Raw genomic sequence first — 1,153,433 nt, 5'->3', positions numbered from 1 at the left:
ATAACTGCTATAAAAATAAGTACTGTTGTTTGCAAGACTTCATATTAAACAATGGCCGTCTCTCAAGAAGGCAGAAAGGAGGTTGAACTTACTTTTTTGTGATATTGAGTTGCCCTCTTTGTGTCTTCTGCATATATATTAGAGGGGTTATAGAAAACATACTTTCTAAGCCATATGTTGGAAGTCGTAAGTACAGGATGTTTTTCTAGCCAAATCTCATCCAACTCAGAAATGCTTTCAGGGTTCTTCAGACTCACTTTTCATACCATGGTGTGTCTCATTATTCAAGATCAGCTGGAGCCCAGAAGTGACTCAGTCCACTTGAATCACTGAGATTTGAGGGATTTGAGCTGAGCGTAAAAGGACAGAAAATTAACTGTGGCCAAACAAAAGGTAACTAATTCTCATAAAGGAATTATATACCTTTTAAGTTTTGATTAAGGAGATCGATGCTGAATATACTCCCAGAATAATAACAACATGAATATCACTGATCATAGTACTCATATTAACAATAACTTATTGCTTAATATATGCTCAGCACTTTAGTAAGTACTTTACAAGTACTGCCTCACTTGTTCTTTAAAAGAACCTTTGCAGTAGGGACCATCAACATATTCAGTTAATGAACGAAGAAACTGGGGCTCAGAGATTTAAAAAAAAAAAAATTGTCCAAGGTCGCACTCCTAGAAAGTGGGAGAGTCAAGATACAAAGCCAGGTCCTCTGGCTAGAAGGCCCAGGCTCTCAACCACTGAGTCATAGGAGAGCTGCTTGGTAACTGCCTTAAAGCCTTGGAAAGCCAAATACCGCAGCAACGTGAATCCCTAGGAAGCTTAGTCAATGTTTTCTTAACAACCCTAACTGCACCTGAAAACAAGTAAACATTAAAAACTGAGTTTTGGAGGGGTTTTTTTTTTTACACACCAGGAAGTCTAGACACCTGCTTTTGTATATTTTCTGGAGGGGGGATAAATAGACTCATTGTATGAAATTTATTTCAACCATTTAGGGAGGTTTTAGTAAAGATGGGTTACATTTGCTATTCAGCAGTGAGACATAAATGTTTAACACAAGGTCTTCCTCCTCACCCACCCCTCCCCTATGGATGCTTTGAATAATGCAAAGTCTGTTTTAAACTCTGCTGATTTACTCAAGAAAAGGGTCAGAATATTTTGAAATATTGGTCATACAATCTGGCATACGGAGCATTAAAACTTAGAGTAAAATTCAACAAGCTACTTCCTGTCTGCTGCTTCTCAAGACTTCATGGGCTCATAACACTTAATAAAAAAAAATGAGCTATAAATAATACCTGATTTAAACTGCATGTCTCATTAAATGAACTAGACATTTGGAAGATCTTTTCATTCTTGCTGGAGAGTATATAAGCCTTTTGTGCATAATATGTTAACTTCCTGCTCTTTGAGGACTGACTATGTGCTAGACACTTCACTGTTGGCTTGATTCCAATGAACTGATTGATAGTCAAACATCTTTGATCCACAAAACTGCAATTTCATATGGTCTACCTAACAAATGCTTTACATGTTTTATCTTCTAATCCTTACAACAACTGGTAAGGTAAGTCCTCTTACTCTTCCAAGTTCATTCATATATCAACTCCAGGAGGACAGAAACTCATGGGCTTTATCACCTCCAAGTCTTAAGTGCTTAAAACAGGGCCTAGCATGTAGTAGGTGCTCATTAATTATTGGATCAATCACTATATGCATGGATGGATGGATGAATGGGTGGATGAATGGGTGGATAAATTGGATGGATGGAAAAGTGGGTGGATGAATAGGTAAGTGGGTGGATGTATAGGTGAGTGGGTGGATGAATAGGTGACTGGGTGGATGAATAGGTGAATGGATGGATGAGTGGATGAGTGGGTGAGTGGGTGAGTGGGTGAGTGGGTGAGTGGGTGGGTGAGTGGGTGAGTGGGTGAGTGGGTGGGTGGGTGGGTGGGTGGGTGGATGAGTGGGTGGGTGGGTGGGTGGATGAGTGGGTGGGTGGGTGGGTGGATGAGTGGGTGGGTGGATGGATGGATGAGTGGGTGGGTGGGTGGATGGATGGATGAGTGGGTGGGTGGGTGGATGGATGGATGAGTGGGTGGGTGGGTGGATGGATGGATGAGTGGGTGGGTGGGTGGATGGATGGATGGATGGGTGGATAGATGGGAAACTAAAGCCTAGGTAGATCATTCAGCAAGAAAGTGGCCAAGCCAGGCTTTGAACCCAGTTCTGTATGTTCCTGTGATTGTCCTGCAAAGTCTTTCATTCACTAAGCATGCAACTGGTTAAAGAGAGAATGCACCAATTGCAATTCTCATTTCTAGTCCCATGACCTTTCTCTAAAAGTCACACCCTGTGTATGTGGGCAGAGGAAGAACCTGGGACATCCTGTGGCAACACAGCCAACTGTCTGCTCAGGCCTTTCCAGGCCCTAGATATTTGGGGCAAGAGGGACAGCAGAGGGGCAACCGTGCTGAACAGAGTTTCAAATGCCCTTGATACTGAAAAGATGGGAAGGGCGTGGGAATAGCCAGAGGTTACATGGAAGGACAAACATCACAACTGAAGGAGACTGAGGTGGAGAGGAGGCCTGAGGTTGCACGTGCAGACCTGTGGAACTGTTTCCACATTATCCACATCAGGCTGCAAAGCTTCGTTAAGTGGGGCCCCCAAGGGTTAACCAGGAAGGTGGAGGAGAGAGAACAGAGCAGGGGAAAATAAACCTTGAGGAGGAGGAAGAAGGGGAAGAAACTCGGGCTGGAATCGCTTTGTTTTGTGAATAGTTTATGAGGCGTATCAGGAGTCACCCTAACGGGCAAGGGCTGGAATGTTTTCTAACTTTAAAGTGAAAGCTGCCCACCAGGCTGCGAGTGTGGGAGTGGCAAAATATGAAAAACATGGAGGCCCCTCTCTGCACTGCCCAGCTATCTTGTAAACCATGGATATCCAGGGCGCATATACTAGCAAATGTGTCTCACTTGAGATGCTAAAACCACCTTGGAGTTTTACACAGCCACTGTGCCCAGCTAAATGTTTTCAGGCGACTTCTCTCCTGCCTGGAAAAGTATCATAGGTGGACCCTGCAGCTGAGAAGACATTTGGAGAGGAGGACCACAGAGCCGGGCGTGGCAGTGGGTGATGGGGGGGCAGTGCTTACATCTACACCAACTGCATATACACTGGTCACCATTGAGCAAGGAGGAAGTGCAGCCAGGGCTAGGTGGTCTTGCTGTGGGGGTAAAGAACACACAAGGAGCCTCAGAAAGAAATCTTTATTTCTCCAAATGAGCTTGATGCCTTTAGCAGTTCCCTCTCCACCCACAGGCAAAGCCACAGGCGCCCCATAAACTGACCCCACTGTCCAAGGCCTTGGGGAAACATTTCCTCCATGCCTTCCCCAACCCCTGGACTCCAGGTCTCAGGATGGAGCCCCACACCTCTGTGGTTGACCTGCCTGTGTCTAAGCTGCTCCTATGCCCTTGCCCATCCCTACAACTTATCCCAGCAACATCCCTTGGGTTATTGAGGCCAATGTCCAAGATTCCCCTTCGCCCCACTGTCCAGGCAGTGTCTGTGCTCACACTCACTTCTGGATTCAAGCCACGGTCTGACCCTGAGCCTTCTGCTTGCTTGGAATGTGAATTCAGACTTTAGTCAGCAGACTAATGCAAGGGACACTGCTGGTACACAGGCTGCAGATTAAGGGCAGGGAGACATCCCATTACTGGGTGCACATTCTCAGCCTCCACCCTAACACACTGCGCTCTCCTCTTTCATTCATAAGCCCTGAAAATCTGGCTTTCCAAGACATCCCCCTACCCAAGCTGCTCTAACTCAGTGGAAATTCAAGCCAACGTTTCTTCTTGATAAGGTTTTCTCTTATTCTGAGTTGAAAAAGTTTTTGTCTTTTTTTCTCCCCTTCCAGAAAGGTTGGAGAGTTATTCGGAGGGTCTACTATGTACTGGTGTCCTTGCAATCACACCTGCTCTGCCTCAGAACGTGCTGTTCTTTAGGTTGGGGTAGAGTCTGTATATCTACTTGAGGAGACCCTGCTACCCTCTGGCACTCTCATGGCTCATCCTGGAATACCAACTATTCCTCATAGGAAATGGATAATGCGATATTAGTGAAGATATTAAACATAGCATCTGGCCAGGGAATTCATGGTGTCCCATGAATGAAGCTTGTTTCCTTGCTTCATTCATTCATTCATTCATTTGAAATTAATTAGTGCCTGCCATGTATCAAAACATGGTCAAAGTCCTCAGAGTTCACAGTTTAGTGAGGGGAGAGAAGCAATACAGAAGCCCATAAATAGATGAACATGATCATTTAAGATAGTAGCAAGGCTATGGAGACAATACTGGAATTGAGAGTGAAAAGCAGACTTAGAAGGATGGAAGTGTGGTGGAGATCTATGTATAACCCCCCACAGAGAGCAAAGCAAGGTTAAGCAACCCTACTATCTGGAAGTTTTCTCCAAACCCAACAGATTCCTAAAGAGTTAGTCTGAGCTCTGAGAAAGAAAAAAATAAGAACCCTTTTTCTAAACAGGGCTGGTCTGACTGGACAAAAGCCATTCTACTATAAAGACTAAACCCAGGTACTGATGTTGGCATTTCAGTGTGAGGAAAGAAAGATTCCTGGCTGGCAGCAGCAAAGGTCACTAAATGAGAGAGTGCATGGGTGGGAACACCCAGTCAACTGGGCTTGAACACATAGAAGATGGTGGTGAGAGGGAAAATTCCCTTCCAACTAGTTCTAGGCCTGGACAATGGGACCATCCACAGCAGCTGTTGGGCACCCTCCTAAGGTGGAGAATCCAATAGCTCCCCATTGAAGCCAAAAGACACATTGATCCTGGTGGGCAGGTGCTGCAAGTCATAAGCTTAGGAATTTGGGGGCTGTGGTCAAGGGTCTCAAGGCATTCCTGTTTGCATCCTACTTTAGGTAACTGTGGGTGCCACGTGGTCAAATACTGCAGGGGATGGGGGTTGGAGCAAAGCAGGGCGATGCCTGGGAAGTGTAAAAACGAATCCTTGGCTAGTGTCAAGGGAGTTGGCCTGGCCTCAGGTGAAGCAGGCTGAGAGGTTGTTAAGGTCATACCTCTGTGTATATTATACAAGTCTGTGCCCCTAATGAAAATTCCATTTCTTCTAAACAGGCTAATTGAAGGACCTCTTCTTTGAAAAGACCAGTCTGTGTTCTAAAAAGGGCTTAATGAGGACACAGTTATGACAAACCTCTTAAGAGACAGAGCAGAGAGATTTACAAGAACCTACAGAAAAATAGCAGGTAGTCAGGCCACTTTAGGAGGAGGGAGCACTAAGGAACCTACAGTACTGGAAGAAATAAATGGGAATGCTGAGAATAGGAGGGTGGGCTTCTAAATAAGAATACAGGCTGAGAGCAGGTAATCAAATGAACAGTTACAGTATTACAATGGCAGCCTGCGGCATTTGTTAGCACTAGGTACCAGGTGCTAGGTAACGTGCTCACATCAGTCCTTGAAGAGAGGTGTTATGATTTTCATGATTCTTCTAGAAGGAAAAACTGACTTTCAGACAATTTAAGGAACCCCCCCAAGACTTAAGACTTCACAGCTGTTAGACAACGCAGACACATCTAGACCCAGAACACCTGGCATTGCACATCCAATAGGGCAGTGCCCCATCCAGTGAAATCTGGTGACCACTTATGCCAGAATCACAGAAGGGCCTAATAGATTGGCCTTTCCTAGGCTTTGGTGGACATGCAGAATCAAAATCTGCATGGTCCCTGGAGATCCACCCTCCAAAAGCTCCTTGGGTGATACTGAAATACACTCTTGTTTAAGAACCAGGCAGTTAGAGGCAGTGAGTAGATTGGGTTGTTTGGAACAGAGGGCTTCTAAGAATCTAGGGGCTTGAGATCTACAAGAATTTTTTTTTTAATCAGCACTTCCAGAAGAGATGAGGGACAAAGCCCACTCTGTAGAGTGCTGGGAGGACTCCATCTATGCACAGTGTTAATGGTTATTGATCTGGATGTGATGGAGTGAACCTGCTGCATCCTGCCTTCCTCAGGGACCTGGCTTAGCACACTGAAGTCAGGAGGGAGACTGGAAAGAACTGTGTACAGATGAATGCGGAAGATCCCAGCTTCTCAGAATGAAGATCATGAACTCAACAGATTTTAGCTTCAGGGAGCAGAAAGTAGAAATGGAGATGGGGCCAGGAACCCAGGAGTGCCTACTCCAAAAGTTGGCCATGGTCCTGTGATAGTCCCATACAACTTCCAAGGGCTAAAATCAGCATATCCATGGTAGAGTCGTCACTGATGAAATAACAGCATTACCTGTCAGGAAGAGAGGCCCAAATATTTTCCATGGTCCTGAGGACTCATTCTGAGAAAGGCAAGCTACTGAAAGAGCCTCTCCAATTCCTGGCATTTTCTTATTCCCAGGCCCTCATGATAGAGGGGTCTTGGCCCTGAATCTGCCCTTGTGAGTCCTGCACAATGTCCTTTGTGCCACTGGCTTCATCAAAGAACTGAGCCTCCACCATGTGGCTGTAATCTGAAGGCAGGAGGTACAGCGGGGGTGAAAAGGAAGTGAGCTTTCATCTTCCTACGGAGGGGATGCCTATACTTTGCTCCCACTGGCCTTTCTGTTGGACTTTGGATGTAATAGTAGGGCATTGTCGGGCACAGTCTGCCACCACCCAGCCCCCATGGGCCAAGGGCTGGGAGGCTTCTGCACATACACTCTTTGGCACTAGTCAACAGGCCCCCAAGCTGCAGCCCTGTGAAGGCCCCTCCATAAAAGGTTGGAGGGCTGATGGTGCCAGGGCAAGTATCCTTTCCGGAGGAGGAGGAAGCAGGACCTGCAGGCCCTCACCCCTGTCCTTGGAACACTGACACTCTTTTCCTGGTTTTGCCTAGTTGGAAGGGAACATCCCAGTTTGAAGGAGACATTTTGCAGCCTTGGCCACAGACACACTTTTACACCTGGTTGTATAAAATGTGCAACATTGCAGAGGAGTTCTAGCCAGAGCACTTCAGTGACAAACTGGCACAGGGACACACACACTCAGGCACACTCATGCACCCTGCCCTCAAGGGGCGTTCCACGTGACATAGGCCAGTTAGAAGCAGGATGTGCAGACCAGACAGACACAGACCCAACGGTGAGACTGAATGTTTATTGGTGGGATGAGGTGTGTGCAGGTCACTCTGCAGGACCCAGTGCTGGGGTGGGCATTTGGTGGAACAGCCGGCTGAAGGAGGGGCAGATTTGCCCAGATCTGGTCCCAGCCTCTGGATAGGCACACTCTAGCTGCAATACATCAACTGAGGAGAATGCAATGAGTTCTCCAAACTACTCTGCTAAAATGCCTCAGCCCATAACCAGGCTCAAATATTTGTCCACTTGGACTCAGTTAATTCTGCAGTGCGGCAAACTGCCCAACAGACATTTTTCAGATGCAGCCTCCTCTCATTATATAGGATGCGCTACGTCTCCCCTAAGAGGCTGAAACCATCCTTAAAAATAAGTGTGTGTATATGTGTGCATGCGTGTGTGTGTGTGAATGAAGGGGAGAAAGAGGCAGAGAGAGAAACAGAGGCACAAAGACAGAAGGATGGACACTCACCACACTGACCGTCCCAGAAATGGCCCACACTGTAACAAATCCAGCACAGCAAATTGAGGCATTTCCAAGGAGAGCAGCACATGTGGTCACCACAGAAACAAGGCTGTACACAGCAGGGTTAATCTTCGTGCAGCACACCTGCAACTTCTCCACAGCGGGTGTTGTTTGGTTTTGCATACCCATCCCCAAAGAGCATTTGAATTAATATAAACATTTCTTAGCTTGTCCTTATGGCAACAGCAGCAATATGGTGGGAGGGACCTGCTCAGATGGAGACTGGCATGATGCCTCCTTTGTGTCATCCTTCCCAAGGGAACAGGGATGGCAAGGCCATCCAAGAGGGCCCTGGGGTGGTCCCCCAGTCCATCGGTGGCCTGCACTTGGGTAAGGTAGGCGCAGGGGACAGGGGTGTGGTCAGTGACTCTGTGGCTGTAACACATGCGAGGCAAGTGGGCTTTAGAGTGACAGAAATGTAAGGATGGCCAAAAGGAGCTTTGCTTCTTGCCCAAAGTGATGCGTTCAAATAAAAGCAGAAAGAAGCTGCAGGGGGCGGGGGCGCTGGGCAGAGTTGGCGTGGGAGTAGACCGACCGCATACCCAGGAGGAAAGCAAATGTTTCCATCAGCAGGGATGAGGAGGAAAACTCGGCATGGAAAAATACAAGCTTAGTGATAACCAGCTTATGAGTTTTTGCCATGGCTGCAGAAGAGGGAGGTATCAGAGATAAGGCTACAGACTGTAATGTTTGCTTATGAACGAATGAAGATGGCTAAGCTGCGTGTGCAGCTGAGCTCCTCTCTTCCACTGGGCACAGAAGATGCTAGGGCTACACAATGAGTAAGGCAGACATGTAATCTCCCTTCCCTCTTCTGTTTTTGACAAGTGAGAAAGCTTTACAGAAGCACACATTTCAGACAGTGGAAAAAAAAAAAAAAGTATGGTATAGCCTCAGGATCCAGAGTTATGGCTTCTACCACAATATCCATCTGCACCAAATAAACTTAAAAAAACCTTCCATTCAGTTCACAGAAGCAATGGGAACCATAGCTTTCTCTCAATCCAGTGGCCTTACAAAAAAGTTAGCTAGTAAAGTGGTCAGTGGCCTTATTAGGAAAGAGTTCCTTTAGGGTATAGACTCCTTTCACTAGCAATTTTGTACATACACTTGTAAGAATATTAAGGTAAGTGAATATCAGAAAAGGATCAACTGGTCAAAGAAATGGTGTGCTAAGCTTTAGGATCATTTTAATAAGAAGTACAGAGGGATTGGGAATGTGGGGTAGAAGGTGCATTTACTTCAGGGATGGGTGCCCAGGTGGTGGTGGTCAATAAAGGCTTCCCATAGGAAGTGAGATGTAGCTCAGTCCTAAAGGATAAGTGGGTTTACCGAGTAAAAGTCAGGGGAAGCAAGTGGGTTCCGTTTTGACGTAAGGAGGAAGTGTTCCAGGTGGACGGGGAATTGTACAGCCAAAGGCTCCAAGATCTCAGAGAACATGGTATGTTGAGGAAAGAATTGAAGGAAGTTCAACGAAGGGAGGTGGCAGCAACGCTGAGAGGTGAAGGTAGACCTGGTTCTAAAGGGCACTGTCGGCTATCCTAAGGCATCTGGACCTAGTCCCAAGAGAAGGAAATGACCTTCCTAGCTTCACTGGTAGCGATGGAGATTGAAGGTGTTCCAAGTAGGCTGCATGAATGGCCTTGGAGAGGAGGTTACCAAGCTAGAGGAAGGTGGAATTATCTAAAATCATGATTTCCTCTACCCTTTCACATTGGCTGTCAAAAGATAGAACTTTAAGCCAAAGAAAAAGGGACCAATTGCCTGAAGGGTTGTTAAGTGGCTGGCATTTTTTGTCCATTTCATTTCTGGAAGCACTGCAGGAGACGGAAAGGACTTATGCTGGAGAGGAGGCATGGGTCTTCGGGAATTACAGGTGGGTGCTGTCTTGTGTAATAATGTGGAATACCTGGCAGGGTGACTGAAAGTGTGTGTGATCAATGGATTGATGAGAGTGGCAGCTTTTAGGCAGACAGGCTGGCTCTTTCTGAGCTCTATTCAATCTCACTTTAGGAGGTGCCAAGAGGCAGCAATGCTGAGGTTTGTTTGTGGCTTAATGGTAGATTTCTTGATCCTTTCTCTCCCATTCCCTCTGCTGACTTGGATACAGGTCTTATAGACTAAATGGAAAATTATGGTGGGGAGTGAAGGTCACCTTAAAGTGTGTGCCTCATCATTAGCAAGCCATGGGCCAAAAGGGTGAAATTCTAACTCGAAATCTGGAGTCCCAGCAATCTGCATTGCAATCTCAGCATTGCCCCTTCCCGATTACGTGACCCTGGCTATTTATCTCACATCCTCATCTATGAGATAACTGCAGATAATCATTATGCTACTTCAAAGGGTTGTGTATGGCGAGGGTCAAATTTGATAAGGCATATGAAATGTTTAGCACAGGGCCTAGCACAGTTGACACTAAATAAGTGATCGTTGCTATTAATTTTAATACTAATACAACTATTACTATTAGTAGTAGTAGTGTTAGTGTTAAAATCTTCAGGGCATCTTAAGGCTGGGGAGACCCACATTTACTAATAACTAGATTTTTGGTTACCCAAGAAAATGCTGATATGAACCATCACACATTTTGCCTACACAATGCCAAGAGAAATTACAAAGCCACTGTAAAACCACATGCCAGTCACATGGGCAATCAACACCAACAGGAAGGGTGAAGCTGCCAAAGCTTGAGTTCAGTTTTCACTTTCTAACTAGTGGTGGTGGTGGTATTAGGGGGCAGTGTGAGATAGAGATTTGTGTGAAGTGGTATAAACAGAATACGTCTTTTCATAAATCCTGGGCAACCACGTGCTATAATGAATGACAGAATGAAAAGGAGCCACACAGGGAGGTGGGGGAGTTGTCTTCCCAAACACATCAACATAAAGCACTTTCCACACATTTCAGCACCCGGTGAGATCTTTATGTGTTGGGGGAATTCCACATATTTTGTGTGTCATGAGACAAGAGTAAAGATCAGACTTTTATAGGCTTTGGCTTCCTGAGTGTTTATAATGTTGTACCAATTAGGCTGCTGAGAACCCAAAATCATGAAAGAGTCCACCTAAGAATCGGGGCCCTGGAACAGCATGCGGAAAAGCTTGTTCCAAATGCCACAAGCAGGAAGGTATTATGCAGTCCAACTTTTAAACACGTAAGGCTACCTACAGTTTCCATGTATGACTTTACCAAACTGGGCTCATGCCATGCATGCTACTGGATGTCTTTTCTACTTGAAAATGTATCTTGGAGAATGGGATGGTTAATTGGATGTGTCAAGCTGACTGGACTAAGGGATGCTCAGAGAGCTGGTAAAACATTATATGTGGGTGTGACCGTGAGGCACTACTAACACTATGCTCCTTTCCAGATGAGATTAGCAGTTGAATCAGTAGACTGAGTAAAGATCCCTCTCACCAACATGAGTGGGCATCATCTATCCATTAAGGGCCCAGATAGAACAAAGAAAGCAGGAAAAGGGAGAACCCACTCTCTATTTGAGCTGGGAAATCCATCTTCTCCTGCCTTCACACTTCATCCTGGTTCTCAAGCTTTTGGACTTGGACTTTGGACTGAATTACACCACTGGCTTTCCTGATTCTCCAGCTTGTAAATGGCAGCTTGTGGTACTTCTTGGCCTCCATGACTGCATGAGCCAGTTCCAATTCTATTGGTCCTGTTTCTCTGGAGGACCTGACTAACACAGAGAGTCTTGCATATCAATAAGTGTAAAGGATCTTCTTATTTTAGATCTACACAGGGATCTATTGTAGGATGCAAACATTTTTTGCCTAAATGTAACTCATTACCTACTGTTTCATTCTGGATGAGGCTAAATTATGTTGCAGTAACAACTCCAAAACCCTAGTGGTTTACCATAGTCAAAGGTAGGCACCCATCACAGGTTGTGCTATTTTGCCTACTTGCTCTCCAGAAAGATTATGTCAATCTATAATCCCAATGATGACGCAGGAAGCCTCACACTCCTATGCTTTAGGAAAGACCAGCAAGAGTGGGTCAATAAAAAGCAAGGCCTTGGCAGAGCCATTTGGTTGATGTCCCCTCCTCTGCCCCTCAGCCTCATGTCATATCTTCTTCCCATCCACAGAATCTTAGACATTCTTTAAAGAAAGCCTCTTTGCAGACACTGGCTTTCTTGTTAATTATTCTGTGTTATGTTGGTTCCAAACTCATGGGCTTATGAGGGATGAATCCCAGACAAAATGCAAGCTCTTCAGCTCCATCCCCCACACCATGCAAATATGTGCCTCTTGTAGCCAGCAAGACTTTTATTTTCATAACTTTGTCATTAGCTCTGTGCAAAACTGAGTGGAGAAGATGAAGAGGAAGAAGAGGGAGGAAAAGATGACAAAGAGAACATTCTTCAGAAATCACCTCCTTTCATTCTGAAGTTTTAATCATCCCTGATGACTTTTATCTTAAAAAAAAAATACTGCCTCACAACAGATGCTCCCAGCCTCATTTGACCTACACATGGCCATGGGATAAGACAAAATGCAGGGTCTAGGCTACTGAAGAGCCATAAGGAAATCATTTTACCAGCAGATAGCATCTGTCCACATCAGTGCTTGGGATGCCCCAGCAACAGTGACATTCTCCAGGAACATACAGACATAGACTTGTGTTTTCCAGTGGTCGTGGCAACTGATGTTCCTCTGCTGTGTTTCTTCCAACTGCTGCCAAAGCTCCTCTGACTGGGGCTGGCAGGAATCTCGTGATTACAGCTGACCCTCACTTTCCCTTGTAATGGCCTTCACATCCCCTGTAATCAGAGTACATGGGTTTGAACCCCAATTTATTAGGGGCCAAGGAGATTAGACGGAAAGAAACTAGGGCTCCAACCTCAGCTCCTCTGCTTCTTAATGGTGAACTCAGTGAGTTATTCTTTCTGAATTACACTCTAAAAAAGATGGGTGACAGAAGCTCTCCTGCTGAGATGTTATACAGATTAAATGAAGTTATGATGTAAAGCTCACTTAAGATGTGATATTCTGAATGTACCTGACACAGAGCATAGCATTGAACAATTTTTAATTATCTCAATATCATACTGTGTCCACTGTCTCTACTCTAAGCCCGGCATATCACTTCACCCCAAAACTAATATAATTGACTCCTATAGGCTTCCTCTCTTGCCTCTTGAATTCCACACTGCACACCCAGTGGAGACATCTGTCATGCATTCATTCATTCGGTTTTATTCTATGGGAGCCCATCTAGCCTATTAACTGGCATCTGGAAGGTCTAGCTTAGTGTCCTAGACCCCCGAGTTATCCAATGTGTAACCTTGGGGAAGTTACTGAGACCCATCAGCCTCAGTTTCCTCACCTGTAAAACAGGAATAATAAGATCTACCCTATGAGAAAGTGATTTTAAAATCTAAGTTTGCATAAAATCTATATAGGAAGCTGTTTAAATGAAGATTCTTGGGCCCTGCACATTCAGCTTGGGCCCTGCACATTCAGCAAGATCTGGGGAGTGCCCAGATAACTTTATTTGTAATCAACCCTCCATGTGACTTACCTGTCATACTTCAAGAAGCCTGCTATGAAGATGGAATTGGATTTTTTCCTGTCAAGGGAAAAGTACAGTGCCTAGCACATAGTAGGTGCTTTACTAGTAAATGTAGCATTCAACAGATCTTTGGACCAATCAGAACTGCTTTACTATGTTCTAGGCACTGTGGTAGATGCTAGGACACATCGGTGACCCAGAGAGATGCAGTCCTGCCATGGAGTCTAGGAGGGCAAGCAGACAAGTATCAGAATACTTGAACAAGTATCCTAAGTACTATGAACAAAGAAACATAGGGTACTCTAAATCACTGGGAAAATGATTCCAACTTTATACTTCCCCCAAAAAGCCCCCATCACTCCCACTCTCAACCTTAAGACCCACTTCCTGATCCACGCAGACAGTGGTGTGCTAGAGCCAGCTCATACCAGCTAAGAAAGGCTGATTGTTTAATATTCAAGAATTTTGTGAGCTGAGTGACTTCCTGTTGTTAACTTGCAATTACCCATATTGGGAATCTTTACACCACAGAAATCCACAAACGCTGCAAATCAGGGTTCTCTTTCCAACTCCAAGAGCCAGTTATTAAACATGTGTTAGCACCCCACGGCATATAGGTTATCTTGCCACCCCTTGCCTGTTCTTTGCCTTTTTCCCACAGTACTTCTACTGGTTTGAACTCTACTCACACCTTCAAATCAAATGAACTGTCTTGGAACCACTCAGATGAAATCTCATGCCATGTTTAGATTCTTTCCCTGGGAGAGTGGTTGAATGCCAGGTTACCAGTCCCACTGGCAAGGATGCTCATCTTCATAATGAATTCCACCTGCTGGGCGCACCCACCACTTCTTGGTAGATAAAAAAGGGAAATTTCCTCTCAAGTAAAAATGACATCTGATGGAATTTTTCTCATCTCTCTGAAGTCAACTGCCCAACCCCCTCCACCACTGCATTGGTCTCTTGGGTCATGATGGCAGAACAAGCTGTTTCTAACAGTCTCTTCAACAGGGGTGATATCACCAGCCAGGTATCTCCCTGCACCCTGGGAGGGAGGAATGGTCAGCTTTGGTAGCCCCTGCATGAGGTCTTCTAATCAGATCACTGGTTGGCCCCACTATGGGAAATTCTTTTCTCTTGTACAGAACATTCTCTCCTTCCCAGATTCCCTCTGATAAAAACTCAAAAGGAGAAATGCCAGGCCAGAGAATTTAAACAGAAGGGCCTTAGACAATTTATCTCACACTTCAGCAACTTTGCAGTTTATATTTGTAAACCTCACTTATTTACTTGTCCTGTTTTTGTTAAAGTAAACTCATTTGGAGTCACCACATAAAAGGGTTTTGTTTACATGGCCTCTGCCTTCAGTTTAGATTCCTGGTTTAGTCTATTAAAATGAGCCTGATCTTATTCTCCCAAAGAATAAGGAAACTCTAAATAAAGTTTTGAGTCTTCCAGACATAGATACCAGCCCTAAGATTTTGTACCAAATGCTCAGAGTGTGGCAAGAGAAGGGTGGGGAGGCAAATAAGGAATTTGTGAGAGGCCCAGGATGGGAGTCTTTAGAAATCAGTCTTGCCTGGGCTCTGGAGGTTAGGATTTGGGGCTTGCCAAAGCTTTCTGGCCTGGAAACAATGATAGGCTTCCTTCAGGACGGAGCTGTGAGTTTGTGACTTGTGTTCTCTCAGTGGGGTCAAAGGAGGGTTCTCAGAGTCTCACTTCCTCCCTGTTACCTAATATTCAACACCCCCCAGAATCAGTGCTTCATCACATGCTTGCTGGAGAGGGTCTTAATCCTATGCAAAGGTCAAAAGAAGGCTGATTGGCATTCTATCACTTGCTCCTACCTCCCTTGGGAGTGTGTGTGAGTGTGAGAGGATGTGTGTGTGTGAGTGTGAGAGAGAGAGTACGTTTGTGTGTGTGTGTGTGTGTCTGTGTGAGACTGTGTGTGTGCAGGATGTCTCTCTGGCGCCTCAGGGGCAGAGATCACTGCCATGGGAATTGCCATTTACATGAATGGGCTACTCGAGATAACTGGTTTTTCTCCTCTCCCTCTGGCTTTATTCATTGGTCTGGGTGATGAGAAGATAAGCCACCTCTTAGGGAAACAGTTAAACAGAAGAGACTCAAGAGCCATGAGAACTTGCTGATGAGCCTTTCTTCAAGATTTGAGACTCCTTCTGTGGAACCTTTGGGGCACCTTCTCCCAAACACCATTTTTTCTGCTTTCCACGTGGCTAAGTGCAACTCATGGGTAAGGGCCTCTTTGCAGAGGAGCTTGGGAAAGGGACTGCCCTGTAAGCAGCCCCTTGTTGGGGATGAGGGAAGAGTTCATGGACAACAATCGATAGGGGAAATTAAGAAAGTATGATGATCTATTTTATGGAGCATTATATGACAGTTAAAAAGAATCAGACCCATCTGAGTATACTGAAAGAGAAAGGTCTCTGGGACATACAATTCATTTCAAAAGAATACATGTAACACAATGTCATTTATATTACAAATAAGAACAGCCTCAAATTCCAAGGGCATTATGCTGCATGGAAAAAAACAAGCTTAAAAGATCAAATATTGTATGATTCGATTTGTGTAACATTCTCAAAATGACAAAACTATAAAGATAGAGAACAGATTAGTGGTTGGCTGGGTGAGAGAGTTGTGGAATAGAGAGAAGAGTATAAAGGGGTAGGTGATGGAATAATTTGTTGATGGAATAATCCTGTATCTTGATTGCGGTGGTGGTTATACAAGTCTACATATGTGATAAAATGGCATACAACTATATACTCACATTTTACCAATGTAACTCCCTGGTTTTGATATTGCATCGTTACATAAGATGAAATCACTGGGGGAAACTGGGTGAAGGGTACAAGGGATATCGTTCTACTATTTTTGCAACTTCTTGTGAATCTGTAAATATTTCAAAATAAAAGGTAAACGTCCCAAAACAATACCATATATTTCTATAGATATATTTGTAAGTAAATGAAAACAAAATAAAAACTAAAAATATGTACACCACACCAATTGCTGTGATCATGTTGTCATTAGGAGAGTATTTGGAACTAGGGCTGGTCAAAGGGTGCTTAGCCTTATCTGTAATGAGAGATACTTTTTCAACAGAAATACATCTGAGTATTTTCTGCACAGTTAACAGAAAGCACTATCAACTTTGTAGAGTTAGCCAGAATCAGCAAATATTGACTGATCATTTACTATGCGCTAAACACTGGGGCTGGAGCAGTGAAAAGCCAGCTGCAGTCCCTGTCCTCATGGAAGGATGCCCCAAGCTATGCAAACAGCCATTAAGCAGATGGTCACACCTGTGATGGTTGCCAGGCCCAAGAAGCATCATGAGCTGTGAAAACGTGGAGCAGGGAACCTAGAATTTATTTCTGTGCCTCCACAGCCAGCCTGTTCCCAGCAGCTACTCACTCAGTCACTCATCAAATGTTTGCTGTGCCTTGCTGGACCACCCTGAGGAGGTGGAGATGAATGAAAGAGCTTCCTGCCTCAATTAACAGCACATTTAAGAGACTGACCAATTATCAGTCTAGGCAATGCATCTGCCTTGGGGTGAGACTTCTAAAAGAAGAGGGAAGCAGGCTGAACCTCTGGGACCTGGGAGAATGATGACAAGGCAGTCATGTGCTGGAGCCAGCCAAAAAGACTTACAAGAGCCCATTGTGGGCTCCTCTGGAATTCTGTGAATCAATTATTAAACATAGTCATTATTAAAAAATTAACTTTTATATATACTTAAATAACTTATATTAAATACAAAGATAAATGCTAAAGAGCCATCCCTTTCTAAGTATTTTACTACATTTTGCTGTTATCTATATTCTTGAGGTTATTTATATCTTTAGTATCTGTACGGTGAAAAGACTTATAATAGTGGGCTACTGTGTAGCTCTACCCAACTCTAAGTTCAATGATGTCATGCTGGTAGCTTGAAACTAATCATGGTGGGAGCATTTATGCCACAGATATTAGCAAATGCCAGGAGTCTTTACCCCACTCCCGAAAAGTTAGTTGTTAAACATTTGGCCAGATCCCTATTGCCTTCTTGGACCCAGGGTACATTCTGTGGAGGGTATCTTGGGTCCAAACTATTGAAACATTCATGTAGGTTTCGGATCTTCTCCTTTAGTGCTGAGCACTGGGCCAGAAACACAGCAATTGTTCAAGAGCTCATTAATGGGCAGGAAAGAAAAAAGCCAGACACCAGATATTCCCCTCATTCTTTCTAGTGGCTTCAAATAATACCTTGTGTTCCTCTTGCAGGTGATATCCTTTTGCCCTTCATCTTTCTTTTCCCTGGTGGCAGGATGCAGACATAAATCTTCTAAGACTCTAAGACAGATCTCTTAAAACTTGATGCAGATGTTACCAACCATGGCTTGCTGGCCATGTCTTGAGCAGGGACTCCCACCTGAGCCAGCTGGTGACACCCAGGGTTGGCATCCTAGGATGGATGACTCCCAGTTATGACTTTATCTTAGCTTCTGCCACAGATCCCCCCTCTCTCAGCTACTCTGCTTCTCCTTTTGTAAACCCACTGCTCAGTCCTTGGCATGTAGGACGGATGCTCCCTTCTCCTGCTCACAGATCTCTCTTCTGCCAGCTTCCCAGGATCCCTGCGTCTCCACTGTTTAACCTCTTTAGGTTAATACAATATTTTTCAAACTTTATTTAATTAAAATATTCTATGGTGGCCCACACAGAACTGACAAGGACTGAGTTGGTGTAGCTAAAATGAGACTTGAGCACATGGGCTGTTTACATAGACTCTACCATGTGAATAGAGCCATGGAGTTGTGTGACTCAGTGGTTCTTAACTTGGGTGTCTGGGCTCTGCAGCATCCTTCCTATCCTGCTTCGAAACCCTGTCCTTGTTCCCACCTCTCAGAGCCTTCAAGGAGGATTCCCTGGAGTTCAATGTGGAAAGCACCCTTCTTTTTTGACTGCTCAGCATCCATTTCCCACCTCCTAGATTCTGATTGTTCTTGGGGAAACGACCTTGCATTCTCTTTCAATTTCCTTTGACTTAATGTGAGCAGACTCCCAACCAAGGCTCTAGGAGTGGGATAATCAGAGCCAATAAGAAATACAACTCCAAACCTTGTGGGAGAATTGTTGAAAAGAGGCATTGTTTCCACAGGAATTGCAAGGGGAGCTGTGGGCTTGACACTGCTGGCAGCCATTGCATCTGAGGATGGAATTAATATGGAACACAGCAGAGCTGGACGTCTGAGCCGTAAGGACAGCTTTTGGGATCTCAAATCCAGCTATGCCTGAAGACCTAGAGCCAGAAGCTCCTGTGCTTTTCAGTTACAGCCAGTAAATCCTCTTTTTTGGCTTAAGCCAGTTTGAATTGGGTTTCTACACAGCCTGAAACTGCTATAAAGTCAAAGGTAGCGTTAGTGCTGGAAGACACTGCACGGATAACCTCTTCAAGGGGCCACTTCACTTTCACCACCAAATGCCCCTTTTCACCAATCCTTGTCTACTGCTACCTTGTTTGATAGATTATGTCTACCAAAAATAAACAAAACCCGCATTGAGAATCAATAAAGGCATTATTCCCAATTTTCCTGAACACAATGGTAGCACCTATCATTTATATGGCTCTATATGGTACATGCAGCGGAGTTAGAGGTTTAAAACCATACACTTTGAGGGAGGCAGACTTAGATGTGATTCCTGCCTGCCTCCCCCTCCCCATAGTGGGTGACTTTAGGCATGAAACATAACCTCTCTAAAACTCATTTTTCTTACCTTTAAGATGAGATGTATTACCCACCTCATAGGGCTATCATATGGGATAATTAAGAGACGGGATGTGACATACAACACGATTCAAGACCCAGTAGGTGTTAATTAGCATTAAAATCGTCATTATTATCATGTCTAATCTTCCAAATAATCCTGCAAATTGATATTGTTATTCTCACCTTACAGGGAAGAAAATTAAGCCTCAGGGAGGTTACAGGATTTGTATGGCTTATGATGGAGCCAAGAATGGAGCCCAGATCTCCTTGTATTGTTAGTCCATGCTTTTTCCCCATACTCAGTGTCCCAAATACACACACACACACACACACACACACACACACACACACACACACACACTATTAAAGCACTCAAAGAGCTAGCATCAAGTTTATGTGTATCATATGTAATCTCCAAGTATTAGTTGAGTACTTACCAGGTTCCAAGCATTATTATGGGAACTGGATAATGCTTTATAATTAGGCTATTATTTCTAATTAGCCTACTTGGCTTTAGCACGGACAACAACAATTTCTGATAGAGTTGTAGAAAAATGTGTTAAATAGCTCCAAGGAATTGCTGTCAAACATGAGGGCCTCAGCACACACACATTTATGTCCATGCCCCCCTTTCCAATGGTACTCTTCTAAAATGGCAATCAAGGACATAAATACAGAGCCGTAAGTCTGCAGGACCATGAGAACAAGTTCTCTGACTGCAGCAAACAAGAGATGTCAATAAAATTGAATGACATGAGCTTGAAGACTGAAAGAGCCCACCAAGTGTCCAATACAATGAATGAAAAAAGATTCTCCCTAAAATAAAGAGAAGGTCCTAAAAACTGCCAGAGAGAGAGAGAGAGGAAAAAAAATAGCTCATGTAACAAAGAAGAGGGAGACAGAATGGCAAATACTAATAGATTATCAGTGGATGTTTTATCAAAACTAGGAAGTAAAACCAGGAAAAAGAAGTTTAAGAAACTCTCTGAGCCCCAGTCTCATTCATCATCAGTAAAGTGATGATAAAGGGGTAGAGTGTGGATTAAAGGAAATTATGAAGTAGCAAGTGATGTGGCAAGTGTTCAGCAATGCATTGAATGGGGAGTTTCTCTAAGTACTGATTAAAGCCCATCTTGCCCAGGACATAGCTCCCAAAGTGGTCTGTTCTCCCTTGGGAGGGCCCAGGACTCCAAGTAAAAACCAGAACAGCTAAGAAATCTTGATGGTAGAGCTCCAAAGTTTCCAGTACCACCCTCCCATGGACGGTACCAGACCTGGGGTGGGGCCCAGGTGGAAAATTCAATTGTGCAATCCAGCCTCATTCCTCAGATGTCTCAGCTTCAGGGGGAGATTAAAGGGAGGGCCTGTTAGGGCTCTTAAGGTTCTTGGAAGCCATTACTCACAAATATGGGTTGAGATGGTCATTGAGAGGCTTTTAAACTAGGCATGGCCATCAGCAACTTGTCCCCCTTACCAGCCAAAACCCCTGCCCTCCCAATGACGCCACATCAACTAGTGTAATCAATTCTTGCCTTCAATATTGTCAATACATCTCTGCCTAAAGTAATACAGACACCGCAAATGGCTGGTCCATGCCAGCCTCTCCCTCTCCCATCCCACCTTCCACACTTTACACCAGTTTTTATACCAAAAATTCAAAATCTGATCTCATCATCTCATGCTTAGGAACCTTCTAAGGCTCATTTCAAAAGGCAATAAAATCCCACTGTCCACCCTGGCATTTGTGTCTCATACACACCTCCTAACATCCTTCACTCCACTTCACACTGGACTCTCCACTTCTCACAAAGTACCCCCTACTCATGTCCATCTCCAAGCTTTTCCTGAGCTGTTTGCTCTGCCTGGAAGGCCTTTTCCTCCTTTCCCAGGACTCAGGTCCTACCTCTCCTCCTGTGCTTTGAGTGTTCACCCATTACACTTCCTCTGAGTCCAGTCTTTAAGTGAGTTAATTATGAATGGAATGCTTCTCTCCAAGGAGACTAACAGAAAAGAGTGACTGCTGAGTGTATAAGCTTGAATTATTCAGAACACTCTGCATAGAGGTGAACATGGAACACCAGTCCCAGGGACAAGTGATAAGTCAGTAATGTGCAACTTATGAGGATAAATTCCTGAGCACTTTGCTACCCTTCCCTTTGCCTTCAGGGGCTCGGTGAGTTCTTCATTAGTCAAGGTCACTGTCAGGGAAGATGCTCTAATATTAAACATGCATTCATCTGCACTTGAGTCACATTTCCCATTTTTAGTTAAAACTTTGTCCTGTTTTTTTCCAGTAGAAAAATGAAAAGCATCCTGCCTCAAATCAATAAATCAGGAGCACCAGCGAGCAAAAGAAAGGAAAATTTGAGGAATGAGAAGGTCCTTGAACACAGTGTGGGTGGCCCCTTATTTCTTTTAAATTAGAAGTAGCTTTGTTGATAAACTTGAACATACACCACACCACTGCCATCATCTCCAGCTTGTTCCCTGCTGTAGAACAAGTGGTTGGCATTTAGCAGCGTTAACAGCGGCCACCGCTCCCTTCTCACCCACCTGCAAGAAATGTGATGTTCACACTATTTGAATCCAATTAGTTTTAGCTGACATACCTCTTTCTACCTCCTGTTCCTGCCTTCTGTAAACTGCAAAGTGAAATGATGACTACCTGGACTGAGGCACAAATGAATCGATACCTGCTTTGTGAGTCTTCTTTTACAGACAACCATCATTATTAATTCCTCCCTAAATAAAAATACCATTAATAATACATGCAAAACAATCACCATTGAATCCCAATGCAAAGAGGCATCTGGAAGATCCATTCGAGAACAAAGATTAAGAAATGCATTACGAGGAGAAATTAGTACCAACCCCTGACTTTATCCTTGGTAGTGATGTGTATGTGTGCGCATGTTTCTAACTGCTGTCTCCCTAAGCCATTCAACTCTCCTAAGGAGAAATCTATTCAAACATCTGTGTCCAAACCATCCCATTTATTCCCTCACTCTTCTTTTTGGATCTTGGCTGGGGTCAGGGGAAGGTCTTCAGAGAGAGAGAGAGTGTGTGTGTGTTTTTTCAAACGCAAAGTGTTTTGGACGAGGCAGAAGATGACTCCAGAGGAAAGGCACTTCTCCTCACATCTTGTTTTGGATCCTGGATGGTGTTTACCACAGCCTGGCCTGGAGGCTCTCTCCAATCACAAACCCCATCTTGACTCGCACATAGCCTTGCCTGATGTGTTCATACCTCCATGCTATTACAGTTTACCTGGGAGACCGTGGATTCCTTGGTCACCTGGGAGGCCCTCCTTCCAGTTCCTTTGAGGCAGAAAGCCATTAATTTCAGCAGACAGTTCCAGGTTCCTCTGCCCTCCAGGGAACGTGTCTCTGCAAAGGAACCAAAAGGCCCGGGCTAGCATGACTAGAAGGGGTTATCCTGTCCTTCTAACTGACAGGAGAAGGTTGTGGTCACACAGAAACTATGTGCATGTGGATGGCACTGGTTCTGGGCAGCAGAGAAGAGAAATGTCTTTTAGTGTGTTTGACACACATCAAGAATTATAGCCAACCAGAGAATTCTCCACACTAACATTCTCCTAATGAGAAGACCCTGCCAACATCACTACCAAAACAAGTTCCGACAGGAGAACAAAGACAGCAAGAAGTTTCCCCCAGATGTTAGCGGGATGAGCAGTATGTGAGAGTCCTGAAGGCTTCAGCCTAATTTATGCAATGGTCAGGTTTATTTTAAGACTTGAATGTAGACCTTCAAGTCCTTCAAGGTGGTTGACTTCACGGAACACCTTTTACTGCTCAGTGAGCATGGTTTACTGCTCAGTGAGCATGGTTTACCATGGCTGCCTTTCCCTATCAGAGATCTCCCTGGCCACTCATACAGATGTCAACACAGCAACAACAATGATATGATAAATCACCCTTTGCTTTTAGGTGCTCACTCCTTGACTCACACATGCACACACACACACTGAAGATGTTAGAAACTGGGCCTTGCACTAGAGGGAGAGGTGTCAGGGCAGAGTTATGAAAAGCACAGCTTTTCCCCTTGCCAAGCTATAAACTCCAATCCCATCGAGGCAAGGAATACAGACTATCACTTCATTATATAGAGCAGTGGGTCTCAAACTTTGGCAGCATCAGAATCACTGGGGTGCGGGTGAGGGTCTGTTCAACACAGATTGCCTACCCCACCTACAGAGTTCTCAGTGGAGCCGGGGGTGGGGGTGCTGAAAATGTGCATTTCTAACAAATGCCCCAGTGATGTAGAAGCTGCCCGTCCAGAGATCACACTGAACACCACTCTCTAGGTAGTACACTGGGGCCCATCAGAGCTAGTAAAGGGCCCAATGTACCACTAATTAATGAGGGGGAGCATCAGTCCGTGTTGAGAAGGCCAGACTGCACAGGCGAGCTCCATCAAAGCTGTGGAGCATCCACTCAATTTAAGGAAAGTCTGTGCTTCATTCAGTGCCGTTGTGCCCTGCCTCATTTCTGCTCAGCCAGACCTGAGTGCTAATTTGTCCCTCCGGTTTCAAACCTGGCATGAAATATCCCTAGCAGGTCATGATTTAAAAGCTATACATTAGATAATACATGCTGTGTTCCAGGTACTTTCATGCATTATTTTATTAAATTATTCACAGCAATTCTGCATAGTAACAACAATATCTAATATGTAAATATCACCGATTCTGTGCCCAAAACTGTTCTAAATGCTTTGGATGAAGGATCGGCAGACTAGTAACCCATGGACCAAATTCCATCCACTACCTATTTTGATAAATTTTATTGCAATATAGCCACACACATTCACCTACATTTTGTCTATAAGTATTTTTCTCCTAATATAACAGAATTAAATAGTTATAACAGAGACTACATGCCCACAAACTCTAAAATACTTTCTTTTTGGTTCTTTACAGGAAAATTTTGCCAAATCTTGCTATAGACTTGCTGTAGATCCATTAATTTATTTAGTCCTCCTAACAACACTAGGGGTAAGTGCTATTTTTTGTTGTGGTAAAATACACATAATATGAAATTTACCATTTTAATCTTTTTTCAGTGTACAGCTCAGTGGCATTGAGTACATTCACATTGATAGGTGATATAGTTTGTGATAATCTTGAATTGTAGCTCCCATAATCTCCACGTGTCATGGGAGGGACCCAGCGGGAGGTAATTGAATCATGGGTACAGGTTTTTCCCATGCTGTTCTTGTGATAGTGAATAGGTCTTACGAGATCTGATGATTTTACAAACCGCAATTCCTGGCCAGGCAGGATGGCTCACACCTGTAATCCCAGCACTTTGGGAGGCCGAGGCAGCCGGATCATGAGATCAGGAGATAGAGACCATCCTGGCTAACACAGTGAAACCCCGTCTCTACTAAAAATACAAAAAATTAGCCAGGTGTGGTGGTGGGCGCCCGTAGTCCCTGCTACTCAGGAGGCTGAGGCAGGAGAATTGCTTGAACCCAGGAGGCAGAGGTTGCAGTGAGCCAAGATTGTGCCACTGCACTCCAGCCTGGGCAATAGAGCCAGACTCTGTCTCAAAAAATAATTTTTTTAAAAAAAGGGCAGTTCCCCTGCACATGTTCTCTTGCCTGCTGCCATGTGAGATGTGACTTTGCTCCCCCTTCCCCTTCCTGCCATGATTGTGAGGCCTCCCCAGCCATGTGAAACTGTGAGTCAATTTAACTCCTTTCCTTTATAAATCACCCAGTCTCTGGTATTTCTTCATAGCACTGTGAAAATGGACTAATACAATGTGCAACTGTCACCACCATCAATCTCCACAACTTTTTCATCTTCCCAAACTCCCTCCCCTACCCCCAGCAACCACCATTCTACTGTCTCTGTGAATTTGACTCCTCTAAGTAAGTACCTCTTATACGTGTAATCATACAGTATTTGTCATTTTGTGCTGGCTTCTTTGACTTAATGTCTTCAGGTTTATCCATATTGTAGCATGTGTCCGAATTTTTTTACTTTTTAGGCGAAACAATATTCCATCATATGTATACACCACATTTTGTTTATCTATCTGTTGATGGACATTTGAGTTGTTTCTACCTTTTGGTTATTTTGAATAATGCTGTGATAAACATGGGTGTACAAATATCTGTTTCAGTCTCCGTTTTTTACTGTTTTGAATATATAGCCAGAAGTGGAATTGCTGGATCATATAGTAATTCTATGTTTAATTTTTTGAGCAACTGCCATACTACTTTCCACAATAGCTGTCTCATTTACATCCTCACAGCCATGCACAAGGGTTCCAATGTCTCCACATCCTCACCAACACTTTCGGGTTTTTGTTTATTTGTTTTTAAAAACAGACATCCTAATGTGTGTGAAGTGATATCTCATTGTCATTTTGATTTACATTTCCTTAGTGATTAGTAATGTTGAACATTTTTTTTTCATGTGTTGATTGGCCATATGTGTCTCTTCTTTGGAGATATGTCTATTCAAGTTATTTATCCACTTATAATCAGGCCATTTGTTTTTCTGTTGTTGAGTTGTAGGAGTTCACATATTCTGAATAGCAATCCCTTATCAGATAAATGATTTGCAAGTATTTTCTCCCATTCCATGGGTTGCCTTTTCACTCTGCTGATGGTGTCCTTGGATGCACAAAAGTTTTAATTTTGATGAAGTTGAACTTACCTATTTTTTTCTTTTGTTGCCTCTGCTTTTGGTGTCCTTTTCAAGAAATCATTGCCAAATCCAGTGCCATGAAGTTTTTGTTTTCCTGAAGAGTTTTATAGTTTTAGCTCTTTCATTTAGATCTCTGATCCATTTTGAGTTAATTTCTTATATGGTGTAAGGTAAGGGTCCAACTTCATTCTTTACATGTGGATATCCAGTTTTCCCCATATCATTTGTTGAAAACACTATCCTTTCCCCCATTTCATGGTCTTGATGCCAATTAGAAAATCATCTGATCATATATGCAAGGGTTTCTTTCTGGACTTTTTACTCTATTCCATGGGTCTCTATGTCTGTCTTTATGCCACTACCACACAGCATAGATTACCATAGCATTGTTAGTAAGTTTTGAAATTGGGAAGTATAAGACATTCAACCTTGTTCTTTTTCTAGATTGCTTTGGCTGTTTGGGGTCCCCCGAGATTCCATATGAATTTTGGGATTTTTCTATTTCTGCCAAAAAAAATGTCATTGGGATTTTAATAGGGATTGCATTGAATCTGTAGATCACTTTGGGTAGTATGGACATATTAACAATATCAGGTCTAATCCATGGACACAGGATGTCTTTCGTTTTATCTGTATCTTTAATTTTTTCAGCAATATTTTATAGTTTTCAATGTACAAATCTTTCACCTCTTCAGTTGTTTATTCCTAGGCATTTTATTCTTTTCGATGCTATTACAGATGGAATTGTCCTCTTTTCTTTTTAGATGGTTCATTGTTAATGTATAAAAATGCAAATGATTTTTGTGTGTTGTTGTTGCATCCTACAACTTTGCTGCAGTTAAGTGCTGTTTTTATCCCTGTTTTACAGATGGGAAAACTGTAACACAGTGTGGTTAAGTGATTTCCCTAAGTCACTCGTCTAGAAGTAGAGGAGCTGAAGTTGCAACAGGGCATTCTGTTTCCATACTCCCTTCTCTTCACCATTAACTTTCACTGACTCTTTTGAAAAAGTAATTCACAATTACTTACAGCTGGGGGTAAATCCAGAATCCAAACTCAGGTCTGACTCCAAAACTTTGCTTTTAACTACAACTGCATTCTGACAGCCCTAGGACACCCCAAACACAAATTCATCAATTAAATACCTTGGCTAATCAACAAAGAAGAAATTCAAGCTTTTTAAAAAGTAAATTGATCTATGGAAAAGGTGAATGAATTCAGCCAAAGGTGGGTAGGACACTAGGAGGTGGGGTGACACCCATCCTGGTTTTCCTGAATACAGCACACTGATGGGTCTTGAGTCTTTATCCAATTTGCCAGTCTGTGTCTTTTAATTGGAGCATTTAGTCCATTTACATTTAAAGTTAATATTGTTATGTGTGAATTTGATCCTGTCATTATGATGTTAGCTGGTTATTTTGCTCGTTAGTTGATGCAGTCTCTTCCTAGTCTCGATGGTCTTTACATTTCGGTATGATTTTGCAGTGGCTGGTACCGGTTGTGCCTTTCCATGTTTAGCACTTCCTTCAGGAGCTCTTTTAGGGCAGGCCTGGTGGTGACAAAATCTCTCAGCATTTGCTTGTCTGTAAAGTATTTTATTTCTCCTTCACTTATGAAGCTTAGTTTGGCAGGATATGAAATTCTGGGTTGAAAATTCTTTTCTTTAAGAATGTTGAATATTGGCCCCCACTCTCTTCTGGCTTGTAGGGTTTCTGCCGAGAGATCCGCTGTTAGTCTGATGGGCTTCCCTTTGATGGTAACCCGACCTTTCTCTCTGGCTGCCCTTAACATTTTTTCCTTCATTTCAACTTTGGTGAATCTGACAATTATGTGTCTTGGAGTTGCTCTTCTCGAGGAGTATCTTTGTGGTGATCTCTGTATTTCCTGAATCTGAATGTTGGCCTGCCTTGCTAGATTGGGGAAGTTCTCCTGGATAATATCCTGCAGAGTGTTTTCCAACTTGTTTCCATTCTCCCCATCACTTTCAGGTACACCAATCAGACGTAGATTTGGTCTTTTCACATAGTCCCACATTTCTTGGAGGCTTTGCTCGTTTCTTTTTATTCTTTTTTCTCTAAACTTCCCTTCTCGCTTCATTTCATTCATTTCGTCTTCCAGGGCTGATGCCCTTTCTTCCATTTGATCGCATCGGCTCCTGAGGCTTCTGCATTCTTCACGTAGTTCTCGAGCCTTGGTTTTCAGCTCCATCAGCTCCTTTAAGCACTTCTCTGTATTGGTTATTCTAGTTATACATTCTTCTAAATTTTTTTCAAAGTTTTCAACTTCTTTGCCTTTGGTTTGAATATCCTCCCGTAGGTTGGAGTAATTTGATCGTCTGAAGCCTTCTTCTCTCAGCTCGTCAAAGTCATTCTCAGTCCAGCTTTGTTCCGTTGCTGGTGAGGAACTGCGTTCCTTTGGAGGAGGAGAGGTACTCTGCTTTTTAGAGTTTCCAGTTTTTCTGCTCTGTTTTTTCCCCATCTTTGTGGTTTTATCTACTTTTGGTCTTTGATGATGGTGATGTACAGATGGGTTTTTGGTGTGGGTGTCCTTTCTGTTAGTTTTCCTTCTAACAGACAGGACCCTCAGCTGCAGGTCTGTTGGAGTACCTGTCCGGCCGTGTGAGGTGTCAGTCTGCCCCTGCTGGGGGGTGCCTCCCAGTTAGGCTGCTTGGGGGTCAGGGGTCGGGAACCCACTTGAGGAGGCAGTCAGCCCGTTCTCAGATCTCCAGCTGCGTGCTGGGAGAACCACTGCTCTCCTCAAAGCTGTCAGACAGGGACATTTAAGTCTGCAGAGGTTACTGCTGTCTTTTTGTTTGTCTGTGCCCTGCCCCCAGAGGTGGAGCCTACAGAGGCAGGCAGGCCTCCTTGAGCTGTGGTGGGCTCCACCCAGTTCAAGCTTCCAGGCTGCTTTGTTTACCTAAGCGAGCCTGGGCAATGGCGGGCGCCCCTCCCCCAGCCTCGCTGCCGACTTGCTGTTTGATCTCAGACTGCTGTGCTAGCAATCAGCGAGACTCCGTGGGCGTAGGACCCTCTGAGCCAGGTGTGGGCTATATTCTCCTGGGGCACCGTTTCCTAAGCCCGTCGGAAAAGCACAGTATTCGGGTGGGAGTGGCCTGATTTTCCAGGTGCCGTTTGTCACCCCTGGAAAGGGAACTCCCTGACCCCTTGCGCTTCCCGAGTGAGGCAATGCCTCGCCCCTGCTTCGGCTGGCACACGGTGCGCTCACCCACTGACCTGCGCCCACTCTCTGGCACTCCCTAGTGAGATGAACACGGTACCTCAGATGGAAATGCAGAAATCACCCGGCTTCTGCGTCGCTCGCGCTGGGAGCTGTAGACCGGAGCTGTTCCTATTCGGCCATCTTGGCTCAAATCTGATGGTTTCCCTGGTTTTCCTCTGAATCATTCCAGATGATGCATACGGTTTAGATTAGCAGTCCCCAACTCCAAGCCCATGAACTGGTACCAGTCCATGGCCTGTTAGAAAATGGGCCACACAGCAGGAGGTGAGCAGGAATGAGCGAGCATCACCACCTGAGCTCTGCCTCCTGTCAGATCAGCGGTAGCATTAGATTCTCATAGGAGTGCAAACTCTATCGTGAGCAGTGCATGTGAGGGATCTAGGTTGCACATTCTTTATAAGAATCTAATGCCTGATGATCTGAGGTGGAACAGTTTCATCCCTAAATCATACCCTCCACACCCCCCAGTCTGTGGAAAAATTTGTCTTCCATGAAACCAGTCCCTGGTGCCAAAAACGTTGGGGCTTGCTGGTTTAGATGACTTGTTTTAGACCAGCCTACATGTCCTCAGTTGGTTACATTTCTAAGATGAATTTTAAAAGGCTACAAAGGAAGGTAACACCTAAACAAATTTCTCCGAATCCTCCCCACATATATTTTACAGCCTCTCTCCTCTAAAGAGCCATGTGGAGTTGGCTGCTTAATGAGGACTCTGAGCTGCAGGGTGAAGGTTCCAAATCCTGCGAAAAGCCAAGGGGTGGCTTCCAACCTTAAGTGCCAATGAAATGATACCAGCTGGCCTTATTGGAATCCATGGTACTCCCAAGCTGCCCAAGAGGTGGTCACTGTACCTTACAAAAGAATGCCATGGACCCATCCCAAAGGCCTTGGACATCAATCCCAAAAGGCAATGAACTTGAACTACACAAGCCTCCTCATTGGCTGCTGCTGTGGATGTTGTAAAAGACCCTGCCCAGTGGCTTTGGGCCTGAGTAAATTTTGGCTTGGCTGACCCAGTCCACTAAAATGAATTGGGCATGACCAAGGTGCAGGGATGCCAGCCCTTCCATTAACAGGGAAGCCATGCAGGAGCAGCAGAGAGGGTCAGCAAAGCAAGGATGCAAACAAAGGCTCTTCTCCAAATGGGCCAGTTACAGGAAGGAGAGGAGGAAAAGGGAGAAGACAAATCTGGAGATCCTTAGGGGATGGGTTTCTTTACAAATCCATCTTCTTGATTGCAACGAAGCCTAAGGAAAGGGCTCATGATGCCACTAAGCAGATGTGGGCACAGCATATGAGCACTTCTAGAACATCCATGAGCCTCAGCCTCTCACCTGTAAAATGGGGTTAACACGCCTCTTCGTTCCTAATAACTACAAGGAATTACTGTAATGATCAAATGACAGGATGTGGGAGGAAACAGAAAAAAGTTTACATTGTTAAATACCCTTATAGGAACATGGGTATAATCTCATAGCACAGGCCTGGGGTCATGTGGAAGGTTGGTGAAAATGGGGGTAGAAATCAAAGGAGCCTTCAGCTTTGGATGCAATGCTTTAATTTTGTTTTAGGGTAGTGAATTCATATATAATCTCTATAATTGTAAAGGCATATATATGTTATAAGTACATTGGCCTCTTTGTTAAATGGGACAGAAAGGGTTCTCTTATAACTACCTCTTGTAGAAAAAGACTAGAACCACACATGCTGTGTTAATAGGAGTTAATTCCAAGGGCTGTAATTGTTTTACATTCTACATCTCTATACTTCAAAAAATAATAATTTAAAAGGAAGATAAGGCACTCTTCTTAGTAAAAGGTGAAAAGGTCTAGAAGATGGAGATAAATGAGAACATAGAGGAAAAGAAAGAAGGAAAAAGAAAGAGAAGAAGAGCAAGCAGGAAAGAAGGGCAAGAAAGAGAAAAAGAAAAGAAGATCTCAAGTCTTTTTGTCAGAGGTATGTAAACCTGGACAACTGCATCTTGAATAGGAGCTGGGTAAAATAAAGCTGAAACCTACTGGGTTGCATTCCCAGATGGTTAAGGCATTCTAAATCACAGGATGAGATAGGAGGTTGGCACAAGATACAGGTCATAAAGACCTTGCTGATAAAACAGGTTGCAGTAAAGAAGCCGGCTAAAACCCACCAAAACCAAGATGGCGATGAGAGTGACCTCCAGTCATTCTCACTGCTACACTCCCATCAGCGCCATGACAGTTTACAAATGCCATGGCAACATCAGGAAGTTACCCTATATAGTCTAAAAAGGGGAGGCCTGAATAATCCACCCCTTGTTTAGCATATAATCAAGAAATAACCATAAAAATGAGCAACCAGCAGCCCTCAGGGCTGCTCTGTCTATGGAGTAGCCATTCTTTTGTTCCTTTACTTTCTTAGTAAACTTGCTTTTGCTTTGCACTATGGACTTGCCCTGAATTCTTTCTTGTGTGAGATCCAGGAACCCTCTCTTGGGGTGTGGATTGGGACTGCTTTCCTGTAATATTTTTAGAACAAAGCTGTGGCATAAATAGATGATAGAAGCAGAGATCATAATTTTCTTTAAAAGTGCTTTTAAAGTGCTATCAGTCTTCGTGTGGTAAATGCACATGCCAATTTAAAACTAATCTTGCAAATATCCACCTCTTTACAAGAGGTAAGAAGGTATGTTAGAACAAACTGTTAACTGTGTTGAGGAGAACGGACCGATACATCTTCGCATGAAACCCAGTGACAAGCCCAACTCTACTGATGGAAAGAAATTCAGACTCAGGATCATTCTTATGCGACTGGGGTGGCATTTACACTTGCACCAACCAAGATAGAGGAGATGTGGGGATGTTAAGAGAAAGTAGCTACAGGAACAAGATGTTGGAGACCATCTAGAGGCTCTTTAAATAACAATATAACAACATCCATTTGAACAATGTGCTAACCTCTGAGACTCTTCTAAAAGCGGGTTTGGCAGCATCTCATTAGCCATCAGCTTCTTACTCTAGCTAGGAAAAGTAAGAAAACTACAATTCTTTTTTTCTTTAATTCTAACACATTGACTTCTATTTGAGATAGGACAGTAGGCATTAAACCTCAGCGCAATGGGGTACCATCAGAAGGGTTTCGAGCAGAGGAGCTCTGCGTGGTTTATTATCTGTTCTGTGTGCCCCCACCAGATCCACTCTCTGCCCTTCTCCATCCTTCTCTCTATCCCAGGAGGCCGACTTCTACAAAGTTCATTCCCTGGGCCTTCCTGCTGTCTACATTTGAGTTGGGTTTAGTCAATGGAAGGTGCCAGAGGACATGGAAACAAGGAGAGGACAGAGAGGCTGCGGTATTTATTCTTTATTCATTCATTCATTCTACTGCAGGCCTACTCCTTCATTCATTCCACTCAGGGGCCTCCTGGCAGATAGCCCTTTCCTACAGCCACAGCTTTTCCTGGGGACTGGTAACTCTTCCCTGTCTTTTCTGATCATACTAGCTGCAGCACAGCAGAGGGTCCAGGAGGGCAAGAATAGATTTGGGGACAGTAGTTGAAAACTGTTCTATGTCCAGGAGAGAGATGGTGATGGTTTGGTCCAGGGTTTTGTAGTCTGCAGTGGCAAAGACAGAGAGAAGTAGGTAGATTATGAAAACATTAAGGAAATAAAATTTCTCAACCCATGGTTATGAATCAGACATGAGGGTGAAGAAGACTCCTGAGTTTTAGGTCTGAGAAATCTGATGGATAATGGCCATTTGCAGTGATAAGGAGCACATGGATTCCTTAACCTCTCTCATGCAAACTTACTTCATGAGTTACTGAGTTGTGGGGAAGGACGGGAAAGGTCCTCTTTTCTTTCTGCCATTCACTGTGAGATGGCAGGGGAAGCACCACCTGGACCTGGGCAGCTGAGGGCGTTTTAGGGGGGTGTGGCTCCATGCAGTGGAAAGGACTATTTCCTTAGCATATATTTGAATAGCAAGAGCAGCTCTAGACATCTAATCTGCATCTGCAGAAAAGTCGCATGCTATTTTTCTTACAGCTAATGAAGACAGATCAGGCAAAGCAACTTAAAAATTTCATTTTTTTTTCTAGCCCTCTTAAGTACCAGAAAAAAATAAATGTAGATATACAATTATTGTGCATTTTGAGAAAGAAAAATCTTATACGCAAATAACATTTTCATAAATCACGTCTATGATTTAAAAAATATGTTTTGAGCAGACACAACTGTGCTTTATTCTGCATCTGTTTCACATATACAAATGTGTCAGGTTTACATAAACCACACTGATACAGATGAAAAATAAGGGAAGAACAAGATAAAAATAGCTCTTATGGTATCAGTAACACGTCTTTTATTATTATAATATATGATAGCATTGCAATCAATCACACTCTTACACTGCATTGGCTAGTGACCTCGAGTACCACAAAGGAAGAGCTAGCCAACATCCAGGAATCAATTCTTCCAGCTTAAAAAAAAAAACTTCAGTATCATATGTTTGGGTATCTGGTGACTATTTCAAAATTGTGAAATGAATCAATCTCGTCTCCCAAGTGTTCCCAGGTCCTGCTTTCAAATGTGTTCTTTTTACATGATACTCACCCAGGGAAGGAGTGGTGAAGGGAATGACAGCCTGTCCCTTTTCTGATGCTGCTACGGATAGATCATCTATAAATGCAACCACCAAACCGGCCCCTGGTAGCTTCCTAGGCCTGAAAGATAACACTGCTGATTTGTACTTTTATCAATCCTTTCTCTTACTATCCTTCACTAGCTGAGCAGATTCCAGCTGGAAAACTCATTTTTTTTCCTTCAACTAAAGAAATATTTAGTTTTTATATTATGATTGTAAAAGTTGTAAGGTCTCAGGAGGATTTTTTAAAAATACATGCAAACGATTCTAGTAAGTGAAACTCTGCTTTCTTACTCATTGACTAAAGGATGCATTTTTTTTTCTCATAAACTTGGATTATTTCTATTTCTCCTAATGCTTTAGCTTTACTTTTTGTGCCCTCATTAGCGCCAACCTTGAAGTCTACTGATCTATAAGAAGACACTCTATTGTTTCACCAAGGGCAAATTTACCTGGGGATAAAGGATTGTTCTGTAATGCAAATATTTACCCCAGATGATATAATATTTTACCAGTTTTGATTTTCAGATCTTGGGATTGCTTAAAATTTTCCTGTCATCTTGTTGTCTCATTGTAAAGCCTTTGACATTTTGTACATATGAATCAGAAGATTATTTTTTTCATTCCCGAAGGGTGACTCCATGTAAACATAAGATATTCCTTTGTTGTGGCTCTGTTCTGGGTGTGACATTTATCCTTTCAGTTCTAGTTTATGTTTGTTGATTGCCCTTTGCATTTTCATGACGGTCATAAGAGGCCTCCCTGGCTAGAAAAGATGAACATTTGAACTCCTTAGCTCCTGGTTGGGCCCATTTCCTCTGACTTTTTCATATCTACTATGGTGCAGTTCAGTAAGAAATAGGAACAATCTCATGGAGAAATAAGCAGGAAAGAGAATTCTGGAGAATTCTCTTCCTTACTCCTTTCATTCCAGTCTCGCAGGGAATGCCCTCTTCCCTTCTAAGAACTGACTCAAAAGGCAGTTGCTATAGAGAAAAATCCCTCCAGACCCAGCTGCTCCTGGTTTCCTATCAGTGGTTAAGAGCTCCTTCCTCCACAGTGCATTTGTAAATCACAAATTCTCTCCAGTAAGCCAGATGACAAGTTCCTGGAGGCTGAAGGGCTCTGCGCTTGTCTTCTTGAAGGGTCCTCCCTCATGACTGAATAAACATTTGGTGATTAACTGCTAGAGTTTTTATTTTGGTTTTTCCCCCTTTTAATATCTGCTCATCCATGGAAAATGTGGATAATAAATGGAAATAAAAATTTAAAAATCAACACTGAATCTCATCACCAAGATATACTACCTTGTATCCTCAGTTCTCTTATCAGGAACATTTTCACACAATAAAATACAACAAAATATTTTTTCCCCTCTGTGCCATGACATATCTATAGATATAAGATGCCTAATTTGAGTTTGGGGCTACTGTATCTGGTTCCACTGTTACCAAGGTGAGGTCTAAGTCTACAGTGTAGAAAGATAGGTCAATAGACTGAGGAGTTCTACCAATTTCTAGTCTTTCTACTGCTTGTGTCATCTGCCATTGACTCTATGCTCCCCTAGAAAGAAAGGGAAGTCTTCAGTCTCAGAACATAAGTGAGTTTCTTCCAGTTCCCTAAACATACAATCCTCCTATTCCCTGGCTCCCAGGCTTTTGCACCTTCTGTTTCCTCTGAAATGCTTTTCTCCTTTCTGATCCTCCCTCTATACAACAGCCCCTGTGGAACTTGGCTATTTCCTGCTCAACCTTCATCCCTTCAAGATGGAGATGGGTTTCCATCTTATGTGCTTTCCTAGCACCTTATGCTTCCCCCCTCAGCACCTTACATACTGATTATAACTTGGCCTATATACCAGCTTCCCTGCCAGGTTGGGACATTCATAAAGACAAGCATTATGTTTTTCTTGTCCACCACTGGATTTTTAGCACAGTGCTTCTAAATGGTGGGCATTCAATAGCATTGCTAAATATATCAATGAATGAAAGCACAGAAATAAAACAATAAAGTTGAAAGATTTTCAAAGTCTGCTTTTCCAGGATGGCAATAGTCATTGTGCATAAAGCATTTTTCAATTAATTTGATTTAAATGTCATCCACTCATTCCTTCTTCTTCCAGACACAGAAACCTAAGGTTTTGATTAGGAAATCATTGTTCCCTTCCTCTCAGGCCATGTGGATTAAATAAGGCTGACTCCATCCCTCACTTCCGTGGGTATAAAGAAGACCCAAGTCAAATTACAAGAGTGAGCCTTGAGATTTTTGCAGGTACTACTGAAGAAAAAGGATTTATCTTTCTATTGGGGTTGCTGAGTTGGTAGAATGAGGCCTGAAGCTGTTGATGGCCATCTTACTTCCACATAGGGAGAGCTTTCCTGAGAATGAAGACAACACAAAGAAAAGCAGAGCCAGGAATTACAGAGGTACAGTTTCATAATGTCTCCATTCAAATATGTTTTCTGAAGCAATACTACCCTTGAGCTTTTGTTACTTTTATAACTTGTGGTTATAAACCTCATTTGCTTAGTTCAATTTGACTTGAGTTTTTATCACTTGATATAGAATCTTACCCCTTTTATTCCATTCCATGCAGTATGTGTAGGAGGATTGAGGACAAGACTCCAATTAAGGGATCCTTCCTAGACTCTCTCCAGCCATTGCTCCAACCCATAAAGCCAGGAGGAAATTGATCACTTGGCACCTACATTCACGATGACCCACTTCTCCAAAAATTTCACCATTGGATGGCCTCTCTTGTCACGACACCAAGGCCTCAGAGGTATGAAAAACACAGACCTCACCCAGAAGAAAAAGCTTATCCTCTTTCAGAACGCATGACTATATGTCAAGATAATGATCTTCAGCTCTGCTATGAGGAAACATTTACAAGCAGCCCCTCCAGAATCACAAAATCTACTTTGCCACACATTCCTGGTCAGGGAGGGAACTGGAGAATCTCTTTCCTACATGACTTCTACATTCTTTTGGTTCTGAAATATGAAACTTACAAAATTTAAATTTCATCCCCAAATTCCTAAATGCCTGTGAGGTGGACCCACTGGGTTAACTTCTTATGGGCAGCACTGGCCCTTTGGCAAGAGCTGAGCCACCTTCAGGTGAAGCTGCTCTCTCTTTGAGAAACATGGATGTTGCACTTGGATGGAAAGCTCTGGCAAGGTATTACAAAACTTACTTAGGAAATAACCACAACCCTAATACCATAGACACACAACAGTCCACTTGGCAGAACACCTACCAGAGGAATTAGAGAAAAAACCTCCTAATATTCTGCTAAACATTTGAAAACCTAGCTCTATCCAAAAGGATCCTATGAATATATAGACACACTTTTGCGCACACACACACACACAAACACACACGTATTTCTTCAAGCAGAGTAGAAAATGGCAAAGGGAATTTTTCTGGTCTGGGAATTTTTACAAAAATTCTTACAAAGATGTAAAAATGAAGTCCCATTCAGTTCAACTCAACCAGAATTCTCTTTATTGAAAATTAGAAATGTATAGGAAGTTAGGACTGTCCTAGAAGTCCTTGGGATACATACATGGTTGTATCCATGGGGTATTGCATCCCATATAGGAAGGATGAGAGGCATAAAAATGAAGCCAGGGCTTGGGTTCTATCCTCTTAAAGCAAATAGAAATATCACTAGACACTTAAAAATCCACAATTCATTAATGCTCAATCAATTATTTGAGCTACAAAATGCTTTGACTTTCTGTAGGGCTATTTGCAAAATTAATGCCTCATGACTGGAGATACCCAGTATACACAATAGTCTTCTCTTAATAACCTATGAGATAACTTTAATCCCAGGAAAAGGAAGACACAAATACAGTCATGTGCCTGTGATCAAAGACAGACTGCATAGAAGATGATAATCCCATGAGATTATAATGGAGCTGAAAAATTCCCATCACCTAATGATGTCTTGATGATCCTGACCCTGCGTAGACCTCGGCTAATGTGCGTGTGTGTGTGTGTGTTTCATAGTTTTTAACAAAAAGGTTTAAAACGTAAAAAATATAAAAATGTTTAAAAGTAGGAAAAAGCTTTTAAACTAAGGATATAAAGAAGGAAAATTTTTGTATAACTGTACAACGTGTTTGTGTTTTAAACTATGTGGTTACAAGAGTCATAAAATTAAAAAAAGATTAAAAGTAAAATGGTTGCAGTAAGCTAAGGTTAATTTATTGAAGAAAGAAAAACATATTTCAATAAATTTAGTGTAGCCTAAGTATACATTAATAGTATTTATAAAGTCACAGTAGTGTACAGTAATATCCCAGGCCTTCACATTCACTCACCACTCACTAACTCACCCCAAGCAACTTCTAGTCCTGCAAACTCCATTCATAATAAATTTTATACACAGGTGTAATATTTTTTATCTTTTATATCATATTGTCCCTATAATTTTTCTATGTTTAGATACACAAATACTTACCATTCTGTTACAATTGCCTACAGTATTCAGTACAGTAACATTCTATACAGGTTTGCTAGGAATAGGCTCTACCACACAGCCTAGGTGTATAGTAGGCTATACCTTCTAGGTTTATGTAAGTACACTCTATGTCATTTGCACAATGATGAAATTGCCTATTGATGCATTTGGCAGAACGTATTAAGCAACGCATAACTGCGTATGAAATCATTAATGACTATGCACTTAAGTCTCTCTTCCTCCTTCCATGAAACCCATTGGGGTTGCATCTGTGATTAAACCATACCACCTCTGTTCCCAGGTCTCATGGCATGGTGGTACCTAGGCATGGCATGCCTAGTGGTTAGAAGCCTAGTTCCTAACTAGGATTTGGATCCCAGTTCTGCTGTTTGTCACCCGTGTGGACTTGAGAAACTCACTTAACTTTCCTAATTCTTGGCTACCTTTTTGGATAATGATGTTGTTAATAATAGTACTTGTCTATTAGGATTGCTGATAGTGTTACATGGGATAGTGTCTGTAAATTGCCAGCATTACCATTTAGCTTCCAAATGGTGGCTTTGTTGAGGAGCATCTTCTTGGAACTGATGTTCTCGAGGACACTGGGGAGAAAAGGCTGGTCTTAGCCACCTGATGTTCTCTCCCAACGTTAGGAGCGGAGACATTTCCAGATAGATCTGGTGCTATTTTCATTGGGCTGGAATGGAATGTACCTGAACATGGAATCTTTGGAAATGACAAACCAGGAATAAGAAGAGACATGATAAGAAGCTATAAGCCAGCAGGGCTGCTCTCAGAGGGCTGAGAGCTTCGTAGGAGAGGGGCCAGATCTGTTTGGCTCACCACTGTTTCTGTGGTACCCTGAACAGTGACTATCACAAACTGGGGCTTGATCAATATTTGTTAAGCAAGGGGGGAAAAGAACAAGCAAGTGATTACTGACCAAATGCTAGTCTCCATCAGGGCCACATCCTGGAAAGTCTTGGCAATGCCACCAGTGAACACAGGCAGGGTTAAATGCCACTTTGCCTCAGCACCACAGATGGACATTGAGGGTGACAAGTTACCTTGTTAATTAGAGCCCCACACTTTGTCCTGATTGGGTGGGTGATTAATAATGCAACAAGAACTTTAACAAATAAACTCACTGCAGGTCTCAGGAGTCACCACAGCACAGTCATCACTTTCTATATATTTTCATTTATAATGATTTCCACTGGCTAATACCCAAATACAGGAAAAACAAATATCTACCAGTCAACAGTTTTCTAGCACGTGGCAGACATTTCTAATCCATTATGACACTGTATTTTTCTTTGGCTTAGTCTCAGACGCTTTCTCAATGTGACATTCCAGAGAGCCACAAGCAATCAACTGGAGCTGGCCTTTGAGGTGGAGACATTCTGTCATCTTTCTTCTCTATGAGTTTCCTTTTACACCATTATAATAGTCATTTGTTATCTTTCCTCTGCAGCATCCACTCTTCCTTTCTATGATAACGTCCTAATTTTTATTTGAGGACCACTTCTCTTCCCTTCCTTATTGTCAACCAGTGACACTGACTCCATACCCGAGTCTGGGGCTAGAGCACATGACCAGTTGGCTTCCTCCACTCCCCTAGCCCCCGGGATTGGTTCGAGGATGGGATGAGTCAGGTCAATCCAAGCCAATGCTCTTGGATTTTTGTTCAGCTGGTAGGGAAGCTCACCCTCATTCTGGACGTGTCTTAATCATGAGAACTTAGGGTGGCCAGGCAAACACCAAGGAGACTGTGAATGAAACCAACGAGGCAGCAGGCAGAGCAGAGGGATGGGGAGAAGCAAATACTAGTGATATCATTTAAGTCTCTGGATCCAGTCATAACTGAAGTTAGATATTCCTGGACTCAAGGGTTATAAGTAAAAATGTCTTTTTTTTTTTGGCTTCAACTGGTCTGAACTGGATGTTCTGCAATCTGAAACCACAAGGATAAGACTTAAAGAAATATCTATTCTGGAACATTTCTTCAATTCTTCCAAGTTGTGGGTCCTGGGAAAAGACCCTCGAGCTCCCCCTGCCACACACACACACTTTGGCAACTTTGACTTGGCCTAGCTGAAGAAACTAGGCCATCAGGGGAGGCCATCTCCTCCCAAGAGTGGGGGAGGGCACCATCTAATGCACAGAGGTGATGTCCAGATCCAATGAGGTGGATCGAGCTTCATAAGCCTGGAGTCTGACTAGGCATCTACAGCTTGGATTTCCTCCCCATCCTCCTGGCCACATGAATGTCATCGGTGCTTAGAAACTCCACCTTCCAGAAATATCGTTTCTAAATCTGCCAACTCCGACTATTTAAAATTCTTCAACTAAACCCTTTGGGAAAGTGAGAGCAGAGCTAAACCTCAACTCTACATCCTGAACTACACCCATGAGCAAGCACCATTAGCCCATTTCCTTCTCATTTGTTCATTTCTCATATATTCAGAAAATACTTTTCAGTGCCTCTGGGAGTCAAGCACTGGTCTCACTGTTTAGAAGATATCAGTGGGAAAAATAGAGCCTCTGCCTCATGGAGCTTACGTTCTAGAGACAGAGATAGGAAAACAACAATAAACATGACAATAATTCCATTATGTAGAGTATTGAAAGGTGACAAGTGCCACCAGAAAAAACAGAGCAGGTTAAGAGCCATCGATGATGCAGTTTTAACCTTTTAAACAAGATGTCAATGTGGGCTTCCCTGGCAGTGACACTGGATTCTAACCTGAAGGAAGCCAGGACTGATGCATGCAGAAAGTCGGGTCACCCAGGCAGAAAGGGGCCAGTCTCTTAGAACTGTATCCCAAGTTCTTGAACTTCTGAACTTCGCACTTTGTTTCCATCAGCCAGTATTTGTCAGTAGTTCAGGGCTATATCTAAATACAGACCAGTTCAACTGAATTTTCTTTTTTTTTGATGCTTTAAGTGTTTAGGGAGGGGAAAGGTGAAAACTGCTTAGATTTGGCCTCGAGCAGCTGGGGAGTGAGGCTGGTGGGAGGCATGCCAACCTCGCAGTTTGCCTTAATGCCGCCCTGCTGGGCATTGATTCCATAAATGTCTAGAAAACTGAGTCAGTACTAAAGGATTCTGACAAATGAGGGAGCCAGCAGCAACACCTAACAGGGATTTTTTTTCTTTATTTTCTATATTTTCTTTCTCAGTAGCAGCTGGAGACACTGCCTCTGTCAGGCCAGAGACTGGCAGATCCTGGAGTCCTGGGCCTGGGGATGCCCACTAGGAAGGGACCTCCTTGGCAATCGGTGGCCAGAGGGCAGGGGTTCTGTGAGCTGGGCATCCTTCCCATGTGTGTTTAGGCTTTTTCATTCCTGACCTGTCCTCCCTCTGGCCCTCCTACTTGACAGAGATTTATGTGCCCACGTCACACTCACCCTGGATCCTTTGAGGAAAACATAAAACAAATCTCAAGGATTTGGGAGGGAGAGGCCGGTCCTAGGTTCCTGTGGGGAAAGTCAGGCGCCTACAAACAACCTCTGCTGGTTCAAGGTGCATCTTGCGGCTGGAGGCCAAATCTCTGCCCTGTCAAAGCCGGCCACAGCCACCAGCCTGAGACTCAGTCAGAGGCGGCTTTGGAGTGTCCCTTCATGAGAGTCTAACCAAGGAGGCTGCACACCTCCCATGTGTCTACCGAAGGTCCAGTGAGGGAGTGGGGTGGGAAGGAACTGCCCTGTGGCCAGTGGGGCTGGACCTCTGGCCTCAGAGAGGTGCAGGTTAGAGTCAGCTCCCCATATCCATGAGACCTTGGGCAAGTTCACTGCCTCTTCTGCCTCTCCTCATCTGTGAAATGCATTAATCATAGTTACAGAGAGAATGAAATGATCTAAAGCTTAGAAAGACTTTTGTCCCCTTCTGGGAATATCATAAGCACTAACATATCATTTGCCAACGTTATGGTTATTATTAGATAACAACAGATGCATGCACACACAAAACACACAGCACTGCCCGGAACCTGCAGGCTCGCTCCGTCTCTGAAAATTTTTCTTTGGAGCAGTCCCTTTGGAATGCGATGAATAAAACCCTCCGTTTTATTACTTTATTATTATTCTGCGAATCTGTTGGGGTGATGTGACTTGTACCACCAGTGCTGGCTATAACTGGGCAGTTAACCTGTCTCTTTATGGAGAGTATAAACTACGCACGTCGGCACCAGCCCAAGGCCTGGGAGAAATCAGATTGTGAAAACAGTCTTTAATAAAAATATTCCCCTTCTCCTCCACATCATGACCTGGTCCTCATTTCAGCATTAAGGACATATTGATTTTTTTAACCAAGTCCAGTGGGAATTATCAAAAGATAAATCATGTAGGTCCGTGCTCGACACTGTAGGATACAACACACAGACACATCACACGCACACACACACACACACACACACACTCTCTCTCGAGGAATGGTGCCTGCCCTCAAGGAGTTTAATGGCTATGAGAGAGGCAGATGAAACAAAGAAATCAAACACAAAGTAGAAAATAATTAGTTACCTGTTCACCTCTGTATGTCCCACTTTTGGGACACCATCACTGTGGAAGGGATGTGTCCTCATGTGTTATTCATTTAACACTTAGGGAGCACCTACTGTCCACAAAGCACAGTGCCAGAGATGGAGGGGAACTCAGATGAAAAGCATATAAAACAAGATTTATCACCCAAGAGGAATATAGAAAAAGGGCTGTGGAAGATCAAAAGGAAGAGGAATTGTTCCCACCTGAGGCCATAGGCGGGTAGTTTCCTAGAGGGCTGACATCTGAGTGGAGCTGAGAAAGTGGAGCAACACTGGAAAAATGGGAGACACCCTCAAATTTAGGGAGACACTGCAACAAAGACCTGGCTCTGCCCAGAGCCATAGCAGTCGCACCAGGACACGCTGCCCTTGGCCCTTCAGCAGCATCAGACAGAAGCAGGAGTTCTGATGCCTACTAGAAATTCATTTCACAGGGACTGACCACATGGTTCTCGTCCGAAGGGCAAGATGGCAGTAAGTCTGTTTCTTTTCCCTTTAGATTGGGTCAGTTCCGTTGTTCTGTTTTCACTTTCACTAATTCTATTCTCTGTCGTCTCTATTCTATTAATGAATCTATACAGCAAGTCTACAATTTTCTATTATTGTATTTTTGGTTGTATAATTTCCATTTTATAACTTCTATTTTTTGTTTCAAAAAAATTCAAAGTTATGTATCAAAACATTTTTTTGATGGCTGCTGAAAATTCTCATCAGATAATTCCATCATCTGATTCTTCTCAAGGTTGACATCAGTTAATTATCTTTTCTCACTCAAGCCATGATTTCCCTGGCTCTTTGTATGATGAGTGAGTTTAGATTATATCCTGGACATTTGGCTGTTATGTTAGGAGACTCTGGATCCTGTTTAATTCTTTTAGTTTAGCATGAACTCACCCTGTTTGGGGTTTAGCATGCAGGCTCTAGATTACTTTATAGGTATAGGGCTACGGTTCCAATTGCAGTTTAATTTTCAGAGTCTTTGAGGTGCTATTTAGCTCTAGGCGGTTTATCTGGTGCTTTTGGGGCTCCCACTGGTCCTCCTGGTGCTGCCTGAGAGGGTGGAAGGAGTCTCCCCAGGCTAGGCAGCCTGGTATTCTAGGTGGGGAAAGGGATGCTCTGGTCCGCAGGGATGAAGAGCGCTTCCCAGGCCAGGCCAGGCCAGGCCAGGCCACTGAATGAGGCGAGACTGTGCTTGCTAGTACCACCAGCTACCACCAGGTACCAGCTAGTACCACCAGGTACCACTAGTACCACCCCGATACCCTTCAGTGGGGCTGACAAGGAGGCTTCCTGCCTGAGTTGCTTGTGGCAGGATCCATCTTGCCAGTGCCCCTAGCCACCTGCTATCTCCCAGTGAAGGACAGGAGCCCCAGTGGACACAAGGAGAGCTTTCCCCATTCACATAGTACCCATGCCAGTGCTTCTGGGTTTGCCTGATGTTGGCAGGACTCCCACTGCATCTGGTGGGAGAATGCACCCACTTGGTGCACCTCCTGTTGCTAGGTTGTAGGTCAAGAAGAACTGGGCCTAGGCTGCCTTCTTATCTCAGGTTGGGGGCAGGTGTAAGACAACCAGTTCTATGCTGTTCTTCTAGTCCTGGGGTCCCTCACCAGTTCACCTTCACCCTTCCAGTGTTCAGTGTTCTCTCAGAGCCAGGGTTAACCTCCCCTCTCTCCTTTTCTGTTATTCCCAGGATTTATGGTTGTGCTTAGCAGGGAGGAGCAGGGAGAAACAAGTCTACATCCTCTTGAATGAAGTAGAAAGTCTCATGCTGCTTGATCAATGTTTGAGTCTTTGTCTGCTCACCACATCATTGGCACCATAAGCTGAGCAGCACATCTTTTCTTACTCTTGCTCCAGAGCTCAGCACACTAATTTGCATGCAGGAGCTGCTCCATGACTATTTACCAAATAAATGAATGGATAGATGAATTTGTCAAAGGGATCTAGGCTAATTGTTGTCCCTTACTGAACTGAAAAATCAATAAATTGACTGTCTCCCCCTTTCCAGTCCCATCTTTGCATAATCTCATGCCCCACGGCACACAGACACATAACCCTCATAAGTTCCTCAAGATTCTCCCCATCTCATCCCACTGGGCTGTCCCCCATTCCAACCCCTTGCCCATTTCTGTCTTCTGTCCCTTGAAATTCCCAACCACCATTCACTGAAATAAAGGCTGTCATCATCCTTTGATGGGCTCAGCTCTCCATTGGCTTTGTCATTTCCTCCTACCCATCTTCCTTCAATGTCCCCTTTCCACAGTAGTACATTTGATTGTTTGCTTATCATATAGGACACAATGATGGTCATTTTTATATTGTATCATAAATATGATATAAATATAATACAAACATTTTATATATTAATGACAAATTATTTTCATGTTCTCTCACTCCCCCCTATCCAACCCTGACATTAGGAGAGAATCGCATGAATTTTAACCATCCCTGGAATTTTGCTCCATCGCAGACCTCACAGCCCTGCCAGCATGGATATGGTCAATTTATATTTGATTAACTGTCGACACAAAAGGGTCTCCATCAGTTCCAGCAGAGGGACATCTGAATGAGAGGGAATCTATGGACACACACAAAGTCTCCCTGTCTGGAGACAGATATGCTTCTCATAAGACATTAAACTCATTCAGAAATGGCAGTGAAACATGCGTGGATGAGAAGCAAGTGAGACCGAGGTGGTGGAAGACTTCATTGCTTGAGAAGAGTGGCATTAAGAAGTGGAGAGTGTCATGGAAGTTTGTGAAACTCCCCCTAGATACATCCAGAACACAATCTGTGCTCAGTTAATCATGTCTGCCTTAGTTTGTGGGTGGTAGGTGGGAAGTGTCAACAAAATAGCCCTGTAACTGGTGAGTGATTTAGGAATGCATGCATCTGTCTTTAACTGAGCAGTGGTCTGTAAATGAACTTTTCTGTAATAAACAAGGCAAAGAGATTGCCTTTGGAGAGCACGTAGTGTTACTGGTGAACTAACCAAACAGTCGATGGTGGGCTTGAAATCCTTAGTAGGCCTTGCCTTGTCTCAGACAGAGAAGCCTAAGGTTCCCTTCTAGGCCCAAGTTCCATCCTCATAAGATGCCAGGTAAGCTAGCAAAAGAAAATCCCCTGTGTGTTTTCTTCAGGGCTGAGGATTTGAAACATCACTTTTAGTATGGAAGTGCCTTTTGTTTCTAGAAATGGGCTGGAAATGAGACTATTTTGGTGCCAACAAGAAACAAATGGAGCCAGAAAACTAGCCGAGTGATGCCTTCTTTGCCACCTGGCTTAGCCTCACCCATCTTTCCCACTGCACTTGAGTCCCACGTCTTCCGGGAGGCCCCAGCTTCCATCCAGCTCATCACAGTGGGCTCTTCCTCTAAAGTCAACTATTACCACCCATGTCAGGGGTTACCAACTGCCATACTGAAGGCTGAATTTGGCCCACAGCCATGACTGTGTTGGATGGCACTGTGTTTTTAGATCTGTTCAATTTGAAGCTAACTTTGAGTGGAAGATTTTATATTTTCTAAAATCTCATTTTTCAGATTTCTTTGAAAAAATCAGAGGCTCTAACAGCATCACTGGTGACACCAGGCTAGAGGAGAGGAGTGGCTGATGGAGCCCTTAGGTGAAGCTCAGACTCTCCAACTTGCCACATCATCTTCCAGGCCCTGAGGGGTTTTATTCTATCTTTCTCCTTCAGGTGTCACCAAGGATTGCCCTGTCCTGTAGCGTATATTTTCTTTTTCTTTTTTCTTTTTTCTTTTTTTTTTTTTTTTTTGGCAACAAAGCCTCACTCTGTCACCCAGGCTGGAGTGCAGTGGCGCAGTCTTTGCTCACTGCAACATCCGCCTCCTGGGTTCAAGCGATTCTTGTGCCTCAGCCTCCTGAGTAGCTGGGATTACAGACACACACCACCATGCCTGGTTAATTTTTATATTTTTAGTAGAGACAGGGTTTCACCATGTTGGTCAGGCTGGTCTCAAACTCCTGGCCTCAAGTGATCCACCCACCTTGGCCTCTCAAAGTGCTGGGATTATAGGCGTGAGTCACCGCACCCGGCCCTATAACATATATTTTCTTATGTATTCATCTTATCTCCCTAAAAATATAAAATGCAGAAAGGCAAGAAGAGTATTTAACCCCCCTTTGCATTCTGCCCCTTTCCTACCATATCCAGTGCACCGAAGCTCCTCTTCTCTTCCGCATGCCTAAACACTGGGTACAGTGACAACAATTCCTACCATTTATTGAGCACTTACTATGTGCCACCTCTGAGCTCAACACTTAAAAACTCGCATCTCAGTCCAAGTCACCATTTTGATTAGGGAATTATTATCCCCATTTTACAGATGAGCACACTGTAGCTCAGTAAGATAAAGCAGTTGCCCCACATGTCCCACCTGGATATATCTAGGATCTGAACTCAGCTCTTCCTGTTTCCTGAGCTCATATTCTTTTTGATGCATGACACCATCTCTCTATAAATATGTAGCATGGACCGTGCCTGGCTACCTGTCAGGACACACTAGGAGTTGCGTTGCCAGTACAGGCCTGGTTTGCCATCTAGCTTCAGTTGGAGAGTAAAGGCAGGAGAATGTTGGATAAAACATTTGTTCTCAAATTGGGGGAATTTTCCTCCAGAGAACATTTGACAACGTCTGGAGACATTTTTCATTGTCACAGGCAGGGCAGGGAGTGCTACTGCTGTCTAGTGAGTAGAAGCCAGGGATAATGCTAAACATCCTACAATGGCCAGGCACAGTGGCTTGTACCTGTAATCCCAGCACTTTGGGAGGCCAAGGTGGGCAGAACGCTTGAGCCAAGGAGTTCGAGACCAGCCTGGGCAACATGGCAGAACCCTATATCTACAAAATATACAGAAATTAGCCAAGCATGGTGTTGTGCACCTTTGGTCCCAGCTAATCAGGAGGCTAAAGCAGGAGGATCGATCACCTGAGCCTGGGAGTTTAAGGCTACAGTGAGCCATGATGACACCATTGCACTCCAGCCTGTGTGATAGAGTGAGATCTTGTCTCCAAAAATAACCCAAAAAAAACAATGGGACAGAGAATGATTCTGTCTCAAGTGTCAACAGTGGCAAGGCTGAGAACCTCTGAGTAAGAGATCCCATTCTATCTGCAGGTTAGCTCCCAGAGTTTTATACTGGGCTTGGGTTACAGACATTCTGTCAAGAATTATATGTTCGTTTTGTTCCCAGAGCCTTGGCATTCTCCATCAGTTTTGAGGCCATCTTTGAAATTTCATATTATTTGTCAAGAGCCATCTACTAACAATTGCTAATTTTCTCTCTCTTATTTAAGGTAAAATTAGAGTCTTTCTGGGGTGAGTGTATCCATAGGGTTATCATGGTTGATACTCACCCCAAAGCTTTCTGACTTCTTCCCAGAAAGGGCTTTTTAATACCAGCCAAGAATAATAGCATTTAAGGAACATAAACCACCTCTTGCTACTCAAAATGTACCCTTCATTTTAATTCGCTTGAAGCATTTTCTCCACTTACTTTATTACCATGGGATACTTTCTAAATAGGCCAAGGGATCATCTTCCCAATAGGAAAATATTTGAATAGCCCCACCAAGTCTGTAGACCATCTAAGGCTGATACTATGATTAGATAAAAGTTAAGCAATTAATCCCTAAAAACCTCCTAAGAACTGGGGTCACATGGGTTCCTTGATTAGAATCCAGGCATGGCTTAATCAAAACTTATCAGGACTCTTTAAGTCAGGGGTCCCCAACCCCAGGGCAACAGACTGACACTGACCTGTGGCCTGTTACGAACTGGGCTGCACAGCAGGAGATGGGTGGCAGGCCAGGGAGCATTACCACCTGAGCTCTGCCACCTGTCAGATCAGCGGTGGCATTAGATTCTCACAGGAGCACAAACCCTATTGTGAACTGCACATGTGAGGAATCTAGGTTGCAGCTCCATCTGAGAATCTAATGCCTAATGCTTGATCATCTGAGGTGGAACAGTTTCATCTCAGAACCATCCCCCTCACCCCAACTGGTCAGTGGAAAAATTGTCTTCCACAAAACCAGTCTCTGGTGCCAAAAAGGTTGGGAACCATTGTGCTAAGTCATGATTCTACTGAGTCATGAAACTGAAAAGCTTAGAGGAAGGGTGATTTCAGGCATGGCTGGATCCAGGTGTTCAGAAAGCATCACCAGGATCTGTTGTCTCTTAATTTATCTGCCCTACTTCCTCTGTGTTAGCTGCACTCTCAGACTTTACTCTCATGGCTGCCCTCATCAATGTAGTAGTTCTAGTCTAGTGGGGAAAGGGCAGTGACAGTCCTAATAAAAGTCTCAGTGTGCTTCTGATGGTATCATATGCCCATTCCTGAGCCAATTACTGAGGCCAGGGGAATGTGGCACTCCACTTGGCTGGTGCCTCATCAGTCCTGTTAGTGGGGGGATGGGTCCTGGCAGCCAAAATCAGTGACCATTTAAGAGCAAAATCAGTAGCACCCATTCAGCAAGAGTTTCAGCCTGAAGAATCAAGCACATAGCAGGAGTTCACCAGGAGGGACAGGCCTGGCCCTGACTTGCTGAGCGACCCTGAGGAGGACACCTGTCCCCCAAAGACCCTCAAAGTCCCATCCACTGCAGAATACTTTCCTCTATGGATGCCCTCAACACTGGCTTCAGTTAGAGACCAAGTGCTCCACCAAACACAGCAAAAGAAGAAAAACGGGACAAGAGTCAGCAGAACCTTCCTGCTGCTTTATGTCTTTTCTGGCAGTTACGACCAGCAAATCACTCAGGAAAATCTGCTCAGTTTAAAATTTCATGGTAGCATAAACCACTCATTTGAGTAGATTCTGATTAATACCCTTTAACACCAAAAGTGTCCTGTGCCAAGGAGAACAGCCTGAGGAAGAAGTCCTCCAGGGTCTGATGAAGATGGATGGAAAGAAGGAACAGAGAATAGCGTGTACACTGGGCCAGACAGGCTTGTCTTTTCCCCATGGGATAAAATCATTTTCTGGTGGTCAGATTGGGTGGAGTGTGTAACTGTTATCAACATTATGATAAAATTATGTTCTTTGCTGAAAGCATGAAGCCTGTAATTGTTGATTTCATCCCCTGATGTGGCCAATTATGGGTACATATATGGGTAGTAACTCAGTTGGGCTCTTGGCATTACCTACCAAAAAGAGTTGGTTAGAAATACTCGGGTGGCTATTAGAAAAGTAGAATAAGCACGAAGTCATGTGGTATGTGATGCACTGAAGTTGTAATTGCATTACCCAGCAGAGTCTGTGGATCTCTTAGTAAATCCATTGTCTCTAAGCCTAAAACTGAAAAGGCTTGATTTCCATCTAGAGAGTGACAGGGGATTAGATGGTAAGGCCTATGATTTCTTCCAACTGAAGCACATTACTCAACAGTCAAAGGTGACAACATGTGGTCACATTTGAGTCAGAGCCTCAGAGCTGAAGAGGGAATTAATAAATGGAAGACAGGAAAGCATTCCAAATGTAGTCCAAAAATAAAGAGATGGATGATATGCACAAGAGGTTAAGAGACATGGAAAATGGAGTGAGAAGGTTTAACATAAGTTTAATCCAAGTTCTGGAAGGTGATAAAAGACAAAATGGGAAAGAAGTACTATTAAAGAGATAATGTTACCAATTTTCAAATTTAGCATATACCATAGTTGCTCCATGGTGAAGCTGCTGAAAACCAAAGAAAATGAAACCATTTTAAAAGCCGGCAGTGATAAAACACAGATTGCCTACAAAGGAGCAGCCTTTGGAATGGCTGCTGACTTTTCACCCACAAGGATACCCAAAGGAGTGGATTATCTTCAGAGGGCTGAGAAAAGTTACTGTCAACCTAGAGATTAATACCAAGTGAAACTCTCTTTCAATAATGATGGTATAATAAAGATAGAAACAAAAAATGGAGAGTATTTATTCACAAAATAGAAACCTACAAAATAATCCTTAAAACCTAAATTCTAAAGGATATATGTTGGGCAGAAGAAAAAATTATGTCAGATGCAAATCTGATGTATGAAGGAAGAAAAAGTAAAGACATGGGTAAATTAGTAGGCTGATCTAAACAAATATTAATCTTATAAAGTGATAATAAAAGTAATATCAAATGAAATGTGGCAAAGCAATAATACAAGCTGAAACAAAAATACGGACTATATTAGTTAAAGAACTCCAGCTGAAACAACACTAATGAATAATAATGAAAGAAGGATGATCTGGAAATGAAATCACCCAAAAGTCTGTGGATTATTCAGGAGGATGAAAACCATATTAATTAAATTTGGATTTTGTTAAGCTAAGTATGCTTATGAAAACTGTGAGTGTAACTACTAAAAGAATAAGCATGGAACATACATCCACTGAAGAAGTAGCAACTAAAGATGAAATAAAGAAAAGAAGTCAAAAGAAGGCAAAAAGAAGAATCAGAAGACATAAGATAAATCAAAAGCACATAATGAGGTTGTATCAATAAACTTAAATGCATCAGGATTCACAATTTATACAAGTGGATTGGTATTTCTAAATAAAAGACAAAAACTTCCAGGCAGAGCTGGATTTTTAAAGTTCAATTGTATGCTGATATAAAAAAAATAAAACTTAGACAAGGAAGAAGTGGACAAATCCACCAGTATAACAGAAATTGTTTCAACATAACTCTCTCAATAATTGACAGATCAAGCAGATAAATAAATCATTCATGATTCAAAAAACACAATTAAAAATCCTGATTTAATAAGTTACATAAACGTTGAGCCAGTCATGGGGGCTCACACCTGTAATCTTAGCACTTTGGGAGGCTGAGGCAGGAGCATCACTTGAGCCCAGGAGTTCAAGACCAGCTTGGGCAACATAGGGTGATCCTGTCTCTACAAAAAATAAAAAAATTAGCCAATTGTAGTGGCATGCCTACGGTCCCAGCTACTTGGGAGGCTGAGATGGGAGGAGAGCTTGAGCTGGGGAGGTCAAGGGATGAGCCACTGCCACTGCACTCCAGGGTGACAGAGCAAAACCCTGTCTCAAAAACAAACAACAAACAAACACTGAAACCAGCAATTGGAGCATACACATCCTTTTCAAGCACAAAAACTTGCCACATATTGTGCCACAAAGTGAGCCTCAAAAACTTCATAAACTTTATATCCTCTGCACCATATTCTCTGACCAATATGTGCTTAAGTTAGAAAATGTGGGAAAAAAAGAGAAAAACTGCATATATTTGGAAATGTTAAAAAAAAAAAAAAACTAATGTGTCAATGAAGAAATAATCATGGAAATCAGAAAATACTAATAATATATAGGAGGCAGCTAATGTAGTATTACAGAGGAATTGTACTTTCAGTGTTTCATTAGAAATAAGAAAGCCTCTGATTTAGTGAACTAAGCTCACTGATTTGGTGAACTAAGCATTCAACTGAAAGAATTAGGAGGGAAATGCCAAGAGAAAAACAAGGAAAATAAAAGGAAAGAAATAATGAAAGTAAAAATCAACAAAATAGGAAACAAAAACATATGAGTGAAGGTCAACAAAGCTAGAAGTTGGTTCTTTGGAAAGACTAATAATACACAGAAAATTATTGTTAAAAATTAATCGGTAAAAACAGAGATAATGTGGAAATAATATTACAAGTGAAAGAAAACATTACAAGTGCTGCAGAGATTAATAGTTAATAGGTTATTATGGATAACTTTATGCCAATAAACTTATAAGTTTTCATAAAATGGATAAATTTCTAGAGAAACAAAACCTACCGAAATTGACTCAAGAAAGGAGAAAAAGTGGAAATAGTCTGATTACTGTTTTTAAGATCATATTAATAGCTCAACATGTTAAGAAAAGAAAACACTGGACCCAGATGGCTTTACAGGCATGTTCTACCAAACAGACAGGAACAGATCATTTCACATTTACACAGACTTGTGCAGAGAATTCTTTTTATTAGGCTGATTCCAAACAAGACAGGAACAGTACAAAAGGCCAATTGCACTCATGAGCATAAATGAAAAAATGTAAATAAAATATTGGCAAACCAAATTCAGAAATATATAAAAACAATAAAACATCATTAGGTTTTACTGAAACACAAGGTTGACATTTGGGTTTGTCTGTGAACTGTAACATTTATTGAATATAGAAAATAAATTAATACAATTCATTGTATCAACAAATTAGAAAAAAACATGATTATCCTAGTAAATAAATGCAAAAAAGGCTTTCCATAAAATATAATCCAATAAAGTGAACCCATAACGAAACTGCTGCAAACAAAATCCTTAATGACAATAGTTGAAAAGTATTCTGTCTAAAAATATTTTTAGAAATCAATATAAGAGAATATTATTTGAGTAAAGAAAACATTTTTAAAATAAGATACAAGCACAACAAAGTAAAAGACTAAAGTTTTGACAACGTGAAAATTGAGAAGTGTTTCATGAAAAACAACAAACAGAGAAGATTTTTGTAACACAGAACAAACAGGGAATTAGTATACAGAAAAGACAAGGGATTCCTTTAAAAATCCATGATCAGAAGTCATAACTCCGTAGAAAAAATTCATAAACAAGAATTTAATAGGGAGGAAATAAACCATAAACATCTTAAAAGTTGATCAACCTTGATTAGTTATCGGACAAATGTGAATTTAAATCACATTGAGATGTTACTTCAGATGGGGACTAATTTAAAAATCTGACCATACCAGAAGCAGGCAAGAATGTGGAGCAATGAGAATTCTCATTATGTTGTTAATGGAAATATGGACTGGTATAGCCACTTGAAAAACATTTTGATATTAATCAGTAAAGGTGGCTGTGCACAAGCACCAAAACCCAGAAATTTCAACCTTTGGTTGAAAAACTCTTGCAAGAAACTCTCTCACAGAAAACTCTTAAAAATGTGTGTCAGGAAACATATACAAAAATGATATGGCAAGATTATTCATCAAAGTGAAAAACTGGAAACAATGTCCATCAATAGAAGAAACAGGTCAATTGTGGCACATTTGGACCATGAACACAGCAGTTAAAAGGAATCGGCTAGAAACTGATGCCTTGACACCAATGAATCTCAATGCAATGAAAGACAAGTTACAAAAGAATGCTAATAAAATTGATTTATGTTAAGTTCAAATTCAAAGTAATGGTTTAATTATTAGGAGATTTGTAAATAATGGAACAACCACAAAGAAAAGCAAGGGAATAAGAAATTTACAATTCCGAGTATTGGTCATCTTAGACGGAGGTAAGAAATGCGATGCAATCAAGGGGCTGCCCAAAGAGGGTTTGGAAGGTATTGGAATTTTTTAATTAACATGGGTACTCAAGGTTTATTCTGTTATTCCTTCTTAAACTGTGCCCATGCATTTCACAAGTTTTGTGTTTGTAATATTTTACACTTAAAATAGCACTTAAAACTAAACAGCATTTTATCAACATTAGAAAGACTCTAAAAATAAGCAGGACTTTGTTTTAATGTGTGTTTTTAATGTCCTTAAATCAACTGGCAGTACTGTGCTCTTTGAAAAAAAATGCTGTAATTCCCAATGAAATTAAGAACAGGATAGTGATATCATTACTATTATTTCACAGTCTTTACAATGTAGCCAGTGAAATTGGATGACAACATTAAATTAAAAGTATTGGAAAGGAAAGAGCATAGCTATTAATTTTTATAGGTTTTTACTTGGCCTTGAAAAGTCAAGAGAATCCGAAAGGTAGTTTTTTAAAAAATAAAATACATTTAATGAAAAATTAACAGAGCCAGGAAGATAATTAAGTAAATTACTCTGGACTAAAATAAGTATATAAAAATAAATAAAATTGTATGCAGTGTCTTATTAAAAATATACCAGAAAAATATCAGATTCAAAACATACTTTAAAAACATAAGATACCTAGAAATAAACAGTAAAACATATTCAGGAACTACCTAAATAAAACTACATAATTATACTATAAAACTATATAACATAATTATAGGCCACATTCAGGACCTAGCTAAGTAAAACTATATAATTTATACAAATAAAGACAAATAAATTAAGAGATGTACCATATATACTTTTGTGTAGGCAAACATAATATTATACCTACTTTCTTCAAAACTAATCTAAAAAGTAAATACAATCTCATTACCTAGGGACTTGACAAAAGTGTTCTGAAATTAGTCTGAAAAATCATCAGTGAATTTTGTAAGGAAAAATTTGTTTTTTTATTTTCTTTTGAGATGGAATCTCGCTCTGTAGCCCAGGCTGGAGCACAGTGGTGCTGTCTCAGCTCACTGTAGCCTCCACCTCCCAGGTCCAAGCGATTCTCCTGCCTCAGCCTCCCAAGTAGCTGGGACTACAGGTGCGCAACATGACATTTGGCTAATTTTTGTATTTTTAGTACAGGTGGGATTTCACCATGCTGGTCAGACTGGTCTCAAACTCCTGATCTTAAGCGATCCACCCACCTTGGCCTCCCAAAGTGCTGGGATTACAGGCATTAGCCATGGCACCCAGTGGAAAAAATTGTTAAAAAGAAGAGTAATGCTATAGCAGAGATTTATCAAACTCCTAGATATTAAAATACATCATAAAATGCTGATGTCTAAAACGATATGACATTTATTCAGTTTATAAGGATATTGTACACACATTAAAACTACAGGACACAAAAACAATGAGAAGAATCTTAAATGCAAGTAAGCAGAGGCCATTTCATGTACCAATGGATGACATTTTAACTGGCAGCAAACTTCTCAAAAACAACAGTATAGGTCAGACATAAATTGAATAACGTGCTAAAAATAGTGAGCAAAAATAAATAGTAAGCTTAGAATTTTCTCCTCAGCTAAACTGCTGTTCAAGAGCCATAATAAAATAAAAATATTTTCATACAAAGTCTGCAAAAATTTACCATTTAGAGACCCTTGCTGAAAGAACTATCCAAGAGTGGATCACTGAGAAAAGGAATCTAAACTTCATAGAAGAGAGTGGGATTAGAGAAGCAATGGTGAGGAAATCATGGAAATCTAAAGCAAGAACTGAGTGTATAAATAATAATTAGTAGTAATTCTGTAACATAAAAAGGGTAAGACAAAACGTGAGATTACACTAATACATAATTAAAGCAAGTTAATGAGTAAAACATGACATATATTTTGATTTTAAGTTAAGCATTCTTGTTACAAATATTTATTGATTCCTGAAACTACATAAGAGAAATGTATAACTTGCAAACTAGAGGAGGAATTTAAAAAATTGTAAAGAAAACAGATCAAACAATCCAACAGAATGAAGAAAAGGAGAAAAAAAGCATAAGGAATAAACAAGGTAAAGAAAATACCCAAATATAGATAACTTTTACTTCTGTTTAAGTAGAAATGATGCACCATTTCTCTTATGTTGACAACAAGGAAACAGCAGAAAAAAATAAAAATCATACTATTCTAAAAGGCTAGTAAAGAGCAGTTAGAAGCCTTGAATAACTGACTTGCAGAAAGAAAAGAGACCTTCATAAGTGAACAGAAAGCCTCAGCTTCAGTTTGGGTACAGATGGACAGAGGAGTGGGCTTTGACCATACACAGAGATACTTTGTGCAGATGAGAAGAAATCAGTCAAGCTTTAGTTGAAAACATGGACAGATGCAACTGAGTCTAAATGCAAAAGCAAATCACTTAGCCCAGCAATTCTCACCCATCTTCTACGCCCTCAAATTTTGCCAAGAAAGCTTCAATATAGGAGGGGCAACAAAATAGGATTCATGAATCCTGCCAGAGTTGAATTCAAAGATAAAACAAAAAATATTTGAAACCACAATCCAACCCCCTCCCAGCTCAAAAACTGGCAAAATCAAAAAGAGTGATGATGTAATGAGAATAGCACTCTACCTCAGTGGTTTTTCTCCCCAAAACCCAAATTCAATCATGAGAAAAACATCAAACAAATCTCAAATGAGGTGTATTCTATAAAATACCTGACCAGTACTCCTCAAAATTGTCAAGATCATAAAAACAAGGAAGTTCTGAGAAATGGCCACAGACCAGAGGAGACTCAAGAGGCAGGATGACTAAATGCAATATGGTATCTTGGATGGGATCCTGGAACTGCACAGGGACATTAGTGGGAACACTGATGACATCTGAATAAACTCCGGAGTTTAGTTAATAGTAGTGTACCAATGCTGGTTTCTTAGTTGTGACAAATGTACCATGGTAATGCAAGATGTTAATAAATGATGAACTGGGTGAAGGGTGTGCAGGAGATCTCTGTACTATCCTTTCAACTTTTCTATAAATCTAAAACTATTCTAAAACAAAAATATTCTTTTTTAAAAAAGAAAAAAACATCTATTTACAAAATACAAAACAGTTGTGAGTAAATTAAATAAAAGATACAGATAATTGGCATACTGATAACTAGAAAATATAGCTTGGAAGAATTTTGAAAAGACCTAAGAGAGATACTGTGTTCATGGATTCAAAGTCTCAATATTGTTAAGAGATCAGTTTGGGAGAGAAACGATAAACTGATTTAATGTAATCCCAATCTAAATCCCAGTGGGCTTTTTTTTTTTTTTGTAGAAATTGATGGGCCAATTCTAAGATTTGAAATAATATCCAAAACAACTTTGATTTAAAAACAACAAAGTTAGAGGACTTATGCTGCCTGATCCCAAGATTTCCTTGAAAGAGTAAGAGTAATCAAGACGGTATGATAATGACATAAGTATAGATACATGGAAATAGAACAGAAATAGACATACATATAGATGATCAATCAATTTATAGCAAAAGGTGGCGAGGGTGAATTAATTAATAAAGGATGGTCTTTTCAACAAATGGTGCTAGAAAAATTGGATATACTTATTGTAAAAATGAGCATCAACCCTTACATATAACCCAAACAAAAATGAATACAAAGTGGCTACAGAACTAAAGGTAAAAACTAAAACTATCAATTTTAATTTAGGACACAATTATTGCAAGTTTGAAGTAGATGAAGATTTTTTTGCTAGGAGAAAAGTAGTATGAGTTATGGGAATAACTCATAAAATGGAGTTCATAAAACTCAAAAACATCCGTTCTTCCAAAGTTACCAATAAGATAATTAAAAGATAGGATATATACTGGGGGAAAATACAATACATACATCTATCAAAGAGTAAAGAGCCAGGTGGAATGCTGCACACCTGCAGTCCTAGCTACTCAGAAGGCTGGGGTGAGAGGATGACTTCAGCTCAGGAGTTCCAGGCTGCAGTGAGCTATGATGGTGCCACTGCACTCTAGCCTGGGTTGCAGAACAAGACTCTGTCACTTAAAAAAAAATTGTTTAAGTATAAAGAACACATAAAATTCAATAATAGTAAGATCAGAAATCCAATAAAAAAGAATAAAAATTTCAAAATATAATCACAAAAGTAGATATATAAAAGGCCAATTAGAACATAAATCAATATCTTTTGTCACTAAAGAAATTCAAATTAAAACTACAAAGGGGGCCGGGCACGGTGGCTCATGCCTGTAATCCCAGCACTTTGGGAGGCCAAGGTGGGCGGATCACGAGGTCAGGAGATCGAGACCATCCTGGCTAACATGGTGAAACCCCGTCTCTACTAAAAGTACAAAAAATTAGCCGGGCATGGTGGTGGGCACCTGTAGTCCCAGCTACTTGGGAGGCTGAGGCAGAAGAATGGTGTGAACCTGGGAGGCGGAGCTTGCAGTGAGCCAAGATCACACCACTGCACTCCAGCCTGGGTGACAGAACAAGACTCTGTCTCAAAAACAAAACAAACAAACAAAAAACTACAAAAGGATACCACTACCCTCTCCAGAAATTTTAGCAACTTGACATTGATAATACCCACTATTAACAACAATGCGGACAAACTGGTGGCAATGTAAAATGATGCAACAACTTTGAGAAACAGTTTGGTAACTACTTATAAAGAGGTAACATCCACTGATCATATGATCCAGTGATTTTACTCCTAGATAATTATCTGAGAGAAATGAAAATACACATTCACAAAAAAATCTAGAACACAACTTTTTATAGAGGCTTCATTTATAAGAGTCAAAAATTGGAAGCAACTCTACTATCCATCAAGAACAGAAGGGATTAACACACTGTGGTATATTCATATAATGAAATACTCCACACTAAGAAAAAGAATCTAACTATGATTCATGCAACCATGTGGATAGATTTCAAAAATACTATTTTTTGCAAAAGAAGCAGGCACAATAGAGTACATACTGTAGGATTTCATTTATCTGAAGCTTGAGAACCGCTAAAGCTTATCTATGTGATAGAAATCAGAACAGTGGTTGCTTCTGGATGGAGAAATAATTAACACAGGATCATGAGGAAACTTTCTGGGGTAATACAAATATATCTTGATTTTGGAGTGTAGATTACAGAGGTACACTTAAGATTTATCTATATTACTCTGTGTACATTATACCTCAATAATAAAAATCAGTGAAGAGAGAGCATGTTAAATTCAACTGTACTTGTAATTGAAGTAAATGTAAATGGATTAAATTTGACCATTAAAAGGCAGAGACCTTTAGTCTTGATTATCCAAAACAGAAAATTTAGCGATACACTTTTTACAGTAGAAATGTTTAATCTATAAGGACAAATAAAATTTCAACATAAAGTGATGTAAAATTAAATACCAGGCAAACATTAATCAAATAAATTTGGTGTACTTCTATTAATATCACACAAAATTGACTATAAGTCAGAATATGTTACAAGGGATATAAAGGTCACACTATGAGGACAAAAGAAACAATTGGCTGGCAAATTCTAATAAATCTGTACATATATGCAATTAATAACAAACAGAATAATGTATAAAGCAAATATTGATCATTACATTAAGAAATTGAAAAATCCCACTTTGGGAGGCTGAGGCAGGTGGATCACCTGAGGTCAGGAGTTCGAGACCAGCCTGGCCAACATGGTGAACCCTAATCTCTACTAAAAATACAAAAATTAGCTGGGCGTGGTGGCATGCGCCTGTAGCCCCAGTTACTCCGGAGGCTGAAGTAGAAGAATCACTTGAACCCAGGAGATGGAGGTTGCAATAAGTCGAGATCCTGCCACTGCACTCCAGCCTGGATGACAGAGTGAAACTCCATCTTAGAAAAAAGAAAAATTGAAAAATCCATAATTATAGTATGAATTTTAGCATAACTCTTTAAATGGCTGGGAGATCAAGCAGATAAAAACTTTTAAGTATACAGTAGTCTTGAGCACCATTGTTTTAAAAAAGTGTTCTAATGGAGACATATATATACCCCCAAGATTATTTTCAAGCACACATTATATCAATATAGATAGAAAGGTAAATAGATAACAAAGCACAAAACAATGAATACCAAAGTCCTGATACCTACAGAACACATCCCGTGACTAGAATATAATTAGCTCAGATACCACTGAGAAAAATAAAAATACATTTCTGTATTTTGAATTTTTTTTTTTTGAGATGGAGTTTCACTCTGTTGCCAAGGCTGGAGTGCAGTGGTACGATCTTGGCTCACTGCAACCTCTGCCTCCTGGTTCAAGCAATTCTCCTGCCTCAGCCTCCCAAGTAGTTGGGGTTACAGGTGCCTGCCATCACACCTGGCGATTTTTTTTTTTAGTAGACATGGGGTTTCACCATGTTGGCCAGGCTGGTCTTGAACTCCTGACCTCAGGTGATCCACCTGCCTCAGCCTCCCAAAGTGCTAGGATTACAGGCATGAGCCGCCAGGCCTAGCTATTTTGAAGTTTAAAAAGAAAAGACTTCCAGAGAATTCATGAGTTATATAAAATATTGTAATAATATAAATTACAAAATGAAAAAATGTTTAAAAATTATACACATCCATGTGGGATACATATAAATTAGGACTTAGGGGGTGGAGCCAAGATGGCCGAATAGGAACAGGTCCAGTCTACAGCTCCCAGCGTGAGCGACACAGAAGACAGGTGATTTCTGCATTTCCAACTGAGGTACTGGGTTCATCTCACTGGGGAGTGTCGGACAGTGGGTGCAGTGCACTGAGCGTGAGCCAAAGCAGGGCAAGGCATCGGCTCACCCAGGAAGCACAAGGGGTCAGATAATTCCCTTTCCTAGTCAAAGAAAGGGGTGACAGATGGCACCTGGAAAATTGGGTCACTCCCAAACCTAATACTGTGCTTTTCCAACAGTCTTAGCAAACGGCACACCAGGAGATTATATCCCGCACCTGGCTTGGAGGGTCCTACACCCACAGAGCCTTGCTCATTGCTGGCACAGCAGTCTGAGATCAAACCGCAAGAAGGCAGAGAGGCTGGGGGAGGGGCATCCGCCATTGCCGAGGCTTCAGTAGGTAAACAAAGCAGCCAGGAAGCTCGAACCGGGTGGAGCCCACCGCAGCTCAAGGAGGCCTGCCTGCCTCTGTAGACTCCACCTCTGGGGGCAGGGCATAGCCAAACAAAAGGCAGCAGAAACCTCTGCAGACTTAAATGTCCCTATCTGACAGCTTTGAAGAGAGTAGTGGTTCTCCCAGCACGCAGCTGGAGATCTGAGAACGGACAGACTGCCTCCTCAAGTGGGTCCCTGACCCCCAAGTAACCTAAGTAGGAGACACCTCCCAGTAGGGGCCGACTGACACCTCATACAGCTGGGTGCCCCTCTGAGACAAAACTTCCAGAGGAACGATCAGGCAGCAACATTTGCTGTTCACCAATATCTGCTATTCTACAGCCTCCGCTGCTGATACCCAGGCAAACAGGGTCTGGAGTGGACCTCCAGCAAACTCCAACAGACCTGCAGCTGAGGGTCCTGTCTGTTAGAAGGAAAATTAACAAACAGAAAGGACATCCACACCAAAACCCCACCTGTACATCACCATCATCGAAGACCAAAGGTAGATAAAACCACAAAGATGGGGAAAAAACAGAGCAGAAAAACTGGAAACTCTAAAAAGCAGAGCGCCTCTCCTCCTCCAAAGGAATGCAGCTCCTCACCAGCAACGGAACAAAGCTGGATGGAGAATGACTTCCACAGGTTGAGAGAAGACTTCAGATGAGCAAACTACTCCGAGCTAAAGGAGGAAGTTCGAACCCATGGTAAAGAAGTTAAAAACCTTGAAAAAAAATTAGACAAATGGGTAACTAGAATAACCAGTAGAGAGAAGTCCTTAAAGGACCTGATGGAGCTGAAAACCACCGCACGAGAACTACGAGATGAATGCACAAGTCTCAGTAGCCAATTCGATCAACTGGAAGAAAGGGTATCAGTGATGGAAGATCAAATGAATGAAATGAAATGAGAAGAGAAGTTTAGACAAAAAAGAATACAAAGAAACGAACAAAGCCTCCAAGAAATATGGGACTATGTGAAAAGACCAAATCTATATCTGATTGGTGAACCTGAAAGTGACAGGGAGAATGGAACCAAGTTGGAAAACACTCTGCAGGATATTATCCAGGAGAACTTCCCCAATCTAGCAAGGCAGGCCAACATTCACATTCAGGAAATACAGAGAACGCCACAAAGATACTCCTCGAGAAGAATAACTCCAAGACACATAATTGTCAGATTCACCAAAGTTGAAATGAAGGAAAAAATGTTAAGGGCAGCCAGAGAGAAAGGTCGGGTTACCCACAAAGGGAAGCCCATCAGACTAACAGCTGATCTCTCGGCAGAAACTCTATAAGCCAGAAGAGAGTGGGGGCCAATATTCAACATTCTTAAAGAAAAGAATTTTCAACCCAGAATTTCATATCCAGCCAAACTAAGCTTCATAAGTGAAGGAGAAATAAAATACTTTACAGACAAGCAAATGCTGAGAGATTTTGTCATCACCAGGCCTGCCCTAAAAGAGCTCCTGAAGGAAGCACTAAACATGGAAAGGAACAACCTGTACCAGCCACTGCAAAAACATGCCAAACTGTAAAGACCATTGAGGCTAGGAAGAAACTGCATCAACTAATGAGCAAAATAATCAGCTAACATCATAATGACAGGATCAAATTAACACATAACAATATTAATCTTAAATGTAAATGGACTAAATGCTCCAATTAAAAGACACAGACTGGCAAACTGGATAAAGAGTCAAGACCCATCAGTGTGCTGTATTCAGGAAACCCATCTCACATGCAGAGACACACATAGGCTCAAAATAAAGGGATGGAGGAAGATCTACCAAGCAAATGGAAAACAGAAAAAGGCAGGGGTTGCAATCCTAGTCTCTGATGAAACAGACTTTAAACCAACAAAGATCAAAAGAGACAAAGAAGGCCATTACATAATGGTAAAGGGATCAATTCAAAAAGAAGAGCTTACTATCCTAAATATATACGCACCCAACACAGGAGCACACAGATTCATAAAGCAATTCCTTAGAGACCTACAAAGAGACTTAGACTCCCACACAATAATAATGGGAGACTTTAACATCCCACTGTCAACATTAGACAGATCTACGAGACACAAAGTTAACAAGGATATCCAGGAACTGAACTCAGCTCTGCACCAAGCAGACCTAATAGACATCTACAGAACTCTCCACCCCAAATCAACAGAATATACATTCTTTTCAGCACCACACCACACCTATTCCAAAATTGACCACATAGTTGGAAGTAAAGCACTCCTCAGCAAATGTAAAAGAACACAAATTATAACAAACTGTCTCTCAGACCACAGTGCAATCAAACTAGAACTCAGGATTCAGAAACTCACTCAAAACCACTCAACTACATGGAAACTGAATAACCTGTTCCTGAATGACTACTGGGTACATAACAAAATGAAGGCAGAAATAAAGATGTTCTTTGAAACCAACGAGAACAAAGACACAAGATACCAGAATCTCTGGGACGCATTCAAAGCAGTGTGTAGAGGGAAATTTATAGCACTAAATGCCCACAGGAGAAAGCAGGAAAGATCTAAAATTGACACTGTAACATCACAATTAAAAGAACTAGAGAAGCAAGGCAAGAAATATCTAAGATCAGAGCAGAACTGAAGGAAATAGAGACACAAAAAACCCTTCAAAAAAATCAATGAATCCAGGAACTGGTTTTTTGAAAATATCAACAAAATTGATAGACCACTAGCAAGACTAGTAAAGAAGAAAAGAGAGAAGAATCAAATAGACGCAATAAAAAATGATAAAGGGGATATCACCACTGATCCTAAAGAAATACAAACTACCATCAGAGAATACTATAAACACCTCTACACAAATAAACTAGAAAATCTAGAAGAAATGGATAAATTCCTCGACACATACACCCTCCCAAGACTAAACCAGGAAGAAGTTGAATCTCTGAATAGACCAATAACAGGCTCTGAAATTGAGGCAATAATTAATAGCTTACCAACCAAAAAAAGTCCAGGACCAGATGGATTCACAGCCGAATTCTACCAGAGGTATAAGGAGGAGCTGGTACCGTTCCTTCTGAAACTATTCCAATCAATAGAAAAAGAGGGAATCCTCCCTAACTCATTTTATGAGGCCAGCGTCATCCTGATACCAAAGCCTGGCAGAGACAAAACCAAAAAAGAGAATTTTAGACCAATATCCCTGACGAACATCGATGCAAAAATCCTCAATAAAATACTGGCAAACCGAATCCAGCAGCACATCAAAAAGCTTATCCACTATGATAAAGTGGGCTTCATCCCTGGGATGCAAGGCTGGTTCAACATACGAAAATCAATAAACGTAATCCAGCATATAAACAAAACCAGCGGCAAAAACCACATGATTATCCCAATAGATGCAGAAAAGGCCTTTGACAAAATTCAACAACCTTCATGCTAAAAACTCTCAATAAATTAGGTATTGATAGGACATATCTCAAAATAGTAAGAGCTATCTATGACAAACCCACAGCCAATATCATACTGAATGGGCAAAAACTGGAAGCATTCCCTTTGAAAACTGGCACAAGACAGGGATGCCCTCTCTCACCACTCCTATTCAACATAGTGTTGGAAGTTCTGGCCAGGGCAATCAGGCAGGAGAAGGAAATAAAGGGTATTCAATTAGGAAAAGAGGAAGTCATACTGTCCCTGTTTGCAGATGACATGATTGTACATCTAGAAAACCCCATTGTCTCAGCCCAAAATCTGCTTAAGTTGATAGGCAACTCCAGCAAAGTCTCAGGATACAAAATCAATGTACAAAAATCACAAGTATTCTTATACACCAATAACAGACAAACAGAGAGCCAAATCATGAGTGAACTCCCATTCACAATTGCTTCAAAGAGAATAAAATACCTAGGAATCCAACTTACAAGGGACGGGAAGGGCCTCTTCAAGGAGAACTACAAACCATTGCTCAATGAAATAAAAGAGGATACAAGCAAATGGAAGAACATTCCATGCTCATGGGTAGGAAGAATCAATATCGTGAAAATGGCCATACTGTCCAAGGTAATTTATAGATTTATTGCCATCCCCATCAAGCTACCAATGACTTTCTTCACAGAAGTGGAAAAAACTACTTTAAAGTTCATATGGAACCAAAAAAGAGCCCGCATCACCAAGTCAATCCTAAGCCAAAAGAACAAAGCCAGAGACATCATGCTACCTGACTTCAAACTATACTACAAGGCTACAGTAACCAAAACAGCATGGTACTGGTACCAAAACAGAGATATAGACCAATGGAACAGAACAGAGCCCTCAGAAATAAGGCTGCATATCTACAACTATCTGATCTTTGACAAACCTGACAAAAACAAGCAATGGGGAAAGGATTCCCTATTTAATAAATGGTGCTGGGAAAACTGGCTAGCCATATGTAGAAAGCTGAAACTGGATCCCTTCCTTACACCTTATACAAAAATTAATTCAAGATGGATTAAAGACTTACATATTAGACCTAAAACCATAAAAACCCTAGAAGAAAACCTAGGCAATACCATTCAGGACATAGGCATGGGCAAGGACTTCATGTCTAAAACACCAAAAGCAATGGCAACAAAAGCCAAAATTGACAAATGGGATCTAATTAAACTCAAGAGCTTCTGCGCAGCAAAAGAAACTACCATCAGAGTGAACAGGCAACCTACAGAATGGGAGAAAATTTTTGCAATCTACTCATCTGACAAAGAGCTAACATCCAGAATCTACAATGAACTCAAACAAATTTACAAGAAAAAAACAAACAACCCCATCAACAAGTGGGCGAAGGATATGAACAGACACTTCTCAAAGGAAGACATTTATGCAACCAAAAAACATGAAAAAATGCTCACCATCAGTGGCCATCAGAGAAATGCAAATCAAAACCACAATGAGATACCATCTCACATCAGTTAGAATGGCAATCATTAAAAAGTCAGGAAACAACAGGTGCTGGAGAGGATGTGGAGAAATAGAAACACTTTTACACTGTTGGTGGGACTGTAAACTAGTTCAACCATTGTGGAAGTCAGTGTGGCGATTCCTCAGGGATCTAGAACTAGAAATACCATTTGACCCAGCCATCCCATTACTGGGTATATACCCAAAGGATTATAAAACATGCTGCTATAAAGACACATGCACTCGTATGTTTATTGCAGCACTATTCACAATAGCAAAGACTTGGAACCAAGCCAAATGTCCAACAATGATAGACTGGATTAAGAAAATGTGGCACATATACACCATGGAATACTATGCAGCCATAAAAAATGATGAGTTCATGTCCTTTGTAGAGACATGGATGAAGCTGGAAACCATCGTTCTCAGCAAACTATCACAAGGACAAAAAACCAAACACCACGTATTCTCACTCATAGGTGGGAATTGAACAATGAGAACACATGGACACAGGAAGGGGAACATCACACACTGGGGCCTGTTGTGGGGTGGGGGGGAAGGGGGAGGGATAGCATTAGGAGATATACCTAATGGTAAATGACGAGTTAATGGGTGCAGCACACCAACATGGCACATGTATACATACGTAACAAACCTGCACATTGTGCACATGTACCCTAAAACTTAAAGTATAATAATAAAAAAAAATAGAACCCTATACAGAGACATGAGAACTTGCAATAATTTCAGATGTAGAATTTCAAATATTATGGAAAAGATGAACCATTCATTAATGGGTGTTGGAATCACTGGCTATCCATAGAAGGAAGGATAAAATAAGGTCTTTATTATATTGGAGTAGGGAGGGCTTTTGAAAATATAATACAAAAAGTATAAGCCATTAAGAAAAATATAATGAAGTACATTAAAACGTGTAACTTCAGGATCGAGGCATCACAAACAAAATAAAATGAAATCCACAATCTAGCAAAGGGTATTTGTAGTTTGTGAGACACTAAAGACTGAATATCCAGAATATATAAAGAGTTAATTTAAACAATAATCTTAGAGAAAAATAAACAATGAAAATTAGCAGGCACATCACAGAAGAAAGTACCTGAATGACCAAAAAATATGAAAATCTGCTTTCATCTTCATTAATAACAGGAAAATGCAAATTAAAACTGCATCATGGCCGAGCATGGTGGTTCATAGCTATAGTCCCAGCACTTGGGAGGCTGAGGCAGGAGGATCACTTGAGGCCAAGAGTTCAAGACCAGCCTGGGCAACATGGCAAGATTCCATCTCTACAAAAAAAATTTTTTTAATTAGCTTAGCGTAGCGGTACACCTCTGTAGTCCCCGCTACTGGGGAGGTTGATGGACAACGATTGCTTGAGCCCAGGAGTTTGTGGTTACACTGAGCTATGACCATGCCACTGCACTCCAGCCTGGGCAACAGAGCAAGAACCTGTCTCTAAAAAACAAAGAAACAAACACACAAAAGTACTGCATTATACCATTTCTAATTATTTAAATGCTTTGAAATCTGAAAACACCAGATGTGGAGGACACGGGGAACTGGGAACACCTACATATTATTTTACAGGACAAACATTTTGTAAAGGAATTTGGCAACATACACTAAGTGTAAATATGAAGATGGCCTATGACCAGCCTTTCTACTTTTAGGTATATGTCCTGCAGAAATTCTGGCACTAGGTCAAAGATATTCTCTGCTTTATCCTTCTCCCCTTGACCATCCATTACAGCAAAAAATGAAACAAAAATAAAAATAAATGGAAACCACATAAATTGTTCCTCAGTAAAGAACTAGAATATTATAGGAAATGTGCTAAAGCCACATGTATAAATATGTCATTTGGAATATGTCTTTTTGACATATTTCAAAAAGATATTACTGAGTGAAAAAAAAACCGTGCAAATTACAAGGATATGTATACCATGATGTATTTAAATAATTGTGATTATATATTACATATTACACAAAAAAATATTGGGGATAAAATATATTCCAGAATCTGCATCAGCTTAAAGATATCCATCATCTGGTGAAGAAAGGAGAGGCAAGGGATCAGGTGGGTGCCTTTAGCTATAAATGTAGTGTTTAATTTATAAAAACATTAATAATATCTGAAATTCACATGTCAATATGTCAACATCCCCATGATCCCTAATATGTGCCAGGCACTGTGATAATATGCCAGTAACGTGTCAGTAATATGACAATTATTAAATAATATGAGAATACTCTTCATTAACCTTTAATAATTTTCTATCTTGCAAAACCACATTATACATTACAGTTATGCTTGTAAAATACTGACAGTCATATGCAAAGTAATGGCCCACTCAGCTGCAAGACTTTTTAACCTGTAGTAATGCCCGCTTTTTAGGGCATGGTTCTAATTCAGTTCTTTATAAAAAAAATTCAGTGGTCTGTTTATTGAAAATTAATAATCAAAAGAACATTCTGATAAGCAAAATAAAATTATATGAAAATTCAATGTTGGCTCCAAAAACTGGGCACTTAATCATATACTGCCTTACATTGTTTGCTTTTTAAGATATCTGAATTAGCTGATGAACTAGATTGTTAAAGATCATAGTCAGTAGAGGAAAGCAGCAGCCCAGGAACCAGGGGAAATACAAAAGAAACTTTGCCCCCAGAAATCTAACCCTCTGGGAGAAATGCTAAGAACAATAGGAGGAATGTCTTAACTCTGTAACCTCATTTCAGAGCAAGATGCAAAAAGGTTATCTCCAGGTTCTGGAAGGATAATCCAACGTTCTTCAAGGAAAAGAGAATTTGCCCAGTCCTATTTGTTTTATTTTCTTTGTTGCCCAGTCCTATTTGTTTTATTTTCTTCGTTGCCAACGCAGTAACTTTAAGCCAAAAAAACACAATGTCTTTTTAAAAGGACAATGAAGATGGAAAAAGAATGACCAGTCACCTAAATTGAGTTCAGATGTCTTCATTAATGCAATTAGCAAATATATATTGAACAGGAACTATGTGCCAGGAACTAGGATACAGTAGGGAACAAGAGAGGCAAAGCTCCCCTTCCTGGTTCTTATATTTCAATGGGGTAGGTACTAATTAAACAAAGAAATACATCATGCTAATTGCTAAGGAGAAAATCAGACAGGATAAAGGGATAGTGAAGACAATGATCAGAACAGGAACATTTCATGATCTTTGAGCAAAGGCATGGGGAGAGAAAGCTACTCATGCACAGAACCAGGAGAGAAGTATTCCAGGTAGATGGAACTGCTAGTACATAGACTGACATGAAAAATGAGCCTGGCATATTTAGGTCCAGAAAGGAGATCATATGGCTAGAGAGTAGTTATTCAAAAAGAAAAGTGGCAGGAGGTGAACTGAGAGGGGTAAGTGGGAGTTAGATCCCACAGGCCCTGGTAGGGTATCACAGTGGGAAACCATGGAGAGTTTCAAGCAAGAGAGTACAGGATCTCACTTCCATATTTGAAAGATTACTCTAGCTGCTGAGCAAAAGATAAACTGCAAGGAGACACGAAGTGGGAAGACCAGTTTGGGAGGAGTGGGGATACTGAAATAGACTTGGCAAGAGTTGACAGCAGCTTGGACCATGAAGGTAACAACAGAAAAGTAAAAAGTAGTGAGCTGTACTGCAGAACTAGAGCCAATGAGACTAACGATGGTTAAAAAATGGCACGGGGAGGGCAAAAGAAAAAAATCAAGGTGACTCCAAGGTTTGGCAATTTGGAAGACAGTGATGTAATTTACAGAGATAGGAGAGAGTAGGGGAGAAAAGAGAAATGGCAATGGGGCCAGAGAGGCATGAATACTGTGTAGGACACATAAAGTCTAAGACACCTATACAACCAGTAGTCAAGTTGAACAGGTAATTAATTGAAAATCATTTCATTCTCTCTGAGAGATGGCAGAATGGAAGATTTGAATTTGGGAGTCACTGGCACGTAGACCGTATTTATAGACATGGGCTGGATGAACTCCCCTAGAGCACAGTGTAGAGAGCCCAGGAAAAGTCCTAAGGCACTCCAGTGATGGAGACTCAGGATGGGAGGTAAAGATGCTGACAAAAAAGAGTGAGTTTGAGGGGTGGGAGAGAAAAAAAAAAAAAAAAATAGAACCTACTATTCCATCATAATTCAGAAATTTGTATAACACTTTATGTAAATTTTCAAATTTTTTTCCTCATAATTTATTTGACTTTCTAGCTTGGATTAAGTGGTTCCTGGAGTTTGGGAATAATTTGTGCATGTAGCTATGGGCTCACTGTACACAAATCTGCATTGAGTAGAAGATGAGTAAGAAGAAAAAAAATAATAATAATTCCTGACCCCTTTTTAAGAAGGAAAGTGATGTGACACTTGGAATTGCAAACTGGCTCTAAAAGTATTCTCTAGGTGGCTTGTATGCACTTAGAAAAGAAAGAGTTTCCACTGGTCTATGTGCCTGTTTTTGTACCAGTGCCACGCTGGTTTTGATTACTGTAGCCCTGCAGGATAGTTTAAAGTTGGGGGTAATGTGGTGCCTCCAGCTTTGTTCGTTTTGCTTAGGATTAACTTGGCTATTTGGGCTCTTTTTTGGTTCTGTATGAATTTTAAAATGGTTTTTTCTAGTTCTGTGAAGAGTGTCATTGGTAGTTTGATAGAAATAGCATTGAATCTGTACATTGCTTTGGGCAGCATGGCCATTTTAATGATATTGACTTTTCCTACTCATGAGCATGGGATGTTTTTCCATTTGTTTGTGTCTTTTCTGATTTCTCTGAGCAGTGTTTTGTAATTCTCATTATAGACATCTTTCACCTCCCTTGTTAGGTGTATTCCTAGATATTTTATTCTTTTTTGTGGCAATTGTGAATGGGATTGGCTTTCTGATTTGGCCCTCAGTTTGGCTGTTGTTGGTGTACAGGAATGCTGGTGACTTTTTGTACATTGATTTTGTATCCTGCAACTTTGCTGAAGTTGTTTATCAGCTGAAGGAGCTGTAGAGAGCCACAAAATAAGGTTGCACACCTACAACCACCTCATCTTCAACAAAGCTGACAAAAACAAGCAATGGGGAAAAGACCCCCTATTCAATAAATGGTGCTGGCCATATGCAGAAGATTGAAGCTGGACCCCTTCCTTACACCATATACAAAAATCAACTTAAGATGTATTAAATACTTAAATGTAAAACCCAAAACTACTAAAAAAAAAAAAAAACCCTAGAAGACAAACTAGTCAATACCATTCTGAACATAAGGGTAAAAATTTCATGACAAAGACACCAAAAGCAATTGCCACAAAAGCAAAAATTTACAAATGAGATCTAATTAAACTCAAAAGTTTCTGTACAGCAAAAGAAACTATCAATAAAATGAACAGAAAACCCACAGAAGGGGAGAAAATTTTTGCAAACTATGCATCTGAGAAAGGTCTAATTTCCAGAATTTATGAGGAACTCAAACCAATTTACAAGAGAAAAATAATCCCATTAAAACATGGGCAAAGGACATGAGCAGACACTTCTCAAAAGAAGACATACATGGGGCCAACAAGTATATGAAAAAAAGCTCAATACTGTTGATCATTAGAGAAATACAAATCAAAACCACAAGGAAATATCATCTCACACTGGTTAGAATGGCTATTACTAAAAAGTCAGAAAATAACAGATGCTGGCAAGGTTGTAGAGAAAAAGGCTGTTGGTGGGAGTATAAATTAGTTCAGCTATTGTGGAAAGCAGTATGGTGATTTCTCAAAAAGCTAAAAGCAGAACTACCATTCGACCCAGCAATCCCATTACTGGGTATATACCCAAAGGAATACAAATCATCCTACCATAAAGACACATGCACATGAATATTCCTTGCAGCACTATTTACAATAGCAAAGACATAAAACCAACCTAAATGCCCATCAATGAGAGAGTGGATAAAGAAACTTTGGTACATATATACCAGGGAATATTATGCAGCAATAGAAAAGAATGAGATCATGTCTTTTGTGGGAACATGGGTAGAGCTAGAGGCTATTATCCCCAGCAAATTAATGCAGGAACAGAAAACCAAATACCTCATGTCCTCACTTATAAGTGGGAACTAAATGATGATAAGTTACGAACACAAAAGAGGAAATAGCAGACACTGGGTCTACTTGAGAGTGGACGGTGGGAGGAGAGAGAGGAACAGAAAAGATAACTATTGGGTACTGGGCTTAACACCTGGGTGACGAAATAATCTGTACAACAAACCCCTGTGACATGAGTTTACCTATGTAACAAACTCATATGTACCCCTAAACCTAAAATAAAAGTTAAAAAAAAAAAAGAAAGCAGTGACCGATATGAACCATCATGGGTCCATGAAGAATTAATGTTGACAAGTTCAATTTATTCCTCCTTTCAAAGGTGCTACTAGAGGTTGGGAAAAACCACATGTGATCTGATGACCTCCATGCCAATAGGAAGAGTTCCATTCATTCATGTCCAAGGGTCTTTATTTTTTCCCGTAAGAGGTCCACTGGATACCTCTATAGAAACCAATGAGTATTGGTAGGATTCTGTCTCTAAGGGTCATAAGCTATCATCTGGGGACCATGAGCACCTATTAAGCCCTGAAGAGTGCAGAAGTTAACCTACGCAGCAGGGTTTAGGGTAGGAGTTCTTACAGTCTGCTCTTAGGTACTGCCTCATATTTCTGAGAAGCCAGACCATTCACCTAGTCAGGAGGCCAACTCCTCAAGGCATGGTGAGCACCAATTGGGAGGAGGCAGGCAGAGCGAGCAGGTGGAACAGGGATACAAGAGCTTCCCCACCTGTGCCTTCATTGCAGAGTCCCTCCAGACTGCCATTTGCAGCAGCTGCCTGTCCCAAGCTGCTTCCCAGCAGTCCCTGAACATCCTGATGCCCCTGCAGTTAATTCTCAAGCTCACAGATGACTGACATCATCTTTCTGTCATCTTCTCAGTGAACTGCAGCTTTTAAGTGCAAAAAATACATCCACAAAGCCTTCCACAGGTGTTCTCTCTGCCATTTGCTCTGTGAAAACACGGCCATGGCCTGTCACGACAGGAAGCTAGCAGAGAGCTGCTGGACGTGGGACCTTCCAGACTGGGAGCCCAAAATATACTTTTCTAAGGTACGCTGCTGAGAGATTCTATGTGACTAAGTCTCCACCTGCAGAAAGATACCGCAATGGGGAGGCTATTTGTGCATTAAGTGCTTGAGATAAAATTCATCTCTCAGGGCCTCCATTTCCTGTATCTTGGAGCTGCCAAATCGTTCTTATTAAAGTTATCTCTTGCTGCCCCTATTCCTCTATCTTCCTAGTAGGGGACATGGTGAGAGTTTGTGACAGCAAAGCTGGGTCTTAGACTACTATTCATGTGCAGTGGGTTTAGGAATATAAATTAATACTGGTCCTGGCGTACAATCAGTCTGGTTCAGAAATTACAAAGAGCACAAATGATGCTCAGCCACTCTCCGCTGAAACCCCAGTTTACCATCAGTAAAACTGGGGCCTAGATAGCATAGCCTGATGTTTCCTTTTACTCTCAGGTCCTATGAATGCACACATTTCACATATCTTCAACATGCATTCATTTATTCCACAAATTGGGCACTGCTCTAGGTGCTATGAATATAACCCTGAACAAATTAGTTAAAAATTCCTGCTCTCCAAACTAACACAAGAACAAAAAACCAAACACCGCATGTTCTCACTCATAAGTGGGAGTTGAACAATGAGAATACATGGACACAGGGAGGGAAACAACACACACTGGAGCCTGCCAGGGGTTGGGGGGTGAGGGGAGGGAGAACATTAGGACAAATACGGAATGCATGCAGGGCTTAAAACCTAGATGATGGGTTGACAGATGCAGCAAACCACCATGGCACATGTATACCTACATAACAAACCTGCACATTCTGCACATGTATCCCGGAACTTAAAGTTAAAAAAAAAATGGATCAATGTGCTATACAAATGCTTCAGTTACATAAACCTAATAGTTATTGAAGACATCTTTTATTGCAGCAGAAATAAAAAAATACATCTTCATATAAAAAATTAAATAAATAAAAATCACTTCTCTCCTGGAGTGCACATTTTAGTGAAAGAACAAATGAACACAACCATTTCCGATTGTGAGAAATGCTGAGACGGAAACATGGTGAAGGATTTTAGTGTGACTTGGTGGGAGAGACACTTCCTTAGCTAAGGAAGCCTGTGAGGTAAGTCATGTTTTCTTCTCCTCTTTTATTGCCTATTTTCCTAATTGCACAGCCGAGTACCCCAGCTCTCAAGAGATTTATATTCCTATATTTTAGTTCTGTGCCTATGAAAAGCAGCCTTTGAATAGTGTTTAGGAACACAAAACTTCTACCTCTTTTAATTGCTCATTCATTCAACAAATTATAGAGGTCCCATTAGATACTAGGCACTTCCTGGAGATATGAGCCCTCTTCCTACTTCACCTGAGGGAAAGATTAAATGAAACGCTAAAAGAGTCTAATCCACTAGTCCTCCACTGGTGAAGATTAGAAGGCATCCTTTCCCTTCAGACCCTTTACTTCTACTTGTCAGAAAGATGTCATAATATACCACCAAAGGCTGCAGCCTTGACTTAATTTTCTGTACAACCTTGGAGTTGTAAACTGACCTAAGATCATCATGCTTAAGTAATTGTTACTTTTGGTAAGCAAGTTTCATTGGTTAAATTTGAGTAAGGGTTAGCCCCACTCCACAACCTTCCTACTAAAAACAAGTTTCAGCCTAAATCCATCCCACTGGGAGACCTTTCTTAAACAAGCATTAATTAACAAGGATGCATAGAACAGTGCACGCAGGCTGTGCTATAAAGTTGATGAAATCCCAGCTCTGTGACTTCTCAGGTGCACTGAGTACAGCTCTTTCATGAAAGATTGACTCAAAGCAGATGTGTCAATAGTCCAGGGTCAAGTTTGTGTTAGCCATACAGTCAGCATTAGACAAACAAAAACCTGTGCACCAGTGACAAAGCAGTCTCATTTAAGGTCATGCTTCAGGGTCCAGCCCCAAATGAACAGGCTATAGGTTTAATTAGAAAATGGGTGGTTGTCAACCAATAGTTGACAACAGTAGTTCAACCAATCCACATATACTGACTGTGTTAGTGTCACTAGTGACAGCCCATTTCTAACATTCATCATACTAACAGATAAGCCACCCATTCACCAAGAAAAACTCATCTCTAGCATCCCTTATGCAAATCCTCAGAGCCTATGGGATAGAGGGAGAAACTAAAGAGAGCCACAGGGCTCTCAGATAAGAATGCTGGCTCACCAATCCTGGGGTGTGACTTCCTGATGAGGGAACTGGCTGCCTGAGGGTGCCACAGCTAAGCATACAGTTAACATCCCACTGCCTAACATGAACTGAAAAGTGTAGGCATCCTCACCATGAGAGCATCCCCTAACATGCCTTGTCTGTTTCTTCCATCATTCCACCCACCTCATTAACATTTGTCACATACACATTGTGATAGAGGACAGAGATATATTCTGCCCTGCAGAACTCAAAAGCCTAGACATCAAGTAAGCATAATTTCTTATTGCCAATTCATTGGTTGGCACTGTGTGGAGTACTGCCTCAAAAAAAAAATAGTGCTCAGCAAGAAAAGGAATTTAGGATAACTAGTAATGTCAGCCATGGCAGGAAATGGAAAATGGCCATACATATGTATGTGATATCCCCACATTAGACATGCCATCATTAAAACAATCTTATCAACCTTTTTGGATACTTTAAATAATAAAGTAGATTAGTTAGCTGTAAAATTACATTGAAATAAATCTTAAAACCCTAGGCCAATCTGAGGCATCTTTACTACCAGACTACCAGAAGTAGCTGCCAATTTAAGCAGAAAGATGGTATCGGATACCCATCTTCAGGGCTTTAAGCACATGAGAGATGAAAGGAAGATGAGAAGAGAGAAATGAAAGTCCTGGAAAGCTTTCCTATGACAATTTCCTGTGAAGAAGGGTCAGTATACACCAGACTATGCCAACCATGGCTTCTAGTTAGCTGCTCTGAGAAACCAAGGAAAGATCCAATGAGCAAGAGCCTTGTGCAGGCTCTGCAGAGAACACCCATTCTGCCGTTCCATCAGCAGTGTAGACTTGGATGCCAGTGACCCAAATCAAACTTCAAGGGCACAAGTCTCCCACTGAACTGCAAGCCCCTTTGAGAGCAGGTGCAGTGTTTCACAGATGAATAGCAAGAACCATCAGTTCTGCTATAACACAGCATATGTGTTCCTGACAATCACCACACTTCACAAAAGCATACAATAAAAACCAAAGGACTTATGGCATTGGGGTACACTCAACATCTTCCCCAGTGACACAGTAAAATACAACAAGAGGAACCTCATAAAAATGGTAGCACGTTTTTACACATGTTAAGTAGCTGAGAAATGCATAAATACTATAATAAATACGGCACTTTACCTTGAAAAAGGTCTGAAGTTTGTGGAAGTGGGTGTCAGAAGGGTTGCGACATGTGAGTTTTTGTGTAGTGGAGGGTTATCTAAAATCAGGTGGAAAGTTGTAATGTCAGATGTGGGTGGCATGACTCACAACCCATGTGCAGAACTGAGGTACTGGTAGGTGTTTGAGCTGTGTGCAAACGTGTTGTGTATAGTCCCACATGTCATTGTTCAGCTGTGTACAGTTTTCTGCATTCACCTAGTGTTTCTCCCAGGCAATATGGAGCATACCCAAACACAAAATTTGTGTTATGCTCAAATTGTTTCCTAATATATCAATCACATTGAAACAAACTTGAATTTACACAAGTGTTATGGCAGAATTAACTTATGAAATTCTAGCCTAGAGCACAGAGGCACTAATTAATAATAGTTATACTTAGTAATACTTACTAAGACCTTGTGCAGACTATCTATGCAAATTATCTTGGTCAAGCACTACAACCAACTCATTAAAAAGTTAATATTTACAAATGAGGAAATCTGAGGCTCAGAAATGAAAATGTTTGCCCCAAATCATACATGCTATGAGTGGTGAAAATAAGATTCGAACCAAGTTGGCAAGCATCAAAAGCCCATACCCTTCACCACTGCATCTACAGCCTCCCTAAGAGATTATTCCATGTGAAGGATAATTTGTCCACCCATTGATGCATTCTGTGATTATGTATGTCTCCTTTTTAGCACATCAGATACCATAAGATTGTGGTGTGGCTATCCATCCCAAATGCAGATAGATAGATAAAATACCATCCAACTAGAGTAGTAGACACAGTGCCTAAGAAAAGAAATTCATGAGACAGGCTGAGGAACTGGGACTAGGGATTACCTAAGGCCCCCCAGAGGAGAAGTGGTTTAGCTCAGAATGTAGTTGATGCCAAAATCTCCCAAGGACATCACTGCTGCTGGAGCCAGGAAGTAGACCAGCAAGAGCATCATAGAGCCCTGGGAGAACCTTAGTCAGACCATACAGTACCCATCTCCAACAATGGCACCATGTGGTAGCACAAGGTAATTGCAGATGGGAACTGCGCAGGACGGAAACAATGAATTCAGCTGGCATTTAAAGAATACTGAGGCTGGGTGCGGTGGCTCATGCCTATAATCTCAGCACTTTAGGAGGCCGAGGTGGGTGGATCACTTGTGGTCAGGAGTTCGAGAGCAGCCTGGCCAACATGGTGAAACCCTCATTCTACTAAAAATACAAAATTAGCCGAGTGTGTTGGTGCATGCCTGTAATCCCAGCTTCTCGGGAGGCTGAGGCAGAAGAATTGCTTGAACCTGGGAGGCGGAGGTTGCAGTGAGCCAAGATCGTGCCACTGCACTCCAGCCTGGGTGACAGAGTGAGACTCTGTCTCAAAAAAAAAAAAAAGGAATACTGAGTGGCTAACATGTTTTTTGGTCCCAACACAAATTCTGCCCATCAGGATACTTAGGTGAGAATCACATGATGAAATACTACTGACATGACTTTGGCAAGTGAAATTGCTGCTAATCAAAAGAGGCACAACCAATTAGCATTTATGGAAACTGCAAATGTACAGGCTCAGGTCTATAAGTATATTCATAAGTATATTTGAAAGGCTGGTCTGGGTTTGTAGCTTGGCTACATCTCTTCATAGGTGTGTCACCGTTGGAAATTTATCTAGTCTCCCCAAGCCTCAGCTGTAAAACTGTGATAACAGGATGAACCTAACAGAATTGTTTTGAAGATTAAATAGTATATGTAAAACTCTTAACACAAATGCTTAATAGATTGCCATAGACCGAACATTGAGTCCCCCGAAAATTCATTTGTTGAAAGTTCATCCTCAATGCAATTATATCAGGGGTGGAGCTTTTGGGAGGTGATTATGGCATGAGGGTGGAGCCCTCATCAGTGGGATTAGTGGCCTTATGAAAGAAACCCCAGAGTTCCCTCACCCATCTTGCCACAGGAGGTCAGTGAGAAGATGGCCATCTATGAGAAAGTGGGCCCCCAGCAGACACTGAATCTGCCAGTATCTTGATCTTGGACTTCTCTGCTTCCAAAACTATGAGAAATAAATTTCTGTTGCTAATAAGCCACTCTGTCTATGGTACTTTGTTACAGCAGCCCAAAGAGACTAAGAATAGATTATAACTTCTGCTTCAGCTATATCCATCATTGTCATCATTATCATCACTTCCTGAGCCAAAAGGGTTAGACAGAGTAGGAGAGAAACCCCAACCCATTTTGCACGGGGTTGATGTCAGAACTTCCCACACAATGAGAAGAAGCTGGATAAAGCCTTTCCACAGAGGAGGAAATAAGAATAATTCTCACTGGTCCAAAAATAGTGGATCTAAAAATGCAGTTACTCCTTCTCATTAGCACTTGCCTTATGAAAAGCCTGACTTTACTTCCTCAACTTTGAGGAGACCAAGTGCCACCAAAACACAGAGAGCCAATTCCAAAATGACTCAAAGAACCAAGGGAATCAGAGAAAATAAGTTAGCTGCAGTCTTGAAAAAACTTTAAAGCAGCAATTATGGCCTGTTCAGTCATATCCTGTCCCATGTATTATAAAAAAACAAAGTACTATTAGGAGACCAAGGGGACTATGGTTCGCCCTGAAGTAAATCCAGTATTACTCATTTTGACCAAGACAATCATTCTCAATTGTACATTTGTCTTAATGTAAAAGGGTACAGAGACTTAAACTCAGTATTTCCAAGGTATGAAATAGATTTTTCCAATTTTCAGATTATTATAAATCAGATACAAAATTCAAGAGAATACTCCAGACCAAACAAACACACTCTTCTGGTAAAGATCATTACTCTCCATAGGAATCCTGCCCTTGTCCACTACTGTGAGCAGCTATTTCCATTTTGCATTGGGGATGTACCGTCTGTCCACTCAGGTCAACTGACTGTCACCTGGGACTGAGTCAATCAGACCTCAATCCTCCCTGGCCAGAGTGATTGGCTTAGGGCTAAGCACCAGGTCCAGTCAAAGTCAGTGAGTCTCAACAAGAACTTGGCCAGCATTGTTGGGATAGGGACAGGAAGTCATTGATCCATGCCATTAAAACCAGAAAGGATGAAAATGATGTTTCTGTGGCCAACTTGACACTAGGAAAGGTGATCCTTTCTGAGAACTGAAACTGGATCCTGGAGCCATCTTTAGAGCATGTAGATCTATCTATATCTGAAGCCACACATTCTCATGGAACACCATTACATGCACCATCAAATTTACTTCTTGCTTACACACAAACCTTGACTAGCCCACCTCCCTCTGGTAGAGTTTCCTTTCTGGAGTGTCTTCATTATTCCTCCCCACATGTCTAAAATCTGACCACCCATTAAGACAGAGGTCCCTTTCTCGGTAAAGTCTCTGCTGACCACTCCGGCCCCTGGCCATTGCTGTCTCCTCTGGGCTGCAAGCATTGCTGACTGGAGCCATTGTCCCATGACATACCAGCCAGAAGACATGATGTACACTCATCATTTATCCTCAACCATATTGGAAGCATGTTGAGGTCCCATGAAGTCCCTCACAGAGCCTAGCTCAGGTCCTTGTATAGAGGTAGTCTCAGAAAGTATTTGATAGATGAAAATGAGTTTCCAGAACTCAGAGAATGATATTTAATAAAATAAATCTTTTCTTACCTGACAAAGAGATCAGAGCAGTCGGCTACTATTATAGATTTCACTCCCTTTGTTGCTTTTAACAGGAACTGCCACCACAGCAGTGCCAACTGCAATAAACAGGTGGTGGGGACTGAGTGCTCATGGCATGTAACTCCTTTACATAATATTTTATTTCATCTTCACCACAAATTCATGATTTTAGCCCCTTATTAATCTCATCTGATCATGAGAAAACTGAGGCTCAGAGAAAAGATGTGATTTGTGTAAGGTTACAAGATGAATAAGCAGCTCCAGGCCGCTTTGGCTACAAGGTGCTTGCAATCACTGCACTGCACTAGCTGGTAAAACCACAGCCTGTCAGCTAATGTGCTGCTGTGACTGGATCCCTTGAAGTCATGATCCGTGTATCTCACTAAATGCTTTTCATGTAAGTAATCCACAATTGCTAACACTGATAGCACAACAATGTTTATTGATTAAAGTTATCTTTCAAAATACTTTGATTATGATAGAGATTTAAGCTAATTTTAAAGTAATTTCTATGAAAGAGCTGAATAAGTGCAATGATGACTAATATAAATGACGATTGCAGTGATGTAATATCCATCATTTCTCTTTTTTTTTTTTTTTTTTTTTTGAGATGGAGTCTTGCTCTTGCTCTGTTGCCCAGGCTGGAATGCAATGGCACGATCTCAACTCACTGCAATCTCCGCCTCCTGGGTTCAAGCCATTTTCCCTGCCTCAGTCTCCTGAGTAGTTGGGATTAGTGGCACCTGCCACCATGCCCAGCTAATTTTAGTTTTTAGTAGAGACGGGGTTTCACCATGTTGGCCAGGCTGGTCTCAAACTGCTGACCTCAGGATCTGCCTGCCTCAGCCTCCTAAAGTGCTGGGATTACAGACGTGAGCCACCACGCCCAGCCAATATCCATCACTTTCATATGTGATGCACGGGAAGTATATGAAATCCTACAACCCAAATAATAAAGATTAAAAGCCTTTATAAAAACAATGAAATAGATGCCTGATAAAAGCAGATTTAATGCTCTCCTTAATGATGCAGTCAGAGGTTGTGGGAACGGAAGAATCCTGTTAGCCGAGGGATGAGGTGGAATTGTTATTGGCTGAACCACAGCCATCACTGAGGCAAGTTCTGCAAAAGGTGATGTACCCCTACTGGGGTGGACCACTCAGGCCCACTTGCCTGGTCATGAGTAGAGCCCCTGAGATCTAGCAGCTCTGAATCTGCAGTTTCAATTTAGAATCCACATCTCCAAATATAGCCCAGGATAGTTGTACACATCAACACTCAGCTTCAGAGACTCTAACTACAACTGCTCAGCAAAACATGTTTTTTTATTTTGTTTTCACTATTACCTTTAAAATTTTTTTTAAAGCAAATACTCCATGGTTTCTGCCAGCATACCAGTGTATCACCCTGGAGTGAGCATAAGATGAAAGGTGGGAATTTGCTGTATGCATGTCTGGTGTCATCTTTACATCGAAGAGGGTATAAAGGAGAGGGGATGTGGGGAGGGAGGGGATCACCGCAATGAGGATGACTCTAGCATTTAGAGGTATATTTTGTAAAGACTGGCCTCTAGAGCCAAGCCAAATATTTCATCTGGTGTTCAATCAAAGAAACAGTCAACTGTCCAACATTGAGGGTAATGATGACTATTTTTTATTTTTGCCATACACGCTTGTTTTGGAACCTAACTCCTATGTCAAATATGACTCACTTATAAAGAAAACATACCCAGTATTCTGCAAAGAGGAGACGGCTCCAGTGACTTCCCACTGTTTTCTCACTGCCAGTGTGTTCAGCACCTCACCCCTTGACCATCCACCCTATATGTTATCAGTTATTCATCTGGTGGGCAGAGTTCAGGTAAGGGAATGGATTACCTTGAGTTCCCCATAATCAGAGATGACCAATGAGATAACTACTTGGTCTATGGCTTGAAGGAGTGGGGTGACAGGGGAGTGACCTTGGTGACCACCATGGGAGCCATGCTCACAGGTCTGAGATTCAGTTCCTACAGCAGTGTCTACATAGCAATTCTGTTGCCAGGCCACCCAAAACATCCACAGGTAACTCCCCATAGTGGCCCTAAAGACTTTCCCATATACTGTCCTCTCTGGCATCATCTTCAAATGTTTCTGCATGTTCACTTAAAATATCATTCCACAAAAAGTCTACAAAAAACACACAATCTTCACATATGTGGAGAAACCAAGAAGTACATTTATAAAAATGTTAAGTGGAGAGGTCTACAGGTGTAAGGATTACGGCTGATTTTTGTTTCCTTTTATGTTTTTCTTTTTTTCCCCTCTAATTGTGTTTTACATTTGAGGCATGTAATAATGATGATGATGAAATTGATTGGTTAGGAATGTTTGTTCAAAAACAATTAATACAGACCTTGGGTATTAATGCTTAACTTTAAAAGTACACTATATATGTAAATATTTTATATATATATATATACACACACACACACACACACACGGAAGCTCACAGAATCCAAGGAAAGGTTGACCAACCTCAGAAAGGTCAACCACTAGGCCAGTTTAAGGATCCAGGCAACAGAAATCACTTAAGACATCAGCCACTCTTAACCCTGAGTTTCTTGAATCTATGTCAAATGCCAGGGAGACAATTTATTGGTCTACCTAGGATCACCTGCCTGTGCCCTTCACTGCTGAGGGAAGGTCATTTTATTCATAATAACTGCATTAATGACTCCAGTCTCACCAGGACTACATGGGATAAGGGAAGGGGAGCTCCCCAGAGGAAAATTCAGTGCTATTAGCAAAAGAAAGGGCCACGAAGGCAAGAAAATACAAACAACCAACATCGACCATAATAAAGATACCAAATATTTATTGGGTAACTACTATGTGCTATACACCCAACTAAGTACACATTTGACACAGATTGTCCCATTTAGTAATAGGAAGACTCTATGATTATCCTTATTTTGCAGCTGAAGAAATTGAGGTCGAAGAAGATTACATAGTTTCTGTATATATCATACGTGAGTGGGAGGGTTGGGATTCACCTAATCCATATGACTTTAAATTCCACTCTCTCAGTCACTGTACTTACAACCCACCAAAACCTCCGCACCACTGCCCTGTTATTGATATTACAGGTACATTTTCTAAGTTGGAATGGCAAAGATAACATCACGATCAAGTCAAACACCTTCACCCCATCATGCCTCATTAAATGGCTGCCCAGCCAAGTCAGGGATAATTCAGTATGGCAAGGGTTAAACACAGCCACATTCAGAGAAACAGACTGGAAAGGTTCAAATAAAAAGACTTGGGAATAAGACCAAATTTCATCTCCATTCTGTTATCAGAAAGAGAAGTAGGGCCAAGATGTGTGATTGCTGGAGTCCAAAGAAACCCTAAACAACTTTCTAAATGCTTCTCCTCCTGGTTCCAGTCTGGGTGTATTTCATGGAAAGACAATCTGTCTGTTTCTAATCCACTTACATTTAATTTATTAAAACATTTCGGGCCAGAGTTATTTGAGTCCCCAGATGCATTATGGGTCTATTTTACAAGACTTTTTAAAGTCTATTTCCTTTGAACAAAGAAGTCCTATTTTGCCTCGAGTGGTTTGACCAAAACCTCAGAAAAAGTAAAATTGCTTCTAAATTTAGAACCAAAGATGCTTAAGTCCATTCTATATAAACACTCTACTCCCAGGCACCTTGAACACACTCAGGCTGTCAAACCACAGCTGGAAGTTGTCTGGACCCCATTCTCAAATGTTGACCACCAAACAAAGAGAGAGAGCATCATCTAAAATAGCTGAGTGGTGTGGAGAGGGTTAAAGCTAGAAGACGGGCGCACTCACCACTCACTAGCTCCATCCTCCACCTATTCTCACTGCCTCTCTCTGGGCCTTGGTATTCCCTTCTTTAAATACAGATATTGTTTACATTTAGTCCACAGGGGTGTCCAAAGACCAAGAGTGATAATATATGTAAAGGTTTGACCAAAGATAAAGGATAATTTCCATTACTATTATGACTACTAGTTATCCAATAAAAAAACAAATTAATTGGCATGGCCAGGGCCTTAACCAAAATTAAGAAGATGAATTTTTCCAGTTTACAACAAAGATTGGCCATGCCAAAAAGATTTGCTGAAATATCTCAGTTTACAGATGTCAGCAAAACTCAACTCTTGGGGTGTAGTTGATGTGCCCATCACTATGGCAATGGGTTGACATGAGAACATGCGTTTATGTGTTCAAGAGTCTAAAATAGTCACAGCATAAATTGTGAACAAATTATCCAAATAAATCTGACTCCTGCCCCTCAAGCCCAGTAATAAATATGTGCTTTAGGCATGGCTTACACAAAACCTTTCCTTGAATTTGATCATGATGTAATTTTTATTGCAGGCTCAAATAGGGAAGGTTAATGATAGAGCAAATGTGAAGGGAAAGAAGCTAATTTGGGTGAAACATTAACTTGTTCAACTTTCAGACCACAGCAGAAAATATGACGGTTAATTTCACATCTTTGTATGGAATAAAACACAGAACTGTAATGGTTTCAAAATGAACTAGCAAATGAAGAATTAAGTCTTCCAAAAACTCAGAAACAATTTGCTCATTTTATTAAAAATGTATAGCCACATATATTACTCACTGACTCAAGTGACATATTTTCCTGTCGGGAGAACCGAATTGTGAGAATCGCATTTGTTTCCCAATGTATTCTATGGGACAATGCCAAAATGCAAGCTCCCAGGCAGGAAACTTCATATCTATAGTAGATTTTCCACATGTCACTGTGAGTTGAAAGCAGCTCCCAAAAGAGGCAATGTTTGCTCCCTGGGATCACTAAGGACAACAGTAGTGCCAAAGCGGGGTTTTTTGAGGAAGAGTCTCCCACACCAAATTTTTTAAGACGTGGAACTGAGACCAGCTGGTGAGGGGCAGGGCAGGCAGTGATATTTTATTCTGAAGAGTTTGAATACAGATAATCGAAGTTAAACCAGGAATCCTTTCCTCAGATAGCAGATATCTGAGCCTCAGATAGCTGAGCAAACATAGGCCCTTTCTACCAGTGCACTAAAACAGCATCAGCAAACTTTTTCTTAAAGGCTGGATAGTAAGTATATTATGCTTTATGGGTAAGAGGCAAATGGAGAATATTATATGGTTACTTCTCAATCAATAAGGATTCAGAATATAAAAGCCATTCTTTCTGTGCAATTATAAAAACAGGTATCTAGACGGACTTGGCCCATGGCTGTAGTTTACCATGCTCAAAGTGAAAGTCAATAGGCAAATTTTGAAATCTCGACTTCTAAGGCCACTTGATGTGATAGGATAAGGTTTTGAAATACTGCCTATTTTTTTTCCTTTCCTCCTCATTATTCTCTTGGCCTTCTCTCCATCCAAGTAAGACCACCCTGAGTTCACTGCATCAGGACAAGATAAGTCAACAGTGAAAGGAACAAGAATCTCTTCCTGTCCTTTGAAGTCTAAAAAATGATGTCTTTAGTTCTCTTCAGTGTGGGGAGATGAAAGAGGAAAGGATTCCTGTGTCATGACAGATGTGGGAGAAGAGGTGATGAATCACATTAGCAGCTACCAAGGCCTCACCAGGTGGATGGCAAGGGTGGATGGCTGACCTGAATGTGGATATATGGATATATGGGTATCGATGCATCATTACAAAGTGGGCCCAGCACCTTTTTCCTGCCCATCCCAGGCTGAGTGCCAGCATGGTGAGAAGAAACCTCAGACCCCTTGATTCAGAAACTGAGTATGGTTGATGGCTGACGTGCAGGGCCTAAGAAGAGATGAGTCCTAGGCCCCAGATTCTGTGTGGAGGCCCAGAAAAACAATAGGACCCCAGAGAAAAGTGACTTTTTAGTGAGCTGGGTAAACCAAGCCTAAGACAACTTCACAGAACACCCTCCACCCCAGGACACAAAAATAGTGGCAAGATCCCACATCCTTAGAGAGTAGCAGGGACATGGCCAGTAGCTAAAGGAGAGAGAACTGTATGTAAAAGGAACTTGCAAATGGTAAGAGGAGATGACGTAGCAGCAAGCGCTAAGGACCCAGGACCTATGAACAGATGAGATGAGGGACAGATACCAGCATGCCAGCAGAAGGATGATGATTAAAGACCAGAGGATAGGTGGTAGCACTGAGACATGATCAAGAAAGGACCCCATGGCACTACCCATGCCTTCGCCCTCTGCTGCCTTCCAGAATTTGGCACAGCTCCCAGGGGAGAAGCTGATGATATGTTGTTGCCACAAGGCAAAAATGGCTTGATTCAGAAACTGATCATGGTTGATAGTTGTTTATAGCCAATGTCTTACGTACCTGGGTTTGAGTCGTGAGATTCCTAACAACAACAACAAAAAAGTAGCTACAAAAAAAAAAAAGGCAATTATCTGGGATGAGATCTAGCCCTCCTACTAACTAGCTGTGTGTCTTTAATAAACTGACCCTATTGAGCCCTAGCTTCCTGATGTGTTAAAGAAGGAACTGTTCAGATAATGGATGGAAAATAGGTTTCTTCTTTAGAAGCCACATTTGATAAATTAGCAGCTATTAACTCAAGCATCGGATTGAAGATGGCTCTGAGTTTGCCTTTGGGTTCTTCAAGAAAGGATGCCACCATTGATTACTGCTTCCCAGGGGTACCAAGAGAAGGGGAAAGAATGGTGGCAGACACAACATGTTTTTCCTGCTTGTGGGTAGCTACATGATCTCTGAGGTCCCCTTTAATTCAGAAAGTCAGCAGTCTTTCAAATGCCTGGCACTCAGGAATCAGCAGACATTTTTTTTGAGAAAAATTTTCAGTGAAAGTCCAGCTTGCTGGGTGGAGCCAGTCTTGGCAAAGACTGGGCTCAGATTGGTAAAGATGGCCTAGGGGAGGAGACCAAGCAGACCTGCACACTCACTTCTCCATGTCAAAATCTCACATGAAGTGGAATGAGCACTGAATATTGAGACTACCCTTTCAAAGCCAGGGGTCGCCTGGCTTCTCTGGGCCTAACTATGCTTATAGGACACAGTCCCAGACAGTGTTGGGAGGACCAACAAAGACAGCAAATGCAGAATGCACTCAGCACACAGCAGGCACTCAATAATTGCTCATTTCTCTCCTTCATGCATGGAGGACTGTATTCACCAACAAGATGGCAGTCTATGGGAAAATTCTTTCTCTGTATTTCCCGGTCATGAGGAATGTGACAATTGCCTCGTCCTTGGAATAATTCTGTTTCAGGCTTTCAAAGTACAGAAAGTTGAAAGCAGTATCAAAAAAGAAAGTTGGCCTTGGGCCACCATGTAAGACTTCTAGAAAAGCAGATTGTCAGGCCCTGGGCTGCACCAAAGGAATCAGAATCCCTGGGAGTGGGGCCTGGGAAACTGCATGCCACCACAATTCTGATACTCAATAATGCTCAAGGCTACTGGTTCAAAAGGCACTTATGAAAGATCCCTAAAGCCCCAACCACAAGGATCATCCCTTCACCTTCTCAAAGAGGCCTCACTGACCACCCTATTTAACACAGCAGCCTTGTTCCACCCAGCCCTCCCTGTCTCCTTCCCTCATTTTAATTTTTTCCCATAATACTTTCCATTCACAATGCCATCCATGCGTTTTACTCATTTATCTATTCTTGTCCTCCCCTTCCCTCCACAACTCCACAAAGGAGAGCCTGGTTGTTTTGTTCACTGCCACCTCTGAGAGCCTAGACTGGTGCCTGACACACAATGGGCACTTGGTAAATATTACTAGAGTGGTCTTTGCTGCATCCCATCTCTCATTTTACCTCAGAGGACCCCAAAAGGGAAGGTAAAAGAGATGAAAAAGATACCAGTTTATGGAGGGTTATGTAATGATATGACTGAAAAAACACTAATCTAGAAATTTTAAATACTAAGCCCCCATGACCTTTCAAGATAAGAAGGAAGCAGATGATTCCCTTGAAGTTCCCTCTAACCTTGGTCATTTTCCCAGCTAAATGGTTCATCTATAGCCTCAGTTTTCAGCTGCTCAGTTCAGCAGGGGTTGAGACATGGCCTAAGTCCAGGACTAGAGGGATGGCTTGAGCTTCCTGTCTGAGTCAGTCAGTCACAGTGGCCTCAGCATCTGCTCTGCCCCCGGCTCCCAGCTCCAGTTCAGGCTGCATTGGTCTGCTCGCTTCCTGGCTGATGCCCTTACCAGCCAAGACCAAGCTGGGCACCACCCTTGCTTGCCTCCAAAAAAAAAAACGAGGGTGTGGTTCTAAGCATCTGGAGATGAGGGGGGAGGCTGCTGTTTAACAAAAGAGACACATCATTATTTTCTTGCACCAGGATCATGTTTCATTTAGCTGACTTGGCTCCACATTTAAACAGCATCCCCCAGGCAAATAATACAATTAAGCAAATGGAGAGGAGATTTAGTAACAATAAATTCCACAGAACTAGTCATTCTTTTGCATTCAGTTTTAAAAGGAGCTAAGCATTTAGAAGGATCAATCATGCAGAATCTCATGGGTTCAAACATTATATAGAAACTGCTAGTAAAATCTGATGGGAATTTGACATACACACACTCACACACACACACACACACACACACACTCTTACTCATGGGTTAGGCCTATATATTTTATTTTTTTACAACCTAATAACGAAAAGACAATTATAAAAATAGGCTTAGGATGAATATGGAGGAATTTAGGCCAAAATGGAAAATAAACTACAGAAACTAAATCTATTTAAGAGCCAGTCAGGGAGGAAGAAGAGCCATTAGGAGCAGAGTTATGTGTTAGAGCAGGTCAAGTAATGCATTGGGTACCAAGAGATTTGAATCCAGCTCTACCATGCATGTTTGGTGTAACCTTAGGCAAGATAAATAATTTTGTGAGCTTCTATTTCTCTACATGTTAAACAAGTTGTTTGAACCCCACTGTCACCATTTTTTTTTTTTTACCATCTCCAAGTACCATCTGTATTGCTATTTACTATTTTCCTTTAAGTCAACTTTTCTTTATTTGAACATGGGTACATACTCTGTGGAAGGAAGTGAGTATTTCTTACACTATTTGTTGTATTTGCTAGAACTTGTACATCTCATAACGAATATATTTACTTAGAAAGGAAACTATCTCATTAATATAAAAGGAAAGCTGGAATCACTGGTCTTAAAATAGAAGGTAATGACAAAAATAAGTACAATGGACTCCTGCTTTTATTCATAGCAACTAGTTTGCTTTAGACTAACCCCTTTGCCAAGAACAACTTTAAAAGCTAGATAAAATACATAAAATAGAAAAATAAAAAACAAAAAAACCTCTGAGGGAAGACATTCAGGGAATACGAAGGCAACTAAGAGCCAAGAGAGAAGTAAAGCACACTGAGATAAATCTAGTGTTTCACAGTACTTTTTCTCTAGGCATCTGCTGATTTGTAAAACTTCATAGAATCTAGAAGCTCAAAAGTCAAGAGTCTGATGATAACTAAAATTGAGGCTTTAGGTCCACCAAGGGGCATGGGTTGGGGGGAGGCCTGGTATAGACTTCAGACTTCCAGCTGAGATCATGAATGGGCTACACACTAGAAGTGAGGGTGAGGCAGAAGTAGCTCAACTCTTACAAAGATTAAAATCTTATTTTAAGCAAGCTCAAACCAAGATGAAACAAGGTGACCTACAAGTATCAAAACACATAACAGAAGCCAAGTAAATTTAATTTTCTCTTGAAGAAGATAACAGAATCCAGAGCTTCAAATTGGCTCTACAATTTGTCATACATTTGTTCAGCATTTATCAAAAATTACCAAGCATGCCAAGGGACATAACCAAATAATCAAAAACCAAGGAAAAAAAAAAAAACCCAGACCCATATGTGATCCAGATATTGGAATTACCAGAGGCAAACTTGAAAATATCCATGATTAATAAATTTAAGAAAGTAGATGGCATGATGGAGAATTTCATGAGAACTGGTATTTTCATAAAACAAGAAATTGAAATTCTAGAAATGAATATGCAATAACTGAAAAATAATAACTCAACAGTTGGGTTTATGGCAGATTAGACAATGCAGAAAAGAAGATCTGTAAACTGGAATATAGGTCAGCAGAAGATTGAGCATGAAGAGGAAAAAATTGTAGAAAATGCATAAAAGAGCATAAGAGAGAGACATGGGACTTGGTGAAAAGTCTTAACATGTATGCAGTTTGAGATCCTGAAAGAGAAAAAAGAATTGAGGAGATACAATACTTGAATAGGTATTTGCTGAAATGCTTTTTCACAACTGAGCAAAGACATCAAGCTAAAGATTCAAAAATCTTTACAACCTCAAATAGGATAAAGAAAACCACAGCGAGACACATCATAGTCAAACTACTTAAAAAACAAAGACAAATATGTCATAAAAGCAGCCAAAGAAAAGAAACATAGTATCTTCAAAAGAAAAAAAGTAACGATGGAAGCTGAGGTTTAAACAAAAATGATGGAAGCCAAGAAACAACAAAATGACATATTCAACGTGCTGAAAGCAAATGATTGTCAATTTAGAACTCTATACTCAGTGAAAACATTTTTCAAAAATGTATGTAAAATAAAAACATTTTTAAACAAAAACTGAGATAATTAATATCCAACAGACATGCTCTTCGAGAAATATTAAAGAGAATTCTTGGAGCAGAAGAAAAATTAGGCCCAGTGGAAGCATGGAAATGCAGTCAAGAATAAAGATGGTAGAAAGTGCAAATATTTGGGTAAAATTAAATAAATATTGGCTGCACAAAACAATAATAACAACTTCTTGTGCCATGTGAAATATATGTAAAAATAGGTGCAACCATCACACGAGAATTTGGAGTTAAAGTATCCGGAGGGCCTTATGTTGTTCACAAAGTAGTAAGAGGACCATCATCATACTCTAATAAGATAAGAATGCATGTTTAATTGCTAGTATAACCACTAAAAGTAGAACAAAAAAGAATGTTTTCTAGCAAGCTAAGAAAAGGAAAAAAGGGAATAAATTAATTCAAAGGAAGTCACAAAAGAAAGTTAAAATAGAAGAAAATTGTGAGATAGTAGACTTAACTACTAAATACTAATTCAAAGACAAGATGTCCAACTGAATTATTTTTTTAAAAAACTGTATGCTGCTTAGAAATGATACATCTTAGGCTGGGCATGGTGGTTCATGCCTGTAATCCTAGCACTTTGGGAGGCCGAGGCAGGCGAACCACTTGAGGTCAGGAGTTCGAGACTAGCCTGGCCAACATGATGAAACCCTGTCTCTATTGAAGAAAGCAAAAATTAGCCAAGCATGGTGGTGTGCAGCTGTAGTCCCAGCTACTTGGGTGGCTGAGGCATGAGAATCGCTTGAACCCTGGAGGCAGAGGTTGCAGTGAGCTGATCACACCACTGTACTCCAGCCTGGACAACAGAGCAAGACTCTGTCTCAAAAAAAAAAAAAAAAAAAAAAAAAAAGTAAAAAACTATATACCATGGACACATTGATTAAAAGAAAGCAAGTATAGCTAAAGAATAATATGCCAAGCAGACTTTAAAGTAGGAAGCATAACTAGAGTTAGACAGGGACTTTTGATAACACTGAGAGAGTTAATTCTTTAGGAAGATTCAACAATTCTAAAAGTATATGCCTAATAAAACTCAAAAATATACAAAACAAACATTGATAGAAATATTAATAAAAGGTATAATACTCAAACCTACAATCATAGTGGGAGACTTTGTCATACTTTTTCAGTAAATGATATAATATGCAGAGAAAAACTCAATAAAGATATTGAAGATATGAACAACATAAATAACAAACACCATTTACACATACACACACACACACACGGCCCACACTTGACAACTATACATGTTTTTTCAACTACACATGGAACATTTACTAAAATTGACCCTTTGTTGGGCCATATCAAAACAAATATCAAAGAATTGAAATCATACAGAGTATATTCGTTTTTTCTTGCTGCTGTAACAAATTATCACAAACTTCATGGCATAAAAAAATGCAAATGTATTATCCTACCACTTTGTAGCTTAGAAATCTGGCACGGAAAAAATGAAATTACACAAACAATTCCATTTATAATAGTATAAAAATAATTAAACAAATGTATCCAAGGAGTATAAACACTACCAAACATTTCTAAAAGAAGATCAAAATAAATGGGAAGACATCTAGGTTTATGGACTGAAAAATTCAATACTGTTAAGATTACCATACTCCCCAGGTTGATCTATAGATTAAATGTAATTCTTATAAAAATTCCAACTACCTTTCTTGCAGAAATGGACATGTTGATCCTAGAATTTATATGGAAATGCAAGGGACCCTTAATAGTCAAAACAATCTTGAAAAAGAACAAAACTGGAAAACTCACATGTCCCAATTTCAAAGCTTATTACAAAGCTACACGAATTAAAACAGCATGGTACTTGCATAAGGATAGACATATAGACCTACGGGATACAGCTGAGAGTCCGGAAATAAACCCATATACCTATGATCAGTTGATTTTCAGCAAGAGTGTCAAGACCAGTCAATGGGGGCAATGAATAGTCTTTCAACTAATGGTGCGAGGACAACTGACTATCCATATGTGAAGGAATGAATTTGGATCTGTACCTGACACCTTATATAAAAATTAACTCATAATGGATCAAAGATCTAAATGTAAAAGCTAGAACTATGAAGCCCCTAAAAAGAAACATAGGTGTAATTCTTAAATACGACACCAAAAACATAAACAACAAAAGGAAAAACAGATTAAGTTGAACTTCAAAAATAAAACCTTTTGTGCATCAAAGGACATTATCAGGAAAATGAAAAGATAACCCACAGAATTGGGGAAAACATTTGCAAATTATATATCTGATAAGGACCTAGTATCCAGATAAAAGAACTCTTACAACTAAACAATAAAAAGAAAAATGAACCAAAAAATTGGCAAATGATTTGAATAGTCATCGCTCCAAAGAAGACGTGCAAATGGGTAATAATGTACATGAAAATATGTTCAACACTAGTAGTGATTAGGGTAATGTAGTATTAGTTCAAGGTGAGATAGCACACCAACAGAACATTTTTGAAAGCCCAGAAACAAACCTAGAAACATAAGGAACTCCCACAAAGAAAACAAATGATAAATTGGACCACAATAATACCAAAAAGCAAGCCATGAAGTTTAAAGTATTTATAGCAAAATTAACTGACATAGAACCAGAATTTAGCATATATAAAGAACTTGTAACAAGTGAATTTTTTTTTAAAGACTGACAACCTAATAGAAAAATAGCAAAAGCCTTTATCAGGTATTTCAAAAAGAGGATATCTAAATGACCAATAAACAGAAAAAAGGGACACTTTATTCCATTAATCACCAGGAAAATCCAAATCAAAACCACAATGAGATATAATTACACACCTACAAGAATGGCTAAAAACCGTGTACCTCACAGAAATACACAGATGTATATACTCAAAGATCTGTACAGGAATGTTTGTAGTCACATACAACCGCTAAGCAAAAACTAGAAACACTGTCTACCCACCGGAGAATGGGTAAATAAATTGTGATATGTTAATACAATGGAATAATATACAGCAGTGAAAAAGAATGTCATATAAACAATACAGATGAAACTCAACTATAAGGTAGTCCACAAGAAGCTGACACAAAAGAATCCATACTAAATGGTTTTATTTACATAAATTTCAAAACTGGCAAAGCTTATTTAAGGTGTCAGAAGTCAGAATAATGGTGTTCTTTTTTGGGAACAGGGAGGTGGAGAGATATTAGTTACAGAGAAGGGGACTTCTGAAATACTTTAATACTTTATGTCTTGACCTGAGTGATAGTTACACATGTGTTTGCTTTCTGAAAAATCATCAAGTCATATACTTCTATGTACTTTTCAGTCTCAATGTATACTTCAATAAATAAGTTTTTTAAAAATCAAACACAAAAGAATATTTGCAATCATCCTAATACTTTTGGTGAATTATTTGAATCAAATGTTATAGTCATTTGGTACACTCCACTAATATGAATCTTAAAAAATAAATGTGAGTTAACAAATATACTTTAGGAAAAAATAAATATATTAGTGAATTCAAAACCACATATTCCATTCTTGCAAGATCCTATTGGCCTGCTACAGCTCTGAGCCCAAGGCCTGATCTCTCTTGCTTAAAAGAGAAATAAGTGTTCGAGAAGTGCTTAAGATTTACCACCAAGCTGATATTGTGTCTTGATATATAATGAAAATAGGATAGAAAAGGAAATTGCTTTCTCAAAATGTGATCTAATATCCATTACTATGTATCATCTGCAATCCCTTGGCTAAGTCCAGCGACCTCCCTTATGCCACAGGACATAATACTGGCTTATTTATCTCTAAGTTTCTTCCCAGCTGACCATCTGTGACTTGCTGATAGAAGGCCCTTCACACTCAATGAGAACTAATAGTTCTTCACTTAGAAATGGTTTTAAAAGGAAAATTGAGTCAAGTCCTTTGATTACAGGATTTGCTAAAATGGGTAGGCATCTTCTATATACCACCAATGATATAATGACCATCCGTCTCCATGTACAACAGGCCTGACCTTGAGAGAAGGGAGCTCCATTCTAACAGAGTTCCCTGTCCTGCCTCACATCCAAGCTATCAGCAAAGCCATCAGCTTTCCTTTCAAAATATATCCTAAATCCAACTACTTCTCACTATCTTCTAAGTCACAATCATCTCTCACCTGGTGGCCTCCTGACTGCTCTCTCCACTTCCACCCTTGTCCTTCCATGTTTTCTCAACAGAGCAGCCAGAATGATTCGGTCAAACCTTAAGTCAGACCTGAGCACTCCTCTGCTCAAAACCCTCCCAACTTATGCAGAGAAAAGTCCCATACATATCCTTACCATGGCCCATACCAGGCCCTCCAGGACCTGACAGCCCATGACTCCAGCTCACTCTTTATGGCCACAGGGGTCGCATAGGTCATTTTCAACCATTCTAAACCTGCTTCCACCTCAGGGCCTTTACACTTGCTGTTTCTTCTGCTGGGACTCTCCACATTAGATACCCCTGGCTCACTCTTTCATTCACCTCAAGTCTTTACTGAAAGTTCATCTTACTAATGAATCCTTCCCTCACCCTCTTATGCAAAATTGCACTTGCCCTTGACACTCCCCAGCCTTGTTCCCCACTTAAGTTTTTGCTTAGTGTTTACCACCATCTAATACTCTATATTTATCGACCTACCTTAGAGTTTCTTGCTCCCTGCCCCCCATCTCTTCATGCCAGGAGATTTTCCAATAAGGAAAGCAGACTCTGAGACTTGAAATTCAAGAGAGTTTAGAAAAGAACTTGAAAAGACACTAAAGCCCCTTCTGGCTTTACAGTGGGAACCGTGCCGGTTTGGGAATGGTCCACTTGGTAACAAAGCCCCTTTCATTCTCACTGGCCAGATAAAGCCAGGATGATAGTCAAGCTGCCGATGGGAGGCTGGTGTTTATCCTTCAAACCTTGGCATTCTGTCCAATTCTCCCAATTCCGGAGGGCTCCCTGATTTACTGGGGGGCGGAGCGGAGTGGGGAGACTTTACTCTGTCACTCTCTTGGAGTGGAGGAGTACAGTTGTTCATTCAGCAAATATTTATCAACTGCCGTTTATGTGCCAGACAACACACCAAGTGCCAAGAACAGAAGAATCCCACACAGCCACTGCCCAAGTGAAGCTCACAGTCAGGAGAGCAGACAGGAGAAGTGGCAGTCCTCTCAGCACCCTGATTAAACCTTCAGAGCCATGGTGGACAACATCCAGCTGGGTCCTGACAGGTGTCAGTTTGCTGCCAGTCCTTTGTAGAAAATAAACTCTTCAAATTTGTAATCATTTAGTCTTTAATTTTAATTGACAGTGGCTTGAAGATTGTGCCTATGGTGTCACTTTTACTCTCTGACATGTCCCTTAACTGAAAGAAAACGAGGTACAAGAACTTACACAGAAACCTGGGAATACCCATGGGGTGGGGATGCCATGCCCGAGGCTGTCAGGGTGCAGACTGAGAAAAGGTTGAGAGCTTCTGTTAAAAAATTATCCCCTCAGCCTGGCACGGTGGCTCACACCTGTAATCCCAGCACTTTGGGAGGCCAAGGCTGGCGGATTACGAGGTCAGGAGTTCGAGACCGGCCTTACCAACACGGTGAAACCCTGCTGCTACTAAAAATACAAAAATTAGCCAGGGATGGTGGCATGCACCTACAATCCCAGCTACTCAGTAGGCTGAGGCAGGAAAATCACTTGAACCCGGGAGGCAGAGGTTGCAGGGAGCCAAGATCGTGCCACTGCACTCCAGCCTGGGGGACAGAGGGAGACTCCATCTCAAAAAAAAAATTATCCCTCAGATATATCTGGTTTAAATTCACAGGGGACAATCATAGTGGCAGCTATTGCTGCTGAGCACTGGTGTGTGCGGGCATTATAACAGGTACTTGGATTAGGTTAGCTCATTTATGCCTCACTACAATAAGAGGTGTAGGTATTATCTGAGTCCACTTTTCAGGTGCAGAAATTGGCACTAAGGTTTGTGTTAAATATGGTACCAAAGTTACATGGATGGTAAGAGGTGGATTTGGAATTTAAATCCAGACTTGTCTGACCCCAAAATCTTTGAATAAAATCCTGCTGGCATACCACTTGGCAAAACCAGTTAGAAGTCTTCAGAATCAAACTTTCCTTTGAAGAGTGACGTGATACATTTATAAAACAATATGATGCAAACAAGAACCAATTAAATGAAATAAGGTGTGTAAGGTGGGTAGCCCATGACCATCTAACTGGTACTCAGTGATAGATGTTTAGTAAATCATTATTACCATTTCATATAACATTTGCTTGCTCTCTTTTTTTTTGTTTTCTTTTTAGCTTAAACTAGCTACCATTTTTTCTTACCCATGAGCCTTCGGGTTGCCTGGGCAGTTCTGATGAACTAGACTGAGTTCAGCTGATCTTAACTGGCTACACTTACTCCTGGGTCTGCAGTCAGCTGGCAGGTTGGCTGGGGGCTGGCTGATCTAGGATGGCTTCAGTCACGTGTCTGGGGCTTGGCTAGGTTTCAACAACCAGCAAGCTAGCCCGGCCTGTTCACATGGTAGCAGTAGTGTTTTAAGAGAGTGAGGCCTCTTGAGGTCTAGGCTCAGAATTTGCACTCTGATGTGGTTTGGCTGTGTACATACCCAAATCTCACCTGGAATTATAATAATCCCCATGTGTCAAGGGTGGGGCCAGGTGGAGATAAATGAATCACAAGGGCAGTGTCCCCCATACTGTTCTTATGGTAGTGAATAAGTCTCCTGAGATCTGATGGTTTTATAAATGGGAGTTCTGCTGCACATGCTCTCTTGCCTGGCACCATGTAAGAAGTGACTTTGCTCTTCATTTGCCTTCTACCATGATTGTGAGGCCTCCCCAGCCATGTGGAACTATCAATCAATTAAACCTCTTTCCTTTAAAAATTACCCAGTCTTGGGCATGTCTTTTTTTAGCAGTGTGAGAACAGACTAATACACACTCCATCACTTCTATTTGATCTCAGGAGCCAACAGAAGTCATAAAGCCAGCCCAGATTCAGGGAGTAAGGAAACAGACTCCTCCCTCATAATGGGCAGAGCTGAAAAACCACAATCCCAAAAATGCATCACATTTACTCTCGCTCAGAATTCTCCTAGCCAGCTAACAGAAACTTCACAAGCAACAGAGCCTCCTGCATCCAAGTGGATTCCCATAGTAAAGTGCAATCTGCTACCTGTTGTTTAATGCCAACAGTTCTTTAATTTAGGTTGGATAAGTTTGGTATGTTTTTGTTGTTTTTCTTGTTATTAAACAGGGACTCACAATATTCTTTCCCAGTGGAGCTTCCATTTGTTACCCTTGTATTTGGAAGTAGTCATATTCAATTATTTTGGGTCCAATAGTTGTGAATAAGTTTGGTAGTTGCTGTACCAAACAAGTTGCCCCCTCCAAGTCAAAAGTCCTTCACTAAAAGGACTCGACAGAGTTAGGTGAGCCCCATGGCTTCAGGCCCACTACGAACCTGGCCAAAATCTGTACCTTTTTTAACCCCGTCTTCTGCTCCCAGCCCATGTGCACCCTTCTTCTGGGCCCAAGCTTAGCCTTCAAGTCACCGTGGAGTTGTACATACTGCCTACATGCTGTTACATGCTGTTCCTGCTGCCTGACAGAAATGGCATACCCTCTCTTCTCCACCAGATAATCCCCCACTGATCACTTACAATCCAGCTTGTATCTCATTTTCATGCATGCCATCATTCAAAAAATATTTACTGGCCTGCCAGGCCCAGGGATGCATGAGGATTGAAAATGAACCCAGTCCTTCTTCCCCTCTCTCTGTGGAGCCTACTGGCACTCTTGTGTGAAACCACTCAGCTTCTAAGTCCTTGCTTCTGCTCTGTGTTCCCACAAGCTTAGATATAGATGTGTGTGTATGTATCTATGTGTCTGCATATAGATATAGCTACATGTGTATATATATTAATATCTACATATACACACATAAACACATTCTTTTACAACACAGGCTACATTGGACTCTGATTATTTGTTCATGAATTTTTCTTTTCCATAAGACTGTGAGTTCTTTACATTCAGGGTCATACCTCATTATTTCATTATTATATCATCCAGTTCTTTCCTTATAGTAGAAATGCAAATAAACATTTATTGAAATGATGAATGAATGTAAGAAGGAAAAAGTGCTCTTAGAGAGTGTTTAGCTCCATTACTTCATTAAGCAAATGAGAAAACCAAATGGGGGCTGAGGGGGAGATTAAATAATTTATTGTGACTATATGACCTTTACACAGAACCAATGTGGTCCCCCAACTTCAGGTCCAAAAGGGGACTTTTTTACATTTTAAACATCCTTTCTGGTTTTAAGAAACTTTACTTAGCATTTTAGAAAAACTGTAATTTGGCAAAATGTGATACATCAAAAGTGATAAGAAATTGGGCTCCTGAGCCAGAAAGATTTGTAATAAAATCCTGGCACTATTTGACCTTGGGCAAGTTGTTTTCATTCACCTCTAAGCCTCACTTCTTCTACCTATAAAATGGAGCTGCCCAACAGTACCTGCCTCAGACATGTTAAGAAGATAGAAAAAGATAACAGCACAGCAAATACAGGGCTCAACATGAAGCACATGCTTAATATGTGCAAGCTATTACTTTTATCATGATTGTTTTGTTGTTAGTTTAAATGATACCTGGTAAATGCACTACCTTAAGGTTCAGAGGTTCAAGTCTAACACTAGTTATATTCAATAGGTCCCCACAATTACTGAAGGTATGTGTTCATTTAATATATCTATGTAACTATGTTAAATTGGTTACAGCAAACCTCCCTTACAGAAAAACTTGGATGACTTTTTGTCATAGATTTTAGATGTAGTATTGCTTTTTGCCACAGGATTTACCTCCAGGAATTAAAGCATTAGAAGGGTCCTGAGCATAAGGAAATGAATGCATTCCGAAGTGCGATGGCTCTTGTGCCCTGTATGGCAGAGTGATTCAAATGCCATTATTAAACTAGTAGAACCTGCTTTTAACGGCCAGAAGATGTTCATTTCCTGAGGCTTGGTGCATATACTGAACAGTCCTTTTTTCCAGCATAAAAATAGAAATGTAAAGGTTGGAACGCTATGGTTACCAGCCTGGCGACAGAGCAAGACTCCATCTCAAAAAAAAAAAAAATGATTTTGAACAATATTTTATGGCATCTGAAAGAAACCCTTTTATCTTTCACATCTTCACTTTTTATTGCCTGTGCTTTTATGGGCTGTGTGCTTGAACTAGACCCAAATCCTGGGTGCCACACTCAAAATCATATGGTACATCTGTTTATCTGACCAAGGACATGGTGGGATTCTGCATATCACAGTCTTCCCCCCACCTCAATATCAACACTCACTTTTGGTGGAAGAAAAGGAAAACACTGTATTCATGCCTCCTGTGAAGAAGGGCCGTCTTGTTCCCATTCCATGGGGCCACAGAACAGGGCACAGCCAGGACCCTTGACATTATGTTTACTGCCTCCAGCTTCTTCTATGGGCCTTCACCTCCCAAAGGAATCTCCAATGCTGGTGAGGCCTTAGCATCACCATAGACATCTCCATGGTATCTGGTGTGGACCTTGAACTTGGCTGGCACTTGTTGGGCAAAAAAAAATTAAAAAGATGCTCTGCCATCATTTCAAAAATCAAGCCAATGCATTTTAGTCTTTTATTTTTCCAGATTTGGGATAAATTTTTCTTTCTTGGTAACAAAGAATTTTTGAATGAAAATATCATTTTCAATTACAAGAAAGCCAAGGGAGACGAGTGTGTTGAAGCAAGAACTCCAGTCGTAAGAGTTCTGTTCTCTTTTGTGGAACTAAGGGAACTTTGTCTGACAGAAGCAGTATTCTCTTCCAAAAGGAATTTGTATTTATTAAAATGTTTTACCAAAAGTTAACTGAGAGCCATCAACTGTGTCTTGAGCCTGTATGTTTCAGTGATGTTGCCCGGAATTGACCCAAACCAGGCCATAATGGCTGGGGTGAAATGTGAGAAACAAGAAGTCGGGGAATGCAAATGGGGCTGTTGAGAACGTTCAAAGATGTGGTTGGAAATTATACTGGAAAGGTATGTTAAGCTGAAACTATGAAAGGTTTTGAATGTCCAAGAAAAAAAAAAAAAAGTCTAGAATTAACACCCTGAACAATAAAGGGCCATTGAAGTTTTTAAGCAGATCAGTTTCTAGAGTTCAGAGCCTAGGCTGCTCCAGCTCCCTTCTCACCCTGCTCAGGGCCCTGGAGCTTACCTGTGATGAGAGAGAGCAAGCCCTGTGCCTGTTTCAGCTGCTATTCTCAACTGGCCCACAGTGTAGCCCAGTGAACACTTGTTGGATATTTTTGGGTTCTTGTTCGCAGGCCCTGTTGCTGTCCTCTGCTTTCTGCTGCACAGAAATGTAGGTCTGCTGACACCAGGTAGATCTTGTGGCTCTTGATTTATCCTTACCGCTTCTATTTGGGAGTTTGTAGAAATACCTAGATTCGTGGGGAGGGAGTTGGGATGTTTGTTTGGTAAATGTTGACCATTTGTCTCTGGCTTGTTTTCTCCTTTCTATCCAGCAGTTCTTTTTGTATGTGGGAATTTGGAGCAATTTTTAAAGGATGCACCCACTGTCGTCTTCATAGAATCTAGAATTGGGTTTTTTTTTTCTTTTGGTGGAAATTAAGGAAACGGATGTATTCCATATCTAGTTTGACCTAGCACATAATGGAGTAAGGAGAAAACACAGAATGATGAGACAATATGTTTTTAAAAATAAATTCAAGGCCACGAGCAGTAATCCCACCTGTAATCCTAGCACTTCGGGATGCTGAGGCAGGCGGGTCACCTCAGATCAGGAGTTCAAGACCAGCCTGGCCAACATGGTGAAAACACATCTCTACTAAAAATATAAAAATTAACTGGGCATGGTGGTGCATGCCTGTAGTCCTGGCTACTCGGGAGGCTAAGGCACAAGCATCACTTGAACTTGGGAGTCAGAGGGTGCAGTGAGCTGAGATCACACTACTGCACTGTAGCCTGGGTGACAGAGCAAGACTTCATCTCAAAAATAAATAAATAAAAATAAATTCAAAAGAAGATGGAGATCAGGCCAGAGGCAACCAGAAGGGTAGCCCCTGAAAAAGAACACAGATGCCTATGAGGGATCTGGACTTTCTTTAAAGGTGCATTGGAACCGTTATCTGGTTTAGTCCAGTTGGGGGATCTTGGGTCAAAATAACTGAACCCTTGGTGATGAATAGCAAGACTGTCTCTTCTCGCCACAGTGTCTCCTCTGAATGTCCCAAAGACTCTAGGTAGGAGTTCAGACTCAGTTCTGATGACCACTTCACAAGGAGGAGGCTATGGTGTGAAGCACATTGACTTGTAAACAGTCATAAAAAATTGAGAGTTGAAAAGAAATTGCCTTAATACTGGTCAAACTGATTTCCCCAAGATGAAAATGGCTATGTTGGTAGGACTGACCTGGAAGGGAGCCAGAAGATGGGAATGGAGGGAGGTGCTGACTTGCCTGGCATGGGAGGAAGTGTGTTCCCCCTTCATGGCAGTGCCTATCCTAAATTATGGGATATGTGCTGAGGACCCTCACTCCTCCCCTGGAGTTCCAGGCCCTGAAATAAAGCCAGGTGTTTTGGCCAGGCACAGTGGCTCGTGCCTGTAATCCCAACACTTTGGGAGGCTGAGGTGGGTGGATCACAAGGCCAAGATATCGAGACCATCCTGGCCAACATGGTGAAACCCTGTCTCTACTAAAAATACAAAAATTTTCTGGGCATGGTGGTGCATGCCTGTAGTCCCAGCTACTCGGGAAGCTGAGGCAGGAGAATGGCATGAACCCAGGAGGTGGAGCCTGCAATGAGCCGAGATCACGCCACTGCACTCCAGCCTAGGCGACAGAACGAGACTAAGTCCCAGAAAAAAAAAAAAAGCTGGTGCTTCAAATCATCCTTGGCTGTCTGTGACGGAAACCTGTCTAGGATATGAAACAAGTTCCTGGTCCCTCTCTTTCCCTTGTTCATGAAGCAAAGTCCAGGGAAAATTTCAGAACCTGACAATGGGCGAGAAATCCTAAACTTATGTGAGCTGTGTGAGACACTCTCTCCCACTCACAACCTTGACCTGTGGGACAGAAGGACAACTGCACAGAGGCAAAGAGATGCAAACCACACCAGAGTGCTGCCCTCCTGGCAAGCCACACACATAAGGGTGGGACGGGGACGCTTCTATCTGAAGATGTGGTGTGATACCTGGTAATGAGTCACATTCCAGGCAGAGTGGCAATGGCTCAGGGCACTTTTTCAGCCATGAGCCTTAGCCCGGAGCCCTTCCAGGCTGTGGCCAGGGTTGGTCCTGGAAAAATTACTAAGTTTAACAAGGAACCATTGAGTTGTTTCTCATTCTCCGTCATTCAAGACCCCTCACGCCTTGTTTCAGGGATATCCCTTTCCTGTAACTTTAAGAACCCACTGATCTTATGCCTCGAGGGGATACCAAAGTGCAGACTTTGAAACCAGGGGCTTTGGGTATGTGGGCCTAAGTTTCCTCATCTATAAAAAGAGGAAGATACTTAGCTTATCAGTGCTCCAAGCATTAAATGAGATCTATCTATACATACAGAGATCATACAACCCTGTAGAAGCAAGACATTTCCAGTTTTTGCCTGTTGTCCTGCTATCACAGAGTTAGCACCTTCTTTAACTCTCAAACCACCCCGGTTTGCATGCTAAATTAATTACATGGTCACCCTATATATAAAGCTCCTAACATACTCCTACAACTTGACAAAGAATAGGCCACAGGCCTTCCCCATCCCCTTCCTACCCAAACGTGCTTTCAGAACCTTCACTCACATTGAAGTGCAAATCTTTGACAATATTTAAATGTTATTCCTGCCCCAAATCTTACACTAAAGAGATATATCTGGTAGCAGAGTCTCAATTACCAGTTAGTGGGCCGGGAAGATCCTGGGGGAGGAGGGTGCTAGGGGCCATTGCCCCTCGATGCATAAGACTGACCCCCCCCCAGTGGCCATACTAAGCTTTGTGATTATTCCTCAGCTTTCACTGTCACCCCAGTCCCCACAAACTTCAGCATAGATGCACAGACACCCTCAGAAGGTAAGGGTCCAAACCCCAATGGTGATGTCTCCCAGGCAAGTAGTTGTTCAAAGCCATCTCCCTGAACAGGGATTGCTGGTGCTCTCTATGTCCCTAGAGCATCAAGAAGACATGATGTACACCCACCTGAAATCCATAAGGGAGTGCATGTTTGGGCCTGAAGACAACAGGTCACTAGAAGTAAGAGACACTGGAAGAAAATCACACCTTACAAAGCAAAAATAACACATTTTTAAATATCTGCAGGCCACCTACAACCATCTGATCTTGAACAAACCTGACTAAAACAAGCAATGGGGAAAGGATTCCGTATTTAATAAATGGTGCTGGGAGAACTGGCTAGCCATATGCAGAAAATTGAAACTGGTCCCCTTTCTTACACTGTATACAAAAATCAACTTGAGACGGATTAAAGACTTAAATGTAAAACCCAAAACTATAAAAACCCTAGAAGAAAATCTAGACAATATCATTCAGGACAGAGGTGCAGGCAAAGATGTCATGATGAAGACACCAAAATCAATTGCAACAAAAGCAAAAATTGACAAATGGGATCTTATTAAACTAAAGAGCTTCTGCACAGCAAAAGAAACTATCATCAGAGTAAACAGACAACCTACAGAGTGGGAGAAAATTTTTGCAGTCTATCCATCTGACAAAGGTCTAATATCCAGCATCTACAAGGAACTTAAACAAATTTACAAGATAAGGAAAACAAACCCCATTACAAAGTGGGCAAAGGTCATGAACAGACAGTTCTCAAAAGATGACATACATGCAGCCAATAAATATATGACAAAAAGATCAACATCACTGATCATTAGAGAAATGCAAATCAAAACCACAACGAGATACCATCTTATGCCAGTCAGAATGGTGATTATTAAAAGTCAAAAAAAAACATGCTGATGAGGTTGTAGACAAAAAGGAACACTTCTACACTGTTGGTGGGAGTGTAAATTAGTTGAACCATTGTGGAAGACAGTGTGGCAATTCTTCAAAGACCTAAAGGCAGAAATACCATTTGACCCAGCAATCTCATTACTGGGAATATACCCAAAGGAATATAAATCATTCCATTATAAAGATATATGCACACCTATGTTCATTGCAGCACTACTCACAATAGCAAACTCATGGAATCAACTTAAATGCCATCAATGATAGACTGGATAAAGAAAATGTGGTACATATACGCCATGGAATACTATGCAGCCATAAAAAGGAATGAGATCATGTCCTTTGCAGGGACATGGATGGAGCTGGAGGCCATTATCCTCAGAAAACTAACACAGGAACAGAAAACCAAATACCACATGTTCTCACTTGTAAGTGGGAACTGAATGATGAGAACACAGGGACACATGGTGGGGAACAACACACATTGGGGGCTATTGGAGGGAAGGAGGGAGCGCATCAGGAAGAATAGCCAATGAATGCTGGGCTTAATACTTAGGCGATTGGATGATCTGTGCAGCACACCACCAAACCTGCACATCCTGCACATGTACCCCTGAACTTAAAATTAAAAAAATAAAAATAAAAAATGGCAAATAAAATATGTGCAAGCACTGGGGATGTGCAGGCAGCTGATTACGTGCAGGCACTGAGGATGGGGTGGTCTCCAACTGGTCAGCAAGATGATCAGGATCAGAGGCTGAGGCGGGGAGAAGAAATGTGTTGGGAACCGCAGTGGAACTTCCTGACCAGGGGCAGGTGCTGTAGCTAATTTTAAAACTTCCCCACCCAGACTCTAATTTTTCCCCTGAAAATTGTTATAGTGTTTAAAAAAGATGTTATTATTTTAAAAACTGGAAAATGTATGTAAATTAAAAGAAGTGAAATGCTATCTCAATCCCACCAGGTAAGTAAAACCACTATTAACTTTTTGGTATTTTTCCTATCAACATGTTTTTCTCTCCCTAGTTATCTCTGTTCCTTGCTTTTCTAAATATGTGTTACCATGTGGAAAACTCAATTTTAATTATTTCTTCTGATTATAAAAGTGCACATATTTATTGTAGAAAAGGTGGGAAACACTCCAAAGCCAATGTATAGAATAAAGTCATCCACAATTTGCCAACCACAAGTAACTGCCACTGGCATTTTGAAATGAATTCTACTAGATCGTTTAAAACTATAAGCACACCATTTTGCTGGTTGGGGTTGTGATTGTTGTGTTATAGAAACTGAGAAAATAATGTCTCTAATCTTTTGAGCCTGATTTATTCCCATAAAAGATTATTTAAAGCTAATATCAGTGAAAATTCCTCTACGAACATGATTTATAATGTCGGCCTATCATACCATCAATGAATGTAAAACAATTTCATCCTCTCAGTGAACATTGAGGTTTTTTGTATCTTTGGCTTTTGTTTTTTATAATTTACAATTCCTTCATGTAATATTTCTTTGCTGAATGTCCACTATGTGCCAGAAACTTGTAGGTTCTGATGCTATGAGAAACGAGATAGACAAATATCTGTGTTCACTTTTAACAAATTTCTCTATATACATCTTATTTCCTAGAATACATTTCTAGAAATAAAAACATTGAACAGAGGGGTCATACAGATTTAATTTATACTCTCACAAGTAGAATAGAAAAGTGCCCTTTCCTCACACAAGTAATAACTTTCTAACAGCTTTTCAGCTGGGGAGATGGGCAATAATTGGTGGGAAGAAAGCCTGAAGGTGAAATTCTAAGAGGTAGGCATGCTTTACTAAAAATCTACCAGGAATAGAGAAAAAACAAAAAACAACTTCAGATTAATCATAAAATCATAAAATGGAAGACATGGCAAAGCATCCAACTCCAGAGCCAGCCTGACCATGTGTTAGTCCTGGCTCTGCTGCCCACTAGGAGGCAGCTTTGGGAAAGTTACGCATTCTTTCTGCGCCTCATTTTCCTCACCTGTGAAATGGGAATAATACTAGCATCCACCTCAAAGGGCTGCTATGGTAGTTACATGATTTAAACATACACAAATCCCTTAAACAGTACCTGGCATGTATTAAGTACTCATTATGTCATTTTTAAAAATATATCATCTATATAACTTTCTACAGCACAACTGGTAGGCAAAGCAAAGTAAATCTGGTTCTCCAATTTCCAAAGACAATTTTAACTCGCTAACCCAGAAGAATTAGGAAGAAATACAAATAATTAGATTTGAACCCTAACAAAACTTGAGTTTTATCTCCCTTCCATCACTTACTATACAGCCCAGATCTTCAAGTAGGACTTGAGGCAACATCAAGCCCTACACGATCCCATGACCAAGGAACACTCTCTACCTCCCCAGACTGAACGTAACCACCATTTTTCTACTAACACCAAGGCCCACAGAGCACTGTGGGAGAAATACCATGCCTGGGGGGTCTTTCTCTGAAGAAATGATCTAAAGTAATTGTCTAAAGCTCTCAGAAGCATTGGCTTGAAGGAAAATGTCAAAATCCTGAGAGATTTGGCATTTTGAGTCATGTGACAAACTGCCCACAGAAGGTGGATTTCAACAGAAGCTGTAACTGACTGTGAATTCTGACGGTCGTCCACTGGTGATTAATGACATCAGGGAAAACAAGCCAGCAGGCACCAGTGTTAAGAGAAAAAGCTATTTTAAATATTCCCCCATTTTAATTAAATATTTCTTCTTATAACACTTGCAACCTAAAAATAGGTCTGATCTGTCCGCAGGGGCCACTTCAAGTTGACATGGAGAAGTTTAATTAGATTGCCTCAAGCAAGAATGTTATTCTCCAAGTTTCACGATATTGGCATTAACTCCCGGACTGAAGTAAGTGCAATTTACACATGTGTGTGATGCCTGCTGAAGTGGAGGATAGTATTTTCTACAAAATCCTGCTATCAGAAGAGGCTGGAAGAAAGGCATTTGTAATTGACTTCATATTTACAATTGCTTAAAAATCTAGCACCTGGTGATCATAAATATGTTTATCCCTTTAACACAGAAAGTGTTTGATATGCTAAGTTAGACCCAGATTCAATGCAAGAAGAAAAATGTACCCACGTGAATACCTGGTGGAATAGAAACACTGCTTATACCACTCCCACAAGGTGTAATTTTAACCGAATTAGTGTCAATTTGTCAACAAACTACCAGGCAATTCATTAAACTACTGGTTATTCGGCAACCTAGACTATTGACATATTTAAGCAACACACTACTGATAAACTTGGAAAATATCTCCTATGTTTTGCTACTCGAAATACTCTAGCACTCTCAGTCATATTCATTCAGTCATCCATCCATTCATTCAACCAGCTCTTACCAAGTATCTATTAGGAACACGTGAGTGGTGACTAAATCAGACAAGGTCCCTATCCTAATGCTGGTGATAATCTAGAAAACTCCCCGAAATACTGTGTGTGAATCTCAAATTCTAGAAGGAGAACTGTTGAGTTTGAGGCTTTTAATAATGCATACAGCAATGCCACCTCACTAGCAGTTGACCACACACTTACCATCATTCTTTTTATCATTGCCAGTTTGACAGGCAGAACATGGTATTTCAGGTTTGTGTTTTATTACCAGTAAGAATGAATATCTTTCCAAATATTTGTTGACCAGATGTACCTATTTCATGAGTTATCTTTATGTCCTTCACTTTGAGTTCTACATACAGGCCTCTGCATATTCTCTGCACATTTTTTGACTGGTTTTCTTCCCCTTCATAGAGTATTTTACACAGTAAATACATTAACCCTTTGTCAGCAAATAAATCCGTAAACTTGTAGTTTCTCATGATTTTGAAATTTTTGGCTGTGCTGAAGATTTTTTTAATTTATATAATCAACTTTGTCTTGATATTTCTGTTGCTACCTTCAGTAATATGTTTAGAGACATTCACTTTCCCCAAATTATGTTTTTAAAGTGTTTATTAATCATTTCATCTTGTTTAAATCTTTAACTCATCTAGGATTTTGATATGAGCTGAGAGGTAGGATCTAGTTATATTTTTCCCCATATTCAACAAGCTGCCCAAGTTTTTCTTAAACTTTCCAAGCATTTCTACCAGTGTCCAGAGACACAGCTCGAAGGGGGCCTCATTCAGCAGTCCACAGCATCAAATGACCGCCAATGGAACGACCACAAGGCAATAAACAGGTTCCATCAGAAATTATGGAGGAGAACGCCAAATATTTTCTGAGACTATTATTAAGAAAAGTATTTTGTCTCAAAGCTATTGCAGGAGGGACAAATGCTATTAGAACAACCAGAGGAATATTTACTCTGCACCAGTGGTCAAAAGTGGTGAGGATGAAAAGGGATGCAGATCCTACAAATGCCGGGTGAGACTGAAAGACAGATTCTCATTTTTAAAGATCAGTCATAATTTTCTTCACTAGAGTATTTAAATGTTAATGTATTCAGATGTTAACTCCCCGTGCCAGGACAAAATGTTCATGACCTTTCCACAGGTTACAGCCGGGATAGCCTGGCCACGTCGACAGTTTGGAGGACTGAGTACAGGGAGCTGTGGGTTCTTGCTTGACATAGAATCATCTCTGGGCCTGGGCCGGGTGCGGTGGCTTATTCCTGTAATCCCAGCACTTTGGGAGGCTGAGGCGGGTACATCACCTGAGGCCAGGAGTTTGATACCAGCTGGCCAACATGGTGAAACCCCGTCTATCCTAAAAATACAAAAATTAGCCAGGTGTGGTGGTGGATGCCTGTAATCCCAGCTACTTGGGAGGCTGAGGCAGGAAAATCGCTTGAACCTGGGAGGAGGAGTTTGTGTGAGCCAAGATCGTGCCACTGCACTCCAGTCTGGGTGACAGAGCAAGACTCCATCTCAAAAAAAAGAAAAAGAAAAGAAAAGAATTATCTCTGGGCCTGGGAAATGCAGAGCATTGGTTGGTTGTTGTTCTAGCTAGAGGCAGAAGATGGACTTGGTGTATAGAGATCCCTGTTGTTCTAGCTAGAGGCAGGAGGATGGACTTGGTGTATAGAGATCCCTGTTGACTGGTCTTCAGATGCCTCACCTCTAAGATTGTCCTTCCTTTGTTCCTTGTTCATTTCATGTTTTCAGAAACAGTGCTCCCATGTTTGAGACACGTCCAATTAGCTCCATGTATAGCCTCCTCTCCTTCCTTTTCTAAAATATTTAGAGAGCAGCTCCTATATACCAAGAACTCTTTTTGTTGTTTTTGAGACAGGGTCTCACTGTTACCCAGGCTGGAGTACAGTGGTATGATCACAGCTCACTGCAGTATCCACCTCTGAGGCTCAAGTGATCCTCCCACCTCAGCCTCCTGGGTAGCTGGGACAACAGGCTCATGTCCCCACACCTGGCTAATGACTTTTGCCATGTTGCCCAGGCTGGTCTTGAACTCCTGGGCTCAAGCAATCCACCTGCCTCAAACTTCTAAAGTGCTAGGATTAGAGGCATGAGCCACTGCACCCAGCCTTGTGTCAAGAACTCTTAATGCAGTTGAGATACTGTGCTGGATAAGACAGACAAGATCCTTGACCTCATGGGGCTTACATTCTAGAAGGAGGTTTGCAAACTATAGCCAGCATGCCCACTGCATATTTTTGTAAGGTCCAAGAGCTATAAATAGTTTTTATATTTTAAAAGATTTTTCTAAATCAAAAGAATATTTCAAAACACATGAAAGTTATATGAATTCCAACTTTCAGAATCCACAAAGTTTTATTGGAACACAGCCAGATCCATTCATTTATACATTGCCTAATTGTGTTCTTTCACACTGAAACAGCAGAGGTGAGCAGCGGGGCAGAGTCCGTGCAGCCACAAAGCCTAGACCATTTTCTATCTGGACCTTTACTGAAAAGTTCTGCTGTTGAAGGCAGCAGACCAAACAGGAAAATAATATGGTTACAGACTGTGGAAGACAGAGGACATAATTGGGGTGAGATGACAAGGTCAGAGAAGACATCGCTGGCTCTCCAGTAACAAAATGTTAGCTTGGGAAGGCCTGTGGCAGGAGGAGGGGGGAATCCAGGCAATAGAAATAGCAAGTACCAAGACCTGAGGCAGGAAGAGCCAGAAAACCAGCAAGTGCTGGGGCAAGTGAGAATGGGATGTGGGGAGGGGAACATGAGAGAGTTAAAGAGAAGTTGATCAATGGGTACAACTATATGGTTTGATAGAAGAAATAAGAACTAGTATTGAAGAGATCAGTAAGGTGACTACAGCTTACAATAATCTGTTGTACATTTCAAAATAGCTAGAAGAGACTTCAAATGGTTATAACATAAAGGCATATATATAAGGTGATGGATATCCCAAATATACCAATTTTATCTTTACAAATTACATGAATTATTGCATATATCCCAAAATTACGTACATCCATTATGTATCTTTTTTTTCCTTTAAAGGTGAGTCAGGCAGAACCTGATTACTTTTACTGCAGGGTGATGGCACGGAAATACAAGTATTGAGTAGACTCCAGATGTATTTTGGAGGTAGAGTCCACAAAACTTGGTGTTGGATTGGATGTAGGAAAAGGGAAGAGTCAAGGGTAGGGGCCAGGTTTCTGGCTCAAACTAGGCTGGTGGCACCATTGCTGAGATGAGGAGAACTGGAGAGTCACAGTTTGCATAAGACTAGGCAGAGAAATCAAGAACTTGTCTTTAAGAAGTCCAGGGAAAGATGTCAAATAGGGTGTTGGATCTAAAGGCCTGGAACTCAGAGCAGAGTTTGGGATGGAGACACGAAATCTGACAAGCCTGCCTTCTGAGGTTGTGTGTTTAAGAAGACTCATCTTCAAGATCCCACTCATGCACCAGCTGCCTCCTTGCCTACAGGCCATGGGGCTTCCATGGCTGGCAGCAGCAGATGCTCTAAGGAAGCCCCTCCTCTTCCAACTAAAGGAATGCCTGATGACATGCATTGGGTCATCTGACAAACATTTGTGAGCATCTTTTGAGTCCCATTATCTCCTTAAGTCACATGTCAGTCACTACCTATTGTCCCTAGGCATGAAGCCATTGCATAGGCAGGACTTCTGGAGGGAGGATGAGTTTTTATTACAAGGTCACCACACCCCATCATACAGGGCTCATGAAAAATGTTTCCAGCCCAACTTCAAGAAACTAGGGCCTGTGAAAACCTACCTCCTGCTTTCAGCAGGAAAGCTCAGTTTGGAAACTCCAGGGTGGTTAGGTAGACAAGAGGGCTCTCTAGACTTCTAAGAGCATTATGACTTAAGTGGGTCACTGAAAAACTATTAGGAAGGTTACCTCCAAGGCAACACTAGCACTAGCTCCCCATCTTCCTGGCAAGCTCCATCCTATAAGTATGCAAGCATAAAATTACCCAATTTGTACCCAAGATCCCCTCTGCATTCTTTCAAGCTGCAAGAACATTCCAACATCCATTTCATAGAAGGGTTTACCAGCTCCCAAGGTCCACAGCTGACTCAACACATTAATTTCCCATCTCCACTTCAGGGTACTAAGTGAAGACATTCCAAGTACCAGGAAACTATCAAGTGACTATCTTGACAAAAGTTTTGTGTGCTGTCTTGGAAACACCACTAGCTCAAATCTAGAAGTTGGGTTCTGTGTACTGGTTCTTCCACCAACTGGCTGTTTGGCACAGGATATCCCCTCTCTGGATCAGACTTTTCATCTGCAGCATGAAGGAGTTCATTTCCTGTTTCAGAAGGCATCTGATAAGCATGGCAGATGCTGTGCTAGGCCCAGGGATACAGATACTGGTAGAAAGGTCCCTGCTCTCAAGGAGACAAGAGTTGAAGTTGGATCCTCTCACAGGGTGGCATGGACAAAGAGATCATGCTGCATCTGGTATGCTCAGGGCTAAGCACATGACAGGAATAACCTCATTTTGCCTAGCAATCCTATGAAAAAGGCACTCTTACTATCCCACTTTAACAGATGCAGAAACCAAGATTTAGAGTAAGTCACTTATCTAATCAAGGCACATACTTTAGAGCAAGTAAGAGGCGAAGCTGGGGCTCAGTCCCAGGAAGGCTGAATTCTGGTGCCCCTGTTCTTCAACACCCGAAGGCCCTCTCAGTTGGATACAGCTTACCAGACAGGTTACGTCCTGCAATGCCAGTGCCCAACGTTCAGTCAGCCAATGAGCAGAGGGCCCCCAACAGCTTTGTATGGTCTGATAATTATATGCTGTGCCACTTTCTCAGACTCTCTGGACTTTGGCTTCCCCAGAACCAGCCCAGGATATCCAATACAGGAGGCTCCTCAGAAGCCATCAAGACAAATCCTCTTACTTTTATAGATGGGGAAACTGAGGCAGGAAGCAACAGAATGACTCGACAAAAGTCTCTCCAAGAATTAGCAGGAGAGCAACACCAGGATCTCAGTGGAAGTCCAACCTCATGGTCTCATCCATTTCCATTCTACTTCTTGAGTGCCATTTCTTAACGAAGGAGAAAACTGGGGCTCAGATAAAGGAACCAGTTTAACCAAAGTCCCCAGCCAGAAAGTAACAAAGCAAGGACTTGAACCATCTATTGTTGGAGACGAGACAGAGAACAGTTAGGAGCATGGGCTTTGAAAGCAGAGGGAGTTGGGTGTGGACCTTCCTAACTATGCAACTTTAGGTAATTGATCTGACACCTGCAAACTGGGAACAAACCTAGTGGTGCCCTCATTAGGCCATTATGAGGATAACAGAGGGAGGCTGGCACACACAAAGGGTCGAGCACACTGCTTGGAAAATAGCAAGCATTCCACAAATGGCAAGCTCTGGTAAACATTTATTGAGCACCTACTGTGTGCCAGGTACAATTCCAGTGTTTTTATCCTTCTTTACAACCTACTTGGTGGGTCTTCTCTTACTTTTCATATGGACAAATTGTAGTTAGTCACTCATCCCAACTGCCTAGCTGTTGACAGGATTGAAATCTGTACATTCTCCTCCAGACCCCTGAAATCTTCCTTGCTGAGCTATACTCCTGCCTACATCTGCTTTCAGTGTTGTAGTAAAACAGGCCTAGGGAGGGCATGGTTGGCATTCTTTCTACCACACAGCAAAGTTGCCCCTCCAAAAAAAGCTGTGGGGGATGAGCAGGGAGAGAAGCCAGGGACTGGTGGGTCACACCATGCAAGGAGGTAGGAAGCAGTCGTCCCCAGGGCTGACGGCAGTAAACACATTTTTGACCAGGCAAGGTCTCAACAGCCCAGAAAGCCAGTAAGACCAGGCCTGCATCCCTGCTCTCATACCCCATCTTCTCACAATGCTGGGGAAATGAGAGCTCTTGTTTGGATGGGCTTTGTGGTATGGCCAACTCTGGGGAGAGCCTGGCTTTCGCAGATACCATGGATGGAGGCTTTAATGAATTGAAAGGGCCATGCTCAGCCTGGCCCTCCTTGGCCCAGAAGTGAGCACGGTAGGTAAAGTCTGCCCTCTTCACTCAAATGACAGCTTGTCTTCTCGAGCAGAAGTGAGGCTCCAGGAATAGCTTCACTTAGAGCAAATGGGCTTGTCTGCCACGTGTTGGAGTATTTGTCTTCTTTCCACAGCGTTTTTCTTCGGATCCACATGATGTTAGGGCTGTTCCTCCACTTCATTCCATTCTCAGGCTCGCAGCTCTCCCATGTGCTTCAGAGAAATAACAGAACTGCAGGAGGGTCTTACCTTTAGGGTTAAAACACGTTTGCATCACATCTTCTTAAAGTGGAAGAAAGGGGCACAGATGTGAGTGCTAAACTTTTATGACTTTATTTGTCCCTTCTGGTTTCCTTACCAAGAGTGATGGATAATCTACTTGGGGACGATTCTCTCCCTGGGCTCGTCTCACACGTGCTCACAATGCCAATGTCACCATCACAGGGCATGAGTGAGCACAGCCCAAAGAGCCACATGTCCAGGAAGTACAGACAGGCAGGGACAGTGGAGATCTTCTGAATGATATGGGGCTTTGAACTAGAGAAACCCCCAGGGTCGTTGCCAAGGCTAAGATACTATGCTTCCCACCGCGTCTTCTGAAGTGGGTAGGATGGGATGAGCATCGCTGTTGTGGATGAGGAATTTGGTAATAATTATAGTTAAGCCCTAAAACTTTACATATGACTCATTGAATCCCTATACAACCTTATGTGGTGGGTAACAGTATTATTCCTATTACAGAAATGAGGGAACTGAGGCACAGAGAGGTTGCGTAACTTCCCCAAGTTTACACAGGTAGTTTAGAGCAGATCTGGGATCTGAGCCCAGACAGACAGGCTCCAGAATCCCTTTTCTTAAACTGTAAGAAGCACATCCTGTCTAAGATGGTCCAAAAAGTTGAAGTGACTAGCCCATAAGATACTGAGTCATGGCATAGAATCTAGCTTGTGACCTTAACAACAAACCACACTGGGTTTAAAGCCCAGAGTCAACTGGTGTGATCCACATGCTGCACTGGATGGCCAATGTTCTTCCCAGTCTCTCCAGTTCTCCCTAGTGCACCCTTCCCTTTCCCACCAGAGCCTGTGCAATCACTGGCTTCCAGGCCTTCGAACCCTCCTGTCCTTCAGCCTGGTGCACACACACCTTCCCCTGTGCCTGGACCAGCCTTACTCACCCTTCAAGACTGAACCTAAACAACCTTGCTGCCTTGGCTTTCCAAATCTGGTTTTTGTACCCCTTCTGCCTGTACCAATATCAAACCCAACTCCCTGCCTCTGTACATCTCATAGCAATGATGCATGGGAATAGGAATATGTAGTCCCCTTGCAGACTTCCAGCTCCAAGAGGGAAGAGATGGGCTCTGTACTTGGCACGTGACAAGCATCTTACTACATTTTTAGTGGCAGGAGTTTCAGGATGGTGTGGAGCTTGTGGCTGCCCAAGTTCACCACAGGCAGAGGTTTCATGAGGTCTCCCTTCAGCTCCTCCTGGGTGCTGTGTTCTCCCTCACCCCTGGGCCTTTGCACATGGCCTGCCCATGTCTGAAACACTCTCTAATGTCCTCCCTTTTTATTTTTTGAGACAGAGAATCTCACTCTGTTGCCCAGGCTGGAATGTAGTGGCATGATCTCAGCTCACTGCAACCTCCGCCTCCTGGGTTCAAGTGATTCTCCTGCCTCAGCCTCCCAAGTAGCTAGGACTACAGGCGCAGGCCACCACACCCAGCTAATTTTTTGTATTTTAGTAGAGATGGGGTTTTACTACGTTGCACAGGCCGGTCTTGAACTCCTGAGCTCAGGCAATCCGCTGGCCTCGGCCTCCCAAATTGCTAGGATTACTGGCGTAAGCCATCGCACCCAGCCTTTCCAACCTTTTTATAATCTAGTCCCTTGCTGCCAAACCCAGGTCAGTTTACCTTGTCTTAAGCTCTCATTGCTCCATGTACCTTTCCTTTAAAGAAGCAGTTCCCAAAATGTGGTCCCTTGACCCCTGAAAGTTCCCTGAAAGGGAATCTGCAAGATCAAAACTATTTTCATCAATTACTAATCATTAGGGTTATACAAATTCAATCATAGTAGGGGCTCAATAAATCTTCAGAAAATGAGTAAACTGAAGTCCCACTGACAGACCCGAGGGCCAGCCTATCTGTGTGCCTCGGACAAATCCCACCTCACTAGGGTAACTAAATGCCATGCTTGGGAAGAGGCTGTGGAAGGCTCCTCCCTGAGGAACAAAGAGGAGGAGAAGGAACAGGGGCAACCCCTCCCCTGGAATAGGGTGCCCCCTGGGCGAGACTGTCAGGCTCAACATGGTACCAAAATGGGCAACTTCCCACTTGGCTCTGCATTTTTCCCATTCCTCACACATGTATCTGAAACACGTTGGAAAGGGGTCAGACTGGTTTGGAACATGTTTGGGTAACTCTGAACATGGGAGGTGGGGCTGGAAACCTGTGGAGAAGAGTATGACCTCTGAAACAGTTCATGGTTACGGCCAGGGTGATGCCACATGCCAGCCTGGGACAACCTCCACTCTTGTCCTACCCATCTGGAGGCCTCTGGCTCTGCCTTCACCCATCAGAGACACCCCTGAGTCTTACTTTTACATCCCTCCCTAGCCCACTTCCTATGTTATCTTTCTCCTGTTGCCTCCCCTGACCCAAATCACAAGCTCAACCCAGGCCCTGCTCCATGAATAAAAATGGTAATAATAATAGCCACAAATTATTATTTCCCATCTACTGATCCCTCATGTACCAGGTAAAAAGAGTCACACGCATTCTTCCATTTTATCTTTTGGATAAGCCCTCAAATCTTAGGTACTCACATTTTCATTTCACAGATGACGAAACCGAGGGTTTAAAAAGTGACCTGATTCCCCCATGGTCATAAAGCTGAAACTCAAACCCAGAATCGTCTGACACCAAAGTTTGCTTCATAACCTCTGCACCACACCAATATCCCAAGAATATAAAATAATCAGTCTAGAAGCCAATTCGTTTTCTCCCAAATCAAGGACATTCAGAAGCTTGAATGTAGGGGGAACATTCCTACTCATGGAACACAGTTATCTGCGAAAACTAGTTGATGTATTTTAAATTAAGCCCTCTCTACCCTCAGCTGTAACTCCCAAATCAAACCTAGTTTTCAAATTAAATTTTCACCACTCTCCCCAGGAGTTCACACAGGTGAGCAGCTACAAGGGACTGAAACATCCACTTCTGCAGCCCACTCTGCTCTCCAGAAGACAAGAGTCCTTCAGAACAGGGAGAAGTTTAAAAAAACACATACACACAAAACAAAACAACTTATTTCACTTGGAATATCCCTGAGAAATCCAGGGTTAATGTTCAACTCTGGGTGTGTAGTGGAGACCAGCCCAGCCCACAGGTTCAGCCGAGCAGAGAGGAAAGAGGCCAGCCAAGGGGCACTTCCCTGCTCATGTCTCATAGCCAAGGGAAAGCACAACCTTCTAGCCAGTGTCCACCCTCCAGGGGCAGTCAAGGTGACCAAATGGAAACTTGGTGAAAAGGCACAGATGCAATCAACATCACACAAGCTACCTCTAGGTCTACACCTGCACCATCCAAGACAGCAGTCACCAGCCACCTGTGACTCCTGGAGGGTGGCTAGTCCCAACTGAGATGTGCTGCAAGAGATACAGCCCAGATCTCGAAGACTCAGTACAAGAAAAATATTAAATATCTTAATTTTCATATGAATTACATGTTGAAATGATACATATTGATAGATTATATTAAATAAGATATATTAAAATTAACTTCACATGTTTTTGTTTTGTTCTGTTTTTGAGATGGGGTCCTGCTCTGTTGCCTAGGTGGGAGTGCAGTGGCCTGATCTTGGCTCACTGCAGCCTCTACCTCCTGGGTTCAAGCAAGTCTCCTGCCTCAGCCTCCCAAGTAGCTAGGTTTACAGGTGCCTGCCACCATGCCTGGCTAATTTTTATATTTTTAGTAGGGACAGGGGGTTTCATCATGTTAGCCAGGCTGGTCTTGAACTCCGGGTTCAAGTCATCCACCCGCCTTGGCCTCCCAAAGTGCTGGGATTACCGGTGTGAGCCACCTTGCAGGGTCTTCTTTTTGCTGTTTTGAATGGGCTACTAGAAGACTTTAATTACATATGTGGCTGGCAATGTATTTCTATTTGACAGTGCTGTCCTGGATAAAGCACATAGTCAACCCTAGAGTCCAGGCCCTGGACACAGCACACCTGGGGTTTCTTCCTCCACCCCCTCAAATGCAGTTGGTGCAGTCACCAGCCCCACCTTCCTCTTCTTTGAAGCCTGCCCCTCCCTTGCTCCAGAGCTCACCAAGTCTCCCCATTACAGTTCACATCAACCCTAAGTTGCTCTTTCCAGCATCCTAAGCCACCCTGGTTGATCTGCTGGCCCCTGTCCTGACCTTAGTAAAGGGCCCCTGGAAGCTGTCTCCATACTCCTTTCATCCCTTCCACCTTCTTGCCATGCCAGGGCCACAAGTAGAGAACAACCCCCGTCCTGCCCCTACCCTTCAGAAGTTTGCATGTAATCGTTCCTTCCCCTCCTAGTTAATGAGCTTCTGGCTCCCATGGTGCAGGGAACATGGGCCCAGACTTGCCCCTCTGTCTGGAGCTGATTGCTGCCTAGCCACTCCCACCTCACCCTAGTGCTCATGCCTAACAGGTGTGGGTCCACTGAATCCAGCCTTTCACCCCCAACCTGCACACTTGTTAGGCATTGACAGTGGGCAGAGCAACAGGAACTGGACATTCCCAGCTCCCTCAGGTACCCCTGAGATGCTTCTTTGCAGTGGCTGTCGCCCTGGCTGCTCTTCCTCCAAGAACTGTCTCTTCCAGAAACCCCCTCCTACCCCCAGGCTTCCCTTCCTTCAGATCGACATGCTTTCACTCTTGGGATGCCAGAAGCACTTACCACTGGCACAGATGGAAGCCCCTATTTACTGTCTGAGGTCATTGGATCCTTATCTAGCACTTTCACCTGCAGCATTTAATCCTTGCAGCAATCCATGTGGTAAGAATCATCCCCATTTTCCAGATAAAGAAAGTGAGGCGCTTCAGAATGATAGAGGAACTTACTCAGGAGCCAGGCTCTGAACCCGGGCAGTTGGTCTTTATGCATCCATGCTATTTAGTGTCATAAGACGAGTACAGATGGACCAGGGTTTGAATCCCAGCTTTACCATGTTCAAGGTCCGTGACTTTGTGCAAGCTTCTCACTCTCTCTGTACTCAGTCTTCTCATTTATAAAAGGGAGGCATCTCAGAGTTGTCAGAATTAGTGAGTTAGTGCAGGGTTTACACTTAAAACAATGCCTACAGGCGCCATGTAATAATTCTCAACAGTAGCTACTGATATTAATGAGTGTTCAGTCTTGTTCTCTCCTCAGCTGTGAGCTCCTAGAGTATAAGCGATGCGCCCTGGGTCATTCTTCCTACCCAAGTCTCTAGAGATGGTCTGTGAGGTTGCTGTACCCTGACAGTGAGACAGAGGGATTTGGGTGCATGTCGATATTATGCACTGAATGTACGTGGTTCCCCAAGATTCATATGTTGAATTCCTAACCCCAGACATGGTGGTATTTGGAGAGGGGTCCTTGGGGAGGTATTTAGGGTTAGAGAAGGTTATGAGGGTGCGTTCCTTATGCTGGATTAGGGGCCTTAGAGAAGGGACACTAAAGAGCTTTCTTAGCCCCACCCTCATGAGAGGAGGCAACAAGAAGGCAGCTATCTAAAAGCCAGGAAGAGGCTGGGCGCGGTGGCTCATGCCTCTAATTCCAGCACTTTGGGAGGCTGAGTTTTGGGGATCACTTGAGGTCAGGAGTTCGAGATCAGCCTGGCCAACATGGTGAAACCCTGTCTCTACTGAAAATAGAAAAGGGCATGGTGGTGGGCATCCATAATCTCAGCTACCTGGGAGGCTGAGGCACAGGTTTCAGTAAGCTGAGATTGTGCCACTACACTCCAGCCTGGGTGACAGAGTGAGACTCTGTGTCAAGAAATAAATAAATAAAATAAAATAAAGCCAGGAAGAGAGCCCTCACCAGAAACAAGCCATGCTAGTACCCTGATCTGGGACTTCCAGCCTCCAAAATTGCGAGAAATTCAGGTTCTGTTGTTTCAGCCACCCAGCCAATGGTATTTTGTTATGGCAGCCCAAGCAGACTAAGACAGTAGATTGGTTTGCTTCTGCTACTCGTTTAGAAAAGTTCGGAAGGTGAGGAATGGTGCTGCCTAGGCTCACAGGAATCTCCAAGTCTCAAGAGCTCCTCAGCATGGAGGCCCTAATTGATAATGCAGGAAGATGGTCTTTTCACCACCTCTCTCTCAGATCCCCTAACCAAGAAAAATACGTTGTAACAGTCTCTGTATGAGAAACAAGCCCAAGGGCCCAGCACCCTGGACACTGAACAAAGTAGCATGTTCTACCTGAAAGCTTCACATATCATAGAGTCCAGACCATGCTTTAAAAAACCACCATCATCACAACACAATTCCTTCCCCCAATTACAAAAGGAATAGTGCAGACAGAAATAGTCTTAAGCATAAAGAAAAAAAATACATGTTAATCTTACTATCCAGAGATAATATGCCATTAAAATGTTGTGCATTTTCCCCCATCTCTTTAAGGCCTATATGAAAAGAGAGACCTTCCTTAGATTCTTCCTTAGCTGAGCTCATGTTACAGATAGTCTTCTGTGGCTTTTCTCCCTCAATATTATATCACAACTATTTTCCCTTGTCATTAAAATTTTTTTTGTAAACCGTATTTTAAGGGCAGAATACTATTTTATCACCTGGTTGCACCATAATTTATTTAACTACTTCTCTATTGTTGGACATTTAGGTCATCTCTAGTATCATACTACAATAAAAAATGCCGCCATTAACATGCTATTACATAAATTTTTATTCACCTACCTATCCCTGATTATTTTATGACAGGTTCCTAGAAGCAGGATTACTGGAATTGACTCATTACCCATACTGAATTGCATATGTAGAAGAATACCCATCTCAACACAGATTCACCAGCATGATTATCTCTTTTTAATCTTTTAATAACATTTTATGATACTCTTGAATTACCTTGAACACTAGTGAGGAATAACCAGCACTCGGGTTTTGATAATTTGGCTTTGGAAGAAAAACAAGTAGGAGAAATGTTCTTTTAAATTTGAAACCAGCTGGAATTAGACATTTGTTTGTTAAAAATACATTGTTATTAAATTTAACTGCAGTTTGTGACACTAACTTGTGGCTGGCAAAATAAATAAAACAGAGGTTTGAACAGCCCAGCTTTATAGAACAGATAAGCAAAAGAGGAGGCATATACCAATATTTACTGAGTGGTTCAAAGTAACCTGCTCTTCACATGCAATCCCATATTTGTTCTTTAATCTCGTAAAGTGATGTTATTTCTAATTCTATAGATGGGAAAACTGAGAGAAGGTTTGTTATTGGCCCAGATTACTCAGTAGTAGTTGTGTAGCCAAGAATTGAACCCAAGTTGGCTCTAGAGGAAACACCACTACTCCAGGCTGTAGTGTAACTAATGGGTGGAAATAAAGGTGACATAGTCTGAAGTCAGCTCTCTTGTACAGGATAGCATAGCCCCATACAATCTTCTTATTTTGCTAGATTCTTCAGAACTTTTCCAAATAGAACAGGAGGAACACCTTATCTAGAAGTCACCTAAATTACTATCTGCTGAAAATAGCAATGAATTACACACAACTTTGTATATTTGTATGTACTGACTTTCTAAAAATAAAAATAAAAAGGAAATATTAAAAAAATCCATCAGATAGCATTAGGAGATATACCTAATGCTAAATGGCGAGTTAATGGGTGCAGCACACCAGCATGGCACATGTATACATATGTAACTAACCTGCACATTGTGCACATGTACCCTAAAACTTAAAGTATAATAATAATTAAAAAAAGAAAAAAAATCCTTCAGAGGATAAATATGTGTTACAGGGGAATTCTATTCACAGAAAGCCAAAACAAAAGAAATCCCATAGTTTAGGGTTGTAAGTAGTGTATGAAATCTTTGGTTACTATACAACATGGACATGATTATTTGCAATATAACGAGACATACAAAATACTGGCTTATAGAAAATGGAAATTAATTCTCTGAAACAATTCGGTACTGCAATCTGGTACTGCACTCGTGTAATTTAAGGTTACATTCAGAAGATGAAAAACATTGATTCTAGTGTTGGGAAAAGAGACTTGTTAGTAACGATTTAGGAAGGGACTGAGCAGGAATCCAAGTAAAGAATAGAACAGTCGATTGCTGACACTGATTTTAATGCTTTTTACCAACTATTTTGAAAAACTGGTCAAGAAAAAAGTGGTTATCCATCTTTCTCATCTCTTAATAAAGTGAGCTGTAGCAAGTTTATCCTCGTATAACATATTCATTCTTAGCTGTGACATGTTAACAGAAAGACTTTGATAGCAAGTGCCTTGGACTTCAGGCTGGATTTTGTCTCTTCCTTAGAAATAAAGCCTGCCTTCCTTTCTGCCTTTCTTCTCCCCTTTCTTCAACTGCTTTACATTGAATTACAAACAGAAATATAGAATTTTGGTATAAAGCCTAAAATCTTCAATACAATTTATAAGGCTTTTGTGACTTTCAGCTGATCTTTCCAGGCCAAATGGCCACCATTCCCCTCATTTTTGGTCACCTAGACACATCAGCCATTTTTCAGGCTCTCAAAGATGCCATCCACCACAAGGCCTTTGCATGTGTGCCTGAAATACTCTCTCCTAACTTCACTCCTCCCAGCCTGCCTTTACCAAGGTAACTTCTAACATATTTATCAAGACTCAGTTTAATTCCCAGCTCAACTTTTCCTTCTTTGGGGAAAACTTCCCTGTTTCCCCAGATTGGATTGAGCTCCCTATTACAAACTGTCAGAGCACCATGAGTCAGTCCTTCATGTAATTTACCAATTGCACTGTATTAGTCTGTTTTCACACTAATAAAGACATATCTGTGACTGGGTAATTTATAAAGGAAAGAGGTTTAATTGACTTACAGTTCAGCATAGCTGGAGAGGCCTCAGGAAACTTACAATAACGGCAGAAGGGGAAGCAAACACACATTCTTCACATGGTGGCAGCAAGGAAAAGTGCAGAGAGAAGCGGGGGAAAAGCACCTTATAAAACCATCAGATCTCGTGAGAACTAACTCACTATTATGAGAACAGGATGACGGTAACCGCCCCCATGAATCAATTATCTCCACCTGGTCCCTCCCACACACGTGGCAATTATGGGAACTGCAATTCAAGATGAGATTTGGGTGGGGACACAGCTGAACCATATCATGTACTTTCACATTTATTTGTATGATGATTTGATTGTCTGTTTTTCCCACTATCTGGTTAATCTCATGATTAATCTTTTATGTCTAACATAGAACTTGGTGACCATAATATTTTGTGAGTAAAAACAATGGATGAATAGTTGTCCATTTCATACCCAGGAAAGCTTCCATTCAAGACTGACAGTCAAATGAAGATTATTTCAATAAAACAAAAACTGAAACAATTCTTACCAAGTCACTCAAGGAACTCCTAAAGGCTGTACTTCAGGTACTAAGGAAAATGAATCCAGATCACGGAAGTTCACAGAGACAAGATGTTGGCAAATATCTTGGAAAAACTTTTATATTATTTTATATTGAATATATAAAATAATAATTACAAGTTCTATTTTAGGGGTTAAACAGCTAACACATGGGTCAAAACAGAGCATATGCATTTGAAAGAGGGTAACAAAATGATCTAAGAATCTCACACTGTTTGAAAAAAGGATCAAAATACTGATTAGACTTTATTAAGTATAAATGTTTGAGTGTCTAAAGTAGCCATATAAAAAGAAATATAGAAAATATAGCCAGGCACAGTGGCTCACGCCTGTAATCCCAGCACTTTGGGAGTCCGAGGCAGGCAGATCACTTGAGGCCAGGAGTGCAAAACCAGCCTAGCCAACGGGCGAAACCCTGTCTCTACTAAAAATACAAAAATTAGCCACATGTGTTGGTGCGCGCCTGTAATCCCAGCTACTCGGAAGGCTGAGGGAGGAGAATCCCTTGCACCCGGGAGGCGGAGGTTACAGTGAGCCGAGTTCGAGCCAGGCTGGGTGACAGAGCAAGACTCCATCCAAAAAAAAAAAAAAAAAAAAATAGAAAAGAAAAAGAAAAAATAACTTTTCGAACAAAAAGAGGGGAAACGGCGTAAGAAAAAGAAACAAAAACCAATGCAAAAGGACGAACAAGGAAAATAAAAATTAAAGGTAACATAAATAGAAAGCTCAAGATATGACAATGATTATAATCAATATAATGAGCCAAACTCTTCAGTTAAATGACTAAAATTATCAGACTAAAATCCTGGGTGTTTAAAATAAAAACTCAAAACCTAAAGACACAGAGGAGCAGTTGAATAAAAGGATTGAAAGAGACAAATACAAACCAAAATAAGACTATAGTAGCCATATTAATGCCAAACCCATATTTTGAGGTGTAAAACATTATCAGATATAAAGAAGGACACTATATAATAATAAAAGTTTCCACTCACCCAGAAAGATATCAAATGAACAAATGAGTAATTTGCCATGAATTAACTTGCATCTTCCAGCGATTGGGAAAACACATCCACAGATAGGAAGCAGGTCTGTCCAAACCAGGGAACAAACTCACGTGTTGGTTGAGGATGCATCACCATGCTAAGACCAGGTGATCATCCTTTACCACCTTGCTCAAGTGGAAAGACCTCCCCAAGCTCAGCACGGCTTCATTTCCCCCAGCTGCTGGCTAGGTAGTCTGACGTCTAGGCTGCTGTTTTGCACAGTTTCTCAAGTGCCATCACTTAAGTTCCCAATGGCTTAACAAATGTCAATGGTCTCTTGCTCTTCCAGCCTCAGGTCAGAAATCTAAAGGAACCCAAATACTCTATGTCAAATAACCGTCTTTGATTTTCCTTCACCCCCAAGCATTACTATAGGAAGTCATGAGTCAGACTTAGATTCTCAGATTATTTCTTCATGCTTTAATTCTATCAACACTTTAGCGTACTTCCTAGGTGCTGGGCACTGTCCTAGCTACACAGGAAAATTTTCTTTATAGTTCCCAGTCTGACTGTCAGGAGCTAGGCTGGAAGACTGCTCCTATTACATCCTGGGAGGTGAGGTGCTGTGATTCCAAACTGCCAAACTGCCAAACTCCTGAGCAATCCTAAAACAGTGGAAGCTAAAACTTTTCCCAGCTTCAAGCATGAAGGTAGCCCTTAATGAACAAAGATCCTTTCCCAAAGTTTCAAGAGGGTAATTACAAACATGTCAATCATTATTTCATTTATCCATTCTGATGTTTAAAAACCTTTAATTATTGCAACAAGAATTCACGTTCATCCCAGAAAAATTAGAACAAAAGATTAATAAAATTAAAAACGAATTCTGCAACTTATGGATAATTACTGGGAACACTTTGGTGCACTGCTTTTTTTTCATACACACATGAATAATTGTACACATTCATTCCCATTATAAAATAGGCATTCAGTCTGAATCCAAAAAAAGGATAAAGATCCTTGGACACCATCAAAGTCAGGCATTAAGCAGGTCCCATTTTGCAATCTTTGCTGTTCATGAGATTAACTATATTTTTCATTAAAATGTTCCATAATCAACAACACACTAAATAGTAAGAGAAATACTTTCAAATGATTCCACCGAAAAGAAAAGAAAGTCTAGCTACTAGTTATCTATTATTGCACAACAAATTGCCTCACCACTTCCAGACATCACAAAACAAAGCACTGAAAATGGTATTACCCTCCAAAAGGAGATGGGTTTGCATGCCTGAACACATCATTAAAATTCTCCTCTCTCTCTCTCTCTCTCTCTCTCTCTAGTAATAAGAACACTTAACATGAGATCTATCCCCTTAACAAATTTTTCAGAGTACAATGCAGTGTTGTTAACTATGGGCACAACATTGTACAGCTGATCTCTAGAACGTACTCCTTTTGCGTGACTGAAACTTTATACCCTCAAACAGCTCCCAGGTTTCCTCTCTCACCAGCCCCTGGTAACCACCATTCTACTGTCTCTATGAGTTTGACTATTTTAGATACCTTATATAAATGGAATGCCATATCACATGTATTTTGTCCTTTTGTGACTGTTTTACTTCACTTAGCATAATGTCTTGTAGGTTCCTCCCTGTTGTCTCATATGGCAAGATTTCCTTCTTTATTAAAGCTGAATAATATGTCATTGCATATAGATACCACTTCTTTAACCACGCATCCATGGATGGACATTTAGGTTGCCTCTATGCCTGGCTATTGTGAATAATAGCCACTACATGAATGAGAGTTCATGTATCTCTTAGAAGTCCTGATTTCAGTTCTTGTGGATATAGATCCAGTAGTGGGGTTGCTGGATCATACGGTAATTTCAGGAAGCTAGCCCGCTGGAGTCAAGACTGAGTCACTAGACTCTCCTCCCTTCTCTACCTCTGAACTGTGCTGTTTGGACAATGGGCAGACAGCTGGGCCAATGAGATCCTCTGGCTCGGGAACACAGTGCTCAATCTGAGAGCTAAGGAGCCACCACGAGGAGCGCAGACCACAGCACAGCATTTTGAATGGCTGCTTGGGTCTACCTGAGGAGCCTAGAAAAATACAGATACCCAGGACCCACTCCAAGAATAAATGATTCTGAATATCCAAGGGACAGCACTGGAATCTGTACTTTACCAACATCCTTGTCAATTCTGAAGTTCTGTCAAATTTGGAAACCTCAGCAAAGGCGAATTTCTGAGTTCCTGACAAGCGGCACCCTCAGAGCTGCCCTGATTCTCCTTGGATTCCAGAAGACATCTCAACATTCTTCCAGTGACTTTGCGTCTTGTTTACTCAAGGTGGAATTGGATTCTATAATTGCAGTTAAAAGAACCTTAGCTAATATGGTCCAGAACGTTAGCACCCCGAACACCCGCAGTGTCACAGCCCTCCCTTTGCAATCTGTGCCGTTCTCGTGGCTCATTTGCCACGCTGGGGAGCATTTTCCCATGTTTGGACGTTATATGTGCAAGAAGAGGGGTCCACAAGAACAAGACAACTGGTGTGAGAGTTTCAAATTCTAAATACTGGGGGACACTGCTCTCTGTAAAATATATTTCTGACAATTCCATCCACTGTTGACTGCAGGTGCTTATACTAGTGACAGACAGTGAAAATCATAGTTTCTCTTTTAGGTTCGTAATGAGCATCTAGTGGGTGCAGGCGTAGTTCTAGGCCAGTGCTGTCCAGTAGAACTTTCCACAATCATGAAAAATCCTACAGCCATACTATCATTTTGGGTTTGTGGCTATTGAGCCCTTGAAATCTGGCTAGTTCGACTGAGGAACTGAATGTTTTATTTTAATTAATTTAAATTTAAATAGCCACACACAGCTAATGGCTTCTGTATTGGACAGTGCAGTTCTAGATACTGTAATTAATTCAGCAAGGCATGAAGCAGCAGCCATTTTACAGATAAGGAAGTGGATACCCAGAGAGGGGAAATGACACACCTAAGGTCATGAAGTGAGAGGGTGAGGATTCAAACCCAAATCCAATCTATGATACAATAACTTCTACACACAATGTGTGTAACACTTTGATAGGGGACAAGATAAAACTGAACATCCCATCAGCTCTCAGGCATCAACTCTGTTTTAGTTACAAAGCCAAAACAAAAAGGAAAGCCATGGAGCAGGACACACTATCAATTCTGCCTAACCGTGAAGACAGTCCGGCCAACGGGCTTGGCTTTCTCCTCCAGCCGTCCTGGCTCGACACAGGCCTTGTGGTTGAGCATATTTTATTGCATGCCGAAAACTCCAAGATAGCTCAGCCTCCAAGAACAAAAGTGATTTCAGGGTGAAGAGGGAAGGGGGCCAGGAAGCTGTCCCTCCCATCTCCTCGGGTGGACACCACGTCTGACAAGCCGCATTCAGGCCTTTAAAATACCGCACCATTGTGGAGAGGGCCCCACTGCCCCTGGAAAGCGTCCCCAGCTGCCTTCTCTGCTCACGGCGCCCAAGGAAAACTCCATTTCTAACAGTTACGGTCAGCCATTTAAATCATATTACACTGTAAGTGGATATACAAATTGTCAGCCCTAATGAAATTTAGGAGGAAGCAGTGGGAGAGGTGAAAACACTTAGAACTGGTTTTTTGGTTTTCGAGACTCGAATTCAAGTGGTTTAAACTGCTCGTTGAAAACGTGCTTGGAGTGTGGTTTTTCTGCCAGCACATGGAGGCCGCCCTGGGAATTCACAGTCAAGTCTTCATTCCTAGTTCCCCCTAGAATTGCAGCACATATAGACCTTGATCTAGACATTGAGTTCCTCAAGGAGGGAGAGGGTCTTACTTGTTTCTGCACCCAGCAAGAGACCTGGCACACAGAGGCCCTCGGGAAATGTGGAATGAAAGAATAAACCCAGACAGCCCTCGTGCACAGCCTGAATCATGAAAGTCAGAAGAGGCCCTGGGAAGGGAAATCCACCTTCATGCCAGAATCCCTCCATTAAAGACTGCTAGGGTGAATGGGAAGATGGGAGTGAGAACTGCCCCCTTTCCATCTATTGTCTTAGCAAACACAGGCTCACGAGCCAATGAGCTGAACAGCATATTGTACTAATGAATTGCCTTCCACTAGATAATTTATCAGGTTTCTCTTTCCAGGGCAGAAGGGGTTCCAGCAGAAGTGAGGGATTATGGATTAAGATGATAATATAATAGCTACCATTTATTGAGTGGTTACATGTGCCTGTCACTGTACAAACCCCTTCCTCTGTAATCCTCACAAAACCCTCGCACAGTGGAGAGGGTTTGCCACTTTTCCAGATGAGGAAATGACAGCTCAGAAAGGTCAAGAAACTTGCCCAGGATTGTGCAGGTGTTTCTGATTCCAAAGCTCATAGTTTTCCTGCTCCCCGACCCCATGCTGGATAGAGCACCTGGTAGGGATGCGGTGAATGTGTGAGTGTGTATAGAAGGACATGCCAGAGAGAAGCTGCCCCTACATCATTTGGTATTGCTGGGTCAAAGCAGTGTAGGCCAGATTCCATTTGCTTTCATTTTATTCCCATATGGCAGGATTTGACGTCCTATTCTCCACCCTGATAGAGCATCAACTTCTTGAGGCACGATGTTGTTTAACGAGACTCACTCAGGTGACCCCATCTAAACCATCGTGCACATGTCAAGGAATGAGGCCCAGGGAGGAGAAAGGATTTGCCCAAAGCTACACAGCAAAATGGTGACCAGAGTGGAACCAGAATCCCAACAGTGGAAGTCCCTTGGGCCAGTCATGGAGTCTGGGTCCAGGATTCTCCCAGGTGTGGTCATGTACAGGAGGAAATATCCTTGCCTGACACCCACCACGGCCCTCCAATGACACAAGAGTGAGAACTTAGAGGAGGAACTCTGAGGTGGCCTCAACTGGAAAAATAAGCCAACTGACTCGGTGTCAGGAATTCAATGTTAGGTTTCTAGCATTTCTAACCTTCCATTTTCCTCTTCCCATTACTCCTGAGGCACCATCACCTCGTGGATGAAACCAAGAGCTATAAAATCAGAGACTTGACTTTGCTTCTTACTAGCTATGTAGTTTGGGGAAAGATTCTTAGTCTTCCAGGGCTTCTATTTCCTCATCTGTAGAATGAGACTAACACTTCCTTTTGAGATGCCACAAGATCAAACAAAATAATGTGAATGAAAAAACTTAACAACAAGCCCAGTCAATGTGCTTAGTAAATGAGAGCAGTTGCTAGTAAACCTGTGTTGCAGTTACATGGGTCTTATTTTTCCATTTTATAGATGGTGAAAGTGAGGCCCAGAGGAAACTCAGTGGCTTGCCCAAGCGAGCACAGTTTGCTGCCCACAGGAGTGACGTGGGTGCAAATATGGGTACAGCTAAAATTCAGGAGCCCAGGCTGCAGTACTGGCTTTCACCTTCTCATTGAAAACATCATTTCCCTATTCTCAGCCTCAAAATCTCACTCAGTAAAGAGAAGGTAAGTCCCCACCCTGCTCATGTCATGGGTCTCTCCTGAGACATGGGAAAACATGCTGCAGCATTTCCCATGGATGGGGGAGGGATTGGCATGTCTGATCTGAGGCTAAGCCCATCCTCTGCCTCCCCACCCTCTGCTTCTCCAGCCTGAACCTCATCAAGAACCTTCAGGAGCCCCCTCCCAGTGCCTTGAAGGGAGCGCCCTGCAACTTGCTGAGTCAGGGAGGCTCATGAGTCGTTGAAGTTGGTGATGGAAATGTGGCTGGCTCTTCCCCGATGCCAGTAATGGTCACCATCCTCATCCCTACTACTGTTGGAGTGCCTACTCTGTGTCAGGGCCCTTGACTTACATGATGAGCAATCCTCACAATCAGCTGGTAACATTCTCACAGCCTTGTGTTATGCATGAGAATACTGAGGAGAGGCCCAATAACTGGCCAAAGGATGTGCAGCTAATACAAGCAAAGCTTGGATCCAGGTTTTCTTGACTGTAAATTCTTTGTTCTTCCCTGTGCACCATGCTTATGTGGGTTTGTAGCGAGAAACAGATATTCTACTGAAAGTGTTTTTTTTTTGTTTTGTTTTGTTTTTTGTTTTGTGTGTGTGTGTGTGTGTTTTTGACATAGAATCTCACTGTCACCCAGGTTGGAGTGCAGTGTCACAGTCATGGCCCACTGCAGCCTTGACCTCCTGGGCATAAGCAATTCTCCTACCTCAGCCACCCAAGTAGCTGGGACTACAGGCACATGCCACAACACCCAGCTAATTTTTTTAAGAATTTTTTTGTAGACAGGATATCACTGTGTTGCCCAGGTTGGTCCTAAACTCCTGAGCTCAAGCAACCCTTCCACCTTAGCCTCCCAAAGTGCTCGGATTGCAGGTGTGAGCCACTGCACCTGGACTGAAGGTGCTATTATATAGGAGAGAATAGGTACAGCACCCTGTATACACTGTGGAATCTCAGCCTGGTGGGGAAGACTGCAAAAATGGCTGCAGCAAGGTCTCCCATCCTATATAGATGCCCCTCTGCAACATGACTCTGCCAATCCTCTCACTGAGAGATGGAGTCTACTTCTCCACCTCTGTGAATGTGGGCTATCCTTGGGCTTGCCTTGACCGATAGAATGAGGTGGAAGTGATATAGTGTAACTTCCAAGTCCAGACCTTACCTTCGTGAAATGTGGCATCAAAGTGTGAAGAGCCCAGGCTGGCCACTCAAGAGATGAATATTCACATCAAGGGAAAGGCCCAGCCAACAGCCAGAATCAACTCTTGGCTTGTGGGTGAAGCCATCTAGGATCATCCAGCCCCTAGCCTATCTGCCAGGCCCCAAGTGAGGGCAGCAGAAGAAACCCCCTCCCTGCTACCCCTGCCCGGACTGCTGACCCACAGAATCATAAGCAAATACAGTGGCTACGGTTTTAAGCCATTAAGTTTTGGTATGGGTATGGTGTGTGATTAGGTGATAGATAACAAATAAAGCGAGTGACTTAATTTCTCCCAGCCTTGGTTTCCTCATCTGTAATATGGGAATCATGTATCAAGAATAAATGAGATGAAGCCTGCAAATCATGGAGCACTGAGCCTGGCACAGCATGAGCATCATCAGTGTTGAGGAAGTCATTGCTGGTGCAGGCAGCTCTGGTTAGGGACACTGAGACAAAGGTCAGGAGGTGAGCCCTTTGGTGGGTGGGTGCTGGGGGCATGTTTGTAGAGGGCAGCCCTGGGGACAAGACTGAGGTAGAACTTCTAGCCAGTCATCCTGGTGGTGCAGGGGTGGGCAAGCATCTGGCTAGAGTTGTCTCAGTTACAGGGACATTAGGCCACCCCAAGTGTGGCAGGAAACTCAGGATGGGTTAGGGAGTGGTGGCTGAGCCATGCCAGTGTAACACCAAAATATCCCCAAGATCATGGAGACCTTGAATTTCCATGGCCAAGATGAGGGTCCAGGAACTAAGGAATTGTGGAGGCAGCATTGTCTCCCCAGGGTCTTTTGTTTGCTCATGTGTTTGTTTTTTGAGATAGTCTCACTCTGTCTCCCAGGCTGGAGTGCAATGTCATAGTCACGGCTCACTGCAGCCTTGACCTCCCAAGCTCAAGCAATCCTCCCATCTCAGCCTCCTGAGTATCTGGGACTACAGGCACATACAACTGCACCCAGCTATTTTTTTTTTCTTTTGTAGAGACGGTGTCTCACTTTGGAGCCCAGGCTGGTCTCGAACTCCTGTCTTCATACAATCCTCCTACCTCAGCCTCCCAAAGTGCTAGGATTACAGGTGTGAGCCACTGCACCTGGCCTCTACTGTCTGCTTTAAAGGTTAGTCCTGAACCTGCCTCATGTCTGCTGAATACCTTTCACCCACAGGAGGAAGTCTAGATGCCTTATCGGAGGCCCTACTGACTGTAGTCTGAGTCTCCGTGTGCCCAGCCTCATCTTCCACCACTCCCTCTTCACCCTCTGGTTCCCATGAACCTCCAGACTCACAGCTCCTGGGGGAACTGCATTCCCTCCCACCTCTTGGCCTTTGCTCAAGCTGTGCCTTCTTTCTTGAATACTCTTACCTACCCTTCCCCTACTTAACCTGGATAACCTTTGCTTGTCTTTAGAACCTCAGCTAAAATATCCCTTTCTCCAGACAGCATCCTTGGTTCTCCAAGTGTGGGTGTGTCTCTCCTCCCTGAGCCCCCATGGAACCCTGTTCTTCCATGATCCCCATCACCGCAACTGCTCACTATGGGAAATGTGTGCTCTGGAGGGACAGGAACAGAGTTTGCTTTGCTCACCTCTGTAACCTCATCACCTAAGTCAGTGCCCAGCACACGGTGGGTGTTCATTAAATTCTCCTGTGTTAGTCCATTCTCATGCTGCTATGAAGAAATACCTGAGACAGGGTAATTTATAAAGGAAAGAGGTTTAATTGACTCATGGTTCCGCAGGGCTGGGGAGTCCTCAGGAAACTTACAATCATGGCAGAAGGCAAAGGAGAAGCAGGCACCTTCTTCACAGGGCAGCAGGATGGATTGAATGCAAGCAGGGGAAGTGCCAGATGCTCATAAAACCATAAGATCTCGTGAGAGTCACTATCACAAGAACAGCATGGGGGAAACTGACCCCATGATCCAATTACCTCCACCTGGTCCCACCCTTGACACGTAGGGATTATGGGGATTATAATTCAAGATGAGATTTTGGGTGGGACACAGCAAAACTACATCACCTTCCTAGTGTGTAAATGATGAATTGATAAATGAATTGACTGGGTCTTTAGAGAAAAAAAATGACAACAACAACAAAAAAGCAGAGGCTCAGTGAGGGTAAGAGACTTACCCCATATCACACAGAAGTTATGTCAGAATCAGGAAAAGGGCTTGCCTTGATGGAATGAGGGCCACTTTCCCAGATGGCAGGGAGGCACCCCAGTTGATGGAAGGAGGAGCCCTTTTGATACTGAGTATGGCCAATCAGGACACGTCTGAGTTTCCTAGGGGATAGAGTTCTCCAGGTGAAGTGGCATGCCTCTCAGGAGCCTGTGAACCCTGGGGTGGGGTGGGATGGCCTGCAAGGGACCTTCCTAATCTATGACTCTCCTGGCTAGGGGACCCCCATTGAGTTTGGGGACTCAGTGACAACTTTGGAAGTACCAGGAGAAGCAATGTGTTGGGTAGAATTACTAATTGCTGTATCAAACTCCAAGATGGTACTGACTTAACATAAAATAGAAGTTTATAATTTAGTCACTCAACAGTCTAAGGACGGAGTTTCTGGTCAGCTGCTGGCTTTCTTCCATGTGGTGAGCCAAGCATCCAGGTTTCTCCCATGTGTGGCCCAATCAACCCCTAGGACTTCAGAGTCCTCTGCTCCAAGCTGGTGGAGGGAACGATGCAGTGAAAAACTCACACTGGCTTTTCAAAAATCTGGACTTCAAAACTGACACACTTCACTTCTGTTCCCCTTCCATTTGTGGGAACTAGTCCTCTAGCCATACCTGGATGCAAGGGAGCCTGGGAAATGTAGTCTTTGTTTAGGCAGGATCAAGGCCACATTGATAAAGGGACAGCATGCACTTTTGTTGGGCAAATGAACTCTTGGGTCAGACTTAAGCTCTCCAATCTTCCATTTCTTCATCTGTAAAATGAGGATAACAATATTATCTCAAAAGTTTCTTGGTAATCTTACTGAAATGGCATGAAAGATAAAATCCTTACCAAGTGCCAGGCACAGAAGGAATGCCTGTTATATATTACCTTCCTAAACCACTGTAATTTTTTTTCTGGTAGAAATGAGATTTTTCTGAAGGTCATGGTCAGAGGACAGCTGGATCTTCTCAGTCCTCATTTGCCTCCTTTGTATTTTATGCCTTTTCCCTCCTTTCCTACCCCCTTTCTACTTTTTCTTTCTTTCTCTCTCCCACCTTTAGGTCTAGTTATGTCTTAGGAGTCTCCTTGTTGCCTCCCAGAGCACATTCTTCCCCATCCCACCACCCAGGCTATAAATAAGTAGATTAGCCACCGGTTGGGACTAGCCCTCCATTAGGAAGAGGAACAGAAATGTCACCAGGTAGCACTCCCTACCTTTGCAGCCATAAATTTCAAGCCAGGCAGCTCTTGATCTCAAGAGAACATATGCCCACACAACCTGCCAGAGAGGGGTTGCTCCACCCCAGCACTTCCCAACTTGCCCGGAGAATGGTAACATTAACAGGTCTCCCATGAAAGGAAGTCAAAAACTCAAGTCAACGAAACTCTGAGTTAACAGATCTCTTTCTTGCAGTTCTTTGATTTTAGCATTGACAATATGCTAAGAACCATCATACATCTCTCAGCGGGGCAAGGATCCATCAGTCCTCATTTCCCAAACTTGTTTGGCCATGAAACACTTCTTGTTGATCATCCTTTGGGTCTGTGAGTGATGGAATGCTCTTTGGAAACTGCAACTCAAAAACAAGCATCAAAAACTGGAGCTCGTGTTTATTTTTTTTATTTTTATTTTCTGAGACGGAGTTTCGCTCTTGTTGCCCAGGCTGGAGTGCAATGGCGCGATCTTGGCTCACCACAACCTCTGCCGCCCAGGTTCAAGCAATTCTCCTGCCTCAACCTCTGTAGTACCTGGGATTACAGGCATGTGCCACCATACCCGGCTAATTTTGTATTTGGTAGAGAGGGGTTTCTCCATGTTGGTCAGGCTGATCTCAAACTCCCTACCTCAGGGGATCTGCCTGCCTTGGCCTCCCAAAGTGCTGAGATTACAGACGTGAGCCACTGCACTCAGCCTGGAGCTCGTGTTTATTTAGCTATGCAGGGCAGGCTGGCTAGAAACATTTAACTGTTAACTTATTATCTTTGTCTTTAAAACGAATTCCACCTCTTATTAAACTGCTACTATCATTAGGCTTTGAAGGTGGCCTTTTGCAGATTCTATCATGTAATTTAAATATCAAGCCTAATTGGGTGGTGGCTTTTGTTCCCATGTTCTTGCTGCGGACGTTAAGTTCAGAGAGATTCAAGCATCTGTTCAAGGCCACAGTGCAAGTAAGTAGTTATGCTGAAACCTGGGAATGGTTGTGTTTTTCATCCATTCATTAAATATTTATTGCGTTCCTGTGATAGGCCAGGCATTCTTTACACCAAGAAACTAACCCATTTTGTTTATTTCTTTGTTTTAGCCTCATTGGCTAGCTTATAAATATGTACAGACGTTTTTAGTTTAAACCAGTGGTTTCCACCTGGGATAATTTTGCCCCCCAGAGGACACTCATCAATGTCTGGAGACATTTTTGGTTGTCACAAATGGGAGGGTGCTATCAGCATATAGTGGGTAGATGCCAGGGATGCTGTTAAACATACTATAATGCACAAAGACAGCCCTCACGACAAATAATTATCCTGCTCAAAATGTCAATAGCGATGAGGTTGAGAAACTCTTAGAGGGAAAACACTTTTAAAAACAATTACAAATGTAAAAGCCTGCAGGGACCAGTTAGGTGCCATAAATGACTGGCTAATTAGACATGCCTAGCCCTGTCTAAAAGGGAGTAGCAGCTGCTTGGGTCCAGCTGATTGTTGCTACTTGGGACCTGTGACACATGCTCCTAGGTGACCAGCTCTCCCCATTTTTCAAGCCAGAAATCCAAATTTTAATGTGAAAATACTCATATTTTAAATGTTGGCAACTAATTTTTTAAATGCTATGCCAGTCAAACAAAACATACCTGGAGGTGTGATGTAGACAGCAAGCCATAAGTTTGCAACTTCTCTAAAATACTAAGTGTGCCTTCCCAGCATTGAGCCAATAGTGTTAGGTGTGTTAAACGGCACTGATCCCAAGTTGCCTTGATTTAGCCTTCACACTTATTCCAGTGTTCCTTTCCTCAATACCTTTCTCTCTCAGCTAACATTTATTGAGCTGTTATTATGTAGTAGAACATGCTCTAAGCACTCCCTAAGTGTTAACTCATTTTTATCTTCACAAGAGCCTGAAGAGGTAGATTGCAATGCCGTCTCTCATTTTAAAGACAAAGGCCTCAGAAGCAGTGTGAGGTTATGCAACTTTCCAGGGTGAAAGGGGTACTGGGATTTGAACCCAGGTAATCTGGCTCTGGAGCCTATGTTCTTAACTGCTAAGCCAGGCTTCCCTGGAAGAGATGCCACCTCTCCATCTTGGGAGTAAAACTCCCAAGGCTCTTGTCGCACTCATGAGTCAACCTAGGCAAGCTCAACAGTTCACCAAGGTGGTCAGCCAGTATTTCCCAAGTGTTCAAACCTCAGTCCCTCCAACTAAAGTCATGGTTTTAAACTGGGGGTGATTTTGCTCCCCGGGGAACATTTGGCAATGTTTGTAGATGTTTTTGATTGTCACAAATGGAAGGATGTTATTGGCATCTAGTGGGTAGAGGCCAGGGATGCTGCTGAACATCACATAAAATAAATCCCTACAACAAAGAATTATCCAGCTCAAAATGTCAATAATGCCAAGATCAAGCAACCGGCACAAAATCTAAAAAGCTTACTGGCAGCTGTTCTAAGATGAAAAAAGCCACCTGCCCAATATTCCAGGTGGTTCAGTCTGTTCTTCATCTTGAACATCGTTTTATTTCTCTCCTCAAGTCACTCTTTCTTCCCTTGCCCTAGAATTTCATGGTAGTCCCATCTCACTGTGCTAAATGTCTACACTAAAAAAATAATCTTACTATAACTCTTAGGGATTAACAGCAGCAGAGCAGATAAGAAACGAAAAAAATCAGCAACAGGCAAAAGAAAAACGAGCACTAAAGTACAAAATACATGCTTGAGCTTCAACCACCATATCATCTACATACCTGAAATGTATGTGTGTTTTTCTGGATACCCTAAGCCGTAATCCGTGCCCATATCAAACTTCAATGAACACTCTCTGCTAAACACACACACATGACTGCACTGGATTTCATAAAATGATTTTAATAGAAAAGTACAAGATATGAACAAAAATAAATAATCTTTATCTCATTTCTAGCCCAGCAAATTGTACACTGCATATAAAAATGGTCTAAGATGCAATTTTCCTCCATTCCTTTTTTGCTTTTAAAATACTGAGACAGCATTTTAATTCAATCTTTAGGTTCAAACTGATACATTAAAAAAAAATCATACCAACCTTTAATCATTCTACATCCATTTTTTAAAGTTAGCTAACAAGATGATGTTTCACTAAAATAAAACATCCAATTATCAGATTAAAGTTTGTGTGAACAGGGAAATTAGATCATTTTTCTAAGTTTTGATTCCTATGTTTCTGAATGTTTCTTGAATTAAAAATTCATTTCATCATCTTACTTTCAAAACAAGGCATCTCTCTTTCACCATTCCACAGAGAGAGAAAAGACTACAAAATACTTTTAAAAAAATAAATATTTTAAAGGTATAGTTTACAGTGACAATGTAGTATTTTAGACCTGTGCCTTCGTGCCTATTTGCATTAAATATATGCTTCAAGTTATAACTACCTTTTCTATCTCTATATATATTGTGGGCCACTAAGTCTTTGTGGACTGATGTTGCTAATGATCTCTTGGAGTTAGCTAGTACCGGTCTCTTATTTAGAGTACTTATTCTGCTATAGCATCATATTTGATAATTCTAGTGGCTTGAATAATGTTTTGTAAAAACAAATTGAGACTTGGTATTGGCAAAATTGTATGAGGAAAGAGCTAGGGTAGGTAACTAAAACTTACATAGTGCCAGTCTCAGGAGGTCAGTAGCTCACAGAACTCAACAGATAAACTGGATTAAAACTTTAAAGTCTTCTTTTTACTTGAGCCCATAATGACTATTTTGAACATGGCTCTTTTGCTGCTGCCTATATATAAATTTTTTGTTAATTTTCTTGTATTGGGAAGATCTTGAATACACTCCAGGATGAGAAGAAAAAATACGCTGACACTGCTAAATCGGGTATATGTTTTTGCAATAAAGAACACTGGTCAATATACAACTGAGGAAAAACTGAAACAGATGTGAGTCCTAGAACCACAAGAGTTTGAATTTGCCCAGAAATGCTATTTTAAACACTCTATATGTTGGTCTACTTTTTTTTGTGGAATAATGCATTCTTGGCATCCTTAAAAGGTTTCAATATGTTACAAGGTTATCCTGAAAGAGAAAAAGCAAAGGCTAATGTATCAATCTGTGCAGCACTGTCCAGATTTCCGTGTACATTTTTGAAAAGCACAAGAACTTGTATTAATTGCACTTAACACAGTGAACCTTTAGTTTCCAACCAGTTTTCATTCTCTGCGGACCCGGGCTTTCTTTTTATAAAAACTGCTTTCAAAGGGCATAGAGACACCACACATGGTCCACAGTAAATTCAAATAGAGAGGTGCAATAGTTGCAGTGGTAAACACACAAAAAAATACATTTTTTGGACTAAAAATCTGGTCATGGATAAAAGCATGTGTCTTTTCGTTCTTCTCTGGGATGTTACAACAGCAACACGTTCTAAAACAATTAAGTTACATGCATAATGCTAAAAGAATGTGAGCAATCCTATAACCAGCTTTAAGCCATCTGCTTGATTTCTTTTTTTTTTTTTTTTTTTTTGTGAGGAACATATATAGGAAAAGAGAATTCCCCTTTTGTTCCATTACATACAGAAACCTTTTGAAGCTTCCAAATAGTTTGGTTTTGGTAAAATTCACCACTCTTCTATTATTTTGACATGTAGTCATCCTAAACTATCCGTCATGGTTTCTCCAAAAATCTCCACATGAATTATCTGAAGGACAATTGAAACCACTTACCAATATACAAGTAACGTTTTATTTTATATTCTATCTTCCATTTGGCATAAGCCTTTCGATGCTTGTTTTTTAAACCAGTGAAATATACAAATCACGCAAGACAGAAATATGTACATTAAAAGTACAGAATAAAGGCTAGAAGATATACATAATATCTGAATGACATGTAGAATATTTTACATTAAATAGTTTCTTTTAAAAGCTAGGATTGTTAAACTCAACTCTCTTCATAAACATGAATCACTAAAAAGGAACAATCTGATTTAGCAAATAAAAAAACTACTTCATGGTTTTTGTATAATAAAAACCAAAAAAGTGACATTTTAAACTAATTAGTGCTTTTTGCTTTCAAGATCTTTTGCTCACAATACACTGCAACTGAGGGGATGTGAATATCATTATGCAATAAATTAAGAGCCACAGTTGGCTGAGGTGATATGAAAGCCAACCTGCCTAAGAGGGGTATGAAAGATGTGTATCTTTCCAAACTTTTAAAACAATGTAAGTCTGAGATAAGAACATATTTGATGGCACTGTTTGGAAAGAAGTGTCCTTATTAAAAAAAAAAATAGCTATCTATGTAGTGGGCTGAATTTTCCTTAGGGACTCAATTAATAAGTACTGTCATTTCTATTCTGCAGAATGGGTTTCCATTCTGCAGAATGAACTAAGAAAAGAGAAACATTGCTGATGCTTCTGAGTTTTGAATATCTATTAATGTCCATGTCTATAATGAACAAGTAATGCCCTCTCCACAAAGTGAACAGAAATGGAGGTTGGAGACAAAGGGGTGAGGCAGAAAAGAAAAAAGATATCTTCAACCCAACATGCATTTCAGTGAGTCAGAACTCAAGCTTCCTCAGAAACAAGGTTGCTTCGTCGTGCTCAAGGTATGATCACAGCAGGGCCACAGCCCAAGCTCAAGACTCGATAAACTTTTGGAATAATCCCAACTGGACTGCAGTGAAGGACAACAATGCTCTAGACAGAGAAATAACCCCAGAGTAAACTGTAAATCTAAATCACTGGCTGCAATGAGATATATTTATATTTATATTTATATATATGTATATATATATATGTTATGTACAAAAGACTTTGAGATATCAGGCACCATTAAACCACATTTCCCCCCTTATAAATGCAACTGTTCAAGTACACTGGGAACAGTTTTAAGGTACACCTGCAGTACAATAGGAGAAGCTTGAGTGGATAATCTAAACACAGGATCATAACAGTGAAACGCTGCAACACCTCTGTGAATTCCATTAGCCAAGTTCTGTCATTAAAACATAGAAAACTACTGCTCCTCAAAATAAAAGTTTTAGGAAACAAAAATCCCTAAGTAGTGAACTGTTTTCCAAGCAGAGCTCCTAATGTTTCATTTCCTGTCCTACAACCAAAGGGGACCCAGTGGAGCTGCCGTTGGAAAAGTGGCCAGCATCACATCACAACACGGAGGAATCAGAGAGGGCTCGGTGTGAAGAGGAAGGTGGATTTCACTGTTTTTCCTCAAATAGGTTGTCTGCTCTGGTGCAGTGCTGAATGGCACGCAATTACCTTGTTGCTTGGGCTGAGAACCTGTGAAGGGGATTCATGTATTATTTTTATCATTATAATTTACTAACCAAGTATCCCTAAGAAAATGACAGGATATTTTCATTTATATTCAAGCCAACCTCCCCAAACAAAAAAAAATCTAGTGTCCACAATTATTTGGGGATCTTTTTACAATCTGGAATCCTAATTCCTATAACAGCTTCAAATCAACATCTTGATATAAGAGTTTTAAATTTTTTAATTTCTGGGGACTTTCCTCCCTGCTGCCCAAATTTCATGAGCTATTAGAATATGACAGTCTGTCTGCAAATGGAATATTTGAGGAGAATGAGACATGTGATATACCTTTTTTCTTGAGAATATGACATTCTTGTCCTTCCATTTTAAATTATCATTTTGAAAATGCAGAAAGCAAGCTAGCAGCCGCGCTGGGGAAGGGAGGTTTGTTTTGGGTTTTTTTTCCCAAGACCTTTTATCTTGCACCAGAGAATTTACAACTCATTTTGGTCATAGAAGCTGAATTGTGAATAGATTTCTACCACCCTCCTTCAACTGGAACCTACCCATCCCATATGATCGCATATTTGAGAAAAAGAAAACGTATTTCTTTACCTTCTGTATGTGTACCATGTCCACACAGCTAAGTTAGGGTATGTATTATTTCCCCTTCATTCTATACTATCAAAAGAAGTCTTGTATTACCTTTTCAAAGATCCACAAAATAAATATTTTTCTTGGTTCCCACCCCCATTATTGCCAAATAATAATTATAATATTAATAATAAACCACAGAGTTCTTAGATGGTAACAGGAAAAAAAATGGTTCCGGTTGCAATTCTTGGGGAAAAATAAAAAATATTTCTAAAAACCAAAAACCAGAATCACTGTACTTTCTATAAATAAGCGGGTCCTGGGAGCGGGGCTGAGTGCTGGGCGGCACCCACTACTTGCACACAAACTGGTCCACGATCTCTGTGCACTTCTTGCACTTGACGTAGCAGCACCAGTGGAACTTGCAGTGGCAGCGCTCCGTCTGCACGGTCTTGAACTGGTCGTAGCCACGGCCGCAGCACATGAGCTCACAGCCATCCATGCCCTCCGACGTCTTGTTGCACAGGCGGCCCTGCGTGCCCAGCGAGCCGGTGCTCTCATTGCGCACGCAGTAGTCAGGGCTGGGGTCAATGTAGACCAGGTCTTGTGTGGTGGGCGAGTTGAAGCGGCTGTTGACCTGCACCAGCTTGCCCCGGCTGTTGAGCCGCATGGCCGCCGCGCTGTCATACTTCTCCTTCAGGGCATCACCCACCTTGCGGAAGTCCGCCAGCTGCAGCCAGCATGTCTTCAGGCTACATGAGCCGGACACCCCATGGCACTTGCAGGCCACATCAGCCAGGTTGTACACCGTCTGCAGGGAAATGGGGGCAATCAGTACACACATTCATGGAGGAGCCAGATGCAGGCTATGGAAACAAAGTTCTCCTCGACCTTCTCCATGGAGCTATGTTCCCCAGCTGAATTAAGGACTGGGTCATATTTACTTCATTACCAGAAGTCTTGTGTTGCCTTCTTTAAAAATTCTTCCAAATAAATATGTTCTTAGCCACTCATTATTATATCATCATTATCAACAACAACTGTGGTTTTTTAATAGGAACAGGAAAAAAAATTGTTCCAGCTGCTTTTTTCAGAGAAAGAGCAGCAGCAACACGTGGACACTCATCCCAGAGGTTGTTCACACTGCATTACCTCAATTAATCCCCAGTAGCAGCTAGGTGAGAAGTGCTAGTATCATCCCATTTCACAGAGAAGGAAAGTGAGACCCAGAGAGATGAGCTACTCACCCAACTCCTGGGAGTAAAGGTGCCAGGATTTGAACCCAGGCAGCTGGACTCCAAGCCCGTGCTTAGTGACTTGCCCATGGATATCCAGCCGGTAAGTGCAGAATTGGGAGGAGTCCAGCCCCAGTGGGATCAAGGTTCAAATCTTAACCCATTACTACTATTATTGCTGTGCACCAGGCACTGTAAGTGTCCTTACACTCATGATCTCATTTAACCATCCCAGCAACATTAGGACATGGGCTGGATTGGATGACGGCACAGTGATGCTGAGTGGCCTGCACAGGTCACACAGCTAAAGTGTGGAGGGACTGCGCCTGGAACTCAGGTATCCTCACTCTTGTTTCCCACACAGTCCCTACCCCATCTATCACCCCCCTAGGCCAAGAGCACCTACCCTGGAGCCAAGCAACGTGGATTGTGTTCCTGACTCTACCCTTGAATTCAGACAACAGGCTGCACTTTTCCGGGCCTCTGTTTTCTATCTGTGAAGGCAGCAGTGATGGCACCAACCTCCAAGTGCTGTTATAAGGATAAAATTAGGGGAGACGTGGAAAGCGCTTGGCACTTAGGACACAGTAAATCTGGTCTTTCTTTAGGGTAACAAGGGACACACTCAGTAAATCTGGTCTTTCTCCAGAGTGACGAGGACATGGCATCTGGGCCCCTGCCCAGTCACCTCGGGCTTCCCAGTAGCAGTGCCCATGGGTCTGGCCCCATAACACTGTGCCCAGCAGTCTGGGAGGTGGTGGTTGCCTATTTATAGACCCTGCTGCCCACAGTTCCTTGTGCCAGTGACCCTCCAGAGTCCACGTGGTGTGAGTATGCTGGAGAAGACCTGTCAGGAACCTGGAAGCTGGGGATGCATCAGAAGGCCTCTTCTGCAGAGAACAGCCACCCTCTTCCTCCAGGGATTCACAGGGGCTCTTTTAAAGGGGGCCAAAGTGTACTCTCTTGGCATAAAGAGTTTCAGGCACTCAGCTAGTCTGAGGAAGGGTTTTGCAATCGTATTTAACCTTTGCTCCCCATTGAGAAAAATTAAAAAGCTAACACCCCATGGAAATTCTAATATGATTTCCTGGCACAGTGCCCAAATTTCCATCCCCTAGCCCCACCACCCTAGAGAAAAAAAAACTGTCTTATTGGTAACCTCACTCACCAAAATCCAAACTCAGCTCACTACTCCAATGATCAAATTTACCCCAAAAAAACTCACTACTAAAAAAATGCAGAAGTTAAGTGTAACATTATAGGTGCTTTTCAAACTTCCCCAATCCTCTCTTGCCACTTGGAAATCCCTTGACCCAGTCTTCTTGGTTGCCAAACCTCTGATGATTTCTGGACATGAGAGAAGGCTAAGAAAGTCCCAAAGACGGATGAGAATACCAAATATGGGCATACCCCTGGATAGGGGCCTTTAAGAGTCAGACACATCTCTCTTTTTGAGGCATTTCTGATCTGAGGCACTGGGCATGTCGTATATGGAGATCCCAGTGATACATCCCTGAAGAGGGTGAAAGCAAGGTTTTATGGGCTTCCAGAGAGAATGGGGCTGACCCCACCCCCCCAAATTTTCAAGTGGCCCTGGGTCCACCACAGAAGAGGCAACCCACACTGCAGACACCATAGCAGTGAGAGGCCTGAGAAAGGAGAGGCCACACTCTGTCTGTGGCAATTATTTGACCCCTCAGGGCAGTAGAGGCAAAATTCTGTAGAGTTTAGTCCTTCCCCGGAACACCCAAATGTTTAACAACAAATTTGAGAAGATAAGCTAGCTGGAATTATCTACACGATCTTTGACTTCTCTATGTCCTTTGCTTATAATGTTTTAGAAGTTATCATCTATCAAGCACTTACTACTGGCGGACACTAAACTAAGACCTTTAATTAAACCAAATGAAATTGTTATTTTGTAATCAAAAAGAGTCAAGTGTTGGCAATTTCACATGGTTCAACCTACTAGATGATCTCACTTAGTCCTCACAATAACCTCAGGTGATTGTAATTGCCATGGCCATTTAACAGATGTGGAAATGGGAAAACTGAGGCTCAGAAAAAGCAAAGAACAGACAACGCCGCATTTTAACCCAGATTTCTCTAATTCCTGAACTGCTAGCTCTTCACCTCTTAGCTGTGATGCGTGAATTCAATAAAAACGTACCTAGGCTTATATTTCCATTCTTTAATTTTCTCCCATGGTCATGAAGTGGTTTTCTGGGCCTCAGTTTCCCAATCTTTAAAATGAGTGTGGGGCCAGAGGCTTCTAAGGCTCCATCCAGTCCTCTACAGTTTACTCTGTGATTAACTTCCTTCTCCCTCACCCCAAAATACAGAAGAGTGAAATCTCTGACCAGAAAGTTCCTGGCACCTACCTTGGGTTCTGTGAAAAAATAATGGCCCTGGTTTTCAATGCTGCCAAAGTTAAGAAAAGTTTTCACCCCTTCATTTTAAAGCAGCCATAAAGTGCCATGTGTTTAACCACAGGAAAAAAAAAGGGTCTTTTTAACTATTGAGAAGTAGCTTTTCATATCCCCACCAGGGGAAGGAAACAGCGGGAACCAGGAGACTCGTGAGGACTGCAAAGATGGTCCTCCCTGGGTACTTCTGCTGCTCTCTTCTCCCCAGAGCCACTTTGTGATTGGCCTGATGGTCAGACCTATAAAAGCCCACACTGCTAAAAATGCTGTCCTTTTCCTAGAAAAGCCCTTTTTTAAAAAAACCCTCCATCCATCAGGCCTGCTACCTAATGACAAAAAGAGAGGCAGCGAGAAAGAAAGGAGGGAAAGAGGCTGAAAGCTGGGGTGAGGGCTTTCCCACCTGGGCACCTACGAAGACAGAAAAATCCCTGTCCCAAACTGAAAGCCAGCCACAGACATCGTCCAGGCAGGAGGCAGAAAGTTATTCCCATTTTTATTTCTGTGCTCCAGTAGCCAAAGGTACCGGGAACTAACTAAAAAGGCAAGGAAAGGTCTTTTTCAGACAACTGCTGGCTCACCTTGGCTGGGGGCACAAGGGAGGATGATCCCCCCAGGAGGCCCTTCTGGGATGCGCAGGGGCAACTATGGAGACAGATGGAAGAAAGAGAGATAGACAAAGGGGGAGAAGAGAGAGACCGGGAAGGAGGAAAGGAAGGGAAGAGGGAGAAAGAAAGTGAGACAGGAACAGGATGAGGAGGAAAGAGACAGGAAAGACAGAGAAAGATAGGGAGAGACAGAAAGAGAAGCAGAGAGAGACAGGACCAGATAGCAAAGGAGTGGCAGAGGAGAGGACGGAGCTACAGGGAGAGACCCTAGGAGGCTGGAGGGCAAGGTGAGGGGACAGAGATGCGGGGCGGAGGCGAGACGGGGCACTCACCCTGCGGCCCGCCTCGTTGTTGTGCAGGTTCATGAGGATGCGAGCACTCTCGTAGGAGCCCTTGGCGTGGATGCGCTCCCGCTCGCGGGCGTCCACGAACTCCTTGGCAAAGCGGTAGCCATAGTCGATGTTGTCGCCGCAGCCGCCCCAGAGCCAGTCCCGCGGCAGGTCCTTGGGTCGCGCGGCGCGGCTGCAGCCGCAGGTGGACAGCTCGCCCTCGCGGCACGCCCGGCTCATGGCGTTCACCACCCCTGCTGCGCTCACCGCGTATGTGAAGGCCGTCTCGCGGCTGCCTGTGGGTGAGGACAAGGGATCACTGGCGGCCTGCTTCACGCGCTGGGCCGGGATGCTGCCGGGGGTGGGGGTGGGGGCAAGGTAGGGAATTGGGGGGGAGGTAGGAGGTGGGGGACAAGTTAGAGATGGAGGGGAGGTAGGAGGTGGGGGAGGTTGGAGGTTGGGGGGAAGCAGGAGGTGGGGAAGCAAGAATAGTGGGGAGGTAGAAGGTGGGGGCAGGTAGGGATGGGGGCAGGTAGGGGTGGGGGGAGGTTGGGGTAGAGGGTAGGGAGTAGGGGGTGGTGGGGTAGGGAGTAGGGGATCAACAAGGTAAAAGCTCGGGCTGCCCCATCATTAACAAGCACCAGGCCCTGGGCCCAGCTTGAGGGGAAGCCAAGCAAGATCCCCCAAAACACACAGAAGCAACAATTAACAAAGGAGTAGCAGATCCCCAGTATCTCTGCTCAGCCATTTCAGAGCTGCAGGCCGGATTCTAAGCAGTTGCTGGATTGATTTTCTCTGCAACTCTTTTGAAAATAGTCAAAACTTGATATTTCCAAAAATGCACATGAAAGAAGTCATTGAAGGAACACTCAGAATATGGGTAGACTTCCTTACACTTATTTTAATGTTCAGTATTATTTTCATTTGAGTTACATATAGGGCAGGATTACAGAATTTGCTAGGCCTTGAATCTAAGGGAGACACTGCCAGCAGCCACACTAGTTTCTGCCACACTCATTTTGGCCTTGTGTCCCCTCCTCCTCTGGCAGTTGTAACCTTTCCTCCCTCTTCCTTCATGCAGCAGAAAGTATTTCTCAGGACAAGTCTCTTTACTTTCCCAGAGGACAATTCTAAATCAGCTCATATAGAGTTATAAATGAAGCTTGCTATTCTTAAATCCCAGGCTGATTGGCCTGATACTTCTCATTCAAGAATGAGTGTCTGCTTTTAAAACAGCCTGTTGTTCTTCAATGCCACTTCTGCAAACACCCCCGGCCCACTCCCCCACTGCCTTTGCCTCAAAGTGTTAGAATGACAGCAAGAAGGAAAAAAGCACAACCTATGGGGAAAAGAGGGAGCGAGAAGTTATCTTCTTCCCCAAACTAGTAAAGAATATCTCCCCATATAATAGTTACAGGGACCCTATTTGTAAGGAGAAAACTGGAGGCTATCATAGAGTACCCTAAACTTCACTTGTACATGGAGACTTTTCTGCATGTAACAAGAGATAGTTAATAAAAGTACTGTAATCTGAGAGAGAAAGGGTTATCATCCAGCCAGCTGAAGCATGGGGTAGGGATGGGATTGGGGGGCAGGCTCACTTTCCTCAATTACAAAATAAGGGTACTGAAATATATGCAAGGAAAGGGGCCTCTTCTGGTGCTGAAATTCATGTACCGCAATCAGTTTCTCCTATACTTACTTTGAGAGCTTGCTAACAATCTTTTTTTCTGAGGGGGAAGTGAGGAGCACAAGAAAAGCTGACAACAGGACTCAGTCTGAACGAGAAGGGTCATTCTGCAGGAGGACGGCGATGCCAGTTCAAGCATCCAGCAGGCCACCTCATTCTTGGTCTTCTGCTCCATGCCAGTCACAGCCATTTGTGAATGGTGATGGTTCTGATTTACCATATATCCTCCCCCTCCCATATTTTCAAAATGAATGACTTTGAAGGTGTGTGCTGGTGGTTGGCAGGAGGATCTAGAAAGTTCCTGTGATACATTACATCTATCTAGTGGGATTAGAGAGGCAGAGCACATCAGGGGAATGGAAACGAATGAGGACAATATACAGCTTCTAGGGAGTAATTTGATAGTACAGAAAATGCTGTGGCCCTGGATGGGGGATTTGTAGAACAAAGGTAGTAGCTAGAGGAAGAGGAGATGAAATGATCCTCTGGGGATAGAGGAAAATAAGACACTGTCCTTTGAGTATACAGAGCATAAGAAGGCTTTATACAAAACACAAACAATGCTTCTAATTTTTTCATAAGTCTATCTTGAGCATTTCCTTTTATGCCCCAGGATACAAACCTGGGCGATCCCTCTAAGCTAATTGGTCACTGCAGGGTAAACATCAGTTTGAAAAGTATTCTTTGGCTAATTGCCGGAGGATACAGTCATCCTGGTTGGAATACTGCTGATTCAGTTAGGTTTCCTTTCCTGTGAAACCCACATCTACTCCGATCCTCACACCCCTTACAAATGGTGCCTTCCTTACATATCTTTTCACAGCATGGAAACAAAGAGACAGATGGGGACAAAAGCTGGAAGGAAAGGGTAGCATGATGAAAAATGAGAAACTTTCCAAAATGAAGAGTGGGCCCTTCATGAAGTAATTGTTCATGGTGCCTCCAAGGCAACTGGCATCTTAGAAAAATGAGTTGAGGAGGGGGTCAGAGGTGGTGGCCTGAGTTTCTCAGACACTGGCCCCATCACAGGGTCAGATTCCCACAAAGAAGAATTACTCTCAATGTACTTGGTGTGCTGAGGGCTTTGGGGTGGGCACACACACACACACCTTTTGGCATCAAGGGTATTTTAAATTTTCCCTTAGCTCATTCTCTTCAAATACACTCTTAAGTGGAAAAGTGAAAGCAAAGAAATTTTCCAACAATTGGAATTGGGTCCATGTTCCTCTTTCATAAAAATCTATTGTTTTCTCTTCTCTCCTGTCTCTTTTTTAATTAAGTAAAAAACAGAAGGCCCCATCGGTGTCCCACCACAAGCCACCCAGCAGCAGCTTTCTGCTCTGAGACGCTAGGCACTTGGGGGACCTTTCGCAGGGGAGGATGCCATATGTGCTCTCATCTTCCCAGGACATCAGCTGACTTGATGATAGTATCTAGGAGGGCTGTCTCAGAGGCTGTGGGGAGGTACCACTCCCATCCACTTCCCATCGACCCAGACAGTAGTGCCGTGCAGCTGAAGACCAGAGAGCATACTTTCCAGGGACAATTAAATACAGGCTTTTGTACCAAGGGTTCTGCTTGTTCCCTGAGGAAGCAGGCTCTTTGAATCTTGGACCGCATTTAAAATAAATCTCCAGCAGAACTCAAATTCATTTAGCAAATGATAGCTTATTCTGAACATTTTGGCCCAAAACAGGCTACGTATGAAAACGAGAGGAGGATCTTAAATCAAAGCCGTGTTCAAGTGACTACACAGACAAACAGTTCCGATTGCTATTTTCCTTCCTGGTTACCATCAGAGGTGTATGATTTTTGCTAACTCATATACATGTGAAAAAGTAGTCCCATAGGTTGAGAAGAAGGCAGTTTAGGAGGAACATATAAGAAGGGGGAAAAGTTACCATCCTCATAGAATTTTTCAGAAGTATTTAAGTTCCCTTACAATATCAACACATGGGAGAATAAATCTACCACACTCCCAGTTAACTACATAAGACAGCCCATAGTCAGGGAAAACTCCTGTGTTCCCGAAGCTTAACTCTTAGATTCAGATCCCAGTATATATATTAGCACATTTTAATCATTAACAGAAAGGACAAAGCCCCATGAAACTTTGCAGGCTGAGGCTACAGGCCATTCTCCCATTCAATCAGAGGAACAGCTTCCAGTCTTGTATTATTTTAGTTTATAAAACCACTTGGCTCAAACATCCCCTGACAACTCTTTTTTGTTCTCAATGAATGTAATTTTCGGGCTTTTTTTAAAAATAAAAAATGCATTTCCTCCATCTGTGATGGATATTAAGCCAACTTTTCTCTTCAGTCAGTATAGACAGTTAATTGCCTTGATAAATTGCTTCTTACTTTGGGAATCACTGCAGTCATATTAATTATAAGGGCTTTTTTGCATAAAAGTAGAGAAACCTAAAATATTCACACTAGAAAACACACATTGGACCACATCTGTCAAATAGTATCCTATACTATTTAAACAAAAGCAGAGGCAAACAAACAGATTTTTCAAAATCTTTGCCTTTAGCCCATTTGAAGCTATCTCTTTGAATGGGGAAGTAAGACATTCAACAACGTATTTAAAATGAAGAATCGGACTGTGAGCAATACTCTTAATTTTTTTTTCAAGTTCCTAGGTTGACATCCCAAGCATGTGCTTTTATTATATCAATTGCTGAAATCACAAACATAAATTGGATCACTTTTAATTAAAATTCTTTCTGGGACTAAAAATAAAGCTTTTAACATCTATATCTTTATAGCCTCAGGAAATAGTTCTATTAGGAAAATTAAAACTTTGTTCAATATATCCAGGATTCTAAAAGATGGCAACTTTTAGTTTGATGCTCAGGCCGTTTGAATTGTGGCTTAAAAAACTAACAGGCAAGAGAGTTTCGACGTTTAAAAGCATATAAATGACTTGCTTTCCCCCACCTACTCTTAAGAAACCAAAATAAGTGTTCTGCTTCTATTTTAAACAAAATGCTTTATAGAAAAATGAAGTGTTTGGAAAAATGAAGGTGTCTGTGATACTTGCCTCCTGACTTGATTAAAATCCAAAACTTATCATCAGGTGTAGGGACAGGAATTAACATCATTTGCTATAATGACAAAAATGCCCAAGCCACCACCCGAGCTGGAAGGCATCCTCCTTCATGCTTTCTATCAAGCATGAAGTAAACGCTAAGGATTTCTTCTAGGAAAAAAAGTTAATGTTTTTAAAAAATATTTTAAATGTTTTCCTACCTATCTGCATCACCCTGCCAAAAACAGAGGTGTTGTCCACAGTGCTGCAGTTCCACCTTCGGTGTCGGAATTGATACTGGCATTCTTTGATGCCTGTCTTTGCGCCTTCTCCGATGTATTGCATGTGGTCCTGATACAAGTGGCACAGTTTCTTCTGTCCTTGAGAAAGTCCTGCCAGTTGGCTGCAGAGAGGCTGTGCTCCTATAATATATACTTCTGACATCTGAACAGGGTTATTCATACCTAGCGACCTGCAAGGGGGGGAGATGTGCATTCAAGATTTACGTGAAATCACGAGGTGGGCCCCCTGAAAGCATGTCAGCAATACATAGTTTTAAGCACACAGATGCTTTTTTCTCTCCTGCTTGTCCTCATGACAAAGTATGAGAAGGGCTTCATAAAACTCCTCTGTTTAAACTGCACTCAGAAAACGGAGGTATTGTGCAGTCCCCATCGTGCCATCTGGCTCCTCAGTTAGTATTTTCACTCCCTTCCTAGCCCCTGTCACCATATACCTGAATCAGTATTTCCAAAATCCACTCAGAAAAGGGGGAAACAGCAGTTTGAGGGACAGGCCTCTGATATTAGAGAAAGTGACCCACTTTGCCCCACAAATGGGACCAATCTGCCTTGAAAACTTACGAATGCTGAAAGTAGACACAATTAGATACGGGTAGGAGATAGCAGTTCCTTTTGACTGATGCAAGAACAGAGGGACAAGTATACAGACTGGAGAAAATTCACCATGTTTCTTGACATTTTAAAAGGGCTCCTTATGTGATTGTGAGGGACCCAAGACAGGGTACCCAGTGAACAGAAGTCATGTTTGACAGTCAGAAAAATGCTGTTCATTTACAGGGGAAAAAAAATACCCAGAATGCCATCAAAAATAATCCTCTGGATATATTACAGTCTATCTACAAGGCCCGTACCCAGAAAGAAACTCCCGCTTGGGGACATTTGACTACTTCAAATTAACCTCCTTTTGATTACATTTCAAGCCCCAATACTTCTGCACTTGGAGTGTAGCTGTCCTCCTAGAACTCTGCCTAATTCAAACTCTGCAGGTTAATAATAATCTCGAGTAACAGAAGATAAAAGTTGAAACTCACTTTTACTACCTAGAGGTGGCAAAAAAGTAAATTTTATAGATAGGCTTACAATTACTAGCAAAGTGAATTTCTGTTCTTTTTTATTGCACGATGTACTACAAGCACACATCTGAACAAGAGCTTCATAGAAAAAGGCCTAGATTTATAGTTTCCCATTCCCTAGGAGCTGAAGATAAGCTTTACAATATTAACAAGTTAAAAGAAAATTCTGATTTAAAACTATATATAAGTAAAATGTATACATATGTCTTGGATAAATACACCCACATTCACTATCCAGCATTAAATATTGCCGCATCATACAAACAAATCTTAAAAAAAGAAAAAGAAGAGGAAGAACACGCACATAGAATGAACTTACCACCAAGAATTGGCTTCAATTACAACCTGGGCGAAGGAGAAAAACACGGCCAAAGCCATTAGGAAGAATTTGGAAGACATTGCACTTCCAGCCATCCCCAAAGCAACTCCTGGGCTTAATATTCCAACGGACTTCTGGAGAGGGAAGAAAGGAGCAGATGTTTATTGCCTCTCAGATAATTTTCAAGCATACAAGTTTAAACAACGGAAGCATCCGGGGTCTCTTAAGTTTACTGTTGATTGACTGCGCTTCTCCTCCGTGAGTTTTTTGATGGCAAGATATAGGCAGTTTCTTTTTCCAAATTAATCCACCCACTCAACCTCACCAGGAAATCTGATTTCGCTGGGATCCTGTGCGCGGGGCACGCCAGCGATTACAAACATGTCTCAATTCTGTTGAGTCAAAGCCCTGGTGCCAGGCGATGCCTCCTTCATGCTCGCTCGAGTCCCGCACCCCCTGGCCCCCCTCTAGTTGGTGGTGTGCTCAGTCCCTCCTGGGTAATTCACTCGGGAACCCGCTGCGGCCACCCTCCGTCCTCTCCCCAACCTGGGCCGAGCAACAAGTGGAGCCAGAATTAATTCCATGGGCGAGAGGAGCACGGAGGCGAGTGGAGCGCGCTGCCGCCAGAGACTGCGGAGGAGGCGGGGTGGCCAGCGCGGGGGGTGGAGGATGGGGGCAGGACGCGGGAGGGAAGGGCAGGGGGTGGGGGGCGAGGCCCCGGGGACCAGCGCGCGAGAGTGCCCAGCTGGGAAATGCAACTCCGAATTAACATCGTATGTTTCATAATCAGTTTACGAGCCGATTTGGGGAAAGCCACTTCCAGATGGGGAAGAGCAGCCCGGATTTCCTTAAGGACGTTCTCCAGCCAGACTGGGGAGGGGAGAAGGAGGTGGGGGCCCTAGGGGATAATGGAGAGAGAGGTCGGGTCTCCCAACCAAGGAAACTGGAAAAGAGAGCCACCCTCGCCTGCGTCGCCTGTGGCCTCTTCCACGGACTGAGAGAAGGGATGGAACCCTAGAGGAAAGAAGGGAGTCTGGGTCTCGCTGCCTGGGGAGAAGATCCCTTCCCTGCCCTCCCCACAGCTTTCTCCCAAATTCTGATTTTTCACTCTCCCTCCCACCCCACAGCTGGCAGCTGCCGGGGAGGGAGGAGATGGGAGGCCCAGAGAGACTCCAGTTTCCCTTGTTCCTGATCTGGGGTTGTGGGCCACTTTGCCATCGCGGCACTGCGAGCCTGTCGTTGGAACTCTGCCACCCTGCCTCCAGTCTAGCCTCTCCAACCCAACTCAGACTTGGTTCGGTCAGTCCCGAAAGGTGGGGTTGCGGGGCGAGGCCAGAGCCCTTGCGGATGAGTCCAGACGGGGCCAGAGGCGCTGGCTCCGGAGCCGCAGCTGGGCGCATCGATTCCAGGGCAAAGAGGCCCCCAGCGGCGAAGGTTCCCTTCCTGAAGAATTTCAGGGGTAGGAGTTGGCCTTGGAAGCTTCCGCTGCCGTTCCTCCCCACTGGTGACTTCTCCACCTGTAGGCGGCGGCGGAGCGAGTAGGTGGCGGGTGCGGGTGGGAGGAGCGGGTTTTTAAAATCCCCTTACACATAAGTCTAACCCTGCCGCACTGCATCGCCCATAGCCCCTGAAGGAGCCCCTTCCACAGAAAAGAAAAGAAAGGTGAGCCTCTTTAAGGCGGTGGAAGAGCCTGGCTTGGAACCTGTGCCGTAAAAGGGACAGAGGGGACTAGGCAGCCCTGGTAAAACTATGGGGCTCAGGAGCGTGCCAAGGTTTTTCTCCGTGAGCCGCCCCCTTTGGCCTGGACGCTTCGGGGCTTCTCAGAGAGGAAACGCTTATGTGGTCCCCAGCGCCTGCTAAGCAGGGCTCCGCACCCAAGGCCCAGTTGTCTCCAAAACGCTGCAAAGCTGGGGGGCGCATCCTGGAGAATGGAAATCTGGGGTTTCCCCAGCTAGGAGAGAGAAGGCTCCGGCTATCTCCCCACCCCCGACCTAAGTGTCAAATTTCCTCCAGGGGAGGGGGTGGGCTGCAAAGTCTGCTTCTCGCGCAGCCCAGGCTGCAAAGTCAACTCTCCCCAGGGGCAGCCAATGCCGCGTGCACACACATCATACACACTCACACTCGTGCACATTTACACACTCACACGCGTGCATAGACACACACGCTGCGACATGTTTCCGAGTCAGCGGCCCAGATTGCTGCTGGCCGCGTGCACTTTCCAAGCTTCGCGGCGGGCGGGGCGCGTAGGGCGGGGCTCAAGCAGCGGAGAAATTGATAACAGATTCGGGGGATTACAGCGGATCTCTTTGTTAGAGCCGAAGCCACACAAACCGAACCCACTCCCAGCCCGACGCCCCCAGGGAGAGTCCACCAGTTCCCAGAGCCCAGGTCAACTGAGAGCGGGCCCATCCGGTCTCCACGACTTGGGTCTTCCTGGCTCCAGGGTAGAGGTAGGCAGAGGGTGTCCCAAAGGGGGATCGGAAAGGAGAGCCTCACGAGTCGCATCTCCACTTAACCCCGCCGCTTGCCCGGAAACACCTTGGCCCTCTTCCCTCTTCAATCCCAGTGCAACCCAGAAAAGGCCCCACAAGTTTGAGACACTCAAGGAACTCACAGCGAACTCACACATACATCGGCTCTATAGGGTAAAACCTCCCCGCCTGTTTACCAAGAGATCTGATCCGAAAAGACAGTATGAAATGAGACCTCTGGGGAGACTGTCAACCCCAGGGGTAAAACAAAAATTCTGATCAGACACTGAGTTTCCCAAAGAAGGGGCTAAATGTTTTCCAACACTTTCGGGGCCCAGGGAAGATGACTCTGTAAGGACACTGAGAATCTTCCTCGCGTGCCACGGGGAGGAGGGCTGGGGGCGTTTGAGGGGCTCAGCGCACCAGAGGAGTGAGGTGGAGGAGGGCGTTCCCGCGTCCTCCTCTTCAATCCAGAGCAGCTCAACGACGTGGCTCCCTTTCTATGTATCCCTCAAAGCCTTCGCGTCGGATTAAAGGTGTTCCTGATCCTTCTTTACCAACCACGGTGCGGGCCAGGCGTGATGAGGGATAAGGGAGAGGAAACCTCAGTAGCAAAATTGTTCAGAGGACGCTCGGAGGGCTCGGGGAGCAGCCTGATGCACACCTAAAGTCTTGCAACACCCAACTCCTCCGCAGGCAGTCCCTTAAGAGAAAAGATAAAAAGGCCGGGCAAAGATCCTCTCCCCTCAGCCCCGGGGCGCTGCCACATTCAGTCTAGTCATTCCCTTCTGCTAGACTCTCTACGTTTAGGCCCCAAGTTTCTGGGAGTGCAAACGATGAGGGACGCCAACTAGGCGGAAGAAGCCCATTTGACCCAGGCTCATGGCAGTGAAGGGGAGGGTGCGAAACTCCAAAAAGAATCTCCACTCTTGGTGGAAAAACAAAGCTGTTTTCCCCACTCTGATCTCTCCCTAAAAAGCAAGGAGAGAGATGGAGAAACTAGCAGGAGAGCACTCAGTTGCAGCCAAAAACTTGGGACGTCCTGCCCTGGAGAATGCGGGGAGCGGCGCGAGGAGCTAAAGAATGGGCCGGCCCAGGCGGGTAGGAGGTCCGCTTTAGGGGAGCAAACAAAGGAGCCACTACTCCCTAAGCCTCGCGCCTGGGCGCAAGGGCTGTGTCCACAGCAATATGTGTGTTGGCGCGCGCGGAGCGGAGTAGGGGAGGAGGGAATTGCCAGATAGAGAAGGCGGAGGTTACACCTTGAGCCAGAATCAGTGTGACAAAAGAGAGCCGCCCAGGCCTCAGCACTGACAGCAGTTTCCAGGTTCGGGTATAGAGAGGCCCCAGGGGAAGAACGGTCTGGCCTGGTTCTCCTCTGTTTCCTGCCCCCTCGTCCATCCCTTAGACTGGGCTTTCCAGACCCCAGGATACACACACACACACACACACACACACACACACACCACTCACACCTTCTCACATAGGATGTCTAACCCTCTCAGCAGAGGATCAACTTTGTCCAGAGGTGGAGCAGAGTCCTTGGACAGAGGAAGAAAATGAAATGATAGTCCAACCCCCACTCTTTAAAGGTAGTTTCGCTCCCACTTTTTAACAGACGATGAAAGTGAGGCGAAAAGCGGGAAAGCAACACTTGTTCTCGACCATAGAGAGCTGGGAGGCAGCTGAGGCCAGACCCGAGGCCTCCTAGGGCGACACTCTCCTTCCCAAGCCCAGAAGAAGAGGTACCAACCCTGTGTCCAGCTGGCCGAGTCCCATTTGCTGGGCCGGACCCGTGGCCCCTTCCGTATTGCAGCGGCCGGCGGCGCAGCGAAACTGGTCCTCTGGGGGCCTCCGAGGGCCCCTGATGGGAGAGTGGGGTCTGGTGGTCGGGAGGGATGAAGGGAGCAGGGGTGGGAGGAAGAGGGGAGCAGCTGCCCGCCCGCCCGCCCCAAGGAACCTAAGCTCGGAGGAGTCCTACCTCAAGGCGGCCAACAGGGGGCAGCCGGCACCGCACCGCGGGGAAGAAAAGGCGACGGGGATGGCTCCGAGTTCTGCGCGCATAGTGCTAACCCCTAGAGCACCGGAGCGCACGGGGGAGGGGAGGAGAAGACAGGGGACTCTTGGGCCGGGCCTCCTGGGGAGGGTCTTCCGTTGAGAGGGTCGGGGGGTGGAGGAGACGAAGGCTAAGTACGTCCTGGACCCGAGAACAACTCCCCTACACACACACACACACACAGACAGACACGCAGCCAAGGATCCACACACTCGGACACACACACATTTGTCCGCCCGCGGTTCGCTGCGCACTCTCCGCATTGCCCCCTCGAAACTCCCCTGGCAGAGTCTGTCTAGAAACTAAATCTGGCTGGTTCCGCAGTGAATGTGCGAAGGTTGGCTGGGGGGAGGGCAGGGGCTGAGGAGGTGCGACCTCACCGCAAGGCCCAAGTTACTTCCAAACAGCGAATTGCCCATTTAAAGAGAGAAGAGAGAAAAGAGAGGCGAGAGAGGAGAAGGGGCCTCGATACCAGACAGGGATTAGAAAGTCACACAGGGCCGTGGGGTCTCCAGACTTGAAGTTTTTTTTTTTTTTTTTTTTTTTTAACTTTTTTGGGGGAAGAGGGGTTGTTTGCTTCCAGGAAACATCTTAATTTCAATTCTAACCTTATTTTCTAAGAAACTGAAAATGGGAAAGACCAGAAAAATGGAAATAGGAATTGAAGCTTGGAGGACAGATAAGAAAAATTGTTTAGAAAATAACAACTTATGTTGCAGGAAGAAACGTTAACTTTTCGTAAAAGTGAACTCTCAGTGACCCTCGGAGTGTGTGACTCGGCTTTAACATACAACTGACAATTAAAACAAACAAGAGTTCGCAAACTGGCCCCTGCCTGCTCTCCCAACGCGGAGGCCCAAGTGTTTTCTAAAGGACAAGGCAGACTCCGCTCCGGGGGCCGGGGAGCGCTCTCCCGGAGTACGGGATTACAGCCACTACCACCACAACTCCCCGCCCCCACCACTGCTGCAAAGTGCCTGAGCTCACCCAGTGGCGGCTAATAATGCTAATAACGCGACCCCGCTCCCCGCGCCGGGGTGCGCGCTGGCCCCCCGCCAGGCACTCCTAAGGCAAAGGGGCCTGAAGCGCTCCAGTTACCCGGCCAAGGCAAGCCTACAATCTGGCCTCCGTCGGTGCAGGGGGTGTGTGGGGGAAGGTGTACGCCGCTCTGGAGTAGTTGGCCCCTAGTTCCTCTGCGGGTTCTCTCAACCAAGGAGTCCCTTTCCCCATCCCGAGCCCCGGCCACACACCCTCCCGGTGCCCGCGCAGTGGGCGCTTGGTAAATATTTGTTGAATTGAATCATTATCCTGTTACTGAAATATACATAGTAAATTACACTCGATGTTCTCAGAGCAAAAGTCGTCAGTGAACCGCACTCAGTTTTTCTACTATCGCTCTTCCCCACTTTTTCTCAGAAGTCGAAAAGGTTTGCAGAACGGGTGGTGCTACGAGAAGTGATCTCCTGGGATACTGAGGCAGTGCGCCCGGCGTGGAGGGCGAAGGGGTAGGGGTTCCTGCCAGCGACGCTGGAGTTCCAGCTTCTCCAGGCGGTTGGGGAAATGGAGGGATAGGAAGAGGCGAAGGGAACTCAGTTAACTTCCAACAGGGGGTGGGGGGAAGTAAAGAAAAAAAGTGGCAGCGCACTGAACACCTACCTTCATGGCGAGGGGGAGGGGGCGCGGGGAGGAAGTCGCCACCCGAGCGAGGGCAGCTGAGGAATCCGAGCGGAGCGACCGGGTTAAGCCTGAGGGGACGGTCAGGAGCAGGGCTGCGGAGTCCTCCGGCGCGCGTCCGGCGGGCGCAGTGAACCCGAGCTGAAGCGGGCACTGGCGCCCGGGCCTGGACTCCCGAGTTGGCGCAGAGCTGGGATGCGCCCAGGAATGGAGGGGGCGCGGACGCGCGCGAGCCGGCAGCAAGGGCAGGGCCTGGTCGGGACGCAACTAGGGAGCCGCGGGTCCGGCGAGGGCGCGCAGGCAACTGTTCCACGGAGAGGCGCTCCGTTTCCAACGTCCATCAGCGACGGCGGTAATTAGGGCTTTCCAACCCCAAATGTGGGCGTGATTGTGCAAAAGACCTTACGACAAATAATAATAAAAAGAAATTCTTCACAAGAGGGTGAAAAAAATGTCCCACTACTCAACTTTGGCCCGGGGCGGGGGAAGGGGGGGGCGATCTGTGCGCCCAGGTGCCCCCAGTTCATTCACACCACAGATTCTGCAAACTCTTGGCGGCTCACGCCTCCTGATCTCCAGCTCCTCCTCTCCGGGTCTGTAGCCGAAACGTCTGCTTCCAGACGCTGATCCTGCAGCCGCGAGTTAGTGTGGACGTCTCTGTACACACACAGACACACACCCCAGCACACACACCCCCGCTGCAGCCTTGGGGACACAGAACAATCAGGCGCGCATGGCTTTTTCTCCGGAAGATGCCGCTGAAAACGCACAAGTTGCCATCTGAGCTGCAAGAGTCAGCCCCAAATTGTGTCCTTTCATTTTAGGGTTCGGCAAAAACGGGGAGCAAAATAGGTGAAAGTCGCCCCGGAACTTATTGCTGTGCGGTGAGCTGGGGGGGGGGGTGCGAATAACCCAGGGGAGACGCGGGCTCCCCGCCCCACCACGTATCGCGTTCTTTCTCTCTTCGGGTTAATCTCTCTTTTCCCCGTTTTTCCAGGGCGAAGGGCGAAGAGGAGCGAGTGCACCGCGGGCGCGAGGCTGGGGAGGGGCGAGAGCTCGGAGCTCCGCGGCGGCGACTCAGCTCCGGCGGTCCATGGCCGGCGAGGCTGCCCACCTCCTCGTTTGGCGCCCGGGTCCGAGGGGCGGGAGAGCGGGCCGGCGGGAGGCGGGCGGTCCCGGGCACAACGGCGGCGGCGGAAGGGCTCGCTGGGCAGCTGCCGCCCGGACCCCGGCTCTGGGCGGCGGAGGCGGCTCCGTGGAGCTCGCAGCAGATTTCCACGCGATCCTGTGCCCCGCAGACAGACTGACCGACCGCGGGGACGCGTCCCCCCCTCCCACCCCCCAGCCCTTCTGGCCAACTGCCTTACTCTCTCCCTCCCTCTCTCCAGACTCCTCTTTCCCCTGGTGTTCTCAGAAGGAAGAAAAAAAAAAAAGAAAGAAAGAAAGAAAAAAGTTCTTTAAAGTTTCAGAACTAGGGGCGGCTGGAAAGAGAGAGGGAAGGGGGGGAAGAAAGAAAAAACTCAACTTTGCCTATGCGCATGCGTGATGAGGCCGGCCTATGACAAACTCTGCAGGATTTTAAAGCCGTACTACGGGCTGGGGTGCCGGGAGGCGGGGTACACCCCCCTTGTCTCCCCTTCTCTGAGTTCCCCATCCCCCGCGGCATCTGCTGAAAGAGAGAGGTCCACTCCGCAGCCGCTGCCTGCCTGCCGCCTAGTTGTCTGCGCTCCTTCCAGAGCCACCGACCGGCGGGAGGCTGAACCCCAACTTCCCCGGCTGGACCCCTTGGCTCGCCCGCGTATCCCAGACCGCTCCCACTGGGGCTCCACGGAGACTGCTGCCTTGACATGGAACCTCATGGGGGACGTCCTCATTCTTACCTCTTGGGGAGGATACTTAAGCACTGGGGCTGACGGATAGGGTTAGGCGCGCACCTCCTGCAAAGTCCCCAGAGTAGTAGGGACTTGGGTAGTGGGATGCATGATTGCTCATCTGGCTCTGGCCCAGAGCATCCAGGCGCGATGCGTGGTCCTGCCACGGAGATCTTGGCGGGTGCCCTCAGGAGAGGAGATTGCGGAGTTTGGCAAAACCGGGTTCCGGGCACCGGAATTTCTAGACGCTTCCAGATGCCCGTGGTTTTGGGGACACCGGAGGGGCAGGGTTGGTGGATTTGTGTCCGCTACCTCCAGCACGCTGGGGGCCCCACCCCACAAACAGTGCCTCACACTGGAGCGTAATAGTTATTTTCCGCGGTCCGCATCCTCCAGCTGTCAAAGGTGAAGACACACACACACACACACACACACACACACACAATTCAATTTTCTCCGTCCATTGGCATGCACTTGACCTTAAGGCGAAAAATCCATGGCCTAGGTGTTTTGGTGTGGTGGCTGTTTTGTTTTGTTCCTCCAGTCCTCCCCCACCTCCACCCCCACACCCCAGGGCGCGCAGGCCCAGGCTCCAGCGATGCCGTTCCACCCTCCACAGCCCCTTCCCATTCCTTAATTTTCCTAGCCGACTGGACCCTTCCCCAGCCCTGGCCTCCTTCCTGGCGCGCAAAGATGGCAGTGTGAACTTCCCACCAAGTGCCAGAGACAGATGCTCCTGCTTAGCACCTCCCCCCACCACCAACTTGCTTGCTTTCCCCCAGGGCGTGTGCGGCCTTAAAGAGGGGGAATCCAAGGTTCTCAAAGCTCCCCTTGGGACATCTCCCCTTTACCTCCTGAGTCTCCATTCCTCTAACCTTCTTCTCTATAAGCCTTGACCACTTCCCGACCTGTGGGCATTTTACAGTCTTCGAATCTAACCTGAGATCTGCCCACCGGAGGAGGGTGTCTGAAAAAGAGAGTCTCCGCCGGGCAAATCCCCCCCGGGCTGCGTCCCTCCGCCCTTCCTCCTCTCCCTTGGTGTTCTGCCCAGTGGCCGCAGACTGAGATTCCCTGGCTGCGGGAGAGCATGTGCCTCCTAGGCAGACATCCCAGCCCCGCCCCACGGGCATGGATCTCCGGGACCCACCTTACGTGCAGCAGCTCTGAGAAGTGGCAGGATATGAGCTGACTATGAAAGGGGCTGCCAAAGGGCGCTCCCGAAGAACGGAGAAACTAGCATCCCAGTGTCCCAGAGTCCAAGGCAGTTCGTGTAGAGGATCCTATTCCACGAAGAAAAGGGCCGTTAACCTGGGAATTTCCTCCACACGTACAGCCAGTCTAGAAACATTGGCTACCCAACCACAAACCTTTTTTTTTTTTTAATGGCTATTTTCTGAGTTATCTGGATAATCACCTGCTTCTCTCCAATTGCCTTTGCTTGTATAGACACAGCCCAAACAGTGTTATTTCCTGTTCTGCCGTCTTTCCTCTAGTGGAAGTCGGTGTTGGTTAGTGGTTAAGAGTGCCAGCTGTGGAATCTGGAGTTCCAGTCCCTGCCCTGCCACTTTCCAGCTGTCACACCTTGTCTAGCCTCTCAGCCAGCACTTCAGAACCCTCTTACACACAACAACAGCAACAACAGCAGCAAACAGAAATTTCATGATCTACCTTGTAGAAATGCATTGAGAATGAAATGAGATGAGCTTGAAAATCAGGGCAGTACTGAGAATGAAACATGATATCTAGGAATGCTCTTAGCATGGGTCAGGCACTTACCTGGCACTCAATGCCTGCTCTTCTAGAAAAAAAGCAGCTCTGAAAACAGAGGTTTTCAAACTCCTGTGGTGGTAAACCTGGACCTCACATGACAAGACATAGTCTTGATTTATTCCACTTGCTAGGAATACTCTTCACTGAATAAACACAAATGCATTTGGTTACTGGGTATTTCCCCAGACCTCACTGGGCTGCTTGCAAATTAATAGCAATATGCCCCATTTTGTTTTCCCAAAATTTCCAACAAAACCATCTAGTCCCAAGGACTTCAGATAAAGAGTTGTGAGTTTTATCTGATAATATTAATAATGAGTGTGCTGAGATTATGCCCCAGGAGCAATAAGCTTCATGTCAGCAGGACCTCATCTGCGCTTTTCATGGCTGGAACCCCAGTCCTCAGAACAGTGCCTGGCACTTAGTAGGTGCTTAGTAGTAACAACCAAATGAATGGGCGAATGGATGAAAGAATTATTTCAGAGGACGGTGTTAAGGAGAACCAACTTGAAATCGCTTTTGACCCTTCAATAGTGGGTAGGGGTGGGGACTGACTTAGAAAGCCAGGCTCAGTTGTAAGCACCAGTCCCATGACGGTGTTGATTGGTTTGGCTGGGAAATGAGCAGACAGTTGGAAGGAGAGAAATCAATGCCTCTCCATCTGTGAAGGTTCGTGTTCGACAGACCTCCAGTTTGTGGAACTTCATGTTTCCCCTTGCAAACCGTGTGTGCATTTGGGTGTGTGCCTCAGATTGAGTCATCCGAAGATATACTGGCAAGGCATCACCATGCTCTGCTCATTAAAAATGCTTCTGAATCTGTGGAACAAATAAATCAATATTTTTGGCTGCTCTCCCAACCGGATTATTCACAAAGCAGAGTGCAAGATAAGGAATTTATGAACGACTGCATCCCTGTGCCGCCTTTCCCAGCAGGAGAAAGCAGGGCCTGGGTTGTCATTCTGGGAAAATCTACCCCCCTTTTATGCCCAGCAAATAATATTTTATGGCCCTGGGTTTATGGTGGTGTTTTAATGATCTGCTGTAGAAAGCGGTTTTCTCTCCAGTCACTAGAATTTGTCAAGAAAGGCTGGAGGCCATAAAAGAGGGATGGGCCCCAGGGGCAAACAGGCTCCATCTTCTGAAATAAACTAATAAAGAGCCCCAAGATGTTTACTCCTTCGCCTCAGAGTCAAGACCAGCAGGGCTGTGTGAGCAGGGCCACAGATGGAGCCCTAAAGAAGACAAAGAGGCCGGAAAGGGGTCGGGGGCTTCCTCGCAACCACATGGCCACAGTCAAAGTAATACCATCGCTTTGTGCTGCCACTGGCCTGTGGGGGGCAAAGGCTCCCTTGAAATTAGAGGACATTTTTGGATTCTGGGTTGACTCCAGGAGTCTCTTTGAGACTCTCAAGCTCTCCTTGCACTGATCACTCACTATGCCCTCCTAACTTACTTATGTGTTATATGCCAATTATCCCAGCACCATTTGTTGAATAGGGTGTCCTTTCCTCATATAACACTTCTGTGTTATGCATTATATGTTATATTGACTATGACCATTTCATAGTCAATGGTGCTTTGCGGGGGAGGGGGGGGCTTTAATTTTGTTTCATTTTAGGGAACCTGTGGGTCAGATGGATGTGAGTCTGAATCCCAGCTCTGCCTCTTGCTGACTGAGTGACCCTGTAGTGGTCACCCACCCTTTTGAGCCTCAATTTTCTCACCTCTGCAGTGGAGACAGGAAACAAATATATTAGGATTGTTCTCATAAATTGAGATAATGTACAAAAGACCTTGGTCCAGCTCTGCCTATGGAGATAGTTCGATGAATGGCAGCTACTGTGATTATTTCTGCACTGTAAATATCTCTTCCTGGGTCCCCCAGTGAAATCTGGAGAAAAACGAGGAGCCTGAGGAGAGTAGGGGTAGGGGCTGGGAAGAGGAGAGAAATGTGGCAATTATAGGATCACCGGCCATGCCTATATGATGGAATTCAACAAAGATGGGGCCGGTATGTGTTGAGATAATAACCAGTAATAAACAATCATAATAATTGCTGGCAACACTTACTGAGCTCTATGTGCCAGAAGCTAGCCTTGTCTAAACTCTTTACATTCATTGCCTTGTTTCATCCTCACTACTTTGTGAGGTAGATCGTATTATTATCTGCATTATGGAGAAAAGGAAGGTTCAAAGAGGTCCTGATTTTGATAAAACCAAGCTGTTTTAGGAGTTGCGAATCCTGACAGCTTCTGATTTCACTCCTCTGAACACCAGACGTGCACACAACCAGATTCAGCCACACCAGGAATGCCTGATTCAAGCTCAGCTCAATGGAGCTGTCAAAGATTTGTTCTTATTTCATTAACTGGCTGGCTTTGACATCTCTGCCCTTGCCCCACCACCATCAAGAACGACAGCATCCATACTCAGCAATTCACCTTGAATTCTTACCTTGTATTGGGCAGTGCCCTGGGAATTCCCTTCTCTCTGGAAAGAGCTTGTTATCCCCGAACGAATGAGTGAGGGCCTGAGGGCTGTCTCTCCCCAGTGTTGCTCAGGTCATGTCACATCTCTGCTTAAAGCCCTTCAGAGGCTCCCCAGAGTTTATCAGATAAAATCGAAACAAGTTAACCTGGACTTCAGGATAGCTTCCTCCACATGCATCCTTTGTGCTTGTTCTTCCCTCTGCCTGCAACGCTGTCCCTTCTGACCAGTCACCCTCACTCCCTTTAAGTCACCTCCACATTGTACACATCAGTCTCAAAGAAGCTGCTGTCCTTTCCCCGTGATTCTCTACTCCCTTTGTCTGATTGTCTTCTTTCATCCTGATCTAAAATTATTTTATTTACAAGTGTATTTGTTTACTTGTCTGTCTTGTTTTCTCTCAATAGAATATAAGCTCCAGGAGGGCAAGGACCTGGTTGGCCTTGTTCATAGTTGTGACACAAACCCCTACTGACTCACACAGAGAACGTGTTCTAAATAAGTGAATGAAGGAATGATCTTACCTGTGGCCACGCCACTTTTAAGCAAAATTTGAACCCTGGTAATCTGACTTTAAATATAAGGTACTTAATCAGCATACTTTACCTATAAATAAAAACAAAACTATTTTTTAGAAGATATCTCTCTGGTTTCCTATATGTGTCTCCACTTTTTCCCTTGGCCTTACCCATATAAGGCTTGCCTTAGTGGGAAGAGTCTAATAAGAGAAATAGTCTTCATCTGAAGAAAGACAGTATTCCATTTACTCTCCCCTTTTGTCATATTGTTTCTTCTGAAAAGTTGTTCGCTCCTAAGTGTCATGTTTTATGAATGGCAGCTGGTATGTTCAGTCCTGTGACACAGCTCAGCATTTTCCATTTCATATTCTACGTGGCCCACTGATCATCTACATGCTGGGTTTAGAAGAACATAGGTTAACCAGTTCTGGGGAATACAAGTCCCCTAACTTACATGGAAGAAGCAGCTTTTTTTATCAAAGAGATAGGAGAAAACGCTGGGATTGTATTTTGTTTTATTTCATTTATTTATTTTTGCAATTGTCAATATTATATGTCTAAATCTGTGGCATAGGGCTTTGGAAATCTGATTTGACTGTTCTCAATAATTACTTTTGTTCTCAAACAACTCAAACATGGCCATACTCCTGGGTATTTATTAATAAAAGCAGGTTTTTAAACTGCTCAGCTAAGTCCATACTCCGGAAGGGAAATCTAGAAAAGTGGAGTGTTTTCAAAGTTTTCACATTCAGCATGCTGTGAAAACAGATGGCAGAAGTATAAGAGCTCATTAGAAAGCAGCCAGCTAACGCTCAAGTTTGGTCCAAACTGGATTCAAACATATTAGGTTGGTACAAAAGTACTTGTGGTTTTTGCCATTACTTTTTTTTTTTTTTTTTTTTTTTTGGTAGAGTCTCACTCTTGTCTCCCAGGCTGGAGTGCAGTGGTGTGATCTCGGCTCACTGCAACCTCTGCCCCTGGGGTTCAAGCGATTCTCCTGCCTCAGCCTTCCGAGTAGCTGGGATTAAAGGCACCTGCCACCACGCCTGGCTAATTTTTGTATTTTTAGTAGAGACGGGGTTTCACCATCTTGGCCAGGCTGGTCTTGAACTCCTGACCTCGTGATCCACCCACCTCGGCCTCCCAAAGTGCTGGGATTACAGGTGTGAGCCATGGCACCAGACCGCCATTACTTTTAATGGCAAAATTAAATAGACCAAATTCATCCCTTCCAGATAAGAAGCAACAAACAGTCCTCCTTTCATGGCCGCCTGGAAAGCCTACGTGGGGACATATTTGGACAAGTGTTAGACTTTGGCCAAAGAATAAAAGTGCATCCTCAAATCTCAAGACTACCACATAACATAATTTTTTAAAATTTTTCTATAAATAAAATTGATTTATTTTTAATTGACAAAAATTGTACATACATCTGGTGTACAACATGATGTTTTGAAACATGTATACTTTGTGAAAAGGCTAAATTAAGCTAATTATTATAACATATCCATTACCTCACATACTTAACATTCTTTTGTGATGAGCACATCGAAAATTTGTAGTCTTAGCAATTTTCAAGTACACAATACCTTGTTATTAACTATAGTCACCATATTATACAATAGATCTTTTGAACTTATTTCTCCTATCTAACTGAAAGTTTGCATCATTTGACCAACATCTCCTTAGACCTCATCCCTCTGCCTACCTTGGCAACCACCATTCTACTCTTGGCTTCTGTAAGTTCAACTTTTTTAGATTTCATATGTAAGTGAGATCATGCAGTATTTGCCTTTCTGTGCCTGGCTTATTTTACTTAGCATAATCTCCTCTAGGTTCATTCATGTTGTCTCAAATGATAAGATTTTCTTCTTTTTTAAGACTGAATAATATTCCATTGTGTATCTATGCCACATTTGCCTCATCAATTCACCCATTGATGAACACTTAAGTTGATTCCATATCTCCATATTCATTGTAATAAATAATGCTGCAATGAACATGGGAGTGCAGGTACCTTTTTAATATACTGACCGCATTTCCTTTTAATATATATATATTTAGAAGTGGAATTGCTGGATCATATGGTAGTTTTTAATTTTTAGCTTTCTAAGGAACCTCCATGCTGTTTTTCATAATGGCTGTATTAATTTACATTCCCACTGATAAATGTTACACAATTTTTAATATTAAACCAATGGTGAGAAAAATGGTAAGAGAGCTACACAATAGTTCAACATTTCTAAGTGATAAGGACAGAGTTTAGTCATTCAGTAAGTTACTTGGTGTTCCTGACATCAAGCTGTACACAAAACATCCAGGAAGCTGACTGCATTTTTTAACTTTTCAAGAATTTTCTGAAAAGTTAGAACATAGAAATTTTACATTTTTTTGAATTTTAACATGTTACCCTAATACGTTTTTTTCATTGTAAATATCCCCAACCCCCTTAAAAGATACCTGATGTAATTCTAAACAGCAGAATTAAATCCCAAGTCCTTTTAATTTTGTATACTTTGCTGCTATAATCATCAATGGTGAATAAAATGACTCTGTTATGACTTCCCCAAAATCTCTCAATGAATCAGTGAATTTTGGATAAAAGCTTCTTTTCTCCACTCAATTTAATCTTCAGTTCAGTGATCTATATGTGTCCATTAAGGTCAGATGACAATTCATTGGCTTTGAAAAATATCAGAAATATTCCCAGGGCAAAAGCTCCCCATGTCATTGAATGTATTTAAGGTAAGTGGTTGTGACTTAAGCAAAGATTTGTACTTAACCCAGGAGAAAAGCAGTCACTCTTTGGAAATACCACAGAATTCAGGAAAGAGAAGTGAATAATAGCAAAGGATTAAATTTACCTATTCCAGCAGGTACATATATCTACTGAGTATATACAGGAACGCGATGGCTCCACTCACGTGTCATTTGTGGACAACCCTCTTCTGCTCAACCCTGGAGCATGATCCTCCCCCCGTGGCCCTCAGTCCTTAGTCATGCAGCTATGTCATAACAGAGATTAGTGGGAACATAAGCGCCTTCCCTCTCTTGTTCTGCATGCATGCTCCATCCAAGGAGATTTGAAAATTTCTCTTTGCTATTTGAAAATGGGATTCCATCCAGAGGATATCAACATCTATTTCAAAATTTGCCAACAGAAAATAAAAGCAAATCATAAATTTAGAGTCGGTTTATTGGGACTGAATTATAGCTACAAAAAATAAATCGAAGAGTAGCTTAAAGCTTACGGAAAGTAAGGGCCATAGACATGACTGATACGCTATGCATTCATTCATTCATCCCATTGTTTGCTCCTTCAACAAATATTTACGGGTCACCTACTGTGGATCATCAACCATTCATTTAACAAGCATTTGTGGCCCACCCATTCATTCATTTGTCAAATTAGTATTGTACATGCCAGATCACACCGGTTTGTCCATTTTAATCAACAGATAATTACTGAGCACTTGCTGAGTGCCAGACTTGAACAGGCTCTGGAAGACAGTTCCAAATGCATGGGTGAGGTGGGAGCCCCCTAAATACGTTTGTAAACATATCCTGGATGTTACTGCTGCGTGGGCAGTCATTAGGCCTGTGGCCTCTTAGCTCAGTAGTCCTGGAACAGGGCTAAAGGGCTGAAAGCCCAAATTCAACATTAGGGATTCCTCCTTGTGTTGGCTGCCTAACCCCAGAAATCTGTCCAAAGGGGGTCCAGCAAACAAGTGAGTCACTCACCATTAGGAGACAAACACTCTGCAGTGGCCCTTTCACTGGCAGGGCTTCCAAGCACTGTCATCCAACAGATGAGGCACTTTGGACTCTGTTAGAGAAGGCTGGTTTGAGACAGGGAGAACTTAGAACTAAAACAGTCTCTTGTTTACAATCCCCACTACCCCATGGCAAATACAATTTTCTCCTACTTCTTTTCAAATGCACTCCCTCTAGTCTGTGCTGAGCGTTTTACATACGTAATATCGTTGAGCCTGACTGGAATATTAGTAATGCATATTAATATTCCAATGTTACAGATGAGGGGAGTAAGCTCCAAAAGATGAAGCAACTTGCCCAAGGTCACACAAGCAGAATTTAAATGAGCCCTGTAAATCAAGAGCCATGATTCCTGCAAAGGGCAAAAGCAGAGGGGAGCAGTAGAAAAATATGAGAGATGGAGAGAGATAGAAGGGAAGAGCCAAGAGAGGTGGGAAGGATGGAAGAAAAGGATGGAGAAGGGAATTAGGAAGAAAGAAAGGTGCCAAGACAATTCTTCCAGAAGAGCAGCGAGAAAGAATTACATTTGTCCTCTACTTGTCATCTATAGAGGTTAAAATGAAATCTTCGCAGGATTTCAAATTACTATATTCATGTTTAAATCAAAATTGTATCCATTTGCCTGTTGTCATACATCTCATGAAGCGTTCACTAGGCCAAAATTAGGTGGCTTCTTTCTACTTGTTTTGTTTTGAAACCAGCAGTGCAGACTCATAATGGCACGTTATTCAGTTTGCTTCCAGGCGTCTTCCTTATGTGACAGCTGTCACTGTTCATTATGGAGTTTTCACTTGAGCCTTAAGACCATGTTCATACCTTTGAACAGTGTCACCCAGTCAGGGACTTGATTTCCAGGGGGATCATCAATTTCTTCCTTTTTGGAAAACTCATTAGATTATCTACTAAGTATGTGCCAGGAATTATGCTAATCAGTGGGGATGGTGAACTAAATGAGCCGTGCCTCCTGCTCTCAAGGACTCACAATAAAGCAGAGCATCCAGGCCTGTACAATAAGGTTGATGAGAGTAACGCTGATTAATGCTACACAATGAGGTACGTGGGAGACAGGAGGCATAGAGGAAAAGCAGACACACTACTGAAGAAAGAAGACAAAGGATTATGACAGCTATGGAGACAGAGCACCTAGTCAGAACACCTGTCCAGCATCAATTCTTTCTTCTTCTGTTAAGAGCACCTTTGACTCTCCTCTGAGGACTCACCTATACTCTCCTTCCAGGACAGATGATTTGGTGGGGCTAGCTCCACCCCCTGACTTAAGGTAGGGGCATGTGACTCAGGTCAGGGCCCATCAGAAGAGTCATGTGACACAGACTAGACTAACAGAGATAATCTCAGGATTTTTTTTCCTAATAGAGACATAGGGGAGCCACCTTTCCTTTGAAATTTTTAACCTGTTTGGCTCTAAATGTGGAGTTTCTGGGTAAGGGTTGGGGGGCATCATATAACAAAAGCAACATTGAAAATGAAGGCAGTCTAGAAGTAAACAAAGCCCAGCAATGCCAAGAAAAATGAGACACTGGTCTTCTGACCTCGTTAGAGCCCTCGGGTCCAATTGTGCCTAAGGCCATTATCCTCCTTGTCTTCTTTCTCTCTTTAGTGAAATCAAGGTTTATCCCTTGCAGTTGAAAGAGCTCTGACAATACAAAAATGCTTGATTGTTTTAGGAAAATTAATGTTTAAGTAAAAAAGGCAAAGTCAGGTTTACAGTTAAATGGAAGATACCTGTTCCCTGCTGGGGTTTGGATAGCCTCACAGAGGTTACAGGAGGTTTGATCTACTCTTGAGGCAGAATATCTTGTCGGGCCAGGAAGAAACCACGGGAAGCGAATGCTGATGAATTAATGGTGCAGAGTGGGAGGTGATTCCATGTGTGAGTAGAGCAAGCGGCTTGGGAGTACTTTGAGGACAAGTCCATGAATGCAAAGCGGGAAGACGGTAGGTGAGGAGTTTCTCTTAGAGACAGACCACTCTGAGGCTGACTGACAGAAGATGCAGCCTGTGACCTACACCTACACCTACAGGACATCTGGCTTTGACATATTTGGGACTATCAGTGGGAAAGTCACCAACTGTCTTTGAAAAGTACTCTTGATTTCCGTGTTTTTTCTGATACTATTTCATTTGGAAACATAATTTAAATGGTTTAAGTAAACTAAATCCATTAGCGACTGACTTTAAGTCTTAAAATCTAAATTTTCACAGGGGAGAAGAAAAGACCTTAGATGCCCTATGCCCATTAGAAATAAAACTTAAGGCCAGGCACGGTGGCTCACGCCTGTAATCCCAGCACTTTGGGAGGCCAAGGCAGGCAGATCACTTGAGGTCAGGAGTTCGAGACCAGCCTGGCTAACATGGTGAAACCCCATCTCTATTAAAAATACAAAAATTAGCCAGACTTGGTGGCACGTGCCTGTAGTCCCAGCTACTTGGGAGGCTGAGGCAGGAGAATCAATTGAACCCAGGAGGCAGAGTCTGCAGTGAGCCGAGATAGCGCCACTGCATTCCAGCCTGGGCAACAGAACGAGACTCCATCTCAAAAAAAAAAAAAAAAAAAAAAAATTAAATTAAATTAACTAGATTTTCCCTGTGGATTCAGCAATTTATCCCACAGTAAATACTTACTGTAAGCCTCCTGTGTACCAGGCAGGGCCACAGAGTTGGGCAAAAATTAGATAAAATTTCTGCCCTTCTGGAAATGAGAAAACAGGATTCACAGTGTTTACCATGAGTTTTTTTCTTAGTAAATGTCAGCTCTTCATAGCTACACTGCAGGATTGCACCTGGAAAATCAAGAGCTTGGGCTAAATCAGTATTGACAGAAAAATATACTATGGGAATTTGCATAAATCCCTGACACAAAGTTATTTCCTTTTGATTTGCTATTTTCCTAAATCTAAAGGGCTAACAGAATGAGAATATTGTTAATGGATGGCCATGAATACCCAGGTTAAGCACAAACTCTGATGAGTTAAGTTTTGGTTCACTAAGAACTAGCACTCATTATATTTCTTCATGACACTAGAAAATACACGCAGTTACTATTACACACATTATTAATGTGGAAAATGCTTCCTGACAGCTTGTCATGTGTTGGACATTGTGCTAAGCATAAAGGTAGCACAGGAACATTGAGTGATTTGCTTGGGGCTACTCAGCCAGGAAGTGGCAGAGACAGGGCTCAAACCTGTCTGTTTGACCCCAAAAGTCTGTGAATTACTGAAGTTGAAATATTCTGAGTAATTCCCTGTGGCCATGAAATCATAGTTACTTCCTCAGAGCTTCGTGTACTATTTAGATAGAGGAGAAAGCCTGGTTTACCACAGGAGTTCCAGCACCAACAAAGAGAATCAGAGATTTCACAGTGATGAAAAGTTCTGCTTTCAAGAGGCCTTTCCTTAGTTATAAAGAGGGAAAGAACATGACTCTGTAATAATGACTTCATTAAATACAGCCTTACCCATCTATGGCCCTAAAACATTACTAACCAGAATCAAAAAAAGAGGTAGAACATTTTCTCTCTTGAGAATTTTCCAAGACTTTACAAACATGACCCCATTAATCCACTCAATACCCGGATGAGATAGGTAGTTGAAAGTTATTATTATTATCACTTTCAAGATAGAATATCTGAAGCCAAGAGAGATTAAGCAATTAGTTTGAGGTCAAATGGTGAGCCAGAGACAGGCCTGGGAATGAAACAATTATCTTCCGAAATTCCAATCAAATGCAAAAACTGATTGGCTGGCTACCACCATGTGCTAATATCCAGTTATATGCCCTCCTCCTTAAATGACTGGCCTTAAATGAGATTTCTGCAGCTGCATCGAACTGGATTGGTTCAACAACAATGTCCAAACTGACATCAGATTTTTCTAAAGTATTGGCTAAAAAATAAAAAATACAACTCCTTGCTCCAAATGTGGTATTCATTTTACCTAGTTCTTACATTTAATCAGACCTGTGCATGCACAGTTTTGGAGGATAAAGGGAGAATTGTTCTACAAAAAAGTGCTGGTTGTGTGTTCTTTTCTTTAGAGAATCTGTAGAACGTAAAAAGGTTTAGGGAGCATCTTGCAATTTCTCTGATGTTGAGACTGAGAAAAGGTGAACATAAATGATCTTTGAATTGTACAAAATCTGGAATCCAATTACTCACCTTTGAGTTCATTGTTCACTCTTCAGTCAAATACCCTTCACTCTTTTCATCTGTGTACTTTTAACAGTAGGTAAAGTTGTATAATCCAAAGCCATAGGTTAGGAAAAGAGAAGACTTCCAGGTGGGCCAAGAGAAATCTATTCTTTGAGCTAATAATTCCAAGGGCATACACAAAGAAAATTGGTCTGTTGGAGAAAATGCTATTAATGACCCTCTTGTCCAATTTTGTAAAAGGCCCTGCCCCTCCAAATTCCTGAAGCAAATTTTTATTCCTTTCTGTCCACTTGAGTCTTTGGTGATCTAAAATACGTTACTCTGTTATCAATTTTGACTGGTTTGGGGCAAGGTGAGGTTTTGGTGAAATCGTTATTATCAAAAGGAAAATAAGGCCCCATTTAGTTAGATTGGTGGGAGGGCAACAACCCCTTTACAACTAGCCACATGTCACGCTATGAGCTTGTTCTTTAAGAATTCAGTGGCCACTTCTGGATTTGTTGGATTTCAGTTTCTTTGAGCAGCCAAATCAGACTCTGGGAGAAATTCTTCTCCCATGACTTCATAATTTCTGGAAGTACAGGAGATTTGGGACTGGTCACCTTAAGAAATTCCAATTCTGTCTCCTATCACTGCTCAATCTGTTCAATCTTTTTTCAGCCCCTTTGGTCTTGTGCTGATGGGGTCAGCTCCTTTCAGAAAACACCAACTGTGACCCATGCCTACTGCAGGAATGCTAGCTTGCTAATGCACAGACATTGTGAGGGAAACAATTTTAAAGCTTATCCATTTTCTTTTTTTCAAAAATTGAACACTTTTTGTGGAATCAAAAGTCAAGACAATTCCTTCCCTGCAACCTAGTTCCACCTCGTTTCTCTCAAGCTAAAAACACAATGTTCAGAAACTAGAACATCATCAACTAGAGTTTGGGACCCAAATCTGACACCTTGCAAAGAACTATCTTAAGCATTTCCACATGGAGTTATAATGTCTTGATATTTCGAAAAGTCCTAGTAGGTTTCAGACATGGTATATTTTCATAGAACCCATTAAGCTACTATGTTTGAAGAATGTTGAACAGCATGGCAAACAATCATGCTGTAAAATCAACTAAGACAGGCATTTTGTATTACAAAAGAAACATTGAAAACCAAGGCTACGGATTTTGGACATAGGCAAAGGTACTGATTCCTAATCAACCCATGGCTAATCCTAAAGCCTTAAATTCTTATAGATGTGTGAATATGTAGCATGTGTGTGGGAAAGAGGAAATGGTCCTATTCAGACCGAAGGCTTATGGTGCTTATGCCATACCGGCATTAGGCCTTTTTCTGTTTTTCTAACCAGGCCCACATTTCTTATCACACAAGTTGGGCAGGTCTTTCCTGAATTTTTAAAACCTGGTGTTTTATTGTCCAAAACTCTTGCTCTCAACTTGAGTTCATGTGTCTTGTGGAAGTACAAGTGGTAATTATACAAGTCTTTCCTTCCCTGTCATTGGCAACAGTAACCAGGGAAATTTACAGCCCCCAATATCCAGATCTGGAAACTGGTTATTAAACGTGGTCGAGGAAAACCCTGACGTGGCAAATGGGATCTGAGCAAGGACCAGCTCAGCAGTGGTTCTTGTGAGAGAATGGCTGGGAGTCAGCAATCTTACTTGATTGAACATTTTTATTATTTGTGATTTTATTACTGGTAATAATAGCTATCATTTCCATTTGTTCAGGATCTATTATGTGGCTGGCATTGTGTTAAATGACCATTTGATCCTTGTTAAAAAACAAAAACCCAAACCTTCTGGAGTTGTATTACAATTTTAGGATGAGGAAACAAACACAGAGACTGAATAACTGGCCGAGGATTACTTATTTGGCGTGCTGTGGAGTCAGGATTTTAAGAGACTGTAAACCCAGATGCACTCAGGGGTCAGGCAGGTTACACACAAGGGTGAAGTTGGCCAGGTGTAACATTTTAGAGAGAAGTGAGGACAAGAGAAATGGCAAGTATACCCAACACTTCCACAGGCTTGCAGGGCTCCAAGCCTACCACTACTGCACCATCAAAAAATTTTAGCCAGGTGCAGTGGCTCATGCCTACAATCCCAGCACTTTGGGAGGCTGAGGTAGGAGGATAGCTTGAGGCCAGGAGTTCAAGACTGGCTTGGGCAATATAGTGAGACCTCAACTCCATAAAATTAAAAAATTAGCTGGGCAGTTATAGTCCCAGCTACCCAGAAGGCTGACGCAGGAAGACTGCTTGAGCCCAGGAGTTGGAGGCTGCAGTGAGCTATGATTGCACTATTGCACTCCAGCTGCAGCAACAGAGCAAGACTCTGTCCCAAACAAACAAACAAACAAACAAAAAACAGGAGTTAGAGAATAAATTTTGGGGCACAGTGGCTCACACCTGTAATTTCAGAACTTTGGGAGGCCAAGACAGGTGGATCACTTAAGGTCAGGAGTTCAAGACAACCCTGGCCAATATGGGGAAACCCTGTCTCCACTAAAAATACAAAAATTAGCCAGGTGTGGTGGCACAGGCCTGTAATCTCAGCTACTCAGGTGGCTGAGGCAGGATTGCTTGAGCCTGGGAGGCGGAGGTTGCAGCAAGCCAAGATCATGCCACTGCACTCCAGCCTGAGTGACAGTGTGAGACTCTGTCTCAAAAAAATAAAAATAAAATAAAAAAAGAAAGAAAGAAAAGAAAGAAATTTTTAAGACATAGTACCTGCCCCCAAAAAACAAAAACAAACAAACAGAAGAAACCCTGAAGCCTACATTTATTCCATAGGCCTTAGTTTTCCAAACTGTGTGATGTGAAACTGGATTAATGCTTGATGGCATTAAAATTTTTTAGGGTAAACCTTTATTTTTTTTTTTTTTGAGAAAAAAAATTGTTGCCCAAGCTGGAGCTCAATGGCGCGATATCGGCTCACCACAGCCTCTGCCTCCTGGGTTCAAGCGATTCTCCTGCCTTACCCTCCCAAGCAGCTGAGATTACAGGCACGCACCACCATACCCTGCTCATTTTGTATTTTTAGTAGAGACAGGGTTTCTCCATGTTGGTCAGGTTGGTCTCAAACTCCCGACCTCAGGTGATCTGCCCGCCTCGGCCTCCCAAATTGCTGGGATTACAGGCGTAAGCCACCGTGCCCGACCTAGGCTAAACCTTTTAAATAAGATAAAACAGAGAGGTAGAAAAGTACACAAATTGTAAGTATAACACTTGATGAATTTTCACAAACTGAACATGATCATGCAATAAATTTCCAGGTCAAGAATCCCAACTCCTAATCGTATATATTAATTTTGTCTTTTTCTGAGCTTTATGTAGATAGAATCACATAGTATGTCCTCTTTTGTACATCTGCTTTCACCCAGTAGGCTGTAAGATTTGTTCCTGTAGCAGCAGGAAGCAATGGTTCCTTCTGAAGAGCTTTTATTCTCAAATCTGGCGCTTGATTTATTCACCCGACATATTAGTTTATTCTAACGCTGATATAAAGAACTGCCCAAGACTGGGTAATTTATAAAGGAAAGAGGTTTAATTGACTCACAGTTCAGCATGGCTGAGGAGGCCTCAGGAAACTTACTATCATGGTGGTAGGCAAAGGGGAAGCAAGGCACTTTCTTCACAAGGTGGCAGCAGGGAGAAGTGCAAGCAGGGGAAATGCCAGAGGCTTATAAAATCATCAGATCTCGTGAGAACTCACTATCGTGAGAAAAGCATGGGGGAAACCGCCCCAGTGATCCAGTCACCTTCCACCAGACCCCTCCCACGACATGTGGGGATTATGGGAACTACGGTTCAAGATGACATTTGGGTGGGAAAATAGCCAAACCATTATCACCTGAGTATCTTATACCTGTGCAAGGAAGGAGGAAGACTTCCTTCTCTGAATGTAGATTCTAAAAATGAAAACAAGCTGCTCCAGGATTTTGTTAGAGTTGTGGAAAAGTTTTGCTATTAAAATGTGTTTTCTCATGAATTGCCTTGTTCTGTCCACTCACATCTGATATCAGGTAGTTGGGAGCCATGTTGTTCCCATTGATTATATTCAAAAACAGAGGTCACATGCAGTTACGTGATTGTATGCTTTTCCCAAGCGCAAGTGTGGCAAAATAGACAACTGAGATTTTAGTTGAGGTGCACTGATTACCAATCTGATGCTATTGCCACCTGAACACACACCCCTTAGCATGGTACCCAAGGCCCTCTCCCACCTCAGGGTTGGGAGGGGGGAATCTGTTCAGTCCTCTGTCACTTGGTGCTCCATCTGCAACCCCAAGGACGTTAAGGGATGCCTGCGAGGTGAGCTGGGCTGGTGCCCAGAGGCTGAGGGCTTGGAAGAAATCCAAGAGGCCTGAGGGTAGCAAGGTTAAATACAGTGCACTAAGCTTTATCTAGGCTCTCCTTTTCCTTGTGTCTTGATTTCCCGTGGGAGCCACAGCCTTTCTGTGTGGTAGTCCATTCTCTTGTACTATCGGTTAACTATGGAAGTCAGTGATGAAGCCACCAGCCCCTTCAGGCCCTGTGTGCCATGTGGCCACGTTAGAGACCAAATGCATCCCAGAAACACTAAGTGGGATCTGAACCTCAGCCCCTAATGTCTCACTGGTCTGACCTGTGAGACACCTCAATACCTCCCCTAAGCAGAAGAGCCTGCTGGGCACTGGGTTCAAAGCCTGGCTCCACCACTTACTATCTGGGGGACCCTGGGTGAGGCACATAAACTCTATAGGCCTTCTTTTCCTTGTCTGTAAAGTGAGGTTAATGATAGTGCCTGCCTCAAGGGATTCCTATGAGGATAAGAGTTCATGTAAGCAAAGCCCTTAGCACAATACTGGCATCAAATATACACTCTAGAATTGCATGCTGTTTCTGGTCAACTCTGTGGTCCTCTATTTCCTTCACTGTAAAATGTGGGTCATGACAATACCTCGTGGGACTGTTGTCAGGAATAAACAGAGTCGATCCACCTAAGTCCTTAGCATCGTGGCCAGGTTCCTAGCAAATGCTCAATAATGTTCAGTTATTTATTAGTAGTATGATTATTTCTATGAATTCTATGAATTAGATCAGTAATTCTATGAATTAGAATGTCTCTCCAATCTTTTGTAATGGCAGTCCACAGATATCAGATGCAGTCAAACCTCCAGAGTACCAAACTTAAGTCTATGTGCTTCCATGGAACTAAAGATACAGATGAACCTGCAGTTGGAGTACAGCAGTGTGTCAGCCTGGTACCCTTCTTACCAAAAAGACCAACTTGTGGGTAAAGAAGCAAAGGTTCCATGTGGCCAGATGGGTTTACATTGCCAGGCCTGAATGCCAGCTGCTGCTTCAGGAAATTCTAGGAGGCAAGAAATTCTTGTCCAACAAGAAGTTCTCTTTCTATAAAAAGGCAACAGAATGGAAAGGGCAAACAACTTTGCACGTCCCCCCAAAAGTACCCAACTTTGAGGGAAGGTCACATGTGGTGGCTTTGAGCCCAGAAATGTTTGTTTGAGTACAGAAACAAAATGATACTTCCCCCATGTTGTCAAGGGTCAGCTGGAGGGAGGTTTTGTTCCTTCCTCTCCTTCTCAAAGAGCTTCAGGAACACATATTCCTGTTTCAAGAGCTCCGAGGACAGTCTTGGATTGCCATGAACTTACCATGTATGTGTGGATCAGTCACTTCTGACTTGGCCTCAGTTTCTCCATCTGGTAAAATGAAGATGTTGGATTACATGACATCTAACATACTTTCTAGCTCTGACAATCAATTACTCATTGATTTCAGTCATGGTAAGAATTGGAAATTCATCCTCTGGCATATAAATCAAACCATTAAAGGAACCAGGGGCTCGTTCTGCAGGCTAAAAAGGACAGCTAGCAATGAGGTTCTTCACTGATCCACAGACATGCTGTGAAGGCTGGCGAGCCCTTGCATGGACGACTGTGTGTGTATCCAAGTGGTGGCAGGGCTAGCTAGTATTTTTGCCTGCCTAGCTTTCTTGTCCCTCTCTTCTAGAATAGAATCCATTTTTCCTTGTTGGAAACTGCTCCCCCCACCCCCACCAGTGAGGCTGTCAACCATATGGCCTTGAAAAAGGTAATTGTGTGTGTGATCCAAAAAAGAACCACCAAGTGTCCCTTTAGGGGACAGATGTAGATGTGGCTCAGAGAGATAAAGTCTCTCCTCTAAAAATCAAAAGTACTCAAAGCTGTTGGAAGTCATCTTTACAACCAAGTGGAGAGAGCTTACCAGAGTCCAAAGCCAACCCAATAGAAAGTGCAGAGGGAAACAGGGAGAGAAGGAGGGGAAAGGAAGAAGAAGGGGAGAGGGAGGGAGAGACAAGGAAAGGGAGAAAAAGGGAAGAGACAAAAGTTGGGAAGGAGGAAGAGAGGGAGGGATCAGGAGAGACAAAGGAAGAGACTGAGAGAGTGAGAAAGAGAAAGGTAAAAAGAGAAAGGAAAGAAGAAAGGAAGAAGGGAGACAATGCCAGTAACTTAAATTTCCTAATTTGAACTTCTGATTCTCTAATTTGAACCCCTAGATCCAGATGTACATAAAGGAAGACTTACGTCTTCGCCTTTCCAGTTAAATGAGCCAATAACTTTCCTTTTTACTTAAGTCCATAGGGTTCTTCAAATGGGGATCCATGACCCTCAAAATGTTAGAAACTGCACAATTGGAGCATTTATTAGAAATAGAATGAACTCACTTCAGAAAGAAACGAGGTTTATTTGATGAATATAAATAAGGCGATCAGCACAAAGTACTTCTCATACACATGATAACAAATTTATGAACTGTACATACCTTGTACATTGTTCTACTAGACACGAGGTTACAATGACTGGCTAATACATGCCCACTGGTAGTTTCCAGGGTTCCTTAGTTTTATTTATTTATTTTTCATATCGATGTCCATAATCACATGGTCAATATCACAACCCACATGCCACTCACTTGAAGAAATATTACAAGAAGCACTATCAAACAAGGGTCTCGGGGAATTAGATACACTGACCCTCGGCAGCATTCAATCGCCACTCTACACAAAAACATTGCAGATAGAGCTTATGTCAACACATTTGAGGTCTCGTCATAAACACTGTTTAAAAAGTAAATTGAAACCCACTTTCAAATGAAAGTTGACACGCTGTTAACGTGCATACTGGATACACAAAAATCATTACATACAAAATTGAGACTGTACATCGAAATCAAATGGGGTATAAAGTACAAGCCTGCTTTTGCACAAAGTAAGACCAACTTCTCCTAAATGTTAGCCCAAACTTCTTTTTTCAACTACGTTATGATTAGAAGGAAACCTGCTAAAGTTTGCGCAAAGGAAATAGCTTCCCAACATCACAGTGTTTGTTGTAAACCCAGAGACTATTCTTAATATGTGAAAAAGGGATATTTTTGGTAACCTCCAAACATCAGAGAATATTACATGAAATGGGAAAGGTTGTTATGTTAGAGAGAATTTAATTTTTAAGGGACTAAATGATATGCCCTCATAAAGGTAAGATCAGTAATACTTTTAACCAACGAAAGTTGGGCAGAAAATGATCCCTCCAAACAAGAGCTGTGACAAAATTGGCACATACATAGAAATAGCTAGCTATACATGGGTTGGTTGTTTTTTTCTGTTTCAAGGACCCTATTTTCCCTACTGGATTTCCTACTTCCTACTTCAAGTATTCAGTTGCAGAGTTCAGGTCAAGACCTGGTTGTAGGAGGCAGTGAGAACCACTTCTTTGAGGACATCCAAACTGTTCACTGGGACACATTTGTGGCCTGGGTTTTCAGTGCAACATTGTGTCAAAATGTGCTAAATAAGCTTGCAAAGAACTCTGCTTACTTCTCTAACCAAGACCTAGATCCCTCTGATAGTTAAAGGACAAACTTTTAAAACATGAATGCATTTGGATTGTTTACGCAACACGTAAGCATTACATAGTTTGTTATACTTACTGATGACAAGAACAAAGCCAGAAGCAAGAAACCTGCTTGAGTATCTTAACCGTGAATGCACCAAGAAAGAATGGTGCAACTCAGGGACGGTTTCATCTTCCCCGACAAATAAGGTGTTTGTCTTTTAAATATCTCTATGGCTCACAAGAGAGGTCCAGAGTTAATTGCACCAACATTTAAAAAGGTAATAATAATGCCTAAATTCAATGCAAGACTTCAGGGACATCTGTTTAGAATCCTTTCCACAGCAGCAAAGAAAGACAACTATATTTATTAAGGCCACTCATGCTTAAATTCACTGTTTGTCCTTTAAAAATGCAGGTTTTCATCTCCCACTTGCATACACGTGGAAGGGTTTCTTCCATTGACAAGAAAATGGAGCAATACAAGAGTTGCACATGTTTGCCAGACTCAGTCATGAGTTTTATGAAGTTATAACAATTTTAATTGTTTCTTAATATTCAGAGGAAGCAGTAGGAGTTTAATTCTCCTTAGTACCATATCACTGTATGTAAAAGACCTCAAAATTTGGTCTTTTTCCCTGGCATGTGCTTTAAATAATAACTGTATCCACATACATGTTGTGTAGAGCTATATACAGAGACACAGCTTTTGTGATTTTTCCTCATTCATCAATGTTTTCATGTTTGATGCTGAAAATGCTTTGGAATTCATGTTGCAGACACATTTTCTTTAAAAAAAAAAAAAAGAGAGAGAAATGACCCTTCATTTACAGAAAATCTAAGCTTACACTGTTTGCACAGCATTTGGATCTTGAAATGTGAATGAGTCCCAGCTTCTTCATGGAGACCTGCATGTACCAGGATGGTAAGAGTCTGAGGCTTGGTGGCATCCCCGCCGTGGGGATGTGCGGAACACAGGGACTAGAGATATGCAGGTGCCTCAGGCTTTTGCCACTCTCCAGTACATGACCGGGTAGATAAAATTATGAATGATCAATTTAGATGTGCCACGCATTGTCAGAGACACACACCATGTTCTCATAAGGCGATTTCTTGGCAAGTATTAGTGGTTTAAAAAATTGATTTCATTTCCAACCTGGCCCAGAGGTAACTACTGGTTACACCCTCAAAATGCGGTTCTTCAAACAACAGATTAAAGAAATAGAGGAGGGTAAAGGCTCGCAATTTTTGGTGTTTTTTGTTTCTTCGTCAAACACTCCATGCATCACGGTATACAAACACTGCCAACACCACTCACTCACAGCGAATTTATACTTTTTGATAATCTAATGCATTAGGAATGACCAATTAGACTGAACCAGCAGGATACTGGAGATGAGGCTAGTTGTCCAACAGAAGCTGAATCCACAGATAAAATCCCATGGAGTTCAAATTTATCCAATGATGTTTAAGTAACATAAACAAAATGTTATCAAAAAATGACATTCAGCAAAGATGATTACATTCAAAATGCCTGCATCCTGACAAAAATGGAGGATCTGTCACTTTTCTCCTCCTCTGCATTCTTCCTTTCCATCATATCCAAATCCATGAGAAATGACATGAGGTGATGAAGGAAATATCAAGTAGAACAGAATCACGCTCAATAATGTAAGTGAAAACTCCCCTTCAGTTCTGATGAGCCGCTCCAGGTGGTGGTGGACAGTGATGTGAGCCGCACTGCAATAGATTATCAGAATATTGCTGCAGAGCTGCATGTTCCCTTTATTCAGCCCTTCTGATAGCTGCAACAAGAAAGCACACAATTTAGCAGGGGAAGAAACTGGCAACAATATCTGAGATAATCCTGGCAGAAAGTTTCCCACTCTTCACCCCTACACCAGCCTCTCCACCACTCTCAATGGTTGGGGTTGGGTGGGAGTGGGGAGGGGGTAAGGGGAAGAAACACAGAGGAAGGACAAAGGAAACAGAAAGATAAACTATGTCCTGCAAGTGCATCTGAGAAGAGGCCTCTTTCAAAATATGTCACGTATGTGCATAAATGTCTCTTGATATACAAAAAAGGAAATTGAAGGGAAATATGCCAAAATGTTCCAGTGATTATTTCCACATAATTGGACTATATGTTAACTTTTATTCTCTCTACGCTTTTCTACAATGATGATGTTTTTAAAATTATTTTTTAACTTGATTTTATGGCGATTAAAGAATTAAAGACGGTTAAGATATCAGAGAACTTAGCATGCACTTAAAAACCAACCAAACATGAATGTGACAGTCATCCATTTGTCTATTTACTGCCCTGGGGATCAGGTATCCAGAAGCACCCCAAGGTTTCTCACTGTCCCAGTGAGGGGCCCAGAGTGTGGATACAACTGCATCCTGGGAAGCAATAATGCAATGGGTGAGAAGGGGGATCCCTCCGACACTACTGCTTCAGATGAGGACTTTCTTCCCTGCTGATGCTCAATTTTGTGTGCCTGTGCCATTATCATTCACATATGGCCTGTGAGTGCTTCAGGGTTTCCAGCCACATGAGCTCAGCTATCTGGGAAATACGGCAGGGAGAGGAAAGATCAAACATACACACACACACACTCGTGTACACACAAGTCACCTTGTATATATATCCTGAGCTGTCTCATTTGGTGGTTGATATGCAGCATTTTTCGAGTCACGCCGACTAACAAGAATGCCAAAGATCCCAGTGTCTGCACAGGTAGGCAGCTATTTCAAGCCATCGTTAAGTAGTGCAAATGAAATATGTGGCTTGGATGAACTCTGCTAATTCATACTCTGAGGACTTTGGCGTAACCCTTCTGGTTAAGAAACTTGAATCGGGGCAAAAAAATGACTTTTGCAGAGCCAGAAAGTTAGGGAGTTCCTAGAGCAGATCATATTACTCATTCTGGCACATAAACTCTCTGCAAACTTTGTATGAAAATTGTAAGTCAGAGCACGCTTTCTGTTTCATGAGCTGTGCATAGCTCTAATTCTTTTGTGCATTAAGCATTTCTTAATCATCCTTTTAAAGGGCTGACCAATATATTAAAAGGCCACATGATTAAAAGGTAAAGAGAAAGCCTAAGTAATATTAAAATGCACCAGTCTTTTTTGTTTTGTTTTGTTTTACAGATGGGGAAATGAGTGAAAAATAATTACAGTGAATGCCCGATGTCCTTGATGTTTTTCCAAGATAAAGCAGCAAAGAACAATCATTTATTCAGTTGTGAGAAAGATTTCCAGTTGGGCAACAGGTCAACAAGGCAGAATACAATGCCCCACAATTGCAGCAAACTGCTTTTGGGTAAGGTTTATGCTGGAGACAAGAGAATTCTCAAAAAGTGTAGCCATTCTTTCAATCAAACAATCCATTCACCAGGAGGCCTAAATGGCTTTAAGGAAAAAAAGAAAAACAACAAGGAAACCTCAGGTGACACCGCCAGCATTTAGAAATGCAGATGATCCCTTGTGGGGGGGCAAAGAAGCATATGCTTTAAAAAAAAAAATAAAAAACGAATCCTGACTTCCAGCAATGAGCCAATCTGGGCTGCCACCCACTGTGAGATGATCCCTGGCCAGTCCTCCCTCACCTGGACAGTCACAGCGGCCCTTATCCTTCTCTAGCTTCCTCTTACAGCACCCAACTCTATGCTTTCAATGCAGCAGCCAACAACAGCGCCATTTCAATGGTGACATCCACTCCATAGTGCATTCCCATTTGCAGTTTACAACCCCTGTTTACAACCCTGTTTATAATCCCATTGCCCTGAGAATGCAGGACTGATGGACTCCTGGCCATACTGGCAAGGCCCCATCTGGCCTCTCTCTCTGCAGTCCTGTACTTACCCCTGACATTCCACTCTTTATGTTCCACTGAAGCTGAGCTTGCTTCTGCAGCCCTAAAAATTTATTTTCTCCCCATCTCACAAGCGTGTCTTTCTATCTAATATGCATTTACACCAGCTCTTTATCTGATCGATCCCTGTTTATTCTTCAGTTTCAGCTTGGATGTCATGTCTTCCCAAGAAGCCTTTCTTGACCCTCTCGGATGTGATATAGAGTGGGAAGTCTAACATATACTGCAGGGTCCCCTTCCGATGAATTGTCTAGACTTGTACATCCAATAGAGCGTGTGTGTGTGTATATATATATCTATTATTTTAAGGCAGGGTCTTGCTCTGTCACCCAGGCTGGAGTGCAGTAGGGTGATCATGGCTCACAGCAGCCTCAACCTCCTGGAATCAAGCAATCCTCCTAGCTCAGCCCCTCAAGGAGCTAGGACTACAGGCACGTGCCACCATGTCTGGCTAATTTTTGTATTTTTTTACAGAGATGAGTTCTCACTATGTTGCCCAGGCTCATCTCAAACTCTTGGGCTCAAGTGATCCACCTGCTCAGTCTCCGAAAGTGCTGGGATTACAGGAATGAGCCACTAAACCCAGCCTACCAGTTTAGAGAGTACCTCAGGTAGGCAGAATCCTTAAATCTACTCCTTATCCAAGATTCCCTATCCTAATCCCTGGCACAGGGAGTGAGAACGTTTCAGATCACGTTTACTATAAAGTTACCTTACAGATGTAGTTGCTAATCAGTTGACTTCAAATTAGTCTAAAGGGAGATTATCAACTAAGCGAGGTGGCACATGTCTGTAATCCCAGCACTTTGTGAGGCTGAGGTGGGTGGATCTTTTGAGCCCAGAAATTGGAGACCAACCTGGGCAACATGGCAAAAACCCGTCTCCACAAAAAAAGTTAAAAATTAGCTGGGTGTAGTGGATGCACCTGTGGTCCCAGCTACTTGAGAGGCTGAGGTGGGAGGATCAACTGAACTGGGGAGGTTGAGGCTGCAGTAAGCTGTGATTGTGCCACTCCAGCCTGGGTGACAGAGTGAGACCTTGTCTAAAATAAAAAATTAATTTTTTTTAAAAAGGGTGGATCTGAGTGGACCTAATTTAATGACAGAAGCCTTTTAATAGCAGAGACTTTTATTTGCTGTAGCAGAAGAGAAAGTTAGGGAAATCTGAAACCAGAGGGATTGGCTGTGCTGTGATGGAGGGAGCCAGGGGCAAGGACCTGAGAGCTTCCTATAGGATGTGAGAATGGCACCCAGGTGACTGTCAGCAAGGGAACAGGGACCACAGACCTACAACCACGAGGAAATGAATTCTGCCAAAAACCCGAAGGAGCTTGAAGGCGGATGCTTCCTGGAGCCTTCAGATTAAAGTCCAGCTAAGTCCACCTTGACTTTGGCTTTATGAGATCCTAAGCAGAGAACCCAGTTGAGCCCATCTGGACTTCTGACCTACGCACAAAACTGTAAGCTAATAAATGGGTGCTATTTTCACCACCATATTTATGGTAATTTGCTATGTAGCCATAGAAGACTAATACAGCACCTCTCTGGGTCAGGCAATGTGCTTGGTGCCAGGAATATAATAGTGAGAAAAACAGACAAGGTCCATGCTTTCATGGAGCCTGTATTCTTGGGAGGAAGACAGAAACAAATAGACACACAGATCAATAAATGAATGAGAATGTAAACATTTGCACCATGAAGAAAAGGAACGGGGAACTGTGATAGGGATGCCTAAGATTTTATTAAGTGACTGATGACAATTATGATGTCAATCTCTTTATTTTCTTTTGATAGGAAAAGATGTCCGTCCACAACTTTTCAGTGGAAAAAGCAGATTACCATTTCATATGCATAGCTCCATCTCATTTCTGCGTCAACATGCACATAAACAAACATTTGCAAGTATATACATTAGAATGTTACTAATATTTATCTCTGGGTGGTGTTTTTAAAATTTTCCCCTGTATTTAATTTTTATTTATTTATTTTTTTTGAGATGGAGTCTCTCTCTGTTGTCCAGGCTGGAGTGCAGTGGCGCAATCTTGGCTCACTGCAACCTCTGTCTCCCTGGTTCAAGCGATTCTCCTGCCTCAGCCTCCCAAGTAGCTGGGACTACAGGCATGAGCCACGGCGCCCAGCCGTTAAAATTTTCTCCTTAAGACTTTTTTTTTTTTTTTGCGCTTTTTGGATTTTTTTAAACCTAAGAACATATAAATAGTATCATACTAAAATATAAAGCTATTTTCTTTGTGGGGAGAAACCAGTATTGGGTGGGACTGCTGCTCTTGACTTGGTTCTAGGTGGGGGCGTGTGAGGGGCGGGGTGGGTGACTGAGCACAGCAGTAAGATTCCGCCCCAGGACAAACACCCCAGGGAGAGCAGGCTATAAACGTGTGGTGTCTCACAAATGTTCCTTCAGACTGTTTTTCTTTGGAATAAAGACACCTGCCCGATTATGGCTTTCTTCTCCTGCCCTTTCAGTAGTGATTTGCAGAAACAGGCTGGGAGAAAGGGGTCTTTGGTAAACACGGAGGGGTTAAAGGGGAAACTGTTTAATAACAGTAGTAAAACGCAGGCTATTTTTGACATCTGGGTTAATGTCCATTATGTTCCATGTGCTTTCCAAATGTGTGCAGTGTGCCCCCAGGTACAAAAACAGACACCCATTCACGACGGCTTCAGATGCCCCTAACACGCTGCAAGTGGTGCCCACATAAAAGGCAAGCCCCTGATAGACTAATTAACAACGGCTGGAGGAGAAGAGCTGCTCCTTCTGGGGGCAGCGGGCATCCTGCACAACAGCTCCATGAAGCCACTCCGCTCACAGGAAAACCCAATAGAGTCGTTTCTGCTAAAAAAAAAAAAAAAAAAAAAAAAAAAAAACCTATAACTACATCTGTGTTATTACTTAACATCTTTAAAAACGGGGTGGAATGGGTTTCCCGTTTTCCTCATGAAGATTTATTTATTATTGTTGTGATCAAAGTGGCAACAAATTATGTTAAATCATTTAATTTTCTTGATAGAAGCAACCACCTTGAAACCATAATTCAAAAATATGAGTGGAGAGCAACATTTTACCTCGAGAGTGGACTCCTACAGCTCCACGGGGCAATAAAATGTAACACTTCAGAACCCAAAGGGCTGGGGGCTGGGATGGGGGTGGGCCGGGGCCAGCCCTGTGCTCAAAATTGCACACTGCTGTTAGGGATGACTGGGAGGAGGCAATGGAGGGACTCGGTATTTCATCTTTGGTTTCTGTGCACGGGGTATAACTCACCCATAATGTTTTAAATGAAGGGATTCAAACGAATATAGGTTATGTACATCAAAATGGCAGCACAGACTGCTATGTCTCTGTAGGATTTATTTTTGTCGTTATTATTGTGGTCAGAATTACTAACAGCTACCATTTGGTGCATGCTATCTGCCACCATCCTCTGTGTTTTGCATTAATTATCTAAAACCAGCTTGATAGCACTGAGGTACTGATGCAGTTGGTTAATAGCCCCTCATGCAGATGAGGAAACGAAAGCTTAGAAGAACTGAATGCTTTTGGTAAAATTCCCCAGCTCCCTGGGGCCTCATTCGAATCCAGCTCTTTTGGATTCCAGTGACCATTCTCTCCAGAGACCATTGCCTCCTTGAGGCAAGCATTTCCTAAACCTGTCTTTTGTGTCCTACTTTTCCCATTTTTGTAATCTCTCCACAATACCTGTGATATGTAACTAATATATTTTTTTAAATTATCTAAAAACTGGCCGGGTGCAGTGGCTCACACCTGTAACCTCAGCACTTTGGGAGGCCGAGGTGGGCGGATCACTTGAGGCCAGGAGTTCAAGACCAGCCTAGCCAACATGGCGAAACCCCACCTCCACTAAAAATACAAAAATTAGCCAGGCGTAATGGCAGGCACCTGTAATCCCAGCTACTGGGGAAGCTGACACAGGAGAATCGCTTGAACCAGGGAGGTGGAGGTGGAGGTTGCAGTGAGCCAAGATTGTGCCACTACACTCCAGCCTGGGTGACAGAGTAAGACTCTGTCTCAAAAAAAAAAAATTATCAAAAACCTAAATGTTTCCTTTTTAAATAAATATTTATTTTGCTACCATAATAGAACCATTATCTGTCTAATATGCACTATGATAATTGCATGGCTATTAAAGTAAAAGTGCTTGTTCACAGAACACCTAAAACTATCTTCTGGATATGCTCTCCCTGCCTTCAATCAGCCTTGCCTGCAAGACTGTTCCCAGTGCCCAGCCATGGCCTTCTCCCCACTGGCAGAACCAGGCATGAGTCGGCTGGCTGGTCTTGCATATACTCTGGCCACCAGCCAGCCCCAGCACCACCCTAGTCTACATTTTGGGCTTCTGTCTTCTCAAAGGCAGAAAGCAGTGAAATAAAAAATCAGATATCTGCCATTTAACACAAGCATTAGGTACTCTATGTACTTTTTAAAGCATTGGTTGAGTAGAAATGTGTTTGATTGTTTTTCCTCAAAAGAATACCTTCTTTAACCGGAGAGACTGCCCATGGCCAAAGGTCTTTGTCACTCTACTCCAAGGTTTCTCCCTCTCGGTACTGTGGCCATGTGGGGCTGGATGATTCTTTGCTGTGGGGGCTGCCCTGTGCATGGTAGGATGTTTAGCAGCATCCCAAGCCACTGCCCACTAGATGCCAGTAGCACTGCCCCTCTCCCAGTCATGCAATCAAAAATGTTTCCGGACATGGCCAAATATCCCTGGGGGATAAAATTGCCCCACTTGACAACCACTGGCCTAATCGATTGTTATTGTACACAATTGGTTGACTGTGCTGTTTTAAGCAGTGATACGTTGGTAGATATGTACAGTATCTACCAACCTATATAAGATATGAACACTTTTGGAGAAATAAAGATTAATTTCTAAGCTGCTTTCCTATTATTTCAGAAACAGCTGCATAGATTTAAAAGTCCTGTGGAAATAGGTAGGTACAACCTCAGTAATAAAAATAATGAAAATGTACAACTTTTCTGACATAAAAATAGAAATGCTACAATCCTGAGATAGCGAGACACCTAAGACACTTGCTGAGTTAAGTGAAAAGGTGAAATCTAGTTTAAATTTATAGCATTCCTTCAGTGTCCCTCTAGGAGTTTGGCATTTTGCCAGGCTTCCTTGTTAAAAATTTGTTAAACGTGTTTGGCATTAATGCAAACACAAAGTGGTCATTTGTTACAAATTCTATTGGAATGCATTCATTTAAGGCAATGAAGTAGTTACTAGAAAAGAAAAAAAAAAGTTCATTAAGTACATTTTAAAAATACAGTGATGTATGCAGTGTGTAACTGTGGCGCCCTGGTGGCTATATAAATCGCTGACAGAATAACCACACATTGTGTTTAGTTTGAAATTGGAATCTTTTAAACATAACTGATAGAACAAAAACTGGTTTTGTTTGTTGTCAAAACTAATGATAGTCTTTCTTTTCTGAACTGGTTAAAATAACCAAAGGTTTGGAATACAATTTCTAACATCTCAAATCAGTGCAACATACATGTTAAAAGAATGCTTTGGGAATCTTTGCGGGTGCTACTACTGACATCAGAGATGGGGGCTGATCCAACAAACAGAACACCTGCACTCTGGAAAGAGGGGGATGTCCGAGCCATCCCGGAGAACCCCACTTGTGTAGCGCCAGTACCTCTGCTCTCTGAGCTGCCTGAGGTTATTAGGTTACCTGCAGAGGGAAAACCGTGGCTTTCATCACAGAGACAATGGAATCCTATGAACAAATATCCTAAGCCTGTGTCTAGAACTCCCACCCCCTGTCCTGCCCTAAACTGCTCACACAAAGGAATTATTGCTGAATAATAGTGATTCCTTAGCTTGCTGAAGAAACAGTTCTGAAGCTCAGCTCCATAAGAAAGGGGATACTTGACATCATCTGACATGTAGCCCTGCCACATGGCTCGCTGTGGATGTTAATGTGGAATACCTCATCTCAGGGCCTATTGATGCCGGCTGAAAGTCATTGTTAAAGGTGAATGAAAAAACTCACCATTTCCAAGAAATATTCAGAAATGATTTACTACTTTCTTTCTCCCTTTCTCTCTCACACACTGACATATTTAATACTTAGTACCATGAAAGTGTCCAGATAATAGAATCCCAGTGGTCCTGAGACCCTGGGACCAGATCAAATTCTCATGGCTCCCAAACTTCCTTAGATTGATCTCTTCTGCCATCTGGGTTTGATATTATCTACGCTGCCCTTGAAGCAGATGGATCCAGGATCTCTTGGTCCCAATCTCTAGAAACATTCTCCTAGTTAAGAGTAAATTTAGGCTGGGCATCATGGTTCATGCCTGTAATCCCAGAGCTTTGGGAGGCTGAGGTGGGTGGATTGCTTGCCCAGGAGTTTGAAACCAGCCTGGGAAACATGACAAAACCTCATCTTTACAAGAAATACAAAAAATTACCCGGGTGTGGTGGCAGGTGCCTGTAGTCCCAGCTACTTGGTAGGCTAAGGTGGGAGGATTGATTGAGCCCAGGAGGCCAAGGCTGCAGTGACCATGATTATGCCACTGCACTCCAGCCTGGGTGATAGAGTGAGACCCAGTCTCCAAAGAAAAAAAAAGGATAAAATTAGACAAAACCTTGCACCCTGTATGTGGCCTGGAAAAGTTTACCATACCCTTCACAAATGCCAAACAGGCTCAAGAAACAAAAAGTCAGCCGGGTGCAGTGGCACACACCTGTAATCTTAGCACTTTGGGAGGGCAAGGCAGACAGATGGTCTGAGAGCCTGGCCAACATGGCAAAACCCTGTCTCTACTAAAAATAAACAAATTAGCCAGGCGTGGTGGCAGGCGCCCGTAATCCCAGCTACTCAGGAGGGTGAGGCACGAGAATTGAGAATTGTTTGAACCCAGGAGGCCGAGGTTGCAGTGAGCCGAGATTGTGCCACTGCACTCCAGCCTGGGAGACAGTGAGACTCTGTCTCAAAAAAAAAAAAAAAAAAAAAAAAAATCTAAGAACAGAGAGAAAATACTTATCTGCAGAAGCAACAAGAACACATGATAGGAAAGGGAGAAACACACCTTGAATACTGTGGAACACATCTTGGTTTTGTGTGGCCTAAAGTTCATACTATTTTAGAGGCCTTCTTTCAGAAAAAGAATACATAAATAATTGACTATTTCAAGCTTGATAAAAATATATGGCCTTGTGAACACTTCACTGGGGCACCTCCCAGGGCCTTGGAAAAGTCAGCATACCTGAGGTGCTCCAAACGTAAGCTCCACTATCTTCATGATCATAAGCCCTGTTATCTTATTTTTGAGATGGCACTTTCAAATTCCAATGAAAATAAAGAAAAAGCCCCTTACTGAAAAGAATTTGGTTTTAAGATGAGCCTGCCATAGCATATAGAAGTCACAGGAAGACATCTCCCTAAACTGGATGCTAAGAAAGCCGTCATGTTCGGCAAAGAGATGCCCCCTCCTAGAAAAGGAGCCAGAAAGGCATTCTGGAGAATTTGAAACATGAAGGAACGATTTGATATCTCAAGTTTACTGACCAGAAGTGGCTCCAATGACAAGTGTTTACAACAGGATCTTCATAGAGCCAATAATGGCAATTAGTCTCCAGGATTTGAAGGCGCCCTTCCCGCCTCACTGAGGTGGAATGCCATTTACTCTTGGGCTGGTGACTAATTAGGGGTCTGGTTTGAAGATCAAGGTTTTGCGATTCCTGCGTCTTAATAACATGGTTTGCCTGTCGGCCACCTGGGTCCAGGCGAGACCTCCCTTTCCCCCTCCCCAAACAGCAAGCACTGCCTTAGGCCACAGCAAGTGTGGGCAGGAAACCACAGATCCAGCCTTTTAAGCAATTTAACCTCTTCACCGCCAAGATCCTACAACCCAGTGCTTGATTCAGCTGTGCAAAAATGGAAGCATTTGACCTTGTTTCTCAGGCAGGGCTGAAGGCTTGCCTGTGGTGCAAAGAAACCACCTTGGAGCTGAAATGCTATGCAGCATACTTTCTTGGAGAAGAAGAGAGAGAGGAAGACTCCACTTTTCCAGTGAGTAGCTCATCAAGAGGCTCTCTGCATTTGCTTCAGGCTGGGCCATTTCCAGAATGCCTAATAGAAGTGACTGGCAAAAGAAGGGGGTAGGCAGAGCCCTGATGTAACTGCTCATGAGACCAAAGAGGCTGAGGTGCCTGCGTCTTCAGACATCTTGCCAGGACCCCGTGGCCTTGCTATGTGAGGCTGGTCTGGGGCTACACTTTCTAAGACATGGTGAGGGAGAGGCCAAAACAGCAGGAAAAGTAAGCTGCAAAGAATTAAGCTTGTAACAACTTGGGCAAAGCACAAACAGTGACTGAGGTTGGTCCTTTGGCTGTTGACACACGCTGGCCTGGGTCGGTTGTGGTCACTAAACCCATTAGCGTTCCAATGTGGCAACAGCTAATGCCGCAAGTTCAATGTGTTTTTGTTTAATTTCTAAATGCTGGGTGCATGCCTGCAAGGATGGCCTGCTGAAGACAGACAACCCCACTGCCATAAACACAGTCATCATTGTCAGTGATCTGAAATTCATTTTTTAAACTATTTATTTCTTGGCAGATAGGGGCTAAATGGAGTTTTGCATTTCATGAACTGTTTTTTAACTTCAACTTGCTACACACTTCTTTGTGTTTTCTAAGCAACCACCAATTCAGAGTTTCCCCGCAACAAAAGGAAATAGCCTTCTCTGGGGGGAGGGGACCATCTTTGGTAGGGGAGAAGGGAAAAGGGAAACATAAACACAAGCCAGCAACCAGCTGGGTGAAGTCAGGCCTTTTAACGATATGCTGCCTCTCTGGGCCCTAATCCTCACCTGCAAACAAAGGAACAAGGAAGAATGCTACCTCATTTTGGTCTGCAGAGTTCAAAGTGAAGTGGGTTCTTAAATGAGATACAAAGGCAAATTCAGTCTGGATTTTATATTGTCTTCAATCTTTGTTTATGAAAACTACAGGAATCCTTCCTTCCTTTCTCCTTTCCTTCCCACCCTCCCTCCAACCGTTCTTCTCTTCAACAACTATTTTTTAGCATTTACCAGGAACCATGCTAAGTACTAAGGCCATGTGGCTGAACAAGACAGTCACTACCTCTGACTTCATGGAATGCACCTCTCATAAGCATGCCAAACATTATATTCAACAAATCATTCAACAGAACACGTGACTATTTAAAGTCATGCTAAGTAAAAAAGATGAGAATGGCCTGCCAACATTCACTGAACACAGACACTAGTTTTACAACATCCAGTCCTTATACTCTGAAGAGGTTGTCATTATTAACCCATCATACAGCTCCAGAAACAGGTGCAGAGTGGTTACACATGTCCTAGTGTGAAAGAGTCACACCACTGCCCTACCACCTATTAATCCCATAGCTAGTAGGTGGTGAGGCAGTGGTGTGACACTTGCATGATAGGACGTCAAATACCCAGCTTACAGGAGCACACTGGGACCCTGACTTGGTCTGACAGGAAGGTTGGAAAGACTTTCCAGGGAAGTCACATCTCCTGTGGTGTATGCACACATACTGGAAGAGAAGGACTTCTTATTTTGTACCGCAGTAACTGACAAGTAACTGTGGATTTTCATGCATTCCTAGGGTTTTGCCCAGACTCTGTGCTTTCAAATTGATTTTCAGTCATTAATTTTTGTTTCCCAACACAAGCTCACCTACAGCCTCCTTCAAAAGCCTCCACTTTAGATGATCAAGCCACAGGCATCCTCCTTCCCCTCCATGAGTTTGCATTATGGTCTTCTGGCTTCATGGTATTTGAGATGATTAATCACTTTTAAATATGAAAAAAATTAACATGTCCAAAGCATTCTTCCTGACTGTCAAATGTTTTGCCTTAACAAAGATCCAGAATGTCTCTCTTTCCCCGTCACACCAAAGCAATACATTTTCTCTTGGAAATTCAACTGCATAAATCCCATTCAGAAACCTCAAGCAATATATCTTGACATCTTAATTTCATTTAGGAGGAATGCAATGATTGATCATTTATCATTCTGAAATTGAGTGAACTATTGCGAGGATTCCAATCTATTGCTTCTATGAAACTGATGGGATATTCACATGTCTTCTGGCTGCATAAGGGCTTTGGGGTCCAAGTTGTCTTTGGAAGAGTGGGGATGCTAAAAAGATTATTGAGGAAAGGTATGCCTTTACAGGCAAAGTATACTTCCAAGGCTTGACTTCCTCCAAATTAGAGCCTCCCCCAGCGATGGCCAGGATGTGTGGTGCTCAGTTACTCCCCCTCCTCTATCTCCATACACAGAATCTTGCCTTCCTGCCCTTTTCCTTTCATAGGTAACACTTTGAAACGACTGGGGAAAACTTCACATGAAATCCATCGATACTGGTAAAACTTGCCTTCTAATCTGTAAGGTTTCTATTTAATCTAAAGCTGTTTTGTCCAACAATTTTTACTGCAGTATAAACAAAATGGCACCTTTCTGGGACACCTGGGCCAGGCCATTGGCATTGTAGCTGACATTCTGGTTCCCACATCATATAACGTCTTTATGTTGAGTAGAATTGCTTGGTCAGCAGGAGAACCGGCTGGGGTGCTACAGAGTAAGGTTTTTGGAGTGTCTACAGTGTCACTGCTCTTGTGCTATGTGTGGGGGTAGGGGCAGGACTATCAAAGGAACAAATAACAAGGTTCTCAAATCCAGGGATGTGTTTGATAATGCTAGGTCCCAAGTGAGTATCCATTATGTATTTTCCATGGTGTAGGTTTTGAGAAACAGACAGAATGGGATGCCTCCAGAATTGTAATCAATCCCTGCAAATGCACACATGCACAGCATTTGCTCAGGAGGTCCCTTGCCCAACAGACCACCTTAAAGAGAAACAATAACATTCCCCTCCAAAGAATGAGGAGTTTGAGAAAAGCAAGCAGAGGTTATTTCAGTGGGAATCTGAGGCCAGTCACATTTGCACAGTGCCAAAAAGCAGACATGCTCTCTGGTTTGAACTTATATTTAAATCCCATGCCAAAGCCTGCCCTTGTAGGTCTGCATGAAGCACAAGGGCCCAGGGCTGAAACCCTTGGTCTCCCATCTCCAGCTGCCACTCAGGGATATAAGTGAACTCTGTAATTGTCTCCACGTGTAACTGGGAGAGCTGTAACAATGGGCCTCTAAGATGGGCCCATTCTCCCATCTGTTATGGGGCTTCCAGCTATCATACATGTTTCCAACTTAGATGTAGAGGTACCCTGAGAGGGAATTTCTGTGCTGCTTTTGTCGCTGGTCACTTTGAAGATTAAAGAGAGGAAAATGTGTTTTCATAATATGTGAACTGGCTGGAAGTTTCCCTATTAAATCCCAAAGTCCTGGCAGGCAGGGGTCAGGCTTAACTCCTCTAAGACTGGGTTGGCATCCAGGACTGAAGGCTAGGAAATGCCTTTGGGCAGAGCAGACCTGGGCCAGAGACCAAGGGGCTGGGGCATGACAAAGTGGTCACCTGAGGCATGATGCCAGTGGGTTCTGGGGGGCACCCTTGAAGCCACTGCCAAAGCCCAATGCAGCAGGACTGCAGAGTCCCCTGGAAGACCCATGGATATACCAGTGATCTCAGCTTTGCTACGGAGAACTTGCTTGGAAGCTAGTCCCTTGAGTGATACTGCAAAGCTCTACAGAGATGTATGAAATTCCTGATCAGGGGTGCCAATCCACGAACAGAGATTCCTACTGCTGGAGGAGGCACATGGCTGGGTCTTCCTTCAGAGCTTTTGCATAGATGCCCTCTCACTTGGGCACTTTCCCCATCATCCTTTATCCGGCTGCCTTCTGCTTATACTTGGATGTCAGCTTCAATACCACTTCTTCAGGGGAGCCTTCCTGACTTCCGTTCCTGGTCCAATTCCTCTTGCCAAACACTGTCTTGACAATTTCTCCCCCCTCTCCCCATATGCACTCCTGCTTCTGGGCAACTTGGCATCAGACATTTGTGTTAGGATCTGATTAATGCCTGACTGCATCCTAGGCTGCCTTCATGAGGACAGGCTGTGTGTGTCTTGCTCACTGAAGTGTTTCTTGTGTTCCTGCCACACAGTGGGCATGCAATAAATACTGAAGTAGATGAAGAAGAGAGCTAAGTTCATTGATGGTAAAACACATTTATCAAATGCTGACTATGTGCCAGGAACAGCCCCAAATGCTTCTGCAGCAGTGATTTTCAACCTCAGCACTACTGACATTTTGGACTAGATAATTTGTTGCTGCCATAAGCACTAAACGTGAGAGCCCGAGACAGGGCCTAACAGGAGCTTCATATGTGTGGACTACCTATTACTCCTTCCCCTTTCTATTTTGCTGACTTCAGGTAAGTCACTTAACCTCTCTGAGCCTCAGTTTTCTCATCTGCAAAGTGAAGATAGTAACTCTAACCTCTCCAGGTGGTTAAGAACATAAAACAAAATGAACTCTGCCTATAAAGTGCCTTACTAATGGCTGGCATATAACAGGAGTGCAATGAGAAGTAGTCCTTTTTATCTCCCCCTGTATACTAGCCCATATACAGCAGAGAGCTGGGCAATAGGACCAGCTTGATCCTGAGTGCAGAAATAACCAGAGTGGGGTGTTCATGCCCAGGTCATCTTCATGAAAAGATGTGTGCACAGTAAAGAGAGAACACATGACTGGGGCCAGGAAGCAACCGTGGTAGAAGGAACCCCACGCTTCCCCCAAACTGCAAATTCCCTGCCTCCAACCTGGGGCACCTCTGGCAGCCAGCCACGTTGGCAGCCCATACTTTCTCTTGGGCTCTTCCTGTTGGCATAGCCCACCCTGTTTTACAAAGCTCCAGTGGTTTTTTTTTTGTTTTTTTTTTCATGGCTCCAGCTGTTAGATAAACTTTCAAGGATATTTCTGTGGCAGGTACAAACCTGGACAGGAAGCCTTGGGAAGAAATCCTAAATTAATTATATGTCAACATTTAAGCCACAAGAAGGAGCAGTTGTCATAAATTTTTGGAAGGTTAAAATCCAATTTTAGTTGTAAATGTGAGCAAGCTCACTGACTCACTTGTGAACGGGTGCCAACAAAATGATATATTTTACATTCTTTCACAGCTTGTTTTGGCTAAACACAATGAAAAAAGAGAGAGAGAGAGGAATTACAGTTTTTATTCTTCAGTGGGCTGAGGTGTTCAATCATACACAAAAGCTACATGTGCCAAAGCAGAAGAAATTAGCTGAGTTTATCCATATTTTTGGGTGCCTTCCACCTTTATAGAGAAAGGAAATGGAGCTGAAAACTCAAAAGACGGCCACAGGTACCACAGTTGGTCATTGTTAGTGCTGATGGCCCAAGGCTGGACATTCCTGATGACAAATCAAGACTCCTCCAGGAACTACCCTCATGGTTTATCCTCAGTCCTGACCAAACCCTGGCACACTAACAATTTCTAAAGCATCATTTCTCTGAGTATTGGCTTGGTTTTGAATGCAATGGTAGGGTGTCATGAGCAGAAAGGCAGAAGAATTCCTTTAATTTTCACAAAATTAGGAAGGTGGTTGGGATACAGTTATAATTTTTGCTTATTTTCTCATTCATTCATGCATTCATTCAGTTCTTCAATTCAACAAGCAATCATTTTTGCCAGCCATGGGCCAGGACTGGGGATTTGAGGGGGAGTAGGACATAAACCCTAATCTGGGAGACTTGCAGCCAGGTCAGGGGCACAGATGGGTAAGAAGACAACTGAAATACAATGTGATGTGTGAGTTCATGGGGGCCCAGGACACCCCGAGACACCTCGTATGGTGTCAGGGAGGGCCAGCAAACATTCCTCATAGAAGATGACTTCCAGGTTGAGATGTGAGGGGTGGTGAGTAGGAGCTACCCAGTGGAAGAGGGAAGAGAGGAACTATCTGAGCAGAGAGCAGCATGTGGTAAGGCCTGAAATAGAGCCAGGCCAAAGCTGACCCAGTGAACCTCAAGTACCAAGGACACAACATGGAATGGGAAGGGGGGAGTAGCAGAGTCAGGGCAGGGATGCAAGCAAGGCCAGGCCATGTGGGACTTTATGGCTACATTAAAGAGACTAGATGCTGCCTTCAGGCAGTGGGACACCATGGAAGGTGAGTGACCTGGCCATATGTGTGACTTCAGGGCAAAGTGGAAGCTGGGTGGAGGCAGCTGGGGACTACATAACCTTTCCTTGAGGGAAGAAAATTCCTTGGGTGGTGTCAGTTGAACTCTGTCCCCTAAAAAGATATTTTCAGATCCTAACCCCTAGTAACTGTGAATGTGACCTTGTTTGGAAATAGGGTCTTTGCAGATATATTTGAATTAAGATAAGGTTATAATGAATTAGGGTAGGCCTTAATCCAATGACTGGTGTTCTTAGAAGAGGAAAAATTGGACACAGAGACACAGAATACATACAGGGAGAAGGCCATGGGGTGATGGAAGCAGAGGGTGGAGCAATGCATCTATAAACCAAGGAATGTCAAGGGTACCAGCAACCACCAGAAGCTCGGAAGCGGCAAGGAAGGGTCTCCCCTAGAGGCTTCGAAGAGGGAATGGCCCTGCCAGCACCTTGATTTTGGACTTCTGGCCTCCAGAACCATGAGAGAATAAATTTCTGTTGTTTTAAGCCAACCAGTTTGTGGTACTTTGTTACAGAACCCCTAGGAAACTAATACAGGAGTTATGGTGGAGTTTTGCTGCACTGCTCCCAACAAAACTGAAACTCCAGGCAGCCTTGGTGCTGAGACCATGGGGGTCCATTTGGGAGAGGATCATCTGAGATCCAAGAAGCATCTCCTCTTGCTTCTGTCTCCCTTTGACCTGGTTGAGCAACTTGTGCTCAAAGGCCCACATCGTGGCTCTCCCAAGGGTGGCCGTCCGTGAGAGAGTTAGCACCAAAAGTCAATATTTGTCCACAGACAACCGTTGTGTTTGCACTATGAAAGCCCCAGCAGGTTTTCTCAGAGATTTCAATTGGCCATGAGGTAACTCTGTCCCAAGGAAACTCCTGAAGATGAGCCAGGAGGGACAAAAGTCCCAAACAGTAGGCTCTGGCAGGCAGCATCACAGGAAGCACGAGGGGACTCGTCCCCGGGCCAGGGTCTTCACAGGGCCTTGGTGCACAATCGCTGTGCTTGTGCTGCTGCTGGGGTTGGACTTCCTCATGCAGCTCAGCCAAAGCCTCCTGGCCCTCCCTTGGTGCTGATCAGCTGTTCCCAGCTGGAAGCAGCAATGTCATCCTCTTCCCAGGACTCCAGCTGACACAGCTGATGGGTCTGCAGGCCAGCAGGAGCACACGTGTCTCCACACCTCCTTTGGGAGGAAGAGATGTCCTGGCCACCCCAGTTCTGGCCTGGATGGGGGCAGGAGAGTCAGGAAGCATCTGCATGGCTATTCAGTGCCTAGCACAGTGCCTGGCACTAGGAGGTTCTTAATAAATGAATCAGTGAATGAATGAAGACCTTGGGCTCTTTAATCCAACTGAATTTGAGTCCAGTCGTGGCTTAGCCCATGATTAGCTGTGCAACCTTGAACAAGAAACTGTACTTTTCTGGGCCTCCGCTGCCGCATCTGTCAGACGGAGAGAGTAAAAATATCTACCGCATAGAGGTGTTGAGAAAAATAGCATAGACCATACATGTTAGTGCTTAGTGGGGTGCCTCACAGTCTTAAGGGCTCAATAAATATTAGTCAATATGACTATCATTTTTATCATGGAGTTGTATGCCAGTGTAAAAGAAGTGTTCATATTTGCCAGCTCTAGACTTGGGGGAAAAGGATGAGAGAAGAGAACGTAGCGAAATCCTCTTAAGACTCCAGTTCACAAACCCTTTGCTGTTACCTTGATCTCAACTGACCGTCATAACAACTCTGTGACATAGGGCAAGGGTTGTCATCTCCACTTCTGATAAGAGAATCTGAAGTTCAGGGCAATTAAGTAACTTAGGCAAACACTTTTCAGTGATAAGTAGCAGAGCAAAACCCCAACCCAGAAGTCTTCCCATGACATCACAACAGAGTACAGAGGCATGCCATACTCCTCCTGGAATGAATGAATGAGAAACTCAATTGCAAAATGATTCTCAGGTATAGGTGGGAAAGAAAATAAGAGCTAAAAACTATAGGATGGAAGCATCAGAGACTTAGGCACTGCTTCCTGCGTGGGTTTGGGCAGTCAACTCCCCTTTTCCGACCTCTGTCTCTCAATCTCTTCTAGTTCTCAAATCCTAGGAGGAGGCAATAGGGTAGAGTCAGGGTAGAGTCAGAGGCCACTCCTCAGCTGTGATTTAATGTCCTGAGCCTCAGTTTCCTTACCTGTCCAATAAAGATGGTAACACCCCACAGGCTTCCTTGGAGGATCGGGGTAATATGTACATGAAAGGGCTTCATAAGCAGCACTGATATTAAAAAGGATGAAGCAAAATATGATGGCAGATTGGAAAAAAGAACCGGAAGGAAATGGTCCAAGATAAAAATGCATTAATATTAACCAACAGGTTCCTTTAGAACAACAAAGCAATGAAACAATAATTTTAGAGAAACAAAACCCTGCCTAGGAACAGCCTGCCAGAGGGAGCGGAAATGAAGGCACAACCAAGTGGCCCTTGGCTTACCTATCTGGAAAATAACAAGATGAAAAAGATTCTTTGTAAACCAATATTTGTAAAAGCCCCACTGGGCTTTCTGCCTGCACAGACTGCCTATTATCTTGGCAAAGGATGAAAACAAGTGAATTCTTATTTAAAATGAGTATGAAGCAAATTCAGGTAAACGTTATCAGCATCATCATGAGCTGCCATTCACTGAATACCTACTATGTGCTGGGCACTGAGCCAGGAACTGTGCATAGATACTTTGACAAAAAAAAAAAAATTTAGCACTCTCACAAGGCAGGCATAATATTCAATCATTCATATATTCATAAATGTTCATGTTTGTTCAACAGATATTTCTTGAGCATCCATTGTGTGCAGGTATGGTACTGTCTGGTACAGACACAAGGATAAACAAGGTCTAGTCCTTTTCTGTAAGACAAGTCATTTCTGACTTGTTGAGATTATTATTTATTTAAGAATTCCTTGTGGGGGTCTGCTCTATGAATTACAGGATGTTTAGCAACATCCCTGGCCTCCACCCGCTCAGATGCCAGTAGTACCCTAGTATGATAATGAAAAATGTCTCCAGACCTTGCCAAATGTCCCTGGGGGTGGGGAGGGATATGGGGATGGGGTTGCTCCCATTTGAGAACTGCTGACTTAGATCTTAATTTCCACATCTTTTAAGATGAAGAGAGTGAATCTCAGAGAGGCTAAATCCAAGGTTGCAATCAAGTATGGGATTCTGCCATACAAAGCAGAAACCAGAGCTGACCTTTGAAGTTGATAGGGTTTTGCTTCTGCATGTTGAGTTCTAGGAGATGGGAGTCCCCAGGCCATAGCCCTGGGATTCTGCCTCATTTACTATCAATGCATATCCACCCTTCAAGTCTACCTTTGGATTCTTTTTTTCTCTCCAAATCTGCCAAATCTTAACCATCATAAACATTTAATTATTGAAAGTTGAAGGAAACTCTAGCTAATCCACATTCTGAACCCAAGACATCCCTGCATATTGCTATGAGTGTGAGTCAATTTTCCAGTGAGCTCCTGGATTGACTATGGAGCACAGTTCATGTTTTGACTCCTAAACAGTAAGTCAGTGAGGGTGTACAGAAACTCTTAGAGGAAAGAGAACTGGGATTATTACATTCCCAAAATATCTTGGAATTTTTAAACTTCAAAGTTGTATTGCAGTTCCAAGAGTAGCCTAACCTTTACAAAGGTTACTTTGCAAATATACGCAAGATAAAGAATTCCCTGGAAGAATGTCCACCAGGATCCTAAGCCAACATTTATATGTAATTTATAATCGCCCTGAAAAAAATGGGTTCCTCTTTCAAGGAGCTCACATTACCCTTGGTCTGACATTGTGCAAAGGAGTGACAGGTGCTATTTACGTGAATAATCACCACAATCAGCCACACTTAAGAACAAACCAGAGACGTGCTCTTCAGGGGGAGAAACTGCTGCATCACACAGTCAACTACTGCTCCCCCAAATGGTGCCCAGGCCACTGGCTGCTATTGATCAAATGCAGAAGACACAGGAGAAGTAATATGGTTGACTACTGTGATTCAAGTACTCTGGCTTGGGAGACCTGAGTTCTAGTCCCAATATTGCCATTAACTCATTGTATGATCTGGAAGACTTTTTCTTCACTGGGCCTCAGTTTCCCCATTTTCAAGATTAGGTCATTGGTCTAGATGGAATAAAGGCTCCTCTTTATTCTCCTCCTAAAGCAAGAGGAATAAAGGATTCCTCTTTGGAGATGATGTCACTGGTAGCAGTGATATCTCACAGTAGGCATTTCATGAATGAATGAATCAACAAATGAGTGGAGTTTTCCTGCAACTGCAATGCTGAGCTGCCTCTGCCATCTTATTTAATTCAAAACCAAGGATACCTTACTCTGGGGAATAAATGCTGTATAGGTTTATGAAAACCATGCTGTGGACCAGGGATTGGTAAGACAGCAAAGGGCCAGACAGTAAATGTGCTAGGCTTTGCAGGTCTTATGATCCTGTCACAGCTACTCAATTCTGCAATCGTGGCAGGAAAGCAGTCACAGACAATAAGTACATGAATGGGTGTGGCTGTGATCCAGTAAAACAAAAATAGGAGGCAGGCTGGATTTGGCCTTGGGCTGCAGTCGGCTGGCTCCTGGTATGGCTTGAAACGTCTGACCTGACATATGTTCTCTCCATCTTGATCAGTCCCTTGTGCTCAGGGCCTGGAGAGCAGCACAGCAGCTTCCCAAGATACCTGCAATAATTACAGCCCCATCTCTCCCTCAGCTCATCTCCTATGGTTGGAGCCTACAAAAATCTCCCTGCAAGAACCTCCTTTTCAGCTCAGGAACAGGAATCTCCAAGATTATTGGCATCAAAGGCCATACTTTCTCCATGCATTAGGCTGGAGCCTCAAGAGCTGGGAAATCAGAAGGAAGAAATGGTTGGAAGTAGAGCACCTGTGCACAGGAACTTGGCCCACCACTGTCACTTGCTCGTCACTGGGAAATCAAATCCAAGTGTTAAGTGTTACAAAGCCTAATTATTACAAGCAGCAGTCGGAGGTGGGGGTCGGCATCCCCCCTCCAACAGAACACCTTTCCATCTCACACATGAGCACGGTTTGGATTCTAACAGGACTATGAAGGAATAATTTGATTGTGAGGTCATCGCACAGGGCTCCAGAGCCCAATTGACCTTTTGAAGTCTGCTCAGGGAAACTCATTATGTTGCATTTTGGAGTCGATCCCTTCTCTGATTTTTTTCCAAGTCTTTTTGCCCTTTCATTCCTTTGATGGTTAGATTTTTGCTTGATAGAGAGGCACAGGCTGAGGGGAGGGAGAGCCATGGAAGAAACCAGGAGGAAAGACTTGATATTAAGTGAATGATCCACTCTAGGGGCCTTGGCCTGCTACTCCTTGGGCTAGGCTTGCTGGCTAGGATGTCTTTAAGGAGCTGTAATTCTCCAGAAGGCAAGACTCCCATTGGTTACCAACACAATTTGGAATGAATTGATGCAACCCTCGAGTCACAAGCAGGAGCCCTTGCCAAAGCAAGCACAGTTTCCCTTCTTGTGAAGCAGTAATTGGGAGTAACTTCTAGGAAAAGGAAGCTGATCCTTCCCCATGACAAGCCACCCCTCCCTTGCCCCTGAACATTAATGTGTTTGCTCAGCCCACTGTCTGCCCCTGATGTGCATTTGTGTCCTTGTTGCCATTTTTCATACTAATGACTCCTGACTTCCTGCTAGCAGAATGTCAGAGCACAGAGAAGTCCCCAAAGATTCCTGGTTCCCTTTTAAAAGATGATGAAGGGTGACCTGGCGTATAACCACATGCACAAATCACAGATACTCACGATCTCATCAGGAAAGGAGGTCATTCTCCCTCTGATTTCAACCTGCTGATGGGAACCCTCAGCCAGGCCCAGGATTTCAGCTCAGTGATAGAAATGAATTCCCCTGCCTGGCTGCCTTTGTCGAATGGTTTGCCTTTCCCTGGGCCACCACTGGCAATGACAGGACACAATGCTCCTCTTCTCTCCTTCCCACCTCAACATATTTGAAAAGTTTTAAGGCACAAAGCAAACCTGGTGAAGGGGCTCATCTTACTTGCTTGAATGAAAGCCTTGGCAGTTTCGCACTCGTTAATCATGGCTGTAAAAAGACTGGCAAATAAAACTCAAGGAACTGTCCTCGGCTTCAGCCTTCCATGCTGATATTCCAGATCCAAGGCTGCTTTATACCAAGACTATGCAACTAGGGCTACACAAGATCTTTGGCTTGAGCTACATCATCCTTTTCATAGGATTTCCGGATCTCCTTGGTGGCATAAAGGTATCAAGGGCCATTTCAAAGTAACTCTGACTAGGAGAATTCCCTGTGTGAATGGGAAGACCACAGAGCTGACTTCTAGTCCGGGCTAGACCTGCATCCTTGTCCCAGCTTTAACATGAACACAGAGGGTGACCTGGGTTGAGCTGCTCAATGTTTCACTGCCTTGATCAGAGCTCCCCAGCTATATAGGTCTCTTCCTCTGAATCTAAGGACCGACATAATATGATTGCTTTCATTTTATAATTACAAACATCACCAGCAACAGGGACTAAGCTGGGGCTTGTCATGGGGTACAAAACTCAGTGAGATTCATCCCTGCCCTCAAACAAATAAGCAAACAAACCTCTATGTCCAGTGGTATCTCAAATATGTAATAATGATGATGATACTTTTTGAGCATGAACTGGGTGTCAAGTATAGTTTCTAAGGCTGTTTGCATATATTAACGCACTCAATTCTCCCCAAGTACCTTTTCAATACATACTCTTTTTATTCTCAGTTAGAGATGAGAACACAGAGGACTGAACAGGTCAGGACCGCTGTTCAGGGCCACAAAGGTATTAAGTGGTACAGCCAGGACCAAACCCAGCCTGGCCACCGGGCCCTAGTATGCTGCACTCCCATCTCATGGGCATAAAGGTACTATCAGGCTCCTTCTTTACTTGTGCTGTGTTCTCAGTTAATTGATTCACTTTTACATTTATTCCAAAATATTTTAATAAACTCTTGGTAGAGCCTGACCCAAGGCTGGGTGCTGGGATGATAGCAGCAACTGAGAAAGACAAGGTCCCTGGCTCTCACAGGGCTTTCAATGGAACAGGAAAAAAACAAACAAAAACTGCCTAAAACCCTTCTTCTCTGGTAAGGACACTTGGCCCCTGGAATCCCGGGTCATGAGTCAGAAAATGTCTTCCTAGCTTTCAGGACTGGCTAACCTGCAAAGACAGGGTCGACACTGGAAGGACCACAGGGTAAGGCCTCATTTTACCAAAATATGCTTCTCACCTAAGGGATTTTCACAGGGTTAGCAAATCCTGTGTCCGTCAGCGGACAGAGTGAGATCTGGCAGAGTGTCACAGATGGGAGTGGCCAGGCTGTGGCAGAGGCCTCCTGGCAACAGAGGCTGAGTCCAAGAAGGGCTCAGGGTGCTTGGGTGAGAGACGGGGCAGAGGGAGAAGAACATGACTAACCATTCTAACCAGGGCTCATGACTGTTCAAAGGTTCCCTCATCTCCCTCTGTGTCCTGAATGACACTGACAACATTCACATGAATCACCTTAGGAACCACCGTTTGCTGCATGCCCTGTACCAGGCTTGACACTAAGCACACAGCAGGTCTTGTGGCATTTAATCCACACTACCTCCCTGTAAGGGGAGTGATCATAGTTCCATCCAAACCCCAATTCCACTCCCTCAGACAAAAGGAGCAAAGAAGACAAAGAGTAGAAGATTGCCAAGAAGAGAGGAGGTGAGAAAGGAAGGTCGTGGGGTGAGGGCAGTGGGTAGGAGACCCAGAGGCAGCTCAGGCCACTGGGGCTGGTATGGAGAGATCAGGATGCCAGCAAACCAAACAGCAACACACGTGTGCTGCTCCTGGGGAGATGCTTCCCTGGGAGTCTCAGACCCGCTCCTCGCTCTCCTGACTCTCATGTGCCCACACTTCACCCGGGACAGCTCTGCATTTTCTCCCTCCCAGATGCTGAGGTTCCTTATAACATTTCCTTTGATTTCAAGATTTCATATTATTTTGATGATGCAGAGACAGTGAAGCCCAGCAAGGGGCAGGTCACCCAGGGAGTGAGTGGTAGCGTGGCTAGCTGGATAAGAATGCAGCCCCTACAATTGGACAGGTCAGGATGGAATCCCAGCTTGGCCACTTACTGGTGCCTTGAGTAAGCAACATCCTCTCCGAAAGTCCAGCTTCTTCCTCAGGAAAAGGATAACAGGAACTCCACACTGGATGAATGTGAAGATGCGATGAGATCCTGTACTGAAGAACTTAGCACAGTGGGGTGCAGTGGCTCACGGCCATAATGCCAGCACTTTGGAAGGCCAAGGTAGGAGGATTGCTTGAGTCCAGGAGTTCAAGACCAGCCTGAGCAACATAACAAGACCTCATCTTAACAAAAAAAATAAAAATAAATTAGCCTTAGCCAGGCATGGTGGCATATGCCTGTGGTCCCAGGTACTTGGGAGGCTGAGATGGGAAGACTGCTGCGATCATACCAATGTACTCCAACCTGGATGACAGAGTGAGACCCTGTCAAAACAACAACAATAACAAAAAAGGCCAGGCTTGGTGGCTCCCGCCTGTAATCCCAGCACTTTAGGAGGCTAAGATGGGTGGATCACTTGAGCCCAGGAGTCTCAGAACAGCCTGGGCAACATGACGAAAGCCTGCCTCTACAAAAAAATTACAAAAATTAACAGCATGTAGTAGCACACGCCTGTAGTCCCAGCTACTTGGGAGGCTGAGGTGGGAGAATCAATCGAGCCTGGGAAGTCGAGGCTGCAGTGAGCTGAGATTGCGTCACTGCACTCCAGCCTGGGCAACAGACCTCATGTCAAAAAAAGAGAAGAACCTAGTACAGGACCTGGTGCAAAGTAATAGCTCAATAAATAGTAGTGAGTATTATTTTCAGTCCTATTCAAATTCTTCCCTTTTCTTGGAGTCAAGCTGCAATCTGAAGGAGCACAAGGTGATGACAGGAGGTCCCCCAGTCATTTCAAAACCAGGACCCAAACAGAACAGTGATGGTCCCCATGGTTTTGAGAGGAAATGGCTAAGCATCATGGTCAATGGAAGATATAACGGTGAAGAGGCAGCATCTGCACAAAGAATCCAGTGGCTGAAGTCTAGCAGCTGAAACAGCCAGGGACACATGTCACTCGACCATCAACCATCGGTCACTATGGCCATTTCCACCAGGGTTCCTGCTGTGGCCACGACTCATCCCAGGTGTATCCAGGATGTAGCATTTCATCACGCGTGAATTCAGTATGTTATTTCAGTGGCTCGGAGCTTCATTTCCCAACCAGCTTTCTAAGTGGGGCTGAAACATGTTCCCCTTCCTCTTGCCTGACTTGTAATTTCATCAGCTCCTCTTCTAAGTGACAGGAGAAATATCCTCTGGAATATTGGAAAGCAGGAAACTACTGTACAAAAATAAATGGGTACCTGAAGCCAACTTGCTGGAATTCCACTGCATGACTGCCTTCCAAATTCAACTAAGGCCTAGAGCATGTGTGAATGCCAGCAGGTCCCGGAATATTATTTTTAGAGAGAAAGGCTGTGGGTGCGGTTGGGGGAGAGAAGGTGGAAGTCTATTCTAAGCCACAATTGAGGGGTGTTGCCAGGGCAAAAGATTTATACCCAGGAGACAAATGTTTGGAGAAACCGAGGTTCTGATGACTGGTGTGAGCCACCGGCAGCAGATAACAGTGGAAAAGCTGGGACTAAAATAGAGGTAAGGCTCACACCCATGAATGGGGCTGTCTGTACCCTCTTCCTAAAGCGTGACCTGTGAAAGGGGCTAGGACCATCTCCCCCATCCTATGTGGACCTTCTTCCATTCCTTATATGAATACAGTACAGGCTGGGCGTGGTCGCCTATTATCCCAGCACTTTGGGAGGCCAAGGTGGGCGGATCACCTGAAGTCAGGAGTTTAAGACCAGCCTGGCCAACATGGCGAAATTCCGTCTCTACTAAAAATACAAAAATTAGCCGGGCATGGTGGCGGGTGCCTGTAATCCCAGCTACTCAGGAGGCTGAGACAGGGAGGGAGAATTGCTTGAACCTGGGAGGCGGAGGTTGCAGTGAGCTGAGATCACACCATTGCACTCCAGCCTGGGCAGCGAGAGCAAAACTCCATCTCAAAAACAAAACAAAACCAAAAAAATGAACAATAGTTTTAAGTCTCAAATTCTAATCCCATTGTCTCCGATGTGCCCAGAGTAAACTTTCTAAAACATAAAAATTGGCATAAGTCCCTTTGGTAGCTCCTCGTTGTTCTAAGGAAATACCCACAAGACCAAGTCACCTCTTTGAGCTTCTTCCATCTTCCCAGCTGCCTCCACTCTCTGATTTAGCTTTCTCCTGTCCTCCTTCACTGGACAAACTCAAACTCACTGTTCAGACCTCAGGTTAGACAATACTGCCTCTGGGAAGCCCTCCCTGAGCCCTGGTCTGAGTTAGATGATTGTCGCCTTTGCTTCCAAGGCCCTGTACCTCCTCGACCCTGAGACTTCCCAGACGTAGCTGTGCGGTCCTCCCAGCTGGACTGTGAGCTCCATGAAGACAGGGATCCTGCCTACTCGGTCTGCCACTGTGGCCCTAGCACTGTGCCCGATACAGAGTATGTGCCCAATAAGCACATATTGTATTGATTGGCTGAGCTGACTTGATGCAGGGCCTGGAGTAAGGTCTTACAGGATCCAAGTTTGTTAGTCTCTGTCGAAGGAGTTGAAGTCATAAATTGAGAAATCGTGAAACATAAAAATTGTAGCTTATTTAAAGAGTTTCGTAGTAATAAATCTGAACTTCCTGGCCCCTGCTAAGGGGCTACACTAAACAAACGGGTGGGGGAAATAACTGAAGGGTAGGAGCCCCTACCATCTTACTCAGATATCAAGACAACCTACCAGAAGTGGGGCAAACCCTAGATCACTCTCAGAATGCTGATGGCCTCCCAGCCCCCTCGGCCCAGTGCCTCAACCCTGTCCTACAGGAAGGGACTGTGAAACCTCAAGCTTTTGCCTTGAAATTAGAGGCATCTAAACCTGTCGCCTAAGAACTTTTGCCACATATAATTATTGACCTGAGACATCAGTCACATTAAAAAATTCAATGCTGACAGAGGGCAAAAGAAAAGCGTCTAGAATATCAAAAGGTAAAGGGTCCAGATTAAAAAGAGAGATGCAAGGAGGGCTTTTCCCAAGTCACAGCCTTTAATTGACTCCAGTCTCTGCCGAACACCTTGGCGTCCTTTGCCAGCAGGCTGGGAGGCCGCATGGGCTCCACCGACACCCGTAACTCACTGCAGACTGGCGAGGCTGGCCAGCCACATTTCCCCAAGAAGTCTCCCCTCACAGCCATGCTGGGTGCCACAAGCAATCAATGTCTGCAAATGACAAGTTTGCTGAAAGAACAGTCTTAGAAGCCAGGATAGGTTTGGAGCATAGAGGTGGAAGACGATGGTTTCCCCCTCTGAAGTGACAGACTCCAGAAAAGCATCTAGAATATCAAAGGGTGAGATACCAGGCCTGAGACTTAACAAAGTCTGGGCCAAAGGGAGGCTGGCTGGTGTTTTTCATTCAAAGGTCGGTTGAGTAAATGTTATAGTCAGCTAGCTCATTTCTTTGGGTCCTAGCTTACCCATCTGTGAAGTGATTCTAGAAAAATGATCGGTGTCTCAGCTCCCCGACTCGCACCTTAGAGCAGAGGCATACTTTTAAATTAAAAAACTCCCCCCGCTTACAAAGGCTGCATACCCTGGGTCAACCTCTAGTTTAGTACAAATGCAGCTTTGCACTCTTTCAGATATAAAGAAATCATAAGCTGCCTTGGAAGGAAATTAAAAAGACAAACCAGGGTAATTCCTGTAGAAAGCCTTAGAAACCAAAGTCCTGCTTATTCTGCATGGAGGACACAGGCCATGAGGACACATTTCAACGTCTTTCCCTTTTGAAAAAAGTTTCATTAGCATCTTAGTTTTCTGCAAAGAAGTCCAAAAATGGACCAAAGGGCTTCTGAACCACAAATGAAGGCTGTGCCTATTACTCTATGAGAACACTGCATCCCCTTCCCCCAGTTGCGGACGAGCCCACCACCCTCCAATTGTCTCTCTGGTAGGTGTGTGGGAGGCGGTGGGGAGGAGATACTCTGTATGATCAGCATGTCAAATCCTTTGAGGTCATTTAGGATAAAACTGGTATCAAAAGGAATGTCAAGCAGAGAAATCTAAATAATTAAAATCTGTTAGTAGCTATAGACCATCATCTCTTCCTCTTTGGGGTTTTTGTCCCTGGCCTTTTCTTTTTATCTGAATTTCACATCAACCCGTGAGATTTTGCTGGGTGAAACCAGCTTTCCTCCGGTTGCTGGGCTGTGCTTATTAAATGTGGATGAATGTCAATGTCACCCATCTCATTAATAATTGATTTCCAGCCCTGTCTCTATTTGCAGAGCAGAAGCCACTTACAGAGTCTATTATTCCAACTCTGTGTGTGGGTCACAGGGCCAAAGAGGTTCCACCAGGGGTAACCTTTGTTGACAGCAATCACCATGACAACACCACACATCTCCAGCCTCAACTCGGATGCCGAGAAGGTGCTGAGTCCTGTCCCACACTGGGGACTGGGTTGGAGTTTGCTGTGCTGAATGGCTATGTGAGCAAAGCTGCTGGCAAAATGGGATTTTTCCGTTTTAATTTTTAGTCTTTGTTGAATGGCATTCCGTGCTTTAACGAACGCTTTTGGAAACCACCATGGAAAAGGGCATTTTTGGATTCACAAAACAAAACCCTGTTTTTCTTTCTGTCTCCTCAGGCAAAAAATAAAGACAAGGTAAATCCCTCTCTGGCTGCTTTTAGGTCATTTTAAGTCAATGAAACCTATATAATCCCGGAATAACCGATTGTTTCTTTTCTACCCGACCAAAGACTGCAAGCTTAGATGGGAAGAATTACTGTTTTGCTTTTAACCGCCTATTAATATTTTGTCCTACCAGCCACGCTTCCTCTATCCCTCTATCCCTTCTTTGAAGATTTCCCCCCACTAAATTAATGTTTAACAATTAAATGAAGCCAACGGAGAGTTTTGAAAGATCCACACAGTTGCGGATTGGGTGGGCGTACAGAGCCTTTAATTTCAGTGGGAAATGTTTCGCAAATTATGGCCTGAGACCTCACAGCTAATTACATAATTTTCTGCATCTGAAAAAACATAAGCCGAGAAAATACAAACAGAATCACACTGATAATAAGAGAGAAAGACCTGGAAGTGGGTCCATTCATTATTTTAGAAAACAGAGCTACTAGGCATGAAAGAAGCATAATATTCGAGTATATTAACGAAGAGTGCATAAAAGCCCAGTGCTGGAACTTCGCATGGTTTCAGAGATCATCTGCCCCATGTTCGTCAGGTTGAGGCAGGACACTGAATTGAACAAATCCACTGAGAAATAGCATATATTTTATCCATGCTTGGAGATTTTCTAAGACATATTTTCTTTTCTTTTCTTTTTTCTTTCTCTCTCTCTCTCTCTTTTTTTTTTCTTTTTCTTTTTTTTGATAGAGTCTTGCTCTGTCGCCCAGACTGGGGTGCAGTGGTGCGATCTCAGCTCACTGCAAGCTGCACCTCCCGGGTTCCACCATTCTCCTGCCTCAGCCTCCCGAGAAGTTGGGACTACAGGCGCCTGCCACCATGCCCGGCTAATTTGTTTTTTTTTTTTTTGTATTTTTAGTAGAGACGGGGTTTCACCATGTTAGCCAGGATGTCTTGATCTCCTGACCTCGTGATCCGCCCGCCTCAGCCTCCCAAAGTGCTGGGACTACAGGCGTGAGCCACTGCGCCCCACCCTAAGACACATTTTCACATTGAAACCTCTAAGTCCTGCAATAAAAACAATATATTTAATGTTGTTTAGCCCAGAATTGACCAAATGTTTGTGATTATAGATTTTTTCAAAGAATACTTATTTCAGTAATGTTTATTAAAATAATAAAAATATTTTAAATGCTTATTGTAAATAATACTAATTTAATATATCCTGTGGGGATTTTTTTTTTTTTTTTTTTTTGTAAACTTTTTACAGTTCTATGGAACCAGTGTTTATCAGAATATATTTGGGAAATGCCGACTGGGTCCCATGCCTTATAAACAAAGATACTGAGGCCTAGAGAGGAAAGGATTTGTTCAGGATCCCAAGGGCATCTTAGGGAGTTCTTGGAAGAGATAAGGATCCTGGATCGCTGCATTTCCAGGCTAATGCCTGTGGATTAAACCTCATTTATGCCCTACCTGAGGTTATATCCTACCTGACAATACAGACTAGATGCTCTTTAAGATCAGGATAAGTCAATGTGCCATTCTGTGACATCTTTAAAAGACTGTGATTTTTAAGGGAGAAAACAGAATGCACTTGGGGAATTGGGGAGCAAGTTCATCAGAATAGGTGCCCACTGAGAATTCACATAGATCATTTCACACCTTACTCTTCTACTTTGGGCAACAACTTGTTGCGGTGAGAATGTTCCAGACTGAGAACTAGGGGACTAAGCCAGTATTATTTAAGGCTGATCTTTTCTGCAAAGTATGGATGCTGAGATGGCTAGGGAATAGAGGTAAGAAATGGTCTATGCTCATTTGGGAGAAGAAAATCCAAGATTTAATGAAAGCTCAGCCACTGAGTTGCTTTCTGAGCTCAGGATGGTGCCTTCTTGTCCGGGATCTTAGTCTCCCCATCTGTAAAATGAGGGAGGTGAACCAGAGTATTTTGGAGGCCCCTCCCAGCTTTAACATTCTTTATCCCACCCTCCTGGGAGTGACACTCAAAGCCACATTCACACAATGACTGTACCATGAATAGCTGCTTTTAAAGTCAAAATTCTCTTCTCTGGGAAAGAAATGTCTTTGTTCCTTTCAAGAGCAAGGTCAGTTCGGACCGGCACCCCACAGACCAAATGCTTATGCAAAGCTTATGCCATTTCTGGGAGGCACCTAGGGCAGTCCTGGAAGGGTTGGCTGTTCCTTACTTCCCAGGCACTGTAAGACCCTCAGATAACAGCTTCTCTTATTATAGTCTGGCTCCCACTCCCTATGAAGAAAGTGAGAGGTGCAGATGTGCAGGAGCCAACAAATATATATATAAACATCAAAGTTTTCTTTGGAAGGGAATTTCAGAAACTCAAGAAAAGTCAGATCCAAACTTTGGGTTCAGCTCAGGTCTTCCTTCTTAACAAAAGCCCCATTCCTGAAATTCTATCTGAGAAAAAACAATTTCATTCAGGACATCAAGCCGTGAAGTCATCAAGTCTTGAAAAACATCAACCTCCCAGACCACCATCTGTTATGCAAGCTACATGCAATGTACAAGGTTGCTAATTTTTTTGGCCAGAACTTCAAATTCCATGCTTTTAAAAATTAAGATGACAAACAACTTACTTTTACAAAGACGCTGAAACAGCCAAAAACACTCTGGCTCCCCCTTAGGTCCCAGAAAAGCCACAGCTTTGATGAAAGGCCTTAGGTTGTCAAATCACGCCATTGGTGCTCGCTGGGGTTTGGACCCCATAGCCTACATGACAAGAGCCCTGGTGATAGGGTTGACTTTCCATTGTAAATAAAAGCCATTGGCTTTCCATTGCAAATAAATGCTAGGAATGGTCATTCCCATTCTTGGCTCTTATCTGGCTTGTGTATCTGACTATCTCTGGTAGGGAAAGTTCACGGGAGGGTTTAACAATTCATCAAGAGCAGCTTTCACAATCTTTATGTTGTCTTCTCCAACATAAAAATTGGCCATTCCTAAGCACATACTATACACAGAATCCAAAAATTGTGAGGCTAAGTGTCTACACAAAATGGATTGTCTAGAAAGCCAGACAAGGACTGTCATGAGACTCCAGATAGTAATCCAAGCAGAAATGTTTTGCCCTGGTTAGTTTTACAAACGTTTAATATAGACAGGTCAATGTGTTAATATGCCAAGTCAATGTTTTTTGAACCAATTCAGCCAAAAACATACTAAGGCAAGTTGCTAGACTTGAAAGAGTCTTAAGAATTTTCACAATTTTTGCCAAATTACCCCTTATTGAGCATTTTTCAAGCACTGTGAAAAGCAATAACATATAGCATCTTTAATTTTCATAGTAATTCTGCAGAGTTGATATTTTAAACCCATTTTACTGTTGAGAAAATTGAGACAGAAAATCTAAGAATCTATCTAAGATCACAGGATTTATATAGGATGAAGCCAGGAACCAACCAAATCTACACAAATAAGTTCTTTTCCCTATATCCTACAGAAGAGGTCAGTTCTTTTTCTTTTCAGTACAGCTATGGTGGAGGTCACCACTCCCTTGTGCCACGTTAATCCCCCAATGCTGAGATCACTGAAGATTGTATCAAAAATGGGAACATTGCCCAAGATGGTAAATACATCTCATCTAGAATGTTATTAAGACAGGCTTGCCCTGGCTGCCTGGAGAACCATACTCACTGTGGCTCTGGGAAAAGAGCGCAGAAGGTATTGGTTAAGCCAGCCTTGGGACTGGAGAGTAGTGGCATCTGTATTACAGATTTCTGACTCTGAACTATGGATATTAATACTGTCAGGACCAAAACTCATCTCTCTCTCTCTTTCTCATGCCTTGAAAAAGCAACACGTTGAGTCCGTAACTCATGGCACAAAACTTGACTTCCCCCAAAACTTACCCTAGCAGTGAAATATCTGAGAACAGAAAAAAGGAATATGAAAAGATGGGACAGATCTTTCATGAAAAAATGAAGAGCTTTGAGTGTCTTTCAAATTATTTCCCCTTTCTCCTCTTCTTATTGACAGCAGCTCTGGGTCACCTTTTTCATCCAAATTTTTGTCTACTTCAAGGTTACCCACAGCTTCCCTAACAGCAGACTAGTTACCTCTTGACAAAAGGACAAAAGGAATAGTCAAAACTTCTCTAAGCCTTCTAATGGATTCCATAGTGGCCAATACTTATCTTCCTTCTGCTTTCTATTTCCACCCAGAAAGCTTCAGGTCTTCCTAAAACAACCACTCTCAGCTTCTACCCCTTAGAGAAGGGAATCCTCTGCAGGGATTCCTCCTGGGCTGTTACCACTGGGATGATTTTCTAGGTCCCACATCTGCTCCAAGCCTCCATATCTCTGGTGTTTCACTGCAAGTCCATAAGTCTCCCTTCTCCTGGCCTGCCTTCCTGCCTTCCTGCACCCGCTGTGTTTAATCTATCCTTCCATCTATCCCTGAACTCCATCAGACCTCGTCTCTGGGGGAGTGGAGGAGTAAGGCTGAAACAACAGGGGCTGTGGAGGAGCTGTCTCGGATGGGGGCGGCAGCAAAAGGCTGTCCACGTGTAAGCAGTCAAATATCTGCACTTGGAGGGAGAGCTACAGGGAGACAGAGTTACATCAGCCAGTAACATCGAGGGCCAGAGCTTAGACTAATAGGAAGAAATAAAAAATGGAAATGCTTCGGCCGGACATCAAGAAAAACATCCCGATGAAAAAGGAAGGGGGGATGTTCTCATAAAGATGAGTGAGTGGCCAGGTCACTGCAGCGCTCTCCCCAGCCTGGCTCCAGTGCGGTCACAAACGAGGCCTGGTGGCCTCAGGCGGGTTGGAGGTTGACCTCCCTCCAGTTTCCCTTCCCTTGGAGAAGACCACAGAGGTGGGTCATGCAGATGACATGGTGTGTGGTCACCTTCACCCTGTAAGTCTCTCTTAGTTGTAAGAATGAAGGAGGCACTTAAGCTAAATCGAGAGAACCGGAGCTTGGCTGGGGAAGGATTCACCCAGTCCATAGGATCTGGAGGAGTGTCAGGAGCTGGGGCAGCATGGATCTCCTCGTTCCTGCTGCGCTGTCTCTGTGTGCCATTTGCTTCTCTCTATGTCCCTCTTCTCTGGTTCCTCGGAACTACAGCTTGCATGTCATGGCTGTCCTGGCCACTCTCCCACTCTCTCTCGAAGCCTTGCCTCTCACCGCTAATCAACTCCACCTCCCCACGATCCTCAATTCAGATTCTCAAGAACAAGAACCTGCCTGGCCTATTTCATCTGTTCAGGGAGGCTGATTCACAGGAGGCCATCCAGATGATGAGGTGGCTGCTGCTGGTCCCAGTGCTCAGCCCTCATCCAATCAGCCATGGCTAGGGCAGGGCAGCATGGGACTAAACAAGGCTGCCCAGGCAGGAGAGGCTACCAATGGGGATGAGAGTGATGTGGGCCTTTAGATACCTCTGGTCCTGTCTGCGATGCGCCCTATTCCCCTCTTCAAGCACGTAAGTCTAGGCCTCCAAGCTTCAGGTCTCAGTCTCCCAATTAGAGTTATACTCCTCCTTGAGCTCCAGGGCCCTGCTGCTTGGGTTGGGCAAGTGCTCGACAGACAGAAAAGGGCTGTCCTCCCACTCACACATGTGGCCCAGTGTTGGGCTACTGGGTTTATTAGGCCTCAACAACAGCCTTTTATTAGTGACTGATGTGCCATTTGGCCTCCATTCCTTACCTCCCACCCTCAGCTCTATCACATCCACCCTTTGTCTCTGGCTGGGAAGAGGCCAAATCCTTCTCCACCTAAGAAGTTCTCCACCTCCCCCACCCCATATCAGTGGGGGAGGGTGAAAGGGCAGTCCTTCTAGGAATTGTCCCCTGGGGCATTATTTGTTTTCCTCTCACTTACCAGAGTCACTTAGGATAAATCTGAATTCTGAGTTGTTTGCCAAATGCTGGATCCTTGCTGGACACTCCTTGGATTCCTTGAAGAATTCAGCATAATATCAAACAGCTTAAAGTCAAGAAACCCCTTCTGAGACCCTTACCAAGGGAGGCAGGGGGAGGGACAAAATACAACAATCACTATCATTCCACACAACAATATACAAATCATCATAGCAATGGATGCTGCCTATTACGTGCCAGACTCTGTGCTAGGGCTGTTACCTCATCACATCCTCAAACAACAAAGGAAGAATTACATCTCACAAAGTGTAAATTCCTTGCCCAAGGGTCTTGTGACCAATGTCAGACAAGAGATTTGACATCCATATCTTTGCTAAAGATGTCTACTTCTGTGGTTATCATTGTGACGTTTCCTTCACGTAATGCAAAATAGCCCCTACTTTCCACATCTGCTGAACTGCACCTTCATCTGTATTGTCAGTCATCATTTTTCTGGCTGTATAAGTGCTTTCTCCAAAAGACTTCTCTCCCATCTCATCAATCGCCAAACCCTGATGCTTTTATTCTTTAGAATATCTCTGGAAACCAGTGCCCATTCTCCATCCTCACTCCACCACGGCCACATCTCTCTTCTAGATTCTTGCCATAGTTTGCTAATAGAACTTCCTGCGTCAACATCCTCCAGCCCATCCATACTCCAAACTCCAAATGGCAACCAGAGAGCTCCTTCTAAGAGGCAAATCCAATTACATGACTCCACTGGGGAGGGATCAGAAGGATGGAGTGGTAAGAAGCAGTGAGCCACCAGGACACGCAGTGAACACTGATGTCCTACTGCATTTCTGCAGAGCTGCGGAAGGTGTGGGCTGCTGTGCATCGGATCAGGTGGGAATGCATGGGATCAGGTGGAATGGATGGATCACAGGAGTGCCAGGCATCGTAAATGGGGAAGAGTTGAACATCTCAGTAACTGAGGAACAATTTATCCTTTCAGTGGGACTCTTACAGATAATCTGCTTCCATTGGTGACACTCCAAGAAGCACTCACAGAAAACCTCTGCCCTCCAGTCAGGAGTTTCTGTGTGTGTCATATGGAGCAGACAGAGCACACAAACACTGCAAAGAACAGGACAGGAGGAGAGTTAAAAGAGGCAAAGAGAGGATGGCCAGCTGTGCTCATAGTTGCTGTGCCAGGGGGTACCCACTGGGCCGGGTCCTCCTGCCAGGGTTGTGAGTTCTTGGGTGTGGTTCAGAGCATGGCTGGGCTGGACAGCTGGCAGCCTCTGCTGCTAAAGGAACCCAAGGGGCAGGGGAACTAGAGAATCCCATTTGGGGGTCTTGGATCCCATCACCCTGCTTTTGGTGCCTTCCTTAGCGTCCCTGAGCACACACAGGGTTACCCGGTAATGCTGTGAGAAGTGAATACATGGATGGAAAGGAGAGCAGAAAGTGAGGACCCAGTGGTCAGGGGCCAGAGAGCATCATCCTGACCCTGTGGTATGGGATAAGCTAGGAAAAGCTTCAGACTGGGGAGGAGGGTCCGGACATCTGGCTCTGTGGTTAATACAATGAAAAGAAGAATAACGGCGACAGCAGCTACCCAGGAGGCAGGGGCTCTGCTCAGCACTTCCTGGGCCTCTTCATTCCGTCCGGCCTCCCTGCTGGTCCTTCACAGACCAGGCTGGCTCCTACCTCCAGGCGTTTGCCTTCCCTATGCCCTCCTCCGGGAGCACTGTCCCCTCAGCCCTGGCAAGACTTTATTTAAATCATTTCCCAGTGAGACCCTTCTTAAGCACCCTATTAACCCTGTTCCATGCTGCACCCCCACACCTTCTCTGGGATTCATTTTCCTTCAAGTGACTGACATCATTTTCTGACATGCAGCCTCATTTCCTTGTTTATCATATTCTCTGTCCATCTCCACATTAGAAGCCAGGTCCCGTAAGGGCAGGGATTTTGGTCTGTTTTGTTCACTGCTACGTCTCCAAGGCCAAGCGCAGTGCCAGGCACTAGAAGCTGTTCAATAATGTGTGTTGAATGAATCCTATTTCACCATCACAGTGGCACCAATCAAAACGAGGTGTTGAGGCTCCTCCCATTTCACGGATGAGAAAACTGAGGCTCGGTGAGGGTAGGGAACCGTCTATGCACAGACAGCCAGTAAGGAGTGAGGAAGGAAGATGTGTGCAAGCCCAGGCCTCTCTGGTACCAGAGAGCTGTCTCCTCCCCACCCCTAACCCAGCCACTTACAACTTATGTGGGAAACGAGGAGTTTGGGCTCGATGATTTATTGCCAAGGCTCTCTCTCCTGAGGTCTGAAGCTCAGTTCAAGTCCATAACCATTTCCTCATAGGAGGCGGAGTCGCAGGTGGTTTGGGGCACTTTCTTTGGAACAGAGTTTAAGTCCCATTTTTCCCACTCAGCCCTGGGACTTTGGGACAACTTCCCAACATCTCTGAGCCTCCCTTTCTTTCCTTTGCTGGCTGCAAAACGAGAATGGTAATAGCGTGTCTCTATAGGGGCGTTAGCAAGACAGCAGGGGATGTGTGTAAAGGGCTTCTTACAGTGCCTGGCACACGGCGCCTGTGAGCTGCTGTCTTGGCACTCTGCTGACGCCCAGGACTGTCCTCGACTTACCCCAGCCCAGCCCACCACCACTGAATCTCCCGGGTGGGGAAGCACCCCTGGCTCCTTTCATCCTCTATATCGGCCAGGTCTGGATAGTTCAGCCTCTGGGAGGTGGGGTAGGGCCCAGCGGGCCATGTTTGCAGCCCAGCAAATATTCCTGGAGGCTTGTTTTTTGTTCTGTTGCTGGGCCATTTGTTTTTATAGCTTATCGTTTCTGCAGGGGGGCTTTGAAAGGCTGCCATTGCTCCAATGGACGTTTCCGGTGCGCCTCCATCAAGCCACATTTAATGAAAACCAGTTTAAGGTCTTCTTTCTCATAAAATGTCTCATTGTTGCTCCGGCAGCTCCTCTTTAGAATAATGAAGATGAACGCTTCCTCCGTGGGGTAGCACACAAAACCCCCAGCCGTAGGAGAGCTTTGCTCAGTCCCCAGGAAGTCTCAGAGACCAGGGGAGAAATAAAAAGCTAGTGCAGTTTCTATTAGGGAGGAGGAGAGGTGGGGGATTAGGAACCCTCAGTGCTGCAAATATAGGGAATGAAGCCTGGGTTCCTCATCCTCTCTGAAGGAATTGTCAAATGAAAGAATTCTGCTGCTGAAAGTGTTTTATAAGCCCCTCAACAAACACTTGCGGTCCAAAAAGGGAAGCAGCAGACCTAAGGTCACACAGCAGAGCTGGACTAGTTGGGGTAGAGCTGGGGAGACAAGCAGTTTTCCTGGGTCCCCATCCAGACCTCCTTCTGCTCCAGAGGACCCCCATGAGACAGGGCCAGGGGGCCTTCTTCAGGCTGTCAGGTCTAGCCCGGAGTTGAAGATGCCTGATGAGGATCCGGCTGGTCCACAATAGGGGCTGGGGAAGCAGCTGGTGGCCATTTTCACAGACAGCAGGAAGCCTCCTCCAAATAAAAATCACAAGGACTTTAGATGCATGTGTTGAATGCCAGGCTGAAGTGACCTGTGGCCCCCACATTCCAGGGGTTACCAGCTGATGTGAATGCCTATAGGTGAGATCTAGTCCTCCCAAAACATGCCACATGGGCAATGCCCGCCATAGCAGTTGTTTGAAAAGGACCTAGTGCTCGTCTCCCAGAGATACAGTAATTTTTCTCCTTTCAGATTAAATTTAAATAAATCATTTTAGAATTACTCTACTAATTGACTATTTAGTCAGTTGTTACAGGAGATGTAAATAGTGTGGCTTGATCTGGGTTTTCTGCAAATGAGACACGGCCTTTTCCCCCTCTAAATGTGTCTACACAGTTACTCTTAATTTGCCCATTCATTGCCCCATGTGCCACACTTGCTCTCACTTAAGTCCCTAACTTCTGGGCTAGAAAACAAGGGCAGGGAAAAACCCCAGCCACATAGACATACGTGTGTCAGCAAGGAGCTAAGCATGGCCAAGGGCGGGGCTGGAGAGAAGGCATCCAAATTCTCTGTCTACTCCAGTTCTGACAATCAAAAGCTGGGTGTCCTTCGATGGGCCACTTGGCTTCTCTGGAACTCAGTTTTTCTACTTTTATAACATGGGTGGCTTAGATGAGGGGTCCCAAATGTGCACTGTTCACGTGGGTACCAGCCAGGCTTCTTAGGAGTAGAAGGCATGGTGGCAAACTGGTAGAGTTCCTGGGTCAACTAAACAGACAGCCACCACCTCTCCCTCCAGCCAATGTTGTTTTTCAGAAATGGAGATCTCCAGCGGCCAGATCCTTCATTTCTCAAAAGAGAAACCCCAAACCTAGATTTTTATGTGAACTACCAAATTCCTACATCTTGGCAACAAAATCAGATGTGTAAGACACCGTGCCTATGCAGGTCAAACAAAATGCATCTGTTGATCTCTAAAGTAACTCCGGTTTTAAAACCCCATAATCCATACTTATTTATTACAGAAAAAGAGTGTGTATTAAACAGAGAACTGAATTTGGCTGTGTAAGACAGGAGTTAGAGTCCTGGATTCACCACTGACTCAAAGAACCTATCATCTCGAGCATCTGATCTGTCTATGAAATGGTGTTTGCAATACCTGTCCTATGGTTCCACCAGCAGCCTGTGAGGATGAAATGAGGTCCTTCTTGCAAAAGGCCTCTATGAAGGGTAGAGTACCATGTCCTGGTTATTCTTATTATCCAAAAATTCTTCTCTTCACCACTGGGGACCCTGAGGCCTAAACCTGGAACTTAAACAGCCATCTCTCAGGCAGCTCTCTGAACACAAAATGCCTGAGACAATATGGAAACCAGATGCGGAGCAAAAGCTGCCTTACCTTTTTTTTTTTTTTCCTGTGCTTTTGTACATTTTCAAAGCCTTTCCACATTCATGGGCTCTGATATCAATAAACTCACAGCTGCTCTGCAAGGCTGTTATATCAGGTATTATTCTATTCCAGATGAGGAAACTGAGGCTCAGAGCTAAGAATGATTGGGTCAAGGCCCTGTGGCCTAGACTGCTGTCTGCAGGCAGTCCTCTCTGGGTGGCTGCCTGCTTGCAAAAGATGCACTTTCTAAATATAGGCTTAATGCACAGGGCCCTGTCCTCAGCGAGCTTTGCAGCAGCTGAAGCATCCTAGTACATGGTTTTGGTAGTGAGGATGGTAAAAACAGCAACAGCAGCTGCTTCTGGTCACCACTACCTCCTTTCTCTCTCTCTCTCTCTGCCCTGCCCCCGCAACACACACAGGAGAGAGAGAGAAGGGAAATACTATGCTAATAGGACACTTTTCTGTGGCTTTTTACTGCACATTGTCTGGACCATACTCTTTGACAGTTCTTCCCGCCTGGTCTAGCCTGGTCCTGTGTGCCTTTGCCCTTTGCAACCTTCCCTGGGCTCATGCTCCCTCCCTCTCTGCTGAACCTTCTTGCAGTAATACTTGCCTGATTCCCTCCCTCTTCAAGGCCTTTGCACCACCTGTTTCCCCTCAGCTGAAGTGTCACTGCCTCCAGGAAGCCCTCCCTGAAGCCTCCATTCTTGGTCATATTCATCTCTCATAAAATCATGGTCCTTTCCTTCAAAGCCCTTATTCCCATTTGTGATTGTATGTTTCAGTGTGTGATTATCTCACTTAGTTCCATCTCTTTCACTGAAATGTAAGCTGCTTGAGGGCAGGGCAATCAGCCCTTTGTATTCAATGTCACGACTCCAGCACCAGGGATGATGTGCAGTAACTATTTGTTGAATCAATGCATAAATAAGTATGTGGATTAGGTAACATCTACCTCATGTAATTCTCTCCAAACCCAATGAGATATTATGAATTGTTATTCATAATATGGATTCATAACAATGGATATTATGAATTGTTCCTTGTTGCAGGGGATGGGGAGAAGACTGAGAGTCTGAGGTCAGTGGCTTGCCCAAGGTCACACAGCTAGTAAGAGATGGGGGAAGATTTGACTACAGGTCTGCCTGATTTCCAAATTTTCAAACAGATATAATTTAAGAAACACGGGCCAGGTGCAGTGGCTCACGCCTGTAATCCCAGCACTTTGGGAGGCCAAGGCGGGTGGATCACGAGGTCAGGAGATCAAGACCATCCTGGCTAACACGGTGAAACCCCATCTCTATTAAAAATACAAAAAATTATCCGGGCGTAGTGGTGGGCGCCTGTAGTCCCAGCTACTCGGGAGGCTGAGGCAGGAGAATGGCGTGAACCTGGGAGGCAGAGCTTGTAGTGAGCTGAGATCGCACCACTGCACTCCAGCCTGGGCGACAAAGCAAGACTCCGTCTCAAAAAAAAAAAAAGAAATAACATGATGAGCCTCTATGTTAGTCGTGGTTCTCCAGAGACAAAGAACCAACAGTATGTGTGTGTGTGTATATGTATATATACACACACACACATACATATATATGCACACATATATACACATGAATATATACACACATATATACACACACATATATATTATGGAGAGAGAGAGAGAGAGATTTATTTTAAGAAATTGGCAGCTGGGCACGGTGGCTCATGCCTGTAATCCCAGCACTTTGGGAGGAAGAGGCAGGTGGATCACCTGAGACCAGCCTGGTCAACATGGTGAAACCCCGTCTCTACTGAAAATATAAAAACTAGCCAGGCGTGGTGGTGGGTGCCTGTAATCCCAGCTACTTGGGAGGCTAAGCCAGGAGAATTGGTTGAACCCAGAAGATGGAGGTTGCAGTGAGCTGACACGGTGCCACTGCACTCCAGCCTTGGAGACAGAGTGAGACTCCGTCTCAAAACAACAACAACAACAACAAAAAAAACCAAAAAGAAATTGGTTCACATGTTTGGAGGTAAATCCAAAATCTGATGGGGTAGGCTGGCAGGCTGAAGACCCAGGGAAACATTTAAATTCAAAGGCAGGCCACTGGCAGGGTTCCTCCCTAGTATCTGTTCAATGAAGGCCTCAATTGATTAGATGAAGCCCAGCACATTATGGAGGGTAATCAGCTTTACTCAAAGTCCTCCAATTTAAATGCTAAACTCATCCAAAAAAATATCTTCACAGAAACGTCCAGAATAACGTTTGACCAACTATCTGGGCACTGTAGCCCAGTCAAGTTGACACATAAAATTAAACATCACAACTTCTGTACACCCATCACTCAGATTCAGCCATTATCAATGAAATTGCTACATTTGCTCCAGCTGGCCCCCTTCTTTTCTTTTTTTCTGTTGGTGAAGTGTTTTGAAACATACCCCAGGCCCTATATCCTTCTATCCCAATCTACTTTATAAGTCAAGCTATCCAACTGCAAGGCATGCCCATAGAACCCCGCATCTCTAAGAGCTAGCTCAGTCCTCAACTGTGAGAAACCTGGCCTCTCAGAGTGCAGAGAGGAGGCTTCCTGATGTGCAGGCCCAATCAGCATTCCCAAAAGGTGAGCTCTGATTTGTGAGACAATTTCCACAGTCTTAGAAAGAAGTTTCCTCTATGCCCCAGCCACGTCTGTTTATAACTTGACCTTGGCCAGGGGTGGGGGTGGGGGCAGGGAACAAGACTTGCACTTTCCACTCCAGCAAAGCACTCTCTGTTTTTCTGTGGCCATACATTGTTTTCATTTTCATGTTGCACCCGCCTGCTCCCCATCCATTTATTGCTTTCTCCTCCTTCTTTCTTCCCTTCTTCCTCCCCCTCATTCTTCCTCCCTGGCTTTGAGGCGTCTGCACTTTTGCACACAAGAGAAAGAAACCTATTTAATCTACCATATTTACAAGCTGCGTAAACGAGGTACAGTGAGTGAATCATGGAAAAAATGCACTTTATGTGAAAAAGTTCATTATATGACTTTGTTCTATTAAAACAGCCAGGTGTAACTAACCCCAACCAGAGAATTTGGAAAAAAGGAAAAAAAAAAAAAAAAAAAAAAGGAGAAAAGAAAGGAACCCCTGAAAATGCCCTGTTAGCATATATATCTTACCATTTCATATTAGCATTCATATAATTTCTGTTGCTTTAAGAACATTTAAATGGAGTTCTCCTCTAGGGAGAAGATACAGGGACTCATTTTCTGTTGCTTTCTAATAATCTCTTCCTTAAAAATATATACATATATTTTTTAAAGTTGTCCCAGTGGATTTAAGGAACTAGGGTTAAAAACCAACCAACTGAATTAGTTCTCTTCTTGAGTTGTTGAGTAATTGGTCATCATTCTTCTACATTACTGTCATTTTGTTTGGGTCTTCTAACTTAATAATTTCTGTGTTGTTATTATTGTGGGGCTTCCAGATTTTTTTTTTTGAGATGGCGTCTCGCTCTATCACCCAGGCTGAAGTGCAGTGGTGCCTTCTCGACTCACTGCAACCTCCACCTCCCAGGTTCAAGCGATGCTTCTGCCTCAGCCTCCTGAGTAGCTGGGACTACAGGCACACATCACCATGCCCAGCTAATTTTTGTATATTTAGTAGAGACAGGGTTTCACCATATTGGCCATGCTGGTCTTGAACTTCTGACCTTGTGATCCACCTGCCTCGGCCTCCCAAAGTGCTGGGATTACAGGCGTCAGCCACCACATCAGGTCCAGATTTTTCTATTTTTCTTATGATGATAACAATAGCAAGTTATTAAAACGCACTGGCACTATGCTGAACACCCCACATTAATAATTTTATTTAATCTTCACAAGAGCTCCATCAGAACATGGAGGTATTGTGGGGTTAAGGAACTGGCCCCCGTTCATGGTGAAGAAATTGTAGCACTGGCTGGGCGCGGTGGCTCATGCCTGTAATCCCAGCACTTTGGGAGGCCGAGGCAGGTGGATCATGAGGTCAGGAGATCGAGACCATCCTGGCTAACACAGTGAAACCCCGTCTCTACTAAAAATACAAAAAATTAGCTGGGCGTGGTGGTGGGCGCCTGTAGTCCCAGCTACTGGGGAGGCTGAGGCGGGAGAATGGAGTGAACACGGGAGGTGGAGATTGCAATGAGTCAAGATCGCGCCACTGCACTCCAGCCTGGGTAACAGAGTGAGACTCCCTCTCAAAAAAAAAAAAAAAGAGAAAAGAAATAGCAGCACTGAGGCTTAAGCCTCACAGCCAAGCATCGGCATCATTCAAAGTCTAATTTTCTAAGTAAAAAAAGCCAATTGGAAACAATGACTGTGTTAATAGTCATAGAACTAACTTTAGGAAGTGGGAATATGAGTGACTTTTAGTTTCTTCTTTAAATTTTATTAAAATTTCCAAATTTTCCATAGTGAATTATGGAATAGTGCCTTTAGAACTGTTTTATGGAGGAAATAAGGTAATCCTGCCTAGGCTTAACTAGGGAAAACTGAATGTCTTTTACGAAGTATCTAAATACATCTGAGAGGAAATAATACACATCTTTGCATAATTCTTTGCATATACTGAGGTAGAATGCGGTGTTCTAGGGTGCAGACAACCTGGACTATCTTACCATCCATGAAGGCAAGCGCTTTCCCTTTCCTGGGCTTCAGTTCTTCCATCTGTAAAGTGAGACTCATGGACTGAAATGGCTTTAAAAGACTTTTCTGGCTGTAAACTTCTTTGTTTATGAAAAAACCTCTTTGAGGCCAAAGATGGCCTCTTTGTCACCAGATATTCAAAGATACTGCTTTATGGGAGCTGATGACATCCTTAACAAGTAGAAAGGCCTTTCAGGCATTTTCCGTCCTTCTATTTTGTCTATTGCTTTTGAGATAGAGGTGCAGATGGGACCTGAAGGAGTGAGTAGCCAGGCTGAAGCCGGACTCTTAGGAACTCTGACAAGAGACACAGGCCTGTTTTTAGGAGACACCAAATGGATGATACCCTCTCCTGGGGTGTGGATGGTCTCAAGCTGCTGTGAATGGCCTTTTCCTCTTCTTCAGAAACAGCTTCAAAACCTTCCTTAATGACAAAACAAAGACATTTGCAAATGTCTGCATGGTTCAGAGTCCTCTGCTGCTTCCCAGGGGCTGGGTTGCCATGCATGTGTCCCTCCCTTCCCCCTTCCCCGTGCTGCAAGCTGCCCTTGTTTTAAACCAAGAGTTAGGGCTCAGCCTAGGGGCACTGTCAGCCTCATCTCAGAGCACCGGGGTTTTCAAGGCTGGCAAATATCTCTCTTCCCAGGCCCCAAGAGAGGATGCAGCTGCTCTGCCCGCTAAGCTTTCAGCTTACCCCAGCCTCTGGAAAGGAAGGAGGGGGCCTTGGGCTGCCTGTGAGGTGGGGCCCAAAGCCAGCACAGAGCCCTGGCTCTCAGACAGAAACTTCACCAGCGATTCTGAGGATCCCATTTCCCACCACCACGCCCAGCCACCTTGGGGAAGTCAGCACCGAGAGCAGTGGAAACAAAATCAAAATGCAGACACAAATAAGAGGAATAATCCTAATAATTTGAGACATGCCACCCTTGCTAAAGGGACCATAAAGGGCATTTGTTTCTAATTAAACACCAAAATCCTAAAACTTTCAACTATGCATCCACAACTACTGTAAATGTTTATGAAAAACGGGAAATTCTCGTTTAATTCAAACCATGCCAGAAATGCATTTTCGTTGTCTTGACCAGTGAAGAAACCCTATCGGCCCCAGCTTGAGCACATCTGAGCTTTAAATTGAGAAAGACAACAGGCCTGCAAGTGAAGCTGAGTCCTGAGCAAGACCTGGATGAGGAAACAGCATCTCCTCATCATGGCCAACTCTCAAATGACACCAGAGCAAATGCCTGGAGCGTCTTCCAGAAGGACGAATGGGTACCAGGGCCGCTTGCATGCTAGGGGGAGGGTCACAGATGTCTCAGAAATAAATTAGGCTGCCCAGCAAAATGGTTAAAAGCAGAAGTTGTAGAGTCACACAACTTGGTTGGATCAACCTTTTACCACTGGGGTGATGTGGGCAAAATAGTTAAACTTTCTGTCTCGGGTTCTTCAAGAATCATTGTCATAATTAAGTGAGATGAAGCCTTTAGTGTGACGGCGAGTGAACCTGCAAGGCCCCTGCCTTCATGAAGCTGATGGGCCAGGCAGAAAAGCAGATTAATCAGCAACCCGTGCTCAGCTCTAGAGTGTCTCCAGGTAGCTTTTCCAGTGCCCTCTCTACCTGTGGAGTTGCTGAAATCCTGCGCTGCTCGCTCAGAAAACGGGTCACCGAGGAAAGATTTCAGCAGGAAAGAGCAGCCCGTTCAATAATTCCAAAGTGACTGTACCCAGGGACTTGAGGAACCTTAAATGCCTATCCCCCAAGCCCCACGACTGAGCTCACAGCACCCAGAGACCATCACAATGAAAAGTACACTGGGCTGTGGAAACTCCCGGGGCAGGAGGAAGCTCTGCCTCCTTAATCAGAGGACGGAAGTCCTTCCTTGGAGACAAACATTTCAATTTGGCTGAGAAGGACACAGCAGGGAAAAAGCCTCCAGGACTCACGTGACTGCATTTCCTAACTCTTCATCCAGCTTTAAAAATCAGGGGATTTCCTTGCTAGTCTTTGGGGAGGAGGGTTAGGACCTAAAATCTAGGCCTTAGTACCCTTTCTCTCACTGCATGGATATTTCCACTCTAACAATGTCAACAGCAGCCTTTCAAAAGCAAAGAGCTACAGCCTCTCAGTGCCCCACATGGAGTCACATTACTGCCTGCTAGGCATGGGGTTTTGCTCCACAGCCTCCATTCACCTTACTTCCAGGAAGACAGACCAAGTTCCCACCTCTTCCACTTTCTGTCCAGAAGCTCCCACCACCCCCATAAGCTCCAGACGTAGAGCATATGACTCAACTTGGCCAATCAGAGCATCACATTCTCTGGCCTGCAGTGATTCAATCAAATCCAGTGAGAGGAGCTGAGAATTTTGCTGAACTACTGCAGGAAAGGCACCTGCTCTTTGCCTGTGGATCTGAATCTGAAAGGATGATGGCTGGCAGCCATTTGCTACCAGCAGAGCCTGAGGAGATAACCAACACATGCAGGAGAGAAGAGGCTCTGGGTGGAGACAAATAGCTCCTGACCACATCATCTGAGCCCCTGGGACCCACCATGCATGAAGGTGGGTCTCAATCTTCTAATTCCACAAGCCAATAAATCCTCTCATTTGCTTAAGTGATTTTGAGCTGGTTTTTCTTTTCACTTGCAAATGAAAAGTTGAAAAAGGGAAGAGCTGAATAGGGGATAGAGAAGAGGCAAAGGCTAGGAGTAAGATCAAACAATTATTTACTGCAAGTCTACTACACGCCTGGCACTGTGCTCTGTTCACTATGGGATACCAGACACACACATAGACCCAGAGTTTACAATCTTTTAGGAGAGATAAGACATGAGTTTGAGCGACTGTAATATAAAGAAAAAATATGACAAATGCTGTGAGCAGGGAATAAAAAGTTCTGCTGACACACAAGGAGTGAGAGCCTTCTTCTGGCTTTAGGCCAGAAAAAGAATTCATGGAGATGGCTTGCAGCACTGCTTTGAAGAGAGTTGGAATTTGACAAGCAGAATTTGGGGTGGAAAGTGGCAGATGGCCCCCCCAGTGGAGAGGACAGTGTGAGCAAAGGTGAGAGAGACATGTTCTAGAATGGCAGACATCGTGTTGACAGACAAGCACCAGGGGAAACAAAGGGCAGACATAGGGAATTCTGCAGGGTCCTGGCCAGGGCCCTCCCTTCCTCTCAGGGAACCTCAAATGTCTTTGTCTCTATACTGCAGCCACATTCTGGCTGAAGTTCTGTCATCTTGGGTTGCTGAGGGAAGGGGTTTCTACAACAGATATCAGCCTGCAAAGGATTCTAGCTTTTGCTTCTCCTGGCCACCCCTTGGGGGAATCCTTTATATATTAAGTAGTTGCCATGTGAGGTCTACTACTACTAAAAGTTAAACAGCTCAGTTGGCACTCTCCAAAGGCTGCTTCCAGCATAAACCCATGCCACATGGGCAAAAATCCATTTGGGAAAAGACTGGGAGGAGCACTCCAGTCAAACCCTTACATGGTCTGATACCTGCCAACCTCTTCTCACACCATGGCCCCCTCTGCTTTCTGCATTCCCTATGGCTTCCAGCCACAGGACCTTTGCACATGCTGTTCTCTCTGTCTGGAACACCACATTTTTACCTAAGCAACTCCAACTTATCTTTCAGATCACAACTCAATTGCCACTTCATCATAGAAGCCTTTGCTCGTGGTCCTCCAGGGGTCAAGGCCTCCCAGTACAGGAGTTAAAGACAAGGGTTCCAGAGTCAGAATGCCTAAGTTTGAATTCTGGCTCCAGTGCTTACTAGTTTTATGACCTTTCTGTGCCTCTGTTTTCTTATCTGTAATATTGGCTAATTAAAGGAGAGGCTTGATAGTGGCAATAGTGTTGGCAGATAACACTGAATGAACATGAGCTATCATCATATGATTTCAGAGCAACTCGTCCTGCCTCTCTGCCTAGTCACAGTTGCAAGTTAATGCATTCATGTGATCCTTTGATTAACATCTGTCTTTGCCAATTGACTAAATGCCCTACTATTAATAGGTAGAACAATGTCTGGTTTTGCCCACCTCTAGCACTTAGTACACTGCCTGGCACATAACAGATGGCTTAAAAATATTTCAGAAATGCAGGTATGAATAAAAGAACCCAGAGGGGGGAAAATAAGGTCCCAAATATTCTTATATTTGCAGAAACCCTGACCTCAAAATGTCACTCCAAACAACCAAGGAGCAAGATCTCAAAAGTTGCAAACATCTGTGGTTTCGAAGATGAAGAAAACAGGTTCCAAAAGATGCTCCAGCCACTAAATTCCTCTTTAGCAATTCATTTCCTGAAAAGTGTACATGAGGCTGGAGTAAATGTGGCCAGCCAACCAGATGCAATGCTCTGAAGTTAATAGAAGCTTGTCTGATATGCATCGAATGACTATAATTCCTTTTCTAGTATCCCTAACAGTTACAGAGAGGTTTCTGTGAGTGTGACCTTTGGCCCAGATTTTAAATAATATTATGCTTTGCCGCAATGCTGTTTTCTGAGAGTTTACATCTTTGGGGTATGTTTTTAATATGTGCCTCATAATGGGCCAAATTCTCCTCTGAGATCCAAGCTAGGTCTCCCAAGTATAGACTGTGTTATCGATCTAGGGGTAAACAGTGGTTTCCATGTCAAACTTTTGATCCATCATTATTCTGTGATCCTCCAGGAAGGAGGGATCAGATGCAGATGGCCAAAAGTGGGGACAGTTTGCAGGGAGGCATTAGTATTTCCCTTTGCAAAACATGTTAGTCCCACAGCAAGGTCTGGAGACACAGTTGGACAGGCTGAGAGAGCAGGAGACCCAGAGGCTGGAGCCCTCACCTTGGGATTTACCAAGGCATTTGGCTCCAACTGGGTATTGGTTTTCCCTGGAGCAGGGCATGGCCTTTTAACCAGTTTTCCCTTTTTTATGCTCCCTTAAACCAGTCCAGCATCTGTCTATGGGCCTGGACCACAGAGATGCCTTTCTTCCTGACTCCTGAGCCTTCTGAAAGTTTTTCCACATTTTTCCTCCTTCCAAGAAAGCAATGGTTCTCCAACTCAGAGGTTCTGATTTCAGGAAGCATCTGTGGAGTGTAGTTCTGAGAAGAAAGCACCCAAAGTGGTGAAGAGTAGTGTGTGCATGCACCTAAGGCCCATGCCCTCCTAGGGCGGGACTGAAGCCATAGCTCCAGGCACCTGTAAAATCCAGAACTCACAACCTCAGGGTTTCTACCTCTCTACCTCATTTTAGGTCTCAATAGCTATCTGTTTAGCAACTAAGTTGTTGGTTTCCACCATGCTACAAATCAAATTAGTGACATCAGACAACACATGTGTCCCCAAGAGACCTGGCCCATGAAGTAAGACTGGAAGTCCCCAATGGATGGGGCCTGGGCACTGTGCTGGGCTAGACTGTCAGGGGTGCAACCTAGATCCCTGCAAAACTCCCCATGGAGTGGGCTCAGAGGACAACACCCTCAGTCTATCCATCAATGTCCTCCTTGCCTTTGGCCTCTCTCCACTGGAGATGTGAACAAAGAGAGAACAAGAAAGATTAATTTCTTTTTAATCCTTCCTGTCTAGCAAGGGCTTGACCTCGGGCTTTGGCCTGTTTCAGCTTCTCCCCAGGCAAGACCATATTTCATGCTGAATCATCAGTTTCTGGGGAAACAGAGCGCTGCCCCACAGTGTACGGATGGCCATGCTATCTTGAAGGAGTCCACAGGGGCTGCTCAGACATTATCTCATCCATCCCTACCCTTGGAACAAGGTAGGCAAGGAGCCGTTATCTTGGTTGTGCTCCTGAAGGAACTTTAGCCCAGAGACAAGGTGCTTCTCTGGAGTAGTGCAGTACCAGGCCCTTCTTAGCTCCAGGCAAACCCTCAGCAGCCCCTTGCTTCTTGGGCCAGAGGAAAGCATGGTGGTGAGGAACCCTGCAGACCTTGACTACTCAGCTCTGCCACTATGTCTCGAGAGCAGCCACAGGTCAGTGAACAGGTGTGGCTGTGTTCCAATAAAACTTTACTTAAAAAAATAGGCAGCGGGCTGACATTTGCTCACCGGCCACATTTTGCTGAACTTTGCCCTTAGTATAAGGCTATTTCTTGCTCAAGAAATGATCTTAGAATGTCAGGTTGGAGCAAGGTTTCTCAACTGCAGTACTATTGACACTTTAAGTCTGATAATTGTTGTAGGGGTCTGTCCTGTGCACCTTGGTCTCCTGGAGCCCTAAGCTGCCATGTAAGAAATTGTACTACCCAGAGAGAAACCACAGGAGAGGCTCTGAGAGTACATGAAGAAGAGGGGCCCAAAGGTGCCCAGCCTGCAGCTGACCCCACCAAGGCCCTTGGCATGTGACTACAGCCATCTTGGATGCTCCAACCCAGGACAGCCACCAGCTGAGTATCACTGAGGGACCACACTCCATGTCCACATGGAGTCAAACTTCCCAGCTTAGTGCTGATGGAATTCCTGACCCACAAAATTCTGATATGTAAGAAAATGTTTGTTTAAGCCACCAAGTTTTGGGGGCATTTGTTATACAAAAAGAGGTAACTGGATACATGTCAGCAAAGAATGAGAAAAACCTGTCATTTAGCCAAAAATCTTACCAACCTAGGTTAGAAATCCGATCAAAGGGGAACTAAATGATCAGAAACCCACTGTGGTGGCAGAATATTAGGTCACTGTCTTGGCAGATTGTTGGCCCAGTAAGCCCCTAATAGTCCTTTAGTGAATACATGGAACCTCTTCTCCCAACAAGACTCAGCCTTTTTGGGGAGGACCCTCCACACCTCCTCTTCATGGCTTGGGAAACCTGAAAGACTGGCTCATCAATATATCGATGGCCAAAGGCAAACATGGCTTCACCAGTTCAGGCAGAAGCTTTAGATGATGTCGGCACAGTCACAGTAGAAAGCTCACCAAACTACTGCTGCTTTTCTTTAAAAAAAAAAAAAAAAAAAAATTAAGAGCAAGAAGAGAAACTTTGGGCTAGAAATCAGACATCTTGGGATTTCTATCACCGTGGAAGACGACAAGCTATATGACCTTTGGCAAATTTCTTTACTTTCCTGGTTTTTCATTTTTTCCGTATGTCCATTATGGCTTTGGACAAGCTCAGAGGTTTTCATATCTACTTTTTGGAAGCCCACAGAAGCCCCTCAGAGGCTGTGGGTGCATTTCTGTGGGTTAGAGGGTGGGTAAGAGGGAAGACTTGGCAAACGGGGCTCCAAGTCCTGTAGCTTCATTTCACTCAAAGGCATTTACGGGCATTTGTCAGAACTTAATTTGAAACTGAAAGCTAAACCATGCCTGCACATCACCGGTCTTCACAGTTTGTAAGGTCCTTCTAGAATCCTCATCCCTAAATTCTCTGCCCCTAATTTTGATGGGGAATGAATGTGGCATTTTTGTGTATCTATTTTCCCCACTGCCCCTTTCAGAAAGGTAGGCATGGTGGGCTACTCGCCTTTTTTCTTGCCCTGTATCCATCCTCCCTTCTTCTAATAATAGCACCCCCAATTTCCTCCAGGAAACTATCCGAGGTCTACTCTCAGTCCGTGACCCATCTGAGTGGGAGCATGTGAGCAGACCTGGTCTATTAAAATGCAGCATCCCTTTGGCCATGCCATATTATTAAGTCATGAATGGGCACAGAACCTAAGCCAGCCCAATGAGAGTCTGCCCTGAATTTTCACTGGAACCATCATAAAAGTGGCTACCTCTTTGTGGAACTGTAGAATGCTAGCCTGGAGTTAACAGAAGCCATCCTGCCACCTCAATGTGAAAGCCAGTTTAAGAATGAATCCCACCTAAAGGAGTGGAAAGCCAAGTGAAGAAGAAAATACAGCATCTTGATAGCATCGCCTGGGCTGCTGGATCGAGCTATATACCTCAAGGCAATAGGTCCTTGGATTTTCTAGTTCTTTAAGCTGAAAAATTCTCCCACTACCTTCTTTTTCTTTTCTGAGACGGAGTTTTGTTCTTGTTTCCCAGGCTGGTGTGAAACGGTGTGATCCCTGCTTACTGCAACCTCCACCTCCCTGGGTTCAAGTGATTCTCTTGCCTCAGCCTCCCGAGTAGCTGGGATTACAGTTGCCCGCCACCATGCCCAGCTAATTTTTGTATTTTTAGCAGAGACGGGGTTTCACCATGTTGGCCAGGCTGGTCTCGAACTCCTGACCTCAGGTGATCCAACTCCCTAAGCCTCCCAAAGTGCTGGGATTATAGGCATGAGCCACTGTGCCTGGCCTGCTGCCTTCTTTTTTAATTAAGCTAATTTGAGTTGAGTATTTGTCACTTGAAACTGAGTATCTTAGCTAATAGAAGAAGTAAATACAGTTTAATTGAGTCTGGGATGCCATATAAGAAAAGTCCAAGTGTTTTGCATACTCTGCTTGCAAAGAAAACAACCTCCCAGGTTGGTGGCCTGAGGGTTTGTGCAACACCAAAGAACACCAAGCTCAGCCAGCCCAATTGCCCTCCCATCCCTTTTCTTTTATTTTTTTTCATTTCTTTCCAGCTGCACTGTCTTTTATGGAGGCCATCTTTCTAAGACATTCAAAATGACATGCTATTGGAAGACATTTCTGTCCATGCTAATACCTGTGTTTAAATTTTTTTGTTGTTGTTTAAAAAAAAAGATCATGATATGATAGCAAATGAATGTTGGCAAATTGCCAACTGACAGGCGTAAAATTTTATGAACACGCACATTCCAAAGGAATGTGGAAATAAGCCATCCACTGTAGTCCAGTTTGGCAGAAATATTACAAAAATATAAGTTTGGCATATATTGTAATTCATTTAAAGATGCTTAAAAACCCATCCATCAACCTTGCACAGAAGGTCAAAGAAACACATGAATCCCAAATAAACAGCAACTGATGTACAAGGAAAAGGCCTGAATATCAGCTCCAGATACCAGAGAGACTGTACACATATGAAGAGGATGAAGGTGCTGTTTGGAAGGCTGAGCTTCTAAAACCTTCATTAGTGTTTAAAAAGAAATAATAATCATTTCTTAGCAGTAAGTAAGGTGGACGGTTTCCCTCCGCGTGGCCATCAGAATTCTGCTCCTCTGGGAGAATTTTGCTGAAGAATTGGTGAGTATGCATCCTGAGTGTCTTTCCTTTTTTTTTTTTTTACTTCAAGGACCATATCTGCAATAATCAATTGCTCTCACGTATCTGGTACCTGGACACTCTTCACTTTGTCACAAGCATGAAGAAACTAACTTACTTCTTCCCAGCCCCAGGATGGGCTCCCGACTGGGACTTGGCCAGTGTAATTACTCAACCTCTGGTCACAGTGATGGGTTCAAGGTTGGGTAAGTGCTCCATTTGAGTCTTCCATGAGATCTGATAAGAGAACACTGAGAAAGAGAGACAGAGACAGTGACAGAGGATCCCTTCAGAATCCAAAGCAGAAAGGGCCATGGAATGTGGAGAAATTTCTACCTTTCCCCCAGCCATCTAAAGGGAGCTTCCTGTAGAAGGGAATGAGTCCAACATGCAGAGAGAAGCAGAGAAGAGAGATGAATGCAATAGGGGTGGGAGAGATGGAGAGGTAGAGAGATAGACAGAGACAGAGGCAGAGAGATCTGAGAACCAGCTGTGCCTGCCAACAGAGCCACTCCTGCCTGGGCTCCTCAGTAACATTAGCCAATAAATATTCTTTTCAGCTTCGTTTAGTTTTGAGCTGGGCTTCTGCCACTTGGAACTGAACTAATTTTCACTGATACAGTTACCCACAATATTTGCAGCGTGACCAAGACCATAAGAGAAGTTGGATACAGGAGGAGGATGACACGGTTCTTACTTCAAAGCAATTCACAATCTAATTTGTGTTCAGTTTGGTAATGGTTTGCTAAGCATCTATTCTGTTCTAAGGCACGGTGTCTGGTGACTCCAAGATCAGGATGACACAGATCTCATCCTATAGGATCTCCCTGCTGAGCAATGGGGTGGATGTCTGCCTGATGTTTTGAAGATGGAGAGATCTGTTATTATTTGGAACCAGGAAGGCACCATTCTGCTGGAGAGGAAGGTGAACAAAGTCTAGGGGAAATGAAAAAGCTTGGGGGATATAAACTTGGAAGTCTAGTTAGAGTATTTCATACCGTGGAAAATTATTTAAAAGAGATTGCAAAATATTCATGCTTCCCTGATGCCCTCTAGTCCCCAGATTCTAAATGCCTTTTTTCCACCCATAATTTAACCAGTTGTGAAACTGAGGTGCGGTTTATCATAAGTTGTTTAAATGCTTGAGATTGAGCTTCCCTGACTGTAATATGGCAATAATACTCACATTGCAGGATTCTTGTGACAGAGACACTGCCAGCTGTCCACTCCACTAAGTACACCGTTCTTCTTAGTTATAGAGTTTGTTACTTTCAGATGGACACACAGCTATTAGAATAATGACTACATTTCCCAGGCTCTGTCACAGCTCTGTATAGCCATTTGTCTAAATTCTGACTAATGAAATATAAGCAGAGGGACTGCAAATAGTTTCTAAGAAGTGTCCATAGAAAGACTCTCCTTCTTTGACCCATCCCCATTCCTGTGGCCAAAATACAGCCACTAAGGCTGGAGCTTGTGAGCAACCATTTTGACTCAGAAGGCAGAATCCATGTCCTAGGACAGGGATCAGCAAATGTTTTCCATAAAGGGTCAGACAGTAAGAATTTCTGGCTTTGCTGGCCATATGTTCTCTGTGGCAGTACTCAACTCTGCTGCTGGAATACGAAAGCAACCATGCATAATATGTAAACGAACGAGTGTGGCTGTATTCCAATAACACTTCACTTATAAACTCAGGCGGTGGGCTGCAGGCCATAGTTTGCTGACCCCTTTCTCTAGGATGGGAGAGCGGCAGGTTAAAGGAACCTGGGACCCTGATGACATTGTAACACCCATCACCCAGACATGGACTGCCTCCCACCAGATTTATATCATATAAGATTTATATCATATAAGAATCGTATATCATATAAGAAAAAAAGAAGTTTCACAATTTTAGAATTTCTGTCATGTGAAGCCAAACTTAATTCTAGCTAAAATAGTTGTTTAAGGAACGAATAAGTGATGTATATAAAATATCCAACATAAATATTAGAAACAAATGGATATTGAATAAAATAGGTATTTCATAATAATAACCAGATAGCTGTATTCAGAAAAGCTTTAACCCACCTCTAAGTTAAGAACATAGTGGTCGACGGGTACTGGAAGCCTGCTGGGAAGAGAGGAGAGAGGTCCAGGCCACAGGCAGAGTGTCCCCTTTCTGCCCTTTGCCGTGCACTGGTCTAGAGGGGTGAGTGAATCCACGTTCCACCTCTGCATTTCCCTCTAATATATCAGCATGGTACTCCTTCCCAACCTGTTGAGATGCTGCCATCAGGACTATCATAAACCACTCAGAAAAAAAAAAAAGTGCTAAACTTTATTAAACATCATAAAAAAGATGTGATGGCCTAGATCCATGTAGGCTCACTTGGGTTAGAGTGCCCAGGCTTGGCCGTAAGTCACTCTTTGGCAACCAAAACCACATGAAACATCGTGTTGAAAACTTGCTAAATCATTTGTCACTCAAAGGCTTTTAAAATAAAATACTTTCAGAAATAGTCATTTGATTTCAGACTCTGAACTGCAGGCTGCACTGAGATGGATGTAAATACTCTGTCTGCACAGGCACATACAATAGCAACTGAAATCAGGGCGAGTCAAAAGTCTTTTGCTGCTAAGTTTCAAATCCAAAACTACACTTCTCTCAAATTCCAAATTTCTTCTTCTTTATATCTCAAATGAAATTGTTGCATCCAGCAAGGAGGCAGAGCAGTCTCTTAGCTTGGGGGGAAATGTCTTAGCCACTGAGTGTTCTGGCTCTGGATGGAGTAGCTTGACTTTCACTCTATGATGTCCATTCATTGAACTTCCTATGGTACATCAAGAGCATCTACTTGGTCCTAACAGTGTGAGGTCAAATCCTGGTTTCACCACTTACCAACTGTGGGACTTTGAGCAAACTCATAATGTCCTATCTGCGATTGTATAGGTACATGAAGAATTAAATCCATTCATTCATTCACCATGAAAAACGTTTTCACACACGTACTATGTGCCAGGTACTATTTGATGCGCAAGGAACAAAGTAAGCAAATAGCCTGCATGTATCAGGCCTGGTGCAAAGTAATTATTCAATGAATGCTTGCTGTTACTATGCTGGTAATTCTATTTATTTATTTATTTATTTATTTATTTATTTATGATGGGGTCTCGCTCTGTTGCCCAGGTTGAACAGGTTGGAGTGCAATGGTACAATCTCCACTCACTGCTACCTCCGCCTCCTGGGTTTAAGGTATTCTCCTACCTCAGCCTCCTGAGTAGCTGAGATTACAGGTCTGTGCCACCACCCCTGTTTAAGTTTTGTATTTTTGTAGAAACAAGGTTTCACCATGTTGGCCAGGTTAAATTCCTGACCTCAAGTGATCCACTCGCCTTAGCCTCCCAAAGTGCTGGGATTACAGGCATGAGCCACCGTGCAACAGAGTGTTGCTCTATTACCCAGGCTGGAGTGCAGTGGTGCAATCTTGGCTCACTGCAACCTCTGCCTCCCGGATTCAAGCAATCCTCTCACCTCAGCCTCCCGAGCAGCTAGGATTACAGGTGTATGTCACCATGCCCAGCTAATTGTTTTGTATTTTTAGTAGACACAAGGTTTCACCATGCTGGCCAGGCTAGTCTCGAGCTCCTGACATCAAGTGATCTGCCTGCCTCGGCCTCCCAAAGTGTTGGGATTACAGGCGTAAGCCACTGTGCCTGACAGATAATTAATTTGTAAAATGTATATATATATATCAGACCATATTCCAAGTGCTGGAAATCCAGAGGGAAATAAGAGAAGACCATATTCTCATAGCACTTGCATATGGAGGGGAGGGCAGGCAATATACAAATACGTAAACAAGATCCTTCCCTATGGTTTACTGCCATGAAAGCAACTAGCCAGGGTTATGTGATGGCAAGCAATCAATGATGGAGTGATGAGGAGAGTTGTGAGTTGGAGAAACTGCTTGAACCACCATGTGACAATCTGGAAGTAAGCACTCCGGGCAGAGCAATAGACCTGTGCAAAGGCCCTGAGGCCGGCATGTTGGGAAATAGACAGGAGGCCAGTTAAACAAAGGGAAGAGTGAAATAAGGCAAGGTTGGAAAGGTGGGTAGGTACCTTATGGGACTTGGAAGTCCTCATAAGTCATTTGGATTGCATCCAAATAAAATGAGATTCCACTGGAGGGTTTTTAGGGAGAGATTGATCTGATTTTCATTTCAAAAACTGGTCCTTCTGAGCATATAGAGACTAGGGTAGAAGCAGGACTCAGCTGGGAGGTGATGGTGGCCTGGAGTGGGTGGTGAATGGTGAGATGGTAAGAAAGGGACAGTGGTGAGGCTGACAGGAGGTGAGAGAGGAGGGAGAGGTGCGGATGATGCCAAGGTTTTTCAGGAGGAGGACTGCATCTGGAGTGAGGGTGAGAAGGCACTGAGAAGGAGATTCCCCAGTGGTCGATGGAAGCAGGATCTGGGGCCCCGATCAGGGCTTTAGAGTCATCACCCATGAAGCCAGGGGGAGGGATGAGGTCACCACGGTGATTAGTGAAGTAACAGACAGCAGCCTGGAAAATTTCCTTCCGGCCTTTTCCCTCATAACTGTTTTATCACTATCTGGTGAGTTTCACTCCTGGTGATGGCTTCCCTCTTTGGGCCCTTCTAATCTGTTTCCTTTTAGAAGGTGGCTGTTTTCAGTGGTTTTTCATTTCTTTCTCTGGACTAATTTTATTGCTCATAGCCTTCTCTTCAGCTGCCTTGGCAGGGAGATGCTGTATATTAAAATAGTTATTATTTTATTTTATAGCTCAGTTGAATCTATATTCAGCTCATTACAAGTGTATAGGCCTCGCTAGCCAAGTACATTTCATAATGGCGAACTCCTATTGAGACGGAAATCTCATGTTCTCTCAGTGTCTCCCAGGAGGTTGGCCTCTGAATTGTGATGAGTGGCATCTGGGCACGAGAAGCCCACAGGTTGGATCAGTGCTAGTTAAATCATTGCCCTGGTTCAACTTGGCCGGGGACCCATGTGGTCTAAGCTCAGAGTGATGAGGAGGTAGAAGAGGAGTCATCCAGCAAGCAATAGTTAGCAGGCATCTCAAAATTAATATGTCCACACTGAGCTCCGGAACATCATCATTTGGCTCCTCCTGTAATCTTCCCCACTCTGGATGGCGGCAGCCTCGCTATTCTGGCTGCTCAGCCCAAAACTCTGGAGCCATCTTTGGCTCCTCTTTCCTTCATGTTCCACATCCAATATTTCAGCAAATACTATTACCTCTCACTTGAAAACCCATCCAAAATCCAACTGCTTCCCTCCGTCTCCACTGCCATCACCTTGGTCCAAACCATCAAACGTCTGTTTTCTGTATTACTTCAATACCCTTCCTGCCTTTGCCCCCATCCTGTTTATTCTCACAGAGAGAAATAGCCAGAGAAATCCCATTCAAATGAAGTCAGCTCATGACCAACATCTGCCAACATCTTCTGGTGACTTCCCTCCTCGTTCACAGCAAAAGCAAAAGCCTTCACTGTGACCCATGAGACCCTACACAGTCTGAACTGCTCCCCCTCTGACACGTCCCTGACTGCTCTACCCATGCTCGCTCCACTCATGTCACGTGTCATGAACAGGTGCTAGGCATAGTCTCACCTCAGGGGCTTTGCATGTGCTGTTCTCACCGCCAGGAAAGCCCCGCCCCTAGATATCACCAAAACTCGCTCTCTCACCTTCTTCAGGCCTTCACTCAAATATGACATTCTCACGGAAGCATTCCCTTGGGCCTCTACAAGGAACTTCCAGGTAATGTGGTTGAGTGGGAGGGGCTGCACATTACCTTTGAACCCACTTCAAGGAAATACCACCAAAACTCTAGAAGTCTTCACCCTCAGGGAAAAAGAATGCTTATCTATAAGAAGCCTAGCACACAACAGCTTCCCAACCTATCTGATTAAACAAATACACATGAAGACCGCATTTGGTGGCAAGAAAGGATTAAAAAAAACTCCTCCAAGATTATCTTGGGCCAAATCTGAAGAAGGAATCTGCACTCATTCCATTCTGATGGCATGTTTAAGTTCAGTGGCTGAAAAATCTGCAGAACCAGTTGGGTCCCTACGCAGAAGGGGCAGGGAAGAGGCATGCGCTGCTCTGCCAATGGGGAGGAAAAGAATTGAACGAGGGCAAGATAAGAGCCAGACGTGTGGAAATATTTCTCTTTGAGGATATTCTTTGTACCAATTACTCTTCAAAGATATCATGTTAGCATTTTTGGCACGACTTGACAATTAAATTAGACGAATCGTTTTCAATGTTTTTGCATTTGATGTGCCTGAAACTCCTCTTAAGCTAAAATGTTCAGCTCGTCACACACATTTTTTTAAACTTTGGCAAGTCACATCAACACTGATTTCAATTAAGTCAAGAATTTAAAAACATTTCACTACTCATCTTTTTAAAAAATTACATGACATATAATTAATTGGGTTTGATGATCATTTTGTGGTGTCCAAAGTTTGGGGATAGAAAGAAACACAGGCAATAAATTTCTACTTCGGAGATGACTTCTTTTTTTTTTTTTTTTTTTTTTGAGACAGTTTATTATTCAGGCTGGAGTGCAGTGGTGCGATCTCGGTTCACTGTAACCTCCGCCTCCCGGGTTCAAGCGATTTCTCCTGCCTCAGCCTCCCATGTAACTGAGATTACAGGTGTGCACCACCATGCCTGGCTAGCTTTTTGTATTTTTAGTAGAGACGGGATTTTATCATGCTGGCCAGGCTGGTCTTGAACTTTTGATCTCAAGTGATCTGCCTGCCTCAGCCTCCCAAAGTGCTGGGATTACAGGTTTGAGTCACCATGCCCGATCCCCCATTTCTTATATTCATTGAGCCTCTCCATTTCTCCCAGGAGCCAATGGGGCTTTAAATCTCCCACCCGTCTCAATTTCATGCTCCAAAATTGGTTCTTGTCCTGGTACTTCTGGTCCCAGCTCAGTCATAGGCAGGGTAGGGCAGCAGGAGAGGCTGTGCTGAACGCTGGAAAGGCCCCCAATCACAGCATGGTCAGGGTAGGAAGTTCGGCCAGAAGAGAGGCGAAGTCCACATCTTATCTCTATGGTTGGAGTTTTCCGCTTGCTGATGTGACAAAGTAACCTGACGAGATAATGATTTCCAGGTTGGCTCTAAATGGTCTGGGATGAGGTGAGCGCAGAGGGAGGGCCAGGGGCAGCTGCAGCCGGATGATGCATTGGGCTGTTCTGCAGGACATCTCTCCCAGGAGTTCAAAGGGTTCTGACGATATTCTCTAACTCACCACTGGCATGCCCGGGGAAGAACAGATGGTCTGTGGTCAGATAAACCACCTAGACTGGGATGTGATTAGGGTGGTCAAGGAAAATTACAAAACCTTGGAGCTTCCCTTTCCTTCCCCAACTTCTGGCCTCTGCCCTTACACAAGTCTTGCTTTGTTTTACTTTATTTTCCTTGCTTTTGACAGGCTCCAATTTTTCATTTTAGTTTAGTCCATTTTGACCAGCATTAATGATGAGAAGTGGGCCAGCAGCAGTGGTTCATGCCTGTAATCCCAGCACTTTGGGAGGCTGAGGTGGGCGGATCATGAGGTCAAGAGATCGAGACCATCCTGGCCAACATGGGGAAACCCTGTCTCTACTAAAAATATAAAAATTAGCTGGGCATGCTTTGGCATGCGCCTGTAATACCAGCTACTCAGGAGGCTGAAGCAGGAGAATTGTTTGAACCCAGGAGGTAGAGGTTGCAGTGAGCCGAGATTGTGCCACTGCACTCCAGCCTGGCAACAGAGCGAGACTCTGTCAAAAAAAAAAAAAAAAAAAAAAAAATCAGTAATTCAATGTCTTCTTCCTTACTAGATAGAAGACTCTATGAGGACAAGAATCGGGTCTGTTTTGTGCACAACTGTGCTCCTGACAACCTAGCTGTAGCAAGTGTGGCTTTTTATTCTGATGCTGTGACATCTGGGGCCTTAGGGACCTGAAGGACACTGCCTCTCCCAGGGCTAGCTAATTCCTAGAGATAGTAAACAATTTTGACTTGGAGCTCACCTTTTATATGCAAACCAATCAATCCAAAGCCCCAACCCCAACCACCTCCTCCCTTCTGGGGCTCTTCTAGGGCTCTCACACTCCAGACCATTATTCCCCTGCCCTAATCACCCTGGGACCAAGCACCAGACAGTGAGGACAACAACTACACCCCAGAGTCCACTGAAATTATTCAAGCTAGTCAGTTCTAAACCTGCTCACCCTGCCTTGCTCGCCTTTCCCACAAAAGCCACAATAAAGGCTCTTGCCCACGTTTTCCCCTGGCTCCCTCTGCTTTCTGACCAAACAGAATAGTCAAATTCTGTGGAGTGTTCAGAAGTGTTTCCTGAGTGGCCCTGCATGATGTGGTGTGCCTTCCCCTCTTGGAATTGTGAGTAACAAATCATCTTTTCAATGGCCTCACCAGACCTGATTAAGGATAAAACCTACATTCTAAAACACTAGCACAGGGCCTAGCACACAGTAGGTGCTCAATTAATACCTGCAGGGGGTACTGAATGAGTCTTTCCTTAAATGTAAAAGTCCACAAAAACTTCCTGGATGCTGTTCCCTCTTGCTTCAGCCTTGTCCTTCCTTACAAGATAATGTGAACACCAGGCCACCTACCTGGGCCGAAATTCAGGTGTTCCCTCCAGACCCAGGGAGTGCAGTTCTTCCTGCCACCCACAGGGTCTGTGCAGTCCAGGAAGGCAAGACTGACGGCGTTCCTGAGGGAGGTGGCGTTGGGACAGTGAAGGGGCATTTCCTGGCTGCCTGTCATCATGAGGCATTCCAGCTAGCGAGGAAAACAAAGACAGTGGCCAGGGAGCCTCGCCTTGTATGGTTCCATCTTGGCTGCACTTCAGGAGCAGCCCAGAAAGTGGCCTGGGGGCCAGGCAGCCTTTGTCACCCACTTATGTTCACCTCGGTCACTGGGCCAGCAGCTGGAGAAATGCTTGTGGCCCGGCCAGCTAGAGGCACAGGAACCTGAGGGTGAGAATTTGATGGCAGAGGGAACACCGTTCCTGGCGGTGTGCTTTCCTCAATCCTCAATATCATCTCCCACGAGCACCCATGTAGGCAACAAAGAGAAGGAGCTGAAGCAATTCTATGCTTAAATAACACCAGGGGCCATTTTTTGGACCCTCAGGGGATATCTGGAATCTTCTAGAAAATAACTAATATTTATTGAGCAGTTATTTTACACAAGCTCCTACATGGAGCACTTTGTAATCTTGACAGTCAAGTCTCACAATAATCTTGCCAAGCCGTGTCAGCAACCCCATTTTCAGATGGGAACACAGATTCTGACTGGGGCTGGGGGACTTGCCTAAGGTCAGAGTGAAGTGTGGGGCCAGGGGTAAACCCCTGCTATCTAGCTTTCCCTTACCCTGGAGGGCCTCCCTCCGATAGTCAAATTATGTTAAGTGTTTAAAAGCCTTAGCTGGTGGCCTCTAGGGTTCTCAGCTGCCCTCTCTTTACAGTGAGGCAGTTGCCCCAGATGATCCCACTAAGGGGTTTTTTCTACTTTATCACTTTAATTCAGCAATCAACACCTCTAACGACACTTCTAAGTACTGCAGGTCTTCCTCCAGGAGCTCAGAAACCCCAGGGCCTCTGAAACCCCCTTTATATAGAGGCTGTGTGACCTTGAACAAGTTGCTTAACTTCTCTGGGCCTCAGAAAAGAGAAGAAAATAGTCCCCAAGCAGGTTTGACCACAAAATGCCAAGCACCTTCCAAGTATTCTCCACTTATACCACCTCCTTCCCCATCAATAGTCTTGTCTCAAAATAAATATTTCTGGTATGTTATGGAATGACAGGACATAACACATAAAGATGTCGGTAAGAAATGGGCTTTGGTATGGAACAGACCAAATCTTACCTCCAATGCTTATTAGCAAAGTATTTAGTTTTCTCTGTGCCTCAGTTCCCTTATCAGTAAAATGGGTACAGATAATAGCAATTGTCTTACGGGGTTATTTGAGAATTGTCTGAGATGATGCATTTAGCATGAAGCCAGGCAACAGCAAGCACTCAATAAATGTTAGCCAGCCATTTGATTGTTGAACTTTAAGATTCACTTTTCTTTTTTTGCATGCCTCTCCATCTGGAGTGATGATGTGAAGAGCAACAGATGCAAGGGGGGCCAGGATAGTGGGGTCAGCTAGTTGGAGGCAGGCCCTGAACAAGGAAAGGCTGGGGTAGGTAGATGACACACTGGGCCGCTCCTCATGTGGTTCGTCACAATTTTTATGACTTTCTTTTCCATTTGCACAGCCAAGGAGTCTTCCTCCTTAGTCCTCTGCTTGCCAGAGTCAGCTGCCTGGACCTTCCTCAGCCCACATGTCCCTGCCTCATCTTTAATGTGAGTGCACACAGTTCATGCAGCAATGAAGCCTGCCACGTGCCTTCAGCCTAAGTATGGATTCTGTCAACACACTTTTTTGGAGTGATGAAGAGCCGTGAATTTCCATAGTCCTAGACTGCAAGATCTCCCTACCTTTAAGTTTTTCTGAATTGAGAACATAGCTTTTATTTGATGAGGGCACTTGATGTAGTGCTTCTCCTCATCACCAAACAGCTGTCAATAAATGCAAGAGGCATTTAAGAATTGAGGGAACACACTCATTTATCCTTGTATTTGTACAGAGATTAAATGCTGTCCTGCCAGGGTCAGTGGCAGTAATCATAGTAGTTATTGCTATTATTAGAAGCTACTTGGTGTCAAGTTTTTTCAAAGGCCCAGGGCTTTGCATGTGCTATTTTTTATCCTGGATTAGGTCTGGTTATTCTCATGTGACCAATGATGACACTGTGGTCCGTACAGGTGAAGTGACTTATCCAAGGCTTCACAGCTTCATAGCCTGGGATTTAAACCCAGGCCTGCCTGGCTTCCAGATTCCTCCTGTTTCATCCATACCATTCAGTGGTTGCTGTTTTCTCTGTGAATTCCCTAATGAAATCTTGGGCAGGACTTTCCTTTGCCAAAGACCCTTGATAAAACAAACAAACTTTTATCTCCCAAGTCATCTGGCCAATGCATAAGGGGATGTACAGAACGGACCTTCCCAGGAGGAATGAGCTCTCTCACACTAGATATATCCAAGAGGAAGAACTTGCCCTATGAAAGGGGTACCAAGGAAGATTCCTGTGGCCTTGGGAAGAGCTGGGGTGGGGGGGAGACAAAATCTCAGGTCTGTTACCTACTAGTTGTGTGACCTTGGTTGAGGCACTGTGCCTCTCTAAGGCTCTGTTGGCTCAGTATTCTGCATGTGTGCATCGAGGACAAGAGTCTTGTAGAGCCACCTGAGGATTTAAGAAGTTTGCAGGGTGATGCTCCTAAGAGGGCTCAAGTGATGGTGGCGTTGCTACCAAGACTGAGAAGGCTCGAGTTGATCACTGAGGCTGTCTCTGCAAGCTCCAAAGTCCCATAAGTTCTCTTCAGTGAGTCAGAGCCTAGATTAACTATCGCAAGTGCCCTCCAGACACAGGCCAGAATGGGCCCTCTGTTTCCCTAGGGCCAGTTCTAAACCCCTAGCTGACCCCAGTGCCATGTAGGTGCCCACTCATCCATGGTGGAGAAACCACACACTAGAGGAGTGGAGACTTCTGGGTCCCCTGGCTGAACTACTGGCTCACAGAAGGTGCACTTTCTTCCTTTCTTTCTGTTTTTTTCTGAGACAGAATGTGGCCCTGTTGCCCAGGCTGGAGTGCAGTGGCATGATCTTGGCTCACTGCAACCTCCGCCTCCTGGGTTCAAGCGATTCTCGTGCCTCAGCCTCCCGAGTAGCTGGGATTACAGGCATGCGCCACTAAGCCCAGCTAATTTTTTGGTATTTTTTAGTAGAGATGGGGTTTCACCATGTTGGGCAGGCTAGTCTCGAACTCCTGACCTCAAGTGATCCGCTCACCTTGGACTCCCAAAGTGCTGGGATTACAAGTGTGAGCCACCACACTCAGCCAGAAGGCCAGAGGCGCACTTTCCCACCCTCTTCCTGGTCTGACCACCCCACGGTTCTTCTGACCAACAGAATACAGTGGATAAATGGGGTCCTGTTACCAGACTGCCTTGGTTCAAATCTTGGCTGCCTTACTCTGACTAGCCCACGTGGCCTCTTGAAAATCATGTAACCTCTTGATTGCATCACCTGCAAAATGGGGATGATGGAAACAAACCCAGCAGGGCTCTTATAAGAATTCTTTGGAGTGGATGTACAAAAAGTAAGTAGGACACAGAAGCCCATCATTATTATTCTGATGCTCATGGACTAGGGTGCCGGGCCCAGTTCCTGGCCCCAGAGAGCTCCCTACCAGCCACCATGATCCTATAGGTTGCCCTGGCTCCAGGCGTTCTCCAGCTCCACTAGTGGCTGAGCTGAGGGGAGGGGAAGGACCAAGGGCACCAAATTTACCCCCCTGGCTGAAACAGTACAGCTTTAGGGGAAAACCAGAGTAGCAAGAGCAGCCAAACCCTGGCTGGGACTTTGTGCCAAGCCCTGGGCTGTGCATTAGACATACCTGATAGCTTGAATCCTCACCTTTTTAAACAAGCACGTAGGTACTTTTCCTATCCCCACTTACAAAGGAGTAAACTGAAACTCAGAGAGGCTGCTCAGTGATTTGCTTAAAGGTCACACAGTTAGTTTATAACTAAGCTATTTACCTCTATAAAATTCTCCAAAACAGGTTGGGTGCGGTGGCTCACGTCTGTAATCCCAGCACTTTGAGAGGCCGAGGTGGGTGGATCACCTGAGGTCAAGAGTTTGAGACCAGCCTGGCCAAATGGTGAAACCCTATCTCCACTAAAAATAAAAAAAAATTAGCCGGGCATGGTGGCACACCCGTAGTCCTAGCTACTCAGGAGGCTGAGGCAGGAGAATCACTTGAACCCGAGAGGTGGAGATTGCAGTGAGCTGAGATCGTGCCATTGCACTCCAGCCTGGGTGACAAGAGCAAGACTCCTTCTCAAAAAAAAAAAAAAAAAAAAATCCAAAATAAAAACATTAATGGAGGCCCTACCATGCACCAGGAACTACTGGCAGTTTATACAGATTAGCACGCTTGATGCCCAAGATAACCCTTCAGGGGAGGTATTGTGATGTTATTTTACAGATGGGGAAACCGATGCTTAGGGAGGTAAAGGGGCCTGCCCCAGAGCAATGATGCAGCAGGGCTCGAACCCAGGTCTGCCAGGCTCCACGCACGTGCCCTTAGCATATGTATGCTGCTGCCCAAGGGCTTCTCGTCCCAATTTCCAGAGCAAAAGTAGGAACACTTTGGCTTTTCCTCTGAATTCCGAGCCAAGCCAAGAGATAGAGAAGCAGCTGTGGAGGAAACCCCCACCTTGCATCCTGCCCGTTAGCTCACAGCCGTCCTCTATCTCTTTACGGCCTGGGCTGACGGCCCCGTCCTCATTCCTAGCCCCTCAGCTTCCTGCCCGACCCCACCATGTCGGAAAACTGCAGCTCCAAAGTGGCAACAAGAGTCAGTCACACCGCATCGTGCGAGGGAAGCTTGGGGGAGGATCTTGGGCTGAGCTCAAGCTCTCAGGGCCCTGTGGCCTTTCCTGAGCCCTGTTCAGAGTCCTGGCCTCTCTGTCCAGAGGAGTCTTGCCGTGCTCTGTCTTAGACAAGTCGAGGTGATTAAAGATCAAAAGACAAGCTAAGACGTCTGGCTTGCCAACAGGCTATTGTCTGCCCTGTCCTCAGCGCCAACTTCCAGGCCCCAGAGGCCTGCGATCAGCCCCTCTCCACCCGACCACCTTTTCTTTCACAACTGATTTAAAAAAAAATCCCCTCCTGCTCTTAATTGCATGCTGTGTGTTCAGATTTCCTGAAGTTCATGAACTGCTGTGAAATTTAAGACAGGTCTGCATTCCCACTGCATTGCTACTTTTTAATTCTAAATTCCACCCACCTTCCCTAGGAAAAAAAAAGAAAAAAAAAATCCAAGCTAAGTCAAAGAAAATTTATGCCAGTTGAAAGGAGAAAGCCAGCCTCGAATAATTCTACTAATAAAAGGGTAGTGAGAGACGGGGTAAAAATAATAAGGTTATATCCTCATAAAGTTCCCTTTATTTGTGATTCCCGAGGCACCTGGGGAACGTTAGCTCATCAGGGCAGGGTCCCAAATGTAGCATCTGCTCCCCAGCGGCTGCCTCTATTGCTCCGGGTGCTCCATAAACACTGGATCACAGCAATCACAGGCCTGCAAGGTGGGCTGGTGGGAAGCGCAAACCAGAGGAATTTTATAGCAGGAGGAAGAGGAGCCAAGAAGCCTAAAGACATCCCCATGGTCACCAGATGAGTCAGGCTGAACCCCAAACAGACCCCAGGCACGCACCATACTCTAGGCCTTGGAGAGGAACCCCCTAGGTGGTGGCCACAGGTCATTCATTAAGAGAGCTCCCTAATAACAAAGACTAGGTCCTAGAGGGCTTCATGCAACTCTATGGTCCTGCGAAAGAAGAAGGGCACCTCTCCCCACCCACTGGAGTGAAAGGAAATGGAAGAGGTTGTCTAGGCTGCCACAACATGAGTTGGGGTAGAAAATTCAGAGAAGGGCTTTGCTGAGGCAAGTATTTACTAAGGCCCTACTCTGTGCCGGGCACTGGAGAGGGAGAGAGAAAGGGGACATGGCCCCCACTGCAGGGAGCTCGCCAATACATGGGAAACCTCATTGGGTAAACAGCAGGCTCTAAACAAGGCAGGATATGGTGAATTCTGTAGCAAGCAGGCAGGGGCCTTCCCACTTAGGGCCATCCTCATCTGAGTTCCCAGCATCCCTCATCTGACTTCTGCAGTGGTCTACCCACTGGGTCTTCCGAATTTACTCATGCTGCCTCACAGCAGCCTAGAATGTTAAAAATGCAATGCCACCCTCTTGTATAGAGTTGTCAATGGCTTCTTCCAGCACTCGTACCAAAATACAAACACCCTACAGGACTCCATGGGGTCTGGTCCCTGCCACTCTCCCAGACCTTTTCTCCTACCAGTCCCTAAACCCCACCTCGGGGCCTTCCACACACTTCACTGTGCTCCAGGAAAGCTCCTGCCTCGGCTCCTACCACAGTCTGCACCCCCTTTCATTGAAGTCTTGGCTCACCTGTCTCCTCAGAAAGGCCTTTACTCAGCGTTTTATCTAAAGTAACCTGGCCAAGTGACCCTGTTTTATTTCCTGCAAGGCAGTTGTCCTTATTTGAACTTCTCTCTCCTTATAAAAAATACAGTGAAACAAATACTATCTACTTACACATTGCAAGTCTCCCTGTATTAGTTAGCTATTGCTGTGTAACAAATCACCCCAAAACTTAGTGGTTTAAAATAGCAACTATTTATTATTGCTCATGAGTCCACAGGTCAGCTGGGTGATGTGTCTGGTCTTGGCTGGGCTCACTCATGTTCCTCTATAAGTGGAATAGGTAGCTGTGCTGATCTTGGCAGGGCTCTTTCACACATTTGGGGCTTGGCTGGCTGTGACCTGGTCTAGGGTGGTTTTGGCTGGGACAACTGGGCTCTCCTGCACATGGCCTCTCATCTACCAGCAGGCTAGCCTAGGCTTGTTTTCACATGGCTAGGCAGAGTTCTGAGTGAGGGGTGGAAGTGGGAGCGGGGAGAGAGACAGAGAGAGAGCTTGAGCTCCTGAGGCTTAGGCTGAGAAGTGGCATACTGTCATTTCTACTACATTCTGTTGGCCAAAGAAGTCTTAAAACCAGTCTAAATTCAAGCAGAGGGAAAAGAGAGCTATACAGCTTTTCCCATTTCTTTATGGGAACAGTTATAAAATCACATTGCAAAGGGCATGCAATTTTCAGGAATCCTGAAAATTGGGGACATTTTTGCAATCAACCTACCACATTCTTCTACAATGTAAATTCTACAAAAGGACAGACCTCAATGAGCACTTGCCATGCATCATACACATTTTAACCATCCTTTGTATAGTGTATATAATTCAAAATCTACATTTGGTATGTTTTTCAATTTGAAAAAAAAATGGCATGAACCCCTTAATAACACTGGATTCAGAGACAAGGTTGTATTCTGGGTTAGACAAGTTACAACAGGCATCTGCTGTACGGAGTTGTTCTATGCTGGGAGACATATTTGCCCCATGGGATATCAAAATCCACGTAATAACAGGTCACGTTATAATGAGGTTTTGCTGCACATGCTTGCTCTCAATTTAGACAGCAGGCCCGGCCAGGTCTTCCTCCAGCTGCTGGCTTCAGACCTCTCTTTCCAGAAGGATAAGAACTACCTGTCAAAATGCAAAGCTCTAACAATGAAATATACAGCGCATGCTGTGGGAAAGCCCTCGGTTTACTTCCACAGGCTGCAGCTGGTGTGCACGGCTGAAATGATTCATTCTTCCACCCAGCAAAACAAGTCCGTTTACAGGGTCTCCTAAACAGAACACATCCTCAACCTTTCACATGCTGCGCACTCGGCTCATGATTTAACCTCCTTTGCGTTGAAGAGCCACAGGCTCAGTGCTGGAAAAGAATGCTCCTTCCTGCATTGCTCTCTGCTCCAAGGCAATATACCGTTACATTTCTAGGAAATCAGAATGTCTTTTAAATCCTGCTTCAAGTATCTACACATTCCATGCTAAGCTGCAATGCTTAATTTAATATCTCCATGGCAGTGGTGAGGGTTTCAAATAGAGTCCACAGCCTCAGGGACATAGGAAGAGAATTCAAAAGGTGATATGATAGTTTGGGATGATTGTATTTAGGTTGGTGCAAAAGTAATTGCGGTTTTTGCCATTAAAAGTAATGGTAGTTTTGCACCAACCTAATATATTTGAGAAGTGGCAAAAACACCAAAGTGGGTTTTGCCACCATTGCCAAAACTGAATGTAAATACCACTTGACAGCAATAGGAAGCATTTTTTTGTTTTTTGGTTTTTTGTCTTGGGGAAGCTTGAATCCTGCTGAGTTCCATTTGGGGAGGGGGTAGTGCTGCTAGAGGCAAAAGAGTAAAGGCTAGCACTTTGTGAAAATCTTGAGGGCAAGAAACCTATTTCAGCCACAAAAATACAAATGTCTTTTCAATGTCAGGAAACTCTGGAAGAAAAGAGAGAGGATGGGACCAAGAGGGGCCAAATTCATTTCCTTTGGAAGTCACTGCCTGGATCAGGGGTCCTCAGGTTGTTACCAACTCCCACAAGAGCCTTGAAATCATTTCTCCAAATCACAGGTGCTAATTGCTTTCATAAGGGTGCTGGCTAGAGCAGAACCCAAGGGCTTGGTAAGTGTGATATTCTTATTTCTCTGGGCTTGTGTGATGCTTGAGTTTGGAAGGTAAGTGTCTGGATTGACTACATATATACATATGGTCCTAGAGATGCTTATCTTTTTCAAACCCATCTGGGAACATTATTGGTTTGTTAATTCATTAAATACATATTGAATATGACTCATGTGTGCCAATAACTGTTCTGGGCACAGAGAAAAAAACAGCCTATGTGCTTGCCTGCATGGGGTTCTAAACAAAATTGACATTGAAATACATAGTATTATAGATGATGATAAAGTTCTAAACAAACCAGGGAAAGGGATGGGGGCTATTTTTAAATAGGGTGGTTAGATGAGGTCTCATTGAGCAGGTGATATTTGAATGAAGGCTTGAATGAGATGAGGGAGTGAGCCAAGTAGTTATCTGAGGGAAGAGAATTCCAGGCAGCAAGAAAAGCCAGTGCAGAGGCCTTGAGGCAGGAGGTGCCTGGCCTGTTTCAGGAGCCCAAATGTGCTCGTCTAACTCGGAGGCAGTGCTGGGTGATTCTCACTGATTTGGTTGGCCCTTGAAGGAGTCAGTTTTAGGATGAGCATCTCAGAGGGGAAACAGAGGTACTACGGTATTATCAATCTTTCTCTTTTCAAATGCTTAAGTCCTAGGTCTCCCATCGCTACTTCATTTAAAGAGGAAAGTAAGGGGGAAAGAAAACCATGTGTCTGAAAATACCCATGCAATAATACCATTTAGCCTGGCCCATGGGGAAAAAAGGTGAGACATCTGGGGGTCATCCCTCAAGGTGAGTTTATATACTGTGCAGATTTTTTAAGAGTATGGTACAGTAATTACACTGATGGCTGATTAACTCAGGGGAGTTACCCAGAGGTGAGGTCTTTAGATGTGTAGGGAGAAGGCTGCATGCACAGGTAAGAGTGGCAAGGTTTATGGAGAGGGAATTCACCATTTGTGGCCAGCACTGTTTCCAGGTGGAAATGGTGCTCCTCTGGTGAAAGGGAAAGAAGCCAAGGTTTCCAACCAGTGGTCCTTACACCTCCAATTCATGGACAAGCTTCAAGAGGTGCCTGTGAACCTCCTGAAATAATATGCGACATTTCAAATGTGCCACATGCTTTTTCTTGGGAAAAGGGTCCAGAGCTTCTCAGAAATTTCCATGATCTCTTCCAAAATGAAGAACCATTGACTTCACATGGAGCAACCTCTGTTCTCACTTCTCTTCCAGGACAGGTGGGTCAGCAGATGATCCCTGGGGAGAACTCTGCCATCAGGGAGAGCACAACCAGCTCATAACACATGAGTCTTCATCTAGAGTCATGAGGCCGATCATTTGTAATCAATAACCAAGAACTTTGAAATATACATGCTTGCTGTCCCCTCCCCACATTCCAACTGGCCTGGGCTTTATCCAGTCCTGCAGTTATACACAGGCTCTCATCAACCTCCTGGCCTCTGTACAAGGTGTTCCCCCTGTCTGGAACACTCTTCACTTTTCCCATAGCTAACTCTCACACATTGCTCAGGTCTCAGTTAAAACAACATCCCCCATAGGAAGCAATTCCTCCTGGCTAGACTAGATCATAGGCCCCAGTAACATCCTGCATGTACTCTATCATACCCCATCAGAGTTTATTGTGAACTCTGGTTTCACAGAAGCTTTCTCTGCTAGAATGTAACCTCTGTGAGGGCCTCTCTCTCTTGACACAGATCCCTGCTCCAAGTAGGTACTCAATACAATAGGTATTTATAGTTGGATAGATGGATGGATGCACTGATCAGTTACTCTTCTCAGAGTGGCAAGTTCTGGACACCGACCTGCTCTCCTCCTCAAACAGTGTCAAGTATCTATGAAGTGGTCTATCATACTCTGCAACTGCTTGTTCTCATGAGTAGTTATATCCAGAAGTTGGCTATCAATATTTTGAAGTGGAATCTTCTTTTTTAAATGAATGATCTATCTCAATGGCTGAATTTTGCACAGCTAATTTATTCCTATTTCAAATTAGTTTGTAAGCAAGCTCAGACTACTGACTGCCTTTGTATCATATCAGTCTTCACAACTTCATACTGTTTTTCTTCTGCAGGGCTCTGACCAGAGCCCTCCCTTGCCTAAAGGAGTAAATTCTGTCTTTGAAAGGATTGTTAAAACAGACAGGATCACATAAGAAGTAGCCTGAGTTCAAATCCTGACATTATTACAAATAGCTGAGAAGTCTTGGCAGGTCATCTAGCATTTCTGAGCCTCAGTATCTCAGCACATGATCAACTCAATGCACTGCATGGTGGTGAAGAATACTGGGCTTTGGAGAGGAAGCCCTGAGTCTGAATGGTGACATAATTCTTGCCGGATAAGTGACGTTATGCAGGTTACTTAACCTTTGCTAGTCTCAGTTTTCTCATCTGACAAAGTGGGACTAATAAAGGTTTATTGCAAAAATATTGGCTGCTTAGCACAGAAACTAAACATAGTAGGTACTAATTAGGTAAGGTACTCATGCCATTATTGTATCATCCTTACAGTGGTAACACCAACTGTTATGCTCTGCGGACCAGCTGAGTCAAAGAGAGAGGACTTGGATCATTTACTCAGAGCTACCCAGACTCTTCAGAGTCAAAGCAAAATGTCACATCCTTACCCACCAAAAGATGGCCTTTGGGTTCTGTGCATTAGTGAATATCAGTCTAAAGAAATCACAATGTAAAGTCAGGCATCTGTTAGCTACTGGCTGGCTGCCAGTGTGGAAGCTTGCTTGCCTGTCTGCCTGCCTGTCTGCCTGCCTGCCTGCCTGCCTTCTTTCCTTCTTTCCTTCCTTCCTTCCTTCTTTCCTTCCTTCCTCCCTCCTTCCCCTCCCTACCTTCCTCCCTCCCTCCTTCCTTCCCTCCCCTCCCCTCCCCCCCTCCCCCCTCCCTCCATTCCTTCCTTCCTTCCTTCCTTCCTAGAAAGGCAAAGATGCACTGGATGGTATCAGCTTCCCTATTAATTTACTGAGTACAAGTCTATGCTAGCAACTATGGTTAGTGCTAGGCTGGTATAAGATGACATGGGCTCGTGGAAGCTGGGAAATCTGCTCAGCATAGGTGATGGAACCAGCCACGTCTGTAATGGGAAAATCCCTCTTCCCAAGTATCCGAGAGCTCACTGAGTTGCTTTTCCCATTGCAGGCTTCAAAGGGCAGCAGAGGGCTTAGAAAGTACCTTTGCCAGCAAGTCCAACCACATGCCAACTTGCGAGCCCCCCCCTCCCAAAACAGGTACGGGGTTAGGAGTCCAAGCTCCCAAGACTTTCTGGGCTAGAATTTTGGCTTCTTCACTTATTATGTGATTCTGGTTAAGTCACTCAAGCCTTCGTTTTCTTACACATAAAACAGTAATAAGCTCAGAGTTGATTCATAGTTAAAAGAGCTAACACATGGAAAGTGCTTGTTGAATAGTACCTGGCACAGGGAACACACTCAGTCGATGGCCACTGTTATTATTCTTAGCAGTAATGTAGCCTCAGGGACCCCTACAGGGAAGCCTAGTGGTGAAGAGCTTAGGCCCTGGAGCCAGATGCCCTGGATTTGAAGCCTGGGCCTGCCCCTTTTTGGGCAAGGTACTTTCCCTTGCAGACTCAGCTTTCCCATCTGCAAAATGGGTTCAATAACAGCCCCTACTTCCTGGAGCTTTAATAAGGACTTAAAAGTATTAACAGGCATGCAGTCCTCAGAGCCACGCCTGGTTTACATCAATGTTCATTCAACAATGAATGAACTATGCTATGACTACTAGTTGTCCATGCCAGGTGTTCTGGGCTCAGTTCCTTCCTCTACCCTTGCCTCGCCGAGACTCAGAGGAAAGGCAGTTTCCCTGGCAGAATTTCCACTTAGATGAGGTTCTATAATCACAGCTCTCCTAACTTCCCACTTACCCTATTTAGTGTGGAGATGGTGAGGCATTGGGGACCTCTGCTTGGAGAGGCCAGAGACTCCTCCCTCTCTCATATGCCACATAAACCCTCATGGGTGGAAGCAGCCATAACCCACATCTCCCTGCTGAGGCTGCCTTGTTTCAGGAGCACACCAAATACGGTGCGGAGAGAAGGATGTGTGTGGGCAAGGATAACATAAGACAGAGAGTGGCACCTCCTGAACTGCGAAGATTGACAGGGGAGCACCACCAGCAAATTGCAATCCGCCATGTAGTACTTGGGCATTCCCGCCCCAAGAAGGAAGATATCCAAGCGCATGGCTTGTCTCAAGCTAAGCAGAGGCCCTGATTTTATCTCAGAGTCGATGGACAACGAGAACCAGACCTGCCTGCAAAATACCCGGGGAGTTACAAATCCAAATACGGTCTTGTCTTTGCTGTTTCGGGAGCCTGATGTATGTCAGTCCATTTGGTGGGGAGAAGCTCAGGAGGAAGCGAGGCTCTTTCGGGCAGGCTGCTGCTTCCGCTGTGGTCCCTAAGATTCAGTGATTAGCATTCCTCGGTTTACCATAAAATTCAAACAGTGCCATTCATTCGGTCCAGATTCTCTGGCCTGATCTAAGACAAATAGCACCCGGTTTGGCCTCCACAGCTGTTTGTGCTGTCAACTAGGCAGCACTTTGCAAGACAGGTTAACAGATTTAGGACTAAATCTCTAAAGGGGCCTCCATCTGGTCTCCTGTTTCTCCTGCTTTAGGGCTCAGGGTTTTTGTACCAGTAATTGCCCTTGGACATCAAGTGGCCCATTAAATGACTAGATTTACCACTGCTGAACTGGAGCTTCACTCAAAGAAATGTTCCCCCAATAAGCAACTTGTCAGTTGTGACCTCAAGTGGCTGCTGGTTCAATAATAATCCAACTAACTAACAGTCCAGTTAATCAGTTATAGAAAAATCTCCCAACATCCCTTCTCTTCCCCTCTCTATAACTGTTGGGGTTCTAGATGTTTAAAATAAAGTCTTTTGCATAGGGTGTGGCTCAAAAACAAGCAAGATTTCTATTCGAATTACCCCTGTTAGAGAGAGCTCTTTAAGGGGACCCTGGAAGATAACAAAATCATGTAATTGTTATTCCCAGTCATCCAGGCCAAGGGTAAGGCTACTGAGGGGGCTCCGTGGGTTTGAGGATTTTTTGACCCCAGTCCTTCCTTTGCAGCCATGTGAACTACCTTCTTGATTATTAAGAACACAGAGTGACCTAGAAAAAGCTGCAGGTTTCATGGAAATGAAAGATCCACAAACAAACACAGCTGGTTTCGGCTTTGATGCTGATAAACAAAGCGAGGCAGAGCAGAACCGCAGAACGAAAATCAAAAAACCAGATTGAAATAAAGTAAAGAAAATCCTTTCTTCCCTTAGCCTGCAGCCACAGGAGGGAAGGCTCCAGGAAGCTCTGGAAAGGGCAGTGTTTGAGAGCAGAGCTTCCTGGAGAAGAGCCTGGGAGCCCCGGGGGCTTCCTCCTGGTTCACACAGAGGCCCCCACAGGCCTGACTTGGAGGCACACTGCCGGCGGGGTGGTGGGGGAGCGGGGACTGCAGAGGGTTGGGGAGAGGACCATGAAGAAACCAAGAGGGGGTTGTATTTTCCCAAAGAGAGGTGGCCCTCGGACTGTGAGTCTTTGCCTTCACTTTCAACGCCAACTTCAAACCACCTTAGGCCAGCACAAAGGCAGATCCCAGCCATGATGCTTAGAAAATCCTATTCATGACTTTTTAATGATTGCCATTCTAACTGGTGTGAGATGGTATCTCATTGTGGTTTTGATTTGCATTTCTCTGATGGCCAGTGATGGTGAGCATTTTTTCATGTGTTTTTTGGCTGCATAAATGTCTTCTTTTGAGAAGTGTCTGTTCATGTCCTTCGCCCTTTACACTGTTGGTGGGACTGTAAACTAGTTCAACCCTTGTGGAAGTCAGTGTGGCGATTCCTCAGGGATCTAGAACTAGAAATTCCATTTGACCCAGCCATCCCATTACTGGGTATATACCCAAAGGACTATAAATCATGCTGCTATAAAGACACATGCACACGTATGTTTATTGCGGCATTATTCACAACAGCAAAGACTTGGAACCAACCCAAATGTCCAACAATGATAGACTGGATTAAGAAAATGTGGTACATATACACCATGGAATACTATGCAGCCATAAAAAATGATGAGTTCATGTCCTTTGTAGGGACATGGATGAAATTGGAAATCATCATTCTCAGTAAACTATCGCAAGGACAAAAAACCAAACACCGCATATTCTCACTCATAGGTGGGAATTGAACAATGAGAACACGTGGACACAGGAAGGGGAACATCACACTTCGGGGACTGTTGTGGGGTGGGGGGAGGGGGGAGGGATAGCATTGGGAGATATACCTAATACTAGATGACGAGTTAGTGGGTGCAGCGCACCAGCATGGCACATGTATACATATGTAACCTAACTGCACATTGCGCACATGTACCATAAAACCTAAAGTATAATAATAATAATAATAATAATAAAAAATAAATAAAAAAGAAAAAAAAAGAAAAAGAAAAAAAAAGAAAATCCTATTCATAACTCCCATATTACTTTGGGAAAATGGTTTAGTGTAACTTTATATTAGTCTATTTGACTATGATAGCAGAAATGCCACTATGACTGAAAGCATCTTACCGGATATTTCCCCATTCTAAATTCACAAACATAAGAACACAATCTAAACTGGTCATCGAGTTGGTGACCTATTTAGCCATTATTAATTTCTTTAGATAAGAACATTTAAAATAACTGTCATTTCCAACTGTTCTTTTAAAGAAGAATCATATTTTTAAAACTAGCCTTTTAACTTAAAAATCTAATGATCCAAACTTTTTCACATTGGTGACATAACACGAAGCTCCTTAACCCCCTCTCCTCTTATTGTAGGAAAGAAAATGCAAATGCCTTAAAAGGAGTATTTATATCATCTTATTATTCTTTCTCTGCATGAGGCAATTTAATTTCATTTATTAAAAATTTTTATTCTGAAATATTTCAAATATGGAGAATAAAATTGAAAATAAAATTTAAAACACTTATGTAGCCACCATCCAGTAAAATAAATCTCAACATTTTGCCATATTTTCCTCAAAATTTTTTTCTATGAACAAAAAAGAAATATAATTGAAATCTTCCTCCCACTCATCCCTGTTTTCGTTCTATTCCCTCCCCTAGTCCCGAAGTAAACACTAAACTGAAGTTACGGAATATACATTTAATGCTGTTGTACTCTATGTATTCATTCACTAATAAATGTAGTACAAATTTGCAAGTTTTAAAATTTTAAACAAATGCTATCATACTGCATGTATCATTATATAACTTGCCCCTTCCCTTTCCTCTCCTTCCTTCCTTCCTTCCTTTTTCTTTTCTTTCTTTCTTTCTTTTGTTTTGCTCTTGTTGCCCAGGCTGAAGTGCAATGGCACGATCTCGGCTCACTGCAACCTCTCCCTCTCAGGTTCAAGCGATTCTCCTGCCTCAGCCTCCCGAATACCTGAGATTACAGGCACAGACCACCATGCCTGGCTAATTTTGTATTTTTAGTAGAGACGGGGTTTTGCCATGTTGGCCAGGCTGGTCTCGAACTCTTGACCTAAGGTGATCCACCCGCCTTGCCCTCCCAAAGTGCTGGGATTACAGGTTTGAGTCACTGCACACAGCCTGCTTCTTTCATCCAACATTATGTTTTTGCAATTTATCTATGTTAATGTAGTTGCACTAATGCAGAGTGCATTTTCATGCTGTGGAATATCCTATTGCATAAACATACCAGAACATCTATCAATGAATATTTGTATTGTATCTTTTTTTTTTTTTTTTGCAATTACAAAGCTTTAATAACCCTAATGGCACATATCTTCTTGTGCCTCACCCAAGCATTTCCCTAGGGTATACACTTAAAGGTCACATTGCTATGTCATAGTGAATGTTTAATTTAAACTTGCCTACTTACTGCAGAATTACTCTCCAAAGTGGTTGTGAAATTCACACCAGCAGAGTGAGGGCAATGCACTTTCTGTGCCGTGTAGAGTATTTTCTACCTTGCCTGCTGAGCTGGTGGTAATACTATTCAGCGGTTTTTGTGTGCCAAACCTTGGACTAAGCTATTCACATGTACTATCCCACTTAATCCTAGTAATGACCTTTTAAAGCAGGCCTTATCAATCCCATTTCACAGCCAGGGGTAAGAGGCTTGGAGAAGGGAAGCCACTCACACAGGGTCAACTTGACAGCCAGTGGTGGGATGGTAATGGTAACCAGCTGTGGCTAGCTGCAGAGCTCTTAAAAAGTAAATACAATTGCCTATTGCCTTCCAAACGCAAAACATCCTTTTTCATTGACCAGACACATGATTTGAAGCCATAAGTATAATAAAGTTATCCAAGTGCCTAAAAATTGGGTATACATCCCTAGGCTGAACCCAGAGCCTGCCTCCTTCCTCCCAACTTGTAGCTGGTGCAAACATCAAGGTTGTTTCCTGGTTGGATTTCCCCAAGAAACCGGCTGAAGGCTCGCAGCTGGGTGGCATCAAGGGCAGGCATGCTGGCTTTCAGAGCCCAGAAATAATGATGTTCACAGTCCCCAACCCCTCCTTCCAGCCAGGGCCTCCTCACTATCAATCAGGGTGATGTGGAGTGCATCAGTTACACGAGCCATTTGGAGCATTTTTCCAAGAGAAGGAACAACATCATAAAGCGTCGGCAACTGCATCAGAACAAAGGGATCCTAAAGACAACCTTCCACTTAGGCCCCGGTAAGCCGAAGGAATGTTAAAAAGACACACGAACCTTAGAAGTGAAAGCAGAGAGCGAGAGGGAAATCCCCCTCAGTCTGATGAATCAATTCCAGAAAAACCCTCTCACCCGTGCCCCATCCATCAGCACTACAGTCAGAAGATGGGAAACATTGGCTCTCACTCTTAGCACCTCTGTGTTAGTTACCTAACCTCTGAGTGTGGTCGAAGAAAACTGATCCCGGGACAGAGACCAGAAAACCCTGACTCAGGATTAGAGCACATCACAAAAGTGGGGCTCCCCCTTCCTTCCCACGAAGGGATCCAGAGATGCTGATAAGATGGCTGCTTGACCAGAGCTGGGCTCCAATGCTTCAGTTTTTAGTTTGAGTTCAAGTTCACGCCGGCTACAGCAATCCTGCACACTGGCTACACCAGCCCACCTCGAGCATGTGGGAACACTGGAGGAAGGCCGATAATCATGGGTTGGGGCATTTCGGAGGACCATTTTGGGGGTAATCATATTCCAATACAGAGGGAGGGTAAGGCAAGCATTAAACACAGGCTTTGGAGTCAGCCGGCCCTGAGTTTGAATTCACTTATTAGCTGTGTAACTTGGGCAAGTGACTAACTTGAGACTCAGTTTCCTTGGCTATAGAGGAGGTAAGGCTGGATGCAGCGGCTCACACCTGTCATCCTAGTGCTTTGGGAGGCCAAGGCAGGAGATTGCTTGAGCCAGGAGTTTGAAACCAGCCTGGGCAACACAGTGAAACCCAGTTACTACCAAAAAAAAAAAAAAAGAGAGAGAGAGAGAGAAGGAGGTAAAATCATCAATTTCAGCTGGCTAGTCTAAGGATTTTAAAAACCATGTGCTTAGAGCGCTCAGCCCAGTGGTTGGTGCGCAAACGAGCAGCTTACTGCGATGGTGACTCTGTGAGAATTGGAAAAAGGCACACTTCTTCACGACACGTGACGGTCATTTGGCAGAAATAATTCCGCACATCTACCATGACTACATGGGGAATGTTGCCTGCTGGAGCTATGCAGTGGACAACTTGCATAACCATGAGTACTGGCCTTGCACATGGTAAATGCTCAATAAATGGTAACTGATATGTTATTAGTAAGGATAAAAACCACCACCACCTGAGGCCTCCATGAGGAGTCCTTGGGGTGGCACTGGATCCCTGAAGGAGCTTATACGTGAATTCCCAGCCTCCAGGAAAAGCAGAACTTGTGGATAGAGGCATGGGAGGGGCAGTGAGGGGAGGGCAGGAAGAGTTGTCAGGCAAAAGTCCCAGCAGGAGACGGGACTCATGATTCTCAGGTCAAGCCCAAGAGGCAAGCCTCATTAGTCAGGGGCAAGTTGAAGTTCTGACTTCCACCAGGAAGGCATTTGGAGCTCAGCTGACCTCCCAGGGCTGCACTGAGGAGTACATGGGGGCAAAAATGTATGTAAAAGAAAATGCCCTGTGCAGCACACTGAAGGGTTATTACTGCCTTTCACTCCCCAGTCTCCCATCCATGAAAACCTTCTCCTCCCTGCATCCTTGGAAAGTCTCACATTCTCAATAAAACCTTTTAAAAAATCATGTATATTCTTTTATAAAAAACTAATTATAAAAATAAGACAATACATTTTTTTGAAGGCGGCAACGTCACTCAAAAAAATTAACCAAGGATACAAGTGGGGAATTGTAGGATAACGATGGCCAATGAACAAATGAAAATAAGCGAAATCTAAGTGAAGTAAAAAGTAAAAAGCGTGAGATCGCGCCCTGTGTGACACATTGGGAAAAATATAAAGACTGATGATATCCAAATTTGGCGAGGTTATAGGGAAACAGGAGCTCTCTCATCCCGTTGGTGGGTGCATAAGGTGCTTTCAAACATCATAGAAACAAATTTGGAAGTCTTCATTAACATCTAAAAAGAGCACATCCTCTGATTCAGAAGTTGTCCTTCTGGGAATTGATTCTACAGAAATAAAAGCACCAGAATGTATAGCGAAAGATAAACAATGTTCACTGCAGCCTTCTTAAAAAATACTGGAATCAACCTAATGCCCATCAAAAGGATATAACTGAATAAATATGATTTTTCCATAGAATGGATGCTGCATTAGAGACCAGAGGTACAACTACATGCACTGACCTGAAAGGAGGAACTTGATACAGTATCAAGCCAACCGCAATGATCCAACAATGAAAATTGCCCACCACAATTCTGTAAAAATTACATATGTACTTATGCATGTAAATGTGGATGTGTGTTTTAAACTCAGGAAAACACTGGGAAAGATATATACCAAATTGTCCACAGTGGTAGTATCTGGTGTTGTAATCAAACTGCCAAGACGGGTTGTGGAGGACATTAACGTCCTGTTTTATAGCTCTATAACATTTTTTTTTCTTTGAGACAGAGTCTTGCTCTCTTGCCCAGGCTGGAGTGCAATGGTGCTATCTCAGCTCACTGCAGCCTCCGCCTCCCAGGTTCAAGAGATTCTCATGCCTCAGCTTCCTGAGTAGCTGGGATTATAGGCAGCCGCCACCACGTCCAGCTAATTTTTGTATTTTTAGTAGAGATGGGGTTTTACCATGTTGGCCAGTCTGGTCTCGAACTCCTGACCTCATGATCCACCCACCTCGGCCTCCCAAAGTGCTGGGATTACAGGTGTGAGCCACTGCACCCAGCCATATCTCTATAACTTTAAGGGGTAGAATTGTGGTTGATTTTCACTTGTGTCTTTTAGCTTTTTTTTTTTTTTTTTTTTAATAAATTTTGAAAGCATATGCTTGTTACAGAGCAGTTGGGAAATCGTGAGAAGTGTTTTTCTCATTTTTGTCTTTTGCCTCTTCTCTTAGGATTGCCTTCTGTCACGTAAAACCTCATGTCTCCACCTTTGTGGGACCCAGCATTGTGACTGGGAAGTGAAGTCTGGGGTACAGCAAGCATAGAGAATCCTTGGACATTATGGGTGGACTGGAACCCCTCAACTAGTTTAAATGAATGAAAACTGAGTTATACATTTTGTTTTCCACATGTGGACACTGAGACCCAAGGCGCAGGCAGGGCTTGGAAGATATTGTTATTCAAGCAGGCCAGGAACTATTTACAAGGAGAATGACCCCTCAAAACAGAAGTTTGTGTGTGTGTGTGTGTGTGTGTGTGTGTGTGTGTGTGTATGCGTGTGGTTTTGACCAAAGCAGCAGCTGACCAAGGCCCAAACCAAACATCCGCAATGAGGAAAAATAAGCACAAGTCTTGAGTGGGTCCCGGGGGTCTCCCCAGCCAGGTTCACTGCCAATCACTGAACTTTTCTTTGCCATCAGGCACCCCATCCCCATTATTCTTGTCCTTCTTCTACCCCGTGAGGTACATTCTATTTTTCCCATTTCACCAATGAGGAAAATGAGGCTCAGAGTAGGTAACCCCGTTGGGGAAGGTCACACAGTATATACGTAGCAGAGGCAATTCTGAATCCAGTTATTTATGTCTAATGCTGACACACAGCTTCTCAAGAAAAGCTACTTCCCTGTCTCTAAGGCCTTTTTCTAGAGCACTTGTAGAAAAGAATAGTGCTTGAAAAGATGCCAAGGAATGGCTGGTGAGGTTTCTGGGGCTGTTCCAGTGTGTAGGCAGGGGAGGAAGTTAGGATTCTAGGTGACTAGGAAGGATGACTGGGCCAGACTCAGCCTTCCTTGAGCCTCTGGTTGCTCATGAATGAATCCAGCTTCCTCAAAGTCTGCCTCCAGAGCAATAACAAAAGCAGCTCTTGCTAACTCAGTGGCTGGGGTCGCTGTGGGCATATCCCCGTATCTGGGCACAAGCTTTGCTCATTCATTCCATTTTTCTCATCTGTTGAAAAGTACCTGATCGGTAAGCTTCTGTTTTGAAAATAAACACCCTTTTGGATTCCACCCTTTCTAGGCCAATCCCTTCAGCCTTTACTGATGCTTGTATCTCTCCCCTCTGCTGTCTCCTTCTGGGAAGCTATTTTTCTTTCATTCTTTTGGGATTTGGCTGACAATTGATTTCTCCATGCTGGTAGAGTCATGGGGAAAGGCAAAGACCTCATTCAGGAGAGGATGGAAGGGAGGAGAGGGTAGAAAAGGGTGAGAAGGAGGCTCTGCTTCTTTATCTGGAACCTGTTTTTCATCTCTCTTTGTCTTGCCAGGTCCTCAGCTTCTTGTCTACAATGATGAAGTGTATTTTTTTCAACAGCTGGAATGAGAAATGACTAAATCACCTTGGATCCTTGGATCAGATTACTGAAGGGAAAGGAGCTCATTTATCTAAAAGCCAAACCAAATATGTGTAGACACCTACATAGTTAAATCACAGCAGCTCTAGGTAGTTATCAGCAGAAAGCCCCCACCCAGATCTGCTGAAAGTATCTCCCTTCACCTACCCACCTTTGGTAGCTGATATTCTTAGAGAGTCATTTGCTTAACTATTGTACCCGTTAAAATGCACATAGGTATAACAGTACTTTACATTTGCATGGGATGACAGGGTGTTTGAAATTTTTTCCTATCTCCTTCTATTCACTCATTCAAAGAAATTCTATGAGCACCTATTGTGTGCCAGAACTGAACAATATGCTGGTGCTACAATGGCAAGCAAGAAAGATATGCCATGTTGTGCTGTGAGAGCACAATGATAGGTTAACTAACTAGACTTGGGACTACACGCTAGGCCCTTGACTCCTGATCCAGCGCTGCTTTCATCCAACTACCTGTCATACTAATGTTAGGGTGGGAGGCGACACTGTGTTTTAGCATCATCCTTGCCTTGGTGCAAATCAGTCCACTGGTTCATTTCTATGTGATAACCATTTGAGAGCAGGGATGAACATGGAGATGGAGAGGGAGGTCCCATGGGGGTGTGGGAGCACTGAAGTGTCATCCATGGGATTCCAGGGTGCATAAGGGAGATCCTAGGAGGAGGACCCAGGATGAAAATAGGATGAGAGAGTGTATACACACTTTCTTTCCTTCATGGTGTCCCTTAGCAAGTATTTTAATCATCTCTGGCTGACTTCCTCTCCCATTTCAGATGGTGCTTCTTGTTAAACTCTCTCCCAAGCTCCTTACGTCTTCAAAACATCTCTCACTTTCATTAGAGATCTCACTTTCCCTTAAGAGAAAGTCAAGTCCATCTAGCATGTGCCTCACTGATGACACCTTTCCTCCCCTAGTAATATCCCTGTCTCCCCACTTTTCCACTTGGAGGTGGGGCAGTTACTTTTATGGGCCAATGAATTCCTCCTTATACTTCTCCCATTTCCTCCAGGGCCAAATATCTGAATCCTCTTGCTTTTGTATCTGAAGACTCAACCTCTTCTGGCTCCCTCCTCTTGGTTTACAAAGAGGCCCCATTCTCCCCTGTCTAAAAAGTCTTTCTACTCTGGAGCCTCCTCTTTCTCATTCCTCCATGTCTGTGGCCTTCACCCCTTCATCTCTCAAGTATTCCTTGACTCTCCATCTTTCACCATCCCAGTGATACTATGTCAGATGCCAGCATTGACCCTTCAGTGCCAGAAGTTACGGTCCTGCCCAGCCTTCTTCATCCTCACCCTCGCTTTCATGCTCAAAGCGGTGACCTTCCTCCTGTGCCTGGAACTGTCTCCCTCTTTTACTTCTGTGACACAACACTCAAATTCTTCCCCACCCTTGCTGTTGGCACCTTTTTTCCTCCTGTATTGTCTTCTTTGAGTTCCTTACTTATATATGCAAACGACTACAGAAAGAAGAGTTGGCAAAGAGATGGCAGATACATGTTCAAGGAAAGACAGAAGAACATCAAAGTGTGCGGTGTCCTAAAGTATCTTCAGGATGGAGATAGATGGCAACAGGATTACATGACTCAGAATAACACTGTTTAACTTTTTAAAAGACAAATCTAGGCCTGAAAACACAATTGCCTGAATAAACTGGGCTTTTGTGGTTTGCTGCCTATAACAGAATTTTGCTAAGAAAGAATCTCCTAGTGGCTGCAAGTGCCCAAATACAAACTGGAAGATTATAGAGCAGGTAGTTTTATTGTTATTATTATTATTATTATTATTATTTGAGATGGCGTCTTGATCTGTCTGTCACCCAGGATGGAGTATTGTGGTACAATTTTGGCTCACTGCAACCTCCGCACCCTGGGTTCATGTGAGTCTCCTGTCTCAGCCTCCCAAGTAGCTGGGACTACAGGCATTGTGCCACCACACATGGTTAATTTTTTGCAATTTTTAGTAGAGATGGGGTTTCACCATTTTGGCCGAGCTGGTCTCAAACTCCTTACCTCAGGCATTCCACTGACCTTGGCCTCCCAAAGTGCTAGGATTACAGGCATGAGCCACTGCGCCTGGCCAGTCAGGTAGTTACAGATAACTCTGCTTCTTCTCGAGTTCTTTGATTACATGATAACCTTTTTCAGTCTTTTTCAAAACCCCAACTATCACCACCACCAGCATTATCCTCATCACCATCACCATCAACACTCTTACCACCACCCTACCCCCACCATAATCATCCTCATCTTCACCACCATAATTCCCACCACTACCTTCATCATCACTGTCAAATGTCATTGAATGGTCCCCTACTAAGAACCAGGTTCTGTGCTGAGCCCTTCATATATATTATCTCTCTTCATGTTCATATCAACTCTGAAAAGTCAGTTTAGAATTTCAGTTTTATAGATGAGAAAACCAAAACTCAGAAAGGTTCATTAACTTGCTTAGAAGGACCCAGCAGTTTAAAATGTGTTCCCTACTAATATATACAAGAGAGTTTATTAATCCAAAATCAAGATATCTGTTTAAATGTCAACCAAAAGATTGAGGTAAAAAAGACATTGATATGACTTGCTTATCTTTAACAGGAGACACTGAAACTAAATAGTGGTTTAATAGCTTCTCCTCAGCATTCTCTCTCCTAATGGACTTTGCAGGACTATTTTAGGCTGAAATTTTTCCTGTCCAGTACCAAAGCTCTTCAAAGATTCTATTCCCATCCCTTACCCTTTTGGGAGATGGTCGGGGAGAGAGGGAGGTGTAAAATCCCTCTTACAAATCCTTTTCCAAAAATCTTTGGCTGAACAAAGACTTTCCCATTTAAGAGCAGGTGACAGAAAGATTTCTCCCATAGGCAGCGCATTAAGGCTCTCTGCAGAAGTAAACAAATCTGTTACGATGAAAGCCGGACATTCCTCAGGGCCAAGATCTAATGAAAATGTCAGTGTTTTATGCAGTTTAAAAACTGACAATTCAACAGTTTTACAGGAGCTATTTAATGTTTATCATCACTTACAAGGGCTCAAATGCAGACAAAGGGAAGGGCAACTGAAGAAACCAAGTGGATCTTTGCTTGGAAGCTGCCATGTTATCTATAACCCATGAGAGTATGGCAGCTTATAAATTACCAGGCAGCCTCAGGCAATAAAGTGTAGTCTTAGCAAATGAAAGTTGGAAATCCACACTGCAAGATACAATCATCATAGTGACCATGCTCTGCACTTTCATTTACACCTCACCCCATTAAAGACCCAACCACTGGGGTGTGAGGATACTAGAGAAAGCCCTTAAACTAACCTAAGGTGATCCATTAAAAGCTTCTGAGTTCTTGCCAAATTGTGCTTTAGATACTATCAAAACCACTAAGAACAGAGAAATAGAATATGTAACTCCCAAACCAGTAGGGGGAAAATAGAAATAAAGAAAGCACAGTCAATTCAAATAGGACATTAAAGGAGGTGGGGGAGGAGGGGGGGAAGAAGGGAATAAGAGAACTGTAATAAGAGAACATGTGAAATAAGAAGAGTAAGTCCAAATAGATTAGTTACAATAAATACAAATAGCTTAAATTCACCCGTTAAAAGACAGAGATGCTGGGTGTGATTGCTCACGTCTATAATCCCAGCACTTTGGGAAGCTGAGGCAGGAGGATTGCTTGAGCCCAGGAGTTCAAGACCAGCCTGGGCAACACAGTGAGACCCCATCTTTACAGAAAACAAAATGAGCTTGGCATGTTGGCATATGCCTGTGGTCCCAGCAACTTGGGAGGCTGAGATTAGAGGATCACTTGAGCCCAGGAGTTCAAGGTTACAGCGAGCTGTGATCATGCCATGCACTCCAGCCAGGGTTATCGAGCAAGACTCTGTCTCTGAAAATAAAATAAAGTCAGTAAAAAAATTAAATCTAGTTTTATGTTGCTTTTAAAATGGAAAATGGACCAGTGACACACAAAGGCTAAAAATAAAAGATTGGAAGAAATATGCACTTGCACATAGGAACAGAAATGTAAAGGCAAGAGCATTAGTACAGATGAAGGAGATTATTAATGAAAGATAAGAACAAACTACCAGGAGCTATAACATTAGATGATGACATTTCATACAATTAAAAGTATATCCTAGATAGAGAGAAAACAAAAAATGACTGAATCCATTATGATTATGAGGACTTTAATGCTTATCTCTCAGAAACTGAGCAGTTACCAGCTAAAACATTAATAGAGATTTAGAAGATTTATAAGCTCCGTCTAAAGAATATACAAAGAACATGCACCCAAAGAGAGAATTCTCTTCAAGTACATATGAAATATTTATAAAAAATTGAACATGTGCTTGGTTACTTAGAAATCTTAATAAAATACAAGAAGCGTTATTATGTACTTGATATCTGCACTTCTCTGTTAAAAGAAGAATGATTTGGCTGGGCGCGGTGGCTCATGCCTGTAATCCCAGCACTTTGGGAGGCCGAGGTGGGTGGATCACGAGGTCAGGAGATCGAGACCATCCTGACTAACACGGTGAAACCCTGTCTCTACAAAAAATACAAAAAATTAGCTGGGTGTGGTGGCAGGTGCCTATAGTCCCAGCTACTTGAGAGGCTGAGGCAGGAGAATGGCATGAACCCAGGAGGCGGAGCTTGCAGTGAGCCCAGACCACACCACTGCACTCCAGTCCGGGCGACAGAGTGAGACTCCATCTAAAAAAAAAAAAAAAAAAAAGAAGAATGATTTTAGAACCTTACACATCAAGGCCAATCCACCCAGTTTCCACCCAGCCTAGAAAATAGTCCTCATTTTCTAAGGCTTGTCTTGGTGTTACCTCCTCAGAAAAATCTTCTCGGGTCGCCTTAAGTCTGGTAGTTCTTCTCATTCCCAGCGACTCCTTAATAACTCTACTGTATTTTTCTTCATGCAACTTACTAGTTTCTGAAGTCATCCTATTTGTTACTGGTTCACTGTCTCCCTGGCCCTACCCTTTGAAATATAATGTATTTGCAACATCTAGCTCCTGGAATGGAGCCTGGAACAGAGTAGGCATCAATGAACAAGTCAGGCTGATGAAAGCCTGACTTGGCACCCTACAGTGACCCTAGCCCCTCATAGAGATATAGACCTTGCCCCTAGAATAGACCACATTACATCAGGATTATTTGTGTTACAATCTCAGTAAGAGTTAGTGAGTTTGTCGTCATATCCACTTACATAATAGATGCTAAATAAATGACTAAACTATGTCCTTCCCCATGCACCAAAAGAACCCACACCTTGGGAAGCCACATCACCTGCTTACAGCCACATCTTGCTAATGACAGAGCCTGATTCCTGACTGTGAGCATTACTCTGCTCCTCCACATGGCCTCCATGTCCCCTGCAACACATCCTATTATGCGTGGAGGTTGCAAGTGAGGACAGAGAAGACAACTTGCAAATGTCTTTTTCAACAAATTCAGTGTTTCTGTTACTATTATATAGATAACAGCTTTTGCCAAATTGATTAAAATTGACTCTAATTATCATTTCTTATAATAACTGCATGTCTGCACAAGGACTGCATTGTCCAATTAAAGAAACAAAGAAAATAATAGTTCATCGACTCACAATCAGCAGTGTGGCCATATTATCAGCCCAATAGTTAAAGAAGGAGGAATCACTGTGTGACCTTGGACAAGTTGCTTAGTGGCCGAATTCTCAAGTTTCCACATCCATGAAATGCTCATAACATTAGTGCTGACTACGCAGGCTGCTATGAAGACTAATTAGATTACTCCATTAAAGCACTGAACATAGTACATGTGTCCCAATGAGCTCGATAAATGTCACTAGCATTTCAGACACCTGCATAGTCAACTTGATTCTTTTGCACAGCTTTGCAAGCTTTGCTCAAGAAACTGGTTTTTGATCACCTGCCTTCCATAGCCCTTCCAGAGATGCACCACTGTTATGGAATGAGTCTTAATGTTTCTTTGAATCTGATTAAATCCATTCCTCGCTGTTACAGTGGAGCTAGAAAAATCCTGGCCAATGCCACATGTATTTGTTGGATGGCCTTTTTACTGAAGATTTCAGGAAGATGGGGCTGCTACAGGGGCAGTCAAGATCACAGCATTGATTAACAAAGGGGCAGATTGTCTGGGGAACATTCTTCTTTGACCTAACCCTTCTTCCTCAGAAGGAGCTATGGTAGAATAGAAGGTTTCCACCACAGACATCTGCTTGCCAGATCTGTCCCAACACTGTAGCCACTGGTGAGAGCCATCAGGCAGTACAGATTTTCCCTTGGATTGGCAGCTACTTGAAGAAGGGCACAAGCAGGCTTCAAATTTATCATGGAAGACAGGAGCAGTACAATTTTGACAAGGACTCCCTTTAAACATCAAAAACTTTTGCAGACTCCTCCACCTAAGTGTAATTTTATTTCTCTTCAAATAAATGGCTGTTGAATAAACGACTAATAACTATAACCTCCCCTGTGTGCCAGAAGAAGCCTGACACCTTGGGAAGCCACGTTGCCTGCTTACAGCCACATCTTGCTATGGACTGAGCCTGATTCCTGACTGTAAGCACTACTCTGCTCTTCCACGTCCCCTACAACACATCCTATGAAGCATGGAGACTGCAAAGGAAGACAGAGAAGACAACTTGACACCTGATGATCAACAGCTACTAGGAATTCAGTAATGTTCTGAAATGCTAATGTATTTAAATTAAGTAATGTTTTTAAATTTTAGAACTCATAATAGTGTCTATGCACACACCAGAGAAATTATCATACATGTATTTATGAGGCATTCTATTCTGGATCATGGTTCGTTATGTGTGTGTGTTTGTGTTTTTGCAGATTTGAGGACTCCCAAGGGTCTTTAGTCCACAGATAAGGAGATAAGTCATGGAAAATGTAGAATTTGTTCCTTTTAAACTGGAGTTTTTAAACTTCAGCACTAAATCAATAGTGCTATGCTATAGAAAAGGAAGAGTGACTACAGTCATCTATAGTAAGAAATTCTCAGTTGGAATATTCATGCTCAATATGTGTAACATTTTGATCAGGTTGAAGATAATGACAATTTTTTCTACCAAATTATTTTCACCTCAAGGTTGATCTTTAAAATTGAGTCTTGTGGATGAATAATGCCTTGGACTGGTAGAAGATCCAAGTTTTTCTTTCATTTTCACCAGGAACTAACAACATAACCTTTGACAAGTCATTTCGCTCTCTGGGCCTCAGTTTCCCTATCAGTGAAAAGGCTCATGTGAGGCACCGAGGCAGAAGACTATAGACAGGACAGAAAATGGAAGGGAACTGACCACCCAGGAAAAATGCAGTAATGGAATCAAAGCCAGCATTGGAAGTAGCAAGGAGCTGAATCACTGCTCTAGAAAATATCATCAGAAAAACAGGCTGTAATCTTGTGAAGTTATCCCAGAATATAGAGATGTAATCTGTAAGGGACAACATGATAGATATGGGAATTACATAGCGAGAACCTGAGGACAATAGATGCTCTAGAAAAAAAGACCAAAAACTAAGAAAGGGAGCAATAAATTAATGCAATGAAACACATATGTGGCAGGTTAAAAGGGCTTACCAGAAAAATGTAAAAGAGGTAAGCAGTAGAAATAATCTGGCACAATTATTGACTTGTTGATGCAAAGAAAAAACAATCTGTAAGGATCTGGAAAGAAAATAACAGGCTGTCTTTCAGAGCACACATCAAGATGGGCCTCAAGAAGTACCCACCCATAGAAGTACCTCTCTGTCATCATGCAGAAGATGGGGGAAACATTCATGTCTGTCATTTTCTCCCCACCACCCATGTTCCATTTTTTTGTTGATTTATTTGGATTTTCAGATTAAGACATTAATTCTGGTTTTTGCATTATACTCCTTTAAAAAGCCTGTTTTGACATGTGTGCTCTTCTCTGATTCCAGTGTATGACAGGGGCTTGTGATGCTCAACACCAATTCAGGAAGAGGAATAGAAGCCTAGAAGAGTGCTGATGGGGGCAGAACACTTGTCCCAGAGAGCAGGGGAGATCTGCACAAGCCTCAGTGCAGGCCTTTGGAAGTTGGCTGTGTGGACACAGCCTCTGAGCCTCACCTAGAGCCATTAAGTCAGCATCCCTAATGCAGTGCCTGGGCAAGTGCCCATGCGGTTCTTATCGGCAGCCTGGGTGATGAGCTGCTGATGTCGCTCCTACTGGCCCTGCCATGTGGCATCTGGACGAGGAGCTGGGGAGGCAAATCTGGGCATCATTAATACCTGCTGCTGGCCATGGCAAGCTCGCCACAGGCCCTCTTCTGCAGGGCCAAAGTAGGTTCGCACACCACGCGGACAGGGGCTGGGGGTAACACAAACGAAGGAAGTGAGGCAGATGTGAGGAAGGCCACATTGGTGACCAGTAAACTGGAGAGGGCTGGCTGGACAAAGGAGATTGCTGGGGCAATCTCATGGGAATATAGCTCGCTATAACCAGATCATCTGTTTTTTTCCAAAAACCCAGAAAGCCAGAATCATATATTATATTTTCAGGTTTTTGGAACACTCTGAGCCAAACAAAACGCCATCTAGGCAGGATTGGCTTATAAGCTCCATATGTGACTCCAGGCTTAAATTCTTCATGTCCACAGAAATTGCCTTTTTATTTTAATCAAAAAAGTCCTCCTCAGAAACAGGTCAGGCCTTTCTCAGCAAGTAGAAACCTAGGTGCTCCAAATGACTATCTTCATTAATTTGTTAATTGTTTAAAAAGCTACTCAGACCGCCCTGAAGTTCAGCTGCTCCCTGTCATTTCACATTCACATTGGTTGTGTACAAACAACCAGCGAGCTGTCCTTAGGCACTTTAAAATGCCACGAGTCCAGGAAGTAAGTGCTTCTTGCCTATGGGAGAGCTCTGCCCCTCTGAAGAGAAGCAGACACATTCAGAGCTGGTAACCTGGACTATCACTCCTAAATAAGAGAAGGATAAAGAGCCAGTGAGCCGGGTGAGGTGGCTTGCGCCTGTAAGCACTTTGGGAGGCTGAGGCAAGAGAATCCCTTGAACAGAGGAGGTCGAGGCTGCAGTGAGCCATGTTCACACCACTGCACTCTAGATTGGGCTACAGAGTGAGTCAGATCCTATCTCAAACAAACAAACAAACAAATATTAGGGCTTCTGGAAAAGTCCATCGGACAGGAACACAAAGGGATCCAGATGCCAGAGTAAGTACTCCACTTCCTTTTTAATAACCAGCATCCACTGGGAACTTCCCACGAGCCGGGCTTTGTGTTTCGGCTACAGAGTGAAACGGTAAGTCCTCAATAACTATTTCTGAATGGGTGGATGGATAAATGAATGAATCAGGTATCTCTTCTATTTCACATTCCTGAAATTGAGCCTTAGCATTGTGAGGGCATTTAGATTTGCAAAATCTCTTCCTTCCTTTGTCAACAATTTTCAAGAGCCAGATCTGTGCAAAGTCAGTGTGTGAGACACTGAGAAAACAACAGAGAACCTGCCGTCAAACTGCGTCCTGGACAGAAGGACATGTGAGACCTGTGAAAGATGCCTCTGGATCCAGAGGGCAGCGAGAGAAGGCAGTTCTCTGGGAAGATTCTCTGAAGATGCTCACAACCCTTCCCTAAAAGCCATACAAATCCCTCCATGGAATAGTGAATGTCCACTGCAGGCAGCTTTGCTCTCAAGGAGGAGACCAGCAGAGGCTGCCCTGAAAAGGAGGTATCTCAGACAGAGGCACCATAAGAGTTGGAGGAACCAGGAAAACAACCAGAAACAGGTACCACGGTGCTGACGTCATGCTAGGACAGTGCATCTACTATTAGTGGACACTTGGAAATCTCAGTCTCTGCAGGAGAAGCGCTCTGCCACTGGGGTTCACTCTGTGGCAGTGTTGCTCAGGAGGTTCTCTGCTGTGTAGCCTCTGTGGGCAGAACCCTAGCTATTGTGGGACATGATGCCAGCTCCCCAGGGACATTTTCCCTTGCCCCCCTTGCCATGCCACCACAACCTAACACAACCTAACACCTAAGCCATCAGATGTTCATTCATCCCCAATGAACGCCTGATCATCTTTCATTTCACGGTCTCAACCTCATGTCTCTCCTTGCCAGCTCCAGAGAGGACTTGTTTCCCTCTTCTATGCTGTGCTAGTTTCTGTACTCATCCTTCAGAGTGTGTTTCAAAGTGTGAAAATGTAGCTATTTGCTAAATCCTGCCCAGCCTCTGGCTGTGGGTTCTCAGAGGGTGGGACACGGCATGCCTGTCTTGTCCCTACTCACGAGAGAAGACGAGCATCTCCTTAACAATAAGAAGGGCTCCCTCATATATCCACAGAGCTTAAGATAGTAAGGATATTCTTACTCCTCATCCTGGGATATCTTTACCAGGTAAGGAGAAGGTGGGAGACCTTAAGAAGCATTTCCCCCTTCCCTACCTCCATGACTTCTCTCTTCTACAGATCTCAAATGAAAGGCTTCCTAATGAGCAAATAATATCTAAAACCAGAGCTACTATAATTATAAAATATTAGCCTGTTATTGTGAAAGTTAGAGCTAGAGATAGTCAAAACAAAAATTAGACAAAAAGTCCAAAAACCATTGCCCTTGTTCTTGGATCCAGAAGTCCTAAATCTTTAAGAAGCCCCAGCCAGGTGCGGTGGCTCACGCCTGTAATCCTAGAACTTTGGGAGGCCGAGGCAGGTGGATCACAAGGTCAGGAGATTGAGACCATCCTAGCTAACACGGTGAAACCCCATCTCTACTAAAAATACAAAAAATTAGCCGGGCGTAGTGGCGGACGCCTGTAGTCCCAGCTACTCAGGAGGCTGAGGCAGGAGAACTGCGTGAACCCAGGAGGCGGAGCTTGCAGTGAGCTGAGATCGTGCCACTGCACTCCAGCCTGGGCGAAGGAGTGAGACTCTGCCACAAAACAAAACAAAACAAAAAAAAAAAAGCCCTTTGCCTCAAATCCAATTCATTTTTTGAAACAAATCATATTTGAAATATGTGTTTCTCCCTGTCTCATTATGAAGAAAATCCCGAGATACAATATTTTCACATTCCATAAAAATCTGAACAGCTGTTTTATATGCAAATCACATGGTATACATGATATCCCAAAGATCAAAACTGGCATTCATAGATAATCTTTTAAAAAGACAAAATCCAATGAATATGGTCACCATCCTTTCTAAAACTTGAATAAAGACAGTAAACATCATTCACTGACTCCATCAATATTCTTGTGCAAAACAGATGATTTCACCCTCCCCAGCATATCTCTCCGGCCACGTTTATTCAGTTCCCACTGTGCCTGCCAGGCTGACTCTCAGAGAGAGAAAGCAATGAAAATATATTACACTAAGATGAAACTAAACGACTTTAATATTTCCTTAATGATTTTGCAAATCCTTTCAGACTTTGCTAGCATTGCGAGGGCATTTGGATTTGCAGAATCTCTTCTTCCATTTGTCCACGATTTTTGAGGGCCAGATTTGTGTGAAGTCAGTGTGTCAGGGACAAAGAAAACAACCAAGAACCTCCCCTCAAACTGTGTCCTAGGCAGAAGGACACCTGAGACCTGTGAAAGGCTTAAATGTGAGGCCATTAATATTGATTATGCTATTAATATATTACACATCAATATATATATAAATATCAATAATATTAACCAGTGGAGAGAGTAACTTAGGAATATTTTATAATGTGAAAAAAATACTTCAGTGTCCAAGTCTCTTATCTAACCTTTACAATTCTCTCTACCCTACTTCCCTTTTCTCTATGTTCCTGCTGACACTACACTCAGCAGGCATGTCTGAGGATGAGAAAGAAGGGCAGCGCAGCATGGCAGGGCACTGGGGGAGGGAGAGAACAGCATCAGATGAGGTTGGGAAGGTAGTCAGGGGACAGAGCATGCCAGGCCTTGTAGGCTTGAGCTAAGCATTTACATTTATTACAAGTACAAAGGAGACTGCCTGGAGGGGTTTAAGAAGGGAGTGTATGATGTAATCTACATTTTGTAAAGATCACTCTGCCAACCTGCCTGATGAATTTATGCCTTATGCCCTTGATCAGATCACAAGGAGCTGGATGGTAGGGCCATACATAGTTACTCTCCCTTTAATACCCCCACATCATGGATTGGTAGAATGTTAAACCAGTGGCTCTCAAACTTTCCTGTGTATCAGGATCATCCAGAGGCCCATTTAAACACATCTTGTTGGACTCCACCTACAGAGATTCTGATTCCGTAGGTCTGGGTGAAACCTGAGAATCATCCCCAGGTGATGCTAGGATGCCAGTGGCTCTTCAAGGCACTGCACTTAGAGAACCTGTTTAAATCTGTTTGCAGAATAAATCAATCAGTGAAGAAACATGCAAATTTTTTTTTTTTGGTTGGTTGTTTGTTTTTGAGACGGTCTCACTCTGTCACCCATGCTGGGCTGCAGTGGCATGATCATGGCTCAGTGCAGCTTGACCTTCTGGGCTCAAGGGATCCTACAGACTCAGCCTCCTAATTAGCTGGCACTACAGGCATGCATCACCATGCCTAGCCAATTATTTTATTCTTTTGTTGCCCAGGCCGGTCTCCAACTCCTGGCCTCAAGTGATCCTCCCACCTCAGCCTCCCCAGTCACTGGGATTACAGACATCAGCCACCATGACTGGTGAAAATATTTTTAAAACAAACAACAGAAATAATCAGTGGTTTGAATTTTATGTAAAATACAATCATTTATTCTTTTTCTTTTTAAAAATTATTCTTTTCAATCTATAATGTGATAACAAAAGGACTAATCATTGCATACAGAAGTACTCTGAAAGGAAATAGATCATTGTGATTAGGCAAGATGAGACACTTCAAAGGCTGCACTGCCAAGTTTAATTATAAAATTAAGTGTCATTCAAAGAAATTTTTATTGCAAAAGTATGTGATTTACTTCTGTAGGCAGTTATTACAATACTGCCTCAATCCAGAAGGAATACGAGGTGGTGAGGCATCTCTTGGTTCAGTTCCAAAACTGAAAATTAAACTACAATTTCCTTAGAACTCAGGAATAAAACTCATCATGGCTCATTCTGTTTGGTTCAAAGTGCACGACATTGATGAACCCATCTACTATAAAAGCAAGTAGATTCAAACTCTCTTCCTAGGAGGAACCCCCAAAGATTCCAACTTAGGTGCTTATTATGCCAAAGCAAAAATGCAACTCAAGAATGCAAAGTAAATACAGACTCAGAGCCGACAGGTGAGAATAAAAGTCAGACCTAGGAGAGTTGAGTACAGATGGTTGCACAAGAAGCATAAGGCCAATGCCCTGTGGTCTCTGTGGGTTTATTCTTTTCTGCCACATGTGAGGCTTCGGTTTCCATGTACCAATGTCCATCTACTCAGAAATCATGACTGTAGGCCAATCAACAACAGATAGTCCAAACTCCGTGATGGCTTGGGGTTTAGGGGTTCAGTAGGAAGCTCTCTGGCCTGAAGCCTGAAAAGTCACAGGTTCATATTCTGCTTAAGGAAGAAGCTGGTTAGGTATACCCAAAATCATATACGGCTAGTGAGATCTCATCTATTCATTCAGTAGTTACTCTGGATCTTATGGTCTAAGAAGTCAACTGGGCTGGGCTGGGGGGTAGAGGAAGATTCAAAACATCAAAAGCCACAAAATCAAAACAAGAAAAAGTGTTGAAAATCATAGGCCTTGAAAAGCAAATGGTAAATATAATAGTCATTAAGTAGCAACCAATGACCAACCTTGTTCTCTGTCCATGTAGCAAGATCCAAACAACACTGTGTGGCCACCATGAGGCTGACACAACAATTTACATCATGTGGATGATGGACCTAGATTCTTGTTCTACACTGGTGGGAATCATGGAACAGTCTGGCTGTGAATTAAATACAAAAATAGCAACTCCTACACTCTAGCAAAAGATAAAGTACATGTGAGCCCCCAAATCCGAGCTCATTATGCAGAGTCTCTCTGAAACCCAGCACCCAGCATTTGCCGTTACCCACCTCCAAAAGGGTAAAAGTAAACATTGGACCTGCTCTGGTGTTAAACTGCCACCGGATCCTCCCCGCTGTCTCCCTCCTCCTCTTCTTCTTTACAGACAGGTAATGTTGGATCTCGAAGGAACTGGGGGCTCCCACTCTAGGCAAAGGTTGGACAGGTGATCAATGTACAGCATGAGATTTGGCTGTGCCTACGTGCCTCCGACAGAGCTGGATCATCTGGGACAATGAAAATTATGAAAATTATAAGCAACAAGAAAGCAGTATTAACAGCAAGGGCAGGGAAACCAGGACAGCACATACCACAGTTCCTAGGACACCCAGCAACCATTCCTCTCCTCATTCGGTCATTCTACACACATTCATTAAGCATGGTGCCAGGCTCTGGAGGTATTGTAGTGACAAATAGGAACACAGGCCCTGCCCCCATGGAGCTTATGGGGTATGTGGGAGAAAGACGAGACAGGCAGTTACGGAACAGTGGGTAAGGAAACCTAGAGGGTGCCATGGAGCACAAAGCAAAGGCAGCCAACCCAGACTTGGGGTGAGTGGTCAGGGAAGGCTTCCTGGGAAGAAGTGACATGTAACGCTGAGCCTGGAGAACCCATGGAGTTAGCCAGCCAAGATTGGGGTGGGTCAGCACGTGCAAGATTCCTGAGAATCTTCAGCTGGTCGGAAGGGCTGAAAGTCCTTTGTTCTCAGCCATTCTGCAGCCTGTAATCCTACATCCAACCAAAGCACCCAGATTTGGAGTCTGCAGCCCTGATTACAGGAGGAACTGGTGCTCCTCCAATGCCCACAATCCAGTTGCATTTTGACTTCTGCCAGTGGGATCTTAGGAAACCAAAGAACTTAGAAAATAGTTTTTTTTTTTTTTTTTTCTAAAGGAAGAGAGAAAAAAAACCAATAATGCAGAGTTGAACTGCTACGTAATAGACCCAATTGCAGCAATCCTTTCTACACAGCAGCACCAGGGGTAAGGGAGATGCCATCCTCATGGAGATTGTTGAAACAGACAAGAAGGTGGATCACAGTTTGGTATCACAATACGGGAGCCCGCTTTGCCCCTTCCTTTCCTCCAAGTCCCTGAGAAATTGCAGAGGGAGCGCTTTGTTCTTCTTACCCTTGGTGTTGACGTCTAAAACGCTATCGCAGACATGATACCTCCCACTTGCCTTATGCAACTAAGGGAAACCAGATAGCTTATGAAGCCAATCTTGTCAGGGGCCTCCACGTGGGGGAAAACAAAACAAAACAAAAAAACCCCTAAAGGCTGGGAAAGTCCCAGCAGCTTGACTATTGCCCAGGACTCTAGGTACCTTTGCATTACGGAAGAGACCACTGGAGACGATGGCTTAAGACTGGGTAGTAAGCATGTGGTCATTTGACCAAAGACACATAGTCCAAAGTAGCTTTCTGTTTTAATATTATCATATGATCCAAGTCCTATAAACAACATCCTGGATTGAAATCGAAAAGAAACAAAACCCTCACTTCTAAGAAGCAAAGCAAGCGGCGTTTTTAGAGACAAAGAAAGGATAGGTTCTTAACCTACGACAACACAAATTTGTTTAGGTTTTCCCTCCACCAAGTAAGTAAGCAATTAGGTTTTTTACAATAAAAATATCCCCGTGCATGTGCAAACACCAGAGGCAATCATATAATTACCCTGCCCAATCAGATTCAATTGCTGACAGTTGAGTTCCCACTGCTCATTAACTTCAGATCGCAAAGAGGTCTTTACGGAAGCCCTTTCCTTCTCTTTACAAAGGTTCCTATGATGCCGCGATCAGCCCCGGCACTACCTCATGCAAGATAATCATCCCCAAATCACCAGGGCCAAGGCCAGCCTCCTCTGGCTTCCTTCTGAAAAAATAAAACTAGAAATTCGAAGGAACCTTGCTTCATTTGGGGATCTCACTTCTAAATATAATAGTAACCTTTCACCCCCACACTTTAAGTGCCGTAATTACATAATTAAAACCAATTATGTCATTTAACAGAGACTTTTTCAAGATAAGGCAAGCCAATTACCTCAATCATTGACCTCAAAAGATTTCCCACACTGACCTGCAACAATGAGAATTGGGATAAATTTAGACACTGGCTTCCGAAGGCTGGCATGGACTAGCAGGGTGGGTTGTAGCTGGTCTAGATTCTTTGAGACTTTAGAAGCTAAACTGAATTCATTCCCATCTATACCATCACTGCTTGTTTGCACAATCCTTCCCATATCCCAAGATAATTGCTTGATTTTTTGTAACAACTCTAATTGAATGATTATTTCCATGTTGCAGACAGAAAAAGGAGGCAAGGAGAGTCCTAAAGTTATCTGAAGTCAAGTAGCTAGTGTTAACAGCAACGCTAGGGCAAGACCTAAGTCTTCCACCACAGAATTCAAAGTCTCCATGTAGCGAGTGGTGTGTGGACTCTCTTACCCCAGTTTCCCTTTGAGGCAACACATTTGCCCCCACTTTTATTTAATTCACCTGCATGGCACAAGGTTCCACTGCAGCTCAGGTGGTGTGCCTAAGTTAGGCCCCAGCCAATCAGCTTCCAGCATTCCTCCCCTAGCCACAGCATTGGTTCAGGATGAGCACATGATCCCATCAAAGCCAATGAGAGACACTGACACTTTTTGCAGGGCCTGTGGGACCTCTGCCTGACTGTACTTGGAGTGACAGGAGGGAAGACTGGAAGTTGAGCAGGCATCATGCTCCACCGAGGAAGTGAGGGTGAATGGAGCCAAGAGATGTGGAGGGAGAAACTGGTTCCAGGAAACACCCTCTATTCCCTATCACTTTATGCTGCGAGTAACAGGGGTTATTCAAAAGCACACTGGAGAAAGCAGGAAGAGCGCCACCTACAGCTTGGGTAGGCTCCATTTCGAGAATGGAATCAATCCACTGTGGCTCCGAGGCCTGCCTCCTGCTTGCGACACTTAAATGCCTTCAGTTTTTGAGTTATTTAAAGAACATACCATTTTATGGGCAGGAGGAAGCGCTTTAATCTGCAAAATGATTTTTATCACAAACTAAACATCCTTGTAACTTTTTGGTCCTCTGCTTTGGTCGAAGTTGTCTCTCCTTGGAGCTCAGACAGCTGTTGGAGCTCAGAAGATCTGCCTCCACCCTGCACTTTGCCCTGCTCGCTGGTACTCTGGTGTTCTCCAATTCCTGGATCCATGTGGGATGTAAGAACTCAGGATCAGGACGCTTGCACGCATCAAAATGGGGCATTTTCTTTCTCTTTATCCCACGACTTGAGGGAAAGCAAAAAACAAACAAACAAAAACAAAACAAAACAAGAATTCCTCTAATTTAAGGTTTTCAACCTTGACACTTGAAGTTCTGAGCCAGACAATTATTTGTCATCATGACTGCTTTGTGCAATGTAGGATATTCCTGGCCTCTACCCACTAGATGACCCATTAGCACCCTTCATTTGGGACAACCAAAAATGTCCGTGGACATTGACAAATGACCAGGGGTGGGGGCCAAGATCCCCCCTCATTCCCCAGCTCCCCATTTCCTGGTTAAAAACCACTGCTGACAGCATCTTTAAAAACATAATTCCTTGTAGTATTATGTTGTGAGACTGAGGGAACCACCACCCTCCTTAGAACTTTGCAAGAGCCATATAAAATATTCCCTGAGGAGAAATGACTTCAAGAAACTCCAAGATACCAGCCTGGGCAAAATAGTGAAATCCCATCTCTACAAAACAAAACAAAACAAAACAAAACACAAAAAGTAGCCAGGCATGGTGGCATGAACCTGTAGTATCAACTATCCGGGAGGCTGAGGCTGAGGTGGGAGGATTCCTTGAGCCTCGGAGGTCAAGGCTGCAGTGAGCCCTGATGGTGCCATTGCACTCCAGCTTGGCCGACAGAACGAGACCTTGACTCCAAAATAGCAATACTACCGTCTGTCAGGGCTATGAAGCCACATAAGACTTGACACATTAAGGACAAGAGTGAAGAAAAATGTATCAAACAGAAATAATTTTACCTAAACACTGGCAAGAGGAAAAAGACATGGAGGAGAAACTTCGAAATGAAAAGCAGTGAGGCATCTATATGGTGAGTTCCAGCATGGGTGCTCAGCTTCTCACTTTCTCAAGTAAGAAAACGGAACTTTAAGGTTATTGCTGGGTTTCCGGGATTCAAAACCCAAAGCTAAAAATGTGGAAGAGGTTGGTGTTATCAGAAATGATCTTTCCAGTAAATGCCTAAAACTCACTCACTCTGCAGAAAAAAGCCAAAAATGGTAAAGCTTCACTTATTTGGACAAATGTGGGAGAAGTCATTTAAAATAAGCAAAATTGATGGATTTATAGAATATTTTTCAAGGGAAGGCATTTACTTGCTTTCAAATGCCAGCAGTAATTAAAAGTGAGCTGGCAGAGGTCCTTCCTCCAGGATTGGTTTGAATGAGAAGACAGAATTTATTGAATTAATATAAGCATTGTTAGGCTGGGAAGAAGGGCTTTGAGTTAGTTTGTCCTCTCCATGAGCTAATTAGTTGTATCTTCACACAGGCAGCTAGCTGAGACCAGCCCAGGAATTCCAGAATAGTGGGGTTCCAATGAGGCTTTGCTTCCAGGCACAGACATCTGTGCACCTTGAGGTACTGATCAAGTCAGTCAGGAGAACCAGGCTGGCTTGTGTGTGAAGGCTGGGCTGTTTGGGGGCCTCACTGTGTGAAAAGATTTGGATTCTAGCAGTTTCTTTCTCTATAAGTTCTAATGTCTGGAGAAATGGAGAGGCCTATTAGGGGAGTTCAGATGACTGGAGCTGGCACATCACTGCTTCTTCAGGTCCCAGGCAGCCTCCCCTCCAGCTATCAGCATGTCTCGGCTGTCCCATGCTGTCCCCTCAATCTCCAACTGCCCTCCTTTCTCTCCATCACCAGAGAAATGTGACTGCCTAGGGAGCAACCATGTCTTGAAAGGAGAAAGAGCAAGAATAAAGGTGTCTCTGAGGGGCCTTGGTTCTCCTCCCCTAGTTCTTTTAGGCATTTTGTTTTGTTTCATTTGGATAAAGAGCTAACATTTAGAACAATAATAGAAAATAGAAGTACTTGTCTGGAGGGTATAGCAGAGGTCCACAGTGACTCTTATGAGCTATATAAAGGACTGTCCCTTCTGGAGTCTAGTAATTAAATCTGGAGGAGTAGTTCTCAAATCTTGTTAGAGAATGAAGTTCTCAGGGCACACTCTTCCTGGCTAAGCAATCCCATCCCAGCCCCTCTCTACTGAAATCATTCATCCTGGTCAATTGTCTTTCTCAGAATACCTGGGTATGTCAACAGAGATAAAAGAGAAGTGCAGCGCACTTACTTCCTAGTTTCAGCTGGCACTAAAACAAGAGAATGAGTTGTGCGTTTTTTGGTGGAGGTGCCTCCTGATGGAGTCTACACACTGGCTTGTGAACATGTTGTCTGTACTGAAGAACTTATCCCAAAATGGTGGCTCCACATACACCATAGACAAGTACTGTCCTCCCCATGTCCTTTCAGCATGAACTGAGAGCGGGGCAGTCTCAAAGTGGCAGGTGTCACAAAGGTCACTCTCATAGTCAACAACTGAAGACTTCCCTAAACAGCAACTCCTTGCTTTTGCACCAGATAAGCCTTATTCCCAGCATCAAGAAAAGGATTTTAATGGTGTGTGGACTCCTGGTTCAGGTAGAAGCTGGTATCCAGAGATGTCATTCCTTATTTATCAAGTACTTATTCAGCAGGTCCAGAAATGTTATGCAAAATTTGGTGTTCATGCTTATATACTTTATTCTGAGGAGCAGAATTATGGTAGCCATATTCTTAAAGTAGTTTGAAGCTCAGAATTAAAAATTAAGCAACAGTTGGCATAAAGCGATCCCTTGATTTTTTTTTTTTTTACCAGTTTTTCCGAGGCAAAATTTACATACCATCAGGGTCATCCATGGTAAGTGTAAAGTTCAACGATTTTAAGTAAACTTATAGAATTGTGCGATCAGCACCACAAACCAGTTTTAGAATGTATCTACTATCTCCAAAAGACCCTGCGACTGTTACAGTAAACTTCCCTTAATTTTTGCAGCAAATGTTCTACAGTTGAAAAGAAAGCTCTTTCTACATCTGCAAGACTGATCCATTTTTCTCCCTTCCAAGAACTCTACTAAAAAAATTATCTGTTGCTTATCTGAAATGCAAATATAACTGGATGTCCTGTATTTGTGAAACCCTAATCCAGGACTAAAGCAGAATTAACCAAATAAATGGAAATGCATGTCTAGAAATAAATGTACTTTTCTGGAGCATTGTAAATAAATGTGAATTATTTTCTTAGTTTTGAACCATTTGAGTTCTAAGATGGTCAGAACCTAGTTCCAGTTAGAATACCAGTTGAGAACTAAGGTACAGAGACAGCCTGAATAATTCACAACCCAGCTGCTGTTTTACAAGCAAGCCTGGGACCTCAGACACTCACAGGATTATATGCTACATTTCCCTTGAAAGGTTAAAGTGGATGTAATTGTTAACCTTGCAGCTCACAATCAGAACTGGAAATGTGACTTTTAGGGGCACAAATTATAGGGAAATCATTCTTAACCTCTTTGGGGGGCAGTGTCACAACTCCTTTGGGAGAATCTGATAAAAGCTATGGACCTTCACCATGGGAAAATGCATGTATACACATTCACAACATTTTCCAGGTAATTTTCTTTTAGGTGGGAGAGGTTTCATGGATTCCATGACATTGTTCATGGAAAATTCAAGGGTGCAAGAGCCTGGGCAAGTTGATTAAAACCATCCTGGATTCTTATGCCTTGCTTTTCTCTTCCTCCTGTTTGTGTGGGAAGTGAAGAAGTCGGGATAATGGCAAGGGAACTGACTAACTCAAGACATGGCTGTGGCTGGGCGCGGTGGCTCATGCCTATAATCCCAGCACTTTGGGAGGCCTAGGTGGGCAGATCACCTGAGGGTCAGGAGTTCAAGACCAGCTTGGCCAACATGGTAAAAACCCCATCTCTACTAAAAAATACAAAAAATTAGCCGGGCGTGGTGGTGGGCAACTGTAATCCCAGCTACTTGGGAGGTTGAGGCAATGAGAACTGAATCGCTTGAACTCAGGAGGCGGAGGTTGCAGTAAGCGGGATCGCGCCACTACACTCCAGCCTGGGAAACAGAGTGAGACTTCCTCTCAAAAAAAAAAAAAAGAAAGAAAAAAAAACGAAGACGTGCCTGGGATACTTTTGGCCATCAGTGGTAAGACCTGGAGCAACTTGCCCACACTTCATAGACTTGTGTTCACTGTTGGTAAAATGAACAGATCAACCTGACTCTGTTTCACAAGTTATATCTTACGGATCTACTGGAACGGTATCTGGGAAGGGCTCTTTTAGGATCTGAAGCACTGCACAAGATTTTGTAGGAAAAACAAAAGTTTTAAAATCACTAGACTACATGGTCCTCAAAGTCACCAAAATACTCTGAGTTTTAAGCCACCTGACTATCTGATTCTAGATTCTAAAGAGTGGAAGCCAGGCATCAGTTGGGGAGGATCTGGGTATTCTTTTTCTCTGAGTCAAAGGAAAAAAGGCATTTGGTAGGGACAGGAGAGAAAGACATCCCAGCCCTCACTACTCTCCAGTTCTGCAACATTTCTTTCTTCCTTTGAGCTGTTCTCCTTCCTTCATATGAAAAACTGTCTACAGGTATGGTAATGGTTTGTCAAAAACTACCCACATTTTTTCTGATAAAATTAAAAAAAAATCCTTTCCCAATTATATGAATTTGCCTTTGGGTGACAAAGATACCCAATGATCTATTATATCATTATATACTACTATGCCAATGATACTAGTAGACCAAGTGGATAAAAGACAAATGTGCTCACTCTGAGTTTTATAGATGGCCTCTCTTTAGTGCCTTAGAGGCCCCTACAAATTAGGCTCCAGTATTATCATCCTCATTTTTTAGAAGAAAAGACTGAGCGGGGAAAAAACGTTGAGTGACTTACACAAATTCACCCACCTAGCCAACAGCAAAATGGGATTTCAAGTCACAGAGCCTATGCTCATACTATGTTGAAGAGATAAATTATACCACTTAGCACTAAAACAAACAAACAAACAGGTTTTATTCACTCATTTTCTCTCAAAAACAAATAATCTACCACTTTAAGGAAGTGTGTTATCATGCCCAATGATATGAACCATAAAACTATTTTGGATGTTTATTTGATACTTATTGATGTTTAAGCAAGTCTACTATGTTCACAGTTATCACCTCAAAGAAAAATATATTATTTAGTTTTTAGGTTTTATCTTATCTGTCCTTGGTCCTTGAAACAGCAAGAGAAACGCATACACTCTGTTCTTACTTGTTGTCATAGGATACCAGCTGCCTGCTGGGAAAAGCATACTGGGAAGTACTGTTCTACACTTTGTATTAAGACTTAAAAAATAAAAAACCCAGAGCCTGTGTAAATCACAGACAAAGTTGACCAATTTCATGGCTTAGTCATGGTTAACATATCAGATTTCACGGCTTGACAGAGATTAACAAGAAAATCATATTAGAATTACAACTATTAGTAGATTCTTAGATATTTGACAGAGAAACTCCAAGCTCTCCAAACGCCATTGCCCACTGCACAGCCCTCTTGTCCTTCCTCCTGTGGATAGAGCCTCCATGAATCCAGGGAGAGCAAATGGGATCTTCCATTGTTGGTCACAATCATCTCACCTCCTGACTACGGCAGGAGTGAGCCAGTGCCTAGTGGGCCCCAGGGAAAGGTCTTAGCATCTGCGAAATAAAGTGAGGTTTAATATTTATAGCCTAATTCATAAAACTGTAAGGCGAAAAAAAAATCTCATTTGTACATAACACAGGTATTTTACCCAATATTACATGCACTAAGGAGAGGAATGAATGATCATTGTTGGAACTATGATATTTTCAGTGAAAATTAAGTTTCCATGTCTTAACGAGGAAGCAATTCAGCAGAGGCCTTGTTGTTAAAAGTGGCATGTGAGCAGGAACTTCAAAAGACCTGCTGACTGCCTGCCGAGCCATTTGGCTGGAGGGCTCTGCATATCCTCTTTCGGGTAAGAGGCAGCTTACTTGTCAACTTTGCATGAAAGACAGCCAATTTGTCAGCCATTTGCTTTAATTTTGTTTCTGAGTCTTCCAACGACAAACTCCATATACCTTCTGGTCTTTAATATCATGTATCTGACTGAGGGATGGAAATTCACTCTAGTGTCTCAGGCTGGTTTCCTTCCCAGGCCATCCTCCTGGGTCTTATAGGATGTCCTTAATCAGAACCACATTACTCAGCTAGAGGAAGTCCTTGTGCAGACTCTGGCAAGACACTATGGCAAAAGAGTTTCACAACATGAAAGGTCAGATTGAGAATAAAAGCTGCAGTTATCTGTTGTGTTTTCTTTAGTTGAGAAAATGAAGGCAGGGTGCCTAACTCCTGAGGAACCAAGATTTGGATAAGTAGCAGCCACTTAGGAAAGGAGTTCCATTGGCCGCTGAGCACAATGGCCAGTTGTGGAAAAGGTAAGTCCTTAAATTCCAAGTATTCTGAACCTGAGCAAGGATTTTCTCATTTTATACAGATAGGTTTTTATATTTCAGTAACACCCTAGACTGGTAAAACAAAAATAGCTACATCTTGTCAAAAAATATAATTGTCACTGGACTGTGTAAATGTATACACACATATATATATACACTACATATATGTGTGTTAGATATACACATATACATAATATATATTTTACATATACGTGTTAGACAAATAAAGCACATTTTAATCGTAAAAGCTACCAGTTATTGTGCATTTTTTTTAAGTGCCAGGCACTATGCTAAGCACTTTCCGTGCATTATTTAGTCTCTCAACAAACTAGCATGGTAGGGACTAGCTTTGTCCCTATTTTACAAATAGAAAAAACTTGAGATTAGAGAGGAAATTCAAGGTACACAGTTAGACACAGAGCCAGAAGTGGAACCCAGGAGTGCCTGACCCCTAAGCCCAGCAAATTGAACCCTGGCAATTCTCACTTGTTCCATTAAGATGAGTGCCCAAGCTGACTGTGAAAAACAGGGGAGGAGGTGAAGTGATGAGCCATTTCACTTCACTAACACATGGGTGTGAAGGAGTTAGGCGTTACTCCAACCCTGTATCTTCATCCCAGGGAGGCAGCCTGCAGGCTTTGCCGATGGAAGGCAGGGTGTGAGAAAAGGAAGAAGTGATTGCAAAAACCCAAGACCCACCTCCTTTACAAATTTTGCCCAAGATCAGCCTGGCTGGGGAGAGTCTGAGAACTCAGAGGGACCAGAGGACTTAATGGAAATCTGTCCCTCACCCAGTTTCAAACTGATAGCCTTCCCTTCTCATGCAAGGGCTTGCCCTAGAGATTTGGGGCAAGAAACATTTCCAGTGCACCTCTACCTTAACTCACACCACAGGGGCAGCTAACAATTACAGAAGGAATGAACTTTGTCATCAAATTTCCTTCCATAAAACCATTTCCCAGGAAATGGAACACAGCATGAAGCAAGCCAACTGCAATTTTCCACCAACAATGAGCATCGTGGGGCACAGGTACTATATTTAAACAATTTTCCTCCAGCGTTTTGGCAAGGCTGTCTCTCAAGGAGACTTACCGAGTTGGGCTGAGGTCTCATTCCCCTCCGGCCAGCAGGATCAGAATGTTTAATATGGCCCTGTCTCTTCAACACCCATGTGTAAACCACCAATAAACAAGCCAGGAAAGACCTGCAGGCCTAATTGCCTTTTAACTCTGCCAAGATGATAAACTCCCAGAGCAAAGAAGGAAAGACTTCCAGGGATTTAACAAGTTTATCTGCCTGCCACTTGAATATTTTCTGTCTGCCTACACTTCAGTGAATTCACCAATAAAAGGATAAAAGGGCCCAGAATGTCAGACCACTCAAATGGCCAAGAAGTCCCAGATTCAAAATGTATGACCAGCAAAAATTAACCTGTTAATTGAGCTTCATTTTAGGTGTTTTTAAGATCTGGAGCAAGGGAAGTGGGGCCACTTGACTCTTTCTAGCACTGGCCATTTCTCTTTTATTGACCAAGGCCTAGAAATCTTTACTTACAATAAAGAAAATTGTTTTCACAAGGAAACTGGGATAGGCAACCCATTCTGAAACCTCTAAAATTTTAGATAGAGCATTATACTGACAGGAGAGAAACTATACAAATCTCGGTGGTGGGAGAAATGGGGTGTATCATATGGGCCATCATAAGATTGGTGTTTACTTCTGTAAAGATATTTTTCATCTCTCCCTGAACCAACTTGCAAATTAAGCATGTTGGTTGTTTTTGTTGGTTTGTATCCTACCACCCAGAAGAAAAATACTGAGAGCTCTTTACCTATTGGAGTTAAATTGGAAAAGCAAAGCAATACCAAACAAAGAGACTTGGGGTAAGTACAGAGAGGTGGTGCCATTCAAGGCATTAAAGCAGGATGAATGGGCATTACCTCTGGGAGGCCATTTCACAATCTTTATCAATATTAATGTGCAACTTCCCTTTTAGGAATTTATTCCAAAGAAAATTATTGGATAAGGGAATAAAGGTTAAGCCCAAAAGGCTTTAGGGAATTCTACTAGGGAACATTTTAAAATATCTAAAGTTCACCATTAATAACTGGCTAAAGAATGCAAAATTCCATACTCTGTAACTATAAAAATTATTCCATAGATGTATATTTATTAATGTGGAAAGGTGTCCAACATACAATGTTAAGTACAAAAAGCAGATTATAAAAACATTTATAATATAATCCCATTCTTTTTAAGAGGCTATATATAGTAAAATTAGAAAGATACATAGTTCCCCAAAATGTTAGTATTTCTGGATGGTGGATTAGAAGGGACTTTTATTTTCTTTGGCAAAGATTTTTGAATTATTTGAAATGTTTAATGAGAAAAATGCATTGCCTTTAGAAATGTTAAAACACTAAAGCAAAACAATAAAATTGAATAAAAACAAAACATTCCCACCACCATCATTACTGTCCTGATCAACAGGAAAAGCTGAAACAACATCATGGGAAGACCCAGCTATCCTTTCTCGAGGAGGCAGGAGTAGAGAACGCTAATGGATTTGGTCTTGCCTTATCAGCACATATAACTGTTGTTCAAGCGTACTCTCCAATGAGATGAGAATGGAATGGTAAAACCACAAGTAGGCTCAAAATCCCAACAGGTGTCTTCCCCAGGGGACCCAGGTGTCTCTCTTTCCTGGAATCATGGTACAAATGTCGAGGACTCCCCTATTAAGCTAACCTGTACCACTTAATAAAACAGGAACAGCTCTTAAGTACGGTGCTTGCCAACTGAAAAATCTGGAGCACTATTTTTCTATTAAAACCTTGTTCATGTTTTTCCTATTGGAACCTGGAAACTGGACAAATTCTGAAGAAATCCAAAAGAATTTCTTTAGAAAATAATTCTGTTAACACCAAAAGCTCCCAAGCACTACACAAGGCAAATGCTAGGTTGCGTTATGCTGAAATGTAAAAGCAGGGTTCCAATCTAAAGTGATGTGTCCTTCACACCAGGCTTTGTGTGCATCAGGGTTTATGCATTTGTACACTGATCCTTGCACATTTCTGCATCTCCCTGCTTCATAATTTCATAATCAGTTCCAGATTTCCTATTTCTTCCACATCGTAAGGCACAGAGTTCCGGATTTGAGAGATGCAAGGTTTAAAAGTATGAAAGTACAGTGAAATGTACGATAATAATAAAACCAAAACTGAAGTTTTGTTTCATACCCACTGAGAAGCAACAAACTGAATATATACCTTGGGACCCATCTGATCTTCAGAAACTGTTGGAACATGGTAGACATGTACAAAAATTTCATATGTAAAATGGATCCTTTGGCTGGTAGACCTCCTTACCAACAAAGCTAAAAGTGTTCCTACATTGCTATAATAAACACATCAGATTCGGATATCCTGCCAAAGCACTATAATGCTTCTCTCAAAATTCAGAACTCTGTCTCTACATTACAAGACAGAGCAAACTGAAAGATCAGGTTAATCTAGGATAAACTTCATCTCTTGAGTTCAAAGACAACTGGCCTCTCTAGGGGTTTCAATCAAGGTTTCTTTGAAGGATTGCTCTCAAATTCATTAAAGAAATTTCACTGACTTCACAGACTTTGACATTAAATAGATAACCTGAGCTCTTCATTGCCTGGCAAAATGACTGTTCACCTTTGAAGCTCTCCAAATTGGGATTAAGTTGGCTGTTTGCCTTTTACCTCAAAGATGACTCCACTCCATTGACCAGCGAGTCCCCAGGCAATCACCTGGTTGATCAATGACATCAAATTTATCTCTACAATGTGTCTCTTAAAACACCCATCCTTTCACAGATTGGCTTTGTTATGATTTTTGCTTTAGATGTAGTAGTACTCTTGATAATAATGCCATCCCCCATAATAAAAATTCAGGAAATGAATCATATTTTAAAAATCCAAGTGTAATTTCCAACTAACTTGAAAGATGTGCGGGGTTTTTAGATGTATAAACTCAATTTTTAAACCCTGCTCTTAATTTCGCTTCCTCAATTACCACAGAAAATGAGGTGTCTCATCAGACCCTGGAGCGAGCCCTAAAGCAGCATGGACTTGCTTTTCACAATGACTCTGCACATTCCAGAGAAGGCTCGGCATAAACACATGAGCTTTCACCCTCTAACCCCACCGTCCGCTTCCTCTGTGCCCATAATCTAAAACATCTCTTCTTCGCAGGTATATGGTCTTGGATTTGTCACAGTGTACGGGAGACTTTACAAGGCCAATAAAATGACAGCTGCACAGAGGGAACTGGGTGGCTTTTACTGACTCTGAAACACCACTGCCTTTAACTCCCAGGGATCAGGAACTTGAAAGCACTCTGATTCACTTAGCTCTGTGTTTGTCATAAAGTTAAGGCTAATCAGATTTTCCCCAACTTGCAGCCCTATCTTAAATCCTCAAGCTGCTCCTATGCAAACTTAACTGATGGAAGATGTGATTATACCTTCTCAGGTCATAAATTCTAGATATTTATAACATAACTGTTGTCATTTAGGCCAATTAAGATGCTTTTACTAGCTCCGAACAACTACCTATAGGGCTTGTCAAATACTCTGACAGTGGTTTATGATCCTTCACAGTGATTTTATCTTATAGGAATATGAAAGATGGTTGCATGCAAAAATAGCCAGGAGGCCTTGAAGCACATTCTTCATATTATCATCATCCATACCCCATTTCCATTCTGTCCCCTTTCTTATCCACTAAAACCCCGATTTGACTCTAACTGCCCCCGCCAGCCAGAGTTGGTTTCTTTGATCACCTTTTTTTTCTCCAAAGACCTAAAAGAGGGAGATAACACCTCTTGAGACACTACTATAAAACACCCAAGTGGTGGGCTGGTTAAACGCCCAGCTGGGAATGCCAGACTTCCGCATGCATAACATGTCCCTAAAGACAAGTGGGTTTTACTTTTCACTTAGGGCAAACACTCCCTCATGAAAAGCAAAAGACGGTGACAACAAAGAAAGAACGGGACATATTTGGGGATTTCATACAGACAGGTTACAGCTTCTCCTTTTCCCTTGTGAAATATCGCTTATCTACTACTGTTCCCCTCCTGCCGTTTCTTCTTTTAACAAGGCCCCTAAGCACTGATTTCAGGCACTGTACTAGGCTAGGGATACAGGGATCAAGAAACACCCAGGCTGGCTGAGGACACAGACACCTTGATAATTATAATGCAAAGTGTTAACAGGTAACAAGACAGTCATGCACAGCAAATTCTGGAAGCACTGAAAAGTGGCATTTCACTTTTGGAAGGGATGTGGTCAGGGGAGATTCCTTGGGAAAAAGAATTCCTAGTCTGGGCCTTAGAAAATGCCAGGAGAGAGCTAGGCCAATTGGGGGAGAAAAGTACTTCCAGGAGGGAGAGAAAGAGCAAAGGCGTGGATTGGAGGAGGACATGGGATACGTGGAAAATGCCAGGCAGGTGAGTGTTTCAGAGCATCACATCCCTGCCAAGCAGCAGTGAAAGTTGAGGCTGGAAAGGAAAGTCAGGGCACACTCCTGTGGGACTTTGTATTCACATGACATAAGCTATTTCCTTTCTTGTTCAAAGGAGGCCTGGTATAATGTTGCTCTTTTCATGAACCCAACTGGACATAGTTGGGTAAGAATTTTTCCATCTGAATCTGTTTGCTTCATACTGCCATCCATAGCTGGCATTGTCAAATTCCCCAGACTAACTTGACAGACATAACTGTTTGAAAATCCGGCCACACTTCCCTTGGTAAAGAACACTTTGCTTTCGATGACCAAAACAACACTATTTGTAGAAGCGAGGTAAAGCACCCAAAATTCCACCTGATATAACAAATATGAAGTTCTGACTCCATACAAAGTCCTGTTCTGGAAATGAGTCAGAAATGTGGTGGAGAAGGCACGACCTCAGCAGTCAGTGGATTCTCAAGTAGACAGTGACACATCCTGGATCTTCAAATGTAATGGTCTTTTATCAATGTGATTTTTTCCTTATGTTTCTAATGATGACAATTTGATTGAATTTGACCAAAGGAAAAAAAAAATAAAAAGTACAACATCTACTTGGTCAAAGGAAGATAAAAGTGTGGAAAATATATCATAGCATTTGAAATTCTGCAGTATGGGCAAATGCAAGCTACCAGCAATTTCTTCAAATTAGCAGCTTAAATGTGCTACAGAGACACAGGAATCAGAGTAGCAGTGCTAACCTAGGCAGTCCTCAAAATGATCAAATTGGAGTTCATTTTCAAGAATCTTATGGAAGTTTTTGCTGCTGTTAAAAATTTTAAATATTTGACTTTGTTTGTTTATACTCTGCCTTGGTCCAGAAAGGATTAAAGCATCTAATACCAAACAGAAGAGGGTCATATTACTGGAAGGGTGAGTGCTTGAGTTCCTCCTCATATTAGAGGAGGAGTGAGGGCTCCAGTTCCATCTGCCATGCAAATGTCAAGTTGGTTCTGATCGAGACTTGGACCATGCTGATTCAAACCCAGAAAATGTTTCTAAACCAGAACATTCTGATTCAACACAAAATTCCCCAGCTGTGGAGCAACAAGGGAAGAACTGTGAATCTACTTCTAGAGGAAGGCTGGGAACCAATGAGCTTTATCAGCTGAGCAAAATTCGAGATAAAGAATTCATGTTCTCTGATTTGTTCTCCATGCCCACATGTGACTTGTCTCTGACCTGAGGATGGTATAAAGTGGCACAGTGTAGTGGGAGGCACAAGCCCCACTGCCTGGTTTGCATTTCAGTTTCACCACTTGGGCAAGTCACCTGAGCTTTCAGTCCCTCAGTTTCCTCATTACTACAGAGGATTACTGTAAAGATTGAAAGAATTAATACATGAAGACAGTGCCTGGCACATATGAAGTGCTCAATAAATGTTAGCTGTAATTATGATTTTCTATTCCTCTGTTAAGCACAGAGAGAACTACAGAAGTAAAGACCCCTACTTTGTCATGTTAAGTATAGTGAACCCCAAGTTTCTCTTCAAAGAATCAGTATGTCAGTATGTTCACCTCTCTTATTCTTTGATTTTCCATTTTAAAGTTTAACTTCCTGGTTCTCTTCGCCCTCTTGCTTCCAGTTTCAGTAAACAACATTTTTTACCGGTTTCAATCAGTAGTTCACATCTGTTCCCCTGGTCACCTGTTCCATCCTGACTCATCCCAGTCACCTGCTTTGACCTGAGTCATGCCTGGTCATCTGCTCTGACATAAGTCCCCTTTAGTTATCTATTCCTAACCGTCCTTCCCACCAAACTACTCACCCTGCCACTCTGGCTCATACCCCTGCTCTGTTTAAAATAGCCAATCAGAGACTGGATTAAGAAAATGTGGCACATATACACCATGGAATACTATGCAGCCATAAAAAATGATGAGTTCATGTCCTTTGTAGGGACATGGATGAAATTGGAAATCATCATTCTCAGTAAACTATCGCAAGAACAAAAAACCAAACACTGCATATTCTCACTTATAGGTGGGAATTGAACAATGAGAACACATGGACACAGGGAGGGGTTCATCACACTCTGGGGACTGTTGTGGGGTGGGGGGGAAGCGGGAGGGATAGCTTTAGGAGATATACCTAATGCTAAATGACAAGTTAATGGGTGCAGCACACCAGCATGGCACATGTATACATATGTAACTAACCTGCACATTGTGCACATGTACCCTAAAACTTAAAGTATAATAATAATTAAATAAAATTTAAAAAATTAAAAAAATAAAATAGCCAATCAGAATTAGCTTAGACTGAGTGGTCCAACCCTAGCCAATAGAGGAACGACACAGTCGTAGGGTCCTGCATCAGGAATAAGAACCCCTTCCCCTCCCCTGTCCAGGTGTGCTCTCGCCATTTTTCCATCTGCAAGGGGCACCCTTTCTGCAGAAAGTAAAAATTGCCTTGCTGAGAGAATTAAGTTTACGTTCAAATGGTATTTCTTTGCAGCACTGGGTAACAAGCATTTTGCATTTCTAACAGTCACAGGGAATTTCCAGTCTTGCTTCATGTACGATTGCCAAAGGAGAAACTGCCAACGGTGATCAAGAGAAGGGGATTCCAAAGAAAATTGGGTTAGGACTCCAACAGCTCAAGAGAGAGGGGTTTATGGCATATTCAGAATTTCAGAGGAGGTTTCCTAAAGGAGCATATCTGGGCTGAATCCAACAGGTAGGATGTAGGCAGATATCAGGGCATTTCAGATAACGGCAAGCAATAAGCACACAGATGTGAAAAAAGGAATGAACACTATTTTTAGAAGAGGAAAAATGATACATTATCTGGGAATGGTGGAAAATTCATAAAAACTGCACAGGGGAACCCATGGGGGAGGAATGTGAGGACCAGTCCAAGGTAGTTGAACCTAATATGGTTGGAAATAAGGAGGAACTGACAATGTGTCGCCAGGGGAAGGACACAGAGAAAGTGGTGTTTCAAGAAGGTGAACGTGGCTGGGGCATGCAGGGTGGATGGGATGGTAAAGTTCTGAGTCAGGGAAACCACCCCAGACTGGTGCTGAGAGGACAGAGAGGAAGTGGTGGATGGGAGAGGCGCCCTGTGGGAAGAACAGGCTGGCCTTGGGCAGTGACTAGACATGAGCTGTCAATGCTCAGGGTCTGGAGTCTGATGGCATGGGTCTGAGGCTCAGCTCTGCCACTCAGCAGCCTTGGCTCGGGGCACTGACTCAGTGGAAACCCAGCTTCTTCCTCTGCAAAATGGGAATAAGTGTGCTGACTTCACCTGGATGGAAAGCACTTAGCACAAGGTCTGCTCATCCCAAAGTGGTCAATAAATGGTAACCATGTCTGTGGTGTCGGTATGATAAAGAAGAAGGAAGAAAAAAATGAGAAAACTGAGGTTCTCTACCTGGTCCTGAAGCCACTGAATGAGACACAGTCCTGGCTGGTCCCTAGTTCTCTCTTCTAGAGACCTCATTAACATTTAATATCAGCCACTTAATGCCTGATAAATCAAGATGTCAGTGTAAATGGAGGCTTGTTTATTATATCCCTCTTATTACATACCCCATCCATTTCCATCTCTCCATGGAAACCAAGTCTTTCCAAAAAGGAAAATGGTGATAGCCTTGTTTTATTTAAAAGAAATAGCTTAGGCCGGGCTCGGTGGCTCACGCCTGTAATCCCAACACTTAGGGAGGCCGAGGTAGGTGGATCACTTGAGGTCAGGAGTTCAAGACCAGCCTGGCAACATGGTGAAACCCCATCTCTAGTAAAAATACAAAAATTAGCCAGGGGTGGTGATGCACGCCTGTAATCCCGGCTACTTGGAAGGCTGAGGCAAGAGAATCACTTGAATCTGGGAGGCGGAGGTTGCTGTGAGCCCAGATCGCACCACTGCACTCAAGTATGGGTGGCACAGTGAGACTCCGACTCAAAAAAAAAATAAAAAATAAAAAAAAGAGAAAGAAATAGCTAAGTTAAAAAAAAAAAGTAAGTGCTTTTCACTTTATTTCATAAGAAGAGGGAGGAGGCTGGGCGTGGTAGCTCACGCCCGTAATCCCAGCACTTTGGGAGGCCGAGGCTGGTGGATCACGAGGTCAGGAGATCGAGACCATCCTGGCTAACATGGTGAAACCCCATCTCTACTAAAAATACAAAAAATTAGCCGGGCATGGTGGCAGGTGCCTGTAGTCCCAGCTACTTGGGAGGCTGAGGCAGGAGAATGAGGTGAACCCGGGAGGCGGAGTTTGCAGTGAGCTGAGATTGCGCCACCGCACTCCTGCCTGGCTGACAGAGTGAGACTCCGTCTCAAAAAGAAAAAAAAAGAAGAGGGAGGAAAAAAGATGACACATTGTACCAGTGATTACCCGCCCATTTTAAGCCCTGTCAGCAACACAAAGACTTAAACCGAAGTGAAATCCAGGGCGCATTATCCCTTTAAGCCCTTGAGTTAACTCAAGGGGACTGAAAGGCATGTCTGCATTTCTACAGGAGGTGTGTGGTGGGTTCAAAAAACATTTAAAGAAGTACCCTATTATCTCAGGTAGATGTGTTCCAAAGAATCTAAACTGAATATATGTCTGTTTTGGTTCCTGAAAAATGTTTCTCAGCTACTTTCGCTTCCCAGAGTCCATCTTGCACAATACAAATTACAGAAGTGAGTTGCGTTTTACCTAGTAAGTCTGGAATGAGCAGCTAAGGAAGTGGTAACACAGGGAAATGTTTCTTTAGCATGCCTTTTTGACCTTTGCAGAACTGTCCTTGATGGCCCTGAGCATGCCAGCATTTGCCTCCCAGTTAAGCTTGAGGTATTTGGAAAACAAGTTTTGAAAAAAGCCACACAATCAAAGGAGGTCAGGCAAATGACTTGGTACTGATCAGCACCAATGATTAGCCCTGGTGGTTACTGATATAAGGACCTCGGATCCTTTAAGAAACCAGAGGGAGAGAAATCATGGAGTAACTTCCCTAAGTCCGCTAAAGCATATTTGCTGAGAATATGCTCTCTAGTCAGCCTAGGCTCTGGAATCCCTGAGCAATTATCATTTTTTCCATTCTTTACACATGCAACTCATTAGCATTACAGCATAAATGAGTTTTACTAGCCAGGTCTGCTTATTTACTGAATAAAGCCCAAGCCAGTGATTGCTTTTATTACAGAAGGAAATTCATGGCTTCTCACCAATCCTTTGGATAAGGTGGCATTGGAAAACCTCTAACAGACACATGGTACAGAAGAATTGCTACTGCTCACCAGAGATATAAAATCCAACAGGAAATGACTTTAGCCACCATAGAAGCTCCACAGTACTCACAACTTGTCATCCATGCATAACAGCACAGGTCATAGGGCCTCTCAGACCTGGAGTTCCTTCAACACGTTCAGAGCCAGGTGACCCTGGACAAGTAACATTTCTGAGTCTCAGTTTCTAGCCTTTAAAATGGAACCAATATCTACTCACCTCCCAGGACATTGTACAGGTCAAATGGATTAGTGCATATAAAGTCTTTAGGATTATGCCTGGCCTGTGGGAATCATCTCAGAAATATCTGCTATTGCTATTAATGTAAAATCAAAAAAGCACAACCTCTATCCCACTGAACAGTATTGTCATTCAGGGCCCTGAGTAAATTATTTTCAGTGGATAAATCATCTCTGAATGAGACAGGAACAAACTGAAACTTGGCTTCAGCTCCACAAAACTGTTGGGTCCTCTCTTTCCTCAGAAATTTCTTTTTTTGGCCAGGTGTGGTGGCTCATGCCTGTAATCCCAGCAATTTAGGAGGCCGAGGCGGGCGGATCACCTGAGGTCAGGAGTTTAAGACCAGCCTGGCCAACATGGTGAAACCCCATCTCTACAAAAATACAAAAATTAGTCGGGCATGATGGTGGGTGACTGTAATCCCAGCTACTCGGGAGGCTGAGGCAGGAGAATCGCTTGAACCCAGGAGGCAGAGGTTGCAGTGAGCTGAGATCGCGCCATTGCACTCTAGCCTGGGTGACAGAGCGAGACTCTGTCTCAAAAAAACAAAAACAAAAACAACAAAAAAAGAAATTTATTTTTTCTCTGGGTCTGTTTAACAATCATTTTTAGCAGAGCAGATCAGATTGGCCATATGGGTGAGCCAAGATCGTCACCTTAATATTTAGAAGCTAGGCAAGATTAATGAGAAGACGAGTGTCTAAAAGCCATAGAAACACAGGACCATAGAGCTGCTCAGGCCCTTGAGAACCTTTTAGTTTAACTCTTTCTTGATAGAGACATCACAAAAGAAAGCGTCTTTCCATGGGCCACAGGTCATGAAAGAGACAGAAGCAGGACTGAAATCATCAATCAAGGGACTTTCTGTACCCTTCCATTTTTAATTTAAAATATTAGATGTTCCTTGGAATTTTAATAGAACTTGGATGTAAAATCATCTGGACGGGGACTTGGTGCTTTTTTTCTTTTTTTTTTTTGAAGAAGGGGGGCGGGGGTCATATTTTAGCTACTGATTTAGTCCTTTTAGTGGTTACTGATATATTTAGGTTTGCTTTCTATTTAATTTTGAGTAAATTTAGAATTTTTTCCAGAAAATTGTATCTAATTTTTAAATATATTGGCACAAAGTTACTCATAATACCTTTTATCACAAAAAGTCTCTTTGTATCTATAGTTATGCCCCCATTTTTCTTCCCAAGGAAGCATTTTGTATCTTTCCTCCTTCCTTTTTCTTGTTTAACCTGGACAATGATTAGACTACAGAGGAGATGTCAACAGAATTTTCTGCAACAATGGAAATCTGTTATCTACAGTGTATGAGATGAACAGACCTGCATTGTCCAATACTGTAGCACTAGCCACTAGCTCAGTGTGGCTGTTGAGCTCCTTGAAATATGACTAGTGTGACTGAGAAACTGAGTTAAACATTTTGTTGAATTTTAACTAATTTGAATGTAAATAGTCGTGTTACCATATTGTATCATGCAGGTCTATGATACACATAGGGTCTTTTCAAAGATTCAGCTTTTGTTTTGAAGACCATCTCATATTATTTTTGTTGTTGCTATTTTCTATTTACTTATGCCTTTGCCTTAAACATTTTTCCTTCCTTCTACTTCTTTCTGTTTACTCTGACTGTTTTTATGAAGATCAATCAGTAGCCAAGAAATAGACCGGCACAGGGTTCCATCGAGGCCCGAATCCCTTCTTCCTTGGATTCCAGACCTAAAGGCTCGGTAGCAAAGGCCTGGGAAAAGGTCATTGAAAAAAGAAGATGAAAAGCGGAAGGCTTCTAGATGAAAGCCAAGCCAGGAACCTGGCTATTAAGAATCTTTTCTCTCCTCCCCAAAATGAGTTGGTTGAATCCAATGTGACACTGAAAGGGAAATCAAAATGCCTGAAGAACAGGTTGTAGATTTGAACTCCTAAGTACCTGAATTCCTCCTTGGGACTGAAGCCTCTGACACATGATGCTTTGTAGAGAGTGTCCTGCTAGCCACGCCGAAATCCAGACACCAAGACCCTTTCTTATATGAGGAATTTTTTACATGAATGGAGTTGAGAACCAGGAGCTTTGCTATCCAGGGATTTCACCATTTGGGACTAAGAAGCAGAGATGGAAGGAAACAGATGCAGATGAACTACTGTAAAGGGACAAGAAGAAATCTCCCTTTGCCTGGAGGGAGTCTGTCTTCAGGCTTGAAGATGAGACCCACCCTCCATAAAGCAAGGATTCATTACACTTCCAGTCCCCTGGGCCTCGTGGCTCACTTGGAGCCACTGAGCAATAAATACTATGAAGCTCACTATCATAGGGATGCCTAGGGAGTGGGGTGGCAGGGATGCCATGGCTCCCAGAGATGATCGGAAGCCAGTACAGGATGAACTCTAGAAAGCTTAGGCTGCTTTTGATGCCTGGGGTTGGGAGGAAGCCAAAAGACTTATCCCAAAAGGACTCTCAAACACCAGAAATAAAACACATTGAAACTTACAGTGACTTGGAGAGCATGTTAGGTAAAGTTAGCTTATGACTTCCAGTTTTCCTGGTGATTTTATTAAAGTAATTCAAGGTTTCTCATAATATTCCTTGCCTCTTGTTACTTTTGAATTGTATTCTAAATGACCAAAGTATCCTAAACATCTACATTGCATAATTACCTGTATACTCAGAAAGTAACTAGCTGTTCCCTGATCATGTATTTCATTAAACAACCAGTTGCAGAGCTGGGCACTCTGCCAGGGCTGGGCTTGCGATGGTAAACCACATAGATAAGGTACTTCTCGTGAATGGATGTTCTACTGAAGACAGGCAAACATGTTAACAAATAAATAACTTAATTCATATGGTGACAAGTACTATCAACAGTATAAAACAGGGGAATGTGACAGGCAGGACCTGGAGGGTGTGGGAGTCCTCTTCAGGAGGTTACAGATAAGCTGAGCCCCACATGATGAGAAGGAGCCAGCCTTCTAACCACAGAGGGGGTGGGCTCCAGGCACACGAGACAGCAGTCTCAGAGGTCCTACGTGGCAATAAGCTAGTCGTACTGGTGGGGAGGGGTAGAAAGAAAGTGGGGTACCATGAATTTGGTGAATCAGTGCAAGGCTCTATAATAGGACGGAAGAGAAGGATACAGGGAGCCAGATCAGGGGAGCCCTTGTGAGCCAGTAAGGACTTCACATTAATTAAAGGCTCATGAAATATTTGCAGCTACTCTCCTAAAGTATACTATCAGACACGACAGTTTTTGTTTTGTTTTGTTCCGTTTTTTTGAGACGGAGTTTCGCTCTTGTTGCCCAGGCTGGAGTGCAATGGTGCCATCTTGGCTCATGGCAACCTCTGCCTCCCAGGTTCAAGCGATTCTCCTGCCTCAGCCACCTGAGTAGCTGGGATTACAGGCGTGCACTACCACGCCAGGCTAATTTTGTATTTTTAGTAGAGACAGGGTTTCTCCATGTTGGTCAGGCTGGTCTCGAACTCCCAACCTCAGGTGATTCACCCGCCTCGACCTTCCAAAGTGCTGGGATTACAGGTGTGAGCCACCATGCCCGGCCAATAAGACAGTTTTTATACTTCCTTACTGACTCTCAAAGCAAAGTAGACCCTGACTGGGGGGGAGAAAGGGCAGATTACACTGGTACTTTTTGCAGATTATACTGGTACTTTTTGCTCAATGAGTTGGGCAAGAAACCAGGCCCTTCCGAGAACTCCTCATGTGTCCGCAGCCATCAAAGACACTACTGTAGGGGCTTCAGAGAGCTCACGGGCCTCCCTGGTGGACACACCATCAACTTGGATAGGCCCAAATTCCTTGGCAGTCATCCCTGCTTCCGCCTGTAGATTTTACACAAAGATTTTTTTCTTTTTTTCCTGCCACTGGGAAAAGTACATAAAAATAGGTGTGCCACTTGAAAATTAAACAGAGAGTAAATACCCAGAGTAGCCAGGCTGTGATCTAGATAACACTGGAGAATCTAAGAGTGGGAAGTCACGTAACATAAAAATAAGAAAGAAGGAATCACGGCAGTAATGATCAGTTTGGAAAAAAAAAAAATAGATGGAAAGAATTTGGAAGGTAACAACTTCCAGATGGTCCTGGTGGTGAAGATAGCTATATATAGAGAAAGAGAGGCTAATTGGTTCCCAGGCTGGGGCCCCAGTTTCTGTTAAGTAAGTGATTGTCTCATGGTGGTTTAGTTCAATACTAGGGGACACACACCACATTGCGAGTAAATTAAGTATTTGGGTTTTTTTTTTCCCCAAGCAATGGGAATTGCCCAACCTTAATACAATTAATTAAGACTCAATGAATGTTTAATTGAGTTCTGGTGCTTGTACCAGGCACACAATGGGCTCTTTGTTTTGGCCAAGCTCCTAAATATTGGGAAAACGAAGAAAGGCTGAAAAAGAGCAAGGGTTAGTCAATAGCTTTCCCTTAAATGCTCAGATGCACAAGTTGGTTTCCAAACATAACAGCCAATTCAGTGAAATCCAGGAGATTGCCCTTGGAGGAGGTTGTGGACCTTCCAGGAGGAAAGGAAAAATATTGCCTGACACCTCCAGGTTGGCACTGAAAGTTACAAGCTAGTTTCAAACTTCTCCTCCAAAACTCTAGCTCTGCCAATTAAATGGACCATCTTTACAGTGCACACTCAACTAAACTCCCACTTGGTTTCTTCCTATTGTCGAGTCAGGGGCTCTCAGCAGTGAAAAGAAGGTTGAGAAAATTTAGGAGGTGGGAAGAGTCATTGGAATGCTCTTTCCAGAATACTGTGACCAAATGGACAGCTTTTGGCCAGCCACCAACCATCACCTGACAGGTGGCTGGATAAAGATGTGGGGATTTTTATCACTCTCAAATCCACACTGTTGGCTTCTAAGAGAATTCCACAAGGAGCAACAATAACAATTAAAAAGTGCTTCCATTTGTTTACCATGTATCTATTCTATGTCAGCCCCGTGTGTGGCATTCCTCTTCTATTATCTCATTCAACTTTCACAACAATGTTGAGTGGTCAGCCCTCTTATCATCTCCCCTGGAACATATGCAGAAGCTGAAGCTTTGAGATATTAAGTCCTTTGCCCAAGGTTGCGATTGCAACCAAGGATGCTTGACCTTGGAGTCTGCACTGACTCTTGCTCACACCTGATACTGTGCTGAGTTACTCTCTGAATGAACTCCCACTGGGCAGATGAGCTGGAGGAACTGCCAAACAGCTGGTTCCCTCTATGCACACCAGCAGAGGAAGGCTTGATCCTTTAGCCAAACAGGAAATGTGTGATGCGTGCCCATATACATACCAACCTGCAGAGCTGCCAAGTGGCAATTAACTCTGTGGATCCCTATAGAATATCAGCTTCTCATCTTGGTCCAGTTGTACCTGAGAACTAACTGATTGGAGAAGAGAAGCAAGGAGGCCCAGGGTACCAGGGTATGGATGACCATAAGGTTCAAGCTCATATTTTTTTTCCAGGAATCTGGTCTTAATTCACTGCTGGAAGGCTGTCAGGCTCTGGGAAACCAGGTGAGATGGAGACAAGGAGGCAAGGACTATTGTCCCCAATACCCAGCTCTCTATTCTCTTAAGTTTGGTTTCAGTGGAAGCCCAAGGGGTGGCCCAAAGACATCTGGCTTGGCCATGTGTTATGTCCCACCCCCACTCCATCCTATAGGATCTTTAGCAGCCTGAGATGATTGCAGCTCTAATCTAGAACTTTGGGATGACTCAAAAGAAGATGTAACTCACCTAAACCATCATTACATCATAAAATTTAGAGCTGGTAGGATTCTTGGGGATAATTTAGACCAATATCATCTCTCACCCCAATTAACACCAAGATCCTCAATATAATTCTGTGAAAGAAAGGAAGGAAGAGAAGAAAGAAGGAACGAAGAGAAGAAAGAAGGAAGAAAGGAAGTTGGTTAGTCAGCTAGCTGTTTCTGAGAGGCTAAAGGGTCCCAAATTAGTTTTGCCAGGACTAAACCACAAGTGTTCAAATTCCTAGTATGTGACCTTCCCATTTTATGACCTTGTCACTATTTTTTCCAGAGTACCCATTGTCCATCTGTCTATTTATCCATCCAATCAAGAGAAGCCTTATTGCCTGTTATTTCCTAGGCATAGGGAAGTGCACACATGAGTAATCTCCCTCTTTGGTGGGCTTTTGTGGGCTCTAGGATAAGTAACCAATGTCTAGTACTGTTCCTGGCCGACATCAGCACGCAATAAATGTTTGCTGAAAAGATGCAAGAAAGCACCCAGATAACACAACGCAGGGTAGAACATAAGGACCTAGGAACACCCCCAACAACTGAAAGAGTACCTGACATACAGAATGCATTCCATAATATCTGCTGAATGAATGAGTGAGTGAATGAACAAACATAATTGAGTCCAGCAAAACCTGCACTGCGGCCTTTAAGAACACTAGGCAGTAGGGTCTCTGGAGGGATGACTCCCTCACATGACCTTTTCTAGGGGGTCTTGTCTTATTCGGGAGCTAAAATCCCAGGACTCTCGGGTCAGAAAGACCTGAATTAGAATTCTGCTCTGGCACCTACTCATCATATGTCCTTGGGTGAGTCAGTACTTTGTCCTCTCTGATTCTTCCTCTCTATAAAGACAAAATAATAGAATTTCCCTCACTAAGTTGCTGGGAAGATTAAAACTTGGTAAAGCAAAATGCTCAAGAAAAATGAGCAAATCCTACAAGGAATTCCTATCAGATGTAACTCCAAGTTTTTATATTCCTTCCATCCATCCATCCATCCATCCATCCATCCATCCATCCATCCATCCATCCATCCATCCACCTATGTATTATCTATGTATGCACGTATCTAATTATGTATGTGTGTGTATCTATTTATGTATGTATGTATCTATCTATCTATCTGCACTTTCTATTTACCAGGCCTTATCTTAGCACTCTAGAAATATTAACACACTCAATCCTCATAACAACCCTATGAGTCAAGTAAAATATTCCCCATTTTTCAGATAAGGGAAACATGGAGGAAAGAGGTGAAATGGCCTGCCAAAGTAACATAGCTAAAAAGTGACTGAGCTGGGGGTCTCTCACAGACAGTCTGGCCTCAGTGTCTGTGCATTTAGCCATCGTGCTATGCTGCCTGCCAACAGCGGGAGGACACTCACTTTCTGTCCCCTGAAAACGTGAATGGTCTTTCCACCACTATTTCTACATGGTTCAAAATGCAGGGACAGTAACTTATATGAGATAATACCTTACAATTAAAAATAATGTGATTGTTGGCTGAGTACAGTGGCTCACACCCGTAATCCCAGCACTTTGGGAGGCTGAATCAGGCAGATCACCTGAGGTGAGGAGTTCGAGACCAGCCTGGCCATCATGGCAAAACCCCATCTCTACTAAAAATACAAAAATTAACCAGGTGTGGTGGCACGCGCCTTGTAATCCCAACTACTCAGGAGGCTGAGGCAGAAGAATCGCTTGAACGTGGGAGGTGGAAGTTGCAGTGAGCCGAGATCGTGCCACTGCACGCCAGCCTGGGCAACAGAGAGAGGCACTGTCACAAAAAAAAAAAAAAAAAAAAGCGATTGTTGGCCGGACACAGTGGCTCATGCCTGTAATCTCCCCACTGTGGAAGGCTGAGGCGGGTGGAGTCCCAGCTACTCAGGAGGTGGAGGTGGGAGGATTGCTTGAGCCTGGGAGGCGGAGGTTGCAGTGAGCCGAGACTATGCCACTGCACCCTAGCCTGGGTGACAGAATGAGACCCTGTCTCAAAAAAATAAAAGTGATTGTCAATATGAACATGCCAAAATGGCAAAATGGCCATGTCAGCCTGGCAAGGCATGACTCCAAATGAGTCAGAGGAGGAGGCTAAAGGCGAGCACGGTACATGGTTCATACAAGTAAGCAGCGCCAGGACACCAGGGCTAGACACTTGTCACCCGCAGCTCCTACAGCAACAAGAGGCTGTGATGACGTCATTTCTCTACCCACAACACAGCTGGGTGGGTCTGGAACCTTGATTTGAGTCTGAGAGAAGCCCAAGGTGTCCATACAACCCTGGACATTTCTTACCTTGGGAGATTTGGCCACTGCCTCATGCATCACCTTCTGAACCCTGTCCTATCTACCCTATTTCTTTTTCATGATAATAATATTTACAGTTATAATAAAAATAATAGTTTTTACTCATTAGCACTGTGAGCCAGAAACTTCACACAGGTTATCTCATTTAACCTGGTAACAGCCCCATGGGTTAGGTGCTGCTGTCTATATTTTTTAAATGGTGTGCAGGCCGTTCATGGTGGCTCGCGCCTGTAATCCCAGCAGTTTGGGAAGTTGAGGCAGGAGAATTGCTTGAGCCTGGGAGTTCGAGACCAGCCTGGCCAACATAGTGAGACTCCGTCTCTACAAAAAATAAAAAATTAGCTGAGTGTGGTAGTACACATCTGTAATAGTCACAGCTGCTTAGGAGACTAAGATGGGAGGATCACTTGAGCTCAGGAGGTCAAGGCTGCAGAGAGCCATGATGGTGCCACTGCACTCTAGCCTGGGCAACAAAGCAAGACCCTGTCTCAAAAAATAATACAAATAAAATTTGAAAATAAAAACGGTATGAAGAGAGGTTCCTTTATTTCTCTATCTGACCATCTGCCCAGGCCTATGACATGCCAGCAGTGTGCCATGAACTGAGGGTGTGAAGATGAGCAAACTCAACACTGCCCCTGCTCTCATGGAGGTTAATTAACTACCAAGTCCCACAAACAGTGGTAATGCAACAAAGGATATGGGGAGCCAGAAGGAGGGGTCTTGGTGCTACGAGAGCAGGTAGTGAGGGAACCTGCCCAGGTGAGGTGCAGGAAATTTTCTCCAAGGAAGCAGAGGGTGAGCATGAGTTGGAGTTAACTGAGCTAAGAAGGTGGGTGGAGGCAGGGGTGACATTGAGCGGAATGATCCAGGCAGTGGGAAGAGTGTGTGCACAGTCTTGGCGGCAAGAGGGCTCTTAAGACCTTCAGGGGCCTCCAGGACCCTCCTCCTAGGACCTCCATGGGCCCTTCCCTGCCTTGCCCATGGTTAACCAGCTGGTCTTGGTGGGACTGGGCACACACCTAGGTCACTCTTTCCACCACACAATTCTGCCTGCCCGTGTACAGAATAAAACTCTAATCTCAGGATGACGATTTTATTATCTTTGGGTGAGGAATGACATGATTACAAAAAGTATCAGGAATACATTAACCCTGTAAAATTATTTGTATTTTGTCAACGATACCAAGTCCAAGTCTATATAGATTTGAAAATGTCAACTGTCTACATATATATAATGAATAATAATTGATACATTATTATCAATCCAGTGAACATATGGCCACATTTGGGGATTTTATAAAATAACTCTATATCCCTTCCCCACGAAGGTTCTGAAAAGGTGGAACCACTGAGTGGCATATCTATCTCCCTCTACTGGGCTGTGAGCTTCTCGGAGACTGCTCCTTATTTCGAGGGCCTGGCATATAATAGATGTTTATTTAACAGGTATTGAGAAAGCAGATACATACATGAACACTCAATGGCCTTTCATTAATTCAGCAAATACTTATTGAGTGCCTGCTATTTGCAAACACTGGCCTAGACTCTGGAGCTGCAGCAGTGAGGATAATGGGTGAAATGTTTGCCTTTATGGAGCTTACATTCTGCTGAGTCCAGGAAGAATGAATACATTTCTCCTTTCATATTTCATTCAAAGCAAAACTAAACCTTAAATGATTTCATCCTTGATTCTTTTTAATAAAAAGCTGACTGATGCACATCCCTCCAGTCCCCTTCGTTTCTCATCACAAAACACACCATGCCTGGGAGTCCACGGTCCCAGGTGGAAAAGGCCACATATTCTGCCCACCTCCCACATGGCCTGTATAGAGACTTCATTTGTGTTCCAAGATCAGGGGACTTGCCACTCCAAAGCAGCCCCTTCAGATGTGGTGAGTTTGTCAGCACATATCAAATGCGGCCGAGACCTCTGCATAAGGGAGCTTAGCACAAAAGGGTCTGGTTTCCTCCTCTTCCTATGTATGTGGTTTTCAGGCAGCTCTGAAGGGGTGGTGAGGAATGCAGGTCATGGAATGCCCCAGACACGAAGACAGTTTATAAGAATCTGCCCATGTCGCAAGTACTAGACAAAAGTTGAATTTATTTTCCTTGAATATTGCACTTTATGTATCCATGCATTCTCCCAGGATATCCAATGCACAGACTGCCTTGAAGCTACTTGGGATGTATGTAAACCATACATTCATGCTCCTACTATTTATTGGGACCAGCCTGCTCTATTTCTACGATCTTGCCCGAATTCTACCTATTGAATATTGTCAGTCCCGGCTGTAACATAATCCTGGCTGAGATTCACATGCAAGATGTAATCTTGACAAGCCATTTAGAATCCCTTTTTAAAAAAATGTAAAAGCCAGCATTCTTCCAGAGGAATGAATCAGTCTGATAAAAATGTCTATGGGGGAAGCCTAATCAGTTCATACGAGAACCTGTCAGTAGAACCTCTACTTAGACAGTAAGATTAAACCATCTTCATAAATAGTCATTAGAAGGAAGTGTGGTCCATTTGGCTAAGATGGTCTTCTCCTATTTCCAGTTAGAAACTCTGGTTTGCATTTATCACGTGGAGATGCTGGCAAAAGCTGTGTCTAGAATGAGCATTAAAAGGATAATGCAATCTCACTTTTGCTCACTACTAGTGGTTCATTTTTAACCTGTTAAAGCAGGAGGGCAACTCTTCCCTTTCCCATAGCACTTCAGAGTTCTCAAAGGGAAAACCTGTCTCACTTTATTATTTCTTTTTTTTTTCACGAGTCTCACTCCCTAGCCAGGCTGGAGTACAGTGGCACGATCTTGGCTTACTGCAACCTCCGCCTACTGGGTTCAAGCAATTATCCTGCCTCAGCCTCCTGAGTAGCTGGGACTACAGGCGCGTGCCACCATACCCGGCTAATTTTTGTATTTTTAGTAGAGACAGGGTTTCACCTTGTTGGCCAGGATGGTCTCGATCTCGGCCTACCAAAGTAGGCCTGGGATTACAGGCGTGAGCCACCGTGCCCGGCCTATTATTTCTTTTTTCTACAAATCCTTTTTTTGACCTCTTATCCGACAATCATCTGCTGATTATTTTAAAGGTATGCTAATATTTAGACAAATCCTCCAAGATCTCTGTCAGGTTGGAACAGGAAATGCTTCCTGTCATTTTAATGTTTATCAACATTAGTGGTGAAATCATATCATTATGAGGGAAAACATTTTCAGATGATTTTTTTTCTTTCTTTTTTTTTTGTCTCTTTGAGACAGAGTCTCACTCTGTCACCCAGGCTGGAGTGCAGTGGCTCGATCTCAGCTCACTGCAACCTCTGCCTCCTAGGTTCAAGCAATTCTTGTACATCAGCCTCCCAAGTAGCTGGGACTATAGACGTCCACAACCACTCCTGGCTAATTTTTGCATTTGTAATAGAGATGGGGTTTTGTCATGTTGGCCAAGCTGGTCTTGAACTCTTGGCCTCAAGTGATCCATCTGTCTCAGCCTCCCAAAGTGCTGGGATTACAGGTGTGAGCCACTGCGCCCAGCCTTAGATGATTTTCTGATATCATTTAAAGCAATTAGAGTTCAAGTTCAGAAACACGCATAATGAAGAATCATCTCAACCCAGCAGAGGCTCTCCCAAATAAGTGGCAACTTCACTCATCCATCACTTTAAATAGCAATCGTTCCCATCAGAGATTTTTTAATTATTATTTTTATTTTATTTTATTTTGTTTTGTTTTATTTTTTGAGATGGAGTCTCTCTGTTTCCCAGGCTGGAGTACAGTGGTGTGATCGGCTCACTGCAACCTCCACCTCTGGGTTCAAGCTATTCTCCTGCCTCAGCCTCCCAAGTAGCTGAGATTACAGGCCTGCGCCACCATGTCCGGCTAATTTTTATATCTTTAGTAGAGACAGGGTTTCACCATATTGGCCAGGCTGGCCTTGAACTCCTGACCTCAGGTGATCCACCCACCTCGGCCTCCCAAAGTGCTGGGATTACAGGCATGAGCCACTGCACCTGGCCTCGGTCAGAGATTTCTAAAAATGTATTTTCAACATTTTAATCTTTCTTCCTTTCTCACAGCAATCCATATTCACAGGGCAGAATAAGGACAAACATGGAACACACTGTCAAAGAGTAAGGCTGACAGCGCAGAGTCTGGAGACTAACAAGCCTGGTTCCAGTCCTGGTTCTGCTCCTTGCTGTTGCAACCCTGGGGAAATCATTCACCCTCCCTCAGCCTCCATTTCCCCACCTGCAAAATGGGGTAATAACATCATCGCCCCACACAGCTGTTATAAGATTGAGCACAGCACCTGGGACACTTTGTGGGTTTGGCACAGTGTATAGGGCATCTTAGATGATCAATAATTACATGTGTTCAATGAATGAATGAGTGCATCGATGACTGAATCTCTTCCTACCCAAACTGTAATACACTAAATCAGGGGTCAGCAAACTTTTCCTGTGAGGAGCCAGCAAGTAAATATCTTAAGCTTTGCAGGCAATATGGTTTCTGTCGCAACTATTCACCTGTGTTGTGACATGAAACCAGCCACAGAAAGTAAATGAAGAGGTGTGGCTGTGCTCCAACAAAACTTTATTTACAAAAACAGGCAGGGGACTGAATCTGGCCCGCAGCCCTACGGTTTGCAGACCTCTGTTCTAAAGGCCTACCTTGCTAATGACAAACCAGATCTGACTTGCAAAATAAGTGCTCAGTCATGACTTACAAGCCTAGTGTTAGACCAAATCACTCCAAGGGAAGCTAGGAGGCCATGAGAAGTCAGTCCCTCCTAGCTTCTCTCCAATCATTCACTGTGCCCTGTCACACACTTCCCGACCATTGCCAGGACCCGTTGTGGTCTCACAGGTGTGCCCGTTCACTCCTGTCTTCCTGTCCCTCTCCTGGGGACTGGCCCATCCAGTATAACAGCCTGTTGCACCCAGTTCCTGCTGGGATCAGGCCTGTGGCTGAGGCCCTAACAGGACAAAGGTCCTCCTGGAATGCTCCCCTTCTTTTCTTTCTCAAACCAATGACAGCCCTCCTTTGTCCAAACCCTCAGAGTTGGGGATAGAAACTTTCTCATCTATGTCTAGGCAGAAAAATAGAAATGCAATTCCTTCTCATTCTCCCTTTCACCTGGGGAGCACAGAAACACACTGTGGAATATGGAAAGGCATGAACCAGAGCTGCTCAAAGGATGGGTGGGAGTGCGCTTAGGTAGCATCTCTACCTGCTGAGGACTCATCAAGTTCCAAGCACTGCCAGGGACCAGGCCCATGTGCAGAGGGAGAAGTGGAGTTCAGAAGGCATGAGGGGCTTGTGTGAAGGCACAGACAGGGAGCAGGGACTGGCATCCAAGCTGGTCTGACCGGGGTCTCCTCAACTCTAAAACCCAAGTTACTGCAAACTCTAAAATCCAAGTCTCTGTCCCTGGGTGCAAATGGCAGCTTGAATGCACTGAGTACTCACTGGAGCCAGCTTTCAAATGCAGTACAATTTGCAAGCGTTTTACTTATTGATATATTTAGTTTTTTTTGTTAACTCCCTACTAGACAATCAAGTCAAAAGAAACTGCTCTGTCTATCGAGCATCATCACTGGCACACTGTAGGTGTTTATTACATATTTGTAGAATTTGTTAATAAAGAAAAATAATATGAATACTAGACAGTAGTAACTATCTATACGCCAGGCACTGGGCTAAGAATTTGACATGCATTTTCTCACTGACCCCTCCGACTCAAGTTAGCTACTGTTATTTTTCCCATTTTATTGATGATAAAACTAAGGATCTGAAAGGTTAATACTTTCAGCCCAAGGTCAGAAAGCTAACAAATGGCAAAAGCAATAATTGAACCCAATTCTGTTAGGCTCTTAACCCAGATTCCTCTTACTCCATTCAGTTCTCCCCACACAATGATTTCCCTTGTCCCAAACCAGACAGTGAGCCCGCTGGCCCAGGGCCCCATTCCTCCCACAACAAAAAGTCATCTTTTCTCTTTCCCCCTGACCATGTTCATTCCTAGTGTCTGGAAACTGCCCTCACCTATAAAATCAGGATAATTTTCCATTGTCAACACACATCCCAACCTCCTCCATGGGGTTTTTGTGAGAATTAACCCCATTTGCAGCCATTAATTAAGCTGTTAAAAGCACAAGTAGCTTTTTCTCCATTTTTACATGGCTTCTCAAATGGTTAATGTCAAGTTCTTTCTTGGTGCAAGCACAAGGAGCTCATAACTTTTCAATGGATTATGAAAGTTATTCCCCGAGGGGCTCGGCAAAGCAGTCATCGTTGTGCATAGCTTTGGCATTACGTCAGTGAATTTAGTCCTTCCTGAGCTAATGGTGGTTCTTAATAATATTATTGGAATTATTATTACCTTCAATTAAAATGTTGGCCATGAATGACTTACTACTTCAGAGAGATTCCCCAAAGAGTCACGTTAGAGTTTGTAGTCTTTCTGCCAAAGGGCACCATAAGAACAGGAACCAGAGTCCTTGCCCATCCCCCAAGTAAATACATTAATTAATAAATACACAGCATTCAAATACTTTTATGTTGTTGGCTGGTTACCAGGTTTTAAATTGACTTCCTTAAGGGTGGATAGGGCTGGCTAATCACTACCACTTTGTTCTAAAAACTGAAAGGAAATCAGGAAAACTTTACGCATTGTTCTTTATTTTTACTCATCAAACTACATTAGAATAGTATTATTGGTACAGCTACAACCTTCACAGAATGACCTCCATCTTATCTTGGTGGAGATGGTGGGCAGCACAGGGTTTGGTTTCGAAGACAATAAGATGAATGCTACCTGGTAAAAGCACTACCGATTACATCTCCCTTGACAATACCTGAGCGTTGAGAATACCCTATAGAAATGGCTTCAAAACCAGGCAAATTGCTCATTGGATTCAGGGTTGGTGAGCTATCTAACTCTGCATATGTGCATAGCGGTGGAGGAAGTTCTCAAACAAAGAGCAGAAGTGCATAGGTTGGGTCAAAGAGGACTTTGACTGTGTCCAGAATCTGATACTCAGACAGTATGAAAATGTGTCACCACTTCTAGGGAGACCAGGTAGGAGAAGAGCACTACCTTCATCCGCAGGGAAAGTAGTGCTAGCATGTCCCAACCCCAAATGGACAGACAGGGAACTATCTCAAGGGTGCGGTGATGCATCTTGGAAATCCAGGTGCTGAACTGCAGTGGAGGAATATCTGAGGCCAGCGAAGACAATGCATTCATAATCAGGAGACCGGCGACCGGGACATGAGCCACAGAGAAGCCTGGGGAGCCTACGGGAGGGAGAGAAAGTATAGGCTGGAGACAAAGAGGAAGAAGACTCTAGGACACACTGTCTGGCACAAAATAGACACAGAAATAGTTGTTGAATCAATGAACAGACAAGTGAATAATTGGGGGAGATCTAACATCCTAGCTCGGCCTGAAAGCTCTGTTGCTTAAATCTACATCAGTCAGGAAAGATTTCCTGTGTAAATACCTTGGCTGATTTCAATCCTTATATTTAGAAAAACTGTCTCTTGCTTTTAACCCAACCAAACCTAATTCAATCTACTTGCCTGAATGTGTGATACTTTGGTTTTTGTGGGGTATGTGTGCGTGTGGGCACACGCACATGTGCATGCACACGTGTTTAATTTTCATTTCTAATAAAATTAACTTAAACCCCTGTGTTGCCGATGAGTTTATCAAGGGCAGGAAGCAGATGTTTTCACACTTGGACCAAGGCTGAGGGAGAAGAGATGGTGCGACATTCAAAGTCTCATCGTTGCCTCTAATAAGAAGGAGGCAGATCCACATAGGGCAGGAGCCCCAGGGAAAGCTATGTCAAAGCCAGAGGGAGTAGCTTAATGAGGGCTGCCTGGGAAAGCGTGCTCTGCGTGATATTAAAAGATGCCACAATTCACATGTCCTGTGGCTGCACTTCACCCCCCCAGGAGAGAAGTCTGTGGCTGTGTTAGTGCAGCCACGCCCTTGCCTTGATTTTCTGTCTTCCTCTTTGGTAGCTAACTTGGACTTCCTGCTTCCTTGATAGTCCATTCTTGGTCCATCTGTCTTTGTCAAGGAATGAGATTCCAGGTTTTTCTACAAGGCTCACATTCCAAGAATGGCCTTGTAGCCTGATTCTGCCCAAGTTTTTGCCTGTTCTTGACATATATTATTGCCTTCTCTGCCACACCTTTCTAACGATCCTACCTTATGCACAGCCCTGGAAAGAGAAACCCCACAGACAGCTTGATCTGCCCTAACTTGTACAGAGTTGACTGTACCAGGTTAGGACTCCTGCTTCAGACAAATACATCTATAAGGCTGGCCAGTGCCATGTAGCATGTGACCTGGTTCTGAGATGGACTAATGAGCTTCGTCCCCTAGGGATTGAGAAAGAGGGATTCCAAGAGACTGAACCAGTCCATGATAAGGTTGTGGGGACATGGAGGCTGTGGTAAGGGCATGAGGAAGGTAAAGAAAATTGAATGAGAGGGGACAGAAGACCATATGAGAAAGTAGAAGACAAACATCCTGATTTCCCACTCCCCAGATGGAGTCCTGTGTAGCTCAGCTACCCCTCCAGCCTTTCGACTCTGCAACAGTCCCTGCAGGTCTTCAACAAGCTCCTGTAGGAGATGTTCTTTTTGCGTGTTCATTACTCAGTACAATTTATTTTGGTAACAGTACTTTGATTTTTCTTTTGGGGACTCACACTTCTCTCATTCTCAGACCGTGGGGAGCGAACATGACATAGGACTAGTCAATTAAAATAACTTATTTCTTAGCCATATAGTAATTGGTTCATGGATAGGAACGTGACAAAAGTTGATACAATGACATTCCATCTGAGAGGAGAAAGAGGCTTCCATACATCTGGGGTGTCCATACTGCTATATAAGCATCTGGGGCTGTCGGCAGCTGTTTTTCTATTTTATGGGGAATCTTACGATAGAAGTCTGCTAGAGAATGAAATCCCCTTGGGGGAAAACAAAGCCAAAAGATGGTGACAGACAGAGACCCAATGCCATTGTTTTTAGCCCCTAGATCCAGCCATACCCGAAGTCATTATACCCTGACTTTTCAGGTATAAGAGCCAATATAGGCCAGGCGTGGTGGCTCATGTCTGTAATCCCAGCACTTTGGGAGGCCAAGGCAGGCAGACCTTCTGAGGTAAGGAGTTCAAGACCACCCATGCCAATGTGGCAAAACCTCATCTCTACTAAAAATAATAAAATTAGCTGGGCATGGTGGCATGCACCTGTAATCCGAGCTACTCAGTAGGCTGAGGCAGGAGAATTGCTTGAACCTGGGAGGCAGAGGTTGCAGTGAGCCAGGATCCCGCCATTGCACTACAGCCTGGGTGACAGAGCAAGATTCTATCTCAAAAAAAAAAAAAAAAAAAAAAAGCCAATATACACTTCTTCCCTTTTAAAAAATAGTTTGAATTGATGCAAGACTCTTGACTATTATATATCCTTTTATGATCCAGATAGCCTGTATAGGTTCCTATTTCTTGCAGCACAGGAACCTTCCCTACCAATGCCTCCCTCCTTTTCCTTCTGCTGTTTTCGTTATCATAAATAAGGTGTTAAAAGAAGGGCAGAAATTTCAACTTTAGGTGCCTTAGTGCCTTTGTAAACTGCATACTCAACCATCTAGCCATCTTTTCCATCCATCTTACTAGCCCAGTAAGTTTCTCAGTTTGATTCAAGTAGTCTTAAATGTCTTCAGAGGGGACAAGGAAGATTACAAAGACTATTTTATGGTGACGAGTAGCCCATCACTTCCACTCAAATTCTGTTGGCCAGAAATCATTTGCATGGTGGAGACATGCAATGTTCCCTTACTCCCAAGGAAGGAGAAACACTAGTGAGTGGACACTGTGTGCTGCACTAACATAGTACTGGCCCAAGATAGGCACTCAATATTTGGTGAATGAATAAACAATGAGGAATGTATAGAGTTGGGGATTGTAAGTAATTCAGAGATTCCTCCTTACACTATCAGGCAAAGAGGAAAAGCCATATCCCACTGTCATTCATGAGTGAGCATGTTCTCTTTCCCCAGGGAAATGTACTAAGTTCAGTCTCTCTGCACATTCACCAAAATTTTCTCTCTGGCTCCGATGCTTTCCACAGATCACAGCTTTTTAAAAATTTTCTTTCCTTTCTTTTTTTTTTTTTTTTTTTTTTTGACAGAGTCTTGCTCTGTCACCCAGGCTGGAGTACAGTGGCGCGATCTCAGCTCACTGCAACCTCTGCCCCTGGGGTTCAAGCAATTCTTGTGCCTCAGCCTCCCAAGTAGCTGGGAATACAGCATGCACCATCACACCCAGCTAATTTTTTGTATTTTTAGTAGAGATGGGGTTTCGTCATGTTGGCCAGGCTGGTCTTGAACTTCTGGCCTCAAGTGATCAGCCTGCCTCAGCCTCCCAAAGTGCTGGGATTACAGGTATGATCCACCGTGCCCAACCAGATCACAGCTTTAATTGACAAATTTTGTTTTCTACACTGATTTGCTCTCTCCACATAATGATACTGTGCCATTCCTATGTCATCCCAAAGTGTGCCAAATATCTCATCAGGTGGGGTGAAGGGAGAGGAATGGAGGAGTTTGCTTGTTAAATTCACATTGTATATGGATTTAGAAGTGTTTTACTCTCAAGACTAAGCAGTTCAGAAATAGATGAGGGGCAATATTTTCCTTTACTGGAAAAAAAAATATTTTTACACTGAAAGTCACATATATATATAACTGTATGTATGCATCTATCTGCCTAAAGAGGAAATCATTATGAAATCTTGTTACCACTTTATTTACCTGGTTTTATATTTTCATGGGCACATATAGAACGGAAATTTACTAAATTTACTTGAGTATTTTAGATGCAGTGGCTACCCAGTCTGGAGAAACTTTTCTGCAGAACCTAGCTGTGGATGGGGCTCTGTGAGCCAGTCTTCCTGACACTGCTTGGTAGGATCAAAGTGTTTTGTTTAAAGGAATATTTTCAGAGAATTATAATGTAAATTTAAAAACGGGATTAGCAATCATAGATTTGGAATGCAACTTAAATTTTTTTTTTTTAAATCTAGGCTCACCTTTCCTTGAATACTTCTTTGATACTGATATTTCCTTGATTGTGGGGAAGACTTTTTAAAATCTTATTCTGCCTTGAGGTAATCATTATGAGCCTCAATCATCATCATGTAGATACAGAGTACTGGCAAGGTCAATGTTAGATAAAAGAGAGTTTCTAATGCCTCCTCTAGGGTGTGGTTCTGTTTTCAAGGGACTTGCCATTATATCCTTGAACTGAATTTTACTAGACTTGAAAAAAATTTGCATTCAAATTCCTTATTAGGGTTACAATCTTGGGCAAGCCACTCAATCTGTCTGTACGTCACTTTCCTTGTCTGTAAGATGGAGATAATGATAATTCCTACCTCATAGGGTTATCATGAAGATTAAATGAGTTAATGCACATAAAACATTCAATAGAGTTTCTGGCACAGAAAAAACTTTAGCTATCATTATTTTCTCATTATTTTTAAACATATGTATTACTGAACAAGCATACCTTTGGAGAAATTTATGGTTTCCATTTGTAGTAAAATCAGATGTAAGTTGGCATCTAATGTTGAAGATAAAATATTTAGAGAGAAAAAATATTAAAATTTAAATACAATTCAGACTCTGAATTATTAATGCAAAGCAGCTTTCACTATAAATATTTGGTCTCTGAGTTTCAAGATAAATGGAAAAAATAACGAAAACCAAACTCACAAATGCCTTCCAGACATGGGGATGCTAGGGCTAGTTAAAATGTGACTGTGGATGCGTAATGATTTGGGGGCCTTTATGGACAGGATGAAGGGGGTCAAGGAGATGCTGAGGACGGCAGGGTGTGAGAGGGCAGCCTGGCTCTCTCCACAGGCCCAATGGCCGACAAGGCCACCCAAGTTAGAGCATCAGTGAGCTGTCAACTAGTTGGTTGATCTCAGCAAGTCACCAAAGTCCCAGTACCTCCCTTTTACCATCTGTAAAATGAGAATAATAATAATAGTCACACTCTCTTCAACTTAAAAAGAATACAAGGGAGAGAGAATAGAAAACACTTCAAAAGTTAAGAGTTAGAATGTGTAATTCTTCTACCACAAACAAGCATTTCTATGGGAATAAAGAAGGACTTTATGAAAGTTATTTATTAAGAAAAAAATTTGGCATGGTATATGGACATATGAAGTTGACCTGATGTCATAGAAAAAGTGTGGATGTAAGCCTTAGAAAACCCATGTGTTTGAAAAGTAGGACCAAGCACTTATTAACCTTGGGCAAGTCACCTAACTTTACTCAAGCTCAGTTTCTCTATTAGTAAAATTAGGACAATATTACATGCCCCATATGGTCACTGTCAGGAACAAAAAAGGCTGAAAATATATAAAGTTATCTGGCAATTAATAGGTACTTAAATGTATGTGCATAAGTGTATGTATGAGTGTGTATGTATATATGATCTATATGATGAATAAATAAATAATATATAATTTGGAGTTGGGTGTAGATTTGGGGTTATTTATATCTATGATCTAGTATCTATGATCCCCTTGGATAGATATCAAGAGGGTATGTGAATCCCTTGAAATTTACTTTATGCTTGTGCATTCTCTGGGGAGAGAGTCCTCTGTTCCATCCAAGGAGCCCATGACCTTGAAAAGATTAAGCATCACCAGTGTAGACAGAGAGATGGTGAGAGTGATGGGTAGCTTTGCTTCCATATTGCTCACTACCCATAATTCAGCATATCTATGCAGTGGTCATCTAGAGTGAGAACTTCTTCCATTTAAATACACAAGGTTCTCCTTACCAGAGGAAAACTGGAACCTGGAAGAGGGTACTCCTCTTTGACAGGGACCAAAATTTCAAAGTAAATAGTGGGAAAGAGATCTGGGACTTTATCGTTACAAATGAGACCAAAATTTTTGGAAATGAGTATATGTATATTATTTTTAATAAATTTTAGGCTGTAATTTCAACAACTTGCCAGTTTTATAAAGAACAAAGAATAAAATATGGGTTGATTTATTTGGCCCATATTTTCCCAATCAGGTTGTATGAGGGCACCACGTGACCTCCTTTACTTTCATCAGTACAGTTGTTAACAGTCTTATTTTTTTAAGAGTCTGCAAAAAATATTTGAGACATGTGCCACTTTCCCAAGAACCTGTCATAAGCCTCTAACATCCAATCCCTCACTTTGAAGCCCTTGGGCTGTCATCATGCTTATTGGCTTTTCTTTTTAATTGATAACAAGTTATCTTCATTTGTTAAGGAATTTGTATGTGACACAAAGCTGGCTTCCAAAATCCCTTTCATCAGCTTGATAAAGCCTTGCGTCTTTTGAAAAATGTGCTACTTCAATTGGCAAGTGTTGTGCAATCTATTTTCACTGTGTTTCTTGATGCTGGAAACATCCGGATGATCCAGAAAAGACAGATGTACATAGAGTTGACTCTCGACACAGTGGGGGGCCCACCGTTAAAACAGGAAGGATGTCTGAGTGGGGCTAATTTGATAAGTGGTCCATTAATTCGTGAATGTTTCAATGTTATGACAACTTTGGCTTTCCTGCTACCTTTTAACCATCAACCTTGGATAATGAATTTTCGGATAAGGGAAAACCAAGGGGAATCCCTGTACGGTTAGTACAAACTGGTACCAGCTTGGTGCAAGGAGAAGAGGGCCCTTTCAGTGCATTCTTCCAAAAAAGCCATGTTGCACATAGTGGCTGGTGAGGGGGAAATAATACATTTCAGGCAAGTGTAGGTTAAATAAGCCCTTGAGAATTAGTCTATGAACTCTACTCTAGTGGAAAATGAGGCCCACATTCCAAACCAATTTCACAACGCCCCCATCCCCCTTTTTAATAACAGCCCATTTTTACATAGGGGGTTGCCTATTCTGCAATTCTGTAATAGTGAATTTTTGCTTATTGTGTTTCTGGATAACAAGGTGCGCCTGTGTTTCTTTCTTGCATATCGGTTTGCAGAAAGTAATTGCCCTGCAATTCTTAATCCAACCCATTCACGCATTCCTTTCTGCATTGTTCTTGTTTGTCATGTCTGAGCTGTCACCTGAGAGCTGATCTTCCTTTGCTAAAATCCATTCAAGAAGCATCTTTACCCTTCAAGATGTCTGGTGCAAAGAAACACTGTTTTGACTGATGTAGCAAAACATTTACAGAGCATCTTTTTCCAAGGTATTATACTCTCGTGTTACTTCCCAAGAAAAAAATCTGTTTGCAGAATAAAATGGTGGAATTTAGATGAATGATTGTCTTTTTGGGAGAGTGTTAGAGGGTTGTCACTTAGTAAACATAACCTAAAGAATAATAATGCTAATATTTGTTCCTTTTTCACTGAAAATCTTATGTGCTAGACACTGTGCTAGGCATTTTGTATGCACAATATATTTTAACCCTAATTATTACTGTCCCTGTAAGGCTTTTTCCCCCAGTGGAATGTAAGCTCCACGTAGACAAAGATTTTTGTCTTTTTATTTATTGCTACGTCCCCGGTGTCTAGAACAGTGCCTGGAATAGACTAGATACTCAACAAATATTTTCTGAATAATAAATGAATCCCCATTTTACAGATACGAAAGCTGAGGCACAGAGAGGCCAGTTATATACAATTTACATAAGGTCACAACGGTAATAAGTGAAAAATCAGATTTCGAACAATATTTACTAGCAAAAAACCTACAGTCTTAAAAGATATGCTCCCTTTTTCCATCCAACACACACACACAAACACACACAGGTGCACAACCGCTCTCAGACGCATGCACAAAGAAGCCTGCCCAGTTCACCTGCTTCTTCAGCTCACCACAGGCTGACTGCTGAAGGACGCTTTTTTTTTTTTTTTAACCCATCCTCCTCCTCAAACTGTCCTCTTTGAACAAAAATCCTCTGTAGGTTCCTCTGCTGGCAGTCTTCATTAGTATTTAGTGACCTCCCCTGCCCAGTTCTTGTTTCCTGCACTACAATCCCCGCCTCCCGATGAACTGTTAATTATAACTACTACAAAGTCTACACTCGCCTGGGAGACAGGCTGTTTGGCAGCAGCTGTGAAAGCCGAACTAAGTTCTTTGGGGATTAATCCGCTGCTGAATGTAGTCTTACAAGCACAGCTTTGGAGGAAAGGAAAGGAAGATAAAATGAGCTAATGCTGTTCGTATAAATGTGAATTTCTACATAACACACACAGGCACACCCACAAATACGCTGACTGAAAGTTAAAATATGATTATCAAAGGATAAGAAGGACTTACAACTGTAATGTAAAACATTAAGAACTACACCCTGGCTTTCTGTGTTCTGCAGGGATACAAGTGTGCTCTGAGCCAAGGAAAATTTAAAAAAAAAAAAAAAAAGAGAGAGAGAGACAGATAGCACATTGAAATATCTTTATGTAGACTTAAATATAGCTTCAGAGATTATAATTCAGATCAAGGCTAGAGCTCCATTTCAACATTCCTTAACTGCTGGTAATATAACAAAGGTCTGCAAATTGGGAGGTACGTCTGCTTGGGAAGGGATGCTTATCTGATCTAGGCCCATCTTTCTTCATGTTTCAATCCCAGAACAGCTGCCCTTCCCTTGGTGAGAAACTCAGCGATGAAGGCACAAACCCAGCAAGCTGAAAGAGCAGCTGGCTGTGGTACTGCTGCAGCCACCTCACCCTGTGGAGAGTGTGCGTTGGCAGGTGGAGCAGAAGTGGGCTACTTGGGGGAGTCCTTGGTGGCTGCTGGCAGGCAGCTGCATGCCCTGCAATAGGGTAGTGCCCATTTGTAACCCAGCGGGGGGTGGTGGTGGAATACAGCAAGATGATGGGACCATAAGAAGGAGGCATGTCCATCTTCCCCCAGGGCCAGCTGAGCTTCCTGAAGCTGGGGATAGGTTGGAAGGGTTATTCTTCCCTTTCGTTCATTCCCTCACTCTCTCCTTCATTCATTCACTCCTTTTATCTTCATTTATTTTACTCCTTTTGTCTTTCTTTCCTTTCCCCCAAATTATTCATTCAAACATTAGTAGAGCAATGCAGTATTAAAATCAAATGCACGGACTTGGGGGACAGACTTGGGTGGGACTTCCAGCCCCCTCAATGTGCCAGCTGTGAGACTCTTGGGAAATTATTCAACCTGGATGAGCTTCAGCGTCCTCATCTGATTAGTAGACATATTAACAGTGCCACATCTCCTAAGACTGCTGCAGGACACTATGATTCAGTGATAAAGGACTTTACATGCTGCCTGGCACACGCTAAGTGCTCAATAAACAGCAGGCATTAGGATGAGGATGACAGTTCTGTGGGAGCCACAGAGATGTGTCTCGCAGGCGGCTGCCTCCAAGGGCCACTTGAAAGATACCCAGTCTGCATGGTTGTCCCTGAGCAGAGGAGTCATACATGAGTAACAAGATAAAAAGTTTAAAAAGTAAGAGAGTCCCAAGAGGAAGGTGCAAAGAAAGCCCCATGGAGAAAGACCATCAGATCCAGAGTTTGTCTATCAGAAGAGTATCCCTTTGCCCTGGTTCAGAGACATGGCTGCTGAAGACTGAGCCCCAGGCAGGAGAAGTAGTATGTTAAGGGGCTGGCACACACAAAGCTCTGAGCCGACCCCAGAGTGAGAGATGCTGCTTCTGCTTCTCTTATGCTCCCTCAGAAGACAGCTTTTTTGTGACAAGGGGGAACAGCAGAGAGAGGGTACAAGTGGGACCAGGGAGGGGACACACACCACGGACACACTGGACAATTTGCCACTCTGTAGCAGTTGAACAAAGACATGAATGAAGAGTCCCTTTCATCCCCCATCTCAGAACCTGGGGCTTATCCCACAGACCAGCTCCCCGAGTGTCCTGAGGAACAAAAGTTCTACAAGGCATCCTTCCCCAAACATTCCAGGGACACCTGCATAAATACACCTGTGACAGGCATAAGACTTCACTTCCCTCTAGGAGTCAGACCGTGCTCATCAGCATATCAAAGGCTCTGAGAAGTCCTGCATAGATAATCTGTTTAACTTGAATCTTTCAAAGTTATCCAACGCTGAAATTTTTTTTTTTTTTTTTTTTTTTTTTGAGAGAGTCTCACTCTGTCTCCCAGGCTGGAGTGCAGTGGTGCAATCTTGGCTCACTGCAACCTCTGCCTCCCAGGTTCAAGCGATTCTCCTGCCTCAGCCTCCCGAGTAGCTGGGACTACGGGCGCGCACCACCAGGTCTGGCTAATTTTTATATTTTCTAGTAGAGATGGGGTTTCACCATATTGGACAGGCTGGTTTCAAACTCCTGACCTCGTGATCCATCCGCCTAGGCCTCCCAAAATGCTGGGATTACAGGTGTGAGCCACCGCACCTGGCCAATAATTTTTTTAAATAATGCCTTTGTCCCAATCCAATGTATGCATTTTATACATAAATAAGTGCAGGTCCAGGGTGAAGAAGATGAGACTCTCTCGAGGCCACACAGTCAGTGAGGAGCTATGCTGAACCTGAATGCTAGCTCTGGTGAACAGCTCTTTGCCCTCCTCCTCATTTCCCCATGGAGCCAGGGCACCCCCGTCATGTGCTCCTTGGAATAGGTGGTGACAATGCTGACACTTCTGTCAAGCAGAAGTCATTCAAGGTGACTGCCTTTTAACACACTTCTAAAAACAAACTGTAAAAGCCCTCTCTGAAATGTCTGATGGGGAACAGATTTTTAAATCCACGTCGCTGGAAGACTTGCAGGTGGGCCAGGAGGCAGAGGGGCCGGCAGGGAGGGGCACAAGGCTCTGGGTCCCAGGTCCTGAATCCCGGCTCAGCCCTTTCACTGCCCTCGCTGGCCATGTGCCTTCAACCCTCCAAGCCTGATTCCTCACTGTGAAACAGAGGATTGTGTTGTCTTTTGGTCCTGCCTATTTATGACTGGAAAGAGAAAGGCTTGTCAGGATTCAGGTTGACTACTTGGCATTTGAGAGAGCCCCACATCCACCACTGAAACGCCCACCCCACCGTGGTGATTGTCATGCTTCTCTGCCTCCTTATTCATAGAGCGTTCCCTGCAAAAAGAGTCCTCCCAAGTCTCCCCAGTTCTCCTAGAACATTCAGTCTACTGACTCTCACTTAAGGCTCAGTGCACACTGGTTACCACCCACCTCTCCAACTTCATCTCCTACCATCTCTCCCGCCATCTCACTTGATGATCACCACCCTGGCCTGCTTCATGCTGGCTCCTTCTCATCCCAGGGTCACCTTCTCACATCAGCCCTTCAAACTGTTTCGTCTGAGGCAATATTCTCCCCTCTTGGTCTCTTCCCCTTCATTTCCTTCTTTGTACTTAACCACTATCTAAAATCATCTTACTTATTTGTTCATTTATCTGCTTAATTTCTAACTCTCCCTGAGAGAAGGTAATCTATGAGGACAGAGTATTGTTTATTGCTTCATATTTACTGCTTGTTTACCTGGCACAAAGACTGGCAAAAAGTGGGTGCTTATTAACCTTCAATTAAATGAATGAACGAAGAAATTCTCTTCCAGAAAAAAAGCCTGCTTATCCCTTCAAAGTCCAGGTCAAACAAAGCCTTCTATGAATCACCTAGGCAAAATTGAAAAGCCACCTTTTTTGTATTCCTACGGCCTTTGTGTCTGCCTCTCATAAGGTGTTTTTTTTTTTTTTTTTTTTTTAGATGGAGTCTCTGGCTCTGTCACCTGGGCTGGAGTGTGGTGGTGTGATCTCAGCTCACTGCAACCTTCACCTCCGGGGTTCAACCAATTCTCCCGGCCTCAGCCTCCCAAGTAGCTGGGATTACAGGCATCCGCCATCACACCCAGCTAATTTTTTTTTTTTTTTTTTTGTCGTAGAGACAGAGTTTCACCATGTTGGCCAGGCTGGTCACAAACTCCTGACCTCATGTGATCCACCCACCTCAGGCTCCCAAAGTACTGGGATTACAGGCGTGAGCCACTGCACCTGGCTTGCCTCTCATAGGATGTTATATGCCACTCTGCCCTCACTACTCTGAGGGCAGGGACCTGTGCATGTCATTCTGCAAGTCCACAGCCTTTGCCAGAGGCTAGCCCTCTGTAGGTCTTCCACAGTGCTTAGAGAATTAAGGAATTGCTCGTCTAGAACCAAACTCTCTCTGGACTCATACAATCAGGGCTTTGTTTGCTCTCCAGGAAAGTTCAGCCATAAGAGTTTTAAAGCTTACATTAAATTGTCTACATCTTCCTGTCCATGGGCCTCCCCCAAGAGAAACATCATCTGGAAGCCATGTGATCGAGCGGACACTGATTTTGTGTAAGCCCCACATCCTGGGTTCTAGTCTCAGGCTTCAGCTGGGGGATCTTGAACTGAGTCTTTCGCTTCTCCGAACCTTTATCTCTTTGGTTTATGAAAGAGATTGAAAAACCTCTGAAGACTGCCCCACCCAACCCTTACTGGTTTTGAATATGTGGCTCAGTCTTTCATACTTTCCCTCTAGCAGTCCATACATGTGGTTTGATAAGGAGTAAGTCTACTAGGTATAGCCAAACAAGTATTTTGTCAATGAACTCTTACCCTCAGAGAGACAGGGTATCATCCATTATTCTCTGATTGGTGTTTTAAATTAGACTCATTCTGCCACACACAAGCTTATACCAAATGAGGGGATTTTTATATCTGTTAAAGGTTCAAGGCTTTTCACAGATTGCAAAAAAGGCAAAATCCCAGCAGCTCGGAACCCTGTTGCATTTCATTTTACCCAGCCTTGCAGATTAGCTCCAAAGCCTGCTTGGTCAGCAAACATTTCTGCTGTCCTGGAAAAGCTCTTCAGTTCTTCCCAATCCCTATCAAGACTGTGCCACCACAGCGATGAGGAGCGGGATAAGCCATTTTCCCTTCCTGCGAACATTTCTAGGCCTGAGGCCTGCCTTTTTTCAGATTCTGTGGGCCTTTGCTAATTTGTGTGACAGCTTAAATGTAAATAGGACACATCTGCATGGGTTAAAAAAATAGCTGCTCGTTGTAAAGGGCAGTGCACTGTGTTTATTTATCATCTACAACTGGAAAGCAGGTTCTGTTTCTAGTCTGTAATAGCTGATGGTTTGCGACAACCTGAGGCATTCTGGAACAGTTTTAGTTGACAATTGACTTTTGACATTAGTCTACATTCATTTTATTTTCTTTTTTTTCCCCCAACTACTTGGCTGGAAGAAGAGAGTGAGCACCTATAAAGGTGGACATTTACAGACCAGTTCCTTGAGGCACACACCTGACCAGATGCCTGCTGTCTGCTGGTGATCACATACCTCTTCCTAACTCTACTAACCACTATTTGCTGGGCAGGTACTTCATGCCAGGTAAGGGCTTCATATGCATTCTCTCTTTTGCTCCTGTCAACCACCCAAAGAAGTGCACGTTGGCCGGGTGAGGTGGCTCATGTCTGTAATCCCAGCACTTTGGGAGGCCGAGGCAGGTGGATCATAAGGTCATGAGTTCGAGACCAGCCTGGCCAACATAGTGAAACCCCATCTCTCTTAAAAATATAAAAAAATTAGCTGGGCGTGATGGCAGGTGCCTGTAATCTCCTGAGGCAGGATAATCGTTTGAACCCGGGAGGCAGAGGTTGAAGTGAGCCAAGATCACGCCATTGCACTCCAGCCCAGGCGACAATGCGAGACTCTGTCTCAAAAACAAACAAACAAACAAACAAACAAACAAAAACCAGTACATGTTATTGTTCTGTTTTGAGAAATGTAGAAACTGAGGCACAGACAGTTGAGCACACTGACTGTGTACTGAAAAGTATCAGAATTGGTGTCTGAGTTCATGGCTTAGATTATTCTTAACCATCTATATAGTATCTTTCAGAAGTCTCACACTCATCTACCAAGTTGGGCTGCCAGTCAAGGGACATACACAAGCCTCAAACTAAATCTTGGTGGTAGGTGAAGGAATTCATTCAAGAAAAATAACTCACGTATAGAAATGACATCTTTAGTTTTATTCAGACAGCCCAATATCTCTCTTGAATTTCATTATACTATACATATATATTTTACGTGTGTGTGTGTAAGTGCATATTCAAAATCATCATTTCTGTAATCACTTTTTTCATGAATTTTTCCATAGTTCACTTTAATTCTATTGCATTCAACAGGTAAGATAATAAAAGATTACTCTTACTTGCAATAGTGATCACAGCATCAACTGCGAACACTTTTGGTTGCTTACCATAGGCTGGCAATTTGGAAAGCAATCTGAGAAGTCACCTCAAAAATTTTAACAAAGTATTATAATCTATCAAAAGAGCACCACAAAGCAATGACAGATTATACTGATGTGGAAAGAAGTCCACAATACACAAAGTACAAAAGAGGGAGTTGTGGAATAATTTGTATAGAACAATCTCAAACCTGGTAAAAGTGTGTGTGTGTGTGTGTGTGTGTGTGTGTGTGTGTGTAAGCCTGGAAGAATCTCTGGAATGACAGAGTGCATAGATGTGGGGATGTTGCAGAAGGGACTTTCACTTTTCACTATATGCATCTTCTAGACTGTTTAACTTTTTATGTATATGTATTTTTAATTTAAAAAGTGATAAAAATGACTTTTAAAAGTGTTCCCAGCCAGCTGTCCCAGGCAGTCCAAGTTACCATTGGTGCGCTTTCTATGGTGATTACTGCCATCAAGGCCATATTTGTTCCTCAGATCATCTACCTGCTGGCCGCAGCTCTTTCTTGGAATGCCCACTCCATCTCATGGCTGGCTAAGCCAGCTAAACCATGCCCAGCTGATTTTGAGCCATCTAGTTCTCCCTCCTCTTCCTCCTCATTCCTGGTTACATATTGTCATGCCCTTGCTCTTTGCATCCAAGAAGGCCCAGATAGCTGGGAAAACAGTTTGCACCCCAGAAATGGATGCTGAACTCAGCCTTCTTGATGAGGAAGGCTTGCCCTAACCCAGCTGGTAAAGAGGAGGTCAAAAGAAACACACAGGTCTCAGCTCCTCAGCTAAGTCATCCTCCAAACTTGATTCATCTTTCATTCCAGGCTGTCCAGCAGGGCCACCCATGCTAAGCATGAACACCAGCAAACTGTATCACCTCACATGCTCAGCATTTCAGAAGGTGCACTGTCTGTCCTATCAACAGGACACAAATCCAGTGTTGGGTGGTAGCACCCGCCAATCAATTGGCTTTTCTGTGTGTACTTCTCCCGAGCTTTGAGGATGTGGTTTCCAGTCTGACTTTCTTGTTTCAGAGCTGAAGTTTCAAGGATGCATCTGGACAAAATATGCTTTCCATATAGGCCAACAATTTATTTATTTATTGCTTATGACATTGTACTTGGCAGCTAAGGAGATATAAAACAATTTGAACCACTCTGCAGAAAACGGTTGCAGAGTTGCCACTGGAGACTGCGGTGGAAGATAATAGAGGAGAATGGAGTCTCGCAGATCTTTCTGTAATTGACAGGCAGAGCCTCTAGAGGCAAGCGCGGCCAGCAGGCATTCCTGCAAGGAGCTCACATCTCTTTCCAGCCTCAACTCCTGCTTTGGCACGAGAAGGAGACCGGAGGCATGTGTTGGAAGCCTCCTCTGACAGGACAGATGGAGGCAGTATGAGGACCTTTGTCATCCATCCCTAATTGCCAGGTTAGATGGATGTTTTGGACATTCATTAATGCAGTGGGTGGTGCTGACCTGCTTCCTACCTCTGCCTGTCTCTCATTGACACTGTGGGTGCCCCTTCCATGGCCTGCTAGGCTCGACCATTTCAGTGTATGCAGCCCAACCTCTAACTGCTCATTCTTGCATGCCTTTGCCTGAGGGCTTCCCTGGCCTCTAAGGCTCACCCTATACAGGCTTGTGGCAGGTGAGGAGTGTGAGGGTATTGACACCCCTGGGAGCAGCCCTCGGCCAATGACCGTCAGGCGTGAAGACACACATATCACAGCTCCCTCACCCCTAAAGTGGGATGACTCAGGTTCCACACTAGCCTCCAGTGTTCCACAGCAGGACTAAGCTGCAGTCATCAGTTGCCCACAGTGGTGGCTTGCCAACTCCCCCTTTATTGGCTTGCCTTCCCATTGCCTTATTGATGTTTCCTGGGAACATATCCCCCAAGGACAGCTTGTACTACATCCTTGTCATAGAGTCTGCTTCCAGGAACCCAAACTCAGAAAACTCCTGCCTATTTCTGCCCAGCCCTTATGTTACGGATCATAAATTAGAGGAGCCCCAAGATTGTTTCTTGCACTTGGGCTGGTTGTTGGGCCTGCAGAGTGTTTAAAAGAATTCAAATAAGTTGCTATCATAAAGAAATCTAGATTCTTGGATTCTACTGAAAAATGGCACAGATATGGCCATACTGAGCTTGCATTCCCTTATGGCATGTGGGGCTGAAGCTGACTTGTGATGTCCCTCTAACCAAGCCTCCCTGGCCCATTTCCCTCATTGACATTTCCAGACTGGACCCTATGGATAGCTGCTGGGTCAGCCAGGCCACCTGTAAGGCCAGGTGCCTTCTTTCTCCAAGACTCCGTGCCTTCCTGAGGGTCTGAGTCACTGTATGGAACACTGAGGCCTAGAACATACATAGAAAAGTATGTGGATAGGGATGTGTGTTCATCCCAGGATGCAGAAATATCAGCAAGAAGAGAGCTACTAATAGCTAATGAGTGCAACCATGTCAGGTGCCCTGCTAAACCTTTTGCATTCTTTTCTTTTCCATTTTAGTCTTCTAGCCACTCTGCAAGGCAGATCCTATTATTATCTTCATGTTTTATCTGAGGAAACTGAGCCTTAAAGAGTTGGAAAACTTATCCACTTAGCTAGTAATGAAGCTGGGACTCCAGTTTAAATTTGTAGTGTTCTTTCTGTCTGCAAAGCTGCTTGGCCCCTCTCATCCAGGGCACAGGTATATCCATGGAATGCACTTTATTTATTTATTTATTTATTTATTTATTTTTCTGAGTTTTGATTTAAATATTTTTTTTTTAGAAGACAAAGTCTCGCTCTGTCACCCAGGCTGGAATGCAGTGGTGCAATCATAGCTCATGCAGCCTTGAACTCCTGGGTCAAGTGATCTTCCTGCCTCAGCCTTCTGAGTAGCTTGGACTACAGGTGTACACCCCCACTTCCAGCTATTTTTTTTTGTTTTGTTTTTACTTTTTATTTTTTGTAGAGATGGGAGTCTCACTATGTTGCCCAGGCTAGTCTTGAACTCCTGGTTCAAGTGATCCTCCCATCTTGGCCTCACAAAGCATTGGGATTAACAAGCATCAGCCACCACTCCTGGTGGAGAAGGCACTTTACATGGTAGCTATGCCATCACCCAGGCCTGGCCTTGAGTCTGGGAGGCTCTGAAACCTTCCTTGTCAGGCCACAGAAGAAGTACATCTCCAAAAGGGCAGCTTCCAGAGTAGCCAGCTCCTGTCTCCTTAGCATTACAAATTAGAGACCTTGTGATTATCTTATAAGGAGAACTCTGAAAGATGTATAGACCAAAAGGTTCATTAGCTTCTGACCAACCCAGTCTCTTCTTGTATGAAGTCACAGGGGAAACCAAGTTAGACTCCAAAGGCCGGCTAAATTTACAATGATATGAAACTATCAGTGCAGAACCTGGAATGTTCAACTGTGACAAGCACAGTCCCCTTCCCATAGACATGGCCTCTAGGGAAGAAGAGGCCTAGAAATAATTTAAAAAGAGAGTAGAAGGGGTCACGATGAAGAGAAGAATGGCATCCTCAAAACTAGGGATGTTGGCTGAAGTAGTCACGTAAGGGCATCAAGCTAAGAGGCCCTAGGGAACCATTCCACAGCAGGATGGTGGCTTTGATGGAAAGAGTGACTGCTGGATTCCTGGCCCCACCTCCCCTCTCATCTCCTGCTAGAGATGGCCTGGCCACTGGGAAGCTCCGTGGTTATGACACCCATCTCCTGGATAGTGCTATGAAGCGCATCCCCAAGATCCTCCTCTTTCACTCCCCCGCTTTTGCCTCCATGGTTGGCTGACACCTCTCCTGACATACACTTTTCCGTTTTGTTTTGTTTTGTTTTTTTGCTGTCAATACATTCAGGCAGCTAGATCTAGCCTGGCTGGCTGGAAGCTGTCCTGGCTCTGTAAGGCAACTTGGCAAATCTCTACTCCGATCTATTCCATTTTGCTTTCATGGGTGTACAGTCTTATTTCCCTTACTTCCAAGTCCTTGAGATGGGAGGAAGTAATCTCTTTTGCCTGCCAGTGTGTAGACGATAACTCACATCCTCTGTCCCTATTATTACTATATTAGACATATTTCTTTTTTTCTTTCTTTTTTGAGACAGGGTCTCACTCTGTCACCTAGGCTGGAATGCAGTGGCATGATCTCAACTCACTGGAATCTCTGCCTCCTAGGCTCAGGTAATTCTCCCACCTCAGCCTCCTGAGTAGCTGGGACTACAGGCACACACCACCATGCCCGGCTAATTTTTGTATTTTTTGAAAACAGAGACAGGATTTTGCCATGTTTCCCAGGCTGGTCTTGAACTCCTAGGCTCAAGCAATCCTCCCACCTTGGCCTCCCAAAGTGTTGGGATTACAGATGTAAGCCACCGCACCCACCCCTGGATGTATTTCTTAACTTCTCTGGTCTAGGTTTCTTTCCCTGTAAAGTGTAGATAACGATTTTTAATTAAAGGATGTGCTTAAAGGGTGAAATGAAATAATGTGTGTAAAGTGCTGAGGAGTGTCTGAAATGTCTAATAAATGGAATAATAACAATACTGGCAATGGCTGTGATTGTAGCATGCCTCCTGTGCTCCCTGGAGCTCTGAGGTGTAGCTCCCATCGTGGATCTTAATAAATGCTTGCTAAATTGACTTGAGCCAGGACTCAATAAGGGATGCAATTTCTATTCATCTGGCCTCAAACTGACTTATGGAAAAAGGCATTTATTACTTCTTGTAACTAAATCATTCAGGACTAGTCTGGCTTTGGGCACAGGTGAATTCGGGATCTTAAATGATGTCTTCAGGGATCTGTCCCTGCCTCTCTCTCCATCATTCTTGTCTACTTTCCTTTTCCTTCTGACTTCATTTTCAGGTAGGGTTCTCTTCTCACTATGGCCCTGTCGCCCCTGGTGCCCCAAATTTCATCACTCCAGCTTCTATTTCCATAGAGTAAACAGTTCTTTTTCCAAGCAATCTTAACTCAAAATTTCAGAACTGAGACTCATTGGTCTAGTTTGACCATGTGCCCATTTCTGAACCAATCATTGTGGCTTAAGGGATAGCTCCCTCTAAGTGACCAAGTCTAGGGAAAGTGAACTCTGACTGGCTGGCTTGAGTCATGTGCCCATATTGACATAGTGCTGGGTGAAGGGTAACTGTCCCAGAACTGCAGAAACTGAAAGGAATTTCCCAGAGAAACTTGGCCCCTGGTATCAAAAGATAGGGAGACAGACATTGGGCAGACCAAAGCAATGGATGGCTGTACACCACTAGCAGGCATTAAATGCATTTTGCACACTTGCTCATGAATATCTCTGTCTCCCTGTTGCAGAGCTGCATAATCAGAAGACTGAAGGACCATTGCTGTGCAAGTGAATCTGAGTAGTTCTGACTTGCCAGCCTGTGACAGGGAAATAGCAGCCACAGATGTTTAACTAAGCAAGTACTACCAGGTCCCAGGCCCACAGGCTCTTCCCCAAGCCCAGTCCCAGCTGACAGGCAGGCCTGACAGGACATGTCAAGGCCAAGAGTCAGGACACCTGTCAAGATGTCACAGTGCCTCAGGACACGTGGGGTGGGCAGGTGACAGCTGCAGTGAACCTTCCCGAGGCCCACAGAGCAACCTGCATCTGCCACCTTCAACAGGCAAGGCATCTTTCTTCTCAGAAAACAAGGAAAGCAAGCAAGCATTTGAAAATGTATACCCTTTCCTGTTTCATTAAGGGGTTGGGCTTTGTTTTCCTGAAAGCTTTTGTTCTTCTGTCAGCATATTCAAAACAACCAAAAGGCGTTACCTGCTCTGAAATCCCCAAGATGCCTATCCTCAGAGGTGCTTTTGGCTGTCTCATGCAGCAGAAGGAAGATTTGCTTCCTAGCTGATTCTCCACTCCTCAGGACGTTCACAAATGGCAAATTATAAGCCCGTGTTGCCTCTGCTGACTGCAACTTGGGCCTGTCAGCCCAGAATAATATTTGGATGATGATTTGGCCAAATCAGGCCTGGCTGTCATCCTGGGCTCCCTTCTCTCCCTCCACCAGACGAACAAACCCCGTGGCCCCCCTCCTCCTCAGATAGCTCTGGAATCCAGCTGCTTTTCCCCATCCCTGATCTCCCCACCCTTCCTTTCTACCCCCCACCACCTCTCTCAGGTCCCAATAGTCTCTGTGCTCCACTCACTCCCCTCCATCAGCTCTTTGCTCTTCCACCAGAGGGATCCTTCTAAAGCACCTACATCCGTCCATGCCACTGCTCAGCCTTTTCTTTCAATGGTTTCCAAGTTCCCTTATAATTAAGTTCAATCTCTTCAAAAAACTAGTAGAAAGGCTTTCTGACCTCAGTCTCAACCGATAGCCTGTTTGCCTCCTATACTCCAGATGTATTTATGGACATAGGTAGGCTCCCAGATCAGATCTACATCATGACATCCCCTGGGGCTGGGCTATTCTCCTCTGCTGCCTCTGTACCTGGCCAACTCCTACTTATCCGTGAGGCCACAGCTCAAGGGTCACTACTTCTGGCTTCTGAATCTGGGTATGGCGTCTCTCCCACACGTGCTCTAGGCACCTAGTGCCTCCTCCACTACAGCACTTATTATACTATCCTGAAATTGCTTGCTTATCTGTGCTTCCTTCATTAGCCTGGAATAATGGAGCCTGGAAGATCTATGAGTATGGAACTCACCTTATTCATTACTGTATCATTAGCTTCTCATGCAAACCCCATCACATTACGGAAGCTCAGTTCATATTTGTTAAATGTCTGAACAATGTGAATGTTCATACTCAGACTTTCCATTGGCTGAATTTGAGGTCACAATTTCCGTACATGCAACTGAGAGCAAATTGGCACATCAACCCACACCCCCACCTCCAGATAAAATGTAAGCAACAGCATTTGTTCCACCTGATATTCCTTTTGGCTCCTGATCTTTGTGTCCAAGGTATAAAAATGTCTCCATCACAACTCCCACCCCTGGAATTGAGTGCCTGGTGCAGGGAAGGGGCACAATCTTGACACAATCTAGAGCAAGTGAGACCTCCAAGGATTTGAAGAGAAATATAAGAGTGTGCTCTGAGTTTTGGCTTGCAGAACCTGGGAGGTGGGGCGGGGTGGGTTGGGAGTCTCCTATTTCCTTGACCATCCAAATTTGATTTTTTTTCTCCTTGCTCAGCACCTAGTGGTGTAGTATTCCAAGGGCATTCAAACAAGGTTAAAGGGCTTTATGTGATGAAAGGCATTCTTAGTTGTGAATGTTTAGCAGGAGTTTAAATATCAACAGTTTTGTATATGGAAACATATTAGCTTCATATTTAATTGGGGTCGTGGTGCACTGTGAAGTATAGCACTTATGTGCACAGACTTGGGTATGATGTCCCACAGACATGGGTTTGAGTCCCAGCCCTGCCATTAATAAGCCATGTGACACCTGCCCAGGTAGCTAACCTCTGTGAGCCTCAATCAGGTCCCTCACCTTTAAAATAGGGATAATAATAATAAAAGCATAAATCCTTGTAGGGCTGTTGTGAAGAACAAGGTAAGAAATGCACATAAAGTACCGTGCACAGCACCTAAAACGAGGTAAGCACCTAGAAAATGCAAGCTGGTCTTCTTCATATTATAACATTGGGCCCTTACCCTACTCCAGTTGCTAGCAATTAAAAAATGCACCAGCTTGTCCTGTGGGCCAAGTCTCACACACTGATGTTGGTTCAACTCGTCTGTGAATTAGTTTTCTATTGCTATCCTAACATATTACCACACACTTAGTGACTTTAAAAAATATCTATTTATTATCTCACAGTTCTGTAGGTCAGAACTTTGGCACAACACGGCTCAGTTCATTCTCTGCTGAGTTTCATGAGGCCAAAATCACCAGGCGTCAACAGGGCTGCAATCTTTTTTGCAGCTCTGAGGCTGAATTTACTTCCCAGCTCATTCAGGTCACTGGCAGAATTCAGCTCCGTCTGGTTGTGGGACTTTCCTGGCTAGCAGTTGGCTAAGCGTCATTCTCAGCTTCTAGAGGCCACCTGCAATCCCTGGCTCGTAGCCCCTTCCCTTTTATCACAGCCTCATCTCTCCTCTCCTCCCCCTTGGGACCTCTCTGCCTCTTCTGCTGCCTAATTTCTCCCCTTCCCTCTTCCACTGCACCACTCTGACTCTTATACTTTCTTTCTCGACTTTTAAGGGCTAATGTCATGCCATTGGGTCCATTTACATAATCCAGGATACTCTCTCTATTTTAAGATAAGCTGCAAAGTCCCTTCGTCCAGTACCTGGTTAGTGTTTGAATAAAGCATGGGTATCTTGGAAAGGCATCTTTAGATCCTGCCTATCACATCTTATTTGCTGCATTTTAAAATCTGAAACAAAACACATCTCAACACAGCACAGTCATTACGTGTTTAGTTTGGGCTATTTGTGGAGTTGGTTTAGCTGGGAAGAAAAACGTGAAAAGGTTATTTTAAAAAAAAAAAAAAAAAAAATGGGCCCAACTCCTTTCCTGGGAGACTAATGCTTTGTTAAATATGGATTTTTCAATCCATTTATCAGGGAAATTCCCTTAGATTTTCCCCTTTTCACTTTCTGTTTAATAAAGTCCATACCATTTTAGGGTATTTAAGAATTTAAATATTGCAAATCTAAGGTTTTTATATATGAAGCTCAACTCCAGATTTCCAACTGTCAGCCAGCAGGGTCTGAACAGGGAGGACTCTTGGGGGCAATCCTGCATTAATACAAACAGGACAGCGTGGGCTGGGAAACTCAAGACTCAGACTGGAATGTATTTGCCAATTGGCAACCAATTCTGTTCTCATCAGCTTATCAGATTTATTTCATGTAGAAAATTAAAATTCTGGGTCTCTATTCTACAGAAATACTTGCATGCACATATGCCCAAGACATATACACAAAATTATTTACTGCAGTCTTGTTTGTGATAGCAAAGCATGGCAAACTATCTAAATGCCCATTAACTGTGAGTGGCTAAAATAAACCTTGGCAGGGGAATTCCATGAAATACTTCTGTCACTATTAGAAAATAAGGTAGATCTATATATATAAAAATGGAAAGTTTACCAAGACATACTGTTAAGTGACAAATGCAAATCACAGAAGAAGCTGAATAATATAATCTAATGTGTGTTAAATGAATTATGTAAATATACATTATTTGTAAATGCAGACAAAGGACATATCTACCAATTAATTGGGGTCTATTGCTTCTGGGGAGAAGTGTAGAGTTGGGGGACAGAGTGAAGGAGACATTCAGGTTTTAAGTTGTCTACTTCAATATAGCTTAAATATTTTATAATGAGAATTGAGTCATGAATGTAGATTATTTTAAAGAATTGGGTGAAAAATACCATGTTAGACATATCACTAAGGATAGGGGCATATAGGTTATCTATCAATGGGACTTGAAATATGATGTTATTTGATGTTTCAGAAATTAAGGCCGGCCAAACAGCTAAAATGACTAACCTCTGAGCAATTCAGCTTAAATTCCATGCTTATTCATTGCTACAGTAGAGCCAAGTCCTGATGAGACATGCTGAATGAGAGAGGGCTATTTAACTTCTAGTTTCTGGATGGCTGTGACCTTCCACAGACCTTGCACATAAAAGGTGCTCAATAAATACTTGAAGAATAAAACAAATGGCACTATTAAATTTGGGAAAAGTCTGGTATCTGCCTTTGATTAAATAAATCAAGCCTGCTAAAATCACAGGAGACATATGTACAAGGTTCAACCCACTCTCAAGAATGGATGAACGGAAGGGAGATGGTTTTCATTACAGAATACAGGCTAGTAAGATTTGGAATTAGACAATATTTCTTTACTTTCAAACAGAACCAAACAAAAAAATTCCCCAAAAAACAGACCTTAAAAACCAAGTCCTAACTCTACACAGCCCCTGGAATAAAGCTTTTCCAATGTACCTGCCAGAGCAGCCAGTAGAGGAGAAAGGGGCTCAGAGGAGGAGGAACTTGCTGTCTGCAGCACTGCCCCTTCATCAGTGAAGTGGGGCTAGAATCGATGATGGCTAAGCTCCCTTTCAGTGCCAACTTTCTGGCAATCTGTAAGTGGCCACTCTGGTTGCCCAGTGTCCTCAAAGGAGCTAGAATCAGTTCTTTCAGCTTCAAAGAAACAGACCCTTGGGTTTGCATGTCAAATGTCATTGTAAACCTATGCCCCAGCCCCCACCTCATCTGCAGATCACCTATCAGGGTTGAGCTGCAGGAGGAATTACAGTGGCCCCTTCCTTTCAGAGGGCGAGTTGGAAAGGGAGGCAGAATGTGGCAAAATGCCTTCTTCAAGGCCCTCAACATTAAACTCTGCATTGTTTTTAGCTCTTTAAAAAAATCTTTTTTTACTTTTATAGTTCTAAATTTACTTTGGATTTACCAATATTAACTAAGTGGCTAAGTAAATAAATACATAAAGCAAACATGAGTACCACACTGTCCCCCAGGACTCTAAGCCTAGGAATGCAAGGAACCCTGTTTCTAACCATGTACACACACTCTTCGCTGCTATCGGTTTGTCTCTGCCTATAGCCAAGTCACATTTTGCAGTGCGACTATTCTGTAAACTACGCGCTTGTTTGTAAATTGTACCAGATGCGCATCCACTAACTCAGCCTTATACTTTCATCAGATTTTTATGTCTTTATGATGTACATCTTTGCCACTCAAAGGGTGGTTCACACACCAGCAGCATTAACATTGCCTGGGAGAACGGTTGCCAAATAAAATATAGGAAATTCAAATTTTACTGGATGTCAAGCCTTTTATTTTTTTTTCCCCCCTTCTAAATCTGATAACCCTACCTGGGAGTCTGTTAGAAACGTAAAATCTCAGGCTCCACCCAGACCTAATGGAATCAGAATCTGCATTTAACAAGTTTATAGGTGGTTGCAAAATCAACTTGAGTCTACTTAATTCCTATGATACAAACCTTCTAAGTTCCACTGGCAAATTCTGATCTCACTCTGCATCAAATGTAGATGATAAGAGTAAGCTGTCAACAAGCTTGGTTTCTGTGTTTCCCCCATTTCGTCATGTATTCTGTTCGCAAATGCGCACATTTTTCAACCTGGGCACAGAGGGCACCCCCACTTTCAACCACTCGTGAGCCCGAACTCACGAACCGCCATCGCTGCAGAGGAGACGCCAGGCGGTGTTAATTGCTTGCTGGGTGGTGGGGAGGAGGGGCTGGGTTACCATCTCACCTTTGATCAGGAGGTAGAAGTAATGGTTTTACTTACATCCTGCTTTGTCTCTGCACAGGCCGAGAGCCAAGGATCCATTTCAGGCTCTCTCTTTCTTCCTAGTATTCTGTTACTGCCTACATACCGCGGCCCAGAGCTTCAGGCGAGGTGGGGGGGAAACCAAACGCTCTTTGTGGTACACTCACATGACAGGCTTCAAAATGGAAACAATATTTAGGTTTAACCTGGAAGATCAAGTTTGCTCAAATCTCGCAACACAGGGAGCTTTTGAAAACTTTTGCAGTAGGTCTGCGTTTGATGGAGAGAGGCAAGCAGTGATGGAGAAATGAGGCCTTGTTAACAGACACTGAATCCCCACACGGGAGTCAACATTTCACCTTATTCCTTATAAATAATGGGGATAATAATAACACACTGAGACAGAGCCTTGAAAGCTTCAAGGTGTCTTTACAGCCACATTCTTTTGCAGTCTGCAGAATAATTTTGGGAAGAAGGTGCGCAGTGAAGGTGTAGAAGGTAGCCGTCGTCAGCCCCACAGGACAGAGAAGACACATAATCAAGTAAACTGATTTTAAAAGTCAAAAAAATCAAGACACTTCCCTCAAGTAGCACATTTCCTGACTCTTCAAGCAGCGCTCTTTCCACTGTTCTCAGGGTTCCATTATTTGGTTGCCCCAAGCTACTCAGATCTCAGCCATTCTTCATGGAATTTCAGGGCTGGAAGAAATCTTTAAAAGATTCATAGAATCTTGTTATGGATTGAGTTGTGTCCCCCTCAGAATTCACGTGTTGAAATCCTAATCCCTAGTACTTGAGAATGTGACCTTATTTGAAAATAGGTTGTGGCAGATCTCATTTGTTAAGATGAGGTCATCCTGGATCCTGATCCTAGGTGACTGTTGTCCTTATAAGAAGGGGAAATTTGGACACAAGGAGACACATGCACCCAAGGAGAACGCCAGGAGAAAATGAAGACAGAGATCACAGTGATGCATCTACAAGCCAAGGAACACCAGAGATTGCCACCAAACCATCAGAAACTAGAGGAGAGGCATGGAATAGATTGTCCCTCACAGCCCCAGAAGGAAGTGCCCCTGCCTACACCTTGAACAAAGCCTGCAGAACCTTGTTATGGCAGCCCTAGAAAGGAAAGACAAATCATAAGGTGGGAAGTGTCATCATGGTGCTAATGCTGATGAGAGTTTGCTGAGCTCCAGAACTGGGCAAGGGTTCACTGCATCATCTCATAGCTTCCATACATGGACTCTGCCAGGTAGGCACTAGAAATGAGGGCTTTGAGGCTCACAGAGGCTGAGCTACTCAGTCAAAATCACACAGCTAGCATGTGGCCAAGAAGGATTTAGACTTGGGCAGTCTGAGTCCAGACCCTGTCGTATTATTCCTTAAACATCACAGCCTCAGGTGGGGTGGCCAGGATGACTGATTAGCATCTATGAAGCCCTTTTTCATGTAGCACCTGTAAGGGGCTCACAACACCACCGTGAGGTAGAAACTAACATTGCCTAGGTTTTGTAGGGGAGGAAACAGGCACTCAGATTAAATCACTGACCCAAGGTCACAGAGCTCATCAGCGGTGGAGCGAGGATTTGAATCAGGTCTGTTGACTACAGCAGGAGCTCTCAATCACTGTGCAGGAGCCCAGCAAGTTCAGATTTCCTGGGTTCTCAGTGGCAAGTATGTCACCCTTTCCAAATCACCATCTCCTCCCTCTGTACCTCCACCTGCCATGCACACCTTGACTGTTGGTCCCCTCTTCCATGTCGTAACACACACACATGGACATTTTCAATGTTCACTTCCCTTCCCTCCCTCTGTGAGAAAGCTCTGCTTCCTCTGAGTAGTGTCAAAGGTAACTTTCAGACTGTAAAGTCTGTGAGGTTCCTTCAGTCTGCAGGTCAAACTTTGATAATGTTCAAAGTCAAATCTAGGAATGATATCTGGGGGTAAAGCAGTGGTTCCCAACCAACCAGGAGCCATGTTTCCCCCCAGGGGACATTCAGCAATCTCTGGAATCATTTTTGGTTGTCACAACTAGGGGCTGGGAGTGGGGTGGCAGGGATGCTATTGGCATCCAGTACGTAGAGGCCAGGGATGCTGCTAAATATCCTACAATAGACAGGATGCAAGACAAAGAAGTATCTAGCCCTAGATTCAATAGTGCTGAAGCTGAGAAATCCTGGCATAGAGCATGTTCTCCAGGGGCAAACTGCCCACTTCTCAATTCCAGCTCCATCACTCACTAGTTCCGCAACTTGGAGGCAACTTTCGTAAACTCTCTAGGGTCCAGTTTTCTTCTCTTTAACATGTAACTAATAATAGCACATGCCTCCTGGGTTTGTTGGGGGGCAAAGTGAGTTAGTGTATGGCCAGGTACTAAGTGAAGCGCTGGGCACGGTGTAATTGCTTAGGAGAGGCACCCTTATTATTTCCAAAACTGGAAGGTAAGCATCTGACTGTGGGGTTTCCATAGCTGCTTCTCAGCTGCACTAGCTGGCAATCTTAGCTGCAGCAGGCAGTCTCAGGATGATGAATGGCAGACTCAGGCACTTAGCATGTGCACAAATAGCCAGGTGCAATGTAGAAGGAAACTCTTGTTTTAAAGTGAAATTAAGTATAAATAATTTAGGCGATCACTCTCTAAAGGTTTCACTTTAAAAGTGTTCAGAAATTCCCTCTGGAATCTTTTTAAAGGTCTCCATTTATCTACGCAACTAGCATTTACATCACTTTTACAATGTGCTAGACGGTTTACATGGTTTACAGATTTAATTCTCAAAACCACATCATAAGATGAGCACTATCTTCCCTTGTTCTTTCTAAACAAGGCCACTTCTCATGAAGTATGTGGCCCTGAGATCAATCAATGCTGTTAAGTTTTCATTCAATATTGTTTTTCTTATTATGTTTTAGCTATTATATTATCTTCCATTATCCTCCCCAACCCTCTCCACAAGCATAGGAATTTTAGCAACATGACAACATGACATACGCTTTTGTGGATTAGCCTGGGAAACTAACACAATGTTTAACATATAATATACAACATGTATTATGTAATAATGTATACATATAAGATATATAATGCATAATAAATTATATATATCTCTCTCACTATATACATATAAGATATATAATGCATAATGAATTTTATATATATATATCTATATCTATATCTCACTATTTGATTTGCCAACCATGAGTTAGCTGGCTCATAAACTCATCTGGGGAGAGACTTTGGCATGTGGTTTAGGGAGATGGGTCTGAATAACCCCTTGCTATATCGGATGGCTAGCAGTGGCCACATAATACTGAACAAAGAACACATAATGTGATGGGGAATGACAACTGGGTTACAGCCTGGGTTCTTCTACCTCTGAGTTGTGTGACCAAGATGTAATTTAGCCTCTCCTCTGTAAAATGGGGCAACCTAAGACCCACATGGTGGGGCAGAGAGAGACTAAGTAGAGTTACACATGGACAAAGGAAGCCTTCCTTTATGGTTGTGCTCCACTCCAGGACAAGTTATGCTCATTTTCATGACTTGGATTCCATGGCTACAAGGCTCACAGGACTCCATTGGGGTCTGCTGGCTGATGACAACACCTCATTCCAATGTGGTAGTATCACTTTCCTATCTTCTTTTTAGTGCCTTTGTGTGTTGCCCCTCTTGACCTCTGGGCCTGGTGTTCAGGCCACACCACACAGCTCTTAATACCAGCCTGTTGAATCGCCCATGCTAATCTATATCTATACCGAATTGATGGCAATTATAGATTATGCAATATAAAGTTGCCCTGTGCTAACCTCCAGAGTCCTTGCATTCTTCTTATGACCAGAACTTCACATTGAGAGATGATTAAGAATATACCTAACTTGAATAAAACTACTCAAGGAGAGCAGGAACTTGAATATTTACCTTCTGTTGAGTTGCACATAGCAAGTACTCAATAAATATTTATTGAACTAACTGCTAAACAGGTAAGTATTAGTTAAGTGCTACATAGCATAGCATGCAATGGTTTTCCCTCCCAGTGTCTTCTCTCATTTCTTTTCAAATAATCTGAATAATTTGTAGGCAGGAGCACAAGAGCTTAGTTTTTAATCTCATCAACAAAGAACCCTCCAAAGAGGAGACATTCCTTTGGCCTTGGTTGTTGGCATTTCAGGTATAATTATGTTTTTCACCCTAAAATTTCCCAACAAGATTAAGAGTTACACACAAATTCTCCTTAACCTTTGGCTCAGACGTTTGCACAAGGAGCTCTGCCTACTTTTCACGTGATTTCTGAAAGATGCCAGCTGCTGGCAGCCATGAAACATGAAACACAAAGAACCCATAATCTGCTAGAACATACCCTGCTTTCACAATTCCTTGAAGCCTCTCTAAGAACACACCAAAGCCTGCAAGCGTGTACATGTTTTCTGCAGGCAAGGAAGATGCAACATTGCTTTCTCAACAAGCTGTTTCCAATATTTTAAGTAACTATTCTGGCTCGGCCAAGATCAGAGAGTACAAAGATCTAGGGAAAAGACAACTTTCACACTTTCTTTGTAATTTCACTTGGTTATGGTCTCTGTTGAAGTTTCCCCTGACTTCAAAACATGATGGTATTTCTTGTAATGGCTGAAAAGTTTTAAGCTTCTTCATGTACCTAATTCCAATGGGCTATTAACTGGGCTAGTTTATTGGCACTGTGGATTGAGGGCTTTTGAATTTGTAGGCATGTATTTTTTATTGCCTGGACAGTTTGCTTGACTTTTCGAGAGCAATATGATCCAACCCATCCCAGCCAGGTGGTTTTTGGTGCAAAGCATGAAGTCTCCAGGGAGAATGGTTCCATTTGTTCCTTTGGCCGTGTGTGCCAATGCAAAGCCCAGCACTCAATGCTCAGCCTGATTCAGGAGACATGGAACGAGTAAACTTTTAAAGCTTTGTAACACATAGTAGATACTTGATAAATAATTACAGAGATATTGACATGGCAAGCCTGTGAGAGGCGATCAATGTAGAGTAGGTAGTGGTAGGGAAGAAAATAAAAACAACAAGGCTAGTATTTATGGAGTTCCTTACTATGTAGTAGCACTGGGCTCACATTTTACACCATTATTTCATTTGATCTTCACAAGAACTCCGTGAGGGAGGAAAATGTAAGAAATCGCTTTCCCCATTTTCCAGATGAGGACATTGGAAATTCAGAGAGATTAAATATTGTGCCCAAGGTCACACAGTTTTCAGGGGCAGATCTGGAATGCAGAGCTCACACTCTTACCCCATGAGATCCTATATGCAGACTGGATGTTCTACTCATGAAAAAAGGGAAGAACAAAAGGAGGAAGAGGTGGTGAAATAAGATGTGAGAAGGAAGCAGAGAAGTGGTCAATGGAGAAAACCCCTAAGGTGGAGAGGAGGAAAATGGACAGAGCCTTTGTTGGCTGTCTTCATGATTCTTAATGAAATGGGCCCATCTTCCCCTTCCCATGAGGGGAGTTTGTTGGGGAGCTTGAAGACTACAGCAGAGATTGAAAAGGGTCACCATGGGGAATGTAATGTGAGTCAGTGCAGACAAGCAACCGCCCTGCAGCTCTGGAGTCAGACATACCTGGGTTCGAATCCCAGCTCTGAGATTTCGGAGCTGTGTGACTTTGGGTAAAGAGCTTTCCCTCTCTGTGTCTGAGTTTCCTCATCTTGAAGACAGGATCATAGTGGTACATACCACATACTGAGATGTCAGGATGAACAAGATGACCAATGTGAAAGCACATAGAATGGGGTGGCAAATAATGGCCCAACAGGTCAAATTCAGCCAGCCACTGGTTTTTGTGTGGTCTGCAAGCCAAAAATGGGTTTTACCTTTTTCAACAGTTGGGGGGAATTTTTTTAAAACGAATATTTCGTGACACATGGAAATGATATGAAATTCAAATTTCACTGTCCATAAGTATAGTTTACAGTGGAACACAGCCATGCCCACTCGTATGGTCTCTGGCTGCTTTTGCATGGCAATGGCAGGGTTATGGAGTTGCAGCCAAGACCACACGTGGCACACTTATGGCTTTGCACTGCTGTTCACACACTACAAATGGCAGCAAGGTTGCTCTAACTTGACCACACTTTGAGTGTCATGCATATCACATATGTGTATGGACAGATATTTTTAAAGATGAAATACATAAAATACCATTACAGATCATCACTAACAGATGAACATTTGCAATATATTTTGATAACAGAGAATACTAATTTTGATCCCCAATAAAGTGACATGTTATCCCCTAAAAGAAACCCACTCTCTTCTCATTAGTAGAGGTATATTACAAAAAATTATACTCATTATATTTTGAATTTCTTCCATAAAAAAAATCTATGAACATTTGTTTTCTTCCTTGTTATATAAACATCTATATCTGGATTTTGCCCACAGATTTTGGACCACAAAACCTAAAATATTTACTATCTGGACATTGCAAAGTTTTGTAGTAAGCCCTAACTTGGGACAGTGGTGGGCACGTGGTCATCAGCACAGGAGAGGAAATGCTAGCCTCTCCTTTGCCGACATCCTTTGAGAAAGGCCCCAAGTTCCTTTTTATTTGTCTCAGTCTTGTTGAACAGTGAATATATATGCCCATTAAGCTCCACATAAGTAAGCACTTGGCAAAACATAGTTGCCAAACATAGTAAGAAAAAGAAAAGCCTAATGGTGGTGCTAGGCTATCTGCCTTCTCCTTTTCAGGCCGATTCATCATTTTTGGCATGAGGTTGTCCAGGCTTCGTGTTAACCACCTCAGTCAGTGGTGGTAGCTCCACCTGCTTGGAAAATGGCTCATCCTATAGTCCAAGAGAAGTCAGCCTGCAGCAAAACTTTCCCCAGATATATTCTGTGCACCCTAATTCTACATGAGGGTCTGAGAAGAAAAGGGGCTGTGAGCAATAAGCACAGCAAACGCTCTTTCTCTGGAGTATGACAGCTGGCTGGAGGACCCTGGCCTACTGAAGGCTCTGAGAAGGCCTGCAGTGGAGAAACCTATTAATGCTGTTTAATCCAGCTTTGCTCAAACTTATTTGAACACCATATGGCTTTATGACTATTTTTAAAAATAGTGGCCAGGTCGGGTAGCTCATTCCTGTAATCCCAGCACTTTGGGAGCTGAGGTGGATCACCTGAGTCCAGAAGTTTGAGACCAGCCTGGGCAACATAGCAATACACCATCTCTAGGCCCCCCACCCCTACACAAATAGCCAAGCATGGTGGTGTGCGCCTCCTAGCTACATGGGAGGCTGAGGTGGAGGATCTCGCTTGAACCCACAAGTCTGAGACTGCCGAGAGCCATGATCACACCATTGCACTCCAGCCTCGGTGACAGAGGAGGACCCTATCTCAAAAAAAAATTGTCTTTTAATATTCAACACCATCAGTGCACTGAGGAACACCTTAGGGAATTACTACTATAGTGGAAGGAGTAGCTGGCCAAGAGTCACATGTTTGAAGTTCACGTACTAGTTCCCCTGTGTCTCATCTGTATAGCCCTGGACAAACCTCCTTTTCTTACTCTATAAAATAGGCATGGTGTCGCCTGTCTGCTCTCCTCATAGAGCTGATGGGAGATCAGATGAAAATCAGGGACACTGGGCATTTTCTCTAAACTGGCAAGGGTGCTATGTGAGTGAGACAGAAGTAGAAGAAACGGCAGTGTCAGCTCTTGGAACTTTGAGGTGTTTTCCCTAAGATAAGTGAACTAGGCAGAAAGCCACTGTGCTGAAGGCCCCCTCAGTGTTTGTCAGGATAGCAGTGACCTACAGAGGGGCAAATGCCAGAGTCCATCCTTCCCTGTCCCCAGTCCGTGCCATGGAAATGCAACCCAGCTACATAAAGCTCCTGCAGGCTTCGGCGTGTAGGAGTCTCTCGCATAGAGTCAGGCCCTCACATGAAAAAATGGCTCAACAGTCCAGGCTCCATCAACATATTGGTGCATTCATAATTTTTAAAAATAATAACATGGAGAAAATTCATCTGGTGCATCTCAGCTGGCACCCTCACACATCGTCACCTCCTTATCTGACATATTAGATTTCCCTGTGTCCCAAGCCTGTTATATAATGAGGGACAAAGATTCCTCTCTGGCTCTAGAAGACTTCCTCATTCTCCCTTTCTCATTCCACATTCCATGAAGGGGAAGGACAATTCTTTTCAGTGGCCAATTGTACTGAGCCCGAATCATGTTTCGGATCAGCTCGGGGAAACACTGTTAGCCCTGCAAGCTCTTCCTCTCTGAGAAGAAAACAGACTTGCCATGAGTTTCCCAATGTGTCACCTGCCTTCAGACAAAGGGGAGCAGAGGCCGGGCATGGTGGCTCACGCCTGTAATCCCAGCACTTTGGGAGGCCGAGGCGGGCAGATCACGAGGTCAAGAAATCAAGACCATCCTGGCCAACATGGTGAAACCCTGTCTCTACTAAAACTACAAAAACTAGCTGGGCGTGGTGGCGCATGCCTGTATTCCCAGCTACTCGGGAGGCTGAGGCAGGAGAATCTCTTGAACCTGGGAGACAAAGGTTGCAGTGAGCCGAGATCGCGCGACTGCACTCCAGCCTGGTGACAAAGCAAGACTCCGTCTCAAAAAAAAAAAAAAAAAAAAAAAAGAGGAGCAGAGAGGTTTCTTCGATAACATGATTTTTATCATGCTCCCAAGCTAGTGCCCCAGCACCAGGGGAGACAAGTATAAAAAAATAAGTAAAACCACAAACCCAACACAAAACAGCAGCCAGAGTCCCACACACTGAATCTGTTTACAATCCAGTGCCATGGGCCAATGGGGCAATGGGGAGACTCCCTTTTTAATTACCGAGGTTTTTTTTTTCTTTTCAAATAACACAGTGACTTCAGAGATCAAGGTGCACAGAAAGAAGAACAGAGGCTGAGGGATCAGCAGGGTTGCTAATTCCATCACACGCTGACTCAGGGCAATCAGAGGCACTCCTCTGACACCTGAGCAGGGAACAATGAAGCCTCATGCCACTGCCAAGAACAAACCCACTGGGCAACAGTGTACTCTTCCCAGCCTCTGCATCCCAAGGGCTCTAGTGTGCGTGGCCACTCCAGCCTGCCCTGACCTCCCGACTGCCCGACGCAGAGCATATCTTAAAATTATAAACAGATGTGAAAAACAGTCATGTAATGCCAAGTAAATGATAACACCACCAAAAACAGTCTTAGTTACCTTTAAAGGCTTAATCCATCAGGTGGGAGTGGTGGAACCAGTATTTGAACTTGGTCTGTGAGGCTCTAGAGCCTGGGTACTGCCCAACCACTCTGCACCAAAGATTATGCAAAGTCAGATTCCCATCTCCATCAAGTACATATTTACAAGACCATCTGCATAGGAAAAATATGGCAAGATATATACTGAAAGGTTAAAAATGATGCTTTCTCTGAATGAGGATTTTGAGAAAATTTTTTTCCTGATATACTTATTAAATTTCCTAAGTTTTGTAAAATGAACATAAAAGTAATACATGGGGAAAATGAATTGGTGGCTGTAGGAAGCTCAGGTTTCCCAGTGAAAGCAATCTGCGATTATTATTTCAGGGCCTCGTCCTATGTTTGCCCTCTGATGGACAAAGATACAATGTACAGCGAGGAGTCTTTCGCCACATATGGGAGTCTGCCTTTTTATTCTGGATCTAATAGGTTTAACTGAGAAATCTTCTCTCAAAGAGATTATAACAATCTTTCTTCTTCAAAATCCAAGGGGCTCTGTTTCTACCTCTCTGCATATACACAGTGACTGAGGAACTAACGAAATGTTTGGGGACTGGCAGATTTTAAAGCTACCCTTGCCCTTCAACCACCCACATAAACCTAAAAGAAGGGACCTGATTTATTCAGGTGCACAGCAGAAGGGCACACAGTGGGGTTGTAAACACTGACTCTTAGGCTGAAAGAAATGGCAAGGAGTCTCCTTATAAAGGCTCAGCATCTCAGTGATTTTGTCACCATGGGAACAACCCTGTGAGCTGCAAGGCATGCATGGACCCATGTTTACAAGTGCAGGATCTGCTTCAGAGGGATGGGGGCCCGACATCCCAATCTTACTCCGCTCAAGATGGAGCACACGAGCAGCTTAGATCCTGACCTGGCACAGTGGAAGTTCTCAGTTGCTGTGTGCTGTTGTTCTCAGCATTTACATTATATTTCCCAGAAAACAAAGCTAGAGGGCATGTATATTCCCAGAATACATTCCCATCTCAAAGTCTCTGACAAACATGTTCATGGGGAAGGCGCAATGAGGGTTGCAGTACCAGTTTCATAAGAACACCAGGTAGCCACCAGATGGTGGACTAGCAATTTTCCTGCAGGGATCATGTGACTCTGGAGAAGGAATATATGGGGGAGGCCTGAGGATAGAGTTAGGTACGTCTTGGTAAGGCTAATGACCTCCAACCAATGGATGCTCCAATAGCAGAAAGGAATGTAGTCATTCTGATTGATACACCTAGTGGTGGCCATAATATGTGCTCTGATTTTAGATGTTGTCTTGGTTTTCCCCTTTGGTTGGGGCTGTGGAGATGGCTGGAAAGAGGTGGGGCTGGAGTTGCTTTCCCTGAACCAACAAGACAATTCTGACTCAGAGCATTACATTGCCCACCAATTGGATGGCTCCCCAAAGAGGCCTCTGAGAAGTATCTATTCTCAGTCTACAAGTCTCAAAATGAAACCTGTGAGCCTTCTCAACCCCACATTTGCATATTCTAGAGGAATACCTTCTGGCCTCTCTGAAAGTGCCATTATGGCCATTTTCAAATGTTATTAATAATTCGTTTAGAAGCTTTGGTTCTGCCTCCAACATTAAATGATTCCCTGCATTGTTTAAAAACCCTTTCCATCTTTCTTTTTCTTTTTCTTTTTCTTTTTTTTTTTTTTTTTTTGAGAGAGAGTTTCACTCTTGTCGTCCAGACTGGAGTGATTTCCAGCTCACTGCAACCTCTGCCTCTCAAGTTCAAGCAATTCTCCTGCCTCAGCTTCCCAGGTAGCTGGGATTACAGGCATGTGCCACTACGCCTAACTAATTTTTTGCATTTTTAGTAGAGACAGGGTTTCGCCATGTTGGCCAGGCTGGTCTTGAACACCTGACCTCAAGTGATCTGTCCGCCTTGGCCTCCCAAAGTGCTGGGATTACAGGTGTGAGCCAGCGTGCACAGCCTTTCTTTCCATCTTTCTGATAACTTGGGTGATCCTCTGAGATAAAGCATGTATAATATTGTGATGTCTCAGGTGTAAGACAATTGTCACATAAGATTACGCATGTCTCTCTAGCACCTGCTAACACTGACAGTGCTAACTGCCAAAGGCACCTCTCTCCCTACTCTCACCCATGGCAGACTTCCGGGCTGGCTGGTTTCGCTGATGTTTACTGAGCTTATTATTATTATTATTATTATTATTATTATTATTATTATTTTAGCATTCAGCTTTTCATATCCCTCCCACCCATTGGTATCTGTGTCTCAGATTAATTTTCACCAGACGTGAGTGTCTGGACTTCTCCAAGATTTGTTATTTTCCCTCCATGTTCCTAACCTTCTTCAGGCCGTTTGTGTGATTTCTCTGACCTCGCTAGTGTTTCCAACACCTTCCAAATTAGTGTCATCTGTGACTTTCCTTCACATGCTCTTTTCTCCCCTTTACAGATCATTAATAAAGAGGTTAAACAAGACCAGACCAACAGCATACTCTAAAGCAAATGACAAAGGGGTGGGAGAGCCAGCGTGCTCCCTGTGCGCCAGCCCTGGCACAGGAAGGATGTAATGTAATGTAACAACACACTGCTAGACGCCTCCCGCCTCTGGCCCATGGTAATTTATCACCACTGTTTGTTTATGATTTCTCAGCCAGATTTCAGGTCCTGAGAGTGTGGTCATATCTAAGCCAACATGCATTGCTTTGCCAGGTAACCCTTATGAGCTCCAGAAAAACCCACAAGAACTTATTTACTGCCCTCCAACCTGCTTAAAAGCTTCTACCTCGGCCTCCAAGTCCATCACCCTTGAGAGCAGAAAGAGGTGGACTGAGACATTATTATCCTTTCCTCTCTTCCAATTCATTAGCTTGCAATTAATTATTTGTTAAATATTCATTGGCTTTTGTGTTACTCATTAGATTTTTCTTTTAGCTGAAAGAAACCCTCTGCTACAAACATGGACTAATTCATACTCTCCAACAATCAAACTTTCCTTAGCTATACCCAAGTGTTATAAAAATCAAAGGTAATTGAAAAGGGTATGTTTATAGGGTAAACATGCTTTAAGTAAGGCCTGCTATGTAGGTGGCTTGGGTGTAGCTATGGCCGTAGGAATAGATTACCTTTCTTTTGCCTTTTCTTTTACCTCCCAAATTCAACAACCCCAGTATCAACCACTTTCCTCTGTTTATGGATACAGTACACTTTCCTGAGCCCAGACGTAACAATAATAGTGATATACTGATATTCTACCCAGGGTTGAATACTCACCGTGCACCAGGCGTGACTTGGCATCTTACTCAGCACATCACAGCCCTGGGGGTGTTACAACCTTCTTCAAAGAGAAAATGGAGGGGAGAGATGGAAGGTGACTTACCCAAGGTCATCCAAACCCAGGTCTATCTGAATCCAGAGACCACACTGTTAGCCACCCCACCATAGATGAGGGTCTTCTTCACTTTTTCTGAGTCACTGGCCCCTCTATCTGCTGAGGAACATAAATAAATACTCTCTTTGCGGAGATGTGCATACATCCACATTGAAGCCTATTAACCATGTCAGGGGATTTGCAGAGCCTCCAGGGTTTATGGACGCCTGCTTGAGAATCTATGTACTACTCTGGCTCCTCGAGGGTAGGAATCACACTTTGTTCACTACCTTGACTCAGTACTGAGATGTATATCCAGTACAACTCCAGTACTAAGATGAAGAAATATTTTTTGAATAAATTACTAATTGCAAAGACCGTGAATAGGATATTCAAGTTGAAGCTCTAAACAGCAGCTTTGTAAGCCTGAATAGAAGATATAAATATACAGACACCTTCCAGAGGAGTAGAAGAGCAAAATAAAAGGAGGAAGTGGAGACAGAGATAAAGCAAAAACATCTTACTTTGCCCAGGAATCGATTTTGCAATTGGAAGTAGGTAGAGACATTGTCATGGCGGTTCTAAAACATCTCGTAGCTACTTCTGGTTAGTTCTCATATTAACTCCTGAAAAGAGATTACTGAAAGCTTCTTCTGCAGAAAAATAATATACTTAGAATTTCAAGATGAGAAGTCAATTATCAAGAGCAACCAAAATCTCATGCTGTATCCCTTAACTGACAGAATTCTTGATCCCTGGAGATCTCAGGGGGAACTGCAAGAGCCAATGGCAACTTCCTCCTCTCTAGGTCCCTCTAGTCCCTAGGTCCCTTTCAACCTCCTACAACTCTGGGGTTTTTGTTTTTCCACAGATCGCTACCCCTTACATGTCTCCTTATTCTATAACTACTGACTTTGTTTTGCAATCTCCTTTTCTTCAAAAGTTGGAGGAACCACCCACTCTTGAAGTTAGACTTCAGACGTGCTTTAAACTTGTCAGCCTGCACATTACTGCAAAAAGAGGCCAGAGATTCCCCTGCTGATATGCAGGAACATGGAAAAGAGCCAAGGTCAAAAGCCTGCCTTTCCCTTGGCCAGACCGACTGGACATCTGGGGAAACCAGAACTCTGCGTTCCCTCTCAGTGCCCCCACCACCACCAACAATGGCTTGCTCCAGCTTTGACACCCAAGGTGGAAATCTGGAGGCATTCTCAATTTTGTCCTTTGTCTTACCTCCCCATCCAAGTCCTCCTGGCTTCACCTTCCTAGTCTTATCTCCAATTTATCCACTTGTCTGCATCTCCACTACTGCTGCCCTGGGTCAGTGCCATCAATTCTCTCACAGATCATGGAACAGCCTCTACTTCTGCTCTTCCTGCCATGACAATTCATCCCCTATACAGCAGCCAGGGTTGTTCTACAACATAAATCAAATCATGTCATGTCCCTGCTTAAACTCCTCTGATGTCTGCTCAGTTTTCTTAGGCTTAAAATCTAAACTCTCTACCTCGCCATAAAAGGCCCTACATTTTCTGGTCCCTTCCCTCTTCTCCATCCTCATCTCACTGTTTTGTGCTCTACCCAGAGTTATGGTCTTCAAGCTTCTTCAGCTTATAAACTCCTTCCCACCTCCAGCTTTTGCATGCCTCCTGGGACCACCTCCCAAATGCACGCCTTGGCATGGATACCTCCTGACTCTCCCCTTTTAAGACTTGGCTTAAAACTTACTTCCTTGGAGAGATGCTTGCTGAACATCCTTCCTTAAGTAGGTTCCTCAAGTTAATCTCAGTATCTTTCTGGTTTCCATCAAAGCCATGACCAAAATGTGCAAGGTTTCTATTGAGATGTCTAATTATTTATATTCTGTCCCTTGACTAGATGGCAAGATCCACAGGGTAGCAACCATGGCAATCTTATTTGTCACTGGTTTCCTAGCATCTAACTGAAAATTTAACCGCTTGGTGAAAGAATGGACAAATGAGTGAATAATAAATGAATGAATGAATAAATGAAAGTCTTAGTAGCCAATGGCACAAGAAAGAGATATATCAGATCCTCAGTTATACAAAATCTAAATTGCATTAAAAGCACCAGTAGGTACCCCTGTACAGAAGGTGTGAAAGAAAACCTGCACTCTGCATAGAAACCACCACTTTGTATAGAAACCTCTGCTTTGTGTAGAGCTCAGAGCTCTTTCCTTGATTTTCTTTTTGCAGCCATTAAATTTCTCTAGTTCCAGGACAAGCACAGGCCTAGTGTCCAGACCCTGTCTGCTAAAAGAAGGCAAGTCAGACCTGAACTTCCTAGCCACAATAAAACATCTCCTTTCTCCTTCTTTCATTCTTCCAGAGGGGAAGCATGGCAGGGAGTTCCACTGGGCCATCCAGCACTGCTTTTATTTGTAAAACACCACTTCCTCGTGTCTAAATGTTCTGGGATTCATATTTTTACTCACCATAACATTGTCCATGTGCTGGTGGCAGACAGCTACAATTCTTCATTTTGAACAGGCTGCATCTACTAGCATCACAGCCTCATGCCAAAACTTGTTAATGCCACATCTGTATTTTTATGAATCGGGTCCTAAAAATTTGCATATGTTTTCAATCAAAAAAGACTAATTCCTTTCTAGTGGTTTAATAAATAAAAACTTGTGTTCTATCTTTGCTCAATTACAAGAGTTCACAGTAAGAGCTCAAACATTCAAATGTCAAGGCAGAGGTGGCACTAAATCTCACAAGGTGCCTCGATTTGCTCATCCATTGCCTACCTCATTGATGTTCACAAACCCGAATGCCTCTTGGGGGGTCCATGGAAAGCACCTTCATTCAATGTAAATGAAGAAGTATTTGCTGACACAAATGATACCTACATTAAGTGGATTTTCCTGAAGGACAGTTATGGAGAATTGAGGAGTTGCTTTTTCTGTATTTTGCAAAGCAAGATAGGGAATACTGTTAGGCCTCCAAGAGCGTATTTTCACAATTGAAAGTATGTGTGAGTGTGAGGTTTGGGGGGTTGTTGGTGAGAGGACAGTGGTTGAATATGCTTTGCCAGGGATGCCTATGATGGCAACAACTTGCTGGAAAAGTGATCCCGTGGAGTCTCTAGAAGAAACCCAGAACAATGAGGCTGGCCACAGGTAAATCCTAGGCATAAGAAAACAAGAGTGTGGATGATCCAACAGGGAGGGGGAGTATAAAGAGAATTGGGAAGCAGAATATAGGAATATATGCTTGGTGTAGGCAGCATAGACTACATAATTAGTGGCGCTGAGGGCAAATGAACATGTGATGCCCCTTCTTTGAAAAACATTATGAATTTCAAGACAGTGACAGCAGAGTTTTAACTTAAGAGTGAAGACCTTCTAAGTGTAGGGCCTGTGGACTGCACAGGCCATACGCTGATAAATCCAGGCCTGGGTGTGAGGTTTAAGAGGGGAAAGGCTAGCTCTAGGGGCTGTCAAAACTCTTTAGAAAAGTAAACTTTCTCCGGTCCACTGTGTGCTGGGAAAATATCACTCTTCAATGATCATAGTGAGACAAATAAATCATGTCTGGACTTAGCCTCCAAAAGTGGCAAAAAAGGGAGGAGCTGAAGGGCTTGTTATGCTAATTCCAATTTGTTGAAATTTTTAGAGTGACTTTTTCTAAATTATGATTCATTTCAGCACCAAAACTCCAGATTCAAGTCAGAGCCTTCCGATGCTATTATGAGCATATTACCGATGTCTAGTAAAATAACATCTTGTAATGTTTCTTTTATAGGGGCCATAAATCAAAACATTGAAAACAGTTAATTTTTAATGTACCACTATTATCCATCTTTAGTTATAAATTTAATGTCTCCTAAGGCCTTATGGATTGTAATGCAACTCAAAACATGCAACAGCTGCTCAAAAACAGAAGGTTCCCCCAGTATCTCATTATTTAAATCCTTGAAGATATGGTTTTAAAAGCCTGAGGATATCTAAGCAAACTTGTTTAAAGGAGTCATAAAGAAAGATAAGTAGTTTTCCTCTGAAGCATATGAAATTTATTACAGCATACTAAAGTAGGATTACATATTGACTAAATTTCTAAAAACATTTATTTTCTGGTGTGCATGGCATTTGGGGAAATTCATGAAGAAATAAAGAGGATAGGGCTTAATACAATTGTCTGCATTTGCCTTAAGCAAAGCAAGATTTCCTATGGGTCTTGGAGCCAATTCCACCCTGAGGATAACAACACTGTTCATATCTCAGGGTGTCATGAATCTTGTGAAAGAGCAATAAAAAATCTTCACTATTCAGGAGGACACACAAGTGCAGCCTAGCGCCCTGATACTCATGATGGAAGAAGTAGCTTCACAGAAGAGCCCCAAGTAGGAGCTATACTTTTCAAGACAACTGCCAAACTCTTAGAACTTTCCTTTACCTACCTTTTCCATGCATGTTTGAGGCAGGCTTCACGTGTTTGCTTTTTAATGCTATAAAACGCTTTCTTCTCATTTCATATTACTTTAGGTCATTTCCACTTTTATTAGCTTTTCTCTGTGAGTAAATGTGACATTTCTCTTAATATTTTCCCTACATAGGGAGACAGTTGCTCCCATAGACATCCAGAACTTCTCTGATTTCCCCACTTCCTCATACTGACAAGCTTTCCTATGGGATGACTTTGCATCTGGAAGTGTTAATTCCAGTGTAGTTTTCCCCTTTGCCAAGAAAAGGGAGAAGAGATGAGATACTTCTGTATTAACATGAAGCAGGTTTTACTGGCAGCAAATAGATCCAGGAGGCATTACATCTTTACTATGTAGAAAGATGTTGTACCTGAAAACCACCATCCTGTGAACTGCTCCCTCAGTACCAAAAAAAGCAAACTGACCCATTAGTGGGATGTGTAACAGGTTCAACTAAGAAGTAAAACACAACAGTGAAACTCACCTACAGGCAAAACGTACCAGCTCTTGGTTAAACTTCACCTGAAGCACTACCTGCCATGCTATTTGAAGGCAAGACTCGGGGAAAGACATACATGCTAAGTTATCCCAAAGAATTGTCCCACACCTGTTGATTCTCCAGCACTGTGTCATTTCATGTTTATCCCAGAATAAAGAACTATATATTGAAAACTTTCTGATCAGAAAAAAATCACCATTGCACACAATCTACCACATTCCTTGTTCTGAATAAAATGTCATATGCAATGTTATCAAGTTTAATACCATATTCCATGTAACCATATGTATATTCAACTTCAGGGAGTTTGTGACTTGGTGTTAAACAGCCTTTGGTATATAGGAGAGGTGTAATTCCCAGCAGCAAAAGTTGCTAGACTTCAGTATTCCATTTATAACCATGTGGTAATTACATGTGTCACTATTCAATCGTAATGCAGATAGGACGTAAATAAAGGGTGGGTTCTTAATAGCTAAAGATCAGCTTTTAAAATACAAAACCCTCTGATAAATACAATGTGTATAATTTCTAATGCAAAGCCTCATAGAAGTATAATTTTTAAAAAGCAACAGATAAAATGTCACTAATAAGACCTGCTAATATGAATATTTCTATTCTAATTCATTTAAAGAGTTACAGTTACCCATTCACCATTACTATGCCTTGATCCTTGTGTTTTCTTCAGAACTGCCATAGAAGAGATAGCACAATCCATTAAACGGGCTTCTTAGAGATGATAGTTTCAGCTCCATGAAGATACATATTTTATTTTCCTTATTCCTTGCCAAACATTTGACACAACCAGAAGGACGTGAGAGTCACACCACACTGGCATATCTGGTAAAAGCAAGCAGTCGGCTGAAAACCACGACTGGAGAATCGTGACAATTTCTGAGTCCACAATCATGCCTTAAAAAGTGTGTATAAATCCTAGTAAGGGCAGTTTACATCTTAAATAACACAGAAACATTTGAATCGTGCTAAACCCAGCCCCAACAAGGCAGAGCAGTAATGTGGTTGTGGGGTGGGGAGGTGAGGTAGGATGGAGGGGGCTCTTGGGAAGGGTCAGGGCACGCGGACATTCTGCGCTCACAGAACACAGTAGCAAACACAGGGCACAATTCACAAACATCAGCGAGCACAATTGAGCACGCACACAATACAACACTAGAATGCAATTTTTTAAGAAAAAATGATATAAAAGATGGTTTCTCACCCCTCAAAACAAAACTGGAACTTTGGTTTACAGGCCCGGCTATGCCCATATGCCCTCCTCGTCATCCTGCCGCCGGCCCGAGGTGGGGAGGTGCACAGAGAGGAGGGGAGCACCAGAATGAAAGAAGAGAAGGTTAGTTACACCGAGATGCACTGGAAAGGCACACTAATCTTCACTTTGTTTTTTAATCCTCAAGACTGAGGAAAAAAATCCATAGTAACTTAAATTCCACACCACCGACTTGTCAAATACATAACCGAGTTTTGTATCTATGGCAACCCACACACAAAAACATTCCACCCACCCAGCTCTGAGTCTGTGTCAAGATTGGATTAGAAGATTAAAATTAGTCTACATTAGCAGATGATTATTTTTTTGGAAAGCATGCAATCTGAATTGCATATGCCTAAGGAGTAGATTAAACCTTTTAAGTAAGCAGAGAAGTAATTATAGTAATCAAATACCCTTAATTTCTCTTAAGCTTAAAGTATCAATAAAGGCTGAAGAAGAATTAAAAAAAACACACACACACACAACTCCATCTACTTGGGTGGAACAAACTTTTTCAGCATGCGATAATTCATATTGGTTGTTCCACAAAGGCTCAAACATGCTGCGATCTTCTTAGTTGACAGATTCTATTTTGCTCTCAGCGTGAAAGAGGATGCACTGGCGATGGTATGATTATACAGTTGCATGGAATGATTATACATTTGCAATCAAATAAGTTTCAAAGAAAAGAGAGGTAAACTTTTAATTCAGTAGAATGCTTGTAGAAAGAAAGTTTTGTTTAACTTAAAATTGTGTTCAATTATGGATAAACTGAAACTTCTTTGGTTGGAATTCTTGTTGAAAAGTGTTTCAAAAATAGCTCTGGTGACTTTCCTCACTTACTGAAGTGGCTAATATACAGGGAAATGGAATCTTTGAAGACAGAAGTATATCCCCAAAGCAAAGTCCCTGTTTTGAACAATTCTCACAGTTTACTGCAAGGATTGAAACATACCCTGGTGTCACACATAGTTTGAGAGCTGTGCCTTTTAATAGGTCTCCGGTGAAGTCAGATTTTGCCATGATTTGCTTCTTGTTTTGAAAATCAGGAATAGAAGAAAAAAAATAACCTGGAACATTTTCTCATTATTTGACTCCTTATTGGTTAAGTTGTTATACTATTAGGTTGAATCCTATGAAAATGCCAATATTTGGCCATTTTTACCTAGAAAAATAGCAGTTTCATACAGTTCCACCTAATCTGGCCAATAGGCCTAGTCATTTTTATCTACTCAAAGATGTATTTTTCAACTGACTTTCAATACAGTTTATTTCCTTTGTATTTCTATGTATTTTATTTTATGCATTGAATAAAGTATTCTGAGAAGAGATCCAGAGAGTTCATCATACTGCCAAAGGGATCCATGGCCCACAAAGGTTACAAGTCCCTGACTGACTTGAGTCAATGGAATGATTTGCACAGAGTCTGAACTGGACAACTCAGTATGAATTTTCACTTGACAGCTTAGGTAGGAATATCCTGGCAAACAATAAAACACATTGATCATTTTAGCTGGGCCTTCTTATGTAAAAATTATCTGTGTTTGTTTATTATTAAACAGTCTAATAATTGCTCTTGGCAAGAAACTTCCCTTTTCCCTATGTGACTTAGGAAAAATGTATTTTTACATTCATTTAACTTCCTCTCTGTCCCTGGAGAAAAGAAAATTTGATGTTCCTTTACATCTCCAAGAAGGAGGAAAGTTTACACCATGAGACCCTAGGGCATTCATAAATGGGTTCCAAGGGGCCTAGCAATCCCTTGAAATTCAATGAAGAATGTTGTTGAGTATGTGTGCAAATATATGTCTCTGGATGGAGGCCCTAGCTTTCATCATATGATTCTTGACCCCCAGAATCGCTGCTGTAGAAAATCTCCAAGCATAGAAGGATGCTATGATTTGCCAAAGTCACAAAGCAAAATAGGAGGCTTTCTCTAAAATACAGCCTACGGCCACTGCCGACTTCTTCCTAAATAGCTATAAAATAACTTGCAGAGCAGTTTATTTCATTTCACATTTAAAACCCAACATCATATATACATTCATTTTGTTCCAAATCCATTCCTATCAGGTTTTAATTTTTAAAAGAGAAGAAAGTAAGCAAAAAGAAAAGCCACTGCCGCCAAAACCTACCACTATTTTCTTAACAGTGAAAGGTGGTATAATGCAAATCACTTTTAGCAAATTAAATATATTAAAAAGTGGTAATTAATTATGATTGAAACAGACAGGAGTTGTAGTTTGAAAGTACACGCTGCCAATATCACTACTACTGTTCCTCATCCACCATAGGAACAAAAAGGGGCTCCCAGATGTCGAGGGTTATTAAAAACCAGATGTTCAGATTGACATCTTGTATGCTAGTGAATAAGGTAAAGAAATATGACAGTCCAATGTAAACTTTGCTAACATTTAATGTGGCAGAAATGTGGATAAATTCCTTTCATGAACTCAGAATATTATGCATTTTTTAAAGTTTTTAGTTTTTTAAAGTTTAAAGTTTTTAAAAGAAAATAGAGAAGTGGTGGCTTTTTCTGGTCTCTCTAATCTTCAAAGCTTAAACATGAATTGACCCTCATCACCAAATGATCTGGGTCAGAGTGAGTGTCCGTTTGGGGAATAAAAAACAAAAATGCAGGAGCTAATCAGTGTGGGAGCTCCAAGTCTTTCCAAACATATGCAGCTGTTTCACTGCTGCGCTGCCTGCATCTCTATATGCAAATATTAATTTGTTCAGCAACCTTACTGCACAGAAATGTAAATTTGGGGACCCAAAAATAAGAAACAGACAAGTATCACTTGATCCCTAACTTCATGCTAAGTTGTTGAGAAATTCTTGGCGTTTTAAAATGCATCTATCAGGCCTGGGAGAGTCTGTTTCCTTTCCTTGTTTTTCTGTTTCCAAATCCACTTTGCAGTGGCTGTCCTGAATGCTGTTTGGTGTTTGATCCCTTGTGTGTCCTTTGTGAGTGATTGTTCTGCCACCAGTTGCCAAAATATCTGGATGGGAAGAAAGACTCTAGTCCATCAGTCATCTGCATGCTTTTGTTCATCTGGGGATGGGAACATCCAAGGTGGACTGAAGCCCAGAGAGCACAGTGACCACAAAACACAGCAAACTCTGAAGGGGAGGAGGTTTAACTATCAAATAACCTCAGGACACATCTGCAGTTCCAGGGATGATGTGACAGACAAGGGGGTCTTGATGGAAATCCTGTAGTCCCAGATGCTGCGCCCTAATGGGATTCTCTAAATATTGAGATAAAACAAAATTCCTCACCGATGGGCTGCTCACAGCGGCTATGTTGATGACAAGCTCTAAAGAAGGCAAAGGGACTGAGTCATCATTGACAAGACAAGAGACTTGTTGTTGTGGGGTGGCATTTATTAGCTCCAGCAAAGAGGCTCTGAGAAGAAACTCTATAATCTGACATGATAAATGGCCCAGTGTAAACCTTTAATTGGTCTCTATTTTGAAGTATTAGGTATAGCCAGCAGGCAAACCTGAGGCCACCATCGGATTTTGGTTTTTTTAAACACCTGAAATTCTCTTTGAGTTGATAGCTGACTTTTTTTCTTGAAATCAAAGAATTAAGTTCCTAATGGGGATCTTACTGTCACACCTGTCCTAGAAAGGAAAGAGAGTAGAACCGGGGAAGTATCACTTTCAAATAGCCTACTGCCTTTGTGGGAACTCAGCCAAGGTCTCTGCCAGGAAGGTCCACCTGGCTTCCTTGCTGGAAGGGGTGCAAGGAGATGATCCTGGTTATAACTAGGTCTGGTGTGGGCAGTCTTCAGACTCGCCTCCACCCCTAATTCATTCATGGCTTCTCTAAAACTTCTGAAACTTCAAGCCCCAGGACTTTGCAAAGTTTGGCTGCACAAGTCATGAAAGCAAGATCACAGTGTGGAATTTATGATGTGCCCTGAGCCTGGGCTCAACCAAAGCAGATCCTGTTAGCATTTCCAACTGCAGGCTTGGCCAGAGCCGGGAAAAACAGACACATCTGTAAAGGAAAACAATAGGCTTAGGCATGAGCCTGCAAATGTGGGGCACCGAGCCTCATCAGGGTACTAGTAGGTTTTCTGCTAAGGTCAAGTCCAAACCTTCCCTCTGGAGACCATTCATTCTGTCTTTTATCTTTCCTGCTTCCTGGAATGCTTAGCCCATGGATGAATGTCTCTGTTCAGGTGATGGGGTCAGGTACGGCTATAAACTCTTACATGACTTGTATTTACTATAATCTCTGGGGCCCATTTGCAGGTAAGATCCCCCGCCAAAACAGGAAAGTCCTAGCCAGGTTCAGAAATCTGCTTCCTGCTCTTTTAAAAATAAACGTTAGCTTATTTCTGAGCTGGGATAGAAAAGAGCCAGTATGTATTTGCACCTCCTCCAGGTTAGAAAGAGTGCTGACGGCTTCTGTGTTTCCCCTCTGAGGCTCACCAAGGCCCGGTGACACAGGTGTCAGGAGGTTCTTTGTGCAGATATGGAAAGGAAGGCTCAGGGAGGGAGGTCAGGTAGCTCACCAAAGGACACCTGGCCAGGAGCTGGGGAGCCAGGGTCAAATTCCAGTCTGTCTAACCACAAAAGTACACCCTTCTGACTCCACCATATGAGCCGAGAAGCCACAAAAAGAAGAGTTCACTTTGACCCCAGAAGACATTTGTTGGTTCTGCTTAGCTCAGCTCTAGAGTACGTTGAACTTGGTCCTGCCTTCTTTCCAAGCTGTTGAAGACCCTGGTTGGAACTAGAAGCTACAACTTATTTGGGTCCCTCTGGCTCTTGGAAGAAAGGGGTCTTCACATGCAAGTGGAAGCTATTTACGTGGACATATCAGCAGCACCCCAACACGTTTTAAGATCTCTGAGGGGAAAGGCAGCACCTTTACTTCCTTCATACTGTGCCACGATTCTCAGATGTGGGAACTTAGATATTTCTAAATGAGTAATTATGGAAGGCTCAGTTCTCACTGTTTTGAATGACTGGATTCCTCTGAAGGAATATGCTTCCTGGATTCCCAGAGTTCCTTACGATTGCCAAGATTGTGTTGACTTGTGTCTTCTCAGAATGACTCTTCCCCTCTTCTATCGCACGAGCCACGTCTCTGGTTTATTCTTCTACACCCCAGTGGTGAAAGCGGAACTTCATTGGCTGAGGGGGAACACAGTAGGAGATGTCCATATTTTAAAAGACACACTGGGGTGTCTCTCAAGGGAGAGGCAGGGACCTGGAGAATCTGTGCAGCCTGGATTGGTTCTTCTCAGCAAGTTCACCTCACTAGGACACGCTGAGGCAGGGCAGCCACCTGAGACCACTTTGCCAAGCCATTGAGAACGTTATAGAAGTTTGGTTGGCCTTTTCCTCCACTTCTAATATAACATCTTTAAGTGCTTCCTCAATTTTTTTTTTGGCATCATCATTATAGGGCAAATTGAAGAAACTAGTTTTCTATTTCCTTCAAGCAAAAGTAGCTGTGAGAAACTAGTCTTTGGTGCATTGTGCCAGTTCACTCAGCTCAAGGACATCAGATACCCAGCTGAAGATGAGAATGGTCGAAGCCTCTGTCGGCCAACAATATTGTTTGGGAGCTTAAAATCAACATCTGCTAAAAGCGGAACCATTGCCAGATAACCATAAAAAAGGGTGGGAGTGAAGACAGGCTTTATTTTCGCTCCTTCATCGATCAGTCAGTAACACTTGGCTTTGTTAAACACAGTGAAAATTGTGTTTTTAACATGACTCTGGTTCTGCCATTTCCTTCATGGTAGGCAATCAAATTTCCTTTTGACTCTTCATTTCCTCAGCTGCTTAAAAAAGAAAATGAGGGGAGGCTGAGGCAGGAGAATCGCTTGAACCCGGGAGATGGAGGTTGCAGTGAGCCGAGATCGCGCCATTGCACTCACTCCAGCCTGGGCAACAAGAGCGAGACTCTGTCTCAAAAAAAAAAAAAAAAAAAAAAGAAAGAAAAAAAAAGAAAAGAAAAGAAAATGGGACTACCATATCCTGGCCCTGATGCTTCATAGGTTTGCTGTGCAAATTAAACCCAAGAATGTAAGTTAAACCACTTTGTGGATGGTACAGACTTAGACCAATATAACTAGACATATCATCCCTGTTGGTAGCATTAATAGTTGATTACTAGTAAAACAAATTATTTGATATTACACTAAAGCTGAAGGCAAAATGGTGTGTCTAAAAAGGATCTGATGGGGTACAAAATGATTCTTAAATATTTTAGAGTCTCTCGGCTGTTCAAAACTGACATTATTAAGATCATTAATAGATGGATGCCCAAATCCGAATTTTTAAAATGGTATTGGTCTGTAAGGTGGTTTCCTGCAATAACAGACTTTGTGAGTGTGTGCAGGGTATGTTTAAAGGATGTTTCCTACTCCCTTTCCTCTGCTGGTCCCTTATCTTTGGAGTGCTGCAAGTGCCTGGAGTGTTGTAAGTCAAACATGATCCCTATTACATCAGTTATAGAAAAAAAGAGAGGCAATGGTGTTTAGCAATATAAAATGGATTTCCCTGCTTCCCAAAATTTCAAGGTTGGCCACCCCCTCTCAATGGGGGAGCTAAAGTGCTGCCTCTTAGACAAATGCGACTGGATTAAAGCAGTAAGTTGAAAAGAAATCAACCCTCCAATGTTGCCAAGATGCGTTGCATCTGTAAGCTGGAGAGTGCAGGCTATGTCTGAAAAACCCCTGTTGACTCAAAGGATACTGCAACAAATCTCTTAATGTAACCCTAATACTTCAAACAAGGTGTAAAACCTAGACAAATCAGTAAAAGAAAAAAAAAAAAACACTCTACCCTAAATAGAGTAAGACTAAATGAAATCTTCAGTAGGCTCAAACCTCCTTTAAGGAAAAATCCTTTTCTAACAGGAGGATCCTGATGCATTAAGCAGCTCTGCATTTTTCCCATACTCAGTGAAGACCCTACCTGGCAGGGCTTATTAAATCATGCCCTCATGTGCTTACATGCAGGGAATTAACATCACACCCAGATTAAAGGGCTTTGACAATAACCTGCTCATCTGCAAAGCCAGCTTCCCAACTGCTGCGTAACTCCGCCTCCCTTCCTCTCCTGTAGCTCTTAATGGTTGGGTGAGCATGTAACTGCTGGTAGAGGAAGGAGGCAGTTAAATACCTCCCACAACAACAGTTCAGACATTTGTCCCCATTTCCTTCTTTACCTATGGCCTCACAGAGAGCCACCGCAGGGTTACTCTACAGCTTCTGCTCTTAAAAACAAGCAAACAAATAAACCGCCACTTTTATTTCCCAATGGTGGGAAATCACATATGCCGTCTGGCTCACTTTTTAGTAGTTTTGGGGATTTTTAGTAGTCTCTGAGGGATAAAGAAAAAAGAGACATCTGTGATATCTTTCTATTTCTTAACCTGCTAAACACAGTATCCTCCAATCTACTTGTGAGAAAAGAAGTACTGGGAAAGAGGCAAGTGGCTCTCAAGAGCTATTTCAAAATGCATGCCAGGATATCCTTGGCTGCAGTTCTGAAAGGACTGGCCCAGGAGTGGCAACGGTCAAAATTTCTGAACCCTTCTCTCATGCAATACACATCAGCACCAATAAGAGGTTTCTTCATGGGTTGTTGAATTTGAAGGCTTCATCCCCACATGAAACAAAACTCAAGGCTCCTTCCAAGAAGTGGGCCATGACATTAGATTTGCAATGTGAAAAAAAAAAAAAAAAAAATATATATATATATATATATATATATATATATATATATATACTGTCTCTTATCTGGGCAAGCTTTAGACATACTAGCTTGGTTGGAAACTGATATGAAAAGCCTAAAACACATAACTTTTCTTATCAGGTTACTATCATGGGGAATTAAAGATTCCTGGTTTTTTGTATGTTCCATAACTATACTTCAGCAAGCCCCGATATACGGTGTTAATTTCTCTTCAGTGGAGGAAACATGAAGATATATTTATGTGCACACATACATATATATGTATATATAACGTATATTCAAACATACACTCAGAGGAAGTTAGGGAGAGAAGTTTCTAGCTAAACATGATCTTGTGAAATTCTTCCATATGTGAAAAAGTCGTCAGTTCATCTGACATAGAGCAATACATACATATATACTCACAGGATGCTATGTATACATTTATCTCACATTCATTTAACCTCAAAACATAAAATAAATTCTTTTTATTCCTCCCTAAGCAAAAGCTAGGAATAGCAACTCTATACACAGAATTCATCTTCTGGGGGCAACAGAGCAGGTTGGACCCCTTGCCTGTCTGTCAGAGTTCAAAGGGCTGCACTTTGACTAATCTGCTGGTGAAAGTGCAAGGGAAGCAGAGCATCAATCACAAAAGCTGGCCCTGCATTCACAGAGAGGGGCTCAGTGGGAGTAGGGGATCCCACGGCCTCGAGCTGGTGCCCCAGGAGGGGCTGCTGTGACTGCTTCATTCTTCTGTTGGACTGTGAGGCCCCACCAACTTCTTGTGGACTAAACATAAAATGCAGAAGGAGGACAAAAGCAGGTGGGTTTTATGAAAAAAGATCTAGGGCCAGGAAACACATGGGCCTGGAGCTGTCACCTGCCTCCAGCCACAACATCGATGAGGGCCTAATTGCAGGGATGGCTGGAAATTCCCCTCTTTGAGGAATGCTCTTATAGGATGCTGACTAATTCTACCTGAGAGCAGTACCCAAGGCTCAGGTGTATGCAGAATGGACAGAGGTAGGAGGGTGAGAAAGCAAAAGCCCTGCTTTTCTTTTCTGAGCCAACTCTACCTTATGGCTCTTTTGCCTGTAGAAAGAGGGGAGAAGGGACATGTTTAGGGACCAGAAATCTCAAAACCAAGGAAGTGAGTGCTGCAGCCTCTCTGAAGCAGAGTATAGGTTCAGTACTGTAAGCATTTGCCTATATGCAAGAATCCAGAATCCAAACACAGAAAGGAAAAGCAGATTCCTATCAACCATTATAAATTAGGTCACTGGGATCATTTTACTATATCTTAAAATACAATCTATGTATCAGTTCTGTGACCACAGTTTGAAGAGAAGGCCAAATCTAGGCATGGGTTCTTTAGTAACCAAGAAATTTGACAGCTTATGGCAAAACAACATGTGTCCCAAGTAGAATTCTATGGGAATTTTCAGCAGAAAATGGAAGTGAACATTCAATGCTCTGAAATATGTCCAATGGTACAAACACGCACTTTGGCTGAGCGCCGACACATGCTGGGACCACACAGTCATCAGGAGCAGCAGAGAATGCACCAAGGATTACTATTTATATCCACAGACAGATTCTGGAAATTACCAAGTAGAGTGGATAATATTTAGGATTAGGGCAATCAATTTCCTAGGACGAGATCCACAGAATGGACAGACACCTTAAAGTTCAGAATGCAAAAGGGAAAACCTAGCTTCTACCACAGAAGAGTCACTCTCTGAAAGTACCCCTAGCACCCTGGCTGATCTGACAGCAGCCCTTAGCAGCATAAAGCATCCTCTGTTTTGCTGTGGGGGCATGGTTTGCTCCAGATCCTTGCATGTTCAGAGGCTCAGGGGAGAGAGAGCAAGGGAATGTGAGTCTTGGCGATCCACTGCCAAGAACCCTCTGTGACCCAGAGCAGTTCCCCTCCCTCTCCGGGCCAGTCTCTCCACTACTTGAGGATCTCATTCTGGTGATCCCATAGAAGCAGGAGAGTTTGCAATTGGCACAGGGACAGCAGGAATAGAGAAGAGTAAAAGGGAACAGGTAAAATGGGGGGAAATGGAAGGAATAAAGTCACAAAACAGAAGAATGGAAATAAAGACAATGAAAGCTGGGGCAAATGGAAAGAGAATGGATGAGATTATATATTTTTTTCTTTTTTTTGAGATGAAGTTTCACTCTTGTTGCCCAGGCTGGAGTACAATGGTGTGATCTCAGCTCACTGCAACCTCCACCTCCCAGGTTCAAGTGATCCTCCTGCCTCAGCCTCCCAAATAGCTGGGATTACAGGCACTCGCCACCACACCCAGCTAATTTTTGTATTTTTAGTAGAGATGGGGTTTCAGCACATTGGCCAGGCTGGTCTCAAACTCCTGACCTCAGGTGATCTGACTGCCTCAGCCTCCCAATGTGTTGGGATTACAGGTGTGAGTCACTGCGCCCGGCCAAGATGACATTTAATTCAATTTTGGAAAACAAATAAAATAGGATAAAATTTACTACAATTCCGTGGAAAAGGGAAAAAGTACATTTGCACTCAAGAATAAATGGATCTGTCATAGTTGTGCAATCATAAATACACGTGGTTGCATAGATGTATCCAAGGGGTTTGCCACCAATGTACAGTACTCAGAGACAGGATTTCATCTGGGGCCTGTTGACTTCCAGTTTTATGACTCTGGATCATTAACAACCTCTGAGTTTCTTTATTTATACAATGGGGATACTTCCATCTGCCCTTCCTATTTCCCAAAGCTACTATGGGAGCAGTTCATTCAACAGACATTTACAGAGTACCTCGTAAGGGCCAGACATGTGTGAACATGCGACAAAGAATCTGAATATAAAATGTGAAATTCAACCAAATGTTTCTGTAATTGATCACATAAGTATCATGTCTCCATGCTCCTAAACTCATAGCCTTCATTTAGAAGTTGGTTTTCTGTAAGTAAAATATGAAATTAAAAATTTAAATACTATCAGAAAGTCTCAAAGGTGGTCAAAATCCCTTGAGCTCTCTCTCCAACACCTATGAGCGAGTATTTCCATTCAATGAAGGAGGAAGAGGAGAGAAGAGTTTTCTCTTGGGCTTTCAAAAGTGGCCACCTATTCTGAGGTTTCCAGCCCCAAAATATTTAGGTTCTTTGCCATTTAGGCCCTTCCCAACTAGAATCAGAGTGGCAAGTGCTTTAACATATAGAAGTACCTTTTGCACAAACAAGCAGTGAGGTCCAGGTCCTTGAAGACCTAACACCCAACCCAAGACCCAGGAAGAGAAATGTGAGTCCTAAATGCACAAAGGGTAGTCTGCGTGGTGCCCGGCATTTTAAATTGGCTGGAGTGTGGACCTCATGCTGATGCTGTGCTTTTCTTATTCACCAGGTTAGTCTATACCTGGGAGCCGCTGGAATGAGCTTAATAAAATATGACTTTTACTGGGACAGTAAAACTTGTATGATGCCTAGAAAAAGGAAAGTAGAAAGACTTGGTATCACTGATATGTTTTAAGGAAGGGAAGGAGATGCTATTTAAAGAAAATGACAGATGAGACTGATGACAACAGGTACAGAGAACATTTAGGAAAAGCTGAATTTCTACTTGGCTTTGTGAAATCAATCTTGGTAACCTAAGAAAAATCTCTAATGTGTCTCCAGCATGTTTCATTTACTCTTTGGACTTTATTGTTTCTCAAAACACACCAGCAGCTTGTGTCATGGGAAATATTTGTTGTCTGCCCCCATGTCCACTTCTTGCTTTGAAGGATTTCCCAAGTCATTATTGGGATTTGTCTGGATATCCTACTTGGACATATTCAATGGCTGTGACCATCCTGGGGGTCACAGCCCACCAGCTATTAAATGCTTCTCTCTCAGGTAGGGGGCTAGATTGTTGAGCTGCCACACTGCACTGACTTCTCTTACATCTTCTCCAAATCTTCCCACCCCCTCAGTAATCCCTCAAGGGCTGTGTATTTATGACTATTCTTGATATCTTGGGTCCTCAACCTTAATGACTCCCTTAGTTTAGATCTACTGGGTTCTTGGTGGGATCACTCATTCTCAGATGTTATTGCCTTTAAGAAGGTATCCCAGGAAATGAATGGAAGAGGCACTTCCATTTTCTGTTGTGCAAAGCAAGAAGCTGCCAGAAAATCTCATCTTCTGATAAAAAATACTGCTGGAAACTGGATCAGTCATGTTATAAAATGGGTAGTCTCTTTTTTCACCTGATACTCTGAGAACAATATTTCTCAGAGCACAGATGTTACTTGAAAGAAAAAAGAAATCTACAATCAAATAAGTCTGGGAAATACTGGATTAAATTAAATTGGGGAGCTTTCTTTCTTATATGACTTTTTAGATCGTTTGATCTGCTAATTGCCTCAGGACGCTCGAAGATAGAGTTATAATATGCAGCACTTTCACAAAATTCTTTGCCCAGAGAATCTTTGTTTCAAGGCTTTCCTCATGGGACTAATGTCCTAAAAGTTACTTTGGGAAATGCTAGTCTAGACTTATAATACTTGGATTCAGTTTCTCTTAAGGAGCAAGAAAAATCATAGTGAAGGAGAAAGAAGCATGGAAGAAATGGAAAAAGAATATAATTCTGTAAGTACCTGGCAATACTTAAATTGAATTACCTAAGGAAAAATGAGTTTTTCTGGAAAAGTAACAAGGCAACTGATTTTTCATATTTCTCCATTTTCATGTGTTCTGATCTCTTAATAAAGCTCAAGAGGCAATATCAACATTTTGTAGCCCTTATTCCATAAGTCATTGTTGGTCAAGCCTTTAAGGCCACAGGAAGGCCAGGGCTGGAAGATTCACAGAAAGGGAATCAGGAATCCCTGGAAGATACCTTTCCCCTTTAAGTCAGGTCAGCTAACATGGGTACATTATGAACATTTAGTTAAAATCTCATCCACATCACCCCATTATTAGGACTCTCATGCTTTCATATGGCTGTCATTTTTCTCCTAAGAAGAAACATATACTCATATGTACCCTGTATGTATTAGTGTATGTGGTCTACACAATTAAGTATAGGGTTTGTAATCAATTGGGAAAGATAACTACTGATAACTATTATCCATTGATAACGATTTTATTCTGGGACTTAGATTTATAACAGTACATATACTGATATATTAGTTATTGATTACCAAATCTCAAATCTTCAGTACAGGAGAGGGTATCATTCCACTAGACCTGGGATGCCCAGTCAAGAGGGGCATCCAGCTCAGGAGATACAGCCATCTCCAGCACTGGTGCCAACCTACTCTCACACTAGGGTTCCTTGCTTAATCTCTCTTTCTCTAATTAAAAAAGTCTAGCGAAGGAGCCTTACTGACTTGATGACTTCAACTTAAAACCACTAAAATATCCTTGTGATCAAGGGTATTTTACTTTCACAGTGAACCCTACTGCAGAATAAGTTTCTAAGGTACGGGCCCCTAATTAAGTTGGAGATACCTTTTATCTGTCTTGCTCTGATTGACATGAACCAGAAAAGAATTGGACAAGACATCAGATGACCTGGATTCTTATTCTAGGACTAGACAGCAAATGCCTTGAAGACAGGGGTTCTGTCCATCATGCTCTTCCCCAAGTGCCACATAGTGGCTGCCATGGAATTAGGTTAGGAACTCAGAACAGGATTCCAGCCTATTCACCCACTTCCTGGGGACCAGATTTCTCATCTGGAGAAGGCGTTGAGGTTAACTGCCTCTATGTCCATGGGTTGCTTAGAGTGTTCACTGAGATGGTGGATGTGAAAGTGAAAGACCATCACCATCTTCCTAACAGTAGCAGTGAGAAACATGTGCCAAAGGTCTCAACAACATGCCTTAGCCAGACACTCTTCAAGGAATGCTAACTCTTCTGGGAAGGACACCACCCTATGGCAAACTCTAGTGTCAGTGGACAAACATAAGAGTCAATCAAGTAGACAAGGCACCCTAGTTTGTGATTACAGCTCTCTGGAAAAGTAGTAGGAGCCTAGCTTTTGTAAGAAATATCATTCACAAGGCAGATAGATGTGCTCTAGTGCCTAATTCCCAGTAGAACATATGAGCATATGTGTCTCTGTGATGAGACAAACTGGTTTGTTATCTCAGCAGGTCCCTGGATGACCTACTCCCCTGACTTGGCTCCAGATCCTTCTTTCTACTCTTATGGTACTCTCTGTTTTTGTCTCTCTGTTGGGGTTTGAGTGGGGTAACTCAGGATGGTCTTCTGGCATGTGTGGCTCAGAATGAATGGCCAAAGTGGGGACTGCAGGCTCCCACCAATAAAATCTCATACTCACCCTATCTGGGAGAATGCCAAGGAGAAAAAGGCAGGGACCAGGAATGAGAACGAGTTGGTTTAGTTAGCAGGATGCCAGGTCTACTGGGGCAGGCAAAGGTGGGGAGGTGGTAGTGGTGGTGGTGGTGATGGTGAAGGGTGATAATTGAATAAATAAAACCAAAACAAAACCAAAACACAGACATACAAGATAACGACATGAAATTGACACCTCTCTCCACATTTCAGATCTCCAAATCAAGAGCAATATTTTGGGAGCTAAAACATGAAATCATGCCCTGTCTGTACTTGGCTTCAGAAATCTAGATTTTTTTCTGTGTGAACAGCTTCAGCAATGTTGGGGTCTCTGAGGGCAAACACTTCCAGGTACAAAGGTCAGGTCAAGCTCAGGGGCTGGGGAGCCTCCTGGTGCTGGCTGCCTCACTGCACAGCTCCCAGGAGAACTGCTAATGCTGTGTTCTATATAAACAGCTCCCCCAGGACTTGTACTCCAGGTAAAACATCTTGGAAACTTCAAATCCTAAATTCTTTGGGATGCTAGCAAAAAAAGGTGAAAAGGAAACAGAGCCACGTGAAAAGTTTTAGGAGCATCACAAGTACCTCCTCCCCCAGCAAATAATTAAAGTGCCTCTTCACACAGGTAATTCTGACAAGCCCTCACCCTGCCATATCCAAAGGAGTGCATACTTATCCAGATGGTTCTATTTTGTTACCTATTGCTCTCATCTATGGAAATATATCAGTTACACTAGGATCACCAAAAACGGGAGCAGGGGGAGGCAGGAATCTTCGTACAACAAAGTAAGAAATATTGCTCATATTGACTATATTATCCTGCTAGTTTGCATTTAATTTCCTAATTTCCATAAAATTCACCTTCAAGAGTTTTAATACTAAACACTGTAAATAGTTTTTGCATTTGGTGGGTGAATGTAAATATTGCTGTAAAACCACAGGCGGTTTTGTTTTTGTCAATCCATCTTTTCACATGCTTTACTTAGTCAAGGGAGGAGATAGGGTCCAAATCAAATAAACCAGACTCCTTGACTTCACTGGCTAAAACGCAGGCAAAACGGATTTCTCTCCTTGTTGTTTTACCCCACTATTAATTTGCATCACTAAAGAATTTTCTAGGAAAGTGCTCAGTGAACTCAAGGCTTCTCTGGTTGCCAGGCTCATGGAAACAAAGTGCTTTCTCTTAAAACTCTGAAAGAGACATTCCAAAGTAACCCGCCATGAGATACCAAGCCAGCAATAGACTACATATCTATGAAAGAAGAAAGGAGGGGAGGAAAGAAAATGCATAACATAAACAAGAAAAAGACAAAACCTTAAAGAGGAAGGAGAAAGAAAAACATTTAGATTCCTTGACTGATGGAAATAAATACCAAAGCTATTAGTTTCAGTTCAAAGAACGTATCACTTTATGCTGTTTATTATTTCTTGAGGATTATTTATTTTATCTTAAAATATCTAAAGGGTAAAAGGGGTCTTGGAGGTAAGCAGCGATGAAACTGACCTGGTCCGGAGAGGGCCTGTGATTGGAATGTTGCGACCTCCCAGGAGATCGATGGTGGTGGTGATGGTGGTGGTGGTGGTAATGGTGATGGTCCTCATCATAGTTGTCTGCCATCAACTTCATTCTGTTCTGGGTCTGTGCAGAACAAAAACCAAGGAAGATTCCATCAGGAGCCAGAAGATCAGTCAAAGATATTCAGGGCATAATTACAGTACCTATAGGGATCCCTTTGTTCCTAATTCAGGAATTTTCACTGTTAGTCAAGTTGAAACTTAATAAAGAAAGCACCATGCCATTAACTTTGATGAAAAAAGCTTTGTCACATCCTTAAAGCTATTATGTTACATCTGTAAATGTTAATGTACTTCCTTCTTGTGATTTAAAAGGGCAAAAATGGACATACTCTAAGGTGCTTTGCTTTACATTATCAAGCAATCACAGAGATCCAAGGTGAGCTTGCAATTGCAACAATTATGACTGAGACTCTAGACCAACACTCTAGAGCAAACTGGAGATGGAAGTCCTGTATGGAAAGATGGGAAGGGCTGGGTGGAAACACAGAACTACAGATAAACAGTGGTCTCACAAGACAAGGCAGAAAAATCCACTCAAACGCTGCCAAATGCAGAAATACTGATGGAGATGGTTTACTGCTATGATGACTTCTTGGGAAATGGCTCTCTATGGACATTTTAACTGATTTTGTTCCTTGAGGGAACTGAGCAAAAGGTACAAAGTCAATGGGAGAAGAACTGACCACTCTAATTTACAATCCACGATGCCTGTCACATGAGGCAACTTGGAGTCATGGTTAAACCCCCAATGCAATAGAAGTGTACTGCTTTATTATGCAGGGCAAGAAATGGACCAGTGATGAGTTGGCCTGACAGGCTCTCAGAATCTAGAAAAATGCCTAAAGACCACGGGAAAAAAGCAGACAAAATTATCCAGCTCAGAAAGTCAGGAAATGAGGGTTTGAGGATAGACCTGCCTGGATTCAAGTCCTGGCTCCACCTCTTTGCTGGTTATGTGAACTTAACAGAGTAAACTGTTTATAAACCTTAATTTCCTCAACTCTAAAATGAGAGGAATAGTGCCTCTTTCCTTGGGGTTGCTGCTAGGAGCAAATGGTATGATGCACTTCAAGTGTCAGTCCAGTAACTGGCAATGAAAGTCAAATGCTGTCATTACTATAGTTACTGCTGTTGTTGTTTGCTGTAAGACATTTTTCCTCCTTTGTATGTGCTGCTTCCTTTGCTTGCAATGCCTCCCTAGCCCCCTTTCTTCACCTTTAACTTCTATGTCTGGCTAACTCAAACTATTTAATCTAGGAGCCTTTTCCTCACCCTGTCCTCAAGGCTGGGTGACATGTGCCTCCTGCGTACCACGGCTCTATAACCACAGATTTATCCGTCCGTATGTCTGTAGACCTTGAAGCTATTTCTTTCATCTGCCTCTCCCTAGAATCTCACATAGGGCCTAGCAGATGTAGATATATAATACATGCTGCTGTAACGAGTGACCAAAAGAATGGAGGGGCCATGACTTTGAGGGATACTGCCATCCTAGAGACAAGCTACATGTTTGTTTTCAGCAGGGAAGGTCACGGAGAGTTGAGGACATTTCATGAGTTGCCATAACAATCCCACTGGTGGCTCAAGATGACAATGAACCAACAATACTTTCAGAGAGCCAGAAGTCAGTGGTTGGCAGAGCCTCCAACCAGTTGGAGTTTTATTATGTAATATAAATAATACACTGACAATAAAGAAAAGTAACATTGTGCATTCTTATAGTATTTTTCACATACAATCTAACTTATTCTCAATACTTTCCCAGGAGCAATTATTACTATCCTCATTTGGCAGCTAGAAAAGCAAGGTGTAGATTTCAGCCCCAAGAGTCTCTTTCTTGACATAGAACATGGAGATTTTCTGGGTCATCCAATTCTCAATCTCTAGGCTTTTTTCCTTGTCTTGCTGCTAGCAGAAAAGGCAAACAGCTAAACAGGTAGAAAGAGCTTTCCCATAAAATGCTTTGATTCTGGTAAGTTTTGGAAACACCTCACATCCCAATTCTATCTGCCAGAGGATGTCTTATGATTTACTCACTCCATTTTAAAAAATGTGTACAATATTTGAAAGGCCCCAAAGTGAATGTTAAAAAAAACTGTCTATATGAATAAAAACAATAAAAATAGAGAGAAAGAGCCACTTAAAATTAAATAAAAAATCCCAGGCAACCTCTGGCAGCTGAGAGCATTTCCATCCTTCACTTGTCCACTTAAAATGTCAGAAGACCCAATGGGCAAGTTATGCCTTGTGAGAAAGAGCAGGTCAGTGGAGCTGCTGTAGACTAAGTACTGAGATTCCCCTCAGCCAGCCTGCCATTGCACATGAGATTCTGAAATTCGGTGTTCACACCTAAAATTCCAGTATTGTCAGGATCCTGTACTTTTGAACTCATGAACTAATAAATCTGGAATTGTTTCTTCTAAATAGAATTCTGAGAGCCTGAGGGGAGCTATAAGATCTGCTGTGGGCAAGAAGGAAGGGACTCGCTCTAGAATGAAGGATGGAGCCTAAATGAAGAAATAATAATTCTGCTATTGTAAACATCGTAATATCCTCATCCTTCGGGGAAGCTCCTGTGATTTTATGAGATTATTTTCTTACCAGCAACAAGCCTAAAGTTCCCTACCTTTGAACTGTATCCCATAAAAGAATGTACAAGCTAAACAAGATGCTATATGCAGTCCTAAATGTGTCTGCTAAAACGAGGTGTTGGAGAGTAGGCATGTCATGGGATAAAGACTGTAAATGAATGATGTCATCTTTCCAATTTGGTGCTGAAATATAAATAAACCGCGTTGTTCATGTGAATACCAGATCTGGGGGAAATGTACACAGAGCAATTGTGAGCGGAAGAGGCTTCTTTTGATTAGTCTGGGCTGGAAGAGAAGAGTGTGAAACAGAGATGAAAAATGAGAGTTTGGTCTGATACTCTAGACCGTTTTTATTTATCTTGCTTGTAACATATCCCCTAAACTGTGACCGATTTCTTACCGGCTAGTTGCTGGTGTTCTCTCCTATAGAAACAGTTTGACCAATCTTGATCCTTTAATTGTCAAACTTAAAATGGATCTCTTTTAAATTTTTTTTTTTTAAGTCTGCACTATCTAGCTTCATCCTCACCCAATTATATCGGTTTACACATAAACAAGGGTCTGGAAGGACAGGAAGTCACAAATAACACTCCCTAACAGTCAATGAAAGAAAAACTACAGAAATTTGTAACAAGGATTGGACAGGGATACTGTTTGTTCAAATAACTCTAGGCCAACTTACCAGGTGATCCCATACATAATGGTCCACAGCCCTGTAGCCTCAGATGCTTGAGATGCCCACTGAAAAGCCTGAAGCAGCACATCTTCTGGGCAGGCAAAACTAAAAACCCAGGAAAACCAATATAGAGTCGGAGAGGGATCGCTTTCCACAGCATAGCACTTGGGAACTCAGGGACTCATTTAGCGATTCACTGAGGCCCATTTTTATTTCCTTTGCAGTGTCTACCAAACTGCTGACCAGACACCTTTGCCTTTGGCTAACTGTGTTATACTCTTTTTACTGTATTATGTCATGACTGTGGAGACAAATCTAATCAGATTTCATTTTCTACTTCCTCTTTCTTCCAGGCACCACCTTATTTCTCTGGGGCCATCGCCTCCTAACAGCTCTCCTGCCGCACTCTCACCTCCCATTGAACACATTCCATAGCCAGAGTGACATCAGATTTCTGTTCCTCCCTGGATTCAACTTCTTGGGAGGCTCCCGCCACACTCAGGAAAACAGCCTGGGTCTTTGACATGCTTAGGCATCTCTTGCTAGGTGACTGCTAGTTACTTCCACAGTTACACCTCCCGATCTCCTTGTCCCAGCCTTGGGACATGCTGTTCTCTCTCTCGGTCCTGCTCTTCACGCTCTACCCCTTAAACCTGAGTTATACCCATTAGTTCTCTGGTCTTAGCTTCAATGCCATCATCTCCAGAGACAACTTTCCTAAGCCCGCCTCTTCCACTGCTTTCAGCAGAATCCTGTAGCCACCCCCCGGGTCTCTGCCATCACAGAACTTATCTGAACCAGTGGTAACTAACTGCAGGTTCACTTGGCTTTCTCCACCACTAGGTTGAAAGTCTCTTGAGGGAAATACTATGTGTGGATTGCCCTTGCACTCCCCAGCTAGTGCAGAGTCTCATGTCTTAGCTGTAAGTAAAAGTGTGTCAAAGTATATGAGTGTAAAAATGGATGGACGGAGAGGGCACACAGGCTACTGTGGAACAGATAAAAGGGAAGATGGGAGTCGAGGATGAGCCAGTTGAGTATTTAACTTTTGATGTGGCAGTTTAACTTTTCCTGTTTGTTTGTTTTTGTTTGTTGTAATTCTTGGGAGTGGTGAAGGAAGAGTATGTGCATAGCTTTGGAGCTGTTGGGCAAGTCGAATTGGTCTTCTTCAAGAAATATGCCATTCCTTAGCTAATTGGACCCAGTGAAATACTCTACCACCTCCCTGATTACTTACCTCACTAAGAATAAGGGGTGTTGGGGTGTTATTAGTTTCATTTCTTACTATCCCCTAGCGTTTGGGGGAGCAGGAGCCTTTAGAAAACCTCTGTTAGTGCCAAAAGTCAAACATGGAAAACTGAAACTTTATCCATTAACTAAAATATCTGATGAGCACCATCTGTGAAAAGGTGCCAGATACTCCAACTCTTTTGACATTTCTGAGGAGTTTATCCAAGGAGCTCTTGAAACAAAATGAAAATCCTTGATTGACTAGTAATAGACTCAATAGCCTAATGGCAATATGTAGTGATAAGCACATCGTATTAAAACTGCTTTTAAAAGTATTTTAGTAAGGTGGCAATAACAAACTATGCTTTGATCAGTCACCTGGATCAAGTTAACAATAAAACCTTCATGAATATGGTTTAAATCGAAAAAAATATAATAAGATCTGTTGCTATAGGATATGGAGATAATACTGTACAATAGCAATTACAGTTTTATTCTATCAGGCTTTCTTTTCTGTCCCTGTTTCCCACCAGGGAAATCCCAAATGTTCAGGAACTCTTCTACTGTCTTCTTTCCACCTAATCAGAGCAAGGTGAACAGCTCTTGTCTCCAAGTAAAAGATGAGGAAACCAGACAAAAATGGGATAGCTAGGAGAGGAGAGATTTCCTGACCATCCACTACACTCACACAGCAATGAATCATAATTGAGTAGAATCTAAGTTGCAGTGCTCAGGTCACAGTTGGAGGACAAAATGAAGCCAGAGGATGCAGAAGCTATTAAAGGAATGTGCCACATTGGGGAACTTTCTGGGAGTATGTAAGAATAAATGATGTAAAGGCTTCTACTGTGGACACTGCACTGAAATTCACTCAACACTTACTGAACATCTGCAACTGCAATGATGCCAAGAATAATTATGTGCCAGGCTAAGTGTTTGGCCAGCATTCTCCTGCTGAATCCTCACTCCCGAGATGGCTATTCTTGGGGTCCTCTTTTACAGATGAGGAAACTAAGGCCATAACTATTCAGCTAGTGAGTAGAAGAACAGAACTCAAACCCAGGTATCTGACTCCAGAGTCCTACAGCAGTGTCATGAAGGGTAAGGTCCACTCCAGGTGCAGGGGAGAGGCAAAGATGAATAGGACATGGAGAAATAGAAGCCTGACTAAAAAACAGTATAAGAAGAGGAGCAGGAGAGAAGGGTATGGTTTGAATGTTCAGAGGCAGCAGAGATCCCCTCCAGCTGAGGGCAGAGGCATCAAATAAGGCTCCATGGGTCAAATGCCCCTTGAGTTAAGATTTGAACGTTGGCTTGGCTATAGGTATAAGGACAGTACACTGGAGAGATCACACAGTAAAGTGGCCCTCTAATCACCTTGAGAGGAAAGCAGGTCAATGAGGGGAACTAGAACACCAAATGTGAGATATGCAAGTGTGTGTATGTGTGCGGGCTTCCTTCATTCCTTTACTGGATGTGGGAAGAGCAGGAAATGTATGTGAGATGAAAATTCACCACGTTATTTTTCAAAATAACATCAACTTGTGGCATTTGGAAGGAATTTAAGACAGAGTCACAGCCATATACTCACCCATGTCACACTGTAACATCTCTGGGAAAACGGGCCAGGCTCTTGGCATCTGTGTGTTTACAGATATCTACACAATACGCTGCTATAGCATCAGTCCTTCCCTGAGCACTGGTCTGATCTCCCCAAACTCATTCAGCTGATCCGTCCTTTCTGCCCCTCCTCTATAGCAGAACAGAACACTGGTCGGACTCTCCCTCCCAACTTTATTAAAGGTGGCTCTCTCTCGGTCCCTACTTACAGACAGAAATTTAGTAGATCATCATGAAGGTTTGGCTGGTGTTTTTATACCTACTCACTAATCACTTTTATTTTATTTTATTTTTAATTGTTGCAGAGAATGTCAGGGTCCATCCTATATTCTCTTGTTCCACACCAGATCTTATCTGCAGCTTGGATGGACAGTCCTGGATGTGCTGCTGTCTTCCCACCAGGAGCCCGTGCGTCTTCCTCTGCTTGAGGTCTTGCTTTGGCCACAGGTGCACACTTGGCCAGGGAATGGGGCAGATGGGAAGTGTTAGGGAGCTCATGCCCCTGAAACAACTCTCAATCTGTGAGGGAAGGAGATGGTACATAAATAGCCAGCATCCTGGCCCCTCAGTGGACAACCCTACAATGTGCTCCAGAATCTCTCACTAGGTCCTCAGCAGTGGGAGCCCTGGTTGATTATAGCAGAAAACTGCCCACTGATGCACCTTTTGTTGGCCTTTTCCCTTCCCTGTATCACTGCCCCATTCTCTCACCATGTTTCTGGAGATCACTTCTCAAATAAACTACCTGCAGTAAAAGCTTGTCTTGGGATCTGTTTTTTGTTTGTTTCTCTTTTTTTTGTTTTTTTGTTTTTGTTGTTGTTTGTTTTTTTGAGACAGAGTCTCGCCCTGTCACCCAGGCTGGAGTGCAGTGGTGCAATCTCGGCTCACTGCAACCTCTACTTCCCGGGTTCAAGTGATTATCCCACCTCAGCCTCCAGAGTAGCTGGGATTCCAGGTGCCTGCCACCACTCCCAGCTAATTTCTTTTTTTTTTTTTTTTTTTGTATTTTTAGTAGAGACAGGGTTTCACCATGTCAGCCAGGCTGGTCTTCAACTCCTGACCTCAGGTGATCCACCCACCTCAGCCTCCCAAAGCACTGGAATTAGAGGCGTGAGCTACCTCACCCAGCTTGGGGTCTGTTTTTGCAAGAATCTCAGCTAAAACCCTAATCATAGTTGAATAATTAACAAGCCTGCACTTAATTTTTGCACAGGACTAACACGCCTGTGACTCCCAGGCTCTTTTCCATGGATACTTCTTGAGAGTTCTCATCACTTAGAGTGACAGAACTCTCACCTTCCTTAGGGAAGGAACACCTGCCTGGCACTAATTCAGTTTCGGCCAAACATTCATATTGAGACTCAGACTGAATCAGGATTCCTTGAGTCTCATTTCCTGTACCTATAAAATGGGCAAGAGAGGGAAGAATGTCTTCAGCATAAACCAAACACCATAGATAGATAGACAGATGCTGATCTACTGCTCCTATTGCACATTTTGTGCAGTTTTTCTTTTCTTTTTTCCTGCTAAAATCAGGGGAGGGAAATTATGTTGCTAAGTTGCTTTCTGTGGCCAGGCACAGTGGCTCACGCCTGAAATCTCAGCACTTTGGGAGGCAGAGGCAGCTGGGTGGCTTGAGCTCAGGAGTTAGAAACCAGCTTGGGCAACATAGTGAAACCCCATGTCTACAAAAACAAAATACAAAAAAATTAGCTAAGTGTGGTGGTGCATGCCTGTAGTCCCAGCTACTTGGGAGGCTGAAGTGGGAGGATCACCTGAGCACAGAAAGTTGAGGCTGCAATGCGCTGTGATCACACCAATGCACTCCAGCCTAGGCAACAGAATGAGATCTTGTCTCAAAAAAAACATTGCTTTCTGCTGCCACCTTAGGAACCTGGGGAATCCCCTGAAGGGTTATGGACAATGATTGTAGCCAGAAGCATCATCTCCCCTGTTCTACTCTCAGCCAGTGCAGCCCATGAAGAAGGATTATTTATAGAGAAAGAGTTCTATGTGCTCTGCTCATAATGTTAGGATCCTAACTGACATTGTGAGATGGAGCCACCTGTTAACATAAAAAATAATAACCAATGCCTGCTTGGCCCTTGCTGTGTGAACAACACTGTGTTGGCATCATCTCATTAAGTCAGTCTGACATCAACCCTGCAGTGCAGCCAGGGGTGGGGGTTGCATTTAAAATCTTTAATAGCTGCTATGACAGACGTAGAAACCCATGAGAATCAAGAGTGACACAGTTGCACATGCCCTGAATATTTGCCTTGGTAGAAGCTTCTTATTACTCCCACTTTGCAGATGAAGAAGATGAGGCTTAGGGATTAAGCAACTAATCAGAGCTCAAATAACTGGTAGATTTGAGGCTCTGACTCTGCAGCCTCCTTTGTAACCAGTGCATCCCACTGCTCAGATCCTTAAGGACCAGCCCCTTCATAAACAAATCAAGACTGACCTGGGAATGGGCTCTGATCACCCACCCCAATCACAGCTTTAAAGAAAAGCAGCTCACTTTTGATTTTAAAATTCCCTCTGAAAACAATGGAACTCGGACACATTAGAAAATTTTAATGGAGCCCCAAAGAAGTCCATGTTACTGACCATCCCCTAATATAAATTCAAAAGTCATTATGCACAGTCCACACTAGCTTTTAATGCTTCAACCAATGAGACAGCTAAGAGCTAGGCTAACACATTAGCAACTGCAGACAACCAAGGAATTTCTAACATCCTGAGCACCATTGCTAGTGGCAGAGTCTGGGGGAAGGGAAAGGCCCTAGATGTTTCCACCACAAAGTTACTTAGTTAAGCGCAGGTCTGTTTAATTAAGTCGTGGGCAGCACATGCTATACTTAGCTTTTAAACACTTGTAAAGTCCTCTTCATTCATTTATCTTACTTGTCACTGACAAGCTCTTCAAGGACTGTAACAGTATGCAGAGCATGAAGAGCCTGGGTAAACAACACATATTTTATGTGGAGTCTAAACTGTCTCAACTCAGAAAGTCAATAGAGGGTCTCTGAAAAAAAACCCCAGACTCTTCTACTAAAGTGTGGAAGCACTCTGTGCATAGTCTGTTAGTAGTTTCTTTAGAAAGTGAACTCCAAATAAAATCCTAATTTTTTAACCCAAAGGTAAAAAGACAAAAATAAATAAATAAATAAATAAATAAAGGGAGGCGTGGAAGAAAGGAGGGAGAGAATGAAGGATACTGGAAAGAAATAAAGGAAGGAAGAAAGGAGGGAGAGAGTGAGGGAGGGAAGAGAAAGAGGAGAGAGAGAGAGAAGAGGAGAGGTAAGGAGAAGAGAGGGAAGAGAAGACAAGAGAAGAGAGAAAAAGAAAGGAAGGAGAGAGGAAAGACAAAGAGTGTTTGCAGGTATTGAGATTCAGACTCTATAATTGTGCTGACAAGTGAAGACAACATTTTCATTCCATTCATAATACAACAAATATTTATTATCACTGGTTTAGGGAGAACCGGCATCATCAAAACAGCTCCCTAACTAACGAATGGGCAAAACAGCCTCGGGGTATGGCCTAACAGAATTGGCCAATAGGCTAGAAACTGGAGCGTGAACATTCTAGTAGAACTCTAGGAGAATGTGAGATTCTAGGAGAATGAGAGGTTGAGTAAAAGCCAGCAGCGCCCTCCAAAAGAGGCCATGAGAGTCTTAAACAGGGCTATGAAGAGAGGGGGGTTCATATAGCCTTGGAGGCAAGATAATTCACAGGGAGTAAACGAACTGCTCAACAGTTATATATTTACTCTAAAATATATTAAAATAAATTATAACAAGCACATCAAAGAGAGGTTTCATAGAAATTATGTCTTAGGATGTGGAAAACACTGTGAAGGTAATCCTCAAAATGTCTGAAGCTTGAGACACCACCACCAGAAGGGCAGGGTAAAGCAAGGGAGAACGGACTGGGCAGGCAGAGGAGACTAGAAACTCAGGTCAGCCCAGAGAGAATGAACATGTCCTGAGAACTGTGGGAGGACGGAAGGACGCTCTCCTTCAAGGGCTTTGACCTTCGCGCAGAAGTGGAAGCAAATGCAATCTGGGCCTGCTCCCAGTTCTAAAGCAGAATGGAAGGGCATAAACCTCCCAGCACCTCACCTCCTTCAAAACAAAACAAATGACCCCCAAAGGGGGAGAGAAGGGATGGGGTGAGCCATGCAAAACATGTGGTGGGGCTGTGTTGGCCAGCACCGAGCACAGTTTTGACTCCAGGAGGTGTGGAGACAGCCAGGAGAGGCTTGGCAGCTGGGATGGAGAACGAGACAGGGAGAGGCAGCCAGGCCCTTGGAGGGAGAACAAATCCCTCTCCCCAGCTGGTCTCACGCTTGGGTGAGACAACTGGAGAAAATGTAAACATGCTCATTAGCAGTTTTCCAATCAGTTGAAAAACAAACGGGAAGAGAAAAATGGCAGGGGATTGTTCCAAATACCAACGCTCTGCCACATCTCCTCAGGTGTTTATCTTTATCAGAGTTGCCCGCTGTGCTGTCCTCCCTTTCGTCTGGATCTCAACACCTTTATTAGCTTTACACAGAACACTTGGAGCTCACCCTAACTGGGGTCGATTTAGTTCTATGAGGAGTCACATACTCCACTCAGGATAGAAGATCTCTGTGGACACCCCCAGAGATGCACAAACAAGACAGAGACATCATTTGCAGGTCTCCCCACAGCCTCGTCCAAACTGATATTCTCTCAGTACATGAACATGAAAACTCATCAATAACCCCTACCTCTTCTCCTGCGATACCTTGCCCCCTAAAGAAGAGGCAAAGTGGAAATTTTGTGAATCTGTGTGTGAATCTGACAGAACTCCAGTTTCCAGAAAGGATGAAGTTATACTCAAATTTCATCTGGAAATGTCTACCGTGTTGAGTCATATGTTTTGTTTTTTTTTTCCTAACACATCAACTTGAATTCATTGAATGGGTACATTTCAAAAAACACTTTCTCTTAGTCACCTATTTAAGGTCGAATCCAAAAAGCCTGGTTGTCTGTGACCCTGAAGTTGAAATAGCTTAAGTACAAAATGTCCAAATGTATTTAAACTTGAATCTGAACAAAAATAGATACTAAAGTACATAACTGATGTTTCTTGATAGTACTAGGAAAAGGTGGGTAACTTGAAAGTTGGGGAGACCGTCTTGTAGACTAGAGAATTTTAGGGCTATCTCAAATCTCTCCCCTACAAATAAGGACTTGCCAGAACAACCCAAATTCATAAAATGTTAATACTGGGCCACATCTTCAATTAGTGAATCCAAACTTACTACTTTACGGAGGGGAGACTGAGGCTCCAAGAGGGGGAAGGTTAGTTGCTGATGGGCCCAGGAGAAGCCCCCAGAATACTTGACTGCTGGAACCTGGCCCTGTCCTTGCCCCTGGCCGTCTTCCCATTTGATTTGCAAGTGCAGATGAGTCCACCATGTCCATGACCTGTAACACCACAGGCCCGACTCATGTCATTGGTTTTGCGTTCCAAAGTACTATGGTATTAATTTCCATTCTTTCAGTCTAAACAGCATCAAACACCTAATCATTTTGTTCGTGATGGCTACAGATAGGTTAAGGAATTTTCCATTTCCTTTGAGATATGAGCCTTACTTCTCTAGCAGAACTGCTGATTAGGCTTTATAATTTTTCTTTTTTAAATAACATCTATAAGTTTTTATTATGTAAATCATACATGCTAGTTATGAAAAATTAAAGAGTACAAAAGAGTTTATAAAAAGAAAAGTAATGTTCTCCCTCCCTCTGCCCCAATATTTATTCCCGCTGTTAAGGTTTTTCTGCCAATCTTTCTAAAAAATTTTATGCTTAATGCAAGCACAGACACACATACATACCCTTTAAAAACAATATCTCCAATATGTCTTGGCTGTTCTTCCACATCAAGAACATGGGGAGCTTCCTCATCATTAATGGTTGCATGTTATTCCACTCTATGTGTATACTTTTGTTTACCAGTCCTCTATTGATGTGTTCAAATAGAGACTCCAAAAGGGAAGATATCTTTTTTTCATTTTATTCCAAGATGCATCCCAAGCACCTAAAGCACTGCCTGGCACATATGGACATATAATAAGTGTTTGTTGAATGAATAAGTGATGGGCATTTGGGTCATTTCCAGCTTTTCATTTTTTCCAACAATGCTTAAAAGAATATTTTTGCAAGGGAACAGCTTTGCTTGTCCTAATGTGTTTGTTTCCAACAAAGACGGATGCTTAAACATATCATAGCTGTTTCTATAATGTGCTAGGAAAAAACAAGTTCAAGAGAGAACCCTAAAATAGAATATATACATTTTAAACTTGGAAGAATATCACCAAATTCCCTTCAAAACTGTCCATCAACATCCAGCCTGTACCTCTTTCTCTATGCTGTGCTAACATGGAGTTTCTCCAAACTCTTTAATCTTCAAAAATATGATAGGTAAAATATTGTATCCCATGTGTTCCCTAATCATAATTTGAAGCTGAGCATAATTTCATTCATTTAGTGTCTATTTCTACTTCATTATCTGTGAGCCCCCTTTTAATGTCCTTTTTTCACGTTTCTTCTTGATCATTTGGGAACTATCTTCTTATTAGTTGTGAGAATAATTGTATGTCTAAAGAAAATTAGTTGGGGCTGATTTCAGGAAGAGAAGAGCGTAAGTGAAGGTGGGAAGAAGGCACATACAAGCGGGCCATGGCAGGGAAGGGAATTGTGCAGACAGGTGAGAGGCAAGAATGCCCAGGAGCCCAGTCATTTCAACACTTTAGGTGTTCTCTTGAGCAGAAGAGAAAAGGGGGGAAAGGGGTAGGTAGTTGATATGCTGGGATGTGAACAGAGTCGGCCTCTGTTGAACCATTAGCAGGAATGAATGTTAGCAGTTAATATGGGGCTTTACTTCTCTGCAGAAGATTTTTGGGTTTTTTGAGTGTTAAGCATGCAAATGCCACTCATGCTTGTGTTGGTAGAAACAATCTAATACAACCTGCTTTCCCAAACAAGACTTCTCTTTGTAGCCATCCTGGTGGATAGTGATCCAGTCTTCATTCCTTATCACTGGAGATGGGAGACTCAATAGCTATTTGATAATGTATTAAGCAGCTTAAATAGGATGCTACCTGCCTCCTACACTCATATTTTGAGCTTTGTACCTGCAGTTGTACCCTACTTCTGCCTTTTTGGGCAGCTCACATCTTCAGATATTTGAATACAGTTATGCCCATTATCTATTTGTTGTTCTCTCAACTAGTCACTCCCCACTTCTCCTAGTCCTCTCTCTGTACCCCATCGCACAAGGAGCAACTATATGCGTCAAGGCTCCTTTGAGAGAATTCTTTGAATAAAGCCTGAAACTAAGTCTTCACATGTGTCCTTACATGTGCTAAGCACGATTTAAAAATAATTAATATACTCTTAGGTTCCATTGATTTTTACCATCTGCTATGCAATGCTAATGCTCTAATTTACAATTGATTAAACTCATATCCTGGTTGTTAGTTCCTCTGCCACTCTCTCTCTCTCTCTCTCTCTCTCACACACACACACACACACACACACACCCCAGAATTTTAATTCTAAGTATATACTTCATTCTTTTCCTTATTAAAAAAAAATTTTTTTTTTGAGATGGAGTTTCACTCTTGTTGCCCAGGCTGGAGTGCAATGGGGCAGTCTTGGCTCACTGCAACCTCTACCTCCCAGGTTCAAGCAATTCTCCTGCCTCAGCCTCCCAAGTAGCTAGTATTACCAGCGCCCGCCACCATGCCTGGTTAATTTTTGTATTTTTAGTAGAGACAGGGGGGGTCTCACCATGTTGGCCAGGCTGATCTCGAACTCCTGACCTCAGGTGATTGGCCCACCTTGGCCTCCCAAAGTGCTGGAATTACAGGCATCAGCCACCGCTCCTGGCCCTTACTAAATATTTTGTTTAGACTCATACTGACTAAATTTGGGTCTATAGTTTCATCTCACTGAGATGTTTCTCAAGTCTGATTTTGTCTGCCATTGTTTTTGGTAAGCTACACGGCTTTGATGCATCCCATTTTCACCAAAAAGCATGTTTTCAAAGGCTTTGTATAATTAGCTCCTTGTACATGCTGGCAGGTCACATGTACATGCTGGCTCCTCTGGCAACCTCCCTATAGAGGTGACAGGATTCCCTAATCAACCTGCCTATAATAAAGCTGTTCAATCAACTATAAATCCATCCATCCAGTCCTTATTTCTCCATGTGGTAAAAAAAGCTATTCATATACATATAAGTTTGTCCTGTTGTATTCCTAGCTGAAATCTTGGTACCCTGGCACCCTGCGACTATGCCATTCCCTTGACTTGTCTTCCTATCAACCTTATCAAAAACCAAAGTGATGTTAGCATTACTTAATCTTCAGGAACAAATAAATCTTACTGATTGCTGATTTTATTCTCATTTCATAAGCCATCAATTTAAAGACTTATTTTGCAATCTAGGTGAGGACCAATATCGAACCTATAGAACTTAATCAACATGACATTTGTCTTTTAGGCATTTAGTGGTAAAGTTCTGGAGGTGGGTAAAATTCAGAAAAGCCTAAAAAAATGGAAAGTTAGTTTCTCTCTTCTTTGGATGCTTTCATCCACTGTTGGCAGGATTTTAAGTTGGCACAAACTTTCTCAAGGGCAATTTGGCACTGGGTATCAAAATTTAACATACGTCTACCCTGTGGTCCAATAGTCTCTCCCTGAAAAAAACATTGGAGAAGAACACAGGGATGAATACAAAAGGGTATCACTGGGATGGCAATCATAGAAGCAGTTAATGAGAAGTAACCAAAATGTCCATATATTAGGATTTGGTTTATCAAATCATTTAATAGCTGTTATTCCTATAATGAAATATTCAGAAGCCAGTCAAAAGAGTGATATGTATTTGTATTCACCAGAAGGAAACTGCATCACAACATATAATTAAATGGAAATAAAAGCAGGCTGTGAAACAACATGTTCATATAAATTGGTATATAAAAGTCTACATTTAAATATATATATGGGTTTGTATATATGTGTGTGTGTGGACACACATATATATATATATGAAAAGTACAGAAAGATGAGCACCAACCATTTATAATTATTACTGGGTATTTGGATTTTAGGGAATTAATTTTCTCCTTTATTCCTTTCTACATTATTTAAATATTCAATCAGGTACAGGAAATAATAAAACAATAAAAAAGGTTTCTCTGCTCCCTATACAAAAATGCAGAGATACAAATTACATCTCATATTAGGGGGAGATACTGTTGAAATCATTTTAGTTGTGGGGAAAAGACTCCTGAGACTGAGAACTTTGACTTTGGAGAACTGAGACTACCTGTTGCCTTCTATTTTAGTGAACTACAACAGTCCATTCAATGGAGCACCCTAACTTACTGGCCACAGCTTTCCTCCTTCCACCTTAATCTTTTAAAATTCCAATTTCTCCTAACAACCAGCATCACCAATCTCTCTTAAGTTTAGCAAACTGCAAAGACAGGCATGGCTGTGTCTACACACGAACAGCTGGATGGGAAAGGAAAGGTTCCCAAGACCCTGTCAGGCTCTGAACCAAGACACTAGTGCCAAATTCAAGTCCTCCCCCAAGAATCCAGGGGACCTCAGCTGGATCAAGTCACTGTCCTGTCTATCTGAATGTCATATCATGGGCCAAAGATTGGGAGTATCTCTTTGCTGGGTCTTTTCAAGTTGAGAGAGTTAATAGTATAGCTCTAAGTTCAGAAAATATCGCTTAATAATGCAGCGATGGATGCAATAATGTATAGGCTAAAGTCATGCAAAAAAAAATTTTTCATTCCCACACACTGAACTTGGTAATTATATAGAAGCTCGGACATTAAGGACCCAGACATAAACAAGTGGATTAAAAAGCATAATTATGGCTCAGAAACAGCATGTGCCTGGGGACACTGCCGGCCAAGTCCTACCCTACAAAACAAAAACAAAAAAAGGTATGCTGTGGGGTGTTTTTTTTTCCTCTCTGCCATTTTGGGAAATAACCCATTAAAAGAATAAAGCACCATAATGATTATTTAGGAACAGACATGATTTGGAAACTGGTAGCAAAATAGGTCTTTAGTTCTGGAATTTTAAGGTTAATGGCCCAAGGATCTCTCAGACTCTGAAGCTTTATAGGACATTTTATTTGAAATCTGTGCTCAAGGGAATATACTTCAAATTTCCATGTCTCATAAGCTGTACAATGGAAGGAAGCTGTTATTTTACTCTTGGAGTGGTGGTTGGGGGATGCATTAATGAAAGACCCAAATCATAACCTACTAACCACAGCTAAGTACGCAGAAAATAAGAACATGCCCTAGAAGGCACCCAACCTTCATCAAACCCAGGGCAAGCTTTCATGAGCAGAATGACCCAGCAATCTAATCTCAGCAGCCATTTTATCATTAATTGAAAATGCTGGTTCCAAGCTGACTTTGTGTTGACAGTTTTCATATCACACTCTTACTTAAGAATACACAGTGGCTCCCTATGTCATGTGCATCAGATAGAAACAGTTCAGTTACTGGGCAAAGCCAACCTCTCACTTTCCTTCTTTAACAATCCACCTTCTCCCAGCTTCCTCCACAGAAACTCTCCCAAAGATTGTCTGTCTCTAACTACAAGCACACAGACTCATCTCAACTCTTGTGCTTCCCTTGCTGGAAATAACTTCTCCCTACAAAACCAGGTACTTCAGCTGCCATCACAGTTGGGTTCAAAATGTACCTTATTAAGAAAATTTCCATAACTAGAAGGGTCCTGGAGAGTAAAGAAAACCACAAGTGGGATCAGAAGGCCTGAGCCAAATGGTCAAAGTTAAGCCACTTAACAGCTGTGAAACTACCTGCAAGTTATTTAACCTCTCCAATTATGTGCAAAAGGCATCAGCAAGCTGCTCGATATCAAGGAAGCTGCTCTAGATACCTGAGCTAAGTCTGTGGCTTCTGATTCCTTTTTATAGCCCTTGAAATTCTGGAACAAGGTCCAGACCCTCTCTGTGCTCAATAAACTCTGTGAATCAACTGTCTGTCTTACCCATCATCATGTGCCCTGAGCAAACAGGCTTATCTCCACTTCCACACTGACTCCTGTGACACAGTCCTATATCAGTCTCCAGTTATACCTTTCCTGGTGACAATTACAGCCCAGAGTGATCCAAAATCTTGCCATTTATTTTACATTTCCAGTAGGTGAATTTGCAAGGCTATCTATGTATGGAGACCAAGTGTTTAGGGGCCCAGGGATTCCCACCTTTGGGGGTTACTGACTCATTTCATTAGATCAATGCCTCTCAAATGCTGATCTGTCAACTAGATCTATCAGCTTCTTGGTGACTCTCCCCTGAGGTTTTGAGTGTCTAGGTGTGAAAGTGGCCCTACAGTAGGTATTCAGTGAAGGAGGAAAAAAAGCTTGCTGGGCGATGCTAAAACAGAGTCAGGTTTTAGGAACTGTTGCTGCAGGTAATCTAACTATTTTAAACATTGAGGCTCATGGACATTGTTTTCAAAGATTGTGCCTTGTGATAGCCAGAAATAACCCAGAGAACCAGAAGTTAAAATAATCATCTGTATCATTTTTATAATTATTTCCTCTAATTTCCAACTTTAATTTGACACTGTCCTTCGTTACCTATCAGTCTATGGGGCACAATGTTAAGCCTCTTGGGAGTTCCAAGCTGGGAATCACTGCAGGCTAGAAAAGGTCCAGTGCTGTTCACTATCTCTTCTTAGCATGTCCCTGCCAAGGAATAATCAGAAAAGGCTTCCTTAACCTTCTCCTTCAAGTTTTCTCCTTTTTCCCTCAGGGATGCCTCTCTGGGGTCCAGGGAAGCTTTCATGCTCGTAAAGACCTTGGTGTTGTTGGACATGAAAACCAGCAGGCGCATATACCAACTTTGTCCCTGAATAAGTATGTGGTTTCTGTTTGGTTTGTTCAAGAAGCTCTTTTCTGGATTTGCACTTCAACACCATAAGAGATCTGAGAAACATCCTAACATCCTGGCAAACTGTCAGGAGAACATTCGTTTGACTGGAGAATGAGGCCTCTCCTTTCCCAGAACTATCCTTTGCATTCTCTGAGTTTGAGAATAAATACAATAACAACCAAACAACCATAAAAGTTAGACCCAAGCCATGACTTCAGATGGCTCAAGGTGAGGATAATAATCTACAAATCAATCCACAGGTCGTGCAGAAGGAGGGAAAGATGTTGTGCTGCTTCCCTGATCCCTATCTGGGGTCCCAGAGTTCCAAGGAACATTCCAGAAGTAATTTGGCTTTGTGCTCAGTGCACAGGGACTAATGTTTTTCAACAAAATTTCATAAGGAGATGTGGGGATAATTTTGGGTCCTGCTCTCAGCAGAAGCTGAATATTAGGTGTGGCTAAGAAGAACAGAATCAGGCTTTTTTATGTGACCACTGTTCTGACAAAGCACCCAAGAAGTGAAAAATTGTCTGCCTTATTACCACAGAGAATTCATGATGGATTTGCCCAAGAGGAGTCCTGCTCATAAAAGCCTGCAAAACAGATCTATTAAAACAAACCTCTAATTATGAACAGAACAAGAATCCCACTGAGATAATTTTGCAGCTATAATATCAACCAATTCAATAATCCCAAAGCCCAGTCACAGAATCATCCGACTTGAGAAGATTTGAGTCCGTTAAGGCTGATTACTGGGCACGCATGACTGACCACCAAACTAGGTGAGATGCTGCTGATGAAAGAAAAAAGAACAGGACAACAGCTTTCAACTCAAGCCATTTAAAATATCCAGCAATGGCTTACAACATAAAACTGTTTGGTGGCAGAAAGGGGGAACCTATTATCCAGTATATTTTCTGGACCAAATACCAGAAATGTAAGTAAGATGACCAGATGTGCCAGAGGTCATGTAAATGTGGGTGACCTCGTAAAGGAATGTGGAATGCCTGACTTCCAGCCAGCACTTAGCTTCTTCCACTGTGGAGGAAGTAAGGACCAAGGTCAGAAGGATGCTCTGCCTGCCCCTCACAGACTCTCTCCATGCTCAGCGGAGTTATTATTAGACTCAAGCATCACACATCACTCTAACATTTTCCTCAGAGAGAAATCTTAGGTTTCTTCTACTTCCTCAATTCTCCTGGTCTTGGTCAGGACATTAATATTTGTTGAACAGCATGTTTTTAAAGTGGAAAGATATTTCAAAAATCAAATATTCTGGTTTGTTTCAAAGAACATGTTCTCAGCTAAAGCCTGATTCTTTCTTCCTGTGGGGGTGAGCCACAGTTGGCAATGATTCACCGAAATTTCCACCAGCTAACAATAAAAAATTATGTCCCATTCTGAAGAAACAAAAGAAAAATTGTAGTGAAGTCGTACATTTCCTTTCCAGTCCCCAAAGACAATCTGAAGAACTGATTCAACATGCCGAATTAAGCCCTGAGAATTTATCCATATCTAATAAGGATTAGCAAATGTTACAACACTGAACATGGCTTGGACATAATTTATATTCCAACTTCTAAGGCATTGGGTTTAATGTGGTCTCATTCCAGCCGTGACATAGGAGGATACAGAGAGCAGTCATGCTGCATCCTCTGAGAATCCCTGCATGACAAGCAGGAGGGCTCTTTATGTGTAAAAAGGTTTCTTTACACAGGACCAGTACCCACAGAACCAGAATGTGATAACTAAGTCTAAAGAACCACCAAGGGGAGATGTGCAGCTTCCCTCAAGCCTAAGAACATTGTTCTAGAACCAGAAAAACTAGTGATAGAACCCACTCTGCCTCTTGCCAAAGCTGGGTGTCCACCTGCAACTTGGAAAATGTTGGAAACAATTCTAAATTACATATTGGGAGTGAGAAAGATTAAGACTCCTAAACTTTGGGCTAGCAGCTCTGGTTGGGTCTGCTCCGTTCCATTTCTCATCCATACTTGCCAAAAGCACAAAGAGGCAACTGGGACATTTGCTCATACTATCTGCTATTAAGATAAATCAGCAACACTTACGTGTCTTTGGTTCATAAAAAATAAACCCCCAGAGATTGCTCTTCCCCCACCAATATATCAACTTTTTGTTTCCCTGCCTTAGCAAGGATTGCATCAGTAGAAAGCTCAGGAACACACAGGCTTTTCCTGGAAGCCAAACCACATCTCAAGAAGTCTCAGAAGACCCTGGCCCCAGCAGACCCCCCAGGAGCCTAGACATGCAAACATCATTGTTGGATGGGTATAAACACCCCTTTCCTGGAGGGAAAAATTCTGGAACCCATCCTGAACTGGGTTCTTTCATTCCTTTCTTTCCTTTCTTTCCCCCTCTCCCTCCCTCTCTCCCTCCCTCTCTCTCCTCCCTTCTTTCCCTCCCTCTCTCCCTCCCTCCTTCCCTTGCCTCCCCACCTCGCCTCCCCACCCCCTCCCCTCCCCTCTTCTCTCCTCTCCCCCCTCCCCTCCCCCTCTACTGCTGATGCCTCTTCTTCTTCTTCTTCTTCTTCTTCTTCCTCTTCTTTCTTTTTCTTCTTTTCTCTCTCTTTCTCTATCTCTCTCCCCCTCCCTCCCTCCCTCTCTTTCTTTATGAGACAGGGTCTCACTCTGTTGCTCAAACTGAGTGCAGTGACGCAACCATGGCTCACTGCAGCCTTGACCTCCCAGGCTCAAGCAATTCTGCTGCCTCAGTCTCCTGAGTAGCCGGGACTACAGGCACATGCCACTGCATCCAGCTAATTTTTGAGTTTTTGTGGAGATGAGGTCTCACTATGTTGGCCAGGCTGGTCTCAAACTCCTGGACTCAAGCAATCTTTCCGCCTTGGCCTCCCAAAGTGTTGGGATTACAGGTGTGAGCCACTGCACCCAGCTAACAGGGTTCTTTGAAGACAATGTTTGCTCATTCTGTTCTATTTGTTTTTCTTCACAGATAAATGAGTATCTGGCTCCCCAAAAAGCAGAAGAGGGGACCCTATGTTTGAACACTGCCACTCAAGTTCTTTCTTCCTTGGTCAGTGAACAAGTCATGTAGATCCTAGTTTATGTTGAGAGATTGTCACCAGAGATGGTATGGGACCACCATTCCTTGAAGCACAGTGCTACCCTGTGGGGAAGAATAAGATAGCCCCATCTTTCCACCTCACAACTAAGATCAACATCTTGTACATTTCTTTAGTCCTTAGGGGTTTTAAAGACCTTGCCCCAGAGAAGATCCTTCAAGATAATGCTTCTCTGTGAGTTAGGTAGGAAACAATGTACCCATTTTATAGGAAGGTAAGTTGACCTGCTCAGCATCACACACCTGGTGAGTGGAGGAGAGTCAATGAGCAATCTTTGGAGCTTTCCTTCTTCACTGTTGCCTTTGAAATCTAGAATCCCCCAATATTTCCTGATGGGGAAAATGGCAATTGTATCTTGATGGGAAAGCAAATGGGCAAATAGTGCTGCCTTTATGTGCAGATTAGCTGAGTGTGTCCTGGCCCAACCACTTAGCAGCTCTGTGACTTGGTTTCCCCATCTGCAAAGTGGGCATAATGATGGTACTGCCTCTTCAAGTTTTTGTGGGGACTATAATAAAACAAAGGCACAACACTGTGCCTAGTATACCATTTCTTGAAGAAGTGTTAGCTGTGTTAATGTTCTACTGAACAATGCATCTTCTCTACTCAACTGTAGGCTCTGCAAGAGCGAATCCTGCCAATTGCCTGTGCATCCTCAAAGGCCTTGTCATAGATCAAGTACTTAACATACTATGTGTGAATGCGCTGGAATAATCTCAGACAATCAAAACTACAAGGGCTTAGAGGTCTGTTAGCTTCTCTCTTTTACTTTACAGATGGGTGAACTGAGCCTGTGAGAGAGAAGCAAAATGAGCTGCCCAAGGTTTCTCAGCGCATTGGGACCAGAGCCGGGCTAGAACCCTTGGGTCCATTCTCAGACCCTGAACCTTCTACTGCCTGCCAGGGCTCCCCTGGGGAGGTGGGTTGCCTTGCTTTGTTTAAACTTTTAACATTACACTTTAAGGTGGCCTTTGCATCAGACATCTCAGCGAGCATTAGACGCCCAAACCAGGAAGACTGACAACAGAAACTCTGCCTGGCTTTGTGATCCACACACCTCCTTCCTACCCCAGCACCCTAAGTGGCTTCATCACACCCAAGGTGGCCCAGAGCAGTGGGGTTTCTGGTTGGCTTCTGAGCTGTGTTTGTGATTCTAGGAGTGCTGGGCCATGAGAAAGAGGAAATAAGCCAGCTGCAAGATAATCAGTTAATTGTAGTTTCTGGGGCGTAAGAACAGCCTTGGATTTAGACCTTCTGAGTTGCCATTCTTGTGGGTTTTCACTGTTTTCTGGGATGACCACCTCTCTGTCTGATCTAAAGTTATAGTCTTTTTGCCCAATTCCATTCCCAGGCTGTGTCAAAGATCATTTGAATGAAGATTTTTTGGTTGTGCCCAACTGGGGCATGTCTCAGTGGCTATATCAGGGCAGAGATAAGAGAATGGGGTTGGGTTGTTGTATGCATATTAAAAAAAAAAATAATGTCATCTAAACACTAGTGTTGTGGGGTTCTGGCTCCCCCACCTTGTCAACTTAGCAACTGCATGTGGGGAGCTGGCCCAGAGGAACAGATTCCAACTCTCCTGGCTGCAGTTTGTCCTCACTGAGGTCTCCCCTCCACGCACAGGTCTTCCACATGGGTCACCCCTCACTTGGCTGGAAAGCACTAGTGCTTTCCCGGGCAGCATATCTGTGGAACACCCTATTCAAAATCAGCTCCCCAAATCCCTCGTAGAGCATCATCTTTGGTTTTTCCCATAGTATTTATTATTGGGCAACATGCCCTACATTTGATGTCTTTATTTTGTTTCTTGTTTCTTCACTGGAATATTTGGGGCAGAGAATTGTCCGTTTTGTTCACTGTTGTATCTCCAGTGTCCAGAACAGTATCTGGAACGTAGTACATGCTCAACAAATATTTGCTGGATAAATTGCCTACTTCCTTCCATGCCCACCTAAGTTTTGAAAATCTCTCTCTGCCTCTTGTTGTCTCTGTTTACTGATCACTTGCACTTCCTGTAGTAGGATTCTGCCCCAAATCTATGAGTGGCATTTTCAGAATGTAGCCTGAAAAATTTAACATGAATAGTTGACATTTATTTAAAAATTTAAGAATGTCAAGTCCACTGTAAGAGACAGCTATTTCTTAATGCTCCAAAGTCTTAAAACTACCCACAAGTCTAATAATTCAACTCTTGGGCATTAATCCTAAAGAAAATAAAATAAAAAATAAAAGACTTATGTACTAAGATGTTCATCACAGTGTGATTTTAAAAGTGAAAAGCTAGAAACAAGTCGAAATCCCCAAAACAGAATGGTAAAATTAACGACGGAAAGATGATGGAAATCATAAACCAAGAAATATGTTTTCAAAGGCTTTTAAGGACATGGGAAAATGCACAAAATATTAAATATTTAAAAGGCTAAACAAACTTTATTATGTAGTATGTCATGTCTTTGTTCAAATATATATGTATACAATGGAATGTAGGAAGCTATAAATCTTAGTGACAGTTATTTCTGAGTAGTGGGATTACGGGTAACTTTAGTTTTTTATTTACATTTTTTGAAGGTTCTATTATGAGCATACATTATTTTTATGATAAAAGATGTATCACTATGCTTTCAACTATGGAAAAGCTCATTTACATAGAAAGAATGCTACAAAATCAAATCCTTATTACCTTTTAATCTAGTGCCTTATTAAGGGGTAACACTGAAAAAAAAACAATAAACACGGGAGATCCTGGAACTTTTAGTGGTTGCAGAGAATCAAAAGAAGAAAGTGACATCTTCCCCCAAAAGAATATAAAGTTGAGAAAGATTAAAGGCAAACTACTGGAAATTTTAAATTCCAAGTCTGATAAATGTCTTCCTGTAATCATGAGAGGAGAGGGTGAAAAATCCTTTTCCTTAATTTTCAGGAAAAAAATCCTGATACTATTATTTGAAAAAGCTGAAAAAGAAGAATTTCTGAAGCCAGGAAAGGACAGATCTGGTGTGCACCACAATGGTGATCAATGACAAAACCAATATCACTTTAACACAGCTTTTCAAGGGGCGGTATGAAGCAAAAAGGGAGTGAAAAGGGGCTTTTCTTTCATTTTGAAATTCAGCATCAGGAGGACACAAGGGCAGGAAGTGGGATCTTTTTTCAATGTATTTGAAATGATAAGGTGAAGACAGCCTGAAAGGACTTTTAATTATATGATGAGAGGAAGGAAGGGAGGGAGAGAGAGAAAGGGACCAGGAAAAACCTGGTTTTATATGTTAAATGATGAAAAAGAAAATGTAAAACTAAAGAGAAAAAGGCTTTCCAACAGATACCTTGAGAATGAAACACAAAGGCTGCAGGAGGTAAGTGCCAACATTTCTTGCAAGAAAACCAAAACGACAGCACACTTGATTGAGCCTGCAGCCTTCTCCCCTAGTGGCAACTGGTGATGTCTGGTGATGCAGGAAGAGATAAGTCGCCCTTCCCAGCCTGCACATGGTGGCCTCAGGTCATGGCGGGAGCCAGCGGGGGGCCAGGCGAGAAGGGTCAGGAGGGGTGGGGAGTGGGTGCTCAGGGTCACAGAATAAAGCCTTCTTTATTCTGCTTTTTAGCCTCAAGTTTACAGGGGCTAAGACCTAACCGAGGTATTGCACCAGTTCAGGGATAGCTCGTGGGAAGAGCATGGAAAAGCTTCAATGTGAGACCCAGTTGGGCTCTGGTTCCGTCCCTCACCAGCTGTGGCATCTCTGCCTAGTTCCTGAACCCAAGTTTCCTCATCTGTAAAATAGGATTATTAACATCTGGTTTTTAGGGTTGTCATGAGGATTAAATGAGATAATATATTTAAAATCCCTAGCGCAATGCCAAGTATACAATAAGAGCTCAAAAACTGTTGGTTCCTCACATTCTAAAATGTGAATAGAAAAACAATGATGAAAAGCAAGGTCTCTGCACACATTATACCCACTCCTAAGCCTCAATGAAGCAATGTCAGTCTAATAACTCCCAAAATCCACACAGTCTAACAGCTGGATTCCTCCCCCAAAAGCACAATGGCTCCCTGGTGGCCAACATCTTGGGAAGTTTCTCCTGTACACACTCTACTTTGGTGGTGGATCTGAATGTTCTCTGAGGCGGCAATGAACAGGTTAAAGTTGAAGGGATTTCAAACATGTCTAATCCAATAAGAGGCTTGGTAAAACATGCGTTATCACTTAAAGAATAAATGTTTAAAAATAGAGCACAGATGTGAAATTTGAATAAAAAGAGAGAGAGAGCACAGTGAGGGATCTTCTTGGCATTTGCATGCTATTCTCTGTTTTGGTCACCTTCAGCTAAGCCTGTTATTCTGATATGCTCTGCCAACTGCTCAGTGCTGTGGGGTGCTTCAAGTTACTGAAACAAAGTTGGCAAATCACTCTGAAATTTAAAAATCAGACGCATCTCCCCCTTTATGCATTTCTAAAAGCCAGGGAACACAACGGTAAAGTTGATCTTTTCAAGTTTTTCTAAACTAATACTTAAAAAGCAAAGAGTGAGTTTCTCCACTCCTTCTAAAACTAGCAATACTTGTACTGGGATCTTTAAAAACTTAAGAGAAAGTATCATGGTTAAATAGGCATTTGTCACAAAAGATGGGCTACAGATTGCCAATCATAGAATTCATGGGAATTTCTACTTATGTAGAAAGCATTCTCTGATTCCTCCAGCAGGCAAAGGTTTTTGAACTTCAGTAACATCTCTGCAACAAAAAAAATAGCAATTTGTCCTATTTTATCTTTCATGAGCTAGTATCTATCATATTGGTAGTAGAGATGATAAAACTCCAAGGCTTAAGGACAAAATCAACACCTCCTATAGCCAAAGAGTGCCCATAAGTGCTCCATGTATGTTTAGGGAAAGGAACCAAAATATGTTTAAAACAGAGCTTTCACCCAAGGAAGACACTCAGGTGAGAGACTCACATAGTTGGCCATCAGGTCAGCTTCATGCTCTGGGAAGATGCCCTGCTGATAGGGATTTGAAAAATGCATGAAATCAGAGAAAATACTTTGCCTCCATATTCATTGAGTGCTATTTTTTGTTGCAATGGCAAACCGAGTGGATTCCCTGAGTACTGGGGTTGAGGCACCAGCTGCCTAGGATCAAGAATGTTTCCAGGCTAAGAGAGCAGATGAGTGTCTTACCCAATTGCTTGGACATTAAGAGGAAATTGTTTACAGTAACACTGAGCAGTTCAGGCTTTACCTCCATAAGAATAACCTGCCAGATCTGAGTATTTCTTTTTTTATTAAAAAGGGTTCTCTAGAATAGACTGTAAAGACACTTTGCATTGAAGTCAAAGATAAATAGAGATGTGGCTAGATTCTACCAGTGGGACACAAACAGCTTAACCCAAAGTGGGTCTGCTGTAAAAACCAATACATTTGCATTTTAGCAATTTGATCTGGACCAAGTCTGTGATGCATTACAATGCTGGGATCAAATCAAGCTTTCCTGGAGGTAATCCAAACACAACAGGAGGCTATGAGAACCCTACTGCATGGGGTTCCTCTACTGCTGTTTAACTGTGCTAACCTCCTGAACCATAAAGTGTAATTAAAAGTCATCGGCACATGAAGCACTGAAAGTGTAAATGGGAAGCACAACCATGGCTTCTAGCAGAGGGGAGAAGAAATGTCTGGCTAACCACTCCACTCAGGTGCTTCTTACTTTCCTGGACAGGATGGGTCTACCTCTACTGAGATCCAGTTTTGACTAGGATTCCACCCTTGTAGGTGGCTCTCCTGAACACATTCCAGGGCAGCCTCTGCCTTCTCCAATTTTTCACCACATCTGCGACTAATCCTTGTAGACTAATCCTTGTAGACAGTCCTATGATTTTCGGACAACACAGGGCAGAGAGGCTCTACCTAAATAGATTACATTACATGCAACTTGTTATGGCCTCCAGAATGTTTACCTAGACATGCGACTTTTCTTTTCTGCAAACCCCATGGGAGAGGGATCACAGAGAACCAGTGGACTAGTCTCCTGGTCTTAATGCCTTCCAGCTCCAGCTGACCTATGTGTTTCCTGGTGGCCAAAAGCAATGCCCAGAACTGGTAGGAAAAGGAAAAGAAAACCAAGTACAATTTATCTCTGATCTCAAAAATAGTCTAACCAGTTCTGAGAAATAAGCTGGTTCTAATTTTAACTAAACAGTAATGTCTGGCCCTCATTTTAAAAAGGCATTTTCATCAAGGATGTGTGTATCACTACTTTAGCACACAGGGGAGCATTTGGGAATATGGCTTACGGGGTAAGATTTAGTTTTAAGCTTTCTTCAAAAACCCTTTACCAGCAGGCAAATCCAGTGATTTCAGAATTAATTATTTTGATGTCAGTCCTTTTTTCAAGGGTGAAGAAAAAGAGTTGGGGAGATTGGCTCCAAGACACCAAAAAAGGAAAGGTGGTAATTTTCTTATATTTTTTAGAACTGGCCTCCATAGAAAAAGAACCAAATCAAAATTTAACTAATTCCCAATTGAGGCCTTCTCCCAAAACTGCACAAATCTGCAAACAAGATTATTTTTAAAAAGACGTGAAGTAAGAGTATCAGAGGTATGTGCCTGTGAAGAAACAGGAGTGAAAGGAATACAAAAGTTGGATAGTTTTAGATATCTACTCTACCAAACTAGAATCAATCCTTTATCTTTTTTTAATGCAACAAGTAGCAGAAAGTTAATTTGTACTGCTCTCTCACCTTTATACCGTGCTCAGCCTAGAACTAACCCAAATGTCAACACCTGAAGAGCATCACAAAGATTCTTTTATTGTTAAGCACAATTGGAATTTCCGAACTCATTTCATATCACCTTTAGCTTTCTTGACAGATGTTTAACAAGAGTCAAAATATTTCTAGGCAAATTGATTTATGAGATATTCAGGAGTTTTCAGGGATGAAATGGACGGATTCCCTTCATAATAGCAAGCAATCTCTGCTACTTCTGAGAACTCAGTGACATTTTATTCAAAAAGAGCCCAAGAAATTGGAGGAGATTTGAACTACAAGAAGGTAAAAAAATTTGGAATAAAAGTCCAAAATTGCCGCCATCCCAGATAGTTCAACCACGGAGAAAGTCACTCTGTAAAAGTGTCTTGCAATGTGGCAAGAAAGGGTGTGGTGCCATTTTGTGGTCATCAGTTGACACACAGGCCTCATCTTCTCTATCAAGCCCTACAGACTGGTGGTGGCTACCTAGAATATGGGGTGAGAATTATGAGGCTAAGTCTTACCTACAGGGAACAAGAATCATGATTGATCAATGATGTTTCTTTTCTTGCCATCATGATTTATTCATTCATTCATACATTCAACAAATATTTGCTGAATGCCTACTAGCATTCAGCAAATGTGCTAGCAATTGTATTAGCAAAAGATAACACAATTATCTCTTAGAGATCAATGATGAGCAAAAAGTCATGTTACCATATTCTCAGTCCTTATGGAGCTAAAAAACTAGCAAGGCAAATAGCTATTATTAAAATCATCACAAAACAAATGCAAAATTGTATCTGTTACAAGTGCTATAAAATGGATAATACATGTGCTCAAAAATGTCAACTTGGCAGATTTGACCCAATTGAGCAAGTCCCAGAAGGCTTGCCTGGAGAAGTGATGTTGGACTGAGATTGAATGGATGAGTAGGCATTAACTAGGTAAAGAAAAGAGGGAAAAACATTCCAGGCAAAGGGAAGGGTACATGCAAGATACAGAGCACATTGGTTTGAGTTTGTATTTATCCTAACACCTAGAGGAGCCTGGGAAGAGTTTTCAGCAGTAAGGACTGGAGGGTGATGAGTGTAACCTGAGATTTATCTTTAGAAAGGATTATGTTTCTGCCCACTGAAGTTTGAAAACAGCTGGCCTGGCCTGGAGGCCAGCTGTACTTCTTCTCCTAGGTACAGGCAACCCCTAGTGCAGGCCAATAGCAGGGGAATGGCTACTCTTGTCTACCTGCATGCCTCTTGACAGCAAGGAAGGTCAAGACTTGTACTCTGACGGCGTGTTGTTGAGACTGCCAGAAAGTCATGGAGGGTATTTTGTCATCAGCCCTACTCCCACACTACTTAAAAATCTCATCAGGTGTGACAGGCAAATTCTGGCATGAGTTCTCTTTTGTGGCTCCAACGGAAGTAGCAGTGTTTCCTAAAAAGGCAAGCCAAGCACCTTGAGACTCCATGGAGGCTGGAGCTAGGGGATGTGGAGAGTGAGCTCACTAGGGTAGCCTTAAACAGGCCAGTCCATAGTGGTGATGAGGGGAGGCCTCCCTGTTCTGAGGCTGCAGAGCTAGTGTATTCTGCTTCCTAACTGCACAGAAGTTCTGCCTCAGAATACACCACTCTTAGCAGATCCTGCATAGGAGTCCTACAGTCTATTCCACCCATTCCCACTCTGACAACTCACTTCCTTGCCTCCTTGCTCACTCTACAACAGCCATATTGGGCTCCTTGCTATCCCCCAAATACACACACACACTTCTGCTTCATTCCCTCTGCTGGAAAATCGTTCCCCTAGACATCTAAATGGCTCATTCCCTCACCACCTTCAAGTCCTTGCTCCAATGTCTCCTTCCCAATGACACCCATCCTGTCTACCCTATTTTAAATTGTCACCAGATCCCTGATCCTACCCTGGAACTCCTGTTTTGCCTTATACTAGTCTGTATTTTTTTTCTTTTCTACCATATAATTTATTTATTATGTCCATTGTTTATTGCTTTTCTCCCCCTATTAAAAAGTAAGCCTGTCTGGGTGTGGTGGCTCATACTTAACAATCCCCACACTTTGGGAGGCCAAGGTGGGAGGATTGCTTGAGTCTCAGAGTTCAAGACCAGCCTGGGCAACCTAGCGAGACCTTGTCTCTTCTAAAAAATAATAATAAAACAAGCTAGGCATGGTTGTGCACACCTGTAGTCCCATCTACTGGGGAGGCTGAGGTGGGAGTATCGCTTGAGCCCAGGAGTTGGAGCTTGCAGTGAGCTGTGATCGCGCCACTGCAGTCCAGCCAGGGTAATGCAGTGAGACTCTATCTCAAAAAAAAAAAAAAAAAAAAAAATGTAAGCTCCACAAGGAAGTGGTCTTTATGTATTTTGGTCACTGATGTATTCCATGCCTAGCACTGTAACACAGAGCAGGCAGTCAATGAATACTCGTTAAGTTGAATTCCAATGTGGCAAACATAGCACTTGGTCTCACCAAGCTGCACACTCCTATTAATTCCCACCACCCTGGACAGGTTGGGAGTCACAAGCTGAACCACTGGAACTGGGTTTCTCTGATGACAGCTGTGAGGTATGGGGGCTGATCATGGCTCACAACGTTGCTTTAGGGAGTCAGTGTTCAGCCTAGCCACAAGCAAGGTCTTAGCACTCCTGCAGCACCATGGCCAACGCTGCACCAGATATGAGTGGTTTGATGGTGATTAAGACATATAGTCTCTTGGACTTTGGTTTAACCAAAAAATAAGGGTGATGCTTTCCTCATTGGGCCAGGCAAAATATCTGTTATAGATGATTCCCCAGCACTGGCAGAGAGTCTGGCACAGAGTAGGTAGGCAATAAGTTGGTTGATTATAAGGAAAAAATGAGATGATGTGTGTAAACTTAGGTAACCATAAAGCACTTGGCATAGAGCCTGGAAAGTGGTAATCATGCATTCATTCATACAACAAATATTTACTGAGCACCTACTATGTGTCTGGCAATAACTCAGTCACTTGTGGTGGTCTGGGAAGGGGAGAGACTTTCTGTATAAGTTGAGCTCAAAAGGCTACCTGGGCTAGGCAGGGTGGCTCATGTCCATAATCCCAGCACTTTAGGATGCCGAGGTGGGAAGACTGCTTGAGCCCAGGAGTTTGAGACCTGCCTAGGCAATATAGTGAAACCCCATTTCTACAAAAAAAATACAAAAATGAGCTAGGAAAGGTGGGGCATGCCTGCTGAGGTGGGAGGATCGCTTGAGTTCAGGAGGTAGCGGCTGAAGTGAGCTGTGATTATACCACTGTACTCTAGCCTGGATGACAGAGTGAGACCATGTTTTGAAAAAAGAAGGCAGTCTGAAGAGGGTGGCATCTCTCATGAGCCAGTCTGCCTCAACATCTGCACAGAAGACTGAGCAGGCTAGAAGGGTGGCCTTCCCCTTTCATTGGCCTGGCCCCTGAAAGAGCTCTGCTCTTCCAAGTCAGCCATGCAGGTCACGACAATCGAGATCTGGGACTCACCCTTCCAGGACTGCCCTCCCTCACTGATATCTATGTGTGTTGCATATACAAACCAAGTACATTTCATAAGTACTATGGGCCTCTTCAGTGCAGGCTGGGACCTGGGGTCCAGGGTTTCTGACATGTCTGCTCACTGCTCCACAAGTGCTTTGGCTTTAGGAGAGGAGGACCAGGAAGCTTAGATGTCAACGTCTATCTGCTCTTTCTGCCACAGTTGCCACAGTTCAACAATGTGTTCTCAACATGTGCCCAGCTGTTTGCAAAGCAGTAATGATAAAATCAAAATTAAACTACCTCTGAGGGTTGGCAGGGATAATATCAATTAGTAGTAGTAGCAATAGTAGTAGTATTAATAGTAATAGTAGTTGCAATAGCAGCTTACACATATGTAGCACCTATTATGTGCCAGGCATACACAAAGCACTTGGTTTACCTTTCACCTCACAATAACTCTTTGAATTGTTAGCCCAATTTACAGATGAGGAAACTGAGGTTCAAGAAGGTTTAGTATCTTGCCTGTAATCACCCAGCTAATAAGCGCTAGAAACAGGATTCACCTTAAACAGCTTAACTTTGGATGTCATCTTTTATGATCATTTGGCAAAGGGTCTCCTTAAGCATTATGGTGTATCCAACTGTGAGGCTGAGCAAGATACCCAACCTCTATGGGCCTCTGGCTCCTTCTCTATAAGAGTATCAAACCCTCAGTCTTGTTGGGAGGTGATGAGTTGATGTATGTAAAGCCCTTATACCCATGCCTAGTACATGATGAGAGCTCAAAAGTATTAGTAATTGTTGTTGATGTGATCAAATAACCTAAGCCTAAGGACTCCAGGCAGTACCCACTGTTTGTGAACAGCTGGAGAACATTCTTAAATGTTTTTTTTGACATCTACTTTAGGTTTATGAAGATAAGGAGACCTCACAATTTCTGGGAATACCATTCTGCTTGACACTCTGAATTTCTCCCTGAACCTGATGGGGTATGTGTGGAATCTGGTAGACTGTCTAAAGCCTGAGCCCCATCACTTACAAGCTGTGAGTCGTTGGACTGGTTATTCCACACCCTGAGCCTCAGTTATGCTCCCTAGAAAAGGGAGATAATCCTGAACACACTCACATGGTTGCTGTGAGGACTATGGGACAACATCTCTGAGGGACACTGGATACAAGACCTAGCATGGAGTAAATGCTCAATAAAAGGGGATTATTTTGATAGCACATTAATCATTGTTCTTAGAGTCATTATCATTGGCAATAAGGATACTGAAATTCAGGTGATTTTTCCTGCTCTTTGGTGGGTGGGGTGAGGAAGGATATCAGACCTAAATCACCAACCAGCCCATCCTCTTCCTTCACTGCATCCTTCTCCACAACAGCCCTTTGGACACTGCCTTAGCACATACAGGAACTGAACTCTGCATAGCTGGGGTTTCCCAAATGTACCCCATGACACCAAAAACCAAGCTTGTCGTAAAGAATAAAGGCTTCGTGCAGGTTCCCAGGAGCAAATTGAAGGACTATGCTCAATCCTTACTGGAATCAAGAAGTGAATTTTCATTACGCTGGGAAAGAAAAAAGCTAGCCTTAAAAATTCCTTACTGGGAAAAGTAGAGAGGCACATGAGGAGCAAAGTATCTAAGAGAAAGAAAGAAAAAATTATCCACTCTGCCTGGTAAGAAGGCTTTTGGCAGCCTTTGCTCTGCAGCTCCACCAAGCCAATTCTGCAAGAGCTGACCCTATCAGGTGGCCAAAGTCTGGAACCATTGGTACATACACAATAAATGAAATGACACTGCAAATCATGATATAATGCTATCATCTATGGTCTCAGTCTTTATGGCCATAGAGTACTGGAAATCATCAAAAGAGGTGAAGGTCAAGGTTGGATGAGCTCTTATACACCCCCACCCCCAATGACTGGGGCAAGTGTCTCCTTAGCAGCTGACTGACCTGAGACCTTTGGATCATGTATGCATCGTAGCTGGACCAGTGGTACTTGGCCGTAATATCTGGACTGTAGCCAGCACCACAAGTGCATGGTATATTCGAGCTCAAGGGCTGTTTCTTAGGTCTATAAACCTGTGGGAGAAAGCTACAATGGTTAGGTGCAGGAGAGGAGGGTGCAGGGAAGGAATTAGGGAAAAGCAAAGAAGGATGCTCATTTTGACTTTCTGTGGCCAAGTAGGTGGAAAATCCAGTGTAAAAGATGCACAGCTCCAAACAAAGAGGTCAGGTGTAAGCAATCTCCGACCCCTGAGGCCAGCGTTAGCAAGGCATGCTGCTCTGCGGAATGACCCCAGTGTCTGGCAGTGACTGGGACCCTCCCTCTACAAGGAGAGGGTGCTCAGACACAGTAGTGGTCTGTCTCTCTGTCTCTCTTTCTCTCTCTCTCGCTCATTCTCTCTCTCTCTCACACACACACACACACACATTCTCTGTCTCTCTCACACACACACACATACACACACACATTCTCTGTCTCTCTCACTGTCTCTGAACAAGGCAGCCCCATGAGAAATGAACTCTGGTGCAGGGCCAATGTATACCCTTTCCTTCCTGAGGGGGAAAAGGGTTAGTCATATTGTAAGGGCAGGGGACTTATTCCTTCAGGCTTCCCTTCCACTCACCTTGCCCATGGTGCTCGGCACAGATCACTCTAGCAGGCAGAGAGCCTGCCCCAGTGGCTGAGTCAATATGGACACACTCCACATGGTTACTGTGTGGCCATTAGAGAGCTTCAGAGCCACATGAGGCCCTAGGTAAAATATGGTAGCCACCCTGCAAGGCCATAAACCATTGAGCTGACTGAGTTTCATAATGAATTCGAATCTTAGTGAATATCTTTAATCATTGCTTACGAGAGTCACCAAGTAATATGAGGAGGAGAAATATCATCTGAAGATTTCATGGATGATTTTCCAATATACTTCAGGTGTAATTATTTCCATTTAAGCCACTTCCAGAAAACCTTCCAGAGAGCAAGGAACTTTCTGCACAAGTTAGAACTATGCCCCTGCTTCCACGTCCCTCAAAACAAATACAGTGGCCTAAAGGGGCAAAAACAGGATAATGGGGCAAACAGGTGATTTTTTAAAAATAGAGTGAAGAATGGCTGGGTGGTCTCTAAGCATCGTCTGGCAGTGCTAGAACCTGGGAGATGCTCCTTGGCTGAAAGGTATTGGAGGAAATAGTCAAAGAACTAAAGTTGAAAGAATAGGGAAAGAAACCTAAAAACCTGGATGAGGGCAATTCTTTACAGGGACCAGAAAGTGAGCAAGACAGAAGGTAACAGGTCCAACAGGAAATAATTTTGTCCAGAATTTAATTATAAGTTTCTAGAATTTAATCAGAAGTCGAACAAAGTCCACTGGAGGAAAGAAAGTTGAGAGCTATTTCTGGGGAGATGACGCTGACACAAAAGAAAGGAAAACAGCACTGGTTGCAAACCACGCAAGCCCAGCCACATGCACATAAACACAAAAAAGCAGTAAAATGGTGTTGCAGCGACAACTGGGTCCATTGCACTCCTACCTGGTTTTAGCAGCTCGAGCCCACAGGATGGACATGGGAAAATGAAGAGTGGCTAAAATCCAGAGAAAGCCCCCAAAGCCCCAAACCCAGCAAAACACACCTGTCTTGCAGGAGGCCCCACCTGCTGCTTTAATTGATGTACTAGTCGGTCTTTTTCCCGCTTGAGGGCCATGACTTCTTCCTGCGTCTTTTTCTTTTTGGAGGCAGACAATTCCAGCAAGGCAATGTTTGCATCTTTTTCACTGATGGCTGCAAGTAGTGCTTCCTGTCTGGTAAAATAAAGATTATTGAGATCATTTTTGTAAAAAAAAAAAAACAAAACTCAAACAGTTGGCATTTATAGTTGAAATGAACCACAGAGTATTGTCTCAATGGAAAGATATTATGAATAATACTTAAAACAAACTAGCTCTTTGGCTTTCAGAATGGACAAAGTAGTTTGGGTCAGAACCCCTGAGACTGCACACTGCAGCTACTGAGAAAGGAATATTTTAATGGCTTCACATGTTATAAATGGGAGGGGACAAATCTGAGCATTCACTGCTGACACATTTATCCACCCATCCAACCAAACATACATATATTCATCTATCCATCCATCAATTTGCCAAGAGTCTTAGTCTGTTTTCTGTTATTACAAAGTAATGTCTAAGACTGCATAATTTATAAAGAAAAGATGTTTATTTGGCTCATGATTCTGGAGATTGGGAAGTTTAAGGGCATGGTGGTAGCTTCCAGCAACGGCTTTTGTACTAACATGGCAAGAAAAGTAGGACAAGTGAGCAAGTGTGAAAGAGACCACAAGATCAAGCAAAGCTTGCTTTTATAACAACCTGCTCTCTCAAGAACTAATTCACTCCTGAGACAAGATAATTAGTCCATTTGTGAGGGCTCCACCCTCATGATCCTCATGATCTAAGCACCCCTTAATGCCCCTGCCTTTTAATATGTTATATTGGTAATTAAGTTTCCATCATATGAACTTTTGGGGGATACATTCAAACTATAGCACCAAGTAAGGTTCTAGATACTCTGAGAAAACCCCCAAAACTGGGTAGCAATTTCACCTATTACTTTTTTCATGCAAGATTTTCTTTTGAAGGCAGGCAGAGACATTTGCTGGAAACCCTGTTCTATTTTCAATGCATTTAGTGATGCTCCTTTGCCATCCCACCAAAAACGATTACTTCCTCAGCCTTCCTTGTTTCAGTAATTACACTACCATCCACTAAGCAGCGCAAACCCTGAACTTAGAAGTCATCCCTGAGTTCTTTCCTTCTTTCTCTATCCAGAGCCAATCCACTGAAAACTTCAGTAGGTTTTACTTGAAAGTATGCCCCTTATCTAAACTCATGCACTACTATAAAAACATCAACGAACCATCAGCATCACTCACTGGGGACCACTACAAAAGCTTACTCATTGATCTCTCTGGTAAAGAGAGTAAAGTCATCTTTCAAAACATTATAAGCCCAGATTCCACCATTCTATTGTGTAAAGATCCATTGCATCACTCTTTAGACTTGAAATCCAGACCTTTTATTGATGCTTGCAACACATTACGCTAACCAGCCCTGACAACCTCTCTGAGGGCCTCTGTTCCTCTTCTCCTTCCTCAATCATTAGGCTCCAGCACATTTCATTCCAGGTCTCTGCTAGTCCTCAAAGATGTTACCCTTGTCCCCTCACATCACAGGCTTTGCCTTTCTATGCTTTTACCTCACACAGCTCTTATCTTCCAGGTCTGTGACTGACCACTGACTTAGACCACCTCATGTCCAAGTCGGTCATCTGTCACATTACACTACTTCATTTTTTTTATAGCACTCTTTGCCATTTGATAGCATCTTATTTATTATTTGCTTTCTAGACTTGAGGCTCCATGAAATTGGGACCTCATCGATCTTGTGCACCACCAATTCTCAAGCTTCTAGAAGATCCCTCAGCACATAGCAGGTGCTCAAAAATGTTAGTTCAAGGAAGAGATAAGTTCATTTTTTACTTTTTACAGACTTTTAAAGATATCACCAGATGCCTCTTCCTCTCATTTTAAAAAAATTAGAATGCTTTGCTTCCTGCTTAACCTACAGTCATCGCTTATTCAGAAAAGTTTTAAAGTTGCCTCCTTCAGTCTTTACAGTATAATTTTACGACCACATCTGTCACAAATTTTAACCTGGAATTTTCTGGGATGATTTTTGAGTAGGAAATAGCTCTCCTGAGTGTGTTTCATTGAATCTTCCTTTCCACTGGGAAAGTCTTATCCCCACCATTTGTGTCTCTTCTAAAACATTCTAGATACTTTGGAAGACCCCACGGCCCCAAGGAAGCCTCCACACTGGGAACTTCCCTCGCACACAAGGCCCGGGACTAAAACCTGGTCACGATCCTGTTTTGCCTTTCTTTAATCTCCATCACCAGACCAGGCCCTCTCCAGATGTTTGGACAAGGTGGTCATTATTTGGATCTCAGATTATTCCCCTTTTCACAGCAGGGATTTATATGGAGTTTTCTGGGCCCCACTAATGCCTGGCAGTAGGAGCTTCTGTTTGAAGCTCACGCAGATGTGTGAGAAGCAGAACATGTCAGGAAATAGCTCCATTTTCCAGAAGAAAAGCAGTGCAGGCTGGACTACTAGCAGCAGCATTAATATCCAGCTTCACAGAGTCTGTCTGCCTTTGGATAACAGCTGAGACAATAGACATGCTTGCGGCTCCCAGCCAGTGCATATTTATACAGAGGGCGAAGCTGAAGAGGCTATACAGACTTTAAATCAGGGAGAGCCTATTTGCTATCTGCTATTCCAAACTTTAGCTACAACACACAAGGTGACTGCAATATTTTATCCCCTCTGTTACAAACTGAAATATCTAAGTGAAGCTTTTTTAATGAAAACAAACTAAAGGACCGATATTAGGAAAATTAGGGATTGGAGGTAAATTGACTACACCTCTACAACGGCATCTTTACAGACATATGCAGGTATTTAAAATGCTGATTAAAAAACCTTAGTGATGTGAAAATATTTATGCTTGTTGAGAAACAATTCTCTATGAGTCTCTCATGTTTCTGTACATTTTACAAGCACAGGCACTATTTTCTTTTCTGAGAACCTTTCAAGGCCGTTTGTATAGTGACTAGCTTTGAAAGACAGAGGTGGTATTTCTTTTTGGATTAAAGGGAAGACACGCTTACTGCCCCATATAGTAGTGTCTCCTTCCAGAGCAAAAGGCAGGCATGTTACTGCCCATTATAAAATATTCAGATTCTCTAATCTCAGGGTTGCCCTCCTATAATACAAACGACTACATGTATGTGTTCATCCAGTCCATCCGACTGGCCTCCGTGGGACTTGGAGCAAGGAGAATTGACACAAATATACTAATTCTTCACTCTGTGCCATGAGCAATAAAGTCCTTTATCTTTGGCCCAGAAGTCTCTTGTCATCTGCCTGCATCCATGAAACTGAGGCAGGCTAACTTGTTAGGATGCCAGTAGGGAAGATCTCAGACCCTTCATAGTTCTTGACATACAAATGTATATCCAAAATGAACCCTAAAACATAAAGCTATACTCATAGGAAAAAACAAGAACAGGAAGGAAGTATACCAAAATTATAATAATCACCATTTCAAGGTGACAGAATGAATGAGGCATTTTTTAACTTTTTTCTGCTTATACTTTTAAGCATTATTCTTAGAAAATATCCTAAGAGTAAACATTTAAAACTTGTAAGTTAAGCTTTCGGTCATCAAGCAAACAGCAGGTACATGGTTCAAAATCTTAGCAGGTATGTAATTTGCTCATTTTCCCACCCAGGCTATCTATAATATGTTCTGTCTGTCCTTCCATTCTTTATGCACAGATAGGCACACACACATATTTTCACACACACACAATGTCTGACACAATCTACATCATCTACCACTTGGAAAACTGTAGCAGTCTCCGAACCAGACTCCCTGTGTCTACTTTCAGCCTGCTTTAACCCATTTTCCTTTTCTAGGTCAAAATTTGAGATCATATAGCTTTAATCATGTCAAAAGTCATCATCAACCAAAAAACAATCATTTTTTAAAATTATTTTACTTTAAGTTCTGGGGTACATGTGCAGAATGTGCAGGTTTGTTACATAGGTATATACATGCCATGGTGGTTTGCTGCACCCATTAACCCATCATCTACATTAGGTATTTCCCTAATGCTCTCCCTCCCCTAGCCCACCAACCCCTGACAGGCCCCGGTGTGTGATGTTCCCCTCCGTGTGTCCATGTGTTCTCATTGTTCAACTCCCACCTGTGAGTGAGAACATGCAGTGTTTGGTTTTCTGTTCTTCTGTTAGTTTGCTGAGAATGATGGTTTCCAGCTTCATCCATGTCCCTGCAAAGGACATGAGCTCATCTTTTTTATGGCTGCATACTATTCCATGGTGTATATGTGCCACATTTTCTTTATCCAGTCTATCACTGATGGGCATTTGGGTTGGTCCCAAGTCTTTGCTATTGTGAACAGTGCTGCAATAAACATATGTGTGCATGTGTCTCTATTGTAGAATGATTTATAATCCTTTGGGTATATACCCAGTAATGGGATTGCTGGGTCAAATGGTATTTCTGGTTCTAGATCCTTGAGGAATCGCCACACCATCTTCCACAATGGTTGAACTAATTTACACTCCCACCAACAGTGTAAAAGCCTTCCTATTTCTCCATATCCTCTCCAGCATCTGTTGTTTCCTGACTTTTTAATGATCACCATTCTAACTGGCATGAGATGGTACATCATTGTGGTTTTGATTTGCATTTCTCTGATGACCAGTGATGATGAGCTTTTTTGATATGTTTGTTGGTTGCATAAATGTCTTCTTTTGAGAAGTGTCTGTTCATATCTTTTGCCCACTTTTTGATGGGGTTGTTTTTTTTCTTATAAATTTGTTTAAGTTCTTTGTAGATTCTGGATATTAGTCCTTTGTCAGGTGGGTAGATTGCAAAAATTTTCTCCCATTCTGTAGGTTGCCTGTTCACTCTGATGATAGTTTCTTTTGCTGTGCAAAAGCTCTTTAGTTTAATTAGATCCCATTTGTCAATTTTGGCTTTTGTTGCCATTGCTTTTGGTGTTTTCGTTATGAAGTCTTTGCTCATGCCTATGTCCTTAATGGTATTACCTAGGTTTTCTTCTAGAGTTTTTATGGTTTTAGGTCTTACATTTAAGTCTTTAATCCATCTTGAATTAATTTTTGTATAAGGTCTAAGGAAGGGGTCCAGTTTCAGTTTTCTGCATGTAGCTAGCCAGGCTTCCCAACACCATTTATTAAATAGGGAATCCTTTCCCCATTGCTTGTTTTTGTGAATGATTCTAAAATTTAGGCTTTTAAGCTTTAACACTTATTTCTCCTCTCATAATACCATAAAAAATCCCAAAGAATTAATTTCTAATTCTCACTTTACTGTCAGAGAAAAACATATATCAATTTCTAATTCTCTATAAATGTCATTAAATACAGTTCCAAGTCAAATTAGCCTTAATTATCAAATCTCAAAGTACATTTAAAATCTTTTTAATAAAATTACATTTAAAGCCATTCACCAACCTTAAATTAATATTCATATAAAATAATCTATTTTGCTCTTTGTAACCTTCTCCTTATTGTATTTTTGCTTTATTTTGTTTTGTTTTTGGCTAACAAATCTATTTTTATAGATACTGGCATTATACAATCATAGAACTCCAAATAAAATTAATGTAACTAAGATTATCTATATTTTGAAACTCTCATTTAAATACTGGCCATAAACTAATGATATTTTCCCCAAAAATACCTTGATTGAGATCTACATTCAATAATTCTAGTCCATTTAAATCAAAGGGTCATTAGTAGAAGATGAAAAGGTATGTGAAACTAGAGAAATAAGAACATTTCACACTTCAGGATATTTGGCAAGGTATTCTGAATACGTTAAGGCTTATCTGGCTATTACCTATTTGTATAGATTTGGCAGGCCTAGAATTAAACTAAATCTTAATTCCAGGCTAACAGAGCCATTGAATTTGGTTTTTGAAGCAAGAAGTTTTAAAAAATGAGTTAAAATAACTCTTTCTTAAGCTAATAGACTTTAGCTAAGACAGGTTGAACATCTCAAATCCAAAAACCCCAAATCCAAAGTACTCCAAAATCCTAGATGCTTTGAGCACCAACAGGATATTCAAAGACAATGCTCACTGCAGCGTTCTGGATTTTTGGATTTGAGATACTCAGTTGGTAAGTGTAATACAAATATTCCAAAATCTGAAAAAAATATGAAATCTGAAATACTTCTGGTCCCAAGCATTTCAGATGATGGATACTCAACCTGTAATTTAAATCACTGTGAGCCAATTGTGTATAGTTATGGGTTTTCATTATCCCTGCCTTAAAGGTCAGGTTTGTTTTGAGGATGGGTATACTGAATATAATTTTATAAAAACTAATTTCATTTTGCTATCCCTATGGCAGATTCTACACTTTCACAGTTCCCATGAGCCAATTTGCTGATACATTGACAGAAAGCACCTACCAAGAAAATCACAAACATTGAAATAGATTAGGAAGCTTACATTAAATATCCTTGCTTTTTTTTTTCTCGTGGCAAATTTTGGTCCAGCCATTGAAAAACTAGAAAAACTAAAATACCACCAGTTCTGATGCACCATTTTTTTTTAAAAAAAAGGCTCAAGTTTAAAGAGTATACCAGTGACAAGACACTTGGATATAAACTAGAAACAGAAAAATCATCATTTTCTCCAATGAAAGCATTACCTTCTAGAATCAAGACCAGATTTATATTGCTTCAGAAATTATTACTGTCCCATCAACCTGAAGAGAGTTCCATAAGCCTGAAATCATGTTCAATCTATACCTTTTGGCTTTTTACAGACAACACGAAAAGTACATATATGCCCATTCTTAGACAGTTACTAGGTTTAAGTATATACCAAAGGCTTGCAAAATTATCTTGAGAACATTGCCATCCTCAAGTACCAATTACTAAGGTGATCTGTCTATGCCCCAAAATGTAGCTTAAAATATGAAAAGGAAGCCCACATATACTAGGAAAGAAGATAAGATAATGTGAAGAGAAATAAATCTATAAGAGTCTGCTGAATGCCAGGCTAAGAAAGTGTATCATAGACAGCATTTTATCAAAGTGCAGCCTAAACAAATGGCAAGGGGAATAATTTCTTTAACAAATATGGGCAACAATAGAGGAAAAAAGGGGGAAATTCTGTGCCCTGTCATACATTTAGTCAGGATTAACAATGGATAAAAATATGTGCAAGAACACATTTAATAACCCTAAACTGTCATTCAGTGTGTAGGAGGTAGTCAAGATACAGCTAATAAAACACCAAAAAAAATGGTTTTAGCCACCCTGAAAAAAAAAAAAAAACCCTCCATGGAATAAAACAAAACAGAGCTGAAGGGCATCTCCTGCCAAGATAAATGCCGTCTTTTGAGTGTTGCCTGTGGCTAGCCCTCACAAAGAGAGTTCCAGGATCCTCTGATGGTAATACATGGCTACCTCACTTATCATAGTCCATTTAAAAGGGAGCTTTGTAAACATTTCTACTTCACTCCCTATTGCTGTCGTTCTATTAATGATGATTTGAGCTCTGAAAGAGGATCTAAAATTAATTTCAGGAGTTGCAAATGAGGCAGGCCAATTAGGAACTATTATAAATTGGACTTGGGAAGAAGCATTAACACATTATTTCTTGTGGGTTCTTGTTTTAGTTAGCTGACCCATCTTTAGGAATGCATTCAATTACAAAAGCAGATGCTTAAAAAATGCATTCCATTAAGAAATGTTTGGATAATGACATATAAGAGAAAGCCTACATTATGTATGGTGCTTAGCCCAGGCAGTCATGTTCTAATCATATTGTGGGGGGAAAACGTCTGCTCGATCAACTTTTCTCGGCTAATTACTATTTTCTTTCCCTCATGACCCTGAGTATTCAACTGTAAGTTCAGTAGGAGGTGACTTCAGACAGATGGTGACGAAAGATCCTATTCAAAACAGCCTCTCTCTCACCCTTGGGGTGAGGGTTGGATGGAGGTTTGCTGCGATCAACCCTGGAGATAGATGTTCATTTGCCTAAATTTTAAAAGCTGTATTTTCAAATGGCATCTTGAGAAAGAAAAGTTCTTTGATATCAATTAATATCAACCCTACCCACCAGCAGAATGATGTATGATATATGCAGAAGGGGCCACGCAGAAAGCAAAGCAGCTCACATGAGTTGGGGCCCACAGGGTGAGATATATTTGAACAAGCATGAGTTTCAGCAAGGACAAAGAACAGACCAGATTCGTAAAGGCCAGGCTTTGGCAGCCCAGACTTCTTAATGTGGTTTGCTCCCTGTTGCCCACCTAAAACTGACCTCAAAAAAATAGTTTACTCCAATTATGGAGAATTCTGTCTTTGAAACCTAATAGCACATGACTGGAATTTCCTAACACGGGGGCCATGGAGTCTTGTGGAATTTCTTTACTCTAAGCACCAGCTTCTACCCTGTTCCTTGCTCGGTGCATGAGCCAGGGAGGCGGCTGGCCCATCCAGCGGTTCCTCCAGTTCCTCCAACTGGACCAGAACACTCTCAAGTGCCAACGTCATGTGCTTCAGGGCACTAAGACGGCAAATGCCAGCATCATTTGGCATCCTGCTACAAATGATGCCAGCATCATTTGGCATCCTGCTACAAATCAGTAAGTCTGAAGCCAACTGATTTTCCCACATAGAAAAGGTCCAAGGCCAGAGGAGGAGTGCCAGGAAGAGGTATTCCCCCTATTCTAAATGTTTCTCTTGAATCCTGTCCTTCTAGAGAATTGATAAAAAGGCAATGAAGGATGGGAGGGACCATTGTCCCAGGTCTTGGCAGTGGACATGTGTGAGGCATTGCTCATTACTATGTGCCTGATCCACAAAAAAAAAAAAAAAAAAAAAAAAAGAAAATATTTCTTTTGAGCACTTTAGCCTATTATGATTTTTTTAAAAAACATACCCACACAAATAAAATATTACTCAAGTTTTTAAGAGGAGGAGGTACTGATCTGTATTTAGTGCTGGAGCTTTGGAAGCAAATGTACCTGAGTTTGAATCTCAGCGATACCTTTTGACTGTGGCCCTGGGTAAGTTACTCACTGTCTCTGAAACTTCAAGTTCCTCATAAGTAATCTAAGATGGACAATCATAACTCTCTCTTGGATTGAGGCAGGAGAATATGGTGGAGGCAGGGAACCAAAGGTCATTTCACTCCAACTTCCTAAAACTAAATTAAAAGGAAAACCCTAATTTTCCATGCCTAAGTAACAAAAGGACCAAAGGTTACTCCCTTTGCAAACTCCCACCTTTTCTGCATGGCAGATGGGAAATTGGCTGTCTGCAACCAATCAGACTGATTGCCAGCCCAGTCTTCATTTGCATAGAAGTGCAACTTTGTGGCCAGGCACGGTGGATCATGCCTGTAATCCCAGCACTTTGGGAGGCTGAGGTGGGTGTATTACCTGAGGTCAGGAGTTTGAGACCAGCCTGGCCAACGTGGTGAAACCCCATCTCTACTAAAAATACAAAAAATTAGCTGGGCATGGTAGCGGACACCTGTAATCTCAGCTACTCAGGAGGCTGACACAGGAGAATCACTTGAACCCAGCAGGGGGAGGTTGCAGTGAGAGGAGGTTGAGATCGCACCACTGCACTCCAGCCTGGGCAACAAGAGGGAAACTCCATCTCAAAAAAACAAAACAAAACAAAACAAACAAAAAAAAAGAAGTGCAACTTTGTAACTTCACCTTAGCCTCTGATTGGCTGCAACCAATCAGATGTTTGCACAGGAATGTGACCTTTGCAACTTCACTTCAGGCTCTGATTGGTTGCTTTCAGACCGATTGCGGGCCACCGCTTCATTTACACGAGGTGAGCACCAAGTGGTCAATGGGAAACCTCTAGGAGGAATTTGGACCGGAGAAGATTCTGTATCCAGGCCCTGTAGCCACTGCTCGGGCCTGCTCCCACCCTGTGAAGTGTACTTTCATTTTCAATAAATCCCTGCTTTCATTCTTTTGTTGCTTTATTCTTTCCTTGCTTTGCTTTGTGTTTTGTCCAATTCTTTGTTCAAAACTCCAAGAACTTGGACAACTTACAGTCAAGACCCTCTACTGGTAACAGGATCATCGTGAGAATTAAGGGATCACGCATGTAAAGATTTTGATCAGTGCCTGACATGACCACACAAGAATGCTAGCATTTACTTATTAAATGACACAGACCCCACCAAAGTTAAAGATTCAAAGGTTTTGCATTACTTTCTATGAGCTTCCCTTTATAGTGAATATATCTAAACATGCTCACTGGTCTCTTATTTTCAAGACAAACTTTCAGAGAGGCCTTTAAAATTGGTTTCTGTTAAGCTGCACATTTGACTTTCATGAGTTGACATCTGCTCCATAAATAGACATAAAGAAGAAAACAGACTTTGGAAAGGAGTCTGTTGACCACAGAAGAGTTGCATCCCAGACAAGCCAGGCTTGACTTGGTCTATAACTGTCCAATATCATTCCATCCAAATGGATAGGAAAGGCCACGTGAGAAATAGGCAAGACATGATGTCACATAGTTTAAGAAACCGAGAAATGGAAATGTGTTCTGAATGGCAATTTTTAAAAAGTCAAAGTCAAATGCAAAATCAAACAAATTCAAAAGAAAAGATTCTTCCATTGGAAAAAAAACACTTTAAAAAATTGGTAAATCTAGGAAGCAGGGAGGGTGAGTGAAATGATGGGACTTCCATGACACACTGCAATACCCTCTGTTAGTGGTAATGTTAGATGATGGTGCTTGGTCATTCTTGTTATTCCCGTTCAGTAATAAGAAAGCCTCTCTGTTGACCATTCAATTCTGCCAAGGTAGCTTTCTATGTGAAATACACCTAACCAGAATCTCTGGCAGGTTATAGATGAGTGATAATGAGAAAACCAAATACATCTGGACTTCACTGTGGGACACAGCTTTGCCCAGTATCTGCCTAAACTAAACCTATTGTCCATGGGTGATCAGTTACTGTCAAGAGACTGTCACATTGCATTAACTTTTTGGTTGGAAATGAGTAACTACCAGAAAATAGGTCACTGACATCAAGGCTTAGCCCCCATGGCATCCAATCAATTACTTTTTTCTTATTGGTGAAGTGAGGTTATGTGTGTGTATATATGTAAGTTTCTCTAAAAACAGTATGTTTTAATTCCCCATCTACTGTATATTTAAAGCTACTAATATTTATTTCTCAGTCTTTGCACAGAGCAGCAAATTGTGCGCCTACATCTTGAACTAGATATTTCCCTTCTTAATTTGAATATTTTGTGTTAAATCAAACCTTCCATTGTTTATGTTTACATGGAATAGAACATTCCCATAGGCTAAATTGTAATACAAAACAAAACAGATCATCATGCCATTGCTGTGAGAAGAATATGTGCAGAAGGGGGCACATTCTGGAATTCTGTTAGCGCAACATTCAAATAAAATTGAATTAAGGTTCTGTGGAGTGGATTTTTCTTTTTTTTTAAATGAAGTCTTGCTCTGTCACCCAGGCTGGAGTGCAGTGGCACCATCTCGGCTCACTGCATCCTCCGCCTCCCGGGTTCAAGCGATTCTCCTGCCTCAGCCTCCCAAGTAGTTGAGATTACAGGCATGCACCACCATGCCCAGTTAATTTTTGTAGTTTTAGTAGAGATGGGGTTTCACCATGTTGTCCAGGCTGGTCTCAAACTCCTGACCTCAGGTGATCCGCCCACCTCGGCCTCCCAAAGTACTGAGATTACAGGCATGAGCCACCGCACCTAGCCTGGAGTGGATCTTTGTAGAGAGAAAAACATAAAAGTGAGTTTATTGGAGGCAGCTCCTTTGAGAGAGTTTTTATTCATGAGAAGGGACAAGGCAGTTGTGCTTCTGCAAAGGAGAAGGAAACACAGGGTGGCATGTCTGTGTGTGCTGCAGGTGATGGTGGTAGCCAGGCAAAGGGAAGGTTTCTGCGAGGGGCAGGAAGGTCTGATCCCTTCTGGGAGAGGGGCTAAACAGATTCCCATCTGTTTAACAAAGCTGTTGATTCAATGTTAATCAAAGCTGTTCTCCCTTGTTGTGCCTGCCACAGAGCTGGACAGCAATTCAAGACAACCTAGAGGAGACATTTTGGGAGGGTGAAGGAAACTTATGGCTTTTAAGGCATCCTCAAAGATGCTCAAAGATGCAATTCTTCATGTAAATGTCTAAATTACCTTGTGAAGTCTGGATTTTAGGTCTGCCATCTTGTGGCCATTGCAATAAATACTGCCCTTTTCAATTTTTTCTGTAGTTACATCTCTAATAATCTATATTCAGAAAAGGTACCAGAAAGAATGCTTATTAAAAAAAATAAACATTACACATGGGAGAGAGATCCATGATTCAGGGGGAGCTAGGACATTTCATATTTGAATCCCCATTCTGCTGACATTTTTCATTCTTTGACTAAAGTCTAGTTTCAAATAATTAGCTATCAAATTATCATTTAATACAGGATTGGGACTGCTAAGAAGTCAGTTAAGAGGTGACAGGGAAGTTTTAGGTGCCTGTTTTTTTTTTTTTAAAGAGGTCATTTAATGGACACAGAGTTTCTTCCAAATGAATGACAGTCTCAGCATTTCTGTACTTGCCATACATTTGCTAAGAGAACACCCCGAATAAAATAGATTGTCAAACCAAAGGGGGCTTCATACCTGAAAACTAAGGGAAATTGCTTTTCTGGAAATAACTGAAAGTCCAAATGAGTGAGATTAGAAATACTTTATTCTACGCTGTAAGGAAAAGAAATGAGACAAAATTTATAATAGTTCTGTGTTGGGAAGAAATGGTTAAAACGCCACTATGAAAACACACTAAGCCTATCTAATGCACACTCACTAATCATGATCTTGTTGACTGTGTCAACAGAACAGAAAGCAAATATATGTGGCCATTGCCTTTGCAAAGTTTCACCAATGCATCACAGCCTTCAAATGAAGAGGAGGCACAAGAACATATTCAATGACCACAAATTAATTTCAGAGCCCAAGTTACAGAAGTATAGAACTATGCATCTACATACATACACCTAAAGCCCTGCACTGCTAAGCAACAGTTCAAAAGACAGGCCAAACAAAGAGCTGCAAGACTCAGCTTATGTATTCCTAAATTATAAAAAGTTATATTTGTTAGTTACCTGAAATTTCTGGACTCATGAATACAATTTGTGGGATGCTACTGGAGTGCTCCTTCCCAGAGTTTGAAGGAACCTGAAACCAGACAGCAGCTGCAGAAGGAAAGGGTCTGGTAAACTACCTGGAGGAGCTCCACATCTGGAAAGAATCGCAAGGGAGCCAGCCCAAGAAACAATGGTATAGAAAGCAGTCTCAGATTTACAGGATGGGTGGCCTTGTGGCTCATAGAAGTGAAATTTCCACCCTGGGAGGAGCGATTACTGGAAGCAGGAACATTTCATATATGAAATTATGAAGTCCAACCTGAAGCAGCTAAACTGAATGTGTTCCTCTAGGGTGGCTGTTTACTGGCCACATAAGCAAAAATAAACCATCCAGGTTGTCACAGGCAGTTCATCAATTCCTCCAACTCATTCACCACATATTTACTGAGTGACCACTGTGTACCACGTACTAGGGATGAATGGGGACAAGCAAGACAGAAACTATCCCTGCTTCTCTAACAGCAGAACTCAGAGATTGCTAACACAGCAGAACCCAGAGATTGTCCACAGTCATGAGACAGACTGACCCTGTGATGATGCCACCAGACACAAGGAAACACCCTTCCATTCCCATCATGAGCAAATGCTGGATCATCAGCAATACTGTGCAAAGAAGATACCCCTGAATCCTGTTTCCCAATTCAAATGCTCGGCAAAGAATCCACGTGGCATTTCCCTCTGCATGTATCAAATACTAGGATAATCAATTCAAAAGCACCCTCCCAGCCCATCCTCTTCATCCCGAATGCCCAGTATAATCCAGTTGCAATCAGAAGCTCAAAATAAACAAATAAACAGAAACATGAAACCTCATAGTCATAGCTACTAGGCCGAATAATACGAAGTTCAAGTTCACTTTTTTATGGGTCAGAAACAATTGAATATCAGAAATTTCGTATGGTTCAACATAATAGTCTTCCAAAATACAAGGAGTTTTATTGGTTTCTTTGTTTGCTTACAATACATGCCCATAGATAATTTTAAATCTTTATAATTTTATATCCTCAGAGATGTAAAATGTTGAGGTAATTCCCTCTCCACAATATTCAACATAACACCCAAGACTGACCACTAAAGGTAATTAACCCAGTCAGCAGAAGGCCTTCTGCACAAATTGGAGGTTGGGGAAGGAGGCCTAGGAACCCAGAGAAGTGACAGAACTCAGTCCCGTAAGACAGGCCCCCAGGCCTGGAAAACCACTTAGTGAGAAAACATCCTGGTGACCAGACTCCAACCTGACACTGATTACCGCTCCCTGCAATATTGATCTGTTGAATGCTGAGATCAGACCATCTATCTCTCTGGACAAACTTGAGGCTTCCCAGCTCCACTGACCAACAACAAAGCACCCCTGTTTAGATTTGAACTTCAAGGCATGGGACATAAGGCAGGGGTCAAGGAAGAATGGGGCTGGAGAACCCTTAAGGTGAGCGGTGAGGCCAGCTGGACTTCCTGGGTTGAGTGGGGACTTGGGGAACTTTTCTGACAAGAGGATTGTAAAACGCACCAATCAGGAACTTTTCTGTCTCACAAGAGGATTGTAAAATGCACCCATCAGTGCTCTGTAAAATGCACCAATCAGCGCTCTATAAAACGCAGCAATCAGTGCTCTGTGAAACACACCAATCAGCAGGATTCTAAAAGTAGCCAATTGCAGGGAGGATTGAAAAATGGGCACTCTGATAGGACAGAAACAGAACATGGGGGGGGGACAATAAGGGAATAAAATCTGGCCACCCCAGCCAGCAGCGGCAACCCACTTGGGTCCCCTTCCATGCTGTGGAAGCTTTGTCCCTTCACTCTTCACAATAAACCTTGCTACTGCTCACTCTTTGGGTCAGTGCCATCTTTAAGAGCTGTAACACTCACTGCGAAGGTCCACTACTTCACTCTTGAGGTCAGTGAGACCACAAACCCACCAGCAGGAGCCAACTCTGGACACAAAGGGATTCAAAATCCCATTGAAGAGAGGCATAATGAAGAGGCATCTTTAAGGATGACTGCATACCTATAGGTGGTGGCTTAAAAGAGCAGTCTAATGTTGTTAACTAGTGTCCTAATTTCTACCATTTTCAAAGAGAATCTACTGTGGACAGAATACGATGCTACGTGTTATGAAGGATCAGCAATGGATAAGGCTTGCAAACTGTTCTGGTAAAGAAAGAAAAAGCATATAAAGACTTAAATAATAAAATAAAAGATAAATAATAGTTTATTAATGTCTTCATTGTTTAGATATAGGATAAGCAATTGTTAATAATTATTATTTCGATTACTATATGTATATGCAAGGCATAAGTAAAGTACGTTGTTTCATTTAGTCTGCTCAAAATAGCCTTCCAAGAGAAAGTTTTATTACACCCCTTGTAAAGTTGAGTAAACTGAGACTGTAATATTTAAGTAGGTTGTCCAAGGTCCCATTGCTTTTAAAAGTAGAACTGGAATTTGAATCCAAGTCTGTGATGTTAAAGACTAAACTTGGCCATTTCACTAAAATTCTTGGTTGCAGGAAGGAAGAAATGTCCCTTTGGTCCAGGATGATGGGGGCAGGCTTCACAGAGGATAAGGGTGACAGTTGAGTATGAAGGGAGGGTAGGAATGGAAGGGCTCTGGAAGGAAAAGAGTGGCTTCCAGATGGGGTAAGTGTCTGATTGAGAGTTGAGATGATTCAGTCAATTAAAATTATTTCTCTTTTGCTTACTTATGCCTGTTCCTAGTTGCATAACTTTCAAGGATGCTAGAATACCACCACCAAGGAAGAAATGTGGTCAAATAAAGTAATGCCTTAAGTGCCAATGGAAAGACTGGTTTGGCCAGTGCCAACGTTTTCACGCATGCCCGCATGCACACATGAGGATGTAGGAACATATGTGTAAGTTGTTTTCTGGGGAACAGCAGCTTTTTATTGTGACATTCAGTAATGTCCTTTCTAATGTTTGGAATTAAAATGACCCTTTCTCAAATGATGATGATAATAGTTAACACTTGAATAGTCTTATTTGATAGTTTAATTAGGTTAGCAAGCATGTGTTGGCCAAAAATATTTTTTCCTATGATTGGTCCATGACTTCCACAGTCTGGAAAACATTCATGTGATTGCTGCATGTTACTATCAGGGTATGTGTGAGGAACATCCTCTTATGTTCTGCACAGGTAAGGGCTTTCCTTGTGAAAAGTGTTTGGCACTTCCAAGCTGGCTGCCTTATAAATGCCATGTTGAACCCAGATTGTTTGTACTGAGTGACCATCCCTTTGCCAATGTCTGTTTCCGATATGGTATCTTTAGGATATAAGTGGAGAATAATCTCTTTATTTCACAAATAGGCCCCATCAGACAAGAGCTCCAGGTCCTTCTAGGGGTCTTCAGTGACCACAGAAGGAAAGAAAATCTGAGTTGGTCAATGCCAATCTTTAGGAAAGTCATTTCTAAAGGTTGCAAGAAGGGTCTAGTGTAAAATATGACGTACTCTGCCTCTCTTTCCTTTGTTCATTTTGTTGGATTTTAGCACAATATGTGTATATATATTGGTGGAATATGAACGTGGGAGTAATCAGCACCAGAGAAGACTTGGGAACATGGTAGTTATCCCTTCAATTATCTGCTAGAGTAACATAGACGAGGCTTGCTCCAGGGGCACCCTAAGATTTGAACTAGGACTTAAGGATGAAAGTCACAAGTAGGTAAGGCTGAGACCAAGTTAGTAACAGGAGCAACTCTGCCTAAGTCAGAGTTGTCAACAATGGCCTGGGCTCCCTCATAGCCATCTCTGACAGTGTTGGTACAAACAACAGAAGGCAATTCGAGAAAATCCCAGGGAAATAATTCTAACAATGGAGGAATGATGTGACTAAACACATGCTTTGGTTGGGTTTATTTGGATTGCAAGCAAAAGAAACTAATTCCGGCTAACTTAGCAAAAAGAGGAAGTGTTAGAGAGATACTTGAATAAACTGAGGAAAAGAAAAGAGCTAACAAGTGAGCTTTAGGAGGGTCAGTGAGAAAGTTGCTCCAGGACCCTCAGTAGCAGGAAATCCTAAACCCTTCTTCAGAAGACCTGCTGTTTACAGAATAACTTTGTTACAACCTCCAGGCTTAATGGAAAAAGAGTAATGTTTGACCTTCCTGGAAAGAAAATCAGTTAGCCCCACCTAGGTCAATCAGTTATGGCCTGGTTTCCCCATCACTAGAAACACACCCTAAATAATGGGATCACACCAAAAGAAAAAGGGACAGCTATGAGCTGAGGGTCATCCTAATTGGCAGCTACTCTAATGATCTTACAGCTAAAGGGTCTATTTCTGTGGTGTGCTGGAGCTGGCTGCTAGCTAGCGAGAGTCAATTATGTGCATCTCCTTCCAACTTTACAAGCGTCAGCCTGTACCTTGGCCATGGTAGAAGTATTTACACCATGGAAATTGGCAATCACTACCAATCAGGGATTTTGTTTTTTCCATTGACCTGGTTTACCAGTGCTCCATTGGCCTATTTCAAGATAATTGAACAGTCTTGCCAAGACTGCTGAACAAGGGACATGCCATAGAGCCTACAATAGGAAATACATAGCTAACACACACCAGCACATTTTCTGTGCCAAAGACTATACCATTCTAAGTCCTTTATGTGTACTAACTCATTTGATCTGCACGACAATCTAATGAGGAAGGTGCCATTATGTTCCCATTTGACAGATAAGAAAAGAGAGGCAGAAAGGAGTGAATTAACTTACTCAAGTTTACATGGCTAGTAGATGGCAAAGTAGAGATTTGAACCCGGGTATTCTATAATTTTATGTCTCAAAATAAAATAGATTATGTCTAGCATTGTTCTAAGTTGAGATACTCTTGACACAGAAAAAACAGATTCACTTTGAATCAAGTGAGAAGTCAGCTGAATTCCGATAAGGGGACCACCCCCTCAGTCACAATACTGCCGTAAGTAAGAGCAACTGACGGCAGCTCTGCAACTGGTGCTTGGATGTTTATTTCATTTCATTGTCTACTTATTTCATTTCCAGGGATGCCCAAGGACTGAAGCCAAATCACAAAGTTGCTTGGGGAAGAGAGAGACTCACAATGCACACTGCTGGAACTCCCCAAGTGGGTGACAGCAACACTTCAGAACTCAGTGGGCAGAGTAGATCACATGGTTGCTCCCGGATGGGCTGTGATTTCTCAATTCCAGTGAGAAAGGGGAGAGAAGTCTGAACCTTCAACATACTTCCCCCCAATCCCACCGCCAATACTATAAGGCATAGAAAACAGAAAACAGGGGCAACATAGAAAGACAGTCATCCAATTTTATATGTGTACCTTTGACAAGTCACTTGACTTTATGTATCTTAGCTGTGGGAATCTATAAAATAAAAATGATATTACCTACCCCCGAGGTCACTAAGAGGTTCACATAAGATCCCCCACGGGAAAGCATCTGGAAAACTGCAAAACCCCACAGGAATGGTGAGCATTACTATCAGGGGCATCCCTACTCACAAAGCTGTGGCCCCCTGGGACCCAAATGATGATGGTGCAATCGGATTCATTTGAAACACTATCTGGTATGGACACACCATGTGCTAGGCACTGCTTCTATTGACTAAGCCAAATTCATCAAGTCCGTGTAAAATCACCAGTCCGAATGGCTAATGGGAATTTCACTGGGGCAAACATAAATTCACGAAGGGAAAATGACTATCTGGAGGAGGCACAAAAGAGTTTTCCTTTTCCAGTGGTTCACTGAGAGATCTGACAATAATCCACTGGCAGGAAAGAGAAAGGCTGCTTCTAAATAAACTTAAACGATCAGTTTTTCTAAATGCACCAAACTTGCAATTAATATTTGTTGAATCAATGAATGGGATTCCACAAATCTGAGTTTAAATCCTGGTTCTGCACCACTACCATCTGTGTGATTTTGGGAGAGCTAATTAACTCTTTGAATCTCAGTTTCTTCATGTGTAAAATGAGAATCCTAATACACTTATGAGGTATTATATAAGATAAATATGTAAACCATTTAGCACATTTAGTTGGTTGTATAACAAGCAGTTATTATTATTATAAATGCAAGCTATAGTTATTTTTTACCATTACTATGAGTGTGATTCATTAACTTATTATCGGCTACAAGATAAATATGTTAAAATCACCGATCTCTACAGATAAGAAAACTATTTTTTTTTTTTTTTTGCGAAAACTATTTAAAAAACCGGGAGAGAAAATATTTTATTTTCTGTTTTCTGTACTTTTATCTACAGATTCAATACATTTCTAGTGTTTACCATGGTATCACAATTTCGCTGCCACAGGCTTAAGCAAATGTACATTGGAGAGAGAAAATTAGTTTTTCAGATAAATGCAAAAAGAACTGCATTACAAAAATGACAGTGTATCCAAGACATTTCTACTCTAGATTTTGGCTTCCTTTTCTTTAATCACCTAGCAGGATTCTTTTGGATATCCAAACTCAATATCTCAATGGCTCTTCAGAGCCAAAAAGCTTTCTGCAAAAGATTAAAGCAGCAGCAAAATGTCATTATAAATATGAATTTAATTTGCTTGAGAGGAAAAAAAACCCTGCATGGCTATGACAGTTATCCATTCTTACATTAAAAAATTTTTAAATCTCACAAGAGTAACAGAAAAATATCAATGAACTGCTATGATCAAATAAATGAAAGTCCTATCAATTTATTTGTAGTTTCTCTTTGAACTGCAAATAACAGATGCTAAATATCTTCCTTTGTCCGTTATAGAAGTCTGAGATTCTTAGGTTTTTCTATCCTAAACAGCGCAACATGAGCCGTGACAATTCTTCACTGAAACTGAATTAATTTAGCTTTTAGCTTAAAAAAGCTAAAGTATCTATAACCCATAAGCTGTACTAATATAGCAAAATAACTGTATTGTATTCTTAAGTGATAGCTGCAGTCTTAGTTAAACAAAAGTGGAGGTGGGGAAGGAGACATAGCAATTGTCCTGATATGGAGGCACAAATTAATCTCCATTTTTATACTTAAAAAAAGTAATTATAAATAAAATGCTCACAGTTCTAGTGATTGGCTATTCATCTTCTTTTTTCTTCATCTTAGCCATTTCCTCAAAGATCCATCTGCACTTCATTTATTTATTTCCCCCATAAAGAGGGATTATAACTCTCTTATCCCAAATTTGAAATACTGGTTTGTCTGTAAATATGGAAGCCTAGAAGAAACCACAGTAATTGGTGCTTTTAGCTGCCCACTTAATCTTGCTTAAGTTACCAGCATTCACGATGAGGAATGACCGAGAGGCACAGGTTGAGTAACTACCAGGATGGCAAATGCAGGGGATGAGGTTAATAAAGATTATTATCAGGAACCTCAATGATACTCCAAAGCATGAGAACCAACAAATCACAAATTAAGAGCACTTGCTAACTAGAAGCAAGGTGACAGCCAACTACGGTAGTTAAGGCATTATTGCTTCTGTAAACGCTAAACTCAAGTATAAAGTAGACATGTAATCTTCAACTCCCCGAACACCCCAATTTGGCCACTAAAGATGCTGTTTTACATTTCCAAACATTTTCCCCTGTCACTACTTTTTATACTTCAGTTCTCAGGTTGTAAGTATTTGTTACTTGCAAAGCAGCCCCCTTTGAACACTGAATCATGGGAGGCATTTGTAACTAACTGCCAATGCCGCCTGCCAAACAAAAACTCCCTGCTGGTGACATGACCACCTAGTGACCTCTAAAAATGTTGTAACAATGTGAAAAATAGCTCCCTCTTGTAGGAAACAGCAATTTTTTAAATTAAACGTACATCGAACGTTCGCTTATATACAGATAAATGGTGTTCAGAGTCACCTTCTCTGTTTCCAATTTCAATCTTTTGAAACCCAGCCCAAACCTAAATAAATAAATGTTGATACTAAGAAGAAACTAAGAGCTCAAGAGCCTTGTGCTTTTGCAAACAGCTTTTTTCCATTTTCGAAAATCTAAACTCTGGGCCAGACACAGAACAGGTAATGAAAAGGAACAGGCTTGGCAGTCCCTCTGTGGTTCTAAGCTGAAAAATACGTCAGGCAGAAATAAGTGGCTATAATTTGGCAGGCTTAATGTCTTCAAAAGTTTGCAGCTTGCTAGAGAAAAAAAAAATTTAAAACAGTTATCACATTTACAAATTGAAACACAATCACGAAGCTAAAAAGCCACATGAACATAATTTAATTATCCTCAGAGTTTTAAACATACTTTTATCATCTTCAGGTGTTTTTGTACCTACATAATAGAAGGCGCTGATAATTATTAAAACTGGGGGTACCAGGAAACTTTTTGATGCTAACGTGATCTTAGGTGACTGTAATACTGATGAACTTAGTCTATGCCCTTGACATCAAAATATTCTTGGTCTCACTTTAAAAGGTGCAACGGAGCTTCCCATATGTGCCCCATGGGACACAAGGAACGGGAAATTGGACATGACAGTAAGTATTTTTGAGGCTGTGGATCACTGTTTTTCCGGTTAGTTTATCTTTCTAAAATTTCAAAATTAAAAGTCTCAGAGCAACGGAAGTATGACATGTCAAAGGCTGTTTGACTCTAATGTGTCTCTTGTTCATCCTGACATCTTCTGATGAATTATTTCCAAACACTGGCCCAAGCCACAAAAAAATCAAATCAGCTTGAAAACAAAGGGGCACCAGCAACTGTCTGTTTCTACGCCATTAAAATGCCTGGAAGATCACTCTTTTTAGAAAGAATAGCCAGTCCTTTTTACCGCCTTAAATCTTTCTCGCCTACCACCCCATCCCCTTCCTCTGTACCCAAGACAAAGAAAACCACCTTAAGAGTTCCCTCCCTCAAAGAAGGAGAAAGGAAACGTACATGCTTTTATCTCTGATTTTAAAAAATGAATAAGATGCAAAGAAGAAAAAAAAAAGTATACCCAAATCCACATTAAAATATGCTTCTACCTTTTCAAATTTTAGCTTAAACCCACTTTGCTAATATGCTGATATACCAAATTCAATATGCTTTTGGTGAAAACACTCCATGCTGAACTAAAAACTTCTCCCTGAACTAAAAACGACTCCCCTTGAAACTATGGTGTATGTGGGTAATCAGAAAAGAACACAGAACACCACATCATATTAGTGTACAGGCATGGTGAATTATTGTCATTTCCGGCCAAGGAGAGCTTCTCTATTTTGTGACATTCTCTAGCTTTAATGAGCAACTCCGTAATATGTAAGTTGTTCTGGAAGACTTAACATTTACAAAAAAAAAAAAAAAAACAGCATGATATTACTTAGCATAATGTAAATTTGGAATTTTAAAGAAATCTGAGAACTGGAAACGGACGTCCCTTCCACACTGGTCTCTCTATCTCAAATTTTTAGGTGAGGAGGTGAGTATTGGCAATATGATTTGATCAGTGCTAAATCCAAATTTATGTAATAAAGAAATCATTATAATAAAATTATACTAGGTGGACCCCTGTGAAACTGCCAGTGTCTGGGTATGTTCAACTCATAAAAATGACAATATCATAAGATTCAGCTTAATAACAAAGTGCCTTACTTTCTTAATCTATTAAATAATTCTAATAATAATTATTTCACAGGATTGCTGTGAGAAATCAATGAGATACTATATATAAAGAGCTTAACACAGCGCTTGACACATGGTAAGCATTTAGTAAATTAATGGAGTAGGAAAAGGAGGAGTTATAAACCTATAAATATTGTTCACTTTGAACATTCTAATAATTTAGGTTATTACCACTTACATAAACATAAATTATTTATCAATAGCTTACAATTTAAGAAATGTAATCAAAATTCTTAGTGAATATTAACTGTTTTCACTCTTAAATCATTAAAAGTCAATTGTATTTGAGGCTCAGATAATATTCCTCTTTTGTAAAAAAACAATTCTACCAAATCAAGATAAATATCATATATATATACATTTATACCTTTGAGTTCTTATTTTTTATATTCAAATAACAATAGAGCCCATTTTTTCATCTGGAGAGAATTACATCTGATGACTATCAGAGTCACTGAAATATTAATGACTTAAAAAAAAAATTCACAGCTATCCAATATTTCCCAGCAATTTTCTGAATTGTGCCAGGTGATTCTAATAATCTGCTATTCTCCCCAAAAATAACATGGATTGTTCTAAGTCCATGAAGAAGAGGCAGAGCTCATATTTCATCGAAATATCTTTTGTGCAAAAAAGTGTATCTACAAAATTATTAATTTCCAAACGACGGAGGGACTGGAATCTGTGACTGAGGTAGTCTAGGACTCTGAAATGGGCTAAGCCGAATCATGAGACTTGGGTTCCCCAACTCCAAACTATGTACACCACAGCTACTCCACTCATACTGAGGAAGATCCCCCAAACTCTGCCTCTTCTCATTTCATGCTTTTCCAGAAGTTCATCCTTCTCAGAACCACTTCTTCTTTGACAGGTATCACCAAAGGTGAGGGGCAGACCAATGAGGAGGAAGGCTTGCTGCCACCCTGCAGAGACCCCCAGTGGCCCTATCTTTGGCAATGTTCTAACTTTTACAGATGCCTGTCCCCATTTTACAACTTTCTGACTTAGATTTCCTTGTCTTCTAGGACGTTGCTAGCCTACACACCAAGGGCTGGCGTTCAGACAAGGTGGGTCATATCTGTAGCCAAAAAAATCCAGCCATTTAATATAAGGAAGTGTGGATATTGGATCTTTCCCCTCTTCTTATTACACATTAAAAGCCAAACCAACTCCCTGCAAAAAGCTCAAACTGTGTAACGTTTTCCAAGAAGGTTACGGTGGGTTTATGTCAATGAACGTGAATGGATCAAATACAGTCTTCAGTAAGGTCTCTACCAACAAATAAGGCTTAAGCATATTAAAAGAGAGTCCATTTTGGGAATTCAAAACACTTGGATTGCTAAGGTGAGGGCTAACTGCTAAATTCCACCAGATAAGGTGGTTTTTCCTTTTTCTTTTTAGATTACAGACTCTGACAGATTCTTGATATTTTTAGTTCTTTGCAGAGGAATTTTAATTTGGAATAAATTTTTACTCCTTGCCAATTAAGCCAAACCTCAGAAGCAACTCTGTTTTATGACATTTCAGGCTCCCCCAGTTTACCTATCTGTAAAATTCCTCCTTTTGTACCAATCCAACAAAGCATAAATTAAAGCACATTGCAAATGGTATTCTAAAGGAAACAGACAATCCCTGAATTGGTGTATTGCTGTGCCATTTCTTCTTGTCATTTTGAAAATTACAATCATCTTACAATTTTAAAAAACAGCTTTCTAGATTCTTCACAAATACAATAATATGACTGCTCCACAGTTCACTTAAATCACTTGGGTTTTACTTCAACTTCTCCATATTTGCACAGGAAGAAGTGTTCGCTATTGTCTCCTCCCCCTCTCTGGGAGTCAGACCAGCTGGGACTTTTTAAGTCTCTTTCATTAACAAAAAAAAAAAAAAAAAAAAAAAAAAGGTTAAGGTCAAAATAAGTATGATAAACATGGTAGTTTCTATTCTCAATATTCAAGGACGAAAGACTAAACAACAACAAAAAAATGTAACATTAAAATTCACTGAAGTATGATGAAGATTGTTTTTTTCTTCCCTTGCAACATAATCATGGAGAAAAAAAGGGTTTTGGAAAACAGGTTTTACCTTTAGTAAATCTAGTCTTTCAAATGAGTCCAGTAGTTAATTTTACAGCTGCACATTCCTTAAATTTATATGTTTCCAATTATCTGAATGACTGACACTTTCAAGTTTTACGGTTGATTTTGAAGAGCAGGGCACTTAAACTTACATGAAGTATATTTTTACACACATGAGTAATTAAATTGTGCTTAACGAGCTCTTCTTTGTACTTGTGAAGTTTTAGCATTTTGGTTGAAGTTTCTTTAAAAGTTAGTAAATTCCAACACTGGACTTTTCATAATACACACTTTGCTATTGGGCTTAACCTTTTTTACTTACAGAGTGTCAGCACCCCTCCGTGACATAAACCCCCTACCAAACAGTAGCCAGTGTCAAGGTTATCACATGAAAACAGACCGTAGGTTTCAGTCTCATACTTTTCTAATGGCTGAAAAAGGCAAATTCACAGCATGGACAGAGTAACACATTGACATCAAAGAACCTGTAATATCACAGGTAAATTAATGTGCTTCCCACTGCCTATAGTCAAGGAGCAAACTGGATTCTTCAGAAACACATTCTGAAGCCGTTTTATCTTCCCATCCCCTTCTTCCTTAAATGTAATCGTCTACTGTCTGTAATGTAAGCAAATACTTTAGTGAGGTTGTGAAAAATTGATTAGGAGCACCTTGAAGACCCTACCTCGGTGATTTTTTTTTTGTAATAGTTACATGGGTCAGCTCTTTGATATTTGCTGCATATAGAAGCAGAAGTATTCCTTCACTTTAGTTCAGAAACACTTGAAATACACTAAGTAGTAAAAATTAGTTATATATTCCAGTTGCTGCTTAATGCATTATTAAAGAATTTTCACATATACATTGGTGAGAAAGATGGGTGAACTATAATGTACAATTAATATGTTGCTTTGCCAAGAGATGACTGGATCACAACAGTAGAGAAAGTCAGAAGATCACCCTGAGGACATCCCAACTAAATGCTCACTCATCACTGAATCTGGCTTTCCACGGGGTGTCTCTGCTAGTCTGCATGGAGGTGGTTTAGTGCACGTGAACACGCCATGTACAAATAATGCTCAGATAAAATAATCTAGAAATAATACAATTTTTGACACATATAATAAGCATATGGAGTCAGTTAACCGAGAAATGAAATACAGCAAATGTTAGTGGGTCAGGGGTGCCTTGATTTGTTTCTAGAATAGGAGAGCCTAAAGGGCATGACATAAACCTGTGGAAAAAGAAAATGGTAAGATGCAAATCTCCCTCTGAAAAGAGTAGGTGGGCCCAGGGTAGATTGGGATGTGCCAAATGAAGACACAGAGATGTCCTCTTAAGCATCACCACTTGTTCATTCTGTGATGCAGAGCCTCTGTCAACATTAAGACAGATGCTTTGAGGATCAAATCATCCAATGCATTGACACTGATAATACAAACAAAAGGAGAGTGGCTGCTGTTATGATGTTTAGTCTTATTCCTTGCTATTCCTACCATCATCATTGCTATTACTACTGGAGCTCAGGTCCCAGCGAACTTTCTATAAAAGGCCAGAGAGTAAACATTTTAAGCTTTACATGTGCAGTTGTTTCATTTATGCAAATAAAAATACAGGAGTTCAGTAACATTTGAAGTTCAGATAAACAGTAAATATTTTCTTTTAATACAAGTATTTCCTGCTCAATATTTGAGATGTGCTTATACTAAAAATGTATTCACTGTTTATCTGTTTTTTTTTTTTTTTCTTAATTTTATCTCAGGCTTTCCATGTGTTATCTGGCAACCCTATTTATAGGCCATGGGTTTTCTGTTGCAACTACTTGACTCCGCTGTTGTAGCGTGAAAGCAGCCATGACAGCACATAAACAAATGTATGTGGCTGTGTCCTAATGAAACTTTATTTACAAAAACAGATGACAGATGAGGTGATATGGTTTGGCAATGTGTCCCCACCCAAATCTCATCTATATAATTGTAATCCCCAGGGAGGGACCTGGTGAGGGGTGATTGGATCATGAAGGACACATGGTACTGAGTGAGTTTTCACAAATCTGGTGGTTTTGTGGCTGGCGCCTGTAGTCCCAGCTACTCGGGAGGCTGAGGCAGGAGAATGGCGTGAACCCAGGAGTCAGAGTTTGCAGTGAGCCGAGATTGCACCACTGCACTCTGGCCTGGGCAAAAGAGCGAGACTCCATCTCAAAAAAAAAAAAAAAAAGTGTGTGGCTTTCTTTTTTTTTTCTCTCTCTCTCTCTCCCCCTCCCTCCCTCCCTTCCTCTCTCTCTCCCAGCTCCCTCCCTCCCTTCCTCTCTCTCTCCCCCTCCCTCCCTCCCTTCCCCTCTCTCTCTCTCTCTCTCTCTCTCTCTCCTGCCACCATGTAGGACGTGCCTTGCTTTCCCTTCACCTTCTGCCATAATTTTAAGTTTCCTGAGGGCTTCCCAGCCATGTGGAACTGTGAGTCAATTAAACCTCTTTCCTTATAAATTACCCAGTCTCAGGTAGTTCTTTATAGCAGTGTGAAAACAGACTAACACATGAAGGTAGGAGTTGGCCCATGGGCCATACTTTCCTGACTCATGCCAAAGGTCAAAATTAAGCCTACACTGAGTAAAATAATCGGATTTAATGTAAGGATGGACTATTCTAAACATTTGAAGGGAGGATTTTCTTTCATTTGGACTAATAGGGTAAATTTTCACCACTGCCTGGCCACAATTCCTGGGTCTTCCTGTCTGCTACCTTGCCTAGGAAAATGTTTCTGACACTGCAATGCACCTGATATTGAAGCCACTGAAAATCAACATTTGACACATGTGTGTTCCAATATCATACCACAACAGACACACAAATGAATGAGACTTTGTGCCTGCCTTCAAGGATCTCCAGGTCATGAGGGTCCTTATTTTTATTTTTTTTAAAAAGTAATATTAAAGGTAATACATATTGTAAGCTAGTTAGTTGGGTCAAGCAAACCCTTGGCCAAAGTTGGTAGAAGAAACTAAGGGACCCAGACTTTGGCCGACTTGAAACTTGAAGGCAGTGTGGCTCAGTCTTAGTGACAGACCTGTGCACTCAGATGGTTAACCTGTATCACAAATACGGTAAAAAAGCAGAGTCAAACTGGGGATATTTATTCAAGGAAGAAAAGCCTACAAAAGAGAGAAGCAAGGAAGAATGGCTGAATATTTGATTGTGTGGAGGAGAGACCTAACTTATTCCATATAGTTTGCAAGGATCTGAATTATTTCACATAGCTCAAGATGACAGAACCAGTGTCCAGTTCAGTTCAACTTAACAACTGTCTACAGAACACATACTAAGTAGGTAGGTGAAAGCCTGGCCCCACATGTAGATTACAATCTAGTTGGAATGATAGAGGTAAATACATAATTAAACAAAGAATCAAGAAAGAGATTCCTAAGAAAATGGCATTATTGGGGACTTGAGGAATGACTTGGATTTGGTCTAGAAGAAAAGGGTGAGAGGCAGCCTGTAGGCAGATAGGAAAGCACTGGCAGATGCTCAAAGCATAGAGCTTGGCATGTGGCAGGAACAATGAGAAGTTCAATGTGGTTACACAGTAGGACCAGAGGAAGAATTAATTGTCTCCCAGGGATGGTGATGAGACACGAAAGCATTTAAACTAATTAGTAAATAGTATTGATTTTAGAGAGGTGGAATGTGGCTCAACTTATGGAACAGATGTCTAGTATTGCTAGAATGCTGCCCATTCACAGAATTCTCCAACAAGGAAGCAAATAGCTATCTTAAAATTCCTGCTCTAGAGAGGAGGTTGCATTAGTGAGATAGATGCATCGGGTGTGTCTCGCATTAAACAAACCCAGATTCAGATAGGGACTCTGCCTCCTGCCAATTGGTGACCCTGAGCTTCAGTTCTGCCATCTTTAAAGGGGGATAGTTTTACTGATTTTGCAGGGTTGTTGTGAAATTTAGAAATGAGTACCAAGTATAACTGTCCAGCACACAGAAGGTATTCAGTAAATAGTATAGACACAGAATTTCTGACTTTAAATTGTGGACATTTTCAAATATACAGAAAAGGAGAAGCATATAATGAATGCCCACAAGCCCATTACCAAAATTTAATAAATGTGTCTTATTTTCTCACCTTTTACTTCTGAAGTATTTTTAAAGTTGGACATCAAGACATTCCACCCCTAAATATGTCAGTCTGTTTCTAAAAATTATGGATTTTCCCTATATAATAGTATCTAATAAAATAAAGCACAATATTACAGATATTTTATGCCTCTTTTTAAAATAAGTGTTGGCTTCTCACGACGTATTTCTATGAATATTATTTTAGTGCATTCACTAACTCTCATGCAGATCTACCCTTTTCAATGTTTTAAAGTCCCCCAAACAAGTTCCCAAATACTAACATTCTCAGAAATACTTCCACTGTTTGCCTATCTGTATTTAGTTCAGAATAAGGTTTTGCAATTTTTCTTTTTGTGGATACAGCATGGGCTGCACTGTTCAGCTACAAGAGTTCTGCAGTGTTCTCCAAATTTTAAAAAAGTGTTTACCTCTCTGAAGATGGACAATTTTAACTTAAATTATTTCTCTGCAACAGCCATAACAGATGAAAAGCACATTTGCAATTACTTGCCCCATTTTTAAACCATTTTCTTCTTAGGCAATTTTTGCTTCCAGGTGAGCATAGGCCATTCTCTACTCCTCTTAGAAATGGCTTCCGTCACACCTGCTGCAACACTTGCATCGCATTTACTTACTAACGGGATATTTTACCTTGGACTGTGCACACAGGGCCTGTGTCAATCCCAGTCCCCAGTCCCCAGCCCAGATCCTGGCAATTGCTAAGCCCTCAGTTAGGTGTTGGCTGAATGACTACACAAATGAAGGAGATACCTTATGGCTTTGGTTGTGCTCTTATTTTGCTCATCAAACCTTCCTTTTGCAGACAGAGAAAAAGCAAAATTCTGCTTAGGTCGTAGGATCTTAAAGTCTGAATTAACAATTTCTAAACAAATAGGGTTTTCTGATAGTTTTCTATGCATCCTTAAGATATTTGACAGTTGTTGAATGAATCCCCACTTGTATTTACTCTCATACCTCCCAAGAATTCATGAGGCCAACTGACACTCAAGGAAATCTGAGGCTAAATGTTTCTAAATCTAGAGGCTAAATGTTTCTTAAATGAGAACGTTCACCTCCATTGCATGTAGCCCAATGTGACTACAGCAAACAACAGAATATGCAGCAGTGAGGCTCATTTTTGGTGGGGATTTTCTTCTTTTTTTGGCAATACATAGGGTGAGATTTCAGCTGCCAAATTATACAGTTCTTCAACTCTGTGCCAAACTTTATCAATTTCAAGAGTCACCTATTAGAACAATTTCTAAGAGATTAGTTTTAATCCAACAGGAGATCGCTTCTTGTCTTCCAATGTCAGAAAAATAGGTCAAAATTGAGTCTCCTACAAGTCCACATGATCTATTTCTTTCTTTTCATTTATTTATTTTTTGACAGAATAAAACTGGCATTCCTAAGACAGAGAATTCAGACCAGGGCCCATATGTGACTGTAATATCCTCATAAATCAAATTATGCAAAATACATGCAATTATCTACATTACCTACTTGAATAAAAGGAGACTTTTTTCTCTCCAAGACACAAGAATGATCTGAAGTCTACTTTTCTTGGCAGATTAAATTGCCCATCCATCTCCAGCCATTGGTGCTCGTTCAAACAAGTAATAGCTCTACAAAGGCTGATCCTAAAGGGTCCCCAAATTCATATTTAATCTAGAGATAAGTGCAGCAATCAATCTTTCCCGGGGTCTAAGAGAGCTATTGTATTCCACCCAGTGATGTAGCATGTGCAACTATTGTTATGGCTTTCTGCCCTAATGACTCAAAACGAACATTTTTAGACAATCCAAACTGGCAGAGCTATCCTCAACAGAGGGAACATGCTTCAGAGAGTTGAGTGGGTCGTTACTTGAGGCTTTTTCCCTGAGGTTGAGGGAGCAGCTGTTACCGGGGCTATTACATCATGCAGATACGATATTAATACGAAACACTGCAAAGGTTATCTTTAAAGACAGGGACTGCAGACCAGACTAAAAACCTGAGGAAATCTTGTCCACGTCTGTAACACCTCTATTCCCTGCCTGCTCAGGTGAGTTTGACTTTCCTGCATTTTGCTGAATAAAATGATTAAGTGATCTCACTGTCTGTTTTATTCTTCTTCAGTCTCAAAAGAAAAAAAGAAATCCTAATAGAATGAGAGTGAGAGGGCAGTAGAGTAGGGTGCAGTCTTTTAAAGAGAAGTCTTTAAAACATGGCTCAAGGATACTGTACGCCAAACTGGGGGAAGAATCTGCTGAGGCTCAGAACCCCTGTAGGGTATGCCTGGGCCAAGTCCCAGAACACTAAGAGAACTGTGTGAAGCTACCAACGCTGCCAGGAGGAGCAGCTGAATTCAAAGCCCAGGCCACACACAGAAGCACTAAATGCCAGCAGATCGCCAAAACCTGCTGTGGCCAAGGGCTGGCAACAGAAGGAAAGCTGCCCATTTGGAGAGGGGGCATCTGCCCACATTTAAAGGCTAGAACACACCTCTTGGCTCTCTCCACAAAAAAAAAAGAAAAAAAAAAGGATCAAGGACCCAAACAAAATAATAGGGGAATAGACGTATGAGTTTTTAGGTGATTGATTGATTAATTGATTGATTTTAATTTTGTTGATTTATTTTTTAGACGGAGTCTTGCTCTGTCGCCCAGGCTGGAGTATAATGGCGCAATCTCAGCTCACTGCAACCTCCGCCTCCCAGAGAGTGATTTTAATTGAATCCAACAACAGTATGCAAGCTTTCCTGCCCAGCCTTGGAAATGACCCAAGGAGACTGGGCAGGTTTGGCATTTCAGGTAGATGTAGAAGAAACCAGACTGGAGCTCACCTCTAAAATAATGATGGGGGAAGACGGTGAGTGGAGCTTGTGGGATAGACTGAAGACCCAAAAAGGAGGGTATCTAGTAGGGGGCACTCACCCTCTGGCCCCACCTCTTATGTCTGGCACAGGTTGGGAAGGGCTGGCAATCTTGAAGACACCAGGAACACTGAGATGCAGTTATGGACACAGCTCTAGGACTATAACCCAGAAATCACCTTCTCTGAAAGCCCAAATGTCTGAGAAAAAAGAGCTGCCAAAAGTCACATTGCATTCCTCCTTCACCTTCACACCTCCACTTCCTGGAACAGGAATCTTGAGGGTGATTACTTGCCTGATTTCCCACGCTACCTAGTTTATCTTCCCTCTTATCATGTTCTTCCTGCCACCTGTGTTTCCCAGGTCATATCAGCTTGGGGGTTAGAGAAGCCTAATTCATTCAACTAACAAATATTTATTGAGTGCCTACTGTGTGCCAGGTCCTGTAGTGGGCATCAGGGATAAAATGGTGAACAAAACTAGGCAAGGGTCTTCCTGCATTCATGGATTTATGACTTAAATGGGGGGGGGGGGGTTGCTGATACCAGTTGGAGAGGTGCTAATTCACTAGTCATGCAGATAAAACGTAACTTTAGTGTTCCAGTGGCATAATTAGTTAGCATGCAGTGCTTATAAAATGTAAATTGCTCAGAGGGCTTAGGTTTTTGCCAAGGGTGCCAGCTTCCAACTCACTACCACCTTTTTGCATTGCTAACATATCTGCCAGCTCCAAAGTGGCAGGTTTCAGATGTTCTCAAAGACCCCAGAGGCTTCAGCAAGGCCACCTATTCAGTTTTCACTGGCTATCTTAACTGTGGGCCCTTTGCTTTCAGGCCAAGTATGAGGGAAGTAAAACAGAAACCCCTCTGTGGACAGATGCCCAGCTCCACTCGGAGTTACTCCTTCTCTCTCAACCCAGTTTCCCTAAGGTGCTTTAATTCCCAGGAGACAAGGTGGTCCTTCACGAGTATAGACCTCTAAGAAGCCCGCCTAATCAGACATGCCCAGGTAGATCAAGACTCAGCTTAAACTAGAGATGGCACAGAGACTCTCCTGCCAGCTCTGATCTGTAGGTGATATTCTCCAGGAGTACACTAAAGGGCATCAGGGATGAACAACAAATAACTGAAGTGAATGAGTGATGTCTGATGTAGACATGAAAAATGAAGTGTTGGCCCTATGTTCAAGTTAAGCTATGAACGTTCTCATTACTTATTCAACAAACAATTGGGGGTCTACTGAGTACCAAATGTAGGATGGTGATATGGTTTGGATTTGTGTCCCTGCCCAAATCTCATGTCAAACTGTACTCCCCAGTGTTGGAGGAAGGGCCTGGTGGGAGGCGATTGGATCATGGGGGCAGATTTCCCCTTTGCTGTTCTCATAATAGTGAGTTCTCACAAGATCTGGTTGTTTAAAAGTGTGTAGCACCTCCTTCTTCACTCTCTTCCTCCTTTTTCTGGCCATGTAAGATGTGCCTACTTCCCCTTCACCTTCTACTATGATTGTAAGTTTCCTGAGGTCTCCCCAGCCGTGCTTCTGGTACAGCCTGTGAAACCATGAGCCAATTAAACCTCTTTTCTTTATAAATTACCTAGTTTTAGGTATTTGTTTATAGCAATGTGAGAATGGACTAATACAGATGGAAAGAAGAAAGAAGGCTGGTTTGCAAACCAGAACATCAATCCTGGAATAAAGCACTATCTGGGAATCCATAAATCAGTGCCTTCACATCCATCGCTCATTCTTCCACTCAAGAACTACTTAATGATCACCAACTCTGTAATAGGCACTGTGCTTTGTGATGGGGATACAGCGGTGAACACAAAGGACTAGGTTTTGCCTTCCTGAAATTCAAAGTCTCATAAGAGAGAATAACAATAAACAAGTAAAAAAAATGGAACTTCAGATAAAGACAATCTGAAGGAATAAAGGGACAAAGAGTTACAGGGGAGAGGGTATACTTTAGCTAGGCCTTCCTGTGAAGGAGATGTTTGAACTGAGACCTGAGGGTCGGAGGACATGGGGCCAGCTATGGGAAGATCACAAGGAAGCGCAGACCAGATGGGAGAACGCTAAGTGTAAACGCTGTGAGGCAAGTATGAGCTTAGAAGAAGCAAGCCAATGGGGCTGGAGCTTAGGAAGACAGAAGAAGGTGACATCAGATGGGTTTGGGAGGTAGGCAGTGGGCAGAGCAGGTTACACACCCTAGTTGGGGGTTGGGTTTTACTTTAGTTTTATGCTTTAATATTATTTTTGCCTCTGAGTATGCACTAGAGGGAACAGACATGATCAAACTCATACCCCAAGATTATCCCCATGGCTACTGTGTGGATGGATCTTAGGACTGGAGAAAAATCAGTACCACAGTGTCCTCATCTGTAAAATGGGATGTTGGATTGCATGGGCTCTAAGTCCCTTTGGCTCTGAAATTTTAACATCTATAATGAACTGGGATGAGTGTTAGGATCACAGTGAGCCTGTCTGCCTGGTTCACTGCTATCTCGCTTGGAGGCCTGTGAAGGCTCCAGCATACAAAGGTGGCTGGTAAATATATAACAAATGAATGACTCTGATTTTCATTTACATAAGACTTGCCCTCTTAACACGAAAGAAGTCTGTCTTTTTAGACCTAGGTGGTCATCATCACTGCTGACGAGGTCAAGTCATTCGACATTTATTTGGGGGCAGTTTGGGGGCTGATAGTGAGCCAGCCTGGATTAAGAGCTCTGGGGCACAACAGGTTCTTCTCCAGTAGTTTTACGTTCTTCAGGGATGGCCTCTTTTCCCTCCTTGCTGATCCTATTTCTGAGCACATCTTAGGGGAAACATCACAGGGTCTCTCTCTGGGTTGGGCAGAAGGTAGAAAAGGTATATACAAGAAGAGGGTGCAAAGGTTTGCAGGTGGAAAATGCGGGATATTGTCAGACAATGTTAGATAGTGAATTTTTCAGTTCTCAGGGGATAAAAATTATAAATATATTTGGTTGAACAATTAGAAATTTCTATCTTTTCAGATAAAAAATGTTGAATATCAGCAATTTCATTGGGTTCAATCTAATGTATAGTAACCAATATACATTACATATTGGTTACTATACCTGAGTGCCATAAAAGACTGCATTCATCCACAAGCCACAGAGTGTCACACTTCATCTTAAGGAAATCTAAAAACACTTCACTCCAGGTTTTGGAAAATAACTCTGAAAACAGTTAAATAAAACTCTGGAAAGGCAAGTGAATGGAAGGAGGGGGATATGGCAGAAGGTTCTTGTGGCAGATCATGTTGTCATTCACAATTATTTGCTCCCTGCTTCCCTCTAATAGCAGCCAACATCCCCTCCCTTTGCCAGGTGATTTGCAGGCCTTCCTGTAGGAAAAGTACACTTCCTACATCATCAAGCTTGGCCCCATCATCAAGCTTGGCCATGTGATCTGCCTTGACGAATGGGATATAAGAGAAAGTAACGCGTGCAAACTGCAAGCAGACACTTTAAGAGCCATTGTATGCTTCTTCTAACTCTTTTTTCTCTGCCAGGAGAATGGCATATCCCAAACAGAGGCTGCTACCTCATCCTGGATCCTAGAGTGATGGTGACATGTAGAGCACAAGCATAGACCCCAGTGACCCATGGCTGACATGCAACCACTGAGCTGTAGGGGTCACTTGTTATCCTCCAAAGCCCACTAATATAGCTTATAAACTTGCAGCCTCCAGGCCACATCGGAACCATAGGAATATTGTGTTTGACTTGCATGGAATTTTAAAAATTTATTTTATTAGTCGGTTGCCAAAATATTAAAAAATCCCAGTTTGAGGCTTTCTCTAACAATTGGAAGAATTGGTAATATCAGAGCTGTATTCCTGCATGACAGAAATCAACTGGAACGGAGGAGTGACTGCCCCCTTCCCCCTTTGATGGTCAGATGCTCTCCAGCCCTCACTATCTCCTACCATCTTTCCAACTCTGAATCTAAGAGTTGGTTGCAATTTATCATCACTGTTAAACTGTTGGTTTTTAATTTTTTTATTATTTTTTTAAAATTATACTTTAAGTTCTGGGATACATGTGCAGAATGTGCAGGATTGTTACATAGGTACACATGTGCCATGGTGGTTTGCTGCACTCCTCAACCCGTCATCTACATTAGGTATTTCTCCTAATGCTCTCCCTCCCCTTGCCCCCCACCCCTGACAGGACTCACTGTGTGATGTTCCCCTCCCTGTGTCCATGTGTTCTCATTGTTCAACTCCCACTTATGAGTGAGAACATGCAGTATTTGGTTTTCTGTTCCTGTGTTAGTTTGCTGAGAATGATGGTTTCTAGCTTCATCCATGCCCCTGCAAAGGACATGAACTCATTGTTTTTTATGGCTGTATAGCATTCTATGGTGCCACATTTTCTTTATCCAGTCTATCATTGATGGGCATTTGGGTTGGTTCCAAGTCTTTGCTATTGTAAATACTGCTGCAATAAACATACGTTTGTATGTGTCTTTATAGTAGAATGATTTCTAATCCTTTGGGTATATACCCAGTAATGGGATTGCTGTGTCAAATGGTATTTCTGGTTCTAGATCCTTGAGGAATCACCACACTGTCTTCCACAATGGTTGAACTCATTTACACTCCCACCAACTGTTGGTTTTTTAATACTTGATTCAATATAGATCATTCAGATTGCAAATTATCCTGATTTACCTTAAAGATAAAATGGAGAATGACATTAGCAACATCCATTATGCTAGGTACTAGGTACCTTATGTGCATTATCTCACTGAGTCTTCATGTCCACCCTGATACCATTGCACAGAAGGGGAAACTGAATCTGGGAGCCCAGAGTTAGACAAAAGTTAGTAAGAAGTAAAGCTAGGACTTGAACCCAGGTCTGTTTATCTCCAAATCCCACGCTCTTAACCTCTCTTGTGACTTGTTCATGGTGGAAAAATTAGAAGATGAAAATAAGTGGAAATGCTGAGGTATAAACCCTACTAGGCTGGCTGACTGTGCAGGCACAAAGCATGAGCCTCCCAATCAAACTGGGCTTCCAATTAACACAATCTGTCAAAACAGCAGTAACTCTTGCTCCCATTGCACTGAGACGAGATAATTAACCCTGCACACCTGATGAGACTGTGCCTTCTTCAGTACCCACTCTGCCCCACAGAAGGCCTGAGGAGGCAGGCTCTCCACCTGTAATGGGAAATAACCTTTGCACAGAGCACACAGGATGTCTGTAATTATGGGTTTTCTCAGAAATCTCAACTGTGTCTCACCTTTTGCTCCTATCCAGTTGTAAGCTTCACAAACAACCACTCACTTGGGGGGTGAAATGTCCGTCAGTGACCTGGGAGCAACTCATAAAGGATCTGGGCTCCAAGGCCTCACATCTGTGGGCCTCTCTGCCCATCAGGACTGTTGTGAGTATTAAATAAGAAAATCCATGCCCAAAGGTTAGTATGGTACTCTAGGCATACAGCAAGGCATTAATACCTATTCTTAGAATTACCATTTATTTTATTGATTTATTTATTTTTGAGACAAAGTCTCACTCTGTCACCCAGGCTAGAGTGCAGTGGTGTGATCTTGGCTCACTGCAACTTCAGCCTCCCAGGTTCAAGCAATTCTCCTGTCTCAGCTTCCCAAGTAGCTGGGACTACAGGCATGCACCACCACGCCTGGCTACTTTTTGTATTCCTTTTTTTTTTTTTTTTTGAGACGGAGTCTTGCTCTGTAGCCCAGGCTGGAGTGCAGTGGCGCGATCTCGGCTCACTGCAAGCTCCACCTCCAGGGTTCATGCCATTCTCCTACCTCGGCCCCCCAAGTACCTGGGACTACAGACGCCCGCCACCACGCCCGGCTAAATTTTTTGTATTTTTAGTAGAGACGAGGTTTCACCGCGTTAGCCAGGATGGTCTCAATCTCCTGACCTCGTGATCCGCCCGCCTCGGCCTCCAAAAGTGCTGGGATTACAGGCATGAGCCACCGCGCCTGGCCCTACTTTTTGTATTCTTAGTAGAGATGGGGTTTCACCATATTGGTCAGGCTGGTCTCAAACTCTTGACCGCAGGTGATCCACCCTCCTCGGCCTCCCAAAGTGTTGGTATTACAGGCGTAAGCCACCGTGCCTGGCCTATTTTATTTTATTTTAATTTTTGAAAAAGGTATTTCAGGTTATCACCCATCCTTTCCATCCCTAAGCTTTTATATTCATCAGCACTGAGCCCAGCATGCTGGAATTGTCAAATTTGCCAAGATGAAGAGGGTCCCTTGGGCCTGAACCAACTCCTGCTATAGTTACCCTATCTTAGCTAAGGGTAATTCTATTCTCCCCATTTCTCAGACCCAAAACTTTAGTGTCAAGATTAATAGCACCACAACCTTCTCCCTGCCCCTGTACCCACATCCAATCCTTCAGCATTTCCTGTTGGCCCTACCTTCAAAATAGGTCCAAAGTGGACCATGACGCACTACCCCACTGCCAAGACCTGGTGGGGCTTGCCATCATCTCATGCCTGGATTATTGCAATGGCCTCCTAGCTGGTCCCCTGCTTCTTTTCTCAACACAGTAGCCAGGGATCCTGTTAAAATGTTACATTGGAGCAAGTGATTCCTCTGCTCAAAACCTTCCCAAAGGTCTCTGCATTTTTCTCAGAGCCAAGCCAAAGTCATCCCAATGGCTACCAGTCCCATGTGACCTGGCTCCTAATTACTTGCCTAACATTATTTCTACTCATCCTCCAACCATCACACAGGCTTCCTGGCTGGTCCCACCTTAGGGCCTTTGCACTGGCCGTGCCCTCTGCCTGGAGCGCTCTTCCCTCCCGGACATGCACTTGGCTGGCTTCCTTACTCCTTCCAAACTTTGTTCAAATCTTGCCTTCTCTATGAGGCCTTTTCATAGTTAAAAATTTGTGATCCCAACATTTCAGATTCCCTTTTCTGACTTCAAATCTTTCTCTTTAACACTTATCACTATCAAAATATCATATGCTAGGTTAAATCATACACAATTTCCCATTTTTAAACTTTTTGACCTATCCACAAGCCAGTTTCATATGAGACAAGCTAATACTTATCTTGCCTGTCTTATGGATTATTTCTCTCTTGTTGAGAATATCAGCTCCATGAGGCAGGAATGTTGGTTTCGTTCCCACCACCCAGAATGGTGCTGGGCACAAAGTAGGCCCCCAGTCAATGGTTATTCAATGAATATGGAATGTGGCACAGTGCTTCCATTTCAATTTGTTTTTTAAAAAAATCATTGCTGACAGGTGTTCCTGGGAAAGGCTATTTTGGTTAGAAGTATCCTGGCCTTCTTGCAAGTGCACAGAGAAAAACTGTAAGTATATTTTCTGGTTCACTGAACACCCAGGATATACTGAAAGGAACAGAGATTATAGAGGGAAAGAAGGCGGCTTTTGTGTATATACTTATCCAATTTGAGATTCTTGTCATTTTATTCTCCTCCTTCCCCAAATTTGGGTTGCTACCCCTGTCTGATGCCCAAAGTATTCTAACCAGAAGGCCCATAATCATAATCTTTTTGAAAAACATCCTTCTGGCTGCCCTGCTTAAGTTCAGAGCAGTAATTAACCCCACCGCCTTCTGAGACCTGGAGCACCCTCATTCAACACACACTTTTAATAGGATACATTCAGTCTCAGGCTAGACTGGGTAAAACATGGTCCTTACTGAAAGGAAAGAGGAGACAATGGGCCATAACCACATGGTTCCTAGTGGTCCAAGGACCACCTAGCAGGGTTGGGAAGAAAGCTCATGGGATCTCGGGCAGTGAGGCATTATGTCAACATCGGTTCAACTAACAAGCTAAGATGGATTTTGCAGTCCAAGCTCAAGTCTGCATGTGCATTTAGATACTGGGGAAATGAACTTCCCTGAGCTGTCGCCTGGAGCAGGATACAAAGCACTCAGGGACCCCCTGACTTCGTGCTGTCTCATCAATGTCATGATGCTGCAGTCTTCCCCCTTTCCTTGGCTCTCCTGTTACCCTGGTCTGGTTCTCTGGGTCCTGCTCCCTAGGTGTTCCAGTGGTTTCCCAAAGACCTGGTTTACAAAAGGAGGCATTTGTATTCATTCTGCAGGTTTGGCTTTGCAGAGCCAAACCTTCAGAGGCTCGGATCTCCTTCAGAGCCTTGGATCTCCTTCAGAGCCTTGGCTATCAGCCTGGGAGAACCCACCAGATTACCCACCAGGTAAACAGGACGGCCTGGCCCATTTGGGTGACCCAGGCAGGCTTTCCTTAGCCTTGGCCAGCCACGGGGAACATAATATGCCTTTCCAGTCAATTTGCTTTATTTTCCATTTAAAAAGAAAGTCCTTCATCAAAATAACAAACCATTAATATTACCTAATTACTAATATTTATTTTAACATGGTTAGGAGAATGGCACGTTTTACAAGTATTAGAGACATAAAACACAAGCCCAATTTGGTTCTTGCCTCATTAAATTTTAAATTGTTACAGTTCACTGCTTACAACAACACTGATTCTCACTCCCGGGTCTAAGTAAAGAACAAATTTTAATTCAATGGACATTTTAGGAGAGACAACAGCCTTGTGGGAGTCTTTCCACAGCAGAAGCAGGAGCCCAGCTGGCATCAAATGTCCCCACACATGTCCTCCTGCCTTTAATCTCCTTAATCGGCTTTCCAATTACCCAACTTCAGGGGAAAGGCCTTCTTTGTCTTCAATTTTCTGTTTCCTTTTTCCTTGCTTGCTTGATGATGATAAAGACATGAGAGACAGAGAAAGAAAGAGAGAGCAGGGGTCGGGTGTGGTAGCTCACACCTGTAATCCCAGCATTTTGTAAGGCCTAGGCGGAAGGATCACTTGAGGTCAGGAGTTTGAGGCCAGCCTGATCAACATGGTAAAACCTTGTCTCTACTAAAAATACAAAAATTAGCCTGGCGTGGTTGTGCATGCCTGTGGTTCCAGCTCTCAGGAGGATGAGGTGGGAAGATCACTTGAACCCAGGAGGATGAGGCTGCAGCGAAGTATAGCAGTGTCATGGCACTCTAGCCTGGGCGACTCTGGCAGAATGAGACCCTGCCTCAAAATAAATAAATAAATAAATAAATGAATGAATAAATAAATAGAAAAGGAAAAAGTGAGACAGACAGAGAGAGTAAGGAGAGACAGATACTAGACAGACAGAGAGAGCAAGGAGAGAAAGATAATATGAACAAATGAGAGAGGATGAGACAGAAAAGATACTGAGAGGGTCCTGCCCTGTCTTGGCCAGAAAAATCCAGTGAGAAAATACTTTCCCTTCCTAATCCTCTGATTGTTACAACTGCAGACAATTAGTTATGAGTCCAAACCAACTTTTCCTGCCAACCTCTGCCAGTTTTGAGATAATTTGCTTTGCTTGGTGTGCAGCAGGGGTGGACCCAGTTGGCTTCCCCAGGGGCAGTCTGTATGTCAGCATCATTTGCATAATCCATCTCCTCATCTGGCCATGAGCTGTGCGCCACAGGAGAAGAAGGATAAAGAAAGCAGTTTGGCGGTGATCCCCAGACCAGTCTCACTGAGCTGAGACAGAACCTATCCTCACCTTTAGGCTGGGCAAGAGGGGGCCCTACTGTGAAGGCCTGCATATCAAAACACCAACACATACTTTTTTTTTTCTTTTCTGGCTCTTTAGAATGTTATTTGTTGTTGTTGTTGTTGTTCTTGTTGTTGTTGAAAGTTTAGTAACTGACCAAGTGAACTGGAATTATAACGGGCACACAAGCCACACGGGGCCTCAATTTGTCCTATTGTCCTAGGTCCTGGAAATCTCAAGAAGCGGGTCTGTCTGCACACCATGGAGAGAAGATAAGGGCAGAAATGATGGGGGAGATTGTCATGGAGAGCACAACGGAGTAAGAACAGACTAAGGATTTAAATCCTTAGGTATAAAATGTGACTAAGGATGGAGCAGGTATAAGTGAGAGAGAAGGTTAACGCCATTTCAGGGATGGAGCAGGGAAGCTGCTGAGTGGAAACGATGGGACTAAGAAGGAGCAGGTCCAGGGATTTGCTAGGAACATTCTTGGGAACTCGAGACCAGAGGAGCTTAGGAAAAGGATAAAGACCTACACAAAGAAATAGGCATGAGTCACTCATGTGAGCCTGGGGGGACAGAAAGGGGCTGGGAAGGGTCAAGCTGTGGGGCAGCTAGACCTGGGTTGAAATATTAACTCCAGAACATCCTGGAGATTGGGAGCTGGAGCTGGTGGCCTCAGGCCTTTGACCTAGATCTCTATAATCCTTGGGTCCTTGTAAATGGTAGCCATCCCATAGGGCTGCTGTGAGAAGAAAATGAGAAAGCTCATACAGAGGAGTAACATAGCACCCAACACGGCAAACACGCACAAACGCTAGGTAGTGTGGTTGGCATTAGCATTCATTTTAGTATTACTATTCATTGCAGTTTTTCCGTGAATGTGATTCCATTTGTCTGCTCATGCCTGAAAAAACACGGGAGACATCTACAACTTCCTCAACCCCATCTTTTCTGGAATTCTCTTGGGAAGAGTCTCTTCTTGCTTATAGAACCAAGTGTCTCCCTCCTCTCTTTCTCCTTCTCACCCCAAAGGCAGTTAAAAATACATAAAAAAAATAACAGCAATATCTGGCATCTCAAAAAGGAACATACGATTTCTCCTCAGGGACAAATGGCCTTGCCAGGCAGAGGCACCTGGCACCCTGTGGATCATACCTGGTGTCAATATTCCAGTTAGTGTCAGGGACATCTAGCTTCAGTGTGGCATCTGAGGGCCCATGTAGCACCAGGTTCTGGGGTAACACCCTGCAGAAAGGCAGAAGTGTACCCAGCTAGAGCAGGAAAAAGCTGCAACTATGTTACAGTGAAAACGAAATTTCATGCGGTGCTCTACAGAAGGGCTAAAGATAGGTGTCCTTCACCTTCATCCAAGGACCTACCCCTCAGACCATCTCTGAATAGAAAGTCCAGAAACAAAAGTGGGCATACAGGCACTCCTGTGGGCTGGCGGAAGGTGGGAAAAGGGAGGCTTTGTGTCTAATCTGAACTTATTTATTGTCAGCTTCCAGCTCCATTAGAAATGCTGTTCATTACCCAAAAAGCCAAATTTGTGTGAGTTAATTTACAACTGAAAGACGTAATGTTATGGAGTAATCTAGACTTTGATTTATTGTAAATTTCCTACTGGCATGAATTTTTATACACCAGGCTTTAGCTGATCCCCCTAACCAACAAATAATGCTTGACAATTACACACTATCAGGCAAACATGCTGGAACATACACTTTTACCCCTAATCCTGTATATAAATTTTACTTTTTACACTTGTGTGGCTCTCTTCCACATGTGAACTTCAGAATACTGTGCCCATTTAGTGTACTGTTTATCAAGATGAAATGTGACTGAATTGACTATTTCCTCAAGGAGGCAATTCTAAAAAATTCAATTTTGTTAGGTTTTTTATTTTCTAAAGAGAAACAAAACTTTCAGACCATAGGAAATTTCCTTGATGATGCTTCATATCAGATTAGGTAAGATTTCTGATGCCTACTGTTGGCTGACATGATCCTTTTTCAATGAAGTAAATCCAAATACTCATGAAAAAAATAAATTAAAAAAATTTTTTTTCACAAAAGGAATTTTGTTAGAGTAGTACCTATGATGTAAATGCATATGCTTATATATAACTAAATGAATACACATGTGTATGTATATATGTAAATGCACACAAGATTGGAAAAATGCAGGTGTTCCTTAAATCCTCAGAGGGCTACTGGAGAAATCAGGTTCTCTGGAAACATGACTTGGGTAAGTCTGGCTGTTTCTAAGACTCTACTTTTGGCACTTTTATACCACATTCAGAGTGGTGTGGTAAGAAGACAGAGGAAGGAAAGGGGGAGGAAGAAGAGGTTATTCTGTGTGTCTACTACATTTCATGTATTTCACTAGACATAATACCTAATTATTTCATTTCTCAATTTTATTTTCAAACTCTTGGCATGGGGAGGTCTTTTCAAAAGACATGAAATCCAGATGCTATAAAGGAAAAGACTGAGATTCATATAATTATGAAAGCTCTGTGTGGCAAAAAACAACTACAACAGCAACTCCCTACCTGAGGAAAGCTGTAAGATAAATGTCAATTAGATAAGCACATTTCAGAAAAACAATTTGCATCCACAATATGACACACTAATAAGAAAAAGGTCTATCAGCCCAGCAGAAAGGTACAAAGGGTATGTATCATTAGCCCATGCAAAGGATATGAATATACAAAGCTCTGAAGAGAGACATGCAAATGACTAGTTGATAAAGGATGTTCATGCACACAAATAATTAGGAAAATGAAAAGTAAAACAACAACAAGTAAAACAATTAAACTTCTTGGAAAGTTTAATCAAGGAGAAAAAGGGTGGAGACAGAATTTAAAGAAATAACTATAAAATGACAAAAAGGCAAGGGAATAGAACAGATAAAGAAGAGATTGGAATAATGACAATAGACATATAAGTAGATGAAATGGACAATACTCTAGCAAAACAAAAATAATAGGGAAGAGGCAGATAATCTAAATGGGCCAATAACCCAATAACCAGGAAATAAATAAAAAATGTTGCCAAAAAATTATCTCCAAAAATGGCCCTGGGTTTGGAGCATTTAATAGAAGAATACTTTCATACTTTCAAGAACAGACCAATGTTTTTGGCTGCTTAAAATATTCTGGAAATAGGCCGGGTGCGGTGGCTCACGCCTGTAATCCTAGCACTTTGGGAGGCCGAGGAGGGCAGATCACTTGAGGTCAGGAGTTCAAAACCAGCCTGGCCAACATGGTGAAACCCCATCTCTACTAAAAATACAAAAAAAAAAAAATTAGCTGGGTGTGGTGGCGGTGCCTGTAATCCTAACTGCTCAGGAGGCTGAGGCGGGAGAATCACTTAAACCCAGGAGGTGGAGGTTGCAGTGAGCCGAGATTGCGCTACTGCACTCCAGCCTGGGTGACACAGTGAGACTCTCTCAAAAAAAAAAAGTTCTGGAAATATAGACTGCTTCACAATTTAATTTTCAAAGCTGACATATCTTGGATACATAAAAGAAGAAACTGTAGGTCAATTCTACTTGTGACTATGATATAAAAACTGTAAGCTGCAACACTTGCAAAAAAACCCCAGCAGCACATTGCAGAAAGAATACAAACATGGCCAAGTAGTGTTTATTTAAGGAAAGTAATGATGATTTAATAGTAGGAATTCCATAATCTAACACATTATGTTAATAAGTCAAGAGACGTAAATACATATGAGATCATTCAAAGCAGTTCTTCTTTATCAGTGGTACACATCAGAATCCTGGGTCTGATTCCCACCACGGCAAATTATCTTACAGTGTAACTGGAGAAAGTCTTAGTTTTTTTTTTTCTAAGTGCTCTTTGGGAATTCTTAAATATACCTTTGTTTGAGAACCACTGATTTAGAAAAAAAGTTCATGAGGCATTTAATAAAAATTCAACAATTCTTGATATAAAATCACAGGAAACTAAGAATAAGAGCATATCTCTTTAATAAGGACTATCTCATCTGAATAACAAACAAAGAAATAGTGAACTACAGGCAACATTCCCATGAAATCCAGAGGTAAGACAAGGATGCTCACTATAACCACTAGTATTTAGTATTGTTTTAGATATTCCACCTAAAACAATAAGACAAGGAAAAGATATTAAAACAGCTATTGTAAAAAAGAAGCTTACCTGGGATTATTAACATATGATATGATAATCTATTCAGAAAGTACATAAAATCATGAAAAAGATTCCATTTCTTTTGTGGAAAAGAGTCAACTAAAAAACTACTTGAACAAAAAATAATGCAGGAATGTGTCAGGTTAAAAATTCACTAAGCTCTATGTCAACCTGCACTGCCAGCTAAAAAGACAATGGAAAAAGTTTCCATTCATAATAGCCAATAGGTGTACCAAAAAAACCCACAATAAATAGACACAACAAAAAATTATGAGTTCCAATTTTATAAATATCAAAAAGGAAAAAAAAAATCTTAGAATTAAAACCATGCAATAAATCAATACAAATAACATTTTTAAAAATCTCCATCATAACAACTGTTATTTACTGAGTATGTGACATATGCCAGTCTTTATGTGGAAATGAGCATTTTACAAGTGCATTTCATTTTCTATTCAGAAAAGTTCACTCCTCTGTGGCACACACCAATATTATACTGAATTTACAGATGTGCCTTTTGCCCAAGGTCATAAAGTTGGCAGGTGGCAAATCCTGTATTTAAATTCAGCCAAATCTGCCATGCTCTCGACCACAGCTCTGTAGCAAATATCTCCTCCCAACAGGGCATCTGATTCTGTAGCCCTGTGTTATGTGACAGTAAATGATACACCAAGAAGAGCTCACTCAGCTTCATAGGGTCAAAACCTTTCCACATCACTGTTTATTAAAATGTCCTAAATGAAGAATAGCAATAAAAGGCTCTGAAGGAAGCTATCAGTGACATCCGGGGCCTCAGCGTGTGGAATGTCACCCAAATACATTTGGACATTATATCGTGGCTGTTGTTTTGGGCAAGAGCCCAAAACTCTGTGTGAGACCTTGGACAAGGAAGGCTGTCTCTGCTGTACTGAGCACTCTGTCAACACTCAAAATAATGCTGAGGCAGCCACAGCACAGTGCAGGAAGGGATGTCCGGGGCCATGACATCTTGCAGAGGACACCCCATATTTATCACTGTTTCAAGTTCAGATCTGCATGAGCAACTGAAAGCAATACTTGGACTGTTGGCAGAACAAGCACTGGGATGGGAATGAGACCCTCCAGCCCTGAAACCACAGGCCCTGCCCACCAGCCCTGCTCTCCAGGGTAGGTGCTCAGAAAACATTCCCGGACTTCTCCATATGATCCTAATGGAAGCCTGGGGGAAGAAACGTTTGTTTTCTGAACTTTCAAGTTCATAGTGTACTCATTTAATTTTTTAAAAATGGTTTTTTTGTCATGGCTTAATTCCTTGCTCCCTTTTCTTCTCCCAGAAAGTCTGAGGAGATGAAACAACTCATATGAAAAAGGAAGAGAGAGCCAGGCACGGTGGCTCACACCTGTAATCCCAGCACTTTGGGAGGCCGAGGGGGGTGGATCACCTGAGGTCAGGAGTTCAAGACCATCCTGGCCAACAGGGTGAAACCCTGTCTCTACTAAAAATACAAAAAATTAGTCGGGTGCTGTGGCAAGCGCCTGTAATCCCAGCTACTCGGGAGGCAAAGGCAGGAGAATCACTTGAACCTAGGATGCGGAAGTTGCAGTGAGCCAAGTTCGCCCCACTACACTCCCGCCTGGGCAACAAGAGCAAAACTCGGCCTCACAGAAAAAAAAAAAAAAGAAAAAGGAAGAGGGATATAAAGTATGAAGAACCAGAACGGAAAAGCAGCCTGTGAGAACCTTCCTTAACTCCACGTTGTTTCCCTGTGGACTGGGAACGATGGAGTTGTAGAGAGAAGGGGATCTGAGGGACATTTTACCACTCCTCTCCCACCAGGGTGTACCACACAGATACCTGCCAGGGGCATCTCACATTGGTTCCCACTGTGTGCTCTGAGACACTCAGGTTTTCTCACACCTTGGCTAGAATTCTTTTCCTTTCCACCTGTGCAAGAGAGACAGCCCACTGAGAAGGTTCTGCATGTGTCAGGCCGACATTCTTGCTGTCATCAAAGACCACAGGGGTCTTACCTACAGGGTGATGCTAGCATTTTCCTGGGTACATTGGGTTGCTGAGTCCCATTAGCTTTTCTGCTTATCCCAAGTCCCCATACCCTCACCTCTTCCCCCTGCATCCTTTTGCATTTCAGCAAAAAGCACCATCATCTGGTCATTTAATCTGACCAGAAATCCTGTTTCCTATCCACCAGGTTCACTCCATTTCTTTGCCTTGAATCAGTACCTGTCTCTCCATTTCATAGGGCAGGCTGCCATCACCTTATATGTTACAACCCCAACAAGTTACTTACTGGCTATCCTACTTTGATCTATTTACTCAACAAATACAGAGTCCCTCCTATGTTCCAAGAACTATTTTAAGTGCTGGGAACACAGCAGTAAGAAAATAAAAACAAGCAAACAAAAGAACACCAGGGAAAATGGAATAGGGAGCAAGGATCATATCACTGCCATGAACAGGTTAAGCAAGGCCAACTGACAACATGATAGACTCTCCTTTTCCTACCCTCTGTAAGCTTCCCCCTCTCCCCCACATTCAGCCAGGATCATCTTCTCAAGATGCAAATCAGGTCAAGTCACCTTCCAGCTTGGAAATAGCAACTGACAGTTTAAATAGCAGAGGCATCAAATTAGTATTTGACAAATAAATGTGTAAGTTTTATCATCACAGTGAATATTTGCAATGACTCCCATTTTACAAAAGAATACAGTGACATTCCACAGATGGTAAATAGCAGAGCCAGAATTCACACCTCTGACTCCAGAGCCGGAAACACCTGGTGTGGCCAGCCACAGCAGGAAGTGCCACAGAATGGGGCACTTTCCTTACAGTTGTCCCCGGAGGTGTGCATTTCACCCACATCATCTAATAATTCTCACCAAATGCTCCCTGGAAGGATGCAAGGAATACTTACCGAAGCCTGAAATGAATAATTTAGGTTTTTACAAATGCCTGTCCTTCACCTGGAGGAAGTGTGCACAGTACAAAGGTGCATGGGCTCTGCAGGCTGACTGCCTGGACTCAAATGCCAGCTTAGCCACTCCCTGGCACAGTAACCAGCCTGGGCCTCAGTTTCTCCATTAATAAAAAGAAGCAAATACTTGTAGTACCAAGATCACAAGGCTAAGGTAAGGTCCAAGGTAAGCACTCAGCAATGTGCCTAGATTGTTATTTTTTAAACTACTCTATGAACAAATGTTATTTCTCTGAATCCAACAGTCCACCTGTCATTGTTACATTTACTAGCACTGAATTGATTCAATCTCAAGAAATGAAAAATGTGGATTTAGTTTTAAAATATTTCACTCTTTACTCTAGAATGACAACCCTAAAATAAAAAACTTTCCTGCTGCTGCCATTTAAAAATATTATTATCTATAAGCTAAATTCAGAGAGATTGATGGCATGGTCTTGATGTGCCTATCATTTGGGCTTACTGAGGCTGGAGAATGCCCATCCTTGAGAATATAGAAAAAAAATAGTCGACTGCCTTGGGTGACAAAGTCTCATCACTTGCCCCAACAGGTGATAACGTGAGGATCACCAAACACCCATCCCCAAGGCAAGGTCCCAACACTGAAAGCCAAAGGTGGCTTTAAAAGGACAGGACAATAACCAAGAAACCAGGGTTAGCTGTTGAATATCTAAAATGGTATTGGCTTCCATGACATCTCTCTATCTTTCACCCCTAACTACTCTACAGGTTACCAGATTGATGTTTTTAAATATAAAATTTCTAAAAAGTAATTTCAGATGACTAAGATATTACCTTAAACTAGGACATTTTCATTCTAGAAGGGGGAGGGGTACTTGTTATAGTAGATGAAATTATGTTTGAACAGACAGAAATGGGCTAAGGCTTTTTAGGAATAATTTCTCACAGGTTAGATATGTAAAAAGAGGCAAAATCCTTTGTCTTTTGGATTTTTCTTTTTCTTTACAAAACCTCAATTTGTCTTCTCTGTCTTCTCTATCTTTTTTTTCCCCTATACCTCCACAGAAGGATGGAATGAAGATTGTGAGAGAAACAAAGGTAATTCATTTTACAGGAGATTTAATATTTACAGAAAAGCCAGAAGTTCATCATTTTTCATCTTTTCTAAAAAACAGAGAACTTCAAGAGAGTTTCTATAGGACTTATCAAGTTTCTTGATTTTGGTTACCAATTTAGGGGACTGTGTAAAAAAGGCTGCCTAGTGAGGTCATAGGACCCAAACCAGTCATATCAACAACATGACCTTGTGACTCTGAAATTCTTTATAGGAACTCATAAATTATGCCTGTAGGTAAAACAGCCTCAACATGGTTTGGCCAGTGTTTTGAGTACCTCTCTTAACGTCAACAGTTTAGAGATCTTTCTTCTTCCTTTATGTTTTGTCATCTACTAATCCCACCCCCACCCCATTTTTCTGGGTTTTGTGTATTCTTCTTAATAAGTCTGTACAAATCACTATAATGTAGCTGAAATCTTAATTTTCAAGTTGTGCTTCAATCACCATCTACATGAAGCCAACTGGGAGACATGCCTTTGTCTCTTGGAATTTGTCAGGAGTTAGTTCTTTGCATGTGCTGGATGGAAGTTGTTGCCAAAGCTAGAGTTTCCACAAATGCCAACAAAGCAAACAGTTGCTTATTTATGCATCCATTGTATTACTTACCCCCTAATATGTGTGGTAATTCTGGCCTTAAGGAAAGCAAAGGAGATAAGAAAGACATTTAAAGGGATAACCGAAGATTCATGATAGCCTCACGAAGGAAGGAAGGACACCATGGTTCAATACTGTGGAGGGTTCAGAAAGGGCAAAGGATACTTCCAGCTTCAGGAAAGACTTCTTGCAAAACACATCATTAGATGTAGGCCTTGAAGGACATTTGACCCAAAGGGAATGACTGAAAGAATTACCTGAAGGCAAGATAATTCAGGGTACACAAGGAAAACCTAAAAATAGGTCCTGATCAGAAGTCTTTGTCTTAATCTTCCTGCTTAGCCTTTGAGTGTTGAGATGGCAAATATGTGTTTGACAAATTAACCAGCACCATCCTTTGATTTCTCACTAAGTCCCACTTCAAATTATTTCAGAAAACAGATGCTGTTGAATTCATAAGGTTTCAAGGTTTCTGCCATCACTTCTCTCAGTTCCTTCTTTTAGCTAACCTCCATCCCTTGCTGTAATTTTGAGCCTGTTTCTTCTTTCTGCATCCATGGGCAATAGGTGGTTATCATGGTTCTTACTATGCCACTATCTTCCCTTTTTGCCCAACTCTCCAATGCCCTGCATTCCTCAACTTCAACTCTCCCCCACACTGAGGACCTCACATGGCAATGCAGGGTGCTCTGCTTCATGCCAATGAAAAGCCAGCAAGGGCTGCCTCCTGAGGCTTGTGCTGTCCACATCTTCTCATTCATGCTGTCTGGAAGTGCCTTTGACTTTTCAGCAATGCCTCTAATTGGGGTTGATTCTTTTGACTAGATCTATACAAAGCCAGATCTGCACCATCTTCAGCTCACAGTTTTTTTCTCCTGCCCCACTGAGTTCAAATAATTGTTACTGATAACTTCTTTAACATATCAAGGTCATAAGGAATTCTAATCCTTTCCTGTAAGATGCCAGCTACTTCTGAGTGGGTTGTGTTCCAACTCAGTGGTTACAGGGACTTTGAAATTGGCCATGTGTTTAACATATTGAACAAAGACTTAGATCTTGAAATGTGCATTTATCCTTTCACTTATTTTCTTAATTCATGAATTGACTACCACTTATGGATCATGCCTGTATATCTGTTTTAGGTGTGGGATTTTTTTTCAATTCCTTCGTCGTTTGAATTAAACTCTACATAGTATGTCACACATAGCTTGCAATATGCCAGCATACAGTAGAACAATTATCTTTTCCTTTGCAAATCTGATTAAAAATGAGCCAAGTCCTGTCATTCTGTGGAATGTGTACATGTAATGGGGCAGAGGGGTAGGGAGTTCTTTTGAAAAAACCAAAGCGTGGCTTAACTGTGTATTTTAGAAGATATTATAGAGCCTTCTACCCATTGAATCTAATGCCATGGAAATTATTCAAGTGCTGACTCGATGCCAAGGGCCATGTCCATTGAGCTCATTCCAGAGGAACAAAAAAGTCTGATCTCTGGCTCTCCACGCTAGAGTCAAGCCTCACAATTAATTCCATGCGTGTAACTGTGTGTGCAGGTGTGTACATGAGGCTCCCTTATTACCACTGCTAATTATATATAATTGTATCTACAGTGTTGTGACACTTACTATGAACCAGGCACTGTGCCAAGTACTTTACATAAATGTTTCATTTCACCTTCCAAATAAGCCTATTGTATTGGGTACGTACTATTATTATCCCCATTTAACAGATGAATAAACTGAGGCTTGGAAAGGTAAAACTCACATGAACCCAACTCTGTCAACTCCAAAGTTCAGGTTCTTGACTGCATTGCCATTCTAAATGTATACATATAAGTCAGAGGTCCCTGGAGTATTGGTTCCAGGTTTTGGCCATGGCCGGAATGGAGGATGAGTTGAGTGAGCTCTACCCAAGGACAACGATAGCATCTCCCTCAAGGTGGTGAATAATGAAAAAATGTCCCCTGGCCTGAGTTCAACAGGAAAGGTCTACTCAGCTAGTGCCCCAGCCCTTAGAAACGTCGCTCCCAGTACTTCACAGGAAGAACTATACTACTACGAGTCCCTGCCCTGAAATATATATGGCTGCATTATGAACTGTGGGACAGATAGGACCTAGTTTTAATACCAGCTTTCCTAATTACTATCTGCACAATCTTAGGCAAGGTAATTGGTGTCCTTGAGCACCAACTTACTCATCTGCAAGAAAAGAATAAAAACAGTATGTGTCGGCTGGGGACGATGGCTCACACCTGTAATCCCAGCACTTTGGGAGGCTAACGTGGGTGGATGGCTTAGGCCTGGGAGTTTGAGACCAGCCCGGGAAATATGGTGAAACCCTCTCTACCAAAAATACAAAAATTAGCTGGGTGTAGTGGTGCGCGCCTGTAGTCCCAGCTACTAGGGAAGCTGAAGAAGGAGGATAGCTTGAGCCCAGGGAGTTGGAAGATGTGGTAAGTTGTGATTGTGCCACTGCACTCCAGCCTGGGTAACAGAGTGAGACCCTGTCTCAAAGATAAAAAAGAATAGTATTTATTTATTAATACCTAGTAGGTTGTTATGAAAAATGTGTTGGTTAAGCCCAGTATGTGATCTCCATTCAGATACAGGGCTAGACATGGCATCTCAATTATTTCTTATATGGCAGGATTTTTCACTAGTAACTTTTCATACATTTTACCTCTTTAGAGCTTTTAGTTACTAATACTCCATTTTATTTTATTTTAAATGGGAAATAGGAACAAGGGATATAAGAAGCATTCTTCTCTCCAATAAATCTACAAAGACCCAAAACAGATCCCTATTGATCCATCAGAACTCACTAAAGAAAATTTACTACTCCATATCTGATACTACTACTCCCGCAGGCTTAAAACAGCTTCAAAGTCAAATTCTCCAGAAGATATCATATCTCAAGCCCAAAGAAGTGGCATCCTTCTGAAACACATGGGCTTTCTAATTCCTGGGACCTGTTAGTCCCTATAAGAAGAAATCCATGTCCTGGAAGCCACCTCTTTGATGGTTAGAGATTTTTGATGTGTACCCAGGCCATAGTATTATTGACTAAGAAGCCAGCAGCAAATTTATCCTCACAATCTTAAGTAATCCACATAAAATGACCCAGTGGTTCCAGAATCTTCCAAATCAGACATACTAAAAGGGAGAGATTTTTAACTAATCCCTCACAGAACCAGTTAAACTCATTCACCTTAATTACTATTTAGGCCAAGTGTTATCACCTCTCTTCTCTCATCTGAAAGCTAAGGAGTATGTGGCAGGGCTTGGGCCAGTTCCAATTGGGATGAAGAGATACATGTCTGACTTAAAACATGGCCCAGAATCTCCCCTGATAATCTCAGAGTTCTTTAAACACTGGACAGCTAGGGCATTCCTTGACCACAGCAGGAGCCACTCTGCAAAGGGTATCTTGAGTCCTGGCCATGTGCTGGGAAAGGGCCCATGAACTCTCCCCTGTCTCTCCCCAAGAGAATGATCATCAGCTACAATGGGAGGACAACAGGCAATTCAAAACCAAAACCACAGCATAAAAGGACCTTGATCTTTTTGTCCTATGAATCTTTCCTTAAGAATTCAGCCCCATTCCTCAATTCTCACCTGGATACACTGAGTCAAACATATAATTCGGATGATATAGAGGCAGCAATGGCCTAGGAGAGGGTCCCTTTGGGTACTGCAACAATTCTGTAGCTGGTTGGTCAGCTGATGGTCTTTGAACACACCCTACCTCTCCCCAAGGTCTTGGTTTCCCAGATGTCAACATAAATAGGCTGGAGGTGATGGCCATCGAAGGCCAGCTCTGTTCAGTTCTGGTGGCCTACAGTTCTATTTTTATTTATTTTTAAAAATAAGCTTATTTATTGAGGGATAACATGCATACAGAAAATTTCACACATCACAAATGGATAGCTCCATGAATTTTCACAAAGTGCTCATACATGTGCAACCAGTGCCATTCTCCAAAACTAGAACATAACCAGCACCCAAAAGCCTTCTTGTGTAGCTTCCCAGTCACCTCCCAACAGGGGTAACCACTGTCATGAGTTCTCTAACACCATAGACTAGTTTTTCCAATTCAGACTTTATGGGATTGAATGTCCTCTCCTTTATTGTTTCTTTCTCTCTCTCAGCATGTTGGTGAGATTCATCTTTGTCGTCATGTTACAATAGTTCATGCTCATCGTTCTAGAGCATTTCATTGCCTGAATATACCAGCCTAAGGCTTAATATTTGCAGATATTACAAGATGTCCCCCACCAATTTTACCTTATAATGCATGATCCACTGTGACTGTCCTGCAAAAAGGCAGAAAAGCAGAACCCCCTAAAAGAGAGACTTTCTTTACTGCTTCCTAGGGCCATGGATGCCGTGTTTTTTCCAAGTCCATAGAGAAGCTGAGAGTCTTCTAAGTGGCCAGAGATGCTGAAAGCAAAGTATCAACACCACCAGCCTTGTTTAAGCAGCACCTTTCTGTGCTTGCTATTACTCCATGAGATTTACACAGATAAGATCCCAAGTCTCTTAGCAATTTTCAAGATAAGATCCCAAGTCTCTTAGCAAATTTCAAGCTAAAAAGACAACACTGATGCATAGAGAGATTACGGATGCAGACAAGAGACCCAATACATAATCTAATTTAAAGAAACCATTAAATGCAAATGAAAGAAAATACTTCATGTGCAAAAGGAAGAATAATGACATTTTGTGGGGTTATGTCAGGTACAATTGCTATCATTTCTCCCAAACAATTGGTCTGAGAAGAAGTCACATGGTATGCTGGAAGAGAAAGGCACTACAGAAAGAAACAGAAACTTTAAATGAACTTTCCTATTTAAGCAAACATAGAGGGTAATAAGCCTACTAGTGATACAAAAAGGCAGAAGAGTTCCAGAGCCATCATCTGCATCCCTTGACAAGGCCAGGGGACTTTTTGGCATCAATGTGATGTGATTTGGCAGCCAGCATCGACACCGTTGGGAAATGTCAGCCTGAAAAGAGGCTGTTCTATTGGACAGATGTAAGGCCACGACTTAGCCTCACAGGCCTGGATTACTGCAGCATACTCTTAACTGGGCTTCCTGTCTCCAACTGTCAGTCCTTCCCTCCATTCTTTGAACTGAAGTCTAAAGGCTCTTCCCCAAACATAAACCTGATCATGATACACTCTCACTTGAAATCTTTTCATGATTCTTTATTCCCTGCAGGATAAAGTCCAACTTCTTTGTAGCTTTTGGGACTTTGGGGAGCTGACCTCTAATTGCTTTACCTTGCTCATCTCTCAACATGCTCCAGCCATATGGAACTTCTTGTGGTTCCTTCTGCCTAGAGCACCTCCCTCATGGCCTTCATTGGGCTACTTCTGTTCCTTGCAGGTGTCAGGGAGCTGCCAGTTTCTCTGGAAGCGCTTCCCTGAGGGCCCCTCTATTCTCCTGTAGCCCCCCACAATTCAGTAATCATAGTCAAGATCTCATTCCCTGTCTTAGCAGCCCTGGCCAGTGCCTCACCCTCATCCTCTCAGCACTCAATAGCACAGAACTTGTCAACAGAGTCCTACCGTTGACACCGGCAATTCTACTTGTGAGCTTCTTCTTGGCATGCCCTGCACATACAGGCCAGGAGCACCAGAAGTTAATGTTCCTAGGAGCATCCCTCAGATAACAGTGGAAGGAAAATGGAGGGTGAATAAAAACCCTGCTATCCCCCACCTCCAGATAAGCTACTTGTATTCAAATCCTTGTCTGAAGGCCAGCTTCTGGGGAAACCCAACCCAGACAATGGCCCATCCCCCAGCCAGACTGTGAATTCAGTGAAGCTTGGGACTAATGTCTTTCATTTATCAGTGGACAGAAGCCATGCCTACCGTATGTCTGGCACATAGTACATAAATGTTTATTGAATGAATGGTAAACATTCAAGGAACTCTTGTTTCATTCCTGGTTTTCTACTCAAAGGCAATACAGAGCTCAGCAAAGAGCATCGGCTCTGGAGTCAAAAGACCAAGTTCACTTCAAAAGGTGGAATCCTCCATTCCTGATGGGTGTGAGTTTGGGCAGGGGTGGGTAACCCACCTGGGCCTCAGCTTCCTCTTCTTGTCAACCAGGGTCATCATGAGACTCAAGGAGAGCTGTTTAAAATTGCAGGGAGTTACACAAATTAAATAGTGTTTATTTTAGGCATTCATGTAATTCTTTGTGACTAAATATGGGGAAAGAGATTTTGTTCTAGATAACACAAGCACTTGTGGTGGGAAGAGGAAGTAAATGAAAATTGGGGCTGGGTAAACAGTTAATTCCATTTGGAGAGCCTTTAGAGGCAGAGATCTCTGTTTTGATAAAGATCATTTAAATTCCAAAAAAGAAAACAGAATGGAAATGAGAAAGTAAGTTTTTAAAAGTCCAGAAATAATTGCTAACTATAAACAGACATAAAAGATAGGTACATATCTCTACGTATGTAGAGATATGCATGTGTATATATACGTATATATATATAAAAAACAGCAGACATGTAATGAACTACATTAAATATGAAAATCTTACTATGTTTTTCCACTTTGTTTTTCTCCTTTAACAGCTTCAGAATTCCAAAACGCAAACACGTGTATGCTGAGAAATGTCTGAGATGTTTTTAGGTCAAGCTAAAATCAAATGTCATCTCATAATCTTATAATCTTCATAAAACTGCTTTTATTTTCAAGGCATGCAAAAATCCATATTAACCCATCAGGCACAATTTTGAATATAGGACTTGAATGAATAATTACAGTATAGTCAAAACCAGTGAAATTCTTATTTGTGATCAATACTGAATGAGTTAAATGTCTTTTGACATCTTTTTAATTTAAGGACCAGCTTTAAGAACAAAAATTCAGAAATACAAGGAACCCAGATTCATTTTTCTGCCCTTTATTTAACTGTTTTGTATTCTAGTGGGGGAAAAACATGGAAAAATCTGATCCACCTTCCTATTGATTAGCACTCTGCAAGAGTAAGGAGTATGTGAAAATTTGTACTCCAGAGTTCTGAAAGTTAATCTTCCAAGGCTGGGCTTTCTCTCCAGACCCTCACCCACGACTGTGTATCTTATGTATTCATGCACATGGAGGACATAAAATACATGTCAAACAAAATAAAGCAAGTTATTAAGTACAACAAACCCCTAAATCTTGGTGGAAGTCAACAGATAAACAGACTATAACAGACTATAATAGTCTAAGTACACAATGCATAATTCATGGCTAAACCAAGGCTAGGCTTGTGCAATATTTCACCAGCTCCCCTTTGCAATCTTTGAGGTTAAGACTGGGTAAATTGCACTGACTTTGCTAACTCAGCAAAACTGAAAAATTAGAAAAGAAACCCCTAACCTTTCCAATAATGGGAACAGGCAAGAAGGCAGAGGGTGGAGAAAGGCATTGTTTAGCTCTCGAAGCTAGGCATTTAAAAGTCACTGTGTACTAGGCTACCCATTATCTTATTAATATATAATTTTATTGTTGACAAATGTTTATTTTTCTGCTAAAATTAAGAGAGCAGATCACTTCCCTTCTTACACCTAATCACCAGCCCCTGTGCTCAGTTCACAATAGGCCTTCAATAAACATTTGTTTAAAGAACTTCCTTTTGATTTCCATTTGTTGTCTATGGAATGCAGCAATGAAATGTGAAGGTGAATATGCAATGACCAACAACAGTAATGGAAAGGTGAATAAAATTAAGCACCTCAATGCAATCTGGATCCTGGACAACTTTTCCATTTATTATTTCCCAAAATGTAGAACAAATGAATGTGCATGAATTTCCCAAAGCTAAGAAGGTGAAACCAAGTCCTTGGCAGCACTTCAATAGCCACAAATGAGGCTCTATTCCATTAAGGACCACCATGTCTTCCAGGGACTAGAGAGCTGGTGGATTCTGGGTGTAGAGTACAGTGTCATTTTAAGCAACTAAGAAATGAGAGAGGGAAGACAAATGTCAAGTCAGCACCAGCAGAAATTATTGTGTTTCCTGACAACGGGTGAACCATGCCTGGTGATGCTATAACCCTGAGCCCTGGGGAGTATATAGATTGGTCCAAATAGCAATATTTGTGCTAAGATAACTGTGGATGCAATTTATTTACTTATTTTATTTTATTTTATTTCATTTTGAGACAGGGTCTTCCTCTGTCATCCAGGGTGGAGTGCAGCGCAATCTCTGCTCACTGCGAACGCCGCCTCCCAGGTTTAAGGGATTCTCCTGCCTTAGCCGCCTGATGTAGATGCAATTTAATTATTTCAAGGTACTCTGCAAATATTTTTAATAATAGAAATTGAAAGAATGCTATAAACACAAAAAGGTGAGAACTCCTGGTTTAGCCTTCTAAGCAAACAGATTTAACTAGTCATTAATATCCTCTTTTGAATGTGTTGAGGTTGATGGTTATTTGCTGATCAAAAAAGCCAGGTGAACATTCTAATTACAGAATGTCTGTGACTTATAGTCACTGCAGGACTGTTTTTGCCTAAGAGTAAGCAGAAAAGATACTGGTTCTGCAAAGTTTTTATTCAGTGCTATAGGGAAGGTTTCTTTCACTGTTTAAAGTTTAGAGGGGCAGTGGGAGACTCAAAAAAGGGTTATGTTTTGATTATTTCACAACTCATGTTATTTTGACATATTGACGATATAAATATAATAGCAGATTGCACTGTTAATAAGAAAATTAAAATTAAAAACAGAAAAGCCTAGATAAAGCAGAAATAATTTACACTGAATCTGTTAAAAGGGACAACACTTCACTTCCTAAGAAAAATCGTATTATTTAGGGCCCCCGTCTACACCTAATCAAGTTACTTAAAACCTCAGTACATCACTAATGAACAAAGAGAGACAGAGAGCAATAGAAAAACTTGAATGGTAGCTCAAGGCTTTCATGAAATTTAAAAGATGATGGTGAGTGGAAATTTTAAAAATTTGGATATGTTCAAGTAAAATCCCTGTGTAATTGCCTAGATATAGAAATAGTGCCAGATCTCTGCAACATAGGCACACAGATTAGAATTTCTTTCTGGACCTTTAAAATAAGCATTAAAGGCAAAACCATGTACCTTTCACAATATGGAAATAAAAACTAGTACTCTCACAAAATGTCCCTTCTCTGAGTTGCACTTTAATGTTATGGCACCCTCTTTTATTGGGAGTCATTACAGGAAACAGTGATATGAAAACCACATCTGCATTTGCTGGAAAGGGCTGTCAAAGGAATTATCCATTATCTATAGAAAATCACACATAAGAAACTCCTTTTGCTATCTGGTGCCAGGAAAATCTTTATCTCTAGAAACTAATCTGTTTCCTCCTTTCTAATAACAAGAATGATACAACTTTTATCCTGTTTCCCTTTTTGCTCTGGTTGCCAGGGAGTTCAGGGCCAAACTTGATGATCACTCATAGTAATTATAATGGACTTTGTGACTAGAGGAATTATTTCCTCAGGTTTTCATGGCTTTTATTTTCAATTTTTAGTTGTATTAATCATGTTTTATGTGTCCATGTGTGCACACATGTGAAGACTTGGTTTTAATTGTAACTTACTTCAAGTACTTTTTGGAAAACAATGGATTATGTTTATCTCAGAAAAGTAAAAAATACAAGAGATGTATGTCAAAATATGCTTCTTCTTGGTACAAATAGCTTTCATACCTGTGTGTAAGCATATGCATTTTGTCTTTCTCTTTGGGGATAACTACTTCTAAACAAGTTATATGTTAGTCAACATTATACCCAGACAAGCTTTCTTCTGCTTATGGATCATTTCTTTGACAAAATAATACATCCTTATTTACAGTTGATACCTTCCAGAAAATTGACACCACAATTTTGCAAAACTTTGTTAAACTCACAGTTATCATGAGGTCCTTAAAGTTGGTTCTGATGGTTTGGCTGAATTCACAGAATCACTGTAGAGGATTCATTTACATTACATTTACCAAATGTTTGAAATGGACCATCATGTCATTTTCACTTTGCTTCAATGTTTTCTTTTTTCTTAGGTAATGCATATGAAATAAATGGTTGATTTGCTTCAAATGGTCTATTTTCCTTCCCTGAGCCTGTTATATTAGCCAGCTTACATTTAAACATATTTTAGTCATATAGATTTTCCACTGACTAATAAGCAAAACACAGCTTTTTTTAAATCCTAAAAAAAGTACATTAACGTTCTTTCAAATTATTGTTTTAAAATAATGTTCCACATTAAATTCCCAAGCTTGGGACAAACCGGAAAGATCCCCTGAGTTTTTAAACCATATTCATTTCCCTGAGCACAGGGGCTCTGCATCCTGGATGGTACAATGCCTTCAGTGCCCCTGTCAGTTGGAATTTAGGAAGTCATTTCTCTTTAATGGTTGCCAGACCTCCTGGATAAGCTGGGGCACTTTGCTTTGCCCCACATCTCCATTGAGAATGGAACCTTCCTACTTATTTTCCCTTCACCATCATAAGAACACTGGGATCCTGCTGGCATAAAACCGTTTTGACCCCTGAATCATAAAGCTGTACATTAACAGTGGGATTGTTTGCAATTAGGTAACCGATCCTTTTCCCCGTTTAACTTGAGTCAGCTCATTCGATACTAACATAGTGCTTCTGTAACTCCACCTCTCCACCCGCTGCCTTTCACTCCCCTGACAGGTCTCCAAAAATAGCTGGGTGGCTTTGTTCTTCAACTCTGTACGTAACCAAGAAACCAAGACCATAGAGGGACTGGATATCAGCTCAGGGCCTAGAATCAGACAAAGCCACCTCAGATTGAATCTGGGGTCTGTCACTTCCTAGCTGCATGACCTTGGATAAGTGACTTAATTCTGTGAAACCTGAGTCTCCTCATCTGTAAATGTGGATACCAATAACAGTACCTGCCTTATAGGGTTGCTTCATCATTCAGCAAATAATTACCCAGAGTACCTACTATTGGCCAGGAACTGTGCCAGGGACCAGAATACAGTCAGAGCACACAGGGTTCTACCTTCATGGAGCTCTCATTATAGTTGAGGAGTCACATACTAAGCAAACAAATGAAAAATGCGTAGTTACATGTTTTGAGAAGTGCTCCAAGTGAGACAGAATTCTTTGGTGAGCAACAGTGAGAAGTTGTGGCAGGGGGCAGGGTAGAAAGAAATCAAGGCAGGCCTCTTAAGCAGGAAGCATTTAAATTATACCTGCAAGGCTATAGCAGAGGAAGCCAGACACAGGACACGTGGAAGGGAATTTCAGGAAGGCGGAACAGCACATGCAAAAGGTCCTAAGCAGGCAAGGCCTGGCTTTGTTTGAGAAGAAAAGTGAACTATTGTGCCTTCGGTGGACTGCGTGAGAAGCAGAAATCTCAAAAGTGAGGTTGGTGAAGCTCATTTAGTGATCCAAGACACAAAAAGACTTGATCCAGAGTTTAGAGCCGATCAGAAGTCGAGGAACTACAGAACTGCCCACTGCCTGTTTCTTTTTCTTTCTCTTTTTTTTTTTTTTTTTAGATGGAGTCTCACTCTTTCGCCCAGGCTGGAGTGGAGTAGTGTGATCTTGGCTCACTGCAACCTCTGCCCCCTGGGTTCAAGCGATTCTCCTGCCTCAGCCTCCCAAGTAGCTAGGATTATAGGCTTGTGCCACTACGCCCAGCTAACTTTTGTATTTTTAGTAGAGATGGGGTTTCACCATGTTGGCCAGGCTGGTCTTGAACTCCTGACCTCAAGTGATCTTCCTGCCTCAGCCTCCCGAAGTGCTGGGATTACAGGCATGAGCCACCCCGCCCAGCCCCACTGCCTGTTTCTATAATAAAAATTGTACTGGAACACAGCCACACCCATTTGTTTATGAACTGTCTCTGGCTGCGTTCACACTACTCGCAAGCCTAATATATTTACTATCTGGCCTTTTAAGAAAAAGCTTGTCAACTCCGAAACAGTAAACTTCAATAACTGTTTAAATAAAACAACAACCAAAAGGGGAAACAAAAAAGCCATTTCTTTCCCACATATGTGAGAGCAAGTAACAGGCTTTAATTCAAACACCTTTGAGAAATGGTGTAAATGAAAATCCTGAAAACATCTAGAATGTTAAGACTATTGGAAAATTAAGATGAACAAACTTAAAATATTTTAAGACTTTTCAGAAATTATTTCTATTCATAGTGTGTACACATTAAGCATATGAAATAAGACACTTCCACTTCCAGCATTGTGGCTGACTCGATGCTAGGAAAGGCCCTCTCAAAACATTTTTTTATTGCATTGCTGGGCTCATAGGAAATAGGAAAACCCTCAAATGAACTAAAACAAACAAATAAACAAAATTCCAAAACTGAGTTGAAACAAGAATGGTATGCTGAAAGCCCACATAAATAGCAGAGGTTGCTCTGAGCACAAACACCATGGTCATTTGTACAACTGAGAGACTCAGCCAGTGGCAAGTTGAAAGGGCTTAACATGAAAGCCCTTATCCAGGATAAACCAGGATTCTTAAAGGAGCTAGGTGATCCTAGATTGATAGCAGCTCCCTGCTCCCAGAAGAAGCAAAAGTAAATTTTCTCTGCAGAAAAATATCTCCATTTCAGTCACTTGTGGTTCCCACTAAGATTTGTCAAATACAAATTCCCCCAGATCACCAAGCATATAAGGAAACCAGTCACCAATGAGGGAAAGATAGTGGAACAGACGAGAATAAGTGCAAATTTAGATATACATCCCCAATGGCTTTGGATATTAGAATTATTAACTATAGAATATAAAATGGCTATTTTCAAAATTCTTATAAATAACATGCATATTATGTATATATACATTACATACATATACATAATAAGTGTGTATTGCATATTGAAATTTTGCTGAGAGAGTAGATTTTAGGTGCTCTTTCTACAAAAAAGATTGGAAATAAAATAATTAAATGAAAAATGAGCACGCAACAACAGACTATCAAAAGTTACTAGAAAGATTTGAAGAATCCAAATTAAACTTTGGGGAATGAAAAAATATAATTGTTAATCTAAAATAATAAATGGGTTTAGCCACATAGTAGACACAGGTGAAGAGAGAATGAGTGAACCAGAAGATAAAACTAGAGAAACTAGCCAGAATGCAGCTCACAGAGATCAGGGGAGGGAAAATGTGAATAGGACATCAAGCAATATGGAGGACAGACAAGGAAAGTCTAGCACATTCATAATTAGAGCCCACCGACAAGGAAAGTCTAGCACATTCATAATTAGAGCCCACAAAGATAGACTAAAGACACAGAGGGAAGGTAATAGATATTTGCAAAGATAATGGCTGATAATTAAACAGAACTGGTGAAAGATATAAATTTATACATGTGTGAAGCAGGATAAAATAAAATTAATACCAATACCTTGCAGTAAGACCACAGAGCATTAAAGAAAAAAGATCTTAGAAATAATCACAGAGGGCCGGGTGCGGTGGCTCATGCCTGTAATCCCAGCACTTTGGGAGGCCAAGGCGGGCAGATCACGCGGTCAGGAGATCGAGACCATCCTGGCTAACATGGTGAAACCCCATCTTTACTAAAAATACAAAAAATTAGCCGGGCGTGGTGGCATGCGCCTGTAGTCCCAGCTACTCGGGCAGCTGAGGCAGGATAATCACTTGAACTCAGGAGGCGGAGGTTGCAGTGAGCCAAGACCGTGCCACTGCACTATAGTATGGGTGACAGAGTGAGACTTCGTTTCAAAAAAATAAAAAATAAAAGAAGGAATCACAGAGGAAAGATAACCACTTACAATTAGCCCAACAGCCAAGTTTTCCACAGCAACAGTGGAAGCCAGACATGAGTGGAATAACATGTTACTGAGAGAAAATAACTATCAACCCCAAATTGGGTGAATCAAGGATGAGGGTAAAAGAAGGACATTTTCAGAGAAACAAAAATTGAAATGGTTTATCACCAACAGACCTACACTAAAAGAATTTGTAAAAGCACAAAGAATTATAAGCCAAGAAGAAAAGTTTAAGATGTAAGAAGGTATGGTAAACCAAGAACATTATTTTTAAAAAATGATTTTATAAATGGTTTAGAATTAACTATACGTTTTAAAAAATAATGTCCAATTTATTGCTCAAAAAATAAATAATGAAGTACTAGACAAGAAGTGCATGTACGTAAGAGGGTGGTACACAGAGTTAATGTGTGTTCTCATCTCTATATAATATGGAAGGGGAATTCATTGGTCACAGTAGCAGGACTAGTAGGGGCCATGTACAGCTCAATCACACAGCTTTTTACTCACCAAAGCTGATCCAGCAACCACCATGGCTCAATGTATAAAGTGCTACTGCAAAGGCCAATGCTGAGTCCCTGTGTGGGACTAACTGACTACCTAGTGACACACTGATGACACTTGACTTCTCTGACTTCGAAGAGGGCAGTACCTTGATTTACATAGGATAGAAACATTCTGTGTGTGGATTTTCCTTCTTTTCCTTCTGTATTCTTCCAGAACCACAATTCTTAGATGTACAAAATGCCTTATCTATCACATGGCATCCTACACAACATCACCTCCAATCATGGGACACATTTTACCACATGCAGTGCATCAAAGGATCCACTCTACAGAAGTTCTGGTTTAGTAACAGCTGAGTGACAACACACAAAGAGGTTAGGATACTTTCCTATAGGAATGGAGTATGTGCCTTAAATCAGAGGCCACTGTATGGTGCCATCTCTCCCATAGTAAGGATGCATGACTGGAAAAACTGAGGAGGATGTGGGAGTGGCCCCTCTCACGAAAACACCTAATACCTTGTTGGAATAATATTTGCTTCCACCAGAGAACATTATCATGATGTGATGAATTAGAAACAGAGACTGTCCTTTGGCCATTTTGGGCTCTTTGTTCCATTGACCCAACAGTCAGAGTAGGGGTCACCATTATTGCTATATAATAGGGATAAGGAAGGCAATATGCATAACCCAGGGATTCACTGGGGTGCCCTTAAACAAAAGCCCTGGTCGGTGAAAACAGTGGTAATCCTATCAAGTTAAAGCCATCAAGGACCGAGATGACTTCCATTATTGAAACATGATGGAAGACGGAAATGTGATTACTAGTGAGACCTTGTAGTCAGTTATAGAGACAGGGGCTACAGCAGCTTTCTTTCTTTCTCTTTCTTTCTCTCTCTTTCTCTCTTTCTTTCTTTGTTTCATGGAGTCTTGCTCTGTTGCCCAGGCTGGAGTGCAATGGCGTGATGTCAGCTCACTGCAACCTCCGCCTCCTGGGTTCAAGCGATTCTCCTGCCTCAGCCTCCCCCTGAGTAGCTGGGATTACAGGCACATGCTACCACGCCCAGCTAATTTTTGTATTTTTAGTAGAAATGGGGTTTCACCCTGTTGGTCAGGTTGGTCTCGAACTCCTGACCTCGTGATCCACCCGCCTCAGCCTACCAAAGTGCTGGGATTACAGGTGTGAGGCACCATGCCCAGCCAGCAGTTATGTTTTAAGTCACCACTAAGTGACTTTTTTCTCCCCTTCCCCCCAACTTCTACCATATAAAAAAAGACAATGCCCATGATAGCTCGTGTTTTAGATGTATGGCCAAACTGACATTATCTCACAATGACACAAGACCTAAGGTGACTCCACACCTCCCTCACGTTGGGAGCACCAACTTTTCATCTTTATGAAAAACAAGAGTAGAGGCCAAGAGGCAAATGAGTGAACAGCACTAGATATTGTCCATTTGCCCTTCTAGATCCATCTCCACTTTTCTCTCCTTGCTTTCTTCCCCACAGGGTGATATATACAAATGGCAGCAGAGAGCTCTGCATCCTCAGGCTTCCAGCAGAGTTGAGCTAATAGCAGGAGATAGATGTAGGAAGGAAAGTGAGGTCAGCATATTTATTCCCCTGGTTCCCTCCCAGTAAGTTCACCTCAGACTGGCTGTGTCCCTCAAAAGAGGGTTACTATCCTTCTTAATGCAGCTCTAGGGGACTCTCTCTTCTTCAAGGGTCTGAAAACTTCTCCTTCTTTTGTCCTTTTGGGCCTAGAAGCAGTGACATTTCTGCTGCTGTAGCACTAGGTTCTTGAACAAACTGTAACATTCCCCTATATCGTGCCCACACCTTTGGAATTAATCCCTTTGTACAAAACTGTTTCTTGAATTATCTCAAGTTGAAATATCTGTTTCTATTGGGAACTGACTGACCCATTCACTGTGATTACATATTACTTAATACAATGTCTATGAACCAACACCCATACAAAGAGATTTTCTTAAGACGCCCATAAACTGAGAGACCTGGGTAATTCCCAGACCTGGGTAAGGTCCCAGGAAATTCCTTGTGGACTCAAAACTGGTTAACTGTTTGGAAGCACCTGACGGGCTCAGAAAAACTTTTTATAAGAATATTTTCTGGTAACCAGGGAGAAGGAGGTCCAAGAGGGATGTGAAAAGTCAGGTGCATGCTTCTTCTGGTTGCAACTCTTGAACAATTTCTACGGAAAACCAAGAGAGAGCCAAAGGTTTGTCTAAAAACCAGGTTATTGAGTTAAGAGAAATATTAATCCAGCTTAGTGTTACCTTCTCACAGGACCAATTTCCTTAGAACAATTTGAATCATTTGAATGGGTGTGGATTTATAATCAAATGACCAACTGACCAGATACCAGAGGGAATCATAATATTTCTGGAAGAAAGAGGTTCTCTAAGTGAGCTTAGGAGCATCACCTGGAAGTAGGACTGGCTATAATTTGGCAGGGCCCAGGGCAAAATGAAAATGTGGGACCCTTGTTAAGAAATTATTAAGAATTCCAAGATGGTGATAGCAGAACCATTAAACCAAGCACAAGGCTCTTCTAAGTGCAGGGCCCTGTGTGACCACACAAGTAGCCCACCCATGAAGCCTGCCCTGCCTGGAGGGTTTGTTACAACACAGACTGGGAGCCCTGCTCCCAGAGCTTCCAATCCAGTGGGTCTGGGGCAAGGCCCAAAAATTTACATTCCTAACAAGTTCCTGGGTGCTACTGATGCTGCTGGTCCCGGGACCACACTCTGAGAACCACCACCCTAGATAACATAGAAGACAGGGAAAAAGAAAACCTCAGAATAAAATGAACACATGACCAATGTATTTAGAGCTTAAGCTGACCAATCTATATGGATTTTGTACTGAATATCACAGTGTATATCTACAATTCATAAAAAGGTAAATGTACTCAATTACAAATTTATAGATACAAATTTAATATCCTGAACGTTATTAACTGCCTATATCACATTTAATTATTCCTTTTCCCAACAAATCCTTTTTGTCTACTTTATGCCAGGGTACCGTGCTTGCTCACGCATTATGTATTGAATAGGTCATAAATAAATGGAGATATTATTTAGAATAGTGATCTTGAGTACAGGGGAAGGGGAGGTATGAAGTTCAGATAGGGAGAACACCCAGATAGGGAAACTAAAATGTGGGAATGCTATGTCATTTTTTATAAGCACAAACCTATTAGAAACCTATTAAGAAAATACACCTTGACAAGTATTTTGATTTTGATAAAACTGATACATAAAATAGAACAAGCATCATATCTCAGTGCTTTTTAAATGGTAGACAACTCATTTCAAGTAAGGAAGAAATATTTGGTTTTCACGGTTACCTACAAAAGTTTATTGAGAATTTTAAACTCCTGTCCGATATTGAAATACTCAGTATATAAACACACAAAATCTTCAGAAGTTTTCAAATACTGCACTTGGAATAACCCAAGTTATTTGTTAAGAAAATCAGCAAGTTTAGGGGGAATTTTTTTTTTCTGAAGGATTAACAGAAAGTTAGATATCCTTCTATGAAGATGACACTACCCTACTGTCACTTACAAGGTCTTACAAAGACACTGACTGTTTTCACAAACATCTCCAGCATCACAGCCTGCAAGAGTCCATTCCAGCTTTAGTGTTCTGGTTTCTCTTCCTGAATATACGGTGTGGTTAGCTATTGACCATACATCATTACGATTTCAAAGAATGAAAAGTTCGCTCATGTGGAATGTAGGTATTCTTGACCTCTGAACTCCATTGTTCTGAAGCCGGGGAAAAATATGAGTATGGCGGTGATACTAAACAAATCTGATAAGGTCATGCTTGGCTTCAAAGGAAGACCAGTAACCAAGTGCACAATAGCGTGCAATTTCCAGTATATTCTTCTCTCTAAGCCTTGAGTGTTGATAATTAACTTCCTACTATTCTAAACTGAATTTATTGCTTTTTCAATTGCAATTTTAGTAAAATTAAATAATTAAAATTTTAAAACTTATTATATGACATTCAAAAAATTAAATAAGTGATATTTTTCTCCCATGGCCTCCCTACCTCACACTTAAACATAACGATGAAAATATATGTACCATATTACAAGGGTTTACTGGGAAGAACATTAATGAAGAATACCAAGAAAACTTTATGCTAGACTTCTAAAACATAAAAATAAACAGAGGAACTCCAATTTCCAATAAAAATGCTCAAATCAAGGGCATTTCAACTGATGAATATTTACTATGAGTTTCTGGTAATTTTTTTTTTTTGTAAAGACATCATTTTTTTTTTTCAAGCAAAGATCAAAGAATATTTTGTATCTGGTCCCCTGTTGATTTATATCAGTTTAACTGCCAATATTTCTTAATTCAGAATGAAATTGCACAGAGCTCAATTTATAAATATTTATGTATAAAGTTAACAACTGTGAACTGTAGTGGTGTGTCAAACTGTAAACACAGTCATGGAATATTGGTTCATTTTGAGAACAGATGTTATGCTATCTCCATCATGGGACTGATTGCAGGAGAAACAAGTCATGATTTAGTCTCTTGCTTTTTAGCAACTTTCAAAACAACAGGTAAATCTAGGGAGAGCAAAACCTGACACTTCAGTCCCCACTTTCCATGCCTGCCACAGTGACAGACATCACTAATTTATCCTAGAACTTCCTCAGAGCTCAGATTACCCTTGGTATAATTTTCAACATGTGCTCCGGCAGTCACTATCTATTGACTGGAAGTTATACAAGATTCAAGCTATTTTCTCTGTATTTAATTCTCGTACCTTGCACTGGTTCTCAAAATTTTTTTATGTGTAGTATATTTTCAAATATTAGAAAGTCTGTAGCATTCTCAAAGGGATTAAGAGATTGAAAACAATTATAAATAAATTTCACCAACAATAATAATCGAATCCCTCTCACATCCTCTTGGTCTAGTAAAGTGACCACAATTATCTGGTTCATTTTGTATCCAAGTTACCCTCAAAGGGTAACTTTACAGCTTTGGCTACATGCCTGCACTGACTCACAGAGTAAAGCTCTCGTGTACCCATTAAACACATTCCTTTAGGTCCTCCTGGTGGTCTGCTTAGGAGAGTAAACTCTACTGTTAAGAGAATGGGGTGAGATGCTGTCGGTTTGCCTTAGAAAGAACATTTTGGTCAATGAGTGTTAGCCTAATCCCAGAGACAAAGAGGATGATTAGTAGTCTACTGGTTGTTTGCTGTGAAAAACAATTAGGTATCCCTGTTTTATTTGCATTATTTCCTTTAATCCTCTCAGCACTGCTGTGAGAGAACTGAGGTTCAGCAAAGTGAGTTCCTTGCCTTGTGACCCCAGGAAGAACTGACAGAGCCAGGACTCTAATCAGGAGATATGGCTGACTTCAAAGCCAGTGTGCTAAGCCTGTCTGTAATTCTGCCCTCCGGTGACTAACAGAATCCAGGGGCCTTCCATAGCAGGAATGGATCTTAAAAACCAACAGCCATACCCCAAAATGAAATAGCCACCATCATTCTTTTCACTGCTTCAGTCCAAGTTGGTTTTATTGAGGGCAGGGAATCCACTTCCTGCTTGGACCAGGTGCCTGAAAGCAACTGTTCTTCTGCTTGCTTCAGGAAGTCTTTCTGAATCACTGGTCTTCCACTTGAAGTGTGGCAAATCATAGGAGATAAAGCAGATGAGAGGGCTTTATAAACATTAAAAGCCACAGTGCCACACAATATGAATTAATGTCAGAATTACTTAAATTTAGCCCTCTACCTTCAAACAGGAGCTATATTTTTATTCTCACTTTATAGGTGAAGCAATGGAGGAAGGAAGACAGGGACCCTACTACCCTCTATTGAGTACTTACATGCCAGTGCTCTTCTAGACTTGACATACATGAGATCATTTAATTCTCACAACAGGCACCAAGTATATGTTTTTAATTCCTTCTGTTTAATTTTTATTACCATGTCACCTACTATATGTTTTACTTATTTAATTTACTTATCATCTGTGCCCTCCCCATCCCATTAGACTCTTCCTTAAGTGATTCAGATTTTGGTCTGTTTCATTTACTGCTCTATCTCTAATAGTGCCTGACATAGAGCAGATGTTCAATAAATATTAGTTGAGTAACTAAATGGAGGCTCAGAGAGATTCAGCACCTTCCCTGAGGTCACACACTTGGAACTGAGCCCTGTGTCATCTGTATCCAATCACCACGTGAACACTCCCAGCTCTGAACTTGGGATGTCCCACCAGCAAACAGAAGACTGAGGACAGTACAGTCACATTTGGATATCACTTGGCATTGCATTTCACAGGAAAAAATTGTGACATTTGTCACAGGTAGGGAGGGGTGCTACCAGATGTGCTCTGAAATTATTGCTTATTCAGAACAACAACAACCAAGAAAGAAGTTTAGTCCAGAGATAGCAGACAGATCTCTAGATTTGGAAAACCCTAAAATAAATGGTCCTGATCAGATTACACACCCAGAAACCCAGCTCACAATTCCTCTTTGATACTTTCCTCCTAGTCTTTGGCCCCTGTCTAGTTCAGATGCCTGTAATTAAACTCAACAGAAACTGACCAATGGCCTACTCAGGGCCACTTTGTCGGAACTGGGGAAAATGTTCTGAAATATTCAGTCTACTATGAGGAGAAAGGCAATGAGACACTAAAGTTCATATGAAGCATTACGAAAATGATAGCTCATACAATAGAGTGCTGAGGAAGGAAAGTCTGTTATCTAAAAGCTTAAAGAAGATATGAGGGGCTGGGTGTGGTGGTTCACACCATAATCCCAGCACTTTGGGATGCCAAGGTGGGCAGATCAACCGAGGTCAGGAGATCGACACCAGTCTGACCAACATGGTGAAACCCTGTCTCTACTAAAAACACAAAAATTAGCTGGGCATGGTGGCATGCGCCTGTAATCCCAGCTACTCAGGAGGCTGAAGCAGGAGAATTGTTTGAACCCAGGAGGCGGAGGTTGCAGTGAGCTGAGATTGCGCCACGGCACTCCAGCCTGGGAGCAAAACTCTGTCTCAAAAAAAAAAAAAAAAAAAAAAAAGAGAAGAAGAAAAAAGAAGGAAGAAGAAGAAAGAAGAAGAAATGAGAGAGGAGGGAGCTTGTGACCTGGGCTAGGAAGAGAGTCACTGTCCAAAGGAAGGAAGAATCACAAGGTCACCACCAAGCTGAAGCAGAGGAATCATAGATTCTAGAGGTCTAAGCAAAACTCGGAAGCAATAGAATTGAGCCCCGGGATTCTCATCCAGGGGTGATTTTGCTACACAGGTGACATTTGGCAATGTCTGGAGACATTTTTCACAACTAGGGAGGGGTGCTACTGGTATCCAATGGGCAGAGGCCAGGGATGCTACTAAGCATCCTACAAGACAAAGAACAGACCCTACAACAAAGAATTGTCCAGCCCAAAATGCCAATAGTGGCAAGGCTGAGAAAGCTGGACTCGAAAATCATGAGCTTTGAAGACCAACACACCTGAGTTCGGGTCCCAGCTCTACCCCTAAGTAGCCAACTGATGTTGGGCAAATGACTTATCCTCACTCAGCTTCAGTGTGTTTATCTGTTAAATGGCAAATGCTAGTGGTAACTACTCCACAATGATCACTCCTTCATTCAGCAGGTATGCCTAAGGGGTCTCCTAAGTGTGGAGCTAAACATGGAATTTGGGCATAAAAGCAATCAATGATACTAAAGAGGTAGAGGTGCTACTGAAGAGATACATGATGGCTAAAGAAGCTCCAAGAAGGATCATCTACCCTACACAAGAGAGATCAAAGACTTCCTGGAAGAAGTAGCATTTAATTCAACATGTGAAGGACGGTGAAGGATGACTCAGATAAAGAAGAGTGGATTAAATGAGATAATAAATGATACACATCATGAGATGTGTACATTGCACCAGGCACTAGAGTAAAAGTTTCTCTTCTTCCTAGGTACTTGGCTCCTTGTTTAGACATTTTCTAAACTTCATTACAGTTAATATGGCTATGAGACTATGTTCATGCCAATATAATTGAGAAGTGATGTGTTGATTTCTGGGCCTGGGATTTTAGGTCATTGATTTCCCAATGACTTCTTTTTGTTCCTTCCTGAATGCAAAATAGGGAAGTGGCCCAGACCCAACTTCAACTATGCTAGGGCAGGGGTAAGCAGAGTTCTTCTGTAAAGGGTTATATAGTAAATATTTTCAGCTTTGTGGGTCATATGAACACTGTTGCAATTACTCAGCTCTGCTACTATAGCACAAAAGTATCTACAATACTCAAGTGGGCATGGCTGAGTTCCAATAAAACTTTGTTTGTAAAAAAAAAAAGTAAAGGACTGGATTTGGCCAGCCACAGTTTTCTAATCCATCTGCTAGAGATGGAGGAGCAATAAGATGGAAGGAACCTGGATTTATGACAGATAACGTGATCTAGAATTTCCCTATCAACCTAGACTCCTTCATTTGGAATTGTTAGGAGAGAAAGAAGTAAATATATGCTTTAAGCCTTATAACTTAGCCTTGCCTTAACTAACACATGGGCTTTTCAGGCTTCTTTGGGCTTATTTAGACTGTGCTTGGAACCCAATAATTATGTACATATAATAGAGTCTTCTGCTAAAATGACCTCTGAGCATGAGGCTTTTGGAAGTAAGGCTGCCTTCAGGCTGGAGGGAGCTCATGCTTTAGCATCAAGGGTTGAGGGTTAAATTCTCAGCACTCATTCCCCATCCAGCTGAGTGAAGCAAATTGGAGACATCACCATCATTTCAAAATTCAAGGTTTATAGAAAACCTAATAAATCGTCTAAGTCTGGCTTCCTGACACCTATTGGTGTCCTCCTGGAAACTCCCCTCTAAGTAAGTGGATGGTGAGTGCATCAAACGAGGTGAAACAGCAGACAAACTCTGGGTGCTTGCCGGCAGGCCATGCTGGCTCAATGGGGCCTCAGTGACCTAAAATAAGATGAAAGTAGAATTTCTTGTGGGCCTCTGGACCAAACTCAATGATGGTGTTAATTATTTCTGGTTTGCCTATAGCTGTTTTTGTTGAGAAAGTAGGAATGCAAAAGTATCCCAGGCAGATCTTTTTCCAAAAGAGTTTGAAACAAAATGATCACAATTCTTTTTACAGTCACAATCCATTTACATCTGTATCTATTTTAGGTAACCCCACCTTCAACAGAAAGTAATCATTGCCAATTCTAAATCTCTAGACTATGACAAAAGAGAGCTAAACCAGTCAGAGGCACTGGGAGAGGAGGGAGGGATGGCAGTGCCAAGATGTTTCCATTAGAGGGAACTTACAAAGTATCCAGTTTAGTTTGATTCTCCCATTTCACAGATGAAAAAATTTTGACTCAGAGAGGGTAAATGTTCAAGGTCAAAAAACTAAAATATTATTATACCATAATTATATATATATAATGTATAACTAAACATATATATATATAAAATTGTGAGAGAATATGACTCTACTGGTCCTTTTCCCCTCTTGTTTTCTATATTGAAAAGATCCAGAGGTAAATGTGGATCTCAACTTTTAATCAATTTTTATGACCAAATCACAAACTCTTATAAAACTTGGAGTTAATAAAACCTCCAGAATATTGATTTATTTATTAACTTCACTTAGTTGTCTACTAAGAAAAATGGTATGAACAAGTAAGATATTTATACCTGGTCTGGTCAAATAGCAGCTGTGTCCCCCAGTGCAGTCTTTTTAAAAAAATCCTACAGAATTCTATGGCTTTCAAAAATGAGATGGAAAAGAAAGGAAGTGCTAGTTACATTTAGAGTCAAATGTAAAGATGCATCACAAACAAAATTCACTTTTCTGTTTCGAATATCCCTGTACCTTTTAAAATTGATTCATAATATATGTACAGTGTTTTGGAATACATGTGGTGTTTCGTGGCATACATAGAATGTGTAACGATCCAGTCACAGCATTTAGGGTATCCATCACCTGGGAATTTATCATTTGAGGACATCATTCTAGGCAAGGATTATATGGCTAGTATCTGAAAAACACAGGCAACAAAAACAAAAGTAGACAAATGGGACTACATCAAACTAAAAAGCTTATGCACAATCAACAGAGTGAAGAGACAACCTGTTGAATGAGATAAAGTATTTGCAAACTATTCATCTGACAAGGGACTGATATCCAGAGCATACAAGGAACTCAAACAACTCAACAGCATAAAAATTTTAACTTGATTACCTCCGTAAAAAAATAAGAAATAAAATAAAATAATAACCCCATTAAAAAGTGGACAAAGAACATAAAAGCACATTCCCCTGCACCTTTGAATAGGTTCTCACCCGGTTTCCAGAGTCCTGTGGCACACACCCTAAGGGTAGCGAAAGATAAGAGATTCCAACACAGCTCTGCACGGCAGGGCCCCTGCACCAGGCTGCCACTTATCACCCCGTTGTAAGTCTAGGAACAGTTCCTCCCTGCCTTACTTACAGTGGCACAGACACTCACAAAGTCAGAAATACTTGGCCCCCAATCTCAATAGGCCATGACTTCTTTGAAAAGCCAGAGCTGGGACATGAAAATGTTCAGTACATGGTACTGTACTGTTGATTTCCACCTAAGCCGTATATTTTACAGTACCTAAATAGTGAAAATATGTATAAATTCTCCAGCCTGGTATTCAGAAAGATCAGGTTGGCTGGGAAGTTCTGGGATCACAATCCAATCTCCAGGAAATCACACCAGGGCCATTTGTCTATCAACACAACTAAAGTATCAAAGTCCCCACTGGGCTCGCCTACAAGCTGGTTGGCATCCGTGCCTCAAATCACAGAGGCTTTGTGGTAAGAAATTAACTGGAACAACTGCTGACCACATTTTTTATCCCCCAAACTGCAGGGAAAATGCACATATCAAGTCTTTTCAACACATTTTCAGATACACCAAATATGTTACAATAAAGAGCATCTCAGGTAGAGGAAAACAGTTTTGTTAGTTCTTGAGTCTAGTGTCAAAGGGGCCGGGAAGGCTTACACATGAAGAGCAAAGATGTACTTCACATTAAATAACCCAAGATGATAAGATTTTAAGGAGATAAATCCTTTTCTTCACAAGATATGTGTAACTCACTGGCATTTCTACAAATCATCAGGCAACAATTGTACATTTTAAAAATCCATCTTAGTCCTCCATTCATGAAAACATTTTCATATTCTGACATGTGCAAATATTTCTGCTCCTTTTTTTCTTTTTTGGTTACACACAGAATTCATATCATAGAAGAAAATCCAGAAGATAAAGATAAGGAAAAATAAAAACAACAAACTATAATGTCATCAACCCAAAATAAATAATTTTCAGACACTGGTAAATGTCCCTCCAAGTATTTCTATCTTTTTCTCTCATGTCTTATTTCCCTCCTCTCTCCTCCAAGTACATAACACACAGACATACACATCCTAAAATGAATGCACACTCTACATAGTAACCGGAGTTTTTTTTTCACTCAGTTATATGTGTAGAATGTCTTTCTCTCTCTCTCTCTTTTTTTTTTTTTTTTTTTTTTTGAGACGGAGTTTTGGTCTTGTTGTCCAGCCGAAGTGCAATGGCATGATCTCAGCTCACTGCAACCTCCGCCTCCCAGGTTCAAGTGATTTTCCTGCTTCAGCCTCCCAAGTAGCTGGGATCACAGGCATGTTCCACCACACCCAGCCAGTTTTGAACTTTTAGTAGAGAGAGGGTTTCACCATGTTGGTTAGGCTGGTCTCGAACTCCTGACCTCAGGTGATCCACTTGCGTCGGCCTCCCAAAGTGGTGAGATTACAGGCGTGAGACACCACACTTGGCCTAGAATATCTCTTAATGAAAATAAATGCATATCTATATGATATCTTAATGGGTATGTTGTTGTTGAACAAATAAGAGATGTCTCTCCTTCCCTCTAGTATCATAAATGATTATTTAATAGATGTGGATATCCATGTGCCTAGATCTTTATGTATCTGTCTAGTAGTTTCCACAGGCTAAATTCATAAAAGAATAGTCACACCAAATTATAAATATTTTAATGTTTCAGAAGCCTACAATTCCCATGTTAGGACGAGTACTTTTCAGAGCTGTCAGAAAGAACTTGGTGATATGGATAGGTTCTATATCTGTACTATCTGATACAGGAGCCACTATCCACATGTGGCTAGCATGTATTTAAAATGCCGTTAGGATTAATTTTTAATTTGCTTTAATTTTAATTTAAATAGCAATACATGGCTAGGGGCTACCATATTAACATCACAGATTCTAGATCAAGTCAGTATTACTTGAACTTTTAAGAGTAAATGTGCTATATCAAGCATGTCTTTTCTTAATTAATCCCAAATGCAACCTTGACATTAAAGAACATCATCTTTCCTATCAAAGAGCTTTTAGGTACTCTCTCTCAAGTGGTCTTCACAGTACCTTCTGAGAAAACAAGGGCAGGCGTTATTTTTTTCCATTTCATACATGATGAAAACTGGAGATCACAGAGGCAAAGTAATTCAGAGTAAGTTAAAAAAGGCAAATGGCACACAGCCCATGTTTTCAGCTCTTTGTCCAATGTTCTTTGCTTATAAAATTAGTCTACATTACCTGAGCCTTACACAATCGGAGTTCTGCCAAAACTGGGCTCAATTTCTTGCCACCTAGCCTTTGCCTATGTGGTTCCCACTGCCAGGGATACTGGTCTTGTTCCTACTCCTTTGCCTACCTACCTGCTCTTTATCTTCCAGAAATCAGCTTAGATATCACCTTGCTTCCTCCAGCAACCTTTCCCTGACGATGCACCCCCAAGGCCTGTGTTATGTATTCCATTCGCAAAATCCTGTAGCATTCTATACTCACCCTAGGCATAATACATTTCTTCCTTCCTCACAATTGCCTATTTCTTTTTTTTAAATTTAATTTAATTTTATTTTAAGTTCCAGGATACATGCACAGGATATGAAGCTTAGTTACATAGGTAAACGTTACATAGGCCATGGTGGTTTGCTGCACCTATCAGCCCATCACCTAGGTATTCAGCTACACATGCATTAGCTGCTTATCCTGGTGCTCTCCTTCCCCTGCCCACCCCACAGGCCCCAGTGTATGTTGTTCCCTTCCCTGTGTCCATGTGTTCTCATTGTTCAGCACCCACTTATAAGTGAGAACATGCGGTGTTTGGTTTTCTGTTTCTGAGTTAGTTTGCTGAGGATAATAATTGCCTATTTCTTTATCTGAAATCAGAAGCTGTGCTAAAGCAGGGGCCACGCCATTCTTGTTTACTTCAAGACCTTCAGCAGCTAGCAAGGTACCTTCTCCCATGTAGTGGACCTCGACAACCACTTGCTGAAGCAGTAAATAAAAGTATAATAGAAGAAGGGATCCCCACAGCGTGTTTGTTATTAAAGAGCAAGTATTCTGAGGTTGGAAAAATAACTTCAAATAATCCATTAATGTGATACTCAAAATAATACATAATCAATTATAAATATAAACTAATCCATCAAGCAAATACTTGTTGTGTATCCATGATGTTCCAGACATTGGATTCCAGATTCCAAAGATACAACAGAGAATAAGAGAGTCACAATTACTGCTATAATCTGATGAAACAGGCAATCCACAGGGCACCCAACTACAAGTGGGAGGAGGTATGATGAACGAGGTTGAGAGGGCAATCAAAGAGAACAGGAGGGAGGATCTACTTAAAAGGTGGGGAAGGGAGCATTCTGAGCACAGGGAGTTTGACTATTTTATTAAAAGCATGGTAATAACAAACACAAAACCCAGGGTCATGGGTGTATCTCAGGGCAAGGCACACAATAGGAGAGGGGGAAACCCCACACAGATATAATGTTATAATTAATCTGCTGACTCATGGTGTGATGGTCAGTTTGTGTTTGTGTGTACGTGTGTGCATGCATGTGTGTACGTGTGTGCATGCATGTGTGTGCATGTGCATGTGTCTTGCATGCTGCCTGGACCAATGATGACACTACGGCATGAATCAAGTATCATGGTTAAATTAACTCCATAACCTAAGGTCCATTTGAAAGACGAATGAGTGCCAGGCACTGTGTTAAGCACTGTACACTTTCTTATTTCAATTCTCATAAAAGTCCAATGAGAAAATACTGTCATTATCCCTATTTTGCCTATTAAGAAACTGAAGCACAGAAAAATCAAGTACCTTGCTAATGTCCTATGGAAAGCAAATGTTAGGAGTTGTACCAAGGCAGCTTGACTCCAGAGCCACAGTCTTCTAAAGCACTGCTATACAAACCTTCTCAGGCTATACTGGTTCGGTTACCTATGCATCCAATACAGTATAGCTAGGTTCCTCCTAGCCACACTGGGCTATTTAAATTTGAATTAATTAAAACTGAATACAATTTAAAATTCAGTTGCAGCAGCCATATTGCAAGCACTCAGTGGCCACGTGGAGCAAGTGGTTACCCTCCTGGAGAGTGCAGATGGAGAACTCATCACCACAGAAAGTTCTACTGGACAGCCCTGGCCTAGATGATTGCAGAATCAAGAACATAGCTCAGGTCAGCTCATTCCCCGGTTCTGTGCTTGTTCCCTTACTCCACACTGCTTCTCAGTGATCTTGAGAGTCCTTACAGAATCTGTGCTCAGGAAGGTCCTTTGAAAATCTGCCCTGCACTGAGCTGGAAAGGTACAAGGTGACCGGGAACTGTCTGACCAGGTAGCCAGCTTTCTATGCTAGCCTTCTTCTCAGTACTGGCTATTTTTTCTCTAACAAATGAAGAAACAAAAATTAGGTAACACAAAAATGTTCAGCATGTGTAAATAGTTACACAAGAGAAAATAAAAGGCTTGCCACAACACCTTCGAAGAGCCAGCCTTAATATGAATGCCAAATTTTTATCATTCCTTCAAAATTATTTCTCCCATTAAATGCAAGTCCCTCCATTAAAGCCACATTGGCTCATTTAGTCAACCACTCTCCTAGCCTTGGGCAGCACACACTTTTCCACTTCTTCTCATGTAACCCTCTTGGCTACTGGAAATGCTACAAAACCTACTTCAAAGTATGTGAAAGGCGGGAACAGGATCTACATGGCCGAAAGGAAAAGATTCCAGGGATGGGGTAAGATATGAAGTTTGGAGAGGAAGATGAAAGCATTTATAAACATTTTTGCAAATGCATTAGTACCAGCAAATTGAAGATGAAACAGAATGAAAAACAAAAATCAAAGTGTATCTCTGGCATTCCAATCAAAAACTCTTTCCAGGAACCTGATTATTCAAGGGTCCCAAAATTCAGGCAGATTTAAATTAGAAGATTTTGGTTGCTAGACATGCATAATCCAACCTTCAGGGTTATTTCATGTACATTTTCTCCTTTTGATTTTCATGACAATCCTATATGATACACAAAGATAGTGGTAATATGTTCATTTTGCAGGTAAGAAAACCAAGACGAGTCAAGTTTATAAACTGCTGGAGAATCCCCATATGATCTAGGATCAAACCAAGATTTCCTGCTGCCAACTCTGAAGAGATTTTGCTCTGCTGTACTGCATTTTAACTTTATTGTTACATTTTGAAGCATGAATCACATTCTCTACTCTTCCCTTTCTGTTCAAATAGGGATTATGTAAAGAAAGCCTTTGAAAACCATAGCCCGGGCATAAAATAACTAGGGAAATAGAAATGTTGGCTGAGGTGGTCAATCTTTCTATAGAAGTAGTTACATGATAGATGACAAGTTGTAAGATATATGTGGGGTGGTAAATGTGGGCTATTTATTTACAAGCCTGCATGAAAGCTGGATGAATATATGGCTCTAGTCACTCTTCTCCATGTTCCACATGAAAGCGTTTTTCCTGACCCTCTCCTCCTTGTCAAACTCACAATCGTGTGGTACATGCTGGAACTCAATGGATCCCATGCAATGCCAAAGTCATCTAAAATAGGCATGGTGTTTGGCAAGAAGTCTGCTCTTTACCCCTCTGTCTGGTTAAATCCTTCTCATCCTTTAAGTCTATGGTCTAGACAAGATACTCCATCCAGAATCCTCCCTTGATTCCTTAGCACTCTGACCCCTATTGTAGCAGCTACCCATCCCATCTTACTGGGGCAGTCCACTTGCTGTAATCCCCTGTTTAGTCTGTCTCCACCAACAGACTGTCAGCTCCAAAAGGCAAACTCTTTAAATACTGGAATGGGGCCTAACATAGAGCAGCCACCAGTAATGCTTGCTGAACAATTATTTCAATAACTTCAATTAGGGTTCAAATATGCCAAAGATGCCCATTTAGAAATGCACTGAGACAACATCTACTCTTAGTGGGGTGTCATAGGCAGAATCTTGGCCCCTGTTATTTTGTTCCCTAGTGTTACACCCATTAATATATTACGTTACCTGGCAAAAGGGACTTTGCAAACATAATTAAGGTCACTGACGAGCTTTGCCTTTAAAACAGGCAAATTATCCTGGATTATTCTGGCGGGGCTAACATAATCACCTGAGCTCTTAAAAGCAGAAAAGGAAGTGAGAGCGATGTGAAGCATAAGAATGCAGTCTGCCATTGCTGAGTTGAAAATGGAGGGGCCACGTGAAAAACACAAGAAGGCAATCAATTCTGCCAACAACCAGGAGCTTGGAAGGGGACCCTGGGTCCTGGATAAGGACTGCAGCCTCAGCTGCTAACCGAATTTCAACCTGTGAGACCCTGAGCAGAGAATCTAGCTAGAATTCTAACCTACAGAAACTGAGATAATAAACATGTGATATTTTTAGCTGCCACCTCTGTGTAATTCATTATGGCAGCAATAGAAAACTAACGCGGGGGATTCCGCAGATGTAGCAGGCTCTAACACACGATTTGACTGGAAGGCTTCAATTGGAAAGTTGACTGCCTTGTCAAAACTGGTAAGGGGGTAAAGAAGTGAGCCAGAAAAGGAAAGGAAGCCAATACAAAATGCATTCATGAGTGAGCAGGTTACCACTCTAGGAAACGGAGCTCAGTCCCACTGGGAGCCTCTGGAAAACCTACCAGACTGCCTCAGTTATCTTCTTAGAGGGTAGGCAGCTGGGACTCTGCTCCACCAGTTCTCACCAGACATTGGTGGAGGACTGCTCCCAGGGACTTTAACTCTGCAGGACTCTAGCCTTTCTATATTTTCTTCTCCCTTGCACTCTCTCCTCTAGGAGAGGAAAGCAATCTGATAACATAATACCTCAGAAAGTATTAATATGACTTAGAGAAAATGTACAATGGTTAACCTTCTCAACAGTGAATCCCAAATGGGGGAATTTTAAGTGTGTATTGGATGGGAGAGGCTTTCCTAGTCTCCCTACTACATCTCCCTACTCCCAAGTCTCCATCCCTACTTGTTGCTGCATCTGCTGGCAAGGCTTGTCTGCCCTGAAAGCTGCTGAAAGTTAGCATTTACTAGTGACATCACTTAGTGAATACAAGTGTGGGCCTTATCAAAACTGTGACCCATGTGGTCCCACTCCATACCAATATGCACATCTTTAACCACTTTGGGCATCTTGAATGAAAGCCACATAGATACAAAGCATTATTCCCATTTACTAGGAATGATGGTAATAAATCCAAAGAACAAGAGCAAAACCTGATGCTTGGGGACATTCCGAGGATATAGCAGACTCCTTGGAGGACCTCATTTCTTAGCCACAAGCATAATTGCACTTATGCCAGATGCAATCTCATTTCCCCACATAATTCCCATTGTTTTAAGACAATTCAAATCCCATCTTTCCTCAGAGGAAAGGCTGCGATTGCAAAACAAGGAGTTTTTTACAGCAGGGATAAATTGGGTTATTCTACAGAACTATTTTATCCGGGAAAAAAACAAAAACACCCCAACCAGGCAAAGCAGGCCTAAAGGAGACTCCTGTAGGTTGCTATGGACAATCAGACCTGGCCAGGTAGAAATTCCTTACATAAATCCTGAAAGAGACTTGAAAAGATTTTCTGCTATCTGGCATGTGCAGCAGTGCAGAGAAAGTCATGAGTGAGCTACCCGACTGTCAAATGTGCCAAGATTCCTCAGAATAGTCATATCAGAGGCTAGTCTCAGGCTCCACTGAGCACACAATGCTTCAAATAACCACTTTCAAAGGTAAGGCTTGTAGGACAGGAGGGGGTTTCTACCCATCTCCAATAAGGTGGGTTATTCACTACTTTCTAGACCCTGATTTAAGCACCATTCATGCAATAACCCACAACCACCTTCTACTACTATTCTTATCCCCATTTCACTCCCAAGTGAGGCTCTTGGTCAGGTCACTTTCCCAAGGTCAAAACAACTGAGATCTGAACCCAGCTCTGACTTGCTACTCTGGTCCCTGTTGCAATCATTTCCAAGCTTTTAGTGTTTCACATCCAATGTGCACAGGTTCAGGAAACAAATGGCTGAGCCTTTCCAGCAGTGAGGTGGGCAGCCCTCTGCTGCCTCTCAGCCTTGACTTGTGCCACAGCATCCCCAATTGGGCACTCCTGAGAGTTCACCCAAGGGATGGGTGGTCTTCAGCTCATCACGTCTAACCTCTCCTCTTTCATTCTAGAAAGCATTTCAGGTTGCAAATAAGCGATACTTATATTGTTATAAGAATAACTCTGAATTGACTCTCATATATTTACTAAAAAGTCAACTACTCTCAAACCTCGGTTGAGGCACTGATGTGTAGGGGTTATCTCCTTGGGCTCAGGGGCCAAAAGAACTTCTGAATTCACCTGCTTTATTCACAAGTCACTTGCAAGGCAAAGCAGTTAAGTTATCTGAGTCTCAGTTTCTTCATCTGTCAGGTAGACCATTTTATAGTATCCGTTCATGGTGAGGAACAAATGAAATAATGCACGTAAAGAGCTCTGAACCATGTCTGGAACATAAACAGCCTTCAGTAAATGTTGGTCTCATTATCACCATTATCATCTTATTATTTTCTGTAGTGGCAAACCTACAGCTGATGAGGACAGAGCAGCTCCAGGTAAGTTAAAGGAACAGCTTTCCAGTTCTCTGACTGGATGAAGTCTCAAACTTGGCCTCTCCTTATTGACCTTTCAAGCCAGCCATTTGACTGCTTGTCTTCACCTCTTTCATGGGGCACCACACTTCTGGGGGATCACAAGTAAGATTTAAGGTCTGAACGATGGGACTGTCAAGTGAAATTCCTCCTTTCTTTTGGCAAAACAGCCAAGACCTTCCAGAGCTGTCCTGGAAAGAGACCATACCCTGAATGTTTCAATCCATTATGGTGACATTTATGCAACACAGATTCTGTGTGCCAAGCTCCACACTCAGAGCTGGGGCCTCACAGCCAAATCAGCCTAGTCCCTGCCGTGGGGAAAAGCATAGTGAAGTGCCTTTCATTTCATCAGAATACAGTAGGAGTCTGAAAGAGTCAATAAATCCTAAAAGTCAGAATTAAAAAACAGTACAGTACTACTAACTTTTGTACCTCAATGAATGATATCAACGTATATCTCACTCCAGATCAAATATTCAGCAATTATCAAATGCTACTACACTGATAAGATTTCTACGAAACACACAGTACAACAGTACAAGAATGTTTCTTCTTTCAAAAGAAAAACAGAAACACAGAAGCTGACCTTCTGCTCAGATGAATCTAGGTGTAAACTCTCACTGGCTACTTGCAAGCTGGGATACTTAGCAAGTGACCTAACTATCTTGACTTTGTTCTCCACTTCTGCAAGATGGAGGCATTGAGATCACCAACCACAGAGGGCTGCTATGTGTGTGCAATGTGACAAGGCAGCTGAAGCACTTAGCACAATGCCTAGCATTCATCAATTGTTAGAAATGCTTCTTATTTTTAAAGTGCCTCCAAACTCACTACATAGATTCACTGGCAACAATTCAGCAAAGAAACTTCTAATGGACTCAGAGAAGGAATAGGTTTAATATTTTCTAATGGAAAGCATTTCAGAGTTAATGTACATAACTTGTTTCCACAATCCCACAAGTGTCTCTATGTCTACTTGGGCACATGGGAAGGAACAAGCTTTTACAGATACCAGAGTACCTTGTGAGATTGGCTGGCACTGGTGCCAGCTAGTGTGGGTCACCCCATAGAAATTCATTTTTCTGCACTAGCTCTTAATAGTCCTTCTCTGCTGGGCATTTTGGGCTATGGTTTAAAGTAAATGCATTCAAATAAACATCTTTCGGTGTCAGAAATGCCATGGGCACATACTTTTCTTTCAATGGTCTTGGGAAGTGGTTTGTTAAACTATTGTTCTCAATTAAAAACTCATGTGTTTGTTCAGTCCAATATGGGTCACCGCTCTGAGTGAAAGATCCCTTGACATGGCAAAACCTCGACTTGTGACAAGCCAGTGCCAAGTATGTCTTAACCAGATGCAGGCCCGAGTTTGATTAGCAGCCACTGAATTCCATGTAAAATCAGATAATGATGGTTTTTCTCCTTTCTGTTGAGCAAATATCCTCAGCTTTTAATCAAGTCTATACATGAAAAACTCCTATATAAATAACTCTATGCAGTACAATGGTTTTAAAACTATGGTTCATCTCAACTTTCCTGACCTTTGACTGCTTAATCTGAGAAGAACCTGTGCAATACCAACTAAAAATAAAGGAACTACACTATTTATTTTGGCAGATTCCATAAAGATATAATAGAGGAACATGTGGTGAGTGGAAATTCTCTACCACACACAGAGAGAAGAGAAAGGAAAGGCTCTGGAGCCCATTTTTGTTTTCCCATTTGTGGGATAGCATCTATTGGATAATGATGATATTAGGACAGCAGAGACACGTGCCACTTTGGAATGCTGCACCAGACTCCACGGCCATGCACAGAAGCCTTCTCTGCCCCATTTGATGTTCAAAGGGTCCAACTCAAACCTGAGAAACATGAACCTTTTCAGAGAGGCTGGGGTCTCAGCCTGGGTTTCCTCTCCTTTCTTGTGGGTACAATATGGGCATCTGAAGCTAATTATTTGCAGGTGCATTTTGACTGCATGCAATGGAGGGGGGTTCCCAATTAGCCTCTTGCAGGTGTAATTAGCAATTTCACCTCACTTTGAGGGGGCAAGTAGATAATTGTGCCCATGAGGTGGTTCCTAAAGGGGTCCAGCAGAATGCCCATTGCAGACTGCTGTCTGGAGAATAAGCTCCATGAAATGGGGATGCTGAGCATTCAGGGGTAAGTGTCAGGTGTCCATGTGGGGTCTAGAAGTGGAGCCCCACATGGAGGGTGGTGTTAGGAGTTCCTTCTGGTTCTTCACATCCATAAAAGAGAGTGGAGCCACAAAACAGCACTGAGAAACAAGGACCTCAGGCAGACTCTCTGAGGCATAAGGGAGTAAATACTTCAGCCTGATGACATTCAGTAATGCAAGAAAAACTAGCTCAGAATGGGAGTGGACCAGAACTACAGAATTAACATTTTGTAGAACAAAAAAAGCAAAGCAACTCAGTGAAAAGAAATTATTATTAACTTTGCCATAAGCCTTACACTTAAAGTGTTGTCACAGAAATCATCTCACATGAGCTCATATACTTAGTTATAATATTCAAAATTTTAATAACAACACTGAGCACTTACGGTGTCTGACATTATTCTAAAAGCATGTGTATATTCAATCGATGCTCTTAACAGACTGCTTTAAAGACTCGCTCTACCCATTTTAAAGAAGATAAATTAAGGCACAGGGAGATCAAGTAGCATACCCAAGGTTACACAGCTATTAAGTAGTGGAGCCAGATCTCCAAGCCAGGCAGGGAACCAGATAGGTTACTGCTCTGGTTGAGAAAATGTTCAAACAAGAAGATGGAATCAGGGAGTTGAGGCTTGCTCTGCAGGATACATCTATACAGGATCATTCATTGCATCATTCATTTGTTCAATCATCTAATCACTGAAGGAACATGTAGTGAGTCCTGGGCCCAGCCACTCTGCTGGCTTAAGTGTAAAGGAGAGGGAGACAGCCTTCTTGGCATCAATGTCAGGTGAATGTTTTATAACTTGAAGGTTTCCTTGGCTGCTTGTTCAATGTTGGGAAGAAAAATGGGAGAGAGCAAGAGAAGAAGGAAGGAAACAGAATGAGGAAAAGAGAGAGGTATGAAGGGTGCTAGAGAATGTGAAGAAGAGGTAAAAAAGGAATCCTTCAAAATGAGTTTTTCTTCTGAAAATGAATCCTTTTATGAGGGGGAGACGAGAAATCACATCAACTGAACAGTGAGATTAGACTGATGAATGTGGAGAAGAAACCCTGCTGTACCTCCAGATGATTGTCTGCTTGCTTTAACAAGAATAGGTGTGCAATAGGACTGCCAAAAGTTATTCCCCATGTTAAAGTCTGAAAACCAAAACGACCCCATCTCCGGCTTGCCAGCCACTGTGGTCTGTAGAGGCGCTAATTCTGAACCCTTGAGTTCTGGGAAACCCATCAAATACGTGGAAATGAGCTTGATGAGAATTGCTAGATGTGAAGGGGCTGAGTGCTACTAAGACAAATTCCACTGCCTCATTCCCTTACTGACCAACCATCTGTATTTTATCATTTTTATTGAAGCACACTTTAGCAGCATCATTACATATTAACCTGTGTTGAGATTGAAATAGAAGATTCACAGTGATGCACCCTAAAGGATGTGCAAAACTTGGGAGAGCGCCAGGACCAAAAGAAACCTAACTATTGTTTTCTGACAAAGCTGATGGTCATTCTAATGAGAGCTGATGTAGCATGCATGCAAATGTCTCACAGGGACCACCATTCAGTCCTCATGATGAACTTATGAACAGCTATGATTCCATTAACCTAATAACACCTAATACATACATATTGAAAGCTTCTGTGCGTCCCACACTGTGCAAAGCCCTTTATGGAGACTATCTGATAATGGAGAATATCTCTCAATAATCAGTAGATTACCATAGGCTAGGGCTCAGAGAAGTCCCATACCTTGCCTAAGGTCACACAGCTGGCAGGTGTCAGGACAGAGAGAGAATGTGTACACTCAGGTGTGTTCATGCTATGCTCCCAGCATTCACATGGAGTTGGTTAAAAAATGATCTTTCCTTTGATGTTTCCTAAGACTTCATTTAAAACTTCAAATTTTCTTTTTCTTTTTCTGAGACGGTGTAAAGGATATTTTTCACTGTAAAAGTCCCCTTTGCTTTACTGGTTTCATTAAGTAGCTGGGCATTTATTCTATTGGCTTATTAAAGCCTTGCAAGTGTACATTTTTAAATGTCCTGAGATTTGAAATTGACATGGTGCAGTTGTTCAAGAGACTGTGAACTTGGCATAGTGTTAGTCATCAAAGAAGTTTTGACTTTGGCATGGTGATAGTCATCCAAAATATTTCCTTTCAAGATCCTCACTTATTCTAAAAAGATTTAAAATCAACTAACACATGGGGCCTGTTTCTGAAATTTATGTTGCTACAATATAATCTTCAAGTTAGTCCCTTAGGGCTAAGACCTGTTACACCCCTTAATTAAATTATCTTGTTTTACTATGTACAGCAATGAAAGTAGGGACTCAGTGCCCCACTCAGTGAGCATGCTTAATTGGTTTTTTCATCCTCATCATGGTTCTTATCACCAGCTGGACTGTTCTGACTTACAAGAATTTTTTTTTCTTTTTTTTTTTTTGAGACGTAGTCTCGCTCTGTCGCCCAGGCTGGAGTGCAGTGGCGCAATCTCGGCTCACTGCAAGCTCTGCCTCCCGGGTTCATGCCATTCTCCTACCTCAGCCTCCCGAGTAGCTGGGACTACAGGCGCCTGCCACCACGCCCAGCTAATTTTTTGTATTTTTAGTAGAGACGGGGTTTCACTGTGTTAGCCAGGATGGTCTCGATCTCCTGACCTCGTGATCCGCCCGCCTCAGCCTCCCAAAGTGCTGGGATTACAGGCGTGAGCTGCCGCACCTGGCCCCAAGAATTTTTAATAGCCATCATGCTGCCTAGAATCGTCATGGCAAACCCCTTCTTCCTTTTCTTCATTCGCCAATCACACATGGCTTTGCCAGTATCATCTGGGCTAAACTAATGAGGTCAGGAATTGTGCAGTGCCTTTCATTTCTATTTTAAAAGACATGAAGGAGTCATTTGGCCTCTTTGTGCTGAGTTAGTAAAGCAAAACTGGGTCCACTCAATTACATTTTATGTCCATTGTAATTGAGCTGGCTTCATGAGAGAGCTGGCCTCATGAGAAAGCTGGCCATGGGCAGTCACCCATCTGAGTGATTTGAAGTGACCTCAGAGAGTTCACTTGCTCCAAGGCTTTAAATTCCCATCATTCAAGCTGGACCACATGCAATGTTCTTTGAAAATCCCAATATCCTCCCAGAGGGAGTACATTTTCTGCCTTCACAGTGTTCACCTGTTGTCTTTGTTATCCCAGTACCCTTCATACTTTGGCAAATGGCCTTCCTACCATACCCTGCTGTCCTGGTAAACATCTTAGGCATGGGTCCCCCTCCTCCCTGTCTCAGGGTGGGCATTTTACCCAGCCTGAGTCATTCATAGTGCACGCCCCTCCTCCTCCTCACCCCCACAACAAATGATTGGTTTAGACATGGGCTTTGAGAGGGATGGAGGAGGAAGTCAATGACCTAGTCTACTGGAATTGAGAAGCTTTCTCTAAACCTATATAGATGAGTAGCCCAAATGCAAAACAGGGGACACAGGGTATGGCAGATATTATACTGTACTACTTACTAAACTCATTTTTTCTTCTTTCTGGTGTGTAGCTAACGTTTCATTTTCCAGATCCCATCGCACATAGGGAGCCATATGACTGACTTCTGTTTAATGAAGAGTGAGTGAAAATTATGTGCCCTACTTCTAGTACAGCCCTCAAATTCCCAATTGTATTAGTTTACTTGGGCTGCCATAACAAGATACCACAGACTAGGGGACTTGAACAGCAGAAACTTATTTCTTCACAGTCTGGAGGCTAGATGTCCAAGATCAAGGTGTCAGCAGATTTGGTTTCTCCTGAGGCCTCTCTCCTTTGGCTTGCAGATGGCGACCTTCTTGCTGTGTCCTCACATGGTCTTTTCTCTGTGTACATGTAACCCTGCTACCTCTATGCATGTCCCATTTTCTTCCTCTTCTAAGGATGTCAGTCATATGGGATTAGGGCCCTCCTGAACAAGCTAATTTTAACTTAATTTTCTCTTTAAAGACCTAACCTCTAAACACAGTCATAGTCTGAGAGACCAGGAGTTGGGCCTACAACATAGAATTGAGGGGGCAGCCAAAATTTTGCCTCTAATACTATTCGTGATTCTCTAGGCTCTCTCCATTTCTATCATCTGGATATCAACACACAAGTGGAACTGGAAGCTGTGAGTTGAAGATGGCCAACCTTCCATCATCCTGGCCCCCGTAACACCCATGTCAGAACAGAGACTCCTGTTAACCTGGACCTTCCTTGGACTGTTTATTTGAGCAAAAATAAACTCCCATGAGAGTAAGAAACAAACTCCTGTATGTTTTAGCATTTATACATTTTTGGGTCTATGTGTTAAAGCAGTTAGTTGACTCCAACTAATATACAGGGCAAAGCATTTTTTGACATTTTGCCAAAAGTCGGCGTAGATGGAATGATTATTTATGTTGAGGATTCTGAGAGTTCCCACTACACTTTATCACTTCTAGTGTTATCACATGGTTTATATCAGCGTTTCTCAAAGTGTTGTAAAAGTATGGATTCCTGAGCCTCAACCCACATCTGCTAATCAAAATCTCAGTGCATTTTGGGGGCCCTGCATTTTTAATAAGCCTATATGTCACTCAGACGCACATTAAACTTTAAGAAGCATTGGCTTACACTGTGGACCCCGTTCTAAATTTAAACGAACATTGAATGGCTATAGCAAAGCTTCTCTTGCCCAAATGTGGTTAGCTGTTGAGATAAGCGTTTAGATTTTCTCCACAAATTACAGAACATGTTCATTCATTTTTATTTCCTCCCTATTTTAGATAAGCCAAATAACTCATTTTTCCCCTTAATCATCACTATTTTATGATGATTTACGATTAGATTGAGGTCTCAGGTAGAGCCACCATTTTTTTATCATGATGTATTTTAGTAACTTTCAATTAAAACTAGATTCACAATTGACAAAGAAGTTCACCCAGGGAGTACCACAGGGCAAGAACCTGGAATTCTTCCTTGTGTCTTCATTTCAAACTGTGAGCAGGGTTGCTTAGTTCTCAGTGTTAACAATTTCAGATCCAGGCTGAGGAAGAGCAGTAAATTACCCTGAAAAATACTCCTCCTCCATTTTATACCTGAGTCTTGGGCTGGCATTTTCCAATGTGTGACAGTAACTCCTTAGGGTTTTAATTACTAACAAATAAAATGGTTATATGGTCAAAGTAATTGAGAAATACAATATACAGTTTAACAGATTTCTTTATCTAATGATTATGATCTGAACCTCCAAGGGTACAACACAATGTCCAAATTTTCCAGACTTGCCACAAAGAATTTGCGTGTGCATATGTTTGTATATCTGGATGTCTGCATAACTATTTAAAATATCACTATTCTTCAGTACACAAATATCCATCTAAAAAATCACTAATAATTTTTATTTCAGATCATATCATGGCTGTTTTTTTCAATGTCATAGTTACTTCTGAAATTTTTCTAACATTAGAACCATTATTAATGCATAATCATCCTTTTAGTCCTGTGATAATTTCAGCCATCTCTCAAAAGTATTTTACCCTCTGCGAGAAATTTATATCTCATCTGTGGTGATATTACACTAAAGTTAATATAAAGTTATGAAAACTGAAAAACTACTATATTTGCTAGTATTAGTATCATTATTGTGTTTGTTTTTGTTTTAATTATTATTATTTATAACATCATTATTCCTATCTCTACACCTCTTTTGCATGTTGGATTCTGAACATTTTTCTTTCTGGGGAAGTTGAAGTTAAAAAAACAAAACAAAAGAAGGAAGGAAGAAGGAAGGAAGGAAGGAAAGAGAATGGGAGGAAAGGAGGGAGGGAGGGAAGGAGGGAGGGAGGGAAGGAAGGAGGAAGAGAGGAAGGAAGGGAGGAAGGGAGAGAGGGAGGACATATTGCTACAGAAACCACAGAGCTTCACAGAGTCCTTGGTATCTCATGAGTATAAAGGTGGTTGTGAACAGTAATAAAAGCTACTTTAACTGAAGCAATACTGGCTAATTACAAAGTTGGAAGTGCCCTCAGTTGCTGGGTGGATGGCAAACACCAGCACACTTGTCTTCATTCTGTCCTCTTGTGCCATAGCAGGAAAGAACAATCAATCCAGGACAGCTCTAGTGTACTTGGCCTCAAAATGACTGTGAATGCAGTACTCCAGGAAGCCACTACAGAACAGTCAGAATTAGGGCTCCAGCTGACCTCTATTACTGAGTAGTTGTAATTTCCAGGAGGCTACCAGAATCTGGACTCAGAATACCTTAAGTTGAAGCCTATTTGACACTGGCAAATGAAGTAACTTCCCTAAGCCTGAATTGCCCATCTAACAAAAAGGAATGTTAATAGTGTATATTTTATAGGTTGTTGTGAGGTTAAGTGAACCAGTTCTTGTAATGCACATAATGCAAAGCCTGACAATAATCATTGTTTAACAATTTCCATTCATTGTTTACTCTATCAGATATACCACCCTCCCCATTTTACAAAAGGCTAAAACAGACCCAGAGAGTGTCTTAAACCATGCCAAATTAATGAAGTCTAAATTCCTGATTTCCACTTCAGTTTTTTCTCCCCCATATTCATTCTGTAGAAAGTCTTTATTACACTTATTTATCTATGTAGAAGTGTATTTATTTTCTTACTTTGTCATAACTATTTGGATAATTCCAAAAAGATTTAAAATAGCTTTCAAATGGAAGACTGGTGAGGCACATTCTGCTCTGGGAGGGGTTCCAACTCTCCTGCCCAATTCTCCTGGAGGGCAGTGGTTATCACTGAAGAGCCGGCTGAAGTGAGAGGCCACCGAGCAGAGCACAGCCTGTTTCATTTTAATAGCAGCCTCACTTTACTTGTTACTGACAATGCCCTCCTTTACATTAGCTATAACCTCAGATGGCTGCCTTAACAAAAGGAAGTAACACAGTCTAATTGTTCTGGATTTATCTGTAACAACTCCCTCTTGAGTAAGGAGCATTCTTTCTGTATTCCTGTTGCATGTGATTCCTGGCCTTTTTCCAGTATATTTAGTCATTCCCTCATTGTAAGGAAAGAAAAGAAAGGAAGAAGAAAAGAAAAGAAAGAAAGAGGGAAAAAGAGAAAGAAATGGAGAGAAAGAAAGAAAGAGAGGGAGAAAAAGTAAAAAAGGAAGAGAGAGAGAAAGAGAGAAAGAAAGAAAGAAAGAAGAAAGAAAAAAGAGAGAGGGAGGGAGGGGGAGATGGAAGAAGAAAGAGACAGAAAGAAAGAAAAAGACAGAGAAGAGGGAAAAAGAAAAGAGAGAAAGAGGGAGGAAAAGAGAGGGAGGAAAAAGAGGGAGGAAGAAAGGAAGAGAAGGGGGGGAAAAAAAAGAAATGATAGTCACATGGTCATAAGAAACCCCTACCTTGCTTCTACAAACGCTATATCTGGTAATTCATAAATGCCACTGCACATGTGGGTAAAGATGTTGATTGAATAATCACTATACAAATTTAATCAGTCTGTTTTTCATGGGGAAAACTTGGGCACAATGTAAATCAAGTTGTTTGTTGTTTTAATATGTCTATTTCCCATATAATGAGCAGAAATCTTCCCTGAAACCATGATCCTACCTTTCCCATGGTACCTGGGTCCCTATGAATTCCACATCTCTTCATCCTCCACACTGACAAACGCTAGGACTTAAGCCTTCAAAAATGCCAGTAACTGTATGACTAGTAAACCAGACACAGAAAAGTACTAGAACCCATGATAAATACAAAGCCCCTCATGAAAGACTGTCATTTGGGATATTCACAAAACTGTTCCACTCAGCAGCAATGTTGAGAAGCCAGACAACATCGCCTGTGTTCAGCAAGTCCATCACCACTGCGGCCAAGCCGATGGAAACCAGCTGGAAAGTTGTCAGCCATTTTAAACACTCAGCTAGAGTCACTGTCGTGCTACCAACTGTGACCGTCTGGAAAAATCACGTAAGTACAAAGAGGCATGAAAGAATAAATTCTGAACTCCACTTATATAAAGAACACAGGGAAAGCTGCCCAATGGCAGGCAGCATTTAACTCTTTAGGTCCTGAGACTTCCATTGCTGGCCATGGTGGAGTGGCCCGCCACAGACCAGATCTCTTACTCATTACAGCTAAACATTCCAGACAAAATACAAACGCAAATTCCTGAAGGCTCCAAAAGTGATGTGCCAGGAGCAACCACAAAATAAAAATTCCTGGGGAAACCTGTCTTTCTGGCCATAGACCTGGGGAAAGAGGCCCCTGAGGTCCAAAGAGTAGGTGAGAAAATCCCTATTTTGTTCTTCCTTTTTTCTCCTCCAGCTTTGCCTAAAGGCGGAGTGTAGTCACAGGGCTGTGCTGTGGCAGCAGGGGCAGCAGGGGCAGTAGGGGCAGCAGGGGCAGCAGGGGCAGCAGGGGCAGCAGGCGCAGCAGGGGCAGCAGGTGCAGCAGGCAGTTAAACCCCCCCAAAAAAATCCCGTCCTTCTAACAGAGGACTGCAAAAGAGGGCCCTGTGGGCTGCAGACTGTGAAGTGAATCCTGGAGGGAAAAGAGCTGAAGATGAAAATTTCAAAAGTTTGTGTATGAGCTTGCAAAATTATCAGTCTCATCCCTAAGCTGTGCATGTGTACGATAGATCCAAAGACTTGAAAACTTAACGTACACTGAGACAACTTACACCAAAGGTAAGACAGACTTGTGGTAGGAACCTAACCAGGTTGACTGCTAAGAAAAAAAAAAATTCAATATTCTCTACAGGATTTTAGCAGGACCAAGAGTCTAAACTGCACAATGTTCAAAATATTCAGGCCTGGTGAGGTGGCTCATTCCTGTAATCCCAGCACTTTGGGAGGCTGAGGTAGGCAAATTACTTGAGTCAAGAATTCCAGACCAGCCTGGTCAACATAGTGAGATCCTGTCTCTATAAAAAAATTAGCTGAGTGTGATGGGACATGCCTGTAGTCCCAGCTACTCAGGAGGCTAATGTGGGAGGATCGACTGAGCCCAGGAAGTTGAGGCTGCAGTGAGGCATGATTGTGCCACTGTACTCAAGCCTGGGCAACAGAGCAAGACCCTCTCTCAAAAAAAAAATTTAGAATCCTTGACGTATAAAAAATAGGAAAGTGTAACCAATTTTGACAGGAAAAGACAATCAATAGATGCCAACCCCAAGATTACTCAGATATTGACAATATCAGACAAAGACTTTAAAGCAACTATTATAACTATGCTCCTAAGATAAAGGTTGATACATTTCAAATGAATGGAAAGATCGATCTCAGAAGAGAAATAAAAATAAAATATACAAATTTTAAAAAATCATTGGATATCTCAATAGCAGAATGGAAATGGCCATGAAGTCATGAAACTTGAAGACAGATCAACAGAAATCATCCAATCCAAAAAATAAAAGTGGAGAAAAAAATTAACAAAACATAAATAGAGCCTCAGAAACCTGTAGAATAATATCAAAATATATTTTTTCTTTAATGAGACGGAGTCTCCCTCTGTCACCTAGAGTGCAGTGCACAATTATGTCTTACTGAAGCTTCAACCTCCTGGACTCAAGCTATCCTCCCATTTCAGCCATCAAAGTGGCCAGGACCACAGGTGTGCACCACCACATGCAGCTCATTTTTTTTTTAAACTTTTTGTAAAGATGGGGTCTCATTATATTGCCCAGGCTGGTCTCATCTCAAACTCCTGGGCTCAAGTGATCCTCCTGCCTCGACCTCCCAAAGTACTGAGATTACAGGTATAATCCACCACACCTGCCCCAAAATATCGAACATTTGCGTCATTGGAATCACAGAAGAAGAAAAAGAGTGCAGTGCTGAAAAAATATTTGAAGAAAAAATAATAACTGAAACTTCTGAAATTTGGTAACAGACATAAATATACAACTTAAGAAGTAGCGCCAACTTCAAACAGCAGAAACTAAAAAAAAAAAAAAAAAAAAAAAAAAAACCCACCTGCAGCTACATCCAAATCAAACTGCTAAAAACCAAAGGTCAAACATACAAATAGCAAACAAAAACAGGCTTCAAAGCAGTTAGAGAAAAATGACATGTTACATAGAAGAAAACAATGACTGAAATGACTGTGTACCTCTCTCAGAAATCACTGAAGACAGAAAACAACGGAACAATTTTCTAAAATCCTGACATAAAGAAACTGTCAACTGAGAATTCTACAGCCAGCAAAAATATACTTCAGGACTGAAGATGAAACATGATAAAGGCAAATTCAGAGAATTTATCAATGACAGACCTATTCTAAAAAAATGATGTTAAAAAGTTGCTCAGACTAAAGAGAAATGCAGAAATTCAGAAATGAAGGACATTCAACAGCAACTGCAAATATCTTGGAAATATAATAGACTATTTTTCTCCTTTTAGGGCCTTCAAACTATGTATGATTGCTAAATGTAAAAATGATAATGTTGTCTTGGGAGGGAGTTTCAATGTACATATATAATACATTTGACAAATAGGAAAGTGAAGATAATTATAAGGTTGTGAGGTTTCTCAATTTACTTGAAGTAGTAAAATATTAACTCTAACTAGACTATGAAAGGTTAGGTACCTGTATAGTAATCTCTAAAGTAATCATTAAAAATGCAAAGAGGCTGGGTACAGTGACTCACACCTATAATCCCAGAACTTTGGGAGTCTGAGGTGGGAGGATGACTTGAACCCAGGAGTCTGAAATCAGCTTGGGCAACATAGCAAGACCCCATTTCTACAAAAATTATAAAAAACTAGCCAGGTATGATGCTATGTGCCTGTAGCCTCAGCTACTTGAGAGGCTGAGGCAGTAGGATCCCTTGACACCAGGAATTTGAGGCTGCAGTGAGCTAGGATTGCACCACTGAACTCCAGTCTGAGTGGCAGAGCGACACTCCGTTTCTTTAAAAACTAAAATAAAACAAATAGATATAGTCAAAAGCCAATAGATAAATTAAAATAGAATATTAAAAATAATAAAATAAGCTAGCTGCAGTGGTTCACACTTGTAATCCCAGTACTTTGGGAGGCCAAGGCAGGAAGGTTGTTTGAAGCCAGGAGTTCAAGACCAGCCTAGGCAACATGATAAGACCCCTCTCTACAAAAAAAAAAAAAAATTTAATTAGCCAGGCAGGGTGGCACACAGCTGTAGTCCTAGCTACTTAGGAGGCTAAGGTGGGAGAACTGCTCAAGCCCAGAAGTGTAAGACTGCAGTGAGTTGTGATGGTGCCACTGTACTTCAGACTGGGTGACAGAGCAAGAGCTCAACTTGGAAGGAAAGAAGAGGGGAGGGGAAGGAAGGGGAGGGGAGGAGAGGGAAGGGGAGGGGAAGAGAGGGAAGGGGAGGGGATGGGAGGGGAAGGGAGGGAAAGGGAGGGGATGGGTGGGGAGGGAAGAGGAGGGGAGAGAAGGGGAAGGGAGGGAAGGGGAGGGGAGAGGAGGGAAGGGGAGGAAATCCAAATAATCTAAAATAAGTCTCAAAGGGGAGAAAGAGGAACAAAATTAAAGGAGGCAGGGGAAAACACATACTACAATGGTAAACCTAAATAAAATCATATCAAGGATTATAATAGTCTAAACATATTAAAAGACAGAACCTGTCAGAGTAAATTAAAAAAACAAAACCCTACTGTGTGCTGTCTATGAGAAACCCACTTCAAATATAAAGATATACACAGATTAAATGTAATAAAAATGGGAAACATATACCATACAAAAACTGAAGGGAAAAAAAGCTGCAGTGGCTATGTTAATATCAGACAAAGTCAATTTCAGAACAAACAGTATTACCAGGAATTTAAAAAAAAAGAGTCCCTAGTAATAAAAGATAATCATTACATAATAATGAGGTTACAATAATATTACACATTTATGTACTTAATAATAGAGCTTCAGGATACATCAAGCAGAAACAGAACTGAAAAAAAACATTATTTTACTTTGGACTTTCACACTTCTCTCTTGATAATCAACAGAATAAGTAGAAAGAAAATCAATAACGGGATAGAAGATCTGTGCTTTATTAACCACTTTGACTTAATTGACATTTTAGAACACTCTACTCAACAACAGCGGAATACACATTCCTTTCTAGTGCACATGGAACACTGACAAAACAGACAAATTCTGTGTCATAGAGCAAACCTCAAGAAATTTAAAAGAATAAAGATTATAAAAAGTACATTTTCTGACCATAATAGAATAAAACTAAACATCTATACCAAAAATATATCAAGGAAAATCCCCAAATATTTGAAAATCAAATAACACACTTTTATATAATCCACAGACTAAAAAGGAAGTCACAAGGGAAATTAGAAAATATTTTGGCAGGGAGGAGCCAAGATGGCCGAATAGCAACAGCTCCCGTCTACAGCTCCCAGCATGAGCGACACAGAAGACAGGTGATTTCTGCATTTCCATCAGAGGTACCAGGTTCATCTCACTAGGGAGTGCCAGACAGTGGGCGCAGGACAGTGAGGGCAGTGCACCGTGCGCCAGCCAAAGCAGGGCGAGGCATTGCCTCACTCAGGAAGTGCAAGGGGTCAGGGAGTTCCCTTTCCTGGTCAAGGAAAGGGGCGACAGACGGCACCTGGAAAATCAGGCCACTCCCACCCGAATACTGCGCTTTTCTGACGGGCTTAGGAAATGGCACACCAGGAGATTATATCCCGCACCTGGCTTGGAGGGTCCTATGCCCACAGAGTCTCACTGATTGCTAGCACAGCAGTCTGAGATCAAACTGCAAGGCAGCAGCGAGGCTGGGGGAGGGGTGCCCGCCATTGCCCAGGCTCGCTTAGGTAAACAAAGCAGCTGGGAAGCTCGTACTGGGTGGAGCCCCCCACAGCTCAAGGAGGCCTGCCTGCCTCTGTAGGCTCCACCTCTGGGGGCAGGGCACAGACAAACAAAAAGACAACAATAACCTCTGCAGACTTAAATGTCCCTGTCTGACAGCTTTGAGGAGAGCAGTGGTTCTGCCAGCACACAGCTGGAGATCTGAGAACGGGCAGACTGCCTCCTCAAGTGGGTCCCTGACCCCTGACCCCCGAGCAGCCTAACTGGGAGGCACCCCCCAGTAGGGGCAGACTGACACCTCACACAGCCGGGTACTCCTCTGAGACAAAACTTCCAGAGGAACGATCAGACAGCAGCATTCGCAGATCACAAAAATCCGCGGTTCTGCAGACACCGCTGCTGATACGCAGGCAAATAGGTCTGGAGTGGACCTCTAGCAAACTCCAACAGACCTGCAGCTGAGGGTCCTGTCTGTTAGAAGGAAAACTAACAAACAGAAAGGACATCCACACCAAAAACCCATCTGTACAACACCATCATCAAAGACCAAAAGTAGATAAAACCACAAAGATGGGGAAAAAACAGAGCAGAAAAACTGGAAACTCTAAAAAGCAGAGTGCCTCTCCTCCTCCAAAGGAACGCAGTTCCTGACCAGCAATGGAACAAAGCTGGTCGGAGAATGACTTTGATGAGTTGAGAGAAGAAGGCTTCAGACGATCAAACTACTCCGAGCTACAGGAGGAAATTCAAACCAAAGGCAAAGAAGTTGAAAACTTTGAGAAAACTTTAGACGAATGTATAACTAGAATAACCAATAGAGAGAAGTGCTTAAAGGAGCTGATGGAGCTGAAAGCCAAGGCTCGAGAACTACATGAAGAATGCAGAAGCCTCAGGAGCCGACGCGACAAACTGGAAGAAAGGGTATCAGTGATGGAAGATGAAATGAATGAAATGAAGCAAGAAGGGAAGTTTAGAGAAAAAAGAATAAAAAGAAATGAACAAAGCCTCCAAGAAATGTGGGACTATGTGAAAAGACCAAATCTACATCTGATTGGTGTACCTGAAAGTGACGGGGAGAATGGAACCAAGTTGGAAAACACTCTGCAGGATATTATCCAGGAGAACTTCCCCAATGGCAAGGCAGGCCAACATTCAGATTCAGGAAATACAGAGAACGCCACAAAGATACTCCTCGAGAAGAGCAACTCCAAGACACATAATTGTCAGATTCACCAAAGTTGAAATGAAGGAAAAAATGTTAAGGGCAGCCAGAGAGAAAGGTCGGGTTACCCACAAAGGGAAGCCCATCAGACTAACAGCTGATCTCTCGGCAGAAACTCTACAAGCCAGAAGAGAGTGGGGGCCAATATTCAACATTCTTAAAGAAAAGAATTTTCAACCCAGAATTTCATATCCAGCCAAACTAAGCTTCATAAGTGAAGGAGAAATAAAATACTTTACAGGCAGACAAATGCTGAGAGATTTTGTCACCACCAGGCCTGCCCTAAAAGAGCTCCTGCAGGAAGCACTAAACATGGAAAGGCACAACCAGTACCAGCCACTGAAAAATCATGCCAAAATGTAAAGACCATCAAGACTAGGAAGAAACTGCATCAACTAACGAGCAAAATAACCAGCTAACATCATAATGACAGGATCAAATTCACACATAACAATATTAACTTTAAATGTAAATGGACTAAATGCTCCAATTAAAAGACACAGACTGGCAAATTGGATAAAGAGTCAAGACGCATCAGTGTGCTGTATTCAGGAAACCCATCTCATGTGTAGAGACACACATAGGCTCAAAATAAAAGGATGGAGGAAGATCTACCAAGCAAATGGAAAACAAAAAAAGGCAGGGATTGCAATCCTAGTCTCTGATAAAACAGACTTGAAACCAACAAAGATCAAAAGAGACAAAGAAGGCCATTACATAATGATAAAGGGACCAATTCAACAAGAAGAGCTAACTATCCTAAATATACACCCAATACAGGAGCTCCCAGATTCATAAAGCAAGTCCTTAGACAAATAACAGGATCTGAAACTGTGGCAATAATCAATAGCTTGCCAACCAAAAAGAGTCCAGGACCAGATGGATTCACAGCCGAATTCTACCAGAGGTACAAGGAGGAATTGGTACCATTCCTTCTGAAACTATTCCAATCAATAGAAAAAGAGGGAATCCTCCCTAGCTCATTTTATGAGGCCAGCATCATCCTGACACCAAAGCCGGGCAGAGACACAACCAAAAAAGAGAATTTTAGACCAATGTCCTTGATGAACATGGATGCAAAAATCCTCAATAAAATACTGGCAAACTGAACCAGCAGCACATCAAAAACCTTATCCACCATGATCAAGTGGGCTTCATCCCTGGGTTGCAAGGCTGGTTCAATATATGCAAATCAATAAATGTAATCCAGCATATAAACAGAACCAAAGACAAAAACCACATGATTATCGCAATAGATGCAGAAAAGGCCTTTGACAAAATTCAACAACGCTTCATGCTAAAAACTCTCAATAAATTAGGTATTGATGGGACGTATCTCAAAATAATAAGAGCTATCTATGACAAACCCACAGCCAATATCATACTGAATGGGCAAAAACTGGAAGCATTCCCTTTGAAAACTGGCACAAGACAGGGATGCCCTCTCTCACCACTCCTATTCAACATAGTGTTGGAAGTTCTGGCCAGGGCAATTAGGCAGGAGAAGGAAATCAAGGGTATTCAATTAGGAAAATAGGAAGTCAATTTGTCCCTGTTTGCAGATGACATGATTGTATATCTAGAAAACCCCATTGTCTCAGCCCACAATCTCCTTAAGCTGATAAGCAACTTCAGCAAAGTCTCAGGATACAAAATCAATGTACAAAAATCACAAGCATTCTTATACAGCAATAACACACAAACAGAGAGCCAAATCATGAGTGAACTCCCATTCACAACTGCTTCAAAGAGAATAAAATACTTAGGAATCCAACTTACAAGGGACGTGAAGGACCTCTTCAAGGAGACCTACAAACCACTGCTCAAGGAAATAAAAGAGGATACAGACAAATGGAAGAACATTCCATGCTCATGGGTAGGAAGAATCAATATCGTGAAAATGGCCATACTGCCCAAGGTAATTTATAGATTCATTGCCATCCCCATCAAGCTACCAATGACTTTCTTCACAGAATGGGAAAAAACTACCTTAAAGTTCATATGGAACCAAAAAACAGCCCGCATTGCCAAGTCAATCCTAAGACAAAAGAACAAAACTGGAGGCATCACGTTACCTGACTTCAAACTATACTACAAGGCTACAGTAACCAGAACAGCATGGTACTGGTACCAAAACAGAGATATAGATCAATGGAACAGAACAGAGCCTTCAGAAATAATGCCACATATCTACAACTATCTGATCTTTGACAAACCTGACAAAAACAAGCAATGGGGAAAGGATTCCCTATTTAATAAATGGTGCTGGGAAAACTGGCTAGCCATATGGAGAAAGCTGAAACTGGATCCCTTCCTTACACCTTATACAAAAATTAATTCAAGATGGATTAAAGACTTAAACGTTAGAACTAAAACCATAAAAACCCTAGAAGAAAACCTAGGCATTACCATTCAGGACATAGGCATGGGCAAGGACTTCATGTCTAAAACACCAAAAGCAATGGCAACAAAAGCCAAAATTGACAAATGGGATCTAATTAAACTAAAGAGCTTCTGCACAGCAAAAGAAACTACCATCAGAGTGAACAGGCAACCTACAAAATGGGAGAAAATTTTTGCAACCTACTCATCTGACAAAGGGCTAATATCCAGAATCTACAATGAACTCAAACAAATTTACAAGAAAAAAACAAACAACCCTATCAACAAGTGGGCGAAGTATATGAACAGACACTTCTCAAAAGAAGACATTTATGCAGCCAAAAGACACATGAAAAAATGCTCACCATCACTGGCCATCAGAGAAATGCAAATCAAAACCACAATGAGATACCATCTCACACCAGCTAGAATGGCGATCATTAAAAAGTCAGGAAACAACAGGTACTGGAGAGGATGTGGAGAAATAGGAACACTTTTACACTGTTGGTGGGACTGTAAACTAGTTCAACCATTGTGGAAGTCAGTGTGGCGATTCCTCAGGGATCTAGAACTAGAAATACCATTTGACCCAGCCATCCCATTACCGGGTATATACCCAAAGGACTATAAATCATGCTGCTATAAAGACACATGCACACATATGTTTATTGTGGCACTATTCACAATAGCAAAGACTTGGAACAAACCCAAATGTCCAACAATGATAGACTGGATTAAGAAAATGTGGCACATATACACCATGGAATACTATGCAGCCATAAAAAATGATGAGTTCATGTCCTTTGTAGGGATATGGATGAAATTGGAAATCATCATTCTCAGTACACTATCACAAGGACAAAAACCAAATAGCGCATGTTCTCACTCATAGATGGGAATTGAACAATGAGAACACATGGACACAGGAAGGGGAACATCACACTCTGGGGACTGTTGTGGGGTGGGGGGAGGGGGGAGGGATAGCATTAGGAGATATACCTAATGCTAAATGGCAAGTTAATGGGTGCAGCGCACCAACATGGCACATGTATACATATGTAACTAACCTGCACATTGTGCACATGTACCCTAAAACTTAAAGTATAATAACAATAAAAAAAAAAGAAAATATTTTGAACTGAATGAAAACACAACATATTAAAGCATACAGAATGTAGATAAAACAGCAATTAGAGAGAAATTAATAGCACTAAATGTTTTATTAGGAAACAAGAAAGGTCTATCAATCAAATTGATATTAGAAAATCAATACTAAAATCAAGGAAATAAAAAGTTTGTTCTTTGAAAAGATCACTTAAGTTGATAAATCTCTAGGCATACTGACCAAGAAAAAAGGAAGGAAGACAGAAATTACTTGTATCAGAAAGGAAAAGACACCATCATCATTAGAAACCCTCAAACATAAATAGGGAATACTACCTACGATTCTATGTCCATAAATCTGACATTGATGAAATAAACCAGTTTCTTAAAAGAAATAAACTACAAAAGCTCACTCAAAAATAAATAGATAACCAGAATAATGTATTAAATAATACCCTGATACTCATGAAGCTACCATAAAATGGCAGCAACAGAAATTATAAACCCACAGATCCAAGAAGTACAATAAACACCAAGCTCAAGAAACATGTGAAAAATTAAGGCAAGGAACATCATAACCAAATTACTTAAAACTAATGATAAAGAGAAATTTTAAAAGGAGTCAGAAAAAAACTTACAAAGAAACAAAGATAAGGATAACAGAAGATTTCCCACCAGAAACAATAAAAGTTAGAACAGAGTGGAGCAACATTTTTAATATACCAAAAAGAAAAAAAAATCAGCCAAACTAGGATACTCTTACTACAAAAAACTACCTTCAAACTAAAGATGAAATAAAGACTTCTTCAGATAAAAAAAGCTTACAGAATTCTTCACTAGTAGATCTGCACCACAAAAAAAATGTTAAAGTCCTTAAGCACAAGGAATATAATACCAAATAGATATTCTGATCCACCAAAAGGAATAAAGAGCACCAAAAATATTAACTACGTGGGTAAACATAAAGATATTTTATCTCATCATTTAAACTTCTAATTAGCCATTTAAAACAAACCTAATAAAAATGTATTGTGGGGTTAATAACAAAAATTAAAATAAAATATATTACAGCAAAAGCACAAAAGCCAGAAAGAAAAAAATGGAAATATAATAAGATTCTTATACTCTACATGAAATGGTATAATATTATTTGAAGATAGAGTTTAATAAGTTAAAGATATATATTATAAATCCTAAAGCAACCACCGAAATAACAAAACAAAGAGCTATGGTGAATAAATTGCCAAGATAAAAGTGAATCAATTAAAAATCCTCAATTAATCCAAATCAAGACAGATGATTAATTAACGAAAAGATGGGGCAAATAAAAAATTAACGAAAAGATGGGGCAAATAAAAAACAAATAGCAAGATGATAGATTTAAATCTGACCATAACAAAGAATCACATTAAATGTATTTGGTCTAAGTACCTCAATTAAAATGCAAAGATTTTCATACTGGATAAAAAAGCAAGACTCAAATATATGCAGCCTACAAGTAATCCATTGTAAATATAAAGACAGAAATAGGAAAAAAAGTAAAAAGCTGGAAAAATAAATATACTAACACTAATTAATCAAAAGAAAATTGGAGTGGCTCTATTAGTATCAAAGTTGATTTCCAAATAAAGAATATAAGCAGGGATAGGGAGGATCATTTTATATTGATAAAAGAATCATTTAACCAAGAGGACATAACAATCCTAAATGTTTATGCTCCTATTAAAAGAGCTTCAAAATAAGTAAAGCAGTCCCCACACTAGGTGAAAAGATTTGCAAATCACATGTGTAATAAAGGAATCAAATATTGAATATATAAAGACCTCTCAAAACTCCAAAACAAGTAAACAAACAATACAAAATGGGTAAATATATGAACAAACATTTCACCAAAGAATCTAACACAGGTGACAATTAGGCACATGAAAAAATGTTCAAGTTCATTAGTCTTTAGGGAAAGGCAAAATAAAACCACAATTAGATACTTCAAATCTTCACCAACACTTGGTATGGCTAAATTAAAAGGATTGACCATACTAAGTGTTGGTTAAGATTTGAAGAAACTGGAACTCTCATACACTAATGGTGGGAAAGTAAAATGGTACAATTACTTTGGAAAACAGTCAACGATTTCTTAAAAAGTCCAGCATACCCTACCATATGACTCAGTTATTCCTCTCTCAGGTATTTACACAAAAGTAAAGAAAACATTTGTGCATAAAAAGGCTTATACAGGAATGGTCATAGTTATTTTATTTAAAATAGCCCCAAACCAGAAACAATCCAAACATGCAGCAACAAATGAACAGACAAATGATATGCCAAACCTACTGGCATACTAGTAGGCAATAAAAAGGTATAACTATTGATTCATGTAACATGGATGAGTGAAAATAAGCAAGTCAAAAAAGAGTACATTGACGATTCCATTTATATAAAATTCTAGGAATTGCAAACTACTATATAGCATAAGTGACATAAAGCAGATCAGTGCTTGCCTAAAGATAGAGATAGAGGGGTCATGGAGAGGTAGGAGGAATAGATTACAAAGAGGAATTAGGAAATTTGGGGGAGTAATGGATATGTTCATTATCCTGACTGCTTTACACGTGCATCCATATGTCAAAATGTATCAAGTTGTACACATGAAATATGTACAATTTATTGTATGTCAATCATACCTAAATAAATTTGTTAAAACTTCAAATAATAAGCTTAAATAAACCAAATCTGGCTGATATGGTTTGGCTGTGTTCCCACCCAAATGTCATCTTGAATTGTAGCTCCCATAATTCCCATGTGTCCCATGTGAGGGACCTGGTGGGAGGAAATTGAATCATGGGGGCGGATCTTTCCTATGCTGTTCTCATGATGGTGAATAAGTCTCACGAGATCTGATGGTTTTATAAATGGGACTTCCCCTGCCCATGCTCTCTTGCCTGCTGCCATGTATGACATGCCTTTGCTTCTTGTTTGCCTTCTGCCATGATTGTGAGGCCTCCCCAGCCATGTAGAACTGTGAGTCCATTAAATGTCTTTCCTTTATAAATTACCCAGTCTCTGGTATGTCTTTATTAGCAGAGTGACAACAGAGTAATACACTGGCAACAACCAAAACAATACAGCAGATACCTTTTACTAGGCATTTGCTATGTTCTCGGTGCCATACTAAATGCTTTTCATATCATTTAATTCTTTCAAAAAACATAAGGCAAGTGCTATTATGGTTTCTACATTTAAAGAGACTAAGGTAGAGAAAGGTTAAATAATTTGCCTAAGGTCACAAAATTAGAAAGGGATAAAGCTGGAATTTGATTCTAGAGTCAACAATCTTAACAAAAACACCATGATGAAACTGAAACTCAAGGAAGGCCACACAGTGTTGGGGATCCATCCTAGATCTGTCCAACTTCAGAGCCCAACCTCTTAATTGCTTCATTGTACTACATCCCGTCTTGAAAACATCCTGGCAAAAACCTAATAGTCAGCCTAGCCTGAACACACCTGTGCTAATTAAATGTGTATTTCCTGGTTCCCATATTCAGCAAAAAGGGGACTCACACTCAGCCTTTCTCAGTTTTCATGTAACCAACAACTGTTGCGTGAATGAATGAAGTGAAGTAACTTAAGGTTACTAGCAAAATGGCCTCATGTTAAAAAAAAATTAAATAAAACTGGGGGAATTTGAAGCTCAGAAAAATATTAAGAAACTGCCTAAAGCCAAACAGTGAGTTAGCAGTGGTGAAAGTGGAAGTCAAACTCAGGTTGGCTAATTCCAGAGCTAGATGAATGACTCTGTCTCTCCAAAAAAAAGATGATCAAAATCTGCCTGCCAAAAAATTGCACCCTTTTAGACAACCATGAGTGGCTCAGAAGTGTTGAAGGGCTGCAGATGAGCTGAGACAAGCTTACAAAGGAATGTGGGTGTCCTGTTCCAGGGACACACAATGAATGCTCAGCTCTCCTTGTCTCTGAAGACAATGCATTCCAGGCTCCCAGCCCTATTTAAGAGTGGAGGGGTTCTGCTATTCAGCTGTCCGGCACCCCTGCTATCTCAAGTTTAACTAATTATTTTCCTTTATAATTCACTGTAGACTGATAACTATTATTTCCCTGTCTAACACATACTGACAAGTGCTCTGGTTAAATATAGGTTGCTAGGAATTGGGGTGGAAATTTTTTTTTTAGCTCAACTTTATCAAGGGTCTGTAGACTCAGAATTCCAGAACAATCCCATTACCTCAGTGAAATTAACACATAGACTCAGTAAAAAAGAGAACAATTTTTGTTTTCCCAGATCTTGAGAAAGATATAGAAAGGACTGCTTGGCTTTCTGTCCTGCTATTTCTTGGTTAGAACCTCTAATGATCAAAAGTGAGTTGAGGAGCTTTAAGAGATTAGTTCTATGTAGAAGGAAAGCAGGTAAGAAGGACAAGGAGTGTGTGAGAGAGAGGAGGAGAGACCAGAGTCCATGAATAAAAATATGCAATGTATTTATCAAGGCTCCAAATCCACATAGGACTGCTGGTTACTGTCCAATCTTCCCTTCTATAATTACGGACATTTAGCTGGCCTGTGGTACACAACTAAACACTAAATTTTCCATTTCCCCACAACACAGGATGTAGCCATGTGACTAAGTTTGGGCCAAGGTATGAGCACAGTAGTGATATACAAAGCATCCAGCCTGTGCCTTTGAAGGAGAGGAATATGGTCTCCATTACTTCTTTCTCTTCTCATGGTTGGAGCACAGACTGGATAGAGGGAGCTGGAACAGCCATTTTGGATGAAGAGATGGAAACTGTCATGTTTTTAGGGTGGCAGAGGGATAGGATAGAAGGAACCTGTTCCCTGTCAAACCATTTAGTCTGTCCTAGATGGCCTACACAGACTTTGATGTAGGAGGAAACTAATACATCAGATCATATGAGACTGATAATAAGGATAAAAATATTGAATGATATTGATAGAAAGGAGAATTTTATTTCATTGCCACAAACTCTTCTGGAACACTCTTCCCCAACCACCCAACGGTGCAAGTTCAAGAAGAGATCAAAAGTGTGATTTATTGTCATGGACTTAAAATCTAGAAAATATAGTCAAGTTGTTGAGCTATTTCAATTTTCCTTTGTAGCTTCTTTCTGAAGGCTTGAAATATTTTACTTTAAATGTGGAATGTTTGCAGGGAGGACTTTCCAATGCTGAAAAGCACAAGTTCTCCCATTCCTTAATCCCACTGCAAAAATGTGTGGCCCCAATGTTTCATGTCAGACCTGTTGGCTCCTTCCTTTGCAAAGGCTCCAGTTGTTACACTAAAATCACACTGGATCATATTAGCTCTCTCCTCCCAATTTCCTGTTCATAAAGCTTGGAGCCTCATCACAATGAATGTATTGTAAAAATATAGGGTAACAATGTTTTCTGCTGGGCTTGGTAAATTGGAATGAGACAAGGATTGGGCATTTACACCCAATTTACTTCGGACTGTATTACCTATAGAATAACTTGTGAGTTCTTAGATAAAAGCAAATAATGGAAACCATGCCAAAGTAAACGAACATTTTTCAATGCCTTTCAAATATTAAATACTGATATTTTCCTCCAGAAATACAAAAATGCATAGCTGTGAGGTCCACTTTCATGCAATATGTGGCATATGCTCTCTACCACTATTTTTGAAAGGTTGAACATATGCATTCTACATATGCCTTTCTACTCCTTGGCATATCTGCAATAGAAATGTATGCAAATGTTCATCAAAACACAGTTAGTAGAATGTCACAGCAACACTATTCATTATAGTCCCCAAATGGAAACATACATGAAAAACAGAACGGTTTAAAATAAACATTATATAATTGAAAAATGGAATACAACAAGGAGAATGAATTGACTAGAAGTACACACAACCAGATGGATGAATCTCACAAACACAATGTGTAAAATAATCTAGAAAGGAAAAAATGTTTACTGTATGATTTCATTAACATCCAGTTCAAAGCCAGGCAAAATTAATCTATAGTGTGAGAAATCATAATAATAATTATCTTTGAGAGAAAAAAATGACTAGGAAGGGAAGACTTCTACAGTGCTCAAGATGTTCTGTTTTTTAATCTAGATACTAGTTACATGGGTGTGTTCACTTTGTGAAAATGTACAAAGGTGTAGTCATATGATTTGTACACTTTCATGCATGCATGCTATATCTCAATTTAAAATAATTAAAGGGATACATGAATTCAAAATATCACAATTGTTATAATATCAAAATAAAAGTGTGAAAAGATTGCTACTACCCTTCATCTAAGACATTTACACTAAAAAATACTATGGGCATATCTATGAAAATGAATAAGCTATATCAGAGGATAAAAAGAGACCCTATAGGGCAGCAGTCCCCAACTTTTTTGGCACCAGGGACTGGTTTCACGGAAGACAAGTTTTCCACAGACCAGTGAGGGGGTAGTTTCAGAATGAAAGTGTTCTACCTCAGATCATCAGGCATTAGATTCTTATAAGGAGCACTCAACCCAGATCCTTCATGAGACAGTTCACAATAGGGTTCACACTCCTATGAGAATCTAACGCCACCACTGATCTGATAGGAGGCGGAGCTCAGGCGGTAATGCTCGCTCACCTGCCACTCATCTCCTGCTGTGCAACCTGGTTCCTAACAGGACACAGATCAGTATAGATCCAGCCCAGGGCTTGGGGACTCCTGTTATTAAAAATAGGCAAAAATGGAAAAGTAGGACTTCTTTTTTTAGGAAAATCTGCTAACAACATTTGGGTCTAATTCTAAAAACATAATTCAATGCCAACTGTTTTACTTACAAGTAGCAATTTTCACTCTTAAACCTTACCATTTGAATTATTTAGAATCCATTTTTTGCAATGAGTCTGAATCTATAAGCCAGAATCCATTGGCTTATAATGAATGCCTGGAACACCAGATTCAAGAAGCTACTTGCCTGTAAAGGCAAGACAATAACTCAGCTCACAGGAGACCAACTAAATTTTTCAATATGGCAGCCATGTACACCAAAGGTTGTGCAAATAGAGCAAGCAACTGATGAAGTTCAGACTAAACACAAATATATTAGCGAACACCACTGGGGACAGAAAGTTGTAAGGAATATCCCAGAAAGAAGGGCAGCCTCTGAGTTGGAAATGACTTCTTACAAGGATTGATATTATATCATTCTTTTTTTAACTTTTAAGTTTGGCGGTACATGTGCAGTTTCGTTATATAGGTAACCTCATGTCACAGGGGTTTATTGTACAGATTATTTCATCACCCAAGTACTAAGCCTAATACCCAATAGCTATTTTTTCTGCTGCTCTCCCTCATCCTACACTCTACCTGCAAGTAGGTTCCAGAGTCTGTTGTTTCCTTCTTTGTATCAATGTGTTCTCATCATTTGGCTCCCTCTTATAAGTGAGAACATATAGTGTTTGGTTTTCTCTTCCTGCCTTAGTTTGCTAAGAATAATGGCCTCTAGCTCTATCCATATTCCTGCAAAGGATATGATCTCATTCTTTTTTATGGCTACATAGTATTCCATGGTGAATAGTTACCACATTCTGTTTATCCAGTCTACCACTGATGGGCATCTAGGTTGATTCCATGTCTTTGCTATTGTGTACAGTGCTGGAATGAACATTTGTGTGCACATGTCTCTACGGTAGAAAGATTTATATTCTTTTGGATATATACCCAGTAATGAGATTGCTGGGTCAAATGGTAGTTCTGTTTTTAGCTCTTTGAGGAATTGCCATACTGCTTTCCACAATGATTGAACTAATTTTTACTCCCACCAACAGCGTATAAGTGTTCCCCTTCCTCTGATATAAGTGTTATTTCATCCTTATTCATTCTCTCTCTCTCTCTCTCTGCATTGGTTCTGATTTCAGGTTACGTTTGCATGATGTGTTTTGTCAGGAGAAGGGATTTCAGAGAGATGGCAGGCTTCCATTTCAAGATATTCAAAGCTCTTAATGATATCTTCGCCTGCCCTGCCACTAAGAAACTCAGCAGAAAGCTTGAGCAGTTTGTATGGTAAATGGCAAAGCTCAAGTGAGCAAATTCCAGACCCACTGCTTCATACATCTGCCTGTTATCTGTGGAGGTAATAGAAGGTCTTCTTAGGCCTGACCTGGAAACCAGAAACCATGAAGAAATGATTGGCAGATGGGAAAACATAAATGTCAAAAAGGCAAATGTACATACACCCACAACACAAACACGCTGGGAAAATATTTTCAATGTTTCTAACAAAGGATATATATCTTTAATATACAAGTAGATTTATCAGATGTGCCATTGGATCAAAGATTAAAGGGGAAAATGAGGCAATTCATAAAGGAAAAAGTATAAATGCGAGAACTTTACAGGCTTATAGGTTATAAACCTATAAAGCTTTTCCCATTGGACATAAATTAATTAAATGAGGATTTTCATCCTCCTTTTTATTGAGAGGGAGGGGAGCCTTCCACATTAAAATGATTTTGAAAATTGCCAAAGTCACTATTGGCAAAACGTTTAGGAATGGACTACCTCATATGAATTCACAGTCATATGCAAGGGCTTGAAATGTGTGATCTCTAACAGCAAGACCTGGAGATAAACTTGACATCCATTCACAGGGAGTAGTTGAATAAATCACGATGCCACAGATAAAAGTAGAGTGCTCCACAGCTATTAAAAACAATGAGGTAAAGCTGTGCATCATCACCAGCACTGAAACTAATGCTATGCTGGGAACCAAGCTGACTATAGTAGCAAGTACTTATTTTACCACTTTCATATAAAATTATATATACATGGTGCTGGGAGAACAGATGAAAAAAAGGGGGAAGAAAGGAAAGAGAAAAAGGAAGTTTCAATTATTAAAATATTAACAACGATTATCTCTGCATGGTGGCAATTTGGGTGATTCTTACTTCATTGCTTATACATTTCTGAATTACTACTATTATTATTATTTTTGAGACAGAATCTCACTGTAGCACAGGCTGGAGTGCAGTGGTGCGATCACAGCTCACTGCAGCCTTGACCTCCTGGGCTCAAGTGATCCTCCTGCCTCAGCCTCCCATTTAGCTGTGACCACAGATGGGCCACCATGCCTGGCTAATTATTTTATTTTTTGTAGAGATAGGGTCTCACTATGTTGCCCAGGCTGGTCTCCAACCTCTAGGCTCAAGCAATTTTCCCACCTCGGCCTCCCAAAGTGCTGGGATTATAGGCATGAGCCACCAAGCCCCAGCTAGGATGTTACCACTTTGAAAAAAAACAAAATGTAACCAAAAATAACAAGACAAAGTAACTGAAAAAACTTCAGACTCCCTAGGAGCTCATATTTATGACATCATCTGAAGCCGTCTTCTCCTCCTTCTGCCTTTTCTTCCAAAGCCAATCTGTTTCCATATCCTATTAATTGTACTCAACACTCAACAGGCATTTTATGAAGCTCCTGTGTTCTCTCTCCTCCCTCTTTTTCCTAATTCTTCTCCTCCACCAGGATCTATCTCCACCACTGCCCACTTGGGCCATCGCCTAAGCCTCTTAACTTATGCCTGTGTTTCTACTGACTTCTGCTCCCATTCATCCTTCACACCACAGAGGCATCCTCACATTACGCTTTTAAAAGCCTTCCATGTTTCCCTGGGGCTCCAAATTCCTTATGGTGGCATTCCAACTTGCTGGCCCATACTGGCACCTCCACCCTCATCTCCCCTGCATTCACTCCTATCAATTCTCAACTCCCAATAATTGCTTGCTCCGAGGATGACTCACCATTCTCTAAGCTCACCACATATGTTTTTATATTTCTATATAGTTGGTCATCTTGTCTTCTAAGAAGCTAATGCCTGATTTCCCTGATTATGGAAGGGAAGTTTCCTGATTATGGAAACTCTGATTATTTTCCAAGAGTCAGATCAAACTGAATCTCCTCTAATAGCCCTTGCTCAATCTTTTTGTTTTTGTTTGGGAAAACAAAACAAAACAAAAAACAATCACCTTTCTTAGTCACTATTTCATTCTTCTAAGTGTGCCCACATCTTCTTCACTACAGTGTGGAGCTTTTGTGAGTGGAGGCAGTTTTTTTGTTGTTGTTGTTCAACTTTTTGATACCCTAACATGCCTAGCACCAGTTTTTCACATCTTAGGCACTTAAATATTTTTTTTTCAAAAAACAGAGAGAGTGCCTGCCATCTGCCAGGCTCTACGGTAGGTGAGTCCACAATCAACTGTTCTCAAAACATGGTCTGCATGCTGGGCACCATCACTCTCATTTTCTCTGTGGACAAAACTGAGGCCAAGAGATTCAGTAACTTGCCACAGACCACACAGTAATGGCAGATCTGAGATAAGAGTCCTGGACCGCCATATGAATCCAGATTCCTTTGATCTGTGCTTCTGCACATATGTACATGGAGCTGGACTGATCTGAACATGTAGGAAGCGCTGGCTCCTAAAATCCATTTTTCTAACTCAGAAAGTGATCAATGTATTCCCAGGTTATAAAAATGTCCATTTGCTTTAGGCCAGCTGAAGTATCATCTATGCCCTGGACCTGTGGTTTCTCTAAGCTTCTATCACCCCAAGAACATCAGTGCTTGGGGGTCTGTCTCCAGGTTAACATTCTCTTTGCACATTTTAAGATTTTTTTCCACGAGCTCACTTTTTCTAGAATTCAACTCCCTGCCTTCTCTCAAATTTGGATGTAACAGCTGGCACCGATACAGGAGGATGCCTTGTCCATTCTACTGTCAGCCATTCTATCTCCATATCAATAAATGCCCATGCCTCTCTTCAATTTTTACATTCTAATGATTTCAAATTTAAACCTTCCAAGGACTAAGTTGAGGGGAAAATAGTCCAAAGAACAAGCCACTTGCCACCATCAGAGGTAACAGTGCTTCTGGGTAGCCTGAGATTCTGTTCGACTTCATCAAAGTCGACAAATTCCAGGACTGCCCAAATTAGGAGACAGCCAAGGAATTGATCTTCACCTTAAAGACAACAACAATAATAATGCCAATACTCAACTGTATTAGTTTCCTAGGATCGCCATAACAAATTACTGCCATGGTAACTTAAAACAACAAAAGTTTATCATCTTACAGTTCTGGAGGCCAGAAGTCCAAAATCAAGACGTCAGCAGATTTGGTTCCTTCTGGAGGCCCTGATGGAGAAACCATTCCATGCTCTTTCCTAATTTCTGGTGATGGCCAGCAATCCTTGACATTGTTTGACTTACAGATGCATTACTTCTCTGCCTCCACAATCTCTGCCTCTATCTTCATGTGAACTTCTGGTCTGTATCTCTATGTATCTTCTTTTCTGTCTCATAAGAACATCTGTCATTGGATTTAGGGCCCATCCAAATCTAGGATGTTCTCATCTTGAGGTACTTACATTAATTACATCTGAAAAGACCCTTATTCCGAATAAAGTCCATTCTGAGGTTCCAGGTGGACATATCTTTTAAAGGCTTTCATTCAACTCATAAACCAACACTGGCTGAAAGTTCACTGTGTAACAGGCACCATTCTAAATAATGTGTATTAACTCATTTTATCTTTACAATAACTGGAAGAAGTAAGTAACTATTTATAGAGGAAGAAGATAAAGACATAGGAAGGCCTCCCAATCTTCCTAAGAGCTCATGGGTGGTAAAAGACAGAGCTAGTACTTAGGCGTTCATCTTCTTCATACCAGGGTCAACTGTCTTAGATGCATTTACCAGAATCAAAGTGTCTAAATAACAGCCAAGACCACTCCTAGAGAGTCACACTGTTAATCTAAAATCCCTGAACTAGAGAATGTTGGAAAATATATAACATATGGGCCATTGCAGCGTCTACCCAATCATGTCAGACATCACTAATTGATCACAGAGTTGTTCCCTATGGCGCCTTAAGTGTTTACAACATTCATTAGCCATCAGTTCAAGGTAGCACTCTGAATGAAACCTCCTGACCATCCTGTTTCTAGACATTGTTTTTCAAACACATACACACACACACGAGAGAACCAAAGGGCAACACTTGGTCTCTTCCTGTCAAGTTCCTGTCCTGCCTTCTAGCCTGACTTCCCCTGGGACTTGTATTTGCCTTCCAAGTCTGATTGACAGAGCAAGACTGGATCCCATCAAATAGCCTGGAGAACCAGACAGAAGTCCATACTCAAAATCCAGACCCCATCAGACACTGTTTGAAATTCAGAGACTGCAGAGACTGCTGGCACATTCTTGGAAAAGCTCTGACCTTGGGAAGAAACCTTACTTCCATCTCTAAGAAAAAATACTAGATAATGATTTTTTTAAGCCCATGCTGGGAGTTGGCGGCAGGATGAGAATGCACACGGTAACAGGACAACAGTGGGTACTGGCCTGGAGCAGGCTCTGGGTACGTGGCCTCCCCAGAGTCCAGGCTTTATTCTCAGCATTCTCTATGATCCAGCCTCTCTCCACTTAAACTACACTTCAGATAATGGTGTTTGCTACAATTCTTTACAATCATTTTGTCATTGTCTTTATTTAAACATGTACACACACACACAACTAGAGGGAATGCACTGGAGAATGACACACAATGCATTCCAAGGAAATAACAAAATTTTTTCTGGGTTGCGTGCCCAACCCACAAACTTGAGGATCACCAGGGCTTTATTTAGTTCGGTTCCCATTATCATTATGTGAGGCATGTTAATAACTGGACTCCAGAGCTTTGGTTTTAGATACTTGTTCCTCACCTCTCCCATCTAGAGTTTTAAAAAATAGTTTTTATTATATATACATATTTTTTGCTTTTCCTGGCCACCTAACTTTTAAAAAATCCAAAAATCCCATCTACTCTCATTAGAGCTGACCACAACAAAACTGCATGAGAAAAAAAAAAAGAATCCTTTGGATCACATGGGTATCACACCATTGTTGGCCATGGGAGCTCATCCTAATAAGGAGAAGATATGACAACAGAAAGAGCCCAGGGTCTTGAGCCCTTTGCACAGAACATGGTGTCCTTACTGGCAGTTTGTTTTAGGCTTAACATATTAATTTAATGCTAGAACAGGCCGGGTACAGTGGCTCACGCCTGTAACCCCAGCATTTTGGGAGGCCAGGTGGGTGGATCACTTGAGGTCAGGAGTTTGAGACCAGCCTGACCAACATGGTGAAACCTCATCTCTACTAAAAATACAAAATTAGCCGGCGTGGTGGCGCATTCTTCTAATCCCAGCTACTCGGGAGGCTGAGGCAGGAGAATCACTTGTACCCGGGAGGCGGAGGTGGCAGTGAACCGAGCTCGCACCACTACACTCCAGCCTGGGTGACAGGGTGAGTCTCTGTCATGAAAACAAAACAAAACAAAACAAAACAAAAAAACTGATGTAGTAAAATGTGCTTGACAGTAATTACACCACAAGAATAAACTACTAGCTTAGAATTACTTATTGTATTTCACTAATGCCAAAGACATAGATTTTTATATGTAATACAAATCCCTTATTTTATAGGTGAGATAAATATGGCCCAGAGAGATAATCAGAACTGCCAAATGTCACATAGCCACTTAGTAACAGAAGAGGCACAACAGCAAGTTCTCCTAGTTACAGCTCTACACCTCATGACCTCCATGGAGCCATCCAACCTGATCACCAGGTTATCTACAAGGGAATTTTAAAAATTAAAAAAATTCCCTTGTAGATAATCTGGTGATCAGGTTAAAAATTCCTTTAAAAAAATCTTGCAGCAGAATTAATGAAGATAAAGGTACATGGATTCTTTCTTTTGACTCCTTCCATTTTTATACCTGAAGTTACTCCATAAGAGGAGGAACTCAGTCTGCATTTACTCATAACTGAACTCTCAACATTTAAGACATTTCACTAAATTAGTAATAAATTGATGGCAGCATAGAAATTTGTTTCAAAATAACTCAATAAAAATATATACGGCATTTTTCTCCAGATTTTCACCCCCAAATTATTGGCATAGTCATTAGCCCTTTATAGGAGTTTTTGAATTTGGCACCTTGACATTTGGATGGGCTAATACTCTGTTGCAGGAGGCTGTCCTGTGCAGTATAGAATGTTTAGTAGCATCCCTGGCCTCTGACCTACAGATGCCAGCAGCATACCTTCTGGTTCCTCCCCATCCCACTGTCCAGTTTTAACAACGAAAAATGTCTCCAGTTGTCAAATATTCCTGGGTCGGGTTGGGGTGGGTTGTGGAGCACAATCGCCCCTGGTTGAGAACTCCTGATCTACGGTGACAGCATACCCACCCACCCTCAACCCTCCACCATGTGATTCACGGGACATGGAAGCTTGATGAATCAACCAACTGAAAATTAAAAGATACACATAGAAAGCACTCAGGAGGCTGGGTGTGGTGGCTCATGCCTGTAATCCCAACACTTTGAGAGACTGAGGTGGGAAGAACACTTGAGCCCAGGACTTCAAGACCCACCTGGGTAATATAGTGAGACCCTGTCTCTACAAAACATTAAAAATTAACCAGGCATGGTGGTAGCACCTATAATCCCAGCTACATGGGAGGCTGAGAGGGGAGGATGACTTGAGCCCAGGAGGTTGAGGCTGCCATGAGTGTCATGATTATGCCACTGCACTCCGGCCTGGGAGACAGAGTGAGACCCTGTCCCAGATAAACAAAGAAAAAAAAAAGAAAGCACTAGCACTCAGGAAATATAAGTATGAATTGAATTAGATATACTCTAACCTGCTTATTTCAAACATCATCACTTTTGAAGATATTATGCTAAGTGAAATAAGCTGGTCACAAAAGGTCAAATATTGTATGATTCCACTTACTTGAAGTACTTAGAGGAGTCAAATTCATAGACAAAGTATAATGTCGGTTGCCAGGGGCCAGGGAGAAGAGGAACGTGCAGTTACTATAGAATGAGTACAGAGTTTCAGTTTGGGAACATGAAAAGAATTACAGAAGTGGGTGGTGGTGATGGCTGCACAACAATGTGAATGTACTTAACACTACTAAGCTGGACACTTGAAAACAGTTAAAATGATAAATTTTATGTTACATGCTTTGACCACAAGGCCTAAATTAGACCAAATTATCACAAGGCCTAATTCCACAAAGCACGAAGCAGGCCCAGCGCGGCGGCTCACACCTGTAATCCCAGCACTTTGGGAGACCGAAGAGGGCCGATCACCTGAGGTAAGGAGTTTGAAACCAGTCTGGCTAACATGGTAAAACCTTGTCTCTACCAAAAATACAAAAATTAGCCAGGCATGGCGGCAGGTGCCTGTAGTCCCAGCTACTCGGGAAGCTGAGGCATGAGAATCGCTTGAATCCGGGAGGCGGAGGTTGCAGTAAGCTGAGATTGCGCCACTGCACTCCAGCCCAGGTGTCAGAGTGAGACTCCATCCCAGGGGAAAAAAAAAAAAAGCACAAAGCACCAAAATAAGATTTAAAACTCCCACATTATCCCATAAACTTGAGTTTTTGTTTTTGTAGTTGTTTTGTTTTGTTTTTGTTTTGGTTTGGTTTGGTTTGGTTTGACAATAAATTCCTTAGCTAAGGAATCCAAAAGCTAAGAAAATCTTCGTTTTCATTTGTGGCTGAGAGCACAGGAGCAGCAGAGGGAACCACGGCTCTGGGGCCTGCTGCAGAGCAGCACAGGCACACACCAGGACACGGGCCCTCAGGGAGGCCCCCTGATTTAAGAGCCTTCTCGTGTGAAATGCATCCAGCCCAGATCCCCTAAGGACCTGGCCTGTGGGCCATGTCAGCCCAGAGTCCTTCTTATTGCCAGGATGCTCTTGACAAAAGACGGTCTGGCACGGAGCGGCAAGGCCATTATTTTCATTTAAACCATACATGTCATGTCCTGTTTGTGAGAAACATGTTAAACAATTCAGAAACACATTCACAATGGGCTCTGGAGTGGGATTCGCATTCCTATGGGCCTGCGTACTGTAAACTGGGGATGGGGAAGGAGGCTGGTGGGGAGGGTGGGATGGTGCCTCTGCTCTTGTTTTAACAGAGAGCTCCTCCCCGGAAGCTCAGCTGTAAATAGAGACCCTCACATCCTTGTTTGATGTGGGTCTTAAAGTTTTCCTATGGCCAAAAGCAGGATGCTCAAAGTATGATAAGCCCCCCATTATCCATGGCAGCCCAGTAACTTGAATTCCTTTAAGATTCTCTCTTACCAATTTTTATTTTAATTTTGAGAAGGAAAACAATTTCACTAAGGAAACACTCAAAAGGAGGTCAACTGCCCCATTTCCACCTAGATTGCCACAGCAGATGATCCACCTGCCATGACTAAAAGGCATCTCGGAGGTGTAAACCATACCAATATGACTGAAATCTGCAATTCTGAGCAACCCCATCACAAGAGCATCTCAGATGGAAATGTACACACCTATAACACACAAGATGAGAAATTCCTCATTCACTGATGAAAGGAATAAATAATAAACATGGAGAAAATCACATTCAGTCGAGTGTAATTTGATTTACAACGCTGTTCACTTACCGAACATACAGTATTTATATGCAAACTTCCAAGAAAAGTACATTCTAATATATTAAAATTAGACCCCAAATCTAGGCCTTTGGCCAAGTTAAATAATAAACAGTGTGATAAGTATGTCTGCTTTCTTGCCATGACATTTCTTTGGTGGTGGGGGGGGAAGATTTATCATTTAAACCATACATATCACATCCTGTGGAAGTTTTTGAAAAATTGAACAATTTCCTCTAAATGCTTAAAGGCAGATTAACTATAAAGAAAAACAGAATCAAACAGAATAAAAGTACCGTAGAACCCATTAAAACATTAAAGGAAACTATATAGCTTATTAGAACAAAGGTGGAGCTAGCAGATTTAAACAATACCTGCAAGGATTTGTCAGAGATATAACAGCAAATGCTAGAATGCCTTATTTCCCTTCCCATGGGACTCATACTTTCTTTGTTGAAGTATACAAAAATTCTGCAGTAATTTAAATTTTACTTTGGCTTTACATAAAAAGGTGTCCCTGGCCTCTTAAATGTAACTGGTGAATAATAATATATTTGGCCATCGACCTCCAGGCTGCAACTGTCCATTCTTTCCTCTCTTGCCCCTGTATGTCAAAGTAGAGATGAACATTGGGCCTCTGAGAAAGATGGAGCTCAGGCTCTTCTTGGCACCACTAAAAAGAACTTCATCTTTGCCTTTACTACAAATGCAAGAGGATTCCTGTCACAGACAGAACTGATTCTCTTGATAACAATAATCAGCATTAAAACTAAACTCAGGCCTGTGGTTGGTTAAGGCACCCCAGTTTTGTGTCTTTAGACATCAGCCAGGCAGCAGGCTTGGTAGGGCCCACCAGTGCTCCAGTGATACTAAGGAACAGCTCTCTTGCTTGAGTGATCAATCCGCTAGGGCATATTCCACCAAGAGAAGGGTTTGAAAGAGAGAAAGACCAAACAATAAACTATAGATCAGGAAGAATTGTGTGACTCATCCAATGCAGAACAGAACACCATTCATTCTTCGTCAACTAATTCATTCAATCGGCGCTGTTCCGAGCACCGGAGATACAGTCTAGGCTCTCCCAGAGCTTTGATTACATAAAGAAGACTACAGACAACGAAAAAATAAACAAAACATATATATACACACACATACACATATATGTATAAAGACACACATGTATATGTCTCTGTGTGTATATATACATACACATACAATATAATGCATATATACACAATATGATACACACACATACGGTGGTGGTAAATGTTAAAAAGAAAAATATCTATACCCAAGAGAAATGAAAACACATATCCACATAAAAACTTGCACATGAATGTTCATAGTAGTATTATTCATAATAGCTAAAGAGTGGAAAAAATCCAAATGCCCATCAGCTAGTGAATAAACAAAATGTGATATATCTATTCAATAGAATATTATTTGGCAATAAAAAGAAATGAAGCATTAATACATGCTACAACATGCAGAAACCTTGAAAACATTATGCTATATGAAAGAAGACAAACACAAAAGGCCACATATTGTATGATTCCATTTATATGGAATGTCCAGTACAGGAAAACCATACAGACAGAAAGTAGATTAGTAGTTGCCAGAGACTAAGGAAAAGGGGTAATAGACAGTGATTGCTTAACGAGTATGAGTATTTTTTTTGGGGGGGGGATGGTTCTAGAATTAGATAGTGGTGATGGGTTGTACTACAAAATAAATGTACCAAAAATCACTGAACTGTATACTTTATATTGGTTAAAATGGTGAATTTTATTTCAATTTTATAAATGTTAAAAAAGAAAAAAAACAGGGTACGAGGACAGAGGGTGACAGGGAAGACACCATTTAGCTAATGTGGTCAGAAAGTGTCTTGGATAAGCTGACAGTGAAGCAAAGATCAGAATGTAATAAGGTTATGAGCCAGAAAGATACCTGCATCTTTGTTCTCTGCCATTTCTGCCTTTGTCTCTCTCTCTCCCTCTCCCTCTCCCTGTATCATTTTTTTTTTATTGTGGCAAATAGATGTAACACAAAAGTTGTCACTTTAACCATTTTTAAATATACAATTCAGTGGCATCAATCACATTCATAGTGTTGTACAACCACCACCATTATCTATTTCTAAAACTTTTTATCACCTCCAATAGAAAATTGCTATTCTTCTTTTAATGCTACTGTCAGGCCACTAATACAGAAAACAAAACAAAACAAAAACCATGACTAATAACTAGCAAGAGAAAAGGTGAGCTGGGAGCATACTTTCATTGCTGTTCAGTAAAGGGTAAATGATGATGATTATAACTGTTTTACATAGGCTACTCAGGCTCCTTGTTGGAGAGAGAGAAAGCTGGGTAGGGTGGAAAAAGAGATGTCTGGCAAGATCAGCCTTGTAGTGAGAAGGTCTTCCCCTCATCATGAAACACTTGATTTTCAATGATTTGCTGATTCATCAAGTGTGGACCCTCATCTCTGAAATGGTTGGGTACCTCTTCACATCCCACCTGTTCTGTGGAATGGACAGCCATCCAACCAAATCTAGGTCTACAATTCCCCAGCCTCTCCTTCACCTGCTCCCCAAATGGTACCATAACCTCAAAAAATAGAACAGAACTATTTTGCTATAACTTGTCATTAAGCCTTAATAATTTATAGAAAGAGCAGTAATTTTTTCTCCTGAAACTTGTGACATATAAATATATGTATATACATATACATGCATACACACATAGACACATATGCCATAACTAAACCTCTATTTTAAAAAGGAGACATATGCTACTTAAAGATAAAAACATGTAAAGATGGCTAACATTTTATTAGTTTGAACTAATACGAGTTGGTTCCTATTAAACACAGCATTCTCAGCTTTATTTTCTCATAATGTCATTCTTACTCTGGGCTATAACCCTGTTTATATATTACATGTCTTTGTTACATGTAAGAAGGAATTTAAATTTACAATGCTGGCAGGAGAAATGGATATATTAACTCTAAAATATAAGCTCTTATTCAACATACTTAAAAGTACTTAAAACACTACTGATAGTAAGCTGCCACGAGGCAATGTGTGATCTAAATGACTCTGAGCAAAAATATTTAAAGGAGGCTCCGATGCCTATCACAAAAGCACACTGCTGCTCACAATGAAACAGAAGATAGGTATCACAGCCCTCTGAGAAGCATCCAAGTGCAAGCAGTAGGTGTGTCCTATCTTAAAGTGCTCTGATTTACAAAGTCAGAAGAAACATTTTGATTCAAAATACAAGTCTCTATATTGTAGAGCAAGACAAAAATACTCTGCAACACACCTAGGCTGAAAATACCAGAAACATAATTCCTAGGTGATCTCCTTTACAGCAGGCACATCACATAGCTGACAGGGTAGGCAGGGTCTGGGCTAGCCTCAACACTGCTCTCTGCTTTAGAGCTGGGCAGCTGGATTCTGTTTTCCTGGCATGCTAGGCCTATGTTCTCAATCTACTCACTCGCTGAGGTTGCACCCTGCCAGCCTTCCCTTAGCCGTTCTGCTCCCTCTGCCCAGCACCAGATGTCCTCCTGACCCCTGCACTCTATCTCTAATTTTGCAAAGAACCGACCTGGCTCCTCTTACAGCCCCAGTGCACCCTCAGCACCTTCCCATTTTGCATGCAGCAATTCTATTAGTTGGACATGGCCATGTACTTCTCCCAGCAAGCCCTCAAATACTCACCCCTCTCCAATAGTGTCCGGCGCTCGTACTCCATCTCTTCTGACTGTCCCTAGTCCAAATGGAGAGACATACAGCTCTTTTGGGGTCACTTCCTGGGCTGCTGGGGGAGGCTACTGGACTTCCTGGATGGGGGCTCACAGTGCTTAGCTCCATGGGGAAACTTTGCCCACAAAATCGTTTCTTATTTTTTTCCCCTTTCTTCTTCGCTTCCACCCACCCCTTCCCTCACCCCCTTGCAGTAACTCTAAACTGTTTACTGTTTTTGAACACCTTCATTCCTGCAGGGCTTCAACAGCAGTGTGGCCAAGTCAGTGGAGGGGCTGCTAAAGCTGTCTTCGTGTTTGTCTGTGCCACTGGGGCAGGGGTGTAGGATGACCTTAAGTCTCCAGGCTCCCTACCAGCCAGCCTGGCCAGGCTGCTCCTAATGAATAACAAATGGGCCTTCATGATGCATTTGCTTAGGACAAGCTGCCATTACAAACCGTTTTGTTTTTTTAGCATGTGGTAATGTATCATCTTGCTTGCTGGATGTCATCTTCGAGAAGGTCACCAAAGGTATGTGTGCCTTTGCCCGAGACTCTCCTCCCACCCACCCACATCCCCACCACCACCCCTTCTTTAAAGGAACAAAGTGTCTGACACCCTTGTTTGGACCTATGGAGCCAGAACATCTAGGTCTCTGCTTGTGGCCTTGCTAGGTCAGCTATGAACACTCCCCGTTTTGTAAGATGGAAGATCTTTAGTACAGACAGAAGACAAACCAGGGGGATGACACTGTGCTTTCAAAATTGATTTTGAGGAGGAAAATGCCCTCTGTCCTAAATTAAAAACTCAGATCTCAATTCAGAGAGTAGAAAAGGTTTTTTTTCCCAAGCCTCCTACTATTCATCTTCATTTCACAGATATTTAAAGCACGTATTATGTTGCTATGGACAATTAGCCTTTTATCCAATTTTACTTGAGAGTTTAACTCTCCCACCCGAAGGTTTTAATTATACCCTCAGCCCCATACTTAGGACTCGGTTCCTGCAGCTGGAAATCTGCCCCAGTGATGTTATAACCTTGTTAATGTAACAAAAGAGGAGTTTACTTAAAACTGGACTGACTATGGATTTAAGCCAAATTTACTTGAAAGAGGAAAGAGTCTGTCAAAAATCCTATAGTAAACACGGCAAAGCAGTTCTTTCATAGCCTTCCCTTAATTCATAGCGACAAGCAATTTACATGTAAGTGGATTCATATGCTCTACCAAGAGGCCACCTCTCCAAGCTGGGGCGGTGTGCAGCCCCCGCCTCATCCGCCTCCCTTTTTTCTTTTCTGTCCTCCCTTTTAGTGTTTTTTTCTCTTTTCTTTTTTGGTATGTAGAGTAGGTCATTCTCCTTGGTGAAACAGCATAAATCCACAATGTTTTGATCACCCCAAAGCATAATTAGGGCCCTCTAAACATTTACCAAGCCAGTCGCTCTGAATAAAGGCAGCTGAATTTTCAGAAAGCCACTCTCAGACCTGACTGTTGTCCTGTTAACGACGCACTTTATTTTCTGCCGAAGCCTGCTTAAAAAGCTCGAAAAACTCCCCTGCTAATGAGGTAAGAGTTGTGAGCTTTGAGTAGGAATTGCTGATCAAATACCAGAACCCAAGTTTTTCTCTGTTGCCAAAATCCTGAGGGCTTCTTACCTTCTGTTAATTAGATTACCTTTTTTAGTCCACACACTAACAAAAAGCATACATGAGACTAAACACAATATGACAGCAAGGAAGGGACTGAAGAGAGAGCCTTCGGAGAAGACATTAAAGAAAAATATCATTCTTAATATCCCTGGATAAACGGGGGTAAAAGAGACTACACAGGTAATTTCAGTCTGCAACGGGGGAAATCCCTGACGTTTTAGAAGCAAAAACCAAAAAACTAATTTCCCCCAAATAGAAAGGTAGGGGTTTGCTGCAGCTACGCTATTTTCAACTGTGCTCGTTGACAAAACCCATCCATAGCAAACAACTGGCCAGCACTCAAGTTTCTTTCATGCATTTTGAAAGTTTAATTAGTTCTAACTAGATCAAAAGTTGATTTTCCCCCTTTTGGCATGTATCTGTATCATTTCTGTGCTATTTGGAAACTGCTAGACATCAAAGGCAGATCCATCATTCTTGAGGAACCTCCACTCCTCGGAAGAGATTCAGATCTACCTTGCCTTCCTTACTACAGATCTCATGGAAGCCAGGGCAGCTGGTTGCACCCCAAGATATGCACATAGCTCATTGTCACTCCTCCTGAAGAGCACCTGGTACCAAGTAGCAGAAATGCTCCTTAGAATGCCCCTAGACAACCCAAAAGCAACCATAACATGTGGAAACATGGCAAATCCTCCAAAACAGAGAACCTGTGAAAAATATTCTAAGATGGAGAAAGTCCAGAACTTAGCATCATTTAAGCCTTTAACAGCCCATGATATAGGGGCCTGTTTTAATTACTCTAAAGTTATCCTAATTTTTTTTCATTTCTCTCTCTCTCTTTTATCCTTTTTGCTATTCATTCTAAGGTCTTTTGTTCAAAACTTCGAACTGGATTAGCAAATTACTAGGCAAATCGACTGCGTACCCAAAGCCTTCTAGTTAGGAGAGCTTAGAGGTTATAAAAGCCCCAGGCCTTGTTGGTAGAAGGCCAAGGTTGGCATCTCAGCCCTCCCCCACATCAGCTGTGTGCCTTGGGCAAATTTATCTAGCCTCTCTGGGCCTCAGTTTCCTTCCCTGTAACTTGGGGAGAATATTCTCTCTTTCATCAGGTTGTTCCAAAGAATTAGTAAGATGTAAAACACTGAGCCCAGTACTGTGTTTTATAGGCCGAATATGCCCATAGGCCATGCTCAGCCAGTGTTAAACATCACTCTAATCACAGTAACCACTTCTACTTCTAGAGGATAGAGTTGCAGTGTTCCCTGGTATGGCCTTTTAACTACAAAGGTGAGGTTGTTTTAAGCTCCAATTTTTGATTACATACTATGTGCCAAGAACTGAGCTAGAAGCTATTTAAGCAAAACACACACAAACACACACACACATATATATGTATTTTATATGTGTGTGTGTGTGTTTGTGTGTATATATATACATTCACACCTTTTTTTTGGTCTGAGTGGCAAGCTCTATGGGTTCCACATTCTAGTTGCTTCTTCATCTATGCAGAGTCTCTGGCATCTGAGAGAAGCCATATGACCCACTTCAGGCCAACGACATAGCAAAGGTCCTTGGAAGGGGGTGTCCCTTCCTAAATATGGAAAGATGTCCTTTCCTACAGGTAAGGTCATTTGGCACTTATACTTCCTCCCGTTGGGACACAGATGTGATGGCTAGAGCTGTGGCAGAAATTTTGAAACATGAAGACAAAAGCTGGCTATAACAGGATAAACTAGGATGGCCTAGTTTATCCTGGACTGCCTGTCTCCAGACTTACTGTTATGTGAGAAAACATATTATTCTATTTGTTAGGTTTTCTGTTAGAGCAGGCAAGTACATTCTTAGCTGATATCTACCCTGATTTCTCTTTGGCCTAGAAGAAGCTACAGAGAAAAGAGGATTTCTGGACACTTTGTAGATTTACTTGGACCTATTTAAGAAATAATTAGAGGTCAACTTGAGATGTCGAATTCTGCTGTCCAAACCTGTCACACTTCCCTTTCTATCAGACCCACCACGTGCAGCAGGATCACACAACACAATTACTGAATTATGGTTTTATCATTGTCTGCAATATTTTGACTTCCCTTGGGTTCCAAAATATTATGTTTTAAAATCTCCAAACTTGCCCTTGGTTGGGTTCCAAAAAGAAAAGACATTACTGGAGAGCCTGTGCCTTCCTAAGAAGCACTGACAAGAGTACATCTTGAAGTGAGCACATTAATGGGTGTTCTTTAAACCCCCCACTTCCCATTTTCCCATTAGAGCCTCCTTAATTTGGCACCCCAGGATTCACTTAAATTACCTTCTTAGCTGGGATTAGGGGAGCAAAAGGAGACCACAGGGCCCTGACCCTGACAGTTCAAACTGTCAGCGCCAGGAGACTGACACTTTTCTCCTCGCTAATCCCGCACTGTATGGCACAGTCTCAATTTTGGAGAAATCTGAATGCTCATACACTTAGCCAATCCTCAAGTGATTCAGATAGACTCAGTACTGAATAAGTGAAGCACTTATGTATCTTGAATATCTCTGCTTGCTCGATGCCAGGGCCTCAATATTTTGATAAAGCGATGACAGGAAAAACACAGAGAACAAAAAGCAAAGGCAAAGAAAATACTATAAGTACATGGAAAAACTATGAGCTGGTGGAATTTATTTTGTGTGTTAGAGAGGGAATATAGTTCCCTAATGCAATTTTCAAAATGTAGATTTTAGAGGCCAGGTTGGTTTTCCTTCCTTTTTCAAGGAAACTGAAGCAGAGTTGGGCTGAGAAAATTCAAATTCAAGGGCCAATTTCTAAAAGCCACTTTGAATGGTTTTGCTCCAGAATGTGCCAAAAAAGTACACCAAAATGAACTTTGAAAACCTTCTCTGTCTGTAGCAGCACTGTCAAATAGAAATACAACACAAACCAGATTTTCTAATAGCCATATCATGAAAGTAAAAAGAAACAGATGAAATTAATATTAATATTTTATTCAACCCAAAGTATTAAACATGTAATTAATATATAAATTATTACTGAGATGCTTTATATTCCTTTTTTCACACTAAGTTTTTGAAATCGTGTGTGTTTTACACTCATAGCATGTCTCAATTGTACTAGCCGTATCTCAAAAGCTCAATAGCCACATGTGGCTCACAGCTACAGTACTGGATAGCACTAGTCTATAGTACCTATCCTCTCTGTAACACACACACATACACACTCAGAGTTAATAGCATAAAGGTTGTCATTATAGCAGGATGATATGTAGCTCTTTTTCACCCCTTCTACCTATCCCATATACTCAGTAGAGTGCAGAAGACATAAATCAGCAGCAGGTGTATATATATATATATATATATATATGTGTGTGTGTGTGTGTGTGTGTGTGTATGTATATATGTATATTATATATATATAATAGCTTAATCCAGATAAAGTTTTTGTTATTCACCATTTTTGACTCTAAAATGGCAATTTCATATGGTTCAAATAAATATTTTAACCCAGAGATTTCAAGAGAGGAGTTACTGTGAGATTCAGAACTAGGCATATAGTAGATCTTCCAAAAAGTTACTGACATGAGTGGCTGCTAATTGCAAAGATAACAACCACTGTATTTTACATCCATGTGCAGCAATTCATTAACTATTAACACACTTGGTTCCTTCTTTTTAAGCCAACACACAGTTTCTATAAGTCTGACCAAAAGATAATATTTTATCAAAAAACAGGGCACTGGCCAATGATAGGTGCTCCTGGCCACCATGTTCAGCTTAAGGTCTATGGCTGCAAATGCCTGAAAAGATATAACTTAAATGCCTCAGAAGCCCCTCAAACTCAGTCTTTGCCAAACCGTCACCATCATCATAGTCATCATCATAGTCATCATCATCAGCAGTACCACCACCACAGCCATCATCATTGGGTCATCATCACCATTATCATCACATCATTATTACTGTCATTATAACCATCATCACAACCATCATCATCATTATCACCATCACCACCATAATCATTGTCCATCACCACTACTAACACCATTATCACCATCATTACCACATCTCCTGTTTAGTAAGTCCTTACTTAGCTTCTTTTACCCACTTCTTCACCTGTTGAACTATTCAATCTTTAAGACCCAGTTTAAATACCGACTTTAAGCCACCCCTGCAACCACGTCACAGGCCAAATGAATTTCTCTCTCATTTCTTGGGAACTACTGAAAAAGCCCTTTGTATATATCTAGGTTATAACATAATGACCCAATTATATAATCTTCTCTACCTACTTTCAGCTCCTACAACTAGGCCTGGTACTTACTACAAGACTCAAAATAAATATAAGTTGATTGAATTCAAATGAGTGGGTTTCACTTCAAGCACCAGTGCCTTTCACTTGGTAATACATTCCTTCGATGCTGAGCTAAAAAATGATTTTGAGGCTGTGATCTGATATTTCCAATCATTTTATATATAGTCTCCTTTCAAACAGGCTGTACATAAACATAGGCATGGACTATAACTCGTATGTCTTTGCAGATTTCGGAGCACTCTGCAGAGACCCACTTTAATAAATATTCACATACCATACAATTCACCTACAATTCACCATTGAACTACAGTTCAATGAGTTTTTGTATATTCACAGAATTGTGAAAACATCACCACAATCAAATTTTAGGAAATTTTTTTCACCCCAAACAGAACTCTATACCCATTGCCAGTCACCTCTGTCACTCTCCTTCCACCAGCCCTAGGCAACCACTAATCCATTTTCTGTCTCTATAGATTTGCCTATTTGTCATATAAATTAGATCATACACTGTGGCATTTTTGACTGGCTTCTTTCACTTAGCATGATGTTTTCAAGGTTCTCTCATATTACAGCATCTATCAATACTTCATTTCTTTTTATTATCAAGTAATAGTGCATTGTATGGATGTACCATCTTTTGTCTATCCATTCAACATCAATTCATCCATTCGAGTTGTTTTCACTTTTTGGCTATTATACATAATGCTGCTATGACCCTTCATGTACAAGTTTCTGTGTGACAATATGTTTTCATTTCTTTTGGGTATATATCTAGAAGTTGAATTGCTGTGTCATATGGTAACTTTGTTTAACATTTTGAGGAACTGCCAAACTGTTTTCCAAAGTGGTTGCACCATTTTACAGTCCTACTGGCAAATGTATGAGGATTCCAGTTTCTCCACATCCTCACCAACACTTGTAATTGCCTGTCTTTTTTCTGATAACCATCCTAGTGGATGTAAAGTGGTATCTCGTTGTGATTTTGATTTATATTTCCCTAAAGGCTAATAACTTTAAGCATCTTTTCATATGCTTACTGGTAATTTGTATATCTTCTCTACAGAAATGTCTATTCAAATCCCTTGCCCATTATAAAATTAGGTAATTTGAGTTTTTATTGTTTAGTTAGAAGAGTTCTTATAACTCTTATAGAAGATACATATCCCTTACAAGCCACATTATGAAATATGACTTGCAAATATTTTCTCCCATATTGTAGTTTGTCTCTTCTTGATAGTATTCTTTGTAGCACAAAAGTTTCTAATTTTGATGAAGTCCAATTTATCACATTTTTCTTTAGTTATTCATGCTTTTGGTGCCATATCTAAAGCAGCTTTATATAACCCAAGTTCACCAAGATTTATGCTGATGCTTTATTGTAGGAGTGTTACAGTTTTAACTCTTACATTTAGGTCTATGATCCATTTGAGCTCATCTTTGTGCATGGTGTGAAAGAGCCCTGTAGACAGCTTAGAGTTTTAACAAATCATCCATTAAGTTTTTTGTGTATTTCACAGCCACATTACCAATAATGTCTTCCTTAATGGCAACAATATTTGAGTATGCTTTCTCTTGAGTATTTTAGAGAGAGACTTAGCATTGAAGATGTCCAGAGAAATTAACACAGGAAGAACCTGGGAAAGCTTCAAAGCTTGTTCATCATCAAGTCACTGTTAATGTTGGTAAAATTCCCCCAAAATTGATTTTACATTGTCTTGGATATCTTTTATAATATAAAAGATGTTTATATAATTTTATATAATATAAAAAATGATTATACAATGATATAATTGTCTTGAATGATTTGTATATTCTGAATATTGAAAATTCATTAGGAATTTATGTTGTTGTTTTTTTTTTTTGCTTTTTGGTGTTATTTATCTTTCCTTCCTCCCTCCCTTCCCTTCCTTCCTATTTTCTTTCTCAACACTCTCTCTTCCTTCCTTCCTAAGTCCCTTCCTTTCCTTCCTTCCCAACTGCCTTTTTCCCTTATTTACTTCCAAATTTCCTTTCCTAATTCTCCTCTTAAATCAAGTGTAGGCTGACTGAAAACCTCCTCTATGTCTTGATCATCTTGGCAGGGCTTTCCCACCCACCACACCCACCTCCCACGCACAGTGCCTAGCACAGGGCCTGGCATGTGGTAGGTGTTCAATAAGTGTTTTAGGGTTTAACTCAAATAGTTAAGCCCTTTCCATGAGTTCTGAATCTAAGCTGTAAGGGTTCTAGTCATCCACAGTGACTGTACATATACACAATGCCATCTATATTCAGTTTGGGTGGTGGAGGGAGGGGAAGCATTTATTTTACAATAACTAGAGAATAATAAGCATTGCTTCATGTAGATGAAATAAAACAAGAGAAAAAATAGTAACAAAGTGCAATCACATCTATGCGAAATGTATGCATGAGAAAAGAGACTAAAGGAAAACAGAAATAAAATGTCAAGTCTTTTTCTTGAGTAAACTCGTTCTTCTTTTTGCTAGTCAATATTTCTCATAATATGTATATGTAATTTCTATTTTTTTAAAAAGGTAAAACTATTTCAAAATAAATATCCTTTACTCGATTTTCAGATATGAAAAGAGATGTAATGTCACTGCTATTGGTCACTTTAAAATGTCAAATAAGAGAAAGCACTTTTATAACTATGAAGTTTTATACAAATTTTTATTTTGTATAAGAATTATTCTTATCTTGAATGATATAATATTATTCTTATCTTGGATAATCATAAAACGATGATTTAACCTTATTCAGCCCATTATACTGTTAAAATATCTAGCACTACTAGAATTTCCGATCATCTAGCATAGATAATTTTCCATATTCATTTGGCCCTACCATGATGATAGCATACCTCCTCCTCCTCCTCTCTCCTGCTTTCCTGACCATATGTATGTTTCTACATATTAAATAAGAATTTCCTGGTCCCTTAATCTTTAAGTGAAGTAAAGTCTACACTTCCAGGACTTATTAGAAAGCACCTAAGTGGGATGAGTGGGGTGTGTGGACCATGGAACTGTGCACAAACACAAGTGCACAGTCAAGTCCTGCATCCACAACAGGCAGGCTTTTCTCCAGATGTGGAGTGAGCGGACCGACATATAATCCATGTCTAAAAAGTGGGAAAATCCACTGGATTCCTGTAAACTGTTTGTTGGCTGGATTTAGGAACCCTGGAGCCTGTAGTTAGTTATCATTTCTGTTCTGGTGCCATTGAGGCCGAAGTGAATGGTGCCAAGAGAGTTTCAGGAGACAAAGGCATAATTCAGACAGCTTACAAGAAAAAGAACAAAGACATCTCTGGTAGCAGAAGCTGGCTCTCCCTCCCTCCCAGCTGATTTGGCGAAGCCCCTGTTCTGTGGACTTCCACATCAGAGGCTGAAGCCCTCCTAGCCCTCTGCTGGCTGCTGCTCAGTAAAAACACCATACCATTCCATAATTTTGATCATTATTACTTCCTCAGTTAATGAAACTTAAAGCACGTTTTCAGAGATGCTAAGGGGCAGAGGCCCGTTTTGGCTGAGGTCAGCCTTGGCGGGAGTCAACTCTTCTTTTCCTAAGGTTTTATATTCTTTTTTAAAATCATATTATTTCAAGTATTGAAATAAGAAAACATTAGATTATGCAATGGAAAGTGGCTCATGGTTGCTGCCACAGATTTTCGTGTATATACTTTTAGTTGTATTAAAAAGCTTAACCCCAAGCTGGAGTTTTAAATAATATTTTCCAGGCTCAAGATCTCCCTGAAAAATTCCAAGCCAGTTCTGGGAGCCTCCTTCATTGTATATCTTATTTTTTTCTTAATCCTTTCTTATTATAAACATATAAATTATTCCTAATGCCTTCATGAGGGAAAGGTAATGCCAAAAATTTTATATCCAGTTACAGTTGACCAACATGAATGTAAACAATGTTACTATGCATTTTGGAGATAGCCTCTCTAATGGCAGCTTGGGATAAATGACTTGGGTTAGCAGCCAGCTTTCAGTGGCTACATGTTAAGAAGAATGTGAAAATGGAGGAAAAAGGGGGTCTCTAGCTGTGCTTGGTGGGGAACCTATTTGTCTTAAGGCAAAGATAAGGTTAGGAGTCAAGGATGTTGTGGTAGAAGATTATCTATTATTGCCTACTTATGGAGATGACATTTTGGAACCTCCTCTCCTCCCCTCCCCCCATACAAATGACAGCTTTCAGCAGAACCTTCCAGAACTGTTCTGAACTTTAGTAAGACTCCATCTGTTTAATCATCAAATTCTTTTTATTCACCATTTGAATATTTTTTTGATTATGGGTTCCATATGAAACCATTCTTCTGTCCCCCCTTCTTTACCTCCCCAAATTCTTCCACCACACAGGTCGTAGTCTCAGTTGAAACGACCCTCCCTCCTGAAAGCATCCCTCAACCACATGACTCCTTCCCATCTGGAAAGCCCCATGACACCCAGGTCTTTGGTCTTTCCTTCCCAGAGCACTTACCACCCTGTATTATAATTACCAGCTTATCCCACCAACTTCCTTATTAGAGTGTGAGCTCGACTAGGCAGGGACCATGTCACTAGGGCGAGATGCAGCACCCTCCCAGAGAAGATGCCCAGTAACTATTTGTGGAATGCACAGAGAAAGAATGCACAATATCCAAAGGAGATGAATCTTCAAAACTCGTCACAAGAAGAGAAGTGGGAAACGACACTTTCACAGAGAGGCGAGAAGATTCTGCAGCATAGAGTGTATTGACAAGAGGAGAGGACAGAACTGTCCTAAACACTCAAGGGTTGTGAAAAACCGAATACTTCAGTGGCCTCAAAAAGCAAATATAAAAGAACTAAAGAACCAGGGGGTGAAATGATAAAGTTGTTATAGTATAAAAAAGAGTACACTTTTTTTTTTTTGAGACAGGGTCTCACTCTGTCGCCCAGGCTGGAGTGCAGTGGTATGATCTCAGCTCACTGCAACTTCTGCCTCCTGGGTTCAAGCAATTCTCCTGCCTCAGCCTCCTGAGTAGCTGGGACCACAGATGCCCGTCACCACGCCTGGCTAATTTTTGAATTTTTAGTAGAAATGGGGTTTCATCATGTTGGCCAGGTTGGTCTCAAACTCCTGACCTCAAGTGATCCTCCCACCTCAGCCTCCCAAAATGCTGGGATTACAGGCATGAGCCACTATACCCAGCAGGGTAGACTTTTCAAGAGACAGAGTCCTCTGAAGAAGGAATGAGTTCCCTCAATGTTAAGTAGATTTATTAAGACTTGCTACTTAGCAAGTCTTAGCAATCCATGCTAAGTGTTTTACATGTACCAACTCATTTAATGCTCAGAAGAATCCCACAGGAGAGGGAATGTGATTTACACACTTGGCCAAGGTCACAGAGCCAGCAGAGCAGGTGTAGGGCCAAGATTCAAATCCAAGTCATCTGATCTCCTGAAGCCTGGACACTTACCCTTGTGCTAATGCAACCCTCATCACCCCAGGGGTCAAGCAGATACTAAGAGACCCATTCCCAGGGAGCTAAGGAGCCCAAGGAGTTAAGGAACACCAATGGATGAGATTACAGAGCAGAAACACTGTTTCCATGACAACATTTAATTGTCACCACTCAGTCTTCCTTGGCTCAAAGCCAACTCTCAACAGAACTGTGATGGACACAAAGTCTGTTTTGGTGTGGGACTGTGGCCTTCACATTTCTCAACCCATTTCAGATACCTTCTCTCCTTAGCTTCCATTGCAGCCAGGGCTAGAATGCTGCTCAAGTTCCTGACCCAGCTGTTATGGCATTTTGAATCAATCCTCTCTAGAGCAAACAGATTTGAAAGTCAATTCAAGCCCAACACAAAAATCTAGCTCAACCCAATGATATCCCTGGTTACCTAATTGAGGGATATTTGGATATGGAAACCACCCCACTGACCCCACAAATCACCAAAGTGGTGTCAAGGTTGGATGTACAATAGACATTCAAATAATCAATACTGGAGTAAGCTCCCAGAAAGCTGGGACTGAGCCATGACTGGATCAACATCTAGTGCAGTGGGAGGTCCTCAGTTATTGCTCAATAAATGAGAGTTGAATTAATTAATGCTCCAGAGCAAGCAACCATGAAGAAGTGAATTTTTTCCCAATAAAACAGGTGGTTTTGGGGGTAAGCCAATGTGATGCTTAAGAAAAACAGTGCAAGAAGCTGAGTGGCTAATGTTCAGACCTCACCAGAGATTCAGGTGTTTAATTTCCCTACAAAGAAGGCTTAATCTCAGTTTCATTCTCTGCAGAAAAGCTACCATTAATCAGGATCCAAGAACCCTTAGGTGTAGATAATGTGACCAATGATCAGTTCAAGTCCACACTCTGAAAGTTGTTTCTTCAAAATCCGGAAGAGGCACCATTCAGCCAAGAAGTTGAAAAGAGACAGGAATTTATATGCAGAAATGTCAATAATCATAAAGAGATAACAAAACTCTAACCAAGATGTAATTATGTCAGCCCTGGGACATCAAGACTTAAGCACAATCCTCAAAGAATAGAGCCAAAATCAATTAAGGAATGTGTCAGTGGTGTAATCCTTCTGATTTCCCCATATAATGCCACCAAATGGTCCATTTTGCTGTTTTACAGCAATATTTTTTAAAAAATTAAAATCTAAGCCTTTCATATTTGGGTGCCAGAGGGTTTCAACTCTACGGGGAAAGGTCTTCATTAGAATTCACCTCTACTTTAAAGAGTTTGTAATTTGGTGTCAAGATGCTTATCTGAAAAAATAATGTTTATACTGAAATATTTACGGATGAAATGACATAATATCTTAGTTTTGTTTCAAAATAATCTAGGGATGAGACAAGGAAGTGGGGAATAGAAAGGAAACAGACTGGCAATGAGCTGATAATCGCTGAAATTGGATGGAGGTCATGTGGGGGTTCACTTTACTTTAGTATATAATTGACATTTTAAAAATTAACAGTAATTTACCCAAGCCCATTGGCCCAACAGGGAAGAGATGGTGTTCCTAGGAATACTCCACTCCATTCCACAGACGCATCTCCTGCCTTTGGAGGAAGAGAAACCACTACTCATCAACACCAGACTCATGGTCATACCTCATTTGAGGGCTTGTGTGTTTTTCTCCACATATCTGCATGGATGCCAGGCTTTCAGGCAGGCTTCTCATGGCACTTTCTAAAAAAATAGGATTTACTAGGGGATTGTTAATTAACCAAAATTACTTAAAAGTCTCTTCTCCAAATACAGGCATTTGAGAAAGTCAGCTTTGCAAATGGGCAGTTTACTTAACTTCAATAGAAAAGCCTTCTCAACAAATGAAAGCCTCAAAGGAAAGCTTCGTAGCTATTTAGGAAATAGTTCTCCAGAAATTTGAGAGGCAATGCCCAGACATGACAGCAGATTACAAAAGGTTCATATTGGAATCAGTTGCATAGAACTGAAAAGGCTTATGTCTCCAGAGAAAAGAAAATGGCTCTGAGTGATGGCCAAGTGTCCAGGCTACCCCACCAAAGGCTGAATAGTGGAAAACGCTCCTCTCTAAGCTTTCTGAATCTACCTGGTCTGGGCCCCTCTGCCTCCAGAGGTGCTGGGCATGAGCCAGTGTTAAAACTCTACTAGTGCCACTAATACACCAGCTCAAGGTCCATATTTCAGGAAAGAGCTGGGCCACAGGTCCAAGGTGAGAAACAACAGACAGACACAGGCTAGGACTAGACCAACTGTTCTCAAACAGGGGTGATTTTGCCCTCTAGAAAACTTCTGGTGGTAATGTCTGGAGTCATTTCTGATTGTCACAACTGGGGGAGGGAAATTGACACTGTCACCTAATGAGCAGAGGCCAGGAATGCCACTAAACACAGGATAGGCCCCACAAGAAAGAATTATCCAGCTCAATCTCAACACGGCTGCCCTGAGAAACCCTGGACTAGAGCAACATTTGCCAAAATAATTCCCCCACAGCTCTCCTGCATGGAACGATGAAAGTGTTGAGGGGAGCCAGTGCAGAGTGGGCAGGCAGAAAGGAAAAAGAGGGTCATCCTTCTAGTGTGCCCACATCCAAATGTATTCTCCTCACAAAAGCCAGAGGCAGGGTGGTGCCATTGTCAAACACATGGCCAAACCACAGGACAATCCTGAGAGGTTCAAATCCCACCTTTGCCGTATGACCTAGGACTAGTTACTTAACCTCTCTGAGCCTCTGTTGCCTGAAATGTAAAATAGAGATGATAACAGTACTTATCTTGGAAGGTCGTTGTGAAGATTAAATGAGTTGATATATATAAAGATCTTTACACTGTAGTTATCTGTCATTATTTTCAAAACACAATCCAGTCATGTCATTTCCATTCAATGAGTTTCTGCTTTTCTTAGGATAAACACCAATAATCTGACCATGGCCCCAAGGCCCTGGGTGGTCTGGCCTCTGCCCACCTCTCCAGCCTCAACCAATCTAGTTTTCCCCTTTGATCTCTGCTCCAGTCACACAGACCTCCACTGAGCAAACACAAGGCAAGTCAGTCCTTCTGTCACAGGGCCTTTGCACAGGCAGATCCCCTCTTATGGAACAAACTCCCCTTGACCCCACCCACCGTCCCCACCCCTTCACCTAATGTAGCTCCCAGACACATCTCAGGGTGCCTTCAGGAAGCATGGGTCCAGGGACTTCTCCTCTTTCATACACTTACCCAGCTGTCATTCTGCATTCTGATGTCTCATCCTTTGACTGGACATTAGACTGTTAACTAGGTACTCAATAAATAAATATTTGTTTATTCTCTCAAGAAATAACCGACTTCCCAGCATGATTTGTTTTATGAATGAGTCAGTGACTAAACAAATGACTGAATCCATGAGAAGGAGCGCGTAGCTTGCCTGACCTCAGTCTAGTGTGTTGCATTAGAGCAGTTGCAACAAAACGCTGCAATTGCCTTCAGCTTCCTGGAAACCAAAAATGCTCTGAGTTTGCCTCAAAGAATGCTACCCATACCTCGGAGGCAGTTGACTTGTACTTGGCCAGGGACTCCTAGAATGTTCTCTTTGCTTCTGTCTCAAGAAACTCAGTCAAAACCAACTTTCCCTAGGCTGAAGAATAAGGTAGGGAGGCTTTTCTTTGTACATGGAAGGAGTATGGGGCTGTTTTCACTTGACCCAAAACTGAGACTGGCTCTGGCAACTCCAGCCCCACATCTTTCTAAGGTAGGAGCAGCAGCAGTCATTCATGTTGAAGGGTCATTTGAAAGCCATTCTTCTTTACAAAACCACAGAATGGTGGTTTCGTTTTAGTGCTTTGACTTTACTATCAATCAGCTTATTTTCCCAGAATTACTTAATATGAGAAATGTAAACATTTTCTAGCAACATATTCTAACACTTGTTAGAATGATTTGTTAGAATCCTTGTTAAATCATTCTAACAAATCTTGTGTATCTGACCGCAGCACCATGGCCTTCCCCACTGTACTGGTCTGAGTCCTGAAGAGAACAGAATTTGCCACAGATGATTCCAATGAGGAGATTTCCATGGAGAAGCTACAGAAGGAGGGGTGGGCAGGGTTGATGAAAGAAATGAGACCTTGAGGCATCCAGATGCTAGCAACACTGGACAGCCGTTACCACGCATCAGGCTGAAGGAGCAAAGGGAGAAATGAGTCAATCCCAGCGACACTGGGAGCCATGAATGGGCACTGCTGAGAGGGAGCTATAGTCATGGAGAGAAGCTGCTATGGCCACAGATGTGGCCCCAAAGCAAGAAGGGAAGAGGGAGAAAATTCTCTAGATTTTTTTCTCTTCCATCTCTCCCATCACCTGAAGTGCCTCTTACTGGCCCCAGACCCTCCCCAGAGTCAGCCAGCAAGGGAACCCTGGTGATGCCACTCACAGCAGTCAGCTTCCAGGAAAAATGACCAGGAGAGGGGAAGCAGAGAATAACCACTGGGCCTACCCAATCCCACACTGCCTTATAATAAAGCATTAGTTGACAGGAGCCTTGAAAATACATTGAAGGGAACATTTTCCAAGAAAACTTCCAGAGGCAGAGCCAGGAAGAGAAAGAAGCTCCAAGCTCAGGGCTCAGTGAAATGAACACAAAAACACTAATTTCAAAATAGAATGGAAAGACAGCAATTGAACTGTTATCATAACTGCATGCTGGCACTGGCTGCAGTGCACTCTGCAAATGTCTTCAAGTAAGTGAAGCATCAGGGGTGAGGTAATAACAGACTCTCAGAGTTGGCCTCAGCTTCCTGCATGTTCGAATTAAGATCCCAGGGAATTGGCTTAACCAAAAGATCAAGTCAAACACTGCATTTCAATTTTCACAATCTGTTGGTTCCCAAATTCCGTGACTGGAAAACAAAAGACTCGTCCCACTTGACTGGCAGCTTGGCTTTGAGCTATAGTTCTCGATTGCTTCGCTCCTGGGAACTGAGTGGTCCCCCTTAACACACCTCATTCCCCAGGCAAAATTGCCAGAGCCAGACCCTCTTTTTCTGCCCCTAAACTCATTCACACACACACACACACTCTCTCTCTCACCCCTCTTCCCACATATTTGGTCTACTTTGGTCTGCCTGCTGCCCAAAAGTCAAAATTAGAATCTAGCAAGACAACCATTATGCTGAGAAAATGCAGAAAGCATTTTGAACCCCTGTGCTTTGCAAGGCACCAGAACAGGAATAGGAAAGGGGGAAAAAAGACAAAGAGGAGAGAGAAAGATGGGGAAAAGTGAAGAGAAGGAAGAGAGGAAGGAAAAGAAGAAACAGGAGATGGAGTAGAAGAGAAAAGAGAGTGGGTAAGAAAGGAGGAAAGAAAAAAGAGGCAGCCAGCAAGAAAAAAAGTATAATTTTCATCAACATTCATTCATTCATTTGACAAACATTTATTGAATGTTTAGGAGGGACCAAGAATATTCAAAGCCCACCTCCATGCTATTCCTCCCTTAAAATCCTCTAAGTCTTCATTGACTTGGATCCTTTTGTAATAGCTCCTTCCAATGAGGACATAGATCTTGATGTTTACCTCTTCATCCTTAGGGTTAAGACTTCACTTGATAATATTTGGACTGGATTTTACCAAGGCAAAGAAAATGTTACAGGGAGGCAGAGAAACCCTATGAATTGGGATTCGCCCAAGACCTGCCCTTCATGGTTGAGGCAGGCATCTGGCATCCAGGCGACAGTTTGTTTCCCTTGGATGCCCACAGGCCCTGCGCTGTGTTCTCACTTCACCAGTGTTCTCATTTCTCTTCTATCCTTTCTGGTCTAAATGAACATTGTAAGAACTGCTTCCCTAGAAAAAGATCTGGCTACCCAGAGGGATGTTGTGAAGAAGGAACAAATGGAAAGGAGACACAAAAGTGGAAAGAGAGTAAAAGGGGCTGTTATAATTGTGCATCAATTTACAGGACCAGCCTAACCCTTGAGGACTGTCAAATTTCACACTCTCAATTTATAGTTGGGCACAGTGTGGACCAGAAAGAACCACAGGTTAAAGAATGATGGAATTCTGGAGCTAGACAGGATTATGTTGTCTGCCAAGCAGCAGGCATTGATGGAACAGGTCTTTTGGATCCCAGCCAGGGTTTACATCTCACAGGGAGCTCCATCCCCTGAGGATTTGAATCTGAGAACTGTGTCAATTCCACTGGGGAGCTACATAGTGAGCTGGTCTTTAATGCCAAGAAAGCAAGCTAGAATCAAGAGGTCAAAGTCATCTATACAGAATGGGAAGTCCCCAGGCCACTACAACCTCTATGCCTCATCATTGTGCTGAATGGGAAAATACATCCCGTGTGAGTTCCATGTGAAAATAAGTCAAGTTAAATCAGAGATGAGACCCTACAAAGCTCTTCTCTCTTCCCTAGTTTAAGAAACACCAGTCTAAAAAATGAGGCTAGTTACAGGTTTCTCAACCTCAGTACCACTGGTATTTCGGGCCAGAAAATTCTTTGTTGTTGGGGCTGCCTTATGTGTCATACGATGTTTAGCAGCCTCCTGGCCTCTACCTACTGGATGCCAGTGGCACCTCCCCTCCAGTTGGGATGACCAAAAATGTCTCCAGACCTCGCCAAGTGTTCCCCTGAGAGGTAAAACCACCCCCAGTTGAGAGCCATGGCCTCAGAGAATCACTGAATATTAATGAAATCATCTGAGTCCACAGGCCTGTTCACAGATGGAAAGACCAGGTCAGGTGTGCCTGGGCTCAACCAACTACAACTGGCAGAGTCAGGTGATGAACTAGAGTGCTCAGGGTTCTCCTCACTGCACCAATAATTCTTTTTCTTTTCTTTTTTTTTTTTTTTTTTTTTTTTTTTTGAGACAGGGTCTCACTCTGTCACTCAGGCAGAAGTGCAGTAATGCAATCACAGTTCAATGCAGCCTCAACCTCCCAGGCTCAAGAGATCCTCCCATCTCAGCCTCCTGAGTAGCTGGGACCACAGGTACACAACACCATGCCTGGCTAACTTTTTGTATTTTTTGTAGAGACAGGGTTTTGCCATATTGCCCAAGCTGGTCTCGAACCCCTGAGCTCAAGTGATCCACCGGCCTCAGCCTCCCAAAGTGCTGAGATTACATAAATTATTCTTCCTTCAGGATTTGATGTGTGATTCCTCTGTACTCTCAGCTCCTTAGCGTTTCCTTGTGTGATGTGGCTGCCCTGTCCCTTGCATCAAGGGGTTAAATCTGGCAATGCCCCCTACAGTATTAGATCAGGTACTTGTCAGAATTCTTTCAATATGTTGTTGCTCTTGGATTGGAAGAAAGGGCCAAGACTGCCTCCTCTGACTTGCCATGTTTTAGGAGGTTGGAAGGCCTGAATATTTCTTTTCCCTTTTCTTAATGGGTGACCTTCCCTAGCCTCCATGCGGCTGCTGTGAGGATAGAGATAACATGAAGTATGGTGCTTGGAATTATTTAATCTCTATGATTCACAAGCATTTAGATTATTTAACTGCTGATTATGATTATTTAAGCTGAAAGACTATACTTCTCTAGCTCAGAAAATGTTTGTATTTCCATTAAAAACCACCAGCTGAAGGCCCTTTTGACTGACATTTTTCACTATTAAAACTATACATACAGTGCATGTTTTTGGCCAGAAGACAGTGTGTCCCTTATTTTGTTTTAAGATAAGAAAGTCAACTTCAAAGGCCTTCTCCAACTAGTTCTCCTCAGGTCCCCTTCCTCCCACCATCTCCCCATCCTGCTGTCCTCCTGCCCCAAGAAAGGGAAGAAGCACCTATCTGCCCACTGCTTTCTACTATTTAATTAAAACTGGTGCCACCATTCCCACACTTGAAATTCTTACACTGATATCTCAAGTACTTCATTGGGAGACAGTGCACTCAATGGCTAAGACTGTGAACTATAGTGTCAAACAGACTTGTATTTGAGTTCCACATATATAAGCCTCAGTGTCTCCATCCACAGAATGGGGGTAATAATACTCCCCGCCTCACAGGAGGTGACAGCACTATCTGGGTGAAGTACTTAGTCCATGGAATAAGTGCTTAATAAGTGTTCACTGGTAATATTAATTCCATCACCCAAAGTCTGCACGCACTGAATAGTATATATATGCCCGGGCTAATTTAATTCTCTGAAGACATTTTAATCCAAGATAGTACATTCCTCAAGGCAGGGATAGTGAAGGACTCTTGATTCTACCTGACATGCAGTTTAACTCACTTTAATTATTTCTCTATAATGAGCTATGAAACACATCCCTGCTTGGCTCATATATTTAATAACCTAAGAGTTTTATGAAAAATAAATGCCTAAAAATTCAGGGAAAATTCTATTGTGGATGTATAAGAGCGGTGTCCTAAACCATGCAGTAACTTTGCTTTTTCTCGCTTTTTCTTTTCTTTTTTTTCTTTTTCTTTTTTTTAATTTTTTTTTTTTTTTTTTTTTTTTATTGGCAGAGTTTCTGCATTCAAATTAAGTTTCTCAAGGGAAGGAACGAAAAAGATCCCAGCATTTCCTAAGTTTCATCTATGTGACAGGGCATTTATTTAGTGGAATTACATACAGGAGGGTCTTGGAGATTGCCTTTGCCTTTCACTTGGGATGAAAATTTCCTCTGCAGCATGCAGAACCGGTGAGAGTGTTCCTGCTGCTACAGAGTTCTTTTGCACTAGAAGAAAAATCTTCCTCCTCTCAAATTTTGCCTATCAACTCTAGCACAGTCATCTGAGGCAGCATGAATCAAGTCCAGTTTTCTTCTTACAGTCACTTCCTTAACAGTTAAAAGAAGCATCTGTCTTCTTGGCCTTCTCTGGACCTAATACCCCTTACAGGTCAGCTATCCCCAGCACGAAGAGATATTTAGGTATACCTCAACTTGTTCACTCACTACATGCCTCCTCACAGTCTACCAACCATGGTACCCAGAAATGAACGCAGATATGCACTAAACATACATGCATACACATAAATGTCTGTTAGGAATAGACTAGAGGTGTAACTGCAAAGTTGTTTTTTACCGCTAAGTGACATAACATACCAGTTGACCTATTTTTCTTCACACTTTATTCATGTTGTCAGAGACTGCCAGTTGCCCCCAATATCTATTCTTTCCTTTCCTTCCTTGGAACTGGATTCCCAGAATGCAGCTAAAGGCTACATTTCCCTGCTTGGTCTTGAAGCTAAGTATGACCATGTGGCTTAAAACCCTGGCCAGTGGGCCCCTTCCCCCACACTTGTTCTCACATCTAGTAAAATATAAGCTCCACCAACAGGAGGATTTTTGTTCATAGAGTCCTTTCTGTTCACTAAGAACAGGGCTTAGATAAGTGCCTAGGGCTTAGAACAGTGCTTGCACCTAGCAGATGCTCAGCAATATTGAATAAACTGTGAAATGACTCAGATGTCAATGGATGGGATGTGTAACTTAAAGGACAGGGAGGTTTCTTTCTCGTGCCTCCTTTCTGCTGGTTGGAATAGGGATTGGATAGCTGGAACTGAAGCGAAAGTCTCACACTAAGAGGTGCAAGCAAATGCTAAAAATGGCAAAATGGCAAGACAGAAGGAACGTGAGTCCCTAGTGATTATAAAGATACTTGTATGAGCTTCTGGAATGTGGGGTTTTCTGATTCTTGCATTTGGAGCTAACTAGAACATTCCTCTATTCTAAAGTTATTTTCTTTATAGTTAAGTTTTACTTACCCACTATAAGTTTTATGTTCAGCATAGTTTTTTTGTTGTTTTGTTTTGTTTTTGCTATAGACTATAAGCCATCAACTTCAGAGTTAAAAGAAGGAAAAAGAAATCTGGAGTGGTAAGCAACTGTGCATTTATGTCACTGCCTGCAGCTAAAACCAAAATTGGTTTTGAATGAGTCATTTTTTGTGACATTTATTCCTTCCCTCTCTGCCATCTGTCCTGAATCACTACAGGTAACTCAGAAAGCTGCAATAGGCTTCATCAGTGTTCTAGCTGATTTAAATACCTGTTGGAACTGAGCAGGTAGTAAACAGAAACAGACGACAAACAGGACATTCTAGGACACATTACCACAGTGTTTAATATCTTTAAAATTGGACATGTTAAAGTTTTTCTCAATAAACTACTGGTTAGAGAAAGAATAGTATTATAGCAAAAAAAGAAAAAAGAAAAAAAGAAAAAAAGAAAAAAAAGAAATTCTTGAATGGAGAAGGCCAAGTTGTAAATTAAAGACAGGATTAGTGTATGCTAACTGTAATGAATCTGCCTAACATATTAATATATGTATAGCCTTTTGTGGGTTAAAAGTCAATTTCTCATGAATTTATAATCTCAGTCAATCCCTATAATATCTCTGTAGGCTAGCACAACCCTCTTGTTTATTGAGTTTATCAATTTTAAGTAACAATTGGCTTCAAAACTCTTCTCCCAGACTCCATTTATCCTGTCCAAATTGCTAGGCACTTAGGATTCCTTCCTAAAGAAATGTGATTTGTCTTTTCTCATGTTGGCATGAAGTAAAAAATAAATTGATTTTATCATTTCTGCACCCTTGCTCTCCTTTGAAGGGTACTTACCTAATGAGTGGCTCTCTCAGAAAGGATCTTAGATCAAAGAGGCCAACAGGATAATGCCCTCGAATAAGCTGCTGTCTTACCTCACTGTAAATGTCCTAAAATAATCCAGTGTATACAAAGACTTGTGAGGCTATCTGGAGAAGATGTCTAAAACCCAACAATACCCAGTAAATTAAGATGAATTGCACCATATCGTCAGATGAGTTAAAAACATAGGGGCCTGCTGAAAATGTTTGCATAAGCATAGGAAATCACCACAAAAAGTCTAAAATAAACATTTCAAAATATGTGACTATTAAGCAGCTGTCAAAACCCTTATTCAACTTAGCATTTTATACTAAATGAAAAATATCAATTAGGATGCCTGTCTACCTATTAAACTACTATAGTAGTTTAAATCATCGAAGCAAATGCACACAGATTTTTAAGTACTGTATCTCATGGCCCTCAATTTCTTTTAGCCACAGATTTCAACTCCACCTGCCATAAATTAAATAACTGGGCTTTTGTTACTGGAATGTAAGCTTATTAACTGGCACTAATAAAATCAAACATAAAATGATGTTCTTAATATGCTTTTAATAAAATCCCTCTTAAATAAGAGTAAACGTAACAAAATCGAACCATTATGAAATGTTTTAGCAAGAAGTTTTGGATATATTTTAAGTAAAAGAATAATCTTATACACAAGGAAATATGAATATTATGTACTATGAAAATATATGGTTGGTAACTGTTAGTTTCTTCCAGCAGAGGAATAATAACTGGCAGTTAGAATATCAACCAATAAAGACCAGACTGAAGAAGGGTATTGCTGTGGTTTGAATATTTGTCCCCTCCAAAACTCCTATTGAAATTTGATCCCAGGTGGGGCCTAATGGGAAAACGGTGTTTCGGTTGTGGGGTGAATCCCTTGAATAGATTAATGCCCTTTCCCTTGCAGGTGAGTGAGTTCTCACTCTGCTGGTTTCCCTGAAAGAGCTGATTGTTAAAAAGAGCATGGCTCTTTCCCTCATCTCCACCTTGCTTCCTCTCTCCCCATGTGATCTCTGCACATACAGCTTTCCTTTCCCTTCTGCTATAAGTGGAAGCAGCCTGAGGCCCTCACCAGAAGCAGATGCTGGCACCAAGCTCCTTGTACAGCCTGCAGAACCATGAGCCAAATGAACCATTTTTCTTTATAAATTATCTAGCTTCAGTATTCCTTTATAGCAACACTAAACGGACTAAGGCAGGAATGTTGAGGGAAATAATCATACACATGTATACAGTTGGACTTCTGTATACATAGGTTCCACATTTGTGGATTCAATCAACCACGGATCAGAAATATTTTGGGAAAAAATGCATCTGCACTGAACATGTACAGACTTTTTTTCTTGCTATTATTTCCTAAACAATACAGGTGTAACAACTATTTTCATAGCATCTACATTGTATTAGGTATAAGTAGGCAGGAGATGATTTAAATTATACAGGAGGATGTGCGTGGGTTATATGCAAATACTATGCCATTTTATATCAGGGACTTCAGCATCTGTGGATTTTGGTATCTAAAGGAGGTCCTAGAACCAATCACCCACAGATACCAAGAGATGACTATAGAATCAAGGCTCTCCTTTTGAATCAAGTTGGCCTCAGTTCCTAAAAGTGTTCCCAGATTACAGGAAAGTACACCACACTTTCCATGTCCCTCCTTGCCCCAAATAACCAAGAGGGTCCTTACCTTTGGAAATGACTTTCTAAGTGGGATTCCAAACCTCTTTGGTTACGTAAGAAACTACTTTATCTATTTATCTATTCATTTATTTGCTTATTTGTTTATTCATTTCCTTCACTCATTTTACTAAAATGCAAGCTCAACAAGGTCAAGTTTGTGCATCTAAAACAGTACCTAGCACATAGCAGATCATCAGTGAATATTTATACATTTTTTAACTAATTCATCCTTTCATTTTTCAAATACTTTTTGAGTGCCTACCATGTGACAGATTCACAATATCCAACATTAAAAGAAAATCCCACTGTAAATAAAATAAAATCACATGGTGAGAAATCTTTACATTGGAAGAATCAGGCAATATTTACTCACTCTAAATCCAGTCGGCATTTAAAATAAGAGAAGCCGAAGAAGAATAGTAGGAGAAAATGTAGGTCAGTGTGGCACATGTCCCAAAATGATATAACACAAAACAGAACTTTGGGTAAAAATTAAACAGCCTAAGAGTGGATGTAAGTATAAAAAGATAGCAACAGAGGTCATTGTGATGATTAAACAGTTCTGCATCTTGACTGTGGTGGTGGTGACACAAATCAACACATGTAATAAGAGTGGATATAATTAAACATACACACACACACACGAGTGCATGTAAAACTGGAGAAACTGGAATAATGTTAAGGCCGGGCGCAGTGGCTCACACTTGTAAGCCCAGCACTTTGGGAGGCCGAGGCAGGCGGATCACGAGGTCAGGAGATCGAGACCATCCTGGCTAACAAGGTGAAACCCCGTCTCTACTAAAAATACAAAAATCAGCTGGGTGTGGTGGCGGGCGCCTGTGGTCCCAGCAGCTCGGGAGGCAGAGGCAGGAGAATGGTGTGAACCCAGGAGGCAGAGCTTGCAGTGAGCCAAGATTGCACCACTGCACTCCAGCCTGGGCAACAGAGCGAGACTCCGTCTCAAAACAAACAAACAAACAAACAACAAAAAAAACAAAAAACAAAAACAACAGAAAAAACAAAACTGGAGAAATTGGAATAATGTTAATAGATATGCAAAACTGGAGAAATTTGAAGAAGGCTGCTAGATTGTACCAATATCAATTTCCTCATGTGATATTGTACTTTAGTTATGCAAGATGTTACCAGTTAGAGAAATGGTTGAAGGATATGAGAACCCTCTTTGTAATATTTCTTGCAACAGCCTGACAATCCACAGGTATTTACAAATATGTTAATAAAATAAAATTAAATAAAATTAAACAGCAGAATGCTTATCAAAACACTGGAACTGAGACAGATGCCCAATAATGATGTAAACCTATATGACAGTATATTGAGTAATTAAAAATAATACAATCCTATGTTTGCAACATAGAAAGTTGTTCACATTCACAAAAGAAGAGGGACTTGCAAAATATGCAAGTACAGTCCAATTTTCTTTACAAAATAAGGAACATTTGCAAAGGTATACACCAAAATGCCATCACTGTCTCTCTCTCCATGTTAGGATCATGAATAATTTTTTCATATTGTTTCTTTATACTGCCTCTTTTTTCCCTTAAAATGAACAATATCACCTAACAAACATCTAAACAAATATCTATCTTTGGATGGGGTTAAGGTAAATTCTGTATAGCTCTGGAACAAAAACCAAGACAAATGGAAAGACATTTCAGTTCAATATAATGACAAATGAGCTACCTGTAAGAGCCATGGAACATGACACCACCTTTTGAGCCCATGGCCTGCCATGGGAATGGTATTCACCAAGGCCTGGTGAATTCCTATGAGTAATCCTGTGAATGGGAGACGGGCTTCTGCAGGCTGGGAAGTTGGACCCAGTTGCTTTCCAATTCTAAAACTCTGTGCCATTTGGTTTGCAATGAATTTAACAGATACCACCTCTCATTTCAAAAGCCCCCTTTAGGTTTCAAAGCACTTTCACATGTGCTGGTTTATATTAGTTTTAGTTTGCTGCTTAAAAAAAAATCTTATCCCTACAAGAGTTCTGTAGAGTAAGCAGGGCAGGTATTATCACCTCCATTTTACTGAAGAGAAAACTGAGGCAACCGGAGAGTGATGTTTCATGTTATGGGGTGAGACACAAATTAGTTATGAAATCACAGTTTCTTTCTCTTGACTCACGGCCTCACCCCTCTTCCCTCTAACACCACACAGCCTCTCCCTTCCCACCAGGGTTTGGAAACTGGGTAGACCTGACCTAAAGATGTCTGTCTAAAGATGATGGGTGCCGGTTGAATGAAAAACCAGCAATGCTTGGCACAGATGATAACAACTCACCAACAATGATAATACCCATCTGACTGTTCCCACGAACTTACCTGGACTCAATCAATGTCAAGTAACCAGTGTGTCAATTCAGCTTAAACACTGTGACTGAACAAACCAGTGGCAAACTAGAACAGCCCGAGAGGCTGGTGCCTCTAGTTGAGGATCTCAGTCAATATACTTGCCCTGTACCTAAAGTCCTCCCATAGTCCCAGGGCAGAAGCCCACAGGTTGGGCTTCTAGGCCAGTTAAATAGTGAATAGGGCCCATATCAGGCTTAATGAAGCAGGGCTTTGTTACTTTCACCAAAGGAATTAACACAGGAATTTTGTATTTATTTTGCAGTGGCAGCAGATTAAGCACTTCAGCAATAATGTGGCAATTCACCAAAAGAGGTCTTAGTTAGGTGCTATCTGAAACCATGAAGTTAAGTGGGAAAACATACACATGGAAAAAGTTTATATGTTTTAGAAAAATAAATCCAAATTTTAGATAAATGATACTCTTCACAAAATATACTAAACAAAGGACATATTTTCATTGGCTGATAGTGCCATTTGTATACATATATCATTTTCTGTGTGCCAAACTCTCTGCTGAGAACCCCTCCTCCCAACCACCCCCATTCAAGTCATTACAGGAGGAAACTGGAAGGTTAGTGAGGTTAAAGGCATTTCTCCCAAGTCACAGCCACCAGGTGGAAGCAACAGGATTCCACCCTGGGTCTGATGACTCACAAACCAGCATACTTCACCATTACTTGTTCTCTCAAAATGTTGAAAGTATACGCTTCTTTCATAAACAGGAAGTAATTAAAATTTCTTTATAATAGCATAATAAATCACTTCAGGAGATGGAGAGTTAACTTGAGAACAGCTGGAAAACAAGGAGAAAAACTAGGCTGGACTTGACACATAACACACAGGGAGGAAGACGAGAGACAGGTGAACAGAAAAGAATACAGGCTGATTGAATCAATGGACCTGTATTGCTAATGCACTAATACTAGTATTGGCTATTGTTAATAAATTATTTTTATTCTATACTACATTTATTATGGAAAGTAAAATGCAAAAAACATCATATGATAAATTTTTCAAGGGTAAAACAAACTTATAAGTTGAATTTCAGTATTTTTAATCTCCATTCAAAAATCAAATCCAAAATGAAGGAGGAAGCATATGTAATTCCAAAATCTTTCTCTATTCTTGTACAAATCATAATATTCCATCTTGTTTTCTAGGAAATGAAGTTTTATTGGTCAATATCAGCAAGATGGAAACTTTCTCAGATAAACCATTGTATGAACTTTGTATATAGACATTATAAAAATACATAACTTTAGATTCTAACATGAATACATTCATAAATGGACTTTCCACTTTGAATATTGCTGTTTCTTCAATTATTTAATACTACACTATATTTTTGGTCTTTCTCAGCTAAGTGTTTACACATATATTGACAGTTATAATTTTTCTGGATGTCATTTAAATTCATACACATGTTCCACAACTAATTACATAAGTTAATCTTTTAAACAACAGTAAATATTGGCAAACATCAAGATTTTATGTACGCTGTGCTTATAAACATGTATCCTTTTAACAGTGTTAATAAATTATTGATGAAGGTGATAATATCACAGATACTTAAAATACTTTTCTTCTTAGCTACATAAAATTCAATCTCCAGTATTCAATCTAGTCACTCACTCAACAAACCATTGAGCACCTATCACATTCAAGACACTGTTGTGGGCAACAAACAATCACTGAGCACCTCCCATATGCCCAGCACTGCTCTCATCTGCATGATGACTACAGTGACTCAAACAGACAAAAGTTCTAGTCTTAATGAGTTCACATAAACTCCTCGAGAAAATTAGATAGCAGAAACGGAGGTTGAGGTAGAAAACTGGTTTTGTCATGGCCAGATGGCCTTAAGCAAATTATGAATCTGTCTGAGTCTCAGCTCCCTCACTTCTGAACTGAGTATAACAATACCTGTTTTTATTATATTATCTTTTATTAGAAAAAATGCTAGTTTATATGTGGGAAAAAAAAACCTACTTATTCTTTGGTCTTGGAGAACCTGGGGTAGTTGATGAGGAATAAATGTTTTGTCCTCATTATTAAATCCTTCAAAATATTTCATTCCAATATTTTCCATGATCTAAGCTTTCTCAGTTTAATGCTAACCATGTGTAAGGCTTGCTGGGTCACGATAAGGTCACTTCCATACCTAGCCACCAATTTCAAAGTCTGTGTTACAGGCTTAAGATGCCGTAATTATGTATGTTTCCCCTTATTGTGGAGGGAAGTTAGATTTAAATTATAACTTAGTGATTATTTCATTTAAAAACATAGAGAAGCTCCTTCTTGACTAGTTCTTTACAAACAGACCTATTGCAATTGATATTTATTAAAATCTCTCAGTAATTTTCTTTCCTATGTTCTTCCATGATGACGCTCTTTCATTGTGAGAATGAAACAAGAGTGAGGTGTAGGTGGGTGTGTCACAGGATGACAGGAACAACCATTTCCCAGCACTCAGCCCCACATCATTGATTAAATCAAAGGAAGCAATTGGTTCCAATCCAATCTCCCTGATTTAGCTTCCCAAGCCCCCACCTAGGTGGGGTGTGGCAGGGTGTGGGATTTCCAACCTATTTTTATAAGCCCAGCAAATCAAAGTTTCACTTTCTGAACAAAGAGGTGCCAACCTTGAGACTCTGTGTGAGAGTCAACACAAACCAGGCATTGTGCACAAGTGAAAAGAATATAATTAGCAAAGTTACAGTCACAATTAGGAAATAACTCCTCAGAAAAGTTTCCACTTAACTCTGAGCAGCGCTCAAATTACCATTGTGCTTAACGGGGCCTCCATCTCTTGGCTGGTTCAGACCTTTCCAACAGATCTATGAATCCCAGCACCATCCACAAAACACAGACACCCAAAATCTAGTGCTGGATCTATATTTTTTTCAGTAACAGATGTGAGAAATGTGCAAATTGAGACACCAAAGTTACAATTAAAAAATAAGAAACATACTTTCAGAAATGACCAGGCAAGTGTGAGCTAAATTATTCTTTCTCTGAGCTCTTTCTTCATCTTCTCTAGCCCTTCCCCTTTCCCACTCTCAAGAGAGGCTAGAAGAGAGAGGCTACAAAGGCAACAATGGGTACTCACTTCATCTCCAGGATCTCCTCCAGCTGTTTCCTCCTCTCAATCCGGAGGTTGGCCAAGTGCGCTTCTTTTTCGGCCAGGGACTGCTGTGTGGAGGCGAGGCGTGCTTTGGTGGCATCCAGTTCCTGTCTGGTCTTCTCCAGTGCATTCATCAGTTCCTCTATCTGAAAGGCACATGGAGCTCTGTGTGTTATTTCTCCTTCATTCAAGCACAAGACATCCCTTGCTAGCCTGTGTTCCAACAATAAACACAAAGGAATCATAGGGATCCTTGAACTGGGCTGCTGTGTCTTGGAGCCCTTTCTTTCTTTGTCATTGAAACTATGAGGATGCAAATGCCTAAGAATGATATAATGGACTCTGGGGAGCTGTGGGGAAAGGCTGGGAGGGGGTTCAGGGATAAAAGACTACACATCGGGTTCAGTGTATACTGCTCGGGTGATGGTTGCACCAAAATCTCACAAGTCACAACTAAAGAGCTTACTCATGTAACTAAATATCACCTGTTCCCCCAAAACCTATGGAAATAAAAAATTAAAACAAAACAGAGCAAAAACCCTTAAAAAATGTTTCAAACACAAGAAATGTCCAAATTTCTCCAAGGTCCTTGTTCAATTGGATTGCCCAATAACCTTTATAAAAACTACTTAATGTGTTCACTAGAATTGGGGGTGAGTGGCTTGACCCAATTTCAACCTCTGTTTGGCAAAAGTCTCAGATACTTTCTCACCATTGAAGGAAGACAACACTCAAATGCATTTTGCCCAGCACAATATACTTTTGTGTGTAGGCCCCAGAGTACTTTGAAAGAAAGTTAATCTATGTGTTTCAGATTCAGTCACGTTTTAACCTATCAAAGCCGTGTTTGGTAAAAGCTATTCGATGTCCAGGGAGCCTCAGGAGTCCCTCTCACCTCACCTCCCAGCCTTACATTCAGGAAGCAACATTTGGCCAAAGGTAAACAGAATTCCAGCCACAAAAGGTTCAAGTTTGGTTTGCCCCTGAAGTTTGAGAGGGTTCTAAACTTGAAATAAATGACATGTAACTTTTATAGGGTGCTAATACACCATAGAAATAAGCCAGACTATCAAATATCCAGGGTTTTCAGCCAGGTCCCAAAAAATGAGACCCGGGAGCCCTGAGGCAAAGCCTTATCCTCCCTAAACCTTTGGGGACTCTTAAAAGCCAACACACAACAAAGAAGGCTGGTGTTTATGGTTCCGTTCCAAAGACTTCCATGGAGCAAGTTGGTGAAATGCCATCCCTTGCACAGATGCAGGCTGTGTCCACCCTGCTGATCCAAAATCATGATTCCAGGAAGTTTCTAGATTCCAGAGCTGATGTTTGGCTTTCTAAAACACCCCTTCCAGCTGAACTTGGCAGAATAGGCTCATCCATCACTAAAGTCAACAGAGCGCCCTTCAAAATGTGTCAATGACATGTTAAGTTCCAATTCATAAAGACTTTCTACACAATTTCTGCAGTTTTACATGGAATTTATTCAGAATAAGCATTATAGTTCACATCCAAGGTAAATTATATGCTTTTAAGATTCAGAAAACCCTTCATTTTGCCCTGATAAAAAGAGGAAACTTAATGATCATGTAATTTAAATCAAAGCCAAAACCAAAGAGTTTAAAAAGCAAGGAATATAAAGAATAACCTAGGAAAGTGACAAAACCACCCCTATGTAACTGTAGAGTAAATTGCATTATTCTTTAACTTTACAAATCTATGCAGTTTAAAAAGCATTAATAAACTTTTTAGTTTCTCATATAAGTTCACAAAACATCACAAATATGACTAGAAGCCCAAAGCAATATGTGATGAAGTTAAAGCAGAGTTTTAAGTTTTCCTCCCTTTTTCTATTTTTGATACAGTCAATAGCAGTGACCCCCAAAAAATCAGAATTATGATCGTTCCATATGCCAATTCAGATAGTCTGCCTGACTCTCCATATGAGATGGTCTGTGTCTTGATTCCTTTTCTGTCATAAATGATTCCTTTTCTGTCATAAATCGTTCTTTATTTCAAACATAATATTGATTTCAGAGGAGTGGGAGGTCTCCATTATTCTCATTTGTTCAATCTCTCTCTCATTCATCGAAGCTGATCTATCTACAATCTATAGACACAGAGCTACTCAGCTGGGTTTCCAAGTCTTAGATCACTTGCCACTGGACCGCTTAGGGTAAACACTAGCTAGTTCTATATTAACCCAACTTCAAATGACACTTTAGCATAATGATTTCAGGCTGCTCCAGCCATTTCAGCAAGAAGCACATGGAGAAACTGGGCACCTGGGAGACACAATACAGAGTTGTAACTGATGGAGATGCCACTGGCCTCCAACATCAGTAACTGCTAGTATCAGATGAAACACGAAACTGCTCCTCTCAACACCTTGGAAGCAGAGTTTTAAAATAAGTTCCCAGGCCAAGCTCCTCACTCTTCCTAATTTGTGTGGCCCTGGACAGTGAGTATTGCACACCGAGGACCATGTGGGGCACTGGCCTCAGAATACATCCTTCTAGTCTTAGCATGACCACTGTTTCTCTCTGTAACTTTTTGCAAACAATCACTGTACCCTTGGAATCTCAGTTTCCCAGATGATGGCCACGGGTTCTTCCTGCGTTTAACATTCTAGAGACCTGAAAGCTGTTTCCTTTGCTGCCAAAACAAGGGCCTTAGAAAGCAAAAAATATTTTCCCTCCTGTGGTGATCATTAGGGTGGTTTCACAATATCCTAGTTCTCTTCCTTACAGGCACATGGTAGGACCTCACATCCCCTCACCCTTTGAATTGGGTGTAGCTTTGGCCAATTAAAACCACTGTCATTTCCAGGTAGAAACATTTAAGTGGTAGCATTTAACTCCAGTGTTACCCTTTCCCTGCCATGGTGACCGTGGAAGCAAGTTTCAGATGACATCATCTTCAGCCTGAGTCCCTGAGTGACCACAATGAAGCCCAGGGCAAACCCACATCACATAGGCAAAATATAAACCTTTGTTGTGCTTTGCCTCTGAGATTGGGGGTGGTCACTCCCAGCATAACCTGGCCTATCTTCACTGGTGAACTGTCTGATTCTATTTTTTTTTTTTTTTTTTTTTTTTTGAGACGGAGTCTCGTTCTGTCACCAGGCTAAAGTGCAGCGGCATGATCTTGGCTTACTGCAATCTCTGCCTCCCAGATTCAAGTGATTCTCCTGCCTCAGCCTCCCAAGTAGCTGGGATTATAGACGCATGCCACCACACCCAGCTAATTTTTGTATTTTTAGTAGAGACGGGGTTTCACCATGTTGGCCAGGATGGTCTGAGTCTCCTGACCTCATGATCCACCCGCCTTAGCCTCCCAAAGTGCTGGGATTACAGGCATGAGCCAACTGTCTGATTCTTATCAAGTGCCCTATGCCTGCCTCCATCTCCCCATCACAGTCATCTCTCAACCAGAGGAAAGTGCTTGTTATTCTTGCTGTCCCATGGTATTTCTACTCTTGCAGACCACAAGTAACTCCCTTCTTGCCAAATGTCTTTTCTTAATGTGTGGCTTGCACAGCTAAACACGCCCCCAAGTCTCTGTCCCTTCTTTGAAATAACATTTTAACTGATTGACTGTGTACATGAAATTTGTGTCTTCAGCACCAGATTAGAACCATGGCATTATTATGGTGTGAGTGAGATGAGCTCCTTCATCTTTCTCAGCTTCCATTTCCTCATCCATATTTGCCTCAACAGGTAAATAGGGAACCCTATTGCTTTCCTATCAGATGATTATGGGCACATTAAGTGAGATGATGTAGCCCATAAAGCATTTATTCTTCTTCTTCTGATATCAAGAAATTAATTTTTTTCTGATAATAAGAATAAAGTGTGGCCAGGCACAGTGGCTCACATCTATAATCACAACACTTTGGGAGGCCAGGACCAGTGAATCATTTGATTACAAATGGTGACCCCAGGAGTTTGAGACCAAGCTGGGCAACATGGCAAAACTGCATCCCTACAAAAAGTACAAAAGAAATGTAGCCAGGTGTGGTGACACGCACCTATAGTCCCAGCTACCCTGGGGGGCTGAGGCAAGGGGATCACCTGAGCCTCGGAAGCCAAAACTGTAATGAGCTGTGATTACGCCACTGCACTCCAGGCTGGGTGACAGAGTGAGACCCTGTCTCAAAGAAAAAAAAAGAATAAAGTATATTCATTGTAAAAAATATGAAAAAACCAGGTATGAAAATGTTTTAGCTTTCTTCTGAAGATTAAATACTAACATCATTTTTAGTTAAGATCCTCCCAAATCCCACCACCTAGAAGTAAACATTATAAACATTGTTATAATTTCTCTTTATATTTGTGTATATATAATCGAGATGCTACATATAAATATATACATAATTTTGTATATAATTGATATATGATGAGAATTTTCTTTTGTAATTAAGTTGTCTTTCGGAAATACAGTTTTAATGTGTGAACAGTGCTCTATCCATTCCTCATCTTCCTGAAACTGATGCTTCTCCTAGTGTTATGGTCTCAATGTTTACGTACCCCCACAATTCATATGTTGAAATCTTAACCCCAAAGATGATGGCATTAAGGGGTGAGGCCTTTGGGAAGTGATTAGGTCATGGGGGCAGAGGCCTCCTATATGGGATTAGTGACCTTATGAAAGAAGCCCAAGGGAGTCTGTATGTCCCCTTTCACCATGTAGGGACTCAGCAAGACGTCAGCAGTTTGCAACCCAGGAGAGGGCCCTCACCAGAATCTGACCATGCTGGCACCTTGGTCTTAGACTTCCCAGCCTCCAGAATGTGAGAAACACATTTCTGTTATGTATAAGCCACCTACTCTATGGTATTTTGTTAGAGCAGCCCAAACGGACTAAGACACTTAGGAACCTATTCCCCTGTTTATTTTGCAAATTACTCATCATCCTGCAGCCCATAACTGGGTCTTTCCTCTTGTGACTCCATCCTAGAGGCATTTCCACCATCCACATAGAAATACAGGGGATGCATTGAGGTCTGTCTCCACAGTTCTCACCTCTATGTAGATGCCTCTCCAAACTTTACCTCCTTTTTCCTCACTTGACCTCTTTCACATGTACCTAACCACCTGTTGATCACTTCCATCTGGATGTCCTAACATTACTTTAAATTGAGGATGACCAAAAGCCAACTCTTGATCCATGTACACCTAAACCAAAATCCTATCACCTGTCCTCACCCTCCCAACTTGCCACTCCCTATCACATCCACCATTTTGGTCCAAGGCCCTGACCTTTTCTCAGTCATTCCTGTTTAAGACCTCAGAGCCACATTGATCTTCTCCTTCCTCTTTTATTTTCCATTCATCACCAACTCCTAGAGCTCTATTTTGGAAATATTTCTTGGATCCATCATTCTCTTCTATCATTACTTTTGACACCCCTCCCACATATATAATAAGGTAGAACATAATTATGCATGCATACATATATGTATGTATATGTGGGCTTTCACATGTGTGTGCATATGCTCATGTGTGTATCCCTAGCCTCTGACTCTACTCTTACCCCTAAGTGAGGACATGGCTTTGCCTGATCATCTGTAACAATAGTACTTCTAGTATTATATGAAGCAATGATTGTAGGTCTCTTAGTGCTGAGCCTGGTAAATATGAAAACACTTAGTATATTCTTAACACAAGAGGCGGAGCAGCACAGTGGCTTAGAAACATAATTCAGGAGCTAGACTGCCACTTACTAGATGTATAAATTCACTCTAAGTGAATTATAATTTTTTTTCCCAGGTGGAAAAATTGATTTCATGTAAGAAAAATAAAATACATTTAATAAATAATATTCAATAAGCACTATTACAAAATCATAGAAATAAACTGGACTGTTTACCTTCATGAAAGAACCTAGACAAAATTTTCTAGGTTTCTCAACTTAAACTCGGAGGCAAAATTTGCTTTAAACATGTATTAACTATTACCATTGCTATGCAAAAATTAGGTTATAGTAATTTTTACTCAAATTATATTAAAATGCCCAGAATAAGGATTATTTGGGGACAATATAATAATAGAATTGACTTTTTAAAAAAAATGTTAGCTTTAGGGGCTATATATGTATGTTTGTTACATAGGTATATTGCATGTGGGAATTGGGCTTCTACGTGTACCCATCACCCAAATATTGAACATTATACCCAACAGGTACTTCTTCAAACTTCATCCCCCTTCTTCCCTCCCCCCTTTATAAAAAAAGAAGGAAATCATGTCCTTTGCAGCAACATGGATGGAGCTGGAGGCCATTATCCTACATGAACTAACTCAGAAGGAGAAAATCAAGTATCACATGTTCTCACATGTACGTGGCAGCTGAACAATGAATTACAAAATTCTGAGCCTCAAGTACCTCTTGTGAAGTGGAGCTAATAACATAACTTAGCTCAAAGGGTTTTTATGATGATTAAATGGGTTCACATGGGCAATGTTCTCAGCACAATGCCTAGTACTCAGTAGTGCCACAGAAGTGTCAACTCTTTCTAATACAGTGCCTAGTAAGTATTCAGCCTATCTACGTCTGCATATTGCTCCATTCACCAATGCTCAACCACACATACACATGAACATATACCCCTGGACTGCCCTACATTCACTCCTCTGCTTACCAAAACTGCCCATTCTTTAAGGCCCTGTCTACACCTGACCTCCTTCACAGCTTGCAGTGATCAAAAGCTGGAGCTCTAGAAGCAGTCAGATATGAGTCAAGTTTGGGTTCCACCTATAAGATCTTTGACCTTAGGCCAATCTTAACCCAATGTTTCCTAAACTTGGTTTAAGATTGGTTAGGTTGCTGCATGTTAGAATCCCTTGGGAAGCTTTTAAAAATGTTGATGCCGTGGTCACACTGCTCCTAATTAAATCAAAATATTTGAGGGCAGGAGCCAGGCATCTGTATTTTATTAAAGATCCAGGTGATTCCAAAATGCAGCCAAGTCTTGGAACCCTAGACGTTACTGACCTCTCTAAGCCTACAGATCCTCCCCTTTAAAGTGAAGAGGAGGCAGAAGCAGCCACACAGGATTGACATAAGCGTAAAGTGAAATAATGCATGGAAAGTACCCTGCCTAATACCCTGGAAGGCACCAGCACATGCCCATTCCTAGCCTCACTACTTTCACCCAACCCGAGTGCCTTCAGTTTTCATCGCCTGCACCCATTCTGCACAATATGTATGCTTAGTTGCTATAATACAACTGGATTGTAATCCCTGGAGGGCAGAGACTGTGTCTCCATCTTCTTTGCAAGCCCCTTCAGCACTTGACATAGCACCAGTATCCACACTCAATAAATACCTATGCAATGGGAGGAAGGGGAGCACAAAGACGTGATTCTGAAACACCCTCCTTTGACCCACTTAGTGCAATGATGGATGAAGTGTAAGTCCAAACTTGATACTTTCCTACCCCATAAATCAGTGGTCCCTTCGCCATCCTCAACAAATACCCTTCAAGTTCTTGCTCTCTGTTTGCTTCAAGCACCTTCTCTTTGCTATGGGGATGAGGGGGCTCAGTTACTTGGCTCCTGAAAGGATGGAGGCCCTATGTTCGCTGACACCCCAGCAGCCACCTGGAGAACCCAGGAACCTGTGAGTTTCACAGAGACACAATAAAGATGTCTCAGGTTCTGCGCTGGTGTAGAAGCATGTGGCTTTTAGTTCTGCTATGCATTCCACATGCTGTGTCCTGGGACCTGGGAGATACACACTCCTTTCCTTCATTCCACCACCTCGCTAGGCATCTCCCACATGCCAGGCACTCTGCTGGACACTAGCCACAGGTCTGTCTTCAGAAGGGTTTCCACAGGGAAGTTGGGAATCAACAAATTACTTAATCACAATTGTGATTTTAAAGAAAAGTACTGGGTGGTGCAAAAGAGTAAAACAGCAGCCCATCCTGCACTAGGCACTGTGGCTGGCCTCCCTAAGGCAGGCAAGCGGAGTAGCCTGGGGAAGCGCAGGTGGTGGCCCAGCTGGAAGAGGCCCTGTGGTCCCATTCTTTAGAAAAATGCTAGTTGGAGAATCGCAGTAATTAAGAGACAATAAAAGCTTTTGACAGTCCAGCAAGAAAGCAACCCATTTGTCTCTATTTAACACAGCATGTGCTTCTTTTAGAAGTACATCTATTAGTAATTCACCAGACAATAATATTTCCTGGGGAAAAAAGTTTTAGAAAAGGTGTTTAATTGCTAAAATGTCATTTTCAGTGAAAACAGGATTCACAGCCACCTCAGAAGTCTTCTAGAATATTCCAGATGTTTCACTTAAAATAATTTCCTAAAAGGTCCTCAAATGTGGCAAGACTGGAATTCTGATTTTATATCTAATATTACATTTTTAAAATACATTGGCTTGGTGTTACATATCTAGAACATAATAATTAAAGGTTTCTTCAAGCTAGATGTTGATTTGGCCTAATCAATTACAAAAAAAGAAAAAAAACCTGAATAATTGTGTGCTATTTCTGATTGTATTAGTCATTCTATGTTGCAGATCATCAAAACTCTCTTTTAAAATAGTTGTTACCAGGAAATATTCAACTGTATTTACTGTATTTGAATAATTCATAACTGTTCACTTTCAGAATAATGAAGTCATCACCTGGCTTTCTAAAAAGTCCAGTGTTTACGCATGGCTCTGGAGAAATCGTTGGATCTTTTAAAGTGAACAGTGGAGCCTTAAAACAATAAAATAAAAAACCCGTTTAAGACCTTAAATCATTAACATGTGTCGACTTAAACTTACACATACATTTGTGTTGTTTAACTAAATATTTGAAAACCAGCCTCTCTCTCAGTTATCTGCCAGGACCCCACTCCGGGTTCCATGCGTCTCTTCCTGACGCGTGGCAGCTTCCCGTGCTTTTCAAGAGGCTTGCTTGGCAAGAGCTGATACTCAAATATTTTGATAAAGCTATTTTTTTCCCTTAAATTATATGTCAGCATGGAGTTGGTGTGTATTTTGTGTTAATGATTTGGAATTTTTAAAGCCATATTTCAAAAACAGACAGGCTCTTCTGAGTTAGGCTCTGCCATCCATCCTGGTTTCCTGTCTTCATTCCATCCTGAGGGCAAGAGGATGGCAGTTTTCAGTTTGCACCAGAACACAGAACCAATGAAATCCCCATATCCCAGGTTGCAGCAAATCTGGAATGTGAATTGGTCCTGTGGGAATAGCTGGACTTGGCCCAGCTCAACTCTGGGCACAGAAGGTCACCCTGAGATCAGAAGGTGAAGATAAACGCTTAAACCTCCCCCGTCAGCAGCAGCAACTCCTCCGACAGTGATGCTGGAGGCTGAAGGATCTGTTAAAACAAGGACTACTAATCTTATTTTTCCAATTACCCTTATCTGACATTTCTATCTCTTCCACCTTCCCACCTCCCCACTGCTGCCTTAGAGTGACACCTTTTGGAAAAGGTTGAAACTGAAAATCCCCAGACTGCTTTCAGCCTGGACCTGACCATCCCTAAGACTGTGTTTGTGATTTGTTTTCTCCTCATTGAAGTTTAAGCATCAAGGAGCTTTGCTTACATTGGTTGCCTCTGATCCTTCTCCTGCAAACAAATGCCCACATCAAGAACATTTGTTTGGGCTCAAACTCTTTGATTTTGACAACATTTCACATTCTCCCTTTCCTCTTCTCTTCTCAGGCTTATTAACAAAACTTCACACCATAATAAAAGACGGATAGAGAAGAAACGTGCAAAAATACATACATCTGACTTAACAGAGTCTGTTAAATGAGAAAGTGTCAGAGCACAAATGAATGACACTTTCTCCAAAATGCCCTTGAGCGCTCTTCATTCCAGATGGGATTGGGCTCAGTGGAAGTTCCTCAAGAAAAAGGCTGTGGGGGTGTGCTTCTGGGTATGTGGTGTAGGGGTATATCTCGAGCAACTGGGAGGCTTTATTATACGTGTGTCACAGTTCTGCAGTGTGGCAAAGAGATGGCCTTCTCTCTAACAGCCTGGGACATTCTTGAGAAGCAGTATAGGGATAGTAAAAGATGTGGACTCTGAAGTCAGAAATCCTGGGTCCCCATCAGGCCCCAGCTACATGCTGACAGTGTGATTTTAGGAAAGGAGCTTGACCTCTATGTACGTCAGTTTCCTCTTCTGCAAAATGTGAATAATAACTGCACCTTCCGGAGACCTTGTGAGGAATATGGGCACTACAACAGCAACACACTTGGCACATAGTAAGCATGCAACCACCCGAGATTGTCATCAACAGTGGTATTAGCTTAAACACTAGTACTTCATTTTCAGCCTATAAGAGGATGCATAAGCAAGAAAAAGTGTTGGATTTCCATTTTTTTTACATTTTCCAAAAGATGCATCATATTTTTCATCTTCAATGGAAAGGTGAAAATTTTCACCATGAAACCCGCTTTGTAACAAACCAAATTAATCATACACGAAATATGCATTGTTCATATTTTAATCTTACTTAGGCTAAATTCCAAACATAAAGATGAAGGAACTGGAGAAGAAAATAGAGAAGCATTGCCCAATAGAACTTCCTGCAATGCTGGCAATGTTGTAACTTTTTCTGCCCAATATGTATGCCATTAACTACATGTGGCACTTCCAATGTGTCTGATGCAAACCAGGAAATGAACTCTTAACTTAATTTAACATTAATTAAAATTTAAATGTAAATAGTCACAGGTCTGTTGGCTACTGCATTAGAAAGAGCAATATCAGAACATTCCATTTTCACAACTTTGTTGCCCAATGGTGATGTTCAGAAATTATTTCGGTCTTTGTGGAACGTTTACCTTTCTTGGTCATGGGAAACAAACATTTCAATTCTTTTAAATTCAATATAACTAACGAATTACTATTTGATCTGGTGATTCTACTTTCTGGATTTATTCTAAGGATATATAATGAGGGATTTTCCCAGAGGAATTTACTCTAAGGATCTAATAAGCATATTCATCACAATGTTATTTATAAAAATCAGAATATAAGTTTGTATGTGTATGGATATATTTACATATATATACACAATACATACATATACAAACATATATATGTATACATATCTTCAAAAAAATTAGTTACAAAAATTACGGAATACGTGTGTGAGTGTGTGTGTGAGAGAGAGAAATTGTGTGTGTGGTTTAAAAGTGTTACAAAGAAATTAAATAATAAATTATGGGCACCCAATTGTGGAGATGTTGGTCAGATACTAAACACTAAGCAAAAAGATTTAACGTAAAGGAAAGATGTCCATGAAATCTTAAGTGAGGAGAGCAGGTGGTAAAGAGTAGATATAATACAATCTCAACTATGTGTTGGGATTTTTTTGTATATTTGTAGGAGAAATGACTAGAGGGAAATGTATCAAAATATTCATTGTGGGTTTGTTTCTAGGTTTAGGGATTTAGCATACTGTATTATATATTTCTTTGTACTTATTGATAAAAATATGTATTACAAATGTTTACAAAAAGAGTAATTAAACCAATTTCAACTAAGAAAGATCTGTCTAGGAAATATTTCTGATCCCACAGAAAAAGCAGTTGCAGGTAAACCATAGTCTCTAAAGGAGAGGTATGAAGCAGGCCTCCAGAAAAAGATGGGGCCCTCTGGCGGCAGTTACAACGGCAGCTAACTTTAGCCAAAATGACCTTAAGATGGGCTACTCTTTAAGGCAGGGGTACTTTGGTTCTGAGAGTCCCTTAGATTATACTGGTTATAATCCGGGTTCACTAGGGAGAGCCCAAGTGTTGGTGACTCTAGAGCTGTCAACAGTAATTCCTGCCACGTCCACCCTGTCCCACAATGCACTTTACTCATTTCACTTTGTTCTCTAATAAAGTTCCAATGGGTTTTGGAAGTCCAATGTGTTCATTTTCTTTCTTGTTTTGTTTGGTGCTTTGTTTAGTATTGTCTGATTTTGTTATTATCATTTTGTTTCTCCAGGGCTCAAAATAAGCTGTGAGGCCCTAGAAAATCAAAACCATTTGTCCAGCCTACTTGGCCACCTCCATTAGCAGAGTCTGTTCATTCCCATTCAACAAATCAGGGTGGTGTTCTCAAACAAACCGACTTTCTTATTATGCAAGGATCAGTGCTGGGACAATTCCAAGGAAGGAGAAGAAAATGAGTTTCCTTTACTTTGAGTTCCCCTACTGACTTGGCTCTGGAAGAGATACCTATTGATGATGACAAATTTCTATCAGCTCAAATCAAGCCTGACTCCAAGCCTGATACCTCAGGATCCTTGCGTCACAAGATCTACCTTGAGCAATAGGGAGTGGCTTCCCTGTATGTCACCTTGCTCTTTTAAACACATAAAGTCCAATGCACCCTTGCATCCTCCACCTGGCACAGCCTCTTCTCAAACACACAGTAGATAGTCAACAGATGTGGGAGGGAGGTTGGAAGGGAGAAAAGAAGAAAAGGAGCCATACTGTAGAAAGGTAATCATTACTGGTGATTTAGATAATATCCTATTTGATTCTCACATATTCCCAAAGAAGCAGACCATTTAAATGATGGATAACTTAAGCTCAGAAAGGGTAAACGATTTTCAGCTGGTTTCCTTTTTACCAGGATGTGAGACTGATTGTTGAATACAAATATAATGGGAGAATTGTTAGAGGGGACTCTACTGAGAGGCTCTGGGAGGAAACTCTGGACCACAAGACCCTCAAGAGCAAGAAAATCCCTGGCTCATTTTCTATCACATAGTCAAGACCCACAAATGCATGGATGAACATAAATTAGTGATGGATCTTGGGTCTCTTTTGTTTCACTGGAGTAGAATAGTCATTATCTGCTTTGATCCCAGCACTGTTCCAAAATGCCTTAGTTGACTTTTGTATTCTATTTCAGTTTTCCATTATTGTACAACAAATTATCGTAAACTTGGCTGCTCATAGTTCTACAGGTCAGAAGTCTAGGCAAGGTGTGACTGGGTTCTCCACTCAGAGTCTCATAAGGTTGCTATCAAGATATTGGCAGGCTGCTTTCTCATCTGGAGCTCAGGGTCCTCTTCCAAGCTCATGGAGTTGAAAGATTATTCAATTCCTTGCAGATGTGGGTCTGAGGTCACCTTGTCATGTCCAGCTCATAGAGGCCACCTGTATTCTTTGCTGCACAGTCCCCTCAAATCTTTAAAGCCAGCAAATGGAGAATCTCCCTCACATCAAATCCATCTCATGCTTTAACTCTCCTTCTTCAGTAAAAGCCCAGTCCCATTTAAGGGCTCACCTTAAGGATTAATTAAGTCAGGCCTACCAAAGATAATGTCCATTTGTTAGAGTCAACTGTGCCAAATAATACACTTAATCATGTGAGTGACATCCCATCACATCCACAGTCACTATCCATAAGGTCGATGAGGCCATTCCCATACTCTGAAGGAAGAATCCCTCCACAAAATATCATAGCTTTGAAGATTTCAGCAGATAATTTTCATGTTGTAAATGCCGTCTAGTCCCAAGGATGACTACACACTAGGTGAAGCAATATTCGAATCAATGACTTGATACCGACTGAATCAGGATATGAAATTGACATTCTTAAGAGTCATGACATAAAAATGTCATAACTGTGTTCCCTTTTTATAAAACAAACCATCATACACAAACACAGACATGCATTTTAAGTGTCATGTTCAGCAATAGCTACCAGTGCATCTTATGTTAATCCATAGATACCACCAGCAGGTACTGGTTTCCTTATTATTATAATCCAGGTAAGTAAAAAAATCACAGTAAAGCTTCATCATCCTCCAACTAAATATATCCTCCAGACTGCTGGCTTGGTTAGCTCCTCAGTGGGAGGAAAGCAAAAACCAGACATAACGTGCCAGAATGAAGTCTTCCACTTCAATTTCTCCTTTATTTAAAGCATTTTATAGGGGCTTTATGTTGACCCTATTGCTTCAGGAGAAGGAAATCCTCCCAAATGCGTCCCTAGGGCACAGCATCCCCCACAGTGACTTGGCTCCCTCCTCTCAGTGATTACTGCGACATGGAAAAAATTCTTAATTGGTTAACCTTGGGAAAAATCACTTCATACAGGGAAGACGCAGAACAAAGACGCCCACCCAAACAGTCAGTTCTCCCCACGTACAAAGCGGCTGGTGAGGAGTATGAGAGGCATCACATGAGCAAGGCTGACCGACAGAACTTAGCTGCATTTTAAAGCTAAATAGAGGGTTCCTATGCTTTCCTTTCATCTCCAAATGGAATAAGTATTCACACAATCACAACAGCAGATCCGCTAAACCATGCCTCTCTTCCAGTCATCAGCGTGCTGCTCAGCATCCTCCTTGAACCCCAGGGAAGGAGACTGCCTTCTGGCCATCCAGCTGAACTAATGAGAGTGGGGTTTTGACACTGGGCTCCCAGGACCAGTTACTCTGCTTCTCACCTGGCTCCACACCAGAGATTATCCCCTAGCCCCTGCCAGGGGCTGTGTATTGGTCCCAAGGGAGCCTGGCAGAGAATGGGTGGATGGCAAAGGTCAAATTCAGCCCACTCCTATAAAAACAACCAAAGTACACATCCTGCTGTGCATAATTTTCATGCTTAAAATCAGCAACTTTTGTCTTTCTGGATTATCTTGATTCATAGAAACATTCACTGTTCATCTGGGCAGAAACAAAACATACTCACATCTTAACGTGTGACACTTTCACAACTGGAATGAAAAGCTATATGCCAGATTGCACCATTTATATTCACCTATTAAACTCCAAGCTTCACCAAATACCTGTATCACGCTTTGGAAATAGACATCTATGTTTTCCCAAAAGACACATTTTCTACGATGTATGTCTTCAAACTATATTTTCAAAATAAATGATTTTTCCCTAGTAGCTCTTCTCTGATTAAAAAAAAATCACCATTTTCATTACCAATATGAGATTATAGTTTAGTATCCTATAAAGTGGTTAAACATAACTCTGCATCAAATGTAACTCTGGTATCAAATAGTCTCAAGACAAATAAAAGTGAAAACATTGGATTCCTTGCTTTTTAAATGCCAAATGTTCACTCAAGGACCTGACTGCTTCAGCTGGGACTTTTTCTTTCTCGTACAGCTTCTGAAATATTTAAATTGCTTTGTTTAAAAATATTTCTTCTTATTTTTCCTCTCATTTCTTCAAGAATATATAGCTATAATAAAACCATGATACCCAGAGTTCAAGAGGAAAAACAGCCTCAATATTTAAAATAAGTAATAATTATACATATATCGAAATGAATACCCCATTTTGATGGGTCACATTCAGAAACCTTAAAGGCGCCTCTATCTGGGCAATAGTTCCTTTTGGACTAACAACAATTAGGCTGTGTAATTTTGTGCTGAATCCCTTCAGATAACTGTGTGCGCACAGCCAGGCCACTTTCTCACTGGTGTGGAGGCCAGGGCTGTCAGGCCCACTCCTCTGGTTAATGTCAGTAGCACTATGTATAAAAGGTGACTCGAGTGTGTACAAATGTTGATCTTTAGAGAAGTCATGCCTAGACTCACACACACATCCACTCTTTCGCCCACTAGGTCAACAGCAGGAACAGAGGGCAGCCCAGGAAGGGACTTGCCAAGAGCAGAGGCTTATTTGTTAGGTTACATAGCCCTCGGGGACTTTCTTGCCTGAGATTAATCCATAATCCTGTTTTGTGTTTAAAAATTCAGGTTCTAAAAGCTTTGCCTATGAGACATTTTCAGAGGTGATGGAGAAATTTTCTCATGTACAGCAACAAATTAAGTGCCAGTGCAAGTGAGCACTGACAAGAAAGGAACTGTGTGGAATAGGTGGCACAACATTTTTGCCCTCATCCAAAATCATTTCTTTAAAGTTCCAAAATGGATACAGATCATATTTTAATGGCCAGAGTACCTGTAGGTAAAAATAGAATAAACACACACACACACAAGTTGAAACCATCTATGGCTTTTCTGACTGCTGTACAAGTAAAGCAAAATCAAGATGCCCCCTGATCGAAAATACAGCAGAGGTTCTGAAGAAATATAATATTCGCTGATGTGGCTTCCAAACTAAATTTCATCTGAATACCAAATAGTAAGAAAGCCCTCATCTCAGCTTTGAACAATCCTATTTTTATTACATCAAAATTGTTTCTTCCCTTGCCAACTTCATTCTACCCCTTTTTGCTACAAACTTAATGTCCAGAAAGCTTCCTTTTACAACTCTAGCAGACCCAACCAAAAAAAGCAGGAATTCCTAATGCTGCAGAAACCATCATGAACATGTTCTCATCTGGATGAGTCTAATAAAGTATAACTCACTCCACTCTTCAGTGAAGAAAGAAAGTGTCTGGGGGGGAACACATTTCTGAACAAGATGGCCATGTGAACTCCTCAACACCCTAGACCACCGAGGTGTGGACAGAGCCAGCTGGCCTCGTGGCACCTTCTGCTTCAATTTAGAGAGAAAGAAAAGCACGACAGTTAATAATCCACATTGCCATTTCAATGTGTGACTCAGCCCGTGTTCACAGTCATTCCTGCTAAGGTTTAACTTAACAATGTTTGGCAACAGAGCTGACCTTTTAAAAGCCAAAGGTGAGCATGGGAAGAGCATTTTCTCCCCGCATGCAACTTCTCTAGTCTAACAAAAGCAGCTCCAGTTTCCAAATATGAACAAAAAAGGAGACAAATCACCAAGCTTGTTGCCTATGTCTTGATGTGTTGCACATTCTTCTTTTTGAGACAGTCTCACTCTGTTGCCCAAGCTGCAGTGCAGTGGCTCAATCTCGGCTCACTGCAACTTCTGCCTCCTGGGTTCAAGCAATTCTCCTGCCTCAGCCTCCTGAGTAGCTAGGACTACAGGCATGCACCACCACACCCAGCTAATTTTTGTATTTTTAGTAGAGATGGGGTTTCACCACGTTAGCCAGGTTGGTCTCGAACTCCTGACCTCAAGCAATCTGCCCGCCTCAGCCTCCCAAAGTGCTGGGATTACAGGCATGAGCCACCATGCACATTCTTCTTTTTACTTTTTTTGTGGACCTCACAGTTTGGAGTAGTGGTGGTGGTGGTGGTGGTGGTGGTGTGTGTGTGTGCAGCATCCCTCCTGCTCCCTCCCTCCATAGGCCCTAGCACAGGCTTTTCCACTTAACAATAACTCCGAGGGTAAGCCACCATTTGTATAGGTGGAGGAAGCCAAAACCCTACAACAGAGCAGTCTAAGGAATTTCACACCTATAAGCATTGATTTCCAAAATCAAAATATAATTTTGAAAGAGGCAGTATAGTATCTATTGCCTTGCAAATAAAACCCCAACTCCTTTCTGCAGCTGACAAGGGCCCTGTATTGTCAAGACCCCTACTCAACTACATCCCATGCAACCCTGGCCCTTGTAGACTCTGTTCTTTCTTACCATGCCTTGTTTCCAGCCCCCTTCTCCCAAACTCTTCAAATAGCAGGCATCTTCTCAACTGTCAGATCTTGGCATAAATGTCACCACCTCCCAAAGGCCCGTCTACGTCCCTTTAGATAAAGGAGCTGCCTGCCTCCCACCTGTCCCTGGTATTCTTCATCTCAGCTCCAAGTTGGTTTTCCTCATAGCATGTGTCACAATTTTAAATGACTTTACTTAAAAATTTCCTTCTACGTACCTACCCATTTCCTTCACAAGGCTTTTTGCTCCATGTCTAACATACTCCTCCTGTATTTGTAATACCCATCCTGAGGCCTGGCACATGGCTGACACTTAGTAAGTACTCACCTGACTCATAACTAGAATTAGCAAAAACTATACCTGATGTTTATGCCAGTGGTTGTCAAAGTAGTGGCAGAGGTCCGGGCACAGTGGCTCACGCCTGTAATCCCAGCACTTTGGGAGGCCAAGGCGGGTGGATCACGAGGTCAGGAGATCGAGACCACCCTGGCTAACACGGTGAAACCCCGTCTCTACTAAAAATATGAAAAATTAGCCGGGCGTGGTGGCGGGCACCTGTAGTCCCAGCTACTCGGGAGGCTGAGGCAGGAGGCAGGAGAATGGCGTGAATCCAGGAGGCAGAGCTTGCAGTGAGCTGAGATCACGCCACTGCACTCCAGCCTGGGTGACAGAGCAAGACTCTGTCTCAGAAAACAAAACAAAACAAAAAAAAGCAGTGGCAGGGGTTCTCCAACCAGCGGCAGCAGCATCACCTGGAAATGTATTTGAATGTACATTCTCAGCATCCTCCCATCCCACGTTTCTACCTATTGAATCAGAAACTGAGGATGCAGCCCAACAATATGTGTTTTAACGACCCTTCTGATTGATTCTGATTCTGATGCATGTTCAAGTTCGAGAACTACTGCTTCACACAATATTGCCCACTTTCCAAAGGGCATTCAAACACATATATTGTAGGCCTGCCTCTAATAGGGAAAGGAAGAGTGAGCATGATTTTGCAGGAGACTTATCTTTACAGGCAAAGAGGCTGTGAACATTCAGCCTGGAAAATACCCCATATTGATGAGTGTTTCTGTGTTTGGGGGAGGCTCTGTGAAAGGAACCAACTTATGCAAAGGATTCCCTGGCTCATTTCTATTCAATCAGAGGGTGATCAGGCTAAGTATGATGATGCCGCAGCCATATCACTGGCATGGGAATCCTGCCTTTTCTGTAGTGATAGCCCAGATGATAGGGGTGCTTGCCTCCCAGTCTTCATCTTGAGGGTAAGGTTTCCTGAAAACAGATACTGCCTTGTCATGTATGCACCCTGGCCTTCACCCAACACCTAGCACACAGTGGTAAATCAGAAAGTGTCTGCAAAAGAACCAGTAGCTGAAGTAGTGGTGATGTCACCTGTATTGCTGGGAGAAAACATGCAAGAGGGCTTTGCTTGCTGGATTTATCAGTGGGCTAGTAGCTTTTATATGGGAAAGTGGTTCAAAAACATGCTGCGTAGAGAAAGAATGCAGGACTTAGAGTTAAGAAAGATCCCAGTTCAAATCCCGGCCACTTGCTCCTGTGTGTCTTTGGCCAAGGTAGCTGGCCTTGCTGAGCCTCTGATTCCTTAACTGTAAATGGAGATATCATGCCCTGCCACACAGGGCTCTTGTGAGGATTACGTGAGATTACAGGATAAAGTGTCTAGAATAGCATCAGGTACGTACTCAGTGCTCAAGATGCTGTAATGACCCATATTAGCATTATTGCTTAATTGTTTGACTGGAGAAAATGAATCAGAGGTCTTTGTCTCTGATGTAATGTGTATTCTGTAATTTGATGTAACAGAGTTAGAGAAGGGCATTCCTGCCCACCCCATAGTTTTCAGTGTGATGGGAGAGATCCATCAGTATAAAACATGAGGAAACACAGATGCTGAGTTTGGACTGATGAAGGCTCAGATCCCTTGTCTGCCACTTACCAGCTGTGTGACCTTGAGCAAGCCACTTACACTCTCTGGGCTTCTGCATTTGTAGATTGGAGATAATAACACACTTCACTCAGGGTCATAGTGAGGACTGGAGATTAAAATATCCATGAAACACTCAGCCCTGTGCCTAGCCCTTAGTAAGCACTTGATAAATGACGAGTATTATTTACTAAAACCAACAACAAGCAGGGCAGAATTCCATCTCTGCTACAGAAGAGGCAGACAGGGAGGAGCAGAGTGTTAGAGGCAAAAACAAAGAGGGGATGATACACTGGTAAAAGCAACACACAGGGAGAGGAGGCTTCCCAGAAGTGATAGCGTTTAAATGACAGGGGTCACCAACTCAAAGGCTGGTAGGGCAAAGCAGTTATTGTCAAGGCCTGATGCTGGCCAGGAAGGGAAATGCCCTTTAGCTGCTGCTAATTTCCACCATGTAAACATACAGGTTCTACATGGCCAGATTCCCTGATTTATCAAAAGAAGCAAACATATCTGAATTTTCCTGAAAAAAATCTTATTTTTTAAGTAGTGCTTCAATCAAAGAGAAAAATATCCTACCAGAATTGAACAACACACATTATAGGCCACATCTGGATCATGAACGACCAGTTTTGAGGCCTTATTTTAAAGCATGAGTAGAATTCTGTCAAGCAGGGATGGTGGAAAGAGCATTCTAGCAAGGAAACAGTATGGGCTGGGACAGGGAGGCAGGAAAGGCCAGGAAATGTTCAGAAAGCAGAATTCTGCTCCAGGGGAGTGAAAGTGAACAGAGGAGGAAAGGAAGAGTCAGGGAGCAACGCTCAGAGGGAGAAGCCTTCCAGGGAGAGATGTGGGCTGGGCTGGCAGGTAAGTCCAAGAATGCTGACATGGAGAAGGAAGGAGTTAGAAATGATAGAAGAGCAGCCAGCTGGCTGGTCACTCTCCTCCCCTCTTTGGGACTCAGTTTTCCTTGCTATAAACTGAGCTCATGAATTAGATAAGCTTTAAGCCCTCTTCTAGCCCCATCCATAACACTCAGGGGGGTCACCACAACTCTTACACGTAGGGTTGCCATATGCAGCTCCTGTGCTCTAGGTTCTAGGGGATGCTGTTCTAGCTTACCATCAAGGAAGAAAAGGGTCACGTGCCTGCCCCAAGGACCACCTTTTCTAGCCATAGGGGACAAGCTAACTTAAGTAATGCAGAAAAAACTGTGGGCCATAAGCACAGAGTCAATCCCAACATGAAGTAGTCCCTCAAATAACAACACATTCACCTTCATCGAATACCGATTTTGAGCCAGACTCTGGCCCACTTACCGGACAGAACAATGTCTAAGGTCCCACTATTATTTCCATGTTACAGATCAGGCACAGGATGGTTAAACAGGTCTACAGCCAAAAAGCTGGAAAATGGTAGGACAAGCAGTCAAACAAGAAGTGAGTCTAATGCCAGCCCCTTCCATCTCAGCCCCTCTGCCAAGCTGCCTTCCTCTAGATCCTTTCATATCTGTGTTTCGGTGCTGCACTTCTTTCACAATGGCATCTGAAATTACATGTTGGTATAACTCAACTGGGAACATTCCTTGGCCACATCAGGACAGAGTAAAAACCAGAGTTCCCTCTCCTGCTCCAGAGGGTGGCCAAAAGTTTGAGTCCTGGGGAGTTTTGTACTTCTCTGGATACAGAGGAGAGATAAAAGGTCTTTGTTCCCAAGAACCTGGGATCTTGGTCCAAGGAGTCAAATTGTCAGAATGAGTTTGAAAAAGCGGGGAGTAGCTGGGCTTGCAGAGATGTGGATTTCTGCCTGCAGTGGCTGTGTAGATCTCACAGACAGAAGGGGTTTGAAGTACATTCCATTCCAAGAAGCTCCCCAGAGCAGGGAGACAAGAAGCAGAGGACTGAAACCTAAGGGTAAAGGTTCAGGCAGCCATGGGAGGGAGTGTGTCAGCAACTATCTTTGGCACGGACCCTGAGCATCCCAGAGGCAGCCACCCTGGGACAAAGACCACAGGCCTTCCCTCAAGCACTCTGGGCAAATTAAGAGAACCCTGAGGGACAGAGAGGGACCCTCATAAAGTCTGAGATTTAATTTTCTACTAAACATGACAGATGAGGTGAGGGGTTGTGAATTAACATTTAATTTGACTTAGAAAACACAAAATATTAGGTTTTTGCATCCAAATATCATGGGATAAATTTGGCCAATGATAATTATTTACGTGGAAAAATATTTATATTGAGAAGGCCTCATTTGTTTGAGGAATTTTGTCCACGTGAATACAAAAAGCCTTCCCTCTCTCACGTACATATACATTATGTATTCAAGTTTTTTTTTCTCTAAATATTCTATGTTTAGGTTGAATCAATGGCCAGTCTATAAGATAAAGGTAAAACTCTATTTTAAGAAAACACTGGGCTGGCCACAGTGGCTCACACCTGTAATCTTAGCACTTTGGGAGGCAGATGGGGGCAGATCACTTGAAGCCAAGAGTTGGAGACCAGCCTGGCCAACATGTTGAAACCTGGTCTCTGCTAAAAAATACAAAAAAACTAGCTGGCATGGTGGTGCACGCCTGCAATCCCAGCTACCCCGGGGGCTGAGGCACAAAAATCCCTTGAACCTGGGAGGTGGAGGTTGTAGTGAGCCAAGGTCACACCACTGCATTCTAGCCCGGGTGACAGAGCAAGACTCTGTCTCAACAAAAAAACAAAAAACAAACAAACAAACAAAAAAAGCAAGAAAAACAAAACATTAATGTGTGCATATATATATGTAGACATATAAATATGTGTTTCTAACTCTGCTGGAAATGAGAGATAAACCAAATATTCTAGGGGTTTCCCTAAGACTCAACATCAATACCCCAAAACTAATTAACTAATAAGTATTAATACTAATTAAAAATTGCATGGCATTAATTTTGTGCCAGGCATGGATCTAAATCTTGTGTGAACAATTGTCTGTAATACGATTTATTTATCACAACACCCTGTTGAGTTATCATTATCATTTTACAGATGATAAAACTGAGACACAAAGAGGTTAAGCAACTTGCCCACAGTCACACAGCTAGTGAGTGGCACAGCTGGGATTTGAACCCAGGCTGTCAGGCTCTACAGTCTGATAACCACTAGAATATTTTGCTTTGTAACATCTGTTGTAAGGATTGAAGGTAAAAATGTATCACGTTTCAAGCTTTCTAGAAATTCTTTCACTAATTCAACACACTTATTGTGGCACTATGCCAGGGATGAGGGACGCAATCTCTGCACTCATGGTGCTCACAGTCTAGCAAAGAACTTCTCTTCTTCCCCTTTCACTCCCTCCCTGCGCTCTGTCCCTCTCTTTGTCCCCAGGAAATTATCCACATGAACAGACTTTATTTCACAACTTCATCTAAAAACTCACATGCACATACCCTGATGATGTAACTTAACAGGTCTAACAAAACCCCAAATTTACAAATTTAAAAAAGAAAATCACCAACCCAAAGACAGGAGGACATGGCCCAATGGGAAATAAACCCAAATTGCTAAGACACATACAGCACTAAAATCTAGAAGGCTTGAAAGATAACGTTTGCCACTATTGAGAGATTTCTTGTGCTTTCAAAGTCCACAAGCAGAGTGGTTCATAAACATCCTGTCTAAATGCAATATTGGAGGCCTGTCTCAAGGTAATATTCTAGTAAGGGAAAGAGCATTGACTTCATCGTAAGCGGCTAGTCTGCCGCTGATGGCAGGCTAAGACTGGAATGTGCAGATAATTATCTTTAAGGCCAGTCAACGGCTATATGTCTCCTATAATATCACCTTTAAGATCAAGCCAAGACATTCCAGTCTGAATCAAGGTTTATTTATGAAAGGATTTAACACTTTTAGATCCCATATTGCTTGGAGGACTACCAATTTGCATTCCCAAATATCCAATTTCTTCAATTTCACAGAGCATGAATGAGATTTCAGGTTCTCATATGTTAGAGGAAAAAATTTAAGACACTAAAATTCCTTTTCTTCAATGAGGTGAATTTCTTTGCTAACGCCTCCACAAAATAAAATCACCACTAGGGACTGAAAGTAGCAAATATCATAAGTCATAATGCCACATTCATGTAGATATAAACAAATTTTCAGGTATTTCCAGCTGAATGGTCTCCCTTGTTCCACTCAAACTTGAAAGGTCAAAGGAGCAATTTGATTGTGGGTGCTCTATACAGACCACAGACAGGAGGAGGAATGGCCCTTCTACCAGCAAGGACACAACACTTAAAGGGGCATGCAGACAGCTGAAATCCAAATGAACCCCCATACATCGGAGTGATCTACCAAAGGGAACCAGTTAATCAGGAAGGCTGTACAAGGTTCCTCATTGGTGGTGGTAGGGATTGATCAAACATCTGTTTTAAAGAACCGGTATAAATATTGGCTTAAACTAGACCAGAACCAGCATAGTATGGGGTGTGGAGAGAGAGGTGGTGGTACCTACCCACAGGTGAGGAGAGAGAGAAGAAATCTCAGAAGAGATATCCCAGAGCTGGTATTTCAGCCCTACAATGCTACTTGATGGTTGCCAGTGCGAGTGAGAAAGATAATGATGACCATGAAGGTTGCCAACGGATATTAAATCAACCCATCATTTTATAGGGAACATAGTAGCATTCATTTGATAACATCAGCACACTGAAATAGTTTAAAAATGAAGCAAGAAAAAATGAAAAGTGACTCCAGTTGAAGAACAGTCAAATGCCTTGTCTTTATTATTACCCTACTGTGTGTATGTGTGTGCATGTGTAAGTGTATATTTACTTTTATATGAAAATCCAACCCTCTTGATGGTCATATTTATCACTCTAAACTAATAAACAGCCATTCTAATTTTCTAAGACAAAATTAAATGTACATATACATATATTTGTACACATAGTAGAGAAGGCTGTTTGGAAAGAAATATATCAGGGAATTAACAGTGGTTTTCCTTGATTATGAATCATGGGCTTTTTTTTTCTATTTCTCATTACTCAAACCCAAAATAGCTTTACTGATACTTTGACCCCAATTATAAAAATAATGCGTATTTATGTCTTGTTAATATTAAACATACAGTAAAGTATGAAAGAGAGAAAGAAAAGCAAAACAAAATCACAAGCACAAACCCAGGACCCAGAGGAATACTGAGGGCCATTTTTATAGACTTCCAAATTTTTTCCATCAGTACCTCTTCTTTTAACAAGTCAATCATGCTACACATACTGTTTTATGGCTTTTTTTTTTATTGTATTTATTTATTTAGAGATGGGGTCTTGCTCTGTTGCCCAGGCTGGAGGATAGTGGTGTGATCATAGCTCACTGCAGCCTTGAACTCCTGGGCTCAAGCAATCCTCCCACTTCAGCCTCCTAAGTAGCTAAGACTATGGGTGCATGCCACCACACCTGGGTATTTTTCTTTTTTTAGAGACTGGTCTTGCTACATTGTCCAGTCTGGTCCTTCCTTTTAGCTTGACAAAATAACATGGATGTCTTCTCTATCGATAAATATTGATCTAGTTCATTTTTTCATGGTCACAGTGTAATCTATAAGAATCACCTCCTGGGGGTCTTGTGGTTATTTCCAAATTTTTAAATTTATAAATAAGAGTAGATAAATCACATCTAAATATTTTCTTTGCCAACGATCTGGTGATTACTTAAGAGAAATTCCCAGAAAGGTACTTGCTGGTTTGAAGGACATGTATGTCTTTATGGTTTAGTGCACATACCTATAAATTGGTCTCCTGAAAAACCACACAAATCCAGAAACAGAAGTATATTTTATTTTCTTCTTTTTGTTTTTCTGTATTTTTTGTAACTTACTTTTTTGCTGACATTATACTTAAAAATTGCTTCTATAAAAGGAAAAAAAATAAATATGTTATGGAAAAAGAAAAGGGACAATTGGAAGATGACTTTTTCCAATGGAGAATTTTGATCTATGGGACAGGACTTTCCCAGAAAGAAGATGGGGACACAAGACTTGACACTACTGTCCATTAAACTCACCACCTCACCTCCCTTGCTCACATCCATCATCCAGACTTTTCACACACAGTCATCTACAGGAAGAAATGCAGTGATGAGCAAGCCTCAGTATTCACTCTTTACATGGTTCTAGCTAACACTGGTGCATCAGTAAAAGACCATTCTGTACCCTTTTTCTAGTAGTATCTCCCTTGAAGGTAGAGATTCAAAAGAATCCACCTTAGATTGAAGCAGGACTTTCCAATTTCCTTCCCTTATTCTTAAGCTAATAAAATATTCTTGCCCCTTTATGACAAATTTTTTTTTAAAGATAACACAGCCCAGCTGAACCAGGAGTGGGGAACAAGGAGACTGGATACTCATCTTGAGAAAAGTCTCCAAAAGTGATCAATTTAAAAAATATTTTCAGTTATTATTTTCATGAAGTTTGTTAACTCTGATGCAAAGATGTCTCTGAAATCTCTAGATACACACAGAAATTAGTCAACAACTGATGTTTTTTCTGTATGGGCTAGTTTCCCACCAACCAGAGCCACGGGCTCCCAAACCCCTTCTGTTCTTAGTCTCACTCCCTCTAATGTCAAACCTGGCTAAACTAGGGGCTGGAGACTGGGTCTCTTATCTTTAAATATTACATTATTCTTAACACTCTCTATTGGCTAAAAATGAAACAGAAGTTCAGAAAACTCACAGGCCACAAATCTGCTTACTTCAGAGGTCACCTTTTAGATTTAAGAATACTGCCAACTTTTCACTTTAACATGGTACCCACTCCTACCCAAATCCTCTTTCTGTTGATACACACACAACTTGATTCTTACCACTTCTAGAAAGCCATCGCCCTACTACTCATCCTCTCCTTAGATGCAAGGTCTGAGAATTCATGAACTCCCCTGATGCAAGCAACCTACTGCTAAGCTTCACCTCAGGTCAGAAGAAACAACTGGCCCATGCATTGCACCATTTTCCAACCAGCAGATGTAAACACATGTAAATCTAGGCCCACAAAGGAAGCAGCTACTTCTTAAGTTGATTTTGATGATCACTTGAACTGTATCCCACAAAACTAGAAACCCACCATTGCAAGATGGAAGGAGAGGAGCTAGAGGTGTGCTTTATTTCTGGACATTCTTCCTTCTAAGCACTAACCATACCTGCAGTCCTCTATTTGGGAACATAGGTCATTATTCTAATGCATATAAAAAACAAACAATTAAGATAGAACCAAAGATTTTAAAAATAATCTAATTTTGAAGCATCTTGTTTTTCAGATCCAGTCTTTTATAAAATCTATGCCGTTGTCGCATATTCCATACACACTTTTTAATTTGATCCACCCTATCGTTGAAATGCTCATATCCATAGTGTCCTGAGTAAGTCTTAGGATGGACATTTGTTAGGATATTAGTAATTTCCATATTTGCCTCAACTTTACCAAGTACATAAACCCTATGCTGTTTAACATTATTTCAGCACTTTTTAAAGTAAAGATAAAATAAAGTGATTTTAAAATTCATATAATTATACGATCATTGCTGTACCAACAAAGATTATGATGCTTATGTTGGCTTACAGAAGACATTTCCACAGAACAGACAGAAAGGGTCGTTTTAGCTGATTAAAAAAAAAAGTCTGAATGCAGTACAACAAAGGGCTGTTATGGAGGTATGTAGCATATAAAATCAAACTCACAAGAACCAAGAATCACTTATATTAATTTATAATACGCCTTGGTTTCAGAAAGAAATGGCTGTGTTTTTAATATTTTAGGCCTCTTGATAAAATTCTGTCACATGACAGCTATACACTTGGTTATGAGAAAAGTGAGTTTGGATTCATGAAAGACACATGACATTTGAGCTAATGAGGATGTACAATAACATCCCACGGATCCTTATGGATGTCAATACACCTGACAAGTAACAGTTTTCCTACCTTCTGACTGGCTGAAGGACTGGAAGCAAGATAACCACCCTCATTAGTAGTACATGTACACAGAAAGACAATAGCCTCAATTAAGGTCATCGAGGGGAGCTGACTTAATTTGGGGAGGTGACTATCCAGAGGCTTGGTGATCACTTCCTAATTTATTGCTGTATTGTAGAGAGAAAGAATTCTGGATAAGCAAGGTCCTAAAATGTAAGAAGTTACCGGTGACTCCAAAATTTATTTGAATCTTTAAAAAACGATGACAGATTATAAGACAAAAAAATCACTTAAGTCCTTCCTAGTAATAAATATCTTCAAAATAGGACATGCATATTCATAGTATTTGTAATAAGGCCATCCCAACTCACACACAGCTGCTGACCCAAAGTCCCAGAGCATGAACTGTACTGTGAGGTCAAGCCAGGCCATTCTGAGAGGAGTGCTAAGTCCTTCAACCACTGCAGACCCATTCAGCTCACCGTGGCAACAGCATGGTGAGAATATTTCAGTCCCAGTGGCCTGGAAGAATGAGTGTACTTCACAACGCACCCAATTTATTCTCATAAAATGCCTGGCATGCCAATTGACTTTAGGCTCATTTTACACAAAAATCTAGGTTTTTGGAAAGATTCACTCTTGGGTTTCCAAATGTTTATTGCCTCACTGACAGATTTTTAGACTGGTGCTTGTAACAGGTGATTTTTCACACCATAAGAAATCCAAAATGCAATTCCAGGACACTAGGCAAAAACTATCTCTAAGATTCCAGTTGGTGTCAAATCACATAGGACCTAGAATATGCAAGCAGAGAAGTAAAAATACTTCTTCGTTAATAATCACATGTGAGCTAGTATAGTATCATCAAAAGTTACACCGACTACACCTCCCACTCTCCCTCACTCTGTCAGGTCCGTGCCTACCGGTACGTTCTCTGTTCAGCAAATGCACAGAGCATGTTCCCACTGCAGGTAGCTTGCATTGGCTGTTCCTGCCACCTAGAGTTCGCCCATTCCGGTGCTTGTAGGTTGGCTCCTGACTGTTATTCAGCTTCAGGAGTAGCCCTGCTGCCTCTCCAAGCCACACTGTATATAATATGGCCTGGCTGACTTCCTTCATAGCATACATTACAATCTCCAACTCTCTTGTTCACTTTAAAAACATGTATTTTTTGTTAATGAGGACAAGACTTGGTCTTTCTTGCCTTTCCTTTCTGTTCCCAGTACCTGGAACAGTATTTAGGACAGAGGTGGGCACTCAATAAATATATGCTAAATAAATGAGTAAAAGGTTTAATTAATCAAAAGTACTAGGGGTTTTTTTGCACTAAAGTGCAAAGCCATGAGGTATGATTTGTATTGTATTGTAAGTATTCCATTATTATAAAAACAAGATATATTTGAGACAAGCCATATGAAAATTAGGTCATAATCTGAAGAATGAAGAAGATTCCATTAACTCACTAGTTCCCAAAATTCCATCATGAAGATCCCCTGTTGTAGTTTTTCTTCCAAGATGCCAATGATTTGAAATAAAATGCTTTTCAAACCCACTTGCTTCTAGTAAATCAGTTTGTACACCCTTATACAGTTTCTAACAAGATTTTTGCAAGAAAAAATAAATGGCAGGAGTAAAAACTTGTTAATGAATGTTCATAGCAACATTCCTTATAGTGGCCAAAAGCAGAAACAACCCAAATGTCATAAACCAATGAACAGATAAATAAAATATGGTAATCCATATAGCCATGCAAAGGAACATTATTCCTAACAATAAATGAAATACTAATACATGCTGCCACATGGATGAGCCTTGAAAACATTGTCCTAAGAAGAAGAAGCCAGATACAAAAGGCCATATGCTATATGATTCCCTTTATATGAAATACATGAATAGAAAGATCTATAAACTATATAATTCCATTTATATGAAATGTATGAATAGGCTAATCCATAAAGACAGAAAACGGATTAATGGTTACTGGAAGCTGGGGTTTGAGGAAGGGCAGGGGGAGTATGGAATAACTGGTTATAGGTACAGAGTCTCCTTTTGAGGTAACAAAAATGTTCTAAAATTGATTGCACAACTCTGTGAATATGCTAAAAATCATTGAATGGTACACTTTAAATGGTGAATTGCATAGTATGTGAATTATATCTCAATAAGGCTGCTACATATTTTTCTAAGTGCTATGTGGATACCAGTTATATCTTTGAGAATGGAGCTAGATGATTAATTCTCATCCAGACCAAAAGTCTACAAATAAAGACACTATCTGCTAATTGAGAGTTGCCTTGATTAAGAAAATGCTAGCTGCTCTAACAGAGAAACTCTGAAATCTCGGTGACTTATTATAAGTTTACTTCTAGCTCAAATTTTTTCTGTCTAGTAGTTTCACTATCCTTTAGCCTGGGCCTCAGACTCCCAGTAGATCTTCTCTATCTAGATATCATATAGAGATAAGACAATAGATCACACCAAAGCTATTTATATGCCAGGTCTGAAAATGGAAAAGGATAAGTTACTTCCATTGACCAAAGCTTGGTCTTATGGCCATTTCTAGCTACAATGTAATCTGGAAATGTAACGTATATCTAGGAGTAAGAGGAATCAGGTTTTGTTGAAGGTATAGCAGAGACTTACTCCCTCAGGGTTTACTGTCTTAAAAAATAAAAAGGTGGGGGCAGGGTGATCTATGAGCATCTGTTTTGTCTCACTCTTCCTCCAAATATCTTCCTTCTTAACAAGTAATTGGTGCCAGTCAGGGAATAAATTGGTAAAACTACCTTACAGAGAAATTTGGCAATATGTAATAAAGTTAAAGATGTGTGAAAATTATGGCCCAAGGTGCTAGATTAGAAAAACATAACCACGAGATTTTTCAGCTTTTCATTCCTTAAATCTTGGCTGGTCTTGGGACTTGCTTAGACCAATAGAATGTGGTAGAAATGATGCACTGTGTGCATTTCAGAGTCAAAGCCTTAAAAGGCCTTGAAGCTTCTTCTTGAAACACTGTCTCAAGAATGCTGTGCTGTGAGGAAGCTGATCCACCCTATCATAGGATAAGAAGCCATATGGAGATCTGAAGTACCCTAGCTACAGGCAGCACCAACAGCCAGATATGTAAGTGGGGCCACATCAGACCATTCACTCATTCTAGACATCACCTGACTGCAACTAGATGAAGAAGACTAGCTAAAGAATCATGCCAAAATACAGCATTGTGTAAATCATTATTTTAAGCCAGTAAGTTTGGGGTGTTCTGTTATGCAGCAACAGATTCCTGATATAAACAAAAATTTTATCTTCAAATATACACTAAAGATAAATTCTCATACGTTTTCTCAAAGAGAAATGCTCAAGAATGTCCACCACAGCATTGTTTGCAAAAGGAAAAATACAAAAATAACTAATATGGCAACCATTACCAAAAAATGGATATTTAAAGTATGATGTAGGTAGGATGGAGTGGTTCACTCCTGTAATCCTAACACTTTGGGTGGCCAAAGTAGGAGGATTGCTTGAGGCCAGGAGTTCAAGACCAGCCTGGGCAACATAACAAGACCTCATCTCTACAAAAAGTTTCAAAATTAGCAAGGCACAGTGGCATATGCCTGTAGTCCTAGCTACTTGGAAGACTAAAGTGAGAGGATGGCTTCAGCCCAGGAGTTTGAGGCTGTCATGAGCTATGACCATGCCACTGCACTCCAATCTAGGCAACATAGTAAGACTGTCTCTAAAAAAAATAATTTAAAAAAGTATGATGCCAATGGAGCGCTATGCAGCAATGAAAATAAAACAGAGCTACAGGTATCAATTGGATAAACTTCAAAAACATATTATTAAGAAATTAAAATGAATTGCCCAGTAATACACATTTATTCAATCAACAAATATTTATTGAACACTTTGTAGGTATCTGGAATAAACCCCCACAACCTCACAACTTTATCTTCAATGAGCATGTATTCTAGTGGTAGGAGACAGCCAAAAAAGAAGAAAATAAGTAAAATGTGTAATAACTGAGACAGTGAAGAGTGCTAAAGAGAATAATAAAGCAGAAGAAGGAGATGACTGACTTGCAATTTTAGGTGGGGTAGCCCAGGAAAGCCCTAAGGCAGAGCCATGTAAATAAGACTTGAGGGTGTAGTAAACCAGCCAGTGGCTATCAGGGGAAGGGCATTTTAGGCAAAGGGAATTGCAAGTGCAAAAGCCCCAAGGTGGAAGGGCCTCCCGTGCGTTCAAGGAATAAGGAGGAGGCCATTGAGTAATTGGCCTAATAAGTAAAGTTAATGAATAAAGAAGAAAGTATGAAGCCATTTATGTTGCACTTAAGAATGCAGAAAATAATAGCACATATTATCTGTGAATTCATAACATCTAGTAAAATTACAAAAATAGTCTACATTGGTTGGAATACACACGTATGTCAAATAAGTATAAAAATTAATATGGCCGGATGCACATTACATTTGGGAGAGGATTCTCTTTGGGAAAAATGGAGATACATGGAATCAAGATGGAGTAAAATATTTTATCTCTTTAAAAATGTCAAGCAAATATGAAAAAATTATTTATTTATTAAGTAAAATTTAATTTGTATTGAGTGTTGGGTAAATGGATTTCTTTACACTATTTTCTGCATTTTCCAGTATGTTTGAAATATTTCATAATTGGTTTTAAAAAGGCACTAAACTAATAAATATTTCATCAACAATCAGCAACTGTTGTTTAAATGAGAAGATTTAGTTACACATACACACACGCACACTAACACCCCAAGTGAGAAGGATATTGCTAACTGTCCAAAAACTCAACAGGCATCTGGGGGATGGGCTTCACTGAAAACAACATCATCTCTCCCTGGAGGTAACAGTCAACACATTTCATGCATAATATTATATAAGATTTAATCCATATCTTGTTATCTTAATTCTATTTTAATAATGGCATACATCAACATGAATTCTACTTGAACCCTTTAGTGCTTCTTTATCTGCTTCTAATACAATTTCAAAGAAGCATTTGAATGTAAAATTCATTCTAAATAATAGAGCACGTGATTCTGCAAATCTGAAGAGGAAGTGGGGAGGTTAATAATGATAACAATGACAATAATTGTATGGCATTCATTGGATGCTCAGTATTTGTCAGTCACTTTTCCAAATTCCTATCTTGTATTAGCTCATTGTTTTTTCCTACCAGCCCTATGAGGTTATCCCATTTGACCACTGAAGAATGGAGGGGCAGAGTGAGTGACATGCCCAAGGTCACACAGCTAGAAAGTGATGACACTGGGCTTCAAACCTAGGGGGCTGTTTGATGGCAGAAACTGAATCATAACCACTCAGTTCTGGTGGGAATGCAGAAACCTCTGAGCACACCCTAAAACTTCTCTCACAATTTGCTGCTTATGTACTAAAGTAAAAACTGACTGTGAATGTGTTTGTGCAATTAGGCAATAAATTATTAACTACATGGTTCATATTTGCTTTAATTGATGGGATTAGGGGCTTCAATTGAATCAATGTGAACCTTAATTACTCACCAACATGAATTTGAAATCTGGCTGACTCATAAATAAAAATATATCAATAAAACTGCACCCAAAATAGTTATGACCCTTTAAACTCTTATAAACACTATCATCCTTATTATGGTGTTGGTGTTTGGGGAAGAGGGGGCAGGGTCCGATCGAGCTCTGAGAATTGCCTCCTGATTCTCACTGAACTCCTCATTCATTTCTTTGAAGGCTGTATTCTCACACATATCAGTCCTACAGAGTTTTATCAGGCAAGGTTTGGAGATTGCTTCTTTACTGGGAATTCTCAATTTGACAGTTCAAAATTCTGTCATCGCGAATTGAACAATCAACCTGAATACGGTTTTTAAAAAATTAGATGCTGAGACAATGAATACAATGCAATGGCTTCTAAGATCATTAAAGCCAAAGTAGGAAAATGCAAATTATTTTATTTTATTTTGAGCCACAAAAATGAAAAAAAACTAGCATATCACTTTTCTACTAGTTTTGTATTAATAGGAGATTTAAATATGAATGTAGTCCATATATGGAGAGTATTAATTCTTATAATTGAAAAATCATGTTTTCTAGGAAATATGTGCAATTGGGAACATCAAAAAAGTACTTAATGGGACATCTTAAAAACAAATTCATTGTTGGTTAATCAATTCTTTCAGATAATTTCTACTGTTAACATAACTAATAGTTTCCTAATTTAAGTGAAGCTTTGTTAAATGATATCAGACTCTCTCTACCTCTTTGCTCTTGCTAAATTCTAATGATTGTATAATATCAACCCAGAGATACTGCTTTGCCCTACACATTAGCTCATACAGAGAAATGTATTCATTCAGAAGTCTTCCCAAACATACCTCCTCTAGTCACTTAGTCTTCAAACTAAGTAAGTGGACTAGAACTTTCTAGCAACTGTCTCAGAATACTTCTGACCCACATAGTTTCAAATCAGTTACTTTAAGTACATTAAAGCTTAATTTAAACTATTTTTATTACTGGAAGCAAGGTAAATTCAATGCTCCCAGAGTGACGTTTCTAACAAAACCAACTCCAACTTTGCTTCACTAAAATATAGCCACCCAGGGGAAAAACATCATAAAGATAGTAATTATGGTGAGATAATCAAAGGCCTCCACACTGAAAAAAAAAGTTGTCCTAAAAATGTCACTTGTGGGTTTTGAGGCTTTGGAGCCTTGCAAGGGGCTTATTTTAAACAGAAATCCAGCGGAAGCAACACACTTTTGGTCTCTCTGTGTCTCCCCTCCCCTTTCTCTCACTCTTGGGAAGAAGAAAAGATGCCAATAGAAAAACATCAAACAGCTCTTCTCCCCCTACCCCCTTCTTTCTTTGTCTTAATTTCTACAGTTGCTTCAAAACATCCCCATTTTACTTAGAATCTTTTTCCTCTCAGATGTTCCTGGCTTGTAATTACAATCAAACAGAGATCCTACGTAACTGTCCTCAAGACCTTCCAGGTCCCCCACAGGGAAATTCTCAGTTGAAACTGCATCTGTCTCTTGCTCTTTAAAGAAACCAGCAGTATGCATGTTCTCACTCATAGATAGGAATTGAACAATGAGAACACATGGACACAGGAAGGGGAACATCACACTCTGGGGACTGTTGTGGGGTGGGAGGGATAGCATTAGGAGATATACCTAATGCTAAATGATGAGTTAATGGGTGCAGCACACCAGCATGGCACATGTATACGTATGTAACTAACCTGCACATGGTGCACATGTACCCTAAAACTTAATGTATAATAATAATAATAAAATAAAATAAAGAAAAAAAGAAACCAGCAATATGAATTAACTATAAAAGTTGACTCAATTTGAATGGGCAGCTCTCAAAAAAAGGAAACACAATAAGCACATGAACAAGATGCTCAACATCACCAGATATTGGGGAGATGCAAATAAAACCACAGTGAGATGGCTATTGTCAAAAAATATTGGTGAGGATGTAGGGGAACTGGAGTCCTGTGCATTGCCGGTGAAAAAGCAAAATGGTGTAGCTACTGTGGAAAAACAGTATGGCAGCTCCTCAAAAAATTGGGAATGGAATTACCATACAGTCCATCAATTCCACTCTGGGTAGATGCCCAAAAGAATTAAAAGCAGGGACTTGAACAGATATGTATATACCACTGTTCTTAGCAGCATTATTCACAATAGCCAGGAAGTAGAAACAACCCAAGAAGTCTATTGAAGATGAATGAATAAACAAAATGTGATATATACATGCAATGGAAAATATTCCATTATTCATCCTTAAAAAGGAAAAAAAATTCTGACACATGCTACACACGGATGAACCCTGAAAACATCGAGTTAAGTGAAATAAACCAGACATAAAAATAAAAATATTGTATGACTCGGCTCATTTGAAGTACTTAGAGTAGTTAAATTCATAAAGCCAGAAAATAGAACACAGGTTGCCAGGGACCAGGGGTATGAGGTTATTGGTGAGTTACTGTTTAACAGATATAGAGTTTCAGTTCTGGAGATGGATGACAGTGACAGTTACACAACACTTTGAATGTATTTAAAGCCACTGGTAAAATGGTAAATTTTATGTTATATATATTTTGCCACAATAAAAAAAAGTTGCCTCAGAAGATATAATAGCAAACAAGGAATTATTTTCAATTTATTTATAAAAATAGCAATAGCTTTTATAAATCTGTCTCTTCAATTGCAGCCCAGGATAGGCTACAAATATAGGGATTCTGGGTTGTAGAGGCTCTCCTCTTAGTGACCTCAGATCAGAGTCTAGATTGTGGTAGACAGAATCACAACAATTCATGCCTTTACATTTTCTACTGCTTTAGAGAGAAGGCTCTAGCTTAAGACAAATGGATCTCATTTCTTCTGTGCACCAGCCCTGACAGACATCACTAATCGATTACAGCACTGCCTTGCACTGAGTCCCCTGGGACCTCATAATCTTTCCCAACATAGGGTTAAGGCAGCCACCAATTAATCAGAGCTGTCTCCCAAAATGAAATCTATTTGCTGTAGTGATCCAGGTGGCAATCTATTTATTTTAAGCCAAACTAAAATGTTACATGTTAAAAACCTTATTTTTAAGCTGGGGACACCAGATTATAGATGTAAGGGGACAGATTTGCCCTACTCTCTGTTCATGCCTTTTCAACTGTTTGGGATTCTGGCACATACCATAGAAAAGCACCTTGGATCAAACAACACAAAAAATCAGAGAGATAGAGACTCTGGTATATATAATATACTAGTAGAATTAAAGCTGTCCTTAGGAAAGGCCTCACTGTCTTCTAGAGCAGCGGTTGGCAAACTTTTTCTGCCAAGGGCCAGACAGTAAAATTTTGGCCTTTGTTGTCCATATGGCTCCTGTTGCAACTCCTCAATTCTTTCCTATGAAAACAGCTACAGACAAATGAATGGGCATGGCTGCATTCCAATGAAACTATGCATAAAAACAGGTGGCGAGAGGGATTCAGGTTTGGCCCGCAGACCATAGTTGGCCAACCAGTGTTCTAGATATTCTATCTTCAGTCCAGATCTCTGTAGGGGCCTTCTTACTCTTTCTTTTCATCTACCTTTAGATTTTTAAAGCCATTTCTAGCCCTATCTGAGCATCACCTTCTTCTCTCTGCAAAAATCCTGTGGACCCAGATATAGCTGAATGAAGACCCGGAACAGAAGGCAGAGCTCCAAGCAGAAGGTGGAGTGAGGCAGAAAGAAAGAATCCAAGAGCACAGAAATGTTGTGGGGAGAGGGAGCAGGGGGTGGAACGTACAGTTAGAACTAAAACTCAAGAACTAAGGCTTTCTCCCAGTGGGAGCCTGAAAGATGGATCAGCAGAGTAGGGGAGTCACTCCTCAATTTCTACCCACCCACAGAAGCTGGATGCTTTAAAATATAGGATTCAAATCCATTCAAAATGAACCCTGTGTGGATATGCTCTTGGATTCCATGTGTGAGCTTGATCTGACTAGGGGCCCGTTTGGTTATAGTATGCACTACCTTGCTAAGGACAGTACAGAGAATTATATTCTCACACCTCTCTGGAGACTGGTGCAAAGTAGGTTCAAAGCTTAAACAGGGTTATTTAATCTGTTGCCACTTCCAACAAACTGCTCAAACACAATTATATACAGCAGGGTAAGCGTGGAGCAGGTTGAGCCAGAAGAAACAAAGAGCAGGATATGTTTGTATAGAGAATGGATCTATTTAGTGTTACCAGATCCTAAAGCTGGAGGCAGATTCTGGTGCAAAATGGTGATGAGAGTTAAGCCAGGGCAAGACAATGGAGGGCCCTGAATGTCCCAGTAAATACCTCAGAGTTATACCTTGCATTCAATGGCAGGGTTATTGAACATTTTAGGTAGGGCAGTTATGAGAAAGTATAGAGAGTAACTCAAAACAGAATCGGGGCTTGAGGCAGAGGGATCAGTCAGGAAGCCACTGCATAATCTAAGCAAGAGAAGATGAAGATCAGAACAAAGTCAGGGTATGAAAGGGATGAGGAGGAGGTTGCAGATTCAAGAAATATTTAGAGGCTAAAATCAGCAGGACCCAGTGAGCAATTAGATGTGAGAACAGGGGTATGTTAGAGACAGAAAGGAACTAAGGGTGGCTCAGATTTCTGGCCTGGACAGCTGGGCAGATGCCTGGGCCATGTCCCTGTGAAGCCAGACCAAGCTATACCCCCAATATGATCTTCCAAATTACAGAGAGAACTATGTACTCAGCAAACAGGAAATCTGGAAAAAGTTCCAAGAAGAAAAGATTTAAAGACAAAACCAAGTTTGGAAATATCCTAGTAACAAGTACTGGAAATCATAATTACGGACGCATAAATAAAAGGCCAGCAGAGACAAATGACCATATGATGCTACTATTAAAGCTAGCTTTACTGTACACGGTAGTATTTCTACTGTGTTTCAATGTTTTGCCTGTAAAATACACAAAGCTATAAAATATATATCACATGTGTGTCTGTGTGTTTTACAACCAGGCCATGCCTCAGATGAACACCTTCTGTCCTGTAGTATTTCATTAGATACAGCACTTTTAAACAATGGAGGGAATTTTAGTAAGTACATATTTCAAATGACCCACCCAGAAAAGAGATTTGAGTGGGTGGGCACCCATTTACTACTTAGGTTTTTGAATTATTGTTATTTCTACAACTTTTAAAATATTTTCAAGTTGTCTTAAATAGTGTATACATCACTAAATAGATGTCAAATGAGTATGGGAAAATGACACAGAATTGTTGAAGATTTGAAGCATTACCAGTCATGGGTAACTAAATTCAAAAAGACATATAGGACAGAAAAAGACAAAAATGGACAGCAAAACGTCCAGAGGCTTGGAAAAATCTGTTCCCATGGAGTAAATTCAAGGTCTACATGCTGTGCCTAAATTCAAACCAAGACCTAACATGCTGGCTTCTACATTCCACCTGCTGCCCTAAAAGAGCTTGTTTTTTTAAAAAAAAAAAACAAAAACAAAAACAAAAACAAAACAAAACAAAACAAAACAAAAAACTAAAAGATCGAAGTCCCACACCTTGAAGGACACACAAAGATTTTATATCATTTATCAAGGATTGAAATAAATAATATTCAGAAACAGGCTCCTGGTCTTCCAGTTTCACCCTGTGAAATGTACCTATGTTCCATGGACTATAGAACAGTTGAACACAAGTAAGATCCGGGTTTGAATCTTGGGTCTGTCACTAGCAAACTGCATTCCGTGGAATAAGGCATCCTCCTTTATTACCTTCTGTCTCTACATCTGAAAAATTAGGAGGTGAACTCGAGCATCATGGCCCCTTCCTGCCAGGTCCTCCAGCCAGGCAGCCCCTGGAGAGTCCTCCACAGCACTCCACAAGTTTTTCATTAATTTCCTATTTCAGGTCTCTGTGGCTGGAAGGCAAGTCTGTGAAGATGGGGGTCATGTAATCTTGTTGACTTCAGAATATCCAGTGCCTAATACAGTCCCTGGCACTCAGGAGGAGCTCAATAAATATTTTTAAAGTAACTGCCTTCAAGGAACTTCCAAAGGCTTTTTTTATTCATTTGTTTTTATGTAGTTAGTTACTAGCAATGCCAAAAATAAAATTCAGATCCCTGATACTGCCCTGAGAGTGGAGGGCAAATCAGTTCTAAGTTGGGCCCCTGTACATTCTGTTTTTTCTATCAGATCATTTGGGGACTTGCCTCATTAGAAGCTTTCCCAGTAACTGCTTGCTTGCCCATCTGAAGGTCCACATTCCTAAACTGTTCCCCAGAGCTTCCTGTTTCTTCCAAAAGGAAACATAAACCCTATTTAGGTTTGTCTTAGATTTTACATTAACAACCATAAAGAGACTGATCATGAAATCGCACATACTAGGAAAGTTGAAAAGGTAAGCAGAATCTCAGGGTAACTTCTCAAAATTAAGCCTTGTCCCACTCAATTCTTCTCCTTCCCTAAAAATCCCTAGGGAATGATCCACCCCACAAAGTTGCACCATCCTTTTGTTTTTTGCTTTTTATGGTAGGGGGTGTTCATACTTTTTACATTTTTATTTTCAATTTTTGTGGGTACATAGATGTATATATTTATGGGGTATATAAGATATTTTGATATAGACACACAATGTGCAATAATCACATCAGGGTAAATGAGGTATCTATCACCTCAAGCATTTATCCTTTCTTTGTATTACAAATAATTCTATTCTATTCTTTTAATTATTTTGAAACATACAATAAATTATTGTTGACTCTAGTCACCCTGTCGTGTTGTCAAATACTAGATCTTATTCATTCTATCTAACCATATTTTTGTACCCGTTAACCATCCCCACTCCCCAACCCCAACCCCAGTACCCTTCCCAGCCTCTGGTAACCATCCTTCTACTCTCTATCTCCATGAGTTTCACTGTTTTAATTTTTTTTAGCTCCCACAAATAAGTGAGAACATGAGAAGTTTGTCTTTCTGTGCCTGGCTTATTTTACATCACATAATAACCTCTAGTTCCACCCATGTTGTTGCAAATGACAGGATCTCATTCTGTGTTATGGCTGAATGGTACTCCATTGTGTATATGTATCACATTTTCTTTATCCACTCATCTGTTGATAGACACTTAGGTTCCTTCCAAATCTTGGCTATTGTGAATAGTACTGCAATAAACATGGCAGTGTAGATATCTCTTTGATATATGGATTTCCTTTCTTTTGGGTATATACCTAGCAGTAAGACTGCTGCATTGTATGGTAGTTCCATTTTTAGTTTTTTAAGGAACCTCCAAACTGTTCTCCATAGTGGTTGTACTAATTTACATTCCCACCAACAGTGCATGAGTGTTGCGTTTTCTCCACATCCTTGCCAGCATTTGTTACTGCCTGTCTTTTGGATAAAAGCCATTTTAGCCAGGATAAGATGATATCTCCTTGTAGTATCAATTTGCCTTTCTCTGATGATCAATAATGTTGAGTACTTTTTTCATATACCTGTTTGCCGTTTGTATGTCTTCTTTTGAGAAATGTCTATTCAGATCTTTTGCCCATTTTTTAATCGAATTATTCAATTTTTTTCTTATACAATTGTTAGAGCTCCTTATATATTCTGGTTATTAATCCCTTTTCAGATGGATAGTTTGCAAATATTTTCTCCCATTCTGTAGGCTGTCTCTTCACTTTGTTGATTGTTTCCCTTGCGTGTAGAAGTTTTTAACTTGATGTAATCCCACTTGTCCATTTTTATTTAGATGCCTGTGCTTGTTGGGTATTACTCAAGAAATCTTTGCCCAGTCCAATGTCCTGGAGAGTTTCCCCAGTGTTTTCTTTTAGGAGTGTCATAGTTTGAGAACTTAGATTTAAGTCTTTTCTACATTTTGATTTGATTTTTGTATATGGCAGAGACAGGGGGCTAGTTTCATTCTTCTGCATATGGATGTCCAGTTTTCCCAGCACCATTTATTGAAGAGACTGTCCTTTCCCCAATGTATTGTTCTCGGCAACTTTGTTGAAAACGAGTTCACTGTAGATGTCTGGATCTATTTCCAGGTTCTCTATTCTGTTCTATTGGTCCATGTATCTCTTTTTATGCCAGAACCACACTGATTTGGTTACTATCCACCATTGCTTTGTTCCTGCCATGGGGAGTTAACCTCTCTGGTGGGGAGTACTCCCCATCTCCTTGACGAAGATCCCTCTTCCTCAGCCAGTAGAGAGAGGCTCCCAGTTTGAACTTTCTCTCAATTTTTCTATCTACTGATTGCTGGGTCCCCTCCCCTAAACCACAGGGATTGGGAAAATGGCTGTGACTCCTTCAAAGGAGGAGCTCCAGAAGACTGTAAACAGAGAGCTCCCCCAAAAACTTCCTGCTCAGCACTGCCATCCTGATATCCACTGTCTCTGAGTCTCCAAAAGAGACTCCCTCACAATGGCAGAAGTAAGGGGCTCTGAGCCAGCCACACCCCTCACAGGTACTGCCCTGCCCTCCTCAATTTCTCCAAGCAGCTTCCTCTTACCTGCTAGCCCTGGCTGAGTTCAAGTTTTGTATATTTTTTTCTCTTGACTTTTGATCTTCCTTGCATGCCCACTTTTATTTCATTCCTGTTCCTCCAATGGGAAAAATTTGAAGCTCGCTTTCAAGTAAGGAAAGAAAAAAGTGGACAAAGCTAAGTTATAATATATAGGGATAGGCAAATGGATGATAAAAATTACAAAGGAAGGTGATATAATTTGTATTTGTGTCCCCACCCAAATCACATGTCTGACTGTAATCCCCAGTGTTGAAGGAAGAGCCTAAGTGGGAGGTGACTGGATCATGGGAACGGACTTCCCCCTTGCTGTTCTTGTGATAACGAGTTCTCAGGAGATCTGCTTGTTTAAAAGCATGTAGCACCGTCCCCTTTGCTCTCTTCCTCCTGCTGCAGCCATGTAAGAAGACATGCCTGCATTCCCTTCCCCTTCTGCCATGATTGAAGATTTCCTGAGACCTCTTCAGCCATGCTTCCTGTACAGCCAGTGGAACTGTGAGGCAATTAAACTTCTTTTCTTTATAAATTACCCAGTCTCGGCTGGACACCATGGCTCATGCCTGTAATCCAGCACTTTGGAAGGCCAAGGCATGTAGATCACTTGAGGTCAGGAGTTTGAGATCAGCCTGGCCAACATGGTGAAACCCAATCTCAACAAAAAATATAAAAATTAGCCAGGCATAGTGGTGGGCACCTGTAATCCCCGCCACTTGGGAGGCTGAGGCAGGAGAATTGCTTGACCCTGGGAGGCAGAGGATGCAGTGAGCTGAGATGGCACCACTGCACTCCAGCCTGGGCGACAGAATGAGACTCCATCTCAAAAAATAAATAAATAAATAACCCAGTCTCAGGTAGTTTTTTACAGCAATGCAAGAACAGACTAATAGAGAAAGTAAGGCAGAGATTACCACAAAAGTCAGCAGAGTGGTTATTCTTGAAGTCAAAACAGCATGGTACTCGTACCAAAACACATATATAGATCAATGGAACAGAACAGAGGCCTCAGAAATAACACCACACATCTACAACCATCTGATCTTTGACAAACCTGATAAAAACAAGCAATGGGGAAAGGATTCCTTATTTAATAAATGGTGCTGGGAAAACGGGCTAGCTATATGCAGAAAACTGAAACTGGACCCCTTCCTTACACCTTATACAAAAATTAGCTCAAGATGGATTAAAGACTTAAATGTAAGACCTAAAACGATAAAAACCCTAGAAGAAAACCTAGGCAATACTATTCAGGACATACGCATGGGCAAAGGCTTCATGACTAAAACACCAAAAGCAACGGCAACAAAAGCCAAAATTGACAAATGGGATCTAATTAAACTAAAGAGCTTTTGCACAGCAAAAGAAACTATCATCACAGTGAACAGGCAACCTACAGAATGGGAGAAAATTTTTGCAATCTATCCAACTGACAAAGGGCTAATATCCAGAATCTACAAAGAACTTAAACAAATTTACAAGACAAAAAAAAACCCCAACAAAAAGTGGGTGAAGGATATGAACAGACACTTCTCAAAAGAAGACATTTATGTGGCCAACAAACATATTCAAAAATGCTTATCATCACTGGTCATTAGAGAAATGCAAATCAAAACCACAATGAGATATCATCTCATGCCAGTTAGAATGGCGATCATTAAAAAGTCAGGAAACAACAGATGCTGGAGAGGACGTGGAGAAATAGGAAGGCTTTTACACTGTTGGTGGAGTGTAAATTAGTTCAACCATGGTGGAAGACAGTGTGGCAATTCCTCAAGGATCTAGAACCTGAAATAACATTTGACCCAGCAATCCCATTACTGGGTGTATACCCAAAGGATTATAGATCATTCTACTATAAAGACACTTGTACATGTATACCCAAAGGATTATAGATCATTCTACTATAAAGACACTTGTACATGTATGTTTATTGTGGCACTGTTCACAATAGCAAAGACTTGGAACCAACCCAAATGTCCATCAATGATAGACTGGATAAAGAAAACATGGCACATATACACTATGGAATACTATGCAGCCATAAAAAAGGATGAGTTCATGTCCTTTGCAGGGACATGGATGAAGCTGGAAACCATCATTCTCAGCAAACTAACACAGGAACAGAAAACCAAACACCACATGTTCTCATTCATAAATGGGAATTGAACAATGAGAACACATGGACACAGGGAGGGGAACATCACACACTGGGGCCTGTCGGGGTGTGGGGGGCTAGGGGAGGGATAGCATTAGGAAAAATAATGTAGATGATGGGTTGATGGGTGCAGCAAACCAGCATGGCACATGTATACCTATGTAATAAACCTGCATGTTCTGCACATGTATCCCAGAACTTAAAGTATAATTTAAAAAAAAAAAAAAAGAAAGGAGGAAGTGGGGTGGTTTGAGCAAGACCTCTTGGAGTGTTTCTGAGGTAACTAAAAAGTTTTAGGTCCTTACATGAGTGTTGGCTCAAAGGTGTTCATCTTATAAAAATCATTTGCTGTGCATGTGCTTAAGCTGTTTTCTGCATTTGTACTGTACTTAAAATTTTTACTTCTTTTTTCAACTCTCATCATCTTGGACTCTATAACTATGGAATAATGATCAACTGGATTTGTGTAGAATTTGTTCTGTAAACAGAGAAACTAACAAGTCTCTTCCCATGTTTTCATAAGTTCTCATTGCTGCAATAAATATTTCATATCCAACTTCCATTTGCTTGTCTCTATTCATGAATCAAAGCAGATCTGCTTGAAGACAGACAGTATGTCTAAGTAAGGAAAGCTAGGCTACAGAAAAGCTTCCATGATGGATAACCTAGTGTCTAAAAGGCCTGAGTAGTCACTAAAAATATAATGCCTCTTTCCTTTTATGTCTGTTAAAGTATTTTAAAGAATTACTATGTACAGAGAAGAACTTTAAAGCAGATGAAGGCAATAATAATGTTATTATTAAGACATCTACTGCTATTGCATGCCTGGGGCTAAGTATTTAATGCACTTCATCAAATTTAATCTTTATAACAACCCTAAGAGATGGATATCATGTTTTCTTAGTAATTCTGCCTGGTTCATACTGTTATTCCTCCAACAGGCTGTGCTCGTTCTCACCTCTGGACCTTTGTACATGCTGTTTCCTTTACCTGAAATTCACTGCCCCCAAATATTTGCATGGCTGGCTTATGCTCTGCCTTCAGATCTTAGCTTGAATACTGCACACTCCTCATTTCACAATCATCCTTCTTTTCCTTTCTGGTACCCCTTAAACTATATTCCCAATACATTCACCACTCATAAAAGCAAGTATCCAATGGATTCTTTATTCCTTGACAGAACTATAGTAAAATCTTCCAAAAGTAACAGATGACTCTGATGACTGAGCCATCCTGGAATTTTTTTTCAGCTAATACTCAGCTAGAATGAGGCAAACTATCTTGAGATACATACCTTTTAATAAGGAGCCATGAAAAAAAGAAGGCAATTAATACATAGGTCTGGCCAGCAAAAATGGTCTTGTTAATTACTTTGAAGAATAAAGAAAGCACTGGGCGTGGTGGCTCACACCTGTAATCCAACACTTTGGGAGGCCAAGGTGGGTGGATCACTTGAGGTCAGGAGTTTGAGACCAGCCTAGCCAACAAGGTGAAACCTTGCCTCTACTAAAACTACAAAAATTAACCAGGCATGGTGGTGAGTGCCTGTAATCCCACCTACTCGAGAGGCTGAGGCAGGAGAATAGCTTGAACCTGGGAGGTGGAGGCTGCAGTGAGTAGAGATCGCGCCACTGCACTCCAGCCTGGGTGAAAGAACAAGACTTTGTCTCAAAAAAAAAAGAGAGAATAAAGAAAGTAACCATGCCCAATCTCAAATGCCAACCTTCAGACTTAGAAGTGAGAAAGGCTACCCTCTGTGCAAAAATGAAACCAAAGAAAAGAATCTTACATTCTCATTGAAACAACTGTACATGGGTTTTGGTAAGTCAAGTTTTAATTGCAAAATTTAAGCAACAATAAAGATAGCAAACACAATTCTTCAGCCATGAGAAGAAAGAATAACGATACCTGTATGCACTTAAACCAACAGGGAAGTATACAGTGTTTCTAAAATTTATTTCATAGCTAAAATTTGTGTTTAGCTTGGTTTTGTGGCTGCCTTTGCAGCCTATATGTGCAGGGCTTTATAAATACTCTTCAGGGATCCTGCCTCCCCATAGCATCAATCAAATTAACCAAGTAGCCGTCAAAGTCCGTTTGGAGAGCTCTATGTGGCTCAAACCAACTGCAGGCAAACTGCGTGGCCACAGGAGCCGTGCCATTTCCTCCTCAGTCACCTCACTCCTGTGGCCTCCGGACTGGAGACGGTGTCCAGCCTCTCAATTTACGGGAACCCCTTGCCCACCTCCAGTGCGTGGGTATGCAAGACCATATTTAGCTCAACCTACGCATAGTTCACTTTACCCAACCAGGTGAAGCCAGACACCAAGTGAGCACAAAGAAGAAAGGGCTTTCTGTCTCAAGTATCTGTCTGTGTGAAGTCAGTGGCCACTTTGGTGCCTATGTGTCAAATTCTTTGGGTGTTTAATTTAGAGGTGGAAAATACAGCCACCTAACTCTAGCAAGCAAAATTAAGGAGGCCATGATGTTTCATGGCAAGAAAATAAAACCATTTGAAAATGGATATACATATGTGTATATATATCTATACACATGCATATATTCCATATGTGCATGTGTGCTCAATGAGGGTATGGCTTGCTGCCAAACATTAAGAAAAGTTCTAAAAATTTATGATGCTGGGAAAAAGTATACAAAGACATAAATCTTGCATTTTTCTCCCAATCAGTGCTAAAGTATCAGAACAGGCATGCAAATCTTCAATACAGTTTAACCCTAGGAATTTCGAGTTTAACAGAAAACCTAAAATTAGCAATGACCTCCACAAAACATATCAGAATATGACTGAATATTTGGTCAATGCTAAGTGTAGTAATGATAATGATGACAAAAGTAATTGTGACTGTCATTTCCAGAGTACACTCCCATGCATAAAGAACTGTGACGATGACTTTACATTGAGAGGTCATTGATTCATACAAACTGATGAGGTAGCTAGTATTCTTATCCCCATTTTAAGGATAAGAAAACTGAGGCATAGCAAGAGTAAGTAATCTCAAAATCACACAGCTGTGAAGTGCTAGAAGAAGGAATGGATTCCAGGCCTATGTAACTCTAGATTGAAGAATGAAAAGAGATGGCCACTGATATGCAGCCTCCCTTCTGAAATGGGGGATGGAAACGAAACAACATCCAGATCTAGACAAAGAAAAAAAATTGGTAAGAACTCAGGAAATTTCTGGATAATTTAGGCCTACAAGGAATCAACATCATTCACAATGTCTACATAATTTTGGCAATATGAAGTTTTTTTGTGATTACAAATGACTTTGAATTTTCTGCAATATAGAAGGAGCCATTTGAAAAGTTCAAAACCCAATCAGTATATTATTTATATGATGCTTAAAAATTAGCTTGCTTCATTTCAAATAAAAAAATCATATGGTCTGGGGGAAAAAAAGATAAGGTTACAAAACACGCCAGACTGTTCCCATCTCTGTGCACATCATCCCCATTCTAAGCAGTGACCTTGGAGGCTGTGACCTACTCCAAAGATGTAGCCTTTACTCCATGACATTTTGGGAAATAGCTTTGGAACCATCTTCAGAGTTAGGCACAGTACCCTGCCAGAAGCATAACTTTATAGCCACATGTTTTTTAGAACCAAGTCTGGAGAATAAGGCTGCTGATCAAGATAGGAAATGCTGGTTTTAGGTAAGAACATGTGATTACAAAAGAGTAAGATCTCTTGCATGGCTTTCAAGGTGGCCAGAGGAGTTCCAGAAAGCTTTTGAGTAATAGTTGTCATGCTGGGAAGTGAATACGAGTTCCACAGGGTGATAGCTGAGAAGGAAAACATTCATTTGAAATGTGAGTACCAAAAACTAGATTATTGAAGATGGTGGCTGTGATGTAGTCCTAGTGCTTACACAGGTTTAGTGTTCCCTGCATGGAGTCCGGCACACAGCAGGTGACCACTGTGCATTTGCTGAATAGCTCAATTACTCCATCCATCTGTCAATTAGACAATGAACAAACTCTTGGCTAGTGAGAAAATTCCTTGCTCACATAATTGCTATTGGTCAAGATCTAAACACTCAGAAAAAGTATGGCTTCACTTAGAGAACCAAAATATGAAGAAAAAGTTGCTCTGAGAACCTGCCGGCTCATTTTGCTACCTTTCTGAAAATTTTTCCAGTCTGCAGGCCATGTGCCCTACATGTGTGCATACAGGGTGCCTGCCACACAAGGCCATTGCTCTGAGGACAGGGTAGAAATTAGGTTTCCCCTGGCCCCTTTGTTATGCTGCCCTCCCTGCTCTCCAGACAGCCATTCCAAGCAGCTTCTAATGAGGAAGGTGCCCTCTGCAACTTCAAGGAGAAATGAAAAATCAGCTAGGGTAGCTCAACAATAATGCACATCTTCAAATGCCAACAAGAATGCCTCTTGCAGGAAATCTCTGTTCAAACAAACTTCACGACAAAATCTAGATGGTGCATTCTTTATTCATGGTTGGCCTATCTGATTATTCAGTTATTCATGTATCTCATTTTATGAATAATTAATAGTAATTATCTTATTACCTATCAGGCACTGAAAAGACACAGGTCCTCACTTCAAAGGAGGTCTCCTCTGAGTCTCAGGCAGAACACACACTCCTGCTCTCTCCCGAGCTCCCTGCACGGGCTGATTGGCGTTGGCACTCTTCTCTTCCCTCACAGATACAGCCTCAGTCCTTCTCTTCTGCATGCTGAGAAGCCACTACCAATCCTCAGAGCTGCTATGGAAGCTTATTTGCAACTCTGCTCACTTATAATAATTCACATATTCAGTTAGTCAAAAAGTATTTATTGAATGTCTACCATGGGCCAACTCTGTTTTGGATACGTAAGATAGTCCTACATTCTAGGAGGAGGGACGATGGACAAAGTGCCTATGTGCTTATGGGAAAGATGGATAAGTATACAAATAACTGCACATTATTATTTTAGGCTGTGATATAAGTGATGAAGAAAGATAGAGACAGAAACATAAAGAAAGACAAGAACTATTAATTAGAAAGAGCATTCAGAGAAAGCCTGTCTGAGAAAACGACACGGCAGCAGAAACCTACGTGAAATGAAGAAGTAATTCACATACATACCTGAAGAAAGAAACTTCTAGCCAAGGGACCAGCTTGTTCCAAGGGCAGGGAGGGTTTGGAGACTGGAGTGCTGGAGCAGTCAGTGAGGGAAACAATGGGAGGACAACAGGGGGTCCCAAAGAGAGCCAGGGCCAATGGCACAGGGCGCTATAGGCTATGGTAAGTAAGGTCTTTACAGAGCCCTCACCAGTGTAAATGCTGAAAAACAACATGACATCAACAGCATCCTAGCAACATCATCATGGCATCAACCTGCATTTACTCTGTGCCGGATGCTGTTTTCTAAATGACCACACAACACTAGGAGGCAAGTACTGTCATCACCTGAAACTTAACAACCTTGTTGCACAACACAGAGCTAGTAAGTGACAGCATCGGGAGTCAACATAGAAGCCAATGATCTTAACCCGTGTGGTAAAAACAACCCTTAGAAAAGCAATTACAGGCCAGGCACAGTGGCTCATGCCTGTAATTTCAGCATTTTGGGAGGCCAAGTGGGGCAGATCACTTGACGTCAGGAGTTTGAGACCAGGCTGGCCAACATGGTGAAACCTTGTCTCTACTAAAAATACAAAAATTAGCCAGTTAGTAGATGAGCCAGGCTCAGGCCTCTAATACCAGATACTTGGGAGTCTGAGACAGGAGAATTACTTGAACCTGGGAGGCAGAGGTTGCAGTGAGCCAAGATCGCACTACTGCACTCTAGCCTGGGTGACAGAGTGAGACTCCGTCTCAAAAACAAAACAAAACAAAAAAGCAATTACAGCCCGGCCTGGTAAAGAGATAAAAAACATTCACACCTACTCAAAACCTGTAAAACAAGCAATGATCTGTGAGTAGATGGGTGTGGCTTTGTGCAAGACTCCAGCTACTGGGTCACACATGGGTTCCTAAGGTACTGGGGTCAAACCTCTCAGAGGGGAAGATAAGGTGCAGGGAAGGCTGCACCAGATGATGGAAAAGCACCTCCAGGGGCGTCACTGACTGTTAGGCAGAGGAGGCTTGGGGAGAGTTCAGGTGGCATTGTTCCATGCAATACAAGAGTAAAAAAAAAGCACATGTTGTGTAATAAATGATTTTGAATGTAACTAAATTGATAATATAAATGTCATAAGTAGACACCTTGATTATTTTATCTATATCTCTGTAAGTTTCTATATTGAAACTTGAAAATTTCTCTTTGAGAAATAGTAGATGAGTTTGTATTCAGGGTGGCTTACGTTTGGGTACGTGAGATTATATATACTGACTCATAAATGACGGGAAGAAGCGGTCATCAGAGCCAGGGATAGAGGCCTAGCCCTTAGCCTAGAAACACATGCAGGGAGCCCCAGCAATGCTGCAGGAGCTGACTTGGGTGGAAAAACTCAAGCTGCCTTTACTTAGAAGGTTCATCATTTAAACTTGTAGTGCTGCTTAGTCCAATCTACCAAAAAGCCCTACGCCCACATTTCCTAGTATGTCTTATGATTAGGTCTTCATGGTTCTGTCTGTCCATTAGACAGGGCATGAGAGAGAAGCAAGAACCCAGCTTCGAAAAGCCAAGAGGTTCATTCAGAGCCCAACATGATGGCTGTGGAATGAATGAATAGATCAAAACTTTCATTTCAGAAGCATTTAAAATATAGAGCTATGTCCTTATTTTTATATGGGAAACAATAAGCTTTGAGAATTAAAAACATTACAGAAAAGAAAGTCCTCGCCCAACTGCCATATATCTCCCAGACTTCATAGCTAACTATGATCTCATTCTAACTACTACCCTGGTCTTGACCATTGGACTCTAACGTACATGTGGTAATTCCTGTGAAGTGAAACTTTATTTTGGTGAACCAAGCAACAGTCAAGAATGACCTTAATCTCTCATTTCAACTAGGAGGAAAATAACCTTGCAAGATGAGTAAAAGGGAAAGCCGTCATTAAGTCAGGTTAAGAGAGGTGCAGTTCATTCAGAAATCACAGGCCGGTGTCTGAACAGACCCGGGCATCTAGGAGATGTACACTCAAGGTTATATTGTTTAACTGTTAACATTTTTAAATGTGCAGTTTTCTAATTTCTTATAAGGATCCTTTCACAGCCAAAAAAGTACAACCAAAATTAAACAAGTCTGCTGGTAATGACACAGTGATGCTCTGTGCTTCATTTTCAACCCGTATAATTGACTTTGACAGCATAACATGAGCCTAGAGCACTATATTCCATATTGCCTTAGCAGAAAAAAAGGTAAAATTGCATCCAAGTGACAATTAACAATGGATACTTAAAAATTTCAATTTCATATTTTAAACCTGGAAAAATTTCCACACCTTCCCCCAAAATAGTCATCAATTTTTTAAAAAAAATTTATCAGATTTGGATTTGGAGTATAGCATAATGTGAGCTTGTAATTAGAAATCAATGTGGATTCCGGGATCAAGAAATAATAGATGAAAATATTACTGTACCTTTCATAAACATTTTTCAATTTGCTTCATATCTGCTTTCTTAATGAGGTACAATTTTTTAAAAGTACATCAGAATTGAATTTTCTTGGTCAATCATTATAACAGAGCTGTTTTTCAACCAAGTGGCAGGGGCAATCCAGGTGAATTTTGATTCAGCAAAGACAATATTATGCTTAATAAAGTATCACTGCAGAATTTGTCCAACCTCAAACTCTAATCCAAGAAGTAATTGCATATGTCAGTTATCATCAGTAAGAATTGCCTAAATCGGCATTTGCCCAAGTTCCATAAAATGCTGATACTTTGCAATGTTAATAAATGCTCTAGTGGGAAAGAAAAGGGCTCCTTTTGTCAAGTGATTTCGAGAAATTCTGGATTGAAGAGTATCAAACATTTCTTTTGACTGCAGGACTTCTCAGAGCCTTTAACATGTTAACATGCACAGTATTCTTAACCTAAAAGAATGTGTATTATTTTCCAGAGGCATTTGACAAATGAAACCCCTTTTCCTTATAGTATTCCATAGAACCATCACTCTGATAAACATGTTTTGTGAAATGTGAATCTAGATAATATCAACCCTCTTTTAGTCAAATTAGTCTCTATTCTATTTTCCCACAGCTCACTATGACCTGAACAATTAGGAGAAAAATAGCCCCTGCTGACACAGTGGCTTATTAAAACAATAATCTACTTCACAAACAATTACATTTTAAAGCCACATAGTTCCTTCCCTTGAGAAATGTCTGTAAGCCAGGTGGCTCAATTCTGAGAAGTTCCTGCACTGTGTATCTTGTGTCCAGACTGTCAGAGTTCTAATCTATCTTGCACCAAAAAAGTAACAATTGGTGGATGTATTATTATAACTGATTGCTCTAAAGAAAACAAAATGTGTTAGTGCACACTATGAAATTCTCAAAATGGCAGATCCTGCACTCCAGATGGAAAACAGAGAGAGTTCTTAGAGTGACTTACATTTAAAGCCAGGTATTCTATATTACCAGTATGGTGCCAAGAAGACTGACTTTCCTAGATTCCCAACAGGAAGACATCCCTGCTCCTGACTTGCATGTTCTATTTTGGCAGCAGCCTCACTAGTTGGCCCATGAGCCTCCCCCTTGGAAGGTGCTTTTAAATCTCCACATATATGCACCCTTCAATTAGTCCCCAGACCCCAGGATTTCAGAGTTGAAAGGGCCTTACTTCAATACAAGCCTCTCTTTTGTAGATGAGAAAACTGAGGGTTAGAGAAAAAAAAAATCACTTGAGCCTAGACTACAACCCAGATCCCCTCCCTTCCTGCTTGATACGTTCGTCTCTCACCCACTCAGAAGCTCAGGGCCCCACGGATGACCTGAGGTCCAAAAGGCCTTCCAGAAGCTTCTGTTCTAGCTCACAAGAGCCAAGGCTCCACCTGCAGCCACAACTTCATTGTTAAATCTTTCAAATGCTCTTCTGTCTCAGAGCATGCAGCAGCCCAGTAATGCACGTTCTGGTTTACTTTCAGAAGCTACTGCAAATCAAATGCTGGGGGGAGGACATCTTTAGTCAGAAGAAAAGATCTTGAGATATTCAAATGTAAGGAATTTTGTCTTACTTGTTGCTACATCTCAGTAGGTTGCACAGTGCCTAGCACACAAAAAAGTCCTCAAAAAACATCGTTGGGAATGCTTGATGAACTGAAGGCAGAGTCTTACACACATTTAAGAAGCATTTAAGAAATAAAGCTTAATCCCTTTCCATGAAATCCATGCAAAACCCCATTACCCAAGTTTATGCCACCTAGTTTTTCTATGTTTTTGGAGGGGCCTGACCAGCATCTTCACTGTTGATACAGTTACTGTGCCCAATAAAAGGCATGCAAAGAAACAGTTCCACTCAGGAGAAAGAAAGGTGTCCAGTTTATGATTGAGACCTGAGAAACAGCATCGGCTCTTTCTCTTGCTTAACATCACTAAGTCTCAATCTTCTTATCTGTAAGATGGTTTCAAAGATAGTAACATCTTCATTATTTTGTTGGGACAATTAAACAATTCATTGTGTGTACACAGCAACTTGGCCAACTATGATTGCTTTTTTTAATGGCTGCTAATATTAAAAAGAATTATGAAGCTGGGTGGGTAAGACTTGTCTTGGGATCAGTTGTGTGTACCTGCCATGGGTGTCAATGAAGAGGGTGCAACAGACACATCAGGTATTTGCTGTACATGTAGATGCACTGCCCTGATGCCCCTCAGGACCAAGACACTCAGTCTCCAAGTGCCAGGGATGTGCTTTCCCTGAGAGCTGCCTTGTCTAAGATTACACCCTTCTCCTGACATTGCCCACCTCTATTGACTCAATTAGGGTCAAGAGCCCTCCAAATGGCTATCTCAGCTCCAGAGCAACTGATAGGGACTGCTACGGCCTTTGCTGCAACTACATTACAGTTTGACTTTTCCCTGTGCCTAAACCTGCTTCCCTCCCTTTCTGAGAGTACCCTCAATAAACTTCTTGCATGTTCATCTCAGAGTCTCAATTTCCCAGGGAACACAACTGAAGACATTATCCTTGGCCTACTTCATTGTTCAATAAAAAGCAGCTATCATTCTCTTGGTTGAATTTTCTAAAATATCCACACTTGTTTTCCATCACAAGAGACTTCCTGACTCTCTTTATGGGTGACATCCTTTTATGGATGGAGAAAAATGGCAAAGATATAAATAACTTAAACTAATTTTTATTTATTATCTAAAGAGTCCTAAACTCTGTAGTCTGTTCTCACAGTAATTATCTCCACCACTGATTTACTACTTCTTTAGTTACCCTAGTTTTAAAGACATAAGAGAGGCACAGGAAATGATAAAATATCCTGTTATAAAATATACATAAAGCTCAGTTTATTCACAATAACTAACTAATTTTATATAATTTTAGATGCTCAATCTAATAACCAATGTTGAGGGGCACAAGCCTTAAGTATAGGCTTGAAGATTTTAACCATTCAAATCCTACCAAAGGTAGTCATACCTTATGGAACCAGTGGGTTGCACAAATGGCACTGGGCAAGGATGCAGAAGGCCTGGGATCTGGTCTCCCCTCTGCCAATAACTCCCTCTAGGATCTTGGGCAGGTCATTTGCCCTTGCTGGGCCCTACTTCCTTCATCAGCAAAACAAGGAGCTTGTATTAAATGAAGTCTAAGGTTCTTTCTAGTAAGAAAAACTTATGATTGCTCAAACCTTGTAGGGCTTTTTCCAGGCAACATAAATAAGATGTAGAGGGAAAGTGTAATAGCAGAGAAGAAATTAAAAGTGTCATAAATTCAAGTTACCAACTTCCCAAATGTGTATTACAGGACAGACGATTAAGTGAATAGGAACAGATTTAATAGTTGTATTTTCCTTTTGCAAGATATCCATCTAAATCATTGCCTATGTCATTGATTGTCATTTCCTTAATCTGGAGTGTTTGAATATATAGCTTGGCAATGCTTTGGACAAGCCATAAGTCAAAGTTAACATTTTTAGAAGTTAACCATGCCCAGGTCTCTGCCTTGGGCAGCGATGTGCTGAAATACCAGCATCTATCTGAGCTATTGGAAAGAGGTTATTGATGTCAGCGTGTCATGCACTGTGATTTGCAGGTGCCCCCCTGCCTAACCTCTGGTAGCGATAACTCAGGGTAAACCTGAGGTAATTATCCTGGCCAGGGAGAGCTGGTTTAACTAGACTGGCCCTTTTGATGCATGTTGAACATGATTGCACCCTAGGGATTACACAAGTCCTGTGTGTGAGTTATTACATAAATTCTACCTTGGAAAAAGTAAGAAGGTATGCTGTCAAAATTTTTTCCTTCTCCCAGTCCCTTTGCTTTCACTGTATGGGTTCTTCAGTAATGCCTTCAACGTATTTACTTTGAAAATGATACTGCACGTGCTATGGAGTGAAATAGAATAGAAAAAGATATAGATGCTCCCAAACACACACCTCAAAGGTCTCCCTTCCCAGTGGCTTTTGAAGCTTGATTCTGGTTCAGAGTCTTTTGCCTGAGGAAGCATTTTTTTTTTTCAGTGTACGAAAGCTGATGCTTAGCCTAATCTTCACAGGAAGAACTCTCAAGCTTTTGGTACCTCCTTAAGGCTTTATCTTCAATGAGACTCACGACTGCAGACCAGTCACTGAACAATTGTCTGACTCTCAGTTTCCTCATCTATAAAATAAAGATAGATAAACTGGTCCTACCAATCCTCAAGGCCAGAAAAATGATCCAGCATGAAGATCACCCCACGAAAGCATTTTAGAAAGCACACAGGACTCTGGCTTAGATGGGCTGTTGTTTTATTATTGACTAAACGAATCATCAGCAGTGGTTTTTTTTTTTTTTTTTTTTTTATTCTTTAATTTTCAATCTTTTTATTATTATTATTATTATTATTATTATTATTATTATACTTTAGGTTTTATGGTACATGTGCGCAATGTGCAGGTAACTTTTAATGAACATACAAAAATGGGGTCTCCAGTTTATAGTCCAAGCTTCACCTCAAAATAAGCCCATAGATCAGAGTCAGGGGTAAACAGAGGCAAGACAGACTCTACAAACCCAGCCCTCCTCTCTCTCTAGAACTGAGCATAGCATTTCTTTTAGGAAAGGATCCATGTCTGCTTCTAGTTTTCACTGGAGCTCACAAAAGGATGACACTTATTGATTTTCCCTTATTGATTTCTATTTCAGGGACCAAAAGGCACAAAATAGGATAACGTCTAAAAAATAGTGTGAGCTTGCTTAGAAAGCCCCCTCAAAATAAATAAGAGATGACTATACCATTCAAGCAAGATTTCTTTTTCCAAAACCCCCACCCCAAGGTTTGTCATTTCAAACTCTACTCCCATAATAACAATGATTACATTTGAGAAATATGTTGCATTTCATTCAGCAGGATCTTCAGCCTTCGGCAAACAAACATTCACTTTGCCAAGGACTGCTGAAGAGCCACTAATGGAGTGAAACCTGAAAACCCTTTGGAAAAGAATAATGAACCCCACTCTGTCTTCAGGGGGTAATTTAGTAGGTAGATTAGGCAACACTTGATTAAGGGTAAACCTCTCTTTTCCATAGAAATATATTGTGTTTGTACAGAAAGGCTATATGAAGTGGAGGATTAGATCAGAAATCCACAGGAAAAAGCAGAAGACGTTTCTCAGAAGAAATATGCAAGTTACTACACATTTGGAAAACAAGTCATACTTTAGTGGGAGGCAAGAAGAAAAACTCCATACATAACAGTTTTATTTACACGATTGCACTTGGCTTCTTGGAACATTTCTAACAAAGAGTTAGTTCCCAAATACATTGCACAGGATGTCTTGTCGCCCCTGACAGTCTATGAGTTACTATAAAGAGTAATGATTTTAACTCAAGGCTACCTGAAATTGATTGTCAAATAAGATTTTCTGAGACTGCCTACAGGGGCCTGCTATAGCAAAAGTCGTTTTTTTTGGCTCGTGGGGGATTATAGTGTGAAAGGAAAACAAATGTCAAAATAAATCCCCAAGGAAAGAAAGCACTTCTGTGCTGACCATCAGTCCTACTCGTCAACATTCCTTGTCCTCTGTAGACTAACAAATACTTGAGTATTTCTCTTTGTCTGAAACCATGAACAGAGTCTGAAAAAATTAGATGAGGGTCAGTTCACATTTCAACAATGTGATAGGATTTATCCATAACTTAATGGAACTTCCCAATCTCTACCCATCAAGGTAGAAAACTGCAAAACAAATAAACAAAACACTTCACAGCATTAAAAACAAATCATGATGTTAAATTCTAATGAAAATTTAAACAAATGTGGATTCTCTTTTAAACCTGGGTTAGGATGACCTTTCTCATCTTTTCCATATGTTGAAAATGATGGCTGAAATGGAGCCTCCCTAAATCACTCTACACCATGCCTACCAAACAGCCATGGAAAACTAGGAACTAAATAAGCTTATTTTGACAATGATGAATCTCTTAACTCTGCTGGTCAGGTTTCTTCTAATGGCAGTACTTAGGTAAGTGTACTGTAACACATGAACATAGATCACAGTTAAAGTAACAATTTTAAGCTCAGGGAATTGAAAAAGAAATGAATTTAACTTAGTGACTTGGAGAGATGAACATATAGATATGAAGCTTAAAAAATTGCTGCTTAAGATACACACGTCCTTTTGCAAAGAAACAACTTAGCAAACCTTGGGAACTCCATAATGAACTATATGTTTTGCTGAAAGCTATGCATTTTTGAGGTTTACGTTGTTTGTTACACTTCCTCTGTTAGCTGATTCCAACTCTAATTGGAGGAGGAAAGTAAAAGAAGTCCCCTTCGAAAAAAGATATTGGCTGTACAGGGTTGCACAAATTAAAAAATAAAATTGTCTTTCTAGCTTTTTTTTTTAGAATTCTATTAAAAGGACAAGAATAAATGAGAACATTCATTTGCTTTTTAAAATGATCACACTTGGGTTTAACCACGGGCAGAGAAGAAACTTTACGGTTCCCTGGGAACCTATAATTTGGAAACGGAAGCACACAAGAACAGACTTTAGTTTTCAGGCAATAAATTGAAGAGAATTCTGCAGACATATAACAGAAAAGGAGCATAAAACATTGGCTTGTGCATTTTTTAGAAAGTTAGTTTATTAACTCGATAAGCTACACACGGAAAAATGCAGCCAAAATCTACGAGGATATCCACTGGGGTTTCAAATTGGTATATTTACTCAGCGAGAAACAGCTAGAGCTTTAAAAAAAAAAAAAAAAAAAAGGATCCCATTCTGGAAATGACGATTTAGTATGAATCTCCAGAAAGACACCTTGTTGAAAACCTCCATGTGGGCTCTGATGGGACACACAGAAGCCCAAAGCCCCAAGGTCAGACATAAATATCATGCCCAATAATCTGTGTTCTGGGAAAAGCTCTACAGAATTATACAAGAAAATCACGATCTTTCACATCCACCTTTCACACACAATTCAACATTAACTTGAAGAATGTTTTAATTTTCCTCCTTATTGCCCAAAATGTTTTCTTAATGCTTTATTGGGAATTTCCATTTACTGGTGTGTGTTCTATATCTGTATTACTCATCAGTGTAAAATAGTTGCAAAGAATTTGTTGGTTGATACTCCCAATGGTCACTGTCTTCTATGACTAAAAGCTCATTATCAGTCTCTCTGGGAGAAAACTCTAGTAACTGAAGTCCACATATGTCAGGTACTGTGCTAGATTCTTTCATAAACCTTATTTTATTTAACCCACCCAGGGAGGTAAAGATTGTAATCCCCATTTACAGATGAAAAAAGTAAAGGTCAGAGAGATTCTCTGCCATACTCAAGGCCCTAAGCTAATAATAATAAGGGCCAGTATTTGAACACTAGCCAGTTCAGCTCCATGGTTCTGCATCCTTCCCTTCCTGTTCTCCTTGTCAATGCTCCAAAAAAATGATTTGAGAAGCTAAATCAAGAACATTCTCTATTCCTGTAGATTATGGGTGATTTCCTCTGAGAAACAATAATTCAAGGTATCTTCAAACAAAACTGGGACTCAGGACAAATACTAAACTGCCACCTCTTTCCAGTGAGTCAAGTTCGGCTAACTAGGGTGTATTCTTAGTCACTTTATTTACACTATGTAGACCCACTGGGATCAGAGTGCCAGGCCATGCAGCAGAGGCCACAAGCCAATGGGCAACTCATGTGCACATGTGCTTCACAGGATCCCAGAGTGTTTAAAATTCAACTAACTTTCTAAAATCTACAGATTTCACATACAAATTCCCATTTTATGGACTGTCTTGGATAATCGGAGGTCCCACCACCCTAGGCTCACCTTTACAGCAGTGTTCAACCAGAGCTTAGTGGCCACTACTCCCTTAGATGAGTAAGGGTTCTTGAGTTCCCTATAGGTCCCCACCACCCTCAATTATATCCACACACTAAGGCCACCCACAGCTGAAATTTTTCATTATGCATATGCTATTTTTCTTATAATAGAGAAATGTTTCTCCAGGGTTTGTCTCTTTTGATAGACTGAATGATTGGCCTCAATTCTTCACCTCTCCTCATATCTACTCCCGTGCATTTTTGTCTTTGTGAGTCGAGTGTACTTTTCCAATCTGTGACTTGGCCATGTGCTTTGCTTTGGGCCAATGCAAAGGGTGAAAATCACAATATCAGTTCAAGAGTAGGCCTTATGAGGCCTAGTATGTTTTTGCTCATTCTCTTGTGCCTCAGCAACTGTCATTAGTTTTCCCTGGGTTGCTGACACCTGGCCTCAGAATGAACACATGTAACAGAGCTGCCCCAGACACCACCACAGATATGCAGTGAGTAGAAGTGCCCAGCCAAACCCACCCTAGAGCAGCTGGGCCAGTTAGTCAACCTGCAAATCTGTAAGAATAAACTATTGGTACTATAAAGCCACTGGGTTTTTGGGTGATTTGTTGCACAGCACAGCATTATTATGGCAATTGCTAACTGACACATCTCTACCAAAAATAAACAATAAAAAACAGGCAGAAAGAACCAGACATCATTATTTTTCCTACACACAAGCCTGTTTCTTATGTTAAAAGCCTAGACCCTGAAGGCATTTGAGTTTGCAATTTCTGTCAGAAAACTATAAACTTATGAAATAAAGAAGACTGGATTTGTAAAATGTTTCGTACTGTGCTATATATTCAGGTTTGACTGAGGTGACGCAGGTTTTGTCTATTGCCTTTTGTGTTCTGGTTTGAACAATAAAAAGCACAGTCACTCTATCTTTATTCAACTTTGTTTCCGACTTTCATACCAACTAGTTGAATTTCTAGGTGCTCTTCTTTGAAGCCTGATCCACTAGCTATTATTGTTGTAGGCAATACTCTACATTATATTTTTCTGGATATAATACCTGTTGGGTTGGTTGAAATCATGAAGCCAGTGTATCCAATTGTTACCAAATGCTTGTGTAGAATAAATTAAAATTAACAAGTGCCAATGCCACAACCACCAACCAGCCAAGCTAAATCCCGGTTGACTGACACTTAAAGGCTTAACAGGCTAACTTGTAAACAGGAAATGCTCAAAACAATAGCAATATTAAAAAAGGCAAGTGCCTCCAGAAAGTTTTGGCAGTAATTACTATATCTGAGCACATCTGCTTAACAATCCAGGAAAAGTGGGAGGTTTACTCTCTATTAACCTTAACCAGAGACATTTTCATCAAAATTAATCGTGATTACTTTTTAGTGCATTTCAAATGCTATCCTTTATTTGGGGTGGTCAGGAATGCAACTAAGCAATTCCAGACCATGCTATCTTTTATGAATAGGCTATGAGGTAGTTATCAAGGCCCCTTATGAAAATATTGCTATACAAAAGTTCATGGGCCAAAACAAGACATTACTTTCCATAACTATATGTGTCCTTAGAAAAGAAGAAATTATTATATATAGAAAAGACAAAAACTTTGATGCTCATTGTATATCAGATTAGAACTGTAGAAATACCTCTGCATAGAGTAAACAAATCGTTTTTAATGTTTCATTCACCTTTTCCTTGTTATTATAACAACCATTAGTCATAAATGCTTATTTTTGGTATAGTCTGTACCAAGTACAATTCTAAATTATGTATATGCCTTGACTCTTTAACTCTCACAACTACTCTGGAGCAGATGCAATTATTATTCTTGTTTTACAGAATAATACACCATAGCAAGGTGAGCCCTAGGGTCAGGTCCTCTTTAAAGTTCTGGGCCCACCTGGACAGGTGCAGTGGTTCACACCTGTAATCCCAGCACTTTGGGAGGCCGAGGTGGGCGGATCATGAGGTCAGGAGATGGAGACCATCCTGGCTAACATGGTGAAACCCCGTCTCTACTAAAAATACAAAAAAAATTAGCCGGGCATGGTGGCGGGTGCCTGTAGTCCCAGCTACTTGGGAGGCTGAGGCACAAGAATGGTGTGAACCCGGGAGGTGGAGCTTGCAGTGACCCAAGATTGCGCCACTGCTTTCCAGTCTGGGTGACAGAGGGAGACTCCATCCCAAAAAAAAAAAAAAAAAAAAAGTTTTGGGCCCACCTACTATTGTCTCACTATTCAGTGAACACTCCAAATCAAGCATCATCAATGTAAAGGGCCTTCAGTGACACCAGAAGGCATGTCTAGGACACAGAGAAAGGAAAAAAAAAATACCTAATATTGACTAACTAGTCCCCATGTGCCATGCTCTATGCAAGGTATTTCCTTGTATTTCCTATGCTAGAATAATTATTGATTTCTCTTTTGGCCAATTAAAAAGATGAACTATGAGTACATATTGAAATTATCTAACTTCTCCTATCTCCAAGGAGGAAACCTAATATATAACTGGAGAAAGACACTAATTAATAACCAAAATTTAACATGAACTCCGGCCAACTTGAACTGCTCTGTTTAAAGGCACACTGGAATAAATAAACTTCAAAGCAAATGCCGTTTTAGCTTGAATGTTTTATTGAGTACATGGGGAGCACTCCTTGGCCAAAAATAAGGGTGGTTAATGAGGAAAAATTGGTGTTTCCAGTGAGTTGGTTTGTTTCTAAGATAGGGCTGTCCATTGAAAGATAACTATATTCACAGAGAAGACAGAATAATGATCTGTGTCTGAGCCTCACAGTCTTGAACAAAACAAAACTGGTTTTGTAAACTGTCTGGGATCAGCTGAACGTATCCTCACCCAAATACCTTCTGTGATAATACACACACATTTGCCTTCTTCTATTCCCAAAACAATTAAATATAAATTGAAAAGGAAGACATTTCTATGTTTTAAGTTTCTTGCCAACTATATAAATGCAGCCCTTACCTTTTAAGGTGAGGTACAGGAACCAAAAGACTCTGCCTTGTATTTCTAGGTTCTACCGTAATTGGCTTTTCATGGCCACCATTCTGAAAATGATGACCCTCCCTGGGAAAGACCTACTGGGTTCCTTGTTAGTGCTAGACCCAGGGCAAAGGCAAAGTCCACCATTTCTGTGCATATTTTCCGGCACCAATGGTGACATTTCTGAGAGAGTCCATCTCTAGTTATTTAGGGATTAAGAAGAGAAGCCTGTGCTTACCTGCAAATGCTGTGAGTTGTCAGACATGCTATCTTCTCGCCTGCGCACTTCTTCTAGTAACTGAGCATTTTTCTTCTTTTCCAACTGTTGATTGTGCTTGAGGTTGGCCACCTTCTTATTCTGATCTTTCATATGCCTGAGAAAAGTCAGCACAGCTTGGTCAAATTCTACCACTGGAAGATCATATGTTATCACAAATAGACTCAGGAAGTACTAAGCATAGGCTATCTGGATAAGGGCTCGGGAAAAAGATGATACTTCTGAATAATCCATTCATTCAACTACAAATATGTATTGAGCATCCACTTAATACGAGGTCCCAGGACGGCACTGGGGCTGCAGTGGCAAATGGGACAGGTATAATCTTCACCCTCTTGGAGCTTAGAGGCCAGTGGGCAAGATGGACAAGTACCAAGGAAACACAACTTAGGTTTCTTAACGTTGAAGGAAACAAATAGCATGCTGTGAGAGACAGTGATTTGCATGTGTGGACAGGTGGTGGAGTGGAAGGAGATGACTTTAGATGCTGTGGCCAGGGAAAGCCTCCCTAGCAAAGTGAGACTGTGGGTGAGACTAGAAGGAGCTAACCAAGAGAAACACCAGTGGCATAGCTCCCAAGTAGAGAGAACAATGCGTGTAATTTCCAAGACAGGAAAGAAGAAACTGGAAGGCTGCAGTGAGGCTAATCCAGGGAAAGGTGGATGTGGGTGGGAGGTGGGACTGCACAGGTAGGCAGGGCCCAGGCTCATAGGGCCTCTGGTCCATGATATGGCATTTATTTTCTTCTAATTGGTTGCTGTTCTAATTATTATTATTACTCTTTTGGATCATGTTCTTATTCTGGGATCATAATCCATTACTTTGATTTTAAAATAACAATTACGAGGCTCCAATCAAATACATTGTCATCACTTAGCTCAAACACAATAACAGTTTGGCTAATCATAATGTTAAATAAAGCTCTGGGGCTTGGAGTAAAAGTTCTTAATGAATCTACAGGATGTCAAAGTGCAAAATCATAAAGTGATCAAGTGAGTAAAAGACTAAGGACAAAGAATGGGTTCAAGAAAACAACAATGGGAATTATAAGCTTAATGTGTACTATTGCACCAGCAGCGTTTAGCAAAACATTCCACAGATTTAGGCAACCATGTCCACAGCAGCTCTCATAAATCTAATCCAACACATGAGGAGGTAGGAGGGCAGTACAGAGGGCTCGGGAGCATTGACACAAGAGGAGGGACGAGCAGCAGAATCATTTGGGGTCCTTTTGGATCCCTTTCCCCCATACCACAGCATTGCCAGGTCAACCACTGTTACTGAGCCCTGACTCAGTAAAAAACATACAGAGAATCACTGCTCTTTTGAAAATGTAAACAAGATGAGAACTAGATGATAAACAGCAAATGTGAAATTGAAACAATTAAAATCAAATGAAAACTGCTCTCCACAAGAAACTCTTATTTCTAGTCCTCATAAATTATGTACCCCACTACTCTCTCCCATTCCAAGCAAATGAAGCACAAGAGCATTGTTTACTTAGTAGAATAATATTATCTAGCACTAACAGTGTACTCCCTGCTGATAAAAATAGTCTGAGGGTGCAGTGGCTCATGCCTGTAGTCCCAGCTACTCGGAAGTCTGAGGCAGGAGGATCGCTTGAGCCCAGGAGTTAGAGTCCAGCCTGTGCAACATAGCGAGGCCCTATCTCTAAAACACACACACACACACACACACACACTATATATATATATATATATTCTGAACTTATATATTCTGAACACTTTGGCTTCTTATGAATATTTACACTAACTGAGCCATGATTTAAATATTATTGGTAGCACTTATTAAGGGGACATAAAGTATGATAGAATAACCATCTCCTTAGTATTTGAGTTGCATTAATTTTTGTCCAATATTTCTCCATTTTTACCTGATACAGCAACATACACACATGAAGCCACCAAGTCAAACTTGCATGCTAATCCACTTTGAGGAAATTATCTTTTGGTTAGTATAAAGATGTTAAGAATGACCTCTTGCTTTCTAATTGAATGAGGACACAGTATTTCCAAAGCCCATGCTAACCTAAGGCAGGCACATTTTCCAGTTCCTTAGGAAATAAGGCCAGAGCTCAGTAACAGGATGTTATGGAGAGGTCAGGATGATTAGTGTGATTATTTAATTAGAGGGTACTTTTAAAAAGAAATAATCTTATTACTTTAGAATACAGTGTTAAATAGAACCAACTGCTAAAAGTCCCCCTGCCCCAAGTATGGGTGACAAATACAGATTATTATTACAAACATCATTTGCACATGAAAGAGCTCCCACAAAGTTCTTGGAGCAGTCTGAGCACAGCGACCTTACTTTCAGGGATACTGCAATGTTTTTTCAATCCCAGAGAAAAAAGCAAATTCTAAACCCACGTGTCCCTTAAAGCTTTCCTGAATTAAGAAACAGTGGCAGCCGGGCACAGTGGCTCATACCTGTAATCCCAGCACTTTGGGAGGCCGAGGTGGGCAGATCATGAGGTCGGGAGATCGAGACCATCCTGGCTAACACAGTGAAACCCCATCTCTACTAAAAATACAAACAAACAAACAAACAAATAGCCAGGCATGGTGGCAGGCACCTGTATTCCCAGGTACTCAGGAGGCTGAGGCAGGAGAATGGCGTGAACCCGGGAGGCAGAGGCTGCAGTGAGCTGAGATCACACCACTGCACTCCAGCCTGGGTGACAGAGTGAAACTCCATTTCAAAATAAATAAATAAATAAATAAATAAATAAAAAGAATAAGTGGCTGAGAAAAATGGGGCACTCTAGTTTTGACATTATGATGGAGGCCTATCTCCAGCCATTCCTTCAAACACTCCCTTATTTAAGACACCACTGACTGAAAATGGAAAGTTGGGTTTTGAATGGCACTGCTTAGGATTTGGGCCAATTAGAGAGATGCAGAGCAAGGTGGATGAGAATGATCATCTTGTCTTTGTTCATGAAACTGTCAATAGCTACATATAGTGTCCACACTCTCCTGAAGTAGTTCCACAGTTTTCACAGATATTTCTAGCAGTCGAAGCCTTTCTTTTACTTAGTGCTTACTTGAAAGTCAAAAGGGAAAAGAAGGATTTCTCTGGCACAGGTGGGAAAGAAGCAAGAAGTGGGGTGGAACAGGTGAGCAGAGCCTCACTACCAGACAACCCCTCTCTCAAGTGTTTCTCAGGGAAGCCCTAAGGCTTCACATGTTAAAACACATGTTAAAATGGCAATTTATAAGGGAGACAGGCAGAGGAGTCAAGAAATTTAAAAATACTAGATCTCTTAGAGAAGAGAAAATGCCCTCACAGATGCTCAGTGAAAAAATGACCACAGTGATTTTTGCTAATAACAACTTCAGCATTTCTAAGAATAAAATCTATAAGTGACCTATTAGTCTCCACATCTTCCCCTACCTGCAGAAGTACACCTACACTGAATGAATCAAAGTGCTAAATTCAGTACAGCTTTCAAATGTCTCCACAATCTAGAAGGTAAGGCCCCTGGTTGTGGAGACTGCAATGCCTTCTTACTATCCTGCCCCAGAAGCAAGTATCACTCTTTGCCAAACCCCCAACCACTTGGCAAGGCTCTGCCAGAGACTGACTTGCTCCATTATTTAAAAAAAAAAAAAAAAAAAAGAAGGTTTCTTTGGGGTGAATTTTTTCTCCAGAAAAAAAAAACAGCATTACGAATATATGCAAAATGCAAATCTTAAAAAGATAAAAACAATTATGGTAAAAGAAGTATTTGGAAAATATAGTGGTAAGGTTAGTTTTCAATGTTTAATTTAAATTTACCAGTTTCATAAATCAAGGTATGTCATTATTCAAAATTCAGTTGCCATCAAGGAATTTGCATTAAATTAAAAATTTCCAACAGGTTCAAGGTCAACAATGACTACCATTTTAAGAAAGCATGTCAGAGAGAACAGAATCCTGCCATTTTTACTAGAACCATCTGTCAAATTCTAAGAATAAAGTGTTCTCTAACTTGCTGGTGAGAACCTGTCAGACTCTGAGACCTCTAGAATTACACAGCTAGGAGTGCAGGACAGGAGATGCATATGTTTGTCCAAGGGCATGTGCATATTTGCAAAACAAGGACAAAATCAAAACTTCTTTTAAAATCTCAATAGAAACAAAACGATGCCACTTTTTTACCCATCTGCTTTCAAAAACTTTTAAAGATTGGTAATATTCATTGTTGGAAAGAATGCAGGAATCTAGCTCTCTCACATTGGTCAGGAGGAGTATAATTCACAAAAGTATTTTTGGAAATCAATTTGGCAATTTCCACCAAAGCACGCCTTCCTTTTGCCCAAGTAAACCCTTCTTCTAGGAAAACAGCCTACAAAAGTACTTGCACATGTGTATATATATATATAAAATATTATATATATACTAACATTCCCATTACAACTGTAAAAGTAAAAATTTGAAAATTGCCTAATCATCCATCAGAAGGAAACTGAAGAAATTAAGTATATTCATAATATAAAATCAGGCTCGCTGAAAAGATTAAGGCAAAATGAAGTATGGACATGGAAAAGCCTTCAGGATATATTGTTACTCAAAAAAGCAGGGAGCAGAAATATAAATAATACATATAGTCTGATCTTATTTATGTTAAAATAGGAATGCCTATTTGGATGTATGTAGACAGACATGCATATAAATGGAAACTCCTGGAAACTCCACACCAGTCTATAAAAACAGTGGTCATGACTGAAGAAGGGAATAGGTTTGGGAGGAAATGGGACCTTCAATTTATACTGTATGGGGGTGTGTTTGTGTGTGTGTGTGTGTGTAAGTGGGGTATAAATACATCCACGAAGATGCACAAATATTAAGTGTACAAGTCAAAGGTTTTTGACCAATCAAAATATAGAGCATTGCCATCACCCTGCCTCATGGCCCTTCCCTCTTCCCAGAAGTGATCACTATTCTAATCTTTATTTATATGGATTTCTTTTGTTTGCTCTTGAACTTTATATACATGGAATCGTATGGTACATAACCTTTTATATCTGTCATCTTTTGCTTAGCATAAAGGTTTGAGATTTATTATTCATAATGTTGTTTGTATTATATATTTCATTGCTTATTGCTGAGTACTATTCCATTATATGAATACACTGTAATTTGATTAGCTATTTCCTTGTTAATGGATATTTGGGCTGTTTCATTTTCTTTTACTGTTAAGAATAAAGTTGCAATGAACATTCTTATACCAGTCTTTTTGTGGATATATGCATTCATTTCTCTTGGACAAATAAGTAGATGCATGTTTAACTGCAAGTGTAAAATGCTGCAATCCCATGAAAGACTATTTCTCAGCCATATGAATCTTCTAGGGACAGCAGTGGCTAAACCTTGGAAGCAGACTGCCTGGGCTCCCATCAGAAGTCTGCCATTTCTAGCCGTGTGGCCGTGGGCAAGCTTCTTAACCTTTGTGTCTCAGCTTCCTCACATATACAATGAAAACAATAACTGTATCTAACTCATAGGGTGATTGTGAGGGCTTGATTAGTTAGTACTGGTAAAATGTTTAGAACAGACCGCAGCATGTTCACTCTTTCACTCTTGGCTTACAGTAAGAAGAATGTAATCATGTCTTGTGCAATATTGTGCACACGTATTTAGTGTCCTGTTACCCATTTCAGAAGTATTCCAAATACCTCAAACAATGGACTTTGGAATGCATTATTGAATGCTTTATGTCACACATTTAGCTCCCACTTGCACTCTCCTTAATAATGAGATGAGTTACATTCCTAGCAGGTTATCCTAATGGAAGCATTGCAGGAAGCTCATGACAGCCATAGGTAAGTAAGCTGGGATCCTGAAATGACTGCTCAAGTAGATGGGCCACACACACAGGATGGAAGCTGACAATGTACATTGCATGCAGAATTTCCAATAATAGAAGCTTTAACTTGTAACCACTGAGATAATTCCATTTTTTTTTTGAAGCTTGTAAATACCATTCAGTACTCCAGCAAGCTATAAATTTTAGGAAGCTTTCATAAATATTCTAAGGATTTTTTTTATAGCAAGCATAAATGTGCTAAATGTCGTGAGCATGATATTCTTTCCAGGAAGAGAAAGGATCTGGCCTGCTGTGGCAACTTGAACCTAACTCTCCTCCCAGCAAAGAGCCAGAAGCCAGAGCAAGGTCTGAAGACTTAGCTCCAGGATAAGCCAGATCTCGTGGACTTTTGCACCTTGTGGCAGCCTCTCAAGAACAGCCCAGCTGTTTGGCTACTAGTTTTGATCATGGTCAACTGCATAAGTCCTTGTCAAAGCCATGCAGCAGGATGCCCAAGCCCACATCCCCACATTTTCCATCTTGGCTTCCTTCCTTGCTTTATTCTTCCTCCTCTCCCTACCGATGGTCCTTGCTCCCCTGAGGTGAGTACCATCACACATTGTGTCTTCCACCTCCTCTGTGGTGCTTGGGGCTACAGAAGGGCCCAGAGACAAAGCCACCCTCGGTTAAATCTCACAACGCCAACATACTTAAAAAAGACATCATTTGTCATTTACCAGGCCAGCAGGACACACCAAGAACCTGATAACATAGCATAAGATAGTTAAAAGAAAGGTGTCAAACGGAGTGTCCAGATTTGAAAACTTGAGAAGTAGAACATCCTGGAGGGAAAGACAATTTTAGCCTCCACCTTGTAGCATCAGGCCCCACTAGCAAAACCCTCCTTCAGGAAGATGTTCCTATTCTTTGCTCAGCCTGATAAAATGGTTGAATCATATGTGACCAAGGGGGCCAAGAGGCAGTGCAGTAAGATGCCCAAGATCAAGGACTTTGTTGCCAGGTCAGCTGCATTCTTATTGCAGCAGCATCCCTTACCAAGTCTGTAACCCTGGTCAAGTTATCTCATTAGGGGATGGGGACATTAAATGATTTAATGAACCTAAGGCTCTTAAAATAGCTCCTGGCACACAGTGAGTGCTTTATAAATAACATTGTCACAGGATCCTTAGGGTGTTGCTCCACCAGCTGGAAACCTCTGTGGCTGGCTGCACCCCTGCTTGGGTTTTGCTTGAGCCCACAAGCAAAGTGGGTTTGTTCAACTCACTTGACCCAGCAGGCTGTGCTCGGCTCACACTACTGCCTCAGATGCCATGCCTGCCAAGGGCAAGCCAGGCATGGAGTGATGAGGGGTGTGTGAGCAAGCATGGGGTCTGACTACTACGCACAGCCAGGTGTGCCAGCTGCGGTGGGGGGGCAGCTCCAGGCGCCTGCTCCATGTGAGGCTGCAGCTGGACCAGGTGTACCACAAGCGACATCCACTGTGGGCACCAGGAAACGCGGTGATACCTGGAAGCTTGGAGACACCAGGTACCGCAGAGCCTCAGAGAGGGTGTCACAGCCCTGGCTCCAGGAGACCCTAGGTCTGGGCTTCCCAAAGAGCTGCAGCTCTTCTCTCCTCACCACCCACTATATGGTGAGTTGGGGGTGTGTTTCAGTCCTATTTCTGTAACAGCTAATTCTGTTCCACCATTCAGTGGGTCTTAAGTTCTTGTCCCACTTCCAGGAAGAATGAAGTACATGGACAACTGGAGGGTAAGCAAGGTGGAGAGGAGCTTCACTGAGTGACAGAACAGCTCTCAGGAGACCTGAAATGGGTAGCTCCTTTCTGCAGGCAGCTCATCCTGATGAGTGTTCAGCTCTCAGCAGAGGGGAAACTCGTGGTGGGTAGCTCCTATCCACAGACAGGTTGTCCTGAAGAGTCGAGGAGACCTGAAGCAGGTAGCTCCTTCCCACAGCTGATAGTCCCAACATCTGTGTGAGTCTGCATGAGTCCAGGGTTTTTATGGGCTCAGAAGGGAGAAAGTGCATGCTGCTTGTTCCATGGGCGGCCATGGGCAGGCCCAGAAAAGACATCATAAGTTCTCATTCTGGGCTTCAGACTCTACCCAGAACAGGCAGCCCAGCCCCCAGGCTTCAGTCTGTCCCTGGCTTGAAGGTGGGGCTTCACTAGGAATCTGTCCCTTTCTGCCCAGAAACCTGTCTACCTCCCGCTGCCATCAACATGCCATCCACAGTGCCCAGGATATTCATGTAGAGGGGTGCCTGCAGGCCCGTGCCAAGCCGTCCTCAGCACCCCTGGCCTCCCACCTGTGCTCATTGGCACCCAAAGTTCAGAGGGGGCAGAGGTAACAGGAAGCTGGAGTGTCAGTGCTGCCCTGAGCATGCGCACACCTGGCCAGGCTGCAGCAGCGCCCAGGCTTGGCCACAACTTTGCTCCACACAGGAGCAGGCACCAGGAGTGGGAAGAGGACAGGGAGCAGGAACAGGCACTTCTGAGCCCGTGGGCACTGGGGGCTTCCCGGCCCCTGAGAGCGCAGGGATGCATGGGTCCAGAGCCACAGCTGGGAAGCTGCAGCTGTGCCCAGGAGCGTGGAGCTTCTGCTCTGCCAACTCAGTAGGGGGCAAGGCTCCGGCCTGTTCTTGGATCCCGCTGGACCCACAGAGCATGCAACCCCAGCCGTGCCTCCCCACTGCAGCCAGTATCTTTGCAGCAGCCACTCCAGACAGTCCACTGCAGCCATCAAGAGCCTGATCCCCCTGCCCCAACCCTCTTCTAGAGCACTTATCTACTCCCCCACTACACTCACCATTGACTTTCCCACCCAAGCCAAGAAAACCTTGGGAGCAATCTTAGCAGGTGACACAGCAGAAGGTCACAATTAGCAAAAGAAGGGTTTATTTTCCTTGTAGATATTTCACTCTGGCGGAGGTTCTGAAGGGCTGATTCCTTCTAACATTCTCCCGTATTCTGATCCTGAAACCTCCCCCAAATATGGATGTAACACCACCTCAAATGTAAACAGAACCCAGTGCCTGAAAGCCAATGCTAAGAAATGATAGAGCCTATTCAGGAAGACCCCAGGGATAGAGAGCAGAGAGATCCTGGGTGACTGCAGATGCCCTCCTACCCCTCCTGATGGACTTCGTAGGACTGGCATAAGCCCATAGGAAACTCCAAGGGAAAAGGCAAGCCAACTTTCTCATCCTCCTCAGAACTCAATGTTGAACCCACAGGCATCTAATAATAAGATGCTCTTCCCTGCGAGCAGACCACACACAGATGTCAGGGCCACATGATTAACTAACGAGCCTGGCTCTGATTTACTATTTACCAAACAAATCTCTTATCACTTGGCCTCCTATCTAGGTCTGGTGAGCCAGAGAGCACAGGGTGATCACGTAGGTCTGAGAATAGTGGCCCTGGGATGGTTATTTTTCACATTGTTAAGCATTAAATATGTTGTCACAGTACATCCTTCTCACTGTAGACTGGACTATATGCTCCGGATTCCTGGTCCACATGGTCAAAGCTGGTGGCAGATGCACTTCCAGGAGGGTTCAAAGCAGGGTTCCTCTGCCATCTGTGCCCGCATGAAAATATTCCCTGCTTCAGTATGTTGTGGCTCCACATATCCACCTGGTGCCTCAAAGCCCTGCCCAGAGCCAATAGCACAGGAGTGCTAACAGGGAAACTTTGCCCCTGCTTCCATGAGAGCTGAAGCCACCATCACATTTTGCCTGGACCACAGATCTCTTCTCTCCTCCCTGGTCTGCCTGCTTCCACTCTTGCTTCTCTTTTCATCCATTCTCCATCCAACAGCAAGATTGGGTGTTTCGAAGTAAGTCAGATCATGCACTTGTTGGCATACAATCTTCCAACGGCTTCCCTTTCACAAAGAATAAAACTGCACACCAGTGAACTTTGCTGGCCAGTCTCATCCCCCACCATTCTCACCGTTAGCCCCAGAATCAGGAATTTAGTCTCCTTTCAGTTGCAATAACACAGCAGCTCCTTCCCACTGGAAGGTATAGGCACAGGCTATTTTCCCTGTCTGGGATTCCTCTCCACAGCCACCACTCCTTCCACAGCTGACTTTTACCCTTTAAGTCTCAGTTGAAGTAATGCCTCCTCAGAAGGCCCTTTTCTGGGCATTATATGCAAGGGTGCCCCTCCTATCACTGAGAATCTCTGACAGCACCCCATGCACTTGTTTCACAGCACTCGGCCAATTTGTAAGCATATATTTATTTGCATTTTGAATTCCTTATGGACTATTCCACCACCAGACAAGCAGGAGTCCATCCCCAGGATATTCACTGGAGTGAAGTAATGAGTCCTACCCATGTCCTCTCTGGCCCAAGCTACCATCATCTCCAAGTTGGACGAGGATGCTGGCTCCAATTGTCCACCCAATCCACTCTCTGCTGGGCAGCAGAAAGTATACAAACAGATTATATCTTCCTCCCTCGAAAAACTTTTCATTGGATCTCCACTGCCTGTAAAAACATCCATGTGTTGGCCAGGCATGGTTTGGGAGGCCGAGAGGGGGTGGATCACCTGAGGTCAGGAGTTCGAGACAAGCTGGCCAACATGGCAAAACCCCGTCTCTATTCAAAATACAAAAATTAGCTAGCTGTGGTGGCAGGCACCTATAATCCCAGCTACTCAGGAGTCTAAGCTACTCCGCTGGGGCGGAGGTTGCAGTGAGCCAAGATCGTGCCACTTCACTCCAGCCTGAGTGAAAGAACAAAACTTTGTCTCAAAAAAAAAATCCATATGTCTTCACACTGACTTCTACCAGATCTAACTCCTACTGTGCAAGTCTTATCTCGCCCTACTCCCCCCAAGCTACACTGGCCTTCCATTTGCACTCTGACATGCCAAGCCATACAGTCCTCTGCGGCTCTGAACAAGCAATTTCCTCTTCTAGAAACTGTTTACCTCACCCCCACCCCGCCCCTTCCTTCATCACTGATAACTCATATTTATTTTTTCACCCCAGTATAAGCGTGATATCCTCTGGAAGCTGTCTTGGCCTATCAAGAAATTTAGGTCCTCCTGTTACTAACTCCCAAATCACACCATGCCTGTCTTGCCATGAACTCACCACACTTCTGCTCCTTTTCTGTCTTCCTTGTTCTGCTATAGGCACCCTCTGTACAGTGATCACACCTACCTTCTTGTCTTCTCTACACTAAGGGTCGAGCACAATGCCTAGTCCATTGCCACCAACAGATTTCTGCTGGTGACAATTTAATTTAATTTATTTCTGGAACTGACCCTCACTTTGGTCAATGGATGAAACAAGTCCCCCTTTTTTGCCACATGCTTTATGTGAATTCTAAAAATTATTTAGGAATGTGTGTCTACGGATTTACATGAATTAAGTTTGCTCTCTTACATCTGTTTTTAGAAAGGCACTTTCTATTAAAAAAATTCAATTTCATAAAATGATTGTCAGCTCCTCACCAATGAAATGATACCCAGTGGAAAAAAAAAAAAAAAAGCCACAAAAAACCTGGACTGATTCTCCACATTGACTCCTACCAGATCTAACTCCTACCATCCAAGTCTTATCTTATCCTCCACCTGCAAGCCACACTGGCCTTCCATTTGTACCCCGATATGCCAAGTCCTACTGTCCTCAGGGTGGTAGGTGATGATGAATACTAGTGAGTATTATTAGCGGGTGCTAACAATGACAACCTAGAGTTATCATTCCTAGAAAGCTAATTTTCAAAATTAAACTGGAAATCTAAGAGGCCGAGGTCAAAAAAGAAAAAAAAAGCCTGGATAACTCTTTCTGAATTTAATTTGTATTCAACAGATGATTTTTAAAATCTACATAGTTTACAGCAGACTGATGGCTTGTTCTCATTTATGCTGCTGAGAAAACCTTTCCAACGTCTGGAAAAGTGGTCAGCAATCTTTTTCTGTAAGTGGCCAGATAGCAAATATCTTAGACTTCACAGGCCATATGGCCTCTGTCAAAACTACTTAACTTTGCCTCTACTTTCTCATGTAGTACAAAAGTAGCCACAGACAATATATACACTAATATATACACTAACAATATATACACTGTGTTCCAATAAAACTTTATTTGCAAGAACAAGTAGCAGGGTCAGATTTGGCCTGTGGGCCAGAATTTGCTGAACCCTGGTCTAGAACATGAGACCAGGGTTATATAATCATCACAGCAGCAAATGCTCATATTACTTACTCCGTGACATCACATGATGTGCTCTAGGCACTTTACATATATTAACTTACTTAATTCTTGCAAAGGCCTTACTAGGTAGGTCCTATTTGTTTACTCCTTTTACAGATGAGGGAACTGTTGAAAGTTACAGAGCTAGTGAATATCAGAGCCAAGATTCTTAATCATTCTGGCTCCAGAGACTATTTCCAACTCTTAACCTCTGTGCTATGCCAACCAACTGTGCAGAATGTTGCAGAGTTCCTTCCCACCACTGTCCCACTTTCCGTTCCCCAAAGCAATCCTACAAAGCTCTATGGAGCACAAATGGGAAATCTCAGGATACTATGTCTGTTCTGTAGTTCAGCCACTTCAAGACACACCACTCCAAACTTCACAGGATGCCCCTGGCCAGTAGCTTGGTTGACTATTAGAGAACTAGATACAGATGAGGTCATTATTTGGGAACATTAGCTTTCCACCAGAAGGGCTTCAGGATGGAAGGTGAGTGCTCAGCAGCTTAAATGCCACAGGGCAGCAACAGTTATTGAAATGAGGACTCAGCTGTGAAGCAGAACACAAAACCAACAAGGGAACACTGCAATTTCCCTGTTAATTTCCATTCTCTGAACCCATTAATCTCGAGGTGATCACCTTTTGAAAAAATTATAAGGTTTTATGGATGGATATAGCCCCACAAGCAGAAATTTGTATTGTATTTCACATCCTGGAACCTAAGTGTATCATAATGAGTTTGATTCTTCTTCCTGTACAGACAGATTAAATCTGAGACAAAGAGTTTGGAGATAACAAAATAAGTGAAGATAAAAACAGAAGCTCAACAAAACATTCCCTTTTTGTAAGAGAAGGACAAAAGGGCAAGGACCATACAGATACTAGGTAACGGGTCTGAGGACAGAGCTTCAGGACCAAAGGGGCAAACCCAAGACAGGGCAAGACATAAGATGAAAACTCCTGCCCTCTTCCCACCTCATATCTCCTCTTTCCACATTATTTACCTCTTTTCAGATTAAAAAATGGAATCTGAACACTTTGAAAACAAAACATTCATTTAATTGCCACAATTCCATGGAGTACTGTATCATTCTAAAAGCCTACGACTCCACTGTTAGACACAGGCACATTAGGGCCAATTTGGTAGGGTGTCAGCTGTATTTACAGTTTGGAGCAATATAAAAACATATGGTAACTGTGAAAATTGACCCCCCGGGGGCTAATGCTGGAGGAAACCAACATTCCACAGTCTGGCCAGAGGTTGAGGGCGATTTGCCCAGACAATATACAGCCAAGACAGCCTATAAGCACAAGGGGCACTTCGTGTATGCAAGACCTACTTTTATTGCATCCAATCTGAAATTGGGCTGCAGTGGTCCAGACATAAAATAAAATGGAGGTATAAGAAGATAAAAATCTTATATGATGATTTTCCAAATTAGAGTATGGAAGTAATGTGGTGGAGTTTATATTATTTGCTATCAGAAATCAGTTTTAAAACATTGTTAAGTAATAAAAGCATCTTCCATTTTCAAATTCTGGATTATGCATCAGATGCTGTGCTAAACACTGTAAAACTATAATCTCAGTTAAATGAAACAACATCCTTACATAGAGGGCACTTTATCCCCATTTTACAGATGAAGAAGCAGAGGCTTAGAGAGGTTATATAATATGCCCAACATCATATACTTAAAAAGTTAGGGATGCAAAATTTGAACTATTGTTTTGATGATGCCAAAGATCATGACATCTGTTATGCTATATAAAAATAATAAAATACTATCGTACATTACTGAGGCCTTTGCCACAAAAGAGAATGGAACATACTAACTAGGCCTAGACATTCCCTTTTGAAAGCTACAACCTTTTTTTTTCCTATGAGGTAGGCAAAGCACCAGCTGCAATAAAACAGGTTATACACTCTTTAGGATCTGGTCCATCTGAGGTGTGGCTTATTGGATCAACCCAAAAATAATTTAGACCAGCACTGAATTAGATTTCTATTGGTGCATAACAAATTCCTACAAACTTAGCAACCTAAAACCACATTTATTTATTATCTCACAGCTTCTGTGGGTCAGAAGTCCAGGCACAGCTTAGCTGGTCCCTCTGTTCATGGTCTTACCAGGCTGAAATCAGGGTGTCAGCCAGACTGCAATTCTCATCTGCAGGCTTAATCGGGGAATAATGTGCTTCCAAGCTCATTCAGGTTGTTGGCAGGATTCCTTTCCTTGCAGTTCTATGACTGAGGTTCCCAGCTTTTAACTGGCTATTGCTAGAGACTGGAGGCTTCTCTCAGGTCTGAAAGGCCACCCAAAGTTCCTTGCCATGTGGCCTTCTATCTAAGCAGTTCATAACATGCCTGTTTGATTCTTTGAGACTAGCAGGAGAATCTCCAGTCTGCTGAGATGAAGTTTCATATAATATAACATAATCATGGCAGTGGTACTCCATCACCTTTGCCACATGATATACCCTATTTAAGGGAATGGCAACCATCACCTTTGCCATATTCTATCAGCTAGATGCAAGTCACAAGACCTGCCCACACTCAAGTGGAGGAAATTATACAAGGGTGTGAAACCCAGGGGGTGGAGATCATGGGACCATGTCAGAATCCTGTCTCTCATATGCAATATCCAATAGAACTTTCTGCAATTATGGAAACCTTCTACTTCTACACTACCCAGTAGACTAGCCATGAGCCACATGTGGCTATTGGACACTTAAAATGCAGCCCATGCAACTGTAAAAGTGATTTTTAAATATTATTTAATTTTAACTAATTTAAATGTAAGTAGTCTCATGTGGCTAATGACTGCCTTATTGGACAGCACAGATCTGAACATTAACCAATGTCCATATTATATGTTAGTTATTTTTTAAAACTTCCTAAACCTTTGTTTTATTTTTGTGTTTGTGTTCTTCTTTCTAAATATTTCATAATCTTTTTACTGCCCATTTCAAACAGTTCTTAGGGACTATTCACATTAGTATCTACCTAACAGACTTCATTTTTCCATTGTCCAAAACTTCTTCCAAACTATTTTCATTAATGCAACTTAAGGCATCTGGAAGGCTTAACTTATGGTCAACGGGGGGTTATGGTAATTTATGCATCCTTACACTTTCCCAAGTATTTATCCCCATGACAACACACTACAAAAATAAATGGCTGATCTTTCCACTCTTCTTCTCGTAACTCAAACCTCTTCTCTTAGTCTGATGTGAATGAGTAAAACAGAATCGGTGGTGCATGGTGGATGAAGCAAAAATCAATAAAGGATAACAAAGTGGCAGTATTATCGGCAAAGAGGGTGTAAACCACTTCCCCCTGATTAAATGAGACGACAGAACAAACCACTTCCCCACACAATTGCCTCAACACAACCACTTCCAAAATCTACTGCTAAAATGTCACCTGTTTCAGTTTCACCTAATGACATATTTTTCCTAACCCAGTGGTTTCCAAATAGCGTTCTACCAGTACTAGCTCTAGGGTATGTTAATAACATTACCAAAAAACAAAAACAAAACCAGAAAACGAGGGGCTAGGGTCAAATAAGTCTTGAGAGCCCATGTACAGATTCCTGACCCCTGGAACATAAGCCTTCCCTCTTCTTGACCAAGCCTACTTCCTCAATGGACATAATCCTCCATACTAGAGTCATGATGGGAACTTTACCTAGTGGGATTCATGAAAATCCTGGGTACCCACAGTTTTTCATGCCCTTTCTAGTTTCCACCTGGATGGCAATGTTTCTAGAGCTCCCAGGGGCAGGGTGGCCAAATATTTAGGAATGTTACCCTATCTAAAATCCACAGAGCAGCCACTAGGATCTCCAACTCAGGTGACTAAGCATGTATGCCATAGAATGTAGCATTTGATCAGCATCTCTTTGGACCAGGCAATGCTCATGTTGTATATACACCTCATTTAATCCTCATGACAATCTTATGACATAGATATTACATAGACCAGAAAAATGAGAAACAGCAGGAAAGCAACATGCTTAGAGGGCTCACCCAGCTAGAGGGAGGCAGTGCTGGAGCTCCACCCCAATCTATTAGACTCCAAAATTCATGTCATTTTCCTACCTGAATACCTCTGATTTACCACACTTGCTAATTCCCTGTTACCAGAGCTAACCATGATAATCCTACTACTAAAAAGAAAAAATTCACTGGGCAGCTGTAAGATTGTTTATCCAAAGCTACATGACTCCCACCCACCATGGGCTGTTCCAAGTGCTTTCTCTCCTTCTCACCACAGAAAACTCAGTAAATACCCATTTTTTCCCATCAGAGGACAAACACACAATCACATGCATACATATATATTTATATTTATTTCACACACACATATCCCTAAACAGTGCTTGTGAGGGCATCTCTCTTTTACATGTAGGCTCTGCCTTCTGTATAACATAGACATTGCAAAGACTGAAAACTATCTGATACTCCTTGAAAATAGACAGGAGTAAGCTTACTCTAACATTCTTCACACAGCATCTAAGGAAACTTTATCAGTGAATAGCTGAGAATTGAGAAATAACTAAAGTTTTTGAAAATTCCTATGGGATAATGTATGGATAACTCTTTATTAAATGTAGCTGTAGTATAATTTAGAAATGAGAAAAATTTAAAGTCATATTGTATAGACGGATTGTTCTATACTAGTAGGAAATAAGTCAAATTTTTTAAGAAAAACACCAATACTAATTAGATGAATATGAAAAATATTTCATTAAGATTCAAGATACAGCAGAAAAAAAGGAATTGATTTGCAAAAATTAGGTGTTTTGCTGATAATAGGGTCTCAACCTCATATTTCTCAGCCCATTCAGTGATTCTGATTACTATTAGGCCCTCTTTCTGGTATAAATCCTAAATTATTTCTTGTGGTACCTTATAAAATCAGAATTCTTCCTTCAAAGAAGAAATTTACAAGAAAAGCTTGCCCCTTTCTCAACTGAAGAAACTGAAAACCCCTATGAAATCAACATCTTCAAAGCCCATCCCATGAAGAAAGCAACATTTTATCTGCTAGGGTTTAAATGTGTCCCCCAAAGTTAATGAGTAGGAAACTTGATCCCCTATGCAGCAATGCTGGAAGGTGGGGGCCTAATGGGAGGTGTTTGGGTCATGGGGGCACCGTCCTTATGAATGGACTAATGCTGTTGTCCTGGGAGTGGGTTTCTTATGAAAGGACAAGTTCAGCTGTCTCTCACTGTCTCTGTTGTACTCTCTTGCCCTCTCTTGCCTTTCTGCCTTTGACCATGGGCTGAAGCAGCAAGAAGGCCCTCACCAGATGCCAGCTTCCTGATCTTGGACTTTCCATCCTATAGAAATGTGAGAAGTAAACTTCCGTTCAGTATAAATTACCCAGTCTGTGGTATATATAGCACCACAAAACAGATACTATTCAAAAATAAAGTGTCAAATTCTTAATAACTTTTTGTTTCATAGTGAACTCAAATCTGCTTTCCTTATATTTTTAATTACTTGATTTTCTATTCTTTTCTTGTTTTTAACATTATATTTTAATATGGATCTTCTAGAAAATCAGAGTATTGGCTTATATTCCAAATGTAGAAGTGAAATGACAAGAAACAGTAATTTCTCTGGCTCTTGGTGTTTATTTTCTATGTTGCTGTTTGAAGGAAACTGATTAAAAGAAAACTCCTGGCAACACCTGAAAACACGATGATTCAGAAAAAGAATCACAGTTTTCTCACCGAACAAATTGTTGGGAGTAGAATATTTATGATATAGATTTAGAAATCTCTATGAACTGAAGGCATTTCCTGGGCAATTAATCAAGGGGAACTTTTACGTAAAAACACATCTCGATTGAGCTATTTGCGTAAGAGCCCACAAGCTGCAATGACTAATTATAAGTCTCAGACCTGTGCAGTTTGCTGAAATGCTTTTCTTCAGGCCGTCAAAAACACCATGACAACACACAAATTCAGCAAGAATAAACTAACAATGGGAAGCTACAATTACAGAGAGGAATTATTCAAAGTATGTGACCTTTGCACAAAAATGATACACGTTTATTTGATACTACTGACTCTCCTCTATTTCCCCCCTTTGATAGGTCTGTGTAATTCTCACTAACAATAATGAGAGATATGCACTAAAAATGAATAGCTGCTAACTCCAGCCATCTGTGCATTCCTGGTACAAATAAAATTGAATGTCATCACTACCCTATTGGATTTCTCGGTAATGCTCTTTGCTGATAAGAACTTTAAAAAAATACCAATGGCTTTTTTTCTTTTTCTAACTCATAAAAACATGCCCATTCCCCTTGCTACATAAAGGGGTCTATTCTACTCTGAATCCAGTCAGCCACTGAGAGGTGAGGGTGAGATAAATCCTTGCTTATCAAGATAACTGTTTCCTCACTCAGTATAAATGGAGACAAAGTATACCCAGACTCGAATGATTAAAATGGCCAAATTCTTAGCAGGTTAACTCATTACTTTTCATCCTTCTCTTGCCAGCCCTGAAAGCTAAGTAGCTGTCTTAACAGCCTGCAGCAATCACTTCCAAACAACTCTCCTGCCCTACAGGAGAAATGTAAAGGTAAAATGGACTTAATTCATTTTTCCTTTATGAATTACTGGCTGTCAAAAATTTGAGAAATGTCCCAAGCTTTAATGGATACTTTTGGAAAGAGAGATCATGTGCTATAGAACCCAAGATGGTATGCTGGAGAGCCAGAAAAGCTGGAAAACTGGAAAGTCGCTGGTCAGGAATTTTATATACACACACACACCCTTCACCATTGTATATACACGAAGAGAGAAGCCAGTATGACCATCTCCAGTCCCAGCCAAATGTCTCTGCAGTGACAACTGAGGAACACACAGCATCACAGGGCCACTCGGTTCCACCTTCACTTCCCTAAGCAGCCAGTTGACCTGCAGTAAGCCAGCCTTTGCAAGGGCACCTCCATACACCCCTTTCAGGGTTGAGTGTTAAGTCGTGCTTCCGAAAACCCAAGGGTCTAATGATCAGGTGAATCGCTTCTTCCTCTAGAGCCACACAGAAGGCTGTAGTGCTTGGGATCCTCTCTTAGGTTTGATCATTAGATCTAGTTTTATATGACATACGATGACAGAACTGCTAAGAATATTTATTAGCTTGGCTCACAACTAAAGAAAAAAATGGTAATCACAGCTCTCTGGAGAGGCTTTTTAAATTTCATTTTATGGCACTATAAAATGAGGCCATACCCTGAGCATCTAAATGGGCAAATTATTTGGTTGGAAGTAGCTCAAATTTTGAAGTTCAGTCACACTGGTAGACATAAAAACTAAGCAAATATTCAAGGTAACGGTCCATTTCAGAGGTAGCTAAGACATTACCCAAAGAGAGGAAGCATTTATTTCATATAAATGGCCGCATGTGTGTTGCAGGAGCATATATGTTTGGGGTCAAGGTTTGCTTTATTTTAAAGTTTTGGCAAACTGTAGTACCTCATTGAACCATCAAAAATCAGTGCCAATATAAAACTGTCAGCTAGTAATTTATTTGTAAACAACATGTTTAATTATAATAGTACAAATCACAAATCACAAATCCACTTGCTTTCTCTGAGAGCAAAATTTTTAAAACTATTCCCTTTACAACTTATTAAAAAAAATTAGTATTGTGTATTGAACAGGATTTTAAAAGGACATATCAAATACTAATAATTACTAATTAGTAATATTACTAATTACTATAGTAATATTAGTAATAAAAATTACTAATATACAAGAAAAACTAACAGTCATATATTTAATAAGGGTCTAGCATCTAGAATATATAAATACCACAACTCAACCATAAAAAGACAAATAACCTAATTAAACATGGGCACAGAATTTGAATAGACATTTCTCCAAATAAGATATACAAATGGCCAATAAGACCATGAAAAGATCTTCAATCGCACTAGTCATTAGAAAAATGTAAATCAAAACCACAATGAGATACCACTTCACACCCAATAGGATGGCTATGGTCAAAAAGAAAAATAAGAAGAAGTGTTGGTGAGAATGTGGAGAATTTAGAACAATTATTTATTGCTAGTTGGAATGTAAAATGGCACAGCCACTTTGGAAAACAATTTGGCAGTTCCTCAACAAGCTAAACATAGTTACCATGGGACACAGCAATTCCCCTTGCAGATATACAGCCAGGAGAAGTGAAAACATATATTCACACAACAACTTGCACATGAATGTCCATAGCAATATTTTTCATATCGGCTAAAAACTGGAAACAACCTAAAAGTCAATCAACTGATGAATAGATAAACAAAATGTGGTATAGCCACACAATGGAATATTATCAATAGAAAGGAATGAGATGGTGATACATACTGTAACATGGATGAAACTCAAATACATTATGCTAAGTAAAAGAAGCCAGTCACACAAAAACACATAATGTATAATCCCAATTAAATAAAAGGTCTCAAATACTCAAATACTTAGATTAGTGGTTGCCAGGGGCTGGGGGAAAGAGGGAATAAGTGAGGGAGTGGGGAGTGACTGCTAATGGGTATGAGGTTTCTTTCTGGGGTGATTAAAGTTTAATTCTAGAATTAGAGGGTGGTGATGGTTGCACAACCTTGTGAATATACCAACAATCACTTAATTATACACTTTAAAAGGGTGAATTTTATGGTATGTGAATATATCTTAATTAAAAAATTACAAATGCTAGTAATAAAAAATTAAATGGCATAAAAAGGTTTATAAAAAGAAAAAGTATATTGTCCCTCCATCTTCCCCAATAAACCACTCTCACTGTTAAGGATTTTCTGTCAGTCTTTCTAGAAATTTTTTAGGCATAATGCAAGCATAGACACATCTCCTTTAAAGATACAGTGGACAATACTATACATTTTACAGTATGTCTTGGACATCTTTCCATGTCAGTAACATATAGATTGGGGCATGAAGAAGGGGGCTTCACTGATTTTATCTGGAGTAGAGGACAGAGACTGGGACAGATTGTGACTCTCTGAAGGCTACTGCAATTGTCCAAATTACCAACTGGGACAGCTACATTGAGAGTGGGGAAACAAAAGGAAAGAAATGGAATCTGTTGGATTAGATACAGTGAGGGATGAGCTACAGGCCACTTAGAGTTTTCTATCTTAGATAAGCAGGTGAATGTTGTGCCACTTCCACACCTAAGTGCCAAATATATATAGTGGGAGGATGAGTGAAAGAAGTGGTGATGAGTCCTATTTTTGTTGTATGGGAAGTAACAGGTAGACATCTTTCTAAAACACAATCCTGTTCCCCACCGCCTTCAGAATAAGCTTTTTAAAATTGTTTTTATGATGGCATGCAAGGGAATATCCATGAATGGAGCTGAAAGAAGGAATGCCAGACAGGAACTGAAATCACCCTCTGGGTGGTGGAGGAGCAAGGATCAGTACATTCCTCAAATTTTCAAATGTCTGTCGAACAATCCTGAATATCCTACATACATCTCAATATATTGAAATTAAAATCTCAACTGTGGCCTCCTCATAGCCAAAATCACCCTCCTTCTTCTGTACCTTTTATCTTCATTAAACCACCCAAGATTGGGAGTCAAAGAGGAGTGAGTCTTCCACTTCCTAGCACATCACACACAATAGATCACTGTGCTCTACCATTTTAATTTAAAATATCTATCAAAATAGTTCCCTCCTCTCAATTCTTATTGATACTAGCTCAGCTCATGCCTTTGTTTTCATTGTCCAGACACTGAAATAGCTCCCATTTGGCTTCCCTGATGCCAATCAATGTACCTATCATTCCATCCATCCTTCCATCCATCCATCCATCTAGTCATCCAACAAATATTTATGAAACATGGCCATGGGTCAGGCATTGAGAACACAAAAACAAAGAAGTTATCATCTTTATCATTAGACCATTCAAAGTTTAGTGAAAGGGAGAAACATGGAGCTGGGAAATGATAACAAAATGCTTTTTATTTGTGATTTTCTTAAAATTTTACTTTAAGTTCTGGGATACATGTGCAGAACGTGCAGGTTTGTTGCACAGGTATACATGTGCCATGGTGGTTTGCTGCACCTATCAACCCATCATCTAGTTTTTAAGCCCCACATACATTAGATATTTGTCCTAATGCTCTCCCTTCCCTTGTCCCCAACCCCCCAACAGGCCACGGTGTGTGATGTTCTCCTCCCTGTGTCCATGTGTTCTCACTATTCAACTCCCACTTATGAGTGAGAACATGGGGTGTTTGGTTTCCTGTTCCTGTGTTAGTTTGCTGAGAATGATGGCTTCCAGCTTCATCCATGCCCCTGCAAAGGATATGAACTCACTGTTTTTTATGGCTGCATAGTATTCCATGGTGTATATGTGCCACATTTTCTTTATCCAGTCTATCATTGATGGGCATTTGGTTCCAAGTCTTTGCTATTGTAAATAGTGCTGCAGTAAACATACGTGTGCATGTGTCTTTATAGCAGACCAGGTGGAACTATTGTCTTTTGAGAGAAATCAGGGAGTAACATTAAATTTGAACTTCAAAGATGTATAGAGGTTTGCAGGTATATAGAAAGAAAGGGTCATTTAGGCAATGGGAAAAGCATGCTCCAATATAGAGAGATGGGAATGGTCTGTCAAGTGCAGACAATGAGAGAACACTGGGTGAAGGCAAACACTGAATGGGGAATGAGGGGGTGGAGTGACATTTTATGTACTTAGGGTTTAAGATGAGACTTGAAAGCAACTCAGGGCCAGATTGTGAAGAGCTTATAAAGCCAGGAGGTGGAGTGGGATATTCTGCCCATCCTGTGAGGAGGAAGGAATAGGGGCCTCCAGGCACAGGGTGTTGCCTCACTGATTTTATCTGGAGTAGAGGACAGAGACTGGGACAGATTGTGACTCTCTGAAGGCTACTACAATTGTCCGAATTACCACTGGGACAGCTACATTGAGAGTGGGGAAACAAAAGGAAAGAAATGGAATCTGTTGGATTAGATACAGTGAGGGATGAGCTACAGGCCACTTAGAGTTTTCTATCTTAGATAAGCAGGTGAATGTTGTGCCACTTCCACACCTAAGTGCCAAATATATAGAGTAGTGGGAGGATGAGTGAAAGAAGTGGTGATGAGTCCTATTTTGGTTGTATGGGAAGTAACAGGTAGACATCTTTCTAAAACACAATCCTGTTCCCTACCGCCTTCAGAATAAGCTTTTTAAAATCGTTTTTATGATGGCATGCAAGGGAATATCCATGTGTGCCTGTTCCCACATGCCCCTTGCTCCTGAGATTACCTAGGTTCAAATCCAGAGTGATCTTGAGCAGATTACAAATAACCTCACTAACCTCAGTTTACTCATATGCCCATTGCAAATCATACTGCCCTTCCAGGGTTGTTGAGATTAGAAAAATCCTTGCACATCAGTGTTTTGCACAGACACTGGCCCATGAAAACTTCTTAACAAATGAGAGTGCAGTTTTCCAAGAAAGGCACTTAGAATTATTTTTCCCCCAAATTACATTAAAAATACAGAGTTAATATAGGGTTTTAGAAAGGTCTTGTGTGTTTTTAAACTTTACAAAACTTAGTTGATCGTATGATAAAAAGAGCCAACAAATAGCATTTAAAATGTAGGGAAGTTTAGTTAGTCACTCTACCCAAACATTTTAATTTTAGAAAACTATATAAAAGTAAGATGTCTATGAGAGATGAGAAGATAAACCAAACAAACCGAAAAACAAAACAAGGAAAGAAATCCCACTCTCTCTAGCAGCTGGGAGAACTGAGAAGCCAGCACAGATCCTTTCTATCAGGCAAACCGACAAAGTAATCTCAGCTTAAAAGTTTAAAGTTTAAAAGTTTAAGGAAAAAAATAAAAAACACCTAAGCTCTGTAGGAGGAAGATGCTACATCTTGATGGCATGATACCTACCCTCTGACCTGACATAACGATGAGGAACGAACGATTCCACAGTGTGATTACTAGCCGGACAGGGGCTAATATGTGGTTTGAGTTCTCAGTCCTTGTCTTCGTTATGTGCTGCCAGCACTCCCACTTGTACCAGACAAGATCAAGGCAGATACAGATACTGTGCTGCAGAGAAGTCCATCTCTCCTTCAGAGAGTTGTTTTCCAAAAGGAAAACCATCATATATCAAAACAAAGGCCTTCATTTCTTTTCGGCTTTGATGCTGCTGCGGTTCTCTAATCACACTGTGTGGGGCCATGAAGAACTGTCCCAAAAAATGATTCCTGGAACAGGCAGAAAACCCCTCCTGGAAATACATCTTTTCTCTTGGCTGCTTCCCCAGAATTCCCCGCCGGGAACCATCTTAAGCAGGCAGAAGGATGGATGACCCAGGTCTTCCCCCATCTCTGCCGTCCATGATCCTTGAAGCACATCCAGAGCTGACTGTCTCCAGTCTACAAAGCCACTGCCTCCATGGAGGCCCACTCACCAGGCCCACTCAAACTCACTTCAAAAACAGGAATTTCACATTCTGGCTCAAGAGAGGGCAAAGACTCGGACCAGCAGCTCAAAAAAGCTGCTAGAACTGCCAACACAAACAGCTTCTCAACTTCCATTATAAGAGGTTTTCATCAACGCCTGGAATCCTTTGTATTATAGAAATAGCTTTCCACCCCAAAAGAAGCACATTAAAAAGTAGTCCCTATGGTCCCAGGAGTGCTTGAGCCAAACCAATTTATACTAGCACAAAAAACCTTGCTTTGGAATCAGACACAGTGTTTATGATTCTGGCCCTGGAACCGAAATGGCTGAGTTTGAATCCTGGCTCCACTACTTAATAGCTGTATAAGAGTGGACAAGTTACTTAACTTCCCTGAGCCTTGGTTTCCTGATCTCAAAAATGGGACTGAGTAATAGCACCTACTGTCTTGGAGTTGCTCTTAAAAAAACATGAATTAAATCTTGCAGAATGCATAGGACCAGGGCTAACAGCAAATAGGTACTCGACAAAGCCTGTTCTTATTTCTGCTGCAATTATAGGAACAGCAATAACTGCAAGCTACTTAGGCAAAGTTTCTTCCACCATGCCTTTATTTTCTTCCTGCTCTCTTAGTAGCTAGGTTTTTTTGTTTGTTGATTTGTTTCTTCTGTCTTGCTGGTTGTTGTGGAAACATGGCCTTGTTCTTCTGGAAACAAGGAGGATAGAGATACAGGCTGAAGATTTTTGTGTTTTGTCTTTTAAAAAAATTTCATTAATTATCCCTACATCCCCTAAACCTGTTTCTTCTTATTCATCATTATTGCTTCTAGCTTGGGCTACTCCCTATCCCTCCAGCACAGAGACGGTTCAGGATTAATCCTCCCAGAAGATACTCCTCGTTATCTCAAAAAGTTCCAAATCTTTTATCTCAGCAATCAAGGCTTTCCTCTGTCCTGACCAGCCCTTTCTGCCCTTCTTCTCCCTACTGCAGAGCCTAAGCTACAGACAGCCCCATTTCTTCTGAGCATGCCTTCTATCTTCCCACCTCTCTTGCCATTGCTTAGGCTCCCCATCTAGTTCTACATCTGGTAAAATCTTTTCCATTTTTCTAGTCCAGTACAAATACCACCACATTCATAGAAACTTCCCAACTCCTCCCTCCTCTGAATGTCCATGACATTCATATAGAATTTATCACCCTGCGCCATGGGTAATGCCTCTTTGCCAAATTTCAGATTTTCATTCCAATTTGCCTACTGGGCAGGGCTACCTAGCGATCCCAAAGCATCTAAAACACAGCCTGGCCAAGATCTCTTTGTTCTTAACTCTGGTCATATTTTCCATACTTGTTCCTACATCCTGCCACAGTTAGCCAGGGATCTCGATTATACAGGTGGGTCTCACCGAAACCAAGGAAAGCTGAGAAATTAGCCTTCCCAAGAGGAAAAAGAAGAAAATTATATTCATTCTGGGTCTCACAGAGAAGAGCACGAAAAACCCATCCTGGGTCCACGGTGACTCTGGACCCAGGGTTGTTTTATTGTCTCCTGAAGCAAGAGTTGGCTCACCTTTCACCCCCTGTTGACTTGGTTCCCCTCCATCACTGCCTTGATGACTCACATTCCACTCTGAATGCCTTTTTTACAGCTTCAAATTACTCATAATTTCTACCTCCTTATAACTCCATTTCTTTACAACTCACATTATTTCTTCATTCTGTAAATGTTTATTAAGTGTCTACTATTTTTGCAGGCACTGGTTGGATAAGACAGGTCCTTTCTAGATCAAAGTTCTACTCTAGCCTGAAAGACAGATATTGAACAAGCAAGTAAGAGTGTGCCCTATTTTCTAGTGGGAAACTACGTGAACTTACACAAACCTAACCTGGGCCTGCCTAGCTCCAGTGAAGAGCAAATGATGAAAGTGACATTTAAACTTCACTTGGCCTAGGAAAAAAAATAAAGTTATATCCATGCTTCATACCTCACACTAAGATAAATTCCAGATGGTTCAAAGACTTAAATGCAGAAAATCAGAACATGAAAATACTAAGAGACTGTGTCCCCAGAAAATTCATCCATTGAAATCCTAACCTCCAAAGTGATGGTATGAGGAGGTGGGGCCTTTTGGGAGGTGACTAGGAATGGGATGAATGCCTTTATAAAAGAAGTCAAAGGGAGCCTATTTGCCCCTTCCACCTTGTTCTCACACAGAGAGAAGGTTCTATCCATGAGTCAGAAAGCAGGCGCTTACCAGACACTGAATCTGTTGGTACCTTTGATCTTGGACTTTCCACTCTCCAGAACTGTGAGAAATACATTTCCATTGTTCAGAAGCTCCCCAGTTTATATTTTGTTATAGCAGCCTGAACAGACTAAGACACAAATCATAAAATTACTAAAAGAAACCACAGGACAATTGTTCTTATAGTCTTGTAGTGTGGAAGGGGCTTCTAAGTATGATACAAAATTCAGAAGACATAAAAGAGATGACTGAATACATTTGACTATGTAAAATAATTTTGTAAAGAAAATCTGCATAACAAAAACCACCATTAGCCAAATAAAAGAAAAGTGACAAATGGGCAGGGGGAGCATTTAAAACTCAGATCAAAGACAAATGTATCATTTTCCTAATATATAAAAAGCTCTTACAAATATATAAGAAAAAGACCAATAAAAGAATATGACAAAGTATAAACACATTTAAACATGTCTATTGTCACTTGTAATAAAATAAAAGCAAATCAAAACTGCACTTAAATGTCATTTTCCACCTACCATATTAACAAAAGATAAAGTTTGAAAAGTGCATTGCACTGGCAGAGTTTACGGAAAAAGAGGCATTCTTACATATTGTTGATGGGTCTGTAAATGGTTTAGCGTCTGTAAAGGACAAGTGGTAAAATCTAGAAAAATTATAAGCATAGTACCCTAGCAATTCCACATTTAGGAATTTATCCTACAGATATATTCACATACACTTGAAATCAAGTCTATTCAAAGTTATTAATTATAGCAGACTGCATGAGAGGAAAAGACTAGAAACAACCTAAAAGTCCTTCAAGAGGAGACAGACTCAATTAAATAGTATGCAGAGGTGAAAAAGAGTAGAAAGCCTTTAGGTATAGATATGGGAAGATCTCCAAAATAGTTTGCTAAGAAAAAAAAGCCAAGGTGTAGAACAGTGTGAATTACAGTATACCACTTGCACAGATATCATATTATAAATACTATGGATCTGCTTCTGTCTCTCACAATGCTGCTTCTGGGTGTAGTGCAAGTTACATCCCAGTGCCTGGTACAGAGCAGACATACCATCACTATTTGATGAAAGCAAATAAGTTAATGAATAAAAGAGATAAATGTTTAAGGAACACACTTAAATACTTGGCCCATCCTCTAAATTCAATATCAGATCTGTTTATACATGAATACAGAAAGGCAGTAGCTGAATCCTCGATCTCTAGTTCCAGGAAAATTTAAAATAAGTCCTTATATAGGACAAACAAGGATTGCATGAATTAGTTTACATATTTACATATAAAGATTACTTTTCAATAAGCGTAAGTTGATTTTTCTATGTTCACTTATTCATATCCCTGGGGTCAGGGGAAGCATGCAGCAGGATGCTGTTTTCTACCTTTTCCTCAAAAATCTCTCAATGGCTTGGGAGAAAATGTCTAAAGTCTTTATTCTGGCAACTCAGGTTTTTACAACTAGAAAAGCAACGGAGGCAGCCGGCTTCTCTCTCGTATCAACTCCCTACTCTCACCTGTTACTCTTGGCATGAAAATCTTTGTCACATCCATAATCACTGCCACTTACTGAGCATCTCTTATGTGCCTGGACTGTGCTCCATGCTCAGTGTGCATCTCAACTACATGCACATGAGAGGTAAGCTATAATATAATTGTCTCCACTTTACAGATACAGAGATAGGCTTAAAGACAGGAAGTACTGTGTCCCAAGTGCTATAGCAATGATGATGTTGTTTCTTAGGAGGTAGCTATTTAATTTTCTACACTGAATGTTCTAACAATAGATAACGTCTTGAATAACTTGGACTGTGAATGAAATATTAATATAAAGTAATAATAGGTCTGTGAGAGACAACACAATTAAAATCCTAGAACAGTGCTTCTTTATCTGCTTAGGAATCCCTAAAAAGCCCCTGCTTTGCGTATTTAGGTGGCAGAAGAGCACCCACACTCAGCAAGGCGATAGGACACCTATCTGCCAATTACCCAGTGAGTGTTTCTCACCAAGGCCCATTCATCGCAGGTTATCAGAAGATTCCTCAGTTATTCATTATTATAACCAACTCATTCTCTCCACGGTAATTATCTGTGAGCAACATATCATGCTGCCCTTGGAACCATCAAACTGACATATGATTAAATAGCAGAGGGCTCTGCAGTTAAATTTAAAACCACTCTCTTACACTTCAACTCACACATCGCATCAAGATCTGTTCAGCCACAAGAATATTCCAGTTGACCAACACCAATGGCTGGTGAGAGACTATTTTGTTACTTCACGTTCCCATGTGAGACGGGTGGTGGTTATGTTCTCAAAACTTGAAAAAGGGATTTTTCCCAGGACCTAAAGTAAAAATTTGCCAAGCAATTCTATGTATGAAATCCTGCATTCATCCCAGGTTAAAATGTCTCAAGACTTGTTAATATTCATCATTATGTCTTCAAAATTATGGGTGGAATCTCACTAGAAATAGTACATTCCATCAAAACACTGTGAGAATCACACACTTTACACCTTTCACTGAAAAAAGTTACTTGAAAGCATAAATTATTGTACATACAGCTCTATATATGCTAGTAAGAGAGGTACTTATATTAACATGGCTACCAATCTACAAAAATGCTGGATGAGAAGGTCAATCTGCAAGCTGAAGTCAAAACATGAGTCTCACTGTTCTTGGACTGGAAAAGGAGCCACACCAGGAGTTTGAGATCAGTCTGGGCAACATAGTGAGACCCCACCTCTGCAAAAAAAAAATTTCAGTTAGCTGTGCATGGTGGTAGGCCTGTAGTTCTAGCTACTTGAGAGGCTGAGGAGGGAGCATCACTGGGCCCAGGAGTTCAAGGGTGCAGCGAGCCACAATCATACCACTGTACTCCAGTCTGGGAAACAGAACGAGACCCTATCTCTTCTTTTTTTCTTTTTTTTTAAGGAACCATAGAGGCTCTTCAAGAGAAAATTTATTCCCATCCCCAAACCCAGTCTACAATTTCTAAAACTAAAGTTCTGATGCAAAAATAATTCTATAGAACCCACTATGTTTGCACGAAGTGTAAATTAGAAAAAAAAAAAAAAAAAAAAAAGCTTTTTGTCTATCCCCAATAAAATAGTTGTACCCAAAGTAAAATCAGCCGATTTCTGGGTTCTGTTTTATTTTTCACATTTATTTAGCTTAATATTACTCTGAATCTAGAGTAAAATGAGAGAGCAGCAAATATTAAAATCATCAAAATCCTCCACAAAAAAAAAACGTTGAAAGCATTTGTTATACATAACAACAATGTATTTTCCTCAGACAAACATACACAGTGCCCACTCATTTTTAAATAGGTTCCCCCAAAATGTAGACTTCACAAAAATGTGACACTACACAGTGTGGAAATTCCAAGTACCTTCGCCCAATATGGAAGAAAGTCCAGTCACAGGATGGTTGGGTTTCTCTACAACCTGAGCTAGTATTGTGCATAATGAAGTGATAGAATTCACATTTCATAAGAAAAGCCATATAAAGGAAATAAGATATTATTTTTCTAGAAAGTGATTTATAATAATACTAAGAAACTATTTTTTTAAATTCCTTCCCCTTCTCAGCATTTACAGAAAAAGCTAACACATCTTGAGAGATTTACTATTTGCTGATATTCATCCATATGGTAGTACCAACCAAAAGCCAAGAGGATGAGAGAAACAGGGAAAAGAAAAGGTTTTAGGAAAAAAAAAAAAGTACAGATGAATGATTAACTCTTACCAACTTGGTATCTCCTATTCTGAGTCATGACTTATAAGGCCTACCTGTGGCCATCCTTCAATTTTGTTGTTGTTGTTTCTCCAAGGAATCTCAGACACACACTGAACTATAAAACGTTTCAACTACAGTGCCAATTGTGTTCCTTCAGTCTTCACCATTCTAGAGGGTATAGATAGAGTGCCAGAACAGCAACTCAAGCAAAAGCTAAAGAGAAAAACCACATGCAGCATAAAGCCCCAGTTCTATAAATCGGAGCTGGCTCAGCAAAACATTAGTCATGGCAAGTCCCACCAAGGCTAGGATCGGAAAGGTGTAAGCACCAATCCCTGGCTATGCCTCAAGGGTTCAAAACCATTTCTAAATATAGAACCCACTTTATGTTTGCAGGAGTTATAAATCAGAGAAAACAACTTTTTTCTATCCCCAATAAAATATTTGCACCCAAAGCAAAATCAGCCAATTTCTGGCTTTCTACCAGTTTTGCTTGGGCATAAAATTTTCTGACACTTCACCAGAAATGTCAGCATTAGAATAAGGCAGCTTTAAAGAAGGATATAATTTTCTTACCTGTGGATAACCCCTTCAACCCCAACAGGAAAAAGGGGGAAAAGCACACCTGAAACCTGGTTTTTCCAATTATTAGTATAAATGATACAAATTATTTTTCTTAGTGGCCAAATCCTCCCTTACAGGAAGTATTGGTCTTTGAATTTGGTGAGGGGAGGGATCATGTCAGTTTTACTGCTATATCCCCAACACCCAGCCAGCACAGACTCTCACTTGGAGAAGGATTTCAATGAATAGTCAAGGAAGAAGAGGAAGGAGGAGGGGGAGGAGACGGAGAGAGAGGAAAAGAAGGAAGTAGGGATTGAAAGTGAGAGAAGTTCAGATGAAGATCTTCTCCCCTCTCCTTTTATTTCTGTCTTCATTTTTCTTGAACTTACAAGCATCCGACTTGATAGAAAACCAATGATATCTTTTCTCAGGGCCTCATGTCTGAAGCCAGACATGGCATCCAGTGTAGACAACTCAGCTTCCAGAAAGAGCCCCAGCAACTCTCCATGAGGACAAAGAAAAGAAAGAGTGGGGTGAGACAAACCCAATGGGTGCTACTTTATTCAACAGCATTCAAGAGCATGGCTGCCACCTCCCATGTGTGGCACAACACACTGCACAGAGCCCACACAGTCAGTGGGCTCAGGGAAGGCTTTGGTGGAAGAGGCAACTCCTGCCCTGGCTTTGGAAGGGCAGGATCTGTACAGGAAGAACCAGAGGCATTCAATCTCAGAATGAAAGGAGAGGCTGGCTGGAGAGGGGAGATAAATCTCAGAATGAAAGGAGAGGCTGGCTGGAGAGGGGAGATAAATCTCAGAATGAAAGGAGAGGCTGGCTGCACAGGTGGCAGGACAGTTTTTCCCCAAAGTGCTTCATGGAATATATTCAATGAACACCATATTCAGAAAACCGAGGATTGAACAGAACTGCATAGGTTTCCTTACTGCAGACCTTCTCAGTGCTTTTACTATGCAACTGGAGCAGAAGTGGCAAAAGATCCCAACTGTAAATCAAAATGGATTGATTTAGGGGGTAAAAAAACCAACGCCTTTTCTTACTAACCATATAAATTTAGCAAAATGTTCAACTGTGATGAACACATTTCCTCTTACCTAATATGGAAAAAAAATAATAGTCCCAACCTCAGTTGTTATGAGAAGTGAACATTAAAAAGAACACTAAAAAAAAAAGTGATTAATTCAGTGCTGGCACTTAACACCAAATATATTACTGTGGCTGCTTCTGCTCCTGTTGTTTCTATTATTATTATTGTCATCAACCTATGTCATGAATGTAAAAAAGAAATAACACCGTATTTCTTACACGGTTTGGTCAGTTTTTCATTAGGTATTTTTTGGAAATGCTGGGACAACACACAGTGCCTAGCCTATTACACAGTAGGCACTCACTATGTATTTGTGGAAGGAATGGGGCAAAAAACTGACCCTAGCAAAGAACAAATTGCAGGACACTAAAGGGATGCTCTGGGAAAGGTGTTTTTCATTATTTATTTGGGCAACAGGCCTCTGAGGTCTGGGAGGAGTGACTTCATCTTTTGCTAGAAGAATGAGGGATTGAAAACACAGTGTTCAGCTTTGGGGAAACATCACAAAGAGTTTATTTTGGTACAAGTGTTTGAAGTGACTCTATAATAATGAGCTCACGCCTGCTGCCAGGCACCAGCCATCAGCTTGAGCCTGCTTGCAGGGCAGTGCACGCGGTCCATCACCGACAGCCCCTTCATCAAACATGTGATGCCCATGTGCAGGCAGGATCCCAGGAGACTTGCTCCAAAGATGGCTCCCTCCTCTCCAAGAGGGGACACTGAGGCCCAAACAAGGAATCAGCTGACCCCCAGGTCCAAAGTGAGCTGAAGACTGAGAGGGCCTGGGAGAAGTCTATGTCTTCTGGTTTTACTTGGTTGATTCTCTGGCATGACTTTGAACTGAATCCCAAAGGATACTTTTTATTTTTTTAGTCAATTGCTACATACATTTTTGGAGATAACCTCATCTGTCGTAAGTCACATGCTAATCTCACAAATAGTTACTAGAAATATAAAAGTTTCATGTAAACCCTCCCCCTGAGTACAATACAGAGATCCTGACAAACCTCACCAGCTTCCCACCTGTTTGCATATGAAGACATTCTTGACAGACGTGGAGTTTACTGGAGTGGAGACCTGAACAGATTTGGAATATGACACTTGTATTTTACCAAACCCAGTACTTAATATCTGTCCACCTGAATTTAAGCATGAGAGTCTACATAGAGTTTGAAGAGGAAATGAAGTCATCTGAAAAAGTATTTGGAGGGAGAACTTCCCATGGAGTCCACAGCGCACAGAAAAGTCTCAAGAGTTACTGCAGTTTCCAAACTTCAGATTAGGAGGTGGGGAAGTGCAGGGCAAACCATAAACTATTGTAAGAAAGACTAGATATGATTTTTCTAAAATACATGATATGTGTATACACATACACACATATACATACATATATGCACACACATACATATGTATCTCAACCGTATGCCATATAAAGAAAGTACATAGAGATCCTGCATTCAGTTCAATTATTACATTTAATTTTATTTTAACTGGTAAACCTGGAAGTCATTGGGAATAAAGCACAGTTAATTCTAGAAACTTGTCAAAGTTGAACAAAGCTTCTAGGACTCTAAAGACTTTTTGTTTCCAAGAGGGCAGAGCTGCCCAATTCTTCCTACACTAAAAATATAACCAGAGATGATTATTCATAATGATTGCACATTTTCTTCATCATGTTCATTTGAGGCAATACGTTAAATGATATTGGAATGATATGAACCTTGATGTAACTCCTATAGTTCATCCAACTAGATTTGGCATGTACATTTTGCCACACCCTATCAACACACACTGCCCCTTGTCCAGAGAACCACTGGACACCCATCACCCCTTCCAGCCCTATCTTCTGAGAGTCAGAGTTCATGTTCATTCACTATGAAATAGGAAAAAACAAAACAAAACAAAACTACCACACAATAAAGTTCCTAGAGCATAAAAAATCACAGTAGAGTATAGGTAAAAAACTAAAGGCCCTGACAGGAAGCTTGAGGTGTGAGAGCAAAAGGGATCCCTGGATCTCAAGTGCTTCAATATTAAGAGGTACAGGTTAGGGCAGCAAAGGGAAGGCAAAAGGAGAGGGATACAGGCGGGCAACGAGAAAAGCTTGAAGCTGCATTAAATGAGTGGATCAAACACTTGGAGAAAAGGTTTAGATGCATGTTTCCAAGCCTTCCCCATCCCACCCTTCCCTACCGCCCATTATGATGTCTGTGTTTCTGCACATAGATGCACCAGCTTTGTTCTGCTCCAGAAAGTAAATTAAGAGTCATTACATTTGAGAATAAGAGCAGTTCTCTGGGGGCCATGCTTTTAATCTCTGATCAGATCTCTAGGAACTTTTGAGAATGAGGCTTTCCTGCAGCACAATGAAGTTCAGGCAGTTCTTGGGGGATACCCAGTGTGGTATGTGAGAGTGGCAGAGAAGTATTCAAGAACTATGAGCCACCAGGATTGGAAGCCAGCAGTGGGACAAAATCAGTAGATGAGCAGGTTTGTGTATAAAGACATGCCTTGTTTTGAAATAATTTGGAACTGTAGTCAATGGATTGGTCTGGTGGTTTGGGTGATGGAGCAGAATAAAGGGTTATGGACCCTGTGTACAGAGAAGAAAATAGTATTGCTTGCCTCTTAATAGAGCAACTATACTGACTGCCACATTGATGTGATGCTTTCTTTTTTAAAGTTTAGATAGCCTCAAATCCTAGAATGGGCATCCTTTAGTAAACTCGTTGATTGAATGATAAAGAAATCACTACATATTACTATGTTTTATTGGAAAGAGAAGTTGTCCTTGACTTAAGGAAGAAATTATGGGCTTGGGCCTCCTACATTAGAGGAATCAAGCCTGGGATGTGTTTTCAGACAAAACGCCCATTTCATTTCTTAATATTGGGGTACACACAGTCAACAATGAATCAGGTTTTACACTTGGTTCCATATGCTATGCCCTAGGTAATTAAAGTATGCCTTATGGCTAATAAAAATGAAGTTAGAAAGTTAAAACCAAAACAATGTCAGGAAATAACAAGTGTGTACAATATGTTACTAACACATTGATAATTTTCAAAAGTGACTTTTTAAAAAGTATTATACATCTTTCAGAACACAGTGATTTATTAAGCGAAAAGTCTGAACAGTTTGCACTATTAAATTTAGCTTTTAAGCTGCTGTGTCATGGGCAGATATTTTGTTCTCCTAGGTTAAATTTAGCATCCTGCATTTTGTTTTTATCCACGGCTCCACATTGTATCATCCTGCAGTCAGTTTTCCGAACTGCTCAGGAGAAATGCACTGGGGAGTTATCATGCAAATTTCTCTCATGGATTTTATAATCCAGAAATAGAATTAAATAATCCAACAGTGACTTATTTCCACCTTTTTCCTTGCCTTTTCCCACCTATACATCCTTTTCATAAAATAAACCTTCCCAAGGCATGGAATGAAATGAGCGGGGGGAAATGCAGTGGCCAGAGGAAAACCATTTCAGAAATGTGTTTGTTAAACAAGTGCAAGCCATAAATTGAGCTTAGGAGGGAAAGGCAGTTAGAAGAAAAACTGAAATTACTGACCTGAGAGTCAAGCTGATTGGAGCAAGGGTGAAAGCAGCAATTTGGAGGATAAGCAGAAAGGAAAAGGGATAGCAAAAGAGAATAAAAGGAAGGAAATGCATTAGTTTTAAACATATAGCCAACAGATGTTATATCAGCAGGTTTATAACCAAACGAAGCAAACTTTTATCTTACATTACCCCCAAAAGCCCTGGGCACACACTGTAAGCTGTTGTATTAAATATCATACCGAAGAAACGGGTATCTGCTCTGATATGTATAATTACAAAAAGCACTGACGTGAACCAGAGGTGTGCTCCCACAGTACAATGACAGCATCAGCCCTTCTCTGGAGGAATATTTATAGAGAAAGTTCCTATCTGTGTGCATATAAAATTTTATTATTTAATAAACTGAAATGGAAACTACTAAGGTATTAGACCTGGGTAAGTGCTCATGTCAGAAAGATTTTTATTTGAACCAGTAAGTTGGATGGTTATATCCTATGAGATATTTTTCCTTCATCCCTGAAAACCAAAAGGAGCTGAGCAAATTGGCTTTTGGTTCAAAGATTTCCATTTTAGATGCTTACAGAGCACTGCACACAGCAATGATCAAAGACCCCCTGAGGAGGGCTTTTGGTGGTGTGCCACCCACCTATCAGCTTCCACAGCAAGGACACAGTAACTTCCCAAGCTGAGAGTAATTTTTTTCAGTCAGAAAAATGAAGTTCTGACTTCATTACTGAAAATATCAAGTTATAATACTTTTTAATTTGTTTGTATAAAATTATCTAGCATGCCCATCTCATTGGTTAAAACAATAATCTCTATTGTCAAGCAAAAAAAATAAAAAAACAAACAAACAAACAAAAAACCATATTCATCTTCCAGGCTACTACAGGAGCACATAGTGGACATTCATTTTGTTGATCTGTAAAATGCCCTTTGCAAAAACAAAGTGGATAAACAAATACTTTTCCAGCTTTCTGCTCAATGGGGCCCCACCATTCCATACTATAAAAAAGTAGTTTTAGGTATTTCACATGGGAAGGAAAAACAAAACAAAATAAAATAAATCCTCAGGATAAAGCTTAAGCTAGAACATTTCAAATGAAAACAGTGTTGACTACAATGATACAACTGAAAGAGAAAATTTAAGATTAACCACACGGGGAAAGTGTTGATTTGATAATCCCTTGTATCTGAAATCCCCCTGCAGAGTGTTTTGTGATCATAAATGCGCAACTGATCGAAAATGAGAGTTATGTCAGGACACGATCACTGTGGGGACTTTGGCAACACTGGCCCCAGCTGCCATTTCAAATCCTTCTGGATCAAAGGTAATTAAATCAAGGTCCGTGGCCAAGCCTTAGGAAATCCTAAACTGAAATGGCAAGCACACATTTCAGATGTAGTTGCCTCTTTCAAGGGCTCCTAGTTTTCATCAAATTCTCAAAGGTGTCCGTGATGCCAATGACCTTCCCCAAAAAGTTGCTAGGAATGGCGTATAGCCATCTGCCACTTGTTTTCAAGAAATTCTTTCAAATACATTAACAAATGTAAGTGAAAATTACTCGGCAAGAAACATTTATATCAAAACAAATAAAACTGACATCAAGTTTTTTCCATGTACCATGAAACTTCTAAAACATATTATCATAATTTAAAAATAATAATAATGCTTAAGTTTACGTTTTGAATGGAGCTCTGAAAGGCATCAAGGAAATTATGTTAGTACATTATTGAGCAAATCAGAAGAAAAAATAACATTCTCTTCCTCAAACTTAGATAAGGCTCTTTTAGGCATCTAAAATGATTTCTCAGTGTCCAAATGTCTGGTGATACTGTTTCTCCAACCAGATAATTAAGTGGAAGCCTGTTTTCCATTCTGATGTTATGTCTTACGAGTGGAACCCCCAGGGATCCAGCCTCCTCTCCGCATTGGGGAGGTATGTGATTGAGGGCTCAATTTGGGCATTCTCCATCCTCTAGACAAATACCAACAAAATCCCTAACATATTTAAGATAATTACATGAAAGGTCACCCAACTGATTCCTTCCCATGGGCGGGATGTGAGAAATATAGTGACAGCAGGTCTTACTTGACAGATTCTATTAACCTCTCTCTTTCCCCTAAGTCACCAAAGGATTAATTCTGAAACTCTAAATAAAATTCAGAGACCTTGATGGGCACTGACACAGAAGCACTGCATATTTCACTGCCTCTACGGTTTAATTAGCCACTAGGTTGTGTAATATACGTGACATCTGACATCGGGGACGGAATAAAGACTTCAGCTGAATTTGGACCAACTCTCAGAGACTTGCTCAAGGCCCACCACCCACCTAGTAGCAAACTCCCCTGAGCTGCCTGCAGTCCAAGGCAGAAGCTCCCCACTGGGCCGTGCAAGAGTTTACAGGCATAACTGCACGTGGGACCACACTAGAGCAACATGCACTTTAAAAAGCAAAATCTTTAATGGCTGATGAGAAACATCACTCACATGGAATTTAAGAGGTAAATGCATTGTGTAAATGCCAGCCATGTGCTATCTGGAATGGGAAGATTAACAGAATAGAAAGTAAACACATACTGCCTTCTGAGAGAGGAGGGGGCCAGTGTCAAGGTTGTCTGAGTTATTCCTAACCCTGTACTTTTTGTTGCATACAATTGAAGTTCTGGAATATTTTAGAACATTTGCTCCTTTTAAAAGAGGTCCTTTCACTCTGGCAGGTCACATTACAAGCCAGAGACCACAAATTTATTTCAAGTTCAATTTTTCGTTTTCAAAATTACAAATTTAATTGCAAACATTTCTCCATGGCTCCAAAATGGAGATACATGTCACATTGCTAAGAACTCTTTAGTTCTCAATATTGTGAGGTATGAATTTTGTAGTTTTATCCAGCAAATGACAATATTGCCCAATTTGAAAAAGGCTGCTTGACAACTGGAAAAAGATGTTTTGGTCAGAATACACATGTAGCACAGCAGATAATGCTTCAGAAAGGCAGGCCAAGGCTGAGCCCTTTTTTTCCCAAGAAACTTCCCTTCTGAATCTCCACCTCCATCTCCTTAGGGGCCTGGGTTGGGGCTGAAGCTCAGACATTTCCCAGACAATGCTCTGCTGCTGGACGCAAGACACGGGTAGGCAGAGTACTGGGACACACTCAGGTCCCACCACACGTTTTATGAATTACAGTGCCTAGGAGGCATCAGCTTTAAGGGGAGGCAAAGGCAGAGATAAAGAAAATGTGCAGAAAGTACATAAAGATAAATGCCTGTAAAATCACTGCTGCTTTAATGCATTCCATATTGAAGAAATAAAAATCTGAATATTCTTGATGATTTAAAGGCAATAGTGTCCAGCTAAGATCTGTTTGTCCAATTAGACCATTAAGCTGTTTATATGTAAACGTTTATAGTAGCTTGTCCTGATTTTCAATTACAGTTCTGGGGGGCTGGTTTAGTATAGAAAAAATGCCATCTAAACGTGAAGCACATCACTTTCTCTCCTGTATGCTAATAAAGAGGTAGATCTCTTGCAGCCCAGCAGCAACGCCTGCTCAGGAAGGCTCTATGCTGGTCGCTTGACTGTTTAGTGCTGCTGTACTAGCTTCTTTCTTCTGGCCCATTAGTGGAAGGGATTGTTCTCAATGGCTCATCTGTCAGCCCTGAGTTTGAATCCTGACTAGATTCTTATGAGCTCTGCAACCTGGAGGAAGTTACTTAATCTGTATAAATCACAGTTTCTCATCTGTAAAATGAGAATAATGACAGTTTCTGTATTGTGGGTAAGACTAAAAGGTACACAGTATTGCACATCAAGTGCTTCGCAGAGTACCTGGCACACAGTGAGCATAGAATATACACACAATATACATACCCTAGTATTACAAATAAAACTACTATAATTTTTAATATTATTATCTAGGGCATCCTCCACATAGCTCACTGCTTCTCAGAGCAGTGGACTAGGAATCAGGAAACCCACATTACAGTTTCACATCTTTCTGACTATAGGCCCAATCTCAGGAAGGTCATTTAACTTTTCTAGATCTCAGTTTCCTAATCAATGAAAGAGACATGATCATAACTTTCCTGTGATCTCATGTCAGTTTTTCTAAGAAAAATTTTGGTTCTAAAATGTAGTTCCAAAATAGATCCATCTAAAATCACAGTGCTCCCCACTTTTTAAGAACCAGCAGACTAGCAGAACATCCCCACATTTTAAAATTAAAACAAAGCCCTTTAAGGATTCTATTTGGGATAGTTACCTCAGAAAAAATGAAATCCTTGACTTTACTGCTAAAATTGGTCACAATGAATAAAAATCAGATTATCATCAAACTAATGCTAAGATTATGAAGAGAAATAGTAATTGATTTGGAATTTGAATGTACCAAATATTATACCTGAAAATGTTGAAATTTTATTGGAAATTAACCTATTTGTTTAATACAGAGACAAAGTTGAGATTTTTTTTTCTTTTCTTAGAGAGAGGAATCTTGACCCCAGGCTGGAGTGCAGTGGCTCATAGTTTACTGTAGCCTTGAACTCCTGGACTCAAGTGATCCTCCTGTCTCAGCCTTCTGAGTAGCTGGGATCACAGGCACACATTACCATACCCGGCTAATTATTGTAGATACAAGGTCTCTCTGTGTTGACCAGGCTGGCCTCAAACTCCTAGGCTCAAGCCATCCTCTCACCTTAGCCTCCGAAAGTGCTGGGATTATAGATACGAGCCACCATATCTGGCCTTGAGAATTTATTTGTTTTAGCATTTGTTCATAATGATATACACGTTCCACTTTACCTGGGGACCAATTGCTTGCAAAGCATCATTTGAATAGGTTGTTAGAGATTCACTCACTTCTAACAAGATTCAAGGCCATGAAAGGCTAAGGACAGATGACTGCTTGAGTCCAAGAATTGGAGATCAGCCTGGGTAACACGGTGAGACCTGATCTCTACAAAAGATTTTTAAAAATTAGCCAGGTGTAGTGGTGTGCACCTGTAGTCCCAGCTACTCAGGGGGCTGAGGCAGAAGGATCACTTGAGCCTAGAACTTTGAGGCTGCAGTGAGTTGTAACCATGCCACTGCACTCCAGCCTGCACAGCTGGCAAAAAGTAGAGGCGAAATTTGAACTCAGGTCTTTCTATCACTGAAGCCCATGATCTTTCCATAAGACGATAGAGAGCTACTCTGTGTATGTCTTGAAGTCCTTTAGGGCCTCACAAGTGTCTCGATCAAAGCTGGCTAACATTCACAGGTTTGTTCAAAATTTGGTGATCTCTTCCATATGGACTGAATCTGGAAAAGACAAACCCTGCCTTATTGCTGAACCAATAAGAAATCTGCAGAGGTTATGGAGTTATGTAGGATTTTTCAGAAAGTTTTTTCCTTACATGAAGTACAGGAAAAAACATTGATAGCAAGCTTATTTTTAGCATCCACACTATACATAAATACAATATGGATATGATTTATCTGAAATCTAAATACTCTGATGCAACACTCCCTGTTTTTACACAGAATTTGCTATCATGCAGGACCTATTCAAGTATATGTATTTAAAAGGTCCTCTTAAGAGATAAACCTCCAGGATGAATTTGTCATGATGCACCAAGAGACATCCAAAGGATGTGAGCTCCTTCCTTCTTCCCCTATCTTGTATGAAGAATTCCCAACTATATTCTTCGGTTTTTGTTGTTGTTGTTGTTGTTATTGTTTGATCAAGACAAAACTAAACCACAAATATTTACCTGTGATGGAAAAGAACTGAGGTTTTGGGTAGTCAAAGCCCCCATTTCTTACACACTTCGCTGGAAAAATGCTAGATCATGGACATCACTCAAGAAAGTTGACCACTATTTTCTTCACACCAAAGAAGTATATAATCCCTCGGAAGATACGCCAATTGCATTCTTAGTATTCCACAGAAACGTCATCTTTCACAGGCCATATTCCTCATTTACGACTTGTTTCTAACTTGTAATATGAACGTACAGTCCAAATCCACCACAACCAGAGATGGGCAACCACGCAGTCCATGTTCTCTCACTGCCAACAATTTACATAACTGTAAAATTTACCTCTCCAGTTCTGCAATCTTCTTGTCCTTGTCATTCTTCTCATTCTCCACCTCCTTGAGGATCTCCAGCAACCGGTCCACTTCCGCTTGGGCCTTGCCACACTCGTCGCGGTAGTAAGACGCCTCTTTATCGAGCTGTTTTATTCGGTCTGCAAACTCAGGGTTCATCCTGGAGTCATCTTCAATATTATGTGCCTTCAACATTACATTTTTAAAGAATGCAGTTAAGACAACAACTTAGAACAATAGATAGTGCTGTCACCAATGGCCCAGAAATTAACTTTGGAGAGAAAATCACCACCAAGATTTATGGGTATATTGTCAGTGAAAAGGCAAAATAGAAAAATCACACATTTCAGCTACCTTAGAACAATGCTGATTTTAAAATAATATTAGAGTTTCACAGGGGAGTTTCTTTGATTATTGATATTTTGTTCCATTAAATGTTGCTACTTTTAGCTCTTCTTTCCACCAAAAAGTAGGGTTAGATACTGTGATGTCTTTACTCCCAATCATTTGATAAGCAGACCTAAGACAACTCAACTCCTCACAGTTAAGGTGATTCATACAAAATGCTTCCATTTCCAATACAAAGACACCAAAACAACACAATATTGGATTATTTTCCAAGAACCATCAAGGGCATATATAAAGCCAGATAACATATAAGAGACTGATTGACTAATAATTGAACATGTCATTCCACTGAGAAATTTCGCAGGAAATATAGTTTGAAAGGAGGCTTGGAGGTGAGGAAGGACTTTCCAGCTAACAGTTATACCCATAAATTCTCATTCTCTTAAATAAATTTAACCTAAACCAGGAGGAGGATGAGCTAATTCATGAACAAGTACACAGACGTGAATCTGCAAACACATGCATGGGTGGGTGGCAGCTTCACACACAAGAAAAGACACAGGCAACAACACAGCAACAACATTGCAGAATAATTTGCAGCCAAAGTATTTGTGGGTTTGTGTGTGAGAGAGTGCGTTAACAGCTTTTTTTTTTTTTCCCAAAATAAACTTTTGGCTGAAATATTCCCAGACAGATAGAAATAACACTGCACTGCAATGTTTTGCCTACCCCTTGTTTCCCATTATTCCTAATTGACTTCTTCAAAGAGCAGGCAGGGAAAAAACAAGTAGTTTATACAACAGTGCACATTCAACATAGAAAGTTCAGATAAGTCATATATGTATGTATCTCCAAAATCCATGGGTGACATAATCAAATGTTAACAATTTATAAGGACTTAAGTTATTCTGCTGTCTTGCTACATGGAGCAGATATTTATTGTGGTTTTTATATACTTTTTTGAAAATTTCAGGGAAAAAACAAGGCAAGCAAGCTACAGCTACTGTGGGGTTGAATGAAACATGCATGGTTAGAAAAATTAATACTAATACTATGGTTAGAAGGTTTGACAGTCTTTGCAATGATTTAATAGAAAAAAAATTCAAAAATTAGTATAAATAAAATAAATTTCATATGACAAAATAATCATTTTAGAAATAATATTTTTGCATGTAACATATTATTTAAGCATGAGGATAAAGGGGAAAAAGTTGCTTTCATGTTCTTAAACCTAAGATTTCTTTATTTAAGAAATAAACTCAATTATACAAAAAAAAAACAAGAAAAATACGTCAATTCAACACACTATCAGGTACTGGTTTATTCCCTTTTACCAACATTTTTCAGAAAACATTTATTTTCATTTATTTACTATGCACTCTGTGTTTCATTATAATAGATTATTAAACTTTTTCAGTACAATTAAAATAATCTGAAAGAGAATCCTGAGCTAATATACCTTTAGGAGTATATTTATCTAATAATTTCATTTTAAGCTTAAATAATGAATAAATTTCCTAATCTCCACTTTAAAAATGTAGAGCAAAAATTCTATTTTAAAAGAAAGTAACTACTCCATATACCTGCTTCTATTTGTGATAATATGAATCATTACTTTTGTTACAGAAAAGCATTTAAAATATACAGCTTTTAAACTGCTAAAGAAAAACTTCCTGTTAACCTCTCTTTCACTTTTATACTGTATTACCATTCTTTTACAGCAATTAAAAACCTTTTCATGACATTTCTTGAACTATCCAAACAATGCTATTAAGATTTTTTAAAAAGAATTAATGAACTGAGTAATGAGCAGCTGGAAGCACTCAAAACAAATGAATACATATATTTTGATTGCCTGTTTCTTATGAGAGTTAAAACTCCTTTCCTGATGCTGATTTTTAAAAGTTCACAAATAGCTAGCAGTTAGCTGCTGTGGCTTATTTTGGTTGTTTTTCTTATTGTTATTATTATTGTCTGTTTTTAATAAGTGGGTACAGGATTACTAGTAGCAAGATCAAGATTCTAAATCCAGTCCTGCATCTTATATTTACATAAGATTAGGCAAATTAATTAGCCTAAAAACCGTGAAAACTACAAAATGACAAACATGGGAGGAGATATTATTCACTTTTGTTTTTATTATAATTATTATTTCATAATGTGCATCCCAGAAATACAGCTTGTTATTCAGCTAAGTTAATAGATTTATTTGATTTTCATTGACAAGATACTACATACTCCCCCACCAAAAAAAAAAAAAAAAAAAAAAAAAACAAAGCCTCCCCGATAGGTTTACAGAGACAGAGACACCATAGTCTGCTAGTGATAGGTATGTACACATATTCCTTATTTTAGCTCCATGAAGAAAAGATGATTATTCAACACCACTTTTCAACAGTGGGTGAAATCAGATGAATTCATAGTCTTTTCAAACAAGTAAGTAAGTATGGTGAAAGGACTCATGGGATGTTAGAGGCACAGAAAGCCTAGGAAAAAAAAGTGCCTGAATCTAGACTGTACCACTGTTGACATCATTTGATGCTGAAGTTAGGTCATGTTATCAGAATGAAGACCAGAGCCAAGTTTACGGCTGGCCTGGTATCTATTATTAATAGATCACACCTCAAGTGCTAATGAGATTTTTAAAATAAATAGACAACCTCGGCCGGGTGCAGTGGCTCACGCCTGTAAATCCAGCACTTTGGGAGGCCAAGGTGGGTGGATCACGAGGTCAAGAGATCGAGATCATCCTGGCCAATATGGTAAAACCCCATCTCTACTAAAAATACAAAAATTAGCTGGGCATTGAGGCACGCGCCTGTAGTCCCAGTTATTCAGGAGGCTGAGGCAGGAGAATTGCTTGAACCTGGGAGGCGGAGGTTGCAGTGAGCCAAGATCATGCCACTATACTCCAGCCTGGTGACAGAGCGATACTCCATCTCAATCAATCAATCAATAAAATGAATAGACAACCTCAAGAATACCTGTGAGTTAAATCTCTCTATCTCTATATCAATATCCACTGATTTCCAGGCAAAAGAACTTACGTCAAGCCACTTTCAATCTTGGTGCCAGAATTGTTGGGAGGGCTATTAAAATATCATTTAAATGTTTTCAAATCAATAGAAAGCATTAAGAAAAAGTCATATAAAGATGACAGGGAAACCGCTGCTTCTTGGATCATTACTAGGGTCCATGTAAAGACTCAATGAAAGAGAGTTTCACATGGCTGGGAAGGCTGGTGAGTCCCCAACTAAGCTTACATATTGGAGGCAAAAGCCTCTAAAGAATTTACAAAAGATATTGTACATAACCAGCTCTATTCAGCCTGAAGTCACAACTTTTCAGAGGATGGGCTGAAATTTTTAACTAGTAACCTGCATGAATGTGTTCTACCATGATCTACAGACATGAGTGATTCTATACTAAATAAAATAGTGGAGGAAATTGAGTTTATTAAAGCCAATGCTTCCTTCAAAATTATGAGTACTGAGCTTCCTCCAAAAATGGAATGAAATAAGCACTTTATTTGTATTTAGGCAATATTCTCGCCTTTTCAAATAACAACATGAGTTCTTTCATCTGGACTAGCAGCTCCTGATAGAGATCAAAAGTAGGTAACAGACTTGGATCTAACATACTTTAGGACACTACAGCGAAAAAAGCAGATTTGAATAAATCATGATCACAGTAAATTCCTGCCATTGCATTCTAATGTATTCAAGACATAAATTGAAAATTCACAGTAATATTTTTCCTGAAGAATCTGTTGGTTTGCAATTAGCTCCCCAACAAGGTCTGGGAAGGCTTGCCCATTCTATACTTCTAAGGAACATCAACTTTGTCCTCCTATTTTCATTAGTCAGGAATTTACCTCTTAAAAACACAAATTGGTGTGAGTTTTCTTTTGATGGTTTCAGATCTTATTTACCATGAATATAGCAAGCTCATCACCACTTTCAAGGACATCCACCATCATTAAAACTAAAGGAATATCAATAAGCATTTTCATTAATATAGAGATTTAATTCTACTGATTAAACGGGTCAGTTTAAATGCAAATCCAGGTATCTGATTCTGCTCAAAAATATTTCTTAAAACATTTAGAGCAACTCTCAAGCATCTTATAGAAACACAAAAAAATGGGAAAAGGACATTTCAGAAATGTCTGCATTGCATACTACATCAGTAAGTTTTGAGGGACTCCCAATTATGTTTCTTGTATTTCCATATGTAAGGAAATTTCCCCACAAATGGGAATAATCAAAACAAACTCTGGAGCCTCACTGATGTGGGCAGCCCTCTTGGTTTTGATGTGAACTGACTTTGAAAGCCTAGATCAGGCCTTAAGAGGGCTCTGACCATAGCTTGGGATGAGCAGTATATTAACTTATAGTTATAATAACCTAGTAGTTATTTTAGTGAAAGAATGTATAACTACATCAGGAAATAAGGCAAAACTTCAGATTAATACTATATGTAAATGAAAGTTAAGAAGCCAAAAATGGCTAAAGCCAAACTATGGGGTTGTCAAGTATCAAAATCATACAAGTTTATTTACATTTAATCTTATGAAGACTGGTCATTGATTATTTCCAATAAAATGGCAGTTCATCATTCCAGATCCCTAGAAAGGAAAGTATTAACTTTGGTCCAGAAACCTGCTGTGAAACAAGGCAGGGAACATTCAATTATTACATTACATAACACGTTCCCTTTGAAATAAACCCTACCAATTTTAATTAAAAATCATTTCCCTCAAAATAAACAAATAATTAATCATGACCATAAAATAAAAGCAGAATGTTAACGAATGTATTTGATGACTTTTCTTCCCTGCTGTTTCTGGGTTTTAGCAATAATTTGCTACATTTAGGCAGTGTAGAAATACGATTCTCGATTGTGGCATGTTGGTGGTTTAATGTCCACTGACAGCGCTTTAATATTCCTTTCATATCTTAACAGCAGAACAGGGTATAGAAACGATTTTAAAAATTATGTTTTTTTTTTTTTTTTTTTTTTTTTTGGGGAGGAAGAGAGTTTTTTATTTCTGGAACCGGTTACAGGGAGAAGGCCCAGAAAATATCTCCAGACCAACTGTAAATTACAAGGTTTTCCAGAGCTTATATATTTTCTAAGATGTATGTCTACGTGCCAGTGTACATTTATATGTTTGACTACAGTCTTCTAAAAGAAATTTCAATCTTCTCATAATTCTGTTATAAACAAAACATTACGTTTTAAAAGAAAATTTTTAAGGTGATTATTGAGTTATAATATTTATATTATATATTATATATTTGTTATATATAACATATTATAACTCTATAATAGACTGATATAACTCTATTATAGGCTGATGAAACACACATATTATTGTTTAGAATTAAGAACCAAGGGAAGAAAAAGAACCCAACTGAGGATAACCTGCACAGTGTTATAATAATAAGACAAAACTCCAGGAGTAGAATGATAGTTAAGCTTCAGACAGGTTATAAAAAAAAAATAACAATATCAAGGCAAAACTTTAGGTCCCTAATTTAGAAAATTAAATTTCATTTAAAATATAATGAATCAATACCAAGCATCATAGCTGAGCCTAAATAATACATTTGGAAACTAATAATGATGTATTTTGAAATGTCATACATCTTAGCTCTGGTTTTTTTTTTTTTTTTTGGTAGAGATGGGGTTTGCTATGTTGCCCAGCCTGGTCTCCAACTCCTGAGCTCAAGTGATCCTCCAGCCCTGACCTCCCAAAGTGCTGGGATTACAGGTACAGGCCGCCACATCCAGCCCCTATATATCTTAGTTCTAAAGGAAATTATTCACTCACAATTCAAGCTAACTGCATTCAGAATATTCAAAAATTTGCGTATTAAAACAACCATACCAAAAAAATTCTTTTCATAGATGGAACAAATAGGATATGTATAAATAAATATAAATAAATATTCTTATGTCTCTCTTTTTCTCTCTCTCTCTCTCACACACACACACATACACAAAAAAGAACAACTGTATGCTTAATACTTTTAAAGACCCTCCAAACAAAACTGTAATTATTAATGTAATCCTTTTTAATTATGGGATTTCCTAAAATTAGCAATGTAGAGAACTGAGGTAATTATCTGGATGTCCTCAAACAAAACATGTGGCTTCAAATGTTGAGTGTTATTGCAAATGTTAGTTGAGTTTTTTAGACACTGAAAGCCTGGATCAATTATAGGGTAGGTGTTTGTGTGTATGCATGTGTTTACACATGCTATGTGCATGCCTGGAATTATCTCTTAAATAGTTGTAACTTTCCACTGTGCTGGGAGATAACTGGTTTAAGAGTGAGTCGAATACTTTTCAGAAATAGGCTTTAAAAATCATAAAAAGAAACTACTATATTCAAACAATGACTGGGAAAGCATTTATAATTCAGCCCATTACGGTCCTGGGATTATACTGTCCTGTAATGACCTACAAAACAGGAAGACCTCACTGAACATTAACAAGATTTTTTTCTATCTCTCTGGAATGAAAAATGCCTGCTTTTTGGCTTTTGTTATGTTTTTTGTAAACACTTATGTAAAATGTGAGCCCTGCTAAATATGTGTTGAGAAGAGATAGGATTTCAAATGGATAACTACTAGGCACTGGGTACCTGAAGTGTGGGGAACATCAGAGGGGTTTCAAATGTGCCCTGGCCAACAGCAAGGTTGCACCCAGTGCCTCCAAATCAGTCATTTGCCTTTTAGCAACAAGGGTATTATATGAAGCACTAAATTAGGAACACAGAAGGTCTAAAAATTTATTAAAATTTTTTGAAAGACTCCTGATACCATCTCTGCATACAATGACCACAAGGGCTACAGCAAACAAGGTATTTGAGACTGATGAAACACACATATTATTTGTTTAGAATTAAGAACCAAGGGAAGAAAAAGAACCCAACTGAAGATAACCTGCACAGTGTTATAATAATAAGACAAAACTCCAGGAGTAGAATGATAGTTAAGCTGCAGAAAGGTTATAAGAAAAATAATGATATCAAGGCAAAATTTTAGGTTCCTAAGAAATGTCATTAGATATCACTTTGTGCAACAGAGTGACTAAAGTAAAAGGAAATAAAAAGTAAAAGGTTCCTTTCTACTCTAGAAATAAAAATACTTGCAGAAGCACTTAAAAGCTTAATCCTTGTTTACTCGACATAGTGTAGACTGTCAGACAAAGAATTGACTATAAAATTACCTTATTTAACAAAAAACAACTGTACTATAATTCACCAAAAATTTGTTATGTGGCCATATAGAAAATAAACATACAAGAATAAAAGAAATTTCCTAGCTATCAATAACTGATTAGAAAATAAAATAATAAGTATATCATTTACAATACCAACCTAAAAATTAAATATATATAGATATGCCTAAGACTGTCTTTAAGAAGAAATATCATGGGTCTATAACAGGAAAATATTAAAACTTCACTGTAAAAAGCCACTGGAATAAATACAAGTTGGATCAGGTTTATGAATGGAAAGAAATAATATTGGGAACATATAAATAATTCTAAAATTATTTTATAGATTAAATATAATTAAAATTAAAATCAACAATTTTGTGTTTTAATTGACAAAGTGATCCTAAAATTTACTTGGAATGATAGAAAATTAAAGGCTAAAAACTTAAAACAAGACAAAATGAAAAGCAGAAATAATTAAGGTGTAATTTGTTTTACTAGATATTTAAAAATATAATAAAGATACAATAATTAAAATTTTGACCCAACAAATTAGAGACATCAATAAAACTGAACAGATACTGAGAAACTAAGACACTCACCCAAATGAGAACTTCATATTCAATAAAATAGTATCAAGATCAGTGAATAAAGAGAAAATTGTTTGATAAATAGTGCTGGATAATTAGTTGATAATTTAGAAAAATATAATTAGAACCTCACCTCTCAACATGAATAAAAATAAACTAAAGATGGATAAAAGGCTTAACTTGATACCAAAAGCAAAATTAAAACATTTTAAATATAGGTAAGTGAAATCAGAGAATACTTTCCAGAATAAAGGCAGTGAGGAAAGCCTAAAGAAAAGTACAGGTCAAGAACCTAAAAATTGTTCTCTATATACATAAAAAAATTTAGGCTAAATAAAACTGCCATAAATCTGGCAAAAATTCTATATAAAACACAGAATAACTCATATAAACCAATGAACAAAACAGTAAACTCAAAAGCAAGTGCTCAACTGATTTAAACTACTTATGTAAGAAAAAATACAAAAAGCTAATAAATGTACTGAAAAACCTCAACTTCAGTAGTAATTAAAGAAAGAAAAGTTAAAAAGGAAAAAAAAATTCCACCTAAACATGTGTCAAAGTTAGGTAAAATGACAATTCTCAATGTTGGCCAGGGTGCGGCAGAAAGGCCATCTTTAATCAGTGCTGGAAGAAGCATGCTTTGGTGGAATTCCTAGGAAACTCAAGATAGTAGGAACTATTGGGATCTTTACAAATCACTGGTGCAGGAAGAAGGTAAGCATGGTGGCACATGTTTGTAGTCTCAGCAACTCCAGAGGCTGAGGCAGGAGGATCCCTCGAGCTCAGGAGTTTGAGACCAGTCTTAGGCAACAGAGCGAGACCTCATCTTAAGTTTAAAAAAAAAAAAAAATGGTGTTGGGGGAAGAAATTACCAACATTAGAGGAATAAGCAAATAGAGTAGAATAGTATACAATCATTAAAATAGTATTTTGGAGGAATAGTTCATTATATGAGAAAATTCTAATAATATTAAAAAAATAGAATATAAACCCAAATAAACACTTTGAAGTAGAGTGTTAGATAAGAAAAAGAAAAAGTAACACAAGAGCGAGAGAAAGAAAGAAGGAATAAAGGGAAGGAGAAGGCAAGAAGAGGAGAGAGGAAAGAAAGAAGAAAAGAAAAAGAGAGAAAAAGAACAGCAACAACAAAAGGATGTCTAGGTGGAGAACAATCCAAATGTTCCAGCAATTATTTCTGTGCCGTGAGATGTCCTGTTATTTTTTAATTTTCCTCTATAGCCTTCCATATGGTTGCAAATTCTCTACCGTGACCATATATTATTTTTATAACTAAGAAAAACATAGTCATTTTTAAAAGACAATTAAGGGTAGAAAATCCATCATGCTGCATCCCTATCAGTCCAAAAAAGAATTGGACACCGAGACAGGGGGAGTTAAAATAATGAGAGTTTGGCTATATTCCCGGGATGCCAAACCAATGGGTTAGTTTAATTAACTTGAGGAGAAAAGTCAGTCAATGACTTTTGAATTAGTCATTGAAAAGACTGAAAAGTTCATGCTGGCATATGAGAGACACACCAGTGGGGTGAAGTGAAGTAAAAGTTGATGATGCCATGTCACTGATATTTCTAGAAATGGTCTAAAAGCTAACTGAGAGTTATTTCTTTGGTCCTACCTATCCTGACAGGGAGAGTGAACTCCTAGCATGGTCCTGGTATATTTTTGCTGCTGCAGGAACAAGGCTCTCCCCATCTGTCATGCACACACCCAAAACATGACATTCTTTGGTTTTCTTCCTGTTCCTAACTAGTAAGTATGAAACAATTGCAGTGGAATTATTTCGCTTATTTTTTAAACAACTTTTTTTAAACACTCATTTTTCCCAGGGTAAGTTTTCGAGCTTGAAGATATTCCAGTCTTATTTGTCTTTCTTCACATCTCCACTGTCTTGAGCCTGCTGATTAGCACTTCTATTCAAATGTTAAGGAAAAAAGAAACTTGAGCTGATTATTTTTTGCTTCTCTGCTAAAATCCGTATTTTGAAAAAGAGGTTAACAAAGATGCTCCAGCAGGGTTTTAGGAATTCTGTGTGCAAAAATAAAATGTGTTGTAAAGAATGGAGGGTGGAGGCTGAATCTAAGTACACCTGAACATCTTGCAGATCAAGCTGTATGTATCCTGAAGAAGTGGCTTAACAAATAAAAAGTTGTGGGTGGAATTGTTTCCTTTATCCATGCTATTCATTTTCTCCATAAGGGGATTTATACATAGGAGGTGATTAGAATGCATGATAGCACAGATCACATCTGACAAATGATAAACTCTAGCCACCTTTATGAAATATTTTCCCAGTAAGCCACTTAAGTTCACTGAACAAAAAAGCTTTTCTTCTTTAATAAGTTAAAAAAACAAACTGCTTCATATATTAATAAATGCACACATGTCACTAGGATAAAAAAAAAATCTTGGTGGCACCTGGCTCATTTTACATATATTTTTACTAGTTACCTGGTTTTTTCGTACTCTATTAAGCTATAATCGGAATTGTTACTATCTGTTACTAGGAGACTATATTATGGTTTGTCCTCAGCCAAATGGCATGCTTTTAACTGTTACAAAATCCACAGTAATGTCAGGTATTTACCAATCTCAAAGAGCATAACCCTATTTTTAAATCTAAACCTGTTTTAACTTCTGTCACTTGAATAAAACAGACATTGAATTGTTTGCTATTTTACAAATGTTGTTATCCCTTTCGGCCTAGATATGCTTGTGTTTGAAGGATTTAAGGAAGAGTTCCATAAGCCTAGCTCTTCAGCTGACTTTTGTTTTTTCAATAGTCTTTGGGCTGAGGTTAAGAAGGAGGTAATATCAGAGTTGGCAATATTTTCTTGAGTTATTAATTTTTAAATTTCACATTCAAAAGAAATGGCAGTGGCTTCAGCACAGATCATTTCTTTTGACAGAACGGAAAGGGGAAGAAACTCATAAATATTTTCAAAACCTCCCCAGTATGGCACACTGTGACTGGTGATCAATGGATCCTCATGCTTTGATATGTTACAGCGGGAACTTTCAGAAATGACTTACTGGGTTGTACATCTGATTGAACAACTGCTCAGCTTGCTACATTGCAAAGTTGGGGAGGCATTGAGGCACAGACAGAGAAAGAAGGAAAGATCCAGAAAAACAGCATTAGCTCAACAAATCCAGTGCATTCGCACAGACGAGTTGGTCGTTAAAAAAGAAGAAATTTCAGTTTCTAAACATTCCACAGTGAAAGTGAGATGCTCTAGGGAAATACAAATGTTGACTTTGGCTCCTAAAAAAGAATAGCTGGAATAAGAAATTTAAGGTTTGTGTTACTTTCCCTTTCTCAAGTTAAATAACCCATGAAATAAAGAAAGCTGTCCACTTTTGATGATTCATGAAGTGCTGGCCTCCAGCAATGAATCAGAAGAAGTACTTTTGGCCAAGTCTGCAATTTATTACCTGAACTTCAAAGATGGTAATAATAAAAGATTAATTAAATCTTATCATTGAATTTATAGCTCTTCTTTTATATTAACACAAGCCTGAATTTTCTATTCGGTCTATCTTCAGAAAAATACAGATTAGCAAACAGCAGGTTAGCAATAGCAAAATATCAGTCAGACTTCATTGGATTAACTTAAATGGGAAAAGAAAAAAAATTTAAATCAGCAGGACCAAAATACAGTCTTATCCATTGCCTATTACCAGTTTCTACTGTTGTCTCCGGATTAATAGAAAATATAATTTTCAAAGATATTCTATCATGTTCCAAGTGCTTTAGAATCTGTAATGTTTTCTTGTCTATTTTGTGTTGAAGATTTAAATTTTTGTGGATTTAAATGTGCTGAATATTATTTTAAACAGCACTCTCAAGTTATATTTTCTAAATACCTGCACTATTTATCTGGGGCTCAATGTCAAGGTGTAGAAGGCGAAATAGTGTAGAAACTATTACTTTGCTTTAAGCTAAGACACACTTTTTAAGAGCCTCTATTACTCTTTCCTTCAACTTGAATGAAGTAAATGACAATGTTATCATGGTTTAAAGAAACTCCCTTCTCAGGTATAATATTAATTGAAAAATTACTAAAGAGCATAAATCGTATTTTGAATTGCCATTGCTTCTCAACTGATTTCTAATCACATAGGGTAAATTTACTCCCCCATTTTGAACCTCAAATACTCTTTTGAAAGACAAAATGATCCATACGTCAATTATCAGCCTCTTCTCAACTCTTGGGTGTCTATTTAAGATTGATGAATGCACTTAATTACAAAGGACATTCATAATTTGCAATTATGCATTATTTGGTTAGTATCATTTTATCAGCCTCACTAGTATCAGTAAAAATTTCCTCACACATGAACATTTATAAGTAGTGGGATGGAATGTATAAGGGAGTTCCTTTTCTGCCTATAACCATTTGTCATCACAAAGTATTGAAGGCATCTTAAATTAACACAGTATAATAAAGGGTTAAAGTAATCAGGTGTCTGAATGTTCTCCACAAACTTTTATGTAAAAACTCCCTTTACCAATGTCAAGCATTGTTTACAAGACAAAAATAAGTTTAAATCATCGTTTGGATTTCATTGCCACTGGCAGACAAGGTTTCTGTTCAACGACACACATCTACAATGTTGTGTAGATTTTATAGGAAAAATACCTGGACACTCACAAACCTTGAGGAAAATTCCATTGGGGATTTTTGGTGCATTTATGACATAATAAAACTATTATGTTTTCAGCTTTCATTTAGTAAACTTTTATATTTAATTCACAAGTCACGTACCCTTTTATTTAAAAAGAGGCCCAGACACACTTAAGCTTTTATAGCTGCTTATTTTTCCATGAGTAAATGATGTGTTTATATGTATATTCACATACTGTTGGCTTACATTTTCAAATATTTCATGTAGATCTCAATTTTTTTAAGGTGATGGGTATTTGAGGTTTTTACGGAACTATTTATTAGCAGAAATTAAAGACTACTGAAAAAATATTTTAAACTTTTGAATTTAGTCCATGCTAGACAGCCAAAAATAAAATAGCATTTGCAGGTTAGACATAAATATATTTAAATTATAATTACCCTATTTAAACTCACTGCACTATGCATTTAGGAGATAGTGTAAGCAAAGATTATGTATATACTTAGAAATAAGTTATCTTTTCATAAATGAAATAGGTCCTTTACAGCAAGACAACCATATTTGTTACTTTAATTCTAGTGACTTGGTAGAATGTTAAAATGCTGTCAGGAATAATGCTACAATGTTTACAGGATTTGGTCTGTGAATTTCAGTGTGTGGTGTCTACCTGCTAGTCAAAGGAAACCACACACTCTGAATGATCTCAGGGGCAAACCACAGCTATGTTGAAAGAAACTATACTGAATTGCATAAATGTTGATTTATTAAACCAGTCAAGTCATTACATGAAAAGTATAAGCAACAATATGTGAATCTCTTCCTTTTAATTACTAGTGGATTTCAAATTCCCATAGATGATTTACACTAAAAAGGAGGGTGTCAAGCATGTACCTATAGAAATAATAAATGGAGCCCCCTGATCTCCATAACAACGGCTCATCAGAGTAGGTGGAGGACATCTTTCATGCCCAGGTCTATTTGAGGCCATCTTTCTTCTCGACTCAGCACACTGTGACTAAGGTAAAATAGTGCAGGGAATGGAGCCAATGAATTTCTCTCTTTCACAAAGCTAGCTTAGAGCCTGCCTTATGACCACAAAACTTTTATTAAATAAAAAATATTTTTCATAAGTTCATCCCTTAATATGCATATCATAGATAACATTTTGTAGAGCACATTTAAATAGGTCAGGAATGTATGTCATATACCCAATACATCACAGCCAAGTCAATCTCCATTTAAACACCCTCAAATGGGCAATTTAAATTCTTTTATTTATTGTTCAAGATTTCTGGTTAACTAAACATTGCTTGAAATAAGTGAGATGATGAGTGGATTGGGAAATACATTTTGCAATATAGAGATTTTCTTGCTGTTTTGTTATTAAAGGATTTGATTTGTGTATTTATCTTTTTCTGTATTCGCAAGTAGACTTTCTTAGTGTAAAATTTCTCATAACAATTTCCTAAAAATCTCTCTAAAGTAAATACCATATAGTAACATTTCAGTTATATATTGCATCATACAAAATAGTATATTGAATTTTAAGATATCTAGAGTAATTCCTTCACAGATATGTGATTCCTTCACATCCTTGACCATCCATGTCATATTTTTCATAACTTTAGCCAATAAATCCCCATCCCGGTGTGTGCTATGAATTATACATAGTCAAATTGTATTATATGCTTTGTTTGATTGTTTAGATTCTTATCATCTCTTTTGAATAAGTTTATGAGTTGTCAAAGGGAAACAAAATGCTTAAACTCATAATGTTATGAGTTTTATGTGAACAATGAGTGCAGACATACCAAACAACACAGGGAAAAAGTCAAAGTAACAATGCATGACTGGAAATGCACTCCACAAAAATGTCTGGGTCAGAAAAAACATGTTAATGCTGCCATGTAAATATCCTATTTCTTTTCCAAAGCCTTCTATCTACAAAAAGTTTTCTTAGACAGTAAGGCCACTTTGCTCAAATATAAATAGTCATTCTACAGAGATGGGACTTAACAATTTTGGTGAACCTCTAGAAATTTAACAATGTCAGAAAAGCTTTTTGCAAAGTTCTAATACAAAAAAATGACCTACATCTGAAAGTAGCAAAAGTTTATTAACATCTAATGTGGCTTCTGGATTCTGTGATTTGTTGAAAACATTTCTATTTTTCTTTGTTGATAGTTGAGATTTGCCCAGAGAGTAATGGCTGGTTTTTATAATATTTTTAACTTCTGCTACTATTTTCATCTATTTTTCAAGTTTTTCTTAAACAGGAAACCCAAGATAATTTTTCAGGTTTACAGACAGACTTGATAGACTTCTTAGCAATAAAGTTAAGAGTATTTAATTAATTATTTTATCAGCAGACAGCAACAGATAAGGGGTTTGTTTCTTTTTAAAAATGTCTCTTCCTGTTCCATTTTATAAATTCATTTTTAAATGAGCATGATTTTTTTTCTTAGACTTCACTTACCTTTTTTAACTGTGCTTCCAATTTGCTACATTCCTCTTTCTTTTGTTCGATGGCTATTTCTAGAGATTTTAATTTGGAATCCCTTTTCAGCCCTGCAGAGGCTAATGAAGATGCATGTTCTTTGAGGTCAATTAAACTAGACTGAAAGAGAAAGAATGTGAGTGAGTAAAACACTGAAATTTCTACTAGCAATGCCTTCAATTTGAACACATTGATTCTATACATAGCAATAAAGTGTGCAGTAGACAGAAAGGGTAAATATAATCTTACTAAGGTAACAATAGTCAGCTCTGGTCAGGAAATTAAAGTTGGCCAGCTTACAGAATGAGTAGGATCTAATTGCCGTAGAATCAAATGTGACCCAATGGTGTGGTCAGTAAATGCACGTTTCACGTCTCAAAGTCATGCTAATGATGTAAGTCCCAAGGTGGTCTTTACATGTCATAGCAAAACAGACACCCTGAACCTTCCGTTTACATTTATTGCTGTCAGACTATGCAGACTCTGAGACAAATATGAAAGAAAATACTGACTTTAATGCATCTGCTCCCAAGAGCAAGTCAAATATAAAAGAAGCCTCCTATTACATTTTTATCAAATCCCATTTCTTTAACAGATAAATGATGAATGGTTTTACAAACATCTTCTGGAAAATCAAACATAAAATTATTTTAAAATTTAGAGTAAACTTTATGTTCACGTCCTTTGCAATCTAGATTTGACAGATATGATGAATCTTTCCAACTCAGACATGGGGTTACCTAAAGTGTTCCAGTCACTAATCATGTCCAGAAACCAACAGGTTCCACATATAGTTTGAATTCCAAAAACTACAGAAATAAATAACTTGCATATATCACTGAACATAACTCTGCAACCTAAAAGAGCAATGTTCGTCATCAAATATGAAATAGCAACATCTAACTATGTGACTCAGATGTACAGGTTTTACCCCAAAACAGACTCCATGTATTTCCTTCTTACTCATTTGCATCACCTAGGAAGATACTAAAGACACAATGGTCTCTCTGTAAACAATGTTGGCTAATAATTTACACTGGGTTGCTTCATGGACACTGGAATGACCTTGATGATAAAAGTCACCATCATCCAGCAAGGTGCTTCTAAAGCCCTCTGAGGAACAGGTGAGCCATTCTCATTCTTCACATCAGGAAACTGAGGCTCACAAGAGCTGAGCATCTTGTCAAAGATCACTTAGCTAATAAAGGCAGATACAGGTTTCAAACTCAGGTCTACAATTCCAATTTCAATGACCTTTGTCGTATCATTCCCACAGAAATAACAAAGGATATTATAATCTAGTCACTTTGTCATGGTGAAGACATATCATCACTCCAATTAAATTATAAGCTCCTTGCTTATGGCAACTGCATATTGTTTTCCTTTATAAATTTTAAACTGCCAGATGCAATAGCCAGTTTTAGTCAACTTGGCTAGGCTCTAGTCCTCAGTTATTAATCTAGGAGTTGCTAATAGAAGGCATTTTGTAGACATGACTAAAATCTACCATCAGTTGACTTTAAGTAAAGGAGATTATCCTTAGTATTCTGCATGGGACTGATCCCATCAATTGAAAGGCCTATGAGCAGAATTCAGGTTTCCCTGAGGAAGAACAAATTCCACCTATTGATTGCAGCATCAGATTCTGTCTAAGACCTTCCAGTCGGCTTTTGCTGATGGCCTGTTCTGCGAATTTTGAATTTGCCTAGCCTCTGTAACTGTGTAAGCCAATTCCTTATGATAAAGTTATTAATCTGTAGAAAACGTTTAACGTGGTTCTGTTTTTCTTGCAGAACCCTGACTGACACACCCAGCCCAATGCCAAGCACACCATGCAGAAACAACAAATGTTTACCAAAATGTCTATCTGAAAGTCATACAATGTTGGCATTATTTACAAAACTACTTTCACTTATAGCTTATGCTCCACCACTTCATCAAGATCTCTTTTCATTAGAAGTTTATACATTGATTTTAAGGTGCAAACTGACAAATAACGCTTGCAACCGGTGAAGAACGCTATAAACAAAGTCAAAGCTTCCATATCTTCTGTCGCATACAAACGACAGTCATCACAGATCCTCCAACTCAGAATCAGCAGTGGAAGCTAGGAAGAGAACTCCATTCTTTATTTTCATAACAAAGAAATAAGCTCCTTTCTAAAAAGCAAGTAGGTTTAAATTTTAGGAAATATGGATTTTGTTTCTGGGTTTCCTCAAAACTCCTCTTACTCATCCATTCTTTTCCTTCTTCATCTAGATTCCTAATTTATTCAGGACTTTAGTTTGTATGGAATTATCAGTACCACATGAGTGAGGAAATACTGCGGAGCTAGGAGATAGACAACTGTGCTGTGGTAGCGTCCAGCAGGGTGAAAGGTCTATAACAGCTCTAAAGAAGATGGACTGTTACAGCAGTCAAAAGTAAGTGTGAAGGGGCCAATTGCAGGCAATCTCCACGTATCTCAGAGCTGTGAGGATTAAATAAAATAATGTGTAATTACTGCTTCTCAAACTTCTCCACCAAACTATCCCCAAGAAAACTGAGAGGGTTACAGGGATCCCTTGAAGAATGGGGGAATAGCCCAAAGCATCCTCTTCATAACCCCCAAGCAAGAATTTCTTTAAAGTATAAGATTTTACTTTAAAAACACAGGTGGCATTTATATTCTGTATTCATGTTTGCTATGGTATAAAAATACAGCTCTAAATTATTTACTATAATGTAAAAATAATATGCCAGAAGAGCAGCCACATTTAAGCTCTACCTTGGGGTCCAATATGGTACCACATCTCCTAATCTGGGAGTATTGGGTGGTCCCTCTGAAAAGTACAGATGTATGCAAAGCACTTGACACAAGGAATAGTACATAGCAGACATCCAATAAAGTAGAGCTATTGTTACTATCATCATCGCTGCTGTTGTTATCTCAAGCAAGGGATCATGGGCCTGTGAAAAACATAGAATCCTTTAAGCCATGCAAATGTGGTAAGACATAAAGAAAAGTTTCAAGGAGCTACATTGTATATGGTTAGCAGAGCAGAGAAGATAGGCATAGGGCATCACAGATGAAGGAAGTTACAAAAAAAAAATTCCTTTAAATTCAGGCAGCTTTACAAAAGAAAGGTTACCACATTCCCCAAGCCTTCACACAGTGCCTCCTACTAAGTCTCTAGTCTCTTGCAGCTTCATTGAATGTGGGTTTATGAGGACTATCAATGTGGTTCATTTGTTTTTCCAGACTCACCTCTTTCTCAGTCAGTTCAGCCTGTAAAGCATTGACCTTCTCTTTCAGGTCTTTGTTCTCTTTTCGGAAGGATTCTATCTCTTCTAGTCTTTCCCGATCATCTCTTTCTCGCTGTTCTTTCAAGCGCTCAATTATTCTCTCCTGTAAGGCAATTAACAAAAAAGAAGAGGTGAGAACCCATCAGTGTATATGCCAAAGCATACCGTGAAAGAAAATAAGAGGCAGTACATCTAAGAAATGCTCTACAGAAATCAACACACACAAGAAACTCAAAATTGGATTCGTGGGGAGGCTGTGCATGACAGCACTTGGGAAGGACAACCAATAACAGCTTTTGACTTGTTAATAAAAGTTAATATCACAGGGTTGCAAAGGAACTTAATGTTCAAGTTCTGTGGCTGTCCTTGGTTCATGGTAGTATCCAGCAAATTTCTAGAGCAGCTCTAGAAGAGGGAGCTTCAGACACCAAGACTCCAGACCTACCACAGCCTTGCACAGGAAAGGGGAAGAAGTAGAACATGCCTCTTGGCTCCGCCCTCTTTGCTTAGCCTCTCCATTTGGCATCAAAGAGCCTTCATTGGTTTCTGAAGACTGTTCTCTGGCTAGATGGGAATGAAGTGGGGCAGGACCCAAACCCTCCAGGACTTAGAGCTGGGACTCATTGTGAGAACCTGAGACAAATAATCAGTCCATTGTGTATGTGATTTTCCAGTGTGTCTGAGGATGTTTACTTCTGTGTTTTTTCAATGGTTTCTTGATAGTCAGTAGAGACTCCAAAACACTGACTGAGTTTGAACAAAGTTCAGCAGCAGCTTTATTTGATTGAGGGCTTACTACACGCTAGGCACTGTGATGTGCTCTCCTCATCAGTCCTCATCACAAGCGCAAGGGCAGATCCAGTGCTCTTGGTGACAGAGTAGAGGTGAGGAAACCCAGAGCTCCGAGATGCAAGGTGGCCCAGGTCATAAACAGAAGGCCTCCCACATCCCGGGCTCTCTGACTGTCAGCCACACCCATGAGACCACACTGCCACAAACATACACCTGGAGCCATTCAAGGAGGTCTGCCTTTGACTTTCACACTGAAATGGAAACACTGCTTTGTAGACTTGTTTTCCAAAAATAGGGAACCTGCCTGATATCAAAGTAAGAAACTTAAACAAACACACACACACACACACACACACATACACACACGCACATGAAAATTCCATCTGCGTAAAGCTTGAGTTAGATTTCTGAAATTAGTTTGAAATTATCCAACACATATCTAAACTTCCTCTCGGATGGCCATGTTAAAAAATACTGGTGCAACAACTGTGGCCAAGGATCCTGATACTATCTTTTATATTCTTATAATTGCATAGTGCAAGACAATGCCTGATAAATAAGACAACTGTAAAATAGTATTTAATGCAGAGGGAAGTTAGTTTGAACACTTAGCCTGTGATTTAAGATCCCCCAAGGAAGTAACCGTTCTACCCCACTGACAATAATTTATGTATCTAATGCTTTCGGCGGAGGAGGTACCATTACTGTTTTCCAATTATTTAAAAACACTTTAAATGAAATATATTATTATAAGAGAGGAGGCAGAAATATAACAAATGAATCTATAAATTGCCTATATTTGTTTCTTCTTGATCCCAGACCTAGTTTACCCACCCATGACAATGGTGAGTGGATGACTATGTGATCCACAAGAGAAGGAAATGGCCACAGTACATGGTCAATCTCTCAAGGGTTTTTAATGATTTCAGCAACCAAGCCCTTGCTGCCTTTTGCCTACACTACAACCGATTACCCAGCCACCTCTCCGTCCCATCCCTTCCACTACATGGCTGTTGGAGTGACATTTCTAAAGCTCCAAAAGGACCTGTCGCCTCACTATTTGGAAACCTTCCCAGGAATCCCTCTGGCTGGATCACGTGGCATTTATTCCCACTCAGCAGCCTTCACATGGTTTCATTGCATGATCATCCTCCCAGCCTCACTTTCAAGAGGGCAGCATTAAAATCCTATGAGTCTTTTTGACCCGTAGCTGGGCAAATCATCTGGCATACAACAAGAAATTAAAAGAGCTGAAGGAAGGAAGGAGAACTCAGTTAGGGATCATCTTGGCTTCAAAGAAAAGGTAATAAAATTAAGCAGACATGTTAACAGCCAGAAGGTGTCAGAATCGTTTGGAAAGTAGGTCGATTTGCTCTAAGCACTTGTACTATTGACTGGGCATTGATGACAAAAAAAATCAACAAGCACTATAATGTTTTTAAGTGTTATTGATGATTCAATACTACAAAATATTTCTCCGTCAATCACAAAACCAATTTAACTGTCAGCCGCGCAGGGCCAGATGTCAAAAACATGTGTTAAAAGGCCCTAATATGCCATGATGTACTTGATTAACAACTAACTTGCAGAAATTCCAACAATGTGTTCTTGTTTTAGTCTTATTTGCATTGGCAAGCATTCCTTGTGCACTCATCTGGCTCTGCACAGGTCTAATCTATTTGTGCTTTATCACAGGGTGGGAACTAAATTACAGTGGCCTCCAGCTCCACTATCTGGCTTTCTCAACTGCTTATCTGCTATGTGGCTACAGCAAGGCTTGGCGAGACCAGCTTTATAAATACAGTGGGTTCCGTCTCTTGAGCTTCTGTGTGTCAATCCTAGAACCAAGTCATATTCAATCTTAACTCACGGAGAGGCATTATTCTTTGCACTCTGTTAATAGTTGAATAAGTTCCTGGAAATTAAAAGGAATAACATACTCCCTAGGATGCCATAATCCAGGGGAAATGGTGAATACTGCCTGATGGATTCTTTTCATCAGCCAAGAGACAGCAAATAATTAAATGTACTTAAAAATTCATGAGTTTTTATTAATCATTTTGTTTCACAGCATGCCTTGTTACAGGGGGATTTGTGCAATTAAATGTGGATAAAAATGGGACTTGTGAGCAAAACTCCATTTAAAGAAGATTGTGATGTTGCCAAAAGCACAAAGATCTTTGAGTTTTAGTCTTATTCTATCACCTGTGAGCTACGTGGCCTTGGGATAGTCCAGAGGAGGCAGCGAAGTCTCAACCAAGGACCAGCTTAGACAGGGTGGAAACAGCTTCCAGGAGCAGTGGGTTGAGAAGTTAGCATGTGCCATGATTAATTAATGATGTCTCTCCAGGCCCAGAAATGGGGGATGATGCTGTACATGTCAATATTTTTATTTCTGGGCAAATCATTTCACCTCATTGAGCCCATTTCCCATCTTAAAATGTAAGAGCATAGATTTAGTGTTTCTCAAAATGTAACCTTCTGACCACTTGGATCAGAACCCTTCGGTATATTTAAAAATCAGAGGTTCCTGGGCTCCACAGCAGAGCAGCTGAATCAGAATCTCTAGGAAACAGGACCCAGGAAACTGTATTTTAAGAAACCTCCTAAATGATAAGATTATTTGGATATACACAAAGGTTTGACGCATACTGGAATACTCAAAATAAATCTTCTATTATTTGTCCTAAGATAGAGAACTTTGCCAGTCCCTATCCAACGGTTTTATCTGTGCTTTCCAAATACACTAGGCATTCTGATTTTGGCACCTTTAAAAAATTCCCTCCACATCCATTGCTCTATGTTTGCTTTTATTCTTCATCGCTATGAAAAGTTAAAAAACAGATGCAAACAGAGTTTGGAAATAAATAGCTCACAAAGCTGGTACACAGAGTTCTTTTGTTTGACTTGAGCATCATAATTTTTAAAAATCTGAACTTGAATGTTTTGAAATAGACCAGGGACCTGCAGCTTACCATAGCCACCAGTAGTCCCTACTACACTTCAGCAAAGCCACATCCCTCATTTTTGTCCCCTCCCTGGCCCTTCTAGTCGTCTAAGTTCTCAACTCCTCATCTGTAGTCCAATTCAGATGCCATCAGCCTGAGATTGCAGATCAGCAGACTGAATAATTCATTGTCAAGGGAGTTCCAGGACAGCATGAAACTTAAGAGGTCAGCTAATAAAAATGTGTATTTTGAAGATGAGGTACTGAGACCCTGAGAGAAGAGGCTTGCCCAGGTGATGCAACTATCAAGCAGTAAAGACAGTCCAAGGGGCCAGACTCCCACAGACCTCAGATTCCTTCCCAGACACCCCCTCAGCCTCAAAGGAAGTACTTAAATAAAGGGAGTAGTTTCAGATTTGGGAATTACTTTGGGATTTAAGCTAGAATAAATCAAATCTTAATAGGGTCCAGAAAAAAAATAATAAAATCCTGCCAAGAATTCATGACATGAAAAATTATATGGTATATGTTTACTTCTGTGAATTTTAAGAAAGAAATCAAGAGGTAGAAATGGGGTGATATCATACAACCCAAATATGTTAAATGAACACATAAGCATTAATAGTTTTTGAACAAACATCCCCTCATTCCAATTTTACAAATAAAACTACTACAGAGAGCTCTGGAAATAAATTATTAAAAGATGAAAAGAGAATATCTTTCCCCCAAAAGTCATCTTATTAAATATTCTTATAAGCTTTCAAGTAAAACCTTACAATTCTTATAATTTAATCCTGAAGTTATAATCTTTCAATGTTTAAATTGTTACAGGATTTATAACTTCATTAACCAGCAACTGTTTCTCCTCCATGGTTTTTTTAAGCAAAATTAATTTGGAACTACATACTAAATATGATGTCAAATAAGATAACTCAATGTCAAAATGTACATTCTTTTTCTTACAAAAGCCTCATTTTAATTGTTTGCTATATTTTATTTTATTTACATTCTGGGATACATGTGCATGATGTGCAGGTTTGTTACATAGGTAAACGTGTGTAATGGCGGTTTGCTGCACCTATCAACCCATCACCTAGGTATTAAGCCCAGCAAGCATTAGCTATTTTTCCTAATGCTCTCCCTCCCCCCACCCCTTCCAACAGGCCCCAGTGTGTGTTGTTCCCTTCCCTGTATCCATGTGTTCACATTGTTCAGCTCCCACTTATAAGTGAGAACAAGCAGTGTTTCGTTTTCTGTTCCTGCATTAGTTTGCTGAGGTTAATGGCTTCCAGTTCCATCCATGTCCCTGCAAATAACATGATCTCATTCCTTTTCATGGCTGCATAGTATTCCATGGTATATATGTACCACATTTTCTTTATTCAGTCTATCATTGATGGACATTTGGGTTGGTTCCATGCCTTTGCTATTGTGAATAGTACTGCAATGAACATATGCATGCATGTATCTTTATAATAGAATGATTTATATTCCTTTGGGTATATACCCAGTAATGGGATTGCTGGGTCAAATGGTATTTATTGTTCTAGGTCTTTGAGGAATTGCCGCACTGTCCTCCACAATGGTTGAACTAATTTAGATTCCCACCAACAGTGTAAAAGCATTCCTTTTTCTCCCCAGCCTCGCCAGCATCTGTTGTTTCTTGACATTTTAATGCCTGCCATTCTGACTGGCGTGAGATGGTATCTCACTGTGGTTTTGATTTGCATTTCTCTAATGATCAGTGATGTTGAGCTCTTTTTCATGTGTGTTGGCTGCATAAATGTCTTCTTTTGAGAAGTGTCTGTTCATGTCTTTTGACCATTTGTTAGTGGGGTTGTTCGTTTCTTGTAAACTTGTTTAAGTTTCTTGCATATTCTGGATATTAGACCTTTGTCAGATAGATAGATTGCAAAAATTTTTCTCCCATTCTGTAGGTTGTCTGTTCACTCTGATGATAGTTTCTCTTGCTGTGCAAAAGCTCTTTAGTCGAATTAGATCCTATCTGTCAATTTTTGCTTTTGTTGCAATTGCTTTAGACATTTTCATCATGAAATCTTTGCCTGTGCCTATGTCCTGAAGGGTATTGCATAGATTTTCTTCTAGAGTTTTTACAGTTCTGGGTTTTACATTTAAATCTTACAATTTTTAATAGGACCATGAAGACTAGCCCCAGAGTCATGGGTCTTTTTGTAGCTTCCTTTTTTTTCTTTTTTTTTAAATAACTTTTTAATTTAACTCCAAAAATATGCTTACCCGTCTTTTTAGAGCTCCTAGGTTTTTATCATAGAGCCTTGGTTCTCAGACTAGAGTTTACATCACGATGACTTGGGGAACTTGCTAAAGTGCAGATTCCCAGGCCCTATGAGGTTCTGATTTAGTAGGTATAGATGGGGCCTAACAATAGAGACTTTCAACAGGAACTTCCTGGTAATTCTGAAGTAACAGAAGAGAAGCCTTCTTTAGGATACACTGGCCTAGGAAACCCATGGGCATTTAATCTAATTCCCCCATTCATCAAATGGGAAATTTGAGGCCCTGAGAGAGACAATCACTTGCCAGGCTCACCTAGTTAATTAATGGCCCCTCAGTTAATTAGTGGCATAGGTGGGACTGGCCCCTAGGTCTCCTTCCAATTACTTCATTACCCCAGAGTTTATAGGCTACTGTAACAGGGAATATAGGAGATAATGCTATTACTCTAGTAGGGCATTCCAGACGAGAACCCTCACAACATCCCATGCATGTGTGGACAAATCCTGCAAAGTGCTGCAGGATCAAAAATGATGAGAAAGATGAAGAAAAAGAACACAATAAAATCTACTCCCACACTTTAAAAGTTAACATTTCTTTTCTTGGTTTCAAGCTAAATTTGAAAATAATGCCAATAACATGGGCCTAAAAACTGCGCCAGCACATTCCATGTCCAACAAACAAACAAGCCGTCCCTCCTGAGAATTCCTAGAGAACTTTACCTGCACTGGCTCTTTGACATTCAGGAAGCGTTGGAGGAGAGAGCATATGCAAACTCAACTCCAGGGTCTGATACCTACAATAGGTGCCCAGAGAATGAATGAACTTATTTAGCCAGAATGAAATGGACTGGAAATCATTTTAAAAGTAAGTAAACATAGAATGAGCTATTTGCCTAAAGGATTTTATTCATTCATTCATTCTTTTATTCAAAGTAATCCCCTTAAATGTAAGTCAGAAGGAAACCCTCAGGATGGCATCCCATCCCCTTCAAAGTAAAAGCCAATTTTTAAAAATCTTGTCTCACAAGGGCCTGTGAAATCTGCTGCCCTTCCTCTCACCCACACCCTTGTACTTGCTCTCCCCTCTGCCAGGGCTTTCTCCCTCCACAAGGGCTCCTGGCTCACCACTCACTTTCTTCAAGTGTTTCCTTAAATGTCACCTTCTCAGCAAGCTCCTACCTGGCCATTCTACTCCAGCACTCCCTGTACCCCTCCCTGCCTTCTTTTCTTTTATAGAAAATATTACCCTCTGAAATCCTAGGTATGTCACTTATTTATTATCTGTCTCCCCATCACCTCCACTAGAGTCTAAACTCCATTAGAGTCAGGATTTTCACCCATTTTCTTCTCTGCTGCATCCCAAGGCTCAAAAGAGGACCTGTCACATGGTGGGGGCTCACTCCACCAGTATCCAATACTGAGTGAGCATCCCCGATGCAGGTTATGCTGGGCACAGGGAATGGAAAGATAATACACACATAGCATATGTTTCTTGGGTTTGGAGTCTAGCAGAGAAGAGAAATTAAAAACAGATAAATGAACAATTAAGAATGTGACATGAGCTCTGGAGAGTTTATAGTGTTCCTGAGACATAATGGGGATACATACCTAGGAGATGTCCCTAAGGAATGATAAAATAATAATAATAGTGATAACATTACATATACTATTCTAAACACATTTCATATTTTCATGCATTTTCTCCTCAGCATAATCCACTGAGGTGGCTACTATTATTACCCTCTTTTACAAATGAAGAAACTGAGAGGTTAAGTAATTTGTCCAAAGTAGAAAGTATCAGACCTAGGATTTGATTCCAGGCAGTCTAGCTCCAAAGTCCACATTCTTGACTACTGCACAATACAACTTATCATGAAGCTGACCTCTCAGGAGAGGAAGAATTAAATTAGCAGAGAGTGAGGAATATCCTTAGCTGGGAAATAGCATCTGAGGCAGGAAGGAGTATGGTACACTTGAAAATCTAGAAGCCCCACATAACTAGGGAACAGAGAACCTGGAAAAAGAGAAATGGGGGATGAGGCTGGAAACGAAAGAAAGAATGAGGGAGGGAGCAGGCACACAGAGTGGGGGCTTGCCAGATCAGATGGGAGAAGGGACCCTGGGGGCCAGGTAGAGGATTTCAAATTATGTCATCATAAGAGCAATGGTAAGCTAGTGAAGGTTTTTAAGGAGAGCCAAGAGTGATGTAATCAGATTTGCATTTCAGAAAATGCCCCTGACTGTAGTGTGCCAAGTCCACTGAAGAGGGCTTGTGTGGGAAGAACAAGGACCAGCTGGGACTAAAGGTAGTGTTAGCAAAAGAAGAAAAGCAGGCACATTTAAATGCATCGGGATCAACTTTCCCCAACTCTGTTTCCCCATATCCTGATTCCCCAGTTTTTGAGTGCATGCTCACCTTCTCTGACAGAGCTTCCTCTAGCGTCGCCAGTGCAGTATCTGTATTACTGGAATCCGTCTGCAAGGACTTCACTCTGTCTTTCAGGTTGGTCAGTTGCTTGTCTTTATCCCTAAGTTGTTCTTGCAAGTTTTCAATCTAAAAATAAAAATCAATATTTTAATGCATATTTGATTACATATCCTGGGCCAAAATTCCTGAAGTGGATCTATTAATAAAAAAAGAAAGAAAAAGACCTGAAATGATAGAAATTGTCAGTAGCTTTGATTTAGACAAAAGGCCATTTTGATGAAATCTTCATTTCTCCATTTAGTTCAAGTCTGTCTTTAAATGGTGATACAGAGGAGCAGAGTATCTCCCTCCATACAAAGGTAAGCCCTTCTGACACATACGTAATCACTATTATTTCTTTGTATTTCTATCCCTTTTACCAGCCTTTTAGGTCTCAAGTCGATAGGCTTGAACTTGGTACACTGAACCAGGGAAATATTATGCAAGATTAATTCATTGATTAAACAGACATTTACTGGAGAGCCCATTCTGCACCAAGCACCATATCAGTATGTGGCAGATCCCATGTAGCCTATTCACTCACTCCTTTATTTCAGTATTAAAGTTTGTGATATGCCAAATGTTGTCAAGTGGCTGTTTCAAAGTAACCACATGAAAAGCCAAGTAGGTTATCACCAGCAGACTGTTAATGGGAAGAACTTGTGATATAAGTCAAATGTAACAAGTACTAAACACTCCATTTGGCAACTAAGTCATGTGCTGGCAACCAACCAGCCACTTTTATCCACTATCTGCAGCCTGAAATAAACACGCCAAATAGCCGATTACAATGCCTGTCCAGGAGCAGCAGCAAGGACTTTCTCCTGGGCGTTGAGGACATTATCATTCATGTTTTTATTCTCTGCTTTCAAACCATGTATTTCTTATCTAAGGATTTAAAAAAGCCCCACTATACAAACAATTTATTCGTATTAAGGGTTTTAAAATGACAAGGAAAAAAAGCAGTACAACTCTAAGATAAGTCCATTCAAAATATTTGCATTCTGCACCCAGCTTTCTCAGGGAATCATTCCAAAAGTATGTTTCACAATGTACACTCAAACAAATTTTTTGATTACTTTATTCCCTTAGCATGTATCTGGAATGGTAATCCAAATAATAATAGTAATCCCAGTAGTAATGAGGAGGAGGAGATGATTACAATGACAACGGAGGTGGCAGCAGTAGCAGCCTCAAAAATAGCTCTGGATGCAAAGACAATGGCTCTGCTGACCTTCAATCTGGAGGACACGGTCTTGGCTAATTTTTTCAATGGCTACAATGGAAACCCGTAAACTTTGTGGCCTAACAAAGATGAAATTTTTTCTTCATTTCCTTCCTTTCTTCCAGCCTCCTTCCATCCTTCGTTCGATCTTTCCTTCCTTCATTTTTTTTTTCTTCTGCCTTGAGATAGACAGCTTAGAAACTCAGGTTATAGGTCAAATAATTATTCTTTTCCTTCATCAAAATGTAATGTGTTCCCATCCAGCTGCCACTGTGAAAATTCATTGCTACTCCATGGAAAACACAGCAATTCAGAAAGCATAATCACCTCCAGTCAAAATAAAGGCTTCCTCCCTTCCAGACAAATGTTCACACAAAAATACACATGAGTAAGAATATGGATGGTTATATGTCAGAATAATACTGGTTATGTGGAAGAAGCCAGCAGCTGAGAGGACTGACTCTTGGAGACAGTGTATGTTATTACTTTGAATACACCCAGGGATACATTTGTGAACACAGGTGTACGCAAATCCACAGTGGTTCTGAGTAAACTGATTACACCCACTGGCCCACCCTGGGAGACAGTGCCCTGGGCATAAGAGGAGGACATCAGCCCTGGGGCAGTAGTAGGCAGCAATTTCAAAGGACTTTGGCCACGAGAAATAGAGGCCAAAGGAAAAGTGGCTGTGCACTTATGTCACAATCCCTGGGGCCTCCTCGTATAACCGGAAAGACTAGGGAGACTGAGGGTCAGGGTCCTACTGGCATGCAGGTAGGGGTTACGAGCTGCAGAAATAGGGATGGTGGAGAATGGAGACGTGCGATCTGTTTATCTCACATCTAAGAACCCAGCAGAAGAGCTAATGATACTGCAGGCGTGACTGACTAACAGAGCTGGAATTAAAGATGCATTTATTGAGCTAGGGATGCACCACTTAAAGAAATGCTGCAAAAAGATCACCAAGAATGACTCTTAAGAGAAAAAAATAAGGTACAGAACAGTGTGTAGCATATAATCTCTTGCATAAAATTTGAAACACTTATAAATAAATATATCTGGAAAAAAATCACAAGAAATTTTAATTTTTGTAGGGTAAGGTCTAGGAGGCAGAAGGAAGAAGGAGTTTCTGGTTTTCATCTTTGTACATTTGTGTAGATTTCTGCTTGAATTTTCTAACCATGTGGGTTTTATTATTTTAAAGTGTCAGTCAGGGTTATCCAGCTGGTAAAATTACGAGCCATTTTTGGTTTATATTTATATATAAAATAATAAATACTATATACCCGAGTAAATAATAATTTAATAAATAACATAAATGCCTACTTAATACTAAATTGTCCAAGTTGCCAGCAGTTACAGATTGTTGGTATATTTATTTATTTTTTTAATGGGATCTAAATTTTTTTTTTAATTTTAGGTTTGGGAGTACATGTGAAGGTTTGTTACATAAATAAACATGTGTCAAGGGGGTCTGTTGTACATAACATTACATCACCCAGGCATTAAGCCCAGTATCCAATAGTTATCTTTTCTTCTCCTCTCCCTCCTCTCACCCTCCCCACTCAAGTGGACCCCAATGTCTGTTGTTCCTTCTTTGTGTTCGTAAGTTGTTATCATTTAGCTCCCACTTATGAGTGAGAACATGTGGTATTTGGTTTTCTGTTTCTGCGTTGGTTTGATAAGGATAATAGCCTCCAGCTCCATCCACGTTCCTGCACAAGACACGATCTCATTCTTTTTTATGGCTACATAATATTCCATGGTGTATATGTACCACATTTTCTTTATCCAGTCTGTCATTAATGGGCATTTAGGTTGATTCCATGGTTTTGCTATTGTGAACAGCGCTACAACGAACATTCACATACATGTGTCTTTCTGGTAGAATGCTTTATATTTCACTGGGTATATACCCAGTAATGGGATATTAGTATATTTAAACCATGGCCTATTATGCAAGTATTTAAAATCCTGTTTGCATAGCATTGCTAACTAAATGAAACTAGTAGAATCTTTAAAAAGCAGAATGTAAAACAGTATGGCATTAATTTTGTAAAAAGAAAAAATTATTGCATAGAACAAAAATATATATAAGGAATCTACTAAAATGTTTTATTTGGCAATGGGATGACTAATGATTTTACTTCTCCTTTTCATGCTTTTCTGCATCTGCCAGTGTGTTTTCATTGAGTGTAAACAGAATAAAAATATATTTTAAAACCAACTACAAAATATTAGAATGGTTCTTTAAGTGAGTTTTGAACAATAAGTTTTGCTTTTTAAAAGGACTCTGCAGGAGAAAATAATCCTTTCACACTCCAAAGATGACTGAATTATTAAAATTTAAACTTAAAAGACTGGGGAGAATATAAAATTCTGTATCTTTTAAAAAAGTACTGCACAGTTTTCTCATGTTCACAAATTGTTATGACATTTATATGAAAAATGTTGGGAACCTTTTTCTTCAAAGGGTGAGGTTGTGCAAGGTTCAAATAGCAAGAATTGGAAAATAAGCAAATTGAAAACAAGGGTTAGGATGGGAAGACTTGGGGTGGAAAGTGAAGGGTTTTTTTGAGAAATTTCATACTGCAGAAACGGACACCACCTTAGCAACACAGACAACAGAGTATGAGATAGGCCTGAGCACAAGGGAGCTAGAGAGAAACCTGCCCTTGCCTTTGACCTGAGCTGCCTTCTGGTCACGGCTGGGAAGATTCAGAAGGAGCCAGTACTGCTGAAGCAATAGCTGCGCCTTCTGGGGCAGAAACCTGGAAAGGGAGTAAGAGAGGAGGAGAGCTCAGACTCTGGAGGTCACTTGACAACCCTAATCCTAACGGCTTTAGCTGACTTCTGAAGCTCTGCCCAAGAATTAATGGGGTCCTTAACTCTGAGCTTGCAAAGCCTGAGATGGGCCAGTGTTCAGCAGGGGAGCTTTGTTGTGAATTTCACACAAGTGTAGTCCTCAGCACAAAAGGGACCATTGACTAACAGCCACAGCCTCCTTGACTCCACATTTGCTCCTCCTTCCATTTGGTCTCCATGCTGCAGCCAAAGGTAACCTTCCCAAAATGCAACTCTAACTGTATGACTTCCTTCCTTTGAACCCTTCAATGGCTCCCCATTGCCCCCCAAATAAAGCCCAAACTCCCTGATATCACACATGAGGCCCTCCAAGGGATGGTCCATGTGATCTTCTACCATCCCTCAGCCAAGCCCTGGCCCTGCCAAATCACTAGTGCTATTCCCTAGCACAAGGATCTCCTTATATCTTCCCTATCTTTGCCTATCTATTTCCTCTTCTTGGAGCCCTCTTTGCACTCCAACTTTTCACCTATTCAAGCTCTACTCAAACCTTTAGATATCAGCACACTCCCCTCTTTCAGGCCTCCTTCTCCAACCCCCCAAACCAGGTTAAGTCCCCTAATCTGCATTTTTCATACACTATTAAAATTTCTTCCTTACTTATCTGTTTCCACAACTTGGCCGTGAGCTCAATGAAGACAAGAGCTCTGTTCTACTCACTGTTGTATCTCCAGCTGCAGCACCCAATTGTTGGCAACACCACATATTAGCTTATTGAATGAATGAAAAAAGGAAGGAAGGAAGGAATTCTAAAGAAAGTGGCTTGTGTAAAAGGAAGAGGCCAGAGTAGGTGATGGCTGAGTCCCTTCAGCTCTGGGATTCTACAAAGAAGTAAAGAAGTAATAAAAAGTGATGGAGAAAGTCTATACATAGCTTAAAACAGAGGACCTAAAACATACTTAGGCCTCATTATAGTTTCAAATATGAGTATATTTGTATATACTGTATCTTTCTGGTTGTTTTCATTATAAAATTCCAAAATTGATTCACTAATAAAATTTATCTTCTCTCTAAGACTTGTCTCTGGATTTTGTAATCCACACCTAGAGTGAGTATCAGTTAACGTTATTAGCTAAAGCAACAGAAACAGCTCAGTCTGATTTAAGCAGAAAAATGGGGAAATTTACAAAACTGCCAGAAAGGCTAGAAAACCAGGGTCAGGGAAAATAGTATAGAATTATGCCCAAAGTTTTGATGCAAGTGGTCTTGTGCAAACACTGTTGCCCCAACTGCTGAAAACTAGACATTGAGGCTTACAGTACAGTGAGCTCTGTCCCACTCGTTCTCTTTGGCTGCAGCACCCAACTATGTTGGCAATACTACATATTAACTTACTGAATAAACAAAAGAAGTGAGAAAGGAAGGAACCCTAACAAAAGTGGCTTCAACTGACCCCTGGACACCACCACTAGCCCTGCGGTCATGCTGCCCCATGACCTTGACTTTGCAGTCCCTGCAGCAGAGAGAGGGTCCTTCAAAATCCCAACATTCCAATGACACTGGGGCAGGTACATCTAATGAGGAAAGCCAAGGTAAGGCATACAGCCCAACTGCAAGAGAGGCTTAGAAACCAAGTGTTAGCAATTTCATCTTCCATAGTGAGATGTTCTTCATAAAATCAGAACGAAGTTCGGAGTCTGGATGGCCAAAAATTATGACCCATATCCACAGCACCTAGGGAGAGCTCCAGTGTTAGCTCTTGAGCCAGCAAACTCCACCATCCTAAAACAATTGCTCTGGACTTTCTTTCTCTCAAGTTCCTACAGGCCGACAAGGTTAAGGTTTGACTCAGACACTTCTCCAAATATGGTCCCTGCAACTCTTTGTTACCAGTCTTTGATAAGATAACTACAGAAATCATGAGTGTGTATATAGCATCCTAATATGCAAGAACATGATCCATGGACCTGTCATCATGAGCAATGTATGGACAAGTTCAGGTGTTGTTGAACCCATGTTGCACGTGGCTGGAACTGCACACTGATCAAGTGCACAGTAAGACCACATATTGTTCCATGACAGATTGAAAATTATTTAAAAAAGAAAAAGCTTGCTTGGGGAGCATGAATGCACAGGTCTGCCAATCTCTCCCTGTCCCTCAAAGGTACCTTTTGCAGAATGCCAAGGATGCTCCTTGAGTGGAAAAGGCAAGGCTGGTTGCTAGTACAGGGCCTACTAAACCAAGGATTTAAACACAAAGATTTAAGTCAACCCACTGTATTAATTTTCTACTGTTGCATAACAAATTGCCACAAACTTAGCAGCTTAACAGCATCAGATCAGAAGTCTAGGCATGGCCTGATTGGTTTTTCTGCTGAGGGTCTCACAAAGCTAATATAAAGGGATCAGTTTGGCTAAGTTCCCATCTTGAATCTGGGGTCTTCTTTCAAGCTCATTGAGGTTGTTGGTATTATTCAGCTCCTTGCTGGCTGCTGGCCAAGGTTGCTGTCAGCTTCCAGAGGCTATATACAAAGGCCCTTGCCACATGGTACTTCCCTCCCTCTTTAAAACCAACAACCAAGCATTTCTCACATATAAAATTACCCTCCTGCTTGGAATATCTCTGACTTCCCTGTCTCTGACCTCTAGCCCCAGATTTACAGTGCTCATGTGATTAGGTAGGGCCAACACAGATAATCTCCGTTTTGATCAACTTAAGGTCAATAGACTAGTGACCTTAATTACATCTGCAAATTCCCTTCTGCATAAAATGTAACCTAAGCATAGACATAACACCAACAGGCACATAATATGGGAACCATTCTAGAATTCTGCTTATTATACCCATATTTTTTCTTTGAAATAAAAACATGTTGGTCCTTTAGATCTCTCAAACAGAGGATTCTGTGAGTGGAATTTATTCAAAATGGAGGAATTTTCCACTCTAATAGGATGTGTAACATTTTAATATGGCCAAAAAATAGAATAAAAATTTGAAAACAAACTTTCAGCTTATAAAAAAGTTAGTAAGTATTGTATGCAGCAGACCTCCTTCCTCCATTTCTTTTTTGGTGTTGTTGTCGTTGAGATTGAGTCTCACTCTGTTGTCCAGGCTGGAGTGCAATGGCATGATCTCGGCCTCCCGGGTTCAAGCCATTCTCCTGCTTCAGCCTCCCAAGTAGCTTAGACTACAGGCGTGCACTACCACGCCCAGCTAATTTTTGTATTTTTAGTAGAGATGAGGTTTCACCGTGTTGGCCAGGCTGGTCTCAAACTCCTGACTTCAAGTGATCTGCCTGCCTCGGCCTCCCGAAGTGCTGGGATTAGAGGCATGGGCCACCGCAACCAGCCACCTTCCTCCATTTCTTGAACCAATCTCCATTCTTAAGCAACATAGGTTCCCAGCATTAGGGTCTATTCAGGAAACCTGCTTTAATGAGATGACTATTTAGAAGGCAACATATAGCTGTCTCCAGTCAAAAAGCGGCCTCACAACTTTCAGCTAATATAACAATGTCATGATGAGGAGGAGGAGGAGGATCAGAATGATGAAGATGATGGCCATTATTTATTAAGTGATTCCTACAAGCCAGGCACTGTACTAAAAGCTTTCTTTTTGACATTTTATTTTGAGACAATTGAAATTTACATGCAGTTATAAGAAATAATACAAAGAGAGTCCTTTTACTCTTTACCTAGTTTCTGTTAATGGTAACATCTAGAATAATTACAGTAAAATACTATAGCCAGGGAATTGACATTGATACAACCCAACGGCCTTACTCATATATCATGAGTTTTTATACACACTCATGTGCATTTGTGTATTTGTGTGCATCTGTATTTAGTTCTATGCAATTGTACCACATGTGTAGATTTACGTGACCACCACCAAAGTCAAGATACAGAACAAGTCCCACACCACAAAAATCTCTTGCAATGCCCTTTTATAGCTGCACACAAATCCCTCCTGCCTCTGTCCCATCCTTAACCCGTGACAACCATTAATCTCTTCTACATTTCTATAATTTGGTCACTTCACAAATGTTATATAAATAAAGTCACACAATATGTAACCTACAGGATTGGCTTTTTTCACTCAGCATAATTCTCTGAAGATCCATCAAAGTTGTTATAGTTATCAACAACTTCTTCCTTTTTATTGCTAAGTAGGTATTCCATGGCATGGATATCCAGGCTTGCTTGAGCATTTACCTGCTGAAGGACATTTCAGTTGTTTTAAGTTTGGGCTGTTACAAATAAATGACTATGAACATTCCAGTATGGGTTTTATTTTTTCGGTGACACAAGTTTTCACTTTTCTGGGACAAATGCTACCAGAGTGCAACTGCTGGGTTGAATGGAAGTTGTAATTTCTATTATATAAGATACTACTGCACTGTTTCCCAGAGTGGCTTTACCATTTTACATTCTCATCAGCAGTGTGTGAATGATCTGGCCTCTCTACATCCCCACAAACTTCTGGTGTTATCAGTATTTTTTATTTTGGCAATTCTTATAGGTGTGTAGTGATATATCAATGTAGTTTTATTTTGCATTTCCCTAATGGCTAATGATTTTTAACTTCTTTTCATGTGCTTATTTGCCATCTGTAAGTCTCCTTCGGTAAAATGTCTCTTCAAGTCTTTTGCCCATTTTCTAAGTTTTTTGTTTTACTATTCACTGTTGTGACTTCTCTATATATTCTACGTATTAGTCCTTTGTCAGATACATGGTTTGCAATTATTTCCTCCAAGTCTATGGCTTGTCTTTTCATTTTCTTCACAGGTCTTTCACAGAACAAAAGGTCCAATTTATCAGTCTTTCCTTTCATGGATCATGCTTTTGATGTCACTTTCAGGGTTTGTTGCCTAGTCCTAAATCATGAAGATTTTCTCCCATAGTTTTTCTAACAAATTTATACTTTCATGTTTTACATTTAAGTACATGATCTACTTTTTGTTATTTTTTGCATAAGGTGTGAAGTTCAGGTCAATGTTCACTGTGTTGCCTGTAGATATCCAATTGATCCAGCATCATTTGTTTAAAAGGCTATCCTTCCTCCACTGGAATGCTTTTGCACTTTTGTAAAAAATCACTTAGGCTTATTTGTGTGGCTGTATTTCTGGGTCCCAGTTTGTCCCATTAACCTATATCTCTATCCTTCAATAATATCACACTGTCTTGATTACAGTAACTATATAGTAAGGCTTAATATTAGTAGAGTGAATCTTTTAACCTTATTCTTTTTTCCCCAACATTGTTTTAGTTATTCGGGGGGTTATGCCTTTATAAGAAATTTATAAAAAGTGTGTCTATGTCATCAAAAACCTTTGGTGGGATTGTGATAGGAATCTCATTAAATCTATATAGCACTATTTGAGCAGAATTGACACCTTTACTATGTTTAGTCTTCCAATTCATTAATATAATACTTACCTCAGTTTGTTTAGGTCTTCTTTAGTTGTGCTTATTAACATTTCATAAGTTTCAGCATACAGATCCTGCATGTTTTCCTAAGTTTACATCTACATATTTTATTTTCTTTGGATAATTGTAAACTCTCTCATATTTTTAATTTTATCAATAGCTTCCACATATTCTGTTGTTAGTATATAGATATGTAATTAAACTTTGTATGTTGATCATGCATCCTGAGACCTTACTGAAGTCACTTACTAGTTCTCAGAGTGAGGTGTGTTGTTTCATTTCATTTTTTTGTCCCTTTTTAAAGATTCCTTGGGATTTTCTATGTGGACAACAATGTCATCTTCAAAAAAGGATGACACTTTTTTCTTTCCTTATTGCAGTGGCTAGGGCTTTGGAGTACTATGCTGCATACCAATAGTGAGAATAGGCATCCTTGTTTTTATCCTGAATTTACAGGGAATATACTCAGTCCTAATGGTGAAAAACAGATGTTCGCTATAGGTTTTTTGTAAATGTGCTTTATCAAGCTGAGGTAGCTCTCCTCTGCTCCTAACTTACTAAGAGTTTTTATTATGAATGGGTATTGAATTGTGTAAAGTGCTTTCTCTGTGTTAATTAACACATTTTTTCATCTGTATCCTGTTTATACAGTGGATTATAATAATTAGTTTTGGTGTGCTAAATCAGCCTTGCACACTGGGAATAAATTTCACTTGGCCATGGCATATTATTCTTTTTATACATTTTTAAATTTGATTTATGTAATATTTTGTTGGAGAGTTTTATATCTAAATTCATGACAGACAGTCATCTATAGGGTTGTTGTGGGGGTTTTTGGCTTTATTCTTTTTGTTTTTTAATTTGATACTGTCTTTTTCAGGTTTGGGAATCAAAGAGTTACTGCCATCATAAATTAGTAGGAAAGTGTTCCCTCTCATCTCCCATATGGGAGAAATTGAGTAAAATTAGGATTAATTCTTTAACATTTTGGTAAAATCCTCCAGTGAAGCCATCAGGGCTTGGAAATTTCTTTTTCAGGAGATTTTTAACTACACCTTCAATGTATTTCATGGTTTTAAGACTATTCGGTTATCTATTTCATGTTGGTTACTTTTGGATACTTTGTGGTTTTTTTAGAAATTGGTCCATTTCTACTAAACTGTCATATTTATGAGCATAAAGTTGTCTACAGTATGCTTCTATTAGGTTGTTAATAGCAACAGGAACTGTAATGATAACTTCTGTTTCATTTCTGACATTGGCAATATACATCTTCTTTATTTTTCTCAGGGTTTCTGGAGATTTATGAATTTTTTTTATGTTTTCAAAGAAGGAGCTGTTAATGTTATTGATTTTCTCTGTTGTTTCTATATTTTCGATTTTATTAATTTTTGCTCCATTTTTATTATTTCCTTCCCTCTACTTAGTTTCAGTTTATTTTGTTCTTCTGGGTTATTGAGGTAGGAACTTGGAGTATTCATTCAACATCTTTCTTCTTTTTTCATATAAGCATCCAATGCTTACATTTTCTTCTCGGCACTGCTCTAGCTGCATCCCACACATTTTGATATTTTGTGTTTTTCTTTTATTCAGCTTCACGTATGTTTTTCCTTTGAAACTTCATCTTTTGACTATGGGTTACTTAGCAGTGTGATGTATAATTTTCAAGTGTTTATAGATTCCCTTGTCTGTCTGTTATCAATTTCTAGTTTTATTACATTATGATCATAGAACATACCTTATATAAATCCAGTTTGTTCAAATTTGGTGAAGTGTGTTTTGCAATGCAGGATATGGTTTATCTTGGTGAATATTATATATGTACTTGCAAATAATGCATTTTAGCAGCTGTTGGGAATATTCTATAAATAGAAATTAGTTGATAGAATTGATCAGTTTTTTTCATATTTTCCTAATTTTCTACATTTAGTTTCCCATATTTAGTTTCTTTATTTAGTTAAATTGCTGATAGTAGTATGTTGAAGTCCCAAACTATAATTGTGAATTCATTTATTTTATCTTTCAACTCTAATAGTTTTTCTTTCATGTATTTTGAAGCTCTGTTGCATATACATTTAGGATTGCTATATCTTCTCAGTGAATTACTCTGTTTTATTATGATATAAGGTTACTGATGGTCCACAGTAATTCTTTCTGCTCTGAAGTTTACTTTATCTGATATTAATATAGCCATTCTTGCATTTTAAAAATTAATGTTAGAACAAAGAGTGACGTCAGTAAGATGGCAGAATAGGAGTTTCCAGTGCTAATCCTCTGACAGAAACATCAATTTAAACAACTGTCTATGCGTGAATAACCTTCATGGACGCAAATTAATCTAGGAGTAAGTAATTATACCCCCTGAATGGAGCACAAATATAAGAAAAGACTCAATGAAGAGGGTAAGAACAGTTTCACATTATCCAATCAGCCCTTCCTGAATCCCAGGCAGTGCAGCAAGGGGAGAGAGATACATGGGGAAAAGAGAGTGAAATGAGCACCTGACTTTGCCAAGGATCCTAGCACCAGGCCTACTCCAATGAACCCTGGCTCCAGGCTGGCCCCTGAGAAGTCAGATTCCAGGCCCACTCTATCACCAGGCCAGCCCCTGTGGGCACAGCTTTAACACTTCCCAGTGAGGATCAGCACTAGGCTGACCTCCAAATACTCAAGACCAGGCACATATCCATAGACCCAGGCACTAGGCCTGCCCCAGCCCAGGTCAGCCCCAGTGAGCACAGCCTCCAGGCTGTCCCCCATGGACACAAGCTTTTGGTCTGCACCCGTAGACCCAGACAACAGGCTCTTCCCTGTGGACCCCAACCCAAGCTGATCCCCGTGGACATAAGATCCAGTCCCACCCTAAATAACCCAGGTTCCAGGTCTCTACCATGGACTCAGTACTGGACCTTCCCACGTAGATGCTGGCTCCAGGCCCACCCCCACATACCCATGGCTGGCCCCATGCAACCAAGTACCAGGCCAGCCAGCCCAAGGACTCTAGCAGCAAACCTGCCCAGACTCCATCTCATGGCCCCTCCAAAATCTCTGGACAGGCTAACAGGTGAAGGCCTTTCCCTGCTTAAGCCAGTCTGTAAAGACTAGAAAAGGCATATACTTCTTCAAATGTGCAGACAAAAATTCAAGGCCACAAAGATCAAGAATAATCAGGGAAACTTGATACCACCCAATGAACAAAATTAAGCATGAGTAACCAACTGTAAAGAAATGACTATCTGTAAACTGACTGGCAAACAATTCATAACAATCATCTTTTAAAACCTCAGTAAGCTACAAGAAAACACAGACAACTAAAGAAAATAAGGAAAATAACACACAAACAATGAAGAAATACATAAAAACAAGAAAAAACAATAAAACATTCAGCAGCTAAAGAACATGACTAAACTTGAAAAATTCCACTGGGAGTTTTGGTATAGTTTGATTTGTTTGACCCCTCCAAATCTCATGTTGAAATTTGATCCTCAATCTTGGAGGTAGAGCCTAATGGGAGGTGTGTCAGTCATGGGAGTGGATTCCTCTTGAATGGCTTGGTGACATCCTTGCAGTAATGAGCGAGTTCTCACTCTATTAGTTCCAATGAGAACTGGTTGTTTAAGAGTCTGCCACCTCTGTCTTCTCTCTCGTCTCCTTTTTTGCCATGTGATCTCTCTACACACCAGCTCCTATTTGCCTTCCACAAAAAGTGGAAGCAGCCTGAAGCCCTCACCATGCTGACGCCAGCATCATGCTTCTTGTACAGCCTACAAAACCATAAGCCAAATAAACTTCTTTCCTTTATAAATTCCTAAGCCTCAGGTATTCCTTGATAGCAACACAAATGAACTAGGACAAAATTCAACAGCAGATTTAATCAAGCAAAAGAAAGAATCCTCAAACTCAAAGAAAGATCATTGGAAAGTACCAACTCAAAGGAAGAAAAATTTTAAAAAGTCTATAGGACTTATGGGCCACCATTAAGCAAAGCAATATATGCATTATGAGAGTCATAGAAGAAGTAGAGAAAGAGAAAGGGGCAGAAGATTGTTTAAAGAAATAATGACAGAAAACTACCCAAATCTGAAAAGGGAAATGAGTATTCAGATCCACAAAGCCAAAAGAATCCCAAATAAATATAAAAAGACCTTCACTGAGATATAATATGATCAAATTCTCAAAAGTCAAAAACAAAGATAATTTTAAAAGCATTAAGAGAGAAGAGATTCATCATATAAAAAGAAATTTCCTTAAGACTATCAGATTTTACAACAGGAACCTTGGAGCCCCAACCAGGCACTGTGGCATGGCACATTCCTATACTATCAGCTAGCTACTTGGGAAGTGAGGCTGTAGGATCACTTGAGCCCAGGAATTCAACTCCAACCTGAAAAACATAGTGAGATCCTGGAAAGAAAGAAGAAAGAAAGAAGAAAGAAAGAGAGAAAGAGAGAAAGAGAGAGAGAGAGAAAAAGAAAGAAAGAAAGAAAGAAAGAAAGAAAGAAAGAAAGAAAGAAAGAAAGAAAGAAAGAAAGAAAGAAAAGAAAGAAAGAAAGAAACAAAGAAAGAAAGAAACAAAGAAACAAAGAAAGAAAGAAAGAAAGAAACAAAGAAAGAAAGAAAGAAAGGAAGGAAGGCAGGAAGACAGAAAGAGAGAAAGAGAGAAAGAGGGAAAGACGGAAAGAGAGACAGAGAGAAAGAGAGAGAGAGAAAGAAAGAAAGAAGAAAAGAAAAGTAAAGTAAAAAGAAAGGCTGGGCAGAGTGGCTCATGCCTGTAATCCCAGCACTTTGGGAGGCCAAGACAAGAGCATTATGTCAGCCCAGGGGTTCAAGACCAGCCTGGGCAACAGAGTGAGACCCCATCTCTACAAAAAAGGAAAAAAGAAAAATTAGCTGGGTGTGGTGATGCATGCCTGTGGTCCCAATTAACAAATTATTGTAGGTATAGTTATTTTTAATACTTTCGTAGAGTAAAAAGTGATTTATGCTCCACTATTACAGTTTTAGAGTACCAAAAATGTGATCAAAGTCTTACCTTTACAGTGAGTTTTAAACTTTTTTATACTTTCATGTTTTGGTTAGCATCCTTTCACTTCAACTTAAAGAATTCCCAGTAGCATTTCTTATAAGGCATGTCTAGTGGTGATAAGCTTCTTTCATTTCAACTTAAAGAACCACCACTAGCATTTCTTGTAAGGCATGTCTGGTGGTGATGAACTTCCATAGACTTTGTTTGTCTAGGAAACTTTTATCTCTCCTTAATTTCTGAAGGACAGCTTTGCCAAGTGTAGTATTCTTGGTTGGCAGGTTTTTTTTTTCTTTCAGAAATTTGAATCATAGAATCATCCCACTCTCTCAGCCTATAAGATTTCTTTTTTCCTTTTTTCTTTTCAGAGACACGTCTTGCTCTGTCACCCAGGCTGGAATGCAGTGGCATGATCATGGCTCACTGTAGCCTTGACCTCCTAGGCTCAAGTGTCCTTCCCACCTCAGCCTCCACCTACAGACTAGCAGTAGTAAGTCCTTACCTATAAATAATTAGGATAATCAGGATAATTTAATCTATTTACTTTAAATGTAAATAAGTTACCGAATCAAAAGACATAGAATGTCTAAATTGATTTTAAAAAACAAGATTCAACTATATGCTGACTATAGAAGACTCACTTCAGCTTAAAGGACACATATAGGCTGAAAGTGAATGAATAGAAAAAGATGTTCTATGCAAATTATAAGCAAAAAAGAGTAGGGGTGGCTATACTTATATCACACAAAACAGACTTTAAGTCAAAAGCTGTCATAAGAGACAAAGAAAGTCATTACATAATAACAAAAGGGTCATTTCATCAAGAAGGTAAAACAACTATAAATATATACATATATATATATACACACACACCCAACATCAGAACACTTAAATATATTAAGGAAATATGACCAAAACTGGAGGGAGAAACAGACGGCAATACAATAATAGTAGGGGACTTCAGTACTCATTTTAAACAATGAATAGGTCATCTAGACAGAAAAACAATCAAGAAACAGTAGATTTGAATAACAGTATAGACCAAGTGGGCCTAACAGACGTATCCAAAACATTCCATTCAAAAGAAGTAGAATACACACACTTTACAAGTGCACATGAAACATTCTCTAGGATAGATTATATCTTGGGCCACCAAACAGTCTTGAAAATTTAAGAAGATTGAAATCATATCAAGTATCTTTTCCAACCACAATAGTATGAAATTAGAAATCAGTAATGGAGGAAAACTGGAAAATTCTCAAATATGTGGAAATTAAACAACACACTCCTGAACAACCAATTGGTCAAGAAGGAAATCAAAAGGGAAATTTAAAAATATATTGAAACAAATAAAAATGGAAACATAGCATACAAAAATGTAGGGGACACAGCAAAAGCAGTTTTAAAAGGGAAGTTTATATTAAGAAACACCTACATTAAGGAAAAAGAAAGATACCAAATAAACAACTTAACCTCATACCTCAAGTAACTAAAAAAATAAGAACGAACAAACCCAAAAGTTAGCAGAAGGAAGGAAATAATAGAAAGCAAAGCAGAGACAAATAAAATAAAGTTTAGAAAAACAACAGAAAGAACAAAAAAACTAAGAGTTTGCTTTTTGAAAAGATAAATAAAATTGACAAAACTTTAGCTAGACTAACAAAAAATGAGAGAAGCCTCAAATAAATAAAATTATAAATGAAAGATGTGACATGACAACTGACACCACAGAAATACAAAGGATTATAAAAGATTATTACTATGAGCCATTTTACAAGCCAAAAAATTGGATAACCTAAAAGAAATGGATAAATTTTTAGAAACATATAACCTACCAAGACTAAAATATAAAGAAATAAAAAATCTAAACAGACCACTGAGTAAGAAAATTAAATCAGTAATCAAAAATTTCCCCACAAAGACAAGCCCAGAATCTGATTGCTTCAAAGGTGAATTCTACCAAACGTTTAAAGAATTAATGCCAATCCCTCTCAAACTCTTCCAAAAAATTGAGGAGGAGGGAACATGTTGTGGTCTGAATGCATCCCTCAATATTCATGTGTTGGACACAATCCACAATGCAAGAGTACTGGGAGGTGGGACATTTTGAGAGATGTTTAAGTCATGAAGGTTCTGCCCTTATGAATGGATTAATGCCATTATAAAAGGGCTTGACAGAGGGAGTTTGGTCCTTTATGCCTTTGTGCCTTTGGCCTTGTGAGGACACAGCCTTCCTCCTCTCTGGAAGATACAGCATTCAAGGTGCCATAATGGAGCAGAGAGCAGCCCTCAGCAGAGGCAGGCAGTTAGAATTGGACTTCCCAGCCTCCAGAAATTTGAGAAATAAATTTCTGTTCTTTACAAATTACCCATTCTCAGGTATGTTGTTATAGCAGCATGAACAAACGAAAACAGGACACTTCCAATCTCATTTACAAGGCCAGCATTACCCTGATACCAAAGCCAACAAGAATACTACGAGAAGAAAAAATTACAGTCCAATATCCCTGATGAATATAGATGCAAAAATCCTCAACAAAAGACTAGCAAACAGAACTCAACAACATATCAAAAGAGTCATACTTCATGATCTAGTGGAATTTATTATTGGGATGAAGAAATGTTCAACATATGCAAATCAATAATGGGCTATGCCACATTAATAAAATAAAAGATAAAAATCACAGGATCATCCCAATAGATGCAGAAAAAGCACTTGACAAAATTTATCCCTTCATGATAAAGACTCTCGACAAATTGGGTATAAAATGAATGTGCCTCAACATAATAAAAGTTACACATGATAAGCCCACAGCTAACTTAATACTCAATGGAGAGAAGCTGAAAACTTTTCCTCTAAGATCAGGAACACGACAAGGATGCTCACTTTTGCCACTTCTTTTCTATACAGTACCTGGCACCTTCTTTTCACTATAGTACCTTGCCACAATTAGGGAAGAAAAAAACAATAAAATCATCCGAATCAGGAAGGAAGAAGTAAAATTGCATCTGTTTGCAGATGACATGATCTTATATACAGAAAACTCTGAGGGGAGGGGCCAAGACGGCTGACTGGAAGCAGCTGCCGTCAGCGGCTCCCACTAAGAAGAACGAAAACGGCAAGTGAATCCTGCACCTTCAGCTGAGGTATCCAGGTTCTCTCATCGGGGCTGACTAGGCGGTTGGTGCAACCCTTGGAGAGTGAAAAAAAGCAGGATAGAGTGACGGCCCACTGAGAGATGCACAAGACAAGTGGAGCTCTCACCCCCCGCCAAGGGAGGCAGTGAGTAATTGTGCTACCCTGCCCAGGAAACCACACTTTTTCAATGAACCTGTACAATCTGCAAATCAGAAGATTCCCTCATGAGCCCATGCCACCAGGGCCGTGGGGCCCAAGCAAAGAGCTGTGCAGACACTTAGCAGCCACTCCGGTTGAAGCCAGTGGCAGCAGGCTGGAGACTGCCTAAGATGACCCAGTTCCCAAGGGGAGGGGCAGCTGCCACAGCAAACCATAGCAGCCCTATAGAAGAGGGGCCTGACTGTTAAAAGAGAAACAAACAAACAAAAAGCAACAACGACAACGACGTTAACAAAAAAGCCCCTACAAAAACCCCATCCAAAGATCAGCAGCCTCAAAGATCAAGTAAAGGTAGATAAGCTTACAAAGATGAGAAATAATCAACACAAAAATGCTGAAAACTCAAAAACCCAGAGTGCCTATTCTCCTCTAAGTGACTGCAATACATCTCCAGCAAGAACACAGAACTGAGCTGAGGCTGAGATGGATGAACTGACAGAAGTAGGCTTCAGAAGTTGAAGAATAATGAACTTCACTGAGCTAAAGGAATATGTTCTAACCCAATGCAAAGAAGCTAAGAACCCTGATAAAACATCACAGGAGCTGTGAATGAGAATAACCGGTTTAGAGAGGTACATAAATGACTTGATAGAGCTGAAAAACACAACATGAGAACTTCACAATGCAACCACAAGTATCAATAGCTAAAGAGACCATGCAGAAGAAAGAATCTCAGAGCTTAAAGACTGTCTTGCTGAAATAAGAAAGTCAGACAAGATTAGAGAAAAAAGAATGAAAAGGAATGAACAAAAGCTCTGAGAACTATGGGATTATGTAAAAAGACCAAACTTGTGACTGATTGGGGTACCTGAAAGAGATGGTGAGAATGGAACCAAGTTGGAAAACTTACGTCAGGATATCATCCAGGAGAACTTCCCCAATCTAGAAAGACAGGCCAACATTTAAATTCAGGAAACCCAGAGAACCCCAGTAAAATACTCCATGAGAAGATCAACCCCAAGACACAGAATCATCAGATTCCCCAAGGTCAAAATGAAGGAAAAATGTTAAGGGCAGCCAGAAAGAAAGGTCAAGTCACTTAAAAAGGGAAGCCCATCAGACTAACAGTGGACCTCTCAGTGGAAACTTTAGAAGCCAGAAAAGATTGGGGGCCAATATTCAGGAAATTGAAACAGGACCCCTTCCTCACACCTTATACAAAAATCAACTCAAGATGGATTAAATACTTAAATGTAAAACCCACAACCATAAAAACCCTAGAAGAAAATCTAAGCAATACCACTCAGGATATAGGCATGGGCAAAGACTTCATGGCAAAAACTTCAAAAGCAATTGCAACAAAAGCAAAAATTGACAAATAGAATCTAATTAAACTAAAGAGCTTCTACACAGCAAAAGAAACTATCATCAGAGCAAACAGACAACCTAAAAAATGGGAGAAATTTTTTGCAATCTATCCATATGGCAAAGGTCTAATATCCACAATCCACAAGGAACTTAAACAAATTTACAAGAATAAAACAAACAACCCCATTAAAAAGTGGGCAGAAGACATGAACAGACACTTCTCAAAAGAAGACACACATGTGGCCAACAAACATATGAAAAAAAGCTCAACATCACTTATCATTAGAGAAATGCAAATCAAAACCACAATGAGATACTATCTCATGCCAGTCAGAATCACAATTATTAAAAAAATCAAGAAACAACAGATGCTGGTGAGGCTGTGAAGAAAGAGGAATGCTTTTACATTGTTGATGGGAATGTAAATTAGTTCAACCATTGTGGAGGACAGTGTGGTGATTCCTCAAAGACCTAGAACCAGAAATACCATTTGACCCAGCAATCCTTCCACTGGTTATATACCCAAAGGAATATAAATCATTCTATTATAAATATATATGCATGTGTATGTTCATTGCAGCACTATTCACAATAGCAAAGACATGAAATCAACCCAAATGCCCATCAGTGATAGACTGGATAAAGAAAATGTGGTACATATACACCACGGAATATTATGCAGCCATAAAAAGGAAAAAGATCATGTCCTTTGCAGGGACATGGATGGAGCTGGAAGCCATTATCCTCAGCAAACTAATGCAGGAACAGAAAACCAAACACTGCATGTTCTCACTTATAAGTTGGCACTGAACAATGAGAACATATGGACACAGCGAAGGGAAAAACACCCACTGGGGCCTGTGGTAGGTGGCGGGGGTTGGGAGAACATCAGGAAAAATAGCTAATGCGTGCTGGGCTTAATACCCAGGTGATGGGTTGATAGGGCAGCCAGTCAAATACCCTTTTATTGCCATCGGGCAGACAGCATCTATTATGTACTTCTCTACCATCCTCACCCTTATACCACTCACCAGCCTAATCGAAAATAAACTACTTAGGTGATAGATTGATAGATGTAGCAAACTACCATGGCACATGCTTACCTATGAAACAAGCCTGTACATCCTGCACATGTACCCTGAAACTTAAAATAAAAATTAAAAAGAAAAAAAAGGAAAACCCTAAAGATTCCAGTAAAAAACTGTTCGAACTAATAAACAAATTCAGTAATGTTGGAGGATAGAAAGTTAACTTGCAAAAAATCAATAGCATTTCTATATACTAACAACAAACTATCTGAAAAAGAAATTAAGAAAACAATCCCATTTACAATAGCTTCAAGAAAATAAATAAAACAGGAATAAATTTAATCAAGAAGGCAAAAGACTTGTACACTGAAAACTATAAAACATTGCTAAAAGCAACTGAAGACACAAATAAATGGAAAGATATCCCATGTTCACAAATTTGAAAAATTAATATTGCTTAAATCTCCATACTACCCAAAGCACTCTACAGATGCAAATCAATCTCTATGAAAATTCCAATGTCATTTTTCACAGAAATAGAAGAAAAAAATCCTAAAACTCATATGAAACCAAAAAAGACCCTGAATAGCCAAAGCAATCTTGAGCAAAAAACAAATCTCGAAGCATCATGCTACTTGATTTCAAAATATACTACAAAGCTATAGTAATCAAAACAGTAAGGTGCTGGCATAAAAACAAACATACAAATCAATGGAACTGAATAGAAATTCCAAATATAAATCCATGCACTTGTAGTCAATTTTTCTTTGCAAAATTGCCAGGAACATGCAATAGGGGAAAGAGAATATCTTTAATAAATAATGTTGGAAAAACTGGATATCCATATGCAAAACAATAAAATTGGACCCTTATCTCACACTACATGTAAAAACCAACTAAAATAGATTAAAGACTTAAATACAAGAGCTGGAACTGCAAAACTACCAAAAGAAAACATAAGGAAAAAGCTTTTTGACGTTGATCTGGCCAATGATTTTTTTAAATAAAACCGCAAAACAGGTAGCAAAGGAAAAATAGGCAAATGGGATTGCATCAAACTAAAAAGCTTTTGCATAGCAAAGGAAACATAGACGTCGAACACCAAAACAGATGTTACAATTTTTCTTCAACCGTCACATATGTGATTTAAGGACCACAAGGAGAAAGATAGCTTGTTTTATTTAGTTTATATGCAGTTTATTATTAATTACTTTGATTTTTTTTTCCATTACACTTTATTTCCTTCCTGGTTGGAGAGCTTCCTTTGCCATTCTTTTAGACAGGGTCTCACTCTGTCACCTAGGCCGGAGTGCAGTAGCATGATCATAGATAGTTCAGTGTAACGATGCACCTCAGCCTCCTCTGAGTAGCTGGGATTACAAGCATAAGCTACAGCACTCATCTCCCTTACAGCTATTCTCTAAGGGGAGATATATAGATATCTATATATCTCCCCTTAGATAATTTTCTAAGGGTATCTATTTTCTCTATGTTGTTCAGATTAAATCCTACTGATCTGTCTTCAAGTTCAGTGATTCTACCTTCTGTCATTTCCACTTTACAGTTGAGTCCTTCCAAGGTTTTCCACTTTTTAAATGAATTTGTAATTACTCATTCAATCAATTTTATGATAATTGCTTTAAAGCTTTTGTCAGATAATTCTAATATCTGATTCATATCAGCTGTCTTTTTCTCATCAAAATTTTGATTTTTCTTGTATGACAGGTTTCTTGGTATAATGGGTTATTTTCTTGGTATGACAGGTGATTTTCTATTGTATCTTGGACATTTTAGATATATGTTTAAGAGGTGGGGGTTTTTTCCTATTTACATTGTATGTATATCTTTCACCTAATAGGAAGTCATCTGTTTTGGTTTAGCATATTAGTTCAGTCTGACCAAAGGAGTGAAACAGTCTCCTCCCTGGGTCACTGATATCACTGCTAGGGGCAGAGAGGCTCTGCCAGCAGTTTGGGGCTGGTGATAGATTGAGCTACCCTGGCTCTGCTGATGAAGCTGCTGTAGGCATCCTGTGCTCACCACTTCTGGCAGGTGTAAGACAGGAAAATGGGGTGGCTTACTGAGGGCTTGGCTGGCAACATTTCTGGGCAGACTGGGCCATTACTAAATCCCAGTTGGGCTTCTCCTGTTCCACTCCTTTGGCCAGAGAAAGCAGGCATTCCCTTCCTCTTTCTTCCTTCCTTCCACCTTCACTCTCTCACTTTCTCCTTCTTCCTTTCTCTCTTTCATTCCCTCCCTCCACCAATTCTTGCTGGCAATTCAGGGTTGCAGGGCTCTCAAGAGCCCGGTAAGATATATATGGGAGATGGGAAGAAAAGCCAGGAAACTCACCATGATGCCGTTCTTCAAGTCCTGAGGTCCCTAGCCAATCCACTTTCTTCTTTACTACCTGTCAAAGTCCTTTTATGATTGCCTGTTGTACTATTTTCAGGTATTTAATTGTATTTGGAGGGAAGGAACAAGTATTAGTGACTTTATGACACCCTGTTGCAGAAATGGAAGCCACTAAATACTTTTTAAAAACAGATTATTTCACTTACTCTTTGAAAATACCATCAATGATTTAAAGTGAAAAGAAGCAAAGTAACTTGATTAAGGTGACCCAGCAAATTAGCGCCACAGTGAGGTTCACACTCAGACAGACTCAAGAAGCCCCAGCTCCTGCCTCAGGCTCCGCAGGACTACCCCAGGAGCCTTTTAGAGAAGGAACTCTCAGCCCTCTTCCTGCACCTGCACATATGGTTATATATTCCCAGGAGATGAAGGAGGGAAAAGAACCAGTTTCTAACTGGGGAATTGAGTTGTTTGCAAAACCTGATCTTCCATTTCAGATTCATTCCCAAATGACATAAAGCTACATGGGAAATAAATTCAAACACATTCAAGCCAACTCACTGTGTTGGTAAATATTCTGTTGGCTGAAATGCCAAACACAAAGCGAAGAAGAGGAGCTTACTAATACCACTAAGATCTGCATTCGTATCGTGGGGCTGGCACATAGGAGGTTCTCAGTAAATATTCCTCAACTGAAAACAAAGTGAACCAGCCGTTTAAAACACTGGATAAGGCTTGGCTCAAATACCTCCTACCAAACAGTGTCCCAGAGAACAACCAACCACATCATGACACCCTGTGGAATATTTGAGATACTGCACTATGGAAGCTCTACCAAAGCCCAAATTCAAATGGACGGGTGAAAGAAGAAAATAAGACCGCTCCCCAAAGTGCATAATCAATGTTTAAAGGTCTAGAATGCTCTTTTATCGTCAGCAGTCTGACTTCAATGAATAAGGTACTCTAAAATAAAAGTAGCGGCTTCCCAATGCTTGGTGCTTAACTGAATTTTAGAACATTTATACAATTTATTTTCTCTTAAAACTAATTTTAAAATGTGGTCGAAACCCCTAACCAAGACAGCATGTTTCCAAATAGTAAGGAATTTTGTGTAATTTTTCCTTTAGACATAAAATGAACAGGCAGCAAATTTAAAACATCCCCAAATTGTCCTAAAACGGAACATCCTGAAAAAGTCCAATGATAGAATGGCAGGCAAAATCCAAAGGAGCTTCTAAAAATATTTTATGATTCAAAATATTAATAAGTGATTACTGTAGGCAACATCTTCATGCTTTGCTAACCATGGCTAAACGTATTGAGAGGATGGCAGAGCGGCCAAGAGGTCTGGAGCCCCCAAAATGAAAAAAACTCCTAATATAGTATAAACTCATCTCTGCTGGATATCATGAGTCAGAAATAAGATTTATTTTTGTTTGTTTTCCACATAAAAACCTGAAGATCTATCAAATTTAGTATGTAAAATATTCTAGTTTTTTGACATTTTGTACTCCCCAAATAAAATAAAAAGTAGAGTGTACACAAGGGGATCATTGTGTGTGGCAAAAGTACATTTGCACACATTGAACAGAAAATGATTAAGAATTTTTTATGGCACTAATTTTATTGGAAAGTCATAGCTATATATGTTATATAGCTTTGCGATCAAGTTTCAACCATGCATATACCTTTCATTTTTAATGGACTTCTTTATTTATTCAAATAGTGTCTGACATCAGAAAAATTGGACTGCTTATTGGAAACACAAGACACTAAGAAAAAAAAGGAGGAATTAAAAAGGAAGCAATAGGACAAGTAAAAAAAAAATCTTTTAAAATCTTTAAAATCTCATGAAAACCACATGCAAATGACTGATTCTGAGAAATATATCACAGATCTTCCACAGATTTTCGTTAATACATTTTCTTTTAATACTCATACATTCATTTTCTGCCCTCTAACTCTATTCTAAACTTATAAGTTAGTTGACAAGATAGTACCTGCCTTTCATGCTTGCTTTGTTGCTGTTTAATTCTTCATCTACAGTTCAACTGCAACTAACTTTAAAATTTAAATGCATCATCTAATCTTTGACTATTTAAATAATGTATCTTTTAGTATTAAGATTTGTCAGTAAGATCATTTAAAAAAAAATCATTAAACTCTTCAGGATAAGTCTTTTCTTGTCCACACACTGTCAATAAACAAAGTGCTAATCTTGTCACTTTCTTGGCCACTGTCTCAGGAATGCTTCTTAAGTACTCAAAGGATTAAATTAAATCTCACCTGCAGACAGGCTTTACAATTCGGCCAAAAACCTAGTTCTCAAAGGAAAATTACTTTCATTATCTTAAGTTAAAACCAAATATTCTGTCCTCTGGGATTTGCAGGAAAAAGAACAGCATCAAAGAAAACAATTCACTTCAAGAGAGTTTGTTCTTCAAGACTCTGTCTGAAAGAATTATTTAAGGGAGAATTCGTTTTGGGAAACGTTTTTTCAAGGTCATTCTAAGACAGCTGTAAAGCTGTGCTATTTAAATTACTTCGAGTTGATGCCTTTTCACAATTTTGACTGTGTTCTTGGGGTTTTAGGATTTTTTTCAAGAATTATTTATGTATAGTTCTTGTTTTGAATTCTAAATTTGGTTATGATCTTTTACTTTTTTAAGAGATTATGTAACTTTATGAGCTAAACATTTGAAACCTATGGAGGGAATAAAAAGAAGAGATTTATTTCCTTTGAGTTCAAAAATGAAATAATAGAATAAACTAAATTTGAGATTAAAAGTATGTATTCATTTGGGAGAAAAATTACAGCACTTCAGTACTCAAGAAACTATTTTCCAACTTAAAGTACTCTATCTATGCTCTTTAATTTAATTTAAAAAATACTTAATAGGATAAAATACTCATATTGCAGAAAATTTCCTCTTAAGAACAGATAGCATTTCAAAAAATCCCTCCACAATGTTGTTATAAGAGTCACCGGGGGCAGGATTAGGACGTGGTTCATTTTTGGACTCTTGCATCTACTTCCTAAATAAACAAATCCTAACTCTCGCTCCCCAAATCAAATACAAACCCAGAGGAAGGACAGGGAGATGAACTACCAGACTGAAAAATAGAAACATTATGTCAAAGCACCCTAGATCGTTATTTGCAGACAATTTATTTTGTTATTGCTTAGTATCCTTCATGCTAAATGTTCTGTCCCCTACAGCAAATGTTCCATTTCAAAAACATAGTAACATGTGCTAGAAATAGAAACCACCAAAGCAATAGTTCTAGTGGCTATAGAATGTATTTTATGGAGATTAGAAAAATATACTTTAAAACTGAAGCTCACTATCAATATAATCTATAAAATAACCTAAGAGTATGTTAGAATTCTTTTTTAGTTGGCATAAAGTTTTAGAAATAGAGATTAAAGTGCATTTTACCCTCATCAGGCTATCTCTAAAAGAGGGCAGTTAACATGCAAGAATTAAAGGCAAATTTGTAAATTTACTTTTTATTTTCATTTTAGAAACATCAAGAAATGTAAACAGAACCGTAAAACTTCTTCCATTAGATTCACAAGCATGACCTGTGGGAAGATCATTTACTAATTTAGCATGTTTTTTCTTTGACCTGTGCATTTGATTCTTTAACAGTGTGTTCTACCTCCATGGCAAGACATACCACAGCCTTATCTTTCCAGAGCCCAGTTTTGAATAGCCCTGATAAGGACCTTAAAGATGGATCCTACCTGTACCACAAATCCCCTTTACTTCAGATGGGTTTCTATAGGGATGTATAATCTTACCTAGCATTCTGACTAAAGCCACGGTGTTGCATCTAAAATTCACAAATGCTATACAGTAACTTTGAGCACCTTTAAAATTTATATCAAATATTTTGGAAACTTAACATGAAAGGATTTCTGGAAATACAGAGTTTCCATGAGGTTAAGGCCAAAAATTCCTCTTAAGAACCTTTGGTGACACAATGAGATATGTTATTCATTGGAACAAAGTGATGGGTGGACAGAAAGCCCATAATTCAGCAACCTCTGAGATACACCAGCATCCAAATGATTTACACAATTCTATACAGTCAGGGGATCATCATATTCCTATCACTCACCGTGTTGTGATGAATCACACATCTGCAAAAATATACTCAATTATTAAAATATAAAAATTACACAAAAATAGCGTGGCTTCCAAATTTGACTGCACACAAGAATCATCTGAATACCTGATAATGCAGATTCCTGAGCCCCCGACTGGAAGTGCAGACACAGTAGATCCAGGGAGAGGTATGGTAATTCACATGTTAAACAAGTGCTACAGGTGATTTTTGATCTCCCAGTCCCATGGACCAGAGTTCTGGAAACACTTGCACTGAAACATTTTTACATCAAACTGAGTCTGGAAAATAATAGTTACTCCCCATTTCTCCCTCAACCATCACCTTTTTCAAGAAAAATTGACAATGTTCTCCCTTAGTTTCCAGTATTGAACTTATTTTTCAAAGGCCTGAGAATTCAGAAAGCATTATTCACTGCCATTTAGGAGATGCCCACAGGACATGGGTCCAGGAAGAAGCTGGGGGTGAGAAGGGTTGGCGAGTAAGCTCCTCCTCCCTTGCACCTTCCTTCTTAAGAACAGCATAGACATCGGTGGTATTTACACTGATAAGGGCATCTTTCATGAGAAAGCAAAGGCCATGCAAAGCTTCCATCTCTGTGAAAGGCTTCTTCAATGGGAAGTCACCAGTTACTTATGACAATCATATCCATAGCCTATCTTCACTTAGAACCCATTGGAGGCCAACGATAAAACAAAGAGGCTGAAGATATAACAAATACCCATAAAATAATGAGACCTGATAAACTCTAATGGACAGAGTGTCAGCATAAATGAAACAAATTCTATATATTCTTTGCCTCTCAAGTTCCTGGTAAAAGAACTTCATGGAATCTCCCACTTAGAGAGAAGAGGCACAAAAAGAACATGAGCAGTCACCCTGTAGGCCTGTGATCTAAACCCTGGGGCTGGACAGATAAGCTGAAATAGTTAAGAAAGCCTTTCATTTTCTTCCTTTCAAAGTTTAATGTTGTTCATTCCTTCCAGCAGTAACCATCTGCATTTAAGAGGTCTGATTACAGCACATGCAGAATTTACAAAGTAAAATAATGAAGCAGGCCCCAGATTCATTCCACTAATGGAAAGGAGTCTGTCTTCTGCAAAGTGTCAAAAATTCAATCTCATCTGCTAGCCTGACACTGAAGAAAACGTAAACCCAGGCTTCTTTTCCCAATTAAATTCAGGGTCCCTTAAACTTTCCTAGCAGGCTAGTCTTGTTCTGAAATCGGATATTTAAAGAAGCAATCTGCTTTTGTTTATGCATGTTTGTTTCCTATTAAGATCCAGAATGTGTTTTGTTCTTTTATTGTCCAAGGCAGCTTCTCCACGTGTAATTTTGGAATCTCACAGATCAGTATTTCGGGATGGCCATCAACAAATTCTATGCTTTGTTAACAAATTCCTCTGGTCCCTTAATACCACTGGATGCTGTCCTTAATCAGAGCGTATGTTTGGGGTAAGTGATCCAAATCCAGATGTATCCATAGGTGCCATACTGCAGGTCACTGCAAAATTCCCTGCAAAAGCATATTAAAATGCAAGGGGCATCAAGGCATCAAGGAGTCCTTCTAGAGGAAAAAGGCCGGAGTTCATAAGCCGGATACTTTACTAATAATTAGTTAAAATGTACAATGAACCAACTGTAAAACCAAATGCAGCGCTTAAAGCACAAAGCATATTTAAACAAGCCCTGAGAACAAAATGAAGGGGGAAAATGGGGAATATTTGAAGTGATACACCCAGGGAGAGGTGCAAGGAATTACTAGTAGTTTTGTTCCAAGGTAGCTTTCGTACTTTCAAGTGCTTTTTTTAAAAGAAAAAGATAGCTGTAACTTTGAAAAATAAAAGCAATTTGCCTTCATGCTTACATTTCCACAGGCTCTCCCATAGATTTCCTCTTTTCCATGGTTCAGTAATTGCTGGCAAGAGGGGCCACTTGCACCCTCAAAATAAGGGGCAAGTGGCTAATTATTTCTGTACAAGCCCATGTGCAGATTCAATCAGTTGCAGATGTAGAATTGTACCCACAAAAAAGAAGCAGCTTCTATATTATAGGGCCCTGGATGCAGTGGAATTCCAAGAAAGCAACACAATAACCCTGCAATTCATGGGGTGGTGAATCCCTATATAGTACCCCAAATGGGCTGCCTGGTGATCTTCTTTAAAACAAATTAATAAGAACAATTTTTAAAAAAGATTTAAAGATATTCAGATGATATTCGGATAAGCAAGTCAAATCTGCTCTCAATACTTATCTTGGTCTAAATATTAAACCGTAAATTACTTCAGTGTTTTGTCTAACTCTAATTCAGTCTTCTTTTAACTCAGGAACAGAGGGGGCAGGAACAAGCTATAAGCCAAGAGCAAGATCTCCCAGTGCCAGGAACCGTTTGCTGATTGAATCTGTATAACAACTCTATGATTTGGTGACAATGATCCCTATTTTACAGACAAGGGTCACGTTGCTACAAGACAGCAAAGTAGGACTTGAACCCAAGTCTCTCACATTCTAAACACAGTGCTTGCTTTGTTAAAAACCATAGTCATCTGCCCACTACTTTAATTTTTTTTTTAATATCTAATGTGAATTGGCCAATAGCATGCTCAAGAACAGCTCTTCTGTAAGCATTTACTTCAAACTGGTCTGACTACACACTGTTAGCACTGCAGGTCCAGTCTCAGTGAGAATCAAATAGTTTCAAGACAGCATAGGAAAAATACTTCATTAACAAGAAAATCAAAGCATCTTCCTTCTCAATATGCCTGGTTATATATTTTTTTATTCATTCAGTATTGAGCTAATATTTGTTTAATTCCTCCTGTATGCCAAGTAACCTCTGCAGACCTGGTGAGGAAGCCAGACTCGGTCCCTGCCTCTGTAGAGCTTATGTACAACAGGGGACACAGTCAATAAACAAGTCAACAAATGCACATAAAATGTAGTAACTTCAGACAGTGATCAGTACAAAGTTCTAGGTACAAAAATAAATCAGTTCAGGGAACAGTAAGTGATTGGGGTTTGCAGCTGAGTTACGTGAGATGGTTATTCATGAAGACCTCTTGGAGGAGGTGATATCTAAGGAGAGTGGTAGATGATACAAAGAACCTGCTGCGGAGAACTACAATGCAAGGGCCCTCAGGCAAATAGGAGTTCGAAATGGCCAAAGGGGGGCAGGCAGTACAGAGGAGGCCAGTAAGGCAGGCATAGCCCAGATGATAGAGGATGTTGGAGAATGCTAAGGACCTTTATTCTGAAAGCAGTAGGTGGCTTTAACATTTTGAGCATAGAGATAGCATGACTCGACTTGTGTTGACAAAGATGAGGCGGGGTGCTGGGGGTGAGTGCATGCTAAGGACACAGTGAAAGCAGAAACGGCTGATAGGAAGCCCCCACAGCCAAGCAGGCAAGATTTCTGTGAAGGGGTGCCCCATGTGATCATGACTGGACCACTTTAACAGGTGAAGGAACAAACAACTGCAGCTCACCCATGCAATGGATTATTACTCCACAATAAAAAAGAATGGTCTACTGATACTGTGAAGGTTAATACTGAGTGTCAACTTGATTGGACTGAAGGATGCAAAGTATTGATCCTAGGTGTTTCTGTGAGGGTGTTGCCAAAGAAGATTAACATTTGAGTCAGTGGGCTGGGAAAGGCAGACTCAACCTTAATCTTGGTGGATACCACTAATCAGCTGCCAGTATGGCCAGGATATAAAGCAGGCAGAAAAACATGAAAAGGCTAGATTCGCTTAGCCTCCCAGCCTGCATCTTTCTCCCGTGCTGGATGCTTCCTGCTCTCAAACATCAGACTCCAAGTTCTTCAGCTTTGGGACTCACACTGGCTTCCTTGCTCCTCAGCTTGCAGATGGACTATTGTGGGACCTTGAGATAGTAAGAGTTAATGCTACTTAATAAACTCCCATCTATATGTGTGTGTGTGTGTGTGTGTGTGTGTGTGTGTGTGTATGTGTGTGTGTATCCTATTGGTTCTGTCCTTCTAGAGAACCCTGACTAATACAGATTTCCACAACTATACAGATGAACCTCAAGTACATTATGCCAAGCAAAAGAAGCTAGACCCAGAAGGCTACATATCTATGGGTCCATTTATATGACACTGTACAAAAGGCAAAACTATTGGGACAAAGGAACAGATCAGTGGTTGCCAGGGCACTGAGGCTGACTGCAAAGGGGCATGAGGGAATTCTAGAGGATGACGAAACTGTCATATATGTTGATTGCAGTGATGGTCACGGGACTGTATGGATTTTTTTAAATGCATAGATTGTACACCAAAAAGGAGGAATTTAACTGTATGTAAGTAATATCTCAAGTTTTTTAAGTGACTAGTAAAACATGCTATATTAATAGGTTTAAAGATTGTACCACTAAGACTCAAGGGAAGGACAGAGCCCATGGCCATGCAGCTATCTCTATACAACTGTCTCAGTCTGGGACACCCTCCAGTTGGATCTGGGATCTGCAAGGGACCAGAGTAGAAACAAGCTGGTGGATTGTTGAGGCTGTTTTGTCTCAGTTTCATAAGCAAAGGCAATGGAAAAGTGTTGGGGTCAAGTGTGAAATTCGTGCCTCTCCTACAAAACCTTCCTTTAGCCCTGCCTAATTCGCCAGCCTCCTTTCCACCCTGCCTGTTTACTCCAGTCACACTGAAGTCCTTGAACTGCTAAGCTCCCCAACTCCACCCTCTCTGGCTCAGCAAACACCTTGTCTTCTTTTCTCCTTTCTCTGAAATGCTACATCCTGTCCTTGACAAGGGAAGAGTCCTCCCATATTCTCTCAACACCTGTACTGCTTCATCATACTCCCTGCAACTGCAGTCAGGTTATTAACTCTGGAATCAGCTTGACTTTTGTTTACTGACTAATTTTCCATTAAGCCAAAACTCGTGGGCAAGGACTCCATCTCTCTCATTCCAGACTGTATTCCCAATACCCAGCACATACATAGTAGGCCCTCAATACATACATGTGAAATGAATTTCAATAAGTTGCTCATTAGAAATATTAGGTATGCAGAAGCAGCTCTGGAAGAGCTCCTTGATTCTTCTAAAGTAGTAGTTATTAGGGAAAGCAGATGAGAAACTCATATAAGGATTTCACAGAGGAAAGCCCCTTCCCCACCCATTCCCTGATGCCTGCAGCCAGAGGTCCTGAAAAGTACTTTCTACCCAACAGAAGACACAGGCAGGTGGGACCTATTTACAGTTCAGAATGAAGCACTTCCCTGGGCTGTAGGCTTTACCAGAACTTTGATCTTCTTGTTGGGAAGGAATGCAATTCATGATTCATACATTCAATAAGAGACCCAAGAATAATTTTCCAAGGCCCACTTGGAACTCAGATAAGTGCTAGAATGAAAACATTTACCAGCAGATTAAGATGGTTTTAACATTTTTCATTTCAAACCCCTATTTGCATGGGATTACATGATAAGCCAGCAGTAAAACTTAATTCTAAAGTGAAACTTGGCAAATAATGATGGACTGCCTTCACACATATTTTTAAGAAAAAAAGGGGGTAAGAGTGCAGAGAGAGAGGGAGACAACTTTTGGTCACTTGTAAGATACTGAAATGCCAAAAAAGAAGAACTGAAAAGTCGTTTTCAGTGTTTCTTTAAATCATCCTTGTAGAGAGAAGATATCTTTGTTTTCAACATCAATCTTGAGAAGCAGAGCTCAGAGATGAGACCAGACTTAGGCAAAACAGGACACTGACTTCCATCAACACCATACACTGGGCAGCTACCCCATCTCTACTTAAAATACAAAAATTAGCCGGGTATGGTGGTGCGTGCCTGTAGTCCCAGCTACTCAAGAGGCTGAGGCAGCAGAATTGCTTGTACCCAGGAGGCGGAGGTTGCAGTGAGCCGAGATCGCGCCACTGCACTCCAGCCTGGCGACAGAGCAAGACTCCATCTCAAACACACACACACAAACACACACACACACACAAATTTAACCTGGTCACATTTATTTGTCAGAGTCAGTGTCCCAAGATGTAGAAAATAGCAACTCCTGCTGTTCTTTAGACACAATAGAGTATAAACTATGTTCTCTTAGGTCCCTGTGGCCCCAGAGAGAAAACCAGACTTTGAGAAATACAGGCAGTGCAAGCACTGTCCACTTCGCTTTAAAAGAAACTACAAAAAACAGTCACACAATTCTAGTAATGTGCTGTTGGCCCAGACTGTAAAATCCCAGCATGTCTCCAACCAAGTTCAGAGGTAGCGCCATCAAGGATGCCCTATGGGTAACTTAACAGTCATTGCAGACCTGTTTGCTCTGTGAAAAGCTACAAGATGCTTTCAGCCAGAAAAAGAAAAAGAGCTCAAAATGATGTGGCCACACGGATTCTGTCCTGGATTCTGTTCTCAATCCACTTTAGGTTTTAGAGACATTAAATAGAGAGCCAGTATTATGGGAAAAGGCAGCAGCATGCTAACGCGCAGGGTCAGCAAACTCCCACCCACAGGCCAGTTTCCAGCCCACCACCTGTTTTTGTAAACAGAATCTATTGAAACCCAGAAAATATCTATACTTGCTATAGTACTACAAATGGCAGAACTGAATATTTGCAATGGAGGCCATCTGGCCCTTTAAGAAAACATTTGATGACCCTCAGACCAGTGAATATGAGGAGATATTTAAATTCTGTGTGTGTTGGGCAGGTTAGCTAATGTCTTTGAGCCTCATTTATCCACAGTAAAATGGGATAATAGTAACACCTATCCCAGAAGGTAGTTATGGCAGCTACAAGAGTTAATGCAAATGTAGAAAGCAAGGGAGAAATGGAATTTTAAGAGCTGGGACCCGAGTTGCATTTTGAGAGAAGTGTTGCTGTTGCTTAGGGAATTATGAACCACTATTAGTAGTAGTAATCTTTCCCACATATTCTTAGGACTGTCAGCCCTACCCTATTTGAAAATAGTGGAGTTGAAGTGTCTTCATGATCCTCTGCCTCCTGACAGACCACACCTCCAGCCTCTCATCTTTCCCACTCTCTTCAGGTGGGGTAGGACTGAAAGTGTGAAGAAAGGTAGTCAGGTGGGCCAAGGAGAAAAGTAGGTAAGGGACGAAGCTGAACACATGGCAAGCTGCTGAAACAAGCAGGCAAAGTGACTGATGAAAAACTCCACACGGCAAGGCAGCACCAGCTTTGTGCAGAATCAAGGAAGCCTGATGCTCCACTTTCTCAAGTCCTCCCTGTTATGATTATAAGCCCTGCTTTCCCAACCCAAGGTTTCAAGAAAGACTGCTCAGCCCACATGCCTTGTGTGAGTGGTAAGAGGAGAAGTTAAAGGGAAGAGGCTGTGTGCCACGAGTGGGTAAACTGAATAACTAGACCCACAGGGAAAAGAGGTGTAAGTGAGCAGTATAACGGGGATGGAAATTCACACCTGGAGGGCATTCTGGAAAGAGAAGACTGTGAGGGATGGGGAGAACTGGGGAGGAATGGGCTTCTTTCTGGATGTGAGGTAGAACATGTAAGCTGTTTTTACATCTCAAAGGACAGGATGACCTCAGGTGGCACCCGAGTTACACACATCAAGAACTTAGCACAACAACTGACATATAAAACATTTTCCTGATCTTTTACATGTCCTTGCCATTACAATTATTGTTGGAATCATTATTTACTGGAAGCCAGAAAACTTGATTCCCATTGCTTTTCTATCTCATGATCTCAATCAAGCCGTTTAGCCATTTTAGAACCTCAGCTTCCTTATCTACAAAAACGGGCATAATAGCTGCCCCGATGACTCCATTGGATTTAAGGAAGGGATCAAATGGGACAACATGTGTACTATGAAAATTATAAGGTCCCTTCGCAATGTAAGGTGGCATCATTAAGAAGAAGTAGACTTTTTTTTTTTAAGTAAAACCTTAACCAGCCTAACCCTTAAAACCAAAACTTCAAAGCTCTTGAAGCAGTTTACATTTCTCCCCTCTTAATTCCATGCAATAAAACTGTAACCTCCTCAAAGTTGCAGGAGATACAAAGAGGCAGACAGACCAGCTGCAGCTCATGGTCCACCCCCACCCCGAATAGGCTGAGATCATTTATTCAAAAGCACACCTTTGAATCATCTGTAAACACTTCTTCAAGTTCCCAGTAAGTTAAACTTTGCTAACAGCTGGCAATTATATGGCAATTATTATACCCATTTTGTTCTTAGGCTTAAAGTTATACTCTTTGGAAAAACAGAGAATGATATAAAGTTGGCCTTTTAATAAAATTGTGTACAGTACCTGCCTCCCGACCCATTGCTTTTTAGGAAATGTCAGGCAGTGCTTAAAGAGAAATAGCAGGACTGTGCACACACATGGGCCAGAGTGATGAATCTGCTTTGAATTGGAATAAGGAAAAACAAACATCGTTGAACAGGGAAGATTTAGTTCAAGGGTTTCAAAGTAAAAATTCCAGAGATACTCCACTTCAAACCACTGCACCCAATTTTGAGATAACATATGAATGAAGTCTAGATGCGGAACTTGATGGGAATACAGCTATATTACTGAATAAATGCCTTTCATATATATGATAGCATATTTAAATATGATTGGCTATATAATGTATCAAATGTCTATTATGTCCCATCATCTCTGCTGGGTACCTTGTCCCCCCTGCTGGATACTTTTAACATCCATTATATCATTTCATTCTCCTAATAATCCCATGGAAAAGATATTGTGTTCTTATTTTATCGATGAGGAAACTTTGGCTTCAAGGGATAAAATAACTTGACTCAGTCCATACAACTAGTAAGTCACTAGTTCAATATACTGTCTGTGGATAAAACATGGGTCATCTCTTTTAGAAAGGCATTTATAATCAAGTTGCTTTGCCAACACGCGAGCAAGCAAGTTGGAAAAAACTGTTGCAGTAACAATCAAAAGCCTGTTTTCAAGATGCTTCCATTTTTATTAAGTCATTCAAAAATTGCCCTCATGCTCTGTATATGTAATCTTATATCAAAAAGCAATTAAGATCTGACATGGGCCAAATGTCGGTCTTCAGAGGCTCACAGCCCTCATGGCAGTGCGATGTAATTCAATATTGCAACACAGAGGCTCGGAAAGACAATGGGAGTGTTAGGTTGCAGCATTCGTTACCTCAGGCGAGACACAGGCCCTCTGTGTATACATTATCAAAGCCCCACTAAACTTAAACTGAAATGCCAAACACGGCGACCTGGGCCCCGTTAATCAACATCTGCTCAACAGTTTGCCTTTTTCCACCAGCTAGCAAAGAGAATGCGATACAGCTTTTGTGCTGTAAAACCTGGGTAGGCTGAAAGAACAACCTGAGCTGGTGCCTTCTAGTTGGGATGGCAGTATTCCCTGATAGGGAGGGCAGACTTAGGGGAGAAAAGACAGTCATAGTTGCCTTTGAGTTTCAAAGATTTTCACTCCCAGCAGAATAGCAAATGAAGCAAGTCATTTTCCTCCCTTCCAAGGAGTGATATCACTTTTTTTTTAGACAATAAAATGCATGGAAAGTGAAATGGTTTGATTATCTTTAGCACCAGTAAATTTTATTGTAATCCATGGCCAAATATATTTATGTCTGGTTCTGATATACAACCTTAGCTCCTATTGTTCAGAGGAAATTTTATTTAAAAGACATTAGTCATTAAGTCTGCCCTGAAGAGCTCAAGCAGAGCTTTTCCTACTAGAATGTCCCGTATAACAGGCGAGACAGACAAACTGCAGAGGTAATGGAGGCTGGCTTCCAAATCTGCCACTCTCCGGGGGCCTATCAGCCCCATCATTAGCACAACCCAGCTGCAGAGAGACTCTTCTTATTTTCAGTGAATTCATTCCATCTCAACTTCTTGGCCATTCCCACTCTCAGTCTCCCCTCTCTCTATCTGTACTTGCATGCCCTCGTGCTGAGAATTGCCACATTGTGGTTGGTTCTGTCTGCCCACATTTCAACAACAAATAACAGCCTGGGTGGCTCCAGGTTTTATGGGGCCTGAATTTGATAGGCGTGTGGAAGGGGGGTTTCTTTAAAGAAAAATCTTACTTTTGCAAAATTTACAAAAACATAAACATGAGAATACACTGCCAGAGTTTTGGAAGAGACTTGTGCAAAGGAGGGGGCATGAACTTAAGCACCATTAGCTTCCCAGCAAATTCATCTCTGGTACGTAATAATGTTTACTGAGTGATGTCCACATAACCCTCAGTCCATCCTGTCTCACCAGACCAAGAGCTTAACCTTTGCCATGTGACAATTCTTCCTTCATCTGGAGACAAATGCTTTTGAACACCTGTCCCTAGAGGACACAAGGTTTGGTCTGCTCGATTGCTAAGAGATAATTTATGAAAGTCCCCATAAAGAAAGGGAAAGAAGACATGAAATGTCATTTGGTCTTTATAGTTTCCTCAATGTCATGAGGGTGTTGCATGCTTGCTATGACTTTGTTTCTCTTGGGAAACAGGAGAAACCTACTTCTCAGTGCCCCAGACAAGAAAGGAAAAGTTACAACTAAGTGGCCTCACCACCAACCACCTCAGAAAAGAAAGACATAAATGAACAACACTGACCACGTCATGTCCTTGAAGCTGATCTGGACAAAATCTGTTTCACAAATATGTATGTATTATGTATCACACATTATTATGTATGGGTCTTGTGAGAGAGTTGGCGCCTCCTAGCACTACTTGGACATAGGTGTCAATCTTTAAGACCTGAGAGATCTGTGCTGGTAATAGCTGGTCGTTACTTAATACCCTCTGAGTTGAGAATAGAAGAGATGATGTGACAAGTGCTCTCTGATCGGTTTTGGTCTCTTAGAGCTCTCAATCCTGCACTTAACTGCTTTATTGAAAAGCCAATCAATATATTAAGAGATTGGAATGAATGAAGACACCTTCCCTGGTCAATAGGCATACTCTTTTTTAAAAAAAGATTCGTTAGGCGCCAGTTATTGTACTGAGCTCTTTTCACTCATTCTCCATGAATCCTCATGGCTTCTCTACGAGGTAGGTACCATGATCATGTTCATTACAGATATGGGGGCAACTAAGGTTGAGAAGGGTAAGGAACTTGTCTAACCTACATAGTTAGAAAAGAGATAAGCCAAAATTTAACCTCAGGTCTTTTCTTCCTCCCATTTCCCTAATAAGATCCTTTTATTTCTTACCTTCTCCTCCTTCCCCTACAAACACATCATTAAACAATGGCTCTAAATCTTAACACTTGTTTTTTATATTTTATTTCTAATTACAGTAAAATATACAAGCAAGATTTACCATCTCAACCATTTTTAAGTGTCCACTTCAGGGGCACTAAGTACATTCATATTGTGTGCTGTGCAGTCATCACTGCCATCCATCCACAGAATGATTTTCATCTTATAAAACTAAAATTTTGTACCTATTAAATAATAACTCCTTATCTTAACATTTTTTGTTTAATTTTTCTTTCTTTCTTCTAATTTGGCAGCATCAGGCCCCACATTGCTTACTCATTTCTTGGTTTTGCTTTGGGCCTATAAAATCTTCGGAACAGTTGTATTTTTCTTAATTAGAAAGCCTCCATCTAGACCCCTGCTGACTGGGTTGTATTCTGGCGTAGCTGCATGGTTCTTTGGCCTAAGATGTACCTAAAATGCAGTACCAAAGCAACTTCCCAGAACCTTGTTTTCATCTGTTAAACTGGAATCCGAACAGTACCTACCTCACTGACATGTGGGTGTTGTGAAGATTAAGTAAGGTAATCATTCAATGTATTTCATCTATATTGATTAAGCTCCTGTTACATGGTGGATGCTGATCTAGGCACTTGGGATACGTCAGTACACAAAGCAGACAATGATTCTGCCCTTACAAAACTTAGATTCCAACAGAGGGAGGCAGATGAAAAATAAATATAATTAATGAGTAAATGATAGATTGTATTAAAAGGTGAAATACTATGGTTTAAAAAAAAGAACAAGTAGAGAAAGGTAAGAAATATAATGACCTACCTCTTTGGTATATTCAAATACGAGAATTTTAAATAACATTACTTTGCATAATGTTCCACATTAAATTCTTCTCCAATTAATTGATTGTTGTTTGTCACGTATCCTTACAGTGATATAATCAATGTGATTTTCAGAGAAGCACTTGTAAAACAAATCTTCAATTCATATTACAAATTTCTGTAGCAAGATACCTGCACTTGATAAACAGCTGTGCTCTGCTTATAATTCCTGATATCCAAACATACTCACAAGTTGTGACTACCAGAAAACCCCTCCTGAACCCATGCCTCCCCTTAACGTTTAGGGAGACATAACAAGGTAGAGGTACAGACCTGCAAGTGGTCTCTGTAACTGTTATGACCCTTGGACTTACTCCAACGGCTGGCTCTTGGGAAAGTTGTGAGGTTGGAAAAGCCTTACCTTCAGGTTCACAACCTTCTGATTGCTCACCACACCACACTCCAGGTGCCTGGTATTAGTGTCATCCCCACCAACTCTGCCACCACCCCAATCACTTCTGAAAAGACGAAGTCTCTCAGTCCTCTGGTGACATGTGACTGTTAATTTTATGTGTCAATTTGGCTGGACCATGACACCAAGATATTTGGTCAAGCATTATTCTGGATGTTTCTATGAGAGTGTTTTTGGATGAGACACATTAAGTCAGTGGACTTTAAGTAGGCAGATTACCCTCCATAATGTGGGAGAGCCTCATCCAATCAAAACAAATGACTGACCTCCCCCAGGCAAGAAGGAATTCCTCAGCAGACTGCCTTCAGGCTTCATCTGCAACATCAGCTCTTCCTGGTTCACTAGCAGACAGCCTTGGACTCAAATTGCAACTCTTTCCTGGGTCTCCAGCCTGCCAGCCTCTCCCATTAGAATCTGGACTCACAAAGTCCCGATAATCACATGAGCCAATTTCTTAAATCTTTTTCTTTCTTTCTTTCTTTCTTTACACATATCCTATTGGTTCTGTCTCTCTGGAGAACCCTGTCTAATGCATTTGGTCTTTCCTTCTCTACCACAGAAACTTTGGTCCAGGGCCCTTACCCACTCTCCCTGGCTAAAGGTCAGTGAGGGGATCATAGAAAGCCAGAAAATTATAAGGCTTCCTGTACTCTTGTAATGTCTTTCTCCATGAGCACATAAAGATATCTTTTTTTTTGGAAATGGAGTCTTGCTCTGTCGCCAGGCTGGAATGCAGTGGCGCCATCTCGGCTCACTGCAACTTCCGCCCCCCAGGTTCAAGCAATTCTCCTGCCTCAGCCTCCTGAGTAGCTAGGACTACAGGCACCCACCAACATGCCCGGCTAATTTTTGTATTTTTAGTAGAGACGGGGTTTTACCTGTTGGCCATGATGGACCTGATCTCTTGACCTCGTGATCCACCTACCTCGGCCTCCCAAAGTGCTAAGATTACAGGCATGAGCCACCGTGCCCGGCCACATAGAGATATTTATATGCACAGGTAATGGTTAAGGGTAAAATCCAGACTTCAGTCCATAACCTATTGCTGCTACTAATCAGCTACAGGAAGTAAGTGACTTTGGACAACTTACTTCAGATCTCTAGGATTCAGTTTCCCCATCAGAAAACTGAGGTGTCTTTGGGTTCAAAGATTCTTATTTTAATTTCCATCTTTGCCCAGAAGTCCTCTCTAAACAATTTAGGAGAGTTGGATGTATTCTCTGTATTTAAGTCTTTTATCTTAAAACATATCCCATTGTGCCACATCATAATTCTTCCTTTAGTGTTGTAGGAAAAAACAAAAAACTGTGCTTCAATAGAAAATAAATGTTCAGATCATACCCTTTCAAGTTATCTGGTTCTAGTCTTTTATTGTTTTTTAGCTATTGTACAACTTGGTAAACTGTAAATAACTGATGGCAATGAAAATAATTCCTGTCTACAAACATGCAGATTCTGAGCTGTCCAGTAGAGGTTATATTGACTTCCCCTCTGCACTTGGGAAAAAGCCAGCTTTGTCTGCATTTGCACATTCATTTCAATATTCCTGATCTACAAATGTGTCTGTTCTCTGAATTCTCTATCCAGTTCTAACATCTGCCTGGTTCCCTAGCTGATTAATGAGTTAAGTAAAATCTTTAACATGTGTTCATTTTATAACTGTATCAAAGTCATAATTTTACCATTTTAAAAAAATTATCTTAGAATGAGTTCTATCTCTACTACACTAGGAATGTCTTATGTACATTTAATATGTTTGCTGAATGAACACACAAATGAAGGAACTAACAAACAAATATAGTCTTTCTCTCATGGGCACATGAAGATTTCTATATCCACAGATAATGATTAAGAGTAAAATCCAGACCGCTTCAGTTCAGTTACCCACTGCAGCTACTAATCAGCTGCATTATCCACAGCAATTATCTGTACTTTCCTTTTCCCATCTGTAAAATGGGAAGAAACCCCCACCCTTTAAAGGTTGTCATTAGGATTAAAAGAAACAATCCATGAAAAAGTTTTAGTACTATGCATGGCAGCCTTGTAAGTATTTAATGAATTGTACTTATCATCATTTTTAGACAGGTTGACCATTTGGGCAATCATACACATTCTATCTTTCATCTAACAACCCACAGGGTGCCCCATACCCAACAGGTGCTTCATAAAGGCAAATGATGGTGGCAGTGACCACAACAGTTCCAAAACCTCCTGGCCTGCCAAGCTTAATAAAGTGCGTTATCCATTCTTCCAGACCACTGCTGGAGATGTTACAGCCTGACCTTCTATTGATCCCAACATCATCCCAATGGACCCTGTTCCATTGTAATTTATTACAACAGCCAAATTGAATCCACATGACAGTGCTCAGAGCCAATTCTCATTCAGGGTCTCCCCCTCTTCTGCCCCTGCCCCTACTGCCCCCAAAGATTTGTGGAGACACTGAATTAGATGATTTACTCAATTCCAGATATTACAGCTATTGAATTCCTTTCTTTAATCTTACACATCCACCTAGAAAACGATAAAGATGGCCTGGCATGATTTGTTCTGCACTCTCGTAAATTTTTTATTAATGCAGAGTCAGTAACCTCCACTTGCCTGCTCAATTCTTCCCAGCCATGGTCTTTATCTTGAGGAATTCAAGTTGCTTGTTGCTACTGACATCTCCTATATTCCTCAAGCCTTTATTCTCAGTTAGAAAGAAGCAATTCCAGAAAGATAGTTCTCTGGCTGCAGGCACGACTGCACATAAATAATAACAGGATCTAGCAGATTCTACATGCAAGTTTGCCCAAAGATGTCTGAGCAAATTAGTGCCTCCTGTGCTCTATAAGACAATTTCAATCGCTAAAATTGACATTCTTGATTTTTCCTTCAATTCAACACAGGGATGGTGTCTCAGGCTCTTTCTCTATTGACTTTGTAAGCATTTCGAATGTGATTTTCTACCTCCTCCTTTTCTCTCTGGACTAGACTAGTCTGCATGCTGACACTCCAATTGGGAGACTTATCTAACCAAACTAGTTTGTCAACTACCATAACACTTAGCACAGTGTTTGTTTAGTTCCCATGTCCTTGATCATAGAGACTCTACAAAAGAAAGGAAGGGACTTTAAAGGATGAATTATTCAAAGAAAAAAATATTTAGCTTAAAATTCTAAATAAAGGTCTTGTGGCAATGACGAGAAAAAATATATAAACCACACAGAAACATACAAATGTTTGGACTATGAATGGAAATGAAATACTAAACCAAAGATTCTTCAAGAACAGTTTCTGAGAGTTTAAATTTGAACATAGCAAATAACATATATTTCCTTATGACAATTTCTATGTTTACCAGAAATCTAAGTTAAAGTTACTGTAAACAGAACAAATACATAAATTACCTTGGGTGCTTAACTGAGTTCTGTATCTGTTATTCGGTAAACTGCTATAAAAAGTATTTTAAAATGGAGGATTAAAATAATGCAAAGGAAAATTAGCTGATATACACATGGGTATAAGCACATTACCGTGACCAACTTAAATTAGCAAATAAACATTTCATGCTATGTGTAGAATTTTTTCTGCATTTCATATTATAAACCATAAATCTTAATTTTCCTTGTTAATGTTAAATGTTTATTTTGTTCATTGGCTTATGCAATAAAAATAGATAAATATTTTATATAGATTCAAGAGATCCCATTTTTAAAAGCCTAATTTGATTTTTAAGAATAAAAAGGCTATACTGTTTCTTTTTTAAAAAGAAGTATAATATGGTACTTACATGTAAGCTAATTATTTTAAAATAAAGAAGTACTATTGCTTTAGAAATGAAAAATAAACAGGATAAATAATAAACGGTAAGAGAACTCTTTTCAGTTCAGGCTTCAGGGCAAAACCGCACACCTCTGTACAAGATCTGGTGTGAATTTTCTGTGGGGATCTCATGCTTATCAGGCCAAACTTACACGTTTAAAAGGCTTGGCCAATTACCATGTATCTATCTGCTCTAGGGGTGAAAGCAGTATCTATGATACCTCTGGTCACTCTCCAAACCATTCACTGCTTACTATGAATGCTAGAAAATGAAGATGGATTTGCACAAACTCATGCTGATTACAAAAAATAATAATGATACAAGGCCCTTTTTTCTCATTCTAAAACAAGAAGCGCTCGTTTCTTTTATTTTTAAAAATAGTTAAATGCTATCGTTTCAGCACAACCCATTGCACACACATGAACACACACACAAACACACATATGCATACCTTTCCCTGCCCTTTAGGGAGTTTATCATTAGTACACCACCAGAATTGTTTACCCTACCTAACTCCCCATGTAACTTTGCAAGTTTACCATCAAGGGCTCTGGATTCTGGTCTCAACTCTGACTTGAGCTCACCTGGGGTAATGCATTTGATTTCTGGCTCTCAGACCAGAAGATCTTACCTTCTCAACAGACTGAGACTAGGTTGTTTCTCCAGTCCTCTTCAGTGCCGCATCCTACCCTGCCTCAACTCTGGCTTCGGAATAACTTCAGGGATGAAAGACACATGTGGTTATGACAGAGATCGTTTCATAAACAACAAGGCTACTCTCAGAGTTATCTCTAAGAGTATCCTCTTTAGAATGAACTATTGATAAAAGCTACAACATGGATGAGTTTCAATGCATTATGCTAAGTCAAAGAAGCCAGACACAAAAGTCTATCCATATACAGGATGATTCCATTTTTATGACATTCTAGAAAAGGCAAAACTATAAGGCATGAGGAACAAATTGGTGATAGCCAGGGATTGGAGGCTAGGAAGAGAGATTGACCACAAAGGGCAGCACAAGGGAGGATTACAGAAGTGCCCCATGTCATGATTGTGAAGGGGCTTACATTACTTTATGTTTTTGTTAAAACACATAGAACTGTACACCACAAAAAGTGAATTTCACTATTAGTAAAGTTAAAAAGCAATTAAAAATTATCTTTGTGAAATAATTTCATTTTCTTTCCAAGCTCTTAAAAAATTGAGGAGTTTAGCATTTAAGTTCTGATTTTTTGTATAAAATAGTAATTTGTTGAGCACCAACAGTGATGGTCAGTTTGTTCATTCAACAAATACCTCTTGAACACCTACTATGCTGAGAAAAATTGAGACTGAAAGTGAGAGGTGAGATTATCTTCATTTTAATGACAGGGAAACTGAGGCAGAGGATATGTAAGTAACTTGCCAAAGATTAAAAAGACCTTAAGTAACAACACTGAGATTCAAAGCCAGGCCTGTCACAGTTCATGCCCTTAACAAACTAATTATACTGAAGCATGCATGTATGTATGCATAAGTTATGTCTGTGCATAAAGTTTTTAAAATAAAAATCAGGTTATACTATAAAGTGGTGTTGAGGGTGTGGGAAAATAGGCATTTTCTGGTACTTCTCTGTACATACATATTATAAAGTTTATTTCCATTAACAAAAGAGTGAATATCTTTCTGTATCATTAAATATACTCATCTATAACATCATGTCTACTGGCTGAATTTCCATGTATGAATATACCATCATTTATTTAGTTACTCCTCCACTTGGGAATGCTTTCACTGATCTGGAAAAAAAAAATTTTTTAAAGAACTATGCCATGAACAAGCCTGTAGCTAAATCAATACCTACATCCTTAATTTTTTCTTAGAATGAATTCCTAGGTAAATAATCAACAGGTTAAATAGCTCTGGTCAAATGCCCCGTGTTTGTTTTCCCCTGACTACCTGACATTTCATACCTACCATCTACCTGTCCCAAAGAACACTCCCGGGCAAGCCCTAAGAAAAGTGTTGGTAACATGGAACTGCAGCAAAGGACCTTTGCCTCTATTCCTACCTTCCCACCTGGCCACCCTTGTCCATGCCCTCAGCTGTTCACAAGTTCACAGACATTCCATTTGGAGACAGCCTTGGAGTGTGTATGCCACCCTTCATAAACTTTTATAAATCAGTCTATCATATGTGACCTTAAGAATTTAACTTCTTATTTTAATACTAAAGAAAGAAATATCTCCACTCCATGTCAATGAGTGCTATTCATTCAAGCACATCCTGTTTGCTTAGCTTTGCTTCATTCAGACTTTATTCACAAAAAAGCTACAGAACGCAAGAGAAACTAAGGAAGACCTCACCCTTGGGAACGAATGACTTACTTCCCTTTGCACCAGAAAGGATGTCTGAGGCAAACAGTAAATACAGTCTGGAAAAGAAGTGAACTTTGTTTAACTCTATTAAATATTTAGAATATACTTTTAAAATCTCAAACTTGCCATGAAGGTTGCTATATGATAGAATTGCCTAGAGGCTGTAAGAACTTGCAATCTACACCAGAGTTGAGCAAACTATAGCCCGTCGGACAAACTGGCCCACTGCCTGTTTTTGTAAATAAAGTTTTATTGGAACACAGCCATTCCTATTTATTTACTCACTCTGAATCCAAAAAGAACTTTGGACATATTTATTTACTCAATCTATTACATTTCAATTTTCCAGCTAACATTTATTAAGCACCTATAACATGCCAGCACTGTGCTAAGTACTAAGGATAAAAGAATGACTAAGACTCAGTCACTTCCTTTGCTGAACTCAGGGTTTAATGAGGAAAGAGACATAAGGATACAACATAGCATTTTAGGAAATCTTAGGTATTTTATCTAAAATACTACAATCTGAAAGCTGTAATAAAGGCTCATTTCCTATGCAAACATCTTTAAACAATCCAAGTCCCCCTAAAATTGTAAAACATCAAGACTCCCATTATTTATTTTTTTTCTTTATTTTATGAGACAGGGTCTCGCTCTGTTGCCCAGGCTTCAGCGAGTGTCATGATCATGGCTCACTGCAGCCTCAACCTCCTGGACTCAAGCAATCCTCCCACCTCAGCCTCCTGAACAGGTGGAACTACAGGCATGCACTACCATGCCTAGCTAATTTTTTTTATTTTGTGTAGAGACAGGTCTCACTATGTTCCCCAGGCTGCTCTCAAACTCCTGGGCTCAAGCGATCCTTCCACCTCAGCCACGGTGCCCAGCCTCATGATATTCTGACATGGACTACTTTCTTTTTTAAAAAAAATTATTTTATTTTAGGTTCCAGGATACATGTGCAGAACGTGCAGGTTTGTTGCATAGGTTAATGTGTGCCACGGTGGTTTGCTTCACCTATCAATCCATCATCTAGGTATCAAGCTCAGTGTGCATTAGCTATTTTTCCTGATGCTCTCCCTTCCCCCGTGACACCCCTGCCCCCACTGACTGGCCCTGGTGTGTGTTGTTCCTCTCCCTGTGTCCAAGTATTCCCATTGTTCAGCTCCCACTTATGAGTGATTATATGTGATGTTTGGTTTTCTGTTCCTGCGTTAGTTTGCTGAGGATGATGGCTTCCAGCTTCATGCATGTCCCTGCAAAGGACATGATTTAATTCCTTTTTATGGCTGCATAGTACTCCATGGTGTATATATACCACATTTTCTTTATCCAGTCTATTATTGACAGGCATTTCGGTTGATTCCATGTCTTTGCTATTATGAATAGTGCTTGCAATGAGCATACATGTGCATGTATCTTTATAGCAGAACGATTTATATTCCTTTGGGTATATACCCAGTAATGGGATTACTGGGTCAAACAGTATTTCTGGTTCTAGATCCTTGAGGAATCATCACACTGCCTTCCACAGTGGTTGAACTAATTTACATTCCCATCAACAGTGTAAAAGCATTCCTATTTATCCACAGCCTCACCAGCATCTGTTCTTTCTTGACTTTTTAATAATCGCCATTCTAACTGGCATGAGATGGTATCTCATTGTGGTTTTGATTTGCATTTCTCTAATGATCAGTGATGTTGACCTTTTCTTAGCTTTTCTTCATGTGTTTGTTGGCCACATAAATGTCTTCTTTTGAGAAGTGTCTGTTCATGTCCTTTGTCCACTTTTTGATGGGGTTGTTTTTCTTCTTGTAAATTTGTTTAAGTTCCTTGTAGATTCTGGATATTAGACCTTTGTAAAAGAGGTGGATTGCAAAACTTTTCTCCCATTCTGTAGGCTGTCTGTTCACTCTGATGATAGTTTCTTTTTCTGTGCAGAAGCTCTTTAGTTTAATTAGATCTCATTTGTCAATTTTTGCTTTTTGTTGCAATTGTTTTTGATGATGTCATAATAAAATCTTTGTCCATGCCTATTTCCTGAATGGTACTGCCTAGATTTTCTTCTAGGGTTTTTATGGTTTGGGGTTTTACATTTAAGTCTTTAATCCACCTTAAGTTAATTTCTGTTAAAGTATAAGAAAGTGGTCCTGTTTCAGTTTTCTGCATATGGCCAATTTTCCCAGCACCATTTATTAAATAAGGAATCTTTTCCCCATTGCTTGTTTTTGTCAGGTTTGTTGAAAATTAGGTGGTTGTAGATGTGTGGTATTATTTCTGAGATCTCTATTCTGTTCCATTGGTCTATGTGTCTGTTTTGGTACTTGTACCATGCTGTATTGGTTACCATAGCCTTGTAGTATAGTTTGAAGTCAAGTGGCATAATGCCTCCAGCTTTGTTCTTTTTGCTTAGGATTGTCTTGGCTACATGGGCTTGGGCTCTTTTATGGTTCCATATCAATTTTAAAGTATTTTTTTCTAATTCTATGAAGAATGTCAATGGTAGTTTGATGGGAATAGCGCTGAATCTCTAAATTACTTTGGGCAGTATGGCAATTTTCACAATATTAATTCTTCCTATTAATGAGGATAGAATATTTTTCCATTTGTTTGTGTCCTCTCTTATTTCCTCGAGCAGTGGATTGTAGTTCTCCTTGAAGAGGTCCTTCACATCCCTTGTTAGCTGTTCCCTAGGTATTTTATTCTCTTTGTAGCAATTGCAAATGGAAGTTCATTCATGGCTCTCTGCTTGTCTATTGTTGGTGTATAGGAATGCTTGTGATTTTGCACATTGATTTTGTATCCTGAGACTTTGCTGAAGTTGCTTATCACCTTAAGGAGCTTTTGAGCTGAAACGATGGGGTTTTTTAGATATAGGATCATGTCATCTGCAAATAGAGACAATTTTACTTCCTCATTTCCTATTTGAATAATTTCTCTCTCTTACCTGATTGCCCTGGTCAGGACTTTCAATACTATAGGAGTGGTGAGAGAGGGTATCCTTGTGTTGTGCCAGTTTTCAAATGGAATGCTTCCAGCTATTGCCGATTCACGATATTGGCTGTGGGTTTATCATAAATAGCTCTTATTATTTTGAGATATATTCCACCAATATGTAATTTATTGAGACTTTTTAACATGAAGGGATGTTGAATTTTATCAAAGGCCTTTTCTGCATCTATTGAGATAATCACATGGTTTTTGTCATTGCTTCTGTTTATGTGATGAATTATGTTTATTGATTTGCATATGTTGAACCAGACTTGCATCCCAGGGATGAAGCCAACTCGATCATGGCAGCTAAGCTTTTTGATGTGCTGCTGGATTCAGTTTGCCAGTATGTTATTACGGATTTTCGCATTGATTTTCATCAGGGGTATTGGCCTGAATTTTTTGTTGTTGTTGTGTCTCTGCCAGATTTTGGTATCAGGATGATGCTGGCCTCACAAAATGAGTTAGGGAGAAGTCCTTCCTTTTCGACTGTTTGGAATAGTTTCAGAGGGAATGGTATCAGCTCCTCTTTATACCTCTGGTAGAATTTGGCTGTGAATCCATCTGCTTCTGGGCTTTTTTTGGTTGGTGGGCTATTTATTACTGCCTCAATTTCAGAATTTGTTATTGGTCTATTCAAGGATTTGACTTCTTCCTGGTTTAGTCTTGGGAAGGTGTACATGTCCAGGAATTTCTCCATTTCATCTAGATTTTCTAGTTTATTTGCATAGAGGTGTTTGTAGTATTCTCTAATGGTAGTTTGTATTTCTGTGGGGTCAGTGGTGATATCTCCTTTGTCATTTTTTATTATGTCTATTTGATTCTTCTCTTTCTCCTTCTTTATTAGTCTAGCTAGTGGTCCATTTTATTTATTTATTTATTTATTTTCAAAAAAACAGCTCCCAGATTCATTGATTTTTTTGAAGGATCTTTTGTGTCTCTATTTCCATCAGTTCTGCTCTGATCTTAGTTATTTCCTGTCTTCTGTTAACTTTTGGATTTGTTTGCTCTTGCTTCTCTAGATCTTTTAGTTTTGATGTTAGGGTGTCAATTTGAGATCTTTCTAGCTTTCTGATGTGGGCATTTAGTGCTATAAATTTCTCTCTTAACACTGCTTTAGCTGTGTTCCTGAGATTCTGGTACGTTTTCTCTTTGCTCTCATTGGTTTCAGAGAACTTCTTGATTTCTGCCTTAATTTCATTATGTACCCAGGAGTCATTCAGAAGCAGGTTGTTCAATTTCCATGTAGTTGTGTGGTTTTGAGTGAGTTTCTTAATCTTTAGTTCTAATTTGGTTGCACTGTGGTCTGAGAGACTGTTATGATTTCAGTTCTTTTGCATTTGCTGAGGAGTGTTTTACTTCCAATTTTGTGATCGATTTTAGAGTAAGTGCCATATGGCACTGAGAAGAACATATATTCTGTTGTTCTGGGGTGGAGAGTTCTGTAGATGTCTATCAGGTCCACTTGATCTAGAGCTGAGTTCAAGCCCTGCATATCCTTGTTAATTTTCTGTCTCAGTGATCCTATCTAATATTGACAGTTGGGTGTTAAGATCTCCCACTATTATTGTGTGGGAAGACTCCCATTATTTCTATGCTGAGTAGTCAAGGTATTAGAAACTGCTTTAGTTACTAGCGGTGCCACTTTAGTGGACCAGCAGCATTCCTTGTCAGTATCCTGTGAACTCTGCTACTGTTTACTTGCCTCTGAATTTCCGTGAGAGGTTTGGGAACTCTGAAAAGTTATTTTTACATGTACTTATATCAGTTTTCTATTGCTGTATGACCAAATGCCACCAAATGACTTAAAACAACATCCATTTATTAGTTCACAGTTGTGGAAGTCAGAAGTCTGTCAAGGTGTGGCTGGGGTCTCTGCCTGGGGTATTACAAGGGTGAAATCAAGATGTTAGCCAGAAGAGCATCTCTCTGGAGGCTCTAGGGAAAAATTCACTTCCAAATCCATCATATTCATAGTCCCAGGCATTATTTCAAAGCATATACAACAGGGAAGTGGGAAAGCTCAGGGGTCCATCTTAGAATTCTATCTACCACAGTACTTTTGTTAGAGTTACAAATGACTTTTATAAACCATAATTGTATTATCTAAGGACTGATTATATGTGGGTGCTACTGCTGGTTCTCAAAATCAGCAATCTAAAAAGGAGGTATGATAAAAATGTTACGACAAAGACCTCAAATTGCCATATAGTTTGTGTCATTAATTTAGAATACAGCTTCCATGAAAACAGTCTGTTTAAAGCAGTTACATATTTTAGTCTGCAAAAGTTGTAGTATAATCAGGTGAGTACAAAGGAAAGTACAAAGTACAAAGACTGCAGTATCAGAACAGTAGAAAGATGCTATTACTCACAATAACTGTGAAGCAATATGCCCCACAAGAACACATTACCCTTACTTTACATTTATTCTCATGGGAAACTAAAACATGTATTATAGACATTTTGAATCATGGACTTCCCTTACAATACAACATGATAAATGCCAATATAGATATGTGTAAAATTCTTCACAGCAAAGCAGAGTCCATTGGCAAACAAAAGATAAGTAAAAAAAGACAGAAAATTTTCCTTCCCATATAAATAAGGTTGATTTAAATCAAATGGCCTGGGAGTATGTGGGGAGAAAAACGAATCATCTGCAGACTGAAATATGTAAAGGCTCAACCGCCTCTAATCCCATTTCAAAAACTAGAAGCTATAGCTGGCAGCTTGGATTGACAGACGTGTCAAGATGCCTGTACCCGTTAGGGTAGCAGCCGTGGTAAGGGCACTCTGGGCATTTTTATTTTAAATCTTCAAGGAATTTTGCAAGTAATTATAAACAAACCTTTTTAAAAAAAAAATCCATCATAGTGAAATTGAGTATAGAATATGAGGTCTTAACCCAGAAGCAAATATTTATTTAAAAGAGAATTTGCCTCCCCTGGGTGGGATCAGCTTTTTCATTGAATGAGAATCAATTCTCAGCATGATCTGGCCCTGAACTGCATTTTTAAATAACACTGATAATTGTTATTGCCACTTGCAACTCACAAGGGACTAGAACATTTATAATATAGAAGTCAAAATGACTCTCAAACTTTAATTATAAAATATATTTGATTGCTAGAAGACATAAAGAATAGAAAAGCTCCCAAATGTGAAATCTGTTTCCTAAGTAGGCCAAGAAAGTGTGGTCCAGCTATATTAAATCACTTCTAATTCCACCAAATGCACTGTGCTGCCTCTTCCTGCCAAACCTTTGCAAATGCTATTCTCGCTTTGACTGGACAACTACTGCTAGTCCCTCATCTCTCAATTTAGTCATTATCTTTTCCAGGAAGTCCTCATTGTTCATCCCACTCCCCTGGCTAGGGAAAATGCCCCTCCTATATGTAGTATACCTGGCTGATAGAGTACACATCATACACAGTCCTGTAACTTGCCTATTTAGTAATTTTCTCCATGAGTCTGAGCTCCCAGTGGGCAGAAATTATACCTTCTTCAATAGTATATGTATCCCCAGTACCTTTGAGGCAGCCAGCTCATTACAGATGCCAAATGTGGATTATTGGATGGCTGGACAGCAGGAGGGCAGGCAAACAAACAGGCCAGAGTAGGGCAATGGTGCCCAAGGCCTCATATGCCATAGGGACATGGAAAGAAGGAAAGGAAAAGTGTAATCAGATTCAGACACTTGAGTACAGCCCAGGCTCTGTCACTAATTAGCTCCATGACCCTACATAAGTCACATCATCCCTCAGGTACTCTATATCTTGAGTGGAAAAATGAAGAGGTTGGACTAGGAGGCTCCATCAAGTCTCTTCCAGGTTTACTGTTGTCTCATGTCTTCCTGTCTTCAAGACTGTCCAGGCTTCATCAGCATAACCAAAGTTACATGTCTTTTAAAATCAAATAATATTGGGTTGTGTACACTAGAGCCCAAAGGAAGAAAAATGGAGCTATGTGAAGACAGTGCCTGTAGATGCTGAATTAATGGATGAATGAATGGGTAGGCTTCCCTGACTCTCTTTAATTGTTCCATTAGAGGGTGAACTTTCCTAGCTTTGGTTCCTTTGATAATAAAATACCATTTCATTAATGTCATCTCTAGGAGAAGGACAATTTCAAATCCCTTAGAAGAAAAGCAATGTACACAAAGGAGGACGCTACTGAATTGTTGCTTCACAAAGGAGCTTAGTTTTACCAAGGAGGCCACAACCTCTATCCAAGAGACATGAAGCACACACAAAGTGACTTTTCAATATCACTTCATTGGAGCAAAATGGACTTCTGACCAACAGTATCAATCAATTGGTTAAAGTCACCAAGATGTTTTTTTCCTAAACCATCTCACCAACATTGGGGCAAATAATTCCAGCCAAGTGTAGCAGCCATGCACTGTTGGTGATTATTTACCCTGTGGAATTTAATTAGCACTAGAACCCTTGGCATCACCTTCGCACCATGATGAAGACACATTGTATTGGATGTGAGGGCGATCTGGCTGCAACATCTGTCACCCCATTGATGGTCAGGGTTGATTCGGCTGATCTGGCTGGAAGGCGGGTGTCCCCTTCCTCCCTCACCACTCCATGTGCGTCCCTCCCAAAGCTATGTGCTTGGTCAAAGAGGATGACATCCCCTATAGAGGAGGACCAATCTTCAGTCAAGGGCATACGAGTAGCTGTGCTCCCCTGTTAGAACCTCCAAGCAAGCTGTCAAGACACACTGTATCAAAGGATGCAAGAGCAAAGATGCTTATTCTTAGGTCTGGTGACATACTGCTACCCTACCAACACAAAATACATATAAATAACTTTCTGTGTAATATATTAAGTTAGATTTTTGTTATATTTTCCAAAACAAGAAAGACACTGTTTAAAAGAAATTTGGCAAATCACAAACACTAACCTGGATTATACTTTTTAATTGCAAATTTTTAGGCACTGTATTAGTTAAATCTACATTCAATCTACATTGAACAGAAAATTTTACCCTATCCCAAATGACTAGATCAAATGTATGAAAAGATATATTTAATGTGAATATAGAAATAAGATTTTCAACCCAAAAGGTTGATAAAATAAAGTGTTTTTATTTTCAGTCAGGAAAAAAAGTCATATTAAAGGTCACTATTTTTCAAATGACTGGAATGCTGGTATTAAGCCAAAGAAATTTAAACTGGGTGTTATCTGCTGGGTGAGCTATCTCTGTTCTGTCTTAATCAAATGCTTTATTCCTATTACATGTTCCCTGTACTACACCTGACTAGCACCCCCCTAACAAATTAGTTGGTATCATGATAAGAATGGTCAGATCAGTTTTAATAATTGCAATAATTTTCAGGGTTCAGGAGTGTCATATACACTCATATTTATATGATATATTTATATCATATTTATAAGTATAAATTTTATTTATACTTATATTTATAAGTATAGATTACTTATAAATATACTCATATTTATAAGTATAAGTATAAGTATAAACTATACTCATATTTATAAGTATAGATTACTATATGTGAAAATTATTAGAAATAGTAACAGTCCAAACACCATACACACTCATGTGCACACATACAAACATACATGAGACATTCAACTCTGTAAGCTGCCTAAAATAATGCCACAGAAAAAGTGCAGGTAAAAATGTTATGCATTTCAACTGAGATAATACTGAAAGGTGGGAGAAAGGTCTGTTATACTAAGTAAAAACTTTTAAGAAATGCTACCTCAAGGCAGGCGGCCTAGAGAACCAAGAGCAGTAGTGATCCTTACACAAGAAGGAAAGGACTTCTGTAGACCAGGGCTTCTCTGGATGATTATTTATTGGGGGGCAGGTGTCCTCTGCATATTAGGACATTTAGCAGCACCCCTGGAATAGACCCTACCCATGAGATGCTTATAGCATCCTCCCAGCTATAGCAACCAAAAATATCTCCAGACATTAGCAAATGTTCCCAGGGGAGTAGGGAGGGTCTAAGCCTCAGTTACAGCCCCTGGTTAAGAACCTTAGACCCATGGCCACCCTAGTTGTGATCCCAACCCCTGGGACACCAGGCTAGTTCCCGGCTTCAGATGCAAAGTGAGCTTGCCTACACCAAGGAGGTCAGACCTAAGTGAACAGCTCACTGCAAAGTGGAGCAGCTTCCCAGACCGTTTCCTCTCTGGACTTGGCAAGGAATGAGGGATCCCCCAACTCAAGAGTTCACCTTTGACTAGTCCAGGAAAGCTGCTTACATGTCTCAAATCATCTTCTGAGGTCTCAGTCCTTTAAGCCAACAACCAAAGGAAAGTGAAACTACCATCAGAGCAAACATGTCAATCCTTTAAAAATGAAGCAGCAAAAACAATCTTAGAATGGTACACAAAAGAGTTTCTGGGGGAAGAAAAATTAAACAGATATTGAAAGCCACCACAATCTTTCTTTTTTCTACATATAACTTATCATATTTTTAAATACAGACCTGGTGTTCTATTTTATTCATGTAAATCATTCCCTACTTTTTTTAAATTACATTATTTAGTGGCTGCATCTCTGCTGGTTTTGTCCTAAAAAGAGGGGTTCTTATATATCAACCTCAGGTATGTTGCTCAAATTGTAGTTTAGCTAATCTGTAAAAGTTAATGATCCCACTTGTCTCATGAGGGAAGCAGGATCATAAACTAGGAAAAACACAAGAATAGTGTGGTGGTTAAGAATAGCTCCATCCCTTTCCTGCCACGTCACTCTGAACGAGTTCCTCTCTAAACTACAGTCTCTCATTTTAAAAACCAGGATTATGATAGTGCCTATAAGCCATTAGGTCTGTTACAAGAACGCACAACCTAAGGATGCAAATCACTTAGTGCAGTGTCTGGTATACAGTAAGGGTTCAACCAATAGTATATAATATAATCATTTTATTATAAAAATAATTATTTGCATGGTCATAATTGGAAATGACCACATATAACCAGAAATTTCATTGTATCATTCTCATAAAATATCACCTTCCTAATATAACAATCCAATAAATTAGAAGTAAGAACTAGAGAAGGAAGCATTCTCTTTGCAGAATAAGATGATATTCTCTGTAAATACCACATTTCTTTTTATTAAAAAGGAAAAAGAAGGAAGAGTGGCGAAACACCCTTACTCAAACTTTCATCCCTTTTTACCTTCCTAGGGTAATAGAACCAAGGCTGGAGATGTTAGGTGTGGGTAGAGCAACAGCCATTTCCTCATCTGTGTTTTATTATTCATGGTATGGTTCCATCTTGCAGCCTACACAGAACATACCGTGCTGGGAACAAGAGTGGGTTTGACATTTTGCTGGGGCAAATGACTCTCCTCAGAGCTAACAATATTCTTGGGTGAGAAGTAGATCTCAAAGCAATTTCTCCTCTCCCAAGTTCTCATTCATTGAGAATTTGCTGAACTCATTTATTCACTCAATGCACATTGATCAAGGAGCATCATATGCCAAGAATTTTGTAAGAAGCTGGAGGTATCTTGATGATTATGGTTGGGGCACTCAAGCCCTGAGAGGAAAGCCAACATTCACCAAAGGGATGCATAATTCCAAACTGAACCAAGAAATAGTTCTCTAAGAGTGTAAAACCTCCCCCACACTGCAGTGTCAGCAAAGACTTCCCTGAGTAAGTGACATAAAAACAGAGCAGAAAGCTCAACTGTAAAGCTTGGAGTCACATATCCCAGACTCTTATAAAGGCAGGGTCTGATTAGATCCTGCCAATGAGAGTCAGTTGTGTGAAGTTTGGAGCTCTGTCCCAGGACTTTGACTCTTGACTGACAGTGCAATGTGAGGGCAGAGGAAAGAGGGTGAGGGAGAGCAGCTGTCAACAGAAAAGACAGCTGACCAGACACTCCTGGTTATGAAATCACAGTGGTGTTTGCCTTCTCTTGGTCTCTTAGGGCTGCCCTGGTTCTTGATCATCCCCAATCTGGTTCTACAGCCCAGATATTGGGACCCTGGATATTCTTAAAAAAATTCCCTTTTGCTTAGGGTAGCCAGAAGTGGCTTCTGCTGTTTGCATCCATCAAGTGATTTCCTTCTGGTAACGTGCCATATGTTGTTCTCCACTGCACTTATATTTAAGATTATGCATGTCTGTCTCCACAACTAGACTGTCAGTTTCTTGAGGACTGGAGATTGTCTCATTTCTCCCTGAACCTCCAGGAACTAGAGTGGTGACTGACTGACACATAGGAAACACTCAGTAAATGTGAAATGAATATGATTTTGCACATGTTCAAAAAATTAGGAGGTTTGCCAATAATAAGTATAAAAGCTCAACTAGATGTTTAAACACTGAGAAAGAGCTCAAGTGAGTCAAAAAGTCCTCCACACTTTACTTCAATTTTACACTAACATGGAAATCTCTATGTTCTGTATCTATCTTCTCAGGTATTACTTTAAACAAATTCTTTTTTCCAGAAGAAACTCAGTAATCCCACAGTGTCCTTACCCCTGAGGTTATCATCATTCAGAATTTTCACCACCATACTTCCAAATAGGTAAAATCAACTTGCTGAAGTGGAAAGGTCCATATACACCACTCCCAGGAGCCAACTCCATTCACCCCTCTCTGCCTTTTCCAACCAACAGGGCAATCCACAAAGTTCAGTAGGCAGCCAGTGGACTCGGCTTCCAGAGAGATTGCCATCTGTTTTTCTACCTTTAATAAATAAAGTACCTCTGCTCTATAAATTCACATCGCTTATGGGACTAAGGCCTAGAATGAAAATGGAGATAGAATTTTTGTCCAATTTTAATGGGTTTAAAAAAAAAATTTGTGGGTAGCAAGTTTATGCTGTAAGAATCTATGTGCTGCATAACAGTCTGAATTTGATCAGGTTCAAATAATGCTACCATGTCCTAAAATCCTGGGCATTATACACTTTCCAAATGTACAATGTCATCAGGGTTTTATGACATTTCCTACAAAAAACTCAATAGTCAGGTAGCACTTCATCATTTACAGTTTAAATTCAGGTATGGCAACAGAAAACTACAGCTGCAGCATGGAAACCGTACCGTTCTTCTGATTTCGGTGTCACAGCTCCACGGGAATATTTCACTAAACACTTTTCATACATGTGCATTTTTGTCCCCTGCTAAGAGAACTCCAGGTCTTGGAATTACAGACTACAGCCAAAAGTATGTTGGTAGGGCCAAAAATCCACTCTAGTTGATCTCTGTCTTCCTACAAAAGCTTCATCAGAGATGCTCCTCCACCTGGGGTTTTCTGTTTATTCAGCCTCACTTCCTTCTTCAAGTGATGAAATGCTTACAGCATCATGTCCATGCCTGTCTACATGGCTTATGGAGCACACAAGACTTCTGAGACCCAGAGCTCTGAAGGCAAAGCTGACAGATATGAAATGCAAGCCAAGCTTTGCCAGGGTAAACGTGGCCAGGAAAGGAGCATACCTAGTTCTACTGGCATCAAAACAGGGTTGCGAAAGAGTCTATAAGAAAGAAATATTAAGTAATACTGCATGTCTGACATTGACATGAGCTTATTATTCTTCCATGCCAACACACCCTAATCCAAAGCTTATGCTATTCCAATCCAAGCCTGCCCTAAAACAGCCATTTATGCTGAATGTAGTCTAAGCTCCAAGGAGTCTGAGACTTAAAGACAATGTTTCATTGGTCCATTCGTTTTTGTATTATTTCTACATTTTAAGTCAGCTTCTAAATCATATGCATCACTTCTCTAGGGATTATTTCCCTTTCACATTGCAGGTATAATAGAGCTCCTGTGGCTTTGCTACGTTGCCAGTGGTTTTATTTCCTCCCCAAATGTATTGGTAAACTTGGTTTAAAAACCTGAAGCTGAGCAACCTCTCCAAATAAACATGAAACATTTCCAAACCCATTATCTACATGGCTTAAACAAGTGATATCATAATCATGTTGCCAAAAGGAGCCATAATATACAACTGGTTTTGTTCTAGAACTTCCAAACTGGTTCCCAAACCTTTGAGTCTGGCTGTGGAGGAAAGTTTAAAATTCTGCAAAACATTTGCATTGGCAAAAGTGGTCATTTGTCACTTAGGCATTGGAAGTGCCATCCCAAAATATTCACTGAGAAAACTGTTGTCATTTATTCCTCAAGAATGAGCGCATTTAGTCTCAACTTCTGACAAAATGAACAAGTGTGATATTTTTCCCTAATTCACTCTCGCACCTGGTGTCATCATCCTAAAAAGTGAAATTTAAAAAAAGGCTTATTCTCTTCATTTACATTAATTATTTTCTTATATATTCCTAAAGACAAAAAACACTTTTATCTGGGCTATGTGACCTTGGGCAAGCTTACCATAAGCCTCAATATTCCACAATTCCTTAGATTAATAATTGTGCCCATCTCACTAGGTAGTGATCAAGAGCAAGTAAACAGTGCATGTAACAAGCACTATTTACATGAGTAAACAGAGTAGTCAGCATACAGTGTTCAATATAAGTAAGTTCAATAAATGTAAGCTTTTGTTATTATTTGCAGCTGGAGATTTTAAATGAAAAATCTTCTGAATCATTAGAACATGCTGCAAGACAGGCTACTATAACCATCTCTCTGTTATTCCCACGAACCCTAGACAGCCCCTTCAATTCAAGGGTCCTTAGTAATCTCTGCTCAGCTCTCTTCTAAATTTCTGTGTCAATTAGCTAGTGCTACAAGAGGAGGATCCAAAGACCAGGACCTTGTCCATGAAGAGCTCCACAGAAATGAATTAATAATATGATTCATCAAATCACCAATATCCTGAGAGTTTCTAACAAATGCAGCGTCTCTACTTTTAACTCTTTGGTAAAGCCTCTATAATTTGGTTTGAATCTAAGTTTGTTTTTAAAATGTGACAGACACTATTCTGTACATGAATGTACCATTTAGGCTCTGGCTGACCATAACAGAACAGGAAGAGACTCACTGGCTCTCAGAGTTTAAGAAAGATTAGAAAACTCACTTATGAAAAGCCAAAAGCATGGGGAATATCCTAATAGATATTAGAATGCATTGATAATCTAATCACAGCCTCTGCACCGAAACAAATGAATGCCAGCTATTGTTGTCATCTTTGCATAGCTCGGTCCTTGAATCAAATTCACAAGAACAAGTGCTCCTGGCAGTAGGGGGTAAGCATGTAATATAACCTTGGCCAATCAAATGCTCCTACCCAAGACTTTAACTCTGGAGCAAGTTCATTTATCCATTCATTCAACAAATATTTATTAAGCATTGAGTATCTTTTGGGTACTAAAGATACGAGGGAAAAGTCTGCCTTTTTGGAATTTATATTCTAGTAATATGAATGAACAATATATATATTTAAATATATATTTATTTATATTATATAAATTTTAAATATATATATACATACACAAACATATTTGTCAGATGGTTAAAAGTTCTAATTAAAAAAATAAAACTGGATGAGAGAAGACAGAGGGCAGGAATGTGGGTGGTCATGCGATTTTACGCAGGATGGACAAAAAAGGCCTGTAACAAAGCACTACTTGAACAGAGACCTGAAAGAAGCAAAGGCATGAGCCATGTGGCTATTTCGAGCAGTTCTGTCAATAGGAACATAATGTGAGTCACACAGGTAATTTTAAGCTTTCTAGTAATTACATTAAAAAAGTAAAAAGAAACAGGTGAAATTCATTTTCATTTACCTGATATGTCCAAAATATTTTCATTTCAACATATAATCAAACTAAAAAATGATTCACAAGAGAGCTTCCTTTTTTTTGTAATAAGTCTTCCAAATCTGATGTGCACTTCACACTTGCAGCACATCTCAGTCAAGGCCTTAATCATGAGTCACTGTGTGGCTCCTGACTACCACAATGGGCAGCACAGGCTCAGAATTAAAGTGTTCCCGTAAAGTCTACAGTAAATGTCAGGTACCAAGAGAGCATGCCTCACGTGTTTGCAGAAGAACACAAAGGCCACAGTGACTGATGTAGTCTGAGCAAAGGGGAAGGCAGTGAGACAGGAGGCCAGACTGGCCAGAGGGAGCCCAATCCTGCAGGGTGTCCTGGGCCTTCCATTGTTACTCTGAGTAACAATGGAAGCCAGTGGAGGTGGGGACAGCTCCATGGACCTCTGACCTGTGCAGCTGCACAGGTCCCTATGCTTGGTTTAATGCTCTGAGGTTACCATCCTGAAATTCTCAATTCTGGGACAGGGGCGTCATGTTTACATTATGCAATGGACCCCCAAAATTATGTAATTGGTTGTGACTGGAGAGTTTTTATCAGAGTGACATGAACTGTTTTATGCATTATAAGGATTAATCCAGTTTCTGTGTTAAGAATAGGCTGTAGGAAACATGACAAGAAAAACATCTGGAATGCTGTAGATCAACGCCAGGTGAGAAATGATGATGGCAGGTGACACCAAGAACAGGGGACAGTTAGTTCCATTTGCTGCAGCAGAGCACCTGACAACATGCCTGTGGATGGCAGCACCCAGGCCAGAGGCTCCTACGGCCCACCATTGATTTCCACCTAGTTTCCACTCTGGCCCCCTGTTCATCTGAGAGCCTTGTATCTTCCCAACACATTTTATTTTTTTTGTAAAAGAGCAGCCATTGGTTTCTCTTCTCACCCACCCTTTTACTAAGAGAAGGCAGGATACTCAATGGTCCCACTAAAACTATATACAGTAGCAAATAGGAATTCACCAAAAGAAAATCGGGATGCTATCACAAAATCAGGGTCCCCTATAAGGGAGAAATCCAGCTGCTAAAGGAAGGAAGGAAGAGCCCTAACAAGGTCGAGCATCTTCTGTGTTGCATCACTGTGGCTGGGAATTATTATACATTCTTTCCATTGATTTCAATTAAGTAATGGGTGTAAAACATTATCCCTGCCTCCCAAAAATCTATATGGGCTTCGCAGAATAGGATCTACTACAGTTTATGTGAATATCAGATGTATCTAAAATACATTCAGGACCCACAAATACATTGCTAACTCTCAGTAAGGAAGAAAAAATTAACTTTTGGGACCTTTGGTTATTTTAGATTTGTATCTAAATTTGTACAATTCTCTCTATATTTAAGCTGGCAAATAAAAAGTAATCATCACTATTTAGTTTCTAGGTAATCAAATAGAAAATTCATCAAGCAATGCTAATATTGACATGACATAACTACCAGTAAGTGAAATACCAGTATGAAAATCAGCCTATTCTTCCTAATCCAAGATTCATAAAAGATCACTTATTTTCCATGTGCTCAAAATTTTTCTAAAATGACAAAACATGGATGATACCCCGCTTGAAGGGCTTATGTCAGCTACTCACCTTTTTCTGAAGAACATTGATTTTTCTTTCCTTCACTTCTAACATATCTTTCATGTCACGAATCTCACCGGCCAGTGTCCCCTTCTCTTCTGTGAGGTCCTGCAGCTGTTTTGTTTTTTTATTGAGGAAAGATTCTTTTTCTTCCAGTCGTAATCTCAGCGCATCTACCTGAAATCAGGAAAAAGACAGAAGGTTGTGGTTTTACAGAAAGGTCATCAATAACCATAAATTGTGCCCTTTGAGGAGGCAGGGCAGCAGCATGTTTACGGAGCAAGGCGCAATGGAACCCTGCATATGGCACCTCACTGCCCCGCATTTTAACAGCCTACATCCTTCTTAAAGCCCTATTGTGTGCGCATCTCAATAGTGATACTTTAAAAAAAAAGACTTCTATGAAATAAGACATTATGAAATAGTAGTAGGTTCCCATGTTTGTTTCCCTACAACAAAATGTTTGTTTAAGCTTGGAAACAGAGCACATCAATACTCCCATGTCTCTCTGAGAGTCCAGGGAGGATAAAATACTGCTCAAGCTTTGCAGCATCGTCCTGAAATACGGAGAACACAATGAGCCGTGCCATGGACATCCGGAGGAACAAGATTGACATATAGAGAAACACTCCTAAATTAGAAAAATACATGTTGCCAAAAGGACACTCATGCTGCTGGAGGAAGAAAATAAGACAGAAATGAAACACCCATTCTCCAGCCTCATGAAAGACTGCTTTCCAAATACTTTTAAAGAAAAAAAAAAGACAAATCATACAAAAAAAAATTCCTCTTTGTAACTCAGCTCTGAAATTTAAAAAAATTATAATTCCTGCTTTTCAAATGTTGTTAATAAAAAAGAAAATATGTTTTTTTTTAAATTTAACATTCTGAAGCCCATGTGCAAAGAAAGGTCTATTTCTAGACTACTCAGACTAGATCATAGAAAAATATCACTGGGGTGGTAAAAAAAAAATGAGACAACAAAAAGAATACGAAGACCATCAGAATACCATTTTGAGTTAATTTTCTGTAGCATTTTAAAATTGTACTTTTTTGATATACAACACCATATTTGTAACCATGTTTATAAATGTACACTAATCCAGTCTTAAAATGCAACTGTGACAAACACTTTATTTGAAGGATTATTGTCCTTAATTATTGACAATGACAGACTATGAGATTTCCAAGAGTCTTATCCTCAGCTAAACAATGACATTCAATAAGTTACTCCCAAGGCATTTACTTTTTTTATTGGATATATATATAAAAAAAAGATTAGGACCCTTTGCCACAATTATTTTGCTGCCACTTCAGCAGATACTACTGTTATGGTCTGAATGTGTTGCTCAAAATTCATAAATTGAAATTAAATTCCCAATACAATAATATTAAAAGGTGGGGCCTTTAGGAGGTGATTAGGTCATGAGGGCAAAGTGCCTCATGAATGGGACTAATTGCTATATAAAAGAAGCCCAAAGGAATTCATTCACCCCTTCCACCATGTGAGAACACAGCATGATGACACCATATATGAAGCATTGATTGATCTCTCATCAGACAAGAAATCTGCTGATGCCTTGATTTTGGACTTTCCAGCCTCTGCAACTGTAAGACATAAATTTCTGTTGTTTATAAGCCACCCAGTCTTGGTGCTTTGTTCTAGCAGCCTAAATGAACTAAGACAACCACCATGATTTATTTTTTCTGGATCATTAAAGACACCTTAACATGTGATTGTATGTCAAAACCAGGGTTAGAACCATCCAGGAACTAACTCTTCAAGGATCAGTCCTGATACCTTTGGCAAAGGATGTATGAAGTAACTCTTTGTCAGTCTCCTTGATGTGGGAAAGGAATATGTTATGTTTACTACAACAAATCAAAATTAAATAAGATTATATAGAACAGGGGTCCCCAACCCTCGAACCGGTTCCAGTCCAGGTCCTGTTAGGAACCAGGCCACACAGCAGGAGGTGAGTGTCGGTCGAGCATTACCACCTGAGCTCCGCCTCCTGCCAGATCAGCAGTGACATTAGAATTTCATAGAATCTAATGAACCTAGATCCCTCACACGTGCAGTTCACAATAGGGTTCACTCTCCTATGACAGTCTAATGCCTGATGATCTGAGGTGGAACAGTTTCATTCCTAAACCATCCCCCCACACCCCATACCTCTTCATCTGTGGAAAAACTGTCTTCCACAAAACCGGTCACTGGTGCCAAAAAGGTTGGGGACTGCTGATATGGAGAGTGTAAGAGACATGTCCACAAAATGATTTTTATAGAGATGCCCACAGCAACATTGTTCATAATGGATCACACAGGAAACAACACAAATGTCTATCAGTAAATGAATGGATAAATAAAATGGTGGTATATTTATATGGAATATTATCTATCCATAAAAAGGAGTGACCTGCAGATATACACAATAACATAGGTGAATCTCAAAAGCATCCTGAGTGAAAGAATCTAGAGGATTTATGGCATGACTGTGTTTCCATTTCTGTGAAATTCTAAGAGGTGAAAATAATCTATGAGGTGACAGAAATGAGAGCAACAGTTGCCTGGGGTGGAAGGTGGGAAGGGCTAATTATAAAGGGACAGGAGGGTATTTTTTGTTCTCTAAATTGATTAGGAAGAGTGCAGAACAGTTACCTGGTGTACAAAATTGTCAAAACTCATTGAACTGTACACTTTAATAATTTATACTTTGATATACAGTTATAATTAACATTTCAATAAATTTGAAAAATATATGAATACATAACTAAGAATTAACAAATATCTTACAACAATGTCTTTCATGAAAGAGAGAGGTCAGAACAAAACAAAACACCAACCTGGGAACTAAATTACCTTATAACACAACTGGGAGAATGAAGTGGGGGTTGGATAAGGTTCCCATGGGTGATGAGGTATTGAGGTGATGAGGTATTGGGGTGATGGAAGGACTTAATCTTCACCCTTCATAACAGGAAGTCAACAGATAGTAGCTACACCAGCAATCAGGAAGTAGAGAAGCAAGTAGGTTATTTAGAGATATCAAAATAACCAAACAAGAAGAGTTAAAAGGGTTTGTCTTAGGGGAAAAAAAATGGAGCAGGGGAAGAAGAGGATTGCTGCATCTCATAACAAAAATTTTCAAACATTTTGCTTCCTTATCCTATAGGCAAGTAAAATTTGAATGGAAAGAAAAAAAAAGAATAAAGAAATCAAAAACAAAAATGATACAAGAATGCCATAAGAAACCAATAGAAGATATACAAATACCCAACAAACATATGAAAAATGCTCAACATCACTAATCATCAGGGAAATGCAAATCAAAAAAACCACAGTGAGAATACCACCTTATCCTAGCCAGAATAGCTATTATTAAAAAGTCAAAAAACAATAGATGTTGGTTTGGATGTGGTGGAAAGAGAATGCTTATACACTGCTGGTGGGAATGTAAATTAGTAAAACCTCTATGGAAAACAACATGGAGATTTCTCAAATAACTAAAAGTCAATCTACTATTCCATCCCACTACTGAGTATCTACCCAAAAGGAAAGAAGTCATTGCATCAAAAAGATACCTATATGTGTATGTTTATCACAGCACAATTCACAACTGCAAATATATGGAATCAACCTATGTGCCTGTCAAAGAATAAGTAGATAAGAGTAGATAAAGTATGATAATATATAAGATATATATATGATAAGAATGAAATAATGTCTTCTGCAGCAACCTGGATGGAACTGCAGGCCATCATTCTAAGTGAAGTAACTCAGGAATGGAAAACCAAATACTGCATGTTCTCACTTCTAAGTGGGAACTACGTTCTAGGTACTGCATGTTCTCACTTGTAAGTAGGAACTAAGTTCTGGATACACAGAGGCATGTGAAGTGGTATAATGGACATTGGAGACTTAGAAGCAGGAAGGGTATGAGGAGGATGAGGAAAAAAAAAACTACCTATTGTGTGCAAGGTACACTACTCAGGTGATGCGTACACTAAAATCCCAGACTTCACCACTATACGATTTACTCATGTAACCAAAAACTACCTATACCCCTAAAGATACTGAAATTTAAAAATTTTTTAAAAAAAAGAAAAGTTCAGGGCAGCAGAGGGTGGCATTTAAAAGAAAAAAAAAGTCAATAGGAACAATAGAAAGAGGACACTTAAGTTTTTAGGACTGGTTCTGCTTTTATCTGCCTGAGAGGATCAGGACAGATAACTCTCATTTCCCCTCCCCAGCATTTCAGCCTCAGTTTCTCCATCTATAAAACCAAGAGGTGTGAACAGATCATACCTGACATCTTAGGATTTTTAAAGGCAGGAATGCATTTTTGGTAGAATGCATCAGGGAAGGATGATGATATTAGCGATAAAGAAAAATTATTGGAGTAGAATATCTTTTCTTGCTCCTTGCCAAGAAAGGGGTGCCTAAGTTGTGTTTCTAAAGGTCAAAGGTGACAGGGAAGTTGGGGGAGTAGAGAGTTTTTCCAGTTTCTGCTCCAGTGAGAAGGATGAAGCTGGGAGGTTCCAGTAGGGGAAGGGGTGGTCACAGATGTGTGGAGCCCCCAAGCCCTAATGGCCCTGACTGCATTACAAGAGAGGGTGGACATTCTGTGACTGGGGAGGAGAATGGCAGATTCTTCAAATAGCTAATAGCTGTGCCCCTTCTCACATAGCCAGAAAGATATAGGGCCTGGAAAGGTGGAGGGGTACTCATGTCCTGGGGATCTTCCTCTTCCTAAATGAGAATTCATGACAGGTGCACTAAAGATGATGCCCTAAAGATGGGCCACAGATTCTCATGTGGCCCATTTTTGTTTAAAGTTACCTTCATCTACCAACCTGGCATAACACCACTCTTCTCTTTGGGTTTTCGTTACATCTGGTGAAAAAATATGATTTTTGAGTTTATGCACAAACATAGGCATTTGGTGGATTATTGGAAAATTGGCAGAACATGCTGAACACTCTGGATTATAGCAGTGGTTATAAAGGGGTTACAATCAATTGTAGATATTTGCACATGGGCTTACCAGGACTCAGTGTGATTCTGAGAAGAAACACATAACTGAGGTCCCATTTGCCCTGCATCCTACCTATCAAAGCTGGATGGTCTATATCTAGACTAAAGGAAATGCCTAATATCCAAACTGTGATATAAATAAATTACAATATGGGAGGTAGTGAGTGGTGCTGGAGAGAGTTTAGAAAAAGACACTCTGTAATCATGAGAGAGAGAGTCAAGGGCTCTTAAAATTATTTGGTGTTGAGTGAAGAGGCAGAGAAAAATATTCCACATACCCAAACATTTTAACTTTTATGTCTCTACCTGATGTTGGAATGTAATCTAGACTTTAAGGCTTAACATTTATAGCACCTTCTCGCCATGTGTGATCTATCAGTGCCCTGTCGCATCTTCCCAAGCCCAGAAGAAATAAAAAACAACCCTAGCTGTGAGACTATTTCTCCAGGAACAAAATGGAGAGCGAGAATGGTTGTGATCAGCACGTTACTCAAACACCCAAATTCAACATGGCAGGAGGGAGCCTGTGCCAGCTGAGGTCTTCTGTTTGGGGGTTTATTTTCCATGCACTGCAAAGTGTGTACTTAACTTCAAAGGAATTTGGGTCGTGCCTTTCAATCACCTTCACTCTGTCTTTAAAGTTTTGCACTAGAAACTTTTTCAGGGTCTTTTTTTTTTTTTTTTAAGATGAAACTTTGACATGAACCACAGGCAATTCACAAGCAACATTAGCCCAGTGTGCAGTAAGCAAGTATGACATCATCTCTAAAGTCAAATATGAACTTCCAGATGGTACAAAACCACAAGCAGCCACACAAGCCTTTGGATGCACTGAAGTTTAAATACAGAGAAGATAAGGCAAGAAAAAATGCATTCTATTAAAAATTAGAATATCTAGTTCCAAATTAGGTATCAATGACTGAAATTAAAGTTCCCCTCACTAATATTCTGACTCCACTCAACAGAGTACATCACTTAAAACAGAATCAGAAAAGCCTGAAGTCTAGATTATATTCCAACATCAGGTAGAGACATAAAGTTAAAATGTTTAGGTATATGGAATACCTTTCTCTGCTTCTTCACTCAACACCAAATAATTTTAAGGGCCCTTGACTCTCTCTTAAACTTTGGCAGTTGACTCAATAATAAAACTTGGCAAAGCAAAGAGCACCATCATTTCCCAGAAAAACAAAAGAAAATTAGAACTGTATGATATAGTCAATGCACAAAGACCCAGAAGGTTGAATTTCCAATTTTTACATATGACTTAACCACATGGGAACTAGTCATCTAATGTTAAAACTAGGACAATCTTTCCATTTTAAGGGAATTGCTCATTTCCTTTTGATCCATTTGTGTGTGTGTGTGTGTGTGTGTGTGTGTAAGAGCATGTGACATATGAAAATTTAACCTTTTATCTGGCAGTATAAAACATAAAACATTTGTTATCACTTCAGTTCCAGGTAATAACTTGAAAGAAAAGAACCATGGCAATGAAATTGGCAAAACATTGCCAAAATCAGAGTTAAGCATTATTAATCTTCATGTCAGCACCCAGGAATTATAACCAGTTCCAATGGTGAGGTATGTTTCTAGAAGTTCTATACATAAGACACTCGACCTTTCTGCCGTATTTTATGTGCACCTTCAGAAACGGTTTCAATGTTGTGACAAAACACTAAGTGCTACTTGATGTGCCATAAATAATTTCTAAAAATCAAACGGTTCATTTCAATCTTAAAATGACTACTGCAACACTTGAGAGAAAAAAACACTTGAGGGAGAAAAAGGGGCCACTTGAAAATTTTCACAGATTAAATACTACTTGCTTGACAATGCTTCAAGAATTGAATAAACAGGCTATTACAAAGAAAAACTTTAAAAGAAAATGAAACTGGAACACTCACAAAAGCTCCCAATATAGTTTTATTTCACATTCAAAGCTTCATTTGTTTGTTTTTCCTAATCGTAGACTTGAGTTAAGGGTATATTTGAATTTGATTCAACTTGCAATCATTCAAACGGGAGACAGTTTCAAAGTTGGAAGTATGCATAATGTACACAGCCTCCAAAGACACAAACACTAAAAATAACCTAAAATCTAAAACTTGCTTGGTAGTAACGACTAGTTCTCACTCACATCCAACTCTCCTTTCCTCCTGAACACAGGAAAGATCACACTTCTCAGGCACCTTTTGGGAAGATGAAACCTTGTGTTTTCTTCGGGACATGTAAGCAGAAGTGAGGTACATCACTTCCTGTCTGTTTCACACCACACTCCTTTTCTTCCTCAGAGATTGTAGAGGCTACACTTTCCAGATGGTGGAGACACAAGATGGCAGAACCTCCCTAAGTCTGGATCCTCAAGTGACTGTGAGAAACAGGTTCTCCCCCAAGTCCTCAATCCTTAAAATGGGTTGGACTTACAGTATGATGAGTTAAATAGCTTAGAAATTATTATAATAAACTCCTATGATTTTGCTACAAAGTAGGCACCTTAAAACTAAAACTGTTTTTTTGTCTTAGAGATTGTCATGATTCTAAAGAATTATGGCTATGTACTTCCTTTCACTCTTTCTATATATAGGACCTTCAACTTCCCTTCTCCTTTCATCCCAAATCCAAAGAAGGGGGAAAAAAATGACAGAGGGCCAAAGACAGAGCTAACAGGAAGAAGCAGTAGAACCTTGGGGGAGTAGACATGGGGGTTAAAGATCAAAGCCTCGGGAAAAAGAGAGAGAAAGGACTGAAGAGGAAAGATCCCCCTAAGCTCATCAACTTGAGTTTCAGTTTGGATAGACAAGTGGCTCAGGTGGGTATGTTTTGCAACATCCTCTGCAATGCAAATATATATGTTCAACTAACTCATAACAATGGCCTTTCAAATGTCATGAACAGTTCTAAGGTATTACAAGGAAAATGGAGATAATAACAGTACGTCCTTCATTGAGTTATTCTGAGTATTAAATAACACATGTAAAGCACTTAGCATGGTACCTGGCACCTAGAAACACTCAATAAATTTTTGCTATTGTTATTATGCTTTATTATTCTACTTTCCACAGCCTCTAATTCAGTGATTTATATACTGCAGGAATGCAATAAAGGTTGCTGATCAACAGCCCTCAGGAAGAGTGGAGAACCAGCAAATAAGGTTTTGTGCTCTAACATGTACTGAGGCGTTATATTGTTTGACATTTACTTAAAAATATTTCAGCATGCACTCTATGGTATGTGTGCAGTGTGGAGGGTTGTGTGGGTGGGGGGACAGATGGGTGTATTACCCAACTGGGAATAAGTCCTCCAGAGTTAGTTAATTAGCTATGAAAGACTTTAATTAAAAGCTAACATTCCAGAGTCAGCTACCAAAAATACCTCAATATTCTTTATATTTGATGGACAACTGAAAATTGTCAATTAACATAATTGATGTGAGGAGTGATTTCTCCCTGGTGAAGTGAATGGTATTTGAGATCTGTGCATTGGCTAGAAATGTTGCGCAGGCATGTCCACTCTTCTAAGAGCAAGGTTTAAGACTGTGTGTCCAAAATAATTATGAGGCAAGCCACATCTGCACGTTTACATTTTTTAATAGCCACATTTAAAAAGTAAAAAGAAACACTGAAATTAATTTTAATAAAATATTTAATATATTATATCTAAAATATTATTACTCAACCTGTAATCAATATGAGAAATATTGAGATACTCTACATTTTTTGTATTGTCTTCAAAATCTAGCTTTTTTTATATACTTTTAGCACACCTCCATGAGGATTAGCCATATTTCAGGTGCTCCATAGCCACATGTGGCTCATGGCTACCATATTGGACAGTGAAGGTCTATGACTCCAGTAAGCCCAAAATCTTCAACCCTTGGAATGGAATGCTACCTAGGCTTAGAATTTCAATCTCCCTTGCATATTGATGATTCAGGGAGGATTTTGGCCCAAAAGCAAACAGAAGGTTGGCTGAGCCCTGTCACAAGACATAGCATCACACTGACTTAGAGAGAAGCTTTCATGAGCATGAAGCTTCCAGAAAAACAGAGAGCTGGAACTTCAAGGAGTGCTCAGGGAAGTTGTACAGCTGTGATGTACTACACGGAGGCCAGGTGGTGGGGCAGGAGTCCTGCCTTCTTCCCTTCTCTAACCGTCAGGGGCTACTGACCTCTACAAAAGAAAATTTTTGATGAATAATCATCAATGACCTTGATGGCTGGTAATTCAGCTAGCATGAATCTTTCTGGATTCTTGATGAAAGAAGAACTCAGAATAATCACTGCTTTCAAAAACTCTTTCACGTCAATCTCTAATTATAGCAAAAGTTGCCGTTCAGAAAAAAATGTCCTTCAGCAGCTGCATCATCAAAAACTGGCTCTACGGATGAGGGTGTGCCCATCTCTTACCCTATGCTCAGTTACATCCTCCTACTCTTTAACTTCTGCAGCTATTTTAATTTCAGATTTCTCTCCTGTCTGTAGTTAACCTTTTTATAAGCAGTAACCAGAATCATTTTTTCATTCATTCAATAAATATGAAGAATCAATTCTGTGCCAGGCAACATTCTAGTGTTAGGGATATAGCCTTTTAACAAGACAGTCAGGTTTGTGATTTATTGAAACATACAGTTGTAAGGTTGGAGGTAGTGGAGGTAGAACAAATAAGTATTATGTCAATATCATTTAATAAATACAAGTTTTAGCATAAGAGTGGAGTAATACAGATATAAACTCTAAGAACTTAAATACTTAAATAAAAGCCTTGTAATACTAAATTCAAATTGGAAATTTTATGAATACATGATATATTTTCGTATTTTCTTTTTTTTTAGATCTGGGTTCGTTATGTAATGGTGAGGTTTGGGTCTTCTAGTGTACGCATCACCCAAATAGTGAACATTGTGCCCAATAGGTAATTTTTCAATGCTCACTGGCTCCCCCCGACCCTTCCTCTTTTTTTTTATTTCTAGCTTTGTCCACTTTAGACCTAGAAAAAAAATTGACCACCTAAGTAGCGATGAGAACCCACCCCAAGTGCCCAAATTGTGATCTCTAAACCATTTTTCACTAAAACAAATCCACTTTCATTGTAGAAATGATTGATTTTAGGTCTAAGGCAGGATGCGCAAGTGAGTTCAGAATGCCTTGTTGAACCAGAAAGCAAGGAAGTTATTAAAGACCAATAGAGTCTTGCTACTGGTCAAGGATGGGACAATTTGATGCACTTTTTCTTTAAAATTCGCTCTGGGTGTTCTATGGAAAACAGGCACTAGGGGACAGGAATGGAGGCCGGGGACAGGTGAGGAGCTGCTGCAGTGAGCCGGAAGGGAGAAAGTGGCTGTCACAACTAGGATGGAGGTGGTGGAGAGGGGGCACATGGCTGTGTTTGTGATGCATTTTGAGATACAGAAGACAGCTGGCAGAACTGAGGATTTGTATGTGTAGGGATGAAAGGAAGGAAGACATCAAAGAAGACTCCTGGTTTGCTAGCTGGAAAAACTCAGTAGACAGTGGAATTATTGCCTGTGCTGTGGAAGACTGGGGAGAACTGGACTTGAGGAAAGGAAATCAAGAGTTTAGGATTAAGCATATGTACTTTGAGATGGCTAGGAAACATATGAAAAGCAAATGGCTATATTATTTGGAAGCTCCCAACACAAAAGAAGCTGGACTGGAGGCTGATCTACATTTGGATGGGCAGTCCTGTAATTACATCAACGTTTCCCCTAATGACCAGGTAGGACACCTTCTGCACATTTACAGATTTACTCCCGTTTCGATGCAGCTCTCTGAGACCAAATTAACAAAAATATGTAAGGAGAGGACATCGACATGGTTGAAAACTGAGAGAAATCCCTTTCCTAAAAGGGCCCCTGCTTTTAGGTCTTTTGCTGTAAGGTCTCTTCCTCTCACAATCATGGATAACAAGAGATTTGGTCATTTCAATTGAGCCTTTGGCCTTTCAAGGCGTCTAGTTAATGTCAATGATATATTTATCCTCCTGTTGATACCTACAGTCAGTAGAGTAATACTGAATCAGAGATAAAGGACTATATAATCCCACTTCTGTGTGCTGACTTCATTTAGCAGTCGAAGATTTACACACTTGACAAGAAAAAAAAACCTGTATTATATTTAAAAACATTTAGATAGCACAAAGAAAAACAATAATGATTGTATAATAAAGTGCTTCATAATTTACAGTACACGTTTCTCTTAGGTTGTCTGTTCTCATACAATTTGAATTCAAAAAATAGAATTCAGGGATATTTAGTATCATATAACTACATATATCATTTAAGCTGTGCTTATAAAAGTTAAGTTACAATCACCAACTTGTTAATAACGCAGTCGAGATTTTCAGGTTGTAAAAATGCATTTGTCATGCCTACCTGTCAAAAAATTATACCCAAGTCCCACATGCCACCTACTTGAAGAAAACGATGCTGGGTTGAGAGTGCTTTGTATCACCTACATGGGAGAATTCATATCATATGTGAGTTAATAATTCAGCCAACTTTATAAACCTGTTTTCATACTTAAGTTTTTGGCTACTTCTTACACTAAAATTAGGTGGTTTTAAGTGACTAGTCCAAAGTTCAAAATTTAATGCTCAGTTCAGTTCCAGCAAATTTCTGAAAACACATGGGAATTGTAACTCATGTGTTAATACTTAAAGTTTTCGTTAATAAAACTTCCAACACTAACCTTACCTCATTGAACTTACCTCACTGATTTTTATGCTCACTATAAAACTATAGCTGTCATAATATTTTTGAATTACTACAAAAGGAAGTAAGCCATTCCAAAGTCAATGTTATTTTGCAACATGATGATAGTTATAAATTCAAAATACTTAAAACCAATTTGCAAAGCTATCAATCTTAGTACCTCCTAACATTTATAAAGCCCATCTTCAAAACATTTGCTATTACCAAAAAAAACAAGTCTAAGAAAATATGATGTATCATTCATATTGTGCTTTCCCTTCAGGTAAGCACATTAAATGTAAGCATGAAATTGTGTTTTAACATAAAATTTTAAAATATTGATCCCACTTAGATATGCCATGAATTTTCTAAACTATCACTGAAGCTCCAGAACTTAAATCACAGATAAGTTAGTACTAAGTAATAATTTTGTGATCTTTAGGTCAGTGCTTTTTAATAAATCCAAACAAATAACCTCCAATGAGATATGCCTAAAGTATTTGTAAATGACTAACAAATTAGGAACTGTATTTGCTAGGGTTAAACCCATGTTTTAGAGTCGTGTCTCTCAAATAGTCCTGGAGGATGGGGACTTATGTTTAAGGATCCAGAAGTTTGCTATAAGAGCATTTTTATGTTGTCTGTTCTTTTCTATGTCATCTTTTCTTTTCTATGATTATCTCAAAAGTTAAAATGAATTTATCCTGGATCATGTAAATAACTCTTATAAATCTGGATCAGGTAAATCCCTCCTTGCTAATAGATTTCAATATAGCCTTTGTGTTTGCACTGAAGATTGCTTTGGAGTAAAATGGAAAAAAGCACAGAACTTATTGTTTCTATGATACATTCCCTCCAAGTCTCAACCACAGGACTTCATGCTGACCATGAAAACCAGGGGTTCATCAGCACTATAAATAAAAACAGCAATCAGCGAGGAAACTGGATCTTCACACAACATACCACTAGTTCAGGCCTCCTGAACTAGCACCTCAGCCATACCAGTTTGTACCACATTCATATCAGTGTAAATTCATGCGTGGAAAACACTATCCTTCTCCATATTAAATTAATATCATTAATTTAGATTTTATTAACTTTGACATTGTACTTCCATTTAATACATAATCTTGATTTGGCTGCATAGTTCTATAAGAGCTATAAACATGCTTAATCTTATGTTTGTCACTAATTAAGTAAAGTAGTAATTAGTACATAAAACAATACTAGGTGTCTACAACGTTGTTTATTTGAAAAAAGAGAAGAAGAAATGTTTTCTCAACTGTGAAAAATACTACTCGAAAATAAACAGTATTTGTTCTTTGAAATTTTTCTGAGTGTTGTTCAAAAGTTAAGTAGGGGTGTGGAAGCAGGGTGTGTGCCATGATGGAGCAGACTTGGGAAACATTGTGGGCTCTAGTGGTTTATGGTAGACAGTAGCATACTAAAGGTTCTGAACAGTCCCATAGCAAAGATCTTCTTTAAATTGATTTAACTTACCTTTCTCCACATTTATTTTTTCCCACCGAACCTGTTCTTTTCTAAGAACACATAATAATATCCTTCAGAATATTTTTAGGAAAGGCTGTTCTAAAGTATCTTTAAGCCATCAAATTTGTAAGGTGTGGCATGGGTAAGAAAGGTTTGAGTGTGGCAAAATGGGAACACACTGCTGAAATGGACTCAGAAGGCCTTGGCTGACAGTCCGCTAATACTTTTGAGATGCCCTCTGTGGCTAACACTGCGTTAGGTGGTGCAGGAGGCTCCTGCATTCCCCAGGGCAACCTGTGATGTAAGTATTGCTTAAAGGTGAAAACAGTGGAGCTTTCAGGGCTCGGAGACCTAGTGTAGTAGAACTATGGCTTAAAGCCCCATCTTCTGGTTCAAAATATACCCCAGCAGCCCATACCCTAGGTTCATTTCTGGCTCTGCTAGGACCTGGGGATGGGACCTTGGGGGAAGCTGCTTATTTCTGAGAGACTCAGTTATCTTTTGATAAAAAAATAAAATTGAGATGAAATTTTGCTCAATGACTTCTAAGGTCTTTACCTAACCTAAATTTCATGTCAGGAGGTGAATGATCCAGCTGTACTGTACTAAAACATATTTAAAGCTTTGATAATTAAAACAGTTCGGTAGTGATGCAGGAAGAAAAAGACAGATCAGTCCATGAACAATAATGAGAGAGTCCAAAATAGGCTGACATACACATGTAAAGTTAGTATATGATAAAGGTGGCAGTTAGATTCAGTAGGGGAAACATGGATTATTCCATTGATAATGACTGAAAACTTACTTTCATTTAGAAAAATAATAACAGTGAAACCTTACCTAACTCTTTATGACAAAAATAAATTTCTAATAAATAGTTAGATGTAAAAAATTAAATCATAAAAGTGCTAAAAGAGATGGGGTTGGGGGCAGTAGCTACCGCCTATAATCCCAGCACTTTGGGAGGCCAAGGTGGGAAGACTGCTTGAAGCCAGAAGTTTGAGGCAAGCCTGGGCAACATAGCAAGACCTCATTTATACTAAATAAAATAAAAAATTGTTTGGGCATGGTGGTGCAGCCCTATAGTCCCAACTACTTGGGAGGCTGAGGCAGGAGGCTGCAGTGAGCTATGATCGCACCACTGCTCTCCAGCCTGTGCAACAGAGTAGGACATGATCTCAAAAAAAAAAAAAGTATTCATATAGATATGTGAAAAAATTTTACAAAGAAAGTATGGGGGCCCTTCTTTTTATTCATAGGGTATAGGAGCCCTTTCTAAGCAAGAGAAAAAGCCTAGACACCATAAAGTAAAAGACAGATAAATAAGATTAAATATAAATTTAAACTATCTTCATGGAAAAAGACAAATGACAAATTGCAGAAAATTTTTGTAAAAGCAAAATGTAAAATGCAGTGTGTATTCCAGTATGTCTAACATGTTTCCAATTGGGAAAAAAGAAGGAACATTTGCTTGTGTGCACACAGGCTATTTCTGGAAAGATGCATAAGCAAATGAAAAGAGTTTATTAAATGCCTACTTCATGCTCAGTTAAATGAGTGATAAAAACAAGGATTAAATTAACACATTTGTCAATTTCACTTGTAAACTAACCAAGGAATCCCACCCAAAGACTCCTAGGAGGAACTAACTCAGTGTGAGAGAAATCTAGTTAGGCCCAGAGCTCCCAGAAAATTAACTGATTGCCTGCATTTCTAGTTTAGCCCTTTCTTGAGGGCAGAAATGCTGCAGGTGGAGGAAACGGCCAGGACACACTCTGCCCAGGAAGAATTATCCATGGTGGTACATATTATAGCTGTTATGACTCTTTATCTAGTATATTAATACATTCTAGGAAGGCAGGAAAAGAGTAATGGCTGCAAGTCGGAGCTCTTGACTCCTCAAGGTCAAATCTTAACCTTCCACTTACTCACCATGGCTTAGGGAAAGAAAGACACAATCTCTCAAAACTCCAGTCTCCTCATCCATAAAATGAGGGTAATAATAGTACAGATACTATGAGGATTAATTGAAATACGACTTTTAAGATGTTTTATTACAAGGCACTAAGAGATAAAGTAGAGACAATCAATGAACAGCAGCTTCTGTTTAATAGTGAAAAGTGACATAATTTATGATTACCATGATACATTATATATTCTATCATCTACATATGATTAGTAAATTTAGTCATTAGAGTATTTATGTTAATATTCTAGCAGTTACCATTAAAAGCTAATCTCACTGACAATAATGATAACATTAGCTAACACCTAGGAGGCATTTTCATGAGGCCCCTCAGCATTTTTGAGACAGGTTGAGTTCTTGTTCTCCATTTTAGAAGGCCCAGAGCCACATGGCTTTTAAGCACCAAAGCCAAGAAGACATCACGCTCAGAAGGAGGAAAGCAGGAAATATTTGAACAGCATGAATGGCAACCAAAGTAGTGGAGAGAATGTGGCATGAAGCAAAAAAGGGTGAATGTACTAAAATTATGACATGTATCTTATCCTTTCTGACATATATAGATAGATATTTATATGCAAGGTAGGTATTATTTAGAAGTAAAAACATCGAATCTCTGAGAGTTATAATGATAGAAGTGTCACTTATACATGTAAGGTGTTTATTATATACATTTATATATTATTACACTTACATGTGTGTGTTGTGTGCTATTCTGCATCCAGTCTAAAGTGCTCCAAACAAAATGTCATCAAATGGAAAATCCTTCAAAATGCCAAGTGTAAATAACACCTTCCCTCTATGTATTCTTATGTTGTAATGTTTCAACTTCAGCCAAATATTTAATACTGAAATAGTTTTAACAAATTTGCTCTTCAAAAGAATGAAAACATGTATCCTATCCTCAGACATTCAGAAACATCTTTTATGCCCACAAATGCTGAAGGAAAGGAAGGTTCACTACTGAGGTTCCATTGTAACACAACCCACTAAGGTGTGTGTTGAATTTAGGAACATACTTTCACATTTAAGCCAAGTTGGGACTTCACATCATTGACTTTTAGGAAGAGCATAAATGATTCTGAAATGGGCGGTAACCCCATTTGGGGTTACCCCCAAACCCTGTGCAAATTTACCTTGGCCAGAGCAAGTGATTGTTTCTCTGTTGGGACTTGTCACAGCCTCTTCCAACTTGGAAGCATTTTCATACTAAGGAACAGGGAGCTGGAAAAAGAACTGAGCTCCATGAGTAAAGAAGACAATCACTAAAAAAACCAAGCTGGAAGCAAGAACTGCCATGACGTTAAAAAAATTAGAGTCAACCTACATATACTCATTGCTCATTATTTTTTTTTCTTAAAGACAGAGCAACAATCATCCCTTTGCTGGTATACCACCATGGCTCCTGAAAAATATCACAGCACTTATAGCAGTGAACATTTTGTTATGGAAAATCTGTTTCATCCTGCGAATTTTCTATTTCTGTGTGGGTTTGTGTGTGGGTGTGTATAAATCAATTTACTATGTAAGCATTGAGTCAACAATATTCTATTGTATTACTCTTGCAGCAGTGGTTTCTTTGTTCATAGTCCTACAATTTTATGAGAGAAATCATAACTTAACTGCTCAAAGAGTAACAATTGGTAATGGGAAGTTCCCACCGTTTTCACATCTGTTAGATGAAGAGGTGGAACTCACTGATCCAGTTGCAACTCTGACATTCTGTGATTTTTATGATGTCATTTTGTTAGTTCATATTATGCAATGCTGTGACCCAATAAAACACCCACAAGCTAAGGGGCTGTTTTTTCTGAGCAGCCTGATATCCTATCAACAAACCTGGTCACTAGGCATTTACCCATTTAAACAGTAAACTTTTGCAGTGCATTCTTAGAGGGAGATACAGAGAGTATTTTGCATCACATTTAGCCTTGCAAACAGAGTATCTTGGATTGCAAACAACAAAAAATCATGCCCCTACCTTTAACAATTACCAATTTTATAGGGAGGGGGAAAATGTGCTGATAGCATCCTATCTAGCTGAAACACAAGAAATACCCACAAATGAGAGCACTAATCTAAAAGGAAATACTGTCTGAGCCAAAGGGGGATAAATATGTCTAGAAACTACAACCTTCTGATGATGGATAAACCAAATGCATCAAGCAGAGCTTGCCACTCTACAGCATTTCAAATGCAAGCAAGTTTGCGCAAAGACAGGTAAGGATGCTTTCAGGCCAAACATATTGCCCAACTCCTTTATAAACCATATGAATAGCAGAACTTGAGTCTTTTAAGAAGCAGTCACCATCAACCAAAGTGGTCTCAAATTCTACTATAGTTTTAGAAGTGGAGTGTGAGGAAAGACACTTCTTCCCTCCGAGATTCTTCTTGCCAGGCACTTTAGATGCTGCCAGGAAGGACATAAATGACCAGAAACATGAACAACCACCTCCACTTCATCCCTAGGCATTCCCTATGAGGCACAGGTTTTGCTGCATAAAATATGTTTGTGTCCATTTACATTAAGCTTGAATTCCTTGGCCTCTTATGACATCATTGAGGCTGGTCATTAGAAATGTTTCAATGAGACCGACTGTTCATACCTCTCAGAAAGTGCTCTATTTATCATCTTAGGGAATCTGCTTGTTTGTATCACAGGTCCACTCCAGTCTGTTGGAAGCCGCTTCATCGAGCCTAATGTTAGGACAGATCCTAAGGCCACACCCAGACTTGGTGAAAAGATGGGCAGGATGAAGCAGGGATGACTTCTAGACACACAAGTTTGGGGAGCCATGGCATGCCTATATTGGCCCCCTTGATCCAGAACACCCAACCATGAATCTTCACAGGTACATGCATGGCTGGCTCTTCATTCTTGGACTAGGCTTATGTATCCTCCAATCTTGAAAAATTGATTTAGTACCTGTAATGAGTTGAATGGTGGTCCCCAAAAAGATGTGTCCATGTTCCAGAACCCGTGAATGTGATCTTGTTTGGATAAAGTGTCTTTCAAAATGTAATTAAGAATCTCAAAATTAGATCATCCTGGATTATCTAGGTAAGCCCTAAATCCAAAGATGAGTGTCCTTATAAAAGACACACACAGCAGAGACACAGAAGAGTAGAAGGCCACGAGAGGACAAGAGAAGAGACTGGAGCTATGCAGCCCAAGTGAAGGGGTCTCCTGAAGCTGAAAGAGACCAGGAGGATTCTCCCTTAGAGCCTCTGTGGGGTGTGCAGATTTTGCAACACCTTGATTTCTGATTTCTGGTTTCCAGAACTGTCAGACAATAAACTTCTGTTGTTTTAAGCCACCAAGTTTGTGGTAATTTGTTATGGCTGTCCTAGAAAACTTATATAGTATCCCCCTTCATCCATCCACTTACCACTACCAGCTAATGTTTATTATTTTTTATGGGGATTCAAAGACCAATGAAACACCGTCCCTGCATTTCAGAGGCTCTTGTTCTACAGGGAGTGATATGTAAACCAACAACTATGAGAGTGAAGCACAGAACTCTCCTGAAATAATGTTGAAAGCATCCTCAGAGGATGTAACATGACTGCGGTCCAAGAGTCTCCATCGATAGAGCCGGAGGGGAAGTACACGGGATCTCCACAGTGGGCAGACAGGACACAGAGGGGCCATGTGTGAGTTGCCAGATCCTAAAACTGTGCCCACCATAGTTGGTGAGCTTGGATGGCATCTTTTCCTGTGGGAAAAACAGGGAATCTGTAGAAAGTGCTGTTCCTGGTGAAGAAAAGGACATGTGAAGGTTTCTTTTCCTACCTCAGTCCTGCTCAAGAACTCAGAGGTCTAAACTCTCTTCCATGAAAACACAGACTTTCTGCTCCTGACCTTGCATCTTGCCTTTCCCCCTTGCCAGACACATTTGCCTGAACTTTCCTTCCTCCAAAACTCTCTGCTACATGGAATCCCAGCCTTCCCAAAAGTCTTTCCAGAGAACCAGTTCTACAAGCACTCTTACTGGGGAGAGAAAAAAGGACTGAGGGGAGGCAGAAGACATTCCACAGTAACATAAATTTGGGAAATGCTCTTTCAGGAATTTGCAAAATGCTCTGAGAAGTCCAGTTTAACTTTGATTAATCAACATTTCCCAAACCTATTTCACTCTAACATTGTCTTTTTTGTAGCATCTTATTAATATCCTAGGGAACATACTATAGAAAATGCTGCATTTGAATAATTGAAAAATAATTACATTTGAATAATTGAAAAATAATTACATTTATTTTTCAAATGTAAGTTTAATAGATTATATGCTATATTTGGTAGGCCCTCCAATATATACTGCTGGCTTAACTCACTGTCGGAACATTTTTCCCTCTCCTGCCAAAAACCCAACACCTTTATCAAAAAGCATGTCCCTTTACAAATGCCCTCTGATGACCACCAAGCAAGCAAGAACCAAGCACCCCAGTCCAAGGCACAGTGGTAGACCCTGGGAACATGACATTTCCCAAGTGGTATCCTTGCCCTTGATAGCTTACGTGGCTTCACTTTATATAGCGTGAGTTAATTCTACATTCGACAAAACCACAAAATTAAAAGTATGTTAGAATAACCCCGCTGGGAAAAGATATTTCATTCTGATTGTTAACAATTCTAAGTATTGTTTACACAAATGGGCAAAATATCTTACAAAATTTGCCTTCCTCATATGCCACATTTCATCATATTCATAAGCATCCCTACGAACTTGAAAAAAGGAATTTTCTGAAACATCTTTCCTCAGAAGATCAGGGATAGGGCATGCTTCCATGCTATTCCTTTCTGTATATTCCCTGTCACCACTAGTTAGTTGCATTAACATTATTAAGTTGCAATATATTACAGACAGTACAGTAAAAGCTGTAAAAATAATCTCTTGGTTATTTCATGACTACACATGCTATAAGAGTTATTCAGAAGATGGAATTACAAGGAAAGGGGCCTAAAAAACTCATTCTCTTACCTCTAACAGTTGTCCTCAACACAGAAATTCAGGGGATAATCAAATTAAAGAGGAAAAAAAATCATCCTCTGTTTTTCTCTTCTTACTACAGTTCCGAATGGAAAGTTATTTTCCAGGCAAAGATGAATGAAATCTCCTCTTTCTAATCTCTATAAAGATTGTGAAAATAAAGATCCATTTCATTGGATAGAGTGATGTCTCCTCTGAAAAGCAGCCATATTCTGACGTAATCAGAGATGAGTGGGCAGGACCTACACTCTGCAGACTGCGAGCTGGTGCGCCTCCAGCCTGCACCTCCATAACTCATATCACACCTCAGGAAAACGGACATCACAAGAACTGTTTCTGTCACTGAGGAAGATAAGAGCATTTACAAGTTGGACAATAACAACAATATTACAACACAGAAAGAGAGACTGTTTTCCTTCAAAGAGGAAACATCCACATACATGCTTCACCTGTTCCTGTAACAGATGAGGAGTTTCATTCTAGTTCCTCTTTAAAACAATGTAATAGTAACACAACCTACTGCTCTTTATTGAATGCCAGGCTAAGGGCATTACTGCTGGGGAGGTAGGGAGCATCATTCCTCCAGTTTTTAGAGAAGGGAAGTGAGCCTTAGGAAAGTAAAGGACTTACCCATGGCCCCACATCCACCGATAATCAACCGGGCCTCCCCAGCCAACAGAATAGCCCAGAAACTGAAGGACCTGAAAAATGTAAGTGGCAGACAAATGGAATCCAACAACTCGGGTTTCCTGATTTCTAAATCCAGGTCCGGAGAAGCCATTGTGGTTTTAGTGTCCCTATAATATAGAGGAAGTCATTCATTAAAGACAGAAATGTACTGAGGGGGAAACATTCCAGCAAGAAGAAATTGGGTCACTCAGAGCCTCAGAGGAGAATTTCAAGGGGTTTGTGCTCAGACCTGCTGAGCAGATGAAAGTGGCCTATACACAACTCAGCCAAAGAAACTTTGCAGCTTTTCCCTCATCCTCTGCAACCGGTGTTGGTGTTGGGAGCATAAAAATGGATTTTGATTGGGCTACCTTTGAGAATTAGACTTTAAATCCAGCAAGATGCGGTACTTTCAATAACAATTGTTACCAGATCCTGTCACCTGGATGTTCTTACACTCATATTTTATTCATACATTCATTGGCTAACCTTTCCCTCCCTTTGCTTCACTTATGACACAGACTACACACTGGAATCGCAAATTAAAGGCAAATGGAGGTCAGGCAGGTGACACAAGGACTCCCTCCGGCTGGGTGGGATGGGGTGGACTGGCAGCCACACTTCATCCCATCCCCAAGGGCAGCCAGCCACACCTCAGCTCCCACCCAAGACTGCCAGAGGAAGCCCCGGCAGTGCTACAGAGCTTCACATCACCCAAGAAAAACTAGAAACCTACATTATTATGTGAAATGTCATGATCTTTTCATTCCTGGCAACTTATTTTGATATCTTTAAGAAAAAAAAACAAAACAAAACAAAAAACAAAGAACACAGGGTGAGAACAGAAAACTGAGTCCTGGGGACTGGATTCACCTCACAGGTTTCCAGCCTAGAAAAACTCTACTAAACACAGCAGAGTTCAGCAGTGAGGAATATATTGAGATCATTCCATTTGAAAGACAGCATAGAGAGCTTGTTAACAGTGTTATGTTTTCCTAAGAAAAGGTTCACTTTGGAATATATAATTAGACAAAGAAGAAATATGCAATTCTGTGTCCTTTCTATTAATATTATGCTCTTCTAAACTACAAGCTAAACAAAGAGTTAAGTTGAATTTCTTCTTGAAGAAAGTGAAGGACTTAGCCTGCAACCCCAATTTCTTCTTCTTGAACCCACTGATGTTGATAAGTAGCTGGTATACTTTTGAACTTTAATAGAAACCTTGTCAAAAAAAGATGTGCATTATTCACTAAAATGATACATTAACACTATTTGCAAAAATATATTTGACAACTTTTTTTTTTTGTCAACATTGACCAAGTTCCAGGCTCTATTGCTGAACTCTGAGGAAGCAAACAATGGTAAATGAGATAGTCCTATCTTTATCACTGGGCTGGCAGGAAAGACAATTAAATAAACATCCCAATAAATCTTGGTTACCTGTTAAAATAGGGGAGGGAGAGAGTCCTAAGGGGATGCAGGATCAATTAGAGAGAGATTCCTGGAGGAAGGGATAATGAAGATGAGACGAAAGAGAAAATGGTCAGGGAAGAGGAAAGGATAATTTGAGATAGAGACGATCTCAAATTCGGATGCGGGAAATAGCACTATGGCTGAGAGAATCTGAAGTGAGTTTGATAAGCCTGCAGAATTCAATTGGCAGGGTGAAGTGGGGACAGTGGAGAGATGATACAGATGAACTGGGCCATGTTATGGATTCCGGGTTTTATCCTGATGGCAATAGGAAGTGGCATGATCAAATATGCCCTCGAGAAGAAGCACTCAGCAACGATGTAATGGAGCCAAAAGTATCACTCTGTGCAGAGACACAACCTTCCCTCCTCTCTAAGAGGGATGAATTCCCACTTGCTGAGCTGGCTCCCAAGCTCCCCTTTGTTGTGTAAGACCCAAGCTATGGACTAAGCTAGTGGTTCTCAACCAGGACAATCTTGATGCCCAGGGACATTTGGCAGTCTCTGTAGATATTTTTGATGGTCACAATAGGGAGGCAGGAGAGTGAGAGTGGCATCTAGTGGGTAGAATCCAAGGAAGCCTCCACAACAAAGAATTATCCAGCCCAAAATTTCTATAATCCCATATTGAGAAAATCTGAAGTAATTTAACAAAATAACTAGAAGTCTATCTATCTATCTATCTATCCATCCAGTCTATTTTTTAAAGGGGCAGGAGGAGAGAAGGGGAGAGATTCCAAAAACCTACAAGACCTTGGTGTCAAGAGGAGTTTGCCAGGACTTAGAAGAGGTGAGAAGATACAGAATAGCTGAGTGTTAAAGAAGGAACCTGAGATAAAAAGAAGGGATAGTTGGTAGGAAGTTCAGCGGCACTGCTAGCCCAGTATCAACGCACTGTAAACAACCAGTGAATATTTGTCAGGTGAATGAATTAATGAATGAACAAACAGATACATCAATGAACTGGATCTTCTTTAATGAGTCAAAGTAAAGAACTGAGACCATCTTTGTCGCTGTGACTTAAATGTTACTACAGACTGCTATGTCAACATCTTAATTGTTTGTTCCAGCAAATCTTCCCCCAGAAAAAAAAAAAAAAAAAAAAAATCACTATTTGCTCCAGGAAATTCCCATTGATAGATTTATTGGAGAAAATAATCTGCTCACTTTGGCAAACCATTGTCTTATCAATCACAGTTTATTCATCACACCTCTCTTCAAGACCCTCACTTTGCTGTGTCCAACAACCCTACATTATCACATCACAGACTTTGAACAATTCCAATTAGTTCTGCCTGAAAGGCCCATCTTAAACCACTTGAGGCCAAACCCCAAAGATCTATAAATATTTCACCTCTAATTTTCCCTTCTTAGACACTGCTAAGACTTTGTCGAGGTGGCATGCTCCCTCACTGGAATAAGGTATAAATTTAGCTGATGATATTTTGGGGCGTTCAACAGAATGGAATTACTTTTTAATTACTTCAGTTATTGGGCTATGTGTCTTTGAATGCGACAGGACTAGGACACATTCTAGATCCTGTATTTTTTTTTTTTTTTTTAGGGCCTGTCTGGGATTTTGAACCAAAGCTAGAGTACCCAGCTGTACCATGTCTTAAAATATCCCCAAAGAATTTCATCCATTTATTTAAAAATATTCCTGGGGTACCTGCTGTGTCCCAGGCACTGTTCTGGATGTTAGGAATATCAGTGAACAAAATAGTTTTCAGTCTAGTGGGAGAATGGGGCAGGGCAGAAGAAAGACAATAAATGCTAAACATAGTAAATAATTAGGTTATATAGAATGCTAGAAAATGTCATAGAGCAGGCCTGGGGAATCCTGCAGTTGGAGGGAGCTGCAGTTTTAAACAGGGAGGTCAGTGGAAGTCTCCACTGAGAAGGTGACATTAGAGGGAGAGGACTTGAAGGAGGCAAGAGAATTTGCAATGTGAGGAGCTAGGGGGAAAGCATTCCAGGTAGAGGGAAGAGCCAGTACAAAAAAAAAAAAAAAAGATGGGCAGATGCCAGGCATGTTGGAGCAACAGCCTGGAGGCCACAGGGTTGGAATGGAGTGAGTGAGGAGACAACAGCTAGGAGACAAGGTCACAAGGAAATGGGGTAAGGACAGGGATGAAGAAGGGTTGGTTACACAGACCTGGGTGTCACTGTGAAGACTTTGGCTGATATGGTCACCGGAGGGTTTTTTGTTATTATTGTTGGTCTTCTTTTAAGACAGGATCTTGCTCTGTTGCCCAAGCTAGAGTACATGGTATGATTACAGATCACTGCAACTCGAACTCCTGGGCTCAAGCTATCCTCCCACCTTATCCTCCTGAGTAGCTAGGACTACAGGTGTGCACCACCACACCTAAGTTGTTTTGTTTCTTTTGTTTTAAGAGATGGGGTCTTGCTACATTGCCCAGGCTGGTCTTGAACTCCTGGCCTCAAGCAATCCTCCCACCTCAACCTTCCAAACTGTTGGGATTATAGGTGTGAGCCATCATGTCCAGCCCCACTGGAGGGTTCCTGAGCAGAGGAAAGACAGAACTAGACTTACGTTTTAACCTCCCTACAGGTTCACTGTAGGGAGGCAGTGGGAGAAGCAGGGAGACCAGTTAGGAGGCATCTGCCACAATCCAGATAAGAATTGACTGTGCCTACAGCCCTCAGTGAGGAGGATGAACAGTAGACTCATTCCAGGAAGAGCCAAGGAGATGTCTGCACAGGTTGGTTGAGGGGTGTGCTAGCTAAATAGGCATTTAATATAATTTCTAGACTGGTAGTCTCATGAAGAAATCAGGGTCAATCAGACACAAGCTGTCCTTATTCTTAAAACACAACTTCAAAGTCGAAAAATGGGTAGAGGATCTAAAGTTGGCACATGATTTCAGAAAGAATGCACAATTCAGGACTTATGTTTCTGGTACAGAAAGAAATTTGTAAGGCATGATTTGAGTTCACTGAATAAGAGAAGTTTTTAAAATTCCTTTATGAAGATCTAAACTGTATACTAATTTTCACTGTAATCTTGATAGGTGTCTAGTTTCTTAATAAAGTAGGATCCCTTTTGCACTGGGGTTGGGTGGGGATCCTTGAGAAGGGCCTGCCTGTTCACTAGGCAGAAGGTTCAACAGGAAGAACCACAGTGAAGACAGCCAAGCTCCGCCTGGCAGCACCTCCAGAGATACGAGAGAATTACACTGGCCCCATGGAAAAAGGAGAATAGATAGAAGTTCACCTGTAAGCAGAATGACCCAGTTATGTATTAGAGCTCCCTTCATGGAGGTCTGCAACTGGGAAGAAGGAACCAAAAGTATTAATGTTTAACGAGGACACAACAATAAATGTGTTTATTCTTCACTGTCCTGTTGTCCTAGTGTTGAAGGGGGAGGGGCCTTTTACTTGGGGTTGTCTTTAGGGCCTTTCTGGACTCTGGGGACAAAGAAAATAGAGGAAACATAAAAATAGCCCAGAGGTTAGGTACATGTTTTGTTTTCTGGTTTACTTATTTATTTTTTAAAATTTGTAATGCTGAAAAAATGGAGAGCAAGGCAGAGAGAAAAGCCACTTTGGTCAAAGACTACCCATGAGGGAGTAACAGCAGCCCTGGGGTGTTCTTTGAAAATGGGACAAGTGTTGCTACTGTTTATAAACTGGCTTATATTTATCAGCATTCTTGTGCTAGCAAGTCACTGGAAACATTTCCAGTTAGTTTAAGAAGAAAAGAGGATTTAGTGATTTATGTGATTCCTTGGGATAATGTTCTTTGGGATATAGAAGTTAAGATTACTTTTTAATTACTTTGGCTGCTGGAGGTGTTTCATTGACTGTGACCTAATCACCACGGTGAATCAATCAGGGGTAATCAGGTGATTAGGCCCAGCCAATCGCAGCCCTTCTTAGGACACCTAATGCATTCAATACGGAAACATGTTTTATTCTATCGGGGTTGCAAAGATGGGAGGATATGAAGGAGGATATGATACTGGGTCTGCTGATGGCCCTGGCATCTTCCAATATATAGCCCCTAAAAAGGAAAAAAAGGCCAAGATATTGAAGGGGGAAATGAACGAAATGCAATGATGACAATGTTTGAGTCTCTGAATCCAGCTATATCTAAAGTCAGTGCTATCCTGAAATTTCCAATCACACAAATCATTAAATCCACTTTTTTTTTTTTTTTTTTTTTTTGCTAATTTTAAAAGAGTTGCAGTTACTTGCTAGCATAAGAATGCTGACTAATATAAACTGAAGCCCATTAAGCTTCCCAATACTTCTTTAAAATGAACTATAAATCCTCAAACTAAACACAATAGTCTCTGACTCAACCAAGGGGCTTTGGGTCCCAGTCTCAGTTTTCCCAGGCTGCACCCTTACTGATCTACTCTGGTCAAGCCACTTACCCAATCTCTGCTTCAGTTTCCTCATCTGAAAAAATGAAGGGCTCTCAAAGACCCTGTCCACCTCTGATACTCTGCTTTCATCCTAAAAATGTGCAGGCAACCACAAGGGCTAAAGCACTCGGAAACTATTCCCCATCACCAAAGCCACCCTTCTGTTTTTTTCATTACACCAAGACATTTTACCTAAATAAAATATAATAAAACAGGGAAAACTAAGTACCTATTTAAAAAAGCCATTGTCTGAATCTTCTCAATCTAACGAAGTAAGGGAGAAATGTGAGACATGACCCCATCCAAAGTGGAAAGCCTAAATAGTAATTGATTCCTACTGTAATGGCAACTAGGTGAATTTTTTCAAACTTTCAAGAACAAATGCTTTCCATATAAGATATACTACTCAACAACAGAAAAAAATTGTTAATTGATACTATCAAGAAATCTTACTATCCTATAAATCAACACACAATCTAGCTATGTACATATATAAAATCCTCCTTATTAGTATGGATACAAAAGTCCTAAATAAAACTAGCATATGGAATTTAAAATACTTAGAGACAACACCATAACAAAAAGGTTTTTACCTAGGGTCCCTTAGCCTAAGACACTTTATTAACAGAAATACCACGTCAATAAGCAAAATAAGAAAAGCCAGTGAGCACTTTAATTGATATTAAAGTATTATTTGGTAAAATGCAACTTTCATTCCTATAAACATTTTTAAAGGGAAATGGAAGCTCTCTCAACATGAGGGAAAGTATCTCCACAGCAAAGAACCAATATGTCATTACTCAAGAAACTCTTTAGGCCATTCCCATAGAAAATATAAGCAAATATTTAATGTTTTGAAGTTTATTGCAGAACAACACACAAAAAATATTTTCAAAGTAGAAATAGTGACAACAAAGGGATAAAAATTCTATTATTTGCCTTGACATATAAAAAAATTTAAATAACCAATAATTTTTCATAATCTTAGGAAAAAAGTAATGATCTGAATACAAATATATATATATACACATATCTATTTCTTATACATATTTCAAAATGACATTACCAAAGATAAACCACTTAGGAATAAACTTAATAAGCATCATAAAAACACCAAAAACAGGGAAATATTTGACAGTATATCATATTTACATAAACTAATCAATTCTCCCTAAGTTAATTTATAGATTGAATGTACCCTATAGATTATTCTTTTTAAAAATAAAGAAAATGTTTCTAGAAGTCATCTAGGGGGAAATCAGGTAAGCGTGTCCAATACCATTCTGAAAAAGCAATTCTGGATTGAAAGGAGCAATCTCTTGTCTATCCAGAACATAAAGTAGGAGAGCCTGCTGTAGGATACAGCATTAATAATCAGGCTGACATAGAATCCCCAAACAGAGCCAATGATAGATGAGAAATAATATGAAGAATGAATCAAAAAAAATGAAGAAAGACCATTAAATAAATTATAATAAGATAAATTAAACAGAAAGAAATTAACTTAGATTCACGCTTTGCAACATCAAAATAGACTCTTTTTGTTAACTTTCATTTTAGATTTGAGGATACATGTGCAGGTTTGTTATATAAGTAAACTTGTGTCACAGGGGTCTGTCAGATAAATTATTTCATCGCCCAGGTACTAAGCCTAGTACCTAATAGTTATTTTTTCTGCTCCTCTCTCCCTCCTCCCCCTCCCACCTTCTACCTTCAAATAGGCCCCAGGGCCTGTGGTTCCCCTCTTTGTGTTCATGAGATCTCATCATTTAACTTGTAAGTGAGAACATGCAGTATTTGATTTTCTGTTCCTGCTTTAGTTTGCTAAAGATAATGGCCTCCAGCTCCATCTGTGTTCCCACAAAAGACATGATCTCATTCTTTTTTATGGCTGCATAGTATTCCATGCCGTATATGCACCACATTTTCTTTATCCAATCTGTTACTGATGGGCATTTAGGTTGATTCCATGTCTTTGCTATTGTGAATAGTGCTGCAATGAACATTCACATGCATGAGTCTTAAAATAGACTCTTGATAGATCTAATCTATCAAGGAAGTTTTTTTCCAAATAAAGTTAAACTGGCTACACAAATTATAGTCCATGCACATAACAGAATATGATGCAGCAGTGAAAAGCCTGAGGTCAGCTGTCTCTTGGGTAGAATGAATTCATGGGTATGCTGCTAAGTAAAGAACATGAAGGTACACAACTGTGGCCATGGGACACTTCCAACTGCAGTGTTGAAACTGCTTTGACTTTGTACATGTATTGTACTTTCAAAAAGAACAAATAAACTATAAAGAAACAAATGTTTAAAAACCAACAACAACAAACATCAAGGCGCAGAGAACAAGCCAAAATTAGAAGACAGGACTTATCTGATCCTTGGAAGAACTAAACAAGTGATGACAGAAATGACTGACAAATTCAACTACATGTACAGGCAAAAACCTCATGACAACTCACAAAACCAAAATTTAAAAGACAAACAACAAAATGGGGGCAAATGTCTGCGTTAACTAAGGAAGAGTTAATATTTCTAATATGAGATTACACTAGACAAGAATTCACCATATAGGCAAATCACGGAGAAAATATACACAGTAAACAAAGCATGGAAATATATTCAACCCTGCAATATAATTAAAGTTGTAAAAAAGCAGGATAGTGTTATGCTGAACATTTTAACTTTAAAAGACCCAGTACTAGCAAGGCTGTAGGAAATTTGTTATCAGTCTTTTGCTGAGGTATTATAATAGGTACACGAGTAACTTTTAAAAAGCAATTTCAAAATGCACAGAATATGCCATAAAAGTGGTTATACCCTTCAACACAGCCATCCAAATGTTCAAAGATATTCCCACTGCAATCCTATCTATACCAGTGAAAAATTTTAGAAATAGCTGCAATGACCAAAGGTAGAAGTGTGGCAGGGGAAATCGTGACACACAGTATGATTAAGAATAAAATTAAGAGGCTTATAACTACATGGGCACATGTTTAACGACATAAATTTAAAAACTCAAAACCCTAAATTTTAGCTATATTATAAATGCAACTATATTTAATATAATGTACATACAACATAACAAAGTCCCAAAGGAACATGGAAACAATTTTTTAAATTCTGTCATAATGTTAAAATTATGATGGATTTAAGCACTGATATCATTAGAGCATATTAAGAATACATTACAAGGGGAATTATAAATTATTTTTGGAAATTGGCCTGTAGGCAGGATTGAGACAGGTAAATATTTTTCAAAAATTTCCCCAGCATGATATGATACATCAATACTGGCTTATTTGATTCTACATATCTAAATGGATAATCAAAGACCAATCTAGAATGAGAGCTAGAAGAAAAAGCCTTTGACTCCATCTCATGTCTGCCAAAGTCACCTCTGGAGTCCAGAATACACATCTGCTCTTACTAGGGTATCTACCTGTTCATATGGCATACTCCTAGTTCTTTTGATTATTGGCCTGATCACTGTCTCCCAGATGTTTTCAAGGGGGCGGGGGTAAGGCCACCGTGGGACAGTGGCTCAAGGACTCTAAGTCTCTCTCCAATTGAGGGCACATGACCTCTACATTCCCATTATAGACCCCAGAAAGTTATGTGTGAAGGAATGTGTCCTGGTGTGTCCCTGAGGCTCTGTTCTATGAACTCAAATCCTGTGCTTCAGTCCCAGTGTCTGTAAGAGATTCACTTTCTAACATCCAAGACCAATTCGTAGTTTAGACAAAAACAAGACAAGCAATCAGCTCAAAAATGCACTCAATTTCTCTCTCCTTCTTTCTCTCTCTCTCTCTCAATCTCTCTCCCTCAATCTCTCTCTCAATCTCTCTCTCCCTCAATCTCTCTCTCTCTCTCTCCCTCAATCTCTCCCTCTCTCTCTCTCAGTTCTATACCTCCCTCTCTCTCATCAGCTCCAAGAGTGCACCTCCTCCTGCCTTTGGTGTTGTTAGTGTCAAAAGTATCAAAGGGCAAAATCTGCCAAATAAGGGTAAATCAGAAAAACAGCAGCTGGTTCAGAAAGAGAACTGTGGCACTTTACAGAGCACACCACTTACAGCAGCACCCACGCAAGACAAAGCTCAGTAAGTCAACCATACTCATTATTAAACCATCTAACCCAGGGAGAAAACGAAGATGACGGTCTGAAATTCATTCATAGGATTTCAATACAAAGCTGGTTTTACCTAACTTTACAACAGCCAGTTTCCACTGAACCAAGTCACAGCTCCACAAGAAAAGCCAAATGGCTCATTATCTGAAAAGTTCCAATGACTGTTTTTTAATGTTTAGCAGCAGTTGCTTGGCTCGGCCACTGCAACAAATATTGCTGAACTGTTTAACTTACAAGAGACATTTAAAAGCAAAAAAGCCCAAATTCTAAATATGTAATTCATAAAATAGCATATTTTCTTTAATTCATTTTCTCAAAGTTTACAATATCTGTACTAATTCTCTGTAACTAGATATGTTCTGGATACATTCTCAGAGAATCTGTGCAGAATAAAAATTTGAAACATCTTAAAACTAACTAAAAACATCTTTCTAGTATGCTGCAAGGCAAATGCTTTTTAGATGTTTTGCATTTTTATGCTAAACAGTGCAGCTGCGATTGATAAAAAGCAATCAAGCTAATTTAAGTCAATCAACTCCAGGAGGTTCTCATCACTTGGATAAAAATGCTCTCTCACTCCTTAGAAAATAAATAAAGATTTAACAGAGTGACTGCATTTTCTTGACTCTGCTTTCTTGCCATTCCAAAGGCAGCATATAACCAAGAAGTCATGTCAAGCAATTTTTGTCACAAGTTTAAAGCATAATGCAAACTTTTAAGTCATGTTTAATTAAGTAATCCTGGGCCATAGCACATCAACAGAGAATAACAAACCTTGAGTGAGAGAAGACAGACAGACAGACAGACACACACACACACACACACACATTGGCACACACACATAGGCACACACTTATGAAAGGTACAAAATTGTCATTAGAGAGGCTATCAATTCCTCTTCAGTCTTTAAGGAGAGTATCACATTAAAACAATTTAGTTCTGGCTGGTTGTCATTATTAAAAGGTGATCCCGGAATTTGAAAAATCACTATTTTAAAATTCGTAAGTTCAGGGGTAAACCGTAAAGCAGAGTTCACGCACTTCACTAAGTTCATACATATATTAGGAGAAAACCAGGAGGGATGGTTACAAAGTATTTTACTAAAAATAAAGATAAAGATAATATATGTTGAAGATGTAGTGCCGAAGAGGGGAGGAGCCAGTCTAAATTTCCCATTTCCACCAGGAGGTCAACACCACACTCCTCTGATGCCTGCAAATATGACTTACATAAGTTCAAGCAGTAGCTGATAAAGGCCTATCATCAGACATATTAGCTACCTAGGCAGAAAAGATCCATCAAAACCATTTGGTCTTTCAATAAGTGATCCCCAACAGGCAATATGAAAAAATCAGAAAAAGCTTATCTCCCTCTCACAGTGTAAAACCCTGGCCAAGTTACTGAGAAATTATACATATATCTTTCTCTATCTAATAGGTGGGGTGTTAATATCCATTCTGAAAATTAACTATCTGACAGGGCTGAGCATACCAGTGCTAATTTATAAGAGATATCAGATTCTATACTAGAGCCATGTATGAACCCAATTTTTCTTTATTAATTTATTGAATATAGAAAGATGGGATACATTAAGGAAAAGGTGACAATAAATGAAAGAAAACTGGAACACATTACTCTCTAAACCTTCTATGAAATTAGTCATGTGAATAGTACTGAAAAGATGAATCAAGTTTGTTAATGGAGTTTCAGAGCAGAAAACACTAAGGAGCATCAGTCCCTGCTGACCATAAAGATACCTCACGCCTGCTGTTGAGCAAGAATGTAGGAAAATACCTTCATATAGCAGCCCTCTATGATTTAATGCCCACACATGGAAATTCCACACACTTTGCAGTGGGTGTATGTGTGTGTGTGTTCTCTAGGAATGTAGAATGTTATATTAAAAGAAGAAAACTGTTTCTATACTCACAATACTTCTGACACCAAATGTATGGGGTTTTCACATGAAGCAAGTCTCCAATTCTTTGCAGATGCAAACTGGGTATCCTACAATTAAACTCAATTCTGACACTATCTACTCAGAATTAGCACAGACCCCACAGGTTAAGGACTCAGTCACACAAGACTGCCCCCCACCCTCCCACTTCAGATGCCAATTGCATGTAGTGGGTCCCCAGGTTATCTACACTTCCATCTGACCTAATTATTAATCAGGGGTCCTGTAATCCCCTCCTAAGTTTTGGAAATTTGCTAGAATCGCTCACATAGCTCAGGGAAACATATCACTTGTGAATATAGGCTTATTACTGTCAACTGAAGAATCATAAGTTTCATATATTTAGAGAGGAGAGTTTTATTTCTTGTAGAGAGTTGCAGCCTGCAGCCTGGCCATCCTGCTGGCTAAGAGGTATATCCTCTGGCAGAAACTAAAAGCAAGCACTTCAAGGGAGGAAAGGGCAAAACAGGAGTTCATGCCAAATGGGTTCGCTAAGTATACATATTTAACAGGTTACAAGAAGAGCTATGAATATTCATGAAGGAGGCTTGGCACGCATAGTAAGCAAACATGCACGTTACATACCTCCCATGTTCACTTTGGAGTGGAGACTTAACATTTAAATGTATTAAAATTAAGCCCTATATGTTAAAAGGTGAAATGGAGGACACAGAGGCATCCTGTGTGTGCAGCCTCTGTAAACCAGCCAGAGGAAGTCCATGGTCAGTGGTCTTTTAAAAAAAAAAGGAATGCTAGTCAGTTATTGTGTAAATCAGTGGTGGAGCAAATTTTTCCAAAGGGCTGGTTTCCATTCAACCCTTAGGAAAGAAAGTCTAAAGGCAGTTATCTAGGGAGTGGGTATAACAGGCATGTCTGACCTCCCATCATGTCATGGCCAGGAACTCAGTTTTTAAGGTTTCTCTGGGGTTCCTTTAGCCAACAGGGGGTTCCATTCAGCAAGTAGGGGGATTAGGATTTTATTTTTCTTTCCCATTATAAAGGACACAACCCAGGAACAAACAAATGGAAGAGATGCATAGGGCAACACAAGACACCCTCCCACCACTTCAGCATGTTCAGCAGCCTGAAACTGCCCTTGCAAAGATTAGAACAGTGAGAAAATTGTAACAGTGAAAGGGATCTGACCTAACCAACTCCATCTTGCCTTTAACCTCCAAGGTGCCTTTTTCATTCCCGGGTGTAGAGTAAACTAACTTTCAGAAGAATTGAGTTGATACTTTGATTTTGAAACAAAAATGATAGCCCCTCCCTGAAAAAAAGCCTTCCTTGCTTGGGGACCAGATTGTCTTTGTAAAGCCAACAAATTAGCCACAAGATTAGAAATCATGGCTCAGGAATCATGCAGCCAGAGGCCTCAAGATTCCTAACCTCCCCAGTTGCTTGTATGGATAACAACACTATGTCAAACCTAAGATTGGTGTTTAAGGTACTTTTCAGACCCTGAATTCTGATGGATCAGCTGGTGCCACTCAGACCAGTAAATTGGCTCATCTGGTCTTGTGGGCCCCAAGAAGGAATTGACTTCCAGTCTCCCCTTTGGCCAGCTCCACATGCATTAAACTCTCTCTATTGCAATTCCCCTGTCTTGATGAATTGGCTCTATATGGGCAGTAGGCAAGATAAACCCACTGGGCAGTTACAAACCCAGAAGCTCTCTGAACCCCAATGTTTAGGGTTTTGATAGCAGTTCCATTACATAGGCATGCCTGATTCAATCACTGGCCATTCTCCAGCCCCTATCCCCTCCTGGAAGGTGAGACTTGGGGAGGGCTAATCACAGGGTTGGTTCCTCTAGCAATCAGCCCCCATTCTTCAAGAGTCACATCATTAACATGAACTCAGGTGTAGTTGAAAAGGGCTTATCATGGGTAACAAAGGAAGCTACCCTTACTCTAGGGCTCAGAAATGCCAAAGGTTTTAAGAGCTCTGTGCCAAGGACCAGGATGAAAACCAAATATAAATTTATTATTATATCAAAAACATATATATCACGGGTTCTTTTAATTCCCAAAGAAACAATTTTCTTGCATTATCAAGGACCTGAGTGTATGAATCATGCCTTTTTTTCAGTGTTTCTAATGCTCTGACATTTGGAGCCTTGCTGACCCTCCAAACAACTAAGGACTGGGAGAGACTGCCCCTCCCAGAGCTAGCCAATTCCTAGAGATTACAAGGGACTCACCTTTTAGCATGCCTTTCATATGCAAGCCAACCATCCAGAACCCTCACCCGACCACCTCCTGCATTAGGAACACACACTCAAGGCCACCCTCCCCCTGCTGTAATCGCTCCAGGGCCAGGTACCCAACAACTAGGGACAGCCCTTAGGCCCCACACAGAGCCCATTGAGATTATTCAAACGAGCTAATCCTAAACCCTCCCCATCTCTTCTTTCCCTGGGAAACTGCTATAAAGGCTCTTACCATGTTTCTCCTCCCTCTCTCTGCCTCCTGACCGACCCTAGTGCTTTCCTGTGTGGTCCCATGTGGCAGGGTGTGCCCCTTCCTCTTGGAAGTGTCCCATGTGGCAGGGTGTGCCCCTTCCTCTTGGAAGTGGCAATGAACTATCTTGCCAGTGGCAGTTGGCTCCTGATCTGTTGACCTCACCATATCTGAATAAAAAGAAAATCTTTTTCAAGACAATAAGAAATCCATATTTCACTCTACTTTACCCTAGCCTAAACAAGTATAGCCCAGAAGCCTGGCTTTAGAAATATTTATGACCCAGGGTTTGTTTGCTGCCATGAAATTGTAAGTTATAAGGGCAGATGTACCTCTGGCATTGAACCTGGAAGGGTCAAACTCGTCCCCCAGGTAATGCAGAGTCAAGGCATCGTCTTGAGAACAGAATAGCAAGCCTTTACATCTTCCTGCAGGAGGAAATGGCAGGCATCTACAGAAGGAACAGGTGTATGTGCATCGGGACACTACTACACACTTGCAGTCACATGTTCCAAAAATATTTTATTCAATATTCATAAAGTCAGACTCTTCACATCTTCCCACCTGTCCTCCCCTTTCCAGCCACACAACACCATGAGGGATTCCTTGAGGACACACTTCACTCTCTCTATCTTTGCTCATGCTGTGCCCTCAACCTGGAATGCCATGCCTTCTTCTAGCCATTTTTGTCCATCAGGATTCTATTATCCTTCAAATCCTGGTTTGCCTCTGTAATGGGGCCTTCCTACATGCTCCAGCCTGAAGGAATTGATTCTTGCCCCTCCTATCTGACACCTCTTTCATGTTCCTTGTCTGGCTCTTCCTGGGGGACTATGTTTATTTCTATTATAAAAAATGTATATTAATAGTGAAGACTTTATTGAGTGCTCTGTATTTGACAGGCATTATGCTAAATTTTTCACCTGCATTTTATCACTGAATGCTTATTCTCACCCTTTAGGGAAAATATTCTTAATCATCCCTGTTTTACAGTTGAGAAGGTTTTGGAAGGTTAGGCAAATTGTCCAAAACCACAGTAGTCAAAAGATAAATTCTGGATTTGAACCTGGATTCCTCTGACACAAAACCTCTGCTCTGAAGAGATGGTGCTGCCCCTTCCTGAGCTACATACTGCCTAGAAGGGTAAGACTGTCTCAGTCATTTGCAAATACTCTCGCTGTGCTTGGCTCAGTGCTTACAGTGGATAGTGGATGCTTAATCGTCACTAGACTGAATAATTCTAGTCATGTTTGAAAATTATGAATTGCAATTGTTCCTTCATTGTGCTTTCTCACTTATCTGGTAATAGGCTATTACCTGGATTTCCCCATGTCAATATGAATTTGACATAATCCTCCACAGGAAACCATCTGGCCTCCATTCTATATAACTAGCTGCTAAGACAAAGACAACAGGTTCAAGAGACATTTCCATCCTTAGAAGATATCCTCAACAATCATGAGGAGCATGAGTAGAGCACTTGGCCCCAAGGAACACTCGTACGCATTGTATCCATTTCCCCCCTTCCTAGTCAAGTGACCTTGCACCTGTAAATCAGGATAAGAGGACTCCCTCAAGGGGGTGTTGTGAAAATAGCATGATGTAATAAGGCAGGTAGAGTGTGTGGCATGAAGCTTGACACATATAGAGTGCTCAGTAAGCTGTTCAAAACGAAGGAGTGGGAAGAGAAATCATAGCTACAGCTCACTAAATACACAAGAAAAATCACACTCAATGAGCACCTGCTCTGTAAAAGGAGTTCATCCTTGTGTACACTGTATTGTCACTTCAGCATCCAATGAGCTCTCCAAATGCTCAACAACAGGCTGGAGGAAGGAAAAGGCACCATGGCAATGAGAACCAGCTTTTCTAAGACACAGGGGTTTAGAGGTGAGCAGATTTTAGACAGTGAATTGACTATTCTGAGCAGAGGAAATGCAATGAAGAAGCCACCCCAGGGAGAGGGAATGGGCCAGCCTGGCCACAGGCATAGCTGAAGCAGCTCTTTTAATCATTCCACCTCTATGACCCAATGGCCAGAATAGAGAATATGTTCAGGGCTTTGGCATTAGACTGGCTGGAGTTACAATCCTGGTCTGCCACTTCAGACAATGGGGCCTAGAGCAAGTTACTCAGCTTCCTCACCTGTAAAACAGGATGGCCTTATTTATAGGGACCACGCTGAGCACATGCTAGGCATAGAGTAAATGCTCAGTTAATGGTAGAGTTTGTTACTAATATGAGCAGGGTCTATAAAATGGGATACTTCTACTTCAGAGGATCATTGTGAGGATTCAAGGAGATGACACGCAAATCTTCTAGCACAGTGCCTAAAACACCATAGGTGAGCACTAAATGTGAGGTATGATTGTTAGTAGTGACAGTAATAATATTGATATAACATGCACAAACTCAGCTATTACAGCAGGAATTTCCTAGAAGGAAACAACAGGAAAGAAGATAATATTAAGAAGAAAAATAAATAGCAGCAAGAACATACTATGTGCCAGGCACCAAGCTAGGTCTTTTCCATGCACTAATTTGTTCCTTTACACAGCCTTATGCCTATGTAGTGTAATTCCCAGTTTTCTAAGGAAGTTCACACTAATATTCTTTTTTTGTTTGTTTATTTGTTTGAGACGGAGTCTTGCTCTGTCGCCCAGGCTGGAGAGCAGTGGCGCGATCTTGACTCACTGCAAGCTCTGCCTCCTGGATTCACGCCATTCTCCTGCCTCAGCCTCCCGAGTAGCTGGGACTACAGGCACCTGCCACCACGCCCAGCTAATTTTTTGTATTTTTAGTAGAGATGGGGTTTCACTGTGTTAGCCAGGATGGTCTCGATCTCCTGACCTTGTGATCCACCCGCCTCAGCCTCCCAAAGTGCTGGGATTACAGGCTTGAGCCACCGTGCCCAGCCACAGTAATATTCTTAAGCAAGGCTTGGCAAATTGTTTTTGGTAAAGGGCCAGGTAGTAAATATTTTTGACCTTGCAGGATATCCAGTCTCTTTTGCAACGAATTAACTCTGCCATTGTAATGCAAAAGAATCTATAGATAGTATGTTATGAATGGGCATGGACATGTTCCAATAAAACTTTATTTACAAAAGCAAGCAGCAACAGGATATGTCCTGCAGGCCATAGTTTGTTGACCTCTGCTTTAAACCATTGAGATTTCGAGGTTGTTACCACAGCTTAACATAGACCACACTATCTGACATAATTACTACCACACTTGACAAAGGAAATCTTATTAAAGTGTTGCAGAGAAGCAACAGCACTTACGCATTTCTCTATGAGAATATTTGTTAAAATGGGATCATGCGAAATTGACTTGGGTTCAGATTATTATTTAATCTGGCTAAGTCATATCTGTGTGATTTCTATCCACCAGGAAAAAAGCATTAACTGAACCTCTGGCTGGAAATGCTGTGCCATCCCCTTCTTCCCTGGTTTACTCCAACTCATCTTTCAGATCACAGATTGAGCATCTTTTCCCAGTAAGCCCCGCCTAGAACCACCTTTTACTCTTGCATAGTGCTTAGCTTCCTTTTCTCATTGTAATTGTTTTACTGAAATTACTTGATTAATATCTTTCTCTTCCAGGGATGGAAAACTCCAGGAACACTGGAGCCATCTCTGGTTTATTCACTGTGGCATCCCCAATGTCTAACCCAGTGTTTGATAGACATAGTTGGAACTCAATAAATATTTGTTGTACCATAAACAATTAAGATGAATCATTAGTAGTCACCTTTCACTGGTAATTCATAGTGCTGCAGTGACCCATCCAAGGTAATGAAATGATATGACAGAGCTATAATTCAACCCAGCTTTGTCTTGATATCCAAGCCTTGCTCTTAAATAGAATACCCCACTGCCTCCCAGGGATCTGGAGATAACAATTGTGGGAAATAAAAGTACCAAAGAAAAGACCATCTTAGCAAAAAGGAAGAGAAGTATGGAGGGAGTTGAGTAATTGCCTTCAAAATGAGAACGCTCAAAAGTTTTCTTTGGTTTACTAAGATGTTTCAAGTGATGCCTAACAGATGTCTTTTGTTTGGCCTGCACACTATTGAAAAATAATTTCTTAAATTAGTTGCCAGCATTGAAAAAAAAGAGAGAGAGAGAGATTCTACCCAAAAGTCTGGATTTCCTGCTTCTCTTAGAGTCAGAAGATCTGGCAACAATGGGCCTCTAGTTCCTAAGGGGAAGCATCAGCTTTCGATTGGGCCCCAGTTCTCCAGTTATGACAGTTCCCGCTCAGCCAGTTTCTCTGATTTATGAAACCCGCTTGGACCCTGTCACATTGATATAAAAACCCATGGATTATATGGAGATTCAGTGGAGGCAATTTTAAGGGAAGAGGGCTATGAGCTGAGTAGAATGGCAAGAGAGAGTGATTAGCTTCCTTTTGAAAAGATATCCAAAGAAAAGAAGAAAGGAATGGAGAGAGGGAAGAGAGAGATTGTAGTGTTGAGATTAGAAGCCAAAATGAAACTATTGAGGAGGTGGGAGGTTTTCACCTCAGCTGTAATTTTGTAAGTGTCTAAGTAAACAGGGGCAGTAAGAAAAGGTCAAAACTCTATAAAGCAGTTCCTGACACACACAGTACTGATGGAGGGAACGTCCACAGAGTGACTCTTGTTAGAATGATCTGATATAGTATCCTGTGATGCAGAGGGTTCAAATATCTGAAAAGAGTTACCATGTGCAAAAATCTTAGTAACTATTTCATTCAGACCTTCCACACCTGGGAGCTTTGATTAAGAGCAGGGATCAGCAAACTACATTCTATAGAGAGGTCCACCATTTTGTTTGCCAGGCCATCTAATAACCCAACTTCAGGTCCATTTTAGAGTTAATGTTGGCCGGCCAGTAAATTTAATAATCAAAATATGTTATATACTATAAGGAAGGAAGATTGCTTCAGTTCCTGGAGGTAAAAGTACTGATAAATCTGAAAAGGAAAACAAAAATGACACCAGAATCATGCAGCTGAAAGAGCAGTGAAGTCAGGACAGCCCTAATTTGAAATCCTGCATGATTACTGTTTAGACCTGTGGCTTTGGAATATTTACTTTCCCTCTAGGCCTCTGTTTTCTCACCTGTAGAATGGGGATAGTTCTATCTATTTTGCAAGATTGATATAAAAATTTACTAAGACAAAACTTGTAAAGTCTGTAGCACATACAAGTCACTCTTTCTCGGTTCATCCATCTTTCTGAAATAGGTGTAGAAAGGTTAACTATTTGCATTAACTCGTATTGTCTTTACTTTTGAAAGTATTAGCAAAATGTATAATTGTAATACAATAAAAACAATTAGAACACTCCTTGATTTTCAGCAAGTACAATGTCTTTCTCTAAAACAAAGATGTATTATTTCAAAAGTATACATGGCTTACTTGAACCTATATACAGAAAGCATATCTATTACGAGTATCCTTATGACTTGTTATTTAAGTTTTTTATATTAATTTTCAAAAATACAAATGCTCCAACTCTCAAAGATTAAAAGTCCAGGCATTCTGTGCAGTTAAGTATTTTTTCTTCTTAAGCAAGAGCTTTTACATCTTAAGGCTGAACTTTGAAGATACTGTTTATCTTTTGCATGTTTAATTAAAACTCTTAAATTTAATTCAGAAAGTCTCATTAAACCTACGTCTTTAGAAGGTGATTTTAGCAAAGCTTATATGTATGTGTATATATATATATATATTTTTTTAAACTAGGTGTTAATATAAACATGGGCATTTTCTTCAAGTTTTTTCTCAAGGAAACTACAATGTTTGAGGCTCACCGTGCCCAGGAGTTTCAATTCCTCCCTGCAGCAACAGAAAACACAGCAAATTGCTGCCACATGTGCCTGACTTCAATCCACACCAGCTCTATGGACCCCACCTACAGCTCAGCCCCACTCCAGGGCAGAGACACACTACTGCACAACTGGCAACTGACAAAGGACTTCACCAAGACTATTTTGGCTTTGCCAAAATGGATGAAAGGTCACATAGTAACATAGTCTGGTTCTTAAAAATAAGTTTGTAATGGCAGAAACATTGGAAACAACCGTTTATCTATAGGGGAATGATGAACTAAAGCACGGTATGTAGAGTAATGAGTAGCCATTGACAGGGAGGCAGGTCAGTATGCACAGATGTAGAAGGACCTCTCAGGCACAGCAAGTGCAAAAGGCAAATTATTGTATTTCATATCCCATATGATTTCATTATGTTGGGAAGATCCCAACAATATACATACAAATCCCCACACTTATATACAGCATGTAAATAATCTGAAGAATACAGTCCCCAGTGATAATGGTGGTGGCCCCCGGGGAAGGGGCACAACTTCAGTGTGTTTGGAAAGATGCAAGAGGGATTTATTCTACATTTAAAATTTTTTGTTCTACCTTTAAAAAAATTTTTTTGACAATGCAAATGTAGTTTTGTGTTACTTTATGATTTAAAAATAAATCAAAGCCATCTGCAATTCCAAAGAAGTGTTCTCCACGATAAAGAAAGAAGTCTGGTTGTCTTATTTTGCCCATTCAGGTTGTGGTGAGTAGAGACATATTCAGATTTCATCAGGTAAAGAGGGCTTATGAGGGGCCACAGGTACCCAGAAAACTGTAGGCAATAGGATGGCCAGGTTTTGGGGAGAATGATGACTCCCTTTCTAATTTACCAGAGCAACAGGTAGCTCAGGAAAAATGCCTGAATGCCCGTAAGTCTTATAATGCAATCTCCTTTTGCCACAGCTTCTGCTGCTTTAGCAACACCCTCCTGTCTCTCCACTTCATGACTGCTGCTTGATCCTGGATTCTGCTGTCTCGTGGCTTCTGCTAAGTCCCTTCTCTTCACACCTCTCTTAATTTCTCTGCTACTTTATGGGCTTTATGTCTTCATACCGCAAGTTCAACCACCCCAAGAAAACACAAAGCATATTTGATGAACTTATCTACCATTCAATATACATCTCTTATCTCATTTAATCCTTGAGACAGCTGTTGCCCATTCAGTTATTCCACAACCCCGTAATTTGTCCTTGATTCCTCTCTTCTCAACCTCCTCCATATCCAATTTCTTCCCACATCCTGACAACTATCTGCTATGGTCTGAATGCTTATGCCACCCACCCCCAAAATTCATATGCTGAAATATTAACCTCCAAGGTGATGGTATTAGGAAGTGGGGCCTTTTAGAGGTAATTAGGTCATGAGAGTGGAGCCCTCATGACTGGGATTCATACTCTTGCAAAAGAGACCCTACAGAACTAGCTAGCCTATCCTTCATGTGAGGACACAGCAAGAAGGCGCCATCTATGAACCAGAAAACTGGCACTCCCCAGACATGGAGTCTGCTAGGACCTTGATCTTGGACTTCCCAGCCTCCAAAACTGTGAGGAAAAAAAAATATTTGCTTATAAGCCAGAAATTACCAGTTTATGGTAATTTTTTTATAACAGCCTAAAGGGACTGCGTAGACACTATCCTTCCAAAACATGTAACAAAACCATCCTCTTGTCTCCATTTCTACACCCATCACTGGATACAGACCACTGTCACTCCTCACCAGGATGTCTGCAATCGGCTCGCAGCTTCTACTCTGGCTCCACATAGGCCCTTCCTCACACAGCAGTCAGAGTGGTCTTTTAAGAATGCAAATCAGACCATCCACCCCTTTGCTTAAATACCTCCTGTGGATCCACATTGTACTGTGTCTCCTCTGTAATGCCTGTCTTGACTTCCTCCCCAACAGGCACATTAATCACCAGGGTTTTTGTAGTTCTTTGTTTCTGCCTTTATTATTGAATTTACTCTCTAGTGTTATTTTTGGTTCTGGGTCTATACATAAGGACACCCTAAGGACAAGGGTAAGTCGCCTAACTTACCCAGGGCTTTCTCAGCCAATTTGTATTACAGATAATTGTTAAAGTCCATTCTAACTATGGCCACTTTGCACATACGAAAGTTTCATAAAATAAGAAAGCCCATCAGAATCAGGAAATACCAAACTCCTAGGATTGATTTAAGGATTATTTGACATTACAGATGGGTTTGGCACCTGTAAGTGTTTAATAAATGTGATATGCTACTATTATTTTATTCTTAATGATATATAAGACATCCTGTTGGCAAAATGTGTTAAATTGCATTAATGCCATTAGTGACTTCATTCTACTGATTTTTCCAATTACAAGTACCTAAGGGAAAAATACTTTAATTATGTCAGTCATCTGTATAAGGCATCAGTTTGCCAATAAAAATAAGAACATGAGAAATATTCCTGACTTGAATTACAAATTTCAGCTTACAGAAGTATAACACCCAGGATAAGGGTGTACATAACAATTTATCTCTAAAGGACTGGCACGAAGCACATGAAGATGAAAATAAATGCAAAGCTCTATTCACTTTTTCATAGTGGTCAATCAATGCAACATCTTCCTGGGTTCTGAAAAATTCCCAAACCTTGTAAAGATTCTTTGATATAAACCCACACCTACAGTAGCTGAAGGGAAGGAATTGAGCAAAACCATACACCACAGAAGGAGGAAGAACTATAAGACAAGATGGCTCCATTCTCAAGAAACTGAGAGTCAATTTAGAGAACAAGTCTGGAAACTCAGTGTTGAGTACTGTGCTAAGGCACAGCAGACAAAATGATACAGGCAACTTCATCTAGAGATGACAAGCACCAACAGGTGTCTGCCAGGACCTAAAAATATGTGGAGAAATGGAGATGAGAAATATGGCCAAAAACAAAGAAAAAAGTGGGAAATGAGCTCACCAGGAACTCGGCTATATAAATTCTACAACTGAACAAAAGAAATGTTTTCAAATCACTGTCTTATTCTCTGAAATCTTACATAAATTAGTGAGCATTCTTATCTTTTTTTTACAAATCTACAGTACATTAAGAGATCTTGATAATGATCTTACTCTATTGTATTTCATCCAACATGTGGTTTTACTTTGAAATTCACTTTCTAGAGAAAATGAGCTTCCTTCTTCTAGACTGGGATTTAGATAAACTCAATTTACAAAACATACGTTTTAACAAGTCCATATTGAATCTGCTTCAGCCTGGAGAAAGAATAAAAGAAAATAAAATTAACAAGGTCTTACTCCCTGTATTTTATCTTTCATAAACTTTCTCTCTTTCTAAAATATGTAGGATAAATATTTAGGATTCCTTGAATCAGGCTTATGTTTTACTCATCAGAAACACCTAGACTGTAAGATTCACGGAAGACTCCAAGCAGGCAAAATAAAGTTTTCTAAACTTTATTTAGAAATCTGAACTGAGAGTAAAATAGAAATTAGGTTCCCCAGTGACTGATACCAATGTAGGTAAAAGAGATGATGTCAAGCAAAAATCGTGTGGCCATCATCTGTGCCTGGCAGCCCAAGGCACTTCCAGGGAAGTTATCATGAACTGACCCTAACTAAATGGAGTGAGTCATCAGCAGGTCCCTGACATCAGCCAGCTGCAAAGTCTTCCAGCAACTGGCTAGATTGAAAAAAGATTTCCGAAAGTTTCAACATAAAAAGCCCAACTGATTCCACTTCCCTATCAGATTTCCCTGGGCTTGCTTCTAGGCCTTTTACATCCAAATTACCCTCTCATAAAAACAAAGACTTAGAAAAACTGCAAAAAGTTAAAACGACTCTTTCCTTCTGAAAGTATACTTTAGCTGAGTCGATAAAAGTCTGAAATCATCTTTATGGTTGCCATCATGTTTGGAACAATTTAGCAGCAACAACATCTGTATAAATGAGGACATAAAGTCCCAAGGTAGGTGGGAGACTTCTTGCGGCTTATCCATGTCAATGGGAATAAAATTCAAAGAGCCCATGCAGGCAACTAATTTACTTTTATTTCATTTTTAATGTTTTATTATATAAATATCAAACATTGACAAAAGTTGAGAAAATAATATAATGAACTCCATGTACCCAATTCTCAACTTCAACAAGTATCCACTCAGGGCTACTCCTGTTTCATCTGACTGCACTCTCCCTCCCCATCCCCCTGATTATTCTAAATAAAATCCCAGATATTACATCATTTCATCTATAAATATTTTAGTATAATCTTTAAAGATAAGGATTCCTTATTTTTAAAAATTCCATCTTCAAACTTTAGAAAAATTTTCCAAGGTTTATTTTTTAAAATGGCAACAAAAATTTTAAAACAGAGTCATTTGTCCTAGTAGAATTTCCTATGATGGGGAGCTTGTTCACTACATGCAAATCAATAGATGTGATACATCACATTAACAGAATGAAGAACATAAACCATGTGATCATTTAAAAAGATGCACAAAAAGCATTTGAAGAAGTATAACATCCCTTCATGATAAAAACTCTCAACAAATTAGGCATAGAAGTTTGATGACATGATCTTACATATGGAAACCCTAAATACCTATAAACCTAACACTGTGAGAGGTTGAGGCATAAGGATCACTTGAGGCCAAAAATTTGAGATCAGCCAGGCAATATAGCAAGACCTCATTTCTACAGAAATGAAAATAAATTAGTTGGGTGTGGTGGTGGGTAGTAGTCCCAGCTACTTGGGAGGCTGAGACAGGAGGATTCCTTGAGCCCAGGAGTTCAAGGCTGCAGTGAGCTATGATGGTAGTACTGCTCTCCAACCTGGATGACAGAGTGAGATCTTGTAAGAAAAAAAAGAAGGAAGGAAGGAAGGAAAGAAAGCAAAGAAGGAAAGGAAAGGAAAGAAGGGAAGGGCAGGGAAGGGCAGGGAAGCGCAGGGAAGCGCAGGGAAGGCAGAGCAGGGCAGGGAAGGGAAGCCCAAACACTACACTAAAAAACCCTCAGAACTAATCACCAAATTCAGTAAGGCTGCAGATTACAAAATCAATATACAAAAACCAGTAGCATATATATAGGCTAATGGAGAACTATGTAAAAAAGAAATTAAGAAAACAATCCCATTTACAATAGCTGTAAATATATATATATAAAATACCCAGGAATAACAAATGAGGTAAAAGATTACCACAATGAAAACTATTAAACATTGCTGAAAGAAACTGAAGACGACACAAATAAACCAAAAGATATCCCATGTTCATGGACTGGAAGAATTACTCTTTTAAAATGTCCATACTACCCAAAGCTAACTACAGACTGAATGCAATCCCTATTAAAATATCAATGACATTCTTCAAAGAAATTGAAAAATAATCCTAAAATGTGTATGGAACCACAACAGATCCTGAAAAGCCAAAGCAATGAAGCAAAAAGAACAAAGCTGGAGGCATCACACCACTTGACTTCGAAGTACGCTATAAAGCTATAGTAAACAAACCAGGCTGGCCGCGGTGGCTCACATCTGTAATCCCAGCACTGTGGGAGGCTGAGGCAGGTGGATCACTTGAGGTCAGGAGTTCAAAACCAGCCTGGCCAACATGGCAAAACCCTGTCCCTACTAAAAATAATTAGCTGGGCCTGGTGGCAGATGCCTGCAATCCCAGCTACTCGGGAGGCTGAGGCAGGAGAATTGCTTGAACCCAGGAGGCAGAGGTTGCTGTGAGCCAAGACCATGCCACTGCACTCCAGCCTGAATGATAGAGCAAGACTCTGTCTCAAAAGAAAAAAAAAAAAAAACCAGCATAGTACTGGCATAAAAACAGATACATAGTCCAGTGGAACAAAATAGAGAGTCCAGAAACAAATCCACACATTTGTAGCCAACTGATTTTCAACAAAGGTACCAAGTATACACAATAGGGAAAGGACAGTCTCTTCAATAAATGGTACTGGGAAAACTGGATATCTACGTATAGAAGAAATAAATTAGACCCTATCTCTCACCATATACAAAAGTTAACTCAAAATTGTCTAAAAACTAAAATGTAAAATCCCGGGAGGCGGAGGTTGCAGTAAGCTGAGATCGCCTGCACTCCAGCGAGACTCCATTTCAAAAAAATAAATAAAAATAAATAAATTTTTAAATTAAAAAAAAAGATTTGTAAGTGAATAGTGCTCCAAGCATCAAAACAAGTTCTCCTGTTCATTAGGTACTTCCATGCACCTACCCTGTTTATATGCTCAAGGTCTTTGTAGGGCTTGTTTTACAGTCCACTAGAGTGAATCTTCTACGAATCAATCCTACTGGAAACTCAAGGACAAAACAAAGTACAAACAATTCTTAAGCTTATTTTCAATAATCATATTATGGGTAATAATGTTGGTATTTATTTCTTGTTTATATCTGTATCTCCAGCACCTAGGACCATGTAGGCAATTTAAAACTAATGCACTGGAGATCCAATAAAAAGCTTATCAAAATGATCCCCTAATACACATGTACACCTAATTTCCACATCTAAGTGCTCCGTGTCTTTCTCACACACACACCTACATACACAGGGCAAAATGCAAATGTGGTTTAAGTTTTTCCAAATTAAATGTTTAAAATTGATATGTGTCTTTACGCAAATGTACTTTTTGAATTTGGATGAGAATGAGGTTGAAAAGTTGACAAATCCTCATGCTACTCCCTCAGAGACAGCTAGGTCTCTGATCATCCCCAGCAGCTCTGTGTCCCCTCCTGATCATTCCTTTCCCTCCTTCTTGTACTACTCTTAGAAGAGCTTTCAAAGACGGTCATCGCTATGGAGAGAGCTGACCCTTCTGGCCCTGGCATTGCTGGGACTGGGCAAAGGAGTCACACTCAGTAAATGAGGAGTTGGATCTTCTTTTTTCCTTCACATTTGGCCAGATCTTAATGACCGAACACAGAATCTGTCCCGTTTCAAATTAGCAACTGCCAAGTAGTATTGTAGGAGCCAGACGTTGTTCTGTTATAGTCATAAGGATTTAAGAAATCATCTACGTTTGAAAATTTTAAAAAATGCAATAAAATAAATTTCACAGACTTCAAGGTAGAAATGCTTACAACAATGCCAAACTCCTAAAGTTAAAATGATCCTTAACTACACAACTTATTACCTCAAGTTGTATTCCTCCCTTTTTCTTAATAAGACAAAAGGAGGAAAGTATATGTCTGCATGGAATAAATATCTGTATTTAATTTAAGAAAGATAAAAGTTCATACGAAAATGGGTAAAAAATCCTTGCAGAAGCCCTATTTAACTTCACTCTTGATGTTTTGGTTTGCTGTGTAAATATACACAAAGAAACCCAACTACAGCAAATGTTAGCCCTTTTCCAGGGGAATGGAGGGAAGTGTGACAAACGTGGATCCAGTGTCAGGAAAGCATAATCACAACGTAAAATGGTTATTTCCAAACGGTGCCCCTCCAAAGAAAAAGAAGGGAATGGAAGTAGTTAATAAATTCTGTTTTCCATAAAATTCATTTTAAAAAGAGTAAAGAATGTGAACTCGGGGGTCAGTAAGAGTTTTGTTGGATTTCCCTCCTCCTAAATTCTGTCATCTCCTTTTTAAAGTGGCCAGTCAGCTTCCCACAGACATGACAGAAATACATTCTTTTTCTTCCTGCAAACCATTTACCAGTAAGTAACACTTAGCAGAGGACATGTATTTTCTCACAGACGATTGGCTAATTGGATATTGTCGCTTCCAGTTGCAGCTTAATATATTATAGACAATGCCTTTTTCAAACAGAAGTATAACCAAACAAAAGCACTAATGATCCATTCATTTTCTTTCAAAGAAAATAAAGAGCTCTGACTCGATACCTCTACACCCCAAAACAATGGACACAAATTATGAACAGATTTAATGTAGAAATTAAAGTGATTCTGTTATCTTAATTACATATTTGGTCACACAGGTCAAATAACATCCTAACGAGCTCAAAAAGAAGGGCCAAATTCTTTTGTTCCACTGGAAAAATAAGTTGCTCAAAATACATTGACAATGGGCTAAGGTTTGGAAAGTTTTTGATTAAAAAAGGATTTTTGTTGGAACACTTATAATGAGATTTGAGTTGCAGTAACAATATGAAATTGAAAGCAGAATTACATACAAAAAGAGTACTGTAAAATATCATTATTTTAGTACAATGGAAAATAAGGTGTTTGTGGTTTTACTCTATAAATTCTGTGTTGTCTGCTCATATGTATTCCTTCTTGGCCTTCCTCTGAATAGCCATTCTGATTTCCAAGCCCTTCTGCACCAGTACTCATTTGTGGTGGGGGAACCCACACAAAAAACATCTCCTAGGCTCTACTTTCTTCCTCCATTTTATTGGCTTTTCAGGACTAATTCATGTACACCCATCACATTGGTGTTCAGTTACCGGGCAGACAATGAATTTTCCTAATCCATTTAGTGTGCTGACAGAGCCATGTTCACAATTTATAGAATTTCCTTTTAGACATTTACGTATTTCACAGTTCATTAAGATTCAAACTGAACACCTGTGTTTATAAAGTCAAAAGCAATTTTATCCTAACAAGGTGTTAAATAAGGCATTCTCTGAAAGCCTGAACAACAATAACAACAACAAAAGTACTAGACTCTTGACCTATAGAACAAAATGATGCCTGTAGCTACCTGCACCATCCTTTAATAGTCCAGAAATTGCCATAGAACAACCATAAAAAGCTTTTATGACAAACTTGGGATGCTCCCTTCCATCACATTTCAATTTCTCCATCACAGGTCTTTCATGTTCTGCCTTAAGAAAGCAATAGTATGAGGCCACTCTGCAAAGTTCACCCAGGTAGCTAAAATCTGCAAAAGAGCTAAAAAGCTTCAGAAGTCAAATGTGGCCCCTATAGACAATTCCTTCATTTGCTAGATACAGGGACATTTTCAGCATTCTAAGGCTCACAAAGCCTGACCTTGCCTCGTTTGTATGTGACCCCAAAGTTTTCACATCATTAATAAAAAGAGAATCAAAACAAAGCCCACAGACATTAGGGGAGGGGAAAGTGTGTTGTTTGGCACTACCATCATCCATACTCTCAAAATGGAAAGGGAAAAAAATAAAATGCACATAGACGAGGTGGTGACCCCTATAACGACTATGGTTCCCAACATTTTTTTTCCTACTGGTAATAAACCATTTTGCAGACCTCCCAATTGTGGCCACCATGATAGTTACTGTTTTGCAGGTTTATGTCTTTTTCTTGCAGTTAGAAGTGTTATCAATAAAAATTTCAAATGAAGCCTTTCCCGTCAAATAAAAACATTTTAAAATGTGAAGCTGACAGCAGGATTAGGAAGGAAAAATACCAATGACACCAGGGCTTTGTTTTGTATATATATTTTTCTTTTACCAAGTCCCTTAGTTGATTAATTTTAAAGACATTCCTTGCAAGCCTTGAAAGTGAGACAAATGCATCCTAAATGGCACTGGGGTAATTTAACAGTCTTAAAAGTTGATTTTGTTGTGTGCTACTAACTTTTCTAAAAAGCATCTTAATTTTGAATGCAGTGACTATGAAGGGCATTAAACAAAAATCTATCTCAGAAAGGACATTTAAATACTATCCTTTGAAGACTGAACTGATTAAAAAGGACTTTACTGCTTGCCAGTCAATTATGGCAAGGGGTGAAAAAAACCTGAAATTATTGTTTAGAAGTAAACTGGTTACTAAAGGATAGGAGAAGAGGGGTGAGGGGCGAAAGGGAAAGGTTGGTTAACAGATACAAAGTTACAGCCAGATAGGAGGAATAAATTCTAGTGTTCTGTAGCACTGTACCAGTTAACAATAATTTGTATATTTTCAAACAGCTAGAGAGGATTTTTAAGGTTCCCAACACAAAAAAATGATAAACGTTTGTGGTGACATATGTTAATTACCATGAATTGATCACTATACATTGTGGACATGTATCAAAATCACTGTACCCCATAAATATGTACAATTGTTACATGTCAATTAAAAAATAAAAGATCACTTCTTGTAAATCCCATCTTATATGCTATGGCAAATATTATTTCCAACCATTTAAAAAACTCTTTTGCTCCAAATGGGTCAGTCCCAATGAATAAGTAGTTGTTTTAAGTAACTGGAATAGTTTGCAAAGCCCCGTGTGAATGCATACAGTCCCACAGTCCCTGGAGGCCACAAAGCATTCCCAACTCCTTGTCATGGTTACCTTTAATGCCCAAGAGTTGTAGCTTTACCAAGAACTGGGGGACAGAGGGCCCATCTCAATGCAAATAAACTGAGAAGCAAGGCCATGTAAAACGTGCTCTTTTCTCCATGTAACAACATTTTCATTGTCAAAAGTTTGGTTTTTATGATTCATCTTGCAAAATGACAGCCCAAGTCTGCTCTCTAGTTTGTGTTATCACACTGAGTCATCTGTGACTCAGAGACAGAAAAATGCTGCCACGGGCTCAGAAAACACCTCCTCCTCCACCAGCACCTTACACAACCTCCCTGAAGAAATTATCATTGCTGCTTCTGTTAAAAATTCATTTAATTTGGGAGGCTGAGGTAGGAGAATGGTGTGAACCCAGGAGGCGGAGCTTGCAGTGAGCCGAGATCACGCCACTGCACTCCAGCCTGGGCGACAGAGCGAGACTCCGTCTCAAAAAAAAAAAAGCATTTAATTTTTTTACTATAAATGTACGACATGTGCATCATAGAAAATTTAAAGATCACCTGGGTATCCAACAATCAGAGAGAACAAAGTCATACACAGCCGTCCGTTCTTTTACTTGTTTTTACATAGTGTGCATGCATATATGAATATATGTGTATGTATGTCTATGTTTGTGTATATATAAACGTCTTTAAACATCTTTAAGGAAATAAAAACTAAATATTATATGATAAACTTTTCTTAATATACTAGGATTCTAAACTTCCTGAAAAACAATACCCTCCCTAGAGTTTGGGCAATGACCTTCATTATTATGGCCATAGTGTCACTACTATTATAGCCATAATGTTACCATGAGGATTTAAGCCTCAGAGTTATTGATTCTTATCCCCCTTCTTAGCCATGTCAGAGTTGTGCCTAGAAAGCATTCTTGAAAATCCCATGAACTCACCTGTCAAGACAAAATTATAAAACTTGCCACAAACTTTGCCTTTAAGATTAAATGAGGCCAGGCATGGTGGCTCACGCCTGTAATCCCAGCATTTTGGGAAGCTGAGGTGGGCAAATTGCTTCAGCCCAGGAGTTGGAAAACAGCCTGGCCAACATGGCAAAACCCTGTCTCTACTAAAATACAAAAATTAGCTGGGTATGGTGTTGTGTGCCTATAATCCCAGTTAGTTGGGAGGCTGAGGCAGGAGAATCGCTTGAACCCGAGAGGCGGAGGTTGCAGTGAGCCGAGATCATGACACTGCACTCCAGCCTGAGCAACAGAGCAAGACCCCACCGCAAAAATAAATAAATAAATAAATAACATAAAACAAAGATTAAAAGAGACAAGTCATCTTCCTGACATGAAGAAAGCCCTCAGTCCACTGGGACTCTTATGGAAATCACTAGATTCCTGGTTAAAGGCATTTGGAGCTGGGAACCCAGGCATTGCCATTTACCTCTGTATGACCTTGAGCAAGTTATACATCCTCTGAGCTTCTATTTCATCATCTTAAAAATAGGGGCAACAATACCAACTTCACAAGTGGTGAGTCAGTTTTAAAATATCACATGGAAAACACTCAGCTGCATCTCCTGGAACTCAGTATAGCAGCCATAAGACACTCAGTAATAAAATTACATTTAAAAGGCTAAGACTATCAGCTCTTGAAATTACAGGTCCCCACCTTGTCCAGCACCTTGCACAGCATAGATGCCCAGTATTATCAATATTATCAAATATTATCAAATGACATTTCACTGATTTGGACACATTGTGGGAAGGGTCTGTGTGACGTACCACCAACTAAAGCATTTCCAAGTCTATGCAGGAACTCCTAAAATAATGAAGCTAGCAGAATGCCTGCAACTCCATAAATATCATCTCTTTTCTCAAGGAGGAGAACCAAGTTGCTTGAGTGTGACCTCAAAGAGGATCAGCTTTAATCAAAATATAGTCTCAATACTGTTAGGGTAACCACCGTAGCAATATTAGCCTTCAATTATAAGAGATACAAATAGACACTTTGAACAGTTGCATATTTTAGTCTTCAAAGGAGCGAAACATCTATTTCTTTGTGTCTTCTTTCCTTCCTTTACTTATCTGCTTTTAAACAACAAAAGAAAGATCAAGATTCTGTGTGGAATTATTAGTAACCAATGATAATGAAATCACTGGGAGTTTATGGTACCATAAATCAGTTCTCTAACATATATCCACATGTCTAAAAGAATGTTTGCTCAATGATAGCAGAAACCATATCTGGCACATAGTAGGCATTCAAAAAGTATGTGTTAAATGAAAAAATGCATGAAGCCCAGAGAGCAAAGATTATTGATGTGAAGTTCTTGGAAGTGCTCTAGAGCATCTATAAACTACCTGAAAGTATATACACTACTGCATGTGAATATTAGTATGTATGTGCCCATGTGGATTTTTTTTTTGGTGGGGGGGTTTAATTGCATGAGATTCTCATCTGTGTTGATTATATTTTTTAGAAGTTATGAGCCCTTGCTTTGCAGCTGCCACTATGTTGCCCTTGCCTGCATAAACACAAAACCCCTGCATTCTTTGTTAATGAACGGGTTCTCAAGTGTTTACTCTTAGACAAGTATTATAGAATCCTTCTCCGGCTTATTTGGGATAGAAATTAGTATTATGTACCACTGTCATATAACACGTCTTGGAAAACACATGCAAAAATGTTGCCTGGCAGTTTGCAAACCATGCCGAGTTGGAGAAAAGTATACTTATCTCTCTCTCTCTTTTTTTTTTTGTTTTTAAATGGAGTCTCGCTCTGTTACCCAGGCTGGAGTGCAGTGGCATGATCTCAACTCATGCTCATTGCAACCTCCGCCTCCCAAGTTCAAGTGACTCTTGAGCCTCAGCCTCCCAAGAAGCTGGGACTACAGGCATGTACCACCATGTCTGGATAATTTTTATATTATTAGTAGAAACGGGGTTTCACTATGTTGGTCAGGCTGGTCTCAAACTCCTGACCCTAAGTGATCCCCCTGCCTCGGCCTCTCAAAGTGCTGGGATTACAGGTGTGAGCCACCACGCCTGGCCAGAAATAAAAATCTTAATTTGGAGATAGAACAAAAGAGAGGGTCACTTTCATAGTATCTTTATTTGTACATATCATTCTAAGACATAAAAAAGTGACTCAATTGAAATATAAAGGTCCGAGTTTTGTAAATGCACATACCAAAAATTCAAAAAAGACCCACAAAGCTGAAACACAGAACGGATGTGAAGATGACAAGTGAAGTAGAGTATTCAGGTGTGACCTGCCCAAACATACCTGATAAACATAATAGTAGTAATGATAATAATAACAGCAATGGTGATACCATAATTTATAGCTATAACCCTTGAGTATAATCAAAGCACTTTTCACATAGATGTATGAGGCTGATACAATGACTGCCATTTCATAGACTGTGACATGAAGGCTCAGAGAAGTTAAAGTCTTGTCCATGCCACACAGTTATTGAATAGGAAGGCTGAGGTATAACCACACATCTCCCACTTCTAAATGCTGTGTTTTGTTCAACATTTTACTTTAGATCACAGAATAAATGTTAGGCCTTAATCCTTCCCAGTTTATGGATATGTTCTTAATTATTCACTGAAATCCAGAAAAATCAAGGTGCTAGAGAACACCAATTCATTATTTCCTCTACTGCTGTGGAATTCATGTGTTGGTGGGTGGGGTAAGTTGGTACAAAGGAAACATCAAGGGCAGTAGCAAAATAAGAAACTTGGCCTTAGAGTCCTTTGAAGCTATTTTAAAAAGTAAAATGTTATGTTAAGAGCTATGTGGTGTATCTCTCTGTGTATGTAATTATTATTCTATTGATTTATTGCATACATGTCAGAGTGTCTGGGCATTTGCACAAGTTCAAACAAACCAACATAGCCGCAAACCGAGACAACTTGCCTCCTATACCTCACCCCACCCTTCATCCTACCAACTCCCAAATGCAAATTCCCTGCTAGCAAAACCTTCTTTACAGGGATGAAGCGTTAAGCCATGACATCTGTCATTTATACTATTCTAAAAAAGCAGCCAAAGCCAGTTGACAGCACAGATATAGCAGGACTCTCCCCATTATAAAGAGAGCCCCCTTCTGTTTTGGCAAGAACTTTCAGGAATGACTCAGGAATCAAAAAGCTATATCACATGTAACCTCCTTTGAGGATGAGCACCATATCTGTTTTTTTTTTTTAACCTTTTATTTTAGGTTCACGGGTACATGTGCATGTTTGTTGTATAGGTAAATTGTGTTTCACAGGTTTGGTGTACAGATTACTTCATATGAATTTAAATTCAGATTTTTCATTGTAGGGCATAATGAAATACAACATAGCTCATCTTCTGAATACTCACCCACTAACACGCCACACAGCAGGTAGAAAGACTCTTATTTACCTCTGCTATCCCAAAGAGTGGGGAAATCACTTTATTCTATCCTGCGGCCAAAAATCCTCTGCCCATAATCCAACAATTAGAGCAATTTCAACCTAAATTGCTCCCCCTAAGAGACAGATGTAATTAGATAAGTTTCTCCTCTGTTTCCATGTACAAAGAGATCTTATAAGAAAAAAACAAGGCAAAAGAAAATTCCTCAGCCATTTCCAGCTGATAAAAGCAGTAATCTCATACTCGCAACTTCAAAGCAGAAGACTTAGAAAATCATCTCACTTTCTCTGCGCATAGAGAATAATTTCTTTCTACTTCAAAGCACCATCTCTTTATTTGGTGATTTTAATTATTGAACATGGGACGGAAGCTATCCACATAATGTCACCACTGTCTTTTTCATGAAATATGTATAAGTCTAATTTGGACTACATTAATTTGAGAGAGGTAAAATACAGAGAGGGGAATGAGAAAGGAAAGAGGACAAGGAATACAGCCTCCATCAGTGTAAGATAGTGAGAAGAAAAGCCTTTCTGACCTGGCTCCTCATTCATTTTCTCTGGAGAGGAACCATCAAGAAACCTGACTGCTGGTTTGGGCAAGCAGACTGCCTTGCTTCTCAAATTCTCTTCTACCCAACAACACATAGCAACACAATTATACTAACTTTACCGGTAATCCTGGTGTTATTGACAAAATATGGGTACAAGCAGTTGCTTTTTGAATAATACAGTGAAGAAAAATGAGTGCTCTAGAACAGCTGTCAGCAAACTATCTTTCTCCATTTAGGGTACCACAGCCAGACAGAAGACTAGCTGGGCATTCCAATGCCCACTCAATCCTCTTCCCACAAAATCACAATGCCAGAAATTGGCAAACTTTCTGTAAAAAGCCAGACAGTAAATATTTTCAGCTTTGTGGGCCATACAATATCTATTGCAACTGCTCGACTCTGCTGTTGTAGCACAAAAGCAGCCAAAGACAACATGTAGATGAATGGGTATGGCTGTGTTCCAATAATACTTTATTTACAAAAGCAGGCACAGGGCCAGATCTGGCCCACAAGCCATAGTTTTGGTTGACCCCCATTTGAGACAAGTACTAGATGGTAGAAATGTTCTCTAGCTGTGCTGTCTAATACAGTAGCCACTAGCCACATGTAACTGTTAGTACTTGATATGTGGCTAATGTGACTATAGAACTACATTTTAAATTTCACTGGATTTTAATCAATTTTAGTTTAAATAGCCACATGTGGCTACAGTCTTAATACAATTCTAGATAGATACTATTCACTGCTGCCTCCTCAAAGGAGATAGAAGCCAACTTCCAATTTATAGTATAGATTAAATGTTGGCCTTAAAAAATAAAATACCCATACCTTTGCATTCACAGTGGAACTATACACAACTGAAAATGGTATTTCTTTTTTTTTTTTTTGAGACGAAGTCTCACTCTGTCACCCAGGCTGGAGTGCAGTGGCGCGATCTCTGCTCACTGCAAGCTCTGCCTCCTGGATTCATGCCATTCTCCTGTCTCAGCCTCCCGAGTAGCTGGGACTACAGGCACCTGCCACCACGCCTGGCTAATTTTCTGTATTTTTTAGTAGAGACTGGGTTTCACCGTGTTTGCCAGGATGGTCTGGATCTCCTGACCTTGTGATCCACCGGCATCAGCCTCCCAAAGTGTTGGGATTACAGGCGTGAGCCAACACGCCCAGCCTGAAAATGGTATTTCTTAAATGTGAAATATCTACATCACTGAGACCAAGGTGATTGTTTCAAATTGAAGCAATCGGGTAGCTGCCTATCAGCCAATGGTCAAATGTATAGGGGCTGAGTCAGGTTCATGCTAAGACCTATCCAATCCAGAAAGTATTTTCTTCCACCTCTGGACACTGTCCTGCACCTTGACTGAGATCACAGACCTACTCAACAGTCCCATTAACTGCTAAGGCCAATCCAAACCTCCCCACAGATGCTAAAATATATACATGCAAAGACACAGCTCAAAGAGCCCAAGAGAGAGCATGCATGTTGATTAGAATGCCTTCTAAAGTCATGCACACAGCACAGTGCCTCAACACAAAATCAAGATTCACCACATTTTTCCCTATTGCCTGCTGTATTTGATAACTATTTTATTTACACAATAACTAGCTTGTGTTTTGCATTTCTTAGCAGACCCAAAGATGTAATCCAAGGAGGAAAAGCAAGGAAATAGGATAGGAACATATTTTTGTTGTTCTTCTAAGCATGAATAAGAGATAACAAACCAATATTTCCTTTGAGAAACTCACACAATATCAACTTTCTTCAATGGGTAAAAGAAATTGAAGATACTCCTTAGTAAATAAGAACCCTTTGGAAACATGGGTGCCAGAAGGGGAACCCATACAGAGGATGCACAGCAAAGCAAGGCAGGTGACATTCCAGTTATTTTATGATTTTTGATAAAATGAAATCATTCTAGATCCAAGCCCTTAACTGTGGTTACCAAATCTAAAATGATCTGAAGTATGAAAAAAAGAAATTCCAAGTGTGAACCAAACACCTTTGGTGGCACAACTTGACGCAAACTGACAAGAGTCTAATTATAGTCTTTATTTATCCTACTTAGTGTAAGAAATTTTTTTAATGCAAAAACATTCATGTGTTTGCTTATGGGGTGTTGCTACAACTTCACTTGCAGTGTTACACAATCTATACAATGCATCTCGCCTTTCTGAAAGCCCAACAAATATGAATTTCAAAATACATCTGGCCCCAAGGGTTAGGATAAAGGGTCTTCGGAGGAAAGTTGTTCAGGTAGGGAAATTTCTATCAATTCAATGTCTCTGCTGTCTAGAATCCTGAGACAGTGCCTTACCTCAGTCTGAAGGATGGCAGCCCTCTGTTCTTTGGCAGTAAGTGACTCTTTGAGCACTTCAATGTGTTGCTTGCAATCTGAATTTTGATTGCTGAGGGTTTCAAGCTTTGTTTGTAAGGCAAGAAGTTCCGACTCTTTCTTTGAAAGTTCCTGCTTCAGCTGATCAATCTGCAAAACAACAATAAAATTGCAAGAAATTAGAAATTGCTGCCCCTACACTTTACATTGGACAACTACTGATTTCCTTCCATTTCAGCAGCCAGTGATCAATAATCCAACAAGGCAGGCCATGAATTTGCTTTAAAAAGATGGCCTTGGGAATCACACAGTCTTTGAGTTCTGGAGGAAAATCTGTAAAGGTCACTGAGAGTATAGGAAATAGGAATGGAAAGGTCAGCAGACTGCCCTCCATCCCACTGTGGACCAAATTTCACAACAGAATGAAGCCTTCCCAGCCAAACCTACTCATCTGTGAAACCACCAAGTATATTGCCACCATGGTCCTGAGGAGAGTCAACAGGGATCTAACATGGGTAATTAAACCAAGGCATTAACTCCACAGTGCAAATAATCATTCAAGGGCATCATTTGACAAAAGAATCCTAAAAAACAAGTAAGCATTGGGGATCTTCTTTTTGCTTACATTAAATATTGAGAAGATATAAAAAGAAAATAAAATATACCTAAGGTATGAGGAAAAATGACCCAAAAAATCCATCATTCAATTCACCAAAAAAGATCACTAGAATTACCCATGTTATCCCATTTCTTTTTTTTATTATTATTATACTTTAAGTTTTAGGGTACATGTGCACAACGTGCAGGTTAGTTACATATGTATACATATGTCATGTTGGTGTGCTGCACCCATTAACTCGTTATTTACATTAGGTATATCTCCTAACGCTATCCCTCCCCCCTCCCCTCACCCCACAACAGGCCCTGGTGTATGATGTTCCCCTTCCTGTGTCCATGTGTTCTCATTGTTCAATTCCCACCTATGAGTGAGAACATGTGGTGTTTGGTTTTTTGTCCTTGTGATAGTTTGCTGAGAGTGACGGTTTCCAGCTTCATCCATGTCCCTACAAAGGACATGAACTCATCATTTTTTATGGCTGCATAGTATTCCATGGTGTATATGTGCCACATTTTCTTAATCCAGTCTATCATTGTTGGACATTTGGGTTGGTTCCAAGTCTTTGCTATTGTGAACAGTGCCACAATAAACATACGTGTGCATGTGTCTTTATAGCAGCATGATTTATAGTCCTTTGGGTATATACCCAGTAATGGGATGGCTGGGTCAAATGGTATTTCTAGTTCTAGATCCCTGAGGAATCGCCACACTGACTTCCACAAGGGTTGAACTAGTTTACAGTCCCACCAACAGTGTAAAAGTGTTCCTATTTCTCCACATCCTCTCCAGCAGCTGTTGTTTCCTGACTTTTTAATGATCGCCATTCTAACTGGTGTGAGATGGTATCTCATTGTGGTTTTGATTTGCATTTCTCTGATGGCCAGTGATGATGAGCATTTTTTCATGTGTCTTTTGGCTGCATAAATGTCTTCTTTTGAGAAGTGTCTGTTCATATCCTTTGCCCACTTTTTGATGGGGTTGTTTGTTTTTTTCTTGTAAATTTGTTTGAGTTCTTTGGAGATTCTGGATATTAGCCGTTTGTCAGATGAGTAGATTGCAAATATTTTCTCCCATTCTGTAGGTTGCCTGTTCATTCTGAAGGTAGTTTCTTTTGCTGTGCAGAAGCTCTTTAGTTTAATTAGATTCCATTTGTCAATTTTGGCTTTTGTTGCCATTGCTTTTGGTGTTTTAGACATGAAGTCCTTGCCCATGCTTATGTCCTAAATGGTATTGCCTAGGTTTTCTTCTAGGGTTTTTATGGTTTTGGGTCTAACATGTAAGTCTTTAATCCATCTTGAATTAATTTTTATATAAGATGTAAGGAAGAGATCCAGTTTCAGCTTTCTACATATGGCTAGCCAGTTTTCCCAGCACCATTTATTAAATAGGGAATCGTTTACCCATTTCTTGTTTTTGTCAGGTTTGTCAAAGATCAGATGGTTGTAAATATGTGGCATTACGTCCTATCCCATTTCTATCTCCTCTCCCCATTTGGAAATAATTACCACCCCAAATTTTGTGTTTATTATTTCTTTGCTTGTCTTTTAGGCTGATCATATATGTTTGCATCCATAAATATATATTATTTGGTTTTGCATGTTTTTAAACTTTATTCGGGCTACAATTTTTTTTCCTACTTTGCTTTTTTTCCTACTCAATCTTATATCCTGGAGATTAAATCACAATGTTGTACATGGAGTTCATTCATTTTCACCGAAGTAAAGTATTCCATTGTAAGACTTCACCACAATTTATCTGCCCACTCTGCTGTTGATAGAAATTTGGGTTTGTTCTTAGGTTTTTTGCTACTATAGACAATGCTATTCTGAACATGCTTATACATATAACCTAGTTCACATAGCAATAATATTCTCGAATGTCTATCTAAGATTTAAATTGCTGATCCGCATAGCATATTCAGCTTCAATTTCACTGGATAAAACAAAAATATATGGCTCACACCTGTAATCCCAGCACTTTGGGAGGCCAAGGCAGGCGGATCACAAGGTCAGGAGTTCGAGACCAGCCTGGCCAATATGGTGAAACCCCGTCTCCACTAAAAATACAAAAATTAGCCAGGCATGGTGGCAGGCGCCTATATTCCCAGCTACTTGGGAGGCTGAGGCAGGAGAACCACTTGAACCCGAGAGGCAGAGGTTGCAGTGAGCCGAGATCACACCACTGCCCTCCAGCCTGGGTGACAGAGGGAGGCTCCACTCAAAAAACAAAAACAAAAAAATGTTTTCCAAAACAGTTCTATTTATTTACATGATCACAAGCACCTTGCAAGTATGCCAATCACTCCACCTCTTTACCAATAACTTATGTCACTGGTCTTTTACACTTTTGCCAATTTGATATGCGTTGTGCAGGTAGATGATCTGCAGAGACATCATCTACCAATTCCTTCATTCCTTCCTACTTGTACACAAATGTTGTTCCTCACAACTAGAGCTGAAGTTTATTTACCCTCTTCTCGAACCTGGGCTGGACTGTGACTTCCTTCTGCCAACCGAATGCAGCAAAATAATCAGTATACCCGTTGTAGCGCTAGCCTACAGGGAGACTGGCAGCTTCTGCTTCTACCCACTGGAAGCCAGCCACCATGTTCTAGAAGCTCAACCACCCTGTGACCACCACGGTGTGAGGAAGACCATACCAGACATACGGACAGGCCATGCAGAAAGACAGGGAGGCCTGGTGGTCATGGTGGCCCCTTTGTCTTGTTTCAGGCCTCAAAGGGAAGAATTTCAATGTTTCATCATTATATTTTGTGTCTGCATTGTTTTTTTATAGACATTTTATTAGGCTTCGCATTATTACAACAATGCCAAAAGTATTTTTTAATCATTAGTGAATGTTTAACATTACCAAACATTTTTTTTCTGTATCTCATGGTTTATCGCCATTTTTCAACTTTCATATGTTATTGTAATGAATTGCATTAATGAAATTTTTAACATTAATCTCCCCTGGCATTACTATGAAAAACTCCACTCAGTCATTACATATTTTTTATATGTTACTGGATTCAGCTTGCTAATATTTTGTAAGGATCTTTTATTTATGTTTATGACTGGGATTGGTTTATAATTTTCCTATCCTATGCTGTCGTTGTCAGGTTTTAATATTAATATAGCCTTCCAAATGAAGTAGGAAGTGTTCCTTCCTTTAATGTGTCTGGAAATGGTTTCTGTGAAATTGGAATTTTTTTTTACACTAATGTTCATTAGAAATCACCAGCAAAACCATTCACAGCTGTTATTTTCTTTTTCCAAAGAACATTACTTACTAATCCACTTTTAATGGTTATAGGAATATTCATGTTTCTAATTAGTTGAGTCAGTGTTCACACATTTTTTTCCCCAAAGAATTTTTTGTTTCATCTAAATTTTCACACTTATTTGCAGGAAATGTCTACAAAACCCACTTATCTTTATATCAATAGTATTTATGATTATGTCTTCCTTTTCATTTCTAATATTCTACATTATTAACCTCTCTTTTTTTAAGTTTTATTTTAGCTTTAACCACTCTTTTTCCTGATGAATCTTAGTAGATGCATGTCAAGTTAAGTATTCTAATCAAGGAACCAATTTTGGCTATATTGATTATGCAATTACACTTTTATTTTCTGTTTCATTCATGTCTGCTGCTTTTAAATATTTCCTTCCTTCTACTTTCTTTGGGCTTATTCTATTTTTTTTCCTAATTTTTTAAGTTGGATGCTTATCATACTAATTTTCAGCCTTGTTTCATTCCTAAGATAATCCTTCAGACTACAAGTCTTGATTTGGCTATCTTTAAATTTGCTTGGTTTCTTATAGTCTCTTGTTCTTTATTCATTTTTCAATCTCTTATTTATTTAAACATATTAAACACACATTAATATTTCATAGTCTTTTTCTTATAATTCCAACTTTTGAAGTCTTTGCTTTCTGATTCTGCTATTTATTCTTTCTACTAGCTATCACTTATGGTGGCCTGTTTTCTTGCAGATTTTGTGATTTTTCTCCTTTTTTTGGTACTGTATACTAGTTTTTTTTTTTTTGGAACTTTATCTGAAAAAATACTTTAAGGCCTATGTGGTCCTTTAGAGAATTTGCCTCTGACAATACCTGGGGACACTACCAACCAAGAATGTAGCTGCTTTCAGCTACATTCTCTACCTGAAGTTTTTAGATCATCTTGCACAGCACATCCATGTAAGAGCCAGCTGTGTTTATGGATTCTGATAACAAATTTTTTCATCTTTTACTTGGCTCAAAGCTTTAAAACAGAAAATCTTCCCTGGAGTCCCCTGGTCTAAGTGTGAGGAGGGGGAATAGGGTAAGGTTATTTTTAGTTTGCCTCTGCACTAGCAGTATAGCTGTCTGATATCCCAGCTTCATGTGGTGGTGGTAATAGGGTTCCTACTATCCCTCATCTTAAGTAGGCCCAGACTTGTCTCTTTTCTTCAGTGTCCTTGTGGCTATGAAAACCAGAGCTCAAGTTCATCCATCTGAAAATTGCTAACAAGAATAAATAACCTGATATGGATTGGCTGTGTCCCCACCCAAATCTCATCTTGAATTGTAGCTCCCATAATTCCCACATGTCATGGGAGGGACCCAGCAGGAGGTAATTGAACCATGGGGGTGGGGCCAGTCTTTCCCATGCTATTCTCATGATAGTGAATAAGTCTCATGAGATCTGATGGTTTCATAAAGGGCAGTTCCCTTGCATACACTCTCTTGCCTGCTGCCATGTAAGACATGACTTTGCTCCTCATTTGCCTTCCACCATGATGGTGAGGCCTCCTCAGCCATGTGGAACTGTGAGTTCATTAAATCTCTTTCCTTTATAAATTACCTAGTCCTGGGTATGTCTTTATTAGCAGCATGAGAACAGACTAATACACAACCCATGCTCTACTTATCACACAGCCTTCCTGCTATCACTTAGCTTTGACTCTTGAGGTTCTTTCTTACTCAAGAGCTCATAAGTACATTTTAAAATATATGTTTAAAAATATATTTCATTCAGTATTTTTTGTTGTTTTCAGCAAGAAAACTGACATAAACAATAACAAGCTACTGACAATACCGGCTGAGCATGAACAGGAGTGAGACTCCCATGTTCAGAAGGGTTCAGGTTGCACAACTTAGTAGAAAGGTTGATATGAATGGAAATCCCATTTGCAAGAAGTCAGACTATGTCAGGGAACAAATAAGCTTCATCTTGCTAGCCAAATCTAAAGGATTGGTATTGGCTAAACAAAAAAATTGTCTTGAGAAGGATCCTAAGTATGCTTAAATATTCACTGGGAAAGAATCATGACTGCTTATCAATGTGCCCCAGGTATATGTGAGCAAGTGAGCACTGCTCAGATATGTGCAGTTTCTGAAACACATTATTTCTTTATAATTTAATGAATCATGAGTGTGTGGTCATTTTTATGTGGAACAAAAGTAAGACGTTCTCTCTCATACATATCAAGAATATAGTATAAATAAAAACAGGGAAAATCAGAATTAGGATTATCTAAAATGATAAAAGATATTAAAATCTGTTATGATCTGTTATGACCCTCTTCTCAGGGGGGTATGGCTCCAAATTATATCCAGTTGTAGCTGACAGCACAGTTTATAGTTGATTCCACATACGAAACTGATTCATCTGAAATTAACACTCAAAAACTTTCAACTCTACACACCTAAGCAAAGATGATGTCTATAGTGAAAAAACCAATTTGTGCTAACTTCCACAAATACCACAGTAGAAAGCTAGTGTGGGGTTTGGGGTATTGAGAGGGAAATGAAAAGGAAATCAACTGGATATAGACAATAGGGTTTAGTCAGGAGGAAGGGCATGGCAGCGTCTACATACACCTCCTTTAGTCAATAAAAATAGATTGATAATGATAAAACTATTTCAGCCTATAAATATTAAATAGGCAGTGGCTCTAAATAGCTTTCAGATATTGCTGCCATAAGGTAAATTTTAAATAAATATTTATGTAGACAGCAACAGAGAAAAGCTTTTCTAAGGGGAACATAGTTACAGGGTAAAAAAAAATCATATTCTCCCATAAAAATATGCCTTTTGCTTCTTTTACAGCCATAAATTCCATAAAAATGGAAAGTGATGCAATCGAACATACATGAGAACTGAGGCCAGGGAAGGTCTGTCTCTGTGACGGCCAGAAGAAAAGCCAATCGGAATTACATCACATGCTTTATATGAAGTCCATGTGGACATCAGGCACACTTCATCCCGTCTGAAAATTCTTCCCCCACTTACGTCTGTGACACAAACTACACCCTGAAAAAAACACTCTGCCAACGAAAACAGCTTCTTTTTCACTACAGATATGGCCTTTATGTCTAGAAAGTGATATGCTTACTATCATGCAGTTTGGGTTAGGAGGTTTGTAATCTATCAGAGGTTTATAAGAAAATGTGTTACAAATTCAGAATAAAGGAGGAGATCTAAGACAGCAGATCGGCATCTTTGGCAAACACTGGAAACAGAGGGAGCAGCTAATATAGAAATACTGGAATGAGTAGATGAAAAATGTGTTAGACTAGGAACAAAGCTTCGTACAGAAAGGAAATGCCATTATTCTTTCCCTACCAGAAAAACAATTATGTATTTGGTATGTTCCATTCTCTGAGGCTAAATGGAGCTCTTGAAAGTATTTCATGCTTTCTGTGGCCTCCGAGATTCAGCTCTCACAGTTTGATTCCTCTAACCCTTCAGTGTTGGGGTAGGAATTGGAGTTTCCAACAGACTAAAGTTACACATCTGAGATCTCCCAGAGGCTCAGTTCTCAGAGACAATGTCCATGTGCCAAAGGACTTGCAAGATGCCAGGATTTCTACCCCAGCTAACTATGTTTTCTATTCCTGCCTTTGCACCAGCTGAGTTTTGCAACCCACCTTCTACCTTTCCAAAAATGTTATATCATGGTTTTTCTAAGATGTCATGTTTGTAAAAGCAATTCAGGCATTCACTGATACTTAATTTAATCAAAGAACTTTCAAGAGACCCTACCGATTCCAACCACCTGCTCTGGATCAAAATGGAAGTGCACACCCTTCCATGTGCCTATTTAAAATACTTTCTTTCCCTCCAATCTACATGATTTATTCATTTTAATAAGTAATGCAAGCAGTATTCCCAGGCTTAAATGAGTAATCACACTCATCACTCAAAGTAGAATTGGGCTGGGTGTGGTGGCTCACATCTGTAATCCCAGCACTTTGGGAGGCTGAGACAGGCAGATCACTTGAGATCAGGAGTTTGAGACCAGCCTGACCAACATGGTGAAACCCCATCTCTACCAAAAAAATACAAAAAATAGCTGGCATGGTGGTGCGCACCTGTAATCCCAGCTACTCAGGACGCTGGGGTGAGATAATTGGTTGAACCTGGGAGGTGGAGGCTGCAGTGAGCCAAGATCGCACCACTGCACCCCAGCCTGGGTGACAGAGTGAGATCCTGTCTCAAAACAAGGAAACAAAAAAAACCAATTAAGGGAATTAAGAAAAGTAAGTAATTAATGATAGGAAACAATAGCAATAAATGTTATAGTTCAATCCAATAAGAATATTCTTTCAATGGAGAAAATATTAAAAACTGACCCTTACTAGTACTTTTTAGCTAATTTTTAACAGTAAAAGAGGTATCCACATGACATAAGAATTCATTTTATTTGTATTTCCTAGAAATCCACTTTTCCCATTAGTCAAGTTAAATATAACACTTATTGTTATGATTATTATTTGGTTATACTTCTTCAATAATAATGTTCATCATTATAAGCTAGATTTTTGGGCCAGGTACTTTAACCACACTATTTCATTTTAATCTTATTTAGTCCATCTGAACCATCCTGTAAGGTTGGTGCTGTCGCCCCTATTTTATATAAGAAAGGGTGGTCAAGTGACTTTGGTCACTCCTCAAGCCACTCCCTATGCAGCTGGCAAAGGCAGGCTGGAGACTTGCTGGAGTCTGCTTTCATCTTCAGCCTGCACTCTTTCCGCCTCACTCCACTACTTTTCTCAAACATTCTTCTGACCTGACCACTTCTGGAACCATTAAAAGTAACTAGCCATTAAAAGTTAAATCTAACTCAAGAATTGATGGTCTCTCAGACAAACGTGGGCTAATAAAGGTCATGACTTGCTGAAGATCATATAAATGTTTTATTCACCTGGACAGAGTCCATGATGAGGGGCAGAGTTTGCAAATTTCATGACATTTTCAGCTGTAGAAGTGGCTTGAACAATCTCCCATTGTGGAATAACAGAGTCAGGGGAAAAGTTTAAGCCAAAACAATAATTTCCCCCAAACTTCTTGAGTTCACTCATATCTGTGCCTCTGGTCTTCATTCCCAGAACGATTTGGGCACTGTCTTCAGGTCACCCTAGTACTGTGCTTGCCGAACCTCGGCTTAACTCTCTGAGAGGGAGGGACTGCAAGAAAGAAACCAGAGGAAGGACTGAGCAGGGAAACTTATCCTAAATTTTGAGGCTGTCCCTGGTTACATTCAAATCCACTGGACAGTCCCCTCATATCTCCACTCCTTGATCCACGTTTTCAGCACAATCTCAACATCTAGTTAGAGATGGAAAGTTGACAGAAGTATGAATAGTTTTGTGTTTTTTCCTTGTGTATACATGCATGCATACACACACACACACACACACACACACGTTGTGATGAAGTAAACGCTAGATAAATATAATTTCCTCCCTATAATTTGCAAACTCAGCAAGGAGTATGCACATATTTCACAACTGATGAAAATCATTTAAACATTTTTCTCTCCTCTCCCACTGCTTTCTCACAGAGGTCTGCATTACTCTAACTCTGCTGCATTTCATAAAGCAACAAACAAGATTAAAACCTAGAACAAGAGAACAGGCATATTTAAGAGCAAGTGGTAGAAAAAGAAAAAAGAAAAAAAAATTTTTTAATTGGTGTAGTTATTATTTTCAGAAGCAAAATGATTTAAACAGAGGAACAGATAAAAGCATCTCACAGTCTCAAAAGACCTATTTGAGCTATTCATAAATTTAATAATTATGCATATGTAAAAATAATAAATATTCAGGTGCTTGGTCCATTTAAAGCCCCAAATTTATTTTTGAAAAAATACAATCCAAAATCTTTAAAACTGACAATAACAATATAAACTAATAGAGCAGGTTACTGTAAAATATTTTATAAAGATTCCATGGCAATAGATAACAGTAATAACATCAATACTACTGTCAACAACAATGCCTGCCATTCGATGGATACTTAATCAGACAAGGGACTAAGGGCTTTAAATGAATAATCTCCTGGAATCATCAGACCAACCCAATGATGTAGGTATTTTTCTTATCCCTATTTCATGGATAAAGAAACTGAGGCTTAGGGAAGTTGAATAATTTAACTAAAGGGCAGCATTGGGACTCAAAACTATTTATGTCTTAAACACTATGCTAAAACCAAAATAGCTTAATACCTTTTTTTTTTTGAGATGTAGTCTTGCTGTGTCGCCCAGGCTGGAGTGCAGTGGTACCATCTTGGCTCACTGCAACCTCTACCTCCCAGGTTCAAGTGATTCTCCTGACTCAGCCTCCTGAGTAGCTGGGATTACAGGTGCATGTCACCATGCCTGGCTAATTTTTGTGTTTTTTTGTAGAGACAGGGTTTCACCACATTAGCCAGGCTGGTCTCGAACTCCTGACCTCAGCTGATCTGCCTGCTTCAGCCTCCCAACCTAATAACATTTAAATGAGTTAAATTGGCTTGTAATCACAAATATTTTGAGACAATCACATTCTAGGAGAGGCAAGAAATTTGACAATGATAGCAACTTCAAAAAAATAGCAAACTTACGTGATGGTGGAAATTTGGAAGAGAGTGGACTATAAATATGTTAATTCCCAAGGAAGAGGAATACCAAAGGAACTCCTAATTGAAGCCTGAACCTCTCAGTAAGGAGAAATTCCACCAAAGGTTTTCCCTGGTTGCTTTTTGGAATCTATATGTCTGAACTAAAAATCTTCCGCATTCTCCTTTGTTGTCCATATATTAAATAATATCACATAAAGCATATTATATGGGGTATTTGGAAAAAGCACGTATGTAAACTGTAACTTTCTAGTCACATTAAGAACATAAAAGTTTATAACCCTGGACCGTACCTTGGTCTTCATAAACTTGGAGTGACTTTTGTAAACCTCAATTTGTTTGATCTCTTCTTCGCGGTCCTCAGTGTTCAGCACACCATTGGCTTTTAACATCTGGATCTCATCCTCAAGATCCCTTATGTTTCGTTCCAATGAAGCGATTTTTGTGTCCTGTTGGTAAAGAAGAAAAGAAAAATAAAAATAAAGAATAAAAATTATTTTTAAGACCATCAAAACAGAATTTAAGAAAGTAATTTTGGTAGTGCTGTTACATATTAACCATGGTATAGATAGCCCCGAATTTAGGACAATTTATTTTTTTCACAGCTGAGGATCATTTGTGAGATGATAGTTTAAGCTCCCAATCAAGACCATGTGTCAATACAATACAGAGAATTATCTAGATATGTTTGTCTAATATCTGGGAATCCAATTACCAAAGCAACAGTGATAAAAGTAATCTAAGTGTTAAAAAACAAAACAGAACACCATTTAAGTGGACAGATTTTAATCTGGGATATAGTTTACCTGTGTATATTTTTGAATCCACTTATAAACACAAAAACAGTTAGTTTATGTGTATATTTTATGGCTGGTTTTATGAGGCATGTTTGGAATTTGACTCTGAGAGAGAAAGAAATTCAAATCTACTAATGGGAAAAAGGATTCCCAGCTAAAATACAGATGTAAGTGAAACTAAATAACTGAATCTTGACTTGGTATGACTGATACACTAAATATTGAAAATTTATAGTGATTGGAAATAATACATCACAATGTCATAATTTATTTGGCGAGCAGTCAGGTCCCTACGTGACAAAAAACATGACTACCTTGCAGGGCATTTCAACCTATTGATTTATGGAGCCAACAACTAGAAATATTACACTCAGATGTGGAATTAATTGGGAAAAAGTTACCAATGACAGACTCTATACACAAGATAGAGCATTAGAAACAATGCATTAGAAAATAGAGAAGAGAGAGCTCTTATAGGGGAACGAAAACAAAAAAAAAATGACAAAAAAATTTTCCACAACAGTAAGTATTAGGCTTCAATCGGTCTTTGAAATGAAAGTTTGACACATTGAAAACTGACTTCAAGTTTTCTCAGTGTCACATCTGCCTGCCATTTTATTGCACAGAGTTAAGGAGCTCATATTAAATTTGTAACTGAATGCTAATACAGAATAATCTACCAACTTTTTTAACCAATTCATTTTCTCAGAATCAAAAAGACTAAGAATTCCAAAAGTAAAGACAATGAATAGGCTATTCTATTTATAAGTAACTCATTTTTAAAAACCTTGCAACAAACGTGTCTGTCCTGATTTTGTGGCTATTGTCTACTTTATTTTCCTATAATCTATGCCCAATGGTATATCTCCTATGGCAATATAGTAATTATCATTGTTATTATCATTAACATTGTCATCATGTTAAAAGGAGGAAAAGGAGGAGCAGTAAATTTATGCAACTCTATTATGTACCAAGAACTGAGTGCTCTAAGTTCCGTAGACACTTTTATTAATTCTCAGAAAAACTTCAAGAAGATGAAATAAAAAGATTTTGAAAATTCCAAGATTATTAGGAAATGGAACATTCTGTAGTATTTCATTTTCCTTTAAAAATAAAACCTATTGTATTTTTTCAGTTGTAAAAGCAATATACTTTGAATTCATAGAAAATGGAGAAAACCTCTAATCCTACTGTCTAGAAATAACTACCATTAATGTTTTCATGTATATTCTTCCAGTATTTTTCTATTTAGATGCCATTTCTGGAAATACTGTATACTACCAGTTTAAATTTTGAAAAGTGTTATGGACTGAATGTTGAGTTCCCCAGAAATATATATGTTGAAGTTCTAACCCTCAACATGACGGTATTTGGAGATGGGGCCTTTGGTGGGTAATTAGGATTAGATGAGGCTAGGAGAGTAGAGCCCTCAGAATGGGATTAGAGCCCTTATAAGAAGAGACACCAGGAAGCTGCTCACTCTCCCTCTCTCTACCAAGAAAGGACACGGGGAGAAGGCAGCTATCTATAAGCCAGGAAGAGAGCCCTCACCAGAACCTTATCATGCTGGCACCCTAATCTCGGCCTTCTAGCCTCCAGAACTGTAAGAAAAACAAATCTCCATTATTGAAGTCACCCAGTCTATAGAGCTATGAGAACTCCACAGATAAAAAGAAAGGCGGCCGGGCATGGTGGCTCACACCTGTAATCCCAGTACTTTGGGAGGCCGAGGTGAGTGGATCACCTGAGGTAGGGAGTTCGAGACCAGCCTGACCAACCAACATGGAGAAACCCCGTCTCTACTAAAAATACAAAATTAGCCGGAGGTGGTTGCGCATGGCTGTAATCTCAACCACTCAGGATGCTGAATCAGAAGAATTGCTCGAACCCAGGGGGCAGAGTTGGAGGTGAGCCGAGATCGCGCCACTGCACTCCAGCCTGGGCAACAAAAGTGAAACTCCGTCTCAAAAAAAAAAAAAAGAAAGGCAATAATGTCTCAAAAAAAAAAAAAGGCAATAATGGAAGTGCTATGGAAAAAGAACTTCTAGAACTTCATAAGAGATTTTCCAAATAAATAAGAGTCATTTTGAATCAACACGTTTCAGGCTATAAAATCAAGAAAGACTCATTAAACAAAAATTGAAAACCTATATAGATAATTATGATTATTCATAATTCCGCCACTCATATATACCCACTATTAACATTTGTATTCATTCCTATGAAAGCCTTAAGATTATATTTTCACCTTAAAACATACAAAAAGTTATTTCAATTAAAACTCTAATCAATATGATATAGATTTTTTCTCTCTATTGAGATACAAATTGGCTGTTGATGAGATTTACAAATACCCAAGTGCAATATTTAAGCATTTACAAATAGATAAGTGCAATCTTTATAAGAACTGAACTGTAAAGTAAGTGTGAAGGTAAGGGCTAATATCCCAGCTCTTCCTATATAAAATTTCCTAGGATTTTCAACTCAAATCTAAGTGACCATAAAATGTATATGTATGTATACATATATATATACCTATATAAATATATGTGTAGGTGAGTATGTCTGTGTGGCACAATACACTTTGATGTCTTCACATCTTAGACCTTAATTTTTTCGTAACACTTGGTGGAATTCCAATGCCCAATCATGGAGGCAAGAGGAGACGACTCTGCTTCCTCACAAGCCTCAGTTTTCCTCTCAGTAAACTCCTGAGGCTTTAGTGAGCAAGGACTACAACTGACAACTTCTAAATGGCTTAGATGGAACTTTTCACTGGACTCAAGAATTACATACTGCTAAAGAAAGATCAGAACTGGGTTGAGATAGAAAGTTTCTTAACACAGCAAACCTTTTTGACATCTTAAGTTAAAATTTCACCAAATGGTGAAACATTTTGAAAATGTTTTTACTTTTATTAGTTTTCTCAAATTAAGCAACACTCTTCTTTCTTCTCAGAAACTTTTTTCTTCTCTGGCTCTGTTGCCCAAGCTAGAGTGCAGTGGTGTGATCTCAGCTCACTGCAACCTCCGCCTCCCAGGTTCAAGCAATTTTCATGCCTCAGCCTCCCGAGTAGCTGGGATTACCAGCCTGCACCATCATGTACAACTAATTTTTGTATTTTTAGTAGTGATGGGGTTTCACCATGTTGGCCAGGCTAGTTTCGAACTCCTGACCTCAAGTGATCCACCCACCTCAGCCTCCCAAAGTGCTGGGATTAAAAGTGTGAACCACTGTGCCCAGCCTATATTTCTGTTCTTATATAAAAAGTCAATTTCAAGGGCAACAGAGCTCATATCTCACATCATGAGCACAGAGAAAAGTAGGTAGGAGAATATCATTAGGATTCAAAGGAAAACTGATACAAAAAATACAGATATATCAGATGGTTTTGGGTTGGGCCCAAGGAGATATTCAAAATGCCAAACCAGAGAAGGACTGAGGGAATATAAGCATGAAAATAAAAAGCAAGCAAAATGGCTGGCATGTCTACCGCTTCTCAACTGCATCAGTCCAAAGAATTTAGAGGGAAGGAATTTTATCATTTTCTTTTTTAAAAATCGCTAACACTAAGATACATGACTAAAACCTAATCTGTGTAAGGAGGACTATGGAAGTCCATATCAAGTCCTGATATGGCTGAATGTGACATATGGATGTTGAGATACTAAATGCACATGGCTCAGAAACTCGACGCGCTAATCTGGAATAGAGAAAAAAATACATAAATGAAGACATATGTTGTAACTTCCAGAAAAGTGGAGTTTCAGAAGGTAAAGCAACATTTTACGCCCTAATTGCCAAAGAGCTTTCTTCATCTGAACATTTTTACGAGTTATTTATGACTGATATTTTAAAACAATATATGTAGTGATTTTCAAACACATATCTTGATTATATTTCACAAATAAACAAGCTCTAGAAGCAGATAATTGTGGGCCTTCCTTAGAGATGGGGAAAGTGAAATACAATATAGAGTAGTTTTCCCAAAGTTCACAGAACCCAAATGCTCCATGGAAAGGGGGTTGCAGGGTCAAGTATGTTTGAGAAATGCTTGTTAGGAATTTTCAATGAGCATTAACATGAATGGCTCCTGAAAGTCCTGAAGCAAAATATTCTATTTAATTTTATTTATCACAGTATTACCGCCTCTAGAAGTCAATTCCTGAAAAAAAATTTAGGCCTATAATGATCACATTAAGCTCTGGGTAATATTACTAAATTGAAGAGTCAAAACAATAATTTGGATTCTTCAAGGGAAAACTTGCCACAATCACCCCCAATTTAAAATGAAGGGGGGGGGGTGGCACTAAATATCTAGATCAGCCTGTCAGCTTCTGTCACTCAAAAGTGGTTTACTGAGCTCCTGTTCTAAGCCCAGCACTTAAGACGACATCAGTGAAAGAACAGACGTGGACCCCCATACTCCTAGAACTTAGCACCTCACATCTCAGGCAATATTTTTCAAATAGTCTTGAGATAGAGCAACCATGAAATTGTTTTGTGTTTATATTTTGGTTATGGATTGTAAAGATGTAGAAAAAAATTTTCAGGGAAAAAATAAACATCTAAACAATGCTTCCTTCAGTTAGGAAAAAAGATTTCAATTGGGTATCTCTTTTCAATCATTTCTTTCTACACATTCAAAAAATAATACTTATAAAAATTTGATGCATAAATTGCAGATCATAGCTTCTAATTAAAGATTCATACCCAAGACTATTTTACATCTACCATCTCAAAAAATGCAAAATAGGTATTTGATAGGCAACTAATAAATAAAACACTGGAATTGAACCCCAGAAGCCATTTACTCACTAGGCCCACCATGCTAATGTTGAAGCCAGCCTTAACTACTAGCACTAGCCCATGACGACTATAGTTATAGAAATGAGGATGAAAGTGGGATGGGAAGATTGAAATAAGTTTATTTCTTCCTTTTCTCTCTTTCTTTTTTTAAATCTATCTCTAGATTTCTCTAGAACATGTATGCTATAGATTAATAGTAAACTTAGACAAGGAGTTCTCCCATTCATTCATTAATTCAACAAATACAGAAGGCACCTATTGGGAACCAGTCACTTTGCCAGGTGTGTAAGATACCAGGTAGATCTCAACAAGATCCATGGGCATCCTTCCCTCTCTAACATGAAGGACAGCCTGGATCCATGCTACTCAAAGTGTGGTCACAGATCAGCGGCACTGACATCACCTGGGAGCTTTTTCCACATGCAAAATCTCAGGCCCCAACTCAGAACTATTGAATCCAAATCCATATTTTAACAAGATCCTCAGGTGATTCGGGTGTTCTAAATGACTGTACATGTCCAGAAGACACAAGGGACAAGACTGACCAATGCAGAAGACACTAGGGTAACTCTATTTTCCAAATACATTTAGAAAAACATGAATCTAGTTTCAAGAGCCATCCAACTTAACATTAAGTGTACAGCAACCCTGGGAGTAAATTTTCTGGAGTATCTTTGCTAGTCAGGATGCCATTATTACTCTTTTTGTGTTTGTCAAACATTATGTTCCCCTTAAACAGCAAGAAACAGATTTCAATCCCTCTCCAGGAACTGTAAATACTGAAATGGTGAGTGGGTGGAACATCAAAAAGAAGCAATATCATTTAGTCACAAAAAGTAACAATTATATTATTGCTGAGTGTCACAATGTGCTTTCCTTTTAAATACCGTGAGAATTACTGGTTTCATTTTAATATCAGGCCAAGAAAGAAGACATAAGCAGTTTTTACAGAGCATTGAATTCACTGTGATCACATATTGGTCTACGGACACTGATCAACAAACTTAGGGCCAATTTGGTTTTTAAAAGATGTGATCTAATGTTCAGGAAACGTCCCTACATAATTATATTACACATTATTTAGAATAAAATTTGAAACTGTTATTACTGAATACCACAGAGGCTCTTAACAGCCTAACTTTAAAAAATCATCTAGTCATAGCTGCAAACACAATTGAGCAGCCCTGGATCTTAGGCTATCTGAGTAAGGCCCTGCCTTTGGAAGGATTTACTGTGTGGGATGACCGTGGTTATATGAGCCCAAGTTAGACACTCCAGAAAGAAGTTGACTTAGGCCTAAGACATATTAGTAAAAAGAATGAATACCAAAAAAATCAAAAACTCGTCTTCTTGGGCCTTATCAAACTATAAAAGGTGATGACCTAGATTAGAAGATGACTTGAGAATTAGATGGTATCTAATTCTTTATGGCAAAATGTACAAGCACAGAAAAGGTTGGACTAGATCAAATGAAAAGCAATTAGGGTGCTTTGATGTTTCTTTTCCTGGTGTTATTTGCCTGCTTCTGACTCATTCTTCATGAAACCCATGCCCTTGGAACACATCCTTCCTGTCATCCTGTCTCTGTGCATATTACTAAGGACTCATAAGCAGATGTGTCTCTAGTGGTTCTTGCTGGACACTGTGTGACCTTTGAAGTTATGATCTCCATATATTAATTTGTTCTTGTTGTTAATGGACTCAGCTCTAAGAAAAAGAGCTAAATCTAAAGCAATCCAGACAGACCGCACTTGAAGGTAAAACATCTGATCTTTACGGAGTCACAAACCTGGATGCAAATCCTAGTTCAGGCTTTTACAATAAGACCATGCTCATGAGTATGTTAAGAAAATTACAAGTGAGGTACAATGAATACAAAGTGTCTATCACAGAGCCTACCCCAAGAGGGTGAAAAGTTGTCATTATTATCATAAGCCAAAAACAATGTAGTAAGTCCCTACTAATTCCCCAGTTGTTACTTACACAATTAGAAGACAGCTTCCATTTTTATTTCATCCTGTTAAACTTTCTGAGCATGTTCCTAACCTTGCTAATCCTATAACCTAAGATTGCTACAAGAATTAAATGAGTGGCTACTTGGAGGTTTCCAGAACAACAGCTAAAACACAGTAGTGCTCAATAAATGTTAGCGTCCCTCCTGTTTCCAGCTGTCACACATATCTATTACTTTTTTGGTCTGACCAGCTGCCTTTCCTTTTGGGAACTGCATCTTCCCAACATCCCCATGGTTTTAATAGAGTTTTAAATTGTGTGGCCCTGCCCAGAGACAGGTACCATGGGTCTTCTGAACACAATGATTGATTCAGGGGTAAACTTTTAACTCTAGGAAGGCCAATCAGAGTTCTTTTAGGGAACTAACATTAATCCAGAGGAGAAAAGATCTCTCTCTTCTTTTCTGAGTAAGGAAAATGAAAAAAAAAAAGAAAATAACCCCATGACTGGATGTGGCCTTCTTTGATATCATGTATTGAGAACCTATCTGAATGATTGGGCCCTTATAACATCATTTGAACAGCTATATATAGCTACATTTGAACCATCCACTCTCCAGAACACCAAATATGAGAGTAAGTTTTCTGTTACTTATAACAGAAAAAATATAATGCACAAGTGACAGTGTGAAAGGTAATGCCAAAATATGTAATATTCTATAAGTCTATATATAGAGAAGTCAGGAATGGGTAAGATTGCCATAGCAGAGTCAAGAAATCTCCAGAAAGCACAGGAGCCTAACGTGGGGTTTGGAGATGAATAAAAATAATATTATCACAGAGAAGATGAAATTCTTTCCAGCTAGAAGTAATAATACATACAAAATCAAGAGCACTCAGCGTGGTGCCCAGGATATAATATTTAATAAATGTAAGTTTAAAGAAAAAGAGAATGAATACAGAGCATGTATGTATCAAGGAAGAGTAGAAGACAGAATTGTTCAAATAATATAGATCATGTTTAGCTGCTGAGGAGTTGGAAATGAAAGGAAGGTGCTGCAGAATGATAATCAGTCTTCAGAATCAAGCTAGGAATTTGTACTAGGCTCTGAAAGGGAGTCATAAACTGGTAAATAAGAAGGCAACAAGATAGTCTTTGGGCAGTTAGTAATAAAACCAGATGCCAAAATGGAATCTGAAAACTGTGGAGACGACAAAACCATCACTTAGTGGTGAAAGAATTCTCAGACATGGTTGAGAATCAAGGATAGAGAAAAGGGTAGAAGAATCACCAAAAGAAAGAGGGGCAAACATCATGGAAATCATGGAAAAGTCCTAGAAAATGAGTGAATAGTTTTAAAAAGGAAGAGGAGTCAAAGGTTTGAAGAGCCTAAAGACTAAGAAAAAAGTTAAGATGGCATTGGTGACATGAGGGCAGTTTTATCGGAGTTGTGTTACCATAATTGGAAACTGAACCCCAGTGTTTTAAATCCCATGGAGTCAGGAGTGATTCCCGAGTCACTCAACAGCCAGTATGGGACAGACTCAGATCCCCACAAGACAGACACCTCCTGAAGCACTGGAACCAGGTCTGGGAAGTCCCTGCAGGGCCAAGGATTAACTCTTTAGTCACTGAATTTGGGGACCCCTAGGTAAGGGCTGGAGTTGGGTGAAGGGTACTCTGAGGGTTTGGGGTAGCTGTAGAAGTATTGCAATATTTTAGCAACCAATGTAGCTGTACCTGTGCCTCTCATCTGAGTATTGGTCCTGCAAAGAAAACTGCTTCAGTTAATGTCAAGAGCTTTCTACATCCCTAGTGCATGGAAGGGAGCACTGGCCGATTAAAAATCATTTCCATGTGCCTGTGACACACACTAAAGCAAACATTCCCCAGTGCCAACCTGAACACTAACTGCATCAAAATCATCTAGAGAGTGAGCAAAACACTACTGATGACTTAGTTTCACCCAAGGACATTCTCTTTTGGGGGATTGGGGGACACAAAAATCCGTATTTATTTGTAAGCTCCTCAGCTTGGGGGTAAAAAAAAAGAATACAATAGCTGCTATGTATTGATTACCTACACAAGCACTGTGCTAGGAAATTCTCATTTAATATTCCCCATAATCCTATGAATTAAGGATTTATTTTACCCATTTAACAGGTCAGAAGACTTACAGATGGTAAATAACTTGCCCAAGGTTTCCCCCTGGGTAAACTGGAATCGTTCCCTCAATAGATAGGCCTGCCTTGAATAGAAGAGAGGAGGCCACATATTGGGACCTTGCTGTCCACAGGCCAACCTTAGAAGGGACTGGCTTCAGAGAATGTATGTTATTCTGGTTCTTTCTTCCACAGTAATTTTAGCCTCTAAAGATCACTGAGTAAGGTCAAAAGAAAAGAGTAAAGAGGCTGGGGAGAGAGGAAAGGGAGGAAAAAATTTTCAGAAACTGCTTCCAGATGAGTGGGCAGTCCCTCCATGCATGCAGGGCCATCCCCTCAACGATGGGTTGCATGTCATCTTTCATGTATATCTAAATGGAAGGAGGGTTTGAATTCCAGCTGCCCATCCTGAGAATGCAAGCAATTCAGGAAATACTACTTTGCAACACAGCAAACGCATTTTAGGGAGCCTAAAACGATGGACATCTGACCCCTCCATTTCTCTTCCAGTGTTCTTTAGGAAAAGATTGAGTGAGGAAGCTCTCTCTCCTTGTTAGCCTTCTAGCAAGCTGAATTTGCTCTTCCCATTCCTTTTAACCCACTTCCTGGTTGAGTTTAGTGTCTCCTCTCAGAATCTCTGAAACATACCACAGATCATTCTACATTCAACCAGTTTGTCTCATGGAAAAAAAAAAGTAACAGGCAGCAGTTATATTCAGGCCACCCCAAGTCACCAGTGTGGCCTGATGGATGTGGAAACTGGACCATGCCTCAGGGATGAGGCATGTGATGGTTGGTATGCTGTCATTACTGAAACCTGAAAGGGGAAGTTCACATGAGGCCTGTGGTTGACTTCTCAACCCTGCTGGCAGGGGCACACGCCAGTAAGGAAATTGCAATCCCTAAATAAACAATAGGCTGGGAACCTGAGCACCAGCAAGGGAGAGGGCAGGGACTGCTGGCCTGGGCAGGGCTGGCCAAGATGGAGCAAACAAAGCTAAGATTTAAACTTTGCAAGAATGTCATGTCAATTCAGACTCCCCAGGAGGGCCCCCTGAGAGTCCAAATTGCCAGTCATCAAGCCTCAGACTTGGCAGAATTTTTAAAGTAGGACAGTTAGTCCAATCCCTTCATTTGTCAGATAAGAAGAGTGAGAGCCAGTGGGGACAAGTGACTTGCCAAATGCCCAATAGCCAGAAAGCTAAGTTCCTAGGTCATTTATTATCCCATAGACCTCCTGAGACTTGCTATTTTTTCTCCACTGTTTTCTCCTTTCAAAGACACTTTTAAAGTCTTTTCAATATGCAAACTATGTGTGTATTCAGAGCTAAGACTCTCTCTGCCTAAAATAGGCTTATTTAGTTCCTTCTCTCTGGTGGTCCCTGCTCAAATGCACAACCTCTTTTTTACAGATAAAACTCAATTTCCAAACTCAAAGGGAAGAGATGGAGAGGCAAAGGATTCCTTGATCCTCTATTATGTGCCAGGATTTTCCCATGCCTTAATTCATTTTAATCCCCACCACAACCCATACAGGCTAGTATCATGGACCCATTTCCCAGATGGGAAAGCTGAAGCATAGAGAAGCAGTAAGCAGAAAGCAAAATTCTCAATTTCCATAAATAACCTAACCTTCTCCCCTTTGGAACCTTCTCAGTTCAGAAAAACAAAAAAAAAAGAATTTAAAAAATAGTGCACTTTCAAGGTTTCTGATTATGGCTTTTCTTTTAACAAACTTGTTTTTTTCAAAATAATAATTCCTGATCATTTCTATGTTTAGAAAAATGCACATTATTGAAAACATGAAAATTTAGGGGAGTGATATGGTTTGGATCCATGTCCCCACCCAAATCTCATGTTCAATTGTAATCCCCAATGTTGGAGGTGGGGCCTGGAAGGAGGTGACTGGATCATGGAGGCAGTTTCTCATGAATGGTTTAGCACCATATGCTTGATGCTGTCCTCACAATAGTGAGTGAATTCTCATGAGATTGGGTCATTTAAAAGTGTGTGGCACCCCCCCCCCGAACCCACCTGTTTTGTGCTTCTACTCTGGCCATCTGACTGTGACTCCTCCCTCTTCAACTTCCACATAATTGTAAGTTTCCTGAGGCCTCCCCAGAAACCAAGCAAATGCCAGCATCATGCTTCCTCTACAGCCTGCAAAACTGTGAGCCAATTAAAACTTTTTTCTTTATAAATTAGCCAGTCTTTGGTATTTCATTATAGAAATGTGAGAATGGACTAATATGGGAGGAAAGAAGATGAAAAAAATCTTTTATAATCTCTTTCCCAGAACAAATGTCAACATTTTAGTACATTTTCTCCCAAGTTGTTATTCTACATTGATAAATATAAGCTTTTTACACATTAAGAATACCAAACCTCTAAACTACTATAAACCTTAAAAATACATTTCATAGTTAGTTATTTTGGGCTTTTTTTCAACTTTTATTTTAGATTTAGGGAGTATATGTACAGGTTTGTTACTTGGGTATACTGCATGATGCTGAGTTTGGGGTACAAATGATCCCATAACCCAGGTATTAAGCATAGTACTCAATAGTTAGTTTTTCAACCTTTGTCCCCTTGCCTTCTTCCTCCCTAGTAGTCCCCAGTTTCTATTGTTGCTATCTTTATGTCCATGAGTACTTGATGTTTAACTCCCACTTATAAGTGAGAACATACAGTATTTGGTTTTCTGTTAATGTGTTAATTCACTTAGGATAATGGCCTCAGGCTGCATCCATGTTGCTGCAAAGGACATGGTTTCATTCTTTTTTATGGCAGTATATAGTATCCCATGGCGTATACATACTAAGCTTTCTTCATCTAGTGCACCATTAATGGGCACCTAGGTTGATTGCATGTCTTTGCTATGGTGAATACTGTTGTGATGAACATTTAAGTGTATGTGTCTTTTTGGTAAAACAATTTACATTCCTTTGGGTAATGGGATTGCTAGGTCAAATAGTAGTTATCTTTTAAATTCTTTGAGAAATCTCCAAACTGCTTTCCACAGATGCTGACCTAATTTGTATTACCACCAACAGTGTATAAGTGTTTCCATTTCTCCACAACCTCACTAGCATCTGTTGTGCTTTGACTTTTTGATAATAGCCATCCTGATTGGTGTAAGATGGCTTCTCACTGTGGTTTTTATTTGCTTTTCTATGATGATTATGTTTGTTGGACACTTGCATGTCTTCTTTTGAGAAGTGTCTGTTCATGTCTTTTGCCTAATTTTTCATGGAGTTATTTGTTTTTCTGCTTGTTCAATGTTTAAGTTCCTGATAGATTCTGGATATTAGATCTTCGCTGGATGTGCAGTTTGCAAATATTTTCTCCCATTCGGTAGATTGTTTGTTTCCTCTGTTAATAGTTTCTTCAGCTATGCGAAGAACTGTAGTTTAATTAGGTCCCACTTGTCAATTTTTGGTTTTGTTGCAATTGATTCTGAGGACTTAGTCATAAATCCTTTCACAAGGCCAATGTCCAGCATGGTGTTTCCTAGATTTTCTTCTGGGATTCTTATAGTTTGAGGTCTTACATTTAAATATTTAATCCATCTTGAGTTAAGCTTTATATATGGTGAAATGTAAGTGTCTAGTTTCATTCTTCTCCATATGGCTAGCCAGTTATCCCAGCACCATTTATTAAATAGGAAGTTGTTTCCCCATTACTTATCTTTGTCAATTTTTCAAAGATCAGATGGCAATAGATGTGTGTATTTATTTCTGGGTTCTCTATTCTATTCCACTGGTCTATGTGTCTGTTTTTATACCAATACTATGCTGTTTTGGTTATTGTAGCCTTATTGTATAGTTTGACATCGGGTAATATGATGCCTCCAGGCTTGTTCTTTTTGCTTAGGATTGCTTATACGGTTTGGATGTTTGCTCCAAATCTTATGTTGAAATACAATTCCCGATGTTGGAGGTGGGGCCTGGTGGGCGGTAAATGGATCATGGGAATGGATCCTTCATGAATGGTTTAACACCATCCCCTTGCTGCTAAGTGAATTCTTGCTCAGTTAGCTCACATGAGATCCGGTTGTTGAAAAAGAGTCTGGACCCTCCTCCCAGTTCTTGCTCCAGCTTGTCATGTGATGTACCTGCTCCTGCTTTGCCTTCTGCCATGACTGTAAGCTTCCTGAGGCCCTCACAAGAAGCTGAGCAGTTGTTGTTGCCATGCTTGTACAGCCTGCCAAACCATGAGCCAATTAAACTTCCTTTCTTTATGGAATACCCAGCCTCAGGTATTTCTTTATAGCAATGTGAGGACAGCCTATTACAATCACTTTGGCTATTCAAGTTCTTTTTTGGTTCCATATGAAGTTTAGAAAAGTTTTTACTAGTTCTGAGAAAATTGACATTGGTAGTTTGATAGGAATAGCATTGAATCTGCAAACTGCTTTAGGCAGTATGGTCATTTTAATGATGATTTGTCCACTCTATGAGCATGGAATGTTTTTCCATTTGTTTATGTCATCTGTGATTTCTTTGAGCAGTGTTTTGCAGTTCTCCTCATAGAGATCTTTCACCTCCTTGGTTAGATGTATTCCTAGGTATTTTGTGTGTGTGTGTGTGACTATTATAAATGAGATTGCATTCTTGATTTTGCTCTCAGCTTGAACACTATTGGTGTATAGAAATGCTACTGATTTTTGTACATTGATTTTGTATCCTGAAACTTTACTGAAGGTTTCAGAAGCCTTTTGGCAGTCGTTAGGGTTTTCTAGGTATAGAATCATATCGTCAGTGAAGATATATAGCTTGACTTCTTCTTTTCCTGTTTAGTTGCCTTTTATTTCTTTCTCTTGCCTAATTGCTCTGGCTAGCACTTCCAGTACTATGTTGAATAGGAGTAATGAGAGTGAGCATCCTTGTCTTGTTCCAGTTCTCAAGGGGAATGTGTCCAGTTTTTGCCCATTCAATATGATGTTGGCCATGGGTTTGTCATAGATGGTTCTTATTATTTTGAGGTATGTTGCTTCAATGCCTAGTTTCTTGAGGATTTTTACCATGAAGGGATGTTGGATTTTATCAAAAGCTTTTTCCACATCTATTGAGATTATCATATGGTTTTTGTTTTTAATTCTGTTTATGTGTTGAATCACATTTATTGATTTGCATATATTGAACCAACTTTGCATTCTAAAAATGAAGCCTACTTGATTGTGGTGAGTTAACTGTTTGATGTTGTTGAATTTGGCTTGATAGTATTTTGTTGAGGATATTTGCATCTACATTCATCAGGGATACTGCCCTGTAGTTTTCTTTTCTTGTGTCTTTGCCAGGTTTTGGTATCAGGGTGATACTGACTTTGTAGAATGAGTTAGGGAGGAGTCCATGTTCCTTGACTTTTTGCTATAGTTCCATAGAATTAGTACCAGCTCTTCTTTGTATGTCTGACAGAATTCAACTGTGAATCCATCCAGTTCAAGGCTTTTTTTGGTTGGTAGGTTTTTTGTTACTTATTCCATTTCAGAACTCAATATTGGTCTTTTCAGTGTTTCCATTTCTTCCTCATTGAACCTTGGGAGAGTGTGTGTTTCCAGGAATTTACCCAGTTCCTCTAGATTTTCTAGTTTGTGTGCATTTAAGTGTTCATAATAGTCTCTGAGGATCTTCTGTATTTCTGTGGGATAAGTTGTAATGTCACCTTTGTCAGTTCTGATTGAACTTATTTGGACCTTCTTTTTTTCTTTGTTAATCTAGCTAATGGTCTATCAATCTATCTGTTCAAAGAACCAATTTTTAGTTTCATTGATTCTTTGTATGCATTTTTCAGTCTCAATTGTGTTCAGCTCTGCTCTGTTTTTTTTGTTTTGTTTTGTTTTTGTTTTTCTTTCTTTTCTCTGCTAGCTTTGGGGTAAGTTTGTTCTTGTTTTTCCAGTTTTTCTAGGTGTGATATTAGATTGTTAATTTGAGATCTTTCTAACTTTTTGAGGTAGGCACTTAGCACTACAAACTTTCCTCTTAACACTGCTTTTGCTCTGTCCCAGAGCTTTTGGTATCTTGTGTCTCTGTTTTCATGTAGTTCAAATAATTTTTATATTTCTGCCTTAATTTCATTGTTTACTCAAAAGTCATTCAGGAGCAAATTGTTTAATTTCCATGTAATTATGTGCTTTTGAGAGATCTTCTTGGTATTGATTTCTATTTTTATTCCACAGTGGTCCAAGAGTATGGTTAGTATGATTTCAATTTTTCTGAATTTATTGAGACTCACCTTATGGCCGAGCATGTAGTTGATCTTGGAGTATGTTCCGCGCGCAGGTGGGAAGAACATATATTCTGTGTTTGATGAGTGGAATATTCTGTAGATGTCTATTAGGTCCAATTGATCAAGTGTTGTGTTTAAGTCCAGAATTTCTTTGTTAGTTTTCTGTCTCGATGATCTATCTAATGCTCACAGTGGGGTGCTGAAGTCTCCCACTCTTATTGTGTGTTGCTGTCTAAGTCTTTTCATAAGTCTTACAAATTCATATTTTTGACTCTGGGTGCTCCAATGCTGGGTACATACATTTTTAGGTTAGAAAAGTCTTTAATCTTTTATCATTATGTAATGCCTTTCTTTGTCATTTTTAACTGTTGTTGGTTTTAAAAGTCTGTTTTATCCAACATAAGAATAGTGACCCCTGCTCCCTTTTTGTTTGCTTGCTTTTTATTTGCACGGTGGATCTTTCCCCAACTCTACTTTGAGACTATGTGTGTTGTTACATGTGATGTGGGTCTCTTGAAGACAGCAGACAGATAAATCTAGTCTTTTGATCCAACTTTTCACTCTGTGCCTTCTAAGTGGGGCATTTAGACTATTTACATTCAAGGTTAATATTGATATTTGAGGTTTTGATCCTATAATGAAGTTGCTAGAAGGTTGCTTTGTAGTTTTGATTGTGTGGTTCCTTTATAGGGTCTATGGGCTATGTACTAAGTGTGTTTTTGTGGCAGCAGGTATCATTCTTTTGTATCCATATTTAGAATGCCCTTAAGAATCTCTTGTAAGCCTTAAGTAAGCAAAGTTATTGATCATTTCCTTTATAATATTTTTCTTTATTTTTAATAACAGCTTTCATGAGATATAATACACACACCATAAAATTCACTCTTTTAAAGTGTATAATTTAGAGGTTTGTGCAACCTTCACTGCTATTTAATTCCAGAACATTTTCATCACCCAAAATCCAGTACACATTAGCAGTAACTCTTCTTTCCTCCTTCCCGCTAGCTCCTGGCAATCACTAATCTACTTTCTGTCCCTAATTTGCCTACACTGGACATTTAATTAATAGTATCATATAATATGTGGCCTTTTCTGACTGACTTCTTTCATTTAGCATAATGTTTTCAAGGTTCATCCATGTTGTAGCATATATCAGTAATTTATTACTTTTTATTGATGAATAATATTCTATGTGGATATACCATATTTTGTTTCTTCATATATCAGATGATAGACATTTGGGTTGTTTTAGCTTTTGCTATTATAAATAATGGTAGCATGAACACTTCTGGATAGTGTTTTGTGCGGACATATGTTTTCAATTCTGTTGGGTGTATACCTACAAGTGAAATTTCTAGGTCATGTGGTAACTCTATGTTTAACATTTTGAGAAACTGCTAACAGTTTTCCAAAGTGGGCTGTACCATTTTATGTTCCCACCATCAACATATGAGAATTCTAATTTTTCACATCCTCCCCAACACTCATTATTGTCTGTCCTTTTTATTGTAGCCATCCTAGTGTGGGAGAAGTTGTATCTAATGCTGGTTTTGATTGGCATTTCCCTAATGACGAATGATGTTCAGTATTTTTTATGTCCTTATTGGCCATTTGTATGTCTTCTTTGGAGAAATGTTTAATGAAATCCTTTGCCCAGTTTTGTAATTGAGTTATCTTTTTATTGATGAATTATTTTTTCTTTATTTTTAAAGGAACGTTTTAATTAAAGTATTAATATAAGAAAGTACACAAATCATAGACTTTCAGAATGATGAATTGTGATCAAGTGAACATACTTGGGCCAACCAGATCACAAAACAGAATATAATAGAAATAGAATATTACCTGTACTTCAGAAACCTCCTTCCTGGCCCTCCCAACCTTCACTTTTCCCTCCTCTTCTTCAAATTAACTACTATACAGATATCTAATACTATCAATTAGTTTAGCTTGTTTTGGGAATATATATTATATATGTTCTTTTGTGGCTGGCTTCTTTCAACATTATTTTGGGGGTAGTATTCATTTATGCTACTGCATATGGCAATAGCTTGGTCCTTCTCATTGCCATATAGCATTTCATTGTATGAATATTCCACTACTGTTTTATTCACCCTACTGCTGACAGCTGTTTCACTTGTTTAAAGTTTTTAGTTATTCTACATTTAGTTATGTTTTATACCTTTTCATTTAAATTAGGTCTTTTATAGCTATTGTTAGACTTGCTCTTATATATTTGGGGTTTTTTAATACCAGTGTAAGTGATATTGTTTTCTCAATTTCATATCCTAATTGTTTATAACTAGTATGTAGAAATAAGATTCATTTTAAAATACTGGCCAGCCATTTGGCTAAATTTATTTACTAATCTAATACTGTATATATGGATTCACTGATATTTTCTACAGACATGATTATAGTACTTGTGAACAAAAATGGTTTTTTTTTCTTTCTAATTTTTATACCTAGGATGTCCATAGCATTATTGAACAGAAGTGATGGTAACTGGCATTCTTGTCTTATTCCTTATATCATAGAGAAAGCTTTCAACATTTTACCATTGAACATGATATTAGCTGTAGCTTTCTTGTAACTATTCTTATTAGATTAAGAAAATCCTCTACTTCTGAGTTTCTTAACAACATTTTTGGGGGCCATGGATGGATGTTGCACTAATCAAACACTTTTTCTGTACCTATGAATTATATTCATTTTCTCCTTTATCCTCTTAATATGGTGGATAACATGATTGATGGCCAAATATCAGTCCAACTTTGCATTCCTAAAATAAACACAACTTGGTCATGTCATTTATTTGTCATTGAATTCAATTCACTAGGATATTTTCTATCATCCGTGTTTACTCAGGAGATTGCTTGTAATTTTCCTTTTTTGTAATATATTTGCTGGGTATGAATATCAAACATATGCTAGCCTCATAAAACAAGATGGGAAATGCTCCCTCTTTTTCTATTCTGGAAGAGTTTTTGTATGATTGAGTTCATTTCCTCTTCAAACATTTGGTACAATTCACTCAAAAAAGCCATCTGGGCCTCTAATTGTTTCTGTTTGGTTTGGGTTTTTAGGTTTTTGGTTTGGTGGTAAGATTTTAATTTACAGAATCATTTCCTTTAACATATAAGACTACTCAGATATTCTATTTCTTCTTAAGCAAGTTTTGACAAATTGTGTTTTTAAAAAGAATTTTTCATTTTTCTAAAATTTCAACTTTATTATCATAAAGTTGCTAATAAAATCCTCTCATATTTTAATGTTAATAAGGTTTATAGTCATGCCCCACTTTCATCCCTGATATTGGTTATTTTTGCTGTCTCTACTCTTCTTGCTGATTCTAACCAGGATTTGTCATTTTTGTTAATCTCTTCAAAAAAACAGCATTTAGTTTTGGTGCTCTGCTCTAGTATATGTTTATCCTCTATTTATTTAATGTTAGCTTTTATGTTTATTATTTCTTTCTCTCCACCTTCTTTTTCTACTGGTTTAACGCGATCTACCACACCTTTTAAATTTACAATGTCTTCTCTCAATCAAACTGAATGATTTGCTCTGCCAAAGACACTCCTTATGCTTACTAGACTCATGGTTCTTATAGTTCCCACTGTTTATAAACCATATTCCCCTTTACCAAAATCATGCCAGTTTTCCAAGGCTTTCTCCAAATGCTACCTCCTCCAAAAAGCATTCTATGTTCTTCTGTTATTTGATATCCTTTGACTCCTCATAGCTCATTTGCCCTTCTTAAGTCACTTTATAACCTGGTTTATGTACTTCATTCCATTAGCTCCTTAAAGGCTTAGAACTCACCTGAAAGCCTCACCATGGTGCTGTACACAAAATAGTTGCTCAGTAAACACTGGTGTTTATTATGCAACTTCGGGAGTTAGATTCACAAAAACTAACCTGGGTAATAGAAGGAATTATTGACTGGCAACATTTAGTCAAACATGTGGAGTCAAATACATCATAAGAAGAGTTTGAGGGGCAAGGGAAATAATTCTCATCTTCTAAAAAAAATCTTACTTGCTTCTAAGTGACAACCATATATCATCCAGAGCTAACATTTGACTTGACCATCACTTAAAACTCACATTTTGCCCATTATTTAAGGCAAATAATTAAATGGGATAAAGGGGTTTGTTGTTTTATAATGGGGGGTCCAGTTGGAAAATTAGAAGATAAAGAAATTTCCCAAGAAAAAAAAGTAAGCTAAAGGATAATTCTAATATTGTAAATGCACACTGCACTTCAAAACACACAGTCCTTTACAAGTTTGAACAAGTTATCACACCAGACTGTTAAAAAAAGACTTCAGAGCAAGACTTAAAATGCAGGGGGAGAAACAGGGCATATGTTGGCTGTAATGTACATATTTGGAGCCCTATTTGGAGCCACAATAACACATGCATGTAAAAAGGATGAGTTTTGCCTTTTAGCACAAAGTACAGCTCTGCACCTTTCCAAAAATGTCACATAAGCCACTCCATCTCTCATGAGCTGCCTTTACCCATTATAGGATGCAAACCTCAATGCACAATTTCCAAAGAAAATGTTGAAAGAAAAAACATATGAACCTATGGGCTATCTTTAGAAAAGGCAGAAAGGAGTAAAGAGTGCAAGTGCTTTGAGGAGAAACTTATGTTCAAATCTCAGCTGCCAATCTGACTAGCTGCAGGACCATGGGCAAGTTGCTTATCCTCTCTAACCCATAGCTTTCTCATCTGTGAAATGGGGATAACTCTGCCTATTCACAGGTTTATTGCACATCAAGTGCTGTAGCCCTCATGTGTGGTAGTGATGTTGCTGTCATTGGGTATTACTGGTGGTGCACGTGACATTGTTGTTGTTAGTGCTGTTATTGTTTTTAATAGCCACAAAAGGAGCAGGGGCATATTCTTAAGGCCTAAAAGCCATCATCATAATTGCTTTACTAGAAAAACCAAGATTGGCACAAATTTCATATGAACACAGCATCCTGGGAGAAGATGAATGAAATAAACCTAGGTAGGCCCTACAGTCAAAGAAGTGGCAGCTACTTCATAGTGTCTCTGACCAGATTCCAGGACTCAGACAAGTTCATAATGGGTATTGGGTTGTGTTGAGTAGTCTAGGTTTGACTTTGAACTCTCTCCCCTTCCTAGTTATATGAAACTTGGTAAAGTTGCCAAGTAGTAGTTCTTGACTTCACAGTGTTCCAGTACATCCCTTTCATATTTTGTGGAACTAAACAGGCTAAATTTGACCAAATACCAAGATACCTTTTAAGTGAAACTTAACCCAGCTGCAGGTCAGCTCCATGCAGAACAATAGTTATCTGCCTGCGCACAAAGACAAAGTGAAGTCTTATTTTTATAACAAAAAATTAACCTCTGCATTAAAGTTGCACCTGAATGCAAAATCATATACTTTCACCAATAGTACCACTTACACTTCAGCAACTTAGTGGAGCTCAGTCTTTCTTTGCTTACTACTTAGTTCCAATTTTTAAAAAAGCCTAGTGGGGACAAATGTCACTCAAGAGGAACAACTCAAGGCACACAAGTGCCCTCGCTGACCATGGGACTGGAAAGCTAAATACCCACAATCCTCACTTCAATTACCACAGAAATATTGCTTTTAACTTCACATTATGCCACTGGCTTCTTAATCCACTTTAGTTAACAAGTTCACCAAATCAAGTACATATTCTGAAACTTTTACTAAAACCCTTATGTCACTCATGTATGTCTTCTTTGATAAATTCTGCTGAAAACCTGATAGTTTCTGCTATACTAGCAAAATGTTTGTTTTTCCCAAAGAATATCATTTAATGTTTTAAGCAAATGAACTCTAGAAAACTCTATGTATTTTCTGTTCAGCCTCAGCTGCTAAGTTTAGAGTGAAGTTTTATGTGTCATCTCAGTAATTATTATTACTCTAAGGGTTGCGTTTTTACATTTTTTAAAAAACACAACATTCTCCCTGCCCTTCCATTTGTGATTGTTGGAGTTGCTGTAGCCATTTGCTCACAAGCAGGGAGAGGTTGCCTGAAAATAGAGCTCACATGAAGGAAGACAAGATAAGGGATGGAATGAGAGAAAATGGGATCTGCTAATATCTTCTGAGCCTCTGGATCAAGCTGTGCCTGAAGCAATACCCCCGTTTTTTTCCAGTAAATTTTTTTCCAATAAATTTCCTTTTGACTTTAGCCACTTTGAAATAGATTTTCCTTCACTTAAAAGTTCTAGCTAACAATGAAAAAGGGGGTTGAGATTATTTGACAAGAACTGCCATTACTGTCATTCATTTAAAAAAAAAACAAATGGCTTTATGAATGACCCAAGAAAGTAAAACTTTTGGACGTCATGTTTATGTCAGGTCAAATTTATAATAAAAATAAGTTACACATTCTTTCAAAGGAATTAGCATTAAAGAAAGAAAAAGGAGAGAACAAGCCTTTCAACTGCCATTCTTATTGACAGTTATCCACAAGGGCAGAAAAGAAGAGCTTAGCAAAGAATCTTTGGACACAAAAGCAAGAGAAGGAGGAGCACTGCAATACCTACAAGAAACTAATTTTCCAAGAAATACACACAGTGTTCTAAGTGCAAACTTGGAACATACCTGCCAGACCAAATCAGGATCAAAATTAAAACTTGAAGCTTCCTGCAAGAAGATAAATCACAAATAACTTTATTCACTTTGCTTCCTTTCATTTTTCATTCAGGTAACTTCAACCCCCAGGCTCAACTGGCTGCAGTAGATGGGATGTCTGCAAAAGAACTGCCCCCAGTTTGATGCAGGCAGATGATATTTCCCAAGGTTCACCCCAGAAAAACATATTTTCACAACTCCAAAGTCCAGAGGGGGTACACAAAAATCTAGAACTACCAGACTGTGGTTCTAAATAGTGCTCGAATTTAGGCAAGATTTCACAGACTTTCACAACAAATGTCTTTTGCAAGTTTATGCAAAGTGTGTATATGGGGACAATGTGGGTTGAAGCTCACCCTTAGTTCCTCTAAAAAGCAAGAAACAAATAGGGATAATCTGTGAGCCCAATTTAGTCTAAGAAATCTCTTCTTTTTTTTTTTTTTTTTTTGGAGATAGTGTCTCACTATGTCACCCAGGCTGGAGTGCAGTGGCAAGATCTTGGCTCACTGCAACCTCCACGCCCCGGGTTCAAGTGATTCTCCTGCCTCTGCCTCCTGAGTAGCTGGGATTACAGGTGCCCGCCACCACGACTGGCTAATTTTTTTTTTTTTTTTTTCCTGAGACTGAGTCTCGCTCTGTCCTCCAGGCTGGAGTGCGGTGGCGCAATCTCGGCTCACTGCAAGCTCCACCTCCTGGGTTCACCCCATTGTCCTGCCTCAGCCTCCCGAGTAGCTGGGACTACAGGCGTGTGCCACCACGCCCAGCTAATTTTTTGTATTTTTTAGTAGAGACGGGGTTTCACCGTGTTAGGATGGTCTCAATCTCCTGACCTCGTGATCCGCCTGCCTCGGCCTCCCAAAGGGCTGGGATTACAGGCCTGAGCCACTGCACCTGGCCAAGAAATCTCTTCTTTATTTTAAATTCTATCAAGGCACTAGAGATGACACTAATGTTTACCCAGGGCTAAAATACAACAGGGTCTCAAGTTCCACTCACTAGGCTTAAGGGTCAGTTTGATTTGGTAGTCAACTCTAAAGCCTGTAGAATATGAACTTCCAATATTCCCACCAATTTCACAGGGGTGTAATGTACAAAATCAGATGAGATCACAGCCTCCAGCCTGAGCTATACACATGGCTGAGATGACCCTCCACCAGCTGCCTCCATAACTCAATTTCGGTATGTTGAAGATAGATGCTAATGGGACCCAGACTTCTCTGTTGACAAGACAGAAGGCAGTGCTTCTGTAAGTTAACAGGCATCCAAAAAGACAACAGAAGAACTTGAGGAACCATTTCCATTTCCTGAAAATTATATTGCTCTTCATTTGTCCTAAAAATACAAATGCCTCATGCCTACAAATTAGCAACACTGGCATCCATGAAAGGAGAACTCTAGGCTCAATTTACTGATAATAAGTGGATATGAATTTGCCCTAGAATTCAAGTTTCTCTGCCTTCCCATGTAGATGACCTAAGTGAGTTTTTTATTTATAATTTTTTGTTTTATAATAAAACATAATGCTAGAAACAACAAACTAGGATCAAATAGATTTTTCTACTTTAAAGAGTCACCAAAAAAGGTACCAATTGTCTTTGTATGGATACATTTACCAGGAAACTACCCACCACATTAGAAGAGATGTTTCTCCTGTTTTTTCCAAAGGCCTTGGAAACTCGCTCTTTTTTTTTTTTTCCTTAAATGATAATTTGGAAATAGATTGTATATACATCCTCTTCTCCATTACTATTTGTGCTGACTGGGAAGGTGGGTGTGGAGGTGGGTGGAAGGGGGACTGAGTCACCCTTTGCAAAAAAAAAAAAAAATCAAGTCTTTTGTCCTTTTGTCTTTTCAGTTTTCTTTTTTTTTTTTTTTTTTAAGCCTTAACCAAGTATCAGGTTTGATTCCAATGTGAAGTGAGGATAAACTCTGAATTATGAACCACTGGCCTACCATTCCCCAGTGTAGAATGTTCAGTTTCTTTTCAAAATGTTTAAATTATATAAGTTTAAAACAACTGATGAGCCAGGGTTAATAATTATTGTTTAATCTTATTGGCATTTGGTCCCTTCAAAGATATTTTTCAAACCCATATGCTACAAATACATTATGAGTGCCTTGACTCATGTAACCCCATTTGGGGGACACATAGTTTTAAAGCAAATGACCTATATTATTTTCACAAAAATCCACTTGGATGAAGAAATTGTCATTGAATGAGAAAAACAATCCCTACTCAGATTGCACATGCCCAGAATTCAAGAGCTCGTATTAGTTTCTTTTCCCTCAAAACTTGGGAATTTGGAGGCAGATAATTCAAAATCATATGCTGCAAGAAGGACTGAGAAGACTCATTATCCTATCAGCAGGCTTTAGAATTCTCTTGCAGGCCCATGGTGACCGGCAAACTCCCTGAGTGTTAAACTTGAGCGTGGAATTTTCAGATTGCAAACATCTTGGTTATAAACTTATTGTTTCTTAACGGAACACATTAAATCAAGAATTATTTATTATTGAGATAAATACTTTACTATTTGCATCCTTCTGGCAAAAACTGTAAATAAAAAGATTTCAAATTTCTAGATACTAGCAAAAAATGGAGTTTCATTTAGACCAGTTTCTTAATCATAGATCATGGCTTGGTCATGCTCATTTACTTCATGATTTCTTAAATGCCCTAAATCCTCTCAGAAGGATTTTTCTATTCCTTTAAATAGTGTATCTCTATGCCTGTGCAGCTAAATAGGATACTTTGCAAGTACTTAGTAAAGGTTATTACTTCCAGACTTGGTTAGGAGAAAATACTGGGGTCACAAGAAAGTATTATTTTTTGAAAAGTAAATTTTGCTGATAGCATAATTTTAATTATTAACAATACCACTGCATGTAAAATAACTTCCCTTTGCCAACTCTTAATTTCTCAAAGGTGCTTTTTATTGTGATGTGAATAGGAGGAAAAGAATTATTATAGTTTAAAAATTTTACTTTTAAAACACACACAAAACCTCCCTAGGATTAGATATGCTTTGCAAAGGAACCCAGCTCCTTTCAGCCAATGGATTCTTGAGCCCTTTATTCTTTTGCCCAGAAAAGACATCCTAATTAAAGGACCAATAAATTAAATGTGCCCAGGAAGGTAAAAAAATCCAGAAGTAAAGCACCCAGCAGGGTGTCTAGAGAAAAACACAAGGTTCATTTCATGTTTATATTAGGCACCACCAAGTTAGAACAAACTCCCGAGGCACAACTGTTTCTGACAAAAGTGCACAGTTCCTACCTTCATTTCGATGACAGTCTGGAGAGCCTTCGTCTTGGCTGGCTCCGGCTGAAGTTGGCTTCTTCGGTGCAATTCCTGGGGAGGAACACGATAGAAATAAGCCTGACGGTTCATCCTTCCGTTACACCATAACCTTTACACAGGTACTACACAGCCTGCTGGGTCCTGATTCCCCTTGCACAGACATAAACAAGCCACAGGTGCCTCTTCCCCCACACTCTTTAGCATCTCTCCTGCCTGGAGCCTGCGTTCCGGTGAAAAGCTCCTGGCACATGAGCTATTTCTGAAACTTCCATCAATAATTAATGTCAACTGTGACAAAGCCAGCAAGTAATCATAGTCCAAATACTGTTCAACACTGGGGCTGATGCCCAGCCATCAAATCATAATTTACTAAATTACATTACTCTGTGCTCCCAATACAAACACAGCAAGGAAACAGAGGAAAGAAAATGACTAACGTGGTTGCAAATCCGCTGCACGCATGGCATTTTGCTACCGAGGCAGGTTTGAAATGAGCAGTTTAAAACCATTTCAGTACAACTGTGTCACTTTTGAGAGTGATCTGATGAAACCCTGTGAATCTCTTGCTTCCGAACTTACAGTTTCAGTCCTTGTTTAAAATCACATCTGTGGGTGATATATTTATGTATCATGACGCCAAGAAATTAAAATTGGCATTAGTATCAATAGTGTTAGAGGGGAGAAAAAAATTGTTAAAGCCAGATGTGGACTCAAAAACCCCGGGAACGATGATGAACATTTCTTTAGGTAAAAAGCAAACAACATAATTACAACTTTTATCTTGAAGGTCACTTTTTATATGCTTCTCCTCAAAAGAACAGTTCTGTTGGGACTTTGAAAAGTTGTCTTAGCAGAAGAGAAGAGATAAGGACAATGTGTATTCAGATCACACTTGGATGTTCTTTACTATCAACAGTTTTAGGAGAGTGAGCAATGGCAGGAGTAATCAAAAGTGCTCACACATACCCATGCTGATGATTCAGGTCACCTATGGAATAATTCTATCAATACTTACTTCTGCTTCCACAAAAATCAATTTAGAGTCAACATGGGGTAGTTCTAGACTTTCAGAACCACTGGATCACAAACATTTACTTTTTAAAAAAAAAAGGAGTTAAAAAAGAGGATCAATATCATTTCTAGCTCTTTGCAAGTAAAGGCATTTAAAATTAACTCTACCTCCACCATTATCATCTACTATCACTGTCACTTCGAAAAGATAGGACATGGGGTCAGGCGTGGTGGCTCACGCCTGTAATCCCAACACTTTGGGAGGCCGAGGTGGGTGGATCATGAGATCAGAAGATTGAGACCATCCTGGCTAACATGGTGAAACCCCATCTCTACTAAAAATACAAAAAATTAGCTGGGCATAGTGGTGTGTGCCTGTAATCCCAGCTACTTGGGAGGCTGAGGCAGGAGAATCCCTTGAACCAGGGAGACAGAGATTGCAGTGAGCCAAGATCGCACCACTGCACCCCAGCCTGGTGATGGAACGAGACTCTGTCTAAAAAAAAAGGACATGTTAATGTAAAAGCTGTTAGAACACTCAAGACACACAATAAAAGATAGTCCTATCCAGGATAAGATAAGCAGGCAATCTTTTGCCCACATCCTATTATGCTGTTCTTATTATATTTGCCAGTGGCCCAAGAAATCTTACAGGTGGACCATAGGGCACATGTCCAAGGACCAGTGTGGGGGAGTTAATGCTACAGCTCTGGACCAGGAATCTGAAAAGAGTATTTTCTTCTCAAACTCATCACTGGCACAAATCACCAACCCTGTACAAAGCTCTTTCTCAACCTCCAATTTGAGAACTATACTTCCTAACTATTCAAAATGCTCTCACATCAGTCAGGATATTTTTTCCCCTAACATATCCCTGGGAAGGGATGAAGTCAACCATTACCAAACATTTATGAATAGAGAAACAGAAAGAGATCCTGTGTCCTCCAGAGGCACTGGACTGCAATCATCTGGCAACACTACCATTTTTGGACTCTCTGGAAATGGCAGAGATTTTCTGAAGGAAGGATCCTAAAGGCAGCTGTCCTTTATTGAGCATCTGTGATGTCCCTAGCACCGCTTGTCTCGTTCAAGCCTCAGCACTACCAAATGAAGAAGATGTTATATATGGTGAGTACAGTGGGCTGCTGGAAATTAAAAAACCTGCACCCCCATGGCCAATATCAAGCTACCCAAGTGGCATCCCTGAATGCAGACTTGGGAAGGGAGACAAAATAGCATCCCCATTGTATGGTATTTTCTACAACACAGACACAATAAATGCAACAACCTCAAGATCTTAGGTAATAGTAAAGTGTAATAAGAAATTAGGAAATTATGAGTTTTTAATATAATTTATTTGTGAGTTTGTATATTTAATTTGTAACATTAGTTATTAGAACAAGTTTCCAATCAACTTGGAGTCAACGTGATGGTTTTTTTCCAGCTTTCATGGGTCACTACAATCCAGTGCCAACACAGCATTGGGTGGATCCCATGAGATTTCAACTTCCACAAAGAAAAAATCTACTTGGTCCTCAACATTACTTCCAAGATTGCTGGAGTTCGCTGGACCAATAAAAACTCATGGACAAGAAAACAGAAAGTAAGTCACTTGTCAGAGTTTCTCTGTAGTAAGTGTTAGAAGAAACTCACTTCATAGATCACCCATTCTGATATCAGGTGGCATCAAAATCATCTTTTTAAAAGCCAGGAATGCAATTCATAATAATATCATACCATAACCAATCCTAGTTCCAGAATAAAAATTATAACTTGAGGAGAGAGGTTAAGCTTGTATAAAACAAGGAAAAATAATGAAGAAGCGACTAAGCAACACAGTGAAAACAAAAACCATAGGTAAAGGCAGGTGCTGTTGTAATTTCTGCCAAACATGAAAACATTGTCAAGGGTAAACATGCAATAGAAAAGCTAAACTTGTAGCAACAGTTATGCAAAATGGAAACAGAGTTCTCTTTGCTATAATTATACAAATTATATTATAATACAAACCAGCTAAAAATTCTGATTGGGCCCTTACACTCTGTGTCACTCCTTTAAAAATAAAATAAAATCTCCAATTACCCAAGAATTGTAATTTTCTTAATTACAATATTTTTCAATCCTGACTTCATAAATTCTGAGGCTCACCTTGATTCCTAAGGTGTCAGGTAAATGAAAATTGTAATCTATATCCAGACAACATGGACTGTCTGAAAATCCCATCTCAAACACTTCACCTATCTCTGAGATTTGGGATTATTATAACACTCACTCTGTGGCAGAGGACCAGTTGCCCAAGGAAGGTTTGTGCTCCTCTTCCATACTATAGAGTTGTTGCTAGGAGGCCCCACAACCACTACCTAGATGGGGCCATGGGACTTATTTCTGGCCAGTGGAATGTGGTTAGAAATGGGCAATGCAATCAACTTTCATAAAAACTTCCTAACTAGTCCTCAACTCTCCCTTTTTTTCTGTCTACTAGCTAGAAGTGAAGGACTTCAATATCCAAGAAGATGGTGTAGCCTCAAGATAGAAAAAGCCCACACTTCTGAAACATCATTTGAAAGGCTGCTGAAGACCTACATCGCATGGTGATATGAAATAAAAATAAACTTCTATTAAGTTAAGCCTATGAGCTTTCAGGTTTTATCTACAGAGATCCCAGCTCTCTCTGCTTTAAGAACTGCAATGGCTACAAGGCAAAATAATACCTTATTAGTCCTGTATTGTTTGTTGCTTTTGAATCACCAAAGGGATTTTAACGTGTGATTGCTTGCCAAATTTTCTAAACAGACAGTAGGATGAATTGGTTGCGGGAGGCTCCAACTGCCCCTAACCATCTGAGCGATGCACCCATTATGCACTAATCCTAAACAACTAATGAATTTCCCCAGGAGCATTTGTTGTCCTCTCATATAGGTATGAATGAGTATAAGATTTAACTTACTGTGATAGTTTTCACATGACAGTATTATTAAATCATGAAGTGCAATGGTACTTAAACTTTTCTGAGTCACAGATCTCTGTAAAAACCAAACAGGAGGAGTGGATTCTTTCTGGAAATGGACACAAAAGCACATGCAAGCCAAATGGTGTGCACCATGTCAGCTGGTTCACAGAGCCTGGATCAGCACCCCAGAAGTTTACCTTTGAGCCAGACTTTGGGCTGAGAACCACTTATTAAGAGGAAAGAGCACTGTACTAGAAGCCAAAAGTCAGGAGCGTGCAGTCCCAGCCTGAGACTTTGGGTATGCTGCTTCCCCTCTCTGATCCGCAGAATCAGGAGCTTTATGAATTGGTTTCTAATGCTCTTCCAGCTCTGAAATTATCCAGATTTTTAATAAACAGCTGACTCTGAAATGAGGACCTCCAGCTGGTATTTCTAGTCCCACCTATTCTGACTTTTAAAAACAACAGAAAAAAATAAGAGAAGAAAATTGGCGGCATCACACAATTTAACATCTCACTGTGACATCAACCCCCACATTATATATTTTCCTGTAATTTCATGACAAGGTTGGCTTTCGCTAGTGCAAAATTGCTAGCTTCTTCAGCTGATCAACATAAAAGTATATGAAGAGCCTAGAATTTTGAGCATGAAATCTCAAGTGGTTCATCAGAGTGATACTTCTTGGCGTTAATGAGAGTCTAGAGTCTAGTGAGTTAATCTGGATGGACACTAGCTTCCAAGATGAACCTGTCAGAATAATGTTCACACACACCACATACTTTCTTCAACAGACCAAATAATAATAACAACAACTAATAACTTAACTTTCATTCCAAAGGTAATTATTACGTTTATCTGGCCTTTTCCCATTATTGTTCTGTAAATCTATTACTGTATAACAAACCATCCCAAACTTAATGGCATCAGACCACCACCATTGCATTATACTCATGAATTCTAGGTCAGTTTCTTGCACATGAGCAAGAAACTACATGGCCTTTTATTACCTAACCTTGAAAGTCCTATAGCACCACTTCTGTCATGCTCTTTTGAAGCAGTCACAAGCCTGCTTCCTAAAGGAAGGAGTGCCAAAGAATTTGAAGCCACGTTTTAAAATTGCCACTATTATGGACCAACACCAATTGGAGGAATCAACAGGAAAGGAACACTATAATCTCAAACATCAACGCATGTCAGTCTTAAGACATGGGAGATTCAGATATTCAAATAATAATTTGATACGGGGGATACAAGAAATACAGCAGTGAACCAAACAGACCAATATCCCAGCCTTCATAGTTGTTTTGTTTTTTTTTTTAATTCCAGATTCCAGTGGAGGAAAAGGCATGATAATTTTAAAAGGAGACTAAACCACATTGTTATAAATGTTATAAAGGAAAATAAATCAGAGAAGTAGAATGGGAAATACTAGGGAGGCATGGATCAATTACAACTTCCAATAGGACAGTCAGAGAAAGCTTCATGAAAAGGTGACACTTAAGCAAAGTCTAAAGCAGGGGTGTCCAATCTTTTGGCTTTCCTAGGCCACACTGAAAGAAGAAGAATTGTCTTGGGCCACATATAACATACACTAACACTAATGATAGTTGAAGAGCTAAAAAAACAAAAAGTCAAAAAAATCTCCTAATGTTTTAAGAAAATTTATGAATTTGTGTTGGGCTGCATTCAAAGCCGTCATGGTGGCATGCAGCCCATAGACCACTGACTGGACAAGCTTCATCTAAAGGAAATGAGGGAACAAGCTGTGTAGATATTCCAGGCAGAGAGAACAGTGAAGGCTAAGTGTGTGGCTGAAGTTGCATGGGGGATGGGGAAAGTAGAAAGCGAAAGAAGTGCAGGGGTGGGTGGGAATGAGAGGATGAGCTCCACACTTGGAGTCTGTCATGAGGACATTGATTTTACTCTGAGAAAAATGGGAAGACATTGGAAGGTCTGAGCAAAGGCAAACTATGACATGAGGCACTTTCTTAAAGGATTACTCCCAATGTTGTATAGCAGCATGGCTTCGGGGTGGTGGTGATAAGGACAGACCCATCAGAGCTAGTTAAAGGTAACTGGAATAACTCTTGCAAGGCATGATAGAACCTTGGACCATGGTAGCAGAGTGGAGGCAAGGAGAAAAAGTTGAGTTTAGATATGTTTTGAACATGAGGCGGACTTGGCTTCCTGATAGATTGCCTGAGAACTAAAGAGAGAAGCAAAAGATGGCTCCAAGGCTCTTAGCTTGAACAACAGGAAGAATGGAAGTGAACCACGAAGACAGGGAAGATTGGGAAGGAAAGGTGGGAGTTATGGGAACTAAGAGTTTTGGTTTTGTATGTGTTAAGTTTGTAATGATATTAGACATTTAAGTGAAGGTTCTGAGTAGGTGATTTAACAGATGAGTCTGGATTTGAGGGGAGAAGTAAGAACTACAATGACAACTTCGGGATCAGTGAATAGACAGTATTTAAAACCTAGATGAATCAACTAGGGACTGAGCATAGAAAGAAGAGAGATCAGAGTATTGAGCACAGGGGTATTCCAAGAGTGAGGGGTCAGGAAGTCAGGAGCAAGCAGCAAAGGAGCCTGAGAAGGACAGCCAGTGAAGTAGGAAGAGAATGAGGAGCATGGCATCCTGGAGATCAAGTGAAGCAGCTGTGTCCATAATGAGAGCATGGCCATCATATCAATTACTATTGAGAGATCAATAGGATGAAGTCAGAGAATTGACCACTGGACTTAGTCAAGGTCATTAGTGACCTCATCTAGAGCAGTTTGGGGGATGGCAGGAATGAAAATCTAACTAGAATTGCTGTAGAAGAATAGGAAGAGAGAAGAGCCTCAGGTTACTATATTTGCACAGTGGGCTATTTAACCAATCATTCACTTTGTCAAAACTCTGCTTTAGATTTGCACACCCAAGTTCATAGCTGCATTATCCCAATAACAAAAAGGTAGAAGCAACCCAAATGTCCATAGATGAATGAATGATAAACAAAATGCCATGTAAACATACAACGGAATATTATTCAGCCATAAAAGGATGGAAATTTTAATGCCTGCTACAACATGGATAGACCTCAAGGACATTATGGTAAGTGAAATAAGCCAGTCACAAGAAGACAAATACTGCATGATCTCACTTATGATAGGTATCTAGAGTAGACAAACTTATCAAAATAGAAAGTGAAATGCTGCTTGCCAGGGGTGGTGATAGGCAGAAATGAGGAGTTGTGTAATGGGTACAGAGTTTCCGTTTTGCAAGATGAAAAATTCCTAGAGATTGGTTGTACAACAATGTAAATATGCTTAATACTATTGAAGTGTACACTTAAAAGTGGTTAAGACAGTAAATTTGATATCATGTGTATTTTACCACAATTAAAAGTTTTTCTAAAACAGAAACAGAAATTGTTGAAGACCCACAACCTTTCCCATCTCTATCCTTCCAGAGAGTAACCATCATCTTGAAGTTGGTGTCTATCTTTTTCATGCATGTTTTTGTGCTTTCATTACGTATGTATGTCCTCATAAATAACATAAAGCTAACAATACAGTATGCTATTTTTTAACTTACAGAAATACCAGCTGTCTATCACACAAAGCTTTTTTGCATTTTGGGTTTTACCCAACGATATTTATGTTTTCAAACTTTATCAATGATATTAAATAAGGAGTTCTATAAATAAGTGTTTCCTACTCTTTTTTCCATTACAAACAGTGTTTCAATAAACCTCTCAGTACATGGAGGGGTGGAGAATCAAGTGTGTTTTAGGTATCTTAAATGCACAATAATTCTCTTCTTTCTAAAACATACTGTTATTTCTGTTTGAAATAATACTCCATCCTTTTATTCCCTTTTGTCTATAGAGGTTATTAAACTACAGCCCACAGACCAAATCCAGCCCACCATCTCTTCTGGTAAATAAAGTTTTATTGGAACGCTGCTATGCGCATTGATTTCCACATTATTTATGGCTGCTTTCATGCTGCAATGGCAGAGCTGAGTGGTTGTGACAGAGAACATATGGCCCTGCAAAGCTGAAAATAGTTACGATCTGGCCCTTTATGGAAAAGTTTGTCAACCCTTGGTCTAGGATATCTTCAAAACTCATACTAGCCAATCTTAGGAAAAAGAGTTACTCCTCAGGGGGTAGTTTAAAATATGTCCACAAATTCTTCAACATTCTCTTGATAAAGTGAAGCCTAAATGTCTTCTCCTTCACTGTAGACTGGACTCAGTAACTCACTTCTAACAAATAGAATAAGGTGGAAGTGACATGTTTGACTTCTGAGGCCCAGGCTTAAAAGAAATTATGGCTTCTTTCTTGCTCATATTCTTGGATCACTTGTTTTGGTAGATGGCAGCTGCCACATCATGAAGATATCAAGACATCCTATGGTGAGGCCCATGTGACAGGAAACTGAGGCCTCCTGCCAAAAGCCATGTGAATGAGCCATCAAGAAAGTGGATCATCCAGTCCCACTCAAGCCTTCAGATGACTGCGGCCCCGTCCAACAGCCTGACTGCAACCTCATGAGGGGCACTGGGTCAGAACTACCCAGCTAAGCAACTCCCAAATTCCTGACCTACAGAGTCCATGAGATAATAAAGGTTTGTTGTTTTAAGCCATTAAATTTGGGGTAATGTGTTATGCAGCCATATATTGCAAATATATCACAGGAAGGTCAACAGCTGACCCTCTAGACTAGTCTAACATTCCATACCCTCATGTACACTCTCATAGCATTGTGTACTTTTCCTCCATGTCACTGAACATGGCCACAATTTTACACTAATTTATAAAATTAATTAATCCATGTCTGTGTATATCATAGAGTGGTAAACTCCATGAGCACAGTGACTCTATGCCCATTACACGCCCAGTAATTAACACAGTGCCTGCCAACAGTAGGAGCTCAACGAACACCGATGGATTGATTAAATGAAACAGTACAAGTGACACTGTATGTATAAGCCTGGAAGTCCTACAGTACTTTCGAGCAAAAGGAGTCTGCTGTGAAGGACGATAATAGCTAACAGTTACTTACACATTGCTATGTGCTAAGCACTCTTTTAAGTATTTAATACATATTAATGTGTTCAATCCTCAAAATAACCTCCCTAGGTAGGTATTATCACCATTTTATTATCACCATTTTTCACTTGAAGAAACAGAAACAGAGAAGTTATTAACTTACCCAAGAAAACTTTACTGAACTGTACTGCAGAAATTTATCCCAGGCAGTCTGACTCTAGAGCCCCTGCTCCTAATCACCTCGCTACACTGCCCCTGTTTCACCACTTGGCTTTGAGTTGACATTTGAAGTTGACACCTCCATTGGCTTCTTTCATTATAGTCACTTCCGTATTTCTCCTGTAATTCAGTCTCATTTCCCATTCTTTTCTTCAGTATTTGAAAATGAAAGAATTTTATCATAACAGCAGTTTTCTGAGACCGATGTGCATATTAGATATTAAAACTTAAAAGGCAAACATGGTTGGCACGCAGAAGAAGTGGGGCAAAAAAAAAAAAACACAATTACTTTAAAATTTTAATGACCTCCTCAATCTTTGACCAATCAAGCGTTTATAAATAATAACCTAAAATATTTACATAATAGAATTAATAAGCCTAAATTAATAGACAGTTACACTGAACTTTGGATCCAATAACCTCCATTTCAAGACTCAATGGAATATTTAAAGACTGACCCCATACCAGGCCACCAAGGAAAACCTCAGATGGATTCCAAAAGGCAAAAGTTAATATACAGGCTACATTCTTTGTCCATACACAATAAAGCAAGAAGTTAAAAATAAAAGTTGAAAATAAAACCTTACTATTTGGAAAATGAAGCTCATAAAATCTTTAAATTCATCCTCTAGAGTGAGATCCTGTCCTCTCCACTTACTAGGTACATGACCTTGGGCAAGTTACCAGATTTTCTCTAATACTCAGTTTCCTCATGGATGTCACGGCTATCTCATAGGGTGGAGAAGTTGGGATAAATATATGGACTGACACACAGTATACAATCATCATTGAAACGTATCCTTATGACTGTTTTTGCTCTTTAATGATTATTAGTGTTCCTGACAGCACATTAAAGAAGGCAGTCTGGCAGAATGCCTTCCCTGCCTCCTTGTTCTGTGCTCTGACATTGGCTAGCATTAATGCACTGCCACTGGGTCTAATTGAATAATTTTCATTTAGCAAAAATCCACTATTTGCCAGGTAGGACACACAGAGAATCCCTGCCTTCATGGAGCTTATGCACTAGTGCATGCATTCTCAATGAGGGTGATGTCATGCCTAGAGGATTTGGGGAACAGCAAGTTTCCCAGGGTTGTTGGAGTGGAAAGAATGCTGAGGAGAATGCTGAGAGATGAGATCCAAGAAGTAAGGGCTGCAGAGGGGGCAGAATGTATTAGTCCATATATAAAGATATATATAAGAATATCTTTATATTCTTATAAAGATATTCGTCTTACACAGAAGGCTTCAAATTCTAGAGAGACAGGGAAACAGTTTCCATGGAAATAGATAAATACAGTAGGAAGCTACTAGTAAATTATTTTTCAGCTGTCACAAGTAAATGGACATTTGGAAGCCTAAAACTATGCTATCTGAATCTCTGTACACGTACATTTTTCTTTAATTTGTCTTAATGGATAGTGTGCTCCTTTTGCTGAATCTGCATAAAAGATTTTTTCACAGATTCATCTTGGTCCTTTAGATGTTATGGTCCTGGAAACCACAGAAATTAATAGAATGAAATTCTATTAATATTTGGCCAGTTGTGTTATGTTAGCAATGTCATAGGGAGAAACAATAAAATTTAGTTATGTAGTTCAATAATTATTGGACACCTAACACATGTTAAGCAATGCAGAGACAGCAAAGATAAATGAAACACCATCCCAGGTCTCAAGGAACTTGACTGTCTAATGGAAAAGGGAATATATTTCCTGGAATATAAGACCACAAATGTTAATTTCAACAATAATAACAGCAGCTATAACTTACACAATGATTATCATATGTAAAGCCCCATGCCTCCCATCTAGTGCCTGATTTGCTCTGCACAGCATTCCACCACATAGGACTTACCGCGCCATGGAAAAGGTGCAGCCACTCAGTCTGAGAGAGTTAGGTAACATACCCAAGATTGCAAGGGTGGTAAGATCTGAGAGTACAAGCACGGTCAGTCTGATGTCTAAACTCGCTCTTTTAATTACTAACATAACACTTGGTTTATATTGCTATCTGTGGTCACTTCATCCTCTGCAAACATCTAGTATTTTAACAGGGACCTAAATCTGACTCACGGTTTGTTTCTCAGTTCCCTGATAGAACCCCACCCATTTTGAATGACATGCTATGAGAGAGAATGCAAAATAAGCATCCAGGCCTGATGAGGGAAGAATGGCTTTGGAAAACCTCAGGGAAGAGAACATGTGGGTGATTAATCTTCAACCAGCTTTGCACTACTCTGTTGGACTCCATTCCTGAGCTAAAATACACCTCCCTGAACCTTATATGCACTGGCCTTTGTCCCTCTCATTTGGGGACATAAAGAACAAATTGGGCCAATCTCCCACTGTGACAGCTTTCTAGTCCAAAGTTTTTCTTACTAAACAATCATTATTTTATTTCTTACATGACACAGTGTCCTGGTCACTCACCTCAGTCTATGCATCTCATCTCATCTGATCTCAGAAGCTAAGCAATATTGGGCCTGGTTAGTATTGGGGTAAGAGAGCAGCTGGAAAAACTGGGTGCTGTAGGCTTTGAGTGCAGAGGCAAGAACCACAGAGTATTATTTCCATACTTTAAAACCTCATGGATTTCCCAGCTGGATTTTAAAACTGCAATGGACCAGTGGCTCCATCTTACCTTCCTTGTTACCTATTTGAACATTATATTCATCTGTAACTGTTATCCTATGCCTCTACCACCATTATCTATTGAGAGCAGATAACTTGTTTCTCTCATTTTGTAAGTCCACTAAAAGAGAGAAATTGTGTCCCCAGGAGCGGTATTTAATGGATTATACCCAGAGCCTCATCCATATATAAGTGATTTAGACAATGGGACTTTTGAACTGATGAGATTTAGATGAGATTTTGGACAGAGTTGATGCTGCAATGGGATGAGATCTTTGGAGATTTGGGGTGAGGTGAATGTATTTATTACTTTGGAGGAATGTGAATGTTTGGGAGTCAGAGGGTGAAATGTAGTGGGCAGAATAAAAAAGAAGTCCACTTTCTATCTCTAAAACTTACTAATATGTTACATTATATGGCAAAAGAGGCTTTGTATTTGTAATTAAGATTACAGACATTAAAATAGGGAGATTATCCTGGATAATCTGGGTGAGTGCAATCTAATCACATGTGCCTTTTAAAAGCTGAGAACTTTCTCTGGCTGAAGGCAGAGAGAGATGCAGCAGATGAGGATGTCAGAGAGATCCTCAGTGTGAGAAGGATTTGATGTGTCATTGCTGATTCTGAGATGTAGGGGCCACATCATGTGCAAGGACCATAGGAAGCCTCTAAGGGCTCAGGGTGGCCCCCAGCTGATGGCCAACAAGGAAATCAGGACCTTGGACCTACAAATGCAAGGGAGTGGCTTTGGCCAACCACCTAAATGATTTGAAAGCATACTCATCTCAAGAACCGTAAAAAAAAAAAAAAAAAAAAAAAAAGATCACAGCCCTGATGATACTTAATTTTGACCTTGTAGAACTTGAAGCAAAAAAATCCAGTTGAGTTGTGCTACACCAGGATACTTCTGACCTGTGAGCTAATAAATCTGTGTTGTTTAAGCTGCTAAACGTGGTAATTTGTCATGGCTGCAATAGAAAACTAATATTGAATGGCTAATCTCTCCTTTGCACTCCTCTGTTGGAGAGTTTTCTTTCTACATTGAGGGGAAATAAATTCCCCTGAAGCTTCCATACACTGGCCTTTGTTCTACTCATTCAAGGGCATAAAGAACAAATCAGGTTCATCTCCGATGATAATAGTATCCAAGTCCAATGTCTTTCTTACTACAGGGTCCTTTTGTTGTTGTTGGTTTTTGTTTGTTTGTTTTGTTTTGTTTTTGAGACAGAGTTTTGCTCTTGTTGCCCAGGCTGGAGTGCAATGGTGTGATCTCAGCTCACTGCAACCTCTGTCCTCTGCCTCCTGGGTTCAGGTGATTCTCCTGCCTCAGCCTCTTGAGTAGCTGGGATTATAGGTGCCCGCCACCATGCCTGGCTAATTTTTGTATTTTTAATAGAAACGGGGTTTCACCATGTTGGCCAGGCTGGTCATGAACTCTTGACCTCAGATGATCCGCGCACCTCGGCCGCCCAAAGTGCTGGGATTACAAGCATGAGCCACCGCACCTGGCCAGTCCTACTGTTTCTTATATGGCACGATATCAGGTGCTATTAGCAACCCCTAGGTCACTTACCTTAGTCTACTTCTATGTGTCAGGTTGAATTCCTGAGAGGCAGAGCCTGAGACAGGGACTTTCATGCAAGTGGTTTATTAAGAGAGGGCTCTTCAGGAAAGCTTTAAGGGAGGGAAAGATGCCATATAGAGAAGACAGGGAAGTTAAGCAAGGGTGTTGTATAGGAAATCTAACCTGAGCCTGGACTTGCAGGGAGCTCTAGAGAGTAAGCTATGCTGCAGTCTGTTCCCCTTGAGGAAAGGGGGCTGGGCTTCTGTACCGTCGCTCCAGTCAGCCCCTGCCTGTGGGCTCCCCCAGCACTTCTGGACAGGAAAAAGTTTGGCAATTCTAGTCATGAAAGGCATACTTCCAGGAAAGGTCACAGATATGAGCTGTTGGCAACAGCATTCACAGCCACTGGAGGATGGGTGCATCTGCCCAGCAAAAGGGTTGCTAGGGGTCTGAATTGGGCAAAATCAGCATGTGTTACAATCTGTGCTTCAGAGGTTGTACACAGAACTCCAGGTTTTATCTGAACCAGCATGGAGTAAATAGGGTGGAACTCCATTATTTTTGTTTTAGGTAAGTGGCTTTAAAACTTATTTTAGCAGTATAAGCCTTCAAGCTTGTTTTGTCCCCAGATGAGATGCATGCACACACACGCACCCACATACTAAAATTAATTAAGCATCTACTATTTGTTACACACTGTTATAGGTCCTGCAGACAGGAAGGAATTAAGACGGAATGGCCGCTACCATCATGAGGCTTACTGTCTGTTAAAGACAGCAGTCAGAAATACGTAAATCAACAAGTTAAAAATTGTAAATGTATACAGGTAATAAATGCTTTACAAACAACAGCAATAAGAAGATGCTGAGATAGAGAATGATGGGGGAGGGAATTATAGGATCCATATGAGGTCTGCCTCCCAAACATGTGGTATAAATGTCAACTTGCTAGCCCTAAAGTGCAGTACCAATTAAGACATTGTATCTTCCCCTGTTATCATCCCACTCTAAGCTGGCAGTCAGGCAAGGTCCCCCAAAGGAGATGACACTCAAACCAAGACCTGAAGGATGAGCAGGAACCAGCACGCAAACACCTGTGGGGAACATGGTCCAGGCAGAGGGAACAGGAAGAAGAAAGAAGTGGATTTGCTCTGATTAATAGGGTGACAGGGGGAGGAAAAGACCTGGCATCCATCCACTAAGTCCACTGCAAGGATCCCCGAGGTGTCTTCTTGGAACTCTAAGGCTCCTCTGAACACAACTTGAGGGCCACCCTTCTGGGCATCATATTTTGAGTCCCAGATTCTAAAAGTGGATTGAAGAAAGCCTCTGGCTCTCCATCCAGTTGCCCTCAGGAGCCACCCAAACATCATTCCACATTCCTGGATCTTTACACATCTTCCCTCACACCCCTTTCTCTCTCGAGTACTTGGAGAAGGCGTGGGAGAGGGAGGGTCTGGCTGCTTCACAGCTCCAGCCAGAGGGCCCATTTTAGAGATGCCAGCAGGGAATGGCATATGAATCAACAGCGTGTTCCCTGCACACCCCCATGGTCCAGATGGCTGCAGATCGCAGGAGCAGAGGGCGGCTCCTACGCAGACAACTTCCCTGGCTGCAGACACGTGCCACACTTCAGACCATGAGAGAACATAGTGGTGGTGGCGGTGGCAGCGGTGGTGGTGGTGACATTTTTACAGAAAAGGGCATGGTCTTTCTTTTGCTGCAGATTTTCACTTCAAACACTTGTCTGTAATGAAGCCTTGTAGTATAAAATGCTCAGGGCTCACAGAATTGGAAAGCACCATGGGAACGAGCTGGTCCAGCTTCTCTCTCTCAGCCTGAATCTTTTCACATCCCTGATGGGGGTCACTGGGCTGAAGCCTGAAAGATTTCAGATTGGGGCAGTCACGCCTCCATGATACAGCTCTGATAGTTGGAAAGTTCTCTCCTTATAAATGTTAAGCCAAAATCTGCTCTGTCTGACTCTCCCCTCTTTGGTCTAGTTCTTCATTACCAAAATTTAATAATATCTTACTGGCCATTCATCAAGGTCTTGCCATGCACCAAGCATTGTGCTAACAACTTGCCATGAAATATTTCATTTAACCCACACCCCAAACTTAGGAGGTAAGCACCAATCTTATCCCCAGTTTTCAGGAGGAAACCACAGTCTTGAAGAGGATAATGGAGCAACCTAAGACCAGACCACTGGAAAGCAAAACTGAGGTTTGGGCCCACATCTGTCATTCTCCAAAGATCAGTCAAGCTTTTGACAGCTACACAGCATAACCTCCACAGAACGAATCTATTTCTTTCTTCATAAGATGGTTCTCCAAGTATGGGAAGCCAGACCACTGCTCTCTTCTAAGGACTTTTCTTCTTTACATAAGATACCTCCAGGTCATTCAACTGTTCTTGATAGAATGCAAGAGCTCAAATAAGAACCATCCTGGTGACTCTTCTCTAGAAAAGCTGCAGCTTCTAATTGTCCTAAAATGTGGTGTCAAGAACTGGCCATTCCACACGCAGCCTGACAACAGCAGAATCTGTTGAGTCCATCCTTCTGGGTCTACTCAAGCAGCTGAAAATCTGGTCAGAATTTGAACAGCTGTGAATGATGCTGTTCTGCATCAAACTAAGATGTTCCTGAATCAGAAATGGTGTGTCCATACAGGTGTGGGACAAGGTAAGGGGTTCTGTATCAAGGGGCTCACAATGAACAAGTCCGGGCCAATCCCCCTAGAGAATTGCCTTCTGTGAGGGTTGTTCTTGGCACCCCCCCATAGAACTTTCCAACATTTGGCTTGCAGGCACCACACATGGGGCCTTTTAAGCCATTATCCATGCACGGAATTGGAGCTTTAGGGTATCAGATGGTGAACACAACCCGCTGGCACTCTCTGCAAGCCAACCCTCCACCTGCTCAAAAACCTCACCATCTAATCTCTGCAGCCAGGTCCAAGCAACTCTGGAATATTTTATGGCATTTGCCCTTATGATTTTATTAAAATTAGAGGAAAACTGAAGCAAAAGGACTGACATAAGTGACAACACATGAAAGCCCAAGGACTGAGACAGGTGGCATTAGTGAGTTTTATAGTGTTCAAAATGGTTCATCTTTAGCATGAATATGACGCCTTAGCCAGGCTTCAAGTATTAGGCTAAGCAACAAAATTGTTAAGGCTGCCAGCAGGGGATCCCTAAAGGCTGTATTTAAAAAATGAAATGGAATTAGGGATGGTAGAATTTTTTTCACATCTCTGGTAACAGTGGTCCCTTCCTCCTATAAAACATGTAAGTATAATTACTGACTTTTGAACATTTTATTTGCAAACCTCTTCTTGCTCTGCCATCAACAAGCTGTGAAACCTTGGGCAGGGTGCGAGCCCTTTCTGTGGCTCACAGCCTCATCTGTAAATGGGGATGACAGCTGCAACCACCTCATTGGGTTGTGAGAATGAAGTGGTTACCAGGTGTAAAGCCAGCCAGCAGTGGTGCCAGGAGAGTATCTGGAACATAGTTCAATAAGTGTTAACTATCTGTCTATTCATTTAAGACAGGGTCTCACTCTGTTGCCCAGGCTAGAGTACAGTGGTGCGATCATAGCTCACTGCAGCCTCAACCTCCCTGGGCTCAAGCGATCCCCCAACCTCAGCCTCCCAAGTAAGCTGGGACCAGAGGTGCATGCCATCATGCCCTGCTAACTTTTTAAAATTTTTTTGCAGAGATGAGGTCTTGCTTAGTTGACCAGGCTGGTCTCAAATTCCTGGGTTCAAGTGATCCTCCCACCTCAGTGTCCCAAGAGGCTGGGACCACAGGTGCATGCCACCACACCCAGATAATTTTTTTTATTTTTGTAGAGATGGGGTCTCATAGTGTTGCCTAGGCTATTCTCAAGCTCCTGGGTTCAAGAGATCCTCCCACCTCGGCCTCCCAAAGTGCTGGGATTACAGGTATGAGTGACTGCACCCAGCCAAGTGTTAGCTATTTAACATTTATGTAACAGTATGACCCAAGTGAAAAGATAACATCCTCATAACAGCCTGGAGTACAGAGGGCACCAAGATAAGTCAATGCAGGAAGAGCAGGGTGCTAGAAAAAGGGTGTGTATCCTGACAGGGAGCCAGGAATAGTCACAAAGAGAGGTTGCTCCAAGATGCCAGGTGGTCTCTTTGGCAAAATGTAACAGAGAGGCAACCTGAGCAGAAGGGCACAGGTGGAGTACAGGCACAGGCAGAGCTGGCCAAGGGGAGGCCCTGGAAGAGACCTTGCTAGGCAGGCTGGTAGCCAGAGGTAGGTAGGCAGGCAGTGGGAGGGAAACCCAGGGGAGAACTGTGGTTCTCAGGGGGTCCAGGGAAAACATGCCAGGCCTCAGTGTTGGAGCAAGAGGTATAGAGTCCTGAGCCACGTACTACCCCTGGAGGAGGCACACTGCAAACTGCCTGAGTCTCTGACCTAGCTCCACAGCATGCAGCATACCCTCTGGCACATGGCTGAAATAACAGCACCTAATATCCATCGCCAAGTGTCCTCTCTATGCCTGAGCCAGTTTAGGTCTTCTTCATGGTCTCTCTCACACAACCTTCACTCACAACTCCATGAGATCCTGCAATCAACCTCATTTTACAGAGGAAGGGAGTAAGGTCCAGAGAGGTGAAGTGACTTGCCTAAGTGCTCAGATGAAGGAGAGATGAACAGATGGGCAGGTAGATGAAATAAGGTTGCAGTGTTGTCTCAAAGCCAAGACAGAAAACCGTTTCCTAGAAAGATGTTACACATCACCCTCCAATCTCATCCCCAGCCAGTTAACTACCCTGATGTTCCCCTGACTGCAGTCACACTCACCCACATACACTCCCCCACCCCAGACACCAGGTTCACGCTTACCCAGGAGGTCCCTTCTATTACATTCCCTTCAGTCACGAACTCAGATGAACTCAAATCTCATCTGCTGCACAGGCCACACACACACACCTGTGCACAAATGTCTCAATTCTTTCCTCCCATTCTGTACTTTGCTTTTATTTCCATTAGAACACTGATAACTATAGTCAATATTTCAGGTATTAATAGTGTCCATGTAGCAGGTACATGTTAAGTATACATGTTCTATGTCCTTTAATCTTCACAGTTGTCCCCATTTTATAGGCAAGGAAACAGAAAACTAAGCGACTGGCCTGAAATAACACAATTCAGATTTAATCTCCAGCCTTTCCTCTTAGCCATTATTACCTACATCTCTCCAACATTCTTCATGCATGAATATAGTTATGTCTCCCACAGGATCTCTGGGAGGGTTGGGCAGAATGTGGCACTCTGCTCTCTAACATGACTCCACAGTGTCTCACCCATGGTTGACACTCCCCAGTGTTTGCCAAATTTACTTAACTTCTTTAAGTTCCATCCATGTTTAAAATGAGGTTAATAGTTGTAACAGGGCTCAGCACATAGTAAGCATGAGATAAATGTCTATTAAATAACTAAAATAACTCCTGGAAAATAATGTACATAATCTCATTTATATTCTATCCATTTATTTCTACTCGATAGTGTTCCAGAAGAAGTTTAAAGCAACCCTTACATCAATCCTCTGTGGGGCATATTATTATCCCCACTTAACAGCTGAGAAACTGAGGGTCAGAGAATTCATGAAATTTTACTTAAGTCACAGGGTTGGTGAGCAGCTGATGTGATTTAAACCCAGGCCTCCCTGAACACAGAGACCATGCTTTTCTATTACAAGAGACTCAGGCTGGGACCCAGGCAGGAGTGGGAATCACCATGAGATGGACTTGATGCTGTGTCACCTGTACCAGCTGAATTCTCTTCAATGAGAGGGGCAATGGGGTCTTGAAATGGAGCTAAGCCTGAAGAAGTTGAGCCATTGGCCTCAGTCATGGCCCAATGGGAAACTGAAGACCTTTAGATACTGGGATCCTGGCAGATCTTAACCAAGTCCACAAGAAACACACTGATTTGACAATGGGTGTCAGTTTTCCATAAGGTCTCCCACTAAGTAGTACCACTAAGGCCAGCAATCATCCCAATGAAAGGGTCCCAAAGGCAGAGGAATTATTTGAGCTGCATTGTCCATAAACTACCTACCCCATTTTGACTCTCCTTTGTGTATAACTGTTTAATCAATTTACAAAACAGGTATATGGTAGATTGGCAGCCTATATTAATGATGTTGGGAAAGAAAATTCACGAATACAGGGAAATGTTCACAATAGGTTAAATGAAAAGAGTAGTTTAGAAAACAGTGTGTACTCCTTGTTTTAATAAGAAAATATAAACCGTGTGGAAAAGTGACTGAAAGAATATATATCAAAATGTGTGGTGGCTCACGCCTGTAATCCCAGCACTCTGGGAGGCCAAGGCAGGAGGATCACTCAGGAGTTCGAGATCAGCCTGGCCAATATGGCAAAACCCCGTCTCTACTGAAAATACAAAAATTAGCAGGGAGTGGCGGCACATGCATGTAATCCCAGCTATTCAGGAGACTGAGGCAAGAGAATCGTTTGAACCTAGAGGGAGAGGTTGCAGTGAGCCAAGATCATGCCACCGCACTCAAGCCTGGGTGACAGAGCGAGACTCTGTCACAAAAAAAAAAAAAAAAGAATCAAAATGTTACCAGAAATTAGTTGTAGGCAAGATCGTGAGTAATTTTCAAGTTTCTTTCTTGTAAATCTGTACTTTCTAAATTGCCTAAAATGAGCACCCATTAATTGCGTAAGAATTTATGTATAGTTTTTTTAACTTCCAATGCATGAGCTCATTTTCATCATGACAAGAAACTGATGAGACAAGTACTATTATTATCCCCATTTTGCAACGGAGAAACCTGAGGCCCAGAGAGGTTAAATCACTTGCCCAAAGTCTTAGAACCTTGTGATTGGTTTGAATCCGAAAGCCAAATTCCACAGCCCAAATGCTGGATCTCATAGGGACAGCATGAGTAAAAGCATGGCAATAAAATAGCCAGGTTAAGGACATTTCTATGTTTATGGTCCTATTTGGTCTTTATAACTTTTCTGGTGAGTTAGACAGGGCTACCAATAAACTGGGACTCAGGGAGGTTAATTAGTTTGGGAAGATCATCCAATAAGGTAGTCATCAGCTCTCATCAAATTATTCATTGCTTTAGTGTCTACATTTTCCATCATGCCATAAGATCCCTAATGACAAGCAAATCATCTGTTTTATTCACTGCTATATCCCTAGCACGTGACAAATACCCAACATATAGTAGGTACTCACATAAAGATTTTTTTGAAGAGTGAAAGAATCGAACTGAAAAACAGTATGTATTGAGTTGAATAGTGCCCCTTCCTCCCGCCACCACCCCACAAAAGAAGATCTATCCATCCAGAATCCGTGGATTAACTTTATTTGGAAAAAAAAGGTATTTGCAGATATAATTAAATTAAGGATCTCAAGATGAGATAATCCTAGATTACACGGCGAGGCCCGATCCAATGATGTCCAATGTGCTTATAAGAGAAACGGCAGGCACCACTGTACTCTACAGCCTGGGAGACAGAGCAAGACTGTCTCTTTAAAAAAAGAGAAAAAAAAGCATAAAAGATGAAAAATGCTCTACCTATATAGGGCACTTACCATGAATGGAGTTTGCAGGACTGGAAGTTGCTCTGGATCAGTGAGTGAGTGAGTGGTGAGTGAATGTGAAGGCCAAGGACATTATTGTACACTACTGTAGGCTTTATAAGCACTGTACACTTAGGCTACACTAACTTTATTTTTTAAAATAAAGTAATTATGCTACAGCATTACAACAGCTAAGCCATCACTAGGGGACAGGAATTTTTCAGCTCCATTGTAATCTTATGGGACCATTGTCATATGTGGCCCACAGCTGACTGAAACATCATTATGCAATGCATGACAGCAGGCTTGAAAAAAACGTGAAATTTACCTCTAATCCCACTATGAGAGATAACTGCAGTCAACGGTATGGCACAGACATGTTTCTAGATCTTTTCTACATGAATGTGTGTACAGTAGTCCTCACTTATCCAAGGAGAATATATTCTAATACCTCCAATAGATACCTAAAACCACAGATAGTACAAAACCCTGTATATACTATTATATTTCCCATACATAAATACCTATGATGAAGTTGAATTTACAAATTAGACACAGTAAGAGATTAACAACAATAACCAATAATAAAATAGAACAATTATAACAACATGCCAACATCACTGCTCTTGGGCTTTGGGGCCATTATTAAGTAAATAAGGGTTCCTTGAACACAAGTACTATGATACCATGACAATTGATCTGATCATCAAGATGGTTGGCTACAAGTGACTAATAGGAAGGTGGCATAGACAGCATGGAGACCCTGGACAAAGGGAAGATTCACGTCTTAGGTGGGACAAAGCAGGACAGCGTGAGATTTCGCCATGCTACTCAGAATGGCATGCAATTTAAAACTTATGAATTGTTTATTTCTGGAATTTTCCATTTAATATTTTCTGACCAATGATGACTGTGAATAACTGAAAAAAATGCAAAGAAAAATCATGGATAAGGGGGAACTACTATATATGTGTATGTTTAGGGATGTGTGTGCGTGTGTGTGTGTGTGTGTGTGTGTGTGTGTGTGTGTGTGTTCTCTTCAATTAAAATAGAACAATACTGGCCAGGTGCAGTGGCTCAAGCCTGTAATCCCAGCACCTTGGGAAGTCGAGGTGGGAAGATTGCTTGAGTCCACGAGATCAAGACCAGCCTGGGCAACATAGGAAACCTTGTCTCTACAAAAAATACAAAAATTATCTGGGCATGGTGGTGTACCTGTAGTCCCAGCTATTGGGGACTCTGAGTCAGGAAGATCACTTGAGCCTGAAGGGTCAAGGCTTCAGTGAGCTGAGATTGTGCCACTGCACCCCAGCCTGGGTGACAGAGCAAGACCCTGTCTCTAAAATAAGAAAAAAAAAATAGGTCAATACCATACATGCTGTGAGGAAGTCTACTGTCTGCACTTAACATTGAATCCTAATAACCTGATCCTTTGTATAAACCTGACCATCAGGACAGCAGGGGACAAAGGAGGCCAGGGGAGCAGTAGGAGTGACCCACCACAGCACAGAGTATTGTATCACTGCATTGTTTAGAAACACTGAAGCACAAGGAGAATACATGCCCACTGATTTTTAGTCAGCTAAAAATTACTGTTCTAGGTCTTCCACAGACAATCCACACTACTATTGCTGCTCCTAGGAGGGCTGCATCCACTACCTTCCCTTGGCAAGCTGCTACACCAGGGAAGATGGTGGCTTGGGTGGGGCAGAGGATGGGCATGCTTCACCAGAAGGCAACACGACAGAAGGTACACACTATGTGCTCATTAGACAAAGTAAGAAAACCGTCCCACACTCCCTCCTCACAGAGATCTTGATTAAACATATGAGATAATGTCCACTATATCTTTTGTGATCTTGAGAGGAAAAGCACGAGAATAGGTAAATTTAAGTATATTAAAAATACAGCCCATTTTCCATCAAGTCCAGGCAACGGTACACACAGTCAGGCAGTTCCCCTCTAAACTCGCTGCTGACTCACAGGACAGATGACTTTCTTGCCTTCTTTTTTTTTTTTTTTTTTTTTAAGCATATCAAAGACCAAAACTTCTTGAGATGAGTTATTGAGAAGATATAAGGGAAACTGAATAAACTGCTTTAAAAACCATCAACCTGTCCACAAAGACACGAATAGAGTTTAGCTTCTAACAACTACAGTGGTATAATTTTCCTGTTAGCCATTTCCCTTGAAATAATAATTGAACTGGCAAGTCCATTCCTCATAAACACTTTCATCATCTGTGGCTTGACGAGGCCTAGCTACTGAGCCACAGATAAATGTTTCTTCAAGATAGTAAATCATGAGCCATATGTTAGAAATTACCCTTCGCCCCTATAAATGGGACTATACCCCGCTTTGTCCTTTCCAAAACAGTGGAGGGGATTTTTGGCAGCCAGACTCACATTAGAATCCCTGGGAATAACACTGCTAATCCCCAGCATGACACTCTGAAGCCTTCAGAGTCATATTTCACAATAGTATTTTCACAGTGTCTGCAGAGTCCGTGTTTATAAAAACAGATTCAAAACAATTAAAAAAACATAACTGGAAACTGAGCTCCAGCCATGTCAGGTGTGAAAAAAGCTCTTGGTATTGGCTTTGCACATGCCTGAGATACAGGCATGATCCTAAGAAATACCAAAATGTCATGATGGAAAGCCCCGGCTCTGCAGCCCCAGTGGCCTGAATTCCAAACCTGGCTCCTCTCATTTCTAGGTGTGTGGCCTCGGGCAAGTAATTTGGCCTCGGGCAAGTAACTTAACCTCTCTGTGTCTCAGCTTCAGTATCTGTAAAATAGGAGTGGTGATAATGCTTGCTTCACAGGGATATAAGAGTTAAATGTGACAATACAAATGCTTCTAAACTTCCTGATCACAGCTTTCTGAAACTACTTTAGAATAGGCCTACCATAGCAAACACTTAAGGGACAAGTTGAGTCAAGGGTTTTATAGGCCAAGCCTGGAAGTGGAATATTCACTTTTGTTCATATTCCATTAGCCAGAATTTAGTCACATGACCACACATGCAAAAGTATCTAGGAAATGTAGTCCAGTTGTGTACACAGTGAAGAAGAGGGGAACAAAATAATGGTAGCAATAGCAGTCTGTACAACACATATTTAATAGAAACTAAAGTTTCATGAAACAACTCCTCCACTTACTATACATGAGAAAGGTTGATATTTCTGTTTTACTCCATTCCATTCCATACTAATCTATTTCATTTAAAACACACTGGTCTTCACCCAACTGGCTGATTTTCACAATCCACTGATATTTCACAATTCGCCATTTCCTCAACAAGTGTTTGCTGTTGTCATTGGCAATGGTAGTGGCAGTGAGCAAAGGATAAACTAGATACTTCCAAATTTTTCCAAAAGTTCTTAGTGTTTGGGTTCACAAGACTTTACAGTGATGACATACTCTAGTTTTGACTTCAAGTATTACGAGTCAGAAATATGCATCTAGAAACACTGATCAATTCCTGGAACCCAGGCTGCCTGTGGAACACGTAATTAACTATAATCATACATTGTAGGAACTAAGAGGAATAAACATTCACACACACACATGTGCATGCATACAAATGGATAATGACCAACAAAAAGAGGCCAGAGGAGACATAAAGGAGAAGGAGCCAAGGCAAGAAAAAGGGAAATTTGTCCATTCTGGACATATAACACTGGCACAGAGCCCAGAACTGAGGAAGCACCAGGTACTGCTTTCTCAGTGAATGAACCAGTGATGCATCAGGTCTTGCTCTTCAGCTCCTTGCTCTAGAAATTCCTCACAACCTGTGCATAAGTTAGTGCAATGTTCTTCCCTGGCCTTCTTAATGGGCTAAGGAATTTGACCTTGCTTTGAATAGTCACAGAGGCAGTGTAAGGGTTTAAGATGGGTAGGACATGATCAAATGTGGATTTCAGATGGATACCTAGGGTTGTACTGTGGCTGGCCTGACCTGAAGCGGGGAGGCCAGGGAGGAGGTCAGACAAGACTGTGGCCTGAGCTATGGCAGATGATAGGTAGAGAAAGAAGGGCTCTGAATCAGAGAATACACAGATGTCCAAACTGATAGGTGTGGGTGACTGATTTGGAGATAGGATGCTCAGACTTCTGACTTGGGACAACTGAGTACATGAAAGTGCTATTTGTTAAGATAAAAAACACAGAAAGAGAAAAAGAGAATTTGATGAATCCAATTTTTGTACAAGTTGTTTCTTAGGCCTCTGACGTTCAGTCAAAATATGCTCAGTTGGCAGTGGGAGCGTGGACTGGAGGTAAGGAAAGAGTGCTGCGTAGACTCAGGTTGAGAATTATCATCAAATGAATGATGGTTAAAGTAAGAGGATCACCCTGGGACTGGGTCCAGACTATACAAGATCACAGGCCACCACAGCAACTCCCAACCTTGGGGCCGCCAGCCCACTGTACCACAGAAGTGGCGAATAGGAATGAGCTTAGATGCTCACCAGACATAAGGGGAAACCACCTAACGCCTAGGTGACCCTGGATTATGGCTCAGTTTCTTTATTCATTCAACAGGTATTTATTGAGCATCTATTACATGACAGGCACTGTGCCAAGGACTAAAGAAACCACGGTAAACAAGAAAGACATGGTACCTATGCATGATCTGTTGGGTAAGGCAGCTGAAAACAAGGAAGCAAATTTTAACAACCAAATTATTAGGAAATGCTATGAAGGAAACAAACGGTGTTGAGGCCAAGAATGCTGGGGAAGGGGAAGGATCTACTGAGAATACAAGATTAGAGAAGACTTCTCTTAACAGGTGACATTTAAATGGAGACCTCAAGGGTGGAAAAGAACCCAATGGGGAATGGTAAGCAGAGTGAACTGGATTCTAGACAAAGGCAAAGGAAAGAGATTGGATGTTTGAAAAACTGAAAGGTAGATGTTCTGGAGCTGAGAAAACAAGAGGAGTGGTAATTAAGGGTTAGATCATGAGAAGGAGTTTGATTTTAACTCTAAAGGACATTGAATATGTTCAAGCAGAAGAGTAACACGATACACCACACACATTTTTTCCCCTAGAGACAGGGTGTTGGTCTGTCACCCAGGCTGGAGTGGAGGGGCATGGTCATAGCTCACTGCAGCCCCAAACTCCTGGGCTCAAATGATCCTTCCACCTATGTCTCCCAGGAAGCTAGGACTACAGATGCATACCACCACACCTGGCTAATTCTTTAACTTTTTTATAAAGTCAGGGTCTCTCTATGGTGCCAGGCTGCTCTGGAACCCCTGGACTCAAGCAGTCCTCCCACCTTGGCCTCCCAAAGCACTGGAATTACAGATGTGAGCCACTATGCCTGGCCAGCCATACACTTTTTAAGAGCACCACTCTGTCTGCCATGTGGAGAATGGATGAAGGAGAAACTGTGGACTCAGGACACCAGATAAGAAGGGAATGATGATGGTGATCTATACAAGAGGATAAGTAGGGGTGATGCAGAGGAGTCAAATGGCTTTGAAATATAATTGGAGGTATAGTCTTTAGGACATGGTTATAAATAGGATGTGTGGGTATGAGGAATAATCAAAGATGATTTCTAAGTTTCCAGCTTCAGCAACTGAATGGATTGAATACATATCTCTCAAGAGTTAGGGTTACTGTGAGGAATACAGACTATAATGTTTATACATCACCCAGCACCAGGGCCAGCACATTAGGTGAGTGGCTATAAACAGGAGGCTTCCTCACCATTACTGCATTACTCTTCCCCCAAGAAACCCTCACACAGAGCAGGTTTAATGGCTTCTCTGTCCTCATTTTTCACTCACCTCCATCACACAGAATCCAGGACTGTTCTCTTCACTTTTTTCCCACACGGTTTGCCTACTCAAATACTCAGGGGAAAAAAAAAAAAAAACCCCACCTAGTATCTTTTTACTAACAAAAATATCTTTCCTCCCAGCTCTAACAAGTTACTCAGATTAATCAGTTCCTCCCACCAGGGCCACCCTCACCCAACTGTGAATCAGAAAGTGTTCCTATCCTCATGTCTAAAACTCCAAGTGGCTGTTGGCCAAAGATGTGAGTCTAGAAATGCCCCCAAGCAAAATTCATATCCAAGACCCTAGCAATTATTTCCAATAATATTCCTCACATTAACACCATGTGTCTTTTAGTAACTGAGTCAACTTTCTGCTGCTTAGGCTGAGGTGACTTGAGGAGAATACTCCATAGATACAAAAGGGGGAATTGCAAAGACTTCAAGGATTACACAAAAGAAGGAAGCAGTCTGTGGTTGTTGGAACCAGGTTGTCCCAGCTCAGGAGCTGAAATCCCCAACTATCCATTGAAAGAAATGATGTCGGTAGCTTGAAATTGGCCATGGTGGGAATAATTATGCCAGAGAAATCTGCAAATACTACAAATCAGGAATTTCATTCCCCATCCATTATGAGAGCCAGTTGTTAAACGTTTACCAGCACACCATGGGAAGCAGCTTTTGTTTTTAAGCTACCATTTAATGGGCAATTACTATGGGCCAGGCACTGTGCTAAGTACCTTACTCACGTGACCTCCCCCTGCTCAGCAACCCCCAGTTTGCTGACCTTGTCAGAGTTCTTGGTACTCATCTTGCTGTCTCATCCCACCTCATCTAAACTTTCTTCAGTCCTTCTGCCTGGTTTTCCCTTCTCTCCCCATCCTATCTTCACTACCATCTCCCTAGCATCTGACACAGCTCCCCTTAGGAAGCCTTTGCTGAATTCCTCAAGAATTAAATCCAGCAAACTATCTACCATGTACCAAGCAAACAGAATTATGGCTTCCTCTGTGTCTCTTCTGTGTCACGTACAGACTTGTCTCATGGACGTTAATTACTTGAATTATATGAAAATACTCATTTAGTTTTACTTATAAAACATAGGATGGAGTCCTTTTGGGGTCAGTTCACTCTTCTCAGAAGAACTGTATGGAAACCAAAACTTTATTCCAAGGAGTGTGAAAAGTCAGCAAGGCCCAAGGCCCAAGCCCTTTTTCCTTAATTGTCTTTTCCTTTCTAAGGAACTAGGAATAGAATTAGTAAAACAGAGCTTGAAGCAATTCTAAGAATCTCATTAAAATACGTTTCTAGCAAAGAATTCATTCCCAACACTCAATAATCCTCTGTTTATACATACGCAGCCCAGCCACCAGGGAAGGACTGATCAAAGCCATTTGCTTCAGTGAGTACAACAGGCTACACCCTCAGTAGAAACCCAAACTGTTAGGCAAGTTCTTTTTAAAAACACAAGACAATATATAACTGTCAGACACATAAATGTTGCTATCAGCAAAGAATAAAAGGTTAAGAATATGCTCTTATTCATAATAAATTAGTTCCCATGGAACAATTTCTTCTTTACAACACTAGGAGTGTAACATCTTACTATGTTTCCAGCGAATTCTTCTTTCCTTCTGGAAGCCTGTTTTCTGGATCAGTTTCAGAAAGGATGCTTTATTAACATGCTTAGCTACATGAGAAGCAAATGCTGCCATTAACTCAGAGTCAAATTGCAAAAACATAACTTCTTCCAATTCCTGAATCAAAATAGTCATCAGGCTGTTGGTTTGGCCATCTTTTATTTCACCATTAGGCAGAATACCACAGGCCATCTGAGCACAGCACAAGGTTTTAGCTTGCTGCAACATCCAAAGTCTGCAGTCACTTTCCCTAGTAACCCCTAATAACCCCAAGAACATCCCCAGGTAAAAACCCCATTTGGGTTTTGAAAGCCTCAAATTACCTTATCCATGAATTGCAGTGCATTTTAGCAGGGCATAAAAATTATTCATGTTGAGGATAAAAACTAGTTTCTCTTAATTATCCAAAACACATTAAACATGTTTATAAATAGCTATAAAGGTAAGTTAAAATTCCAAAATTTAATTATAATGATTTTGCATTTATAGAGTCTATAGGAACATCCTAACTCATACGCAAGAACTCAAATGCAACTGCACTGCAATCTACAGCAAAAGAGAGTTTGCAACCATAATAGGGTATTCTGAGCATCTCTAAACTCAAGCTTTTTTTTTTTTTTTTTTTTTGCTTATTTATAGATGTATTTATATGCAACTTTATGGGGGTATAAATGACCAAAAAATTATAAATATTTAAGGTATACAATGTAATGTTTTAATATAGATACACTTTGTGAAATGATTATCACAAGGAAATCCTGTCATTTGCAAAAACATACATAAACCTAGAGGAAATTAGGCTAAGTGAAATTAGCCAGATATATATGATATGTATGGAAGCTAAAGAAGTTAAACTCATAAAAACAGACAGTAAAAGGGGACAAATTTTCAGTTATAAGATGAATAAGTTCTAGAGATCTATTGTACAGCATAGTGACTACAGTTAATGATAATTACATACATGAAATTTGCTAAGAGGTAGATCTTAAGTGTTCTAACCACAAAAAAAGGCAGGTAACTGTGAGGTGATGAATATGGTAAGCTCAAGCTCTTAAGAAAACAAGCCTTTGCTATTAACTTCTTTAGAAAAAATAAAATGCATTCCACAACCACTGACACTGAAATCACACATGTCTTAGGTCTAAAGAATCATGGGCCTTCAAGCTAAGAAAGCTCTTGGGTAAAAGGTAAGTTGGTATTGTACCTGGGCTCGTATTTCCTGAAAGACAGTATAGAAGTTTCTTTGTGCAGCTGAAACATAAACCTCTTAGGGAAACATTTCTGCCCATTACCAGCTTATCAGAGACCATCAAGAATGGGATCACCCAGTATCTCCTTCTTGATTTGATTAAACTATCATTAAGTGCCTGAGAGATGGACAGTGGCCTGACAGCCTCTGACCTTAAAGTAACTCTAAGAGCTACTTGTTGAAGCTGAAGGAAGCCGGATTTTTCTGTCCACTTTTGTAGTTCGTGACCTTTGGCTTAAAAGGGGTACAATTAGGTCTTACTCATGCTGATTATGGCAAAAATGAAGAAATATTTCTGACTTGAGAAAACCCCAATTATTAAGTTATAGTATACTCTCTAATTGTCTATAGTTTTACAGCAATTTCATTAAAATCTGCATCAAACATTTTCTACATGACTTAATAAATAAAATACCAATTAAAATGTTCCAGGTATGACGAAAAGGCACATTCCCCTATCTAAATTGTGTTTATGACATATCAGGGATTGAGTATCCCCTGAATCATCCCAATTATTTTGTGACTATTCTCCAGAAAAGAAGCATACTAAAAACAAAATATACAAAGGTCAAATTGAAACCTTGGAAATAGGAATGATGATACTATTTACAGTGGACGTGGGAGGACCATATGAGTGGAGGAAGGTACTTGATAAGTGCTAACTGAGTGGTATCTCAAAACAAGATCACAGATTAATCTAAAGAACCTTGTGCAGAGGACCTGACAAGAGATGTCTTTCAGTGTTTTAGGAAAAAACTAGCAGGCCGGGCATGGTGGCTTACACCTGTAATCCCAGCACTTTGGGAGGCCAATGCAGGTGAATCACGAGGTCAGGAGTTCAAGACCAGCCTGGCCAAGATGGTGAAACCCCATCTCTACTAAAAATACACACACAAAAAAAAAGTTAGCCGGGTGTGGTGGCAGTCACCTGTAATCCCAGCTACTCAGGAGACTGAGGCAGAGAATTGCTTGAACCCAGGAGGCAGAGGCTGCAGTGAGCCAAGATCACGCCACTGCACTCCAGCCTGGGCGACAGAAAGAGACTCTGTCTCAAAACAAAAAGGAAAACACTAACAATACAACTTTGAGTGCATCAGGTTGCTCTAAGTGCCATGAGGACAGGGGTTGTTTGTCTTGCTCACAACAGAGTACTCTCATCTCCCAACATGGTGCGCGGTACACAGTAGGTATTCAAAAAATACTTGTGGGTTGGATGCATGATTTAATTTTACTTTTGCTCTGCTAACTATGTAAAGTCTCACTTTTATTAAGAGACACACAAACATTTGTAATTAGTTCTCCTAAAGTTTTTAATGTGACACAAACATTTAATTAGATGCTTTTATTTTATTTTATTTTATTTTATTTTATTTTATTTTATTTTTTGAGATGGAATCTCACTCTGTCGCCAGGCTGGAGTGCAGTGACGTGATCTTGGCTCACTGCAACTCTGCCTCTTGGGTTCAAGTGATTCTCCTACCTCAGCCTCCTGAGTAGCTGGGATTACAGTTGTGTACCACCATGCCCAGCTACTTTTTGTATGTTTAGTAGAGATGGGGTTTCACCACATTGGCCAGGATGGTCTTGATCTCTTGACCTCATGATCCACCTTCCTCAGCCTCCCAAAGTGCTGGAATTACAGGTGTGAGCCACCGCACCCAGCCTAGATGCATATTTTGAAAACACTGGAATATCTTCACAGTCACATCAATAAGATACAAGATTGTCCCCAAAAAAGCCACTTATACTCAGCAAAAAAAATTTTTTTTAACCATGGGATGTGTCTGTGTGTGTGTGTGTGTGTGTGTGTGTATGTCTGTCTGTCTCATTATAAAGCCACACACTGGATTTAAGTTGTCTTTGAATTCTTTCTCCTCAAAAGTATTTCACATAAACTCTTTTAACACTCCATAAAACTCTGCTTTTTCCTAACATAACTGCTTGCCTCATGTAGAATCTCAACTTCTTTGGACAAAAGGCAGACCCATTCCTTACTATCTGCCACCCAGGCATCGACATCTCCTTCACTGAAGAAATTAGCAAGGAATATGATAACCAGGTTTCATCTGATTTTCTTTTTCAGGCCACGGATGACTAAATGCTTGATCAGAGCATGCAGGACCCTGTGTTTCATAATCATGTGTGACAATACATAAAATTGCTATGGAAATTTTCCTCATTAAGCCCGTCTACAAATGTTTGTCCCCAAGTCCAGGGTGCTCTCTTAGAAGGAGGAGTATCTTTTTACAATTTGGGTCACTGGAGTGCATTGCATTCTGAGCAGGACCCCAATTACTCTAGCATCTGATTAATGTCTGTCCAAACTCTTGCCCCATAACAAGACCCTCTGTAACTCAGCTAACCACCTAACAACCCACATCATTAGGGCCTATTATCTTTTATAATGTTGATTCTTGGTATCCAAGGGCTGTGGTTCAGACAAACTATTTAAAGGCATTAAAATAACAACCGTCTTGCCAGCTGTGGGCATGGCCACTGAAACTACCACCAGGTCACAAAACCAGATGCAACAGATGCCAGGAAGAAGACTAAAAGGCAGAGGGAACACCCACTTAAGAAAACAAATCCACTTGTGTCCTACAGGAGAGCACTGGGCAGCAAATCCCAAGGTCTGGAGAATCAATAGCTGGTAAGAGAGATGTAGCACTCCACATCCTTTGCCTAACCCTGCTGAATGGCTCTCTGAAATTTTATCTCCTTTCTTGCCAAATTTAATCTTGGACAAGGCTTAAAATTATTAAATCTCAGACAAATTTTATCTCCTTTCTTCTGGCCATAAGACTCAACACTACAAAAATCATATATGGGGTTTCTGATAGCAACTGTTACTCACTGTTGTCCTTTCAAGTTAACCTGTGACTGTAAGTTCATGAAGGAATAGGTATCATTGTTGAGCCCTCTCTACTTAGGCATGGTTAAGAATTTTGCCTGTCCTTATAAAACTAACTTCTGTTTCACAAATGAGAATGGGATCAGGGAATGTTTAGTAAGTTTCTCAAAATCACACAGCCAGAAACACACACACACACACACACACACACACACACACACTCACATACACACCAAGCCAGGGTTTGAACCCAGGTCTCTCTGACAGCAGGATTCTTATCCATGCCTCCAAAGCTTTTGGGTCTTAGAATTTATTCCAGACATTTTCATTCAATAGTTCCCAATTTTCCAAGGATGAAGACACCTTTCCAAATGACAAAACAACATTTCATAAGTCAACATATGAAAAGCTCAGCATAGTATCTGATACATACCAAACACCCAAGAAATGTTAGGTGAGTTGTCACCATAGCATTGTTACAAGGGACCACAGGATAGCAATTGTACTTTCAGGATGCATTGATAACTACGCTTATGAAATAATTAATTTTTATCCATTATAAGAGTTACATTCATTTGAGACAAAAAGAGTACTCTGTGTGTATAAATATATGTATGAGGGTACTATATGTGATTTGCTGAATACAAAAAATACTTGTAGCACATATGAATATGCAGACCTTATAAAACACACACACATCCCAGATTAGGAACTCCTCTTGAGGTCCCAACTTTTCACTGAGTGGTATTCCCAGACATTCCCTTAGCTGTCCCCTTCCTCCCATTTGTGAACAGTGTATCCATAGGATGCTGCACCTCCAAAGACACACGTTATGCATATCTTTACTTAATTTCACCACTTTTTAACATATTTAAGTACTTGCCTAGGCAGGAATTTAAATAGATGCAACAGAGCTACCTATATAAACCAACCCATCACTGAAATACATAATTTCTCCCATAAGCCAATAATAATTCAATTAAATAATTATCAGAGCTGGATGGAGATAAGCAAAATGAAGAGTGACTTTAAGGAGAGAGGTACAGCATTTAGAATACGAGAAACATGGAGATAGGAAGATTATCATTAGTTGCAGCTCTCACTGTTATTTTAGAGACTCTAATGTGTTTGCTGTGGGCAACTTTATGATAATATTATGTCTATTTCAATTCAAAACTAGGGATTATTTTTAATAACATTTTCCCTAATTATAAAAGTAACATGATTTTTTAAATTAAAAAAACACACAATAGTTTAGGGCAAACAGTAATCACAATGCCCTTACCCACACATTATAGAGCTATTAGCATTTTCATGTACTTTCACTCAGTCTCTTACCCATATATTTACTTATTTTTCTAACTATTTATATATCCTTATATTTCTGTACTTACTAAAACTGGTATCATATGATATATAAAGCTTAGTTCTGCCTCTTTCATTTAGCATCATATATTGAGATATTTCCCATTAACTATTCCTCAAAAACATAAGTAATGGCATTAAAATATTCCATCTCACAGGCTTAAAGATAATTACCATTGTGATCCTTTACTATCACTTAGAAACATGAACATGGCAGAAGGGAACTTTTCTCAAGAAGAAAAAAATCTTTTAAAAATAACTTTTATAGAGTTAAATGTAACTTGGTAAACAGCAAACAAAAGGATACATGCAACCTCTTCACCATGAGATTAAGGACCATATTTGCCTTATCTACCATATCTTCAAGGTCTAGTGAATATTTATTTAAAGGAAGGAAAATACATATGGCTAGGCATTGAAGTTTGAAGGTTATACTTACAGGACTGCACACTTTGGGAGTCTAGAAAACTTCTCAGTTCCCCAATCACCATAAGCTGCCACTAGATGAAATGGTGACCAGGAAGAAAAGACAGTAAAACATTATGTTTTCCTGTCTCGTAGATGGCATTTGTGTTAAGTGTAAACTGCTTCCATTTTGCAGTGTGCAAACTAGCTGGCAACACAGCAAAGTCGACTGTAGTAATTTGATCCCCAAAATGCATGAAGAATTTATCAGATCCAGACAATGTGGGAATAAACTGACGCATCTTCAACCAGATTTTCCAATCATTCTTCCTGGGACATAAGCTTAGGCGGGGTCGAATTTCCATGATTCATCAAATCATAAAGATGTCATAGGGCTGCCACCAATGCACCATTAACTGTTGCCAGGAATATTACATTCATTCCTTCTGACTAAAAAGATGGCAATTCTAACATTTATAGAGAGATTTTGAACATTTATTTAAAAATAAGCTTTTTGCTCTCAATTTAGACAAAGTTCATTCTAGCTTTGCTCTTGCTTTGTTTACAGTGAAGTTCCGCTTTAGTCAACATGTTAGGAATTTAGGATACCTGCTTGTTTTACTTATACTCGTCTCAAATTGTAGTTTTAAAGCACTGCTTTGCCCTATCTCATTAATTTACAGATTTAACAGCAAACACAAGGCCAAGATATTATAAATCCCCGGTGTTCAGAGCAGTGAACAATAAGCAGCAATACCTGAAGAAGGGGGACATTTGTGCTGCTCTTCACACTGAAGATCTTTCTTGTCCTTGGGCCATGTCCAGGGGCTGCTAACTTCTCAGAAGTTAACTCAGTGGCAAAAGACATTTTGGTGCCTCATTAGACACAGGCAAAGGCCAGACCGTAAACTCTCCAGCAGGAAAGAAAGTGCCTGGCTAGCGGTACTGGGGTTGGGAGGTGCTCTATAGTCAAGGGGGGCGTCTATGAGATAAAGCAAGAAATGTCACAACTAGGCCAGGGGAAAATTCAGGCTGAGAAACTGCAGAATGGTCACAGCCTCAGGCACCAACTCCCTTAGGAACTCAGGCCCAGAAAATGAGAAATGAGGGGCCTGGTGACTAAGCTGAGCTCCAGAGTCCATTTCACCCTCCATCTAGTTTCTACAGTATAGACATAGTCAAATCTGATCACTCCCCTCCTCTGCTGAACCCCTTCAAAAGCTCCTCAGCACCCAATGGATCAAGTCCAAGCATCTCAAGGCAGCACTTGAGGCCTTTTTGCCACTCTGCCCAGCCTCCTTTCACACCACTCCCCTCCTTTTCTCACTAGTTTCAGATCACCACTGATTTCCATGCCAGTGCATGAGAGTGTCATTCATACCCTTCCTTGTCTTGAATCTGCACCCCTGCTCCGCCTCCCATCTATTTGCTCCTCCTCCCTCTATCTGGCCTGCTTCCTGACTCTGTTCAGGCCTTCAAGATGCCTTGCTTGACCTCCCAGACTAGACTGCCCTCTCCTAATATATACCACACCTCTCCTTGGTCACAGTCCTTATTCTGGAAATTTCCTTTGAGGTGTCAGCCAGCCCAGAGGGAACAGGCAGGTTGGGACATTCCCTTAGCTGTTCCCTCTTAGACTGTAAGCTCCATGAGGGTGTAGACCATTTTTGTCAATTTATTGCTTTATTTCCAATGACCAGCATGCTGAGGCACATAGCCAGTGCTAAGGAAATATTCACTAAATAAGTGGACCCATAAACTGTTTTGTTCCTCGTTCAAAGGGATTCAGAAGGAAGAGCATTGGGTCTTGCCCAAAGTCCTCTCACAGGTAGGTAAAACAAGGGTCTGTCTGGGGACCCAGGCCCACCTTGGCTGCTGACTCTTAATTACAGAGAATAGTGTCAGTAAGCGCAAATAGCATCCTCCTCATTTTTAACCTATAGACAAGCAGCAGTTCCAGGCTTCAGAAAATTCTCAAGTGAGTTGACCATGAAAAATACAACTGAAATTTTCATAAAGTCATGGCATTCAGTCCCTTCAGGCAGAGGAGCATTGCTTTGTGGAGTTGAGAGAACCACATTTCCCCTCTTACTTCGCCCTTGACAACATACTACAGTATAAAAATATATACTTTACACACAAACAAACCCCAAGCAGAAACCTTTAAAGTACTTTTATGATTAGCAGACAATTTCCCAATATCATCAGTGGGAGATATGTAAACATATATTGTAGTAAATTAAATTGCAAGTAAAACTCCTGATCTCATTTCTTCCTCCTAATTAACTGACAATAGTTCTCTTTTGTGCAAGAGCGAACTACCTGGGGGCTGATAAATCAGACATAAAGAAGAGAACTTGGCAAGGGATTCTAGTCAGTTGCTATGGAGATGTGCATTTGTGTTTCCTTTAATAAAAATTATTATCCACAGGAAAAACAATTTGTTGAGCCCATCTAATTGAAAAGAAGGGAACAGGCCAAAAATGGCAGAGTTTAATATTTATGACTCAAAATCTGCTTTTAAGCCTAGAGAATGCATATATAATAGGGATAAACTATTTTTACACAATTTAATTACTGCCTGATGGCATATTCTTGAGGGAATCCATATAGGTGTGCTTTGTACTAAATACTACATTTTATGCTATAAAATGAATAATGCATCCACACTGTAGGTGTGGGCTTTTACTTCGTGCTTAAATTACACTATCAGGCATTCCTTAGGAAATTCCACAACTGAAAACTCAAAATTGAATTAAGCTAAGTAAACTGTCAAAGCCAAAAATCTCCATTAAATGCAGAAATCTTGGATAAACTGCTGGGCCTTTTCAGTAAGTGTTATTTTGTTTACGTCTCATCTTTCAGATCTGCATGTTATAAAAACTGTAATATAAACATAAAATTATTTGACCAACTTTAGTCATCCCTGATATTCAATTAACATTTAATAGAAGACAACCTGTATCTACATTTGAATATCTACAATATGACAAGAAAGTTACATATACTGACACTTTTAACCTTCACAGCAACCCTACAAATTAGAAGTTCCTAGCTCCATTTTACAGAAGTTGAAACAAAGAAACTAAAAGCTTAACCTATACTTTCTGAACAGGGGTGATATCACCACCAAGGGGGCAAAAGTTGGTTCTTAGGGGATGAAAACACCATAGATATTACAATAGTTGCTAGACTTCCAGAGTTAATCCCTATTCCATAAAATTTATCTCATTAGGTAGAACTTAAATTTAATATAGTTTTTCAGCCATAGCAATCATACAAGAGAAAGAAATAAAGGGCATCCAAATTGGTAAAGAAGAAGTCACACTGTCGCTGTTTGCTAATACATAAATGTATACCTAGAAAACCCTAAAGACTCATCCAAAAAGCTCCTAGAACTAGTAAATGAATTCAATAAAGTTTTAGGATACAAAATCAATGTACACAAATCAGGTGCCCTGCTATACACCAACAGCAACCAAGCTGAGAATCAAATCAAGAACTCAAACCCTTTTACAATAGCTGTGAACAATTAAAATAAAATACTTAGGAATATATTTAAGCAAGGAGGTGAAAGACCTCTACAAGGAAAACTACAAAACACTGCTGAAAGAAATTATAGACAGCACAAACAAATGGAAACATATCCCACGCTCATGGATGGGTGGAATCAATATCATGATTGATTCTACACAATAGCAATCTACAAATTCAATGCAATTCCCATCAAAATACCACCAGCATTCTTCACAGAACTAGAAAAAAAATCCTAAAATTCATGTGGAACCAAAAAAGAACCCACATAGCCAAAGCAAGACTAAGCAAAAAGAACAAATCTGGAGGCATTACATTACCTAACCATCAAACTATTCTATAAGGCCATAGTCACCAAAACAGCATGATACTGGTATAAAAACAGGCATATAGACCAATGGAACAGAATAGAGAACCCAGAAATTAAGCCAAATACTTACAGCCAACTGATCTTTGACAAACCAAACAAAAACATAAAGTGGGGAAAGAACACCCTATTCAACAAATGTTGCTGGGATATTTGGCAAGTCCCATGTAGAAGAATGAAACTGGATCCTCATCTCTCACCTTATACAAAAATCAACTCAAGATGGTTCAAAGACTTAAATCTGAAACCATAAACATTCTAGAAGATAACACTGGAAAAACCTTTCTAGACACTGGCTTAGGCAAAGACTTCATGACCAAGAACCCAAAAGCAAACTCAACAAAAACAAAGATAAATAGATGGGACTTAATTAAACTAAAAAGCTTCTGTACAACCAAAGTAATAAAGTAAACAGAGAATAGAGTAAACAGAGAACCGACAGAGTAGGAGAAAAATTTTCAAAATCTATACATCTGACAAAGGACTAATGTTAAGAATCTACAAGGAACTCAAACAAATCAGCAGGAAAAAACATAATCCCATCAAAAAGTGGGCTAAGGACATGAATAGACTTTTTTCAAAAGAAGGTATACAAATGGCCAACAAATATATGAAAAAAATGCTCAACATCACTAATAATCAGGGAAATGCAAATCAAAACCGCAATGTGATACCACCTTACTCTTACAAGAATGACCATAATCAAAAAATCAAAAAACCAAAAAATAATAAATGTTGGTGTGGACATGGTAAAAAAGGAACACTTTTACACTGTTGGTGGGAATGTAAACTAATACAACCACTATGGAAAACAGTGTGGAGATTCCTTAAAGAACTAAAAGTAGATCTATAATTTGATCCAGCAATCCCATTCCTGGGTATCTACCCAGAGGAAAATGAGCCATTACATGAAAAAGATACTTGCACACACGTTTATAGCAGCACAATTTGCAATTGCAAAAATATGGAACCAGCCCAACTGCCCATCAATCAACAAGTGTGTGTGTGTGTCTGTGTGTCTGTGTGTGTGTGCCAAAATATGGTATCTACATACATATATATATACACACACACACACACACGCATACGCACACACCATGGAATACTACTCAGCCATGAAAAGGAACAAAATAATGGCATATGCAGCAACCTGGATGGAACTGGAGACCATTATTCTAAGTGAAGCAACTCAGGAATGGAAAAACAAACATTGCGTGTTCTCATACATAAGTGGGAGCTAAGCTATGAGGACACAAAGGCATAAGAATATACAATAGACTTTGCAGACTTTGGGGAAAGGGTGGGAGAGATGTGAGGGATAAAAGACTACACATTAGCTACAGCTCCCAACGTGAGCAACGCAGAAGACAGGTGATTTCTGCATTTCCAACTGAGGTACTGGGTTCATCTCACTGCGGATCGTCAGAAAGTGGGTGCAGGACAGTGTGTGCACTGCACCAAGCATGACCCAAAGCAAGGCGAGGCATCACCTCACCCGGGAAGCACAAGGGGTCAGGGAATTCCCTTTCCTAGCCAAGGAAAGGGGTGACAGATGGCACCTGGAAAATCGGGTCACTCCCACCCTAATATTGCGCTTTTCGTATGGTCTTAGCAAACGGCACACCAAGAGACTATATCCCGTGACTGGCTCAGAGGGTCCTACACCCACGGAGCCTCGCTCATTGCTAGCACAGCAGTCTGAGATCAAACTGCAAGTGGGCAGAGAGGCTGGGGGAGGGGCGCCCACCATTGCTGAGGCTTGAGTAGGTAAAAAAAGCAGCCAGGAAGCTCGAACTGGGTGGAGCCCACCACAGCTCAAGGAGGCCTGCCTGCCTCTGTAGACTCCGCCTCTGGGGGCAGGGCATAGCCAAACAAAAGGCAGCACAAACCTCTGCAGACTGAAATGTCCCTGTCTGACAGCTTGGAAGACAGTAGTGGTTCTCCCAGCACGCAGCTTGACATCTGAGAACAGACAGACTGCCTCCTCAAGTGGGTCCCTGACCCCTGAGTAGCCTAACTGGGAGGCACCCCCAAGTAGGGGCAGACTGACACCTCACATGGCCGGGTACTCCTCTCAGACAAAACTTCCAGAGGAACGATCAGGCAGCAACATTTGCTGTTCACCAGTATTCACTGTTCGGCAGCCTCCGCTGCTGATACCCAGGCAAACAGGGTCTAGAGTGGACCTCCAGCAAACTCCAACAGACCTGCAGCTGAGGGTCCTGACTGCTAGAAGGAAAACTAACAAACAGAAAGGACATCCACACCAAAAACCCATCTGTACATCACCATCATCAAAGACCAAAGGTAGATAGAACCACAAAGATGGAGAAAAAACAGAGCAGAAAAACTGTAAATTCTAAAAATCAGAGTGCCTCTCCTCCTCCAAAGGAACGAAGCTCCTCACCAGCAACGGAACAAAGCTGGACAGAGAATGGCTTTGATGAGTTGAGAGAAGAAGGCTTCAGACGATCAAACTTCTCCGAGCTAAAGGAGGAAGTTCGAACCCATGGCAAAGAAGTTAAAAACCTTGAAAAAAGATTAAATGAATGGCTAACTAGAATAACCAATGCAGAGAAGTCCTTAAAGGACCTGATGGAGCTGAAAACTATGGCACAAGAACTATGTGACGAATGCACAAGCTTCAGTAGCTGATTCGATCAACTGGAAGAAAGGGTATCAGTGATGGAAGATCAAATGAAAGAAATGAAGTGTGAAGAGAAGTTTAGAGAAAAAAGAATAAAAAGAAACGAACAAAGCCTCCAAGAAATATGGGACTATGTGAAAAGACCAAATCTACATCTGATTGGTGTACCTGAAAGTGACGGGGAGAATGGAACCAAGTTGGAAAACACTCTGCAGGATATTATCCAGGAGAACTTCCCCAATCTAGCAAGACAGGCCAACATTCACATTCAGGAAATACAGAGAACACCACAAAGATACTCCTCGAGAAGAGCAACTCCAAGACACATAATTGTCAGATTCACCAAAGTTGAAATGAAGGAAAAAATGTTAAGGGCAGCCAGAGAGAAAGGTCGGGTTACCCACAAAGGGAAGCCCATCAGACTAACAGCGGATCTTTCGGCAGAAACTCTACAAGCCAGAAGAGAGTGGGGGCCAATATTCAACATTCTTAAAGAAAAGAATTTCAACCCAGAATTTCATATCCAGCCAAACTAAGCTTCATAAGTGAAGGAGAAATAAAATCCTTTACAGGCAAGCAAATGCTGACAGATTTTGTCACCACCAGGCCTGCCCTAAAAGAGCTCCTGAAAGAAGCACTAAACATGGAAAGGAACAACCAGTACCCGCCACTGCAAAAACATGCCAAATTGTAAAGACCATCGAGGCTAGGAAGAAACTGCATCAACTAACGAGCAAAATAACCAGCTAACATCATAATGACAGGATCAAATTCACACATAATAATATTAACCTTAAATGTAAATGGGCCAAATGCCCCATTTAAAAGACACAGACTGGCAAATTGGATAAAGAGCCAAGACCCATCAGTGTGCTGTATTCAGGAAACCCATCTCATGTGTAGAGACACACATAGACTCAAAATAAAGGGATGGTGGAAGATCTACCAAGCAAATGGAAAACAAAAAAAGGCAGGAGTTGCAATCCTACTCTCTGATAAAACAGACTTTAAGCCAACAAAGATCAAAAGAAACAAAGAAGGCCATTACATAATGGTAAAGGGATCAATTCAACAAGAAGAGCTAACTATCCTAAATATATATGCACCCAATACAGGAGCACCCAGATTCATAAAGCAAGTCCTTAGAGACCTACAAAGAGACTTAGACTCCCACACAAAAATAATGGGAGACTTTAACACCCCACTGTCAACATTAGACAGATCAATGAGACAGAAAGTTAACAACGATATCCAGGAATTGAACTCAGTTCTGCACCAAGCAGACCTAATAGACATCTACAGAACTCTCCGCCCAAATCAACAGAATATACATTCTTCTCAGCACCACACCGCACTTATTCCAAAACTGACCACATAGTTGGAAGTAAAGCTCTCCTCAGCAAGTGTAAAAGAAAAGAAATTAAAACAAACTGTCTCTCAGACAACAGTGCAATCAAACTAGAACTCAGGATTAAGAAACTCACTCAAAACTGCTCAACTACATGGAAACTGAAGAACCTGCTCCTAAATTACTACTGGGTACATAACGAAATGAAGGCAGAAATAAAGATGTTCTTTGAAACCAACGAGAACAAAGATACAACATACCAGAATCTCTGGGACACATTTAAAGCAGTGTGTAAAGGGAAATTTATAGCACTAAATGCCCACAAGAGAAAGCAGGAAAGATCTAAAATTGACACCCTAACATCACGATTAAAAGAACTAGAGAAGCAAGAGCAAACACATTCAAAAGCTAGCAGAAGGCAAGAAATAACTAAAATCAGAGCAGAACTGAAGGAGATAAAGATACAAAAAACCCTTCAAAAAATCAATGAATCCAGGAGCTGGCTTTTTGAAATGATCAACAAAATTGATAGACTGCTAGCAAGACTAATAAAGAAGAAAAGAGAGAAGAATCAAATAGATGCAATAAAAAATGATAAAGGGGATGTCACCACCAATCCCATAGAAATGCAAACCACCATCAGAGAATACTATAAACACCTCTACGCAAATAAACTAGAAAATCTAGAAGAAATGGATAAATTCCTCGACACATACCCCCTTCCCAAGACTAAACAAGGAAGAAGTTGAATTTCTGAATAGACCAATAACAGGCTCTGAAATTGAGGCAATAATTAATATCTTACCAACCAAAAAAAGTCCAGAACCAGACGGATTCACAGCCAAATTCTACCAGAGGTATAAGGAGCAACTGGTACCATTCCTTCTGAAACTATTCCAATCAATAGAAAAAGAGGGAATCCTCCCTAACTCATTTTATGAGGCCAGCATCATCTTGATACCAAAGCCTGGCAGAGACACAACAAAAAAAGAGAATTTTAGACCAATATCCTTGATGAACATCGATGCAAAAATCCTCAATAAAATACTGGCAAACCGAATCCAGCAGCACATCAAAAAGCTTATCCACCATGATCAAGTGGGCTTCATCCTTGGGATGCAAGGCTGGCTCAACAAACGCAAATCAATAAAAATAATCCAGCATATAAACAGAACCAAAGACAAAAACCACATGATTATCTCAATAGATGCAGAAAAGGCCTTTGACAAAATTCAACAATGCTTCATGCTAAAAACTCTCAATAAATTACTTATTGATGGGACGTATCTCAAAATAATAAGAGCTATCTATGACAAACCCACAGCCAATATCATACTGAATGGGCAAAAACTGGCACAAGACAGGGATGCCCTCTCACCACTCCTATTCAACATAGTGTTGGAAGTTCTGGCCAGGGCGATCAGGCAGGAGAAGGAAATAAAGGGTATTCAATTAGGAAAAGAGGAAGTCAAATTGTCCCTGTTTGCAGATGACATGATTGTATATCTAGAAAACCCCATTGTCTCAGCCCAAAATCTCCTTAAGCTGATAAGCAACTTCAGCAAAGTCTCAGGATACAAAATCAATGTGCAAAAATCACAAGCATTCTTATACACCAATAACAGACAAACAGAGAGCCAAATCATCAGTGAACTCCCATTCACAATTGCTTCAAAGACAATAAAATACCTAGGAATCCAACTTACAAGGGATGGGAAGGACCTCTTCAAGGAGAACTACAAACCACTGCTCAAGGAAATAAAAGAGGATACAAACAAATGGAAGAACATTCCATGCTCATGGGTAGGAAGAATCAATATCGTGAAAATGGCCATACTGCCCAAGGTAATTTATAGATTCAATGCCATCCCCATCAAGCTACCAATGACTTTCTTCACAGAATTGGAAAAAACTACTTTAAAGTTCATATAGAGCCAAAAAAGAGCCCGCATCGCCAAGTCAATCCTAAGCCAAAAGAACAAAGCTGAAGGCATCACACTACCTGACTTCAAACTATACTACAAGGCTACAGTAACCAAAACAGCATGGTACTGTTATCAAAACAGATTTATAGACCAATGGAATAGAACAGAGCCCTCAGAAATAATGCCACGTATCTACAACTATCTGATCTTTGACAAACCTGAGAAAAACAAGCAATGGGGAAAGGATTCCCTATTTAATAAATGGTGCTGGGAAAACTGGCTAGCCGTATGTAGAAAGCTGAAACTGGATCCATTCCTTACATCTTATACAAAAATTAATTCAAGATGGATTAAAGACTTACATGTTAGACCTGAAACCATAAAAACCCTAGAAGAAAATCTAGGCAATACCATTCAGGACATAGGCATGGGCAAGGACTTCATGTCTAAAACACCAAAAGCAATGGCAACAAAAGCCAAAATTGACAAATGGGATCTAATTAAACTCAAGAGCTTCTGCACAGCAAAAGAAACTACCATCAGAGTGAACAGGCAACCTACAAAATGGGAGAAAATTTTTGCAATCTACTCATCTGACAAAGGGCTAATATCCAGAATCTCCAAAGAACTCAAACAAATTTACAAGAAAAAAACAAACAACCCCATCAAAAAGTGGGCAAAGGATATGAACAGACACTTCTCAAAAGAAGACATTTATGCAGCCAAAAGGCACATGAAAAAATGCTCATCATCACTGGCCATCAGAGAAATGCAAATCAAAACCACAATGAGGTACCATCTCACACCAGTTAGAATGGCGATCATTAAAAAGTCAGGAAACAACAGGTGCTGGAGAGGATGTGGAGAAATAGGAACACTTTTACACTGTTGGTGGGACTGTAAACTAGTTCAACCATTGTGGAAGTCAGTGTGGCGATTCCTCAGGGATCTAGAACTAGAAATACCATTTGACCCAGCCATCCCATTACTGGGTATATACCTAAAGGATTATAAATCATGCTGCTATAAAGACACATGCACACGTATGTTTATTGTGGCACTGTTCACAATAGCAAAGACTTGGAACCAACCCAAATGTCCAACAATGATAGACTGGATTAAGCAAATGTGGCACATATACAGCATGGAATACTATGCAGCCATAAAAAATGATGAGTTCATGTCCTTTGTAGGGACAGGGATGAAGCTGGAAACCATCATTCTCAGCAAACTATCGCAAGGACAAAAAACCAAACGCCGCATGTTCTCACTCATAGGTGGGAACTGAATAATGAGAACACTTGGACACAGGAAGGGGAACATCACACACCGGGGCCTGTTGTGGGGTAGGGGGAGGGATAGCATTAGGAGATATACCTAATGTAAATGACGAGTTAATGGGTGCAGCACACCAACATGGCACATGTATACATATGTAACAAACCTGCACGTTGTGCACATGTACCCTAAAACTTGAAGTATAATAAATAAAATAAAATTTAAAAAAAAGACTACACATTGGGTACAGTGTACACTGCTTAGGTGATGGATGCACCAGAATCTCAGAAATCACCACTAAAGAACTTATTCATGTAACCAAACACCACCTGCTCCCCTGAAACCTATTGAAATTTAAGAAAATAAAATAAATTTAATAAAATTTTTCTTCTTAGGTGGGACAGTAATGAAAAAGAAGACTGAGAAACTCTGGTCTAACCTCCAGCAAGTGATGGAGCCGTTCATTTACTTTTTAAACAGACATTTGGGGAATGTCTGTGGGCTACACATTGTGCAGGGGCTAGGTGTATGATGGTGAACAAAACCGATATGTATCCTGAGTTTCCCAAAGCTTCTAGCCCCAAGAGGGACACAAATGTAAACCAAATAACCACACAAGTAAAGATACTATTGAAAATCATGAAGACTGCTCTGATAGAAAAAGAGAGTACTGAGAGGTCAGAAACTGCCTCTTTACAGGTGTGACTTTAGGCTGAGAATTGAAGGACAAGAAGGCTCAAGTGCGAAAAAAAAAAAAAAAGAAACGGGAAAGAGTGTTGGGCTCAGAGAACCCACCAGAAAGACATGCTGTCTTGGAAACCAAGGAAGTAAGAGAGGAGCTGCTCCCTGCTTCCAGAGATATTATTACTTCAATGGCTTGGTGACCAAAGACTGAGCTCCAGGTTCAAATCCCAACTTTACTCCTGATAAGTCTGGGCAATTTTTTTTCATCTCACTGGGCCTCCCATTTTGGCATTCATAAAATACGGATACCATTGCCCACACATGGCTGTTAGGGGGATTAAAATGAAAATTGCGGAAAGTGCATTGCATATGATAAAAGCATAATAAATTGGTTGTGTACAATGGTTATCATTATCATAAATAGATTAATACGACAAACAAAAGCAGATGCCTCTGAATGGCACAAAGACTGGGTCTGGCCTCCAGTCACAGTATCAGTAATTGCCTTCTGTTTATCCCCTACAATATCTTACACTGTGATTATAGGGCTTTATGCAGATAAGACCAGCAGCACACACAGGGACTTTTGAATCATGATTATTTCTATGTGTTATAATTAGACACTATCCTCAGGTTCTGTTACCTCATGCCATTCTGCATTTCCCAAAAGATTTTCCAATATTCTGATGCCATGAAATGCTTTATTAAAAAAACAGGTTACACAGAAAAATGGTTTTGGAAACGCTGCCTACAATATGGGTCTGCTGGGTTTTGGAAACACTGCCTACAATCAGAGTTTTGGTTGCAAGCCAAAAATTGGCTGACTGAAGCAGAAATGTATTGAAAGGTTACAGGGCAGCTCACAGGATCATTGAGAGGGATGGAGAATCAGGCTGAGATGTCTCTCAGCCAACTCACAGCCCAAAGCACAACAAAAAGCTGTCTCATCACTCAGCAGTGCCACTGTAGCTGGCGTGCCTGTCACAACCATCTCCAGCACTGACCACTGAACAGTGCCGCTGGCTCCACTGCAATTGTCCCTGGAGCCTGTGTGCTTTAGACTTCACCATTGCCACAGAGAATATCACTAGCTGCTGTCCAAATTTCTAGACTAACACATCTGATTGGCAAAGCCAAGGTCACGTGCTCAAGGGATGGTTGTCTGGGAAGTTGGGAAGTACACTTTTGGTATTTCCTAGTTATTTGGTGGGAGTCAAGTTCTGCTTCCTACTAAGACTCTTAAGGTCGAGAATCCTCTCCACCAACTACAGAAAGGAGGTTCTGATACTGAAAAAAAGAAAAAAAAGATGAATGTGTATTATATCAATGGGCTCCAAATGTTTTGATCAGGTAGTCTTACCAATAAAAATAATTGAGCATGCACCCTTAGTATATGTGCACATATTTCTAAGTTAAATATACGTAATACTCTAATACTATGATAGATGAAGCAACCTGATAGAAGTCACACACATAAACAAACATCTGTTAGAGACACACAGTGAAGTAAGGAATTTCAAAATCTATAATCTAATTAGAAAATTTTCAATTTCCAAATTAGATTATAGATTTTTACAGCTATTACTATGATTCTCTTTTTCTCTCTGCTTTTTGTCAGGCTAACATTAGGTACTGACTAAGCATTAGCAAGTGTCAATAATGCAGAAGCCACCCACTTCTGCAAAACTGGGAATTGAATTCAAACAATGTTATTCTTCTGGTTTTGGTTATAGAATTCAAGAGATATTATTTCAGAGTCTACAAAAGTTGTCATCTCACCAAAAAAAAAAGAAAGTAGTTCTTGCTCATTGACTTTATTTATGCAGCATTCCCTGTAGAATAACAATAGACGCTTTACACAGAGTCCTGCACAGCAACCTTGCAACCTCCTATAGAAGAGAACACTGAGGGCAGGTTATGAACTTGCCCAAAGCCACACTTAATTCCAAGGTGTACTACCTACCTCCATGTAAACATCCTGTCATTTCTGCATAAAATCTAAAAAGCGGCTGGGCACAGTGGCTCACGCCTGTAATCCCAGCACTCTGGGAGGCCGAGGCGGGTGGATCACGAGGTCAGGAGATGGAGACTATCCTGGCTAACGCAGTGAAACCCCGTCTCTACTAAAAATACAAAAAATTAGCCGAGCATGGTAGCAGGCGCCTGTAGTCCCAGCTACTCGGGAGGCTGAGGCAGGAGAATGGTGTGAACCCAGGAGGCGGAGTGAGCAGAGATCGTGCCACTGCACTCCAGCCTGGGCGACAGAGCAAGATCCGTCTCAAAACAAACAAACAAAAAAATCTAAAAAGTATTTCAAAATTCCTGAAACAATCTACACAACAGTACAATGAGAAGCTCTGTCATCTTCTGATTAAAAAATAAAAACTGAGGATACAAGAAGTCATTGATGACTCAGATAATTCACTCATCAGTGTAAGAAAAGATACCATTTTACTGTCAGGTACTGTCAAGAGTATATCAAAATGTTTTTAGTAATCAAAGGCAATGCTACTAGCAACATAGGACTCCAGATACTGAAAATTACTGAGGGTACTACATCCATGTGAAAATTATTGGTGCTGAGAAAGGCAGATAATATGAGATATACTGGTTGGAAGGACAGAGCAGGTTAAGGTTATAGATTATATCTTCTGTTTGCGAGAAATGTCCACAATATATAGCTTGAACCCAGGTTCTCTAAGCCACATCCACACTACATTCCTCTTAGTTTCCCATGCAAACAATTTCTGTTTTTCCCTGACCTGCTGCAGAGAATGTATCCCTTCATGGAACACCATGGACACACCACCACCACCACCTCCTGCTCCCCCATCATCCATTGGCCAACTGTTATTCTTCCCTCAGTTCTCAACTACAACTTCATTTGCTTGGCGAGGCCTTGCCTGACCGTTTAAAATAAGCTTGGGTGCTCTTGCATACCACTGCCCAAAATTCTGTCTTTCCCCTTTCTGAACCATCTACTCATAAGTACTTACCTAATTGTTGGCTCCCATAGAATGGAAGGTCAGAGTACAGTCACCATGTCGATCTTCAGCAATGAATATACTCCACACCTCCCCCATAGTAAATGCTCAACAAATATTGAATAGATGAATGAATGATAAAAAAATGCTATACAACTGCTATAGCTAGATGCAAAATACATCATAGTCATCTTGTTTCTATGGGTCACAAAACCATACAAAAGCCTCCTGGCCACGACATGTGAAATGCAAAAAAGGAGACCTCTAGACAGACTCCTTCAAGCCTGGCAGAGCTTCAGGCAATGCCTATATCTTTCCTCCATCCTGGGAACAACCAGTTCCCTTCGTTGGCTTCGTATTGAGACCGTCATACTTATCTCCTCCCTCTATCTCCTCAGGGAGCAGCCATCCCCAGCTGGGTGCCTCTTCTCATGACAGGAATGAACACAGACTGTGCCACCACAGACCAAACTCAGAGAGAAGAATTTAACCAGTTCCCTCCCAAAAACAGGGCAGCTGACCATGTCTGTAGACAAATGTAGCTCTGTGGAATCTGGACTGTCCTCACCTCTTCACGTTCCATTTTTCAAAGGAATCTTTGTTTCTAAAATGAACATTTTGAAAACCAGGAATAGAGCATCCAAGTAAGTCAGTATGAATGATCCCATTGGAGGAGATTCCTTTGCTGGAAGAGCAAAGCTTGCTGGCATTGTGGTGGGACCTCTGTTAACCACTCTCCCCATTTCACACCACACTGACTGAATTATGCCTCTTAGATGGAAAAATATTTTCCCCAAAACCAAGATGGCACATAAATTGAAGGCAACATACGCAAGAAAGTGGAAGCCACATTTGTCAAATGCAGAGAGGACAAATTAATAAAAGGATAACAAACTCAAAGGCTACCAAAGAAAAATGGCAAAAAAAAAAAAAATGACAACCATTTTAAGTCTAGTTGACTTAGCAGGATAACCACACTATTTCTGCTGACACTTTAGCCCTACAATGTATATAACTCTCCCCTTCTTTAAAATCCCTGCTTCTTGGCACCTATACCCTGACTACTGAACCTCTCTTTGGCACTCTCTGTAGTGACTAATTAGGACCCAGCCCTAGTAATAAAGCAGGGGGCCAACGTTTTATCTTAGGATCCTTATTCTCTGAGTGACTATTTCTACGCTAAAAATTACTTGCAGTATTTTCCTCTCCACTAAGTACATTTTTAAAATACATTCTACAAAACATTATCTCTGCATGTTAAAAGCTGCTAATTCTACATGTTAATTCAATCACATCTTTCAATGACATATTCTTACACAACTTCAAGTGAATAATATGTAAAGAGATATCCATAGCAACTTAGAATATAAACAAAAAATGACATATAGATTTTAAAGTTTGTGTATGTCCACCATCTGTCAATTAGGTTCACTAAGTAATATATTCATATACTCACAGAGTTGTGTATAATCATATTTTTAGATTCAGATCAGCAAGAATGCTCAAGTTTAGCACAGCCAAAGGCTGGCTAGAGTGTGGAAAAGTCAGCCCTCTCAAGCTCTGTGGGTGGATGTCTTAAGCAGCACAACTCATTTATAAGGGAATGTCATAAAATTTTAATTAATTGTCCCACCAATCCCACTACTAGGAATTTGTCCAGTGAATTATTTACCCAAGGACCTCAGTGTTTACATTAAAGGATGTCTATAGCAGCATTATTCATGACACACACACAAAAACCAAAATGTCCAAATCCAGAATAAAGAGGAAATAAGAAAGATAAAAATGACCAGGAGTTCAAGCTACAGCTTGAATGGCGGGGGTGAGGGGTTTTTCATGGTGATGGAAATAGAGATGGCGGGGGTAAAAGGAACACAGAGCAGGCGAGGAGAGTACTTGTTTATTATTGTAAGGGAACAGTGCCACAGTCTATGTATCCTTTGTCATGGCATATGACAAATTTAACTATAGAACTTTGAGCAACTCTGAAATAATTATTGTGGCTGCAAGACAGACATACCATGCAAACACTGAAACATGGGTCAAGGCTTTCTAAGAAAAACACCGACACACAGGTTTTAATATGCAAGTATACCCACAGTTACAAACCAAACATGCATGTATTCTACATACAAACAACTGCACATTATTCTCTTCTACATTCTACTTCCTGGGAGGCCCCAAGAGATACTAATCAAAATAAGTAAATACTAATAAAAATCAGAGAAACTGAATACCCATTATGAGCCAGGAACATGCTAAGGGATTTACATGACCACCAACACAATGTCAGCAGGTGACCCAGAGTTAACTTTCTCACTGGGAGTGTTATTTCCTATCAACTCTTTTCTTGGCCTCTGATAAAAGGGGACCTGCTCCCATTCCTTTTCCCTTGTTCCCCCTGTCCATGTGTCCTCGGGCAAGTCCTTTCTCATGAACACCCAGCTCTTCTCATATTCTCCTGCCCTCACTCTTGCCTTCTACCCTATTCCTAGGTTTCTTTAGTAAAATCTCTCAAGATTTTCTCCACTCCCACCATGTGCCCCCTCCTTTTTTCCCCATTTGTTAACTGTTTCAAAAGGATCCCTGAAGCTATCAGCATACTACTAAGGGGGAAAAAATGAAAAAAGGGGGAAAAAAGCATTATCTGACATCTTAAAGCTGGCCTGGCACTCACACCAGGCCATGATAATCCACAATTGGACATAATCTCACAGAACACCAACTTCAGACAAGGTTACACTGAGACCATGATAAGGCCACATCATAACTTTGTCTAAGCACAGACAATAATGTCACTGTGCCACCCACAAAATACCAAACACCTCCTTCACTTGGCTAAAATAAGTGACTGCTTCTTATTTACCAATGAAAATTTTATCTTCACTCTATTGTCTTCATTATAGATAACATTTATTGAGATACCCAATCATAAAATTGTGCCCAATTTCCAATCTGCAGCAAAATCTCACTTCTTTAGACCCTTGCCTGAATCACCCAACCCAAACCGAAATCCTAAATTAGGCTTTTGTCTAACACCTTCTTACTAAGGCTCCGCATTGATGCATGTTCTCCCTCATTGCAACAAGTGATAAAACCAATATAATCAACAACAAGTGTGTTCCTGGTACTCCGTGTTTAGGTAGCATTGACACTAACATGAGGGGAAAGGAAGTCCTATGTTCTGAAGGAAAATAGGATGTCATCCTATTGATACTTCCAGCCCACCAATGACCAGGCAGGCAAACACTCATGCCCAGCTCACAGGGATCCAGCTGGAACTTCACATCCTCAGAACCAACAATCTGCCTTTCTAAGCACTAGCATTTATGGCAATCAGAACTGCGCCTCATGCAATTATGTCATCTTTCTGTTTATTGAAGTACTATCGCAACAGAGATGCTTTCTACTATTCTACTATTTTTCCAGTGAAAATATGTAATATTTCAGCCAGTGAAAAGGACTCGGATCCTAATCAAATGATATCTGTTATTTGCTCCAAGATACAAATTACCTACCTACAAAAGATTTAATGACCTATATTTCACTTATAATTGTTCCTATGAGCAATCGAGTCTCATTTGGTAAGTTAGAGAAAATACTTCCAGCCCACATGCAAGAAGACTGTTTCTGTTTGATTGTTTTTAATTAATCCTCAGCAAGGAACCAAGTTTTGTTTGCCATCATCTCCCCAGCACCTAGCACCATGCCTAGTGGTGCTAGAAGTATAAAAGAGGCTCAAAATATTTGCTAACGTTCTGTAGTTGTACAAAATTAAAAGTGCACGAAAAGTGGTTATTAAAAGACAGGGAAGATACTCAGGAGGCTGAGGCAGGAGAAAGGCTTGAGCCCAGGAGTTCAAAACTGCAGTGTGCTATGACAGTGTCACCGCACTCCAGCCTGGGCAACAGAGTGAGACCTCATCTCTCTCTGTCTCTCTCTCTATATATACACACAAAAAGACAGGAAAGAGATGTGAAAAGCTGAAGCTTTAGAGGTATGATGAGATAGTACAAGGCACTACGGGAATGAAAAATGGGTCTCCACCCTACTCCCAGGCTACACTCTCAACTGGTGGCCAGGGAGAAAGAGCATATAAACAGTCCTGTCTAGAAGTCCTAGGCTCACTAGCTCTCTTCTCCATCTTAACTCCTAACATCCTTCTTGGCAACCTCTACCTTCCTATGACAGACTCATCCAAACTCCCTGGGCCTCTTATTTTTTACCTCTTCTTCTCCAATAATGTTTTAATTTGCTGTATTGTAGATGCCCATGATTACTCCAAAGACCTTGGCAGCACCCAAAACTGCCCCTTGTTTAAAATTCTTATGCAAACACACTTCTCTTTAAACTCACTTTACCTCCAAGCTTACTTGCTCAACTACCTCCACCTCAGTGTGCTCTGTAACCTACAGATCCCACCACATTCTCATCAGCTCTCACTAATCATTCCCCCACTGGCCCTGCTTGGATTCCAAGTCACTCATCGTAACCACTCCTTTGCAAATACCCTCACATCCTTTCCTCCTCTTGTCCCATAGAATTCATCTCCATTCTTAATGTTAAATACAGATAAAATGTGTTCTGTTACAACATCTGTTTTCATAAAACCAATGAGCTCAAATGTAATTGGTGAACAGGGGAATGAATTCAGTATAACGTGGAAGTTGCATTGGTTCCTGGGCAATTTTTCTAAAGCAATGGGGAGTAAGATATAGGATCACACTGACAGCCTCCAACAGGAAAGAAAGGAAACAGCTTTCAGTTCGGCTAAAATCCTCTCTGCTCTATTTTTTTTTTTTTTTCAATTAAAAAAAAATCCCTCCAGCATGTGAAGGTCCCTCCCTACAAGGGCATACCCCAGGTTTACTGGATCTCACGTTGTACCAAATTGTACTTCTCCCTGTGCCCTCCCAAACAGAAGCCCCCCTGACTCCGCTTTGCTTCCATCTGCACTGCCTCTGCACCCAAAAACTAGCTTTTCCACCCTACTCTTTTTTGTGCCTTTGTATTATCTCATGAGACTGACAGCACCATGAGCTGGTGAGGATGTGACACAACTAGAACATGCACATGGTGCTGGTGGGAATGCAAATCAGGAAAACCACTGGGAAAACGATATAGCAGTATCTACCAAACTACTCTGTGCCCCAGAAATTCCACCCAAGAGAAATGAGCGAAGATGTCCACCAAAAGATACGTACAAGAATGCTCATAGCAGCACTACATAGAATAAACAAAAGCGGGAAACAACTACAACATCATCAACAGGTGACTGGATAAGCAAGTTGTGGTATATTCACATAATGGGAGATTGCACAATAATAAAACATAAGTTACAAATATGGATAACAACGTGAAAGAATTTCATAGACATGACCATGAGAGAAGAAGTCAAACACAAAAGTAGATACAATATAAATCCATGTATGTGAACCTCAAGGGCTGGCAGAAGAGTGGTTACCTCGAGGGGACAATACTGGTGGGGAGGGGCATAGTGGTCTGCTGGGGACGGGAAACTTCCTATATTTTCATCTGAGTGGTGATGATATAAATGTAAATTTTTTTATTTGTTATTTCTAACTGTGGTAAAATATACATAATATTTACCATCTCAACCATTTTTACCTGTACATTTCAGTGGAATAAGTACATTCACTTTGTTGTGCAACCATCACCACCATCCATCTCCAGAACTTTTTACATCTTCCCAAATTGAAATTCCATATTCATTAAACAATAATTCTCCATTCTCCCATGTCCCATCCTTGTACCAGCTCCTGGCAACCATCATTCTACTTCCTGTCTCTATGAATCTGACTGCTCTAAGTACTTAATATAAGCAGAATCATACAGTATTTGCCTTTGTGTGATTTCACTTAGCATAATGTCCTCAAGTTTCATCCATGTCTAGCTTCTGTTGGAACTTCCTTCCATTTTAAGTCTGAATAGTATTCCATTTTATGTCTATATCACCTTTGGTTTTGCCATTCAATTGCTGATGCATGCCTGAGTTGCATCTACCTGTTGGCTACTGTAAATATTGCTGCTATGCACATGGTGTACAAGTATCTGAGTTTCTGCTTTCAGTTCCTTGGGGTATGTACCCAGAGGGTATAAAAATTACTTTAATTCATCAAACTATATGTTTAAGATGTGTACACTTTACTGATTTGCATATTATGCATTTTTAAAAGTGTAAAATAACTAAAGAGCAATGACAACAACAAAAATATCCTCCAAAATATCTTCCAGCTGCACTTAGATGCCTACTTGGGCTGCCTTTATGGTTTTTTGGGGGGTGGGGTAGGGCAGGGAGGGGTTCCAGTTCATGTTTTTGTTAATGCTTTGGTTATATTGGGTAAGAGTCCATACCAGTCCTATTTTTCCCACAAGCCCCAATCCTAATATTAATGCATAATTTTACAGAATGCTTTTTTCCAGAACTTCACGTACTTTGTTATAATATTTAAAATATACCCAACATATACTTATTCGGTATATATGTACCAAGCGCCAGGCATTATTCCTATTTATTGAGGATACAGCAGTGAACAAAACAGACAAAAAGGCCTTGCCTTTTAAGGACTTGCACACTAATAGATAAATGTTTTTAATGGGTACTCATATGTTATTTATCAACAGTTCCCCCATGGCATATAAACTTCATGAGGGCAAGTTCTGTCCTATGTCCACTCCTAAGCACAGTGCATTATACATAGAAGGTGCTTCTACCATTCTTGGAGCTATCATTCTTAAAGTACTTTTGGCCAAGCGCTGGATTTCACAGATAAAGGCGGTTTCAGAGAAATGATAATAGCAGCCCAAGTCACACTGTTAATAAATATCCAACCAGAATGGAACTAGGACTCTTTCATACAGAACAGGACAAACTGTAAGATCTAAGGGTTCTTAGATATGATACTTAAGTACAAAGTCTGAAGGGGTTTTAAGTCTTTGCTCAGAGAATCATTCAAGAAGAAAAACAGTAACAAGCTAAAGCAATCAAAGATAATGAGGCAGTCCTTGCCATTTTTTCCAGAAGGCTTCTAGTCTTATTATGAGGCTTATTAATTAGTTAAGCAGAAGACATGATGTGGATTGAGACATCTCTAATAATAAATGAAAAATGAGAGTAAATTTTATTGTGCAAGGAATTGAAAACATTCTAACTAGTACCTGGAATTAGGAACATTCTGAGGCTCAGCTCTAAAAACTCTATAGGTTAGATCATTTTCTCCTTTGGCAAATATCTAGTCTTTTTTTTTCTTTTTTTTTTTTTTTTTTGAGATGGAGTCTCGCTCTGTCGCTTAGGCTGGAGTACAGTGGCATGATCTCAGCTCACCTCCGCCTTCTGGGGTCAAGCAATTCTCCTGCCTCAGCCTCCCAATTAACTGGGATTACAGGAGCCTGCCACCACACCCGGCTAATTTTTGTATTTTTAGTAGAGACAGGGTTTCACCATATTGGCCAGGCTGGTCTCGAACTCCTGACCTCAGATAATCCGCCGGCCTCGGCCTCCCAAAGTGCTGGAATTACAGGCGTGAGCCACCGTGCCTGGCCAAATATCCAGTCTTACAATGATGTTCGTTAATAATTTATGCAGAAGACATAATGCTGATTAAGACAGCTCTGATGATAAATAGAAAACGAGAATATACTTCATTGTTCTTAAATAGCATCCATCACACTATTGAGCCTTAAATTTAGTAAGTAAAATAATTTATCAAACCCACTATTTGAAAAGGTGATAAAGCCAATTTCAAAACCAGTAGTAAATAAAGCAGGACTGCATCCATGTATCACCCATTAAATTGGGTTTTTTTTTTGTTTTTTGTAAAGATGGGGTCTTGTCATCTTGCCCAGGTTGATCTAGAACTCCTGGGCTTAAGCACTCTTCTCGCCTCGGCCTACCAAAGTGCTGGGATTACAGACATGAGCCGCCACAGTTGGCTTAAAGTGGTTTTAAAAGCATTCAAATTATTATAAATAGGGTATTCCCTTAGAATTCTTGAATTCAAAGTCATTGCGCAGGAAAAAAAAAGAACTTTATGATTTATGTATTGCAGAATTATGTATGTAAGAAAACATTGCCTTCCTAATAGCTAGAGCTAAATGAAACGTTTGTGCTTTTTGGAAGCATTTTATTGTTAAAGTAGGAGAAAAAGTTAAACTCAAAATTGTGTCAAAAAATGAAAACAGTATAAATGGCATTCAAATGTTCTTTGCCACTTCTCTCAGTATCTCCAGGACACACATTACCTCTTATATATATTATTGAAATAGTTTTTAGGCCTATTTCACCCAAGTGATAAGAAAATTAAAAATAGGATTCAAATATGCATCAGGTGCTGCCTAAGGGCAAAGTATCATGACATGGTGTTTTATCTTCATTCAATCCTCACAATAACCCTAAGAAGTAGGAACTATTATTACTCCCATTTTACAGATATAGAAACTGGGGCTTAGACCTATTTTAGTTGAAATTCAAACCAGGACAGTCTGATTCCAGGGCTCATGCCTTTAAGCATTATAATATATACATGTATCATAGCTTCTGCTCTGATGCCAGATTAAGCTTGCTAAACTGTGGTGCTTCGATACCCTGGATGACTCCTTCTGCATTAAGAAAAGAATTATTTTACCAAGCATTCAAAACCCTCCCTGCCCTGACCCCAAAACCTATCTTTGAAGGCCAATCTGTTGCACGTCTATCATTGACTGAGCATTCTTTTCTCAATACACAACAGACTTCCCAAGCCTTTCACCTGTGTACACACTCTTCTCTCAGGAATGCCCTTCCAATTCATCTTTTCCAGTCAAATCGCAACACATTATCTGGCTCAGAAGCCACCAACTGCCATTGAGGCATTCCCTCAACTGACTATGCATGTGGGGATAGCATCTAGACTGGCTACCTTGTATGTGAACATTACAATTAGAACTCCATGACAGTTCATGATGTAAGTACAGACAATGCATTATAAATTACAGTTGTTGAACTTGAGACAATTATACAGAGGTTAGAATTTTGACACATTTATCCGCACTGAACATATTCCTCTTTTTTGAGCCACAGAGAACCAGGTCATGCCTGATAGCCTGAATTTCAGCAGCTAAGCGCTACCATCAGCTGATCTCTTCATGAAAAATAATATTAAAATTGTCAATGGTGACTTCACTAACAGACCCACAGACTAGTTACTGAGCATCAGACCATTTCTCTCATAGATCCCCTACATAAGAAAGGAAAATCATTCTAAATAATTTAACTCTTCAGTTGCCTCCACACAAAATGAGGTAAGCATTAACAAACTAGAAAAAAAAATCTTTATAGAATGTAAGATCTAGACATAGTTTTGTTTTTTTTTTCTTTTTTGAAACAAAGTCTTGCCCTGTTGCCCAGGCTGGAGTGCAGTGGCATGATCATAGCTCACCATAATCTCAAACTTCAGTGTATAAGTGATCCTCCTGCCTCAGCCTCCCAAACAGCTGGGACTACAGGCATGCACCACCGTTCCTGGCGTTTTTTTGTTTTTTTTTTTTTTTTTTTTTTTTGACAGAGCTGGGGTCTCTGTTTCCCAGGCTAGTCTTGAACTCCTGGCCTCAAGCAATCCTCCTGCCTCAGTCTCCCAAAGTGCTGGGATTATGGATGTGAACCACCATGCCTGGCCTATATTTTCTTAATTATAAACCAAAACAATCCAAAATAAGAAACAAAAATCCACTCTAAAATAAAAATAAACATATAAATAAATAATCCTCTCTGACCTAGATACATTAGATCAATTCAAGGAGAATAGTTTTGGGACAGTCTCCCAAACCAAGCAGGGTGCCTCTCTAATGGCTTTTTCCTAACAATCTATAATTCTCCTTATTTTATCTTTCAGAAAACATCCTTGTGTGTCCTCCAGTAGCCTCCATTCCAGGTCTATGCGTGATTATCTGGGTCTATGAATGCCTGGGACTTCATCCTTGTGCTACAAGTCACAATCTCAACAGGACACATACAGAGATAAAATGCTCAACCAGCAACCCAAAGAAAAAACTGAAAGTGAAGTGGCCAGGGCCATGATGTTGCTCTGCTATCCTCTATCACACATCACCAGAAATACCCTCACCTCTCAGTAGTGAGTAGAGCCTGCAACCAACATTTACATTTATACTGGGGAATTCAAAGGCACTTGGGACAGATACTTGCCAAATCAGAATGGTGAGAAGGCATTCAGGGATAAAATTTATCCTGCAGGATAAAGCTGGAATTTATTGATGAAATTAGCAAGAAGGGAAAGACACACACACACACATATCCTGGCAACCCTGCTGTCTGACATGAGAGATGGTTATCCAAAAATACATCAAAATAGGGTAATTACTCATGACTCTGAATCTTGCTTCTCTGAATGCAGTTTCACAGGTCTGACTGTGGCAGCAGTGTTGGGTTTGAAATCTGGCTTACCAGCTGTGCGGCCTTAAGAAACTTACTCTCCTTGACCTCCAATTTCCTTATCTGAAAAATCAAAGTAGTACCTCTTCCAAGAATTAGAGGATGGAGAGAACTCCTACGAAGCAGATAGCACAGTGTCTGTCACATAGTAAGTACCAATAAATTACAGTTGTTGCTATTGTCGTTTGATTTTTATTATCTGAAGACATTAAGACAAAGACTTGTCTATCTAAAACTGTGCTGCCAGAACATTTCACAACAGTGGAAATGTTCTATATCTGTACTGGTCCAATATAGTAGTCACTAGCCACATGTGGCTATTGAGCACTTAAAATGTGGCAAGTGTGATGGAGGAACTAGATTTTTAACTTTATATAACTTTAATTGATTTAAATGTAGATGGCCACATGTGGTTAGTGGCTACCATATCAGATAGCACGGGTTTCAAATAACCAAAATACCACTTTCCTTTGAACGGAAAATGACCTAACCCAATGGCTCTAAAATTCCAGCTACTAGGCCAGTGCCAATCTGCTATCAAGTTTTTACTAGTCCACAACAGAACAAACAAAAAATCAATTTCATGAATTTTTCATACAGCTAAATGCATTTCATTTAAAGGTCTGTTGTTCCTTCTGATATTGGAAGTTCATTCTAAATTCTTATGAAATCTAGTCATTCATTCAACAAATATCTATTATAAGTCCTCATTATACGCCAGGCGTTGCCCTGAGCTACAAAGTAAGTAAAACAAATCCCTGCTTCATGGAGCTTACATTCTAGTGGAAAGAGAAAGGCAATAAACACACACACACACACACACACACACACACACACACACACACACACATATACATACACACACACACATTTTAAAAGTCCAGTTTTATGAACTGAAAAATACATAAGAAAAATAAAGCAGGACTTTGGAACAGGAAAAAAAACTAAAGCAGACCTTAGGAGGGATGTGAGTGTGCCCTAGCTCAGTCGCTCATTAGCTACAAGATGTTAAATGAGTGACCTTCCCTCCTCCCTCTGCCTCTGCTTGCTCTTCAGTAAAACAGGGCGCTTGTAATGTGCTGAAGCTCCAAGGATAGTGCCATGCCTAAAATTGTTGGTTAGCTGGCAATTTTGGTGCAATGCAGTCCAAGATGGAACAAAAGTAAATCTTCCTACATGCTAACTTCTTTTAATTAGGGAAGGAGGCATGAGAAAACTAATTAATGTCACATGCAAACATTTATAACAATTTGTTCAAACGCCTGTGTCTCTACCAGCTGCCTTCCGAATAAAGAATAGAATCTTTCCTACAAATACAACATTGAGGTTTGTAATTCTCAGATTCAAAATAAATAAATAAATCAACAAAAGAGCAAAAGAGAAAACCAAGGTTTATTCCACGTGGTATATATCAAGTGCATGCAGGATGCATGGCAATTGCCACCAAAGATTTTTTTCCCCCTATCTTCTTAAGCAGCGATTATCAAACTTAAATGTGTATTAGAATCACTTGGAGGACTTGCAAAAAGGTAGCCTGCTGGGCCCAGTCACAGAGTTTCTGATTCAGTAGGTCTGGGTGGGCCCAGAGACTTTGGAGTTCTAACAAGTTCCCAGGCGATGCTAATACTGCTAGCTAATACTGCTAACCACCGCTCTAAAAAAATTCCTGTTATGTCAAAGCCATAGCTGAGAAGATTCGCACTGACACTAATCTCTTTTATTTACTTCCAGTCCAGTAATGATTGATAGCCAATAATGCCTGAAAGATTTTACCATATGATTTGCAAATCCAGCCCTAGTACAGTGTGAATCATTTTCCAACCATCCAGAACTTCCAAGAATTCGTGGACACAAAACCACACACTTCTGAAAGCCTTCCCTAAAAGGAAAGCTTAAGAGAAGTCCAGAGGATGTAAAGGCACTCAAAAATAAATTCAACAATGACTTTGTAGCAACATTGTCAAACTTTGACATAACCAAAGGCCATCCGAAATATACTAGAAATTGACTATGCAGCAAAACATAAGTAACAGAAAAATGTCAGACAACCTAGCCAACTGGAAACTTAAAAAAAAAACTTAGTATTTCTTTAAAAAACTATACCACAAAAATGAACTAACAAGAAAAATGACAAAAGTTCAATGAAAATCAATCTACATTACAAAGTACAAATTATGAATTTTATTATGAATTTTTATGAATTAGAATTATGCCACCTACTCAACAAGGTTTGCATCCATAATTTAATAAAGTAAATACTGATTAAAAACATAACTCTGGGCAAGGCACTGTTGGGATGAAATATACCTTTTCCCCACCTCCCCTGCCTCAAGGATATCCACAGATCTATAGCTATGGGGCCAACAACTCCCTGTAGGCATGAGCTGATTAGCATCATAACAGAAAAATAAGAAGGAACACAGACCCCTATACTGGGGAAATCAGTTTTGCAATGAGCCTGTAAGAACAGAAGGGCATCTTTGGTAGGTGCATAGCAGACAGCAAGTTCTAAACACAGAAACGGCTTGGAGAATATTGGGGGAAGGCTGTGGAGTGTGCCAAAAGTGGAAGATGCCCCTGGGAGTATGGTGAAGGATGAGGCTTTTTAAGTGGGAGGGAGATCATCATGTGAGAGCCCTCAGACTCAGCTCATAAAAGAGTTTGGCCTCTCATGTCGCATTTAATAGGCCTTAAATGAATAAAGCTTAAAATATACAGAGATAGAAAATGAAACAGTGGCTACCATGGATGGACGAGGAGAGGGGAGATGTTGGTCAAAGGATACAAAATAGGAGGAGTATGTAAGATTGGCAAGTTAAGAGATCTAATGTACAACAGCTGGACTAAGGTTGATAAAATTGTGTTGCAGTAGAGTTTTTTGTTATTTTAGCTGCACTGGTCACAAAAAAGTAACTATGCAAGATGACTGATGTGTTAATCTGCTTCACTATAGTAAACATTTTACTATATGTATCCCATCAGTGGTCACGACAAGAGTGGGGGATGGTTTTGGGATGAAACTGTTCCACCTCAGATCATCAGGCATTAGTTAGATTCTCATAAGGAGCGCACAACCTAGATCCCCCACGTGCACAGTTCACAATAGGGTTCACACTCCTATGAGAAACTAACACTGTGCCGATCTGACAGGAGGCAGAACTCAGGCGGTAGTGCTCGCTGGCCTCCTGCTGTGCAGCCTGGTTCCTAACAAGCCAGGGACTGCTACCAGACTGTGGCCCCAGGGGCTGGGGACCCCTGTATGCCATAATATCATGCTGTAAATCTCAAATATACACAATAAAATGTATTTTTATTTATTTATTTTTGAGACAAAGTCTTGCTCTGTTGCTCAGGCTGAAGTGCAATGGCATGGTCTCAGCTCACTACAACCTCTGCCTCCCAGGTTCAAGCGATTCTCCTGCCTCTGTCTCCCAAATAGCTGGGATTACAGGCATGTGCCACCACAACCAGCTATTTTTTTTTATATACTTTTAGTAGAGATGGGGTTTCACTATGTTGGCCAGGGTGTTCTCAAATGCCTGACCTCAGGTAATCCACCCTCCTCGGCCTCCCAAAGTGCTGTGATTACAGGCGTGAGCCACTGCACCTAGCCTAAAATTTATTTTAAAAATAAATTAATTCAAATAAATCAATAAAGATTTACTCTATATAGAAACCAGAGATTCCCAGGCATAATGCAGAATTTGGGCATAAATATAGTTAATAATAATACCAGATGCCAAGTATGAAACCTTGCTCGAGGTTCACACAAAAAGATAGAAACAGTAAAGACAGAAATCACGTGTTTGATTACAAATATTCTTACTTTCTCCCTATAATCTGGCGCTAGGCAGGAGTAGGGAGGATCCCCAGGGGAGGCGCTATGGGCTGCCTTCCCTGTGATTCTAATACAATGTCCCCTATTGGAAATCACTGCCAGAAACCAGCAAACTGCCCAACATTTTGATATCAATAGGAATGACAATGAAAACTTAAACAGAGGCTGAAGAAATTACAGCTCAAACCCAGACAAATCAGAGTGTCAAGTTCCATGGTATGCATCCTTGTGGTCATATAAGTAGTCTGCTTGTACACGGTGCCTCTTCAGAGGTAAGCTCTATAGATTCTGTGGCAGCAAGACAAAGGAGACGGATGTGGGGGAAACCATCAAGCCTGTTTGTAAGAGGCCATGTACAAAGCAACTGGACCTGTTAGAATTTTTGTATTCACAAATTTTATTCTAGTGCCAAGGAAGAAGAAAGTATGTTTTAGTAGGGTTCTGTAATGGTCATCTTCACAGCCAACACATGGTCCAGGGTCTACTGCCCTTGATCACCTGGGAACTCCCATAGCCACCTAGTGTCTTGTTTGCTAGGCACTGTGCTAGTTAGTGTTGCCCCACTGTAAGTATTAACAGCATACCCTCCTACTCTCAGAAATGTCCTGGTTTAGATTATGTCACCAGACTTTTTATTTATTTTCACCCCACTTCAATCCTTTCTCCACACCATAGTTGACATGATACTTTAATGCTGTAGTCCTTGATTCATTCCCCATTTAAAATGTTTCCATGGATTCCCACTGTATTTGCATCCAAGGCCTACTCCACCAGACTCTTTGCTGTACCTTCTACACATTAGAATTCTTCAGTTCCTCAAGAGCACCAGGGCCTTCTGCCTCAGACCTTCACACATGCCCTTCCTCATTATCTCCCATTTCCTAATAATTCTCATTCAGCCTTCAGAGCTCAACCCAAAAATCACTTCCTCGAAAAAGCCCTCCTGAACACCCCTTCAGATATGTATTGGCACTTTCTTTTTATAACACCACGTGTGCAACTAAATACTTGTTTATCTGGTTGTTTAATGTCTGTCTCCATGGAACACAGCTCTCTGAGGGTATGGACTTTACTCACTGTTAAATTCCTAGTGCCTGTAGATGCTCAATCAATATTGCCAAATGGATGGGTTTTCCTGTCAGACCCTATGTCATAATTTCTGTCATGGAAAATTAAGTCAACATTTGTAAACAGACTTCATTTTGTTCACCATTGTATTAATTTCCTATTGCTGTTGTTATAAATTACCATAAACTTAAAAATTACCATAAATTTAACAGCTTAAAACAACACAAGGCCAGGTTCAGTGGCTCATGCCTGTAATCCCAGCATTTTGGGAGGCCAAGGCGGGCAGATCACCTGAGGTCAGGAGTTTGAGACCAGCCTGGCCAACATGGTGAAACCCCATCTCTACTAAAAATACAAAATTAAATCTACTAAAAATACAAAAATTAGCCGGGAGTGGTGGCAGGTGCCTATAATCCCAGCTACTCCGGAGGCTAATGCAGGAGAATTGCTTGACCCCAGGAGGTGGAGGTTGCAGTAAGCCAAGATCGCAAGACTCCGTCTCAACAACCAAAAAAAAAAAAAAAAAAAATTTGCTCTCCTATGTTTCTGGAGGTAACAAGTCCAAAATGGGTCTCTCCAGGTTATAAGCAAAGTGTCAACAGGGCTGCATTCCCTGTGAAGGCTCTAGAGGTGAATCTGTTCCCTTGCCTTCCCCAGCTTCTAGAGGTGGCCCGCATTCCTTGGCTCATGGGCATCGACCGTCTTCAAAGCAATCACATCAATCTGACCTCTGTCTCTACCATCCCATCTCCTTCTCTGACTCCAACTCTCTTGCCTCACTCTTCACTTTTAAGGATCCTTGTAATTACATTGGGCTCACTTGTATCATCTAGGATAGTCTCCTCATCTTACAATCTTTAACTAAACCACACCCACAAGATCCTATTGTCATGTAAAATAACACAATCACAGGTTTTGGAGATCCAGATGTCCTCATCTTTAGGGAGATATGCCTGAAAGTGTTTTATTTAATGTGCCTCTTTCCTTACAGGAATCCTAATAACAACAACAATAATGGGAATGAGAATCTACTACAATTCTATATCTTAGAGAATCACTATAAAAACTCAAGTACAGGCAAGACAAAGAGTAGCAGCATGAAATAAACTCAATTCACTCTTTTCTTGAAATGATTTCTCAGGTACTGTACATCTCAGGTGATTCATTGAATCCAAAGCAACTGTCTTAATAGCCAAAAAATGGAATGTAGTAAAATGGCACATACAACTAAAGAGGATGGCTTTTCCCTTCAGTGGGTTTTTTTATAAGTTCAAATGGGTAATTGGAGAGCTGGAATTTAATTCCATTAGATTTTATAAGTTGTATAACAACATCCCAAAAATGCAATTCCATTAGATAGACTATTACTGAAGTCAAAGGTCTTGGCCCACAGTTCTTAACATTTTTTAGACCATGAACCCTGGAATTTCCAGGACATTCTGATGGTTTATGGGAATTGTCTTAGTACATTTTGCACTGTTATAACAGAATATCAGAGACTGGGTAATTTATAATGAACAGAAATTTATTTATCATGGTTCTGGAGACTAGGAAGTCCAAGATTGAGGGGCCAGCATCTGGTGAGGGCCTTCTTGCTGCATCGTCCAACGGCAGAAGGGCCGAGAGGATGAGATAAAGAGATCAAAAGGGGAAGGTGAGATAAAGAGACCAAACTCAACCTTTTATAAGAAACTCCTGTGAGAACAGCATTAATCTACACATAAGGACAGTGTCCCCACTACCCAAACACCTCCCATTAGACTACACCTCCCAACATCACCACACTGGGAATCAAGTTTCCAACACATAAATTTAGGGGGACACATTCAAACCATAGCAGGTATTAAGACAGAGTGGTTTCAGTTGGGATACAGACATCATGACAAGTATTAGCAGCATCAGCATTTTCCCCTATAGCCTTGAAACAATCAGTGCTTCCTGATCTCTTTAGGGTTTACGGCAGAACAACTGCTTTCACAAAGAGCCTTCCCTGTCCAGAGTCCTTTGGTCTGTTCAACCTCTCCCCCTACCCCCAATCCCGCTTTTAATTTATTTTTACCTTATGCATCCAACAATCATTCAACAACTATCACTGAATACCTACTCAATTCCAAGCTGAAAACTGAGATGTAACAGTAAATAAGATAGGTATGGCCCCTGTCCACATGAAGCTTTCATTTCTACTGAGAACACAAAAGAAATAATTACACAAACAGTTGTAATAGTGATATTTGCTACTTGCCATGTAGAACTCAGAGTGAAGTCACAAAAATAATACACATGGACAAAATGAATACACATGGGCAAGACAAAATTTGGCCTCACATTGTAGATAGTTGCCAACACTTTTTTGAAAAATAAGGTATCACAATAAAATAAGAGTTTTCTTGTACTCTTTTTAAAAATTCATTGGAACTGAGTAGCAGCTGCCCCTTTTTGATAGGGCATATGGTTTCTGGTTTTCCACCATTCTCAACACTCCTTTCTGTCTCCCTGACCGAGTCCAAGTTCCAGCCCCCATTTTTCATCCCATTTATGCTGCTGTTTTTCCCATAGACCTGCAAAGTCCAATGCAGTAGCCACCAGCCACAAATGACTATTTAAATTTAAATTTTACATAATTAAATGTGAAATATAATTAAAAGTTCAGGTGCTTATTCGCACCAGCCACATTTCAAGTACTAATAGCCACATGTGGCTAGTGGCTACCATAATGGACCAGGCAGATATAGAGCACTTCCATCATCACAGAAAGTTCTGCTGTCAACAGTCCCTTTCATTTTTTACATCATTCACTTGACTCCTAGAGACATATCAGTTTGAAAGCCCTGGTAAAGAACAATATAAAATTATTTAAGTGGGAGGATCAAATTGGATCTGGAAATTCAAAGAACACTCTCCTGTGTAAGTGACCAGAAAGGTGGGATCTGAAAGATGTGATAATCTTAGTTGATTGACAGCAGTTGGGGAAAAAGTTATTCAGGCAACAAAAACAATGTACAAGGGAACTTACAGTGGAAATTTTGCTTATAGAAATATTTCCTGATGATCTTAGCTCACTTCATGTCTCCTTATTAAAAAAAAATTAAATCCTTGGTCAGTACATAGCTGAGCAATAGAGGGCTGCATATAGATTTGGAGCTTCAAATAACATTTCAATACAATTTTTTTTCAAGTATCACTTGAGAAACCATATCCACTCGAAGAAAATCAACCTTTTTTCCTCTCCATTTCAGCATGATAGTTTCCGATCCTGAGACCATCCAGGCCCTGAATGTGAAGGCCATCTGCTGAGCAGGCCATTTCCCTGGGACAGCAAATGCTCTTCTTGAGTGGATTTCACCAAATTGCTTTTCCTTTCTAAAGGAGATTGACTTATTTGTAGTGGAGGGCATCCCATCCTTGGGGCTTTTCCAGAACTTGTATCTTCACAGAAAATGGTGTGCTTTGAGAGTTGTTTCAGATCCTATGCTGCTGAAGGCCAAGGTTTTGCTAACAGCTTCTCAAGCACTGGGGTCTATTTATTATATTGAGGTATTTTGGGCTCCTTGATGGTAAGAATATGAAAGCAGGTCCAATCTATGCACTAAGGGGCACTTTGCTTTTCTACTTCCATAGAACTAACATCTACTAAGTGACAAACTATTTCCAAGGCTTCACTAGTTTTGCTGGGAATAGAGAGAAAAACAGATACCTAAGTATTTCCCTAAAAAATTCACAGCTTAGAGATAAAGCCAACATAAGCACAATTCCTCTAATCGATGCAAAAATAGACATATGTAACAAGTGTTGAATGAACAACCAACACAAATGTTGGTAAAAACATCAGGTCCAGCCAACATGAAATTACAGAAGACCATCTCTCATACAGTTCTTCCACTGACCTCTCCCAGGACATCCAGCTGCAGAATTTGAGGCAAAAACAGACCCAACTTGCCACTTTTCAGCCTAAGCCCTTCTGCCCACTCTCCTCTCTCAGATCCTTTAGACCAATAAGATTTAAGATTTTACTTCCATTCACAGACTCCCCAACCCACAAAATACCTGCCTGCCTGTGCCTAAGGCTGCATTTTATACTTCATTAACCTAGTATTTTTCCAGCATCAGTGGAGATCTCCATCATGCCACCAGATGACGGTGTCACCCTTCCTGGACTCCACATGTGTTTACTGCAAGAAGAAATTAAAATCTTCCATACTCAAGCCCTTCCAGTTGGCCTAATAGTTGCTTATACTTTCATCTTTACTATGAAGCAACTCTGTTAAAAAAATTATTTTTCAGGTGCCACCATGGATATATCCACCCTTTGATCAGGGAGAAAAGCATACGTGAAATTGAGAAAGGACACGTTTTCCTTTTCCTGGGCAGGTTTTGGGGATGTCAGTCACTGTAAAAATCTTTTCTTGGGAATGCCGTCCACATCTGCAAACTGTTCCTGTAAGGTCTATGTGGAAATGCATTTAAGAACATAGTTTTCCTTAAGCAATCCTCTTTGGAAAACACCAACCTGGCCTCCTCAGCTGAACTATAAAGTCACATTGCTTTCTTTTTTTTTCTATGACAGGACACAAGGAAGTGATTCATACACCTGAATTCCCTAAGAAACAGACATTTTCACACAGGAAGGTGTTTTGATAGCTTTTCTTTCTTTGGAAGTCACGACATACATGTGAGTTTTAAGAGTTCCTTATTCAGCAGGGAAATAAAACCTAAGATGGGATGATAACAATGTGAATTATACCCTATTTAAATGATTTCTGCCTTTCTATTTTTTCCTTTTTTTTTTTTTTTTTTTTGCACTTTATCAGAAGCAAGCATGATTCTAAATTATAATATTGGCAGAACAAATTTGTAGTTTCTAAAGAAGATATCATCACGTCTGCACCACTATTGAGCTGCATAATGTTGCCCAAGCCCCTCGATCTCTCTTAGACGTAGGCCAGAGGGACCCTTGTCCTGGGCCATGGACTTTAGAGGGCACATGACAAACCCCAAAATGCAGGGTTTTTTCTTTTCAATCTTAAATGGAAGTTTTGTTTGTTTTCTTAATTTAATAACTGACTAAGCCAATGGGAGGGACTCACCTGAACTTGGACTCCAGACCAGACGGTGCTGAACTGAGAGCCCATGAGAGAATGAACCACAGCCTCTGTCCTTGGAAACCAAGATGAAATAGGTGTTTAGTGTTTAGGTAGAGAGGATCCCCCAGATAACTCTGTTGCCTCCCTTCTCCTTGTTCAGAGGATGTAGTCTGAGAGGCACTTAGAATCCCTGGAAGGCCTGAGTCAGACAAGTGGGGCCTAGAAGTGAGGAATCTGCCTTACTTGCCTCCTTGGGGAGCTTGAGCAGGTCATTACCACCTGCTCAGGTTTGGTGAGCCCAGGAGTCTTGGGCATGGTTCCAACTCCCACCCAGCCCTGCTCCAGCACATCAGTGCTGTCACACAGCCTCTTTAGTCTGCAGGGCTGGCCCAGGGGAGACTGAGGCTCCAGGCAGAGGGCTGCAGGGCCCAGGAGAGAAGGCAGGCATAGCTTAATTGGACCATTGGCATACTTAGATATTTGGTCTGCAGGTCTCTGTTAGCACTTCTCCAGGCCCCAGCAATGCTAGAGCAACTTGCTTCTAGTTCCTTCTCTAAAAATAACAGGACTCAATTAAATTGCTCTACAGTTTGGACCTGCTCTACAATCATTATATTTTCATTTAAGTACCTTAAGATAAAATGACATAAAAATTGCAATTCAAGATGTCAGAAAAAAATAATAAACTAAAATTTATTTTTCCAGAGTTATTTCAAGAAGAAACCTTTAAAAGAATTAAAGCTTCTGGCTTGCCCTTTCCTACCTCTCAGGTTGCATGCCCTATAAAAAGGATGTCATTAAGTAAAACTATGGTTTGAAATGCATAAGGATCCGCACACAAAAAATACCACAAATACTAGACTGTAAAATTCTCCATGTGGCATAAGAATCACAGTTTGTCACACTCTAATGATCAACTGGCAATTAATCCTTAACCACCTCCTAGCACTGAAGATCCTTTCTAAAATATACAAAGGGAAAAAATTGTGAAGAGATTACCCTAAGACTCAGCATCCAAACAATAACTTTATAAAGAATAAAGGAGCCAGGCGTGGTGGCTCATACCTGTAATCCTAGCACTTTTGGAGGCTGAGGTGGGCAGGTTGCCTGAGCTCAGGAGTTTGCGACCAGCGTGGGCAACATGGTGAAACCCCGTCACAAAAAATTAGCCGGGCATGGTGGCATGCGCCTGTAGTCCCAGCTACTCTGGAGGCTAAGGCAGGAGAATTGCTTGAACCCAGATGGCAGAGGTAACAGTGGGCCAAGATCGCGCCACTGCACTCCAGCCTGGGCGACAGAGTGAGTCTCTGTCTGAAAAAAATACAATAAAATAAAAAGATAAAAAGAATAAACGAAAGCCATGCTAAAAGCAGATGAAGACTAGAAACACTGAGAAGTATTTACTATTATTACTTGGGAGCATTAACTTAGAAGTACCTAGAGATGTCAACTGTGAAATACTAATCTGAGTTTTAATTTTTCTCATTTTTATACTAATTACAAAGACAGATGTGCTTACTATGCACACTGCTTAAACAACTACAGTAAAAGAAACAGCTTTCCCCCTTCTGATCGGAGGCATAAATAATATTTCTGTAGTATGTTCTATTCCCATATATCACAGAACTGGCTGAAATGTATCTCTGGCTTCCATAAATCATAAGTACAGTTAAGCGGAACCTCCTCCTCCAATGTAGAAAACAAACATAGAGCAACGAAATCTAGAGTTACACAATATTTGAGTGTGAGTTGCTTCATAGTCCATTTTAATTGATTTATACAGACAGGAAAGAGGGGGAACATTAAACCTTTTACAAACCTTCCCAAGTTTGCCTAATTAGGCCAGTCCTGCATAAAGAGCTTCATAGTTTTGGAAAATCCAAGAGCAATGAAATAAAAATGAGATAAATTAGGGGAAAACACACATATTCTAACACCTGTTCTTAAATCCTGTGCTTCTAACAAAGGGAAAGTTATATAGGTAATGGACACAAAGAACTATGACCAGCTTCTTCACCAGGCCACAGAATTGTATCTCTGAAATTTCAATCCACATTTTACCTTTAAGAAGGAAATCTGTGAAACAAGCCAAAACCATCAAAAGTGTACATGAAAAGTCATGCCTGATGTGAGAAGTTTATTTAACAGAACATTAACTGAGACATGTAAAATAACTAATCTCAGTCAGGACTGAAGATAGTAATTTTTTAAAAAAGCATTTCCAATCTTTGTTTAAAATGTGCTCAGAATCTTCATGTCTAGTAAGTTGCTGAGTAAATGTAAATGTAAAAACTAAAATATCTAAAGTAAATGACCCTGTTTAAAAAAAATATTTAAGGCAGTGCTAAATCATCTACCATATTTCTTCTGAATTTAAGACACTAACAATTATAAGAAGCATCTTAATTTATACCCACAGAGAAAAGAAAATCTTGTAATAGCACCACCAACTGTGAGATGCAGTCCAATTTGAGACACAAAAATATGCTTAAAAATGAGTCATTTAAATATGGAAAACATATCCAGCTATTAAACTTGAAAAAGCTAGAATAAACATTTGTGTAAAACGACCACTTAGCAAATACTTGTAGAATAAATGGAAAAACGAATGACTTTACAAACAACTTTCTTTTTAAAATTTGTTTATAGATTCAGGGGTACATGTGCAGGTTTGTTACGTGGATATATTGTGTGATGCTGAGGTTTGGGTTTCTATTGTACCCATCACACAAATTGTGAACTCTATATCCAATAGGTAATTTTTCAATCCTCACTCTCCTTTCCTCTCCCCCATTTTGGAGTCCCTAGTGTCTACTGTTACCCTCTGAATGTCTACATATATCCATTGTTTAGCTCCCACTTATAATTAAGAGATCATGCAATATTTGATTTTCTGTTTCTGAGTTACTTCACTTAGGATGATGGCATCCAGCTCCATCCACATTGCTGTGAAAGACATGAAAAGGATTGATATCCAGAATCTACAAGGAACTCAACTCATCAAGAAAAAAAAATAATAACCCCATTAAAGAGTGCGAAAAGGACCTGAACAGACATTTCTCAAAAGAAGACACACAAGCAGCTAACAAACATATGAAAAAAATGCTCAACATCACTAATTATCAGAGAAATGCAAATTAAAACCACAACAAGATATCATCTCACACCAGTCAGAATAGCTATCATTAAAAAGTCAAAAAACAACAGATGTCAGTGAGGATGTGGAGAAAAGGTACGGCTTATACACTGTGGGTAGGAATGTAAATTTATGACAGCTCTATGGAAAACAGTGTGGAGATTTCTCAAAGAACTAAAAATAAAACTACCATTCAACCCAGCAAATCTACTACAGAATATCAACCCAAACAAACAACTTTCTTGATAGAAAATTGGAATAAGGAAAATTTCTGTATATATGATCATAGAGATAAGATCATAGATCATAGAGCTATACATACGATCATAGAAACAGATAGTCCCCCCTTCCCCGAGTCTTTCCCTTACTACTTTGGACCAGCTTTCTCTTCCATCTCAGAGTTCCTACAAATGTTGGCATAAAAAAGCACACACTCTAACACTAGTTTTACATGCAAACACATATCCACATACATACACACTCACCTACATGCTAGAGCAGCGGTCAACTAATGATGACATATGGGTTAAATGCCAGCTGCCAGTTTTGTAAATAAAGCTTTATTTGAACAAAGTCATGCTCACTTGTTTATGTATTTTCTATGGCTGCTGTTTCCATGCTACAATGGCAGCATTAAATAATTACAAGAGACAGAATGGCCCTCAAAGCCTGGAGTATTTATCATCTGGCCCTTTGAGAAAAAGTTTGCTGAACAATTCACAATTGCAAAAATATGGAACCAACCTAAATGCCCATCAACCAACAAATGGATAAAGAAAATGTGGTATATGCACACCATGGAATACTACTCAGCCATAAAACAGAACAAAATAATGGCCTTTGCAGCAACTTGGAGGGAGGCCATTGTTCTAAGCGAAGTAACTCAGGAATGGAAAACCAAATACCAAATGTTCTCATTTATAAGTGGGAGCTAAGCTATGAGGACATACAAGCATAAGAATGACATAATGGACTTTGGGGACTTGGGGAAGGATGGAAGGCGGAAGAGAGATAAAAGACTACATATTGGGTACAGTGTACACTGCTCAGGTGATGGGTGTACCAAAATCTCAGAAATCACCACTGAAGAACTTATCCATATAACCAAAAACCACCTGTTCCCCCAAAACTATTGAAATTAAATTTAAATAAATAATAAATAAATAAAATACGTGACAGCAGCATTTTAGAAAGTGCACAATTTAATTTATAAGCTCATAACAAAATGAATACTTAGGAACTTTTAAAATGAATTTGAAGTAACAATTAGATGTAAAATTCTCAAAGCTTGGAACCTGAAATATTAAATTCTAGAATTTCTTAAAAACTTCTTATGTAAGAGAAACTTGCATAGTTTGAAAATTATTATGTTCTTCCAAGGAAAAAAGGGAGGAATTAAAAAAAAGAAACAAAGAAAGAAAAAGTTTGCTGAGATATGCAAGAAAGTATAAGACCCTAGAGGACAGAAGCCATGTTGTAGGCTGGTCTTACTCTCCCAGCAGTACCTGGCACCAAGTAAAAAGCAGTTAATGTATGCTTATTGGTAGATTTTACTAATCTAAAAGTAGGATACCTCTAAATGTAGCTGGAAAGTCTTCTGATATACATACGTTTCACACTTGCCCTTATTCAGGCTAATTTCCACTTCTAGAGGAAGCTCTTTACCCTCCATTTTACCCTTCTTTTTGTAAGTTAATATTTAGTACCTAAATTAATTCCACACTAGCTGTATGACTAATACAGAGAGTACTCTGTGTATACCCTGATTAAGTTCACTGGACAGATGCTTTGAGGGCCATCAGTTGCCTTTCACACCGAGAACAATATATAACAAAGAAGCTTTTACCACCTAGCAGTAATTTCAAGGCATCAATTATTTCCCAGACATCTGTTGGGCATGTTCTCTGGGCTACTCTAGATAAAGGGCTACCAAGAAGAATTAGACACAGCCTCCACCTTCAAGGAGCTGAGAGTGTTCTTAGACTTAATCTCTTTAGACTCATGTCAAAGTGAACACAGAGTAAATAGCATGACAGCAAAGAGGATCTCAAGCTGCTGACAAGGGAAAAAGATCCGCTGAATTACTCAATCAGGACTTGGGTGCTTCCTGTATTCAGAGGTCCTGGGGCAATAGAAGGATGTACAGTCATGGCTCCTTACCTGGAGCCATATACAGGACAGGGACAAGGGCAATGTTGTGTCACAAAAAAGAACAAATGGAAGAAGAACACAGTCCTTTGGATCCCTGAAGAAAAAGATTACTTGTGACAGGATCAGAGTTGAAGAGGAGGTAAGATAAGACCTGTGAAGGAGGTTTTTAAATATATTTTAAATGAGAAGATGAATTTCAGCAGAAAATCATTTGGGGTGAGGGAAGAATAAAGGCACAAAGATAGACAGGTACAGTGCCTGGCTGTATTGTCCATGCTCTATAAGGGGAGCTATTGTCATACAGTCACCAAATGTTTATTGAGTGCCTATTCTGTGCTAAGTGATGTATCTGAGAGCGAGGCAAGTTCCCTTTAGAGGCAGAAAAAAACTACTTCCCAGTTGAGTTTATATTGTCATCATTCTGATGTAAAGAAAGCACAGTGTGGGTGAGGAACATGGTGGAAGACAAGGCTCAACAGATAGGCTGGGACCCAACTGTGAAACGCCTGGGATGCCTCGCCAAAGAGGTTGGATTCTACTCTAAAGATACTTATAATATTTTACATATTCTATGTTAAATACAGATACAGTCATACACCACATAATGATGTTTTGGTCAACAATGAACACCACACTATATACAATGGTGTTCCCATAAAATTATAATGGAGCTAAAAATTCCTGTCACCGTGACATCATCGCCTTCGTGAAACAGCAGCACGAGGCATTATTCATGTTTGTGGTGCTGCTGGTGCAAACAAACCTACTGCACTGCCAGTCGTATAAGAGTATAATGCATGCAATTATATACATATTATTTAGCAATGATAATAAATGACTATGTTACTGGTTTATCTATTTACTATATTATACTTTTTATCTTGATTTTGAAGTGTGCTCCTTCAATGTAAATTTTTTAAAATTTAACTGTAAAACAGCCTCAGGCAGGTCCTTCAGGAAGTATCCAGAAGAAGGCATTGACCTCATAGGAGATGACAGCTCCATGTATGTTACTGCCCCTGAAGGCCTTCCAGTGGGATCATCAACATCAACAGTGATGTTGATGATCCTGATCATGTGTAGGCCTGGGCTAATGTGTGTGTTTGTGTTTTAGTTTTTAACAAAAAAGTTAAAACAGTAAAAAAAAATTAATAGAAAAAAGTTCATAAAATAAGAATATAAGGAAAATATTTGTGCAGCTTTATAAAATGTAAAAATTTACAGTAAGCTGAAAAAGTTTAATAAATTTCGTATAACCTAAGTGTACAGTGTTTATAAAGTCTACAGTAATATACAGTAGTGTCCTAGGCCTTCACATTCACTCACCACTCACTCACTGACTCACCCAGAGCAACTTCCAGTCCTATAAACTCCATTCATGGTAGGTGGCCTACATGGTTCTCCTACCTTCTCTCTTTCATACCACATTTTTGCTGTACCTTTTCTATGTTTAGATATGTTTACAGATACCATTGTGTTACAGTTGCCTGCAGTATTCAGTACAGTCGCTTGCTGTACAGGTTTGTAGCCTAGAAGCATATCACGTAGGTTTGTAGCATATCGCGTAGCTGTGTAGTAGACTACACCACATAGGTTTGTGTAAGTATACCCTATGGACATTCACATGACAAAATCACCTAATGTCACGTTTCTCAGAACATAGCCCCATCATTGATATAGTACTGTATTATAAATTAAATATATATTTAATATAATACAAATTCTGCTCACATTTTAGGGCACTAAGGATCATTCTAACACTGGTCTTCAAAACCAAGCGCATTTACAGCAAAGAACAGAACATAATATGAATTCAACTCACCATGAGACATATCACCACTCATCCTCAAATGTTTGAACTTGATCATTTTGGGAAATACAGAAGGGGCCCAGTATATGTCAGTACAGCAGGCAATGTACTCCTTGTATTGCTAGCTATGGATTAGAGATCATTTCCAAATGACCTAAACTTAATATTCTATACAATTTGCCAGACCTATGTTTATGTGTATGTATGCGTGTGTGTGTGTGTGTGGTATGTTATGTGTGTGTGTTAATAGATATACACTCTTTGTCATATGATTATTATTATTATTATTTTTTGAGACAGAGTCTTGCTCTGTCACCCAGGCTGGAGTGCACTGCAATCTCCGCCTCCCGGGTTCAAGCGATTCTCCTGCCTCAGCCTCCCCAGTAGCTGGGATTACAGGTGCATGCCACCATGCCAGGCTAATTTTTGTATTTTTAGTGGAGATGGGGTTTCACCATGTTGGCCAGGCTGGTCTAGAACTCCTGACCAGTGATCCACCCACCTCGGCCTCCTAAAGTGCTGGGATTACAGGTGTGAGCCACCACTCCCGGCCCTTAGTTGTATTTTAAAAGCAACAAAATTTCCTTCCCTACCTGAATGCTCCTTTATGAGATAGCTCAAGACATGGCAGTAGAAACATGCCTTTTAGCAGCTTAATCCCCAAATAAAGGGGATTTTTCATGGCTTTTTCAAGATTATTTCACCAACTTTTATGTCCTAAAGTGGCCTATTTCCTAAAAGCAACTTCTTTTATCCTTCCTGAGTGATATTTCTTCCCTAATCATCAGTTTTTCCTCAGATTCTTTTAAAAAAAAAAAAAAAACTCATCTTCATGAATTGTCATCCCATAATATGCCAGGGTGATTTAATATTTCAACTTTTCTTGGCTAATTTATCTTGACTTAGCTGTGTTTATTAGGCCCTAAATAAGGATTTCCCAACCTTGACATCATTGACATTAGAGACCAGATAACCCTTTTGTCGAGGGGCTTGTCCTGTGCATTGTAGGATGTTTAGCAGCATCCCTGGCCTCTACCCACAAGGTGCCAGCAGTGCCCCTTCCCAAATACACATCCACCTTGTGGCAATCAAAACTGTCTCCAGTCATTGCAAATCTCCTGTGGGGGGCGCAATCTTCCTCTGTTGATAACCACTGTTCTAAACTTTTTAGTTTCATTTTATAATAATAATAATAAAAGATAACATGTATTGAGGTTTACAGTTAGCCATCCACTATTCCAATCATGTTTCCAGATTAACTCAATCCTCACAATGACCCCCATTTTAAAGATGAAGAAATACTCAGACAAGATAAGTGTCTTGTCTAAGGCCACACTGCTGCTAAGTGGCAGAATGATGTCTTGAATCTGATTCCACTGATGTCAGACCCTTAGCTCTTAACTACTGGACCATTTGGCTTTTCTGAAATTATTCAAAATCAACACCAGTAGAAAAGGTACAGGCTTTCTCTTTGTCTTCCCTACTTAGTGCCCTGAAGCCATCCAGAAAACCCAGCACACATTTGAGGATTTATCATTTGTATAGCAGGAATTCTTGCATCTTCACATAAGTCAAATTCAACTATCTAACAACTGGTATGGCTCGGCATGGATGGATCCCATGGACATGGATCATAAACAATCCATATGAGTATGACCAGCCATCTGGTGCCTACAGGATGAATGGAACTCTGCATTTTCCTCAACTAAAGTTTTATTTTGCCCAAGCAGTCACTGCCTTGGGTAGGCATTCATAGAGCACCTGCAGAGTGCAGAGAACTAAAAACTGGTGTAGATACTTTAAAAAGTTAGAGATGAGATTCTGCTTTCTAAAATTTCAAATCCCATTAGTAGGACAAAACACCCAGCTACAACATGACATTAAGAAGACTTACAGTGCATCACACAGCAAACATTAATTTCAACTGGGGTGGGGTGGGGATCCCAACTCTTACGCAATTAAAAGTTAGAATTATAGAATATTTTTCTTAGAAATGACTTTTTAAAAGCAAGTAATCAATCAGGCTAATAATATGTTATGAATACACATACCTAAGAAGCATATTTAATAAATCTAAAAATGACCTGAAGTTCTCCTATCAATTTGTTTATAATGAATAATTTTCTATTATGCTTGAAAATAATTTGTGCTCTTTAATGATAAAAACATTTCCCTTCTGCTTCAGTGTAATCTATTAATTTGCTTAATAAATGCTTTGCAAAGGCAAACTTTTGCCCAGTCCATACAAACTGGTGCAAATTTTAAATGGTTGGGTTATGTAATAATTATGCTTTCATTAGAGAAATAATCCTTCTCACAACTATTGAAGACTGACCAAGAATAAAGTGGTGGGTGGGAAGTAACTTCTCAGACGGTTCTAATGAGGCCCTGAGCTGAAAACAACTGGGTAAAGGAATGTCGGTGCATAAGGGAAACGAGGAACGGCTAGGCGCACCGTGGTACAGACTGCAAGCTCCCGGACCCCTGAGTTAATCAGCTCTTCTACCAGCTCCTGCTCTATGACCTTCAGCAAGTTATTTCCTCCCACTTATCTTTAGATTCTTCCTTTGCAAAATGGATTTGTTCAGTGGAACAAATGAGAAAACTCATGTAAAGAGTTTAACATGCTATCTGAAACACAGGACGTGCCCAATACCTTTTAATAATAATTGCAGGCATTCCACATGAGATGACTTTTAAGTCTCGGTCTTGATGGTAAAAGTAAACCTATCTTCCTCTAATAATTCTAGTAATTTTTTCATTCCTACCAATTCTTTTCCTTAGTTTATTTGTTTATTTCTTGTTTTAGAGACAGAGTCTTGCTCTGTTGCCTAGGCTAGAGTTCAGTGGCACAATCATAGTTCATTGTAACCTGAAATTCCTGGGCTCAAGAGATCCTCCCACCTCCTCAGCCTCCTGAATACCTAGGACTAAAAGCATGCACTGCCATGCCCAGGCAATTTTTAAAATTTTTTTATACAGACAGAGTCTCACTATATTGCCCAGACTGGTCTTGAACTCCTGGCCTCAAGCAATTCTCCTGCCTCGGCCTCCCAAACTGCTAGGATTACAGGTGTGAGTCACTGTGCCTGGCCCTACTACAATTAATTTCTTTTAAAAATGGGATTTAGCCACAAAACGTATTGATATGCTGCACGGTCTTCCTATTTATAATCGACATTCAAGATCAAATTTTCCATTTGCTCCTCAGTTATCCTGAATCAAACTGATTTGTTACTCTTTATCTCCTGAATCCTTGAGCTCACTACTCTGCTTTCAATAGCCTCCCATCCTTGCCAACAATTATGCAAACATTTGCACCACCTCAAATGGCTAAGGCAAAGACATATTTGCTTCTACATGCTTCTTTGCAATAACTAATTCTGTAAACACAATAAAGTACATTCCAGGCAGTGCTGAATTTTTTACAGTATTAGTTATAAACCCCTAAAATAATTTATAATGGAAATTCTGAGATATTCTTCACTACAGAGGATATTGGTCCTAGACCCAGCAACAAAACACGTGTTCACAGGCACACACAACTGTATGTATGCAATACACGTACACAGAAAAGGGTTCTGTTCACTTAACTCAAATTTATTCAGAACAGTTTATGTTATTTATTTTCATGAGTTTTAGACAAGATCTTTTTTAGCACATTACAGAGGCCTGGAGGGGCTTTCTGCATAAAAGACAAAGCCAAGCACTGTTAATGCAAAGTATAGTAACTCAGTGTTTTGAGAAACATGGCCAAACATATTTGAACATGAGGCCAACAGGCCAAGAAACCTTGGTGTCTAGAGCTGAGAGCAAAATTGGCAGTTGGGTTCTTATTATCAGGAGAATTTCTTGCTACATTGTGGCCACTCAGCTTAGCCCGCCTCAACCTTACAAGGATGCATATGCATGTTTTGAAAACATTTAAGATGCAAATATTTCATATCATACATATGCTGGTAAAACATGAGGCATGAGAGACCTGTTTGCAGTCCTTGCTGGGCCACTTACAAAGCATGTGACATTAATTCACCTTTTTTTTGGGGGGTGGGGGGACGGAGTCTCGCTCTGTCACCCAGGCTGGAGTGCAGTGGTGCGATCTCGGCTCACTGCAAGCTCCGCCTCCTGGGTTCAAGCCATTTTCCTGCCTCAGCCTCCCGAGTAGCTGTGACTACAGGCGCCCACCACCACGCCCAGCTAATTTTGTTGTATTTTTAGTAGAGACGGGATTTCACCGTGTTAGCCACGATGGTCTCGATCTCCTGACCTTGTGATCTGCCCACCTCGGCCTTCCAAAGTGCTGGAATTACAGGCGTGAACCACCGCGCCCAGTCTAATTCACCTATTTAACCTTTCTAACCCTCAGTTTCTTCATCTGAAAATGTCATAGCAATAGCATCTACACACTACAGGTTGCTGCGAGAATTAAATGAGCTAATACATGTAAAATGCTAGGCATAATGCCTGCAACAGTAAGTGCTCAATATGTATTAACTAAGATTAGTATCCATTTTTTCTGACATTTCCATTATAAACCACACTCACAAAATCTGCATCAAATTTCTTAAATGGATATTTTTACACAGTAAGAGTGCACCCACAAATGGTTTTGCACCACACCACCTAAAAATCTAAAGTCCAAAGATAAACTAAAAACTAAGGCCCATGCCATGCTGTATATTATGGAGGAAAAAGCAAAGAAAAAGCTCCCACAACATGAGGCAAGAGACAGGAGTAGATCAGATCATCACACTAAGAAAACTGCTATTCAAACAGCTTACCTTTAGGAAGTATGAGAATTTTAATGTCCTTGGAGTGCTATTTGGGGTTCAGAAAGAATCTTTTCCTGGAATAAGATCTAAGAGGGCTTACAAATATTTCACCTTCAAAATGTAGCATTGAAAGAGCAAGATGACACGCTCGCTTCAGCAGCACGTACACCAAAACTGGAACAGAAAAGCAAGGTGAGGCGCTTATTCCAGAGTTTGGCTTCTCACCCACTCCACATACGCACACATATTCAGGTAATTCAGGAATCAGTTCAGGAAGCCCCCTCATTACATATTTTAAAAGCTCCCTTTCCATCATTAAAAAGGCATACATTTCTAATAGGTAAACATCCGTCAGCTGAACAAACCTGAAGCATGACTCTACCTAAGTAAAGTTGCCTTCATTTTCTAAAACTCCTGGGCACACTTAAATGGATGTGTGAAATTCCATGAACTCCAAGTATGGGATGGGGGTCGCTAAGGTGCTTTAACCTTATAACAGTGAGACCCAGTGAAAGACGGACTAACTGACGAACCCGCAAACCAGCAAAATCTTAATGCCTAATAGCAAACTATGTTGAATAAAGAGCCAATCAAAAATTTACTAGAACATGAAGGAGACTTTAAGAGACCACTTAACACAGGCTGCCTGGAGAGTGAGACCTTCTGAAGGTGCACTGCCATCTAAACACGATAATATTGCAGGGATCCCAAACAAAGTTATACACATGTAAGGGCTGAAGACATTTCTCACCCACCATAGAAACTAAAGTTTCCCAACTGCCACCAGAAACTACAGAAAGTTCCCAACAGCCTCACAATCCAACCTTTCAAGTTGATCAACAGAACAACCCAAATGTCCAATTAAATTCTGTCTGGCTAAACTCTGTAAAATGCAAAAAAGTAAGACATTATCAGTATTGTTCAAATAGTGAGTTTAAAAGAAAAAAAGCTCAAAAAAGCATATACTATTTCAATCTTGGCTGGTATTTATCCCTACAGTTGATACAACTGTTTTATTTTAAATGGATTGTAAAACGTTACCAGAATGGCCTTAAAATCTGCCTTAACTGATGGCCTTAAAATGGCCTTAACTGATCTGCACTCTCCTGGTACACGGGAAAAGCAATGTCCAAAAATGTCCAAAGAGAAACCAGGCAAGAAGAAAAAAATAAATCTCATTCAAGGGTGCCATCTAGTGGGCAAATGAGGTGGCTGTAATGTTGCTAAGCAACATTTGGATGGCATATTTAAAACTGTAGAAACTTGGAGCTAAGAAGAAATTTAGTTCAGTGTTTCCCAAAGTATATTTCTTGATAGCAGGATTCTGCCATCAAATGCATTTAACACATGCTGGGTGAAACACTGTGGAAAATACATCTTAACCATAGGATATCTCACAGCCTTAAATATGTTAACCTATATTGGAAATCTCTAAACGGAGATGTGGCATTCCGCACTTGTATTCAATCAGGGAAACTCTTTACTTTTAGATGCCTCTGAACTCCTCATAGAGTGCTGGAGTTTCTCAAAACAATGTTTGGGAAACGCTAATCTAATTCAACTCTTGCCTCCACATTTTACACAGGAGGGCCCCAGTAATTGAAGTAACTCGTCCTGGTTCTCAGCGTTGCCTTATAGCTGGTCAAGTTCCATAGCAGGTGTGTCTTTGTAACCCAAGGGCTGGGTGAAAGCGGGAGGTAGGCTGTAAGGTGCTCCCCCTTGCTCCTCATCCTTAGCATTAAAATTCTCCTGTGGGAGGTCTGGAGGCTTCATGCTAAGTGCCTATTAGGCTTGGACATCCTATTACAGTTAAAATAAATATTGATTTTAAACCTAAAATAATACTTTCCTTCCAAGTTCTTATGGTTATTATTTTTTAATCTGGCTGAAAATTAATCTTAATGTTATAGTTCATCTCTATACGTTTTATTGTTATAGTTTTGTAAAAACACAAATTAAGAGTGTGTGAGAGTTATTTCTGATGCCTCCCATACATGTTCCATCTAAGGTTAAACCTGAAGGACAACCACAATATCTAGCAATGACTGTGGACATCAAAAACCAAAGAATTACAGCATAAAATAATAGCTTTAACAGGGGAATGCCTGGCCAGGCACAGTGGCTCACGCCTGTAATCCCAGCACTTTGGGAGGCCGAGGCAGGTGGATTGCCTGAGCTCAGGAGTTTGAGACCAGCCTGGCCAACATGGAGAAACCCCGTCTCTACTAAAAATACAAAACAATTATCTGGGTGTGGTGGTGCATGCCTGTAGTCTCAGCTACTTAGGAGGCTGAGGCAGGAGAATTGCTTGAATCCGGGAGGCGGAGGTTGTGGTGAGCTGAGGTCTCGCCATTGAACTCCAGTCTGGGCAACAAGAGTGAAACTCTGTCTCAAAAAAAAAAAAAGAGAGGGCATGCCTACATTTGCCCAATTGAAGAAAATATTACATGGGATGCTAACATTGGAATTACAAAAGCAGCTTCCAGAGATATTATTACAAACTATCCTGAAAACTTAAATAGATCTTCATTTGGAAATAGATATAAAACTTTTTAAAAATACAATAGTGTGCATTGTGCTTATGGGTACCCCAGGGAACCTATGGAGATATCAGCTATGTAGCAACTTTCAGAGTACTTTGTTCAGGTGGTCCTGGCTAAGTGGTCTCAGGTTCCACATCTTCTAGGGACAGCATGAGCCACAGCCAGATCTCCAACTCTCACACCTGTTCCAGTGTTTTTCACTGCTGTACCTTACCAGCTGATTATTCTAAGAAGGAATCATGTGTTCACAAACTCTGGCTCCAGAGACGACTCCCTTCTCTCAAGACTGAAAAATGTAATAATAGTAACTTAATGAAGATTAAAAATAAATACAAGTAATAATGTACCCAGCTTGGTACTTTTAAAATCATTTTGATGGCTATATGATATTCTATCACTGCCAGATTCCTATTTAGAAAATTTTAAGTTTTCTCTTATTTTAAAAAGTTTTATCTTATTTAAAAAACTGTTTAAGAAAACTTAAGTTTTCTTTTTCCTAAAAAGGGAGGAATTGCTCTCAACTTCTTTAGGCACAAAATGTTTTTTCTACTAAAAATCATCTCTAAAGGATATCTTCCAGAAGTGGAGTTACAGAATGAAAAGGTTAGACTCATTTATGTTGACAAGCTTTTTTCCCAAAATAGTTGTCCCAGTTTACACCAAATTTGGAACATTTTAGCCTCAGTTATGAATGGGAGACTTAAGAGATAACTGTAGGTGTACAGACCACTTGTGGTTCAGTCCAGGTCAAACATGCACAGCAACTGGAAGGCTCTAGAAATGCTCATTTGTTTGCACATCTCTCAGACTTTAAGAAGCCTCTCCCTATATGTGAGATACAAATTCCAAAGACTCCCCAGGTCTGTTGTGGTGGCTCTATAATCCCAGCACTTTGAGAGGCCAAGGCTGAGGATAACTTGAGCCCAGGGGTGCGAATCTGCAACAAGTTATAATCGCACCACTGCAATCCAGCCTGGGATACAGAGGAAGATCTTGTCTCAAAAAAATAAAATAAAAATTTCCCAAACCGAAAGAAAAGCTCTTACTTAGGAGTTCAACCTCAAGGTCTTAATAAGAGTTTAATACCTGCATATAGGATTGGTGTTTTAATGGGATTAATAGGGACCCAAATGCAAAGTGGAAACCAGACTAAAGTATTGTCAGTTAGTTTAGATAGATTGGGAGAGGGCTAGCGCCCAAGTTTCAAACTGGCACAGCTTTGCACCAGAGAGCTGGCTTGTAATTGCTTTATGTTGTCCCCTTTTATTTTCCCCACGGATTGCCGCGGCATGACGGGATGTTGCAAAGTGACTCTAACAGGCAGGGACTAATTTGAAATACTTCCTTGGCTCCTCACATATTCTAAAGCACCCCCCAACTACACTCAGCCCAAGAGTTAACAACATTCCTTAAGAGCCCTTAAACCACTTTTTTTTTTTTCACTTTGAAAATGTTAAGTTGATAGAATCCTGCTCTTTTACATTCTGTGTATTTTCTGACAGGACCCGCAAGTATTTTCAAAGGCTCCACTCTGAGTTAGAATTAGCACATTAGGGACAGCAGATTCACTGTTAAGGAGGAGGCCCCACCTCTGGCTCATTTTTCTTTCCTTACCTTGCTCAGAACAGGATTCCCCACATACCAACTGGCCAGCTGACACTGTTGCACATTTGCACAATCATTCATTCATTCATTCAAATATTTACTGTGCTCTTATTATGTATGTGTCAAGTCCCAGGCCGGGATCTGAAAGCCCAAAATGAATGTTGAATCAATAACTCCAGCCTCATTCATATATCAGTTGTGTCACCTTGGACAAGTAAGCTAATTTTCCTGAGCCTCAATTTCCTCAACTGTAAAATGTGGGATAACAATAGTCTTTGCCTCACAATATTAAATAATTGTACATACTTCCCAAATTAAGTGTAATAATATACATAAAGAACATTATATCTAACACCTGTTAAATAGTCAAAAAATATAGTTTAGTCACTAATGTGAAAAAAGAAGATAATAATTTAGCTAATTCTGGTGAAAAATTATTGTAGCAATTATTCAAAGACCATGTGCCAAATATAATGTTTTATTTGGTATACAAATATTATCTCTCCATAATGAAATTTCAACGTAGTTCACAATTCTTATTTCCATCCCCTAGTGGAGAATAAAGGGACAATGGCCTTAATCTTGACTTAGAAGTAACTCAGTTATCATTTGTTCACACCTGTCCCTGAAGACTCTCTCCTTTCTCCATCTTTTCATCTACCTCTAACTTCTTGACACTGGGAAAGTGGCCTCTGGGGCACACTTGTCCTCTATGGATGTGTGAGAATAGCTGGTGCCATCCACATTTAGGTGTTGGCCTCTGGCATCAACTACTTAAGGCTGTAACCCCCACCACGGACTCCAACAAGGTCCACACACTCTGAGTCCTTCTCATCCCCATCCTGGGCTTCCCTAGTTTTCCAACTGTCTCAGCTCCCTTTGATGGCTAAAGACCCCGCAGCTGCTTTTGCCACACCACACTGGAGCTTGAGTCCTATATATAAGGCTGTCCTCAGCCACTACCAACTTGACCATGCAAGAGGCCTATTGAATGTGCATCATCTCATCTCCCTGGGCTGCCCTGGGAGGCAAGCTCATTTACCCTGCTTCTCTGGGCTCCTCCTGAGGAATATACAGCCTAGATACTTTCGAGAAATTTCTGGATCTGAGGAGCCCACATCTATTTCCTTCTTCCCTCACCTGGAATGAGGCAGAGGGCAGGGAATCTCTACTCAGACACCCATCTGCTTTGCAAGTCCAACCACGTCCCCTTGGATCCATCTCTTTCTGCCAGTGGGTTGAATTCTTTCTTCCCTTTGGGTTGGATAAGTGCTCTCCTGCCATTCAGGCATTCTCTACTCTATGGCTTAGACCCTCACTGTTCAAAGTGGTCTGCAGACCAGCAGCATGAATGTCGTTGCCTAGGAGCTAATTAGAAATGCAGAATCTCAGGCTCCACCTCAGACCTAATTAACTGAAAGCTGCATTTGACAAGATTCCCAGGTACATGGTAAGCTCATTACAGCTTGAGACACAGCAGGTTAAAGATAAACTCCAAGACAGTTCTCTCAATGTGGATCTTCCCCTACAAGGACAAGAAAAATCATCTCTTTCCACAAGGCTAGCTATGGCAAATCAAATGTAACTTGGTATTCAGACTACTGTAATTTTTTAAACTCTGTCTGAAAGCTTTAAAGTGAGCCATTACCCCTTCCACAGAAAGAAAGAATGCCTATGAATTGCCAGAAAGAGACCTGCAGAGACAACTAGGAACAACCAGTACTTACCATGAATGAAAATCACATTGGTTAATATTTCAAAAATATTAACTTGCTAAGTGCTCATTTCCAACAGGTGATTAAAACCACCTTGAAATAAAGTGAGTACTGAATAACAGAGAGTTGGACACAAAATTAAACTAACATGAGCTGACTGTGGCTTTGAAGTTAATAGCTCCTAATGAGAATTATCCCAATATCCAGGTAATTGAGACAGATCTATTTTCTCTCCTTAATATGTCGAGAGAGTTTGCTCTTGATTTCCAGGAAAACGTCATAATTTATCTTTTCTTTTGTTGTAACCAGTGACTTAATTTCCAGGAAATTTTTTTTTATGGGAGGCAGCCTGATGTAACAGAAAGACTGGGCCATGATACGGTTTAGCCTTGTGTCCCCACACAAATCTCATCCTGAATTGTAATTCCCACATGTCGAGGGAGGGACCTGTAATCCCCATGTGTTGAGGGAAGTGATTGAATCATGTGGGCAATTTCCCCCATGTGGTTTTCATGATAGTGAATGAGCTCTCTTGAGATCTGATGGTTTTATAAGTGTTTGGAGGTTCCTCCTTCACTTTTCTCTCTCTCCTGCCGCCTTGTGAATAAGGTGCCTGCTTCCCCTTCTACCATGATTATAGGTTTCCTGAGGCCTCCCCAGCCATGCGGAACTGTGAGTCAATTAAACCTCTTTCCTTTATAAATTACCCAGTCTCAGGCATCTCTTTATATCAATGTAAAAATGGACTAATACAGGCCATATGTTTAAATACTTACTTTTGTGACCTTGAGAAGAATTAACCAGCTTCCATATCTTTTAAATGGGGGTAAGAATTCTACCTCAGAGGGTCACCATGAGGATTAAATGAGATAATATATGTGAAACCACTGGAATGAAACAAGTGCTACCCACCCCCAATCTCTTCTAGGTTTTCCATTCCAGGTGATCTTCTGGACACCTCTAGATGCCTTTATCCATATATATCTAAAATTGTGCTTGGTTCAACAATGAATCGCATCCTGTCTGATTTAAAACACTGAAAATTCATTTGCAAACATATGTTCCAAGTTTCTGCCCTAGTAAAGTGGCAAAATATTTCAATTCTTTTAGTTTATAATACACATTATTGCATCATGGTTTACCGTCTTCATCAGGGATGGCAAGCTTGAGAACCACCTGCAGTTCAGGCAATTTAACCTATATCAAACCAAACAGCCTCATCCTTATCTGCCCAATGCTAAGGCTCCATTTCCCACCCTGAATAACTCTAGCAGCTCATATTTCACTGAAGTTACAAAAATAGCAATACTTGAGGAATTTGCCAAGTAAAAGGCCATTTTCCATGGCATCAGGTTCAAGGCCAAATTAATGTGTTGATGCTTTAACAATTAGGACAAATATAGAGGATTTGGCACATTTTGCTTGTCAGCCATTGCCTTGTGTGTATGACATTCACTCCATTAGTCAACTCCAGTCATATTTTCTTTTTTAAAATCTGATTCTAGCACAGAATGAAGTTTATCATCTTTGTCTACAAAAAAGGAGAAACGGACTGCCAGAGACATAAAAGCAATTCCCAGCATCTTAGTAATTACAGAGGTTTATCCTGGCTTAAAAATTCTCATCAAGGATTTTTTATTTTTTAGGTTGGAGACATCATGTCACAGTACCAGCCAATTCAGTTCACAATGGAGATAATTAGACATATTCAGGGTGACCTTCTCTCTCTTCTGAATGCGTCCCTGTGCTTTCAGACCAGCCGCTTATACACGATTTTGTAAGTAGGATAATCCTTTCATTCTTCATATCAAGTCATGCACAGAAGCCTGACAGAACAAAAAGGGCAGCCAAACTCTTCTGGATGCCGCAGGACTAGGGGGCCAGATGACCTGCCCTGCTGGGTCTCACCTCACAGCGGATCCTGGACTCTAGGACCCTGCAGTGCACCTTTAAAACTCACTGACCAAGATGATCTAGACTAGGGATTGGTAAATTCTTTCTGTAAAGGGCCAGATAATAAATATTTTCAGCTTTGCGGGCCATACAGTCTCTGTCACAGCTACTCAGCTCTCTTGCTGTAGCGTGAATGCAGCCAGAGACAATGTGTGAACAAATGGGTGTGCTAGTCCTCCAATAAAACTTTATGTACTGGCCGGGCGCGGTGGCTCACGCCTGTAATCCCAGCACTTTGGGAGGCGGAGGCAGGCGGATCACGAGGTCAGGAGATTGAGACCATCCTGTGAAGGTGAAACCCCGTCTCTACTAAAAATACAAAAAATTATCCGGGCGTGGTGTTGGGCCCCTGTAGTCCCAGCTACTCGGGAGGCTGAGGTGGGAGAATGGCGTGAACCTGGGAGGCAGAGCTTGTAGTGAGCCCAGATCGCGCCACTGCACTCCAGCCTGGGCGACAGAGCAAGACTCCGTCTCAAGAAAACAAAAAAACAAACAAAAAAAAAAACTTTATGTACTAAACCAGGGAGCTGGCTGGATTTGGCCCATGGGCTGTAGTTTGCCAACCCTGATATAAACTGGAAATGTACCTTTGTTCACATGATATTCAAGATGGAGAAGCAGAATGTATCATAGAGAGTGCCCCAAACTCCACTTTGTACAACTTAAACTTTGAATTATTTTCATTTTACCCCTAGTATTTACCAAAGTAGTTAATATATGAAAATTGTATCTCTTTCATTCACCAGGTAGCTGCTTTGAACCTTAAAACTATGTTTTTCTTTTAATTAATTAATTAATTAACTTTTTTTTTTTGAGACTGAGTTTTGCTCTTGTTGCCCAGGCTGGAGTGCAATGGCGTGATCTCAGCTCACAGCAAACTCCATCTCCCAGGTTCAAGTGATTCTCCTGCCTCAGCCTCCTGAGTACTGGGATTACAGGCCTACGCCACCGTGCCTGGCTAATTTTGTATTTTTAGCAGAGATGGGGTTTCTCCATGTTGATCAGGCTGGTCTCAAACTCCCAACCTCAGGTGATCCACCCACCTTAGCCTCCCAAAGTGCTGGGATTACAGGCGTGAACCACCGCCCCCAGCCCAAAAAACTATGTTTTTCTTTATAAATCGTGATCATCTCAAATGTAATCTTTCACACACAGTGCATTTTAATTCTTGGAAGATGTACGTTCACTGCAATTCTATAGGTCAACCCACCTTACCGCAAAAAATATATTTCATAAATACCATAAAAAATTAGGTTGTGTCCTTCCTCTCCCGTGTAAGTAGCCGGTTTTATGAAAAATTGAGCAGAATCAAAAAAGTTTCCTTATAAAAAGCATTAAATCAGAGTGACTGGGGACACAACAGGTATGGGGGGGAAAACGTGGGTTTTGGAGTAAGTTTTGATATAACATCCTAGATACTCTCTAGGTTATTATATTATATATTTATAGTATGTAATTCTGGTACAGATACGATATGATATGATATGATATATGATATGATTCTGAAAACAACCAGACAGAGCCCCCGCCCTAAGGGACCATGGAAAGGGCTGCCCAGAAGCCTTGCTTTTTCCATGTGGCCATTCCCAGCAAGCTAGGCCTGACTGGTACAAGGATGAAAAGTGACCCAAGCTGGCCTGCCTCCCAGGTTTTGGCTGGATCTATAAAAGGTAAATTCAAGAGCTATGGGTTGGCTGATGTTACCACATAGACCCAAATGCAGAAAAGGCAGGAGAGATGGAACCCCCTGATAGGCTCAGGTTCCCACCAACAGCGCTTCCTCAGGGCCAGCAGCACCCAGCACTTGGATTCCATAAGCTTCCTTTTCAGTGAAAACTCCTTTTCTAATGTTGCCAACTAGAGTTTCTTGCAACCACAGAGTCTGAACTTCCCGTACACTGCCCTTCCCCACTTCTCATTCCACCTTTCCAGCCACATTGTTCAGTCTTCTCCAGAGAGAATGAGAATTTGCTCCATCAGTCCACTTGGTCTGCAAGTGGGGAAAGCAAGCTCTATGAGAATGTTGTGGGGGACCCTCAGGAAACCACTCCTCCCCATAAGTCCTGGGACTCTCTGCCACTGCCAAACATCTTCTTATGGGAAGCAGATGAGAATAACAGACTTTCCATAAAAGTTAAGTGAAAAGCGTACTAAATAAGGCAAAAAAAAAGGTTGAATGAGATGTCGCCAAGGGCCTTTAATTTCTGTACCAAGTGAAACAATTAAAAAACAGGAGAACATCGCCCCCGCACCCCAGCCCTGGAACAGCAATTCACAGTGGCTCCCAGGGGCTTGGCTGCAAGCTCAAGCAGCCCTTCTGTTATCCACCCATAGCTGTGGGAGGTGGGCCAGCTCTGGGGACAAGCACTGCTCACTTAGTTGAAGCATCCTTCCTTCAGTCAAACCGAAGATGGCAGATCCAGGTTTGGCTCTGGCCGTAATAGCTCCAGAGCCTGTGTTATTAACCGCTATGCTCCACCACTTCCCTCTGGCTTCTCCTCCTCCCTCCACACCCTGATCTGTCCAACCTATGCTCCACTCCACATCAGCCTTCCTTAGAAGCAGCTTTATTATCATCACTTTCTTGCTGAAATCCAGCAGCTGCATCTTGTTCCCAGGCCAATTCTCAGAATGCCAATTTGATTATGTCCCAGCATGACACACAACCCTTTAGTGGCATGGTCTACCGTATCTCACTAAATCTTTCTCTAATGCTCCTCTTTGTCCAATGAAAACCTCTCTCCTTGTCCACTCTATTGGTATTCTTGACCTAATTAATTCAGTTCCTTGGTTGCACTAGCCACTGTTCAAGTGTTCAAGAGTCACACGTGACTATAACTACCACATTGGACAGCACAGCTCTAAACTTTCCTTGGTTCTTCTAAGGTCCCAGCTCTCTACTGCCTCCAGCCTTTTTAAGCTATACCCTCTGTCTTTAGCGGGTTCCCACTCTCTCCTTCCCAACCCTCTTCTTAAATTCCTTTTGATCCTTCAGGTCTCAGCTTAAACACAACTAATCCAGGCTTCATAAGAAGCTTTCCTTGCCCTCTCATGCCTAGGTTAAGTAACCCTGTTAAACACTCCAGAACATATTTAATAATTGAGATTATTTAATTATGTACAATCTGTTATTTCCCGTAAGGATACGTACACTATCTTATAAACGGCTCTATGTACACTGTCTAGTGGACAGTCAATAAAGACTCACTAACCTTATTCTCGTGTATAACGTCTACAAGAAGGGGAAGCCTCCCCTATCTTTCACCTTGAACTTCCTCTGATCCTCCCTGCCTCTCCTACACCCCAGCCATTAAATAAATTGCACATCTTGTAACCCACTCTCCTCTGGACTCATCCTGTGTTCTCACTTGAGCTTTTCCTGGGCTGTGCCCTCTCTGGCTATCCCATCCCATTTCAGCTCTCAAACTCTGCCCCTTTCAAATGCCACTTCCTACAGGGAGCCTTTAGGATTCTCAACATTGAGTTGAAATTGTTTATTCTTTACTTTTTTTTTTAACTTTTATTTTAAGTTCAGGGGTACTTGTGCAGGATGTGTAGGTTTGTTACATAGGTAAACTTGTGTCATGGGGGTTTGTTGTACAGATTATTTCATTACCGAGGTATTACGTCTAGTATCCATTATTTATTTTTCTTGATCCTCTCCCTCCTCCCACCTTCCACTCTCCAACAGTCCCCAGTGTGTGTTGTTCCCCTCTATGTGTCCATGTGTTCTCATCATTTAGTTCTCACTTATAAGTGAGAACATGTGGTAGTTTGGTTTTCTGTTCCTGTGTTAGTTTGCTAAGGATAAGGGCCTCCAGCTCCATCCATGTCCTTGCAAAGGACACAATCACATTCTTTTTCATGGCTGCATAGTATTCCATGGTGTATATGCACCACATTTTTTTTTTTTATCCAGCCTATCATTGACAGGCATTTAGGATTATTCTATGTCTTTGTCATTGTGAATAGTGCTATTCTTTGAATCTTTGTCATTGTGAATAGTGCTATTCTTTGAACTATTTTGTAGACTATGTTTGGAATTGCTACTCTTCAAGTGTGTGTCTCCTCCTGCTGGCCCCTGTTGTGTGGCTTGAAGAGCAGGGGCCACATCATCCCAGTACCCAGCACCCACCACTGTGTCTGACACATGGCACACACTCAATGAAGGTGAAGTTGTGGGGGACCACTGAATATCAGTCAGAGTCATCAACAAGTGAGGATCTGCTGAGCTTGGATAGTGAACAAAGATGATGGCAGAAGAGGAACTGCAAAGTAACTATTGGAGTAGCAATGTATTAAAGAGGCAGCAGAGAAAGCTAAGGAATCTCTCCAGTATACTTTTGGCAAACTGATTCTCTTTTTAAAAGACAGTAGTGTAAAGGTCAAAGGAGTGACAGATATTCCATCATGGTAGCTGTCAATTTTACTGGAAAAATTATGCCCTAATGAAAACTGATATTTGAGTTTCATTCTTTGTTCCTTCTAAAAATGAGCACATAGTCTCACTTGCCACCTACATTTTGTTAAATCTAAGAGTTAAACACTCATTTCATACCATTTAATTTCATTTGCAAGATGAAGGTCCAATCTAAAGTTACTAACTTTCCTCTCATTACATATACAAATTTTGGTCCCCAATTTTGGTATCAATTGGTTCCAACATGAATATCCTCACATAAGGAGGATCTCCTTCATAGGGATACAGTTGTAATGAATTCCCTGTAACAATTTAACATTCCAAAGATTGTCACTTCTTCTTTGGTCTCAAGCCAATTCACCTAGAGCAAAATTATCCTCTTAATACCCACATAGAAACTGGCCAGAGAAGATGTTTTCAGAACAAGAAGCTCTACAGCAGCAACAAGCAAAGCAAATACAATACTAGCCCATTTCCATTCATCTTACTGCCTTTGGCGAGGAAGAGCCCTTAACATTTCACTCTCAGGTTTATGTAACTTACAAGATAGTAACTTAAGTTCAAAGTGTTTTTTATTTTTAGTCTCATAATTCAACTCACTTTTGATTTTCTCACTGATTTACAAATATAATATAAGAAAGGGTGAGACACTAGCAAGATGGTGGAGTAGGAGACCCCAGCCATCACTTCCCCGATGAAGAGCAACAATTCAGCAACTGTCCATGAAAAAAAAGTGTTTCTGGAAGAGCTTAGCAGTTTACTTAAGTAGCCTCAACAATACAGTGAAATTAAAAAAAACAAAAAACAAAACAAAAAAAAACATGAGAATCACCTCCCAAATATAATAGGAAGAACAGTTTCATTTTCTCTGCATCAACCCATCTGTCATCTGCCCTATAGCTGTGATCAGCACAGAGAGGAACTCCCTAGCTCCAGCAGCCCCCCGCAGAGAAAAGATCAGAAGGGGTTGTTATAAACAACTATATGCCAACAAGTTGGATAACTTAGAGAAATAGATGAATTCCTAGAAACATAACCTACCAAGACTGAATCAAGAAGAAACAGAAGGTCTGACCAAACCAACAACAAATATAGACTGATGTAGTAATTAAAAGCCTCCCAACAAAGAAAAGCCCAAGACCAGATGGCTTCACTGCTGAATTCTACCAAACATTAAAAAAAGAATTAACAACAATTCTTCTTAAATTCTTTCAAAAATAGAACTAGAGGCAATACTTCCAAACTCATTTTATAAGACCATGATTACCATGATACCGAAGCCCAAAAAAGGCACCACAAGAAAAGAAACTTATAGGCCAATATCTCTGATAAACATAGAAGCAAAAATCCTCAATAAAACATAAGCATCCCAAATTTGACAATACATCGAATTATTATACATTGTGACCACAATGTATATCCCTGGGATCCAAGGTTGATTTAACACATGCAAGTAAATTAATGTGATACATCACATTAACAGAATGAATGCTAAAAACCACATGATCATCTCAATATATGCACAAAAAGCATTTAACAAAGTTTAACATCCTTTCATGTTGAAAATTCTCAAGAAATTAGGTTAAAAAAAGCAGTTTCCTCAACATAATAAAGGTCACTTAAGAGAAGCACACAGCTAACATCATACTTAGTGGGGAAAAACTAAAAGCTTTTTCCTTAAGATTCCATACAGGGCAAGAATGCCCACTCTTGCCACATCTATCAACATAATATCGGAAGTACTAGCAAGATCAATAAGGCAGGCTGGGTGTGGTGTGGTAGCTCACGCCTGTAATCCCAGAACTTTAGGAGGCCAAGGCAGGCAGATCACTTGAAGTCAGGAGTTCAAGACCAGCCTGGGCAACGTGGTGAAACCCCATCTCTACTGAAAATACAAAAATTAGCTGGGAATGGTGGCACGCACCTGTAATCCCAGCTACTTGGGAGGCCAAGACAAGAGACTCTCTAGAACCCAAGAGGCCAAGGTTGCAGTGAGTCAAGATTACACCACTGCACTCCAGCCTAGGTGACAGCGTGAGACTCCATCTCAAAAAAAAAAAAAAAAAAAAAAAAAAAAAAAATCAATAAGGCAAGAACAAGAAAAGGCACTCAAATAGGGAAGGAAGAAGTAAAATTATCCCTATTTGTAAGTAACATGATCCTACATGTAGAAAGCCCTATAAAGACCCCATTAAAAAAACTGTTAAAATAATAGATGAAGTCAGTAAAGTTGCAAGATAAAAAAAAAATCAACATACAAAAACCAGTTGCATTTGTCTACAGCAAATATGACCTATCCAAAAAAAAAAATCAAGAAAATTATCTGATTTACAATTTCAAAAGTAACAAAATACTCAGGAATAAATTTAACCAAGGAGGTGAAAGGTCTGTACACTGAAACTATAACACACTGATAAAAGAAATCAAAGAAGACACAAATAAATGGTAAGACATCCCTTGTTCATAAATTGGAATAACCAATATTGTTAAACTATCCATACTATCCAAAGCAGTCTACAGATTCAACATAATCTCTATTAACATTCCAAAGTCATTTTTCACAGAAATAGAAAAATAGTTCTATAATTCATATGGAACCATGAAAGACCTCAAATAGGCAAAGCAATCCTGAGGAAGAAAAATAAAGTAGAGGCATAACACTCCCTGACTTCAAATTATCCTACAAAGCTACAGTAATCAAAACAGTACAGTACTCGCATAAAAACAGACACACAGGCCAATAAAAAAGAACAGAGTTCAGAAAGAAATCCAAGCATATATGGTCAACTAATTTTCAACAAGGGCACCAAGGAGACACAATGAGGAAAGGATAGTCTCTTCAATAAATGCTATTGGGAAAATTGGATATCCATATGCAGAAGAATGAAACTGCACCCTTAACTTACACCATACACAAAAATCAACTCAAAATGAATGGAAGACCTAAAAGTAAGACCTGAAACTGTATAACACCTAGAAGAAAATATAGGAAAAAACTTGACATTGGTTGTAGTAGCAATGATTTCTCAGATGAAACACCAAAAACTTAAGCAACAAAAGCAAAATAAAGAAGTGTAACTACATCAAACTAAAAAGCTTCTGCACAGCAAAGGAAACAACAAAATTAAAAGGCAGCCTATGGATTGGGAGAAAACATTTGTGAACCATATATCTGATAAGAGGTAAATATTCAAAATATATGAGAAACAAAACTCAATAGGCCAGGCACAGTGGCTCACGTCTGTAATCCCAACACTTTCGGAGGCCAAAGTGGGTAGATCACCTGAAATCAGGAGTTCAAGACCAGCCTGGCCAACATACTGAAATCTTGTCTCTCCTAAAAATACAAAAATTAGCCAGGTACGGTGGTGCGGGCCTGTAGTCCCAGCTACTCAGGAGGCTGAGGCAGGAGAATCACTTGAACCTGGGAGGTGGAGGTTGCAGTGAGTTGAGATCATGCCACTGCACTTCAGCCTGGGTGACAGAGTGAGAATTCCTTAAAAAAAAAAAAAAAAAAAAAAAAAAAAAAAAAAAAAAAAACTCAATAAAATTCAACAGAAAAAAACAAAAACAAAAACACAAATAACTAGATTTTTTTTTTTTTTTTTTTTTTTTGAGACGGAGTCTTGCTCTGTCTCCCAGGCTGGAGTGCAGTGGTGCAATCTCAGCTCACTGCAAGCTCCGCCTCCCAAGTTCATGCCATTCTCCTGCCTCAGCCTACCAAGTAGCTGGGACTACAGGCGCCCGCCACCATGCCCGGCTAATTTTTTGTATTTTTAGTAGAGACAGGGTTTCACCATGTTAGCCAGGATGGTCTCGATCTCCTGACCTTGTGATCCACCCGCCTCGGCCTCCCAAAGTGCTGGGATTACAGGCGTGAGCCACCGCGCCTGGCAAATAACCAGATTTTTAAATGAGCAAAGGACCTAAATAGGCATTTCTCCAAATAAGTCAAAAAATAGTCTTCAGGTATATGGAAAGGTGCTCAACATCACTAATCATGATGGAAATAACAAATCAAAACCACAATGAGATATCTCCCCACTCCTGTTAGAATGGCATTAGCAAAAAACAAGAGGTAGCCAGGTGAGGTGGCACATGCCTTTAGTCCCAGCTACTCGGGAGGCTAAGGTATAAGGACCACTTGAGCCCAATAATTTGAGGCCAACCTAGGCAACACAGCAAGACCTTGTCTGTGTAAATAAATAAATAAGCAAACAAACAAGAGGTAACAAACGTTGGCAAGGGTACGGAGAGAAAAGAACCCTTAAATACTGTTGGTCAGAATGCAGACTTTTAAATAAAACTACCATATGACACAGCAATCCTTCTTCTAGATATATACCCCAAGGAAATGAAGTCACCACCTCATAAAGATATCTGCACTCCCACATTCACTGCAGCATTATTCACAATAGCCAAGATATGGGAACAACCGAAGTGTCTGTTGACAGATACATGGATAAAGAAACACATACAGGTTGAGAATCCCTTATCCAAAATGCTTGGGACCAGAAGCATTTTGGATTTCTGATTTTTTTTTTCAGGTTTTGGAATATTTGCATTATTCTTGACAGTTGAACATCCCAAATCCAAAAATCTAAAATCCAAAATGCTCCAATTAGCTTTTCCTTTGAACATCATGTCAGCACTTTAAAAGTTTCAGATATTGGAGCATTTCAAATTTCAGATTTTTGAATTTAGGATACTCAACCTGTATACACACACACACAGTGGAATATTATTTTGCTTTTAATAAGGAGATCCTGCTATTTGGGTCAACGTGGGTGAGGCTATAAGACATTATGCTAACTGAAATAAACCAAACACAGAAAGAAAAAGGTTACATGATCTCACTTACATGTGGAATGTTTTTTAAAAATCAAATACAATAGAAACAGGATAGAAGAATGGTTATGGCAGGAAGCGGGGACAGTGGGTAAAACAGGGAGATGTTGGCAGGGCGCAGTGGCTCACGTCTGTAATCCCAGCACTTTGGGAGGCCAAGGCGGGTGGATCATGAGGTTAGGAGTTCGAGACCAGGCTGCCCAACATGGTGAAACCCCATCTCTACTAAAAATACAAAAAAAAAAAAATTAGCTGGGTGTGATGGCAGGCGCCTATAATCCCAGCTACTCGGGAGGCTGACGCGGGAGAATTGCTTGAACCCAGGAGGCATAGGTTGCAGTGAGCCGAGATCTCGCCACTGCACTCCAGCCTGGGCAAAAGAGTGAAACTCCATCTCAAAAAAAAAAAAAGAAAAAAAACCAGGGAGATGTAGGTCAACTACAAAGTTGTAATTACATAGGATGAATAACTCTAGAGATCTAATGTTCAGCATGAGGACTATAGTTAATAACAATACATATTATTAACTATAGTTTTATAGATATATTCCAGTATTGCATAATGGAAATTTGCTAACAGAGTAGATTTTAGGTACTCTTACCACACACACACACAATCAAGAAAGGTAACTACATGACATGATGGATATGTTCATTTGCTTGAATATTGTAATCACTTCACAATGTACAGTCAATTCCTGCATCATGATGTCTCGATAAATGACGGACCACATATATGACACTAGTACCATATGATTATAATAGTGTATTTTTACTGGACGTTTTCTATGTTTAGAAATATTTAGATACACCATTGCCTTACAATTGCCTACAATATTCAGTCCAGTAATATGCTGTACAAGTTAGTAGCCTAGGAGCAATTGGTTATCCCATATAGCCTAGGTATGTAGGAAGCTATACCATCCAGGTCTATGTAAGTATACTCTACAATGTTCACGCAATGTCAAACTGTCTAACAACACATTTCTTAGAACGTATTCCCATCGTTAAGCAATACATGATTGTGTATCAAAACATCATGTTGTATACCTTATATTTATACAATAAAAATAAATAAAAAGCACATATATAAAAAACAAATATAAGAGAATTCTAAAATTCTAAAATACATATTTGTTCTAGCCCCTACACACCTTCAGCAAGTAAAAACTTGAGAAATTCTCAGTATTCCAGAATAATACAGAATTTATATTTGCTAGCTTACAAAATAAATCAACTTTTAATGTGTTATAATTGTTTAATTTGTTATATTATAGTAAGCCTAACTGGTATAAGTGACTTGACTCCCACTTCATCTAAAGCAAGTCTAATAACTTTTAAATTTCAATTAAACATTGAAAGACCAAAATAGAAGGACTGGCCAATTTGGTAAAGTTTACTCCCCCAGTCTAACAAAACATATCACTTTACAAGTTCTAATTTTCACCAGCCTTCTCCCAGACCTTTCCACACTATATACTCAGCTGACTTTAACCTGATGTAGAATGTCCCTAAAGTTGATTGTGCATGACTATATGTGTATATCAAAACATTATGTGGTACACCTTAAATTTGTGAGTGAGGCCATTCCTATTTTCTAGTAACAATCAGCTAGGTTTGAGGTTAAAGATACAAATAGGAGGCAAAATTATAATAGAAAAAAAATTTCAGATCCATCAATAAAAAGAAAACAATGGAAATTTCGTTAAGTACTAGCACTTCGGCTAACGTTATAAACATGCAAGATCCTAACAGCTTGGAAAAAATTGTAACACATCCAGCTGTAAAGGGTATCTGAGAAGAACTGAGAGTTCCAAGCACCATTTTGACTAAAAAGCAGTAAAGTCAAGTTACTATTCTGAGGAATTAGATCCTTCCTAGTTCTCATCTCAAATTTATTTCATCACAAGCTTTATTTAACCAGTGCTGAAACCCACAAGGAGCTACCTAAACTCACTGGCACCACAACTATCTAGAAGTCTTATCTTCGATGATCCAAATTCAACACACTAAGACACACTCAATTTACTCGTGGGTGAGTCTGCTCAGACCCTCCTCTATATAATTTTAACAAGCTTGGCAATCTAACTCCCAGCCTAAAGAAAATTAACAAACAAAAGCTGAAATGTGAGAAAAGTGCTGGAGACACAAATATTGTCAACAGTGAGAGGTGATGTCTTAGCAACATAGGAGGAACTAGGGGAAAAAAACACAAAACACCAAAAGCGGACATTAGAAGTTCATCTGAGACCACTTAGGAAGGAAGCAAATAACCCTATATTCCCAAATACATCTAAAGGCACCCACCCCTTCACAGGAAAGAGTAATAACAGACATGGTTAATCATGACCCTCAGCTATGAAGAAAAGGCTCCAATCTGCTCAGAACGATCTGTGTGTAAGAAAGCCAGGAAAATTCAAATAGTTGCAATTTATAAAGATTTTGCTCAGAGTGGTTAATCAGTTTTGAAAGTGTTGACACTTAAAGGGTGAGGCTCTGGTCACTTGGGGAGTAGTCTTATAAAAAGAAGCTCCTTTTTCCCACCCCATCAGTTAATGAAGCACTGCATATGGACGCTCCACATTGGAAGCCGTTCCAAGGACAGCATTCCAAAGTCAGCTATAACAACAAACAGCAGATGTCCAGAAAGGCACAGATATCTCCTCCCTACACCCAAACCATTTAAGGAGGAGGAAAAAATAGACCAAAAAATGTGTGACCATATAGGCATAATTGTCAATTAGCTGAAAAACAAATCTCTAAGTTTCCAATGAGGGCACAAGAGCACCTAAAAAAAATAAAAAGAAAAACAACAAATCATTCTAATTTTTACAAAAAAATGAACCAAATAAATTTTTCCTTGAACAACTGCCAGGCCTACAGGCAGATCTTCCAATATAAAATGATCAAACCTGAAGAATTTTCCCAAGAGAGTAGATACTTCCAAATAGCAAATTTCCATTTTAAAATGAGCACATTTATTGCCATTTTTCCAGTTCCAGAATGTGTATGGTTGTTAAATATGAAATTCTAGTTTTTAAATTCTGGTAATGGAGGAAGCATAGCCCATATTTAGGGTGGGGCCATGTGAGGGATGAATACCTCCAAATTACTAAAATCTGTCAACTTGGCAAAGACCAGAACTGAGATCTATCTGGCTGAAATGTGACTATCATGGCCAAATCTGAGCTGCAGTGTGTTTCCCACCAGCATAGCAGGCTATTTGTGTATTCATTTATAATTTTTTCATTTCTTCTACAAAGACTCTGTGGAAGATCTACGGCTGAAAACAAGGCCTATAAAAGACCAGCCATGGGCCGGGCATGGTGGCTTATGCCTGTAATCCCAGCACTTTGGGAGGCCAAGGCGGGTGGATCACGAGGTCAGGAGATTGAGACCATCCTGGCTAACACAGTGAAACCCCGTCTCTACTAAAAATACAAAAAGAAATTAGCCGGGTGTGGTGGCGGGCACCTGTAGTCACAGCTACTCGGGAGGCTGAGGCAGAAGAATGGCGTGAACCCAGGAGGCGGAGCTTGCAGTGAGCTGAGATTTCGCCACTGCACTTCAGCCTGGGCAACAGAGCAAGACTCCATCTCAAAAAACAAAACAAACAAACAAAAAAAACCAGCTTTGTACTTTCTTCACACATTTTCTTTACATTGTGAAAAAGTTAAGTGGGAAAATCACACTCTCATTCAAACTGTTCAAAATACAGGTAACAATGCCAAGGAAGATGAAGCAACCCAGTGGTTCCCACTTTATCCATTATTTGTCTCTATCAGGGCATGCACCCTAGTCCTCTAGGGTGATGAACTCCTCCTGGTTTTCCCAGGATTTTCCCAGCCTTAATGAAAGTCTCATATCCTGGGAAACCCCTCACTCTCAAGCAACTGGGACAGTTGGTCATCCTACAGGAGCAATGACATCCACGTGGGCAGCACCCGGAGATATAGTTATGCACAGTCCCTTGGGAAATATAACTGAATTCAAGCAAGTAGGAGTCTCTTGTTCATATCTGGGTTCAAATCCCATCCCTTCTGCTTCCCAGCAGTGTGAACTTAACCTCTCTAGGCCTCAGTTTCTACAGCTATAAGATAGAGATAACAGAACCTTACACAAGGAATTATATGAGAATTAAGTACAATCATGTGCCCAAACTAAACTTTCTATTACATAAGCTATCTAATAGCATTAGCTATTATCTCCATTATCATTATTTTTTAACTTTTATTTTAGATTCAGGGTTACATGTGCAGGGTTATTAATTATATAAGGAAATTGCATGTTGCAGGGGTTTGGTGTATGGATTATTTCATCACCCAGGTAATAAGCTTAGTACCCGATAGGTAGTTTTTTGATCCTCACCCTCCTCCCACCTTCCACTCTCAAGTAGGTCCCAGTGTCTATTGTTCCCTTCTTTGTGTCCAAGTGTACTCAGTGTTATAAGTGAGAACATGCAGTATTTGGTTTTCTGTTCCTGCATTAGTTTGCTTAGGATAATGGTCTCCAGCTTCATCATTTGTTGCTGCAAAGAACACAATGTTCTTTTTTATGGCTGTGTAGTATTCTATGGTGGATATGTACCACATTTTCTATATCCAGTCTACCATTGTCCATCATCATTATTATATATATAAAGTTTAGTTTTAGCACATTATTTGCAGATTTCATGACCTTAATTATTATTAAGAACAAATCGTTACCCCCACATCTAACAACTAACGTTCACACCTGGGAACCCTGCTACATTCACCACTATAAAAATGACATCACCACCAAAAAAAAGATCCATGTGAGACCCTTCTTCACAATTCAAAGTAACCAACTTGGGCACACCAAAACCAAATAAAAACAACCCCAAAAGTATATCACTTGAACAAAAAAAAGTAGATTTTCCTCCATCTCATTCGCTGTCAATAATTGCATTCTCTCTTTCCTGCTCTGCCTATCTAGAAGAGCCCCATTATCAGCATCACCAAGGCTGTTGCACCTAAATAGGCCAGGTTGAAACCACCATTTTCCCTTCCTTGGTGACTATTCAGATGTAATTCTATGTGAAACTACAGACTCCATCTAGAAAGAAATGGAGATATGGAGATAAGGCCAGGCACAGTGGCTCACGCCTGTTATCCCAGCACTTTGGGAGGCCAAGGCAGGCAGATCACCTGACATCAGGAGTTCAAGACCAGCCTGGCCAACATAGTGAAACGCTGTCTCTCCTAAAAATACAAAAATTAGGCAGGCGGGGTAGTGCATGCCTGTGATCCCAGCTATTCAGGAGGCTGAGGCAGAAGAATCGCTTGAACCCAGGAGGCGGAGGTTGCAGTGAACAGAGATCATGCCACTGCACTCCAGCCCCAGCGACAGAGATTTTGTCTCAAAAATAAAAAACAAAGAAAGAAATGGAGGTAAAAATGGGTAACTGCAGGAACATGTGTCAACGGAAGACCTAACACTAGGCAAACAAAAATGCTCACATGACCAGTGCTACGTTATGGGAACAGCCCTTGCATCCAATAAGCAAAGTCCTGAAAAACATACATTAGATGTAGTCTCATGTATAAAGGGGTATCTCGTCCTCATCTCTGTAACGCAATAACCATGTTAACCACTTTCCTTCACAGCATCAGCTGATCTTCAACCAATCATAGCTGATGAGATTCTTCCATATATTCTGCCAGACCTGTGTCAGCAAACGTCTGCTATTTAAATGATTTCTTCCTTCCCTTGGACCACTGGGTTGCTTCATCTTCCTTGGTATTGTTACCTGTATTTGGGAAGGACGGCAGCACGAACAGAGGCATTAGCAAATGCGCCAAGATGAAAGGGGCATTCAAGGACACCTCCCACTTTTTTTTCTTCCTTTTTTTTTTTTTTTTTTTGGTGACAGGGTCTTGTTCCATTGCCCAGGCCAGAGTACAGTGGTGATCATAGCTCACCTGGACCTCCTGGGCTCAAGCAATCCACCCATCACATCTTCCCAAGTACCAAGGACCACAGGCGCACACTACCATACCCAGCTAATTTTTGTAGAGACAGGGTTTTCCCATGTTGCCCAGGCTGGTCTCAAACTCCTGGCTTCAAGCAATCCTCTCATCTCAACCTCCCAAACTGTCAGGATTACAGTAGTGAGCCACCACACCCGGTCAAGGACACCCCTTTTATGGAGGATTCTTTTTTTCACATTCATGAAAATCAAACAAACTGTATTTTTCTTATGGCTCTCAGCCATATTTTTTCTTTGGGGGTAATGATTTGTATTATTTTGCACACCAGAGTAGAAGCTCCCAAAGAAAGGCAAGATGGCAGGGCTGCCACTAGCCACTAGCCCATGTGACTCCTTTGTGCAAATTAGAAAATGAAGCCCCTTCCTAAGACACTTCATTTCTATCTGCCAGAACACTGTTGCAATGTACTGATTTTGTTAGATAAGAAACCGTGTTGTCATCTTCTGACAAGCTTATAAAATATATGCAAATCCATGATCTCCATGATAAAAATGGTGCCCTCTAGAGTTATGCAGTGCCCAATCTACACAATTCTGTACACTGACTCTAAATGACATCTCTTCATGTTTGTAGCATCACAACATTTCATATAAATCACAATTGTCTCTTGGTATAGGTGAGGAATTGGTTACAGCAGGGGTCTCCAAACCCCAGGCCGCCAGCCAGTACTGGTCCATGGCCTGTTAGGAACTAGACCACATGGCAGGAGGTCAGCAGAGGGCAAGGGAGCATTACCGCCTGAGCTCCCCCTGCTATCAGATCAGCAGCGGCATTAGCTTCTCATAGGATCCTGAACCTTATTGTGAACTGCGCATACAAGGGATCTAGGTGGCATGCTCCTTATGAGAATCTAGGTAATGCCTGATGATCTGGGGTGGAACAGTTTCATCTTGAAACCATCCCCTGCCCAGCCCTGTTTGTGCAAAAATTGTCCTCCACTAAACAAGTCCCCAGTGCCAAACAGGTTGGGGACTGCTGGGTTACAGGACCACCCACCACAGCATACCAAAATCCACACATACTCAAGTCCTGAGGAACCTGAGTACACAAATTCCCCTCCATAAACATGGGTTCAAATCCTGGAAAACCTGTATTTTCAATCTGCATTTGGTTGAAAAAAAAATCCACATATGAGTGGACCTGTGTAGTTTAAGCCCATGTTGTTCAAAGGCCAACTATAATTGTGATTTGCCTAAAAACTGTCGTAACAAGTCAGATTCAAATATTGTTTGTGTGGGTGTGTGATTGTTCTGTGTGTATGTACCTTTATTATATATTATTTAAATAAATGTTGCCAAAAAGGAGAATTGTCTATGTCAGGTTAGATTACTGGCCCACAGCCATGAGAACAGCTATTCTTGATATACCAGGAAGAGAAATTTTAAAATACATGCCATACTAAGGCGATGACATGGTGAGAGAAAGAAGAAAAGAGAAAAATCTGGAGTTCTGGAGCAATCTGTTTATTCCCAAGGCAAAAATATTTATCCTTACCTCGCATAACCAAAAATTTTTCTAATGGTCACAAAAATAATTGCCCCATTTCAAAATCCAGTTGCTATAGTGCAGGAATAAAGTTTACCATGTGAGCCTCATCTTCCTTAAATACTTCTACATTTAGCTGCCATCAACTTCACCTTTCCCACCTTTAGATTCTGGCCTTTAAATGAGACCACTAAGAGTTCACAAGGCCCAGCATAATGAGTTTTCCAGAAACACGATCCCAGTTTCCCAAGCAATGGAAGGGCCAGACTACCATGAGAGTCACAGTTTAAAGAAAGTAAATAATTCAAAAACAAAAATTTGTAAATAAGCAGATTTTTTTATGACCTCCTCTGCTGGCAGAGCACTAACTCAAGCAGACTGCTTTTCCTCACCCTCTGATATCATCACCACTAGTACCAGTGAATGTAGCACAGCCAATGAAAACAGCAGAGAGGGGAAGAAGCCAGCCCAGTTGAGATTCTAATAAGGGTTGGGTATACCCTTCTTGTTGCTTCAGCTCAGTCCACTACTATTATTGTCATAACACAGAAAGTTTCTTAGTCCCATTTTAACAGAGGTGGAACCTGAGTCTCAGAGCAGTTAAACAACTTGCCAGAGGTCACATAGCTTTTAATGGTTAGGCATGTCTGGGTTCAAAGGTCTTGCCCTTCTGCTACACCACATTGCCCTTGGTAGAGCTTTAGATCAGCGCATCTCAGACCTTCATGTGTCCACAGGTCTCTTGAAGATCTTGTTACAATGCAGATTCTAATTCCAGAGGCCTGGGACACAGCTCTTAGCTAGAAAACTCCCACAAGATGTTGATGCTGGTTGCTGGACTGCACTTTTAGTAGCAAGACTTTGAATCAGTGGTTTTCAACAGGGGATGACTCTATCCCACAGGAGACACCTGGCAATGTCTGCAGACATTTTTGATTGACATGACTTGGGGGAGTAATGCTACTAACATCTGATAGATGGACGTCAGGGATGTTGCTAAATGTCTTACATGAGGACAAGCCCCCATCCCCAGCAAATAACTATCCAGCCCAGAATGTCAACAGTGCTCGCATGGTTGAGAAACCCTTAGAGGGCCTGAGTTCATTTAGACTTCTTTCAAAGCTGCTGTAGATTTGCAAACTTGCACTGGAGTTAAAGGTAGCTCTAGTACTTAAGAAATTCTCCATAAAGCCTGATAGAAATGTTGATGCCATGTAACTGATAGCTGGAGCATGATGAAGATTAATTTCCTCACAAATATTCTGTCATTGTACTGAAGAAAATCAAATCAGCTGATTACAAACCGGGGTTCCAGAAACTGCCCAGAGTTTCTGTAAGGTCCTTGTTTCTTATCACTGGATGTGACAATAGAAAATGCAAGGGATTAGATTATTTTTAGATACGAATTTTATAATTTCCTGTTCTGGCAGCTCAAACCTTTACCTTGTTAGCAAGGATCACATGAAACCATCTTTTATTATTCAGCATTAGCTCCTGCAACCTACTATCAATATCATGCTGGGATACTGCCATGCTCTGCACCCAGCATCCATTAAACTCCCAAACTCAGCTAAAGCTTAAAAAAAAAAAAAAAAAAAAAAACTCAGTCATTCATCTGGCTCTTTAATGTCACAGCACCAAAAAATTAGTTCAAGTTGAATATTTTTGACTAAAGTAACCATGGCATATTGTGGTGTTAAGAATCTTTAAATGCCATATTGTTTAATTACAGCATATGCTTAGGAAGACTACATTTGAATATAATTTGAGAGGTGAATTAAGGTTTGGTTAAAATTATATAGCTTCTTTGGGAGGAGGAGGATTTGAGAAAGAACAACACATGTGCTAGTGCAGGGGTGTCCAATCTTTTGGCTTTGCTGGGCCACATTAGAAGAATTGTCCTAGGCCACACATAAAACATATTAACACTAATGATAGCTCCTGAGCTTAAAAACACACACAGACATACACACAAAATCTCATAGTGTTCTAAGAAAGTTTACAAATTTTGGGGGGCCACATTCAAAGCCATCCTGGGCCACATGTGGCTTATGCGTTGGACAAGCTTGTGCCAGTGTATCAGGGCCCCAGGCCATACATACCCCCATCTTTCCTACTTATCTGTCAGTGAACTTTGCCTCATCCCTAGGGACCAAGCCCAAAGGTCCCTCCCATAAGAGTCTCTATCATCTCAGTGTCCCCTTCAAGACATAGTTTAGAGTTAAAGGTTCTCCATAAAACAACTGAATGCAAGAGTGAATGAATGAATGAATGAGTTCTCTCGCCCTTGATGGCCCTGCTTTCTGGTTTCTCCCTCCTCTCTAAATATTTCCTTCTCAGTTTTTTTCACTGCTCCTCTTCCTTCTTATTTGTCTTAAACAGAGATATGCCCTAATTCTATCATCAGACCCTCCTCACTCGTAGGGACAGGGGGAGGTGAAGGGGTATCTAAACTCCATCTCTTATAAATGCTTCCCAAACCCACATCTGTAGCCTAGTCTTCTGCCTTGAAATGCAAACCCATATTTTCAAATGCCAAACTCTCCTTCTCCTCCTAAAACCCTGCCTCCCTCGTGACTGTCACAGGCATTAGAATTGACCCTGTCCCCAAAGCTGAAAACTCCAACCTCTCCAATACCTCCACCCTCCTCATTCTTTAGGTTCTTAGATGTTCCTATTTCAAGGCATCTTCTTATATTCCTTTCCCTGTCTGTTCCCACTGTCATCACCTTAATTCTACCTTATGAACAGTCTCCTAGGCTTTCAAAACTAACTCCTAAATGGCGGGTTCAGGATTTCCGTTCACCCATATATTTTCATACTTCCTAGACACTTGAAGCCTGATTAAAAAACAAACCAAATTACAAAAAAAAAAAAAAAATTAGTATAAACATCTAATTTTCTTTAGGGAAACTGGCATGGAAACTGGTTACAGAGAGAATAAGGGTTGGGATTGTCTCTTGGGAAGCCCTTGTTACTCAGCAGGCTGCACCAGCCCCACCCCGACTCTCCCCATACACAAAGGAGGCAGAGTAGCCGAGGATTGGGAGCACAGGCCTGTTGGCCCCCTCACTGTGACTTCCTGTAAGGCTGTAGGCAGAGTAATCCCCTTCCTGTGACTCTGTTTCTTCATTTGTAACAAGGGGGGATTAATAGGCTCAGCTTTATCAGGGTTGTTGTGAGGATTAAAAGAGTTACTACATTATCAAGAGGTTAGAATAGTGCCTGGCCCACCGTGGGTGACTGATAAATGTTAGTCATAATGATGACAACAACAACTATCTACTTAGTAAAGACTGTAATATCCCAGAGCAGAGTTCAGACTGGTGGGATCACCAGTATTCAATAAAATGACCCAGCAACATCATTAACTCTGTGTTCTAATCCCCTGAGAGGGACATCACATTTTTTCTTTCAGGAATGCATGACCTTTGTCCAGTCATGCGAAGATATGGGAAGGGTCTGAAGTGAGAGAAATTCAGCTAAATAATTGATCAATACTCTTCAAGGGTGCCAAGATCATGGTAGATAAGGAATAACTAAAGAATTGTTGCAAACTGCAGGACACTAGGGAGAAATAACAACTAAATGTAACATAGGATCCTGGAATGGCAATAAAAGAACATTGGTAGAAAAACTGGTGAAGTTTAAATGAGGACTTTAGTTTGGTTAATGGTATCTACTGTTTTAGTCCATATTTGTGTTGCTATAAAGAAATACCTGAGGCTGAGGCTGGATAATTTATAAAGAAAAGAGGTTTATTTGGCTCACGGTTCTGCAGGCTGTACAAGAAGCCTGACACAGGCATCTGCTCAGCTTCTGATGAGGGCCTCATGCTGCTTCCACTCCTGGTGGAAGAGGAAGGGGAGCCAGTGTGCAGATCACATGGTGAGGGGGGAGGTGAGAGAAAGGAGGAGGTGGCAGTTTCTTTTAAAGAACCAGCTCTCATGGGAACTAATAGAGTGAGAACTCACTCCTTATAGCACCAAGTCATTCATGAGGAATCAGCCCTCATGACCCAAACACTTCCCACTATGCCCCACCTCCAGCATTGGGGATCACATTTCAACATGAGTTTTGGAGTGTTACATATCCAAATTATAGCATGTGCCATACCAGGCAGAAATGGTAATTTCCTGGTTCTAATACTTGTACTCAAGTTATGTAAGGGATGAACATTGGGGAAGGCTGGGGGAGAGACATACAGAAACCCTCTGCATGATTTTTGCAAATTTTCTATAAGTCTATAAGTATTTAAAAATAAAAATCTGATCCTTCACAAAAGAACACTAATGCAGCTTCACTCCAAAATCATTCCCTAACAATTTTGGGTTTTTATCATGTATTAAGGCATTACTAGGGTTCATGGAAGCATCAGTGAACTGGACATGGTTCTTCCTTTTGATATTTCACAGGCTAGTGGGAAAGGCAGTCAAATAAATGAATATTTAGTAATTGTTATGAGCAATATATGCACAAGTAGGGATCTTAATCCAGTCCAGGGCGGGAAGGAGTGAAAGTGAGGACATCCGGAGAAGGTAAAACACCTGGGCTGAATATTGTAGGAAAAGTAAGGGTTAGTCAAGTGAGGATGGAGGAGGAAGGAAGCCCCAGCAATGGGGGAGTCTCACAAACACAGGCACAGAGCCCAGAGGCTGGCTGTTCAGCAAAGCCAAAGTTTGAGCTGACTGGGAGAGGCAAGGGAGAAAGGAAAAATAGGTGACGAGGTGGAAAAAGGCAGGCAGGGGCCTTGTGAGCCAGGCTCAAGAGTTTGTACTTTGTCCTTCGGGCAATGCAGGGTTCTGAAAGGACAGACATACATTTTTCTAAGATGATTCTGACAGTAGCATGAAGAATGAACTACAAGAGGTACAAAGCTGGGAGACCAGTTAAGAGGACCAAGCCAAAGGTAAGAGCAATGGAAATGAAAGAACTTAGGCAGACTCAAAAGTGTGTAGAGAGAGAGAATAAATAGGGCTTAGTGATATATTGAATACAGAGGGTATGTTAAGCTGAGTAACGGACCCTCCTCAAAGATGTCCACCTCCTAATTCCCAAATCCTGTGTATATGTTACTTTACATGGCAGAAGGACCTTGCAGATGTGATTGAGTTAAGGATTTTAAAATGAGAAGATTATATTGTATTAACTAGGTGGGCCCAATGTAATCATAAGGGTTTTGATAAGAGGGAGGCAAGAGGGTCAAAGTCACGGGGCAGGAAATATGACCACAGAAGCAAGGGTCATAAAGAAATATGAAAATGTTTCAGTGTTGGCTGGAAAATGGAGGAGGGGGCCACAAGCCAAGGAGTGCAGCTGGCCTTTAGAAGCTGGGAAAGGCAAGGGAATGAATTCCCCCTGAGAGCTTCCAGAAGGAACGCAGGCCTGACAACACCTTAATCTTAGCCCAGTGAAACTGACTTTACACTTCTGATCCCCAGGACTATACAAGAATCATGTATTTGTATTGTCTAAAACCACTAAGTTTGTGGTAATTTGTTACCACAGCAATAAAAAACTAATACAGGGAGCGATGGAGAAAGAGAAATTGATGAGGTTCCCAGTGTCTGGCTTGGGTTGGGAGGTACATAGTAGTGACAGCAAGACAAGGACACAGCGGGAGAACAGTTGGGAAGAAGACAAGTTCCATTCTGGACAGGCTAATCTTAATATGTTTCTGCAACCCACAAGAAGTCCACTAGATGGTTACACGTATGGTGCTGGTGCTTAAGAGAGAGGTCCAGGCTTGGGATGGAATTTTCCACAAAGTTGCCACTCACCACTTGGTATATACTTAACTAGGTCTACCGAGTTATCATGTTTTAATGAAAAGGTTAGCTTCAGGAGTACTACTGTTGCTATTGTTATGGTTATGATATATGCTATGAGGAGTGATTATTTCTACAGGCAAGACTGAGTAAGGGAAAGAACAATATTTATATTCTAATAGCATGGCAGCTATGTTACCCTGAGGAAGTTACAAATTCTCTGTGCCTCAGTTTCCTTATCTTTAAAAAGAGAATAGATCCTGAATGGGATTAAATTTAAAATGAGTGCTTGGCACTTAGTTGAGTGCCCAGCACAAAGTAAGTGCTCAATAAAAGGGAGCTAAGTAAGAACTGCTTATACACAACCCATTAAGAATATTTTGATAAATCATAAGAAGTTCTTATGTTGTCCAAAAAGCTGTAACAAATTCTAATTCTTTCCCCAGTCATTTTCTAAATGTATCAAATACTTCATTTGCTATAGGACATTAAATGTATAGAGGACATTATCTCTGCTTACAATTTGTGCACAATTATGACAGGATATATATCAATAATGATAAAGAACAGTGTGCAAGGTGCTGGTGATACTAAAGATGAGTACAATGTGATTCCTGCCCTCAGGGAATGCACAGTCTTGAGAGGAGACAGATTAGATATAGATACAGATATAGATATAGACATATGTTTCTATATGTAGACTAACATTTATTGAGCACCTACTAAGTGCCGAGCTTTACAAGTATTTAACATGTATTACATTTAAGTTTACTTATTCAAGCCCTGTGAATCAGATATTTCCCATACAGTATAATTGTCTCCATAACATTCTGAAGCAATTACAGATTGAAAGTGGGATGATGAAGATAAGATTTGTCACTTCTCAGAACAAACACCAGTACCCCAATAAGTGACATGTAAAATGCCGCCAGGCAACGTTTGATCCTGAGGAGAGAAGTCAATGGTTTGCAAAGGGTGCATGAACTTGCTTTACAAGGAGACCAACTGATCTGAGGGCAACTCTTGCTTATCCCCTCCTCATTTTTCCTCAAGGAAACATAAATGATATTTGCTGAGCCAAGCCTGTGCAAAGTGCTTTGCATAGGTCATGTCACTTGAGACCAAAGAGTAAACCCAAGCAGGTGAATGCAAAGATTTTGTAGGAGGCAGAGAAAACTGCTGATTAAAATTCTATTAGACCGGAAGTCTCCTCTAAATTTCACTAGCATTCCCAGGTCTCTTGCAAAAGTGCAGAACAGCTACTAGAAATATGACAACAAAGGCAATTAACCTCATAAAACAATGCAGATGAAAAAACAATGGGAGGAAAATGATTAAGGTTAAAATAAGAGAGGGAAACCAACATATTAAGAGAAAGAATAAGATTTTAAATGAGGTCATAATAGAAACCAGATGAGAAGCCCAAATAGAAAAGGAAAGTTTCAAAGAAAACAAACCAGAAAGAAGGAAAGGAACTGGGTGGGAAGAAATGACTAGAAATTATTTTGACTTTCTACGAAACAGTAGATGATATGCTGGTTCTCATTTCTGAGGTCAAGTCCCCCGTGAGGTCTCAAGCAAGTTACTTAACTGCCCTGATTAGGTAATAGGACAATGTCAGCACCTACATCTCATAGAGTTGTTCTGAGGAGGAACTGAGTACAGCACTGAGCTGCATGCTTGCAGCTAGAAGATCTTCCACCTAACAGTGCTGCTGCTGCTGCTGCTGCTGCTGTTGCTGCTGCTGATTTATGCTATCAACAGCATCCCACCAGGACCTCCCAAGATGAGATTCCATGACCTCTATTCCATGATAAGCCCAACAACCCTCAGATGTTCCAGTGCCACACAGATTCCTCAGGAGGCGTCTGTGATTTCAGGAAATGTGGTCATTTTAGATCATTCTCTCTAAGTCCTCTACGCAACACACATTTGTATCTGCAGGGCAACAAAGCAAGGAGCCACCATGCAAAGATAACCACAGCCTAGAAAAAGAAGAAAAGATAATGAGTTATTCACAAAGGTTTCCTGTCTTCTGGAAAAGCCTGTGTCATTGTGTCTCAGAAGTCCCCACGCTCAGTACAAATATCCTCAAAATGTCCACTAAATTTCATGATTGCTCCACCTGAAAGAGTTGCTTAAGGGGCATCCCAACAATACCCATTAAGGTTTGTGCCTGGCAGGTTTTTAAGGCATCTCAAGCTTTCAATGTGCAATTGGCAAAGATTTAGCCATCGTGCACCATTCTGTCCTATAAAGCAGCTAAAGCTTAAATCTTTAAAATCATCTAAACCTTGACATGCATCATGAAAGTATTGCAACAGAGACCACTGACAGGAACACCACTGTGTATCATGAAGGTACAGTGGAATACCTACATTAAGAGTCATTTCTCGGCTGGGCATGATGGCTCACACCTGTAATCCCAGCACTTGGGGAGGCCAAGGCAGGAGGATCACTTAAGCCCAGGAGTTCAAGATCAGCCTGGGCAACATAGTAAGACCCCATCTAAAAAAAAATAAAAATAAAAGGAGTCATTTCTACTGTCTAAGGCACAATCAGAGTTTGCCTCTTCTTTGCTGTGTGGACTCTGCCAGAATGACAAAGGCCCCCTCCACCCTTTACAAATAAATCACCTTGCAACGCACTCCTATTTGAATATGGATGAGAAAAGGAGCATTTTAAAGAAAATCATTTGTCTAAACCAGGATTAATTTCTAGCACACTAAAAAGTGCACATAGGTAGTGAGGGAGCTCTTAATTCCAGATTCAAGTGATTAAATCATAAAAGAAGTTGTTGCTTTTTTTAAGGAACTCTTTGGAGAAATATTTTTAAGGCTGGACAAGAGATACAAAAAGAAAGCTTAACTTAAAAGAAGTTAAGCTTAGAGTGGCAGCTAATCTCCTTAAATAGGTTTCTGAGTGCAAGATGTGTTAAGTGTTGATAAGCATTTCCTTGGTAAATGGCCACTGGCCCCAGTGTGTGGTACTCCAAGAACAGAACCCCTGCCACGAATCTGCAAGATTCTCTGCAAAGAAAGAACTTTGCTTCATTAATAACTTTTTAAAACATGCACTAACTAATTCACACTGGCAGTTGAAATCTTCCCATCAAAATTCATTCTACAATCAGACTAAGTTCAAAGATATATGCAGGATAAAGAAAAAACTCAAGTTTAGAGAAAATTTGGGGTGAGTGGGGTAGGTGAACAAAATCATATAGTCTGAACTTAAAGTTTTAGAGTCAGGAAAATAGGATAAAACTAGATAGAGGACTTGGTCAAGTGGGTCAAAAAATAAAGGTTTCAATTGCATAAAAAGCCAAACGTGAGTTCAGATTTTTAATGTGTTATGCGTAAATACTTGCTGCTATTTTAATATCTGCCTTGACTTGAGCTGTAGTGGGACTCTGCCTGAGGCAAGATTTTTAATAGCAATAATAAAAATACTTAATAGTACTTAGAGCAAAGCATGTGTGGTCACAATGTTTTAAAGCGGAGAAGAAAAGGTAATTTTGAACATCTGCACTACATTTCCACATGATAAAACCACTACACTCCAAAATTATTCTGAAGTTTGGTGGTGCTAGAGGCAGGGGAGGAGGAAGAGGCAGTTCATGTAGAGAAATGTTTATTTAAAAAACAGAAAGGGAGACACAAAGGCCATTTAGGGGAAAGCAGAGATGACAACCTTTATTGTAAAATAAAACTGCCAATTAATAGTGAGAGTCCAGTAGTCAAAATGTAAGGCTTATGTGTCTTCTCAGATCCATAATTATTACCTCCATAAATACTCCTGAGAATCAAATGTCTTTTATTTTCACAAAGTCCCAGTCTTCCCACGTGGTATATCAGATAAAACACCACCCCCAACCCCTCCTTTAGATTTCTTTTGCAGGACTTGCCTCATTTCCAGCCCTACAGTTTCTGAGAGAGAAGGAGTGGGGTTGGGGTGGGGGAGTTGGAGGCAGCTTCTCTCTCAGTCTCTCCCTCCATCTGTCTCTCTATCTCTGTCTCTATCAATCTCAATCTCTGTCTCTGTCTCTCTGTCTCTCTGTCTCTCTCTCTCTCTCTCACACACACACACACTCTTATGTTTCTTTTTAGACTCAAGCTCCCATCCCTACCTCCCCCCAGCACATCTGCTTTCTAGTTAAAAGACTCTGGGTGAAGAAGTCTCCTGATCTGGGCTGCCCTTCCTCAATAAAACCAAGTTTCAAGCAGATGGGGCTAGGAGTTACTGTCCTTGCCACAGCCCTAGGCCAGCCGGCAGAACGGATGGGTCACTCTATACCAGCAGTTCACCACCAGAATTATTTTGCAATGTCTGGAGACTGTTTTGTTGCTGTCAGCACAATCTGGGGAAGGATGTAAGTGCTAATCGCATCCAGTAAGCAAAGGTCCACTGTTCAACATCCTGCAATGCACAGGACAGCCCCACACAACAATCACCTTGCCCAATCGTCAGCCTTGCTGAGATTGAAAATCCCTGGGCTACACCAATCCAGCAACATCCTAGTAACAGTCAGTCTTCCCCCAACACTAAAAATGCTCAAATGTCTGGCAGCCCAGCTCAAACAGATGCGAGAGAGATCTGACTGCCCTGGGGGCAGAAAGAAGGGCAGAGAGTGTTAAGGGAACTGGCTGTCCTCCTGACCAAATCCTGGCTTAGCTGAGTAAGACCACTGTCCATGGGGAAACCTAGCAAGGCCACGGCACACTAACAACTACCACATGTCAATATTTTTTAACACAACCTGCAGATATACACAGTTTCTTTTTCAGGTCAGTTCCTTCAAAGCAGCCACATTTTTTAAAGCACTAATTGTGTAGGGCTAAAAAGTGTCAATAAACACAGGTATTTAAAAAGAGAAGGAGGAGGAGGAATAGGAGGAAGCCTGTGTTTTTATTATGTAAGGAAGTCCTAATTCTTTTGGAGTTTGAATGGCAATCTCCACTTCTCTGGTGACTCTTAAAGAAGTCTTCATTCACAGTCCCTTTGGAATCTGCCGGGGTTCCTTCCCAAAACACACCACTCCTAAAAGAGGTGCAGACTTTCGTGATAACTCACAATACCCAATGTGTTAAGAATCAGAGGTCGAAACTACAGATCTAACAACTGTAAAAGAAAAATAGGTGGCTGGGCGCGGTGGCTTACACCTGTAATCCCAGCACTTTGGGGGGCCGAGGCAGGTGGATCACCTAAGGTCGGGAGTTTGAGACCAGCCTGACCAACATGGAGAAACCTCGTCTCTACCAAAAATACAAAATTAGCCGGAATGTGGTGGCACATGCCTGTAATCCCAGCCACTCAGGAGGCTGAGGCAGGAGAATCGCTTGAACCCAGGAGGCGGAGGTTGCAGTGAGCCAAGATCGTGCCATTGCACTCCAGCCTGGGCAACAAGAGCGAAACTCCATCTCAAAAAAAAAAAAAAAAAAAAAGGGCAAAAATGGCAGAAAAAAATACCGTTTCCTGATTTAAAAACAAACCAACCTCAAAAGCTATATGTGAAAATAGTAAGATTTGATCCTCTAAATATAACTAATTGCAGACAGGCTTTTACCAAATGTCTTGATTCAAAAAGCTACTTACTTATCCTTAATTCAGAAAGCTACTTACTTATTATCTAATTCAGGGGTCAGCACATTTAAAGAGCCAGATAGTAAATACTTTAGGCTTTGTGGACGAAGAGGCAAAATAAAGAGTACTATATATGTACTTATGTAATCCTTTCAAATGTAATCATTTAAAAAGGTAAAAAACATTCTTAGCTCCCAGGCCATTTAAAAAAAAAAAAATGCTGCAGGCCACATTTGGCCCATAATCTATAGTTTGCCAAATCTCAATCTAAAAATGCAGCAAGTCTTTGTAATTTTTACTCATGAAGTCTCACTCACCTTTCTTTTTCCTTTTTCTACAAACTACTTATACAGAACTATATTTTTCCTTTAGTGAGAATTTAATTCATTCTTATATGTTATAGCTGCTGTAACGATAGCCACTCCTAGGAGTCACCCGTTAGCAGTTCACATTGCCTTTTTAGCACTCTATCCGAAACACTTAAGAGACCCCTCAACATACATGCCTAACTGGAAACCCAAATAAAGTAGCCGTTTCACATCTAAGCCAAAGTGGAAGGGAAAGTAGATTTTACCAAATTAGAAGAGCAATGAAATGCACATGTCTTAGGAGTTACAAATACAATTTCTGTGTCTCACAATTGACACAGAAAGAAACCCAAAATACTCAACAAAAACTAGATAAAAAGTAAAGTTGGTTTTGGAAGACAAAGCATTTCTTTTTGGCAGTGAGATATTCATGAAGTTAAAAAAACTAAAATAAAACTAACTTTGATGAAATGGGAAAGGTCTAAGTGCCACCCATTTGTCCTTATTCTCTGCTCACAAAAATTCACCTATTTGTGAAGAATTTATGGAGGGCCAGGTGCTTTCATTTTCATGAGCCAAAAATGGAATGGGAAGACCTAGCCCTGACATTGCCTTCTACATGGAACTGTTTAATCTTCCCACTGCTCTATGACCTCTTATAGTCCCCAATTCAACAGGCTCTGATAAGATGTGGCAAGAAAATAAATCAGAGCCTTTTGCATGTCTTCCTTTTTCACATTTACGAGAAAATAACCATGAGCAAGAAGCTAGAAGACAAGAAACCTAGTCTGTGGTCTACTCTGGATTACACTGAAATCCCTGGCAGCATCAAGAAGTGGTTAGGAATAAGGTACTTCAATTGGCAGGTCCAAATTTGAATGCCAGATCCATCCATCACTATGTGCTCTAAGAACCTGGGCCAGTCACATCACCTCTCTAGGCCTCAACTTCCCCACCCGAGAGGCAGAAAAACCATTGTTCTGTTCAGAGTATCGTTGGAAGAATTAAATGGCACTCCTTGGGATGTGACTGGCACAGGCTGCCCTTAGTGAGTGCCCAGTAAATGTTACGTGTCATCACTGCTTAATTTCTGTGAGTCTCCATGTCCTCCCAGGGTTGACAAAAGTATCTGAGGAAATAGTTACAATGGAATGTGTTTTATAATGGAATGTGTTTATAGGCTTTATATACCAAGCCTCCTCCACATGTAAAATATTAATGTTTCCACTCAAGACAGGTAGGGCCTTGGTACAGCTGAGCCTGTCTCAACTACCCGTTGCTGCAGCTTATGAAACATGCTAACATACTCACAGAGCCTGTGCTTGGGGTCCTTTCTCACTGCTGAGGTTTTATTTGTGGGGCATTGTTTTAACAAACGATGACGATGATAAATTATGTCAGTTACCTAAAAAATATTTTTCAGAGCACCATCACACCTAAGGTAAAGCAGGAGGATGAGGGTGAAGAGGAAGTAATCAGAGCCTCTCCCAGCATAACCTCCGGACATTCTCACTCCTCCCTGGTGCCTCCCCACACCCCCAACCCTGTTACTTTCCTTTTCTCAGCAGGTTTCAAAATGCCTTGTGTCTAACGGCTTCCTGGGGCTCCACCAGTCTCTGTTACCGTAAAAAGCAGTCGATGATACTCATTGAAATGAAAATAGAGTAATTAGCATGTAGCATTCAAACTTAAAAGAATGTATGAGAATTTAAAGATAAGGCAAACGATGCTAAACAGAAAGGAATTTATTTTCCGTGTCATCAGAAATGTGAGGATAAAAATTATGAAAGCCTACTTTTGGATGCACTGTCAGATTACAGAGAGAGCGCTTTTCTGGAAAGATGCTTCATTGACATCCATCCTGCATGGAGTACTCGGAGAAAATGGAACTCAGTGAAAACAAAGGGAATTTGTCTCAAACTAGCATCAGTCAATGAAAATTCCACATAATCTCAAAAGAGATACCATATTCAAAATCAGATGCTTACTCAGGAAAGAGGCACAGAGGAGAAACATTCAGTTCTAGTAGTTAAATACTAGTAGGAGTAAATGAAAAGGCATGCCTTAGAATGCTCATGGCCTTGGGGCATCGTGGTTACAAATTATCAGATGTGTGTGAAAAAAATAAATAAAACTGAGCAATAGTCAGAAATGCCTTGTGTACTTGGGCAGAACGTCACAATCATTTCTTCACCCACATTCTCAACCTTGGCTGCACGGCTTCACCAAGATTTCATCAAACTCAACACATTCGAAGTCTTCCCTCAACCTTAGTTCCTCCTGCTGACAACGCTTGCCTGCCCACTGCTGTACCATATCTGCCTGCGCACAGGTCTATAGCAGTTGTCTCTTCCTCCTCAAAGCTCCCAGCACTCAGTTCTTAAGTTGTCAAGGTCCTGTCTACAGGTGGAGATGACCTTCCCCTTCAACTTCCATGGCCACCACCCAGATTCACACTCTTGGTAACCTGAATAGTCACAGTATCCTTCTAACTTCTCTCCCTGCTCTTGTTCTCTTCTCATCCAATCCACTGTCAACCGACCATCTTCTCTGGTCATGTCATTCTCCAGGCCAAATGCCTTCAAAGGCTCCCCAGAGTCCACAGAGTAAAGCCACTTCCCTGTGTCTGGTCCTCAGAGCCCTCAGTGATCTGAGACCAAACCATCTGCTCAGCTTTATTTCCTTCCCCCACTGAAAGGCAGAGTTTCAGCTGCTCCAAACTCACCGTGCCTCAAACTCTCCACAGTTCCCACCTCTGTGATTTGACTCAGTCATCTCCTCTCCAATCATGCTTCCCCACCAACCCCATGTGCTAAAATTCTTCCTGCCTTGAAGACTGGTTCTACCGTGGATGAAGCCAGTTGTCAGCTCTCCTGCCTTTAAGCTCTACAGCATTTGGATGCCATTCAAGGCCTCTTAGTGTACCACCCCAAGAAGCAGTAGCATGCAATGGGGACAGGTACAGAGTCTAGAGTCACACTGCCCAACTTCCACTTTTGATTGCAGCTTTTGCAGTGTGTGACTGGAGGCAATTACTTACCTCACTCTGCCTCTGTTTCCCTATCTGTGTAATACACATGATGACAACAGTATTTACTTAGCATAGAACAAGACTTGATAATTATGAGCTGTTCCTCTTATTGCTCACCTGAATCTCTGAACAAGACCACAAAATTGCCACTGATACTCCCACAGCATCCTCCATATGGATGCTCAACATATGCCCAATGATGTCCAACACATTTTAGAAAAAAATGAAAGAAGACTGCCAGTTAAAGCTAGCTGTGAAGTTTCTCCTCCACACCAAACATAGAGCAATGATGCAGAAAACATTTTTTAATGGAGCTCATACCAACCATTATGAACTTTTCTGATATTAACAAAATAAATCACAGAGTAATTCTCTAGATATTTTTAACAAATTTTTCACTCATTACCATATTTGTTGAGCAGCTACTGGCAATATCTGAAGTCTGGGAATACTGATGGAATGTACTGATCAGGTAAGAAACTTACTGTATTAAAATAGGGAGCAATTGTTAAGTTCTGTAATATGTATAGGAAACAGACCTTGTAAAAGATCGTGTATATAAAATGTTATGTTTATATGTTTGGGAATAGTTTCTGTAATTAGCTTTGTTGGTAGAAATAGAATGTATTGAATCTGTAGAGTCAGAATTAGAAATGCCTGCATCAGCAAAATCATGGCTTAGGTCAGCAGAACTAGAGACAAGCATGTATTAAGGAAGCCATATGGTTTTGAGAAGGGGGACTGGAATGGCATTTAGAAGTTTGGGCAGAGATTATACAGGACAAGTTTGAGCCATCAGTAAAGGTCTGAAAGCTTAAGAAATTCCAGGTAATACCTTTTGCCTTGGTGGATCTCCCACTATCCTGGGTTCAACCTGGATAAGGAGACCAGGAGACCAAGAATTCATGTTACCTCTTTCTCCTGTCTGCCCACTCCCAGCACAGAGGGAGGCCCAGGTCTCCCGGGAGTTTTGCTTGTCCTGGGTTATTAGCAACTGTGGCCTGTAAAGACTTGGGTGCTCTTCTGGCCCTGCTACCAAAGAAGGGCAAGTTGCCCAAAAGGATTAACACAGGACATCAACAGGATTAGCAGCAGAACATATACCCCTTCCCATCAAGATCTTACAGCGAGATAAGTCCAAAGACCCCTATCTCTCTTCTAAGGACCAGTCAAGAAAATAGTAAGCAGGGTAAGTATAAGAGGATCTTGGTCTATTAATCCATTTCTTTTTCTTTAATGAGAGCAGTAGTGTTTCAGCTACTTGATCACTAAAACTTCTAGATGGAACAATATGTTCTTTGCAGAAAAAGCTAGAGAACAAGGTAAACTCTGAGCACATCAAACAATGTCTTATCAAATCAACCTGCATCCAAATACATCAGACAATGCTAGTGAGTAACGCTGAGTTTCGGCCAACCCTTTGGCTCACATTAGCACATCAGTTGGAGTTCCTGGGCAATGGCTTTGGTCTTCCAAGTAAGTTGAGATCATAACATTTTTGTTGTTGTTTCCTGCCAGACAAAGAAGTGGTTTCACACTCAGCCTTTTCCAGACCACCAAAAGACAATAAGACACTAAAGCAACCCACCCCATATGCAACTCCTGCCAACTCCAAATCTCCTAAAACAATAAGCTGAACAAGGCCAGGAGATGGGGTTTATGTGAGGTCCACCACCTCTGCCTGAGAATGAATCATAAAACCACTAGCACTCCATTCCCCAGCCTCACACTGCCTAGCCCCAACCTACTCAAACTGTGCATAATGAAAATGAAATCAGGAACACACTGAACGTAAAACCTCAAGTACATTTTAAATCTTGTTTTAGATTCATCTATATTAACAGAGGTCGGGCAACTTCTTTATTCAAGCTAGGTTATTCTTACTGGTATAATGACAAAAGTGATCAGACACATTTTTCTACTAAAAAAAAAAAAAAAACACCCTGACAAAGTACATTCTAAAACTCAGTAGAGAATATGGAAATAGCTTGCAATAAACTTTGCCTTATAAAATAACTAATGAAGGAAATAACCCAGTTATTTGGCAATGGGAAACAACCATTTGTATATTATTACATATTTGGTAGGTCATTAATTAGAAGCACTTTTTATTTTCTAGCATAGCATTTTTCAAAAATGTCTTACAAAGAACACCAGTGCAACAAGAGAAAAGCAAGTCACGTAAGTTTGAGAAGCTCTGCCTTCTCTGGTCCCCTTCTTGGAAATGACAAATGCATATTTGCATATTAAAGACTGAGACTGTAACTCTGTGGAATCCCTCACTTCCCCAAGTTCATTTGGCACTGCAACCCTTTTTCTCTCATAACACATATCAACAGCCCACAAAATGGCTGTTCTGCCAAGCACAATTTGGGGAAAATTTCTTCTAGAAATGGGATGTAGGCCAGGCACGGTGGCTCACACCTGTAATCCCAGCACTTTGGAAGGCTGAGGCAGGCGGATCGCTTGAGCTCAGGGGACCAGCCTGGGCAATATGGTGAAACCCCGTCTGAACCAAAAATACAAAAAAAAAAAAAAAAAAAAAACCCAGGCATCGTGGCACATGCCTGTAGTCCCAACTATTCAGGAGGCTGAGGTGGGAGGATCACTTGAACCTGGGAGGTAGAGGTTGCAGTAAGCCGAGACTGCGCCACTGTACTCCAACCTAGGTGACAGAGTGAGACCCCGTCCCCCCCAAAAAAAAAAGAAAAGAAAAAGAAAAGGGACATAGTAAAATGGTTTAAGAGCTTAGACTCCAGAGTCAGGGTGATTCAAATACTAGCTTCACCATTTGTTAGCAGTGTGACATTGGGTTTGTCCCTCAGTTCCCCCAGGTAAGGTGGGCAAAGTAACAGCACCTACCTCCTAGGCCATGGGCCTTTCCATCTGAGTGGAACAGTCTTCTGAGATCCTCACATGGCTGGTCCTTTTGGTTATGCAGGTCTCAGTTCACACTGTCGCCCCCTCCAAGAGGCCTTCCCTGACAACCCAACATAAAATTAGCCCCACCCAGATCACTAGTGCTTCACTCTGTTCTCCATGACACGCCTCTATTTAACCACAAAATTGTCATCTATTTTCCCCCAACAGAATGTAAGCACCATGAAGGTACATTTTGTTAATTATCATTGCTATATCCCAAAACAGATCTTCAATAAGTATTCATCCAACGAAGGAATGAATGGATGGATTAATGAATGAATGAATTGATGGAAGAATGAATAAATGAATGAATGAATGAGATGATTCAGTGTGAATCAATGTAAAGCATTCTTCATGATGCCTGACACATAAGCTGACACATACAGATGCTATTTTGAAAACTTTTGGGGAACCGTGAGTGGTTAATACACACATAATCATAATTCTCCCAATAAGTAACATTCTGACTCCACAGTGTATCCTCTTGCTGTATTAGAGGTAAACATTTCACAACATTCATTCAGAGGTGTGCTAGTAAACCAGCTTTCAGGAATGGGCAAGGGAACGGGGAAGGTAGGCCCTAAGAGTAGCATCTTCCAATTTCCATGGTGTAAATACACCAAATATGACCAATTTCAGGCTATGTGTGGTTTAACACCAGGATCATGAGATTCCTGAGAATTTAACAAATGGCTCTCACAGGGCAGTACAACCCTTCTCATGGGAATGATCCTTTCAGGCTTTCAAGTCTTGTTTGTTGAGTTCAAGTTTAACATGAATCTTTTATATACAGATGTATTTTTCCAAATTCTCCCCCTCTTGATGAGCTAAAATAAGGGCTACCTACTCACTTTGGTCTGATGCTCAGGGAAACTAGTTGAATGTATTGGTCTGCACTTTCTGTTCCCCCTTCTGTGTGCTTTCAAACTGATGTTTAAGGATCTAAACATGATCTGTAACCACACCAGACCATTGTGAGAACCAGTCAATCTCAGAAAACCCAAGATGAATTGTGTTTAGATTCATTTAAATGGAGGCAGCCACATAAGGCACCATCTAGTAAGTGCTATCAATGAGCAGAATCTAATTGCAGAAGAAGAATGACTCCACCCTGAGCACAAGATCCCAACAAGGAGTGAGAAATGGTGCTGCAGATGGAGATTTCTCTGGCATCACAGCCTTGCTGCCCCTTGGCATCAAAATAAGACAGTAGCTTTTTCCAACTATAGTGATCCTCTATCAACTGCAGTTTTGAGATAACACAAGAAAAATTCCAAAATCCACAGTTAGTCTACATGCAAGTAACAACATGCCAGTAATTGTTGCTCCTCTTCTGTAAACTACATGAGCGGTCTATGAAGTAAGACATGGAGAAAATTACTTTCTGCTCTACTGTATTTGTTATCTATCGCTGTATAACAAATTACCTTAAAATTGAGCAGCTTAAAACAGTACACATTTATTATCTCACAGTTTCTGTGTGTCAGGAATCAAGGCACAACTTAAGTGGTTCCTCTGCTTCACAGTCTCTCACAGCCTGCAATCAAGATGTCAGCCCAGGACCTGTCATCTTATCTGAAGGCTCGACTGAGAAAGGATCCACTTCCAAGCTCACTAAATGGCTGTTACCAGGTTTCCATTCTTTGTGGCTGTTGAAATGAGTGTCTCTGTTCCTTACTGGGTGTTGGCTGGAGGCCACCCGCAGTTCCTTACCACATGGGCCTCTCCGCATGGCAGCTTGCTTCATCAAATCATGCAAGCTATGAAGGCAATAGAGTCTGCTAGTAAGATGGAAGTAACAGTCTTATGTAACCTAATCCTGGAAATAACACTGACATTCTGTTACTTTTGCCATATTCTATCATTTAGGAGCAAGTTATGAGGATCAACCAATACTCGAAGAAAGAGGATTATATAATGGTGTGAATTCCAAGCAGTAGGGATTATTGGAGGCCATCTTGGAAGTCTTCTCACCACATTCACCCTCTTGGAAGATGGATGGGAAGACCAGGCCCAACCAAAACATCTCTTTAAGCTTTTCAATATGAAACCAAGCCATGTGGTTTCCCAAGCATGTTGGTAAAGTATCATTAAAACAAAACAAGGAAGAATAAGAGTAGAGGACATTAAATTTGCAGACACAAAAGTCTTTTCCTATGTTCTAGGCAAATATAACCTACATCAGAGCAAATTCCTGGGAGCATCTGCACTTTTGCAAATCCCAATATGGAAGCCACGTCTTCTGATCAACCAAACAAGTGACTCACAAGAAGCACCACCATCTGAACAGGTATACTGCCAAGAAATCTAGTTTGGGCTAGAAGCAAATATCTTCTAGAATTTTTATTTATTGCTGTAGAATAGTTTGAAAACATACTTAATGCCATTTTATTGCTTGTTATTTTCTGTGAGATCCATGTCTCCCTACAGCAGTTTTGCCTGCCTGATACTTTTAAGGTCCATATCCACCACAGTGGCAAGGAACTGCTATAAAAATTTCAAACCTTGGCAGTCATCCACATTTTTTCTAAGCTCTACCCAACCACATATTCTCAGATATACGAGCATCCCAACACTGAATGGTAGTAAAAGGCCAGAGAGACTACCTCTGAAGGACTTCAAATGATTTAATCTACTAAGGGCAAAACACATACTCAGAAAACTTATAATACTCCGTCCTAGATGAATGTAAATGAAGACAAAAATTATCTTTACCCTAAACACTCAAAATTGGTCTGTGTATTTTACCATTCTTTCCCATATGCTTTACTTTCTGCAAATCTCATCCCCAATTCAGTAATAAAAATATTTAGGGTCACTGTGTTGCTAATCATATTTATTTTTTCCTTTAGAGAGGTGATATTTGATAAACAACTAAACTGAATAGTACCATACCTAAAAGACTCTGAAACCACAGCCACCTGTGAGAAAGCAATTGTTTATAAACCACCTTAGAGTTGATATGTCCTGCATATGCCTGGATCGCGGATATGTGTTGAATAATAATGGAATGCATGTGCAGTGAGCAAAGACTAATACAAAATTCCAGTTTAATGGTCTTAAGCCGGCAGGAAGGTCATAAAGCAGATAACAAAGGGAATTTTGTTAAGGATGTAGATCTCTTCCAACCTGTGAAAATAACTTGATAACACATTTTCACGTATAAATTAAGGCTTTGGGGAAATACAGTGAATGCTCTTACCTCTCTAAGATGTATGTTTTCCTTCTCTTTCTGGTCTAAAATCACTTCCAAGTGGCTGACCTGAGACTCAGCCTCTGCCATCCGCCGCGTTCGCTCATTGTCATCCTCCAGGCTTTTGGATGGCAAGCCTTTACTTTGCAACATCTCAAGAAGTTTTTTAATTGACTCATCTCGGGCATTGAGGGTTTGTTTCTGCGTTTCAATTCTCAGCTCCATTTCCTCTAATGTCTTCCTCAAAAGGAACAGCTCCTTAGCCTGCCTGTCATGCTCGGCTTGGAGCCGCCTGAAGTTCTCCTCGGTCAGCTCGATGGTGAAGTGCTCCGCTCCTCGGTTGCCACTCTCTTGCTGGAGGAGGTGGTTGAGGTCTCTCTGGGTTCGCAGCTCATCTTGAAGGGCCTGGATTGTCAACTGTAGGTGCTGCAGTGAGAAAGATGGAGCAGGAGAGGAGAAAGAAGGAAAAAAAGTCAATGAAAATGTCAAGTGCCGCTTGCTGCCACCACACTATGAAGATGGAATGTTAATCATGAGGTCCAGAGGGCCAGCCATGAATTCCTCCACGGTGACTTCAGAAGCATGGGACAGCACATGGAGAGGGGGAGATTAATTCAATGATGCTTTCTGAATGTCTTGGGAGAAGAGAAATGCACACATACACAGAAACAATAGATTAGTGTCAATCACAAGGGAAATTATACATCTACAGAGTTTTAATTTAGGAAATGGAAAAGGCTAGAGGGAAACTTTCACAAACACACCTTCTTTATGCCCAGAACGCTCCAGACTCAGTATTCCTTGTTTCCTAAGGTATTCTTTATTGTACCATCCATTATTTCCCACGATCAATATGTGTCGATTTAAAAATGAAAATAATAGCATCCACTACAAGTAGACACAAACAAAGACTTTATTTTTTACAAATAAAGCTGTGAACAGGTTTAGTAAACAGGATTACTGCATCTGCAAGCAAAAGGGAATAAATGCAGGCACAGACAAACACACTCAAACACACAAGGAGGTGAGGCTATACAGAGCAGAACAAACAAGCTGCAAAGAGTGGACAAACCTTGGTTCTTCTGGCATCCAGTAACTGAACAGCATGGGAAATGAAAAAAAAATGAAGCAAAAAATCAACACAAAGAAAAGTCCAGTGCAAGCAAAGGATATTTAACAGAAAGAACTTAATCAACATAAAGTACCTTCACAGAAGAAGGAAAAAAAAAGAAAAAAAAATCTAATTACAGCAAAGACCCATAAGCTACACGGAGTTTATAGCATTGACGTTTGATAGACACAGAAAAAAAAAAAGAAAGACCAAACCTGAGGTTTATCCCACCTTTTGTTTTCCTAAATCTCACTGACCCAGAAACTGAAAGTCTTGAAAGTATTACTAGAGAGGGAAGCAACTGTTATTTTGGGTCACCATTTTAAGCCAAGTCAGAGTGAAAGCACCAGAGAAACAAAATAGTTATCAGATGTGAGAAAAGGCACCCGTGCTTGAAGACAGGTAGTGAATTTGGCAACACCTTTCCCCATAGGACAAACCCCCAGGCTGGTCAGAGAAGGCAGCCACAAGCCTGAAGGCATTTCTATCCCTATGGACAAGCCAAGATGCTTCCAAGACAGCAGCTATTCATTCGCCAAACACATGATCCTGCTTGTGGAATGAACACAATGCTAAGCACAGGAATCAAGAGGGACATAAGACACAGCTTCTGCCCACAGGGAACTCACAATATTGTAAGGCATGGGGTAATACTATATCTAAGTTATATGAATATTGGAGCAGTCAACTTTTTGAAATCTTTCTGAATTCCTATAGCTGACACTCAGAGGTATTAAGATCTTTCTGAGTGTGGCCTACACCCAGAAACTAGCACTGGGTGATGCACCATCTTGATTATATTGTTTCTGGGTATACAATTCATTTTCCCATTTACGAATGTCCATTGAGAAATTATTAGAGCATTCTCATCTGTATACCACAGTGCCTCACAGGGTATTGAATGCAGAGAAAGAAACTGATATGTATTTAATGATGGAGGTTATTCATTTTTAATACAGTGCTCCCCTATAAAGTGTAACATACAAAGTTGTGCAACCATCAACACAATAAATTTTTTAACATTACCTCAGAGATACCTCATGCCCTTTAGCAGTCATTCCCCATCTCCCTCACTTTCCCCAGGCCCTGGTAACCACTGATTTACTTTCTGTCTTTATGCCTGTTATGGACCTTTCATATCAATGGTATCATGCAATAAGTGGTTTCTTTCACTTAGCATGTTTCCAAGGTTTATCCATGTGGTAGTGTGTATCTGTACTTCGTTCCTTTTTATGGCTGAATAATATTCCATTGAATGAATATGCCACATTTTATGTATCCATTCATCAGTTGACTCAGACACAAATATTCATAGCAGCAACATTCATATTAGTCAAAAAGTGTTAACAACCCATTTGTCAATCAACTGGTGAATGGATGAAATCTAGTATATCAATTTAATGGAATATTATTCAGCCATAAAAAGGAATGAAGTGCTGACATACAGGATAACATGGATAAATCTGAAAACATTATGCCATGTGAAAGAAACCAGTCACAAAAGACCACATATTGTATGATTCCACTAATAGAATGACCAGAATAAACATATCCATAGATGGAAAATAAATTAGTGATTGCTGGGGGGTGTGGAGGAAATGGGGGGACTCTAAAGGGTATGGGGCATCTTCTAGGGTGATGAAAATGTTCTCAAGTTAGATAGGGGTGTCCTTTGCACCACTTTGTGAACATACTAAAACCAATGAATTTCACACTGTAAATGAGTGAATTGTATGGTACCTAAATTATATATCAACAAAGTTGCCACAAAAATCATGAGGTGGGACCATAAAGTAATCTAACCTTCCTCTACCAGCCCGCTGTCCTTAAACCACATTAGAACAGAGTCCACAGGAGTATCTGCAGCCTTCAGCCCAGAGATACGGCTGCAGCCAAGACTCTTGAAAAAGTGCTTTAGCAAATGTCTTTGAGGCATTTTATATGTATGTGTATATATATATATATATATACACATATATAGCTAAATAGGTAGATAGTTTTTTTTTGTTTATTTGTTTTTGAGACAGAGTCTCACTCTGTCGCCCAGGCTGGAGTGCAGTGGTACGATCTCGGCTCACTGCAAGCTCCACCTTCCAGGTTCACGCCTTTCTGCTGCCTCAGCCTCCCAAGTAGCTGGGACTACAGGCACCCACCACCACGCCCGGCTAATTTTTTTGTATTTTTAATAGACACGGGGTTTCACTGTGTTATCCAGGATGGTCTTGATCTCCTGAACTCGTGATCTGCCCGCCTTGGCCTCCCAAAGTGCTGGGATTACAGGTGTGAACCACCACACCCGGCTGATAGATTTTTTTTTTTTTGAGACAGAGTCTCACTCTGTCCCCAGGCTGAAGTGCAGTGGCAGGATCTCGGCTCACTGTAACCTCCACCTTCTGGGTTCAAGTGATCCTCCCTCCCCAGCCTCCCAAGTAGCTGGGACTATAGGTGTACGCCACCACACTCGGCTAATTTTTGTATTTTTTGTAGAGATGAGGTATCACCATGTTGCCCAGGCTGGTCTCAAACTCCTGAGCTCAAGTGATCCACCTGCCTCAGCCTCCCAAAGGGCTGGGACAACACTTGTGAGCCACTGTGTCCGGCCGTCATTTAAATATTCTTGATCATGGCAAATCTTTGTCCTTTGAAGGTGGCTTGGATTTCTGAGATAATCCAATTTTATCTGGAGTCAAACATCATGAATTGGGATGATCACAAAGGAAATGATCTCTTATGAGCATGATCAAAAATAAGACTGGTTTTCTTAAGATTCATAAACCAGCCAGAAGGAAATTCCGAAGAAAAACTGCCAAATGCTTTGAACAGAAACAGCAACATTGGAAAGACCACTCTGTGAGGGAGCTGCCCCTTTGAATGGACACATTCCTTATTGCCCTGATCCTTTGTCCCCACATCTACGCAGTGGGGATAATCATAATGCCTACCACAGGGTTCCTGTGGGCAATAATGAAGATAAGGTGGCAAGTGCCAGGTTTGACAGCAATGGGAGGGAGGAAGGATGGTAGAAATGAAGGAAGGTAAGAAAGAAGAAAAGCAGGAAAGAAGAAAGGGAGGAGAGGAGAATGGAGGGAAAATTGGTCCATTTATCCATTCAATATACAGTTACTGAGTATCTCCCTCATACTCATGAAATACAAAAAAAAAAAAAAAGAAAAACAAAAAAAAAATAGCCCATGTTCAAAGTCCATGTGGACAAGTAAACCAATAAAAGCAACACTATGTCATGAGGGTTACAATAGAAGTCATAACCAGGGGGCTAGAAATGCAGAGAGGAAGGAACCCAGGCTAGGGGCATGTAGGAAAACATTCCAAACCAAGTGGCCACCAATAAACTGTGTCTTATTTGAAGGGGAAATGAGAGTCATCCCTGTGAAGAATGATGGAAAGAGAAGAGAAACTGTAAAAGCAAAGAGGTAAAGACAGACCAGATCTATTAAGAAACAGTGAAAGCAAAAATCTGTATATCATTTGTAACACCACATGCCATGCATGGTCCTAAGGTGTCTTAATCCTTAGAACCACCCTAAAAGGTAGCAACTGTTATGATCTCCACTTAATGCATAAGAAAATGGGGACACAAAGTACTTAAGTAACCTGCTCCCAGTCACCCACCTACGTAAGTGGTACAGCCACAGGTGTTCACTCAGACACTTTGACCCCAATGCCCCTGTTCAAACCACGACATCGTTGGCCTCTGAATTGGCACAAATGCTTCAAGATGGCAGGAGAAAAGGATGGGGAGGGGAGAAGTAGTAAAAGCAGACAGGTAGGCATTTATAACAGAAATAGAAATTCTCAAAAATAAGAATTAGCTATCTTGGCTGGGTGTGGTGGCTCACACCTTTAATCCCAGCACTTCGGGAGATCAAGATGGGAGATCACTTGAGGCCAGGAGCTCAAGACTAGCCTGGGCAACATAGAGAGATCCCATATCTATTTAAAAAGAAAGAATTAGCCATCCTAACCAGGCTGTTCCTTATTCAGAAGTGGTTACGATGGATGCTTCCAGGCTGTACATTTATTAAGAAGCAAAATCTATTTTTCAGGTAGTCACACTATCAGTCCACTAAATGACTTCAGCATGATGAAGCAATCTCATAATCAGCATAAAATTTAGTGTTCAATATTTTCTCAAATTCATGTTTATATTTTTCATTTTCTTTTAATTTTTCATTTTCTTTTAGTTTTCATTTTCTTTTAATTTTAAGATATTCAAAATCAAATAGGAATCTTGTTCCTACAAAAAAGATTTTTGAGGAAAATACATACCTTGTAGATCCTTGATCATCCTTTTGCTTTACATACTTGAAGACGGGAAGGGTATGTGAGGTAATCTTATCCATCCTCCCTCTCCCCTCGTCTCTCTCCCTCCTACTCTCTTCTTTCTGGTTGTTCTACTTTTTAGCAATTCAACTCAATCAAGTTTCAAAACTCATTTATCAAGCTGGGCACAGTGGCATATGCCTATAGTCCCAGCTACTCAGGAGGCTGAGAGGATCACTTGAGCCCAAGAGTTCAAGACCAGCCTGGGCAACATAGGGAGACCCTGTATCTAAAAAAAAAAAAAAAAATATATATATATATAACCAGATTTTCAGTTACGTATTTAACATAGACAATTTCAATTATAAAATATAATAAGAGAAATAATCCATAGAAATTGATAACCTTTCTGTGCCTCGGTCTCCTCATTTGTAAAAGGAGGAGAGTAGTAATTCCTACTACCTTGGAATCATTAAATTTAATGAGGATAAATCATTTAATGGGGATTAAATGAGTTAATACATATAAAGCTCCAGAAAGTACCACATGCAGAGTAAGACATCAATCAGGATAGGCTTAGGATATGCTGCAGTAACAATAGCAACAAAAAACTATATTCTGAAAGACATAAACCATCTGCTGCCATGGAATAGGAACATTCAGAACTCAAAGAAACCTTAAAGACTGCCTTGTTAACCTCATTTTATAAACAAGAAAATTGTATTCACACAGATTAAATGACAGGCTCAAGAGCAGATACACACTGACAAAGCCAGAATCTGGGTTTCTGGGATCCTGGACTCAATCCTGGTATGTATTTCAATAACCCTAAGAGTAGACCAAAAGGGGGTAACTGTACACTTTGACTAGGAACTTTGACAACTGTACACTTTGACAATGTAGGAAATGGCCATGGTGTCTCTGACAAGGAGGATGAGAGATACCTAAGTCACTTCACTTCCATGTCACTGGGTCCTATCCAGTAGTTAAATCACATGGAATGATCCAAGGCCAATTTATTTAAGACTTGTTTTCTAAGTACTCAGAATTAGACTGTGCAAATATTAGAAGACATATTCAATAAAAACTAGCTCTAAAGGACCAGGATACAATACAAGTGAATGCTCTAGCAAAGCCACAGCACCTTCTCTATGAGGGAAAGGTACGAAAAACAGCAGTTTTCAATTTCCTCCTCCAGAGGGAGTTCCTTCAAACCAAATCATCTACCCTTTCCCAACTATGAAAACACACTTCTTTTAAGACAGTCACCCAAACTCCACTGGCATTCATTTCATCTTGTTACCTACAGCAAGTACCTACAAACCAGAATTTGCATGGCTGTCTTCTAGGGCCATCTCTTTGGAATCTCCCAGGCATCACTGTGGTCTCAACTTCCGAAAGCTTGAGTCATTCTTTCCGTGGCTTCCATTCCACTGCACATCAGGACAGAGACTTTCCAATACTCACTTGCATTAGGAAAGGACATTACCAGGTGATCCAATCTCGTGCCTGGGTCCCAGTCAAACTGCTGTCAACTTAGCACTTACAGCACAGCTTAGCACTTATGGCAAAACAGCTAATTCTCCTCAAGTGCAAAGTGAGTCTGTGGTTGAATGAGGGCTCAGAAAGGTTTTTACTCGCCACCCTGTTTCTGGGATCATTCTCCAGTTGTCTGCAAAGATTCAAAATTCAAAAGGCAAACTCCATTCTCCACTGTCTGCCACTGGAAAGATACTCTGGAGGAAAGTAAAGCAACTGTGACAATGGGAATCCAGGATGCTGTCTGCAGTCACTTTGCTAGGAGCATAAATAGAATGTTTTACATTTATCCTAATACTTGGCTTTTAACCCAACCCTGCTTAGCCTTTTTCCAAACTTAGTTGCATACTTTAAAGTCTCCCCTGGATAGTAAAGACTAGCCCCATCTCCAGTCCACAAAAGGGAAAAAGCTTAAAATGACTCATCTGTGCATTAAAAATAGGCAAATGGAAGGGGAGATAAATAGCTTGGTGTGTCCAATTTATTCCCAGTTTCAAACATGCAGCTCTGGGATACCATCCCAGGACAATGAAGGAGGTCATAATGACTTCTGTTTCTAGGCTTCCGGGAGATGCATTTTCTGATAGGCCCTCCTCTACACTACAGCTAGATAAAAGCAAATATACTTTTCAAAGCATAGTTGAGTTTACAAGGAAGTAAGGGAAATCTCCAAGGGAGGGGTTGTGGGAGAGAGCACTCTCTGGTCTCTCCTCCTCTTCTTATAAGGAGCAAATGCCAATCCAAGCACTGAGCTTGAGAAAGCGAACTGGGACTCACTGAAGCGAGGGAAATGAGATTCTTCCAGCAAGCCCATATTTGCAGAAGGGGTGAATGTGGTCCTAACTGCCCCCTGGCGCCTAACAGATGCAAATGCAAATCCTTGTAAGGGGGACAGGCAGTGGGTGGACAAGGACTGGGAGAGGCGATGAGGCAGAGAACAGAAGCCCTCAGGAGTCCAAAAAATTCAGATTAATGAAACACAAGCTTACAATAAAAAATTACCACAGACACAAGGAAACTTCCACGAGTGATGGCCATATGCAGAATATAAGGCGTTTTTGAAATGTTTACGAAAATAAATAAATATTTTAGCAGAACTATAGAATTGAAGAATCAGCATGGAAAAGTGACTCTCCAAAATTATCAACCAGATCTGAAAAAGAATAAAAACATACAGCAATGAAAAATAAAGTATTTAAAGTGAAACCTAACAGATGGGGTAAGAAAAAAGAGAAAACTAGTGAACAAAGACAAAATGGAGATAAGCCACAAAGCAAAATGATGGTTCTTTGAAATGACTAATAAAACAAACCTCTTCAGAAATGAGTACACATAGGAAATATTTAAAAGATGATATGAAAATACTGTTGTTAACTTTGGGCCAACAAATTCTGAAATGTCAAGAAAATGGACAAACGACTAGTCATATCTTACAGAATCTGACTCTAGAAGAAACAGAAATCCTGAAGAGTTCTGCAGCTATTAAATAAATAGAATCAGAATTTTAAAACTCTTCCTGCAAAGAAAGCCCAGGTGATTCCAATTTGCAAAAACTTTCAGATAAATAGAAAGTCTTCATTCTCTGAGACTTGATCGTCTTGACACCAAAGCTAGGCATGAACTATACAAGAAAGGTAACTTCTAGTCCAAACTTCACACTTAGACGATGAGTATTATTAGCAAGTGGAATACAGGAGTATATTAAAAAGGTAATACATCATGACCAAAATGTGTTTCTCATAGGAATTAGAGGATACTTCAGCATTAGACAAAGTATTCTATAAATAATGTTAACAGAGTAAAGATGAAAAATAATTATGATCAGCTCAAGATATAAAGTCTTAGTGTTTTCTAAAAATTGTTACAAACTAGGAATAAAGAGGAATTTCTTTAACTTAGAGTATATCTGCTGCAAACTGACAGTATCATTCTTAATGGTAAATGTTAGAAGCATGCCCCTTAAAAGGAGGAATAAAATTACGCCATTATCAGCACCACTTGTAGAATGTTGCATCAGCCTTCTCCTGGAGGCTTAAGTTAGGATAGTAAGACCAGAAAATAAGGAGAAAAAAAAATAATTCAAAAGAAGAAAAGTTCTATTATCATCAATTGTATTATATGGTTTTCTACTTAGAAAACCCAAAAGAATCTATAAATTATTAAAAATAAGAAAGTTATTTCCTTATCAGCAGGGCACAAAAAATGTAGCCATAAAAAGAAGAGTAGTAAATTTGACAATGTTAAAATTAGGAATTTCTGTTCAACAAAAGATACTATAAACAGAATAAAAAAACAATCCACAGTTGAGAGATGATGTTTGCAATACATTAAAATGACAAAAAATTATTATCAAGAATATATATAGAATTCCTATAATTCAATAAAAAAATACCAACAGTTAACTGAAAAATGCACAAAAGAAATGAGCAGGCATTTCACAGAACAGGAAATACGATCAGCCAATAAATGTATGAAAAGATGTTCAATCTTATTAGTAATCAGAAAACCACATGAGCCATATGGAAGCCACAACAACAAAGCATTTTATACCCCACTCTCTTAGCCACACACACACACACACACACACACACACACACTATAATAATCATAATAGCAGCAGCAAAAATAAATAACAATAGCAAGTACTGACAAGGATGTTGATCAATAAGAACTCCTAACACAGCTGCTGCTGCATGTAAACTAGTGCAACAATGCAAGAACGAACCATGCATATCCTCACCCAGAAATTTTACCCTTAGGTACATACCTGAAGCCGGGGATGGCAAACTACAGCCTAAGGGCCAAATCTGGCCTTTTGCCTGCTTTTGTAAATAAAGTTTTATTGGAACACAGCCATATCCATTGACATATAAATTGTCTTTTTTTTTGAGACAAAGTCTCACTCTGTGGCACAGGCTGGAGTGTACTGGTTCGATCTCAGCTCACTGCATTCTCCACCTCCCAGGCTCAGGCAGGTCTCATGCCTCAGCCTCCCAAGTAGCTGGGACTACAGGCATGCGCCATCATGCTGGCTAACTTTTGTGTTTTTAGTAGAGACGGGGTTTCTCCGTGTTGCCCAGGCTGTTCTCGAACTCCTGACCTCAAGTGATCCTCCCGCCTTGGCCTCCCAAAGTGATGGGATTACAGGCATGAGCCACGGCTTCCAGCCTTATATATTGCCTATTGCTACTTTTGTAGTACAATTATGAGTCAAGCAGCAGACACCATATGACCCATGAAATCTAAAATATTTACTAACTGGCTCTTTACAGAAAAAGTCTGCAGGCCCCTGCCCTAAAGAAATACTTGTACATGAGCACAACAGACACATACAAGAACATTCAGTACAGCACTATTCCTAATAGCAAAAACTAGAAATAATCCATCAACAGGAAAACAGATAAATTATGACACATGCATATAATGGGATGTTAGATTATTGTGCAAAAGAACAAATGACAGCTACATGCAACAGGAATTTATCTTAAGACTATTGAATGGAAGAAGTAAAAATAGAGAATATATACAACATCATCCCACTTAGACAAGGTTCAAGGGCATGATTATCATAACACAGAAGAAGAAACAGAAACTGAGAAGCACTCATGTGTAACATCAACAGGATGGGTAATTTTCTCAGGTGGGGCAGGGAGGCTCTCCAGGTGTTCATGTTAGTATTATATGCCATAATTTACATATGTGTTATTTTGTACCTATCCAACAGCATAGAATAATCTCCTTGGATGAACCTGTGGGAGGAGTATAATACAGTGTGTAACAGCCCAGACTCTGGAGCCAGGCTGCCTGGTTCCAATCCCAGCCCTATCACTTTCAAGCTGTGTGTGTCTTAGCATCTCTGAATCTCAGATTCCTCATCTGTAAAATAGGGATGCAAGACCTATCTTACGTCATGGAGTACACACAAATCATAACTTCAGTGGCAAGCATGAGCTCAGAATATGCTCAGCATCACTCCCCACGTATCAGCAGAGCCTGTCCCTACAGCCATCCTCCTTCACCCTGCATGGTTGAATCAGAGGCCAGAGCCAGGGCACTGTGATACACACTGGCCCTGGGGCGGAGGTGCACTGATGGATTATCACAGGATCCAGACAGGAAGGTGGCCTACCAAGGGCAGGGGGTGTAGGATATAGTCTCATAATCATGATGTTTGGCTAGAAAATGTCTGCACATGGCTCCTAAAGTGAATTCACAAAGAATGAGAAGCCAACTTCAACATCAGCAGCACCTGAAATCATCACCTACCAGGTCAACAAGAAAAATATATATTTTTTTTGCCTTTCCAAAGTAAAGAAGCAACCTGAGTCCTTGCATCTTATCTCAATTTATCTTTCCCATACAGTGCACAATTACAGTGTATGGAGGAAAGTATGGGTTTTGAGGAATATTGGCTGAGAGTCTCTCGATTACCAGAGCTCAGTTACTGAACCTCCCCTAAGCCATAGTTCGGTCATCTGCAAACTGAGGATAATAGTGTAGACCTCACAATGTTATTCAAAGGCTTCAGTGAGACACTGTGTGTTCCTCTAGACAAACCCTCAAGAAAAGCGAATCCTCAACTTCAGATACTGGTGACATTGGAGCCAAAATGCCAAGACCATTAACCTGGTGTACTTCTTTAACCAGTCAGGCCACTGAAACATTAAGCATCCTCATGGCTTTTACCAGACTGTGTTTCAATAGTGTTTCCCCAAGTACATTCCCTGGAACAGCATTCTGCAGATGTTAATACGTGTTCTGTTGGGGGAGTAGTGGAAAGGAAAGGTTCTATTATCATGTATCATATAATCATGTATTCACTATACACACACTTGCATACACACACACACACATACAGAATGACCCTTCTCAAGGACAGTTTCTAATTTTCATAATGAAGTATAGAAAAAAGGTGAGAGGAACGGAGGGAAACTGTCTCACCAGACCATCGGCACAAGGGAACAATTTCAGAGAGAACAAGTTTCCATTCCTATTTGCTTAGCTATAACTAGATTGAGGGGATGGGGGTGCAGAGAGTGTCCTTAACCTTGGATTACTCTGCCCTGTCCTCTCCATCAAAACTCAGATGCCTCACATCCACCACTCACTCATCTGACAATACTGTTCCAAAGCTGCCAACACTATGTCCACTTCACAAGAGCCTAAATTGGGGTGGCTTAAGGGATTTGACTGCAATCACATCATTAGCAGATACAGGCCAGTGTCTAAAATTGAGGTTTCCTCCAGCCAATCCTACAGTCTCCCCTGCTCTAAAAATACTACAGAATTTCATTTTGAACAACTCATATAAGATCCTATATTCATTCAGTTCTGAAAAAAGTTACAGTGAAAATACAAGAAACTAAGCCCTACTTGAGTTTATATAAAAAAGAAGGAAAAATACACTTTGCCTTAGCCAACGTTTATAAGAGTGACTTCTAATAGCTACTGGAGTCAGAATCTAATCCAGATCTCAGAATGTCTAAAACACAAAAAGGTAACTAGAATGAAAATATAATTATATATGTATGATGTGCATGGAACACACAATTATTTAAATAGGGAATGGCCAGATGTTTAGAATCTACTGTGTCTTATCTCCAAACATGGAAAATATGAGTTCCTGGCAGGTTTGAAAAATTGTGTGACCTTAAGCTCTTTTCCACACTATGGGGAAAAAACAAAAATGATAAAGTTTTGCACTGTAAAGCAGCTTAGGGTTTCATTGCTATGAAAACTGTCTCCAAGCTATATAAAAATATGAATTGGCTTATATCCAAAAGTCATGACGTTTTTTTTTTAATAAATCCATACTCCTTCTCAAGCAAGTACATACCATAACTCTTTCAAAGAAAACAGAATCTCTTTGCAGACAACTTGGCCTGCTCTACTTCTCCTGTGACTTTATTTTCTTATTAATCACTTTCTAGTTTGTCTGTAATTGAATGTGAAGGGCAGGTTCTCTGATCCCTTTCTCTGTAATCCTATGTACAGGCTGTACAACACTCTTCATGACTTCAAACCTTCCTTAGGCTGTGTCATGTGTGTGAAAAGACAAACAGCAGACCAGCTAAGAACATGTGGCCCCAGTGTGTGGTGGAAGAGTTGGCCTGCTGAGAGAGGTATAAAAAATTAATATTTAGACATATGGTCTAGCCTCTAGGCTTTCTCTTTCGGGGTAGAATACCCCAAGGAGAAGCACATATAACTAAATAAGGAATATGGATAGGTGATTTTTAAAAGCACTGGGACTCTGGGTTCCTCACCCACACACTGTCATTGATAACGCATAACTCACTTTGGTTGATAATATGTGACGTTTTGCCAAGATTCATAGCACTAAGAACAGTGTACATGGGAAAGCCCTCTTGGCAGTTGCTTTTGTACACAAAGAGGAGTTCTGGTTTTCATTACAGACCAATACTCTAAGGTGGCACAGTATTGGAATATTGCACTGAGCTTAGAGTTAAGGACTTAAGTTCTAATTCTAGCTTTGCAACTAACCAGTTACATGATCTGGGGAAAAATCACTAAACTTGTCTCAGCTTCCGAGAACAGTGGTGAAGAGTTGAGTTTTATGAATCCTGGATCTACCCATGACAGCCTGTGATGCCTTGAACAAATTACTTAAGTACTCTAAGAATCAGACTACTCATCCGTAAACAGGAAATAATAATTGTAACTCACTGCAGGGTTCATACAAACACCATAGGAGATGCTTACTGAGTGAGCAAACAAGTTCCCTTAAAGCATGAAGCACAGGGCTTGGCACATAATGAATGCTCCACAAATGTTAGCTATTTTCATTATATTGAGACACTGGTGGTGGCTAGAGGCCTGGAATTAAAATTTCTGTCCTCCCTCCTCCGATTTGGGCAGGGAAAAGAAACGGGCATAATGAACATAAATCTTTGATTATCAAATAAATGCAACAGTGGGAAACAAAATGCTAAGTGCTTTGGCATTTTTTTAAATAAGAGAAAAAGGGAAATAGATGTTTTAAGACCAATTCGAAGATGGATATAATGTATTTCCCATTAACTGATCTATAAATAACTCTACAAGCGACTCTCAGGAATACCAACCATTTCTGTTTTGAAGGTCAGTGTTCTTTCCCTGTTGTTAGCCAGTAATCCACAACCAACTAAAGGATAATGGCATGCCCTGTTATCAACACTTCTCAACCTGATACAGGTTACAAAAAAAACTACAGTTTAAGAAATACTTGTATTTTTAAAATGTGTTCAGAGAAGCTACCCCAAACATGTAATGATAGAAACGATAACTAAAATAGAAACGCTTATAATATTAACAGTCACAGCCATATACAGTTATTATAGGACGGCTCTTTCATTTAACTGCTTAGCAAATGTTTAATGCCAATGATGTTTTGAAGGTTTTATTAAAATTTCCTTCCCTGTCACTTCCTCTTCACCCTCCAACATGCTCATTTAGCAAAACTGCTAACCATCTAAGTACTTTTCAGAATTGTAAGATGTCTTACCTAAATTAATATCATTTCAAATAGCTGGGTGGCAGGCATTGAACTATATTAACTTTCCCCTACTCTGAGCTGCCTGGATTCATCAGCCAAACTCTAGTCCTTGCTACTCAAAGTTTTAAAGAAAAGAGATTTTCCCCATGTACCCTCCCTGCTTCTCTCTGCTTCTTGAGTCACTCCACCCATGAGAAGGGAGAATAACAGACCTCCATGCTACTCAGAGGATCCTTGGACCAAAAGCATCAGCATCACCTGGGATCTTGTCAGAAAGGTGGGATCTCAGGTCTCACCTCAGACCTGCTGAATCAGAATCTGCATTTTAACAAGACCCACAGGTATTCTGTAGTCACATGAAGGTTGGAGAAATGCTTCCCTAAACTTAAAAAAAAAAGTTTCAGTTTTACTACTGATTTAAGATTATTTGGTAATGGAAAGTTAGGGAAGGAAAGCACTCTGAACACAATGCTGTAGGATAGTCCTGAGAAACAGACTGGAAAGCCAGTGTGTGTGATTAATAAAGTCTGAGTAAACTATGAGTGGTGCCCCCAGCGCAGGACACTACTAGATAAAGTGGGTCATTCACTCATTGATTCAACCATTGTTGAACTATGTACTATTTTTTTTACAGATCATAATAGATGTTGATATTTTCAGGGCACATGTGATAATTTAATACATTCATATAATTTGTAAAGATCCAATCAGTGTTCTTGGGATATCCATCACCATATATATATATATTTTTTTTTTTAAGACAGAGTCTCACTCTGTCGCCCAGGCTGGAGTGCAGCGGTGCAATCTCGGCTCGCTGCAAGCTCTGCTTCCCAGGTTCACGCCATTCTCCTGCCTCAGCCTCCCAAGTAGCTGGGACTACAGGCACCCACCACCACGCCCGGCTAATTTTTTTGTATTTTTAGTAGAGATGGGGTTTCACCGTGTTAGCCAGGGTGGTCTCGATCTCCTGACCTCGTGATCCATCCACCTCGGCCTCCTAAAGTGCTGGGAGTACAGGCTTGAGCCACAGCACCTAGCCAATATTTTTTTCTTTATGCTAGAAACATTCAAATTATTATTATTCTCAAGCTATTTTGAAATGTATAATAGATTATTGTAAACTATAGTCACCCTACTGATCTATCGAACCCTATGTCTATTTCTTCTATCAAACCATGTATTTTTACCCATTAATCAACTCTACCAAGATAGCTTTCCAAGTCAAAAAGGAAATCCTGCCAGGTTAAATTATATACATATAAATGTGTGTGTGTGTGTGCGTGTGTGTGTATATATAAATATATATATATAAAATTATATACAATTGGCCCTCCATATGCACAGGTTCTACATCTGAGGATTCAACTAACCACGGGTTAAAAATAATTGAGGGAAAACAAAAAATAATACAACAATAAAAAAAAGAAAAAAATCCAGCATAAGAACTATTTGCGTAGCATTTACATTGTATTAGGTAGTATAAGTAATCTAGAGATGATTTAAAGTATACAAGGGGATGTGTATAGGATATACGCAATACTACACCATTTTATGTAAGGGACTTGAGCATCCACAGATTTTGGTATCTGTGGGAGTCCTGGAACCAAACCCCCACAGATACCAAGAAATGAGTGTGTATGTTGTTTACTATTTCTAAAGATTCCATAAATACTGAATTTTAATTCTGTCCTGCTACTTATGGGTATCATTATTTAAAGAACAATCCAAGAAGACCTTTAAAAATTATCCGATAGATGCCAGAGGCTAGGAACGGTGTGTGGGTGAAAAGGAAGATGAGGAGAGGTTGGTCAATGGGTACAAACATGTAGTTGGAAAGTATAAATTCAAATGTTTGAAAGCAGAATAGGGTGGGTGACTATAGTTAGCAACAATGTATTGTATATTTCAAAGTAGCTAGAAGAAAGAACTTGAAATCTTTACAACATGTAAAAATAAATACTCAAGATGATGGAGTATTTACCCTAATTTGATCATTACACATTCTATGCATGTAACAAAATACCACATGTATCCCATAAATATGTTAAATGCTATGTATCAATTTAAAAATAATAAAACAATTAAAAAGTCATCACAATACCAGATCTAGGCATTACACTAAACTGTTTTGCTCATTTGTGCTTTTAAGCAGCATTTCTGTAGCATGTCTGTGCTCTCGGTGGAATTTTAAGTGACTGGGAAAACCATGAGGAGTCTGTGATAAATCTTTTTCCTTAATTATAACTTGAATAATGTACAGAAAAAAATTGAATATGTGAATATACTGGTTCCTAATTAGCCTAATAATTCAAATTCTCTAAGGTTTTCCATTTTATTAATGAACTAGAATCAAAGGCCTGTATCATTTTCTTTCTCTAGTGTGAAGATAAGCTGCCTACTGCTATATCTACACAATGCCTGTGGTCCTTAATATTTAGTGAATATATATATTCATATATATATGGGGTGGGAGATGAGTGAATGAATAAATGAAAGAATATACCATACCCCATAAACAAAAATATGTCCAGCATACCATAAAAAAGTAATATGAATGGACTAGAAAAAAAGAGAGGAAAATATAACACAATGATCATTGCTGGGGAGAGGAGGATGGGGAATGACTGCTAAAGGATAGAGAGTTTTTAGGAGAGGTAATTAAATTCGAGTACTTAAATTTTTAAATTAGACAGTCGTGATGGTTTCATTACTCTGTGAATTTACTAAAAATCACTGAATTGTACCATTTAAAAGGGTAAATTTTATGATACATGAATTATATCTCAATAAAGCTGTTAAAAATGATGGGAGGCGAGAGCATTATGGATGCCTTCCTTTCTAGTTCCCATTTTCATTCAGCAAATATTTTTTTCCAAGAATAACTTATTTACTCATCATCGCTAGGCTAGTTAATATTCTTTGGGTTGCAAGCAACAGAAAACAACTTGGCCTGTCTTGAGCCACAGAAGGGAGTGCATGAGAAGGATATCAAGGCATCTCCCTGAATCAAAGCAGCAATTGTGAAAACAAGACCCAAGAATAGAAGGAAGCAGCACACAGCATGAATCTCTGTGAGAAGCTTGGTTCCATGTTACTTGGTTTCAAGGACTCCCTGCTCCAAATTGAAAATACCCAGGATGGAGTATAGAATTAGCCTGGCTTGGGCCAAGTGTCTTCCATGGATCAATAGGTTGTGGCAGCTGACCCTCACCATCAAAAGCTACTCCAAGAGGAAGAAGAGTTGCTTAAAGGTCCGCAGCAACCCCAAGAAGAATCTACTACAATTGCTATTCTGATTAAAGAAAAAAGAAGCAATATAAATAATATGACAGTGCTATGATTATGTTTATTTGGAGTAGGGGATTCCTAAAGTACCCTTTAGGACTCTATACAAGACTCAGGTGAACTGCATGATAAAGATGTAACCATGCCAGTTCAACCTTCTGACATGCAGTATTCGGTTTTCTGTTCTTGTGTTAGTTTGCTAAGGATAATGGAAAGTTTTAAAGATTTGATTTACTATCCCAAATTAAGAACTCTGACTATGACATCAGACAGTCTGGTGCCAAAAGCCTGGTCACTCACTAGTTATGGGGTCAGACAACCTTGAATGGGCCTCCAATCTGGTCATGCACTAGCTTTAAGGTCATATAACCTTGCGGAGGTGGGGGCTGTGGGATATTGGCAGGTTATTTTCGCTAAACCTCAGTTTCCATCTCTTTTAAAAGCTGCTAATAACACAAACATCTTGCAGAAGTATGATAAAGTTAGATGATAACACATGCCCAATACCTACTTATGCCTGAAACTTAGTAAGTACCCCAGCCAACAGGAAGCCATCATTTTAAAGCTGCTACTATTATTAATATACAAATACAGACTGCAAACTGTTCCAGAATGCAGTGCAAACAGGTGAAACTGCAATGGCAGTGGGTGGGGGCGTGGCGGGCAGTGAAATAATGTTTGGCTGTGTCTATACAAAGAAAATCTTTCAACCAGAGAAACTTTTTAGTTTGGCCACTTCAAGTGCTAACTTGAAGCAAATAAAGCAATTGCACATAAAATACCTGGAAAGAATAACCCTAGATTTTGCCACAAGCTGGTACATGCATTTTAAAGAGACAGCAAATATTTAACATCACTGAACACTAGTGATGGCACAGATCACAAAGATAATCTTTGTTTCTTTTTGCAGGAGGATAAACTAAGGCCCAAAGAGGTTGACCACTGGTTGTCTGAAGTCACAACAGAAATGACAGCACTGCTAGTTGTGAAGTCCAGTCACCAAACTCACAGCACAAAGCTCTTTCCTGCTCTTTCCCTTCTAGCTCCATGTACCAGTCTTATTTGGTCACTGCACTGCAGAGGGCATGTTACCACATAATTAGTTTCAGGGTATGTGCAACAGCTGCCACGAGCCAGAGTTCCACACTGGAGTCAAATGTCTTCGGTCTAGACGCATCCCTTCCACCACACGCCACTGATGGGACAGCCGCCATAACCACATTCCTTACTCCAGCGGCTCCAAGGCTTCAGGAGTTGGAGCACATGACACATTCCAACCAAGATGAAGTAACTCCTCTCTCTGAATGACTTATTAAAGAACACCTTTAGGGATTTTTTTCAGATTTGACATTCTTCTACCTGGGAGCTTAAGGACTTTAAAAAGAGTTTAGAGAAATTTTTTTTCCTAAAAATCTATGTGAGATAAATGTCAAGAATTAAGGGGCCACTTAGGAACCTGGAAATGATAAGTCACAGGAGATCCATGTTATCATTGAGTAAGTCAAAGCAAAAACCAGAAAAAAAGGAAATGGTTGTTTTGCAGATACCATCACTGAAAGAATATGTCATATCACTGAGAAATAAGATCTCTTGATACCAATCTTGAGTAATATCTGTTTGAGATTATTTTATTGTATCTGGATAATTTTGGGCCTATTAGTAACAACAAAAATTTTCCTTAAAACGAAGACTCAGAAACCCATGTATGCATTCCTAAGCACATAGATATATTTCATATGCTTTAAGATTATTTTTCAAATCTTTAAACCAGTGAAATAGAAATTTCTCCAAAAGTACAGTAAAAACTATATTTAAACAAGGAATTGCAAAGTGCTTATTTCATCCCTTGATGTTTATTTTGTTTTACAATTCATTTGAGACTTTTAAAGTCGGAAAGAGAAAAAAAAATAGCTTTCAAATTTGAGTCTGGAACAGAGCTCACCTATCAAGTCCAACAGGGATATAAAGAAAGTATCTCTGTTGGGATAGTTTCCCAACAGGAAAGTATAGAAAAAAAGAAAGTATCTAACAGTACAGATACTGCTGGTGCCCAGAACAAAAGCATTATTGAATGAAAGAAGAATTTAAATCGAAGCAAGCCCTTACTAACTCCAGGTCTTACTGGCATTTTTCCTAATAAGATGAACTATTAGTCCTGGGTTACATAAACTTCAACACACTAGAGCCTTCACCAAGTCAGAGGGAGGCCAAAGGCCCTCTTGAACCCATGCATCTGTACTCTATTTAAAATGCATGACTGTCCCTTTCTTCTTTGTTTCGGTCCTTAGCTGTGGACTAAGAGAAGAGTGAGGCACAAAACTAGCAGAAACAAAGGCCTGCAAAATGAATGGAATTTTTTGCTGTTATCTTTGAACATTTTATTTCTTTATTTCAGAAATCCAAAGGGAAATAAAAGTGGAAAGAATTGCAGGCTTTATGGTTTAAAAAAGAAAAAATAAACATAGGATGAGTTTACAGTTTATAGTATCTGCGAAGCAACTCTTCACTTATTCCTTTAAATAAACTTTTAAATCACCTTTTAAGTGGGCACAGAAAATGCTGTTATTGTGAGTTACTGAGATCCAATGTGGGAGAATAGTTAAGAACCTGAGTCCTGAACTCAAGCAAGAAATGATTCTACCACTGTTTATCTCTGTACTGTTTAATCTTTGGAAAGTTGTCTGCCCTCAGTTTCTTCCACTGTAAAATGGAGATGATACAGTTGTAGTGATGAATAAATTTACACACACAGATACACACACACACACACACATATACAATAAATAACCTCTCTTAATATTATAACTAGTATTAATAGTAAAAATAACTATTATGCTGGAGAAATCTCTTTAAAGATTATTTAGCAACTTATTCAGTGAATTCCAGGCAGTACAGTTACTTATTTCCTTAGATAGAAGGCTTTTCCTTTTTTAAAAAAGAAACATTTTTAAGGGTATAACACAACCTCTTATTATACTCCCTATCAGCCATTATGCTACAAAGAATTCTTCCTTCGTTAGAGTCTATACAGAGAGGTATAGTATATAAGCTGGTCATTCATTTCTGCCACGACCATTCACAGGTGACATTCACTCAACTCACTTTCACTGTTTATTCAGTGTGCTAAGCACTATGCTAAGGCATGGGGATTCAACAACAAAGAGGCATGAGACATCGTCCTTGGCCTTGAGAAGCTCTTAGTCAAAAGAAGCAACAAATGAGGAGACGCAATCACAACAGAAAAGGATGGGAGCAAAAGGGAATGTGTATAAAGTGCTGAGGCAGCACAGAGGAGGGAGGCATCAATCTGGTTTGAGCACAAGGGAAGATTCTGCAGAGGATGTGAACCTTAAGTGAGGCCTAGAACAAGGAAGAAAGATATTCCGGGCAGAGTGAAGGGCACGGGCAAAGGCATACATATATATATACTTTTTAAATGCATGGCATCTTGGGTGGAAAAAGAAGACAGCTTGATGGCTAAACATGAACCCCAAGAGTAGAAGGAGGCAGCTACGAAGGTAGTGATACTCATCAATAAAGGATCCAGAAGAACACAGAAAGGACACTTCATTCAGCAGGGGGGCGACAGAAATGGAGTGTTTAGCACCACATGTTGCAAACTGGGCTTGTGAATGCATTCTCAGAAGTCTGTGAGTTTTATGAAAATTTGAAATTTCTTTAATTTTAATGATAATCTAAAAACTAAAATTGCCTGGAAATTAAGACATCAATTTTTTTGTACTGATCATTTATATTTCAATCATCCACTCAAAAAATATTTATTGAACACCCCTATGTGCCAGAAACTGGGGATATAACAATGAGCGAGACACAGTACCTGACCTCACAGAAGTTAGACTAATAAGGGGAAGTAACCAAGAAATAAAAGTATAGCATATCAAGAGACAGTAAGTGCTGCACAGATAAATAAAATATTAACGTGGCAAGAGGTAGAAAGTCAAATGGGGGTGTTCATTTCATACAGGGTAGTCAAGCAGTCAGTGCACTTCTTCATTAATATGATATTTGAGCAAAGACCTGAAGGAAATAAGATATTTGAGAGATATTTTCAGAGAAGATTTTACTTCCCCACATTTGTCACAAACATTCCTAAGGGTCTATAAGAATGCTCTGTCTCTCTTTCTCTGTTTCTCACTGTTATATCTCCAGTGCCTACTATTGTGCCTGGCACATAGGGGTGTTCAATAAATGTTTTTTGAGTGGATTATTTAAATATAAATGATCAGTACAAAAATAGTTGTCTTAATTTCCAGATAATTTTATGTTTTAGATTATCATTAAAATGTATGTCTGTCTGTCTCTCTCTCTCCTTCTTTTGAGACTATGTCTTATTCTGTCACCCAGGGTGAAGTGCAGTGGCATGATCATGGCTCACTACAGCCTCAACCTCCTGGGCTCACACCTCAGCCTCCCAAGTGGCGGGGACTACAGGCATGTGCCATCATGCCCAGCTAATTTTTGTATTTTTTTGTAGAGATGGGGTTTCACCATGTTGCCCAGACTAGTCTCAAACTCCTGGGCTCAAGTGACCCGGCCACCTTGTCCTCCCAAAGTGCTGAGATTACAGACATGAGTCACTGCACCCAGCCTATTTTTATTTTTAAAAAGTAATCTGAAAAAATGGAAAAAACATTTGCAAACCATGTATCTGATAAGGGGTTAATATAAAAAATATATATAAGGAACCTCTACAACTCAAAAGCAAAAAAAAAAAAAAGACAACCTGATTTTAAATGGGCACATAGACTTTTTTTTGAAGAAATATCCATTTCTTCAAAAGAAAACATACAAATAGCCAACATGTATATGAAACAGATGCTGAAAATCACTAGTCATCAAGGAAACACAATTCAAACTCACAATGAGATATCATTTCACATCTATTAGGATGGCTGTTATCAAAAAAAAGCCAAAGAGAGGCTGGATGCAGTGGTTCATGCCTATATAATGCCTATAATCCCAGCACTTTGGAAGGCCAAGGTGGGAGGTTTGCTTGAGCCCAGGAGTCAAGGCTTCAGTGAGTCGTGATTGTGCCACTGTACTCCAGCCTGGGTGACACAGTAAGACCCTGTCTCAAAAAAAAAAAAAAAAGATAACAAGTCTTGGTAAGGATACAGAGAAATTGGAACCCTTGTACACTGTTGGTGAGAATGTAAAATAGTGTTGCACTAAGAAAAACACAACAGAAGTTTCCAAAACTAAATTAAATATAAAATCGCCATATGATCCAACAATCCTACTCTGGGTATTTATCCAAAAGAATTGAAATCAGGATCTCAAAGACATATTCACACTCCTGTGTTCACTGCAGCATTATTAACAATAGCCAAGGTCTGGAAACGAAACTAAGTGTTCATAAATGGATAAAGAAAATGTGGTATATACACATAACGGAATATTATTCAGCCTTAAAAAAAAAAGAAAATTCTGCCATATGCCACAACAAAGATTAACTTTGAGGACATTATGCTAAATAAAATAAGCCAGTTACAGAAGAACAAACATTACATGATTCCACTGATATGAGGAATCTAAAATAGTAAAACTCATAGTGGTTGTCAAGGGCTAGGGGGAGGAGGCAATAGGGTGTTGCTATGCAACTGGTATAGAGTTTCAATTACGCAAAGATGGGTAAATTCTAGAGCTCTGCTGCACAACTTTATGCCTATAGCTAACCATATTGTATTGCACACTTAAAAATTTGTGAAGAGGGTAGATTTCATGTTAAATGTTCTTATCACAATAAGAAAAAAAGATTCCAAGGCAATACCTGACAAAAACAAACACAAGCCAGGTGCCGTAGTTCACACCTGGCATCCCAGCTACTCAAGAGGCCCAGGAAAGAGGAACACTCGAGGTCAGGAGTTCAAGACCAGCCTGGGCCGCATAGCGAAACCCCATCTCTATAAAAAACAAACCAACAACAGCAACAAAAATGCTCTGCAGGAACAGTCCCTCAATCCAGACCACACAGAATCCCAGAGGTCAAACAATATTTGAAGAGATCATGACTAAAAAATTTCCAAAACTCACTAAAGATACAGGGAGCAAATGTGTTACAGCAGGGTAAGCAAATGTAAACTCACACTCAAGCATCTACAAGTAAAATTACAGAATACCAAAAAAGCTTATCTGAGCAAACGACAATTCATTAATCAGGCACCTCCAAACCAGGAGTGGTTCAGGAGCTCCTCCAAGGGAACACAACAGGGAGGCTTTCATAGGATAAACACAGAAGTAGAGCAAAGAAAATATTTGATTGATTACAGATACACAGTATCTGTACTGTGTTTTTGAAGAGATTTCAAAAACAACCATAGAGAAGAAACAGGTTAACTACAAAAGAACAAGGACTAAGATGACAGCCGACTTTTCAAGGAAACAAAAATATTATTTCAACAACATAGCTTGAAAGGGCTAAGAAAAATAACTCTCAACCTAGAACTTTACTCCAAGTTAATCTGCCATTCAAGAATGAGGATAAAATAAAGATATATTCAGACAAAAACAGCTTACCACTGACATAATCCACCTGAAATTGCAGCATGTTTCTACTAGCTTGTGAGAGCCAAATGTGAAGTTTACAGGAATTTTGCAAGTCTGTAGAAAACATGCTGATAAATTGAAATCAGCCATAGTGGGAGTATTAAAACATGGGAATTGGCAAACACTAAAAAACAGGATTTTTTTGCCCCTGGGGGACCAGTTCCTAAATATTTACCATCACGCCACTGACTTAAAAGAACTAGAATATGTACATCAAGAAAAAAAATAAATCTAGAAGGAAGGATTGATATGAAGGAAAGAAAAATGAGAAAATAAATACAGTAAATGTAATTCTAAATTAGTACTTATTGCATAAAACAATAATAATGATGACAATTCCTGAGGTGGGGAGACTGGGAGCATATCAGTCAGGTAATCTCCTTATACTGTGGCAACAAACAATCCCAAATCTCTATGGCTTAAAACAACAAATGTTTATTTCTCATTCATGTTAAATATCCTTCAGGGTTTAGCTAGGGAAGTCTGCCCATTGTAGCTCCTCAAGGACTCCAGCCAAGTAGAAGCATCATCTCAAAGCCTTCTTCAACAATTGCCGCAGGTCACATGGTGAACCATACGCTGTCTCGCTAAGCTTTTTCACACTTCACTGGCCAAAGCAAGTCAGATGGCCACATCTCATTTCAAAGACACAAAAGCATAATCCCACCATGTCCCCAGGAGAGTATAAAAATAAAAACATGTAAGACAGGAGGCAGGTGGTTGGTGTTAAGTATGTTCCAAGTTCCTCATATTTTCGTGTGAAAAGAGAAGATAAATAGGGTAACTTTAAACTTTAAGTATGCACATTTAAAGGATAATATTAAAATTTTAAGGATAACAGCTGAAAGAATAGAGAATAGAATTATAACTTCCATATCTGTAAGGAAAAAGAATACAGAAAATGCAACTTAAAAAGAGGAGATAGACATGGAAAAGGCAAGGTAAATAAGTAACAAAATAAAATGGTAGTGTTAAAAAGAAAACTGAGGCACTGTAGAAATTTAAAGAGCTTATCTGAGCAAATGACAATTCATGAATCTGGCACCTCTAAACCAGAAGTGGTTCAGGAGCTCTTCCAAGAGAACACAAGGGGGAGGCTTTTATAGGATAAACACAGAAGTAGAGCAAAGAAAATATTTGATTGGTTACAGATACACAGTTGCCTTATTTGGTCTATCCTGTTGGACTGTCTCTGATTATATAAGTTTGTTGGCTGCTTCTGATTAGTTGAGCCTACATTCTGTTTTTCTTTAATATAGGCATTTATAAGAAATAACTCAAGTTAAGTTTTTCTTGTTTGTAAATCAAGCAAGTTTAGATCACCCATAAGGCCTAACTGGTTTTGTTTGCTAAGGGATACTTCAGGCCTGGTCTCCATTTTAATTTACTTTAAGAGTAGAAATAAATGCTAATATAACAACAATTACAACAGATGTAAATGCAATAAACTCACCACCTAACAAGAGATAAATCACCTATTTGCATTTTTTAAATGCTGCTATAATCTGTTAACAAGAAATATACCAATAACTTAAGAACACAGCAAAGCTGAAAGCAAAAGGACTAATTCAGAGTGCAGGCATGGAATCAGACAAGCACGGAAATCATATAATTCTAGGTACAACCTAAGGTAAATCACCTAACCACAGAGCCGTGGCAGTTTCCTCATTTGTAAAATGAGCTAACAACTACACTTCACGATGTTAGTAGGATTAGATGAGCTATGTATAAACTGTTTCAGACAGAGCCCGGTTCATAGCAGTTGCTTGTCAAATAACAGCTATCCTATTGTCATTAACCTACCTGCAAATCCACAAACAGTGGGCTTTTTGTTTGCAAAGAAGAGTGTTTGCAAAGAAGGCTGCAAATTTCCTCCCATCCCTATCCAGATAGCCTTTTGCAATATGATTTGTGTCACCACTTGCATCAAGAGTTTTAGTCTATTTCTCCACCCCTTGAATTGGGATGGCCTTGGAATGGCTTTAATTAATAGAACTCAGAGGTGAGGTTTATGAGTTCCAAGTCTAGGCCTCAAGAGACCATGCCACTGCCACTTTTGTACTCTTGAGACTTCTACTTCCAGCCAAGATGGAGTTGGAGGGATAGACTAACCTTCTTGCCTGAAATGACTAAAAAACTGGACAACATATATGAAATAACAGTTTCAAGAACAGTGATTCCTGAGATGTAGAATGAGGTAAGCATTATAACTGTCCCAGCCTCCTGCCTGGAGACAGTGTCCAGGCTGCAGCACAAGGAGGGGAAGCCCAGGCGAAGACCAGTGGTCTCCCTCATTTAAGAAGAGCAAATTGGGAATCTGGAAAGATGATGTCAGGTAGAGTTCACAGGAAGGAAGGGTGCAGAGAGTCTCTGCTATGCTTTGGATGTGGTTTGTCCCCATCAAAACTCATGGTGAAATTTGATTCCCAGTGTGACAGTGTTGGGACATGGGGCCTAGTGGGAAGTGTTTGGGTTGGTGGGGGCAGATCCCTCATTAATAGATTAACGCCATCTCACAGGAGTGAGTTCCCACTCTCGCATGACTAGATTAGTTACCTTGAGAGTAGGTTGTTCCCTCTTGTGTTTGGTCTCTCTGTACACACTGTGCTTCCCCTTCTGTTTTCCGCTGTGAGTTGAAGCAGCATGAGATTCTCACCAGGTAGGCTGCCCAATCTTGGAATTTCCAGCCACCAGAATCATGGGTCAAATAAAGTTCTTTATAAATTTCCCAGCCTCAGGTATTCTGTTACACAAACACTAACAGGAGTAAGAAAGTCCCCCTAGAATATTCAGCTATTGGTCATCACATGTGTGTGATGAAAATGCCTGAGGCCAAGGGAAAAACTACCCAAAACAATAGAGGAAATAATGCTTGGAGCTCACACTTTGCTCTCTTGGAACACAGTATCATGATATGAAGAAATTCAAGCTACCCTCTTTGACAATGAGATATCATGAGGGAAGAGACCCAGACAAATGCCAGCAACAACCACCAGACATGTGACAGAGGCCGTCTTAAACCTACTAGGCCCTGTCAAATCACCAGATAACTGCAGCCTCATGAAGGACCTTAGAAGAGATGAGCAGAACTGTCCAACTGAGCCCAGCCAAAGCCAGCCCTAAGAATCATGAAAACAAATAAAACAGGGGTTGTTTTAAGTCACCAAGTTTGGGGCTGATTATTACACTGCAATAGATAACTGATAAACAAGATGTCAAAAACAATGTTACATACACATAGCAATAAACATCCAGTAAATGGCCCATCTCTACCACCCATCAGCCTAAACGAATATCTAAGGGCAGCCAGCCTCAACTGTAGCAAGAGTCACAGCCTTCTTCATTCGCAGGAAGTTAAAACCACTGTGGAAAAAACATGTTTTCAATCACAGAATCCTGAAATACCAGGGTTCACATGTCACCTCCACTGTGAAGCACTCGCAAGATTCTGCTGACAGAAATAACCATTTCTTAATCTGTCATGAGATCAGAGTAGAAAAAAAAAGAAACCACTTCTTCCTCTTATTTCCATGGAAGATTGAGGACAGCCCTGTTCTGGCACCTACAACCGTGTGTTCTGTGGTCTTCTTATCCTCAGCAGCAGCACATCACAGGCACAGCTAAGCAGTTCACCCTTATTGGTAGTGAGTCACACAGCACAGTTCCTATCCCTAAACAATAACTATACTGGAAGTAGCATGCTGGGCTATTTTAATCCTGAAGAAAGAGGTCAGAAAACTGAGACAAGATTAAAGGATGACTAAGGAAGCAGCTCTGTGTTAGTTGTGACAGAGGGAGCTGGCTTTAAATTTATCAGGATCCCTCCCTTCCCATGACTCACCCAGCCTTGGTGGGGAGAAATACCAAGTGCAGTCTCAGGGGCCAATAGGCCACAATATACAGATGATCCTTGACTTAGCACAAGGTTATGTCCTGATAAACCCATCATAAGTTGAAAATATTAAGTAAAGAATGCATCTAATACACAATCTACTGAACATCATAGCTTAGCCTAGCCTATCTCAAACGTGCTCAGAACACTGACATTAGCCTACAGTCAGGCAATGCATACTTGCACCATCATAAAGTCAAAAATCAAAGCCAAACCATCATGAGTTGTGGACCTACTGTAGGTAAGGGTCTAATGGGCCTTCATGCATCTTCAAGGTCAGGCTGCTTCAAAACAGGCATCTGTCTGCCTGTTTGGTCACAATGGAAACTGACAAACCATGAGTTCATGCTGAGCTGAAAGGCCCAGATGAGCCACAGAAACAAGATGTAACTGAACCTGTAGGAAGGGTAAAATTAAAATCACCCCAGCCCTGACTACCTCTGAGACCTCATTTCCTCTGGCTCTCACCTTCATTCACTTGGTTCCAGGCACTGCAGCCTCCTTGCTGTTCTTCCATCATGCCAAGGACACTCTTGCTTCCGGGATGTTGCCTTTGCCCTTCCCTCTGCTTGGAATGCTCTTTCCCTAGTTGTTTCCCCTCCCTCAGTTTTCAGTTCTTTGTTCAAATGTTACTTCTCCAGGGCAGTCTTCCTGGACCACTCTATCTACATTAGGACCCCCACATATGTCCTGCCATTCCCTAGTCCATTAGCCTGCTTTTTTTTTCTCTATCTACCTTCCTTTAATTTGTGTGTCTATCTTCCAACTCTAACGTGGGCTCTATGAGGGCAGGGATTTGACTATTTGTTTAAAACTATATACCCGGCTGGGCGCAGTGGCTTACGTCTGTAATCCCAGCACTTTGGGAGGCTGAGATGGGCAGATTACGAGGTCAGGAGATCAAGACCATCCTGGCTAACACAGTGAAACCCCGTCTCTACTAAAAATACAAAAAAAATTAGCTGGGTGTGGTGGTGGGCCCTGTAGTCCCAGCTACTCAGGAGGCTGAAGCAGGAAAATGGCATGAACCCAGGAGGCAGAGCTTGCAGTGAGCCGAGATCGCGCCACTGCACTCCAGCCTGGGCGACAAAGCGAGACTCCGTCTCAAAAAAAAAAAAAAAAACTATATACCCAATGCTGGTGACAATGCTGCACAACACAACCAGTAGATGGTCAATAAATATTTCTTCTATTAGTGAATTTACTAATGTCTTCTGTACATTGTAAATGTATCACCAATAGTGTTCTACATCAGTGGTTCATGAAAATTATGAAGTTGTAACCTCTATAAAGACAGATGCTATATGGATCTTGTCATCTTATGAACTATATGTAAAAATAACTAACATTTGTAAAGTACTTACCCTGCACTGAGCCCTATGCTAAGATCTTTTATGCATTTTTCCAAGTCTTCTTCCCAACCACTTTATGAAGTGGGTATGATTACCATCTCCTTTCTACAGATGAGAAAACTGAGGCTCAAAGAGAGAAGTCACTTGCTCAAGGTCACAGCAAAGATTTCAGTCTGGCTCTGGAAACCAAGCTTTTAACCCCAATGCTATACTTCCAGGTAGGAAACAGAATGAATGAATGACTGGATAATGAACTAGAGATGCCCATCATGACACACTCTGGTTGCATGCTCTTCTTGCAGACTCTGTCCAACCACCGCCAAGCTCCATGTCACACGGCCCTACTCCTCACTCTCCTTCTTCTAGTGGCTAAATGATCAAGGGATAGGACTCTCACCCCTGGCCTGGCTGGGCCATCAGATGCCTCACTTAGAAAATTAGAATTGGAAGCTGAGAGGCTGAGCCAGGCAATGGAGGAGGCAAAATTGCAAAGAACTGCTCAGGAAGAGCTGGGGCCTTGCAAGCCAAAGCCCGAGGAAAGTCCAAGTTCTGAGGAAGCACAATGGACACACAGGAAGAGTGCAGAAAGCAGATAGTGAAGACAGGAGCACAGAGTAGGGAAGTCATAGAAATGCCCTAAAGGAGCAGTGAACTTGGATCCTGATAGTGCTCCACTTTCTGCTCCAGCAAACCCCAGCTGTTTTTTCTCAAGATAGTTTGAACAGTCTCAACCTACCCACCCAAACATATTGCAATAAATTGGTCAGACTAGAACAAATAAAAAATAAGAGAAATGGTGTTCATGTCCAAAAGAACCCTCTCTAAGGCTGTTCTCCAGACCCACCTTGAATTACTTACTAATCCTGCACATGCGGGTGTGAGAGTTGGGATAGTTCCAGATTCCAGATTTTTCTTTCTCTACCACTGCTGACCTTCTCAAGGTCACCAATTTCTTCTGCCTTTGGCCATTTCTGGCCAGAAGAAAAGCTCCTGCTGTCCCACATGACCCAATCTTTCAGAATGAGGTTCCCTCAGCAGAGCTGGTGGGCTGCTAGTGACCGCAGCCCTCTCATTCCCAGGAAGCAGCAGGCTAGAGGCTGTGCCAGGCCATGGTTAGGCACCTGCTCCATCATTCCTCTGCCCTCTGTGAACTCTCCTCACTTGTGATGATTTCTCTTCTCAAGGGTCTCATGACCTCTTTCTCTGAAACTGGATTTCTCTGGGGATCCCTGGCCCATCAAACTAGGGCTACATATGTCTGGATTCCACTTATATTAAGAGCTCAAGTTATTTCCCACAGATGTTCCGTGATGCCTGCCTGGGAGGCCAAGAAGCCTACAAAGAGGATGCTGCTGTCCCAACTCCAACTGCTGACCAGTTACAACATGGTCCCAGCCAAAATATCCCCTTTGAAGACCACTGTGTATTAGTCCATTTTCAGACTGCTGTAAAGAACTGCCCAAGACTGGGTAATTTATAAAGGAAAGAGGTTTGATTGACTCACAGTTTAACATGTCAGGAGAAGACTCAGGAAACTTACAATCATGGCAGAGGGCAAAGAGAAAGCCAGGTACCTTCTTCACAAGGCAGCAGGAAGGAGAATTAATGCAGGAGGAACTACCAAACACTTACAAAACCATCATATCTCGTGAGAATTCACTCAGCATCATGAGAACAGCATGGTGGAAACTGCGCCCATGATTCAATTACCTCCACCTGGTCTCTCCCTTGATACGTGAGGATTACAATTCAAGATGAGACACAAAGTGGTATGGACACAAAGCCTAACCATATCACACTGAAAGATAATGAACCCATATTTAAATATCACTACTTAGCTGGGCATGGTAGCCCACACCTGTAGTCCCAGCTACTCAGGAGGCTGAGGCAGAAGAATCGCTTGAACCAGGGAAGCGTAGGTTGCAGTAAGCTGAGATCATACCACTGCACTCCAGTCTGGACAACAGAGCAAGATTCCATCTCAATCAATCAATCAATCAATCAATATCACTACCATAAGCACCCATTCATGTTGCCATCCACACAACACAGACCTCCCTTCTGATTGAAGGGAATCAGAGAAACCCTAACCAGCAGGACCCTAACACAATCCTTCCAGTTTATATGATGAAACTGAGTCATCCCAAGGCAAGGAGGAAGCTCAGGTCCAAGAGAACCAAGCATTAGTAAGGAAGATTCCTTTATAGGATTCACACTTCACAAACTACATGTGGTTGAGTTCAGAAAACACTAAATGAAGGCTGGTTTGAACTGTGTAATGCAGGAAGCTGTGATCATACAAAGTGAATAAGGTCTAGCCTTCATCTTCAAGGCATTTGTAACTCAGCGGAGGAGAGTTAGACCCACCTATTTAAATGACAAGAAAGGCATGTGCAGATGCTATACCTGGGGCAGAAATAAAGTGCTATAGTAACCTAAGTCAGGGGTGAAGAAGAGTAAGTATTACCAGCGAGGGCTCCATGCAGAAGAATGAAATTTGGTTAATCCTCAAAGTTCCTACTTATGCTTCTAGTCTCAGCTGGAATGTCCCCTCCTCAAGAAGGCTTCCAAGACCTCATAGGCTGGGTTTGTACCCTGGCTGTACAACTCCACAGCACCCTGAACTTTCTTCCACTTTCAAACCTGACTCATCACCTTCCACAATTTTCTCACTAGACGCAAAATCTACAAAATTGGGAATCTCATCCTCAGTAGTGCTTTGTACACTACAGTTGTTCAGTAAAGAATTGTGTATATATGTGTGAGTACTAAACAAAACTGAGCTGAAAATGCATGTGATATCTTACACCCATACTAGAGAAAGATAAGGTACAAATGGGTATTTTTAAAATAGTCTGTGCAAAGGTACAAAAGTGACAAAGAAATAGAAGAGAGAAGTGGTGAAAGGGGAAGGTAGCATAATAATACCTTCAAGTAACTTTTACCAAGCCCCATACATGAGTTCTCCCATTTAATCCTAACTACTCTGAGAGGGAGATATTATTATATAATTATTGTTCTACAGACAAGGAAACTGGGATAGAGAGAGGTCAAGAAACACCCAAGGTCAAACACAAGAATAAGAGCCAGATTGGACCTCAGCAAGTCCAATCTCAGAAGCTGCACACTTCATCAACACCTGACATTGAATTGAAAAACGGCAAGAGACTTTGTGAGAAGAGAGAGAAAAAAGCCTAAATTTGGTGTTTGGAAAAGTACAGGAGCATCTGCTCTGAGAGCTAGCTTCTTGAAGGATGCAGCCACAGTCGCTGGCATTCTGAAAGTAACCCAAGTAAAAGTAGTAGAACAGTAGAGCAAGGGACAAGTCCATGGATAGTGAAGCTTAGATGTTTCTCTATTTATTTCCACTACAGTCCACCTCCACCCTTGGTCACCTTCTTTATTTTCCAATAAAAGGACACTTATAGATGCTGAAATAATTAAAAGCAAAATCTTTTGCAAATTATAGCATGGGATGTATACTTCAGATGTTTAAAAGATTTTGTTATAAACAGCCTAAATTATAAATTTTGTTTCGGAGGAGGGTTAAGAAATGTCTTTATTGTTAACTCCCTTCTTCTGTCCAATCTATAGGCTGTTGAGAACAGTGCATGAAAAGTACTATTTTGTTTCTCAATTTTTAAAGAAATAACATTATAAAAACTCCAGGGGAGCCTGGAGAGCCTTCATAATATCATGAGTTTTACCTCCAGGAGTCCTATCAGGTTCTCACAGTGAGGTTCAGAGAAAGCTCTCCTGGTTCCTCCTGCAGGGAATTGTGAGAAAGTCACCATTTTGAAATATGCCCAGAGTATTCTGTTGATAAAAAGGTCTGCCCTCAAAGGAAACTACTTCACCAGAGCCTACCTGCCTGGAGGAAGGGAAACATCCAACTCCAGCCCCTTCTAGCTTTCCTGTCTCTCCTAAAAAGAAAAACAAAACAAAACAAGACTGAGAAGCACTTGTGAAGGTCACAGCCCAGGGGCACAGGCTCACTACAGATGGAGACCTAATCACAGGAACAACTTTAGACACATTTTGATTAGGTACTAATTATAGTCCTCTGTAGTTTTCCAAGTATTCTCATATATACGTATTCCCACTATATATATATATTTCCACCATATATATATTTCCACTATATATATATTTCCACTATATATATTTCAAATATACATATGTTTCCAATATACATATATATTTCAAATATACATATATATTTCCAATACACATATATATATTTCCAATATACATATATATATTTCCAGTATACATATATATATTTCCAATATACATTTCCACAGCTACCTTAAGAGAGAGAGAGGGTGTCTCTCTGTCCCCCAGGCTAAAGTGCAAGTGGCAACCTCTCAGCTCACTGCAGCCTCAACCTCCCAGGCTCAACTGATCTTCCAACGTCAGCCTCCTGAGTAGCTGGGACTATAGGCATGTGCCACCACAGCTGGCTAATTTTTGAATTTATTTTTACTTAGAGACAAGGTTTCACTATGTTGCCCACACTGGTCTCGAATTCCTGGGCTCAAGTGATCCACCTACCTCAGCCTCCCAAAGTGCTGAGATTATAGGCATGAGCCACCGTACAGGGCCTCATTTATATTAATATTTTCTCATGTCATGCCAACCTGTGGGAAAAGCAGAGAAGACAGTGGCCTGTTTTGCAGATAAGTAACTAAAGATCTAGGAGGATGCTAAACATTGGTGGAACTAGATTTTAAACACACCAATTCAGACTCAGTCCAGAGCAATTTTCACTAACCCACATCTTGTCCTATATTAGCTATAGATTAGAAAGAGTTCACTAAAATAAATTTACTGGATTTCAACTTAATCACAGTCTCCAACTTACACAGGCTAGGCATACCAAATCTGAAAATCCAAAATCCAAAATGCTCCAAAATCCAAAAGTTTTTGAGTGCTGACATGACATGCAACAAAAATGCACAATGGAGCATTTTGGATTTCGAATCTGGGATAATGCAAATATTCCAAAATCCAAAAAAAATTAAAATCTGAAACACTTCTGGTTTCAGGCATCTTGGATAAGGGATACTCCACCTTTAATACAAATACCATTTATTGAGCCCTTACTTTAGGCAGGCACTCTGACAAACCCTTCCTGTGCATGACCTATTTTATGCTCATTGCAGGACTTATGAGGGAGGTACTGTTCGGTCTGTTTTCCAGCAAGAGATTCAGGATCACAGAGGCAAAATAACTTGCCTAATGTCTCAACATCCAGCAATTGTGATTCCAAAGGTGAGCCCTAATTAACCACTTGACATTTGTGCTTCATTCCATTCATGGCAAGCATCAAAGACACTCCTTGGCCAAACTTTAGTTAGGCTCCTGTAGATCCTCTTCTCAACCTTGACCTTCTGTGTTCACCTATCCTTGCCAGGTCTGCACAGCCCAGTCTTAGCAAGAATCCCACAAAGTCAGTTTAGACAGAATCCCCTACCCTTGATATCTGCTAAAGTTCTTCATCCCTGCCCTTTATTGTCTAAGTCTTTGATCTGCCTTTAGCAAGAATCCCACTGGATCCATTTAGTAAGAACCCCCTACTCTTGAAGTCTCCTCACAGTAATTTTCCACCCATTGACCTTCTCCCTCTACTCACTGGCTATATATCCCCAGCTGTCTTTGCTGTATTCAGAGTTGAGCCCAATATCTCTCCCCCATTACAATACCCTTATTGCAATAGTCTTGAATGAAATCTTCCTGACCATTTTAACAAGTGTCAGAATATTTTTTTTTCTTTAACACAGTAATGATACTCTAGCAAATTAGCAGTTCTTGGGCTCAGGAGCTTCTGGAACCAAGTTTCTACCACCCAGAAAGCCCTGAGGCTTGTACCTACTAGGATGTTCAAACACATTTTAATTCAGTATTTGATCTGATGGAGGAAGAAGTACAGGAGAGCACAAGAGCACTGAGCACCTAAAAATGGGAAATAGTAACTGGTGGGTGCGTGTGGCATCAGCCACACTGTAGTAACCACCTCACTGCCTTCCCTACCCAAGTCAGTGTTTGGTAGGCATGTGGCTTTGAGAGCCACTGAAGTTTGATCCATGACCTCCTCACTCTCCCCCCTCACCAAGGGTTGCCTTTTGGATCCCAAAAGTTAGGCAGATGGATAAGAAAAAGCCTCACTTCTATATTTTGAGGACAAGTACTCCACTTCTAGCCACTATACCACAAAACCCAGATTATGTAAGGCCTGATTCCTGCTGAAGGTTCACTGGTGAACTCACTCCCATGTGCCTCCACTTTGAGCTCTCAGGGTTCAGGGAGCAGAGCAGGGAGAGTGGGGACCTAACAGCTGCCTTAAGGATCCTCTTGATACACACTCTGGGCCTAATTCCAGGGGAAAGACTTCCTATATTACACACACACACACACACACACACACACACACATATACACGTGCACACACACACACAAGAGATTTCAAACACATACATGCACACACATATGCATGCATGCACATAAATGCACAGAATTGCTTTTGCTCCGTGAGGCAAAATGCTTAGGGAGGCATTAGGAGCTACTGCCAAAGCATCCAAGCTCATACAATCTCAGAATCATCTCCATAATAATCATCATCATAACAAAAATAATAGCAGCTATTTGTTACTGAACACCTGCTGATGCCATCATTTAAATCATTGCATTTACTCCTATCAGTCCTATGAGTTGGCTAGATTTACCAATAAGGAAACTAAGACTCAGAGAGGTAAAGTAACATGTCCAACATTACCCAGCAGAGCCATGATTTCTACCCAGCTCTTTCTGATTCCAAGGCCAGTGTTCTCTCCACTCCATCCCTGATTTCACATCAGGAATTGTTTCCATCAAATATGGGAGTGGGACACAATACTCAGTGTCTCAGAGTCGAACCCTTCATGGGCCAGTTTCACACTAGAGCCACACAGTAAGTGCTCAATAAATATTTGCTGAATGAAAGAATCTGTTTAGGTTCTTAAATCATATTTCCAGTTTACTGAAGGCTACAACTTTCACATCAGGGTCCTTCTAATCAGATTTTTCTGCTTTTGTTGGTGACAACAATGGAAACTGTGTGTCCCTTTGATCCCACTACACTCCTAGGAATCAGATCCAAGGAGATAATCTGAGAGACACTTTTCAATGGGGTTATGGAGAGAAAAAGAAGCCAGAGAAGAAAAGGGGGGAGAAACAATGCATATACTGCATTTTCCATTTACTTGGCCTTAAAAGAAAGGACAGAGAATTTCTGAACAAAGAAATGAATTCTTAGGAGAAATAAGTTAAACTTTTTTAGTTCACGCTGCCAGGGCTTTTTCCAATATGCAACACGTGGTTACACTGGGATGTCACGTAGTAGCCCCTCACGGTCAGTTAAGTGGACACTACAGCTAACTGTCAGAGACGGTCCATCAATGTCTTACATTTCTTATGCTCTCTCTCCTATACAGCTGGTAAGAATGTAAACTGAAACAAGCTCCCAAGGGCAGGGTGGTCATGTGGATGAAGAACCTTAAATGTGTGCCTTCCTTTTGATCTCACAAGTCCACTCCTAGAACCTAAGGAAATCATTTGAAAGGCAGATAAAGATTTAGGTGCCACAACATTGTGTTTCTCATGTTGGCAAAATTTAGCAAACAACTTCAATGTGCTATACAAGAATGGCTAACTTTGTGGACTATGAAGCAGGGAATAACAATAATCCTATCTAACATATATTTCATGGTCAGAGAAAATGTTCACAATAGAACAATAAATTTAAAAGTAGAATTCAAAACTAAACAAATAATATTAAAATAATTTGTCTAAAAATAAATGTTAGTTCATATTTACATATGTCTATATAAAAGACCACAAAAGACTCCAAAATGCTAAGTAGCAAACCAAGATGCTACCTCTGGCTGCTAGAATTATTTTTCATTTTCTTCTTTATATATTCTTATCTCTTCCAAATGAACATATATTTTTTTCATTTTCAGGAAAAAGGTAATTTTTCAATGAAAGATTTTTAAAATCTATCTTCACCCTTCAGGAAATTGACTTGCAATATCTATAATAGTCAAATCATCCCAGAGATGTGACAATTTATTAAAACACAAGAAAACAGAAAATTCTAAAGAATAACTAAAGGAAACATATTTTGAAGTCTAACTCCAGCCACTCTCGGGAGGCTCTTTCTTACATATAATCCATTCTCTCCCACTATAATTTATGCCTATTAAACTTGGTTTGTGATCTTATTAATCTTTGAATCTCTATGGTTTATCACAGTGCCTGACACAGAGAAACCCCTTAATAAATGCTTGTTTAATCCCAAAAGCAACCATCTAGTGGACTATGGGATCCATGGTGTCATCTTTCCCTCAGATGGTCTTATACCCTTCTTCTAGCAACAGTCTCCCTTTCCTTTGGAGGCAGAGAAACTCTTCCCCCAAATCCCTTGGATGCCAAGGTACAAGAAGGTGCCTGGAGCATCTGGGGGCCACCTCCTCAGCCAAATCTGCAGTAGGACTAAAGGAGGCCGACTGGCGGAGGGCAGGAGGGCTTCAGGATGGAGAGAGATCAGGCAAGGGCTGGAGAAGTAGGCCATAGGCCGGGAGAACCGGAGACCAGTGAAAGCAGAAAGAGGTTTCTGAACCCTTGAGCCCTCAGTTCCACCCCTGATGACCTGATTCCTGCAACTTAGCCTCATTTCTGTCCTTCCCAGCTATGGTGAGACCATACATCCTCATTTTGCTTAGGCTGATTTGATTTGGTTGTCTATACTTGTAACTAAAACTATCCTTACAGATGCTCTCTTTTTGTCTCTAATAACTATAAACATATAATATTAAATTATAATCATTAAGAAATATTGCGTAGGGAAAACAAAACAAAACACTGCTTTGTTTCCAACAGACTAGGGCAAGACCATGCCTGATAAACTTACTTATCAGAAGAGTAGAAAACATTTAAAACATTGCCAAGGTGATTGATACTGATGGTGAAGTTGATGATAAAAACTTAATATAAAAATTTGAATGTGAGGCAAAGCTTATAGGATTCGAATGTAAAAATCTATTTGTTTGTTTGTTTGTTTGTTTGAAACAGAGTCTCACTCTGTCGCCCAGGCTGGAGTGCAGTGGCGCAATCTCGGCTCACTGCAGCCTCTGTCTCCTGGGTTCAGGTGATCCTCGTGCCTCAGTCTCCCAAGTAGCTGGGACTACAGGCACGTGCCACCATGCCCAGCTAATTTTTGCATATTTAGTAGAGACAGGGTTTCACTACGCTGGTCAGGCTGGTCTTAAACTCCTGACCTCAAGTGATCTGCCCACCTTGGCCTCCCAAAGTGCTGGGATTATAGGTGTGAGCCACTGCACCCAGCCTAAAATTTTATTTCTAATGGGCATAGGGCATCTAAGCCCAAAATCTATGTATTTATTGAAGGGTGGCATTTACACTAGCATGTTAGGTTAAGATGTGACTTCTCAAAGGCTGGTGGATATTCTGTTCAACTATATAATGTAAGACAACTATTTAACATGCTCACAATTAAAGAATCAACTGAAAATTCACTTCCTCTCAGGGTCCTACCTTTCCTCAAGTTAGTATATAAATGGCAAATACAGGACACACAGATGTCAGCAGCAATTTCTCCATGATTTTACCAAAAAGATGTGATGATTTTCAAAGATACTTGACTAAAAGAATTTTTTTGAGTCAACAAAAAAGCGATGATTTTTTTAAATTGGGGTGGGGGGTGAGTTCTGATAAGTAGCAACTCCAGTGTGCACTGTCTATAGATTGGAACATTTTGCCTAAGCATTATTAATGATCTATAACCCATAAGACAAAACACAATACCGTGGGCAGGACAACTCTTGATAATGGAGCCTTGTAAATTTTAAGGTAAGGCCTGAAGAAAAGTAGACTGAGAACTAAAAATATGTATTAAAATTCCAAATCAATCTAGCATCAGACCAAAAAAGCCATTTAAACAATAATTAGAAGGTGAGTTTAAGTTAGCAGCACTTGAAAAATGTATCTGGGGACAGAAAAATAACACTGTGTCTCTACTCTGCTGTGAGTCGTCCTTCCATTCACTCATTGGCTGAATGAAAAAAGTGTGAAGCTGTGTGCCAAGTGTGCGGGACTTGGGGAGAAACAGGGTGGGTGGGCTCCAACCTTCAGGGAGCTTATGGTCTACAAGGAAGAGCAAAATAGTCTACGAGTAATAATAATAGCAGAATATTAAAAATAAATAAGTAAATAACAAGAAGTATCTACCCTACCTTGTAGGCAGTTCAACCAAGTGCACTGAATCTAGAGGGAAAGAACACCCCAGATCAAAGAAACACCATACGCAAAAGCCCTGAGGCAAAGAGCAGGGTGTAGTAAATGTACTTAGGGAAGTCTAGGAAGAAGAGGCAGCACAGTAAACCTGGATTTGAATACAAGTTCTGCCTGACATTTATTAGCTGTGTGGCCCCAGGCAAGTTACTTAACCTCTCTGTGCTTCATATATAAGATAGGAAACATCATTTCTATGCACGGGATTATTAGAATGGTGTCTGACACATGGAAAAGTGTTTATCAAGTGTTGTGGTTGGAACATAGAAAGGGAGAGAGTAGCATAAGGGCAGCAGGGGCCTAATGATACAGGGCCTTGCTGGGAAGACAAGCAAGCCTGTCTAAGTCTAAGTCTAAGTCTTTTTAAATAATGCCTATAGGCTGCTATCAGGACGATGAATGGGGGTGTGGTGATGAATGTGGATGGACCAGCTGGCCAGTAGGAAATCTCCTGTGGTGGCCAGGTGCAGTGGCTCATGTCTGTAATCCTAGCACTTTGGGAGGCTGAAGCAGGTGGATCACCTGAGGTCAGGAGTTCAAGACCAGCCTGGCCAACATGGCGAAACCCCATCTCTACTAGAAATACAAAAATTAGCTGAGCATGGTGGCAGTCGCTTGTAATCCCAGCTACTCAGGATGCTGAGGCAGGAGAATCACTTGAACCTGGGAGGCAGTGGAGGTTGCAGTGAGCCAAGATCACGCCACTACACTCTAGCCTGGGGGATAGAGCGAGACTCTGTCGTATGTGGCTGAAAAGGAAGACAAGCTCAATGTGGGTTGTGCAGAGGCCTTGGAAAACGTTTCTAAGACATTATTTCTCTACACATTTAAGAGTTCAATTTTATCACTAATACCAAAACTTAATAAAAAAGCTAAATACTACCTCAAATCAATTGTTACCATAACTCCTGTTAGAAAAACATACGAATATTTTATAACCTCAGAATTTTAATAGAGGTATGAGAGGTATGGTTAAGACACGGTCCTCTGACGCGTCCAAAAAACCACCTTTGGGTGGACAAATACTTGAGGCAAAGTCTCAGTACCAGTATCAGCCAAGTCTGGGCCCTAGTGATGCACTTACCAAAGGAAACTTAAGAAATGCTTCAAGTTCCCAGATATCCCATTTTTCCTATGTTTCTTCCTTCTGGAAAATAGGATCTTCTTTAAAGGAATGACTGCCAACAGGCTGCACCCATAAGTATAAGCAGAAAGGCAAATAACAGGTCCACTGTGCCAAACCACAGTTTCCCACACTGATTACCAGGTAAAACCCTGGCCTTTCAGTATAGAGGTTAAGAACTCAGGTTTTGGAGTCAAAGAGATTGGACCCAGGCTTAGGACCTGGCTCCATCACATATGGGGTATGTAACCGTAAGTACTCAACCTCAACCTAATCCTCAGGGTCCTCATTTGCAAAATGAGGGGAACAATTTCACCTGTCTCTAAGGGTTGCTGTGATGATGACCTGATAGAATATGCATAAAGCACTTAGCTAGTAAGCACTAAATAAATGACAGTTATGATTATTATCCATCTGTGGTTCCCACAGTGCCACCAAAATTGGGGATTAGATGAGGTAGAGAAAAAAAAAACACTGCTGGCAAATTGGCCACCTTTTTCGGAAAATTTTGTGGCATATTGACTTAATAGTGAAGATACACCTACCCGCTGCCCCAGTACGTCCACTCCAAGATGTATACTCAGCAGGCGTGCAAGCCACATGCACCAAGAGACAAGAGCTGGAAAGCTCACAGGAGCATCATTCAGAATAGCCAAAAACTGGAGACAACCCAAATATCCACCAACAGTAGAAAGGAAAAATAAATGATGAAATGATGGTATATTTATATGATAGAATACCAACCACATGGTGCAAAAAATTGATAGATCATGGCTACATTCAACAAAAGGGACAAATCTCACAAATCCAATACTAAATGAAGGAAGCCAGACACAAATGAATACGACTAGATGATTACATTTGTATAAATTTGAAAAACAAGCAAATTAACTCTAGCATTTAAGAATGCATACTTAGGTGGTAAAAGAATAAAGAAAAACAAGGAAGATTTCCACGAAGTCAGAGTAACAGTCAGCTTTGAGGGGAGGTAGGGGGTTGTGACAGGAAAGGAGAACACACAAGACTTTTAGGTTGTTTCCTTACCTGGTGATGGTTACGTGTGTGTTGTATTGATTCATTACGCTGTACATTTATGTTTTGTACACTTCCTATATCTGTGTGATATCTCACAATAACAAAGCAACTCTTAAATGACTCCTGCCTGCCTCATCTAATCCAGGCCCTCTTTTCAGGAACATCAGAGACCTGTGGTCTATGCAGCCAGCTCTGCCTTTCTGTACCGCCTGTCTACTTGAGCCAAAATCCTGGCGGGGGATGAGAGACAGGAAGGATATAGAAGATGTGAGAAGATGGGCCTGCCACCTGCAATTGCCTTCACAGAACTGTCTAACCTTTCCATCCCAGTCTCAAGGGATACTCCCAGGGTCAGCTCCTGTCTTTTATCACGTCACTTTTGAGACATGAAAACAAAAAAGAATGAGTGAAGAGGCCTATAATTAGCACAAGCAAGAAATGAAGGACACAAGGAGAAATGCCACATTAACCACTCATTCAACATATACAAAGTGCCATACAGTGACTGTTCTGAGTGGGGGAATATGACCCAATCAGGGCCAAAGTCCTTCCTTAAAATCCACACTGGGACATTTAGGGAGAGAAGCACTTTCTCCCTAAGGCTGTCAGGACACAAAAATGAGTCTGGACTTCAGGAGGCCACTTTTACCAGCCATGTGGAGGAAGCATGTCTGCAAATGAACAAAATAAAGCTGACAGAAGAGGGCAAAAGGGCTGAGAGTTGGAGAGAGATAAGACAAGGGCCTGAGAATGGTGCCTTGCATCAAGAGTAGCAGAGGCCAGCAAAGGTAGGGAGAGGGTTTCAATAGCCTCGAGTCCCCAGTTCCACCTCTGATGTCTTGATTTCTACAACTTAGCCTCAGTTCTGTCCCTCCCAGCTGTGGGAGACAACATGGGTCATATCTTGTGCTCAATTCTAATAAGAGAAAAGTTAATAACATGCAAGTCTTTCTCTTAAGGGAGCCGCAATTGAATCAGGAAAATAGAAGTAACAACAGATCATCACACAGCATTATGGGAGTATACAGAAGTGACACACCTTAACCAGACTAGAGGATGAGAGGGAAGGGTTAGGGAAGAGTTTCTGAAGAGGTGAACTATGGAATGCTTTGGTTTCATCAGGGGAAAGAGAAGTGTAAGGGTAGTCAAGGCAACAGGGGCAGCTTGTGTTAAGGTGGGGAGGTATGAAGGGAACTGGGAGGAAGGGCACTCAGAGTACTTTGGCACTGCTGAAGTGAGGTGTGGCTGGCAGGAGAAGCCAGGGAGACTGGTCATAAAGGAGCTGAGAGGCACTTAAAGGCCTCTGACTTCACATAGGCAAAGGGAGCCTTTGAAAAGCTTTAATCAAGAGAAAGATTTAATCAGGGGTCCAATTTCCCTTTTAAAAAGATCAAGGAGATATTTTCTAAGTCCAATGTCTGGCAGCAGCAGGAGATCTCTCTCTCTCTCCCTCTCCCTCTTCCCACCCCTGTCCTTACTCCACCCTCTCTCCAGCACCCTGAATCTCTGAAACTCCCTTCTGCCCCACAACTTTCGTTTCCTGAATTTCCCACCCTATGGTATAAACAATAGGGACAACACCAGCTAATGACAAGAGCAACAGACCAGTGATCCTGAAAGATGTGTCTAATCCTGCTCTCCCACTACCAGGCCTTGGACCCAGGCCAAGCCACCACTGCTTCCGGGCTCATCTGCACGGACAAAATGAGGGTAATAAGATTAGTCTACATACCTCAGAGGTGCTATGAGAAGTGTGTGAAAGTAAGTCAAAATCACAACCCCAAGATATTGATAAAAGTGACATCCTGATGCAAATAGCATCACAAAGCATACTTTATTTGTTCTCTTATTAATTATAAGTAATTAAATCCTATGATTTGGTAAATATATACAAACACAGTATCCATGTTTGTTTAAAATAAGTTAACATGGATTTCTCATACCTGAACATGCCCAATATTATTTTGGGAGTAATCTGTTTTGACTTTATTATATTAACTCTGATAAAGACAGCATTAAATACTATCATTAAAATGATATATCCTGATAGATACCTAATATTTAGCTTAAAATTAAATAAAGATAACAATGTTAAAATGTGTTGAAAACACAGGCTTAAAAAATGAATGCAGACACCCAGACAAGTTTCCCACCAGTGATAAAGCACTTGTACCTCAGCAGGGTATCAAAATCCCTTAAGATAAAGGCAGGTGTTTCCTGAAATTAGGTAGCAATATTGCTTCTAAGATGAAGCTGTGCAAACCTAGTGGGAGAGAATCATTGAGGGTGTGTGTGTGTTTGTGTGTGAGAGAGAGAGAGTGAATGTGTGTGTGTGTGTGTGTGTGTGTGTTTAATCTCACTAATTTACAGAGCGTATTTTTAAGCATTATTAGCAGCCTTGGGGCAAGTTTTCTTTTAACAGCATGCATAATAGTCTGACAATTGCCCACAAGGTGGCACCAAACTCATGCCCTGAGGACAACCAAGGAAACTTTTTAATAGTAAAACAGATGCTCCAAATACTCAACAGACAGCTTCCTTTATAGCTTATCCTCAACAATGAGCCAGATTTATAGTTATAAGTATCTCCTTCTCTCTATGTGGTACAAAAATTAAAACCTATTGCTGCCTACAAGAAAACAGTAAAAGGAGAAAGACCTCCTCCCAAGATAGACCTGTGCTACTTCTGAGCAGTTTTCAAAAGAAAAAAAAAAGTATCTAAGTCCTAAAAATAAATGTTCCACTTCTTTGGGGGGGAAAAAATCCTGAAACTAATTTAGCTCACTGAATGGTACCCAGAAGTTGATCCTTCTTCCTCTGTTTTAAATTTTATTTTATTGAGCTTAGATGAGTCGGTGTAAATCTTTAAAGAACTGACTGTTATTTAAAAATTAAAACAGATTTGCAATTAATACTTAATGTGACAGGTCATGGTTATTTTAAAGGGATGAGATCTATTATTGGAGACTGTCTCCTTCCTGCCCCCTCCACCTTCCTCCATCTTACAAAGGCTATTCTAAGGTGAACTGGTCCAGGCTGGAGTAGAGCTCTGGAAACCTATAATAAAAGTCATTCTGGGAACAGACACAATGTATCACTGATGGCTTAGGAGATATTCTGCCACTTAAAAACAGGGCACTGGGACCTGAGCCCCTGGGAGCCAAGCCTTCCATTTTGAAGAAGCAGAAGTTATGCAGAGCAATAGAGAATCCTCAAAGGGTCCAGCTTCCTGTTAGCATGAGAGACAGAACTACCTGTTGGGATGAAAGGTTTATTTGTCCCCATTTGCAACACCCACCACAGATAAGAATGACCCTCTGTGAAGGGCTTGAGTCATGAGATTGCCAATCTTTTAGGGGGAAGAAAAAAGAAAAGAAAAGAACTAGATAGATCAGTCCATTCTGAGACCCCCAAGCTCTCTATCACCAGACATCATCCCATTGTGCCCAGAAGGCCCACTAATCCTGTTAGCAATTCCTGAGTCATTCATTCAGCCTCCAGAACATTGCTTTCCCAAGGAAAGACCCCTCATTGCAACTACTTGGCTTCTAATTATTGGTGATCCCTGAAAACACAGGGTAAACCTTTTATTTCTGTTTCCTAAGCAGGGCATCACCTACCTCTGAACCACATGCAGGGTTCGAGATCTCAGGGAAGGGCATCCTGGGAGGCTTATGAAGATATTTTCTGTAGCCCATGCTGCCCACCAAGCCAGACACTCCTGCAGGCTGGCTGGAGAGGCAGGGTGCCAAAGGGAAGTAAGGATGTGGTCTTATTACCAATGATCTTAGAATCTGCTCATTTATCACTCTGCATTCTGCAAACCTGCAGTGGCAGCTCTCCCACCCTGCCTCTCCCTTCATGTGAGGAACATAGAATCCAGCTTTTCAGGCAACTCTCTTTCCAGCAGTCCGAGGCTGGGAGTAACCCAGCAGAAATTTTAGCTCAAATGTCCCAGACCATTTTATAAATGCTGCACAAGCCCCTTCTTACTCTGGTTTCAAACCAAGGATACTACTTATTGCCATCACAGAACTCAGAATAAATTCATACAATGAAATACTGTGATCACAAAAACACATAACACTTCATTCACTAAGTTATGCAAGTAAATTCACTAAGTTATTTCAGTGTTAGATTCCATAATAACAAATATCCCTAGTGATACAGCTTTTGATTTAAATAGGTAGGAAATTACCATTCATCAGACATTTGCCATATGCCAGCTATTCTGCTAAGCACTTCAATTTCCATTTGAAAATTGACCATAACCACAGACTTCTAAAGAATCCATGTCAAATCCTTGAGTGTGCTCCTATATAGCATTCAACACACATTTTTATCACCAGAGTGTACCAGGATGGACACAGAAATGAAACAGTCTGGCCCTGCTCTCAGAGGACTAACACTTTAGTAGGGAAGGAGAACTGTCACATGCTTCTGCCAGGTGTGTGTCAGGCACTGCTGAGGAGAGAGTGATTACTCATTCATATATTCTAGATCTCACCCTTTTTGGAACAATTTTTGATTGAAGAAAGAGGAATACAATGGAATATAAAAGCGAATAGAGTGGAGTAGAGAGAAGTCATAAAGAATCTGAGAAATGATGGTCTGTGGGATGAGAAAATGATCCCTCCTACAAGGCTTGTCTTTTAGCTCATGGAAGATAAGTGAGTTCTCCAGGAAAGGGGCATTTATTCTGATGAAGTTCAAGCCCCTCAGCCTGTCTCTGCCTGATCTTCTCTCTCACCCCATTCAAGCCAGGGCTAATCACATCCCTTCCTTTTGACCTCCATCACATCTAAAGACTTGACAGACCCATACCAACCTTTCCCACCTTCAGGTTGAATATTCCTTCTCTCTCAACCAGGTTCATTTGGATTTGTCCTTAAAGAACCACCTCCTTTGGGCAGCCTTTTAGGATCTCTCTCTCTTTCTTTCTCTCTCTCTCTCTCTCTCTCTCTCTCACACACACACAAACACACAAACACACACAGGCAATACACACATACACACACACACACACACACCAGGCTGTGTAAGAAGCTCCACACTCAACATTTCCCCATTAGAATGAAACTCCACAAGTCCTCCTTACCATTGTGTCCCCAATGCCTACACCAAAATAAGCACTTAATCGATAATTATCAAATTTTAGGCCAGGCACAATGGGTTATGCCTGTAATCTCTATGCTTTGGGAGGCAAAAGTAGGAGGATTGCTTCAAAATTTAAAAAAAAAAAATTAGCCAAGTGTGGTGCCATAGATCTGTAATTCCAGCTACCCAGAAGGCTGAAGCAGGATGATCTCTTGAGCCCAAGAGTTTAAGGCTGCAGTGAGCTATGATCACCTTACTGCATTCCAGCCTTGGCAATAAAGTGAGACCTCATCTGTAAAATAAATAATTATCCAATTATCAAATTTTAATTTTTAGTTAATATGACTTGCTCCCCTAAAAGACTGTAAGCTCATAGAGGACCAAAAGTGTCTGGCTTCTAGTAAGTGCACCAGAATGTTCACTGAACAAACAGCAAAAGACAGGACACAAACCAGACTTGTCTAAATTAAATTACTATTCTTTATTGTAAAGTTCAGTTTTTTAAATCATAAATTTCCTTTCTTCACAAAGTCTTGCCCTCATTACCTTCACAAATTCTGTTGTTTTCAGAAGCCACAATATAACGCTAGACTAAATAATTCAATAACAAAGAAAGGATTACTTATTTCAATAATCCTTTCTGTTGAAATTTAACATTCTTTTCCCCCAGAGAATACACTGCATGACCCCTGGCTCCTCACCCACCTATGCCTATGTTACTAGGATTTATCAGAGTAAACAGGCAGAGAGAGGCAGATGGATGTTTCAAATGCCATACTAAGCAAAATATCTTTTTACATTTGTAAAATAAATAGGATTTCATTTGCTCACATCTCCTGGAAAAAGTGGCAAGAAGGAAAGCAAAGAAAACAAACGTGAGAAAAGGGCCAAGGCAGGCCTGGCAGAATGTGTAGTAACCTAGATTAAGCTGGCTACTTGAGCCTTTTAGCCCTGGAGCACAACCAGCCCTCCACTGCCCTGGCAAACACCTTCCCTCCTCCTCCTCCTCTTTCTCCACCGTCCCCAATTAGCACACTGAGACAGCCTAACAGCGACATGTCTTCAGATGGTCTGTTGTGCACAAAACTCACAATTACTGTAACGAAGTGCCCTCAGGTCTGTCTTTAATCAGTGTCTGCACTATTGCTCAAGGTGAAGAGCCAGGAGCCAGGAGTTCCTCACCCGCCACACCAAAACCCCGAGGAGTGACAAGGAAAAAAACATCATCCTCTAAGAAAGGGTGGACCTGACACCCACATACTATGCATTTACCAGGAAAATTTATTTATTTCTTTGATAGCTTCTTTTCTGTTAGCAAGCCACCCCCCAACATTCCATCAACCCCAAGCAAATAAGGAATCAGAATTGGAGCATTTCCACTAATGGAACATCAGTTGATGGCATCATGCTCTGGTAATGGTGGATCATTCACCGAACAATAACTGAGTGCCTACTATAAGCCACAGATCACAATAGTTTATCTTCTATTCACCATTAGGTGTCTCAGGACAAGGCTATATTTTCCAATTCTAAGCACAGCATCTGTTAAAGGAAAAAATGGGAGAGATACAACACATCCTCGTTGGATGTGTCAATGAAAACCAAATGTACCAGTTCCTAATCTACATGTTCTTTCTCATCAAGACCACTTACAGCACCAAGCTTGGGGAATGCCCAAGGCTGGCTAACTTATAAAGAAAAGAGGTATTTGTGGCTCTGAAATCAGAACTAAAGAAAAACTAATATTTACACTAGAAAAGAAGTCCCCAAGTCTCTTCTGGTAAATGAATGGGCATGGCTATAGTCCAATAAAACTTTATTTACAGAAACAGGCAGCAGGCCCATAGCTGACCCAGACCAGACACTGCAAGGATCTGGTTTACCCTCCCTGAAAACAACAAAGTCTGAATATAGGCTCGCCTTTAATGTGTTTTGTTCAATCATTCGTTCAACAGCTTTTATTGACCATCTACTCTCTGCCAGGCCCTGGAGACACAACACTAAAAAAGACAGGCATAGCCCTACTCTCATGGGGCTTACAGTCTGGTTGAAAGGGCAAGCATTGGGCCAAACACTACCCAGAGAAGTTGCAGGGGATATGAAAGTAAAACTCAGGTGCTATAGTTCACTCTGTCTGTTCCTGGGACAACTGAGGAAAATGTTTAGTTTATGAAGACCATCATTTGTATGGTGAAAGAGAAAACATCACTGGGGGGACTGCAGAGGTGAGGCTAGATTGCCTAGTTCAAAAATAATGAAACATTTATACAAAGAGGAAGACTACAGAGGTGGGGAGTGAAAGACAACAATGATAACAGTAAAGAAAAGTGTGCAGAAACTAGTGGCAGGGCTCAGCTGTAAGGTTCTGTAGCAATCACATATGAGAGTGGTAGAAAGGGCATCAGCGCAGTACTGAGGTTTCCACTGTCTTAGATAACCTAATCCCCACGTGCATGCCCACACTTAGGAATATTGTGGGATGGTTGAGCAAACACATGTATGCAATCTGTAAGCATATGTCATGGAGTGTGCAGGGTTTATTAAGCATGAGGCCCTGAGAAGACTGCGTTACTTCATTTCCCACCTGTTGGCTGTGCCAGACCAAGGGGAGAAGAAAGTAATCTAGCACAACTTTCAAAGTCTCACTGTATTTACATTTCAGAGATCTACCCCTTAACTAACCTCGGGAAGCCAAAACCACCCAAAGGTACATCATCCCAGGAGATGAATCCCTGGGTCATACGATATGAATATTTTTGAGGCTTTTGATACATTTCGTCCATTCCATTTTGGCTTCTTATGTTACAGAATTCTCTATGGAAAGGAATTCAGTGTAACACTTTGAATAAAAAGGACACACTATATATACATTAAAAGAGCTGCCCTTTATGAATTTGCTAACACATTTTTAGAGACTAAAATGACTAAAATATGGTCTCCATGGCTGTGTCACATTTTTTTAAATTTCTACTTGCCAACTGGAACATTTTAAAAACTGATGTTGGCCAACTTAATGTGATTATTAAAATAATATTCATCATATCACACCATATACAAAAATCAACTCAAAATGGATTTAAAAACTTAAACATAAGACCTTGTATTAGTCCATTTTTATGTTGCTATGAAGGAATACCCAAGGCTGGATAATTTATAAAGAAAAGAAGTTTATGTGGCTCTGAAATCGGAACTAAAGAGAAACTAAAATTTACACTAGAGAAGGGGTCTGCAAATCTTTTCTGGTGAATGAATAGGCATGGATGTATTCTAATAAAATTTTATTTACAAAAATACGCATCAAGCCAAACCTGACCAATGGACTATACAGTTTGTCAACTCTTGCAGCAAAGGCAAAAATCAGTTCATAATAATACTGCCTTAGTCTATTAGCTGTTGCTATAACAGAACACCACAGAATGGGTAATTTATAAGGAGAAGAAATTTATTTCTCACAGTTCTGGAGACTGGAACGTCCAATATGTAGAGGCCAGCATCTAGTAAGGGCATTCTTGCTACATCCTCCAATGGAGAAAGGGCAAGGAAAGAGCAGGGGAGAGCACGAGATGGAGTTCACCGCCACAAACCCTTTTATAATCGGCATTAATCCATTCACAAGGGAGGAGCCTGCATGACCTAAACTTCCTCCATTAGGCCCTACCTCTCAACACTGTTGCACCGGGGATTAAGTTTCCAAAACATGAATTTTGGAGGGGCACATTCAAACCACAGCAAATACTAACTTGGAGTATATTACAAAGAAATCAGCAATTTAATCCCAAATTGGGAATTGGTGTTAGACAAGATGAAAACCTGGAGACCACAAGAACCAAACTCTGCTAAATTACGTTTGCAAAATTGGAACCACGTATTTTTGTGTAGTGCTCGTAAAGCCCTCCACAGCTGAGACTCAAAATACCATGGTAGTTGAAACAACACTGAGCCGGTAATTAAGCTACTGTCTCCCAGCTCCAAACCCACCTTTTCATGCCATCTTTGTGATGCTAGGGCTGGTGCTCTGTGAACCACATTTCTGTTTTTTCAGCTGCTTCCTGTTAGGTCCTGCCTATAGGGGGCGCTGGAGGAAAGCTGGGAGGCTGGAGGAGGAAGGCGTGGCCCGTTCCTCCCTGTCTGATTCCTATTGGCTTCCTGCCCCTGTGAGCGTGACCCAGCCATGCTTCCTCACTCTAGCAACCCCACTTCCTTTGTGTGGCAGCTGCTGAATCCAGTTTGCAGTTCTTTCTGGAACCAGCCTCATTGTGTTGCCTTAAAGACCCCCAATCCCAGCTTGCCTCTTACCAGATTTCAGAGATTCCAACACCACCTGGACAGTACCAACTCTCAGAGGTCTGGGTACCAGGCCCTCAGCTACCCTCCTCTTGAGCTCAGAGGCCCCAGCACTAGCTATCACCTTGGAGATATAAGTTCAGCCACACTTGGCCCTTCCTACAAGCTTCTAAATTTTGATAATCCTAACCCCAGGAATGGCAAATGCCTCCTGCGGTTGCTACTTCCATGATTCCTTAGTGTTCTCTTACTGCTTTCTCAGTTCTCTAATATCTGGTTAATAATTTTAAATATTAAATGCTCTCTGTTGAAGTAATTGGTGTAGCTTCTGTCTCTAATTCAGCCCTGACTGATACATAGTCCAGCAATTTCAAAAATAAGCCAAATCCGTGTATTTCTTGAACACTGTGGAGTGGACACATAACTCTCAATTTTGCTTAAAATCCCATCTGTTGTTCTCAAATACTACAGCTGTTCCCAGGCCAGACACCTGAAGAGCTCCATCCCCCTAAATTCCTTCTACCCTTAGCTTCTCCTTCCCTTCTGTCTTCCTTCCCTCTTCCTTTCCTTCTAATTCTCCATCACAAAAGCCCAAGAACTAATCTGCCAAAAAGGATGTGCATCAGGAGAGCTTTGGGTCCTTTTTTCAGGCCAGAGATTATGGACTGAAATGTCCACCAGGAAAAAAACTCTGGGCCAGGCACAAGAATTCTGGAATTCCAACACCATCATATTTCGATTGCATACTGCAACTACATTCAGCCTCAAAGTCAGAGAGAAATGTTGGGTGGTGGGGCCAGTGGGGACTGCAGAGCGTGCGTGCCGTCTAGATGCCAGAGCTTCAACTTTTCAAGGGTGGTAAATATATATTTTTTTATTTATAAATATATATAAATTAATTTTATATTTACTATAATATTTAATAATTATGTATTTATAAATTAAATATATATAACTTTATGTCAAGATTTCTATGTGAAATCTGCAGGTTTTTAAACATTGGTTATATTTTATTTGACACTCTGTGCAGGTTAAATGAAACCTGCCCCCATCCTGCCTGCATGCCCTCTTTGCTACCACTCTCTATACCAGCCCCAAATGGACGCAATACAGTCCATTTTCTTGACAAAGATTTGACAATTGAAACGATTTATTAGTAGCCACCTACAGAGCTCCAATAAATAATGGCAAACCAAAAGTAAACAGGATTCTTTACCCTACCACTTTTCCAAGATACCACCAAAATTAAAGAAAGAAAGAAAGAGAGAGAATTTAGTAACAGAAGATGCTACCTGATTTAAACCCTCAAAAAATCCGTGATTCAACTTAAAAAAATTAACAGAAGAAAATAGCTCTCTAAAGCAAAGCTTTTAGAGTTTATTTTAGAAGAAGGTGGTAGTGCTACATTATTTTTTAAGTAATATTTACAGAACAGTTTGTTCTGGAGTTCTAAATGACACAAATAGAGCAGGCCTGGTGTACACACACCAAAATGGTGACAATGAAATTAGGGCTTCATCCGGTGATAAATTACCCTCTGCTCATCTCACGAACACCTAAGCCTCCAAAATGGAGAAGGCATCATTTGAATAAGTGAACCATTGGCTACAAATAAGGGCACACACCCACTTACCCCCACCAATCCTCCACGTACAATTACCCAGTCTCTAAGAGAAAGACACACTGGCTCTATAATTACCAGATGTGAACTAAGAAACTATGCCCTTTTAAAAGCTTAGCTATATTTCCCAATCACACTTTACTCAGCCTCAGAGCAAACTCCAAAGCAGTATGATGGCTGCTCCTGAAAAGTCTAAAGGGAACAATAGACAGCAGGGCCTACTTGAGAGTTGAGGGTGGGAGGAGGATGAGGATCAAAAAACTACCTATCAGGGGCCAGGCACGGTGGCTCATGCCTATAATCCCAGCATTTTGGGAGGCTGAGACAGGCAGCTCACAAGGTCAGCAGTTCGAGACCAGCCTGGCCAACATGGTGAAACCCTGTCTCTACTAAAAATACAAAAATACAAAAATTAGCCAGGCTTAGTGGCAGGCACCTGTAATCCCAGCTACTCAGGAGGCTGAGGCAGGAGAATCGCTTGAACCCGGGAGGCGGAGGTTGCAGTGAGCAGAGACCATACCATTGCACTCCAGCCTGGGCGAGAGAGCAAGACTCCGTCTCAAAAAAAAAAAAAAAAGAAAGAAAGAAAAAAAGAAAAACTACCTATCAGGTACTATGCTTATTACCTGGATGATGAAATAATATGTACACCCCTGTGACATGCAATATGTCTATAGAACAAACTGGCACATATACCCCTGAAACTAAAATAAAAGTTAAAAAGAAAAAATATCTAATAGCCCAGGACAACGTCCAAATCTACCTGCTGGGGGACAAAGCAATATCACTGATGCTAGAGTTTGGGGGGCAGGAGGTGGATATAATTTCATTTTCCTTATCCCAACATGTCACTGTGTGTTATTAGTACAGAAGGAAAAAAATAAAATTTTTCACAGCCAACTGTTTTGTTTCACTTCAACAGGGGCTTATTGTCAACTACAATAAAAGCTGGCCAATCTAAAATCTGCAACCTCACTTTCCAAGAGCCAAAAAGGAATTTGTAAATGGCCTCTGCAGCGTTCACATGGTTGGCATATGAGCCTTATTCATATAGTAGGCCATGTCTAAAGACTCCATGGAGACCTGTTGTATCTTCAGTCTGTTGACTCTTACTTGACACAAAATTCTAACCAACCTGGTTGATTTTAAAGTTTACAGCTCAAACTCAGGAAATTCCAGTATGAAGACAAATCAAAGGCACTTGGAAAAGAAGAGGAGATGTATATATATAGTGAAATGCTCATGGTAGAGACACCAAATGCTGAAGAGAGAGATGCATTAAAGAAATGAAGAAGAGTCCATGAGCCCCTTTGCTCAAAGAGGGCCTTGAAGGGACAGTGCAACTTGTCAAAAGCCAGAACAGACTGGAGCCAAGTAAAAAAGGAGAGCATGGAAACAGGCAGTACACTAGGATCAATAGGAAAGGAACCAACTGGAACAATCCAGAGTGGCAAAAAGGCCATGATTCTCATGCTGTTAGAGTGGCAGCTGATGTTTATCAAGGACTTACACATTCAGTCTTGGTGCAAAGTGCTTTATCTGCTTTCTCTTATTCAATACTCTCAGCAACCCTATGAAGCAGGTTTTATGTAAATTTTACGGGTGAGGCTACAAAAGCTTACAGAGTTCAAGCCCAAGGTCACCTTGCTAGGAAGAGGCACAGCCAGAATTGAACTTCAGGTCCGCCTAGTTCCAAAGCCTGCCCTGGGGTGGAGGAGAGGGAGAGGCAGACAGAAGAAAGAAAAAGGATTATACTATTAATGGTATTTAATAATATTTTGTTACAGCAGCCTAGGTAAACTAACAACCCCATTTAACAGATGAAGAAACAGAGCAATTCTTTAAAACATTCATTCTAAAAGAGAAGAAAAAAAACTTTCCCAGTGGAAGATAAAACTAGGGGTATTTGACAGGCAAAATGACTCCCCTTGTAACAGAACACTAGGAAGGAAAATTAAGCAGAACTACTAGATGATATAAAATAACTGACCATTTGTACTCATCCTTTTTCTTTCTTTTCATATTTGAAATAACATAACTTGCAGTAAGATCAGCAAAGGGAAAATCTCTGTAACAAAATTTCATTTATAGACCATACCCATGAAAAGTTTATACTTGACACTGATACAGGGCAGGGCATCATCACCTGAAAGAAGAGGAAAGAGAGATAGAAAGAAAAAAGAAAAAGAAAGAAAAAAAACTAACAACCCAGAAAACTAAGCAGCTCATTACATGTTCTCTTCCAAATTCTGTAGAATCACACTTGAAGTGACAGATGTGAAGAGGAAGGAGGTTCACACTCAGAAAGGCAGGAGAACTATTTTGGGGAGGTTTGTTGGAGGAGGTGGCAGAGTGCCTAGAGAACTAGTGCACAGATGTAGCTCTGGCATGTGTATCCATCCATTCATTCATTCATGCATACATGCATGCATGCAGCCAACATTTACTGAGCCCCTACTATGACTCATCAACAGAAGATGGAGATACTGTAGGGAACCAGACAAAGTCTCTGCCCTTAAGAAACTCACAATCTGCTGGGCAATTACAGACAAGTAATAAGTCAATGAATAGTCCTCATAATGGGGACTTTAGGAACTCAGCATGAGATACGGGGAGTAGAGGAAGGCTTCTTGGATGTGACATGTGAGTCTTGAAGTGGAGAATAACCAAGGAAAGAAGTGGAAGGAAGGCTGGAGAGATTACCAGGGACAGGGTTTTGCATGCCACAATGAGATCTTTACATTTTATCCTGAAAGGAATGGAAAGCCATTCAACATTCATTATCAGGATAATTACATGTCCAGATTAACATTAAAAAATAAAAATCTACAGACAATATAAATAACAGTGTGGAAAGATATTTAGACTGGAGGCAGGTCAAGAGACTACTGTATTATCTAGGGTAGAAATATTAAAACCTAAACTAAGGTAGGGATGGGGGAGAGTGAAAAAAGGAAACCAAGTTAAGAGACACTTAGGAGACAGCATCAATAGGCATTTAGCACTGATTTGTACAGGGGTTACAAAGAAGACAAAAGAAGAATGGCCTCAAAGTGTGTGATTTGATTGTGGTACAGCTAGGATGCTGGAGACATTCCCTAAGAACAGAGGACACAGGACAAGATTGCAGGGAGGTGGCAAGCTCAGACTTGAACATGTTGAATTTAAAGTGTCTTTGTCTAGAGGTCCTAGTCATTGGTGTCTCTGTGTTGCACTCACTGTATTAGTTATCTATTGCTACATAAGGATATTACCACAAATCTAGCAGTTAAAACAACACACAAATATTTATTTTAGTTTCTGTGGATCAGGAATCTAAATATGACTTAGCCAGTTCCTCTGCAAGGGTGTAATCAAGGTGTCAGGCAGGGTCGGGTTTTCATCTGAAGTTCAACTGGGGAAGGCTCCATTTCCTAGGTCACCTGGTTGTTGGCACCATTCAGTTCTTTGCAGACTGCCAGACTGAGGGCCCTAGTTTCTTGCTTGCTTTTGGTTGGAGATTACCCTACCCTCTTTGCCACATAGCCCTCTCCATAGGCAGCTAACAATGTGGCAGCTTTCTTCTTCAAAGCTGGCGAGAAAAAGAAACTCCTTCCAAGCCAGACATTACAATCTTGTGTAACATGATCATGTGCATACTATCACATTTGCCATATTCTACTGGTTAGAAGCAAGTCACAGAGCCTGCCTCAGGGCAGAGGATCACAAAAAGGCATGAGTCTAGGAGGCAGGGGTCATGGGGTCTGTTAGAGTCTGTTAGAAGGGTCCTTAGAGCCTGTTCCACCACATCCATTTTCATTTAGTCTCCAAAAGTTAGAAACCCTTAGACCTGCTTTCTTACCTCCTATGGTCCCATGGCCTAAGCAACTAGATACTGAATTGTATGCAAATATAGATCTACAACCCATCCATCCCTCTCAGTTCAATCTCTTTCATGAAGTTGTCCCAAGGAGGCTCTCCTCTCTCTCTCTCTCCATTCTGATCTCATAGCATTTAAAATCTAAAGTAATGGCTTTGAGAATTTGAGTGTCAGAAAACTAAATATCCCCCAAAAGGAACCAACCCAAATGTCCATCAGTGATAGACTTGATTAAGAAAATGTGGCACACATACACCATGGAATACTATGCAGCCATAAAAAATGATGAGTTCATGTCGTTTGTAGGGACATGGATGAAGCTGGAAACCATCATTCTCAGCAAACTATCGCAAGGACAAAAAACCAAACACCGTATGTTCTCACTCATAGGTGGGAATTGAACAATTAGAACACTTGGACACAGGGAGGGGAACATCACACACCAGGGCCTGTTGTGGGGTGGGGGGAGGGGGGAGGGATAGCATTAGGAGGTATACCTAATGTAAATGATGAGTTAATGGGTGCAGCACGCCAACATGGCACATGTATACATATGTAACAAACCCTCACGTTGTGCACATGTACCCTAGAACTTAAAGCATAATAAAATATATATATATGAAGAAATAATAATAGCTGTCATGTATTAAATGCTTACTATATTTTACTCACTATACTGGAAACCAAATATGCTATATCTCATTTAATCCTTATAATGATAATAAATTAAGGGCAAATATTATTCCAATTTTACCAATGGGAAAACTGAGGCATAGAGAGGCTAAGACACTTACCCAAAGTCAGATAGCTAATAAGGGGCAGGAATCAGGCAGCCTGACTCCAGAGCCCACACTCAAAGCTAGCCCAGGCACTTAGATATCACCAGTTACATTTTTACGATCTTCCGAATGAGAAAATACAAAATAGCTAAAAGCTACTTTGAATCCAGTAACAGTTTTAAATACAATTTTCCAACACGCTGGTATCTACAAACATTTGCAAAAAGCAGTACATACATATGCAAGCATTTATTCTCTCCACAGACAATGGGGATTGGCGACCATTCGCAGAGTCTCACAGCCCTTCCTACATGGCTCTTCGCTGGGCACCAGTTGCCGCTGCCACATTCTTTTGGTACCTGGATTGTAATCTACATCAGCAATTCTCAAACAGGGGCAATTTCGCTCCCAGGAGACATCTGGCACTGTCTGGATACATTTTTTATTGTCATGGTTAGGGAGGGGGTGCTAATGGCATCTAGTAGGTAGAGGCCAGGGACGCCGCTAAACCTCTTACAATGCACAGGGCAGTCCCCCATAACAAGGGATTATGCAGCCCAAAGTATCAATGGTACTGATCTTGAGAAATCCTAATATGTATCACTGTAAAATGCTCTACTTGTCTCATACATATTTGTCCTAACTCTCCAAGATAAACCTCTATGCCATCAGAGCAGGAACTACATGATACCCATGTCACTCCACCTTTCCCAACCTATGCCTAAGTTCCCAAAGACGGGAAGTGTCCAAGAGATACTTTTTGAATTGAAATTTATTTCAAAGAAATTGTAGGCTTTACTTCTACAAGACCTAGTTATTCAATGATTAACACATTCCCTCCAAATTAAGAACTTCTAGTTTGAATTTACTGAAGGCTAATTTACTTCTGGAGTTAACACAGCCCTCCCCAGCAGCCTCCAGCACCTGTATGTTTGAATTAGCAAATAAATCTCTGGTTTAGAAAAATCAGATAAATGAAACAATATGCAGAATTGAGACAAATAGGGAGATACAGAAACATCATCAAATGCCAAGGACTGGAAGGTGCTTATTTCCTAATGCAACCACTGTCCCCTTAAACAAAGGCAAGGGCATGCAAATGAACTAGGGTCCAAAAATGATCCTTTTCTTTTTTAATCACAAATCATTGTGAGTGAAGAGAACATTGTTCTAAAGCACATCAGATGTATTTGCTGAATGATGAATGAGCCCCTGTTGTTTGTTAGCACAAGTGGGAGTTGTGTGTATATTAAGATGAGAACACACTATAATTCTAAGAAGGAAAAGGAGCTATTATTTCACCTTTTTTTTCTTGTTTTCTTTTTCTTTTTTCTTTCTTTTTTTTTTTTTTAACACATTCTCACTCTGTCGCCCAGGCTGGAGTGCAGTGACGTGATCACAGCTCACTGCAACCTCGACCTCCCAAGTGATCTTCCCACCTCAGCCTCCTGAGTAGCTGAGACCACAGGCATGCACATCATGCTCAGATAATTTTTTTTGTAAAGACAGGGTCTTCCCATGTTGCCCACACTGGTCTTGAATTTCTGCACTCAAGCGATCCTCCTGTCTCAGCCTCCCACAGTGCTGGGATTACAGCATGCGCCACCACACCCAGCCTATTTCACTTTTCAACATACAGAAATTTAAACTCATATCCCAGACAATGAGTCAGATGACTCCCCCATCCAATGAATTTTGTACAATGTAGGCAAATATTGCATTGTGTATTTCCACACCTCTATGACTCAAACTTAGGGTAAAGTCTGGTTCCTCTTTCCCTCTCAGATAAACAAAAAACAAGTCCATTGAATCCCAGAATAACTTAAAACCTTTGGGACCTGCCTACACTGCTGAGAAGGCTCTGAAATTGTTCTGTCTGCTCTAGCACCGTACTTTCCATGGAGAGGTGATGAATCAGACTGGACAGGACCACATGGTCTCTGAAATTCCTCAGGAGAATCTTGATTACACCCAATTAGTGAGACCATATACAGAAGCCCGGTGAATCAGACAGCCTCACAACCCAGCAGGTCAGCAGGGCTAGAAAACCAAGGCCATTAGCTCCTGCTGTGTCCTGCCTCTCAAAGAATCAAATCCAAGCTGGTTGTGAAAAACAATGGCCATTTTATACAATCAGTCCCAGATTATTTTTAAGGGGGACGTGAGAGATTCAAAGCAGTGGAGAACACCAAAGTCACTAATAGTCACATTTAGAATCCACCAGAGGTTTTTTGAAATGACAAATCTGACTTCTCAAATACAATTTTCCTAGCCTGATTTAAACATTTCTCCCAAGCTCTCTGGGCCAAATAGCATCAGGAAACAGTAATACAGGTATGTACGAGGGCCTGGGGTAAAGTGACCTGGGTTGAAGTTCATCTGAGCATTGGCCTGGTTCTACAAGGTTGGTAGGCTCATGTAGGTGGACTGAGCCCCTGGCTAAGGCCTGGTTCAAAGTTTGAGTTGGCATGTAGTTGGCATCTGACTATACCCTGTCGTTCATTCATTCACATTCGACTCCTGAGCTCAGACCTCAATACCTCCCAGGAGTTAGCCCTCTCTTGATTCATTCCACCTACACTGGTCAAGCATCTACTCTCACATTTAAGGCCTTTATTCTGGCTTTTCCTTCCTTTCCTGGTGCCTACATACCCAGATTTTACACATTCTCCACAATTCTGTGGTTCAAATCCAAGTGAACCTCCTCTAAGAAGCCAACCCTGACCAACTCCAGCTAACACAGTCTCACATTATTCTGTGAATACCAGACATCAGAGCAGCTGTTTGTTGAGCTCAGATGATACTCCAGGTACCATGCCCAACATTTTACATACTGATCTGGTTTAATTTTCCTACGCTGGGTAAATATCAGTAGCCCCACTTTACTGATGAGCAAACTGAGACTCTAAGGAAAAGCATCTTGCCCAGATCACACAGCTAATAAATAATGGAGCTGGAACACAAACCCACAACTGTCTGAGAGTAGAGTTTAGGCATGAAATCAGGGGTCAGCCAACTCTTCTGTAAACAAGCAGATAGTAAATATTTTTTGCAGGCCTCACATTCTCTACTGCAACCTCTCAACTCTGCCTGTCATTGTAGTGCAAAAGCAGCCTTGCTTCTATATTTCAAAATGAAAAATCTATGTTTCTGTATGAAACATCCTCCTGCATAGAGTCAAAGGGCTCTAAGCCCCTTAGCAGTTCTCCTCTCACCCCAGTGCACACAGCTCTGGACTTACCCACAGTAACAGCAACCTTTACTGGGGGCCTGTTAGAAGCCAGACTCTTCCCAAAGATCTCACAACAATCCTTACACAAGGCAGAGGCCATTAATTTCTATTCTCATGTGAGCCGATGAGCTTTGAGAAGCGAAGGAACTTCACAAGCTTGCCCCAGCAGTGAGGTGTGGCCTAGAACTTGATCCCAGGCAGTCTGACTTAACAACCACAACTTCTACCTCTACAGCCTGCATAGGCCCAGGCTGACTCCAGCTGGAGCTGGCACCTCTTCAACTTGAGCTCCCAGCACAGGGTCCTGGTCTCCTGGATGCTCTGCTGCCCATGTGAGTCCACAGGAGAAAGTTACAGGGTTGCTGCAGCCTCTGGCTTCTGACGTGGGTCTCACAGACTGGCAGTCAGACCTACACAGTGTACAGCTAATGGCTTTAAACAAGCAGAAATCACATCCAGCTAACTAAAGATCAAGGGCCATTGCAAAACACCTGATTTCATATTCCCTTGTTAAACTTTAATGAGCCATTACATTCACTGGAATGAAGGATCTAGTATGTCATATCCCATAACGTAATTTTTAAAAATCTAAATAAATACTGCAAGCCTCAAGGAAATCACTTCATAGAGCCTCTTCCATTTATGGCCCCCACTCCAGGTGTGCCTGATTCTATTTTGAGGCACCAACCTGCCATAGCAAACGACATCATCCATATAATGTTTCCTTTTCCACCAGACTCCTTCTGCCCTAATTGTGCAAATAATGGATAAAGACAAGCCCCATACTGGCTAAGCAGAGAAAGGGGGGAATGGGTCCTGATAACAAAGTAATCAATCCTTGCTCTCCCTCTGGGTTGATACGTTTTCCAGTGTAGCATACATGAGTTTCAGAGCCAGAAAATGAGTTTATTGTTGGAAGGAACTTGAACCTTAGTAATCCTCAGGTTCCTCACCTAGAACATGAGAACAGAAATGACTACGGCATAGTTTTTGATTACACCGAATAATATTTCTAAAGTGACTGACCCAAGCACTAGTCCCCATCCTTCTCTCTTTCCTCTTATAAATTTTATTTTTAAACCACATGAAATGGAATAATTATCATAGTGTCTGTTGTTTTACTTTCCATACATATTCTTTTAAACTTCCAAATAGTTCCTAGCATGAAGTAGAAGAGGCACTATGACATAATTATGTTGGAAATGCCTACAGAGGTGGTCTTCTGAGATTATTTTTAGGTCTGCAATTAAGTGTATGAAATAGTTAATAGGTCAAAAGCCTACTTCAATCTAGCTTACATAGTCAGTGTGGTACGTAATGCAACTATCACCTAACTGACCACACATAGCTTGGTTTCTAAAAGGCAATAACATCCAGAAATGTGCAACAGATACCCACTCAGGCTGGTGGCTTAGGCCAGGGGGCCTAAAGCCAGATTCCTCGGTTCACATCTCAACTCTGCCACTTAGTAACTGTGGATGTGGGCAAATCTGTAGTCTCTCCAAACCTTGGAATCCTCATCTGCAATATGGGATAATGGTGCTTGCCTCATGAGCTTGTTGTGAGGATGAAGTGAGATAATCCATGTAAGGCGTTTAATATACTACTTGACTCCTTGTAAGGATTCAATACCTGTAGGTTATTATTCTTAGTGTCACTATTAATGCTGACTTATCATCACTGAGGCGATCCTAAAGAATATGCAATACTGGAAGAAGAGCTGAAAGAGAATGAAAAGCAATAAAATTGCAGAGCAATAAAATCACTGGGTAGGGTAGATGGCCTAAGGTGACACTTAAGGGGCTAACTCAGATGATAGAAATGTATTTTAACATGTGTGTACGTGTGCATGAATTTGCAAAAGTGTGCACATGTGCAAAGTCTGGCATATCTGCTAAAAGCCCCACCACAATATCATCGTGCCTCATGTATCTAACCAGAGTGGGGAGTCTATCACAGAACAACTGTCAAGTTAAAACTGGATCATCACTGTCCAAATGAAGGCAACTTCTCAATTTCCTTCTTCCTTTCTCTACTTCTTGTCACCCTCCCACAAATGAATATGATTACCCATGCCAAGAATATACAGCTTAGAAATAAGATCAGGAAAAAAAGCAAAAACGAAAAAGAAAGGCCTAGGAGAACAGGATAGCAGAGAAAGTGATTAAAAAGCAGCACCACTTGACCAGACAATCATTCATACAATAAACAAACTCTTGTCAGCTGCTCTACAACAAATATTCTATTAACTGCTCAATGTTGTTTTCTCTAATTCTTAGAACGAGTGTACAAAATAGACATTATTATTCCCATTAGACAGAAGAGGAAACCAAGACAAAGTGACTTCCCAAGGCCACATGGCCAGTGTCTTAGTCCATTTGTGTTGCTATAAAGTAATACCTGAGACTGGGTGATTTATAAAGAAAAGAGGTTTATTCGACTCATGGTTCTGCACTCTGTAAAAGAAGCATGGTGCCAGCATCTGTATCTGATGAGGGCCTCTAGAAGATTCCACCCATGGGGGAAGGTAACGGGGAGCCGCATGTGCAGATCACGTGGCAAGAAAGGAAGCAAGAGAGAGAGGATGGAGGTGCCAGGCTTTTTTAAACAATCAGCTCTCATGAAAACTAACAGAGTGAGAACTTACTCATTACTGTGAGGACAGCACCAAGCTATTCATGACAGATTTGCCTCCACAATCTAAACACCTCCCATTAGGCCCCACCTTCAAACAAATTTCCACATGAAATTTGGATGGGTCAAATACCCGAACCATAGCAGCCAATTAATGGTAAGTTAGGACTTGAACGCTACCCTCAATAGTAACAAAAATCTTTTCTTTTTTTTTTTTTTTTTTTTTGAGACGGAGTCTTGTTCTGTCGCCCGGGCTGGAGTGCAATGGCGCGATCTCGGCTCACTGCAAGCTCTGCCTCCCGGGTTCATGCCTTTCTCCTGTCCCAGCCTCCTAAGTAGCTGGGATTACAGGTGCCCACCACCATGTCCGGCTAATTTTTTGTATTTTTAGTAGAGATGGGGTTTCACCGTGTTAGCCAGGACGGTCTCGATCTCCTGACCTTGTGATCCACCTGCCTCGGCCTCCCAAAGTGCTGGGATTACAGGCATGAGCCACCATGCCTGACCAACAAAAGTCTTCTTAATAGTCCCTTCCACTTCTCTAGACTCTGGCGGGTGTGGGGCCCTGTATATAGAAACTGAGGTTGGCTCTTGCCCTCAAGGAGCATATTGTCTAATGGGAAGGAAAGACAAAAGCAAGTAATGATGATACAATGTGAAAACATGCTTTCCAAGGCTAAAACAATGTGTTTTGGGAGCTCCAAGGAGGAAAGGACTCAACCCAGCAGCAGAGAAAGCTTCACAGAAGCAGCAATATAGGAGTTGTGTACTGAAGGATGAGTAAGTTTACCAACTAGAAGGCCAGCCACAGTGGCTCACGCCTGTAATCCCAACATTTTAGGAGGCCAAGACAGGCAGATCATTTGAGGTCAGGAGTTCAAGACCAGCCTGGCCAACATGGTGAAACCCCATATGTACTAAAAATACAAAAATTAGCCAGGCATGGTGGCACAGGCATGTAATCCCAGCTACTCAGGAGGCTGAGCTAGGAGAATCACTTGAACCCAGGAGGCAGAGGTTGCAGTGAGCTGAGATTGCACCACTACACTCCAACCTGGGTGACAGAGTGAGACTCCATCTCAAAAATAAATAAATAAGTAAATAAAAATAAAAAGAGTTCACCAGCCAGAAAAGAGGGAAATGGGCATCCAGTACTGGGGTAGTCATGCAAACAGAAGCACAGAGGTAGGAAAGATCCTCGCATGTTGAAGGTGAAAAGGTGGGAGATACATAACTGAACTGTGAGAGAACTAGAACTGGGCTGAAGAGAAAGACCAGGGGCTGATTGTGAAAATTTTTGTCTGACATGCTATGGAGAGTGGGGAAGATTCTGTAGACAAATTTCAGGCAAAAAGAGGTGGGTGAGGCAGCTGCTGCACCAGGACAGATAAAAGAAGATGAGGAATAAAAACAATGGGATGAGCTGAAGGCACACTCATGGGGTGGGGACATCCTGGGAGACAAGGACATCCAAGTCTGACATGAAACATGAAGAAAAGATGATGCCTGCTCAAAAGGGTTCCAATGAGGCAAAACAGCCTACAAGAGAAAGCAATTAAGGATCCTCAATATTTAGGATTCTGAAGTGAAAACAGAGGAATCCAAAAACATATATAAAGTAAGAAAAAGCAAGAGAAAATTTCAAAAGTGAAAATGATGGAGATTAGCACAAGACCTCCAGCAGAGATCAACAGAACCCAAAAATATAAATGGTCAAGACTCAATATTCTATGTTTAAGGGGAGCTGCACTAAGAGGGATAAGAAATTGAAAGCAACCAAAAAATAAAAACAAACACACTAAGTCTGTTTTAGAGATAAGGCCACTGGACCATGGAATACACCCAAGGACATCAGAAGGGCCATCAGGCACTATCAGTAAGAGCAGATGATGGCAGCTAAGCCCACCTGAGTAGTAGAGATGGTTCATATTACTGCAGGGAAAGGGGTTAGGCCCACAAGGTGGTTTTCTGCATTTTCCCCTAGGAGATGCATCGTAAATCATACACAGGCAAGAGTTCCAGGGTACAACGCAGGAAACACTGAGTGAGACCTGCAGTAACAGCACAACTTCCTTGTAATCTTCACTATTGCTCCCACGATGCTGGCTCCAAGTCATGACTCACACTTAGGAATCAAATGCTCTCCCAAAAACACTGTTTTAATTACACATGCCACTTAAACAGAAAGGAAGGCCATACCTTCCCATTGATGGAGGCAAAGGCTTAAAGCCCAGCCAATCCTCTGTCTGAAGGATTCAGGAAATTTCCCGATAAGACAAGGCAGAGAATGAACGCTATATCACCTGCTAAATGAAAGGAAGGACATTGGTTGACCAAAGCCAGAGAGACGAAGGAAGGGAGGGAGGAAGGGAAAGAAGGCTGATCCACAGATCAAGCTACTAGGAAATCAAGGAGGAATTTTAAGTGTTAGAGCTTCGAGGTTCCTCAGAGATCATTTTATCCAACTTCCTGTTTTATAGATAAGGAAAATGGGCCAAAATAAGGAAAACACCTTTAGATTCACATAACACATTGGTAGGAGAGAGAGGGAGGTGGTGGAACAAGGGTACATCACACCTTCCCATTCCAAGATGCTGCTTTTGCCAGGGTCTACTATCCAAGTCTTCAGATAAACCAGCCCCTTCTTTCACCAGTGGATTCAAACCCATGTTGGGGAAGGAAAGGGAGAAGGAGAAGTAAATGGGAGATAAAGCAGCCACACTCTAGTTCTGGAATACTCCGAATTATTGATTTTGGTGGTGGATGGATGGCCCCTTTCAGCTGCACTCTCAGCGCCTGCTCCTGTTTTATGGGTGTTTCCAGTGTGCCTCAAATTATCTTGCCTCTTATGAAAATACAGGAACAATTACATACAAGCCTATTCAGAAGGGACAATTAGCTATTTACATCAGCAAAGAAATGACAGTGGGCTCTTCCTGACAGATGCCATCCTCACACTATGTTAGAGAGAGGGACCTTGTTCTGGAAACTGTCCAATAGCTGGAAGGAGACACCTCCTCTGTTATTGTAGTGTCTTTCTTGCATTTCTGATCCTGAGCTTTCTAGACTTCTCAAAATGCTGGCCAGCAATTGGCAGACCCATCAATTGAGGGTATTGGCTCCTCATCACCTGGTCTCCTTTGGGAGAGGTAAACAGGATGGTTGTAATTGGTTTTTAGGACAGCCACATGCAGAAACAAATGGTAGTCAGACTATGCAACAGTATAATGAGCATCATTTCCTCATGATACTTTTATGATATAGAAGGAAATGAAGTGAATCTGTGGATGGTAATAAAGTAAAGAATAGAGAAACAATGGATCAAGATGGAAAGGAATGTAATGAGAAATAGATTAAATGCATAATCAAAGCTTAGGAATAAACTCCTGATGAATCAAAATGACCATAATTTAAAAACAAAAATAGATCTGCTGAATTTCAATTTGAACAAGCCATTCACCACATAAAAAATAAACATACAGTATTTCAATCTTAGAATTTAAGCTCTATTTTCAAATCAATTAATCAAATACTCATGCCTGCCAACTCTGGCACTAGACATGGTAGGACATAGGAGGCAAAGATAAAATAGACCAGTATCCTTATCCAAAGTAGCTTGAAATCCAGTTTGCACAAACGAGGTGTACATGATTGAATTAGTGAAAAGCAGAATTTATACAGTGAGAAGCAGAAGCAAATAGGGGAGTGACACAGCAACACCACATGTTTCTTCCAGTGACCAGAGTAACTACCTGAGTGTCAATTTTCTTTGTATTGAAAAAAGGGTGAATACAGAGTGACTTGTGCTTCACTTTAAATAGAAAAGTATTTAATCTATCAATGTAACTTTAAAAGTCAAATTGGGCAAAACTCCAAATTAGTCTTCCATGCTTTAGTCTATATACCTGTGCCAGAGTGCTCTTTCCAAAACAAAAATCTCATCTCATACTCTTGTTGAAAGAAGGAAAGAGGGAAGAAGGACGGGAGGGAGAAAGGGAGAAAGGGAGGGAGGGAGGGAGGGAGGGAGAGAGGGAGGGAGGAAGGGAAAAAGAAAGGGAAAGGGAAAGGGGGAGGGGAAGGGAAGGAAGGGAAGGAGGGTAGGAAGGGAAGGAAAGCAAGGGAATGGAGAATAAAAAACTTTAATATTCCCTCATTGCTTACAAAACAAAATCCAAATTCTTTAGCGTGGTTTATAAAACTCAGTCCAGCTCCACGGCCTAGCCTCTGCCTAACCAGGATCATTCTCACAATATGCTGTTAAATGTAAAAGTAGACTACAGAGCAACATGTACATTCACACTAAGTGAATAAGCCTGTCAGAGAAGGGGCAAATAGTATATGCTTCCACTTGTATGAAATACCTGGAACAGGAAATTCATAGACTCAAAAAAGTAAATTGAAAGTTACTAGGGGCTGGGGGATCGGGAAATGGAGAGCTATTGCTAAGTGTTTGGAGAGTTCCTGTATGCGGTGATAACAAAGCTTGAAAAATAGTGTTGAGCTGTCAATAGCTGTACAACACTGTGAATGTAATTAATACCATTAGATTGCACACTTAAAATGGTTAAAAATTTTATGTCAAATGTTATGTTACACATATATAAACACAATTTTTAAAAATTAATAATGTAACATACCAAAAACCATTGAATTGTTCACTTTAAATGGGTGAATTGTATTAATTCTATTTAAATAAGCTGTTACAAATGTACAATATGTACATACAATACTAATGTAGGAGAAAGGCAGGGGAAGACTCTCCTAACTGCTAACAGAGATTACCTCTGGATGGCAAGATGCAGGGAATCCTGTTTTCTGAGCTTTCCTACATTTCCCAAATTTGCATTATAACTTTGCTTTGTGCTACTTTTGTATCCATAAGAGAAGAATAATTGCCATTTTTAAAATGTTAAAACTTTAAGCAAGATAAAAATAAGATATAAGCCTTAATCTTCTCCCATTGGGGCTCATAACACATGGTGGTGGAATGCCAGAAGGCACCCTGGGCACTCAGTACTGCCTGCATTCTTCTTCACTGGGTGAGCCTCTGGCCACATGAATGTCTGTGCTTATGATGCTGGTGGCCCAAAGAGCTTAATAATGCAACCATGGACTCTGCAGGAAGACTGCTGGGGTTCCACCACTCACCAAGTACCTCTCATAGCCTATGTTTCCTCATCTGAACAATGGGATAATAATGTTATTTACTTCATAAGGTTATCAAAAAAGTAAATGACATAATTTACATGAAGTGTTTAAAACAATGTCTGATACCCAGTATTCTGACCTAAATGTTTTGTCAATGATTGGCGGCTATTATTTTTATTGCTGCTGTTGCTCTATTACACTGATGTGAGTACAGTCATGTGCTGCATAATGACATTTAATCAGTGACTGTATATAAGACAATGGTCTCATCAGATTATAGACTGTATTTTTCCTATATCTTGTCTATATTTTGATATGTTCAGACACTTAAATACTAACCACTACATTACAATTACCTACAGTATTCAGTACAGTAACCTGCTATACAGGTTTGTAGCCTAGGAGCAATAGGCTATCTCATATAGCCTAGGTGTGTAGAAGGCTCTACCAACTAGGTTTGTGTAAGTACACTCTACAACGTTTGCACAATGACAAAATCAGCTAACAACACGTTTCTCAGAATATATCCAGTCATTAAGTGATGCATGGCTGCATTTGTTATCTATCCTCTACCAGAGCAGGGATTGGCAAACCATGGCCAAAAGGCCAAATCCAACCCATCACCTGTTTTGTATGGTCCACAAGCTAAGAATGTTTTTAAATTTTTAAATGCTTGGAAAAAACCAATAGAATGTTATTTCATGACACATAGAAATTATATAAAATTCAAATTCCAGTGTTAATAATAAAGTTTAATTGGAACACAGACACTCCTATTTATTTATGTATTACCTATGTCTGCTTTCACGCACTTGTGACAAAGCCTGTCTAGCCTGCAAAGCCTAAAATGTTCATTATCCGCCCCTTGACAGAACTTATTTGCTAGGGAATAAACTCTGAAAGTAAAGACCAGCTCTTGTTCATTTAGAGTTAATTCATGGTTAGATTAGATTGGAGTTCATATTTACTGAGAGACTAAATATACAAATGGACATGGCCAGACCATGTATACTAGAACTCTGACCTACAACCTCTGCAGCAACCAGCCTGGGAAGCCAGGCCACAACCTCTGCAGCTATCTGCCCAGAATGATCAGGGTTTAGTCAGTGACTGCCAGCTGCCTTACTTTTTGTCCCTTCCTCCAACCAAATATTCTCCCCAAACCAATCACGTAAGATACTCTGCTTCTAGTTAGCCCGCCTCCAGCTTCCTCATGCCAGCAACCTCTGATCACAGCACATGTATCCAAAACCTTCTCTTTTTTGACTGTAAAAAAGTCCAAAAAGCTTTCCCATTCCACTGCCTGCCTTTGAGTCTCTGCCAAACACTAAGGATGGCAGCAGACTCTCTTGCAATAGCGAACTCTGAATAAACAGCATCTGTTTGGTCTCCTTTGGGTGGTCTTTGTTTATTTCCAGTTAACCCGGACACCCCCAAAAGATACAATCTACACTGCCTATCGCCATGGACTCTAGTCTTAACCAGGAGTGGCATCCATGAGGCCCCTTGTGCCTTGCTGTCTGCAGGCTCTCACATGCTGTCAGGTCTGTGGCAATGTGGTAAGTCAGCACTGTGTCTGATTCCACTCTCTGGGCATTGAGTTCTTTGGCTGTTTATTTTCCTCTTGGTAATACCAGGTTTTGTTATTGGCTCCCATTTGTTTGGAGGAATCAAGCCATTCCTTTTCATCCATGTTTGCTCCCTTTTGTCCTTCTATTTTGCATTGTGCTGTCTCCGTGTTGTTTGCCATGAAGACAATCACAGGGTAGAACACAGGCACAGGCCCTATAAGCCTGTTGTCTAAGCCGGCTTTACAAACTGATAATTCTGTGGTTCTCACCAGATCAGCATCCATTTGGACAAACGTTTCTGTGACTCACCAATAAAACTGGATAAGATTCTCCTTCCATCTCTATTTTCTGTCCTGAGAGCTTGGCTCTAATCCAGAGAGAACATTCTCTGGATTTCTTGTTGGGAGGGCGCAGATTGCCAGGTTAGCATTTGAAGGCATCCACTTGTGAGGTGGGGGCTCTAAGACACTAAGCAAACAAGCATCACTTTCACCAACTGCTGGGACCTCTCATGGGATTATATGTAAGTCTAATTCTTCTCCAGAAAAAAACTCTTACTTCTTATATGTACTCTCATTACAATCCTAATTATTGTGCCTATCATACCTCATTTCATCAATGTCATCTTCAATGGATACTCTAAGCAACATGAGCCTTAAACAAAACTGCTTATTTGAAAGGGGCTTAGGGGGAAAAGGGAATAAGATTGCTCAGGCCTAATGGGCAGTCTTTTTTTTTTTATTAGCATGCAGAAGCCTCCAAACAGCATTCTGATTCAAAATGGTTCACAAAGGATTATTTGAACAATCTTAAATAACACAAACTAGATTCATTTCCCTAGTAAATTCTCCCCCTCCTTGTCTTTTAGTTGCCTCTCTATATCCAGTGCCCTCTTCCCCCTTCTCCTGATCTCTCTCCTTCTGCACCCGTCTCAACTCTTCTCCTGTCAAAACTCCCTTCCTTTTCCCAACAACTCTCCTAAGGCCCCAAGATGCCACTTGCATTTAAAGATCCATCCCACCCATGGGCCAGGCATTCAGACCACTGTAGAATTTAAACCTTGATCTCGAGCTGAACGAAGAGCTAACAACTACTTATAGAAGAATCCTAGACAAGACCTGCAACTATTTATAGAATAATCTAGAATTCTTTTGAGTGCTTTTGACTCAAGGTTACCAAACTTTATCAAGCTGCAAACATTGATTGGAATCTAAATCCTGAATAGCAAAAGCTAATTGGACTATCCTAGAAAAAGATCTATGGAATTTCTCTTTTCACAATCAAAAAAAATCAAGAGCTGAGATGGGAGGATTGTTTGAGTCCAGGAGTTAAAAACAAAAACAAAAACAAAAAAAGAGGTTGAAGTAGGAGGATTGCTTGAGCCCAGGAGAGACTCCATCTCTCTTAAAAAAAAAAGTGTAAAAGGTAGGACAAATTTTTCTAAAAGTCATACCCAAAACATTTCCAATAAAAGTAGACTTGACCAAAAACTATCTACTGGGTACTATGCTTAGTACCTGGGTGACGGGATCAATCATACTCCAAACCTGTGCATCACTCAATATACCCATGTAACAAACCTGCACATGTACCCCTTGAATCTACAATAAAAGTTGAAATTATTCTTTTTTTTTTTAAAAAAAAAAAAGCAAATGTAGACATCAGCTAAGATCAGTCATACATCATGGGATATTAATTATCAATTTCTATTGGGTAAAAGTTCAGGAATATTCACTCAGACTATTCACCACCTCTTTTCATGCTTTTTCAGAGATCATCAGTAGCTCTTAATTGGGAAAACATTTAGCTCCATTTATTGGAAGGATATAAAATAAAGCCACCCCACATGTTTTTTAAAATAGACTTGACCATAATACAGTCATACCAACAGACAACAGATTAAACTGTAGGAGATTTCAGCCAAGAGGAGAAGATAACCTTCAACAACACTCAAGAGTTAAAGGTGCTGATCTAACAGCAGCTCTTTCATCTTGGCCAAAAGTACTACCATTAGTCCTTATGGCCATGAAATCCACTCCCTCAAGGACACATTGGCTATCCTCCTATGAATGGGTAACTGGAAGGCCCATGTGTTCAGGGATTTCATCTCAAATTCTAGTAGTTCTGTCCTGCTGCACACAGATGTGGCAAAATATTACAACAGAATCATGTACTATGCCCAGCTTGTCAACAACAGGTTAAGGCCCCCTTCCCACAACATCGTGCTAAATAGCATCTTTATAATCTTCTTGTCTATTGAGAAAAAAAAATCAGAAAAAAAAAACTGTTTTTGAATCTTGTTGGAAGAGACCTTATCAGGTACTGTTAGCAATAAATATAGCAGTGAAATTCTAAGCAGTCAATTCCTGGGTTCACAACTACAGAAGCAATGCAGAATTCCATAGAACTGGAAGGCTACTCCATAGTGGGACCTCAAGGGAGGATTCTCAGAGATCCTCTAGAAGTCGCCAGCTTTCAGAAGCACACAGCTGATGACCTCACATAGGGGAAAGCTTCTACCCAAGGCAGCGGGCCAAGAACCCTGTCTAATTCTGGTTTCGTTTTTCATCCACCTCCATGTGATCATTCTTCTCATCTTCTATAGAGTCCTAGTTGTTGTCCACCCATAATGGAACTTTTTCTCTGTTCTTTCCTCTTCTTTATAATTTTTGGTTCAGAAAATACTCATTCTTAGATTATCCCAAACAGTACCCACTCCTTTGATCTTACTGATTTCTGAACACACTGTCTATCACTGGATCCCCATGATAAAATCCTCCAGGCAATTCCAGTCTCATGCAATAAGACCATAGGAAAATACAGTCAATGGCATTTCCATTTACACCTATAGGAACAAATGACCTTAAACAAATCAACCTATGATTTTGCTACTCTCCCTCTCTGCCACAAAAAAGGACTAATTATTACAATCTATTATTCGGACTCTAGTTCCACATTTGAATTCAACACATTTCCTACAGTGATAGTACAGACACTTGTCACCTAGAGGAGACTCTTAGAGATTCGAAGATGTAACCCAGCTAACCAGATGCTCCGGTTGTAACTTCGTGTCATAAATAAGTCTTTTTGTCCTGTATCTCCATGAGCACCTACTGGATACTACTTTTTTTTTTTTTTTTTTGAGATACAGTCTCACTCTTTTGCCAGGCCGGAGTGCAGTGGCACAATCTCAGCTCACTGCAACCTCCACCTCCTGGATTCAAGCAATTCTCCTGCCTCAGCCTCCCGAGTATCTGGGACTACACGTGCACGCCACCACGCCCAGCTAATTTTTGTATTTTTAGTAGAGACGGGGTTTCACCATGTTGGCCAGGATGGTCTCGATCTCTTGACCTCATGATCCACCCGCCTTGGCCTCCCAAAGAGCTGGGATTACAAGCATGAGCCACCATGCCTGACCTGGATACTACTTCTTTTATGGCCAAGAAGCCGAATCCCGCTTGCCTCAGACTAATACCTCATGCACTTTAGGAATCATATTCCAAGACTTGTCCAGGCACAGGGACTGTAAGTCTATAGATTGCTAAGGCTGTATGTCAACTCCAAAATAAGGCCACCCCTGATTATTCAGGCACTCTACCTGGGGAAATTAATGAGTCATTCTTTATGCAAACAATCAGAGCAGTGTTCCCAATGATGGAAATCTTAGAAACATCAGGAAGAAACCTATTGCTAACTCTGGCAAAAGTTATTAATGATACTACCTCTGCCCTGGATGGAATACAGATCATTCCCAATTCATTGGCACAGATAGTGGCGGACAATTGCATTGCTCTGGATTTCTTGTTGGCTGGTCATGGTGGCATGTGTGTCATTGCTATTACTGCCTTTTGGACTGAGATCAAGGAAGTAGGAAAGACAGAACAGACTAAACATTGCCTGAAGGAAACAGTTACTTGGCTTTCTAAGGTTGATCCTCATGGCCTATGGGATTTGTTCTCTTGGCCTTGGTTAAACAATTTGTGTTCCTGATTTGTTTGTTTGTTGGTTTTTGTTTTTTTGTTTGTTTGTTTTTGAGACAGTCTTGCTTTGTCACCCAGGCTGTAGTGCAGTGGCGTGATCTTGGCTCAGGGCAACCTCCGCCTCCCAGGTTCAAGCAATTCTTCTGCCTCAGCCTCCTGAGTAGCTGGGATTACAGGCATGCACCACCACACCCAGCTAATTTTTGTGTGTTTAGTAGACAAGGGGTTTCACCATGTTTGCAGGCTGGTCTCAAACTCCTGACCTCAGGTGATCTGCCTGCCTTGGCCTCCCAAAGTGCTGGGACTGCAGGCATGAGGCACTGTGCCCAGCCTTGCGTCCCTGGTTCTAAAGCAGCTTACAGAGACTATTAATTGTTCTCATCTTTGCCACAGTGGTCATAATGTTACTTATTGTGTTCTATATGGAGCCTTAAATGCTTCTGCACAACCAGTCTCTCATCAAATGACTGCCATGATTGAAATATAGTTGACTACGGAGACATCTGGATAATTTCTGAGAAGAGAAGATTCAGATTCTGGCTTTTCCAGAATTGGTTAGCCACTCACAAGCCAGAGAATGAAGAAAAGAAAGGACTGAAAGACCAAACAGGCAAAAGAACACAGCCAGACTATACAAGACAATAGAACACTGTCTCAAAACCTCTGCAGCAACCAGCAGCAACAGCCAGGATTTAGTCAATGACTGCCAGTTTCTCTATTCTGTGCCCCTGCTTCCAACTCAGGGCCTAGAAGAGGAAGCCAAATACTGCACTTTTAATTAGCCCGTCTGCAGCTTCCCCAAGCCAGCAACCTCCAACCAAAAGGATACATACACCTGAAGGCTCCCCTTTTTGGATTGTAAAGCTTTCTCACTCTACCACCTGCCTGTGTCAATCACGACAAGTAAAAAGCTTCCTCTCTTGTTATGGCAAGCTCTGAATCAATAACCTCTGTTCTCATTTGGGTAATCTTCATGTATTTCCACACTACACATAACCACATGCGTGCACACACAGGTAAAAACGGCAGGGCCTTGTGCAAGATACTAGAAATCCCAGCAGCCATATAAAGACGGCCACTTTTCAGTGAGGCAGTACATTCTCACCTCTCTACCCCACCGCCCAAGGGCTCAGGTTCAGCTGCTACCACCTATTAATATCCCCTCCCTTGGCTAGCCTGTCATCCCACCACCGTACCCAGGCTTTGCTCAGACCTATGTCAGGGCATAGCCACAAACGGGTTACCAGTATGACTCCCATGCCATCACCCTCAGCAAGCATCTCTAGCCAGGCTCATCCTCATCTGCTCACCCCAGACTGACATAGAAATATTACCATCTTCTGTATATGCTATTGTTTGAGAAGCCTAGGAAGGCACTAAGGAGCCTCTGTGCCACCCAGCCCTTGGATCTCTCATGCTGTGTTTTAGCCTCTGCCCTGGGAAGGAATTTGTATGAGTCTATAGGGCTTCAACAAAATGCCCAAATGGGAGGCATATGTTGCTTTTGATGGGAAAGAGAGTTGCCCCACAAGAAAATGAGCTAAAGAGTCTGTGGTTAGAAGGTGTTTCATGCTTTCAAATTCTGAGAACTGTACAAGCTGCAATGTGACTCCAAACAGGGAGAGCCCTTATATTCTCACATTCCCACTGACAGTAAATTATATTGATTAACATTAGCAACATTAAATCATATTGCTAAGGCTAATTATTATAACAATACATCACCTAACATTAAATGAACTCTCACTATATTCCAGGCACGATTTCTAAACACTTCACATTTTTTTAATCACTTAATCCTCACAACAGCCTGAGAATGCAGACACTATTAATGAATGCTTTGTAAATATTAGGAAACTGAAGCTAAGAAAATTATAGCAAGGTGGCCAGGTGTGGTGGCTCAGGCCTATAATTCCATCACTTTGGGAGGCTGAGGCAGGCAGATCACTTGAGCCCAGGAGTACAAGACCAGCCTGGGCAACATGGCAAAACCCCATCTCTACAAAAAAATACAAAATAAGCCAGGTGTGGTATCACGTGCCTGTTGTCCCCAGCTACTCAGGAGGCTGAGGTGGGAGGATCACTTGAATCCAGAAGGTGGAGGTTGCAGTAAGCTGAGATCGCACCACTGCACACCAGCCTGGGTGACAGACACTCTGTCTCAAAAAAAAAAAAGAAAAGAAAATTAGAGCAAGGTCATACAGCAGAACAGGAGCTAGAACTGAGCTCTAATGTGTTAGACTTCATACTCTGAGCTATAACCACTAATTCCCAATGGTATATAAAACCCATATTTGACTGACCACCTAACTAAGCAACTCAGGCAGGATGGCGTTATATGAAGAATAACAAATACATACAAGGAAGAGGATATGTATCATTATTCAGCAACTAAAAAGTAAATTCTAATTTATATCAAGTCAGCGGTTAATACTATATCAATTCTAATTAGATACTTGTGTTGTACTTTGACAAATACAGAATGTAAATTCTTTTAGTGCTTCAATTTACTGTGGCTTTTGAATTAACTTTGCATCAGCAATTGTCTTCCAAATTATTTGAGATAACCACTAATTTCATATAAGTCTATTTTACACACCAAGACAGCATTTTATCAGCATTTTTCAGTCTAATATTAATGAGAATTTAACTAATATATGTAAATCACAATGATCCTATAAAATCACATGAAAGCCAGGCTGATATTCACACAAAAAATCTAGAAATCACACTACTATTTGTGTGTTATTTCAGAAGAAGTAGGTTCAGTGACTTGCTACTTTTATACATAGTCAATTTCTATAAGCTAAAAAAAGGAGGAATTTGAAAGTCAATTAGTCTATTCAATCTTAGGATGTGTTACTTCCTAAATTTGAATACAGGATATGAACAACCCGGGACATCACCGTATCACAAAAGCATACTTAAGGCTCAACAGGGGATTAGTTGGAGAGTTTCTTGGCTTTCCCATTTCACCATCCTCACCCCTCCCAATTTCATGCTGGAAACAGACAGCAGCACCTTGGTGTAAAGCAAGAGTCAGCAAATTTTTCTGCAAAGGGCCAAACAGTAAATATTTTAGTCTTTGCTAGCCAAGACCGTCTCTGTTGTAACTACTCAACTCTGCCATTGTAGCACAAAAGCAGCCAGAGACAATAAAATGAATGAGTGTGACTACTGTGTGAACTTTATTTTTAATTATTTTTTATTTCCTAAATGTTATTTATTAATGTGTTTATTTTATAAATTTTATTTATGGACATGGACATCTGTATTTCATGTAATTCTCGTGTGCTCTGAAATGCATTCTTTTGTGGGTTTTTTTAACTCCATTTTAAAAAGTCAAATTCATTCTTGTTCGTGGGCTATACAAAAACAAAAGGTGGGACTAACTTGGCCCTTTGATCCTCGTTGGCTGACCGCTGGTCTAAAGAGGAGTTGTCCCAGTTTTCCTTTATAATATCATCTTCAATCAAGTTCATACCTTGCATGCCCACCCCTATGCACAGAGGCCATCCAGTGTTTTTGTTTGTTTTGGTTTTTTTGAGACTGAGTCTTGCTCTGTCGCCAAGGCTGGAGTGCAGCGGCGCGATCTCAGCTTACTGTAACCTCCACCTCCCGGGTTCACACCATTCTCCTGCCTCAGCCTCCTGAATGGCTGGGACTACAGGCGCCCACCACCACGCCTGGCTAATTTTTTTGTATTTTTAGTAGAGACGGCGTTTCACCATGTTAGCCAGGACGGTCTCGATCTCCTGACCTCGTGATCTGCCCACCTCGGCCTCCCAAAGTGCTGGAATTACAGGCGAGAGCCACAGCGCCTGGCCCAGTGTTTGTTTTTAAACAGTAAACATAGCCAACACTTTTTACATATGTATTACTTATTACACTTAGTACTTATGATGTACTTACTCTATGCCAGGCTATGTGTGAAATGCTTTGAGTATACCATTTAATTTATTCCTCCCCTAGACCTTAAAGATGGGTTCCATCATTATCTCCATTTACAGATGAGAAAACTGAGCCTAAGAGAGGTTAAGTAACTTCCTGAAGGTCATGAAACCAGTAAGTGGTAGAGCTAAGCAGTTTGTCTCCACAGCCCCTGTTATCAGTACCCACTATTATGTCATCCTCAAAGCGCTTCTGTGGGACAGAAGGCAGGAAAGAAGAGTAAAAATCAACCAGGATGCTTGTTATTTGAAGAATAGCCAGTAGGAGACATCAACAGAGCAAAGGCCACAACCACCAACACAATACAGAAAGCTCATATTTTTACATTTCTTTTGAAAAATGACTAATCCTGATTATCTCAGTCTTTTATTTAATGGTGAATACTGCCAGTTTCAATGCAATAATATTTCAATGCAATAATAAACTACTAAGCATGAGGGACTAAAATCTAACTGAACATCTATTCAGTGTCTTCATAGTTTATACTTCTTTGAGATGGATGAGAGCAGCCATCCCTGTATTCTTCCTCAGTGCTTGCATCAAGGGAGGGGACCCAGGATGCTCCCAAAATTACCAGGTTGCATTTGTCCATGACAAGGGAGAATTTACATAGTAATCTCTCCCCAAAATCCTTCCCTCTAGGAAAGAGACTCCAAACTTCTCTTCCTAGAATCAGGAGGCCAGAATCCTAGAGCCAGGGCTAGGCGTGAGAGGGCAGGAAAGGGATGAAGACGCCAAGGGAAATTAGATACAGTGAACCCTAGCCCAAAGGGGCTCCTAAAACATCAGTTCTGAATAGGTGGGAAGAGAGTCGAGAACCAAATCTAAAGACAAGGGTTCCCAGTTCGGGTCAGGCAAACAGGGTAGGCCCAGTAGGAGGGCCTACCTCCCACTGGTGGCTAGAGAAGAGAGAATTTTTGTTGAGGTTGAGCCTATTGCCTCATTCATTCCTTCAACAAATTTGTACTGAATGTCACTTTGTGCCACAACTCTAGGCCTTGGGGATACAGCAGTCAACAAGACAGGCATGGTTCCTGCCCTCATTGGGTTTATAGGCTGTTGATGGAAGGCAATCCAATAGTGACAATAAAGGTAGAGGAACTTACAATGATGAAACACTAAATCTTATAGAAATACCTGGAGGGAGAGAATCATTAAGGGTGCTGTGTTAGGCAGCTTCGTAAATTGTTTCTAATAATCTCCACCTCCTGGTATGCATGTTCTTGTGTAATTCCCTCTACTTGATTGTGGCCTGGATCTAGCAACTTGCATCCATTGAACAGAAAGTAGGAAGTTATTAAAAGCCACGATTTCTGCCGGCTTACATCCTCTCTTTCTTGCTCTCTCTTGCTCAATCACTCTGAGAGAAGTCAGCTGTCACACTGTAAACTGCCCTATGGAGAGGCCCAAGTGGCAAGGAACTAAGGAAGACCTCCAGGTAACAGCCCATGAGAAACTGATGCCCTCAGTCCAACAGCCCACAAGGAACTGAATCCTTCCAACAACCACATGGATGAGCTTAGAAGCAGATTCTTCCCCAGTCAAGCTTTCAGATGAGACTGCAGCCCCAGGTGGCACATTGATTGCAACTTGTGTGAAACCCTGAGCCAGAGGATGCAGCTAAGCTGTCCTCAGATTGCTGGCCCACAGAAACTGTGAGATAATAAATATTGTTGTTTAAAGTCAGTAAGTTTTGAGGGGATTTATTATAAAGCAATAAACTAATACAGATACCAATCCAGGTTGCCCAGAAAATATCTACCAAACTCTCTCAGACTTACCCTGTTTCTCACAAGAGAAACAGATTATAGAGCATTTACTAACAAGGCCCAGAATCTCTGAAAACATTGGTAACATCGAGATTGATGTTGCAAATGGAAACCATCCCTCTCAATGGGTGAGGCTGAGCTGGCTCCAACTATGAGACAGAGAATCTTAATTGTTCCCAGAAAAAAAAAAAAAAAAAAATGAGGTGAGTGGCTCATGCCTGTAATCCTAGCACTTTGGGAGGCCGAGGTGGGCAGATCACGAGGTCAAGAGTTTGAGACCAGCCTGACCAACATGGTGAAACCTTGTTTCTACTAAAAATACAAAAATTAGCCAGGCATGGTAGCACAAACCTGTAATCCCAGCTACTCAGGAAGCTGAGGCAGGAGAACCGCTTGAATCCTGGAGGCAGACGTTGCAGTGAGCCGAGATTGCACCACTGCACTCCAGCCTGGGCAACAGAGCAAGACTCTGTCTCAAAAAAAAAGATGAGGTGAAAGAATAAAGTCCCTCTTTTGGCAATGGGCTAAGAGTGGGGCAGATTAAGAGGAGTCTAGTAGAACCAGAACAGAGAAAAGTACAGTAATTAAAGAAGTCACAATACGCAGGAGGCTATTTCTAAAATATCATTTGGGAGGTAACAGATGAACTGGCTTAGCCAGATTTGGTTTTTCAAGGGTAAGAAGCACATGTAATTATAATGGTCCTTCAGTGCTCCCACAGTATCCTGATGCACCTCCCCCCATCATGATCCCTTAATATGCTGAACTAAATGAAATGTTTACTATCCTGTTTCTCTGATTAGAGGCCCAATGTTAATATCAATTACCACTGTATCCTAGTGTCTAGTACAGTGCCTGCCACACAGTAAGAATTCAGTATATACTTGTCAAGTGAGTAAAATATACCAGTTTTGTGACAAAAAATATGCATAGGAAAAAGACCAGAAAGGAATACATGAAAATATAAACAATCTTCTACTAGATGGAAGAGTATGATCCTTTTCCTTGATATACGTGTCTCCATTTTGTCTGCACATAGACTTGTCTATGCAATGTCTATATTGCAGAGAAAGAAATGCCTGAGGATGCCGTAAGACAGACCTTTTGGGTCCTACAGAGTTTACTTTCATAATTTTACAATATTAAGATTGTTGCCATAAATTTCCAAACTCAAAGACATTTATAGTAGATTATCATCTCACTTGTCAATTTGTCAACCTGACAACTGAGTTCTTAAGCACCATGTAGAAACTTTCAAATATAAATTAAGATATCAACACCTGCAGAGCAATATTACGCATAAAGATGTAAAATTAATCATTTCACACATTAGGCCCCCCAAAAAAGATAACGAATGGGAGATCATATTGTATTAAAAATAACCATGTGGGATTCTTTGGATTGTGCGGTAGCATAGCCCTCACCAAACTTCAAAATACGCTGGAATTCGGGTGCAGTGATTCATACCTATACTCTCAGCTACTTGGGAAGCTGTGGCAGGAGGACCACTTGAGCCCAGTAGTTCCAATTCAGCCTAGGCAACATAGAGAAACCCTATCTCCAAAAAAAACAAAACAAAACAAAACAAAAAAAAGTATCGGAGCATCCAACCTAGCAAGCAACATTGCCCCAAAATGCAACCAATTAAGTGGAAGGTTTTGCACGTGTGTATGTGAATTTCACGTTTTTATCCTGAGTCACCAGATCACAAAACCAGCAAGCTCAATCTTCTTGAAGGGAGCAGATCGCCCGCCCAGAAGCTCAATACCTTCCATTTGGGAAACAAAGGCAGCAATCTGAAACTGGTTCTCAAGATTGTGCTCTAGATTTATACAATACAAAACATTTTTTCCATATAATTTCAGGTTCCCAAAAGAGCTCAAAATCATTCATATGTCCCAAGTTTAGAATGTCACCAAATAAGCCAGATGAATTGAGTTCAGAGACAGGCTCCCATTCCTGCCTTGTCATGACTATATCCGCAGTGTGCCAGAAACAGTTAAGGGACACCTCCACTGCAACTGTGATTTGGCAGATGTACCTCCATTCGAGAACCCTGGCCTCTTAAGTTAGCCCTGCACAGTCCAATGGAAGTGTAATGCAAGTCACATGTGCAATTTTATATTTTCTAGTAGCCACATTTTAAAAATATAAAAACAAATAGGTGAAATTCATTTCAATAATGTATTTTATTTAACCCAATATATCAAAAACAGTGTTTTTGCAACATGTAATGAATATTAAAAATCACTGATACTTTACATTCTTTTTTGTTGTATTAAATCTTTTAAATCCCATGTGTATGTCATACTTAAAGCAGTCAATTCAGATGGCCCACAGTTCAAATACTCAATAGCTACAGGTGGCTACTGAGTATTGAGTATACCATATTGGCTATTGAGTATACCATACCGGACAGTTCAGGGTAATGCACTTATCCTATCTGACTACTCAGGAGGTACCTTCTTGTGTTATTACTTATGAAGATAGCTCATCTCTCATGAATTTAAGTCAAAGCCAACCATATAGAGATGAAAAAAAAAACAAAATAACCTGGTGTAGCTTCTATTCACTGGTGAAATAATACATACTGAACACCTTCTCTGTGCCAGGCACTGAGCCAAGGGCTTTACATAGCTCACTCCATTTAATGCTCACAGCAACCCTAAGAGAAGGTACAACTGTAATCCCCATTTACTTATGATAAAACTGAGGCATAGAAAGTTAATTTCCCTAAGGTCACACTTCAAGCAGGTGGTGATGCTTGGATTTCAATTCGAGCAGTCTGACTCTACACTGCACACTCTACCCACTGCACATACTCAACAAGAGGGAGTAAAAGAAGGATATGAAATCCACGGTTAAGAAATCTTAGTCTGACATGAGTGTGCATATCAGAAAAGAATCAAGGAAGTATTTGAAAGGCTGGGACAGAAATCTAGGCTTGAGATACAGAGATAAATTCACCTACAAGGTAAGGAAGGGAAGGGAATGAAATATGTTCAAGAGGAAAAATAGAATTAAGAACTAACTAAAATTTTGTGTCAACAATTGATGACGACAATGATAATGATGATAAGAACTAACATACACGGAGCCTTTGCTCTGGGTCACGCATTGTTCTAAAGTCAGTTTCTCAACCTCAGCATTATGAACATTTGGGCTGAACAATGATTGTAGGAGCTGTTCTGTGCATTGCAGGATGTTGAGCAGTACCCCTGGCCCCCCTCACTAAATATAAGGAACAGCACTCTACTCTCAATTAGCAAACAATCAAAAATGTCTCTGGCCATTGTCAAATATTCCCCTGGGAAGCAAAATTGCCCCCTGTTGAAAACCCTCAATCTGAGTGTTTCATATACATTATCTCACTTATTCTTCACAGCAGCCCTCTGGGGAGACATGATTGCTTTATAGATCAGAAAACTGAAGGTGTGGTTGGGCAGCTGACCTGAGGTCCTGCCGCTAATAAGTGAAAGAGCTAGACAAATCCAAATTTGTCTGATTCTAAAGTATATTTTTACTGCTAGCCCCCAGTACAAGTTCTCGTCTCATCTCCAGTTCATACAGGGATTTGTGTGCTTTCCCACTCTCTGGGCTGATGCTAGAGATGAACAGAAACAAAACACTGCTGGACACTCCTCACCGAGAAGTTCTCCTGCCACAATCACCTTTTGTGTCTCCTTTCCACCTTGTGTCTCTTCGCTCTATTTGGACCCATGTTTTCTTGGCTAATAGCCTTTCAGGAAATAGGCATGGTATGAATGAACAGATAAATGTTTAAAGCCTGAATACATACTTATGGAGAATGAGTCCTCAAACTCAATACAAACATCCAACCAACTGCAATTAAAAGCCACAAATATGTTTTTATAAGAAAATTAAGCTATCACCATATCACCTTAGATATAAAGTGAGATATGACTAAAAATGGAGGTAAAGTTCAAATTGCTACAAGTTGTAAATTTGTTCTTGAAATATCAAACACATGGGAAACAGAAGCTAATTATTTTGTCCTATTTTTGTATGTGAAAATTACTTATAATCTGCCTGTTAAACAATTCAAAATTATTTTAAATGATAATTGACCATTGAACTAGGCCAATTTATACCTACAATCCCTCTGAAACTGCCTAGAAACTGGGACAACTGCAGAAGAAAAGAAAAACACTTCCATTTGCATCAATTTCTTTGTTTTTCAACCATCAGTCTCCAAGGCTGCAAAATCAGAAAAGCTTAAGCACAACTGATTAATAAGGAAGCACTTTAGGACTTTGCATTATTTGATTATGCCAAGAAAAACCTTATAGTTCTCATAAATTCATTATTCCAATATTGGTCATGAGGAAGTCTATTTTTTAAAGAAAAAAATTGGGAATTTCTTCTTATAACTTCATTGTCAATATTTTTAAAGTATTATATGATTTGTTTAATGCCTTTAAGCCCATCCCAATGAAGGAAAAGGGCATTTGTTTTCATATTACAGTCATTCCTGGGTATACTTAGGGGATTGGTTCCAAGACCCCCTAGGCATAACAAAATTCACGCACACTCAGGTCCTGCAGTGGGCTGTATAGAATCTGCACATACAAAAAGTTAACCCTCCGTATTGGCAGGTTTTGCATCCTGTGAATACTGTATTCTCAATCTGCGTTCAGCTGAAAAAAAAATCCACGTGTAAGTGGATCCTCACAGTTCAAACCCATGTAGTTCAAGGGTCAGTTGTAATTTACTTTAAAAAAAAAAAAGTTAGCCAGTTGCAGAGAGTAGATTCAATAGCAGATTCTTCTTAGTGTCTCAAAGATCAACTTAAGGAGAAAGACCAAAAGGAGGGAAAGCAGAGAGGGAGGGAAACAGAAACAGACAAAGAAGGAAGAAAGGAAAGAGAGAAAGGAAAAGAAAAAAAATAGAAAAAAAGTAAGGTGGAAAAAGAAAAAAAAGGGAGGGGTAGAAAAAAACCAGGCAAAGTGATCTCTGATGGCTCATGAGAGACTCTGATCTCCCTATAGCTCTGTATATCCCAGAATCTGAAATTCTCAAAATCCCTTCACTGTGCATTCTGGAACTCAGGGTCCTCAAGAACAAAGATCTCCTATACCCTCAACCTCTTCGAAAATGATAGCTTCCCTTTCCTGACTTAATCCATTCACCTTTCCACCCTTGTTGGCAAGTACTTCATACCTTCTCCTTCAAAGCTTCAGCGCCTCCTTCCCCATACTCACTTTTAGCTATTGGCCTTCCTTCCCTTTTCACCCAGAAATGGAAACCACAGAAGAGAATTTCCTTTACCTGCAGCACCCCATCAACTCAAGGACTTGCATCTCTGCCCAGATCCTCTGCCATCCCTCCTGTAACTCTGGGTGCCCCTACATGTGTGCCTATCCATAGTAGCCCCTCCTCTTGTGTACTAGATCCCATCCCACCCCCCTGCTCATGGACACCACTGCAGCAGTGCATTTTCTACCAGGTTAGATCCTATCAGCAGACAAATATATCATCATGTCTCTCATCTCAAAAAGGCCTTCTCTTGACACCTACTTCTTTCTCCACCTACCATCCTATTTCTCTCCATTCTTCTTTATAGCAAAACTTTTAGAAAAAGGTGTCCAGGTTTATGGCCTCCAATTAGAATCAAACTTTCCCCCCACCATTTCCTCAAAATAGCTCTTAGCAATATTGATGTCATTAGTGACCTGAATAAATCCAATGGTCAATTTTCAGTTTTCATATTGCCTGATCTATCTAAAGTATTTGAAACAAATGATCATGCCCTCCCTTGTGAAACACTTTTCTTCATTTGACCTTAAGGATACCACACTCTCTTGTTTCATTCCAACTCATCTACTCAACCTCTTAATGTTGCAATACCGCAGTGTTCATTCTCTGGCCACTTTTTTTCTCTATATATGATTATATTCTATATTATACTCACCTTTTTCATGACTGGATTCAATCTTTCTGCTAATCAGTCCCAAATTTATACTGTTAGGCTTGCTATCTCATCCCTGAACTCCAAACTGCAAAGCCAACTAATTAATCGTCTTCACTTGGATGTCTAATAGATACCCCAAGGTTCAGATGCCCAAAACCAAATCCCTGGTTTTACCCTCCAAATCTGCTTCCTTGTACTTTCCCATCAGTAAATGACAACTGCATCCTACCAGTTGCCCAGGCCCCACACCTTAAAATCATTCTTTTTTTTTTCTTTTATTATTATTATTATCATTATTATTATTATTATTATTATTATTATACTTTAGGTTTTATGGTACATGTGCCCAATGTGCAGGTAAGTTACATATGTATACATGTGCCATGCTGGTGCGCTGCACCCACCAACTCGTCCCATCCCACAATCAATCCATCAGTAAATCTACCCAGTTTTATCATCAAATACTTCCATAATCTGACCATTTCTCACCACCTCCACTGCTCCTATCCTGGTCCAAGTCACCAACCTCTTTCACCCGTACTGAGCATTTGTCTCCAGTCTTCCTGCTTCTACCATTACCTTCCCATGCTTATTCTCAACACAACAGCCAGAGGAATCCTGTTAAAACATCCCATCGCCCTTCTATTCAAAAAAACCCCCATCGGAATTTCTCAAAGAGCAAAACCCAGGTCGCTAAAATGAACAACAAATCCTTCCATGATCTGGTGCCTTTCCTTCTCATCCTGTTTCAGTCTTCTGATACTACTAATCACCATCTCACATCCCACATATTACACTTTGTTGTTGTCACTGCTATAATTATTGTCTGTATGCTCCACTAGCATATAAGCTCCAGAATGAGAGAAGTTTTGTTTGTTTCATTCGTGTATATATTCCCAACATCTATCACAGTGCCTGGCACATAGTGGATACTCAACAAAATGTGCTGAATGAATGAATGGAACTCTGAGAGTCAGAAAAGCATCAAATCACATCTAAGAACTAGGGATTTAATCTCATCCCTGTCATTATGGCCTTTCTCTTTTTTAATTGTGATAAGATATACATAACCTGAAATTTACCATTTTAACCATCTTAAGTGTACAGTTCAGTGGTATTAAGTACATTCGCATTATGACACAATCATCACCACCATCCATCTCCAGAACATTTTTCCTCTTCCCAAACTGAAGCTCCACACCCATTGAACATTGAACAATATCTCCCCATTCCTCTCTCCCTCCAGCCCCTGGCAACCACCATTCTACTTTGTGTCGCTATGAATTTGACTAGTCTAGGTGTCACATTTAAGTGCAATCAAGCAATATTTGCCCTCTTGTGACTGGTTTATTTCATTTAGCACAATGTCCTCAAGGTTCATCCGTGTCATAGTATGCGTCAGAATTTCCTTCTTTTTATAAGACTTTATATATATAAACACACAATAGAATATTATTTATCCATTCATCCACTGATGGACATATATTTGGATTGCTTCTATCTTTTGGCCATGGTGAATAATGCTGCTATGAACATGGGTGTACAAATATCTGTTTAAGTCCCTGCATTAAATTCCTTTGGGTATATATCCAGAAGTGGAATTGCTGGATCATATAGTAATTCCATTTCTAATTTCTTGAGGAACTGCCATACTGTTTTCTATAGCAGCTGAATCATTTTCTATTCCCTCCATCAATGCACAAAAGTTCCCATTTCTCTATTTACTCACCAACACTTGCTATTTTGTTTTTTGTAATAACCATCTTAATGGGTATAAGGTAGTATCTCACTATGGTTTTGATTTGCATTTTTCTAATGACTAGTATGTTCAGTATTTTTTCATATGCTTGTTGGCCATCTGTATGTCTTCTTTGTAGAAATATCTATTCAAGTCCTTTTGCCCATTTTTCCATCAGGTTGTTTGGCTTTCTTTGTTGTTGTCGAGTTATAGAAGTTCTTTAATTATTCTAGATATTAATCCCTTATCAGATATATGACTTGCAAATATTTTCTCCCATTCTGTGCACTGCTTTTTCACCTTGATAGTGTTCTTTGATGTATGATTTTTAATTTTGATGTAGTTCAATTTAACTATTTTTTCTTTTGTCACCTGTGCTTTTGGTGTCCTACCTAAGATATCACTTCCAAATCTAATGTCATAAATTTTCTTGTAAATGTTTTATGGTTTCAACTCTTGTGTTTAGGACTTTGATCTATTTTAATTTTCATATATGGTATAAGGTAAGGGTCCAACCTCATTATTTTACATGTCCCAGTATCCAGTTTTTCCAACAACAGTTGTTGAAATGATGGTCCTTTCCCTAATGAATGGTCTTAGCACCTCTGTCAAAAATTACTTGATCATATATGTGAGGGCTTATTTCTGGGCCCTCGTTTCTTTGAGTAAGTCTTCTAAGCTCTCCAACCTCCATTCCCAAAAATGTGAAATGAATAGATTCCACCAGTAAGAATGTATCTTATTTTGTCTTGGTTACTGTAACAAAATACCATAAACTGGGTAGATTATTAGCAATAGAAAATTTATTTCTTATAGTTCTGGCAGCTGGGAAGTCCAAGATCAAGGTGCCAGCAGATTTGATGTCTGCTGAGGGGTTACCTTTTGGTTCATACATGCTGACTTCTTACTGTGTCCTCATATGGTAGAAGAGGCCAAGCAGCAATCTGGTGCCTCTTCTATAAGGGCACTAATCCCATTCATGAGGGCTCTGCCCTCCTGATCTAATCACCTCCCAAAGGCTCCATCTGCTGATACCACCACATTGGTGGTGAGTAGGTGGAAAATACAGCCAAAGTCCTTTCTCCACCACCCTAAGTATGGCCAGCATTAATGATTTCCCCAACCAACACATGTACACCATACACCATATACCAGATTTGAGCAACTAGTGGGTGAAAACGGAACATGATATGTGTTTCTTAAATGCCTTAATGTTCTAGTAGCACAATCATTTATGTAATATTGAAATCTCTACATAAAAATATCCACATGGACATTTGATCTATGTTAAGGCACCTCCTCCACTAATGGGGAACTCACTAATTTTAGAGGAATCTAATTCCATTTATTTAAAGCTTTGGCTGTTAAGACAATCCATAAACATACATATTCTTTTTAAATGGTTTGCTTTCTTCAGCTATGTTATTAGCTCATTTGGGTCCCTTTAAGAAGACTCTCTAAAGACACCAAGGCTGGAGAACTACCATGAATGGGACAGCTATAAAATGAATAAGAACAGTATTTGCAGCTAAATGGCCTGAATTGCAGAGTAGAGTATGAGATGTAATTTGGTTCTTAGGGCATCCACTGTAAACTTGGATCTTTGCCAAAAGGAAAGCATTATGAACTACTGATAGATATATGGCTTCAAAGTCATCTCAGTTTTGAACAAGCAAAGACAGAATGGAAAGGGTTGGTTCAGTATGAATAAAACAGATGATCCCAAATTACCTCCAAGAGTAAATTCAGCTCTATAAAAATTAGAGATCCAGTGGCAAGGATTAGAAAAACACTTAAGCAAAGCTTTGTACCTACACTGCAAAGCCACAGATCACTTGGTAGGACAAAGTCAAGAAAGACTCAAAACTCAGTGACAGCAAAAAACAAGATGTCAACTTCAGTATATTCTACATTAAAATAAATATTAACAGTCACAGTGAAACACTCCAAGAGTCCCAGATTTCTTTGACTTTCGTTCCTATGATGATTATGGAGATCAGTTCTGATTATACTTTTCTTTTGGTTTACTTGATGGATCGTGGAATTATCCCCAGAGCTTCCCAACCTGGGCGATCCTCCAAACCCTCTGGAGAACTTTTGAAAATATGGGCTCCACACTAGACACTCTAAATCAGTATCTCTACAGTTGGATTTTGTTGTCTTATGGGGTTGTTTTTGTTTTTCTTTTGTATTTTTGTTTCTGTTTTTTAAAATTTCCCCAAGTCATTCTGATTATAAGCAGGGCTTGGGACCTGCTGGTCCAGACCCCATACCCCTACTGGTTTTCCTTGCTGGAAAGACCTTAGTAATTGGCTCTGCAAATGAAGAGAGCACCATTGACATTGGAAGACACTAATGCTACTGAAAATGATAAACTGCTAGGTCACATAGAAACATGGAGAACTGTGTCCAATATAATGCTAATTATAAAGCAAATGCCAGATATAACACCATATGTAAGACTTTTGGCCAGGTAAAATAATAGGTACAGCAGAAACTCTTTCATCCCATATGAACAGCATATAAAAGTGGTTGCAACAGGGCCTGAAGCCTTTTGTTGGCAACAAGGAGTTGCCTAGAACTACCTGTGAGAGGGACCTGCGTGGTTTTCACCTGGGTGGTGCCATTACTTTCAATGGCAAAAACTGTGATTATTTTGGCACCAACCTAATATTTTAAAATGTGCTATAGTGAAATAGCATCTATGTGAAGTGCACTAATCTATAAGAATTTAATATGTGTATTAAACTATATTCAAATTTTAGCTATATAATAAATAAATATAGGCATTAGAGAATGTCACATCAACTTTAAAAACACAAAAATGCTATGAGCTGAAATTATTTATAATTACTATGAAAGTGTTTAACCAATTTGTTATTATTGTTATAGAGCCCCAAAACCTCTGTTACAAAATTCATCAGTTTGGTCTCTGTCTAATTCTGCATAATCCTCAAGGATTCTCGTCACATTGTGGGTGTTCTTGGTTTCTCTTTAACCTGTACAATGCAAAGTGATTTTTTAAATCTTCTAAAATGAACACGTTAATAAAATGGGCAGTAGACCATACTAAAGATTAACTCCCTGCTGTGCTCTCTTGTTTATTTGACTATTCAGATTCTCTGCCATTTGTGTCTATAAAACCCGGGATTAGGTCAGGCAGGTGCAGGATAATATTCTTTCACCATGACAACACTGTCGCCTTTGCTAATGCATCCAAGCCCTTGGACTGCCTTCGAAAATGACAAGGAGATTTTATAACCTCTCTAGTTGAGCTCTTCTCACCACCTGAACAGAGACAAGGGTAATCAAATTCCATTTCAAAGAAGAATATCATTGCCCTTCCTTCACCTCTTTCTTTTCCAAGAGTGTCCTTGCAAGATGCGTATGACCTAGCCATCAATGCTAAAGAGACATGATTGGATAAGGAGACAGAGCAAGTCCCCTTTTACCATCTCTAACTCTCATTTTCAACAATGACTCCCTGCCTGTGACTAGAATAATGTGGTGTGTTAGGGAAAGTTAAAATTAACAGATAAATGTCTTCTTATTACACATTTGTAGAGAGAGACAATTCTCAAAGATAATTCCTGTTTTCATCTTCCATTCTATTTCTCCCCATGATCATTCCATTCCCTTTAAGACCTTTCCAATATCATATTTACATATCCAAATCCTAACTCATCATTTTCATAATAAATAATTATGCAGCACCAACGTGGGCTAAGGACTATGTTCAGCACTGAGCATACAATGGTGATACAGTTTGGATGTTTGACCCCTCCAAAGCTCACATCAAAATGTAATCCTCAATGTTGGAAGTAGGCCCTGGTAGGAGGTGCTTGGATCATGGGGACAGATCCCTCATGAATGCCTTGGTGCCATTCTCCGGGTAATAAATGAGTTCTCACTCTGTGAGTTCGTGCTAGATCCAGTTGTTTAAAATAACCTGGAACTTCCTCCTCTCCCACTTCCTCCTGCTCTTGCTATGTGACATGCTGGCTCCCTTTCACCTTCGGCCATGGTTGCAAGCTTCCTGAGGCCCTCACCAGAAGCAGATGCCAGCATCACACTTCTTGTACAACCCGTGGAACAATGAGCCAAAATAAATGTATTTTCTTTATAAATTACCCAGTCTCAGGTGTTTCTTTACAGCAGTGCAGACTAACACAAATGGTATGCAAGAGAGTCCACAGACCTTGCCCTCATGAGGCTTAAAGTCTAGACTTCCCATGGTTACTTCAAATTACACCTCTTCTCAAAGGCCTTCCATGATTCCTTTCCTTACTCTACGTTCTCACAATACTCTACCCACACTGTACTTTTGGTCTGTATCATTTTCTACTTTGTATGGCAATCACATATATATCTAATCTCCTCTGTCGATCCACAAAAAGTGTAGGCCCTCATTCGTTTTTGAACCGTAACAGCAACTCAGCATTCAATACCTTGCTTATAGGTGGCACGCCCCAAAAAATTATCAACTGAATAAAACACACAAGGGAGCAGGAATGTATCAACCTTTAAAATCAACATTAATTATATTTTCAATTCTAAAGAGAAATTACAGATAGAGAAATTTATGAAAATTATGGAGCAAAGCATTCAGAGTATTAGGAGTACCAAAAAAAAAAAGAGTACAAAAACTGTAATGCATATTTTATAGAACTCTTCCTGAAATGATGAACAAAGAATAGCTCACTTTCCCATCTAAATACATTGTAAATACATGGGAAAAAGCAAAAAATATAAGCCAGTTAAGCAATAGCTGTTAGGTTGAAAGTATTGATCATTGGGGGACTCTATTGCATGGGAGGAGGGAAATATATCAAGGAGTTTAATTAACAAATACTGGAGAAATCGTGCTAGTCAACCAGACCTTGAAGCATTAGTCAGACTTCACAGAGAAATAGTGTAAAATGCAGAGAAAAGCCAGACTCACTATGGAATGATCTGCAGTCTTTTAACCACAAGAGTCAGTGTCACAGAAAGAATATGACAAAGCAGTGCCTACGATTTCCAGAGTTACATGCGAAATACTGTTTCCCTACCAGGAAAAGCCCAGCTCATGACAGTGGCATGAGAATGAGAAAGGCCACCTGCAAATGAAATAAGACCATCCCACCTATAACAGCAGGAGAGGGCCACACATGGTCTTGTTAGTGCCATTTCAGGAGTTGTGTTGCAGAACCAGGGAGGAGACCAGACATTAGGTCAAGCCTGTGATCTCAAGGGAGCTGGCCTGCTGCTTCCGCAGAGGACTTCAGCTAGAGTCAGTGGAGTTAATAAATCATGTCATTGTCTGGTCCCATTATCTCAACCCATCTACCCTTTGATTCTGCTGCTTGGAAGGAATTCCCAGAAATCAAGAAACCCAGGCTGAGAACCCATAGATGTCATTCTCTGAGTAAACAAATGTTCAAACCTTGAAGAACCTGGCAGGAATCTGCCCTGCCTTTAACTAGGAAGGGTAGGCCCATCTAAATGGAGTCCAAGAACAGGCAACAGCTATATAAATCTAACTTCACAAAGGTTGCTAAATTTTGGTAGTTAAATCTGCAGCTGACTATGAAAGGGAGCCTTAAATAGGGCTGAAATTTTAACAATGAAAAATCATTAAGTTAATAATTCCTTTTTCCATTTTAAACCAGTGACGGCCAACAAAATAAATGACCATGTTGAACTCAGGAATGGAATAATATGTTCTTACAATGAAAAAAAAATCCATTTCTCAAAACCTCTCTCAACAGGATAAAATGCCCTATTAGAAACCATTCTTTAATTAGCTTTTCCATCAGCTTTTCCATCCACTATATTTTACACTGCATAAAATACCTATCACTCAACTTCTTAGAAATCCCCCCACTGAGTTTTGGTGGAAAAAGTTACAACCAACTCAACACTGAGTTTCCAATAATGCTCTTATTTCTATACCAAAAATAGAATTTCATGACTTTCTTCTCCTAGCTTGCTTTTCAAACTAAACTAACACTAGGTCATTCTCCCCTGCCCCTTAGCTAAATGGTTGAGTGATGAGAATGTTATAAGCGATGTAACAGTGAAAAGCAACAAAGTGCGGCAAAGGAGAGTGACTGGCTACCTGGTACGCTGGGTTTAGGAGGATTCTAAAGCCAAAACTAGGTTTAGAGGAGAAGTCTCACGATTAGTGATATCTGCCATCAGAACCAAAATGGAGAATGGCAGTACAATATTTGTCATTGGGGCTATCTATAAATACAATAGCTGGATATACAGAAAATAATTGAGATATATTTTCAGTAGTGAGAAGATTCTTAAGTTGTCTTTGGTTTTGTTTTTAAGAGTCAGCTGGTTCATATGCAACATAAACAAGAGTTCACTACCTGGCCTAATGAAGCAGTTGGATTATCATGCCACAGAATATTACCCAATGCTTTGAGCTGAGGTCACATCCAAGATTAACAGGAAGCACTACTCATAAGGACCCCTCCCAGGGTGGAAGAGACCATCCACTTAAGGGTGGACTCTGACAGCCTAATAGAGCTGTGAGCAAATGTGTTGTGGAGAAAATGCACTAATTGAAGCACCTGCTTCAATTTCTAAATGTGACTCATACCATGTCAGACTGATCTCTGAGCTTTAGTTTCTTCGTCAGTTTAATGGGAACAACAGCTCTTGCACTCATCTCAAAAGATGTGTTGGGGATTAAAATGAGAACTTAAGTGAAGCAATCAGACCACAACATACCTTCAACAACTTCAGTCTCACTCATGGGAGATGTTCCAAAAATAAATGCTGAACGAGGTTCCCCATACCAACACTTCAAATTATTCTCCACTGAAAGACTGTCATAAGAAGGAGGAGGCTGAATTTCCTGCTGTGCCCTGGATTGAGATCACTGTCACTCCATCTAAGTTGCCTGGTCACAACTTCCAGTGTGCACCATTGACTACATCCTCCTCATCAGGGAAGGGATAAGAACAAAATGATATCTGTGATTAACTTCTGCCTAGAACTTTACAGTTTATCAATCATTCACTCCGAGAAGACCCTCACATCAACTATGAAGTATTACCACCATTTCCATTTTAGGAATAAGAAGAGTGAGAAAGAGAAATGGTTAAGGGGTTAAGGAATGGGAGGCAGGAAGAAGGCTCCAGCCTTATTCTAAATACCATATCATGTCTACTGTTTAAGATGAGTATTAGCAACTCAAATAAGCAGGTGAACTGTGACAATCAAATGACGATCCTGGGTTCACTGCTACCACTTAGGAAGGGATCAGAGAAAAATGAGTTTTAATTATAGAGGTAGAAATTAAGGATATTCAAAGATGGGAGAGTATACTGATAAGGCAATCATGCACAGGAATGGGTTACTAATGCGATTATGGAGAACATCTCTCTTGGGGGGAGAAAAATGTGCCTGTAATCAGATAATTTTTATTTGCCAAATTAATTACAAAATACCTACGGACTTTAGGGAAAACATTAAAAATAACCTTCTCTGTCCCCTAGGCATCATAATATCCCAGATCATATCTGACGGGAGATTAATTTTTCCATGCTATTCAATTTTAAGTCAAATCAAATACTTACCATACACCTAATGTGTACAAAGCATGGTATAGCAGATGACACGCTATGCAATGTATTCAAGTAAACATATTAGAATCCTGTAGTATAAATAATAGCAAAGATGCTATCCTTTGCTGAAAGGTGAAGAGGCACCTCAGAGAGACAAGCTATTTCAAAGAAATGATTTTAAAGAAATCTTTCAAATATCAAAATTATTGAGATGTATGTAGATTTATCCAGGCAAATATTTCTATGTGTTTGTACATGAATGCTCATATAACATTTAATGCCACCACAACAGTTTCATTTTCTTTAAAATGGTTTTCTGGTCCTCAGTAACAGAAGTCTGTCACATGTATCTTTGGTTCTCCATTCTGAACCAAGTCAATTTCATGGACTGTTCATTTCATTATGGTATTTGCTACCACCAAAAGTATCCTCTATCTATCTTGTTGGGGCTTTATATAGGACAATTTAGAAAGGAAGAGGTGGGCATGTGCACAGTGACTCAAATATCTCTGTTTCTATAGGGAGATAAAAAAGATTCACATTGACTCCCACACTGAGATGCATTTTGTCTAAAGGTACTGGAACTCATTAACTCTATCTACTCCCTCCTTTGACCATTATACCAGAGGGCGCCCCAGCAAAATGTCCTCTTCCAGGGCAAATTCTCAGATTGGGGAAAAGTCAACTAGCTCTACATACGGTTAAAATAAATAAAAAGTCCTTGAATATTTATTTTAAATTGTTACCTGGAGACATGACTTTTATACAAAGTTAAAAATAAAATGGCTTCTAGTAAAGACAATGGTGGTTGTGGTAAAGGATCTCAGGAAACAAGGACCTCATAGTTCTAATCCTCTTCTTCACCCTCCTCACTGGCCACTCAAAAGCTACAGCAGGCAAATAAAGTCCACACTGGGTGCCACAGGCAGGAAGTTCCACCTGATACGGCCACGACCACCCTCCATGATCTCACCTGAAACTGCCTCCCTTCAGCTCCTTCTTGCCCACAAGTCCTTTCTGGTGCCTCCCACTCAACACCTCCTCCCTAGGGTCTTCACGTCTGCTATTCCCTTAGCCTAGAATGTTTTGTACTCCCACCCTTCCCCATCTCATCAGCTCCAGTCATCCTTTATATCACACCTAAAATGCCATTCCTGGCCAGGCACAGTGGCTCATGCCTATAATCCCAGCACTTTGGGAGGCAGAGGCAGGTGGATCCCCTGAGGTCAGGAGTTTGAGACCTGCCTGGCCAACATGCCAAAACCCCATCTCTACTAAAAATACAAAAATTAGCCAAGCATGGTGGTGCATACCTGTAATCCTAGCTACTTGGGAGGATGAAGCAGGAGAATCACTTGAACCTGGGAGGCAAAAGTTGCAGTTAGCCGAGATCATACCACTATACTCCACCTGGGCAACAGAGAGAGATTCTTTCTCAAAAAATAAAATAAAATAAAATGTCATTACCTTAGGGAAGCCTTCACTGTATCCTACACAGGTAAGGTCCCTAGTTATGCCCCATTACATGTTCTGATAGATTCCCAAACACCTCTTTCCAAACCATGTAACACAATTGTAATTCATTGCTTGTGTAACTGTCTATTTAGGAACTATCATGCTAGACAATTAGCTCTTGAAACCAAATATTAAATCTGTCATTGTCACTTCTATATCTATATTAGGACAGTTTCTGGCACATAGTGAGATCCTAATAAATTTATGGAATGAATGAATGAATAAACTGAATTAAAGAACTCGAAAATTCTCAAACCAATAAATTTTCTCCTTTAATTCTTTTTCCCAAATCAAACATGGGCCAGCTGACTGAAAGCCAGGATTAGCAAACCATCAGCTAGACTGCCATAAGCCTCAGTGAAGATCAAAGAAGCTTCATAGCACAAAGCTAAGGGAGCCATCTCTTGACCCCCTGATCACCTGGACACTACTTTTATGTCTCCTACAAGGCCTGGGATAAGCTACAGCCAAAAAAAAAAAGGAATTCTCTTTTGCTCCCCTGCAATTTTACTCCATCCAGTGGCCTCTGACCTGGTCTCCAGCTCACTGCCTTTGGTAAGTAGAGAATTTTCTCTACTAGCTAAAAGGCATAAGTGAGGCATTCTCATGAGATGCACTTGCTTGTCTAAGGTCAGTCAACATGCCCATGGCAAGGTTTCTTATTTACCAAAGCAGAAGTGAAAACTATCGTGTTGTGAGAAAGAACCTTACTGTAGGCAAAATAAGCATGTTTAACTCTAAATTATCCAGAATAAAACTTTAATGCGAATCTCAAACTATGGAGATGAAATTAATTAATTTTCTTGTGGAAAATTGAACATAAACTCCAAATATTATTAATATTTCAAATAAAACTTTTAGTGAAACTGTTTTATACATAACTCCAGTCACATAAAAGCTACTTTACAACTACAGGATGATGAAATCACTGCACAATATATTCTTAGCTAATTCTGACCTGTCTGACTTTTTAACTTTCTCCAAGCTATAAAAATCAATATAATCTAGACTATATAAAGAACTCTTCTTCCAAATGAACAATTAAAAGACAAATGATCCAATTAAAAAAATGGGCAAAAGATCTGAATAAGCATTTCTCCAAGGAAGACATACAAAGAGCCAATAACCACATAAAAAGATGTTCAACATCATCAGCTATAAGGGAAACGCAAACTAAAATCACAATGAGATACCACTTAATACCCTCTAGTATGGCTATAATCAAAAAGTCAGATAATAGCAGGTGATGGCAAGGATGCTGAAAAACTAGAACCCTTTTACACTGCTGGTGGAAATGTAAAAGGGTGCAGCCCCTTTGAAAAACAGTCTAATAGTCCTAAAAAGGTTAAACATAAATTTATATGACCCAGCAATTCCAATTCTAGTATATTAACGCAGCATTATTCATATTAGCCAAAAAGTGGAAACAACACAAATGTCCATCAACTGATAAATGGATTCACAAAATGTGGTATATCCATACAACGGAATATTATCTGGCAACAAAAGGAATAAATAACAGATACATGCTGTAACATGGATGAATCTTAAAAATATCACACTAAGTAAAAAAAAAAAAAGTTGCAAAAAAATTTATATTATATACTCCTATTTATATGAAATGTCCAGACAGGTAAATCTATAGAGACAGAAAGTTGTGATTGCCTAGGCCAGGGGGATCTGGGAGAAATAGAGAATGACTGCTAATGGGTGAGTTTCTTTTTTAGGTTATACTATGTCTCAAATTAATTATAGTGATAGTTGGTCATCTCTTTAAATATACTTTAAAAATCACTGAATTGTACACTGTAAATGATTGAATTCCTTGATATGTGAATTACATTTCATAAAGCTATTTTAAAATTTCAGACTCTAAGCTATTAAAACCAAAGTGCCAGGGTCTTTAAGTACCTTATCTCCAATCTTAAATACTTTAACATTGTCTTTGAATTTGTTCTTCGATTGTAATGTAGTTTGGAAATTTGTCCCCATCCAATTCTCATGTTGAATTGTAATCCCCAATGCTGGAGGTGGGGTCTGATGGAAGGTGTTTGGAAAAATCTTTCCACATTTTCTTAATCAGAAAACTGTTTCCAATAACTAGGAATAGTGGCTACTTCCTACCTTCCACCGTGAAAAGTCTCTGCCCCACTTTTCTCATCTCCCACAGCCCTTCCTTTCTCTACTCTCAAACTTAACCACTCCCTACCTCAAGCCACTGAATAGTAATCAGTTCCCCTGTCTTTACCCTGTTAGGGCACAAGCTCCTAGAAGACAAAGGACTCTGCCTAGGTTATCTCCACAGCCCAAAGGGCAATGTCTGTACACAATGCTCTAGAGAGTTTCAGCAGCATGTCAGGGCTTTTAAGAAACAGTTTTTGTTTTAAAAGTTTTTAAATGGTTTTTGTTTTAAAATTCAAAGAGCACAAAAAGATACAGTTAAAAAATGGGAAGCGCACAGTAGCATGCACCTGTAGTCCCAGCTACTTGGGAGGCTGAGGCAAGAGAATCACTTGAGCCCAGTAGGTTAAGGCTGTAGTGGGCCATGATTGCACCACTGCACTCCAGCCTGGGCAACAGAGCACATATCTGTCTTAAAAAAAAAAAAGAAGAAGAAGAATTCTCAGTTCCCAGCAGCCCATCAGTGACCAGTGTCTTGGCTATTCTTTCAGACAAGTCTACACAAATGCATGCATTCCTGTGGCCCCTTTTCCTTATGTAAATGGTAGCACGCACTCTGTTCTGTAGCTTGCTTTTTTCCACTTACATAATGATGTAACTGTTTCATATTGGTACATACAAACATAGTTAACAAACATAGAAAGCATTTTCTTAAATGCTTTCCAATGTTGCATCTTATGGGTACACCATAACTTAGCCAGTCTCACCCCACAGATATCAAGTTTGTGTATTATTTAGGATAAGGTCCAGCTGTACTCAAGATAACAATGGCTTAAACAAAATTGTCTTTCTCTATCACAAAAATCTGTGGAAGTAGATAGTACTTTTTTACAATTTGATATTATAAACTTGCTCTGGTACTTTACAGTATCAAATGCCCATGTCTTGTTACTCCGCTATGCATGGCCTCATTCCCAAGTTCACCCATGGTCCCAGACGGCTGCTCCAACTCCCTCCCAGTGTCCACATTCCAGGCAGCAGAAGAAGGGAGGACAAAAGAGAAGACACGCCTTTCCCTTTAAGTGTAATTCCCAGAAGTTGTGTACTATGCATACTTACACCCCAATGGCCCTATCTGAGTTATATGGGCATACTTTGTCACAAAGAAGGCTGGGAAATGTTGTCTTTACTCCAGGCAGCTATGTGCCCACCATAAATTGAGTTTATATATGTTGCTAGAGTATGTGGGGGAAAACAGAATTGGAAATAATACAGTCTCTCATAAGTTACTTCCAATGTTGTGAAATTTAATCAAAGCAACAAAGAACATTCCTACATATCTGCTTTTGTACACTTATGTGAGAGTATTTTTGGACAACTTTCTACAAGAGGAATATAAGCAGCTTTAGAAATCCTATTCCAATTCTTTCATTTACAAATGAGGTTTAAGACCCAAAGGGGTAAAGTAACTTGCCAAAGTCAAACAATAGCTCCCAGAAAAGTAGGGTTGCCAGATAAAATACAGAACACCCAACAATATTAGAATTTCAGATAAACAACAAATAATTTTTAATATAAGTATGTCACAGGTAACATTTGAGACATACTTATACTAGAAAAGTATCCCTCATTTTTCTGAAATTCACATTTACTGAGTATCATATATATGTGTGTATATATACATATATGTCATATATACACATATATACATATATACATATATGTCATATATACACATATATACATATATACATATATGTCATATATACACATATATATACATATATATATAGTTTGTTTGTTTTTTTAGAGACAGGGTCTCATTCTGTTGGCCAGGCTGGAGTGCAGTAGCGGTACGATCATAGTTCACTGTAACTCTTGTGCTCAAGCAATCCCCTCACCTCAGCCTCCTAAATAGCTAGGACTGCAGGCATGCACAACCACACTCGAATAATTTTGTAATTTATTTGAGACAGGATCTTGCTATGTTACCCAGGCTAGCCTTGAACTCTTGGCCTCAGGCAATCCTCTCATTTCAGCCTCCCAAAGAGCTGGGATTATAGGCATGAGCCACCATGCGTGGCTGCATCCTGTATTTTTATTTGCTAGATCTGCCAACTTTACAGCAGAACCAGGTTTAGAACTTAAATCTGCTGATGTTCAGTCCCAGTTCTTCCTCTGTACACGATGGCCATGTCAAGTGGGCACAGGTAATAAATGAGGTGGAGCCAACAAAGCATACCACAAATCCCCAGGCAAACAAAATATCTTCCTACCACAGGGCTCAAACATCATGCTATTCATGCCATATGCTTAATGAATTGAATTTTTCTGTCATAGATACATGGGTAACAAACCAGCCACTCCACAGAGGTTATAGTAAATGCTTCAGTCCAAAACCATTAGAGCCTGCGTACTTCTATTCAAAATAACATTAGCCTTACATTAATGCAGACTCACAGAGGCTGAAAGTAGGCAAGTCCTTCCAGAGTTCTGGCTTATTACATATGCAGGGAAGGACGCAAGCATGGACTATAGATATGCTAAACACTCAAAACACCTTCGAAATTCACAGTCACTTCACAGTAGTTGATAATGTCAATGTCGGCATGGGGAACGAAGCTGAAAATCTCAATTACACCAATAAATTATTTCATTACATTCTCTATATATAGCTTAAAAAATTAAAACTTCACTAATAAATTAGAACCTTCCCATATCCCTTCTTCATGATTATAAATATACCAAAACTAGATAAAGAGTACTGCAGAATGTTTCATATAACAAGATTTTACAGGTACATTTTACAACAAAAAAATCAAGAACCTTATTTCTAAGCACATTTTTTATTCCAAATAATGTATATTATTTCCCTAAAAGAGAACTACCCTGAAGAATTAACTCTCCAAAATTTAGCACAAACCTCTCCCACGAAAAAAAAAGGAACTTGATTTTTATTCAGCCTCTAGATTCAACCAGAAATTTCCAGGAAACACAAAGAACAGAGTAACATTTTAAACTCTCTGCAGGGATGCAATCAACAAAATCCAGGCTGGAGGGAAACTATAGGACAAACAATCTGGTCTCTTCAATAACTAAATAACAAATGGAAAAAAGTAAGTGAGACTTTTAAAAAATTAACCAACACAATGTGTGGTCCTTATTTGAATTCTGATTTAAGCAAACTTCAAAAAAATATATATAGCACTTATGAGACAACTGGAAATTGAACACTGCCTGAATATTTGGTGGTATTAAAGAAATATTGCTAATTTTCCAGGGCATGTGATAACAGTATTATATTTAGAACTTTTTTAAAGGTCCTTATCTTTTATAGATAGAGACTAAAACATTTATGGAGGAACTAATAGGATATCTGAAATCTGCTTCAAAATATTAGAGGAGGAAGTGGTAGTTGGGGTTTGGATGGTGTAGAAGTGACCACAGGTTGATGGATTAAGGAAAGGTGATGGTTATGGGGGCTGAGGGGGTCACAGAAATAGAAACACTATTCTGTTTATATTTCTCCATGTTCAAAATTTTCCATAAAATTGTTCTAGTACATGCCAAAAAATTAAACTAAAATCTGAGCAGTATAGTTATAAATATCTGAGATATAGTAATACTACATCAGAAGAAAATAATTTAAGCAATTTCACTATTTCATATCCTATTGTGAACAATGCATTAATCCAAAACCCTGTGTGCTGAATATTTTTCAGAAGGAAGGGTCTGACTTGACTGTAATGAATTAAAAGGAGGAAAAGTATTACATGCTAAGGTTACTTCAAGCACATTTAATTTTCCTACAAATCTGCAATATCAAGACCTTTTTTCTAAAAACCAATTACTATTTTCCACCAATAAACTGTAAACAAAACTCTAATGAATGACTTTGCTAATACCTGTTTTTACTATGTTCATTACTCTGTGGCCCAGATTTTAGTCTGATACGTAAGTGGAACATCAATCAAATATCAAAAGAGAAGAATAATTTAGTCTGACTTATGCTAAGAAATCTATGTTCCAAACTTCTTTTTAAAAAGGGATGCCGATGAGAGAAACCGCAACACCCATACTGTGAAACAATTTGTATCAGCTTTATTAACCATGATCTTGCAAAAAAAAGCTGCTTTATTCTTGTAACACCCTCTCTGGTTTGTTTTCTCCCACTAGTGATTGCATGAAAAGGGAAAAGGAGGCAAGTCCCAAGACTGTACAATCTAAACAATGCCTAGGGAAACAGCCTGTGAACTTTTCTAGCTCTGCTTGAAACTGTGTATCACAAAAGCGCGAATAATTTTCAATTAGGCCAGTGCTACCACTACCTGGAGGTATAAAATGCATACTGCCTTTTTACCAATAAACATTGTTTGGTCTAGGCATTTTGTGAAGTGAGTAGACTACACTGGAGTTAGTTACTCTTACTTTACAAATTAATCAACTGAGATTCTGAATTAACAGATTTTTCAAGAAAGAGTAAAAGAGTGGTTGACTTAAACCCAAATTCCCTAAAAACTAGTCCCAATATTCATCCATCTCCCCACACGTAAACATATGGTCATGTACAAATCTTTTTCTATGTAAATTATGCTCTGTAACCCAATCAATATTTATTTCTATCATCAACATCCTTCCATACATCAAAGCCCACTTTATCATGCAGATAGCTGCAGAATATTCCACAGCAGAAATGTGCCAATCCTTGAAGTTGCATAGTTTCATTCCAAATTTCAATGATATTATCATAAATTTGCAAGTATATATATCTACATGAATCTGTACCATTTATTCTGCAGAATTTATTCTCCAGGATAAATTCTTAGAAATAGAATAGCTGCTGGGCAAAGGTGATGCAAAACTGGAGCTTAGCCCAGGAGGGTTCTTGCCTTCACCCAGGAAAGATTTCAAAGGCAACCTAGTGGTGTTAGACAGCAACTTTTATTGAAGCAGCAGTGTACAGCAGCAGTAGAGGCAGGGCCACTCCATAGGCAGTGTATTTTTCTGTTCTCACACTGCTCATACATACATACCCGAGACTGGGTAATTTATAAAGGAAAGAGGTTTAATTGACCCACAGTTCCACATGGCTGGGGAGCCTCACAATCATGGCAGAAGGCAAAGGGGAAGCAAGACATGTCTTACATGGCAGCAAGCAAGAGAGCTTGTGCAGGGGAACTCCCATTTATAAAACCATCAGATCTCGTAAGACTCATTCACTAATTCGCTACCACAAGAACAGTATGGGGGAACCACCCCCATGATTCAATTATCTTCACCTGGACCAGCCCTTGATATGTAGGGATTATTAAAATTCAAGGTGAGATTTGGGTGGGGACAGAGCAAAATCATATCAGGCAGTGTGCCCAGAGTGGCAGCTCAGGGGCAGTTCTGCAGCTATATTTATAATGCACTTTTAATTACATGCAAATTAAGGGGCAGATTATTCAGAAATTTCTAGAAAATGGGTAGTAACTTCTAGGTCCTCAGGTCATTGCCATAGAAAGGAGTGGTAACCTCCCTGTGTTGCCATGGTAATGGTAAACTGACATGGCACAGATGGGCATGTCTTATGGAGAGATGCTTTCATCTCTTCCCTGTTTCAGCTAGTCTTCTATCTGGTCCTGAGTTCAAATCCCCATCTCCAAAGTCAAGTCCCACCTCCTATCTCAAAGGGTGTGTGCACTTAAGTATTGATTATAACAGCAACCTGCCCCCTAGGAGGGCTAGGGCAACTTACAACCCCACTAACAGTGATTAGGGTCCATCTCACTTCTCTGCCCACCCCTGTGTATTAAACTTTGCATATGATAGCTGAAACTTTGGCAATATGATAGCTAAATATAATCTCATTGTTTTAACCTACACATATTTTATTAGCATTAAGGTTGAGCATCATTCCCTAAATTTTGTTTGGTTCGTTGTATCTTTTTTCTGGGAATTGTCTATGCTTGTTTTCACTAATTTTTCTACTCTATTTTTAATCTTTTATTATTGATTTATAAAGGCTCTGTATAAGTTAAGGCAGGGTTCCTCTACCTCAGCACTATTGACATTTTGGGCTGGATAATTCTTTGTTGCAAGGGACTCTTCTCAGCATTGTGGGATATTTAGCAGCATCCCTGGCCTCTACCCATTAAATGCCAGTAGCACTCCTCCCAATTGTGGTAACCAAAAATGTCTCCAGACATTGCCACTTGTCCTTAGGGGAGCAAAACTGTCCCTAGCTAAGAACCACTGTGTTAAGTAGATTAACCCTCCGTTCCAATTACATGCTGCCTCCTCTTGGATCCACCTCCCCACTCAGTAGAAGTGCCCTTCTTCTGTATTCCTTATAGATGGTCATTGACTTAAATACTATTCTAATTTTCTAAAAGCCTTCTCAGTACCAAACAGCTATAACTGTTTCAAAACTCCTATAATGAAAGTGAAGTCTAAACTCTTTTAAGTTCCAATAGTTTCAGTTGTATCCTTTAGAATTGCATTGTCCAATACAGTAGACACTAGCCACATGTAACTACTTAAATTTAAATGAAATTAAATAAAATTAAAAACTTGGTTTATCAGTCATACTAGCCACCTTTCCAGTGCTCAATAGCCAGAAGCAGCAGGTGGTTACCAAATGGGACAATGCAGATATACAATATTCCCGTCCCTGCAGTGTTCCATTGGACAGAGCTCCTCTGGAGCCTTGCCACTCACAGTGTGGTCCACGGACCAGCAGTATCGGCATCATCTAAAAACTTGTTAGAAATAAAGAATCCCAGGCCTCAACAGACCTATTAAATCAGAATCTTCATTTTAACGAGATCCCCAGGTAATTAGTGTGCATCCTAAAGTTTGAGAAGCACAGTACTGAAAGACTCAAACATCTGAGGTCACTTATCAAATGTTCACTCATTCTAGAAGTCCATATTTCTCCAGACTAAACATCCTCAGCCTGTCATCATATGATCTGGTTTCCAAATCCCCATCAACCCAATTCTTCACTGTCCTCTATCATCTTCCAGTCTATAAAAGGACAGAAGGGAAGGCTGTGCTTCAGGAAAGGTCTGAAAATGAGACCATCACTTTCTTTAAGCTGGATACCATGCTGCTTTCAGTACAGCCTCAGTGTGCATTAGTTTTGTCTACATTTGATAATTTCCCATCAGCCACATCGCACCAGAGGTACATAATAAACTTGTGATCAGCAGGTTCCTTGGGCCTTCTTCATGGAACTTCATGGTCACAAGTACCACAGACTTTTGCACCCAATGACTGGGGGTCTTTAAGTTTTACAATGTTCTCAAATATATTCCACGTAAGTGAATGAATCATGTAAACAGTGAAGAAAAGTATTAGACCTATGACAACATCTGTAAGATTCTCTCTTGTTTTGTAAATCAATTAATATTATTTTTATTCTTCTACTAAATTAATTCTAATGATATTAAATTTTTACAGTCATTCTTATCCTTTTCTCATTTAGCTTTATCTTTTCTGTCTCATCCCTAGAAATTCCCTATTCATATTGTCCTCATCATGCATATTAATTATTCAGTGTGGATAAATGTACAAATGCACTAGGAAAATATATGTTGAATGACTCCTACAAAAAAGGCAACTTGGGTAAATCGAAGATATGCAGGGCATTAGTGGGTACAAACAATAGAAAAAAATGAATAAGACCCAGTATATGATAACACAACAGGGTGATTATAGTCAATAATAATTGTACATTTTAAAATAACTAAGAGTATAATTAGATTGTAACACAAAAGATAAATACTTGAGGGAATGAATACCCCATTTTGTATGTGATTATTATGCATTGCATGCCTGTAGCAAAACATGCCATGTATCCCATAAATATATACACCTACTATGTACCCATAAAAATTTTTTTTAATTTTTTTTTAAAAAAAGATATGCAAGACAAGATCTCCTCTTTAAGGGGCTAATAATCCAGTGGAAAAAAGAAGTTTTCACACAAATAATTATAACAACAATATACAGCACATGGTATATAAGTGATACAATCAACGTGCTATAAAAAATTCAGATGAAGAAGCACCCAATTTCTGGCTGGGATAATTAGAAGGGGAAAAAACTTCTCAGAGGAAGTAGCATTTGTACTGGTTTGATGGATGGATAGGACTTCAACATGTGGGTGGGAAGGTTTGGGAGAATAGTCCTGGCAGACCAAGCGAAGGCACAAGCAAGGGAGATGCAAATACAAATAGGATGACTTTGGCCAAAGTAAAGAATGTGTGGGGAGAAACTAGGCAGAAAGGGCCAAAGCACAAAGGTTGGATACATTTGATGATGAAAAGAAAAAAGAATGGATGGAGGCCAGGCACGTTGGCTCATGCCTGTAATCCCAGCACCTTGGGAGGCCGAGACAGGCAGATCACTTGAGGTCAGGAGTTTGAGACCAGCCTGGTCAACATAGTGCAACCTTATCTCTACTAAAAATACAAAAATTAGCCGGGCATGGCGGTGGGTACCTGTAATCCCAGCTACTCGGGAGGCTTGAGCCTGGGAGGCGGAGGTTGCAATGAGCCAAAATTGTGCCACTGCATTCCAGCCTGGGTGACAGAGCAAGAATCCATCTCAAAAAAGGAAAGAAAAAAAAGAAGGGATGGACCCAGACTGGGCAGTAGCCCCGAGCAAAGTCAATGTTCACACAGTGTCTAAGCCTGTCTATTATTAGGGTTGACTGAAAGGAAAGGAAAAGAATCAATGAATGTTCATTCATAATATATACCATAAGACACATAGATACATAGCATAGATAGATGGATAGATAGATAGATAGATAGATAGATAGATAGATAGATAGATAGATAGATAGATGAAGAAATAGATTAAATGTGTTTTAAATTTAAATGTCTGGATGCTATCTCATAATACGATAATACAGATCTCCTCCACTATTGGATATTTAGGTTAGTTCCCATCTTTTATCAATATTTAACATAGAACAATTGTGATGAACATCCTTTTACTCTGTGAACATGTAATTGCTAGAAGAGGAACTGGGTCAGAGGATATAAACTTTTTTTTCTTTTCTTTTTTTTTTTTTTTTTTTTTTTGAGATAGAGTCTCACTCTGTCACCCTGGCTGGAGTACAGTGGCACCATCTTGGCTCACTGCAACCTCCACCTCCCAGGTTCAAGCGAGTCTCGTGTCTCAGCCGCCCTAGTAGCTGAGACTACAAGCGCGTGCCACCATGCTCAGTTAATTTTTGTATTTTCAGTAGAGACGTGGTTGTGCCATATCGGCCAGGCTTGTCTTGAACTCCTGGCCTCAAGTGATCTGCCCACAACAGCTTCCCAAAGTGCTGGGATTACAAGCATAAGCCACTATGTCCAGCCATGATATGAACATTTTTAAGACTTTTGATATACATTTGCCAATTTCATTCCGGGTAGTAAGTACCCATTTATACCTCCAACATCAGTATGTGGGTTTGTTTATCCTACGTGGCTGTGTCCATCTCACCGAAAGAAGGTGGGATTCTGGACACTATACCTCCTTCTCCAGTGGTGTGAGAAGTCAGACCAGAGTGGGGAGGGGCTACAGGCCCCAGGGATGTACACAAAGGGGTCGAGGTAGAACAAATTTCACCCTCTTGTTGTAATTGTGGTGACTCCTCACACTCGTTAGGCTGGCTTCATGGGCATGGCCTGTGGAGCACACAGGGCCCAGACTTAGAAGAGCTCTGTGTTTGCTTTAATAATGCTCTGCTATCACCATCTTGTAATTCCTAATAATTTTTGAACAAGGGCCCTGTATTTTCATTTTACACTGAGTCTTGCAAATAATGTAGCCAGTCCTGCTCACACCCTACAGTGCCTAGGAGAGCATGATGCACATAAGAGACATTCAAAACTTTCTCTAACTTGAACAGTATTATTGTGTTTATAGGAAAGAGAGAGGGAAAAAAATCAAACTCAATCTCAATAAATGCAAAAACTCTTAATTTTGTTATACAGACCAAGAGAAAAGTTAGATTAATTAGAAGTCAGAAAGTTGCAGAGGAGGCATGGAAAGAACAAACTAAACAAAGTTTTAAAAATCCAGAGAGACAATAATTCAGAAAAACATTAAGTTCAAAGTCAATGAGAATCTGGCTTTTCTATATCATCTTCCCAGTGGATTCTTGAACTTAATAAATGTGATTTCTGCTTGGAAATTTTCCTGGAGGCCATCTGGAAAATTAAGACAGACAGGATAAGTGTCTTTTTATTATTCTGAGCCACATAAAACAACTCGTCTCAAGAGCTGATAAAGACTATTCCAGAGGAACCCAAACCACTAATCTCGCTACTCCCAACAACTTTCACCCACCCCCAAATTTAATAGACTATTAGTATTCCTATTGTGAACACTGTCCTTTTTCCAAGTTTTATTTAGAGCTCAGAAGAACAAAAAGTATTAGAATTCTGCAGATGGATTCACAGGAGGGAGGCCCCAGACTTCATCAGGTCAGAAGCATTCTGAGGTTTAAGTCCAAGTCCACTTCCTTCTCACGTCCTCTCTAATTTCCATCCTGACATTCTTGAGAGCATGCTCTTAAGTCTGGTCTCAATCAACCACTTCAGAACCACATAGGGTATTTCTTATGAATGCTGATTTCTAGACCCCACACTGGACCTTCTGCATCAGCATTTCTGGGACAAGACTCAGAAACCTATTCTTTTGACCAACTTTGGGTGAGTCTATCCACAAACCAGAACTTCTCACACTTATTGTACACACACACATCACCTGGGGATGTTGTGAAAATGCAGGTCTGATTCACTAAGTCTGGGTGGAGGAGTGAGAGTCTGCATTTCTAACAAGCCAAGAGCAGTAATTTCCATCCTGGCTGCACATTAGAGTCACATGGGGAGCTTGTAAAAATCCTGATGCCCAGAACAGGTCCTAGCAATTGAATCAGAATCTCTGATGATGGGCCTAGGGACCCCCCTGGAACACGACTGCGAGTAGATACACCCTAAACCTGCTTCCCTGTACTCCCATCATACTGCCCATCACTTCAGATGCACACACTATTCCCCCACCACCAGCTACTCCCTTGGCCTTGCTAAGTCCTACTCTGTCTTCATGCTGCAGCTCAAATGTCACCTCCACAGGGAAGCCTTCTCAACCAGTGTCCCTAGCACAAAGCCAAAGGAGGTCCCTGCATGTATATGGCTTATAGCACCTTGAACATCCTTCAAAGCGTCACACATTTTATAATGATGTATTTTTCTGTCAGTGAAGAAATAATGTCCACCTTACCCCACCAGCCTCTGTGAGACTCGGGATACCTTCAGTCAGAGGATAGCCCTCAACTCAGAACTGTAACCCCAGCAGCTTCCCAGCACTTCATAACAGTAAAGACAAACGTGTGGAGTTGCCTTCCTCCGTGCTGGGCTCTTCTCTCAGCACTTTACAAAGTAATCCTCACATAATCCTGAGGTAGGCACAATTGTTATCCCTATTTTATGGATGAGAAACTGAAGCACAGACAGTTGCTTGCCCAAGGACACACAGCTGAAGTTTGCCAGTGGAGGAAGCAGGATTTGAACCCAAGCAATCTGGGTTAAGTAAGGGAGATAGGCATAATATGGGACTACAGAGGTTCCCTGGGGACTCCCTCCCCTAAACACACACACACACACATCCCACATACGCTCACATCCCCCTTCCCTGACACACACAATTATGCTTTGTAATGGTCACAATGCCTGGAGAGCCATCACTCATCCATTCAAAACAAATGTACTGAACAGTCCCTGGTATAATGAGGACATTCTAGAAATATATGAGTAATAGATATTTACTTATCTATTATTAGACAGACAACAGAGGAATAAGCAAAGACATTGCAATAAGTGTGGCGAAAGAACTAAACGAGGTGGTAAGGTAAGGGCTGGCAGGCTCCTTCAGACAGCGTCAGGAGAGAAGGGCTCCCCGAGTGGGTGACATCTGGCTAATGCCTGAGAGGGCGGGAAGCCCGCTGTCACCCAGGAGCAGCAGCAACGCAGGCGGGGCAGTGCGTGCAAAGGCCCTAAGGCACAGCTATGCACGCGCGCCTGAGGAACGCACGAGGCTGGCGTGGCCAGGGGTTGGGAGTGGTCAAGATAAAGCAGGTGTGACGGGCAGGGATCAAATCACATCTCCATATCCAGGATCTCTTCTACCCATGTTGTCATCAATCCAGTGACCAAAACACCTACCAGTCATCTCACACTCGCTCCTGTGTTCCTGGAGGCCTGCGGCTCCCGTGAGGCACCATGTCTGCTCGCTCACTGGGCCAGAGGCGGCACGTGACCTCAAAGTAGCCCATCCTCCCGGCAACCTAGGGCTTCGCATTGTGTCAACACTCTGCTCAGAGTGTATGCATGTATGCATGTGTCCAGGCTCACCAAATTGTATGCATTAATTATGTGCAGGGTTTTGTTTTTGTTTGATTTTTTTTATATTTAAAAAAATATAATCAAACTAATTGCCAGCCAAGTCAGTCATCCTCCTGGGAATATATAGAGTCCCAAGGTTAGCGTTCCTGTATTAGAATATTTCAATTTTAGGAAAATCACGACTGTGTGGGGAAACAATGACTTTAAAATGCTAAAATTAAAATTTATGCTTTAACTGAGAAAAAAAAAAAAACCCATTGCATTGTTTGTTTGCATACCAATTATACCAAACTAAAGCAAGAGGAAAAAAAAAAAAAAAAAAAAAAAAAAACTGCTCACAAAGGGCTGGTGATATTTAAATGAACTGATCAGATTCTCTCAGGAATTTTACCAGAAATATAAGAATAAGGCAGTTGGAGATAGGGAGAAAAGTGGACAGGGAGAGAAAAAATCATAGCTAGGACATTTTAATAACTGAACTCTTGAATAAAGATCTAAAACTCTTACCACTACAGCCCCTAGTGACCCCGTGTATCTTCAACTCCCTGACCCCCAGCTATACCTTGGTTCCTATTATCAGATTTCTAGAAGATTCCAGCCCTCTTAATACCATTTGAATAATAATGGCATCTGTTGAACACGTACTCTGTGCTCTGTGCTGTGGGCTTTCCACGCTATCTCATGTAGTCTTCACTAGAAAGTGCTGAGGCAAGAATCACTATCCCCATTTTTACAGCTGAAGAAGCATCTCTAAGAAGTTGGCTTACCCAAAGTCATAAGCTGTTGTGGGCAGACCTGAGACTGCAAAAGTCTGTGCTGTTCCTATTTTCTTAAAATGAAGCCTCATTACCCCAGTTGGCCTGGGTGAGGCTTTTTTCCTTATAACCTGAAACAGAGTTATCTTTTTCAGTGTCTAAGTATTAGTGCCAGTAATTAAAAAGCAATGGCTTTCTTAAAAATTATATGCAAAGCTGTATCCAAAATGTCAAATTTGGGGATATATATAGAGAGCGAACTGATCTTAATTTATGTCCCTGTGATATAAAACATAAATTTAGTAAATGAACTTTGGTGAAAGATTTAAACACAAGCAATAAAGCATGTACTCATTAAATGTACCACACAATGTGATACATAAATATCAAGCCATATGAATAAATTAACAAAATTACTCTATAGAGAGCTCTTCCCACAGCACGATATTCCTGTAATAATAACTAACATCTACTGAGCACTTACTATGTGCCAAATGACTCTGCTTATAGTACGTCATTTAAACCTCACTATGGGAGAAACAGTAAAATAACCCCAGTTTACAGGTGTGGAAACAGAAACTCGAAAAGACCAAATAGCTGGTTAGTGATGTCAAGAGTTTTGAGTTTTGTGGGGGGAGAGGGGGTGTTTTTAGAGGCAGTTTTTGTTTGTTTGTCTGCTTTGGTTTTAGTGTTTGTTTGGTTTTGAGATAGGGTCTCCCTCTGTCACCCAGGCTGGAGTGCAGTGATGCCATCATGGCTCACTGCAGTAGAGGCAAGTTTTAAACACAGGTATGTCTGCCTCTAGAGGCCTTTCTCTTAACTACTCCAAGCATCTTGATTACAGCAGATATCATACTATGTTGTGATAGATTATTTGAAAGTCTGTCTTCCACTATGTTCCCAACTTCAAAGTATTTACATCCTCTCCTTTTCACTTGTCCCTCCTTGCCCAGGATACAGTAGGAATATGATATTCATATGAATCAACTAGCTGATCTATTAGTAACACAAGACTTAGACCAATAATCATTCCTGTTGAGTCGAGACTATTGGGTGAATTTTGCAAGGTGATGAATTATCTCAGAAAAAAAAAAACAAAAACAGAATCCAGAAAGCTTAACCTCAGTTTAGTTACAAAACTCAAACTACAATCAATTCCCAAACAGAAGACTGTTGAGTTTTTACCTTCTTATTAACAGATTGATTTGTGACAATTCTGTGCCACTCAGAGGAAAGAGAAAAAAAAACTGAGCATCTCTGAAAATCTCTCATAAAAATTATCTGTAAATAACAAGAAAGATGTCGAAATATTAACGCCTCCTCCATGAGCACATCAAAATGCTCCCTCTGCCACCTTCCATCTGCTTGCCTGCCTCATCCAACATGAGCACAGCCCCACTCTGCTTTCAGCTTCTCTTGGATGTCTAAAAAGACTGGGCCAAAAATTGTTTCAGCACGCCGGAAAGTATAATCCTCACATTTCAGACACATTTAGATACCCTAATTTAAAATATGGTGGAAAATAGCATACTTGTGGGCTGTTCCTTGCTATAGTTTAAATGCATCCCTCACAAAATTCATTCCTCTGTTAAAGTCATATGCATAAACTTCACTTCTAAATGGAAGTAACAACAACAATAATAGCAGCTAACACTTACATAGCATTGTTCTAAGCACTCTATATACAGTGATTCATTTAATCACCCTATGATACTACTCTTATTAGCACCATTTTATAGGGTAGAAAACTGAGGCCCAGAAGGGTTTGGTGACTTTTCCCAAGTCACAGGGCTGGTGAGTAGCAGAGCCAGGGCTTGAAACCAGAGCTCTGAACTCCAGATTCTATATTCTTAACCACTGCACCAAACTGCCCAGGAGGCTTCAGCCACTAACTAGCTTTAATCCTTTCTTCTCCAAGATCCCTGGTTGTCATACTGCAACAGAAAAAAAGCTGGAGGGTGAGTGTGGTTGACTGAATACTGGCCCCAAAAAGCATATGTCCAAGGCCTAACTCCCAGAACCTTTGAATGTGACCTTATTTTTAAAAAGAGTCATTGCAGATATAATTGAAGTTAAAGATCTCAAGATGAGATCACCCTGGATTTAGGACAAGCCCTAAGTCCAATGATGGGTGTCCTTATAGGAGAAAGGTAGAGGGAGATTTGACACACTGATACACACAAAGGAGAAGGTGATGTGAAGACAGAGGCAGAGACTGCAATGATGCATCAACAAGCCAAGGGCTGCTGGCAGCCACCAAAAGGAGAGAGGTATGGAAAGTATTCTCCCTCAGAGCCTTCAGAAGGAACCAACCATGCCGACACCTTGATTTCAGACTTCTGGCCTCCACAAACTGTGAGAGAAGAAATTCCTATTGTTTCAAGCCACGAAGTTAGTGGTAGTTTGTTATGGCAACACTATGAAACTAATATAATGAGTCATGGATCCAAATCCTTCGGCAGAAATCCACATCCCCACTCTACAGATCAGGAAACTGAGGCTCAGAGCGAGGACTTCATTGGGTGCATGCTTTCAAGCACACAAGGGGTTTGTGGCAGAGCCAAGCCAGGCTCTAGGCTACACACTGGGTCTTCGGACATCTGGACTAGCTCCTTCTTCAGTATCTCATATCTACCACTTTGAGAGACATAATCATGCAGTGTTCACAGACGGGCACTTTAGAGTCCAACCACCTGGGTTGGCTTCCATGGTTGGCACGACTTGTGAGCTGTATACCTCAAATTTCTCATCTGTAAAACAGGAACAAAAATGACACCTACATCACAGTGTCATTATAAAGAGCAAGTAAGTCAATACATGTGCCTGGTATGCAGTAAGCTCTCAATAAATGTTAGCTATTACTATTATTTTATTCTAATATCTACTTAATTATTGATAAAGGTTAAACTATAAAGTCAGGAATATGGCAGTGCCTAGAAAAAAATGGATAGACATATTAACAGGATTTATCTTTATGGGTGGACATTTGTGACAAATGCTATTAACTAATTTCTTATGTGGGGGTTGGACATCAAGAGGTAATATCATCACCCTCAACTTACACCTCTTAGCCAGTCCTTATTGGCCCTGATGGAAAAAGGAGTGCCTAATATGACTGGCCAGAGACCAGGACATTGACTGGGACATGCTGTGCTGGTGGACAGGGTCACTGTAGAACAAAAGGCCCACAGCTGTGCCCCTCACTCCAAGCTGTGGACCCAAACAGGGCAAGCCAGCCCCAAGCCTCCCACTTTCATGCTCTGGCATGGTGACCACTCCTGGAAACACTGCTTCCCCAGGCAGCACTGCCATCCACCCAGTTTTCCAGCCTCTCAGGACAGGGCCTTGCCAAGTCACCTTTATTCTTTCACTTCTGGGCATCCATGTGGTAAGCACACTACAGCCTCCTCTCTTGCTAACCTGATCTCCCCCTGAGCATGGTGGCTGCTTGGGGTCAGTGCACAGCAGGTATGGCCATCTTGGGTCCTGGGAATGGAGGGAGTAGCAGGCTTCCTTGCCTAATCAAAAAATCCCTGCATGGAAGGACACTGAGCCCATCCTCAGAATTAATAAACTCATCCTCCGTCTTCCATTTGACTACTGGTCTCTAAGTGCATAGTCCCCTTGGTCAGACACTGGGGAGAGGAAAAAGAACAATGGCATTCAGACACCAAAACCCCACCCAAACTCCTAACAAATTCATATTACCTTCTGATGGAAAATGTGTATGATAAGCTATATTTTTTCAAAGAATAATGCTCATTGCACAGTGCCCTCTAATTTATTGAATTTCCTAACACTCTTCTGAATGATATTGCAGGTTTGAAGAATAACAAGAACACGAAACACCTCGGGAAATTTCTCCCCCAAACCAAATAACCATCAATCTGTTGTTGTGGTTACTCCACTTTAATTATAGCACTGGGCCTATGCACATATGTGCACCCATACAAACCACAGCCCTTGTCTGATCACTTCTACCCCAATATAAAAATCCAAGGTAGTTGCTGGAATGAAGCTAAATACTACTGGAATTAACAGTGTCCTTAGGAAAGGCTGGGTTGGGATGCTGATTTCATCACAATTCTGCCTGTACTTTTTCAAGGAAGTTCAAGAACCATGAGCAGCTGTAGAAATCCAAGTCATCAGACAAGCAAACAAAGGCAGCTCCTCCCCTGCAAAGCATGTTCCCTGGAAGGGCCTCTGCATCTGCCTTCTTAGCATAAAGTAGTGGTGGCACCTTAATCTACTGGGAACTTTTCTGCCTTTCCTTTTGTTCCACTCTAGGCCAGGCACCAGACTTTCATCATTATCCATAATCATGTCAACTCTCTTTGACTTTTGAGAATTAACCAATGCCTGCTGCACCTTACTCTTTTCTCCTTCCCTAGATATCCAAAACGAGGTCCTTTCCCATTTTCCGGTTCTGTGGGGGTAGCTCTTAAATTCCTTGAAGTCAAGAGAATTATTAAGATGTCCCTTCTGGTTGAGCACGGTGGCTCACACCTGTAATCCCAGCACTTTGGGAGGCCGAGGTGGGTGGATCACGAGGTCAGGAGATCGAGACCATCCTGGCTAACATGGTGAATTATTTAGTCTCTACTAAAAATACAAAAAAATTAGCCGGGTGTGGTGGCACGCACCTGTAGTCCCAGGTACTTAGGAGGCTGAGGCAAAAGAATTGCTTGAACCTGGGTGGCGGAGGTTAAAGTGAGCTGAGATCGCGCCACTACACTCCACCCTGGGTGACAGAGTGAGACTCTGTCTCAAAAAAAAAAAAAAAAAGAAAAGAAAAGGAAAAGAAAAAGATGTCCCTTCCACTCTCTCTCTCTCCCTCTCTGTCTCTCCCCCGAGGTACAGTCAGAGTTTTCACTCAGGACTCTATGAGACCAAACAACATCCATATTTTACCAACATCTCGAATTTAAAAATGTTCTTCGTTTCACCTTTAAACTAAAAATGTACATCTGTCAACCAAGGGGTGGACCAGAGGAACACGGAGAGACAATGTCCTACATAAGGTAAGCAGCAATGCTTAGCTCCAGCTCACTGGGCTCAGGGCTATCACATCTTTCTGGTATTCAGGGAAATGAAGAAATGCGGGTTTTTACATGAAGTCTTCCAGTTTTCAGTCTTAACAACTAACTCCCCAGGTCACACAGCCAACTTGTAGCAGAGCCAGAACTGGACCTAGGCATCCTGGCCTCATGAGCTCAAGAGGCCTTGGCTCTGTCTATATTTGTATATTTCATTCAACAACTGTATACTAAACAACTGCTATATTCAGGAATGTTATTTTAATGAGTGGATAAATGGATGGATAGATAGACAGATGGGTACACACCCTAATATTTATTAAGGAATGAAGTGAGAAAGTAAAATATAATTTCCAAATTTACAAAATATTTTTTAAAAACTGAGACAAAACATTAACTCTATAACTATCATTTTTCTTCCTAAAATAATTTTATTTGTAATTGACTCTGAATAGGGAATAGATAACACAGTCCGAATGCTGAAAGTAAGGGAAATATAGAAATTGTATTTAAGCCAGGGCATCTGCCATTTAAGAAAGCCATGAGTAAGGAAGCACTGTAGCTTTGGAATCCACAGGTAAAATCTTTTCTTGGATTATTTAAGAACAACCTCTTTTCCCCTCTGCACTCTTGGGAGGATAGGGTATATTTCTGTAGCATTTCTATCGGGATGGTAATTAGTATAGCTGAGAAATGCCATCAACAGCAAAACTAAAATTAGCCTTTACTTGTAAAATTTTCTCCTGGGGAAATGCTGGTAGCTCCCGTCTCCACCAAGCATGGTAATGGGCTTGCTGTGTCATCCCACTGCAAGCAAATCACTCCATCAGCAGCGCTTGAATAGAACCACCAGCACATCAAATAGGACAGCCAACACAAATACTTTTGCCTGCTTCAACTACATCTGCCTCACCCTAGCTCCATGCCCTCATCAAATCACACTCACGAGTCATAACAGCATTGACTTTCTTTTGTCACCAAAGTACTCTTAATTTTCCTGAAACTTTTTGAGCGGCTTAGAGTTATGACATGTTTTAACCAAGTTGAGCCTTGGAAACAATTGTATTCAGTATGATGATGCAGCAGGGGTAACTGAGGTCCAGGGAAAAGAGGTGATTTGGCCAACATCACATCTAATTTGGCATCAAAGCCAAGTCTAACTTAATTCCTAGTAGGGGCTTTCTCTTTTTGATGTACCAAGCAGTCTTTTTAGGTTAAAAGTTACTTGTACTCCACACCTACTAATGTTTCTTTATCTGGACCTTCTCTCACCACCTCCTCGTGAGGTTTGAAGAACAGAAACCTCACCTCCTGCCCAAAGCTGATCTGTCTCCCTACTCTTCCAGGCTTGGTTCCACAAATAACCCCTCTTCATACTGGCCCATTCCCTACAAGTTAAAAATATGGTCAACTATGTCACACAAAGAAGGCAGGGAGAGATTCCCCAAACTATGCATCTTGTTCAGTTACCACCCTTCAAAGCTAACCTCCTTGTAAGAAGAGTATAAAAAGCAACATTAACACTTCCAAGCCACTGCAGCCCCAAATCCACCCTAACCATGCCATGATGATGTTCTGGCAGAGGCCACAAGAACGCAAATTCCATCAAACCCGCCTCCCTACTCAACATCACCACTTGGATGAATGATGCTTTGCCAACAACAAAACATGATTAAAAAAAAAAAAAAAAACTCCTGATCTCTCTCTCTACACTGAAGCTGTTTTACCCTTGGTCTTCCCCAGTGGCTCAAGACTCCTTCTAGTACCCCCACAAGAATGAAAACTCCATATAGGCAGGAAGTTTTTCTCTATTATTCTACCCTCTGCACCTAGCTCAGCACATGGTTCCATGTTTATTGACTTAATCCATTTCAGTCATTCAGTCATCATCTTGTTTGACCTTCTGGGGTGGCACCAGTGACCTTGCAAGTAGATAGTGGGTAGACATATCTAAAGGCCAGTGCAGAGATCTGAGTTAGAGAACTTGACTGGGGGGATCATTTCTTTGGTACAAACTATTAAAGTATCATTATAAGAGTCTTAGCTGGCCAGATATTATGCAGCAGATGGATTCTGTAGACTGAGATGAGCAAAACAGGCCAAAGTTTATAAAAACCAATCAATCAAACATCTCCTCTGAGTCCTATGTTTCTAGCTGGTTGGATTAATATGTATAGCTTGCTAGATCTGGAAACCATGTGATCTTTCTTTGGGCAACATAAGCGTCTGACTTTTCTGAGGATTCAGATAATAGTGTTTACTGGGAAATCACCCTCATCTTTTTTTCTATTACTCCCTATAATGATAGTGAATTTATAGTTTCCATCTCATGCTGTGGGACATATTTCAATGTAGCATACCAGAAAAATGTAATGTGAGTCTTTCCTTTTTTTTTATTTTTTGCACAAGAAAGGTCTGGCTGTGGCCCAGAATTGTCCAGGGCAGTCATCCGAAAATTAACACAAACTGGCTTGGATCCAGCTATGGGAGTCAATACCTATGTCAAGAAAACTCTCCTAGCCATTCCTAAGCAGCTCATCTGAACTTGGTTTCAAGAGTAGGGTACTGTAATTCCACTGACTCTATAAAGGGGAAAGAACAATAGGATAACTTAAACTATTACCACATCTATTTTACAGGTAAGGAAACAAGTACAGAGAGATAAAGTTAACCAAAGTCTCACAGCTAGAAAGGAACCTAGGTAATCCATCTTCAAAGCTGGTGCTCTCAACCACCATCATAGAAAACAAAGCAGGAACCCAGAGGCAGGCTCCACTAACACCATGTTGCCAGTTCTGCTCACAGAAACTCTTTGAACAGGAAGCATATCAGATGCAAAGGCAAAAACTAGGGCTACTAGGATTACAATGTAAGCATCATGTAGTAATGTCACTACATGTCCTACAATGAGGGTAGGAAACATCTGATAGGTGTTAAGTAGGGTTCAAGATTGGCACCAAGTTGAGACTATCCCATTTAGGTTCATCAGAGGTACTGAATAAGATTTGGAAAGGGGCCGGGGAAGTGGCTTATGTCTGTAATCCCAGTCCTTTGGGAGGCCAAGGCGGGAGGATCATTTGAGGCTAGGAGTTCAAGACCAGACTGGCCAACATAGCGAGACCCTGTCTCCACAAAAAAAATTTTTTTAATAAAAATATTAGGTGAGCATGTTGGTACATGCCTGTAGTCCTGGCTACTCAGGAGGCTGAGGAAGGAGGATTGCTTGAGCCCCGGAGATCAAGGATGCAGTAAACTATGATTGCCACTGCACCCCAGCCTGGGTGATGGAGAGAGATCCTCTCTCAAAAAAAAAAAAAAGGATTTGGAAAGGGGATAACTTCCTTTTACATGGGCTTCAAAGTTGTTTAATTCAGAGTCCTCGCCTGTCCTAAGATCCCCTTGTGTACACAGAGCTAGCCACTCCATACTACAGTCAATCCTGACACTGGAGACTGACTTTGGAATTAGTCTGCCTGGGTTCAACCCTAGCTTTGCCACTTGCTAAATGTAACTTTTTGACAAGTGACCTCTCTTCTGAGCCTTGCTTTGCTCACATAAAAATAAATACATATAGTAATAACAGTACCTACTTCATAGGGTCATTATGTGGATTAAATGAGATACCATATATGAGGCCTTTGGCATTATTTCATTTAGGGAAGTACTTTACAAACTATACTGATTGTTTATTATTCTTACTTATCAGGGGAACATATTATAGTTAGGTGGGTACACTAAATGGGAAAGTGAAGTGATTCACAGACTTTACATGCTTGCCTGAGAAAGGCAGGGGCTCAGGCCTTCCCCAACTCCCCCATCCCAAATACTTCCAGAAGCCCTACACTGGCTGAATGTTAGGAGGATACTGTGCCCACTCTCCTAGACTCTGGCTAGGCTTCTACAGAAGACAGACAGAGGTCACATCAATGGCTCTTCCAGAAAGGTAAATAAACTAGGCAAGAAGCTTTCTTCCCTAGACCAAACTTCATGCTCAGTTCAAGTTCCAAGGTAGAGTCAACTACCTATAACCAACAAGGTATATCACTGCTGCATTCCTTATTCACAGTCTACATAGAAAAAGGAAATGGACCTCTAAGGATTTTCACAAGATGGTAATGGGACAGAAAGGGCACTTTACACTTCTTTAGTGTCTTCTTCAGCCCTTGGCAGATAACTGGGAACATGGTAGGTACCCAATTAACCCTCACTTGATAATTCAACAAAATCATTCGCTCCTTGCTCTATCACAAATGCCTAGAGCATAACTGCCTTTGCAGTATGAGATTTGAGTTGCAATTACAAATAAGTGATATAGAATTGCCAGAGGTAAACTTGGAATTTTCGTACCCACAGACAAGCATAATGAATGGAAAGTCCTTAATGAAAATATTTAAAGATGTGCTTTACTATGATACCTAATGCTATGCAAACTCTTTCAAGGTAACTTATTCCTGAAGGTAGACTAAAATCCACCACCTCCAGTATATTGTATCTGAATATATTTAGTGAATGCAGTACAGTCCATCAGCAAGTTTCCACCTTACCAATGTACATACTCTTTATCACCAAAATCCTGGCACATGCCCCCTATTTCTGAGCACAAACTGAATAGCAGTGAAATGAAGACATGTCTCATATTACCAAAAGCTCATTCATTTCACTAATCACTGGGAACTACTTACTCCCAACACATGTGCAATATTTTATGAAGTGGTAATATCTAGACAGAGGATCTTGATCTAAATATCCTGAGATGCCCTTCGAGTTTGAAGTAGGGATGAGGAAGTGAAATGTGCACAATCCAGATTATGCACATCTTTCTAGGGAAAATTATGACATTTTCATCAGCTCTCAAAGAGTACATGGCTTCCCAAAGGTAAAAACCCCGAAGAGAAATTTAAAATTTTTGAGAAGGCAATTTTATTTATTATTTGGTACATTTCTAAATTTAAGCAAGTTCTAAATCTGGCCATCATGTGCACTGTCCAACTCTCCATCTCATAGCCTTACTGATTTCTATTGGTCTTAGGATTCCTTGGAAACTTTTATATTATTTCACATGGATATTTTAGAAAGATTTTCCAAGGGATGAATCAGTGAATTTTAATTTCTTTCCATTCCTTCTCAGATAATATGTACTCACGAGCCAATCGTTTTTAGAACTTAAGTGGTTATACTTTTTTTTTTTTTTTGAGACTGAGTATTACTCTGTCACTCAGGGCTGGAGTGCAGTAGAATGAACACAGCTCACTGCAGGCATGACCTCCTAGGTTCAACTGATCCTCCCACCTCAGCCTCACGAGTAGCTGGGACCACAGGCACACACCACCACACCTGGCTAATTTTTTAGTAAAGACAGGATCTTGCCATGTTGCCCAGGCTGGTCTCAAATTCTTGGGCTCAAGTGATCCTCCCGCTTCTGTCTCACAAAGTGCTAGGATTACAGGCATGAGCCACCATGCCTGGCCCAATTATACTTTAAAACAGAAACCATCAAATTATTACTTACTTCTAAAAGTTTACAGATCCTAATTAATACCATTTCCCATCCACTTTGGAGACCAAAGTCTCCAGTGAAACTAAGGGAATTTGGGGGCCGGGTGTGGTGGCTCATGCCTGTAATCCCAGCACTTTGGGAGGCCAAGACAGGCGGATCATGAGGTCAGGAGATTGAGACCAACCTGGCTAACACGGTGAAACCCCATCTCTACTAAAAATAAAGAATAAAAAAAATTAGCCGGGCATGGTGATGGGTGCCTGTAGTTCCGGCTACTCGGGAGGTTGATGCAGGAGAATGGCGTGAACCCAGGAGGCAGAGTTTGCAGTGAGCTGAGATCACCCCACTGCACTCCAGCCTGGGCAACAGAGCAAGCCTCCATCTCAAAAAAAAAAAAAAGAAGAAAAAGAAACTAAGGGAATTTATAGAAAGGGGAGACTTTGTTTTAATTCCATCAAGGATGAACTCTGATAGTATATAAAAGCGCCATGTGGGTCCACTATCGTAAAATAACATGAATTGATCCTGGTGTTGGTCAGTATAACTTCCAGAATTTCTCTAGGGGGCACAATGGAGGTAGGGAGTGAAGAGGTGAGTGTGGAGGTTAGAGATTCCAGGAGGCTACTGAAGTTGTTATTGAAATGGCTAGTTATAGACAGAAGTTAACTAGTTATAGACAGAGGTTAACAGAAGCTAACTATTCAGACTATAAAAGTCTTCTGGATTCGTCTTGGTCCTCCTAATACTAGAACTAAGGCAAGCTTCTAACTATGTGTTGCACAAGTATATTTCCCAGCAATGGCTGTCCTTTCCTCCTCACCATCTTACCCACACACTCTCTTGCTAGAGAATCTACTCATCATGCCCCTTTCTCAGAGAGACCTTTTCCATAGCTCTGCTGAGGGGGCGTGGATGTGTGACTCACTCCCTTGGCCACAGCTGACCGGACCTAGAAGAGACTAGACCCAAGCTAGGTCAATTGGATTATTGGTTCTCTGAATTTGAAGTCACAACAGCGCAACTCTAGGCTGTCCCTGGTGAGCACTTGAATGAAGAAGATACACATGCTTTCCTTGAGTGCCACTTTTTCACAAGAGATATATAAAAACAGATATTAAGAGAGAAAATAAAAGTGATAGAGATGTGTATGTGTGTATTGAAGAGACAGAGCAGAGACAGAGATGGAGACTAGCTTTGTTGATATTCCTCATCATCTTCCAACTGACCCCTGATTCCCGCTCCATGTGACACCTGGCTGCCCTACTTACCCTTAATGTCTAGTAGGTACCATTATGTGCTCCCAGTAAATCCCTCCTCCCCACTTTTTTTTTCTTAAACTTGAATGGGTTTCTGCTACTTGCAACAATATTCTCCCTTAAATGAGGAAGAGTGGATAAATTAGTAAATAAATGGTCTCGATTCTCAAAAAGAATAAAAAAGATATTTCACAGGGGAAAGTTGCTGGCAGAGGCAGAAATCAGGAAGGCTGGGACCCAAGAGAGGAAGATCTGATTTTGAGACATAAGATGTGGAACAAAAGACAAAGCCTGCATCTTGTATCACCCCAGTGAGGTCAGAAACCAACTGAGGAGGAAGCTGAGAGGTGCCTGTTGAAGGCCCCCTGGACTAGGAGGCCAGCGAGGTACTCCAAAATTCCTGAAGATAGAGGCAAGGACAGGAGGAGTTCTAAATCATTAATGAGACCATCCTCATTGAAGTCCAATAACCCAAAATAAAGAGCTGCCCTGTCCCTGAAGCTCTGCTCTTGTAGATTCAGGGAATTTGTCAAAGTCACAACCACCTGAAAGGATCTGCCAGGCCTTTAATGAGCATCCTGAGAGATAATCTCCCTCATTCCTCTGCCACCTGTGGTTTTAATTTTCCAGCCAGTCCTGGAGTTGCTTCCTCCCATCCTTCTGGATGGGTTTCCAAGGCAGGAGTGCTCCTTTGGCATTCTCCTCTGCTCATTTACTTGACAAGAATGTGTTTGCTACCTCCTGCTGGCCCTCCCTCCTCGCCTGTTCCTTGCTTCCTTCTTCGTTTTTGCTCTCTGTCCTTTCTGTATACCTCTTTGACAGCATGCTTAAGATGCTGTCAGGCAACACATTGCTTATTCTACTCTATCTTATAGCTTCCATTTCAGCACCAGATTCCTTGGTTTTCAAGCAAGTTTGATGTTTTTCCCTTCAAGACGGTGGAAAGAGCATAATTTTAGAGCTAAGCATACCTGAGATCAAATCGCAGCTCTATCGGTGAGGCCTCAGGCAAGTCATTCAATTTCTCTGTGACCTGTTTCTCTTCCATAAAATAGAGATGCCATGTGTCTTGCAGGGCTGTTGAGCTCACACATGGAAAGAAACTAGCAAATTCTTGGCACATACAAGGTGCTCAAAAATGCTTACTTCTCCTCCCCTTTTGTCAGACATGGACGAAAACCACCATAAAGTCAGTGAAAGTGTAAAGAAATTATAGCTTTATAAAATAGGTTTATTTCCTTTATGAGTTGTCCATTTCCTTAGAAGATTGACACCTATTTACCAAATGTCTACTTCTGAAAGAATTCAAGATATTTGAAGATTCATGATTACTAATCCATAATTGGAAGAATACATTTTTAAAAAGACATCATTGACAATTCATTCTTTCCCACACAATGATGAATCATGTTTTAGTTTTTATATAATCATTTTTACAAAAATACATGCATTTTGATCATCAGTTCACAAAGTGAAAGTAAAGCACTGAGTGAAGGCACAGCATGATATGCAAAATGAAGTTATAGTAATCGTCTAGTTAACTCAGTTTCTCAACTTTGTATCCACTGGCATTCTGAGCTAGACAACGTCAGGGGCTGTCCTGTGCACTGTAGCATGTTTAGCAGCATCCCTGGCCTCTACTCACTAAATGCCAGCAGCTACCATCCCCCAAGTTGTAACAGTCAAAAATGTCTTCAGACACTGCCAAATGTCCCCTGCAGAAAAAACTGCCCACAGTTGAGAACTACCAAGTTAACTTTATCAACGTATGGAGCTAAACGAGACAGCTCACGCCCAGCCATGAGTTTGTAAGATGAAAAGTAGCTGCCTCAGTCTTTACTTCTCACCAGATCTTTCCTACTGAAAAACAAAATGGCTGCACATCACTTCCAAGGCACAATCAAGTGCTGGCTTCACAGAGAAACAGAAGAAATTGCACACACCAGAATTCGGTTGTCAGACTGCCCCAGCTCTTGGCTGCATGCCCACGCTCTACCTAAAAACCTACTTCCCAAACTTTTGAAATGCTTTCCACAGCTTTAAGAACCTGACCTTTACAGCAGCTTTATCTGTGTGTGTCTGTGAAATAGATTTACAATTTTCTATGTTCCTGCGAAGCCAAACCACTTATTGAGTCCAAATGCCAACTGGGGGTGGTGGGAATTTGCACACAGATGTCAACGGACTCCGAAACAACAACACAAGAGCTCCACCTGCAACTAATTATAGAAACTGAAATTGTGTTCTGGCCAGAAGAGGCCACATTCAGAACCCACCCCATCTGCTTTGGCCCATAAAATCACTCTGTTACTTTTCTGCTGTCAACATAGACTTGACTCTTAAAATTCTCTGAGGATGCTGACGATAGTGAACAACAGTGAATATTTTGGGGGTGAATGTTTTGGGAGTGACCACTCCTCCTGCCTTTCCCTCTTGGAGCTTGGTTTCAATAAGTACCCTTGGCACAAGTGAGACTAAAATAATCTATTCATTGAAATACCCTGAAATTTTTTTTTTGGTTGCTTATGTGCTGCTGCAATCCCATCACCCAAATAAAATGATCCAGAGAGAAAAATGGAAGATGGAAATCATTTAGGTCTCCCGAGGTCCAGCACACAAGAATGTTTATTTCCCTACCATTAGCCAAGTCTTTCAGAAGAAAACCTGGGAATAAAAATCTGTAAGGCCACTAATGTGGTACACATGGCTGATTCTAGGGTGGACTGCAAGAGATTACTGAGGCCAAAACCAGCTGACATCTGTGACAAAGATGTATAGTTCACTTCAAATCATTATCCTACCTTCTAGCAAACAAAGAAACCAACTCTTGGCTCTGTGCCATCTCATCTGTCTTCAAAACCAAAAGAAGTTTTCACTCATCTCTGAAAGGCATTTAAAATTGTAGTTTCCATCTAAGTAGGTCATCATCTAAGTCTGGACCAAAATTTTTCCAGCTCTCTGGAAAAGTAGACAAAAGCTACAGCTCTCTGAAGAGCTAAGGAAGACTGTTTCAAGATGAGAAGATGGACTCGTTTTTTTGTCCTTCTGAGATTCAGCATTCCAAGGTATGTTGTGGTGTTGAACTATATTACCCAGTTCTAAATCCGTGTGTTTATGTAACATTGGGGAAAACACACACAAGCACTCACACTTCAACTCGGGATTAAAATGAAACACCTTACACACAGATGCAACATATGATTGACTTCTTAAGTTCTCAGGCCCCACTATGACTGATAAGCCCTTAAAACATTTGGAGAGTGGAGGTGACTAAGGACAGCTCAAATCAACGCAATTGACATCTGTTTTTGTCTTGGAGTATCTGGTCACCCTTCATCCCAGTTCCTTTAGAGAACTGCTCCTCTCTCAACACCTGCAGTTCTAATAGGGTCACCAATCACAGTAACCTCTTCTCACATACCTGCCCCAACCATCTCCCCACAAAACACACATACACATACACACTCACCAAGTCCTGGAGGGAGGATATGACCAAGGCAGGATGACAGTCCCTCCATGAACTTTCCAAGTGGGAAGTGAAGACGTAAGTCTCTCTTGACCTTTCAATTGTGACCCTAGGGTACTGGCAGCCAAGACTGCCCACCACACAGAGGAAAAAATGAGGCTCACATGTAGACAGAGGCAGACATTGAGAACCAGAGATGAAGCAATGGTGAGAGACAAAGTCCTGCTACAGTTTAAGGCCCTGGATCCAGTAACCCCAAACTCCACACCTGATCCTTTCTGCAATTTTGTTACAAGAACTAACCAATTCCACCCCCGACCCTTTTTCTTTTTTTTTTTTTTTTTTTTTTTTTGGCTTATGCAGGCTTTGAGCAGCATTTGTGTCACTACTTTGGAGTCTTGCCCAAATTAATTAGTAAGGAAGTTTCTTCATTTGAATGTGTAAGGTCCTTTAAGATTTCATTGAACCTCCCTGAAACATGCCATGGCTTGTTGGGGTGGAGGGAGGTTATCAGGACTGGCAATTACTATGAATAACAGTTATCAGTTAACGGTTTCTGATGTTTTATCAATTGGTGAGCTGCAAGTAATAGAATGCCCAAACAACAGTGACTTAAACAACTCTGGGTTTATTTTCTCACACGACTAGACATCTAGAGGCAGGTCATTGCTGCTGTTGGTGCAATTGCTCAGAGATGGCAGCTCACATGTCTCTGGACTTGTCTATTGCTTTCTTTCTTTGGTCTTTCTTTCATGGTTATAATGTGGCTGACACAGCTCCACCCATCACATCAACCCTCAAGACAGAAAGAATTTGGGAAGGAGAACTGCTGGTGATATTTGTTCCTTTATCAGGAAAGAAAAAGATTTCCTAGAATCTCCCAGATTTCCACTTGGGTTTCATTGGCCAGATACTTGAGGAAGAGGAGGAGGAGCCTGAAGCTGAGCCAGGATTTCTCAGACTTATACTAGTGGAAAGAAGGGAGCCTGAGAGAAGGTAAGGGATAAGACAGGTCTGAGAAGTGAGTACATCTGAGTCCCTGGCACCATCAGGACACTTTGGAAGGCCCAGACATGGAAGGAACCACATAGAAAGGGCTCATCCACCTTCACAGATCTCCTTTAAGGTCTCACTTCGAGATGCTCCTGAAGCAGAGCAGCCTTTCCCAAAGTGTGGCCTTATACCCTTATTTCTAGGAATATTTATAATTTGTAACAGATGGGACTGTTGTTAAATATATGTATGTATATTCTTTCCACTCCCCCTCTGCCTTGGCAGGGAGTAAATTTCCTCCACATGACTGACTTTGGGCTTGGTTACATCACATGTTTTAGCCAACAGAATGTTGGTGAAAATGATGAAAGCCAAGGCTTTAAACATGTTTGTGGGGTTTAGTTGTACATTTGGCATCTGTGATCCACCATGAGAAGATGAAGCCCTGAATAGCTGCTGTTCTGAGGAGAATGTGGAGACATGGAACATACCTAAACCCAACTTCCAGTTTAGCCCAGCTAAGTTGTAGCCAACCTGCAGATATGTGAGGGAGAGAGATAAATGCTTGTCTTTTTAAGCGATAGGTTTTGAGATGGCTTGTTACAGAGCATTATTGCAGCAGTAGCTGCCTAATACGTAGGTGCTTAGTTTAAGTTTTGGCAGAGCGCAGTGGCTCACCCCTGTAATCCTAGCACTTTGGGAGGCTGAGGCAGGTGGATTGCTTGAGCCCAGGAGTTCAAGACCAGCTTGGGAAACATGGCAAAACCTCATCTCTACAAAAAAAAGAAAAATTAGCTGGATGTGGTGGTGTGCACCTGTGGTCCCAGTACTGGGGGGCTGACGCAGGAGGATCGCTTAACCCCAGGGAGGTAAAGGTTGCAGTGAGCTGTGATCATGCCACTGCACTCCAGCCTGGGTTACACAATGAGATCCTGTCTCAGGAAAAAAAAAAAAAATTTCACAGTGGAGTAAGATTAGAAAATTGGTGAGTTAAGAAACTTTAATACATATTTTTGTTTTTCGGGGATTTTTTGTTTGTTTGTTTGGTTGGTTGGTTGGTTGGTTGGTTGGTTGGTTGGTTGGTTGGTTTTGTAGAGGCAGGGTCTTGCTATAGCCCCAGCTGATCTCAAACTCCTGGACTCAAGCAATCCTCCTGCCTTGGCCTCCCAAAGTATTGGGATTACATGCTTGAGCCACTGCACCCAGCCTAGTAAACATTTTTAACTGAAAGGGAGCATTTCATGTGGTGATATGTTGTAGTAGTCTGCTTATGTTGTGGGTCAAATTGTGTATCCCTCCCCTCAAAAAAATACCAGTACCTCAGAATGTAACCTTCTTTGGAGATAGGGTCTTTACAGAGATCATAAATGAAGTCATTAGGGTAGACTCTAATCCAATATGATTGGTGTCCTTATGAAAAGGAGAAATTTGGATGCAGACACAGCCACCCACAGAGGGCAGATTATGTGACGACACACAGGGAGAAGGTGATCAAGCACTAGCCAAGGAGAGAGGCCTGGAACAGACCCTTCCCTCACAGCCCTCAGAAGGAAGCAACCTGCTGATACCTTGATCTTGGATTTCTTCCTTCCAGAACTCTGAGACAGTAAATGTCTGCTGTTCACATCACTCAGACTCCAGCGTATCTTTTTGTGGGGCATATACAATTCAACCCCCACAAAACATATGCATTATGAATTTCCAGGATAAGCATATCCAATATGTTGGGTGTTACATTGGACTGACCAGAAAATCCGTTTTGAAAAGTGTTATCTCCCGGCACACACTTTGGAAATACTGGCTTTGAAGGATCGATGGTTTCTTAGACTTATAATGGTAGAAAAAAAGGAGCCTGGAAGAAGGTAAGGGATAAGGCAAGTCTGAGGAGTGAGTACATCTGAGTTCCACCCACAAACCTGATGAAATTCTATCACTCACTTCCAATTGGCACAACTCATCATATCTGGACACTCACAATGAAGTTAGTATTTTAATAGAACATAGTTGAATGACCCCTGTTGAAATGGCCCTGCAGGCTGGGCGCGGTGGCTCACACCTGTAATCCCAGTACTTTTGGAGGCTGAGGCGGGCGGATCACCTGAGGTCAGGAGTTCATGACCAGCCTGGCCAACATGGTGAAACCACATCTCTACTGAAACTACAAAAATCAGCCACGTATGCTGGCACACACCTGTAGTCCCACCTACTCGGGAGGCTGAGGCAGGAGAATTCCCTGAACCCAGGAGGTGGAGGTTGCAGTGAACTGAGATTACACCACTGCACTCCAGCCTGGGCAACAGAGCGAGACTCAGTCTCAAAAAAAGAAAGAAGGAAGGAAGGGAGGGAGGGAGGGAGGGAGGGAGGGAGGGAGAAGAGAAAAGAATTATTTGCAGTTATACAAATAAAATAAAGCAGTAATAATAAAGGAAACACAGAAATGTGATCCATCTCGATCTTTTCAAATTTCATGTTCAGAATAAGAATCAACAAATCCTATGTTGAAACTGGATCAAAAACTCATCAAAAACTCATATTAATATTGATTTAGAGTAGATTCTTTCCTATTATGTTAAGCCAAAAATAGAAATGATCACATAACCATTGCTTAAAAGCTGTAACATTCCCCAGACAGGTTTACTTACACTTCTTGGGTTACATTTCCCAATGACCTTGTCCCACTTCCGCACACGCAAGATGGGTAAATATTAGATCTAGTACAATCTCCTAGTGTGTGATGCTATTTATATTCATGCAGAGCCTTGGCTAGCCATGCACAACCTAGGAAAATGTCTAAAATTTGCTTTATGTATACCTAATTTGGAAGAAATCCATTAGAAATACAACGTTAACAATTGCACAAAATACCGAGGAATATGAAAAGTCAGTAACTCTTATGTACCAAACTACAACATAGAAGTTTTTATAAACCTTAAAAAGATGTATTCACTCCTATGTTTCCTCTCTTTGATCTCCATAACACAATAAAGATATAGAGAAAAGACAAACCTATATTCTTTTAGAGAAAATAGGTTCACTTTACTTCCCTACAGTTGTATCCACTCTCTCATCAGCCCTGCCCCCCATAACACCTATCCCAACACCACAGGCCACTAAAAATAATAAGGGGCTACCTTGTGTAACAGTGTATTATGTATGGCAGCAGAACATCCTTTCTCAATACTTTCTCCTCACCCCTCCCCCAACTGTTCTACAGGTGTGACATTGAGAGCATGGGCTAGGGGTTCATGCCATTCCAAAGAATCAGATGTCCATAATCCCTTGCCCCACTCTCCTCCAATTTAGGAAACCATATCATGAAGCAAAAGCACAAGTGACAGCACCAAGATAACACTGCCTCTGTGCACCCTGGTTTATACACCAAGATAACACTGCCTCTGTGCACCCTGGTTTATACACCAAGATAACACTGCATCCGTGCACCCTGGTTTATACACCAAGATAACACTGCATCCGTGCACCCTGGTTTATACACCAAGATAACACTGCCTCTGTGCACCCTGGTTTATACACCAAGATAACACTGCCTCTGTGCACCCTGGTTTATACACCAAGATAACACTGCATCCGTGCACCCTGGTTTATACACCAAGATAACACTGCATCCGTGCACCCTGGTTTATACACCAAGATAACACTGCATCCGTGCACTCTGGTTTATACACCAAGATAACACTGCATCCGTGCACCCTGGTTTATACACCAAGATAACACTGCATCCGTGCACTCTGGTTTATACACCAAGATAACACTGCATCTGTGCACTCTGGTTTATACAAACAAGCACATGATTCTAAATTTCAGTGCTGCAACTCTCAGTAGTAGAGCGAATGTATTTATATTCATGTAGAGCTGCATGGCTGAGAAGTAAGGCCTTGGAGGGAACCAGGTGGAGGAGAAGTGGGAATGGAGGAAGGGGTGGCATATCCATCCAAGAACCTGAGTATCAACCCTTTGCACATAAGAAATTTGGTCACGGCCACCTACTCATTAGCCCCAAGGTTCCAAATAGTCCTGCACTCCCTGTAACACAGAGAGGGAGTTCAGCATCCTCCCTTAGATCTGGAGTTGGGTTCAGCTCCCTTAGACAGAACCATGAGGACTTCAAAATCTACTGCCAAGAAACTGATGAGCAGGAGCCCTCGACAATGCTACATGTAAGAAGGAAAGGGCTGTGCTAGTTAGCATTATATTTATAAAACTATGAACTTCCTATACAAGAGCACTTCAATCTCCTTACGTCTACCCTATAATGGACCTGCTTCCAATTTCTCTTCACACAGAACAGTTCAAATTGTTTTAGATCATTAGAACTTAGGTTAGTGAAATTCTAAATAAATATCCCTGAAAGGATTACCTTGATAGATGCAATCTCTGATTATTGTGGATAAGAAACCACAATCAAATGTCCCTCATCTCTTTTGTATTTCTTTCTTCCATATAGAAAAAGTTTCCATGATCTTTCCTTTAAAAGGAAATTAAGTTATGGTAAATGGTGAAAACCCTAAACAGCACAAAAACCATCCCTAGGAAAAAGAAATAAATTCCTAGTTAAGAATACAAATTCTGGCCAGGTGCAGTGGCTCACACCTGTAATCATGCCACTCCAAAGAGTTAGATGTCCATAATCCCTTGCCCCACTGTCCTCCATTTTAAGAAAACACATCATGAGGCAAAAGCACAAGTGACAGTACCAAGATAACACTGCCCTTTGGGAGGCTGAGGTGGGAGGATCACTTGAGCCCGGGAGTTCAAGACCAGCCTGGGCAATATAGGGAGACTCCATCTCTACAAAAAAGTACAAAAATTAGCCAGACATGGTGACACACACTTGTAGTCCCAGCTACTGGGGAGGCTGAGGTGGGAGGAGCGATTGAGCCCAGGAGGTCAAGGCTGCAGTGAGCCAGTATCGCACCACTGCACTCCAGCCTAGGTGACAGAGTGAAACCCTGTCTCAAAATAATAACAATAATGATAATAAATCACATTCTTAATCATCTTATCAAAACTAGTCATTTTTTCATCTAGCAGGTATGAAGTAGGATCTTCCTATAATACTAAATCACAGCTCAGTGATCTTTTAAGGAGCTAGTAATCATAAAGTTAAGATCTTAGACTTTGGCATGAAATAGACCAATGCCTTAAGACCTAGCTATGCTGCTTACCAACTGTGTGAACTTGGATAAGTTGCTTATTCTCTCTACATTTATGCTTCATCTGTAAAATAAGAAAAGTTCTAGCACCTACATCAGATGACTGATGAAATCACTAAATAAGATAATGTACACAAAGCACTAAGCACAATGCCTAGCACACAGTAGGCCCTCAACAAATGTCTACTGGTAGCACTAGCAGTATAATAGAAACAACAGCAATAGCAGAAGATTGCTCCCCAAACTTTATTTCACCTAGCTCCATTTTTGGAAAAACATAAAAACCCCACTGGTAGTAATCCACCATATATGTGTCTCTCCTCCCTTTCCTGGACAGAAGAGAGGACTCCACCTCCCACTCCCTTCAATTATGTCACTTTCAGTTCAAGGAATAAAGAACCAATGTGCCATCTCCAGTCACTCTCTTCCCCTGCTGTAACAACCTTTGAAGCCATGCATCAAGATGCAGAAATCCTGGATCCTGAGTCACTGCATGGAAAAGACCCGTCCCACAGAGTCACCTGACCTGCTTCATACTTTAGGCAAATAAGAAATATATCTCAAATATGTTAATCCACTGAGATTTGAAGTTTGTTAGTTACTGCAGCAAAACTTACCCTATCCTGACCAACAGGTACTCCTATACTTCTAAAAGGGATCCTAATATACTTCCAAAAAGAGAAGACAGTTTTTTTTAAGAACTTGTTTTTTGTCAATCTTTATATTTTTTACTTTGTAAGACGTCATATTGCAAGTAAATTGACTTTTCAAAATCTCCGTGCTTCTTCCTCATTTTATACTTTTTAATCTAAAAGAGAAAACTGCATTTTACTTGTATTAAATATACAGATTAATACTAGAGCTTTCACTGAGTCATATGTCACACAGTCACATTTCACCTACGATACCAAGGTATCCTGTGATCACAGTAAGACCAGAACAAGGAAGGGATAATGGAAGTGCCCTCAAGCATTCACACACTCCTGGCTTATGGCAACCTGAGACAGTTAAGTGGAATTATGGATATCGCCTATTATAAACTGAACTAACCCTCATGAAATGGACAAATGTTTCGAAACGTTTTTAATAAAAGTGGAAAAGGTTTTATATGTCACTAAAATGTATCTCAATGTATTATTTTGCTCTATCTCATCCACATTTAATTCTTTGTGGATGTCATAAAAGACACATAATACACTGGCAGTGTAACGCATCCTGTAACTTATAAATAAATATACATGTATAAATGGGGTCTGTGCTCAAAGATAAATTTAATGAAAGAAGCATGAGATAAGTCACTTTGGAGCTAACAGTTTAAAAAAGAGCTTTCAAACTTTTTGTCCCTGCTTGCACCATTCCTAAACTGCTTTAACCATTTTCCAAAAAATTAAAATGAAGAGAAAACCAGTATAAAACTGGGGGGAAATGTGCATTGTAGAAACAGGTTCATAAAGACTTCACGAACCAGCAAAATCAGAAAGAAGGAGAAATGATACCGAAGAGCATCATTTTAGAGTGAAGAACAAAGCTTTCGGTTCCAACTACAAAATCACATTTCTACGTCTGAAAACTAGCTCTGGCTCTGTTAGATAATCAAAAGGATAAGGTTATTGTTTTCTACACATAGAAGGAAAACAAAAGGCAGATTTTCCTATAGATCACAAATGCTTCTACAGGCGCTTAAACTCCAAAGGAGTGGTAGCCAGGGAAACAGTTAGGAGGGTCAGCAGATGACTCCAAGAAAGGCAGAGCACTTCATTAGACCAACATCAAAGCCAGTTATTGGCAAATCACTTGTTCAGTCAACTTAGAGTTATCTCAATTTCCTTCAGAAAGTTAAATAATATCTGGGAATTTTTGAGCCATGTGGTATCACATTCCCTATGCCCCAGCTCTCAGCACTTCTATAAGCACCAATTAGAGATGAAGCTGGGGCCAGGTGTGCAATCCCAGAACTTTGGAATTACTCCTTGAAGCCAGGAGTTCAAGACCAGCCTTGGCAAAATAGCAAGACCTTGTCTCTACAAAAAAAAAAATTATTTTAATTGGCAGGCTGTGGTGATATGTGCCCGTAGTCCCAGCTACTCAGAAAGCTGAGGTGTGGAGGATCATTTGAGCCAGGAGGTCAAGGCTGCAGTGAGCTATGATCAACATCACTACACTCCAGCCTGAGTAACAGAGCAAGACCCTGTCTCTAAAAAAAAAGAGAGAGAGAGAGAGAGAGAGAGAAAGAGATGAAGCTGGAATTTAAACCCAGGTATGTCTGATTCCAAAGCTCTTATAAAAATAGCAGCATTTTAGGAAATAGAGTAGGCATTAAAAAAGAAAAAAAAAGAAAATAGCAGCATATAAAACAGGCCTCACAGAATAGGTAGGATTTGGAAATGAAGACTGGCTGGGATTTAAAGGGAGGTGGCAGGAAAAGCAGGTGCTGAGAAGGCCACCAGTGGAAGGGAGCAGCAAGAGCAAGGGCATGGCAGTGCAAAACCTTGGGTGTGTGCAGGAATTACCAGGCAGTGGTGCAGAAAGCACAGATGAGGAGGGAGGTGGCACAACATAAGGCTGGAAATGTTGGCCCAGGCCTTCTAGTAGAAGTGCTATGAGCTCAGTCAAGAAGGTAGACTTTATTCTGGAGGCAATGAGTAATCACTGAGGGCTTTAAAGCAGGAAAATAGCATAACTGCAGGTAGACACCAGGAACCTGTTTTTCCTGTGGCATGAAGGATGGATCAAAGAAGAGTATGAAGGTGACTTGCATATAGTAGATAATTAATGCTCAATGGATGAAGGCAAAAACACCAAGTTAAAATTTATTGTGTATCTCTAACATAACAAACCCATCTGATCCAATTCCATTTCATATTGTTCAATTTGCTACTTAGAGAACAACTTCACTCGTTCTAGAAGGAAATAATGGTGCTGGTGTTTCAAAATAAAAATCAATTCACCAGTCAAATGTGGCCACTAAATGTTGCTGTTAAAGTGTTTATTCTTACAGAAATCAACATTTTCTTCTTCTATTCAGAAGGAGGTACATCTGAACAGCTGTTGCAACTGCTGAAAAAGAAAACAAAATTAACCAAGTACAAAAGTTAGGCAATGACGAGTGATCCTCCCCACCCCACCCCTCTCCCCATCTGCAACCATGTGAAAAGGTTATCAGAAAATAAGGAAATTACAAGCTGTAATGGTATATTTCCTATGCTCTCTCATAGTGTCCAAGTCAAACACATACTAAGCCATAACCTTCTTGATGATGCCAAACTTTCTTCTGCACAGCTCGTGGTACCATCTGCAAAGCATCAACTACTCAGTGAGAAGCCAAGGCTGAAAAACACTGAGATGAGTCATGACCTACCTGATTTTCTTCATGGGAAACCCTCATCTGCTCCTTGAGGACAGACATCCGCGCTGCCTCTTCTTTCCTCAAGACTCTCTCCTTCTTAAGCTCAGGACTCCAGAAAGTCTTAATACTGTTCATGGAAGATCCCAATTTGCTGTCCTTGATGTCTAGCTCTTTCCGGAGGAGGTCATTCTCTCTCTGCAGTTCTTTCAGCTGGGCCTGAAGATCTAACATTGTGCTGTCTCTTACCTGCCTTAACATGGAGGGGACCTGGTGGTGGTGATGATGGGATGAGCCAGTCAGCCCACCATGTTGATCTGTGTATGAAAGGACATCTGTGTGGGAAAGTCCAGCAGAAGCAATATTGGGACTACTCCCCATGGCTGTGACACGGCCTCCATATACAGCTCGATTTGTAGCCCTTCCCAGAGTCATAGTGCCCTTTGGGTAAGTTGTTGAGGCCACCCCTTCATGATCACTCAGATACATGGGTCCAGACGTGGCATAGGCTGCATTGAGGGACTGGATATTCTCCATAGACAGAGTCTTGCCGGTTCCTCCACCTCCCCCACTACTTGTTCTTCGGTGGCCCAAACGAGGAGACCTTGGCAAACGAGGGGATCTGGAAGGGCTACCTTCCAGATTGGTGATTGTTCTTGCACTTCCATACATTTTTCTTGTATTATGAGGTGTTACTGAAGAGAAGAAATGCTATATTAAGTTGGGGTTTGGGCTAATATTTCCACGATTGTCCAGAATTTTCACCGCATTCTTTTCACAGTCCGTACCAGAAAATAACTCCACTCAGAGATCTACAAAGTGAAAAAAAGAATAATTAAAAACAAATTTCTTTAGAACTCTAACTGCATTGTATTTTTAAATATATAAAGATAATGACAGATGTACCTATGTAGATAGGTGATTAATAATAGACAGATAGAAAGAGCCACACCCATAATGTTGATTTAGAAAGAAAAGCAACTCTAAAACTTTACTACTACAGGTGAAAGTTTTATAAATTCCCCCCACCCTGCCCCTAAGCAAGATAAAAATTCTCAAAGTGAAAAATAAGGTCTATTCCTTAAGAAAATGAAGCTCTCCATATTGGTTTGTGCTAAGGTCAGAGTTAGAACCTCTAGAAAATTCCCCATGGAATTCCCCATCATGGAGACCTTAGCTATAAAAAGGCCCCTCCTTTGGGGAATAACCCCTATATGCATGTGACTTAAAAGTGACTCTGAGAAGCTGCTGCTTCCTGGGATGTCAAATATTTGGCATTCATGTTGTTACCTTCCCCTCCTGTACTCATTACAGACATCACTAATCCATCACAGTCCTCTTTTCCACTAGGTTCAGAATTCTTCTCAACACAACACTCTAGATGGCTTACCACCAATCGACTGGCATTAACACATGAATTCAAACCTACTGGCTACCCTGGAGATAGAAGAAAAAGAGGTAGCTCAACCAATGGGACGCCTAAACATATAGCCAGATACTCAATGATATTACCAGAGAAAACAACAGTCCTGTCTCTTTTTCCTTTCACACACATCTTTCAGGCTGGCCTCTTGAGAATTATTTCCCATTTTGGTTGACCTTAATATTCATATTAACCACTTCATGTCTGTACAGAAATGGCAAAGGAGAAGAAGTTCCCATCATGGTTACTGAAGTATACTAGTGAAGATTTTATGTAGCTGGGGCTACAGCATTGTGAGTATCCCTTCAATTTTAGCACCCATATGGCCTTAATGGGGCGCATTATGGCCTCCTGTTCTTCCTCTTAGAAAGTCTTTACTGTATTTTCTTTTTCTTCAGCTTTAGAACAATAAGAGAACAGATTTGAGAAAGGCAAACAGGTTCAAATCTCCATGCTAATACTAACCAGCTGAGTAACCTTGGACAAATTATTTAACTTGTTACGAGCTTCCACTCTGCAATCAACAAAATGCAGGTAATACCATCTAACTCATAGTATTGTAAGAAATAGTAAGATGATGTTTATGAAACACCTAGTTTGGTGCCTAGTACCAAATAGTCAATAAATAGATTTTGAAGGTAAGTGTCTCAATGAGATAAGTACATCAATAGCAGTATACAGGGGTATCTTTTATTTTCACCTGCCTATCATTCATCCCTTCCCCCTCTCCCAAATACACACTTTCTGATTATACTGTCACTATTTTCCTTAGAGAAATTGTTCCCAACCCCCTACTCACAGTTCATTGGGTTTAGATAAGGTTGACTCCCTTCACTCCACCATCCTGGGTGGTGCAAGGGGTGAGAACATGACCCACGCCTGGCCAACCAGCATATTGTATCCTCCAGACATGGTAGCTAGTTTAGTGATGGGCATGTGACCAACACTGGTCCAACAAGACTCCATACTAGGACTCTAGTTGGAACAGCTGGGAAAGATAAGCTCTTCTTCAGCTGGAATTCCTTACTTTCAAAATAGAGCTGTGAGTACTACAATGTGGAAAGGGACTCCCTGAGGGTGGAGACATACAAAGGGAACCAGAGCTAAACTTCAAAGAGTGTGAAACCAAACCAGGTGACATCACTTCATACTCCAGATCCAGGAGTCATAGAAGTTACCATCATCTATCATCTATACATCTGTTCCCTGGCCATTTCAGTTACATATGCCAGGTGACTGATTGCATTAAAGGTCTCAATTCTTTACTCCTTTTTTTATATATGTCTTGGCAGTGTTTTCCCAATGTGACGCTAGGTTCAGTCATGTGACTTTATTTGTCCAGTAAGGTGATAACAAATGTGAAGTAAGCAGGCGCCTTAAGCAACACATGTGTTTACTCTCTTGCTCATTTTCCTCTACCATAGTAATTAGAATATTCTCAATCTAGCCTGATGGAAGACGAGAAATATAAAATAGAACCAAGTTGTCCTAGCCAACACCAAGCCGCCCCAAGATGTGTGAGCAAGCCCAGCCGAAGTCAGCAGAACTGCCTAGCCAACCAGCCGCTGCCCACAGGGGCATGAGCGAGCCCAGCTGAGATCAGCTAAACACCACACTTATGCACTTGATAAATGCTTCTTAGTATGTCACTGATGTTTTGTGGTTGATTGTTTTGCCACATTACAGGATCAATGGATAACTGATGCATTTGTCTATAAATTTCCTTTTTGCTACATTCAATTCTAGATGAGATTTCTGTCACTGATAGTGAAACATACAGTATGAAAAAATGTTTTCTATAAAGGTTTCCCCTTTCCCTCAAGAGGTCTTAAAAATTATACACCTGTTTCTAACTAAAGAACTTCATTTCAAATGTTTATGTTGCTCAGGGCTTAATTTTGTTTTTCTTGGAAATACACAAAAACCATTTTGTATCTAAGATTTTTACATGAATAATCTGTAGTGTAAAAAAGAGGGGATCAATAGTTCTAACATAAGAATTCAGTGACATAAATGATGAGAGAGACAGATAGTGGAATAGTGGAACAGGCAGTTATATGAATATTTAATAAGACGGAAAAATGTTCATGACATACTGGTGGCAGGGGGAGCAGATGACAAAACAATTTTGTGATTTACTCACACTGTTGTAAAATACACAAATACACATACAATCACCAGCAAAGAAGGCTGGAATGACACACATCAAAGTGTTACCAGCGGTGGAATTCCAAGAGGTTTTCATTTTCTTCTTTTTATTTGCATACTCTAAATTTTCTACAATTGAAACTGACCCAATTGTCCCATAGAGCTGATGTTAGTGGTTTCTTTGAAAAAACATAGAAATTGACCTCCCAGTTTTAAAACTTGAGAAAGTTGCATTTGTCTTATCTGAGTTCCTTTCTAAGGAAACCATCAGGCCTCCCAGATAGTGTCAAGGAGCTCAAACTCACCAGATCACTGCATTTGGACAATGAGATGTCAGACCCCTCATCTGTCATAATTGCCTTGCCCTATCTGCTTCCTTTTGACCAACTCCCCTTCCTTATCCCTCCCTAATTCCTGTTTTTCCACTCATGATTACATTTCTTCCCTGCTATATAAACCCTTATGTTAGTTGGTCAAGGAGATGGATTTGAAACTGATCTCCCATCTCCTCATCTGCAGCACCTGATTAAAACCTTCTTCTCTGGCAATACTTGTCTCAGTGATTGGCCTTCTGTGCAGCAAGCAGCAGGACCTGGACTGAACCTCTGGTGTTTTGGTAACATAATAATGATATATACTTTTTTCATTAAAAAAATGATTTTCTTTCTATGGTTCCAACAGTTAAATGAATGTATCTTTTCTGTGCTTAGAATCTAGATGTCTGGGTTCTAACTGGGCCACCACTTATAGAGTTGTCTTCCTAGAAAAAGTGATGAAATCTAACTTGTCTTCCTCTGTCTGCTCCCTTTGTATCTAGAGATACACATTACTGAGGTCTGTGGCTAGGCTTGAGGTCCCTGAATGCCATAAAATTTACACCCACACAGATTTAATCCTCAGTGAATTTACCTGCCTACCCGACCAAGGCTTTGGAGAATCCCAATAACCAACAAACAAAAAGTTAGTTTGTTCCCTTTGGAAACACACACACATATAACATACAACATGAAAAGATGTATTATCATGTTTGAAATATTCTTTCTTTATTTAAAAAGCAATATATGTTGCCACTGGCCCATAGATTTCTTGGGTTCTCCTTTTCTAGGTTTAATATCAGATGTATGCTAGTATCATAGATAGATTGAGAAGCTTTCCATTTTTCATATGTTCTGGAACAGTTAGCATAATACCAGTCTTCCCTATTCCTGAAATGTTTTGTAGAACACACACATAAAACTGAATGGGCTTGGCAGGGCTTGTTGACTCCTGCTGTAATGCCAGCTACTGAGGAGGCTGAGGCAGGAGGATTGCTTGAGGACAGAAGTTCAAGACCAGTCTGGGCAATATAGCAAGACTCTGTCTCTAAAAAAAAATTTTAAATTAGCCCAGTGTGGTGTCATGTGCCTGCAGTCCCAGCTACTTGGGGAGAGTGAAGCAGGAGGATCACTTGAGCCCAGGAGTTCAAGGCTACAGTGAGCTATGACTGCACCACTGCACTCCAGCCTGGGCGACAGAGGGAGAGACCCAGTCTCTTTAAAAAAGCAAAAAATACAGAATGGGCCTAGTTGTTTATTATCTTTTCACTTTTTCACTATATTTGTCTATTTGGGTTTGCTACCTATTTTGTGTCAATTATCATTAAAACGTCCCTTCACAAACAGTCTATTCCATCTAGATTTTCCAGTCTTATTGGCATTGCTTTGTATAACTTTTCTTTAAAAATTTTTAAATGATATAGCTTTTGGTTTTATTAATATATTTTACTGCATCTTGTTTTCCATTTCATTGATATCTCTTTATCTTTAATAAAATTTCTATTTCCTTTATGGTTTTTTTTGCCCTTTTGCATTGAATGTTCATTTCTCTTTAATCACATTTCCTAATGAATGCATGTAAGATTGTACACATGGCTGCATATTCCAGAATTGTATGTATAAAACTCTTATTGGCATTTGTAAATACCTTGCTGTTTTTATTTTGAAATTTTTCTATCCCAGGAATTATTGAGAATAATATATTTAAATGTCAAAGTGGATAGAAATTTTGTGGTAAAACTTTCTAGTTCACATTGTATAGCATTGGGATCATAAAATGTAACATATATATTTTCCAATCTTTGAAATTTGTCAAGACTTTCTAATTGGCTTATTAGTTTTTCTTAATTGTTAAACCAACTAATAGATTATTATAGAAAATTTAGAAAATACAAATATGCATAAAGCAGAAAATGAAAACACTCTCAATCCTGTCACTCATAAATAACCTCTGTTAACAAGTTAGCATAATACCTGTCTTCCCTATTCCTGAAATGTTTCGTAGAACACACACATAAAACTGAATGGGTCCGGGCTCGGTGGCTCATGCCTGTAATCCCAGCACTTTGGGAGGCCGAGGCGGGCAGATCACGAGGTCAGGAGATCGAGACCATCCTGGCTAACACGGTGAAACCCCATCTCTACTAAAAGTACAAAAAATTAGCCGGGCATGGTGGTGGGCGCCTGTAGTCCCAGCTACTCGGGAGGCTGAGGCAGGAGAATGGCATGGACCCAGGAGGCGGAGCTTGCAGTGAGCCGAGATCATGCCACTGAACTCCAGCCTGGGCAACAGTGCAAGACTCTGTCTCAAAAAAAAAAAAAAAAAAAAAAAGAATGGGCTTGGCAGGGCATGTTGACTCCTGCTGTAATCCCAGCTACTCAGGAGGCTGAGGCAGGAGGATTGCTTAAGGACAGCAGTTCAAAACTAGCCAGTATGTATTATGTTACTTCCAATTCCTTTTAAGTGTGTGTGTGTGTGTGTGTGTGTGTGTGCAGTTTTAGACAAAGCCAGACAATATAAAGACTGTGTAAATCAAACTATATAAAGACTATATATAAGTCTTGTATTTTCCTTTTTCTCCATGTTTTATCTTAACATCATCTCCATTTCCCACTTAACATAGATGCCACAAAGTATTTTTATAACACATGATTTTTAACAGACACTATGAGTCTCCAAAGATGGCCATCAAAATTCCTCTCCTTCCTATACAGAATTGTCTGTAGTTCCATTAGTTCCATCAAGAAATTGATTCTATTTCCCTTGTCCTTGAATCTGGACTGGCCTTGTGACCTGCTTAGACCCACAAATGCAGTAGAGGAGACACTGTTCCAGCTCTGAGTCTAATCCTAAAGAGGCTTGACAGGTTCTGGTTTTGCTCTCTTAAAACTCAGCTGCCATGATGCAAGGAAGTCCAAGCTATCTTGCTAAAATTAGGAGCCACACAGAATGGCCCTGGAAGATGAAATACCACATAGAGAGAGAGGCCACATGAGGGAGAACCAAAGCACCCAGCCAAGAGTCAGCACCAAAACACTAATCCAGTGAGACAAGCCATCTCGGAGCTTCCAGCCCAGCCCAGCCACCGTCTTTAATCAGCTGCATGAATAACAGCCATCACTATATGTAACAAGACCACCAATCAACCCACTGAATCAGGTGGGAAGTAATAAATTATTATTTAAAGTCCCACTCCAAATTTTACAGATTTTTGTTACACAGCAAAAGAACTGAAACACTTAGGTAATTATTTTTAAAATAGAAATATCATAATTAATATTGTGATTGATAAAGCTTTATAATATTTTGATTGATAAAGCTTTTCAATATTCCGTTTGAGCAATATTCAGATTGATAAAGCTCTTACTTCCCTAGGATAAATTCTTTTTTTTGTTGTTGAGACAGAGTGTTGCTCTGTCTCCCAGACTGGAATGCAGTGGCACAATCTCAGCTCACTGCAACCTCCGCCTCCCAGGTTCAAGCGGCTAATTTTGGTATATTTAGTGGAGACAGAGTTTCACCATGTTGGCTAGGCTGGTCTCAAACTCCTAATCTCAAGTGATCCACACGCCTCAGCCTCCCAAAGTTCTGGGATTACAGGCGTGAGCCACCATCCCCAGCCTTCCCTAGGATAAATTTTAAAAGAATTATAAAATAAAAATGAAACAGCTGGACACAGTGGCATGTGCCTGCAGTCCCACTGCTTGTGAGGCTGAGGCAAAAGGAAAGCTTCAGCCCAGGAGTTCAAGGCCAGCCTGGGCAACAAAGTGAGAACTCATCTCTATAAAATTAATTAATTAGTTAATTTTTAAAAAATCAAAATGAAACAATTTATACTCACATCCTTACTCTTGACTCTCTTTCCTTCACAGCTTCTACTCTACTCTCAACATATCCCAAAAGCCACCATCTCCTCTTGAGGCCACAAAAAAAATCCCGAATTACCAAACTCAGGATTTCAGCACTACATATTCAGTAAATACACCTTAAGAAGTATTTTTTTATTTATTTTTAAGGCAGAGTATCACTCTTGTCACCCAGGCTGGAGTGCAGTGGAGCGAACTCGCCTCACTGCAATCTCTGCCTCCCAGGCTCAAGTGATTCTCATGCCTCAGCCTCCTGAGCAGCTGGAACCACAAGCGCACACCACCTCGCCTGGCTAATTTTTGTAATTTTTGTAGAAACGGGGTTTTGTCATGTTGCCCAGGCTTGATCTTGAACTCCTAAGCTCAAGTGATCCACCCACCTCAGCCTCCCAAAGTGTTGGGATTACAGGCATGACCACCATGCCCAGCCAAGAGGTATTTATTAAGTACCAACATTGTGCTACTCCAGCTCGGCTTTAGACCAGTACTTCCTGAACAGTCTGACAAATGTTCAGATAAACAAGGCTACTGGGGTTTTCGTTTTAACCCAAGATGTCTCAGAGACTTTTAGGACACTCATATGTATTGTGACTATCCCAAAATTAAGTATATAATATAGCTTTTCCAAAATTGATTTAACAACAGAATCCTCTTCCCTTCAGAATACCTGAAAACATTTCACTGAACACTTGAATTTATTCGTGCAATAAATACTTTTTAAGCATCAGCTTAACTCCCACTGTTGAATGCTGGGATAAGGCAGTGATTGAGACAGACACAGGTTCTGACTATGGGAAGTTTGCTCCCTGGAATGGACTTTCTCTGTAAGAGCTTTCTTCACCTCAGATATAACAGGATTTGAGAGGAAGATGATCACAGGACTAGGCACTGCTTTAAGGGCAGGGACATGAAATCAACCCCAATCAGAATTGATCTCTAACAGGAAAAGATAGAAGATCAAAATAATGACTAGTTGAAGTTTCAGCCCTACTAGGCCAGGAAATAAATATAATTCTGTATTTATTTTTCACACCTCGACAAAGAAGCCAGATTGTTAAAAGGAATACAAGTCAGCCATTGACAGGCTGCAGTAAGAGGCTGCGGAATCACGTTGTTGCTTATACCACCAAGATCACAATGGACAAGAGATTATATTCAATTCCACTGAACGTATCAAATCAAACAGGAAATTCACAGACCATCAAAATGGTAAAAGGGTAATGTCTTCACCACTATACATCTGCTTCTTAACAATAAATTTTAGTTAGCGATGTAGGCTCACCACTATTTGGGAATTAGTTTCTCCCACAAAATTTATAAAGAGCAGGTGTGGTTTCCTGGGACCATTTCACCCCCGGCTGCAGCACATAGAGTAATATCAATGTCATGGAAGCAGGAAAGAATCAGTTGACAACATAAAGCAAAGGCAGGTCCCCATGGCTGTCATGTCCCTCTAAGCCTCATAATTCCTACTTGTTCTATTGAGTCACTCGCACCCTCCCCCATGCCCCACCCAGCTGTTTCATTGCCCGATATATTTTAAGGAACTTGTTTTGATACTTGGGCTTTTTTTTTTTTTTTTTTTTGGTTGTTGTCTCCTAATTTCTCATCTATCCTGATTTGTTTCTAACTCTATAAAATAAATCTCTGAGAAAGAGCAAAAAGATGAACTTTATTCAGCAATCAATAATGCAATCATGTCTTCCATTGCCCATTACTGACTTCAAATTATTTTTAAGCTTTTCCACTCACCTATAAATGCGTTTTAGGAAAAAAGGTAGCAGTTAAGATCTTACAGTTTTAAATACTTATTATGAAGCCAAGACAGGTTCAGTCATTGGACTTTTTTTGAGAACTCTTTAAAAATACCTGCTATTCTTTTTTTTTTTTTTTTTTTTGAGACGGAGTCTCACTCTGTCGCCCAGGCTGGAGTGCAGTGGCGTGAGCTCGGCTCACTGCAAGCTCGGCTCACTGCAAGCTCGGCTCACTGCAAGCTCCACCTCCCGGGTTCACCCCATTCTCCTGACTCAGCCTCCCGAGTAGCTGGGACTACAGGTGCCCGCCACCATGCCTGGCTAATTTTTTTTTTTTTTTTTGTATTTTTAGTAGAGACGGGGTTTCACCGTGTTAGCCAGGATGGTCTCAATCTCCTGACCTCATGATCTGCCTGCCCTGGCCTCCCAAAGTGCTGGGATTACAGGTGTGAGCCACCGCACCTGGCCAATACCTGCTATTCTTATATGTTTGTGATGTGCAACTGTAAGAAGGGTAAATTATTAATTAGATCAAACTGTGTACAGAAACAAACAAATGTTGCTGACATCAAAAAAAATTATAACACCAAAGAAATTAGTTGCTCAACATCCTTCACTTTAAAAGCACCTCATAAATAAAATTCAAAGTCCAAGGGTAAGTTCTGCTTATGGCTCAAACAAAATAAAATAAAAGATGGCTTTATGAACCTATAAGAATGCCTTCTCTAATTGCATATGGACTCATAAATAAGATAGACACTCATCCACTCACTCTCTTAAAAGGCTTAAGGACTCTTGAACTATCAGCTCAGAAGGGAAAAGGCAGGGGATAACCTCGATTCCTGTCTAACTCAAGTATCTCAGACTATCATGGTCTGGAACGGTCTATTTTAAGACAAAAGCACTTCCTGTTATCTGCTCTAAATTAGGTTAAGTTTATTTCCACAGATCTCAGCCTCAGCCCATCACCTGAGGCCTGCTGACAGACCGTGTGAGCTGAGATCATCAGTATCTCCCAAGATTTTGCCAACTTAAAATATCCTTTTTTTTTCTAATCAGCATCCCTAACTTTTCCAAAATTCTGTGTCACAGACTACTAATTCTAAAAACATTTCTAAAGGAAGACACAATGGAAAACAGATCTCAAACAAGCAGTGGCCGCCCAGGAGCCAGATGTTACCTGCAGATGTGCTGTGTATAGCAAGCACAGTGTTGTTTAGAATTTCTATTAATAGTTGCCAACATAGAAAGATAGACAGTTCATATTAAAATCCAGATTCTGACGTTTCCTTAAAAATCTGAAAATCTGACAATGTCAGGCTCACCTTTCTGCATGGCAATAACTGGTTGGAGCAACCAGCAGCTGCCCCTTCAAGAGAGGACATGTACCCTCCAGTTTGCCACAGTCTCCTCCACTCCCATTATCTTATATTCAGTCTGATTCCTTTCCTGCCTGCTTCCCCCAATAGGTATTTACATTTTTTACCATTCTACTCACATATAAGATCTTAAACAATTCACTCTTTTACCACCCACTTCAAGTTCTTTACCAAATCTTATTAATTCTACCTCCAAAATTGCTCTTGAATCTTCTCTGTTGTTTCCACTCCTCTTGAACCAACGTGACTCTTGCATAAGCTACTTCATACCTCCTAAAGCTTCTCCTCTTATCATCCTCTACTCTCATTTCCAAAATATCAGCTAAACTGTTTTAAGATACAATTACGATTATAAAATATCTCCCCTTACCCACTTAAAACCGTTTGAAAGCTTCCTATTGCTCTGTGGACAAAACTAAAACATTTTCCACAGCCTGAGGCCCTGCAGGATCTGAGTACTGCCAACAGCCCCCGCCTCCCTTCTTGCCACTCTCTCCTTCACAGACTTTGACAGGGTCTTCTTCCTGCTGCTCCAATGCATCAAGTCCCTTCCTGTCTCAGAGCCTTCACTCCTGCTGTTCTCTTTGCAGGGCTAATTCCTATTATTTCCTATTCCATCACTTAGATGATAGTTTCAATAGCATACCCTCTACAAGGTCTATCCCATTCAAATCAGGTCTCTCAATTACATTCTCTCAAAGCATAATGCTTTTTTTTTTTTTTCATGATGTGAAAGACATGCTATCTTTTTTCTTTTTATAAGAGAAGCTGACTGGCCAAGGGTCATCTCAATGGCCCTCTTGTTTAGGTTAAAGTAGAGTTAGACTAGGTAGCCTGAATCCTCTGGTGAAGGTGTAAGGAAACCTTTCATAACCCAATTGAGGCTGCCCCTCCTCAGATCCCTGGTTTGGAAAATGTGAAATCTTGTAGGTGTCTTTATGCACAATGATCCGGGAACATTCAGGGAGGGAAGTCACTGACACCCCAGTCCTAGGTGCCCAAGATTCAGAGTAAGTGCCCAGTCCTAGTGCCCAGGATTCAGAGTAAGTGCCCAGGATTCAGAGAACTATGGGAAGGAATTAGCATAGTTCCACCAGACTTAGAGTTCCCAGAAATAAAATAATTACTTCAAGATAGAAGTCCAGGCTGGTGATTGGGACTCAGGACAAGTGACCCAGTAGCCATGGAGAAGCCCCTATTGACAAAGTGTGTGGGTAAGGCTAGAAGCTTCTGGAGACCTCGCATGCTGTATGGAGCCTGTACAGTGGGGCACAAAACTGTGCACAGGGCTGTAACTCATGAGGAAGCCTATATGTCCTAGTTGGGGTTCCCCACCAGCAGATGCTGAGACAAGGATGTGGGTGTAGGAGGTTCATTTAGAAGGTATTCCCAGAAAGTACTGAGAGGACAATTTGGAACTAAAACAAGGAAGTCAAGGAAGTCAATAGAGGGCACATTGTCTTCTTTTTTTTTTTTTTTTTGAGACAGGGTCTCCCTCTGACGCCCAGACTAGAGGGCACTGGCACAATCTCGGCTCACTAAACCCTCCAACTCCCAGGTTCATGCCATTCTCCTGCCTCAGCCTCCCGAGTAGCTGGGATTACGGGCGCGCACCACCACACCCGGCTACTTTTTGTATTTTGGGGTAGAGACAGAGTTTCATCATGTTAGCCAGGCTGGTCTCGAACTCCTGACCTCAAGTGATCCTCCGGCCTCAGCCTCCCGAAGTGCTGGGATTACAGGCGTGAGCCACCACACCCAGCCGAGGGTGCATTTTCAAGAAAGTTTCTGCTGCAAGCAACTGGAAGGAGCTTCGAGAAACAGTGGAGAACCGGCCTTATAGGTGCGCCTCCGGAAGGGCAAGAAACTCCATCATGGGCTGAGGGATGCTCCCCTGGCACTCCCAAGTGAAGCCAAAGAGAAAGCCCTCATGTTCCCATACAGGCCATGAGTGCTGAGGAGATGCGGGTGGAGCACCAATAGCATCCGCTACACCCCACATGGCACACCGTGTCTGAGCTTGGCCACGGGTTACTGGGTTGGCCTTCCCTTGCAGGACCACAGAGTGGGGACCACAGAGAGCACGCACAGCATCTTTCAGTCCGAGGGAGAACTGCCTCAACAGCGACACCTTGTGGCATCAAGATGTAATCATGTGATGGGCTGGTCGGACAGATTGATTTCCAGATTTGTATGTGGGATTTATATCCACATCCTGCTCGCTTTGGGGCTGTGTAAGCCCGAAGCAGCGGGGAGGAGAGGAAAGAGACGGAGACGAGAAGTGGGGAAGGTTGGGAAGGCGCTCTAGTGGAGAGATTCGGAACTTCCAGCTAAACCGGCACATGGATTCCAGCATTTTGGATTTAATTTGGACAAATGAAACTGGGAGCAACGGTTGTTTATTTGTAATATATTGTAATATATTAATCTTAGTATATCTGTTACAATATTTATAAAATATAAAGATTATATGTACTATTTACATTAAATATTTGATTTTAATATATTCTCTTTTCATTTATTTTTATAAACTTTTTATTAAAGCAGAACGTATACATGATGAAGGTAGACCTTAATTGCACACGTTAATTGATTTTTTTTTTTGAGACAGAGTCTCGCTCTGCCACCCAGGCTGGAGTGCAATGGTGTGATCTTGGCTCACTGCAACCTCTGCCTCCTGAGTTCAAGCGATTCTCCTGCCTCAGCCACTCGAGTAGCTGCGATTACAGGTGCCCGCCACCAAGCCCAGGGAATTTTTGTATTTTTAGTAGAGATGGGGCTTTGACATTTTGTTCAGGCTGGTCTCGAACTCCTGACCTCAAGTGATCCACCCGCCTTGGCCTCCCAAAGTGCTAGGATTACAGGCATAAGCCACTGTGCCCAGCCTGCACCGGTTAATTTTTATATAGTGAGCACACCTGTGTTACCACTGTCTAGACCAAGACTTAGAACATTATCAGCATCCCCAAAGCCTCTCTCGTGTCCAATAATCCATATATGACCCAAAAGCACTTCCATACCTTAGAATTTCATATTAATATGTGCAATTCCTTGTCGGGGTCTTTCTTCCCTCCTATTATAAACCCCTATACTGCAACCCAGGTTTTTACATTGGTGCTAACACTCTTAGAGACCAGGGCAAGAGTACAAATGGATGCCCAGATACCGTGTGCCTATACATTTAAAGTTATAAACTGAGCTAACAAACTGGTAAACAAAATACATTCTACCCTCCTACCTTGATGAATACAGAGATGGGGAAGGTGAGATTTGAATTTTGAACTTAGAATACTTAGACTCCTCAGAATTCCACCAAAACATTGTGGCAGGAGGAAGGCCTGCCCCCCACACCTCCGCCAACACCCTTTCTCCCCACCTCTGGCCCAACCATACCCCACGGGCCTCATACACATGAACTCTGCAGCATGCAAGCTAGGCTTGCTCCAGCTATACCAGGGGTCCACAGGCTTTCTCTGTAAAAGGCCAAACAATACACATTTTAGGTTTTGTGGGCCATTTGATCTCTGTCATAACTACCCAACTCTGCCATTTCAGCCCGAAAGCAGCCATAGACAATTTGAAACCAAATAGACATGGCTGTGTTCCAGCAAAATTTTATTTATAAAAACAAGTGGTAGTTGGCCGGGCGCGGTGGCTCACGCCTGTAATTCCAACACTTTGGGAGGCCGAGGCAGGTGGATCACAAGGTCAGGAGATCGAGACCATCCTGATTAACACAGTGAAATCCTGTCTCTACAAAAAATACAAAACATTAGCTAGGCGTGGTGGCAGGCACCTGTAGTCCCAGCTACTCGGGAGGCTGAGGCGGGAGAATGGCATGAGCCCAGGAGGCAGAGCTTGCAGTCAGCCGAGATTGCGCTACTACACTCCAGCCTGGGTGACAGCGAGACTCCATCTCAAAAAAAAAAAAAAAAAAAAAAAAGTGGTAGTTGGATTTGGCCCACAGGTAGTAGTTTGCTGACACCTGATCTGTAACATCACACATATGTGCCCCTCCACAACCCTAAGCCTAGGGATGTGCACAGTGGTAGCATGGCTTACCCTCAAGAAGATGTACTGGGAAAAAATTCCCAGGCAGATTCTGGAAGACAACTCAGGGTCATTTAGGCAAGGAGGTCACAGGCCTGTGGGTACCCAGAGTGGACTCTAGAATGCCAGGCACAGGCTCCAGGTAGGCACCTGCATTGGCCCCTTGGACTCTTCTCCCAGTGGAGGGTGCAGTCAGAGGAGAACCAGAGTAGGCCCTCTCGCCCAAGACTAAGGGAACATGGGAGATATGCAAAACAACTTTGAAATAATTGAAAGGATGATGCTGGTACTTTAATATCATGACATTTTCATCATATCACTAAAATCACTTCCATGGCAGCTATAGGACAATTCTGTAATTGTAGCCAGAGAAGAGAGACATAGTATTTTAAAAAGGAAAAGAGGAGCCTCAAAATCGGATTTGGCTGGAGTCATACTTCTGTCTTCTGGATATGCAACCTTAAGCAAAGTATTTTACTTCTCTCACCCTCACTTTTCTCATCTGTAAAATGGGGATATCAGACTTTTCGTATGGATTTGAGAAAGATTAAATGAGATGGTATAAGAAAGTACTCAGCACAATACCTAGCACACAGCTAATGATCAACAGAAGTTAACCTTGACAAGCCCAAGGCTACCAGAATATAACACAGTGGCTTTCAGCCTCAAAGTTGCCATAGAATTATCTCAGTTCACTAAACTTAGCCCTGTCAGACAGTTCGGAGTCAAACTCAACCTGCTGTTCAAAAGTGCTGAAGACATCAACCCCAGTTCTTTAAAACTAGAGAGAAAAATGGACATTGCCTTCCCCCATGATCTGCAGGCTACAATATTATGCATCCATAGTTATTGAAAGTCCCAGTAATAAACCATTTCACCTGTGAATGCCATGATGTGAATCAGTAGGGGGAAAGTCCAGCTTAACACAGCAGAGATTTTCAAAATTGCTTTCCCATCATTCTCCAAAAAGCTCTATGAAACTCAAACATGCCTATCCACACATCAGTACTCTCTCCTTTAGTTCCCCCAAACTCATTTTATAATTACTGTTTTCCATGTGTAGATTTAGCATGATTACATGTTCAGCTGCCTTGGCTCATGTTTTATGGCAAGGTACTTGAGTCAAGAGGCTGACTGTCTTCCACACTCCAAGGCAAGGGCTCTGCATGCCCAAATATCAGTTAACTGTTCTTTCCATTAACCATTTCCATTATTTAAATTTCAGACTCCATCAATTTATTTCAAAGTGTTAAATTAAGAATCTGAAACCCCTAAACATTTTGTTAAAGTAATAGACTATTATCTAGTACACAGCTAAATCCACAAGTTAAAAATATAGCAAAACAGCCAGGTGTGGTAAGCTCATGCCTATAACCTCAGCATTTTGGGAGACAAAGGTGGGAGGATCACTTGAGGCCAGGAGTTTGAGACCAGCCTGGGCAACATGGCGACGCCCCATCTCTACAAAAAATTAAAAAATAAATTAGTCAGATGTGGTGGTGTGCAGTTGTAGTCCTAGCTACTTGGGAGGCTGAGGCAGGAGAGTAGCTTGAGTCCAGGAGTTCAAGGCAGCAGGGAGCCATGATCATGCCATTGCACTCCAGCCTAGGTGACACAGAGAGACCTTATCTCTAAAAAATAAATAAATTTTAAAAACGGCAAAATCCCAAACAATAAACAGTAAAATTAAGAAATAATTTGAGATGTTAAATAAAATTAAAATAAGCGACGTTTAATAAAATATGCTGATTATAACAACATTATTCATTGCCCCATAAAGTTTCATAAATGGAACAAATTAAGTAGTTGCACTGAAAGAATAAATAAGGTTTTCAGATTCGTTTTTTAAACATCTGTGCATTTCCTTTCATCTGCAAATGTAAAATGTCAATTGGCAAAGCTTTAGTTATAGTATACTTAAAAAAAGAATATTCAGGAATTATTGGGTCTTACACTAAAAAATCTTCTGTCAACTAACAGATGTTTCTCAGAAAATGATAGAGAGATAGAATAAAAACTCTGCCCCCTTGGCCCTAAAAATCCAATCACTCAAAATTTTGCTACATTTACAATGGCATAAGGATTATGTGTAAATAGCTTTTTACTAGAAAAGAATATAGGCATAATCACATACGTGAGGAAAAATTTTAGCAAAGATTGTAAGCTATTAAAAAAAAAAGACCACCATCAATGAGGGATGAGGAATGGCTCCAGTGGGCAAATTATGGAGACAAGCATTCATCTATGTATTCTGGAAAGAAGAGAAAGAATAAACGTTACAACCTAACTCTGAGGTCTCTCAAAAATATGACTGATAACCATGGAAGAGTCACATTGGAGGCTTTAACAAGGATCAAGTTCAGGGTGCTGAATGGTTTACAGAAACCCCTTTAACAATGGAAATTAGAGTAAATGAGAGTCAGTAAGTGCAGTAAGTAAATCATCAAGTAATTGAGTCAAATCTCTTGTCTATGAATGGATAATGGTAGGCTTATCTAACATAAAAATAAATAAAAAGGGAAATTACAGGACATAATTCAGATCTATTCAACAAATACTTCTAGAGAACAAATCTGTAATGTGGTTTCTGACATGCTAGAGGTCCAAAGCCTTCCATTTAAAAGGGGGTCACAGCCTCTTTACTCAGGTTCACATTAACAACTCTAATTGTTGTGCAAGGCTGCCAGTTGCTGTGAACACCAGAAACAGATGAGGGCCTTTCTGGGAGTGATAGACCACAGCAGTGGTCTCAGATGGAGAGAGTCCTATGGAAGAAAGAGTGTAGTAACAGAGAGGGAAAATCCAGTTTTTTAACCTGGACAAGAACGAAGGAGGGAAGTCAGATCCATAGTTATGCATATTAAAGAATCTGCAAATTCATGAGAATTTAAGGCTTGTTTTTATTTCAGAAATCTGAAAACAAATAATGCAAGGATATTCTTGATCAGCACAGTGCCATGCCCATTGACTTTGAATATCAAGCTGTACCCTAAGGAATCACTGAGTCAATGTGAAAGGAAATAAGATGGTCTTGGGGATCTAAAGGATGTGTTCTCACTGGGTGAAACGTAAGGATTGTCAAGTTCCTCAGAATGAATGAAAGTTTCACAGAAGTTGACTATTGTGAATATGGTGGGAAAATTGAATCATCATCCAGTGCACAGCAGGGTAGACCAGATGATGCCAAAGAACCTGTCCAGAATAGTCAGCATCACATTCTAATTACAAGCAGCAATTTAGTTAATGCAGTTAAATTAATGTTATGAATTTGAATTAGTAATGTCATATGACATATACTCTATTTCTAAATTGATTTAGGTTTTAAAAATGTGTAAGAGCTTAAAAATAAAACTCACCGGTTTTATGTTTATACAATTTAAAGTATCATTACAATAATAATAATTTAAGCCAATCCTGGGGTTCTATGAGAAATTATTTTCATTAAAAAAAGGTATCATCTAAGTCTGAGAAACCTTGGTTAAGTGATTAAGCATACACTGGATTTCAGACCTGAATCTCACATTTATTATCTGTTTAACCTTGAGCAAGTTAGCAAACCTCTCTGAGCCTCAGTAAGTATCTGAGTAACAATGGCCTCAGGTGTAACAATGGCTACTTCACAAAACTAAGGTGAGTAATGATTAAATCAGAGAAGGCAGAAGTACTTAGCACAGTGTCTGAGACTTAGTAAATACTCAGTACAATCCTCATCATCATCAACATTGACCACAGGCTCATTGTGTTGTTTTCTTAAATTAGCCCCTTTCTTCCTCATGAGTAAAATAGAAATAACAGCGTTTAACATCTTGCAATGGTTCTAAAAAAAGTAGTTGATTAAAAAGGTTGCAAAAAAAAACTTCGCACATGCAAGTAAAACTTTAGCCCATCCAGTAAACTGCATCATGTGTTCAACATATTCACCACGCCCCTAGCCTGCCCATCCCTACAGTCTCCTTCCTGTGGGAAGATAATCTTTCCTGCTCCAGTGACATCTGGCTTGGCCATATGACTTGTTTTGGCCAATGAAATGTGAGCAGAAGTAATAAATGCCATAACCAAACAGTAGCTATCAGAGCCCTCTTGTGAGTAAACCATTGTTTTTTCTTCTCTGCCATGAGAATAGGCTGTCCAAGAAAGGCTCCATCAGCCTGTGTCCCAGAATAAAGATAACATGGAGCAGAATCACAGACAACCCCTGAGAGAAAGAAGCCACTGAGATTTGGAGGTCCTTTGTTAGCCCAGCACAACCTAGCAATATCTGACTAATAAACCCAGCTACCACAAATACAGTGCTAAAACAAAATATGTAACATTTAGATTAAAATATAGGACAGTGCTTTCTCACTGATTCATCTCTCATTTCTTTCTTCCTCTGCGGATTACCAAACTAGGAAAATATCATCCATTCAGCGACAGAATATCTTCTGTTAGGTCTCCAGATAGATGCAAATCATTTGTAAATAATTTATTTTCAGATACAGATGCATACAACCAACTATTTTAATTGCCTCCAAATGTATTCTCTTTATCATTCCTGACCACTGATTTCTTTACTGACAAATAGCTGCTCCTGGTGCTTGGACATCGAGATGAAGGCAATCACTGGAAAAGCCAAAAGGAGGATAAATCCTGCTAGGAGGTGACATAGCTGTACAAACAATCCAAATAGTGAATGCTGGTGAGCATCAGTGGGCGTGGGCTGGACCTCGTATGATCAGTACACGTGTGAGTGCCTGTCCTGGAGCACAGCCCTAGGAAGAATCCAGCTGTTCCTGACCCAAGCATGCCTCCCCACCAAAAGAAAGGCAACACATGCACCCACCTCCTGCTATCTGTGATTCCATCTTATAATGGCTGTGTGACTTACAGATTGCACCAACTGACGCCCCTGTCTTCACTTGAACCTTTTGCAAAACAGATGATTCAACCCTGTACCTTCCTTAAAGGCAAGAACTATGTCTTCTTCATCTTCATATCTCAGCAGTACTTTACACTTGCAATTAAAAGGCAACTCAGTGTAGAGCAGTTTAAAGCATGGGCTCTGAAGAGTCCAAATTCCAGTTTCTCCACTTACGTAGGTTAAGATCTTGCAAGCAGATGCTCTAAGTGCCTATCGATGTCCCTCTGACCTGAACATTTTAGAGTGCCCCAAAGGCACTGCCAATATCAGAATCTCTGCCTGAGAGTATCTTTTAAACCTGGATAAGCTAGTCTTCCCTTGCGGGGTGTAGAAGTCCCAGGGTTAACCACCCATATAATCTGACAGCTATTTATACACTACTGTTCACAACAGCATTATTCATGACAGCCAAAAGATGAAAACAACCGAAATGTCCACTGACGTTGAATGCATAAAGAAAATGAAGTATACACATAAAATGGAATATTATTCATCCTTAAAAAAGAAATGAGGAGACCAAGGTGGGTGGATCATATGAGGCCAGGAGTTCAAGACCAGCATGGCCAACATGGCAAAACCCCATCTTTACTAAAAAATACAAAAATTAGCTGGGCATGTTGGCATGCACCTGTAGTCCTAGCTACTTGGGAGGCTGAGGCACAAGGATCACGTGAACCCGGGAGGCAGAGGTTGAGAGGTTGCAGTGAGCCAAGACTGTGTCACTGCACTCCCACTTGGGCAACAGAGCGAGACTCTGTCTCTACAAAAAAAAAAAAAAAAAAGGAAATGAAATTCTGATACATGCTATAACATGAACTTTCAAAACATTATGCTAAGTGAAATAAACCAGCCACAAAAGCACAAATATTGTCTGATATCATTTATATGAGGTACCTAGAATAGTCAAATTATAGAGACAGAAAGTATAATGGTGGTTTCCAGGGGCTGGGGGAATGTGGAGTTATTGTTTAATTAGTACCTAGTTTCAGTATGGGATGATGAGAAAGCTCTGGAGATTGATGGTGTGATGGCTGTACAACATTGCAAATATACTTAGTACACCAAACTGTGCACTTTAAAATGGTTACAATAGTAAATTTTATGTTATGTATATTTTACCACAGTAAAAAAATAAAAATAATTAAAATAAATTTTAAAAAAAGAAAAGAAAAGAAACAACTGACATGAGCTAGTGGTGAGACATCCCTACTCTCCTAGCCTTTGTGTAAAAATACCCTAAGTCAGGTGTTTTACACTATCTCTACAATTTCCTTATGGGATTAAACACTAGTTGCCATTGCACAACTCGCTTAACAATGCCCCATCTATTGGCTGCCTTCACTTCCCTGTCTCATATCCTCATTCACTCACTAGTGACCCCTGTATGTCCCAAGTTAACTATTTGTCTCAGGGTCTGCTTCTGTGGGAAAGTCAACTAAGACACCAAGGCAAGTTCCTTAATTTCTCTAAACATTACTTTCCTTATCAATAAAAATAATACTTAGATCATGAAGTTATCGTGAAGATTAAACGAGATAATTCTTCAAAGTGCTTAGCACAGTGCCTGACTCATAGTAGATACTTAATATGATCTTCTTGAATTTCTGGTCTAACAATTATCCACCTTTTTTATAGAAGATAAACTACGTCTCTCAGTTTCAGGAAGAGACTAAAAAATCTAAGAGCCAATTCTTTCCCATCTTCTATTTAAATAAAATCTCTCATGACTTAGCACTCATCATTCAACCAACCACAAGAGGTATTAAAAAGAACTGGAATTTTGTGTCCAACTCAATCTTTTGCCTAGAGGTGGGCTGAGCCCACAAAAAAAGTTAAATAAGCTCCCCAGATAGCACGCAGACCCCCCCAGGACAGACAGATAACCACCATTCCCTCCTGACCTAGGGAATTAGAGGGCTGTGGGGTCAATTGTAAACAACTTTGATCTGGTAAATTTTATCCGTATCCCTTTCTCTCTTTGGCTACAAATGTACCCTCCTATGGTTTATGGCAAAGACTAGGATTCATTTAGTCTTTTTCTAGTTTCACAGTGCATCATTTTAACAAATGAAACCACGGGATCATGAAATTCCCATTCATGGGAATGATTCACCCCATTCAAAGGATTTTGAATTCACCCCATTCAAAGGATTCACCATTGAGGTGAATCCTTTGCCAAATGCCATTTTATTTTGCTTTGATTTCTCGTTACTTGTTTGCCAAAATACACAGAGATTTTATCACAATAATCACCTATTCTGACTAGCAAACCAAAGGATTAGGTTACATACTCTGGTGGACTCGTAAATAAGACTGATGAGAAATCCAATTTCTGTCTGTTGCTTTTGTAGAAAACACCTTTCTGAATATGTACTTTTTAAAAAGCTGAACAAACAAAACTTACCTTGACTTACATGTTAAAAAGGGAAGCTCTGTTCCCCAAAACAAATAAATGATAAAATCCCAAATTCCATCTTGCTCTTTAATATAATCCCTAAAGCTTTTTTCCAACATTTCATACATACATAGCCTTCAACTTCACTCACAACTATAAATAGTTGGCCAACTTAAGTTCAAAGCATCTGACTAAAGCTAACCACTAGCCATATTGGGCATGCCTAATTGTTTCAATGTTTGGCTCAATTACATTATGAGCTAAATACTTCTCCCTATATTATTGCCTACAGTTTTCCATTTTCCACTTATAAATTAATGACAAAATTCAAGAAATATTCAGGTGATTGCACAAACTCTGTTGTACAAATATGGTGATGGTGATGAACTAAAACTACTTGTCGGCAGGTAAGGTCATGATACAGTAGCTCAGAATGGTGGTTCATAAGCTACAGCACGGGAAGATTAATGTATGAAAGGCAATTTAACAGTGTTACTGTATAATGCACAAAAGTGTAAATCATATCAAAGTAAAGTCAGAGGCAGCCACTATGCATGGGGTATTGAATAGTGTTCTAGCCCATAACTCCCAATCTTGTACATTTCAAAGAATAATGAAACTATTTCCATTCACGAACTTTCTCAGACCACTTTCAGAAGCTGTACACTATGAATTACTCCAAGTATTTCCCTTGATTAATCTAACGAAGTCAGTTTCATTCTGCCCATTAAGTACAAAGATTTTGAAACACAATGTGTACTCTCTGTGCTCTGCCTAAAATTTACTGAAATGAACTTTGTCCTAGGTGATATTTGGAGAGAGTCTCAAAACCAACAAGTGATGCGGAGTCCCACTGCAGATCTTTTACCAGAAGATATTTTTCCTCACCTGGAAAATGGTCTTTCAAAATTATTAAGGCTGCATAAATTGTGTTTGGTCAATGAATCAGAATGGACATTACTAGGAGTCCCAAAGCCATAATAGTCAATCTTTCTATTGTTCTCCAGGTCATCTTGCCACCCTCTCTTCCCAATGTCAAGCCCCACACTCCCACAAGCATCAAAAGTAGGTAATTATTGCCATGACAGTGAAATAAAAGGAGAATAAAGAGAATTCAGAGTCTTTGATCGTATCCGTCCCCTACTTGAAATCTCTTGAAGGTTTGAGCCTGAGTCCCATCTCCTCAATGGCTCACAGGGTCTTATGCCCTGTCACACTCTCTGGCTCCTCTCACCATCCCTCATCCTGAGCCAAGCTAAACTCCAGCTCTACAGTTCTACCTACCTTTACCTCCATGAACCCTGAATCTCCCATTCTCTCACTTACCTTTGGACTCAGTGCATGCTATTCCCCCTGTTATTTGTACCTTCAAATCCTCCCTCCTCTGGCTAATTCCATTTACCCTTCAGTGACACTTTAGGTGCTACTTTCTTCAGGAAGCCTTCCTTCATTCTTCATCCATGACTCTCCTAAGTCTTGCATGACAGCCTGGGTGTTCCCCCAAAGATCATCCATTATTGCCTGCTTACTCGTTTGGTGCTCCATTGGATACTACAATCCCTGAACTCCCCCACAAAATTACCTGCTCTATTATGGTCCCCCTGACACATACACACCCTATTCCCAGAAGAAGACTGGCACAAAGCAAGCATACACTCTTATGATGACTACATAACAGAATGGCTTAATTCTTTGTTACTAATGTCTATTATGAAAGAACACCAGCCATTCCTGTTTTCCAGGTTAAAATAACTAATAAAATGATGATTACTTAGTTGAACCTCTGCATGAAGAAACTGCTGTAAAAATGTATATATAATAGATATAGAAGAGTGCCTTTGAAGCAAATTGGACTAGATGATAGAGAAACAGAGATCCCAAATAAGGAGAAAGCTAGTGGCAAAGCCAGAAAGGGAACTTAGGGCTTGTGACCCCAGGTCAGTGCTATGTCTCTGTCTCCAAAAGAATCTGCTCTGAAGTTATTCTAAGCAACTCTTCATGTTGTGAATTCAAGGTGGCCCATGAATGCATTCAAAGCCCATGTATAAAAAGAGAGTTATTTCTCAGCTTTAACAAAAAAGGTGAAGAATTCCCCTTGCGTGCCCACACTAACTGCTCCATGCTCACAAGCCTGATGAACAGCAGCCACTAAGACCCAGGTGCTTTTGTATCCACCCAGCATCAAACAGGACCTATTTTCAACGAGCCCATACGAATGCCACACTGTTATCCCACTCACTACCCAACCTCCTGCTTCCTGTCAGGGAGAGGCTTCAGGAACAATACGAATAAAGGGTCAAAATGCGAAACAAAGAAGGGGGAGGAGGGAATGTTACAGCCTTAGAAGTGAAGGAAAAACACACATCACCAGAAGGAAAGAAAAGACATCAAAAATCCTCTCCTGAGATGTGAATGTAAAAAGAGTCAACAACCCTGCTCCTCTCAGAACACGCCCCTTGAACCATGGCTGCTCCTCGAGGTGATGACAGCTGGAGCTGGCTGGCAAAATGGAGCATGGCTAATCTGCCTCAAGCCAGGCACAAGAAAGACATCTTGGTAGGAATTTGATGCCTGTCAGTATCACTGAGAAAATAACCGGTGATCATGGGACCACCCTAACCTCACATCTGGCAGAGCTGCTCAATTCTTACTGTCAGAGCAGCTCCCAGACCCCAAACCCACCTTCAGTCACCTCAGGCCCATAGAGGATGAACTCCTGACCACACCCATCTTATTATAGAGAAATATGCCACATAAGAACTGGTAACCACAGCGCACAACTAGGTTCAATTTCTTGTATGAAACCCTGCTCTTTCTTACTGCAATTAGTCATACCATTTAGCAGAAATCTTTCACGGTTTGCATAAGGATCTAAGCGTATTCTTAAAGAACAGTCACATTGCTCAATTCCCATTCAAGCTCTTGTCTTCTGACCCACTAAGAAGTTGCCTTGAATTAATAGTTTGCTCCTAATGCGTTTAGGGTAAATGCACTTTGCTGCCTGCAACTCATTCATGCCCTGAAATCACAGAATGACAACTACCTTTAGGGGTAGAAAGTATTAAGACAGGAAAAGAGAGCTAATGCTATCAGAACACACACTCACACAGGATAATTAAGTGAGCAAAATGTAGACTCTGAAAAATAAACCACAGCAAAACTAAGTTGCTGGTATAAGGTGTCTATGAACATTGCGGCTGGCCTTTGGTTTTCATGTATATCTCAGAGATGCCCTTCCAAATCTTCATCCAGTGGGGCTATAATCTCACCATTGACTTCCAGGAAAAAATAATCACTTAGCTCCTTCCTGAAAGTTCTTCCTGCCTTTATTTATTTTCTTCTCTTCTTCCATGCACAGGCACTCTCTTTTTAATTTTGTTGAGTGCTGATTAGGTGCCAGCAACTAGGGATTCCTGGGATCTGACCAAGCGAACTCTGCTTGGCAGAGTCAACATGAGTTCAAGAACAGAGGAAATGCAACTTCAAAGCAACAAATCTGGAAGATGTAAGTGGAGAAGTAATGCCCAAAAAGTTAAGAGCAGAACTCGAGGCACACCCTGGGAATTGGCCAGCCAAGTGCTGAAGAAATTAGGCTGGAGTAGCAGATGAACTGCCCCAAGAGAAGGGTAACCAATTATATTAACAATTAAGTCAGTGAGGTAGTGGCCTTGGACTTCCCCAGCTGAAAGAATGAGCAGAAAATCACAAAGAAGGCTTGGCCCTGGCTGTGAAAGTGAGACAGCTTAGAGCTCCTGGTGCTTTTGGCATTGACACTGTTTAAGGCTTGGTGGTTGTTTCTGTTGCAGTTGTGGGGCCACTCATTGTTTCTACTTTCTCTAGTGATAATTTAGCAGCCTTGAGAGTAAGGCAGAGGTGGATTCAAATTCTGGCTCTGCCACAGCATTAACTGTGAGCAAGTTTTTCTGTTCCTTCAATCATTTAACAAATACTTACAGAATATCTAGGCACTAGGGATACAGCCAAAGGCAAAGCTCCTGCCTTCATGGAAATTATCAAATTCTTTGAGTCTCAGTTTCCTCACCTATAAAATGGGATAATATGTTTACCTGTATAGGTAATATGAAACGAGCAATATAAAACACCTAGCACAGTGCCTACCACATAGTAAATGCTCAATAAATGGTGCTCTTCATGTAACCGAGCAAACGTATCCATCACTTCCAACTGCAGTATTATCTCCAAGTAGTAAGGAACTATCTGTGGTTCATCTCTGTACCCCCAGTGCCTAACACAAAGTAAATACTCAATAAATACTTCATAAATCAATCACTACTTAATTAATAACAGCCATTGCTATGGTAACTTATAGTCATTATTCCTCTCTAAGCCACAGAGATTCTATACTTAAAAAAGGAACATAGCGGCCTGGCGTGGTGGCTCACACCTGTAATCCCAGCACTTTGGGAGGCTGAGGTGGGCGGATCACAGGGTCACGAGATCAAGACCATCCTGGCTAACATGGTGAAACCCCGTCTCTACTAAAAATCCAAAAAAAAAAAAAAAAAAAAAGCAACATGGCATAAAGGCTTTTTTTTTTTTTTTAAGAACAGTGAGGTGCACTATACAATATGTCTTCAGGCACTTTTTAAACATGAAAACAAATGTTACTGAGCATAAAGATTTCAATTCAAAGAATCTATTAGTACACAGACCAGCACAGGCAGTGGATGTAGATGCCAGCCCACTCTTTTCCTAACTACAAAGTAACGACAAGCTGGCCAGGCTTCAGGTTAATCCAGAAGGCACCCAAAAAGTAAGTTACATAAAGTTTAGCAGATGTGCTCAAAGATGATGTATCAGTAAAGATAAGCAGAACAGTGCTGCAGAAACCAAAAATCACAAAATCTTCATGGCTTAAAACAACCAAAGTTTACTTCTTGGTCTATATGTCCAACTCCAGTTGACTGGAAGCTGTGTTCATTTAGTGACTGAAAGGCCCAGGCAGATGATGGGCTCCATCTCAACACACATTTCCATAATCATTGCAGTAGAAGAGGGCACTGGGTGTTCTCACACTGGAAATCAAATGTTCTAGCATGGAAGTGATGCAAGCCACCTCCAACATATGCCTGGAAGGAAAGAAAAAGTGGCTGTGGGGAACATTAAGAGTCTCTACCACAGATGATATTAAGACACAACCTGTGGAATAACAAAGGGATTTGTTAAAGATGATGCACAAATAAAACATCTGAACAGCTGTAAGATTCACATAATCCTGGATCAGGAAGGGTGTGTAGGTGTCATTTTAGAGCAGTGGCCTCAACATAAAGACACTTCATACAACATAAATCTGGACCCTAAATTTCCAGAAGAGCTCTGCTTTCTATAAATATACTGAGGGTCCACATAAATTTTTATTTAGGAAACAAAAAGTTTTAACAGCTGAAAAACATTTGAAAACTATGAATGTAAACCAAATCCTTTATTTTACAGATTTAAAAAAGTAAAGAGAAGACAAGAGGGAGACACAGACAGTTAAAGTAACACCAATGTACCCCTCAAGGAAGGTCTAGAATGTTTAGCAGAAATAAGTCCATGGACAGAATCTAATGTACCACTGCAGCACCTTCTGACCTTACCGTTCATCTCTGCTACCTTTAACTGGCACAGTGGAGCCAGACCCAGACCAAAGTCATTTAATACAAGGTCGTCAAGGGCTCAATAAATGGTATCAACAATGAGTAGAAGACCCCACCCCACAGCATGAAATAGTGATTCATATTCCATTAGCAATTCTCTACATTACTCATTCCCTACTTCTGGGCAAATGTGAAGCCATCAGTAGTAGTGAATACTAGCCTTCAGGAGACTTTCATTTTGTTCTCAGATGATTATAGGTTAACAGCAACTATGATTTGGGTTCACTCAATTCCATTATCTTCTCATGTCCCCAGCTCTGTTTCATGCCCAGTTTTCCCTCCACCTTCACTCACACTAAAGCATGTATGTCATGCACTCAAGCCTCAGTGGTCTCCCAACCTCTGGTCTCTGTCTTTTTCAATGGCTTTATACTCAGTAGCCCATGAAATCAAACTCAAATATTTCAATCAGGAATCTAGGTGCCTCCGAAATCTTACTCCATCCTAATTTTCCAACATTATCTCCACTACGGTACTTGTCCTGGGCAGCCAGAGGCAAGATGATGATCCTGAAAGTCAAAATGATGTTGTTTTGAACCCCCAACCTTTCTACTTATTGGTTGGGCAAGTCCTTAATCCCTTTAAGTTTTAATGTTCTCACCTGCAAAATAGGTGATAGCATCTACTTTGAGGGTTTTCTTGAGAAGGTATGTATCAGTGAGGAGTATGTGGGGCTGCAAGTAATAAGTAGTGGCTTACAAGTAAAGAGCTTTTTAGTTTTATGCAATAAGAACTACTGGGGAAGGCAGTCTAAGCTGGTACTATGAATGAACAATGTCACCAAGACCAAGATCCTTCCAGGCTCCAGCTTTGCCATGTGTAAGACATGATTTTGGCTGGGCACGGTGGCTCACACCTGTAATCCCAGCACTTTGGGAGGCCAAGGCAGGCAGATCACTTGAGCTCGGGAGTTCAAGACCAGCCTGGGCAACATGGGGGAACCTCATCTTTACAAAAGTATACAAAAATCAGCCAGGCATGGTAGTGCACACCTGTAGTTCCAGCTACTGGGAAGACTGAGGTGGGAGAATCACTTGAGCCAGGGAAGTCAAGGCTGCAGTGAGCTGAGCTGAGATCGGTGCCACTGCACTCCAGCCTGGGTGACAGAGTGAGGCCCTGTCTCAAAAGTAAACAAAAAAAAAAACAAAAACCATGGCTTTATCTTCATTGTTGTAGTTGGCTGCTGCCCCTCCATGCATTGCACTGATGATCTCAGCAGCAAGAAGCTAAAAGAGCTGAAAAGCTCTTGGAGTATACCAGCCGGGTGTGTCCCACTCACTACATTTTCAGGAAAGCCTCCACCTAACAACTTCCACCTATGCCATTATCAGACCCAACTCTCATGGCCACTCTAAGTTCAAGGGAGTCTTGGGAAGGTGAGGTGGGCTTATTTCCATCTCAAACAAAATTGGGGTTCTTTTAGTTAGAAAGGAGAAAATGAATGTTGGGTAGGCAACCAGCAATGCCTACCCAATATTAAATATCTTATGGAAAGTGCTAAGCACAGTGCCTAACACACAGTTAACTGCCCAATAGAAGTTAAGCTATAAATACTACTGTTATAATTATTATTGTTGTTGTTATTCACCTTTCTTACTCTCTGGCCAAGTGGAATAACTCATTATATCCATGTGTGCCCCTACATTTTTATGATATCCATTGCTCTATCTGCATCTCCAACTCTCTCCCTGCTTTAAGGTCCAGGAAAATACCATTGCATCCAAGAAGTCCTTCCTTACACCTATTCCTAACGATAAGTTTCATGGTGGCAGGACCCACATCAGATAAAAACTGTGTTCACCACTGCACTGAACATTGTCTCTTGGAACACAGCAGGTTCTAATAAATAGTGCCTTAATAATTTAAGTAATTCATGTGTATACACAAACCTGTTTTATAGCCAGCCCTCTAAAATCAAACACAGAATATTCCTGAAATGCAGAAGTTAAGGACCAGGTTTATATGTCACGCAGCTAGCAATGGGAGTCAGGGGATGAAAATTGCATTCACCAAGAAAAAGAAAAAATTAGAAAATCATCTAACCATAATTTTTACATGCTGTTGGAATCTGGATGATAGTTCATCAAATATTCACTCCCTTACTGTGAACAGAGTCTACTTTTACACACAAGTGTTGTCCAAAATAGTGTTTTGTCCAGAACAGGTTATTAGTGAAAGTGACATTTGCTTGTGCAGTTTGCCTCTTGGCTCCAGTGATCTGCCAGGAGAAGAGCATGCCCCAAGTAGCTGCCATCCCTTCAGCCTGGGCCCCAGGATCCATGTGGAGGAGACTGGAACCCAACCCACAGCCTCTGCACAGCCACCCCAAGGAGCCCAACCTATACCAGCCAAATCACAGTCAACCTGAAGACCCATGAGTGTGAAAATAAATGCCTGTTGCTGTAAGTCAGGGAGTTTTGTTACATTGCCAAAGCTGACTAATATATCTTCTCATTTGATATATGTTAGCATGTCTTGTATCTTTATTCATTTTGTTCCTTTTCTTCACATAAAAAGAAGAGGCTGAAGAGTCTCCATGTTTTGTACATCCAGTGAGTTCTACCTTTGAATCAACTATTTTAAATTTATGAGATCTACCTTACCATGAATATTGGTGCTTTTCTGTGTTTTCTATTCATCCTATCTTTCTAAACTAAGAAGATTACAATAAAATATAAAGGAATAGTGTAAACATTGCTGAAACTGAAACTGTTGGCTGGCAAGTAGGTGCCCCACAGACCAGCCAAAATGTTAACTGGTTAGCGGATTTAAAAAAAAAAAAAGGCTAGAGGATGTCCTAGTAAAACAAGCAAATGCAGATTGTACAAAAGTCAACCTAACCAAAGTCAAAGACTCTTTAGGTAAATTTGTGGACTGCAATACCATTCACCTTACTTTTCAGGATACCTGTTTTGGCAAACCTTCACCACTGAGTTTCACCAGTGGGAAGAGACTTATAAGGCTTACATCTTGTAGCTTTTCCAACATAACAAAACAAGAGGGGCTGGGCACAGTGGCTCACACCTGTAATGCCAGCACTTTGGGAGGCCAAGGCAGGAGGATCACCTGAGGTCAGGAGTTCAAGACCAGCCTGGCCGACATGGTGAAACCTCGTCTGTACTAAAAATACAAAAATTAGAGAGGCGTGGTGGTGGGCACCTGTAATTCCAGCTACTTGGGAGGCTGAAGCAGGAGAATCACTTGAACCCGGGAGGCAGAGATTGCAGTGAGCCAAGATCACGCCACTGCACTCCAGCCTAGGTGACAGAGCAAGACTTCATTTCAAAAAACAATAAAAAATAAAACAAGAGTGTCACGCTATAACAAAAGAATAATTTTAAATATCATTATAGCTAATCACTAATGGAAAAGGGTCTCTGTAAATAACAAAGAAAATAAAACCCTAATTCCTTGGTGGGGAGACAACTGAAGGATGTTAAGAGCGTTTATTCAACCAAGATCTACTTAAAACTCCAATTGGAAATTTAAGGTGTCAAGAAAAATGGAAGAGTGTGAATTTTGTTTTGTTTTACCTTCTTTTAAGTCATCATCATTAAGTTTGGAACTAAATCTCTATCGAGCCAAAATTTTTATTTTATGTTATTTTTTTATATTTTATTATGTTTCTACTGGAAATATATAATAAACAAAGTTACTAAATTTGCCTATTGGCCCATGCCACAGCCTTCAAATGGAAAGGCAAAACAGGCTGATAAAAGGACTGTCAGAATCACAGTGGACTCTTAAAAGGGTTAGCTCTACGTATGCTGAGAGAACCCACACTTCAGACTGGACACATGCAGACTACACAACCAAAATTTGAAGTCAAGGCCATGGCCAAGGTCATGGGCTCTGGGTAAGACAAACCTGGGCTCAGGTTCTTGCTTTCATACTAAACTGTGGCAATATACTGAATTCCTTCTAGTTATTCATCTATCATTTGGGCGTAAGAATAGTACCTACCTCACAGGGGCTCCACAAGGTTTAAAAAAGATAATGCATATAAAGTACTCAACAAAGTGCTTGCCTATGCAATAACAATGATGATGATAGTAATAGTAATAATACTGCTTTGACAAACCCAGCTTCTACATGAAAACCATTCTAATCAGTATATTCTGGCTCACAGTCTGTTTATGAAATGCTTAATTCACAGCATTATGTTCACATCCAGGTACAGCTTCTATAAAGTGACAGCTCTTTGGATCAGTCAGTAATTTTTCTAATGAACTCAGGGAGAAGGGTGTTGAAAAATCAGGCTTTCACAAGTAGTGAGTTGAGAAGGATCTGGTCCTTCACCCATGATTCATCCACCCGTGAAAGTCTTGCTGGTGAAAACCGTGACACCATCACCTTCCACATCCCTCCCTGCCAAAATTGTAAAAGTATTTTATTAAAGCACAGAAGCAAACAGACAAGATGGCTTACATGAGAAAAAGGCAAACTCTACTACTCCCCGGAAAGAAAATGGCTTGACCCCACCACCACCGAACTGACATTCTGCAAAAGAGAACAAGGCAGCCCTCACTTCCAGAAGTTGAGTTAACTGTCAGAACTAAAAGAATCCCTTCTATTCATGTGACTCCCCATAAAGAACGTTTGCCGGCTCCAAAAATACCTTATAAATCCATCCAGTAGAGCCAAGACCCAAGTACTGTATACTGAGAAACAATGTGACTTTACAAGGACAAGAGTGACCATAGGAGACAAAGTGCCACACCCTTTTCCCGGATAGCTCAACGGTACATGTTGTCTCTTATAAAGACTGCAATTCTGGAGAAATAGGTGGGCAATTCTAACACACCCTCCCCCAATTCCTTCTTTACACAGATTCATTTTCATTTTTAAGCCAATGGCCGCGGCATCCGCAACTACTACAACTAATAATCAGTGGGGTGGTAGGTAAGGGATGGGGAGGACAAGGAAACACAGGTCAAATATACTTGCTTCTAAAAGTCCATTTTCAAAGAGTTTTCTTCCCGCTTGTCTGCCTCTCACAGCTGGATCCCCATACCAGGTGGAAACCAATGGTTAAGTAAAATCACTGATTTAAAGAGCCAACCAGGAAACTAACCATGACAAGTGGGAGCTGCCCTCCTCTCCCGAGCATTGATTGGCTCTTTGGGTTCCACCGGTCCCCATTCTACCCACGTAAGTGGCAGGTGTGGCTGTCAATCACAGAGGGAACTGACAATTCACCGCTCGGGGAGTAAATTGCCTTTCATACAGCAAAGGCAGGTAGCCGCCTAAAATCGATCCACTCCTAAAAGAGCGGACCCTCCCTCTCTGGCAAGGAGAACAGAGACCCTTAAGTACAAAATAAATAAGGCAGTGCCGAACGGAGAGTTTACGAGCGCTATTTTATTACCCCGAACCAAAGCAGCTCTTAATCTTCATTCACTGTCCTAAGATGATCTTTCAAAGGCTCGTACGGTATTTATTTTTAATTAGGTACACCTTCGTAAGTATCCCTTTTTTTGTATAATTAGAAGATGGGGAGGAGGAGAGAAGGAATGCCGTTCGGTTCAATTTCACATCGTATTCCTTTTCATACACCATCCCCTAGCCCTCCCCGATAAATTGGCTTCATTTTCCCTGACACGGGTTTTTTTTAAAAACATGCTCCCCTCTGAACCCACCCAGGCGGCCAGCCACCCCACCCCCGGGCTGGGGCTCCACCTTTCTCCACTTTGTTCTGCTTAGGATTGCTCAAGACCCCCGACCCCGCGAAACCCCACCCCTCGAGGCAAGAGGGGACGCCAGGCAGAAGAGGGGGATCTGAGAGAAGAAAGGCGATGGCAGTGAGGGTGGCTGCCGGAGAGGGATTGCGGGAGGTGGCCCGGGCAGCCGGGGCTAGCGAGCGGCGCCCGCGCGCCGGAGGAAACCGTGCACTTGTTCCAATCCGGGGGTTTATACATCAAGGCAAATCCTCCCTTAGGCCGCCCCATCCCTCCCCCCGCCCGAGAAAGCCCCGTAGGAGACGGATGGTTCACCCCTAGGCTCCCCACGATAACGCATTGCAGCTCCCCACGAGCGAGGGGGACCCGGTACGAGGGATGCCCGGGCACTGGCTCCCCAAGGGAGCCGGGCACCAGGCGGCCCCGGCCGCGGCGTCGGCGTCTCACCTTTCCGATGCTCGCCCCGGGGCCGTCCCACATGGATTTTTACAACCTCTCGTCGCCTTGGCCCCGGGCGGCCAGCAGGAGCAGGAGCCGGCGCCGGAGCCGGAGACCGAGCGAGCAGGAGCCGGAGGCGGAGGAAGAGGAGGAGAAGCGGGGCGAGGAACAGAGAGGGAGGAAAGAAGGGAAGGAGGAGGACACTGCTCGGAGGGCCGGGGCCAGGCGCGGGGCCGGGCGGGGCCGGCGGCCGAGGGGGCGGCACCCGCCGCAGTCCCGAGACGCGCGCTCGCGCGGCGCTGCCAGGCTCTGCGCTCGGCGGGGCCCCCACCCGGCCGGCCGGCAAGCTCGCCCGCTCGCAGAGGCCCTGACTCACATTCCCAGCATTCCCGAGGAGCCGCTAGTAGGGCCGGAGCTGGGGCCCGGGCGCCTCCGCTGGGGGCAGCAGAAAGCGCCCGGCACGGGCGGGGGTCTTCGCAGCTCCTCCTCCCGGCAGGCCGCGGCGCGAAGCACCTGTCCCCAATCTTCTGTCCCCGACGCCCCTTCCCGGGTACCCTCCTCCAAAAGCTGCCAGGCACTCCCGGAACTTGTCAGATGACTTTGGTGACAGGGGCAGGGATGGCACTTATCTTTTAAGTTAAGCATTGGAGTAGGGGGTCGTGGTTACCATACCCTGGCACCGTCCATCAGCTTTAATGTTCCTTAGGAGGTTGAAAGAATTTCATAAGATCTTTACTTTCTTGTTCCCCCAAAGAAAGGACAGAATGAAAGATAAAGACGGGAACAAGAGAAAAGATCGTATCCGTCATATTCATTGGGTGCCTCTTCTGTGCCCTGAAATGTGCTTGCATTGTCCCAATTTAAGGTAGAAAGATGATGTCTGAGTTGATACGCGCGCACACAGGCACACACACACATACACCTCAAGGTAATGAGCAAGAGGATTTGGACAAGTTTTTCATTGGAAAAAGCTTCCACTCAACAAGTCTGGAGCCCCAGCTGCTGCCATTTTATATTAGGGAGGGTACTGGGATAGCCATGGGCATCTTTAAACTTGGTCTCTTTCACTGAGTAGTCAATTTGCAGGGAGAGAGCAGTCATTTCCTTCCTGTCCTGATGAGTCTGCTTCCAGCAATTTCAGTGGCCAGATCTAAATTTCTCCTGCTGGGAAGCTCAGACAAATAAAGCAAATCCAGCCATGGGATGTTTGGGTGCGCAGAGGCATAGAATTAGTACAGCGATTAGAGGATGGCTCCTTCTTTCCTCCCCTGATAGGAATTCAATTTTTTTTTTTTTTTGGAGACAGAGTCTTGCTCTGTCTCCCAGGCTGGAGTGCAGTGGTGCCATCTCAGCTCACTGCAACCTCTGCCTTCTGGGTTCAAGCAATTCTCCTGCTTCAGCCACCTGAGCAGCTGGGATTACAGGAGTCCATCACCACGCCCAGCTAATTTTTGTATTTTTAGTACAGACGGGATTTCACCATCTTGGCCAGGCTGGTCTTGAACTCCTGACCTCAAATGATCCGCTGACCTCAAGCTTCTCAAAGTGCTGGCGTTACAGGCGTGAGCCACCGCGCCCGGCCGGAATTCAAATATTAAATGATTCCTGCTCAGGGAATCAGACTCTGAGAGACAAGGATGCCTTCCTGTTCCAGCCCAAATGCCTGTTCCTTAAGCATGTACACCTCTGGTAGCTAAGGTTTTTCATAGACTCTCCTTGCCCTCATCCTCTTCTTTCTCTCTCTAAGAAATCAACACTCATTCTCCTGACCTAGATGCTCCAGGGGCAAAACCAAGCTCCACCTATTGTGTTTTGTTCCCCACATACATCCTTGACAGCCTCTGCTCAAAAGGCTTGTTGTATATGAGAGCCTTGTTGAGAGTCCCTTGAGAATTCCTAAAATCCCACATCTTTTGAAACGTGGCCAACATTTTTTAGTGCCCCCCTCTGTGCAGGCACTTACATTTTCTCAACTATTCTCACAAATATTCTATAAGATGTTTACCATCTTTCAGAAAAGTTGGGTAACATACCAGGGTGATCCCATGAAGAATTTATTTAAATCGATGCCTGAGGTTCACTCTGGTTGGCCACCCATTCTCTTTTCCTTTGATCCATGGGTTTTAAAAGGAACCCTTGACATTCAGGGGATCAATTTATTATATACATGCTTATGTACATTTTCCCACAGAGAGAAGATTCATGGTTCTCAATAGATTTCTTTCAAATTGGGTCCTTGACCCAGAAAACTTAAGAATAATTACTTTAAATAGAAAGTGACTCTACATAGTAAAACAAAGAGTGGAAGTTATAGGAATCTTAAGCAAGTCATCTTTATCCTCTCTGGGACTTAGTTTTCTGAAAATAAAAAGCTGAACTAAAGAATCTTAAGATTGCTCTCAACTCTAACATTTTCTAACTTTATGTTAAAATACACATATCTGTGTGTATAGGTACACAAATACATACACACACACACACACACACACACACACACATACCCTCGCAATATGCTAACAAGTAGCCATTGTGAGATCTGACCCTTCAGGACAGAAAATTCTAAAACATATTGTATTTTCTAAAACATGGTCCATTGCTCCAGGTTTTGTTGTCGTGGTGGTTTGGTTTGGTTTGTATTGTTTTGACGGTTATTGATGTCTTTCTTCATCTTCGCAAGCTCTTCTCAAGCAAGTCAGAGACAGCATACTTCCATGGCAGATATTTTTTCTCACCTATTCATTCATTCATTCAACAAATACTTATTGAGCATCTACTTTCTACTAGGTCCTGTGGGTTCAGAGCACTGCCTCAAGCACTGTACAGTTTAGTGATGGAGACAGACAAGAAGCAGGCAACAACAATACTGCCTATGAAGGGACAAAGTTCTGGGAACTGCAGGAACATGCAGGAAGGATAACCAACTGTTCCCCTGGGGTTCAGAAAAAGTTTTCCTGAGGAAATGTCAAATTTGCTGCCACATCCAACTTTGCTACCCTGTGGTGTGCTCAGCCTAGAGTGGCAGCTATCATAGATGGGAGCTGTGGTGGACACCTGCCCCTGGATGAGCCATGACAGGCTCTCCTTCCAGTATTTCAAACTGAACTTGAAGAATGAGTCAGTCAGCTGGCATTGAATGGTGAGATTGTAGACTGTGGTGGCCTAAATTAGAACTATGGCACCAAAAACCATGACGCCAAAGTCATCAGGAAGTAAGTTCTAAGATCCTTGCCAAGGAAGTTGGTCTGTAAAGAGGAGAACAGCCAGCCATGTAGACAGAAATGAGATTTCTAAAGACCTAAAGGCCTTGGATATCTACCTGCTTATTTGACTTCCCCAGTGTGAGTATCTAACCAGTATCTCAAATTCGATTTTTACGCACTAAGTCTCTCTCCCAAGGTCACCCATCAGGATAATGACATCACCAATCATCCTGTTGCTCAGGTCCAAACCTAGGAGTATCATTAATTCCTCCTTTTGCTTATACCACATGTTTACACCCTCAGCCAGTTCTATCAGCTCTACTTGGGCCTGAGCCAAGCCATGTCAAAGCCTGAAGCAAAAGAAAAACTGTGTACCCC

General features: G+C 41.0%; 2 protein-coding genes, 1 long non-coding RNA gene and 1 pseudogene across 27 annotated transcripts; 1 reads left to right on the top strand and 3 right to left on the bottom strand.

The window, feature by feature from the left end:
- Positions 1–139,587: 139,587 nt before the first annotated feature.
- On the bottom strand, positions 139,588–159,955 carry WNT5A (Wnt family member 5A). Of its 8 annotated transcripts, none has more exons than XM_002813623.6 (5): positions 158,929–159,955; positions 152,749–152,882; positions 151,276–151,526; positions 146,332–146,624; positions 139,588–142,544 (listed from the first exon to the last, which is right to left on the bottom strand). In XM_002813623.6, the coding sequence occupies exons 1-5, from the start codon at positions 158,932–158,934 to the stop codon at positions 142,086–142,088; spliced, it is 1,143 nt and encodes a 380-aa protein (XP_002813669.1). In that variant the 5' UTR covers positions 158,935–159,955; the 3' UTR covers positions 139,588–142,085. The 8 variants fall into 8 exon arrangements, with proteins under 8 accessions (XP_002813669.1, XP_009237173.1, XP_054408023.1 ...); XM_009238898.4 differs by lacking the exon at positions 158,929–159,955 and adding an exon at positions 157,198–157,527; XM_054552048.2 differs by lacking the exon at positions 158,929–159,955 and adding an exon at positions 156,970–157,092.
- A 20,287-nt stretch (positions 159,956–180,242) lies between these two features.
- ERC2 (ELKS/RAB6-interacting/CAST family member 2) lies at positions 180,243–1,150,109 on the bottom strand. Of its 18 annotated transcripts, none has more exons than XM_054552045.2 (20): positions 1,149,865–1,150,109; positions 1,115,865–1,116,661; positions 980,184–980,207; positions 979,121–979,537; positions 852,307–852,381; positions 826,723–826,878; positions 815,902–816,069; positions 757,323–757,490; positions 695,652–695,789; positions 687,204–687,344; positions 683,936–684,076; positions 679,864–679,899; positions 669,719–669,748; positions 668,634–668,827; positions 626,763–626,898; positions 564,558–564,718; positions 411,846–412,014; positions 376,678–376,812; positions 361,084–361,149; positions 183,134–183,221 (listed from the first exon to the last, which is right to left on the bottom strand). In XM_054552045.2, the coding sequence occupies exons 2-19, from the start codon at positions 1,116,519–1,116,521 to the stop codon at positions 361,123–361,125; spliced, it is 2,973 nt and encodes a 990-aa protein (XP_054408020.1). In that variant the 5' UTR covers positions 1,116,522–1,116,661; positions 1,149,865–1,150,109; the 3' UTR covers positions 183,134–183,221; positions 361,084–361,122. The 18 variants fall into 18 exon arrangements, 16 of the variants coding, with proteins under 16 accessions (XP_054408008.1, XP_054408011.1, XP_054408012.1 ...); XR_008523745.2 differs by lacking the exon at positions 361,084–361,149 and adding an exon at positions 281,195–281,381 and having other exon boundaries at positions 183,137–183,221; XR_008523744.2 differs by lacking the exons at positions 183,134–183,221; positions 361,084–361,149 and adding exons at positions 279,993–281,035; positions 281,195–281,381.
- LOC100447156 (uncharacterized) lies at positions 321,547–337,087 on the bottom strand (annotated as a pseudogene).
- LOC129058572 (uncharacterized) lies at positions 1,007,643–1,008,973 on the top strand. Its single transcript, XR_008523747.2, has 3 exons — positions 1,007,643–1,007,688; positions 1,008,745–1,008,851; positions 1,008,936–1,008,973. It is a non-coding gene; the product is annotated as an uncharacterized LOC129058572 (long non-coding RNA).
- Positions 1,150,110–1,153,433: the final 3,324 nt, after the last annotated feature.

This window comes from Pongo abelii, chromosome 2 (genome assembly GCF_028885655.2).
Source record: "Pongo abelii isolate AG06213 chromosome 2, NHGRI_mPonAbe1-v2.0_pri, whole genome shotgun sequence".
Taxonomy (NCBI): Eukaryota; Metazoa; Chordata; class Mammalia; order Primates; family Hominidae; genus Pongo; species Pongo abelii.
Note: the sequence above shows the minus strand (reverse complement) of the source record. Positions and strands in the feature narration are given on the sequence as shown.

Bases quoted from the DNA above. Each gene is read 5' to 3' on its own strand.
- WNT5A (XM_063722066.1), bottom strand. From the start codon at position 154,921: ATGTCGCAGCGTGTGTGTCTATGCACGCGT. The intron at 151,527-152,748 runs GTAAGTTCATTC...CCCCCCTTGCAG, and splicing joins ATTGAAGCCAATTCTTGGTG to GTCGCTAGGTATGAATAACC. The intron at 142,545-146,331 runs GTGAGTGCCCCG...ATTTCCCTGCAG, and splicing joins ACAACGAGGCGGGCCGCAGG to ACGGTGTACAACCTGGCTGA.
- ERC2 (XM_054552033.2), bottom strand. From the start codon at position 1,116,521: ATGTATGGAAGTGCAAGAACAATCACCAATCTGGAAGGTAGCCCTTCC. The intron at 852,382-979,120 runs GTAAGAGCATTC...GTTCCTCCCCAG, and splicing joins AAAACATACATCTTAGAGAG to GAATTGCACCGAAGAAGCCA. The intron at 826,879-852,306 runs GTAGGAACTGTG...CTTTACCAACAG, and splicing joins AGACTGTCATCGAAATGAAG to GACACAAAAATCGCTTCATT.